Here is a 1,153,433-nt window from a genome sequence, read left to right as displayed (position 1 = left end):
CGCTACTGGCGAGCACTGGCGACCTCCCCCAATCAGTTTAATAATTTTTCATGATGTCGAAATGGTACAGAACACCATGTCTCTTTTTCAGATAGGTTTCCTTCCCCCAATGCCCATAAAGATAAATGGTGTGTTGAAGGTTTTTAAAACTCTTAACCCTTACAGCATTGCCGATCAGTCATTTCACTTAAATGTAATTGTTCTGCCAGAGCTGGCAGCGCTTCCCAGTTAAGGGGAACACATTAAAAGTAAACCTGATGTCGATAGCTGATCAACCTTCAACTTTCTAGAATCAGAAAATTGTTACAACACAGGAGGCCATTTTGAAAAATGTTTCCCTAAAAACATTGGGCGGGATTGTCTATCGGCTGACACCAAAATCGGGAAACGCGATTGGGCGGAGAATTGGTTTCGATGCCGAAACTGGCGGGCGCCGGTCTCACACCAAATCGCAATTCTCCGGTGTCTTGACAACAGTGTCAACAGTTTCTACTCTGCACATTCAGTAAACACCGTTGGCATATTATTAGCGGGCCTGACACGGTATTCTCCGGGGCCTCCGCGATTCTCCGCCTCCACTGGGGGGAATTCCTGACAGCGAGGTTCACTTGTGCTTTTAAAAATCATGGAACAGACACCGTGGCTTCTGAGGGAGAGCGAGGGGGTACGGAAAATGTCCAACATCACCATAGTTATTATTATTATTAGTTTGCTGACGGTTTGCCACAGGCAAGAGGGCTTCTGTCAGGGCCGGGGGGAATAGCGGGGCTGACCAGGAGGTGGGCCATGGGTCAGAGTGAATGGGCATATAACACCATTGCTGCTGCCTGCAAGGCAGCCATGCAGCTGCGCAATCCATTGACTGCCCACTGTGAACTTAGGGCCACAGGTTGTATAGGTGTCCCCCCTAGATGCCCTCTGGCCCAGCCGATCCACCAACGGGATGGGCACGCTCCAGCGCAACCAGTGCCCTCTTGTTGGCTGGGATGAGTGTGAGTGGGGATTGTAACGTGTATGGGCAGCTGCAGCTTGTTAGCCTCCCAAGTGTCAATACCGGATCCAGCAAATCCCACACCATTTCCCATTGGAATCAATTGTGTTCCATGTAGCTCCTCAACGGTCGCTGAATCGTCCATGTGGGGCGCCAATTTTGCTGCCGCGGAAGCCCATGAATCCAGCCCCCGCATCAACACTGATAGCTGAAATCTCCGATTTTGAGGCTATGTTTGGAAGAAGTGTCTAATTTTATGATGAAAAGTCGGTGCCGCCCCCACACCGATGCTCCGCCCAGTGGGGGGCTGGCAGCCGTGCCTAGTTTGGAATATATGTTTCTATTTGCTGATCATTTACTTGATAGTTCACATGTCTTTGGAGAAGAACTTGCCCTGACTTCTGATCTACTGACATAACTTTGTAGGAAGATGGCAAACATTTGTGGACAAATGGCATTAACAAATTGCTGTTTTTAGCAGTTTGCACCATTTCTCTGGGGGGTTCTAATAAGGCAAGTGCTGAGGGGGAATCTATCGGAATTCACGGGCCTCCAAGGCTACAACTGTGATAGAAACTTTTGTGCAACCAAACAATCTTTCCCAAAAATTCCTTGAGATAATTAAATGTCTGCAACTGAATAAGAATAATAAGCTTTGTTGCTGCGTGTGAAGCATGCAGAACTTAGCATCGGAAAGGTGCCATTCCTATTGCTCAGGGTGTGACATTCTCACTACTGCCTAGCTTTAGCAACTTGTGGAAGCAGGCAAAAATTAAACTTTAATGTATTTTAACTATGTACAAAGTACTGTGTAAAGCAGCATCTCGCTCCCAGTATAATCCTTGCCAGGAGGACTAGTCTGTCTCGGCCCTGCTTTGGGCCGGCTTTTATATCAGTACATAATGGGCCTCAAGCAGGTGGCCTCTGCCCCTATCTGGAGACCTCGTATTCCTGTAGTCCCACAGGCAGATTAATGATAGTTTCTCCGTAATCCTCATGGGGGGTGATGACACCCCCTGCTCCCCCCACAAAATCCAAAAGTCCCCTTCAGCCGCCAATAGTGGGCGATTTGTGCGCCGCTCTGCCCGTGGCTGCGCTTCTGCCTGAGGCGGTTCTGGGTTGGGTGGAATGTAGCGGTTCGCTGATCGCCATTTCCTGGCTGACCGCCGAAGAGTGGCTGTTGGGGCCTTGGTTCGTGACACGCAGCTGTCCGCTGAGGTAGTTTCCTATGCCTCCAAGTCGGCTTCAAAGTCATCCTCCTCCGGCAGGATCGAGCGATTCGACCCGGGCGGCTGGGAGGCTGAGGCGCAGTTCCTGATGCTGCGGAGATGCCAATGCTGTGTTGCTTTTTGAGACGTACAGGTTCTCGCTTCATCAGATGATCCAAATGCTTGCGCTGGACCTTCCCCCGAATATTCACCTTCCAAGACACCAGACCCATTCATTGCAGTACAACGCCTTGGAGCCGCACGGTCCATCCCCAAAATTGCAGGCATAGACAGCATCCCCAGTGTGAAACGTTTGCCCTGGCGCCCTCAAGTCATGGTGTCGTTTCTGAGTTTCCTGCTATCTCTCTACTTTGCCTTTGGGACTCAGAAACGTGAGACTCAGACAGGTTCCGAGCCTACGGCCCATCAGAAGCTCTGCAGGGGCGATTCCCTTTGTCACATGGGGCATCATGCGATAATTAAAAAGGGAACCACGCCAACCGCGTATCTATAGACCCCGAGGATTGCTTCTTCAAGAGTCTTTTGAAGATCTGGACCGCCCGTTCTGTTAAACTATTAGAGGAGGGATGATATGGAGCAGTCCGAACATGCCAAATAATGTTCTCTTTACAAAACCGGTGAATTCCTCACTGGTGGATGGTGTCCCATTATCCATCATCAGAACCTCAGGGATCCCGTGGGTGCTAAGATTTCCCCAGAGTTTCTCTACTGTGGCCCTGGATGTTGAGGAGACCATCTTGCACACCTCCAGCCAGTTTGAGTGGGTATCCATGACCGCAAGGAACATGGAACCCAGGAACGGTCTTGCAAAATCTGCGTGGAGGTGCAACCGTGGATGTCCCAGCCATTCCCACGGATGCAGCGAGCCATCAGCGGGAGGTTGTTATGTTCCTGACAGACAGGGCAGCTGAGCACAACCCTCTCGATGCCCCTATCATTGCCGGGCCACCAGACATAACTGCAGGTCAACATTTTAATTTTGGAGGCACCCGGATGGCCACTGTGAAGGTCCTGTAGCTGGGCTTCCTGACCCTGTGAGAATGGGGTTGACCACCAAAGCTCCCCAAAATTTGGCGCCATCTTCTATACTCAGCTCGGCAACTTTCTGGATAAAAGGCCGGAGGGTTATCGGAAGGGCCTGCTCCTTCCCGCCACTCAACAGCATGAGGTGTAGCCTCTCAATCCCACGTCTGCTGTGTTGACACACCTACCTGAGCAGCCGTCATCAGCAAGGTGTCCATGAAATTGAGGGAGGCAATCACCTCATCTGCCACTGGTGGGGACAGGGCGCTCACGGCCAATGACAGACGATTGAGAGGGTAGCAGCGTGAGCGTGATGCGACTGGAGAGAGGGATAATCACAGGTTAAAGAGAACTGTCTCAGGCCAGGACAGTTGGTAGGGTTTTGCAAGCCCAGGTCAGATGGTGGGGGGATTAAATGTAGTAAGACATGAACCCAAGATCCCGGTTGACCTCTTACTGTATCCCTGCAATATTACACTCCTCCTCCCTCAGAACTCACCCAGAACCTGCCAGCGGAATGGGGGGTGGGTAGGGTAAAATTAATTTTGTTCATGATATGGGGGGCAATGCTGTCTAGGGCAACATATATTGCACATTGTCCTTCTGAAGAGTGACTTCTCGACAGCTAAAATCCATGTGGTGTAGGCACACCCACAGTGCTGTTAGGGACTCTGTTCCAGGATTCTGACCCATGACCCATTTTGACTGATGTGTCTCTAGTATTGGGATGAGTGAAAGGAACTGAGAAGGGTAGATGTGGTTGTTTTCTGCAGTTTAGTGGTTGTTCTGTGTATTGTATCTAGATTTTACCTATTTTGGTTCCCCCACAAATTAGAGCCTCTACTGGCTTCATTATGCAATTGTTTAAACTTTACATATCGTTGTTTAAACTCTATGGTTTTACTTATTTTAGCCTCACTGTAATTAATTATGCTGTCACTTTTAATTATGATTTCTTGATAATATGTATGAAAGATAATGATCAAGGGGAAACCAGTTTTTAAATTTGAGCAAATGACTGTTCAGCAGCATTCATTCTGAAATCATGAAATGTGATGTTCCAACAAGGACAGCTCTTTATATTGTTAGAATTGCATGTATAGACACGCTGACATTGTCAGGACAATGAGGAATTATAATATTTAGCTCTGGGTCATATCACTCTCACATTTCTCATATACTGAAAAATGGACTGGTGGGGGTGTGATTGGTGTAATTGAATAACGAGACAGAGAGACTGCTAGAATGTAAACATCAATAAGAAGTGGTTTTGATATGTTAATGAACCAAGAAGAACTTCAACAAGAATTTTCATAATGCAATAAATAATTAGTTTTGAAGTGGGTTGTTTTAGTTACAAAGGTGTATATATAGAAGTTGTAAAATTGCAAGTAAGTGAGGAAAAGATGGGGTAAGTTTACTTTTTAAAATATAGCAGATATAAAGTATAGATTGAAGTTTGATCAGTTCTGGGAAAAGGGAACTTCTGAGAGGTTAGGTGAAACAATTGAAGATAGAGACGAACGCATATAATAAAGCACTGAAGCCAATATGAAGGGGTGGCTGCTTAGAGCTCCCAGAAGACAGCGTGATAGCTGGTCAGATCTCCCAGAAGACAGTGTAGACAGGGCCGGACCTGGAGAACCAAGAGCAATGTGAGGTAAAGTTATTGGAATTCTATAGATTTTTAAAATCTATATCAGCTGATGCCATCAGAAAGGGGGAAATTTGGCTTTGAGAGTAGTTTAAACTGATATGTTTTCAAACTGTTTTAAAGTATTGTTAACTGTGTGAAGCCATTATTGTGTTTAAGTATCATTTAAAAAATTTTTTTTATTTTAAAACATGTTGGGCTGGATTCACTGTTATTGGGACTATTTCTTCACGCCGTCCTAAAGACTGTGGACTTCCACACCAGAAAAACTGGCTTGAAAGGGCCACATTTTCTGAGCCCTGCAGAGGGCTATCAGGGACCCGGCGTAAATCTAGCGGATTTTGCTGCAGCTACGGGCCGCCGCAATTCCGGTTAGGAGGCCGCGCATGCACACGGTGGCGGCCTCCATGGCCGACTCAGACCACGGAGCTGGACACAAAAAATAGACCCACAGATCGGCCGCACGACCGACCCTGACCGCCCGCCCAAACATTGCCCGGCCGCGTATAAGGCCCTCCCCCATGCCTTCCGGTCGGCCCACCCCAACCAGGGCAGCCACGGACTGAGTCCGCAGCCGCCACGCTAGTTCCCCGATGCTAGTTCCCCAACAGGCAGGACCACATTAGGTCCACGCCGTCGGGACTTCGGCCGGTCGGGGACAGAGAATGGCGCGGCGGCCCTCCAGTAATGGCCCCAGATAGGTGCTGCGCGGCGTGGAGTACGCCGCATTTTGGGGCCGGCAGAATTGGGGAACTGGCGCTGGTCCCGATTCCGTGCGGGGAAATGGATTCTCCGCCTTGGCGCCGGCTGTGATTTTGGCATCGGGGTGCGGAGAGTCCAGTCTGTTTACTTTAGTCCTAGACAACTGGTCGGAGTTGTCATTTCCTGATATAAGAAAAACTCCTCATAATACACAAATTGCAAAATAATTGTTTTTTGGCAGCTGTTTCAAGTTTCGCTTTGGAATTTGGGAAACTTGAACTTTACTATCAGCCATGACTTCACAGCATTTAAAGTAGTAAGGTGAATTAGAACAAAACCACCAATCCAATCGGCATCTCCAACTAACATGCACTATAAAAGGGTGGCACTGTCAATGACAGTGAAGCCATCTGTGTCCCCCCTGCTCCCACATGCCACCATGACATCTTACAGGGTATCCTGGTATGGTAAGCAAACAGTCCTCCTCACTAACATTCCACATCACCAGCCATCACAAAGGATTGGAGCTTGGCACCACTTTGTCACCCATTTGCAAACTTCACTTCCTGCATTGAAAGCTATTGTGCTAGCAGCTGGGATTTGCCACATATTGTGTTACCCAGACAGCCTTTGTGAAAGCCAAAATGCATACATTATAAATATCAGTGAACTTCATAATCGCTGGCAGCATTTCTAACCTCCTATTTGGCCACTTGCTTCCAAGTATAGCGTCATCTAACCATGATTTAACCTTTGCAAGCAGGTTGCTTACATGCAATTCCCAATTCCCTCTGGCCAGCTCCCAATGTCAGATGTTACCATACCAGGATACCCTGTAAAAATGTGGGCTGGGAGGCTTTTAAAATGGCTCTCTCTCTCTCCCAGAGTTCCTTTCCCATTGGATATTATCTCACCCCAGGGGTTAAATGAAGTTGAACTCTAGTGGGCGCAACAGACTAAACAGTCGAGCAGAAGTTGATAAGACAACATTGTTTTATTCATGTTAATATTGATCTTTTTTTATAGCTGCTGACGCAGATAATCATAAGCACTGAATCATTTGGCTTGTTTTCAGTATGTTTGTGTTATGGTAAAGTCTGAGCTCTAGTTTTGCTGTCAGTATTGTTTCTGGTATTTAAGTCGGTTTGAAAGCCATAATGAGTCTTTAATTTCTTGTATAGATGATAGGTGCCTGAGCCCATTAAAACTTTCCTGAACCAATTAACTGGGTAGAAATTGGTTAAAAAGTAACTGACCGGACATATCTTCCTTAACATTTGCATTGCAAGTATGATTAATATTGGGAGGGGGGGTTTGCCCTTCTCAAGAGCAATTATGAATGGGCAATAAATATCGGCTTTGCCAGCAATGCTCACATTCCAAAAGCAAATAAAACAGTTCAGATTGTAGCATCAAAGCTTTCTCAGGATTGTTTCATCAGTTCATTAAACTAGGTAGATCAACATTTGAAAATCAAATACACACACTTTCACAAAGGCTAGTTAGATTACCCTTACAATGAAAAGCAATACCTCAATTCCTGGGAATTACAAGACAAACAACAGTGTTCATTTATTCTTCAAACAGAATAAATAATTATAGCCTGCGAGCAATACTAGTCCAGGCTTACCTTATTATTAATGTACGTTCTCAGGGTCTTGGCTTTCATGCAGCATAGAGATTGGCTCTTCCAGGTTCAATTTGTACTAAACATGCCCTTTAGCAGGGGCAGAGAGATGAGGCAAACAGGCAACTCAGGAAAAACACGCTTTATATTCTTTGTTTCCTCCTGTATTGACACCCACATATTGGACGGTGAGTTGCTCTTATTTTCACCTGTCTCTGACAATTGTCAGAAGCATCTTTTCAATCTCCAGCTTTTTCATTGTGACCAATGTCTGCCAAAGTATGCAAATAATGAAGTGCAGTACTCTCCTCACTATTATTCTATCCAGCATTCAACAGAGAACAAAACACTTTGACAACAAATGTATTTTAAGATTCCACATTGAATTGCTGCAGAATGCATTGAGTCACTTGTACTTTCAGTTGCATATAGAAGATCTTTAAAAGTTATGAAAAAATATAAAGGTTGTGCATATTAAACAAAAGACAAAGACAGAGAGATGCTGAGATTAATTTCCTGGCCCAACTTCCCCACATAAAGTTGACTGCACACTTCCAAGGTGAGCTGGGCCCTGTATTGATCGGCCTTGCACTAGGGATCTGGGGCATGACGGAACAACCTGCCAGGCTGCTGGTCACAGGGAGGTTGCTGACTGCTGTTAGAAAGGCCTGCTAGGACCTCAGGTGGCGGCCATGAGCTGATCAGTCCCACACAAGGTGGCACCTGCTTGGAGGAGTTGGTTTTGGCCCTTTCCACCCAGTTAATGGGTGATTTTTGTGCAAATAGTGCGAAGTGAGTGGAGAGTGTTGGGTTCTCCCCCCCCAGAGTGGAATGTTGGAGGGTTATCACACCCGGTGAAAGTCGGTAAAAGCCCTGGCTCAAGAGCTGGGGGACACGCGTGCGCAGCACCAACGGAGAAAATGGCAGAGGGGGAAGTGTCATCTTCGTCTGCCATGCTGCCAGTGGAGCAGTTCATGGGCATTATCAAGGGAGAGTTTCAGCAACAGCGAAAAGACTTGCAGGCGGACTGGTCCAGGGTGATTGAGGGGGCAATAGCCCCTCTTCATGTGACTTTGGACAGGGTGAAGAAACGGCTGGTATCGCAAGGTGCGACGTCCAAAAGGTGGAAAGACCATTGTCGGACCATAACGACTGGATCATCTCATTGGAGGCAGAGATGGCAATGCTATGAGAGGCCTGCAAATTGATGAGGGTGAAGGTAGACGACCAGGAGAATCGGTTCAGGTGGCAGAATTTGTGAATTGTAGGTCTGCCAGAGGGTGTGGAGAGAACGGGTGCCATGGGTGATGTTTCAAAGATGTTCGAGAAGCTGGTCGAGGCAGGGGTCGTTTGAAAAGGCTGCAGAGGAGGATCATGCCCATTGGTCATGACGACAGAGGCTGAACCATCGCGGGAAGTGATTGTGCATATGAATAAGTTCCAGGAGAAGGAGAAGATTCTGAGGTGGGCAAAGGCAACTTGAGACTGTGGCTGGGAGGGGAATTGGATCCAGACTTACCAAGACATTGGTACTGACCTGGTCAAATAGTGTGCAGCATTTAATAAGGCCAAGGCGGCGCTCTTTCAGAACAAGGTTTGGTTTGGGGTGTTGTACCCAACCACATTATGGGCGACTTTCAAGGGCAGGGAACATTACTTTACGACACCGGAGGAACATTGGAATTAGGAGCAGAAGTAGGCAACTCAGCCCTTCGAGCCTGCTCCACCATTCAATCAGATCATGGCTGATCTCTTCCTGGTCTCAAATCCACCTCCCTACCTGTTCCCCTTATCCCTTTAACCTTTTTTAAAATCAGGAATATATCTATCTCCTTCTTGAAACTATTTAATGATTTGGATTCCACCGCAATATGGGGCAGCGAGTTCCACAGATTCACCTCCCTCGGCGAGAAGTAGTTCCTCCTCATCTCAGGTCAAAAGTTACTGCCCCTCAACCGATATCTGTGACCTCTCATTCTAGATTGCTCAACAAGGGGGAACATTTGGTCTACGTTTACTTTATCAATCCTTTTTCGTATTTTATATACCTCGATCATATCCCCTCTCCTCCTGAACTCCAGTGAGTATAAACCCAAATGGCTTAATCTCTCTTCATACTTCAACTCTTTCACCCCCAGGATCAATCTTGTGAATCTCCTCTGAAATGCATCCAATACCACCATGTCCTTTCTCCAATAAGGAGATGAAAACTGGATACAATACTCCAGATGTGGTCTCACCAACACCCTGTACAATTGCGACATCACTTCTCTACTTTTATACTCCAGGACTTTTGCAACAAACACTTCAATTCTATTTGCCTTTTTAATTACATGCTGTACCTGCATACCAAAGTTCTTTAATCTATGAACAAAGACACCAGGGGCGGAATTCTCCGACCCCCGGGGGGGTCAGAGAATCGCCCGGGGCCGGCGTCAATCCCGCCCCCGACGTGTCCCGAATTCTCCGTCCCCCGAAATTCAGGTAGGTGGTTTAAACCACGCCGGCAGGAGAGGCCTGTCAGCGGCAGGACTTCGGCCCATCACGGGCCGGAGAATCGCCGCAAGGGGCCCGCCGACCGGCGCCGGGGGCCTTAGAGTCGGGGTCGGGGGTCGAGACTGGTCCAGGGTGACTGAAGCGAGTCGTGCCAGAAGATCGGAGTCGTCATTGGGCGGTGCGTAGTCACCCACGCCGGGGTCCTCGGAGCCGATCCAAGATGGCGGCGCCCATCGGTCGCACATGGCAGGGGATGGACAAAATGGCAGCGCCCGTCCCCCGCACGTGGTGTCGGAAGCACAAGAAGGTAGCGCCCGGAGGCCGCACGTGGCGTTGGGGGATGGGGACAGAGAAGTTCGCTGGCCGCATGGGGCCCCTTGGAGAGGGGGGGGGTGGTGTCCCGCGGTCGCTGTCCGGGACCGCAGCGACTGCCTTGGCCTGGCAAACGGACAAAAAGTGGCCTTTCTTCCCACAGCCCTTGCACGATGCCGATCGGGCTGGGCAACGCTGTCGGGGGTGTTTCACCTGGCCGCAAAAATAACAACGGGGCCCAGCGGGTTTTTCAGGGCGTCTTGCAGCGCAGGCCTAGGGTGATTCCGAGTCCGTGGGGGAGAGGGAGGCTGAATTCCACGCTGCCCAGGGGGCCGCTGCGCGGTCGGGGGCGTATGAGCGGGCGTTTCTGTTCGCGAGGGCCTGTGCCTCCGTGAGGCTCAAGGTTTCCCTTTCTAACAGTCTCTGGCGGATTTGTGGGGACTGCATGCCCGCAACAAAGGCGTCTCGGATGAGGAGTTCAGTGTGCTCGGTAGCAGACACTTGTGGACAGCCGCAGTTCCTCCCCAGTACAAGGAGTGCACAATAAAAATCGTCTAACGACTCACCAGGGATCTGCTGCATTGTCGCCAGCAAGTGCCGAGCGTAAACTTAATTTACCGGCCGGATGAAGTGTCCTTTAAGCAGTTCCATGGCAGCAACGTAGTCGGTTGTGTCCTCGATGAGCGTGTAGATGGCAGTGCCGACGCACGAGTGGAGGATGTGTAGCTTCTGCTCCCTCGTCGGTACGTTTTCCGCTGTGCTGAGGTAGGTATTAAAACAAGCCAGCCAGTGCTTGAACGTGGCTGCTGCATTAGCTGCGTGGGAGCTGAGTCGTAGGCACTCCGGCTGGATGCGGAGCTTCATCCTTTAAAAACTTGTAGATTAAATTGGAGCGCGATCAATAACTACAGAAACGAAAGAGTCATCTGAATTGAAGGTTTTAATCTACAAGATGTTTCCCCAGCACCTCGAGTACAGAGAGAAGGATAGCCGCTGGGAAACACAGGTTCTTATACCCCACCTCATTGGGCGGAGCTACCTTACGTCTTGACCAATGAAAAGGCAAACACTTGGGCCAATGGGCAGCGAGCCTTCCCCACCAATGGTAGCTCACATTCCCAGGTACCGTAGTAACTCTAGTCATACTACCACAACTCCATTTGCCAAATTTTGGCCGAAGCTCCTAGCCTATCTATATCCATCTGTAAAATCTTATCTCCTCTTCACTGCCTGCTTTCCCACCTATTTAAGTATCATCCTCATATTTTGCTATGTTACAGGTGGACAACTTTGTCAAGGTGCATGGGCTGCGGGACGGCTAGAGTTGCGGATTTTTCAGTTTTATGGGCCGGGATTCTCCCGGAATTGGCAGGGCACCATGTACCGGTACCAAGAGCGGCGTGAACTACTCCGGCGGGGCTGCCGGGAAGTTACGGAATCCGCCGCGTTCCGGTGCACGTTAGCGCATGCGCAGGACTGCCGGCGTGTTTTCTGCGCACGCACAGGGGATTTATTTTGCGCGCTGAGTGAAAGAGTGCCCTCATAGCACAGGCCCACCCGCAGATTTGTGGGCCCCGATCGCGGGCCAGGCCACCGTGGGCCCCCCCCCCCCCCCCCGGGCCGGATCCCCCGCGCATCTCTCCCCCCCCCCCAGGACTCCGCTAGCCGTCCTCCAAGCCAGGTCCCGTCAGGATGGACCATGTCCATTTCACGCCGGTGGGACTGGCCGAAAACGGGTGGCCGCTCGGCCCATCGGGGCCCGGAGAATTGCCAGGGGGGGCGCTGCCAACAGCCCCCGACTGGTGCGGCGCGATCCCCGTTCCCACTCGAAAAGCGGCGCTGGACAATTCAGCAGCAGGCATCGGGGCGGGATTCACACAGGCCCCCAGCGATTCTCTGACCCGGCAGAGGGTCGGAGAATCCCGCCCATGGTTTTTTTTATGCATGTGCAAGCATTATAATTGTTATGTTGTCTTTTTTTGTTGCACATGTTGGTTTTGTATTGGGTTCAGTCGATGGGGGGTGGTTCCGCGTTTTGGGACAGATTTGGGTCCCTTTTTCTGCGAACTTTCCTGTTTCTTCTTTTATGGAGTGATATGTAGATGCAATATTTGCAATATTTGTAAGTGTTCGGTTGTCTTTTGCACATGTTGGTTTTACTTTGGTTTGGATCGATGAGGGGCTGGTACATAATTCTGGGTTGCATTCTCCTGCTGGAGTGAAGGGGGAGTGATCTCTGGGAGGGGAGCCTGGAGAGAGAGATTTGGAAAGAGTAAGATGGTGGAAGCAGAGTGGGGGAGGGGCAGTTTGGGTGGGGTCCTCTGTGTTGATCTCCAGGTGGGAGTCGCCTAGCTAGCAGGGAATGCTAGTAAATGGAAGCAATGTGGGGGGAGGGGCTGCAGTGGGTAACCAGAGAGGGATGGGGGGAGTGGTTAGGGGGGGAAGGGAGGTGGGGTGGAGGGGATGGGGAAAGGCAGGGGAGGGGAAAGAGAGGATGCTGGTAACGCAGATGACTTTCTGGTTGGGTTTAGGAGAGAATGGAGGGGTGGCCATTTTGTTTGGGCCCAGGCTAGAGACAGGCCTGATGGTTGGGAGGGATTTCTGCTAGGTTGAGATGTGGACCTTAGCGGGGGTGGAGGGGGGGTGTCAAAGACCTCAGGTCGAGGGGACTCTCCCGGATTGACCTACTGGAGTCTCCAGAAGTTTATTTATTTTTTATTATTAATAATAATAATAATAATAATAATAAGCTTTGACAAAGAGTCATTGGACTCGAAACGTTAGCTCTTTTCTCTCCCACTTCAGATGCTGTCGGACCTGCTGAGATTTTCCTGCATTTTCTCTCTCGTTTTAGATTCCAACATCCGCAGTAATTTGCTTTTATCCAGTGAAGGAACAGCAATATATTTCCAAGTTTGGGTGGTGAGTGACTTGGAGGGTGGTGGGGTTCCCAGGTATCTGCTACACCTGTCCTTCTAGTAGTGGTCGTGGGTTTGAAAGGTGTTGTTTGAGAAACCTCAAAGTTACTGCAGTGCACCTTTTAGATGGTGTACACGGAGGCCACTGTTCATCTGTGGTGGAGGGTTTGAATGCTTGTGGAAGGGGGAGCAATTAAGCGGGCTGCTTTGTCCTGGATGGTATCAAGCTTTTTGTACGTTGTTGGAGCTGCACTCATCCAGGAAAGTGGAGAGTATCCCATTACTCTCCTGACTTGTGCCTTGTGTGGGGTCAGGAGGTGAGTTACTCGCCATAGGATTCCTAACCTTTGACCTGCCCTGGTATCCACAGTATTAATGTGGCTAGTCCAGTTCAGTTTCTGATCAATGGTAACCCCCCAGGATGTTAATTGTAGAGGGATTCAGCGATGTTAATGCCATTGAATGTCAAGGGGCAGTGGTTGTAAGAGATGGTCATTGCCTGGCACTTGTGTGGTGCGAATGTAACTTCCACTTGTCAGCCCAAGCCTAGATATTGTCCATGTCTTGCTGCATTTGAACATGGACTGCTTCATTATCTGAGGAGTCGCGAATGGTGCTGAACATTGTACAGTCATCCACAAAAATCCCACTTCTGATCTTATTATTGACGGCAGGTCATTGATGAAACGGTTTCCTCCCACAAGTCCTGAAAGATGTGCTGTTAGGTCATTTGGACATTCTGAATTCTCCCTCAGTGTACCTGAACAAGCAGCAGAATGTGGCGACTAGGGGATTTTCACAGTAACTTCATTGCAGTGTTAATGTAAGCCTACTTGTGACAATAATCAAGATTATAATAGATGGTTGGGCCTGGGATACTAACCTGAGGAACTCCTGCAGTGATGCCCTGGAGTTAAGATGATTGACCTCCAACCATCACAACCATCTTCCTTTTGGGCAGGTATGACTCCAACCAATGGAGGGTTTTTCCCGATTCCCATTGACTCCAGTTTAGTTTAGCGCTCCTTGATGCCATACTTGGTCAAATGCTGCCTTGATGCCAGTGGCAGTCACTCTCACCTCACTTCTGGCATTCAGCTCTTTTGTCCATGTTTGAACCAAGGCTGTAATGAGGCTAGGAGCTGAGTGACCCTGGCGGAACCCAAACTGAGCGTCCGTGAGCAGGTTATTGCTGAGTGAATACCGCTTGATAGCACTGTTGATGACCCTTTCCATCACTTTGCTGATAGAGAGTAGACTGATAGGGTGGTAATTGGCTGGGTTGGATTTGTCCTATTTCTTGTGCACAGGACACACTTGGGCAACTTTCCACATTGTCGGGTAGATGCCAGTGTTGTAGCTGTACTGGAACTGACTGGCTAGGGGAGCGGCAAGTTCTGGAGCACAAGTCTTCAGTACTATTGCCGGTATATTGTCAAGGTCCATAGCCTTTTCAGTATCCAGTGTCTTCAGACATTTCTTGATATCACTTAGAATGAATCGTATTGGCTGAAGACTGACATCTGTGATGCTGGGGTCCTCCAGAGGAGACCGAGATGGATCATCCAATCGGCACTTCTGGCTGAAGATTGTTGCGAATGCCTCAACCTTGTCTTTTGCACGTATGTGCTGGGCTCCTCCATCATTGGGGATGGGGATATTTGTGGAGCCTCCTCCTCCAGTGAATTGTTTCATTGTGGAATTGCTTACTTATGCTGCTTGGCACACAAGTAGTCAGGTGTTGTAGCTTCGCCAGATCGATACCTCATTTTTCGGTATGCCTGATGTTGCCCCCGGCATGCTCTCCTGCACTGTTCATTAAACCAGGGTTGATCCCCTGGCTTGGTGGTAATGGTAGAGTGGGGAAGATGCCAGGCCATGAGGTTGCAGACTGTGGTTGAATAAAATTCTGCTGCTGATGGCCCACAGCGCCTCACGGATGCCCAGTCTTAAGTTGCTAGATCTGTTCGAAGTCTATCCTTAGCTCGGTGGTAGTGCCACACAACACGATGGAGGGTATGCTCAATGTGAAGACAGGACTTTGTCTCCACAAGGACTGAGTGGTGGTCACTTCTATCGATACTGTCATGGACAGATGCATCTGCAGCAGGCAGATTGGTGAGGATGAGGTCAAGTATGTTTTCCCTCTTGTTGGTTCCCTCACCATCTGCTGCAGTCCCAGTCTAGCAGCTATGTCCTTTAGGACCCGGCCAGCTCGGTCTGTGGTGGTACTACTGGGCCACTCTTGGTGGTGAACATTAAAGAACCCATATAGAGTACACTCTGCGCCCTTGCCACCCTCAGTGCTTCCTCCAAGTGGTGTTCAACATGGAGGAGTACTGATTCATCAGCTGATAGTGGCCGGTACGTGGTAATCAGCAGGAGGTTTCCTTGCCCATGTTTAACCTGAAGCCATGAGACTTCATGGGGTCCAACGTCAATGTTGAGGACTCCCAGGGCAACTCCCTCCCAGCTGTATACCAGTGTGCTACCACCTCTGCTGGGTCTGTCCTGCCGGTGAGACAGACGTACCCAAGAATGGTGATTGTGGTGTCCAAGACATTGTCTGCAAGGTATTGTTCCGTGAATGTGACTATATCAGGCTGTTGCTTAATTAGTCTGTGTGACAGCTCTCCCAACTTTGGCACAACCTCCAGATGTTAGTAAGGAGGACTTTGCAGGGTCGGCAGGGCTGGGTTTGCCGTAGTCATTTCCGGTGCCTGATTCGATGCCAGGTGGTCCAGTTTCATTCCTTTCTCGTGGCGGTTGAATACAACTGAGTGGATTGCTAGGCCATTTCAGAGGGCATTTAAGAGTCAGCAGTACCGTTGGGTGTCTCGGAGTAGCTGGGGGATTTCTGTGAATTTTAAAAACTGCAGAAGATCAAGTTCGCTCTCAGGGGGTCGGAAGAGGAGTTCTATGTAAGACGGAGGCTCTTTCTGTCCATATTTGTGGATCTAATTGTAGCCAGTGAGTGGCAATGGGGTGGGGAGGAGGCAGTGGTGGGGTGGTTTAGGGGATAAAAAGGGGAAAATTGACAACCTATTTGAAATATGTTTACATTTCATTGTTGTTTGTCTATGTTATTGATTGTGTTTCTAATAAAATATATTTTTAGAAAAGAAAGACCCACTAGCTGCAGAAGATTACATAAGAATGTAAATATTATGGCCGGGATTCTCCGGTATCTGGCGGGGCGGGCCGTATCAGCGACAAAGAGTGGCGTGAACCACTCCAGCATCGGGCCACCCAGAATCCGCACCTTCAGGGGCTAGGCCGGTGCTGGAGTGATTGGCACCGCGCCAACTGGCGCCGAAGGGCCTCCGCCGGCCGGCGCAAGTTGGCACATGCGCAGGAGCGCCAGTGTGTTCCCAAAACCGCTGACGTGATTCCTGCACATGCGCAGGGGGTTCCTTCTCTCCGCCGGCCATGGTGGAGCTTTACACAGGTACGGCGCGGAGGGAAAGAGTGCCCCCATGGCACAGGCCCGCCCGCAGATCGGTGGGAGGTCATACAGCCCCTCAAACATGTTTCACCATTCAATACGACCAGAGCTGAAATCATACATCCTCACCACCTTCCTGATCTATCTCCATGGACCTTGTAAGAAGTCTTACACCAGGTTAAAGTCCAACAGGTTTATTTGGAATCACTAGCTTTCGGAGCGTAGCTCGTTCATCAGGTGAGTTGCTTCCATGGACCTTGATTCGTTGAGTGCCCAAAAATCTATCGATCTCAGGCTTGAATATACCCATCGACTGAGCATCCACTCTGAGGGGCAGTTTCAGAGTGAATCACTATGAATTTAAGAAAAGGTCATTTAATATTTCTGCAGTGTTAAAAGTCAGCTTTGTCACGCAGCATTTTGAGCCATGTACAGCTTTCCAAATGCGGCAAGATCTGGGCAATATCCAGGCGTGGGCTGACAAGTGGCAAGCAACATTGGTGCCACACAAGTGCCAGACAAAGACCATCTCCAACTGGAGAGAATCTAAGCAAGGTAATATAACACCACAATTCTTTCATAGAGTGACTAGACACGTCCAATTAATTTTGTCCCTAATATCTTTTTGTTTTTCTTTTAAACTTCTTTCTTGTAAATCTTAGATTGTGAGATTGTTCATTGTGTGCCTGCTACTTTAACCCCCTAACTGGGTGTGGGTATGGCATGTGAGGAGGTGGAGACTGTTCTGACAGGCTGATCTGAGCTGATAACCAAGCGCATGCCTTTTTATAACTCGATTCTGTAAAACCTGGTTACAGTTTTGATGCCCTAAAGAATTAAGATAACCTCATAGCACTGAGCTGAATCACTGGTGATTCACTGTCAAAGAAACTCCTGAACCACGTTAAACTCATAAAATTTAGCCCTTAAGGACTAGTTTTTTAAAGAAAGCATTTCTTCAGGTTTGCCACCATAAATTCATATTTCCAGTCTAACACAAAGCAAATTATTGAACCCTTCTGTTGTATAAATATATAAAGAAAGCAGGAAATTGCAGAGAAGTCCGTCTCAGTTTAAAATGCTAATAATTCAAGCCCCACTTTTGATTTAGATTTATGTTAGATTTATGTACATCTCAGTACTACAGCTGAGATGTTGTTGGGGCCTTTAGCCTTTCTATATCCAGTGCATTCAACTATTTCTTGATATCACATTCACCTGAGGAAGGAGCAGTGCTCCGAAAGCTAGTGTTTGAAACAAACCTGTTGGACTTTAACCTGATGTTGTAAGACTTCTTACTGTGCTCACCCCAGTCCAACGCCGGCCCCTCCACATCATTGATATCACATGGCAAGGTAATTAGACAGAATCAATGAGAGAGACAAATGGTTATAAACCTTGAGGAGCATTACTCCATGGAATCCCTAGAATAAAGTCCCTGCAGTGCAGAAGGAGGCCATTCAGCTCATCAAGTCTTCAACAACCCTCCAAAAGATACTCTGTCTAGGCCCAATCCTGCACCCTATCCCCGTAACCCCATGCATTGATCATGCCAAATCCACGTATCCTGCACATCTTTGGACACGCAGGGGCAATTTAGCATGGCCATTTCACCTAACCTGCACATCTTTGGACTGTGGAAGGAAACCGAAGCACCCGGAGGAAGCACATGCAGGCACAGGGAGAATTTTCAAACTCCATACATACACCCAAGGCTGAAATTGAATCTGGGTCCCTGGTGCTGTGAGGCAACAGTACAAAACGCTCCACAGCAAGCATGGGGCAAGGTGAGGATGCAGCGCTGCATGAACTACCACGGGTGGTAAATGGTTTCAGCCGATGCTGTTGGTATCATTCTGCAACACTGTAGCAACCGAAGTTGGCCATTCCCTCAATACAAAACAGAGGAACGCAAAGCTTGCAGGTTAAAATGGACAAAGTTTGCAGCACAAGCAGGCTACACCAAGCCGATGTGTATTCTGTCTGCTAAGAGAGCCGACAGCACCGAAACGAACATTCCGCATACTAATGAGGCAATCTCCGGGATAGTTACCATAGTAATGGAATGATCCCAGGGACAATGGACACAAATAGGGAAGTGATTGCAACAGTGTATGGGAAACCAGACACCCCGGCACCAGCGGGGTTCGAAGACAAAGCACCTGAAGGCCCGCCCAGTAGCCGAGAGATAGCCTCAGTATTGGGGGGATTCAAACAAATCAATTGGGAAGAGACCCAATCGATTCCCAGCAGGTAGAGGGTCCGCCCAAAAGGGCGCGAAGCCCTGGGACCTATAAAAGACAGGTCCCAAACTTAGTTTGTTCTTCTTGACCAGCCCTCCTCTCTGGACCAGCCCTCTCGACCAGCCTTTTTACCGAAGAAGACCTTGACCGAGAGAGAGGAGAGGTTTGGGACAGCAGCCGCCAGCAAGTAAGTGTCTCACAACGATCGCTACCAGAGATAGACACTCCTGACCCCTTTTTAACCCGTACCAACCTGAAGTCTGCGGACCAGTGCAGAGCAAGAGGCCTTGTCCCCTGATCCGGCAGTTCCCTTTAAGATAAGTATTGGTTTATTTAGTGGTAGGAGTAGTTTAATCATCTTAGCGTGTGCATGGGTAGTATTATAATTGTATTATAATAAACTCATTTGTTTGAACTTACTAATTGGTGTATGGTTTATTGCTTTGAACTTGACCTTGAAACTTGTGGCGGTATCTTAACGATACCTGGCGACTCCAGAGCTTAGTAACGAAACAGAGCCAAATCAAGTGTTAAGCACACTCACCCAGAACGAGCAACAACACTTTGTAGCTATCCAGCCAACTGAGCTAATTGAGCCCCACTAATAGCCCACGGAGTGAACCGAATTAGCTGAAGGCTGGTTTCCGTGATGGTGTCGACCTTAGGAGGAGGCCAAGATGGATTACCCACTCGGCACTTCTGGGTGAAGATGGTTGCAAACATTTCAACTTTGTCTTTTGCGCTTTAACCCCCTAACTAGGTGTGGGTATGGCATGTCTTAGGCTCCATTTTCATTGAGGTTGAGGGTATTTGTGGAGCCTCCTCCTCCAGTTAGTTGTTTACTTGACCACTACCATTCAAAACAAGAAGTGACAGGACTGCAGAACTTTGAGATAATCAACAGGGATTATGCAGTGGGCACTCCTACCAATTGTGTCTTGAGCAGGTGCATCTGTGACAGACAGATTAGTGAGGATGAGATTTTTCACGAGGTATTGTCCCTTATGTTGATTCTCTCACCATCTGTCCAGTCTGACATCACAGTTCTTCAGGACTTAACCAGACAGGGCAGTCGTGGTTCTACTGGGCCTCTCTTGATGATAGACATTTAGAGAACCTACACACAGCACATTTTGTATTCTTGCTGCCCTCGGTGTCTCTTCCATGTGTTGTTCAACATGGAGAAGTGCGATTCGTCAACTGAGAGGGGGCGGCAGGTGGTAATCAGCAGGTTCCCTTTCCATGTTTGACTAGACACCATGAGGTTTCAATTGGACGGTGTAAATGCTGAGGACTCCCAGGGCCATTCCCTCCTGACTGAATGCCATTGTGCTGCCACCTCTGACAGGGTATTTCATCGGATAGGACAGGAAAAATCCAGGAATGGTGATGGAGGAATCTGGGATGTTGGCTGAAAGGGACATTTGGTTAGTATGAATATGCTGGGCTGTCTCTCAGACAACTCTCCCTCCCAATTTCCGCACAGGTCCCCAATGTTAGTTAGTAGGATTTTGCAGGGTCAAAAAAGAAAACTGGGCTGATCGACGTTCCCCCCCCCCCCTCCCTCCCCACCCCCCCCACTCTTTTCTGTCCAAAACTTAGACACTGAAAGTCTATCCACAGTCAGCACAGCTGCACTTGGCTTTTTTTTTCCAGATGTGAACGTTTTCTATAGATCACATGACAATCTTCATTTCACCTTGAATTAAATATTCGAATCATATAAGCTTCACATTCGAAACACCTCCCCCCTCAAGAGATGGAAAATGATTACTAAAGTAATGACTTTGCAACAACACTATGGTTTGGGCAGGTCCCACCACAGCAGATGTAGTGAGCCAGCCAAAAGACTTTGACAGGGTTGGAATATCCTGCCCGCAGGAGCGTCTGGAAAATCCCACCTTATCAAAACATAACATTGTAAAAGCCTCATTAACTAACATGCAATGTAAACTATACTCTTCTTTATTGCCACATTGCACTATTAATTAGTCCATCATAGCAGTATTATTAAGCGTCACACTTTACACCTCTTGCAAATGAACATTTATTTTACTATTGATGTCTTCGCTCTCCATCATTTGTCGTAACAAATCTTCTTTCTGATTTAATAGAAGAACACAGAGCAGTACAGAACAGAACAGGCCCTTCAGCCCTCGATGTTGTGCCGAGCTTTGTACGAAACCAAGATCAAGCTATCCCACTCTGGTGTGCTCCATGTGCCTATCCAATAACCGCTTGAAAGTTCCTAACGTGTCCGACTCCACTATCACAGCAGGCAATCCATTCCACACTCTAACCACTCTCTGAGTAAAGAAGCTACCTCGGACATCCCTCCTATATCTCCCACCCCGAACCTTATAGTTATGCCCCCTTGTAACAGCTACATCCACCCGAGGAAATAGTCTCTGAACATCCACTCTATCTATCCCCCTCATCATCTTATAAACCTCTATTAAGTCGCCTCTCATCCTCCTTCGCTCCAATGAGAAAAGCCCTAGCTCCCTCAACCTTTCCTCATAAGACCTACCCTCCAATCCAGGCAGCATCCTGGTAAATCTCCTTTGCACCCTTTCCAATGCTTCCACATCCTTCCTATAATGAGGTGACCAGAACTGTACATAATACTCCAATTGTGGTTTCACCAAGGTCCTGTACATTTGCAGCATAACCCCATGGTTCTTAAACTCAAGCCCCCTGTTAATAAACGCGAACACACTATAGGCCTTCTTCACGGCTCAATCCACTTGAGTGGCAACCTTCAGAGGTCTGTGGACATGGACCCCAAGATCTCTCTGTCCCTCCACATTCCTCAGAACCCTGCCGTTGACCCTGTACTCTGCATTCAAATGTGTCCTACCAAAATGAATCATCTCACACTTATCAGGGTTAAACTCCATCTGCCATTTTTCGGCCCAGCTCTGCATCCTATCAATGTCTCGTTGCAGCCGACAACAGCCCTCCACCTCATCCACTACTCCAAAAATCTTGATGTCATCAGCAAATTTACTGAAAGACCCTTCAGCCCCCTCCTCCAAGTCATTTATAAAAATCACAAGTAGCAGAGGACCCAGCACTGATCCCTGTGGTACACTGCTGGTAACTGTTCTCCAGTCTGAAAATTTTCCATCCACCACCACCCTCTGTCTTCTATGTGATAGCCAGTTACTTATCCAATTAGCCAAATTTCCCTCTATCCCATACCTCCTTATTTTCTTCATGAGCCGACCATGGGGAACTATTTCAAACGCCTTACTGAAATCCATGTATACGACATAATTGCTCTACCTTCATCTACACACTTAGTTACCTCCTCAAAGAATTCAATCAAATTTGTGAGGCAAGACTTACCCTTCACCAATCCGTGTTGACTATCCCGGATTAAGCTGCACCTTTCCAAATGGTCATTAATCCTATCCCTCAGGACCCTTTCCATTACTTACCGACCACCGAAGTAAGACTAACCAGCCTATCATTACTAGGGACATTCCTATTCCCTTTCTTGAACAGAGGAACAACATTCGCCACTCTCCAGTCCTCTGGCACTATCCCGGTGGACAGTGAAGACCCAAAGATCAAAGCCAAAGGCTCTGCAATCTCATCCCTTACCTCCCAAAGAATCCTAGGATATATCCCATCTGGCCCAGCGGACTTGTCGATCCTCAGGTTTTTCAAAATTGCTAATACATCTTGCCTCAGAACATCTACCTCCTCCAGCCTACCCGCCTGTATCACACTCTCATCCTCAAAAACATAGCCCCTCTCCTTGGTGAACACTGAAGAAAAGTATTCATTCAACGCCTTTCCTATCTCTTCTGACTCCATGCACAAGTTCCCACTACTGTCCTTGACCGCCCTAACCTCACCCTGGTCATTCTTTTATTTCTCACATAAGAGTAAAAAGCCTTGATCCGACCCGCCAAGGACTTCTCATGCCCCCTCCTAGCTCTCCTAAGCACTTTTTTTAGCTCATTCTTTGCTACTTTGTAACCCTAAAGCGACCCAACTGAACCTTGTTTTTTCATACTTACATACGCTTCCTTTTTCCTGTTGACAAGACATTCAACCTCTTTTGTGAACCATGGTTCCCTCACACGGCCATTTCCTCCCTGCTTGACAGGGACATACCTATCAAAGACACGCAGTATTTGTTCCTTGAACAAGGTCCTCTTTTCATTTGTGTCTTTCCCTGACAGTTTCTGTTCCCATCTTGCCTAATCGCATCATAATTACCCCTCCCCCAATTATGAACCTTGCCCTGCCGTATGGCCCTATTCCTCTCCATTGCAACAGTGAAAGACACCGAATTGTGGTCATTATCTCCAAAGTGCTCTCCCACAAACAAATCTAACACTTGGCCCCGGTTCACTATCCAGTACCAAATCCAATGTGGCCCCACCTCTTATCGGCTTATCCACATATTGTGTCAGGAAACCCTCCTGCACACACTGTACAAAAAGTGCCCCATCTGAACTGTTCGACCTATAGAGGTTCCAATCCATATTTGGAAAGTTAAAGTCACCCATGACAACTACTCTGAGACCTCCACACCTATCCATAATCTGCTTTATAATTTCTTCCTCCACATCTCTATTACTATTTGGGGGCCTTTAGAAAACTCCTAACAATGTGACCGCTCCTTTCCTATTTCTAACTTCAGCCCATATTACCTCAGTAGGCAGATCCCCCTCAAACTGCCTTTCTGCAGCCGTTAAACTATCCTTGATTAACAATGTTACTCCTCCACCTCTTTTACCATCTTTCCTACTCTTACTGAAACATCTATATCCCGGAACGTACAATAATCATTCCTGTCCCTGTTCTAACCATGTCTCCATAATGGCCACAACATCGTAGTCCCAGGTACCAATCCACGCTCTAAGTTCACCTACCTTATTCCGGATTTGGAGAATGTTTTACAGGTTCTCCATGCCCCAAGGTAGAAAATTCGAGATAGGGTCACGTCGGGATGCAAATGTAGACTCTGTCTGGGGTTCACCAATCCCTGTTTGCCCTGTCATCACTGCCAGCAAGAAGGGAGAATTTGACACTCAGCCAAAACTTCATTCACTGCAGCGGCACTGAGGAACCCTGCCGACGTTAATGGGCGGAGAATTACGGCCTCTGTTTCTCTCTCCTGGGATTGCTGCCAGACCTGCTGAGTTTTTCCAACATTTTCCATTTTCATTTCAGAAAATTTGATTTGACCTGGTTAACTTTGGTAGCACCAGCTGTGTACTGCAAACTCAGAATAAATTTGTTATCATACTGCTTCTCAGTCTCTGGGTTCAATAATTCCTTTTTCTTCTTCTTTAAAACCAGGCATTAAACTGTCGTCGGTGTGTTGACTTTTTAACAAATTCTTCAAACTACCCAGTTTTAACTCTATGTAGTTCATGGCTGTACGTTTTTTTAACTTTTTAACTAATGTTGAAATAACATTATATTACATTAGCAATTACACTTCTTTATAAGGAAAGATTTTTTTCCTGTGTACATTATGTAAAAAGAACGTAAGCCTGCTTTTAAAGTTTATCGTTTCCCTACACAATGAGAATCACTCCCACGGAATTCCTGTTTTGGAGCTGAGAGGATAGTTCATCAATAGTTTCTAGTTTTAACCAAGGTCCAGGAGAGGAGGCTGTAGACAGAGTCAAACACAGGGGGCAAGTGGTTCCTGGGGTGTTTTGTGAGGAGTTGGGGGATTGGAGGGGTTATGGAGGGAGGTTTGAGGGGAATTTGGAGGAAGGTTAGATTGGGAGGTTAGACGTTTGGGGGTTGAGGAGAGGTTGGAGGGGAACTGGAGGGGTGGGAGGCGAGGTTGGAGGGGGCTTGAGGAAGTTTAGAACAGGGGTTGGAGGGGGCTTGGGCAGGTTGGAGGGGCACAGATGAAGGTTAGAAAGGGTTTAAGGTGGTTGGGGCCTGTTAAAGTGGGGTTGGGAGGATGTTAGCGGCAGAGTTGGATTGTTTTGTTGTTGTAATGATTTGTATGTAGCCACTTTCCTAACATCACTGTGGCAAAGTGACTAACACTGCTGCCTCACAGAGCCAGGGACCTGGGTTCAATTCCAACCTTGGGTGACTTTCTGTGTGAAGTTTTCACTTTCTCCACATGCCTACGTGAGCTTCCTCTGGGTGCTCTGGTTTTCTCTCACAGTCCAAAGATGTGCAGGCTAGGTGGATTGGCCATGATGAATGTGCAGAGTTACAGGGATAGGCCAGGGGGAGTGGACCTAGGTAGAGTACTCTTACAGGGTCGGTGCAGATGTGATGGGCCAAATGGCCATCTTCAGCACTGAAGGAATTCTATGGATTAATTATCTTTAGAGACTCAAAATTAGGCAAGCAATTTCACTCTTGCTACAGTCACTCTGCTTAATGCATGGCGGTGTAATTAAAAAAATAAAACTTCCATTTATACAGTACCTTTCACAATGTCTCAAATCGCTTTCCAGCCAATTACGTACATTTGAGTTTTAGTCACTGGTCTAACGTAGGCAATGTTATTGAATGGAGCAGGCTCCAGCTCCTAATATAATGTCTGTATGTCATTCTAGGATGGATGAGATGAGCTGGGCTAGATGGCCTTTTTTATCCATAATTATCTTGCAGAGGGTTCTGATTGTTTTGTTGCTGATGAACATTTTCTGTGAGCAGACTTTATGCGATGTGATTGCCAGGACAGGAGTGTGTAATCATAGAATCCCTACAGTGCAGAAGGAGGCCATTTAGCCCATCACGTCTGCACAGACCCTTTTGAATGAGCTACCAATTTACACTCCCCCGTCCATCCCGCCCGATCCCAGTAACCCCGTAGCATAACCTGCACATCAAATGGCAAATTATCATGGCCAATCCACCTAACCCGCACATCTTTGGACTGTGGGAGGAAAGCGGAGCACCTGGAGGAAACCCACACAGGCACGGGAAGAACATGCAAACTCCACACAGACACTGAACCAAGGCAGTAATTGAATCCAGGTCCCTGGCGCTGTGTGGCAGCATCGCTAACCACTGCACCACCATGCCAACCGTAATGGGCTTATAGTGAATCAGAAACCTGTTGCACATTGCACATGATTCTCAAGAGTCTTTTCCACTGACTTCAGTCGTGTCCTTTTGTCTACTTACCTATTGTCCCAAGGTATCTCGGTGCTTTTATGAGTTTTTAAGGTAATGAAATATTATGATAAAGTTGTATTGGTTAGCAGATATTGAAAACATATTGTGCTGAAAAGGAAGAACCAACAGTCTTCAGACTTGCTGATCAACAAAAAAGGTACAATTGTGAACCAATCAGTCTTTGTCCTCTGGCCTCCTAAATGTTCTGTCACACAGAGACACTCAAGGGCTCCAATGCTTCTCACTGATAATGAAGACCCATATTTTTCAATCATTCTACTTTGTTGCTCAGGGGTCATTGATGTCACACAGTCACTCAGGAGTCACCCTGTAAGATTACTGATAAAATAGAATTCAATTGCACCCCATGTATGAAATCACCACATTGAATAATAGCAAGCACCCAGTCAGGAAAATGTCTTCTCCTATTTCTACAGAGTGGAAAATATCTTGTAAAGTTTTTTTCTGGATTTCAAGTAATGAATATTTCCCCCAAATATTAAATTACTGTCACTATGTCCATATGGTGCAATGTGCAGAATTTGTTAATGGGGGCTGAGGCAATTATTGAAATTAGTATTATTGTCTGCACAATTTTGTCCTGTCAAATTAACAATATTGCACAATGCTGTTAAAGTATGATTTAGAAGGAGGGTTAAAGTGGCAGCACTTTAGGGGGGCATGGAGGAATAAGGAGCACAGAAATAGGAGAAGCACTGGGGCCATAATTTCTCTCCCCGGCCCTGGTTTTGACACAGATGCATTATATCAATCCATAATCTTACACTTGCCCATTCCATCACATCATCGCGACACTTACTCTTGATCTGTTATCAAGAATTCCAGAAAGTGACAGCTCAACAACTTTTCTAGTGGTACACAAATAAAGTGTCCACAGGATATCATTATTCACATCAAAGTCAGCTTATTTTTTTCCTTGTGCTAACTCAAGGACTCTTCCATGAGTTATTCTTGTTGCCCAACTCAATTTCAGCAAACATCTGTAGCACCATAACTCAAATGCTTCCAATAAAAGTGATTCAAAGCCCAATTTGACATTCAACATAATTTCGGAAAAGTTTAGGCGAAGCCTTTACTGTTTCTTATCTTCCTCCACATCCTCGGATGTTAAATATCAAGTTACAGCGCTTTTCTACCTTAAGTTTGAGTAACTTCTTTGGTACATGATAGCAGTGGTTAGCACTGCTGCCTCGCACTGACAAGGAACCAGGTTCAATTCCAGCCTCGGGCGACTGTCTGTGTGGGGTTTGCACATTCTCCCCGTGTCTGCGTGGATTTCCTCCGAGTGCTCAGGTTTCTTCCCACAGTCTAAAGATGTGCAGGTTAGGTGGATTGACCATGATCAATGCGCAGGGTTACGGGGATAGAGCGGGGCAGTGGGACAAGGTAGTGAGCTCTTTCAGAGGGTCGGTGCAAACTCAATGATCCAAATGGCCTCTTTCTGCACTGTAGGGATTCTATGAATCTACTATTTCCCTTTACAGAGTAACCTCCAGTAATCACTCTAGACCGGCTTGTGCAATCATCAGTATTGCTCAATAAGGCCTGAGACTGAGAAGGACCAGCTGTAAACTATAGCACTTCAGCCTCAAGACATCCTGGACTCATAGTTGTTATTTGTTGAGAGGGTGACAGGAATGCTGACACGTTTGGGAGTACAGCCTCCAGCTCTGATATCCTGTAGGATGTGAACTGTATGAAGGATGTTAAGTGCATGGCTGATGGTAAATACCGAGCTGTTCAAATCCCAGAAGGGAAACTTGAAACACCTTCCCTCACATTTGAGTTTGCAATTTGTAAAGTGTGAGGAGAGGTTATGAAATCCAGAAAGTCTCTGACTACTTGTGAAGACTTTATAGTGAAGAAAATGTTTATTAACAAACAGGAAAAGCAAAAAAATGAAATAGAATTACATTTAAAATAAGGAAATTGCTTCACATAGGATCAAACACTTTAAACAATTCCAAACAATCTCATTTTAACTATCTTCAGGGTTAACCTTCCCCAAACTGTTTAGCAAGACATAAAAGGGTTTAAGATCGACACAAATCCAGCAACATTTACAACACAGTACCTTTACTTCCGTTGAGGTTGCTTCTGAGGTTTAACCAGCAGTTGGCTTTTCAGATCTGGCTTCATTCACTCGGCTTGCTGGGAGCTAACCAATTATTCTTGGTGTTGACTGAGATCTAAACACAGCTCCCTTCATAGGTTTCAGTATCCCTTAAATGTATTCTTTCCCTTTGATCTCTCCATTGTCTCACTCAATTGTTTTTAGAAGTAATCTTTCGCAGAATTGATTAACTTCATCCTTTTACTTTAGCTTTTAGAATTTAAAGGAGAGGCAATGGCATTGTGGTATCGTTACCGGATTAATAATCCAGAGTCCAAGAGTGATCGTCTGGGACTCGGTTTCGAATCCCACCATAGCAGCTGATTAAATTTAAGTTCAATAAAAATCTGGAATTAAAAGCTTACTGATGATCATGAAACCATTATCGTAACATCCCATTTGGTTCACTGGCTCTGGCTCTGGCTTACATGTAACTCCAGACCCATAGCAATGTGGTTGACTCTTAAGTGCCCTCTGAAATGGCCTAGCAAGCCTCTAAGTTCAAAGGAAATTAAGGATAGGCTATAAATGCTGGCCCAGCCGGTGACGCCCACATCTACCCGAGCGAATTTTTAAAAATGAGCGAAACAACATTGATCCTAAACAGGCAACAATTCTAAACAATGCCATTTTGACATTCCTAAGTTGATATAATGCCATCTTGCATTCCCCCCCCCCCCCCGTCCCCCCCATCCGTCCGTCCCCCCACCCCCGTCCCCCCCTAGCTAGCCAGGCAGCTGTCTTCTTCCAGTGGAAGAGGAAAAAGAGGAGGAGGAAGACTTGGGGAAGAGTTCCTGATGCTTCAAATGGAGTGCACAGTCGGTGAGGCATCATTAAAATTTGAGATGCGCCAGTCTGAGGTTGTAGTTTAATATGTGGTTATTAAGTGAAGCCAAGAGTCACAATGATTTGGGCATGTGCTCGAATGCAGTTGATAGAAAGTTTGCCAAAGGAGACAGGATCATCAGGGGTATGATGTCCTGGGAGCAGTAGAAGAGCAAGATGGAGATTATGAGTAAATCCTTGATTGGTTTTCTAAAGAGGTTCAAAAGGAAACAGTGAAGAGACCCTGGATAAGTTTGTCTGCAGTGCACATGTGTGTGCCTTACAACCAAGTAAAAAGTCCAATGAGTTAAGGGTGCTGGTAGATAAGGGAAGTGATGGCTGACAGGAGAGCAAAGCTGTCCTGAACAATTAGTTACAGGAGGAACATGATAGAGAGCAGTATGCAAAGGAAAAAATGCCACTAGACCAAAAACTGGAACAAAATATTGATGTAAAGACAGAAAATACTAGATTAAGAAAATGTGGGGTGGCGGGTGTAGATATGGTAAAAACCACCCACCCTCTGTGGCCAGAGAATAAATCACAACCTTGCACTTTTTCCCCAATTAGGTTAGGACCGAAGGAAAGAGAACATTGATTCTCACAAGGTTCCGGTTGGCATAGATCCCAACTGCCAGCCCGAGTGTATAATCAAAGAGATCTCACTCCTCCACCATCGTTACCATGGTCCTTCCCCCAATCCGATGAAGGAGTATGTTCACCCAGTTGGGAGTATACCTTACATTCGAGTCAAGTCATTGTTAACACAGGCATTGTCCACAAACATCAAAGATTCAAAAAAATCAGTTTGAATAGGGAGCTATCATGTTTGGAAACAATTGGCATTAATTTAAAATGCTTTCTGTACTGAGAGAATATTTTTTTGCTAAATACAACAGAGTTTAAACTGTACTTGTACAGCTGTGAAAAGACCAGTTTGTTCCCAAAGCATAGAGATAAGCCTGAAGTCTCGAAGGAGCTTGGCAGCAATCCAATTTGAAATTTTCGAAAGATTTACACCAGGGATAAAGAAGAACTGCTTAAATTCAAACTGAAGACTCATTTTACTGACTGTTTCTTTCAAATTTGGTTAAGAAGCAAAGATCAGAAGTTGAAAATTGTTTCAAAGAAGACAAAGGAAGTACACAAGAGATACTGTGTGAGAAACATCTTACAAAACGGCAAAAGGCTTAGAAACAATTGGAGTTTAATCTAAAATTTGGGCAAATTTGAGGTAAAGATAACAAAAGTATTAAATAAAGCAAGTTTAAAATTGAGTTTTTTTTGTGATTGGGAATTTTTTTTTAGGAATTATGTAAAATTATGCAATTGCGTGCCATGTTTTTCCACTCACCCTCCCCCACCCCCACAAAACAACTAGCGGAGTTAACTCTTCCTGCTGATAGCGGTGTCTCTTTTTAAATTAATCACACAACCTTTGGATTATTAAATGTATGTTGGGCATTACTGGATTTCCAGTTTCTAAATTTACAAATACAATTGGACATATTAATCCATTTGGCTCTTGGCCAGAGCTGCGATGGATCGTTTGCGTTCTGTTTGAACAGATCCAGCTCCAAGGGAACACAGGAGCTTTCAGAATTAAAGCACAACATATAGGCTTTGCAATTCGGTCACCTGGCCTTGACCATTCAAGCCATTTGTTCCCATTTGTTATCTTGCAAAAACAAAGGGCTGAATTTTCCAGCCGGAATCTTCAGGTCCTGGCAATGGTGACCGCCACCCATGCCTCCCCCCACCCAAGACAGGTTCATGGTGGCAGAGGGTGCAAGCCAGGCAAAATGCCGTAGACATTGGCGAGACCGGTAGATCCCACTGGCAGCTTATGGTGGGATGTCTCTGCTGCCAGAAAACACACCGCTGGGAGGGGTTGCTGAAAAATCCCACCAAAGTGTTTGAGTTTGGGAGAGGTTGGCGGAATTTGACACTCTGTGCACAGGAGTGCTGACTGGCCTCCAGTGTGCAGTTGTCCAGTGTTCTCTTCAGATTCTCCGGCACACTGTGCACAGAAAATCTGGGGGCATAGTTTCCGCAATCACGCTGGCAGGGCGGAGCCTGAAAGGGCTGGCAATGCCAGCTCCACAGAAAACTGGGCGACCAATCGGCTGAAACTCTGCCCCCCCCCCCCACTCCCCCATGAACAAGGGGGAACCCCCCCTCAACAAGCACAAAGGTAACCCTCCCACAAGTCTCTCCTCACACATAACGGGAATCCCCCAATGGGGTTCCCATCAAGCGGGACTGCTCTGACACTGCCCCCTGGTAGGTTGGTTGGCACGGTCATGCCAAGGTGCCGGGGAGAGTGCCAGAACACTCCCTGGGCATGTTCCTCTCCCTCCGGGACCTATATTTACCATTGTACCCCCATTGGTTCCTCTCAACTGCTTCATGTTTTTAAATACCTGTTGTCTTGCCGTCGTGATGTCACGTTGGCGAGGAGGGGATTCTTTATCTGCGGGGAATATATGGCGGGGAAGCCATTTAACTATATGTTAATTTATTTAATTGAATTTAAATGAGAGCAGGAACCTTGTTACGTTACCAGCGATAGCCGTGGAAAATCTGAGAACGAGACCTCGCCGCCAAGATTCTCGTTCCCGCGGCCTCGCTGGATCTCCCAACGGCTCCGCCATTTTCACTCACAGCAAACGCCGGCTGAAAATCCCCTCCATACAAATCACCCCTAAACTGATTGAAAACAGTCATGTCTCTGAAGAAAATCCATCATTTAAAATCACCAAGCCTGTGCAGAATTGTTGCAACTTCAAGTATTCTAAATTAAATTTACCTGATGTTTATGGGGATGAACAAATTCTGACCTTCATAAAGGCGGATGGAGAGACAGTCAAGGTGGTTTTTCAGCATCAGAAAAGAAAAGTTTGTGTTTTGAGGCAATAAATTTTGAGGTGATGTTGGCGCAGTGTTATTATCACAGGACGAGTAATTCAGAAACCAAGGGTAATGCGCTGGGACTTGTGTTCGAATTCCACTATTGCAGATGGTGAAATTTGAATTCATTAAAAATATCTGGGGCGGAATTCTCCGACCCCCCCCCCCCCCCCCCCTGCAGGGTCGGGGAATCGCCCGGGGCCTTCGTAAATCCCGCCCCCGCCGTGGCCAGAATTCACCGCCACCCGGGAATCAACGGGGTCGGCGGCGATTCTCCGGCCCGCAATGGGCCGAAGTCCTGCCGCTGTCAGGCCTCTCCCGCCAACGTGGTTTAAACCACCTCTGGTGCCAGTGGAAGCAGGCAGCGATAGCAGGCCCCGGGGTCCTGGGGGGACGCGGGGCGATCGGAACCCGGGGGGTGCCCCCACGGTGGCCTGGCCCGCGATCGGAGCCCAACGATCGGTGGCCGGGCCTGTGCCATGGGGGCACTCTTTTTCTTCCGTCGCCGCCACGGCCTCCACCATGGCGGAGGCGGAAGAGACCCCCTCCACCACACATGCGTTCCGCCACTGACGTTCCGGCGCATACGTGGACTCACGTCGACCGGCGATGGCCTTTCGGCCAGCCCCGACGGCGGTCGGCGGGGCGCCAAAGGCCGTTGGCGCCAGTCGGCGGAGCGGGAGCCACTCCGCCGTGGGCCTAGCCCCTAAAGGTGCAGAGAATTCCGCACCTTTGGGGAGGCCAAACGCCGGAGTGATTCTCACCACTCCGGTACGCCAGGACCCCCCGCCCCGCCAGGTAGGGGAGAATTCCGGCCATGGTAGTAAAAGTCTAATGTTGTCTGTGAATCCAATGTCAACTGTTGTAAAAACCCATCTAGTTCACAAATGTCCTTTCGGGATGGAAATCTGCTGTTCTTACCTGGTCTGGCCTACATGTGACTCCAGGTCCACAGCAATGTGGTTCACTCATATATGCCCTCTGAAATGGCCTAGCAAGCCGCTCAGTTCAAGGGCAATTGGGGATGGGCAATAAATGCTGGCCTTGCCAGCAACGCCCACATTCCTGAACTATTTTTCTTTTAAACTATCAGCCCAACAGCACTGCAATTTGAACTTGGGAAATGCCAAACAAGAAAATGTCAAGTGGGTTAATTTTGAGACCGCCATGGAGACTTTGTCCAAATGCAGCACCAACCTGTACACCAGCACTATAACGATGAGAGGGATCCATGGGCGGCTTGGCTCCGTCTCCAGGAGCACCTTCTCCTCAGGGTGTCAGAGAGGGGTCCTCGAACACCAGCAGGGAGGAGGAGCATCCACCAGACATCCAGGGCAGTCGACCCAGGACTGTCTTGTGGTGACCCAGCCATTCCAAGTCCTATCTGCCTGTGACTGCAGCAACCCCAGCCCCTCACGATGAGGCGGGTGCGGCTGTCCCAAGCAGGAGACCCAAAGCAGGTCAGGGTCCTCCAGGCCTCAGCCCTACAGAGGATGTCTGCCAAGATTATCACAGGCAATAGGGCATAGCAGTCAGCTGGCTATCTCCACCTCTGCTGCAGATGTCAGGGTGGCACCTAGATGTAATGTAGAGTAAGAAAAATTAAGATTTACTAAGAGCACAACTGTGGAACCTGTGTTCAACATCTGTACATAAATGTAAATATATCTCATCACTGCCAATTTGTCATCTTCGGTATGTCTCTTCTATTTGAAGCAATGCTCCGAGGTCCTACAAGTGTAACAGATGCCCCTCCTCCTCACATATGACCTATCATATGCTTCAAGTCTAGGTTATATTGCATCATCTGATTACAGTGCTTGGCCTTTCCCCTGCAGTAGCGATATGATCAAAGCCTCCACCTCTAAGAACATGGTGATTAGACACTGCATTTCTGAGACCTGGGGCAGAGGTTCATATCATGTGGCTCCATGGGTTTGGGTGGTGCAGTCTGGCTTAGTCTCTTGATGCTTCAGCACTGAAGAGTTCTCAATGTTGACCATAGAATGATGCCGCATTAGAGTCAATCTCAGTAGGTGCATCATTCAATGAACTTAATACCCGTCAGACATGAGTCTGGATTACATATCCACCAATATTCGGAGGTTTTCTGCATTCCTTGCACCCTGCAGCATTATGACATGTCTGCATGTATATCTAAGCATCACCCCATAGTAGTTCCACTTTCAAACCTGCAAGGTGCAGAGCTCAGGGCCGAGATAACAATTGCTCAGTCTTTGGATTCCTGCTGGGGGGCAATGACTATGCGAGATTAGAGGTGTGTGCCACAACCCCAAATAATGGACTGTGATATAGGAAGATGCCGTTCTGTATCTGAAGGTTGGGTTAGCCTCTCTTGACATTAACCCTGTGCCAGCTCACCATTGGGCAGTCAAGATGGATTTGTGATTGTTAGAATGCCATCAGTGTGTCTGGTTTCTGTCTGGATGACTGAAACTACTACAGTGAAAATGTGGAAGCATCATATGGGATTGGAGCACAGCTCCACTGCATCTGATGTGTGCTCATTATTATCAATGAGTTCACTAATCAATGCCTAAATGGAGCGCCTGCAGTTTTGGGCGCACAGATGGCAGGGCGAGGCTGCATGGGAATTGGGAGAGTGAAATCAGAGCCAGCGAGTGCTTGACAGTGATCCGTCAATGCTGCTGAGGTTTGCCCTGTGTTAGAACACTCAGGGCAAGTGTGCGGTCAATTCCAGCCCCGCTTGAACCGGAATCGTCACATGGTTGAAATTAATTTTTATTTTAAAATACCCAAGGTCTTTGGTTGCCCAATAACTACAGTCACCAGGTTTATAAATTTAAACACAATTAATTTTTAATACTAACAGTAACCATAATTAAGTAAATCAAAAAGCACAACTGGTTAATTACTAATTCCTATCTAATCTCTAATCCCCCCCCCCCCCCGACCCTTGTAATTCACCCCACCTTCTATACACAGACACACAGACAAACAAATACAGAGGGAAAAGAGGGGTGTAAACTAATGTTGAAAGTAAAAGGATAAGAGCCTATGTTTCAGGTGAACGTTGTCCCGTTAATTTCTTCTTCAGTCTAGGCTTTCTGATAGATGTTATTTTTTTGTTTCAGCTTGCAACGGCTTTCACTGTAGACTCACAGAAATAGTTGGCAGCCAGCGTTAGAGAGAGAGAGAGAGAGAGAGAGACAGCTTCTTATTTCAGAGTCTAGAGGCTTCTGCCTTCAGACCCTGAAATAGCAAAGTGAGGGAGAGCTGCTTCCACCTTAACGGTCCAAAAATCGCCACCTGACAGGAACAAATCGCTGTCAGTTGCCGGGCAGAATACAGCCCTGACCAGTCCATTGACCACTAGCCAACCAATCAAAACACACCTCTCTAATCTTTTGGGTACCATAAAGTCTGTGTTCTTCTACCCAAAATGCAAAACTTTATAATACAGCCCCTCCTGGTTGTGAGCATGTAATCTGCAGTCGAGTATCAAGCCTCCAATCCCAAGACCAACGTGCATGAGCGATTGACCATATCCTGCACACCATGCTGGTTACAACTTACACAGGACTGAGACGCACTCCCTCTCTCTGGACTGGAACTAGGGCAGGCGTGCTTATATATTGTCTCACAGATCCCCAGGACTAACAATGCTTTTCAGCTCCAACTATCTTCTGCTCATGCCCAGATTGACTATTCTTTTAGACCCCGACTAATTTCACCTCTTCCCTTCTCAGTCATGTGTCTCTGTGCACCCTTCCCCAGTCTTCTGCTCTCAATTATACCCGGTCATGAATCAAGCCACGCTAATTAGCCGCCGGTGATCTGGAGTGGGGGGGGGGGGGAGGGGGGGGGGTGATTCTGTCGAGCTGCCTTTTTAATAAGTAATCATGATATTCAAATAAATGCAAATAGGGTTACCGACATGGATGGCGTGGTGCTCGACCAGCAATGAAAATAGGGAGTGCACAATTGTGATTTTTTTTACATCAACAGGAAACCTTTTGGTGACACTCCACCTGCCCCACATGTCATGGCACTCATTGCTGGCAGTAACATAACATTCTACCTAATGATTCTGCCTGTGTAGGTGCATGTGTTCGTCTGGCATGAAGAGTAAATAAATCAGCAGTGGTTGCTTAGCAACTGGGGTCGTGTAAGGTCGAAAATCTTTTAAGTTTTAGTTTAGCTAATTTTTTTTAAATTTCCAATTATGGGGCAATTTAGTGTGGCCAATTCATCTATCCTGCACATCTTTTGGGTTGTGGGGGTGAGATCCATGCAGACACGGGGAGAATGTGCAAATTCCACACGGACAGTGACCCGGGGCCGGGATCGAACCCGTGTCCTCGACGCTGTGAGGCAGCAATGCTAACCACTGCAACACAGTGTCACCCTTAGTTTAGTTAATTTGATTGCAGTTGGAGATAGGTAGTGAGAGAGAAGGCAGCCCTCATAACTCTGTTAAAAACAGTTAGTTTTAGAAGGCTAAAGAAGGAACTCTCTCGAAATACTCAGGGAGTCCGGTAATAATAGCTTCATTGAGAATTTGGAGGCAGTTTCGCCAACACTTCAGGTTGGGGGCCGGGCCAAGGGAAATGCCAATTCAGGGGAACCACAGATTTGAGCCAGGGAAGTGAGATGGAAATTTTCGGAAATGGGAGGAGAATAGGATTAAGACACTAAAAGATTTGTTTCTTGGGGGGTTGGTTTGCAGGATTGAAGGAGCTGGAAGCGAAGTATGGACTGGAGCAGAGGGAAATTATGAGATACATGCAGGTTTGGGATTTTGCCAGAAAGGAGATACAGAGCTTCCAGGTGGAGCCAAACTCCATATTTGCTGGAGGAGGTGCTGACGACAGGGGGTCTGGAGAAGGGGGTAGTGTCGGTGGTTTATGGAACTATTTTGGAAGAGGAGAAGGCACCGTTGGAAGGGATCAAAGCAAAGTGGGAGGAAGAGTTGGGAGAGGGTGTGGAGGAGGGATTCTGGTGTGAGGTGCTCCGGAGAGTGAATGCCTCCACCTCGTGCGAGAGGTTGGGGCTGATGCAGCTGAAGGTGGTATACAGAGCACACCTCACAAGGAGACTGTGTGTGTTAATGGTGACTATGGATGATTCCTGATTCCTTTTTGTCATTTGTTTATGTTAACATGCAGGCTAATGTTTGGGGTTTGGTGGGAGGATGGGATCGTTGTTATTGATATGGGGGTTGACATCATATTTGTTACTGATTATTGTTTATTGTTGGTGGGTGCAAATTTGGGAGAAAATATGAAAAAGGAGGAAAATAAAAATATTTTTTAAAAATAGAAGGAACCTCTCTCTCAGCCTTGCTAGAAGGAAAGCCATACTATGGAATAATTGTTAAGAGAAAATATGCTGGAAATCTAAAGTCCAGCCAGTGAAGGTAACGAGAGAAATGAAGAGAAAATTCCAACAGAAGAAACTGGGAACCAGAACAGATTACTGTTCAGTAAAGTCGCAGAAAAGGCATTGAATCATGAGAAGCCAGTAGTGTTAAGATTTGTGAGAAATTGCTAATGTTTGGGAGACATTGGGCGCGATTTGACGTAAACTTTTCCAAGTGTCATTTTGGGCTTGTTTGGCGGAGTGTTTCTCGGCGGCCAGGTTGGCGAGATCACGGTCTGTATTCAACAGCATTTAGGGCCACAAATGGCAAAAATCCACGTTATTCTGAACATTACGATATACCTCCTCAGCTTCTCGCCGCTAACAAAAGGAAGCTGCTTTTAAATGCCCAGTCAAAACACAAGCATGGCAGTGCACAGGCCTCTCGACACTATGGATGAGAGGCAGGCCACCCTGTTTCCCCAATGGAGTCGGAGGACAGCAGAAGGGTAAGCAATGCCGCCTGGGAAGCAGTGGGAGCAGCTGTCACTTCAGGCAGCATGGCCAGCATGACAAGGAGAACCGCCGTCCAACGTTAGAAGAAGAGCAACAACTTCCACCAAGCTGCACGGGTAAGGTACCACCTATCTCCTGGCATCAGTTCTGCCTGCCATGCCTCAAATTTCCAAATGCACTCGCACAAATCACCACGCACCCTCCCCACATCCGATATTCGTGCATTTCCTCAGAACCCCCGGCACCCACCAGTACAACCCCAACATGTTCAAGTACGGTGCCAACACATGCCACCTGCTATGGACCCCCCTGACCCATCAAGCGTGTGGCTCACAATGCCCTCTCTGGGCCCCAGCAGGAAAAGATAGCCTATAATAAGCTGAAAAGGTCAAGATATCTGAGTCCTCATTCCTATGAGGAACGGATCCTGGAAATCACGGGGTTGACCAAGGTGAGAACCTGGGATGGAACGTTTAAGTTGGATAGGCTTGAGTTGTTTTCATTGGAGCAGAGAAGACTGAGGGATGGCCTGATCGAGGTGTACAAGATTATAAGAGACATGGAAAGGGTAGATAGGGAGCAGCTGTTCCCCTTAGTTGAAGGGTCAGTCACGAGGGGACACAAGTTGAAGGTGAGGGGCAGGGATTTAGGGGGAAATGTGAGGAAAAACCTATTACCTATAGGGTAGTGATGGTCTGGAATGCACTGCCTGGGAGGGTGGTGGAGATGGGTTGCCTCACATCCTTTAAAAAGAACCTGGATGAGCACTTGGCACATCATAACATTCAAGGTTATGGGGCAAATGCTGGTAAGTGGGATTATGTAAGTAAATCAGATGTTTTCATGTGTCGGTGCAGACTCGATGGGCTGAAAGGTCTGTTCTGCACTGTGTTTTCTGTATTTCTATGAGGGAGCAGTCACTGACATGGAGGTCGGCCTGCGCCACAGAGGTGAGGATCCACTGCTCTTTCACCCAGGTGGCCTGTCTCAAGTCAGTTGTTCATGACAGACAAAATGACCCTTCCCTCTCACTGACCACATGTCCATTGTCCTGCAGGATCTCTATCATGTGAGCCCGGATCATCGTCTCCCCCCCGCCACTCAAGAGACCAACTTGGAGGAGTGCTCCGAGGAGACCTCATTGGGGCATTATAGCTATCACCCCCATCTTCCACCAGCACAGAGACACATACCTCAGTAGGCGACATTAGTGAACAGGCTTCTGTGGCACAATCTGGTGAACACCACACATTTTTTGATGCACATGAGATGGAGGGAGGAACATCCGAGAGGAGCCAGCAATCTGAGGTCTGCTGAATCTTAGGACACAGCTGAGTCCCAATCAGATGCCGAGCCTCTGGACAAGGTTCTCCCAGAGTTGATGCAGATGATACAGCCATAACTTTGCCGTTGTCCAAAGGCTTTAGGCGCAGGAGATGGTGCCGACAGTGTGTGACGCCGAGGCCAACACTGCTAGGGTGGCGACCGCAGTGGAGAACAATGCCCGTGTCTTGTGGTGGTGCCCTAAGCAATGGTCAGTCTGTAACAACAATGGCTGAGGGCCTCAAAATCATGCCACAGTCGATGAGGGACATGTCCCAGCAGGTGGACATTGCCGAGGCCCTGCAGAGGATGTCTGTCAAGGGCATCACAGGCCACAGGGCGCGGTAAGGTGTAGGCTGCCTTCACCTCTGCTGTGCATCCTGGGGACAAACCTAGACATAGCACTGGGCCAGGAAAGAACAAGAAGAGTGAGGAGCAGTGAGTGGGCACTGGTGGGTCACTATCTCTAGCTGGGGTAATGAAAATGGAAAATGTTCATTATTAAAACATGTAACACCTGATACATGTGAAGCCTCTGTCACATTAGTCTTCACAGTGGGACTGGTGGCACCCCCACCCCTTGAAGCCCTCCACTTCCCCCAACCCCCCACCCCTCGGGCACAGTGGTCCAAGATCAAAAGTGTCTGATGCAGACCCTATTCAGAGGATGGGTATGAATGGGAAAGACACAAGTCAGACTTTTGCAGAGACTGAGGAGCACCAGAGTTCACCTCAGAGCGAGTTATCATCACTCTCCTGCCTTGTGTAGTGACCCGCTAACAATGCCAGCACAGGCCCATTACCCTGCAGCGACGTTATACAGACCCTTAGAGGGTCAGAAGTCATCGCGCCAACTTCACGTTTTTCAGAAGGAGTACTAAACGTATCTTCCCAATGGGAAGTTGTGTAATTTCCGGAAGGCAGCTGCAACTGACTTCAATCTCGCTAAAAAGATTGATGTGAATGCAAATGAGGATTAATGATATTCTCGCCATCATTGAGAAAGATTTGGAACTCGCCAACACGAGTGGGCCAGGTAAATTGCAAAATGGTTCGAGCTTTTTTGGCCTCTCCTGCTATTTAACTGATGTGCCCCGCTCCGTGCCAGGTGCAACGTGGTGATTAAATTGCACCCATTGTTCTAATATCACAATTGTGTTGTAATTCACCGATTGACCACTAGGAGTCTCTCTAGTATATAAGTGAATATTGGGCAGCACAGTAGTACAAGTGGATAGCACTGTGGCTTCACAGCGCCAGAGTCCCAGGTTCGATTCCCCGTTGGGTCACTGTCTGTGCGAAGTCTGCATGTTCTCCCCGTGTCTGCATGGGTTTCCTCCGGGTGCTCCGGTTTCCTCCCACAGTCCAAAGACATGCAGGTAGGTGGATTGGCCATGATAAATTGCCCTTAGTGACCAAAAACATTGGGAGGGGTATTGGATTATGGGTATAGGGTGGAAGTGAGGGCTTAAGTGGTCGGTGTAGACTCGATGGGCCGAATGGCCTCCTCCTGCACTGTATGTTCTATGAATGTTAGAGTCAGGTGACCTCAGACTGACTGGAGAGTTGGGAAGAGAGAGGCTGCTTGTGCAGGTTCATACTGTTATTCATCTGTTGCTTTCTATATATTTGACCCACAGTTAATGTTAATAAATAGTTTATAGCTTTAGCTACAAGCTTTCTTGTACTATAAAGCAGGCCATACAACATGAACATTACACCCATTAGTTGAATAATTGTGGGAGTCAGTGGCTGGATCTCTGATGTTGTGTAAAAGCCTTAAGACAAAGAAAATCTAAAGGAAGAGGTGTAAAACCTGAAAGCAAAACCTTGACGGAAGCAACGGTGGGAAAGCATACTTTATAAGAAGATTTAGTTTGTGATACTCCGGCCTCATTATATTCTTGCTCAAGTAAAATAGGCCGGTGAATAGGGGGAGAGGCAGAAAATCGGCCCGCTCCCGTAGGCGAAATCGGCTCTCGCCTTGTCGTGGCAAGAAACCATTTATCGCCACTTAAACCCCATTTCCATACAAGTAATGAGCGCCATCCCATATCCTGTGGCCTCCCGTCATTCAATGGCCTCCCCAGCAAGTGGTGACATTGGCGCTGATTAATACTCCTTTTGAAAAATGTGAACTTGGCAGAAGGGCCAGGGGAGGTCAGTAGCTATCTTTGCTCACAGGCAAAGATCCCAGGGTGCAGCAGGGGGTGGGGGTCCCTAGGCTGGGGATGAGGGACTCTCAGTTGGGGTGGGGGGACCCTTTGCAGTGGTAGGCCGCCAGGAGATGGGGGAAGGCACTGGGGGGACAACCTGGGGGGGGGGGGGGGGGCCTGGCTGTGCTGCTGAAGGCTTTTGCTAACAGGGAATTGCCAATTGTGGTTAAGTGAGCATTTCACACATCTCAAGTGGATTCGTGTGGGTGGACGGACCATGTAGCATGTAGGAGTCATTGCCTAGCATCCCAAACCGACCGTGATGCCTGGGCCCTGTGCCTGAACACTGCGGCAGGCAACACCTCACACGCAGCAGCCAAACACTCAGGGGATGGGACACAGCTCCAAAGACATGACCACGGCCGGAGGGTGCGTGAGTGCCATGGTGAGGGGACCAGAGCCCGTTCCAGGTGACATTACCAGCAGGTATCTGGGGTATAGGGTCTGGGGTCTGCTGCAGCCGGGTGTGTGGGCAGCCTTCAAGGTCACCGCAGCCCTGAATTTTTATGCCTCAGGATCATTCCAGGGCTCGAATGGTACCTGTGTGGCATCTCACAGGCCACAGCCCACAGCTGCATCCGACAGGTCATGGATGCCCTGCGTGCCCTGGAGGACAGCTACATCATCTTTGACATGGACCAAGCCCAATAAGATGCCCGGTCAGCAGATTTCTCTGCCGTTGCTGGGATGCCCCAGGTCCAGGGGGTAATAGATGCCACGCTTGTTGCCCTGCACTCACCAGGCCATGTGGGGGTGCCCTATGTTGGCCGAAAGGAGTACCACTTCCTCAACATACAGCTCATGTGCGACCACCAGATGACGATAATACACGTGTGTGCAGGTTTCCCACGGAGTGTGCACGTCAGCTACATCTTCGGGTAGCCGGTCATCCCAGGCCTCTGCGAGGACTACCCCAGATGGGCAGCTGGCTCTTGGGGGAATAATGGTTATCTGCTGAGGACCTGGCTAAGGAGAGCAGTACGGAGGCCGGTAACCGAAGCGGAGACCTGGTACAATGTGATTAAGCGGTGCATCGGACTCCTCAAGATGCGGTTCCGATGCCTCAACCACTGCGGGGGTGCACAGCAGTACACAGCCCAGAGAGTTACCCACTTTGTGGTGGTCTGCTGTGTCCTCCACAACCTAGCACAGCAGCAGGACGACATGCTGGAGGTTGGTGGTGAGGAACATGTCACCGAGGAGGAGGAGGTGGAGGACGAGGATGGTATTAAACACTGAGAAAAAAAACTATCAGCCTGTCACAAGGTCCACAGAGATTTGAAGATTTTGCAGACTGCCAAAATTAACAACATAAATTCATTGAAGCCACCAATGAGTCTCAAATTTCATGGGAATGTGCAACAGCAACTGGTGTGTGTTTAAACAACAATTTATCTGTTTCTTCCTGCAGTAAATTTAGATTAATCAGATTTGCGTAAGTCAGCGATGCTCCTAGCAGCGGCAGAGCCCAAAGCAATTACGTTTAATACGTTTAAAATTGCAAACGATGATGATAGTAAAAATTTTAATGAAGTAATTTGAAGATTCGATGCACATTACACCCCCAGAAAGAATGAAATTCATGAATGCTGTGTGTTTAGATCACCTTTGCAGAAGATAGAAGAGTCCATAGATCATTTCATCACTTTAACATTTCATGTTAAAAGCTAAAACCTGTAATTTTTCTGTGGTGAGAGCTTCTCTGATTGGCGACAAGATTGTGTTTAGTGTGAATGAAAATAAGCTAAAGGAGCAGTTGCTGAGGGAATCGGAGCCCTTGGAACAAACAGTTAAGATTTGTCAGGCTCACAAACTGGCAGCACAGCATTCTAAAATATTTCTCAGTCATGGTGGCATCTTCTTGGACGAAACGTCATTGTTTGTTGGAGTAATAATAGAGAAGTAGAATTTTTTGGAAAAAAATCTCCAGCACTTAAATAATTGCAAACTGATGCTCCATTAAAAATAAATTCAGTTGATGAGGACAAATGGCTGCGACCACTTTAAGAGAATGGTACAGTGGTCCAATTGAAGTTAGACACTGGCGCCAAAGTCGACTGTTTTTAAAAATCTAAAAATTCAGCCAATTAGAGGAAATCACAAAATGTCTGTGAGAGATTGTAATGGTTCAGGCATTAAATGTTGAAGTGCTTGTGGCCCGAGTTTGATGGTGAAGAACACATGGTGGAATTCTCCCAAAGGGAGACAAGCAGCCGACGCCGGAGTGAAACCCGTGGTGTTTCGCGGCCACAGTTTATTCCGTCCCATTTTGTATTGTATCCGAGGGCTTGGATTCATTATTAGGTGATCATCCTGTGAAGAATTAGGTCAAATGCAGTTGGTGTATAGCATCCACAAAAGATTGGATCAACACTCCAACTATTTTGAGAACCTGGGGCGAAATTCTCTGCAGACCGTCGTAACGCCGATTTCCGGCGAGCAAAATTGGTGTAGATGACTCCGGCGTGGGGGCCTTCTTTTAGGCGGCTATTCTCCGTTCCCGGAGGGGCCAGCAGCGGACTGACGCGATACGCGTCAGTTTCACCCGCTGCCGAAGTGGTGAGACCCGGCGTTTTGGGGGGGGGGGGGTGGGGGGAGGAGGAGGAGAGAGACTGACCCGGCGTTTGGGGGGGGGGGAGGAGGAGAGAGACAGACCGGCATTTTGGGGGGGGAGAGGAGGAGAGAGACAGACCGGCATTTGGGGGGGGGGGGGAGGAGGAGAGAGACAGACCGGCATTTTGGGGGGGGGGGAGGAGAGAGACAGACGGCATTTGGGGGGGGGGAGAGAGAGACAGACCGGCATTTTGGGGGGGGGGAGGAGAGAGACAGACCGGCATTTGGGGGGGGGGAGGGGGGAGAGGAGGAGACAGACCGGCATTTTGGGGGGGGGGGGGGGGGGGTGGGGGGGGGGGGAGGTGGGAGAGACAGACCGCATTTGGGGGGGGAGGAGGAGAGAGACAGCCGGCATTTTGGGGGGGGGGAGGAGGAGAGAGACAGACCCGGCGTTGTTGGGGGGTTTGCGGCTTTGAGTTGAGAGGAGGGGGGAGGGGGTTTGCGGCGTTGAGTTGAGGGGGGGGGGGGTTTGCGGCGTTGAGTTGAGAGGGGGGGGTTGCGGTGTTGAGCGAGAGATATGGGGGCGGCGTTGGAGGGGGGTACGGGTGGTGGGGAGGGGGGTAGGGGTGGTGGGGTGGGGGATAGGGGTGGTGGGGGGGGTAGGGGTGTTGGAGGGAGGTAGGGGTGGTGAGGGGGGGTGGTTGGGGTAGGGGGCAGCGGCGTACAGAGGGGGGGGCGGCGGTGCGTTGGCCCCGGGCATCCGTCGCCCCCCCCTCTCTGCACGCCGCTGCCCCCAAACCCCCCCCATCTTGCCGCAACCCCCCCCCGATCGCCGCAACCCCCCCCCCACGATGCCGCAACCCCCCCCCGATGCCGCAACCCCCCCCAATGCCGCAACCCCCCCCAATGCCGCAACCCCCCCCCCCCCCTACTGCCGCAACCCCCCCCCCCGACACTGAACGGCGTCAAGATTTGTGGAAACAAAAATATAATGAAATCCCGCCGGCGCCAGCTGTTTTCAGAGGCTGCCAGCGGGATTTGCACAGCGCCGGTTTTTGGCCGGTCAGAGAATTAAAAACCCTGCGGGAGCGGGATTAACGCCGCTGCCGGCCGATTCTCCGACCCTGCGTGGGGTCGGAGAATTTCGCCCCTGATCAGCAAATTCAGCAATGTGTTCATTGAATTTAGTGCATTACCATTTGCCAACAAGATACAATTTAAAGAAGATGCATTATCTAAAGCACCGATACAAACTATTAGCAGTGATATTATTGAAGATGTTGATCTGCATGTCAATCTCATTTCTACCTTACTACCTGTATCAGATACAAAACCACAAGTTATCAAGAAGATAGAAGAACCTACCAATGGGGTACATTCCATGGTATGTGTGTAACAAAAACATGGTGATGCTCGTATAGGCATGGATCCCAAAGATCTTAACAAGAAAAAGTGTACAAATTGTAAAACATTCATTGCAGAAAGCAATTGACAGCCTGATCCATATCTCCCATAATCACGTTACAAAGCGTTACCATTGTCACATGGTGTATTGCCAGCAGCGCACTTGCTGTGTGGCCCTGTCCCATGTTCTGGCTGTGAGATGGGCATCGTCAGAGGGGTGGAACTCGGAGGCACTGGTGGCCACCATTGCTGCTCCACGGGACGGGTCCAGGTTGCCACCCAACACCCCCTCTTCCCGCTCAGTGCCCATATGGACACTGGGGTTCACCTTGGGACGGAGGAGCAGCTGGTTCGAGCCCCGGCTGCCTCTGCACCATTAGGCTCTGCCAGCCCTGGTGGTTCCCCATGGTCCGCACCAGCATGTTGACACCCTCGGCGCTGCTCTTCAGTGACCGGGCCGTGCTCTGCAGCGCCTCAGCAATGCCCACCTGCAACTGGGATAAGCTCCACAGCACCTCAGCCATTCCCATCTGAGAGTGGGACCTATCCCGCAGAACCCTATCAAGGTTAGCCTGGCATTGGGTGACATGCCCCAGTGAGGCGGACATTCTGTCGACTAGGGGGAATTGAAGGGGGAAGGGGATGGAGGGCGGGTTGGGGTCACATGGAGAGTTGGTGGGAGGTTGCTACCGTGCGGGCGGACACGTCTCAGGGGTAGAGGGTTGGGGGTGGCGTTGGTGTCAATTCACTTGTATTGTCCTGCGTAAGTCATTGACCTTCTTCCTGTACTGGAGACCAGTCCTCCTGGTCACACTCCCGGTGCTCACTGCTGCCATCACCTCATCCCAGGCAGCAGTGGCTGTCCTATGGCTGACCCTCCTGGACCATAAGGGGTCCAGGAAACCCCTCCTGGCCTCCACAGTGTCTAGCAGCCACCCCAGGTCAGCATTCATGAATCTTGGGGCTGGTCTTCTTGGCATTATTGTGAGCTGGCTGGGTTGGCTGAGCATAAATACTGCTCGACATTGTTAGCGTAGGGGCTGGCGAGCACGTTCCCGGCCAATCAGCTGCCGAGCCGTCATTTGCAATGAGAAGCCCATGAGGCCTTATTAGGTGGACCAATTAACATTGAATAGTGTTTCCGGCCTCGCTGGGCTGAGCACCAGGAAGCACACGGCAACTCCTGCACACCGTAACACTTAGAAATATTTCCGGAGAATCACGCCCTTAAAGTATGCATTTTGAAAGTGGAATTTGAAATTACTCATCTGGAAGCCAGCGTGACACAAGGTATTAGAATCAACGGGGGTGGATTTTGAGGAGAAATCCATTGGCATTCACTTTGGCTCAGAGAGGAGTGTGTCTTACCACAATCATCTTGTGTGTTTATAAGGGACTTTGTGTGTTAATGAGACCAATGTAGCTGAAGATGTACTTTGTAATCAGTGTTAATCCTAAAACCTGTGTCTAATTGTTAAGTGTTGTATTATAATCCAATTTTTTCATGTTCAATTAATTTATTTTTCTTGTCGTTGAAACCAATGAGTGGTCCTGTGACTCTGTTCCTCCAGGGTCAAGGTTTCATTCTGAGATCTTCCCATCCAGTTATAAAATCAACTGGGATCGTAATAGTGTGTGAGTGTCTGTGTCCCTGTTTGTGTTGGTGCGTGTGGGTGCATATGTGCGTATGTGCGCATGCCGGTGTATATGTGTATGTTGTGTCAGTGCATGTGGGTGGGTGTTGGTGTCTGTGTCTCGTGTATGCCAGTGCATGTGGGTGTGTGTGTCTGCGCTTCTGTGTCTGAGTGTGTGCCTGCATCTGTGTGTAAGTGCGTTTTGAGAGTGTGTCTGCGCGTCTGTGTCTGTGTGTAGGTAAGTGTGTCAGTGTGTGTGTATCTGTGTGTTTCTGTCAGTACGTGTATGTGTGTCAGTGTCTGTGTGTGCGTTTGTGTGCACATATGTATGTTCTGATACCACTGCAAAATACAAAAAATGTTTGTTGCTTAGGTACTTTTCCTGTGCACATTAATAAATAATTTTGAGAATCTTTTGTTTCCCTGTCCCTTCAGCAGACTGCAATTGATTAATGTGCTTTACAGCAAGTCACATTGCGTGCTGACAATATTTTAATCGCCAGTCATTTTATTGGATAGCATTGTTCCGCTGAGTGCTTATGCTGCATCAAGCTTTGTCTTCAGAACAGACTCTCCTACTGCATGCTCCTGTCATTTAAATTTCTCACATCAACCATCCTTACGGTTTCTTTAAATGATGCTGTCATAAACAATGAGTTTTGTGGAGATTTATGATGTAGTGTGACCCTATGAATCTGAGGTAATTCCTCTTTGACCCTTGACCCCTGAAGAAAAAGCGGTATGAAAAGCCCAGCTGGCAGCGGGATTCTCCGTCCCGCCAGCCGGCCAGTGGCGTTTCCCTTTGCGGACAGTCCCACGCCGACGTTAAATCCCCATCTGTGGGTGCGCCACTGGCATAACCCAGAATTCCGCCAGCCGAGAATCCAGCCCCTGTTGTTTTTATATAGTATTTTCGACAACCTCAAGACATCCCAAAGTGTTTTCCAGCCGATTGGATCCTTTTGAAGTGTGGCCCCTGTGGTACTGTAGGAAACATAGCAGTCAATTTGTGCACAGCAAATCCCCACAAACAGTACCGTGATATTGCTCAGACAATCAGATTTTTTAATTGATGCTGATTAACTGATAAATATTGGCCAGAGCAGCAGGGGTAACTACCCTGCTCTCTGCGAACGAGTGCCAAGGGAGTTTTTACATCTACCAGAGCAGCAGGGGTAACTACCCTGCTCTCTGCGAACGAGTGCCAAGGGAGTTTTTACATCTACCAGAGCAGCAGGGGTAACTACCCTGCTCTCTGCGAACGAGTGCCAAGGGAGTTTTTACATCTACCAGAGTGTGCAGACTGGGGCCTAGTTAAATATCTCATCTGAAAAGCATTTCTGACTGTGCAGGACGAGAGCGTTGGCTTAGTTGGCACTCAAGTCGCAGGAATGGGACTGGAACACATAGCTCAAGAGACAGGACCCTGAGCCAACCATGTCAGAAACAGGTTTGAGGAGACAATAGAAACTAACATCACCGCTAATCACAACTAATGCATGTAACGTTTAGAACTCAAATGTTTGCTCTCCAAGGGTTCACGCAGCTGAAGGCCTGTTGTGATTTCACACTTCATGCAATTTGGCAATCTATCCCAGCTGTTGTAAACTCACAGTAAAAGGAAGTACTCCCTGGAAATGAACCAAATTATGTTTTCTTATGAGTCCTCCACTATCTATCTCCAGAGAATTTGAGAGGAGCAACTATGTTGACATAGCACCTTTACCATTCTCAGGATATCCCAAAGAATTTCACAGCCCCCGATTTACATCTGAGCTGTAATCACTTTTCTTTCTTTAACAAATGCAGCAAGGTCAAACAAACAGTAATGAGATCATCTGTTTTGGGGATATTGTTTGAGGAATAAATCTTGGCCATATCAATGGGAGAACTCCTCTGTTCTGCTTTGAATACTATGAGTTCTTTTGCATCCAATTGAACAGAATGTATTATTTTTTAAAGCACTCAATTAAATTCAAATTCAACTCCCTCCAATTAAGGTCCTGGTTTTCCATGCCTATCCCGATAGCTAAAAGACTTTGAGTATAATTCCAGTGGCCCATCTATGAACTTTCTCTCGACATGGAATGCGATCAAAAGTAGGTGCAATCCTAAATGTGGCTGTAGCAAGGCCGTAAGTAAGTAAGTATGGGATTTCTATTTTTATATTTAACTGTAGCAACACCTTGTAACAACATACTGGGAATCACATCATATGAATCGACCCAGCATACAAGACAATCCTATTTTCCAAGCCCAAAAATCATATTTTGGATATACTTTGACCCCCTTTCAGTCACACACATTACTCATCAGCCTCGCTATTTCTCTCCACAAATGCATATTTTACTTACCAGTACCTTATAGCTGGGTATAAGTGGTCAAGCAGGCGATGTTGTGGGCAGCGCAGGAGCACAGTGGTTAGCAATATTGATTCACAGCTCCAGGGTCCTGGGTTCGATTCCCGGCTTGGGTCACTGTCTGCAGAGTCTGCACGCTCTCCCCGTGTCTGATTGGGTTTCCTCCGGGTGCTCCGGTTTCCTCCCACAAGTCCTGAAAGATGTGCTGTTAGGTAATTGGACATTCTGAATTCTCCCTCCGTGTACGCGAACAGGCGCCAGAATGTGGCGACTAGGGTATTTTCACAGTAACTTCATTGCAGTGTTAATGTAAGCCTACTTGCGACAATAAGAAAGATTATTATATTATTCCCATTATGTGGGCTTCGCTGGCTAGACCTGCATTCATTGCCCAATGTGAGTTGCACTTGAGAAGGTGTTGGTGAGCTGCCTTCTTGAACCACTGCAACTCACACGGTGTAGGTACACCCACTGTGCTGTTGGGGAAGCAGTTCCAAAATTTTAACCCAGTAACAGTGAAGTATTACGATCCCAGACCATACAGTGGCTAGAATACTGAACCGAAACTCCAACATTTTAGTTTATTTTATGACTGTGCGGAAAGAATAATTCACTCCAGGAGATACTGCAAGCAAAAATAAAGCTTTGGTATTTTAAAAACTTTTTATAACAAAACTTTATTACGAATACAATGTTAAACTTTTAATTTCGTACCTGAAAAGAAAAGTTTACAATTGCCTAGTAACCCAATTGCACAATTTCCCATTAAACAAGAAGAAAAGAAACATACAGCTCTAATCCAGCTTAAAATGAGCAGATAGAGTAATACTTGCTTTATAAAACAGATTTGGCTCTGGTTGGAACCCCTTCAGACTCATTGGCATTGGCTGGGACTCTACGTTTGAGAGACTAAGTGCTGATGCCGGGTCTGAATCAGTGGTGTTCTACCACCCCGAAGGCGGTGCCTGTCCCAGGGCAATTCTGGATCCATTAATGGGCTAGCACCAGCGGCACGTAGGACTATTGCAATTCTAATGCATGACAACATGTGATTTGCCAGGGTTGGGATTGGCACTCGAGGGGTTGGGAAGTTGCAGCCGCATGCAAGCATTCCACTTGCCACACACACTCATTCCAGCCAAGAAGATGGTACCCCTAAGAGCATCACCCCATTTTGCTGATGCGGAGCTTGAGACCCTGCTGTGGAGGAGAGGCAGGACACCCTGTTCCCCAGGGTGGGAAGGAGGCTGCCACCTGCCACCATGCACTGCGCCTGGGCCAGGTGGCAGAGTCCATGAGCACCATGGGCCTCACCACCAGGACCAGCCAGCAGTGTCATAAAAAGCAGCACGACCTCCTCAAGGCGACCAGGGTGAATAACCAGCACCATGCTCCTGGCGCCAACCCCCATCCCATAAGACCATAAGACATAGGAGCAGAATTAGGTAATTCGGCCCATCGAGTCTGCTCTACCATTCAATCATGGCTGATATTTTTCTCATCCCCATTCTCCTGCCTTCTCCCCATAACCCCTTATTAATCAAGAACCTATCAATCTCTGTCTAAAAGACACTCACTGATTTGGCCTCCACAGCCTTCTGTGGCAAATAGTTCCACAGATTCACCACCTTGTGGCTCAAGAAATTCATCTTCATCTCTGTTTTAAAGGATCGTCCCATTAGTCTGAGATTGTGTCCTCTGTTTCTAGTTTTTCCTACAAGTGGAAACATCCTCTCCCCGTCCACTCGATCCAGGCTTCGCAGTATCTTGTAAGTTTCAATAAGATCCCCCCTCATCCTTGTTATCTCCAATGAGTACAGACCCAGAGTCCTCAACCATTCCTCATATAACAAGCTGTTCATTCCAGGGATTAATCTTGTGAACTTCCTCTGGACCGTTTCCAAGGCCAGCACATCCTTCCTTAGATACGGGGCCCAAAACTGCTCATAATATTCCAAATGGGGTCCGACCAGAGCCTTACACAGCCTCAGAAGTACATCCCTGATCTTGTATCCCTCTCAAAATTGCATTTGCCTTCCTAACTGCCAACTGAACCTGCCATTAACCTTAAGAGAATCGTGTACAAGGAATCCCAAGTCATTTTGTGATTCTGATTTCCTAAGCATTTCCCCATTTAGAAAATAGCCTATGCCTCTATTCCTCCTTCCAAAGTGCACAACGTCACACTTCTCCACATTATATTCCATCTACCACTTTGTTCCCCATTCTCCTAGCCTGTCCAAATCCTTCTGCAGCTCCCCTGCTTCCTCAATACTACCTGTCCCTCTACAGATCTTTGGATCATCTGCAAACTTAGCAACAGTGCCTTCAGTTCCTTCTTCAAGATCATTAATGTATATTGTGAAAAGTTGTGGTCCCAGCACAGATCCCTGAGGCACACCACTAGTCACCGGCTCCCATCCTGATAAAGACCTCTTTATCCCCACACTCTGCCTTCTGCCAGTCAGCCAATCTTCTATCTATGCCAGGATCTTACCCTTAACACCATGGGATCTTAACTTATTAAACATTCTCCTAGGCGGCACCTTGTCAAAGGCCTTTGGAAATTCTAAATAAATCACGTCCACTGATTCTTCTTTATCTAACTTCCTTGTTACCTCCTCAAAAAACTCTAACAGATTTGTCAGACACGACCTCACCTTGACAAAGCCGTGTTGCCTCAGTCCTATTTTATCATGTACTTCCAAGTACTCTGCGAGCTCATCTTTAATAATGGATTCTAAAATCCTTCCAATGACCAAAGTCAGGCTAACCGGGCTATAATTTCCCGTCTTCTGCCACCCTCCCTTCTTAAACAGGGGTGTTACATTAGCCACTTTCCAGTCCTCTGGGACCCTCCCTGCCTCCAGTGATTCATGAAAGATCATCACCAATGCCTCCACAATCTCCTCAGCTTTCTCCTTCAGAACCCTGAGGTGTAGTCCACCCGGTCCAGGTGATTTATTCATCTTCAGACCTTTCAGTTTCCCCAGAACCTCCTCCTTAGTAATGGTCACTGCACTCACCTCTGCCCCCTGGTTCTCCTGGAGTTCTGGCATCCCACTGGTGTCTTCCACCTTGAAGACTGATGGAAACTATTCAGTTCCTCTGCCATTTCTTTGTTTCCTATTATTGCTTCTCCAGCCACATTTTCCAGTCGTCCAATGTCTATTTTACCTCTCTCTTATCTTATATTACAAGCTAGCTTGCACTCATATTTCATCTTCTCCCCCTTATTGCTTTTTTATTTGTCCTCTGCTCACTTTTAAAGGTTTCCCACACACCCATACTCCACCCGTACTCCACCCAGAAGGCCACAGGACCCCACCCGCGGTTCACCCCTCACCCTGAACCACATGCCAACATCCCTGCCGCCCACCATGGGCGTGTGCCCTGCACACACAGGCCACTAGCTGCTTATCTCCTGTGCTGCCTGTGTCCAACTGCCTCACACTGAGTATTTTTGTCTGCCCCCTTCTCCCCAGAAGAAGGCGGCGCACAACCGCAGAGAGAGCAGACTGGAGGGGCCCCACCGGACCTGGCGATGGGCCCGGAGAGTGGGCAGTCACCGAGGTGGAGGTCGGCATCAGGGAACCAAGTGAGCCCCCGCTGAGTTGCGATGTACCTTTGGCACACTTTGCATCACTCCCACCCCTCCACCACCTCCACATCACCCCTCTACTACCCCAACCCAGCACCCCATGACCACCATAACACCCCACCACACCCCCTATCTGCAATCCAACCATGCATCATGAATTGTGTCTTGCAGGATCATTTGGTAACAAGGCGGGCCCTTCTGGTGCCCCCCGCCCCACCTGGCCACACCCTTAGGACACATCGAGCAATGAGGTGGACTGGACAGTGACGCGAGCCCCCAAACTCCAGTCCGCAACACCCAAGAGCTCCAGTCCAAGGACGACACCAACTTCCAGTCACAGCTGTCTCCAACATCTTCCACCATCCCAGAGACACTCACCATGATTGGACAGTATAGTGAAGAGGCTCCTGGGGCACTATCTGGTGCGCGGCACACATGCAGCGGTACATCAGGTGGAGGGAGGAACCACCGAGGGGGCGGACGGTCAGAGGGCGGCCTGACCTCAGGGACTAGCTACCATCAAGATGGGCCTCGGGCTTCTGGGAAAGGCGGTCCCATCGATGACGGAGATGCAGACACAGAGCCAGGGACTACATGAGGGAGTGTCAGCAACTACCCAGTGCCTGCAGGTACGTTGGAGGAGTCCAACCATCTGCAGGGACAGGAGGTGGTGTGGACCATGTGTGTTACTCAGGCTAACACTGAACAAGTGGCGTCCACGGTGGAGGTCTTGGGGGCCTTGGTCATGGCCATGGGTCAAGATGTTCATGGCCTGGAACACTCTGCACAGGCAGTGGATGAGGCACATGACAGGGCCACCTGGACATTGCTGCAGCTCTCTAGAGTTTGGCCCAATCACAACGGTTCATGGCTATGAGCGTCGGCGGCATTGCCCGGGCGCTGGCTGACCTGAGCCAGTCACATCAGGGACGTGGCACAGTCTCAGAGTGAGGTGGCCCCGTTCCTGTACTCCATGGGCGTGAGCATTGAGACCCTGGTCGAGACAGAAGTGGGCGACTAGGATTGCCAGCACCAGGTGGCAGGGGTGCCCCAAGAGCTCGCATCGGCCGCACCCCCCATCCCAAGGAGTAGCCTGAGGGGCATCGGGAACCCCGAGAGAGGAGGAGATGATGTGGCCTGTGCCAGTGACCCCCGCAAGGGAGGTGTCGGAACACCACAGCACCTCAGACTATCCCCCCCCACTTGTCCATGGCACATCTGATGGGCAGTGAGCACATCTGATGGGCAGTGGGCATAACAGGGTGGCACCATGCCACCTGGGACATCCGAGAGACTGCCGGGTCTTTGTGTCGGTCTGTGGCCTCCGGATAGGTGTCATCAGCCAGGACCACACCGGATAACCCCTGTTGCCCAAGAGCGCTATGGCTGGTGTTGCTCTGCGCAACCACGGGCCATGGTGGGCGGTCAATGGGGTGCGTAGCAAGATGGCTGCCTTTCAGGCTGCAGCACTGATGATCCATGCCTAGACAAACCGGTCCCAGGGGAACACCCCAATCCCACAGCCCATCGCTGGTCACCCCCCATTACTCCCCCCTATCCTGGCAAACAATACCACCCCCCCCCCCCACACTCAGCCAGCCCAGCAGGAGTAGCAGCCCATGGTTGCGCCTCTGGGAAGATGTCCTCTCTCTGTCTCTCGCTCTCTCAGTAGCCGCGGCTCCTGTTTCCCGATTTTAAATACCACAAGTGAATCTTGCCGTCGGTAATTCCTTCTGGTGGAGGCGGAGCACTGTGGGAGGCCCGGAGAATATCGGGGCCGGCCCGTTATTGATATTCCAATGGTGTTTACTGTATGATTTGCGTGGCTACGCCAGCGTGTGACGTGGAACACATTCATGCCACTGTCAAGGCACCGGAGCATGGCATTCCGTTAGGCACCCAGCGCTGACCTCGATTTCCGGCTCATTCACGATAACCTGCCCAATCACAGTTTGTGATTTCGGCATCGCTGGATGGAGTATCCCGCCCTTTATCTCTGCAAGCTGCAAAAGCACATTAACTCCCCTGGGAGATCCCAGGCAATGCGTAATGCATTAGCCCAGACAGTTAAACACATTCCTGGGTCAATTTCACTTGCTGGCTAAAACCACCCAGTCTCTAGAAACAGAATTACTTTTAAACAAACATGAACATTGCAATACAATATATTCTAACCCCCCCCCCCCCCCCCCCGCTTTTAACCCTTTAATTGCCCAATATTTTTAGAATCCAATTTTCCTAAAATCTTCCAATCGTCACAGAAGGAATGGTGATATATTTCCAACTCACCATGGTATGGATGGGGGGCCTTTCAGGGTGGTGGTGTTTCCATGTGTTTGCTGGCCTTGTCCTCCTAATAATAATCAATTATAATAATCTCTATTAGTGCCATAAGTAGGCTTACATTAACACTGCAATGAAGTTACTGTGAAAAGCCCCTAGTCGCCGCACTCCTGCGCCTGTTCGGGTACACAGAGGGAGAATTCAGGATGTCCAATTCACTTAACAAGCACGTCTTTCGGGACTTGTGGAGGGAAACCGGAGCACCCGGAGGAAACCCACGCAGACACTGGGAGAACATGCAGACTCCGGACAGACAGTGACCCAAGCCGGGAATCGAATCCGGGACCCTGGCGCTGTGAAGCAACAGTGCCAAATACTGTGCTACCATGCCGCCCATAGATGGTAGTGGTTGTCGGTTTGGAAGTTGCTGTTTGAGGAGCCTTGGTGAGCTCCGGCAATTGGGTTACTGGTATAGGGTGGATACGTTGACTTGAGTAGGGTGATCATTGCTCGGCACAACATCGAGGGCCGAAGGGCCTGTTCTGTGCTGTACTGTTCTATGTTCTATGTTCTATATGAGGCGCCCAGAATCATAACCGGGTGAAGCGCCATTTTTGATAAATAGAGAAAAAGAGGGCTAAAGGCAGGATGCCGCCGGGGAAGCGCTGAGGTACATGCCGCATGCTAATTGGTTACAACCGGGACTATTAATTAATATACTATGCGGCCCTTTAAAATTGTGAATTTCTGAATGTGGCCCTTGCACGGAAAAGTTTGCCCACCCCTGTCGTAGATGGTGCACATTGCTACCAACCGCTGTGTGTTGGTGGTCGAGGGAGTGAATGTCTGTGTTTGCAACGGTGCAGAAGAGTTTAAGGCATTGGCCACTCTTTGCATGGCAAGCCCCCCAGACCCACGGCAGCATTTCACTTTTATACTCAGCGAATGAGTCGACACTCATTTTTGAGGCATTTGTGAGGCTACATCTTATAGGAAATAACTTATCGGATAGAACAATTTATACGACTTTTTGAAACCACAGACCTCTCAGCTTGACATCAATAGTGGGAAAACTGGCTGAGGCCATAATACGGGATAAGATAAATATACACTTGGAGAAAAGTACGTTAATACTAGACAGTCAACATGGCTTTTTCAAGGTCAGGTCATGTCTGATAAATTTAATGGAGTTCTTTGACAAGGTGACACAGGCAGCAGATGAGGGTAGTGCTGTGGATGTTGTAAATTTAGACTTTTGGAAAGCATTTGATACTGTGCCACATGGCAGGTTGGTTAGCAAATTAGAAATGTTTTCCATTGATGGGTCCTTGGCAGCATGGATTAGCAGTTGGCTAAGAGATAGGAAACAGACGGTAAGTATAGATGGGCATTTCTCAGACTGGAGATGAGTTGAAAGTAGTGTTCCCTAGGGCTCAATTTTGCGACCCTTGCTTTTTTTGATTTGTATAAATGATTTAGAGATGGGTGTTCAGAGCAAAATCTCTAAATTTGCAGATGATACTAAACTAGGGAGAATAGTGAACTGTGAGGATAACACCGAGCGACCTCAGAGGGCATTGGCAAGTTGGCTAAATGGGCAGACACCTGACAGATGAATTTCAATGCAGCAAAATGTGAGATAATACATTTTGGCAGAAGAAACATGGGGAGACAATACAGGCTCAATGGTACAACTTCAAGGGGAGTCCAGGAACAGAGAGACCTCGGAGTTCAAGTACATAATTCTCTGAAGGTGGCCATGCAAGTTGAAACAGTTGTTAAGAAGGCTTATGGGATCTTTGGGTTTATAAATAGAGGCATAGAGTATAAAAGCAAGGAAGTGATGCTGCCCCTCTACAAATCATTGTTTAGACCACATTTGGAATATTGTGTTCAGTTCTGGGCACCTTATTTAAGGAAGGATGTTAAATCCCTGGAGAGAGTGTGAAGGAGATTTACTGGAATGATAGCAGGAATAAGGAACTTCAGATAAAAGGAAAGATTCGAGAAAGTGGGCTGGTTTTCCTCAGAGCAGAGAAGATTCAGAGGAGACCTTATTAAGGTGTTCAAAATTATTTAAAATTTTGACAGGGTAAAGAAGGATAATCTGGGCGAAATTCGCCGTCTCTCAGAGTTACCGATAAGGAGGAGATTCCAGCAGCGGGCACCGATCCGATTCCGATGCCCACCCCCCCCTTGCTGCCGTGGGGATTGAGGTTCATGTCCCACGCCAGTAGGAGGATGCAAATGGGTGTTAATGGGTCTTTGCGGACCGAGCACCATGTTCTCCGGGCCTGGGTGATTCTCCAGTTCTCTGGGCCGGGAATCATGTGGGTGAGAATCACTACTGGTTCTGACAAATATGGCCCTGATGCATTGGATCTCCCAAGGAGGGAGCTGCCCCCAAAGTCCATCTGAGGGCCACAGAAAGGAATCCCCCAGGTATCTCTTTAAGGGAATTGCCCCCAAAGTCCATCTGAGGGCCACCTGCCCCCCGCCTCAATGCACATCCTGCTCACCACATCCCACCAGACCCATCCCACCACACCCCACCAGAGACCCCTAAATATAGAGACCCCACAGAGACTCCCTAAGTAAGGAATTTCCCTAGAGACCCCCTAAATAAAGAGACCCCCTAAGTAAGGAACCGTCCAAAGACCCACTAAATAAAGAGACCCCCCCTCAGAGACTCCCTAAATAAGGAACCCCTTCAGAGAACCCACTAAATAAAAAGAAACCCCCCCAAAGAAACCTCCTAAATAAAGAGACCACCAGAGGATCGCCCACAGAGACCTCCTAAATAAGGAGGCCCCCCTCACCCCACCAGAATCGTGACCCCTGTCAGGAAGCCAGCAACCCCCCCCCCCCCCCCCCCCCCGCCAGAAGAGAGACTGCTGTCAGGAAGCTCTCCCCACCCCCCTGCCAGATGAGAGACCCCTGCCTGCTGTCCCATATTATGGTAGAATCGGATTTGTTAAATGGTTTCAAGAAGGTGGTAGATACATTTCTGATTATAAAACAAGTTTAAAGGGATATGGGGAACAGGTGTGGAAGTGGATTTGAGACCAGGAAGAGATCAGCCATGATCTGATTGAATGGCGGAGCAGGCTCCAAGGGCTAAAGTGCCTATTTCTGCTCCTATTTCCTATGTTCCTATGTCTGAAAGCGAGCGAGGGGTCTGATAGGCAGTGAAAAAAAATAATGCTTTAAAACTCACCTGGGAAATGTACCTGCCGGTTAAGTCAGAGGAAGCAGTACCTGCCAATTCCTGGAAAGAGAAAACCAGTCAGCTGTGTTTAAACCCCCAAAGATATTTGATCTGCAAGCCATTCATTCATTTCTCTTTGATATTGATTTTACTAGGCTGCGACTGATAGCTTCCACACACACCCAGCTGTCTGCATTGTTCCATTCATCTTGCTTCATTGTTGAGTAACAGCAATGTTTATAAACATCAAACTTTTATTGACAGCTCCTGGACCACTTCAGAAATATGTGTAGTCAATTTCTAGCTGACACTTCAAAATCACTCAACTATGAAGCGAGATGATTGGAAAGCAGTCATTTGTTTTCATTGCCTCTGTCTGGACTGCTCTCAAGCTGAAAGGGGTCTCTTTCCTTGGGGGTTCCTGACAGGGGTATCTCTTCTGGGGGCTTCCTGACAGGGATCTCCCTTGTGAGTGGCTTTCTGACAGGGTTCTCTTTCCTGGGAGTGGCTGTGGGAGGGGTTCTCTTTATTTAGGGGGTTTCTGTGGGAGATGGAGGGAGGGTCACTCCCGTATTGGAGGGGAGAGAGAGAGACCCAGAACATTCCAGGGGTGGAGGACTTAATTGCACTGCGGGGGAGGGGGGGAATGGGTGCTGAATTGCGATGTGGAACCATACGCGAACCACGCTGTCGGGAACTCAGCTGGTCAACCGCGGAGGATCGCCGCGGGGCCTCTTTCAACAGCCCCCCGACTTTGACCACGCCGACTGCGGCTGCCGCAGTACCTCGCTATTGGTCTGCCCACTCAAAATGGTGGCTCGATCCACTTGGAAACCCCTCGCAACCCTCGCCATGCATAAATTTGCATGCAAAGGATTGGTACTGAGAGTGCAAATTAGGTGCAATTCAGCTCTGGCGGGAGAACATAGGCCAGGATTCTCCGAGGCTCCGTGCCAAAATGGCGCTCGGCGCGGGGGAGGAGAAAGGAGCCTCAGACCCGCGATCGGGTGTGACGTGATTCTCCGGCGACCGGAGAATCGGCGCCAGTCGCGCACGCGCAGTTGATGTGGTCAAAGTCGGGGGCCGTTGAAAGAGGCCCCGCAGCGATCCTCCGCGGTCAACCAACTGAGCTTCCGCCAGCGTGGTTCACGTATGGTTCCACCCGGTGGGAGCTCGGCATCACGGCTGCGGTGGCCTTTCTGGTTGGGGGCAGGGAATCACTCTCGGTGGGGGGGCCTCCACGACGGTCAGGCCCGCGATCGGGGGCCACCGATTGGCGGGCAGGCGTGATCTGGGAGGGGGCCTACCTTCTTCCACGCCAGCCCACTGTGTGGCTCCACCATATTCTGTGGCACCGCCTCGGAAGTGGGCGCCGAGGCCAGAGGTGCACGGCCACGGACGGCAGCTGGAGTAGCGCAGAGCACTCCAGTGCCATGCTGGCTCACAGTGGGCTACAGAATCACTGGGCCAAGAGGCCCGTTGACGCCGGCATGAAACACTCCGGTGTTTACATTGGCATCAACACTTAGCCGCGTGTTTGGAGAATCCCGGCCATAATCTCTTAAACCGAGAATTTTGCCATGTTTCTACAAGTTAATAAATCAGTGACTAGGCGCCACAATTTCAAGATGGTCAACAAGAGAGCTAGGAGTGAGATAAGGAGAAATCTCTTTACTCAGAGAGTTGTTGGGATTTGGAATGCACTTCCTGGGAGAGTGGTGGAGGTTGATTCCATTGGAGGTTTCAAAAGAGAGCTGGATATCTATTTAGAAATGATGAATTTAGAGGGCCACACAGAGGCTGGGAAATGGGATTAGCTGAGGTAGCTCTTTCAGGAGCCGATGCAGACACGATGGGCCGAATTGTCTCCTTCTGTGCTGTACAATTCTCTGACCTCAATGGTATTTATTTTGCCTACGGTGTCTCAGCAATGGACAAGGACCTTTGGTGTTTCATGAGCTACAGCTCTCAGGTACCCCTTCTACCTTGTTACTTTAAGTGGGTAGCCTTGCATGGAATGCACATGACTGTAATTGGTCATAAATGCATTGTATTGCATTCATCCAGTTCTGCCATACTTGGACCTATTGTCCCAACGCACCTAGGTCAGACTGCAGACCAGTTAATTCATCTAAAGTCCTAAGTCCCAAACACACTATTATCTTATCATCAAATTTTTTTTAATGTTCCCGATTGGTCAAAATGATTAATCAAAATGGTGATGAGAAACAGACTCATTCTTGTGGGATTTTGCTAATCATTGGACCCTAAGCAGAAATGTTGACCCCAATAAGTACTGTTTGCTCACATAAATGCCATTCATTCAATAACCACCAAAATCTGTCCAACAAACTCACAGGCTGTCACCTTACTTTACAGTTTCTATGCGGCACTTAACATAAATTTTTTGAACACACTAGGACATAAACATGTAAAAGGCTGTCATCATCCACCAACTTTACAAGCCTTTCAAAACAAAATCAACACAATTGGTGATTCAGACACTCCGGGCGAGATTCTCCGCAAATGTGGAGAATCGTAAAGGCTGCCATGGGACAGGCCAATCCTTCCCCCCGGGCGGGGCTAGGAGCGCGGCCCTGTGCGTCACAGCGGTGCGGCCTTGACAATGGTCGTCAAGGCCGCACGCCAAGCGTCACGCCGGCTGACCCGGCCGATGACGTCAGCCACGCATGCGCAGGTTGGACAACGCCAACCCGCGCATGCGCAGTTGCCGTCTTTTCCCTCAGCCGCCCCGCAAGACGTGGCGGCTTGATCTTGCGGGGCGGCGGAGGGAAACGAGTGCGTCCGTTACGGATGGACGTTTCATGATGGCATCGAGCAGGTGTGTTTGCTGCCGTGTTGAAACGGGCGTGAAGGCCCGGCCGCTCGGCCCATCGGCCTCGGAGAATCGCCGCTCGCCGTAAAAAATGGCGAGTGGCGATTCGTGGCATGGGTCGGGTGTGAGGGGGGGAGAATAGCAGGAGGGCATGAAAAATGTCGGGAGGCCCTCCCGCTATTCTCCCACCCGGCGTGGGGGGCGGAGAATCGCGCCCGAAAGCTACTTTAGGAATAGTCTGTAGTCTTTCCAAATGAGCAGAGTGCGAAGAAGGAAACAAACAAAATAATTAATTAAGAAGTGAAAAACTTCAGAACAGATGAAAATAATAATAATCTTTATTAGTGTCACAAGTAGACTTACATTAACATTGCAATGAAGTTACTGTGAAAAGCCCCTAGTCGCCACATTCCGGCGCCTGTTCGGGTACACAGAGGGACGATTCAGAATGTCTAATTCACCTAACAAGCAAGTCTTTCGGGACTTGTGGGAGGAAACTGGAGCACCCGGAGGAAACCCATTCAGACACGGGGCGAACGTGCAGACTCCGCACAAACAGTGACATAAGCCGAGAATCAAACCCGTGTCCCTGGGCTGTGAAACAACAGTGCTCACCACTGTGCTATCGTGCCGCCCATAAATGTCATTCCCTGACCGGGAATCGGAACTAGGCCATGGGCGAGAGCGCCGAATCCTAACCACTAGACCTCCAGGGAAACATGCTGTACTGTGGATAAAATAGTAATATTGCAACAATATAAACCTAAATACAAGTCTGTAATAATCGGATACCTAATCAAAAGTTAAAACAAGTATATGGTAATGTCAAGCTATCATAGTGACAAGAGGATATACATCCAGAATCTAACCCAAGGAAAACCCACAAAGGCTCAATACTGAAACAGCATCTTGCAGTCCCATGAGAATAACAGAAGCCGCAATATAATTGGAAAACCAATTGCTGCAAGCTCCTCTCCCAGTCACAAACCATCCTCACTTGGACAATGGTCATGTATCATTGCCATCGAATCTCTATCCTAGAATTCCCTACCTAAAACCAACCTGTAAGCATGATCATCACAAGGGTTGCCACAGGTCATAGAGAAGATGGTAGATCACCTCTTCCAGGCAATTAGAAATGGGCAATATATGTAGTCTCGCTGGTATCACCCACATCCTTCGGACAAATTGAGAGAATTAGGATAGGAGATCAAGGAATTTAGCAATGGGGGAGACCTAGTCATAATTTTCAGGACAGCGAGAGGAAAGACATTTTGAATACAAACAGCTGAATATCATTTTCATGGGAACGAATGAAAAGGTTTTAAAATGGCAGACAGTTATGGGAAATTGGAAAGGAAAGGAGTAAATGAAGCTGGATAAATTCTGGCCATCTTTTCGTTCCCTGTTTTCCTCCTTGGAGCCACACCGAGTGACTCCTCACGTCATTGACTGCTTCTTGGGCTATCAGAATGGATAACTGTCCAGGGAGCAGTGTAAAGCAGACAAATAAGATCAATAGTTCCATTTTTCTTTTTAAGAGGAAAATGTTAGAGTTGATTAAAGGGGAAGTTTAAGGGAGCAGCGCTGAATTTTTTTAAAAATTCAACTTGTGTTTAAACGTTTAGTTAGCCAACAGCGCTGTGATACAAGATACTCCTGTGGTTTCATTCGCTTCAATTGCTGTAATCCTTTTATTTGTTGGTCTCTTATTGTCAGAGTACAGTAGAGAAATGGTCGACATAGCAACACTGGGTGAGCTGAAGTTGTGTTTGGTCCAAGGACTCTAGGAGTGCTCTGAACTAGCCAGCAGAATAACAATTAAGAACGGTTTCAAAGACTGAATGTACATTACAAGCTAATCACTACTGTAAACATTGCAGTTATGTGATATATTGAATGGCTTTAATGCTGAGAACAATCCTCCTTGTGTTTCAACTGGTGACTGGTGACTTATTTCAACACATAAACCAGGACATTCTTTTTCACTATCCTTGCTCCATGAACTTCCACCGTTCTAACCAATGCATTATCCAAGCAGAGCTTCTGTTAACATTTTTATTAATTTTCCTTTTTTATAACAGAAGGCAATTTAATTTCAGACACTGTGGTTTAAATTTGGCTGAATTTCAAACGTGTCCTTGATTTGTCATTTTGCAACATTGGAGAGCTGTAGATACAAAACTCCAAACCAGCCTGTTCCAGTTTCTAATAAGAAAAGCAAAATCTGGTGATTTTGGCGAGGCAGTAAAGATTCCTAATGCCTTTATTTATGTTTGTTCCGATGTTCTCTGAAGCGTAATAACTTAAATATTTTCTCAAAATGCTATAAAATGAATCTCAGTCACAACTAATTAATGGTGAGCAGGGCTAAATAGAAACAGGATCACCTTCTGGCATCTACCCTTTGGCAGATAAGGCAAAGGGGAATCCAAAGAGCTTCTACGAATACATAAAGTGAACAAGAGTAACTAGGGAGAGATTAGGGCCTCTTAAGGATCTATAGGGTCATCTATGTGCAGATCCACAAGAGATGGGTGAGATCCTAAATGAATATTTCACATCGGTATTTAATGTTGAAAAAAGGCATGGATTTTAGGGAACTTGGACAAATAAATACTGATGCCTTGAGGAGTGTAAATATTACAGAGAAGGAGGTGTGGGAAGTCTTAAAGCGCATCAAGGCAGATAAATCCCCGGGATCTGATGAAATGTATCCCAGGACATTGTGGGAGGCTAGGGACCGACGAACCTGGGTAAGTTGTTAGAAGGTATTCTGAGGGACAAGCATTTAGAGAGACAAGGACTGATTAGGAACAGTCAGCCTAGCTTTGTAAGTGGAAAATCTTGTCTCACGAATTTGTTTGAGTTTTTTGAAGGGGTAACCCAGAAGGTTGATGAGGGCAGTGCGGTCGACGTTGTCTACATGGACTTTAGCAGGGCCTTTGACAAGTTACTGCATGGTAGGTTGTTGCATAAGGTTAAATTTCACGGGATCCATGGTCAGGTAGCAATTGGATACAAAATTGGCTTGATGACAGAAGGCAAAGGGTGGTTGTGAAGGGTTGTTTTTCAAATTGGAGGCCTGTGACCAGCGGTGTGCTTCAGAGATCAGTGCTAGGTCCACTTTTATTTGTTATTTATTTTAATGATTTGAATGAGAATTTAGGAGGCATGATTGGTACGTTTTCAGATGACACCAAGTTTGGTGGCATGGTGGACAGTGAAGAAGGTGATCTAGGATTGCAATGGGATCTTGATCAATTGGGCCAGAGGGCTGATGAATGGCAAAAAGAGTTGTAGATAAATGTGAGGTGATGCATTTTGGTAGATCGAATCAGGGCAGGACCTACTCAGTTAATGGTAAGGAGTTGGGGAGAATTATAGAACAAATAGGTCTCGGGGTACAGGTCCATAGCTCCTTGAAAGTGGAGTCACAGGAGGACAGGGTGGTGAAGAAGGCATTCAGCCTGCTTGGTTTTATTGGTCAGAATATTGAATACAGGAGTTGGGACGTTGTGCTGAAGTTGTACAAGACATAGTAAGGTCACACTTGGAATACTGTGTACAGTTCTGGTCGCCCTATTATAGAAAGGATATTATTAAACTAGAAAGAGTGCAGAAAAGACTTAGTAGGATGCTACCGGGACTTGATGGTTTGAGTTATATGGAGAGGCTGGATAGACTGGGACTTTTTCCCTGGCGTGTAGGAGGCCTAGGGATGATCTCATGGAGATCTATAAAATAATGAGGGGCATAGATAAGGTAGATAGTCAACATCTTTTCCCAAAGATAGAGGAGTCTAAAATTAGAGGGCATAAGTTTAAGGTAAGAGGGGTGGAATACAAAAAGGTCCAGAGGGGCAATTTTTTCACACAGAGGGTGATGAGTGTCTGGAACAGGGGCCGGGATTCTCCCCTACCCGGCGGGGCGGGGGATTCCGGCGTGATGGAGTGGCGTGAACCACTCCGGCGTCGGGCCGCCCCAAAGGTGCGGAGGTCACCTTTAGGGGCCAAGCCCTAACATTGAGGGGCTAGGCCTGCGCCGGAGTGGTTCGCGCTCTGCCGACTGGCGTGAACGGCCTTTGGCGCCACGCCAGCCGGGGCCGAAGGGTCTTTGCCGGCCGGCGGAAGTCCACGCATACGACGGAGCGTCAGCGGCTGCTGACGTCATCCCCACACATGCGCAGGGGAGGGGGGTCACTTCCGCCTCCGCGATGGTGAAGACTATGGCGAAGGCGGAAGGAAAAGAGTGCCCCCACGGCACAGGCCCGCCCGCCGATCGCGGGGCAGGCCACCGTGGGGGCACCCCCTGGGGCCAGATCACCCCAGGACCCAAGAGCCCGCCCGCACCGCCTGGTCCCGCCGGTAAGGTAGGTGGTTTGATCCACGCCGGCCGGAGAGGCATGACAGCGGCGGGACTTCGGCCCATCGTGGGCCGGAGAATTGCCGGGGGGGAGGGGGGGGGGGGCTCGCCAACCGGCGCGGCGCGATTCCCTCCCCCGGCGAATCTCCGATGCCGGAGACTTCAGGACACGGCGGGGGCGGGATTAACGCCGACCCTCAGCAATTCTCCATTCTGGCAGGGGGTCGGAGAATCCTGCCCAAGATGCCAGAGGCAGTAGTCGAGGCGGGTACAATTTTGTCTTTCAAAAAGCATTTAGACAGTTATATGGGAAAGCTAGGTATGGAGGAATATGGGCCAAATGCGGACTAATGGGATGGGTTTAGTGGTAAATACTGGCGGCATGGACATGTTGGGCCGAAGGGCCTGTTTTCATGCTGTAAACTTTTATGACTCTATCCGGCAATGTGGAAAATTGCCCAGGTGTGTCCTGTCCACAAAACGTTGGACAAATCCAACCCAGCCAATTACTGCCTCATCAGTCTACTCTTAATCATCAGGAAAGTGATGGAAGAAGCCATCAACATTGCTATAAAATAGCATTTAATCAGCAATAACATGCTGACGGACACTCAGTTTGGGTTCTGCCAGGGCCACTCAGCTCCTGACTGATTTGGTTAAACATGGACAAAAGAGCTGAAGCCAAGAGTTGACTGACTGCCCTTGACATAGACATAGACATAGACATAGAACATTACAGCACAGAACAGGCCCTTCGGCCCTCGATGTTGTGCCGAGCAATGATCACCCTACTTAAACCCACGTAACCCGTATACCCGTAACCCAACAATCCCCCCATTAACCTTACACTACAGGCAATTTAGCATGGCCAATCCACCTAACCCGCACATCTTTGGACTGTGGGAGGAAACCGGAGCACCCAGAGGAAACCCACGCACACACGGGGAGGACGTGCAGACTCCACACAGACAGTGACCCAGCCGGGAATCGAACCTGGGACCCTGGAGCTGTGAAGCATTGATGCTAACCACCATGCTACCGTGAGGCTACCATCAAGGTAGCATTTGACAGAGTGTGGCATCAAGGAGCCCGAGCAAAATTGGAGTCAATGGGAATCGGGGGGGGGGGAGGGGGACTCTCCACTGGTTGGAGTCATATCTAGCACAAAGGGAAGATAATTGTGGTCGTTGGAGGTCAATCATCTCAGTTCCAGGACATAATTGCAGGAGTTCTTCAGATTAGTGTCCTCGACCCAAACATCTTCATTCAGCTGTTTAATCAATGATATTCCCTCCATCATAAGGTCAGAAGTGGAAATGTTCACTTGTGGTTGCACAATATTTATGACCATTTGCGACTCCTCAGATACTGATGCAGTTTATGCCCAAATGCAGCAAGGCCGGGGCAACGATCAGGCTTGGCTGACAAATGTCAAGTAACATTGATGCCACACAATCAGGTAATCAGCAGCTCCAACAAGGGAGAATCTAACCATCTTCCCTTGGCATTCAATGGCTTTACAATTGCTAAACCCCCACTATCAACATCCTGAGGCTTAGCATTGACCAGTAACTGAACTGGACAAGCCATATAAATATTATGGGCCGGATTCTTTGGTCCCCAGTCGCTTGTTTCTCAGCGGAGCGCCATTTGCTGGCGGTGAGATTCTCCACTCCCGTTGCTTGCCAACGGGATTTCACATTGAGGCTACCCCACACCACCAGGAAACCCGCTGCCGGCAGGAACAGAGAATCCCAAAAGCCGGAGAATTCTGGCCTCTGACTGCAAGCACAAGTCAGAGGCTGGGAATTCTGTGGCGAGCAATTCATCTCCTCAAATATTTACTATCATTTACAAGGCACGGCCAGAAATGTGATGGAATACTCTCCGCTTGCCTGGATGGGTGCACCTCCAACAACACTCAAGAAGCTTGACATCATACAGGACAAAGCAACTCACTTGAGTGGCACCACATCAACCACCTTAAACATTTACTCTTGCATCACCGTCACATAGTGGCGGCACTGTATGCCATCTGTAAAATACACCGCAGCAACTCACCAAGAGTCCTTCAACAGCACTTTGGCACCTACCACCTAGAAGGACAAACGCAGCAGACGCATAGGAACACCACCACCTGCAAGTTCCCCTCCAAGTCACACATCATCCAACAGCATATTGCCATTCCTTCACTGTTGCTAGGTCAAAATCCGGGAACTCCCTTCCTAACATCAGTGTGGATCTACTTGCACCTCTACATTGACTACAGTGGTTCAAGAAAGGTTCACCACCATTTATCAAGAGCAATTAGGGATTGCCAATAAATATTGGCCTAGCCAGTGATGCCAACATCTTGTGAATGAATATAAAGAAAATGTCAACTGGGTGAGTGGAGTACATCAGGATCTCTGATAGTGCTTCTAAAGGCAGGCTTATTTATAAATTGGAAGGGCTTCCACTCTCTTAACATTCAACTGCTCAGTGACTGTGTTTCCGGCAAGCCTGGGCTTGGTATCCTGGCAGCTGCCGTGATTCCTCCATCCTGAGGCAATTGCAGATGCTGCTGCTTATCACGTCACTGGAGAGGCTGCTAGGGAACAAGAACTAACCACTGAAGAGATTGCTGCTTACGCCTAGACACAATGAGATATACAACCACTGTATCACAGCACAAGGACCACCATGGATCAGACCATGAACGATGCCTCCAGAACCCCCTCAAAAAATCCATTTAGATCACCTACCATCATCCTCATAGTCACATGATATAACAATATTGAAATTGTTCACTAATCATGTCAATCAATCACTATCTATTAATCCACAGCAAATCCAGACACAAGGCAAGAAAATCTCTCAGTGGTGAAAAGCTTAGCGAACCACAGATCCAAAGTCACCAGTGCCTCTCAAGTTTTGCTTACGATGTGACATGTCTCAAGTTATTGTTTCAAAATTGTATTGGGCCATTTCTGAGACTAAGTATTGAATCCGACGCAGGATTCGTGGACTTTCATGACAGCAAAACTGGCGCAGAAACGGGATCAGTTCAGCAACTGTGGAGGAGCCAGCACTGGCGCCACGTGGAACACAATCGATTCCAATGAAATTGGTGCGGGATTCGCCGGGAGCTTGACAAGCTGCAACTGCATATACACATTCCAACCCCACGCACACTCTGAACACAGAACACAGAACAGTACAGCACAGAACAGGCCCTTCGGCCCTCGATGTTGTGCCGAGCAATGATCACCCTACTCAAACCGACCTATCCACCCTATACCCGTAACCCAACAACCCCCCCCTTAACCTTACTTTTTTTTAGGACACTACGGGCAATTTAGCATGGCCAGTCCACCTAACCCGCATATCTTTGGACTGTGGGAGGAAACCGGAGCACCCGGAGGAAACCCACGCACACACGGGGAGGACGTGCAGACTCCACACAGACAGTGACCCAGCCGGGAATCGAACCTGGGACCCTGGAGCTGTGAAGCATTTATGCTAACCACCATGCTACCGTGCTGCCCACTACTACCGTGCTGCCCAATGCTACCGTGCTGCCCACTCATCCCAGCCAAAAAGATACACTGGTTGTGCTGGAGCACAACCCTGATGGATTGGCTGGAACCAGAGGGCACGTCGAGGGGGTGGCCTGGGGGGGCACCAATACGACCCATGGCCCTAAGTTCATGGTGGGCTGTTAGCAGAGTGTGCAGTTGCATGGCTGCCTTGCTGGCTGTGGCAATGGTGTTCCATGCCCGTCCACCCCAATCCCACAGCCCACCTCCTGGCCATCACCTGCTACTCCCCCCGGCCTGACAAAGCCCCCCAGCCAGTGGCACAACTGTCAGCAAACTATGGCGATGTTGGACACTTTCCCTACACCCTTTCTCTCCCTCAGCAGCCATTACGCCGGTATCACGAGTTTTAAAAGCACAAGTGAACCGCACCATCAGGAACTCAGCCCATGGGAGGCATAGAATCGCGGAGGCTCGGAGAATACCAGATGGGGCCTGCTAATGACATGCAAACAGTGTTTACTGTACATGCATTCTGGACTGCAATGATCCTGTGTCAAGGTGACGGAGAATTGCGATTTGGGGTCAAATCACGCCCACTGCAATTTTAGCGTCGGAACCTATTCGCGGTTCGCGATTTTGGCATCAGCCAATGGAGAGTCCCGCCAGCAGTATCTCAAAATATTATTCTTTGAAATAAACCTATATAATTTGCCTCTGAATGAATCCAAGCAACCTGCGTAGATAACCCGCTTGTCATGTCCTACATTGTCCAGTCCTTTTAGAATCCCCAAATCAGGGATCACATGACCTCTTTACCATTTATTTTCTTGTGAGAAAACCTCAAAAAGAAATTCAGGGAGGATATTAACTTCATGCAAGTATTCTGCACAGGATCATCTCATTTAAAAACAAGGACAATCAACCTTGTTTAACCTCCAAATCTGTGGATCTGCACTCATGCAATATTAATTTGTTTGGGAGTTTAATCTTTCAGGCAATAGGAGATAACCTAATCATGTAAGTCAGGATATGTTTATCAAACAAAAGTAATATTTCATAAGCTAGACTCAATATTGTTCTTGTTTCCCAATTTAGCTTAGACCAGGAGGCGACGTAGTCTTCACTCTCTCTCTCCCTCCCTCAGTCTCTCCTCGGCTCCAAGCCACAACCCATGTACATGAATCAATGATGTCCCTGAACTATGATTGGTTTAGGTGGTGCATGATCAGTCCCTGATTGGTTTAGGTGGTGCGCGATCACTCCCTGATTGGTTTAGGTGGTGCGTGATCAGTCCCTGATTGGTTTAGGTGGTGCGTGATCAGTCACTGATTGGTTTAGGTGGTGCATGATCAGTCCCTGATTGGTTTCTTCAGAGCGATGGCCATTTATTGATATCATGTCCTGCTGTCTCCTTACTGGTCCTCTAACATGTCAGATTGTGGAACCACACCCTCATTATATCTTTTCCGTTATTTAGGTTTTATGGCATTCTGCTAAGATAGAGGGGTGTCTGAACGTATTTCCTTTGTCCGCCGATTTACGATATCAGAGCATGTGATGTCAAGCTCTCATAATTTAACATGTGGACATTTTGCACCAAATTAGATATCCTGCTAAATTCTCATTAGAGCAAGGGCCTATAATTGTGTTTTGGTTATGGGAATGAATTCGCTAGTTTGGGCCGTAACTCCAGGGCTACCCGGCACGGATTACCCCAAAGCTGTGCTGGGAAATCCCTCTCAGAACGTTACATGAGAATTGAGCACATGTGCTAACTTTCTCTGGGCAATTGCCCTGCACTTGGTACCATCCGAAAATGCAATTAAATTGCTAACTTCAGATGCCTCCGCCAAGATTACACCAATAATTACTCTGAAAACTTCAGAAGAATTAAAACCTCTCTAACTTCTGGATAACTATTGTAAACTCCTAGGCCATTCCCTCTACGTGACCCCCCCCCCCCCCCCCCCCACCCATACTCCTGACAACCTAGACAACTCCCTCCGCATCCCTGACTACGCAAGGATCCCTCTAACCCATGAAACTGAACCCCTCCACCTCCACCCACCCGCAGGCCTCATCCCCCCTCACCCCCATGATCTCTGACCCCACCCCTCCTCTGAGCATCCCTACCCCCACCTGTAACCCCTCCATTGATTACAAGTAAGCAGAATATAACATTAGGTTAATTGATTAACATACACGTAACTAAATTAAAACTAAATGTTGAACATGAACCTCCATTCATAAGATACAAGTGAACAGGAAATAACCACTCAGAATGTTCCTCAACACAGCTAGACAATGATGCAACAATCAGGAGACAGAGGACCCAAGCAGCCAAAGGATTGCCAGCAACCAGTCTGCTGACTATACCGGTTTACAAGTAGCTGTCAAGATACTGCCAGTCAAAATCCTGCAATGCCCTACTTACAGGATTGAGATGACACCCTTCTGTGTGGTTGACATCTAAAATGTTCCTTGTTGTGATCCCCAGGTGACAACTTCTAGTCTGGATTTACTAAATCTAAATATCAAATCAGGACGTGATCATTTTGGTTTTCTAATTTTCATCGCGGTAGCATAGTGGTTAGCACAATTGCTTCATAGCTCCAGGGTCCCAGGTTCGATTTCCGGCTTGGGTCACTGTCTGTGCGGAGTCTGCATATCCTCCCCGTGTGTGCGTGGGTTTCCTCCGGGTGCTCCGGTTTCCTCCCACAGTCCAAAGATGTGCAGGTTAGGTGGATTGGCCATGATAAATTGCCCTTAGTGTCCAAAATTGCCCTTAGTGTTGGGTGGGGTTACTGGGTTATGCGAATGGGGTGGAGGTGTGGGCATGGGAAGGGTGCTCTTTCAAAGAGCCGGTACAGACTCGATGGGCTAAATGGCCTCCTTCTGCACTGTAAATGCTATGACTATGATCACAGTGGCTGGTGTGTCACTTTGGTTTGAAGATTATCCCGTGATGGTTTCTTGCACAGATTCACATTCTGATACTTATTTATGGTTAGGCTGTTGCTTTCACAGACTATTTTGCACTGAACTCTTACTTTTATTACATATTTTCACAGTAACTTCATTGCAGTGTCAATGTAAGCCTCCTTGTGACAATAAAGATTATTAATATTAATATATTTATTCCTTTATTGTTCAGCCTTAAAAATGCCATAAAAAGTACTTTCCCTTCTTCCTCTGGATTAACAACACCCAATTTGCAAGGATTAAGCAGAATGGGTAACAGGATAATCACACCATCCATAATGGAACTGAGACAACTCAATTAAGGGGCTGGTTTAGCACAGTGGGCTAAACAGCTGGCTTGTAATGCAGAACTGATGTGACCATCAATTCACAAGACACGTGGTTGGAAGTGAACAGTGGTTTTAATAGTCTTACAACTGAGCCTGCCTGCGTCGAGATGAACTGGCAGCAGGCTCACAACTGCAGATCTTTATACTTCCAGTTAGTGGGAGGAGCCATGGGAAGAACCATGGGCGGAGCCAAGGGTGGAGCCCAGTGCAAACTCCTCATCTCCCCCTATGGGCAGAGCCGCGCAACTGCTCGTATACCGAGCTTACAGAGACACAACACATACAATATGAATTGTATACAGTGTGAATTACTAGGATTGTGATTCACCACATTCACCCCCTGTAAAAAAATCAAGTCCAGCGGGGGTGATTGGTTTACAAATTGAGTCGGTCCGGCGGTCGAGTCGTCCTCTTAGATCTACGAAGCACCGGGGTTGCAGCCTCTTCTGGTGGCTGGGTGGTGGCGGTCGGCGAGGGTACCATGGCGGACTCCGGGGGTGATTCGGTCCGAGCTTCGTACCCGACTGGTTCGACTGGTGGCGGAGAGCACCGGAACCCATAGGCGCGGGGGCGCAGAGCACTGGCAGTGAACCTGTAAGCGTGGGGGCGCCGGGCGTGGGGGGTTGGGTGTGGTGTAGTGTGAGGGGTGACTCGGCGGTAGTGGTGTCAGAGTTGGATCCTGCAGGCGCCAGGTCCCAGAGGGAAACAGTGTCCTGACGGCCGTCAGGGTATTTGATGAACGCGTATTGGGGGTTCGAGCGGAGTAGGAGCACTGTCTCCACGAGTGGATCAGTTTTGTGGGTCCGGACGTGCTTCCGGAGGAGAACCGGGCCCGGTGTCCTCAACCATGCTGGGAGCGAAATCCCCGTGGTAGTGCCCCTGGAAAAAACAAATAGCCGCTCGTGAGGGATCTGATTGGTGGCAGTACATAGGAGGGACCTAATAGCGTGGAGCGCATCGGGGAGGACCTCCTGCCAATGGGAGGTCGGGAGCTTCCTGGACCGGAGGGTCAGTAGGACGGTCTTCCAGACCGTCGCGTTCTCCCTCTCCACCTGCCCGTTCCCCCTGGGGTTGTAGCTGGTAGTCCTGCTCAAGGCAATGCCCTTTTCGAGCAGGTACTGACGCAGCTCATCGCTCATAAAGGACAAACTCCTGTCACTGTGCACATAGCTGGGGAAACCAAACAGGGTGAAGATGCTGTGCAGGGCCCTAATGACTGTGTGGGAGGTCATATCGGGGCACAGGATAGCAAAGGGGAAGCAGGAGAACTCGTCTATGACGGTTAGGAAGTACACATTCCGATTGGTCGACGGGAGTGGCCCTTTGAAATCGATGCTCAGGCATTCAAAGGGCCGGGAGGCCTTTACCAGGTGGGCCCTGTCTGGACTATTGAAGTGCGGTTTGCACTCCACACAGATCGAGCAATCCCTGGTGATGGCTTTTACCTCCTCGGTGGAGAAAGGCAGATTTCGGGCTTTGACGTAGTGGGCGAGCCGGGTGACCCCCGGGTGGCAGAGGTCATTGTGGATAGCTTACAGGAGGTCGTCTTGCGTGCTGGCACACGTGCCGCGGGACAGGGCATCTGGGGGCTCGTTGAGCTTCCCCGGTTGGTACATGATATCGTACTTGTAGGTGGAGAGTTCGATCCTCCACCGTAGGATCTTATCGTTTTTAATTTTGCCCCTTTGTGAGTTGTCAAACATAAAGGCAACCAATCTTTGGTCGGTGATGAGGGTGAACCTCCTACCTGCAAGGTAGTGCCTCCAGTGACGTATAGCTTCCACGCTGGCTTGTGCTTCCTTTTCGACCGAGGAGTGTCGAAGTTCCGAAGCGGAGAGGGTTCGGGAGAAAAATGCGACTGGTCTCCCTGCCTGATTGAGTGTGGCTGAGAGAGCGACCTCTGAGGCATCGCCCTCTACCTGGAAAGGGACGGATTCATCCACCACCCGCATGGCCGCTTTGGCGATGTCCTCCTTGATGCAGGTGAAGGCCTGATGAGCCTCATCTGATAGAGGAAAGAGTGTGGCCTTAAATAGTGGGCGGGCTTTGTCCGCATGCTGAGGGACCCACTGGGCATAATATGAGAAAAACCCCAGGCACCTTTTGAGTGCCTTGGGACAATGAGGGAGAGGGTGTTGTAAGAGGGGGCGCATACAGTCCGGGTCGGGGCCCAGGACTCCGTTTTCCACGACATAGCCGAGGACGGCTAGCCTGGTCATGCGGAAAACGCATTTCTCCGTGTTATACGTGAGGTTTTGTTTCTGGGCAGTCTGGAGAAATAGATGGAGGTTAGCGTTGTGGTCCTGCTGATCATGGCCACAGATGGTGACGTTGTCCAAGTACGGAAATGTGACCCGCAGCCGTACTGGTCCACCATTCGGTCCATTGCTCGTTGGAACACTGAGACCCCATTCGTGACGCCAAAGGGAACCCGGAGGAAGTGGATGAGGTGGCCGTCGGCCTCGAACGCCGTGTAGTGGCGGTCCTCCGGGCGGATTGGGAGCTGGTGATATGCAGACTTCTGATCCACAGTGGAGAAGACTTTATAATGGGCGATCTGATTCACCATGTCTGCAATCCTGGGGAGGGGGTACGCACGAGGAGCGTGAACCGATTAATGGTTTGGCTATAGTCCACTACCATTCGGAATTTTTCCCTGGTCTTGACAACCACCACCTGAGCTCTCCAGGGGCTATTACTGGCCTCTATGATCCCCTCATGTAGAAGCCTATGGACCTCGGTTCTGATAAACACCCTGTCCTGCAGGCTGTATCGCCTGCTGCGAGTGGCTACGGGTTTGCAGTCCGGCATGAGATTGGCAAAGAGTGAGTGGGGACAAGGGCCCGCCGAAGCTGAGTGTGAGGCTTTTGAGGTTGCACTGGAAGTCGAGTCCCAGTAAGAGTGGGGCACAGAGTTCGGGGAGTACGTATAGCTGGAAGTTCGAGTAGCTAGTGCCCTGGATCATTCGGGTCGCGGCGGTGCGCCCTTGGAGGTGAACGGAGTGTGAGCCCGAAGCGAGGGAGATAGTTTACCGTGCAGGGAAAATAGGGAGTGAACAGCGTCTTACCAGATATGGGTGTACGAAGCTCTCGGTGCTCCCGGAGTCAAAGAGGCATGGTGTCCTGGACCGGTTGATTTTAATGGTCATCATCGAGTTGCGGAGGTGTTTCGGATGTGACTGGTCCAACGTGACCGCGCTGAGTTGCGGGTAGTCAGCGGCTCGATCAGCTGTGCTGGAGTGGCCCCGTGATGACTGGCCTCTGAGTTCGTAGTCTTCGAGGTGAGTTTCAGAGTTTGAAGAGGATGGATCCCAAGATGGCCACCCCCGTGGATTGCACGTGGCGGGAGGCGAGGAAGATGGTGCCCAAGATGGCAACCCCCATGAGTCGAACGTGGCCGGCCGCGTGGAGGGGGTTTACCAAGATGGCGGCCCCCATGAGTCGCATGTGTCGGGTGGGGGCGGAGTCGGAGTACAGGCCACAGCATTTTGGGGCCTGCGGGCCTGTGAGTTTTGGAAACGAGTGCTCTGGGCTGCGGCAGAGTTTGGAGAGGGGGATTTCTTCGCCAGGCAGACCCTGGCATAGTGTCCTTTGCGACCGCAGCTGCTGCAGGTTGCGTTGCGGGCCGGGCAGTGCTGCCGTGGGTGCTGGGGCTGTCCGCAAAAATGGTTCACTGGGGCTGCGTGGGGGGTGGGTGGCCGCGTGGCGCAGGCCTGGGGCAGTCGCTGGTCGGGGGCCCAGGATGGGGTTGCTTGGTCCGCAGGGAACGAGGTGAGGCTGCGGAACGAGACCTCCATGGTAGTAGCCAATTCTACAGTGTCCTCTAAGTTCTGGGCCCCTTTTTCAAGTAACCGCTGGCGCACATAGTTTGACCTGAGCCCTGCCACGTACACATCTCTGACAGCGAGCTCCATATGCTGTTCGACTGATACAGCTTGGTAATTACAGTCCCGAGCTAAAACTTTTAAATCCCGCAGGAATTCATCCAACGACTCCGTGGGCGCTGGTGGCGGGTCGTAAAAATGTGGCGCATGCAGATCTTGTTGATGGGCCTCACGTACATTCGATCTGGCATGGCTAGGGCCTCTGTATACGAGGTAATACTGTTAAGTTGAGTAGAGATACGGTGGCTCACCCTTGCGTGCAGTAGACTGAGCTCCTGCTCCTCTGTAGTTTCTGATGTGCTTGATTCAGCCAGGTAGGCCTTGAAACATCTGAGCCAGTGTTGAAAGATTTCTTTCGCCTCTGCAGCCTGCGGGTCGAGTTCTAGTCGATCAGGTTTGAGGGCTGATTCCATAGTCGTTTTCTTCAAGTTTCCTAAGACTATTAAATTGATGTGACCATCAATTCACAAGACACGTGGTTGGAAGTGAACAGTGGTTTTAATAGTCTTACAACTGAGCCTGCCTGCGACGAGATGAACTGGCAGCAGGCTCACAACTGCAGATCTTTATACTTCCAGTTAGTGGGAGGAGCCATGGGCGAAACCATGGGCGGAGCCAAGAGTGGAGCCCAGTACAAACTCCTCATCTCCCCCTCTGGGCAGAGCCGCGCAACTGCTCGTATACCGAGCTTACAGAGACACAACACATACAATATAACACAGTGTGAATTACTAGGATTGTGATTCACCACAAGAACAAGGCCAGCAACATGGGTTCAATTCCCGTACCGGCCTCGCCGAACAGGCGCCGGAATGTGGTGACGAGGGGGGTTTCCCAGTCAATTTCATTGAAGCCTACTTGTGACAAGAAGCGATTATTATTACTAATAGTGTGAACCTCCACCCTGAGAAAGATCAGAAAATGGGACACAGAAAATGTATGAAGGATTAATGAAACAGGAATGATAGGAAACACTTAAGTCGTTTGTTGGGAAGTGATATTGGAGTGGGAATATTATGAATACAGTGCCCAGGGGCCTCCGTTGGGACCATTACTTTTTCTAATTTGCATGAACAATTTGATTCAGCAACTCAATACACATTGATCAAACCGTGCTTAGTACTAAACTTGGGGGCTGGCAGGGAGCAGGAGGAATCGAACCTAATGAAGCATCCAGTGTTGTCAAAGTGAGTTACATGAAATTTGTAGTGAGTGGAACTGAGGCAGATGGAGTTCAATTAGATCAATATAAGATATTACACACTGACATATGGTGAACATGTATATTCTATGAATCATGCCAAAATAACAGGGAGAATTTAAACGCTCCTGGGTTGATACAAGCCTCAGCAATTAGCACGTTTGGTTGCTGCTTGAGTAATCAATAAAGCCTGGAGGAATGTTCAGCTATTTGTACAATGCACACCTGATGTTAAAACTGTACAATGTGATAGTCAGAGCCCACCTTGTCTCTGTCACATTTTGACTGTGAAGGCAGAATGAGACATTCAGGCTGGGAAGCAGCACAGGAAAGATTCATGTGACTGATTGTGGGACCACATTACATGCATTATGCATCGTGGGACTGCGTCATGGCAAACCAGAGAAGAAGTCTCGTCAGATTTGAAAGGGGGGACTCAGATGGGACCTCAGAGAGGTACGTTAGACAAACAGAAAATCGCAAACATTACTTCAATTTCAACCAAGACTCTAAAATGAGAGCACGCTAGGCCAAATAAGCTGAAGGCAATTTTAAATTTGATGCCAGAAAGATTTCCGCACAAAGAATGAACAATTATTTTCCCTGATTTGAAGGTACTTCTCCCCTCTTCTGGACTCCCTATCCTTTTCATCATCCCTCAACCTGATTACTCCTAGGATATTTTTCAAGACTGCTGCAAAGCTATTTAGCAAAGATTGTACAACAGCAACTTGGAAGGGGAGGGTTGGACACTCACCGAGCAATGTAAAAACAAAAGAAAGAATACATGCTTTCCATGACGTTGGACATTCCAACACGTTGGATGGTCCATGAACAAAGAACAAAGAAAATTACAGCACAGGAATAGGCCCTTCGGCCCTCCCAGCCTGCGCCAATCCAGATCCTTTATCTAGACCTGTCTCCTATTTTCCAAGGTCTACTTCCCTCTGTTCCCGCCCGTTCATATAGCTGTCTAGATGCCTCTTAAATGATGCTATCGTGCCCGCCTCTACCACCTCTGCTGGGAAAGCGTTCCAGGCACCCACCACCCTCTGCGTAAAAAGCTTTCCACGCACATCTCCCTTAAACTTTCCCCCTCTCACCTTGAAATCGTGACCCCTTGTAACTGACACCCCCACTCTTGGGAAAAGCTTGTTGCTATCCACCCTGTCCATACCTCTCATAATTTTGTAGACCTCAATCAGGTCCCCCCTCAACCTCCGTCTTTCCAACGAAAATAATCCTAATCTACTCAACCTTTCTTCATAGCTAGCACCCTCCATACCAGGCAACATCCTGGTGAACCTCCTCTGCACCCTCTCCAAAGCATCCACATCCTTCTGGTAATGTGGCGACCAGAACTGCACGCAGTATTCCAAATGTGGCCGGACCAAAGTCCTATACAACTGTAACATGACCTGCCAACTCTTGTACTCAATACCCCGTCCGATGAAGGCAAGCATGTTGTATGCCTTCTTGACCACTCTATCAACCTGTGTTGCCACCTTCAGGGTACAATGGACCTGAACTCCCAGATCTCTCTGCACATCAATTTTCCCCAAGACCCTTCCATTGACCATATAGTCCGCTCTTGAATTTGATCTTCCAAAATGCATCACCTCGCATTTGCCTGGATTGAACTCCATCTGCCATTTCTCTGCCCAAATCTCCAATCTATCTATATTTTGTTGTATTCTCTGACAGTCCTCCTTGCTATCTGCAACTCCACCAATCTTAGTATCATCTGCAAACTTGCTAATCAGACCACCTATACCTTCCTCCAGGTCATTTATGTAGATCACAAACAGCAGTGGTCCGAGCACGGATCCCTGTGGAACACCACTAGTCACCCTTCTCCATTTTGAGACACTCCCTTCCAGCACTACTCTCTGTCTCCTGTTGCCCAACCAGTTCTTTAACCATCTAGCTAGTACACCCTGAACCCCATACGACTTCACTTTTTCCATCAACCTGCCATGGGAAACCTTATCAAACGCCTTACTAAAGTCCATGTATATGACATCTACAGCCCTTCCCTCATCAATTAACTTTGTCACTTCCTCAAAGAAGTAAGGTGCGTTTGAAGTGCAATCACTGTGTGAAACAATGTAACACATGAACTAAAGGAAACGCAGCTAATTTACACACAGCAAGGTCCTACACACAGCAGTGTGATAACGAACATTGATTTTTCACGATTTTGGTTGAAACATTGGGCAGGATTGACTGGCTGTTCACGCCATCGAGATATTCTGGTCCCTCGCTGGCACACAGGTTTCCCGGCGGCGAGGGGTGCAGTCAGCAGGAAATCCCATTGACAACGGCTGGGTCGGTAAATCCCACTGGCAGGCTGCCTCCGCCAGCCAAAAACATGCGGCGGGTTGGTCGGTAAATCCCGCCCATAAATAACGGGCAGAACACAGGGGAGCATTCCTCTGCGCTTTCTAGAAATAGTGCATTTCCCGGGGATTTCCCAATGGCGTGGGGCTGCCCACAATGGGAAACCCCATTGGCCGGCTGACGGGACGGATCATCCCGCTGCTGGCGGGCTTGCACCGCACCACAAAACTGGTGCGGCAGGACTGAGTATCCCGCCCATTATCTTCCACTCGACACCTGCTCAGATCACCCCAGACGAGGTTAGGAAACTGTTATTTGGTAAATACATGAGCCTATACCAGTGATGGGCGAATGCAGCCCGGGAGTCATATGCAGCCCATCTGGGTTCTGAGTATGGCCCATGAGATAGTTTGTTGACCGTTGCCCACACGCAGGGTTGTAACATTCCATTAATTTCCGTGCATGTGGTTTTTCCTACAGGTATGACTGAAGTGATACTTATGTAAAGCAAGGGCAAGTGAAGTGAGGTGCGTGCTGATTGCTCACAAAATTGACATGTGCTCTCCTCAGCATCCAAATTGTAAATATTACTTTAGTTTTTGCCATAAGTGTAAGTGATTAAGCATTTTCTATAATTATGAAATATTCAGCATGTATTAAATGTATTTAATCTTATTCATGAGGTCATGGTTCATGATTCCAATCTTGCAGCCCATGGGATGAAGAACGGCCTCTCCTGTGGCCCACTCGCTAGCCTAGGTTGCCCATCAGTGGTGCCTCTGTGATTAGCATCCAATCCATTTGCTATCAGTATACCTGCAGATTTCGAGGTGGCAACAACGGAAGTTCAAATCCAGATGCAAACACTTAATTTGAGGATGAAGTGAATGCAAACGCCTTTCTGCTGATGCATATTTCATCAGGTTAAACAAGGCAGCTGAGCAAATAAAATCAGAGAGAAAAGGAAAGGGATCAAAGTCAGAATTTAGAGGAATCCACTGGAGCGAGCAGGATGGCAGACAGATGTGGAGAATCGTGCAGGAGGCTGTGTGTCCGATTTCCAGAGGCAGTAAAACTTTCATCCCTGACCCACCAGGATTTAAGCATGGCTAAGGGATTACACGAGATGTGCACAGGTCTCCCATCCTTGCAGAAAGTTACCCAACAAATTCTGTCAAGTTTGGCAGCACTCTACCGACGGGTCCCTTGGTCACAGGCACCCATTTCCTGATTAAGGGACCCGGCATCGGGAAAGGGGGGCTCTCTGTGGTGAACCACTTTGTACACCTGTATTAGGGGATGTAAGGTAAAACCTGTACTACACGTTCGCCGGTAGCCTCTGCCGGCTGGCTCCGCCCACTAGGAGCTGTATAAATATGCGTGTCCTCCATTGATCTGCCATTTCGCCAGCCTCAGGAGGAGGCCACCCATCTGACTGCAATAAAGCCACAGTTGTACCCAATCTGAGTCTTTGTGCAATTGGTCGTGCATCACTCTCTAAGAGCCACACCCCAGCCCTTGCTTCTGAATCCCCTTCCCCTCCGCTCACCAGTGACCCCCATCCCCACAACGCCCATCTCACCACACATACCTCTCTCCAGGGACCCAGTGTCAATTCCTGCTAAAAGCCCATTGTGTTACATGTAGTTAGTGGCCATTGCTCCTGATGGGGCTGTGGTCATGGGGGGATACTGGTCTCTGACTGGCTGGTAGCTCTCAAGGGTGTGCTTTCTGCCCTACTGGATTAATCCAGCCGAAGGTCCCAAGACTGTCCGGGTAGGTGCCTGCTTACCTTGTAATTGTGCAGTCCTCTCGCTGTCCCCAACACTATATTCCGCCCCAAGACACAGAGATGATGGAGGTCATGGTTCAGAGTTTCTTTGACATTCTCTGCTTCTCTTTGAATTCTACTTGTGAGCTTACAATTTCTTACTGCTATGAAACATTGCTTGCAAGTCAAAGAGCAATCAATTTTTCCCTGTTTGCATGTTTCTATACACAAATAAAATGCAAAACAAACCTTGATGAAATTTATACTATTAAGATACAATCAATACTATCTAGTTACACTTAGCGTGGGAATATTTTACTGTTTAATAAACATTATAAACAACAAAATAAATCTTGTGACTCTCATAGTTAGAACAAATTGATTGGGAGATACACCTACTAAAACAAAATCAAATCCCTACAAATTCTTTACCCAGAATAGATAGAATGTTGACAGTGAACGTAAAAGGGAATTCAAAAGTCTTCTGTAGGCATATCAATAGTAAAAGGATGTTAAAAGGGGGAATGGGGCAATAGCAACTAAAAACAGGGTTTACTCTAACAGGAACAGGGCATGACTGAGGTACTAAATATCCAGGGGCTGCCAGAGGACTTGGGAATTGCAAACGTTACACCCTTGTTCAAAAAAGGATGTAACCACAGCCCGGCAATCATAGGTCAGCCAGTTTAACCTTAGTGATGGGAAAACTTTACAAAATGGTAATCTGGGACAAAACTATGTCATCTGGTCAAATGTGGATAAATTAAGAAAAGCCAGCATGGGTTTGTTAAGGGAAAATGGTGTTTTTCTAATTTGACTGAGAATCCTGTTAACTCATTTGATAGAGTTTTTCGATGAAGTAACAGAGAGGGTAGGCTGGTTTGATGCCGTCTAAATGAACTATCAAGAGGCATTTGATAAATGCCACTTAACGGACTTGTCAGCAAAGTTGAAGTCTGTGGGACAAAAAGGAAAGTGGCAATAATTGACTGAGCAACAGGAAACAGAGAGTATTGCTGAATGCCAATCTCTGGGACTGAAGGCAGACATTTTGTGCAGTTCCAAGGGATTGGTATGAGGACCACTGCTTTATTTAATCTATAATAATGAGCTAGACTGGGTGTTATTTATATTCATTCACGTGATGTGGGTGTTGCTGGCTAGGTCAGCATTTATTACATCCCTAATTCTCCTTGAGAAGGTGGTGGTGAGCTGCCTTCTTGAACCGCAGCAGACCGTGTGGTGTAGGTACACCCACAGTGCTGTTAAGGAGGGAGTGACAGGATTTTGATCGAACAACAGTGAAGGAACTGCGATATGTTTCCAAGTCAGGACGGTGAGTGACTTGGAGGGGAACCTTCAGGTGGCGTCGTTTCCAGGTATCTGTTGTTCTTGTCTTTCTAGATGGTAGTGGTCAAGGGTTTGGAAGGTGCTACCCAAGGAGCCTTGCTGAGTTCCTGCAGTGTACGTTGGGAATGGTACACACTAATGCCCCTGTGCAGCGGTGGTGAAGAAAGTGAATGTTTGTGGAAGGGATAGAAATTAAATGGGCTGCTTTGTCCTGGATGGTGTCGAGATTTTTCACTGTTGTTGTAGCTGCACTAATCCAGGCAACTGGGGAGTATTCCATCACACTCCTGACTTGTGCCTTGTAGATGGTGGACAGGCTCTGGGGAGTCAGGAGAGAGTTACACGTCTCAGAATTCCCAGCCTTTGACACTTGTAGCCATAGCATTTATATAGCTAGTCATGTGCAGTTTCAAAATTTGAAGATCACACAATATGTGGAAGTGCTGTGAACTATAAGAAGGGCATGGGATGGCACGGTGGCATAGTAGTTAGCACTGCTGCCTCACAGCGCCAGGGAACCGGGTTCAATTTTAACCTCGGCGACTGTGTGGGGTTTGCACGTTCTCCCCATGTCTGCCAGGGTTTCCTCCGGGTGCTCCAGTTTCCTCCCACCGTCCAAAGACGTGCAGGTTAGGTGGATTGGATATATGCTAAGTTGCCCCTACAAGGGGTTGCAAGATTGAGATTGGGCCTAGGTAAGGTGCTCTTTCCGATGGTCGGTGCAGACTCGTTGGCCAAAAGGCCTCCTTCTGCATTATAGGGTGTCTATGATTCTATGACACTGATGGACCTCAGGAGGACACAGACAGACTGGTGGAATGGATGAACAAAGGAAATGTAATGAAGAGCAGTGTGAAGTGACCCATTTTTCTAGGAAGAATGAGAAGAGGCACCATAAAATAAAGGCAAGTTTGTTTGGTTTGCACAACCCCCCATTTCCAATTTCACTCCCAGCATTTGCAGAAGTGTTAGCAATTGTATTCACCTGACATTCCAGGAAAATCCACGGAGCTAGTGTGGAAGGTTCGGTCCTTATGCACAGAACACAAAAATAGAAACACCTAGCTCCCAGTGGCCAAAAAAGCACTTTCAACCTGACCTGGAATGTTAACCATTAAGAAAATTGTAAGTGGAAGGTGATCATGGAAGTCCCAGCTTCTACCTCTGCAACTGCAAGCTCAGTTAGGGTCCACTGATCACTCTGATCTCAAGCAAACCACAGAAAAGTTGCTGATTGGACCAAGTGCTTTCTGTTTTGTTTGTCTGTCTCTGAATAGCTCTTTTAATTTTAAGAAATACAGGGAATCGCGTTAATAGGAAGGTAGCACCTTTACTGTCCTTTATCTTCTGGCGAAGGCATTGTGAAACATCGGGCCATAATTTGCCACAGTAGGTCACCTAATGCCACCTGCCAGGGGTTATATTTGCCATTGAATTTTCAGGTTTTAATTTTTTGCGTAACAGCTTACTGAAAGAGTAAGCTAATAATGTTGCAGAGGGGGAAACAGGGCATCTGTGACCAAAGTGAAATTGACAAACAGCTGTGTACCTTCTTAAACAATCCGATTGTTGGATTATTAAATGAATAGTACAAGGGCTTGAGCAGGAAGTGTAAATTTGAGTATAGCAGATGAATTCAGCGTTGAATGAAGTACAGAAAGAAAAGTAAACAGAAGGAAGGACAGATTGGATTAAGACAGAGAAAAATGGCATTGAACAGAAAAGAAATAAAAATTATATTTTTGATATCTCCAACAATTCGAAGCTGAAGGAAGTAGACTCCATGCTTGTAATAATAATTTTTCAGTGGCAGAGGGGTTGATGGTAGTAATTGGCACTTCAATGCGTATCATTGAGATTTAGATTTAGATTTATAGTCACATTTACGAAGGTACAGTGAAAAGTATTGTACTGCATACAATCCAGGCAGATCGTTCCATGTATGAAAAAACATAGGACACACGATAAATACACAATGTAAATACATAGGCATTGACATCAGGTGAAGCATATGGAGTATAGTGCTAACAACAGTAGAAAAGATGTATAGAGTGATCAGTTAGTCCATAAGAGGTCATTCAGGAGTCTGGTAACAGCGGGGAAGAAGCTGTTTTGAATCTCATGTCCAAGGGTACTGGGTTTGAATGGATAACGCTTAACTTTCTGTGGCAATTTTAGTCCAAGCGAATACAGCAACTTCATGCTATCCAATGCATTTCAATGGTGACCCAGAAGAAAGCCTTCTTTGGGAAGTTAACGGTGAACAGCACAACCCGGATTGCAACTATCGGTTATTTACGAGGGCCTGGCCCATGAAATTGCTGCAGAGTTTACACATCAATAATGGGGAGCACCATTAGTCCCAGTGTTTATTTGACAGCAAATTATAGCTTGTTGTCTTCCTGAAAGCTGTTTCCAATCAGTTCCTTCCCTTGATAAATGTTAGTCACCCCAGGGCCTCCCAAAAAGGACCACAAGCGATAGTTGGACTTCCTTCAGCTAGCAAGGAAGCTTGTGTGCAGGGATGCAACCCCTCACTAAGTATAATAGATATAAATGAGCAGAAACTAACATGCATTCAGCATTTTAATTTGCATATGAGGACGCATATTCCTTTAAGTATTACAGTGATATCATAGATCATTTGGGGTCACGTTTTAAAATATGTTTCCCACAAATACGTACAAAGGGAAAGCAACATTGAAACAGAATTTTAAAAACCGAATCAGAAAAAATGATGAAGTATGTAAAAAGCAAAAAAGATGAGGAGAGAAACAATGATGTTTACTGTACTCTGGATTGTTTTTTAAAAATATCTTTATTCAAACTAGCACATACTTAAACATGAACACATAATCATTCAAAAACGTAACACAATCCTCACAGTTTGACATTTTCTCCCCTTAACATCCCTCCCCCCTTTCCACCCCCCTCCCCAACCGCTGGCGACAAACAAGTATTCAAAACAGGACAAGAATAATCTCCATCTCATCGAAAATCCCCCTCCGGGAATGTAAAGATGAACCGAGGGCGGGATTCTCCACCAGCGGGATTTGCGTTCCGCCAGAGCCCACCCACGCCTGCGGGTTTCCCTGGCGGCGTGGGGTGGCCTCAATGGGAAATTCCATTGGAACGTGGTGGGAACGGAAAATCTCGCTCCTGGTGTGGGCGCGCCACCGAGGAAGATGCAGTCAGTGGACCGGAAAATCCCGCCCTTAATCTTTTTCAATTTAAGGAATTCTGCTACGTCCCCCAACCACGCCGACACCCTTGGTGGTTCCACCGACCTCCACTCCAGTAGAATTCACCACCGGGCAATCAGAGTGGTGAAGACCACTACGTCATCCCCCCTTCCCCTCCAACAACCTACTCTTCATTGTTAATAGGAACATGATGTGGAGATGCTGGCGTTGGACTGGGATGGGCACAGTAAGAAGTCTTACACCAGGTTAAAGTCCAACAGGGTTTGTTTGGAGTCACTAGCTTGCGCAGCACAGCTCCTTCATTAGGTGAGTCAGGAACATGTACTGTAACTTGTTATAAATCTGATATCTCCAAAACAGCTTGGCATATTAACTTCAGGTGAGGGGGCACTAGTCTCCTCTGCCAGTACTGCCCCTTTAGATACAAACTGAATACTAAAGTGGATACTTACATTCATCCAGCTCTGAACACCCTGCATGGCAGAGATCATTGAGAAACATTACCAGCTTTTACACAACTCGCTCTAAATTGGCTGACTGTGCTGTGTAGTTGTCACAGGCTACAGACGGCAAATCGGTAGATCAAAGGGCGAAAGGATTCCGTTCTGCAGCCAAAGAACGAGGCCAGCGTTAAAAGGAAAGAAATATATGTTTCAAAACAGTACCAGATGGCCTTTACAGATATATGGATAAAGCAATCAACATTGATTGTTTAAAAGTATTTTGCTTTGAGCGAGAAGTATCAAAATAGTTTTGCCACATTAACTGGCATCGAATAATGTAAACAATGTTATTTAGAAATGTGAAGTCATGGAATGATATGGATTTTTTTTTTTAAAAGCTCAAAACAGAGCATTTGGCCAAGCTGCTCCATGCTGGCCATCAGTATGCCCGCCAATCTCTCTTCATTTAACCCCATCAGCAAAACCTTTTGGTTCGTTTCCTCTCCCCTTTATGTTCTTATCAAGCCTCCATTCAAATGTATCGATGCAATTTCACGTCCAGTAGCGCGGGTTCCACATTGTAACCAGTCTCCGGGTGAGGAAATTCCTCCTGAACTCCTCACTGGAACATGCAAACGCGATCTTTCCAGGTTGGAGCAAGGTCCCAGTGGACACCCTCCGCCCGGCTGCTGTGACACTCAGACTTGATGGAGAGACGGTGACGTCTGTGAACTCCCCTTGTGTCACCTGCAGGAGGCAGCTCCAGATTTTAAAAAGAGAGCGCGTTGTGTGTGTGTGTTTGTGTGAGAGAGAGAGAGAGAGAGTCAGAGCTTCAGCGAGCCGAGCAACAGCGATGTAGCAGAGAGAGGGAGGGAGAGAAGGAGAGAGGGAGGGAAAGAGAGAGGGAAAGAGAGGGAGGGAAAGAGAGGGAGGGAGAGAGGGAGGGAAAGAGAGAGAGGGAGAGAAAAGGAGAGAGGGGGGAAGGAGAGAGAGGGAGAGAAGGAGAGAGGGAGGGAAAGAGAGGGAGGGAGAGAGGGAGGGAAAGAGAGAGAGGGAGAGAAAAGGAGAGAGGGGGGGAAGGAGAGAGGGAGGGAGAAAAGGAGGGAGAGGGAGGGAGAAAAGGAGGGAGAGGGAGGGAGAAAAGGAGGGAGAGGGAGGGAGAAAAGGAGGGAGAGGGAGGGAGAAAAGGAGGGAGAGAGAGGGAGAAGAGGGAGAGGGAAGGAGAGAGGGAGGGAGAGGAGGGAGGGAGGGAGTGGAGAGAAGGAGAGAGGGAGGGAGTGGAGAGAGAGAAGAGGGAGGGAGGGATAGGAGAGGAGAGAGGGAGAGGAGAGAGGGAGGGAGAGGAGAGGGAGGGAGAGAGGGAGAGGAGAGAAGGAGGGAGGGAGAGGAGGAAGAAGGGAGTGCAGCTTTCCCCTTGTCAGTGTGTACAGCTCCCAGTCCCTGCAGTTCCCTTACCAGTGAGCAGCAGCCAGGAACTTTTCCTGCTCTGTGCCGATGAAGGTGCTCTTGTTAAACTCCGGCTGAGAGTCAATGATGACCGAGTGGCTGAACCAATCGAGCTGGGAGGAAGTGAACGCCACCTTGACGAACGGCTCGGCCGTCGCTCTCGGCATCAAGTCCAGCCATGTGGTCACCTCGGCCAGCATGTTCACCGTGGGGGTGGTGGGCAACCTCATCGCTATCGTGGTGCTCTGCGTCTCCAAGAAAGAGCAGAAGGAGACCACTTTCTACACCCTGGTGTGCGGGCTGGCAGTGACTGACCTGCTGGGCACCTGCTGCACCAGCCCGGTGGTGATCGCCACCTACCTGACCCAGCGGTGGCCAGGGGGGCAACCTCTCTGCCACTTCTTCTCCTTCTCCATGCTCTTCTTCGGCTCAGCGGGCATGACCATCCTGTGCACCATGTCCATCGAGCGCTACCTGGCCATCAACCACGCCTTCTTCTACAGCCAGCACATCGACAAGGCGCTGGCCAGACTGGCCCTCATGGGCGCCTACCTAGTCAACCTGGTCTTCTGCATCCTGCCCTTCTTCGGATGGGGCAGCAACGTGCACCACTTCCCGGGGACCTGGTGCTTCCTGGATTGGAGAGCCAACAGCACGGTGTCGGCCTCCTACACCTATATCTACGGGGGGGTCAGCGCTTTCCTCATCCTGGTCACCGTCCTGTGCAACCTGGCCGTCTGTGTCACCCTGGTTAGCATGAGGAAGAAGGCCATGGGGAGGGGGAAGGCTGCTGCTTCCACCGGGAGCTTCAGGGGCCGCCGCTTCCCCAACCTGGCAGCCTCCGCCGCCGAGATGCAGATGTTCTGGCTCCTGGTCCTTATGACCATCGTCTTTTTGATCTGCTCAATCCCACTGGTGGTAAGTGAAAGAGAGAGGTGGACACACCATTCAAAAAAAACTTTTAAGAATTTCTGTCTGGTCACCAGTAATTAATCAGTAATGTCTAATAATAATCATCTTTATTGTTGTCACAAGTAGGCTTACATTAAGACTGTAATGAGGGCAGCACGGTGGTGCAGTGGTTAGCACAGCAGCCTCAGGGTGCCAAGGTCCCAGGTTCGATCCCAGCCCTGGGTCAGTGTCTGTGTGGAGTTTGCACATTCTCACCGTGCTTGCATGGTTTTCACCCCCTCAACCCAAAGATGTGCAGGGTGGGTGGATTGGCTCTCTAAATTGCCCCTTAATTGGAAAAAATGAATTGAGCACTCTAACATTAAAAAAAAACATTAACACTGCATGAAGTTACTGTGAAAAGCCCCTAGTCGCCACATTCCGGCACCTGTTAGGGTCTCTGAGGGAGAATTCAGAATGTCCAATTCACATCTTTCAGGACTTGTGCTCGGAATCCGAGCACCCGGTGGGAACCCACCCAGACACAGGGAAAACGTGCAGACTCCGCACAGTGACCCAAACTGGGAATCGAACCCGGGACCTGGCGCTGAAAACAACAGTGCTAACCACTGTGCTACCGTGCGGCCCACATTGAAGTGAGCCCATGATTTCATTCACCAATCGATAATGCAACCCAGCCCAGCCTCCTCGGCAGACACAGGCCCTTGACATTACCTCAGCCTGAAAGACGGCACATGTGATTGAAGTTTCCACTTTTGAAAAAAAATCTATTTCATGGGATGTGCGCATCGCCGGCAAGGTTAAAATCTGTTGCCCATCCCTAATTGCCCTTGAGCTGAGTGGCTTCATTGCAGAGGACAGTTGATAATCAACCACATTGCTGTAGGTGGAGAGTCACACAGTACATTTTCTTCCCTGAAGGACATTAATGAACCAGGTGACTTTTTAACAGCAACCGATGATAGTTTTGTAGACATCATTACGGAGATCATCTTTATATTCCAGGTTTTATTAATTGAATTCAAATTCCACCACCAGCTGCTCTAATGGGGTTTGAACTCATGTCCCCAGAGCATTGGTCTGCACTTCTGGATTACTGTCCCAGTAACATTACCACCACACCACCAACTCCTCAATTTTTATTTTGAGTATTATTAATGTTATGATTTGGGCAGCATGGTGGCGCAGTGGTTAGCCCTGCTGTCTCACAGCGCTGAGGTCCCAGGTTCGATCCCGGCTCTGGGTCACTGTGTAGAGTTTCCACATTCTCCCTGTGTTTGTGTGGGTTTCACTCCCACAACCCAAAGATGTGCAGGGCAGATGGATTGACCACACTAAATTGCCCCTTAATTGGAAAAAATGAATTGGGTACTCTAAATTTATTTTTTAAAAGTTAAAAAAAATTATGATTTAAAATTCTCCATTTTATATTTTAACCATGTGAGCACTGACTCAGTTAACTTGTAAACATATTCCCAATTTTGAATGTTAACAAGTGAGAGATCCATCTATACCACAGGACATAGCTGAATTTCTAATATTCCAACCAAAAAAAGGTCAACACAATTTTGATTTTATTACTGAAATGTTGCTACAATATGAATGGAATTATGTGCAGAAAGAAACATCACCTGTCATAACACATCTACAAACTGAATTTCTGGCAAAAATCTATTGAATTTAAAGTAAATGTCGCAACCATTTCAGGATGAATATTTTGGGAAAGAATCATTTTTTGCAGTCTTACGTTTATAGTTCATATAAATATTTGGTGACGTATACATGTACCGCTGAAAATATGGAATCTTGTCAGTTGTCTTTAGACTGTTTACAGTGACACGTTCTGATTGGAATTATATAGAAGTCACAGTCAGTTCCAGTTGTCGTTGAGTGATTGAGTGGGAAGCACGGTAGCAGAGTGGTTAACACTATGGCTTCACAGCACCAGGGTCCCATGTTCAATTCCCAGCTTGGGTCACTATCTGTGCGGAGTCTGCACATTCTCCCTGTGTCTGTGTGGGTTTCCTCCGAGTGCTCCAGTTTCCTCCCACAGGTCCCAAAAGACGTGCTGTTAGGTAATTTGGATATTCTGAATTCTCCCTCTGTGTACCCGAACAGGTGCCGGAATGTGACGACTAGGGGCTTTTCACAGTAACTTAATTGAGGTGTTAATGTAAGCCTACTTGTGACAATAAAGATTATTAAATTAAATTGTCTAAAAGTGCACAGCCGATTCGGACTGAGCTTATGGAGATGTGCCTCATCCCTGACACCATCCATTTAGGGCAGCACGGTAGCACAAGTGAGGAACACTGTGGCTTCACAGCGCCAGGGTCCCAAGTTCGATTCCCCGCTGGGTCACTGACTGTGCGGAGTCTGCACATTCTCCTCGTGTCTGCGTGGGTTTCCTCCAGGTCCTCCGGTTTCCTCCCACAGTCCAAAGACGTGCAGGTCAGGTGGATTAGCCATGCTAAATTGCCCTTAGTGACCAAAAAGGTTAGATGGGGTTATTGGACGAAAATGGGTCGGTGCAGACTCAATGGGCCGAATGACCTCCTTCTGCACTCTATGTTCTATGTTTATCCTTGTATTTCATCTCCACATCCTCTCCCTAGACCAAGACATTGTTCCTAATGTGTGATGCCCAGACACAATCCTCCAGCCGAGGCCAAACTGATGATCTATAATGGTATAATTTCCTTGCTTCTACATCCTGTCTGCAAAATCAAGGATTTGTATTTTTATTTAAACAGCCCTATCAACCATTCCGGCCACATTTGATGATCTCTGGTCATAAGCTGTCAGGTCTCTCTGTTCCTGTACCCTTTTTACAATTGCATCATTTAGCTTATATGTCGCTCCTCATTCTCCCTTGCAAAATGTAATTCACAGTTCCCTGAGTTGAATTTCATCTGTCCATTTCACCAGTCTCTCTACATCCCCCAGAAGTATAATCATATCTTCCTCACTGTTTACTATATTTCCAAGGTGTACATGATCTGCAAACTTATGCCCTATATTCACAAGTCCAAGTCATTAATATATATCAAAAAGAACAGCGGTCCTCATATTGACCCCTGGGGCCACCCCTGTACACTTCCTATCAGGCTGAAAAACAATTGCTCACTGACTGCCTTTTTGTCTTAAGCATTTTTATCTCCATTACTGCTTTGTGGGCTTCAATTTCAGTAACAAGTCTATTTTGATGTATTCTATCAAAGGCCATTTGAGAATCTATGCACACAACGTAAACTGCATCCTCATCAATGTTCTCTAACTAATTGGACTGCATCCTTTAATGAAGTAACAAACACAGTTTGTCTTTAACAAATCCTGGCTGGCTGTCATTGATTAGCCCATATTACTTTTTTCAAGTGACAGTTAACTTTGTGCCAAATTGTTGCTTCTAAATGTTTCTCTACCATTGACATTGGGTGACTACCCTGTGGTTACTGATTGATCTCTCTCCCTTTTCGACCAGAAGTCTAACATTTATAATCCTTCACCCCTCTAGCACTACCAACATCCTGGGTATTATCATTTACCAGAAACTGAACTGGACTAACCATATAAATACTGTGATCACAAGAGCAGGTCAGAGCCTAGGAATCCTGTGGTGAGTAATTCACCTCCTGACTCCCCAAAGCCAGTCCATCATCTACAAGGCACAAGCCAAGAGTGTAATGGAATACTCTCCATTTGCCTGGATGAGTGCAGCTCCAACAACACTCAAGAAACTTGACACCATCCAGAACAAAGCAGCTCCCGCATGACAGGCACTCCATCCAGAAATCCATCCAGCCCCTCCACCACCGATACATAGTGGCAGTCATGTGCACCATCTACAAGATGTACTGTAGGAACTCATCAAATGTTCCTTAGCCAGCACCTTTCAAACCCGTGTCTGCTGCCATCTGCAAGGACAAGGCAGCAGACATTCAGGAACATCATCATTGGAAATTCCCCTCCAAGCTATTCACCATTCTAATTTGGAAATATATTGCCGTTCCTTCACTGTTGCTGGATCAATATCCTGGACTTCCCTCCCTAACAGCTCTGTGGGTGTACCTACACCTCACAGACTGTAGCAGTTCCAGAAGGTAGCTCAGCACAACCTAAGGCAGTTAGGAATGGGCAATAAATGCTGGCCTAGCCAGCGAAGCCCACATCTCATGAATAAAAAAAACACTCCCACATCTAAGGAGAATTGGAAGATTGTGGTGAGATCTGCTATTTCTCATCTACTTCCCCAAACAATCTAGGATGCAAACCTGATGAGTATTGCCAATCTTTTAAGTACCTCCTCTCTATTTTATAATAATCTTTATTGTCATAAGTAGGCTTACACCAACACTGCAACAAAGTTACTGTGAAAATCCCCTCGTCGCCACATTCCGGCGCCTGTTTGGGTACACAGAGGGAGAATTCAAAATGTCCAAATTACTTAACAGCACGTCTTTTGGGACTTGTGGGAGGAAACCAGAGTACCCGGTGGAAACCCACACAGACAATGGGAGAAGGTGCAGACTCCGCACAAACAGTGACCCAAGCCGGGAATCGAACCTGGGACCCTGGCGCTGTGAAGCAACAGTCTTAACCACTCTGCTATTTTTACCTATCCAACATGTCTGCTACCTTCATTGTGACATTGGCAGCATCCTCTTTTATTTTGAAGACCAATGTAAAATATTGATTCAGTATCCCAGCCATGCATTTTGCCTCCACGGGAAGGTCTCATTTTGGTCCCTAACCAGTCTTACCCTTCATTTGACTAAACTTTTATTTTTGTATGTTTGCAAAAGACTATTGTGTACTTTTTTATGCTACTCACTAGTCAGAGTATATGCAGCACAAAGGAAGCCATTCGGTCCATTGTTCATATGCAAGCTCTTTGAGTGTACTATCCATTTACTGCCAGACCCTTGCTGTCTCCATAGACCAGCAACATTTCCACACTATTTCTCTTTAGAAATTATTGAATCTGCTTCCTTCACCGTTTAAAGCAGTGCATTCTAAATCATAACAACTCACTACGTCAAATCTGTTTTCTTCATTACTGGTTATTTTACATATGACTTTTTTTTTGCCCTCTCTTTACTGGTCTCCTGCCAGTAGAAAATGGTCTATTTTCATACAATGGGCTGGAATCTCCAGTCCCCCAGGCGTGTGTTTCTCGGCGGTGCTCCATTCGCTGGCGGTGGGATTCCCTCTTCCCACTGCTTGTCAATAGGGTTTCCCATTGAAGCCACTCCACATTGCCGGGAAACCCACAGTCTGGGTGGAGGGGGCGCTGTCAAGGGAAAAGGAGACTCCCGACAACTGGGTCATTCCGGCCAATATCTTTGCCCATTTTCCATTCTTCTTGGACTCTCGAAATTCAGCTTGGTTTTCTCCTGCATGATAACCCTTGTTTTATATATATATATATATATATATATATAAAGGGTGAAGATAGAGGAGAAAGGTCACAATCTCAAGCTGACAAACTTTTTTTTTCCTTTTTAAAATCATTTTAGAGTACCCAATTCATTTCTTTTCCAATTAAGGGGCAATTTAGCGTGGCCAATCCACCTACCCTGCACATCTTTTGGGTTGTGGGGGCAAAACCCACGCAAGCACGGGGAGAATGAGCAAACTCCACACAGACAGTGACCCAGAGCCGGGATCGAACCTGTGACCTTGGCGCCGTGAGGCTGCAGTGCTAACCCACTGCGCCACCGTGCTGCCCACCTCCATGATAAACCTGACATTGATCATGAGTTCCTTTCTTTATTTCATTGTTTCTGTCTTTTGGTCATTCAGGGTGCCCCAGCTTTGGACACCATTCGTTTCCTCCTCAGGTATCCAATCTGTACCCGGAACTATCACCACTTACCCTTCGACCCGCCCAACTTTGATTCCGACCCACCTGAACCAAATCCCTTTTGAAATGAGCTCTGTTTTAGTTGAGGAGTTTTATGTTTGATTGCCTTTTGCTCTTTTCCGGAACTACTCAAATCGTATTGCAATTATGGAGTAGTGGTACTGCAAAATTAATAAGCAATCATTTTCATTGAACACAAGTGTAAAATGCCAAAAGCTCTTTCTCAAACAAAAGCAAGGAGACTGCACAGGAAATGAAACATAAAATGCTGTAAATACACAGCAATCTGTCAGTATTTGCAAATAAATGTTAATTGGCTGCAAACAAGAGTAAACTTTGCAAAACTTCTTGTCACGAAAAGGACCTTCCACATAACCAGTACGTACTGGGGAATGATATGTGTGCTGTCACAATTATCTGATATATTTTACTAGCTGCTTGCAAAATTTACCATAACAAGGCCTACATTTGAAACATCAACTTGTTTTTTTCTCTTTATAGATGAAGGTGAAACTATTGTATGTTTTGGGAATTTCCTCTGTTCACATAAAGTTCTATCCCTATTATCAGTGAGAAACTTAACATTCCAGTTTCATGCTGGAACAGTGAATTACATCTAAATTAAACAATTAAGTCCTTTGATAAAATCACAAAAAAATACATTATTTTTTTATTTTTCATGGGTAAAGGCATCAATGGCTAGACCCACATTTATTGCTTTTGAAAAGATGGTGGTCAGCTGCCTTCTTGACCCGCTGCAGTCCATCTGGTGCAGGTACAACAATAGGACTGTTGGGGCGGCCTCCAGTGTGAGTGAAGGAACTGTGCTATATTTCCCAAGTCAGGATGGTGAGTGACTTGGAGGAGAGCTTGAAGATCGTGGTGATTTTTCCATGCATCTGCTGCCCTTGTAGATGGTAAAGAGTTTGAAAGTTGCTGTCAAAGGAAACTTGGCGAGCTGCCACAGTGCATCCTGTAGATGGTCCACACTGCTGCTACTGTGTGTCAGTGGTGAAGGGAGTGAATGTTTAAGGTGGTGGATGGAGTGCTGACCAAGTGGGCTGCTTTGTCCTGGATGGTGGCAAGCTTCTTGAATATGGTTGGAGCTGCAACGATCCAGGCAAGTGGAGAGCATTCCATCACACTCCTGACTTGTGCCGTATAGATGTCGGACAGATTTTGAGGATCAGGAAATGAGATACTCGCTGCAGCCACAGTATTTATATGGCTGGTCCATTCGTGTTTCTCATCAATGATATCCCCTCCAGGATGTTAATAGTGGGGGATTCAGAGATTGGAAATACCCAGCACATTAAGCAGCATCTGTGGAGAAGCCAATCAGTCAACATTTCAGGTCTGAACTGTGGTAGTCACCATTGTTGTATATATCACATATGAGATGTAATACGGTAAGGCTCCTGTACTACAGGTACGGGGGTAGGTCCCTGCCTACTGGCTCCACCCAGTAGGCGGAGTATAAATGTGTGTGCTCACCGAGCTGCAGCCATTTCGGCAGCAGCTGCGGGAGGCGACACATCTCTGCTTAATAAAGCCCCGATTATACTCTACTCTCTCTTTGTAATTGATAGTGCATCAGAGACTTCTAATCAGGATGGACGTATTCTAAAGATGAACAGCAATTAAAAGAACCAAACCTGGTTAATTTGAAAGGAAACCACTGTTACTGATATGTGCAACACTCAAATAGAATGTGAGATTGAATATATTAAATTCATGTATTCTTCTTTAAAATCAGATACGCATTTTTGTGAATCAGCTGCATGGCCCTGCACAGATCCAGGCAGGTGAAAAACTGGACTACAGTGGTGATCTCCTAGCCATCCGTTTTGCCTCATTCAATCCAATCCTGGATCCCTGGGTGTATATCCTCTGCAGGAAAAAGCTTCTTACCTTGGGGTGCGAGCGGCTGAAGCGAACCGTGGGTGCTGCAAGGGATAACCAGGCACGTAGGGTCGGTTGGGCAAGTAATCCGCAGACGCCGCTCTCGTATGCCAACAGTATTGCCACAAGCTATGCCTCGCTAAAAGGAAAATCCGAGAGCAAAGTGTCGCACGGGGAAGCCAGCCACAGAGTTGGTGCCATGACACACTCGTTCACAGACTTCACCAATCAGCAAATGTGGGAGGCTGTAGCTCACCCTTTCAGTATCCCTCATAGGAATCAAACTGGTCTCACTAAGACTCATCCCAGGACACCTCCACAGACTAAAGCCATCTTATGCACAATACTGCAAGAAACTACGATGCCAGATGTTAGTGGACAAAACAACAGTGCCCTGATCCAGGACAGGAGAACGTTTGACATTTTGAATTGCACTTTAAGCACACCTTCATCATGCAGATCAGAAAAAAGTATTTAAAAGAAATTTTGCTTTTTAAGAAAATGTTGGACATTTATGTATACATTTTGAAAACATCAAGTGCCAATTTCATCCATGGCACAGAAACTATTGCTGCAATTTTAAAGGGAGTGTTGGACACTGAAGCCAGGTTTTCTTGAGCAATGTTAAGACATCTTAATTAAATTTAAGGATCTATTCTACAATCCACCCGAGCCATTCATGTGGTTAGTTGTGTATAACAAAGACTGACAAGGATTGACTTTAACTTGTATCACTTGATATTAACAGGGTGATAATGGTGTCAAAACAGGGGTTAGTAGCCTTAATTCCACATTAACCCTGAGAAAGAAGCTGCCGATTTGTAAGAGGCCTATCGATTGAGCACTTCTAGTGCTCTCCTGTTTTATGAGTGTTAACTGGGGGTCCTATGTTTGTATTATAGTTTGAAAGTTCCAGGCTTCAATCATTCCCCATCGGTAAAAATGGAGAAGAGATCCAGGTAGAGATAATATTATTTTTGGTGGACCAGGCGGGGCAGGAGTTCTCCCCTGGATTTCAAATGAATATTAAGGGCCACAGTCACCCTGTGACTCCCAGTCTATGGCTGTGCCTCCCCACCCTCAGGCCAAGATCCAGCTTTGGCAGCTTATGCTTGACTTCCATGCAGCTCACCAGCCCAGTCCACATGAGGCTCAAGAGTCAGTAGCATTTCATTTTTTTGCGGACCAGCACCCACAATTCAAAACCGGCCCCATATTGTTTCTGTTTGGATGGCCTGGATTTCAGGGGTGGGACTCGCCATGCAGAAAGCCTGAAAAGCAAACCCTGTCAGGTTCCCTTTTACAAAAGCACCCAGTGCCTGATTGAGGGACCCAACATCAGGTAGAGGGGTCCCGCTGAGAGCCATGCCCCTTCCACAGGACGTTGCCCCCGTAATTCACCTCCCACTGTGTGGTAGTCACCACTTTGTGTGGGCTCTCCGAGCTGCAGCCATTTCGGCAGCAGCTGCAGAAGGCTCCACATCTCTGTGTAATAAAGCCTAGATTACTCTACTCTCGTCTCGTCGTAATTGATAGTGCATCACACTGTCATTCACCTGTGACATGGGTCCCTTGGCGAACCTGGGCCTCGGGTGGGTGCATTACCGGCACCAATCACCGCCTTCCCAGTGGCGCTGCTGAGCAATAAAGGTCTCTGATTGGCCAGTAGTTCTCGGCGGGAGGGACCTTTACCCCGCAGCATCTTTAATCCCAAGGAAGGCCATCGCTATTTATTTAAGTGCCTGTATGGCATATGAAAAGAGGCAATGAAGGCTCTCCAGCCAGTAGGTGAGAGCCCTGTCGCATTCATTAAATTCCATCCTTGGCAACATTGAAAACAAATTATTATTTTTTTAACTTTTCCAATTGAGGGGCAATTTAGAGTGGCCAATCCACCTACCATGCACATCTTTGGGTTGTGGGGGTGAGACCTACGCAGACACGGGGAGAATGTGCAAACTCTGCATGGACAGTGACCAGGGGCTGGGATCGAACCCGTGTCCTCGGCGGCATGAGGCAGCAGAGCTAACCACTGCACCACCGTGCTCCCCTGCATTGAAAACAAAATTAACAAATATTAATATGTGGGCAACACGGTTGCACAGTGGTTAGCACAGCTGCTTCACAGCTCCAGGGTCCCAGGTTCGTTTCCCGGCTTGGGTCACTGTCTGTGCGGAGTCTGCACGTTCTCCCCGTGTCTGCGTGGGTTTCCTCCGGGTGCTCCCACAGTCCAAAGATGTGCAGATTAGGTGGATTGACGATGCTAAATTGCCCTTAGTGTCCAAAAAAATGGTTAGGTGGGGTTATGGGGATAGGGTGGAGGTGTGGGCTTGGGTAGGGTGCTCTTTCCAAGGGCTGGTGCAGACTCGAATGGCCTCCTTCTGCACTGTCAATTCTATGAAATATCCAGCCACAAATTAAATCATAAATACAACTGATAAAGCAAAATTGCAGAGCGCAGTTTGGGACCTTGTTATATGGGCAGTACCGATATTTAAATACACCTTGACTGACAGAAATCCAGGCCTTAAGTATCAGAAGTTAGCCCTCTAACTGATCAGCCCTTCACAGTACTAGCAGCAGAGTGGAATATAAAGGCCTCAGCAGAGACTGGCATCACAGTGGTATGTAAATGATATCAATGCCTTATCCGAGACTGGCATGATATCAATTTGTATATTCCATTTGGGATTTATGGCAGAATAGCCTCAGACCAGGATGTAAATAAACATCTTATTATCGAGATGACACATACGCTTTGCAATCAAGGAAGTATCTTTGAAATAAGAACAGAAAGTGCTGAAAACACATCCCAGGTCAGCTCGCACCTCTTGGAAGAACATGAGCATTAATATTTAAAGTTTTAAATAAGGTTCTGTACCCAGTACCCCGTTCTCTCCACACGCGTGATTTAACTGCTCTGTGTTATTAGCATGTTCTATTATTGTTTAAGGTTCCTAGCATTTCCAGATTTCTATGTATCTTGATCACTTCTGAAATGTTGTCCCTGTTGTTTTGTCAATATTGCCCCGTTCACACCACAGACAAGCACCAGACCGGTGCGAAGGTTTAGGAATTATGGAAATGCAGAAAATATTTAGCAGCTCCTGGCCAACAGCCATCAGAATCAAAACGATTTATTTTTGCAGAAGTTACTTGCGATATCTTTCTTCCTTTCCTTTCCAGACCTCCCCTTGATTCTCTTGCTGTGCCAAGAGTCACCGCAGGCTGACGAACTGTTTGTGTAGCTGCTGGAGCAGGTCGCCAGCAGCTCTAGCTTGAGGGATGTCACTCCAAATCAAACATGTCTGACCAGGAGACTCCCCCACTCTTGCCTCCTGCCATGCTGGAAGGAGTTGCAGCTTGATAATCAACCAGTTTGGCCCCACTATGAAACACTTTCCACGGTCATCAAGTCCTGGATGGGACTCAAACCCAAAGTTTCTGGCTCAGAGTCAGAGACACTACCCACAGCACCACGAGACCCAACTTCCAGACGAGGCAGCCTATAATTGAGAAGAATGACCCACTACCAAAGTTCTGTCAATGTTGCTCTATAAATAGCCAATGAGACTGGCAGCAGTGTGTACATTTAACTGAATTTATTTTTAAGACTCTTCAGATTTTCTCCCCAGCACTCCAGGCAGTGTTGACTGCTTGTGCAGGTCCACAGTCAACAGTTGCTGTCTAGTTCTCCACGCAAGTGCAAGCTGAACATTGAGTCACAGAGGTAGGTTGGCAATCTATTTTACCACACGAATCATCGATTCTGCCCTCAGACAGCCACACATGGAATGCAGGTTCGTCAGGGGTTACCAGGGAGCCATCGTGAATCAGGTCACTTGTAAGTTGTTCTCTGTCTTACTCAATGATATTGTGCACAGTAGGAAGTCTTACAACACCAGGTTAAAGTCCAACAGATTTGTTCAAACTTACTGTGCTAACCCCAGTCCAACGCCAGCATCTCCACATCAATGATATTGTGGCCATTCATAACATCCCTACTAAGCTCAGCTAATTCACTGCCTGGGAAAATTGAATCAGTGTATAACATCTCGTCACTGAGCTGTCAGGAAATTAACCGCCATTTCTGCGGCAAGACCTAAAATCCATCTTTCTCTGATAACTGGACAGAGATCAGGAAGTTGGCTTGTGAGAATTTGCTGGTGGAGCCTGCCGTGCCCGACACAGCACATCCAAGTTCTAACACTGTGTGTGGGCGCGCAAAATGTGAGCATATCTACTGCAACTCTTGATTTATGATAGTGACTTAAGTGTATTGTTTACCTGTAATTTATGAACAAACGTCAGCCGTTTCCCTCATGATCAATCATTCAATTCTACACATGGTGGTTGGTGTGTCAAACATATCTGCTTACAACTGCATTGCATGCTGGGAGACACTGAATATATGTTTCCCTGAATTGGTTTCTTTGTCAAGACTTTTCTCTCAAGTGAATCGATAATGTAAAATATTTTTATGTTCAATAAAAAGGTTTACAAATAAAGAAATCAATTGATGCTGATTGGTATTTCACCAAGCAAAACTTTTGTTTTCTTCCCCTCAAATGCACTATTAAGTATAATAAATTTGTTGAGAATGATAGATACAGGACTAGCCCATTCAGCCTGTTCCACCATTCAGTTAGATCATGGCTGGTCTGGTTCTATCTTCCCATTTTGGTTTCATAATCCTTAACATCCAAGTTTAACAAAAAATTACCAATCTCAGTTTTGACATTTTCAATTGACCTGGCCACAACAGAATTTGGGGAAAATGTTCTGGACTTTCCCTCCACATTGAGTAAAAATAGGCTTCCTGGCATCACAGTGAATAGCCTCGATTTAATTCTAAGGTTACTCCCCCTTGGCCTGGGCTTCCTCCCGGCAGGATATAGTTATTTCTCTATCCTCCCACCAACTCTTAATCATTTTTAAAACTTCAATTCGCTGATCCGTTGATCTTTCATTTTCCAGAAAATTCAAGGCCGGGATTTTCCAGGATTAAGCAGGAACCAAGTAGAGTTGGAATATGAACGATTTCGATTTGGGTATCCATCATCTCTATTTGCCAGCAGTCTTGGTGTCACATTTGATCCTGAGATGAGATTTTGACCTCATATTCGTGCCATATCTGAGAACACCTATTTCCAATTGCAGGGTGGCACAGTGGTTAGCACTGCTGCCTCTCAGCGGCAGGGACCCAGGTTCGATTCCAGCCTTGGTTGACAGTGTGGAGTTTGCACTTTCTCCCTGTGTTTGTGTGAGTTTCCTCCAGGAGCCACGGTTTCCTCCCACAATCCAAAGATATGCAGGTTAGGGAATTGGCCATGCTACATTTTCTCTTGGTGTCAAAACATGTGCAGGTTAGGTGGGTTAGCCATGATCAATACTCAGGGTTAAGGGGAGTGTTCTTTCGGAGGGTCAGTGCAGACTCAATAGGCCGAATGGCCTCTTTCTGCTCTGTAAGAATTGTATGGATTCTATAACATAGCTTCATCCCACTGCCTCATCCCATCAGCTGTTGAAACCTTCACCCATGCCTTCATTACCTCTGAACTCGACTACTCAAATGCACATTCCAACCTCTGTCAGCTGGAATCCATCCAAAACTCTGCTCCCTGTGTCTTTACTCTCAGCTAGTCCCACTCACCTATCTTGGCTCCTGATGAAGCAACATCTTGATTTTGGAAATCTCAACCTTGTTTTCAAATCCCTCCATGGCCTTACCTCTCCGCATCTCTGAAGTCTCATTCAGTCCCACAGTTCTACAAGATAGCTGCATTCCTCTCATTCTGGTCTATTTTGTATTCCCATCATAATTTCTGCACCATTGGTGTCCGTGTGCTCAGTTCCTTAGGAACCAAGCTTCGGAATTCCCACCCTCATCTCTTTACCTTTTCTCCTTGAAGGCACTAGTTAAAGTCGTTCCCTTTGACCAAGTTTTTGGTCATCTGACCAAATATCTCCTCATCTGTCTCAGCGTCAGGCTTTGTAATGTTCCTGTGAAGTGATTTGGGACGTTTCATAGAACATAGAGTACAGAAGAAGGCCATTCGGCCCATCGAGTCTGCACCCACTTAAGCCCTCACTTCCACCCTATCCCTGTAACCCAATAATCCCTCCTAACCTTTTTGGTCACTAAGGGCAATTTATCATGGCCAATCCACCTAACCTGCACGTCTTTGGACTGTGGGAGGAAACCGGAGCACCCGGAGGAAACCCACGCACACACAGGGAGAACGTGCAGACTCCGCACAGACAGTGACCCAGCGGGGAATCGAACCTGGGACCCTGGCGCTGTGAAGCCACAGCGCTATCCACTTGTGCTACCGTGCTGCCCAATTTAATTCAGTTAAAGGTGCTATGTGAATGGATGTTGTTGTGAGGGCAGAGATGATCAAGGGGAGCTTCAATAGCAGTGTTCAAAATTATCAGGGTATGCCGCATCAAGTAGGAGAAATTGTTTCCACCGCCAGAAAAAACAATTGTTTTTAAACGTCCGTTTATTGGAATTTCCAATTTTTTTTTACCAAAAAAATCATATCAAACAAAAGCAGAAAGCTAGCTATAGATATCAATGTACAACAGTTATTGCACAAAACAACAGTCATAACATATATGGGAACAAATAAAACCGGATGAATCAGGGATAAATTCCCCAACACATTCCTTCGATGGATAAATGACCTGTCAGCACCCAATCAGGATACAGGCAACATTATATACCTGCACCTCACCCACAGCTACAAAGGAAACAATACCCTGAGAACCCCAGTGCCAAGGGGAATCGACAACTCTTAAAGGGCAATTTAAACTCTTCGCCAAATCCAGACCAGGACAGGCAGCCATCGGACACCTTCGAGATGGCAAAATGACAAAAACACAGGCAAAAAGAGGGACAAATACAACCAAACCTCCATAGAAGGAGGAAAAAGAGAGCAAGAACAAGAGTCAAGAGCAAGAATCCAACCTTCCATAATCCCGGGTGGGATTCTCTATCCTGAGGCTAAGTGTTGACGCTGTCGTAAACGCCATCGCATTTTACAACAGTATCAACAGGCCCCCAGGATCAGCAATCCTGAGCCCTACAGGGGGCCAGCACGGCACTGCAGCGACTCACGCAGCTCCAGCTGTTCATACCGGCGTCAAAAGGGCGGCGCGGGTATGCACATGCGCGCTGCTGCCAGCACGTGTTCGCGCATGCGCGCTAGCTTCCTTCTCTGCGCCGGCCCCGACACAACATGGTGTAGAGCTGCAGGGGTCCGGCGCAGAGTAACAGAGGCCCCCACCAGGACAAGCCGGCCAGCCGATCGGTCGTTCCTGATCGTGGGCCAGGCCACGTTGGAGGCCCCCCCCTGGGGTCGGATCACCCCCTCCCCGCCCCCAGGCCGTCCCCCCCCCCCCCCACAGGATGGACGCCAAGGACCCTCCCGCCGGGTAAGACCACATGTGAACAGCGCCGGCGGGATTCAGGCTATCTCGGCGGCCACTCAGCCCATCCCACACGGAGAATCTCCGGTAACTGGAGAATCGGCGTACCGGCATCGAGGCGGTGTCGCATGAATCGTGCCCGGCCCGGCAATTCTCCGACCCGGCCCCGGGGTCAGAGAATCCCGCCCCCCCATCTCCCATCCCCAAATTAAGGGGCAAAATAGATCACCAGACCAGCAGCACCAGTAGTCCTCTCGCGAGGAAAACAGGATATTGTGGGGCGAAGAACCAAAAGGAATATAAACTGGTCCTAATCGTAAAACAGGGGGGAAGCCCACCTCCAGGGTAGGAGGGCTGTCAGAGCAACCCTCAAGCTCAGTAGCCCCTGGGGAGGGAGGGATGACCTGCCCCTACCCCCGGAACCACAGGACTCCCACCACAAACTGGGCCACTCAAAAGAAGAAAGGATTAGACCAAAGGCCAACATAGGTCTGTATCTGATTGCCCATAACACCAACACTCACCATTCAACACCACCGCAGCCTGTCCTCACCGACACCAATAACAGTCAAAGAGGGAGACCCACATCAGGAGAAACGACCGGCTCCCCTCTAAAGGGGAGTCCAACAACCCTAGTCCTCAACAGGATGAAATGCAGTCTGTCTGGGCCTGAAGAAGAGAAAGGCGCAGCCAAAAGTTAAAAAAAAACTGACTTTGGGGGAACCTTCCTCAAATGTAACGAGGACAGAACTAATCTACCACCCATACCCTCTAGTCATCTCCTCGCTCCAGCTCTGCGCATCCTCTCCCCAAGGATATATTAGTTTAAAGAAACTGTCCGCAATTCCCAAAATCAATATAATAAAACATTATTAAATCAGGATCACTAGGATAACCAACGGTGCAGGACATTACACCCAACATATTTACTTCCCTGCAAACAGATTAATTGGCAACAGTGCAAACATCAACATTATTAACAGGGAGTAAAGTCCAGGATAGCAACTGATCGAATTTAAGCTGCCTGGCCTCCAGATCAAGATTGCCGAAACGTGGCAGCCAGTTCTCAAATCTGGCTGGGATGTTTTGCGCCAACCCTCACTGGAGACACCAGGCACAACTGGGATCCTCATCCGTTCCCCTTCATCCTCAGCCAAACCCCTCAGAACGGACGACAGGCCCTGCAACTGGGACGCAACCGTGCAGAGGTGGGCTTCCACCAGAGACAGTGCGCTCTCTGCAACACAAACCTCCTCATGCGCTGCCACCATCTCCACAAAGACACCTCGCAATTCTTAAAATTAGGCTTTCACATCCTGCACGCAGGGCCAAGACTGTCTGACTGATCACCTTCGTTACTAGCAGCCGTCATTCTTTGGTGTCCACCATAGTGTCAGGGCGGGAAACCTCTCAAAGGCAGCTGCGCCACCAAAGACTCCCCCCTCCCACCACCCCACCCCTGTCCCCCGCCTCCATTATTTCGCTGTTTCAGGGTCCTCTCCTTGGGCCTTTACTTCACCATGGGTAGTTGTTTGGTGTTTATTGTAGGCAGTGCCCTCCTTCTCCCTTCCCCCTCCCTCCCTGTCGCTTGGCCTCCCCTCCCTTCTTCTCGCCTCTTCCCATCCTGTTGTCGGCCTGCTTTTGAGGGCTCTCTTTCGTGTGGCCTTGTGTTGGGCCCCCTGGTCTCTGTTGCGGCTAGTTTCTGGCCTCCCCCTTGTTATTTCCTCTGGTTTCCTCCCCTCCCGTTTCTGTCTGCTCCCTGTGGTCCTGATGGCTCCCCTGCCTCCCTCCTCCCCCACTCCATTAGTTGGCTTCAAACAGATCTTGGAACAAGTTGGTGAATGGCCCTCACGCCTTGTGGAAGCCATCCTCTCACTCTCGGATGGTGAATTTAATCTTCTCCAGATGGAGAAATTCCAGCCGCCACAAATCAACAAGAATTAAAGCATATTGTCTCAAGCTAAAACTGCTGAAACATTAACCAACAAATCTTGGTACATACTAAAGGCCTTATAAGCCGAAATAAGACATAAAAGAGATGGGCACAAGGATTAAAAACATAGATTGAAAGATGAGCAGAGCCAAAGTTGTCAAAAATGCAGCCGCTCCCGAGCTCACATCACGTGATCCCGATATGAGAAAACAACTTTTAAGGTTATGTGTAAAATGACTAGAGGGAGAATGAGGAAACTTTTGGTTTACACAATAAGCTGTTATGATCTGCACAGCAGTATCTGAAAGTGTAGAGAAAGCAGATTCTATTGTCTCATTCTGAAGAGATTTAGATTAAAACCTGAAGAGGAGAAAAGTTGCAGGGCTGTGGGAAAACTGAAAAGGAGCATGACAAATTTGGCAGCTCTTTCAAAATAAAGCACAGTTACAAAGACCCTGTGGTGAATGTATAATGCATAATTCACACTGTATCACTGTGTCCCTGTGGGCTCCGTCTGTGAGCCGTTGCGCGGCTCTGCCCACAGGGGGAGATGAGGAGGTTGTACAGGGCTCCACCCTTGGCTCTGCCCATGGCTCCCCCCATGGCCCCTCCCACTACCGGAAGTATAAAGTGCTGCGGTCTTGTGAGTCTGCCCTCAGTTCTTCTGGTCGCAGGCAGGCTCAGTTGTAAGTCGATTAAAGCCACAGTTTACTTCCTCTCGTGTCTTGAGTGAATTGATGGTCGCATCAGACCCAAATAGCCTCTTGTTGTACTGTCTGATTAAGCCCCTGAAGTGGTGATTCAATGGCCAATTAAGGGCCTTTTCCCATCCAGCCTCAACTTTTAGGCTAGCAGGCAGATCCGGGGGGTTGGGGGGGGGGGGGGAGGAAGATCCGGGTTGCGGGGGGAATAGAAAAAAATTAAAACCTACATATCGGGTGGGAAAAGGGGGCAGTGAAGGGGATTGGTGAGTGGGAGGTGGCGTCTCCACCAGAAGCCTCCTTCACATGCTGGGTGCCCTCCTATGAAGGCTCGGAGATTTCCAGACCTTCCTTGTGAAGGGCGGAAGTCCAGCTGCTGCCAATCAACGCTCATTAGAAGGTTCAAAATGGCCACAGGCCTGTGGGAGTTGGCAGGGATAAGGCCAAGTCCCCGCCATCTGAAAAATTCAGGCCTATGAATCTGTAGTTTCCACAGACTGTTCTTCTGATAGGAATTTTGGATGTAGCTCAAGACTGTTTGGCATTATGAGCGAGATCATATGCTAAATTTGGAAAAACTCAAAAGAAATTATTGCTGCTTTTATTCTTTCATGGGATGTATTGTGTCACTGGCAGACCAGCATTGTTGCCCATCCCCAATTGTCCTTGAGAATGCGAGGGTGGGATGTTCATCTCAAGTCCCAATGTCTTTGCCGATTATATTCAGGCACAGCAGTGTTTGTGCAGCATCCCAAGCACATGAATTTGATATGAAATAGTAATTGCTCCACATGGGAAGTGGGCAGAAAGATTGATATATTTATAATGAGACTTCCAGGAAGAACAGCTAGTTAATGCTACTGTTGTTGTGTTGCCGTCTGTTTCTCATCTCTCCTCAAACACTATTGTTGGCAACAATGCCTTTTATGTCTCTGATGACACATGAACAAATACTTGTCCCTTCAAATCCCTTTATGATGATTATTATTATGGCATTGTATGGAAAACCAAGCAGATGTCAGTCATCTCTTTTCAACAGGAAATTCCCCAACTCCAGCTGTGAAGTACTTACCCATTTGTGACCAACACTTACCTCACTAAACTATTTAAATTATTTGGGTAGAAAAAGAGAAAAATGGACTTCCGGTGACAGGGAGCAGATGCGCTCAAGGTGGCTCTCCTCCAAAGGACTAGAAAATAGACACTTTTAACCAAAATTAGCCCACAGAAATCGGACAAAAACATCCCCTCACCCTCTACAGCACACAGACAAGGAGAAATGTTGGGAAGCAGTAGCTCCAGAGGCCACAAAGGAACCAAAATCTGCGGCAAAGGACAAGAGACACGAGCGAGAGGATCAGCGGACGCATGAGGCGGTGAGTCCCCTGAGAGAGGGAGACCAGCAACCCGTAAGACGAGCTGTCCTGCCCCGCTGGAGGATGGATGAAAAACGTTCCTCATGAAAGAGCTGAAGGATCTGAAGGATGAGATCAAGATCAAAATCGAGGCAGCGGTTAAGGTGCTAGAAGCATTGGCCACCATGCCAACATGGTGGAAAGCAGACTGGAGGCCCAGGGGAACACAATAAAAGCCTCGATGACCAGAGCAACCGGATCATCACCCTGGAGGCAGAAATAAAGAGGTTGGTGGTGACCCGGGGAATCTGAAGAGAAAGGTGGAGGACTAGGAGAACCGGTCGAAGCACCAAAACCTCAGCTAGTGGGCTTGCCGGAGGGAACCGAGAGTAGGTACCCGACAGACTCCATGGCCCAGATGCTGGGAAATCTGGTGGGGAGATATTGCTTGCCCAACCCACTGGAGATCGGCATGGCCCATAGTTCGTTCCAGCCAAAATCCAAGGCTGGGGCATAACGGAGTGTGGTGATCCGCTGTGTGCACCTGTATTAGGGGATGTAAGGTAGGACCTGCACTGCAGGTTCGCCGGAGGCCCCTGCCGGCTAGCTCCGCCCACAAGGAGCTGTATAAATATGCATGACCTCCTCCTGATCAGCCATTTCACCAGCTGCAGCTGGAGGCCACACATCTCACTGTAATGCAGCCACAGTTGTACCAATCTAAGTCTTTCGTGCAATTGATAGTGCATCAATTTATTACAGTCAGATTTTTCCACATTATGTACATCAGAATCAAACCAGATCGCCTGCAGCTAGATCCGCACTCGCCAGACTCCAGAAAGGTCTTTAATCACTGGCTGGCTTGCTTTGAGGCCTACATCAACGCTGTGACCCCCGTGGCGATGGAAGCTCAGAAGATCCAAGTTCTATATTCCAGGTTGAGCTCCAGCGTGTTCCCGTTGATACAGGACGCCCTGAGTTACGCAGAAGCGATGGCACTCCTTAAAGAGAACTACGTTCAGAAGACAAACACACTCTTCGCAAGGCACGTACTCCCCACTCGCGTACAACTACCTGGTGAGTCGATTGAAGACTTCTGGCGGGCTCTTATCCCACTCGTACGGGACTGTGACTGTCAGGCCATCACGGCCACTGAACATTCCAATCTCCTCATGCGTGACGCATACATGACGGGGATTGCGTCAGACCCCATCCGACAACAACTGCTGGAAGGGGCCACGCTCGACCTAGCGGAGACGAAAGCTTTAGCGCTCTCCATGATGGTCGCATCTCACAACGTAAAATTCTACCCCGCTCGCGCGCGGCCCACCCCTCCTACCCCTCCTGGACCTCGCATATGACCCCCCCCCCCCCCCCCCCCCCCCCGCCCCGGCTGGGGCCTCTCCTACTCAATATGCTTGCAATATGCTATGCCCGCAAACCGCGCACCCTGAGGGTCCCTGCTGCTACTTCTGCAGCCAGCAGAAGCACCCCCGCCAGCGCTGCCCAGCCCGTGCCACCACTTGTAAATCCAATTACAAGATTTTGTATCGCCCCGGCAAGCTCAACAAGCCCCCAGCTGCCCTCTCCCAAGGTACATGTGCCAGCGCACAAGTAAACCAACTCCGTGCCCTGCACGACAGCCTTTGTCACCCTGGGATCACTCGATTGTACCACCTCGTCAAAGCCCGCAATCTGCCACCGTCATCAAGGCCCTCAACTCCATCTTCACTCTGTTCGGCTTCCCCAACTACATCCACAGCGACAGGGGATCCTCATTCATGAGCGATGAGCTGCGTCAGTTCCTGCTCAGCAGGGGTATCGCCTCCAGCAGGACGACCAGCTACAACCCCCGGGGAAACGGGCAGGTAGAAAGGGAGAACGGGACGGTATGGAGGGCCATCCAGCTGGCCCTATGGTCCAGAAACCTCCCAGCCGCTCGCTGGCAGCAGGTCCCCTACTGTGCACAGCCACAAATAACACACCCCACGAACGTGCCTTTACCTTCCCTAGGAAGTCCACATCCAGGGTGTCGCTCCCGACTTGGCTCGCAGCTCCAGGACCGGTTCTTCTACGTAGGCATGTCTGACTCCACAAGGCGGACCCTTTGGTGGACAGGGTACACCTGCTCCATGCCAGCCCCCGGTATGCCTATGTGGAGTTCACCGACGGCCGCCAATATACTGTCTCCCTCAGGGACCTGGCTCCCTCAGGTTCCACTCCCACACACTTCCCCACCCACATGCCACCCTCCCCTCCCCCGGCGCTCCCAGCATTAGCCCCACCAGGTCAATCCCTGCTTCCCCTGCCCACGCTAGAGGACGAGGAAGATTTCGGCACACTCCCGGAGTCATCAAACTACTGGCCAGCACCAACACCGCCAGCACCGATGTCGTCGACGCCGACACCGCCAGCACCGACATCATCACCACCACTACGTCGCTCCCAGCGAACCGTCAAACCAACGGACAGACTTTTTTTAAAATTTAGAGTACCCAATTCATTTTGTTCCAATTAAGGGGCAATTTAGCGTGGCCAATCCACCTATCCTGCACATCTTTGGGTTGTGGGGGCGAAACCCACGCAAACACGAGGGGAATGTGCAAACTCCACACGAACAGTGACAAAGAGCCGGGATCGAACCTGGGACCTTAGCACCATGAGGCCACCGGACAGACTTAACATCTGACGGGCACCAGACTACAAGATGGACATATATTTTTTTCTCCCTCCTCTCTGTAAATTATTTGTAAATCTGTATATAGTTCCACGTCACCCCCGCCGGACTCATTTTTAACAGGGGGTGAATGTGGTGATCCACTGTGTGCACCTGTATTAGGGGATGTATGGTAGGACCTGCACTACAGGTTCACTGGTAGCCCCTGCCGGCTGGCTCCGCCCAGTAGGAGCTGTATAAATATGCATGACCTCATCCTAATTGCCATTTTGCCAGCTGCAGCAGGACGCCACGCATCTGACTGTAATAAAGCCACAGTTGTACCAATCTGAGTCTTTCATGCAATTGATCGTGCATCACGGAGGGTGATCATCGCCAAATTACACTGGTAACAAGATCAGGAGAGAATCCTGCGCTGGACCAGACAAATAAAGGTTTGCAACTGGGAGGGCCATAAGATCAGGATATACCAGGACATTGGGGCAGGCCTGGCAAAGCAGCAGGCAGAATTTAATAATGTGAAGTCAGCCCTGTACAGGAACAAAGTAAAGTTTGGGATGTTGCACCCAGCCAGACTTTGGGTCATGTACCAGGGCAGGGAGTAGTATTTCGCGACCCCTGTCGTCGAGGATGATTTCATCCAAAAGAACGAGCCGGGCAAACAGCAGCGGAGGCAAAGATGAGGCAGACACCGGAGATATGGAAAATGTTAAAAGGCAATTTGCGGGACTGTATCGCCTCGCTCTGAACCTGGGAACCAGTGCACAGAAAGGAGGACACAAGGGCAGCAGAGTGCAGGAGAGGGGGAGGAGGAGACAGAGGGGAAATCAAAGCAGTAGGCATAATGGGGGTCAGGCCGACCCCAGGAGAGGGGCCACCACACTGGCGGAAAAGCTAGCACCAGGAGGTGCATGTGAGGGCGAGAAGGGTTCTGCAACATACCTCCCACCGGGGAGAGAACACCTGGTGACGGGGGGGAGGGGATAGGTAGGGGGATAAACAGGGGGGGAGAGTAGGAAGGAACAACAGTAGAGAAGAAGGGTAGCAGAAGGAGAGAGAAGCAGAACCACAGGGGGAACAAAGGGACAAGGGGGTTGGGCTCAAGACAGGCTACAACAGGCCACATGAGGTAACAGAGAATGAAATGGCACCGCAAACAGACGCTTTGGAGAGTCACCAAACAAAGGGAAATTAATTTTAAAACCCCGGCGCGCAGGGGCTTATCCGCATGGTGTAAACACAGTTGGTGACCATTTTGGATGGCCCCTGGACGAAGGGAAACTCCAGAGTGCAGGGGAATATCCACAAGGTATGTTTGATCCCATCATGACAAATACCCCCATCAGGATAATCACCTGAAATGTCCGGGGACTTAACGGCCCAGTGAAACGATCTAGAGTCTTTGCCCACCTGAAAAGTATGAAAGCCGACAGAGTCTTCCTCCTGGACACCCACCTGAGGGAGGAGGACCGACTGCAGGTAAGAAAGGGCTGGGTGGGTCAGACGTCCCATTCATGCTACGGGACGGAAGCTCGGAGGGTAGCCATACTTCTTAGTTAGAGGACAGCATTTACCGTGATGAGGACGGTTACGGATCCAGTCAGCGGTGTCCTGATCAGGGCATCAGTTGTCCTGGTGAACATCTACATGTCCAACAGGGATGACACGGAATTTATAAAGAAGACTATGACGCAAATCCGCGACAGAGACACCTACAGACTAATAGTTGTGGAGGGGGCTTTAACTGTGTAGAGTACCCGCTGACGAACAGAACAAGCCCCAAAGTGTGGAATACAGCAAACGTGGCAAGAGAACTAAGTGTGTTTATGGAGCAGATGGGGACGGTGGATCCATGGGGGTTCACACACCCAGGAGAGAAGGAATTATCATTCTGCTCACAAGCACACAGGGTCTACACTGGTATCGACTTCTTTATAGTGGGGAAATCGGTGCTTTCAGGGAAAGTGAGAGCAGAATATTCCGCGATTGTAATCTCCGACTATGCTGCACACTACATGTATGTGAGGTTGGAGACGAGCCCCCCAGGAGGTTGATCTTGGCCCTCCTGCCTGACGAGGCCTTCTGTGGGGAAATATCACAGGCCATAGACGAGTACACAACTAACAACCGGAACAGGGCGGTCTCATCCTTCACGTTTGGGAGGTGCTGAAGGCTTTGATCAGAGGAGAGATTACTGCTTGCAAAGCATGTAGGAACAGGAAAGAGAGGGCGGCTAGGCAACAACTGGTCAACTCCATCCTTAAGGTCGACAGAGGCCCTGACCATAGAGCTTCGGGCAGAGAGGAAAAAGCTACAAATGGACTATAACCTGCTGTCCATGAGGAAAACAGTGCACCAACTCCACCAGACATGGGGGACCTTTTATGGAAACGGAGAAAAAGTCTGCCGCTTGCTGGCTCACCAGCTGCGAAACAGGCAGCCATGAGGGAAATAGCACAGGTTAGGAACAACAGCGGCAGACTAGTAGCCCAGCCAAAAATGGTCAATGAAGCATTTGAGGCCTTCTACCGGGGCTGCACACCTCTGAACACCTCGACGGGGACTCAGGGATGAAACAGTTCCTCAATGAACTGGCCTATACTTCCTCAGGAAATTAAAGAAATTCAGCATGCCCACATTGACTCTTACCAATGTTTACAGATGCACCATAGAAAGCATCCTATCTGGCTGCATCACAGCCTGGTATGGAAACTGCTCGGCCCAAGACCGTAAGAAACTACAGAAAGTCGTGGACACCATCCAGTCCATCACACGAACCCGCTTCCCATCCACTGACTTTGTATACACCTCCCGCTGCCTTGGGAAAGCGGGCAGTATAATCAAAGACCTCACCCAACCAGGTTATTCTCTCTTCCTACCTTTTCCATTGGGAGAGAGACACAAAAGTTTGAGAACACGCACTAACAGATTCATAAACAGCTTCTTCCCCGCTGTTACCAGACTCCTGAATGACCCTCTTATGTACTGGACTGATCATTCTATACATCTTCTCGACTGAGTAGTACTACACTCCGTATGCTTCATCCGCTGCCTGTGTCTGTGTATTTACATTGCATATTTATCGTATGTCCTCTGTTTTTCATGTATAGAACGATCTGTCTGGACTGTACGCAGAACGATACTTTTCATAGTATCTCAGTAGACCTGACAGTCAATCGAAATCCAATCCAATCGAATGCCAGTTGTGGGGGAAGAGAGGAGGAGGGGGCTGGGAGTACTGGTAGAACTGGGAGAGATCATGGAGCATCAGCTCCATGCAGGCGGGGAACGCGCCGGGACTGAATGGGTTCCCAGCACTATAATAAATTCACTGCAGCACTTTGCCCACACTTGTGGGTGATGTTTGCAGACTCACTAGCAAGTGGCACCTTGCCTGCAATACTAGCACAAGCCACTATATCGCTGATACTCAAGAAAGACAAAGACCCAACTGAAAGTGGATCCTACATACCCATCTCACTGCTCAATGTAGACGCGAAAATACTCACAAAAGTCCTGCCAGATGTGGCTGCAGAAGACCAGACGGGTTTTGTCAAGGACAGTCAGCTAACAGCGAACATCAGGCACCTGCTGAAAGTGATAATGACACCATCGAGGGAGTGAACACCAGAGGTGATTATCTCCCTGGAAACAGAAAAGGCCTTCGACAGAGTCAAGTGGAAAAAACTCATTGAGGTACTAGAGCAGTTTAGGCTCGGAACATGGTTCACCTCCTGGGTGAGACTCCTGTACTCCTGGTTAATGTGCAAACCAACAACACCAGCTCTAAATACTTCCAGCTGCACAGGGGCACAAGGCAGGGATGCTCGCTGTCCCCGCTTCTATTCGCCCTAGTAATTGGGTCGCTGGTGATTGCCCTCAGAACGGCGTGAAATTGGAAAGGGATCCAGAGAGGGGACAGAGAGCATGAAGTTTCACTCTAAGCGGTGACCTGCTCTTCTACATCCTAGATCCACAAGGTAGCATGGAAGGGATCATGAAGGTCCTGAAAGAATTCAGGGCCTTCTCAGGCTACAAACTCAACCTGAGCAAGAGTGCAATCTTCCCGGTGAGCCCGAAAGGGAGAGGGGCAGAGCAGGAGGGACTGTCATTCAAGCAAGCCCAAAGCAAACCTGGTGATTCAAATTACCAAGGAGTGGACACAGACCTACAAACGGAACCTGACAAGTCTGACGGAGAAAGTAAGAAAGGACCTACAAAGGGGACACACTCCCACTCTCCCTAGCAGGGAGCGTGCAAACGATGAAGATGAAGATGCTTCCCAAGTTCCTTTTCCTGTTCAGATCCATACCGATCTACATCCCCAAGGACTTCTTCAACACAGTTGACAAATTGATCACGGCATTTATCTGGGAGGGCGGGGGAGAATCCAAGGTTCCCTAAAAGACTCCTACAGAGAAAAAGAAATATGGGGGGGGGGGGGGGGGAGGGCTGCTGGCCTTCCCATACCAACAATGTGGTTTGGGAAGCCACAGCAGAGACACTGAGGGGATGGGTGAAGGAACAAGAAACAGAATGGGTGAGGAATGTGGTGGCAGGCCTGTAAGTAATATTGTAGACTGTTGGTGCAACCTCCAACCAGCAGGTGGCAGCTACAGATCCACCGTGTGGCCTCGAGACAGTGGTCATGTGACAAGGCACTCAGATATAAGTCCAGGCAGAGCTGGTGATCCTCAGATGTTTATATGACATACATGAGGATGAACTGCGGCTTTTGGTGAATCAACGCAGTAAAAGACTCTGAAGCTCGAGATGGAAGGATTGAAAGCATCCCACCAGCTTCAGGCATCAGGTAACATAGATGAAAACTGGCAACTCTTCAAGCAGCAGTTCAAACGCGATGTAGCGGCCCGGGGCCTGCAGGCACAGCCTGACGAAAGGCGGATAGCTTTGCTGCTAATGGTAGCAGGGCCACAAGCAAGCAAACTGCATAATACTTTTGTTTTTGATAATGAGGAGGATAGGAAGAGATACGATGAAGTCATGGGGTAATCGGCATTGCTCCCACAAAAAGAATGGCACATTTGAGAGACACATGCTCTGTACGTGTACCCAGAAACCTGGTGCATCGTTCGACAGTTTTGTCACTGATCCGCAACCATATTGTCTTTGGTAAATCAAATGATAAGCTGTGTGAAAGGTTGCTGCAGGAAGACGATTTGATACTGGAACAAGTAATAAAGATTTGCCAGGTGAGTGAGGTAGCTGCACAGCAAATCAGCACACTCTGCTCAAAACATTTTGGTGCCAACTCAGAAGAAGACTCCAGCGAAACAGTGTTTTGCGCGTACTATAATGAACCATATATGGTCAGTAAATGTGACTGATGAGATACATACGGACAAACAGTTCTTCATCGATCTCATTGCAACCAAGGACCGGGCAGTCCTAAGATGTGTGGGTTAGGTGGATTGGTCATGCTAAATTGCTCTGTAGTGCCCAAAACATTAGGTGAGGTTGCTGGGTTACTGGGTTACGGGGAGGGGCTGGATCTACAGTTGGAGGGTTCTACAAAAGCTGGTTTCTATATTGGACAGATTTTACATTGGGTAGATTCTATATTCGGCATGTTCCATGTTGTGCAGCTTCTATGCTGCAAAATAAGGTGTGGAATTAGGCAGGGTGCTCTTTCAGGGGCCGGTGTAGACTAGATGGGCCAAATGGCGTCCTTCTGCACTGCAAATTCTATGAAATCTATGAGATTGACAACTCCAAGAGTGAAACAGCGGAGGAGCTGATGACTGTCTCGCAATGCAGCTCATCGAATCTGGAGAGAATCACTGAACAGGGCCAACTCCACCTCCACATGTGCAAGACTAAATTTAATGCAACTGAAAGTGGTGCACAGAGCACACCTAACTAGAACCTGAATGAGTAGGTTCTTCTTGGAGGTGGAGGACAAATGTGAACGGTGCCAGGGAGGCTCAACCAACCACACCCACATGATCTGGACTTGCTCCAGACTTGTTGGGTTCTGGACAGCCTTCTTTGAAGCAATGTCCAAGGTTGTGGGGGTGAGGGTGGAGCCAAACCCGAAAGTGGCAGTCCTCGGGGTATCAGACCAGCCAGAACTATTCACGGGGAGGAGGGCCCACACCCTTGCCTTTGCTTTCCTTATCGGCCACCGAAGACGCCTGCTCGCCCGGAGATCAGCAGCACCACCCAAAACTGCAGACTGATTGGCCGACCTGTCGGAATTTCCCCCACCTGTAGAAAATCAAACTCACCATCCAGGGGTTGGAAGAAGGCCTCCACAAGACATGGAAGCCATTCACCAACCTGTTTGAAGACAATAACAAATAGAGCGAGGGGAGGGGGAGGGGGCACTGCAGAAGGGCTACTAAAACACCAAGGAATAAGGAGAGGGAAGAAAGATGGGGGCGGCTGGGGGGTGGGGGTGAAAGGGAAGGGGAGGGGGGGTGAAAGAGAAGGGGAGGGGGGGGGGGGGGGAATAGCCAGTGCAGATGACAGGGGCCGAGAACAAGGCCGCAGAGAAATCACCCGAAGGCAGCGTCAAAAGGTCCCAGGTCAGAACGGTGACAGGTACAGACCAAATTAACCCTGTGAGGGGAGGGGCTGGATCTACAGTTGGAGGGTTCTACAAAAGCTGGTTTCTATATTGGACAGATTTTACATTGGGTAGATTCTATATTCGGCATGTTCCATGTTGTGCAGCTTCTATGCTGCAAAATAAGATATCGGAGTGGCCTCTTGAGCCTGCTCTGGTGATCGTGGACCTCATGCCACTTTCCACCTGATCCCATATCCTATGATTCCATTAGTGTCAGAGAGCGCGATCTACAGGCCATGTCCCACCCAAATGGGGGCGCAACACAGCCAATAGATGCCGGGTGAGGCCTCCACCATGCTTCCCGACGGTCATTGCACCTCGTGAGATCCAACCAGATCTCGCGACACATCGCGATCTGGGTCTTGCATGGCGGAACCGTGCTGATGCCAGATCTAACTGCCTCCCAACATCTATCGGCCTGCCCAGGGAAACTCCAGCCAGGCGCTGATTAGTGCTGGGTCGACACAAATGTGGACCGGGCAGAACAGCACCTGGGAGGTCTCCCAGGCTATTGGAGGACACTGGGTGATCAAGGACAGGCTACGGTGGCCCTCTGGCTCACCCCTGGGATTCAAGCACCTTGGCACTACCAGGTTGGCACATTAGCACTGCCACCCAGGGATTGCCCAGGTGCCAGCGTGACACTGCAAAGGGTCAGTCCCTGAAGGGGCAGTGCCCAGGAGGGATCAGGAGGGTGTGAAGGTTGGGAGGTAAAGGGTGGGCATGATGGGGCTTCCAGTAGGTTGAGGGGGGTGAAGGGTGGGGGTCCTGGAAGGGGGGTGGCCCGAAAGGGTGTTTGGGGGGCCTGAAAAGGGGGAGCCCTTGGCGACCCCATAGTAGGCATCCTCGCTTAGTGGGGTGCGGGGTAATGCCCATATGTGTGGGGAGGTGACATTGCCCATGGGTGCGGGGGTGGGGGGGGGGGGGGGGGGGGGGGGGAGGGGGGAGGGGTGCGGGGGTGGGGGGGGGGGGGGGAGGGGGGAGGGGTGCGGGGGGGGGGGGGGGGTGAGGGACCCTCAAGTGCACTTAGAGATCAGGGCACCCTTTCAAAATGGTGGCCGCCGGGATTTTCTGAGCCCGCGCTCGGAGAATCGGCGGTGATGCGGAAAATTCCCGCCCGCTGCTCCGACATCGAAACGCGATTCTCCGCCGACTGGAGTATCGGCGCCAATCGCACCCGGGCCGCTGAAAGAGGCCCACACGACAATTCGCCGTGATCGACCGGCCGGGTTCCCGCCGAGCTCCGCCGGCGTGGTTCCAACCTGGCACCACCTGGTGGGAGCTCGGACCCGCAGCCACGGTGGCCGTCCTGGTGACAGGGGGGGGGGGGGGGGGGGGATCAGACCCGGGGGGGGGTCTCCACGGTGTCGATGCCCTCGATCGGGGGATAGCGATTGGCGGCCGCTCGCGATCTGGAGGGGGCCTACCTCCTTCAACACCGGCCCTCTGTAGGGCTCTGCCATATTGTGCGGTGCCGACTGGCCCCCTGACGGCCACTGAATCGCTGGGCCCGGCGGCCCATTGATGCCGGCGTGCACCACTCCAGTGTTTACGCCAGCGTCAACACTTGGCCGGGATTTCGGAGAATCCCGGTCCCGTCGATTTGTGAGGAGCCGGTCTAGTCAGTGAGTTCAGCTCCTCAATCATGGAAAGAATTCTAGGTGTGGACGTAAAGGGCGGAATTCTCCCATCGGGAGACAAACGGCCGACGGCGGAGTAAAACCCGGAGTGTTTCACTCCGGCATCGGAGGCCGCTCCTCGCCCCCTATTCTCCCCCACCCTGGGGGGCTAGGAGCGGCGGCGCGTGAATTCCGCGCGTCGGGCCTTGACGCTTGCGTCAAAGCGGCGCGCCGGGAATGTCGCTGCCGGCGGCGCCGATGTAACGTCAGCCGCGCATGCGGAGGTTGGCCGGCGCCAACTCGCGCATGCACGGTTGCTGCCTTCCCCTCCGCTGCCCCGCAAGATATGGCGGTTTGATCTTGCGGGGCAGCGGAGGGGAAAGAGTGCGTCTTTTAGAGACGCCGGCATGATGATCGGTGGGCACCGATCGCGGGCCAGACATCTGCTGAGCACCCCCGTGGTGCTCGATCCTCCCTCCGCCCCCCACAGGCCCCACACTCACCGGTCACATGCTGTTCACGCCAGCAGCGACCAGGTGTGAACCAGGTTAGAACCGGCGACCGGCGATTCTCCGAGCGGCCTGTCGCAAAACGCAACATGCCATTTTGGGGGGGTTGGGAGAATCACGGGGGGGTGCCAGGGCGGCGTGGCGTGATTCGCCCGGCCCTCCCGAGATTCTCCCCCCCGGCGTGGGGTGCGGAGAATCGCGCCCAAAGAGACTGGGTGTATTTGGATAGCAATGGGGAACTCGCCATCTAACCTGGGGACAAATGTGCAGTCAAACCTACCTGAAATGACACTTAGAAACTTATCCATTAGGTCGCCCCCAAAATATCTTTCAATTTCCACCTTGAATGAAATCAAATGAGAATAAGCACATCTTTGGAGTAACGAATCCCAAAAATTCACAACCCTCTTGAGTGAAGAAATTTCACCTCATTTTGGCCTGAAATGGCGTCCCCCAACACTGAGCCCAGCGAAATCACCTCTCTGGGCGCAATCTAACAGAAACGTTTCTAAGCGTGGCAGCGAGCAGGAATTGCTGGGTGTTTACCGACAGCTGACCTGGCGAGGCCGTCACCAGTATCTAAAGTTAATTAGGGCACCTAAAGCTGCCTGCCCCATGGGCTTCAGACCGGAATTGACTGTCCCACCAGTTGATTCGCCGGGATCGCGCTCGGCAGCTCCCCACTAATGAGGGGGAGCAGCTCTTAAACTGATCCCGCAGAGCAAACCCCAGACAGCGCGCAGCCATGCCACCGCGCAGACCAGCCCCACGTCTCGGTGATGCCCCGGGGGGGGAGGGGGGGGGTAGGAGGGTCAACCACAGGGCAACCGGGGCCACCTGGGAGGCAATAGCAGCGGACTTCAGCGCGGTGAGCGAAAACAAGAAAAGCACCACCCAGAGCTGCAAGAAGCTAAACGACCTCCACCGGGCCACACAGATGAGTTGGCATCGGCCCCCTGGCACCGGTCCCACCTGCCACCCCCAGAAGCCCCCCAACCCCCCCCCCCCCCTCCCGATGGCCCTGTGGTTGGCATTGAGCTGAATGCTCCTGCTGGTGTTGGGAGCCTGATGTCAGGACCATATGTAGGCCCTGAACACTTGCTTGTCATCAAGGAACCCACTGGCACAAATTTAGGTGAGGTGGGCTCCTAATTGGCCACCTTCACCATCCAATTGAAGACGGTGGGAGGGTTCCCAAGGTGGCTGGCCCATTGAGAGGGCCTGCCACACTAGCTAGCTGATAGCCCCATCAGGACAAGTGAGCCCCAGTGAGGTAGAGATACGAACACAAGAACCGCTCAAAGCCTGATGAACATTTAAAATTAAAAAAGGCCAACAATTGATAGAGCTGTCAGTATGGAGGGGAAACTTCTCAATAGGATTGGTACTTGCTGCTCCTCTGGCGATTTTATACTTGCAGCTCATTCATTGGGCCAGTCAAAGGAGACACCGATGGTTTCTTGGCCTGCCACAAAGAGGCCATCCCCAAGTTGCTGCCAACCTTCAGAGTCAGCAGGGGGTCCAGTCCGGTGAATGCTGGCGAGTTCTGCAAATGGCTTCCGTATAAAGCCTTTACTGGTCGCTGTTTTCATGGAGCGGATTGTCAATTCCCATAGCAGCCCTCCCCTCTCGCCCACATGACAGTGTCGGGGAGCCATCCTGACATGGAACTCTCCAGATCTCCCACTTCCCCTGCCTCTGAATTTGCTTCCGCCTCGATGGCAAAGTTTAACCCTTTGTAACCTCCTCACAGCTTACTCTTTGTATTGTCAGAAAAACTGGATTAATTACACTCAGTCCCTTTATCTAATTCATTAAATATAGATTGTTAATTCCTGGGGCCCCAGCATTTCCGGTTGCCGATCATTTTAGTTTTTATCTTGCTCTTACACTGACTGTGGTAGTCACCACTGATGTATATACAGTAGAGAGGATGTTGCTATAGGTGCTTTACGGTAAGGCCCCTGTACTACAGGTACGGGGGTAGATCCCTGCCTGCTGGCTCCGCCCAGTAGGCGGAGTATAAATATGTGTGCTCCCCATACAGCAGCCATTTCGTTAGCTGCTGCAGGAGGCCACGCATTTCAGTGCAATAAAGCCTCGATTACATCCTACTCTCGTCTTTGCCTAATTGATAGTGCATCAATTTATTACACTGAGTTTTCAGAGATGGACCTCCGCATCAAGCCAGATCACCTGCAGCTGCATCCTCAAGCAGACATCGCCAAAAAGGACTTTGAACATTGGCTAGCCTGTTTCGAAGCGTACATTGGGTCTGTGGCAGATACAATTCCAGAAGCACAGAAGCTCCAAATCCTTTACACGCGGCTGAGCTCCAACATCTTTCCACTTGTCCAGGACGCGCTGACCTACGCAGAGGCCATGGCGCTACTGAAGGAAAACTACGCTCAGCGGTCTAACAAAATCTACGCCAGACACCTCCTCTCCACCCGGCGCCAACTTCCCGGTGAGTCAGTGAAAGATTTCTGGCACGCCCTTCTCGCCCTAGTTAGAGACTGTGACTGCCAGGCCATTTCAGCCACGGAACACTCGAATTTGCTGATGAGAGACACATTTGTTAAGGGCATAGGGTCTGACTACATCCGCCAGTGCCTCCTAGAAGGGGTTACGCTCGACCTCGCGGCGACCAAAAAGCTAGCGCTCTCACGTACGGTCGCACTGCGCAACATTCAGGCCTATGCCCCCGACCGTGTAGCCCACCCGTCCTGTGCATCGTGGACTCCGCAGATGACCGCCCCATCGTGGACCCCATCAGCGACCGCCCTTAGCCAGCCCCACACCTGTGCCGCGCAGCAGCCAGCCAACCCCAGGGGGCCCAAATGCTACTTCTGTGGGCAGTCAAAACACCCCCAGCAGCGCTGCCCGGCGCGGAGCACGCTCTGCAAGGCCTGTAGCAAGAAGGGACATTTCACTGCAGTGTGCCAGGCCCACTCAATCGCTGCTATTGCCCCAGCACCCCTCACGTGCAACCAGTGGGTGCTGCCATCTTCCCCTCCTCAGACCACGTGTGGCCAGTGGACACCACCATCTTGCTCGACTCGCAACACGTGCGGCCCGAGGGCGCCGCCATCTTGATCCTCCCAAGACCAACTGCGCCGCCATCTTGCCTTCCTCACGACACGTGCGGCTCGTGGGCGCCGCCATCTTGCCCGACTCGGGACCCCTGCCCGTCGGGCACCTCATCAGGCCGCTCATCATCTGCAATCACCGACGACCAGCCTCAACTTGCCTCGGTCATGATTGACCAGTCTCGACCACACAACCTCGCGACTGCTTCAACTAAAGTGAAGGTCAACAGACATGAGATCTCCTGCCTGCTGGACTCCGGGAGCGCTGAAAGCTTTATTCACCCCGATATGGTAAGGCGCTGCTCTCTCGCGGTACACCGCGCTAACCAGAGAATCTCCCTGGCCTCCGGATTCCACTCCGTGGCGATCCTGGGGTACTGCATCGCCATTCTCACTGTCCAGGGCGTGGAGTTCAGCGGCTTCCGCCTCTACGTTCTCCCCAACCACTGTGCTGCCTTGCTACTCGGCCTGGACTTTCAGTGCAACCTCCAGAGCCTAAACCTGAAATTCAGCGGGCCCCTACCGCCCCTTACTGTGTGCGGCCTCGCGGGCATCAAGGTCGACCCACCTTCCCTTTTTGCAAACCTAACTCCGGATTGCAAACCCGTCGCCACCAGCAGCAAACGGTACAGCACCCAGGATTAGACCTTCATCAGGTCTGAAGTCCAGCGGCTGCTTCGAGAAGGCATCATCGAAGCCAGCAACAGCCCCTGGAGAGCCCAAGTGGTAGTGGTCAAAGCTGGGGAGAAAAATAGAATGGTCGTTGACTACAGTCAGACCATCAATCGGTACACGCAGCTCGACGCGTACCTCCACCCACGCATATCTGATATTGTCATACAGATTGCACAGTACCGGGTCTTCTCAACAGTGGATCTGAAATCTGTCTACCACCAGCTCCCCATCCGTAAGGCGGACTGCCCATACATTGTGCTTGAAGCAGGCAGCCGCCTTTACCACTTTCTTAGGGTCCCCTTCGGCGTGACAAAGGGGTCTCGTCTTCCAACGGGAAATGGACCGAATGATTGACCGGTACAGACTGCGGGCCACCTTCCCGTACCTGGGCAATGCACCACCTGCGACCACAATCAGCAGGACCATGACGCCAACCTTGCCAAATTTCTCCACACCACCACTCTCCTCAACCTCGCATATAACAAAGAGAAGTGCGTGTTGAGCACGAACCGCTTAGCCATCCTCGGCTATGTGATCCAGAATGGAATTCTGGGGCCCGACCCCGATCGCATGCGCCTCCTCATAGAACTCCCCCTCCCCCACTGCCCCAACACCCTCAAACGGTGCCTGGGGTTCTTTTCCTATTATGCCCAGTGGGTACCGAACTATGCGGACAAGGCCCGCCCACTCATTCAGACCACAGTCTTTCCCTTGACGGCCAAGGCGCACCAGGCCTTCAACTGCATCAAGGCCGACATCGCCAAGGCTGTGATGCACGCGGTCGACGAGATGTTGCCATTCGAAGTGGAGAGCGATGCATCAGACGTCGCTCTGGCCGCCACCCTCAACCAGGCAGGCAGGCCCGTGGCATTCTTTTCCCACACCCTCCATGCCTCCGACATTCGGCACTCCTCCGTCGAAAAGGAGGCACAAGCCATCGTAGAAGCTGTGCATCATTGGAGGCATTACCTGGCCAGCAGGAGATTCACTCTCCTCACTGACCAACGGCTGGTTGCCTTCATGTTTAATAACACACAGCGGGGCAAGATCAAAAATGATAAAATCTTGAGGTGGAAAATCGAGCTCTCCACCTACAACTACGAGATTTTGTATCGCCCCGGTAAGCTCAACGGGTCCACCGATTTCCTATCCCAAGGTACATGTGCCAGCGCACAAGTGGACCAACTCTGCACCCTGCACGACAGCCTCTGTCACCAGGGGTCACCCATTTTTACCATTTCATCAAGGCCCGCAACCTGCCCTACTCCATCGAGAACGTCAGGGCAATCACCAGAGACTGCCAGGTCTGCGCGGAGTGTAAACCGCACATCTATCGGCCAGACCATGCGCACCTGGTGAAGGCCTCCCGCCCCTTTGAACGCCTCAGCATGGACTTCAAAGGGCCCCTACCCTCCACCGACCGCAACACGTACTTTCTCAGTGTGGTCGATGAATACTCCCGATTCCCCTTTACCTTCCCATGCCCCGACTTTGACGTCATCAAAGCCTTCAACACCACCTTCGCTCTGTTCGGTTTCCCCGCCTACCTCCACAGCAATCGGGGATCCTCATTTATGAGCAATGAGCTGCGCCAGTACCTGCTCAACAGGGTCATTGCCTCAAGCAGGACGACCAGCTACAACCGCAGGGGTAATGGGCAGGTAGAGAGGGAGAACGGGACAGTCTGGAGGGCCGTCCAGCTGGCCCTATGGTCCAGAAATCTCCCGGCCTCCCGCTGACAGGAGGTCCTCCCCGATGCACTGCACTCCATTCGGTCGCTCCTATGCACTTCGACTAACGACACACCCCATGAATGTCTCTTTGCCTTCCCCAGGAAGTCCACCTCCGGGGTATCACTCCCAATGTGGCTGGCAGCCCCAGGACCCGTTCTCCTCTGTAGACACATTTGACTCCACAAGGCAGACCCGTTGGTTGAGAGGGTACAGCTACTTCACGCCAATCCACGATACGCTTACGTAGCGTACCCCGACAGCCGCCAAGACACAGTCTCCCTCAGGGACCTGGTACCAGCTGGGTCCCCACACACACCCCCTCCGACGTTGCGCCATCCTCCCTTCCCCCGGTGCACCGGGACACTCCGCCCTCCCCTTGCACACACCTGGGGACGAAGAGGATTTCGACACGCTCCCGGAGTCTCCGCAGACCAAGCCGCCGCCGGAGTCGCCACCAGCACTACGGCGCTCTCTACAACAGATTAAGGCACCGGACCGCCAGAATTTATAATTTTATCTGTACTTTTAAAACACAATTTTCTGTATATAGTTCTCCACCACCCCCGCCGGACTCATTTTTAACAGGGGGTGAATGCGGTAATCACCACTGATGTATATGTTGTATATAGAGGATGTTGTTATAGGTGCTTTATGGGAAGGCCCCTGTACTACAGGTACGGGGGTAGATCCCTGCCTGCTAGCTCCACCCAGTAGGTGGAGTATAAATATGTGTGCTCCCCGTACAGCAGCCATTTCGTCAGCTGCTGCAGGAGGCCACACATCTCAGTGTAATAAAGCCTCGATTACATCCTACTATCGTCTTTGCATAATTGATAGTGCATCACTGACCTTGCTCTCCTCAGCCTCCTGCACTTTACAAACTTTCAGACTCAAGGCTGACTTCAACAATCTCAGAACGTAATCTTTGCCTCAATTTTCTTTCTTTTCCTTCACAGGTTTTGGTTTTACTCTTGTTTTGGGATGACAACTGTTCATCATTCTGCCATTCACACCTCTTCTGGGCACACCATTTTGCATCTTCACTTGTCCCATTACCATCCCCCTTGACTTTACACCACAAACACTTTTGACATTTAATCTCTACTAGCTTCCACACTCTGTCACAGAATGTTCTTTTTCCCCTCTTTCATTTGCTCAAAATCTAATACATTTCTAACCTTTTCTCAGTTTTGATGAAAGGCTATTGACCTGAAACATTGGGCGTAGCTTATCAGGGATGGATTCTATACTGGGCTGATTCTGTGTCAGGTAGCCTCTGTATTAAGGCTGGTTCTGTTTTGAGCGGGTTCCATTTTGGTGGGTAAATAATTCTGGCAGTTTCCCAAAACAAGCGTCGAAATTGAAACTTGCTCCCGGCAATTTTGAGCTAACAGTGATCGTAACTGTACTGCGCCAACGTCAAAACCAGAATTGATAAAGACAAAAGCAAAACAATGAGACACAGAAGTCAGATGAGGAGATAAAAGGACTGGGGGGGGGTTAATTTTCAACTGGAGTGATTACCTTCTTGTCGATCCCAGCCAGACTTTCATTGCATTTATATTAATGGATCAGGTGATTTCGACAAAGGGCGGTCAAGTCAGTCCACCAAGTTGCCCTCCTGGAAGCAATGACCCCCCCCCCCAAGCTATTGTTTGTGAAATGGAATAAATAGCAACAGGTTAAAAGAACATTTTATACGACAGGCAAATATCAAAAATATGGTCACAATGAACAGGAAATGACAGTGGGACAACAGAAAAAAACTCAACAAAGGAAGACAAACAGGGAAGCTGATGGTCATCAAAATGGCAAAACCCTCAAATGCAGCTTGTCACAATCGTTTGGATAAAAGACAGTGACAGCAAGGAAAAATGTTAATAAGTAAAAACGCAACAATGAGAGGCTGTTCACCACAGCTGGTGTTGAATGATTGCAGGAAATGATTGAACAGGGGGGTAAGGTACAACATGCCCAGATATGTGTAATGTAAGTCTCCGCCCTCTTTCTCTCTGGAACCAGTTTGTGTAAAATTAATTAAAGTCCACAACAGAACAAAACCTCCAAGTTTGACTCCAGTTTTATTTAGAATGTCAGAGCAATTCAATTTGCAGTGCCACCCCGTGGTCACTCGGCTGCACGCAAAGAGAAATTCCACAGCATGGACAGGTATTTAATTTGGCAAGAAGACTGTGAGGCGACTTGAGGGAAAACGTCTGCGTGCAGCGAGCAGCGAGCATTTGGAATGCACAGTTTGATAAGAGAGCAAAGAAAGGAGGAATATAGGGAAAGAGCAAAGGAGCAGCCCGGTAGCACAGTGGTTAGTACTGTTGCTTCACAGCACCAAGGTCCCAGGTTCAATTCTCACTTGGGTCACTGTCTGTGCGGAGTCTGCATGTTCTCCCGATGTCTGTGTGAGTTTCCTCCGGGTGTTCCGGTTTCTTCCCACAAGTCCCAAAAGACGTACTTGTTAAGTGAATTAGACATTCTGATTTCTCCTTCCATGTACCCGAACAGGTGCAGGAGTGTGGCGACTTGGGGATTCTCACAATAACTTCATTGCAGTGTTAATGTAAACCTACTTGTGACAATAATAAAGTTTGATTGACCAACTGGAATGTTCTGCTGCATGTAAAATGGATCGAAAAACCTCAGGCTGGATTCTCCAGCCCCGCCGTGCCACATTTCTATTTCATACCGCCAGCGGGATGCTTCGTTCAAGGCAGCCAGTCAATGGGGTTTCCCAATGTGGGACAGCCCCACGCCGTCGGGAAACCCCTGGGAGGTGGCAAAACGGAGCATCTTGCCGGCCCCTCCTTCTGTGCTGCACAATTCTACAGTTCTATGTTTTTGTGAGAAACCTGTGCTTTGCATGCACAACCTACATTACTAGGTAAATATGTATCAAATTGGAAGTGACAAGCAGGATCCCACAATGATCTGTTACTGGGGCCTTAACTGTTCTCTATATTTGAGGTGAGGTGGTGGCTGGTTGTATTACCTCTGCAGTAGTAATTCAGAGACCCAGGGTAATGTTCTTCGTACCTGAGTTCGAATCCCACCATTCAATACAAATCTGGAACTTAAACCATATTGGTGACCGTTGCCATTAAAAACCCATCTGGTTCCCTAATGCCCTTTAGGGAAGAAAATCTGCCGTCCTCGTCTATTCTGGTCTACATGTGTCTCCGGATTGGCAGTAATGTGGTTAACTCTTAAATGGCCTAGAAACCACTCAGTTGTATCAAACCACTACGAAGTCAGTTAAAAGAAATGAAATTGGACTGACCACCCGGCATCAATTTAAGCACCAGAAATGACAATGGCAAAGTGTTAGCCCTGCAATTTCCTCCTTACAAACATTTGAGGACTTCTGCCAAAGTTGTCCCATGGACTAGTCAAACAGCCTGACAATAGACATTGTCCCAGACACCATCATCACCATTTGAGCAGAGGTGGCGGCACATGGTTTACAGTCGGGAGGGAGTTGCCCTGGGAATGCTCAACATTGACTCTGGACCCCATAAAGCCTCATGGCATCAGGTTAAACATGGACAAGGAAACCTCCTGCTGATTGCCGTGGTCATGGTAGAGTAGGGGATATGCCGGGCCATGAGGTTTCACATTGTGGTTGAGTACAATTCTACTGCTGCTGATGACTCATAGCACCTCATAAATGCCCATTCTTGAGTTGTCAGATCTGTTCATTTAGCACAGTGATGGTGCCACACAACATGATGGAAGATTTCTTCAATGTGAACCATCAGTGCTGATTACTGTTCCCCCTTCAACTGGCGAACCAGTACTCCTCCAGGTTCAACATCAGTTGGAGGAAGCACTGAGGGTGGGAAGGGCGCAGAATATACTCTTGGTAAGGGATTTCAATGTCCATCACGAAGAGTGGCTTGGTAGCACCACCACAGACTGGGTCTGAAAAGGGTGTAGCTGCTAGACTGGGACTGCGACACGTGGTGAGGAAACCAGCAAGAGGGAAAAACTTGACCACATCCTCACCAATCCGCCTGCCACAAATGCATCTGTCCATGACAATATCAGTAGGAGTGACCAGAGCACAGTCCTTTGGAGACAAAGTCCTGTCTTCACAGTGAAGAAATCTTCCATCATGTTGTGTGGCACCACCACTGTGAATTGTACTCGACCACAATGTGAAACCTCATGGCCTGGCATATCCCCTACTCTACCATTACCACCGAGCCAGGGAATCAACCATGGTTCAATGAAGAGTGCAGGAGGGCATGCCAGGAGCAACGTTAGACACACCAGGCATTCGCAATAATTTAGATGAATTAACAGCACAAATTGGCATACACGGGTACAATATGATTGCAAATAAAGAGACGTGGCTGCAGTACGACGAGAGCTGGGAACTGAATACCCAATGGTATTCGATATTTAGCAAGGACAGGCAAAAAGGGAAAGGAAGTGGAGTGGTGTTGTTAGTTAAGGATGAAAAAAAGAAAAAGATTAGTGAAGAAAAATGTTACAATCCAAAAAAGGAGAATTTATAACAGAAAACAAGGGAGCAGCAGAGCAATTGAATAACTACTTCAGTTCTGCTTTCACGGAAGAAGTCACAAATAACTTGCCAGAAATGCTAAAGAATTGAGGGTTTAGTGAGAAGGTGGAATTGAAGGAAATTAATATTGCAAGAAAAATAGTGCAGAAGAAATTAATCAGACTGAAAGCTGATAGATCTCCAGGGCCTGATAATCTACATCCCAGGGTACTAAGGCCATGGAAATAGTGGATGCATTGGTTGTGATCTTTCAAAATTCTGTAGCTTCTGGAACAGCCCAGGCAGATTGGAGGGTGGTAAATGTAACCCCGCTATTCAGCGCCGGCCCTAGGATTGCTGGCGCCCCGGGCAAGCTGAACTTCGGCGCCCTTGGGGAGGGGGGGGCGGGGCCGAGAGGGGGGGGGCGGACCCGAGGGGAGGGGCGGGACCGAGGGGGGGGGCGGACCGAGAGGGGGCGGGGCGGGGGGGGGGGGCGGGGGGGGGGCGGACCGAGCGGGGGCGGGGGGGGCGGACCGAGCGGGGGCGGGGGGAGGCGGACCCGAGGGGGGCGCGGGGGGGGGAGAGGACCGAGCGGGGGGCCGCCCTGGGGGAGGGCGGCCACCGCGCATGCGCTGGTTGGCACCGGCCCAACTGCGCATGCGCGGGACCCGAGTCTGGCGCCCCCTAGCACATGGCACCCCGGGCGACTGCCCGAGTTGCCGGTGCCTTGAGCCGGCCCTGCCGCTATTTAAAAAAGGGCCAGAGAAAACAGGGAATTACAGATTGGTTAGTCTTCCAGTAATAAGTAAAGTGCGAATATCTATTCTAAAGGGTGTGATAACAGGGCACTTAGAAAATATCAACGGGATTAGACAAAGTCAAAATGGATTTATGAAAGGGAAATTATGCTTGACAAATCTTTGGAGATTTTTGAGGATGCACCTAGTAGAATAGCTACGGGTGAACCGGTGGATGTGGTGTATTTGGATTTTCAGAAAGTCTTTGAAAAACTCTCACTAAGAGGTTAGTGTGCAATATCAAAGCACATGGGAATGGGGGTAATATCTTGGCATAGATTGAGAATTAGTCAGCAGACAGGAAACAGAGAGCAGGAATAAATGGGTCTTTTTCAAAGTGGCAGTCAGTGACTAGTGGGGTCCCACAGGGGTCAATAATTTGGATGAGGGAACCAAAAGTAATGTTTCCAAGTTCGTTGACAACACAAAACCTGGTGGGAAGGTGTGTGACGAGAAGGATGGTCAGAGGCTTCAAGGTAACTTGGACAAGTTGAATGAGTGGGTAAATACATGGCAGATGCAGTTTAACGTGGATAAATGTGAAGTTATCCACTTTGGCTGGAGAAACAGAATGGCAGAGTATTACCTAAATGATGATAGATTGGTAAATGTTGAGATACAAAGGGACCTGGATGTCCTAGTCCTCCAGTGACTGAAAGCAAGCACAAAGGTACAGCAAGCAGTTAGGAAACCAAAAGGTGTGTCAGCTTTTATTGCAAGAGAACTTGAGTGCAGGAGCAAGCGTGCCTTACTACAGCTGTGATGTGTTTGGTGAGATCACATCTGGAGAAATGTGAGCAGTTTTGGTATCCGTTTCTGAGAAAGAATACATTTGCCAAAGATGGAGTGCAGCGAATGTTCAATGACCTTCCTTCCATCATAAGGTCAGAAGTGGGGATGTTCACTAATAATTGCACAATGTACAACTGTTCGTGGCTCTTCAGATACTGAAGCAGCCCATATCCCAATGCAGCAGTATCTGGACAATATCCGGGGTATCTCGAACAAGTGAGAACATAACCATTGACCCTTAACATGAAATGGCACTACCATTGCTGAATCCCCCACCATCGACATCCTGGGTGTTATCATTGACCAGAAACTGAACTGAGCCAGCCATTTAAATACTGTGGCTACAAGAGCGGGTCAAATGCTTGGAACCCTGTGACAAGTAACTCACCTCCTGACTCTCCAAATCCTGTCCACCACCCTCAAGGCACAAGTCAGGAGTGTAATGGGATACTCTCCACTTTCCTGGATGAGTGCAGCTCCAACAACACTCAAGAAACTCAACACCATCCAGGACAATGCAGCCCTCTTTATTTTCACCCCTACCAAAAACATTCAATCCCTCACACACCGACAAACAGTGGCAGCCATCTGTACCTTCTACAAGATTCACTGCAGGAAGTCACCAAGGTTCCGTAGGGAGCAACTTCCAAATCCAGGGCGGAACGGTGGCACAATGGTTAGCACTGCTGCCTCACAGCACCAAGGACTCGGGTTTGATCCTGGCCCTGGATCACTGTCCGTATGGAGTTTGCACATTCTCCCCGTGTCTGCGTGTGGCTCACCCGCACAACCCAAAGATGTGCACGGTAGGTGAATTGGCTATGCTAAATTGCCCCTCAATTGGAAAAAAAAAAGAATTGGCACGTTAAATTTTTTAAAACTTTAAGTCCATGACCACTGTCATCTACAAGGACAAGGGTAACAGAAACATAATAACAATAATCTTTATTAGTGTCACAAGTAGACTTACATTAACACTGCAATGAAGTTACTGTGAAAAGTCCCTAGTCGCCACATTTCGGCGCCTGTTTGGGTACATTGAGGGAGAATTCAGAATGTCCAATTCACCTAACAAGCAAGTCTTTTGGGACTTGTGGGAAGGAACCGGTGCACCCGGAGGAAACTCTTGCAGACACGAGGAGAACGTGCAGACTCCGCACAGACAGTGACCCAAGACAGGAATCGAACCCAGGTCTCTGATGCTGTGAAGCAACAGTGCTAACCACTGCACTACTGTGCCACCCCGATGGGAACACCACAATCTGGATGTTCCCCAGCAAATCACCCACCATCCTGACCTGGAAATTTATCACCGTTCCTTCACTGTCACTGGGTCAAAACCCATGACACACCCTCCCCAACAGCACTGTGGGTGTACCTACACCACAAGAACTGCAGCGGTTCAAGAAGCCAGCTCACCATCACCTTCTCAAGGGCAATTAGGGATGGACAATAAATGCTACCCCAGCCAGAAACGCCCAAATCCCATAAATTAATACATTTTATTTTATTCATGTCTTCGATAACGCAATGTAAAACCATATATTCAAATATGACAATGACACAGAGTAAGTTTTGACATTAGGTGATACACTTTGAGCCAACAATATAATAGATCTGACAATTTCTTAAATGGTAATCAGCTAGGATCAATGGAGATCCAAAGAGATTTAGGGATCATTACACATAGGTTATTAAAATGTGGTAGCTGTTGATAAAACAATTAGCAAAAAGGCTAATGGAATGTTCGACTTCACAAGAGGATATTTTGCACCAGCTGTAGAAGCCTTGGTTAGACCACACCTGGAATTCTGTGTATAGCTTGTGACACACTGCCCATTAGAAAGGATGTATTGGTATTGAAATGAATGCAGTGTAGATTCACCTGAAACCCAAGGGTTAGATTATAAAGACAGATTACATAAACTAAGCTCGTATTCCTGGGACTTTAGATGGTTTTTTTTTAGGATTTTGAATGAAATTGGTGAAGTGGATAAAGAGAATTGTTTTTAAGGCACACGAGCAAGGAGCAGGAGCAGGCATTCCAATCCTCGAGCCTGCTCCGCTATTTAATAAGATCATGCCTGATCTTTCTGCTGGTGAGGGAGTCTAGGACAAGGGGACACAACCTTAAAATCAGTGCCAGATCACTCAGGGGACAAGTGAAGATCAACTTTTCTTCCACAGGTAGATACCAGCTCAATGAATAATTTTAAATTGGAAACCGATAGGTTTTTGCCAACCCATGGGTACGAACAAATATGGATCAAGGCAGGTGGATCAAGTTAAGATATGGAGCAGCCAAGGTCTAATTGAATGGCAAAGCAGACTTGGGGGACTGAATGGCCTTCTTCTGCTCCCATGTGCGGGTCATGGTTGAATCATACGTGGCAATGTAGAAAATTAGAAACAGTTTACCAACAGCTTTGAAATTAAATGACAAGTCAGCAAATTCTCTTCCACTTGTAGTGTTCAGTGCCCAACAGCAGGGGGAGCTGAGAGGCAGGGACTGAATCTTGAGTTTGGCACAGGAACGGATAAAGTTGAATTTTTGGAAATAACTGTGGGAGATAAAACTGAGCCAATAAACGAGGAAATTTCTTCTGGTTATGGAATATTTGGCTCTGGTACAGGCAGCTGATGACCTCAAATGACAGCAGCAGTAACTCCAACAGAAGATGTTACTTTATGCAGCATTGAAAATGTAAATTTCTGTTCTCCAATGCAGTTCACAGTCATATAAAAAAGAGAGAAATAATTCTAAATAATACTGACATCAAGAAAAGCCTGAGGGGCCCGGCCAACCACACCCACGTGTTTTGGGCTTGCCCCAAGCTTGTTGGGTTCTGGGCAGCCTTCTCCGAGGCAATGTCCAGGGTTGTGGGGGTGAGGGTGAAGCCAAGCCCAATAGTGGCAATCTTCGGGGTATCGGAGCAGCCAGAGCTACACATGGGGAAAGGGGTCAATGCTCTCGCTTTCGCTTCCCTAATCGCACGCCGAAGAATCCTGCTCGGCTGGCGACTGACAGCACCACCCACAGCTGCAGACTGGCTCGCTGACCTCTCGGAATTTCTCCACCTGGAGAAGATTAAGTACGCCACCCGAGGGTCAGAGGAAGGCTTCCTGGATACTTGGGGGCAGTTTGTTGGGCTGTTCCAAAACCTGTTCGAGGCCAGTAACGAGGAGTAACTTAATAAGAATTTTTTTAAAAACACCAAGATCGATGAGGTACCAAATAACTGCGCAACCCCAGGAAGGGGGGGGGGGTTCTTTTTTCTTTTCTCTCCACTCTGTCCGGAAAATGAAAGAAAAGCACAGTCGGAGCCAGGAGGCGGGGGTGGGGGGGGGGGGGGGGGCAACGGAGAAGGGGAAGGAACCATAGACTGATCCACGGGCAACAAAATGCATATCGGGTCAGTTAAACGAAGGACAAACTGAACCTCTCTGTATAATAAGGGAAATTAGCGCGGGCGAGAAAAATGTGATGTGTATATATACAACTGTTTATAAATATGGGAAATGCCAATTTATAAAAATAAAGGAAAAAAGCAATCACTTTTAGCCAGGGGAAACCTAGTGACCAGTGCTTTTCACAAAGTAAGGCTGTCTTAATATTTTTTGCCATACTTTGCATCAATCTTTTTCCCTCCCAGGTCTTCCGAAAGCTTTCACCCCATCACGCTCTCTCTATTAACTCCCTATTTGATGTATTCCACAAGAGTGGCCAACCTATGGGGGGGGGGGGGGGGGAGGGGGTGCATCATTTCTGGCATGGGAGATGTGGCCATCTCATGCCATCACAGATAGAGGTTGCGAGGGGGTAGATTTGGAACTGAGATGAGGAGACACTACTTCTCGCAGAGGGTAGTGAATTTGCGGTTTAAAAAATGGGTTGAAGGGATATGGGGGTACAGGTGGGGACATGGATTTGAGATCAGCCATGATCTGATTGAATGGCAGAGCAGACACGAGGGGCTGAATTGCCTACTTCTCTTAAGTTCTATGCCCGCATACAAGGTTCCTAGAATAGTAACCGGGATATACTCCTGTGGTCCTGTGGCCAATTATATTTCCCATTCCCCAACCAACTGAGATTTTTAAAAGACTTAGCGCAGACTGGGGTTGAGCCAGGGACACTACCTTGTGGCATAACAAAAAGAGCATTTTAGAGGGTTTCCCCCCAAAATTTTCTTAATTGGAAGAGATTTTTTTTCCTCCTCTATTTTCTTGTATCCTCAATTGAAAGTGGCGCTTCCCTCTGATGGTGACTTCTGTAGGAACCAACAGTGCCTCCTACTGTTGTTTTATCCCATGAGAACCAGTTCTTGGTAATCTTTTTGTAGCATAGAGATCACAATCTCTATGGGCAGCACAGTGGCACAGTGGTTAGCACTGCTGCTTCACAGCGCTAGCGTCCCAGGTTCAATTCTGACCTTGGGTGTCTGTCTGTGCGGAGTCTGCACTTTCTCCCCGTGTCTGCGTGGGTTTCCTCCGGGTGCTCCGGTTTCCTCCCACAGTCCAAAGGTGCGCAGGTTAGGTGAATTGACCATTCTAAATTGCCCATACATTAGGTGGGATTATGGAGCGAGGAGTGGGGGATTGAGCCTAGGTAGGGTGCTGTATGGGAGCAAGGGCCGGTGCAGACTCAATGGGCCAAATGGCCTCCTTCTGCACTGTAGGGATTCTATGACATGTCGATGGCAATCAATAACAAAAAGCTGAGGGAAAATCTTGGTCATGTGGGAGCCATGACACACAACAGATCACGAGAACAAACATCCTACGTTAACATATTTCACATTTTTCAATTAAAAAGCGATGCAAAATGATTTGCTCCTTAAAGTAGGTTACCCAGCCTGAGTGCCAGAGGGATTGGCAGTTCAAAGGCTTGACCAGCGTGGCCCAGAGAGGGATTGGAAGCTGAAAAGTTCTCCCAGACTGTGCCCCAAGAGCATTCCTGTTTTCAGGGCTGTGGCTTTTGCTTCAAAGCATCTGGAAACCTGAAGCCAATGAGTTATGCAGCCACTGCAGGTCACCAAGCAACTCTCCAGAGACTGTTGTGAAACATGAACACATTCTTTCCTCCCCTGCTGTAGTGCAAAAGAATTTGGGGACATATTCACCACATGCTGCCTGACACGGGATACCTCCCAGGAGAATGGTACATACGGTAACACAAAACAAAGTATCATTTGGGTGTAGGGTGGGGAGGGGGGTGGGTGGAACGTTATTAAAAGGAAAGCACATGTCTTGAAGTGACAATGGTCAGAGGGCAGGTTGTTGGAAAAGAGCACCAGTGCGGGGGAACCTGCTGCTCTTGATTTTGTGGGTTTAAAGGCTGGTTCTGCATTTCTGGGAGCTGGTTTCAATTCTGATCCAGGCTGGATGGAAACCTGGGGTGGGATTGTCTGACCCCCCCCCCCCCCCCCCCCCCCCCCGGCCGGGTGGGAGAATCGGCAGGGGTCGGCGTGAATCCCGCCCCCACCGGCTGCCGAATTCTCCGGCACCGGGGATTTGGCGGGGGCGGAAATCGCGCCGGTCGGCGGAGTCCCTTCGGCCCCAGCTGTCGCGGCGCCAAAGGCCTTCCGCGCTATCCTAGCCCCTGAAGGTGCGGAGGATTCCGCACCTTTGGGGCGGCCCGACGCCGGAGTGGTTCCCGCCACTCCACTGCGCCATTTCTGCCCACCCCGCCGATTCCCGGAGAATCCCGCCCCTGATGTCTGTTGGAGGCACAAGTCTGACAGGAAATCAACATAAGGCAATTAGTAGGCTGAGGAAATCACATGGGTAGAACATGCTCTTGTGAAAAACTCAGCATCCAGAGCACAAAATTGCAAAACTAATTTGCAAACCTTAATAAATAATAATAATAATAAAGGTGAGGGGAGTCCAACGAAAATAAGACGTTTCTGTATAAGAACAACTATTTACATGGGGCCCGGTTATACCTCATCGGGTCCTCTCTCTGGTGTCAGCTGGTTCCTGACTGACTGGCCTTTCATAAAACAAGGTTATCAGCCCCGTAGTTAGCAAATAGTAGGAGCTCATAGTCCTGGAGCCCACATGGGGAACAGAATCAACCCTGCCCCATGTGTCCCGTGTAGATTACTACACATACCAAGAAGCCACCATTTTGAGGGTTTTGAATTGCAGTTTTGGGACGATATAAAAACCTAACCCTGCAGTTATTGCTTACTATGTGGTATGATTTTAATTTCCAGTGTCAATTGTCAGTACTGGAAAAACCTACACAATAATCAAAGGAGCTGTGAATGATTGAAGAGAGAGAAGGCGAGATCAAACCCAGCTCTCATGCGGAGGGCTATGAGTGAATTACATATCCAACTCCAAAAATAGAGGAGAACAAGCACAAACCCTTCAATCTTGGGTTTCTTTTCAAATAGCAACCCAAAAAGTATGGAATGATGCAGCACAGAGGTAGATGGACTGTTCAGTCCATTTTCCATGTTCTTTCAAAGGCTGTCCAATTCTCCCGGCAGCCTGGTCTTTTCCCATAACCCTGGACGTCTCCGTTTCTAATCAAGCAGAATGGAGAGATATGGGGTTAAGGGGTAAGTGGAGCTTGGGAAGAATCAGTCATGATTTTCTTAAATGGTGGAGCAAGCTGGGGGGGAGGGGCAGGAGATCCAAATGCCTGATACTCGCTCAAAATCCTTACAGTCCTTTTTAACATCAAATTCATTTTGAAAATCACAGTTGAATCCAACATATGCGCTTTGATTTTTTTAATATATATTCGTTCTTGGGAGGTAAGCATTGCCGGTTTGGCCACTGTTTATCCAACAAAGAACAAAGAAAATTACAGCACAGGAACAGGCCCTTTGGCCCTCTAAGCCCGTGCCGACCATGCTGCCCATCTGAACTAAACACCCCCTATCCTTCTGGGGTCCATATCCCTCTGTTCCTATCTTATTCATTTGTCAATTTGTACATTTGTTATTAAACAAAAACTAGCTGAATTGTTGTAAGCAGATACGATAGTGACTTTTAAGGGGCCTTAAAAGTCACTATCGTATCTGCTTCCAACAATTCAGCTAGTTTTTTTTAGTAATAAACAATTTTAATGAGGTATTTTTGGCATTACAAACAGTAACAGTATGGAAACAATGTACAAAGAACAATAAACATAGTGCAATCACCAACTCCCATTCCGCCAAGACCCACCTAATTGACCCCCTATTCTACACTACAGACTGCTTCTTTCTCCTCCTGGATTCCCAGGTCTTCCGACATCCCGAAAATCGTCATCACTGGACTCATTGCCACCCTCGTATTCAATACTCTGGACATGACGTCCGCAAATCTCTGCCAATATCCTCTTAGTTTTGGACACGCCCAGAACATGTGAACATTGTTCGCTGGTCCTCCCGCACATTTTACACACCTGTCCTCTACCACAAAGAATCTACTCATCCGGGCCACTGTCATGTGGGCCTGGTGGACCACCTTGAATTGGATCAACCTGAGCCTGGCGCATGTTGCAGTCCCGTTGACTCTGCTCAACGCGTTCGCCCATAGGCCATCCTCCATCTCACCACAAAGCTCCTCCTCCCACTTATGCTTCAGCTACTCGGTCTGCGTCTCCTCCGCCCCTTTGAGTTTTTTGTAGATGTGCGAGACGTTCCTCTCTCCCACCCATCCCTTAGACACTACCCTGTCCTGAATCCCCCATCGTGGCAGGAGTGGGAAGGATGATACCTGCCTACACAGAAAATCCCGCACCTGTAAATATCTAAATTCGTTCCCCCTTGCCAACCCAGACTTCTCCTCCAGCACCCTCAAGCTAGGGAAGCTCCTCTCTAAAACAGGTCCCACCTTCAGCTAGTTGCTCATGAAACAGTGCTGGTTCGCTACCTTCTTCAATTGCAGCAGTCCATGTAGTGTAGCAGCAACCACAGTGCTATCAGGAGGGGAATTCCAGGATGGATTTTGACCCAGTTACATAGGAACATCAATAAATCTAAGTCAGGTCATGATGTTCCCATGTGTCTGCTGTGCTTGTCCTTCTAGCACAGATGGTAGAGGTTGCGGATTTGGGAGGTGCTGTCAAAGGAGGTTGATGAGGTTGCTGCAGTCCATCTTGTAGATGGTACACATGGCAGCCACTGTGTATTGGTGGTAGAGGAGGATGAATGTTTAAGGTGGTGGAAGGGGTGCCAATCAAGTGGGCTGCTTTGTTCTGGATAGTGTTGAGTTTCTTGAGGCTTGTTAGAGCTGCACTCATCCACGCAATTGAAGAGTATTCCATTGCACTCCTGACTAATGGACAGGCTTTGGGGAGTCAGGACGTGAAGTACTCGCTGCAGAATTTCCAGTCTTTGATCTGTTCTTGAAGCCACAGTGTTTATATGGCTAGTCCTGTTCAGCTTCTGGTCAATGGTAACCTCCAGGATGTTGATGGTGGGGGATTCAGTGATAGTAATGCCATTGAATGTCAAGGGATGATGATTAAATTCTCTCCTTTTGGAACTGGTCAGTGCCTGGCACTTATGTGGCATGAATGTTGCGTGCCATTTATCAGCCCAAATCTGAATGCAGTTCAAGTTTTGACGCATGCTTCAATAATTCAGGAGTCGCGAATGGTGTTAAACATTGTGCAATCATCAGGATTGACTTCCAACAACCACAACTATCTCCCGTTGTCCTCGATATGTCTCCAACAATTGACACAACATTTGTTTCCAATCAGAACAAAGAACAAAGAAAAGTACAGCACAGGAATAGGCCCTTCGGCCCTCCAAGCCCGTGCCAACCATGCCGCCCGTCTAACTAAAATCTTCTACACTTCCTGGGTCTGTATCCCTCTATTCCCATCCTATTCATGTATTTGTCAAGATGCTACTTAAATGTCACCATCGTCCCTGCTTCCACCACCCCCTCCGGCAGCGAGTTCCAGGCACCCACTACCCTCTGTGTAAAAAACCTGCCTCGTACATCTCCTCTAAACCTTGCCCCTCGCACCTTAAATCTATGCTCTCTAGTAATTGACCCCTCTACCCTGGGGAAAAGCCTCTGACTATACAGATCTTCGCAAGCCTTGTAAAAATTTATGGACTGCCAGAATGTCAGGCTCACAACTTCCCTGATTGAGTCCAAAGGAGTGGAAACACTATAGGGCGAGATTCTCCGCACTCCCGACGGTGCGGAGAATAGCGTGGCTCGTAAAATTTTACGGCCACGCTGTTCCGACGCCCTCCCGCTATTCTCCCCCCCCCCCACGCCCAACTCCCGACACGAATCGCTGCCGCCGTTTTTTTACGGCCGGCAGCGATTCACAGCTGATGGATGGGCCGAGTTCCCAGCCCTTTACGGCTGTTTTTACGAACGGCAAACACACCTGGTCTGGCCGTTCGTTAAAAACGGCCGTAAAACTCTCGCTTTTTATAACCATGGCACCGATTGGCACGGCAGTACCACGGCCGTGCCAAGGGTGCCATGGGCCCGCGATCGGTGGGCACCGATCGCGGGCAGCGGGCCCGATGCCCGCGCACTATTTGTCCTTCCGCCGCCCCGTAGTATCCATTCGCGGGGCGGCTGAGGGGCATCCCGGCCCGCGCATGCGTGGGTTTTGCGCAAATACGCGATGACGTCATCCGCGTATGCGCGGGTTGGAGTCTTCCAATCCGCGCATGCGCGGCTGACGTCATATGACGCGTCAGCCGGCGCTAACTCTGGCAAGCGGGCTTAACGAAATTCGTTAAGCCCGTGATGCCGGAGTTTACGGCGTCGGGCTGCTAGCCCCGACCGGGGACCAGAATCGGTTCCCGGTCGGGAAGGGGGGGGGCTGGCGTCAAACCCGCCCGGATTTGACGCCAGCCTTACGATTTCTCCCCATATGGGAGAATCTCGCCCTATGTTAGGCATCCACTTGGTTGCAGAAGTTACAAGAAAGACATATTTAGACATCAGTCTGCCTTTGAGCTCCACTCCAGATTTTATGGTCTGGATTAATTCACTTAACATTCAACTCTGCCAAGGTGTCCTCGCGCCATTGGATCGGCCTCAGGACATTACCTGAAGGCCCTCCCCGATGCTCCGCCCCCGATGGGCCAAGTCCATGACCGTGCTGGGCACGTATGCTCTCAGTTTTCATGAACCTAGTGTGGCGGCTGCGGACTGTGTCCAGCGGGCGGGAGCTTTGCTGCTGTCCAGGGAGGGGGAAGAGAGAGGGCTTTGGCAAGGTCTGGGGGGACTGGTGGGGGAGAAGTGGATGATCCTGTACCCTGGCCAGAGAAGGAGGCTGCCAGCCGTTGCCATTCGCCGTGCCTGGGCGCAGGTGGCAAAGGTGGTCAGTGTTATGCTCTTGACGTAGCATAAGCTGCTTCCTTGATGTGCACTCTGACAAAGGAAGGTTCAGACTTGGAGATAGCTTTAACACATTTATTAAACTGTTAACGATTCTCCCACTTGGATTCGACTCTCCTGTTAATCCTGCTATAGCTACTCAGACTGACGAACCAGTCTGCTACAATCCAGGTGGTGGGTGTGATGTGTTTCAAATCAGCCCTGTGTCTGTACTCACTGAGTGTCTCCACTGGAAAGAAGACGATCATATGTGCTGTGTCCTTTTTATATGGGTGGGTGTAATGCCCTCCTGTGGTAGTGTCACCTCTGTGTGTATCTTGAATGCCCATTGGTCGTGTCTTATCTTACTGACCTATTGGTTGAATGTCTATGTGTAATGTCTCTGTTACTCCCTCTAGTGTCTATCTAGTCTACGTGTATTTACATTAACCCCTTGTGCATTTACAGTGATGCATATCACCACAGCCAGCACCGTGGGCAATACCATCCTGACCGGCCAGCAGTGCGCTGCCTCTGCAGAGTGGCCAGGGTGAGTAGGCAGCACTGTGCCCCTGGCACTAACCCCCGTCCCACACACCCGTAAACCTATCCTCCCCCCCCAACCCTGACGGCAGCCAAACACCCACCCTGCACCACATGCCGGTAATACCGGCCGCTATGGCAGGGTGCCTTGGTCACTGAGGCCACCACATACCCACCCTCCTGGGCTGCACGCGTCAGACTGTCTCACACTGTCATTTTCTGTTTGGCCCCTCCGTGAGAAAGCCGTGCACAACCTGCGGGAGCAGAAGAAGTCTTGAGGGGGACCGGGGGGCCTGCGTCCCCTCACCATGGCAGTGCAGAGCGCCTTAGAGGTGGTCAGCAGCCCGGAAGACAGAGAAGTGGCCGGGGTGGAATTCGGCCCTGGGCGAGGAAGTGATACCCTGCTGAGCTGCGGTTCCCCGTAACACATGTGTCAACCACCCGGCTACACCACCCACACCACCCTCACCCCCACACCACCCTCAACCCACCCCCACACCACCCTCACCCCCACAACCACCCTCACACCACCCCCACACCACCTCACCCCCACACCACCATCACCCACCTCACCCCCCACCACCCCACCCCCACACCACCCTCACCCCCACCCACACACACCACTCACCCCCACACCACCCCCACACCCCCCACCACCCTCACCCCACATCACCCTCACCCCCACCCCACCCCCACAACACCCTCACCCCCACACCACCCTCCCCCCACCCCCACACCACCCTCACCCCCCCCCCCACACCACCCCACCCCCTCACCCCCACCACCACCCTCACCCCCACCACCACCCTCACCCCCACGCCACCCTCACATCACCCTCACCCCCACCCCCACACACCCTCACCCCCCCCTCACCCCCAAATCACCTCACCCCCACCCTCACCCCCACCACCCTCACCCCCACCCTCACCCCCACATCACCCTCACCCCCACCACCCTCACCCCCACATCACCCTCCCCCCACCCCCACACCACCCTCACCCCCACACCACCCTCACCCCACATCACCCCACCCCCACCCTCACCCACACCACCCTCACACCCACACCACCCTCCCCCCATCACCCTCACCCCACCTCACCCCTGCACCACCCTCACCCCCACCCTCACCCCCACACCACCCTCACACCACCCTCACCCCACCCTCACCCCCACACCACCCACACCACCCTCATCCCCACCACCCTCACCCCTACTTCACCCTCACCCCCCTACCACCCTCACACCACCCTCACCCCACACCACCCTCACCCCCACCACCCACCCCCCCACCCTCACCCCCACACCACCCTCACCCCCGCACCACCCTCACCCCCACACCACCCTCACCCCCACCCACCCTCACACACCTCACCCCCACACACCCTCACCCCACACCCACCCACATCCACCCCTCACCCCCACAACCACCCTCACACCCCACCACCCACACCAACCTCACCCCCACACCACCCTCACCCCCACTCACCATCACCCCCCCCCTCACCCCCACCCCACCCTCACATCACCCTCACCACCCCCCCCCACACCACCCTCACCCCCACCCTCACCCCCAAATCACCCTCACCCCCACCCTCACCCCCACAACCACCCTCACCCCCACCCTCCACCCCCACAGCACCCTCACCCCCACACCACCCTCACCCCACATCACCCTCACCCCCACCCCACACCACCCTCACCCCCACATCACCCTCACCCCCACCTTCACCCACACATCACCCTCACCCCCACACCACCCTCACCCCTACATCACCCTCACCCCCACCCTCACTCCCACACCACCCTCACCCCCACACCACCCTCACCCCACATCACCTTCACCCCACCCTCACCCTGCACCACCCTCACCCCCACCCTCACCCCTGCACCACCCTCACCCCCACCCTCACCCCCACACCACCCTCACCCCACCCTCACCCCCACACCACCCTCACACCACCCTCACCCCACCCTCACCCCCACACCCCACACCACCCTCATCCCACACCACCCTCACCCCTACTTCACCCTCACCCCCATACACCTCACCCCCTCACCCCCACACCACCCTCACCCCCACACCACCCACATCCCACCCTCACCCCCACACCACCCTCACCCCCACCACCCGCACCCCCACACCACCCTCACCCCCACACCCCCTCACACCACCCTCACCCCCACACCCCTCAACCCCCACACCACCCACATCCCACCCTCACACCCCCACCACCCTCACCCCCACACCACCCACACCACCCTCACCCCCACCACCCTCACCCCCATCACCTCACCCCCACCTCACCCCCACGCACCCTCAATCACCCTCACCCCCACCCACCCCACACCACCCTCACCCCACACCACCCCTCACACCACCCTCACCCCACACCACCCTCACCCCCACACCACCCTCACCCCCACCCTCACCCCACACCACCCTCACCCCCACACCACCCACAACACCCTACCCCCCCACACCACCCTCACCCCCCACCTCACCCTCACCCCCACCCTCACCCCCACACCACCCTCACCCTCACCCCACCCTCACCTCCACACCTCCCTCACCCTCACCCCACCCTCACCCCCACACCACCCTCACCCCCACACCACCCTCACCCCACATCACCCTCACCCCACCCTCACCCCCACCCCACCTCACCCCCACATCACTATCTGGGGTGCACCACACAGCTGATCCGGTACAGCAGGTTGAGGTAGGAACACCCAAGGTGGCAGACGGTGGGAAGGTAGGCTGGATAACTATCGGCCGTCCGGATGGATTTCGGGCTTCGGTAGCGGGTAGTCCCATCGATTGTGGAGATGCTGTCGCAGAGCCACGGACTACATGAGGAGTTGGAGGGCGAGTGTCCAGGTACAGGAGCAGGAGGTGATGCCGACCATGTGTGCCACCCAGGCCAACACCGTCCGTGGTTGAGACATTGGAGATGATGGTTTTGGCTATGGATCAGAAGGCCTGGGCATTCTGTGCACGTGTTGGCCGAGGCCTAGGACAGGGCTGCTGCCTCACAGGCAAGCCATGTATGAGAGCCACCTGGAAATGGCAACAGCACTCCTGAACGTGCCGCAGTCACAGCAGACCATGGCTGGGAACATCAGTGGCATTGCCCTGGTGCTGGCCAACATGGCACAGACACAGAGGGAGGTGGACCAGTCCCAGAGGGAGATGGCTTAGTCACTGGCTGATGTCCTACAAACCCAGAAGATGATGGCACAGTGAATGGGTGATGTGGTGCACTGTCCGCAGACGGAGATGGTCCGCTCCCTGTGCTCCTTGGCAGCAAGCATGCAGACCCTGGTTGAGACCAAAGCAGGCCTCCAGGACTGGCAGAGGGCAGGTGGAGGGGGAGCCTGAGGGGATAGCTCCGCTTGCACCTCCATCCCATGTAGTAGCCTGGGGCATTCAGGCACCACGAGGGAGGAGGAGATGATGGGGCCCGTGCAGGTGACTCCCGCAGGTCAGGTTCCAGAACACCACAGCACCTCGGCCTCCCCCCCCCCCCCCCCCCCCTCCCCCCCCCCTCCTGTCTTTGGTGCATCTGGTGGGCATCAGGCAGAACAGGGCAGCACCACGCCACCTGGGACACCCGAGCAGCAGGCGGATCCATCCAGGCCTGGGAGCCCGAGGAGACGGTCGCCAACAGGGACGCAGGTTGTAGGGTGGGAAAGGCCACCTCCACTCCTGCTGTACTATCTGAGGATCCACCAAGACGTAGCGTTAGGGTCTGTAAGACCAGTAAGTTAGACACTAGTTGAGTTGGCATGGGATGCAGGGCACAGTTAGTTATAGGGGCTAGGGCACAGACTGTGTATATACATTGTCACATATTAACATCTGTTCACACTGTTACAACCTGCCTTGGTGCTCTGTCAGATGGGTGTGAGGGGCAGGCTGGTCAGAGAGGGGGCGGGGAGGAATGGGTGGATGTTCGGGGTGTGAGGGGAATGGGCAGACGATGTGAGTGACCTGAGCTCCCCCCTCCTCCGCTCGATCGTCCTTGTAGTGATCTCTGTATGTGCATATACATAAGGGGTCAACGTGTAATCAGTAGCACCAGAAGATCACTAGAGGGCCGGACCAACAGGGGTATAAAAGCAACCGCATTATGAGTCTCTCTCTCTTTTGGATGTACTGTGGCCAGGACAGGAGTATCAGATTAGCTCAGATGGTTAGTGTAGTCCAGCATAGTTACTGTAGTTAGATCTTGTTAACCTTATCACTAGTGTCAATGTTAAGGTAAAAAAAAACTCACGCAATTATTGTTAGTTACTCAATAAACCTTTTATTACTAATGGACAAGTTCAAGTCTTCTTCATCGAGATTCAGAAAACCTCATCAGCAAACCAGGTTTGAGTAGCACATATTACACTCCGTAGTATATCAAAACACACAAAGAAATGTAATAACAGATGATACAGGAGCGTAATAAAAGAGTCCTCACCACCGTCACCCCAGGGCTCCAATGGGACTGTGTGATGGAATGATCAGCTCGCATGCAGGGATCACCCAGGTAGACGGTGGAAAGTGCTACCGTGGGCAGGAGTCAAACGATGTGGACCACCAGAGCTCATCGCAGAGTGGGTTGTCATCAGCCTCCATCCCATGGACCAGACCCATGGTGTTACTGACAACCAGGGTCCCCACCCCATAGTGTGGCAGGTGTGTATCACAGAGGAGTTTGCAAGCGAGAGGGTGGTCGTGGGGGGAGGTGTGTGCCCCCCCCCCCCCCCCCCCCCCCCCAGCTGGTGAACCTGGAGGTGATCAGAGAGTCCCGTGCATGTTGGCCCTGACGCACACTTCGTGCAGCCTCCCGTGCCTGCCTGGGCTCCATGTCCTGCCCATCCTCCCCCTCCTCCACATCCTTCTTGCTGGAGGGGCCTGCCATTCCACCTTCGCCTCAAGCACATCGCCCTTCTGCTGCGTGATGTTGTGGAGCGTCATACTAGGGGGGGGGGCCTCCAGAGTGGTTCAGGCATCTGAACCGCATCTTTAGGAGGCCGACGCACTGCTTGATCCCACTCCTGGTCGATAATGGCCGTCATTGTAGCGGGTCCGTTTCTGTCTGTGGACTCCGGGTAGGTGTCATCAGCCACAACTGCAGTGGATAACCCTTGTCACCCAGGAGCCAATGCCCCAGCCGGAGGGCATTTCGAACATGTCAGGAATTGTCGAGGGTGCCAGAATGAAGGCATTGTGCGCTCTGCCCGGCTATCAGGCGCAGACATGAATGATGTGCATCTGATGGTCACATATCAGCTGCATGTAGAGCGGCCTGTTCTTTTTTGTTATAAATTTAGAGTACCTAATTTATTTTTTCCAATTAAGGGGCAATTTAGTGTGGCCAATCCACCTGCCCTGCACATCTTTGGGTTGTGGGGGCGATACCCACGCAGACACGGGGAGAATGTGCAAACTCCACACGGACAGTGACCCAGGGCCGGGATAGAACCTGGGACCTCAGCGCCGTGAGGCAGCTGTGCTAACCACTAGGCTACCGTGCTGCCCTAACAACATTGTTGTGGGTCTGGAGTCACATGTAGGCCAGACCAGGTAAGGATGGCAGATTTCCTTCCCTAAAGGACACCAGTGAACCGATGAATTTTATAACAATCGATGATGTCATGGTCACCATCTAGTGAGGTTAGTTTATTAATTCCAGATTAATTGAATTTAAATTCCACCAGCTGCCATTGTGGGATTTGTTCCCCCAATATTAACCTGATGCTACCGTTACACCAGCACATCCCTCAATTATTAATACTGGGCAAGTGATTGTTCAGGTAGTTGAGAAATATTCTTGCCCATTCAAGTATTAGTGACTAAGTTATGTGTTATTTCTAGCACACCCTAACGTACCCATACTTCCCAAAAACACAGAGAGCAAAGTTTTCCTAAATATGCATGCACTGTAATTTGTAGAAATTCAGTCTACAATATTGTCCACACACAGTCAGTAATTTCAGGGAAAGTCTGGAATAATTAGTTATTTCAGTTGTTCCCACTAGAGGGTATCAAAGTATTAAAAGTCCCAGTGCTCTGGAAACTGTTCCACACACAGTACACGCAGGTCTGCCTGATACACCACAAATCACACTAATTTTTAAAAGGCTACTTTAAAAACAATAAAAGAATATTTATTGTTTCAGTGCCATGAAGATTCACACGTGCAGCTAACTAAAATAGAACAATCAAATCGCCAATAAATGGCTCCTTAGAAAGAATACGAAGTGCAGGATCATGCTGGTCAGACACCTCGGGTGCGATTTAGCCGGTAAAAGATTTAGGTCCAGTTTTAGGCGTGTTTAGCAGGCTGTTTCTCGGCAGTTGCAGCGCCAGGAAACATCCAGCTGTTCAGCGGCACTTTGCCGGGGTATTTTTGGCTCAGGGAGTTTCTCTCCGCCAAGGCTGTGTGATGTACCATCAATTCGACTCAAGACACAATTAGGATCCGAACTGTGGCTTTAATCAGCTAGTTGTTAGCCCGGTGGTCGACTACAGAGAATGGCCGACCGCCGGGAACTCTGGGTACTTATACCCTGCCTCGGAGGCGGGGCCTACTTGCCTCTCGACCAATTGGAGAGCAGTCACATGACTAGTCCCAACCAATTGGACGAGAGGCACATGACCAGCCAGAGCCACTGGGAAGCCAGTGCTCTGCACCAATGGCAGTGCTCATATCCATACCACCACATTCACCCCTTGTGGGGAAAGAAGGCAGAGGGGGGGTGTAAGTTAGAGAGAGAGAGAGAGATGGGGGGGGGGGTCCGAGGACTGGTGGTATGAGCAGCGAAAATTGATAAGGGTGGGCTGCCCTCTGGCTCGTGGCAAAACAATACTACCACTACTAACAAAAGAATAACACAAAATGTCCCAAAAAAGTCCCATGGCCGCATCAGATGTAGACGGTCAGCCTGTCGGGTGCCCGTGGTGTTCTAGAGGACCGTCGCAGTGGAGCCGGTGACGTCAGGCCGATGGTTGCCTTGCCTCCGGGAGCGTCGGTCGTAGATGTGTCTCCGTACCCCGGGCCGGTGGTGGAGACTCCACGTACGCATATTGCGGGTTGGCGTGGAGTAACTGAACTCGCACAACCAACGGGTCGGACTTGTGCACCCGCACATGCTTCCGGAGCAAGATGGGCCCGGGGGTGGCCAGCCAGGTCGGGAGAGGGAATCCTGAGGACGACTTCCTAGGGAAAACAAGAAGACGTTCATGAGGTGTTTGATTAGTGGTAGTACAGAGGAGAGACCGGATTGAATGCAGGGCGTCGGGAATGACTTCTTGCTAACGGGGAATAGGGAGATCTCTGGACCGTAGGGCCAGCAGGATGGTCTTCCAAATGGTGCCATTACCCCGGGGGTTATAACTGGTCGTCCTGCTAAAGGCTATGCCCCTGCTGAGCAGGAACTGACGCAGTTCGTCACTCATAAAGGAGGACCCCTGGTCGCTGTGGATGTACGCGGGGTAACCGAACAGGGAGAAGATGGATAGGATGGCCTTTATGACGGTTGTTATGGTCATGTCGGGACAGGGAATGGCGAAAGGAAAACGAGAGTATTCGTCGATAACACTCAAGAAATATGTGTTACGGTTGTTGGAGGGGAGGGAACCCTTGAAGTCTATACTGAGACGCTCAAAGGGGCGGGATGCCTTGATCAGATGCGCTCGTTCGGGGCGGTAGAAGTGCGGTTTGCACTCGGCGCAGACGTGGCAGTCCCGGGTGACTGTCCTGACTTCCTCGACGGAGTAGGGCAGGTTGCGGGTCTTAATAAAATGGTAGAAACGGGTGACCCCTGGATGGCAGAGGTCCATGAGGAGGGAGCGGAGGCGGTCAATCTGCGGGCTGGCGCAGGTACTGCGGGATAGGGCATCAGAAAGGCTCGTTGAGCTTCCCAGGACGATACAAGATATCGTAGTTGTACGTGGACAACTCGATCCGCCACCGCAAGATCTTGTCGTTTTTGATCTTGCCCCTCTGTGCATTGTCAAACATGAAAGCTATTGACCGTTGGTCTGTGAGGAGGGTAAACCTCCTGCCGGCCAGATAGTGCCTCCAATATCGCACAGCCTCGAGTATGGCCTGTGCCTCCTTTTCCACCGAGGAATGGCGGATTTCGGAAGCGTGGAGGGTTTGTGAAAAGAAGGCCACGGGTCTGCCTGCTTGGTTCAGGGTGGCCGCCAGAGCTACGTCAGACGCGTTGCTCTCGACCTGGAATGGGAGGGACTCGTCGATAGCATGCATTGTGGTCTTTGCGATATCCGCTTTGATGCAGCTAAAGGCCTGGCGGGCCTCCATCGACAGGGGAAAGGAGGTGTACTGGATGAGGGGGCGGGCTTTGTCTGCGTAGTTGGGGGCCCACTGGGCATAATATGAGAAGAAGCCCAGGCAGCGTTTGAGGGATTTGAGGGAGTTGGGGAGGGGAAGTTCCATCAGGGGGTGCATGCGTTCGGGATCGGGGCCTATCACTCCATTACGCAGTACGTAGCCAAGAATGGCTAGACGGTCGGTGCTAAACACGCACTTATCCTTATTGTAAGTTAAATTAAGGAGTTTTGCGGTTCGGAGGCATTTTTGGAGGTTGATGTCGTGGTCCTGCTGGTCGTGGCCGCAGATGGTGAAGTTATCGAGATACGGGAAGGTGGCCCGTAAACCGTGCTTGTCGACCATTCGATCTATCTCCCGTTGGAAGACAGAGACGCCATTTGTGACACCGAATGGAACCCTGAGGAAGTGGTAGAGGCGCCCATCTGCCTCAAACGCGGTGTACTTGCGGTCACTCGTGCGGATGGGTAGCTGGTGGTAGGCGGACTTAAGGTCCACCGTGGAGAAGACTTTGTACTTCGCGATCCTGTTAACCAGGTCGGAAATACAGGGGAGAGGATATGCGTCCAGCTGCGTAAACCTGTTGATGGTCTGACTGTAATCGATGACCATCCGGTTTTTCTCCCCAGTCCGAACTACCAGCACTTGGGCTCGCCAGGGACTGTTGCTGGCCTCGATAGCTCCTTCCTTAAGGAGCCTCTGGACCTCGGACCCGATGAAGGTCCGGTCCTGGGCACTGTATCGTCTGCTCCGAGTGGCGACAGGTTTACAATCTGGGGTGAGATTTGCAAACAAGGATGGGGGGTCCACTTTGAGGGACGCAAGGCTGCAAACAGTAAGAGGAGGAATAGGGCCGCCGAATTTAAAGGTCAAGCTCTGCAGGTTGCACTAGAAATCCAGGCCCAAAAGTGCCAGAGCGCATAGACGGGGGGGGGGGGGGGGGGGGGGGGGGGGGGGGGGGGGTGGGGAAGGGGGGGTTTGAAGTTTTTGAAAACCCTCCCCTGGACCGTGAGGACCGCTATGCAGCACCCGGTGATTTGGGCGGAGTGCGAACCTGAAGCCAATTAAATTTTATGTTTAACTGGATGGATGGGGAGCGCGCAGCGTCTTACCGTGTCAGGGTGGATGAAGCTTTCCGTGCTCCCGGAGTCCAGCAGGCACCTCGTTTTGTGTCCGTTGAGCTGAACCGTTGTCGTAGTCTTGGCGAGCGTGCGTGGTCGCGACTGGTCGAGTATGATGGAAGCAAGTCGTGGTGAGAGTTCCAGATCATCCTCAGTGGCAGAGTAATCGCTTGCAGGGCCTTCCGTGTTGGCCCAAGATGGCGGCACCCAGGACCCGCACGTGGAGTTGGGGTCCCAAGATGGCAGTGCCCATGGCCCGCGCATGGTGTCCGGGGCCCAAGATGGCGGCGCCCGTGAGAGCCTCGTGGCAGCTGGGGGCAGTGTCAGCGGCGTCTGCGGGCCGGTCGGGGCAGCTGGGAGCGCAGGTCGGGAGGACCTTGGGGCCGTTGCGGGAGCTGGGAGGTGGGCCGGAGAGGTTGGTGTGCGGCGTGGGGCCCTGGGGGGGGCGATCCGCGGTCGCTGCGCGGAACAGCAGCGACCGACTTGGTCTGGCAGACCAACGCGTAGTGGCCCTTTTTCCCGCAGCTCTTGCACAGAGCGGAGCGGGCCGGTCAGCGCGGGCGGGGGTGCTTGGAGAGACCACACAAATAGCAGCGGGGCCCCAATAGCTTGTCGGAGCGACACGCGGCGCAGGCTTGGGGGGGTTCTGGGTCCACGGAGGACGGGGGTGGCGCGTGCAATGAAGTCCAGGGGGTTGCTGCGCGGCCGGGGGCATATGCGCGGGCGTTCAGGTCAGCAACCTCCAGGGAGGTTGCAAAAGTCCGTGCCTCAGCTAGGCTGAGGGCGTTCTTCTCCAGCAATCGTTGGCGGATAGAAGGGGATTGCATGCCAGCAACATAAGCGTCTCTAATTAAAAGTTCCAAGTGCTCAGTCGCCGAAACTTGGAGACATGCGCACGTTCTCCCTAGAGCTGCGAGGGCCTGGTAAAACTCGTCAAGGGACTCACCAGGGAACTGCTGTCTAGCCGTCAGGAGATGCCGTGCGTATACTTCGTTGACCGGCCGGAGAAAGTGTCCTTTGAGAATCTCCATGGCCGCATCATAATCGCCTTCGTCCTCGATCATTGCGTAGACCGATGTGCCCACGCATGAGTGGAGGATGTGGAGTTTCTGCTCCTTGGTGGGCTTGCCGGCTGCAGTCATCAGGTAACTATTAAAACACTCCTGCCAGTGTTTAAAGATTGCAGACACATTTGAAGCATGCGGGCTGGTGCGGAGGCAGTCAGGCTTGATGTGAAGCTCCATTCCATAATTCTAACTGATTAAATTGATGTACCATCAATTCGACTGAAGTCACAATTAGGATCCGAACTGTGACTTTAATCAGCTCGTTGTTAGCCCGGTGGTCGACTACAGAGAATGGCCGACCGCCGGGAACTCTGGGTACTTATACCCCGCCTCAGAGGCGGGGCCTACTTGCCTCTCGACCAATTGGATAGCAGTCACATGACTCGTTCCAACCAATCGGACGAGAGGCACATGACCAGCCAGAGCCAATGGGAAGCCAGTGCTCTGCACCAATGGCAGTGCTCATATCCATACCACCACACTGCTTACATGGGGTGAGCCCAGCACCAAAAGGCTCCTTGCAGATCAGGGCACCATTTTGACTGGCTACCCCAATCTTCCCTCCACCCCCCTTTCCGTTTCCAACCCCAGGGAGATCCCTGGGAGCATCCCCTCACCACCCCCTCAACCTGGAAAGGCCTCCTGGGCCTGACACCTGGGCACCCTAGCACTCTCAGCCAGTGGGAGTGCCATCATGTCCTGTCCCTGACTACCTGAGTTCTTACAGCCTGGGAGATCCCCCACTCTAGGTGGCAAGTCGTCCACTTTTGTGGAAACCAGTAATAAGCAGCGCCCCAGCGAGGTCCCCCAGGCGCGGCCGTTCGGTCAAGAGCACCAGGAGAATCCCGTGAACGCACATTTAAATGAGCCAAATGGGTCTTTTAAATATGCTGATCTGGGTCCCGCCTAGTCAGGGCGAGGTCCAGATCGTGACGTCTCGTGAGACTCCGGTCAATCTGGCGAGGCATTGGGGCGGCATGGTGGCACAGTGGTTAGCACGGAGCCGAGGGTCAGGTTCGATCCCAGCCCTGGGTAACTGTCCGTGTGGAGTATGCACATTCTCCCCGTATCTGAGTGGGTCTCACAATGTGCAAAGATGTGCAGGGTAGCTGGATTGACCACGCTAAATTGCAAGAGAAAAAAAAGAGAGTTGGGTACTTTAAATTTAAAAAAAAATCTGGCGAGGCTTTTTGAGCGTCGCAAATCTCATGAGAGGCATCCTGAAAGATTCAACGGCTTCATCCCGACACCATGGGGTGCAACAAAGTCATTAAATCGCGCCCCTTATCTCCTTACTCTTACAAGGGAGGAAGCTGTCTGACAACAACAGCAAAATGCAGATACAAATTACAGCATTAAACAATTGCTTCTTGTAATAATTTTGTATTGGTGAAGCAGGATGCAAAACTATACTGGACCTGCAGACTATACAGGCTTAAAAAAGATACCTTCAGCTCCTGGCAATATATCCGAGGAATGTGTAATGGACAGCAGGTGGCAGTGTTTAATGGAGTCCAGTATAATGCTGTATTGTAGAGCCAATGAAAAAGTCTGTTTACCCCAATGACTAAGCCATGGGCCGGGAGTCTCCAATTCCGCGGCAGAGTGTCCACGCCGTCGTAAACGCTGTCGTGTTTTATGACGGCGTGAACAGGCCACTCCCACTACTAATTCTAGCCCCTCTAGGGGGCCGGCATGGCGCTGGAGCAGTTCGTGCTGCTCCAACTGCAGATCCCGGCGTGAACTGTGCGCCATGGGATCCGCACATGCGCAGTAGTGCCGATGCCAGCGAGGACATGCGCAGTGGCACCGGCGCCAATGCGCGCCTGCGCAGTGGCCTCCTTCAACGCACCGGCCCCGATGCAACATGGCGCATGGCTACAGGGGCCGGCGCGTAGGAAAGGAGGCCCCCAGCCACAGAGTCCAGCCCGCTGATCGGTGGGCCCCGATCGCGGGCCAGGCCACATCGGAGGACCCTCAGGGTCGCACCCCCTCCCCCCCCCAAACGCCGCCACCTGATCCTTGCACGCCGGGGTCCCGTTGGCGCAGAGCAGGTTAGAACGGCATCAGCGAGACTCGGCTCTTTTCTTACGGCCGCTCGGCCCATCCGGGTCGGAGAATCGGTGGGCTGGCCGCATAGAGCGGCCCGCAACTGGCGCCGCGCCAACCACGCCGGTGCCAATGGCACCGATTCTCCACGGCGTGGCACGATTCGCGCAGCCCGCCAGCAATTCTCCGACCCAGCGCAGGGTCGGAGAATCCCGCCCACTATGTGTGCACCCCCTGTTTGTACAGTACCTGAGAGCTCTGAGATGCAGAGGGATCTGGGTGTCCTCGTGCATGGATCACAAAAGCCTCTTGTGTAGGTACAGCAAGTAATAGAAAAGCTAATAGAATGTTGTCATTTATTGCGAGGGACATTGATTACTTAAATGGGAATGTTATGCTTCAATTGCACAGGACAATAATGAGACTATATTTGAAGTACAGGCCTGTGTACAGTATTAGTCACCTTTTTCTGGAAAGATGTAAATACGTTGGAAGCAGTTCAGCAAAGGTTTACCTGAAGAATCCCTGGAATAGGTGGGTTGTTTTATGAGGAAAAGTTAGACAGGCTCGGCTTGTATCCGCTGGAATTTAGAAGAGTAAGAGGTGACTTGATTGAAAGATATCCTGAGGTGGTTTGACAGGGTGGGCGCGGAGAGGAAATTTCCTCTTGTAGGAGAATCTAGAACAAGGGGCTCACTGTTTAAAAACAAGGGGTTGTCCATTTAAAACAGAGATGAGGTAAACTTTTTCCACTCAGAGTGTAGTGAGTCTTTGGAAATCTCTTTTTGAGAAGATGGTGGAAGCAGAATCTTGGCATATTTTTCGGCAGAGGTGGCTAGATTCTTGGTTAGCAAAGGGGTGAAAGGTCAGCGGAGTAGGCGAAGTGCAGATTTGAAGTTACTGCCAGATCAGCCAACATCTTGTTAAATGGCGGAGCAGTCTTGAGGGGCTGAAGACCTGCCCATCTCTCTTCCTTTCATTTACTCCTTAAAGCCTACCTCTTCCAGCATTCTGATCACCTCTCCTGATTCCTCTTTATGTGGGGCAGTGTAGAATCTTGTCACACCCTGTGGCACAGTAGCTAGCACTGTTGCCTCACAACTCCAGTGACCCAGGTTCAATTCCACCCTTGGGTGACTGTCTGTGTGGAGTTTAGCTCAGTTGGCTGGACAGTTAGTTGGTGATGCAGGTTGGAGGCCAGCAACGCGAGTTCAAATTCCTGTAGTAGCTGAGGCTATTCATGAAGGCCCCACCTTCTCAACTTTACCCTTGCCTGAGATGTGGTGATCTTCAGGTTAAATCACCACCAGTCAGCTCTCCCTGTCAAAGGGGAAACCACCTATGATCATCTGGGACTATGCTGACCTTACTTTACTTACTGATCATTCTATACAAATGCAGTTGTGTTGTGCATCAGTAAGCGAAATCTGCTGTTACACAGGGCTTGTAACATTGCGTAATTTACCTTTAAGTATCAGAGACCCGTCATCTTCCTTTGATTATTACCATTTACCTATGTAGAGGCATTGTAAACGTTACTACATATTGACTTCTCACTGTGACAGTCCTCCCCCCACTCCGACGAGGGAGAACTAAATATCAAAAAAAGAATTAAATTGCTATTACCAATTCCAATGTACATCAGACTGTGTTTAATTCCAAAGCTTTAACATATTGCACTATACCAGTCACGCCTGCCCTATGACAGGACATTCCCACCCAGATGAATTGACCTTTGAATGGTCCGCCAAATTCTCCATCCTGCCCGGGATGAATACATGTGCTGTTGAGGTTTTCTAACAAACAGAAAATCTTTCTTCCTCTCTAAGTGTTAACGGTTAGCAGAACATGAAATGTCACCGCATTAATATAAACTCTGAGACAAAACAACAAAAACAATAGGCAGTTACTGTATAGTGAAGACCATTCAGTCCATCTCTGTATGACGTCTCTTTCCTGGAGCAACCAAAAGTAATCACTGTCCAAGGTCTCTCTCTCTCTCTCCCTCTCTCCCTTCTACCCTTGCACCACCCTCTCCTTTCTGTATTCATTCCTCCCTTAAAGATACAGCAGTCTCTGTGTCAACTGTCTCAACATTCCACGACAATTCTCTGTGGAAATTAACTATTCCTGACCACTCCTTTCTTTCTGAATGGACCACTCTTCCGTTCACAGTCTTCCTAATTGGATTTGCAAAGCAGCTTGTGATTTTTAAATTTCATTTCAAAATTGTTGCCCTCATTTTTCCCCCCCATGTTCCCTTCCCTCGCCACCCCCTCACCCCACCCCCCCCCCCCCCCCCCCCCCCCCCCCCCCCCACCGCATGCATTTGGAGAGTTCCTCTGTTGACACGGGTAATACAGACAATGAGGACTATTTTTACCTTCACTCGTTACAGGTAAACTCACGGAGGTGGATTAGCTGCCCGTCCCATTAACCTGCCCGATTTAGATTTCTATAGAAATAGAATTCAGGCAATTTCAATAACAGGAAGGAAATTCACACTGTCAGTTCCCCATTCAAGCAATGACAGTGAAAACTGCCTCCTGTGTGTTACATTAAGGATATCAGTATTTAAGGATATTAGTGTATACCCTCCAAGATATTTATCAAACGCTTTTTAATATTCCAACTTCCTGCACTGTGGCCACACTATAGAGTGTCAACTCTGGCTCATTTGGTTGAGCCTAGTGGGCGGCGCCGTGGCACAGTGGTTAGCACTGCATCCTCACAGCACCAGGGACATGGGTTCAATTCCAGCCTTGGGTGACTGTGTGGAGTTTGTACATTCTCCCCCTGTGTGGGTTTCCTGTGGGTGCTCCGATTTCCTCCCACAGTCTGAAGGTGTACGGGTTAGGTGTTGGGGTTACGGAGTTACGGCTGGAGTGCTCTTTCGAAGGGTCGGTGCAGACTCGGTGGGCCGAATGGCCTCCTTCTGCATTGTAGGAATTCTATGATTCTTTGAGTCACATGGTTTCGGTTTCAAGTCTACTCTGAAGCTTGAGCACAAAAATCAAAGCTGACACTCCAGTGCAGTATTGAGGGAGTGCTGCATTGTCGGAGGTCCTGTATTTGGGATGAATCATTGGACCGAGGCCCCATCTGCCTTGTAAAAGATTCCATGACACTGTTTTGAAAGAGCAAGGGAGTTATTTACCTCGGTGTACTGGCCAATATTAATCCTCCAATCAACATTACACAACCAGATGATTTGGGCATTATCACACTGCTCTTGGTTGAAGCTGCTGTCCACATTTCCTGCATTACAATAGGAACAAGATTTCAAAAGCACTTCATTGGTTGTGAAGTTCTTTGAGATGTTTGGCAGTTATAAAACGTTCTATACAAATGCAAATCCTCTTTTTTTGTTTTTCCACTTCTCTAGATCTCTATTAACTCACTTGCTGTTTAAGCAAGTTCTCTCTCAGGAAAGAGACGTGCAAAGCAAAAAATAATAATATATGTGATAATCAGATTTGCTTGTTGATTTTGCTGGCTCCAGTATTCCTAAATATTTAGAATTCAGTAAATCCATCCAAGTCAATTATTCCAACTCACAAAATGAGGATTTGGATCACCGCGTCCACAATCATTCTCGACCTCCAGTAGGTAGATTCTCCTGGCCATTACTTTTCTTCCACAGTTTGGTGATGGGGTAAAAGAACACTAGAAAAATCAGGCTTGCAAAAATGCACAGGTGGTTGGACTATGTTTGGAAGCCCGCACTGAACTACCTCAAATAGTATAGGTCAACAAACATTACTCTACACCAGAAGATGTCTGTCTGTCCAGGAAGATAGAAACATCGAAAATAGAAGCAGGAGGAGGCCATTCGGCCCTTTGAGCCTGCTCCACCATTCATTATGATCATGGCTGACCATCCAACTCAATGACCTGATCCCACCTCCCCCCCCCATATCCTTTGATCCTCTTCACCCCGTGCTAATTCTAACTTCTTCTTGAAAACGTACAGGGCCGGGTTCTCCGTTTGGGAGACTAAGTGCTGACGCCGTGAATTAGTTGGTAGTGTTCTACGACCCCATAAACGGCACCAATCCTGGTGCAATTCAAGATCGGTTAATGAGCCAGCGCCATGTATAATTCCAATGCAAAACGGCGTCCGATTCACCACGGTCGGGATTGGTACTTGAGAGGCTGACAAGCTGCAGCCACATATAAGAACTCCCCACACACACTCATTCCAGCCAAGAAGATAGCACCATGAAGAGCAGCACCCTGCTTCACCGATGCGGAGCTCAAGATCCTGCTGGATCCCGTGGAGGAGAGGCAAGTCGTCCTGTTTCCTGGAGTGGGAAGAAGGCTGCCACTCGCCACCGTACACCGAGCCTGGGCACGGGTGGCAGAGGCCGTGAGCGCCTTGGGTCCCACCGCCAGACCGGCCAGCAGTGCCGTAAAAAGCTGCACAACCTCTTCAGGGCGGCCAGGGGACGTAAGCAGCACCGTGCCCCTGGTACCAACCCCCGTCCCACACACCCTTACCCCCCCCCCCCCAGGTGACCGATCCTCATCCGCCAGCAATCTGCTCTCACCCACTCTGCACCACATGCCAACATCCATACCGCCCGCCATGGCCAGGTGCCCTGCACACACAAGTCACCAGCTGCCCACCCCCTGTGCTACCTGCATCTGACTGCCTCACACTGTGCATTTTCTGACCCCCTCCCTCCTCCCCCAGGAGAAGCGTGAGAGCAAATGGGAGGGAGCCCGCCGGACCTGTGGCCCATTATCGCTGCGGAGCAGCGGGCATTGGACCGAGTCGGTGGGTCCGGAGAGCGGGCATTTACTGAGGCAGAGGTCGGTATCGGGGAACCAAGTGAGCCCCCCCTGCTGAGTAGCGGTATCCCTATGGCACACCTGGCACCACCCCCACAGCAACTCACCCAGCACCCCCACACCACACCTCCACCACTCCCACCCCAGCACCCGACCATCTCAACACCACCCCTCCACCATCCAAACCCCAGCACCCCACCAACTCCACACCACCCCACCACCATCCCCACCCCATCACCACCCACGATCCAACCATGCGTCCTGACTTGTGTCTTTCAGGATCACCTGGCAATGAGGCCGGCCCTTCTGGTTCTCCCCTCTCACAGCAAGAACCCCAGGACACGTCGAGCAACGAGGTAGACCGGACAGCGACCTGAGCCCCCAAACACCAGCCCGCGACACTCAAGACACCAACTTTCCATCACAGCCATCTCCAACACCCTTCACCATCCCAGAAACATCTCTGTTTGACATTATAGTGAAGAGGCTCCTGGGGCACTATCTAGTGCGCATCACACGTAAGCAGTGATACATTAGATGGTGGTACGAGCCCCCAATGAGTGGGCGGTCAGAGGGCGGCACAACGCCAGGGACTAGCTGCTGTCCACATGGGTCTCGGGCTACTGGAAAGGGCAGTCCCATCGAAGCTGGAGATGCCAACACAGAGCCAGGGACCACATGAGAGGGTGTCAGCAACAACCCGGTGCTTGCAGGTGCAGTTGGAGGAGTTCAACTGCCTGCTGGGACAGGAGGTAGTACCGACCATGCATGCCACCCAGGCCAACACTGAACTGGTGGCATTGCAGTGGAGGCCTTGGGGGTGAAGCTATCGGCCATGGGTCAAGATGTCCAAGGCCTGAAACGCTCTGTGCGGGCAGTGGTCGGGGCACCTGACAGGGCGGCCCTGTCATAGGCAGCTATGTACCAGGGCCACCTGGACATGCAGCAGGGCTCCAGAGCTTGTCCCAGTCACAACGAGTGATGGCTATGAACTTCAAAGGCATTGCCCGGGCGCTGGCTGACCTGAGCCAGTCACAGGGGGATGTGGCACTGTCTTTGTGCTCCATGGCCATGAGCAATGAGATCCTGGTTGAGACGAGAGTGGGCATTCAGAACTGGCAGCGGCAGGTGGCGGGGGAGCCCCTGGAACTCATTCCGGCCGCACCCATATGGCCGATGTCACTCTGCGCAAGCATGGGCCACGTGCTTACATACATGATGTCGCGTGTATGATATTATGCATACCTATACATAGCAATACTATACCACTTTCTTCTGTTCAAATTCTGCAATGGCTCTGCTGCTTGCCTTTAGTATTAGCCCCCTGCCCTCCCAACATCTCCTCCCCGCCTGTTACAGAAGAAGCTCTGCACTCATACAGAATGGATCGGAATCATGTCATGGAAGTGTCCCTTTAAGAAATGTTTTTGTCTTATCACATGGCTTCAGTGATGTCATTGTGTGGGTGGAGCTGGGCTGTAGCTATGGGAGTTGGTTTTACTTTCGCTTTGAGTTTGAACAGATTTGTTCTGCACGGGTTCAAAAGAAACGTCTCTGTATCTTCATTTTAAAAGCTGTTTCCAGACTGCTTGATAACTTAAAATAAATAATTGCTTTCTGGAAGGAATTCTGCTGTTTTGGAAAGGAAACAAGAGAATCTACACCAGGTCTTGAGTGCTGTGTGCTGGGCCACACCTTTGAAAGGGGGGTACTGGTTTATAAGACCTTGTAATTAAACTGGAACAGTTAAAGGGGAAATTTATTCTGGGTGATACATAGATTACTGTAGCTGTGTGGGATATTTATGTTTGTAGTTGATAAAAATGCTTACTGTGTGTGTTTATAAAAATGTAGAATAAATGTTGTTTTTGATTAAAAGTGCTTAAGGCGTCTGTTGACTAACACCTGAAAGGCAGGCCCTGTACTCCTCATAACCAAAATCGATAAGCAGTTGTAGGTCAGGTGAACTCCATGATATACTTTGGAGTTTTCTAAACCCTGGCCCATAACAATCAGCCCTCAGATGAGAAAAGGCAGTAACCTCACCAAAGGGCTTATGTGAGGAAGGTTTCTGTTCTGTACCATAGATTATAATTTCTAATGTGCCTAAGAAGTCCATTGAGACTGAACAAAAGGATTCTGTCACCTTAAAGCTGAATACACTTGCAAAGCAAAATGAATGGAAGAGCCCTCATGTGTTCCGCAGTTTAGCGATGCTCATCAATAACGTAATGCAAAATGTTTGAACACCTGCGCACATAGCTCTTTTGAACTGTCAAGAGTTTACTTTTTTAAAGGTCTAAAGATTGATATCAGGGAAAATCTCAGTATGTTATTCTCGATCATAGTCATTTGTGATCCATAGTTATTTATGTAAACTGTAATCCAGATCACGCCATGAATCAATTCTTTGTTAATGTGTTTCCCCCTTCTGTTGCCTGTGAAACAGTCACTAGGATCAAGGATCATAAACATTTGATTTTCAATGGTGAGTAATCGGCAGCCAATCTTCAGAATTGGAAACACAACATACTTAACCTGAAAGAGGCTTTACGAGTTTACACTTTATCAAGAATTTCTTTGCTTAAAAACAATCACACGTCTGAAAAAAAGGGCTCTCCACTTTCTAACGATAGCAGGTTATAGGATGGGCACTTACTCTCATCTATTCTCCCTCAGGCAAATGGAAACATGGGCGGTGCAATCTCCGCATGGACATTTAGTACAAATGCAACTTTCTCCAGCTGGAGTAACAGAACTGGGGAGAATGTGCAAAACCAGACACAGAAGATATCAGTTTGAGGTAAGACAAAAAGTTGTACTGTTCCAATTTAACAATCTCGGATTGTGCCCCTTATGTGCAGTTAGGAATTACTACGCGTGAGAATGGCAGGCAGGGATGGACCTGTTAACCCATCGAGTCTGTCCATAGTCCTCCAGCAATTCAGGATCATGACCTCAAATGTCCCCACTCACCAATAGCACACACAGGCAAAAAAACATATGATGTAACATCTGTGTAATGTAAATAAATGCCAGCTGAGGGAGCATTGAATCTCTGCATAGATGGAGAAAGGAGATTTAATGCAGTTTGATAAGCGGAGGTGGGTAAGGTGGAGTGCAATGATATAGTTGGAATCTAGTAAATGCTCAGGAAAGTGTCGATAAGATTGTCTCTTTGATCTGAGTCCATTCCAGTGGAAACTCTAATGCATCACCCAACCAGTGGTTATTCTTTCTATTTTCTTTGAAAAGAATGCCTGAAAACTGTGGAAATTAGTGCATGCGTTTTGCCAGAAGAAGAAATGTTTGGAAAGGCAAAAGCCCAGAAATGGTAAAATGCTGGGGTAATTTCAACAAAGAGGTGCGAGAAATAGGACAGAGCCCAAAGTTGTTAGGTTTCTACCCGATGAACAGAAAAATGGCAACACCTGAGCTGGCACAAGGGAAGGTTAATATTCCACATAGAATTTACAGTGCAGAAAGAGAGCATTCGGCCCATCAGGTCTGCACCGGCCCTTGGGAAGAGCCCATGCCTCCACCCTATCCCCGCAACCCAGTCACCCCACCTAATCTTTTGGACAGAATGAAGCAATTTAGCATGGCTAATCCACCAAACCTGCACATCTTTGAACTGTAGGAGGAAACCGGAGGACCCGGAGAAAACCCACACATACACGGGGAGAAAGTGCAAACTCGGGCGGCATGGTGGCACAGTAGTTAGCACTGCTGCCTACACCTCTGAGGATCCGGGTTCAAATCCTGGCCCTGGGTCACTGTCTATGTGGAGTTTGCACATTCTCCCCGTGCCTGCGTGGGTTTCACCCCCACAACCCAAAGATGTGCAGGGTAGGTAGATTGGCCACACTAAATTTCCCCTTAATTGGAAAAAAATAATTGGGTAATCTAAATTTATAAACAGAAAAGAAACTGCAAACTCCACACACACAGTCACCCGAGGCTGGAATTGAACCGGGTCCCTGGAGCTGTGAGGCAGCAGTGCTGACCAATGTGCCACCTTACCGCCCATACCTGGTGCTTCACCCACCACCAGTAGTTTGCGGACACATCTGGTTAGGGACATGCCTAAGCTGTCCTAAGAATCCTCTTGGATGCCCCCTACCCACCCCCTTCCCACCCTGCTCCGATTGGCTCAGAAGTACTCATAACTCCAGCAATCAAGCATAGATTTAATTCCCGTCCCAGTAAAGAACTAAACTCAGAACCTGATGGGACTTGACAGCATGGATGCTGAAAGGATGTGTTTTTCTGAGTGAGAGAATATAACTAGGGGACACAGTTTAAAAATAAGGGGTCTCCCATTTAATATGCAGATAAGGGAAAATAAATTCTGTCAGAGTGTCTTGAATCTTTGGGACTCTCTTCTCCAGAGAGCGGTGGAGGCAGGGTCATTGAATATTTTCCAGGCAGAAGTAGATAGATTATTGATTCATAAGGGAGTCAAAGGTTATTGGGCGTAGCCGAAACCTGGAGTCGAGCCACAATCAGATCAGCTATGATCTGATTGAATAGCAGAGCAGGCTTGAGCAGCCAAATGGCCTACCCACTGCTCTTAATTTGCATGTTCATACGTAGAGGCATTAATGATTCCAGAGGGACAGACTAGTGCTATTCACTGGCCCCAGATACATTGGAAATAAATTGTAGAATCTTACAGAGGGGCTCACATTGGTCTACTGGCCGATCGAGTCATTTTCTACCCACCTCAGATCAGCCATTCACAGAGTCAAAGAATTGGTACGGCGCAGAAGGAGGCCATTTGGCCCATCGTGTCACCACTGGCTCTCCAAACGAGCATTATGGCTTTGTGCCATTCCCTCTGCCTTTTCCCCATGCCCCTGCATATTGTGTCTATTCAAGCCCCCTTGGATGCCTCCGTTGAACCGGCCTGTAGTGCATTCCAGAACCAGACCACTCGTTGTGTGAAAATGTTTTCTTCTCCCATCAGCTGCCTTTGCCCTTGCTGTTGCAATGACGCCGATTATTTATCAATGTGACCCTTTAGCCCTGGGATTTGGGGCGGGGTCACCACCAGGTGAAAGGGACAGCCATTAATTCTGTGCTATTCTAACAATACAACAGCACCATGGAATTCCCCTTGCATGGTTCACAAGGAGCCATGGGAGGGGATTTTAAAATGCAGAGTGATGTTTTCTGGACACATGAAGTCAAATGTGTTTGCTGGTTCCATTAACCAACAAAATGGCCATAATGGGTAAAAAGAGTTGAAAGATTTAGAAGTAATTCAGACTGATGCAAGAGCAAACAGAATCAGATTAACGCAGGGAGGTATAAATCACTGACATTCAATGGTCAAGGAAAGGGAAAATACTTTATGCTGTCTTTAACTGTTCAGGAATGACATATTATTTGTGAAACAATGCAGAAACGACAGGGTGTTTATGGAATGGTGCAAGATCGATTCCAAAATACTTGGGCCTGAATTTTACTGACCCCTGATGCTGGCCTTGGAGGTCAAGAGGCAGACAGGCAGGTTGGCGGGCAGCCGATATATATAGTTCTGCACCCTGTTAGGGGCGGCTTCTCAGGGCCGCTACATAATGCTGGTGGCAGGCAGGACAATCCTGTGCTGCACAAAGAGACCACCCGGTTTCATGAAGGCAACCTCCCTGCGCCAACCAGGCGACAATGACAACCATTAAAGTTGGATGCTGGAGGCTCTAAAAAAAGGGGTTCGCCAGGAGGAAAGTTAGTCCCTTTGATTGAAGGGGCCTGCCTGCTTGGCTGTCCTCAAGATTTTATTTGTAGTTAGGCCAGCAAGGTGGCCCAGTGGTTAGCATTGCTGCCGCATGGCGCCGAGGTCCCAGGTTCGATCCCGTCTCTGGGTCACTGTCCGTGTGGAGTTTGCACATTCTCCCTGTGTTTGCGTGGGTTTCGCCCCCACAACCCAAAGATGTGCAGGGTAGGTGGATTGGCCATGCTAAATTGCCTCTTAATTGGTAAAAATGAATTGGGTACACTAAATTTATATTTTAAAATAATGTTACTTGTAGTTGCTTCGTGATCTCCTTAATATGCCCCCACTTGCCAGTGGTCCTACAGAAGCCTTGGGACCCCCGCTTGGCACCAATATTGGGGGTCCTGAAGCTTGTGGTAAAATTCAGCCTGAAATAGCTGTCTGAATTTTTTTAAGAGTCTAGTCTCCATCGAAGAGATGAAGGAAGTAAAGGACATATGGTAGTGATGTACCATCAAATACCACGAGATGAGAATGGTGGAACAATCGAGGCTTTATTGAACAAGATGTTGTGCCTCCTGTAGCTGGAACCAGAATAGCTGCAGTGCAGGAGAGCACACAAGTTTATATGCCGCCTGCTGGGTGGAGCCAGCAGGCAGGGATTTACCGTCGTACCTCTAATATACAGGCAGTGCCGTAAAACATGTAATATACCACTAGTGGTGTTCACCACATTCACCCCCTGTTAAAAAAAAGAGTCCGGCGGGGGTGGTGGAAACATTACAAATTATGTCTGTCGGGGGCCTTGACCCTCCTCCGCGATCGCCTCAGTCCTGGTGGTGATGTGGGCGCCGACCTGGTCATGTAGTCTGAGTGAGAAAATCATCTGGGACAATTACATTTACAGTTAGTTTGTCTAAAGCTGTAAAAATGAATGAAAATTTATTGCCGTTTCGAACATGTGGCCCTTCATCCAAATGCTTGGTATGGAAGTTATTCGGAGAACCAAAAGAATTTGTAAAATCCCAGTATCCAATGGATTAAAATCCTGTATATTTAAGAAAATAACCTTCAACAAACTATAACCCATTATAAACACCTCTCATGAATTTTGCAGCTTTGATCTGGAGATGCTAAATGTGCTTAATATTGATAAAGATACTGGCCACACTGTCACACTGCTCCAGTCTATTCACATTCAAACACAGCCTCTGAAACCAGAATATGTGCACTCTGTTTTCATTTTGGAAACATGGAACCATCCAGATTATGAACATACAAACATACAAAATTGAAGCAGACGTAGGCAGTTCGGCCCCTCGAGCTTGCTCTGTTGTTCAGTAACATCACGGCTGATCTTTTGTGTTCCGAACTCCACTTTACCATCTACCCCCGATAACATTTGACTCCTTTGCCCAACAAGAATCTATCTAACTCAGCCTTAAAAATATTCAACAACCTGGCCTCCGCCGCATTTTGAAGCAAAGAGTTCCACAGTCGTACAACCCCCCTGAGAGAGAAAAATCCTCCTCACCTCTGTCCTAAAAGGGCGAACCCGAATTTTAAAACCGAGCCCCCTGGTTCTGAACTCAGCCACAAAAGGAAGGAAACATGCATTCCACATCTATCTGGTCAATGCCGTTCAAGATCTCACATACTTCAGTCAAGTCAACCCTCGCTCTTTCTAGAGGCCCGTGGATTCAAGCCCAGTATGTTTAGCCTTTACTCATAAGCCAACCACTCATTCCAGGTATCTGGTAAGCCTCCGTTGAAGCATTTCCAGCAAATATATATCCTTCTTTAAATAAAAGAGACCATAACTGCACACAGTATTGAGATGTGGTCTCATCAAAGCCCTGTACAACTGAAGCATAACATCCTTACTTTTATATTCAACTCCTCTCACAATAATGTAGAGCATTCCATTGGCCTTCTTGATGACTTGCTGTACCTGTAGGTTGACATTTTTTGCCTCATGCACTGGAACACCGAGGCCAGTATTCAACATACCTCTGATGGGCGTGTGCCCAGCCTGGAAGTGCATGTAATTATGCAAAGTGACGTCAGGCCCACATCCCGCCATCATCACTCACTTGCACGATATTTCAGTTGGTGGGCGTCCGCAAAATCAGAAGCGCGCTCGCTGACAATCAAACAACAATTTAGTCCATTAGGGGGACAAGTGAATGCAATTTGGTGTGTCCGATCTGCTTTTATGGCAGGCTAGCGGGCGAATTGGAGAGGCAGCCTTTATGTTTTAGCTTCAACATCGATCCAGGGTGGGATGAACTGTCAGGGCCCAAATTAAACTTTAAAAGGTCTCTGGAGACTGAGGTGTGTGTCTGAATGTGCTGCCTACACAATCCTTGCATAGTTTTTCCGTTGCAATTTATCTTTCACGAGTCAACAGCAGCTCCCAGAGACAGCACCGCACCAGCTGTCCCACTGAGGGAGCACATTAGAAGTACCAGCCCGTGCGTTATGGACCCGGGTTCGACCCCGGCACTACGTCAATGTCCGTGTGGAGCTTGCACATTCTCCCTGTCTCTGCATAGGTCTAACCCCCACAACCCAAAGATGTGCAGGGTAGGTGGATTGGCCACGTTAAATTGTCTTTTAATTGGAAACATTTTTTTAAAAGAAGCATCCGCTCGCACACTGCCTTTTCTTGGTGCCTGCGCTTGTCCTGCCCTCCCTGACAGTTCTCAGCCTTTCATAGAGTCCGTTTCACACTGGATGGTCAGTAATTCCTGGCTGACATATTTCACAACCAACGACAAAAAATTCAGACCCTAGATCCCTCCGCACCCCAGAATTCTGCAGCCGTTCTCCGTTTCAGTAAAACTCTGTTTTTTATCTTCTATTAAACTGAGCAACTTCAAATTTTCCCACTTTACACTCCGTCTGCCAGATTTTTACCCACTCACTCAACCCATCTATATCTGTCTGCAACCTCCTTATGTCTTCTTCGCAACATAGTTTCCTCCTTACCTTTGTGTCATCTACAAATTTTGCTACCGTGCCTTCAGTCCCCTCATTTAAGTTATTTATGAAATTGTAAAAGGATGAGGCCTCAGCACTGACCCCTGCTGGTCTCCACTCATCACATCCTGCCAATCAGACAAATCTTGTCTGTTTTCTGTCAACCAGCCAATCTTTTATCCGTGCTGATATGTTACCCCCACACCGTGAACTTTTATTTCCCGCAATAATCTTTGATGTGGGAACCTGATCAAATGCATTCTAAAAATCCAAATACAGCACATCCACAGGCTCCACTGTATACACTGCACATGTTAATCCTTCAAAGAACTCCAATTAATTAGTTGAACATGATTTCTCTTTCACAAAACCATGCTGACTTTTCCCAATTGCCTTGAGTTTCTTTAAGTGCTCTGTTACAACCTTCTTAATGATCGATTCCAGCACTTTCCCCATGACTGATGTCAAGCTATTTGGCCAATATTTTTCTGTTTTCTGCCTCCTTCCCTTCAGACAGTATGACTGTGTGAAGTTTGCACAGTCTCCGTGGGTTTCCGCAGGATGCTCCGGTTTCCTCTCATAGTCCAAAGATGTGCAGGTTAGGTGGATTGGCCCCGCTAACTTGTCGCTAGGTGGGATTACGGTGATAGGGTGGGGTAATTGACCTAGGTGGGGTGCTCTTTCAAAAGGTTGGTGCAGACCCGATGGGCCGAATGTCCTCCTTCTGCACTGCAGGGATTCTATGAATAGAGAGGTTATATTTGTTACTTTTTAGTCTCATGGAACCTTGCCAAAATCTAGGGAATTTTGGAAAATTAACACCAACTCATCTATTACTTGATTAGCCACCTCTTTTACGACTCCAGAAGGAATCTATCAGAACCAGGAAACTTGTGTTACAATGTCGATTAATGTTATAACTGGGCGGGAAGATCACAGAAGGGAACCATGGCTCAATAACGTTTACTTATTTTTTAATAAAACATGGAGGCTGAAATTCCAGCTGAAATGACAGCCGCGACCAGCTTTAAAAATGAGGGTGCGCTGCTCATGCGTGCCCGCTCATCAGTGCGCATGCCCAGAGCCCAGAGAGAAACACCGCCTCCTCCTGTCACCCAGCAGAAGATTTTTTTTTTAATTCAGTTCAGTCTTCCTGCATCTGTCTTGAATATGCTCAATCGCTGAGCCTGCAGAACTCGCTTTGATAGTGAATTTTAGAGATTAAAAAGATTCACAATACTTTGAGTTATGTAATTCCTCCTCATCTATGTCTAAAATCGTTGCATTGTAATTTGCAGACTATGTCCCCAGGCTGTAAACCACCCATCTGAGGAAAACTTACATTCTGCATCTGCAGGCATTGTAAAACCCGGGGGCGCAACCCCAGATGGGTCGCGGGCAGGTGTCGGGAGGGTCGGGAGGAACACGCAAAACTACGCGCAACAGCTGCAGCAGCCGGCTTTTAATAACGCCGGCTGCGAGCAGCCTTCAAAATGGCCAGGAACAGATAAAAAAAATTCAGCCGCACTGCGCATGCGTGCCTGATCATCGGTGCGCATGCGCAGTGGGACCGCATTTTTTCATACATGGTCGCAGCCTTTTTTTTTTCACATTCAGGTGGCCAAAAAGACCAAAGGGACAAAGGGACCATTGGGGCCAAAGTGACCCAAAACCATTTCTTCCATTTTTGTCAGCAATAAACAAGTTAAGAGAAAATGATGAGTCCAGCAGGTCGGCCGGCGTGGGTCCCAAAGGTCGGCCGGCGTGGGTCATAAAGTTCAGCTGGGTTGGGTCCCGAAGGTTGGCCGGTTGGTAAAAATGGGTCCCCGGAAAAAACATTTGAAAAACACTGCTCGAAAGAGTCCTGAGAGAATAATGCCTATTTTAATGAGAAAATGTCTCATTCTTCGCTATTCTGTCCTATAGAATATAAACCCAGGCTCACCTCTTGCATTAAAGGTGAGAGAAAATGGTGGGTTGCGAATGTCGGCCAGCGTGGGTTGCGAAGGTTGATCAGCGTGGTTTGCGAAGGTCGGCCAGCGTCGTTTGCAAAGATTGGCCGGCGTGGGTCACGAAGATCAGTCGGCGTGGGTCCCGAAGGATTGCCGGTTGTTAAAAATGGGTACCTGACAAAAAGGTTTGAAAAATATAGCCTTAAACTCCAATGGTCTCAGTAACACTTTAAACCTTTAAACACACAGGGTGGCTGTGGTCAAGTACACTCTCCACTCTGAACTTCAAGTGAATGTCTATGTTTTTTTTCTCAGAATGCACCAGATGATTGTCACATGAGAGTTTCCAAACACCATTCCAAAAAGAAACACGCTTTAACATCTTTTTTCAAAACAATGCTTTCCATTAGCAGTTTGCATTATAAATCCATTCCAGGTTTTCCAACTGTACTGTCAAACAATGGTTTCCGCTCCACTTTTAACAAGAATGCCAGTGCCAGGTTTTTCACCTCTCCTTTCAGGTTCCCTTTGACTTACTCGAGTCGGAGGCGGTTCAGAGGCTGATTGCTGGGGGGGGAGTTTGTGTCACGAGGAAAGGTTTCATGAGGTTGGGGCCCCGCACAAACTGTTTTTACACAAACTCAGAGATCCAGCCACTGACTTCCACAGTTCTTTGAATTCACATTCCACAGGCTGTAGTAAAATCTCACATATCTGAAAATCACTTCAGATATCTTTCTAGTGTCTCAGCTTTTTTGTCTGCCTTTATTTTTAACCTCAGATGTCTTGGAAATTTCTCTTCATTTCTCTACTTTCATAAACCAACTGCTCTTCAGATCTCTGTACTTGTTTTCTTAACCAATACTCCAAGGCATGTTTTTGCTTCCAACAAAGCTGAGAGAGATGTTCCATCGCGAGCTTTCTAAATCAACTGCTTCTAGCAGAGCTGTGAGAGATGCCTTCTCTCTAACTACCTATCTCCACTGGAATCAAATTAGCTAAACTAAAACTCAAAAGCCACTTTATCTTACATGGTCCCAGTCGGTAAGCAACACCCAGATACCTCTGGTGGCCTATTTATTCTTCACGCTCTAGCCCTGTCTAAGCACAATTGAAGCACAGTTTGAACACCCACACGTACAAGCACCTTTGTCCAGCATGGATCTAACTATAGGTTTTACACTTCCAGGCACAGAAACATTAAATTAAATCCACTTAAACCTATACCTTATTCCAAATGTTTACAAATACAAATCTAATTTCATTAAAACTACCTTTGTTTTCCAAAATTTATCAGCCCGCAGTTCCATCAGTTTGCTCAGTAGAGCTTCCCTAGTGATTTTAAGTTCAACAATTTCCCCTTCTCCATCCGCTTCTTGATTTAGGGGCTGTTTAGCACACTGGGCTAAATCGCTGGCTTTGAAAGCAGACCAAGGCAGGCCAGCAGCACGGTTCGATTCCCGTAACAGCCTCCCCGAACAGGCGCCGGAATGTGGCGACTAGGGGCTTTTCACAGTAACTTCATTGAAGCCTACTCGTGACAATAAGCGATTTTCATTTCATTTACAGTTATTACTGCAAAGGTTTTGTTTCCTCGATAGTGAAAACTATAGTGAAAATATTTGTTCACAGAATCAAAGAATTGTTACAGCACAGAAGGAGGCCATTTTGTCCATTGTGTCAGCACCAGCTCTCCAAATGAGCATTAAATGTGTCATTCCCCTGCCTTTCCCCTGTACCTCTGCACATTGTTTCGATTTAAATGATCATCTAATGTCCTCTTGAATGCCTCGATTGAACCTACATCCACCACACTTCCAGACAGCGCATTCCAAACCCAAACCACTTGCTATATGATAAGATTTTTCTCACATCATATTTCCATCATTTCATCCACCATTTCCTTATTATCAACTATTAACTCCCCATCATCACTCTCTGGAGGACCAACACACACATTACATTTTTCCTTTTTAAATACCTGGAGAAACTATCCGCCTTTACATTTCTAGTTATCTTCCTCTCATACTCTAATTTCTATCTCAATATTAACATTTTAGTCATTCCCTGCTGTTCTTTACATTCTGACCAATCATCTGACCTGCTACTCCGCTTTGCTTCTTTCTTAAGTTTGATGTTTTCCTTAATTTCTTTGGTTAGCCACAAATGGTGCACCCTCCCCTTTAACTTTTTTTAATTGCAGGAATGTACTTAATCTGAGATTTCTGAAATCTCCCCTCAAATGTCTGCCACTGCTTCGCTATTGATCAATCGTCTAAGTGAGGATCCCAGTTTACTGCAGCCAGCTCAGCTTTCACACCCGCATAGTTGCCCCTATTTAAGTTTAAAATGCAACTTTTCTCCCTTTCCAACTGGTTGTAAAATTCAATCAAAGTGTTCGCTGCTACCTAGGTGTGCCTTCACTCAAGGTCAGGAATTAATCCTGTCACATAAAAATCTAGAAAATAGCAGCAGGAGTGGGCCATTCGGTCCGTTGAGCCTGCTCCGCCATTCAATATGATGGTGGCAGATCATTCAACTCAGTAACCTGTTCCCACTTTCCCCTTATATCTTTTAACCCCTTTAGCCCCAAGAGCTATATCTAACTCCTTCTCAAAAGCATACAGGCTTTGGCCTCAACTGATTCCTATGGTCACAAATTACACAGGCTTACCACTCACTGGCTGAAGACATTTGGCTTCATCTCAGCTCTAAAAGGTTTACCCCTTATCCTTAGACTATGACCCCTGGTTCTGGATACCCCCACAATCGGGAACATCCTTCCTGCATCTGCCCTGTCTAGTCCTGTTAAATGTTATAGGTTTCTATGAGCTCCCATCTCATTCTTCTGAACTCCAGTGACTATAATCCTAACCGACTCAATTTCTCCTCGTTTGTCAGTCCCACCTTCCCAGGAATCAATCTAGTAAACCTTCTCTGCACTTCCTCTACAGCAAGGACATCCTTCCTCAGATAAGGAAACCAAAACTGCACATAATATTCCAGTTGTGGTCTCACCAAACTCCTGTATAATTGCTCCTAACGCTATGAAGGCCAACATACCATTTGTCTTCTTTACTGCCTGCTGCACCTGCATGCTTGCCTTCAGCGACTGGTGCACAAGGACACCCAGGTTTCATTCCACATTCCCCCCTTGTTTATAGCTATTCAGATAATAACCTGCCTTCCTGTTTTTGCTACTAAAGTGGATAACCTCACATTTATCCACATTATACTGCATCTGCCAAGCACTCACTCAGCCTGTCCAAATCACATTGAAGCATCTCTGATCCTCCTCACAGCTCACCCTCCCACCCAGCTTTGTGTCATCTGCAAATTTGGAGATATTACATTTAGTTCCCTCATCTAAATCATGAATATAAATAGTGAATACCTGGGGTTCTAGCACCGACCCCTGAGGTACCCCACTAGTCACTGCCTGACATTTGGAAAAAGACCCATTTATTCCTACTCTTTGTTTCCTGTCTGCCAACCAGTTTTCTATCCATCTCAGTACACTGTCCCTCAGCCCATGCACTTTGATTTTGCACGCTAATCTCTTACGTGGGACTTTATCGATAGCCTTCTGAAAGTCCAAATAAACCCCCATCCGCTGGCTGCCCCCCATCAACTCTGCAGGTTATCTCCTCAAATAATTCCAATAGATTTGTTGAGTATGATTTGTCTTTCATAAATCCATAAATCCATCCGATTCTACCACTGTTTTCCAAAAGTTCTGCTCTAAAATCTTTTATAACGGTCTCTAGAATTTTACTCACTACCAACATCAGGCTGACTGGTCTATAATTCCCTGTTTTCCCTTTACCTCCCATTTCAAATAGTGAGGTTAATTAGCTCCAATTTATAGGAACTGTCCCAGCGCCTACCGAATCTTGCAAGATGACCATCAATGCATCCACTATTTCCAGGGACATTTCCTTAAGTACTCTGGGATGTAGATTATCAGGCACTGGGGATTTATCAGCCTTCAATCCCATTATTTTACCCAACACCAATTATCTACTAATATTGATCTCCTTCAGTTCCTCCCTCTCACTAAATCCTGTGTTCCACAACATTTCTGGTATAATATTTGTGTCCTACTTTGTGAAGACAGACTCAAAGAGTGTATTTAGTTGGTCAGCCATTTCTTTGTTCCCCATTATAATTTCCCCTGTTTCTGATTGTAAGGGACCTACATTTGTCTTCACCAATCTTTTTCTCTTCGTGTCCTAATATAAACTTTTACAGTCAGTTCTTAAGTTCCTTGCAAGCTTCCTCTAGTCCTATGTGGATAGGTGGATTGGCCATGCTAAATTGCCCGTAGTGTCCTAAAAAGTAAGGTTAAGGAGGGGTTGTTGGGTTACGGGTATAGGGTGGATACGTGGGTCTGAGTAGGGTGATCATTGCTCGGCACAACATTGAGGGCCGAAGGGCCTGTTCTGTGCTGTACTGTTCTATGTTCCTCTCGTTTCCCCTTCTTAATCAATTCCTTGGTCTCTTTTGCTGAATTCTCAACAGCTCCCAATCCTCAGGTCTGTTGGGTTTCCTGGCCAATTTGTATGCCTTTTTCTTACAGCTAATACTGTCTCAAATTTCCCGTGTAAGCCATGGTTTGGCCACCTTTCCCATTTAACTTTTGTGCCAGCCAGGAACTGGTCTATGGATGTTTGCCATTGCTTATCCACCATCATCCCTTGAAATAACATTTCCCAATCCATCATAGCCAACTTACACCTCATACCATCATAGTTTCCTTTATTAAGATTCAGGAACCTAGGGCGCAATTCTCTCCCCCCCCCCCCCCCCCCCCCCAACTCCGGGTGGGAGAATCGCGGGGGCACCGGGCGAGTCCTGCCACGCCACCCCGGCACCCGCACGCGATTCCCCCCCCCCCCCCCGCCAAAAATGGCGCATCGAGATTTACAGCAGGCCGCTCGGAGAATCGTCGCTCACCGTTTGCAATTTACCAGAAAGTTTTCTAAGTGTGGTAGCGAGCGGGAACTACCACGAGATCCCCGACAGTTGACCCGGCGAGGCTGTTACCAGTATCAAACATTAATTGGTCCACTTAACGAGGCCCAGCGAGCTTCACACCGCAACTGACTGTCCTGCCGGTTGACACGCCGGGACCCTACCCACCACCCGCCCTGCTGATGAGGGGAGCTGCACTTCAATCGATTCCCACAGAGATAATTCCACACAGCATGCAGCCATCTCACCAAGGAGACTACCTCCATGATTCAGGGACGCAGACCTGTCCCGACTGCTAGACGTGATGGTGTCACAACGGGATACCCTGTTCCTCCGAGGAGCTCGGCGGGCCAGCCAAAGAGCAGCCAGGGCTGCCTGGGAGGAAGTGGTAGCAGCCATCAGGGCAGGAAGCGTGACCCGGAGGACCACCAACCAATGCCACAAAAAGCTAAATGATCTCCACCGGGCCGCATGGGTGAGTTGATTTTGGCCCTCGGCATCGGTCCCACCTGTCACCCCCCCTAACAACCATGCGCCTGGCACTGCCCCTGTCCAGCACCATGCCCACATCCAACCCCACCCATGCCCAATAGTTGTGCTCGCCCTTCCCCCCCTTCCCCCCATACAATCTGCCCTCTTCTCCCCCGCCCTGCTGCATGATGCATGCGGCCCACGATGCCCTCATGTACCGCCGCAGGAAAAGCTGGTCCATAACAGACGGGAGAGAGCCCAGTTGGGCAACAGGCTGCTGGACATCAGATTCCTCAACCCCTTCGAGGAACGGGCCCTGGACATTGTGGGGGTAACCGGGGAATGATCAGTCACTGTCGTCGAGAATGACCTGCGCCAATCCAGTGGCCCCCGCCCACAGGATCAGTCAAATGTGAGTTGTACATTCCAGCATATTGCTCCTGCCCCCCACTGACCACATGTCCATTCTCCCACAGGACCTCCATCCGATGGCACGGTCCCACCCTATCCAGGGTGCTGGCCCATCCAGGGTGGGCCCACCTCCATGCCTCATCGGAGGAAAGCTCTGAGGATGCCACCATAATAGTCGAGACACAGCTATCATCCCCACCCTCCACCAGTGCAGAGACATACACCTTGCTGGGCGAAAGTAGTGGACAGGCTTCTGGGGTACATTCTACACAGTTGCTGATGCACATCAGGTGAAGGCAGGAACATCCAGGCAAGACAGCAGTCAGAGTTCTGCTGAATACCAGGACCCAGTTGGGTCCCAATCAGATGCTGAGCCTCTGGACCAGGCCTACCTGGAGCTGATGGAGTCGATAGGGTGCGGCCAGGAAATTCAGCAGGTTATCGTCACCCTCCTGCTGTCGACATGGACCCACTGACAGTGCTGACACAGGCCCATCACCCTGGAATAATGTAAGTCAGAGCTTGGGATGGTGGGACAGGGCGATTGTGGGGAAGAAAAGGTGAGGTGGGCCAGGTGGGTGATGGGGAAACGGATGTTGTGGGATGATTGACACTTAGCCATGTCCTATGTGAAGTGCGCTAAGGTGATGCCCTCCCTGGTACTCCGGGCATGACGGACCCTCACCGCTATTGTATGTCCTCCATCCTCTGCCTGGCCTGTGGGCCCTCCCCAAGCTTGTCCTCCAGCCCCTCCTGGTTTGGCTCCTCGTCCTCCTCCTATGATGAGGCTGCATTTTCCTCCTCCTCCACTTTCAGCATGCCGCCCTGCTGCTGTGCCAGGTTGTCGCGGGCACAGCAGACCATCACAAAACGATGGATCCTCTGGGGGGCGAACTGCAGTTCACCGCTTAATGACAGCCCAGGTGGCTTCATGGGCTTCATTATACCAGGACTCTGCTTCGGTCACAGGTCTCCATCCTGCGGTCATTAGCCAGGTCCTAAGCGGGTACCCCTCATCTGCCAAGATGCCGGTGTTCTCCGAGTGCCCGAGGATGTAGCTATCATGCACGCTCCCAGGGAAATGTGCGCACAAGTGCATGATCATGAGGTGGTGGTTCCACACAAGTTGGACGTTCAGGGAGTGGAACTCTTTCCTGTTGATGTAGGGCACTCCCTGATGCCCTGGTGCATGCAAGGCGACATGTGCGGCATTTATTACCCACTGCACCTGGGGCATGCCAGTGATGGAGGAGAATCCTGCTGCTGTAGCCATCTGGGATGGCCACTTCCAGAATACAAAATGGATGATCGCAATGACTGCAGGGAAACATGGACAATGTTAAGAAAGCAAGCAGGCACAGAGCCTGCATGCATATTGGAGAAGGCAGCTCCCAGGCGAGACTGAAACTGTAGGTTAATTAACATATTGATGGCCCATCTCCGGGAACAAAGAATAACACTCAAGCCACCGATCTAGCTCCAGACACCCCGGCGCCAGTTCCCCAAACCGAAAGCGTAAACAAAGTGTGGTGATCGTAGATCTGAGTAGATGCAATACAACTGAGCAAGCACTAGAGGGAGCACGGGAGAGCTATATATACACAGGGACAGGAAATTGACTCCGGAAGAGGAGCACCAAGAATCCAGAGAGACCGCGTCAAATGAAATCGTGAAGAATTTGACTCCAAAAGAGGAGCACCAAGAAAGCAAAGTCTGAAATTATCCACACGGGACACTCATTGAGCATAACAAGAAAACCAAAGCCAAAAGAAGCACAGCAGAAACGAGAACAACAGCAAGATCAAAAGCAACATGAAGCGCGACAAGAACAACAAAAATCGCAAGAAGCACTGCAGAAACAAGAACAACAACAGCACCAACAAAAACTACAAGCACAATGACAAAAACTACAAGAAGAACAACAAAACCAACAAGAAGCATAACAAAGACAGAAACGACAAAAACAGCAACAAGAACGGCAACGAAAACAACAAAGACAGGAACGACAGAAACAACAGCAATGAAACAACGACTTGTACAAAATGGTACAACTCTGCACATGAAGGACAATGCCACAGCACACTGCAAAGCAATGACAAGACTACAAACATGCCATGGGATGACAACGAATCGCACAAACTCACATCTGCTCCAGAACAAGCAAGCATAACAGCTTTCAAGGCAGATGAAATAATAAATCGATACCACCAGCACAGAAAAAAGTCCATGTCAGTCAACATCAGTGGTTCGACCTTGCAAACACCTCGGGATGACGCATTGGTTACTTAAAATAACAAGAACACCAACAACATTCACCACGTCAACAACAACAAAAGAAAAAACTCAGTGAACAAATTCATCAAGTATGGACTCATAAATGTTTTTATTAAGAGTGGACTCATAAATATAAATTGGCTTTGTAAAATATGCAATAGCACCATCACTTGTATAGATACACATATCATAAGTAACTGTTTTGTACAATTTTCTTTAACGATGTACAGAAAATATGTAAAGAAAAAAGGGGGGATGTGGTGATCGTAGATCTGAGTAGATGCAATACAACTGAGCAAGCACTAGAGGGAGCATGGGAGAGCTATATATACACAGGGACAGGAAGTGATGACACACTTCACGGAAGGCAGAACTGGTAGCAGGACACAGACACACAGGCAGGCAGCATTTGAGGTAGCCGTAAGCTAAGTTCTGAAGAGAGAACAAATTCACAATAAAGCATCTTCTCCACATTTGAGACTACGAGCTTTATTAAGACACGAGGAACAACACATGGTACCAGGATTGGCTTCAGATGCTTACTACAGGACAACTCAGCTGCAGATACAGAAAGAACAAAATGGCATGGAAATCTCCCACTGGACATTGGACTTGGGAAGACATCGCTTATTCGAGGATGTGGCATGGAACCCCGCCTCAGCTGGACACGACCGGCAAAGTAAAAAATGTCTGGAAAATGTTTAAACAATTGTTTGATTTATATATCATAGCTAATGATGTAGCAGCAGCCTCAGATAAAATTAAAATAGCAATGCTCATCGCAGGACATGAAGCGAGGAAAGTATATAATGGATTTAAATACTCAAACGATGAAGACAGCAACAACTTACAAACAATACTAAACACATTTGAAGAGTACTGTAAGGAATTTGAACAGCACAGTATGCTCAGAGGCCAAACTGCACAGAGACTGCGTGATGCAAAACTCAGACAATCACTATCAAAACAAGAAATCGCGAGTGAAAAGTACAGATCAAAAAGAAGAAATACCTTGAATTTTTCACAAAGCCAAAACGCTGAAATCCAGTCCAGATCGAAAGGAAAAGGTAACTTACAACCATCAGAAAGAAGAAACGCTGAAATCCGCGATAAAATGGCGTCCGACCACATTTTACAGTCTATGGGGCACAAAGAACTACAAACTGCGTCTGCGCATGCACAGGAAACGGAAGCCGCGCATGCGCAGTTACAATCACCCATTTTGCGTTCTGCACATGCGCAAACCGCGCATGCGCAGTTTCAAAACGTTTTGGCCGCGCATGCGCAGTGGACACAGAACCGCACAGTAAAGGAAGGCCGATTTGCACATGCGCAATTGATTCCTACGCATGACGTCACGAGCGTCATGATGTCTGAACATCCGGACCACGCCTACTTAAAAGGGAAATGCCCGAAAATTGAAAACAAAATACTTAAAGCGGTAAAACTAAATTTTCTTGCCTCAGAACACAGAAAAACGCCTGAACTTAAAACAGCAGTTGAAAACAAATCGCACAACACCCTGGAAAAAGCAGTCTGCACCACCCAAAGTGAAGAGAACAAAAAGAAATCATAAACAAAAAAAGATGATTTGTTTTTCGAAGATTACTACTCAGACATGGCTGAGTTATTCGGATATGCTGATCACAGCATCAGCGACACGGTCGCAAAGCTCAACATGAATCTACTCGTGGTAGATGAATCCAACACCATGGTGCCATGGCAGATCGTCGATACATTGGATGACAGCAATACCCAAGACGAAGACGACGCCACACAGAGAGCACAGAAAGACTCCACAGAGAGAGCAATGACAGGCTCCACAGTGAGAGTGATGAAAGACTCCAAAAGGGAAGCAAGCAAACACTCCCTGGCAAACGCCATGCATGAACAAGACCATGAAGGTCAACCCGCCGTATCTGAGCAACCGCAAGCAGACTATGAAAGTCTACCAAGCTCACATAAACAAGAAAAAGACAATGTACATCTACCCACTGCATGCGAAAACAGCGACAAGGTGATCACACTCGACATACAGAAGGTACAGGATCACAGCGAGACTGACAGTTCTCAGCTTGCCTGTACAGAAGCACAGAGTAGGGCCATCCAAGAGTCCAGTGAGACAACGCCAAAAGAAACCATGCAGATTTTGACTCCAGAAGAGGAGCACCAAGAGTCCAGTGAGACCACGCCAAAAGAAACCATGCAGATTTTGACTCCAGAAGAGGAGCACCAAGAGTCCAGTGAGACCACATCAACAGAAACCATGCAGATTTTGACTCCAGAAGAGGAGCACCAAGAGTCCAGTGAGACCACATCAACAGAAACCATGAAGATTTTGACTCCAGAAGAGGAGTGCCAAGAATCCAGAGAGACCACATCAATTGAAATCATGAAGATTTTGACTCCGGAAGAGGAGCACCAAGAATCCAGAGAGACCGTGTCAAATGAAATCGTGAAGAATTTGACTCCAGAAGAGGAGCACCAAGAAAGCAAAGTCTGAAATTATCCACACGGGACACTCATTGAGCATAACAAGAAAACCAAAGCCAAAAGAAGCACAGCAGAAACGAGAACAACAGCAAGATCAAAAGCAACATGAAGCGCGACAAGAACAACAAAAATCGCAAGAAGCACTGCAGAAACAAGAACAACAACAGCACCAACAAAAACTACAAGCACAATGACAAAAACTACAAGAAGAACAACAAAACCAACAAGAAGCATAACAAAGACAGAAACGACAAAAACAGCAACAAGAACGGCAACGAAAACAACAAAGGCAGGAACGACAGAAACAACAGCAATGAAACAGCGACTTGTACAAAATGGTACAACTCTGCACATGAAGGACAGTGCCACAGCACACTGCAAAGCAATGACAAGACTACAAACATGCCATGGGATGACAACGAATCGCACAAACTCACATCTGCTCCAGAACAAGCAAGCATAACAGCTTTCAAGGCAGATGAAATAATAAATCGATACCACCAGCACAGAAAAAAGTCCATGTCAGTCAACATCAGTGGTTCGACCTTGCAAACACCTCGGGATGACGCATTGGTTACTTAAAATAACAAGAACACCAACAACATTCACCACGTCAACAACAACAAAAGAAAAAACTCAGTGAACAAATTCATCAAATATGGACTCATAAATGTTTTTATTAAGAGTGGACTCATAAATATAAATTGGCTTTGTAAAATATGCAATAGCACCATCTCTTGTATAGATACACATATCATAAGTAACTGTTTTGTACAATTTTCTTTAACGATGTACAGAAAATATGTAAAGAAAAAAGGGGGGATGTGGTGTATGTAGATCTGAGTAGATGCAATACAACTGAGCAAGCACTAGAGGGAGCATGGGAGAGCTATATATATACACAGGGACAGGAAGTGACGACACACTTCACGGAAGGCAGAACTGGTAGCAGGACACAGACACACAGGCAGGCAGCATTTGAGGTAGCCGTAAGCTAAGCTCTGAAGAGAGAACAAATTCACAATAAAGCATCTTCTCCACATTTGAGACTACGAGCTTTATTAAGACACGAGGAACAACACACAAAGCAAGGCCAACGGCCACCTTGGACACGCCCAGCCATCAGGGCACCCACCCCTGTATTGGTCAAGATCAACATCAGTGATCAAGATACGGCCCAATTAATTGGGGCCAAGTTCAAGGCCCGCCCAAAAGCGCTGAAGCCCCTTTGGGTATAAGAAGAAACCTCCAAGATAGAATCACTCTCTTGGACTCGGCTCTCAAAGCGGAGAGACCCGTCCACCAGCTGCACCAGAAGCAAGTAAGTCCAAGGTCAATGCTGGATATCAGACGGACAACCTTAGCTGTTCTCCTGTCACCTCTTCGTACCCAACAACCTCAGATCCGAACAACGGCCATTGTTCCTCTGACTGAGTGGGCACCCGAAGTTAAGTATAGGCGTTAGCGTTAGATATAGTTTAATTTGTGGTATCTGTGCATAAGTAGATATTATTGTGTGTGTAAATAAATAGTATTGACTTTGAACTAATCAACTGGTGCATTGGTTCTTTGATCAGTATTCGGGTTTGAACCTTGTGGTGGTAGCGAAAGATACCTGGCGACTCTTGAGCAAACATAATTTGGATTAAGGAAGGCGACCATATTAACTGCCATATTTATAACCAGATAAATAGAGAAACACTGCCTGGGCTTGGTCCAGGTCAAATAATATATAGTCAGCTTCCCGGGCAAACAGGGCATCCAAGACTTCACAGACGCACTTGTGAGCTGCTGGGTGGGATATTCCGCACAAATCCCTGCTTGAGCCATGGAATGAACCTGAGGTAGAAAGGTTCAGGGCTTCAATGACCTTGACGGCCACCGGGAGCAGGTATCCTCCTCCTCCACGTGGTGCAAAGTCTGCAAAGGCGTGGCACAGGTGCCGCACCGTACCCTTTTTGAAACGGAGCCTCCTCCGACCCACACTGTCCGTCATCTGTTTGAATGACCAGAGACACCTGTGCACCTTGAGTCATTGCTGGCCTGTCTGTCTGGGTCCCTCCCTCACCTGATGGGTGACCGAGTCCTCAGGGTGTGGGACGGGGCCCTGCACATGGGCCGCTGCCTTGAGCCTCTGCCCTTCCTGCTGCCACCGCCTGCTCCGGCGTGTGGCCACCAGGCGAGGTTCAAGGGATCATCCATCCCATGTAATATCTGTAAGGAATTGACGAGGGTGAGGGACAGTCAAGCAGCGATGGCCTCCAGCCCGGTACCCTCCAGTCCCTCATGGTTCGCCCTTCCCATCCCCTACCGTCCCTCAAGGTGCCGTCCAACACACCCTGCACACGCACCGCCGACTGAAGCAAGAGCCCACGGGCACCCGAGCCTGTTCCCACCCCCTGGTAACGTTACCTTTTCCGGGTACTGGTTCCCTCCTTGGTGCACACACCCACCCTCTGGTTGCGGGCATGTCCCCAGTGCTGACGCCCAGCTCTTGGTGTTTAGGTGTTGCCTTCTGCCCCTGTGGTGTTGAAGCCTCTGGTGTTCAGGCAGAGGGTCGCCTCACAGTCTGGTTTGGATGCGAAGCAGTAACTGAAAATTAGCGGTTAGCACTGTTGCTTCACAGCACCAGGATCCCTAATTCGATTCCCGGCTTGGGTCACTGTCTGTGTGGAGTTTGCACGTTCTCCCTGTGTCTTCGTGGGTTTCCTCCGGGTGCTCCGGTTTCCTCCCACAAGTCCCAAAAGACATGCTGTTAGGTAACTTGGACATTCTGAATTCTCCCTCTGTGACCCGAACAGGCGCCGGAATGTGCCGACTCGGGGCTTTTCACAGTAACTTCATTGCAGTGTTAATATAAGCCTACTTGTGACAATAAAAATATTATTATTAACTCTCACCTCTCTCACGATCCTCTGACCACGACGCATTCAAGCGAGTGAATGATGACGCCGGTAGATCTCGTCCTTCATCATTCTTTTGGGCCCTGGGGAGATTCATACCCACTATGCACCCCCACCCTTTAAATCCCCCTCCACCCTACTTTCATGGGCACAGTCCCCTTCAGGCCCTGACCCTGGGCAGTGCCACCCTGGAACCCTGATGCTGTTCCTACCAGCTTTGCAGTGCCACCCAGGCATCTGAGCAGTGATGTAGACCAGACCAGGCAAGAATGGCAGATTTCCTTCCCTGAAGGACATCAGTGAACCCGGATGGGGTTGTACAACAATCAATGATACTTGCCATGGCCGCCACTCCTGAGATTTCAATTCCAGTATTATTGATTGAGTTTAAAATCCAACAGCTGCTGTGGTGGGATTTGAACCCATGTCCCCAGAATATTAGCCTGAGCCTCTGGATTATAAGCCCAGTGACAGTACCACTACATTCGGACAAATGGCCTGTTTATGAGTCATTTATCCTATCTATGTAATTCCCGTTAGCAAATAACTGCATCAGCAGTTTGCTCAATTTTCGATGTATGTGGTGATTAGGCCTACATTAGACTTGATGATGAATGCACTCTGTAACCAACTTTATCATGTCAACAGATTCGACAATCTTCACATGGCTTCCTCAAAATAAGCAATAGAGGTTATACTGGGAGTGACATGGTAGAAATATCTTCCCTCCTGAGCCTTCACTTAACTATTAGTCCATATACCTGAAGAAGAGATAAGTGTTGCTGACTACTCAATAAATATCTGAATTGCTGCTCACCTCATGTGGTGAGGTGGCATGCATTTAACCTAGAAATCTACAACAGGTGACACAACTTACTTCAACTGTTAACATAAGCGGTTAAAGGGTATAAGAATCATGGGTGTAAGATCAGTGTTCATGGATCTACTATTTTGAAATAGTCGGCCAATTCTGAGTCAAGGATTTGGTTTCTTCGCCTGAATTCTTATGCTTGTGTTACCTCTTTTGCATCATCTCACAAGACTATCGGGTGAACTTGTGACTTCTAATCCCAAAGTAAACCGAATCTTTACAGACTTTCCAACATTCAGTACCTGATTTTCAAAGCACTAAAAGCTATTCCTTAAATCCTTTTGCCCAAATTCTATTACATCCCACGTTTTACATGATTAATCCAGTGGGTGCTAAACTGTGCCCTTTAAAGTATTTTACTCTGAATCCCAATCTCAGGGGGCAATCAACCGTCCTGATTGCAAGGCTTTTAAATCAAGTACCGTGAATGCATAAAACCAAGAGTGACTTGTCTGTTCCTCAGTGAACAAGGTGCCCTGAACCTTCTTTCTAATACTGCATTAGAGATGAAGAACTAAGCTATTGACAACCATGAAGTCACATCCTTCCACTTGATAGAGTAGAATGGCAATACATAACTTCACCAATAGCGCTGTTTGTTTTAAAATGGATCATTGTTCACGATTCCTCTGCTTCGCATTAACACCTGCCAACTGCTTATTTGATCTGGTTTTACAACAGCGACAAAGTTAAATAATATTTCAGACACAAAATATCTCATGTTAACGAGTGACTGTATTTGCATTGGCAGCATGAACAGAGACTTCTATAAATTCCTTCCAGATTTAAAAAACAATAATATTTGGGTTGAAGTGAGTTTACAGCCTGTGGTGCAATCTGTGTCTGTGTGTCTGTGTGTGTGGAGAGGGGTGCGGGTGGAGAGGACGGGGGAGCACACGGTGGGGTGGAGGAGGTTGCATCAAGCCAAACATTCCAGACGAGAATTTCAGATGGTTTGAGATGACCTAACCGAGATTGTGGCGGAATTTGTAATGCACTCCCAATAAAATAAGATTGTTATTTAATTTAACTTTCCATGGTAGGATTAGTTTTGAGCAGTTAAAGTGCTGTAAAATCCTCTGCAGCTTTTAAGACCATCTTTTCCCAACATTGCCTGTCACGGTTTTTCTCCACATGCATCTATCATGAGTGAATGGGGGAGAGTTACAATGAGGTTCAATGATTTGACATCTTCGATGTGGCAGTGGAACTGAGGCTTTTGGAGTGCTGTTCCCTGAACTCTCGGTCATCGGTTCCCTGAACTCTCGGTCATCTCTCCCTAGGACATCGGTTCCAGTCCTGCCCAGGTGCAGACCGTCCGGTTTGTACTGGTCCCACCTCCCCCAGAACCGATCCCAATGCCCCAGGAATTTGAATCCCTCCCTCTTGCACCATCTCTCGAGCCACGCATTCATCCTATCTATCCTGACATTCCTACTCTGACTGGCTCGTGGCACTGGTAGCAATCCTGAGATTACTACCTTTGAGGTCCTACTTTTTAGTTTAACTCCTAACTCCCTGAATTCCGCTTGTAGGACCTCATCCCGTTTTTTACCTATATCGTTGGTGCCTATGTGCACCACGACAGCTGGCTGTTCACCCTCCCTCCCCCCAGAATGTCCTGCAGCCGCTCCGAGACATCCTTGACCCTTGCACCAGGGAGGCAACATACCATCCTGGAGTCTCGATTACGTCCACAGAACCGCCTGTCTATTCCCCTTACGATCGAGTCCCCTATCACTATAGCCCTGCCATTTTTCTTCCTGCCCTGCTGTGCAGCAGAGCCAGCCACGGTGCCATGAACCTGGCTGCTGCTGCCTTCCCCTGGTGAGCCATCTTCCTCAACAGTATCCAAAGCGGTATATCTGTTTTGCAGGGAGATGACCGCAGGGGACACCTGCACTGCCTTCCTACTCTTGCTCTTTCTTTTGGTCACCCATTTTCTATCTCCCTCAGTAACCTTCACCTGCAGTGTGACCATCTCGCTAAACGTGCTATCCACGACCTCCTCAGCATCGCGGATGCTCCAAAGTGAGTCCATCCGCAGCTCCAGAGCCGTCAAGCGGTCTAACAAGAGCTGCAACTGAACACACTTCTTGCACGTGAAGGAGCCAGGGACAGTGGACGTGTCCCTGAGCTCCCACATCGCACACGAGGAGCATGACACGGGTCTGGGATCTCCTGCCATGTCTTAAACCCTTGGTAAACTTAAACAACTAGAATTTCAAAATAAAAATAAATAAATTAGACAATGAAAAGAAAAAGAGAGACTACTTACCAGTCACTACCAGGGTTAAAAAGCACCTCCTCACACTCTGCACCGAATTACCTCACTGCACCAAATTACCAAGTTTCAATCCCCCACTCTGGATGAGTCTCACTCCAGATGAGTCTCCTGGAAAAGTGCTCGCTTACTGTGTGCGCTGTCTGTCTGTCTTTTATACAGATCTCAGCTAACCGATGACTCAAAAAATACCTTAACTTCAAAGAGAAGAATACAATGTGCCCCTAAACAGGCCTCAGGTGATTGACAGATAACTGCCTCTCAGCAATTAGGGTGGGGGCAGCTTCAACCATACAAGGCTGCATTTTCTGACCCCACCAGGGGTGTGAACAGAGGCAGACAAGGAAATATTGACGCTGGCTATGCCATTTTTCCAACACTGTTCCAGTTTCACCCGGGTGGGGAGAGGGCAAAATCGTGCTCCTGCCATATTGGATTTGGTACTGGGTAATGAACCAGGACAGGTGTTAGATTTGGAGGTAGGTGAGCTTTTTGGTGATAGTGACTACAATTCGATTACGTTTACTTTAGCGATGGAAAGGGATAGGTATAAACCGCAGGGCAAGAGTTATTGCTGGGGGAAAGGCAATTATGATGCGATGAGGCAAGACTTAGGATGCATCGCCTGGAAAGGAAAACTGCAGGATGGACACAATGGAAATGTGGAGCATGTTCAAGGAACAGCTGCTGCGTATCCTTGACAAGTATGTACCTGTTAGGCAGGGAGGAAGTGGTTGAGTGAGGGAACCATGGGTTACTAAAGCAGTTGAATCACTTGTCAAGAGGAAGAAGGAGGCTTATGTGAAGATGAGACGTGATGGTTCAGTTGGGTCGCTTGAGAGTTACAAGTTAGTTAGGAAGGCTCTAAAGAGAGAGCTAAGAAGAGCCAAGCGAGGACATGAGAAGTCTTTGGTAGGTAGGATTAAGGATAACCCTAAAGCTTTCTATAAGTATATCAGGAATAAAAGAATGGCTAAGGTAAGAGTAGGGCCAGTCAAGGACAGTAGTGGGAAGTTGTGCGTAGAGTCCGAGGAGATACGAGTGGTGCTAAATGAGTATTTTTCATCAGTATTCACACAGGAAAAAGACAAAGTTGTCGAGGAGAATACTGAGATACAGGCTACTAGACTAGAAGGGCTTGAGGTTCATAAGGAGGAGGTGTTAGCGATTCTGGAAAGTGTGAAAATAGATAAGTCCCCTGGGCTGGATGGGATTTATCCTAGGATTCTCTGGGAAGCTAGGGAGGAGATTGCTGAGCCTTTGGCTTTGATCTTTAAGTCATCTTTGTCTACAGGAGTGGTTAGCACAACCGCCTCACGGCGCTGAGGTCCCAGGTTCGATCCTGGCTCTGGGTCACTGTCCATGTGGAGTTTGCACATTCTCCCCGTGTCTGCGTGGGTTTCGCCCCCAAAACCCAAAAATGTGCAGAGTAGGTGGATTGGCCACGCTAAATTGCCTCTTAATTGGAAAAAATAATTGGGTAATCTAAATTTATATTTTTTTTAAAAATCTTTGTCTACAGGAATAGTGCCAGAGGACTGGAGGATAGCAAATGTTGTCCCCTTGTACAAGAAGGGGAGTAGAGATAACCCCGGTAACTATAGACCAGTGAGCCTTACTTCTGTTGTGGGAAAAGTCTTGGAAAGGTTTATAAGAGATAGGATGTATAATCATCTGGAAAGGAATAATTTGATTAGAGATAGTCAACATGGTTTTGTGAAGGGTAGGTCGTGCCTCACAAACCTCATTGAGTTCATCGAGAAGGTGACCAAACAGGTGGATGAGGGTAAAGCAGTTGATGTGGTGTATATGGATTTCAGTGAAGCGTTTGATAAGGTTCCCCACGGGAGGCTATTGCAGAAAATACAGAGGCATGGGATTCAGGGTGATTTAGCAGTTTGGATCAGAGATTGGCTAGCTGATAGAAGACAAAGAGTGGTGGTTGATGGGAAATGCTCTGACTGGTGTCCAGTTACTAGTGGTGTGCCACAAGGATCTGTTTCGGGGCCGTTGCTGTTTGTCATTTTTATAAATGACCTGGAGGAGGGCGTAGAAGGATGGGTGAGTAAATTTGCAGATGACACTAAAGTCGGTGGAGTTGTGGACAGTGCAGAAGGATGTTACAAGTTACAGAGGGACATAGATAAGCTGCAGAGCTGGGCTGACAGGTGTCAAATAGAGTTTAATGCAGAAAAGTGTGAGGTGATTCATTTTGGAAGGAATAACAGAAAGGCAGAGTACTGGGCTAATGGTAAGATTCTTGCTAGTGTGGACGAGCAGAGAGATCTCGGTGTCCATGTCCATAGATCCCTGAAAGTTGCCACCCAGGTTGAGAGGGTTGTTAAGAAGGCGTACGGTGTGTTAGCTTTTATTGGTAGAGAAATTGAGTTTCGGAGCCATGAGGTCATGTTGCAGTTGTACAATACTCTGGTGCGGCCGCATTTGGAGTATTGTGTGCAGTTCTGGTCGCCACATTATAGGAAGGATGTGGAAGCATTGGAAAGGGTACAGAGGAGATTTACAAGAATGTTGCCTGGTATGGAGGGAAGATCATATGAGGAAAGGCTGAAGGACTTGAGGCTGTTTTCATTAGAGAGAAGAAGGTTAAGAGGGGACTTAATTGAGGCATACAAGATGATCAGAGGATTAGATAGGGTGGACATCGAGAGCCTTTTTCCTTGGATGGTGATGTCCAGCACGAGGGGACATAGCTTTAAGTTGAGGGGAGATAGATATAGGACAGATGTCAGAGGTAGGTTCTTTACTCAGAGAGTAGTAAGGGAGTAGAATGCCCTGCCTGCAACAGCAGTGGACTCGCCAACACTAAGGACATTCAAATGGTCATTGGATAGGCGTATGGACGATAAGGGAATAGTGTAGAGAGACCTTAGAAGGGTTTCACAGGATGGTGCAACATCGTGGGCTGAAGGGCCTGTACTGCGCTGTAATGTTCTATGTTCTATGTTCTAATCCCAGGTCAAGACCAGTTGATGTAGCTGACAAGCTCATTGATGGAGTGAGTTGAGAATTTCACGGGGATGCTCAAGCTGCACATGCTGTCTGGGCCTGACTAGTTGAAGCGAGCCAGTGGACAACCAGTCATGGCCACCCTGAGGAATTATCTCTGACCCATAAAATTGTGAACAGCACTTCCGGAAAGAACTCAGTCATCGGGGTCCAAGTCATATGGACCCTATGTACCACATTAAAGTGTATAACGCTCATCCTTGCATAGGAGGAGGTTGCGTTGATTTGATACATTATTTCACTCCAGATTCCTCACCCCATTTTGTTTCCCAACTCTTCCTCCCATCTCTGCTTGATCCCTTCCACTAGGGCCGTCCCTTTCTCTCCCAACCACCCATAGATATCCCCAATCCTCCCTTCTCCTCACTCGTCCAGGATCAGCAACTTCTCTAGCACTGTATACTCCTACAATTGAGGAAACAATTCCTCCCACAGTTCCTCCAAACAGTTCCTCCCACGTAAAGTCCCTCACCTGCCACCACCTGAACTTACTTCCCCTCAGTAACTCAAGTCTCTTTCTCACACTTCCTCCAGCCCTGAAAACGTACCGTCTACAAACAGGCCTCTGAACCACTCTATCCCTTCCCCTCGCCATTTCCCATACTTCCCATCCATACCCCTCAGTGCAAATCTATGGTTCCCACAAAATGGGGTCAATACAGGCATATGCCCTAATTTGAAGTGCCTCCTCAACTGATTCCAAGTCTTAACTGAAGACTCCACCACTGGGCTGCTCATATACTTCCTCGGGGAAAACGGCAATGGGGCCGTGCCAAGGCCCTCAAATTCATCCCCCTACAAGAGTCCTGCCCCAGCCTGACTCAGCCCAACCCCCCTTCCCGTCACTATGGTCTCACCTTCTCAACATTCGCTGCCCAATAATGCAGCCGATTTGAGAGCACAAGCCCTTCCTCCCGCCTCCTTCTCTGGATCAAAGCCCTGCTAACCCTTGATGTCTCACCTGCCCACACAAACTCTGAGATCAGTTCATTCACCCTCCAGAAAAAAGCCTTGGGAAGGAAAAATAGGAAGGATTGAAAAATAAACAAGAACCTTGGCAACCCATTCACCTTTACCACCTGTACCCTCCCCGCCAATATCAAATGCAGGGGGCTGGATTTTCCAAGACATCGCGTCGAAATCGCGAAACGCGATCGGCCGGAGAATCTGCTCCGACGCTGAAATCGGGCTTGACGCTGGTTTTATGCCAATTTTGAATTCTCCGGGCCTCCCAACTCAACAAAATCGCGGCGCCCGCTGCGCGGCCTGGAGACTCGCTTCAAGTGCCCCGACGACCGATTCTCCGGGGCGTCAGTGATTCTGCTGCCCAGATGGGCCAAAGTCTCAAATGCGTTGTTCTAAACACCTATAAAAATTTGTGAAGCCGCCTCTGCGGGTGGGGGCTGCCAGGGTCGGAGTGTGGAGGGGAGGGGTGGAGACAGTCCGAGCAGTCAGGGAGCCCCCGCCATGACAGGGCATCGCCCACGCAATGAGCGCCATTACGGAAGCCCATCTTGTTGGCCATCCACCCTGGCTCCTGATTGAACGTAGGGCTAACAGCTGTATGGGTGGGTGCCACCCCTCCTCCACGGCCACCCCACTCACCCGCCGGCACCCACCGGGGGACCACCCAGGGCCACAGACGACAAACCCCCAGTGAGGGCTGTGCCATAAAATGGTGGCCGTGGCAGCAGGGACAGGCGCCAGGAGCGGGGGCACTGACGGGGTGGGCGTGGGAGACATACGTGACTGGGGCACGTGATGCCAACCTGGGCCACCATGTAGCCCATGGCACCTGGTTTTGCACGTGTCCATGTGCCATGGTAACATTTTCTCCCCTCACTCCCTGCAGATCATAATGTTTGGGAACCAACCAGCGATGTTGGTCGATGTGGGGGGGGGGGGCGACGGGGTCGTTCCATTAGCCGAATTATGACTTGTCCGGCATAGAACATAGAACAGTACAGCACAGAACAGGCCCTTCGGCCCTCGATGTTTTGCCGACCCATGATCACCCTACTCAAACCTACGTATCCACCCTATACCCGTAACCCAACAAATCCCCCCCCCCCCCCCCCCTTAACCTTACTTTTTAGGACACTATGGGCAATTTAGCATGGCCAATCCACCTAACCCGCACATCTTTGGACTGTGGGAGGAAACCGGAGCACCCGGAGGAAACCCACGCACACAGGGGGAGGACGTGCAGACTCCGCACAGACAGTGACCCAGCCGGGAATCGAACCTGGGACCCTGGAGCTGTGAAGCATTTATGCTAACCACCATGCTACCATGCCGCCCTATGCTACCATGCTGCCCTAACGTGCATCTCCCAGACTTTTGCCGCATAGGTGCTTCCGTGCCGTCACTGACGCTCTATATGTCCGTGCGGACCGGTACATACAGTTTCCTGTGGACCGTGCCCACCAGGATGGCCGGGCAGTGGGGTTCGCTGCCATCGGCAGGATGCCCCGGGACCAGGGGCTAATGGGGTGCATGTCGCCCTATGGCCACCTGCGGATAACAGGCTGCTGTTCACCAATCGAAAGGAGTACCACTCCATGAATGTTCAGGTGGTCTGTGACCACCAGATGTGGATCCTGCACGTCTGCGCCCGATATCCAGGCAGTATGCATGACTCGTTCATGTTGGCCCAATCTGTGGTTGCTGGGCTGATGACTCGTATACAGAGGCCACAGAGCGACATGGAGACCCACTACAATGATGCCCATTTGCGACCAGGGGTTTGGTGGAGAGGTGCTTCGAGGTCCGGAGGATGCGCTTCAGGTGCCTGGATGGCTCTGGAGGGGCCCTCCGATATGAGGCAAGGAGGGTCTGCAGCAGCCTCCACAATATAGCCCAGCAGAGGGGCGAAGTGCTGCAGGAGGACGAGGAGCAAGGGGGAAGGGCAGGCCTCTCTAGACGAGGAGGATGAGGGGGAAGGGGGCAATGAGCAGGGCATTGGGGGCTGGCCAGGTACAGGACGCCGCATAACGATACCGGGAGGGCCAGCAAGCACGGGGCGCTTTAGTGGACACGCGTTTCACCAACTAAGGGGGGGCCGGGGATGGGAGGGGGGATTGCTCGGCAGGGGCACGGACACCACAATACCATACCCCCTCACCACCAGACATCCTCACCTCCCATACTACCGACCACCCTCACCTCCCACACCACTGAACCACCCACATGCCCACCCCTCTCTGCTATATATACCTGCGGCACAACGAGCTGGGGGCACTGGGATGGCAGTGACAGTGGGTATGGTCCATGGGATGGAGGATGATGACAGCTCGCTCTGCGATGAGCTCCGTGCTTCATATCATTAGACAATGTCAATTACCACAAAGACGTGAATAGTGGAACAATCGAGGCTTTATTAAGCAAGATGTTGTGCCTCCTGTAGTTGGAACCAGAATGGCTGCAGCACAGAAGAGCACACACATTTATACGCCGCCTACTGGGCGGAGCCAGCAGGCAGGGATCTACCCTTGTACCTCTAATATACGGGCAGTGCCGTAATACATATAATATACTACTAGTGGTGACTACCACAACCGCCAACCGGGATGACCATTGCATGCGGGCTGGCCAGTCCATCTCATGGCCTAGTCAAATAGCTGGGGACAGGCCTCACTCATGCATCACTCCTCACCCACAGTGGCCATCACTGACCGCCCCACCCCCATACCCATCAGACACCCATCAGAACCATCTGTCAGAGCACAGAAGCGGCATTCAACGGTGTGAACATGTCTTTAATGTGAAGACGTATACAGGGCGAAATTCTCCATCCCCACGCAGGGTCGGAGAATCGCCCGGGGCCACCGAGAATCCCGCTCCCGCCATGCCCAGAATTCTCCCACCCGCCAGAAGTCGGCGTGCCGCCAATCCCACCGCCCGCCTCGGCAAATGGCTGGGGCCGGCGGGATGCAACGGTTTTATGTGCTGACGTTATTCTCCGGCCCGGATGAGCCGAAGTCCCGCCGATGAGGCCACGGGTCACGTTGGCGTTAATCAAAGTAGGTATTTAACGGCGTCAACCAGTGCTGATGGTTGACGCCGTTCAGCGTGGAGGTGGGTGACAGGCCGGGGGGAGAGATAGAACTGACAAACTGCGAGTGCCGGTGGGTTGGGGGTGGGGGTGGGGACTCTTTATGTGATGTCTCGCCGGGTGGCGTTGATGAAGTCGCCCAACGTCAACCGACGCGTCCCTTCCGCAGCGGGTGAAACCGACGTGAATTGCGTAACGCTGGCCCATTCGGGCCCGGAGAATACGCGATGTTTTGCAGGGCCATTTGCCGTCATGATGACTCATCAGCGCCGTTTTTGCCCGCCGGTCCCGGGCATTGCGACGGAAATCGGAGAATTTCGCCCACAGTCTGTGCCCTAGCCCCTATAACTAAACTGTGCCCTCCACCCATGCCAACTTAGCTGGTGTCTAGTTTTCTGGCCTTATGAGCCCTAACGCTAAGCCTAGGTGGTTCCTAGAGAGAACAACAGGAGTGGGGGAGGGGAGGCATGGGGGGGGGGGGGGGGGGGGGCTGGTCACATATGTGTGGGGGGTAGGGGGGGTTGGTGCCAGGGGGCACAGTGCTGGGTACTCAACCTGTCTGCCCTGAGGAGTTTGTGCAGCTTCTTTCTGCACCAGTCTGCAGTCCGGGCCACCACCCCGACGGTGTTCACTGCCTCGCCCACCTCCACCCAGGCGAATGATGGCGCCTGCGATTCTGCGGCCCGGCCCAGGATACAACATTAGCCTCCTCTCCTCCACGGCGTCCAGGAGGGTGTCTAGTTCCCTGTCTCTAAATCGCGGCGCTGCTCTCCGCGCCGCCATCTTGCCTGTGTGTGGGGGGAGAATATTTAACTCCAGCCGTGGCGTTGTGTCAATGACGGAAGTGGCCAATCAGCGGCCGGTCCGTCGCGCATTGCACGATGCGCCCGCGCAAGCCCATTGTGGCCCGTTGAATAGCTCCACCTGGGGGCCTGATGACGCCGTTGGGAAACTCCACGGTTTTCACAATGGCTTCAACACTTAACCTCGTTTTGGGAGAATCCAGCCGAGGGTGTCCCATCTATTTATTCCCTGCTAACCCCCACTACCAGACCTGTCAAATTCCACTTGTGCGTAGCAGTCCAGTCATGCATCACCTGAACCCCTAGACACCAAAATCTAACACTAGCCACCTTAAATGGCAGGGTTCCCAAGTTCGCACTTCGCCCCCGTGTGTTTACCAGAAGATCCCACTTTGCCAACATTCAGTTTATACCCAGAAAAAGCCCCCTTCTCCCTCTCCAAAACTCAACCAACATACCAACTGCATCACCAACCCACTCCCCCATTCCAAAACCCCTTTATACCCCCTCCCTTACACAGCCAGTTACCGAAGGCCAGAATCGAACTCGGGTCCCTGGCACTCTGAGGCAGCAGTGCTAACTACTGTGCCACCTGACCGTGCTGCCCCTGTCATCTATTCAGGGGTTGAGGGTTTCTTCCATAGGTCACCATGTGATTGAACAGGCCAATTCCCAACCCACAGATCTGCAGCAGGATATCCCAGGAGCTATTGAGATCCAGAGTGTAGAGTTTGCTTCCTTTTTCTTTCCTTCTTTGCCACCACCTCAACATGAAGCATGATTCAGCTTGATGGCCAAGGATGGAAATAGTTCATTTCGAATGATTATTTATAAGATCTTCCCAGTCTTTAATGGCAATGCAAGGGGAGTTTCATAGAGTCTTTGAAGTGTTTTCTTTGTCCTCCCCTGGAACACTGGCCATTGAGGAGTTGAGAAAACAGGGCTTGCATGCATAAATGTTAAGGTAAGGGCAGCAGCAACTCATGTCCCTACTTGTTTTGCATGCCATCCCCAATCGTGCGCCTGAATCAGCAGAGGGTCGGGAACCCATGATTGCTACATTTAATTTTTAATTTTTTTTTAAAATAATTTTTATTGTCATAAGTAGGCTTACATTAACACTGCAATGAACACTACAGTGAAAAGCCCCGAGTCGCCACATTCCGGTGCCTGTTCGGGTACACAGAGGGAGAATTCAGAATGTCCAAATTACCTAATAGCACGTCTTTCGGATGGAAACCGGAGCACCCGGAGGAAACCCACGCAGACACAGGGAGAATGTGCAGACTCCCCACAAACAGTGACCCAAGCCTGGAATCGAACCTCGGACCTGGGAGCTGTGAAGCAACAGTGCTAACCACTTTGCTACCGTGCCGCCCACAAGTGCAGATAGATAATAGCTTTTATGTAGAAAGAATTGCTTCAGAATGGAACAAAAAGGCTGCACAATTTGACTTCACTGCATTAAATTGCAGGGATGTAAGAGTGTAAGAACATAGGGGCAGCAAATTGACACATTGATTCCTACTGCCTCACAATGCCAGGGACCAGGATTCAATTACAGCTTTGGGTGACTGTCTCAGGGGTATCCTCTGGGCACTCCGGTTTCCTCCCACAATCCAAAGATGTGCAGTTTAGGTGGATCGGCCACGCTAAATTACCCCTTATGTCCAAAGATGTGCAGGTTAGGTGGGGTTACAGGGATAGGGTGGGGCAGTGGGTGCTCTTTCCGATGGCCGGTGCAGACTCGATGGCTGAAAGGCTCCTTCTGCACTGTAGGGATTCTATGGTTCTAAGGTATCAAAGACATGTAAGAAGAGAAGCCAATATAGCCAACCCGCCATTGCCCAGTCATTATAAATATGAAGTTTATAAGGTTGGGACTCTGTCAAAGAACGGGCAGGATTCTCCGTTGACCGACGCCAAAATCGGGAACGGCGATCGGGTGGATAATAGGTCCTGCGCCAAAATCACGGCAGGCGCTGGTTTGACACCGGGTCGCGATGCTCCGCCCCCTCCAAATCAGCATCATCGCAATGCATGACACGTGCAGTCGCAACCACATTTGCTTATCATTATCGGGCCCACCCGCGATGCTACACCTCGATGGGTCGAGTTCCCAATGGCGCAGGCCACGTGTGGTCTCAACAATTGTGAGCCTGGCATGGCACCTGCGGAGGGAGGGGGCATATGGACAGTGTCCAGCACGCCATTCTTTGCTGGCAGCTGTGCCGCTGGTCGGGGGGCTTCTGCCAGGGCGGGGGGAGTTGGGGGGGTTGGTCAGGAGGTGTGCTGTGGGGCCGGGGTGGTCGGGTATGTACAGCCGGTGCCACCTTCCCAGGTGAGATTGGTGGGAGTGTGGGGGGTGTAAGCATATGCGCAGCTGCAGCTTGTCAGCCCTGAGCGTGTCCGGCACGGACCTGTCGATTCTCCAACAGCTTTCCGCATGTTCCGCGGTGTTTCACACGGTGCTGGTGCTAGCCCTCACCGGTAGCGGAATCTCGGAATTCGCGGAATCTCGGCTAGCCCTCACCGGTAGCGGAATCAGTGCGGGTGTGGCGCCGATTTTTGCGACGTGGAACTCCACGGATCCTCTGTTGGCTTCAGCACTTATACACAAGAACGGAGAATCCAGCCCAACATTTTCGTCTTTATGGTAAACGTAATTTTACAGACACCTACAGCAAATCATTTTTCTTCTCTGTCCCATTGAGGTGAGAAGTTCTGTTATTGACAATGGAATATTTTCTACTACTGCTCAGTGTCAGCTAGGCTCTGTTGCTAATGACTGTGAATGAGAAACTTGCAGATTTAACTGACACTCTACCATCTGAGAAAATTGGCAAGGTTGACCCTTTAGTGCAGTAGTGAGGGAAGGTCACACTTCTGAAGGCGAAGTCCCATTCAGATGAGATCAAAAACCCTGATGCTGCCTGTTCAGATGAATATAAATATATTGTGATTCCCTTTGAAGAAAAATGGATTCACTGATCGTTCATTGAATTGTGGTATCCTGCTGTCTGTGATAGCATTTGGCACGTGTCCAAGTAAAAATCTCTACACAGGGGAAAGCTCCCTCTGCATTGCCTCACAATAGCCTGATTTTATTTTTAAATGGAATGCAAAAATGCCAGCAGAGGCTTGAATTCAGAGAGCCTGCCACCAAACCCGGCCTTTGCCATTTTCACCAGGTGGGGGGAGAAATGGGGTAGATTCTAAATAACAGATCCTTGACTCCGGGATGCAGCTGTCCATAGAAGTCATTGGTTGCTATACAAGTTCTTTATTACATCTCAGGATGTTCCAATCACTTTTAAGACAATAACTATTTATTCATAGGCAGACATAGGCAGGGCAGCACTTGTCAATTTGCACACCAACAGCTGTCTCCATTCATCTGTGATCATGGTGAGGTAGGTGCTTGAAACTTGAGTATGCAGATTAGTCCTCGTAAGAACAGGCCTGAATTTGATTCACTGGGAAAGCAAGTGTGCCGTTTTGGAGAGTTTAGTTACCCCTTTGGATATGATCTCATGACACCTTTGGGAGATGTCAGGTACCCTTTTGTGGAGGTAAGGTACCCTATTGGAGAGGTCAGATGCCCTTTGGGAATGTTAAAAGTAGACATAAATGTGCATTAAAAAGTGCATAAACTCATCGGAGCGATCAAAGCTGTCAAAATACTGTCAAAGCTGTCAAGGAACTATCAAACCATCAAAGTGCTGTCAGAAATCATTGGAACTGTCGAAGCTATTGATGGATTTAACTCCGTTGTGCTTTAAATTTTAAAAAGTGAGGCATTTTAAAAAGTGCTGGCTATTTCACTCTGTTGGCATAAGCCTGTGGATTATCATTATAGGTTTTGTGTTACGTGACCAAGTTTACAACTTAACATTATTATAGTGCGGGGCCTGATAAGTGAGCAGTTTGATTGACAACTCCAAGTGGTTATAGAAAATAAATGTTTGTTTTCATAAGCAATTCGTTGAAATAATTCTAATGTTTTTTAAACCAATTAGTGTGATTTTTTAATAACAAAGTCAGCAATAGACAACTTTATGTCAGAATAGCTTGTGAAGGTTTGCCCCATGGTGGATACCAGATGGGTTGGTGTGGAGGGGTAAAGACAAGGGACAGTGGCTGTGGGACATGGGTTGGCACTGTTGCCACAGTGCTATAAAGGATCAGGGATGTGCAGGTGACATAGGGAGTATGAAGGATGGTAAGGGTGAATAGAGGGGCATGAGGTGGCAGGAGATTATGAGGGGACATGGGGTTGGTACAGAGGCATGAGAGTGGCATATAGGTCCATGGTGGTGAGTGGGGCATGAGATATCAGGAATTGGCATGGATAGAGCATAGGAGGTGTGTGGGGATGTGAGGGGTGAGTGTGGAGGAATTTATTTTCAATTTTATCCGCAGCAGAAGGTCATTGACCAGCTTGACTCTGCACCTGGCAGTCTCCACATTCGTTCTAGGGCTGGTGGGTCTACTTTCTAATCCAGCCTACTGACGTGGACCCAAAATCTCAACTTCTGACCTTTCTCCCGGGGTGTGTTGTGGAGCCCGGAAACATCACGGGCTGGATTCTCCGCCCCACATTTGTGTTTCGCCTGCCAGCAGGATGTTCCATTACGCCGGCCGGTCAATGGGGTTTCCCATTGTGGGGCAGCCCCACACCATCAGGAAACCACCAGGCTGCCAGCAAAATGGAGCATCCCACCGACGGAGAATCCAGCCCCACAACACTGCACCCCTGACCTGGGAGCAAAAATACAGTCCAATGTGTCTCAATCCTGCCTTCATAGACATAATTATTGTATTGCTATTGCCTATGCAAACACTCTTGGTCTCATTGGGGGTGATAAATTATTCTGAATTATCAGATTTACAGCCACTGAATCACAGAATTGTTACAGTGCAGAATAAGGCCGTTCAGCCCATAATTTCTGCACCTGAAAATTAAGATTTATTTATCTTACAGCTGGCAGATAAAGAAGACTTTTACGCCATCGCCATGGATTGGATTCCATCTAGGCCTCCTGATTGTTCAAGTCAAGGACTCTCCAGAGGTTTATTTCGGCTGACGTGATGAATTGGATCTGAATTTTTCAATTTCAGCTCACTTGAAAGAAATAATGAGAACAAACAAACCTTCTGCATAATATCACAAAATTTATTTAAAATATCTTAAAATACTTCATTGGAAAAGCTTTTTGTTTTACAGAGGTTTTGTGTTGACATTCTGTATGGTTGAGATTAAATTACAATAAAAAATGCTGTCAGAGACATGGCCCCATATTTCACTTCAAATAAATAGGATCTTATATCTGTCAAGGATGAGGTTGACAAAAAATAAATAAATAACTTAACTATAATAAATACTTTGCCTCATAAGTTTCTTTAATGCATAGAGATGCATAGCATCCAACATGACTGGCTTGCGCTCAAAACATCTGTTAGAACCACGCGTTCATGTGAGCGAATTAGTTGGTGGAATTTTGCCTCGATGTTTTTTTCATAAACTGTTCACTTCAATGGAATTTTTTAAATCAAAAAATCCTCTTCTGTTGCTTATGAGCTGATAGCTATTTGAAAGTCTTCGCAATTTAGAGATGATCTCGGTGCTTCAGTGTTGGATTCTATATTTAACCTGTTTCATCTGCACACATCTTGTCCCCATGACCAAAGATCAAAATCAGGCACGGGGAAATGTATTGAGGCAAAAATGGGCTAAAAGACTTTTGCCCAACAGAGCCTTGAACTGCACTAATGTGCAAACACAAGTCTTATATCAGTGTTTAGCATCATGTGACCACCTCCATCAATGATGCAGGGATGGCTGTTGAATAGATTTTGTAATTGTCTGATGATCGAGTTTATTGTTGTGGTTGGGTAAGGTTCTCACTCAATCATGTACACAATTCGAAGTCCCAATTTGTCCATCAGGGAAAGGTGTCAAGAAGAGGTAAGGTGTTTCTCATAGAAAAGCGCGTGTGTGATAGAGAGAGTTACATTTGAAACTGAGACACCCAATCTCCTTTTGTACACCGTCTCACACAGTTACTGTTACGGGTAGAGGCATTGAAATGTTGTCTGGCCACAATGGGCAGGATGGGGGATGGGGGGTGTGGAGAGGGAGAGAAGTCAAATGAATAAACTAATAGAAATATGGTCATATTTTTCCCAAACAGATCAATAAATAAGAATTCCCTTTAGTAAATGTCATGTCACTGAACAGTGATACAAATCATACTCATGGGTTAAACAGATGTGGTGTTAAAATCATAAGGAGTGAAATTCAGCGGTGCAAGATATACATTAGCAAACTGGCCCATGTTATACACTTCTTGCCTGATATCCCTTTCTAGTGACATAACAAAAAGGACATTCGGTTAGGGGTGTATAACAGACAGTCTTTCCACAACCTCCATTTTGTGCAACTGATGTTAAATGCCACGCCCAACAGGTGATGCAAATTAGAAGAAATTTGATTTCCTTCACTGCCAACTGAACTAGAATCCAACACTCATTTTGAGATCAAGAGTTTTCCCCATCAATGTCACAGCCTGTGTAAACTGAAAGCATTGATCAAACTTCCTTAATGCGTGGTCAGATTACAGAGTTCCATGCCAGTCTTTGGACCTTTGTATTTTTCCTTTAATCCATTCAGGCTGCAATGTGTTTTAATTTGTAAATGAATAACAATTCCCCTGTCTCTGTTACAGCTGCATTGATTTCTTTAAAAAAGCAGAAATGCTCAAGGCCAAGAATTACTGAAGGGACTTTGTTGTTGAAGCATTTCAGAGGAGCTTTTGCTTTGCAACATTTATTTTCTCAACTGATATCGTTAAGATAATACTGAGCCACGGAGAACTATAAAGTTTCCCCGCAGACCGAACATGACATTTGTATCTAATTCTGGGATAACCCTCCCAGAAAGGTTTTTTTTTCTGAAGAGGAGGACAGTTATATTATGCTTTCATCAAATAAACAAATACCATTATAGTACTGGGGGAAAGTAAGATTGTCTGCCTTTGTTTTGATCTTTCTCATTTTATATTTGTAGTTTTACGAGCATACATTTAGAGGGATCCATTCAATTTAAGGAGGGAAGAAAATCACTTGTATAGCTCAAAGAATTTTATATTCTCTGACGGGAGCATCATGTAATCTTCATCGGATTGATGATTACAGAATCTTGCACATATGCCTGCACAGTATTCTACTTCATTACATGTGACACACAGATGTTTCCATTGGACATTAGACATGATATAAATACAAGTATGTATTTTCCCATTCTCAGGCTGCATAAAAGCTTCACCTAAAAACAGTTTCCATTTTTCTTAGATATAGAGGTCTCTAAAACAATGACGGGCATAGATAAGGTAGATAGTCAACATCTTTTCCCAAAGGTAGAGGAGTCTAGAACTAGAGGCTATAGGTTTACGGTGGGAGAGGAGAAACAAAAGGGACCAGAGGGGCAATTTCTTCACACAGAGGGTGGAAAGCATCTGGAACGGGCTGCTAGAGGCATTGGTAGAGGCGGGTAGACAGTTACATGGGCAGGGTTGGTATAGAGGGATAATGGCCATATGTGGTCAAGTGGAACTAGCTTAGTGATAGAAACTGGGCTGCATGGACCAGCTGGGCCGAAGGGCCTGTTTCCATGCTGTAAACATCTATGACTCTATGAGGTAACCTGAAACTATGGTGATATTTACATAGCAGAGAAAGCAATTTGAAAATTGATGATGTACGCTAGCAAGGTATTTATAGGGACCATTTATTTCATTCAACATATCATGGTTCTATACTGTCGAAGGTAATCATCCCACCATTGATAGTCATGTCCTGATAGGCTCCTGCCAACTACTTGTCCGTACTTCAGCTCAACCTTTGATATTTCTTTTCCACATCAGCCATGCTGTAAAGGATGAATGTTTAAAGAATGGGATATTGGAGCAGTTAGGTGATAACCACTGGAAACTAGGCTCAGACTAATTCACCGTGAGCATCACATGATTGAATAAAGGAGGATATTGTACTGTATTCCAAGCCTAGAGGTGAAAAAGCTAAATGTAATAAGGTAAAGTCGCCATAGTCCCAGATAACCATAGGCTGCTTTCCCCTAATAGCCACTTGGTGATCTGCCTTGTGCATGTTGAAGGCTGGATTTCCTGGCCCTTCCCAACTGCAGGATCTACTGGTCCCGCGATGGGTTCCCTGGTGGCGGGACAGGCGAGCCACACAAAACACTGTAGACATCGATGGGACAGTAATAATCCCGCCACTGGAAAACACACTGCGGGGTTGGCCAGTAACTCCCGCCCTTCTGCTATCAATTAAACATGTAGCACCATTGTCAGCTGCAGAGGCTCTAAGCTTCAGCTGACAAACCAGCTCTTACTAAACGCATTTAAGATTTTGTTGCAAACAGAAAAAAAGAGGAAACCTTCCCAGTGTCTCATCCCCTCATAAGAAATACTGGGCAGGATTCTCCGCCCCGTCACGCCACGTTTGTGCCCCGACCCACCGGCGGGATTCTCCGTTACGCCGGCCGGTCAGTGGGGTTTCCCATTGTGGGGCAGCCCCACGTCGTCGGGAAACCCCCGGGCTGCCGGCAAAATGGAGAATCCCGCCAGCGGAGAATCCAGCCCAAATTGTGTAATCATCTCAATTTGGATTCTTGAAATGGACTATTCAAAAGATTGACTATTGCAATTTTCAGTACTAGATGTGACGTATGCTTATTTTTGGATCTGGATTGCACATGGCTATTCCAAAGATTTATTTCCAGTGAGTGAAAATGAATCCAATAAGGAGAAAGTTACACATGTTAACAGAATAAATTAAGAATCAAAGGTATTTTCCTATTGACCAGCAATAGTGATTTCTGCTGTGGAGAAAAAGGCACTGAAGACTGGTAAGTGGATAAATATTTTTTTTTTAAATTTAGATTACCCAATTATTTTTTCCAATTAAGGGGCAATTTAGCATGGTCAATCCACCTACTCTGCACATTTTTGGGTTGTGGGGGCGAAACCCACACAGACACGGGGAGAATGTGCAAACTCCACACAGACAGTGACCCAGAGCCGGGATCGAATCTGGGACCTCAGCGCCATGAGGCGGTTGTGCTAACCACTAGGCCACCGTGCCGCCCTATAAGTGGATAAATATAAGAGAGTACTATCTGACTCTCACATGATTTCAGCAGGTATGAAACTCTTGGATTGAAGCCATCCTGGCAATATTTCCCTCAATGAGCAGCAAGCCTATCCAAAAGAAGGTAAAAGGACAAATTAATTTTAAAAAACGAATGCTTTTCCTGTTTGTTCCCAATGTTAATATTAGCATATTAAGTACAGGTTTGATGCTCTTTAGAACTCCTAATGGGCTGCTGACAATTGTTTGTCCCTATTTCAGCTCAACTATAGGGAAAAAGATTTTCCCACATCAACCATTCTGCAAAAATAAGACCAGTTAAAGAATGAGATGTTAGAGCAGTTGATTGATCTGTGTAATATCCACTGGGAACAATACTCAGACTGACTAATTTCATCGTAAGGAGGAGATTGTACTGTATTCCGGTCCTATGGGTGAAAAAACTAAATGTAATAGCCACCTTGTAGTCTGCCGGTGCATACGCAAGAAAAGCTACCAATGAAAAATAGGTTGCTATTGTTAAACTGGGACTTTGCTCTTTTTGAAAAGCAACTTCCTTGGATGTGAGCCAATCAAACCTGCAGCCTTTGAGTTAAGAAATTTTGATCCTAAAGTAAAGCTTTAGTAAACTAAAGTACTATCTCTCTAAAGTGGTTATCTAAAAAAAACATCTGTATTAACACAATAAGAAAAATAATCTCCCTAAACCCATTTCTTAAAATGATATATTCTCAAGAAGCTTTACTGTAAGATTGGTCATCCATTGGGCGGCATGGTAGTGCAGTGGTTAGCACTGCTGCCTCATGGCGCTGAGGACCCGCATTTGATCCCGGCCCCTGATCACTGTCCGTGTGGTGTTTGCACATTCTCCCCGTATCTGCGTGGGTCTCACCCCCACAACCCAAACGTGTGCAGGGTAGGTGGACTGGCCACGCAAAATTGCCCTTTAATTGGAAAAATTAAAAATTTAAAATATATAAGAATGGCAATCCACAACCCCAGACTATAGTATGATAGCGACTTGAATTTAATCGTACTGTCATGGTTTGTAACAGTGAGGTTAGAACAATCACATTAACTGTTGGTTTCAAGGGTCACATTGTAACTTGCTGGTATTTTGCAATGTAACTTTAAATAGAATTGGAGCGCGATTGTGTGACTACAGCATAGGTCAAGGCAAGATGTGTAATCCAAGGTCAAAAGAACAGAGAACAAGAAGATAGGGAGTAATAGGGTAGACTGAACCAATAAATAAGTGAGCATAATTGTGAAACTCCTTGGGCTTAGTTTAAGCTCAATGCCAATTGATTGTGAATATGTTTACAGTTCTTTCAACTTCCCATCCTGCTCAAATATGCTGAATGTTCAGCACGTCCTAAAAATAAGACAAAGGAAGGCTCTGAGGACAAAATGCCCCTAGATATTGTGGTATGGGGACATCAGCTAAACTGTGGATGTTCAAAATAGGCCACTGGTGGTTACTTTGGAGAAGACCAGAAAAAAGGTGGTGTGGTGAGAACCGTGATGAGGTCTACCGAACAATTAAGGGTGAGCAGTGTATGGTATAGCGGAATTGTGTCTTGGCTTGTTATAATATCACAGCTTTCTGGTTGACAATAACATACTGGCTCTGTTCCTGCATGGATACCAACCACACATATGGTGAATGAACAAGAATTATACTAGGTTAGAAGCTCTACTGCCAACTAAATGTACCTTAGCCATTAATAAAATTGCTTTAAACCCCCTAGGTATACAAATCTTTTCACTTTTCATACAAGCTAACATTCTCCAATCTTACTTGAAAACAAATTTGACAAACTGTCAGAAGGAATCTGGAAAAATTATCATTGTTTGAAAAATTACAAGTACGTCGTTAGCTGCAATGTTTGATGAGAGAAGGCAGGCAGATGGCTGATTTAAGTATTTCAGTAATCCACTACACAGTACCAGAAAACTAGTCATTGTAACAATAGTTTATAACAATACTTTCTTAAGTATTTTACCAGATGTTTTAATTTGATGCGCTCTGCTTTCCTCCCGTCCAAATAAAAATCTTTGAAGTTTCCATCTACTCACACAACAATGTAACTCGGAGAGAAATGATCCTGATCTCAAGTAATGCTTGTTTTAAATGATCTGATATTGCCATGTAGGATGATTGCCATTGCTATCTTTAACAAGATACATCACCACTGCAATGAATGGCAGCTATACAGTTAATATAATGTCAGATAAATATTAGAATAAATCAATGAATGAACTGCATTAAGATGCATCTCTCCAGATAACGCATGACATGCAATGTTACAGAGTTCAGTGCCATATGCAGTTTTCCTAATGATCCCTGTATAAAAGTGAGCCTGAACTGACCATTCTCTATTCCTTGGATCTTGGATCTAGAAAAATCCTAGTTTTGCATCTGCACAGTGAGGTCTTTGGATACTTTTGGAGAATTAGCCAGGATTCCTACTTCTTAAATAAGTGGGAGAGGAGCAAAGAAACTAAATAACCAGGGAGCTTTGGTAAATTTTGCATGGTGTATAAACACATGTGCATACATGCATAAACTTCCACTCTTAAAAGGAATATTACTGGGTACAGATGAGTACACAAGGAATAGATCCAAACTACAAGGTAAAGGTTGAGGATGGGGAGGAGGGAACCACTGTTCTGGAACATTCTCTGTTCCTCTGGGATAATGCCATACATTCCTTACTGTGAACTTCTCATTTTTTTGCTTTACGATCTCACGTGTTTTGCCTCAGTAAGAATTTTGAGAGCCCTGCAGAATCTTCCTTTTGAGAGTTCATCACAGTTTCACAGAGGTAATCACGCTGTCTCCATTTTCAAAACTCAATGCATCCCATTATAATAAATTCTGAGTATTTATTTAGCCAAAGTCATTAGTCTTTGCAAATAAAATTGAATGCCACATCCTCGATTCCATTTTTCAGGATTACTTGTTGAAGAAGCAAATATTTTTGACTATAAGATTTTTGTTATAAAAATATGCCTTCCTTGAGGATAATTCCGCATAATTTCTTTTACAGAATGCTTTACAACCTCCATGTATCTTTAGTGTAACTTTGCATATTCCTTTTGGAAAGCTGTACATTGATATGTGTATTTTTGAAAAGTTCCATGTCGTCTTCCAACAAAAATGCTCAGCAGAAAGTTGGGTTTTTTTTGTTCATAATAAGTCCACACAATATAAAACTTATTATGTTCCACTGAACAGAACAAAGTCAGGTCCGTTCCTCTCTTTCCAACATGGTGAACTCTTGGCAGTATTTTAACCTGAGGGATGTCATGTACTCCTGAACTGTTAAAAGCCTGAAGTCACTGTTTATCTTTCGACCAAAAAACAGGTTCAATAGCAGATTCCTTTTGGTTGATTTGCAATTTTCAACAAAGGAGCAGCACAGACCAGAACTAAGGGCCCAATTATCTGAGAGGCCCGACGCCGTCGTGAAAGCTGGAGAGGCTCACGATGGCGACGGAAGCCTGTCCCGGCCCCCTATTCTCCCCTCTCCGGGGGGATAGGCGGGCCGTGTCGGGAGACTCGGGGCATCAAGGCCCAGCGCGCCAAACGTCTGGTTCATGATCCAACTGATTCAAATCAGTTACCCCTCTGACTTACGCAAATTGAAGTACAGCCCCCCCCCCCCCCCCCCCCCACCCCTCCTAGTGCTCAAATGTTAAGCGCCAGCTTGTTATCTCCAAATGAGAGTGTTGTGCAGCCTTGGTACCTTGCCTGGGTCATTATTCCTCAAAGTAAATGAATAGTTCCTCGTGACCTAATCCATCATCCCACACATATGCATTCAGCTGCAGAGAGCTTTGGGACTCTCTGCCACTGGTTTTGCACATCCAGAAAGGTTACATCTTCATATCTGCTTGGTCTGCAGCATGGTTGGCTGATCACCTTAATATTACGATTAGTAACGATCAATTTTTTTTTTAGTAGTTTAGACAATGTTAGGTCGTAGTTTGACCGGGAGCGTGGACAGTTTCCACTGCAGTATTTGAAAAGTACGACCTCATCTGATTTATACCCAAGCCCCAGGTCTCCAACGTTGACTGTCAAACTGTTGATATGGCATCCTTGATTATCCGTTCTCGCATTCCTGCCTCTCTTCCTATTTCTGCGTGAACCATTTGATGGTTTTCCGCCTTGATGTGAACTTCCTGGGGATCGCTCATAGCGGCTTCGCAGATCCTCCGCAAGCTCTTCAGGACGGACTGAAGTTAAATTCTCATCTGTAGAAGGTAGAATATTAAATTAGTACAGAACTTTGGCTTCTCTTCATTTGAAGTTGCAGCATGGGTAGTCCTTACATAGCTAAGTTTGTTCAGATGATTCAGCTGCTTTGTAACAATGATTAACACAGAATTGTACAAAAGTTAAATACTGCAGGTGCTGGAAATAAAAAATAAAAATAGAAAACGCGAGAAATACTCAGGAGGGCTGGTGCATTTGTGGAGAGAGAAACAGGGCGAATGCGCCAAATTTTCAGCAGATTTGGAAGGTCTCCAGAGCAATTTAAAAATGGTCAGCAGGACCAGATTCTGAGGCTCTCGGCCCCCTTCCCAGCATCCTCAATTTTCACTGGCATGGGATAAGGGTGCGAGTAGCAAGTCTACACTCTGCACTCCTGACCCGACCAGCTCCCAGCAGTCATAGATATTTCCTAGCCTCCTGCTATGTTGATGGAATCGGGCCAGCTTCTCCATGACTCATTGTTCACCGATCTCAGACTCGTTGAGAACCATAATCTGGATTCAGGAACCTTTTGAAAGGTAACTTCAAAAAATCTGACCCCTTCCATACTAACCCATGGCCACCACCTACCCCATGGCTCCTTATAACCCCCATGCCAACCCATTGCTTTTCTATGCCTATTCACCCAGTATACGCTATGTACAGAACCAAAGAATCGTATCATAAGAATGGACTGAATTCTCAACCTTCCATCACAAGCAGCTAGAATTTCGATTAGCGGAGAATAACGGGTAATGCAAAAATTGCTCAGCATCAAGTACAATGCCATGCTCATGCCCCCAATTGGTGAAGTTCATGCCCCGCGTCTTCGGGCCCATGGAAAACTGTGATTTGCACGGATTTAAACCACCTCCTCAGGCGCTGCTCAAGAGGGTGGGCTTGAGTCTGCAGCCCAACCTGGGAAAGAGGGTATCCCTCCTCTCCTCATTGGCATTGAGCATTGGGTCCACTCCTGACTATATTGTAGGATATCATGCCTGAACAACTTGAAGGCAGACATAAGATTGCGAACAGTCAGCAATGTTTTAAAATCGCCTGTGGTCTAAAGGCTGTCCATATTAGGGTTAGGGTTAGATGAACTGGCCCTTTCTCTCCATGCTGCTGCTCCAGCTCATCTCATGGCAGATTCCCTCATTCCCACTTTTACTGCTCCTCCAGAGATGAAGCTACGATTGAAGGAGCAGCAAAGGCAGGAGATAGGGAACACATCACCGGCAGAGCTGGATCAATTATCCTAGACGATCAATTGGAACTTTTAACATTCTCCGGGACTGGGTTGAGCCTGGGAGAAAAAACAAACAAAAGAAGAGGTGGCTGGAAACCCAGAAATAAGACCAGGAGGAGTCATGGAGGAGCAGACAGTACCGAGAACAAGGGCAGCAACCAGTGGCGAGGAGGTCTGTCACATTTCAATACCAATTAATGGTGCTGGTGGGTGGGGAATCGCATTTAGGTGATGATGATAAAGCAGGCAATAGTAGTCCATGGGCAGTGATCCTTTCCTTTTTTTAGTGAAGCATGATGTACATGCTTCACTAAAATGGTGGCATGGTGGCACAGTGGTTGGCATTGCTCCCTCACAGCGCCAAGGACCCAGGTTCAATTCCAACCTTGGGTGGTTGTGCGGAGTTTGCGCATTTTCCCCATGTCTATGTGGATTTCCTCTGGATGCTCCAGTTTCCTTCCACAGTCCAAAGATGTACAAGTTAGGTGGATTGGCCATGTTAAATTGCCTCCTAGTGTCCAAAGGTTAGGTGGGGTTATGAGTAAAGGGCGGGAAGTGGGTCTAGGTAGGATGCACTTTCAAAGGATTGGTGTGGCCTTCTTCTGCACTGTAGTAATACTGATCTATGATACATAATCTGGCACGGTCATGTTCTGTGTTTAGTGCGGACTTATTACTATTATTAACTGCCTGACAATCTGAAATGCTGAGGTCACTTTTCTGATTTTATAAGATTCTATTGGTCCACAATCCTGATGGTAACAGAAGGTAAACAAAGGGAAAACTAGGGGGCATAGCCTCAAAATAAGGGGAAGTAGATTTAGGACTGAGCTTAGGAGGAACTTCTTCACCCAAAGGGTTGTGAATCTATGGAATTCCCTGCCCAGTGAAGCAGTTGAAGCTCCTTCATTAAATGTTTTCAAGATAAAGATAGATAGTTTTTTTGAAGAGTAGGAATAAAGGGGTGTTCGGACTGGAAAGTGGAGCTGAGTCCACAAAAGATCAGTCATGATCTCAGTGAATGGCGGAGCAGGCTCGAAGGGCCAGATGGCCTACTCCTGCTCCTAGTCCTTATGTTCGTATGTTCTAAAACATGAATTTAAAAATTACATGGAAGTTGAGGAACAAGAAGAGATGTAATGATGGATGCTGAAAAAATGATTGACAGATAAAAACTCAACGAGGCCAAGTTTCTTTTTATCTAAACAATTGTGCAATTATTGTGAACAACTTGAATTTTCATGAGGAGTAAAAGGTTTAGTAATAGTCTCAATGGATAAGTATTTGATACTTTTGGTATTAATGAAAACTTTCATTTCAAACAAAACTGCAGTTACCCACTTCACATTATTTTCTCTGCACTGGTTTTGAACAACTGTTGCACAAGCTATGTGTTGTCAAATAAAGGTGTTATTTTGCAAAATAAGTTTTTTAATCTAGCATCATGGTTAACATACGATTTGATCCGGGTAATCCTTGGCTTGAGGTTGGATGAGCTGCTATTTGGAAACAGCCTTTTCATTTGGTATTTGTGCTTTCTTGTCCACAGAATCCCACAGAGCAGAAGAGGCCCTTCGGCCCATCGAGTCTACACTGACACGTGAAAAACAGCTGGCCTACTTACTTAATCCCATTTACCAGCACTTGGTCCATAGCCTTGAGTGTTATGATGTGCAAAGTCCTCATCCAGGCATTTTTAAAGGATATGAAGCAACCCCCCTCTAACCACCCTCCCAGGCAGTGCATTCCACACCATCACCACCCCCTGGGTAAAATGTTTTTCGTCTCACCCCCCCCCCCCCCCCCCTCAAACCTCCTGTCCCTCACTTTAAACTTGTGTTCCTCGTGTCTCTATAAGAGCTATTCAACCCTTCTATCTTTTCCCCATTATAGTATAAAGGGTTAACAGGAGGATATGATTGGGGTGATGATGTACAACTGACATCAGTCAGAGTTCGATTCTTGAGAGAGGTTGAAATAACACATCTATGAGCAATATGCCTCCTCTGTAAAATGTTTCGCTGTACTATTAATGACAAGTGTTAAGCAGATACCAGAGTCTATCTAGAATAAAATACCATGCCCAGAGTCCATGATAAATGGACCATCACAGCCCTTTGCCTTGAAAATGCTTTCCCTTCAGAGAAAATTAAATAAATTAAAGTTGTTTTTTTAAACAAAACCTACTTCCGTTAGTTCAAATATTCATTCATTATTGTTTTATGATATATTCTATACTTACAATAGGCAGCACCCCAGACAGATTGTGTTGGCAGCTCCCTGTTCTCATCGGTCTTACGCTCCAGGGGTTCTTGATTCTCCAAAAGTCCTTGGCTCTCCATTGAAATCCTCTTGAAGGAACCTTTCTTCTCCTGTGCTAGTGTCTCTCTGGATTGCGGGTTATTTACTGGAAACCAGGTCTCCTCTTGGGATGAAGCAATTGTACTGACAATCAGGGCCAGAAAAATGGCCAGGGTCCAGTAAGTAGCCTTCAAGACAAGAGACATAACAAATAACATTTCAAAGACAAAATCAGATAGAAACATTTCTCCTTTGCTCTCATATGACAGGACTTTGACACAAAGTGAGGTTTATTTCTAAAGGCCAAATTCAAGAAGGTTTGGAAATGCATCAAAGAAACTCAGCCGACCTCCCCTTCAAAGCAAACCATCAGCAACAAACAGAATCCTTTGGAATTTTACAGTAGGTTTGGGCTGTATTATCGTACTGACATATTCACTGCATTAAGCACTTTCATCAGAGGCGATTCACAATCTGTCTGAAAGTGCCAGGTAACCAATTTCTTACTGCACAGTAGTTAGGCACAAGGCTGGTTCATGCGCGAAAGTGCCCAAGGCTGATAGTTTAAAGTCTACAGCAGCTACTCAAAATTCAATAGATTGTGAATCACTCATCTCCAGGGGAGGTGAAAGGTGGACAGTGCAAGAGATTTGAAACATTCAGGATTCCACAGCACATTATTACAAATTATTAGCCCCAAAGAGTTGGGATTTTTTTTAAAAACCTTTTCTAGATAAATTTCCTACCTTCCATCCTCTCAGGGGCTTTAAGGATAAATCAGCCAGACGTCCTGAATCTATCAGATTGACACCTCCGCACACTTGCTTGCACCCGTCTACAATGGATAAAATTTAAGTTGAAAAAAACGCTGCTCAAGACACCATCATCTATAAGAAAGTTCCAAGATGAGTGAGATCCGTAGAACCATTAAACCGTGCCTTACGTTCATACAGTGGATAACCGATGAGCACGGTTTATTGCTTTATGAACACTAATCTCCAGTACAGATAGATGAGGTGTCAGATTATATGATGACAAGTAACTAAAACAAGGTTTTACATCACTTATAAACAAAGCAAAGGTTATTAAACTGGAGCAGACAGATGATCATTTAAATGGGTTCAGGCAAAGGTCCGTGTAACAGCAGCAGTGCCCCTAATCCATAGATCACACTAGTTATCAAATCACTGAGCAATGCCGCCAGTCCCTTCCTTAAATGTAACACTGAAAAACTCACAAAGAATGGGCCCTGGGCCTAAAATAATCCAGTCTAGCCAGGTAACGATTGCTAAATCAAACACCGCTACATATAAAAAGGGGGGAGCGACTGCTTTTGATCACTTCTCTAACATTTTATTTCAACTGGTGTTGGATCTTTGCAGTGCGGAAAGAAACAATATGCTTGGATTAGGATTACCTGGGGATTAGGAGGCTCCATAAAACTGAAGAAAAACAGGCTATTTTGCAGATGGCTGACTCAAAGCCCATTAAACCATTCATTCAGCGATAAAACCTCAACAGTAACAAATATTGAAGAAGAACAGGTTGGACAAGCGAGGCGGAATGAAATTGTGAGAAATCACTGGGCAAGCGTTCATGCGTCAATCAGGCGCTTGCTTGTATCTAAGGTCAGGATGAAGAGTTCTTCGGAATAGAAGGTAACATTAAGTAACTTAAACCACTGAGATCTTAGACTTTGGGTTTGCCGCACTGGAATTTCAGCCTGCATTTACGTTACAATGGCAACGGCAGTGAATACTATCCAGTGAACCCTGTTAAAATTAAAATTGCATAACCTGCAATGTTCACAGTCTAGGGGTGTCACATATGGAGAACTGACATTTAGTGGGTGGGGCAGTTAATAGCTAATGACAGCGCACTAATCATGAACATTCAGGAGTCGGGGGTGGGAGGGGTTTGATGAAGAGAGAGACCAAAGAAATGCAAGATTGCATAATTAAAAAATACACTAATGTTTTGCAAACTGCAATTCATTCCAACAATTACTGCTGCTCCATTTAATGCCCTGCCCTTGAACAGACAGCTTGGTGTCCTCTTTCAGATTGTTTTTTTTCTCATTGTTCTTTTTCTCTCACTGATCTGTCTGCGTTACTGCCTCTAAAAGTGACATATCTCCACCCCGTCAACCCTTCTGCGCCCCCCCCCCCCCCAACTCCCATAACCACTGGGGATGTGTTTCCCCATTCCCATCACTTTGCTTGAGTCTGTCAATTATTTTGTTATGACTCCAGTTCTTGACCTGTAATCCAATTTGTTACTTACGCTCTCTAAGCATGCACTAGCTTAAATAAAGAATAATTAGTTATATTTAACTACAGCTTTATGAGCACCATTAACTTTGCACTGACTCAAGGTAACTCAGACCTTAAATTAAAGCAAGTTTATCTTTTTTTACAGAAAATCAAGTTTGAACACTGAACACTATTATTCAATAATTTTTCATTCCACTTCACCACTGACTGTTTACTGATTCTGGAAAATCTCAAGAATGATCAAAGGGGGGGGAAAAAAATAACTATAAATAAGGAAAGACTCGATTCTTTTCTTGGACTTCATGCCAAAATAAAACAACAGCAATTTGGCATTTATTCAGCACCTTTAACTTGTAAATGGTCCCCTACTTCACAGGGCAATAATCAAAAATGTCACACTTGGTCAGAGGTAAAATTAACATATGCCGGGACGTGGGACCTTGAGTGAAAGGTACCATTTCAGGTAAAACACATAGGCCCGAGGATCCTGGATTCTTTTAGCATCTCTGCTACTTTAGCTGAGCTCAGCCCTGTTCAGGTGGGCCACAAGAAAATCAGTAAGGTTTGCCACTCCTGGCTGCTTACATTTTCGCCCGACGACCAAAGATCAGGCATTCTCGCTGCTCTTCACTGATCCTCACCTTCAGATAGAGAAGGTGGGGGACGGGGGGAGCGGGAAAGAACAAACTAGAATTTATGTTGTGCCTTTCATCATCTTGCCCCCCCCAAGCACATTACATCCATTTGGGAACCATATGTTCCCATCAAGGTCGACCTTTACACCAATAATCATCATAGAATCCCTACAGTGCAGAAGGTAGCCATCCGGCCCATTGAGTCTACACCGACCTTCTGGAAGAGCACCCTACCTACGTCCACTCCCCCATAACCCAACCTAATCTTTTGGACACTAAGGAACAATTTAGCATGGCCAATCCACCCAATTTGCTCATCTTTGGACTGTAGGAGTAAACCGGAGCACCCATATTAAATCCACGCAGACAGGGGGGGGGGATGAAAACTCCACACAGTCACTCAAGGTCAGAATTTAACCCAGGTCCCTAGCAGTGCTAGCCACTGTGCCACCTTGCCACCCCAAAGGATATTTTTGAGGGGATTATGTGCATGTTTGATTTGCAGCCACACCAGCATTTTGTACACGGATTGGCTAGGTGAGTACACTGATTGGGCTGCAGCCCCTGGCTTGTGACAGATATGGGTGTAGTCCGGTCTTCCATAGTCGCACTGTTTGCGCTGTTTAGTTCCAAGTCCCAGCAGATTGTTTGGTTGCAGCTGTCCCTCCTCAGAGGGTGCTGTGATTTGAGTTGTCCGCAATGGTGATGTTAGCAGAGCATCAGTTCAAGCAGGTCCCGGCAGACAAGCTGATCAAAACTAGTGCTTCCCTGGACAGTGTTTCCTACCTGCCACTTTTTGCAGTGAGTGTGTAAAGAGTCCGCAGGAAGTAGACGGGAGCTGGGCAACCGGGAGGTTTGATCCTGCAAACCTACAATCAGCTTTTACATGGGACATGCAATGATATATTTGAAACATTCTGACATTTTAAACCAAAAATCATGGATGGGATTTTCTGGCCGTTCCCACCAGATATAAAAAGGGGAGTGGCTGATTTTGATCACTCCTATAATATTTCATTTCAGCTAGTGTTGGATCTACACAGTAAAGGAGCTCACAGAAATGGTAACTTTTATTCCTGACAAGGAGATTTTTGCTACTGGGAATACAAAACCATAAAATTGTCCTTAGCATGCTTTTCCCAGGTATTAAAATTTTTTTTTTTTTCCATTGCTAATAAGCTGAAGACCGTTCCACAATTGGTATTCAGACAATGCCACAGATTGTCATTGCGTAGATGGAGAGCTAAGCACTAATGAATCAAGGTAGCCCCAAGGTAATCAAGAATCACCTCTCCAAATGAGCATCATGGATGGCTGTATTTTGACAATATTTGTGATGAGCAAATTCTGTCTACATAGAATGAGGTATCAGCCACACAGACTGCCTATTACACCATTTTCCCATTTGAGCTCGACAACATGGACTCCGAAAAGCTTCAGCAGCAATGTAAATGGCGCATTCTTCCTCGCAAAATTCTTAGACATACACCACAAGATTCACTCATCCTGCATAAAGTTTAACCTGCAGTAAGTGCAGGAAAATTGAGTCAGTGCGGGCAGAATTCTAACAGAATGTGTGAATGCCGTCACCAAGATTTGAACAAAAAAAGTCCTAACGCAGAAGAAGATGGCTGGTCTGAAGGGAAATTCTAAAATAAGGGAATCAAACTGTTCCCTATGTCAAGTAGCTGCACCACGAGTGTCCGCCGCAAAGTGTTTCACCTTAATTGTCACTTTTATTATTATCATATTGCTAGTTGTCGTTCACTAGGAAAGTTGATGATTGGTACTGGTCCTCCTGAATGAGGTGTCTGCTTGACTTATCAGTGGCCTTTAGCTTTCTTTTAAAATAGCCAAGATTAAAAAGAAAGGTTGCAACCACATAGCGTTGTGTCACATTTCTCAGGATTGGAACACTTCACAGCCACTTTACTATTTTTCAGTGCAGTTACTGCCATTGTTTAGGCAAATCCTTCCTTTTGTTTTGTTTTTAATTGTTTTTCTAAAAATTCCAATTAAGGGGCAATTTAACGCGGCCAATCCACCTATCCTGCACATCTTTGGGTTGTGGGGGTTGTGGTGAATGTGATTCACACTATATATAGTTGCCAATATCACTCCATGTATATATGTTCGTTATCTACCCATTGTAAGTGCAGTTGCACTATCCGACCACCAGGGGGAGTCGCTCTGGGAGTACGCGAGAGTTTGTACTGGGCTCCTCCCTTGGCTCCGCCCAGGACTCCTCCCCCTGGGACCGATGTATAAAGATCAGTGCCTTAGAGCCAGCCTGCCATTTCACCTGAAGTTCAACGACGAATAGGCTGGCTCTATTGTAAGTGTATTAAAGCCTCTGTTCAGATCCAACTACACGTGTTCGCTGAATTGATGGTTCCATCAGGGGTGAGATACGGGGAGGATATGAAAACTTCACACGGACAGTGACCTGGGGCTGGGATCAAACCCCGGTCCACGGCACCATGAGGCAGCAGTGCTAACCACTGTGCCACGGTGCCGCCCTTGTGTAGGCAAATCCTGTAGTCATTTTGCACTTAGTAAGGACCCACAAACAGCAAGGAGATGACTGCTCAGCTGAATGTGTTTCTAGTGATCGTGAATGAAGGAGGCATGCTGGTTAGGAAACCAGGAGAATACTTTTCTTTGAATCCTGACATGTGACCTTTGATGCACAACTAGAGCAGGACCTTGGATTAATGTCGCACTTAAAGGCCAGATTGCAAGATCCACCTACAACGTGACAAGACAGCAAAATTATAGTCTCACTCATTTAGTCGCATTAATGGATGAGATGTGAATGTGTGGTAGAGATCTGTACAAGAGCACTCCCTACACACTGACATAGAATGAGGTATCAGCCACACAGACTGCCTATTACACCATTTTGCCATTTGAGGTCGACAACATGGACTCTGAAAAGCTTCTGCAGCAATGTAAATGGAGCAATGTAAATGAGGGAACCCGCTCATGGATTCCAGGTGCAATGTTTACTGGGAATATCACTTATACTACATCACAGATAAATAAATTAGTATCTCTAATTTATTAAAGTAAAATCAAAATTATAGGTAGATGCAAATTTTAATCGCTGTGGGAACTTTATCGGGGTTGTGGCATTACAGTGAAACTTCACTTAATAATGCCATATGTTCTGAATTGTGTCTGCAGCTCCTTGAAATGCAAAACAGACATCAGGTATGGTTTAATTTATGGAAACTGGCTGGATCCAATTGGTATCATAGACTGGGGTGGCCCAATTATTCCACATGCAATAAATTCACAGTTCTTAACAACAAGGCTTTTTGTTACCAGGTACTCAAACTCCATGTGGTGAAGTAGTATGTAAGGAAAGTTCTGAAAAGAAAGTGAACTTAATGATGTGAGACATAGTTCACTTCTGTTCCAGACCCTGTGCAAGTGCTCAGTAAATTGCTGTTCTGTGTGCATTTTGAAAACGTTTAATTTTGTTTCCAAGTAAAAAACATATATTTGCAATGTGATATTACAATGCCAGCTCTGTGAACTATAATATTTATTTAGATAAAATTCTGGCCACTTATATTTCATGAAAATTGCATCATGGTACACAATGCTTCGACTAAAGTGAATTAATACTTTATTCCAGCAGGTGGGGCAAGATCTTCAGATAACAAGCCAGCATATATCTGAGTTACACAAATGTAATATTATAATCTGTTCCAGATTAAATGTCAAACTTAAAACACGGTCAGTTTCATAATATTTTTCACAATTTGCGAGGGAAATCTAACTCTGTAACAATATCTAATTTCTACCCTTCACCTTAGTCCCCAACGATGACAAAGGTCGGAATTTTCCAGGCGTTGGCATTCACTTTTTTCCACTACGGCTCACCCCCACCAATGGGTTTCCCGGCAGAGTGAGGTGGTTTCAACGGGAAATCGCACTGACAAGCGGCGGGAACAGAGAATCCCGCCGCCAGTGAATGGCGCACCGCTGGGAAACACAAGGTTGGGGGACCGGAGAATCCCACCCAAAGTTAGAGGAAGGAACAGCCACCAGACTCGCTGATAAACATCAATCACAATTTAAGGAGCTCAGCTTTTGTTCCAAAAACATCTTTGCAAAAGCTCTGAAACTGCACTTGTTTGAAACTTGACTCTTGGTGAATCACGCACTAAAATATGAAGCATCAAAAACAGGGCTGTAGTTAAAGAACCCAGAGCTACAGAGTAAAGTCCGCTAGCAATCTTAAATTCCATTCCATAACTGAATCAGGCCTATGAACTTTCCCACGTTTAGCAGGAGTCTCAGTTAAATTAGGTCCTCCTGATTGAGGAGTGCATTCTCCTGCTTGCACTATTCTGGTAATGCCTGACTTTGCTGGTCTTGTTTGCTTTCTCTGGCGTCTGGCGGGAAGCCCTGACTTAATAAAGGTCTCTCAATACCACCCTTTGGTGATCTTCCACATTCTGTCCCTTTTTTGTATCCTTTTATGGAATGTGGTCATCGCTGGTTAGCCCAGCATTCGTTGCCCATCCCTAATTGCCTTTGAGAAGGTGGTGGTGAGCTGCCTTCTTGAACTGCTGCCGCCCAACTGGTGCCGGTGCTCCCACAGTGGGGTTATGGAGTTGCAGAGTTTTGACCCAATGACACTGAAGTAATGGTGATATAGTTCCAAGTCAGGATGGTGTGCGAGTTGGAGGGAAACTTGCAGGTAGTGGTGTTCAGTTGTGTCTGCTGCCCCCGCCCTTGCAGGTGGGAGAGGCCACGAGTTGGGAAGGTGCTATTGAAGGAGCCTCGGTAACGTGCTGCAGTGCATCTTATAGATGGTGCCCACTGCTGTCACTGTACATCAGTGGTGGTGGGAGTGATTGTTTAAGGGGGTGAATGGGATGCCAATCAAGTGGACTGCTTTGTCCTAGATAGCGTTGAGCTTCTTGAGTGTTGTTGGAGCTGCACTCATCCAGGCATGTGAATGGTATTTCAGTATACCCCTGACTTCTGTCCTGTGGATGGTGGACAGGCTTTTGGGAGTCAGGAGGTGAGTTACCCATCTCACAATTCCTAGTCTCTGATGTGCTCTGGAGCCATAGTTCAGTTGACTATTTCTGGTAATCCACAGGATGTTAATAGTGCCATTGCATGTCAAGAGGAGGTGGTTACATTTCTCTTGTTGGAGATGGTCTTTGCCATGCAATTGGGTAGCACAAGTATTATCAGCCCAAGCCTGAATGTTGCAGATCGACTGAGATAACTTTTGTATCTGAGGCGACACAAATGGTACTGAACATTCATCAGAGAACATCCCCAATTCAACTTTATGATGGAAGGGAGGTCATTGATGAAGCAGCTGAAGATGGTTGGGCCTAGGACATGACCCTGAGGAACTCCTGCAGTGATGTCTTGGAACTGAGATGATTGGCATCCAACCACCACAACCATTGATTTAAATTGTGTCACATGCAGTCAAATACTGCCTTGAAATGAAAAAAAAAGAAAATCGCTTATTGTCACAAGAAAGCCTCAAATGAAGTTACTGTGAAAAGCCCCTAGTCGCCACATTCCGGCACCTGTTCGGGGATGTTGGTACGGTAATTGAACCGTGCTGCTGGCAAGCCTTGGTCTCCTTTAAAAGCCAGCGAGATGTCAAGGACAGTCATTCTCGTCTTGAGTTCAACTCTTTTATTCATGTTTGGACCAAGACTGTCACGAGGTGAGGAGCTGAGGGGTCCTGGTGAACCTAAACTGAGAATCAGTTATTGCTGTGTAACTGCCGAATGATGTCACTTTCGACATCATCCATTACTTTGCTGATGATCTAGAGGAGGCTGATGAGATAGTAATTGGCCAAATTAGATTTGTCCTCTTTTTTTGTAGATAGGACACACCTGTGCAGTTTTCCACCTCAGCAGGCAGGCAGCTGGTGGCAGCTGAAAACCACAAACAGGCAGTTGTGGAGACAGAAAATCAGGGGCAAAAATAGAGAGGAAAATTAGAAAAACAGGTAAAGAGCAATAAAATAAGACAAATGTATTAACTCCTATTTACAATGGTTCAATTGGCACAGCAATGTAAATAAGAGTTTTGTTTTATTACCTTTTCACATTGAGCCAAATCTTGTTGGAAAAATAATGGTGCATTATCAATGTGTAAATTAGCCAGCGGATTTAGGAGAACAGGAGACGTGCTAGGTTCAAAATCCTCAGAGCTTGCTGATCAGCCACTCTGTCTATAGACCATGGAATCTCTACAGTGTAGAAAGAGGCCTTTTGGCCCATCAAGCCTATGCTGACCCTCTGAAAGAGTACCCTACAGAGGCCCGCATCTATCCCTCTAACCCCACCTAATCTTTACATCTTTGTACACTGGGGGGGCAATTTATCATGGCCAATCCAACAAACCTGAACATCTTTGGACTGTGGGAGGAAACCGGAACACCCGGAGGAAACCCAGACAGACACGGGGAGAAAGTGCAAACTCCACACAGGCAGTCACCCGAGGCTGGAATTGAACCTGGGTCCTTGGTGCTGTGAGGCAGCAGTGCTAACCAATTGTGCCACCGTAACGTCCTATCGCTGTTAAGAATTTGCTGGATTTGCACAATAGAAAGTTAGGACTCATCAATAATAACGGGCCCAATTTTACACCCACACTGCATCTGAAAAGCAGCTCGCCACGGCACAGCGTGGCAGATAGAAACAGGGAGACCCTGCTCCTGAGATCTACCCAGCTCACAACGCCTCATGAGATCTAACGCAATCTCGCGAGATGTTGTGATGTAAATCCATCCCATTGTGGACAGGATCACGTTTTTGCAAATCTGCATATTAAAGCAAAACAACTAGTCTCAGTTTAACGTGCAGATTCCTGAGGTCCTGAAGCATGAGAGCTATCGCCTTCGCCTCAGAGATTTTGGGTGAGTGCCGTTCAGTTCTGGTCTCCACAAACAGGGACCAGGCAGAACGGCACTCGTGAGGATCTCCCAGACGATCAGAGGCCCCCAGCTGCATGCCCTTTGGGCAGGCTGGTACCCGGGCACTGCTGCTGCTACTGGGCATCCTTGCACTGCCAACCTGACACTGCCAAGGTGCCCAGATGGCACTGCCAGCATTCCCCACTGAAGCTCCCTATCTAACATGAGTGATGTTTTATAACGTTGTGTTTCTCTGCACTGCGAGTGCCGGGAAACACACGGCTAAACGCGCTCACTATGGAAATTTGTTCCCATTTAGTTAAATTACGGCAACATAAGTACCCTTTTAGCTACTAAATACATGATGATTGATTAGGCATAGCAATAACAGTCACCCCAGTCCAGAATGAGAACAGTTGAAACTTTTAAGTCCCATTCCTGTGTATCTTATCCAATCTTTCTTTCCCTCCCTAATTCTTTTTCTATATGCAATTCGATTATATTTCACCCTCTTTTCAATCATTCCTGTTTCAGTTTCAAACCTAGAATGTGAGATATTCCGGCTGTACTCACCGACAGGTTCTTCCGGCCCTGCCAGTGGTGCACCCCCGCCATGGGCTTCCTCGCGGCGTGGGGTGGAATTAATCCCACCCTGAGATTTAGTTGTTTGAGGAGTAAATCTGGTGGCTCATAGGTGATGCCCTTGCCTCCAAGCCAGGAGCTCCTGGTTCAAGTCCCACTCCAGCACTTGTTGGTCACGGAAGCAGTATTCATGACGAGGTTCAACAGGTTGACAACCAGCCTGCTAATCATTACAACTCTCCCTGCACTAATCCTCAAAGGGTAAAATAGTATGTGTGAAGATACAAAACAAACATTGTCTTGAGCATCCTTGAAACAGTGCAAGGAACCTGGAGCTGGAGGGTGAGGTGAAAATGAGCGAATGCGATTCCTTTGCCCAGGTGATTTCCGAGGTGACTGAAGGAATACCAGCAGCCCTCGGAATTACAACACCATTGGTTCCTGGAAACCCGTCTGAGCCAGACCATTGTAAGCCAGAATCGATTTTCCCATAAGAACTATGTTATAAGTCAGGGATTGGTTCCTCAACCAAGGCCCGATGCCCTATTTTCACCAAAATAACCCAGAGGTTTGCACTCAGTCAATTGAAAAAAAAAAATGTCTCCAGCACCTGGGTGGGGGAGGGGAGGGTGTCGGATATCTACCAGGAACTACAGGAGGTGGAGGAAACCCTGGTGGAGGAGCTCAAGGGCAACTGGGAGCAGGAGCTAGGTGAGGAGTTGGAAGCGGATCTGTGGGCAGAGGTCCTGGGCAGAGTTAATTCCTCCTCAACAGGTGCCAGACTCAGTCTAATTCAATTTAAGGTGGGCCACCGGGCACACATGATGGCAGCGAGACTGAGCAAGTTTTTTGGGGTAGAAGACAGTTCTATGAGGTGCAAGGGCAAAACATGTCCACATGTTTTGGGCATGCCTGGAGCTTAGAGTTCTGGCAAGGGTTCGTGAGGGTAATGTCCAAGGTGCTTAACACACGGGTGGTGCCGAGTCCAGAGATAGCAATCTTTGGAGTGTCAGAAGACCTGGGAGTTCAGGGGGCGAAAGAGGCCGACGTCTTGGCCTTTGCCTCCCTAGTAGCCCGGAGACGGATTTTATTAATGTGGAGGGACTCAAAGCCCCCGAGTGCAGAGACTTGGATTACCGACATGGCTGGGTTTCTCAGCCTCGAAAAAATAAAGTTTGCCTTAAGAGGGTCTATGCTAGGGTTCTCTCAGAGGTGGCAGCCATTCGTCGACTTTCTCGGGGAAAATTAAAATGTCAGCAGCAGCAGCAATCCGGGGGGGGGGGGGTGGTGAGTGCTTCATTGGGATGGTGTGGGAAGACTGAGTCGTGTGGGGTAATGTCTATTTAACTGTTATTGTATATTCTCTTTTTGCACTATGTTAATGTTCACTCTAGTTTGTTTTGGTATCATTGTTACTACTGTTTTATTATGAAAAATTCTGCAAAACCTTAATTAAAAATACTTTTTAAAAAAAGAAAAAACATAGCAATAAATTATTATAAAATGTAATGGTTAAGAAAAACTTTGGAAACATAAAGATTCAACAAGTAAAAATGTATCAGAACAGCAACTGCAGTCAGTAACTGAGCACCTTGAATCAGGGAGACGGGCAGAACAGAACTTCAATGCGCACATTTGGGTGTTTGAACTTGTTTGCTGGCGGTATCGTAAAGTCAAAATCCACTTTGTAAATTCGAAACAGGGTGGCAATTTATAAATATTGTAAGTGTCATTTGTCGTAACGTGAACATTGTAAGATTGCGAGCCACCTGTAGTTACTTAGGTTGCGGTAATATTCACTGATAATAACTTACATTTTTGGTGCAATGTGCTGCCTTTCACAACTGCATCTAGGATTTGGCTCATTGTTGACAGTTTAGCTGAAGGACACGTGAACCCAGCATTGTCTAACAGCAGTGCATCAGCAGGATGACCTCCACGTATTACTGTGCCCGTTTAAAATGCACAAGCAGCAAAGGGGCAGTGAAGGACCAATGCGTCAATGTACTAAGGCATGTGCTGGCATTTGGTGCAACCTCCAAAATCCAGACATTTTTCTTAACCACAAAATGGTCAGCGTTGGAAATCAAGAGCACTGCCTTGCCTATCAGTTACATGACTTGCACTCATCCCAAATGAGGCCTCTCAAAATCAAAGCAATATAATAAAGTGTTACAAAAAACACAGCAAAGTTGCAATCAGTTAAATCATTCAAGAAGAAAAAACTGCCCAATTTCAATAGGAATAGTAGCCCCAGTAGCTTTGAAAAACATATTTCCAATATAAGAAGGAGAAAATAGAGATACAGAGGGAGAGAGCGAGAGAGAGAAAATGAATTGTAATACCTTTTCTCGTTTTTAAAACTGAGCTCTTATAGGATTTGAGCATTACCACAAAGGTGCTTGGGAAATCCTGAGGTTGTGAAAGGTACTACGTCTTTGCTTTCATTGAATGATAGAATCATAGAATTTACAGTGCAGAAGGAGGCCATTCGATCCATTGAGTCTGCACCGGCCCTTGGAAAGAGTACCCTGCCCAAGCCCACGCCTCAACTGTATCCCTGTAACCCAGTAACCCAACCTTTTTGGACACTAAGGGAAATTTAGCAGGCCAATCCACCTAACCTGCACATCTTTGGATTGTGGGAAGAAACCGGAGCACCCGGAGGAAACCCCGCAGACACGGGGAGAATGTGCAGACTCCGCACAGACAGTGACCCAAGCCGGTGATTCGAAGCTGGGACCCTGGAGCTGTGAAGCAACTGTGCTACCCACTGTGCTACCGTGCTGCCCTTGTACATCATCCATGGAAAAATTATCAATTAGAAACTTGGTAGTACAAAAGAAGGGAGACGAATATAGTCTGGGAATAATGAAACATCAGACTGGATTTTGATCTTGAGGTGGGGTCCCACCAATAGGCCCAAAATGGTGGAGGGGGTGGGGCAGGTGATCCCACTTCAGTGGTCTGTGGGACACAGGGCTGCATTTCATCAGTGGCACGCAGCTAATTGGCCTCTGTCAGGGCTGCCGGCGCAGCCCCAGATGTTACAGGTCTATTGAAGGGCCAGCAGCACAGTTAGCATCACTGGGAGCAGTGGCTGTTGCTGGGACTGTATCTGGCCAAGATCATCAGACTCCCAACAAGATAACTCATGCCTGGGGTCACTGGGGCCAGCCAGTCAGTCAGGGGGGTCACATCAAGCCGAAGGGAAGGTTAGTGAGGGCATGGTGTTTGTTGCCATGGGACTGGTTTAGGCAACATTCTCTGTGAGAAAAAGTATGCCCGAATAGGAGGGCCATTAGAGTTTACCTGATGATGATCTCACCATGTGGCAGACTGCAATCTTCCCCACTCCCACCACTGATAAAATGCCAGTGGCAGCAAGAAGTGGCCCTTAATTGGCCACTTCAGTGACTCAATTGGTATCTGAGAAGTAGGGTTACCAACCCTCCCGGAATGATCAGAAGCCTCCTGGGATCAGCATCAATCTCCTGGTGGCCAAAGAAAGTCTTCCGGGAGATTTGAAAACAATATTTTACATTGATGCCAGTGTTAAGCCACTTGACTCCACAAATATCATCATCCTTGCACCCCCACCCCACCCAAACCAGGAAAGAGAGTCCACACGGGCTCTGGCTGGGATATGCAGCCTCTCCATCCCAGACACTGGAGAACTGGGCAACAAACTGACCACAACTCCCAGAGGACACTACAATCAGTGGGTTGCTGTGACCTAACTTGTCAAATTAAATACCAGATGTTAAATACCAGGGTGAGAGTAACAGTTGGATATGGCTCTGACAAAGGGTAAGTAGGTCCAATGAGATTGAGATTCTCTTGTTGCTGACATTTCCAGTATTTCTCTCCTTCCCAATTATCGTGCATCAACAGCAGTAAGTAAGGCTGTTGACTCACAATAAAAGCCAGACTCAAATCAGCCAGACTCGAAATGTTAGCTCCCTTCTCTCTCTGCAGATCCGGTCAGACCTGCTGAAATTGTCCAGTATTTTCTGTTTTTGATTCAGATTCCAGCATCCGCAGTGATTTGCTTTTATATTTAAGTCTCACAAAAACACCAGACTGCAAGGCTTGCTAGAGTTTGAGGAAGGGGTGTGGTCACCAGAAATAGTACTGAACTATAAGCACTCTTCCTGTCAGTGAATCAAAAGTGACATTCACAGCAGTCACTTACATGTTCTTCTGCTCAAAGGGGTAAGCATCACAGAGACAAATACAAATAAAAGTCAACAATTCATCGAGAGCTCCAGCATACACATGACAATAGTGGGCTGTGAATAGATGCTAATCTCAGCCACATCATCCTTGCACCCCATCACTGCCGATAAACCACCATTTAGAAAGCAGTCACTTCCCCAAGGGATAAAATAAAGGGAAAAAAATCACCTTCACCATACTTTTGAAACTCAATGCAGCAAGTTAAGGTCTGCATTATGTTATTCTCAACATCTAGTCAGTGTCGACTTAAGGAACTCAATAAAATAATGAGCGTCTTACTCTGAAATGTTCAGTGAGGGTGAGAGGGGGGTAGTATACATTGCAAATACACTTACCAAATGAAATTAAGTTACAGGGCAATTTTACAAGTCCTGCACCTAATTGATTTGATTTATTTATTGTCACATGCACCGAAGTACAGTGAAAAGTATTTTTCTGCAGCCAAGGAAACGTGCATGTACATACACAGCAGACAAAAAAAAGTAGATAGTTATAGTGAATATGAAAAAGTACACAGTACATCGACAAATAAATAATTAGTTACAGTATGGAACAAGGGAAAAATAACATAGCAAATGGTTAGCATAAATGCTTCACAGCTCCAGGGTCCCAGGTTCGGTTCCCGGCTGGGTCACTGTCTGTGCGGAGTCTGCACGTCCTCCCCGTGTTTGCATGGGTTTCCTCCGGGTGCTCCGGTTTCCTCCCACAGTCCAAAGATGTGCGGGTTAGGTGGATTGGCCATGCTAAATTGCCCGTAGTGTAAGGTTAATGGGGGGATTGTTGGGTTACGGGTATACGGGTTACGTGGGTTTAAAGCAGGGTGATCATTGCTCGGCACAACATCGAGGGCCGAAGGGCCTGTTCTGTGCTGTACTGTTCTATGTTCTATGTTCTAAATTGCCCGTAGTGTCCTAAAGAGTAAGGTTAAGGGGGGGTTGTTGGGTTACAGGTATAGGGTGGATACGTGGGTTTGAGTAGGGTGATCATTGCTCGGCACAACATTGAGGGCCGAAGGGCCTGTTCTGTGCTGTACTGTTCTATGTTCTAAATACGACATAAGCAAGAGCAGCAGAGAGCGTCGTGAATAGTGTCTTTATAGAGAACAGATCAGTCCGAGGGAGTCATTGAGGAGTCATCAGTACTTCTTCCCCAATGCCAATTGAGGTCCTTAAGTGATCAATTAATGTCACCTCCTGCTATCACTTCCATTGAACCAACGGCAGCTGTTGCAGTTGCCATGTAGGGACCCTGCAAAGCAAAATCCTGAAAAGCCAGATGGAGGGATCCGGCATCAGGAAGGGAAAGAGTCACTCCTTGTTTTTTATATCCAACTCTCATAGTCAGCAACCAACCCCAGAACCCTAATTCCTCCACACTCATCTGTAGCCTGAGCCCCTTGTCGATCCTGGGCTACTGGTGAGTGCACTGCAGGCCACCTGGATTAAATTCTGCCCAGTGTGTCTGCTGTGGCTCGGTTGGTCACACCCTAGCCTCTGTATCATGAGGTTCCAGATTGAAGTCCCACTTCAGGGCTTGAGCACAGAAATCAAGACTGACATTCCAGTGCCGTACTACACTGTCAGAAGTTCCATCTTTCGAATGAGACATTAAACTGAGGCCCCATGTACCTGCAGAGAGGGATGTAAAAGAATCCATGGCAGTACTTCAAAGTAGTGTAAGGGAGTTATCTCTAGATTCCCAGCCAAGATTTGTCCCTAAATCAACATCACAACACATTCTCTGGCTATTCCTTTGCTTTTTGTGGTGGATGCAGTGTGTAAATTGGCTGCCACAAATACAGAGAGGCGACTACACTTCAAAATTAATTATTTGGCTGTAAAGTGTTTGGTGACATCTGGTGATCATAAAAGGTGCTACATCAATGCAAGTCTTTCTTTCCTCTTCCTTTTTATCATTGTGCAGAATGGGAGATCCAGCCAGCAGCAAAATCTAGTACAGTTACCACACAGGGGCTGGTTTAGCTCACCGGGCTAAATCGCTGGCTTTTAAAGCAGACCAAGCAGGCCAGCAGCATGGTTCGATTCCCGTACCAGCCTCCCCGGACAGGCGCTGGAATGTGGCGACTAGGAGCTTTTCACAGTAACTTCATTGAAGCCTACTTGTGACAATAAGCGATTTTCATTTTTTCATCTTTACTTTATTTGCCAGATAAAGCTTTCTCACAGCACATTGGCAGTTTCAGCGCTATAATGTCAGGTGCTGGCAATTGGTAAAGGCCCACTGAGCGTCACATATGCACTGCCCACTTTCCTGGTGTAGGAGGCAGGGAGGAAGGGAGGGTCACTGTGCATGGAATGGGAAGCCTCAGGGCACACTGGGTACTACTCAGGTGGTACTGACACTACAAGGGTATCAGTCACGCAATGGAAGTTATTATTAGTGGCCACCTCATTTGCATTCAAATCAGGTGCCTAATCAACCTAGTACATACCTTATGCTCCCAGTCCTCTTTGCTCTTGCTGACCGCATTGAGACACTGAGCACTTTGAGTGCATTGTCGGACTCAAGTCTCCATAACTGATTTTCAAGGAATGAGCAGATCATGCACTTCAGCTGGCTTAACGCTCAGAATCTTACAACTGTCACATGAACGTGGTCATTCACTTTCCAAATGCACTTTGTAGAGGAGAAAATAGGTTTCCACTTTATTACCTTCAGTACCGTGTGAAGGTTCTTGCAGATTGTTTCGGCTCACTGATTCAAGTTGACTTTAGCTTTCTGGTGGATTTCAAGGAAACTGCTGGCTTTCCATCACCAACTTTCTATCAGCATTTTGGTTTGGCACCCCATTTATTAGTGCTGATATATGTGACGTAAATTAGGCAATGAGTGTTACTTTGTACAGTTTCCCTTCGGATTACAGTCTGCTGTGACTGTATTTGATTTGGGTCGTCATCATGCTTCTGTATCATACCCTCCCCCTCTTACTCGTGTCTCTTTTTATGAAGTCTGCACTTCACCAGTTGGGATCCTGTAGTATCTTCTTTAATTCCGACACTATGTTGGAATAGTTTTTTTGTGGAATTCCTTCTTTGACTCTCCTACGTGGATGCATCGCAGCCACCACATGGGATTACGTAAACACAGTCATGTACATATTTGGGAAAGAGTCTATCTTTGGGTGTGCTACATGTGCCAAAACTCTACTTAATAAAAAATAATTGCACTCCGCCAATGTAATTCCTTTTTATAAAGTAGATTCGCAGACAGTTTTTATCTATCGGCTAGTGGGTATGTTTAGTATCTTGTTAAACATGTGTAAGTATTCACAGAATTTGTTGGAAAATTAATGTAACTTTAAAATACTAGCTCTCATAAGAAAGAAAATTGTATGATAAAAAAGACCTAATTTACAATGGTGTCAAAGTTAACTAAATAAAAGTTTCCAAGAGGAATATATCTCAGGCATATGCTTATTCCTCATTCATTCTAGGGGACATAGCTCTTACAGCTTTGGTTATTGCCTCACCACACAAGCCTGAAAATTACTGTTTGCAATAGTGAGGAATAAACCTCTCCTTGGCAAGCACATCCGAATTTTTAACCCAGTAGTGCATGAACAATAAACACATTCTTCTGACATTCCTCTATTCATTACTTGAATGTCAGCCGTGGGCTCATGTGTCTGTTAAAATAGTGGATGATGGACGGCCAAATGAATTGTTGTGCATTTGTACGTTAGCTGCAAGTAGTAACTTTGAGGCTATAATTCGCAAACGATCTGTGCTCCATATCAGGGCAGCTCTTCAATAACAATTGGTCAAGACTTTGAGACCCTTTGTAACTCGAGAGATCGAATTATAAATTGGCATGGACAATTGAAGTGTCATCTTCCTTCATAAAAATAGAGCAACTTTCAGCGTCTGTTAGGCTATGAGGACCAGCTAACAGCACTGAACTTGTTCCACTTGACAAGGGGGTATGATGCAAACATTTAAACATTTGAAACGGTTGCAACAAAGTTTTGCTTCTGAATTCATTGGGCAGGTTCGTTGGCCCCTCCGCCAGCGGGATTGTCTGGTCCCACAGGTTCCATATTGGCGGAGGGTGCAAGCAAAGGTAAAACCTGGTTGACAGCAGCGGGACTGGATGATCCCACCGCCGGCCAATGACAGGTTGCCTCCGCCGCCGCAATACGTGACATTAGAATAGTTCGTTTTGATTATCTCAAACTCGGGTTGTAATGCGTAAATGTACATGGTCACTTTTATCCAATTTTGTGATCTGTGACCTGTTGCCCATCAGGCTTTTTAACTGTTGAAAATTTGGCCTGAAGGCGAAAAATATAATAGTAATTGATCCAGCAACAGCTTATCACTTGTGTTTTATGATTGTACGGAGGCACATGGAAAAAAATAGTTGAACAAATAAGACAATTCAAATCATGTGAAATGCTCTTGAAAAGATCTGTGGGACGCGACTCAGCAACCTCACTTCACAGCGCCCGCGCAGATCCGGATGCAACAAATGACTCGCGCTCAAATCAGGCCGGGCACCAGGCCCTGGGCCGATCACGGGACATTCCACCCAGCGCGATCTGGATCTCACACTCGCTGGGCAAGATCCAGATCTGAATATTTAAATTAGCATAGTTGCTTATTTAAATGGCCAGATACCGGATTTACCCGGCACCCGACCGCACCTTGGCCGTTCAGTGCTGCTTCACACAAATGCGAACCAGTCGTAATGGCTCCTGAGGATGTCTCCCAGGCCATTGGAGACCTCCAGGTGGTTGGGACAGAGCATAGTGGCACTTTGGCACTTTCTCTGGGCACCTTGGCACCTTCAGCTGGACAACCTAGCAGTGCCACCTGGACACCCTGGCATTACCAAGATGTTAAAATAGCAAATGATGGACCTCCAAATGAATTTATTGCGCATTTGTACGTTAAAAATGGTCAAAAATGTGGGGGGTCTGAAGGGTGGGGGGTGAAAATCAGGGCTGCCAGACAAAATGGCACTTCGATCTGTAAGGTGCCCCCACGGTGGCCAGACCCACAATCGGGGCCCCCCGCTCAGACTCCGGGCCAGTGCCCTGGGGGCACTATTTCTCTTCCGCAGCCACCACGGCCTCCGCCATGGCGGAAGCGGAAGGGAAACCCACATCGCGCATGCGCCGACCGGCGACAGCCTTTCGGCCAGCCCCGCTGCCGGGGGCGCCGGTTTTTTGCGCCAGTCTTCTGGTACCAACTGCTCCGGCGCGGGGCTGGCCCCCAAAGGTGGGGAGAATTCCCCACCTTTGGAGAGGCCCGACCCCTGAGTGGTTGGCGCCAATCCCCTACGCCGGGACCCTCCGTCATGCCGGGTAGGGGAGAATCCAGCCCGAGGTCTGTGCTGCACGCCAGCGGAAGCATGTAAATTACTCTGCATGCTGTCTTACAGGGGTCGGTTCTGATTGTGGTACCGGCTGGTCACTTTGCCCCCACTCCCTCCCAACTTTGTTGCAAACCCCCAGAGAATGCTCGTACATTTCTTCTGGGACGAAAGACTGAACTGGGCTGCTGCTGAGGTTCTGAATCTCCTGCTTCGGGGGCGGGGGGGGGGGGGGGGGGCAGTCTAGCACTGGTTTGCCTTCACATACAGGTGGCTACCTTCAATCTTCAGACCCTGCAGCGATACCTCTACATTGAGCCTCCTCCATGATGTCTCTCGCTGCCTCAGGAAGGCAGACAGCATTATCAGAGACCCTTCCCACCCAGGCATTGCCTTCTTCCAGACCCTTCCATCAGGCAGAAGGTACAGAAGTCTGAAGACTCGCACATCCAGACATAGCTACATCTTCTTCCCCATAGCTACAAGACTCCTCAACGACTCTCCCTCGGACTGATCTGTTCCCTTTAAGAACACTATTCATGATGCCCTATGCTGCTCTTGCTCATGTATTTGCTTTGTTTGGCCCCTTGTTCCACACTGTAACCAATCACTGTTTTGTCGATGTACCATTTGTCAATGTTCCCTGTTGATTATTCTTGTGTCTACTATGTACGTAATATGTACATTCCTCGGCCGCAGAAAAATACTTTTCACTGTACTGCGGTACATGTGACAATAAATCAAAACAAATCAAATCAATCAAATCAAATCAAATCAATGATGTTCCCTGGTGACGGATTTTTCCGCCAGGTGCATGACTTAAACAATGACGTGCAGCTTCTGTTTATGAACCTGGGAGGTCTTTGTTACTCCTTGCAGGTGCTGCCTGTCTTTTTCCAGGACCTTCAGAAAGTCTGGAACATGGTCTCCTCGTGCCGCAGCTCTTGCCCACCAGGAGTAGTGGCGGTCATTAGGGAGCCTCTACTCAAGAATCCACACCTCCCCCGTTACCATTTGAGTGGCTAGTGGAGAGGAGGGCTGTGGCTGCCAGGGTGACCTGGGTCAGGGACGTTCTGGTTGGTGGAGGAGTGGGCTGGATGACACCCGCCAATTGGCACACCAAGTAGTGGTGGGTGTCCAGCTCCTGACCAATGCCATCCGTGATCTCAAAACCTGATCCCAATGGCACTCGGGACCTCGTTGATGTGCAGGTGTGCTGTGGACTCCAGTCTGAGCAGAACCTGCTCAGACAGAATTCCACATTGACCCCAAGCCCAGAAACATCCTATGGGAGCTGGAGCCCCACAACCCTAACCACTCGTGGAAATGCCCTCCATGCCCTTTCGCCCTGTATGTGCTGCCGCTACACACACCCTCCTCCTCCTTGTCCAGCGATGGAGTTCCCCACTCGAGATCCCTCTATGGAGGTGTCCTCCCCTTCACTCTTGGGGAGCTGGGGTGCAGGGTGTTGCCACAGACGTGTTATGCATCCATCGCCTGCCCTGGTTCATGGACTCACAGAATGTCTGCTTCTTTTACGGCAGTGTGGAGTCCGTCTGCGTTAAATTAGGCTGCACCTCCTTTTTAGTTTCTCATCAAACCTTTTATTACAGTTTTGTTAGCACTTCAGTCCCACACTCCTGATCTATGAGCACCCAGTGTGGTGAAGGAAGGAGGGAAGTAGGTGAAACTCCTGGGCCTGGCGAAACTTGCCATTAACAGGTCCCCCCAATCAAGGGGGTCATCCAACCGGACTCTGCCCCTCTTACACAGCTCCATTTGCGGCCGGCTGTCTCTGGGGAGGGAGCATGCAGTCCGAATGCCACCATCAAGGCCTTCCAAGCCCAGTGGGCACCACAGGGTCTGGGGTGCTTTATTGATCCTTAATCACCTTTAATTTGATGTTTCTAAGTTTCTATTGATCTTTCTTTTTGTGCCCCTTTAAGGAGATAAGATTGTTTTGTCCCTCTTGCATTCAAGAGACTGGATGTCCTACTCCTGTTCCGATGTTCCTAAAGTAACTCTTCGGGTAGCACATAACACGTGACCGTCAACTCTCGGAAACCCACTGCCATTCAATGCTTGAGTCTGCCTTAGGAGCAAATCCCGCCCATGAGAGCTGCCAGCCAATCAGATTGACCGACAGCCCTCCAACACGTCCAGGCACAATGCTGCAGGGGCCTTCAGACTGAGGCCATTTAAGGGCCTTCATAGGTGAAATGGTCAGTTTCCCACCCAAGCGTGAAAGTGTACCTGGGTCAGGCAGCCAGGATCCCAGAGGGAATTCCGTTCATGTCATTTTACACTCCCCACCGCGCAGCCACCCCCCACCACGCCCCGACCTCAGAACCTGCCTGGAGAGTGGAGCATAAAATTCTGCTCCGATAAAACCCTATAAAATCAATCCTTCCTTTCAAGTCCAAGACAACAATTTGGCCTCGAAATTTGCTGATGCCATTCTTATTTTCCAGTTTTAAAACAAGTATCCCTGCATCCAAAATGACAGGCAGTGTGCTCAGGCATGTTCTGTGCAAGAAAGGCATTGCGCATCATGTTGGTAAAGGCTGAATTATAGGCCACAGGTCCCATGTACAAAAGGAGGTGCACCTCCAGTTTCAGGATCTGAAATTAAACTGTCCAGAGCACAGCTCGGCTGTCTGTATTGCAGCTTAGCTGGAAATCCATCCTTAAGATCTTTCAATTTTTTGTTTGCACATAGAGGGAGCCATAAGGCGCAGGCATACTCCGATGGGGCAGCACGGTACCACAGTGGTTATCACTGTCACTTCCCAGCATCAGGGACCCAGGTTCGATTCCCGCTTGGGCCACTGTCTGTGAGGAGTCTGCACGTTCTCCCCGTGTCTGTGTGGGTTTCCTCCGGGTGCTCCGGTTTCCTCCCACAAGTCCCGAAAGACATCCTTGCTAGGTGAATTGGACGTTCTGAATTCTCCCTCAGTGTACCCGAACAGTGTAAATGTAAGCCTACTTGTGACCTGAATAAAGATTATTATAATTAAATATCCTAAATACATTTACGGTCCTCGATCACCCACTTGCCAATCATTTTTCCTGCCATCCAATGGCCCCTCTCTCCACCCTCTTTCTCGAAACATACCTGACAGCCTCTTCCAGAGATTCACTGTCCCAATATTCAGTTTCTCTCGTGAGCTGCCTGGGAATATGGAGCAAGTATCTGCTGCTCGCCAGTCTCATTGAAATGATTCCCCGCATGCCAGACCCAATTTCAATCAGACCTCAGGCCACCATTCCACCTCAGCAATCCTGCCCTATAGCATTAACACATTGGTAGCCTGGTGCTGTCCAACCTCACCACTTTTATATACAAATGTTATACATTTGACACACGGATGCTCCTTACACCAAAACTTACCGACCAGGAATAATCATGTCAGTGCTGGGGCTTTGCAACAGGACTGGACATTTGGAAAATTGAACCTAGCATGTAATTTATCCCTACTTCTTGTACAGCTATCGATCACAAACAACAGTCCATAACACGACAAAAGATACAATGCAGAACAATAAATACACCCCAAAATATGTGAGGAAACAAAATCTAAATTCGCCCATTTCCATCAATATTCTACTTGATTTGCACTAGATTTGGCCTAGGAGTTTACATTTCTCCCGCATTGCTTTCCGAACTTTCATATCATTAAATTCTGCATTCTGACTGGTGGGATTGAGGGCTGGATTGGTGTTTGTAAGGCTGAAGAAACAAAGATTATGTCCACTGTGCTTCAGGAGTTCAATGGGCCAAATGAGAATTAGCAGGTTTTGATGTGAGTCACTGCAGATCCTTTCTACATTTTATTTTTAAATCGAGGAGGAAAATGGAGCATCGTCCACTTTAACAGCGAGTAGTCTCTCTTCTGATTGTATTTTAGTTGCTAGTAATTATCCTTCTTGTGCATGTGGTGAGTTAGTATATTAAGAAAGCAGTTTGATATTTCTGAGCATATTTGATGTTACAAATGTATGGAATGCAATAGTTACTTTGGACTGCGTGTTGCGACATTTTCTTAGAACCATTTAGGGTTCTTCAACTTTTAAGGATCAAATCATTTTAATTCACTCCTATTTTACAAGTTTTCTGATCCAAGCATAACATTTACCAATTAAATCCTTATGCAAGAACAACATGTTCCTCAATTAACTTTTTTCCATTCCTAAATTTCTCTAATCCATGGCTGTGTGTCTTGGGCAGCCATGCATTTCAGACTCACCAGCCTCTTTAATGAAAAATATTCACTTGTTCAATGTTTTCTACCGGTTTTGTTTAAACAGAATTCATGCACGAATGATTGAATGTGCTGCAGTAGAAAAATTTACAAATTGACTTTTTTATTTGAAGTGTATGGAAATCCTGATTCAAGTATACCATTCTTGTCATTTGTTAGGATTTAACTGCCTGACTGTTTAGAACCTGAAAGCATACCTGGCATGGCTATTTCTGTCCCTAACTTTGAGAACAGTCGGTTTTATTCCAAAACTCCAAACAGCGCCACTGTTGCTTCTCCCAGAACCTGGGAGATGGTAAACACTGACCAAATAAATGGATCTAGGCCATGAGGTGTACTCAACAGGGTTTGATTCTTCATCACTCACAAATATTGCTGCACTGAATCCTTCTTTGCGATTTGACAGCACGCTGGAGGACATTGTCCTTTCCCAGTCATTATATAGAAATAACTGATACGGTTTTAATTGGGGTGAGCACAGTTGCTTCACAGCTCCAGGGTCCCGGGTTCGATTCCCGGCTTGGGTCACTGTCTGTGCAAAGTCTGCACGTTCTCCCCGTGTCTGCGTGGGTTTCCTCCGGTGCTCCAGTTTCCTCCCACAGTCCAAAGATGTGCAGGTTAGGTGGATTGACTATGTTAAATTGCCCTGAGTGTCCAAAAGAAATTGGGTGGGGTTACTGGGTTACGGGAATAGGGTGGAGGTGTGGGCTAAGTAGGATGTAGACTCGATGGGCTAAATGGCCACCTTCTGCACTGTAAATTCTATGATTCTATGATAATGTGCAAATTAGACAGCAACTTCAGTCACCCGCACATGTACATTTAAATGCAGAAATCAGGAAGTTGCTGTCCAAGATGCTCAGCTCCTAATACAATAGCACAATTGTGCTGTCTCATTGAAAGGCTCAGCATGGAATATATGGTGCAAAATTGGTGAGTGAGAAATCGGAAATTACATTATTAGATTACGTGTCAATTTTAGGGAATGATTAAATAGAGCAGGTGAATTGGCTAGACAACATTTCAAATTTGACCTACTTATGCAGTAATGCACTACTCACCAGTAAAGTGTGGAGTTGAGCATTAGAGTGCAAGTAAAATTTTAACAATGACATAACACTTAATTTCTGCAAAACCTCACCAACACTGAAAATTAACTTTATAAACAGTATGGAGTTTCATTCCTTCAGATTTTAACTGTTGGTGATTGCTATGGGCCAGGGTTTAGAGAACTCCAAAGTGTATCATGGAGCTCACCTGACCTACAACTTTTAATAGATTGTGGTATGGGGAGCACACGGCCCACTCTACAGGTGTGGTACAGCAGAAATGGAAAAGTATTTTTTAAAGCAAAACAATGTTTATTCTATGAACTTAAGTTAACCTTTTTAAAACATACAGTGAACATCTTAGCAACCATTAATTCAAATACAACCCCCAAAGAATACAACACTAAGTAATCCTTTAAGCTTTCTTTTTAACATCCATAAGACTTAAAACACCTTTTACCAGAAGCCCATCAGGTTAAAGTCACTATTGTTATTAGTTTTAAATCACCAGGATCGATTTACAGTCTTTAGGTTACAGAGAGAGACTCTGATACACCGTCTGGCTGTGACTACAGCTATCCAGCTCTGAAAATGAAACTAAAACACACCCTGCAGCAAACAGCCGAAAACGAAAGTAAAAAAGCTGACAGATAGCCCAGTTCCACCCACTCTTTGACATCACTGCAGTAATAAACACACATTTCTTAAAGGTACTTTCACTACAGATACTTATATACACACCCATTTATAAACACCCATTTCTTAAAGATACTCTCGCATGACATAATCTAAAAAACAAAACTTAAATTATTTTGTTTTTCTCTCTTATTTCGATCTTTCTTTCCCTCTCTTTAAATCACTTTTTGTATATGATTTGACATTGAATTTTCTGTTGTAAGTTTACTTCCTAGTTCAGATTCTGTACAAAGGATTGTTCACTCTGTTTGGTTAGGAAAATAAGTGTTGACTGTGCTGTTCACATAGGTTCCAGATGTAATGTAAAGGACCCACTGTTATTTGGATGTTTAGCGGATAGGGACTTCCAGTGCAAAATCTCACTAAATGCCCATGGGCAAGGAAATGCGTAACAAACAGCTGGTACCATTTGTTCATTGTTGACTGGAAAATCTGGCCCACAGTAAACCATTTTTCCTTTGCACGTGCCACTAATTTTATCTTGCAATTTTGGCTTTAAAAGCTCCTCCACAATGGAGGGCACGGTGGCACAGTGGTTAGCACTACTGTCTCATAGCGCCAGGGACCCGGGTTCAATACCAGCCTTGGGTGACTGTGTGGAGTTTGCACGTTCTCCCTTGTCTGTGCAGGTTTCCTGGGTGCTCTGGTTTCCTCCCACAGTCCAAAGATGTGCAGGTTAGGTGGATCGGCCATGCTAAAAAATTACCCCTCAGTGTCCAGGGATGTGCAGGTTCGGTGGGGTTACGGGAACAGTACAGGGGAGTGGGCATGGTAATCTGCTCTTTCAGAGGGTCGGTGCAGACTCGATGGGCCGAATGACCGCCTTCAGCACTGTAAAGATTCTATGAACATTCAGGTGACTGATTTGTGGATTTAGCCCTCTCACCTCTTTTGAACGGGGATGTAACATTTACAATCCTTCAGTTCTCTGGCCTCACTCCATGCCTAAATAGAATTGGAAAGTTGTGGTCAGAGCCTTTGCTGGCTTCAATCTTATCTCCCTCAGTAACCTAGGATGCATCCCATCCAAACCCGGTGACTTCTACTTGGGAGCACTGCCAACCTTTTAAGTACCTCCTCTTCATCTATTTTTACCCTATCCAATTTCTCTACGCTTCCTCTTCTATTATTCATTCAATTTTTTTCAGGCATTTGAAAATGAATGTTTCATGCATGGTATACAGCAATCATTACATGACAGAATGCTCCATGCATACAATGTAAGCAGCCATTTAATGGACAATGATGTTTACTCCTGATAACATTACTCGAAACGCCAATGTAGCATGCAGAATTCTTGGCTTTATAAACAGTGGCAGCAAGTGCAAAAGTAGCTACACTACAGCTTTACAAACCCCATCTCATCTAGCAATCTTGGACAATTTAGGAAGCATGTCGAGACCTTAGATAGAGTGCACAGATTTACCAGCATAGTACCCGAGACCGAAGACTTCAGTTACATGGGGAGGCAAGAGAAGCTGTGTTATCCTTCGAGCAGAACAAGTTAAGGGATGCTTGAAAAGAGGGGTTCAGAATCATGTGGGTTTTATATAAGGGAAATAAGGAGAAACTATTTTGAAAAATAATTAAGTAGAGAATGCTGATTTAGAAGTAATTGACAACAAAACCAAAAGCACGAGGAGGAAAATCTTTAATGCAGCAAGTTATGGCAGTATCTCAAATGCACTCAACTTCCTTAACCAATAAAAATGGCACTGAATGGCTGTAAGTACTTTACAAAATAACAACCTCGTATGTTTAGTTGAATTTATAAACCACATAGCAACAGCCCAGTGACAGATCCTCCCAAAACAAATTTCAATTCTAAACTTCCTTCCTTTATAACTATAACCTGGTCAACATTTTTCCCTTAACCAACACCAGCCAAAAAAAGATAATCTGGCCATTTGCTATATGTGGCATTTGCATAAATTAGTTGGCTTATTTGCCTATACAGCAGCAATTCAAAAGTGAAATGAAAGTCGTCATATCTGCGAGGACTGTAGGCTGCTCTCCCCTTTTGATAGACTGGTTGCGATTTAACCTGAGGATCACCATACCTTAGCTGAGGGGCAAGGTAGAGAAGGCAGGGCCTTCATAAATAACCTCAGCCGGTAAGGGACCTGAACCCCCGCTTATAATAATAATCTTCATTAGTGTCTCAAATAGGCTTACATTTCGATCACAGCTCTGGGTCACTGTCCGTGTGGACTTTGCACATTCTCCCTGTGCTTGCATGGGTTTCACCCCCACAACGCAAAGATGTGCAGGCTAGGCAGATTGGCCAGGTTAAATTGCCCCTTAATTGGAAAAGATGAATTGGGTACTCTAAATATATAAAAAATAATTTAGCGTACATTAACACTGCAATGAAGTTACTGTGAAAATCCCCTAATCGCCACACTACGGCGCCTGTTCAGGTACACAGAGGGAGAATTCAGAATGTCCAATTCATCTAACAAGCATGTCTTTCGGGACTTGTGGGAGGAAACCGGAGCACCCAGAGGAAACCGACGCAGACATGGGGAGAACGTGTAGACTCCGCACAGACAGTTACCCCACATCACAAACCAGCCATCCAGCCAACTGAGCTAATAGTGAAAACCTTTAGTGTGCTGAGGATTTAATAAGAGCGATATAGTTCCATCTGTGCTGGTGGTCATCCCTTGACTCATAATTTCCATTCCAGAAATTCATAATCTGATATTTGTTCATTTTATGTTCTACTTGTCACTCGTTAGCCTATTTAATTGATCCAAATCGCTTTGAATACATATTTTAAAATATGCTCAAAATGCATAACTTCTTTTTTTAAATTGAAGTGACTAAGTTACAAATGCCTTTTGGAAAATAAGTATCAAATGTCTTTTGCATGGAGAGGTTGTTACCTAACAGTCTTTGGACGAGGGTTTGGGAATCGCTTACAGTAAGATCCTACAGGCTGCTGTGCGAATCCAAGCTGACAATCTACCGCAATACTGAAGGAGTGGTGCACTGTTGGAGGTGCCCTTTTTTGAACATAATATTTTATCCGTCAATCAGCATGACTAAAACAGATACGTCCAAATCTTCGTTGCTAGATTGTCACGCCGCTGCGACACTTTTGTTGAATTCCGGAGATCCGCACTTCTGGTTGGGACTTCCAATCCTGGCTTCTCCGGAAATGCGGGGAGCGTACCTGACATTTTTGTAGCTCTGAATTGTCAGGGGAGGACAAGCCGCGCTCCCTTTTTACAGCACTAGCTGCCATATTCTGGTGTATGTTTCTTAATGTACTTAACAGCCGGGACATTTAGATAGCTTTTCAGTGTGTTAGTGCATCAGTGTATAGGTGATTGGCTGAGGTAAGTAGCTGGGGTGACTGAGGTAAGCAGGTAAGGGGTTAGGGTGTCAGTTGAGTAGGGTGACTGGTTCGATCGTAAGACATAGGAGCAGTAGGCTTTTTGGCCCATGGAGTCTGTTCCACCATTCAATGAGATCATGACTGAAATTATATTGTAATCTCATCTTCACTTTCCGTCTTATCCCCATAACCCTTGATTTCCTTCCTGATTAACTCAATCCGTCTAAGTAGAGAGGTGGGTGGGTAGGGAGGTAGGGTCAGGTCAAATTGGGAGGGAGTCAGTTGGTGAGATTAAGTCAATCGGGTTGAGGATAATCTGGTGGTGAGGTTTGGTTGGGTGCGGGGAGGGGGGGGGGGGGGGGGGAGAGAGTAGAGATTCACAGAGGTCAGCGTGAGTGATTGGAGGACCAGTTGCATAGTTGTCCAGGAATGAGATTCAAATTTTTCTATCTCGCATTTCCTGGGTAACTATCCAGGTAAGATAAATTGGAACCATTCAAGGGAGGGTCCCAGGAAACAGGGGAGTTGCCAGTCGAATGTTCAAACATCCCAGGCAATTCTCACAGAGAATTGGCTCGAGGCTTCTGAAGGGTCCTGTAATGGGGGTACATCCAATCCCCCACAATCCAGAGACCAGATGTTCTGGGACATGACTATTTATGGGATCTTACAATGTGAAAATTGGTTGTTGTGTTTCCTAAGTTACAACTGTGACCACATTTTAAAAAGTACATAACTGATTGTGGCGTAGTTTAGCATATCCTGAGGTTGTGAAAGACTGTCTAAATTCAAGCTCTTTACTTTTTGATGCATGAAGGACAATTTTATTTTATATCTGGACTACATCTAACATGGTATAAACACAAGATGAAATAGGCAGAGGGAGTTCATTCCATGTCCAAGAATGAACTCCTAACTCACTGGTACAGACCTGTCAAGCCTTACACATTTGTTTAAATTGTAACTATTGGTTTTGTTTTGCTTTGCACATAAATAAAAAATTACAAGAGGTTTAGTTCCTTTCATTGTTGAAATGATTGGACTATAATACAATCAAGTCTGTCACTTAGGGCACTGTCTCCAGCAGGAATAAACAAGGAACAGCAACACTATCTCAAGGCTGCCTTCAGGGTCCTGCTGTACACTATGTAAGTGAAACTCAGATCATTATTTTAATAGGCTTTCTGTGGCCCAATGTTCCTTCTCAAAACGTTATTTAAACATATGTTTTGCTCATGAAATGAAGGATGTCAGTTCTCAGGAATGAAACAACTTTCTAATTTGGACGATCAAGTACCACTGAGTTGTGAATAATCCAGGTGTAGAATAATGTTCCCTTCGTTGTGCATCAATAATATAGCTTAACCTCAACTACAGGTAAGCATCTCAAGTGTGATTTTCTTGTGCCTAGCCCTACACCCTAATCTTTAAGATTTATAGGAGCAGAAATCATAGTTTACTGCTGAATTTGTCATTAAAATAAAACAGATTATCCAGTCGTCAGCATATGGCTGTCTATGGGAGCTTGCTGTGTACATGTGCTACAGAGGTTCAAGTAGACAGTTCACCACCATCTTCTTAAGGGCAATTAGGAATGGGCAATACATGCTGGTCCGGCCTGGGACGTCCACATCCCATGAATGAATTAAAGAAAACAGGCTGTCTCATTTCCTACATTACAACATTGGCTACACTTAAAAAGTACTTAATGGGCTAAAAAGCACTTTGAGGCATGTAGTGGTCGCGGTGAACCTGATATTACATGCATGTCTCTTTTTTTCTTGAAGGTTGCAGTAGTTTTGTGGTGTGAACTTGAACCCATTAAAGCTGCCCTAAAGTTATTTCAATTATGACTCTTACAATGAAAGGAGATCTTCAGCTAATTAGTCTGGATTAAATTCAATTTCAGTCAATTGAAATGAAAGTTTAGCATTGCACACAAAGTTAACCACCAGAGAAATGCTTGTCATAATTTTTCTTTTGCAAAAATTTCAATTGCAATTGCAAATTGGCAATTGCAAAATCCAATAATTAAATGTCACAATGACCTGTAATTGACACTCAGATTCTTATCTGCACCACCGCCTCCCGCTGGCACAGGGCCCCGGGAGGAGCCTGAGGAGACCCCGTCTGTCGATGATCCCGGTGGCGGGATCAAGGAAGCTCCTGAGTTGGTTGGTGGGCCCATGTCGCCCGCCGCACTCAGTGTGGTGGAGGATTCGGGTCCAGAGGGCAACTGTCTGAAGGCTGTCAGCCACCCAGTGTCGGGGGCGGAGGGTGCACATGAGGCTTTCTGCAATGGGTGCAGGGCTCACTCGTGTCTGGCACTGTGTCGCCCCCCCCTCAGCCCCTCTGCGGGACTCCTGGAATTTGGCACATCATAATTGAAGGTTCTTTTGTCTTTCTTCCTCCATAGATAGGTCAGGCAGTGACCTATTGGGCCCCCCTCCACCAACACCCCAGCTCACTCCCTCCCCACCACCCTCCTTTCCCCTCTCTCCCCACCACCCCCCTTCCTTTCCCTTCTGTTGGTACAGGGAAGATGGTAAAAGAGGGGGGGGTGTGGCATTGTTAATCAAGGAAAGTATTACGGCGGTAGAAAGGACGCTTGAGGACTCGTCTACTGAGGTAGTATGGGCCGAGGTTAGGAACAGTAGAGGAGAGGTCACCCTGTTGGGAGTTGTCTATAGACCTCCGAATAGTTCGAGATGTAGAGGAAAGGATTGCAAAGATGATTCTCGACAGGAGCGAGAGTAACAGGGTAGTTGTTATGGGGGACTTTAACTTTCCAAATATTGACTGGAAATACTATAGTTCGAGTACTATAGATGGGTCAGTTTTTGTGCAGTGTGTGCAGGAGGGTTTTCTGACACAGTATGTAGACAGGCCAACAAGGGGCGAGGCCACATTGGATTTGGCACTTGGTAATGAACCCGGCCAGGTGTTAGATTTAGATGTAGGTGAGCACTTTGGTGATAGTGATCACAACTCGGTTATGTTTACTTTAGCAATGGGCATGGATAGGTATATACCGCAAGGCAAGAATTATAGCTGGGGGAAAGGCAATTATGATGCTATTCGGCAAGATTTAGGATGTATAGGATGGGGAAGGAAACTGCAGGGGATGGGTACAATCGAAATGTGGAGCTTTTTCAAGGAACAGCTATTGCGTGTCCTTGATAAGTATGTACCTGTCAGGCAGGGAGGAAGTTGTCGAGCAAGGGAACCGTGGTTTACTAAGGAAGTTGAAGCACTTGTCAAGAGGAAGAAGAAGGCTTATGTTAGGATGAGACATGAAGGCTCAGTTAGGGCACTTGAGAGTTACAAGTTAGCCAGGAAGGACCTAAAGGGAGAGTTAAGAAGAGCAAGGAGAGGACACGAAAAGTCGTTGGCGGATAGGATCAAGGAAAACCCTAAGGCTTTCTATAGGTATATCAGGAACAAAAGAATGACTAGAGTACGATTAGGGCCAATCAAGGATAGTAGTGGAAAGTTGTGAGTGGAATCAGAGGAGATAGAGGAAGCGTTAAATGGATATTTTTCGTCAGTGTTTACACTGGAGAAAGACAATGTTGTCGAGGAGAACACTCAGGTTCAGTCGACCAGGCTAGATGGAATTGAGGTTCAAAAGGAGGAGGTGTTCGCAATTTTGGAAAATGTCAAAATAGATAAGTCCCCTGGGCCAGATGGGATTTATCCTAGGATTCTCTGGGAAGCCAGGGAGGAGATTGCAGAGCCTTTGTCCTTGATCTTTATGTCGTCTTTGTCGACAGGAATAGTGCCGGAAGACTGGAGGATAGCAAATGTTGTCCCCTTGTTCAAAAAGGGGAGTAGAGACAACCCTGGTAATTATAGACCTGTGAGCCTTACTTCGGTTGTGGGTAAAATGTTGGAAAAGGTTATAAGAGATAGGGTTTATAATCATCTTGAAAAGAACAAGTTGATTAGCGATAGTCAACACGGTTTTGTGAAGGGTAGGTCATGCCTCACAAACCTTATTGAGTTTTTTGAGAAGGTGACCAAACAGGTGGATTAGGGTAAAGCTGTTGATGTGGTGTATATGGATTTCAGTAAGGCGTTTGATAAGGTTCCCCACGGTAGGCTATTGCAGAAAATAAGGAAGTATGGAATTGAAGGTGATTTAGCGGTTTGGATCAGTAATTGGCTAGCTGAAAGAAGACAGAGGGTGGTGGTTGATGGCAAATGTTCATCCTGGAGTTCAGTTACTAGTGGTGTACAGCAAGGATCTTTTTTGGGGCCACTGCTGTTTGTCATTTTTATAAATGACGTGGAAGAGGGTGTAGAAGGATGGGTTAGTAAATTTGCAGATGACACGAAGGTCGGTGGAGTTGTGGATAGTGCTGAAGGATGTTATAGGATACAGAGGGACATAGATAAGCTGCAGAGCTGGGCTGAGAGGTGGCAGATGGAGTTTAATGCGGAAAAGTGTGAGGTGGTTCACTTTGGAAGGAGTAACAGGAATGCAGAGTACTGGGCTAATGGCAAGATTCTTGGTAGTGTAGATGAACAGAGAGATCTCGGCATCCAGGTACATAAATCCCTGAAAGTTGCCACCCAGGTTAATAGGGCTGTTAAGAAGGCATATGGTGTGCTAGCCTTTATAAGCAGGGGGATTGAGTTTCGGAACCACAAGGTCATGCTGCAGCTGTACATAACTCTGGTGCGGCCGCACCTGGAGTACTGCGTGCAGTTCTGGTCACCACATTATAGGAAGGATGTGGAAGCTTTGGAAAGGGTTCAGAGGAGATTTACTAGGATGTTGCCTGGTATGGAGGGAAGGTCTTACGAGGAAAGGCTCAGGGAATTGAGGTTGTTTTCGTTAGAGAGGAGAAGACTGAGAGGTGACTTAATAGAGACATACAAGATAGTCAGAGGGTTAGATAGGGTGGACAGTGAGAGTCTTTTTCCTCGGATGGTGATTACCAACACGAGGGGACATAGCTTTAAATTGAGGGGTGATAGATATAGGACAGATATCAGAAGCAGTTTCTTTACTCAGAGAGTAGTAGGGGCGTGGAACGCCCTGCCTGCAACAGTAGTAGACTCGCCAACTTTAAGGGCATTTAAGTGGTCACTGGATAGACATATGGATGAAAATGGAATAGTGTAGGTCAGATCGGCTTCAGATGGTTTCACAGGTCGGCGCAACATCGAGGGCCGAAGGGCCCGTACTGCGCTGTAGTGTTCTATGTTCTATGTTCTAGGGGAGAGGGTATCTGGTCTCTCCAACGCAAAGTTTAGTGCATGTACCATTTGTTTTTTGTAGGAATGTGTTGTGAACTGTTTTAATAATCAGAGTATCCACCACCCCTCCCCATATATTGGTACTGAGGGGAGGGTACCCTGTTTCTCCAACACAAAATTAGTGTTTGTACCGTTTGGCCTTGTATATTTTTTTACTGTTTTAATAAAAAGATATGTCACTTACTCATGTGCTGTGTGAAAATTGGCTGCTGCAATTATCTACAAATCGCCAGTCATTACTCTTCAAATGCAATTGATTGGGGCTGTGAAGCATTTTGGGAAGGTCTTAAGATGGGAAATGTGGTATTAAATAAAGCTCTTTCTATCCAACCAACTGTACATTAAAGTGAATGGAAACATAGGCAAAGCAGCTCAGAAAATGCTCTTTCTGAAGAATGGTGCTGTGTAACAGGTTTAATGGATTTTAAATCTTGAAATAAATACTTTTGTGGCTCTCATGTGTTCTATATCAATTTACGTAATTGTGTAAAACTGATTTGTTTATCTGGGTTTTCAATCATCCACCATGTTCACATACAGAACTGTTAACAATGTAGATTTACAAGGTTTTTAAAAAAAATCTACTGTGTACACCCAAACAAACATTCTAAGTACATTCTATTATGAGAATAGAAACGGGTACTTGGGATCTGCACAATACAAAGCTAATCTGTACCTAAAAAGCACAGGAAATGCCAAGAATCTTAAACAATAGTGGGTAGCAGGGAATGTATTTAAGAACAGAGTTGAGCATACATCTACATGACACACTTATTTCACAAGTAAGAAAGTATGTTGGGTGACAGGAAAGCTTGTTTGACCAGGCATGGGAAATTCAACTCTTCGACTATTCTGCAAAAATGTGTTACTTTCCACCTTCAATGAGAAAGAAAGCCAGTTTTCAAGTCAATATCATTATGCTTATCTCTCCATCGTCAATTTTTAATTGATCATTTTCTGATTTCTGACCCTTTTGTAACATATTCCCATTTCATGTTTTTAATAAGCCCACATTGTATCAAATGACTCAATCACCATTTAACAAGAAACCTATGAATCATTTACCCCGTCTGGGTCTGACTTGGGTCCACTGTCTTTTTCCAGTCTGTTCTATTATTTTGTTTTGTGGAATCCTTTTGAGGTTCAGCAGAAGACTGTTCTAGATATAGCCTTTGGCACATTGCTTAATTGTTTTGTTTATCTTTGTATCTGAAACCCACCAGGACCTCTTTGGCTGTGACTAATGCATGCCACATTCTACCACATCGGTTACTAAAAATGCCTCTCACTGGTTGAAATCCTTCTCTGTTGTCGGAGCTCTCCATGACATCCTGAATAGTGTAATATTCCAAAAAGATTGACCAAGTTACTCATTCCCACAAAATACGGTTCATAATGGGCATATTTTAACAATTCCCACCCATTTGTTAACTACAGTATTACTTGGCATAAATAAAAGTGGACTCAAAATAAGGTTAAGTGGAACAAACCAGGACACAGCTATTAGTTGATGGCCTGTTGTAATGTGTAATAGCGTATGACATGAATGAATTGCTATTATGAGACACTGGTTCTTTTGTTAGATCATTTTGATTGCAATCTCTTGACCATTTCTTCACACAGAATGGCTTGAAGGGTCCAGTGTCATCTGCAATTTCTGCCAGTCAAAAAAAAGACCCCTGCTATTGGAATTGCATTATGCCCCGATACTCCTTTTGATAATGTTAAAGCAGATAATTTAGTGGTAGCAGTCAAACTCTGTAGCTATGGAGCTCAGAAGAATTGGAAGTCCAAAGTTTAAATTGTCAGTCTCTTCTGACATATGTCCCTGTATTTCTTAAAGAAAAGAGTAAACGGTATAATACAGTCTCTGACCCAGTTCTTAACTATTCAACTCAATAACTTCTCACCTAAGTACTGAGCATGTGAACTACCAGACATGCCATGTTTGCCCGATATGATTAAACTCAAGTGAGGTCCTTGCAAAGCATCTCAAATACTCACTCAGAATTTGCTGATGTGGGGGGCATCGTGCACCACGTCCCATTAGTTGGACTGGTTTCCTTACTATTTAGCTTGATATTTTTGGGGGGGTGGGTGTGCAAGCGTTTGTGTCATGGCAAGGGCTTCTGGGACCTCGGTGAATGATGAAGCCAATAAATCTATCTCCTTAACTAAAATTTTAGGATTGCAAAGGCAACAGAGGAACAACAGTGAAAGGGAAGAAACCAATTGGAGCCAAATGATATAGAAAAATAAATAATGGGAAGGAAAAGCAAGATGGGATTGAGGAAGAGGGGAAAAGAAAGTGATGATAAGAAAAATCTTCCATTTACGAATCTTTTAACAGTAACTTAGTGCTTGTCCATAGATTCTAGTGATTCCTTTTTAGTCTGGCGAGATTGCGTGGCATTGCAGAAACACTAATCTCATGTAAGGTGCCAGATCTAACTTTTGGCAGTGAATTTAACTGGTAATTCATGTGCATACACAGGCGGCGACTAGGGACTTTTCACAGTAACTTCATTTGAAGCCTACTTGTGACAATAAGTGATTTTCATTTCATTTCAAATTGAGGGCAAGCTGTTGTTTTTTGCCAGGCTGTAATGGCAGAAAGCACAAATCGCCTCGTAACTTGTGGCAATCTATAATTCACAGCCATTCACTTACTCACCCGCAAATTGCCAAACAATTTATGCATTAATAATGACATGATCATTAAAGTTGCTGTACCTCTGCCAACAGATTCTTCTCAATACATCTAAAAACTGCAGAACACACGTGTCATGGTGACCTGTGATACAGGCTCTTTATTTTTGACAACATTTTTCATTTTCCCTCTTACCCTTCTCCACATTCTCTAGAAACATGAAAACAATAATTCCACAATTAAAATTTTAATTTATGAGGAGAGACCACCCATCAGGTTGAACTTAATTGCAGTTCAAACATGATGAATGAACAACAACCTGAATCAGGTCATCAAAATATAGCGAGACACAAATGATGTAAGTTGTGAGGACGCTATTTACAGTAATACTGGCATGTGAGTTTCCTTTTAATGGTTCTTCCTTCTGAAACAGTGCTTTCTCGTAAGTACCATATAAGGAGTGGCAAAATAAACAAAATGCCCTCCTATTATTGCCATGTACAGCAGAACAAAGATCATGAGATATCCGCCTTGTTCTCCTTCATCCGTTAAAAGAAAGAAAATGCTATGCCATCCCATCAGAATGTATGCATGTTAAAATTAATGGTCAGATTTATTTAATATAAAATACAAAGAGAAATTGATGGAAGTGCTCATCATGTCTGATAGTGTCTGTGGAGAGATGCTTCTGTGCTGAAAAGTCATATTTGACACAAAAAGTTGACTCTGTTTTCCTCTTCACAAATGTTGACAAACCTGTTGAGTGTTTCCGGCACTCTGTTTTTCTTTCAGGTTTCTGGCAGCTGTGGTATTTTGCTTTTTGTCATGTTTAGTTATAAGTTTGTGAGGCAGCAAAACCCAATGAGGTACTGAGTGGAACACTTTCACTCCCTCCTGCCAGCAGCCAATGTCAATGGACTTTTGAACAGCTCGCCATGTTTTAAGGCACTGCCCCCACCATGACGGATCCACCAATAAAATACAAAAGGATAGAATGAATTCACAGAGGTCCAAAAACCTATTTCAGAGTATATTTTTGAAAGTATGGTAAGTGAGTAAAATAGCATTACTGTAAATCCTCACAACAAGGTAATGTCTGCCAGATGTGTTTTCAGTGAGGATGGAAGGTTAAATTGGGCAGGTACCAATAAAACCACCACCAGGCTCACCCCCAAAATATGGTTGGCCTGGGCAGTCAGGCAAGAATGGGCACACTGTTTTTTAAAAAACTTTTGAAAAGGGCAGGAAGGAGTGTGGAGCACTATCTTCAGGGGGTGCCCTTTGTACAATAGGGGCAGCCTCCGGAACATAGTCCTCGCCTTACTTCCCACTCCACTTGTATGTAAACCCCAGCACACCACACCCCCTCCAGAGACTATCCATCTGCACCTGCCCCACCCTTTCCCCACCCCCACCACACAGTAATCCAGATATAGCCTCTGCTCTGGGGATCCTTGGGCCTTCTTCTTGGGTCTACTTGCAGTTCTAGCAGTGCCCACTAATGTTCTCTTGGCACTGCCAGGACTGCTGGAGCTATTGGCCAATCAGATTGACCAGCAGCTCATTAGGGCAGGACCTCTTCCCCAGTGAGGGGCAGAAGGTCCACATTGCACCAACTTAGCCCACACACAGCATGCTATTGCTGTGGGGGCGACCTGTCATGGAGGTAACCAACTCAGTTTGGGGGGGGGGGGGGGGGGGGGTGGATATGCTGCTCAATGTATGTGGGTGATGCAAATTTCTAATGTTCAAATGGAATTCTGATCTGCATCATATCTGCACATATGAACACCCTGCATTGTTACTTGTAAAGTGTAAATTATTTTACAGCATGGCTGTTATTTTGAAGTCAGCCCTCACATGGAACAAAGAAGGAAATAAGTTACATCTATGCACCGCCTTTCACTGAGGTCCACCCTAGTCAATTAAGTACTTTTGGAAACATGAGGGAAACATGGCACTGGACCTGTGTATAGCAACGTCCCACAAATGGCAATGAGATAAATGACCATTAACCATTTTATTGATGTTGGTTACACAAAAAGTGTCCGACTTTATTCTTCAGAAACAGTGCCATAGGATCTCTATGACCATCTGAGAGGACAAATGGATCTTGGCTTTAATTCTCATCCAAAAATAACACGTCCAAAACTGCAGGCTTCTCTCAGTAACTGCACCAAAATGTCAGCTATGATTATGTGCTCAGATCCTTCTAAACCAGGAGACTGCTGTCACTGACCTGAGACCGAGGCCTTATCTGAGGGTAATCTTAGGCATTAAGAGCTTATTAGTGCCTATGCATTATCTTATACTGTGCTTTCAAAGTCTTCAATAATTCAGCATTAGAGAAATGAAATGCCTCTATTCTGTCAATCTGCAAGCATTAACATTGCAAATGGTCTGTTTCTATATCTGACTAAAGTTAACATATAAAATGCCCAAAAATAAAACAGAAATACTGTGGAATAAAAGCAGAATGTGCTGGGAACACTTAGAAATTCTCACAAAGTCTGTGTAGAGTTGCTAACATTTCAGATTGGTGACATTTCATTTGGACGTGAAAATGAAAAGGTTATAGTTTTCAAATTAGCACAGAGGCAGGAAAAGGGGGTGGGGAGGAAAGACTGAGAGAGGAAGGTCTGTGACTTTTGTCTGAAAGTACAGGTGCACTGGTTATGACATGAAGTTATTAAAATCAATTTTAAGTTCCAGAATTCTATAAAGTGCCTAATCAAAAGGTGAGGTGCTATTCCTCAAACCCTGATGGGCTTCACTGGCACAGTGTGGGAGGCTGAGATGAGAGTGGGAGTGGGACAGAGAGTTAAAAAAAAATAGACAGGCAACTAGAAAATATTGGAAAACTACTGCGGATGCTGGAAATCTATAATAAAAACAGAAAATGTTGGGAAACCTCCAGCAGGTCTGGCAGCATCTGTGGAGAGAGAAACAGAGGCTGGGATTCTCCGTTGTGAGTCCGCCCCGCTAACGCTGAGGACGGAGAATTTGTCGCTCAGCCAAACTTTCCATTTCCATTGCCGAGAACTGACGGAGAATCCTGCCCAGAGCTAACGTCCACATGACTCTTCTTCAGAGCTTGAAACATTAAGGGCGGGATTCTCTATCCCCCAGCTGTGTGTTTCTGGAAATGATCATTCTCAAAATGGACGGCGATGGACTAAAATGATGAAATACTCCACAGGTCTTAATAGCTTTTGTCCTGCTAAAACAACACAGAATTCCAACAGAAAATGCTGGACAAACTTAGCAGGTCTATGAGCATCAGTGGAGAGAGAAACAGAGTTAACACTTCTTCAGAGCTCATACGGACTCAAAATGTTAACTCCTCTCTCCACAGATGCTGCCTGACCTGCTGTGCTTTTCCAGCATTTTCTGTTATTTTTATTTCAGATTTCCAGCATCCTCAAGTTTTTTGCTTTTCTAGAATAACAGTCTAGAGGACAGTGGATCATTGGAATAATGTGGTTGTGCCATTATATATCTGCAGTTTTGGTTGAGTCAGGGACCAAGTCGCAAAAAATATTCTTTCGAGAATAATTAGGTCCAAGATTTGGGGTATTACACATGGGCCGCAGAATTACTCAGGTTGATGGACTTGTGGTGATATTGTCATGTGAGTGTCCCTTTAAGAAATGTTTTTTTTTTTCTTATCACAATGCTTCAGCGTGGGTGGAGCTGAGCTGTGGCTGTGAGTTTTATTTTCGCTTTGAGTTTGGACTGGGTTTGAACCGCACAGGTTGAAAGAAGTGTTTCTCTATCTTCATTTCAAAAGCTGTTTCCTCACTTAACTTGGTAACTTAAAATAGACCATTGCTTTCTGGAAGGAATTCAAACTTGAATTCCATTAAAAAGCGGAACAGAGGGGCAGCACAGTGGCCTAGTGGTTAGCATAACCGCCTCACGGCGCTGAGGTCCCAGGTTCGATCCCGGCTCTGGGTCACTGTCCGTGTGGAGTTTGCACATTCTCCCCGTGTCTGCGTGGGTTTCGCCCCCACAACCCAAAAATGTGCAGAGTAGGTGGATTGGCCACGCTAAATTGCCCCTTAATAGAAAAAATAATTGGGTAATCTAAATTTATAAAAAAAAAGCGGAACAGAGTATCACGAACAAGTCTTATACCAGTAAGAATGCCGTATGCTAACCCCACCTTTGAAGAGGGGCTTCTGGTTTTACTTGAATTTTGTCAGTGAATTGGAACAGTTAAGGGGGAATTCAGTAAGGGTTATTCATAGATTACTGTAGCTGTGTGTGGTCTTTATGTTTGCAGTTGATAAAAATTCTTACTGTATGTGTTTATACAAATGTTAACTAAATTCGTAGAATAAAGCTTGCTTTTTTTGATTAAAAGCACCTAGGAACACTGTAGAATAACATCTGAAAAGGTAGGCCCTTGTGCTCATTGTAACCAGAATCAATAAACAGTTATAGGTCAGGTGAACTCCATGATATACTTTGGAATTATCTAAACCCTGACCCATAACAATATGTATATGCATAGTAATGTATATAGTTAGATATACGACCTCCGACCAACCGGTGGGGACAGAGATCCACCATATGACTCCAGAGATCAGGCAGTTGGTAGTAAGTCATACTAGAGTGAAGTCGCATTAGAAGTAGCTCCAGGAGAATTCACATATTCGTTACCATTTGTATTATAGTTTGTTAGTTATCTTTCCACATGTTCATTTTGTTAATAAACTATCTTACTAGTCAAAGAACTAGATGTTCTGTGTGCATCTTTACCATGTCAACAACACAGAACATAACAAGACTAAACGGCCTTTCGCATTTTACTTATGTCTTCACACTTAGCTAAGGGGCTGAAAAGATAACTTGGACGGGATTCTCCGACCGCGCCCGCCCAGCGACTGGAGAATCCTGCCCGACGTCAATGGACTTCTCCATTGTTTGCGCCCCAGGCAATTTGCAGCGGGCAGGGCGGAAGAATCCAGCCCAACCTCTTTCTAGAGCTATGTCAAATCTGGTCAGCCTCTAGTCACTAGGAGATGTACATGAGCACAACCATTCCTTCAAATTTCCTTGTTCACTTCAGCCCTCATAATATAAACACGGATATGAAATAATCTACTTGGTGCAACATAAGACCCCTAAGTTCATCATTTAGCAGTTCTGAAATGAAACTTTGACTTGTCCAGATATTAATGTACTGCTGCATTAAAAAATGTACCGCTTAGATTGAATAATTGATTTACTGATTTAACCAAAATAGCATAAAGCAAAAGATCAATCAACGTGCAACAGAATGCTGATTATATTTCTACAACATGCTGTAACCTAGAGGTGAAATTAGGCATTAATTTGGTGATCATTTATGTACTAGGTATTAACAGAATTACGAAAAAATCAGGATTTTGTAATCCAAAATTTGTTGCGATATATAGTGAACAGGAAGTTATTTACACCATTGTTCTGATCCAAGCATAGAATTCCAAAATGTGGATCAGATATCCTTTAACTGAGAGCCAATTGTTCTTAATTAGTGAGTAATGTTGGTAACGATGATGTTTTGTCATTAATTTTACTAGAACTGTGTATATATTAAGAGTTTGCATGCTCATGTTTTCTGTATAAAGGTTAGTATATTGGCGAACCTATTTGTATGATATAGTTTTTTAAATATTTGCACTGCATAAGGGGCCGCAGCAAAATAAGGCACACTGCCAATCATCAAGCAGTCAAATGGTTAGAACTGGCCACAATTTAACCATTTCTCATCATAAATAAAGTGTATTTTCCATTTTATTTTCTCTCTTTTCCACCAGTGACTTTGCTGAGTATCATTTGAGATAAAAGAGGACACTTTCCTTCCACATTATAATGAACATGAGGCCAAGAACTTAAATAGGTTTTTCCAATTAAGGGAAACTGATGCACATTTAGAAACAAGTGCCTTATAAAATAGAACACCCCCTGGTTTGAAATTTCACCATGACTGGAAGGTTACCTTACAGCACAACAGCAGTACCAGGGATCTTTGCACTGGGCAGTCATGCAGGTTCTGCCAGTACTTCCTCATGGTAGCACAACATGACTGTCAACCCTCAACTACTCTTCTGGTGCACTCTGTATCCAAAATGTGATATCTCAATGTGCCACCTCCCTTTCTCTTCATCTCTCCTGAAAGTAGGGTTGCCATATTGTTTGACAGACCTAGAACTCACTGTTGGCAAGGTTGAATAAAGCAGAAACAATCGATGATTTCAAATGAAAATTGGATGAACATTTGAAGGAAATAAACTTGGACTGGGGGGGCGGGGGGCAAGCAGGGAAATGAGGTGGACTGGGTTACTCTGTGGGGAGTCAGCATGGACATAATGGGCCAGACGCCCCCCCCCCTTTTGTGCTGTAATTGACTCTATAGGTTGACAGCCCACTTACCCCTTGCCCAAAGTAGTCATTTTCGAGTAACCATGGTAAATATTACCTGGTGATGTGACATCACCTTTTCCAGATGAGGTTATCTAATCGTTTTCGCTTCCTTTTTCATTCTGTTGCTTGAGCACACTGAAGCCAATTGCAGTGTCTTGCCACTATTCTCTATTAAAATCATAAAACTGTTGGCTTGTAGGACTCATGAAGCATTTATCCACTTCGGCATCAGGGAGCCACAATGCTTTAGTTACTATTTGTGTTGGAAGGAGTATAATAGTAAACCTACTGATCCAATTGCCATAGATTCCTCTTGGTGAAACCACCAGATGTCAAATAAGACCATAAATTCACACCGATCCTCTGAGCCTACACCTGACCTCACTATATTGTAGAAAGCTAGTAGATAAGTGCCCTAAAACCATCTCTCTTAACTATGTTTCTTATAACAATAAAAGGTTACAACTAACTGTGTGTGACAAACTGGTCCATAGGAATCTTTTAGATTTAAAAGCTCCCCTGATAATTTCAGTGAAACCCACCTGATGTGCTACTAAGTCACACCAAATACAGTCTGAAACCTCTGATTTATGCCTCAACTTCCCACCATGGCCTCCTGTAACAGGCTGACTTCCCAAAATCGACCAGCTCTGAGGTCCTTCCACCATATTCTCTCCAACACTGTCCATCTAATTTTCAAGATAGTATTTTTCCACAATTGTTTTCGATGTAATTTTACAGCTAAGTTTGTGTATTCTTCTATTCAGAAAGAGCATTGATGCATAAACCTTTCCAACACTACTGCTGGAGTTTTCAATTGAAGTTCCAATTCCAATCTTCCGAACAAGGATTGGATTCAGAAATCAGTAACAACTTGTTGCTCTTGAGAATTGAACACTATGACAGCCTGTAGTATTCAGGAAAGGGAAGAAGCAAGGTAAAAAACTAAAAATGCAATTATATTTATTTATTTGCAAATTACAGATTGATAATATTAATTATTTATCGTTATATCTCAAAACACATCACAAAAAGCCGGTAACTCAACCAGGGCCATTATCTTTTCAATGTTTCTGAGGTATGTTGCTGAAGCGTGACATTGCATTGGGGAATCTCATCTCCAAGCATGCCACAGATCCACAGGTCAACCACAGCTTAAAGTATGAGGCCTTTGATTCACTCTTTGTGTATTTGTGTTCTGTTGATACATTAGTCAATGGAGAATTTAAACCAGTACGATAATGTGCATCTGCATATCAGTTGTGAAAATATTTACAGAGGTTGCCATTTATTCATAAACACTTTTGATTTCCCATGGCAGTATGCCAGTACTTTCTAATATAAAGCAGTTTCCAGATACACTGAAATCCACTCAGGTTTGAGGAGGGAGTAATTTTGTCTCTCCCCCCCCCCCCCCCCCCCCCCCCCCCCCCCCCCCCATGTCTAAATGTCAACTGTTTGATTCAATGCCAGACTAAGGGGAATAACAAACATTTTCTTCTTTATGAGATTTTCCAGCATTTTCCCTTTCATTTTCTTCCTTATGCTATGTCCCATCAGGAGCCTTTAAATTTTGAACCAAAGTTTTGCAATTAGTTAACAGAGAATGCAGTAAACTTTAGCACCACATTTAAACGCAAAACAATAGCTTCTGTATAAGTACAAGTCATTGAGCCGACTAGCAACTGTTGAATACGTCAAGTAACAATCCCCTTGTACCATCCATTGATGCCGGTTAATGTAAACTTAAAAAAAAAACTTAAAGTTGCTGTACTCCATATTGGAGCAATTGATATTGCAACAATGTTACAGCTATGGGTCCTGTATAAAACTATGCTGAAGTATAAACAGGACTAAATACAGAGGACAGAACATTTACCACTGAACTGTAATGCCCACAGTTAAACAATTTTTATAGTGCGGTCAAACAGATTTGACAGGGAGGGGTGCGGCTGGAGGTTGAAAATCCGAACATACTTCATACCTCATGGAATCATTTCTTTGGTGGGGATGGATAAGTCAGGATTCACACATACAGCATCACTAATCTTCAGCCTAGGCTTTTCCAAAACAGTTCAGCAATTAATTGAACAAATAATTAATAAGAAGAATGACGTTTGAATTCCATGGCACTTGCACCATTACTGGTTTTATCTCAACGCCAACAGTTTATTCCTGGATCAACATTTCAGGCTTTTCTAACAGGAAGGGCCATTACAGAACCTCAATTTAGTCAATGTTTGTGGCAAATGGAAGCATTTTGACAATCTAACCACCAATTAGAAGTGTAGCCAAGAGACTCAGCAAGCTGCAGTAATCCTGAAAAATGCCTGGCTTTATGGCTTAGATCCACAAAGGAGGCTTACAGGGGAGGCCAGCAAGGGAGGGAAAGTTTAAACTTCAAAGACATTCCAAAGGGAAGTGGGTCCAGAGGTGTTTAGAATAAGTAATAGCGGACTTCTGAGGAGGACGAGGGAGTTATTGCTTATGCTGGATTTTAGTGTTCGCTGCCGAACGCAAACCAAACATTCTTAAAGGAAGTTATCAATTCAACCAAGGACTTAATTATCTACCTTTTTAAAAAAAAAACATGCATGAATTTGTTAATAAAGATTGAGTAATATTTGAAAGATGTCCACTTAGAGATCTTCATTCTTTGGCTCCATGATAGACATGCAAGTAAGCAACAGTTATATCGAAAGAAAATGTGAGATTTGACAAAAATAATTTCCTACTCTCTGCTGAACATAGTGGGTGCGATCTAACCAAAAGAAATAGAGTGCTTTTCTGGGTGAGATGAGTGGGGTCAAGCACTGGGAACGATCTTGCTATCTAACGGCACTCTGCCTTGCTTTAGTGTCCCAGCAGGGAATTCCCCGCCGGGGCCGCACTTAGCCTCATTTCCTCCACTGAGCGGCTGCAGCTCCTCAGTGCACGAAGGGATCGGGACGCCATTTTTAAACGTCGTCCCGATCTCAAGACCCCTGACACAATTTCCTGACCTCCACCCCCTCCCTCCCCATAATATTCCAACTCAATTGTTGGAGGGTCCTTTGGCCCCCTGCACCCCACAACATGCAGACAGGGCAACCCCGGGCCTGATCCCTGCTGAGGGCAGAATGCCAGCTCAGCACCTTGGCACTGCCAGCCTGGCAGTCTGGAAATGCCCTTGCAAGCCTGGCAGTGACACATGGGCACCCTGGTAGTGCCAGGCTGGCACCTGAGTGGCACTGCCAGATTGGCCAATGGAAAGGATCCAGATCTCAATGTCTTGTGAGATCTAGTTAGACCTTGCAAGGCACAAACACCTTTGGGAAGGCCGGGGGGGGGGGGGGGGGTTTCTCCTGCATCCAACGGCCGCATTGCGCCCTATTTGGGTGTACCGTGTTGGGATCTACCGTGGCTGGTAGATCGCACCCACCATAATTAAGAAATTACTGTTGTCAACGTCAGTGGACAAACATTTAATGCATTCATGTACTGTTCTTCTGACTGTAACTTTAGTGGGACATGATCTCATTTAAAATAAATGAGAAAATGCCTGCTTTAACCAGAGTACCCATGCTGCCCATCGAGCTTGATCCACTATTCAATCTGAATGGTTCTGTCAAAGGCAGTTTGAGAAGTTGATGCACTGCATCTTGGTATAGGGTACACACTGCTGTGCACCTGTGGCAGAGGGAGTGAATGTAAAGGTGGGGGATGGTTGTCCATCAAGTGGCCTGCTTTGTCCTGGATGGTGTCCAGCTTCTTGAGTGTTTCTGAAGCTATATCTTATCCAGGCAAATTGAGAGTACTCCATCACATGCCTGACTTCTGCCTTGTAGTGTACAGGCTCTCTCTGAGTGTCAACATTTCAGAGTTTCATGCCTTTTTAAAAATATTATACTTTTGTAGTCTTTCTATCAAAGTGAATAAACTCACACTTCCCCAAATTGTATTCCTTGTGCCTCTTTGCTGCCCATTCACTTAACCCTGTCTATCTTTCTGTGCAGCCTCTTTTTGTCCTCCTCATAAATTACATTCCCACCTTGCTTGTAACATCATTCTCAGTCTCTTTGTCCAAGTCATGATGTACATTGTAAATAAATAAGGTCCCAGCATTGATCCTTGCGGTACTCTGCTTGTTATATCGTGTCAACTTAAAAGTGCCTTATTTATCCATTTCGTCTGCTTTTTGTCCATTAACGAATCCTCTATCCATGCTAATATATTACTGCCAACTTCATCCTGCAGCACCTTATCAAATGCATTTTGAAATCCAAGAGGAGGTGATGACACAGTGGTATCGTCACTGGATTCATCATCCAGAGACCCAGGGTGAAGCTTTGGGGACCTGGGTTTGAATCCCACCAGGGCAGATGGTGGAATTTAAATTCAATACAAATCTTGAATTAAAAGTCTAATGATGACCATGAAATCATTGTCGATTATTGTAAAACCCATCTTGTTCACTCATGCCCTTTAGGGAAGGAGACTTGTCATCCTTACCTGGCCTGGCCTACATGTGATTCCAGACCCACTGCAATGTGGTTGACTCTTCAATGCCATCAGGGATGGGCAATAAATGTTACCCCTGCCAGCAACACCCACATCCCATGAATTAAAAAAAAACTACATTGACTGGTTCCCCTTAATCTATCCGACTAGTTACATCCTCAAAGCAGTCTAATAAATTTGTCAAACAGGATTTTCCTTTCATAAAACTATGTTGATGTTGTCTGGTAATGCTGTGATTATAAGCATATCCTTAAGACATTCTTAATGATAGATTCCAACATTTTCCCAAAGTTCATATTAGGCTAACTGACCTGTGGTTCACTGTTTTCTCTCTCCCTCCTTTCTTGAATAACCAATTTGTACTTGTAACTTCTATTCTGCTAGGTCTGCTCTAGAATCAAGATTACTTTGGAAAATTATAACCAGAGCATCCATTATTTCTGCCGCAATTTATTTGAGAACCCTTGGCTATAGATCATGAGTGTCTCAGGATTTATTGATTTTCAGTCCCTTAAGTTTCTCCAATACTTTTTCTTCTCTGCTGATACCATCTACCGTAAGTTCCTAACTCATAAATTAGCCCCTTGGTCATAGAAATGACAAGAGCATGAATTGCAATATGATCACTAATCATAGAATTGAATTTACATTTACATTTACATTTACATTTGGCCCATCAAGTCTGCACCGGCCTTTGGAAAGAGCACCCTACTTCAGCCCATACCTCCACGCTATCCCCGTAACCCAGTAACCCCACCTAACCTATTGGACACTAAGGGCCAATTTAGCATGGCCAATCCACCAAACCTGCACATCTTTGGACTGTGGGAGGAACCCCACGCAGACACGGGGAGAAAGTGCAAACTCCACACAGACAGTCACCCGAGGCCGGAATTAAAACCCGGGACCCTGGAGCTCTGAGGCAGCACTGCTAACAGCTGTGTCACCATGCCGCCCACTTTTGATGTATAATTTGCGTCAACATTTGTTCAACATTTCTGCAATTTCCTCATTCCCCATAATTATTTCTTCTGTCTCTACTTCCAAGCGACCAACACACTATAACAAATCTCCTTTTTTTATACTTCTAAAACCCTTATATTCTGTTTTTATATCCCTGGCTAGTTTGCTCTCATGTTCTATTTTTCCCTTTGTATCAGCATTTTGTTCACCCTTTGTTGATTACTAAAATCTCAGGCGTATTCCTAATCTTTGCAACATTATAAGCCCTTTCATTTTATCTAATACTATCTTTAACTTCTTTTGTAGGCCATGGATGGATCTTTCCCACAGAGTTTTTGTTTCTCAATGGAATATATGTTTGTTGTACACTTGGAAATGTTTCTTTACACTATCCCCATTGCTAATTTCCCACTCTATATTTTAGTCTATCTATCTAATTTAACCTTAGCCAGCTTTCTCCCACTGAAATTGTGCTTCTTGAAGTTTAACATTTTTGTTTGGCACTGGAGTACGGTGCTTTGAAACTTAACTTTGAATTCAATTGCATCATGATCACTTTTTCCCAGAGGATCTTGTATCTGCGATCACTAATTAAAACTTACTTATTGCACAATACTCAACCTAAAATAGCTTTATTTGGTGTTGTTTTCAGTAAGCATTGCTCGAAGAAAGTGTTCTACAAAGGCATCTCATGTATTATCTTTGCCAGTTTCATTTGTCCAGTCTCTATGAAGATTAACACACCTCACAATTCTTACACCATCTTTGCTACAAGCTTCAATCATGCCTCGCCTAATGCTCTGTCTAATTACCTAACTACTGTGTGTGGGGGGAGGGGGGGGGCACTATAAACTAGTACAACCAGTGTACCAGTGGTGTTTTCTGGCTTTTCTTATTTTTATGATTCTACTTTGTGATCTTCTGAGCCAAGATCCTTTCTCATTACCGTCAATATGCCATCCTTCACTATTAGGCTACTCCTCATTTTCCGTTCTGTTTAAAATATTACTTTTAACCGCGGATCTAGATGTGCATGAATGCAATTTATAAAAATTATTAATTCACACATGCAGATGTCGCTAGTAAGGCCAGTATATTTTGGTCTGAACCTAAAATCCCTGAGAAAATGGGCTGCCTTTTTGAACACAACTGAGAGGATTGCTGGGCCATTGCAGGGGGCATTAAAAAGCAAAAGTCTGGAATCACATGTAAACCAGGCTACATTAAGCAAGCAAATTTCCTTCCCCAAAAGGGTTTTACGGTAATCTGGTAGTTGCATGGTTGTTGACACTGACATCTGATTGCAGATTTTATCTAATTAATTTAATTTTGAGTCTTTAGCCACAGTGGTGGCATTTGACCTCATATCCCCTGATAATGAGAACAGGTCTCTGGATCGCTAGTCCAATAACATAACCCTATGTGACCAAGTGTAATAATCTAGTATCAGTAATGTGACTACCAGATTGTTGTGAAAACCAAAAGAACTCACAAACATCTTTTAGGGAAGGAAATCTGCAATCCTTACTCGGCCTGGTCAATATGTGATTCCAGGCCCGTAGGAATGTGGTTGACTCTTAACTGCCCCCTGAAATTGTGGAAGGAACTAAATAAATACAAGGCTCTCCTTTTTCCCCCCCAAAGAACGTTGGTGCGCCCATTGGAAAGGTTATCCTATCTTTCGAAAAATGAAGATGAGATGGTGGTCTCAGAAATCGTGGGTGCACCGAGACTGACAGCTGTTTGGTTAAGCACGCCTCAATAGGAAAAGCAATTGGTTGCCAAACAGCTGTTCAAACGCAAGGTAAATAACCCTCAGGGGCCAAATGAAATGCATCCGAGGATCCCAAAGGAAATAAGGAAGGAAATTGCAGGAACTTGGCACAAATCTTCCTGAAAGCATTGAGTACTGGCAAGGTGCCTAGGGATGAAGGAAAGACAGATGTTACTCCTATTTATTTAAAAAAAACAGTATCAAAGGTGACCCAGGAAACTGCAGACCAATGAATTTTACACCTCGTGTGAGTTAAGTTATGGAGACCCTTACTCAGGATAAGATCATGGAACATCCATATGTAAATAGAACCCCAAAAAATAATCAATATGGATTCATGAAGGGAATGTAACTCACTGGATTTCTATGAGGGATTGACATAGGAGTTTGATTGGGTAAGGCATTGAATGTAGTGTACTTATATTTCAATGAGGCCTTTGATCCTGATCCTCTGGAAAAGCTGCTACTGAGGGTAAAGAAAGTAGGAGCCAGTAGGACTATTTTCGATTGAATACGTAATTGGTTGACAAAGTGGTCCAAGGATTATCATCAGCCGTAGAAAATGTTACCAGTGGGAGCCTGGAAGATCTGTGTTGGGGCATCTTTTACATAATATCTTCATAAATGTCTGGAGTTCATAAATGACTAAATTACCAAATGATACAAAGCTACTGAAGAGTGGTGGACTCCAAAAGTTGAGGAAAATGCGTTTCAGGAGCATTTAAATGGACCTGGGAAATGGGCAGCAGCTGACAGATGAAACTTGAGCTAGTGAAAGGCTAAGTATTTATAATATAATAATCTTTATTGTCACAAGTAGACGTACATTAACACTTCAATGAAGTTACCGTGAAAAGCCCCGAGTCGCCACATTCCGGCGTCTGTTTAGGTACACTGAGGGATAATTCAGAATGTCCAAATTACTTAACAGCACGTGTTTCGGGACTTGTGGGGGGAAACCGGAGGACCCGGAGGAAACCCACGCAGACACGGGGAGAACGTGCAGACTCCGCACAGAAATGACCCAAGCCAGGAATCGAATCTGGGACCCTGGTTGCTGCGAAGCAACAGTGCTAACCACTGTGCTGCGTGTCACCAAATTGAGAGGAAAGAAAAGTCACGAAGGGGTTATTACCTAAATGGAAAGACAATAAAGCACAGGGAAAATGAAAGATACCTGGACGTCCTGATTGACAATGAAATGAAACTATCACAGCAACAGTGGACGGCAACAAGGGAAACAAATTTGATGCAATTGCACATGGCTTTCTGCACATTAATGAATGGTACCTGACTTCTCACGAGCAGCACTAAGTCAGAAACGTACCCTGATTAGGTTAAAGCAGTGAAAGGAGAGCTCCAAGTTGCATCAAATGCATGCTGTGCCTGACTCTGGGAGTTTGAGAAAGAGAGAAAATGTTCCATTCCTCAGCAGTGACATTTCCCAGCTTCACCTAAGTATACATAACTATTTAAAACATCTAATATACGTCGCTCTTTATAAAAAGACCAGCAACAGACATTGGATTAAGTTTCTTCTCGACTCCAATGAAATCATAAACTTCGGCATAATGAACATTTCGGATTTCACAACAAATCAGGAACAGACAAAGTTCCCCCTCATAACTTATAAATTGCCGTTCAACTCAGTGTCAACATTTATACAAGAGTAAGGGTAAATTAGTGAAGATTATTTGGATTCATTCCAATTTTGGTATAGATACCTCTTCTCTCCATTTTATCTAAAATGTAAATCTGACCTGAAAAGAACACGGGTAATAGTCAGCAAAGCTCAGGGTGGAAATCTTACAGAATAACCCACGGGACAGATAACCTCATTATATAAACACAAGAGAACAACTTCTAATGTAGAAAAATGTCAATCAGATGACCTTTTCATGTCAGATGACTGAGCACCACTCTGGGACCCAAGCATTTAATCAGGACTGAAACTCAAATGCTGTACTGAGGAAGTGCCATTATTTGAATAAAGTATTAAACAGAGGCTTCTTCTGCCTGCTCTCAGCAGTTTATATGGGCATTAGAGATTCCATATTTGAAGAGGAGCAGGAAACTCCTCAGTACCTCAGCCAATATTAATCTCCTGAACAACAGTCACCAGAAATGGAATACATTCATCTCATTAGTGTTTGTGAGAACTTGTATGCTAAATGGCTGGCCTGTTTACCTACATAGGAAAAGTCACTTCAAAGTAATTCATTGTGTGGGGAATGCTTTTGTGTGGGGAGTTGTTTCTGCGATGCGTCATCATTTAAATGCATGCATCCCTTTCTTTTTCATTTATAGTTAGGTGAGGACTTCTTTACTCTAAGAATCTTGCATTCCTGCTCTTTCTAATGTCAGGCCTGTCAGAGTAACAATTTAATGTACTGCTCTGCTTACAGCTTGGCGTGTGAAAACAAAAGTACTTTGAACATTTGGAAGTTACTTGTTACAATTTAAAACTATTGCTCCTTTACAGTACAGTAATAATCTTCATTCTACATCCTGTGCTCAAAACTATATCAAATCAATATCAGGTGGTTTTGGTCAGGTTTAACAGGGGTACTATCAAAGTATCAATCCCTGGACTCTGTCCCAACAACATAACTTAATCACAGCTGAAGACTGCCTCTTTATACAGTTAGTTTGATATTTCCATTTCCCACACAAGAAATGTTGTGACTTGTCAAAGCAAGACTATTAATTTCATGTCTATTGCTGCCAAGTTATGAGCAGTTTCACTATTAGTTCACGCTGACTAAAAAACTCAGGCTCCAAGTGCCAAAAGGTTCATTTTAGACCATTATAGTAGAGACAGCCGCTGTGAGTTTCAGATGGATTCATACCCAGTTCCTGAAGGTATCCAAACCAGTGTTCTATAAATTTATCCTTGAAAACTCTTTCTGTAGTATCTGTATTCAGACAGAATCTGTATATTCTGTATGAAGGACATTATTTTCAAAGTTTATAAGCGGAGCTACAGGTGCTTACCTCTGCTCCGATCATCTCTTGGAAGACTTTCTCCCACACCACACTAATGAACCATGAGGCATCAGCTGGCTAATTCTACAGTTGGAGGGAGAGACGACACTATAAACGCCGGGATAAGAACAGGGACCTACAGTTGTAGCATTGCAATCAAATAAAAATGTTTGAGAACATGTTCCAGGCCTAAACATTTATATTCAACATTGGACAGAGAATAGTGGATGCCTAAGAGTGCCTCATATCACACCAGGACTTCAGATCGCATGATGGATAACAAATTATCAAGAGATTTATCAATGTTGTCTGAACCTAGAGAGCTCATTCCAGTTTGAGCACAGCCTCAGCTATTTTTATTCACTATCAAAGGGATGGTCTGCCTTTTTGAGATTTGCGAACCTTCACTTTCAAGTTTAATTATCAAGAAGCGGTTGCTTCAACAATAAAATAATACACAACTGGCTTTTGAAAAGTTCTCCTTGCTCAAGTGCCTCATTTAGCATACAGACAAAATTACTTTTCGATGGGGCGGCATGGTGGTACAGTGGTTAACACTGTTGTCTCACAATACCGGGGCCCCGGGGTCAATTCCGGCCTTGGGTGACTGTATGGATACGTTCTCCCCGTTTCTGCGTGGGTTTTCTCCAGGTGCTCTGGCTTCCTCCCACAGTCCAAAGATGGGCAAGTTAGGTGGATTAGCCATGCTAAATTGCCCCTTAGTGTCCAAAGATGTGCAGGTTAGATGGGGTTGCAGGAATAGGGTGGGGGAGTGGGCCTAGGAAGGGTGCTCTTTCAGAATGTTGTTGCAGACTCGATGGGCCGAATGCCCTCCTTCTGCATGGAAGGAATTCAATGGTTCTATGCTAGGTGAAAGAGAATATAAACTCTTCCTTTATAAATGTGTTTACATGATGAGTGTGTAGAAGACCTTCCCCAGCAGTTGCCAAGGAAGGGTGCAGCCATGATTGGTTTTGGTCTTACAGCAATGAGCAACCCAGGATTTTACCTTGACTTTTATGAATGTAATCATGCCTTTATTTATGAATCTGAATTAATCAAACCAGGCATTCAACTTCATTCTTTTTACATTTACAATGTTTTTATAAAATCATGGCTGAATTAGATGTGCATTCTAAACTCTTAAAACTAAACTCTTAAAACAAACGAAAATATTTTATTCATACATTCCCTTTCCATTATATTCCTAGCTTTGTTCACAAATATGTTAAGTCAAGCTCAGAAGCTCTTAAAATCAAAATGAAATGAATGACTGAATAGGTATATGTTCTGAATCAGAAAGAAAACAGGCTTTATAAATCAGCAGACCTAATATATAAATGTAAAAATTAACTGGTGAAATAAATTGCCACTTTGAAAAGCAAATATATACTTAGTTGAAAGATTCAGAGAAGCAATGGAAAATTCACAACACTAAATGGATAATGGTTTGGTATTAATACAAGAAAGAAATTAAAGGATCAAATTCAGTCCAGTCCATGGAACTGTACAAGACATGCATCAAATGTGTGGGTGAAAAGATTAGTTGGCCTTTTCTACAATACAACTTCAACTGCATAATGTTATTGTGCATTTAAAAAAGGACATTATATCACGAAATGCACAATGTATTATTCTGCTGCTGTGTGATACCCAACCTGTCCATTTAAAACAAGTCCCATTGGTGTAGATCAGAAGATGCTGAGGTTAATTAAAGGGCATTTTATGTTATTTTATGAAATCAGCGGGAAACAGTTGGTGGTCTCTCTCTTCAACGTGTGACGGAAAATTTGTATGTCTGAGAAAGTGCGATGCCTCAAATCTGACAGAATGACATATGTTTTTAATCCAGCAGGGTTTACAGACTTTATTACTAGGAAAAAGGTAGAAACTCAAAATATAAATCAACTTAAAATGCTCCTGTATACTTTGTGCCTGTTAGCACTGGAACAGAAGAGGCCGGGGCGCAAACTGGTTGACCATATTCTCAATTGTGAACTCCTGCAGAGTGCCAGTATTAAGGCCAGCACAATTTTTCTACTAATCGGTTGTGCAGGAGGTACAGTGTTCCTTATGTTAACTTACTATATATTTGATAGAAAAATAACAGTTCTGACTTATCTAAGAATTCTGAAGATTAGTGTCTTCTTGCAATTCTGTGGTGACCGATGAGAGGCTAAGCAACTCGCCTTCAGGTTCCCTATCTCTCTTTGCTCTGTCACCAGCCACTAAGAGGAGCTGAAAAGTGAGCAGGGCTTCTCTTCCTGTGGAGAAGTATTTAACCGGTTTCCTTATTTGATAAGCCTGAGTTTTAGTTGCTGTTTTTCGTTATTTTCGAAGGTGAATTATGAACATCTCCCCTTTATCTTCTTTCTTGTAATGTGAAGACTCATAGCTGAGAACCCAATGCAGACACCAAGGGTCTCAGAGGAAGAGGATAATTTTCACTTTTCATCATCATTTTAACATTCTAGGTAAGAGTACCAGGTGAGCAGTGGTTAAGTAGGGACTCAACTTCTTACCAATTTTGTTGGTATGTAAATAGTGCACATTGGCTCGCTGGTGTGTCCGAGGTTTTTAGACAAAGTCCAGAAAAGTCTCCCTTCGTGTTTTCATTTCCTCATACTAGGTGTCATGAAAATGAATCTGTGTTTCAACGTCAATATACTTCTTATAGCCTGAGTCCAACACTGCACACATTATGGAAACATAACTCTTATTAAGATTGGCTCAGCAATATCTCTTGACTTTTGTATTCTATTCTTGATATAAAACCTAGATTTAAAAAAATTATATAATGGATGTGACGTCAGCAATTATTGTCCATCCCTAATTCCCCTTGAGAAGATGGTGGTCGAGCCACGTTCTTAAACTTCTGCAGGCCATTTGATGCAGGTACATCTACAGTGCTACTGGGAAGCATGTTCCAGGGTTTTGGTCCTACAACATTGATGGGACAGCAGTATAGTTGGCAGGTCAGGATAGTGTGTGGCATGGCGGGGAGCTTGAAAGTGCTGGTGTTTTTTCTTTATAACATTATCCATCTGCAGAGCTGCCTATATATTATCTGAATCCGTACCCCCCAAATCCTCTGCTCTTTTTCAGCAACAATTTTACTCCAGAATATAAAATACCTCACTTCACTCTGAACGATACTGAAATGCACCTTCCACTTTTTAGCCATATTATTCAATATTCCTTTGCAACTTCTCTTAATTTTCGAAAGAATTAACTGCACTTCCTGCTTTGGTATCATCTCCAAATTTCAACACCACCTTTTCCAAGCCCATATCTGAACCTTTGATATACAAAGGTAACTTAGAACTGAACCCTTCAGGACACCTCTATTCACATCCCGCCACTCACGAAAATCCCGTTAACTCCTACCCATTAACTCCTACCCGGTTTTTAACCTGGTTCACTATCTTCTTCTAGCTCCATAACCATTTCACCTCTAATATTTTTCCATCTGGTACCTTGTCAAAGGGCTTTTGGCCCAAGACCATGTATGCTACATTCCCTTCATTGACAATGCCTGTAAAATCCTCAAAGAAATCTGGAGGTTTGTCAAACATCGTCCAATTTGAAATCTGTGCTAGTTACTTCGAACAATTTTCTCTTCAAATCAAACAAAATCTATGGCAATGTTACCTTTTCCATTTAACTATCTGCTGTTCTCCACTATGTTCCTCACAGATATGTATTAGCCTGGGCAAGTAAATGGGTGTGTTTTCCCCCTCCCCATGATTCTGTCCTATTTCAACTGTTGTTCCACTGCAAAATCTTTCAACACCGAGGAAGAACCCGTACCCAAAATGTCTTATCTGTTCTCTCCGGATGCTGTCTGAGCTGATGAATGTTTCCTGTGTTTTCTATTTTTGTTTCAGATTTCTAGCATCAGCACTATTGTATTTTTTATTCATGCTGTAGATACTTCATTCATCCCAACATTTCCACAGACCAACCATTAAACAACACAACCACCAGAATCACAGGAACCACTGTATCCTGCATCTCAGTGCATCTATCTCTATGTCCTCTGGTTACATTTCCAACCAGATTTATCTAACTCCAATATTAAAGCAGTTAATCGATGTGCTTCAACTATTGTTTATTGTTTGCTCACGATGTCCACAGATTGGTTAAAAACTTTTTTATCATCTTTAGTCTCACAATTTAGGTTTGTTCTGTGGAAGGGAAATTAACATAAATGAAATACTGCTGAAATATTCTGGTTTCAGCTTTATTATGAAAACACATTGTCCTCCGAAAGATAACAAAATGTGTAGTGGAATTGTTTTTAGCCATTGACAAGAACATACGTACAACGTATTTCATCGGACGTACTTTCCAAGGTCTATTTAATGTAAACATGCCTGTTTATTTCAGATTATAAAAACATGCTATCTCCAATCGAATCTCAGAGTGCGGTGCCCTGGCTTTGCAGCTAGAACATTCTCTCTCCGCAAATATATTTGTGTAAATAAATTTCCTTAAATCGAACCTCGAGGAATTTGTCTTCATTATGATTTCCACGACATGTTCAGTATCCTTTAATATCCTTAAACCAGTATCCTTTAGCTCCAGGTTTATAATCCAAGGCAATAACCTACTTGCACATGCATTGTCTCTGCTTTTTTTAATATTTAAAGAAATGGAGTGCCTGCGGTGAAAACAATTTTGTTTTCACGGATAACTCGTAACTTTAATTCAGAATTTGAAAAATTTTTCAAACTCACAAATGTGCTTTGAAGATCCGTCCCGCCGCACGCACTTTCTGCTGCGGCACGCCCCCAGGTTACTCTGTTCCACCAGCCGGTCAATGGGATTTCCCATTGTGCGCATCCCACGCCGTCGGGAAATCCGCGGGTATGAGTGCACTGCCGGCGAAACGGAGCATCCCGCTGACGGAGAATCCAGCCCAAGATGCCTCAAATAATGCACAATGGTTGCCAATCTCCTCTGTTGCCACCATAACTTTGCTAAATAACAAATATGTACATATTAATGGGGTTTCCACCCCACCTCCAGCAGTTATGTCAGCAGCAGAGTGGGAGCATCTTCAAGGAAATCCCTAATCAATATTCCGAGTATAGTGTTGGGGGGGGTATGTGGAACAGTGGTTAGCACTGCTGGCTCACAGCGCCAGGGACTGGAGTTCAATTCCGACCTTTGGTGACGGTGTGGAGTTTGCATGTTCTCCTCGTGTCTGCTTGGGCTTCCTCTGGGTCCTGTGGTTTCCTCCCACAGTCCAATTCTCTGCAGGCTAGGTGGATTTGCCATGCTAAATTGCCCCTTAGTTCCAAGGGATGTGCAGGTTAAGTTGCGGGGTTACGGGATAGGGAGGGGTTGCTGGAGGAGCGGACCTAGGTAAAGTCCTCTTTCGGAAGATCGATGCAGATTTGATGCGCCAAATAGTCTCATTCTGCACCATTGGGATTTGAATATATTCTATTCACTATCCATAGTATCTTATAACCTTTCATTTATTGAGGATATTCTGACCAAGTATTTAACCTAGTGTTGGTGCAACAGACAGACACAAGTAGCAGCCCCAAATGAAGTCATTCTCCTGTAAATTAGTCAGCTGGAAAGAAGGAAAATTGAAAGTGCATTTATATAATATCTTCACATCATTTTGCAGCCAATGGATCATTTATGAAATGCATTAATTGATGTTATGTCAGCAAGCACAGCAGTCAATTTTTACATAGCCATGACCCACAATGGGCAAGAAAACAAATCATCAGTCAATCTGTTTTGGTGGTGTTGCTTGAAGGAAAAAGTTGACTCGCACATGTGAATACTCTCCTGTTCTTCGAATAGTTCCTCAGGATCTGTTAGAATCCTGGTTTTGTGTCTTATCACAAAAAACAACACCAGCAACAATGCAAGATTCACTTAGTACTACACTGAAGTGTGATCCCAGATCGTGTGTTCAAGTAGTTGCATGCTGATCCATCGAAGAAGTTTTTATTCTCTGCACCAGTAAGAGTAAAGAACTCAGCCTGCCAGATAAATTGTTGTTATACTCAATGTTAGCCAGCAGTGGCAATCAATTTTCTTGCCATGGGGAGATAGAGGGCTCAGCTAATCTGTGCAGGTCAGCAATACCTTTTTATATTGCTGGCCTAGATTGAAGCCAGCCAGAAATGAAAGTCACCATGCAGACCTTTTAACAACTGCGGGAGCACAAGATTGCATGTAGCGAATTGTTTATCTGATCCGTTACTATGTTAAATGCACTTGTATAAATACCAGTTGGTGATTGTTGATAATGACGCTGTACAACATAAATGGAACAGATTTCAGACTACAAGGAGGCAAGGCAGATAGAAGATTCTGTGCAATACAAAGCTTACACCCTGAAATACCTAATGCTTTTTCCATTCTCCCCCCCCCCCCCCCCCACCCTCCTCCTCCGCTGGCCCCCATGCTTCTCCCAGTCTCTGTCTCTTCAGTTGGCCGGGCAATAACAGTTAAGCAAAATTGTTGTGGAGGCAATTGTAAATTATTTGAAAAGATATGGGGCTGGATTCTCCGTCGGCGGGATCCTCCGTTTCACCAGCAGCGCTCTCAGCCCACAGATTCCCCGACGGCGTGAGGGTATCCACAATGCGGAAACCCCATTGGCCAGGGCTGCTGGCAGGGGTGCGCCACACCAGAATACGGGTCCGGCGGGACGGAGAATCCACCATGTTGTTTGCAACTATTAGTGGTGAAACTTTCCCTATTTGTTGATGTGTTCTTTACAATGTGACATTACACCAAGGCTCTGTCCGCTCTCTCAGCTGGCATAACACATCTAATGGCACTATTTTGAAGAAGAGAAGGGTGGGTGGTGGTTGAATTATCTCTGGTATCCTGGTCAAAATGTATTCCTCAAACCAACATCATTAAAACATATTGCCCCAGGATTAGCAGTAATACTGCTGACCATGATTGAAGTTGTCTATGAAGACCGAGGTGAGCTGCAGCATGGATATTAGTCTTCCCAACACCAGTTTGTATCTAGCACCAAATCAAGGGCATCTCCAGGCAACAGAATAAGCAGCCAAATCACCTTGAAGTAGTCTCATGGACAGAAAATCAGGAACTAAAATGCTCTGAATGTTACACTTCTAGTCATAATGTGTGAGAACAAACTAAATGACTGGAACATATACATTGGGGCTGGTTAGCTCACTGGGCTAAATCGCTGGCTTTTAAAGCAGACCAAGCAGGCCAGCAGCACGGTTCGATTCCTGTACCAGCCTCCCCAGACAGGCGCCGGAATGTGGCAACTAGGGGCTTTTCACAGTAAATTCATTGAAGCCTATTCGTGACAATAAGCGATTTTCATAGTGGGGCTGGTTTAGCTCACCAGGCTAAATCGCTGGCTTTTAAAGCAGGCCAGCAGCATGGTTCGATTCCCGTACCAGCCTCCCCAGACAGGTGCCAGAATGTGGCAACTAGGGGCTTTTCACAGTAACTTCATTGAAGCCTACTCGTGACAATAAGCGATTTTCATTTTCATTTTCATTTTCATTGGATAAAGATAGAAGCTGAAATATCTTCAAGGAAATTTATAAAATATAAAACTGTGAAGTTTATCAAAGCAGGAAAATTTGACATTCCACAAATATAAATCATATCTCAGGCATAGTGAAACTGTTTGGGATGAAATTAGAATAACTTACTCTTTACAGTGCAGAAAGGAGGCCATTTGGCCCATCGAGTCTGCACTGCTCTCTGAAAGGGCATTCTACCTAATGTAACACCCCCCACTCCCATCCCCAGGAGATGCACAGAATTCCTGACAGCAATTTCTGGATTCTCATGTCCAACTGTTCATGTACAAACTCCCAAAGTTGTTCTGTAGAGGGGTCATTGAGACTTGACACATTAACTCTGTTTTCTCTCTCCACAGATGCTGCCAGACCTGCTGAGTTTATCCAGCATTTTCTGTTTTTATTTCAGATTTCTACCGTCTACAATATTGCTTTCCCCAAATTGTTGTTAGTTTCACAGGAGTCATGATTGCTGCCTCTCCATCATTGCTACTACCACAAAATCTGGGTCATTAATTGTCTGGTCACTATCACACTGCTGATTGTGAGAGACATTGCTGTGTGCACATTATGTATTCAACCTTACCAATTAGAATCATAGAATCACAACAGTGCAGAACACTGACCCTTTAAAGAGCACATCTATGTTAAATTTCATCTGCCACTTTACCACTTACTCCACCAACCCATCTATATCATTTTGGAGATTATAACGATCCTCTACACTGTCCACCACTTGGAAAATCTTTGTGTTGTCTGCAAATTTCCCAATTGTGCTCCCCACGTGCAAGTCCAAATCATTAATATATAAAACAAACTGTAAGTGTCCCAACACCGAGCCCTGTGGAACACCACTTGTAATAACATTCCAATTGCAAGGGCAGTCATCAACCATTATCCTTTGTTTCCTGTTACTAAGGCAACTTATTATCCTTGTATCCCATGGGTTTTCACTTTCTTGACCAATCTGTCATGTGGTACTTGTCAAACACCTTGCTAAAATTCATGTACACAACATCCGCTGCACTACCTTCGTCGACCCTTCTTGTCACTTCCTCAAAGAATTCAATCAAATTAGTGATGCAAGACCTTCCTTTAACAAATCCATGCTGACTATCCCTGACTAGTCTATGGCTTTCTATGTGACAGTTAATCCTATCTCTCAGGATTTATTCTACTAATTTGCCCACCACCAAGACTAACTGGCCTTTAATTGTTTGCCATTTCCTTTGATCACTTTTTAAACAGTGGAACCACTTTAGCATGTCTTCAGTCCTCCAGTACCTCCCCTGTATCTAGTGAGTGTTGGAAAATCATCCTTCCTCAGAAAATTTGCTATCTCCTCCCTGACCTCCTTCATTGGCCCCAGAAACAATCAATCTGGCCCTGGCCACTTATCAACATTCAAGGATTGCAACCCATCGAGTACTTTCTCTCTCTTTATGATTATCCCATCCAATATCTTAGTGTTCCTCCAGCACTACTATATCTGCAACATCCATTTCCTTTGTAAACACGGAGACAAAATATTCATTCAAAGTTCTTCCCACAGCCTCTACATCTACACACAAGTTCTCTTCTTCATCTCTGATAGGTCCCACTTTTTCCTTAACTAACTTTTTACCATTAATATATTAGTAAAACATCTTTGGGGGTTTCTTTAACTTAACTTGCTAATCATTTTCATGCCCCCTCTTTGATTTCCCGGTTGACTTCATCCCCGCACTTCCTCCACTCATCTAGGCTATCTGCAGTGCTTAGTTCTTTGTTTGATCTTCCCCTGTATTCTTCTAAACAACCAGAGGAGTCTAGATTTCGCAGGACCCTCTTATTTTTGGAGGGGACATGTCTGCTTTGTGCATTTAAATTCTTGCTTTTTCCACTGGTTTTCCACTGATTTATCCACTAGCAGTGCTGGCCATTCCACCTAAACCAAGTTCCTTCTAATTTCTGCTAAATTTGCTTGCCCCCAGTTCAAAATTTTTACCAAAAAGAAAATGCTGGAAACTCTCAGCAGGTCTGGCAGCATCTGTAGGGAGAGAAAAGAGCTAACCTTTCAAATCCAGATGACCCTTTGCCAAAGCTCAAAAGTCAACATTTTTACTCCTGCTTTATCTCTGTCCTTTTCCATCGTAATACTGAATCTAACTGAATTGTGATCGCTATCCCTGATATGGTCACCAACTTTCACTTCACCCACTTACCCTTTTCGTTCCCCAAGACTAGATCTAGAATTGCAGCTCCTCTTGTTGACTTTGTCTTGTCACTAATTGCTTGAAAAATATTTCTTGGTCACATTGCATAAATCTTTCTCCTTCAGTTCCCCTCACATTATTTGAATCCAACTTGATATTGGGATAGTTAATTTCTTCGACTATTATTGCCCTCTTGTTCTTACAGGCAGAAATTTGCCGACATATTTAATCTTATATCTCCCTTTCACTATGTGGGTGTCTGTTGTATACTCCCAGTAGCGTCACTGATCCTTTCTTATTTCTAAGCTCAACCCATAAAGCCTCATTTGTTGACCCATTTAGTATATCATCCCTTCTCACAACTGGAATTGATTCTTTAACCATTAGTGCTACTTCCCTCCTTTTTTATCTCCCACTCTGTCCTGCCTGAAAACTCAGTATCCAGGAATATTGAGCTGCCAATTTTGCTGCTCCTATAGCCAGGTTTCTGTTATAGAAACAACATTATGGGCAGCATGGTGGCATAGTGGTTAGCACTGCTGCCTTACAGTGCCAGGCACCCAGGTTTGATTCCACCTTGGGTGACTGTCTGTGCAGAGTTTACGCATTCTTCCTGTGTCTGCATGTGTTTCCTCTGGGTGCTCCAGTTTCCTCCACAGTCCAACGATGTGCAGATTAGATGGACGGGCAATGCAAAATTGCCCCTAGGTGGGGTTATGAGGATAACTCTCTTTCAGAGGGTTGGTGCAGACTCAAAGGGCTGAATGGCCTGCTTCTGCACTGTCGGGATTCTATGATCCTGCTACCATGTGTCTACTTGTGCCCTTAACTCATATATCTTGGTTGTGATACCCCTTGCATTGACGTATAAACAGTTCAACCCCACCATTTTCCCTTGCTGGAACCTTTTTAACCCTTGATTCCCCTGTAATTCCAAGCCTATCACTACATCTTCTACAAAGCTAGCTAACGCTCTACCTCCATTTTCCTGATCTGAATTTAGCCTATCTGATCCTACTCCTGGGATTCCATCCCCCTACCACTCTAGTTTAAATACTCTGATTAATCCATGATAATAATCTTTTATTATTGTCACAAGTAGGCTTACATTAACACAGCAATGAAGTTACTGTGACAATCCCCTAGTCGCCACACCTCGGTGCCTGTTCGGGTACACTGAGGGAGAATTTAAAATGTCCAAATTACCTCACAAGCATGTCTTTTGGGGCTTGTGCGAGGAAACCGGAGCACCCGGAGGGAAACCCACGCAGACACGGGGAGAACGTGCAGACTCCACACAGTGACCAAAGCCGGGAATCAAACCTGGGACCCTGGCGCTGTGAAGCAACAGTGCTAACCATTGTGCTACCGTGCCACCCTTAATTAAGTTAATTTGAATCGTTTTTCTTTCTGTTGCTCTAGCTGTAATAACTTGAATGTTCTCCCCCCCCCACAAAAAAGGTGCTGTTGGGGCGTCACCGCCTGGAATAGAAGTGGTGCTGTCAAACTGGAGAGATGCTACTACAAATTGCCCACCGTGACTCAGCATTCTCGCGATTAGTTGTGATCTGCTTCAACTTGACCGGACTGCGGAGGTGTAGATTTGTCTCTGTTAAACTCTCGAGGCTGGCAGCGGACGTGTGAATGGTGCAGACTCTCGGTGAATGGCGCAGTGGTCCTTTGCTCTGGGGACTCTTCATTCAAGGTCACTGCTTCCTTTTCGGCGCATCTCGTCAATGTTCTGAACCGAGTGGACATGACTCGTACGCCGGAGGTGGGAATTGCTATTCTAGACAGGAGGAGGAAGACCCCAGCCCAGCCTGATCTACCCGCGCAAAAATCCACATGCACGTTTCCAGTACATTGGCGGGGTCTCCATGACCAATTCTCCCCCAACATGGTTCAGGGCCGCTGGATGTCAGTTGTAGCCTCTGTATCACTCAGCCTGGGCTCAAATGAACAATCTCAGCACCAGGCAGAGACTGAACCTGGGACCTGGGCAATCTGTTCTCGGCCCCGCTCAGTCATTGAGGAGTGCAGATGAAATTATTTTTTTGTTTGTTGTGAAATTCTTGGATTTAAGAGTTGGGTTTGGATTAATATTACGATTTGTCTAATTATGATTTACTGGGGGGATAAACAAACGTTAATAAAGGGCTAACCGGTCTCCGTGCTGGTGGTTATCGCCCTGCCTCAGCAGGGTTGTGTATTGCAAAGAGGCTTTGACAAAAAGTCAACCAGACTCGAAACATTAGCTCCTTTCTCTCTCCACAGATGCTGCCAGACCTGCTGGTGTTGTCCAGCGTGTTCTGTGTGTGTTGTATTGCAGATAATTGTCGCTACATTTAAACACCCTCAGTTAATTTAAAGCATTTGCACTTATGGCACCAAATCAGAAGACCCCCAAAGTGTAATAATGGCCTTCGTTCCCCTTTTTTCAAATTCCCTTTATTATTTTGCCAATGCTTTCACTCCGGTCTAATATTACTCCGCCACCCTGTTCTTTATTTCATTAAACTATTGAACTCACAGCTTAAGAACTTTAAGAAAGGAATTATACATTCGAAGATGTCCTGCAAAGGATATTTTCCTGAGCTTTTTAATTCCTTCTGTGATCGTCAACTTGTCCGTATTCTCTCTTTATACTTCATTGACCAGTGGAACTGACACTATTTATCTTATCAGAGTGCTTCACAATCTTGTCAGGAACTCAGACAGATCCTCCTACCCCCTCTCCCCGCCTTCAACCTTTCTAAATACTAATGAAAATGCGCCCAATGTATCGGTATGCCCCTCATCCCTGATACCATCCCTGATAACATCCTAGGTAATCTATAGTGAAATAAAATGTGAAAAGTACTGTGATTAGAATAGCTTTCGTTCTGAATAGATGCTACCTGAATACTGCACAGAGAGGCAGAGCTATTCAAGGGCCTCGATATGACACTATTACAAAATGAAGACAAGTCTTGTGTCTCCAACTGACTCACATGTTAAGAATGACAGTTTCTCAAGGGTAGCACATAATAGTCTATATCTTCCAAACTGAATATATATATATATATGTGCAGCTCCGTTGTTGGTTGCGATTAAGGACACGCTAACACAGCTCAGGAACAGAGTTATGAATCAAGTTTTCTGTTCCTTCACAATTGAGTCACTGTAAAGTTCATGCCAGCCATTTATCCCAGCATCCTAAAACGGACCGGCCTGGCTGTGATAGGATGTTCACATGTTTGATATTTTCTGGTACTGGTCAGAAGTAATAAGAATACAATTATTGTTGTCAGCTGTGAAGATCTAAAATGGGCTCCTCGCAAGTAATCTCTCGATTCCAAAATAGAACACAGGCAAGAAGCGATTTATTTTAAAACGGGGTGTGTGTGGAGGGTGGGGTGGAGGGGGGGGGGGGGGGGGTGGGGGGAGATGGTGTGCTCAGTGGGGACAGTGAGGTCAGGCAGATTAGTGTATCCAAAGATGGGGGAAATTGAGAGAATCAGATCAAGACTTTTCTCAAAATTGCAAGACGGGTGTTCTGCAGGAGAACATTTCTAGCCGTACAATACAATATGTTGAACTCCGAAACACTGTGACAGGAGAGGGGACAGGTTGCAAATTGTCATCTTTGACAATCTGTGAGTCGAGGAAATTTTTATACCGGTTTGTTATCAAAGCACTGCCCCACAATCTTAGAAACATGCAATTTGAAGCAATGTGTTAATGCTTTTAACTTGTGGAACAGACTGAGGCACTCAGCAGTGGCGTGTTATGAGGAAATTAAAAGCAATGGGTTGAGTGTTGCGTCAGAAGGAAATTGTGAAAGATATGTACACTTTATACAACAATTAGAACAATGAACAGCCTTTTCCATGTTGCTACCCGTGTTTGTTTGATGAGCATTCATATTCAACATCTGTTTTCATGTTTCATCTCAAATTAAATGTTTAATCCATTATTGATGCAATGGAATGTGAGTTACATTTTTTGTTACCACATAATCTGTACACCCAACACTTGTTGTACGAACAACATTGCAGCCATGCCTTCGTCATACCACATGGCAGATTGCAAAGTTCTCAATTCATGGGACCGAATGTTTGATTAATTGTTCTGCCCGAAAATACAATGATCATTTTTTCATTTGAATCGTTTGTTGAACACAATCACATTCTTGACAATATAATTTTACTTCCTGTATAGGTTTGTCTGAGCCCTTCTTTCGTTCATGGGACGTGGGTGTCTGGCTGTGCCAGCATTTATTGCCCATCCCTAATTGCCCTTTCAAGGGGCAGTTAAGAGTCCATCACATTGCTATGGGTCTGGAGTCACGTGTAGGCCAGACCAGGTAAGGATGGCAGATTTCCTTCCCTAAAGGACATTAGTGACACAGCTGGATTTTTAAAAAACTACAATCGACAATGGTTTCATGGTAATATTAGATTTTTATTCCAGATTATTATTGAATTCAAATTTCACCATCTGCCATGGCGGGATTTTAACCTGGGTCTCCAGACCATACTGGTTCACTAGCCCAGCGACAATGCCTCCCCACCACTTATATTTTGTCTTTTATTGTTTTAATTTTAACATTTATTTCAGTGTTATGCAGCACAAAAAACTGACAAAGCTTATGTTTAGGCAAGAAACACCGGCCTGCTCTCCAACTAATACATCAGACATCAGCACATTGCTTCAGAACACCTCAAACCAAAGGCTCTCATTCTCATCTTTCGATTTCCTCAGCTTGCCTAGAAATGTGTCCACTATATATGTTATTTCCGATCTACAAACTGAGTTATCCCTGTGTATTTGTGTTCCTGTATCTAACTCCACACAATTGACGTTGTCCTTCAGATTCACAGCAGTGTGTAAAGTATACCTGGAACGCTGGCCTTCAGAATCAATGCAGCACTCTGTCCACCACACCATTTAACATGCACTCTCTCACGCATGAGAGACCTTTCTCATGCACCACCCGCCCCTGGAGTTAATGGTGTTCCACACGTATGTTACGGGGGAGGAGGGGGGTGCACCCAACCCAAACACACAATTAGCGGGGAAGCAGCTTCAGTACAAAGTCAAAAAGGACCCCGATTTTTAAAAAAAGTCATGCTAGGGTCATTAGTACAGTTTTATTACTTAAGAGAACACATATGGAAGAGAGCGGATGAACAGATTTGCACCAACGAGTGTCTCTGGCCAACCTGCGCCACATTACCAGCTCACCCAGCTCTCTGACAGATGGCCCAGAAAGTGGGTACCTTCTCCCACCCCCCTAAAAGAGTAGCACTGACCCTTTAGCGGGCCGCCCCCAAGTCGAAAGCGAAACAGTGCATTAAAAGGTGAATTGCAGATGATGAAACACACACACACACACACACAGATGCACATTAGTCATTATTGAAGCTGCGATCAAACTAATGGCACCCATCCATGGAGAATCGAGCGCAAGTTGTTACCAGCATGATGTGGGGAATGGCATTCCGTGGGGTCCTGTCTGAGCCCAGTCCAGACCTTCACTTTGAGTGAGAGACAGTTTGTCGCCCACTACTGACCGCAAAGTGCCAGCAACCCCCCCGGAGCACCCATTAGATCGGCGCTGATATCCCTAAATACTGTAGTCACTTTTGGAAAGAGCCAGTCTCACTTCACATCCATTCCAAAGAGACTGTCCATGAAGCAGATCGCTGCGTGTTAATGCATAAATATGTGGGCCAAAGGCGCGGGCACGCAATAAAGACAGATGTTTCGAGATCAGAATATTGCACAGTGGCCGGATGGTTAAACTTACCGCCCGCTGCCTGCCTCCCAAACCGAGCAGCTTGCGCTGTGGGCCGGCTGCACGCACTCCTCCCGCGCGCTGCCACAACTCCTCGCCTCTTGCAGCTCATGCTGATGTTGTTTCGGGTTGAAATCGCCAGCGAGTCGGACATTTCCTGACTGGTTTCAGCGGCGAGGGGGTGAAATCTCCCGGGGGCCGTTCTCAGGAGACAGATTCCATGCTCATTTGGGATTTGGTGTTCCTGGCGAAGCGGCAGCCCCCACTCTCTGCAACATGCTGGCCAGCTGGAGGCTCCTTCGCCCCAAAGTCTCCACTTCCTGGAGTAGCCTCTCCGTCCTGCTCGAACCACCAGAGCGCTCTCCCTTCAATGAGGAACACCAAGATACACATCAGTCCCCAACGCGCGATCTCGGCAATAACACCCACCACATGGAAGCTCGAAAACACCCAGAACTAACTCGCAACAAGGGTGACACTGAAAGCTAATCGACGCCCCCCCCCCCCCCCCCCCCCCCCTCCCTCCACCCCACCCACCACCTTGCCGATCGCCTGGATTTCTCCTGCAAAAGGTGGGCAGCAATTATTCCAAGGGGATGAGTGGCTTATTCTCTCCCCCCCCCCCCCCCCACCTTCTCTCTCCCACAGCCCCCCCCCCCCCCCCCCAGTTTAACCCTTTTCGAACGAAGTGTGTGAGTGTGAGGGAGACTGGGAGAGATTGAATGTGCAAGTGGAGAGAAAGATTGTCTCTGTCTGCAGCAGACACAAACACAACCCCTGGTAATCGGCACCTCCAGCCGTCGACAGCTTGGGTTTCAGTTAGTTTGCGCTTACTTCGCCCGGGCTAATTTAATTTGAAGGAGCAAATGTGATATTGATACGTTTCCGGGATAATTTGTACCAAGCACCAAATTCAACCCCCCCCCCCCCCCCCCCCAAAAAAACCATCCAACTACTTTGAAATAGAGATGTAATAATCAGTGCTCGGTTAAGGTGGGTCAGGCATTGTTTAGAGAATGATTGAAATGGTAGGTGTAACAAGTTGGCGCTGCTCTCTGTGGCTGAGGATGCAAAGGCTAAACAAGATGCAAGCTGTACCGAGGTGGGACTTGAAGCATTGCAACAGTATATCCCACGTGCATTACAATTCATTTAACTCCACTCCAACCGAACTCAATTCTTATTCCAATCCCCTGGCTCCAATTCTAGCATCAGACACTTCCTCAGCTGATCCAGCCAGAATCCCGGTGGTAAATGTATGTTCTGAAACACAGAACCACAATCCGAATAGAAGAATCGATGGTGTTTGATTCATTCACTGAATGGGGGAGGGGGTAATGAGAGAGCGAGGGTAAAATGAAACAAAAAAGGTCAACGTGGGACATGGTCAAGAGGGGTCAGCCCTGCTCACTTACCGACTCAAGCATTCAGCGTATCCCGCCGGAGATAATCAGCACTCCCGCACATCGTGGCAAGGAATGAGAGGGTGGATTTTTATGGTGGGGGGCTAGAAGGTCAGTCAGGGACTTGGTGACTCTGGTTCTCTCCATCCCAGAGTTGCTGATGGTGAACCCTCCCCCCCCCCCCCCCCCCTCTCCCCTCTCTTCCCCCTGCTCGGTGTCAGGTTCCACTCAATGGATCACATGATGGAAGCCAGCTTTCTGGCAGTTTCCACACCTGCCCAGAACCTGGGGTCACCCTGAATCCACCCCCCCCCCCCCCCCCCCCCCCCGAACTCACCGAAACCTAACAAATCTTTCCCTGCCAGAGAGTGAAACCAGTCAACATCCCCTAGAGCATCTGGAACTCCTTCACCCCAGAGCCTAAAATGAAACCTCTTCAAGCTCCCCACCCCAAGCTTCTTCCGGGTATGTACCCCTGCACTCACACACAACGCAGGCAGCTATCCAGAAAGATCCGTATTCCCATTGCCCCAGAGGCCGGCTAATCTTTCCGAGACGAAACCTTTCCTCGACGCAAAACCAAAAATAGCTATACGTACACAAAATGCTCAGACTATCACCCAACAACCCGCACAGGAATGGCAACAGGAAGTCAGAACGAGGAGTGGGCATCCAGAAGATGAAGAGGTTTTTTATTTGGACAGTGCTCCAATCAGAGGGCGAATTGTTTTGCTCCAAAACTACTAGCTGATTCAGAAGGATCTGGTCTGTTTTGATGATGGATGGGGCAGTGTATGCCTGGATTCTGCGCTGCAGGGTTTGGTGGACCTGTGTACACTGGTAAAAACCAGGGTTTGGATGAAAGAATGATGGTTTTAGATGAGCCGATGAGCAGACCAAACGATTGTTTGGTCTTCCGTTTATCGAGAGAATTAGTCATCTGTCCAGAATTGGGACAATCTTTGCACACTATCCAAAATCCAAAACCCCCTTACACAGTATCGAAGTCACCGATAACCCGAATAGTATCGATATCAATCCTTCACTCGTTTCTTGGGTGGAAATGCAGTTCAATTCATATTTCCCAAAGCTCAGAAACCAAGGGCGTATGGATTGGCAGCTCTGCCCCAAGGTTTGATACCTGGACTGACCCCCGTCCACCCACACACAATTCCACTCAGTACAGGCCGATCCGAGACTGCTTCCCATACTGAACTCAAATAATCATAAACCACATCACTTCATTGTCCATAATCAACATCGGCTAATCTAAAACCATCATTCTTTCATCCAAACCCTGGTTTTTACCGGTGTACACAGGTCCACCAAACCCTGCAGCGCAGAATCCAGGCATACACTGCCCCATCCATCATCAAAACAGAACAGACCCTTCTGAATCAGCTAGCAGTTCACCTGAAACCTGGTTAGTTCGCCTGTCTGGTCCCAGGTATTCCTTTATATGGAACAGAGTCCATTCAGATTGTTTTTAAAATAAATTTAGTGTACCCAATCATTTTTCCAATTAAGGGGCAATTTAGAGTGGCAGAATTAACAGTCCATTCAGAATTGTCTATAATTATCATTCAGACACTGAACGTTGTAGCTTGTTTTCCAGCCGTTCAAAATAATTTAATTATTTTGGCGCAGATTTAAAACAAATCAAAGTTATTATCCTTATTCGATCGGTGAATGAGCTTTAGAATGCAGGCGTCCTGTCAGCTATGATCAGAATATTCGTCCATTCAGATATCAGCTTCCTTGTGGGATAATGTCACCCATTCATTTGGAACAGATCTCTCCAACCATTTGAAACGTGCTGACTCACTTATTAAGAAGCTACTGTTTCCTTCGGTGGCCCGGATCTCCTGTAGCTGTGTGTGGATATGGTTCCATATGCCAAAACGACCCCACCTAAAAGAGGGCAGGTCGGTGCAGTCTGGCTTTGCAAACAGTTAAAGAGGGCCAAGCCCCACTCTAACACAGTGAGCAAGCACACTGTCCATGCTGCCTTTTTGGGAATGCGGCAGGGGCGCTGTCTTTGGTTTAAGGGGCTTAAACAAGTCCCGATTTGAAGAAGGGGTTTCCAACAACCCATCAGACACTTGCATTAAAATCAGAACGACTTATCATTTCGCTCATTTGGCGGTGTGGGATCTTACTGTGCGCATTTGAGTTACCAGGTATCTGTGCAAACCAAAATCCATCACATTTCAGAAACACCCATGTGGTTAAACGCTGTGATGTTCCGAAACGTTAATTTCTTATTCTGTCAATTACTGAAAGGCACAAATTTCTCTGCAAAATGTCTATATCTTGTTTTTCTATAAAAGAAGTTCATGAAGAATGACAATTACCAGCTATAGGGGAGTTGGTTTTTAATCATTTTAATTCATTCACTTCAGCTTAACGTTTCGCTTGTGTGGGTAACATTGAAAACTGGTCTGTCCAGTTAATGGCAACATTACATTAAAAAATTGCAGAGAATATACACGGTCAGTAAATTGGGATAAACTCCCTTTGAGGAGCTCGGGTGAAGGGTGTTTCCATTTATTTGGACTTTCAGTCAGATTTCGTCGGAAATCCTACAGAAACTAAAATATGGCGAAATGCTGGATAAAAACAGGACGAGGAAAATGGGTCGAAAGATTGACAGAATTAAAAGTCTTCCAGGGATTTAATGGCGATTTCTGCTCCTTCTCTCGTGCTCTTATGAAATCTCAGCGCCTGGAGTTTAAAAACTGATTTTATACTTCCAGATTGCAGCTGGACAAAGTTACAATCTTAACTCCGTGACCCTAAAGTTAATCGGAGCAAAAGCAAAAATATACAGGTCCCGTTTAGCCCCAGTGAATTGAACGCGACTTCCGATTAATTCCACATTTTGCTGACATTCAACCAAAATAACTGGTCTGCCTCGAAAATTATACAAGGATATTTTTCTTCTCCCAAACTGCAGGCTGTTCCCTCTCTGGGGAGGGCTGAGCTTCCAGACATTGACCAACAATCTCCGGTTTATCAACCCAAATCCCCCCATTCACACGGGCCCCTTCCTACACATTGTAGCACATTGGCGGGCTACTTTCTCAAGAGCATTAAAACCAGTCTGAACATATTCTCAGCTTTGCTGAATGAACAGTGAATCTGGATCTGGTCAGAACCGAGCACCTGCATTCAGAATAAATGCGCCTCTCAGACCTGGAGACACCTGTAATTTCCAAAACTCAACAAGGTCCTCCAGACCTCGGAAAGAAAGCTGCCGACTATTGGAATATGTATTATTGGGCCCTTCTCCTGGGTAGGTACGTGTACCTATCCCGACTCGTCCAATCATTGCAGAGAGAGTCTGCACTCACTGACAGCAGCAACCATGCGGAAAGTGAATGCGTGGGGGCAGTGTGCAGAGCCTGGTGGGGGCAGTGGGAGAGTCTGATGGGGGCAGTGGGAGAGTCTGATGGGGGCAGTGGGGGGAGCCTGGTGGGGACAGTGGGAGAGTCTGATGGGGGCAGTGGGGAGAGCCTGGTGGGGACAGTGGGGAGAGCCTGGTGGGGACAGTGGGGAGTGCCTGGTGGGGACAGTGGGGAGAGCCTGGTGGGGACAGTGTGCAGAGCCTGGTGGGGACAGTGTGCAGAGCCTGGTGGGGACAGTGGGGAGAGCCTGGTGGGGACAGTGGGGAGAGCCTGGTGGGGACAGTGTGCAGAGCCTGGTGGGGACAGTGTGCAGAGCCTGGTGGGGACAGTGGGGAGAGCCGGGTGGGGACAGTGGGGAGAGCCTGGTGGGGACAGTGGGGGGAGCCTGGTGGGGACAGTGTGCAGAGCCTGTTGGGGACAGTGGGCAGAGCCTGGTGGGGGCAGTGGGGAGAGCCTGGTGGGGACAGTGTGCAGAGCCTGGTGGGGACAGTGGGGAGAGCCTGGTGGGGACAGTGGGGGGAGCCTGGTGGGGACAGTGGGGAGAGCCTGGTGGGGACAGTGTGCAGAGCCTGGTGGGGACAGTGGGGAGAGCCTGGTGGGGACAGTGGGGAGAGCCTGGTGGGGACAGTGGGGAGAGCCTGGTGGGGACAGTGGGGAGAGCCTGGTGGGGGCAGTGGGGAGAGCCTGGTGGGGGCAGTGGGGAGAGCCTGGTGGGGACAGTGGGGAGAGCCGGGTGGGGACAGTGGGGAGAGCCTGGTGGGGACAGTGGGGGGAGCCTGGTGGGGACAGTGGGGAGAGCCTGGTGGGGACAGTGGGGAGAGCCTGGTGGGGACAGTGGGGAGAGCCTGGTGGGGACAGTGGGGAGAGCCTGGTGGGGACAGTGGGGAGAGCCTGGTGGGGGCAGTGGGGAGAGCCTGGTGGGGGCAGTGGGGAGAGCCTGGTGGGGACCGTGGGGAGAGCCTGGTGGGGACAGTGGGGAGAGCCTGGTGGGGACAGTGGGGAGAGCCTGTTGGGGGCAGTGGGGAGAGCCTGGTGGGGACAGTGGGGATAGCCTGGTGGGGACAGTGGGGGGAGCCTGGTGGGGACAGTGGGGGGAGCCTGGTGGGGACAATGGGGAGAGCCTGTTGGGGGCAATGGGGAGAGCCTGGTGGGGACAGTGGGGATAGCCTGTTGGGGACAGTGTGCAGAGCCTGGTGGGGACAGTGGGGAGAGCCTGGTGGGGACAGTGGGGAGATTCTGGTGGGGACAGTGGGGAGAGCCTGGTGGGGGCAGTGGGGAGAGCCTGGTGGGGGCAGTGGGGGTGAGCCTAGTGGGGACAGTGGGGATAGCCTGGTGGGGGCAGTGGGGATAGCCTGGTGGGGACAGTGGGGGGAGCCTGGTGGGGGCAGTGGGGAGAGCCTGGTGGGGACAGTGGGGAGAGCCTGGTGGGGACAGTGGGGAGAACCTGGTGGGGGCAGTTGGAGAGCCTGGTGGGGGAAGTGGGGAGAGCCTGGTGGGGGCAGTGTGGAGAGCCTGGTGGGGGCAGTGGGGAGAGCCTGGTGGGGGCAGTGGGGAGAGCCTGGTGGGGACAGTGGGGAGAACCTGTTGGGGACAGTGGGGGGAGCCTGGTGGGGACAGTGGGGGGAGCCTGGTGGGGACAGTGGGGAGAGCCTGTTGGGGGCAGTGGGGAGAGCCTGGTGGGGACAGTGGGGATAGCCTGGTGGGGGCAGTGGGGATAGCCTGGTGGGGACAGTGGGTGGGGGGGGGGGGAGCCTGGTGGGGGCAGTGGGGAGAGCCTGGTGGGGACAGTGGGGAGAGCCTGGTGGGGACAGTGGGGAGAACCTGGTGGGGACAGTGGGGAGAGCCTGGTGGGGGCAGTGTGGCGAGCCTGGTGGGGGCAGTGGGGAGAGCCTGGTGGGGGCAGTGGGGAGAGCCTGGTGGGGGCAGTGGGGAGAGCCTGGTGGGGGCAGTGGGGAGAGCCTGTTGGGGACAGTGGGGAGAGCCTGGTGGGGACAGTGGGGAGAGCCTGGTGGGGGCAGTGGGGAGAGCCTGGTGGGGGCAGTGGGGAGAGCCTGGTGGGGACAGTGGGGAGAGCCTGGTGGGGGCAGTGGGGAGAACCTGGTGGGGACAGTGGGGAAGAGTCTGATGGGAACAGTGGGGAGAGCCTGGTGGGGACAGTGGGGAGAGCCTGGTGGGGGCAGTGGGGAGAGCCTGGCGGTGATAAGACGGGCACCATTGTGGACCACATACCTTACAATTAGTATAATTGTATACGGCCTATGACAGAATATCTTATGTACAAGTTCAATTACCAACCAGACGGAACAACGTGCACATGTCAACCAGCAACTGCAATTAAAGTCGTGTTGTTTTTCACATTTTCAGTCCTTTCCCTGATGGTGCCCCCATTTCCCTGCTGGCTGCCACCTGGGACTTTCGAGGACTTGCTGCGATTGACCAGGTCACAGAATGAAGCCACTAACTCACTCCAATTGACCCCTAAACCCCCTCTCCCAAAGAAGATTGCTTTTAGGGTGTCCGGACAGCAGTTCTGATTGATATAATGCCAAGGACTCACCGGCAATTCGGTTCTAATAACGTTTGTATTTTGGAGGGATTGGTAGTGTGTAACGTCAGCGAAACCCATCATCATCATATTTAAGATTATTTTAGGCAAGAAAGACATGTACACTCACATCTCGGAATTTTACTTGCTCAATCCGGTGTCCACACGTTTAACCACAGGGAGTTGAGAGGTGCAAACGGATAGCAGTTAAAGAGCAAACTTCAAGCTGCGTTGCAGAGCCCTATTAAATCGCTCACTGCTTGTCCAGCGAGGACCACCAGCTCCTGGAGACAGCTCTACACTCAAGTGGTATTTATTGTCGAGCGTAACTGGCTTAATATTAATCATTAATAAAGCTCTGAAGCTTTACACCACAGATCTTGCCAGGATAATGGGTTGCCAAATCTTTCTAAACATACATACAGTGCAGAAGGAGGCCATTCAGCCCATCAAGCCGCTTAATCCCCCGCTTCCACCCTATCCCAATAACCCCATCTAACCTTTTTAATGGACACAAAGGGCAATTTAGCATAGACAATCCACCTAACCTGCACATCTTTGGACTGTGGGAGGAAACCGCAGCACCCGAAGGAAACCCACACAGACACGGGGAGAACGTGCAGACTCCGCACAGACAGTGACTCAGCGGGGAATCAAACCTGAGACCCTGGCGCTGTGAAACAACTGTGCTATCCACTTGTGCTACCGTGCTGCTTTCGAGCAAGCCTATCAATTTAGGCACCAACCCCTACGGATATAGTCATCTGTTCTCATTTCCAGCCTATGGTTAATGTCTTCTTTTAATCCTCAGTACAGCAGTTACAGGACACCTGCATCCATTGACATGGAGGAAGTAAATCTGGACAACTTCCATTATGATATCCTACATATCCAAAATCAATGCCAAATATAAGATTTACCAACTGCTAACTCACAGTGGATGGTAGGATGTGTGTAAGGACAGATGGCCAGAGAGTGCATGTCCATATATCTCTGAAGGCAGCATGATTGGTAGAAAAGATGGTTAAGAAGGCATATGAGGTACTTATATTCACTAGCCAAGGCACAGAATATAAGAGCGGGGAGTTTACGATGGAGCTGTATAAAAAGCTTGCTTGGCAACAGCTAGAGTACTGTGTGCAGTTCTGGTCGGCACACTAGAGAAAGGATGTTGTCATGTGAGAGTACCTTTAAGAAATGGATGTTTGAGCACTGTACCTTTAAGAAAATAGTGATGTCAGAGAGCGGGTGGCTGAGCTCAGTACAGCCATTTTGAGGTTAGTTCTGGGTTTTTAGTTTCAGTTTGAAGAAAGCTTGGGTGTGGCTGTGAGCTGCATTGCTGGTGATCTCTGCCATGAAGGGCTATCTCTTAATCCTTTGGTGAAATAGGAATTGTAAAAAGGTCTCAGTATTGAATATAAATCCAATGTGCTTCTGTTTGAAAGATTTGTTAAGTCTTTTGGATGTGTAAAGGAACAGTTTGCAGGATTGGGTAGTGTTGTATTATTTTCGGGGTTATCTTTGAAGTAAGGGGTGTTAAGAGATTCAATGTTTATTTAAAAGTTTAATTTGAGTTCATGGAATAAACATTGTTTTGTTTTAAAAACCACATGTCCATAATGGTAATACTACACCTGGGGAACAAGCCGTGTGCTTCAAAAGCAACAATCCATTAAAGGTGGGGGTTGGTTGAACTCCATAATACATTTTGGGGTTCTGAAAACACCTCTTCCATAACAATGTGATTGCTCTAGAAAGGGTGCAGAGAAGATTCACCAGGATGTTGTCTGGGTTGGAGAGTGTTAGCTACGAAGAGAGGATGGATAGGCTGGGGTTCTTCTCCTTAGAGCAGAGAAACCTGAGGGGGGATATAATCGAGATGTACAAAATTGTGAGGGACATAGATAGGGGAGATAGGACATGATGGATGAAAGGGCCTCTTTTTGCTGTAAAATTCTATGCCGTCATGTGAGAGCTCTGTTATTGTAATCCAATCTCAGGATTCATTTATTTCTTACCACTGGAGGCTATGGTCTTTTCCTGAAAACACATTTAATTACATACCAAATTTTTACAAAGGTTAAACAAGACCAAGGCATAATTGCAGCTACTAAGATGCTTCTCAGCCATTTCTCTCAGTGAAAGACATCACTGTGACATAGTTCTTTACGTACATACTGAGTTAACCCTTTACTCTACAGATCTTCCCCAATGAAATGGATGCATGTCCCATTGTCACTGGCAGTGCCCCCTTAGCCACCATGACCTCAAACATCTCCACCAACAGCGGCGCCAACTTATCAAGAAACTTTTTATAAAACTCCACCGGGAAGTCATCCGGCCCAACCTCTTACCTGCCTGCATATTTCCAATCGTCACCTGCATATCTTCCACCCCTGCCTTCTCCTACTTCAGATTACCTCAACCACCTCAGAAACTCCTTCATCTCTGACATCCTCTGGAGGCTCTGACTTATACATATTCTTATAGAGATCCTCAAATACCTTGTTCACCTGCTCTGGTGCCACCACCAGCACCCCTGACCCATCCTGGACCCGAACAATCTCTCTCTCAGCTGCCTGCCAGCGGAGCTGGCCTGCCAACAAGTGGCTGGCCTTCTCCCCAAATTTGTACATGGTCCCCCTCGCCTGGCTCAACTGCCAAACCGCCTTTCCCATGGACAGAAGGTCAATCCTCGCCTGAAACTCCTTCTCCTCATCAGAAGATCCGGAGTCGGATCCTCCATGCATCTTCCACCCACCTCCAAAATTTCCTCTCCTAACCTCTCCTCTCTTGCCTCTCTATCCATCTGAGCCCATTGATGATGTTGCTTCAAGGTTGACTTTTCCTGCGTGGCTCTGGGTTGTTCTAGTTATTTTGTCATCTCTGCAGTTGGCCTTGAAGTCCTTCACCCACTGAGCTGAACTGTTGTTGGGCTACGGTTCAGGCTTTCCCACCATTTTGTATCATTGCTCTATGGGTGTAACCACGGTTTCCACCATCTGCTGTTGTCATTAATCTCAGATTTCTTCGCTTTTTACTCTAGAAGAGATATTGCTGCAGGCAATGGTCTTTTCCCCACCATAAATTTATTTACATACCAACTATTTACAAAGGTTAAACAAAACCAAGACACAGCTGGAGCTACTCTCTAAGAGACTCATCTTCTCTCATTGAGTGACATCACTGTGAATAGTTTGTTATGCACATGCTCAGGAGTGTGATGAATGTAGGGAATTGGTAGAGGGCTGGACTTTTTAGGTTGCGCCCGCCAATAGATCGCCACAGACAGGATGGGGCCATATAAAGGTGCGTTGACCTTGGGTGGAAATTATCGCTCGCCGGGCAGGGAAGGCCGAAAAATACCACCCATATTATATTTTATATTTTTTGCAGTAATATTGTTAAAAGCCCTGGGTTCAAATACCTACAGGCAGTATGGCTGCTTAAGCTGTGATCAAGGAGTTGTAAAGTTGAGGTAATAATTGATTTTAACCATTTACTTGTTTACAGAGAGATGGCTAATGGAACATTGTTTTGATTTTGGAGGATCTCTGGGGTGTAGATATTTTATGAGGGATTGTGTTTAGTCCCAGCTAAGCAGGTCATGGGACATCTTAGTAGGAGGAGACCGAATAATGTCTTATGATGTAATTAACGGATAGAGCCAGGTCTGTTTGTAGTTTTGCAGTCTGCTGTCAGATTTTAAGTTGAACAGAAGTGTCTGATAAGGCAGTAACATCAGCTGGCTCCTGAAAGCTTCCTCTGAGGTTTCCTTCATAGAGAAATGCAAGTAAACCTGATTGCTAACTTTATTTATATGTGGTCTTTGACACTCTATTGGATTGCTTACTTGGTGTTGTGGTTTTTCTCTTTTCCATGGAATAATCGGAGGAGCACAGAATGATCACCTATTGACTAAAGTTTTGGAAGAGCAGAGCTTCAGAAGTAGATCGCTGGACTGACGCCCCCAAAGTAAAGAATCAGGTGACATTTATACAGAGTGTAGTTAAGCAGGTGAGAATATTGTTTACATTTGATCGTGACAATTTTAAACAAGTTCGGTATGTACACCCAGGCAGGCTAATTGCCCTCATAGATTGTTGTTAATAAATCCTAATTGTTTGTCTTCCCACAACACTTGAAATATATAGTGACAGGACTATATAGTGGCAAGTGTAGGTAGTAAGTTAAAGTTTTTGCCCCTTTTATTTAAGAATTGTTTTAACTGTTAAATGTAAAGCTATTACTTGGTTGCAAATGTGATTGATTCTGTGATTAAATTCAAGTTTATTTTAACATAAAAGATACCTATTGGTAAGTGTTATCACACCTGTGGTGAAGCATCCTTTCCTCACCATTTTACAAATTGCAAATTGTTGGTCTCGCCCAGGATCCTAACATTAGAGTTAACCCTGTCACTGCAAGTACCTTTGACAAAGATGCACGTCTGCCACAGGGACTAACTCCTTCTCCAGGGTACTCATTAGTTAATGTAGGCCGGTTTCCTGCATTTCTCCAACCACTTACCTTTACCTGCAACATAATGCACCTCATGACACTTTGGCTGAAATGAATCTTTTAAATATATGACTAAGAGTTCTGAACTATGAAGAACTATTTGGATATGTATTTAGAAATCATAGAATCATGTTGCATTGGGCCATTCGACCCAGTGTGTCTGCTATTTCCCAGCGCTATTCAAATAGTCCCACTATTGTGCTCTTTTCCCTGAACCATGCAGATCTTTTTGCTTTAGATTTCAAATTTCACCTCCTTTCTGGTTTAGCACAGGGCTAAATCGCTAGCTTTGAAAGCAGACCAAGGCAGGCCAGCAGCATGGTTCAATTCCCGCACCAGCCTCCCTGAACAGGTGCCGGAATGTGGCGACTAGGGGATTTTCACAGTAACTTCATTTGAAGCCTATTTGTGACAATAAGCAATTTTCATTTCATTTTGGCCTTCAATATCCCTAGCTAGTTAATCCCATTTGATTTTCATGGACCATGGAAGTTTGGAAATGGCTATTGTGAGCACTGGTGTTATATTGGTGAGTAAATCTTTAATCAGAACACCAAGAATTATTAGCATAAGCATCTTGAAACATTTACAAACTAATGGGAACCTGGATGAACATACTGGAGGAATGGTCCACTCACTGACGCCTGTGATATCAGCACAAGCTGGGGGTAAATTGGCTGAACCAACATAAAGCATACGAGAACTTTAAATGCGAGTATGCTCAAAATGATTTATGTTCTTAGTTGTCAAAGCACTGTGAGATACATTTTCAAAGATTATCATTTAAAAAATGTTTCACTTCACTAAGGAGCTGACAATAGTTCAGTATGGATTCCAAAATTCATTTTCAGGTTTTAAATCAGGTTACTCACAGGTGAGGAACTTGACATTCTTATTAAAATGCTTATCTCCTGTAATTTTCAGCTGCATTAGTAAAACTGCCCAAGGTAACTGCTTTTAAATGCATTATTAAATGGACAATTTGAAAAGATCTATTACACTCAATTATCTGGCTGGTTCATGGAAACATTTATGTTTCTGAATATGCCAAATGATTTAGTGTATTGAAAACTTGAACAGTACTTAACCAGTACAATTGTGGACAGATTTTGGGTGCAATTTCCTGATTGAGCTAAAATGAAAAACTCCTCATTTAAGCTCTTGAAGTAGTTGTGAGACTCCATCGTACACACCGAAGTTACCACAGAGCTAAAGAGATTGGGATTCCTGCAAAATCTTACTGCAAACAATTAATTATTTCCTCAGTAGGCTAAACATTGCGTTCCCCTGCCCTTCTTTTCATAAAGAGTTGATCTATCCTCATGAAGGATAAGAAGAGACCATTTGGTTCACCAAGCCTGCGCATCCTTATGGCCGATAATGTCCTCGGAGAGGCAATCAGCGGAGGGTTGCCGCTCCGTACTGACATACCTACGCTAAAATTGTAAAGTGCCTGTCTTGCCCGACCTTCTTGAATCAGGCTGGTTGAGACTCCGGCAACAAAGTGTGTCCCCATGCCAGTGGCAAAGTGTAAAAGGAGCTGAGCGAAGGAGGACACATCGCCTTTTTACAGCTCTGGCTACCGTAAAGCAGGTGAACTTAAATGTCCTATTGAAAGGGAGAGGTAAGTTTCTACAGTAATGGGCAGCACAGTGGTGCAGTGGTTAGCACTGGTGCCTTGGGGCGACGAGGACCCAGGGTTGATCCCGGTCCTGGGGGTCACTGTCCATGTGGTGTTTACATATTCTCTCCGTGTCTGTGTGCGTCTCACTCCCACAATCCAAAGATGTGATGGGTAAGTGGATTGACGATGCTAGAATTGCTCCTTAACTTACCAAAACGTTTCTATGGCAAATAAATGGGACATGGAGGTGAAGCTTGGCTATCAATGGGGGAGGGGAGGGGGAAGCTGGACATCAGGTGGTGGAAGCTAGTTATCGGTGCGAGTGGGGGTTGGCCATCGGGGAGAGATTTAATTGGCTTTGTCAGATGGTTCCCAGAATCCCAATTGTTCAGGGGAAGTTAATGCTCCCGGTCTATTGTTGGATAAACCCTCACCAGAGAACTTCCCAGAGGGATTTCCCAGCGACATCAATGGGGTACCCCTCCAAGTCCAACACATGGGAGTCAGGAAGGTATGGGCCAAATGTCACTGTCTTCCAGTCATATAATCCCCATTGATACACAAATAGAGACGAAAACCTGAGGCAAATATGTGGAAAACTGTGGGAAACTCCGACCCAACTATCAAGTAAATCTAGCAAGCTCCAGGAGATTGCAGCAACTCATGAATCTCACTGGTCGCACCACATCCCATAACTTACTTTCTCAAATTTGAAATGCATCCAGCTCCCTCTGCAAGAAATGTATACTTACCACAACATTTGGTAATTGATAGCCCATCAGTCAGATTACCAACTTCCAATCATGTACATTACCTCAACTTCCTACTTATAATTGAAGGCCTAAAATGAAACCACAGATCATAACTGATTCCTAATAAATTTCACTCCATAACATTGTAATAACTCTACTATTCATAAGCATGGAAGGTTTTACACAAAATAATCTGAAGATATGTGTAACATACGTACCTTATTATTTCGAAGTAAATATGCAACCATCTGTTGAAACCTTGCATTATTGTTTGATACAAAAATTGTTTTAATGTTTGATACATCGCTCGAGCCATTAGAAACATTATCCTTTGGGCAGCACAGTGGCACAGTGGTAGCACTGCAGCCTCATGGCGCTGAGGTCCCAGGTTCGATCCCAGCTCTGGGTCACTGTCCGTGTGGAGTTTGCACATTCTCCCCGTGTCTGCACGGATTTCGCCCCCACAACCCAAAGATGTGCAGGATAGGTGGATTGGTCACACTAAATTGCCCTTAATTGGAAAAATCAATTTGGTACTCTAAATTTAAAAAAAAAGAAACATTATCCTTCTAAAAACTAAAATGCTATATTAAAATACAAAATGGCATCTGTAATCAAAGTTATAAAGTAGTATCTTTTTCAATCCCATTAATCAGGCGGCATGGTATCACAGTGGTTAGCACTGTTGCTTCACAGCACCAGGGACCCAGGTTCGATTCCCGGTTTGGGTCACTGTCTGTGTGGAGTCTGCAAGTTCTCACCGTGTCTGCGTGGGTTTCCTCCGGGTTCTCCGGTTTCGTCCCAAAAGTCCCAAAAGATTTGCTTGTTAGGGGAATTAGGCATTCTGAATTCTCCCTCAGTGTACCCGAACATGTAGCCACCTGGGTTGGCCACTTCCCGATTCTAAAATGGAGGTCCGCTAAGAATGCAGGGAAAAATGGACAACCACAGGGAAGCAAGCAGAATGCAAAGCTTCCTGTATATTAGAACTTGCAGAAACCCAGACAGAACTGAAACTAGCAACCATCTACATATTGATGAGCGCAACCCGGGAGCAATTGGCAACATTAAGAATAATCACGACCAAACCAGACTCCTCGGTGCCAGCGGGAGCCAGGACAAAGGAACATAGACATAGAACATAGAACGATACAGCGCAGTACAGTGCGGAAGGATGTACTTTGGCCCTCGATGTTGCACCGACATGGGAAGTCCAAAAACTAAAGGCCATCTAACCTACACTATGCCATTATCATCCATATGCTTATCCAATAAGCTTTTAAATGCCCACATGTTGGCGAGTTTACTACTGTTGCAGGTAGGGCATTCCACGGCCTCACAACTCTTTGCGTAAAAAACCCACCTCTGACCTCTGTCCTATATCTATTACCCCTCAATTTAAGGCTATGTCCCCTCGTGCTAGCCACCTCCATCCGCGGGAGAAGGCTCTCACTGTCCACCCTATCTAACCCTCTGATCATTTTGTATGCCTCTATTAAGTCACCTCTTAACCATCTTCTCTCTAACGAAAACAACCTCAAGTCCATCAGCCTTTCCTCATAAGATTTTCCCTCCATACCAGGCAACATCCTGGTAAATCTCCTCTGCACCCGCTCCAAAGCTTCAACGTCCTTCCCATAATGAGGCGACCAGAACTGTACGCAATACTCCAAATGCGGCCGTACTAGAGTTTTGTACAACTGCAACATGACCTCATGGCTCCGGAACTCAATCCCTCTACCAATAAAGGCCAACACACCAAAGACCTTCTTCACAACCCTATCAACATGAGTGGCAACTGTCAGGGATCTATGTACATGGACACCGAGATCCCTCTGCTCATCCACACTACCAAGAATTTTACCATTAGCCAAATATTCCGCATTCCTGTTATTCTTTCCAAAGTGAATCACCTCACACTTCTCCACATTAAACTCCATTTGCCACCTCTCAGCCCAGCTCTGCAGCTTATCTATGTCCCTCTGTAACCTGCAACATCCTTCCGCACTGATTACAACTCCACCAACTTTAGTGCCGTCTGCAAATTTACTCATCCATCCTTCTGCACCCTCCTCTAGGTCATTTATAAAAACGACAAACAGCAACGGCCCCAGAACAGATCCTTGTGGTACGCCACTCGTAACTGAACTCCATTCTGAACATTTCCCATCAACCACCACTCTCTGTCTTCTTTCAACTAGCCAATTTCTGACCCACATCTCTAAATCACCCTCAATCCCCAGCCTCCGTATTTTCTGCAATAGCCGACCGTGGGGAACCTTATCAAACACATTACTGAAATCCATATACACCACATCAACTGCTCTACCCTCGTCTACCTGTTCAGTCACCTTCTCAAAGAACTCGATAAGGTTTGTGAGGCATGACCTACCCTTCACAAAACCATGCTGACTATCCCTAATCATATTATTCCTATCTAGATGATTATAAATCGTATCTTTTATAATCCTCTCCAAGACTTTACCCACAACAGATGTTAGGCTCACCGGCCTATAGTTACCGGGGTTATCTCTACTCCCCTTCTTGAACAAAGGGACCACATTTGCTATCCTCCAGTCCTCTGGCACTATTCCTGTAGCCAATGATGACATAAAAATCAAAGCCAAAGGCTCAGCAGTCTCTTCCCTGGCTTCCCAGAGAATCCTAGGATAAATCCCATCAGGCCCCGGGGACTTATCTATTTTCACCTTGTCCAGAATTGCCAACACTTCTTCCCTACGCACCTCAATGCCATCTATTCTAATAGCCTGGGTCTCAGCATTCTCCTCCACAACATTATCTTTTTCCTGAGTGAATACTGACGAAAAGTATTCATTTAGTATCTCGCCTATCTCCTCAGATAAGGAAGGCCAACAGACATGTAGGAATCACCCAGCAATCAGGGAACAGCTCCAGTATTGGGGAAATCAAATCAATTGATTGGAACATGGTCCAATCAATTGGAAGCAGGTACGGGGTCCACCCAAAAGGGCGCGAAGCCCCTGGGGGATATAAAATGGAGCCCCCAAGTTCAGCTCGCTCTTTTGCCACTTGGCTCTCAGCGAGGATAGGCCAACCTATCAGCTTCTTAGCAGGGTCTCTCAGCAGCTCGAAATCACCTGTGACCGTGACTCTCAACTCGGAGAGACCGGCCTGGCAGCTGCACCAACAAGTAAGTGTCCAGTCAATGCACGCTACGAGATAGGTGCTCCTAATCATTAGCCCATACCAGCTGGAAGCCTGCAGACTCAGGATCGAACAAGAGGCCATTGTTCCTTGACCTGGTGGGCCCCTTTTCCAAAGCTAAGTATTGGCCTTTTAGTGTTAGAGATAGTCTAGTGAGTAGTATTTTATGCATGAGTAGGAATTGACTGTGAATATAATAAACGTGTTTTGATTTGAACCTTACTAACTGGTGTATTGATTTATTGATCAGCACTTGAACTTGAACCTCGTGGTGGTATCATAAAGATACCTGGCGACTCTAGAGCAAGGTGATTAAACAGAGCCAATTGAGTAAAGTACAATGAGCAACAAACAGTAACTTCATTGCAGTGTTAATGTAAGCCTACCAGTGACAATAAAGATTATTCTCTAATCATCAGTTCTTTATACAAGGGGAACAAATGAAACAAAAATAATTCAGAACGGTATAGTTCATCAATTTTAGCTTCTATTTAGCATTTTAGAATTATGTTGTATAATTTTGCGCATCACATCTTTCTTTTCAAATATAGCTTTTGAAATTTACAAAATTACAAAAGTAGGGAGGTCATGCCTCAGTTGTATAGGGTATTGGTGAGAACACAATGTTCCTTATTTAAGGAACAATATAAAACTGCATTGAAGCAGTTCAGAGAATGTGTGCTAGACTAATACCAGGAATAGACAGGTTGACTCCTAAAGAAAGGTTGGAGAGGTTAGGCTTGTATCCAATAGTGTTTTGAAGAGGACTCAGCAGGTCTGGCTGTGTCTGTGGAGAGAGACACAGAGTTAAGAGTTAACATTTTGTGTCTGTATGACTCTTCTTCAGAGGTCCTCTTCAAATAAGGAACATTGTGTTCTCACCAATACCCTATACAACTGAGGCATGACCTCCCTACTTTTGCAATAATTTCCTAATTCCTTGCTGTGCCAGCATTTTTGGTGGTAGTATCACACTGATCATGGCGGCTGTGCTGCAGAAGGTGAGGATAAAGTGAATCATCTTGTGATCCTGGGACGGGAAAGGATGAGAGCAGAAATCTGGGGAATGGACCAGATGCAGTTGAGGGCTGAATGGTGGGGGTGGGGAATCCTTGGTTGAGGAAATAGGAGGACATATTGGAAGCACTGGTGCTTCAGACTTAAAAATAAAAACATTGCCCCACTAATCTAGCTGAGGTTTTAGAAAAATATACGAGCACACTTGTGCTTTGCAAGAACTGTTTCTGGTAAAGGTGTGTTGGTAGATTAAGAACTGACTGCACTGCTGAAAATTGTTGCCACCTGGGTTGGCCACTTCCCGACTTTAAAATGGAGATTCGCTAAGAATGCAGGGAAAAATGGACAGGTACAGGGAAGCAAGCAGAATGCAAAGCTTCCTGTATATTAGAACTTGCAGAAACCAGACAGCACTGAAACTGACGACCATCTGCATATTGATGAGCGATCCCTGGGAACAATTAGCAACAGTTAAGATAATCGAGGCAAAGCCAGACTCCTCGGCACCAGCAGGAGCCAAAACAAAATAAGACAACGGACACCTAGGAACCGCCCAGCGATCAGGAACAGCTCCAGTATTGGGGAAATCAAACCAATTGATTGGGCACATGGTCCAATCAATTGGAAGCAGGTAAGGGGTCTGCCCAAAAGGGCGCAAAGCCCCTGAGGGCTATAAAATAGAGCCCCCAAGTTCAGTTTGCACACTTGGTCTTCTTGGCAGGGTCTCTTAGCAGCTCGAAACCATCCGTGACCGTGATTCTCAACTTGGAGAGACCTGCCTAGCAGCTGCACCAACAAGTAAGTGTCCAGTCAACGCATGCTCCGCGATAGGCGCTCCTAACCTTAGTCCATACCAGCTGGAAACTCGCAGACTCAGGATCGAAAGAGAGGCCATTGTTCCCTGACCTAGTGGGTCCCTTTTCCAAAGCTAAGTATTGGCCTTTTAGTTTTAGAAATAGTCTAGTGAGGACTTCCGGTGGCGGCGATGACGTAGGAAGCCACACATTTGGGAGCTCCCGTTTCAAACTGACTTTTCGGCTCTTTTTAGAGCCCAAAACTGAATTTTTTCGACGTCTCCCGGTGGGAGAAGGTGTGCTGATCGACTTTCTCCACATTTCATGACTCGAACTCGGAGTGGAAAGGGGGAAAAAACGGCAGCAGCTCCCCAGAAAAAACGGGGGAAGGAATCCAAGATGGCGGCCGGCGGAGCACCAGAGGAATGGAGGCTCTGAGCGCAGGAGCAGCAAGCTGCTCTCCTGCGCTGTTTTGCAGATTTCAAGGCTGAGGTACTGAGCTCTCTGCAGGAGACGAACAAAAGGCTCTCGGAGATTCAGACGACCCAGGGTGCTGCCATCAAGGCTTTGCAAATGCAGGCCACTGAACGAGAGGAGGAGGCCGTGGTCCTCGTGAGTAAGGTGGAGGGGCACGAGGCACGAGGCACGCCACAAGAAGTGGCAGGACCGCTTCGAGGAGCTTGATCACCACATGAGGCGGAAAAGATCTGCGGATCTTGGTCCTTGCGGAGGGGCTGGAGGGGTCGGATCTGACAACCTACGCGGCTACAATGCTGAACTCGCTAGTGGGGGCCGGATCTTTCCATCTGCCCCTGGAGCTGGAGGGAGCCCACAGGGTACTGGCCAGGAGGCCTAAGGAAAATGAACCCCCGCGTGCGGTGCTGTGATCCACCGGTTCAGTGATCGGGAGTGTGTGCTGCGCTGGGCCAAGAAGGTGAAGAGCAGCAACTGGGAGAATGGGGTATCTACCAGGGGTATCTACGGATCTACCAGGATTGGAGTGCGGAGGTGGCTAAGCGGTGGTCAGGGTTTAATCGGACGAAAGAGGTGCTCTACAAGAAGAAGATAAAGTTCGGAATGTTACAGCCTGCGTGCCTGTGGGTAACTTATTTGGACCGGCATTATTATTTTGATTCCCCGGAGGAGGCGTGGGCCTTCGTGCGGACGGAGGAACTGGACTCGAACTAGGGGTTGGGGGTTGCGGGGTCGGTTGTAATGCTTTATTGCTGGTTTCTGCTGTTGCTGTGTTCTCTTTTTCTGTACTTTTGTAATTTTGATATTGTTATTTATGGGGGTGTTGTTCTGTTTTTTGTTGTGGGCATTGTTTGAGTTTTGTATCTTGCGGGGACGGTTGGGGGGGGTTTGTTGTATTCTATATCGGGTTGGGGTATGGAGTGGGGCTGGTATTTGGGAGCTGCGTCAGAAGGGTGTGGTAGGGCAGTGCGAAAGCACGGGCTTTCCTCTGGTTTCCCGCGTTGCGGGGCTGGAGGGGTGGAGATGATGACCGGGGGGGGGGGGGGGAGGGGGGGGGGCCTTAACTGGTTCTGCCCCGCGCTGGAGTGGTGCCTGGAGGAGGGATAGGATGGGGGATGATCCCATTTTGGGAGGGGTCGGGTTTTTGGCGGGAGTTTCCGGGGTCAGCAGAAGTTAGCTGACCCACGAAGTACAATGGAGGACGGTTCGTGGCTAGGAGGGTTCCTCGCCTGGGGGGGGAGGGAGGGGGGAAAGGGGAATACCGGGTTGCTGCTGGCAGGGTCAGGAAGGAGCTGGTGTGGGCCGGGGGGACAGAGGTGAGGTGTTGTCGCTGTGGGGACTGGGTCGGGCGGGGGGTGCTGGCCTGGGGCGGGCAGTCGACGGGCTATGGCTAGTTGACAGGGGAGGGGGTGGGACGCCCTCTGATCCGGTTGGTCACCTGGAATGCGAGAGGATTGAATGGGCCGGTGAAGCGGTTGAGGGTACTTACTCATCTGAGGGGGCTAAAGGCAGATGTGGCAATGCTTCAGGAGAATTTTAAATTTTAGCTTCTATTTAGCATTTTAGAATTATGTTGTATAATTTTGCGCATCACATCTTTCTTTTCAAATATAGCTTTTGAAATTTACAAAATTACAAAAGTAGGGAGGTCATGCCTCAGTTGTATAGGGTATTGGTGAGAACACAATGTTCCTTATTTAAGGAACAATATAAAACTGCATTGAAGCAGTTCAGAGAATGTGTGCTAGACTAATACCAGGAATAGACAGGTTGACTCCTAAAGAAAGGTTGGAGAGGTTAGGCTTGTATCCAATAGTGTTTTGAAGAGGACTCAGCAGGTCTGGCTGTGTCTGTGGAGAGAGACACAGAGTTAAGAGTTAACATTTTGTGTCTGTATGACTCTTCTTCAGAGGTCCTCTTCAAATAAGGAACATTGTGTTCTCACCAATACCCTATACAACTGAGGCATGACCTCCCTACTTTTGCAATAATTTCCTAATTCCTTGCTGTGCCAGCATTTTTGGTGGTAGTATCACACTGATCATGGCGGCTGTGCTGCAGAAGGTGAGGATAAAGTGAATCATCTTGTGATCCTGGGACGGGAAAGGATGAGAGCAGAAATCTGGGGAATGGACCAGATGCAGTTGAGGGCTGAATGGTGGGGGTGGGGAATCCTTGGTTGAGGAAATAGGAGGACATATTGGAAGCACTGGTGCTTCAGACTTAAAAATCAAAACATTGCCCCACTAATCTAGCTGAGGTTTTAGAAAAATATACGAGCACACTTGTGCTTTGCAAGAACTGTTTCTGGTAAAGGTGTGTTGGTAGATTAAGAACTGACTGCACTGCTGAAAATTGTTGCCACCTGGGTTGGCCACTTCCCGACTTTAAAATGGAGATTCGCTAAGAATGCAGGGAAAAATGGACAGGTACAGGGAAGCAAGCAGAATGCAAAGCTTCCTGTCTATTAGAACTTGCAGAAACCAGACAGCACTGAAACTGACGACCATCTGCATATTGATGAGCGATCCCTGGGAACAAGTAGCAACAGTTAAGATAATCGAGGCAAAGCCAGACTCCTCGGCGCCAGCAGGAGCCAAAACAAAAGAAGCCACGGACACCTAGGAACCGCCCAGCGATCAGGAACAGCTCCAGTATTGGGGAAATCAAACCAATTGATTGGGAACATGGTCCAATCAATTGGAAGCAGGTAAGGGGTCTGCCCAAAACCCCTGAGGGCTATAAAATAGAGCCCCCAAGTTCAGTTTGCACACTTGGTCTTCTTGGCAGGGTCTCTTAGCAGCTCGAAACCATCCGTGACCGTGATTCTCAACTTGGAGAGACCTGCCTAGCAGCTACACCAACAAGTAAGTGTCCAGTCAACGCATGCTCCGAGATAGGCGCTCCTAACCTTAGTCCATACCAGCTGGAAACTTGCAGACTCAGGATTGAAAGAGAGGCCATTGTTCCCTGACCTAGTGGGTCCCTTTTCCAAAGCTACGTATTGGCCTTTTAGTGTTAGAAATAGTCTAGTGAGGACTTCTGGTGGCGGCGATGACGTAGGAAGCCGCACATTTGGGAGCTCCCGTTTCAAACTGACTTTTCGGCTCTTTTTAGAGCCCAAACCTGAATTTTTTCGACGTCTCCCGGTGGGAGAAGGTGTGCTGATCGACTTTCTCCACATTTCATGACTCGAACTCGGAGTGGAAAGGGGGAAAAAACGGCAGCAGCTCCCCAGAAAAAACGGGGGAAGGAATCCAAGATGGCGGCCGGCGGAGCACCAGAGGAATGGAGGCTGTGGGCGCAGGAGCAGCAAGCTGCTCTCCTGCGCTGTTTTGCAGATTTCAAGGCTGAGGTACTGAGCTCTCTGCAGGAGACGAACAAAAGGCCATCAAGGCTTTGCAAATGCAGGCCACTGAACGAGAGGAGGAGGCCGTGGTCCTCGTGAGTAAGGTGGAGGGGCACGGGGCACGAGGCACGCCACAAGAAGTGGCAGGACCGCTTCGAGGAGCTTGATCACCGCATGAGGCGGAAAAAATCTGCGGATCTTGGTCCTTACGGAGGGGCTGGAGGGGTCGGATCTGACAACCTACGCGGCTACAATGCTGAACTCGCTAGTGGGGGCCGGATCTTTCCATCTGCCCCTGGAGCTGGAGGGAGCCCACAGGTTACTGGCCAGGAGGCCTAAGGAAAATGAACCCCCGCGTGCGGTGCTGTGATCCACCGGTTCAGTGATCGGGAGTGTGTGCTGCGCTGGGCCAAGAAGGTGAAGAGCAGCAACTGGGAGAATGGGGTAGTGCGGATCTACCAGGATTGGAGTGCGGAGGTGGCTAAGCGGTGGTCAGGGTTTAATCGGACGAAAGAGGTGCTCTACAAGAAGAAGATAAAGTTCGGAATGTTACAGCCTGCGTGCTTGTGGGTAACTTATTTGGACCGGCATTATTATTTTGATTCCCCGGAGGAGGCGTGGGCCTTCGTGCGGATGGAGAAACTGGACTCGAACTAGGGGTTGGGGGTTGCGGGGTCGGTTGTAATACTTTATTGCTGGTTTCTGCTGTTGCTATGTTCTCTTTTTCTGTACTTTTGTAATTTTGATATTGTTATTTATGGGGGTGTTGTTCTGTTTTTTGTTGTGAGGCATTGTTTGAGTTTTGTATCTTGCGGGGACGGTTGGGGGGGGTTTGTTGTATTCTATATCGGGTTGGGGTATGGAGTGGGGCTGGTATTTGGGAGCTGCGTCAGAAGGGTGTGGTGGGGCAGTGCGAAAGCACGGGCTTTCCTCTGGTTTCCCGCGTTGCGGGGCTGGAGGGGTGGGAGATGATGACGGGGGGGAGGCCTTAACTGGTTCTGCCCCGCGCTGGAGTGGTGCCTGGAGGAGGGATAGGATGGGGGATGATCCCACTTTGGTAGGGGCTGGGCTTTTGGCGGGAGTTTCTGGGGTCAGCAGAAGTTAGCTGACCCACGGAAGTACAATGGAGGACGGTTCGTGGCTAGGAGGGTTCCTAGCCCGGGGGGGGACGGAGGGGGGAAAGGGGAATACCGGGTTGCTGCTGGCAGGGTCAGGAAGGAGCTGGTGGGGGCCGGGGGGACAGAGGTGAGGTGTTGTCGCTGTGGGGACTGGGTCGGGCGGGTGGTGCTGGCCTGGGGCGGGTAGTCGACGGGCTATGGCTAGTCGACAGGGGAGGGGGCGGGATGTCCTCTGATCCGGTTGGTCACCTGGAATGCGAGAGGATTGAATGGGCCGGTGAAGCGGTTGAGGGTACTTACTCATCTGAGGGTGCTAAAGGCAGATGTGGCAATGCTTCAGGAGACCCACCTGAAGGTGGCGGACCAGGTCCGTCTGAGGAAGGGGTGGTTGAGGCAGGTTTTCCACTCGGGTTGGATGTGAAGAACCGGGGACTGGCGATTCTGGTGGGGAAAAATGTGTCGTTTGAGGCATCTGAGGAGGTGGCGGATAAGGGGGTAGGTATGTTATGGTTAGGGGCAGGCTACAAGGAGAGAAGGTGGTACTTGCTAGTGTGTATGCCCCAAATTGGGACGATGCGGGCTTTATGAGGCGTATGCTGGGACGTGTCCCGGATCTAGAGGCGGGAGGCCTGATCATGGGGGGGGGGGGGGGAACTTCAATATGGTGTTGGATCCTTCACTGGATCGGTCCAGCTCTAGGATGGGTAGGAGGCCGGCGGCGGCCAAGGTACTGAGAGGGTTTATGGACCAGATGGGAGGGGTGGATCCATGGAGGTTTGTGAGGCCGAGGGCACGGGAGTACTCTTTCTTCTCCCACGTACATAGGGTCTATTCTTGGATAGACTTCTTCGTGGTGAGTAGGGGACTGATTCCGAGGGTGGAGGAGGCCGAATATTCGCCCATTGCAATCTCCGACCACGCTCCGCATTGGATAGAGTTGGTGATGGGGGAGGTGCGGGACCAGCGCCGGTTGTGGCGGTTGGATGTGGGGTTGTTGGCGGACGAGGAGGTGTGTAGGAGGGTCCGGGCAAGTATTGAGGGGTACCTCGAGGTGAATGATACGGGGGAGGTCCAGGTGGGGATGGTCTGGGAAGCCCTGAAGGCAGTGATTCGTGGGGAGCTGATATCCATCCGGGCACACAGGGAGAGGAGCGAGAGGAGTGAGAGGGATAGACTGCTGGGAAAGATGCTGGAGGTGGACAGGAGGTATGCAGAGGCACCAGAGAAGGGACTATTGGGGAAGAGGCGCAGCCTACAGGCTAAATTTGATTTGCTGACCACTAGAAAGGCGGAGGCACAGTGGAGGAAGGCACAAGGGTCAGTGTACGAACATGGTGAAAAGGCGAGTAGGATGCTGGCTCATCAACTCCGCAAGAGGGATGCGGCTAAGGAAATTGCTGGAGTGAGAGTGGGAATGTGGTGCGGAAGGGGGTAGAGGTGTCTGAGGTCTTCAAGGACTTTTACGGGGAACTGTACCGGTCGGAGCCAATGGGGGAGAGGAGGGGAATGGAGAGGTTCCTTGATGGGCCTTCTTTCCCGAAGGTGCAGGAGGAGCAGGTGGAGGGGTTGGGAGCGCCGATTGAGCTGGAGGAGCTAGTTAAGGGGATCGGGCAGATGCAGTCAGGGAAGGCGCCGGGGCTGGATGGGTTCCCGGTGGAATTTTATAAAAAGTTTGTGGACCTAGTAGGCCCCTTGCTGGTGCGGACACTTAATGAAGCGTGGAAGGGGGGACTTTGCCCCCGACGTTGTCGCGGGCGCTGATTTCGTTAATCTTAAAGAGGGACAAGGACCCCCAGCAGTATGGTTCATACAGGCCCATATCTCTCCTCAATGTGGATGCCAAGGTGCTGGCAAAAATCCTGGCCACCAGGATAGATGACTGTGTGCCAGGGGTTGTACACGAGGACCAGACAGGGTTTGTGAAGGGAAGGCAGCTGAACACGAATGTGCGGAGATTGTTGAATGTCATCATGATGCCGGCGATTGAGGGGGAGGCAGAGATAGTGGTGGTGCTGGGTGCAGAGAAGCGCTTCGATAGAGTGGAGTGGAGGTACTTATGGGAGGTGTTGGGGAGGTTTGGATTTGGTGAAGGGTTTATTAGATGGGTAAGGCTGCTATATGAGGCCCCGATGGCGTGTATGGCCACGAATGGGAGGAGGTCAGAGTACTTCCGGCTTTACCGAGGGACCAGGCAGGGTTGCCCCTGTCCCCCTTGTTGTTTGCATTGGCAATCGAGCCGTTGGCGATGGTGTTGAGGGATTCAGGGAGGTGGAGAGGTTTGGTGCGAGGTGGGGAGGAACATAGGGTGTTGTTGTATGCCGATGACCTGTTACTGTATGTGGCGGACCCGGTGGGAGGGATGCCGGGGGTGATGGAGCTGCTAGCTGAGTTTGGGACCTTTTCAGGCTATAAACTAAATTTAGGCAAGAGTGAGGTTTTTGTGGTGCACCCTGGAGACCAGGAGGAAGGAATTGGAAGGCTCCCGCTTAGGCGGGCAGGGGCGAGTTTTAGGTACCGGGGGGTGCAGGTGGCCAGGGACTGGGGGACTCTTCACAAGCATAATTTCACCAGGCTTGTAGATCAGATGGAGGAGGAGTTCAAGAGGTGGGACATGCTGCCGTTGTCGTTGGCGGGGAGGGTGCAGTCCGTCAAAATGACAGTGCTTCCGAGGTTCTTGTTCCTCTTTCAGTACCTGCCCATCTTCATCCCCAGGGTCTTCTTTAGGAGAGTGACTAGCAGTATCTTGAGCTTTGCGTGGGCACATGGGACTCCGAGAGTGAAGAGGGTTTTCCTGGAGCGAGGGAGGGATAGAGGCGGGCTGGCGCTGCCCTACCTTTTGGGGTACTATTGGGCGGCCAATGTGTCAATGGTGCGTAAATGGGTGATGGAGGGGGGAGGGGCAGCGTGGAAAAGAATGGAGATGGCGTCATGTAGAGGTACGAGCCTGGGGGCCCTGGTAACGGCGCCATTGCCGCTCTCTCCTAAGAGGTATACCACGAGCCCGGTGGTGGCGGCGACCCTAAGAATCTGGGGACAGTGGAGACGGCATAGGGGGGAAACAGGGGGCTCGATGGAGGCTCCATTGGGTGGAAATCATCGGTTCATCCCGGGGAACAATGATTTAGGGGGTGGCAAAGGGTGGGCATCAGTAAATTGAGGGACCTGTTTATTGGCGGGAGGTTTGCAGGCCTGGGGGAACTGGAAGATAAATTTGGGCTCCCGCAGGGGAACATGTTCAGATACCTGCAGGTAAAGGCGTTTGCTAGGTGACAGGTAGAGGAGTTCCCTCTGCTGCCCTCGCGGGAGGAGATGGACAGAGTGCTTTTGGGGGTGTGGGTCGGAGAGGGGAAGGTGTCTGACATTTATAAGGTAATGCAGGAGGTGGAGGAGTCATCAGTGGAGGAGCTGACGGCTAAATGGGAGGGGGAACTTGGGGAGCAGATTGAGGACAGGACTTGGGTGGATGCCTTGGAGAGAGTCAACTCTTCCTCCTCATGTGTGAGGCTTAGTCTCATCCAATTTGAGGTGCTGCACCGGGTCCACATGTCTGGGACTAGGATGAGTAGGTTCTTTGGGTGTGAGGACAGGTGCACCAGATGTTCGGGGAGTCCAGCGAATCATGCCCATATGTTCTGGGCATGCCCGGCACTGGAAGAATTCTGGAAGGGGGTGGCGGGGCCGGTGTCGAGGGTGGTTGGATCCAGGGTCAAACAAGGGTGGGGACTCGCGATTTTCGGAGTTGCGGTGGAGCTGGGAGTGCAGGAGGCAAAAGAGGCCGGTGTCCTGGCCTTTGCGTCGCTAGTAGCCCGATGAAGGATTCTGCTGCAGTGGAAGGATGCGAGGCCCCCAAGTGTGGAGACCTGGATCAATGACATGGCGGGATTTATAAAATTGGAAAGGGTCAAATTTGCCCTGAGAGGATCAATACAAGGGTTCTATAAATGGTGGCAGCCTTTTCTGGACTTCCTGGCTCAAAGATAGGTACCTTGGTCAATAGCAGCAGCAACCCGGGGTGGGGCGGGGGGGGGGGGGGGGGGGGGCGGGGGGGTGTTCCTTATTATAGTTTCTATTTTTTTTTTCTATGGTTATGTCACTTAACATTGTGTTAATTTAAGTTGTTGTTAATATGTTGTGTTGTTCATTGAGGAGGGGCGAATGTTTATGATTGCTATCATTATTGTTATTGTTGGTATTTTATTATGGTTCGATGTTGTTGTAGAAATTCAAAATTTTTCAATAAAAATTATTTAAAAAAAAAGAAATAGTCTAGTGAGTAGTATTTTATTCATGAGTAGCAATTGACTGTGTACATAATAAACGTGTTTTGATTTGAACCGTACTAACTGGTGTATTGAGTCATTGATCAGCACTTGAACCTGAACCTCGTGGTGGTATCATAAAGATACCTGGCGACTCTAGAGCAAGGTGATTAAACAGAGCCAATTGAGTAAAGTACAATGAGCAACAAAATAAAAAATGGTTTACAATGCTTGTGGCTCAACTTGCACAGGAATCAGTTTTAAAGCCATTCTTATTTATAATCCTGCCATTATTATTACTTCCATTATTGGATTATTTTTCTCTGTTTTCTTCTGTCAGGAGGTTGCATAGCTGCTGGTGGGCAGGGGGACACTATGAATCATGATTCTTTAGGCAATACAGCGTGCGGGGCAGGGTCATGGAGCAGCTGGTCTTTTCCTGTTCATGGTTTCACGTGTAGGCAATTTACTATTCCTCCGAATGAGAGTGATCATGTTCAAAAACAGCAGGGATCAACTCAGTAAGATCAGTTACAAGATGCTTTGACAACTTTCTCTTGTCAGTAACCTATATCAGAATCTTCTCCGAGAGGGTTTTCTGTGCCAGGAATCCACAAATATCTGAAAAGTATTGTTCTGGCAAGACACGTCAGGAATTCAAATCGCATTTAGTATTTTATGTAAGCAAGGGATTTTCAAAATCTTTTTTCTTTGAAACCTCACACGGACAGGAGGGTAGTTACCAACCCCTAACAAACTTGTGCAGTATCTCGCACACATTTAATCTTCCTTTCCCCGAGATTGATTCCGGTTCCAATAGTGGTGAACATTGAGACATTTGCTTCCCTATTGAGGGCTGCAAAGGCACCACAGCTGCTAAGGAATTGATTTAAATCTAGATGCCACAGTTTGCCTGAATGGGCTCCAGTCGAGCCCACACTGATGGACCCGTCAGCACAAAAACCTGGCTGACTGCCCTGCAGGCTGGCTGCCCTAGCGGCCACCTCCCATGAATTGGTAAAAAAAAGTTACACCAGTATTTATGTTGTGTTACAATAATGAGGGTTAGAGGATTGTTCTGTTTTTAGATTGTCTTTAAGGTTAAATAAAGGGGGTCATGTGACCATTCTGAGGTCTGCCTGACAGTAATTCTGGGCGGTTTGATTGTTAGAATTTGGCCTGGGCCCAGGTTGTTATCATTTATTCTTTCGTGGGGTGTGGACATCACTGGCTGGGCCACCATTTGTTGCCCATCCCTAACTGTTCTTGAACTGAGTGGCTTGCTCGATCATTTCAGAGAGCAGCTAAGGGTCAACCATGTTACAGTCAATCTGGAGTCCCAGGTAGGCCACACCAGGTAAGGGTAGTGATTTTCCTTCCCTCAAGGACATTAGTGAATCCAACGGGTTTTTGTGTCAATCGGCAATGGTTTCATCGTCACCATTACTGAGACAATTCCAGATTTTACTAATGGAATTTAAGTTCCACCAGCTGCCATTGTGGGATTTGAACCCATGTCTCCAGAACTTTAGCTTGGGCTTCTCGTTAAGTGACATCACTACTGGGCCACCATTTACCATTTTACTTCTGTTTACTAAAAATAAGGGACAAAGTGTTTACGATTGGTGACAATGGGAGGAGCCTGTGTGTTAACAGCAGATAGACTGAGGGTTGGATTCTCCGATCTCCGACCGCTGGAGCCGCCTCCCCCAAAGTAAAGAATTCTCTGTCGGGACGGAGAATCCCCGACGCCACCAAAATTGGGGGCGGCACTGCTTGGCTGAGGCCTGCCCCCTGATGCTCCGCCCCTGACCGGCCAAGTTCCCGAACTCAGCGTGGCTGCTGTGGACTCAGTCCAGTGCCGCCACAGTTGGGGGAGGGCTGATCCGCAGGCAGGGGTGGACATATTGGGGACTGGGGGCATTGTGGTGGAGCGGTCCGGGGTGCACGAGCCAGCCAAAGGGGGGGATTATTTTGAGGGCCTGATCCACGAGAGGCATCCGCCATGAAGCACGGTCAGGCCGCCGCCATGCGCATGCGCGGCCACGGACCGGCAATTCTCCGGGCCGTATCGGCAGCTAGAGCCAGGTGCACTACGCTGCCTTCCTGCTAACTCCCAGCAAAATGGATAACCGGTGGCTGTTTCACAACAATTTTTCCATTGTGAAATGCCACCGTTTTCACACTGGCGTGGGGACTTAGTCTCCAGAACGGAAAATCCAGCCCTGAGTCTCCAAAGTCCCAGAAAAGTGTCAAAAATGTTGGGTTGTAAACAGTTGGGGAGATGATGGTATAGTGGTAATGTCACTGGATTGATAATCCAGAGGTCCAGGCTAATATTTTGGGAACATGGTCTTAAATACCATTACGGAACAATACCACAAATACCATTGTGGCAAATACCAGTAAGAGCAGCAGATACCTGGGAACAGCACCACCTGGTGGTTCCCTTCCAAGTCATTCACCATCCTGACTTGGAAATAGGTTGCCATTCCTTCACTGTCACTGGGTCCAAATCCTGTCATTCCTTCCCTAATCACACTGTGGGTGCACCTACACCTCAGGGACTGCAGTGGTTCAAAAAGGCAGCTCACCACCAGCTTCTGAAGGGCAATTAGGGATGGATAATAAATGCTAGCGAGGCCCACAACCCATAAATGAATGGGTGCACTGCCCGCAGGGAAAAAGAGTCCCAATGGCCAGAGAATTCTGACCAAGGAGGTCAGCTTAGTACAAGGGTCTGGCACATATAGCGTTACCATGGGACTGAGTACACTACTGCCCACACAGTGATTTAAGAGAACACATAACCTGTACATAGGGGTCAGTTTAATGTTGGACAGAGCTGTGTGGACAAGCAAGTATGAAGAAATTACCTAGTTTGGATACTATGGGCAGGATTCTCCCATCGGGAGACTAAGTCCTGATGCCGGAGTGAAACCGGAGTGTTTCACTCTGGCATCGGAGGCCGCTCCCAGCCCCCTATTCTCCCAACCCCGGGGGGGGGGGGGCTAGGAGCGGCACCACGTAAATGACATCACCCGCGCATGCGCAGGTTGTCCTCCCAATGTGTGCCCCGCAAGAAATGTCAGATTGATCTTGCGGGGCAGCGAAGGAAAGGAAGTCCTCCTTCAGAGAGGCCGGCCCGCTGATCGGTGGGCACCGATTGCGGGCCAGACCCGTTTTGACCCCCTCCCCCCTGTTCTGGATCCCCACTCCCCAGCATTCCTGCGCTGTTCCCACCGGCAGTCACCAGGTGTGGACGGCGCTGGTGGGAACCCATCGTATTGTGCAGGCCGCTCGGCCCATTCGAGCCGGAGAATTGCCGCTCGCCCGTTACAAACGGTGAGCGGCGATTCTCTGAGCGGCCAGCCATAAATCATGCCACGCCGGTTTGGGGGGGCTGAGAGAATCACGTGCGGGTGCCGTGGTGGCGTAGCGGGACTCACCTGGCGCCCCAGCGATTCTCCCACCTGGCGTGTGAGAGGGGGGAGAATTGCACCCTATATATATATATATATATACATGGTTCTTGTAGTTAATTAATATGTGCTATCAACCTATTTAAGACTACAAAGATCTCACTAAGGTGAACAGGACGGTGTATGGCATCCTACAACATAGTTGCAGCGAAAAGAAAAACTCAATATCTTGCAAAATTGCAGAGAGAAACTAAGCTACTGCAAGGCTAAATGAAAACATGAAGTATTCTGGCCTGAAGAAAAGCTTGAGAAAAGCAGATGCACTGAGGAAAATCACCTCTCCAAGGAAAGGCTTGGAAGCTGAAGGCAAAAATGTTAAATTCCTCACTGCAGCACGAGACTCCACGGAATCAGTTGGAAGTCCAGCTTCAATTTTCAGAGTGAGGTACCAGCAGGTCTAGCATGGGAGAGGTTAACTTTTAAATTTCAGAATAAAGCAAGTCCTGATCAAATTTAAATAATTCAGTGGTCACAAATTGCCGTTTGATAGCTCCATCAGAAAATCCAGATTCCCAAGTTAGCACAAGTTAGCTCACTCCGAAAATAAAATAATAAAAATTTTAAGGAATTGCAATTAAAGAATTAGTTTTAAAGACCAGAAGAGGCAAGGATTTGACACTTTGCAAGCCGAAAGCATAGCGCTGAAATGGAGAAGTCTGCAGCTAGTCTACCTGAGTAGCCATTGTTTCAGATTTTTTCAAAGCTGAGTACAAGCACCATTAGAGTGAGAGCCTGCCAAAACTGGCAAACTGGCAAGCACAGGTAAACCTATGGAGCAATCATGCCATCTTGAATTTTAGCAGCTTCTTAAAGCTGAACCGACACTTCAAAAATGTTTTAACCATGGATCAGAAATCCACGTTTCCAGATTTGTTTGGACATATCCAAGGCCCAGAACAATCACTTAATTAGGGAATATTCCTTAGATACATGATTACTTCAGGTCTGGATAGAAGGACAGAAGTTCATCTAGTCAACACACTGCTTTACTCGGTATGGTCAGTTGTGGACATAGAACATACAGTGCAGAAGGAGGCCATTCGGCCCATCGGGTCTGCACCGACCCACTTAAACCCTCACTCCCACCTTATCCCTGTAACCCAATAACCCCTCCTAATCTTTTTGGTCACTTAGGGCAATTTACCATGGTCAATCCACCTAACCTGCACATCTTTGGACTGTGGGAGGAAACCAGAACACCCGGAGGAAACCCACACAGACACGGGGAGAACGTGCAGACTCCGCACAGACAGTGACCCAGAAGGGAATCGGACAAAGGACCCTGGCACTGTGAAGCCACAGTGCTATCCACTTGTGCTACCGTGCTGCCCACTGTGCTACATGCTGCCCACTGTGCTACCCACTGTGCTACCGTGCTGCCCACTGTGCTACTGTGCTGCCCACGGACACATTATTGCGAGACAGTGAATCAACAAAGTATCTGCTAAATTTGAAGAGCTGCTACAATCACTTGGTGTTTATCTTGACCTAATCAGTAACAAAATCTTCAAAAGGACTAAATTTAATCATGTGTCCAGCAACCAGGAGAACCTGCCCACTCATTCATTAATGATCTGTACAGAACGGCTGAAGATTGTCAATACAGAGACTTAAAATACGAACTTGTCGTGGATGGAATACTGTCGTCCTAGGAGTAGTGGACGATGCACTCTCAGACATGTTGCAAGTGAAGGAGAATCTAACCTTCGAGAAAGCAATCCAGATTGTTAGCATTCTGAACTCGTATGCAGCACAGGTCCATTTTAAGAGGAGAAAGTTAACTGTGGTACAAAGGAAACTCCACAGTCCACAGCGGAGAAAAAGGGTCACTCCAGGCCAAGGGAAGCGATACCCTAACTGACCAGTAGAGCGACCATGTCAGTATTGTGGAGCAAAGCACCCCCTCTTCACAGGCGAGATCAATGTCCTGTAATTTCAGCCCAATGCTTTCAATGCAACAGAACCGGACACAACTGTTCAATGCCCAAACATTTGAACTTATGGAAGACCCAAAGATAATTCATGAGGTTGAGACTGCACACTAAGAGGCAATTGCTGGCAAAGCCCCTCCCAAAGTGAGCGACACCCCACTGTGGGCTTGCCAATCCCCCTCCCTCTTCAGGGACCTCCTTCAGGCTCTTGCTCCTTTCAGGCGCCATTCAGTCCCCATTTCAGGCATGCTCCTTGGCACCAACCCTTGGCAGTGCCAACGTGAAACATCCATTGGCACACTGCCAGTGACAAACTGGCACTACCAGATTGACACTGTCAGGGTTCTACGAGCCAATGCCAGGTTGGCACTTCCAGGGTGCTGGGGGTAGTCAGAAGGAGCACCTGGATTTCCTAGGAGGGACTTCAGAACAGAGTGATGGAACCATCAATTCAGCGAACACGTGTAGTTGGATCTGAACAGAGGCTTTAATACACTTACAACAGAGCCAGCCTATTTGTCGTTGAACTCCAGATGACTGCAGGCTGGCTCTAAGGCACTGATCTTTATACATCGGTCCCAGGCGGAGGAGTCCTGGGCGGAGCCAAGGGAGGAGCCCAGTACAAACTCTCGCGCACTCCCAGAGCGACTCCCCCTGGTGGTCAGATAGTGCAACTGCACTTACAATGATGGATAGTGAACATATATACACGGAGTTATATTGGCAACTATATACAGCATTGATCTTACAACGGGTAGATAACGAACATATATACATGGAGTGTTATTGGCAACTATATAGTGTGAATCACATTCACCACACAGAGGAAACCCCAGCAGAGAAAAAGCAGTCAGGCAGAATACCTGCTTTTTCGAGGACAAACTTCAAAACAAAGAAAAGACATCTATGAAGCAAATTGTGGTTAGAAACAATATCTGAGTCCTATGCATCGCTTTTAACTGGATGAGGCTTAACCTCACACATCAAAACATATCCTCCTTTTCTATCCTTTTTACCAATGTGAAACTTGACTGTCTGCACAAAAGCTCAACTTCATATTTCCCCACATTAAGCTCCATCTGCTACCTTGATACCCACTCACCTGTCCGTTTCTTGTGCAGTTTCTGTGCCTTCCTCACAGCTTACATTCTCACCTAGCTTTGTAGCATTAGCGAACTTAGATACATTAATCTTGTTCTCTTTGGTGAAGTCATTAATGCAGATTGTAATATCAGAACAGATCCTTGTGGCATTCCACGAGTTAAAGCCTGCCATCTTGATATACCCCATTTAACATTACAGTCTGTTCCCTATCATTAACCAATCCTCCATCTATGTTAATATATTATTCCAAACTCCAATAACCCTTGTCTTGCATATTAACCTTTCGTATGGCACCTTTTGGAAATTCTAATATATTACATGACAGACACTAGCTTCCCGTTATCTATCCTACCAGTTATACCCTCAAATAGCTCTAATACATTTGTTAAATATCATTTCCATTCTGCCAAATGATATTGACTTTTTCTGATTATACTATGATTTTCTGATTACATTGTTAAGACTTTCTTAATAATAGATTCCAGTATGTTCCCAATGACTGATGTCAAGCTAACTGGGTTCTTGAATTGATGGTGTAGGGTGAAAGACACCTGTGCAGAGCAGTGGCACTGGCACAGATCAGACATGTGCAGAGCACTGGCACAGATCAGACATGTGCAGAGCAGTGGCACTGGCACAGATCAGACACCTGCAGAGCACTGGCACAGGTGAGACATGTGCAAAGCATTGGCATAAATCAGATATGTGCAGAGCACTGGCACAGATCAGACATGTGTAGATCATTGGCACTGGCACAGATCAGACATGTGCAAAGCATTGGCATAAATCAGACATGTGCAGAGCACTGGCAGAGATCAGACATGTGTAGATCATTGGCACTGGCAGAGATCAGACATGTGCAAAGCATTGGCATAAATCAGACATGTGCAGAGCACTGGCACAGATCAGACATGTGTAGATCATTGGCACTGGCACAGATCAGACATGTGCAGAGCACTGGCACAGATCAGATATGTGTTTAGCACTGGCATTGACACAGATCAGACATGTCTAGAGCACTGACACAGATCAGACATGTCTAGAGCACTGGCACAGATCAGACGTGTAGATCATTGGCACTGGCACAGATGAGACATGTGCAAAGCATTGGCATAAATCAGACATGTGCAGAGCACTGGCACAGATGAGACATGTGTTTAGCACTGGCACTGACACAGATCAGACATGTCGAGAGCACTGACACAGATCAGACATGTCGAGAGCACTGACACAGATCAGACATGTCTAGAGCACTGGCACAGATCAGACATGTGCAGAGCACTGACACAGATCAGGCATGTGTAGAGCACTGGCACAGATCAGACATGTGTAGAGCACTGGCACAGATCAGACATGTCTAGAGCACTGGCACAGATGAGACATGTGCAAAGCATTGGCATAAATCAGACATGTGCAGAGCACTGGCACAGATGAGACATGTGTTTAGCACTGGCACTGACACAGATCAGACATGTCGAGAGCACTGACACAGATCAGACATGTGCAGAGCACTGACACAGATCAGACATGTCTAGAGCACTGGCACAGATCAGACATGTGCAGAGCACTGACACAGATCAGGCATGTGTAGAGCACTGGCACAGATCAGACATGTGTAGAGCACTGGCACAGATCAGACATGTCTAGAGCACTGGCACAGATCAGACATGTGCAGAGCACTGACACAGATCAGGCATGTGTAGAGCACTGGCACAGATCAGACATGTGTAGAGCACTGGCACAGATCAGACATGTCTAGAGCACTGGCACAGATCAGACATGTCGAGAGCACTGGCACAGATCAGACATGTCGAGAGCACTGACACAGATCAGACATGTCTAGAGCACTGACACAGATCAGACATGTCGAGAGCACTGACACAGATCAGACATGTCTAGAGCACTGACACAGATCAGACATGTGTAGATCATTGGCACTGGCACAGATCAGACATGTGCAGAGCACTGGCACAGATCAGATATGTGTTTAGCACTGGCACTGACACAGATCAGACATGTCTAGAGCACTGGCACAGATCAGACGTGTAGATCATTGGCACTGGCACAGATGAGACATGTGCAAAGCATTGGCATAAATCAGACATGTGTAGAGCACTGGCACAGATCAGACATGTGTAGAGCACTGGTACACATCAATTGCGCCAATTGCTTGTTTCTGTCCTGTAAATTGAATGCAAGGACAGTAGATTTTTTTTAACAATCTTATTGTATTTCTCTTTCTGTGTAGAAATGTCAGAATATCAGATTTTAATGCGGAATATGCAATAGTTAAATAAATATTTTTATTGTAACTGAAAAGTTCACTGTGTTGCACAGAATATAACATTATATCCGAGTCTTACATTGTCGCACAACGGGCCCCAAATTCATCTGTAGAACAGATGACCACAATTCAAACGCACGCAGTGCTGTTAAAATGTGAACAGTAGAGGGCAAGAACATTACACCTCAGATATTAATCGCAGAATTCATACAATGAATCGGCAACTCCGAGTTGCTGTTAAATTTAGGACATAAATCAACATTGGAATCTGGCCATCACTACCTATTGATTGATCTTCATCAGAAGCAATTGGCACAGCAAACTCAATTTTTTCACCTTTTAAGCTCAAAATGTTCGTTACATATCGGATATGGACCACTCTGTACACTGAAGGGAAATCAACCTAGCCAATAGTGAGCTTGGGGACCAGGGTCAAGGGAGAGATACGCTGTAAGAGCAGTCTATTTCTCATGAGTCTACAGTGAAATTACCACAGGCAATTATACACTTCTTCCAAAGGATTTAAAAGGACAATTATGTGCTGCTTATTACTGTGGAGAAGCTGAAAGGTCAGTTCCCATCACAGTGAGCGTTTGTTTATCTCTCCAAGTCATTCAATGCTCAGGGTAAAATCCCTCAAGTACAATTGGTAAGAATGTATTGCCGGAATTCTTGACAAGTGACATCTCTGTGTTCCAGTCAGCATATATAAACTGCTCATTCAAAACAACCGCACAATAATTGTAATTACTGCATTAAGTAATGAATTCAAACACAGAAATAGTAGACTTCAACAATAGATCTAGTAATGTGAAGCGGCACCACAGAACCACAGTGGAAGAACAAGGGAATCAAGGACTATAATGCATTTGAAAGTTTATCCTAATTTACAAAACACTCAGGAGGAAAGCAAAACTCTTGGGACGAAACGTTCAATTCTCAGCATCAAGTGTTGAAAACAGGATTTTTTTTAGCTGTAAGCAGGTAGCTTCTCACTAGAATCAAGGGCATGATTTGGAGTTTTTGGTTTGGGAACAGTTGTCAAATGCAAGGCCCTTCAGTTTTGGAAGGAGATGCAGCCTGCCATTTCAGGTACAAGTGGGCACCTCTATCTCACCGCCTTCTCTGCAACGTTCGAAATTTTAAAATGGCCACTGGGGACCACTGGGAACCCACACAGACACAGGGAGAATGTGCAAACTCCACACAGACACTGACCCAGGGCCAGGATTCGAACCCAGATCCTCAGTAGTCCCAGTGCTAACCACTGCACCACCGTGCTGCCCCAGCTGGTCATTAACCTAACTGAATTGCTGTCCTGCGTTCAGAATGGTGCTTTTGGGAAAATGGCCCCCAAGTGGAAATTGTGCCCAAATCTGAGCCATATAGCCTCAAGCTGCAACTAAGTCATACGTTCTAACTTTGTACTACAATCATGTAATACTTAACAGTCTGAAAATGCAATGGAATATTACTCAGCAGCTTCTACTTACACTTGAATCTGTCTCAATAGCCTCATGCAGTTAGTATTAAACATTATTTTCAACAGAAATATGTTTCTTGGGTTCACTGTCATTGATCACTCCCATAAACAGGAACAGGAAGTGTCTTTATGTGTCCAAGATAATAATAATAATAATAATCGCTTATTGTCACAAGTAGGCTTCAATGAAGTTACTGTGAAAAGCCCCTGGTCGCCACCTTCCGGCGCCTGTTCGGGAGGCCGGTACGGGAATTGAACCCGTACTGCTGGCCTTGTTCCTCATTGCAAGCCAGCTGTTTGGCCCACTGTGCTAAACCAGCCCCTGATGGATACAGGTAAATATAATAAGTCCCATAGATTGAATGGAGAATCCATGTTACTGTACTAGAATTGCGTAGACTTTTACAGCACAGAAACAGATAATTAGGACCGCAGGTCCATGCTTGCGTTTATATTCCATGTTAAATTCCATCGCTTTACTTCATCTAACCTCATCTGCATATTTTCTGTGCCGTTCTCCCTCATGTACTTACCTTCTTTTTCCTCTAATGCATCTATGCTAATCGCCTCATCCACTCCATGTGGTGGCGAGTTCCACATTCTCACTGCAATCTGATTTAGAAATGTATAATTTGTCACTACACGATCTTCACATCTTCAGTAGACAGGATCACATACATTTCATCAGGTTCAAGTTATAAGCTACTAGACACATTTATAAAATCATACAGATAAATGATCAGTCCTCAAAGTAGATGTATACATAGTAAGTATAACATGTTCTCCATCAAATTTTGAAAATGATGGGAAATTGTTTCCAGTATTAGACTTCAAAGTTAAACTGTTCATGAAGTGTGGCACATTTCTACCCATCATCACAAAGTTCTCTTGCTTCATATTCCATAAGTAATAGGAACAGGGGCGGCACGGTGGCGCAGTGGTTAGCATTGCTGCCTCACGTCGTCGAGGACCCAGGTTTGATCTCAGTCCTGGGTCACCGTCCGTGTGGTGTTTGCACATTCATCCCATGACTGCATGGGTCTGACCCCCACATTCCAAAGATGTGCCGGGTAGGTGGATTGGCCATGCTAAATTACCCTTAATTGAAAAAAAAATGAAATAGAAACAAGAGGTTGGCCATTCAGCCCTTCGAGCCTGCTCCACCATTCAATAGGACATGCCTCACTCCACTTTCCTGTGGGCAGCACGGTAGCACAGTTGCTTCACAGCTTCAGGGTCCCATGTTTGATTTTCGGCTTGGGTCACTGTCTATGCGGAGTCTGCATGTTCTCCCCGTGTCTGCGTGGGTTTCCTCCGGGTGCTCCGCTTTCCTCCCACAGTCCAAAGATGTGCAGGTTAGGTGGATTGGCCATGACAAATTACCCTTAGTGTCCAAAAAGGTGTGCTGGGGCATCAGCTCTTGAACTAATCTCTGCCGGTCACTTCAAATCGCAACTATTCTGATGCTCTCCAGCCAGATTCTCACCATCCAAAAAATTGAGCTAATTCAAAAGGCCAGTATCCTAACTCACACAAAGTCTTATTCACCTGTTAAATTACTTCCTTCCAAGTCTGGAAACACCTCAGTTTTAAAGCTCTCTTTGTCCTCACCTCTCCCAATCTCTGTAGCCATTCCTGGTTCTACAGTCCCCACTGAACTATGCATTCCTTTAATTCTGGGCTTACGCATCCTAATACTGACAGCTATGATTTCAGTTACCATAGAATTTACAGTGCAGAAGGAGGCCATTCGGCCCATCGAGTCTGCACCAGCCCTTGGAAAGAGTACCCTACTTAAGCCCACGACTCCACCTTATACCTGTAACACCACCCACCCTTTTTGTATACTAAGGGCAATTTATCATGGCCAAACCACCTAACCTGCATATCTTGGACTGTGGGAGGAAACCCACGCACACATGGGGAGAACGTGCAGACTTTGCACAGACAGTGACCCAAGCGGGGAATCGAACTTGGGACCCTGGAGCTGTGAAGCAACTGTGCTATCCACTGTGCTACCATGCTGCCTATATCTACAAACTAAACTTTGAATCCCCTCCTTAAACCTCTGTGCCTCTCTCCTCCTATAAATCATTCCTCAAATGTTACCTCTTTAATCTCCTTTGACTCACGCCAATTTTCTATCTGGTACTCTCCTAGGATGTTGCGGTATTTTACTACCTGAGAGATGCTATGTTGGAAGTAATTGTTACTGTTGTTTCATGCAAGGAAAATCTGCATAAATCAGGAGGAAATTGAATTCACAATTGCAATGAAATAAATCAAGCAGTTTAAAAAGACACTTGAAAGTTGATTCAATAATTTTATTGCTTCAGTGATATTTTGTACATAATCAGTTACAATTAATCTGGTCTGACCAGTCAGTATAATACTGCTGTTTGTAAGGAAATATAATTGATATCGTACCAGGACTCATACGAGTCTTGACTTTAAAATAAAATTTGACAAATGAAGAAACATTAAAACTTATGCCGCTGAAATGCGGGATTTTACTTATTTGTAACTAAGTTTAAGATCAGTAAACCCAAGATGAATCAAATGCTATATTCTCATTGTTTGATATGAAATACCAGGGACAGTTTTCACTCACATCCACATTACCAACCTCAGGACATTATTGTGGCACATTGCTGAGATCCTGGGAAAAGTGAGCCTTAGTAACCCAAGTCCACTTCCTTATTATTATTGCCATGTCATAGAGATAAGTATTTGAAAATCTGTCTCTGGAGAAGCTCAGAGAAGAGGGGATCTGCCAAAACTGAATTTGAAGTATGAGGTTCCTGATTTGTTTGTGTCTCAAGTTGCGATTGCCAGGAATGTCAGCTCTGGAAAATCCAAAACCTTAAAGTATTGTATGCCATCAGACAAGACACATCTCAAACAGTTCAATTACTTTATGCCCCTTCACAACCTTGAAATTGTTTTGTTAAGTGGGACATCCTGTTGTAGTTATGGATTGTTGATATTCAACCATGTCATAGTGTGATTTGGTTTGCATGTCACTGTGTAAACATGACCTAATTTCACATTGCAAATACCATTTAAAAATAACTCAGTTTCATTGCTTAAAAATAATGATCAAAACATCATCACGAGACAAGGTTAAAAAATAAAATGTGTGTATGTTTTAAACAAGAAGTTTTAATTGTTTCTATGTAACTTAATTTTCAAAAATGTAATCATGAGGTGGGGGTATCTCTAACAAGGCCAGCAATTATTGTCCATCCCTAATTGCCATTAAGAAAGTAGTGATTCTAAGATTTTGACCCAGCAACAGTGAAGGAACAATGACATAGTTCCAAGACAGGATGTTGTGCGAAATGCCGTGAAACGTTGAGGTGGTGTTGCTTCTACTTAGAATAACAGTGGCAGTCTTCCACCCAGCTGCTTAAAACATATTTTAACATTATTATAGTACGATTAAGCTATTCTCCAACTTTAAAGTTCCGGAATTACATTAGCTTCTGACTCTTCTGAAGATTAATTCATTAATAATCTTTATTGTCGCAAGTAGGCTTATATTGCAATGAAGTTGGCAGCATGGTAGCATCGTGGTTAGCGCTTCACAGAGTCAGGGTCCCAGGTTCGATTCCCGGCTTGGGTCACTCTCTGTGTGGAGTCTGCACGTTCTCTCCATTGTCTGCTTGGGTTTCCTCGTGCTCCGGTGTCCTCCCACAAGTCCCGCAAAGCACGCTATTAGTTCATTTGGACATTCTGAACTCTCCCTCAGTGTACCCGAACTTGCGCTGGGATGTGGCAACCAAGGGCTTTTCACGGTAACTTCATTGCAGTGTTAATACTTGTGACAATAAAGATTATTATTATTACTGTGAAAAGCCCCTAGTCGCCACATGCTGGCGCCTGTTCGGGGTACACAGAGGGAGAATTCAGAACATCCAAATTACTTAACAACATGTCTTTCAGGAATTGTGGGAGGAAACCGGAGCACCCGGTGGAAACCCACGCAGACACGGGGAGAACGTGCCGACTCCGCACGAACAGTGACCCAAGCCGCAAATCAAACCTGTGCTGTGAAACAACAATGCTAACCACTGTGCTACCGTGCCGCCCATTAGCTCGAACTTCACTTGGAACAATTAAAATTTTAAAATTATTAGACAGATAATTATTAGAATTATCTATCGTTCCTTGATTCAGGTTGTTTTCTCCCCACTAAGGCCCTCATGGCTCTCTGCTAAATGAGCAGATGAGAAGATTGGCAGTTTCTGGACACCATTTGTGATTTTTCAAACTATTCAGTATATTAATCACCATGAAGCAACTCGGACTCCCCCTTTATATGCTTTCTCTCCATTAGCCTTTCCTTCACTTATTGACTTCCTAGCTGAGATTGGTAACTAAACTTGGAGAATTGTGTGGAATGAAGACAGAATGAAGGAGAGAGAGAGAGAGCATCAAAATAACTACAATTCACCTTTCAATGTTTCTGCTCACCACACTTTAGGGAGGATGTGAGGGTCCTTGAGGGTGCAGAGGGGTTTTGCAGGAATGGTTCCAGGGACAAAGGATTTTAGCTAAGAACAGTAGACCATACTGTCCCTCAATATGATTGTGGCTGCTCTTCTACCTAAATGCAACTTTCCTTCCAGGTCCTCATATCCCTTAATTCCTTGGAAGACAAAAAACTTTTGTTTCAGACTTAAATATATTCAAAGATGGAGCATCCATAACCCTCTGGCATAGAGAATTTACCTCTGAGAGAATGAACTTTTCCTCATCTCAATCCAAAATGATTGGCCCCTTAACATGAAGAGTGCCTTAATATTCCAGATTCCCGTCAGGGGAAAGTATCTTTCAGTATCTATCCTAACAAGTCCTTTCAGAATCTTGTATATTTCAATGAGATCATTCTTCTAAACCTGAGAGAATATAGGCCAAATTTACTAAGCCTCTCATCACTGGGTCTCTCACCAGGAAATAGCCGAATGATCCTTCACAGTACAGCCTCCAATACAAGTATAGACTTCCTTAATTATGGAGATCAAAACAGCACACAATACTCCAAGAATGGACTCATAATATCCCTGTATAATTGTAGCAAGACATCTTGATGTTTGCACTTCAAACCCCTTGCAACAAAAGCCAACAATACCATTTACCTTCCTAATTGCTTGCTGTACATTTGTTCAATTCTTCTTTTTCATGAGGGAGGAGCAGTGCTCCGAAAGCTAGTCTTTGAAACAAACATGTTGGACTTTAACCTGGTGTTGTAAGACTTCTTTTTCATGGGACATGGGTGTCACTTGCCCTTGATCAGAGTGGCTTGCTGGGCTATTTCAAAGGGCAGTTAAAAGGCAATCACATTCCCATAGGCCTGGGGTCACTTGTGGGCCAGACCGGAATAGGTTGACAAATTTCCTTCCCTCAAGGATATTAGTGAAGCAGATGGGTTTTTACAATAAGCAATGATAGTTGGCATGGTCACCATTACTGAAACAACTTTACATTCCCAGATTTGCCATGGTGGGATTTAAACCCATGAGCGTTACCCTGAACCTCTAGATTACTGATCCAGTGATATTACCATGGCACCACTGTCTTACCTGTATGCTAACTTTGTGTTCTTTCTATGAGTGCTCCCAAGTCCTTCACAACATCAACATTTACAACTTAAAACACCTTTAAAAAAAAAGAAATCCACTTTTCTATTCTTGTGACCAAAGCAAATCTCACATTCTCCCTCATTACAATCCAGCTGCCACCTTGTTGCCCACTGTCTTGATCTTTTCAACTTCCCTGTGTCCTCACAGCTTAGGAACGTAGGACTTAGAAGCAGGAAGAGGCAATTTGGCCCTTTGAGCCCGCTCTGCTATTTGATAAGATCATGGCTGATTTGGTTGTGGTCCCAAGTTGGATGTTCGGGTACACTGAGGAAGAATTCAGAATGACCAATTCGCCTGACAGCACGTCTTTCGGGACTTGTGGGAGGAAACTGGAGCACCCAGAGGAAACACACACAGACACGGGGAGAACTTGGGAACAGCTATTTGGTGCCATGATTATAATTCACTTTTGGTTACATTTCAGACCAGCTCTAGTTGGATGTAATTCTTGCATATTTCATCCAGACTTCCCACTTCTCGTCATGTCATAGAACCTTTCTCCCACATCTCCAATATTTTTATAACTAATAGACAAAAGTGTTTGAAGAAAAGGAAAACTTTAATGCCCCTATGTTTTTTCCCCCCACTGTGTTGCTTGAGGTCATATGTTCAAGGGATTAATCTTTACTTCTGAAGACTCTAGAATAATCCTGGAGGGTTGGCAACCTTCAGAATCATTCACAGTTGCCTTCTCTTGGTTCACTACCACACAATGGACTATCATATGTTTATGTTAAGAACTTGCCGAGCTAATATGATGAGTGGAAGTATATTTGAATATCACTGAGGGCTAGTATTTCAATTTATGACCCTCTGCTCCTGCTGGACATGGTGTTTAGTATTCAGCATTTCTTGGATACTGATGGACACCACCCTGAAAGGTTTTCAATCCTTAATAACCAAGTACATACTTGTTTGCAATATTTGTACCAGTAGATACAGTTACAACCTTGTTATTTGGATTGTCCTGATTGAACTAAATAATCACTTTATCAGATTATTCCTGATAATCAAAATTCTGCACTATGAAAACACATTAGTAATTCATTGGTACCAATGGCATTATTCCTACTAAATTAATTAATTAGTTAAGGAAGATGATATTTAGTGCGGTGACGCCCCTTTAAAAACTGACCTGGCTATCGATGAAGAACTTGAACATTCTCTGATTCAGCTGCATCCATGCAAAATTTGCGATTTAGCTCCAACACAGTTATTGAAATATGTAGTAAAACATATTTAATAACCGGCAGTTTGGATCGGTTTACACTGGAACTGGGTACAGATAAAGCAATCTCTCGGAGTCCAGAAGACCATTGCTTTCAATCCCTTCCCAAAATATACAAGGACAGTTGCAATGTGTGCAATTGGCTGGTTTACTGAAGCCCTGGTGACAAGGCCCATTTGCCATATTTTGCCATCTTGGTACGTTTGATCATACATTCTGACATGAACATGGGGTGGAATTGAACAAGCAGTTTTTGATGAAGCATCACAACCACATCAGGATCAGCAACACTAGTACTGGACCTTTTGGTTGAACCTTGCAGTAAGGGGGCAACCAATTAAGAAGGCACTTCTGGGAACAATGTTTAATTAAATGCAGGGGGAAGGAGGTGCGCTCAGAAGCTCAGACAGGGATCATCATTCAAAGAGACACAGACATCACACACAGTGGTAGAACTGTGCGTTGTGGATAGCAAATTTGCGGATGCAAAAGGAGGAAGGGGTGCCAGAAGGGGAAGGTAGCCCCACGATTCACGGATGTGCCACTTAATAATAATAATAATAATAATAATAATTGCTCATTGTCACAAGGAGGCTTCAATTAAGTTACTGTGAAAAGCCCCTAGTCGCCATATTCCAATGGTTCGGGGAAACTGGTACGGGAATTGAACCTGCGCTGCTGGCATTGTTCTGCATTACAAGCCAGCTGTTTAGCCCACTGTGCTAAACCAGCCACTGACTTGAGGTCAGGGTGGAAGCTGTGAGGGCACAGGCACAGTCACCCTTTCCAAAGGAAGGCAGAAGGAGGTCAGCCAGCTCCAGAGTACATGGCAACACATTTAAAGACAGAGATTTAAAGGGAAAACCAGCCATTTATCTCTCTAATTCAATGCAATGGCACCAAGTTCCTCTTGCTGCAAACTATCCAAAATATTTGTTTCAAGGAGTTGTCCTGCCAGCACTATGGCTGTCATTGAATGTTGCTATCAACATTTATATAGTGCTGCAATTATGACAGTTGAGTTCTCCGAGCGACCCGTGTGCCATCGGGAGGGAGCAACTACGTATGCAAAATGGTTCTTTATTGGCTTCTTAATTGGCCTTAATTGGTTACGTGTTTCACTCACAAGGATTCCTGACCTTACTGGCAATCCACCCCTCGGAAACCCAGAGGGAGGCGGAAAGGTGCTGCTTTACTGGCCTGACGTCTTTATCTCCCATTTTCCAGGAACCACCCCATCACCTGCCTCCAAACCTGCTTCCAACACTCTGGGAAAATTCAGAAAATGGTGCCTTTTCTTTTGAAACTAAAGCTTACACTTTTGTTTTGAACAAATTGAATACTGAAGGGATAGAACATATAATACTGCTCCCCAATTCTGGACTGTATGCAGAATATTTTAAAGCATTTCATTCTCAGTGAAATATAGAAGTTACATAGCTCCTTGTTTGCTGCCAGAATTAGAGCTAATATCCTAGTTTTCTATTTCTTCAATCACCAAGAAACATTTCTAATCTGTTTGAAGAAGCCATACTATTAAAACTTCACTTGTGTGGATTAGGATATGCCTCTGTGATAAGTACTGGAAAAATTTGAACAATGCACTTAAAACCAACTGCTGAGTTAACAGGCAATCTAACCGAATTGCAACTAAGCCGCAGTCAAGCTAGTTTAGCCGGGTGTTCACTGCGCCGAGAAAGACCATGCGATCGACCAAGCAATCCGAGGCCTCAATGGGGAACGCTCCGCCAGGGCCCGTTTCCTTCACTGAGGAGCTCGGCTCACCAGAGCTTCTCAGTACAGGAAGAGATCGAGACGCCATCTTTTAAATGGTGCCCAATCTTGCGACCCTCCCCCGATGCAACAATTCGATGCTCCAAAGCCTCAACTCACCTATAAGGGAGTCCACGGGGCCCCACATCCCACCTTACATGGGCAGGACACCCCCCAGGCCCGATCTCCAGTGCGGGCACAATTCCAGTCTGGCACCCTGGTAGAGCTCCTGCTAGTCTGGTGGCACTGCGAGGGCGCCAGGCCAGCAGGGCCAAAGTGCCCAGGTGGTACCATCAGTGCCAGGGTGGCACCGTGCCCTGAGCCAACCACCCTGGGCCTCCAATCCCCTGGGAAAGCCCCTCCCCCCACGTGCTGTTCCGCCTAGTCCCCATTTGTGGGGACCAGTACTGAACGTGCTCGCCTAAGGTCTTTGAGGCAAAGGGATTAGATCCCAATACCTTGGTTACATCAGGCAAGCTGCATATAAAAGTGAGATTAGCTACTCACTCCAATATGCAGACTGACCAAATACTGATCCCGCCCACAATGGGCGAAATGCAGATTGCAAAGTCTTGCGAGACCTGTTAGAGCGCAGGAGGCATGGCGAGCTGGGTAGTTCGCAGAAGAGGTCTCTCCTGGCATCAACTGGCTGCATCGCGTCCCCGTTCGCCTGTACGTGGGTGCACGCAGCTGGTAGATCACTCCCAATATGTTCAAACTCACTGCATCATTTAGTTGATTTTACTCGAATTTTTTTAAGTTTAAGTTACGCCTAACCATAAAGCACATTCATTAAACTTCTATAAATAGTACTGAAAGAGCTTCAGAACACCTCCAATAAAAAACGATACTGCATCATTAACTTTTATATTACCAAACTTATCTGTGTTCATTAGGAAAATCTCAACAGTTCAAAGCCACAATGAGCAACTTGATGTGTAAGTGAGGAATTATTGGCAAGGTCGATCATGCCTCAAAGATGCTTATCACTCATTTGATAATATAGCAAAGGAAGTGGAACCAACAATGGTGATGAAGCATGGAATTAGGTAACAGGGGAAGGAAAATTCAACCAAAGGGTGGAATTCAATGTTCTCCCCTGAGGCAGATTAGGTTAGGTTGCGAAAAGGGTGGGAAGGGGAGGCATTTAATCGGGCAGGAAGGTGAGGTCCCTGCCACTTTCCGGCTTCTATCCCAATTATGTCTGAGTCAGAAAAGCTTGTGAGTGGCCTTCCTGTCCTGCCAACTAAGGCCCTTAAGTGGGCAACTAATGTCCACGTAAGGGCTTCAGCCCACCGCTGTGGGTGTTCTCAACTCCTGTGACCACTCTCCCCCATTCCACCATGACTCAGTTGTGCTCTGTTTCTCTTGGCAATCTTAGGCCTCAGGTGGGTCCATTACTGACAGCAGCCACTGAGACTGGCCAGGAGCTCTCAGGGGACAGGATTTCTACCGAAGTCCTTGATCCCAGGGAGGGCTTGCCTCTGTTCAGTTAAGTTACGGCACATAACTTGGCAGTCCTTCCTGCAAGTGAGACTCCTGTTGCCACCAATAACAACTGTCCAAAAACTGGGTTTATCTATGTGGCAGTGCACTGTAACATCAAAATGCGCACTACAGGATTGCTGACAATGGCTCAACCTTCAAGTTTCCGATGTCAGTCATGTTGCTGGCTATGCCTGGCACTTCCCCATGGTGGGCGAGGAGATAAACTTGTCAGCCCTGGGCAATTCATTCACGTTTTCAAATAACTGGATCAAAGTCAAATTGGTAGATGGCTGCAAGAGAATGGATTAAAGTTAATAAAAATCCTGGGAATACGAAAATTTACACCTCTGAAATAATTTGGGGCCCGAGTGTAATAAAACAGTAATTTGTAATATGAATGAATGTTAAATTACAATCTTCATATCAATAGGCCACCTCAATGGCTTCAGTACTTAAATACAATTGATAGAGATTGAATATAACCATCATTTGATGCAGTCAAAAGGGTTGACAGGTCACAAACCCATATCTCACTAACGAAACAAACAATTTAAAATTCTGTCTACATGGAGAAGCGCAGACCAAAGCAGTTTAAATCACTAATGTCACATGAACTGGCTGGTTGATGTCAGAAATGGATAAAACTTTCTCTTGGTGAAAAAGCTATATTATAACCCATTAGGATTAAAGAGGCTAGGGAATTATCAGCTTTCCGCGAGATGTTATCCTGTTATAAATGCTTACTCATGATGGTTTATTTTCCATTTCTGTGGTGTTCCTATAGAACTACAGTGGATGACGGATGCAGTAAGACCATTTACAGACAAGGGAGAGGAATAATAAGTCAACAGTGTTGCTACTCAATGTAGTTAGTAGGCAAAGTAATTTATGAGGAGAAATTCCTTCCCTCAAGACTGGTGAAATTATTATTGTGGAGTATGTGGGAGTTAACATTTGTGAAGTCCCTGTGTGGCCAGGGACATGAGATTTATCAGCACTAGAGCTTAGTATTTTTCTGTAAGATATGCTAACAACAAATCATTGGTTGAAATGTGAGCACCTTTGGAGCTGTATCAGGCTGATGCATTGTTTGCCTCACGGAGCACTTTTCCGTAATCGTAACCGGCTCTTTGGCTGGTTCAGTGATAATATTTAAATTATGTCAACAGTTGCAAGTATTTATGCAGCAGCTGTGAAACCATTTCCACCTTTATTCATTGGGAAAGTGAAGCTGCAATGTGAGATAGCGCTTCCTTGCACAGTACCACAGCAGTCAAAAATAGGGGTAATTTCCATTCGCAGTAACACCATACAGCAGATAGTCCGAACATTCCTAGGTTCAAGGAACTCCCTATGGGATAATGGCAAGACCATAAGACATAGGAGCAGAAATAGACCATTCGGCCCAGTGTGCCTGCTTCGTCATTCAATCATGGCCTAATTCTGCTCCTATGTCTTATGGGTCCACTTTGACAGGAAGAATAGAAAAGCGTGCCAATGGTATGTTAATTGTAATATTAATGTTAAGCACAAACAGGTTCAAGACATTGATTGATTAAGTACGTTGAGCGCATATAAAGACAGACTTGCTCGACTAAGGGCTCCCACCCACTCTTATTTTTGATTTTGTTTTACTGATTTTTATCTTTTGTTTTATCAAGAGAGTATAAAGGCAGACTTTGCCTCTTTAAAGGGCAGTTAATTTGTTAACTTGATTTTTATTCAAGAATATAAAGACAGACTTCTCTTTTATTCTTTCATGGGATGTGGGTATCCTGGCAATGCCAACATTTGTGACCCATCTCTAATTGCCCTTGAATTGAGTCGTTTGTTGGGCCATTTCAGAGGACAGTTCAGAGTCAGCCACGTTGCTGTGGGTCTGGAGTCACGTCGGCCAGACAAGGCAAGGATGGCAGATTTCCTTCCTCAGAGTACATTAGTGACTGAGATGGGTTTTTACAACAACCAATGATAACTTCATGGTCACCAATACGATTTATTGACGAAATTTAAATTCTTGCAGGTGCCATGGTGGTATTTTAATTCATGTCCCCAGAGCATTAGCCTTGGCTTCTGGAATACAAGTTAAGTGACGTTACCACTGTGCATCCAACTCGCCATCATCTGGGACACAGAGTTGGTTAGGGAGGAGGGAGACATTTGCAATGTTGCATTCTGCAATAAATCTAGTATTAAGTAAAATATTGGTTTCTAGTTTTCCATGTCACTAATTGAATTGAATGAATGAACAAAGCAGAATATTATTTAAATAGAGAAAGACCGCACCATGCCGCAGTACAGAGCATTCTGGGTGTCCGTGTATATGGATCACAAAAGGTTAGCATGCAGGTACAGCCAGTAAATGGAATGTTGGAAAAACATGGAATGTTGACCTTTATTGCAAGTGTAATTTAATATAAAGAGGTCTTGCTACAACTGTGCAAGGCACTGGTGGGACCTCAACTGCAGTACCGTGCCCAGTTTGGTTTCTTTACTTAAGGAGGGCTATACTTTCACTGGAAGTAGTTCAGAGGAGGTTCACTAGCCTGACGCCTGTGATGAGGAGGTTATCTTATGAGGTTAGCTATAGCAGAATGGGCCTATTCTCATTGGAGTTTAGAAGAATGAGAAGTGATCTATTGAAACACATAGGATTCGGGGGGCTCCTGGCAGGGTAGATAGATGCTGAGAGGACGTTTCCTCTCATGGGGGTATCTAGAACGAGGGAGAAGGGCTTTCCCATTTAAATTGAAGATGAGGGAGAAATATTTTCTCTCAGAGGGCAGTTAAGTCTTTGGAATTCTTTTCCACAAAGAGCAGTGGAGGCTGGGTCATTGTATATATTAAAGGCTGAGTTAGACAAATTCTCATTGGCACGGGAGTCAAGGGGGTTATTGAGGACAATCAAGGGCAATTAGGGTTGGGCAATAAATGGTGTAGCCAGTGACGCCCACATCCCATGAGTGAATAAAGAGGCAGGAAAGAGGAGATAAGGCCACAATCAGATTAGTCATGATCTTATTGATTAATGGAGCAGGCATGATGGGCCAGATGGCCGACCGCTACTCCCATTTCTTATACTCATATGCTTATTAGTCTGATATTGTATTAACTGACGCTAATGCAAAGAGAATACAAAACCACAAAGCTGAAGTGGCTTAGCCTCACACTCAGGCTAGTTTAATGAATAATGAGTTTCTGAGGCACCGGGCGCGATTCTCCGCTGCCCAGGTCGGGTGGGAGAATTGCGGGAGGTTCACTCTCGCACCACCCGCGATTCTCCCAACCCCCCAAAATGGCGTGTCGCATTTTGCAACACGCCGCTCGGAGAATCGCGGGCCGCCGTGACGATTCTCCGAACCCGATGGGCCGAGTGGCCTGCCATTCGCGACCGTTTCATGACGGCGGCAACCACACCTGGTCGCTGCTGTCGTGAAAACGGCGTGATATGCCCGTTTGGGGCTTGTGGTGCGCCTAGAGGGGAATCAGCACCACAACTGTGCTCGGGAGGGGACAGGCCTGCGATCGGTACCCACCGATCGTCGGGCCGGCATCTCAACGGGACGCACTCTTTCCCCTCCGTCGCTCCGCAAGATCAAGCCGCCACGTCTTGCAGGGCAGCGGAGTGACCGGTAGTGACGAATGCATGGCTGACGTCATTAGGCGCGTCGGCCACGTCATTTTCGGTGCGCCGGGCCTTGATGCCAGCGTCAAGGCCCCGCAGCCCAGTTTCCCGGCACGGCCCTCCTAGCCCCCCGGGGAGGGGAGAATAGAGGGCCGGGAGAGGCCTCCGACGACGTCGTGAACCTCTCCAGGTTTCACAACGCTGTTGGGCCTTTGGGAGAATTCCGCCCACCGTGTTTGAAGGTGAAGCCAAGTTTTCGGAGGACACTGTCTGAATAGTTTGGGGCTCTTTCTCCAGGAATGTTTGGGATGCCACTGATTACTTGTGGCTTGGTGCCAACAAAACCACATTCATACTTGAAAAAATGATGGAACTGAAGCCAAATTTAAAGGACCATATTTTATAAATGGTGCTTTCAGAAAATCTCTATATAACAATTCCCATCCTGCCCCCAACATCCAATAATGTCAGCACTAGTGCTCAAACCGTAACAGTTTGAGTTCTCTTTCATGAATAATTTTTCGACAGTACAAACCGGTAGTGACAAGGTTTGACTGTAGGCAGGCGATGTTGAAGAACAATTTCAAGGCCACATTAGTCTCAAAATGCAAGAAACTGATAGTCATGGCAGTTTTGAAAGATAAATATCATACAAACACAGAATTACCATTTTCAGTTGACCCCATTCTTTTCAGCTTTCATCTTGATAATATTGGACATGTAATCAACAACGTGTTAATATACTTTATCCGCACTACCACTCATTTCTTACCTCTACATTTGGGCTCTCGGAAGATAATATTCTGAAATAATGCAGAAAACGGATCACAGAAACAGAAAGCTATCTGGTTCCAGTTTTAAAGCCAGAACTATCCCGCATCCAAAACACAGTGAGACAGAAAGTAACACTTTGTGAGCTATTTCACGAACCTTTCATCAATTATCAGCCATTTTGTTTTCAAAAAGCTTCTGCAAACTAATGAAGTTTGCTGACCACAGCTAATTGGGTAACACCGGATCCAATGAGTGCCCAGGGTATGAGAAAGAATAGTTCAACTAGAACAGTTGCAGCAAATAGAATAACTCTTCTGGAAATGAGACCGAAATCCTAGTGACAAACAAAACTGGAAACCATTTCCCCCAATATTGAGAATATATTTAACAAATTGGCGTCAAACTGTTCTGCTAGGTTAGCTCTGAACTAGAGCCTGTGGAACATTTACTGCCCTGGTATTTCCTTCCACATCGACCCTGCATTATTTACTAGGGCAGAGAGTGAGGTTACCCCTTTTATAATGATTATCTGAAGTAAGTTTGCTTTCCAGGGTTGTTACAGTTAGAAATGTATTCATACTTGAGTGGGCATCTTGAGGTTGCCATCTTAAATGGTTATATATGGATCAGTTGAAAATCCTTAATAATGTCATAAATTCAACAGGCAACCATGTATGTATGTACTGGTGGAAGGGTAGGATAGAAGAAACATAATATAGCCCAATGTTTGCTAAGCAATTTCCAAATGCCTTAAAAATAACCTCTGACGGCAATGAGTAGCAATGGAAGATACTAAAGGTACCATTTGGAGATGCTGAGCAAGATGTAACACTAATTAATTCAGCCATCTTTTCAATAGTAATCTTACTTTCCGTTTGATCAAATAAGAAACAGTTCTATTGCCTATTTAATGTAATTGGGCGTTGGTGAATTCTGGAACAACTTTACTACATTATAGTTGAGAGTGAGATCAGATAGAATGGCCATTGAACTGCTTGATTTGTTTTGCAGAATTCGAATTTCAGGGCTGACAAATTCCAAAGTCTAACTGACACACACAACGAGCTTTGCAATTTAATATATACGTCATTAATAGTATCCTGTTCTGTGTTTTGTCTCATATAAAAAAAGCACCACCTATCTTTTTTATCGAAGGCAGGAGCACATTTGAGACATATCTGGATGCAACTGGGGGCAAATGAGACAAAAGAGGGAGATTAAACAATAAAACATGCTTTAAATGGCTGGAGGGAAAGTGCTTTTCCAACCAGGTGACTGCAATCCAAGTTACTTTTCACTCAAATCCCCAGTGAGTGAGTTTCAATTACATATCAAACCTGGCACAGCAAATAGACAAGCTGGCAACATGAACAATGTGTTTAACAGGATAGTTCCAAAACATGTCATATTAGTACCAGAACAAACAATGATTGCTCTTTTGCTTTGCTCAGAGCTATCTACTCCATACCAATAAGATTCACTCAATGAACAAGAAAGAAAACACATTTAAACAAAACATAGTTACTAAGTCTTTCAGAATTGAAAATCCATCATATTCTGCCAATAAAGAGCCGAAGGTGACACCTGGTCAAAGCTTGTTGAATGGTGGTGAGATAACGCCACCTCGTGTAGTTTACTTGCTAGTCCTGCAAGAAATGTGGATTCAGCGAGTAGAGAGATGTCCTTCCAAACTCTTGAAAGCTGGGTTTGTACCATGGCATGGCATGAACCAGCAACACTGCAATTCAAATCGATAATACTGTGGCACAATACAAACACATGAAAACAGTTGTCTGTATGACCTGTCCTTTGTTCTGATGTGATCTACTTGTAACAATAAAAAAATGCTTTCCAAGCAGGTATCCAAACTGGGATGTGTGTGTACTTGCCGAAGGTTTAATTGTGTTTCAAGTTTAAGAGTTCCAGTTACTAAAGCCATTCGATGGTGCGTTTTCTTCTGATCATTGTACACACGAGTGATAGCAGCACTCGGCAGCACAGACGGAGCAAAATATTACCAGTAATACACGATTTTCTGCTCTTAAAATAAAAAGAGGTTGTCCGTACTTAACCTCTTTCACAGCTTCTGTTCTGTATAGACATTTTTTTTGTTCAAGATAAAGTTCTAAAAAAAATCCTCTACCCCAAAAAGGAATAGCAGCAATAATGGACAAGTCTGGGACGGAATAGCCAGTCTCGTGAATTTTTGGGGTTGGGAGAGGAAATAATAAACTAGAATAAACACAATGTAAAAGTGTTTGTTCACGCAGCTCAAGAAAGCCTTTACATTCAAGCTATAAAAGAGAAATACCTCAACAATCCTGTTGCACTTCTCTCTCCAGAGGTAATTATGGCACGTCTGTCAGTGTCTTTCTTTTCTCATTGCACACTAAAGTGGAGCAATGAATTGTAACTGCACAGAAATCCACCCCCCCCCCACCCCCAGGATAGTATTGATGCAAGATGACAGGTGAGTGTTTTATTCAGATGTGCAGACCTCCTGGTAGTTTGGTACAGCTGTATCCTTGTCCTCATTGAGGTACTGAGAGTCCACAGGCCACACTCTTTTTGTTTGCCTTTGCGGTTTGCTTCATTTCCCCAATTTAATTTTGCGACCAGAGTAAAGTTGCCTCAAATCCCAGCTGTCAAATCTGTAATCACTTGCCCTTTCACCAATTTCCGAAGGAACTCTTTCTCCTTTCCAATATTATGAGTCCAAGACTGGAACAAAATTAAAAGAAAACATCAATAGTTAATACTTTGGGTGAAATAACAAATATTATGAACATGCGTCTTCCAGCTTAAGGTCAAATCCTGATAAACATGTACAGAAAAACAACTTTCTGGTAAATGTTCTGTTTCAATTGAATTACATTGGGATCCAAGATTTGAATGAACTCCAAATACATTATAATAAAAAACAAATCTTTGACTGGAAGCCCAATTCACCCCTGACCAATAATGATTTAATGAAAAGAAAATTAAGTTTTTTAAAACCGTAGATGAATAGACTTCTAAAACGAGCTGCTTCCAGGTAAGTATTTTAACTTAAAAGCATTCAAAATTTGAAGAATTGTGGACCATCAAGTGTAAAGATTACACCTTTGGTTTTCTAGAAATTCTTTCTGAAAATTTTAAATATTTTGAATTATCTACCATTGCTCATCCCTATTCTTCCATTGTCATTCCATTTCCACAGAGACTTTTTAAATCCTCCATTTGTATGACATGCATGAAAGCTCCCAGCAGCAACAACAACTTGCATTTATAGAGCACCTTTAATGTAGTGAAAGGTAACGTCACGTGGAGCTTCACAGGCGTGATTATCGAACAAAATTTGACACAGAGCTATCTAAAGAAGCTATTATGGCAGTTGGGCAAAGGAGGTCTGAAGGAGCATCTGAAAGGAGGAGAGAAAGAAATAGAAAGGCGGAGAGGGTTTACGGGGAGAAATTCCTGAGCGGAGGGCCTGAGCCGTTGAAAATATGGCCACCAGTCCTGGGGCAATTAAAATCAATGTTGCGGCAGAGGTCAGAATCGGAGGAGATTGGTGGGTTGTACGGCTGGAAAAAGTTACAGAAATAGGAGGGCGAGGAATCTGAAAACGAGGATGAGAACTTTAAAATTGCGGTGTTGCTGGATAAGGAGCCAATTTTGGCAGCAAGCACAGGTGTGATGGATGAAATGGATCTGATGTGAGCTAGGATGCAGGCAGTTTTGGATGATCTCAAGTTTATGAGAGATTGGAGAACAGCCAGCAGTGAAATAGAGGTCAAGTCTACAGCTAACAAAAGGAGAATGAGGGTTTCAGCAGAGGAGCTAAGGTAGGAGTGATTTTATAGATGGAATAGGTATTTGTAGCATGTTGCTTGAGGTACCTAACCAAGCCTGTTTGGTTGCTATAGAATTCAGATTGGTAATAACCAGAGTGTATTGACCTCAATCTGTGGGTTGGGCACACTTTTGGAGTTTAACATTAAAAATGTATCAGCACAGAGCACTGCAGAATTTCCCACTGCCAGTTCGGCAATGATTACTATATTCATGAGGACACTGATCTGCTGGGCTATTGGAAGCAAAATGGGATTAATTCTAGGGGACAATCCACTCCTCAACTCCAGGTATCACTGATAAACCAAGCTGGCTGGACAATCATCAAAAATATTCTGTAATACTGTGTACATGCTCATCTCAGGAAGTGGATTATTGGATCTGAAATAGATGACTGATGACCCAGTCTTTGTTCATGTAATTTTGAAAGCAATTAAACCTCAAGGAATCCCACTTTTCTATCCACCCCCCCTCAGAATAAAATACAACTATCAACCAAATTGTTGGAGGGCGAAGGAACAAGATTGGATGCAAGAGAACAGAACACATATTAGCACAGCACCTTGGAGTTGCAAGTTCTTGCCCAGATGCAGCCAGACATTTTGGCACCTTGATTTCCATCCGTTACCTTATGGGATAAGGTTACATGCGGACAATGCACCTGAGGTTGGACCCCTGGGGGGAGGTTTTGGTGTAATGTAGAATTGGCAACTTCATTGGGTGCTACAACCCCCACCAAGTGACCTCATTGTCTGAGGGCCAGAAAAACTTCTGGAAGGGTGCAAAGAAAGGGCTAAGGGGAACACGCAGTGACCCTCCCCAGCAAAGACTCGCCACGGAGACTATGGACCAGACTCGGTGACAAATCAGAGACGTGTCAGAACCACCTTCGCATACGAGGGCCCTGAGATGACGGCAACTCCCGAGGATTGGAGCCACAGCTCGATCAAGTTTATTGGCATGGGTAGTATTAGAATCTTGGACAGATAGTATTGGGGACAATTTGGAAGAGTAACTGCTTTATTGTACATGTAAATAAATTTGGGTTGAATCGTGAACCTGTGTTTGTCCTTTGTTCACCTCGCATAAAAGGGCAACTGGGTAAAATGTTTAAATAATAAACAGGTCGAAGTGTCTGATAATTTAGACAACATAATCTTACTACTCCTGCTTCCTCTACAGAATAGATCTTGTTTTGTGATACTTCAAATCAGGCATTTAAAGAAAGTTGGATTAAATTACTAAGGCAGGAAAGATTAGGGGTGGGATGCTCCATTGGCCCACAGCGACATCGCGAAACACGATTGGGCGGAGAATCGGTTCCGACGCCAAAATCACTATTTTTCGTCACCTCGACAGTGGCGCCAATGCTTTCTGGAACGCACGTACAGTAAACATCGTTTGCGTGTCATTAGCGGGTCCGGTATACTCTGGGGCCTCTGCGATTCTCTTCCTCCGATGGGCCGAGTTCCCGACAGCGCGGTTCATGTGTGCTTTTAAAAATCATGAAACTGGCGTGGTGGTTGCTGAGCGAGAGAGAGGGGGTACAGAAAATGTCCAACAGCGCCATAGTTTTCTGACAGTTGTGCCGCTCGCTGGGGGGCTTCTGCCAGGGCTGGGGAGAGTAGTGGGAGCTGGCCAGAAAGTGGGCTGTGGGGTTGGCGTGGACGGATACAGAAAACCATTACCGGAGCTGGTAAGGCAACCATGCATGCCACTGACAGCCGACTGTGAACTTAGGGCCATGGGTAGTATAGGTGTCCCCCCCCAGACCATCCACCTGGGTGCCCTCTGGTCCCAGCCTAGCCATCAATTATATGGACATGCTCCAGCACAAATCAGTGCCATTTTGTTGGCTGGGATGAGTGTGTGTGGGGATTGTAACATGCATGTGCGGCTGCAGCTTGTCAGCCTCCCGAGTGTCAATCGTGGACCCGGCGAATCCCGCACCGTTTTTCATTGGAATCAATTGTGTCCCACACGGCGTCGGTCACAAATCGGTCCAAGTGCAGCGCCAACACTTTTGCTGTCGTGGAAGTCCACGGATTCTGCGCTGGCGTCAACACTTAGTCTCAGAAACTGAGAATCTGTCCTAGGAGTATGGCCAGGGATTGGAACATGATGTAAAATGGTCATACCAAGCTTTGAACTAATACAATACTACAAACTGGACAGGTTGATTAGCCTATTTTCATTCCTTACCTAATCAAACAGATCAGCGATTAATTTAAGAAGAATTTATTTTAAAAAATTATTTTTCACATTTTCTCCCAAATTTACACCCACCAACAATAAACAATAAGAATTAACGAATATAATGTCAATCCCCATATCAACAACAACAATCCCATCCTCCCATCAACCCCCAAACAATGCTCTCATGTTAACATAACCAAATAACAAAAAGGAATCAGGAATCACCCATTGTCACCATTAACACATACAGTCCCCCTCCTCTCAATTAATGTTCGATGTTTTCCAATTCTTGAAATTGCATAATGGATAATGCCCATGAATTGTAGAACCCCTCCATCCCTCCCCTCAGTTCAAACTTAACCTTCTCAAGAGTCAAGAATTCCAACAGGTCCCCCCGCCACGCCAGGGCACAGGGTGGAGAGGTTGCTCTCCATCCCAACAGGATCCACCTTTGGGCGATCAACGTGGCGAAGGCCACAACATCTGCCTCCGCTACCGTTTCTGACCCCGGCTGGTCCGACACCTCAAATATGGCCTCCCGAGGGCCCGGGTCCAGTTTTACGAGCACCACTTTAGAGATTACCCTGAAAACCTCCTTCCAGTAATCCTCCAGTTTTGAACAGGACCAAAACATGTGAACGTGACTTGCGCCCCCGCCCCCCTCAACGTTCACACACATCTTCTACCCCCTCAAAGAGCTGGCTCATCCTCACCCTTGTGAGGTGTGCTCTATATACCACCTTCAGCTTTATCAGCCCCAACCTCTCGCATGAGGTGGAGGCGATCACTCTCCAGAGCACCTCACATCAGAACCCTTCCTCCATACCTTTTCCCAACTCTTCCTCTCACTTTGCTTTGATCCCTCCCAGTGGTGCCTACTCCTCGTCCAAAATAGCCCCGTAAACCCCCGACACCACCCCCTTCTCCAGTCCTCCTGCTGTCAGCACCACCTCCAGCAATGTGGAGGCCGTCTCCAGCGGGAAACTTTTTATCTCCTTCCTGACAAAATCTCATAATTCGCTCCCAGCTCCTTCAATCCTGCAAACTGACCAATTTAAGAAGAATTAAGTACAAATTAGATTTTGTGCATGCGGAAACTTAATTGCTCCACCCCATTGGCAGGCCGTGCCTTCAGGTACCTCAACCATAAACTCTGGAATTCCTTCCCTGCACCTCCCCTCTCTATTTTTTCTTCTTACCTTTAGGAGAGGTGTCAAGGCCTTGGGAAGGGTATAGAAATGGTTTATCAGGATGATACCAGAGGATTAAAGGTCCAGCTAGGTAGAGAGATTGGAGAAGCTGGGATTGTTTATCTTAGAGCTTAAGGAGTGACTTAGCAGTGGTATTCAATATTATGAAGGGTTTTGATAGACATGGTGGAAAAAACTATTTTTTCTGGTGAGTGGCCAGTAACCAACAGTTATATATTGAATAGAATTAACAGAAGGCCTAGAGGGGAAATTAAGAGAAATTCCTTCAGAATGATGTAAAAATCTGGAATGCAAGACCTGAAAATATGATGGAATCAAATTCCATAGTAGGTTTCACAGGGCAATTTGGACTTCGACTTGATAAGGACTAATGTGCAGGGTTATGGGGAGAAAGCTGCCTTGTGGGACTAATTGGACAGCTTTCAAGTAGGTTTGATGAGCTGAATGGTTTTCTTCTTTCGTTAGGATTCTACACCTCCCCTTTTCCACATTGTTTCTTAAAACCTACCTTTCTGACCAAGCTTTTGATCCTCTTTCCTAGCATTTCTTTGAGATTTTGTGTTACATTTTTGTTTGATAATTGTTTCCATGAAGCGTCTCAAAATATTTTATGGAATTAAAGACCTGCATAAATACAAGTTATATCGGCAAATGGGATGTCACCAAACATCCACATGCTTTCCAAAAGTGGTTAAGTACTGATAATTTTGCTTCTTTTTTTAATTCTGTTGCTTGGGTAGATGGAAACCAATCATAGCATCTCAACACAATCCAATAGGGTCACAAAGTTAAATCATCAATCACCTGGCAAGTACAACTCCTGAGGCATTTTCTTACTCAGGTACTGGGAGCCCCACACAGTTTTGTGTAGATGTAAAATCTCTGGACAATTCGGAAGCGACTGTAGGAAAAAGTTACGATTTAATTAAGAATGTTCTCAAAGGTGGGGGAGTCCAGAACTAGGGGTCATTGTTTGAAGATAAGGGGTAAAACTTTTAGGACTGAGGTGAGGAGAAATTTCTTCACCCAGCGAGTAGTGAATGTGTGGAATTCGCTACCACAGAAAGTAGTTGAGGCCAAAACGTTGAGTAATTTCAAGAAGGTATTAGATACAGCTCTGAGGGCTAAAGGGATCAAGGGATATGGGGGAATGAGGGTATTGAACTTGATGATCAGCCATGATCATAGTGAATGGCGGAGCAGGCCCGAATGGCCTCCTCCTGCTTCTATTTTCTATGCTTCCATGTCTTTATATATTTACACCTACTCCCTGAAGGGTCTCCCACCTCGGCCCAGGTGTGGGCTGTGGTATTTATGTCCCAGCAGTCTCTGGTTCAAGAGGGTAGCTCCGCCCCCCTCATCTGAGTAGATCGCACTCAGGTAAGGCCACAGGTACTCTGAAGTTGCAGATCCCTGGGCCTCTTGTAGGGTATAACAGTAGGGAAGGAGCATTGATAAACCTGCTAATCCAGTATCCTAAGTTTCCCATTGGTGAAACCCCCAGATCAGAAATGCATATGGGACTGAAATCAATGCTTTATAAACCTATACCTGATAGCAAGCTAGTACAAGTGCCCTAAGCCAGGCACCTCTTTGGACTTTGTTTACTATAAAAATAAATGATCCTGACTGTAGGTGACAAATTAATCAACAGGAATCTTCCAAATGTAAAACTCTCCTTGGTAATCACATCAAACCTACGTGATAAGACTGTCAGAACCTCAACTTCAAAATCAGAGCTGTACAATTCAGTCTGAAAACTCAGGGGTGGGATTCTCCGTCGGCCCGATGCTGGAATCACGAAACGCATTTGGCTGAGAATCGGTTTTGACGACAAAATTGTGGCGGGCGCCGGGTTCAAGCCAAATCGCAATTTTTCTGTGCCTCAACAGTGGGGTCAATATGTTTCACTCTGCACGTACTGTAAATACCATTGGCCTAAAATTAGCGGGCCTGACCCAGTATTCTCCGGGTCCTCCACTATCTTTTTCCTCCACTGGGGGGAATTCCCGAAGGCAAGGTTCACGGTTACTTTCAAAAATTGTGAACCAGGTGCTGTGGGGAGAGAGGGGGTAGGGACAGTGTCCAATATCGCCCAAGTGTGCTGATAGTTGAGCTGCTGGCCGGGGGGGGAGGGGGGGGGGGGGGGCTTCTGCCAGAGGTGCGAGAGCAGGGGGGGGGGGGTGGCCAGGAAGTGGCCCGTAGGGCCGGGGTGGACAGGCACGGAAAACCATTGCCGTAACCTGCCAGGCTGCATCCGGCTATGCATACTGCTGACTGCCCACTGTTAACTTAGTGCCACAAGTCATATGGGTGCCCCCCAGGACAACCACCTCGGTACCCTCTTGCTCCAGCCAACACATCACCGGAATGGGCATGCTCCAGGGCAACCAGTGCCATCTTGTTGGCTGGGATGAGTGTATGGGGGGAATGGGGTGCTCATTTAAAAAATAAAAATTTTAAGTACCCAATTCATTTTTTCCAATTAAGGGGTAATTTAGTGTGGCCATTCCACCTACCCTGCACTTTGGGTTGTGGGTCCCATACCAGCCTCCCCGAACAGGCGCCGGAATGTGGTGACTCGGGGCTTTTCACAGTAACTTCAATTAAACCTACTTGTGACAATAAGCGATTATTATTATCAAACCCATGCATACATGGGGAAAATGTGCAAACTCCACATGGTCAGTGACCCAGGGCCGGGATCGAACTTGGGACCTTGGTGCCATGAGGCAGCATTGCTAACCACTGCATCACCTTGCTGCCACGAGTGGTGTGCTCTTATGCGGCTGCAGCTTGTCAGCCTCTCGCGTCCCAATCCTGATGAATCTGACACAGATTTTCATTGGAATTGATCGTGTTCCACGTGGTGCCAGTGCTAGCACCTCAATGGTTAGTGAATTGGTCCAGGTCTGCCAGTTTTGCTGTCGTAGAATTCCACAAAACCTGCTCCGGCATCAATACACAGTCTCAGGAATGGAGAATCCGGCCGTAGGTCTTTTCCTCAATTCCAATCATGACTTCCTGAAATAATGTCTTCACAAACTCACTATTCAATTTATCCTGAGATCCTGCTATATATTTTCTACATTGCTATCCTTGTAACTTTCAAGATAACACTTTGTCACGTTTGCTTTAGTTGGAAATTTGCTGCTAAATGCTGGTGTGTTTGTATTCAGAAAGGGCATTGACACATAAATCTTCCCAAACAAAACTGCTGGGTTTTTCAATTGATGTACTATTTTCATGACTCCTCCAAGCAGCAATTAGATTTTGAAACCTTTGACAACCTTTGGGCATCTGTCCTAATATCTTCTTATGTGGCCCAGTGTAAAGTTTGGTTTGATAGCACTGTTGTGAAGTGCCTTGGGATGTTTTACTTTGTTCGCAACTTATTGCTGTTGTTGTTACCACTCAAATAAACTAAATTATTTCATTCTCACATTGAAGCATTTTCCTCACAGCTCTCCCTCCCAATCCAGCTCTGTGTCGTCTGCAAATTTGGAGATATTATATTTAGTTCCCTCATCTAAATCGTTAATATATATATTGTAAATAGCTGGGGTTCCAGCACCAATCCCTGGAGTACCTCATTAATCACAGCCTGCCATGTGGAAAAAGACCCATTTATTCCTCTTGTTTGTTTCACGTTTGCCAACCAGTGTTATATCAATCTCAATACACTGCCCCCAATCCCAGGCACTTTGGGCGCAATTCTCCGCCCCCCACGACGGGTGGGAGAATAGCGGGAGGGCCTTCCCGACATTTTTGCCGCCCTCCCGCTATTCTCCGACCCCCCCGCCGAAGTCCCGACCCGAATCGCTGCCGCTGTTTTTTACGGCCGGCAGCGATTCTCAGCTGTTAGATGGGCCGAAGTCCCAGCCCTTTCCGCCGTTTTCACGAACGGCAAACACACCTGGTCTTGCCGTTCGTAAAAACGGCGTCACAAACTCGCTTTTTATAACCATGGCACCGATTGGCACGGCAGTACCACGGCCGTACCAAGGGTGCCATGGGCCCGCGATCGGTGGGCACCGATCGCGGGCAGCGGGCCCAATGCCCGCGCACTACTTGTCCTTCCGCCGCCCCGCAGTATCCATTCGCGGGGCGGCTGAGGGGCAACCCGGCCCGCGCATGCGCGGGTTTCGCGCAAAAACGCGAGTTTCGCGCAAAAACGCGATGACGTCACCCGCGCATGCGCGGGTTGGAGTCTTCCAAACTGCGCATGCGCGGCTGACGTCATATGACGCGTCAGCCGGCGCTAACTCCGGTAAGCGGGCTTAACGATTTTCGTTAAGCCCGTCTTGCCGGAGCCTACGGCGTCGGGCTGCTAGCCCCGACCGGGGACCAGAATCGGTCCCCCGTCGGGAAGGGGCGCGCTGCCGTAAAACCCGCCCGGGTTTTACGGCAGCTTTACGATTTCTCCCGTTTTGGGAGAATCTCGCCCTTTAACTTTACACACAAATCTCTTATGTGGGACTTTGTCGAAAGCCAAGTCCAAATAAACTACATCCACTTGCTCCCCCTTCTTAAGTCTACAGAATTCCAGTAGATTTGGCAAGCATGATTGCCTGTTTGTAAATCCATGCCAATTCTGTCCAATCCTGCTATGAAGGCCGCAAAAAAAAAAAAAGTCAGTTCTGGATGGGATTAATGGAGTCGTTCCCAGCATTACAACCCGCTATCTAACTGTACTTTGGTTTATTCCCAAGCCCCAGTGTGAAGCATTCTGCCGAGGCTGTATCTCATCCTGATTCCGGCGGGATACAGCTGGTTAATCGCGTTCTAAATCTTTTGTAATGGACTCTACCATTTTCCGCATTATCCATGTTAGACTGATTGGACTATAATTATGTTTTCTCTCCACATCCCTTTTTAAGTAGTGCGGTTAATTAGCTAACCTCTAATCTGTATGAACTGTTCTAGAGTCTAGAGAATCTTGGAAGGTGATCATCAATGCATCCACTATTTCTCGGGCTACTTCCTTAAGTACTCTGAGATATGGATTATTAGGCCCTTGTATTTATCGGTCTTCAATTCCATTAATTTCCCCAATACCATTTCCTTCTGTTCCTCTCTCTCACTAAAGCCTGTGCTCCCCAACATTTCTGGTATATTATTTGTGAAGACAGAACCAAAGATTGTATTTGGTTGGTCAGCCACTCCTTTGTTACCCATTATAATCCCTGTTTCTGCCTGTAAAGTGCCTACATTTGTTTTTGCCAATATTTTTCTCTGCACATATCTATAGAAGCTTTTAGTCAGTTTTTGTGTTCCCTGCAAGTTTGCTCTCCGACTCTATGGCTGGTGTGGATCAGATTGGTGCTAACATCATGGGGTTCAATCTCCATTCAGCAGGGGTGCATTCAGGATCTGCCTCCTTTCCCTACCCATGATGGCGGTCATGGCGCTGAGAGTTGAACCTGCCTTTGAACAGAGAACTGAAGAAGACTATCATAGGCAGCATAGGCAGATACAGTAATGTGATATTGGTGCAGTGGGCAGAAGGAGTTACCAAAGCTACAATCCTTGACTTATCAGGAGTAGGTTGTTGAGACTGTGGATGTGGAAACAACTGAGGAAGGCAAAGAGGGCAAGATTGGAGGTTATCCCAAGGCTCATAGCTGATATTGTTTGTTTTTCTTATTCTTCATCTCTTCATATACAACCTCACACATATTGATATTTTTCCCATCACAAAGAATGTTTAATGTATCCACCTGCATAGCACATACATCTCTGCAGCTGCATCAGCCTACCCTCTGCTGAAACCTACATCCATGCTTTTTTCAACCAACCGGGACTTGATTCTTCAATGATCTTCTGGTTGACGTCCTAGACAGAATTTTACAGATCTCCACTGGTTGGTTTGCAGGTGGGTGGGCTTGTAAAATTCACTGGGTGGCCGAGCCACCACTCTCCTATTCTTTCTGACCTGCTTTGAATTTTATGAGGGAGCGGCCCTAGCTCCAATTGAGACCCTTATGTAGGCCGGGCTGCCTCAATTTTGAGGCTGGTGGGAGGAGGGGCAGGGGGGGAAGCACAGCAGGTCACTCCGCTCAGGCCTCAGGACTGAATGGGGAAGCTCCCTCATGGGCCCCTTTTCCATAACGCCCCCACCTCTCCTCTTGGACTCTCCAACTCCCCTATCACTCAGCCCCTCCCCTCTCCCACCCATAGGGCTCACTTACCTGGTCCTGGACTTAGAACCTGTTTGTAGTCTCAGCCCGAACCACTGTGTTGTTCTCGTGCTGGGACTACAGAGCAGCCAGCCAATCACACTGGCATGTAGCTCTCTGAGGTGGGACTTCTGTCCAAGTGTAAAGTACCATCTCCAGCCAATTAACACTCGAGTGTTAAACAGTTGCGGTGCTGCTGTAATTGACATGGATACATTCCCTGCCAACATTTTTGGTGCGAGGTGGGAATCCTGCCCCCCCATTTTCCACTCTCCATAAACGTGAGCTCATTCTGAATTTCACTCATTCATCATTCCTGTGCTCACTGACTTAAGAGTGTTTTCTGGTCAACCAACCCAACCATGTAGCTTCCTCCAGTCCTAACAGTTCCAAGAACTCTGCATTCCTCTAACTTGCGAAGTGAATATCAATGCATAACACTGTTGACTAAGAGCAAAGACGTGTCACACTTTGTTTGGAGTTCTAATGTATTACACCAGAGATTAGAAACATTTGTGCTCCATGGTCTTAATTCCACATGCATTGAGGTTCCAATCTCAAATGTGCAGCTGCCAAATACTTATTGGGAGGATGATAAAGCACTGAGTAAAAGCCAAGCATTTCTTGACTTAATGTGGAGAAGATTAGATAAATTATTACATGCCATTCTATAACGTTAAATAACCTGAATGGACGCCCTGTTCCTGAACAAACTATATCCAGTATAAAAGCCAAAGTTGACTGAAGTGCCCTGTCACTGTGTTCACAATTACTTTTTATGTTACTCTATCAATAGATGCCTTCATCAACTGGAATTTTTCTAAAATGGAACTTATGACTTGCAGTATAGAAATTCTTGATGACAACATACGACCTTTTATTTGTCCAACATATTGGTGTCCATGGAACATCATAGTTATGATTTTCACTGTTTCTGCAATGCCGCCCCATCATCTCCTTGAAGACAGAACTTGTACTAAAGGATGTTTAAATAATAGAAAACTAATCTGCTGGATTTAATCAGTGGAATGCAGAAATACCACTGTTGACTAGCATTCAGCAATTCACTAGACACAGTAATTACACGGTAACACAGGTCACTAATCTATGCCCCACGTCTGGGCCAGTGTTGGAACACGATAGGTTGCTGCAGATACAATATGAAACTTCTGAACAGGTGGAATTTGTGCCTTAAATGGGAAAGTATACTCATTAGTGTTGACCTTGAACACTAACATATTTTTCAAAGCCCTTCTGACCTTATTCTAGGTAAATTGATTTTTAGAAGATTGTAAGTAACTTATAAAAAAAACTTGCCATTCAGATTAGAATAATGTCCTTTCAGTCTCTCAGGTATGGATTAAAACCCAGTTCAGAGTACATTACAACACTGTCGCTTTGCCCGAGGGCCAATCTTTAGTTACTGACCCTACATATGCCAATGGGATCAGCAACTGGTCCACGTGGCGAAAACTCCCAGCATAATTGCTGGTGTAGGAATTTTTAGGGTGATACTTCTCGGTATCAAATACTCAGTGATACATAATGGTTCCTGTACTATTATGAGAGGTGATGCTGGAAGGTATTCTTAGTCAGCGTCAGCAGCTAATTAGGATTGTATTGTGGAAAGTTATAGTCTGATAAATATCGTGGGATGTACTTGAACATTTTTGGGGATCAGACAGCATTTGCACAAAATGCTAGTTGCCTAGGAGATTCACTAGTGTAGATTAGAAATGGTAAGAGCAGTTGAAGAAGCAGGCTTGATGGCATATTTTTCATCCATACTATTTTTCGGGCTTCTGACAGGCAACTGCATTTGATATTGTTCAAAATATTTTAAAACGTTACTCAGTGGTGGGATGTCAATTAATGAGCCAATTGACACCCATTATCCCCAACCCACCGCAGACTTGTTGGTGGCTCAGGGATTAAATGGAGATGGCAGGGGTCTCCTGTACCCTCTGAAGGGCTGCCTAGCAAAACCTGTCATGTTTGCTAACGGTTGCAGCACGGTGGCAGTGGGTTAGCCCTGCAGCCTCACGGCGCTGAGGTCCCAGGTTTGATCCCGGCTCTGGGTCACTGTCCGTGTGGAGTTTGCACATTCTCCCCGTGTTTGCGTGGGTTTCGCCCCCACAGCACAAAGATGTGCAGGCTAGGTGGATTGGCCATGCTAAATTGTCCCTTAATTGGAAAAAATGAATTGGGTAATCTAAATTTAAAAAAAAAAAGATGTTTGCTAACGGCCTCTTGAGGTTTGCTGGGGAGGACACAGCAAAGGGTCCGGCAATGGGCAGAGTGTCCACTGAAAGCTACCTCCTCGCGTGGATGTATTGTCGCCAGCAGCCACTGCTCATACTGCCTCTGACTGACTGGCAGCTTGCAACAAGTGGGATTCTGGTGCTGGGACCTCAGTTGCAGGGAAGGCCAAAGTGTGACCAATTAAATGCCTGAAGGGAGGGCACTTGATGCAGTTGAGCTCCCCCAGAGACCTGACAGGAGTTCCCTGCCAGTTCTCCAACCAGTGGGTGAGATCCCGGTCATTCTCACAAAATCTTGGCCAGTATTGCAACGCAGCTCACCCAGCAAACTTAACAATTCCCACATTTTTTCAGACTTGTGACATTAAAGATCTGAAAAGACCACCTTGCCCTCTGTTAATCTACTCAGTTCTAAATGAGTGACTGGATCCTACAGCTTGACCGGAATGAGAAGAACTGTTCTGAATATATGCAACAGTTTGAAATGTTAGAGAATTTGAAATTATATCGAGGTCACGCTGGATTCATAAAATGTTCACCTAACAATGTTTGAGCTTCTGAAGAAAGACCTACAGATTGTAGTTCTTTTTGAAAAGGTGCTCGTCAGAGAATTAGGTGTGTAACTGCATGAAGTTCAAATTTATTCAAATGGCTATGGGTTCCTCTGCATGTGACTGTATGGAATTACTGTTTACTGAGCACAGTATTGTTTTTGCTTAATTATGCAGTTTGTACAGTTGGGTGAGGTTTTGCTCTGCAACTGCATAGAGTTCCGTTTTTATTCTGGTAACGCAAGAGTAAAAAGTACATTATTAAATGTAATATTTCCGCTGCCATCTGTCATATTGTCTGATGTAATATGTCCCAGTGTGAGCTGATGGGTTGATGGAATTAACACAGATAAACGAGGATAGTTCACTCAGACCATTAAATGAAGTACTCTGACATGTAAGAAAAAAACCCAAAAAATCAAGTATTAGGTGCTAAAATTACTCTTCAGTGTTACATGGCACCTGGAATTGTATCAAATTTTTAGTTACTTAAATATATTTTACTTCAGTGAATCGATTTAAACTTCTCAATGCTATTTTCTTTCCTTCCTATTACTTCTCAGACCCAGTATGGCTTAGTTTATGCTTGCCATCTGCACCTCATCAATTCAATTACAACACTGAAATAATTCTCTGATGCCTGCTTTTTAATAACAAATATTAGCTTTAATTGCGCACACATGTTTTCTGGCTTTGAATTTTTAAAAAAAAGTTATCAGTGCAGTCCACGACAACACTTTATGTTGTTCATGAGACATGATTAATATTTAACAACTGTAACAATGTTGTAGTAAGTTTATTGAGAAATAATTTGTTGAGGATTACTAGGAAATTTTACACTCCAAAGCAATTATTAGAGATTAATTTCTGCATGAGAAGGAATATCACTCAAGCTTGTAAACAAGCGTATTCACTGGCAACATGACCCTGTGTCGGGTCTTTACTGAAGACAGGGATACAGATGAGGGGAAAGACTCAGAGGTTCTGAAATGCAGCCGGCGTTTGACTTCTTGAAGGCAGGCACGTTCATTTGTTCGTATGGAAATTAAATCACAGGATCAAACATTTTATACTGCAGTCTCAGTATCAGGTTGCTGCAGTTGCTTTTTTAGCTTTATGAGCTGCCAGTCATCCACTGGGGCAGCAATGTTGGCATAGAGTACATCAGAGTTTCATCTTTGGACTCTACCAAAGGGAACTTTTGCCCCCAAATCTTTGCCCCATGAAGAACTTATTAGTCTTGAATAAAGATCGTCACCACCGTAATCTAAATCTTTCAGAATTCCAAACTAATTGGTGCAACTAAATTATTCTTCCTCATAAGCTAATAAGTAAGTAAATTCTTCAGTACAAAAGTGAGTCACAGGTTGGAAAAGCTGAGGTAGATGTTGAATTAGATGCTCTCAGCCAGGATGGCTGTCTAGGACATATAATTTGCCTTCCTGAGCTATGATTGAGAGAAAATAATTGTGCCAATCATCATCCCTTATTTAGCACCTCTTCTGAGAACTGTGGCAATCAGAGGAGGTCTGGATATGATTTTGCTACTTACTGTCTAATTCACACAAGACAAATGTTTCCTTGGGCAAGGCACTGGAAATAGACCAACATATATTGAACAACCCTGAAGGGAGATGGAGAGGAAACTGAAGAACGATTCTTCTTAAATAAAAAAGAAGTAGCCACAAGTAAATCACTATGATAACAAGTGGCAAGTTAAGAGATTGAGGAGTTAATTTACAAGCAACATCTATCACACCTTACTGCTGATCACAACACATTTTGCTTGCAGAATTACAATGGATTTCCAACTAGGCAATCATACAAATATTTTTGAGCATTTGTGTAAGTTTGTCACTCAGCCAGGAAAGGAAGACATGTGCCACAACACCACTTTGCCAATATCAATAACAAAAAAAGGAGAATGTGTTTTTTTATTTGCACACCATTATAACTTACAAACCGAGAACTGCCTCTTGGTATATAGCATCATGTAGGCACTAATTCTGTTATTTGGAGCAGCAATTTCAGGGCTCTGTGAGTTTACACAAATTTCCACTTGTTGAACATGTGATGAAACAGCTATAGGGGCACTAAACAGCACATAGACTGTGTGGCACTGTTGTTTTGGAAGTACTTTAGGCTTTTTTGGTGATTGAGGGGTGGTGTAGGGGAAGATGGTGGTTTTCTAACCTTGACCATGTGAAATAGGCATTTGATTGAAACAGAATCTTGTGTGCCAGAAATAAAGCAAACTGCAGCCATGTTAATTGGTTTGTGCAATCATAAAGTTCTCGTTAATGATGATGCTGTCAGTGTTCTTGCCACTTTATATAGAGGAAGATGTTCAACAAGAGCAGGAAACAACTTTATCCAATTTTTCACCTTTTTATGCATCTTAATTATTTGCAAGTTATTTTTTCATTGAATGCTTTTGCATCACTTCATTTGTGCCATTTTGCATGTCATTCAACCTTCCATCCCTCTCCATGTTTGGAGCAGCTGTTTATCTCCCCCTCTTTTTTCTTGTTTTTTCCATCTTTACTAAAATGTAAATTTCTCTCTTAGTTTTAAGTTCTAATGAGGTATACCCAAAACAGTCATCTATATTTTCAAATGGTGATGGAATTGCATTTTCTACCTTTATTTCAGATTTCTAGTTAAAAAAAATTTTTTCCCCCAGAATAATTGATGCTGCATATTCCAGAACTTTGCCCTAAGGTGGTTCAATGACCATGATGGTAAATGCATGGAAACGGAAGCATGAAAATGCCAGTGAGGAGTTAGCTAGCTAGGCCAGACTGTATCAGAGATGTTTTGCGCCCACCCATTATGCCCTCTACGTTTTGCCTCTTCAAAGGCTATTAATACGTTGAAAAAAACTGTTTGAACTTTTCCAAAAGCTCCAAGAGTTTTTGTTCTTGTATTCATCCACACGTCTTTAAGTTACCAACATCAACTAACTCCTTCCGTAAATCAAAAACTTCACAACAATGAATAATTATGATGTAGACAATAGAAATTGTACACAAGACTTTCTTTCCAGTCAATGGTAACGAAACTGGAAAATTTAGGCCATCACTTCTGAAGGTCTAAACTAAATCCATTAATAGTTCCTCAAACCATTTTACCTTTAATTTCATAGTCAGGCCTTCAACTTTCAGTTATTGCCACTGCTTTCCTCCAACAATGCAATCAATGACGGACAAGTATGGAGTGCAATATTCAAGCATTTATTTCTTCTATTGCCTAGTGTGCAAAATTAGTTTGCCTGAATCGGCACATTACTATCTTTGTGTTTGCTTTTGTTGCAAATAGTGACTTCTAGCCCACCATTCTTTTTAACTCTGGGAGAAGAAATAATTATGTTGGTTTCCTGCAGGGTTCCATCAATGTCCTGCAAGCTGTTGATTTTCCTCGGCTTTTCATTGGGGATGAGCATCTGCAGCATTGAGGATTATGGTGGCCGACAAATATTGCCTGCTTTAAGTTATATTCTGTCATACTTTGTCATTTTGTTTCTGAGAGACAGGGGGTGCGATTCTCCGCTCCCACGCCAGTTTGGAGAATAGCGGGTCGTGCCGATTTTTCCCGCGATGTCGGTCCGACACGCTCCCACTATTCTCCCCAGCAGCCAAATGTCCGTGGTCGGGATACTCGCGGAAATCCACGGAGATTCGCTCGACGGAGGCAAAATGCCGACTCTGCAGCACCCCCGCTATTCTCCGGCCCGGGTGGGCCGAAGTCCTGACGTCGTGACGCCATGTCATGACATCGCCGTCCACACCTGGGGCGAAATTCTCCAACCCCACGCAGGGTCGGAGAATCGGCCGGCTGCGGCGTTAATCCCGCTCCCGCCGGTTTTTTATTCTCCCAGCGGCCAAAAACCGGCGTTGTGCAAATCCCGCCGGCAGCCTCTGAAAACAGCTGGCGCCGGCGGGATGTCATTGATTTTTTACTTTGAACAAATCTCCGGCCCGGATGGGCCGAAGTCCCGCCGACGTGGCCAAGGGTCACGTCGGCGAAAAACAGAGTAGCTTTAAAACGGCGTCAACCATTGATGATGGTTGACACCGTTCAGTGACCTAGGGCGAGTGGGGGGTGGGGGTGGGTGCGGCGTTTGGGGGGGTGCGGCGTTAGGGGGGGGTGCGGCGTTAGGAGGGGGTGCGGCGTTAGGGGGGGGTGCGGCGTTCTCCCCTCTCAACTCCGCAACCCCCCCCCCCCCACAAACGCCAGGTCTCTCGCTTCTCCTCCCCCCCCCCAAAACGCCGGGTCTCTCTCTTCTCCCCCCCCCCCACAAACGCCGGGTCTCGCTTCCTCCTCCTCCCCCCCCCCCAAACGCCGGGTCTCGTTTCCTCCTCCTCTCCCCCCCCCCCAAACGCGGGGTCTCTCTTCCTCCTCCTCCCCCCCACCCCCAAACGCCGGGTCTTGCTTCCTCCTCCTCCTCTCCCCCCCCCCCAAACGCGGGGTCTCTCTTCCTCCTCCTCCCCCCCCCCCCCAAACGCCGGGTCTCTCTTCCTCTTCCTCCTCCCCCCCCACGCCGGGTCTCTCTCTCCCCACCACACAAACGCCGGGACTCGCCACTTCGGCAGCGGGTGAAACTGACGCGTATCGCGTCAGTCCGCTGCTGGCCCTTTCGGGAACGGAGATTACCGGCTTAAAAGAAGGCCCTGACGCCGGAGTCATCCGCACCGCTTTTTCCCGCCGGAAATGGGAGTCACGTCGGTCTGCGGAGAATTTCGCCCCTGGTTTTAAAAGTCGGCAGCCAGTCGTGCTGGCTGACGAGGAGTGAGGAGGTGAGCGGACCATCCCGGAGTCTCCGCAAACTGGGGGAAGGCATCCCCGAGAATGCTGCGGCCAGTGGGGGACAGGACGGGATGGGGGGGGGGGGGAAGAGAAGTGGGAGGGGGAGAGGGGACAAGTGGGAGGGGGGGAGGGAGAGAAAGGGGGGGAAGAGAGAGAGAGGGACAAGTGGGAGGGGGAGGGACAAGTGGGAGGGGGGAGTGGGGTAGAGAGAGAGGTACAAGTGGGAGGGGGAGGGAGGGGGGGAAGAGAGAGAGGGACAAATGGGAGGGGGAGGGAGAGGGACAAGTGGGAGGGAGGGGGAAGAGAGAGGTACAAGTGAGAGGGGGAGGGAGAGGGGGAAGAGAAAGAGGGACAAGTGGGAGGGGGAGGGACAAGTGGGAGGGGGGAGGGAGGGGGAAGAGAGAGAGGGACAAGTGGGAGGGGGGAGGGAGGGGGAGAGAGAGAGGTACAAGTGGGAGGGGGAGGGAGAGGGGGAAGAGAGAGAGGGACAAGTGGGAGGGGGGGAGGGAGGGAGGGGGAAAGAGAGAGAGGGAGAAGTGGGAGGGGGGAGAGAGAGAAAGGGGGGAAGAGAGAGAGAGGGACAAGTGGGGGGGGGGAGATAGAGAGAGAGGGACAAGTGGGAGGGGGAGGGAGAGGGGGAAGAGAGAGAGGGACAAGTGGGAGGGGTGAGGGAGGGGGAGAGAGAGAGGTACAAATGGGAGGGGGAGGGAGAGGGGGAAGAGAGAGAGGGACAAGTGGGAGGGGGAGGGAGGGAGAGGGGGAACGAGAGAGGGACAAGTGGGAGGGGGGAGAGAGAGAGGGACAAGTGGGAGGGGGGAGGGAGGGGGGGAAGAGAGAGAGGGACAAGTGGGGGGGAGGGAAGGGGAGAGAGAGAGGGACAAATGGGAGGGGGATGGAGAGGGGGGAGAGAGAGAGGGACAAGTGGGGGGCAGAGAGAGAGGGGACAAGTGGGAGGGGGGAGGGAGAGAGGGACAAGTGGGAGGGGGGAGGGAGAGAGGTACAAGTGGGAGGGGGAGGGAGAGGGGGGAAGAGAAAGAGGGACAAGTGGGAGGGGGAGGGACAAGTGGGAGGGGGGAGGGAGGGGGAAGAGAGAGAGGGACAAGTGGGAGGGGGGAGGGAGGGGGAGAGAGAGAGGTACAAGTGGGAGGGGAGGGAGAGGGGGAAGAGGGAGGACAAGTGGGAGGAGAGAGAGAGGGACAAGGGAGGGGAGAGAGGGGGGAGAGAGAGGAGGGACAAGTGGGGGGAGAGGAGAGGGGAAAGTGGGAGGGGGGAGGGAGAGAGAGGGACAAGTGGGGGGGGGAGGGAGAGAGGTACAAGTGGGAGGGGGGGGGAGGGGGGGAGGGGGGAAGAGAAAGAGGGACAAGTGGGAGGGGGAGGGACAAGTGGGAGGGGGGAGGGAGGGGGGAGAAGGAGAGAGAGGGACAAGTGGGAGGGGGGAGGGAGGGGGAGAGAGAGAGGGACAAGTGGGAGGGGGAGGGAGAGGGGGAAGAGAGAGAGGGACAAGTGGGAGGGGGGAGGAGGGAGGGGGAAAGAGAGAGAGGGACAAGTGGGAGGGGGGAGGGGGGGGGGAAGAGAGAGAGGGACAAGTGGGGGGGGGGAAAGAATAGAGAGAGAGGGACAAGTGGGAGGGAGGAGAGGGAGGAGAGGGGGGAACGAGAGAGGGGGAAAAGTGGGAGGGGGTGGGAGGGGGGAGGGAGAGAGGGACAAGTGGGAGGGGAGGGAGGGGAGAGAGGTACAAGTGGGAGGGGGAGGGAGAGGGGGGAAGAGAGAGAGGGACAAGTGGGAGGGGGGAGGGAGGGAGAGGGGGGGAAGAGAGAGAGGGACAAGTGGGAGGGGGGAGGGAGGGGGGGGAAGAGAGAGAGGGACAAGTGGGGGGGGAGGGAAGGGGAGAGAGAGAGGGACAAATGGGAGGGGGATGGAGAGGGGGGAGAGAGAGAGGGACAAGTGGGGGGCAGAGAGAGAGGGACAAGTGGGAGGGGGGAGGGAGAGAGGGACAAGTGGGAGGGGGGAGGGAGAGAGGTACAAGTGGGAGGGGGAGGGAGAGGGGGAAGAGAGAGAGGGACAAGTGGGAGGGGGAGGGAGGGAGAGGGGGGAAGAGAGAGAGGGACAAGTGGGAGGGGGGAGGGAGAGGGGGAAGAGAGAGAGGGACAAGTGGGAGGGAGGGGGAGAGAGAGAGGTACAAGTGGGAGAGGGAGAGAGGTAAGAGAGAGAGGGACACGTGGGAGGGGGAGGGAGGGAGAAGGGGGAAAGAGAGAGGGACAAGGGAGGGGGGAGGAGAGAGAGGGACAAGTGGGAGGGGGGGAGGGGGAAGAGAGAGAGGGACAAGTGGGGGGAGGGAAGGGGAGAGAGAGAGGGACAAGTGGGAGGGGGGAGGGAGAGGGGGGAGAGAGAGAGGGACAAGTGGGAGCGGGGAGGAAGAGGGGGTGGGGTGGAAGAGAGAGAGGGACAAGTGGGAGGGGGAGGGAGAGAGGGACAAGTGGGAGGGGGGAGGGGGGAAGAGAGAGAGGGACAAGTGGGGGGGAGGGAAGGGGAGAGAGAGAGGGACAAGTGGGAGGGGGTGAAGGGAGGGGGGGAAGAGAGAGGGACAAGTGGGAGGGGGGAGGAAGAGGGGGTGGGGGGGAAGAGAGAGGGGGGAGAGAGAGAGGGACAAGTGGGAGGGGGGAGGGAGAGGGGGGAGAGAGACGGACAATTGGGAGGGGGAAGGGAGAGCGAGTAGTGGGAGGGGGGGAGGGGGAGTGAGTGGAGTGGATGGGCTCGTCCACCCCCGGATGCAACATGTCAGCCGCCCTGCCATAGCAGGACGGTCACGAGGACACGGCCGCTGTGGCTTATGGCCACAGGACACTGACGCACCGGTAAGGAGGACGTGTTGTTAACTGCCCGTTGGATGCAGAAAGTGACCAGGGGTTAGGCTGGCCATGTGTCAGCAGCGCGACCAGGCCACCGGGACACACAGGTAGCCCGTGGCAGGTGGCTGCCGAGGTGTCGAATAACCTCCGTCTAACATGTCGTTTCTCTGCCCCCCACCACCCTTCTGTAGGTGAGCAAAATGTATTCAAACATAACAGCTATGTTCAGCGCAGTGGTTGGGGCCGCTGCACTGCAGTTGGAGATGGAGCAGCGTCCACAGCCACATCCCACAGTGGATGCAGGGCCAGCTGCGGGAGCGGAGGGACGGGCTGAGGAGTTGCCCGTCGTCGAGCAGCATGGGGGTGTGGAGGATGAGGAGGAGGAGGAGGCATTGATGGTGGAGCCAAGGCGCCAGAGGTGACGACCGAGGCCTAGGGTTTACCGTCCCCGGATCTCATTCCAGACAATGCCGGACATCACCTGCAGGAGGAGACTCCGGTTGAGCAGAGAGACGGTGACACATATCTGTCAACTCGTGTCGCACGTGGAACGGGAGGAGGACACACGATCCCGGTTGCCGTGAAGGTGACGGTTGCACTGAACTTTTATGCAACCGGCTCCTTCCAGTCTCCGAGCGGGGACCTCTCCGGGATCTCCCAGGCATCGGTGCACAGGTGCATCCGTGATGTGACCGACACCCTCTATGCCATCGCCGACCGCTACATCACCTTTCCCGAGGACCGAGCAAGTCAAAATTCACGAGCTCGTGGATTTGCCAGCGTGGCCGGGACACCGATGGTGCAGGGGGCAATCGATTGTGTTCACGTCCCCATGCGCCCGCCTGCAGGGGACAGGGAGGTGTTCACAAACAGGAGGGGGACATACTCCATGAATATCCGGGTGGTATGCGACCCCCACATGAGGATCATGCACGTGTGCGCAAGGTTCCCAGGGAGTGTGCATGATGCGTACATTCTTGCGCAGTCGTACATCCTTGCTCTGTTTGAGGGACGGCCCCCCCAGCTGAGGGGCTAGTTGCTGGGCGACAGGGGTTATCCGCTGAGGTCGTGGCTGATGACGCCTATACAGAGGCCTCAGACCAACGTGGAGACCCTTTACAACGAGGCCCATGCAGCAACCAGGGGTGTGGTGGAGCGCTGCTTCGGATTGCTGAAAATGCGATTCAGGTGCCTGGACCGCTCCGGAGCGGCCCTGCAATACCAGCCTGAGAGGGTGGCTCACATTGTCGTGGTCTGCTGCGTGCTGCACAACATAGCGATGCAGAGCCCTGGTGGAGGAGGCGGAGGGAGAAGCCAGTGGCAGTGGTGCCAACACGGAGGAGAGGGAGGAGGAGTGGCAGGCGCAGCACGCAGACAGGACCCGGGTGCTGGTGATGTCCAGGATGCTGCACGACGGCACTGGCGAGGACAGCGGGCACGCGAAGCATTGGTGGCAGCCAGATTCACGCGCCACGTCCCCGCTGAACACCAACACAACCACCTGCATCGCCAGTCGCACAGACGGTCAACACACAACTCCCCCCACCCCCCCCCCCCCCCCCCGCACCCCCGCTCTGCGTACACTGCTCCAGTTCTACGTCACCCTTACCACTGGGGCCAGACGGTATGGCACGACATTGATGGCCATGTCAGTGGGTGTGATCAGTGCCATGTTGAATGATGACAGCCCGCTTTGCGATGAGCTGTGAGCTCCGAATCGTTAGACTAAGTCTGATTCATGGCAATAGCTGAACCATGTATCTCGGTGGTCGCTGAGTTTGCCAGGGACACTCCATCACATGCCAGCATGGGGAAGCTGTGGGAGGGGGTGGGGGAAGGGACTACACACCCGGCACCGAAGTTTCACCGCTCGTCAACCCCAGCGACATCGGTCACCATCACGATCCCTGTGGCAACGGAAAAAAATCACACGGTCTTACAAGTTAGGTGCAACAGTGAGATTAATGGTTAACATTATGTACAGATGTCCTAGCCCGTACAACTAATCTGTGCCCTTCACCCGTGCCAACTTACTACAGTAGTCCCCCGTTATACCGCGCTCCGCAATACCGCGGTTCGCGATATACCGCGGGGGGGGCTTATGGACCCCAACTGTCAGTTGTGTCAATTTCAGCGGCCGGCTCACTTTGATCCGGAGAGAGAAGCTGCTCTCTCACTGAAACAATCAGCCGGCCGCTGAAATTGACACTGCCGGCTGCTCTCTCCCTCCAATCCAACTTTTAAGTTTTAATGTTTCTGATTGGAGGGAGAGAGCAGCGGGCAGTGTCAATTTCAGCGGCCGGCTGATTGTTTCAGTGAGAGAGCAGCTTCCCTCTCCGGATCAAAGCGAGCCGGCCGCTGAAATTGACACTGCCGGCTGATTGGAGGGAGAGAGCAGAGAACACAGGAGGAGGTCATGCGGGCCTCTGCAAGACCAGCATGGTCTCACATCGCCCCTCCCCTCTGTAGCTGGGGTTCAGGCTATGGCTGCTGGGGTACAGGCTGTGGCTGCTGGGCTTCAGGCTGTGGCTGCTGGGGTACTGTGGCTGCTGGGGTACTGTGGCTGCTGGGGTACAGGCTGTGGCTGCTGGGGTACAGGCTGTGGCTGCTGGGGTTCAGGCTGTGGCTGCTGGGGTTCAGGCTGTGGCTGCTGGGGTACAGGCCGTGGCTGCTGGGGTACTGATTGGAGGGAGAGAGCAGCCGACAGTGTCAATTTCAGCGGCCGGCTGATTGTTTCAGTGAGAGAGCAGCTTCCCTCTCCGGCCGCTGAAATTGACACTGTTTTAATTAGATCCACGATGGGGGTTTTAAATTTATTTAAAAAGCTATGCTAGCGCTTCCCATTGTGAGTCTACGGGAGTCTGACCTCTCCCCCCGCCCCCCGTAGACTCACAAGGGGAAGCGCTAGCATAGATTTTAAAATAAATTTAAAACCCCCATTGTGGATATCCGCGGCTCGGATACAACGCGGGTGGCTGTCTTGGACCCCAACACCCGCGTTATAAAGGGGGACTACTGTATGTGTCCCTCTTTGTTGCCTTACGGGCCCTACCACTACATCTAGGTGGATCCCAGATGGTACAGCAGGAGTGGAGGCGGACTGCTGAGAATCACCCCCTGCGACATGTCTCCCCGTCGGCACTCGTTCCCTGGGGCGACCCGGCCTTGCTGGGCCAGGCTGCTCCGTGGGTGTTTCGGATGACGTGGTGCCACCCTGCTTTGCCCGATGCCCACCCGATGCACCAGGGATGGGACGGGGGGAGGCCGAGCGTTCCAGGACGTCCCGTGATGGAGTTAATGGGACGGGCCCCGAAATCTCCTCCTCCCTCGGGGAGCCCGTTCGCCCTGGGCCTCACTGTGAGACGGAGGTGCGAGCGGGGAGGTGCCCCGTCGCTCCACCGACACCTGGCGCTGCCAGTCCTGGAGGCCTGCAACGGTCTCCACCAGGGTCCGAAGTTTCGCAGAGATGGAGTCCAGGGAGTTAGACATTCCCGCCAGGGAGTGTGCGACCTCAACCTGTGAGTGTGCGACGCCATCCAGCACGTGTGTCAGGCGGTTGATGCTCTCCGTGACTGACTGTGCGACTGGGCCATGACCTGCTGAGACTCGGCCAAGGCCCGTAGCACGCCGGCAATGATATCTGTCGCATTGCTGCCTGTGAGAGGGCAACCCTGTCCAGGGCCATGGATGACGCGTGCACGTGAAGCCCAACGCCTTGCATAACCTGACCCATGGCCGAAACCGTTTCACCCATTGCCTCCACCGCGGATGCCACCCGTGTGGTGTCGGCCTGGGTGGCTGCCATGAGCGGCACCACTCCCTGTTCATGGACACGGTTCGACTCCTCTAACTGCGTCTGCAGCTGCTGGAAGACAGCCCTCATCCCGCAATTGTGTCCCTGGGTTTAAAAATGCATCGGCTGTGCGGGTGGGTCGAGTAAATCCAGGAACCCGGGAAACGTCTGGGAGCCAGCTGGATGCTGGGCCTGGCCTGCCCTCCGACAGTCCGGGCCCTCGGCTGCTCCAACCTCCACCTGCTGTACCTGCTCAGCTGTGTGGTGCACACCAGACCGTGACCCAGGAGCCTCATCCCTTAATTGCCCAACCGAGGTGAGTGTCTCTGGGATGGTGGATGGTGTGGGAGAAAGCAGTGCCGCAAGCTCTAGGTCCTCGTCCGTCATAATCTCTGCGGTGTTATCGTTCCCGTCATAGCACAGGGCTAAATCGCTGGCTTTGAAAGCAGACCAAGGCAGGCCAGCAGCACATTTTGATTCCCGTAACAGCCTCCCCGCGCCGGAATGTGGCGACTAGGGGCTTTTCACAGTAACTTCATTTGAAGCCTACTTGTGACAATAAGCAATTTTCATTCATCTGGCCGCAGGGCGCACGCGGCCCATGTCATCTTCTCCCTCAATGGAGTCTCCTGAGTGTGGCGCCGTGTGTGCGTCCTGCTGGACAGTCCCGGGTTGGGAGGATGGCCCGCCTGGCTGACATCCTGCCATCCTCTGGCGTGGGGCCCTGGGTGCGGTGGTGGTGGCGGATGTCCAGCTGGGTGTGGCAGCAGCCCTCGGGAACAGAATAAGACGGGATTATTTAGACGCTCGGCCTGGCGTTGGATGGTCCAGTGGGCTGAGTGGGAGGGGAGAGAGGATGGGGGGGTCCAGTGGGCTGAGTGTGAAGGGAGAGAGGATGGGGGGGGTCCAGTTGGCTGTGTGAGGGGAGAGAGGATGGGGGGGGGTCCAGTGGGCTGAGTGTGAGGGGAGAGAGGATGGGGGGGTCCAGTGGGCTGAGTGTGAGGGGAGAGAGGATGGGGGGGTCCAGTGGGCTGAGTGTGAGGGGAGAGAGGATGGGGGGGGGGGTCCAGTGGGCTGAGTGTGAGGGGAGAGAGGATGGGGGGGGTCCAGTGGGCTTAGTGTGAGGGGAGAGAGGATGGGGGGGGGGGGTCCAGTGGGCTGAGTGTGAGGGGAGAGAGGATGGGGGGGGGGGGGGTCCAGTGGGCTTAGTGTGAGGGGAGAGAGGAAGGGCTGGGGAGGGGGGGTTGTCATGCAGGGTTGTCTCACTTGGTTCTGCACCGCCAACCTTGCATTGCGCGACCTCTCGGGTGCCAGATCCCCCAGCAAGGTCCAGAGCCCTTTGCTCAAAGGCGGTCAGGGGGTGCATTATGGGAGAACCCCCTCCAGTCTTGTTGCGCTCCCGGTTGTTGTGCGCAGTCTTGTCCTGTTGGGGGGCGGGGGGGGGGGGGGGGGGGGCATAGATAGATCATTACAATTCGGCAGGTATCATCAGGGCGTTCAGATATTGGCACAGGTTGGGGGGCAAATTGCAGCTAAACCATAGCATCTCTCCAGGGGGTCGCAGTGCTCATGTGGGTCTGTGACAACTTTGTTAACCACCCTCCACTCACTCTCGCCCCCCTCCCTCTCCCTCCCAGGGGGGAGGTGGGTGATGAGGGACTTGGGGCGGGGGGTTGTTGTGACCTGGGGGCACCCTCTTGGCACCTACCCTGGCAGCCCTGGTGAGGTTGTGGAGTTTCTTCTGGCGTCATCGCCCACGTGTTTCCGTGACCCCGCTCCTAGCCCATTTCCGGGGCCTGAATCGCTTGGGAACGGGGCCATGGGGAGCCGTTATGAAACTCGGCCGAGTTCACGATGACGTTGCCGATTTTTTCCGGGTGCGGAGAATTCCGCCCAGGGTAGTGGAGATGATGATCAATCTTGAAATTGGTTGTATTCTCTTACTGAATTTTTGCAAAGGTTTGCAAAATGTATTTGTCGGTCTGCCCGCCACCCCCCCCCCCCCCCCCCCCCCCCCCCCCCAAAACATCAAAATGGTGAGCAATTAGCTATTTTCACACCTGACACGATTTGAGGGGTCCATCCAACTCCTGTTTGCTAGTTCACACCTGATTTATATAATTTACTTACTTTTCTGGCCCACATGCGGCGGAATGACCACATTTTAGTCATAGATTGTAAACAGCAAAATGTCTAAAACTAGCAAGCAGAAATTCACACAAAAGCTTTTCGGAACCCAAAGTAGACCTAAATTAGCATATAAACTGTCATTTCTAGATCTGTGCTCGCATAAGGAACTCATACAGCATCCAGGTACAGCAAGCGATGAGGAAGGCAAATGACAGATTTCCGTTTATTGCAAGGTGAGTGAAGTATAAGAATAAAGAAGTCTTGCCACAACTGTACAGGGCTTTTGTGAGACACACCTGGAGTAGTGTGTGCAGTTTTGGTTTCCATATTTAAGGCAGGACACAAATTCATTGGATTGGACCCCGGGGTGAGAGGCTTGCCCTATGATGAGAGGCTAAGTAAGTTGGGTCTATACTCTCTGACATTTAAAAGATTTAGAGGTGATCTCATTGAATCATACATGATTCTGAAAGGGCTTGAAAAAATAGACATTGAGAGATTGTTCCCCTGGCTGAGGCGCAGTCTCAGAATAAGTCTCAGGTATGAGTGGGCAAGGGGGAATACTGCGAAGCTTTGGAATTCTCTACACCAGTGTTTTTCAAACTTTTTTTCTGGGGACCCATTTTTACCAAACGGCCAACCTTCGCAACCCACACCGGCCGACGTTCGCGACCCATGCCGGCCAACCTTCGTGACCCACACCGGCTGGCCGACCTTCGCGCCCCATGACGGCCGACAATTGCGACTCACCATTTTCTCTGACCTTTAATGCAAGAGGCAAGCCTGCTTAGTCCTCAGGATCTCACTCCAATCAGGTTCATAGGTGGAGAGGGCTATGCGCATATAGGGTGCAGGATTCAGCCGGTTCTTTGTGCCAAGTTCATCGATTTGAGGACGGAAAATCCAACCTCGCACATATAAGTCGTTGTGAAGGGTAAAAGCAACAATATGCTCATTTTACTCAGCTCCGGATATTCCTCGGAGACGCTACTCCAGAATGTTGACAGCCACATTGCCTTGTGCCGTGTTTTTAATGTGTTGTCACAACTGAGGTTCAGATGTTCCGTTTCTTCATTTGGAGTCAGCTGCAAGTTAACAACTGATTGTGGGGTCTCAAACTCTTAAACTTCTCCTCTGGAAAGTAGCAACCAAAATTGTTGATCAGCGTAGCCAGGTGCAATTGAATAAGGCTTGCCAGTCCATTTACAGTTTCCTTACTAATGCTGTTTTCTTCAATGTGTCGTAGCAGTGTGGGGAACATGTAATAATTTTAGCTTTGCACTTGCAATTGCCAAACTTTCAATTACATTTGGAAAGCTTCAATTTCTTCACAGTTTCGAAAGCAATCATCCTTCCCTTGCAATTTGAGGTTCAGCAGAATTGAAAAGATGTCTATAAGGTAAGACATAGTTAATATCCAAGTTTCATCAGCAAATGAATCAGCCAGAGAGGACAATTCCTCAAGGAAGAAAGTGTGGATTTCAGTTCGTAAACAGCCAATGTACTTCTGTGTGGAACAATAAATGTTTGTGCTCAGCCCCCATATCGGATCACAGTCTCAAAAAGTCTGGTATTGAGTGCGCTGTGTTCAATGAAATTCACAACTTTCACAATTCCTTTCAACACTTCAAGATTGGATGGAATTCTTTTCGATGCCAGTGCCTCACGGTGAATAAGACAATGATTTCAAACAATGTCCTGACCAGCTGCCTCCTTAATCTTTATTATACCTCCGCTGTTTTTCCCAGTCAAGTTGGCTGCTCCATCAGTTGTGATTCCTCTGCAACAAATCCAGTCAAGCCCACATTTTCCAACCACAAAATTATTCAATGCTTCAAAAATCTCTGCGCCAGTCATGTGGGTTGGTAAAGCCAGATAGCACAGCAAATCCTCAACAAAATAGTTTGCAAAACATATCGAACATAAAATAGCAAAATTGCACAATCTGAAACGTCTGTACTTTCATTCTGTTGTACTGAGAACTCCTGCACTGATTTTAAATGAGAAATAAACTGGGCTTCTAAATTCTCAGCAATATCAGCAAATTCGGCAAGCCACTGTGTTATCACTAAGTGGGATGCATTTCACTTTTTCCACAAACCTCTCATCTATTTCTGCTGAGGACTTCAGCTGATGATTTAAGTTCTCGTTGCATCCTTTGAAAAAAATCAAGAGGTTTGTCCTCAAACTCGCCATGCTTAGTCTACCATTGCCTTTGAAGTTTTGAGGGTTTTAACTTTCATTTGCCGGTATATAACACACATGGGCCTTGCATCCTGATTTACATTGGCATAAGTAATAAATTCATCCCTTAAAAAAAATCATCTTTATACTAATTGGTGCTTGATTTCAGCTTCTTCTTAATAGGCTGTTCACCAGAGATCCTGGAGCTCACACCAGCACTGCTTTGTCCTATTGTGGACTCTCCTGAACAGCTCATTCAACCACTGCTTTGTCCTCTTGTGGATTCTCCTGAGCCACTCTCTCCAGCAGGTTTAGTTGTGAGATCCTGGCCTGTTTGTATCTCTGGCCCTCTCTTTCTTATTACAAAATGATCCATTTTAAATGTTACTGTCCTGTAGCAGATTTGCTGCTGACAAAATGGAGGAATCGTAATCACGCCCACAGCACATGACATCGGTGTTCAAGGTGCGTGACCTGCTTCAGGCAGGAAGACTGAATTGAATTTAAAGAAAATTCTTCGCCTGGGTTAGCGCGTTGATGTCGTGGCGGTGTTTCTCTCTGGGCTCCGGGCATATGCATTGATGAGCGGGCACGCACGCACAGTGTGCCCGCATTTATGAAGCTGGTCTCGGCCGTCATTTTTAAAGCCGCTCGCAGCGTCATTTTTAAAAGCCGACTGCTGCGGCTGTTGTGTCTGAATTCCCGCGATTGGAAATGCCGTGATGGATGGCTCCGCGACCCTCCCGACACCCTCCTGTGACCCGTGGGTTGCGACCGCCACTTGGAAAATGCCTGCTCTATGCTAGAGGGTTGTGGATACCCCATCGTTTAAGATATTGGAGGCCAAGATAGACAAATGTTTGGGAATGGATACTCCATTCAATACTTCTCCAATCGGGATTCCCATCAGACAGAGAATGGAGCGTTCAGGGAAGAACAGGTTTGGCATCGGCCGATGCGTCACTGGTGGCCTTAGGGCACAATCCGCCCGGTGCAGCAGAAGGATGCAAAGCAGGCATTTAAATAATTGATAATGCCATTTACTGGCTCAAAGCCCAAGTCTCCACACCCCCATCCCATTAAGTTCTGACCCACATAGCAGGCTTTGGTGCAAGTTTGTCCAAGCACGGCCCTGATGCAGTGGAGCCCAAGGTGGGTCAAGGATGTCAGAGCATAACTGAGGTGCCCCCAAAGTCCATCGTAAGGCCCCGTTCCCCCATAATGCAAATCTTGCACTCCATCGTGGGTGTGTGCATTATCTTCCCCTTCATGCTTGAATGCATTTAAACGATCCTGTTTTGATACTATCCAAAATGTTTATAAACACTCTTAGGAGTTGTCAATCATAGCAAGAGCAATTATAAACAATGTGGTTAGCATCAATGGAGGGTATTTAAGATGCAGTCAAGTTGAAGGAGAAGAAAAATAAAGAAACTTCCTAATCAGCTATGTCTGGACCAATAAAACTGTCAACCATTGGTTCGTGAAACATATTGATCTGTGAATTTGAATGGAAGATTTACATTTCAAAGGAAGCCTCTGACAGCTGCTGCTTTAAACACTTTTGGCTGAGGCAGCAGATGTTAGGGAAATGGAAATGCAGGGGTTTTACACTCTACCGCCTGGGCTGCTTTTCAGCTTCCAGGCAGGTGTGACTGATGGCGGCCTCTGATGAGGGGAATGGAGGGGTCATGCTACCCTCATGCATGCATGCTCTTGGGGGGAGGGGTTTATCCGTTATTCGTGTGGTAGGTGGGTGGGGGAGATGCCCTTACTTGTCAGCGATGGACGGTGGCAGGATTTGCATGGGGGGAGCCACCAGACCTTGGTATCGGGCTGCCTGCAGAAAATGGCAGCCCGATATTGGGATTCCGATGGAATTGGCGAGTTCTCTGCCAAGCATGAATTAGCATGCTAAAGGGGCGGGATATGCATAGCAGGCCCCACCCTCAGGGCCAGCGGAACCAGTAGCAATTCTCCCCTGGTGAGAGCACTTAGGCTCCAAAGTGGAGAATCCCAGCCTTGCTGTCTCTGGGAATCAAAAGATCTGAGGAGCAGGAAGAAAAGTGGAGTTGAAGTTGAAGATTAGCCACGATTGTATTGAAGGGCAGAGCTGACTCAATGGGCCATATTGTCTACCTTTCTCCTGTTCCTTATGTTCTTACTAACTGTGATGAAGAGCCATGTATTATGATTTCAAAGTTAAAAACATTGATTTGGTTGTGACTAAAGTTTGAGAATATTCTGTCAAGGTTAGGAAAACGAAACAGCTGGGAGGTGCAATTTCTTCCCAAAAAGTCAATTAAACCGACAAGACATGCCTTGAAGGGTAGTGAGGATTTGCATCTCAATTCAATTCAATGGCTTTTGGTATGTTGCTATGTAAGTGTGCACGATTTTTATTTCTTATTAAGTTTCCTCCCTTGTGCGTATTTCTCGAGCCACAGATGTCACAGACATGAGAGATTTCATTCATTGTACTAGTCATATGATACCATTGCAAAAGCCAAAACTTAGATTACCCGTGTCTATGGTTCAGTAAGCTCTAATTTCTGATTTTTTTCAAAAATTAGAACATAATAAATAGATAACTAAAGCAAAACTGATGGCTTTTTGAAATAGTTAGAAGGTGGAATCTAAACTTTTTGAAATTGTGTCTGGGCCTCCAATCTGAAATAAGTCTTAAAGACAATATTACTCTGCAGAAAGAGAGCAACAAGGGAGAGAAGATAAAGAAGAAAGAGTAACAACTTGTAAGTTTATATTGTGCCTTTTATGACCTATTGAAATGTGGTCATCGTTATAATATAGGAAACATTGTTTCCTTTGATGTTGGTCAAGGCATGGGAGAGAATAGTGCAAACAGGACCTTTCACATACATCTGAGAGGGCAAACAGATACTCGGTTTGACATCTCAATATTAGACAATTCACTTCTTCAGTACTGCAATGAACTGCAGATTATATGCTCACATCGCTGGAGTGAGGCTTAAACCCACAAGTTTCGGTGTCAAAGATGAGAGTGCTACCACTGAGTCGAGGCTCATGCCTGAATTTAAGCAGGAAGAAAATAGGCCCAAAAACATTTTCTGCTCAGCAATCACAACACTTATTTTGAACTACATATTCATTGTTCTTTTGAGACAAAAGAATGAAACGGGATCTTGATCAATTGGGCCAGTGGGCCGATGAATGGCAGACTGAGTTTAATTTGGGCAGCACAGTAGCATAGTGGTTAGCACAAATGCTTCACAGCTCCAGGGTCCCAGGTTCGAATCCCGGCTTGGGTCACTGTCTGTGTGGAGTCTGCACGTTCTCCCCGTGTGTGCGTGGGTTTCCTCCGGGTGCTCCGGTTTTCTCCCACAGTCCAGATGTGCAGGTTAGGTGAATTGGCCAGGCTAAATTGCCCTCAGGGTCCAAATTGCCCTTAGTGTTAGGTGGGGTTACTAGGTTATGGGGATAGGGTGGAGGTATGGGCTTGGGTAGGGTGCTCTTTCGAAGAGCCAGTGCAGACTCGATGGGCCGAATGGCCTCCTTCTGCACTGTAAATTCTATGAAAAAATTTAGATAAATGTGAGGTGATGGTTTTGGTAGATCGAATCGGGGCAGGACCTACTCAGTTAATGGTAGGGTGTACGGGAGAGTTATAAAACAAAGAGATCTCAAGAGTACAAGTTCATAGCTCCTTGAAAGTGGAGTCACAGGTGGACAGTGTGGTGAAGAAAGCATCCGGCATGCTTGGTTTCATTGGTCAGAACATTGAATACAGGAGTTGAGATGTCTTGTTGAAGTTGTATAATAACTGAGTGGACAGCACGGCAGCACAGTGGTTAGCACAGTTGCTTCACAACTCCAGGGTCCCAGATTCGATTCCCGGCTGGGTCACTGTCTGTGCAGAGTCTGCACGTTCTCCCTCTGTCTGCGTAGGTTTCCTCCGGGTGCTCCGGTTTCATCCCACAGTCCAAAGATGTGCGGGTTAGGTAGATTGGCCATGCTAAATTGCCCTTAGTGTTCAAAAAGTTTAAGTGGGGGTTACTGGGTTACGGGGATAGGATGGATACGTGGGCATGAGTGGGTTGCTCTTTGTAAGGGCCGGTGCAGACTCGATGGGCTGAATAGCCTCCTTCTGCACTGTAAATTCTATGATTCTTTGATTAGTAATGCCACACTTGGAATAGTGTGTAGAGTTCCAGTCACCCTGTTATAGGAAGGATATTATTAAACTAGCATGAGTGTAGAAAAGATTTACTAGGATGCTACGGGAATTCGATGGTTTGAGTTATAATGAGGCTGGGTAGAACAGGACTTTTGTCCCCCGGAGTGTAGGAGGCTTAGGGGTTAACTTATAGAGGTCTATAAAATAATGACGGGTATAGATAAGATAGATAGTCAACACCTTTTCCCAAACGTAGGGGAGTAAAACTATAGGACATAAGTTTAAGGTGAGAGGGGAGAGATACAAAGTGTCTAGAGAGGCAATTCTTTCACACAGAGGGTGGTGAGTGTCTGGAACGAGCTGCCAGAGGCAGTAGGAGAGGCAGATACAATTTTGTCTTTTAAAAAGCATTTAGACATATATAGCTAAGATGGATACAGAGAGATATGGGCCAAATGTGGGCAATTGGGACTAGCTTAGTGATTAAAAACTGGGTGGCATGGACAAGTTGGGCCAAAGGGTCTGTTTCCATGCTGTAAACCTCTATGACTAAATATTCTCATGATTTATATAAGGCGGGATTCTCCGATCCCCAGCCGCGTGTTTCTCAGCGACGTGCCATTCGCAGGCAGCAGGATTCCCTTCTCTCCCTGCTTGACAATGGGATTTCCCATTGAAACCATCCCATGCCACTGGAAAGCTTGCAGGTGGTGACATACTGCTGGCAGGAAAGAGAATCCTAACGGCCTACAAATGATGCCATCATTTTAATTATTTTACTGTCCCTCTGTCTTTACTTCACTGTAGATGCATGGTGCCATTTCATGCGAAAGGGAGTGGAAACATATATTCAAATCACTGTCAATGCAATCCAGCTGGGTGTTGCTACATGTATAAAACGAGAAAGGTGATTGGGTGTGGGGGGCGTGTTGTCGGTGCATTGGTGCATGCAGTTCTAATTCATCATCAATGCACAGAATAGAACTATAGAATTCCTACGGTGCTGGGGGCCATTCGGCCCATTGAGTCTGCACTGACCCTCTGAAAGAGCACCATAACTAGGCCCACTCCCCTGCCCCATCTCCATAACCCCACCTAACCTGTACATCTTTGGACTATGGGAGGAAATTGGAGTACCCGCAAGAAACCCATGCAGACAATGGGAGAACAGTTACAAAGGCCAGAATTGATCCAGAGTCCCTGGTGCTGTGAGGCAGCAGTGCTAGTCGGTAAAGGTAAACTCACCGTAGTCCCTGATGCTTTCCCCTTGAGGGGGAATGCTGATTAGTGGGATTTAACCTGAGGATCACCACGCCTCAGGTGTGGGACAAGGTTGAGAAGGTGAGGACTTCGTGAATAACCTCAGCTAGTATGGGAATTGAACCCATGCTGCTGGCCTAGTCCTGCATCACGAACCAGCTGTCTAGCCGACTGAACTAAAGCCCCGCATCCAATTATATCCCCAGTGCCACCATGCCATCCGTCCAATATGAGGATACTTAAATTTGGATGTATGTAAAATCATATATGGGGAATCACATACTTGATGTCTGTGTCCTAACATTTGCTTCCAATTATGGGCCTGGACGTTTGTGGGTTCAGGAAAATGTGACTTGCACATGCATTTGCCTCTTCTGAATTGCACATCCAGCCCTTGTGTGACTTTACCTGGGATGTTTTATTCTCATGCTGGGTTTGGGTTTGCAGTCTAATTTTGTGAACTGCGATGGAGTGCGTGTGCAAAGTATGGGTTGGTTAGAAAGTCTGCCTCAGTTTTAGAGCACAGCAGCCCAGCTCTCAACGTAATTTAAAGGACCCCCTAAATATTATCTCTCCCCCCCCCCCCCCATCCGCTTGCCACCTCTGGTCAATGCAATCTCCATGTCCCTTCAGACCCTCACCCCACCTCCATGCCCTCTATGACCCTTCCATGTTCCCCGTGTATCCTCCTTCATAGTCATTCACTCAGTCTCCATTGTGAACAGTCCTTCTGAACCATGCAATAGAAATAGGAATTATTTTAAATTCAGGCATTAAAAAACTAAACCTGTGACAATGTAATAATTCTCTCTTTCAAAAGATTTGTCATTGATACTGCAAAAACAACTGTCGTCCATGGGAAGAAAGTTAATCCTTAAAGTGGGCATTAAGTTGGATAAACAAACAACCATGTACAATGAAATCACATAAAAGGCAGAGGAAGTTATTACAATCTCATAAAACTGTCAAGTCAGTCTCCTGAGCAGATCTAAATACTCCAGCAATTTCAGGACTCAACCAAATATTCATAATGGCCACAGCTATCAAAACATTATTGGAACTGCAAGAGCCTGAAAAAAAACAAATGGTGTCCTCTCTATTTCAAAATAACAAGCAAGCCTGTAGATTTTTTTACCTTTTAAAAGCAGGAATTTGTTTTCCCACACTTAGCCATCTACACATTTAAATCCCAGTACCAAAAATGACAAGGAAAGTTTACCAACACACTCTTGAATGCATTGTGGCATTTCTCAATGGTGGTAAGTACTGTAATACATGTCAACACTTACACAAGGGTAGTCAATATAATGCTAAACTTAACTTTGTTGGACAGAGCTCCATGATTAATCACTGCATTAAAAACACCATCTGCATTACAATACAACACTTAATAGTGACATTTGAAGATGTAAAAACACTTTACACATATCTTTCATATTGTTCCCAACTCGTCAACAGGTTTCCCACAGTGGTCATAAAGTCTCCAAGATGGTGCATTTTGTTTAGAGGGCTTACAAAACTGTATCAGCACACGGAAATAGTGTGTGGGAAGAAATAAAAGTTTGGGTTCCTCCTATTCAGGTCCCCCACTCCCCCTTACAACACCCCCCTGCAGGACCCCCACTCATCATCCCAAACCTCGGAGATGCCCCTACTTAGCTGCCATGCACCCCACACCTTTCAAACCCTCCACCCTACTGAGCTGAACTCAGAGATTGAACCGCCATTTTGAAAGGGTGCCTCAATTTCCAAGTGAGCTTGTGGGTCTCCCACATCCCCACCTATAGATAATGTCACCATCACACATGTGCACTACCCCACATTCCCCCAAGTGAGGACACCCCGCTAAGAGGTCCATGGGGTTCCCCCACTTCATGTCCCCCCCCACGCCCCCTTACAGGCCCCCACCAGGATCCTCACCCGTTACCCCCTCAACCTCCCAGATGTCCCTACTTACATGCTTTGCACCTCCCACCCTTCAAAGCCCCCTTTTGTGAGTGCCACGAAGAATCCAGCACGAGTTGAAGGACAGAAAGAAATAACATTTATTTACAATAACGTATATATATATATATATATATATATATACACACAACAGTAGCAGCAACTCCTTTGCTGCTCACTCTTCTCTACCCGGTTCCAAACTGGCCAGCCTTATTTATGCAGGGAATCTGCTAATGGTTTCTCCGTTTCCCCCCCCCCCTCCTCATTGGGGAAGCTCATCCTCCCAAAGGTTTGTGGGATTGCCATTAGTCCCCAGCCAGTGGTAAGCAGGCAGGTTTATAACACCCCCTTCACCCTTCTTTCATGGCCCCTCTCGGGCCTTGACACTTGGCAGTGCGACCCTGGCAACTGTGGACCCTTGTACTACCACCCTGGCAGTGCTCCTGCCCGGTGGCATGCCACCCAGGCACCTTGGCAGTACCAAAGTGCCTGCATTCCGGGGGAGAGCCAGGGAGCCACCCTGCGCTATTCCCGGCCACCCAGGGGTCTCCGCTGGCCCTGAAGCCCCTCAGGTGCCGTTCTACCAGCTCCAAGTTTGTTTGGACCAGTACTCAACGGCACCCGGCTGCAGCTCCTTCGGGAGGCTGGTAGATACCAGGCAAGCATGCCAAAGTAGGTTTAAAATCTATTTAGACACGCCCCGTTTGATCATGTCTCTTTTGGGCGCGAGTTTGAAGCCTCACAGAACTTGGGTAGATCCGGTGAGGCGTGAAGGCTGGCGGGAAGCCCACTAATAATAATAATCGTTATTGTTATAAGTAGGCTTACATTAACATTGCAATAAGTTACTGTGAAAAGCCCCTTGTCGCCACATTCCAGCACATGTTCGGGTACACAGAGGGAGAATTCAAAATGTCCAATTCACCTAACAAGCACATCTTTCGGGACTTGTGGGAGGAAACCGGAGCACCCAGAAGAAAACCAGACACAGGGAGAATGTGCAGACTCCGCACAGACAGTGACCCAAGCCGGGAGTCAAACCTGGGACCCTGGTGCTGTGAAGCAACAGTACTAACCACTGTGCTACGAAAGGCCTCTCCGGTGATCTACCGGCTGCGTTGCACTCTTGCTGAATCACAACGCAGCTGGTAGGTCGCACCCATAGTTAGAGATTATGATGTAGTAAAGAGAAGTGATAATGGTCACATCGCAGGTTATATATAATCATGTGTTCATGGTTCAGGCGTGAAACTGCTTTACTTACACTATAACGTTCCAATTTTTTGCTTCATTATTAGATAAGCAAGCCGTGCATCAAAATCTTTGATCAGATTGGTCAACTGGGCAGCACGTTAGCACAGTGGTTCACACAGTTGCTTCACAGCTCCAGGGTCCCATGTTCGATTTCCGGCTTGGGTCACTGTCTGTGCGGAGTCTGCACGTTCTCCGCGTGTCTGCGTGGGTTTCATCCGGATGCTCCGGTTTCCTCCCACAGTCCAAAGATGTGCAGATTAGGTGGATTGACTATGCTAAATTACCCTTGGTGTCCAAAAGTATAGGTTAGGTGGGGTTACTGGGTTAGCAGTGTGGGCACAAATGGTGTGCTCTTTCCAAGGGCCACTGCAGACTCGAAGTGCCGAATGGCCTCTTTCTGCATTATAATTCTATGATTCTATTATTGCAAAAAGTTGTCTTAATATAAACAGAAATCTCCAATACTCTGATCAATCTATTTTTTGCGTCCACTGTGAATTTTCATTACCAGGCCAATTTGTCTGGAAATTGGTCAAGTGATTCTTTATTAATGAAAATAATGTTGCTGTTGAGATCTACAGTTGCATTTTGTATTTAATGGGATTTTTTCATATGTAGCCTTTCCACCTGAATTTCTGAATGTGATATTATCATTAATAAAGCTGCCTTCAAAACATGCAGGGGTTAAATGGAGATCTCCAAAATGATACTGAAGTTCTTGCAATTTCTAGTGGTGCTTGATCAAACAGAGGGATCATTTTTAACTCCGTGCTTGAGGGAGAATATTGAATAGACTGACACCAAACCTGACACAAGATGACAGAAGCAACTGAATTTTCTTTGCCAGTAACAAGCACTTTGTCTTTCAAAATTAAAAAGATTATATTTCTTCAGAAGTAGTTTTTCCAAAGTGTAATTGACCCCTTACAACTTTTTTAAATGCATATTTATAGAATGTACTTGTAGTGTTTGCCAAGCCTTTGTACTTTATATCTCCAATCTTTCTTTATGAGAATATTATTGTGTCTTTTAATTTTCTTTCTGACTGGTTAAGATTCCATTGTGCCTGTTTTTCTGACTTCTAATTTGTTACTTTTGGCTTTCCAATTAATCATCTCACCATCTTGGGGTTCATGTCCACAGGTCTCTGAAGGTTGCCACTCAAGTGGATAGAACCGTGAAGAAGGCTACAGTGTGTTAGCGTTTATAAACAGGGGGCTTGAGTTTAAGAGCCGTGGGGTTATGCTGCAACTGTACAGGACCCTGGTGAGACCACATTTGGAGTATTGTGCGCGGTTCTGGTCACCTCATTATAGGAAGGATGTGGAAGCATTGGCAAGGGTGCAAAGGAGATTTACCAGGATGCTGCCTGGATTGGAGGGTAGGTCTTATGAGGAAAGGTTGAGGGAGCTGGGGCTTTTCTCATTGGAGCAAAGTAGGATGAGAGGCAACTTAATAGAGGTTTATAAGATGATGAGGGGGATAGATAGAGTGGACGTTCAGAGACTATTTCCTCGGGTGGATGTAGCTGTTACAAGGGGGCATAACTATAAGGTTTGGGGTGGGAGATATAGGAGGAATATCCGAGGTAGGTTCTTTACTCAGAGAGTGGTTAGAGTGTGGAATGGACTGCCTGCTGTGATAGGGGAGTCGGACACTTTAGGAACTTTCAAGCGGTTATTGGATAGTCACATGGAGCACACCAGAATGACAGGGAGTGGGATAGCCTGATCTTGGTTTCGGAAAAAGCTCGGCACAACATTGTGGGCCGAAGGGCCTGTTCTGTGCTTTACTGTTCTAATCATGACTTCCGGTGGCGACATGTGGGGAAGAGGTCGTGCACTAGGTAGCTCCTTTCAGAACACTGGTTTTATGGCCCTTTCGGGCTGGTTCCTGGGTGTTTTGGTGGATAAACACTTCCCACCTGAAGGTAGAAGGAGCCCATTTGTGAAAAATGTCCAAAAGTTATGGAGGTAAGAAGCCTATAGATTAAAATTTATCAGCGGGCTTGGAGGCTTCACGTGGCTCCTCAACAGAGAAGATGGCAGCAACAGCTCCGGAGGTTTCACCCGCTCCAATCACAGCAGACATGTTGCCCGGAGTACTGGCAACTGAGTTTGAGAAGCATTTTGAGAGACAATGGAGTGATGTCTGAAACCGTTTGATAGTCAATCGAGGAAGCGTTTGGTCCCGTCTGAGAAAAGTTGGATAAAACTGGAGACAGTGACGGAGCATGGCAAGATGTTGAAGGATGTGGAGGCGGCACTGTTGAGGCACAACGAGCAACTTGCCTCGCTGGAGGCAGAGATCTTATTGGTAGCAGAGAAAAATAAGAGCCTGAGGGCAAAGGTGGATGACCTAAGAATCGATTGAGGAGACAGAACCTCAGAGTCTTGGGGTTGCTGGAGGGTGTAGAGGGGCTGAATCCTACTGTGTATTTCTCACAGATGTCTGTGAAGATGATGGGGGAGGGTGGACTCACATCCACTCCAGAGTTGGACAGGGCCATCGAACATTCTGACAGAAGCCTCAGGCGAATGAACCACCATGGACAATCATTGTAATATTTCATGGCTTCCAGGAGAAGGAACGGGTCCTGAAGTGGGCCCAAGTGCTCCGTGATTCGGGGTGGGAATGGAACCTCGTTAGAATATATCAAGATGTCGGACTGGAGCTTGCGAAAAGGTTATTTATTATGAATTTATTAATTAGCCTTCAATAAGGCAAAGGCCTCATTGTACAAGAATGGAGTGTGGTTTGGAGTGGTGTATCCATCCAGGCTGCATTTTACCTACAAGACAATGAGCCATTATTTCAATACTTTGGAGAAGGCTGATGCTTTTGTTAAAGATCATGAACTTGGATCAAGTTTATTGGGCTCTGTGGGGGCCTTTATGTTTGTTGATGGAAAGGGGTATTTTGTGTACATTTGTTATTATTTCTTTGATCTTAGGATGGAATGGGGGTGTTTTTTTTACAGATGTTGTATGGTTGTGGATAAGGCGTTAACTGTTCTGTGGGGTAGTGTTGGAAATTCATGGCTTCTGGTGGGAATTTTGTCTTTCTTGGGGTTTTGGATCTGGTTTTACTTTTTGCAACTGGGTTGGGTAGTGGTGTTTCTTTTTCTTTTTTCTACCCTGGGTAGGGGCTACCTCACTAGCAATATATTTAAACTAGTGAACATGAGCGAGGTGGGGAGAGGGGCTGCAGCCTGTTGGACCAATTGCTTTAAGTTTAATGAGCATGGCATTTTTCTCTCTCCTTTGAGTGAGGAAGGCGGAATACTTGGCCATTGTCATTTTGGACCATGCTCCGCATCTGCTGGACTTGGTTTTGGAGCCCGCTCACCTCCCACCGCAGAGGTTTGTTGTAGGGTTACTGGCTGAGGAGGAGTTTTGTAGGCGTATGTCTCAGGCTATTGAGGAATATGTTGGGTTCAATAAGAACGAGTCTGCCTTGCCCTCCACTCTCTGGGAAGCCTTAAAGGTGGTTATTAGAGGAGAGATAATATTATCTAAGGCGAGTGGGAAGAACCTGCAGACACAATTTGATCTGCTGTCCACGGGCAAGGCGCTGATCCAACTGCTCAAGGTGTTCAAGGCTTTTTTTTAAACTAATATGGGAGAAGGCCAGTTGTCAATTAGTCCATCAGCTGAGGCGGCAGGTGGCATCCTGGGATATTATTCAGGTTAAGGATTCGGGAGGCAGCTTGGTTTCCACACCAGATAAAGTCAATGCTGTGTTTGAGGTTCTCTATAAGCGTCTCTATAGTTCTGAGCTCCTGGTGGGCGTGTTGGACATGTCGACATTTTTAGATAGATCGGCTTTTCCAGTGGTGGGGGGTGAGAGACGGGAAGAGTTGAAGGCCCAACTAGGCCCTGAAGAGATTTTGATTGGCGTTGGGCGGATGCAGGCAGGTATAGTTCCCAGGCCTGATGGAATTTTGGTTTGCGGATCAATTGATCCCTTTGTCAGTGGACATATTTAATGATTACTTGTCCTGGGGATCTTTGCCCACTACACTTACGCAGGTTTCTTTTTCTTGTCTTTTGAAGAAGGGTAAGGACCCCACGGAGTGTGGGTCATACTGGAATACGGGTCATACCGACCTATCTCACTACTGAATGTTGACGCCAAGATACTGGCTAAGGTGCTAGGGCTGGAGCCCCAACTCCCTGGGGTGATTGCGGAGGATCAGACAGGCTTTGTTAGGAGTTGGCAATTGTCAGCCAATATTCGGTGGCCGTTAAATATTGTTCTCTCCCCTTCTGCTGGGCCCGAGCTGGAGGTGATTGTGTCTTTGGATGCCGAGAAAGTACTTGATAGGGTGGAGTGGAGGTACCTTTTTGAAGTCCTGGAGAAGTTTGTTCTGGGCCCAAAGTTTATTTCATGGGTACGGTCATTGTGTAGGATCCCCACAGCTAGTGTTCGTACTAACGCCTTGAAATTGGGTTACTTCTTATTGAATAAGAGGGACAAGATAGGGGTGTCTGATGTCCCCTCCCTATTTGCTTTAGCAACTGAACCCTGAGACATTTCTTTGAGAGCTTTGAGTAAGTGGAAGGGGATAAGGGGGGGGGGGGAGAGATGGAGCACAGGGTATCCTTATCTTCTGTCGATCTGATACTTTAAGTTATGGATCCAATCCCCACTATGGGTGAAATAATAAAGCTACTGAGGAGCGTTGGCTCCTTTTCGGGATACAAGTTGAATCTGGAAAAGAACGAGTATTTTCTGGTTATTCGCTGGGGAGGGGAGGCAACTTGGGGGCGCTGCCTTTTTGCCTTACCAGATCTAGCTTCCGGTATTTGGGTGGCTCACGATTGGGCCCAGCTCCATAAATTGAACTATGCGAGTCTGGTGAGTAAAGTTAAGTCCGATTTGCAAAGGTGGGGCAACCTTACCCTGTCCTTTGGGCAGCACGGTGGTGCAGTGCTTAGCACTGCTACCTAGGGTACCGAGGACCCGGGTTCGATCCCGGCTTCGGGTCACAGCCTGCATGGAGTTTGCACATTCTCCCCGTGTCTGCGTGGGTTTCACCCCACAACCCAAAGATGTGCAGATTAGGTGGATTGGTCACTCTAAATTGCCCCTTAATTGGAAAAAAATAATTGGTTATTCTAAAAAAAAATAAAAACCGTACCCTGTCCTTGGCGTGCAGAGCCGGGTCTAGTAAAGTGAATATTCTCCTAAGGTTTTGTTTCTTTTTCAACGTCTTCCTGTTTTTCTCCCTAAATCTTTTTTTGTTAAGATTAGTAGGGGCTAGTTTAGCGCCCTCGGCTAAATCGCTGGCTTTTAAAGCAGACCAAGCAGGCCAGCAGCACGGTTCGATTCCCGTACCAGCCTCCCCGGACAGGCGCCAGAAAGTGGCGACTAGGGGTTTTTCACAGTAACTTCATTGAAGCCTACTCGTGACAATAAGCGATTTTCATTTCATTTTTTCAAAATTGGCGGAAAGGATTGAGAGAATCCACAGGACAGTTCTTCAAAGGGATAGACAGTTGGGGAGCCCAGCATTGCCGAATGTTCTTTTTTATTATTGGGCGGCCAATGTTGAGAAGGTGCTGGGGTGGTGCATTGATCGAGGTTCTGTATGGGGACGGATGGAGGCAAGGTCATGTATGGGATCTAGTTTAGAGCACTGTGACGGTGTCACTTCCGTTTTATGAACCTGGTGGTTGTGTCCACTCTTAGGATATGGAGACAATTCAGGAGGTACTTTAAGCTTAGATTCATATCGAGGTTGCCCCCTATTTGTGCTAATCACAAATAAGGGGCTTCAGAGTTTTGGGGATTTGTTTGTAGAGGGATGGTTTGCCAGCTTGGAGGAACTGACGGTGAAACTTGGACATTCCAGCTCGAACTCGTTCAGGTACCTCCAGATCCAGAATTTTGTGCGAAGGGCCTTCCCGACTTTTCCATAGCGCCTCTGCCGTCTCTCATGGATAGGATCCTTTCTCTAGCGCAGTCATAGGAGGGTAGCACATTCCTGATCTGTGGGCAGATGGTTCCTTTCGAAGCAATAGGTCCCGGTGGATGAGATGAAGTGGGAGGAGGAGTTGGGACATATAGTGGATTGTGGAAGGCCCTTCGTAGTGTGAACTCTACATCTTCATGTATGTGGCTCGGCCTGATCCAGCTGAAGCTAGTGGACCGGGCTCACTTGACCAAGGCTTCTTTCCGGGGGTAGAGGACATGTGCGAGCAGTGCCAACCAACCACAAACACAAGTCACAAACTGGTGATTGGGTCTCCTTCTTTAGCACCATGTCAGCGATTCTGAATATTGATTTGGAGCCTTGTCCTTTGGTGGCCATTTTCAGGGTGTCAGTCTCATCTGGGCTGCAAACAGGGGTGGAGACAAGCGTCCTCACCTTTGCTTCCTTGATTGCCTGAAGGCAAGTTCTGCTGGGGTAGAGGTCTTCTGCTCCGCCCAGGGCCTTGGCATGGTTGTGTGACCTAATGGAATTCTTATACCTGGAGAAAGTCAAGTGATGGGTTCTACCTGAGATGGCAGCCATTCATTGCCTACTTTAAGGATTTAGTCACTTCAGTTGCTAAAGAAGGGGGTGAATTTAGGTGGTATGGGGCGGGGGTGTGGGAGGGTGTTGTGTTTTATTTTCCCTTTCTTTTGTGGGTGAGGTGCATACGGTTGGTTGTGTTTTTGTTACGTTCTTCTCTGTTACATCGGCTGTTTGTGATGTTGGCTTTGTTAGAAAATTGATCGTAAATGGAAAATCATAATAAATATACTTTAAAAAAGAACATCTCACTAATCACATTCCATAGAAATCAACGAATTACATTTTTCTTCCAGAATCACCAATCACGTTCAGCAACAAATGAAAAACAACTGAGCACCCAATCACATTCTATAAATTTGTCCAATCACATTTTATTAATTTGTCCAATTACATTCTGCAACTAACAAAATACAGCCACCAAGCTTTCTGCTATTAAATCTTTATCTCTGCATACTTTTCAAGGAACAGACAAAGCTGCCTTATTACCTCCTTGTCTGGAAAAGAATTGGTTCAGCCTTGTATATGAGGTAAAGTGAAACTGTAACTAACACAACATGGCCCTGGTGTTGTGCCACTGGAGGCTGAACGCTAGCCACAGTGAGGCAAAGAGAAAAGTTCAATAAATAAGCAGCTATTAGGCAATGCCACAGGGCATGCAATAGCTAAAAATAAATTGATTAGTAGCAATAGCTGATAAACCTCGTCTTAGTTTAATATTCTGGCCTGAATAGCATTGCATGAGGGACAATGTTGAAAAAAAGATTTGCATTTATAGCAGTTTTCACAACGTCATCATGTCCCAAAACTCTTTACAGCCTTTTAAGTACTTTTGAAGTACTAATGGAAAAGCAACAATTGATTTGCGCACAACAATCTCCCACAACAGCAATGTGATAATTAATACACAACCAGTTTCAGTGATTCAGGATAAATTGAGGGAGTAACTTCCTTGTACTTCTTCAAAAGAGTGCTGTGGGACTTTTTACCATCCACCTGACAAGGAAGCAGGGGCCGGAATTCTCCCTCCGTTCAGGCCGGCGGGATTCTCCGGTCCCGCTGCAGTGATTGGGGCTTTGGCTGAGCCCAATTCTCCGTTCCTGCTGGCAGCGGAGGTGGGGTGAACTTGGATCGGAGAATCCTGGCCAGGGTCTCAGATTAACTTTCATCTGAAAGACAACTTCTCCAATAATGCTGTACTCCCTCTGTCCCGCACTGCAATGTCAGCAGGACTTGTAATGGAACTTGAACCCTTGACTTCCTGCTTCAGAGGTAAGAATACTATCAACTCAGCCACAGTTGATGCCACAATAGATCCTGGTCAAAGTTAACAAAATGGAGAAAAGACTCAGAGTTAATGGGCGGGGCATTTTCCACAGCCCCCGGCAGCAGGAGGCAGCCTGCCATTAGCCGGTGGCAGGATCTTCTGGTCCCGCCGCTGCCTATGGAGAATACCATTAAAACCACCTCCCACTGCCAGGAAACTTGTGGTAAGGGTTTGCTGTCGGCAGGACCAGTTGATCCGACTGGTGAGAAAGGCCGAAAAGTCCACCCAACATTTTCACAATATGATTCTGAAGAAATTCAAAGGGAATATTTATTTTACAACTGAGAAAATGAATAACAGTTCTTGGAATTTGTGAGTCATTCACTCCTCAAACCAGTGCAAATTACTTTAAAGTTTTCTGTGACGTGGTTGCAAGTGATTAACTGTAGTATAGGGTGAACCACACCTCACAGGGTACAGTTACAGCCTTGCAGTTTCTGACCTTCAGGGAGTCTAAGAGTGATGGTCACAGTCACTGTAATATACTCTCTGAACGAAGTACATCAAAGAGTTTCAAAGCTGGAGATGAAACTAAAAAGAATGACGATTTAGCATTCTCTAAGCACCTGTTTGTTCTATTGAGTTATAAAGGTTCCTCATACAAATCTGTTTTGTTTTTTTATGTTACTGTCTTTGATTTAAGATTACAAGTAATGTAAGCTGTTCAAAGAAAGACTACTATGAACCTCTGAAACCCTTTCAAGTGGTTGTAAGTCCTTCTGTTCAGGTCTTATATATTTAACTCTTCAACTATTGTAGCTTTTAAATAAGTGCTTAGTCTCCAACATATTACAGAACTGATAATCAGAATTTTAAAAATCAAAATACTATATTGTGGGTTTAGAGAAAAGCAGGCATTTCCTCATTCAAATTAATTTATGATTAGCTATGCATTTGGCTACTTTTAAAAAGTGTATTAAAATATGTGTTGCTGAACTTTCTCTGCTTTGACACAATAGGGATGCGTTAAGGAGTATATGAGTCAATTTGCTGAACAGTATAACTACCCAGCATGAATATTTGTAGAATATGTCAGTTACGTTTTTAAAAATATGCACAAATTAAAGGATTGCATTCATTAAGGTCAATATTGATAAGGGAAGATTCTAACCAAATGTAAGCCATTCCCAATAGCAAGTTCATATAAAATGGCCAAAGCTAAGTCACGACCCAGCTCTTGCATACACTGTCTAGAGGTTGACCCAACAGTGATATTGGCAGAGATCTTTAAAGGGACAATTACTTGGCTTCTCAACAACCAAGAAATGGTTCATGCCACAGAAATAAGCTAAAGAAATGTGAGAAACTAACATTTGTAAATAAAAAGCAAGAAATATAAAGGTGTAGATCAACAACTCTCCCTCAGACTGATCTGTTCCCTGGAAGAACATTATTCACGACGCCCTATACTGCTCTTGCTCGTGTGTTTGCTTCGTTTGGCCCCTTGTTCCGCACTGTAACCAATCACTATTTGTAAATGTACTATTTGTCAATGTACTCTGTCTTCTTGTCTACTATGTACTCACTGTGTACATTCCCTACGCACTGTGTACATTCCCTTGGCCACAGGAAGATACTTTTCATTGTATTTCGGTACATGTGACAATAAGTCAATCAATCAATCAATTTGGTTAAGTGAATGTATTCTAATACATCAAGTGTGTCACTTTGGCTGTAATCTCTGCTTGGAGACGGCATATTCCAGATCTCAAAGCATATCATCCTTTAGTGCATTGTTAGAGATACCTTTCTCCAGATAAGATATTAAACTGAGGACACAAAGAGGGCAAAATTCTCCACCTTGCGACACCCCAAACTCGAACTGCGATCAGTCGGAGCATCTGGTCAAAATCGAGGTATGTGCTTGGCGTCGGGCACCATGCTCCGGTCCCTCACTGGTGGCGATAACGAGGTTTGCACCCCGTGCTGGAGGCAGTGTGCAAAACCGGTATTTGCATTCATTTAAATGTGATTAGTGGGTTGGACAGAGTATGCTTCGCCCTTCCGCGATGCTCCGCTCCTCACAAATGGAAGGCTCATGGGCGTGAATTACTACAAGCTGCTCACACTGCTAAGTGCCCTCTGCGTCCTTTAAAGGCTCAGAAGTCCTCTGGTCTTCTAGGCTCCCGCTCTGAACACTATCATACCCCAGACGGATCATCAAGTGCCAAGCTCAGTCAGGAGCCCACCAGGTGTTTGCACTCCTCAGAAGCGCTGCCCCATTGCAGAGGAAGCAGGAGATTAGCAGAGCTCACCTCAACCAGAGGACACTTGCACCGCAGCCTTTGGAACCCTCCCAGTGACCCTCGACTCTCCAGCTCACCAGCTGCCTCCTCTTGGTGAGACTGACAGTGCTGACTGCCTCTGCCACCTCCTTTCAGGCAGTGTTCAGGAGGGCAGGCTCGAGTCTAGCCCACGCTGGGGAAGAGAGTGTCCCTCCACTCCCCACTGTCATGGAGTTCAGAGTCCACCTCGGACTCCCGTCCTCAGGGGGTCAGGTCTTCTCTGAGCCATCTTGGTGGATGCATTGAGTGCGTGGTAAATGGAGCGCTTAAAAACAGCTCCAGCTGTCAGGCTCTTTGGCACTAACTCCGGCCCCAGTGGTTAGAATGCTGGCTGGGCCAAATTCGGGGCAGCAGAGTGCTGACCTATTAGCATGTCCTGAATTGTTCTCTGACTAGCACCCCCAATGGGAACGTGAACCGCATGCAATTTAGCCCGAGCGTCAACACTTAGAGCGTGATCTATCGGTCAATCTATCCGCTACATTGCGCCTAAATGGGAGTGTGGCGTGGCAGGTACATGCCGGAAAAGACATCCCTTGGACTTCCCGACAGCCAGTACACCTCGCGTAATCTACCCAGGTCCCACGAGCGTCGCAACCAGGATCCTGCCCACAATGGGTGGGCCCAAACCTCAAATGCCTAAAAACCCCAGGGAAACCCCAGCCATGTGCTATTCAATACGAACGGCTTCCATGGGTCTCCAAGGCCAGCGGAGGCCCCTGGATGGTCAAGGACAGTACAGGATGGACCCCTAGCCCTCCCTTGGAATGTGGGTACCGTGGCACTGCCAGGCTGAAAACTTGGCACTGCCACCCTGCTGCTGCCAAGGTACCAGTATGGCACTGCCAAGGTACCCGGATGGCAGCCAAGCTGGAAGCAGCACTGCCAAGGTGCCAGTGCCAGGATGCCCAGTGGCACGGCCGAAGGTCAGAGCCTGGGGGGGGGGGGGGGGGGGGGGGGCATGCCCATGAAAGCAAGATAGTGGGGTTATGAATGTTGGGGGCAGGGTGTCTGAAAGGTTGGAAGGGGTGAAAGGTGGGGGTCCTGGAAGAGGGAGATACACAAAAGGGGATGTGGAAAGGCCTGAAAAGCGGTCTCCTCAGCGACCCCATAGCAGGGTGTCATCACATGGGGGGGGGGGGGGGGTTGGTTGGGTCATGCCCATGTGTGTGTTGTCCGGTGAGAAAATCAAACACGTGGGATTAGATAGCGAAGGGGAACTCGCCGATAGAGCCGGGGCGAAACTCCCAGCAAATGACACTTTGGCAGAATTTACCGGCTGTTCATGTGGTGGGAAATTCCGGCCCCACACCTGCACAGGGGCTTCCCAGCGACGAGGGGTGCTGTCCACGGGAAATCCTGTTGACAATGGTGGGACCGAGATCCCGCTGGCAGCTCGCCTCTTCCGCCCAAAAACATACAGCAGGGTGTTAGGTAAACCCAGCCCTTAGAATTTTTTCCTTAGATCACGTCCTTTGTCTCCTAAACGGAGACTTTCGCCCATACTTGTCCTGGTTTTCCAGGTGTATGTTAAACACCTGTGCAAAGAAAAGTCAAGGTTTCGTATCAGCATCCTAGAAATGTCAACTAACACACCAAAAACAGATTCACTGGTTCATTTTGTTGCTATTTGAGGGATTTTAGTCTGTGACAAATGGCTGCCCCATTTCCTCACATGACAAGTGACAGCCCTTCAGATAATCAATTATTGATGAATCACTCAAAATTGTTTGAGCTGTGATAAAATATTTTGCAAATGAAAATCCAACCCCACCCCTTCCCCCAATCATCTGTTGCCACATTCTTGGCTTCTTCATTACAGCTCCTCCATCTACTTTAGCAATCAATCTGCTTTTGGAGCAAAATCTGGTACTTCAAATCATTTGACACAAAATCTCCATAACCAACATATTGAGAGGAACTATCTCAAGCTGGTAATTCTTAAGTTTATTAATTCTTCATATTTATTATGGCGCTGGAACCCCTAAAGTTGTGCACATCAATGAGGTGAGAGAAGATCAGGATGTGGCACAGAAAAGCATCAAGTTCAATTGGGTGAAGCAAATGATAGACGTATATGAGTCAGAGCTCCCCAGTGTTTTTTTCATAGTGTACCTGCATGCTATGTGCAGTGTCTAGATCAAGCCTTTCCAGGTTGCGTTCATTTTTGGTCACAGCTCCCCCTTGTGCTGCATGGCAATGCACCTTTACTTTGTAAGCAACGGTAGCATCAACACATTCCAGGTTAGACTTCCTCCTCTCCTCCCCTCTCACACACACATGCACACACCACACACCTGTGTCTATGTACGAACAAAAAGTACTGCAACTCATAAGAAGTTTTTGACAATTGAAATATTAAGTTATCTATTCCCCAGAATCTATTCTGTTAATAAAAAAACAATTGACCTGAAAGCAAACCAACAAAATGCAACAAAAACTGGTGTGCTGGCTAACTGAACAAATAGAATATTAACAAAGTCCTGTGAAGCAGTCTATTTTTGCTATTTACTATTTGCAATGCAATTTACTTTGTTCTCCATATTTTTTTCTCTGGGCTCCCACGAAATGCAATTGTCAGCTAAAGAGAACAAGTTATCGCCTCAGCCAACTATGTAATGTTTACGTTTGTAAAAATACCCTCCTAAAAACATGGACACCCCAATTGGTGCTGAATATGAATGCCAGGTCTCACTGAGAGGAGCAGAAAGACAAAATTATTAATGTGGGAGGGGAGCAAAAGACATTCTCTTGTGGGGAAAGATGAGTGGATTAGAAAGAAATTCCGCAATAGCGTAATATTTTTTCTATTAAAAATGGAATCCTGATCTATTTTTCTAATGACAACAAAGTGCAAATTAGCCCCTTTACAAATTAAACCTACAGAGTGATGTGATATTTTAGCTGTTATTGACCTTTACAATGGGGCCCATGTCCATGTATGATCCCATGGGATTGAACAGTTATCATACCACATCAATATTAATGATGGGGAAATCATATCCCTCCCACCAGTGGGAACATCTTGCCAACTCACAAGAAAACAATTAGAAATGCATTAATAATTCATTTCAGCTGCCAGGTGGCTTTTATGCCATCAAATTAAAAAAAACAACAAGAACACGTGTTGAAGAGAACGGTTTGCTGTGACTTGGGGGGTATCGGGTTACATCATTCGTTGAAAAGTCAGGTAACTTCAGCTCCTACTGCACAGCAATCTGCTGTGCATGTGTGAGCATTAAATTAATGGTTTACTATAAACAGACAATTCCTAGTCAGTCTGGAATAATTCCAATTTTGTGGATTAGTAAAATCCTCATCAGCTGATGGGATTTCATTGTTTTATATCAAGATACACTGGATAATCCCAGAATTTGGGCAATGCATTCAACCTTTCAGGGTGAATGGTCTCATTCTGGGTTAACCCTTTCACAATAACAGCATTATTTTTGCTTCACAAGTTAATGGCTGTATGTAAAACAAAACTGTTTAATACATAGATAGTAACAAATAAAATTCAGGTAGTATGTATAGTAAACATTCCAACAATATACACAAATAAAATGCATATTTTACTTAATTTTCCAGCAAAACACAGAGAACATAATTTTCGTCAGTCAGGTGTGATCTTTCTATTTACTCACTACAGAAATGGTTAAAATCCGAGCCACAGAACTTGCTCTGCAACTGTATCGAGGACAGGGTAACTTAGTTGGTAACAGCCGGGGAGGTTCCACAGACTCAATATATATTTATAGTGTCCTGGCCAATTAGGTTGAATAGTTACAAATTTTAGTCCAACATGAAATTTAAAAGGAATGAAGAAATTAAATGGTTGGAGAAGGGTATGATAATTTAACATGGATAAGTACAAGGTGCTAGAAGCCGAGATAAGAAACATAGGTTACAGCTGCGTTCAAGGGGAAAATAAAGGACTGGATCCCCTGTCCAGCAATGCCTGAATGGGAAATGCGATCGGGCGGAGAATCGTGCGTCAGCGAAAATTGAGGCCGTGCTGGGGCGCTCGATGGGATGCCATTCTCTGGGACCTTGACAGCAGCTTGAATACGTTCCATGCCGCACGCTGGCTTGGGATGCAAATTGTACAGTAAACACCATTGGCATATCATTAATTGGCCCAACCCGGCAATTTCTGGGTTGCCCGCTATGCTCTGACTCCGCCAGGAGGAATTACTGATGGCAAGATTCACTTATGGTATTTTAAATCGGGAAAAAGGTGCTGTGGCTGCTGAGGGAGAGAGAGACGAGGTACGAAAAGTGACCAACATTGCTATAGTGTGCTAAGAGTTGTGCAGTTTGGGGGGGGGGGGGCTTCTGCTAGAGCCAGGGGGAGTAGCAGGGGGAGGGGGGGCAGGGCAGCAGTTGGGCTGTGGGGTTGGGGTGGATGGGCACGGATCATGATTTCCGCAACCTATAAGGCAGCCAAGCGGCTGTGCACGCCGCTGACTGCCCGCTGTGTACATAGCGCCATGTGTCGTATGGGTGCCTCCCCAGGTCACCCCCCTGGCCCCAGACAACCCATCGAAAGCATGGGTGTCCTCCAGCGCAACTGGTGCCATCTTCTTGGTTGGGATGGGGGTGTGTAGGGAGTGGAGTGCTTGTGTGCAGCTCCTTCTTGTCAGCCTCTTGAGTGCTGATCCCGACCCAGGCGAATCACATGCCAGCGTTCGTTGAAAATGCACTCGTTCCACGTGTGCCAGCACTAGCACATTAGGATGTCCTGAATGTTCCAGGACCGGCACCGCTTTTAGGGCCATAGAACCCACGCGATTCAGTCCTGGCGGCAGCACTTAGTCTCGGAAACAGAGAATCCGGCCCAGAATATTTTGGTATAATAGCTATTTAGTTGCTGATTATCGAATGTTAAAATGCATACAAAACATAGATGTAATCAGCTTATTCAATGTAAACTATAATTTGAGGAGGGAGAATATAAAATTAACAAGCTACAACTGAAAACCAACATATTATGCCATCTCTTTGCTGAAGGTATGGAATAGAATCTTATCAAAACTGTTCATGTTGTTTTGATTTAATTTAGTTAAAAAGGTGGGTGAATAAATAATTATTCAAGATTATAAGTGTCATGATATGCAAACATGCAGCTAATGAACACATAGTATAGGACACGGCCAATGAGCAGTCAGGACACTCAGGGGTGGCATCTCACTATAAAAGGGATGAGGCACTCACACTCCGCCTCTGTCCACAGACCAACATCTACAGAGTGAGACAGGGTGTATCCTCAACATTACACCCCAGAACGTGGCTTATAGCAAGGCTGGCTCAGTTAGACTGAGTTACTACATTTAGATTAGCAGAGAGTCAAACTCATTGAGAACTGTGCTAATAGTTCAGTAAAACACATAGAACTCACTTCAAAGTCTGGAGCATCTTTTACTCAAGTGGCAGCTTATGTTATTCCAAATTACATAACACAACAATAAGGATATGTACAGACATCTATGAACATATACTCTACATTTCTCAGTTATTCGAACACTGAAATTTATTTATTTTTTATAAATGTTTTTTATTGGGTTTTTGAACGAAGTATATTTACCGTTATGTACACAGAATAAATAATATATATTAAAGAATACCACAAAGAGAACAAACAAAATAAAACAACTGTTAGGGTATTATGCACCGGCTCAACAGCAGCAACTCTGTACAATTGGCAGTATTATTTTTGACACATAAGTAGTGTAGCCACCTGGGGTGGCCAAGTCCCGATTTCAAAATGGATACTCGCAAAGAGTACAGGGAAAATGGACAGCACTAGGAAAACAAGCAGGTGCAAGGTTTCCTGTGGATTGGAACTTGCAGAACCCAGACAGAACTGAAACTACAAGTCATTAGCATAGTAATGAGCTATCTCCGGGGACAAAAATAAACATTGAAACAATCGGTACTAGGACAGACTCCCCCGCGCCAGTGGAGGCTAAAACAAAGGCAGGGCAACGGTTACCTAGAGCCCGCCCAGCGATCGGGGAACGACCCCGTTATTGGAGAGAATCGATACAAACGATTGGGAACATGGTCCAATTAATTGGGACCAAGTCCAGGGTTCACCCAGAAGGGCGCGAAACCCCTTGGGGTATAAAGCAGAGTCCCCAAGGTCAGTTCGCTCTCTTACTCTTATTTTCTCCATCTTCACCTTGGCCTTTGGCTCTCAGCGACGAGGGGCCGCCAAGCACCAGCCAAGTAAGTCTAAGATCAACGCACGCTACGAGATAGGCACTCCTAGCTACTATTCTATACCAGTTCGAAGCCAACAGTATCAGAACCGGACAATGGCCATTGTTCCTCTGACTGAGTGGGCCACTCGAAGCTAAGTATAGGGTTTTAGTAGAAGTTGTAGTTTAGTGAGTAGAGTTTGTGCATGAGTAATAATTGACAGTGTGTGTAAATAAATGTGCATTGATTTCAAACTTACTAGCTGGTGTATCGAGTCATTGATCAGTATTCGGTTTTGAACCTTGTGGTGGTATCAGAAAGATACCTGGCGACTCTTGAGCAAAGGTAATTAAAACAGAGCAAATTAAGGGAAAGCATAACGAGCAACAGTAGGCATCTTGGATATCAGTAGACTATGCCGGCTACAATGCTAGAAACAACTGGTCTGTAGACAAGGGAAGAATTTTAGGGTTTTATTAGAGATTATACATTTTGCTAGGAAAAAAGTACAGGAGTCCATGACTAAAGCAAATTTTGCATTGTTTATCAGAAGGAATGAAGTTTAATGTGCAAAATGATTTTGTCTCATTCCATTGTGCTCTTGAAATGCATGTTTCCTGATAAAGTTGTCACGTTAGATGTCTGCTAATGGGACTTTCCAGTAATGGCATAAGAGTTAAGTAACTTAATGCAATTTGCAATATTAATTCCTGGCTCTGGATTTTATTGACTCTAAGATTTTATTGGACATTTATCTGAGGACTCTGGGATTTACTGTTACTGTACCAACAGTTTTACTAGTACTGATAATTCAAACTGTCTACTCACTGATACTGAAATTTATTCAGATGTTGATGGAATTTGAAAGAGTGAAAATACACCAAAACAAACTAAAAACAATTTTCCATGAGTAAGTTTCCTCCAAGGGAGATGTAGCAATACTCTGCAATTAGCACTGTGGGTACATATAACACAGACTGCAGAGGTTCAAGACAGCTCAAACCCACCTTCTCAAGAATAATTAAGGGTGGGCGATAAATGTTGAATGTGCCAGCGACACCTACGTCCCAATGATGAATGAAAAAACCTTGTTCAAGAAAATTGTAAATGAGGGAAAGCTTTTATTCAACTCAATTTCTTCTCAGATGATTAACAAATTGTTAACATGCACAAAATTCTAATTAGTAAAAAAAGCATCACGAGCAGGGAAAGGTTCCAAGATGTCTAGCCCAATTGTCAGAAAACAAGTATAGGAAGTCAAGGAAATAGAGCAACTTCATCTACATTCTCCTTGTTTCCCAATATTCTTCTCAATCAAACACAAAAAAAGATTGACCACATTTACTCCTTGTGCCACTCTGCTGTATACAAATTTAGTTACCAAGTTTGCTTATGAAGCATCAGTAACAGCACTTCAAAAGCAATTCATTGGCTGCGATATACTTTGCAAAGGATATAAGAAGCTTTGTAAATGTACATTATTTTTCTCTTAAGCACACAAAATAATGTAGTAAGTCTCGTAAAAAACAACGGGTGGAAAATTCATCAACTACAACTAAGATCTGACAATATGGACTGAATGTTGTCAGGGTTGGTTTCACTGGCACATACTGAAAAGTAAGTGAAGTATTTCCTCACCTTCAAATGTAACTTATAGATGCTGTATTATCATGTGGAACTGTTTTTAATGCGGTGATCCATCATTGGGATTTTCCCTTTTGTAAGCGGACCAGCCTTGTGTTTTATTTACATGCATTACACAGAGCTTTTCTTTTTATAAATATTTCTTTATTCTCCTCCTTTTTCACATTTTCTCCCAAATTTACACCCACCAACAATAAACAATAATCAGTAACAAATATGTCAATCCCCATATCAATAACAACGATCCTATCCTCCCACCAAACCCAAAACTTTCGCCCACATGTTCACATAAACAACTGCCAAAAAGGAATCAGGAATCCCCCATAGCCCCCATCGCCCCCCTCTCCCACTAGCCCTCCCACCTACACCCCACGACTAATGTTCAAAGTTATCCAGTTCTTGGGGGTGCATAATGAATAATGCTTATGAATTGTAGAACCCCTCCATCCTTCCCCTCAGTTCAAACTTAACTTTCTCAAGAATTCCAACAGATCCCACCACCATGCCAGGGCACAGGGTCCCATCAGGATCCGTCTTCGGGCGATCAACGAGGCGAAGGCGACAACATTACATCCGCACCCGTTTCCAATCCTGGCCGGTCTGACAGTCCGAATATGGCCTCCCGGGGGCCCGGGTCCGGTTTCACGTGCACCACTTTCGAAATTACCCTAAAAACCTCCTTCTAGTAATCCTCTAGCTTTGGACAGGACCAAAACATATGAACGTGATTAGCAGGTCCCCCCCCTCCCGCAACGCTCACACACATCATCTACTCCTTCAAAGAATCGCCTCATCCTTGCACTCGTGAGGTGTGCTCTGTATCCCACCTTCAGCTGTATCAGCCCCAACCTCACGCATGAGGTGGAGGCATTCACTCTCCGGAGCACCTCACACCAGAAACCCTCCTCCATATCCTCTGCCAACTCTTTCCCCCACTTTGCTTTGATCCCTTCCAGTGGTGCCTTCACCTCTTCCTAAATAGCTCCGTAGACCGCTGACACTACCCCCTTCTCCAGTCTCCCTGTCATCAGCACCTCCTCCAGCAATGTGGAGGCCGGCTCCTCCGGGAAGTTCTCCATCTCCTTTCTGGCAAAATCTCGAACCATGTATCTAAACATTTCCCCCTGCTCCAGCCCATACTTTGCTTCCAGCTCCTTCAATCCTGCAAACCGAGCCCTAGGAAACAAATCTTTTAGTGTCTTAATCCCCTTCTCCTCCCATTTCCGAAAATTTCCATCCCACCTCCCTGGCTCAAATCTGTGGTTCCCCCGAATTGGCATTTCCCATGACCCTGCCCCCGACCCGAAGTGTTGGCGAAACTGCCTCCAAATTTTCAATGAAGCTATTATTACCGGACTCCCTGAGTACTTCCCGGGGCTATTGGGAGCGGCACTGTTGCTAGCGCTATCAATTCTGACCCCCTGCACAAACTCTTCTCCATTCTGGCCCACTGGGAATCAACCCCTCTTACCCAGCTCAGCACCTTCTCCACATTCACTGCCCAATAGTAATACATCAGGTTCGGAAGACCCAAACCCCCTGCCTGTCTTCCCCTTTGTAGTAGCACCTTTCTAATTCTGGCCACCTTCCCTCCCCATATGAACGATGGTAAGAAGTCTTATAACACCAGGTTAAAGTCCAACATGTTTGTTTCAAACACTGGCTTTCGGAGCATTGCTCCTTCCTCAGGTGAATGAAGAGGTAGACATAAGTGGAGACATACCTCCTCCACTCCTTTCATCTTCTCGCCCAGCTCCCTCACCTCGGCCGATGTCTTTGCGACTGCTACTCTCATCGGAGCGATTGCCTCCTCCACCAATGACTTCAATGTGACCGGCATCTCCTTCCTCAAAGCCTCCATGTACCTCACAAACTGCTTTTCCAGCTCCACCGCCTTCCCCTCGGTCATTTTCTCCACTGTAAGTAGTGCGGCCCCACCATGCGGTCCAGCCTCTGCCATCTTGTCAGCACTTTTGCCCGTCTTCTCATTCAACGGCGAGCCCACGTTTCCTCCCTTCCTCGACGCTGCTTCTCGCATCTTTTAGCGGCTTATTATTTTTCCTTTTCCTCACTCTTCTTCAATCTCAAATTTCTTAAAAAACTTCTTTCTCTTCTTTTTTTTTGTATACCTCCAGAATTTCCCTGGGACCGGGCTCAGTCTTCTTACCACATTCAAGGCGGGAGCCATCCGATGTGGGACATCTCACCTACATCGCGTCCTGGCTTCGGGCCTACAGCCTTGGCCTCCATGGCTCCGCCCCCGCTGCTTCCTTCAGGTTTTCAGGAGAGAGAAAAAAATAAAAAAAGTTTCTCTCTTTCTCTCCGTGCTCTTCGAGCCCTTCGGCTCTCAGGATGCTCCTTGGGGAAACAAGTCACGATCCCCGCTCCTCCTCCACGTGCAGGCGCCCCGCCGAACCCAACGGGACCAGTCTCTTCCCTCCTGCCCTTTTAACCCTCCGGCTCCATGAAACGGAACTTTGATGCTGTCACAGAGTGAGGGAGGCAGGGCCGACCCTGGGGAGGTTTATTTTTTTCCCCAAAAAAAACTTTGCGGAGAACACCCGAAAAAGAGTGCAATATCGCGGACCAGTGGGAGCTTCTTCTAAACGTGGCCCTCCGCACGCAGACGCCACCGGAAGCCTACACAGAGCTTTTCTAATGGAAAAATGACCATATTGCAGGGAAAAAAAATTTAAAAATATCCTGCCAGCCTGTGTTGTCATATTTTTTACGATGATTTAAATGGCTCTGGCTGATAAAAAACGGCTGGTTTGGACATTTAAAAAAATGTAACCCTCTACTCCCCTACATTAACTGACAGCAATCTGCTCCAAATTGAAATGAGTAGCTGCTCTATCCTTCTCAGAAAGTAGGCAATTGTGAGGACAGCTGTGGCAATTATCAATGCTTCTCTGAGTTTCAAATGTTAATGGGTTTCAGCACCTTTGATGTTCCATTCATCTGAGAATGAATGACAATTTCAAGACATTGGAATAACATAAGTGGTTTCCTTTCTGTTGACATCAGCCAACAGGATTACAGGTATTACAAGATTTTTTTCACAAGGCAAAATTATGATACGAAGGCTTATTATAGATGTTGAGGGATTCATTTCTTCCTCCCAAGGAATGTAAAGTATTTTTCAGTGATATTGTACAAAAGCCAAAGACTATCTTGATGCATAATGGGGGATGGCAATGGAGGCTACACGGGGAGCACAGGGTTGGCATGGGTGATCTGAAGGGGCATGGAGGATGCATGGGTGCAAAGAAATGGCATAGGCAGGGATGGGGGCCGAGGTTTGCTTCCCCCTTCCCCTCCCCCCACATCTACAGTTCATCCTCTGATGTTAGTTTCCCTGCTGTTTGACCTTTCACATATTTTGTCTTCTCTGGGGACTGCCATTAGCACTCCTTCCCCTTGGTTTCTGTGGCCATTAGCACCAAGTTTCCCTGGGTTTCTGTGGCTATGACTCATCTTTCATTCCTACTCGACAGTATAAATATTTCCCACTCTCTCGGTCTGCTAGCTTTGACAAAGAGTCATCGGACTCGAAATGTTAGCTCTTTTCTCTTCCTACAGATGCTGCCAGACTTGCTGAGATTTTCCAGCATTTTCCCTTTCGTTTCAGATTCCAGCATCCGCAGTAATTTGCTTTTATATAAGGATGTATTTGGACAGATAACCAAACGCTTGGTCAAAGAAGTCAATCTCAAAGAGCATTTTCAAAAGGAGAGTGGAGGAGAGGTTCAGCCAGGGAATTGTTAGCTTAGTGCCGAGGAAGCTGAAGATATGGCTCTTTTGTGCAGTAATCAAAAAGGAGGATAGTAACACTGAATATCCTGGCACTTTGGTCTTGTTTCTTCTAGTCGAGGGATTTTTAAAAGAAAAAACACCGATATTTGTGGTCCTCCTAGAAGTTTATACAGGCATAGATTGTCATTAAAATAATCCAAAGAACAACAAAGGTTCTGAGACATCTTACCTCTTTGATGGCTGACATCTTAACATTCTCATAGTAATGAAGAGGTGCATTTGGAGCATTCATATCATAGCCAAAACCAGCCACGGCCACTTCATCACAGTTGTGCAATGCCATTGTTATTGCCACTGTACCTAGTGTTGGGATATTCTGTGAAGAAAAATAAAGTATGCAAAATGAAATACATAAAGCAAGGGAACAAAACCTTGGGAGACTATTAATTGGTAAATGGAGAGCCTTTGTTAATCTTGAGAAAAGCTGTTCGGAGATACTTGAACCAAAGGAACTGGATAGGAGAGGGGAGAGGATATGGCTTCAAATATTTTTATTCTTCTCAAAGATAATGGGCACGATCCTCCAGCCACTCTGCGCCGGAAAACCATCTTGCCGCGGTGCGGCATGGCTGGTGAAAGCCAGGAGAGCCCACTCCCGGGATGTACCCGGCTTGCAACGCCTCGCCAGATTCAACACAATCTCGCGAGACGTTGCAAGGTGAATCGCACCCACAACGGGCAGGATCTCTTTTTAGAAAATCTGCATATTAGAGCAAGGCAGTGAGCCTTATTTTCATGTGCAGATTCCTGAGGTATCTGAGGTTTTGGGATTCAATCCCTTCGCTTCCGAGACCTTGGTCGAGCGCCGTTTAGTACTGGTCTCCACAAACGAGGATCAGATGGAACTGCACTCGTGGGGGTCTCCAAGGGGATCAGAGGCCCCCAGCTGCATACCCTTTGGACAGGGTGGTGCCTTGGAACTGTTGGTGCCACTTGGGTACCCTGGCAGTGCCACCTGGGTGCAAGCCTGGAAATGCCCAGGTGGCACTGCCAAGCTGGCATTTTTGTGCATGCGCGATCAGGCCGAGGTTGCTCAGCGTGGGTGTTGGGAGGTCCTAGGGGATCCTCCCATACTGCATTTAGACTTGGGGGGAGGGGGGGTTGGCCATGGATTTTTTTTGTGGGCCTTGGAGATCCACTCCCATAGTAAGAAATGGGACTTTGTGTGGCCTCAGCCACGCGTTCCCCAATCTGTGCTGGGAAACACACGGTTAAACGCGCTCACTCGACCGTTGTTTCCTTTTGGGAAGATTGTGCCAATACCTCTAGTACTGTTGAAGAGATGATTTAGCTGTGCACCCATGAATGTCCAAAGTCTTCTCAGAAAGGTTGACCTGACATTGTGATGTAGATTTGTAAGTGACAATTGGTGCCAACAACTCTCCATCAACTGAAAAACAAAGCTCAGAGACTGCACTGAATATCAGTCGCAGCTCACTGTTAGCATGTGCACCTCTTGAGTGAGAAAGTTGTGTAATCAAGTCCTACTCCAGAGGGATAAGTAAATAATCTAGGATGACAAGTTTGAGCTGCACTGTGGGTATCTGCTTTACTCTGGAAGTGTTATCCTCCAGATGTAACGATAAACCACGGCCCTGTCCATCCTATGCCCGGATGTCATCCTTAAATAACAGAGCTACACCACCTCCCTTACCATCCACGCTGTCCTTCCGAATAGTTTTATACCCGTGGATATTTAATTCCCAGTCGTGACCATCCTTTAACCATGTTTCAGTAATGGCCACTAAATCATTGTCATTCACGATGATTTGCGCCATCAACTCATTTACCTTATTCCGAATACTACAAGCATTCAGGTAAAGTACACTTATGTTGGCTTTTATAGCTCTGTTTTGAATCTTAACACCTCGATCAGTAACCTCTCCTAAGTTATATTTCCTCTTAACTTTTCTCCTAATTTTCCTTGTCGTTGAACCCATATCTTCATGTAACAACCTGCCGCATCGCTTACCATTTATGTTTTTCTTCCAGTTTTATTCCTTTTTGTATTACTGGGCCTATTCACTTAGCTCTCCTCAGTCACTGTACCTTGTACTGTCGCCCTTTTTGATTTTTGACTATGGCTCCTCTGCCTTACACTTTCACCCTTCCTGCCTTTTGTTTCTGTCCCTGTTTTACTACCTTCCGACTTCCTGCATTGGTTCCCATCCCCCTGCCACATTAGTTTAAACCCTCCCCAACAGCTCTAGCAAACCCTCCCCCCAGGACATTGCTTCAGCCCTGCCCAAATGCAGACCGTCCGGTTTGTACTGGTCCCACCTCCCCCAGAACCGGTTCCAAAGCCCCAGGAATTTGAATCCCTCCCTCTTGCATCATCTCTCGAGCCACGCATTCATCCTATCTATCCTGACATTCCTACTCTGACTAGCTCGTGGCACAGATAGCAATCCTGAGATTACTACCTTTGAGGTCCAACTTTTTAGTTTAATTCCTAACTCCCTGAATTCAGCATTTTGGACCTCATCCCGTTTTTTACCTATATCGTTGGTGCCTATATGCACCACGACAATTGGCTAGTCACCCTTCCCCCGCCCCAGAATGTCCTGCAGCCGCTCCGAGACATCCTTGACCCTTGCACCAGGGAGGCAACATACCATCCTGGAGTCTCGATTGCGTCCGCAGAACCGCCTGTCTATTCCCCTAATGATCGAGTCCCCTATCACTATAGCCCTGCTATTCTTCTTCCTGCCCTGCTGCGCAGCAGAGCCAGCCATGGTGCCATGAATCTGGCTGATGCTGCCTTCCCCCGGTGAGCCATCTCCCTCAACAGTATCCAAAGCGGTATATCTGTTTTGCAGGGAGATGACCGCAGGGGACACCTGCACTGCCTACCTACTCTTGCTCTATCTTTTGGTCACAATTTCTATCTCCCTCAGTAACTTTCACCTGCGGTGTGACCAACTCGCTATACGTGCTATCCACAACGTCCTCAGCATCGCGGATGCTCCAAAGTGAGTCCATCCGCAGCTCCAGAACCATCAAGCGGTCGAACAGGAGTTGCAGTTGGACATGCTTCTTGCATGTCCAGGAGCCAGGGACAGTGAACGTGTCCCTGAGCTCCCACATCGCATACGAGGAGCATGACACGGGTCTGGGATCTCCTGCCATGTCATAAACCTTAGGTTAACTTATACAACTACAATTCAAAAAAGCAAAAGAAAAAAATAAATAAATGAATTAGACAATGAAAAGAAAAACTACTTACCAGTCACTTACCAGGGTTAAAAAGCACCTCCTCCCCACCCAACCTCGAATTCCCACCAAGCTTCAAATTCCCAAACTCATTCTTAGCTGTGTCTAACTCTGGCTGTGTCTTCTCTGGCTCACTGGGAGAAATTAGGAGAAATATTTTCTCCAAAGGTTGTGCTACTTATGAACTCTCTCCGTCAGAAGGCAGTGGAGGTGGGGGTCATTTAATATTTTATGGTCAATGTAGATAGATTCTTGTTGGACAAGGGACGCAAAGGTTAATGGGGGTAGATCGGAATGTGGAATTCAAAACAAAAAAACGATCAGCCATGATCTGATCGAATGGTGGAGCAGGCTCGAGGGGCTGAATGGCCCACATCCTCTTTTTTGTATGTTTATGTTTCTTTTTTAATCCATTCCACTGCGCATGTCCATCGGCATTCAAACTGAGCATGTCTCTGGAAATCCTGAGTATCCAATCAGAGCATTCTGACCGATGGCCGATCAGGCAGCTGAAAGCCGAATTAATCAGGGCAGTGAAAAACTGTCCACTGCCCAAATGTTTTGGGAATTAAAAATTTGCTGCCTGTTGGGTGCACAGAATTGTTGGATTTATTCTTTTGTTTCTCAAACTACATATCTAATTAAGTCAATTAAAGTCAAGTTTTGTGAGATTTAGTGCTGGCAAATATAATTAACATTTAGATGGGGCCTTTAACAACGTCAAGTTGTTTCAAAGGTTCTTCACAACTAACAAGTGCATTTTCACTGTTGACAATGTACAGAAGCATTGTAATTTGCAAGTGACGAAGTCCCACATACTGCAATTAAATCTGTTTTAATGATCTTGGTTGAGGGATAAATATTGGCCAAGATATCAGGAGAACTCCTGTGCTCTTATTTGAATAATCAAATATTACATTTCATAACTTCCGGGAGGATAGAATTTTCATAGAATTTACAGTGCAGAAGGAGGCCATTCAGCCCATCGAGTCTGCACCAGCTCCTGGAAAGAGCACCCTACCCAAGGTTAACACCTCCACCCTATCCCCATAACCCAGTAACCCCACCCAACACTAAGGGGAATTTTGGACACTAAGGGCAATTTATCATGGCCAATCCACCTAACCTGCACATCTTTGGACTGTGGGAGGAAACCGGAGCACCCGAAGGAAACCCACGCACCCACGGGGAGGATGTGCAGACTCCGCACAGACAGTGACCCAAGCGATCACAATATGGTGGAATTTAAAATACAGATGGAGGGTGAGAAGGTAAAATCAAACACTAGCGTTTTGCGCTTAAAACATAGGAGATTACAATGAGATGAGAGAAGAGCTAGCTAAGGTAGACTGGGAGCAAAGACTTTATGGTGAAACAGTTGAGGAACAGTGGAGAACCTTCCAAGTGATTTTTCACAGTGCTCAGCACAGGTTTATACCAACAAAAAGGAAGGACGGTAGAAAGAGGGAACATCGACCGTGGATATCTAAGGAAATAAGGGAGAGTATCAAATTGAAGGAAAAAGCATACAAAGTGGCAAAGATTAGTGGGAGGCTAGAGGACTGGGAAATCTTTAGGGGGCAACAGAAAGCTACTAAAAAAGCTATAAAGAAGAGTAAGATAGATTATGAGAGTAAACTTGCTCAGAATATCAAAACAGATAGTAAAAGTTTCTACAAATATATAAAACAAAAAAGAGTGGCTAAGGTAAATATTGGTCCTTTCGAGGATGAGAAGGGAAATTTAATAATGGGAGATGAGGAAATGGCTGAGGAACTGAACAGGTTTTTTGGGTCGGTCTTCACAGTGGAAGACACAAATAACATGCCAGTGACTGATAGAAATGAGGCTATGACAGGTGAGGACCTTGAGATGATTGTTATCACTAAGGAGGTAGTGATGGGCAAGCTAATGGGGCTAAAGGTAGACAAGTCTCCTGGCCCTGATGGAATGCATCCCAGAGTGCTAAAAGAGATGGCTAGGGAAACTGCAAATGCACTGGTGATAATTTACCAAAATTCACTAGACTCTGGGGTGGTCCCAGCGGATTGGAAATTAGCAAACGTGACACCACTGTTTAAAAAAGGAGGCAGGCAGAAAGCGGGTAATTATAGGCCAGTGAGCTTAACTTCGGTAGTAGGGAAGATGCTGGAATCTATCATCAAAGAAGAAATAGCGAGGCAGCTGGATGGAAATTGTCCCATTGGACAGACGCAGCATGGGTTCATAAAAGGCAGGTCGTGCCTAACTAATTTAGTGGAATTTTTTGAGGACATTACCAGAGCGGGAGATAACGGGGAGCCAATGGATGTGGTATATCTGGATTTCCAGAAAGCCTTCGACAAGGTGCCACACAAAAGGTTGCTGCATAAGATAAAGATGCATGGCATTAAGGGTAGAGTAGTAGCATGGATAGAGGATTGGTTAATTAATAGAAAGCAAAGAGTGGGGATTAATGGGTGTTTCTCTGGTTGGCAATGAGCAGCTAGTGGTGTCCCTCAGGGATCAGTGCTGGGTCCACAATTGTTCACAATTTACATAGATGATTTGGAGTTGGCGACCAAGGGCAATGTGTCCAAGTTTGCAGACGACACTAAGATGAGTGGTAAAGCAAAAAGTGCAGAGAATACCAGAAGTCTACAGAGGGATTTGGATAGGTTAAGTGAATGGGCTAGGGTGTGATAGATGGAATACAATGTTGACAAATGTGAAGTTATCCATTTTGGTAGGAATAACAGCAAAATGGATTATTATTTAAATTATAAAATATTAAAGCATGCCGCTGTGCAGAGAGACTTGGGTGTGCTCGTGCATGAGTCACAAAAAGTTGGTTTACAGGTGCAACAGGTGATTAAGAAGGCAAATGGAATGTTGTCCTTCATTGCTGGAGGGATGGAGTTTAAGACTAGGGAGGTTATGCTACAATTGTATAAGGTGTTAGTGAGGTCACACCTGGAGTATTGTGTTCAGTTTTGGTCTCTTTACCTGAGAAGGGACGTACTGGCACTGGAGGGTGTGCAGAGGAGATTCACTAGGTTAATCCCAGAGCTGAAGGGGTTGGATTACGAGGAGAGGTTGAGTAGACTGGGACTGAACTCGTTGGAATTTAGAAGGATGAGGGGGGATCTTATAGAAACATATAAAATTATGAAGAGAATAGATAGGATAGATGCGGGCAGGTTGTTTCCACTGGCGGGTGAAAGCAGAACTAGGGGGCATAGCCTCAAAATAAAGCAAAGTAGATTTAGGACTGAGTTTAAGAGGAACTTCTTCACCCAAAGGGTTGTGAATCTATGGAATTCCTTGCCCAGTGAAGCAGTTGAGGCTCCTTCAGTAAATGGTTTTAAGATAAAGATAGATAGTTTTTTGAAGAATACAGGGATTAAGGATTATGGTGTTCGGGCCAGAAAGTGGAGTTGAGTCCACAAAAGATCAGCCATGATCTCATTGAATGGCAGAACAGGCTCAAGGGGCCATATGGCCTACTCCTGCTCCTAGTTCTTATGTTCATTTCTGTCCTAAATGAGCAGCCGCGAATTTTAAAACTGCCGCCTGGTTTTGGACTCACCCACAAGAGGAAACATGCTTTTCATGTCCACTTGTCAAAACCATCCAGGATCTTAGATACTTCAATCAAGTCACCTTTTATTCTTCTAAACTGCTGTGGAAACAAGTCCTGTCTGTCTGACTTTTCCTCATAAGACAACCCACTCATTCCAGATATCAAAAAGTAAAACCTCTCTGAACCACTTCCAACGCATTTGCATCTTTAAGTAAGGATATCAAAACTGCACACAATATTTGAGACATGGTCTCATCGATGCCCTGTATAACTGATGCATAACATCCTCACTTTTATGTTCAATTCCTCGCCTGATGATGGACAGTATTCTGTTAGTTTTCTGAATTACAGGGCAGCACGGTGGCCTAGTGGTTAGCACAACCGCCTCACGGCGCTGAGGTCCCAGGTTCGATCCCGGCTCTGGGTCACTGTCCGTGTGGAGTTTGCACATTCTCCCCGTGTCTGCGTGGGTTTCGCCCCCACAACCCAAAAATGTGCAGAGTAGGTGGATTGGCCACGCTAAATTGCCCCTTAATTGGAAAAAATAATTGGGTAATCTAAGTTTTCTGAATTACTTGTTGTACCCGCACATTAATATTTTGTGCCTCATACGCCAGCACACATATCCCTCTGCACCTTGAAGTCCTGCAGCTATTCTCCATTTAAGTAATACACTACTTTTTATTCATCCTGCCAAAGTGAACAACTTCACAAACTCCCACATAATACTCCATCTGCCAGTTTTTCTGCCTACTCACTCTGCAACTTTCTTATGTCCTCTTCGCAACATACCTTCCTACCTATCTTATTGTCACCTGCAAATTTAGCTACCATGCCTTCAATTCCTGCATCTAAGTAATTGATATAAATTGATATAAATTGATATAAATTGCAAAAGGTTGAGGCCCCAGTGCAGACCCCTGCAAGACTCCACTTGTCATATCCTGCCAATCAGAAAACAATCCATTTATGCATACTCTCAGTTTTCTGTTGGCCAGCAATATGTTACCCCACAACATGAGTTTTTATTTTCCGTAATAATGTGGTAACTTACCAAATGCTTTCTAGATATTCAAGTACAGCATATCTACAAGCGCCCTTTATTCACAGCATACTCCTTCAAAGAATTCCAACAAATCGGTTCAGCATGATTTTTCTTTCACAAAAACATGCTGACTTTTAAACAAAATGGGCTGGATTCTCCGAAACCCGCCGGGTTGGCGAATCACCGGGGGGACAGCGTGAATCCCACCCCATTGCCCTGACAACGGATGCTGAATTCTCTGGTGCCGGGGTTTAGGCGGGGGTGGGAATCCGCGGTGCCGGACGGTGGTCTCTGGCAGCAGTCCCCCTGGCGATTCTCCACCCCGCGATGGGCCGACGGCCGCCCATTTTCTGTCGGACCTGCCGGACTAAATCAAACCAGGTCCGTACCGGCAGGACCTGGCTCTATGGGCGGCCGGCAGAGTCCTCCGGGGGGGCGGGGGGGGGGGGGGGGGGGGGGGGGGGGGGGAGAGGAGATAGCCTGGCCCGCGATCAGGGCAAACCGATCCGCGGGCGGGCCTGTGCCATTGGGGGCACACGCAGCCTCTGTGCCGGCTGCTGTCAACCTCCGCCATGGCCGGCGCGGAGAAAACCCCACCCCTGCGTTGGGATGACGCCAGCACATGCTGCCGCGCTCTCGCGCATGCACCAACTCGTGCCGGCCAGCAGAGGCCCTTCGGCACCAGTTGGCGCAGCGCCAAGCCCTTCCTCGGCGCCAACCGTGCCGTCTGGCGTGGCGCCAACTTCGCCGGCGCCGGCCTAGTCCCTGAAGATGCACAGGATTCCGTACCTTCCGGGCAGCCCGACGCCGGTACGGCCCACCGGGTAGGGGAGAATATGTTTCTTTCAAATGTTTCCACAATCATCATTACAAACCAGAACAAGTAAAAATAGAAAAAGGAGGGGTGGCATGTGGCACAGTGGTTAGCACTGGGACTGTGGCGCTGAGGACCTGGGTTTGAATCCCGGCCCTGGGTCACTGTCTGTGTGAGTTTGCACATTCTCCCTGTGTCTGCGTGGGTTTCACCTCCACAACCCAAAGATGTGCTGGTTAGGTGAATTGGCTATGCTAAATTGCCCCTTAATTGGAAAAACATAATTGGGTACCCTAAATTAATTAAAAAAAAAGAAAAAATATATAGAAAAAGGCAAAACATCACAATCAAATATAAAAGTACAGAAAAATGGGAAAAACAGACAGCACCTAATTAATTTAAATACTAAAACTAACCTATACCCCCTAACAACTGACGGTGACTAATTCCTTAAAAAAGGAATGATGTGGAGATGGCGGCGTTGGACTGGGGTGAGTACAATAGGAAGTCTTACACCAGATTCACCTGAGGAAGTGCTCCGAAAGTTAGTGATTTTTTTTTTTTCAAATTTTTTTTTTTCAAATTTAGATTACCCAATTATTTTTTCCAATTAAGGGGCAATTTTAGTGTGGCCAATCCACCTACTCTGCACATTTTTGGGTTGTGGGGGTGAAACCCACGCAGACACGGGGAGAATGTGCAAACTCCACACGGACAGTGACCCAGAGCCGGGATCGAACCTGGGACCTCAGCGCCGTGAGGCGGTTGTGCTAACCACTAGGCCACCGTGCTGCCCCGAAAGTTAGTGATTTGAAACAAACTTGTTGAACTTTAACCTGGTGTTGTAAGATTTCTTACTTAAAAAAGGAAATAAATGGTTGCCATCTTAGAAAGAAACTCTCCACTGACCACCTGATGATGACTTTATGCAAATGCACGAATGACATTGCATCACCAGCCAAGCAGAGGCGTTGGGTGGAGAAGGGTACCTCCAACCAAGCAATATTCGCTTCTCGGCTATCAATGAAGCAAAGACGTGAATTCCGCCTCTACCACAGACTGAATCACCGGCGAATCCGACATCCCAAATATGGCTGCCAGCGGACACTGATCTAAATACATGTGAAGTATCTCTGACATGGTATTGAAGAACAAAGCCCAGAAACATATAATTTTGGGGCAGGACCAAAACATATGCTTATGGTTCGCCAGCACACGAGAACAGTGACCATACCTATCCTCAACACTCAGGAAGAACCCGCTCATCCTTGCCCTACTCAAGTGCGCCCTATGTAATACCTTAACTTGAATCAGGCTCAGCCAAGCACATGAAGATGTGGAGTTGACCCTGTGAAAGGCCTCACTCCACACCTCACCAGTACGAATGGGTCCCAATTCACCTAACCATTTTGTCCTCACAGCACTCAACGGAGCAGAATCCATGAAAGGGTATGACCATATAGGTCCGCAATAGCCCCTCTGTCAGGTTGAGTAGAGACTGAATCTTCTTCACCAGGGAAGAAGGTGGCACCAAAGGAAAGGAAGAAAAAGCTTTATGCAAAAAATCGCAAACTTCATAATAGCTAAAAAGACTGGAATTAGGCAGCTGGAATTTATCAGCTAATTCCCTGAGACTGACAACCCTGCCCTCCATGAACAGGTTTTCAAACCGCTCCAGACCTCACAAGATTTAAAGTTGAGTCCAAACCAACAGGTAGGAAAAGGAGATTATTGCAAATGGGTGTTAGCAAAGATAGGGAAAAGAGCTTGAAGTGCTGTCTAAACTGTTTCCAAACTTACTAGAGGACCTCAATGATAGAGAGAGAGCAGTACTGTTGCCAGAGTGAACAGGAGTGGTGAAAGTGGGCAGCTGTGCTTAGTGCCCCTATTCAAAGAAAAATAATCAGAGGTCAAGGCGTTCATACAAACACTAGCAGTCGGGGCCTCATCCAATAGACAAATCCAAGAAAGAAATTTATTGCCAAATCCAAATTTCTCAAGAATCTCAAATACATACACCCATTCTACTCTATCAAATGCCTTTTCAGAATCAAGAGGTACTATCACTTCAGGTTCGAGCACTGTGGAATGGGAAAAGACAACATTTAACAGCTGATGTATATTGGCTGACAATTGTCGCTCTTCACGAAGCCCGCTTGATCCTCCAAGATTATATTTGGGAGACAAGGCTCCAAGCGAAGCACCAGCACCTTAGCGAGTCGCTTGAGGTCTGCATAAGAAGTTATGAAACTATACTCTGTCATGTCTTTGTTCCTCTGAGGAAACAGGGAAATAGAGGCTTGAGTGAGGGTTGGGGACAATAACCTACGGGATAGGGAATCATTGAACATATCCAAAATTAAAGGCACAAGCTGCTCTGAGAACTTCTTGTAGAATTCAATCGGAAAGTCATCCAGACCAGGGACGTTGCCAGATTGTTTTAACGGTTTACATTTTAAAATTTTGTCAAGGTGTAGTGGGAATTCCAACTCACTGCCCCCATCCATCTCAACTGTTAGGATCCAGAAAGAAAATACATAATAGAGCAACACAAGGTAGACAATGTAAATACATAGACACTGGCATCGGATGAAGCATACAGAGTGTGGTATTAATCAGATCAGTCCATAAGAGGGTCATTTATAAGTCTGGTATAAACGGGAAGAAACTGATTTTGAATCTATTTGTGCGTGTTTTCAGACTTTTGTATCTCCTGCCTAATGGAAGAAGTTTGAAGAGAGTAAGCCGGGTGGGAGGGGTCTTTGATTATGCTGGCGCTTTCCTAAGGCAGCGGGAGGTGTAGCTAGAGTTAATGTTAGCACTGTTGCTTCACAGCGCCAGGGTCCTAGGTTTGATTCCTGCTTGGGTCACTGTCTGTGTGGAGTCTGCATGTTCAACCTGTGTCTGCGCGGGTTTCCTCCGCGTGCTCCGGTTTCCTCCCACAAGTCCCAAAAGACGTGCTGTTAGGTGAACTGGACATTCTGAATTCTCCCTCCGTGTACCCAAACAGGCGTCGGAGTGTGGTGACTAGGGGAATTTTGCAGTAACTTCATTGCAGTGTTAATGTAAGCCTACTTGTGACAATACTAAAGATTATTATTATAATGGAGGAGAGGGGGAAGACAAGAGAATCAAACCAATCTGACTGGAAAGCAGTAAGTTAGTTACCTGATCATAACATATGTTTGGTATTCTTCTATTCAATATGGAATACTCAGTGTCAGACAGAACCACTGAACCTCTTTGTAGCTGCATGAATGATAAAGCAGAGCTTGACATGGTATCTTTTCATAATCTCACTCTATTGATGTCTTATCATTTTGTTTCACACAGTAATGCATACTGATGTGGCTGACAACTGATAACATGTACCTTGAGCTCCTGTCATCCAATTCTCCAGGATTCGAAGGATTACTTGGACTGCCAAGCCTCAAGATGTAATCAAAGGTAGAGTTACCATAGAAACAAGATTAGAACTGAGTGGTTTTGCTAATTTATTTATCTTTTTAAACTGAAAATGTAAATCATTCCCAGTCAAAACACGATTGGCAGCTAACCTTCAACAGTAACAAGAGATGTGTACTCAAGGGCTGTGACGAGCATCATCGACTTGATTGGATTAGAACGTGCCAACGAGCAGAATGGCCTTTAGTCTTTGGAGTTGTTCATCTCTTGCAGTTTGGAAAGCAGTGAATCACCAAATCAACTTTCATATCAATGTTGATCCTAGGACCAGGCAGCTAGAGCCATCATTACTCAAAATGAACAACGGTTTGTCCATTTTACGTCACAGCATATGTTATCAACCTGCTAGAGCAGATTAGGGATCTACGAGGTACCATGTTACAATAACTTTTGTGCCAAGCAATAAACTGTAAATAGACATTTGTAAAATATGGCTGTGGCCATACTGAGGATTGTAACATATGTATGCCGGCTAAAGGCGGGTCACGGCCACAGAGGGAGGGAAGACAATTGCCTATAAATATAGGTGTTAGTTTCTGTTTCTCTTTATTTTCCTTTTTGGCACAGTTTTGTAATGTGGAACTTATGAATTGTTAAATATAAGAAGTGAAAATCCAATAAAACATTAAAAAAATAACTTATTTGATGTTCTAAGAATGCTACTTGGAGATTGTATCATAGTTGGTGACTTATGTTCTATGTTCAGCATTTGTTTCATTATAAACTGAAGATGTGTTTCGTTTAACTTTTTATTTAAATTTCATTCCTCCCTGTTTCAAGTCCTTCCTGGGCACACCACAACCCCCCCTGAGAGCAATAACAATTCATCTGATAAAATGCTTTCTGCAATGCTACCATACTTGACCTAAAAGGACAGGTGAGGTATCATAATTACCTACACTTTTTTTTCAGATCTCTTGCCTATATTCCTCCAATGTCTAAGATTAGAAATTGATGTTGGTTATTTTACAAATCCTCACTACCCACATAGACTCAAAAATGATCACAGCAGGAGTACAAGGAGCCAAACTGCAGAATCATGTTATGAGATATGCTATGTGAGAGCACTAATGTAATTGTTCTCCAGTGCTGTTCGCATCAAAGAACAAACGTCACTCGTATTTCTTAAGACCTGAAGGATAACTACAGCATTATGGCCCCTAATTTTGGTTCCCCCCCACCCCAAAGTGGAAACATCTTCACCACCTCTATCCTAAACTCTAAAGGGGGTGCAGAAACAGAGCAACCTGAGTGTATATGTACTTAAATCATTTAAAGTGGCAAGGCAGGTTGAGAGTGCTGTTAATAAAATGTACAGCATCCCATGTTTTATTAATAGGAGCATAGAATACAAGATCCAGCAGGTTATGTTGAACTTACATAGGACGCTAGTTTGGCCTCAGCTGGGGCATTGTATCCAGCCCTGGGAGACATACTTAAGGAATAATGTGAAGACATTGGAGAGTGCAGAAAGGATTCACGAAAATAGTTTCAGGGATGAAGAGCTTCAATTATGAAGGCAGATTGGAGAAGTTTTGACTGTAAGAGAAGGTTGAGGGGATATTTGATAGACATATTCAAGATCATGAAGGGTCTGAACAGAATTGATGGAGATAAACTGTCCTCACTTGAGAAAGGATAAAGAAAGATTTCAATTAATTAACAAAATAAGCAAAAGCAAGACAAGGATATTTTTTAAATGCATCGATTGTTAAAGTCTGGAATGCACTGTCTTGAGATTGTGGTGGAGGCAGACGCCTGTGTTGTAACAATTCTGTCATTGCGGTTCTGTGAAATTCAGAAAGAACTCCCTCTGTATTCAACTATTGCTGTATTTCAAGGATTTCCCTTCTTTGGATCAATCCTATCTGTGTCTTTTCTCAGATATAAAATAGATATTATATAATAATCTTTATTGTCACAAGTAGGCTTACACTAACATTGCAATGAAGTTACTGTGAAATGCCCTAGTCGCATATTCCGGCACCTGTTCAGGTACACATGGGGAGAATTTAGATTGCCCAAATTTTCTAATAGCACAACTTGTGGGAGGAAACCAGAGCATCCGGAGGAAGCCCACGCAGACACGGAGAGAACGAGCAGACTCCACACAGACAGTGACCTAAGTCGTGAATTGAACCTGGTACCCTAGCGCTGTGAAGCCATAGTGCTATGATACCGTGCTGCCCACCTATGCTACTGTGCTGCCCACATAGTCATAAATAAAAAGGATTCAACCACTCAAAACACCTTGCAAAGTAAACAAACATTTTAACATTTTAATGAAAAGTGTCTGTCTGAGTTCAGTGGACGCTGACTCTGAGCGAGAAAATCATGACTAAGAGCCGCACTCGAGACTTCAGCACAGAAAGACACTTCAAACTAGTACTGAGGCATTATTGCACCAACAGATGAGATTTTAAAGATGATTTTGAGTGCCCTCCCAGACGGGTGTGAAAAATGTCACAGTGAACAAGAGTGGGGTAATTCTCCTGATTTCCGAGCCAATATTTCTCTCTCAAAGAGTAACAATAAGGTGCATTATCTGGTTATTTTTCTCATGCCTGCCAAGTCAAAAAAACAGCAATGTTTTCTGACTAAGTACTTCAATGGCCGATAAATGCTTTGGGACATAAGAACATAAGAACTAGGAGCAGGAGTAGGCCATCTGGCCCTTCGCGCCTGCACCGCCATTCAATGAGATCATGGCTGATCTTTTGTGGACTCAGTTCCACTTTCCCACTTGGACACCATAACCATTTATTCCTTTTTTCTTCAAAAAACTACCTTTATCTTGAAAACATTTAATGAAGGAGCCTCAACTGCTTCACTGGGCAGGGAATTCCATAGATTCACAACCCTTTGGGTGAATAAGTTCCTCTAAACTCAGACCTAAATCTACTTCCCCTTATTTTGAGGCTATGCCCCCTAGTTCTGCTTTCACCCGCCAGTGGAAACAACCTGCCCGCATCTATCCTATCTATTCCCTTCATAATTTTATATGTTTTTATAAGATCCCCCCGCATCCTTCTAAATTCCAACGAGTACAGTCCCAGTCTACTCAACCTCTCCTCGTAATCCAACCCCCTCAACTCTGGGATGAACCTAGTGAATGTCCTCTGCACACCCTCCAGTGCCAGTACGTCCTTTCTCAGTTAAGGAAACCAAAACTGAACACAATACTCCAGGTGTGGCCTCAGTAACACCTTAAACAGCTGCAGCATAACCTCCCTAGTCTTAAACTCTATCCCTCTAGCAATGAAGGACAAAACTCCATTCACCTTCTTAATCACCTGATTTGCCTTCTTAATCGCCTGATTCGCCTTCTTAATCACAAGTTCATCCTGAAGTTGTGAAAGAAAGGATGTAAATGCAAGTTCTTTCTTTCTGTGCATGTGTCAGACACTTATCACCAATGAATCAAAATTTACCATATGGAACCAATAGCCATCACAAACCATCCCCTTCAGAACAGTAAGATGAGTCAGATCCAAACATAGAATGAAGTAAGTAAAAACCAATCACAACAGGCATATGGTCAGGCAGTGTTAAAAGACACCAATTCTGCCTAGAGACGACATAAAAATCTATGTTCACTGATGTGGAAATACCAGGGCAAAATTAAATTAGCAAAAACTATATCACAGGGATCTACGATATATCTTGTGGTGAAGCTGTACCATTCATAACAATAGCAAATGTCAAAGTCACTTCAGAAATCAATAAAGATGATTTATCTCTCTGTGCATCTGAGAAGCAGTTTTTAATCAAGACCCAGGGATATTCTAAATCTCAGTACGAGTTCATTTCAGCACCAGAAGGACATCTAACTTTGAAAATATTTGTAAATACATCTCTGCATTAAACAGAATAGTTATCTGAATATTGATAGGCTCCTCAGGAACATACAAGGAGGGGAGAATAAAAAACTATTGGATTACACAGGATAAATGAAAGAAAATTTGGAGACCTCTTACGTTCTGACCTGATGAACTTGTGCTGACATTACTTTATCTACACATTATCTATTAATCCCCTCAAATCTGACTGCACTGGGTAGAGGACTGCAATGGCACAAAGACCACCGTAAGCCTTATTATTCAGTCAGATCACTCTCTTTCTTGCTTGCTTGCTCTCGGAGCATCGATCATTCCCTGAACTCCATGGACTAGCATAACCTTTCCAACAACAAGATGAAGTATTCTCTTGTTTTGATCCAAATACCACATTGAGAAAGTATCTACAGGAAACATGCCAGTCTGGGTGAGAACATTAAACATCCAATGGAGAACAGAAAGTACCAGGTATTGTAGAGATCTTTCTTGTATCCATCCCCTACGGAGTGTTGTAAATGGCTTTTTTTTTCAGATTAGAAGGAGCCAAACAGGCAACATGCTCAGGGTTTAATACCAGGATCACTGGTGTTTTTGATATATATTTATGACTTGGACGTGGGGGTACAGAACACAATTTTAAAATTTGCTGATGATACGAAACTTGGAAATGCAGTAAGCATTGAGGAAGATAACAATACATTTCAACAGGACATAGCTAGGCTGGAAGAATAAGCAGGCACATCCGAGTACAAAATTTGACTTAAATAAGTGAGGTGATACAAGCTAAACGGAACCAGTAATCAGAGGACACAGATTTAAAGTGATTAACCAAAGAACCAGTGTACAGTACAAATTATATCAAAAGGCTCCTTACTTCGAAAACAAATGTCAGCCAATAAGAAAAAAAAGATAGTTGTACTTGCTCTTTCAAAACTTGAAATTTCCGCATCGTTGTTCAATTTACCTTCTACAAAATACAACCATATGATGGCAGCACAATTGCGTGAGGGAATACAAGCCTTTCATTGCTTAACCCTCTCTAATCTCAGCGGTGTCATCAAAAGGCACCAGTGAAAAAAGCCGAGTTTCTTCCCCAACATGAGAATACCTGTATCCGTGTGGCTGCTAATGTTACTATTGTGAGGGTTTGAACAGAGGTTCTCCTGCATGTTTTTATCGGAGGAATGGTGCCTCATGCAGACAGACCTAAAATAACTAAGAAAAAGAGAGGGGATGCTTCAATTAAGTAACATTCAATAATCTTTTTCTCATTAAACCTTTTGTTGTTGCAAGTAGGCTTACATTAACAATGCAATAAAGTGACTGTGAAAAGCCCCTAGTTGCCACATTCTGGCGCCTGCTCGGGTACACAGAGGGCGAATTCAGAATGTCCAAATTACCAACAGCACATATTTTGGGACTTGTGGGAGGAAACCGGAGCACTCAGAAGAAACCTATACAGACACAGGGAGAACGTGCAGACTCCACACAAACAGTGGCCCAAGCTGGGAATCGAACCCGGGTCCCTGGCGCTATGAAGCAACAGTGCTATCCAGTGTGCTACCATGTTGCACATAGGCTATTATCTAAGGCTATTTATTACCTGAACATATTTGTAACATTACATGCCTTTTGATACATGTTGGAGATAATTGACTTCTTATTGGCTCCTTTGAAGAACTGGTCAATTCTTAATTTTCAGAATTAAGCACAAGGTTTACGTCTGAATGAGGATCGTTTAACTAAATATTTAGTTGCCTTTTCTTTATTTGAGAATAGAATTCTGAAATGATTCTGTTCATAAAGAAGTGAAAAACAGAGAGCAATGTTAGCAATGTGGAGAGCTTAAAAATTGCACTGTGATTCAAGGGAATTTAAAATTAGATTGAAAAGCCTATTAATCAGCCTATCATCAGCAACAGTTTGAAAATATATTGTCCAAAAAAGGAACTAACATTTTTTAAATGTTATTTTTATTAAAAATGACATCTGTGGAACAATACTGTTAAAATGTGAATTTCGTATTATGCTACCAAGGTCTTGGGTCAGCAAATAATCAAATTAACCTTCCTTCAGGAATTCTACCATCATATTCTTCAGGGCATTGGTATTTGGACACTCAGTAAATCAAAAGGCCAATGTTCTTTTCCCCATTAAAATCTTAGTACTTCCATTGCTTCCATATGTTTAATTAAACACAGGAGAGGTTAAGATTAACCCTCTGAACTTCATGCAATTTTAGATTCTTACTTCTCTTCCATCGTTCATTAAAGACTTACAGGATGCAGTTTAATTCTTGCACTGTTGGTGTAAGAATGATTAATGGAGTCTCGCATTCCTAGAATCTTTACAGAAATACAATATTGTGAACTTGAATCTTCTGTCCAGCTAAACTCTTCTACCACAAAATTAGAGAAGGGAAGAAACTCCAAGCAGGATAACCGGACATATTTGATGGTCCGCCATCATGATCACCTGCTGTCCTGAGATAAAATTCATAGTATCGGCTAGATGAATTGCATTTGATGAATCTTATGAGATATGGTCATCTAGCAACATAATTTTCACCAATATTCTGTCTTAATTTTTACTTGTTACATTCCTCACTGCTTTTCTCAGATGGGTAGATAATTACAGTCATCAATGTCTCCAGAACCAATATCTGTGTCACTGAAAGTTATCTTAACAATACTGTCAGTTTTTCTACTGCCTTCAATCCTAAAACAAAAACAAATTGCTATGATGCGGTACTCCATCATGCAGGCTAAGCTCGGGAAAATTAAATTATCGGATCTTGAACTCAAATGTAAGAGTACGCAGGAATCAAAATCTGTCAACCTTTAATTTATTTAATTGTAGCAATTGGAATACAGATATCGACTTCAACTGAACACCGTTAGCTCTTTGATTAATATGTTGACCCTCAATTTCATATTTTGCTAAGTTTGTTGAAAAGTTTCGCCATTACAACCTACCTTAACTCAAAAATAAACAAAGGAAAATCAAACCAATTTGATCCAATCGAAAGAAAAACTCAAATCATTCCAGTTGAACTTAAATTTGAACAAATTTAAATTTAAAGTTGCACAAATCAATCTAAAAACCAAATCAATCCAGTCTAATTCATTCCAAATTGAGAATCAAAATAAAGTTAAAATTATGCAATCCAACAACAAACCAAGATAAATTTACCCCAAATTAAACCAAAATAAAGGCCTGGTTGCACAAGTTAAACAGGGTGCTCTTGTATTGGCCATCTTTACCATCAGAAAATAATCTAAATGTTCCCCAATTTTACGCATGATATCAACAAAGTAAACAAACTAATTAGCTTAGTTTTGGTACTTTTCAACATCAAAGTGCAGACATAAAATGTGCACTGAAACAAAAAAGACAGAAATAAATTACTGTGCTAGCTATTTTTTTATTTGGAATGAAGCAAAAGGGATGCAGGAGTCAGAGGAGTGTGTGAGTTGAAAAATCATTTTGGTTGTTTTAAAAAACTATTAAGGGCACGGCTAACGGTAAATGCCAAACTGTTCAAATCCCAGGACAGAAACTTGAAACTGCCGTCACATTTGTGTTTTTCAATTTACATAGTATGAGGGGGGTATGAAATCCAGAAATGACATCTATGACTACTTGTGGTGATTTTATAGTAAAGTAAACAATTATTACGAAATAGGAACAAAACAAACAGTCCCACAGTTCCTAACAATCTTTATTCAACCATCTTCAGACCTAGGCTTCCTCAAATGTTCAGCAACATCTTATAGATTTTAAGATCTATAAAAGTCCAGTAGTTTTTAACCACACAGTGCCTTGAATTCCCTCTGAGGTTAACAACAGTTGGCTTTTTAGATCTGGCGTTGCTTACACCGCTTCCTGGGAATTCGACCAATTTTCCCTGCTGTATGCAGAGATCTAAAATAGCTCCCTTCGTAGATTTCAGTATTTCATTAAATATGTGCAGCACGGTAGCATAGTGGTTAGCACAATTGCTTCACAGCTCCAGGGTCCCAGGTTTGATTCCCGGCTTGGGTCACTGTCTGTGCGGAGTCTGCACGTTCTCCCCGTGTGTGCGTGGGTTTCCTCCGGGTGCTCCGGTTTCCTCCCACAGTCCAAAGATGTGCAGGTTAGGTGGATTGGCCATGCTAAATTGCCCTTAGTGTCCAAAATGTCCCTTAGTGTTGGGTGGGGTTACTGGGTTATGGGGAGAGGGTGGAGATGTGGGTTTGGGTAAGGTGCTCTTTCAAAGTGCCAGTGGTGACTCGATGGGCCAAATGGCCTCTTTCTGCACTGTAAATTCTATGATGATATATCTATTTTCTTTCCCTTTGAATCACAACAACTCATTCAAAACTATCCAGTTCTGTAAAAATCCATACTAAATTATCTTAGGTAAACATCTGTGTGAAGTATTGCTTGGCTTCTTACCATATCAAACACAGTTTGATCCAGAGTCACTCTGTCTCTTGCTTTAATTACCACTCATATACCCCAACAGTTTACAAATATGACCAGGATATCACCAACAGAAAAACTATTACAATTACTTGGGTTTTCTGACAGGTTTCCTGATGAAACAACGTGAAAATATAATTGGAGGTACTGTAGAAAAGACACTTAAAGCATGAAAACATTTTAACATTCAGTATTAATAAAATAAGTGTATGCAGCTAACAGTAACATCTATGACAACTTTAAATTTTTCTTGGACAATACACTTGCAATTCCACATAATTCAGTACCCCGAGGTGAAATAATATTATAGGGCACCTTTAAAATCACAAAGTTTTACAGCATAGGAGACAATTCAGTCTGTTGTTTCTGTACTGGTTTATTCATGAATGCTGACCCAGCTTTATCTCTCCTCCGCCTCTCTTGATCCCTCCTCTGGATCTAAATTGTCTGATTGCTTGTCCAATGTCCAGGATCAGATCAGCAGAAATTTCCAGCAATTAAATATTAGGAAGACAGAAACCATGGCCCCCATTCCCCACTGCAGACTCAGTTTTCTTGCCACCAAATTCATCCCTCGCCTATGTGCAACTTCGGTGTTTTATATAAATCACCTTGAGATGAGGTTCTTACTGCACATCGGCGCCATTACCAAGATTGCTTAACTCCACCTCCGAAACATCGCTTAACTTGTCTCAGCTTACCAGCAGCTCGAATCAACCTTTGTTAACTCCAACTTTGATGATTTCAACAGAGTCTTGGCTTCCCATTTTCTACCCTCATCTAACTTGAGGTAATTCATAATTCTCCTCCCCCACCCCCACACCGATCTCTTAATTCACACAAAGTTGTGTTCACCCATCTCCCCTGTTTATCCAGATTGGTTACCTGTCAAGCAAAACCTACATTTAAAATCTCATCCATGTTTTCCAATCCTTGCTCCTTCCACCTCTGTAATCTCCTTCAGCCCGACAAACCACCCCACACCCCCCCAGTTTTCTGTGCTCTACTAATTCTGGATTCTTGAGCATTCCCAAATTTAATTGCACCATCATTGGCGGAATTGTGCCTTCAGTTGCCCTAGGTCCTAAACATTGGAATTATCTTCCTAAAACTCGACTCCATCTCTCTTTCCTCATTAAATATTGTCATAATATACACACAGGTATCTGATGGTGCACAGACAGGCAGTGATTGACACACAGGATGACCAATGAACACAGAGAACACAGCAGCCAATCACCAGACAGGAGACGAGTTTTCCCGCTCTCTTGGGATCCAGCCTCTGAGACAGTCAGAGCCCGTGAGCAACAACTAGAACATACACCATGTGGCAGTAAGATAGTCTGGTCAGGTTAGCCTCAGGTCTCCAGTCAAGTCAGCATAGTGTCAACCCACAGTTTAAGTATGTATGATAGTTAAGAGTTCAATAAAATCGAGTTGCATTTCTTCAAGTGTTGGAAGCCTGTCTCTCTCACTGCTGCAGTAAACCTCGCAAACCCAACACATCATGGTACCAGTGAGTCATGCTTGAGTTTGACGGACCTACCTTGAGATAGTCTGCCTTTGACCAGCGATCAGCCATCCGGTAACATGGACAGCGTCCGCCCTCCCCCGCAGCTCCGCATCGCCGGCAACCTCAGTGCTAATTAGAAGATTTTCAAGCAGATTTTCCAGCTGTATCTTGAAGCCACCGACCTCGAAGCCGCATCGGATACCATGAAGATCGCTCTCTTCCTCTCTACAGCCCGGGACCACGCTATCCACATCTTTAACTCCCTCACCTTTGCTGAAGGCGAGGACAAGACAAAGTTTAAAACAGTCCTGCTGAAGTTCGACAGCCACTGTGCCATCGAAGTCAACAAGAGCTTTGAACGCTATGTGTTTCAGCAGAGGCTTCAGGGTAAGGATGAACCTTTTCGGTCCTTCTTAACCCATCTCCGCTTCCTCGCGCAGTCCTGCAACTACGGCTACACTTCCGACTCCATGATCCGCGACCAGATCATTTTCGGGGTCCACTCCGATCCCCTTCGCCAGTAGCTCCTTAAAGTTAAGCAGCTTACCCTTACCATCGCCATCGAAACCTGCGTCTTCCACGAGCACGCTAACAACCGATACTCCCATATCAAGGCGGCAGAGACGGCGCGCCAAGGCCCCCACGATGCGGAGAGGGTGCAGGCCATAAAACAACTCCAGGGCCTGAGTCTGGATGAGGGCGGCCATTTTGCACGCTTTCCCCGGGCTCCTGCGCATGCGCGCCACGACCAAGGGGACGGCGAGGCCGATGGCCGAACTGCGCAGGTGCGCACATCGTTCGACCGCACCGCGCATGCACGGTGGCGCACGGAGCATCCTGACGTCGGCACCAACACGTGCAATTGTGGCTCCGCCCATTTAAAGCGGCAATGTCCCACAAAATTTCGACGTTGTCTCCAGTGTGGCAAGCTTGGCCACTACGCAGCCCTGTGCAGATCTGCTCAACTGCCCTACAGACAGCGATTGCAGCCGCAGCGCAGGAATGTCCGGTCAGTATAGCAACCCGTTGCAGACTCCGACATGGTTCCAGATCCCGACACAGAGATCCTCAACTCCCCATTCCGGGTGGGCATCATCACCAAGTATACGATGCTTTCCGCCAAAAAGGTGAAACAACTCCCAGTGATGAGCATTGATTCGGACGACGAGTGGTGTGCCACCCTTACGGTCAACAAGGCTCGCATACGCTTCAGGGTGGACACCGGCGCTTCAGCGAACCTCATTTCCAAGTCTGACCTTGACACCATCCGCGTCAAGCTGAGCATTCTTCCACCGGCCTGCCAGTTCCTCGACTACAATGGCAATGCCATTGCTGCCAGTGGCTCATGCCAGCTTGCGGTATCCCATCGTTCTTCAAAAACAACCCTGCGTTTTGAAATTGTTGGAACCAACAGAGCTTCCCTGCTCGGTGCTCAGGCCTGCAAACTCCTGAATCTTGTGCAGCGGGTTCACACCATGTCGTCCGCAGAGGCAACGGCCTCGCCAGATGTCAACTTCCAAGGCCAATTAGATGACATCATAGCACAATACCACAGCGTCTTCGAAGGTATGAGCACACTCCCTTACCGATACAAGATACTGCTGAAACCGAATGCCACACCTGTGGTTCACGCACCGCATTGGGTGCCGGCCACCCTTAAGGACCGCCTCAAGCAGCAACTGCAAGACGTCCAGGACCAGAGCGTCATTTCTAAGGTCACGGAACCCACGGACTGGGTTAGCTCCATGGTTTGTGTCAAAAAACCGTCAGGGGAACTTCGCATTTGTATCGACCCCAAAGATTTGAACTGTAACATCATGAGGGAACACTACCCAATACCTAAACGAGAAGAGCTCACCAGCGAAATGGCTCAAGCCAAGTTTTTCACGAAGCTGGATGCCTCCAAGGGGTTTTGGCAAATACAGCTGGACGTGTCCAGTCAAAAGCTGTGCACATTTAACACCCTGTTCGGTCGCTACAGTTACAACCGGATGCCTTTTGGCATCATCTCCGCCTCGGAGGTGCTCCACCACATAATGGAGCAAATGATGGAGGGCATCGAGGGGGTGCGAGTGTACGTCGATGATATCATTATCTGGTGCATGACTCCTCAGGAGCACATCGATCGCCTCAAGCGAGTGTTCCACAGGATCCACGAGCATGGCCTCCGACTCAATAGAGCCAAATGCTCGTTCGGTCAACCAGAATTCGTCGCCCACCACAAGACTGAATTTATAAACTGAATTCATGGACGGAATGTTGCATTCCCTTGTGATCCGTGTACACATCTGTACATAGTGTTTCTTCCTAATTTGTTATTTGCCCTCTATCTGCACTAGACACCTTCCCATGTGCATACATTAACATACTTTGTATATAGTCAGGCTCCAGTACACACACACTCACTATTTACTGACCTACACACATTTTTTTTTAAAGTAAAAAAAAAGAGGGGAGATGTCATAATATACACACAGGTATATGATGGTGCACAGGCAGGCAGTGATTGACACACAGGATGACCAGTGAACACACAGAACACAGCAGCCAATCACCAGACAGGACACGACCACTATAAAGCCAGAGGGCACGAGTTTTCCCGCTCTCTTGGGATCCAGCCTCTGAGACAGTCAGAGCCCGTAAGCAGTGTATCCGCCTGGGGTGGCCACCTCCCCATTCCAAAATGGATACCCACAAAGAGTGCAGGGAAAAAGGACAGCACTAGAGAAAACAAGCAGATGCAAGGTTTCCTGTGTATTAGTACTTGCAGAACCCAGACAGAACTGAAACTACTAGCCATTAGCATAGTGATGAGCTATCTCCGGGGACAAAAAGAAACATTGAAACAATCGGTGCTAGGACAGACTTCCCGGCGCCAGTGGAAGCTAAAACAAAGGCAGGCCAACGGTTACATAGGGCCCGCCCAATGATCAGGGAACACCCCGTTATTGGAGAAAATCAATAAGAACGATTGGTACATGGTCCAATTAATTGGGACCAAGTCCGGGGTCTGCCCAGAAGGGCGCGAAACCCTGGGGGGCTATAAAACAGAGTCCCCAAGGTCAGTTCACTCTCTTGGAAGCTCTTGGAAGAACTCTTCACCTTGGCGTTTGGCTCTCAGCGACGAGAGGCCCGCCAAGCACCAGCCAAGTAAGTCTAAGGTCAATGCACGCTACGAGATAGGCGCTCCTAGCTACTATTCTGTACCAGTTCGAAGCCAGCAGTATCAGAACCGGACAACGGCCATTGTTCCTCTGACTGAGTGGGCCACTCGAAGCTAAGTATAGGCTTTTAGTAGTAGTTGTAGTTTAGCGAGTAGAGTTTATGCATGAGTAATAATTGACTGTGTATGTAAATGAACGTGTATTGATTTCAAACTTACTAACTGGTGTATCGAGTCATTGATCAGTATTCGGCTTTGAACCCTGTGGTGGTATCAGAAAGATACCTGGCAACTCTTGAGCAAAGGTAATTAAAACAGAGCAAATTAAGGGAAAGCATAACGAGCAACAGCAGCAACTAGATCATACACCATGTGGTAGTAAGATAGTCTGGTCCAGTTAGCCTCAGGTCTCCAGTCAAGTCAGCATAGTGTCAACCCACAGTTAAAGTATGTATAATAGTTAAGAGTTCAATAAAATCGAGTTGCATTTCTTCAAGTGTTGGAAGCCTGTCTCTCTCACTGCTGCAGTAAACGTAGTCCTCGCAGACCCAGCTTACCCAACACATCAAATATGTTCTCTACTTTTTTCACCAAACATTTAGTCATCAGGTCTACCATCTCCTTACGTGTCTCTTCCCCTGTAAAGAGCCACTTTATTACATTAAAAGTGCTATATAAATGTGAATGCTATTATTATTTTGCTAGAGCCTTTAAAGTAATCTCACTATCTCCACATTGCCTTTTCCTCTACTACAAATATTTATCAAATGTTTCCCTTAAAATATGCAGCCCAACTATACCTCGTGGCAAATCAATCCACAGTCAAACTTGCTGTGTAAATAATTGTCTTTTAAACTTTTCACATTCCATTAATAATGATTTTAAATTTATAATCCCAGTCATTGACTTCTCAAAAAGAAGAACAGATTTTCTCTGTTCATCTTCTTGAAGCCCTTCAGGCTGTTTTGAGAAGTCTTATTCAAATAACCAATTAGCTACACTTCAACATAATTAATTGGCTTTGAAATAATTTTAAATCTCCCGATATCGTAAGTTCTTTCCTTATATCTATACTAGTCTGTGGTGTTATACACAAAGGGCCGTGTTTAATGGCAGTAGCCCTGGTGGCAGACTGGGAGGTTGGGGTAACCCTGCCATGACTGTTTCCAAGACCCCTGATGAGATTCTGTGCTCTTCAGGCAATTAACGGTCTTATTTCAGGGTTTCCAACCCTATAAGGGCAGAGGTCCCACACCCCCAAAGAGCTCCTAGCCAGAACGGTGGATGGCAGCTCTTCAGACTTCGCAGCACAAATAGGAATGATAGCCACTTATTTTTTGAAATTAATTTGTGGGATCTGGGCATCACAGGTTAGGCCAACATTTATTGTCCATCCCTGGTTGTCCTTCAGAAGGTGGTGGTGAGCGGCCTTCTTGAAGCGCTGCAGTCCCCGACGTGTAGGTCCACCCACAGCAATGTTAGTGGGTTCCAGGATTCTTGGCCGGGATTCTCCAAAGTGCCGGCTAAGTGTTGACACCGGCGTAAACACCAGAGTGCTTCACGCCGGAGTCAACAGGCTTTTTGGTCCAGAGGTTCAGTGGCCCACATGGGGCCAGCACTGCAGTGGAGTGCTCCTCGCAGCTCCGGTGGTGATTCCGCGGCCTGCACTGCCGGCCGCCAGAGAACCGCGTCCCAGCGGTGTGGTGGGAATTTTCGGCACCAACGGTGATTTACCGACCCGGCCCTTATGTTCTTGTGTCATCCCGCTTGTGGAAAATTCAGCATTGTGAGAATCTGGACATTTTCCTCTTGGGCACAAAAACTAACAACAATAGCCTTATAATGTTCCAAGAAAATATTGCAATGTTGTCCCCTTTTAAGCAAAATTTCAGTTACCTGAATAGTAGATATCGTGGGCAGGATTCTCCCTTCTGGGGACTAAGTCCCCACACCCGCCGGATATCGGGTGGGAATCACTCCGGACTTTTTCCGAGAAAGTCCGGGGTGATCCTCTGTTCTCAAGGGTATCAGCAGGGCCCCGGCGTGCCTTGGGCCGCTCTGGCGGGGCCCTGCAGTTACACCCGTGCGGCTGCGCAACATTGCAGCACTCGACAGGGGTCCAGCGCGGTGGAGCATAGCCCCCACCCTCCATCAGAATGAGCGCGCCCGCTGATCGGTAGCCACCGATCACGGACTGGCCACCATGGAGCTCCCCCCCCCCCCACCGGAGTCAGATCCCCCCGCCAGGACGGCCCCGCAGCCAGAACGGCGAGGTCCCGCCGGGTGGGACCGCACGTAAATCACAGCGACGGGACTCTGCCCGTCGAGCGCAGAGAAATGCCGCAGGTGGCGCTTTAAATGGCCCCCGACCGTCACCGCGTCGATCGCGTACGCGCGTCTGGTGCCGATTCTCCGGTTGCTGGAGAATCACTGCCGGCGTGGGAACCTATTTTTTGTAATTCTCTGTCCCCGCGCCGTGCGCAATTTCGGCGCGGATCGTCGGAGTGCACAATATGTTATATGTTTGACTACTTCAGATTTTATGCATATTGTTATTGTCTGGTCCTGCATAGATCTATCTAAATGCTGACAATTGTACCATCCCTTCCCACCAGAAATAACTAGTGTTTGCATTTTTCCTGTTTGTTGTGTTAACTTTTTATGTCACTGTGCTTTACAGTTTCCTTTGATGTTTTCTGTGCCCCCTGCACTGTCTCTTTAAGGAGCTGTCAGGTGGTACGCGAGAGTAATGCATCATCCCTCACAGTACCCACTTTGTGGGAAAATCATCCAATCTATCATTTAAAGGCTCTTCTCTCACCATAGCCCAAGCAAGATGAAGAGTACCGTTACATGTAGAATAGGCAGGATAAATCTAAACCCTGCCACTTACCGGCGCAGTGCTGTGTATTCATCCTCTGTGCCCCTAAACTGCGATTAGATCTTGTTCAATTACAAAATATTTTTATCACAATTCCACAAAGCTGCATTGGAAAATCCAATCTGTTTCACAGATAGCCAAGTTCTTTTTACTCACCCCACGACCCATCATCCCATTGTTGACTGGTAGGCCAATAAATGTGAAAGCTGCTTCACGGATGAAATAAGGATTCAGAATTCGGATCTCTTTGGGTTCCTTTGGGACAACTGTGGCAACAGACTTCCAGAAACCATCCGAAGGACTCTGGAAATAAAGGAAACAAAATGGCTATTATCCATGAATTGCTCATGCTCCATTTCTGTACTTTGCATCCTATTTCCATTTAATATCAATTGCCTAGATGGTGAAGAAAATCTGAATTAAATTATTTGATTGGGTTCTGTCCATTAATTTGATTATTGCACATGACAATTTGCCGTCTTGATGACGTAGAAACAGGCGCCTTTTTCTCTCATTCCTTTATATCTTAATTTTGCAAATTCCTTTTGCCTTTCTTTGTTCTATGTTATGTTCTCTGATTGAGAATGAGAACGTATATCAGCCATTTGAACTAGTTGGTCACAATTCTATGGATTCATTTACAGAATTTTTTCCCCGACACTATGGAAGTAACAGACTATGGCTGCCTTCCAGTCAGTGTTAACCAGGGAAGCCACTATACGGGGAAATCACATAGTTAGAAAAACTTGAGTGCATCTAATAATTCCAATTCTGGCAAGTAAGAACACCAACACTGGATCCATTCACATACTGACCTCTCTGTATTGGACATAACTAATGTAAGGGTTTCTCCTGCACCCAAATATAAAAAATATACCTCCCCAGTCCCCCTCCTCCCCCCACACAAACAGGTGCCTACTTATTTGTTAAAAATAATATTGCCAACAGTACAGAGTTGCTGTTGTCGAGCTGGTGCATAATACCCTACCAGTTTTTTTTAATGTTTTCTTTTCTTCTATATATATATAAATATATATAGTATTCTGTGTACATAACTGTAAATATACTTTGTTCAAAAACCCAATAAAAAACATTTATTAAAAAAAAATTCCAATTCTGGTTTCAGTGGTGGATTGCCACTCTGTAGTAACTTACCTGAGCTTAAATTGTAAAGTGCCTGCTTCGGCAAACCTTCCTGTCTCAGGCCAGGTGAGATTCAGGCAGCACAGCATGTCCACAGCTCCAGCGGCAAAGTGCAAAAGGAGCAGAGCACATTAGGACATGTGCCTTTTTGCAGCACTAGCTGCCGTAAAGAAGGAGAGTTTAATGGGACCATTGAAAGGGAGATGGTATGTTTCCTAGGGAAGTGAATGTGATGTGAGGATGAGGGCTTCTGAGTGGAGTGGAGGGTCAGACGTTATGTTTTAAAATATGTATTTTATTTCAAACTTCTTCAAACGGTTAAGAAACATAAACTGTCTGGGGAACATACACAACACACAGTTATACAGTTTGTACAAATTCTTTCCCATTGGCACGGCACCTCCTGCAACGAACAACTCTTCAAACATAGCCACGAACATCCCCCACATTGCCTCAAAGCCCTCAGCTCAATCCCACAATTTGTATTTGATCAGATCCGGATGAAGAAAGTTGTGTAAGTCTCTCAGCTAGGCCTTCATCCCCGGTAGCGTTGCCAACCGCAGATTCGGACATTACTTTGTTGGATAGTTCCCAGCAATTGTGTGGGGGAAGTTAGCCCTTCTGGACAATTGCTGGGCAAACCCTTACCTGCGACCATCCAAGAGGGTTTTCCAGCGCATCTTTGGGGTACTCCCCAAATCCGACACTGAAGATCCAGGCAGTTGTAACCCAATATGTCCTCTGGACCATCTCTTTTTCAGTGTATAAATCTCATGTTCTTGCACCACTCCATTAAACAAAGATGCCTCATTAGGTCAGCTGTCTTTTCTTACAGAACATGTATATCTTTGCTGTGGTGACCAGAATTGTACGCGGGTATGGCCATAGCTAGTTTTCCTTATTTATGCTACATCCAATGCTGATGGCTTCAGTATGACAAAGAAAACACTAATACTCCCTGGTCTCCATGAGTGTTGCATCATGTTGCTTAAAGAAATCAAGTTTATATGTCAACCTTTTATTTCCATTCCTTTGTATAATTAACTTGTGTCTGTCACATTAAATGCCATCGGTCTACATTTACACGTATTATATTTATACTGGCAGGTTGGTTAGCTAAATTGGATGGACAGCTGGTTTGTGATGCAGAGCAATGCCAACAGCATGGGTTCAATTCCTGTACTGGCTGAGGTTATTCATGCCTTCTCAACCTTGTCCCTTACCTGAGGTGTGGTGAAACTCAGGTTAAATCACCACCAGTCAGCTCTCTTTCAAAGGGAAGAGCAGCCTATGGTCCCCTGGGACTATGCCGACTTTCATTTCATACCTATCCAAATCACTATTTGTTTGGTTTCAGCTGCAAACTTTAAACAGCACTGCTCACGGCTCCAGCTCCAAATCTTTTGATTTTTCTAACAATATTAGCTCCAGAAGTGATTCACTAGTGACCTGCAGAACTCTTTTCACGACCTTTCTCTGTTTAAGCCAACTTTTAATCCACTTGAGATTCTGCCTCATATTCCATCCACATCTTTACTGCCTTGTTGACTAATATTTTGTGCAGCTTCATTGAAATATATTGAATATATCACGTCTGCAGAATTCCCACTGTCAGTATGTCAATTGCTTGAAAAAACTCCTGTTTAGAGAAACCTTCCTCCCATGGAGCAACTCTTGTGTATTGTTTCAATGCAGCACATAATGGCCAGACAGAACTAGCTACATGTTGGACTGAGTAGCACATAACTTAGATTTTGACAATTTGCAGCAAGGTGTTAATTCAAGCCTTGCTTTCCAAGTGGAGATCTTCATTGCAATTGAACGAAAGGGTAAAAATAAATGGCCAGCTTTATTCCATTAAAGCACTTGTCTCAATGACTGATTGTGAAATGGCAGAAACTATGGAGAAGCCTGTTATCCAGCTCTCCCAGTCAAAGGATGACTTACAGTTTAAATTGGAGATATGGGGAAAATAAACTATAATTGTAAAAAGCAAATGAGTAATAAAGTTGTCTGTTGCATGAATATAAAAATTCCACTTGATTTATTATATCTGAAACAGAAAAATACGAGAAACTCCAGTAAATAGTGGGTACTTTGTCAATATCGCGGTGTGCAAAAGTTTAGAGTCATCAATATACAACTCAAATCTTGTTGCAAAATAAATATTTCTGCCCTGCTCCCAGTTAACTGTTCCACAGTTGAATAGGTGCTGTGAGGAGCACATGGGGAAGGGTCATAAATTTTTCAATAAGAAAATAAGGAATTAATTTAAAGTCCTGAACTTTTGAATATTATTGGCAATAATTAGCTGTCAGGATTTTTAGGAAGAAATGTACTTTCAGCTCTTTAAGTTAATCAATTACAGTTTGGCATGGATTCAACTACCACAGCAGGATGCTTTCACTTTCTCCCTGCCCTTACCCCCACACAACAAATTATTGGAGCCTCCCTGTTTAAAATAAACTGATGGCTTGTATTTGCTGCAAAATATTTGGTGTGCCAAGGGGAAAGGACAGGAGAGAGGGATTAATTGGATAGTTTTCAAAGAGCCATCACAGACACATTGGGTTGAACGGCCTGCTTCTATGCTGTTTCAATCTACAGTTCCATGTCACAAAGAAAACACATTCTTCTTCATTTAAAATTTCTCTAAACTAAAATTCTCCAGAGCCTTGGGGATGTAATTTTACTGGTACAGTGGCAACAAGTTGGAGGCGGGGCCCCCATTAAAATGGTGGTGACAAGATAGCAGCAGAACTTGAACATTGGAGCGGCATGGTGGCACGGTGGTTAGTGTTGCTGCCTCACAGCGCCAGGGACCCGGGTTCGATTACAGCCTTGGGTGACTATCTGTATGGAGTTTGCATGTCTCTCCGTGTCTGCATGGGTTTCCTCCGGGTGCTCAGGATTCCTTCCACAGTCCAAAGATATGCAGGTTATGTGGATTGGACATGATCAAAATGCACGATTACAGGGCAGGGAGTGGTCCTTGGTAGAGTGCTGTTTTGGTGGGTCGGTACAGTTTGATGGGCCAGACTGCACTGTAGGGATTCTATGGATCTTCAAGCGAACAGTTGTGGATACTTACCTTGGTTGAATCAGTAGTTCAAGAAGTACAGTTCCTGGTAAGCCTCAGGAATTCTGTGCACAGGCCAATCAGGAAATGGCCGTACAGGCACAGGTTATCTGTCTTAAGTTAGTAACCAGTCCCGCGCATGTGTGCAGAAGAAAAGGAAGCAGTGAAATAATGGGCCAGGTGACCTGAACCAGACCAGCATTCAAGAGAAGGTATTCCAGGGAAAAGGTTCCAGAAGAAAGTCCCTGGCAGTGCCAAAGACAAGGATCAGAGATAGATCCCACGGAGTCAGGATAAATGAAAAAGGATCCAATTTAAAGAAAGAGCTGCGGAGAACAGACTTGAAGGAAAGCGGGTGCTGAAGATCCAAGGAGACAGCCAAACGGTGACTCCTTGCAGCCAGCCTTCTGGAGTAGTGGTGTTCTGCTTAGCATGACTGAAGATCTGAAATTGTGCGTGACGGGTCAAACTCGAGTGTGGTTGGCGATCCAGGGGAAAGGATCTCAGAAGGTGAGATGAAACCTTGTGAGGTGGGTATTGTTGAAGCCATCCGAGTGGGAGCACCTTTAGGAGAGAATTCCTGGCAAGTTCTTCAAATGTGGAGATTAGAAAACCTTATGAGAAAGACAAATTTTAAGTGAGACCAGTTAGCTCACATTGTGACGAGCTTGTGTTGTTGAGAAAGCAACAGTATTTGCTTTGGTCACATCTATCATTTACGTTGGCGTGTCAAACCACAGTTTGTTAGTTGGTACATATGTACCACATACTTACCTTGAATATTAGAACATAAGGTAGATATTGTAAATTGTTATTTCTTTCCAGGTTTGCATGTGTCTGTAAAGACATAGCTGGGGTAAAGGGCTAGTGTGATTTGAATCCTTTTTGTGTGTTGGTACTGAGATCTTTACAACTTTTTTGTCTTGTGTGATATAGTTCATTCTTTTGGTTAATTCATTTCTTTTCTCTCATGTTAAAAGTTCATCAGCTGACTCCTGTGAATTTGTTCAGTAACTTTCCTCCATGGTTTAAAGCCAGGTTCCCCTTTGGAATCTGACTTGTCTAGTAGTAACATCTGCTGGGATGGTAACAACAGGCAAAGAGAACAATTTTGATGTGGATTTAAAATTTCCCCTCAGATTTATGGGTTCCACAGAGCATTGGAGGCCCATTTGCTCGAAGGAGGTGAGAACTTGGCAGCTAGTGAGTGTTGGCTAGAAGTGACAGCTGCACGGTCAACCAGACAGGCTGAGGATCAGCTAAGAAAATATTTGAATATTTGGAGGTATTGCAGAATGTGAAACCATACCGGGGGAACTTTTTGGAAGGGTGTCTTCCAGATCCACTGCTGTGAGTGCAAGCAGCATTGGGGCAGGGAGGGACGGAGGGAGGGGCGGTGGTAGTTGAGAGGCATTGAGCCTCAAAGCCTTCAAATTTAGCACATCTGCACGGAGTTTGACTCCTTCAGTGAGAAAGAGAATGGGAAAGAGAGACAGTTTAACTATGGAGTGCAGCTGCAATGGCCAAAGGATCACTGGCACCATGAGGGTATGATGGGACATGGACCAGGAAGGTGCATAGGGGGCTAACGGTCACAGAAAGCATGACCCAGATGAAGGGGTTGACCAATAGAATCTTGCTTCATGGTGATATTGAATGGCAGTGTCTGAGAAGACTGTGTTGTCCTGGCAGGAGGCAGCAAAGCATTGTGAAATGCTGGAAGAAGCATTGAGGCTCCTGGGATGTGATGGCCACTCAGTGCCTGTGATGGTGCTGACCCTGGGGTTCAGCTTTTACTTCTCTGTTAATTCCAGGGATCATCTGGAGACATATGTGGGATTGTCCAGTCAGCAGTCCATTGCTGCATTAATCAAGTGATGGATACCATGCATTAGATAACAAGGCAATATATCAGATCTCGCACTGATGAGACCAATGAGGCCAGAAAGGATGATAGAATTGGAGCCAATCAATGGATTCTCTCAGGCATATAGTTAAATGCATGCAAGTGGTCATTCAAGGCTCCTGCAGAGCAACCAGATGCTTTCATTAACAGGAAAGCATTTAACTCACTGAATGTGAAAATAGCATGCAGGTTCTGGTGTATCTTACATCCTGAGACAGTCCCATGTGCTTCAACTCTTCAGGCTCCCCAAACACCTTTGTGGATGTCTACTTGGTGACAACGGATATGGACTGAAAACATTGCTGCTGAACACCTGTGCAGATCCCCACCAACAATCCAGAGGACATTAACAACCACTGCCATACCACTACAGTACAACCACTAAATAGGTCATTGGTCTGTTGAAAATGGGGTTCAGATGCCAGGATGGATCAGAGGGAGCCTCCAATGTGTCCCATCAATGATCTCACATTTTACAGTGGTATGCTGAACTCTGCACAATCTGATGCTCCAGGGGAGAGCTGCATTGGAGATGGACAGCCACACTGAGCATGAAGCTAGGTAGAAGGGGCTTTGAGTCCAGGTGGCCAAAGGAAATGCACATGAGTCCCTTTGTCAACGGTGTCATTATCCTGGATCACACATCCAAGATCTTGGCATGACCTGGTTTGGGACCAGGTCATGCCAAACAAAGTCTGAGATTCAAGATACCTACCAAGGCAGCACGGTAGCATTGTGGATAGCACAATCGCTTCACAGCTCCAGGGTCCCAGGTTCAATTCCGGCTTGGGTCACTGTCTGTGCGGAGTCTGCACATCCTCCCCGTGTGTGCGTGGGTTTCCTCCGGGTGCTCCGGTTTCCTCCCACAGTCCAAAGATGTGCAGGTTAGGTGGATTGGCCATGATAAATTGCCCTTAGTGTCCCTTACTGTTGGGTGGGGTTACTGGGTTATGGGATAGGGTGGAGGTGTTAACCTTGGGTAGGGTGCTCTTTCCAGGAGCCGGTGCAGACTCGATGGGCCGAATGGCCTCCTTCTGCACTGTAAATTCTATGATCTAAGAGAAAAACTGCAAGATTCCCTGAGTTTTGAAGAAACAAAAATAAACTTTATGATACAAGGTCAGAAAGATAAAGCAATTTACAACATCTATTTTATAGAGTATTCCGATGTTCAGGGTTGAAATTAGATACATTCAAATCAACAGGTAAACTGTGATCTAGCACACCATGCTGCAAATTAAATGACATGTGACCAAGACAGATCCCATAGATTTCTCAATAACCCTTCCAGATACATAAAATACTAATGTCAACCAATCTCATTGAAACACAGTCTCTCTCATGTGGGATTCCAGTCTCCACCTTTGAAGATGTCACCTTGGAAGTCTCTCAAAAGGTTTTTCGAAATCAGATGACCTCAACGACAGCCGACTTTGCAGTTTTCAATTTGATCTCCCAAAACTCTCCATTCCCTGGATTCCCAAGTGTTCACGCCAGCACCAACTCACAAGCAAAACCTCAGCTCTTTGGCCACCCAGAGTAGAATATGGCTGCTCCAAACACTTTGCCCCAATAGCCCACAGCACAGAGTCATATACCGTCTACTGTCTTCTTAGATCTTCAGGGTTTCTCCTGAGTCCCCCTTAAAATCTGCCAACTACAGCCCTTTTTCTGTTTATAACCTCTTGCGTTACTCTCCTCTCTTTCTTCTTAATTGGGGCCTCTCTGTGTACCCTCCCCCTGCCTGGAACCCCTCTTTAGGGACCTCTTCCTGTCCCCTGTCTGCGACTCTCCTCGATTATGGTGCCCCGCGCCTAGTCACCAAATCAGAGTTTGGCACCATTTTCTTTTTACACAAGCACACTGCAGGGCTCATCCTCGGCCCAAAGAACTAGGTAATTCCGGATTGCGCATGCGCAGAAACTCCTGTGGTCTGATAGGGCTTGGAGTTTCCTACCTCCCGCTCAATGAGAGGCAAGTCAGATTACATAACAATAGGCATTATCTTGTATGCCAGGGAAACATGTGACTCATTCATAAGGAAACGTTTCTTCTGAGATACCCTTAAACATCCTTGGAAGTGATTCTCTCTTCTCCCGGAGGTAGGCTTGATGTCCTTAGGTCACCGTCTGTGCGGAGTTTGTACGCTCTCCCCGTGTCTGCGTGGGTTTCCTTCAGGTGCTCCGGTTTCCTCCCACAAGTCCTGAAAGACGTGCTGTTAGACATTCTGAATTCTCCATCAGTGTACCCGAAAAAGTGCCGGAGTGTGGCAACTGGGGGATTTTCACAGTAACTTCATTGCAGTGCTAAAGTAAGCCTAGTTGTGACACTAATAAAGATTATTATTAATTATTATTATAATATTATTATTAAAAGCGGCCTGCTCCAACCCATCCTCGGCAGCCGTTGGCACAGTGGTTAGCACTGCAGCCTCACATCACCAGGGGTTCAATTCTGGCCTTGGGTGACTGTGTGGCGTTTGCATGTTGTCTCCACGTCTGCTTGGATTTCCTCCAGGAGTTCCGGTTTCCTCCCAAGGGCCACGGTTAGGTGGATTCTCCATGCTAAAATTGCCGTTTAATGTCCAGGGATGTGCAGGTTACGTTATTGAGATAAGGCAGGGTGGATGGAGGAGTGGAGGCAGGGTGGATGGAGTGGACCTTGGAAGAGTGATCTTTCGGAGGGTTGCTGCAGACTCGGTGGGCCGAATGACCTCCTTCTGCACTGTAGTGATTCTATGATTCCGTTGCTTCCGCTTCCACTGATGACATGACAGCTATGAATGGCATATCACCTCCCATTCCTCTCCTTTCCCCAACATTGCAAGCCTGCTTCTCCCTCAGCCATGTGTCACTTGTCTCTAACCCAGCTGTGTTTACCAGTCTATGAAAGTTTTCCAGCGGGATTCCCCGACCCCCCCGCGGGGTAGGAGATTCCCCAGGGGACGGCGCGAATCACTCCCCACTGCTGGCTGCCGTATTCTCCAGTGCCGGCTTTCGGGCGAAGACAGGGTTCACGCCACGCCGGTCGGGGGCCATTGGCAACCCCCCCCCCCCCCCCCGCAATTCTCCGGCCGAGCGGCCGTCCATTTTTGGCCAGTCCTGCTGCCGTGGGTTAGACATGGTCCCACACGGCGGGACCTGGCAGGTAAGTCGGCTAGGGCAGTCCTCGGAGGGGCACGGGGGGATCCGACCCCGGGGGGGGGGGGGGCACGGTGGCCTGGCCCGTGATCGAGGCACATCGATCTGCGGATCGGTATTGGGAGGGGCACTCCTTCCTTTCGTGCCAGCCCCTGTACCGCCATGGCCGGCGCGGAGAAGAAATCCCCGTGCGCATGCGCCAGAATACACCGGTCAGTCTGCTCATGTGCGGAACCACGCTGGTGGTTCCGCGCATCCACAACATCACGCCAGCCCTTCGCCACATGCGCAAACTTGCACAGTCCCTTTGGCGCCGGTTGGAGGGGCGCCAACCCCTCTGGCGTCCACCTAGCCCCCAGAAGTGCGGAGAATTCCGCACTTTTCGGGGGCTGTCGACGCCGGAGTGGTTGCCGCCGGTTCTCCTGCCATCGTGGGGACTCAGTCCCTGGAAAGGAGATTCCCGCCCTACTTAAACATTGCACAAATTGAAGGCCTGCTGCAAGCAGGCATTCAGTCATGTCAATGCAGTGCTCACCTCTGACCAATGTATCGTAACTTTGTGTCTCAATATAGATGCTTTTCTCTGGTCATGCCCAATGCATGAGTCAGCCACCTCATGTCATAGCTCATGGATGACATTTAAGACATGCAGTGCTGGGGGCTTACAATTAAGAATGCTACACATCTTTCCAGTGTTTACCAGATAATTGAAACACTTCTGGCACTATGTGCATGTTTGTACCACCATCCCATGGCTGCTCAGCTCCTTACACACCTCCAGCAGTGCCTTCATGCTGAAGGCTGCTGGCCTTCTCCTCCCATCCACTGTGAAGAGTAAAGCTCTGTTTCCTCCCTTCCTAAAGGAGCACCTCCCAAGAAGCAGGCACTTTTTTCCAGGGTGGAGGGGTCAGTCACCAGGGGGCATAGGTTTAAGGTCCCTGGGGCAAAGTTTCGAGGAGATGTGTGAGGCAGATTTTTTACAGAGTGGTGAGTGCCTGGAATGCACTGCCAGGAAAGATTGTGGAAGTAGCTACATTGAAAAGGCATCTCGACAAATACATGGATAGGATGGGTATAGAGGAATACGGCAGTAGAAAGTGTTGAGGGTTTTGGCCAAGGTTGTATCATGACCGGTGCAGGTTTGGAGGCCCGAAGGACCTGTTCCTGTGCTGTATTGTTCTTTGAGGTATCAATGAACTGTGGAGCCATCCTTCCTTACCTTCACGCATTCCTCCACAGCCTCCCATGTTTTGCATCCCTTCCAATGCCTTCTGTATGCATAAAAAGTATGAAGGCTGCACGCTGGCCTTTAAAAACGGTACTTTCCATCCAATCTGCTAATTTAACCTTCACCTGCCATCTGTTGTGGCTAGTTCCTGCACCTGCCACATTAACTGGCTGCAGATGGGTAGATTGCTGATGAAGTCGCACCAGAGCCCTATATGGCCGTGTGACCCAAATTTGACCCTGGCATTGGGATTTCCTCTCATTCGACAAAATTCAACCCTTGGTATTTTCTTAATTTAAGATTTGAAATAGTGAGATGTTATAGTGAACTGTACAACATAAGTCATCTAAATGTAATCACTGGACTCAGAAGGTCAGATATGGAGAAGAGTTGTAGTGTTGGTGACCTCATCCTCTAAATTTTGAGGGTGATACTTTACAGTGATATCACGCAAGGCAGGGTTGGACGTTGCTAACAGATCAAGAATACAAGCAGTAATCAGCAGTGACTACAAATGAAAGCATTACTTCTTTCCCCAAGCAATTTCCTCCCCTTTTTCTGATCTACACATTCCATGCTCCAAATGAAACTGACTTGCCAGTTTTAGGGCTGTTGTGTTCGGTGTTCGTTGTCTAGCAAGGAATCTACAGAACTGCTGGTGACTTGTCCAAACCAGGATTTTTATTAATGCACATGTGGTAAGTTAATGATCACATACAGAGCAAGTTATCATCGAGATTCTTTAGACTCCCCTGGAACTACCCCGATGCACGACTGTTCTCATGTATGCCTTACAACCCTCTGAGGATCACCAGATCGGCCCTGACTTGTATCTGATGCCACCTACTGGTGGGAGGTCACACTGCTGCATACATGGCCATCTGCTGGTGGGCGGTCACAGAGCTACATACATGGAATGTTATCTACAGGCATATTACAAGGGCCATTTCAAACCAAGTTCAGCTTGAGATGAACAGGATTGGACATGTGATGATTCACCAATTGATTTTCCTATATTCTGTAAGGATTGAAGTCAAGAAAATTAGCAATGTTGAGACTTTCGTAGATATTCTGTATCAAGAGGAAACAAAGCATCTTAAAACCTCCACTGGATGACTGATTTCTTTCTAATTTCCTCACTATGATTCCAAGCTTTCTTTTTCTTAGAAATCTTTGAGGTAGATACATTAAAAAAAAACACTCCAACATGTAACATACTTGATGAGTGATGGGAATGAGGCATATAAAATAAAAACAACTAGCTCCTGTTCTCACACCATGCCAGAAAAACTGCTGGCCAACAAAACTGCTCAGGCATGCTACCTGTGTTGCTGTAAGACTAATACATTCATTTTGAACACAAGAGGCGGGATTGTCCCGAATCGGCGCGATGGCCCGATGCCGGTGTAAAAAATGGCGCGAACCACTCAGGCGTCAGGCCGACTGGAAGTAGCTGAATTCTCCGCACTTCCGGGGGCTAGGCCGGTGCTGGAGGGGTTGGAGCCGCGCCAACCGGCGGTGAAGGGGCTGCGCGAGTTAGCGCATGCACAGAACCGCCAGCGTGGTTCAGCGCATGTGCAGAGCAGCCGGCGTATTCTGGCGCATGCGCAGGGGGTGTCTTCTCCGTGCCGGCCATGGCGGAGCCCTACAGGAGCCGGTGCAGAAGGAAGAAGTGCCTCCACGGCAGAGGCCCGTGTTAATGTAAGCCTACTTGTGACAATAAAGATTATTATTATTATTGTTATGTGCTAACACTACTTTTCAAAGGTGCAAATAAAATGCCAGACGCTGTGGGCGGGATTCTCCCATCCCAGGGCCGGGCCGGGAATCCCCGCAACCGGGCCATGCAGCCCCGCCGCCGGCACGCGATTCTCCGTGGAGTGGAGAATCGGCGCCATTGGCGCGGCACCGGTCATGGGCCACTGTACGTGGTCGGTTTACTGAATCTCCGGCCCGGATGGGCTGAGCGCCCGCTGTGAAAAGGCAGAGTCCCGCCGGCGCCGTCCACACCGTTGGGGGCAGCCTCCGCGCATGCGCAGGTTGGCACCGGCGCCACTGCGCATCCCGCAGCGCGCAGTTCGCGCCCGGATGGGAGGTTGGAGCAGCGTGAACCACTCCAGCGCCGTAGAATTGGTACTCCCAGCGGCCCGTTCACGCCGTCGTGAAAGGCGACGGTGTTTCCGACGGCGTGGACACTCTGCTGCCGAATGGGAGAATCCCGCCCTTTTGACAGCAAAATCCACAGGCTGTATGCCCACAAGTAACTCATCTCTTTCATTATAAAATACTACAATTTTGATATACTGCACTTAGTTATTAATCTTTGTGTAGGGATAAATCCGAGCTATTAAATGTATTCATAATTGTGTAATACATGGATGCAAAAAATTATTACTCAATGCAAAGGTACAGAGGATATAGAATTACAGAAATTTACAGAATCTTACATATTTAGTATTCTGAAGATTGTAATCTAGCCAACAAAGTCAATATTTTGTGTAATTGAAAAGATCAAAACCTGATTATCTTAATAGTCGCTGAAAGATTCAGGAGATGCCCTCTCTAGAAATGTAAAGTGATTCAGCACCAGGATCCAAAATTTCTATTACAGTCTTTGATTGGATGCCTCCTGAATCAATCGAAATGATTAAGATAATCTGGTCTTGATCTTTTCAATCATAATTATTGATTTGGTTACAATCTATGACGCTGACTGCTTTTGAAGCCTTTGGAGAATTAAATCAAGATTATCCTCATTAAGAACATGTTCTGCACAAACAACAGCATTATTAATGTTTTCCTCAGCAATACATCCGGAATGGCAGAGATAATTTTCATCTCAGCTTTCTATTGTAAATGGGTAAATCATTCAATACAATGCATATCACAATAATAGCTTTTTTAGCTGGTTTTATTCTGGTCCCTTTTGTTTTACTGCGATACATATGCAAGTTGTATTCTTTTATGCACTTCAATATATATCTATTTTTCAACTAAAATAGTCTGGTTAGATCCCACTATCTGGGAACATAGCCTACGGCAGCACAGTAGCACAAGTGGATAGCACTGTGGCTTCACAGCGCCAGTGTCCCAGGTTCGATTCCTTGCTGGGTCACTGTTTGTGCAGAGTCTGCATGTTCTCTCCGTGCCTGCGTGGGTTTCCTCTGTGCGCACCGGTTTCCTCCCACAGTCCAAAGACGTGCAGGTTTGGTGGATTGGCCATGATAAATTGCCGTTAGTGACCAAAAAGGTTCGGAGGGGTTATTGGGTTCCGGGTTAGGGTGGAAGTGAGGGCTTAAGTGTGTTGGTGCAGAGTTGATGGGCCGAATGGCCTCCTTCTGCACTGTATGTTCTATGTTCCTACGCTGAACACTAGCTACCCCCGCCCCCCCATCCCGAGCCTTCAAGGATTAACAAGTGCACACACAAATTTAGTTCTCCTATTGCCTGAAGAGAACTGGGTGCATCATGTCGCCCCCACCACAGCAAATACAGAAATCAGACACATCAGAGCACACTACCTAAAAAGACCGGTCAGATTTTCGACCAGAAGATGAATGGAGTAAAATTGAGCAGCTGTGCATGCTGGCCTGTCAATTCTTTGCTAATTGCTTTACCCTGATGATCCAGTGAACTTGTCGCAGACCTAGGGAACTCTTCCCCACAAGTTGTATGTGAAATTATTCTGCATACTTTGTGTACAAAATGTTTCAATGACAAGAAACACATGTCACTGCATGTACACAGAAGCTAACAGATATGTACAACTAAATTTATCCTGAAGGTACTCTGCTTCAGACTACACATAATATAAATATATATTACAATGATGAAGAGCTGAGTTTATCATGCAATGATCACTCCTCAGTGAGACAGATGATATTTTCTCAGTTCAATTGCAAAAGTGCCAAAGCAGGTCATGGATGGCCCATTTCTGGAATTATGCCTGAAATGTATTTGACATTCAGCCAACATCTTTGAGTTAAGATGGTCATATTTTAAGACTTGCAAACAATGGGACTAAAAGCTAAATGAGCATAACATTTACTTTCCAAGAGATGTCCCTCCTTGATTTAGTGCCAGATTTTGTTTCAACAGAAACCTTCATTTCCCTCTGAAGTCTGCACACATTATGGGTTTGCCTAACGTCATCTGAGCTAAACCGGCCCCATTAGCTCTATTGGCTTGACAGCTGGTTTGTGATGCAAGGTATGACGAGCAGCGCGGGTTCAATTCCCGCATCAGCTGAGGTTATTCATGAAGGCCCTGCCTTCTCAACCTTGCCCCTCACCTGAGGTGTGGTGATCCTCAGGTTAAATCAACTCCAGTCAGCTCTCCCTTTCAAAGGGGGAAGCAGTCGATGGTCACCTGGGACTTTACCTTACCTTTTGTGCCTAACATCAACTAACTGGTTAGTGACTCAATGCTGATTGGCTTCGTCGCAGAAGGAGCTGTTCTGGTATCAGTGGGAGCAAATCAGCTGCCAATTGTACCAAAAGTTCAAATCCTGGTCGCCCTGTTTCAGTGACAAACCAAGGTAAAAGCCCATATGGGCAAAATACCAAATCTGAAAAAGAATAAAAAGGAAGGCACGAGGCACATAGCATGAAAGCACGGAAGATTGTCGGAGGAAGGAAAGTCAGAGGTTAGGAAAGAATAAGTAAGGAGGCGACTGTGCAGAGTCCCAATTTCAATATTGGGGAACACAGAACACGGAACATAGAACATACAGTGCAGAAGGAGGCCATTCGGCCCATCGAGTCTGCACCGACCAACTTCAGCGCTCACTTCCACCGTATCCCCACTTGGTGAATAATTGGGAAGATTACCATAAAAGTCATTAACGCCTGCAATTTCTCGGAGATTCTCCTGACCTTCCTCTGTACCGTTGCCAGCATCTCAGAGAAATGGAGGAAACCAGCTCTGCTGGTCCTAGGGCAGCCAATTAGGAGGCTACTGAGCTGGCCTTTCTGCACACACTTGCAGGCTTAGGGAAGTCATTGGGAATGAGGGGGGAAAGTTCTCTACTGTTGGAGTCATATTTAGCGCAAAGGAAGATGGTTATCGTTGTTGGAGGTAACTCAACTCAGATCCTAGGGCATCACAGTCAGAGTTCCTCAGGCTCAACTATCTTTAGTTGCATCATAAATGATCTCTCCATCATAAGGTCAGAAATAGGATTTTTTTTCCCTCAACATTGTACAATGTTCAGCACCAGTAGCAATTCCTCAGATACTGAAGCAGTCCATACCCACATGCAGCAAGACCTGGACAATATTCAGGCTTGGGTTGATAAATGGCAAGTATCTTTCACACCACACAAGTGCCAGGCAATGACAATATCAAAGAAGAGAGAATCCAATTATATCCCCTTGATATTCAAGTGTTTTAACATTGCTGAATCCCCCACTATCAACATCCTGGGGGTTACCTTTGACCAGAAACTGAACTGGACTAGCCATATAAACACTCTGGTTGCAAGAGCAGATGGACAGTAACTCACCTCCTGACTCTCCAAAGCCCGTCCTTCATTTACAAGATAAATCTCCACTTAACTGGATGAGTGCACCTCCAAAACACCCAGTACAACATATTGTTTCTTCAAGTATTTGAACAGGAAAAGAGTAACTAAAGGAAAACAAAGAAATGGCAGAGGCATTGAAAAGGTATTTTGTGTGTCTTCATGGTAGAGGACCTAGAAAACTTCCTAAAGATTCTTGAAAATCAAGAAGTAATGGGGAGGGATTCAATCACGATCACCAGGGAAAGAGTGCTTGAAAAACTATTAGGTCTAAAGTCTGACAAGTCCCTTGGACCAGGTGGCCTGCATCGTAGGGTCTTAAATAGAGGGGCGGCACAGAGAACAGATGCATTGGTTGCAATCTTATAAAATGCCTTAGATTCTGTAAAGGTCCCAGCGGATTGGAAAATATCTAATGTTTATACAAGAAAGGAGGGATGCACAAAGCAGGAAATTGTGGGCCAGTCGGCGTATGATCTGTCATAAGGAACATGTTAGAATCCATTATATAGCAGGATACTTAGATAATCAAGAATTAATCAGGCAGAGCCAACTGTGAAAGGGAAATCGTGTTAGTTTTTTGACAAAGTAACATTTGAGTTGGATAAAGGGGAACTGGTAGATGGGGTTTTCTTCGATTTCCAAAAGGTATCACATCAAACATTACTACAGAAGATAAGAGCGCGTAGTGGATGGGCTAACTTATTATCATTGGTAAAGGTTTGGTCGGCTAACAGAAAGCAGAGAGTAGGGATAAAAGGGTCTTCTTGTAGTGGCAACCTGCAATTTATAGAGTGCTACAACAATTAGTGCTGGGTCCTCAACCATTTACAATCTGTATCAATGACTTGGATAAAGGGAGCGAATGTATGATAGCTAAATTTGATGACAGCAAGATAGTTAGAAAGGTAAATTGTCAAGAAGAAGTAGAGAGCCCGCAAAGGGAGATGGGTAGGTTAAGTGAGTGGACAAAAATTTGGCAGATGAAATATAATGTGAGTAAATATGAACTTGTTCACTTTGGCAAGAAGAATAGAAAAGCAGTATACTATTTAAATGGAGATAGGCTGCAAACTCGGTACAGAGATATCTAGGACATGAATGACAAAAAGTTAGTATGGGGTATAGCAAGTGATTAGGAAGACAAATGGAATGTTGGCGCTTATTGCAAGAGGAATGGAATATAAAAGTAGTGAAGTTTTACTACAACTGTGCAGGACTTTGGTGGGACCACATCTGGAACATTGTAAGCAGTTTTGGTCTACTGGAAGCAGTTCAGAGAAGGTTCACTGGACTCATTCTTATGTTATGATGGGGTTGTTTTATGAAGAAAGGTTGAACAGGTTAGCCCTACACCCAATGGAGTTTAGGAAAATGAGAGGTGATCTTATTGAAACAAACAAGGTCTTGAGAGGACTTGAAAGGGTGGATACCTGGTGGATGTTTCCTCTTCTGGGGCAGAATAATACTTGGGTACATATTTTAAAAATAAGAGGTCTCCCTTTTAAGACGGAGATGAGGAGAAAAATTTCTCCCAAAGGATCATTGGTGCTTGAAATTCCCTTCACCAGAATGTAGTGGAGACTGGGTCATTGAATATATTCAAGGCTGAATTAGACAGATTTTTGTTAGGCATGAAAGTCAAGGGTTATGTGGCAGACAGGAAAGTGGAGCTGAGGCCACAACCAGATCAGCCATGATCTTATTGAATGATGGAGCAGGCTCAATGTACCAAAAGGCCTACTGTTGATTCTACGTTCAAGAGGTTTACCATGACTCAGGACAAAGCAGCCCACTTGATTGGCATCCACTACCTCCACCCCCACTCACAGTGGCAGCCATTCTAACAGCACTGTAGAAGTATCCATAACAGATGGACTCCATCAGTTCACCACCAACTTTTAAAGGCATTAATTAAACATAGGCAACAAACACTGCCCTTGCCAGCAATACTGAATTCTGTTATATGAAAGTGTGCAAAATGCAGTAATTTCACTCAATATCTTTTGGGTAATTTGACTGCTGTATATTAAGGTACAAAGATGTTCAAATGAACATTTACTATCTTATGAGAAGGCCTGTATGTCAATACCAGTTTAATATTGTGACTGCAGAGAGAAATGTTAGACTAGAAATGGCAAGGTGGTCCCAGGTGAAAACCGGTTTCTGAGCCTCCAGCTATCACTCTTGAGGTACCAGTTTAATATTGCACATGTAAGCTGTAATTCCAACACAATTTGTGAAAAATTGCCCTTATCTGAAAGCCTTTCTAAAAGCCTCCTTCCTATCAGTACTGTGACAAACTGTCAGCCAGAATCTGAGTGGAGAGAGCAATTTAACTTGGTGATTGGCCAAAGACCTGTCATTGAGAATTATATTGATTCCAAGCCAGGAAAGTTAAAAACAGGAGTTAGATAAGAGAGAGTATTGAAGCCTTTTACAGTCAATTTAAAATCATTTCTGAACTTCCATACTGTGACATGACCTTCCTTGAAGTGACAAGATAGCACCACTGTGCTTCAAACACCAAGCCACAGTAGTGTAGTTTTGAAGATCAGGTTTACGATCAAGTTTTGATATAGTTATTTCCCTCTGGGGATATATTTTCTTTACATTCAGGATACCAAGAGGAAAAGATCTACGGCTATGATCTGAAGAACAACTACTACAGCTAAATAAACATAATGAGAAGCTTGAAAGAAAAAGTTAAGACTTTCAGTTATAAGATACTAACCAGCATACTCGGAGCAGAAATGGGCACAAGTGGACCAAGATTTTCCAATGCTAACAGCGATTGGATTAATGGCGAGTGGGGGAACCATGTGGCAGGAGCTGAAAAATTGGTTTCCCGCTGACAGGAAATGACGCTTACCCAATTATCTGTGCCATCAGTGGAATATCATGGTCCGGAACGTGTACTCACCTACAGGAGGTTCTGGGGCAGCTTGTGGAAATTGGAAGATCGAGGCTTCTGGCCATGGAACGCCTTGTGCAGCAGCGGATGGCGGAGAATTGGATGGGGAGGAGAGGAATGAAGAGGTGGGGTGGGGGTGGAGACCTAGAGGGGAAAGGGGGAGGTTGAGGAGGATAGGGGAAAGAGAAATATGCTGCAGGGGCCATGGAATGAGTGAGGTAGATTGGCGAGGGAAGGTGGGAAATGCAGTAATGAAATACAGGCAAGGGATGGAGGAATGACAGTTATGCAGGTGTGAACAGGCATCATATGACAGAGGGAAAAGGGATTCGGGGGGGGGGGGGGTTTGTGCATCACCTGATGCCCCGGGGGGATGGTGAGCTAAAATGGGAGCCAGTAGGGTTGAAGGGTGAGGCTCCTGCGATGATGGATAAAGGGACAGAGGATTGTGGGAGAGGACTCAAAAGTAAAACCAGATTCAGGGAACGGGCAGGATGAGGGGGCACATGTCTACTGTCACAGGGATGGGCTTTCAGGAAGATAGGGGATGTGGGCATTCACTTACATGGGACAGAGGGTGACAGGGGAGGGTTGTTTGGTGAGTTTGGGGAGTAATAAGGTCACACCTGTTGCAGGCGGAGTGGGGAACACATGAGGGCAGGTTGTGAGGTGCTGCACGCAACCTGAAAAGTCACATGCACCGTGGCATCTAGCAATAATCTAGAGCCTTGAGGTGGAGATCTCGAGATTGCATGGGAGCTGAGTCAGTTGAAGTGGCAGGTGAGCTCAACCAGACAACTGATGGGGAACCCCAGCAAGTAGTACTGACAATGCCAAGGCATTTCAACAGACGTGCGCATGAAGGGCAAAGGCTCAGTGTGCGCGAAAGGCAGCTTGAACAAGGTTCGCAAAGAGCCCTGGTAAAGATCCTTGCCCTTTTGTACATGCATCATTTTGGGGTATATAGACTTAGCCAGGAGTGTCCCCCTGAAAATGGTGGATCTAAATCCTGGAACTCCCTCCCAAACAGCATTGTGGGTGGACCTATACCATGGACTGCGGTGGTTCAAGGCAGCAGCTCATCACCACCTTCTGAAGGACAATTAGGGATAGACAACAAAAATGCTGGCCTAGCATTCAAACTAAATCAACAGACCAGGAGATAAAAGACTAAGAAAAGGACAAAGGACATCTTCGAGATAATTTGTTGTGTAAAGGCTGTCCCTCATGAACTCTGGTTATCCTACAATAAACTTGATAGCCCATATTTCTGTCAGTGGTGAAAACAAATGGCATTTGTCTTTCACCAAGGTTATAGCTCCCACAGAGTTTATTTGGGCTTTCAGTGACAGCTTACAGTCACTAAGTGTCTTAAGAACAGGGACACAGAAAGCAACCGTGCACCTTTTCAGCCAAATTGTGCGTCTCAGTGAGTCTGAACCAGGAAATGTAAATTAGAATATTTGATTCCATCTAAGATTATCCAAATATAGAAAGCATATAACATTGAATTGAGAAAGACAAGAGATAGGGAGTGAACCATAAAGGGGGTACCCCCCCCCCCACTCCATTTTCAGAGTCAGAAAAGATGGCGGGGGGGGGGGGGGGGGGGGGGGGGGGGGGGAGAAGAGGGGTAGTTTGAAAATGGCTTTCAAGCTGGAAGGATTTCCCTGTTCGAATATCCACGCCCCTGCCAGTGACTTGATGGGATTCCTGCCGTTCAATGACGGGAACCTCATTTGAATTAATTTAAATATAATTAGCACACCTCCTTGCCAGAAAATCCCCCCCATGTACGGAAGTCCCCACCCCCAAAGCGAACAAAATCCACCAGGGGCGCCCAGGAACTACAGCCCCCAGGTTGGGGGGGGGGGGGGGGGGGGGAAAGAGAGAGAGAGAGAGAGAGAGAGAGAGAGAGAGAGAGAGAGAGAGAGAGAGAAAAAGAGGGTCACGCTGGGCTGGGGTGGGGTTTCCATGTCCATGTGGCAACCCATTATTAAAATTTGATAACATCATTCTAAAGGGTGCCCAGTCTATCAGGAGCAGAGGTTGCTGGTGGGGCGGGCTCATTCAGAGCCGCTCCACCAGGCTGACATAGTGGGATTCGCTTCCAGGATTTTGGTTTGATTAGGTGCCAAAAAATGTGGCGGGAAAAGTCAGGAGGGGAGTCGGCAGGCTTTTCCTGCCTGAGCTAACACTTCGTCAAACAAAATGAGAAAAGTCTGCCCAATGCTTATAAAATTTCCTGCAATAATGATGAAGGAATGAATCTTCACAGTGAGAAGTTAATTTCAATGCGACAGTGGTTGCTTGGCAGTAACTGAGATGTATCATAGTGTTGCAAATTCACTTAATGGGCAACCCCTAACTTTCTGTGTTATGCTTAATGGGCAAGTACAGCAACATCACACCGTACATATATTTCAATGTTGAGTCTCTTGTCGAAGTACTGGTGCAGGAAGGCTCGTGCAGGAGCCAGGTATATTGGACAGCAACTTCTGCATTTCTATGTTTATTACACATATATAGACATCAGAAGTTGCTGTTTGATGTAAAGAATAATAGGTGAACGCCAATGACCTCATCATTATTATTACCACAACAGGCACCATTGTTATAAGTAACCTTAGCATTTTCAACAAATGAGTTAAAGCTCAAAAATAATTGAAGTACTGAATGGCTGCAAAGTAGTCTTCAGTAATAAGTGACTGATAATGTTCTTGCATGGAGTAAGAAATTCAAATTTAACTATTAGATGACAAAAATCTTTTACAATTGTGAGGTTTGAGTTATTATGTTTTAGGACTGTGTGTTTTAGTTTATAAGAGTGTGGATATGTATCTTTAAATTTGCATGATAGTAAATCAGGTTTAATCATAAATTGTTAAAGATCAGGGCGGCATGCGGAGCAGAGGTTAGCACTGGGACTACGGCACCAAGGACCCGGGTTTGAATCCCGGCCTTGGATCACTGTCCGTGTGGAGTTTGCACATTCTCCCCATGTCTGCATGGGTTTCACCCCCACAACCCAAAGATGCGCTGGTTAGGTGGATTGGCCATGCTAAATTGCCCCTTAATTGGAAAAATCTCAAAATTTATACTCTAAATTTATTTTTTAAATTTTGAAAGATCAAAGAAAGACTCAGACTTATTGAGAAGGAGGCGTCAGATATTTACACTTGGGGACAATTACAGCTGTTTCTAAGTCCACAATGAGAAGACCCTAAGTCTCCTAATACCCAGAAAGATTTATCGCTATCAAGTTGTAAACAGTTGTGCTGGAAGTTGTCCGTTAGGTTTTAAGGTGAAAGACTATTGGAATCAGAGATACCCAATTGGCATTTCTACTTGGATACAAAGCTAATGTGTTTTCCTATTGCCATGGAGAATCGTCAGAGGGAGCCAGTTTGAGAAACGGTTATAAGTTTCCCTATAAACCCAGAAATATTAGAGGTAATTATAACTCCGCTAGACCAATCTTTTGTTTATTTACTTGCCTTATTATCATCTAATTTACAACGTCATCCCATGGACGGCACGGTAGAACAGTGGTTAGCACTGTTGCTTCACAGCACCAGGGTCCCAGGTTCAATTCCCGGCTTGGGTCACTGTCTGTGCGGAGTCTGCATGTTCTCCCAGTGTCTGCATGGGTTTCCTCCAGGTGCTTTGGTTTCCTCCCACAAAGACGATCTTGTTAGATGAACTGGACATTCGGAATTCTCCCTCAGTGAACCTGAACAGGAGCCATGGTGCGGCGACAAGGGGATTTTAACAGTAACTTCATTGCAGTGTTAATGTAAGCCTACTTGTGACACTAATAAAGATTATTAGATAATTATTTTATTAATCCTTCCTTTCATCTTATCACAGACTTTCTCCTTTTGCTATTTCCTCCCCTGCCACTTGCTTCAAGTATATTACATCTGCATTGTTTTCCAAGTTCTACACATTGGTCACCAATATGAAATGTTGGGTGAAATTTAATTGAGCCTGCTGGAACAAGCATGATGGTAGGGATGGTAGAATTGAGGGAGGCTACCCATGAGATTTATGACATTGGGAAAGCTGTGCCCGAAAAATTTGAAGTTGGATATACCACCCACCAACGGCAGAATGTCAATTAGGTACATTAATGAGCAAATTAACACAAAGTATACCTGAGCCTACCGCAAATTAGTGAGGGCTCTGGAGATTAAATGGAAGACGCATAACTCTCCTGCACCTCCCAAAGGTTGCTCAGCAAATATTGCTAATTTCTCTAAAAATCAGGGGTTACCCATTTAAAACAGAGAAGAGGAGAAATAGTTTCTGTGTGTTGAGTGTCTTTGAAATTTTTCCTCAAAAGGCAAAGTTAGATATACTCTTGATGAGCAAGGGGGTGAAAGGTTATTGGGAGTGAAAGGTTATTGGGGGTAGGCAGGAATGTGGAGTTGAGGTTACAATCAAATCTGCCAAGATCACAGAAACATAGAAAACAGGGCAGGAGTAAGCACTTTGAGCCTGCCCAGCCATTTATTATGCTAATGCCTGGTCATCCAACTCAGTAACTTGTTTCCGCTTTCCCCCCATATCCTTTGATCTTACTGAATGGCGGAGCAGGCTCGAGGGGCCAAGAGAATCTACTCTGCTCCTAATTTGTTTGTTCGTAAAATGGGTATGAAGTGTTACTCCCATCTCTAATACTGTCAGCGGGATTCTTCGTCTCACCAGTCCCGTTTCCGGCATGGCACACCCCTGCCGGCAGAGGGATTCTCCATTCCTGTAGCCAAAAATGGGGTTTCCCATTGTGGGCCAACCCACGCTTTCGGGAAACACGCGGGCGTGGGTGTGCTGCCGACAGGGCGGACTATCCTGCCGACGGAGAATCCCGCAGTGCATCTTCCAGCCCTCTAGCCATTCCTTTGTCATGTCTCAATTTTTGACTAATCCTTGTTTTCAAATCCCTCCATGACCTTGCCCTTCCTTCTCTCTAATCTCCTTCAAACCCATAAAACTGAGGTATCGGAGTTCCTCTTATTCTGGCCTCTAATACATTCCCAATTATAATTGCCCCACCTCTGGTGGCCACTCCTTGCCTAGGTTCCCCCTAGAATTCCCTCCCTACACCTCTCTCATATGTCTCCTTAAAACTTGCTTACATTTCTTAGATCCTTCCTTCTTGAGAAAGATTTTGATCAGCTAACCTAATATGCGACTTGGTGTCATTGTTCGCGATGTAATGATCACAGCCAATGGACTGTATGGAAAAGCACTCCATTGGTTGCTGCATTTGAATTAGCGAGTGGCAAGGGGCGACAGGGATTTAAAGGGCAGCTTAAAGAAGTGTGGAACCTTATCCTCAAGGCAGGGGTCCTATCATTCAGTCCACACAATTAACCATCAATATTAAATATTGTCTGTGTACCACATTTTCTATTCAAAGCTTCAAAGAGCTCCTGGTAATTGTTGTCTTGTCCTTTGAAATCCATTCTCTTCCTTCATGGAAAGGGCCTCCTCTCCACTCATCACCTCTCCCATGCAACCTGTCTGACATTTGAATTTCCCGACATGCACAAGAGCATATCCCAAGTGGTGTAAAAGCCAACCCATTGTATAGCACCACCATGGCATTCTTGGCTTCAAAATCATAAAATCATAGAAAGGTTACACCACAGGAGGTCATTCAACCCATCTTGCTCGTGTCAGCCCGAGGACACCCAGTTGCCCTTTCTAATCCCAACTTCCTGCCCTGTAGTTTACAGCACTTAAGGTGCAGATCCAGGTCTTTTTTAAAAGCATTTAGGGTCTCTGCCTCCACCATCAACTTGGACAGTAAATTCCAGACTTTCACTACCCGCTGTGTTCAAAATTCTTCCTCATGTTACCTTATGCCACTTATCTTGAATCTATGTCCCTTGGTTCTAGAATTCTCCAAGGGAAATAATTTTATCCTGTCCACCCTATCTCTTCCACTCATAATTTTGTACACTTCAATGAAGTCACGCCTCAGCCTTCTTTGTTCTAAGGAAAAGAACTCCAACCTATCCCGTCTCTCCTCGTAGCTACACTTTTCTAGCCCTGACAACATTCTTGTAAGTCTCCTCTGCATTCTCTCCAGAGCAATAACATCCTTCCTGTAATGTGGCGACCAGAACTGCATACAATATTCCAGTTGTGGCCTCACCAGTGTTTTATACAATTCCAACATGATAAAATGTTTTACTTAATTGGTTGGACTATGCTTTTCTAAGCAACTGAATGTTCCACTACTAAATTCATCCAAAGCCAGAGAATAGAGATTTGGCTGAGGCTCACCTTTTGACACAAGCTGAGCAGCAATCAATTGATACAAAAAGAGCAATGTTGAAACTTAATCAGGATATTAAAAAATGAAATTTTAATTCATGACACATCACTTATCAACATTTACAATTGGTTATTAGTTACATAACCGGGATTTACCCTTCAAGCCACCACTTGCCAGGCAATTATAGTCCGAAAGAACTAATAAAAAAATTGAGAAATGAAGGATCGGCATTTGACATTTTTATGAACATCTTAAAATGTCTACGTACAATTTTGAGGCAGGCTGATCCATTACCATGTGCAAGTGATTAGCCAAAGAATTCTTCAACACTAATCATTTTGTACAATAATTGTCCAATACTGGTTAGAAGCTTAAAAAAACCTTTTAAAGTATCTTTTTAAAAATAGATTTGTTTTCTTCTTATTAAAATTTCTTCATATATTTAAAGTACTAAGTCATAAAAATAATGATCCCTCAGAGTGTCCACACCTGTAAAAACTGTAAAACAGCTGCTGCAACTAGAAGCTCAATAAATCACTATCAAAAGGAAAACTTGAGAGTCCTTATATGCTTCCCCATAACCATCAACCATCCCAGCTTGTTCTAACAATAACAATACTAATTCTAATACCTACACATGGAACAGGAGAAACACAAATTGTAGGAGCAAAATGTAAGAGAAGCATCCTTACTCACACTGGACTTCAAAATTGTAACCACTTGCTACATCTTACACCCACCAGACACAACAAAAACCTCAAATTGTTGAGGAACTGTAATGGGCGGCACAGTGGTTCGCACTGCTTCCTCAGTGCTCCAGGGCCCCAGGTTCAATTCCGGCCTCGGGTGACTGTCTATGTAGAGTTTGCACTTTCTCCTCGTGTCTGCACTTTCTCCTCATGTCTGCGTGGGTTTCCTCTCATAGTCCAAAGATGTGCAGTTTAGGTGGATTAGCCATGCTAAATTGCCCCTTAGTGTCCAAAAGGGTAGGTGGGGTTACTGGGATAGAGTGAAAGCCTGGACATAAGTCGGGTGCTCTTTCCAAGGGCTGATGCAGACTCGATGGACCGAATGGCCTCCTTCTGCACTGTAAATTCTATGATAATTCTATGAGAGTCATGCCAAATGACACACTTAGCAGTGAATTAGTTAATAATAGTTGGATGGAGGGGGAAAGAAGCCAGAAGCATTTATTGTATTTTGGTTTCCTGTTAATCTGTGAGTGATGTCCTCACAATCACAGAATAATGAGTGAAAAAGAGAGTAATGGTGTTTTCTTGAGAACTTAGCTGAGTCCCAGGCAATGCAATGACATTTCAAAGTATTAATGAGGTGTTTATGGACATGCTTCTGACTGAAATAGATTGACTTTACTTAATTTGTAGGTCTGTCGTTCCATCAGACCATTTTACTCAGAGATGATTAAAATTTCAGAGACATTTGTGCTGGATAGTTTCCTTCTGGTGGTTTCCATTCAAACATACTTAAACAAAGGACTGGAGTAGCATATTTTGGGGCCAGAATGCTGCTGTCATAACCTCACGTGCTGTGGAAAGGAGAAATACTTTTGGCTCCAGACATGCACATGAACCATCCACACAACTAAACTTCATCTCCATGATGACAGTTTCAATATTTTTCATCAGTGCCATTTTCAGTTGAGCCTGAAATGTTTCACTGCTATAAATCCTCCCTCCCTCTTCCTCCCCCTCCTTTGCTGCATGTCTAACTCCGTAATTGAGATTGAGAACAGCAATCTCTCACCTATATTGATGAAATCTGATAATGTGCTAAGTCAAGAAAACTGGAACGCCAGGCTTCAAAATTCAAGAGAATTATAACTGGTCAACAATTTTTGTGGTGGTTTTCTGTGGAGCTTTAAAAGGGTAACATGTTACCATATAGGAATTTTGACTATTTTTAAATATATAAACAAAAATAGATGTGATCTGCAGCATGGCACCATCAACCACAGCTGAGACTATTAAATGTTTTCCAATCAGAAATAAGTATAAAACTGAGAAAGTGGGCAAAATTTTCCAAAGCAACGAATAGAACATTTGCTACATTGCAGTCATGCAAAAACATGCTGGAGCTGTTTGATGCAATATCCCACTTTAACAATAGCAGTAAAACAACAGTATCCATGTTCATGGTGTATTCTCTGTCAAAAGTCTCATACTCAACTCAGGAAATATTGAAACACACAACTTATTATTTTCTTGTTACATATTCATCCATTCATACTCAAGCCAATATCCAAAAGTTGACAAAAACTCAGCAATGAAATTCAATCCAGATTATCTGTCACTAAACGTTCCCCAACAATGTCACCACGTCTGCGAATCGTCAGCAGTTAATTTTTTTCCCTGTGTCTGGGATTAATTTTGCTGACAAGTTATTAGGAATGTCTCCTCAGAAAAGCCAAGGGATTACACAATTTGAATAGTTTGATCATTAACATAACTAGTTTCCTGCGTCATAAAGTTTATATAAAGTTGGCAAGGCTGAGAGAGCTAGGTGACAGAGTTAGAACACTACCTTGCCTCCTTTGGGATCTAGATTTAAATTGAGGCCAGATTAATGGGATGAAAGTTTCCTCTTTTCGCAAACTGGGAAGTTGAACTGCACATACTCATATACAAGACTAAAAGTTTAGCTCACTTTTGCGGATGAAAGTCAGGATCTCATCTTTGTCAAACTGGTGAATAGTATTGCAGCTCACTCTGGACATTGTAGCTGCCAGCCCACCGGCTTAGTTCCCTGTGTATTCTGGACTTGCCAGCACTGTTCACCTCCTCAAATCCCATGAAACCCTCTTACAATCCCATCATTTTCTCTTCTTTCTGAGGTTCTTGGTCTCTTGCTTGCTTCTCTTAAACTTCTGTTTTCCCATTTCTTCACTGTATGCACATGGAATTATTAGCTCATAATAACATCCCATTTTCTGGTTTCTATCAAGCCTCAATGGCTGAATGAGTCTCTTGAATATGATCATTTGACATATGCATGATAACAAAACCATAAAGTTTATATTTCTGGATATTCTACAATATTAAACTATGTATAAGAAACTGCTAAATGGAACTTTGCAGAATTAACTCCCAGCTAAGCAATGAATGCCGTGTCACCTAAAAGCAGGACTGACAAATATTGGACAATAGTTCTATTGTATTTACAGCACAGAAAGACGCTATTCAGCGCAACAAGTCCATGTCATGTTATTTTAATTCTTTCATGGGATGTGAACATTGCTGGCAAGGCCAGCATTTGTTGCTCATTGCTAATTACCTTTGGGAAGATGGTGGTGAGCTGCCCTTTTGATCCACTTCAATCAATCAGGTGTACATACATTGACAGTATTGTTCCAAGTTTTTGACCCAGCAAAGCGAAGGAACGGTGATAGTTCCAAATCAGTATGTCACATAGAGATAGAACATACAGTGCAGAAGGAGGCCATTCGGCCCATTGAGTCTACACTGACCCCTTAAGCCCTCACTTCTACCCTATCCTCATAACCCACTAACCCCTTTGAACCCTTTTTGGACACTAAGGGCAATTTAGCATGGCCAATCCACCTAACCTTGCACGTCTTTGGACTGTGGGAGGAAACCGGAGCACCCGGAGGGAACCCACGCAGACACGGGGAGAACATGCAGACTCCGCACAGACAGTGACCCAGCGGGGAATTTAACTTGGGACCCTGGCGCTGTGAAGCCACAGTGCTAGCCACGTGTGCTACCATGCTGCCCGTTGTGTGACTTGGAGGGAAACCTGCAGGTGGCGGTACTCCCTTGCATCTGCTGCCCTTGTCTTTTCCTAGAGATGGCGGGTTTGTAAGCTGCTGTGGAATCAGCCAACCCTGCTCCCTCCTTCTTCATGTAACCCCAGCATGATATCCTTTCATTACTTTCTTATGTGTATATCTAGCTTACATAGCTATGCTTATTGCCTCAACTTTTCTAATAACTAGAGGCTACTGATAAAGAAAGAATATTGGATATTCGGAAAGAACTTCACCAAACAAATGCTAAGAATGTGAAACTCGCTACCACAGGGAGTGGTTGAATCGAATGGTATAGATGCATTTGAGGGGAAATTAGGCAAGTGCATGAGAGAGCAGGGAAGAGGTTATTACAATAGCATATTTCAATGAGAAAGAATTGGTAGAGTGGAGTGGAGCGCGATAGCTTTGTGGATAGCACAATTGCTTCACACCTCCAGGGTCCCAGGTTCGATTCCGGCTTGGGTCACTGTCTATGCGGAGTCTGCACATCCTCCCCGTGTCTGCGTGGGTTTCCTCCGGGTGCTCCGGTTTCCTCCCACAGTCCAAAGATGTGCAAGTTAGGTGGATTGGCCATGATAAATTGCCCTTAGTGTCCAAAATTGCCCTTAGTTTTGGGTGGGGTTACTGGGTTATGCGGATAGGGTGGAGGTGTTGACCTTGGGTAGGGTGCTCTTTCCAAGAGCCGGTGCAGACTCGATGGGCCGAATGGCCTCCTTCTGCACTGTAAATTCTGTGATAATCTGTGATAAATATTGGCATGGGTTTGTTGGGTTCCATGTTTCTATGCCATATGCCCTACATAATTCTTTTTTTTTAAATAAACAATTTTATTGAGGTAGTTTTTGGCTTTATAAATAGTTACAGACATCATCAGAAAGAAAGCAAAAAAGGCAAAAATCTGCAAACATCCACGTACTTTCAATACTTCCATCGTAACATATTGCACAAGCCCGCTCCCCTCCCACCGGTACTACCCGCCATATTTTCCATCCTACTCTACTCTACCCCCCCCCCCCCTCCCCCCCACCCCCCTGCTGACGCTCACTCTCCCGCAAAGAAGTCAATAAATGGTTGCCACCTCCAGGTGAACCCCTGCACAGATCCCCTCAAGGCGAACTTAATTTTTTCCATCCCCAGGAAACGCGACATGTCCGCAAGCCACCACTCAGTCTTTGGGGGCTTTGAGTCCCTCCACGCCAATAATATTCGTCGCCGGGCTATCAGGGAAGCAAAGGCCAACACACCGGCCTCTTTCTCCCCCTGGACGCCCGGGTCTTCCGAAACCCCAAAAATTGCCACCCCTGGACTCATCACCTCCCTTGTTTTTAGCACCTGGGACATGACCCCCGCAAATCCCTCCCAGTACCCCCTCAGCTTAGGGCATGCCCAAAACATGTGAACATGGTTCGCTGGTCCTCCCGCGCACCTAGCGCATTTGTCCTCTATCCCGAAAAATTTGCTCATCCGAGCCACCGTCATATGGGCCCGGTGAATGACCTTAAATTGGATCAGCCCGAGCCTAGCACATGTCGCGGTCGAATTTACCCTACTCAGGGCCTCTGCCCACAGCCCATCCTCCATTTCCCCGCCTAGCTCTTCCTCCCATTTAAGTTTCAGTTCCTCTGTCTGGGACCCTTCCTCCCTCATGAGCACCTTATATATACCCGAGACTCTGCCCTCCCCTTCTTCCCTCCTAGAGACTATTCTGTCGAGGATCCCCATTGGCGGGAGGCGTGGGAAAGATGGGACCTGTCTACGAACAAAGACCCGCAACTGTAGGTATCATAAAATCATTTCCCCTTACCAACCCAAATTCCTCCTCCAAGCTCCTCAAACTCGTGAAGCTCCCTTCCAGGAACATATCACCCACCCTTCCCGCCCCTGCTCGCCGCCATACTCGGAACCCCCCATCCATACTGCCGGGGGCAAACCGATGGTTGTCGCAGATTGGCGCCCAGACAGACGCCCCCATCTCCCCCACATGCCTCCTCCACTGGTCCCATATCCGCAGGGTCGCCACCACTACCGGGCTGGTGGTGTACTTGGCCGGCGGCAGCGGTAGAGGAGCCGTGACCAGGGCTTCCAAGCTGGAGCCCCTGCACGAAGCCGCCTCCACCCGCTCCCAAATAGACCCCGTACCCACCATCCACTTCCTTATCAAAGCGATGCTGGCCGCCCAGTAATAATTGACCAGACTCGGCAAAGCCAGCCCTCCCTCGCTGCGGTTCCTCTCCAACATCGCCTTCTTCACCCGCGGGGATTTTCCCGCCCAGACAAAGCTCATGATCAGCCCGTTAACTCTTTTGAAGAAGGACTGTGGGATAAAGATCGGGAGGCACTGAAAAATAAACAAAAATCGAGGGAGGATTGTCATCTTTACAGTCTGCACCCTCCCTGCCAGCGACAGCGGGAGTGCATCCCATCTCCGAAACTCTCCCTTCATTTGCTCCACCACCCTGGCCAAATTTGACTTATGCAGCCTGCCCCAGTCTCGTGCCACCTGGATTCCCAAATACCGGAAATTTTCCTCAACCAGCCTAAACGGTAGCCCTCTCAATCTGTTCTCCTGGTCCCTTGCCTGGACCACAAACATTTCACTCTTGACCGTATTTAATTTGTATCCTGAGAACTGGCCGAACTTCCTCAGCATTCCCAGTATAGTTCCCATCCCGGCCACTGGGTCCGACACGTACAGGAGCAGGTCGTCTGCATAAAGAGAAACCCTGTGTTCAACCACGCCCCTCACTATCCCCTTCCAACCCTCTGCGGCTCTCAGCGCAATCGCCAGCGGCTCTATGGCCAGCGCAAACAGCAGCGGGGAGAGCGGGCAGCCCTGTCTGGTCCCTCGGTACAACCTAAAGTACACCGACACTTCTCTGTTGGTCCTGACGCTGGCCCTCGGGGCCTGATATAATAATTTGATCCAATCCACCAATCCCTTCCCGAACCCAAACCGTCCGAGCACCTCCCATAGATAGTCCCACTCCACCCGGTCAAAGGCCTTCTCGGCGTCCATTGCCACCACTACCTCCACCTCTCTACCCGCCGGGGGCATCATTATCACATTGAGCAATCTCCTCAGATTGGCCGCCAGCTGCCTACCTTTCACGAACCCCGTTTGATCCTCCCCAATCACCTCCGGTACACAGTCCTCCATTCTACCCGCCAGTACCTTTGCCAGGAGCTTGGCGTCTACATTAATCAGGGAGATTGGCCTGTAGGACCCGCACGCCTCCGGGTCTTTACCCCGCTTCAATATCAGAGATATGGTGGCTTGTGACATTGTTGGCGGCAGGGTCCCTCTGTCCCTTGCCTCATTGAAAACCCTCGCCAAGACCGGGCCCACCAGCTCAGAGAACTTCCTATAAAACTCTACTGGGTATCCATCCGGCCCCGGGGACTTCCCCGACTGCATAGCCTTAAGGCCCCCCAATACCTCCTCTACTCTAATCGGGGCCCCCAGCTCTTCCACTCGCCCCCCACCAACTGTTGGGAATGTTAACCCGTCCAGAAACCTTTTTGGTTTCCCCTCCGGTTCTTCCGGCGGCTCCGAAGGATACAGCTTACGATAGAAGTCCCGGAATACCCTATTCAATTCTGCCGGGTCCTCCACTTTGCGCCCCCCCTCGTCCCTCACTCTACCTATTTCCCTGGCCGCCTCCCTCCTCCTGAGTTGCTGCGCTAACAGTCTGCTAGCCTTTTCCCCATGCTCGTACACCACTCCCCTCGCCTTCCTAAGCTGTTCCACGGCCCTGCTCGTGGATAGTGCCCCCAGTTCCGCATGTAGTCTCTGCCTCTCCCTGAGTAAAACCTCCCCCGGGGACTCCGCGTGCTCTTCATCTATCCGACCCATTTCCCTGACCAATCTATCCATCTCTGCCCGGTCTGCCGTGGCTCTGTGGGCCCCAATTGAAATCAGCTCCCCCCGCACTACTGCCTTTAGCGCCTCCCACAAGGTCGCCGCTGAGACCTCCCCCGTGTCATTCACCTGCAGGTAATTTTTTATACATTTCCGAAGCCTCTCGCAGATCCCGTCCTCCGACAGCAGTCCCACATCTAGCCTCCATTGCGGGCGTTGATAGCTCGCTCCCCCGAACTGCAGGTCCACCCAATGCGGGGCATGGTCTGAAATGGTAATTGCTGAGTATTCCGTGTTCTTTACCTCCCCCATACAGTCCCTGCTTAGTACAAAGAAATCTATTCTAGAATATACTTTATGGACGTGCGAGTAAAACGAGTAGCTCCTTCCTGTTGGCTGTCTATCTCTCCAGGGGTCCACTGCCCCCATTTGCTCCATAAACCCTTTCAGCTCCCTTGCCATTGCTGAGAGTCTACCCGTTCTGGGACACGACCGATCCAAAGTCGGGTCAAGGACCATGTTAAAGTCCCCTCCCATTATTAGCCTGCGAGAATCCAAGTCCGGGATCTTCCCCAGCACTCTTTTAATGAAGTCCAAGCCATCCCAGTTCGGGGCATATATATTCACCAGCACCACTCTTCTCCCCTCCAGTCTGCCCCGTACCATCAGGTATCTGCCCCCCCTGTCTGCGGCTATGCCCTCCGCCTCAAATTGCACCCGCTTGTTGATCATGATTGCCACCCCTCTGGACTTTGAGTCCAAGTCCGAGTGGAAGACCTGGCTAATCCAGCCCTTCCTTAGCCTGGTCTGGTCCGACACTTTCAGATGTGTCTCCTGCAACATAATTACGTCTGCCCTCAGGGCCCGCAAGTGCGCGAACACCCGCGCCCTCTTAACCGGCCCATTCAGTCCCTTGACGTTCCAGGTGATCAGCCTGGTCGGGGGGCACATCCCACCCGCCCTACATAATTCTATGTAAACCTTTCCTTGTGGTAGCAAGTTTCAGATTAAAAATAGTCTGAATTGCTTTTTGCATAGCTGCAAAATGATGATCAAATGATGTGTGGAACACAATAGCTCATGAGATGATGGGGGCACACAGATATCAATGCAAACAAATTAGCCTAGGAGACGTCATCATCAGCAGTTCCTCATTAAGGATGTTTCTTCCTTGTGGACTGCTGGTTGCAAGTGAGATGTCGGTGTTGGTTCTGTGTTCACAGATAGATTACAAGCCCCTATCATTTTTAAATGTTTCATCCCATTTTTAATGTTACAAAGCCAATGCGCAAAGTGGACAGGAACACCCTTAATCCATCTCACTGCTTGCTCCAAAAAACAATTTATATTCAAATTGAACCCAATTCATAGTCTCCACAAGGGAGACATACAAGATCCAAGTTGACAAGAAAAGGCATTGCACCCCATCTTGGGCTTGCTCTGACGCTTGATCTTAGCCAAAAGGCCGAGAAGTGGTTACAAGTCCCTATCTTAGCCTTGCAGACTCTTCCTCAGCGAGAACGTCAGTTGTCAGCCAGTAGAGATGGTGATTGTTGACTCAAGCTAATGTAAGGCAAAGCTGAGAAAATATTTTAGAAAGCTATGTTCAGCAAATGTCTAAAATAGAGAGATTACGAAGAACCTTCCATCAAAATAATAAATGGGTTCAATAGAGCCCATGAAAATTCACCAAACAAATGCTAAGAATGTGAAACTCGGTACCACAGGGAGTGGTTGAATCGAATGGTATAGAGGCATTTGGGGGGAAATTAGGCAAGTGCATGAGAGAGCAGGGAAGAGAATTGTCTGAACTATACCGGTGGAAATCCTCTAGCTTGGGCAACTTCGGCTCAGAGCTGCTGAGTTGGAGTGCGGGCTGCACACGTTGTAGGGCATCAGGAGTAACTTAGACACTATTTTCCAGGAGGTTGAGTAAAAGTTTACAGTAAGCCAATAATCAGGAACAGGAGGGTGTGACTGCAAGTCAGGCAGGTATGGGGATCTGGCATTGTGATGGAGAAGGCTCAGCTCGTGACTTGGACAACAGGTTAAGAGGTATTTTCTACCTGAGGGGATCAGCTGCAGGGTGGATGAACAAACTGACCTTGGCACGAACGTTCGGGATACCATTCAAATGGGGGAAGTGAATAGCACTGTGACAGTGATAGATTACAGTTTAGTCAGGGGTACAGATATTGTTCTCTGCAGCCATGACCAGGAGTTTCAAGGATTTTATTGTGTTCCTGGTGCCAGGGTGAAAGACATCTCTTCATGGCTGGAGACAAACTTGGGGTGAGAGGGAGAGAATCCAGTTGTCAAGGATCGTTGAAGAACTAATGACAAAAGCAGAACTAAGAATGGTGGTCTGCTGTGTACGTTTGAGGGGTCAGGATCCAAATTAAAATGCAGAACCTCAAAAAGTAATAAGCTCTGGATGGTTACCCGAGACACAGGCCAGCTTTTACTGAGACAAAGGCCAACATGGCGTATGGTCAAGCAGATTAGAGAATTAAATGCATGGCTGAAGGAATGATGTGGCAAGAAGCGGTTTTGATTCACGGGATACCAGCAATAGAACTCAGGAAAGAGGGAGCTATGCCGTTGGGATGGGCGCCATTCAAACCAGGCTGAGATCAATGTCCAGACAAATTGTATAACCTGTACTATGGACAGGGCTTTAAATTAAAAGTGTGGGGGGACAGCGCAGGGTGGCACAATGGGACAGTGGGTAGCACTGCTGCCTCACAGCGCCACATACTCGGGTTCAATTCCAGTCTTGAGTCACTGTGTGGGATTTGTACATTCTCCCCGTGTGTACGTGGGTTTCCTCCAGGTGCTTCAGTTTCCTCCCACAGTCCAAAGATGTGCGGTTCGGTGGATTGGCCATGATAAATTGACCCTTAAGTGTTCAGGAATGTTGTGTTTGGTAAACGGGGATAGGACGGGGGATTGGACATGGGTATTGTGGTCTTTCTAAGGTTCAGTGCAGACTCAATGGGCTGAATGGCCTTCTTCTGCAGTGTAGGAATTTTAAGTAATTCTGAGGTGAAAAGGAATTTAGAAGCCGAGAGAGAAAAGTTGAGGTGTGGGCAGTGTTTTGGATAAAGACAAGGGTGGGACATGAAGGGGTGGCGAGTTTAATGGTGTATTGCATCAGCAAATAAAGCCCACGTAAATATTAATTTTTTTAAAAGCTAATTATTCGTAGTAAGATAGGTGGATCAGTCGCAGAAACAGACATAAATGGTTTAGATCTAATCTTTAAGGCGGCCAAGGTTGGGAAATAAATATTCCATGGTACAACAATTTTCAGAAAGACAGATAGAATAGAAGAGGAGGAGGATTAGCGCTGATAGTAAAGGATGACATAAGGGCAGTGATGAGAAAGAATCTTGGCTCAGAAGATCAGAAGGTAGAATCTGTATGGCTGGAGATTAGGAGCGACAAGGGTCAGAAAATGCTCGTGGGAGTAGTTTATATTCTCCTAAAATAATCTGCTCCCGGGTCAGTGTGGGCTGACGTCAGGAAGAGGCAGTCTGCACCGCTGGGCTCTGGGCCTGCACACTGCTGATGGGGCACGTATGCGCAGAACGGCCAGCATTCTGAAAGCTGATCGCAGCTGGCATATTTAAAAGCCGGTTGCACATTGGACACTCGTTCCCGGGATCAGGAACGGCATGACCCTCCCGACATCGGCCCGTGACCCACCCACGGGTCGCGATCCTGGGTTAGAAAATAACTGCCTTAGAGAGGAGATAACATATTGGGAAATGGCAGAGAGATTGAACAAATATTTTGTGTTTGACTTCACAATAGAAGACACAAATTTCATATCAGAAATAGAAGGTAACCAAGGGGCTAAAAAGAATGAGAAAATTAAGTTAGAGATAATATATTGGAAAAACTTAGGAACTAAAATCCAATAAATCCTCAGGAGCTGATGGCCTACATCCTAGGGTTCCAAGAGAGATAACTGCAGAGATAGTACATGTGCTAGTTATGAATTTCCAAAATTCCACAGATTCTAGAATTATAGGTTAGCAACTCTTAAGTTATTCACAAAATAAGGGAGAAAGATAACTGGGAACTACAGTTCAGTTAACTTTGATGAGAAAATTCTGAAATCTCTTCAGCAAGTCTTAAGAATCCACTTAGAAAATCATAGAATGGTTTAACCAAAGAGAAATTAGTGACAAATCTATTAAGAGTTCTCTGAGGAAATAATAGGGTAGATAACAGGAAGCAGTACATGTAGCATTCTTGGATTTCCAAAAGGCATCAGGTGGCCCACACAAAAAGTTTAATACGCATGATAAAGCTCCTGGAGTTGAGGGTTATTTCTTGGCATGGATAGAGGCTCGGTTAGCAGACAAGAAGCAGAGGGTAAGGATAGATGGGGGCTGGATTCTCCAGTTGGAGAATCTCCGTTTGGAGTCGGTATTGATGCCAGCGAAGCATGTGTGGACTTTCACGACAAAAGAATTGTTACAAATCCCTCACCGATTCCGGTACTGGTGAGGGCCTAGCACCGGTGCTGAGTGAAACTCCTGTGGACCGCGTCACAAATGGGCAGAGAATGGCCTGGTCCCGGGTCGGGCAAGCGAACAGCTGACTACCTGCACCAGTCGCACTGTACAACATGGCGCCGGCCGTGCATGAAACTAACCCGCCAACCGCGACCCCATAGCCTACTCCCTGGCACCCCCCTACCAGTCCCCCCAGCTCTAGCAGAAGCCCTCTCAGTCAACAGCGCGGATGCGTGTGGTGGCGCTAGACACTGACCGTAGCTGGCAGGCCGGGTTCCCGCACGCTCGGGGCCACACGTGGCCTGCGCCAAACTCAGCCCATTGGGGTCTGGCTGGTGACCCGCCAACGCCATTGAAATGGCGTGCAATGCGACGCCGGTTTGGAAGGGGCAGAGCATGGTGGATCGGTGTCAAACCTTGCCGGTCCCAATTCCGGCATTGGAATCCATTCTCCACCCAATCGCCAATCACGATTTCAGTGTCAGGCTACAAAGAATCTAGCCCGGGGCCTTTTCAAGTTGGCAGGCTGTGACTAATGGAGTGCCGTAAGTATCAGTATTATTTACAATCTATATTAAGGACCCAGAAAGAGAGACTGAGAATAATGAATCCACATTTTCTGATGATACAAAGCTAGATGGGAATGTAAGCTGTGTGGAAGGCACATGGAGACTACAAAGAGATATCGACAGGTTAAAGAGTAGGCAACAATGCGGTATAAGGAGTATAATGCAGGGAAGTGTAAGGTTATTCATTTTGATGGTAATATAAAGAGCTGATTTTTTTTTACATTGTGAAACTTTAAAATGTCGCTGTTTAGAGGGACATAGGTTTTTATTGCAAGTGTACAAGAATAAGTCTTGCCATAATTGTATAGGGCTTTGGTGAGACCATACCTGGAATACTGTGTGTAATTTAGGGTCTGTGATTTTCCACCCCCAAGGTGGTTTTTTTGGTGGCGGATGTGAAGAGCCATTGGTCAATCGAATTGGCTGGCGGCTTTATTGTCCCAGATGTGCCACTTGAAGTAGTGGCCACTGCTGGGGCTGCACGTAGTCCCACCAGTCGTTGCGGGAGCCCATAGGACCAGGTATATTTGGGCTCTCATGAGAGGGAGGGGTGGGGAAGCCACAGTTGCGAAGTTGGGAGAGGGAGGTCGAGACCCTGATGTCAAGGGAAGTAGTGAGGGAGGAATTGTGTGTGTGTATGTGTGGGGGGGGGGGGGGGGGGGGGGGAATTCCCACTCTTGAAAGGGGGCCAGAGGTAGGGATGTCCCAACCCATGTCTCCTGAGAATGGGAAGGGGGTGAAGGTAAAGGTAGTAGGGTGGCCTTCAGCAGCCACCGCCCCGACCAATGCTGGATCCCACATTCAGGCAAAGAATGCCTGATAGCAAGGGATCCCGACTCCTGCATGGTCACTGGCAAACATAACAGAGTTTGCTGCCGTTCTTCTGAGGGTGCAAGAGACCTGTCCAGCCTCCATTTAATCTCAAAGTCACCACTAAATTACATTGGATTCAGGATAATGGGTGTCAACTGCCTCATGAATGAGCCCAATCAGGGCAGCACGGTGGTCTAGTGGTTAGCACAACCACCTCACGGCGCTGAGGTCCCAGGTTCGATCCCGGCTCTGGGTCACTGTCCGTGTGGAGTTTGCACATTCTCCCCATCTCTGCGTGGGTTTCGCCCCCACAACCCAAAAATGTGCAGAGTAGGTGGATTGGCCACGCTAAATTGCCCCTTAATAGAAAAAATAATTGGGTAATCTAAATTCATTTTTTAAAAAATGAAAAAAAAATGAATGAGCCCAATTAACATCCCGCCAGCATCAGCCAGGATTCTGAATTAATGAAGGGAGGTTTTGTCGCTACAGGGAGACTGACACAGGGCCGCTCCCACGATTAATTGCGCCTAGCCTTGCCATGGCTCCTCTCACAATGGGCTGTATAAAATTCAGCCCATGATGCCAGTCAGTGCTAGATCAGCATCAACTGCATGAGTTGGGCTGTAATATTATTCAGGAGATATGCAAAGTGAGAATTGATATGCACTCAAGTCCTGCCACTGATTGATTAACGCAGCATCTTAAAAAGGTAAAAACTTCAGGTATCAATGTAGGATCAGGATGCATCTGTGTTCCCTGTTGGTCATGTGCTTAAGGAACTTAGTTTGGAAATTGATACAATTTGGAACCTATAGAATCTGACGACGAATGCAACTGAGACTCATTGCTGCTTTTATGATCGCTTCAAAGTAATGCAGCACCACCTTGTTATACTAGCATACTAGCCAACTGAGTATTACCAGCTCTATTTGTCTCCAGAGGGAATGCATTCTGATGCATAAAAGTACACACCTACTTCACAAGACTTTTTAATAGATCTCTCCAGGTTAGGTTATAAAAAGATTCTCAGTTAGGGCTTGGGAAGGAGAAGCTTTTTTACACTTAACTAATTAAGTTAACACGAATGGTGCAATCAGAAATGTCACCGGGGGGGGGGGGGGGGGGGGGGGCAATCTCACCACCCGGATGACAAGTAATTATTTTTTAAAAAAATGTCTTTAAATTTAGAGTACCCAATTTATTTTTTCCAATTATGGGGCAATTTAGAGTGGCCAATCCACCTACCCGGCACATCTTTTGGGTTGTGGGGGCAAAACCCACAGACACGGGGAGAATGTGCAAACTCAACACAGACAGTGACCCAGAGCCGGGGTTACAAGTAACTATAAAAGCACTGAGAAAACCATTGCGCCAGCACCAACTGACAGCCAGAATCTAATAATGCTGTCCCATGTCGGCTGTCATTGTGGCACATGGCTTTGACTCAAATCACAAGGGTAATGAGGCCTTTTTTATTTCTTACAACGATATTGCTTATTTCCTGTCTCCATCGCCTGTGACGAATATGGAATGCAGAAGCCTGCTGTTGACCAGTAACAGCTTGCACAGAATAGCAAGCAAAGTCCCAAATGTCAATGTTAACTTCTGACAAGTCAGCACATACCGTCTCCCGAGAGCCATTCAATAAGTACAATGTGTTGGCCAAGGGGCCTCTATGGCCAAGAGGCTAATGTCCTTCACACCTCATAAAGCTTTCATATAGCAAGCTTTGAATCCATAGCAAGTAGATTTGCTCGCTGCCTCACAAATACAAAATACCAATTGTTTTCAGGAAAAACAGAATATTGAATAAAAAAACATGAGAAGATATCCTAAATACTAGCAAGTGAAGGTGAAATTGGAGTCTAGCCACGATGGGACAGTGGGTAGCACTGCTGCCTCACAGCGCCATGTACTCAGGTTCCATTCCAGTGTTGAGTCACTGTGTGGGATTTGTATATTCCCCCCATGTCTGTGTGGGTTTCCTCCGGGTGCTTCAGTATCCTCCCACAGTCCAAAAATGTGCAGGTTAGGTGGATTGGCCGTGCTAAATTGCCCTTAGTGACCAATAAGATTGGGTTGGGTTGGGTGGGGTTACAGGGATAGGGTGAGGGTGTGGGCTTAGGTCGGGTGCTCTTTCCAAGAACCGCTGCAGACTCGATGGGCTGAATAGCCTCCTTCTGCACTGTGAATTCTATCTATGATAAATGAACAAGAGGAGAACTGACTCACAAAAGCTGAATAGCACATTAGTGCCAAATTTAACGATTTGTCATGTGCAATTCGGTTAAAATTAGTAGGGAATAAATAACATTGCATCATACTAGGAGTTTTTGCTTACTCTTTATGATTGAAGTGCTGAGATCCTGTTCTCAAAATGCAATCACTGACAAGGATGTTAAACTGTGGCAATGCAGCCTTCTACAAACTACGGTAGTGAATGTTTGGTGGCAAAGACCCCCACAAGTCAACAGAAGTACTGGTGCACAGAGCAGTTGTCCTCACCTCTGTGTTGTTTTTCTGAACAATAAAGCAGTTCTTTCACTTCAGTAATGTTATGAGCCAGGGTTTAGAAAACTCCAAAGTATATCATGGAGTTCACCTGTCCCACAACTGTTTATAAATTTTGGTTAGGAGGAGCACAAGGGCCTGCCTTTTAATCAAAAACAAAGTTTATTCTGCGAATTCAGTTAACAATTCTATGAACACACACAGTCAGCATTTTTCTCAACTACAAACATAAATACCCCACTCAGCCAGGTATACCACTTAATAACTTCCCTTCCAACTGTTTAAATTTGATAACAACATCCAATAAACCAGACAAACCATTTTGAATCCTTTCCAGAAAACAGTTATCTCTTTTAAATTGTCAAGTGATCTGGACACCTTTTAACACGCAGAGAGAGAAAAACAAGAGAAACCTTCTTTGTCTGAATCCAGCTTCCAACTGTGTAAACCGAAAGTAAAACTCAGAGCCATAGCCAGCTCCCAGCTCAAAATGAAAGTAAAACCCAGAGCCACAGCCCAGCTCCACCCACACAATGATATCACTAAAGACATGTGATAATACAAAACCGTTCTTAAACGGACACTCCAATGACAGTAAGCAGATCTAGATCTAAATGCTTCTGCCTGGTTCTCTCAGAAAGCATCATGTAGGAACCAATCACTGACCGTTGTCAGGCAGAACACTGTCCCTGACCAATTCACCAGTTGCCAGTTAATAAATCAATCCAACATCCTCCAAAACTTTTTCCTGAGATCCACTCAGTGCCAAGGAGTCTGGCTTTGCTTCTCCCAACACACGACTAAGAACACAGTATCTTGACAAGCAGGCGGTTTCAAATTTGAGTCTTCTACTTAATGGTCAGTCCCGATTATGGGTCCATTAACCAAAATAATAAAATAACACAAACGAAATGGGAATAAAGGAAACGGGCAGGAAGGACTCTTACATGCTTCCTCCCTTTGGAATAAATGTCATTGCAAAGACATTTCATCATAAGTTATGTGACACAAACCACAAAGCACACATCCATTCTCCTTCCTTTCCCACTGTGTAAGTTCCCCCAATTTTTACATCTGCCACTTATCAACATGTAAACTCATAACAATAATTTTGTCCTTTCCAGAAAAATGCACAATATTTATATTGAAAGGTTCAACAATAAACTCCAACAGAACAAACTTGCGTTCCGAGTTTTAGATTTTTCCACAAACACAAGCGGATTATGGTCAGCATAGACTCATATCATGTTGGACATGAACGTTAAAATGCGGGCCGGCTCGTGGCAATACCAAGGCTTGGATACAATACAATGGTGGAGTACTTTCTTTGGTACAGACTTAGGGATGGATTCTCCACCACATCCAGGAGATAAGTGCTTTCACTTCCTCTTTTATTCAGCAGAAAGCACTTAACTTCTTTTAATGTGGTGAGGACATATTTATCATAGCTACATGTTTATAAACATTGCAGTCAGCTTCAGAGCAGGGTACCTGAGATGCATTCTATTGAGAAGAGAATTGAAAATAAACAATCCAAACACCTGGCTATGTGGAAGCTATTACCCTGACAATTACAGCCTACAAAAATCTATTTCTCTTCGAAAATGAATAGAGGTCTCGCAGATCAAAGTGTCTGAGGGGGTTAAAAGCATTGTGATGTGTTTTGGCTCTCTATGAAGTAACAGCTGCTGTTACTTCACTTCACTTTCCGGCCCGAACACCATAACCCTTAATCCCTTTATTCTTCAAAAAACTATCTATCTTTACCTTAAAAACATTTAATGAAGGAGCCTCAACTGCTTCACTAGGCAAGGAATTCCATAGATTCACAACCCTTTGGGTGAAGACGTTCCTCTTAAACTCAGTCCTAAATCTACTTCCCCTTATTTTGAGGCTATGTCCCCTAGTTCTGCTTTTACCCGCCAGTGGAAACAACCTGCCCCCATCTATCCTATCTATTCCATTCATAATTTTAAATGTTTCTATAAGATCCCCCCCTCATCCTTCTAAATTCCAACGAGTACAGTCCCAGTCTACTCAATCTCTCCTCATAATCCAACCCCTTCAGCTCCGTTTGTAATTTTGGTTATAAGGAGCACAAGGGCCTACGTTTCAGGTGTTACGCAACAGCGGCATTAAGCACTTGTAATCAAAAACAAAGTTTATTCCATGAATTCAGTTAACATTTTATAAACACCCACAATAAGCATTTTTATCAACTACAAATGTAAATACCCATACGGCTACAGTACTCTATATTTAACCCTTAATAACTTCCCTTTATTGTTTCACTCAAGTAACACCATCCATAAATCAGACAATCCCTTTTACCACAAAACAGTAGGTTTGAATTCCTTCCAGAACACAGTTATTATTTTGAAGTTATCAAATGATATGGAGACACTTTTTTAACATGCAGAGAGAGAGACTCCCAAGATCCTTGCAGTCTGAATACAGCTTCCAACTGTCTAAACCGAAAGTAAAACTCAGAGCCACAAACAGCTTCCAGTTCAAAATAAAAGTAAAAACCAGAGCCATCGCACAGCTCCACCCACACAATGACATCACTGCAGCCATTTGAGAAGACAAACATTTATTAAAGGGATATTCCCATGATACCAAGGAACCTCATAATCTCCGGTTTCATTTTGGTATCGGAGAATCCAGTAATGCCCTTACCTTGGTTGCTGTGGGTACCACTCGTCCCTGTTCCACGTATCTTAGGTGAGTCACTTTTGCCTTGGCAAACTTGCTTTTGGTCAAACTGATGACTAAATTGGCCAGCTGTTGTGGTGTAAATAACTCCTCCAAGTGTCCTACATGCTCCTTCCATGTATCACAGTAAACTACCACATCATCCAAACAGATCCCACAGTTAGGCACTCTAGCCACTACTTGACTTATGAGTCGTTAAAATGTAGCGTTTTAAAATCTGAACAGCATCACTACACTGATACACTTTGGGTCACAAAGACAGATATCTCTTTAACACCGGGCGTTAAAGGAACCTGCCAATACCTCTTTAGCAAATCGATTTTCACAAGGCATGAGGCATTGCCTAACCTATCAATACAGTCCTCCAACCTGTGAAATGAATACAAATCAGAACCAGATTGCCACATCCGGTTCAGATTACTAACTTGACGGGTAAACTCCAGCTACTCTTACATGACTTAATTAAATGGTTCTCTTATTGGATTTACGCTTCAATCTGAGCTAGTTTCTGCGGGTTCAATTGATATGAATGCTGTTTTTTCAGGTTGAGTTGCCTACATCTACATCATGTTCAGTTAATGTTATGCACCCCAGTGAGTCCCTACAAATCTTCTTATGCTATTGCAGTAGACTTATGAGATAATTTGTTGCTCTTTTTCGAAGTATGCAAACTCAGTATCCAACTGTTCTACTATCACCGTATTTTGTTAGTCGTACTGCAGGAGGATCACTCTGTGAACTGTCGACCTTTTCCCTTACCACACCTTTAATATTTCTGTCCTCTTCCACTACTTCTATCACTTGACACACTGGTTCCTTCCTATTTTCATCCCATGATGATATTTTTCAACATATTCATATGGCATAATTGGTCCTTCTTCCTATGGTCTGAAGTATCTATTAGGTAAGTCACCTTACTCACTCTCCTAACTACCTTATAATGGCTGCTGAATTTTGCTTTCAGAGGTTTACCCTGCAAAAGCAACAATACACCAGTACCTTATTTCCAACTTGGAATGTTCTGGACCTCGCATGTTTGTTTGCCCACAATTTCATCCTTTCTCCCGAAACCTTCAAATGCTCTTGGGATACCTGACAAGCTTCTGTCAGCCTTTCCAGAAACCTGGATACATAATCCAACATTGAGGATACATCTTTTTGTTTTGGAAGCTGTTCTTTCATCAACTTTGATGGACCTTGTACTTCATGGCCATAGATCAATTCAAATGGGCTAAAGCCAATAGATTCGTTCGGAGAATACCTGGCGGCAAATAGTAAAAAATACAACCCCTTGTACCAGTCTCTTGGATATTCATGGTACTAGGACCTAAATATGGCTTTGATAGTCTGCTGATATCTCACCAAAGTTTTCTGAATGTATGGGAGATAGGTGATCAACATTAGTTGCTCGATACCTAACCAGCGAATTATGGCCTGGAAAAGTTTTAGAGATAAGCCCTCGTCAGATTGTACTTCTAGGTGCAGGCCATAAGTGTGTGAAGAACTGCGTCAACCTTTCCACTACTACTTCAGCTGTAATTGTTCTTTGAGGTACAGCTTTGGAAATCGGATGGTCATATCCATGACCGCAAGTATGTACCAATGCCCGGCCTTCATTTTAGGCAATGTTCCTACACAATCTACCAATATCTGACTAAATGGTCCTTCAAACAGTGGGTGTCAAAGGTGCTGGTCTAATCACATCTTGTGGTTTACCTATTACCGACAGGTATGACAGGTTCTACAGAATTGTAACTGCATCCTTATGCAGTTCTGGCCAGGAAAAATGCCTGTTGACTGATTCCTGGATTTTCTGAATTCCCAAACGTCCTCCTATTGGTATCTCATGTGCTACCCGCAGCATTTGCCTACGATATTTGGACAGTACCACTATCTGGTGAACAACCGTCCATTTCTCATCGGCAGATCTATGAAAACGTCTCCACTTCTCATCGGTATCCCGTTCTAAACGTATTAGCTTCTAGAACCCCCTCAGCCTTAACTTCTGTGAGAGCTGACTGTGTTAATCTATGTAATTCTGAGTCCAACTCCTGAGCTTCAATTAATGAAGTCCTACCAAACACTTACTCAAAATTACCCTCATCCTCAAGCACAATTTTGGTTATTCTACCATCTGATGGCGGTGTAACTTTAATTTCTGATAGTGGACCTCATTTAGCCTTTGCCCTGGTCACCACACATGACAGAAAAATATCTGGAAACTTCCTGTAACTGTTCTGTCTTCTCATCTTCCCTTGGACTCTATTATTATGGTTGAAGCTACAACCTTCATTCCTGACAAATTATTTCCCAAAAGTGAGACTACTTCATCTTCTGGTAATGTGTGAAACTCTCCAACAACTACTGGACCTAATAATAAATCACACTGTAAAATTTGCAATTAATACCAATATTTTTCAAACTTTTTGTCCCCAGGACCCACTTTTACCAACCGGCCAACCTTCAGGACCCATGCCGGCCGACCTTCGGGACCCACACAGGCCGATTCGCAGCACACCATTTTTGCTTACCTTTAATGCGACAGGTGAGCCTGCGTGGTCCTCACAATGTCACTCCAATCAGGTCCACAGGAGGCAAGGGCAATGTGCATATGAGGTGCAGAGTTCAGCTGGTTCCTTCGAACATGTAGGTCGTTGTGAAGGGAAATAGCAACAAAATGCTTGTTTAACTCAGCACTGGATACTCCATGGAGGTACTACTCCTGACAGCCACATGGACTTCTGACGTGTTTTTAATGAGCTGTTACAGCTGAGGTGCAGAAGTTCAGTCTCTTCTTTTGCAGTCAGCTGTCAGTTACTAATTGACTCTTGGATCTCAAACTCAAAAGTATTTTTCACACACCTCTTCTTTTTCAAAATCTGAAACTTCTCCTCAGGAAAGTAGCAACTAAAGTTGTTGATCAGCGCAGCCAGAAGCGACTGAATAAGGCTTGTCAGCCTATTTACAGTTGCTTTACTAACATTGCTTCCTTCAATATGTTATAGCAGTGTGTGGAACGTGCAGTAATTTTAGCTTTGCACTCTCATTTGCCAAATTTTCAATGACTTTTGGAAAGCATTTATTTCTTTACAGTGTCGAAAGCAATCATCATCCTTCCCTTGCAATTTGATATTCAGTTTGTTTAGAATTGAAGAGATGTCTGCAAGGTAAGACATTGTTAGCATCCAAGTTCCATCACCAAACAAATTAGCCAGAGGGGACGATTTCTCAAGAAGGGAAGAGTGGATTCCATACCTCAGTTTGTAAACTCTGATAAGCACGTGATCCCTTGACTGCCTACGTATCTCTGTGTGGAACAATAAATGTGTGTGCTCGGCCCCCATATCAAAAAGCCTGGTATTGAGTGCGCTGTGTTCAATGAAATTCACAACTTTCACAATTTCTTTCAACGCCACTTTAAGATCGGATGGAATTCCTTTTGATGCCAATACCTCACGGTGAATAAAATAATGATTTCAAACAATGTCCTTACCAGTTGCCTCCTTAATCCTAAAAATAATAATAATAATAATAATAATCGCTTATTGTCACAAGTAGGCTTCAATGAAGTTACTGTGAAAAGCCTCTAGTCGCCACATTCCACGCCTGTTCGGGGAGGCTGGAACGGGAATTGAACCTGCGCTGCTGGTCTTATTCTGCATTACAAGCCAGCTGTCTAAGCCCACTGTGCTAAACCAGCCCCAAGAACTCCACTGTTCTTCCCAGTTAGTTTGGCTGCCCCATCGTTTGTGATTACTTTGCAATGAACCCAGTCAGGCCCACACTTTCCAACCATATAACTATTCATTGCTTCAAGAATCTCTGCACCAGTTGTATTGATTGGTAATGACAGGCAGCGTAGCAAATCCTCAACAAATTCATTGTGCCAAACGTACCTAACATAAACTAGCAAGGTTTCACAATCTGAAGCGCCTATAATTTCATCCAGATGTATTGAGAACTCCTGTGCTGACTTTAAATGAGGAATAAGCTGGACTTATAAATTCTCAGCAATATCACAAGTTTAAGTGAGCGACTGTGTTATCACTAAGTGGGATGCATCTCAGTTTTTCAGCTAACCTCTATCTAGGGCTGTATGAACCTTGTCTTATGCTGCAGGGAGAATTAATCTCTCTGCTACAGTGTGGGCCATTTCCTCTTTAGCTACACACTAAGCATGTAAGAGGTTAATTGTGCTTTGTCATTCAATGTTACATTTCTCCTAACGGCATCAGTTGATATTTAAGTTCTCACTGCATCCATTGGAAAAAATCAAGAGGTTTGTCGTCAAACTCACCATGTGTTTGAAGTTTTGAGGGTTTTAAACTCCCATTTGCCCGTACTTCCCTGCATATAACACATTTGTGCTTTGCATCCAGATTTGCATCAGCACAATTAACAAAGCCATACCTCAAGAAATCATCTTTATTTTGCTTTGTTCCGGATTTCAGTTTTTTCTTAGTAGGCTGCTCACCAGAAGCCCTGGAACTCTGTATACAGCTCACACCAGCAATGCTTTGCCCTGCCGTGGACTCTCCTAAGCAACTCTCTTCAACAGATTTAGTTGTGAGATCCTGGCTTATTAGAATCTCTGGCCCTCTCTTCCTTCAACAAAACAATCCATCTTCAGAACTCGACAGTCCTGTTGCTTTGAATGCTTATAGCTACAAAATGTAGTAATCTCTCCTCCGTGATTTGCACGAAAAGCACGGATGTACAGGATGCGTGACATCAGAGTACATGACCTGCTCTCTGCTGCAGCATCTGGCCGGAAAAGACAGCATTGTTCAATTTAAAAGCCGGTAGCGGCCAGCAATCACAATTGAAAAGCTGGTCGTGATTTTTAGATGCTTCTCCAGTAAACTGGAACACTGTGACTGATCATTCCGTGACCCTCCTGACACCTACCCGTGACCCACCTGCGGGTCACGATCCGCAGTTTGAAAAGTCCTGCTTTATACAATGGAACTGTATATAATCTCCACTTACCCCATTCACTTACACTTTAGCTTTCATTGAACACTCCAGAGGGATAATCAAAGCCCTCTCCAGTAAGAGAGTTTGCGTAGCACCTGAGTCCCTTAAAATACTTATGGGTTTGCTTATAAAATTTGACGAAAACGGGGTGTCCTTCCACTTTGACAAAAACCCTGCATATCTCCCATCAGCCCAAGCCTGGCCATTTTCCAGGTGTTACGGCATTTGGGTGTGGACTGCTTCAGTTTCTCAGGTGTCGTGAATGGTGCTGAATATTGTGCAGTCGTCAGTGAACATCCCCGCTTCTGACCTTATGATGGAAGGATGAACATAGATGAAGTGGCTGAAGATGGTTAGGCTGAGGCCATAACCCTCCGCTCCCCAATAGTTAAACAAATTGTCTATCTCTGCCTTGAACACATTCAATAATCCAGTTTCTGCAGCTCACTGCGACAAATAGTTGCAAAGATCCACAACCCTCTGGGAAGAAATTTCTCTCAGTTGTCTGAAATGGAAGATGCCTTATTCTGAAATGATGCTCGCTCGTTCTAGATTCTCTTTGGAGGAAAACATCCTCTAAATATTTATCTTGTCAAGCCCCCTCTAAATCTTATGGGCAGGATTCTCTTTTCGCAGGACTAAGTCCCCACACCGGCGGCAAAATCGGCACGAACCACTCCGGCGTCAACAGCCACCGAAAGTGCATTATTCTCCGCGTGTCCGGGGGCGCCGAAAGGACTGCGCGAGTTCGTGCATGTGCCAAAGGGGCGGCATGATCTCGCACATGTGTGGAACTGCCGGCATGGTTCCGTGCATGCGCAGACCGGCGTATTCTGGCGTATGAGCAGGGGGTTGTCTTATCCGTGCCGGCCATGGCGGAGCCCTATGGACCCCATAGCACAGGCCTGCCAGCAGATCGGTCAGCCCCGATCATAGCCCAGGCTACTGTGCCCCCCCACCTGGGTCGGATCCCCTCCGCGCCTCCCCGAGGACTGCCCCAGCCGACTTACCTACCAGGTCCCGCCGTGTGGGACCATGTCTAACCCATGCCAGCGGGACTGGCCAAAAATGGACGGCCTATCGGGGCCCGGAGAATTGCCGGGGGGTAGGGGCGCTGCCAAAGGCCCCCAACCGGCGTGGCGTGAACACCGCCCCCGCCCGAAACCCAGCGCCGGAGAATACGGCAGCCGGCGTCCGGGTGGGATTCGCGCCGCCCCCCGGGGATTCTCCGACCTGGAGGGGGGTCCGAGAATCCCGCTGTATATATTTTAATAAGATCACCTCCCATCTTTTGAAACTCATAGGATTACATATGATATAGAGCACAATAACAAATAATTTAGCCCAATAAGTGTTTGTGCTCCATTTGAGCCTCCTCCCATCTTTCCTTATCCAAATCTATTACTGTAACTATCTATTTACTTCTCCTTTAAATGCATGTCTAGCTTCACCTTAAATGCATCTATACCACTCACTTCAACCACTCCGTGTGGTAGCGATTTCCACATTCCCACCAGTCATTGGATAAAGAAAGGTAACGGGTAGAAGCCCAACCTACTCAACCTTTCCTCAAAGGACAAATCTTCATCCCAACAATCAACCTAGTAAACCTTCTCTGAACTGCCTCCAGAGAAATTATATTTGCTCTTAAATGAGGAGATTAAGGGTTGGATTCTTCTCCCCAACTCGCTGCAAGATCTCCATGGGTGGGAGGCGGATCACGTAAAGGTCTATTGACTTTGGGCACGAATTTCCGGTTGCCAGGTGGGCGCGGCCAAAGAATCCCGCCATACAACTGTACACAGTGCTCTAGATGTGGTTTCATAATTGCTGTCTAGTTGTAGCTGAGTTTTAGACAAGCTGGAGTTTATATAGGATGGAGGATAGCAAGCAGCACACTAAAGTCAAGTCTAAAGCCAACAAAGGCATGTGCATTCATCTCTCCGCAACCTTCTGTTTTTCAAGGAGACCAGTCCCAACTCCTCCAATCTATATATAACTGAAGTTCCTCAACCCTGGAGCCATTCTCATGAATCGTCTCTGCACCCTCCATAATCCTTCCCAAAGTGTGATGCCCAGATCGAGGTAATGCACCAATTGAGCCAAACCAGTGTTTTATTGAGGTTTAACATAACTTCTTTACTTTTGTATTCAACATCTCCATTGTAAAGCCTAGGATACTATCTGTTTTATTAATCACACTCTCAAAGTACCCCAACACCTTCAATGATTTACGCACATATACAGCCATGTCACTCTATTCCTGCGCCCCCTTTAGAATTGTATCCTTTATTTTATATTGTCTCTCTGTGTTCTTCCTAGCAACATGAATCACTTTTCACTTCTATTTTAAATTTATTGACACTTGTCCATCCCTTTGATCAAGTGAGAACTGTTGTCATCTTGTTGTAAAACATATTTTGGTGCAAAAATGCATTTTTTCTTTTGTCAGAGAGTGCTGCATCTGTCACATAATCAGTCTGTTTTGTTTTCACATTGTGTACTAGATTACCGCAAATAAATTTTACTGGGTAACCCAATCCCCTGTGTTCAATGCCTCTGGGTATCCAGTTCAAAATAAGTCTTCATGGTAACCGGAGAGATGGAGAGCAAAGCACTTACTTAGAACTGAAGAATGGGGTCAGTTAAATAACTGTATTTTAACAAGGAGTGGAGAGCGAGCTTTTCAAAGATAGGGAATGAGTGCTTCCTCTCAAACTAATCATATACCTGTATGAGTATCTCTAAACATAAGTAGAAGCTTTTTAATGCAGGGTGCCTTCAGTCTGAAGGTCTTTGATAAAGTATCCTGTGATCATTGCACATTATATGCACAATACCAGGGGAAGGGATGCTGTAACTAAATTCCCAAAGTACTGTTAGACCTTTATCACAACTTCAACAAGCTTCAGAATTTTCTGTTTCCTCACCCTCCACAGTGAGATTACATTTGGTTTGAGTTGCAGAGATAATGGTTGCACTCTCAGCAAATATCTGGTCCTCTAACCAATCCATACCCGAGACACAATACTAAATTAACAACTTGTTAGATTAATTCTCTTCAGTCATTGCATCTTTTGAAAACATATTTAATTAAAAATTTGACATTCAGGTGCAGCTTATGGCTTACGTTGCACCTAGTTTTGCATTGCAGTTTGCATTTGCAGTTGGCTGTTCAGCAGTTTGTGAAATGCAAGTTGTGCACAAATGACTGTTATTTAAAATACATGAACTTAATTTTATCAATTTGCAGGCAAAGTAAGCTTCCGAACCCTTATATGCGTGGAAATAAGACTGTTCATTTTAAGATGATGGATAATTTTGTACATGAAGTTGGTACTGGGTTTCCGATTGGGAAATTGGGACCGATTTTGGGTTCTTACCCTGTCCCTTGACCCACCTGAGAAGAAACAGTCACTGACTGGGATTTTCCCTTAATTGACATGTGGAAAAGATTAACAAAGTTGGAGACCAATCAGAATCCTTCCAGCTTGACCAGGAGCAGCAGGTTGCAGTACAGAGTAAGGAAGGTAGAGGGTACTTGAACATGGAGATACCCCCCTCTCTCCAAATTGTTAAAATTCAAGTGAAAAATAGTTAAGCAATCAGGCTATCACTGTGTGGGATGAGGGAAATCTGTCTGCAGGGCAGCTTTTGGCTGGTCTTACATCCAGGAAGATATGGAGGGCCTCGGAGGCCATCTCTAGGAAACAACACTGGCCCCTGCTATTGTAGGATATTCTGGTCAGTTTACTTTAATTGGACTTAACTAAGTCCTCACGCTGCTTAATTGGCTACCCTCCTTGTGTGGGTGGGTAACCCTGCAACTTCCAATCACTAAGTGGACTGTGGTGATTCAGGAAAGTGGCTCACCACCCCTTTCTCAAGGGTAATTAGGGATAAGCAACACATGCTGGCTTTATCAGTCATGCCCACATCCCATTCAAGAATAAAACACCTATCTCCTTGAAAATGGCCTGGAGGCAGGAAGGAATTGGCATGCTTGTCAGGTGGACTAATTTTCAGCCTCTGATCCTGGCCCCGGTGTTTTCAACCCAGTTTCACCAATGCTCTTAGAAATATTGTATACAATTATAGAGTTGTGGCAGTCTTCTGTGCACTAACAAAGTTCTCTCAACCAACAATCAGCTCAAATATAGTAAAAGGTATAGAGTATGTCTTAATTTAAGTCTTAAGTCTTTATTTCCCATTTTGAGGGTGTAGGGGGGGGAAAGGCAGCTTGCATTTCACTATGCTGCATGCATGTGCATTGGTGAGGTTGTCTGATGATCTTTTCTGTCTGTGAGCAAGTGATGGAGTAGCACAGACCCTCTGACTGAGCAAGTGATGGAGTAGCACAGACCCTCTGACTGAGCAAGTGATGGAGTAGCACAGACCCTCTGACTGAGCAAGTGATGGAGTAGCACAGACCCTCTGACTGGTGTATGATAACTTGTCCCAACTGGCAATCCTTTGCTGGATAACAGCATTGCACTGCACCAAACTGTGAACACTTATCTACAGTACCCCAAGTTCCTGAAAACTGAGGTGAGTGACTGCATCGTTCTTTAAAACTTAAGATTAACAAATACTATGGTGGGCCAGGTAGAGTGCATGTGCCACTAAAGTTGATGCTATCATTGCTTACTCATGTCAAGCATTTGTACACCTGTCAAACTATTTCATCACCATGCATGTATACCTAATACACGCAGCAGTGCACATAATCAAGGTGCAAAATATAATAAAAGATAACAGTGTGGCAATGTTTTTAAGCGTTTCAGTTTGTAAACATGGAAGCAAACAATGACTCGTTATATTTTAGGAAATGCACCAGTGTGAAAAACTTGGGCATGTGTCATGGTGAAAGAAAATGCAAGTGCTACATTGACCAATATAAATGGTTCGATGGAGCAGGCGGTCTGCACAGTGCTAATATTGCAATGATAGCTGGGGTGAGTCAAAGGCAATGAGAATTCAGGACTGTGGCTATCTGACAAGGCACTAGCACAGTGACCTCTATGTGGCAAGTTGTCTGCCAAGGTTCTGCTGACCTGCAGCAAGATAAAGTAGTGGTCCTGTTGAACTGGGAAGTACATGTGCTAAGTGTTGCAGATAGGCCTGATACTTGCTGATATTTCATTTTGTACCGCTTTCAGCAAAAACTGAAATGCTTTATTATCAAATACATCACAAAGAGTGAACATATTTTTTTCTACAATGTCTTTGTTCATTAAAGTTTCAGAATAAGATTAAAATGTCTTCTCATAATCACTGCTTATGTTGGTTTGCTTGCCGCTGCTGGCGCAGGGCACATACCTCGTTGTCGCCATCAAAGTGGGACTGGAGCATGGCACCCAAATCGACACCGGTCTCAATTATGGCCGGACTTGCGATTCGCCGCCCGATTGCGGTTCACATTTACGGCGTCGCGAGGTGGAGAATTTTTACCCCTAGTTTCTTAAAGTTTATTTTTTTGTTGGATTGTAATTTTTGATTATAGCATCCACCTGTAAATATGAACCAATTCATTGTCAATTTCTGCAATGATTGCTGCCTTGTGTGCAACAGGATATCATTTCGGTATATATTCTGTTTACACAACAGAAATAGCAAATATGGCTGAATGGCCTACTCCTATTTTTTTTATGACTTGAGGAAAACAAATGGTTTGGTTCAATTTAATTTGCATGTGGAATATTACACATATTGGGGAAGATTTTTCCCTTGCACCATGTATAACAAAATCACATACCAATCTAGAAAGAATGGATTGAATATTTTGTTACAGACATCATGAGTGGGATTCTCCAATCCCGCGGCAGACTGTCCTGCTGTCGTAAACGCCGTTGCATTTTACGACGGCGTGAACGGGCCGCTCCCAGTACTAATTCTGGCCCCTACAGGGGACCAGCACGGCGCTGGAGTGGTTTGCGCCACTCCAGCTGCCGATCCCGGTGCAAATTGTACTCCGCGGGATCCGTGCATGCGCATTTGCGCCGGCGTCAACGAGCATGTGCAGTAGCCTCCTTCAATGCACCGGCCCCGATGCAACATGGCACAGGACTACAGGGGCCGGCGCATAGGAAAGTAGGCCCCGGCCCCCAACCACAGAGGCCGGACTTCCGATTGGTGGACCCCGATCGCGGGCCAGGCCACACCGGAGGGCCCCCCCTCCGGGGTCGGACCTCCCCACAGGCCGCCACCCGACCTTTCCACACTGAGGTCCCGCCGGCCCAGAGCAGGTTAGAACGGCGGTGGTGGGACTCGGCTCTTTTCCTACGGCCGATCGGCCCATCCGGGCCGGAGAATCGGTGGGCCGGCTGTGTAGAGTGCCCCGCGACCGGTGCTGCGCCAACCACGCCGGTGCCAAATCTCCGCTCTGCGGATAATCTTGTGCCAGCGTCGGGGCAGCGTGGCCCGTTTGCGGGGATTCTCCGGCTCGGCCCAGGGCTGGGAAAATACCGCCCCATGTACAGAAACTCTTCCCCATATAGTTAGTCTGACTTAGTATTTCCTTCTAGCTCAAATACCTTTTACCTCTTTCCAAAGCTGACTGCCTGTTATCTTGAAAATTCCACTTAGTGGCAATGAAGTGTTATGTTTCAATTCCAGTTTCCACATCTTTCATGAGTAAGCCAAAGAGCTCAAGTAAATATTGACTTGAAACAAAGGAAAAAAACAAAATGCATTGTTAAGTTAGATAATTTTGAATCTCAACTGCCTGAGAATGAATAAGATAAAACCTGTACAATAATTATTAAAAATAGGAATGTGCATGAATGCTGTATGTAGTGGGAAACAAGGATTTTTTAAAAAGTGAAGTAATTTAGACATTAGTAATGCATCATTTGTGACCGACTTTCTTGTCTCTGCAACTATTGCCGCCAGCACGGTCACTGACTCATAATGGTTTCTGGGCTGGAGTGAGGTGGATGACTCAGTAAGTTTTACTTTTGCAAGAACTTCTCAGCACGAAGCAGTAAAATGATCAGATGTTTTTGTCTTTTTAAACTAAACTAGTAAAATCAGTTTAAAATATTTATATATTCCAAAATAAACAATATTCTTATTGCACAGAAATAATCCCTTGTAGTGAAATGAGCTTTAACCAGGAAAACAAAATATCTCAATTGCGGGTCTCTTCTGCAGCATTTTCTGCAATTGGATGCCGATTAAAAAATGCACTGCCCCATTTAGTGGGATCCTTTATATCCATTGTAACAAATACTAATTTAGAAAGAAGAATTTTTGAGCAAGGGATCATCTAAAATTACAAAATGCTTTAAAATTACTTCCATTCATGTTGAGAACATTGGTGCCTTATAGGCCAGGACTACTCGGTTATTGCCTTTCGTTTACAGTTAATGCTGTGCTAATGCAGAGTTGGAAGCCACAACCGAAAAGGGCTACTTTTCTGCCCTTGCATTACCAGCAGGGAATGTCACCTGCTGGAGTGCAAATGTCGCCATATGCTTTACATAATTACATAATGATTGGTTGGATAACTATGCACACTGTAAGCTTTTCAACATACACCCACAATGGTTTGGGCTCTCCATTGCAGAGCAACTATTGGAAAATTACCTTTAAAGTAATATTGTACTTTAATAATTGCTCCCTGGAGGTCAGTTAGGAAACACACTGTGAGGCATAAAAGACAGGAATTTCCTAGTATCTACAATGTCAGTGAAACCAATTTGTTAAACTTATAAGGTTCCGTTTTTAATAAAGGGCTTTTACAACGAGCAAGAGAGAACAGAGAAAATATTTACTTATCCTACAGCCATTTAGACTGCAAAGGGAGATAGAAAGAGAAAAAGCGAGAAAGAAAACGTTCAGGAAGCATAGATGAGACACAACTGCGCCACTACTGCTTGGGAAACCTCTGTGGCTAATCTGATTTGTTCACCATGTTGTCGTCCAAATCGAAAAATTCAGGCACACAATAATAATATCTAATTAAAAAGGGGAATAAGGCGTGCACGTTTCAAGTAATTCCTTTGATTTCTAAAACCAGAAAGAACTTGCACAGAGATTGGGGTTGGGGCCACTGTTGCTTAGTGTTTTCATAGATTTATTAAGTTGGGGACAGAAACTGAGTCATATGTGCAAACAACAAATTGATGGGTAGATCAAATAATAAGGAACAAACTAAATACAATGGGATCTAGATAGTTGAAGGGAACTGGCTATTTCTGATAGGTAAAAGGGTGTTTATGGATTTAGCCATTTTAATGTATATACTAAAGCCCAGTTTAAAATCCATTTAAAAATAGATTTCATCATTACAAAAACACAGCTTGCAGAATTTACAGAGGCAAAGCACAGAATCTGAAACATTCAAAAGCTAGCTAAAGCTTATGCAACATTTTACTGATATCATAAACTGACCATTGTTCTAATAGCAAAAGCTATGCAGCCATACCACAAACTGATCAAGGTTGCCATGACTACATGAACACACCATTGTTCAGAATACAGTGTAGCCACCGAAGCTGGCCACTTCCCGACATAAAATGGAACATTGAGTTGCATGCAGGGAAAATTGGACAATGTCAGAAAGGCAAGCAGGTTGCAGAACCTCTCTGTGGATTCTGTCTGTGAAGAAACCAGACAGCATAGAAACTAGCAAGTTTGCATACTAATGGAGCGATTCCCGGGCACAATGGACACAACAATTAGCTACAATAGAAACATTCTACAGCAGGTCAGACTTCTCGGCGCTAACGGAGTCTGAAACAAAAGGACACAAACAAGTTAGAAAGAACCGCCTCGCGATCGAGGAACAGCCTCAGTATTGGGGGATTCGTATCAATCGATTGGGATGAGACCCAATCGATTGCCAGTGAGTTAGGGGTCCGCCCAAAAGGGCGCGAAGCCCCTGGGATCTATAAAAGTAAGGTCCCAAGACAAATTCGATCTCTTAGCCGGCCCTCCCAGCAGAACACCTTTGCAGCAGCTCTCCAGGAACTTGAACGTGAGAAGGAGAGGCCTGGCCAATTGCTACACCGACAAGTAAGTGTCATGCAACGCCCGCTATGAGAATAGACACTCCTGACCCCTTTAGTCCACACCAACTGGAAGCCTGCGGATCCAGGACAAAGCAAGAGGCCATTGTTCCCTGATCCGGCAGTTCCCTTATTCCAGATAAGTATTGGCCTAGTAGTGGTAGGAACAGTTTAGTCTTAGTATTATATGCATGAGTAGTAAATAACTGTGTAATAATAAACGTGTCTTGTTTGAACTAACTAACTGGTGTATTGAGTAATTGATCTGAACTTGAACTTGAACCTCGTGGCGGTATCATAAAGATACTTGGCGACTCTAGAGCTAAGGAATAAAACAGAGGCAATTGAGTGTTAAGTACACTCACCCAGAACGAGTTACAACAGATAACAGCACAGTCAACAATAAAGCAGTGAAAACTAGAATTGATTAAATTATATCACATTCCAACACACACAAATATCTAAAAATGCAACATATCCGAATATATGTTGCACATTGATGACTGACAACTTAACCATCCAACCAAATGCATTTGAAACCCATCCAAGCCAATCAGCACATTGCAGGGGTAGGGACAGATGGAGTCAGACTGATAACATCCTCCTTAAAGATAGAGGTTCGGGAAGCCATTTTCCACCCAGGATCACTCTATACCTTTCATCTAACTACTCGCTATCCTTATTTCATATTTTCATATTTCCACTCTAACTCTTGAAGTTCACGCAAACTGTTTTACTTTAAGCAAAGAACTGTTACTGTATTTTGAAAGTTCAAATCTGTTGTAAACAGTTAAGCCAGATTTGAACCACGAACCACGTACAGGACCACCGACCGACAAATCAAACCTCAGAATGGGGAAAATGACAGTCATGGCTTGGGAACTGGGAATGTTTATGGAGCAGATGGGGACAGTGGACCCATGGCGGTTCATGCATCTAGGTGAGAAGGAATTCTCTTTGTTCTATATACTTGCTCTGAATCTGTGCTCTGAATACCTCCAGCTACGCAGAGACACAAGGCAGGGATGCCCACTGTCCTCGATCTTGTTCGGCCTACGAGAGGCTGGAAGGGAATCCGAAGAGGAGTCAGAGAGCACAGAGTCTCACTGTGCGGGTGACCTGCTTCTCTTCGTTCCGGACCCGCAAAACAGCATGAAAGAAATCACAAAGCTCCTGGGAGAGTTTGGAGCCTTCTCGGGCTACAAAGTCAACCTGGGCTAGAGCCGTATTCCGGGTGAGGCTGAGAGGGGGGAGGGGGCAGAGCTGGATGGTCTACCATTTAAAATAGCCCAAAGCAAATTCCTCTATCTGGAGATCCAAATAGCCCAAGATTTGACATGGATCCATAAGTGGAACTTGATGAGTCTGGCAGAGGAAGTGAAAAAGGATCTACTGAGATGGGAGGGACTCCCGCTTTCCCTGGTGGGGAGGTTGCCGATGATCAAGAGGAATGTACTGCCCAGGTTCCTATTCCTGTTCAGATCCATATCGATCTACATCACCAAGGCCTTTTTCCATGCAATAGACAAAATAATTATGCCGTTTGTGTGGGGAGGGAAAAATCCAAGAATCCTCAAAATAGTACTGCAAAGGAGAAGAAGCATGGGAGGCCTGGCCCTCCTGAACTTGCAATACTACCACTGGGCAGATACGGCTAAGAGAATGAGGGAATGATTGAAGGAACCAAGTATGGAATGGGTGAGTCCTTCTGTACAGGACGACCCTCCGGGCCATCGCCACGACAGCATTCCCAGCCCCGCCAGCAAAGCACTCAACAAGATCAGTGGTGGCAGCAATCCTGAGAACCTGGAAGCAGATGAGTCAGTAGTTCAGGCTAACCAAGATGTCCACCATGGCCCCCATCTGCGGCAACCACAGGTTTCCACCAGCCATGCTCGACGCCACCTTTAAGAGGTGGAGACAGGACATGGGACACTGACGGTTCGGGACTTTTACATGGGGGACGGACTAGCGACCTCAGTGGAACTGATGGAGAGACTGAAATTACCGACGGACAGGAACTACGACATCTGCAAGTCAAAACTTCCTCTGCAGAGACGACAATGTACCCAAGGACCCCGAGAGATACAATGTTGAAATAAAAAAATGAAAATTGCTTATTGTCATAAGTAGGCTTCAAATGATGTTACTGTGAAAAGCCCCTAGTCGCCACATTCCGACGCCTGTTCAGGGAGGCTGGTACTGGAATTGAACCCGTGCTGCTTGGCCTGCTTTAAAGCCAGCTATTTAGCCCTGTGCTAAACCAGCCGCATATTGGAGGAGTTACTTGAAGCAGACAGGGTGGGGAAGGGGAACTGCAGGGACATATACGGCCAACTTTTAGAAAGGATACGCTCCCCACTGGACAAAACAAGGGAGGAAGAACGAGGGACAGAAATAGGGTGGAGACTCTGGAGCGAAGCACTGAACAGGGCCAACTCCACCTCCTCCTGCGCAAAGCTAAGCCTCATGCAGCTAAAAGTGGTGCACAGAGCACACCTGTCAAGAACCCGAATGAGTGGATAAATGTGAACAGTGCCAGGGAGGCCCGGTCAACCACCCCCACATGTTCTGGGCCTGCCCCAGACTTGTCGGGCTTTGGACAGCCTTCTTCGAGGCAATGTCTAAGGTTGTGGGGTGAGGGTCCAGCCATGCCCAGGAGTGGCAGTCTTCGTGGTATCGGACCAGCCAGAACTACATATGGGGAAGAGGGCCGACCCCTTTGCCTTTGCGTCTCTAATAACCCGCTGGAGAATCCTGCTTGGCTGGCGATCAGCAGCACCACCCACAGCTTCAGACTGGCTGGCAAACCGAGCGGGATTACTCCATCTGGAGAGGATCAAATTCGCCACCCGAGGGTGAGAAGATGGTTGCAACAAAGAGCGTGGGCCAATCACCAACTTTTTCCAAGACCCGTTCCAAGCCAAAAACCGATAGATCGGGGAACGCACGGGAGCCACAGGGAGCAGACAGAAACGGGGGTGGGGGGAGGGGAGGAAATAGGGTGGGGAGAGACCAGAGAAAACAACAAGGGAGAGGCCAGAAAGCAGCTGACAAAGGCACCAGAGGGCCCAACACAACGCCACACAAAAGAGAATCCTCAAAAGCAGGCCGACAACAGGATGGGAAGAGGTGAGAAGGGAGGGGAGGCCACGCAACAGGGAGGGGGAAGGTAGGAGGGCACTGCCTACGATAAACACCAAACAACCACCCAAGGTGAAGTAAAGGGCCAAGGAAAAGACCCTGAAAGAACGAAAGAGGGGGGTCAGTACCGAAAAGGAACTTGTAAATTGTAACCGTCTCGTCCAACTTTAACAAATGTACCATGTAAAAATGTAAAATATTAATAAAAATATTTCAAAAATATGTTCGAATAATTCTTAAAGGAATAGACAAATAGAACAGATTTCAGGGGAACTTGCAGACGGTGGGGTTTCTAAGCGTCTGCTACCCTTTTCCATCTTGGTGGTAGAGGTTGCAGATTTAGAAGATGCTGTCAAATGAACCTTAGTGAGTTGCTGCTCTGCATCATTTGTTGCAGTCAGTGTACATCGGTAGTGGAGGAAGTGAATATTTAATTTGGTAAATGGGATACCGATCAAGTCGGTTGCTCTGTCCCAGATGGTGTTGAGCTTCTTGAGTGTTGTTGGAGCCACAATTATCCAGGAAAATAGAGAGTATGCCATCACTCCTCACTTGTGCCTTATAGATGGTGGACAGACTTTGGGGAATAAGGAAGTTAGCCTCAGACCTGCTTTTGCAGCCACAGCATTTATATGGCTGTTGCAGTTCAGCTTCATGTCAATGCTAACCTCTGTGATGTTGATAGTGAGGAATTCCACAATAATAATGCCATTGATGTTATGGGCAGATGGTTAGATTCTTTCTTGTTAGAGATGATCATTGCCTGGCACTTGTGTTGTGCACATGTTACTTGCAACTTAGCCCAGGTGTTCTAGTCTTGTCGCATATGAACATGGACTTCTTTAGTATCTGAGGAAATTTGGCACAAACCAGGGGACAAAACTCAGGCTCAGAATGTAGACATCCAATTTAAAGTGAACTCATTTACACAGAGGTGGTGTTCAGGAAATTAATAGATTCCTGTACATTCGTAGGTCCCTATGGACTGTAAGATCTTTCAAAGTTATGTACAAAGTTCGTGTGACTGCAGTGATTCAATACCATTGTATATTTTACAATCGGTTGACAAATTATGTCACAAGTGAGTAACGAAGTCAAGAAATTCAGATTATGTCCAACGATGAAAATACAGTTCACTTTCAAAACAGTGCAGTGCATTGACTGGAAATAACAATGATGTAAGTGTAAATTTTATAGACTGGTTCTGTGACCCAGTAGGTTACACTTGCTGTCAGACACAGAGGTTGGAATATATTCACTAAATCTAACCCACTACAGCTATTGAGGAGAACACATTTTAGCACCTGCAATTTCTCAAGGTGGACTCTGTCCGCATTCCATTTTCCACTGGAAGAGCCAAATTGCAGAATCACTGTGTATTTTTACAAAAGTTTCAAATGTTACTAAGTGTTCGAATAAATAGATATGGAGAATAAATGAGCATGGATGTAGTCACTTTCAGGTTTAAGCTGTCTATCCCTGTAGATGAAAACATGCCCTGACAAGGAAGACTATTCATTATGATACATGAACAGAAATTCCTGCAGAATGCAAAAATAAGTAGATAGAAAAGTGAAAAATATCCATGCTCAAAGGATTATGAGAAGGGAAACAAATAGTCTGGACTTTTGAGTGACAGATACGATATGAAAATTAAATACTCTTGGCTTTTGGATTGATGTAACCTAACCCAGTGCTGCCGACTTTCCCACAGAGTGTCCGGTGTCAGACGATACTTGGTGAATTCAGGTCCTGGCTCTGTGAATTAGCAGCACCATAGTGATATGGTTCAGGGTGAAGAAACAGGAGCAGACAAGGCTCAGGTTCAGGATGGCTACCCATGAATACTTTTGAAGCTGTGTCCATTAATTGTGAGCCACTTATTTTTTATACTGACAGGAAGAGCTTGCAATTTTTATCAGTAGCCACAATCTCTGGTTGTTGTCACATGAACACTTCTTTGCACAGCCTATTTTGTTAACATGTCTGGAGTGCACAATTTTTGCTACTTCTCACTCTGTTCACTAACACATCAACATTTACTGGAACCTCAAATCACAGCAAGCTGCACTGAATCTCTTTTGAACAAATCAGACGCAGGAAAAATAGATAATATCCAAAAATAGATGATGAATATTACAGATGGGGAGGGGGAGTGAAGCGGAGCCGTACAGCAATTTCATTGGCACATGGTGAGACAGCCAAGTACACTTGGTGGAATCTCGAATTTGGAAATTAAACTTTGGAACATTAACAAGCCGATTCTTCGAGTTTTAATTTAAAAATCACTGTCATTCCACAAAACATTTCCGAACTTGTGGGCAGAAGGAAATATATGGGGTGGGGTTCTCCCAGCTGAAGGCAGAGTGTTGACAGCATCATAAAAATTGAAGAGTTTAAAGACGACATCATCGGACTGCTAAGTGTAGCGATCCTCTGCCCTACAGGAGGCCACGCCGCTCCAGCTGCCGATGTCAAATGGGCGCTGCGGGTCTGCGTGTGCATTCTGCGACCGGCGCAAATGCACGGTAGCCTCCATCTCCTCGCCAGCCCCGACGCAACATGGTGTAGAGATACAGGGGCCGGGGCAGAGCAAAAGAGGCCCCCACCACGAGAAACCAGCCTGCCGATCGGTAGGCCACGGTGGAGGCCCCCCCCCCAAAGCCAGGCCGCTCCCAACAGGATGGACGCCGAGGTCCCGCCGGGTAAGACCAGATATGAACGACGCTGGTGGGACTCGGGCTTTTTTGGGCGGCCACTCGGCCTATCACGGGTGGAGAATCACCGGGGGGCCCGCATAGAGCGGCACCCGACCGGTGCTGCGCCGAACGCACAGGCGCCAATGGAGCAGATTCTCCGGTGATCGGAGAATCGGCAGACCTGCGTCGCCCGAATCGCGCCCGGCTCGGCGATTCTCCGACCCGGCTTGGGCTTAGAGAATCCCGCCCCCGGTTCTGTATCTTTTACACCATTTTCAACAATGTAAAGTAACATTTTTAATGTCAGGCTGTAGGAACATGTTTTTTGCAGTTGTATAATCATCTGGTTAGTTTGGACAGTTTTACTCAACAAACTAGTATTAAGTGATCACTACAGAGTCATTCTGATACCAAGTCCCATCTTCACACTGTTGCATGACATTACCACTACGCTGGGATAGATTAAGAAATGATACAGCAAGACCTGAGCTTTCAGGCTTGAGCTGGTAAGTGGCAAATAACTTCTGCATCACAGTTGACCATCTCCACCAAGAGAGAATCTAACCATCTTTCTTAGACATCCAACAGCATTGCCATCACTGGATTTCTCACCATCAACATCCTACAAGTTACCATAGACTAGAAACCTAACTGGGCAAGCCAGAGGAGTACTGTGGCTACAAGATCAGGTGAGAAACTGAGAAGTTGACAGTGGGCAACTCACCTCTCAACTTCCAGAAGCCCGTTCAACATCTACAATGCACAAGTCTTTGTGGGCAGCACAGTAGCACAGTAGCTTCACAGCTCCAGGTTCAATTCCCGGCTTGAGTCACTGTCTGTGCGGAGTCTGCACGTTCTCCCCGTGCTTGCGTGGGTTTTCTCCAGTTTCCTCACACAGTTCAAAGATGTGCAGGTGAGGTGTATTGACCATGCTAAATTATCCTTAGTGCCAAAAAGGTTAGGTGGGGTTACTGGCATAGTGTGGGCTTGGGTAGGATGCTCTTTCCAAGGGCCGGAGCAGACTCGATGGGCCAAATGGCCTCCTTCTGCACTGTAAATTCTGTGCATCCAGCCAAATAAGGTGTAATTTTGATCTCTCTCTTCATGAAAAAGAATCATATGCTAATTTTAAAATGATAACTGCTTTCAGGAGAGAATGTCTTTGTGAAAGAGGGTATTTGTCTTATGGATGTTGCTCGGAAAGATTAAGGGTTACTTATAGAGTACTGTATTCTTTGGGGGGAGTATTTCAGTTGATAGTTGCTAAGGTGTTTGCTGCGTGTTTATAAAATGTTAACTGGATTCGTAGAATAAACATTGTTTTGCTTTAAAAGTACTTTAGATCTCTGTTGCATCACACCTGTCGAGTGGGCCCTTGTGCTCCCCATAACCAAAATCTATTAGAAGTTGTGGGTCAGGGTAACTCCACTTTGGAGTTCTCTAAACCCTGGCCCGTAATACACGAGTCAGTATGGACCAATAGCTACAACAGAATTGCATCCCACTACAATTTGTAAACTCATGGCCCAGCATAAACCAACCCAGGGGCTGGTTTAGCACAGTGGGCTAAACAGCTGGCTTGTAATGCAGAACAAGGCAGCAGCGTGGGTTCAATTTCCGTACAGGCCTCCCCGAATAGGTGCCTGAATGTGGCGACTAGGGGCTTTTCACAGTAACTTCATTGAAGCCTACTTGTGACAATAAGTGATTATTATATCCTAACTCCTCCATCACCATCAAGTTGGATAACCAGCTCTGATTCAATTAGCAGTTCAGAAAAGCGTGCTCATAGGGGCATCAGATATACTTGAAAATGAGCTGCCAACCTGGTGAATGCAACACCACAGGACTATATGCATACTGCAGAGTAGAAGCAGCACGAAGAGGCAGCTAAGAGGGTCCACAACCATCACATCAGATCACAGCTTTGCTACACTGCCTGGCACAGTCATGAATGGTGAATGAAAGTTTGCAACTAATGGGAGCTGGAATCTCTAGGAACATCCGTCTTCAAAGTTGGAAAGTCCAGCATGTGAGGGAAAAAGAAAAAGTCAAGTATTTGCAACCATTCTCAACCAGAAATACTGAATGAATAAACTTTCTCAAATTCCTTCTGAGGTCGCCACTATAACAGAAGCCAGTCTTCAGCCAATTTAATTCACTCCACATAACATTAAGAAACAGCTACATTCACTGGGCACAATAAAGGCTACAAGCCCCAAAACAGATGTAGTGCTGAAGATCTGTGTTCCAGAACTGGTTATGTCTTCAGCGAACCTTTAGTACAGCTACAATTCTGGCATGTATCAGACAATATGGAAAATTGCACAAGTATGTCCTGCCAACAGAAAAGCAGGAGCAATTCAATCTAGCCAACCTATTCGCAATCATCAGCAAAGTGATGGAAGGGGAGATGCTATAAAGTGGCACTTATTCAAGAATGTGTTGAACAATGCTCAGTTTTCGTTTTGCGAATAATGAGCTCAAGAACCTCAAGACAGTGTCTTAAGCCCAATCTTCTCTAGCAGTTTCATCAATAACATTTTTTCCAAAAGTGGGGATAAGGTAAAGTCGCCATAGTACTAAATGACCATAGGCTGCCTTCCCCTTTGAGGGGGAGAGCTGACTGGTAGTGATTTAATCTGAGGATCATCACACCTCAGGCGAGGGGCAATCATGCACAAACTCCTCGGGGGATATACGCTGATGATTACACAATGCATAGTTCCACATGTTATTCTTCAGATAATGAAACAGATCATGCCAAAGTGCAGCAGGGCCTGATTAAGGCAAGTAAAATTTTTATTAATTATTGGAAAGCTTCAGGCATGAGCATCTTGAACAAGAATGAGTCTAACCACAGACACATGATATTCAGTGCCTTTACCATCACCAAAGCCCCACCCATCAATATTTTGTAGGTCAACATTGAGCAGAGTTTCAACAGGAATAGCCTCACAAATGCCATGGTTACTAGAACAGGTCAAAGGCAGGGTATACTGTAGCAAGAAACCCCCCTCTGACTTTCGAAGCCTCTCCGCAACATCCAAAGTACAAATCGGAAGTGTAATGGAATATTCTCCACTTGCTTGGTTGGGGTACAGCTGCAACAACATTCAAGGCATTTCACACCATCCAGAATAACTCATTCTACTCGATTGCACCCTAACCACTAGCTTAAATTTCCACTCAATTCCCTCAATGGCTGAAATGTGCATGATCTACAGCAGTATTTTTCAAACTTTTTTTCCGGGGTCCCATCTTTACCAACCGGCCAACTTTCGAGACCCAACCCGGCCGATCTTCGCGACCACGCTGGCCGACCTTCGTGGCCCACGCCGACCGACCTTTGCGACCCACGCTGGCCGACCTTCGCGACCCACCATTTTCTCTCACCTTATTTGCTGCTGGCGAAATGGAGGAATCGCAATCGCTCCCAAAGCATGTGATGTCAATGTTCAGGGACGTGACCTGCTCTCTGCCTCCCTTCAGGCAGGAAGATTACATAGAATATTTTTCAAAATCTTCTGGGTCTCCGATTGAGCAAATTCGCGGGCAACAGTTGCAGCAGTCAGCTTTTTTTTTTACAAGTCAGGGGGCGGGGGTTTAATTTGATAAAGTTTAACCGGAAAAAAATGCAGAAACTGAAAATGTTTTCGTCCTTTAGAAACTGGAGGTTCACCACATTTCACCTAAACATTACAATTAAAAATGTAAAATAATAAGACACTTAAAAATCAATTAATTGAAAAAGCTTCCAAATACCACCTGCAAGCACAATTGTTTTGGAATATTTAAAAATCAAGATTAAAAAAGTTGACATCTCTTGGTTGAAGTTACAGCTGCGGTGAAACCATTGCTGGATTACTCACCATTATTGGAGTAAGAGACTTCCACTTCATCAGCATCAAAGTTCAAAAAGCACATAATTCTCCCCGAACTGTTTGCAGCCGGCTTTTAACAATGCCGGCTGCGAACGGCCTTCAAAAAGGCTGCGACCAGATTTGTAAAAATGCGGCCGCAACGCGCATGCGTTCCCGCTCATCGGTGTGCATGCGCAAAATTCTACGCATGCACACCGATGAGATGGCATGCATGCGCAGCGCGGCTGCATTTTTTTTACATGTTCGTGGCCATTTTGAAGGCCGCTTGCAGCTGGCATTATTAAAAGCCGGCTGTTGCACGCCGATTTGCACGATCGGGAATGCCGCAACAGACGACTCCGCAACCCTCCCGACACCCGCACGCGACACACCTGTGAGTCACGCCCCCGACTTTGACAATGTCTGATCTACAGTATGCACTACAGCAAGTGCCAAGGCGTCATCAGCACCACAACTACCCCCCACCACCCAGAAAGACAAGCACAGCTGGTGCATGGGACCACGTTAGGTACCATCCTGTCTTGTAAATATATTGCCAGATTTTGCTGGAGCATGGCATTGTGCAGTTTGCGCTGTTAATTAGATTTCTTCATATAGGTTAAGGTTTCAAACATCTTTTGCTCACAAATTTGCTTGAAGATCAAGTTGATAACAGTACACGTGTGAAATAGGGCATCCGGGGCCTTTGTCAACAATGTCATCTCCTTAATCAGGGATTAAGAAATAAACAAAGGAAAGATTGATAATGAGGGAAAATTACACTGGATAAATCCATTATAAAATCAGGTACAGAAAGCGAGGGAAAGAAAGATTGGGTTGAGAAGCAAAAACGACACAGAAGTAAAAAAAAACACAATTAAAATTTGACATTTTTGAAATCTAAAATCTGCAACCTTCCAGAGAGGACTTACCTTTTAAAAGTCCATGTTCGTTGTCTGAAGTTAAAAAGACAAAGCCAAGCAACCTTGCAAAGTTGTATGGGTAAAATTACAACCATTTATTTTTGGGCCATAGAAATGGTGCCAGAAAATGCCATTACCAATACATTATAATATTATGAAGATCCCATCTATTTTTGGCAGGATCTCTACTATTTTCATGCATTTTTCAGTTCTGTTATGTCCTGTTTGTGCCTGTATTTGGGTTGCTATCAGATGACAATCAGCCTAATGTATCTAATTCTCCAATGCTGTGATCTGCTTTAACTTACAAGTGTGATCAAATTTTTACAAGGCCAGTTACATACAAACGGAATGTTTTGCAAAGAATGTTTTCAAAAAACAGGATAAAGTTGACCAGTTTCAGGTCAACAAGACTTTTGTATTATAAATCAGAATCTGGGTTTTTCTGAGCAGTGTATGGCAGAGCTGGGATTCCTACCCACTTGATGCACTCAGCACTGACCACCACTGAGATTTTCAAGGTAATATTTTCTGTGGATCCCAGCAGGATTGCCATCTGCAGTTAGAAACTCACCATTAAAGGAATGCGTGGCAGAAACAGCTTCTGTTGCAAGATTTCAAAGACTTAGGACAAATGGTGTTCCCAGATGAAGCTCGATCCAATATTTTATGCATCACGGAAGAAGAGAGGCATGCGAGCATTTTCTCCAAAGTGCCCATTGTGCCAATTAAAATTAATGATTTCACTTTCTCATCTCTAACAGTGCTGGATGAGTATTTTACACAGGCAGTGCTTGTATCCAGACTGGAGAAGTTGTGGTGTCCCCCAAAGGGTTGGCTTTGAGCATACAAGATATCATTTCAAAGTTTGAGAGGGCATGGACTCAGAAATACAGTAAACAGCAACAGACTCCAGGAAGATAGACTGGTTGGGCGATGTCCTGTATCTGTACTATTCTATATAACTCTATTCTATGGTGAAGTGGACAGGTGCATGGCAGTGGAAATTTAATACAGAGAAGTGTGAAGTGATTCATTTTGGTAGGAAGAATTAGGAAAGACAATGTAAACTAACTTGGTACAATCTTAAAAGGAGGGGTAGAAACAAAGTGACTGGTAAGTTTACATGTCTTTGAAAGTGGCAGGACAAGTTGAGAAAGCTGTTTAAAAGTGATACGGGACCGATGGTTTCATAGAGGCAGAAGGCAAAATGTTATGCTAAACAATTACAAATCACTGGCCAGGCTGGGTGCACTATTGTGGAAAATTCTGGGCACGAGACATCAGGATTCTGGATACAGAAGAGATTTACGAGAATGGTGCCAGTTCTGTTGAGAAGGAGAGATTACTTTTCTTTGAAAATCCAAGCAAAGCGATGCTTTCTCGAACTGATGTATGTGCACTTCTGCCTGTAGACGCGAGTGAGGGGGTACCGGTGGATGGCACAGAATCCTCTGATGTAAACAGACCCGACAATTACCCTGTTATCCTTCTGTTGGTTATCTTTTTCTCAGAAAGGAAGATTTCCATTCGGAAATCCATGAACGGCACCAGATGTGGCAGTGGGGGAAAAGTGGCCTCGGAAAAATTGTCACAATAGTTCACGAAAAGCTAGGTTGCAAAATGAGAAAAAAGACTTATATTTACAGAATGCCTTTCACGACCAGCGGGCTTCTCAAAAAATGCTTTACATCCAATGTAGTACTCTAAGTGTATTCACTGTTGTAATGTAGAAAATGTGGTAACCTACTTTCATACAGCAAACTCCCACAAACAACAATTTGATGAGCAGATAATCTGTATATGTGACGTTGATTGAGGGAAATTAGGAAGGCCGGGTGTGTTGGAGGCGTTGGTATTGTGGGAAGTTGGCCACTGGCAATATAACCCAAGGATATAAAACAAGGCAATATAAAACAAGGAACAGTCTTAAAACCGAATTGTGAATTTTCTTGAACTTTTTAAAACTCACTTCCCCTTCATGTTTAGCACTTAGCAATTCTGTGTACCTCTATACATTGGTGTGAATTTCCCTCACCTCTCCTAGTGTACTCTGGAATCAGGAAATCAGGCGCATACTGAAATGACATTTGTCTATCATCCTAATTTAGGAGTGGCATGGTGGCACAGTGGTTAGCATTGCTGTCTCATGGTGCCAAGGACCCAGGTTCGATCCCAGACCCAGGTAACCATCCCCGTGTTTGCGTGGATCGCATCCCTACAACCCGAAGATGTGCAAGGTAGGTGGATTGGCCACACTAAAATGCCCTTAATTGGAAAAAAATGTATTATCCTAATTCAAACACTATTATGAATGTGGAAAAGTACATGGTGCGTAAAATTGAATTCAGCTGCTTGCATCCCATAATTTTTCAGCATTAAAATGAATGGACAGAAAATTGTCAGAGATGCACCCGAATTCTTTATATACACCCTGGTGAGGAAATTGCATATCAGCTGCGGGTTTACTAAAATGCAAACCTACAATTACATGAGTGTATCATCGAAGAGGGAGAGCTAATGATGGGTGGAGGGGGGAAATGGGGTGGCGGTGGCGTAGTGATATTGTCACTCGACTAGTGATCCAGAGATCCAGGGTAGTGCTCTGGGGCCCCAGGTTCAAATCCCACAACAGCAGATGGTGAAATTGAATTCAATAAAAATCTGAAACTAAAAGCCTGATGATAACCATGAAACTATTGCCGATTATCGTAAAAACCCATCTGGATCACTAATGTCCTTCAGGGAAGGAAATCTGCTGTCCTTATCCAGTCTGGCCTACATGTGACTCCAGACCCACACAGTGTTGCGGTTGACTCTTAACTGACCTCCACTGAAATGGCTTAGTAAGCCACTCAGTTCAAGGGTAATTAGGGATGGGCAACAAATGGTCTTCTCCAAGACCCTCCTGTAAATCGCCGAGACAACCCCCTTCTTCAACCCTCTCGCTGACAACACCCAACTTCTCCAAACTTGCAAATCGCTCCCATGAAACAGATCATTCATTTCCTTAATCCCCCTCTCTTCCCATCCACAGGGCCGTGCATTTACCCTGCCCAGCTCAAGCCCACGATTCCACCAAATCGGCATCCCCTTGACCCAACTCCCAACCGAAAATGCTCCCTACACTGGCTCGAGATTTTCAACTGGACTCACCGTATACTTCTGCGGGGCCATCAGGAGCGGCGCCGCTGCCTGCGCTCGCAACCCCGATCCCCTGAAAGGGCCCGCCTACTTCCTCACCAACAAAGCACCCTCCCTCCCTGCACCATCGCCGAACCTCTCTTCATTTTCCACCAAATAATATATCAAATTTGGGAGACCTAACCCCTCCTAATCCTAGCCACCTTCCCCACCCAAACAAATGAGGAGATCAGCCTGTCCACACTTCAAAAAAAAACATCTTGGGCAAAAAGACCGGTAGGCATTGAAACAAGAACAGGAATCCGGGCAAGGTTAAGGGGGTTCTGGGATGTGATATCCGAGATTTGAGGTAAGGGGTGGCCCCGAGTCCAAAGGTGGCTATATTTGGCAAGTCGGAAGATCCGGGAATCCAGGTGGGGAGAGAGGCAGATGTATTGGCCTTTGCCTCCCTCAAAGCCCTTGTTTTGGTGGGACTCGGAACTATGGCGAGTGACCTGGCAGAATTCCTGCGTTTGGAGAAGGTCAAGTTTGCCATGCGGGGGTGCGGAGAAGGGGTTCACCTGGAGATGGAGACCGTTCATTGATTTCTTTCAGGTGAATTGAGGGCCAGCGGGGCGGGGGAGGTAAGGGAGGAAAATTAGGAAGGCGGGGTGTGTTGGAGGTGTTGGTATTGTGGGAAGTTGGCAGCCTGTGTTTTATGTTCCTGTTGATGTTTGGTCTTCTGAGATTTTCTTGTACAAATATTTAAGAGAAAAGGTTTAAGGTGCTTAAAGGCGCCAAAAATATTGAGCAAGGTTCTGTGATCAGCGACCATTTACTAATGGCCTCAAAGAAAGCTGTCACAAAAATCTAGAGAAATCTCAGTGGTATGGAATTCACTTATCCAGAAATCAGGAAAACCTGATGTTAAATCTAAGAGGTCGCCAGGCATCCAGCAACATTGACACCAAGTATTACACGAGCAGCCAATCATATGGAGCTATTCTCATGGAGGGCAAATCAGGAAGTAAAAATCATTGAGTTACTTCACTTTTCATATTTGAACTTTACAATTAGTAAAATAAATGATTGGGACATACATATGGGTTTATGGTAGAAGCTAAAATATCATAAACAAATATTTTCTGAAAAGTTATTTTAAAATATGCAATTATGAAGCTGATGATATTAATAACCCAGTCTTTCCTCATTCAACAACTATTTTTAAAATTAAATTTAGAGTACCCAATTATTTTTTTCCGATTAAGGAGTAATTTAGTGTGGCCAGTCCATGTAACCTGCATATCTTTGGGTTGTGGGGTGAGACCCATGTAGACACAGGGAGAATGTACAAACTCCACACAGACAGTGACCCGGGCCAGGATCAAACCCGGGTCCTCAGCCACATAAGCAGCAGAGCTAACCACTGCGCCACCGTGCCACCCCATTCAACAACTTATTCAAGGTTTTTGTTTTCAGCAAGACTAAGAGTTGAAGCCCTCATTGGCTCTATGATTTCTAATTAATTGCATTCTGGGATGACTTCAAAAGCACATTCTCTGGAAATGGTTGAATAACTGACAGCAATTTCTGCAGCTCTGCTTTTAACTGTACTTGTGTGCAATCCAGAAGTTGCTGTCAGTTTCAGAGGGGTAATGTTGGCCAACGCTGACAGTTTCACTACTTTCATTGTGAAAATAAGTTGTACCAATAATTTAAAAAGAAGAAAATTTAATTCAAGAAGGTTTCTCCTGACCAGGAATCACGAGTTTACAGGTAGCCGTCAGCCTGTAAACTTTACCAAAGAAGAACAATTTACCTCAGCTTGCTGCTATTCATAGCAATCGAATTTTGTGGATTCAGGAGTACAATAATTTTGGTGCTATAAAACAGCACATCTTCTGTCTTACCATGTGTCATCGATTGTCATCCTTGCATAATAAGGAACTCACTTCCCACATAAATCTAGCCATGTACTGCCATACTAATTCACTGAGAAACACGCCAGCAATGGGCTGGTTTATTGGCACTGATTATAATTCTTGGGTCTGTTTATTCTGTTGTGCTATTTATTTTTGCCATTTTTTACCCTGTCTGATACTTGACTGTGACTCTGCTATTCTGTTTATATTTTGTTTAGTTTACACTGCTATTAATCCCATCCGTCCTGACCTTCTCAGCAAGGCCTCACTGTAAACAAGCTGTTCTGGTTGAAACTGATCTCTCATGTGCAATTTTCAATTATATTCCCTCAAACACCAAGATCCCACTCCCGTTTGTATGCCTTGGGCTGGATTCTCCGATGGCGAGTTAGTGTGTCCGTGTTGTCGTGAACGCCGTCGCATTTCACGATGGCGCGAACGGGCCGCTGGCAGCAACGACTCGGCCTCGAAAAGGGGCCAGCAGCAGGGCCGGGAGAAATGTGGTGGGTGTGGCGACGCACCGCGTCATTTAATGTGCGCGATCCGTGCAGAGGCCCTGAGAGAGAGAGAGAGTGATGGCTGAGCCCCACCATGCTGCTCCCAGGTTCCGGGACAATGACCTGGAGGCATTGCTGGATGCAGTTGAAGAGCGCAGGGCGATCCTATGCCCAAGACGTGGCCACCGGTACCTGGCCAGCACAGTCAAATGCAGCTGGTGTGAAGTGGGCATCGCCGTTAGTGCTGTGGGGCACACCCCCCTCTCTGGAGATCAGTGCCACAAGAAGCTCCATGACCACACGAGGGCTGCTAGGGTAAGTACCACGAGAGATCCCCCGGGCCACACCCAACCCCTTCCTCCCTCCCCTGCGTGTCACGCGCACCCCCCCGCCCAAGGGGAGGGGGGGGGGGGGGGGGGGGGGGGGGGGGGGGGGCGCACCACATTGCACCCGACCCCCTTGCGAGCTGCCATGGCGTGGTGCCCAGTGCCCCCCCCCCAGTCATAATGTTGCCAACATCTGCGCATCTTGCTGCTGACCGCCTAACTCTGATGCTCCCCCACCCCCCCGCAGGACAAGACAGCCCACAACCATCGTGAGCGTACAAGAACCGGAGGGGGATCAGCTGTGCTGCACACCCTCACCGTCCATGAGCAGAGGGTTCTGGACCTCACTGGGGGAGCCGCCATGCCAGATCGTAGGCGCAGTACCAAGTGAGACTCCCCTGCCTGGCTCCACTCCCCAAGCCCCTCACCTTCCCCACCCCCTCACACTGCCCCCTCCACCCCCTAACCCCCCACCTCACTCTCCACCCCCTCACACTGCCCCCTATACCTCGTCATACCCGACTCCTCATGTCTAACGATACATGCTTTATTGTGTATTCCAGGGCCAGCAGCCGAACGTCCCGGAACGTCTCGGAGAAGCCCCCGCCGTCCAGGTCCAAGTTAATCCGCCCACAGGGACACACGTCTGGGAGGGGAAGGAAGACGGACAGGAGGGCCCTCTTCCGAGGCCGGGGCACAAGAAGTAGATGCACAGAGGACCGACAGAAACAACAGTGACGAACACAAGTCAGACAGTCAGGACACTGACGGCCATGAGACGGACGAAGAGAGGACAGAGAGCCAGGACAGTGACGCACAGAGGATGGGGACTCGGGACAGTGACGGACAGAGGACGGGGACTCTGGACAGTGACGCACAGAGAACGGCCAGACAGATGATGGACAGACCGGACACGGCACCTCACATGAGCCGGGGACAACGTCCATCGGTCCAAGGCTTGACCCAGGAGACCCCAGACCTGGGGTCCGATAAGGACATAGACCTTGCATCACTGCTGTCACCCACACCCTCCACCATCGCAGATACACATCTTGGTTGGGCACATTAGTGATGAGGCTTCTGGGACACTGACTGGTGCGCACCACACAGCCGAACGGAACGGGGCACAGGGCTGCACGGTAGCATAGCGGTTAGCACAATGGCTTCACAGCTCCAGGGTCCCAGGTTCGATTCCCGGCTTGGGTCACTGTCTGTGCGAAGTCTGCACATTCTCCCAGTGTGTGCGTGGGTTTCCTCCGGGTGCTCCTGTTTCCTCCCACAGTCCAAAGATGTGCAGGTTAGATGGATTGGCCATTCTAAATTGCCCTGAGTGTCCAAAATTGTCCTTCGTGTTGGGTGGGGTTACTGGGTTATGGGGATAGGGTGGAAGTGTGGGCTTGGGTAGGGTGCTCTTTCCAAGAGCCGGTGCAGACTCAATAGGCCAAATGGCCTCCTTCTGCACTGTAAATTCTGTAAACCGGTACAGCAGGTTCTGCAAGACGTGAGGCTTAATGTGCACACGTCATCCGTGGCCCAGGACAGGGCTGCCCTCTCACAAGCAGCCATATCCCAGAGCCAGCTGGACATTGCTGCACTCCGGGGTCTGGCCGAGTCTCAGCAGGCCATGACCGAGTCTCAGCAGGCCATGGCCCAGTCCCAGCAGGCCATCACAGAGCACGGTGGCCTTGCACACATTCTGGATGCCGTCACACAAGCCCAGCGGGAGGTGGCACAGTCTCTGACAGGGATGGCGCACTCCCTAAGCTCCAACGCTGCGAACGTTCAGACCCTGGTCGATGCCACAGCGGGCCTCCAGGACTGGCAGCGCCAGGTGTGGTGGTGCCACGGCGCTTGTCTCCGCTTGCACCACCGTCCCATAGTGAGGCCCAGGGACCACCGGGCTCCCCGTGGGAGGAAGAGGTTCTATAGCCCGTCCCGGTGACTCCAGCAAGGGAGGTCCTGGAACACTTGGATTCCCCCCGTTCCGTCCATGGTGCCTCTGGTGGGCAGCGGGCAGAACAGGGTGGCACCATGCCATCCAGCATGCCCGCCGAGCAGCCTGGCCCATCCAAGCTGGGCCTCCCCAGGAAACGCGTGCCGATGGGGAGCCACGTGGCAAGTCAGAAGTCTCAGCAGTCCGCCTCCACTTCTGCTGTACCGTCTGAGGAAACACCAAGGCGTAGTGGTAGGGCCCGTAAGGCAAAGAAGTTAGACATGTAGTAAGTTGGAATGGGTGCAGGGCACAGCTTAGTTATAGGGGAGAGGGCACTTGTATGTGAATGTCACGATTAAAGTCACTGTTACACCAAACCTAGATGCCTCTGTGCTATGTCCGGTGCCTGAGGGGTCGTGAAGGGGACCGTGAAGGGCAGCACGGTAGCATGGTGGTTAGCATAAATGCTTCACAGCTCCAGGGTCCCAGGTTCAGTTCCCGGCTGGGTCACTGTCTGTGCGGAGTCTGCACGTCCTCCCCGTGTGTGCGTGGGTTTCCTCCGGGTACTTCGGTTTCCTCCCACAGTCCAAAGATGTGCGGGTTATGTGGATTGGCCATGCTAAATTGCCCTTAGTGTCCTAAAAAATAAGGTTAATGGGGGGAGGGGTTACTGGTATAGGGTGGATACGTTGGCTTGAGTAGGGTGATCATTGCTCGGCACAACATCGAGGGCCTCCACCTAGTTCATGAAACGTGCGGCGATCAACACCTCGCGTGCTCGCTCACCAAACATGTGGCGTCGTGCAGCCTGCCGGCCATATGCAGCCCCCGTGTCATGTCTGTGCCCCCCCTCCCCATGTGCAGATGCGTCACCCTCATCGGGCTCCCACTGTGCCTCCTCCACCAGGACATCGCCCCTCTGCTCGGCTATGTTGTGCAGCACGCAGCAGACAACAACTATGCGGCCGACCCTCTTTGAATGGTACGGGAGGGCCCCTCCAGAGGGGTCCAGGCACCTGAAGCGCATCTTTAACAGGCCAAAGCACGGGCCAAAACTGCATGGGCCTCATTGTAGTGGTTCTCCATGTTGGTCTGTGGCCTCCGTATAGGCGTCATCAGCCATGACCACAACGGGTAACCCGTCACCCAGCAACCAGCCCCTCAGCCGGATGGGGGCTCGAACATGACGGGGATGTAAGATTGCGCCAGTATAAAGGCATCATGCACACTGCCAGGGTACTGGGCGCACACGTGCATGATCTGCATGCGGTGGTCGCAGATCACCTGAATGTTCATGGAGTAGGCCCCCATTCTGTTCATGAACACGTCCCTGTTCTCCGATGGTGGACACATGGCAACGTGCACCCTATCAATCACCCCCTGGACCATCGGTATCCTGCCATTGAGGCAAATCCCGCTGCCCAGGCATCCTGGTGTGCTCAGCACTCTGGAAACTGGATGTACTGGTCGGCGATGGCATACAGGGCGTCGGTTACTGCTCGGATGCACTGGTGCACTGATGCCTGTGAGATACCAGACAGGTCCCCGCTCGGCACCTGGAACGACCCCGTCGCGTAGAAGTTGAGGGCGACCGTCACCTTGACGGTCACCGGGACAGCATGTCCTTCCCCTGTAACACGTGGTGCCAGGTGTGCCATGAGGTGGCATATATACATGCGATGGTCTCCCTACTCATTCGAAGTCTCCTCCTGCATGCTCTGTCCCGCAGGTCCTCGAACAACATGTGGTGACAGTGCACTCGAGGCCTCTCCTCCTCCCCCTGCACCCCATCAGGATCAGAATCCTCGTCCTGTGCATCCCGACGATGTGGTAGTCATCGTCCCCCTCCGCCTCCTCCTGCACCTGTTGGGTGGGTGGGGGGATACAGCATGTTTAACGATGCTTTGACACCTCGACAGCCAGGTGTCATGGGATACATGTGTTCCCCTGTTGCCTGGTCTCGCTACAGACAGTCATGCACCCTGACCCCTGCCCACATTCTCCGTCCACCGCACAGTTTACCCTGTCCCTCCTCATTGCGCCATCGTGGACTGGCCATGCCCTCACAGGGGCTGGGTGCTGCGGCCCCGGGGGGGGGGGGGGGGGGGGGGGGGGGGGGGCGTGTCTACGTCACTGTCCTGACAGGCCGGCTGGCATGTCGCTCCCTCGGAGACCCCCCCCCCCCCTCCCCGGAACATGAAGGCCCCCTGCCCCTCCCCACCCCCCCTCTAGACATGACTGCACCCTTCCTCCCCTCCCCCCCGAGCATGGCGGCATCCATCCCCACCCCCTTTTCCTCCTCTGCTCCCGAGCATGGCGGCATCCTTCCCCAAAACCCCTCCACCCTCCAGTACCGGCCGTGGATGCCACAATATGCTGCCTTAGAGAAAGCCGGCCGCTCACCTCCTCACTCCGCATCGTCACCCAGCACGACTGGCTGACAAATGTATTTAGCAGGGTTGAACAGTGACGGCGTGACCTGTGATTACGCCGTTGGGACTTCGGCCCATTCGGGCCGCTGAATAGCGGGGGGGCCTGGAGAGTCGCCATACTTAGCACCTCAGGCGATTCTCCGGCAGTCGCGGCGCCGACCTCAATTATGCCGTTCTCGCTGGTTGGGAGAATGACGGGACGGCGTCAGACCGGTGTCGCGCGAACAGCGTTTCTCCAAAACGGCAGGGCATGGGCGAATCCAACACCTTGTTTCCTTCCTCAGCATACTGTTCACTTCCTATTCAAATATTTTCCACACTGTTTTACCTGTGCACGCAAAATGGAGCTACCCCTAAGATCCTCTGGTCTGTGTATTTTACTCATCCTCTCCATTTTGTTTGGCTATTTATGGGACACTCTCACCCTCTCCTACCAGCTCTCACCTTTCCTCACCTTGACCCCCAACCCTTAATTACTCCCTTAATTAAATCTGTCCTTTGTCCTGCCTTAATAACCCACAGCCTCTTTCTGTTACAGTCTGAGCATTTGATACAGGCACTGAAGTACATGTTTTTCTTTGCTCTCACAACTATCCAACTAACTCTATTCCTTTGGACCTTCTGACAACATGACCTTGGAGATAATTTTCTCCAAAGACCTTTGCATTTGCTTTTTTGCTCCCTGATCCTCAACACTCTCTGTAAGTTTCCATCCACTCAGACAATTCATGCGCAAAGCCCACAGTTTACATTTGTTCCCTCACAACTAAGTCCTGTTTCATTCACGACCTTGTTATGCACACATGCCAATTTTCGAGGCCAGACTGGAATTCAGCGTGCAAATACAGGGTGGGATTTACCGCACAACCCGCTGTGTTTCGCAGCGGCAGGAGGCGGCCATTCACCAGCGGCGGCATAGTCAACGCAACTTCCTGTTGAATCCAGCCCTTGCTGCTGAGAAATCCCCACGGTGGGGTGCATCATCAACGGAACCTTAAGATTCGGCCAACGTGAATAGCTGGAAAATTCTGGCCACAGATTCCTCCCTCCCTCATTGAGGCTGCCTTTCCAATATCTAATTTCAACACCTTACCTGCCCAAGTATCAATGGCTGTCAGGAGTCTTTCAGGATTACATCTGCTGAATGGGGGCCTGTGAAGCACTCTTTATGATGCAATGAGTGCTATATGAGCATATGCTGTTAAATAATTGGTTAAGAGACATTCAAATTAGTTGTCTCGTTTATGTTAAGTATCCAATAATTGACACTGATATGTAAGGAGGCTTCAGGTGGCCTTTGTGTCAGGTGATGTGAAGACAGAGTTTTGTGCAGAGTCTGTTAAAGTGAAATAAAGGTGTTTGTGAAAAGGAAAAGAACCTTTGACTCTTTATACAACAGCAGCTAAACGTCTAACATATGCAGCTGCATTATAGCAACTTCTAAACAGCGCCAGGGTCCCAGGTTAGATTCCCGGCTTGGGACACTGTCTGAGCGGAGTCTGCAGGTTCTCCTCGTGTCTGCGTGTGTTTCCTCCGGATACTCCGGTTCCTCCCATAAGTCCCGAAAGACGTGCTGTTAGGTAATTTGGACAGTCTGAGTTCTCTCTGTGTACCCGAACAGGCGCCGGAATGTGGCGACTAGGGGCTTTTCACAGTAACTTTATTGCAATGTTAATGTAAACCTACTTGTGACAATAATTTTTAAAAAATTATTATTATTATTAAGGCCCCTAGCATATTACTTCATATATGTGCATTCCCATTAGGTGAATGTCCACCGTTGGTGGGATCAGAAGCTATCTTAATAGTTCAATAGACAAATTATTGACCTACACAGGCCTGGCAGATCCTAGCTTTAACCTTTCATCTATGTTGATAGTTACTTTTGGGCAGTTTGGAAGAAGAGGCACTATAATTGGCCTCAACAGCTTCGAGCTACAAATAGGAAAACTAAGATCAGCTGCAGTTTATACCTTGCCAGTCTCCTAAAATTTCTCGTTTCCCTGGTGACGTATTTTTCCGGCAGCTACACGGCATGACGTGCAGCTCCTGTCCATAGACCTGAGGGGTCTTCGTAACTGTTTACAAGCCTGTCTTTTACCAGGACCTGATCAGAGTCTGGAACATGGCTGCCTCATGCACAGCTCTCCCCCATCAGGTGTAATGGCTGTCCTCAGGGAGGCGCTGCTGAGGAAACTGCGTCTCCACCAGTAACATCTCAGATTACTGTAGCTGTTGAGGTGGTCAGGATTGGGGACGTGCTGGGTGGCGGTGGAGTGGGCTGGATGACACCTCAAGAGTTGGCACATTGGTGGATGTCCAGCTCCTGGCCAATGCCATTCACGACCTTAAAGCGGCCGTGCTCAGCCCTGATGGCACCCGTGGTCTCAAGGGGTCACATCAAGGAGACCATCTAAAAATGTAAAATGTGACATACACTGGGAAATGCACCACGTCAGTGAAGACCTGTCTGGGGATACCTAGTGATTTAAATTCCACAGAGGAAAATTTGGCACCCATAATATGACTGCAGTGCCTGAAGGATGCTCCAGTCACGCAGCGTCAATTTGGGATGAGTCCTTACAATAGACCAGATTAAAAGAGAAACTGGGATCCACCAAAACATCAACTCTCCGAGATTTGAGATGTCACAAAGCAAGCTAAGGAACATAAAAGCGGGAAGACTTTGCATTTATATAGTACATTAACACATCCTTAGGCCATCTCAAGGTGCATTCAACAAATGAATTACTTTTGAAGTGCTATGTGTGTCAGTCAGTAAATGATTGAACGACTGTTGAATCATATTTTTTGTCTTACATGTACCTGAGCAGGTGGGCAGAGTTTAGGGTTAACAGTGCATCTGAAAGACAACAATGCAACATCCCCTACTTTGACATTTTCGGCTATATTATGTGCTCAAATCCTGGAGGGAGACTTCAATTTACCTTGTAAGTGAGACATTTCTTTAAAAATAAATTCCAATTACAGTGCTCTGTCACTGGAGCGGTGTATAATGCTCAATTCAGTTGTAAGCAGCAGAAATGATACACTGGAATGGCAAATCTAAAGCATCATCATTGACATGTATTCACTTATCATGATCACACTTCTAACTCTGTAAATAACTTGTTCCCAGATCAATTCTAGCTCTTTAGACCTAGATCCTACCATCTTCAATGTAGTATTCACTGTGAATTCAAGTCTCATCTACATAATTGGACACTTCAGTGCAGTACTGAGTGAGAATTTATTGAGAGAGACTGCTTTTTTGGATAAGCGTTAAACCAAGACCCCAACTGCCTATTTAGACGGCGCAAATGACAATACTGCACTATTTGAATTAGAGCATGGATTTTTTAATGTCTTGGTCAACATTCATCCCTCAGCCAACACACTAAAACAGATTAAGTGGTCATTTATCTTATATTATTTATGGGACCTTGCTGCGTGAAAGTTGGCTGCTGCGATTATTCATAAAACAAGTCACTACATGTCCAAAGTTATTCGCTGGTTGTGAATTGCTTTGTGCAAAAGATGCTCCATAAATCCAAGCTCGTTTTTTTTAAACAACACTAAAATTTTCCGTCAAACTTTATGGGCATTCTTTTTCAAGACATTGATGTACAGTTTTAAGGTTAGCCTTTTAAAATTTCTAAAGATCTGGTCTCTTTTCAGTTAAATTTAGAATGTAAATCTTGGTGCATATTGCCTGTACTATTGTGCGATGAAGGGGTCACATCTCCCACACTGCTGTACAGTGAAAGTTCCTTACATCTATATGTTCTGCATGTTTGACTATTTCACTTCTGTCTTTGCCCTTGTACAGCCACGTTTGCACCATACTTGCTTTACATAAATTAATTTCCTTCTCCCCACTCTCCTCAAATAAAAATAATAGTCCAAATAAAAAGAATTACAACTGGCCAATGGAAACACTACCCTGTTATTTAACTATGAATGCCCTTTTCTAAACAAAAATATCTTGAAGCCAGACTGCGAGTCACTTTTTTGAGCTTTGAAAACATTTGCCATTTTCCTCTTCCAGTTTTAAAGTAAAATAATTAGATTTTTAAAAAAAACTATTTTGGCAGATTTACTTTTGGTAGACCCTCCCCAGAAAGCAATCCCTCGGGCTCCTAGGCTGCTGTGTTATGCTTTACAGATTTTTTTTTAAAAACAGTGTGAAATGGCCCACACTTAAAATTATGAAACCTTTTTTAAAAAAACTTCCCTTCTCTGGTTTCTTCACATCGTTCAGCATGTTTCCACTTGGGAAGGCGGGTGACCGACCACTAAGCTTATGCCACACAGTTCCATCACAAAATGATGTGAGTCATGCTAGAACAGGGGTGGGCAAACTACGGCCCGCGGGCCGCATGCGGCCCGCCAAAGGTATTTCTGCGGCCCACCAAGTCATTACAAAAAAAAAAAAAAAAAATTTTTTTTAAAAACAATTTTTTTTTTTTTTTTTTTTAATTTTTTTTTAAAGGTTAATGGGTGGGGGGCTGTTGGGTTACTTACTGGTATAGGGTGGATACGTTGACTTGAGTAGGGTGATCATTGCTTGGCACAACGTCGAGGGCCGAAGGGCCTGTTCTGTGCTGTACTGTTCTATGTTCTATATGAGGCGCCCACAATCATAACCGGGTGAAGTAATTATTTTACTTAATATACTATGCGGCCCTTTGTGAATTGTGAATTTCTGAATGCGGCCCTTGCACGGAAAAGTTTGCCCACCCCTGTGCTAGAACAACCTTTGGTGACTCTCCAATGTTGTATTATGCTCACCATTGCTCTCCAATGTATTATGTTTCATGAAAATAAAAACATCATGAGGAACGGCTAGAATCAGTGATTACAATTTGAAGTTAGACAGCATCTATAATGTTTGAAAATATTGCAATATGGTTCACAATTAGAGATGTGGGTGGGGAGGAGATAAAAGACAGCAAGCAGGAGTTCAAAGAAATGTTGTGGCATGTGACAGAAGGTATAATTAAAGAGATTAGTTTTGAAGAAGCTTTTGAAGGTGGAGAGAAATGTAACAAAGTAGGCAGGTTTATGAAGATAATTTTAGAATGCAAGAACATGATGATTGAACATTCTGTCACTGATTATGGAACACACAGTAGAGGAGGCAGGTGAATGCTAACAGCAGGTTAGTACTCGAGCAACTTGAAGAGATAAGATGGGGTGAGGCTTATCAAGCCATTCTAAACAATGGTAAGGAATTTAAAGTCAATGCAGTGGGAAATATGGAGCAGAATTTCTGGTGTGCACAGAGGCAAGCGGGATTGAAAATTGGTCCGAGTGGTGTGCTGGTTAGCTGGAATATTTCCACCTCTGGCCATTTTAAATGTGGATGGTTGGCGGGCATTGATGGTGGTTAGCCAACTGAAGTACTAAAGCACCTATTAAAGGTCTACTGGAGGACCGGAGGGTCAGTGCTCCAGTTAACATTTCTAAACCATCTCTCCCAAAACAATGTCCGTGACTGTTAGATGGTCACGATTACAGCTGCAGGCTGCCCTATGGAAGGATCCCCTTCCAAAACAGTGGTTTGGCAGCCGTGACCAGTATTAATTTAATCTTCATTAAAAGGTCTTTAGAGAGTGTCTCCATCTTGAGGTGCCCTCCCCCTCTCTGACCTACATCAGCAGCTCCCCCGCTGATGGCGGGGCTGCCAATTTCTCAGGGCTGGAGGGTCTCCTATTGGTTTTCTAGTTGTCATGCACCCTGGCCAATGACTGGCCAGCCAAACAAAAATCACATCACGCACCAATGTGTCATGGGTTCAGGACGCAGAAGTGATCCAGATGCCAGGGTCCTGGCCAAAACCTGATCATGGAATTCGTGGTGGTCTGGATGGACAGGACTGAAAGATAATCAGGAACTGCTTGGGATAAAATGTTAACATCTCAACTTGGGAGTTGAAGGTTGTGTTGCTGAAGCTCAAGACACCATTGAGGTCAGTTGAGGACAAAAGTGGGGATAACAATTATAATGAATAGGCATACTGAAATTCTGGAATAACTTTAGTCAACATTTACATGCAAGATTCATTTTATTCTGAAACAGTTGAAAAGTTGCATTTGCAAGTCACTTTAGGAAAGAGAACCAAAAAAAGTATGTGATTTGATCAGTACCAGAAAGAAACTAAATTGAGAAATGGGAAAACACTGTCAAGGACAACCATTCAGAATAACTAGGGCAATACGGACCTCTGACACACTGTACTCATGGAATTAAATAGAAATGTTACACAAATCTGTAAAGATCCAAACAAAGATTTTGAAAAATATTTAAATGCATTAAATGCAGGACTTACCTATACGCTCAAACAATAATCCTGTTGGTCAGTATATGAATGCAGCACACTATTTTAAAATTATAATTTTATACCTACAAATATTTTGATATTTCCTCTGGGTGCTCTGGTTTCCTCCCACAGCCCAAAGACATGCAGGTTAGGTGGATTGGCTATGATAAATTGCCCTTAGTGACCCCAAAAAAAAGGTTAGGAAGGGTTATTGGGTTATGGGGATAGGGTGGAAGTGAGGGCTTAAGTGGGCAGTTGCAGACTCGATGGGCCGATTGGCCTCCTTCTGCACTGTATGTTCTATTTGCGCCTCCTCTGGACCCATCTTTCCTTTCATTATTTGTTTCATTATCATCTCCTGTTGCACCAAGATTCATTTTGTTATTTCACCTCTCCTACCTTCCACCCTGTCAGAGACCATCCCTTTTGTTCTTTCCTAAACACCCACCCTCCCCCTCCCTCCATATTTCCTCTGCGTCTGGACTTGCTGAAAAACTGATACATCTCTGACCTCTTCAGTTCTGATGAAAGGTCATTTATTTGACATATTTCCCACTTTCTCTGTCTGTTAGCTTTGACAAAAGAGTCATTGGACTCGAAACGTTAGCTCTTTTCTCTCCCTACGATGCTGCCAGACTTGCGGAGGTTTACAGCATTTTCTCTTTCGATTTGACATGTCAACTCTGTTTCTGTCTTTGGACCTCCTGTGTTTCCAGCACTTTCTATTTTTATTTTCGATTTCCAGCATCCGCAGTATTTTAGTTTCATATTTATACTTTTCCCTCCCTTCTTTACCTTCCCTGTTTCCGTACCATGCATTATATAAAAGGGTAATCAGGGGAAATGTGCTCCCAGGGCTGTTCAAAATACACAATGAAAGGTGGGAATGTGTTGAATTGACTTATATCCAGATTCTCCATTACTATAAGGAAATGTCAACTCCCCACACACACCCTCCCACCCACTGCATGACATAGACTGGGAAGTATCCAAGTGGGAGAAATGAAGTTTCCACTCCATAGGACATCTTGCCTATTCACAACTACACTGCACTACCTTTAAAGTTTATTATTAATGTAAACACTCCCTCCCATATGGTAGCAATCTTTGCTTTCAGGATTTTTGTTCTTAGTGAAGTGTCACGTTCTCTACAGTTCAGAGAAAAATAATCTGCTTTCTCCCTGATGGAATTGAACAGATGCATATTCCTTGTCACTCAGTAAGCATAAACGTCCAACAAACAGTACATTACAAAACAACAACTTCAAAGCTTCGACAGACTGGTAAATCAGTCCAGTTCAAAGGCTTTTTTAGACAAATAAATTTTTCATGTTCACTGAATGAACACTGGGGTGGGTTTCAATGACTGAAAACAGCAAAGGTTTGTGGATTTCTATCAGTCATTGTCTCTACTGTTTAAAATACTACCAGTGGAAACATGTTTACTTTTCTATTTTAGTAAAGAGATCATAGAATTTTGGTTCAATAAATGTTTGGATTCTTTAAAGCAATCAACAGCCTTTTTCTTGGAAACAAGCAGGCCAGTGTTAACTGCTTGCAGTTTATGAGGTATCAACTGCATATCAGTAAACATGACAAGGGACCATACTCAAGGAATATTGTTAGTTATCTTTACACTTAACTTATCCTTTCTGCATCATCTCATTTCAAAGTATAAACATGTTGTCGGGCCAGGAGCAAGCAACAGAAGAAATCCTTAACCATTAGTTTCCTGAATGTCCCTAGTATCTGAAGACATACCAATGGTAACAGTAATGGCATCCACTACAGCAGGCAAATAAATGCACTGGAGGCGTGAAATCAGTGCTGCCTTTGCAATCCTCCAAATCTGGTGGAAAGGAAATCCGTCTAATAGCAGTCTCCATTCAACATAATTGAGCCAACACATAGAATCCCTAGTGCAGAAGGACACCATTCGGCCATTCAGTTTGCACCAACTCTCTGAAAGAACACCTTATCTAGGCCTATTCGCTCATCCTACTCCCAGAAACCCACCTAACCTGCACATCTTTTGCACATTAAGGAGCAATTTTAACATGGCCAAATCCACCTAAGCTGCGCATCTTTGGGCAATGGGAGGAAACCGGAGGAAATTGGTGCAGGCATGAGGAGAAAGTGCAAACTCCACACAGTCACCCAAGGCCAGAATTGAACCTGGGTCCCTGGTGCTGAGAGGCAGCAGTGATAACCACTATGCCACCATGCCACTCATAACAATCCCAGCACTGAGGCACTAATCACTCAAAACTAATTCTATTGGAGGAACATGTTATTTATAAGCCTGACATCAGATTCCAGAAGCAAATGTTCTGACTCAGAACGCAAGTTATGACAGGAGACACCCAGGGGGACATCAGAAACACTTTCGCGCTGTCCTCAAAGCATCCCTGAAGAGTTCAACAATCACCATCACCTTCCCAACAAATCAAGCATCATGTGCTCTTCATATGGCAGAGTCTGCAGGTCACGCATTGGGTTTATCAGTCATCTCAAAACCCATCGAACTCGAGTGAAAACAGGTCATCTGCTATCCTGAGGCACTGCCTAAGAAGATGGAATGGCGTCCACATATAGGAAAGATGAATTTCTTGCATGCAACCCAATTAGGATACTTTTCTGAATTGCCTTTGCTTCAAATGTTTCAGCTAAAAACAGCATAGTAAATACTATATAATCATTGGGTCTTCCCTCACGAAAAGTGATCTGCCTCCTCTCAAGAAAAAGGCTAGTTACTTAATCATTAACAAATTTTCAACTCTAAAATATGAGTCTGTCCATCACTACTAACACAAACGTTAACCTTCTCAGATACTGGCTCCTTTGTCACCAACACAGCTTGTCTTGCTCTCATATCCCAAAGCCTTCACTGTGGTGGGGCATAACCTGCTCATCTTACAACATCTGTTATGTATATGGAAGTCAATAATGACATGCGCTAACCTTTGAGCTCATTGTGTACTATTTGCTACAATCCTTATAAAAATCATATTTCACATGTTACCCTTCAATAGTGACTTTCAAGCAAAATACTGAAATCCCCACAATTACAAAACGACGAATGCACGACATACAAAAGTGTGAAAATGCATCATTTACTCGTTTAACCTGCCTTACTCTTCATTTTCAAAGATTCACTCAGACCATTTGCATCTCCCTCCTGCCTTGTTGCAAAATCACTCCCCATTTGAACTATCCATGTGTCAATTTAATTTTCAGAAAGTTGCTGAACATATCTGTTCCAAACAACTTGTATTCATGAGCTTAAAAGAGGTGGGAGTAGAAATTAATTAGGTTTTGATTCCCATTTCTGTTCTTTAGCTAACATGAGGAAACATTACTGGAAAACAGGTATTAAATATAATAATTAGAGAAAAATATACTTGTCAACTAGACCTGTAAGGTAAATGCAAATGGCAAACTTCCTAAAATAAGCTTGAAAATAGTGTTTGGAATAACATAGCTTGCATGAATACAATCAAGATAGATTAAAAGCACATATAATATGAACCATCAGATGAATATTTCTTTCGGCAGACAAATAACAATATTTGCACTTCAGAGAGATAAAACTTCGGAAAATGTTCCCAGGTGCTAAAAGTAAACAAGAAAAAACTTCTAGAAAGCCAATTTATTGTTATTCAAATTGACCTATTGTGACATTCCTGTAGTTAGAACTGAATTGGGCGATGCAGGCTTCTGAATTTTGGTAATTAATAAATGTCAGTGCTCACATATTTTTCTACATTTTCTGTATCCTGGTTAAAGGTAGAATGGCCCAGAAATAAAACAGAACTTTATAATAATAATCTTTACTATTGTCACAAGTAGGCTTGCAATTAATGCTGATGTTGGTATAGATTGTACTCCCATAAACATATCAAGAAACTTTACCAGGTAATTGGCTGGAATTTGTACAGTGTTTTTATCCTTCTGTGATCTACAATGGCCTGACCCTCACATAACATCTCTTCATAAATGCAAGTGTCGAAAGAATGATATCTAAAACCCCGACCACAACCTTTTAGCTACCTAAGTGCCATGACTTTCTATTTCAAGAAGGTAATTTTTGTAAACAGAACTAGTTCTCTGTGTTATGTATTCAGTGACAATATCACTACACCACTGCCTCCCCCTTTAGTCATAGCCATAGAGTTTTACAGCAGAGAAAGAGGCCCTTCGGCCCATAGTGTCTGTGCCAGCCATCAAACAACTATCTATTCTCATTGCATTTTCTAGCACTTGGTCCATAGCCTTGTATGCTAAGGCATTTCAACTGATTATATATATGCTTCTCAAATGTTGTGACGGTTTGCATCTCTACCACCCTACCACCCCACCAGATTTCCACCACTCTCTGCGTGAAAATCTTTTTCCTCAAATCCCCTCTCAATCTTCTTCCGCTTACCTTAAATCTATACCCCTTGGTTATTAACTACTAAGGGGAAAAGTTCTTATTATCTATACTATCTATGTTCTTCATAATTTTGTACACCTCAATTAGATCCCCCTTCAACCTTTTCTGCTCGTAGGAAAATAACTGCAGCCTAGCCAGCCTTTCTTCATAGCTGAAACCTTCCAGCCCAGGCAATATCCTGGGGAATCTCCTCTGCATTCTTTCTAGCGCCATCACATCCTTCGTATAGTGTGGCAACCAGGACTGTACACAGTACACAAGCTATGACCAAACCAGCATTTTATAGAGATCTATCACCCTTGCTCTCATATCCTATAATAATAATATAATATCGCTTATTGTCACAAGTAGGCTTCAAATGAAGTTACTGTGAAAAGCCCCTTATCGCCACATTCTGGCGCCTGTTTGGGGAGGCCGGTACAGTATTTGAACCCACACTACTGGCCTTGTTCTGTATTACAAGCCAGCCATTTAGCCCACTGGGCTAAACCAGCCCCTATACCTCAGATAATAAAGGCAAGTATCTCATATGCCTACTTAACCATCTTATCTACCTATCCTGCTATCTTCAGGGATCTTATACATGCACCCCAGGGTCCCTCTGGTCCTCAGTACTTTTTAGCATCCTACCATTCACTGTATATTCCCTTCCACTATTAGTCCTCCCAAAATGCATAACCTCACACTTTTCAGGGTTAGATTCCATTTGCCATTGTTCTGCCCATCTATATCAAAGATAGAAGAATCATAGAATCGCTACAGTGGAGGAGGCCATTCGGTTCATCAAGTCTGCACTGACCCTCCGAAAGAGCATCCTACCTAGGCCTATGCTCCCAAGCTAACCCATAACCCTATCTAACCTTTTTGACACTAAGGGGTAATTTAGCATGGCCAATCCACCTAACCCGGTGGAAATCCACGCAGACATGGGAGGTATGTGCAAACTCCACAGTCACCCAAAAACAGAATCGAACTCGGGTCCTTGGCGCTGTGAGGCAGCAGTGTTAACTACCATGCTGCCTCGTTGTCCTGTAATCTAAAGATTCCCTCTTCGCTATTTACCACACCACCAATTTGTGAGCGATTGTGAACCAGGTGGCTAACTTAATTACATTTTTCAGAACTATTTTGAAGTAGGAATCCAAATTAAAGCAATCTGAATTTTCTTAGTTAATTTTCAGGTTGTGGGCATTGCTGTCAAGCACAGCATTGATCGCTTACCTTAACTGAGTGGCTTCATTTCAAGTGCAGTTAAACAACAACATTGCCACGTGTCTGAAGTCACAGACAAGCCAGAATAGATAAGGATGGCAGATTCATTTCCCTAATGGGAAAACCAGGTGGGTTTTCAAAATAACCTGGTTGTACAGCATGAACAAAACTGATATAGAGAACGGTTAAAAAAAGGGGCTAAATACAGCGTTGGAAATGAAGGCTACAGAGAGACAGAAGCTATTTTAAAACAAATAAGCAAAACTATATACTCTATGTTGTACTTTAGATGTACGCAAGGCTAGAGCTGACGGTATCATGGTTAATGTGCGTTTCTCAGAGAATTGGGCTAGGAGGCTGCACCAGGCATGAAGCATTTACAGCACCCTAATGTTGGCAGCAACTGCTCGAGGGGCTGAGAGCCAGCAGACAAATTGTGCATTAGGTACATTTTGCGCGATTCTCCAGAAAAAGTTCTAAGCCTGGTAGCGAGCGGGAATATCAGCGAGCTTCTCGGTGCTCCCAGTGAGGCTCTCGTTGCCACTTAACGAGGCCTCACTGGCTTCTTGACCCAAATGCTGGCTTGCCTGCTGATTCACCGGGTCTACGCTCACCAGCCCCTCGCTAATAAGGCCGAGCAGCACTTAAGCTGCACTTGCTTGGTCAACCCCAGCCAGCTTGCAACAATGACGCCGAGGATACCAGCCCCAAGATTCAGGAATGCTGTCCTGGGGAGGCTCCTGGAAGTGGTGGAGGCCACCGGGTGAGGGTTTCCTCCTCCTCCACGTGGTACCAAATCCACAAGGCCATGGCACAGGTGATGCACCGTCGCCTTGTTGAGATAAAGCCACCTGTGGCACGCGCTGTCCGTTATTTGTTCAAACGACCAGCGCCGCCTCTATACCCAAGGCGGGACTCCCGTTCTGGGTTCCTCCCTAGCCTAGTGGGTGGCCGGGTCCTCAGGATGTGGGGTGAGGTCCGGGACCTGGCCACTGCCTCGAGCATCTGCAGGCGCTGCTGTCTTCTCCAGTGCCTGGCCTCTTCGTGCAGCACCAGGACCACTAGGGCAACCTCCGCATCCAACATCCCTAACAAAACATTCAATATCTGTCAAGAATTGGGAGAGGGTGTTAGACTGACAAACAGCAGTGCCTCCCACCCCAGGACCCTCCATTCCCCCATTGATCCACCCCCATCTCCCTGCCTGGAGCACTCTGCTCATGCACATCTGGCTGCAGCAGGGCCCCCCTCACTGGACACCAGATCTGGTAACCCAGTCACCCGCTCACAGCGCCAACCCGACCGGAAGCTGGTCCCTTCTGGCTAAGCACATGCCCCCCCGGAGCTGTGTCCCACCCCCTAGGTGTTTGGATGTTGGCTGCTGCGTGTGTGTTGTTGCCTCCCGCAGTGTTCAGGCACAGTGTCCAGGCATCACGGTCTGATTGGGATGCTAGGCAACAACTCCCACATGCTACATGGCCTGTCCACCCACGGGAATCCACTTTGGTTGTGTGAAGTGTTCCCTTAACCACAATTGCTAATTCCCTATCAGCAAAAGCCTTCCGCGCCATGACCAGAGGCCTCAGCAGTTGGTAGGGATTATGGGTGGTCGTTGGGGTAGATGAGCAGGGACAAGCGTTGCACCTGGAATGGGTAAATGGTCCAGGGGTTGGCAAGGTGGTGCCTTGAGCGTTTGCCCCCCCCCCCCCCCAACTCTACCATGGCGGCCCATCCTGTGGAGGGTTCCCCACCCTCAGCCGAGGGTCTCCCACCCCCCGCTGAGCACAGGGGCAGCAAGCCCAGTGTCGTTGGGCTCTTTGCCTGTGAGCAAAGATGGCAACTCAGCTCCCCATAAACACCCTTCCACCGGGTTCACGTTTTTGAAAAGGAGTACTAACTGGCGCCAGCATGATCACTTTCTGGCGAGGCCTATGAATGCAAGGATATGGGGTGGCTCTCATTAATTGCACGGAAATCAGGCTTAAGTGGTGATAATTGGTATCTCACCAGGCTACGGGAGATTCCAATTTCGGCTGGAAGATTGCGCCCCTTAAGTCCAATTTATTGCAGAGAAGGGAGGCTCTGCACAGAGGGAGACGGGTGCGAATCTCACACACCAAGGCTCTTCGGGAGTACTTCTCCTACCCCTATGGCAGTTGTGAGCAATGCCTGAGGAACCTGCGATTCATTACAGAAGTGACCACTGAACCGTTCATGGTCTTTGATGCCCTTAATTTCTACATAGAGCCTTCCAGGCAGGAACATCGGCAACATATCCAGTTCAGCATTCACTGCTGCATCCAAGAAGTGATGGAAGCACTGCACACTAGGAGAGGAGGCTTTGCTGTCTTCTCTCTCATTGGATGAGTGGGGATATGGCTTTGCAAATCTAGCACAATTTTGAATGTTGCAGGGAGCCATGATTTCATACCATGCACAAACCATCATGTTCTGTGTTGGGAGCACAAACGGCATCACTCTGAAAGAGACAACAGATTTGCGGAGCTTGGAGCCACTGTAGCTCTCCAGGGCAGGCAGTACCTTATCTATTTTAGTAATCTACCGGGAGGCAAATTGCAGGAAATTGTGAACCGGCATGCTTCTTTGAGCGCTAAGGTCTGCAGCCATGTTGGCAGCAGTCTGCGCCTGTATAGAAGCGGGCATGAATCTTGCATCCTTACTCTTAGCTCCCACTGCAAATTTAAGACATTGGATGATTTTCGTTTGTGCTGCAATGGAAGTTGAGACTTAGGCCACCAAATGCTGCAGTGTGGGCAGGTTTACTAGTGCTGCCGTGGAGTTAGCTACCACCTCATGGTATCTTCAACCCCACTATCTGCTGAATTCAGCCAAGTTTTCTCACAGCATTGGGTAATAAACTGCAAAAGAGAAGATAACATGGCTTTAAATAAACCTCTGGGCCAGATGGCTTACATCTTAAGGTATTAAAAGAAATGGATGTGAACTGGCTGGATGCATTCATGGTAACATTTTTAAAAGTACTCTAGATTTAGCAGTTGTGTGTTTTCTATCAATATCAATTGTAGGCAAGTTACCAAACTGCATTATCAGAGTGACTGAGTACTTGGACAAGAATCAAATCAAAAAGATACAGTATGAACATGTAATAATAATCTTCATTGTCACAAATAGGCTTACATTAACATTGCAATGAAGTTACTGTGAAAAGCCCCTAGTCGCCACATTCCAGCACCTGTTCGGATACATGGGCGGAAAATTCTGAATGTCCAAATTACCTAACAGCACATCTTTCAGGACTTGTGGGAGGAAACCGGAGTACCCGAAGGAAAACCATGCCGACACGGGGAAAACATGCAGACTCCGCACAGACAGTGACCCAAGCCGGAAATCGAACTGGGACCCTGGCACAGTGTAGCAACAGTGCTAACCACTGTGCTATTGTAAAGTGTGGATCATATCTGGCTAGTCCCATGATTTTTTGAAGGTGGCTAGCGAGGATACAGGAGTGGATCTTCTTGGCGATGGAGAATAGGGAAATTTGTCAGTAGTTCCCACAGTCCGCTTTGTCTCCTTTCTTGAAGTTGGTGTTGATAACGGTATCCCTGAGGTGGGCAGAGATTTTTTTCTGTCCCAGATTTTCAGGAGCAGCTGATGGAGATGAGGAGTGATCTCTTCTCCCCCAAGTTTGAAAATCTCTGCTGGGATCCCATCCACTCCTACAGCTTTTCCATTCTTTATGTGTTTAATGGTAGCTTTGACTTGATGCACTGTTGGTGGGGGGTCAAAGATCATTTTTGATGGGGGATTTGGGGCATGTCCTCAAACATGTCCTTATAGAACAGTACAGCGCAGTACAGGCCCTTTGGGCCCACAATGTTGTGCAGACTTGAATGGATTGAATGGTGTCCTTCTGCACTGTTGTGATTCTATGATTATATTTTATGGTAAAATAATTCTCTGGAGAAATTCTGAGGAGAAATCCACAGATGCTAACTTGGATTCAGAGCAGAGTGTGTGTATTTAACCACAGTAAATGTGTACTTGAGTAAATGTGTACTTGTGTAAATGTGCCCTTACTTGAGAAAGGACGTACTGGCGCTGGAGGGTGTGCAGAGGAGATTCACTAGGTTAATCCCAGAGCTGAAGGGGTTGGATTATGAGGAGAGGTTGAGTAGACTGGGACTGTACTCGTTGGAATTTAGAAGGATGAGGGGGGATCTTATAGAAACATTTAAAATTATGAAGGGAATAGATAGGATAGATGCGGGCAGGTTGTTTCCACTGGCGGGTGACAGCAGAACTAGGGGGCATAGCCTCAAAATAAGGGGAAGTAGATTTAGGACTGAGTTTAGGAGGAACTTCTTCACCCAAAGGGTTGTGAATCTATGGAATTCCTTGCCCAGTGAAGCAGTTGAGACTCCTTCATTACATGTTTTTAAGGTAAAGATAGATAGTTTTTTGAAGAATAAAGGGATTAAGGGTTATGGTGTTCGGGCCGGAAAGTGGAGCTGAGTCCACAAAAGATCAGCCATGATCTAATTGAATGGTGGAGCAGGCTCGAGGGGCCAGATGGCCTACTCCTGCTCCTAGTTCTTATGTTCTTATGTATGCTTAAAGGGACTTTGTGTTAACGGTACCACTGTAATTTAACATGTACCATTGTAATCTGTGTTAATTTTAAAATCTGTTTGCATTTGTTAAACTAAGTGGGGAGTAAAGGAGAATTGTACAATAATCCAATATTTCATGTATAATCATTTTTCCCCATGTTGTTAACTAGTTAGTGGTCCTGTGACTCTGTTCCGTCACATTTTATAAAAACAAGTAAAAGTTACATCTTTTGAGCCAGGGTTACATTCTGGTCTAGTTATAACATCAACTGAGATCTTAACAATATCGAGCCATAGGAAAGCTACATTGGGTTTAGAAGGGATTATACAAGGGTTTAGAGGAAAGTGATCAGGATAAATAGAATAAAATTGGCCTGCATTCCCTTGTATGGGGAAAAGTTAAGCGATGGTGTTTAAGGTGTTAAGAAAACCCGATTTTTAATATGACTGGATAAAGAAATAATGGCAAGTGTTTAGGATTTAGAATGGATCACGGTGTGAGGTCAATTCAATCAAAGCCTTCAAAGGCTATTTTAGGAGAGGGAATTTGCAGGGCTATGGGGAAAAAGGAGCGAATGAGGCTGGGTGAGATGCTTTTGTGAAGAGCCAGCATAGATACAATGGGCTGATTAGCCTTTATCTGTCCTGTAACCATTCTATGTTATAGAAGTTACAGTTAAAACCCAATGGGGTAATTCATAACACAGAGGCACAATCTTAGATTAGGAACTAATCTATTTCAGAGTGAAATCATTAGACGTTTAAAAAAATGATGGGTAATAGCTATCTGGAACGCACATATTCAAAAGAATCGATGCTGCAACTTTTCAGGAATAAGATTGATATATTGATGACAGATAAGAATTCAAAGGGATTTTGAATAAAGACATAAAATGAAGTTGAGGCGCATGTCAGCCATGACTGAAATGAATAGTTGGACTAGCTCAAGGGATTGAATAACCTATTTCTGCCCCGATTTTCTGTATTCGCTGCACATGGTGCAGACTCCTCGACATTTAGGACAAAACACATATTGGTTGTTTTGTGAAATACTTCTGCTCAGTCAAAAGAGACCCCAAGCTTCGATTCCTTGGCATTTTAAGTCATCACCTTGCTCTCACTGTTATATTTCTGTCTAAGCCTGCTGCCCTGTTCCACTGAAGCTCAATGTCAGCTCAAGGGACAGCATCTCATCTTCTGATTAGGAACTTTACACTTCTGGACTTAACATTTGAATTCAACAATTTCAGACAATGAATTTTGCCCCCCATTTTATTTATTTTTTGTCATGTGCCAGTCTTAATCTTATTTTTAATGTTTTTGCTTTCAGACAGAGTTAATTATTCTGCCATTTACACTCACTTTGAACCAAAGCTTTGTTTCTTTACTACAACCATTACCATTCCCTTTGGTTACACAACATATTTGTCATTTAATTTCTCCTGCCCTCTTCCCTATCCCAGGCCTTATACACCCTTTTGTTAATTCTCCTCTTTCCCCTTCCAACAGCAAAAAACCATCGCAAATTCACTTTCCATCAGTTCTGGAGAAATCATATTCAACTCAAAATGTTAATCTGTTTCTCTCCCTATAGATGCTGCCAGACCTACTGAGTATTTCCAGCATTTTCTGCTTTTATTAGAGTTCAGGACAGCATTGGTTAACTGAGCCAAATCGCACGTAGTCACGTGCCACATCATTATCTGTTACTACAGTACGTGGTTATTATTGCCAACATAAAATGGCAGCAGAATCTCTCATTTCAATATAGCAGCTTGCTTTCATTGTTCACATGCATCTCAAAACAGCTGGAGCTACCTCCAACACTAGCACATGTATTGTATTGTTCACTATCAACACACAACTCAGGATGATTCACAGATCACTGTTACTTAAGAAGAATTTTGCTTTTGTACGCCCTACGATGGAAAGTAAAAGCTAAACAACAAGGTACTATATTTAACAAGTTGTATTCATTATCTTGTACCAGCTACCAACAATGGACTACACTCTGCAATATTTCGTTGGAAATCCTGTTTACCACTTCATCTGTTATAGAAAATACTTATTTAGTAACATGCCCTTTTACATCAAGATCTGATGTGAAATATTGCTTTCGACACCCCTAATTACAAAGGGCCCATACAAAACATCCTCATTATAACATTCTCTGATCCAACACATGGGCTTTACACCCGAACACACACTCATATTGTACACCAAGATAAAAGCAAATGACTGTGGGGTTGTTGGAATCTAAAACAAAAACAGAAAATGCTTCAAAATCTCATTGTACACATTCTTTAATATTGCCTCCCATGGGAACATGGGAATTTGGAGCAGAAGGAAGCAATTCAGCCCTTCGAGCCTGCGCTGCCATTCAAACAGATCTCTTCCTGGTCTCAAATCCGCCTCCCATCTGTACCCCATATCCCTTTGACCCGTTTTTAAAAAATCAGAAATATATCGATCTCCTTCTTGAAACCATTTAACAACTCTGATTCTACTGCAATATGTGGCAGCGAGTCCCACAAATTCACCACCCTCTGCGAGAAGTAGTTCCTCCTCATCTCAGTTTTAAATCTGCCACGTCTCAACCTATATCTGTGACCTCTCGTTCTAGATTGCCCTACAAGGGAAACATTTGGTCTATGCTTACTTTATCAATCCCTTTTACTAATTTATTTTACTATTTATCAGATTCCCTCTCATTCTTCTACTCTTCAGTGAGTATAAGCCCAAACTGTTTAATCTCTTCTCATATGATGGAGGAATGGGTACATGGTGATGGTGGCGCAGCAGGACAATTCAGTGTGACCATGTGACCTGGTGGCATTGGATGGTCAAGGGAATGCTCATCTTGCTAACATTCTCTGTCTCTTCTCCCCTGCACCCGCAGACATAGAGTTCAGACTGTAGCCAGCTATGCTCATAATTTACGTGGCCGCTGATGTTGTCGCTGATGCATGGTGGCGAGAACGCCAGGGCCAGCCCTGCACAGGAGGAGCCTGCCCCAGAAGAGCAGGGGCCAACTGCTGCGCTTCAAGTACTGGCAGTCCACCAGGTCAAGGTGAAGCTACATCAGGCCACATGTATACAGTTGGTGCCTGTCCTTGAGGAGCTGCCGAACTGCGTGTCTCATCCAGCTCGTCAGGGAGACTGTGCGCCACCTGTGCCACCCCTCCACATTTTAACATCCACCACCACCCCACTTCACAATCCAACCAGTCCCAACGTTAAAACACACCCTATCCCAACGTCAACACCCAACCCGTCCCAACGTCAACACATGCCCCCAATGTCAACACACAGCTCCAAAGTCAACGCATAATCCGTCCCAACGTCAACATCCAACCCATCCCAATGTCAACACCCACCCTGTCCCAACGCCAACACTCAACCCGACCCTACATCAACACACCCCCCCCCAACGTCAACACCCAACCCATCCCAACGTCAACACACGCCCCCAATGTCAACACACAGCTCCAAAGTCAACGCTTAACCCGTCCCAACGTCAACACCCAACCCATCCCAATGTCAACACCCAACCCATCCCAACGTCAACACCCAACCCATCCCAATGTCAACACCCAGCCCATACCAATGTCAACACCCAACCTGTCCCAACGACAACACTCAACCCGACCCTACATCAACACACCCCCCCCAACATCAACACCCAACCCAGTTCCAACACCAACACACACCTCATCCCAACGTCAACATCCAACCCGTCCCAAAGTCAACAACCAACACATGCCCCCAACATCAACACACACAGCTCCAAAGTCAATACCCAGCCCGAACCAACGTCAACACCCAACCCGTCCCAATGACAACACCCAGCCCATCCCAAAGCACACCCCTCCAATGTCAACATCCAACCCATCCCAACATCAACACACGCCCCCCACACAACGTCATACATACCCCTCCAACACCAACACCCACCCCGTCCCAACGTCAACACCCACCCCGTCCCTAAGTCAACAGCCAACCTGTCCCAACTTCAACACACCATGCCCCAAAGTCATCACACCATGCCCGTCTCAACGTCAACACCCACCCGACCCAACGTCAACACCCACCCCGACCCAATATCAACACCCACCACGTCCCAACGTCGACACCCATCCCTTCCCAACGTCGACACCCACCCCGTCCCAACGTCGACACCCAACCCGTCCCAACATCAACACCCAACCCGTCCCAACGTCGACACCCAACCCGTCCCAACGTCAACACCCAACCAGTCCCAACATCAACACTCAACCCGTCCCAACATCAACACTCAACCCGTCCCAACATCAACACCCACCCTGTTCCAACGTCAACACCCAACCCATCCCAACGTCAACACCCAACCCGCCCCAACATCAACACCCAACCCGCACCAACGTCAACACCCAACCCATCCCAACGACAACACTCAACCCGTTCCAACGACAACACTCAACCCGTCCCAATGACAACACTCAACCCGTCCCAACATCAACACTCAACCCGTCCTAACGACAACACCCAACCCGTCCCAACGTCAACACCCAACCCGCACCAACGTCAACACCCAACCTGTCCCCACGACAACACTCAACCCGTCCCCACGACAACACTCAACCCGTCCCAACGACAACACTCAACCCGTCTGTTGGAACCAACAATTCTACGGACACGTGCTTGTAGGATTAGAATAGCGGTTTTAATATACTCACAACAGAGCCAGCCTATTAGCCACTGAACTTTCGGTGAACTGGCCGGCTGACCATGTGGCACTGATCTTTATACAGCAGCTTCTGGAGTAGGAGTCCTGGGCAGAGCCAAGGGAGAAGCCCCGTACAACTCGAGCATTCCCAGAGCTACTCCCCCTGGAGGACAGGTAGTGCAACTGCACTTACAATACAGACACATGTATATACAGATTATAATCCGGTGTGAATCACATTCACCACAACGTCCCAACGACAACACTCAACCCCTCCCAATGACAACACTCAACCCGTCCCAACGTCAACACACAACCCGTCCCAACGTCAACACTCAACCCGTCCCAACGACAACACTCAACCCGTCCCAACGACAACACTCAACCCGTCCCAACGTCAACACTCAACCCGTCCCAACGTCAACACTCAACCCGTCCCAACGACAACACTCAACCCGTCCCAACGACAACACTCAACCCGTCCCAACGACAACACTCAACCCGTCCCAATGACAACACTCAACCCGTCCCAACGACAGCACTCAACCCGTCCCAACGACAACACTCAACCCCTCCCAACGACAACACTCAACCCGTCCCAACGTCAACACTCAACCCGTCCCAACGTCAACACTCAACCCGTCCCAACGACAACACTCAACCCGTCCCAACGACAACACTCAACCCGTCCCAACGTCAACACTCAACCCGTCCCAACGTCAACACTCAACCCGTCCCAACGACAACACTCAACCCGTCCCAACGACAACACTCAACCCGTCCCAATGACAACACTCAACCCGTCCCAACGACAGCACTCAACCCGTCCCAACGACAACACTCAACCCGTCTCAACGACAACACTCAACCCGTCCGAACGACAGCACTCAACCCGCACCAACGTCAACACTCAACCCGCACCAACGTCAACACCCCATCCGTCCCAACGACAACACTCAACCCGTCCCCACAACAACACTCAATCCGTCTGTTGGAACCAACAATTCTACGGACACGTGCTTGTAGGATTAAAATAGCGGTTTTAATATACTCACAACAGATCCAGCCTATTAGTCATTGAACTTTCGGTGAACTGGCCGGCTGACCATTTGGCACTGATCTTTATACAGCAGCTTCCGGGGGAGGGGTCCTGGGCAGAGCCAAGGGAGAAGCCCCGTACAACTCGAGCATTCCCAGAGCTACTCCCCCTGGAGGACAGGTAGTGCAACTGCACTTACAATACAGACACATGTACATACAGATTATAATCCGGTGTGAATCACATTCACCACACCATCCCAACGACAACATTCAACCCCTCCCAACGACAACATTCAACCCGTCCCAACGACAACACTCAACCCATCCCAACAACACTCAACCCGTCCCAACGACAACACTCAACCCGTCCCAACGACAACACTCAACCCGTCCCAACAACACTCAACCCGTCCCAACAACACTCAACCCGTCCCAACGACAACACTCAACCCGTCCCAACGACAACATTCAACCCGTCCCAACGACAACACTCAACCTGTCCCAACGACAACACTTAACCCGTCCCAACGACAACACTCAACCCGTCCCAACGACAACACTCAACCCGTCCCAACGTCAACACCCAACCCGCACCAATGTCAACACCCAACCCGTCCCACCGACAACTCAACCCGTCCCAACGACAACACTAAACCGCCCCAACGACAGCACTCAACCCGTCCCAACGACAACACTCAACCCGTCCCAACGACAACACTCAACCCGTCCCAACGACAACACTCAACCCGTCCCACCGACAACTCAACCCGTCCCAACGACAACACTCAACCCGTCCCAACGACAGCACTCAACCCGTCCCAACGACAACACCCAACCCGTCCCAACGCCAACACCCAACCCGCACCAACGTCAACACCCAACCTGTCCCCACGACAACACTCAACCCGTCCCCACGACAACACTCAACCCGTCCCAACGACAACACTCAACCCGTCTGTTGGAACCAACAATTCTACGGACACGTGCTTGTAGGATTAGAATAGCGGTTTTAATATACTCACAACAGAGCCAGCCTATTAGCCACTGAACTTTCGGTGAACTGGCCGGCTGACCATGTGGCACTGATCTTTATACAGCAGCTTCTGGAGTAGGAGTCCTGGGCAGAGCCAAGGGAGAAGCCCCGTACAACTCGAGCATTCCCAGAGCTACTCCCCCTGGAGGACAGGTAGTGCAACTGCACTTACAATACAGACACATGTATATACAGATTATAATCCGGTGTGAATCACATTCACCACAACGTCCCAACGACAACACTCAACCCCTCCCAACGACAACACTCAACCCGTCCCAACGTCAACACTCAACCCGTCCCAACGTCAACACTCAACCCGTCCCAACGACAACACTCAACCCGTCCCAACGACAACACTCAACCCGTCCCAACGTCAACACTCAACCCGTCCCAACGTCAACACTCAACCCGTCCCAACGACAACACTCAACCCGTCCCAACGACAACACTCAACTCGTCCCAATGACAACACTCAACCCGTCCCAACGACAGCACTCAACCCGTCCCAACGACAACACTCAACCCGTCTCAACGACAGCACTCAACCCGCACCAACGTCAACACTCAACCCGCACCAACGTCAACACCCCATCCGTCCCAACGACAACACTCAACCCGTCCCCACAACAACACTCAATCCGTCTGTTGGAACCAACAATTCTACGGACACGTGCTTGTAGGATTAAAATAGCGGTTTTAATATACTCACAACAGATCCAGCCTATTAGTCATTGAACTTTCGGTGAACTGGCCGGCTGACCATTTGGCACTGATCTTTATACAGCAGCTTCCGGGGGAGGGGTCCTGGGCAGAGCCAAGGGAGAAGCCCCGTACAACTCGAGCATTCCCAGAGCTACTCCCCCTGGAGGACAGGTAGTGCAACTGCACTTACAATACAGACACATGTACATACAGATTATAATCCGGTGTGAATCACATTCACCACACCATCCCAACGACAACATTCAACCCCTCCCAACGACAACATTCAACCCGTCCCAACGACAACACTCAACCCATCCCAACAACACTCAACCCGTCCCAACGACAACACTCAACCCGTCCCAACGACAACACTCAACCCGTCCCAACAACACTCAACCCGTCCCAACAACACTCAACCCGTCCCAACGACAACACTCAACCCGTCCCAACGACAACATTCAACCCGTCCCAACGACAACACTCAACCTGTCCCAACGACAACACTTAACCCGTCCCAACGACAACACTCAACCCGTCCCAACGACAACACTCAACCCGTCCCAACGTCAACACCCAACCCGCACCAACGTCAACACCCAACCCGTCCCACCGACAACTCAACCCGTCCCAACGACAACACTAAACCGCCCCAACGACAGCACTCAACCCGTCCCAACGACAACACTCAACCCGTCCCACCGACAACTCAACCCGTCCCAACGACAACACTCAACCCGTCCCAACGACAGCACTCAACCCGTCCCAACGACAACACTCAACCCGTCCCAACGTCAACACCCAACCCGCACCAACGTCAACACCCAACCCGTCCCACCGACAACTCAACCCGTCCCAACGACAACACTAAACCGCCCCAACGACAGCACTCAACCCGTCCCAACGACAACACTCAACCCGTCCCAACGACAACACTCAACCCGTCCCAACGACAACACTCAACCCGTCCCAACGACAACACTCAACCCGTCCCACCGACAACTCAACCCGTCCCAACGACAACACTCAACCCGTCCCAACGACAGCACCCAACCCGTCCCACCGACAACTCAACCCGTCCCAACGACAACACTAAACCGCCCCAACGACAGCACTCAACCCGTCCCAACGACAACACTCAACCCGTCCCAACGACACTCAACCCGTCCCAACGACAACACTCAACCCGTCCCAACGACAACACTCAACCCGTCCCAACGACAACACTCAACCCGTCCCAACGTCAACACCCAACCCGCACCAACGTCAACACCCAACCCGCACCAACGTCAACACTCAACCCGTCCCAACGACAACTCAACCCGTCCCAACGACAACACTAAACCGCCCCAACGACAGCACTCAACCCGTCCCAATGTCAACACCCAACCCGTCCCACCGACAACTCAACCCGTCCCAACGACAACACTAAACCGCCCCAACGACAGCACTCAACCCGTCCCAACAACAACACTCAACCCGTCCCAACGACAACACTCAACCCGTCCCAACGTCAACACCCAACCCGCACCAACGTCAACACCCAACCCGTCCCACCGACAACTCAACCCGTCCCAACGACAACACTCAACCCGTCCCAACAACACTCAACCCGTCCCAACGACAACACTCAACCCGTCCCAACGACAACACTCAACCCGTCCCAACGACAACACTCAACCCGTCGCAACAACACTCAACCCGTCCCAACAACACTCAACCCGTCCCAACAACACTCAACCCGTCCCAACGACAACACTCAACCCGTCCCAACGACAACACTCAACCCGTCCCAACGACAACACTCAACCCGTCCCAACGTCAACACCCAACCCGCACCAACGTCAACACCCAACCCGTCCCACCGACAACTCAACTCGTCCCAACGACAACACTAAACCGCCCCAACGACAGCACTCAACCCGTCCCAACGACAACACTCAACCCGTCCCAACGACAGCACTCAACCCGTCCCAACGTCAACACCCAACCCGTCCCAACGACAACACTCAACCCGTCCCAACGACAACACTCAACCCGTCCCAACGACAGCACTCAACCCGTCCCAACGACAACACTCAACCCGTCCCAACGACAACACTCAACCCGTCCCAACGTCAACACCCAACCCGCACCAACATCAACACCCAACCCGTCCCACCGACAACTCAACCCGTCCCAACGACAACACTAAACCGCCCCAACGACAGCACTCAACCCGTCCCAACGACAGCACTCAACCCGTCCCAACGACAACACTCAACCCGTCCCAACGACAGCACTCAACCCGTCCCAACGACAACACTCAACCCGTCCCAACGTCAACACCCAACCCGTCCCAACGACAACACCCAACCCGCACCAACGTCAACACCCAACCCGTCCCACCGACAACTCAACCCGTCCCAACGACAACACTCAACCCGCCCCAACGTCAACACCCAACCCGCACCAACGTCGACACCCAACCCGTCCCAACGACAACACTCAACCCGTCCCAACAACAACACTCAACCCGTCCCAACGACAACACTCAACCCGTCCCAACGACAACACTCAACCCGTCCCAACGACAACACTCAACCCGTCCCAACATCAACACACGCCGCCCCAACGTCACACACACCCCTCCAACGTCAACACCCAATCCGTCCCAACGTCACCACAAGCCCCCCCAACCTATACCCCCAATCTTCAACACTTGGCCCCCCAAACTTCAATTGCCGAGATGATAATGTCTTCCCCGGAATCATACTCCGGGGTGTTCTGAGGGAATGGACGGGGGCAATGAACCTGGATGGCTTAGCCTCATCTTTTTTTTTATAAATTTAGATTATTGAATTATTTTTTTTTTCCAATTAAGGGGCAATAGTGTGGCCAATCCACCTACTCTGCACATTTTCGGGTTGTGGGGGCGAAACCCACGCAGACACGGGGAGAATGTGCAAACTCCACACGGACAGTGACCCAGAGCCGGGATCGAACCTGGGACCTCAGCGCCGTGAGGCAGCTGTGCTAACCACTAGGCCACCGTGCTGCCCGGCTTAGCCTCATCTAATAGGGATCCTACAAGACAAAAGATGACAGGTGAGATCTTTGGAAGGACTGGTCTGTGGGAGAGAGGTGAATCACTTGTTATTGGGGAAATGCTGAGGAAACCCAAAGCACAAAGGGACTTGGAAGTCTTTCTTCAAGATTCTCTTACGGTTAACATGCAGGTTCAGTTGGCAGTTAGGAAAGTAAGTGCAATGTTAACATTCATGTTGAGAGTGCTAGAATACAAGACCAAGGATGTACTTCTACGGCTGTATAAGGCTCTGGTCAGACCTCATTTGGAGTATTGTGAGCAGTTTTGGGCCCCGTATCTAAGGAAAGATCTGCTGGCCTTGGAAAGGGTCCAGGAGGTTCACAAGAATGATCCCTGGAATGAAGAGCTTGTCATATGAGGAACAGTTGAGGACTCTGGATCTATACTCGGGAGTTTAGAAGGATGATGACGCATCTTATTGAAACTTACAAGATACTGCGAGGCCTGGATAGAGTGGACATGGAGAGGATGTTTCAACCTGTAGGAAAACCTAGAACCAGGAGACACCGTCTCAGACTAAAGGGACGATCTTTAAAACAAAGATGAGGAGGAATTTCTTCAGCCAGAGGGTGGTGACTGTGGAAGACTTTGCCGCAAAAGGCTATGGAGGCCAAATCACTGAGTGTCTTTAAGACAAAGATAGATAGATTCTTGATTAATAAGGGTATCAGGGGTGTGGGGAGAAGGCAGGAGATATGGGATGAGAAACATATCAGCCATAATTGAATGCTGGAGCAGACACGATGGAACAAGTGGCCTAATTCTGCTCCTGCCTTAGGGTCTTATAAGGTCATCTGTTTTGCATTGGACTCTCACTTGTTCGGTGCTTGTTGAACTCCATTGCATCCACTGCCCTCTCCTTCATCCCCCTCGCGAGTTCCAGGGCCTTTATCTTACAGAGAAAATGGACTCTAATATCTGGCGTTCCCGGCGATTATGTCCCCTTTGTCCTTGGGGACACAGAAAGCACGTAGTGAGATGTTGGAACACAGGTTTTATGGGAGTTTTGTAGCTGGAGGCATGTGTGTGCAAGGCTCATGGCTAAAGAGGACAATACATGCGTTGGGGGTCAAGGAGGGTGGGTTGTAAGGAAGACGCTGACAGGAGAGGTGTTATTGACCTCTAGGGGGTAGATGAGAGGAGTGAGGGATGGGAGTGATGACAGGGGCACCGAGGTGGTTACTCACCCAAGCTGATGGAAGGAGGTAATTTGTCTTCTTACAGCATTGCATGCCAGTCCTCTGGGTGAGGCTGCCAGCATTCACAGTCTCTGCCACCTTATCCCAGGCCTCATTCAGGCACGCAAGCTTGAGTCTCCTCCCTGTCCTGGCTTGAAAGTTACTCCAACTTGTCAGGTATTGCAAATCACAAGTGATCTAATCATGACTAGATAGGGAGATTATGGGTCGAGAACCAATGTGACATGAGGAAAAACAATATTATGCAGCGACTGGATATGATCCGGAATGCACCGACTGAGGAGTAGTGGAGGCAGATTAAAACATGCCTGAAGGGGCAAATAAAGTCAGCGCTATGGGAAAACAACTGGGGAATGCGACTGATTAAATTGATCTTGTAGAGTACCAAGTCAGGTGCTGCAGGCCAAATGGCCTCCTTGTGTGCTGTAGCCATTCTGTAATTTTACATAATAAACCATGCTGAAGTGCATTGTCTTGTAGGCTAATACTTAATGCAAAATGTCAGCAAGATAACTCAGAGGAATTGCTTCCTCTCTTCAAATGGGGTCACAAGGTCTTTAGGATCCATCTGAACTTTAGTCTTTGATCTGAAGATAGAACATCAGTTTCGGTAAAACGTTTTCTGTTCTGGAGTAGGGTTTGATCCTACAATCTCTCGGATTTGAAAACAAAAATGCTACCAACCAAGTGAGGTTCACAGTAAGGCATAAGGCCCAGGAACGACCTAGTTTTAATGGCAGATCTGTGCTAAGTTACAATCAGTACAGAAGATGCAGTACCCATACGGGAGGGAATGGTGTAAGAAATTAGCTGTGTCTTTGCTTCTGATTGTTATTCCACTGCCTTTACAGAACATTAATCATGCGGATGTCAGTCAGCATAATCAAATAGCTGTCAGCATCACCGTTCAGGCTCAAACATAAATTATTCTAAACGGCCAAGTGGAACTATCCCACAGCACGAGGAAAATGTATGGAACGGGTGACAAAACAAAATTACATAGCCAAGATGATCAGATGATTATTTTTCAAAGACAAGGATGTGATTACACTAGGAAGGTTGCAGAGGAGATTTATCAGGATGTTGCCTGGGCTAGAGCGTTTCATCTATGATGGAAGGCTGGTTAGGCTGGGGCTGTTTTCCTTTGAGCAGAAAAGGTTGAGGGAGGACCTGATTAAAGTGTGCAAAATTGAGGTACATGGACAGGGCAATAGGAAGAACTTTTCCCTTTAGAGAAATCAATAACCAAGGGGCATAGATTTAGAGGAAATTTAGAGGGTGTTTGAAGTAAGAGTTTTTCACCCAGAAAGTGTTGGAAATCTGGAACTCAGTCTGAAAGGGAGGGGGGGGGGGGGGGGGGGGGGGGGGGGGGGGGGGGGGGAGGAGAGGTGAGGATTTGAGAAGCACTTAGATATGTTGAAACACAATGACATACAAGGCTACAGACCAAGTGGTGGAATATCTTCGACTTCAGTAAGTGTAGCACGACAGACTACCGTCTGCATCAATAGCTCCGAAGTGGACATAGTCGATAGCTTTAAGTTCCTGGGGGTCACCATCACCAACAGTCTGTCCTCGTCCACTCACGTTGATGCAACAGTCAAGAAAGCCCAATAACGTCTCTCCTTCCGATGGAAGCTAATGAAATGCAGCATGTCTGCATCGGCTCTTCCAAACTTCTACAGATGTGCAATAGAGAGCATCCTATCCGGCTGCATCACAGCTTGGGATGGCAACTGCTTGGTCCAAGATCGCAGAGTGTGGTGAACTCAGCCCAACGCATCACAGAAGCTTGCCACCCCACATTGATTCTGTATACACCTCCCACTGCCTCAGGGAGGCAGACAGCATTGTCAGAGATCCCCCCCTCCCAGGCATTGCCTTCTTCCAGACCCTCCCATCAGGCAGAAGGTACTGAAGTCTGAAGACCCGCACATCCAGACATAGGAACAGCTTCATCCCCACAGCTACAGGACTCCTCAATTTTTCCACCTCAGACTGATCTGTTCCCTGTAAGAACACTATTCACGACGCCCTATGCTGCTCTTGCTCATGTATTTGCTTTGTTTGGTCCCTTGTTCTGCATTGTAACCAATCACTGTTTGTCGATGTACCATTTGTTAATGTTCTCTGTTGATTATTCTTTTTGTCTACTATGTACGTACTGTGTATGTTCCCTTGGCCGCAGAAAAATACGTTTCACTGTACTTTGGTGCATGTGACAATAAATCAAATCAAATCAAAAATGGGATTAGAATAGATAGACACTTGATGTTCAGCACAGGCACAATGGGCGAAGGATCACTTTTGGTGCTGTAAATCTCTATGGCAAAACTATACACCTTCCCCCAGCCTCAGTGATTTTAATCATATTTATTCAATAAGAAGCAGAATCACACAGAGCAAGGTTTGTTCTCCTTAGTTGCTTATCTCAGCTGGCAGCAGAGATATTATAAATTGTGAATTGTATTCCCATCAGTGCTAGGGTTGACATTAGCCAAATCCGCACAGACATAGATTTGCACCAAGGATCTTCTACTTATGACTCATCAGCACTTTATACAGCACATTCACCCACAGAGACATCGGGCCGCCGGGAGAGACACACAGAGGTCAAATCTCCGGCCCATTCTCGAGTATTTTAGACTTCTTGACATTAACGCAGACCTACAAGTAGGGTGTCTGGAACATCAGGTGGGAAATTGTGCAAGGGGCAAGAAATTTAGCTACCGAGTAAAATTAAGGGGCGGAATTCTCCGCAACGGCCGACGCCGTCGTGAAACCCGGAGTGTTTCACAACGGCGTCGGAGGCCGCTCCTCGGCCCCTATTCTACCCCCCCCTCCCCCGGGGGGGGGGGGGGGGGGGGGGCTAGGAGCGGCGTTTCGTCAAATTCGGCCGCCGGGCCTTGACGCTGGCGTCAAGGCGGTGCGCCGATAATGACGCGGCCGGCGGCGTCTTGCTGACGTCAGCCGCGCATGCGCAGGTTGGCCGGCTCCAACCAGCGCATACGCGGTTGCCGTCTTCCCCTCCGCTGCCCCGCAAGACGTGGCGGCTTGATCTTGCGGGGCGGCGGAGGGGAAAGAGTGCGTCTCTTGGAGACGCCGGCCCGACGATCAGTGGGCACCGATCGCGGGCCAGTCCCCTCCAGAGCACAGCCATGGTGCTCGATCCCCTCTCTGCCCCCCACAGGCCCCAAACTCACCTTTCGCGCTATGTTCACGCCGGCAGCGACCAGGTGTGGTTGCCGCCGGCGTGAACAGGTCGGGAAAGGCAGGCCGCTCGGCCCATGCGGGCCGGAGAATCGCGGGTCGGCGTGAAAAATGGCGACCCGCAATTCTCCGAGCGATTTTGGGGGGGTGGGAGAATCGCGGGGATGCCGGAGCGGCCCTCGCACGATTCTCCCACCCGGGTGTGCCCAAGGTGAGTGTTTGAGTGTTTCAGAAGAGGTGGGAGAGATTGAAACACTCAACAATGATGGCATGCTGTGACATAGCAGGAGAAGAGATATTTGTTGCAAGGTCATAGATCTGAAACAATACATCAATTTTTCTCTCCATAGATGCTGCCAAATCTTCTGTGCACTTCCTGAATGTTCTGTTTCTAATTCAGGGTGGTACAATGGTTAGCACTGCTGCTTCACAGCTCCAGGAACCTGGGTTTAATTCCGGCCTGGGGTGACTGTCTGCATGGAGTATGCCCTTTCTCCCGTGTCTGTGTGGGTTTCCTCCGGTTTCCCTCCAAAGATGTGCAGATTAGGTGGATTGGCCATGCTAAATTGCCCCTTTTGTGTCCAAAAGATTAGGTTGGGTTACTGGGTTACAGGAATAAGGTGGAGGCATGGGCTGAAGTAGGGTGCTCTTTCCAAGGGATGGTACAGACTCGATGGGCCGAATGGCCACGTTCTGCATCGTAACTTCTATGAAAGAGATGATTTGTCAGTGAATGTTGCAAAACCCAGATTGTGGTTGTGAGTGGCGAGGGTGGAGTAGTTATTTTCACGTGCTAGTTGTGGATGAACTTAGATGAGCTTTTAAAATAAAAAATCATAATGACAATCAGAGGTCAAACCTTTGAACTTGGGAAGGTGGCTGGTTATTCTTTGTGCTAATTAAATTTAACAGAATGGGATACGATCTACCGGCCGTGATGCGTCCAAACAGGGGCGCAGCGGCATGTAGGTGCCGGGAGAGGCCTCCTACGGGTATCCTTGTGGCCGTTATGACTTGCGAAATCTAACCAGATTTTGCGAAGCGTTGTGATCTGGCTCCCGCCCACAATGGGCAGGATGATAACCCACTTAACCATGCTCACGCTGGATCTAATGGCTGCCTGGCACCTATCAGCCTCACCAGGGAGACCCCAGCCGGGCACCGATTAGTAATGGTCCATATTTGCGTGGAACAGGCAGAACAGCACCTGATGGTCTCCCAAGCCATTGGAGGCTCCGGGGTGGCCAGGGACAGGGCAGTGTGCCCCCCCCCCCCACGGCCCTCCTCCTGGCAGCCCAGACAGGCTGGCGGGAGCATTGCCAAGGATCGGAGCTTGAAGGGGGAAATGAAAGGAGGATGGGGACGGTATGAAGGATGGGGGTGGGTGGGGTGAGGGCGGTTATGAAGGGGCATCTGGAAGGTGGGGGGAGGTGAAGCGTGAGGATCTTGGAAGGGGGGGGGGCAAAAGGAGGTGTGAGAAGGCCTGAAAAGGAGTGCCCTCTGCAACCCCATAGCGGGGTGTCCTCACTAGGTGGAGTGCTGTAATGGGGGTTGCCATTGCCCGTGGGTGGGTGATGTTAGGACCCTCAAGCTCACTTAGAGATCAGGGCACCCTTTTAAAATAGTGGTCTGATCTCTGATGAGCTGGTCTGGCCAATGAATTCACATCCCCAATGATGAAAAAAATTCTAAGTGTGAGTTAGCCCGGAGGCAATCTCCCCAGGGCCCAAAAAAGTGAATAAATGTGGTTAGATAGCGGTGGGAAACTTGCCAACAGAGCCAGGGAAAAATTCCCAGCCAAACCCGCCTGAATCACACTTCAAAACTTTTCCATTAGATCGCGTCTATTGTCTGTCACTGGTCTTGGAGTAGTTTGTAAACAGAATGTGCTATCATACAATATCCACATTGTGAAAAGATACTGACTGTAATGAATGTAGACCGTCATGAACTGAGTACTAAACAGTGCATGTTAGAGCATATACACCCAATGGTTACAGTAGCTTCCTCCTGTGCTACTTATGACAGCAATAGATTAATAATTCACAGCAAAACTCACTCGCCAACAGAACCGGGGAGAAACTCCCAGCCAAACCCGTCAGAAATCACAGAAACTTTTCCATTCGATAGCGTTTTTAAACAGAATGCTTGATGCTTTCTTGAGTGGGAACTATTTTTCACTATTAACCCTGGTTCATACCCCTCAGTATCTTGAACATCTCTAGCAAGTCTCCTCTCAGCCTTCTTTTCTCCATGGGAACCAGTCCCAACCTCCCCAATCTATCCTCGGAGGTACAGTTCTTCATCCCTGGAACCATTCTTGTGAACCTCCTCTTTACTCTCTCCAATGCCTTCACTGGCACCTAGAACTGGGTGCAAAACTCCAGATGTGGTCAAACTAGGATCTTATACAAGTTCAACATGACCTCCTTGAAAAGCTCTATCAATGGGCTGAATGGTTTCTGTGAACCTCTGTGGTTCTGTTCTGTTTTATAGTTCTTGGCTTGCATCAATGTTGGAACATGTCACAGTTCAACGGGGAATATGCTCTCTGACCTTCGGGTTCGAACAGGGTGGAAGACTTATTGTGCATCTAACTTGCACTATACCTAATCTAGAGTAGCAGACAGTATAATTTTAAAAAACTCTTATTTCTAACAAAAGCCTCGATGAAGGAAAAAATAGTACAATATCTTTTTCGCTACAGTCTCTTTTTAAGTTTCCGAATATATAAATATAAAAGCACATTGTACCTTGTTTGAGTTTTCCCTCAGGATTTCCTCTTTATCATTAAAGGAAGGAGTCTTTCCGAGGTCAGAGACACTGCTGCATTCACTGAAATACCAAATAACTCACTCTGGCAGGAACACAGAGTTTATTTCACAAGTTTAAAAGACCAGTAACTGGCAGGGAGAGTTTATTTTACAACAGTACAAACAAAATAGACTCTGGATTCCTATTATACCTATTTTGTCAGACTACGAGCAATGCTGTCTCAAGTGGGATTTAAAATTGTGACACAATGACATAAATATTCAGAAAGCAGTCAATTTTTATTTTGTTTTCAGGTGTGCTAAAAAAGGAACATGAATGAATGAGACCTGAGAGATAGGCAAAAGAAACTTCAAACAACACCTTATCACATCTCTCAGAAATGCCTCAAAACGCTTCGATCAATCGCTTTGAAGTGCACTCATTTTTAATGTAGTGACTTCCCTGAGACACCTAATCATTATTTTTGTCTTCTGTCATTTGCTTTTTAAAAATATTCATCAAACTTGCATGACTCTTCTATGTTCTATGTAACTCCTCGATGCAATTCTCCATAATCCTTCATTCTGTGAAGTAGATACACTAGAGTGATGCCTCTCCTAAGAAATCTATTTGGAACACATCCACTCTTTACCATCAATGTCAGAGTAATTAGCCCATTTTCAAACAGATTGTGAGCTGCCTTTTTTCCCTCTCACAGTTTACACCAAGTTTTTGCTCAAAGGCAACACACTCGGCAAAGTTGGAAAAAAGCAGTACAAAATTACTTTAAAAAGCTTATGGACAGAAAATAATGTTTAGAAGTCACAAGTCTGCAACTCCTGTGTTTATATTTGGCATCTCTTCAAATGCTTCCATGTTGCACCGTACATTTAGAAGACATAAAAACACAAATGCGGATATAATTCTGCATGCTTTTGTACCTGGGGCAAATCTCAGAGTAAAGAATTAATTTTTGGGCCACCCTCAGTAGACTAAGTAAAGTTCACGAAAGGGCAATTTTCAAATAGTCTGTGGACATAATAGGCTTATTGGTCTGACTTGTCTTTTCTCAAACCATATGTTCATGGATTACATCCGTAACTAAAACATACAAATCTCATTAGTAGCTCGTCAGGAGTTTTAGACTGGTTCACAGAATTTAAAGAAAAAGATTACCAGAGATCAAAGTCATTCAATATAACATGCTCCCACGTTTAAATAATTATTAAAAAGAATCCAACTCTTCAATTTGGTGAAGGGACATTTTGGTTTGCAACTATATAGCCTTCCACCATTTGAGATGTCAATCATCAAAGAGTTGTTCAGCTAATGTTGACTAGAAATAGTAGTGATTACTATCTTATCAGGTCTAGATGCTGATCAAGAAGCACCCAAAACAAGAAAATTGAGTAACAGCTGGATGCAGAGTACACATTCAGTATTACATTTTCCTGGCTCACATGCTCCTTTTATTGGTATCCTTTCCAGACCTGTATGCTAATAATCAGCAGTTTATTCAACTGAGCTGCTTACTGACAGTCGCTTTATAGATGTCAGTGGAGGAGCTCTCAATGAGGATAGAGATTTGAAAAAAGTGGGCCTCTGGAGTGATTGTAAAAGCAAAACATCAGATATCCCACATTGTGTTTTCATATTTTTGACTTCTGCATTTATGAATTTTTATTTGTGCCCATCAAGCTAAAGGATAATAGGACAGGAGAGCCAAATGCTTATATTTTAGACTTCCAAGGTCAGCACCAGAAATTTCAAAATCAGAATTATCATAGGTGGATGCAAATATGCAACTCCTTTTCTTCAAAAAAATATTTCCCTTTTAGAGAACAGTGCAACAGAAATCCCTTTCTGAGCATGATTGCTAATTTAACACCTGCGTAGCTTTGTCCTGTTTGTCCATAGCCACTGAAAGCTGGGTTGAACTGCCTAGGCTCACACGTATCCTCTAATCCGACATAAAAGAGATACTGATACTTGTTAACTTAATGAAGATGGTGGGAATTCTACAAACATTAATTTGCTCATTAAGCCTACATGACATTCAAGTACAATGGCTGCCTTTTGAAGTAACAATGTTGCACAAATCCTCAATTTATTCACTTTTAAAATCTTCCTCATTTGAATTTTGTAAACGAGAAAGATTTTCAACAAAACTGATCAAGACAGGGAACATAAAATAGACAGGATTCTATGAAGACCAAGAATCAGATCAAAAGAATCAGATTATTATAATTGTCGTCTAATTTCAAACACAGCTCACATTAGTTTCCACTGAAGGGGATGAGATGATAATCCGTCTGAAGTTCAAGAAGGTGGCTCACCACCTACACAAGGGCAATTAGAGATGGGCAACAGACGCTGGCCTTGCCAGCAGCAGCCACATCCCATGAAAAAATATATTAAAAAAAATATGAATCAACCTGGCATTTACAGAAGGTCAACAAAAGGGACACACAATCTTCCTAGTCTCCTCACTGAATTTTGAAATGTCAGCAGGAAGAAATGGCTTAATGCTCATTTTCCTAAAGGAAATTAAATCCTGTGACCCAGGCTAATCTAGCTCAGCACTTAATCTACTAAAGCAAAAAAGTCGAACCTGCCAGTAGAAGCTATGATACTGGCACAGGGCTTCTAAAGTATAGCTACACAGGTGTCTCTGGGAACAACACTTGGTTGGGTAGATAGATAAATACACAATGGGTATAGATTCATATTGGGCATCAGCATGCCATTGGCAAAAGCGAATCAGGAGCATGCTTGATGCGAATGGAGATGAAAATCAGGCAGGAGATGAAAATCAGGCAAAGGTGGAAAATAGGCTGCCAATTCATTCCCACACATTTTCTGCCACTATCCAAGGTGAAGTTATACACCGTAATATAAACATTTCCATTTTTTTCTTGACATACTGCGCAATTTAAAATCGGGATGGATAAAGAGAATTATGATTGCCGAGCGTACTGTTCTGAGAGGCTTCCTATGTCTCGCACAGTTTGGGTAAGTTGAACTAAGGACACACTGTGCAAATTGGCCAGCACAGTATTATACACAGACTTGACTGTAAGGGTTAGGATACACAAAGTGACTGCTATCAAACAGTTTAGAAAGCAAATCTTTTAAGCTATTTATGACTTCCAATATCAGAAGAAAGGTTTCCCAAAAGCAATTTCATTAGCTTTCTCACTGAAATTCTAGATGTTCTGAGTATTTAACCTCTCACAGATGAAAAAGTTCAAACATATGACGATGGGAAGGGAGAGAATGCTCTAGATGTGAGTTTGTTTATAAAAATTATGTGCAAGTAACAAAAAAATGTGGATCCAGAAGAGTAATTAACAAAAAACTATAAAAAGATGTGTTTTACAGTAATCGAATTACACAGGATTATTACCATATAAGTAGAATTCAGGCTAACTGGTAGTGTGGGGAGAGGAAACTGGAACTTGGTGCAGGAGCCAAGGTTGGACAGGTCACGGCCGCGCTCCTTGGTCCCATGGGGGGGGGGGGGGGGGGGGGGGGGACGCGAAGGCGTTGGCTGGGCTAATGATGGAAATGGGAGGGGTGGACCCTTGGAGGTTTCTGCACCCAAGGCAACGGGAGTATTCTTTTTTCTCAGCAGTCCATAAGGTATACTCGCGGATTGAATTTTTCGTGGTGGGGAAGGCTTTGCCGGCCGGGGTTAAGGGGTCGGAATACCCGGAAATTGCAGTGTCAGATCATGCTCGGCATTGGGTGGATATGGTACTGGAGAAGGGAGTAGCACAGAGGCCGGGGTGGAAATTAGATTTGGGACTTTTGGGGAACCAAGTGTTCTGTGACAAAATTGAAACGGTAATTGAGGAATATGTGGATTTCAACTGTACAGGTGAGGTATCGAAGGCAGTTGTCTGGGAGGCTCTCAAGGTGGTGGTGAGGGGTGCGGTAATTTTGTTTAAGGCCAGGGTGGACAAAGAGGAGAGGTTGGAGCGGCAGAGGGTAATAGATGAGATGTTGGAGTTAGATAGGCGTTATGCAGAAGATGGGGACCCAGCGAAGCTGGAAAAGAGAAAGGAACTACAGACGAGCTTTGACCGCCTATCTAGCAGGAAGGCGGTGCGCCAACTGAGACGAGCAAGGGGTGCAGTTTACGAACATGAAGATAAGGCAGGGCGTATGTTAGCAGGTCAGCTCCGGAGGGAAGCAGTGGCAAGGAAAATTGTTCAGGTGAGGGATAGGGCGGGGAAGTTGGTGGTGGCTCCGGATCTGATTAACAAGGTTTTTGAGGAATTTTATGAGAGGTTGTACAGGTCAGAGCCACCTGGGTGAGACCATGAGATGCAGGAATTTTCAGATGGATTGGAGTACCAGAGGTTTGGGGAGTGACAGTGGAGCAGGAGATAAAGGATGCGATTGGGTGGATGCAGTCGGGGAAGGTGGCAGGACCGGATGGGTTTCCGGTGGAATATTATAAAAAATTCAAGGATAAGCTGGTACCCCTGATAGTGGGGATGTTTAAAGAGGCGATAGGGAAGGGGTGTTGCCACAAACTTTGGGGCAGGCATCGATTTCCTTGCTGCTAAAAAAAGATATGGATCCGACGGAGTGTGGGTCATGTAGGCCCATATCACTTCTGAATGTGGACGCAAAGGTATTGGCGAAGGTACTGGCGGGTAGGCTGGAGGAGTGCCTCCCGAAGGTGATAGGTGCAGATCAGATAGGGTTCGTGAGAGGTTGGCAGCTCTTTTCAAACGTTAGAAAGGTATTGAACGTCGTTCTGGCGCCGGCAGAGGGTAAGGAAACAGAGGTGGTTGTGGCATTGGAAGCAGAGAAGGCGTTTGACCGGGTAGAATGGGGGTACTTGATGGCAGTTCTGGAGTGGTTTGGGATTGAACCAAGATTTGCGAACTGGGTAAAGCTACTATACAAGGAGCTGAGGGCGAGTGTCCGCACAAACAACATCAACTCGAGATACTTTTCTCTCAACCGCGGGACTAGGCAGGGATGTCCTATGTCCCCCCCTGCTGTTTGCATTCGCGATTGAGCCGTTGGCCATCGCATTAAGAAGTATAGAAAAGAATAGTGCGGGGGGATAGAACATAGGGTGTCCTTATATGCCGATGACTGGCTGTTATACATGTCGGACCAGAGTGTGTCGATAGGGGGAATATTGGAGCTGTTTCGAGTCTTTGGGTCTTTTTCGGGGTACAAACTAAATCTACATAAGAGTGACTATTTTGTGGTGTCTCGGCCGGGGGTGGGGGCAGGGCTGCCATTCCGCAGGGCAGGGACTCACTTTAGGTACCTGGGGGTGCAGGTTGCACAGCAGTGGGGTGGGGGTGGGGGCTCCGCAGGTACAATATTTCTAGTTTGGCGGGAGAGTGAAAGCTGATCTGACAAGGTGGGATGGTCTCCCTCTGTCACTGGCGGGTTGGGTACAGGCGGTTAAAATTAACGTGTTGCCGCGATTTCTGTTTATTTTTCAATGCCTGCCGATTTTCCTGCCAAAGGCTTTTTTCAGAGACTGAGGGAAGGATTACTTTGTTCATATGGGGAGGGAAGGTGGCCAGAGTTAGAAAGGTGCTGCTACAGAAGGGAAGGCAGGCAGGGGGTTTGGGTTGTCCGAACCTGATGCATTACTGCTGGGCGGCGAATGTGGAGAAGGTGCGGAGCTGGATCAGAGGGGTTGATTCCCATTGGGTCAGGATGGAGGAGTTTGTGCAGGGGGTCGGGATTGAAAGCACTAGCAACAGCGCCGCTCCCGATAACCCAAAGGGAAATACTCAGGGAGTCCGGTAATTATAGCTTCATTGAAAAACTGGAGGCAGTTTCGCCAACACCTCAGGTTAGGGGCAGGGTCAAGGGAAATACCGATTCGGGGGAACCACAGATTTCAGCCAGCGGGGTGGGATGGAAATTTTTGGAAATGGGAGGAGAAGGGATTAAGACACAAAAAGATTTGTTTCTTAGGGGTCGGTTTTCAGGTCTGAAGAAGCTGGAAGCGAAGTATGGGCTGGAGCAGGGGGAAACGTTTAGATACATACAGGTTTGAGATTTTGCCGGAAAGGAGATACAGAGCTTCCCGGTGGAGCCAGCCTCCACATTGCTGGAGGTGGTGCTGATGACAGGGAGACTGGAGAAGGGGGTAGTGTCAGCGGTTTACGGAGCTATTTTGGAAGAGGACAAGGCACCACTGGAAAGGATCAAAGCAAAGTGGGAGGAAGAGTTGGGAGAGGATATGGAGGAGGGGTTCTAGTGTGAGGTGCTCCGGAGAGTGAATGCCTCCACGTCGTGCGCGAGGTTGGGGCTGATACAGCTGAAGGTGGTAGGTGGTATACAGAGCACACCTCACGAGGGCGAGGATGAGCCGATTCTTTGAAGCAGTAGAAGATGTGTGTGAGCATTGTGGGGGGTTGGGGGCAAGAGGCCCCGCTAATCATGTTCATATGTTTTGGTCCTGTCCAAAGCTAGAGGATTACTGGAAGGAGGTTTTTGGAGTAATTTCTAAAGTGGTGCACGTGAAACTGGACCCGGGTCCCTGGGAGGCCATATTCGGGGTGTTGGACCAGCCAGGGTTGGAAACGGGTGTAGAGGCAAATGTTGTAGCCTTCGCCTCGTTGATCGCCCGAAGGCGGATCCTCCCCACCCTGTGCGCTGGCGTGGAGGGGGGACCTGTTGGAATTCTTGACTCTTGAGAAGGTTAAGTTTGAACTGAGGCGAAGGATGGAGGGGTTCTACAATTTAAGGGCGTTATTCATCATGCACTTTCAAGAACTGGAAAACATTGAACATTAGTTTGGGGGGGGGGTGGGTGGGAGGGTTGGGGGAGGGGGGGGCGGTGTGTGTTAATGGTAACTATGGGTGATTTCTGATTCCTTTTTGTCATTTGTTTATGTGAACATGCGGGCTAATGTTTGGGTTTGGTGGGAGGATGGGATCGTTGTTATTGATATGGGGATTAACATATTTGTTACTGATTATTGTTTATTGTTGGTGGGTGTAAATTTGGGAGAAAATGTGAAAAAGGAAGAGAATAAAAAGTATTTTTTTTACAAAGTAGAATTCAGGCTAGCAAATACAATTAGAATTTTTCATTACAAATTCAGTGACCAAAAAAGAGGAAGTTCTTAACATTCTTTTTAAAAATAAATTTAGAGTACCCAATTATTTTTCCAATTAAGGGGCAATTTAGCGTGGCCAATCCACCTACCCTGCACATCTTTGGGTTGTGGGGGTGAAACCCACGCAGACACGGGGAGAATGTGTCTCCACACGGACAGTGACCCAGGGCCAGGATTCGAACCCAGGTCCTCAGCGCCGTAGGTAGCAATGCTAACCACTGTGCCACCGTGCTGCCCGTTCTTAACGTTCTTAATAGCTCCTCAAATGGATTGGAAATTCAACTGGGATTGAGGGTAGAAAGTTTTTTTTTAAAACACGTTGGGAGAATTTTTATAGCTAAATTTATACCATTGGCTTCTGGCAAGCATATTTTGCCATTTGGTGTGTTTGGTGAGCTTAGTCAATATCATTGCACAAACCCAGAATAGTTAATCTCTAGGAATCCACCGTCCAGCAATCACAGTCTCCCAGAATTTGACTTGAGTAATTGCAGTTTGATCAACTGAGTGAATAGCATTAAAACAACATCCGGCGATGTCTATTCCTAGTGAAGTCATGTTTACAGACAATAGAGACTGCAACAAAGATCAGCTAGAAATTTCAGAGAGATTTGTCTTAAAGTCTAGCAGTACTCACCTCTAATTGACAATAAACATGTTTTGATGCAGACTACAAGTCAAACTGCATATAATTTGTGAAAGGTAATTAGAAACACAATTTCTAAATTTGTACATGACACCAAATTGGGTAATAGTCCAAACTGAGAAGGACTGAAACCAATTACAGGAGATCATTAATAAACTTGAATAATGTGAAAATAATTGGCAAATGAAATTCCAAACAGATAAATGTGAGTGGGTACGTTTTAGCAGCATGAATAGGGAGGCCACTTATTACTTAGAAGGTGCAGGTCTAGGTGGATTAGAAAAACAGGCTTTTTGCAGTACAAATACATCAATCATTAACGTTGCATCACAGTTCAGCAAGGCCATGAGAAAAACAAACAAATATTAGGCTTCATTTCTGGAGGGTTAAAATTGAAAAGTGGGGAGCAGCACAGTGGTTAGCACTGCAGCCTCACGGCGCCGAGGTCCCAGGTTCGATCCCGGCTCTGGGTCACTGCCATTTGGAGTTTGCACATTCTCCCCGTGTTTGCGTGGGTTTTGTCCGCACAAAACAAAGATGTCTAGGTAGGTGGATTGGACACACTAAATTGACCCTTAATTGGAAAAATGAATTGGGTGCTCTAAATTTATAAAATAAAATTGAAAAGTGAGAAATTTATGCTAAAACTGTTTTGCACCTTGGTTGGACTGTACCTAAGAGTATATGTGAAATTCTAGTCACCATATTATAAAAAGGTTATAAAAGAACTGGAGAAATACGGAGACGATTAATAGGAATTAAAACAGAAATGTATTGGTATACATATCATGATTAATAGGGAGATCAGGATTTATGGGGAGAAGGCAGGATAATTTGGATGAGAAACATATCAGCCATGATTGAATCAGCCATTTGACCCGATGGGCCAAATGGCCTAATTCCGCTCCTGTGTCTTATGGTCTGAATAGTTAACTGGCTGGATCGCTTTTCTATTTTAACTAGGTTGAGTTATTGATCCCCATTTAGACTTACCCCTGGTAGCTGGATTATCCAGACGTTGAGAAATCCAGTTAACAGATTGGAGAGCTGCCTTTTCAACATTGCTCATGCCCCAGCAAGAGCAGGAGGGCTTTCTTTTGATCCTCCAAGCTAACCTCCTTTGCCCTGTCCTGCTTGTCCCCATAGCCATTTCCCTGCCCATGGACTCAGCCTTTCCAAAACCCCGCCCACCTATGTCTTTCGGATCCCAATTGCCCTTCTCTGCACTCTCTGATCTTCCATTCCCATTTCAAATTTATCCCCACACACCGATTCTTCCACTGTCTTCCCCCATCATTGACACTTCCAAACTCCCACCGACCCTTCTGACTTCACCCCCCATCCCACAACACCCCAAGCCTTCTGATTTCCCCCCAAATGTTCTCATCTATCCCTCATGCCACTTAGTCTCTCATTCTGGTTGGTTGCCTGCAACCGTGAAATTCAGACAAACAATGTTTGACTCAGGCCCTGCTGCTAAATCCTTTCCAAAATCAAAACTGCTCCCCATCGCCCACTCCCTCCCTGGCAAATATCAGGGCATTATATCTGGTCCTATAGAAGGAGGTCATTCTATCAGGCTGGGTCAAGCTATCAGTGTTAAACAGATTGGGCAAAGTTAAGGCATTTGTCAGTATTAAAACTCAAGTTCCACCGGTCACGGAGCTCACAGAAAACATTCCAAATTCTGTAATAATTAAACACCCACACACAGTGACCTGCTTGCAATGGAAATTTCATCAGCTCACATCTATAAAATAATTGGCAGAAATCCTGTCACCCATGCGTTAAAAAAAAAAAATCAGTCTAGTGATGTGGGTGCCGCAGGGCTAGAATTTATTGCTCATCCTTGTTGTTAAGGTGGTGATTGGCCTTTTTCTTGAACCGTTGCAATCTTTATGTTGAGCAGGTGGAAAAACAGTGAAAAGGAGGAAATAGGAATACTTGTCCGAACTGGTCTTCTACATCTTTAAATGGAAACCAGTAAAAAGTGGGAAATAAGAATACCGATCCGAAATTAAGATTGTATGTGACTAGTCGGTGATAAGTTTTCCAATGCATCTGATACATCCTCCAGCAAAAGGTTAAGGGTGTGTGGAAGGTGTTGCCCATAAATTTTTACTGCTTCCTGCAGAGTAATCTCTAGATAGTATAGTGCTGCCATAGTAAGGCAGAGGTGAAGTGGGTTGAGGACATGCTGGAGTCTTGTAAGTGGCCTGTTTTGTCCTGGGTGGTGTCATGGCATGTTGTTGCAGATGCATTGATGGAGACAAATCTATTCCATCGTACTCAAGGATTTGCAGCTCGTAGGCAGTGGTGAGCCACTCACTCGGTAACCATGGTATTTGTTTGGCATGTCCTGTTGAGTTTTTCCTTAATGTTGACTCTAATCATATTGATAATGGAGGATTGGTATTGTAATGACAGTGAATATCAAAAGAAGATGGTTAAGCACACATGCATTGGAGGTGGTCATTCCAGGCACTTGTGTGGTATGAATGTCACTCATTTGCCCAGTCTGGATGTTTTCCATGTCTTGTTGCATGCAGGTACTTCCAGGTTTTGATGATAGCTTGTGATCAATGTTCCATCCAAGCTACGTGACCATGCCGCAATCCAAACATTTCCATGCAGGTGATGCATAAATTAGTTTCTTTAAGTTGCATAGCCATGCAAAATAAAAATAAATGGGGCTGGACACTTAAATAAATTGATCACACACGCCACCACAAAAAGCAGGGGGTACATTGTACATTGTTTATGCCAAATCACAAAACTGAGTACATGGGGGAGGGATGTGGCAAGAGTTTTCCAAGGTTTAAGTATGCCATTGGTCTCAGGGGAAGAGCAAAATAAAAAAAATCAACTTGTATTCATCAATGTAAAATACGGGAAACATGTTTCAAATGCAGCAAGACCTTGACAATATCCAGATTTGGTCTGACAAGTGGCAAGTATCATTTGCACCACCATTTCCAACAAGAGAGAATCTAACTATCGTCCTTCAACAGCACTGCCATAATGAATCCCCCAGTATCAACATCCTGGGGGTTACCATCGACCAGAAACTGAACTGATCTATTAAACACTGTGGCTACAAGCACAGGTCAGAGGTTAAGAATCTTGCAGCGAGTAACTCAACTCCTGACTCCCCAAAGCCTGTTCACCATCTACAAAGCACAAGCCAGGAGTGTGGTGGAATATTCTCTACTTGCCCGGATAAGTGCAACTCCCACAACAAAGCAGCTCAAAATCATTCAGAACAAAGCAGCCGGTTGATCGCCATCCCATCCACAAACATTCACTCCCTTCACCACTAAAACACAATGGCAGCAGTGTGTATCATCTACAAGATGCATAGCAGAAATTCATTATGGCTCCTCAGGCAGCATTTCCACACCCCACAACCATGACCATCTAGATTAGGACAAGGGTAGCAGACACATGGGAGCATCACCAACTGGAAGTTCCCCTCCATCAGGCCACCATCCTGACTTGGAAATACATTGTCATTCCTTCATGTTTGTTCAGTCAAAATCTTGGACCTCCCTCTCCAAAAGCACGGGACCACCAGAGTGGTTCAAGAAGGCCATCTTCTCAAGGGCAATTGGGGTTGGGCAATAAATGCTGGTCTAACCAATGATGCCTATACCAAATGATGAATATACCAAAAACCATGTTAGGCAGAATTTTTCTGAGTGCAAAAAGTGGCAATAATAAAGAACAAAGAAAAGTACAGCACAGAAACAGGCCCTTCAGCCTTCCAAGCCTGTGCTGATCATGATGCTCTAAGTAAAAGTAAACCTTCTGCCCTTACTCGGTCCGTATCCCTCTATTTCCTCCCTAGTCATCTACCCATCCAGATGCCTCTTAAATGTTGCTAATGCGCCTACTTGCACCACATCCTCTGGCAGCACATTCCAGGCACTCACCACTGTGTGATAAACCTGCCCTGCACACCTCCCTTAAATTTTCCCACTCTCACTTTGAACCCGTGCCCCCTTGTAATTGACACTTCCATCCTTGGAAAAAGCCTTTGGCTATCCACCCTGTCTATGCCACTCATAATTTTGTAGACCTCTATCAGGTCTCCCGTCAGTCTCTGTCTTTCAAGTGAAAACAATCCTAGTTTATTCAACCTCTCCTTATAAGCCAACGCCCTCGAGACCAGGCAACATCCTGGTGAACCTTCTTTGCACTCTCTCCAAAGCTTCCACGTCCTTCTGATATTGTGGTGACCAAACTGCATGCAATGCTCCAAATGCGGGCTAACCAAGGTTTTATACAGCTGCAACATGATTTCCCAACTCCTGTACTCAATGCCTGGCTGATGAAGGCAAGCATGTCATCTGCCTTCTTAATCACCGTGGCCACTTGTGTTTCCACTTTTAGGAAACTGTGGACCTGCACGCCCAGAACCCTTTGTATGTTAATGTTCCTAAGGGTTCTGCCATTTACAGTATAATTCATACCTAGATTTGATCCTCCAAAATGCATCACCTTGCATTTGTCCGGACTAAACTCCATCTGCCATTTCTGTGCCAAGCTTCCAATCTATCTATATCCTGCTGTATCCTCGGCACAATCAGCAACTCCGCCAATCTTTGTGTCATCCGCAAACTTACCAATCAGATCATCCACATTTTCTTCCAGATCATTTATATATATTACAAACAATGAAGGTCCCAACACTGATCCCTGCTGGACACCACTGGCTACTGATCTCCATTCTGAAAAACACCTTTCCACTGCTCGTCTTTGTCTTCGATAACCAAGCCAGTTCTGTATCCATCTAGTCAGCCCATCCTGAATCCCATGTGATTTAAATTTTTGTACCAGTCTGCCATGTGGGTCCTTGTCAAATGCCTTACTAAAATCCATATAAACTACATCCACAGTCCTTTCCTCATCAATTGTCTTTGTCACCTCTTCAAAAAACTCAATCAAGTTTGTGAGACATGACCTTCCCCATACAAAACCATGCTGCCTGTCACAATTAGTCCAATGTAGCACAATGGATTTCTGCTGTTATTTTGCACCCCTGAATGTCAAGATTAAATTGCTTTCTCATTGCAACAGCAGAGGGTATATAAGGCCATAGAATCTAACCCATTTTTTATATTGAAAGTGACACTATAAAAGACTGCTAAAAAGACAATATGTTTAGCCATGGTATTAGATCTCACTGTTGATCGTAGAAACTACAGTAATGAAGACTGTAGTTAAAAATGACTATTAAATAAAACTGCCACAGTTGTATGATAATGTTGAGATTTTTCACACTGTTGATATATAAATACTACTGTTGCTAGTTACCGATGTGAGGCAAACAGTTCTCTTCATAATTGCAAAAAAGGATAAGTGAGTACTGTTGAGAAATCGCAACACATTTCATTACATAAATAGCATATCTACTGGGTACTGGTATGTCACACTGATGCTTCTCATTGATCTATAATTTCGCCTCATGTTTTGTATCCCCTCCATAAAACATCAGATAACCCAAGTGGCATGTTATCTGAAAGGAGGAATGTGCAGGGTTACAGGGAGAAAGTGCAGACACTGTGGGCCAAATTGCCTCTTTTTGCACTGTAACAATTCTGTGCTTCTTTGACGTGTTCAAGTATTAACTACACTTTAAGCTAATTTTAGAGAAGCTTATTTAGTGTACTCTATTGCCAACATAACCAGAATCTGAAACAATTTCAATTTTCTCCTAATACTATCAGTAATGAACTGCACAGTCAATAATGGCACAGTTAAGTTTTAGACACACAGTTTGCATTGGGAAAATCAGAACAATTTGTTCAAAACTATTGGACACTATTATCACTCACAGGTTATTATTGTCTGTTGTGTTTTCTGTTGCGCATTAATGCTTATTGATGCCATTACTGATTAAACTTGGCCTCTGTTGTCACCCCCAATGAAGACCACTGTTTTGGTTTTTTTCTGACACTCGTTGAAGTCTAGTTTCCTACTCTCGTCATTCAAGTAGGCCGCTTATTCACATTAAGCCAACAGGGAATAATAAAAAAAATCTATTTCCTAATGTACATGTTATTCAATGAATCACATTCAATATTTCAGTCCAAAGAAAGACTTGAACTTGAAGATTTACTCCACTGGACATTTAATAAACCAGTATCACTAAACAAAAAGATCTGCTGTGTCTTTATTGTTCCAGACAAAATGCCACCACAATGTAGGAAGGACAATTCTTACCACTTTTTCTTTGTAAACAATGTATTTCAACCATTTGAAATCTTGAGGTTTGAATCCAGCAAACACAAATAGTGAGTCCTTCTCATACCGCGCTGGTTTCTGTATGGCACCTTCTGGATATGTGATTCGAAGGGTTGTCTTTGCGCCAACATCTTTTTCAAAACCTTTCACGGGGGCTTCATTCAATCTGCAGAAATTAACAAGAATTCAGTAATTTAAGGGAAGGCAGTGATGTAGTGGTAATGTCACTGCATTATACTTCGAGGCCCAGGTTAATGCTCTCGGGACATGGATTCAAATCCCACTGTGGCTGACCACAACTAGGAAATCAGGAATTGGAAGTTACTTTCGGTAATGGTAACCATGAAACCACGGTTGATTGTCGTAAAAATTCATTTGGTTCACATGAGTCCAAGAGGAAAGAAGTTTGACCATCTTTACTTAGTCTGGCCTACGTGACTCCAGACGCACAGAAATTTAGTTGACTCTGAAATGGCCTAGCAAACCACTCAGTTGTATGAAACCACTACAAAGTCCAAAAGGAATGAAACCAGGCAAACATTGGCACTGGAAATGACAAGGGCACAGGCAGTCCTATTGAGCCTGCAAAGTCCTTCCTACTAACATCTGGGGGCTTGTTCCAAAATTAGGAGAGTGCCCCACAGCTTCATCGAATGATACCTTACAGATAATGTCCCAAACACCCATCACCCATTTCTAGGTAAATTCTGTGCCACTGACAGGGCAGACCAATCAGACATAGCAGCACTTGGGAGGGAGTCGCTGTGGGAGATTTCAAACATTGATTATGGACACCCCAAAGTCTCATGGTATCAAGTCAAACAAGAGCATGGAAACCTCCTGCTGTTTACCACCTTCTGGCCCACCCTCCACCCCTTTCAGTCGAATCAGCACTCCTCCATATTGAATACCAACTGGAAGAAGCACGGAGGGTGGCAAGGGCACAGAATGTCTTCAAGGGTGGGTCAAGACCACCAGTACAGATCAAGCTGGCCGAGTCCTGAAGGACATAGCTTCTAGACTGGGTTTGTGATACGTGGTGAGGAAACTAGCATCACCACACAGTCCTTGTGGAGATAAAATCCTGTCTTCACATTTATTGAAACCTTCCATCATGTTATGCGCCTCAACCACTGTGCTAAATAGAATAGGTTTCGAACAAATCTAGCAACTCAAAATTAGTCATCCATGCGGTGCTGTGGGCCATCAGCAGCAGCAGAAATATATTCAACTACAATCTGTAATCTGATAGCTTGGCACCGCCCACTCTACCATCAAGCCAGGGAAATCAATCCTGGTTTCATTGGAGTGTGCAGGAGGGCATGAAACGAACAGCATCAGGCATAGGTAAAATTGAGACATCAACCTGTTGAAGCTACAACACAGGACTACTTACATGCCAAACATCGAAAGCGGCATGCAACAGAGCTAAGCAATCTCACAACCAACGCATCAGATCTAAACTCTGTATTCCTGCCACATCCAGTTGTGAATGGTGGTGGACTATTAAACAACTACCTGGAGGAGGAAATTCCACAAATATCCCCACCAATGATGGGGAGCCTCGCACATCAATGAAATAATCTTCAGCCAGATGTGCTAAGCAGATGATCCAAATTAGCCTTGTCCTGAGATCCCCAATATCACAGGTGTCAGTCTTCAGCCAATTCGATTCACTCCATGTGACATCAATAAACAGCTGGTGATGCTAGTTATTGCAAAGGCCATGAGCGCTGACAACATTCCAGCAATAGTACGAATGACTTGTGCTCCAAAACTAACCAGGCTCCTAGCCAAGCTGTTCCAGCACAGCTGCAACACTGACATCTACCCGGCATGTGAAAAATTGCTCAGATATATCTTGTCCACAAAAATTAGATGAATCCAACTGAACTAATTACTGTCCTATTATCAATAAAGTGTTGGAAAGGGTCATGACAGTGCTATCAAGTTGCACTCACTCACACTAACCTGCTCCCAGACAATCAGTTTGTGTTTTATCAGGGGCCACTTAGCTCCTGACCTCATTATAGCCTTGGTACAACATGGACAAAAGAACTGAAAACAAGAGGTAAGATATGAGTGGGCCTCGACACCAAAGCAACATTTGACCAAGTGTGGCATCAAGGAGCCCTAGCAAAATTGAAGTCAATGGAAATCAGGGGGAAAACTCTCCACTGGTCAGAGTCATATCTAGCACATGTCTACGTTGTTTAACATCAATCATCTCAGTCCCTGGACAACTGCAAGAGTTTGTCATGGTAGTGTGCTAGACCCAACCATCTTTAGTAGCTTCATCAATTACCTTCCTTCCATGTTCGCGGGTGATTACCCAATGTTCAGGTTCATTCAGGACTCCTCAGATACTCAAGCAGTCCATGTCCACACACAGTAAGGCCAGGACAAATGTGCAGGCTTTGGAGGATAAGTGGCATGTAACATCTGTGCCGTACAAGCATCAAGCAATAACCATTTCTAACAAAATAATCTAAACGCCCCTTCAAGACATTCAATGTCATTATTATTGTTGAGTCTTTCACTATCAACATCTTGACGGTTACCATTGGCCAGAAACTGAACTGGACCAGCCATATTTATGGTGGCACGGTGGCACAGTGGTTAGCACGGCTGCCTCACAGTACCAGGGACCCGGGTTCAATTCCGGCCTTGGTGGCTATGTGGAGTTTGCACTTTCTCACCGTGTTTGCGCCGGTTTCCTTCATGTGCTCCGCTTTCTTCACACCGTCCAAAGATGTGCAGGTTAGGTGGATTGGCTATGCTAAATTGCCGCCTAGTGTCCAAAAAAGGTATGTAGGATAGGGTTAAGTGGTTATCGAGATAGTAAGGGTGAGTGAGCCTGGTTGGAGTACTCTTTCAGAGAGCCGGTGAAGATTTGATGTGCCAAATGGCCTCCTTCTGCACCGTAAGGACTCTATGTTTCATATAAATACTGTGGCTACAAGAGCAGGTCCAGATGCTGAGAGTTCTGTGGCAGGTAACTCACCTCCTGACGCTCCAAAGCCATTTACAAGGCACAAGTCCAGAGTGTGATGGAATACTTTCCACTTGCCTGTTTGGGTGCAGCTCCTTCAACACCATCCAGGACAAAGCAGGGAAGGCGAATTACAACAATATTAGGTGGGAACTGAAGAACCTAGATTGGGGGTGGATGTTTGAGGGTAAATCAACATCTGACATGTGGGAGGTTTTCAAATGTCAGTTGAAAGGAATTCAGGACCAGCATGTTCCTGTGAGGAAGAAGGATAAATATGGCAAATTTCAGGAACCTTGGATAACGAGAGATATTGTAGGCCTCGTCAAAAAGAAAAAGGAGGCATTTGCAGGGCTAGAAGGCTGGGAACAGACAAAGCCTGTGTGGAATATAAGGAAAGTAGGAAGGAATTTCAACAAGGAGTGAGGAGGGCTAAAAGGGGCCACGAAACGCAATTGCCAAGTAGGGTTAAGAACAATCCCAAGGCTTTTTACACGTACATAAAAAGCAAGAGGGTAGCGAGGGAAAGGGTTGGCCCACTGAAGGACAGGGGAGGGAATCTATGTGTGGAGCCAGAGGAAATGGGCGAGGTACCAAATGAATACTTTGCATCAGTATTCACCAAAGAGAAGGAATTGGTGGATGTTGAGTCTGGAGAAGGATGTGTAGATAGCCTGGGCCACATTGAGATCCAAAAACACGAGGTGTTGGGTGTCTTGAAAAATATTAAGGTGGATAAGTCCCCAGGGACTGATGGGATCTACCGCAGAATACTGAAGGAGGCAAGAGAGGAAATTGATGAGGCCTTGACAGAAATCTTTGGATCCTCACTGTCTTCAGGTGATGTCCCGGAGGACTGGAGAATAGCCAATGTTGTTCCTTTGTTTAAGAAGGGTAGCAAGGATAATCCAGGGAACTACAGGCCGGTGAGCCTTACGTCAGTGGTATGGAAATTACTGGAGACAATTCTTCGAGACAGGATCTACTCCCATTTGGAAGCAAGTGGTCGTATGAGCGAGTGGCAGCACGATTTTGTGAAGGGGAGGTCGTGTCTCACCAACTTGATAGAGTTTTTTGACGAGGTCACAAAGATGACTGATGCAAGTAGGGCAGTGGATATTGTCTATATGGACTTCAGTAAGGCCTTTGACAAGGTCCCTCATGGCAGACAGGTAGAAAAGGTGAAGTCACACGGGATCGGGGTGAGCTGGCAAGGTGGATACAGAACTGGCTAGGTCATAGAAGGCAGAGAGTAGCAATGGAAGGGTGCTTTTCTGATTGGAGGCCTGTGACTAGTGGTGTTCCGCAGGGATCAGTGTTGGGACCTTTGCTGTTCGTAGTATGTATAAATGATTTGGAGGAAAACGTAACTGGTCTGATTAGTAAGTTTGCAGACGACACAAAGGTTGGTGGACTTGCGGACAGCGATGAGGACTGTCAGAGGATACAGCAGGATTTAGATCGTTTGGAGACTTGGGCGGAGAGATGGCAGATGGAGTTTAATCTGGACAAATATGAGGTAATGCATTTTGGAAGGTCGAATACAGGTAGGGTATATACAGTGAATGGTAGAACCCTCAAGAGTATTGACAGTCAGAAGGATCTTGGTGTACAGGTCCACGGGTCACTGAAAGGGGCAACACAGGTGGAGAAGGTAGTCAAGAAGGCATACGGCATGCTTGCCTTCATTGGCCAGGGCATTGAGTATAAAAATTGGCAAGTCATGTTGCAGCTGTATAGAATCTTAGTTAGGCCACACTTGGAATATAGTGTTCAATTCTGGTTGCCACACTACCAGAAGGATGTGGAGGCTTTAGATAGGTGCAGAAGAGATTTACCAGGATGTTGCCTGGTATGGAGGGCATTAGCTATGAGGAGAGGTTGAATAAACTTGGTTTGTTCTCACTGGAACGAAGGAGGTTGAGGGGCGACCTGATAAGAGGCCTCCAAAATGATGAGGGGCATAGACAGAGTGGATAGTCAGAGACTTTTTCCCAGGGTAGAGGGGTGAATTACTAGGGGGCATAGGTTTAAGGTGCGAGGGGCAAGATTTAGAGATGTACGAGGTAAGTTTTTTTACACAGAGGGTAATGGGTGCCTGGAATTGCTGCTGGAGGAAGTGATGGAAGCAGGGACGATAGTGACGTTTAAGGGCATCTTGACAAATACATGAATAGGATGGGAATAGAGGGATACGTACCCCGGAAGTGTAGAAGATTTTAGTTTAGACGGGCAGCATGGTCGGCGCAGGCTTGGAGGGCCGAAGGGCCTGTTCCTGTGCTGTACTTTTCTTTGTTCAGCCCGCTTGTTTGCCCCCACCACCTTCAACATACACTCCCTCCACCACCGTCGCACAGAGGCAGCATTGCCTATCATCTACAGAACACATGGTATAGACTCACCAAGGCTCCTTCAACAGCACCTTCCAAACCCCATACCACCTTGGAGGACAAGGGCAGCAGTTGCATGGGAACACCATCACCGGCACATTCCACTCCAAGTCATACACTATCCAGACTTGGAACTGGATTGTTGTTCCTTCATTGTCACTGGGTCAAAATCCTGGAATTCAGTTCTTAATGGCACTGTGGGTGTATCTATACTACATGGGCTGCAGCAGCTCAGGCTCACCACCACATTCTGAAGAACAATAAATGCTAGTCCTTGTCAACTACACTATCATTCCAAGAATAAGATAAGAATTTTTCTTTAAAGGTTTCCTTTAATTGTTTGCTCAATGTATGCTCCCAAAGCTTTGCAGGAGCAGAATTGATACAAGTCGGATAATCACTCCACTCTTGTTCCCAATTAAAGCTCTCTTCCATGTAGCCATTAATATGACAGTCAGTGGATATGATGATGTTCCAATTTTTAATCCTACATGCCGGTTATTTCCCTCGTCTCCATCTCAATATACTAATTGAACCTCTCTCTATTCTGGTTAGTAATCGAGGAATCTGGAAATGTAAACTTCACTTTATTTTTGAATACATTTGCATTCGGATCCGAAATACAGACTATCTGCAGCTATACTGGATCCTTGTTCTCCAACACATTGAATTAACATCTTTGCCCTTGTCCTGAAATTTATTCATGACAACATCCTACTTTTATCTTCAGTTTATTTCAACTTTACTCCTGCCTCAGCTTTTGGTCTTCCCTCATGCTTTTCCCCTTTTATGCATTCCACCTGACTGTGCCTTACCATTTTTGTTAGCGTCATCAACTGTAATTCAACTATATTGGAACTTCATTACCCCCACCCCCCATCTCTCAACTAATCTTTGCTTTCATAAAAACCTTACAATGACCTCTAAAACCTTTGTCACATTTCATTCCTCTTTCTCCATTAATGATTTTCATAGTTGGAAACTTTTAATATGCTCAGAGTGGCATAGGAAATAAATCAAAACAATTTTATTGCTGCAAAGGACATTGGTGACCTCCTCTCAGAAATTCTAATTATCAGTAAAACATAATGAACTGTGACATGCTTAAATTCAAAAAAACGTAACTCAAAGGCGATTCAGTAGACGCTTATGAAACTATACAGATCATAAAATTAATTTGCATAGTGTCGTATTTTGGTCTTATGGGTGCTGTTTTTTGTCCAAATTGTTATCCCTACCATGCTCATACACTTTTGATACAGGTTAGGTTGGATGCCATTTTGTGGATCCAATTAGTAAAACTCAAGGGTTCTCTACCTTAAAAGGCACCAGTTACTCAGCAACACTCACATGCTTATGCTTTTTAGTTATTCTTCACACCATAGTCCTCTCTAAGCACAATAGAAAAAACAGTTGGAACTTAAGCAACCCCCACACGTGCAAACAACTTTGTCCAGCATAAATATAACTACAGGTTTTACCCTTCCAGGCAGCAAAACATTAAATTCAACATACTTAAATCAATACCTTATTTCTAATACTTACCAACACAAATCTAATGCCCTTAAACCTACTTTTTGTTTTTTCTGACATTTGGGCTCCTCCCAGGCTGGAGCATGTTGTATTCCGAACAACTCCCACTTTCTGTCCACTGCAGATAAGAGGGGTCACTGCCACATTGTAAGCAAACAGGGGGAAGTACACTGATTTCTCTCTTTCCGGAGAGATTCAGGCGAGTTATCACAAGGCTTTGCCAGGTTAGCAAGCATCCCAATGCTGCAGGATGCAGTTGAGCGATGCACATTGAATTTATACCCTTCACCCACAAATAAGGATGTATTGCAACTACTAAGGGTTCCACTCCTTTAAATGTCTAGCTGGAAGCAATACTCATAATTGGAACATTATACAGGTCAATGCCCACTATCCAACAGCAGTCACGGTCCATTCACTGTGCACCAGTCTGCTGTCTCACTTGCATTTGAACCAACATTAAAACCAATGGTTGGCTACTGTGCAACAAGGTCTATCCACTGATCCCAGTGCACTTGTGAACAGCATGAAATAACTCATGAAATGCCACCACACCAAGCAGACATTGGGGTGCTTAGGCAACGCTTCTGCAGCCTAGATCTCAATGCAGGAATCCTCTAGTACTCCCCAGAGCTGTTCTCCTGAAATCTGCACAACATTGTTATCATGAGAGCACAGCTGTTGTCATCAGTTATACGACAAGCAGCTGAAATGAGGAGGAAGTTGAGGAGAAAGTGGAGGAAGAAGCAACAACTAGCACAGGCTTTCTGACTTGTCTCATCCAACTGCAGTTCCAGTGAATTCAACCTCAATTCCCCATTTACCAACATTTTGGCAACTTAGCTTCTCTCTATTACTGACCATCATTTCATCCTCTTGGCCATAATGCTGAATTATCACTGTTATGTCAATAAAACATGAAACAAAATCCAAAACTGTATCTGCAAAAACATTTTTTTATTGTTGCTATTTTTAAAATGGCCTTTCTACTGAATGAATAATATACCTTCTGAAGTCACATGGCCACAGGATTGGCTCTTTGTTCTGGAAGCTACACGAGTTACAAAAACAAAAGAATCATAGAATTTACAGTGCAGGAGGCCGTTCGGCCCGTTGAGATGCACCAGCCCTTGGAAAGAGCACCCCACTTAAGCCCACGCCTCAACACTATCCCTGTAACCCAGTAACCCCACTTAACCTTTTTTAGACACTAAAGGCAATTTAGTATGGCCAATCCACCTAGCCTGCACACCTTTGGACTGTGGGAGAAAACCGGAACACCCGGAGGGAACCCACGCAGACACGGAGAGAATGTGCAGACTCCGCACAGACAGTTACCCAAGCCGGGAATCGAAACCTGGCTCTGTGAAGCAACGGTACTAACCACTGTGCTACCGTGCCGCCTAATACTATTATTAGCCAGGTGTTCAGCGGGTATCCCTTATTCCCCAAGAGCCAGCCGCACATCCTAGGGTGCTCCTCGAAGAGGCCGGGGATGACCATCTGCCCCAGGAGATAGCTGTCGTGGACAGTCCCCGGGAAGCGTGCACACATACGTGTGTTATCTTAATCTGGTGGTCGCACACGAGCTGCATGTTGAGGGAGTGGAACCCCCCCCCCCCCCACCCCACCCTCTCATGGTGGCCCAAGCCAGCTGGCTCTTTCCGGAAGGGTCTCCCTGGGGAGGCTGATAAGATTCTGGGAGCCAGTTAGATCCGGCGTCAGCACAGTTAATAGTGGGTTCTTAAACCTGCTGAGGTTACGCATGGTGCCCATGACACCTTGCAAGATCTGGTTGGATCTCGCAAGATCTGGTTGGATCTCGCGAGGCGGAATGGCTGTCAAGAAGCACAGTGGAGGCCTCTCCAGGCGTCTACCGGCTGCGTCCCGCTCCGATTACGGCAGGACACGGCCGGTACATCACCCCCTTTATATATTGTTACTGACCATGGGGGAGAGTGCGCAGTCAATGCTAGTTCCACTATTCCACACTGCCACATTGATTCGAAACTTGGGGAGAAAAAGGAAATGAGGAGATGTATTATTTAATACATACACATTCACATACACGCAGATCTGCTCAACATTTGCAAACACAAGAATAAACAAATCACAAAGATAAACATTAATTGCAGAATTTCTGCGTCACCGATTTGAAATAAACAAATTAACTATAATCTATGTGACAGCTTTCAATTAAAATTCCAGCCATCCTCTAAAGCTAGATAATATCCAAGAGATTTTAAAACCACTCATAAGTTGTACATGTTCCAATCTCGTATATTTTGTCACATATGGTATCCTCTACATTGGACTAAAACATACAATGGATTATTGCTTTTCAAGTGTGAGCTTGTGTTTCTGTCAACTGTCATTTTAACTCTCTGTCCCACATCTCTGTCGCTCTGTCCTTGGCCTCCTACACTATGCTAATGATCTTAAACAGAAGCTCGAGGAACAGCACATCATCTTTTGATGAGGCACTTCACAGCTTTCTGAATTCAACAATTTCAAATCATAACTTCTGCCTTCGTCTTTTACAGACGGCAGCTGTTGGTGATGAATCTATTGTCATTTACACCTTCTTGAACCCCATTTTTGGTTTCTTTACTTATCCTAGTCCCATCATCTTTCACCTGTACCATCATCTCTTTTGTAACTTATCTCACCTGCGTTCCACAGCATCACAGACTTTTCTCACCTCTGTATCCATGAAGGCTCGGCCTCCTCAACCTTGTCCCTCGCCTGAGGTGTGGTGATCCTTAGGTAACCACCACCAGTCAGCTCTCTCTCAAAAGGGGAGAGCAGCCCATAGTCCTCGGGGACTTAGGAGACTTTCATTTCTTTTAGTTCACTTGCTGAAAACCTGTTATATCTCAAAAACATTTTCCGGCTTTGACAATAGGCCCATTTGAAATGTCATTGTTTCTCGCTCTCTAGACACTCCCCGAGCTACTGAGCATTTCCAGAAGTTTCTGTTTTTACTGATAGATGCTATGTTCAAGCTAGACAAATTTTACATTAGCTTAAATGCACATGATCTTTCCTGACTTCTTTGAAAAGCAGAACAGCCCCCAATACAGTTTACATTTGTGACATGCAAAATATGTCAAAGCTGCTTTCTTTCAAGTATTAGCACTGAATATATCGAAGGCTGAATTATACATATTTTTGATTGACAAGGGAGTCATGGGTTATGGAGGGCAAGCAGGAAACTGGAATGAAGTCCACATTCAGGTCAGCCATGATCTGACTGAATGGCAGAACAGGCTCATGGGGTTGAATGCTCGTTTTTCTTATGTTCTTGTGTGAGACAAATGAGGAACTGAGGAAACCAGACAAGAGGGAGGGGTGAATTCTCCACTGCCCGACGTCGGTATTGGAATTCCCGATTGTGCAGAGAATGGCAGGTCACCTGAAAAATAGACTCGGCACAGAGTGCCAGACCTTTACAATGCTCTGCTGCCTCAATGAACTACCCGCCCTGCGTCAGTGGCACCTTGCAAATCCGCTATTTACATGGAATCTCCACCCCCCATTATGCTGAACCCTCTCAGGCCTAACTTGGTATTTACAAGTGGCCTGAGGAGCCATGGCCGTTGAGGAGGGGGAGAGGGGGAGGATGCAAGGAGGTAGGCAAACTTTTGAAACCTTCGGGCTTGCTGGGGGGGTGTAGCAGGGAAGGACTTGGTGGCCGTTACATGAACTCAGGGTGACCCCCTCGGGTCGGGCTGCCTTGCTGGAGACCCCCATAAATTCATTCAAACCCACCCCCGAGCTGCAACTTACAGGTTCCTAGAAGTTGTGACTGCTGACAGTATCCTTCAAATGCTCTGTGGGCTTCTGGTCATGCGGCAATCTCTCAGCACCCCATCACAGCTCCCTCCTCCACCCCAAACTCGCCCCCTCCCCGCCCCATCAAACTTTCCAGCATCTGCTCCCATGGCGCGCGTACAGACAAACAACACCAACTCCCGATACTTCCAGCTGCACAGGGGAACCAGACAAGGATGCCCACTGTCCCCACTGCTGTTCGCCCTAGCAATTGAGCTACTAGCAATTGCGCTCAGAGCGGCAAAAAACTGGAGGGGGATCCGAAGGGGCGGCAGAGAGCACAGAGTTTCACTCTATGCAGATGATCTGCTCCTCTACATCTCGGACCCACAAAGCAGCATGGATGGAATCATTGCGCTCCTGAAGGAGTTTGGCGCCTTCTCGGGCTACAAACTCAACATGAGCAAAAGCGAGATCTTCCCAGTACACCCACAAGGAGAGGGGGCAGTACTAACGGGACTGCCGTTTAAAAAAAGCCCGACTCAAATTCCGCTACCTGGGGATCCAAATAGCCCAAAACTGGAAAGGGATCCACAAATGGAACCTCACCAGTCTGACGGAGGAAGTAAAAAAAGGAGCTGTGAAGATGGAGCACACTTCCACTCTCCCTTGCGGGGAGAGTACAGATGATCAAAATAAACGTGCTGCCCAGGTACCTCTTCCTATCCCTATCTACATCCCCAAGGTCTTTGTCAAAGCAGTAGACAAACACAAACTAATCACGGCGTTCGTATCGGGGGGGGGGGGGGCGAATAAGGGGATGGATCAGGGAGCCAGATGCCGAGTGGGTGCATGCGGAGGAGGCCTCCTGTAAGGGGACCTCCCTCCGGGCCCTCGCCACGCCGACACTCCCATCCCCACCCAAAAAACACTCCAGCAGCCCGGTGATGATAGCCACCCTCCAGTCCTGGAACCAGCTACGGCAGCAATCTGGCCTGACCAAAATGTCAGACAAAGCTCCCATCTGTAACAACCATAGGTTCACACCAGCACTGACTGACGCCACCTTCAAAAGGTGGAGACAGGACGAGGGGACACTGACAGTCAGGGACCTATACACCAACGGCAGGGTAGCGACACTGGAAGAACTGACGGAGAAATTCCAGCTGGTCAGGGGGAACGAGCTAAGGTACCTGCAGCTCAGAAATGTTCTACGAAAGGAGACAAGGACGTACCCACAACCGCCGGGACAGACATTACTGGAAGTGTTAATGGACGCAAGCATATTAGAGAGAGGAAACTGTAGCGACATGTACAACCGACTGGTAGAAGGGGCCGACACCGTACTGGATGCAACAAGAAGGAAATGGGAGGAGGACCTAGGGATCGAGATAGGGTGGGGACTCTGGAGCGAAGCACTGCATAGGGTCAACCCCACCTCCACGTGCGCAAGGCTAAGCCTGACGTAACTTAAAGTGGTACATAGAGCCCACTTAACAAGAACCCGTACGAGTAGGTTCTTCCCGGAGGTGGAGGATAGATGTGAACGGTGCCAAGGAGGCCCAGCCAACCACGCCCACATGTTCTGGTCTTGCCCCAGAGTTGTGGAGCCCCAGAGTTGTGGCGTACTGGACTGCCTTCTTCGAGGAAATGTCCAAAGTGGTGGGGGTGAGGGTGGAGCCATGTCCGAAAATGACGGTCTTCGGGGTTTCCAGTCAGATCTATTTTTGGGGAGGAGGGCTGATGCCCTTGCCTTTGTCTGCCTGATCGCATGACGTAGAATCCTGGTCGGCTGGCAGTCAGCAGCACCACCTAAAGCTGCAGACTGGCTGTCCGACCTCTCGGAATCTCTCCAAATGGAGAAAATTAAATTCGCCATCCGAGGGTCAGACGACGGCTTCCACAGAACGTGGGAGCCATTCACCCAATTGTTCCAGGACTTGTTTGTGGCCAACAAACAAGCAGAAGAATAGCTATGTAGCCAGGAACCAGGGGAAAGCAGCCAAAGCATGAGAGGGGGAGAAATTAAATGAAATGAAAATCGCTTATTGTCACGAGTAGGCTACAATGAAGTTACTGTGAAAAGCCCCTAGACACCACATTCCGGCGCCTGTTCGGGGAGGCTGGTACGGGAATTGAACTATGCTGCTGGCCTGCCTTGGTCTGCTTTAAAAGCCAGCGATTTAGCCCAGTGTGCTAAACCAGCCCCTGTGATAGAACTGCAGACGGGGGGGGGGGGGGGGGAGAGAGAGAGAGAGAGAACATCTCAGTTTAAGAGGAAGGAAAGGGAACCACGGGGGGGGGCGGGGAGGAAAGGTGAACCGTTGGGGGCGGGGGGTAGGGAAGAGACAGGGAAGAATAGAGGAGAGCCAGGAAGGTTGGTGGGGGGGGCAGGGAGACATGAACCAACCTAACATCCCCAGAGGAAAAGGAGAATACAGGCGGAGGACGGGAGGGCCGGCTGAAGCGGCAGCGTGCACAAGAAGACAATGGTGGCGAAATCCGACTGGGAGATCGAGGGGCAACACAGACACCAGACCCACTTGAGGATTGTCCTCCGAAAGTGCCTCGCCGGCACAAACGGATGCCTACTTACATATATATATATATAGATATATCATATCCTGTGTACATAACGGCAAAATGTACTCTCTTCAAAAAACCAATAAAAAACATTTCTAAAAAAAAACTTTACAGCATCCGCAATAATTTGCTTTTATCTGATTAGCCGCAATGACAGTAGCAATGGTACCAGTTTGTAGCCACGAGCACATTTCTTCACCCAAAATATAACGGCCTTGATACAAGATTAAATATATTGAAATATGATGAGCATACTTTGAAACATTTTGGAAATAATGAAAATATCATTCCAAGGAAAGTGGACTTGGAAATATATCGCCGTTCCTTCACTGTTTGTGGGTCAAAATCCTGGAGCTTCCTCCCTAATAGCACTGTGGGTGTACCTACACCTCGGGGACTGCAGTAGTTCAAGAAGGCAGCTCACCACCACATTCTAAAGGGCAAAAAGGTAATATCGGTAATAATAGCCTATGACGCCCGCACCCCAGAAAAATAATTTTTGAAAACATTACTGAAGTAACACATTATTAAAAGTCCAGTCTCAATTTTGGGATTCTTACCTCAAAATAGTGAAGAACTTATTTCTTTTGTTAAAAAATGACCATGCCCCATGCTAACACCTACAGATAAAATTTAGGGAATATTGTGCTTTAATTGTATTTCTGGTGTATCTTAAGTAGAGTTATGTATGGTGCCCTGTCTGGTTTTTTCCCCACCTCTGGCAGTACACCCACAGATCTGCACCGTTGCCTATGTGAAGAAAGGGGCAGGAGAACTAAAACAAATATAAAAATGTGAACAAAATCAATTTGGAATTTAGTATGAAACTGTAAACATGTCTATATAGAGAGGCAAAACTTTCCCTGTGCAATTCTATGGATTTGATCGATGGAAGATATTTAGATTTGAATCATGCAGGTCAAAGAATCCTCCAGCTTTGGTGTCTTTTCATTGTAAACTAAGCACAAACATATTACTCACATATGTGAACAATGAAAGCAGCGATTAAAAGATTTAAATATTATTCAAGCAGCAACCTGTCTTGAGGTGCAATATAGAGTAATCAGAGCTCCACCGTGCTATGTGCACATTGTACAAATATGCATGTAGGATTTTAAAATAGAAGCCATCCCAATTACATTTTTAACCATTATTCTAATGTTGTGAGTAGTTTCCGCAAAGTTTAATCACACCTGAATCCTAGATTCTCTGCCTCCTAACCCACACCTACGACAGAAAGATGTTGCCCTCTGAAATTCAAGGCCGGATTGTTATCCAAACTACAGAGCATAGAATATAGCCTTGAATACATTTCAAAAACTGCAACTGTGAATAGATCTCTTCCAGCATTGTACTCAGGCAATCTTTTGGGAGCTACCAATCTGCTCAACCACACCCTCACCTCCACCTTTGATGTCCTTGCCTCCATTGAAATCTTTATTCTCTCTGTTTCTGGTCTTTCCCCCTGGTTTGGCCCTCATTTATGATCACATAAACTTTAGGGATGCAGACTTGAATGCATAGAGAGGATAAATGGTTTAACCACTGCCATATCTGGATGAAGCACATAAATACTATCTGGTGCCGTTCTCCTCTGCAAAAACTGCCCACTGAAACATAAAGATAACTCCAGGCTTTTTTACTCCAATAAAAACTGTCTTCTTATATCTCTCTCTTCTGCCTCCTCTGCCTTTACCTACAACAATAAGTACAATGAGCACATTCTGTATCACTGAGATGGAGACCACCCATTCAGCCGCCTTTGCTGATTCCTCTATTCTAGCCCAGCAGATTAGGTTTCCCCAAAGATCCCTTACTGCTTTAGCCCTGAACTTGTACCTTTCTTTATTTTCTGTGCTGCGTCACTTCCTGCCCTCTCTGAGCTCAGCTTATCCATGAGATTTGTCCCTTGCTCTCTTGAGCCTATTCTCACTAAACTGCTGGTTATTATATTATTGCTAGCCAGCTGAAGGAAGCAGAGCCAGCCTTTAATTGGAATAGTGAAACATATCACCACCTCTCTCCACAAAAATAAACCGTGACCCCCCTCTGTCCTTGCAAACTAATGCCCAATCCAACCTCCTTTTCTGCTCCAAATTTCATGAACATGCTGCTGTCTTCCAAATCCATGGTTAACTTTTCCAGAAACCCATGTTTGAATCCCTGTAATCCGGTGTCTATTCACCACAGAATAAAATTGGCTCTTAAAGTCATAAATTACATCCTGTGTGACTGCGACCAGGATAACCTGGCTCTCTTTGTCCTCAAAATGTATGAAGCCTTTTCCTGATCACGCCATCCGCCTCCGGTGTCCCTTTATCATCCAACTGGGTGGGGCTGCATGAGCCTGGTTTCATTTGTATCGATGTTAACATTGCCAGAATACAGCCTGCAATGGCTTCTCTTCACACTTCATTATCTCTTCTAAACTCTCGCCTAGGTCCCTGTTTATTTCTCATCTATATGCTGTTCCTTGATGGCATAATCTAAAACACTGGGCAGAATTCTCCCAAGCCCCCACAGTTGGGTTCAATGGCAGGCGTGGAGGAAGAATATGAAGATAGAACAGCACAGCACAGAACAGGCCCTTCAGCCCTCGATGTTGTGCCGAGCATTGTACGAAACCAAGATCAAACTATCCCACTCCGTCATTCTGGTGTGCTCCATGTGCCCATCCAATAACCGCTTGAAAGTTCCTAAAGTGTCCGACTCCACTATCACAGCAGGCAGTCCATTCCACACCCTAACCACTCTCTCAGTAAAGAACCTACCTCGGATATCCCTCCTATACCTCCCACCCTGAATCTTATAGTTATGCCCCCTTGTGACAGCTACATCCACCCGAGGAAATAGTCTCTGAACGTCCACTCGATCTGTCCCCCTCATCATCTTATAAACCTCTATTAAGTCGCCTCTCATCCTCCTCCGCTCCAAAGAGAAAAGCCCCAGCTCCCTCAACCTTTCCTCATAAGACCTATCCTGCAAACGAGGCAGCATCCTGGTAAATCTCCTTTGCACCCTTTCCAATGCTTCCACATCCTTCCTATAACGAGGTGACCAGAACTGCACACAATACCCCAAATGTGGTCTCACCAGGGTCCTGTACAGTTGCAGCATAACCTGACGGCTCTTAAACTCAAGCCCCCTGTTTATAAACGCTAACACACTTAAGCCTTCTTCACAGCTCTATCCACTTGAGTGGCAACCTTCAGAGATCTGTGGACATGAACCCCATGATCTCTCTGTTCCTCCGCATTCCTCAGAACCCTGCCGTTGGCCCTGTAATCCGCATTCAAATTTTTTCTACCAAAATGAATCACCTCGCACTTATCAGGGTTAAACTCCATCTGCCATTTTTCGGCCCAGCTCTGCATCCTATCAATGTCTCTTTGCAGCCTACAACAGCCCTCCACCTCATCCACTACTCCACCAATCTTGGTGTCATCAGCAATGTCATCAGCAAATTTACTGACCCACCCTTCAGCCCCCTCCTCCGAGTCATTGATAAAAATCACAAATAGCAGAGGACCCAGCACTGATCCATGTGGTACACCGCTGGTAACTGGTCTCCAGTCTGAAAATTTTACATCCACCACCACCTTCTATGTGATAGCCAGTTACTTATCCAATTGGCCAAATTACCCTCCATCCCACACCTCCTTACTTTCTTCATGAGCCGACCATGGGGAACCTTATCAAACGCCTTACTAAAATCCATGTATACAACATCAACTGCCCTACCTTCATCTACACACTTAGTTACCTCCTCAAAGAATTCAATCAAATTTGTGAGGCAAGACTTACCCTTCATGAATCCGTGTTGGCTATCCTGGATTAAGCTGCATCTTTCCAAATGGCCATAAATCCTATCCTTCAGGACCTTTTCCATTAACTTACTGACCACCGAAGTAAGACTAACTGGCCTATAATTACCAGGGTTATTCCTATTCCCTTTCTTGAAGAGAGGAACAACATTCACCACTCTCCAGTCCTCTGGCACTATTCCCGTGGACAGTGAGGACCCAAAGATCAAAGCCAAAGGCTCTGCAATCTCACCCCTTGCCTCCCAAAGAATCTTTGGATATATCCCATCTGGCCCAGGGCACGCTCAGGTTTTTCAAAATTGCTGATACATCCTTCCTCAGAACAACTACCTTCTCCAACCTACCCGCCTGCATCACACTCTCATCCTCAAAAAACATGGCCCCTCTCCTTGATGAACACTGAAGAAAAGTATTCATTCAACGCCTCTCCTATTTCTTCTGACTCCATGCACAAGTTCCCACTACTGTCCTTGACCGGTCCTACCCTCACCCTGGTCATTCTTTTATTTCTCACATAAGAGTAAAAGCCTTGGGGTTTTCCTTGATCCGACCCGCCAAGGACTTCTCATGCCCCCTCGTAGCTCTCCTGAGCCCTTTTTTTAAGCTCATGCCTTGCTACCTTGTAACCCTCAAGCGACCCAACTGAACCTTGTTTTCTCTTCCTTTTTTCTCTTGACAAGACATTCAACCTCTTTTGTGAACCATGGTTGCCTCACACGGCCATTTCCTCCATGCCTGACAGGGACATACCTATCGAGGACACGCAGTATTTATTCCTTGTACAAGCTCCACTTTTCATTTGTGCCTTCCCCTGACAGTTTCTGTTCCCATCTTATGCTCCCTAATTCTTGCCTAATCACATCATAATTACCCTTCCCCCAATTACAAACCTTGTCCTGCCGTATGGCCCTATCCCTCTCCATTGCAATAGTGAAAGACACCAAATTGTGGTCACTATCTCCAAAGTGCTCTCCCACAAACAAATCTAACACTTGCCCAGTTCATTACCCAGTACCAAATCCAATGTGGTCCCCCTCGTCGGCCTATCCACATATTGTGTCAGGAAACCCTCCTGCACACACTGTACAAAAACTGGCCCATCCGAACTGTTCGACCTATATAGGTTCCAATCAATATTTGGAAAGTTAAAGTCACCCATGACAACTACCCCGAGACCTCCACACCTATCCATAATCTGTTTTGCAATTTCTTCCTCCACATCTCTATTACTATTTGGGGGCCTATAGAAAACTCCTAACAATGTGACCGCTCCTTTCCTATTTCTTACTTCGGCCCATATTACCTCAGTAGGCAGGGGGGATGCCCAGAAATCATTTCAAGCCGGCATGAATTTACAGCGTGATTTTCAACTGGCATCTGTCATGGTGAGTTGGAAAACCCGCCAGAGGCCAGCGTGAACCTCATTTGCACCCTTTAATGCAAGTCAAGGTCTGACCCCTCATGCCAGATTCGCTGTGATGATGGGGGAAAAACATGCCGCTGTGAAATGCGGTCTGAACAACGTGACGTGCAGATGTCAGAACTCATATTGACAATAAATATGGCTGCCTCTGGAGTTACGAATTGAGGCTGCCCACAACCCTGTAACCTAGAACACCACAACAATGGGTTAGGGGTTCATAACTGGGAATATACTGAAAGGGATAGATGAAATGAGAGATCTTGGGATGCAAGATGATCTCTAAAGGTAGCAGTACAGGTAGATAAGTTTGGAAAGAAGGCACATAGATGATTTGGAGTTGGGGACCAAGTGCAATGTGTCCAAGTTTGCAGACGACACTAAGATGAGTGGTAAAGCAAAAAGAGCAGAGGATACTGGAAGTCTGCAGAGGGATTTGGATAGGTTAAGTGAATGGGCTAGGGTCTGGCAGATGGAATACAATGTTGACAAATGTGAGGTTATGCATTTTGGTCGGAATAACAACAAAAGGGATTATTATTTAAATGATAAAATATTAAAACATGCTGATGTGCAGAGGGACCTGGGTGTGCTAGTGCATGAGTCGCAAAAAGTTGGTTTACAGGTGGGCAACTGGAGTTTTGCCCTTCATTGCTAGAGGGATGGAGTTTAAGCCTAGGGAAGTTATGCTGCAATTGTATAAGGTGTTAGTGAGGCCACACCTGGAGTATTGTGTTCAGTTTTGGTCTCCTTACCTGAGAAAGGACGTACTGGTGCTGGAGGGTGTGCAGGGGAGATTAGGCTAATCCCAGATCTGAGGGGGTTGCATTATGAAGAGAGGTTGCGACTGTACTCCTTGGAATTCAGAAGGATGCGGGGGTATCTGATAGAAACATGTAAAATTATGAAGGGAACAGATAGGATAGATGCGGGCAGGTTGTTTCCACTGCCGGGTGAAAGCAGAATTAGAAGGCATAGCCACAAAATAAGGGGAAGTAGATTTAGGACTGATTTTAGGAGGAACTTCTTCACCCAAAGGGTTGTGAATCTATCGAATTCCCTGCCCAGTGAAGCAGTTGAGGCTCCTTCATTAAATGTTTTCAAGAAAAAGATATAGGGGGCGATTCTCGCAAATAGAGCACATGAGTTCGTGCCGTCGCATTTCACGACGGCGCAAAATGGGCACAGGGACGACTGATTCTGGCCCCCACGGTGGGCCCCGATCGCGGGCCAGACCCCCTCAGAGCCCCCCCCTAAGGGATGGAGCCCCCTTCCCCACAGGCCGCCCCGCCCCCCCGACCGTTTTTGCAGAGTTCCCTCCGGCAGTGACCAGGGGTGAACGGCGCCGGCGGGACACTGTCGTATTCGCGCGGCCGCTCGGCTCATCCAGGCTGGAGAATCGGCCACCCCGCCGATTCCAGCGCTGGACCAACATAAATGGCACCTATTCTCTGCACCTCGGAGAATCGCGCGCTGGCGTCGGGGCGCAGTTGAGGCGACTCTGCAGCCCGGCGCAGGGCTCGGAGAATTGCCCCCATAGTTTGTGGAGAATAAAGAAATAAAGGGTTATAGTTTTTGGGCCGGAAAGTGGAGCTGAGTCCACAAAAGATCAGCCATGATCTCATTATATGGCGGGGCAGGCTTGAAGGGCCAGATGGCCTTATCCTGCTCCTAGTTCTTATGGAAGGCTCTCCTTCATTGACAGAGGTATAGAATACAAAAGTAGGGATAGAATGGTGGAATTGTATTAAGACACTGGTGAGGCCACAACTGGAGTATTGTGCGCAGTCTGGCCTCCACATTACAGGAAGGACATGATTGCTCTGGGAGATGCGGAAAATATTTACTATAATATTGCAAGGGCTGGAGAATTGTAGCTACGAGTAGAGGTTGGAGAGATTGGGGTTGCTTTAATTGGAACAGAGAAGGCTGAAGGATGACATGATTGAGGTATACAAAATTGTGAGAGGTAGAGATAGAATAGACAGAATGAACCTGTTGCCCTTGGCAGAGAGTTGAAAGTGCAGAGGTCAGGGATTCATGCTAAGTGGCAGAGGGATTAGAGGGTACAAGAGGAAAAACGTATTAATGCAGAGGGTGGTGGGTGTCTGGACTTCATTACTTGAGTTGGTGATGAAGGCAGAGACCCTGAACTCTTGGAAAAGCACCTGGATCTGCACCTTAAATACTGTGAGCTGCAGGGCTATGGGCCATTTGATAAAATGAGAAACGGCACCTGAATATCGTTGGGTCAACATGAAATGAAAATGAAAATCGCTTATTGTCACGAGTAGGCTTCAAATGAAGTTACTGTGAAAAGCCCCTAGTCGCCACATTCCGGCACCTGTCCAGGGAGGCTGTTATGGGAATTGAACCGTGCTGCTGGCCTGCTTCGTCTGCTTTCAAAGCCAGCGATTTAGCCCTGTGCTAAACAGCCAAGATGGGCAAGATGCCCCCTTCTGTGCTGTATCTTTTCTATGGTTCTATTCATCTTTGTTTTCAGGATGTCCATCTTTCAGCCTTGGAGTGCACCGATCTACCTTCATTCTCAGGAGGTCCTACTTCTTTCAATAGTACGTCAGTGATGGTGGATGTTTTTTCAATATGGCAGACTAGGTATCATATAGGTTCTGCCCCGCCACTAAATACGGTGTGAAACACCCGGGTGCGTAATAAATGAGGTCAGTGCCAGAACATTTGGCATGTTTTCCCACTGGCTGCCGCAGCAGGAAACAGTCCATGTTCCCACCCTGACATGGCACAGTCTCGAAATGGGAGAATTCCGTGCCCAATGTACATTGAAAATACCAAACTCTACCACACCAACATCTCTTTCAATCCTTCCATGGTCTCTAAACTGTCAGAATGATTGTTCAATATTAAATGCTGGATAAGCGGAAAGTTTCTCCAACTAAACATTGAGAAGACTGCAGTCACCTAACCTGCACTCCTTTGGACTGAGAGAAAACCCAGGCACTCAGAGGAAACCCAAGCAGACACGGGGAGAAAGCGCAAACTCCACACAGACAGTCACCCAAGGTGGGAATCGAAGCAGGTTCCCTGGCACTATGAGGTGCTGTGAGGCAGCAGTGCTAACCATTGCGCCACTGTGTTCCCCTGAAAGAAGAGGAAACTGACCAGACTGTTCCCTGAGGAATCGGAGGTCTGCTTCTGCATTCCTTCACTAAAAGTACTCACCGTCTATTCAGCCAAACCATTGGAGGACGGTGTGGTAAGGTGCAGTCCATACATGGTGGACCCCGTTCATTTTCTTGAAAGCACCGAATTCCGTGCTCGTGAAAGCCGTGCCTTTGTTCAACACTAACACCTTGGTGGGAAGGCCATGGGTGCCAAAAGTTTGCCAGAGCTTCTCAATTGTAGCCAGCAACGTGGTGGTGGACATGCGGTGGATCTCCATCCACTTCGAATAGGCGTCTACGATGAGCAAGTACATGGCTCCTTGGAAAGGCCATAAGAAAACCTACCTGGAGTACCACTCTCAAGAGCTGCTGGGAGCGGTGGAGGGGGGGCTTCTGATACTCCTGGCTTGACGTTCATTGTTTTGCCAATGGTTTGATGTCCGTGCCTATCCCGGGTCACCATACAGAACTCCGGCCCAATATCTTCATCTTCGAGGCCCCTGGGAGTCCGCTGTGGAGGTCTTGCAGGATTGCCCCCGGCCCCTCAGGCACAACCGCCCGGGAGCCCCACAGCCGAATACCATCCATGACACTGAGCTCTGCCACCTTTGTGGTGAATGCACGCAGATCATCTTGGAGGGCGTGATGTTGAGCCCTTTATTATACAATGTGGCGTACACTGGCCAACAGTGAAGGTCTGTCTGTGTGCACGCGTTCACCTGGGTTTCCATGTCCAGCAAGGAGGCTTGTGGTTTGTCTAAACCATAAAGGTATGCCTGTATACATATTAGCCATGATGTGGAGATGCTGGCGTTGGACTGGGGTGAGCACAGTAAGAAGTCTTACAACACCAGGCTAAAGTCCAACATGTTTGTTTCAAACACTAGCTTTCGGAGCGCCTGAGGAAGGAGCAGTGCTCTGAAAGCTAGTGTTTGAAACAAACATGTTGGACTTTAAACTGGTGTTGTAATACTTCTTACTGTATACATATTGGTTGAACCGCTTCACTGCAAAAACCACCACCAGATCTTCTTTTTCAATTTGCGCATAGTCCTGTTCTGCTGCCATCAAGGTCAGAGAAGCAAACGCAATAGGTTGTTCCATGCCGTATGCCATCCGATGTGCCAAGACAGTCCCGATGCATAAGGCGAAGCGTAGCAGGTCAGGAGCAAAGGCTTGGATGGGTCGAAAGGAATCAACAGACGTGAGGACGGGAGTCTCCACTTCAAGTCATCAAACACCATCTGCTGCGGCAGGTCTCAAAACCAGCAGGAGGCGCTTCAGCCAATCCCGCCCGAGCAAGCTGGAGTGCAAACCTCACACTACCATCAATGGGAGGTTGGTGTTGCACCCCGTACTCCACAGGGACCGCCGAGTGCCTGCAATTTCCAATGGCTCCCCGTATATATCGCCAACCTTGCATCCGTGTCTCGCAATACCAGACTGCGTATATGGTCATACGTACGACAGCTGACCACTGAGGCATTGACCCCGCATCGAGCTCCATCTGGATGGGCCACACATTGAACCGGACTATGACCTGAATAGGCGAAACTCGTGGCACCGAGATACAGTAGAGGTGCCGGTTGCCATCCGTCTGGTCCTCCACGAAATGGGCCTGTCCCTGGGACTGGTTATCGGATATGTAGCGGCGGTTGGGCAGGCTTTACCACCAGTGCCTCCCTCGTCATTTTCTCCTGGTCCAGATGCCTCCGTCCAGCCTCTGGTAGGGGGAGCGTCGGCGCCTCTCGTTGTGAAACGCTGACGCTGGTCCTGGCCTCTAGGAGTGAGTCCCCAGTGGCAGGAGTCCCTGAATTGTAGCTGGGTTAGGGGTGGGTGCTCTGCGCCCGAGGCTTAGGATTGCCATGTCCCGAAGCGAGCGACCACATGGAAGCGATGACTGTTAGAAAACTCAATATTTAATTTACCTACTAAATACAATTTCTACTCCTTGAGGATCTCACACACCTGGCACACACTTAGGCCGGGATTTTATGTCCCAGTGAACCCTTGCTTAAGGGTGTAGCTCCGTCCCCTCATCTGGAAAAATCATGTTCAGATGAGGCCACTGGGACTCTGAAGTTACAGACCCCTTGGGCTATGGTCGGGTTATTACAGCTATGAAATATCACTTTATCTGCAGTACAAAGTGAACAACTGGGGTGCAAAATAGGTGCTAAAGGAAGTTTTCATTATTTCACAACAGTCCCAGTGCTTTTAGCTTTATTTTCCTGTGATGGCCCAATATTAAAACTACATGGGACATTTTACACTCACGGCAATAGGCCACAGGCATAGTGGAATCCAATGACAGAAAGAAAGGGTTTTATACGGTAATAATATTCTGACTTAAGTGCGGCATGGTCGCGCAGTGGTTAGCCACTGCTGCCTCATGGCGCCGAGGGCCTGGGTTTAATCACGGCCTCGGGTAACTGTCCGTGTGGAGTTTGCACATTCTCCCCGTATCTGCGTGGGTCTCACCTCCACAACCCAAAGGTGTGCAGGGTAGGTGGACTGGCGATGCTAAATTGCCCCTTAATTGGAAAAAAATTAAAATTGGGTACTCTAAATTTATTTTTAAAAATACATTCTGACTGATATCGATTGAACGACTTTGAAAAATTAAATTGCTGATGTAAATAATGCACCTGAGTCTATTTTAACCTTCCTGCTCCTGGTGGATTTTGAACAACAGCCAAATTATAGGCATTGATGGAAGGCCCCCGCACTGTTGTATTGTACTCATTCTTCTAGAGTGACTTGAGGAGCATTTCACTTCAATAAAGTTTCCTGACAGACAAAAGCAGCAGCAGAAACTCAAACGCAGGAAACAAGGGCAAAAAGGAAAAATACCTCATGTTAGTAACATGTGGATTAAAAAAAAGTGCAGCCATTCTGACGTTAACATTTTCAGTTAGGTTACCGCATGGTCAAGCTCTGGCAATCGATCAAAATGAAGTAGTTAAAAAGAGTTTGAATATGCAGCAAGCAAATGGAAAGAGTGTGTATTTGTGTATATCTGTATGTTAGCTGGCAGGTGACCTCCAATACCAAACAAGGGTGACTGCAAAGAAGTAGTAACAGATGTAAAAGATGGAGCTTCACACATGAGTAAATGAGAAAGTTCAAAGGAAAAACTTTCTTGCTTATCCACAAGAACAATAAAACTATATTGTGTCTAGTTCTCATTTCTGAACTGCTGGTGCGGATTTAAAAAAGGATAACAAGTAAACAAGGCATATCATTATTTTTGAGTCATTTCCATTTGGAGCCAAAACGGTATGTGAAAAAAAGCTCACCTTATTACAACATCATAATCATCAATTCTTGATCCAAGGGATTATTGGCCACTATTCCTCCATTGCCCATTATAATGCAGCGCTTGCAGCTTAAACTGAAAGATACAAAGGTTTATAGACTGTGAAAGTTTCTAAAGAAAGGCTGCATTTCAATTTCAAACTTAAATTTGCACAACAACGTTCACCACACTATTGTCAATAGAGGAATATTACAAAACTCCACTGACTCACTGCCAGTGGTTATGCAGGTCCCCACATTGGGGCCATGACTTCAAATAAACTAAATCTGTTTCACCTTTTCGTGTAGTTGTTTTAATCTTAATAAGAGATGAACTCTATATAGTTAGACAGGAGTAACCCTTACCCTCAGTGTTAGATAGCAAACGTGGTCTTTCGCCTTTTAAAACTTTACCCACTGAATAACAAAACTGCATAATTTGTAAGAGTTGCATTGTATTTAACGAGAAAAAGCTGTAAATTTGAAACCAAATTAAATGTACAATGGAAATGCAAATAGGGTTACAGCTGGTGCATAATATTTCTATAAATGGAAACAGTCCCAAATATACAGCAAGTCGCCATATTTGGTGCAATTTCACATATTAATCTAGAAGGAAGCGCAAACATTTTGAAAAGGTTGGACAGTGATCATTCTAATGTAGAAGAAGAGTTCTCTGGCAGAAGGTTTCATCTACTTCGCAAAGGAGAAACAGGACACCCAAATATGACTCAATTTTCCCTTAAAGCACAGAACCATGACCTGGTAATTAGAATACCATTAGTTTGACAGATAGGGTAGGAAAATAAAGTTTATTATACAGGAACCAAATCAAAAGCACCAAGGGAGACTAAAGGAAATAAACATGAACCAACACGGAATTATAAGACGCAGGTTGTTCCCAGCAGGTTATTAACATTTTTGAGGTTGTATCATAGTTGGCTGGATAAAGGCAAGTAGATGGATGTTATGCATCTTGACTACAGAAGCAGCTGATATGGTATTTTACATGAAGCTAATGGTTTAAAGTGAAATCTCACGGGACCATGACGGAAATTTAGAATTGGAATATTAACTTGCTAGATAATATGAAACAGAAAAGGAGTTATCAGTGGCAATAATTCTATTTGAGCAGCTGTGACCAAAGTCCCCTAGGGATATAACTTGGAATTCCTGCCATTCACAATATTTATTAAAGCTCTCAATGAGGGATCTATGAATATAAGATATAGAGAAGAAATGATTTACGTAGAATTAACTTTTAACTCTCAATACTAGTTTTATTTTAAGAATGCCAACTTTTGAAGACTGATTGCCATATATAATCAATTGTCCAACGATTCACAAGACACATATTAAATCTCTTCAATAATTTTAGGTGAATGAAAGCACAAGTGACAAACTGAGAACATAGAAGAGGACAAACATGTGTTAGGTTATCAGCTAATATCCCTCTTGAAGGTGGAGTTACAATTTTGGCATGAACTTGACCTGACATGGAGAGATTAATAACATTAATCAAAATCATGTGGACTTTATTAAAAGACAGTATGCAATTGATGATGTCCAACATATGATGTAATTTTTTTTAATATAAGAACAGGTGGTCACAATGGCCTAACAATTTTCAAGATGCAAAAATGCATTTGAGAAAGTGGACTGACAATATTTATTATGCCGTGGAGAAATCTGGTTGTGGACCAGACTGTTTTGGGTGCATTCAGACGCCTACACTTTACAGATGGTGATGTGTCTGCCCTCTACTGCCTACTTTTATTCTACTAAAATAAATATTTATTTCAAAATCATCACAATCTTCAGGAAGATGGCTCCAAACATTGCATCATCAAACTCATCATCATCTAGCAATGCTCAATGGGTATACTTGGTTACAGATAAAATAGTGCCCTTTGATAGTTATTGAATATTACATGTTTAGCTTACTGCTAAAGGAGTGCACCACAATCGGCTTGATTTTCTCACATAATGTTAATGGATCTCTCGTGACGTTGTTCAATGTATCAAGTTTGAAGGAGGGCCACATGAAGAACAGAAAGGAAGTTTCAAGTGACACTCAAATTGTGGGTGTCGCAGTGTTTTGTGATCAGAGATGACTGACTGAAGACATAGCACCTTAGTGATAATATTAAAATCTGAGTAACGTTTCAAATTGATCAATGTGTAAATTGTAAGGTAAAGTTATGAAAATAGGTTTCCAATAAGGTTATAAAAAAAGAATATAAATTACTATACTGCTTCTCGTATATAGAAATACATTCCAACCAGCTTCATAGCGAGGCTAGGCAACAAGCATTCAAAGAAGCAGGAAAGAGAAAGGAAAGAGATGGATGGAGAGGTAAAAGCACAGTTTTGGAAACTTTTGAAAGCACAGAGGCGAACGAAGGTCAAGTTGCCATGAAAAGAGGGCGGGGGAAACAGGGTGAAGCAGCATTTACTGTTGATAGAAGAAAATTGTACCAACGGCAGTCTTGGAGGAATGCATGGAAATAATGTTAGAGGGTGGCTGCAGAGTAGTGAGGAGAGACTGCAGAGAAATTTAAGAGGATAGAATGACTATCTCAAAATCAATTCTTTCAACCAGAGTTATGAGAGCTTTGCACGGATAGGGGTGCATGATGTAGTGCAGGTGAAAATATAGCGATTATATTCTGAATGAGTCATAGCTTGTGGAACACATTCAGCAATTTACCCTGTGAACACCCATACAAATTGATCCATTTCCTGAAACACAATACTGGATAAAAGAAGGAACTACCCTTTAATTTATCTAGCTACAACCGGTAGGATTTGTGATTTCCAGAACCATCTAAAGTTATTCCAGTATCCCTGATTACAATCTCAAACTCGTAGCAAATTTTCCTTCCCATTCAGGCCATGCATAAGGAAACAACCACTGTCACATTCGAGAAGCTTGGAAGGAGATAGGAGAAACCAATTATCATCTTCAGAACCCGAGTCAACATCTAAAGGCAAAATACACCCGAAAGGTCAAGCCTGGTTGACAACTATTCATTCCACATGGTCAGCTCTGAACATGAATGATCTTGGCATACTTAATAATAATAATCTTTTTTGTCACAAGTAGGCTAACATTAACACTGCAATGAAGTTACTGTGAAAAGCCCCTCGTCAAAAAATCCCGACGCCTGTTCGGATACACAGGGGGAGAATTCAGAATGTCCAAATTCATCTAACAGCATGTCTTTCGGGACTTGTGTGGGAGGAAACTGGAGCACCTGGAGGAAAACCAAGCAGACACATGTACAACATGCAGACTCCGCATAGACAGAGACCGAAGCCAGGAATTGAACCTGGGACACTGCCGCTTGAAGTAACAGTGCTAACAACTGTGCTATCGTGCATTTGAAAAAATAGTCACCTGCAGAGATGAAACTAGCAGCATGCCTTACTTAAGCTGTTACTGCACCATCTAGGTTGCTTAAAATTAAGAATAATTTCATAACACTATCGACTAGAACCATCTCCTCTCCCCAAGAATTAACGTTCCCTTTAACTTCAAAGTTGCACTATCCTTTCCTATATCCCTGTACATTGCATTGTACCTACCTGTCCAGGTATGAAGTCAAGGTGTAATGTTTAGTTAGGTCCCCAGAATCTTCTGTATAACTGCTTCTGCAAAAAACAAAAACAACATAAAAAGTATTTAGCAAACAAGTACTCTTATTTATGTGTACTGTTTTATCACTCTCTAAATAATTTGATTTATTTCTTCTTCGCACTATATTCCATTCCCGTATTTTAAGACAAAAATAATCACAGAACTGGTGAATCATATTTCATGCTTCTTTTCCCTCAAGGCAAGTGAAATGTTCTGACTTTATTTCATTAATGACAACATAATGCTGCACCTTTTCTGTTTCCCATTGTGTAATACAAGCCAATACGCTCACCAAATCTCAAATAATGACAGCCGCATTATTTGTTGCTGTTGCCGTTGATTCTGCATGGGCTGCTTTCAAAACCTATCAAAACCGATTACACAAGATACCTCCAGGCTCAAATAAATTGATAAGACAGTTATTTCACAACTTCAATTATATAGCAGACATACTGATTTTTGAGGTTAACAGAGAACATTTGTAGGGGAGAGTGCAGGAAGGCAGGTGCCTGCTTCAAGGATTCCTCATTCTTGGGATGAAGCGCTTATCTTATAAGAAAGGTTGAGCAGGTTGGATCTATGCTACTGGATGTGATCTTATTGAACACACAAGATCCTGAGATCCTTGACAGGGTGGATATAAGTCTCTAGGGCAATTAAGGCATGGGCAATAAATCCTGGCTTAGCCAGCAATGCTCACAATCCTGTGAGAGAGCATATTTTTAAAGTAGACCCGTATATAAGTCAACCATTTTTCTTAGCTCCAAAATCATGGGCTGGATTCTCCGCCGTAGGGATGCTCTGTTTTGCTGGCAGCCTGGGGGTTTCCCAACAGCATGTGTCTGTCCCACAATGGGAAACCCATTGACTGGAGCATCCCACCGGCATGATGAACCTGAAATGTGATGCGGCAAAGAGTCAGCCCATGTTTTTGCACATACGCAGTGTGTAGAATTTCAGCCACAATATGTTTATACTTGTGTGAGCAGTCAGCCTCAATTCTTCGTGCCACAAATGTATGTTTTACATTCCGTACCATATAAAAAAAGGCCGAAGGGATCAACCAGGCGACCATGGCTGGTTACAGAGGTGGACAGTTTAAGCCACATCCACTCTTTGCGGTTGGGTGCCAATCACATTTCAAAATGGCAACCACTCACACCAGAGTTCACTTTTATACTTGGGGTAAATGTCAATGTCCGTTTTTGGACAGATTTTCAAGGCTTCAAAGGTAGAGTTAAAACCGACATCTGCAGTATTATAATACAAGTTCAATGATTTCTAATTGATTGCTGCCTGCAGAGGCTTTTGCCAGTGCACCCTAAGAATTGCATAGAATCACCAACAGCAACTTCTGGATTCCCACTGCTGGAGTGCGAACTCTAGAATTTTGATAAGTTTCAGAGGTGTAATGGCAGCAAACGCTGATAATTTTCACTATCATTACTACTGCAAAAAGTGCAGTGAATTAAATGGTTAATGTAGGTGACCCTGAACAAGGGCAAAAAATTACTTTTTATGCTTTACTAGAACCTGTACTAGTGGCATCAAATTCAAACATGTGGTCTTGTGAAGTTGACTTTTTAGAACTTTAGCTTTTGAGCTGCAATTCGCTGTGGCAAAACTAATGCATCAACATCATAAATGTGGGCTTTTGCAATATATTAGCTGCTGGATAGTGAGCTGAAATACCTGTTCTTCTGAAAATGTCTCGCATAAACGCACAAAATTCCTTGGAATGTCAGACGTTAACATCAAAAAGAAATTCCTCACTTTATGAACTGAAATCAAGTTACAATATAACAAGTACTCTGTCAAAGCATATATCTTAGTTTTGTAGAATAAGGAGTGCTTCATTATATTATGCTTAAATACTATTTGGACATGCTCAAGGTGGATTTAGACATTTTACACTCAATAGGAAAAGAATGTGAAAATTGGTAGTTGCCCATCTGTAAAACCAAAATATCCATGAACTTTAAAGTCAAAAACAATACCATAACTGGTTTTAACTTTGAATTTCCTTCCTACTTGCATTCTATGCAAGGAATTTCAGTATGGATCCACTTTCACTCTACACCGCAGCGTTGATTGAACTTATGTAAACCAACAAAATTAAGATTTCTATAAGAATCTAAGAACCCTGCCATTTCTAATCAGGATCAGATGTGATGCATCCAAAGATACTGAAGAAAGTGAGGATGGAAATTGCAAAGGCACTGGCCACATTTTTGAGTCTTCCTTACTCAAGGGGGTGCCAGAGGACTGGGAGAATTGCAAATGTTACACCCTTGTTCAAAAAAGTGTGTAAAGATAAGCCCAGCAACTACAGGTCAGTCAGGTTTAACTTTGGTAGGTAAGTTTCTGGGAACAGATGTGCAGGTTAGGTAGATTGGCCATGCTAAATTGCCCTTAGTATCCAAAATTGCCCTTAGGTTGGGTGGGGTTACTGGGTTATGGGATAGGGTGGAGGTGTGGGCTTTGGTAGGGTGCTCTTTCCAAGAGCCGGTGCAGACTCGATGGGCTGAATGGCCTCCTTCTGTACTGTAACGTCTATGACAAACAAAACAGTAATTTGGACAAGTTACGTGGACAAATGAAGGTTAATAAAGGAAAGCCAGCAAGGAGTTAAGGAAAAATTGTGTTCAACTTGCTCGATTCATTAAAATAGTACCAGGGAGGGTTGATAGGAGCAATGTGTTGATGTAGTGCGCATGGAATTTCCAAATACATCTGATAGTGGCTATAGAACAGACTTGTGAGCAAAGTTATATCTCATGGAATGAAAGGAACAGTGGCAACAAAGATGTAAAATTGGCCGAATGAAGGGGAGCAGTGCACGAAAGAGGAAGCGAGTGACAACCATAGCCATGCAAATTTATGCATGGCGAGAATTGTGGGGGTCATTTTTAGCTGACAGCCTGATAACTAGGTCATGCAGCTGCCCCCCCCCCCCCCCTCCCACCGCAACGCAATTCAGCCCCCACACCCCCACCCCCACCCAGATTTTCTGGGTCAACCCTATAGTAGGGCACCACGGTAGCACTGCCCCACTGTGGCTTCACAGCGCCAGGGTCCCCAGATTCGATTCCCCGCTGGGTCACTGTCTGCAGGTTCTCCCAGTGTCTGAGTGGGTTTCCTCTGGGTCCTCCAGTTTCCTCCCACAGTCCAAAGATGTGCAGGTAAGGTGGATTGGCCATGCTAAATTGCCCTTAGTGTCCAAAAAAAAGGTTAGATGGGGTTATTGGGTTACAGAGATAGGGTGGAAGTGAAGGCTTAAGTGGGTCGGTGCAGACTCGATGGGCCGAATGGCCTCCTTCAGCACTGTATGTTCTATGTTCTAAACCGACCCCCCCACGACCCCTCAATTAGAGAGATTGCCTTTAATGTTGTCCAGCTGTCAATCATAACTAGATGTTTATAAACTGTTGTTATTTTCCACAGCTGCATACTTCAAAGACTATAGCTATGACTGACAGCGTCTGGACCACATCAAAGACAGTTAAGTGCTTTCTGCAGAGAAAAAGAGGAAGTGAGAGTGTTCAAAGAACTTGGTACTTCAAAGCCACTCAAGATGATGCAGGTGAATGAAACAATGCAGCAGTTGGGTATGCGGAAGCTGTCAATCACATCCTGGTGAAAGCAATTTCACAGAGATACATAGAATTTACAGTGCGGAAGGAGGCCATTCGGCCCAGCGAGTCTGCACCGGCTCCTGGAAAGAGCACCCTACCCAAGGTCAACACCTCCACCCTATCCCCATAACCCAGTAGTCCCACCCAACACGAAGGACAATTTTGGACACTAAGGGCAATTTAGCATGGCCAATCCACCTAACCTGCACATCTTTGGACTGTGGGAGGAAACTGGCGTACCCGGAGGAAACCCACACACAGGGAGGATGTGCAGACTCCGCACAGACAGTGACCCAAGCCGGAATCGAACCTGGGACCCTGGAGCTGTGAAGCGATTGTGCTATCCACAATGCTACCGATCAAAGATCTGAGGGGGTTTAAACCCAGCTGACTGGTTTTCTCTTTCCAGGAATTGACAGGTGATGCTTCCTCTGCCTGGGTCAGCAGGTGAGTTTTAAAGCAGGATTTGTTTCACTGCTCTCTAGCTTCCAGGCAGGGGTTTCTCTTATGGAAGGCTTCCAGGCAGGAGTCACTCTTATGGGACGCTTCCAGGCAGGGGTCTCCAGTCAAGATATCTCTAATTGCGGGCTCTCTGGTGGGGGTCTCTCAACTGGGAGCTCTGTTATGGGGGGAGGTGGGGGGAATCTGGTGGGGGTGTGTTGGCCCTCCGATGGACTTTGTGGGCTTAAGAGTTACATGCTTGGCCCACCGTGAGGTCCTCAGCGTGAGGGCCATGTTTGTCAAGACCTGTATCAATTCTCACCTATGTGGTTCCCAGCCCAGAGGACCAGAGAATCATGCTGGCCCAGAGAATATAATTCCTGGTCCGTTACTCGGAGGCAGTTGGGTCTTAATGACCCATTTGCATCCTCTCGCTAGTGGGGGTGTGAACCTCAATTCTGTCGCCAGCAGTAGACCGGGGCATCGGAATGGGGTTGATTCCCATTTTTTGCCCAATGCTGGATTCTCTGCCCGATGGTGAATCGCTTTTCAGGTATCACGAAACGGAGAAGGGCGGTGCGGTGACACAGTGGGTAATACTGAAACCAAAGGTCGATATAGAACTGGATCGGCTGGAGTGGTTGGGAATCATCCGGCCGGTGAGTTTGCGCATTGGGCTGTGTCGGTTCTACCAGTAGGACGGTTCCGCCCGCCATTGTTGAGATTATAAGATGATAATCAATCGCGCATCCCGCTTGGATCATTATCCGGTACCCAAGATGGAGGATCTATATGCGAGTTTTAGCAGAGGGCGTATCTTCACCAAGCTGGACATGAGCCATGCTTATCTTCAATTAGTTCTGGACACAGCACTAATATGTAACCATCAACATGCACAGGGGTTTTTTGGAATACAACAGGCTGCCATTCAGAGTTTCTTCAGCATGTAACATATTCCAGCGATGATGGAGAATATTCTGCAAGAATTGCCACAGGTTGCGTTTTACCTGGATGACTCCGACCGGGAACACAAGAAAAACCTAGAGGACATGGTATGTCGATTCGGGGTCCGCCTGCGGCGTGAAACGTGCGTATTCCACGCAAAAGAGGTAGTCTACTTAGGTTACAAGGTGGACAGAAACGGGTTACACCTAGTGGCCAATAAGGTGCGGGCAATCCGGCAGGCACCCGTGCCTAAGGATCAAACAGAACTGCACTCTTTCTTGGGCCTTATTAATTTCTAACGGCATGTTCATCCCAAACATGGCAACAGTGTTGGCCGCACTGCACCAGTTGCTAGTAAAGGGCCACCATTAGTTTTGGGACCCACCACAGCAGGCAGCATTCAACAACATAAAGTGACAACTATCATCGGCGCATCTGCTGATGCACTTCGACCTGTCAAAACCTTTATTGCTAACATGCAACACCTCGCTCTATGGCATCAGGGCTGTCCTGGCACACCGGATGGACGACGGTTCAGAGCAGCCCATAGCGTATGCTTCACACACTTTGCAGCAGCGAAGCGAAATTACACTCAAATATGGGCGGCACGGTAGTACAGTGGGTAGCACTGTTGCTTCACAGCTCCAGGTTCCCAGGTTCCATTCCCGGCGTGGGTCATTGTCTGTGTGGAGTCTGCATGTTCTCCCAGTATCTGCGTGAGTTTGCTCCGGGTGCTCCGGTTTCCTCCCACAAGTCCAGAAAGATGTGTTTTTTAGGTGAATTGGACATCCTGAATTCGCCCTCTGTGTACCCGAACAGGCGCCGGAATGTGGCGGCCAGGGGCTTTCCACAGTAACTTCATTGCAGTGTTAATGTATGCCAATTGTGACAATAAAGATTATTATTATTACTATTAAATAGAGAAAGAAGGTTTGGCGCTGGTTTTTGGAGTAAAACGGTTCCATCAGTGTGTCTGGGCATATGTTTACAGCTTATACGCACCATAAGCCCCGATTAGGGTTGTTCAAAGAAAGAGGGAAATCTCCCGGTGGCATCCGCCTGCAATCAGTGTTGGGCTCTGCTCTTGGCGGCATGAGTACGTCTTGGAACATGGCCCAAGGACATAGATTCCATACGCGGTTGCCCTCTGCCGCCTCCCTCTGCACACCAGGACGCCAACACCGACCGCGTCGGACGAGGTGATCGCTGCCCAACACTTTGTCTCTTTGCCTGCGACAGTGGCCGAAGTAAAGGCATGAACACAGACAGGCCCAGATCAGCAAAGGTCCGCCACATAGTGCTATACAGGGCACAGCATCGCTTCCCCTCCGAGGATCAATGTGCTTTTACCACAAAGAGGCCAAACTCAGCATGGTGGATGGCATTCTACAGTGAGGTTCCAGGGTGGTAATTCCCAAGTGCGGACGAGGACGATCTTGAAAGACCTCGACAGACACCCGGGAGTCTCTAAAATGAAAATGTTGGCCCAAAGCTGTGTGGTGATCCAGAATAGATGCAGATATCGAGAAGTTATCAACGCAATGTACACGGTGCCAGGAGCACAAAAGCTCCCTCCTACAGTTCCACTCCATCCATGGGAACAGCCGGGCCAGCCATGGTCCCCTTCATGTGGATTTTGCGGGGCCTTTTCAAGGGGATGTATTTAACTATCGTAGATGCATATTCAAAGTGGATGACAATATTGCGAGTCACCACCGAGCAGCTCCGACAAACCTTTAGTGTCCAGAGACTTCCTGAGGTATTGGTATCGGACAATGGCATCGCTTTTACAGGTTCAGAGCTCACCGATTTCCTAACCCAAAACAGGATCCATCATGTGTGCACCGCACCTCATCACCTGTCATCCAATCCAATGGGCTGGCCGAATGAGCAGTAGACATTTAAACACGGGATGGGGAAACAGACCTCGGGTTCCCCAGAAACCTGCCTCGCCCGTTTCCTTTTTTACTGTCGGACCACACCACTCGCCACCATTGGGATGGCGCCCACAGAACCTTTGATGGGACATCGGCTGCGCCTGCGGTTGAGCCTTGATTTGACATTGGAGAAAGGATCCGCAACCAACAGGAACAAGTCAAAACAGGACAAAGCAGACCCGTAAGGAATATTTAGCAGGCAACACTGTTTACATCCGGAATTTTGCAGCCATAGACCCCAGGTATGTTAATAAAGTGGTCTGGTCCAGTCTCATATTCCATATGGGTGCAGAGCAAATACTCTAACCAACACATGGACCATCTTCACAGTTGGGCTGTCCTGGTGCCCGAAGACCGGCCGAAGCCCCCCAAGGCCGGTAGTGCCCCTTCCTCCAGAACAACCACCGGTGATACCCAGCGAGGCGCTTGAGCCCATCAATTCAGAGATGCAGGAGGTCGACTCATCCGACCTAGATACATTACTCGCAGGAGTCGAAGCAGGGAACCGCTGGGAAAAGCACAGCGGAACCACCCAGACGTTCGGCCCGAAAACGACCTTACAGTCAGCCTATGGAATTTGTTACCACAGGAAGCAGTTGAAGCCAAAACATTGTATGTTTTCAAGAAGGAGTTAAATATAGCACTTGGGGTTAAAGTAATCAAAGGATATGGGAGGAGAGTGGGAACAGGTTGGATGAGCATCTATGATCATATTTATTTAAATTCATTTACGGGAGGTGCGTGTCGCTGGTTAGGCCAGCATTTATTGCCCATCCCTACATGCCTTTCAGAAGGTGGTGGTGAGCTGCCTTCTTGAACCGCTACAGTCCTTGAGGTGTAGGTACACCCACAGTGCTGTTAGGCATGCTGTTATTGTTGAATGGCCGAACAGCCTCGAAGGGCCGAATAGCATCCTCCTGCTCCAATGTTCTAAGTTTCTATGTAATGTTTGTACATGTCCTTTCTGTTTGCAAGGAACAGGACCCTGTGTATTAATATTTGTAGCTTTCAGGACACATTTAGAGTACCCAATTCTTTTTTTCCCGATTAAGGGGCAATTTAGCATGGCCAATTCACCTATGCTGCACATCTTTGGGTTCTGGGGATGAGACTCACGTAGATACAGGGAGAATGTGTAAATTCCACACAGACAGTGACCTGGGGCCGGGATGAACCCGGATCCTCAGTGCCATGAGGCAGTAGTGCTAACCACTGCGCCACCATGCTGCCCTTGTTGGCGTAACTTTTAGCTCAGTCGGGGTTATTTAGCAAATGTTGACCAACTGCAGAATCACATCTGATATTGGACACTGTGTTTTGAGTTTTGGAAGCTGACTGGGTATGGTCTGTACAGTGCATTCTGCGAACAATGAAAGGGACTTGTTGTTTGATATGACCTGCCAGTCATTGGGACTTATGACCTACACTCTTTTGCCTTGCATTACCAACCTTTGTCACTTAATATCTCCTGTCGTGCACCTATCATGGACCTTTCCTCATGTTCTTTAAACAACCTCCCCACTTTCACTTGCTTAAAATCTATTACAATTATAACTTTTCTCTAGTTCTGATCAAAGGTCAGTGACCTGAAACAGTACCTTTTATCTCCACACAGATGCTGCATAACCTACTGAGTATCTTCAGTAATTTTGGTTTTTATTTTTTTTATAAACATGCATTCTGTGGGTCAATAATTAATGTGTTCACGAAATCTTCAAAATCATGATCAGCAGAGGAAAAAACACTCATCGAGAAGATGTGGCCAGGACTTAACCCTTTTTTCCAGAAGGCAGACTCTAATAAAATTATAATAACATGATGGATAACATAGTGTTTTTCAGATGTGAGAAGTATTGAGTTACTAAAAGGATCCTTTGGGTTATTGCAGCACATAATTGCCTTCACATCCTAGTTTCCTGCATGTGCCTTGGTAAATGCATATGCCGGACAATTGCTTTGCTTTCCAGTGATAACAGAAGCTAAGGAATCACAACAAGGGATGCTACTGTATACCTTCCAAGATCCAGCTTCATTGTAGCATTAGCAGAACTCTTGATGGGTTTAAACTAAGTGGCTGATCAAGCATGCAGTATAAATAGAACATAACAGGATGATCCTAAAACAAAAACAATTCATTTTATTAGATGTTGGCAGGGAGATATCATATCTACAGTCACAAACGTACAATATAGTCTGAATCCTTATTGGTAAAGGCAATGAATTATCTTATTTCAGTTAATCCCAGCCTAGAACAGACTATTAATTTCAGTTAGCGACAAATAGTAATATGAAAATTCTGTATTTACCTTTTACTTGGCGCAAGGATTAGTCTCCATTCTCACAACAGTTTATGACTCCAGATATTTCCGTGTACCCGACCAAACTCCAATTTATATTTGAAAACAGGACCAGACCCCAACAATCTTTCAATTTGTAAAACTGAGAGGAAAGGATACTTCGCCCCGGGAGTGATTGCACTGACACATGTGAATCTTTTGTCAAAACAAACATTGCTAACACAGTAGTAACCACATTAACATCGCAGAAAGTAGCTTTTCAATTAACAGATAAACTATTCTTAAAATAAACAAAACACTAACTACTAATTTATACCATCTCTATATCCAATTAAGAAAAGCCCATTAGAGGTCAAAGCCACTGGTAAATAAAGTTAGCAAACAGAGCTATTTTCTGTAATCGTGTAGAGCTTTCTTGGAAGACTTTTTGGAGAGAGAGACCCTTTCAGGAACAGCCTGCAGATCCTTGTGTGAAATGAAATGAAAATGAAAATGAAATGAAATGAAAATCACTTATTGTCACAAGCAGGCTTCAAATGAAGTTACTGTGAAAAGCCCCTAGTCGCCACATTCCGGCGCCTGTTCAGGGAGGCTGGTACGGGAATTGAACTGTGCTGCTGGCCTGCCTTGGTCTGCTTTCAAAGCCAGCTATTTAGCCCAGTGTGCTAAACCAGCTCCATTGTCAGACTAAAAGATCCTGTGACTAAAACTGCTTTCTCCTCCCATCAATTACATAATCTTTATCCCACTCATCCCATGATCTGCTTACCTAAGTCTAAATACAATGTCTTAAATTATGTACTTTCCAGGGAATCTCCAGAAATCATAACAGAGTTCCATTAGGCATCCCTTTGTAAACAAGTAAATGGTTAAAATTAGTAATTATCTCACTTTCATTACATCTTAATTGCAGCTCTAGCTTACAGAACCTGGATACTTAACAGAGGTTCTTTAATAATCTTATTGCAACAGATGTATATATATATATTATATATAGATAGGTACACACGTTAACCTAGGCTTTTAATAAAATTCCTGTATTCATCGCGCTCTCTCCCTCTCTTCGCGCTCCCTCTCTTCTTCCATCTCGCGCTCCCCTCTCTCCCATCCGCGCACCCACTGTCTCTCCCATCCTCTATTCTCTCTCTTCCATCTCGCCCTCTTTGTCTTCCATCTCTCCCTCTTCCATCTCACTCTCTCTCTCGCTCTCTCTCTCTCTCTCATCTCTCTCGCTCTCGCACTCTCTCTCTCTCTCTCTCTCTCTCTCTCTCTCTCTCCTCTCTCTCCATCTCTCTCTCTCTCTCCCTCTCTCTCTCTTCCATCTCTCTCTCTCCCTCCCTCTTCCATCCCCCCTCTCTCTCTCTTCCATCCCCCCTCGCTCTCTCTTCCATCCCCTCGCTCTCTCTTCCATCCCCTCGCTCTCTCTTCCATCCCCTCGCTCTCTCTTCCATCCCCTCGCTCTCTCTCTTCCATCTCGCTCTCTCTTCCATCTCGCTCTCTCTTCCATCTCGCTCTCCTCCCTTCCATCTCGCTCTCTCTTCCATCTTGCGCTCTCTCTCCTCTCCTTTTCCATCTCGTGCTCTCTCTCTCTCTTCCATCTCACTCTCTCTCTCGCTCTCTCTTCCATCTCTCTCTCTCTCTCTCGCTCTATCTATCTCTCTCTCTCTCTCCCTCTCTCTCTCTCGCTCTCTCTCTCTCCATCTCTCTCCTCTCTCTTCCATCTCTCTCTCTCTCCCTCCCCTTCCATCTTGTTCTCTCTCTCTCTCGCTCTCTCTCTTCTTCCATCTCGCTCGCTCTCTCTTCTATCTCGCTCTCTCTCTCTCCATCTCGCTCTCTCTCTCTCTCTTCCATCTCGCTCTCTCTCTCTTCCATCTCGCTCTCTCTTCCATCTCGCTCTCTCTCTCTTCATCTTCCGATCTGCTCTCTCTCTCTCTCCCTCGCTCTCTCTCTCTTCCATCCCCCCTCGCTCTCTCTTCCATCCCCTCGCTCTCTCTTCCATCCTGCGCTCTCTCCCGCTTTTCCATCTCGTGCTCTCTCTCTCTTCCATCTCGCGCTCTCTCTTTTCCCTTTTATGCTCTCTCCCGCTCTTCCATCTCGTGCTCTCTCCCTCACTTTCCATCTCGTGCTCGCTCTGTCATCACACACTCTCTCTCTCTCCTTCATCTTGTGCTCTCTCGCCCTCTCAGCCCTCTCTCTCTTTCTTATCCCTCATGCTCTCTTTCTCTTCCACCCCTCATGCTCACTCTCTCTCACACCCTATGCTCACACACAGTCTCCTGCCACTCACATGCTCAGATGCCAGTAGGCCCGCTTCGGCCTCCTAGGAACTTGGTCCCGATGGTTGGACCAGTCCAGATGGCCAGACCCCGGAGCAGACGGCCAGACCCCACACCCCAGCACATTCAGGCTGCATGACACCTTTGCTCCGAGATCCACGGCGCAGCATCTCCGATCCCCCTCGGCATTGCTTTCTGGCCCGACATATCCCACTCCTTTGATCCTTGGTCCTCTGCTCCAAGGGCCCCAGTCTTTGGCTTTCCGGGCTCTGCTCCCAAGGCCCCAAAGTCATTGCAGTTGATGTCCATTGCTCCTCCAAACACAGGTCGTTTCTCTCCCATATTTGCTGTAGCAAACATGGGAAAGAAGCGGCATCTGATTGGAGGAGCAACTCCATGCAGATTCTTCCATTCAAACACACACCTGTTTGACTGGCATTTTGGAAATCAGCTCTGGGTTTGCATAGAGGGGCTTACAAGGGCCGCATTTGGCCCTCGGCCACACATCGGAAAAGCCTGCATATATCTGCTATTCTGCATATTAATTAGACTGTTGTATGCTGCTGAAAGGACGATTATTTTTCTATTATTTGAAGATTAGCCAAAATGAATGCTTCTGTCATTTTCAGAAAGCCAATTCTAGTCAGTTTTACTGTGGACAACTTCACCAGCTATTGTATGTATGAAGTCCTATTTGGTTTAAATAAATTACGGTTCGCTTATGAAATTAGTCCCTTGGTGGAAAGGAATGGATAAGTTGTACCCCAAAATCGTAAGTTACATTATTGTACAAGCCGCAAACTAAATCCAACAAAATGTATACTGATGCAGAAAGCAGTGTTTTGTTTTATGACTAAATGCAAGATAACTGAATTAGCGGATGGAAAGATATGGCAAAATATTTGGTCCAGACCTCATATTCACAAGATTGCAAGATTGGCATGACAGCAAGATGCTGCAGGCAACATCATTCAGCAAATTATCTCAGTACAACCCCTTTGCAACTGATAGGTTCCTTTGATAGTTCTAGTAAGTGTGGTTTTTGTTCCTTGCATTGTATTTTGTCCTCGATTTGTGACATTTTTTGCATCGGTGATGTAATTCAACGGAAACCTTACACAAAAACTGATGTGCAATATAATTGGAAATAACATTTATTCCTAATGTTCTTAAAAACAAGACGCAAACTTTGGGCGCGATTCTCCCAAAACGGGAGAATCGTAAGGCTGGCGTCAAACCCGGGCGTTTGACGCCAGCGCGCCCCTTCCCGACCGGGAACCGATTCTGGTCCCCGGTCGGGGCTAGCAGCCCGACGCCGTAAGCTCCGGCATCACGGGCTTAACGAATTTCGTTAAGCCCGCTTGCCGGAGTTAGCGCCGGCTGACGCGTCATATGACGTCAGCCGCGCATGCGCGGATTGGAAGACTCCAACCCGCGCATGCGCGGATGACGTCATCGCGTATTTGCGCGAAACCCGCGCATCGCGGCCGGGATGCCCCTCAGCCGCCCGCGAATGGATACTGCGGGCCGGCGGAAGGAGAAATAGTGCGCGGCATCGGGCCCATGGCACCCTTGGCACGGCCGTGGTACTGCTGTGCCAATCGGTGCCATGGTTATAAAAAGCGAGTTGTTCCCGCCGTTTTTACGAACGTCCAGACCAGGTGTGTTTGCCGTATCGTAGAAAACAGCGTAAGAGGCTGGGACTTCGGCCCATCCTATCAGCTGTGAATCGCTGCCGCCGTAAAAAAACGGCGGCAGCGATTCGTGTCGGGAGTTGGGCGGGGGAGGGGGGGGGGGGGGGGAGAATAGGGGGAGGGCGGGAAAAATGGCGGGAAGGCCCTCCCGCTATTCTCCGCCCCGTCGTGGGGGGGGGGCGGAGAATCGCGCCCTTTGGAATTTCAGAATTGTACCATTCCCCTGAACAAATCATCATCTCCATTTTGTCTCCTTTACCCCTCTAAAGCTGCTAAAACCGCTTGTTGGAAACATGGTGTTGTGGGCAGCAGCTGCCCTCCAACTCTCCATCCATATGGTTGTTTAAGTAAAAGCTGTAACAGTGAACACTGAACATTGCAGGAGACATTACAGGTTGTTTCGTCAATCATCACTATTCACGCTTAACAAAGGTACTAGATAGTGATCAAGAACAAGGATCCTTGTTATTTTTCCACTCACTATCAAAGGCCAAGTGTAGATGCCAAAAACGGGCATTCAGCTATTTCAGATAATCTAGAAAGCTAGCTGGTGAAAGGATAACACTGGAGCCATCTTTACACAGTCTTATATAAGAAAACATTACACCATATACCGCCTAATTCAATCATGGACATCATGGCCTACTTCTTTGCTGTAACCACTGTATGGACTTTATGATTCTCATGCACTCCACCTGCATGTATTAAACACAACTGATATATAATCAAAACTGAGATTCTTTTGGTCGTCATGACTCAATTTACCTCAGCCTTTCATCTAAGACTCCTTCACATCCCAGGAGCCAATCTAGTGAACTTTCACTGTAACACCATCCAATACAAGTTGATCCCTCCTTTGACTAAAACTGCAAAAAATACTTCAGATGTGGTCTCACTAAGTGCTGTACAGTTGTACAAGGCATCCTTGTTCCCCCGGACGGCCAGCTGCCCTTGCAATAACGGCCAACATGCCATTTGCCTTCAGAATTGCTTGCTGCATCTGCATGCTAATTTTCTGTGTTCGTTTATGAGTAAACCCAAGTTTCTCTGAACATTACATATGGAAGCATCACCACTTTATTAAGAAAGTCTGCTTTAACTATTCTTAGCAGAAAGTACATCACACTTCCTCACATTGTACACAGTTTCGCTCTGTTTTGTTTACTCAATCTATCTTTATCTCTTGCAGTCTCGTGGTGTTCTCCTCACAGTTTATATTCCCATCTAGCTTTGTATCATCAGCAAACTTGGATATTTATTCTTGGTTTCTTTGTCATTAATATAGATTGTAAATAGCCAAGGCCGCAGCACTGTGGCTTGTGACACTCGACTAATTACAACCTGCCAACTTTAAAATCCCTCATTTATGCCTTCTCTCTGCTTCCTATCAATTGAAACAATCCTCCCCATACATGCTAATACATTATCCTCAACTCTATGTTCCGTTATCTTAAATATTAAATTGTGTGAACTTTATTGACTGTCCTCAGGAAATCCAAATATACTACATCTACTGATACCTCTTTATTTACTGTAAGAGTCCTTTGTTCCCATTTTACTTGATTTGATTATTTTTGGTCGGTGGACCTATATTCGGAATGTGCAGTGGACTCGAGCTAAAGCTGCCTGCTCATCAGGACATTGTGTTCCTAGGTTTTGTATTTTGGAAAGGAAAAACGGACTCGGCGGCGCAAAGTGAATCTCATGAACCAATTTTGAGGAAGTCAGTTCGATTGGCTAACTGGCAGCCTGTAGATTGGCCAGGGACAGTCAGTAATTGGTTCCTGCATGATGCTTTCTGAGACAAATGGGCAGACGTGTTTTGACCTTGGAAGTGAAAGGAACATACACTCTCTCTCATTGCTGAAGTAAAGAACTGCTTTGTTGTTCTAAAGCAGCAGTTGGCACTAAAGCAGCAGTCTGTCATCACCCTCTATCTCCTACAACTGAGCCAATTTTGAATCCACCTTATCAAATTACCCTGCATCCCATGTACATTTGCCTTCTTTACAAGTCTCCCATGTGGGACCTCGTCAATGGCTTTGCTGAAATCCATATGAACTACATCAACTGTACTACCTTCATTCATCTACACACCTGGTCACCTCCTCAAAAATGCAATCAAATTTGTTAGGCATGACCTCCCTCTGACAAAGGCGTGCTGATTATCCCTGATCAAACCTTGCCTCTCCAAGTGGAGATATATTCTCTCCTTCTGGAGTTTTCTCCAAGAGTCTCCCGACCATTTACAGGGAACCCACTGGTCTGAAGTTCCCTTGCTTATCTCCACAACTCTGGTAAAAGCTATGTAATTACCAACCCTCCAGAACATTGCATCCGTAAACACCTTGATGCAATGGTGTGTAGCTGGCTGGGTTATCCCTACCAGGTCACCAGATACTACCTGAAAACAGCCTATTGCAAACTTTTCAATGCCACTATGAGCTTCAGGCAACAGGCATCGGGTGGCCTCCAAGGCAATTTGACAACGCCTCTCCAGCTAGAATCTCCAAAAAGAATGTAACAGTTGCTCTTGAGAGCCTCAGTTGTCTTTGACACCAAGTCTCATTCATTTGCCGGTCGGTGAATCGCTTGGTGCAGCATAATGTCTTCTGCGCCTCTGAGGCTTCTCCTGACCATCAAGACCTGGTGCGACTCTGTTACCATCCTGAGGACCCACAGCTTCCTGGGCCTCCCTCTGATCCATTAGTCTCATCCATCTCCCTGCTTCTATTCCTCCTATCATCCTCACTGGAGCTGTGTCTACTACTGAGAGCATCATCCCATCTGTGACCGAGAGTTGACACCACTCACACCTGGTTTACGGACAGAATATTAAATGAGGTTTCAAAAGTCCCCTTTCAATGAGAGGAGAGTCCTTCTGAAGAGACAATATGAGAAATTCTGCAATGTCCAGTGAAATGAGCAGTCCATGCAGCCAAAGGTTTCTGAACTTCAAGGCTGAGGCACTGCTCTCAGCTGCAGTTAAAAAACTTGACACAATAAGCTTGTCCTTGAAAAAACGGCTTTCCCATTGTTAATTACCTCAATAGGCACTTAATATGATATTTGAATAAAACGGGCGGTTTCCTGATATAGTATTATGTGAAACCAACGTTATGACATCAAGAATGATGCCAAATGTCATCATGTCATCAGTGGGAAACACTCCCCCCCGTACACAGAGCATCAAACGCAGCCTAAGAAGTCTGCGAATCAACTATGTGCAAAGATCATTAAAATCCTATACAAATGAAGAAAATGATTGGGTAATTCCAATAATGCAACTGTCTCAGGAGGTCTCCAGACTCCCATTTTAATGAACACTTATTGGAAAGTCCTCTTCATAGCTTTAAAATTGAATGGTTCCAGAGTTTTTGCTTCCACTATCGAACATAGAATCTTCTTCCAGTTCTTAATTTTTCATTTCATCATATTTTCTGCAAGGTGTACATCTTTGCATTAAATGTGAATTTGTCTTTTACATTAATCTATTTTTAAATTCCACTGATTTACCTTAATGAGGTTCTTTCTCACATGTCTCTTTCCACCCGGAACAGTCAAGTTATTTTTGCACTTTTTCCTCATAATTCTGTCCTCTACATCAGGGTAGTTTGTTTTAATCATGCTCTCCTCCAATACTGAGGCACCATGGCTGTAAATGCATGATTTACACTGCACACTGCAGAAACTCACCTAACTTACTTCAACAACATATTCCTCTGTAATCTCCTGCAATGAGAAGGACAAAAACAACAAAGTCTTGGGAACACCAGCACCTTCAAGTCACACATTGTGCTACCCTGCATGGCTAATGAGTCATTCCTGGAATTTATGTTTTAACCTATCATAGGATTAGCTTCACTACAAGAACTGCAGTGATTCAAGAAGGCAGTCTACCATCCCTTTTGCAGCGTCACTTAGAATGAACAATAAATGCAGCCATTAAAGTGGTGGTTTCAGCTAAAGAACAATTACTTTCAAATAAATTCCAACAACAATAGTGGGTGATTTCACAGATGTTAACAGATGCAATGTGTGGTTGTCAGATACTCCAATTAGATCAATGCAAGCTGACATTGACATCACCATGCTTCAAACCAGACCAGGAGGTGTTGCTGTCCAAAACTGTTGCATGTATTGTGCATGTACCCTTAAAGTAAACTGGACTTGACTGACATAAATCCCAGAAAGTATTATCGTGAAGCAAATTAAAAATCTTTAAATCGTATCCGACTAATTTATTAGAGTTTTTCGCGGAAGTCTTAACCAGAGTAGATAGACGGGAACCCGAATTTGTGATGTATTTGGATTTCCAAAAGGTGTTCAACAAGGTACCTCACAAAAGGTGAAGTTATAAGGTAAGAGCCCATGGTGTTGGAGATAGTATATTGGCATGGCTAGAGAACTGGTTAATGGGCAGGAAACAGCGAGTGGGGATAAAAGGTTCTTTTTCAGGTTGCCGACCTGTAACCAGTGGGTTTCCACAGGGATCAATGCTGGGACCGCAACAATTTACAAAATATATTAATGACTTAAACGAAGGGAGCAAATGTACTGTCGCCAAATTTGCCGACCACACAAAAATAGATGGAAAGGCAAGTTGCGAGAGGGACAGTTTTCGAAGTGATGATGGGTTAAGTGGGCAAAATGTTGGCAAATGGAAACATAGGAACAGGAGTAGGCCATTCAGCCCCTCAAGCCTGTCCCGCCATTTAATGAGATCATGGCTGATCTATGACCTAACTCCACATTACTTCCTTTTGGCCCATATCCCTTAATATCTTTGCTTAACAAATATCTATCTACCTCATATTTAAAATTAACAACTGTCCTCGCTTCAACTGCTCGTTGTGGAGACAGTTCCAAAGCTTTACCACCCTTTGAGTGAAGAAATGATTTTTAATATTCTTTTTGAATGGTCTAGTCCTAATTTTTAAAACTGTGGGTAATGAACCCGGCTAGGTGTTAGATTTAGACGTAGGTGAGCACTTTGGTGATAGTGATCACAACTCGGTTATGTTTACTTTAGCAATGGGCAGGGATAGGTATATACCGCAAGGCAAGAATTATAGCTGGGGGAAAGGCAATTATGATGCTATTCGGCAAGATTTAGGATGTATAGGATGGGGAAGGAAAACTGCAGAGGATGGGTACAATTGAAATGTGGAGCTTTTTCAAGGAACAGCAACTGCGTGTCCTTGATAAGTATGTACCTGTCAGGCAGGGAGGAAGTTGTCGAGCAAGGGAACCATGGTTTACTAAGGAAGTTGAAGCACTTGTCAAGAGGAAGAAGAAGGCTTATGTTAGGATGAGACATGAAGGCTCAGTTAGGGCACTTGAGAGTTACAAGTTAGCCAGGAAGGACCTAAAGGGAGAGTTAAGAAGAGCGAGGAGAGGACACGAAAAGTCATTGGCGGATAGGATCAAGGAAAACCCTAAGGCTTTCTATAGGTATATCAGGAACAAAAGAATGACTAGAATAAAATTAGGGCCAATCAAGGATAATAGTGGAAAGTTGTGTGTGGAATCAGAGGAGATGGGGAAGCGTTAAATGGATAATTTTCATCAGTGTTTACACTGGAGAAAGACAATGTTGTCGAGGAGAATACTCAGGTTCAGTCGACCAGGCTAGATGGAATTGAGGTTCAAAAGGAGGAGGTGTTATCAATTTTGGAAAATGTCAAAATAGACAAGTCCCCTGGGCCAGATGGGATTTATCCTAGGATTCTCTGGGAAGCCAGGGAGGAGATTGCAGAGCCTTTGTCCTTGATCTTTATGTCGTCTTTGTCGACAGGAATAGTGCCGGAAGACTGGAGGATAGCAAATGTTGTCCCCTTGTTCAAGAAGGGGAGTAGAGACAACCCTGGTAATTATAGACCTGTGAGCCTTACTTCGGTTGTGGGCAAAATGTTGGAAAAGGTTATAAGAGATAGGGTTTATAATCATCTTGAAAAGAACAAGTTGATTAGCTATAGTCAACACGGTTTTGTGAAGGGTAGGTCATGCCTCACAAACCTTATTGAGTTTTTTGAGAAGGTAACCAAACAGGTGAATGAGGGTAAAGCGGTTGATGTGGTGTATATGGATTTCAGTAAGGCGTTTGATAAGGTTCCCCAAGGTAGGCTATTGCAGAAAATAAGGAAGTATGGGATTGAAGGTGATTTAGCGGTTTGGATCAGTAATTGGCTAGCTGAAAGAAGACAGAGGGTGGTGGTTGATGGCAAATGTTCATCCTGGAGTTCAGTTACTAGTGGTGTACCGCAAGGATCTGTTTTGGGGCCACTGCTGTTTGTCATTTTTATAAATGACCTGGAAGAGGGTGTAGAAGGATGGGTTAGTAAATTTGCAGATGACACAAAGGTCGGTGGAGTTGTGGATAGTGCTGAAGGATGTTATAGGATACAGAGGGACATAGATAAGCTGCAGAGCTGGGCTGAGAGGTGGCAGATGGAGTTTAATGCGGAAAAGTGTGAGGTGGTTCACTTTGGAAGGAGTAACAGGAATGCAGAGTACTGGGCTAATGGCAAGATTCTTGGTAGTGTAGATGAACAGAGAGATCTCGGCATCCAGGTACATAAATCCCTGAAAGTTGCCACCCAGGTTAATAGGGCTGTTCAGAAGGCATATGGTGTGCTAGCCTTTATCAGTAGGGGGATTGAGTTTCGGAGCCACAAGGTCATGCTGCAGCTGTACATAACTCTGGTGCGGCCGCTCCTGGAGTACTGCGTGCAGTTCTGGTCACCACATTATAGGAAAGATGTGGAAGCTTTGGAAAGGGTTCAGAGGAGATTTACTAGGATGTTGCCTGGTATGGAGGGAAGGTCTTACGAGGAAAGGCTCAGGGACTTGAGGTTGTTTTCGTTAGAGAGGAGAAGGCTGAGAGGTGACTTAATAGAGACATAAAAGATAGTCAGAGGGTTAGATAGGGTGGACAGTGAGAGTCTTTTTCCTCGGATGGTGATGACCAACACGAGGGGACATAGCTTTAAATTGAGGGGTGGTAGATATAGGACAGGTGTCAGAGGCAGTTTCTTTACTCAGAGAGTAGTAGGGGTGTGGAACGCCCTGCCTGCAACAGTAGTAGACTCGCCAACTTTAAGGGCATTTAAGTGGTCACTGGATAGACATATGGATGAAAATGGAATAGTGTAGGTCAGATAGGCTTCAGATGGTTTCACAGGTCGGTGCAACATCGAGGGCCGAAGGGCCCGTACTGCGCTGTAGTGTTCTATGTTCTATGTGTCCCCTAGTTTTAGAATCTCCAACCAGTGGAAATAGTTTATCCTTTTCTACCCTGTCTTTCCCCGTTAATATCTTAAATGCCTCGATCAGATCACCCCTTAGCCTTCTAAATTCTGGCAAATATAGGTCTAATTTGAGTAATCCCGCCTTGTAACGTAACCCCTGTAGTCCAGTATCATTTTTGTAAACCTACGTTGCACTCCCTCCAAGGCCAAAATATCTTTCCTGTGGTGTGGTGCCCAGAACTGCTCACAGTACTCCAAGTGGGGTCTCACCAAGGATTTGTACAGCTGTAGCATAACCCCTGTGTCTTTGTATTCCAGTCATCTAGATATAAAGGCTAGCATACCATTTGCCTTCTTGATTATTTTCTGCACTGCATTTTAAGGATCTATGGACATCCACTGCAGCTAACCACTTTCCATTTAGAAAGTACTTTGTTTTATCTTTTTTGGTCCAAAATGGATAACCTCACACTTGCTTTCACTGAATTCCATCTGCCACAATTTTGCCCATTCAGAGTATAATCTGGGAAAATATGAAGCTGTTCATTTTGAAAGGGAGAACAAAAATAACAGGGTGTTATTTGAATGGAGAAAAACTGCAACATACAAGGAGTTGGGGGCCATTTGGCACTACGAGTCTGAAAGAGGACCCTGTCTTGATGTACTCCCCACCCTATCCCCAGAACCGTATCTAACCTTCACGTCTCTGGAATCTGAGGCGCAATTTCTGCATGGCCAATCCACCTAACCTGCACATCTTTGGACTGTGGGAGGAAACCGGAGCACCCAGAGAAAACCCACGGAGATGTGGGGAGAATATGCAAATTCCACACAGACAGTCACCCATGGCTGGAATTGAGACAGCAGTGCTAACCACTGTTTCACTGTGCCACCCAATTTTGCTGTTTTCTATCTATTCTTTCAGTCAGATACAGTTGGTAATCATTTCAGGGTCAACAAGATTGGGGATCGGAATTTCACCTTGGAGCCTGAGCACATAATCTTGCCTGGCATTCAAATAAATGACTGAAAGAGTGCTATTCGCCAATCCACAATAGTGGGACAATGTTAACTGAACTACCTATCAGTTTCCAGCTTCCTGGCCATAACTGTCTTCTTATAACCATTCGACTTCCAATCCATCTGCACCCCCTATTGCCAACACGATAGTCTGAGCATTCTCTGTTTCTTCCCTGAAGACAACCCAATCCCGATCCACCACCACTCTCCTCTGCCTGGCTGAACATTTTCTCACATTGAACTAATTATGCTTTGACTCCACTCACTTCCTCTAAATAAAAGTTCCTGATCCCTTTTTTAAAAAAACTTTAGAGTACCCAATTCATTTTTTCCAATTAAGGGGCAATTTAGCGTGGCCAATCACCTACCCTGCACATCTTTGGTTGCGGGGACAAAACCCATGCAAACACAGGGAGAATGTGCAGACTCCACACGAACTGTGACCCAGAGCCAGGATCGAACCTGGGACCTCAGCGCCGTGAGACAGCAGTGCTAACTACTGTGCCACCGTGCTGCTAAGAACCTATATAAGCTGACCTTTAGTCCCCTTTTAAGGAATGATCTTCTTTCAGAGGCGGTTCAGAGAAGGTTCACTAGGATGACCCCCAGTATAGAGGGATTGTCTTATGAGGATGGGTTAAATAGGTTGGGACTCTACTCATTGAATTCTAGAAGAATGAGACGTGGTCTCATTTAAACATATGGGGTTACTCAGGGGCACGGCAGTATAAATGCTGAGAGGATGCTTCCATTCATGGGAGTGTCTAGGACCAGAACACATAGTCTCAGAATGAAGGGGTACCAATTTCAGACTGAGATGAGGAGGAATTTCCTCTCGGAGTTGAGTACCGTCGGAACTCCTTGCCACAGACAGTTGTGAGGACAGAGTCTTTGTGTATATTTAAGGCTAAGATAGGTAGATTCTTCGTCAGCAAGGGAATCAATGGTTATGGGAAAAGGGCAGGAAAGTGGATGTAAGGAATGTTGGATAAGCCATGATCCTATTGAATGGCGGAGCAAGCTGGAGGGGCAGAACGGCCTCCTCCTGTTCCTATTTCATATGGCCAGTCATCTTGGAGTTAACTACAGATGCAAAATGCGGCAACAGAGAAAACTTACAGGAATAATGATAGCACGTTTCACACAGTATCAGTCCTGAGAATTTGGCTGTTGTGAGTATCTGAATTATTTAGCAGAGAAGGTAGATCCTGGCAATAAATTAAGCACGTACTTCTGCACCACCTGTACTGATTACTGATGCACAATTTATCACACAATAGTTCGGCTGTCATAAAACTACAATCCAATCCAAATTATTGAGCAGGCAACTTTAAATTGTACAAGGATGGCATTTTTTGTTTAAAAAAATGTTTAAAATTCTTGTGGTGTTCTGGAATCCAGATGTTTATTCATAAGATGATCATCAAGTAACTAACAAGTATGCAACTATTAGAAAGAAAGTTCCAAAATGTTTCAATAATGGCATGCATTATCCCTTTTTCTGACATTCTGAATTTGCCAAATTCAGGTTATAATTCTTCAATTTGAGATCCATCACGCAGAAAACTTTGATTGGAAATCAAGAACCCTCATTCTAAGAGACCAACCCCTCCAAAAATATACTGCTGTAAAAACTCTCAAACATATTTGTGTAAATCATCACAAACCCAGATTTCAAGGCAGTCTGCAATGAAGAGAACATTCCACTTTTCATGCACAATTTGCTGTTTTCTATCTATTCTGTCAGTCAAGTGAGTTGGTACTCACTTCTGGATCGACACGGTTTGGGGTTTGACCATCATTTGGAGACTGAGCACATAATCTTGACTGGTATTCTACTCAATGACTGAAAGAGTGCTTTTCGTCAATCCACAATTGTAGTCCAATGCTAACTGAACTACCTATGCCCTTTGCCATTTAAACAGTTTACAGCTTCCTGGCTATCACTGTCTTCTTATAACCATAGGACCTCCAATCCTTCTGCATCCCCCATTGCCAACAGGATAGTCTGAGAGTTCTCTGTTTCTTCAGTGTTTCAATGTTTCCAAATTCCAAGGCAGTCCTCTCTACCTCGACTCTCCATAAATGTCAGCTCATCCAAAGCTCTGGAGCCCATATTCATATCTGCTCAAATTCCTCCTCACCCCGTCCCAAATTTGTTGGGTTCTGGACAGCCTTCTCCGAGGCAATGTCCAAGGTTTTGCGGGTGAGGGTGAAGCCATGCGCAATCGTGGCATTCTTCGGGGTATCGGAGCAGCCAGAACTACACATGGGAAGAGAGCCAACGCCCTTGCTTTCGCTTCCCTAATCGCACGCCTCAGAATCCTGCTCGGCTGGCGATCAGCAGCACCATTCACAGCTGCAGACTGGCTTGCTGAACTTTCGGAATTTCTCCACATGGATAAGATTAAGTATGCCATCCGAGGGTCAGAGGAAGGCTTCCTAGATACATGGGGGCAGTTTGTCAGTCTGTTCCAAAACCTGTTCGAGGCCAGCAACAAGGAGTAAGATAGGAAAACGGGTGAGAGAGAGGAAGAAAAAAAGAAAAACGGGAAAACAAAGATAGAGGGGAAACCAAAGGAATGTGCAACCCGGGGGAGGGGGGGGGGGGGGGACACGAGGAGCAAGAGAAAAGGCTGGAAAGTCACAAAAAGGGGAAGAGGTGGAAAAGCAAAGCAAACACAGCCAAAGTCGACAGGGGAGGAAGAAAAGGGAGGGGTGGGTGTAAAAAGGGAGAGGACATAGGGTTGGGGGCGGGGCAGATGGAAGGGACCACAGGCCAAGCCAGAGAGTAGCGAAATGTACATAAAGTCAATTAAGGGAAGGGCAGGATAAACTTTTCTATACAAAATAAATTAACGTGGATTAGAAATGTATATAACTATTTATAAATGTGGAAAATGCGAATAAAAAGATTTTTAAAAAATAAATAAATAAATTCCTCCTCACCCATCAATATTTTGATTTGCTGATGTACATCAGCGTCCGTCCCTAATGCCTCCTGTTTAAAATGTGCATCATGTTCAAAGCTCCCCATGGCGTTATACCTTCCTTTCTCTGTAATAGATTTAAATCCTCTGACACTGGCCTCCTGTGTATCATTCTATTCCTTTGAACGCTTTCAGTCATCTAGGCCCCAAGCTCTTGAATTTCGTCCTTCATCTCTGCTGTGTTACAAGAAATATAGCTCATCTTTCTTTCATGCATAACACTCACGAGAGTATGAGTATAAAAGTATATAACACACTGAATTATGTGGATAAAGCCAGATTGTAACTCATTACAGTATATGCTGCTCAGCAAGTGGAAACTCATATGCGCTCTGTTCGCCTCAGTGCCAAAAGAAGCATCGGAAGAAAAGCCAAAATGGAAATCTAAAGTTCACCATTGAACTCGCCACTGGTGAAAAGTAATCGCTGGCAGAAAATCTAATTGATCCCTGGGAACATAATTTGTTACTGGGCTCTCCATTTTGTGTCTGGCTGCAGATGGACCTCTTAGTCTCTACTTTTACGATCGGTGGCTTGCATCAATGGGGTCGTTGTTATTACGTTTTCATCTTACATGGCATGCCATGCAAGATAAATTCAAATTAGCTCAACTGGCTGGATGTTGTGAGTGCAAAGGTAACGCCAACAGCATGGGTTCAATCACCGTGCTGACTGAAGTTGTTCTTTGGGCCTGTCTCCTCGCCTTTTTCCACAGTGCTATCATGGCATGAACCGTGATAAGCAAACTTCGGACAACAAGGATGCTGCTTAGAGGGAGAGAAATCCAAATTAATATAACTTTAGTTAGCTGTCTGACAGGAAAATCTGTGCAAGAATGCCTTTGTTCTGTTGATTCCAACAGAGGATGGCGAGAGAAGAGGAAGCAACAGAGTAAGATTTTAGATCAAATTCCTCCCCAATATTTACACAAATTGCTTATGTCACAGAATTCAAATCCAGTGTTCCAAACCTTTTGCTGCAACAGTACCTTGCCCTTTGATTCCAAATGGAGGAACAAAGTCCTTGAGTTTCGTCCATCTTTTATAGGTGTTATCGAGAAACATTGGTGCTGGTTTTGAGAATCTGAAACACAAAATAGAAGAAAAACTCAATTGCAACAATAATTAAATACTTTCTGGCGTATTCTTTGCGTTACTGCAGCACCACTCATCTCCGAACAGGATTGTAATACTGCAGTTTTTTTATGCACTCCAATCTCGGTGCTGAAAGTTAACTCCGCAACAAAAAGATAAAAAAATAAAAGAAACAACAAAATGCATAATTAGTAATAATGGCTGAATCAAAAGAGTTCAAAATAGTCTGCTGTATTTGTCAACTAAACATTGAAACACTTCATAAGTAATTAACCAGTTGTGAAAAAGTTAGGGATGTCTTGATAACATAATGTGGAAGTTGATAACATAAGGTACTATATAAATGCAACTGCTTTCTTTATAAACTATTTATGTTTTGATTTCTGATGTAATTTGATCCAATTAACTCCATTTTAATTTTGTGACACATCTGGAGTAGCTAGCAGATCAAGAACATTGCCTTGAACTGGCTAAGCTATATTTATCAGACCTCTGGAGGCTGACTGGTTGGAACGGCATTGGAAGAGTTGAGCAGGAACGGAAACCTCAGCTGGTCAGTAAGGCAGCCCAGAGAAACCAGAAGCCAATGGATTGCCCACCTTCTCAGTCCACTTGCCTTCCTCAGTAGAAAATGCAGCAGAGACTGCTATGCTACAGTGTGGATCCTCAGCCACAACAAATTGACTGCAGCAGCAGAAACAATCGTCTTATGAGACAGAAGGCTGCCTATGTATTGGTGTATTTACAGGAGAATGTTAAGGGCAAGGTCAACTACAATGAGGCAACATCATAAGACCATAAGACATAGGAGCAGAATTAGGCCATTGAGTCTGTTCCGCCATGTCTGATGTTTTCTCATCCCCATTCTCCTGCCTTCTCCCCATAACCCCTGATCCCCTTATCAATCAAGAACCTATCTATCTCTGTCTTAAAGACACTCAATGTCTTTAAGACCTCCACAGCCTTCTGCGGCAAAGAGTTCCACAGATTCACCACCCTCTGGCTGAAGAAATTCCTCCTCATCTCTGTTTTAAAGCATCGGCCCTTTAGTCTGAGATGGTGTCCTCTGGTTCTAGCTTTTCCTACAAGTGGAAACATCCTCTCCATGTCCACTCTTATCAGAACTCTTGAGATTCACAGTGGGAACAAACAGCTGCGTTTTGGCACTAACATTCTTTGGCATATTTTCTTTACTACTGTCATATGTCTTCAGATCATCTACAAGGATGTTTATTTATATACCAGACTGATGGAAAGCTGTTCGTTCTTGTTCATCTGAGATTCTAGATTAAGGTACACCAAATTCTCAACAGAGCACTAGCAAATGGACAGACTCTTTCACTGCTGAGTTTGGTTTGACCATCAACACCAGGAACACAAATGCCATGGTTCAGGATGTTGTCATACAGCAGTCTATCAGCAATGTGACGCTGGAGGTTGTTGATAATTTCACATATCTAGGTTCCACAATCACCAGCAATCTGTCATTTGATGCTATCACTCGGCTTCAACCTGCCACGCCAACATTAGGCACTTCGAAACCATTTTCACGTTGGCCAAGGCCTTGTGTGCAGTAAATCAGCACAAGTGGAGCATTGCAAAGAACCCAGACTGCAGCTGTGGTGCATCCCAATCAATGACTCACATCATTGAAGGCTACCACATGCCAAAATTCAGTGGAGGCTGAGAACTCCATTTAGTCACTGCGGAAGCTATTGCTTGGCTTGGTGATTACTGCACACGATCAAAAAAAAGTTAAAACTGAAATGCACACACACATTGCAAAAACTGCAGCTGCTTTATGTGCATACTGAGTAAATGAGTGCAGGTCATGAGACACCTACCTGGCTGAGAACACCAAACTGCAATTTTACCAAGCCGGCATCCTAAGTGCACTTCTCTACAGTGGTGAGACCCTGGGAAACATATGCTAAACAGGAGAAAAGGCTAAACAATTTCCATTTTCACTGTCTAAGACGTAGCCTCGGCATCTCTTGCATTACCGATCCTGAAACTAACTCAGAGGTGCTGGAACACTCAATTCCATCAGCTTACACCCATTGCTAAGCCAACAATGTCTGACCTGGTCTGGCCATATTCACTGGATGAATGATGCCCATATACCCAAAGATCTTCTGTATGGTGGATGGGCCAGTGGATCACAACGTCCTGGACGTCCATACCTTTGCGGCAAGGAAGCCTGCATAGTGTATGAACATGACAGATATTGACACTGACAGCTGGGAGACAGTTTGCAAAAGCACTGGAAGAGGCGAGCAGATGAGAAAAGCTCAATGAGCCGTGAACAAAGCCCAGGGAAAACCGAGGACAGCGGATCCTGCCCACTGTCAACCTGTGCCATGCCAGAGAATGGTTCCTGAGCCACACCAGGCAATGCTTAACAAAAAAGCTGACCATCGCAGTACAAACCATTGTATGAAGAAATGGAAGGCTGGCATGAAAATAACAATGCAAAGTAATTTCACTTTGTAGTTTACCAAGAAGCGACAGTCCAAATTTGATTAATTCCAGAACCAGGTTGCAACCCATTCCATACAAAGTTTTAGGGTAGGTATCACCTTGATCATTAATTTAAAGAGAAAGTATTTAATATAAATGCTGTTCAAAAGTAGTCCCATTACAAAGCAGATAAATATAGTTTGAAAATATGATGAGATATATAATTTTACACTTTTTCAGTTGGTTATGTAGACATTTGTTTTTTTGTTTTATTGTGGGCTCTAAAATTGTTGTGTTGCATTTCCACAATACATTACCAGAAGGTTAATTTAGATGCAAAGGCTGTCTCCCAGTCAGTGTTGTCCTTGAGGAACTATCTGTTACTTGAGCATGGTTACCTTTGTTTATAAGCAGCAATCAGACACCTAGATTAGACACTGGCACCTGAGAATAATCGAGGACCTGAAGTTAAAATTGCAGGTGTTAAACGCAGTACGCCACCCTCTGCCAATGTGGTGCTTAAAGTGAATGGCCAGAATTTTACTAGCCCTCCGGAGACAGGCTAGAAGACAGGAGGGCTGGTAAAAAGGCAAAGTCAACTGGAGGGAATGGCATATTACAGAAGTAGGAAAGGCAGCAGCATGGCTACCCACCAACTAAGGTGGGCAACCAATTAATTAAATCAATCGACCAATTAACAACCACATTCAACCCTGCAATAATTTTATTGATAACTTCACCAAGGCCAATCTTCCAGCACCAAACCTTTTTATTAAAGTAACACAAATGGCTGCTCCTGCAGCTTACAGCACTCTAGTCTGAGCCCAGGAACCTATGGAATACTGGTCCTGGTTGGGGTAGTGGGTTTTAAGCACACTGTATATTTCCCATTGGGCGAGCTGCGGCCCGCTTAATAGGGGAATTCATGTTCCACGAAGCCCAGAGGGAGATATGTTGATGATCTCCCATTGACCTTTGTTGCCCCCATAACATCCCTCCCCCCCTCAGGTCGGTTTCTCCCTCAGTACTCCTGCTGCAAGGAAATCTCTTCTGCCGCTTAGCGGGATCAGTCGAGGGTGGAGCTGGATCTGGAGGGGTGAACCGAATTGGAGACCGTGGCTTCCGGAGGGAGCGTCAAAGAGCAACTGACGAGGTTTCCTCCTCGGGTCTGCTTCAGTTGGAACATCAGCTTCTGCTGCTTCCATCTCAGAATCCGTGCCCTTGTTATCAGGGAGATGGCCGCAGGGTTTGCTTCGGGGTCTAGCCAAGTACCAGTGACGGCCACTTCCACGGTCGGTGACGAGACTTGCTCGGGGATGGAACACCTGCTTCTGACATGGTCTAGTTGGTTCCTCACGACCTTATCCTGGACCTTCACTTTGTACAACACTGGTATTGTTTTCTCCATTATGATTCCAGGTACCCAGCTGGAACCATTTTCAAAGTTCCTCGCATAAACCAGATCACCCGTCTTGATTTTGGTTCTCGCAGTCGTAATTTTGTCCCTGACTCTCTGATTGGGACACCACCCTCCCCGCTAGGTTTGAGAATATTAGGCTTAGTTTCGTACAAAGCTGCCGTGCCATTAACTGTTCTTGTGCAAGGAGTGGTCCTATAAATCAAATAAAAACTGTGCCACTTTGTTCGATAAATATGCCGCCAGTAGTTTCTTCATGCCGATTTTAAAGGTATATACCGCCTGTTCGGCCAGGCCACTTGACGACGGGCGATGGGATGGATTTCTGATGTGTCTGATGACATTTGATTGCATGAAGCTTTGGATCTTCCCGCTGGTGAAAGTAGTACCATTGTCGGAAACCAGGACTTCTGCTCATCCATGTGTGCAAAACAACCAGTCACAGTTTCTCGATTGTTGCGTGGGTGGTTGTTGAGCCCATGCGCTGTATCTCCAATCATTTGGAGTGGGCATCTACCAGGATAAAAAACATGGAACCCATAAAAGGCCCGGTAAAGTCCACATGCACTCGCACCCATGGCCGGCCTGGGCACTCCCACAGATGGAGGGAGTCTAAAAGAGGGAGCTTTCAGCTCTCCAGGCACAAAGTAAGCTTGCGCTTTTCAAGGAGACACATCGGAGTGAGGCACATCTAGAGTGGGAATTGCAACTTGGTAATTTGGTGTAGTGAGGTAATTTGGTGCTGAGTGAGAGAAGGTGCTTTTTCGGAGGTGCTTTTTAACCCTGGTAAGTGACTGGTAAGTAGTTTTTCTTTTCATTGTCTAATTTATTTATTTTTATTTTGAAATTGTAGTTGTATAAGTTTACCTAAGGTTTAAGACATGGCAGGAGATCCCAGACCCGTCTCATGCTCCTCGTGTGCGATGTGGAAGCTCAGGGACACGTCCACTGTCCCTGGCTCCTTCACGTGCAAGAAGTGTGTTCAGTTACAGTTCCTGTTCGACCGCTTGACGGCTCTGGAGCTGCGGATGGAATCACTTTGGAGCATCCGCGATGCTGAGGAGGTCGTGGATAGCACGTTTAGCGAGTTGGTCACACCGCAGATGAAGCTTACTGAGGGAGATAGAAAATGGGTGACCAAAAGACAGAGCAAGAGTAGGTAGGCAGTGCAGGTGTCCCCTGCGGTCATCTCCCTGCAAAAACAGATATACCGCTTTGGATACTGTTGGGGGAGATGGCTCACCAGGGGAAGGCAGCAGCAAGGTTCATGGCACCGTGGCTGGCTCTGCTGCACAGCAGGGCAGGAAGAAAAATGGCAGGGCTATAGTGATAGGGGACTCGATCGTAAGGGGAATAGACAGGCGGTTCTGTGGACGCTATCGAGACTCCAGGATGGTATGTTGCCTCCCTGGTGCAAGGGTCAAGGATGTCTCGGAGCGGCTGCAGGACATTCTGGGGGGGGTGAACAGCCAGCTGTCGTGGTGCACATAGGCACCAACGATATAGGTAAAAAACGGGATGAGGTCCTACAAGCGGAATTCAGAATTCAGGGAGTTAGGAGTTAAACTAAAAAGTAGGACCTCAAAGGTAGTAATCTCAGGATTGCTAACAGTGCCACGAGCTAGTCAGAGTAGGAATGTCAGGATAGATAGGATGAATGCATGGCTTGAGAGATGGTGCAAGAGGGAGGGATTCAAATTCCTGGGGCATTGGGACCGGTCCTGGGGGAGGTGGGACCAGTACAAACCGGACGGTCTGCACCTGGGCAGGACTGGAACCGATGTCCTGGGAAGGGGGGGGTTCTAGAGCTGTTGGGGAGGGTTTAAATTAATGTGGCAGGGGGATGGGAACCAATGCAGGAAGTTGGAAGGTAGTAAAACAGGGACAGAAGCAAAAGGAAGTAAGGGGAAAAGTGCAAGGCAGAGAAGACATAGTCAAAAATCAAAAAGGGCAACAGTACAAGGTACAGTGACTGAGTGGAGCTCAGTGAATAGGCCCAGTAATACTAAAAGGAATAAAACTGGAGATGTTAAGATTCAAAACAGAGGTAAAAAAACCAACATAAGTGTACTTTACCTGAATGCTCGTAGTATTCGGAATAAAGTAAATGAGTTGATGGCACGAATCATCGTGAATGACTATGATTTAGTGGCCATTACTGAAACATGGTTAAAGGATGGTCACGACTGGGAGTTAAATATCCGAGGGTATCAAACTATTCGGAAGGATAGAGTGGATGGTAAGGGAGGTGGTGTTGCTCTGTTATTTAAGGATGACATCCGGGCAATAGTAAGGGATGACATCGGTGCTATGGAGGATAAGGTTGAATCCATTTGGGTGGAAATCAGGAATAGTAAGGCGAAAAAGTCACTGATAGGAGTAGTCTTATCGGCCACCAAATAGTAACGTTATGGTGGGGCAGGCAATAAACAAAGAAACAACTGATGCATGTAGAAATGGTACAGCAGTTATCATGGGGGATTTTAATCTACATGTCGATTGGTTTAACCAGTTCGGTCAAGGCAACCTTGAGAAGGAGTTTAGAGAATGTATCTGCGATAGTTTCCTAGAACAGTATGTATTGGAACCTACGAGGGAACAAGCGGTCCTAGATCTTGTCCTGTGTAATGAGACAGGATTGATTCATGATCTCATAGTTAGGGATCCTCTCGGAAGGAGCAATCACAATATGGTGGAATTTAAAATACAGATGGAGGGTCAGAAAGTAAAATCAAATACTAGTGTTTTGTGTTTAAACAAAGGAGATTACAATGGGATGAGAGAAGAACTAGCTAAGGTAGACTGGGAGCAAAGACTTTATGGTGGAACAGTTGAGGAACAGTGGAGAACCTTCCAAGCAATTTTTCACAGTGCTCAGCAAAGGTTTATACCAACAGAAAGGAAGGACGGTAGAAAGAGGGAAAATCGACCGTGGATATCTAAGGAAATAAGGGAGAGTATCAAATTGAAGGAAAAAGCATATAAAGTGGCAAAGATTGGTGGGAGACTAGAGGACTGGGAAATCTTTAGGGGGAAACAGAAAGCTACTAAAAAAGCTATAAAGAAGAGTAAGATAGAGTATGAGAGTAAACTTGCTCAGAATATAAAAACAGATAGTAAAAGTTTCTACATATAAAACAAAAAAGAGTGGCTAAGGTAAATATTGGTCCTTTAGAGGATGAGAAGGGAGTTTTAATAATGGGAGATGAGGAAATAGCTGAGGAACTGAACAGGTTTTTTGGGTCGGTCTTCACGGTGGAAGACACAAATAAAATGCCAGCGACTGATAGAAATGAGGCTATGGCAGGTGAGGACCTTGAGAGGATTGTTATCACTAAGGAGGTAGTGATGGGCAAGCTAATGGGGCTAGAGATAGACAAGTCTCCTGGTCCTGATGGAATGCATCCCAGAGTGCTAAAAGAAATGGCTAGGGAAATTGCAGATGCATTAATGATGATTTACCAAAATTCACTAGACTCTGGGGTGGTCCCGGTGGATTGGAAATTAGCAAACGTGACACCACTGTTTAAAAAAAGGAGGTAGGCAGAGAGCAGGAAATTATAGGCCAGTGAGCTTAACTTCGGTAGTAGGGAAGATGCTGGAATCTATCATCAAGGAAGAAATAGAGAGGCATCTGGATAGAAATTGTCCCATTGGGCAGACGCAGCATGGGTTCAGAAAGGGCAGGTCATGCCTAACTAATTTAGTGGAATTTTTTGAGGACATTACCAATGCAGTAGATAACGGGGAGCCAATGGATGTGGTATATCTGGATTTCCAAAAAGCCTTTGACAAGGTGCCACACAAAAGGTTGCTGCATAAGATAAAGATGCATGGCATTAAGGGTAAAGTAGTAGCATGGAGAGAGGATTGGTTAATTAATAGAAAGCAAAGAGTGGAGATTAATGGGTGTTTCCCTGGTTGGCAATCAGTAGCTAGTGGTGTCCCTCAGGGATCCGTGTTGGGCCCACAATTGTTCACAATTTACATAGATGAATTGGAGTTGGGGACCAAGGGCAATGTGTCCAAGCGTGGAAGTGGATTACATTTATTGTCTTGTTTTAACCTTGCTGTCTGTACGTAATATTAAGGTTCTGAAATATATCTGTGATCATCAAGTAAAAAGATGTTAAAGGGTTGAGGGAATGGAATGAGAACAGAACTCTGTATTTGTTAGTGCAGAGACAGCAAAGATGAGTGTGTAAAACCTTGTCAACTGAGACAATGGGCATTGGAATGTGAAAGAGCTGACTCAGGAGCATGAGAGGGAAGGAGATAAGGAAGTTGGACCTGATGGACAGATAGGATAAGAAAACCGTTAGCAGCAGCAGTATTAGTGAACCGTGCTAATGATTATGTCATAGTAACCACCCTACCTCAGGATAATAATTTCATATAAGTACATGTCTGGATCCTTGCCAAATCATTGGTGTATCTAGGAATTTAAGGGGACCACCTCTAAGCTGTGATTGTATAAAGGGACAGTCCGTACTCTGGGACTTTGGCACTTCTCGAAGGTGGTTCCCTGACTGCTTAGAGATTTGTCCCGGCCGTGAATAAACGAATATTCGTTACCAACGTGTTCGAGTGTTTTACTTCTGGACTGACAGACGGCCATGTGAAAGCGCAATTCACACAAGTTTGCAGATGACACTAAGATGAGTGGTAAAGCGAAAAGTGCAGAGAATACTGGAAGTCTGCATAGGGATTTGGATAGGTTAAGTGAATGGGCAAGGGTCTGGCAGATGGAATACAATGTTGACAAATGTGAGGTTATCCATTTTGGTAGGAATAACAGCAAATGGGATTATTATTTAAACGATAAAATATTAAAGCATGCCGCTGTGCAGAGAGACCTGGGTGTGCTAGTGCATGAGTCACAGAAAGTTGGTTTACAGGTGCAACAGGTGATTAAGAAGGCAAATGGAATTTTGTCCTTTATTGCTAGAGGGATGGAGTTTAAGACTAGGGAGGTTATGTTGCAATTGTATAAGGTGTTAGTGAGGCCACACCTGGAGTATTGTGTTCAGTTTTGGTCTCCTTACTTGAGAAAGGACATACTGGCACTGGAGGCTGTGCAGAGGAGATTCACTAGGTTAATCCCAGAGCTGAAGGGGTTGGATTATGAGGAGCGGTTGAGTAGACTGGGACTGTACTCGTTGGGATTTAGAAGGATGAGGGGGGGATCTTATAGAAACATTTAAAATTATGAAGGGAATAGATAGGATAGATGCGGGCAGGTTGTTTCCACTGGCGGGTGAAAGCAGAACTAGGGGACATAGCCTCAAAATAAGGGGAAGTAGATTTAGGACTGAGTTTAGGAGGAACCTCTTCACCCAAAAGGTTGTGAATCTATGGAATTCCTTGCCCAGTGAAGCAGTTGAGGCTCCATCATGAAATGTTTTTAAGGTAAAGATAGATAGTTTTTTGAAGAATAAAGGGATTAAGGGTTATGGTGTTCGGGCCGGAAAGTGGAGCTGAGTCCACAAAAGATCAGCCATGATCTCTTTGAATGGCGGAGCAGGCTCGAGGGGCCAGATGGCCTACTCCTGCTCCTAGTTCTTATGTTCTTATTAAACCGCACTGCTTCACCAAGTACGTGATGTTTGACGGGATCAGAAGTCATAGCTCCTCGAGAGCATTTTCATTTTAGATACCCTCGGGTAACCATTACATAGTTCCATTAGTATTGGGTGCCACCCGCCACAAGGGACACCCACTGGGATTCCCAAAGAACGATACCGTCCTCAACACGGAGTTCATCATTCACGGTCAGATAAAGTTTAATTTCTTCTGGGAGTTTTCTTGAGACTCCGCTGTTCAAGATTATGTGCTTCGATTTTGACAGTGTTGGATCCTTTTGCGCCAAGGCCTGGATTTGCCTTGCAGACACTGGTAATGTCTCTAAAGAATTTAGGGACATCACAACCTCTTCTAATGCTGGCAAGGGAGCTGGGCTTATAGGCAGCTCAAGGCATCAGCGTTAGCTATTCGGGCAGTACTCCAGCTAACATGGTCCAGTGCTATATCCGGGTGGAGGCAATGGCGAGGTGAAGAGGATGTGCGGTTGCCTTATCCTCTTTAAAAAGTTCTAATAAGGGCTTTTGATCAGTTACTATTATGAATCACCAACCATAGATATACTGGTGAAACTTTTCTTTCCACCAAACACGACCACCAAACTCTGCTTCTCAATTCTAGAATATCGCCACTAGGCATCTGAGGGGGTTCTGGATGCATAGGCAATGTGCTTTTCTGTTCTGTCTTTCCATGTATTTTAATGTTTGCCCTACGCATCTTCTTTTCACGTGCAGAATGATCTGTCTGAGCTGCACGCAGAACAATACTTTTCACTGTACCTCGGTATACATGACAATAAACAAATCCAATCCAATCCAGCAGTGTGAAAGTACCACACCAATCCCATAAGAGGAAGCAGAAAGTACCACACCAATCCCATAAGAGGAAGCATCATGTCAAGATGATTTCCTTTTTGGGGTTGAAATGGGCCAGTAAGTTGGACAACAGCAGCTGTTGTTTCATTTTCTTGAAGGTCTCTACCTGTGGCATCTCCCAAATTATCTTTGGTGTCTCCGCAGTAGTGTATGTTGAGGGGTCAGCAAGGAGGCCACATTTGTAAAAACATTTCATAATAATTTGCTGATCCCAGGAAGGATTTCAACTCAGTGATGTTTCTTGGAATTGGTGCTTCCCTGTAGGCCCTCACCTTGTCCTCTACTTAATGTAGACTCTTATTTACCCCGACCTCAAATAAGTCGCTTTGCTCTCTTGGAAAATACATTTTTCCCTTTTCAGATGTATCCCAGCTTTCAAAAATCACCACGAGACCTCTTCTAGGTTCGACAGGTGCTCTTTTTCTGAAGTGCCCATGAGCAGAACATCATCCAAGGGCACCGCCACTTTAGGTAACCCATGATCCATTGGAATATGCTGCACGCTGATGAAACCCTGAAGGGCAAGTGTATATATTCATATTCGGCCCGCGTGTATGCTGATTGTCACGTACTTGTGGGAAGGCTCGCCTCGTTAGAGAGCTGAAGGTAGTTGTAGATCATATCTAGCTTAGTGAACATCTGGCCACCTGCTAGGAAGGTATGGGGTACCTATTCAACTTGGAAACCCAACTGACCGTGAGTTTATAATTTCCACAGAGACAGACCGATTTTTCCAGTTTAAGCATGGGGACGACAGACGCGGGCCACACTGCGAATTGTACAAATCTTATTATACCTAGATTTTCTAGGTGCCCAAGATTGGTCTCTACTATTTACAATAGGAAGTATGGAACTGGTCTTGCTCTTAAAATATTTAGGCATAGCATCAGGGTCGACATAAATTTTGGCTTTTGCTTTTGGAACCAACTAGGTATAAAGCTATTTTAGATCTAGTATTTTGCAATGAGGCAGGGTTAATTAGTAAAATCATAATTGAAAAGAACATGTCAATTAAAAACAAGAATCTTAACAAAGCTACCTGCCTAGTTATGAGGGAAGAACTGGCTATGGCCGACAGACCGAAAGGTATGGCTGTAAATAAACAGTGGGAACAAATTTAAAGAAATAATTCAAAATTCTCAACAGAAATACATTCTACTGAAAAACAAAAACTCAGCAACGAAGATCCATCTATGATTTGCTAAGGAATTAAGGATAGTTTTAGACTGAAAGTGGCTTATATTGTTGCAAACACGAGGAGTAACTCTGCAAATTAGAAAGTAGAGGACCCCAAAGTTTGATAAAAATGGGAAACTATCCACAAATATAAAAACAGGGTTTTGATAGCATATAACAAGAGAGCAGTTAAAGTAAATGTTCGCACCTTAAAAACAGAGACAGAAGAAATTATCATGGGGCATGAGTAAATGGCAAAGATATTGAACAATTAATTTGTGTCTTTTAGTGTGAAGATCAACACAAGTTTTCTACCAGAAATAGAGAGTAATCACGGGATTAGTACAAATAAGGAAATTAAGATGAATAATATCAATGGAGAAGTAGTACCAGAGAAGCTTAAGGGACTACCATCTGACAAATCCCTAGGAGGTGATGGTCTACATCATAGGATTCTAAAAGAGTTAACTGAAGAAATAGTGGATGCTTTGACTATGATTTTCCAAAATTTCTAAAACAATTTCAAATTCTAAAACAATCCCAGCAGATTGACAACTGATAAATGTAACAGCATTATTCATGGGGGAAGAGGGAAACAACAGGACACTTAGCCTGGCACCAGTCATCAGGAAAGGGCTGGAATCTATTAAGCAAGTCTTTAACAATCAACATAAAAAAAGCAATGTATGGTTAGCATGAGTTAACATGGTCTTACGAAAGGGATATCCTGCTTGATACGTTTATTAGAGCTTTTAGAAGCTGCAACTAGCAAGGTAGATAAAGCAGATCCATTACATGCAGTATCCGTGGGATTTCCAAAAGGCATTTGATAAGGTGCCACACAAAAGGTTAATAGGCAAGATAAAGGCTCATGGAATTGAGGATGATGTGCTCACATGGATGTTGGCACAGTGAACAGGCAGAAACAGAGTTTAGCGATAAATTGGGTATTTTCGAGTTGGTAGGTTATGACTAGTGGACTGACCCAAGGATTGATGCTAGGCCACAGCTATTTATAACCTATATCAATGATCTAGCTGAGAATATAGAGAATCATGTCTCTCAATGTTCTGACGTAGGTGGGAAAGCAAGCTGTAAGGAAAGTGGTGGATGGAGCATAAAATGGAAACTGTGAAGTTATTAATTTTGGGAGGAAGAATAAAAAAGAAAAAAATATATTTTAAGGTGGGAAACTTGCAAATATTAACGTTCAAAGACACTTGGATGCACTTGTACAAGGAACACAGAGGAGAGCATGCTGGTTTCAGCATGTAATTAGGAAAGCAAATAGCGTATTGGTCTTTACTGCAAGAGAACTGGAGCACAGAATAAAGAAGTCTCACTATAACTATAGGAGGCTTTGGTGAAACCATACTGAGAATAGTGTGAGAAATTTGGCTTCATAGGTGGATATGCATTGGAGGCTAAACAGTGAAGGTTCACTCGATTGGTCCCTGGGTTGAGATAATAATAATAATAATAATAACCTTTTATTGTCACAAGTATGAAGTTACTGCGAAAAGCCCCTAGTCGTCACATTCCGGCACTTGTTCGGGTAAGCTTATACTGTATGCGAATCGAACCTGCGCTGCTGGTCTTGTTCTGCATCACAAACCAGCTGTCTAGCCCACTGAGCTAAACCAGTCTGTTGTGATACGATGAGAAACTAAGTTAGCTGGTTCTTTTCTCTTGAGTTTGCAAGAATGAGAGGTCATCTCATTAAAATATTCAAGATTATGAAGACACTTGAGAGGGTAGATGAGGGGCTGTTTCCCCTGGTTGGAGAAAAAAGGTCCCTGTTTCAGGATAAGGGGCGATCATTTAGGACTGAGATGAGAAGTAATTTCTTCACTCAAGGGATTGTGAATCTTTAGAATTCTAACACAGAGGGTTGTGGATGCTCCACTGTTGAATACATTTAAGGCTGACCAACAGATATTTGGTCTGTTGGGAATCAAAGGACATTGGAAATGGGCAGAAAAGTGGACTGGAAGCCCAAGATCAGCCATGATCATACTGAATAGTGAGGAGGCTCAACGGGCTGTATGGTCACCTCCCACTCCTATTTCTTCTCATGCTCTTTTTTAAAATATAAATTTAGAGTACCCAATTCATTTTTTCCATTTAAGGGGCAATTTAGCGTGGCCAATCCACCTACCCTGCACATCTTTGGGTTGTGGGGGCAAAACCCACGCAAACACAGGGAGAACGTGTAAACTCCACACAGACCTTTTTAGGCTCTCAACAACATGCACATACTTGAGTGAGTGCCATGTTATACCAGTAATGCAAGGCCATGTGACCTGTGCAATTGTACGGGACTCGAGATAGTCAGGAGTCGTAAGCATATCCGGTAAAAAAAACACCCAAGCCCATAGGGAAAGCTGGCATATAACGTAGCTGGTTATCGACACAGAATGTTCTTTTAAAAGCTAATAAAACTAAAAGCACCCATATTCCAGACCTTTACAGCAACTTTTACTTCTGCAGAAATTTGCGCCCTAATGAGCCAATGAAGAAAACACTAGCTAGTCCTAAATCATGTAACATCAGAGTTCCAAATTAAATTCCCACTGCATGTTGGGTTATCTGGCATCTTTGGAGGGTTGTGGGGCAGTAGGGGATTATAGAGATAGCAAACGGCAAGGCCATGGAGGCATTTGAAAAGAAGGACGAAAAATTTTAAATTATGGCTTAACTGGGAGCCAATTAGGCCAGTGAACGCTAGGGTGATAGGTAATCAGGAGTTTGAGAGAGTTAGTGCATGGGTAGCAGTTTTAAATAACCTCAAGTTTATGGAGGGTTGAACATGGAATGCCAGCAAGGATTGCTTTAACATAGATGAGAGTATCAGCACCAGATAAGCTGAGGTGTGGCAGAGTACAAATAGGTGGTCTTAGTGATGGTACAAAAATGTCATTGGTACCATTTGACGCAGAGAACATAGAACATACAGTGCAGAAGGAGCCATTTGGCCCATCGAGTCTGCACCGACCCACTTAAGCCCTCACTTCCACCCTATCTCCGTAACCCAACAACCCTTCCTAACCTTTTTTTTGGTCACTAAGGGAAATTTATCATGGCCAATCCACCTAACCTGCACGTCTTTGTACTGTGGGAGGAAACGTGGAGGAAACCCATGCAGACACGGGGAGAACGTGCAGACTCCACACAGACAGTGACCCAGCGGCGAATTGAACCTTGAACCATGGCACTGTGAAGTCACAGTGCTATCCACTTGTGCTACCGTGCTGCCAAATGATGAACTTCCAAAGTTGCGAACAGCCTAGTTTAACCTCAATCAGGAGAGGAATAGAATCTGTGACACGGGAACAGAAAATGCTTTGAGGGCAAACAAAAATGGGCTCGGTCTCCCCAATAATTAATTGGAGAAAAAGTTTCATGCCTGGATGCTGTATGAGCAATCCAACAATTTAGAAACAATGGAAGTGCAGAAAGAGGTGATGCTGGGCCATCTTTCCTCTAAATTTTCTGTCAACTGGATGGGCTTGAAACTCCCTAGAACATATTTCATACGTATGATGACATCAAGGAGCGTCAACAAAGTTGAAGTTAATGGGAATCAGGAACAAAATTCTTTACTGGTTGGACTCATATCTAGTGTTACAATTATGAGGTTTATAAGATCATTATAATTTGGAACTGTATCTTTAAATTAGGGCAAATCTCTAGTTCTTAGCATCAAAAAAGTGTTCAAAAGATGTCTGCTGTTTGCATCACTTCACTGACCCCCCCCCCCCCCCCCCCCCACTAACTGTCAATTATATCTTGTGTCCTATGCCAAAACAATTAAATTTCTTCTGGAACAATTGGTTTATGCAAAAGCTATTTTTACAGCATCTTGGTATTATTACATTCATTGTGCGTTGGATATAGTGGCAAAAAAGAAATTCCACTGTATTGCCCTTTTATTACTACTTTCCCATTTATCACTTTAATTTGTAGCCCTATTTTGTCATTGATCCTAATTCCTAATTCTGGTGTAATTTCTCTCAAACATGCATTTCTCACTGCTTGAAAGATTCATTACTATCCCATTTCTTCAGTCACTTTTACTTTTGTTCAATCTCTTTATCAATTATTGCATCATTTAGCTGCTGTGCTACATCCTTAGATGGTTTAAGAATCAATGGAGACAGAGGCTGCCCCTTCTAATGTGAACTTGTAAATTTGTGCAGAAATACCTTCCAGTGCTGTAGCCTTGTTCATCTCTATTGTGTTGATGATTTCAGTAACCTCGGCAATCATGTGGCTTGAATCCAATGTTATGCTGTTGTAGCTGTAGGCTTTGTTAAACATTCCACCAATAATGATGGATGGTCATCTAGTCGACAGCTTTATCAGCATCTCCGTTCAACTTCAGTTTTGCAAATGACAAAAATGACACCATCTCCAGGGGAGTAGCACTGGTATACTTAAGACTGTACATTTCCTACAATACACTTTTAATCATTCTTAATTTTGTTCACCAACAGTCTTTAATTTGCTGCAACTTAGTTCAAACTGAAAGAGCATTTTTGTGGTTTGTTTTCTTTGCAGCAGAATTGGAATCAGAGAATTCTGTGACCTTTATTTCTCAGAGTGTCAATGTTTGGCAAACTCAGTTGCACAGGCAGCAGTTGGGTTGTTTTATTTCACCACAAAAATACTCCCATGGGAACTTTTCAATCACCTGTTTGAAAATATCACAACTGGGTCCGTCCTCCTTCAGGCCATATTGTGACTTCAAAGCAAATTACAGCACTAATGACATGGTTTCAATTACTTTGCAGTTTTTGAAAATGTAAATATCGGCATTTGAGGGGAACAAATAAATTAGTTCATTTGCTATGAGTAAGGATAGTATTTATTATCAAGGAGCCAATCAAAAAAGGACTTAATCCATTGTATTAAGTAATCTTTTAGCAACTTATTTTCAAATCTTCAGTGGAATTGCAAATTCCACGCCCAGTTCATCACTCCAGCATTCCTTCCACTCTTGCAACACATAACTTCTAACTTGTTGTGAGCAATGCCAGGAAAAAAAAACATATGTTGCCATATCTAGTCATACTTCAAAATATTGGAATTGCAGCACTTGAACAAAGAGGTCTAAATTGATTCTAAATGTTCCCCTGAACTTCCTAAAATGGGACAGAAAATTAAACATTGGTTTCGTGTTTAATTGGTAATTCACTTCTTGCTTGCCATCCACACAGGCCAAACCTTCATTTGTTTGGTGACTGTTTTGTCTTAAATAAGTAACCCTGATTTTATAAAAATGACTCATTCAACAGCTCAAGGTGACACTGAAGGTTAATATAGAGTAAAAACTTCTGAAGTTCCAAATTCTGAATCTCAAAAGGTTGAATGTTTGGTAATAAATTGTGCCTGGAATAACTACGAGATAGCGTGACAGAGCTGAATAAAGCAGCTGTCTAAGCACTTTGTTAATACAGCTTAAAAGGCAAAGGTTCCACTTCAGTAAACAGGCCTATGCCACATAGAGTAAATACTTCTGACAGTACTAACATCAAAACAATTCAAATATTCCAGACAAAAAGACAAAGATCCAAGTGTCAGAGTTTGATCTTTACACAACACCTACTTTTTGGGGTAACGGCTTCAGACCAGATTTCTTAAGTACATGTTTCTATGAACCAAAGCCAGCAAGTTAACTCTTCTACATTGCACTTACTGCAGGGACCAAATCTAATGGGGAAAAGACACTCCACCTTGTAGCAGCTAGAAGAAGTCTTAGCCATGGCTCACTTGATAGCAATCTCACCACTGAGTTAGAAGTTTCAAGTTCAGAAGGACTTAAACACAAAAATCTATGCCAGTACGAGAGGAGAGAGTGCTGCATCGTCAAGGGTGCTGTCTCTTGGATGGGGCATTTAGCTGGGGCCCCACCTGCCTCCTCATTTGGATGCAAAAGATCCCACAGCATTAATTCAAAGGGCAAAGAAAGGAATTATCCCCAGGATCCTTGCAAATATTTATCCCTCAATTCCAGTTACGCTGGGTGCCACTGACATAGAACACTACAGCGCAGTACAGGCCCTTCGGCCCTCGATGTTGCACCGACTTGTGAAACCACTCTAAAGCTCACCTACACTATTCCCTTATCATCCATATGTTTATCCAATGATCATTTAAATGCCCTTAATGTTGGCGGGTCCACTACTGTTGCAGGCAGGGCATTCCACGCCCTTACTACTCTGAGTAAAGAACCTACCTCTGACATCTGTCCTATATCTATCTCCCCTCAATTTAAAGCTATGTCCCCTCGTGCTACCCATCACCATCCGAGGAAAAAGGCTCTCACTGTCCACCCTATCTAATCCTCTGATCATCTTGTATGCCTCAATTAAGTCACCTCTTAACCTTCTTCTCTCTAACGAAAACAGCCTCAAGTCCCTCAGCCTTTCCTCATAAGATCTTCCCTCCATACCAGGCAACATCCTGGTAAATCTCCTCTGCACCCTTTCCAATGCTTCCACATCCTTCCTATAATGCGGCGACCAGTACTGCACGCAATACTCCAAATGCGGCCGCACCAGAGTTTTATACAGCTGCAACATGACCTCATGGCTCCGAAACTCAATCCCTCTACCAATAAAAGCTAACACCATGCGCCTTCTTAACAACCCTATCAACCTGGGTGACAACTTTCAGGGATCTATGTACATGGACGCCGAGACCTCTCTGCTCATCCACACTACCAAGAATCTCACCATTAGCCCAGTACTCTGTCTTCCTGTTACTCCTTCCAAAATGAATCACCTCACACTTTTCTGCATTAAACTCCATTTGCCACCACTCACTCAGCTCTGCAGCTTTTCTATGTCCCTCTGTAACCTGCAACATCCTTCCGCACTGTCCACAACTCCACCGACTTTAGTGTCATCTGCAAATTTACTCACCCATCCTTCTACGCCTTCCTCCAGGTAATTTATAAAAATGCCAAACAGCAGTGGACCCAAAACAGTTACCACTAGTAACTGAACTCCAGGCTAAACAGTTCCCATCAACCAACACCCTCTGTCTTCTTACAGCGAGCCAATTTCTGATCCAAACTGCTAAATCACCCCGAATCCCATGCCTCCGTATTTTCTGCAATAGCCCACCGTGGGGAACCTTATCAAACGCTTTACTGAAATCCATATACACCATGTGTCGGAATTATGCATAATGTTCAATCTCTTTAATAGCTCCTCAGAAAATGAAGCAGTTTGTGTCCAGGCGCAGTTTCTCTCTCTGCACAGATGCTGCCAGACGTGGTGGCCACAATTAAATGGAAAGGTTTATCAGTGTCACGTGGCAGGTTTTGCTGGGAGTTTCCCCAATGGCTCTGCCAGCGAGGTACACACCGCTATCTAACAACACTTAGTCACCTTTTTAGACCCTGGGGAGTTTCTCACCAGTTTAGCCCACACTTGGAATTTTTTCATCACTGGAGAGCTGAACACAGAGATTGTGCTATCATTTTAAAAGGGTGCCCCAATCTCTAAGTGAGCTTGTGAGCCCCCCACAGCTGCTATGCACATGGGCATTATCTCCCCCCCCTCAAGTGGGGACACCCTGCGATACGGCCCCTGGGATCCCCTTTCTTTAGGCCCCCCACACCCTTTACAGGACCCTGCGCCATGTATCCACGGCGTCAGGCCATTGCCCGAGGCCCGCCTCATGATGCTCTGTCCCTGACCGGCCGAGTTCCCAACAGCGTGGGACACGTGTGGTCTCACCCATCGTGAACTTAGAGTGGTGGCTGCGGACTCGGTTGGCGCCGCCACAGTCAGGGGAGGGCCAATCCGCGGGAAGGGGGGGGGGGAAGGGGAGCTTCATTTGGGGCGGGGGGGTACTGTGGGCAGGCAGTCCAGGGGGCAGCCGAAGGGGGGTACTATTTTTGCGGTCTACGTCCATGGGCTGGAGAGAGGTGCGCTGCCGCCCTGCTAGCCCCCAGCAAATCGGTGGCTATTTTGTGGCAGTTTTCCTGGCATAAAACACCACCGTCTTCACGCAGGCGTGGGGACAGTCTCCCAAGTCGTGAATCCAGCCCCATGTTTGGAAGTTGGTTTGGGGGGGGGGGGGGGGGGAGATAGTCATTCTCATGAACTGTACATACCATTTCTATCTACGATCAAAGGGAACTGGAGGGAGGAACAACTATTCAGAAGGAATACCGAAGTGCTTATAACCGTAACGAGCAGTTTTACATTATATCAGATTCTTCTTCCAAATGTTTTGCAAGAATGTATTACTTACAGCATTTCTGTGATTACTTCACATGACCAAACCTATGCAATCTATGTTAAAAGTTATTAATGAGCAAGATACTAAGTATTAATGAGCACATGTATGCAATTATATTACTGTTAGTAACATCTGTTGCTTGGCTGCTGTTGAATCAGTTTAGTTATACAATTATGTTGATTTTAGAAACCCAAATTCAAAGGATTCACTTCCATTCTTCACCATTGAGGTAGTGCTTAGCTTCTTATTACAATGCCAGATGAGAGCCACAATTTTTTTACGATCTGTTTAGGGATCTGTAACTTCTGTTGTAAAGTAAATAACATTTTAAACCTCGGTACTTACCAAGAGAATAAAGCCTAGAGTCACCAAAGTAAACAGTCAATACTTTCTACCTTATACTGTAACATAGGGTAAATATGAAGTAATAGGCAAACTGTGGTTGAACACCCAATAAACCTCACATTAAGTGACAGACACAACTAAGGAAGATCCCACAAACTTTCTCAGCAACCTATCTAAATGTCAGTCATCACTGTGAGTCACAAAAATCCTGTCAACTCAGTCTTCCTTGTGAGGGACTTCAGCTATTCTCCTTCAAGGATTGTAGCCTCTGATGTGTTTCAACAGGTGCTTCAACTCAGCCTGGAGGTCCGCCTGCTCCTTCCCCCTAACATGAGCTGTAAGGCTGAATTGGCCAGGTTGCACTCTAGCATTTAAGACCTGTACAATCCCAGCTATCTAGCTGTACTGAGCAGACAACCACTGCTCACCACAGGCTTCTCTTTTCCCCAACTACCAGCTTCACAGAGCAAACAGCCTCACTTCAACTTTCCCAATCTAATATCTGTTCCAGGGGTTCTCTTAGCCCCAATTCCTCAACAGCATAAAGATACCAGGGCTCCAGGGCTTCTCGAAACGCCAACTCCTCAGCAGCATGAGCTTCTCTGAACCTCAGCTACACAACGCTAGCGATCTTCTGCCACGTCTTCAGCACCCAACTAATCTTGTCATGTGTTGTCTTGAAATTCGCACCAAAATCCCAGCCTCCTGAGTATCTTTTCGCCCACTCAGGCTGATTCATCTCCCCTCAGGTCACAGTTCAGAAAGTAGTTTACTGCTCTTATTAAGCACATACTGCACTGATGCCAGGGCACCATCCAGTTGCTTAACGAGAACAAATTTGTTTGCTGGCTACTAGACAACCTCTTTCAATTCCTTCATTATAGCCAGCTGACAGAGAATGTGGAAACCACCAGCAACAGCCTGTTCCCCTGCTACCCATGCACTTGCACTGGACTTCGATAATACTCAGCACAAACCCAAAAATACAGATTCCCTCACATTCTCTTTTCACTTATATAGGCTCTGATCTGCCTGACTTAAAATTACTAACATATATTTTCAGCACAATCAGAGACTAATTGAAATACAGGTTTTCTAATCCACTGACTACATTTTTGTTACTTCTTTAATCTGATCACATTCAAGGAATCAAAACACTAGAATTAATACCAAAGTAAACTAATTAATAAATAGAATTAAGCTGTGTTGTACATGGTTAAGCCATGTCACTCATTCTCAATTTAGTTCCTCATGAACTGTAACACTCAATTAACATGTTAAAATCTGTATGGATGTTTTATATAATTTCGACATTCCTTTTCAAAATCTATCACTTATCCTGAACTCCCCCAGGCAATAAAGTGCGTATTTAGCTATGTTCACAGCAGCTCCAAACATCTTCTACAGATGTATGTTGTTTGGTATTACTGGTTGTTGAAATAACATTTGTGCCCCGATGGTGCTGACTCTTTGCCAATGGTCGCGAATGCTGCATCTTTTGTAAGAGCTTTCAGTAATGCAAAGAAGTTCCACTTCCACTGATCTCCACTTCAACATAATAAATTAAACGAGGAGCTGGAAAATCCCTCAAATTACCTGTGAATAAGTTGTACTGGGTATAGTTAAACATTTTAGCAGGCTTTTTTCCCTTGACCCAGACACAGTACACAGAGATTGCCCATTAAAGCTGATTCGCACTCATTTTTAGGGAGAGTGATTGATTGTTCTTCTTTTAAGTGACCAGAAGGTATCCTCATCTTCAGAAACCAATTAGCCTCCTCAGATTCAAAGACTGTCACAAAATGCACCTGGAGTGAATTATGCATTCACTGTGTCAAAGATAATAATGTTAGGCAAAGATAATGTGTCCCCCACCCCAATAATAATGTTCCATTAGTATCTGCTCATGGAATCCCATTCTCTGAGCGGGCAAATTAACTGCATGGCAGATCAAGAAGATGATAGCTTTGATTGCTGTTTTGTGTGTTAGTTATCGCTGCTGTGGATTTTTTTTTGTTGCAAAAATATACTTTATTCAGAAAATATTTGAAACAGTCATTACAAAACATTTCAAATTGTCATAACAAGGAAGTGCAATGAGGAACTACGAGGAGAGATTAGATTAGCTGACAGGAGAGGTTGGATAAACTAGATATGAGGAGAGGTTGGGTAAACTCAGATTGATTTCACTGGACGACAGTGGTTGAGGAGTGACCTGATTGAGGTTTATAAAATTCTGATAGGCATGAACAGAGTAGATCGTCAGATGCTTTTCCCCCCAGAATGGAAAACTAAATTACTAAGGGACATAAAAGTGTAAGGTGGAAAGTTTAGAGGAGATGTGCAAAGCAAATCTTTTACACAGAGGGTGGTGAGTGCCTGCAACGCATTGCCAGGGGAGGTGGTGAAAGCAGATACGATAGTGCCGTTTAAGAGGCATCTTGATGAATACATGAATAGGATGGGAATAGAGGGATACCGATTCCGGAAGTGCAGAAGATTTTAATTTAGACAGGCATCATGATCAGCACAGCCTTGGAGGGACGAAGGACCTGTTCTTGTGCTGTACTGTTCTTTGATATTCACATATTCTCCAGAGATCAAGAGGCACTCCGAAATGCTTCAATTCAGTAATGAGAACATTACAAACATTTCAATATTTTCGTTATAGATGACAATTCTATTCAAACTATATACATTGGTCATGTTGCACTCTGTGGTGATTCAAAAAAATTGCATATGGTTGGGATTAAGTACAGAGTCCAACGGGTTTTACACAGTTACCAGTCCCGCAGTGAACATTAGCTGAAAGGCCTTATATAGCGGCCGTTCCTCATTACACCTTGGCGGCGGCTGTCCCAAGCTAGTGTGCGCCCCTCAGCAGATAGTTCCAGACATTGGAATGTGTGAGTCTGCAACACTCGGTCAAAGACAATTCTTTGCACTGTTTCACGGAGACCAAAGACCATCTTTCCTCGAGTTGATGACCCTCCTGCAGCAGTTGATATTTATCTTATTTAAGTGACCAGAAGGTATCCTCATCTTCAGAAACCAATTAGCCTCCTCAGATTGGTGTGTCTCCTTGAGAACAGCTAGTAGAGCACAGGATCCTGTGTTACGGTGCTGCTCGGGATAAACCTAGACAAATATCACTGCACCTCTCTCCAGCCCATCTTTGCAAAGGCACACTCCACAAACTTGCACCAACTGATCCACAAGTCTATTAAGTTTATTACGTTAATAATTATCTCACCAAAACACAATGGTCTGTATCTAACATGTATTTTCAGCAAATAACTCCTAGCAGTTTGTGATGCATGTTGACTGTGAACACGGTAGCACAGTGGCTAGCACTATTGCTTCACGGCACCAGGGTCCCAGGTTCAATTCCCACTTAGGTCACTGTCTGTACTGAGTTTACACGTTCTCCCTGTGTCTGCGTGGGTTTCCTCCCACAAGTCCCAAAATACTTCCTTTTTAGGTGAATTGGACATTCTGAATTCTCCCTCAGTCTACTCGAACAGGCGGCGGAGTGTGGCAACTAGGGGAATTTCACAGTAACTTCATTGCTGTGTTAATGTAAGCCTACTTGTGACACTAATAAAGATTATTATAAACAATTAGCCATGAATTTTATTCCATTCTTGATTTTCTCTTTAGCGATGTTCAAATTAGAAACTGACTTTACTGAAACGTTCCCAGGTTTTGATGGGTTTTTTGCTCCGGATTATCCCCCAAGCCTTAATAGTGAATGTAGAGTCAAAAAAAAAGCGCCTAGGTTTATAATGCAGCAATGAATGTAGAATATGACAATTCTGTAATTGGAGCTAGAGCCATTCCTGCTGAATTTGGCCCATTTATGTTGTTATACAGATACAGCAACACCGGAACAACCGCACATGCACCAAGTCCCAAAGTAACTGTAAAGCATCTACACATATACAGAATTGATATTACTGAAGATGTTCTCCAAATGTGAGGAAAGGTTCTAGCAGTCAGCAATGGCAAAATCAAGCTGTCAAGCTTACACAAAGTCAGAATTTTAATAATAAGCTGACTGATAAATTCACTCACTCGTGTTACCAACGCCATTTTCCCAGCAAAGTGTGGAAGCAAAACCACCTTCCCGAAACCAGGGACAGTCACAAATTCAATCAGTTTAATCTTTGATGTCAAACCAGAAAAGCAGGATGGATAATTTCATCTATACTGTCAGTGCCTTGACCATGGAATTTATCCACATTGGAAGATTAAAAGATTTTAAATTTGTAATTTAAAAATGAAATCAGCCCCCACTCTTAATTACAAGCAGTGTTCTGCCATGTTGCATAAAAATATCAGTCTATCACATTAAATTATTCCCATACCAACAAGGTACCATATTTTCTCTTCATCAAATCTGGTTAGTTCAGTAGAATGGCATTAGTGTGGTCAAATATGTATTCTCTTGTCATGCTGTTTACAAAGACTTGCTTTATAAAGCTTCTTTTTTTTTTGCAACCTCAGGGCGTACAATTAAATTTAGTCACTGTTGTAATATGGGGAAAGGCGGCAGCCAATTTTGCACACAACAAAATAAACGACCAAATAATCTGTTTGTTGTTGATCCAGAGATAAATGTTGGCTTGGAGGTGAGAAGAAATTTCCTGCTCTTGTTCAAATAGTGCTCTGGAATCTTTTACGTCCACTTCAGGGGGAAGACAAGACTTGTTTTCATGTTATCTTATCCAAAAGGCAGCTTGAATTATTTGCACAAGTCTCTGGAGTGGGGTTGAATTCACAAAATACTGCCTTAGAGGCAAGTGTTTACCACTCAGCCAACGTTGAACACAGCTGAAACAACATAATTACAGTTGCAGGGTATTTACCATCGTTTTTTTCCCATAACATATGTTGCCAAATAAATTCTCTTTTTAAACTGATGACATACCAAATACTGGTATGAAATTACCACACTGGCATTGAGAATGGTCTAAATGACGACAGAATATTTTAAAATGTATTTTCCAATTAATGGTCAATTTAGCGTGGTCAATCCACTTACCCTGCACATCTTTGGGTTGTGGGGGTGAGACCCACGCAGATACGGGATGAATGTACAAATTCCATAGAGAAAGTGACTTGGGGCCGGGATCGAATCCGGGTCCTCAGCGCCGTGAGGCAGCAGTACTAACCACTGCACAATTGTGCCGTCCTATGACCATAAAATATATCATCTTTTATGCATTGAGAAATACACCTACAATGCTAGCTTAAATTAGCCTGAAAACCCATCAATAAATTTCATACGCAATATGGGAGCATGGAAAATGACCAACTTGATTAACAGCAATTCAAGATAGTCAATTTGATGGTGAAATGCTTGTTAGACATTGAGCATACTGATATCATCAGGTTGAAATGGAAATACTATCCCAGGCAACACCTATTATGGTATCAGCTTTGTCAATTTAAAAAAAAAATTCTACGGATGGCATGTTTGAATTTTCAGGAATTTTATCAGTAGCGGATGGTGGTCTTTTTAATAGGTGAGGCACAGCTATATACATGTAACAGAATCAGCATGTTACCATGGCAATGGGCTATTTGTGCACATGCATGTGCAGTTGTCAATGTCAAGGATCAGCACGGTAGCACAGTTGCTTCACAGCTCCAGGGTCCCAGGTTTGATTCCTGGCTTGGGTCACTGTCCAAATTATTTTTTCCACTCCACTTTTAACAGTGAATCCAGGTTTACTACTGTGCAAACTGCTCACAGTTGCTTTAACTCTTGATTCCCAGGCTCTAGAAAAATGTCAACTCCAGTAAAATGGCATCAAACTTTTGATTTACCTCTGAAGCCTACTTTTCCACTTTAAATCTGGTTACTGCAATTGTCTCTTTAACTCTGAACACTTTGTTTATTCTTCCTTCAATTTTTCTGAACAAAACCTTGGTCTCTGTTCTCTTATCTTCGGTCGTTTTAAGACATCCTTTCTGTATGAATTCCCCGGTTATCTGGACAGGAACTGGTTCTTTGGGAAGCTTACCACTTGCAGCTCCTATCTTGTCCAGTCTTCCTTCTGGCAGAGTTGAGAGCTGTTAACTCCCTGGTGTCTTTCCTCAATTGCAAACAAATTCAGCTAAAACTAACAAAGGAAATCACATGCCCCAGAAAATGGTCCCCTGATGCTAAGCAATGACTTATCCTTCTCTAGGCTTTTATGTACTCTTCACGCGGCAACCCTCACTAAGCACAATAGAATCACAGTTGAAACTTAACCATCCTCCACACAAACAAACACCTTTGACCAGCATGAATCTAACTCTGGGTTTTACCTTTGCAGGCTCAGAAACATTAAATTAAACCCATTAAATTAAAACTATACCTTATTTCTAATGTTTACCCATACAAATATAAATCCTTTAAAACTACCTTTGTTTTCCTAACGCCGTGATGCTAGCTATTGCCAAATGTCCGGCTCCCAATTAAGATGAATACACACAAAATTCTGGATAAACAAGGTCTCACTTGTTTCACTTAATGATTTACCTTTGAATTTCATATTTTTACACTTTGCAAATTATTATAACCACAGACTACTGGCAGTGCAGGAAAATAACCATCACATCTACAATACTAAAATAAATAAACAATAAATTAATAAAACTGTATAAATGCAAAAGTAGTCATAATGCTGCAATATTAATGCAATACATCTATATAAACAAAAAATTGAAACAAAGTCATAAATGATCAATTCTACGCCTTTTGGCAGACTATGTAAAACCTGCACTGTCATATAATTTAACCAATTTATTTAACCTACTGAGAGAAGTCAATAACAAAAAGTAAAAGTTCCAAGAATAAAGTCAAATTTCTCCCTTACACTTTTGAGGATACCATGCAAATCTCCAAGATATCAATTTAATACTAGTTTGATTCATTCAACCATTGCCAAATAAATACACCTGCGTCCCCAACATAGTTGGAATCAGTTTTCTGTCAAGGATCTTATCATCTATTTTCCACATCTGCATTGATCCCAATTACCTCCCAGCAAGTATTGCGAAAGACATGCTGTTAGGTCATTTGGACATTCTGAATTCTCCCTCTGTGTACCCGAACAGGCGCCGGAGTGTGGCAACTCGGAGGTTTTTACAGTAACTTCATTGCAGTTTTAGCCTATTAAGCCTACTTGTGACAATAAAGATTATTATTATTATTATTATTATTAAAGTCTGGAGAAAGATGGAGTAATTTCACATACTTAATTAGGAATCCATGTTGACTAATCTAACTTGGATTTTTTGTCATCCAGCTTGTCGACCCTCAAACCGCCTGTAAAACCCCTTCTGAGACTCACGGGGATGACCCAATTGAGCTCCCTGTGAGGCTGGTGAAATACAAGCTCCCCTGCTGAGGGGCGGAGGCCTAACAGCTGGGACTCGCTGAACCGGGCAGTTAAAAGCTGGCCAAGATTGGAACCGGCACTTCAGATGGTCCCAGCTGATTGTCCCACATTGCTGCCTTGTTTTTCTTTGACATAATAAACCTTTTGAGTTTAAGCCTTCTCGGAATATTATACCGCCCTGTTAACATCACATGAATTCTCAATTCTCCCTCTCAAACAAAATCAAGTTTATTCACTTTAAAAGAATTTCTGTCTCTTTTAAAGTTCAGTAAGAAGTCTTACAACACCAGGTTAAAGTCCAACAGGTTTGTTTCAAACACGAGCTTTCGGAGCGCAGCTCCTTCTTCAGGTTCTTCTTTTAAAGTTGCCTTATTATAAACCACTTGGGACCAGGTCTTCCTTTTAGAAAAAAAATCACGATTCCCACTACCTTGAAACTTTGGGTGAAATTTAATGCCCTTCCCGAAATGAGTTCGGAGACACTGGATATTTAATAGGGCAGGAGGGTGTCAGGTTGCGGCCTCACCATCTTTCTGCCTCTACTGTGATTGACTTGAGGGTGGGAAGGCTTGTGGATGGCCTTCCTGCTGCAACGCAACTGAGACCCAGAAGGGCCTCATCCCACCATCCACTGTATACAACCAGCGGCAGGTGGGCTTGTTGACATGAAGGATGCCCAAAAAAGCAAATTTTGTCACAGTAACTCAGGAGGGGTATGCCCCTCAGATATGCCGCTCAGGAACTCCACTTTGCCCGATCGAGGGACCGAGCATTGGGAGATGGCTGGCCTGCTGAAAGCCAACATCCCTGCTCTTTTTTCGGACCCTCCTGCTGCAGGATCCCAACCCCTGGGGTCCTTGATGCCTGGAATGATTGGCCACCTAAATGTCTGACTGGCACTTATAATGGTGGGTCTTCCCCACAGGAGGTGACATAAAGCTCCTGTCGCCAGGATTAAATTCCACCCTATATTTCTGTTCTTCAGTATTTTGTCCACTGCACTGCCTTGCTTTATTGCACATTTAGGATTAAAACCATGTTTACTGATAGGATAATTCTGCTAGGTTGATACACAACTACTAAAGAACACACAACCATTCTTGACCTGACTTGTTCAGGTCAAGAATGATAATAAAATGCTAATGGCCTGAATTTATGCTTTGAGGTGAAGCAACAACAATTGCTGCCTTCCTTGAAGAATGGCCACCATGCATCTAGCAATAAGCAATCAAACAGGACAAGCAGTCAATATGCTGGACAGCGCTGTCCAGGTACTATTTGGAGATCCAACTGAAATATTCTCACAGACAGCAAGCCTGGAGATAAAAGGCATTGATTAGCCTTCAATTTACAAACAGCAAAAAATGATTAATGTATACTAGAGTTTTAAGATTGAAGCAGAAAGATCAGAAACAACCTGTTTTTAAAAAGATAACAATTTATCATAATGAAGAGATTTGACATTCCAAAAATATAAAATCTGCTTTTCAGTGACAAAGATTTTTCAACAATAATTATGAACTTAGCATGCTGTTAAAAAAGCCAAGTGAAACATTCGACATGCGCAGCCTTTTCAGGGGAGGGGGCTTATTTATAGTGTGATCGATAGCATAAAATGCAAATTCTCAACAGTGATTTCTAATTGATTGCAGTCTGGGGTACGTCAACTGCACACCCTTTGGAGAAGCATAGAATCAATGACAGGAACTTCCAGATTTCTGCATTTAACTGTGCATCTGAAAACTCCCAAAAGTTGTCATCAGCTGCCATCATTACTACTACTGCATAAACTGGGCCAGTGTAAATTGCAGTATCATTTACCTGTTCTGAAAGTAAGGACAAGACAGTGTATGATGTGAATCCTGTAGAAAGTTAGTCACAGGACCAATCGCAGGTCTAATTTTTTACACTGAATTTTCAAGCAGGGCTTGTTCACATTTTCCAGTAGCCAATCATTAGTAAAGGGGATAAAAGAAAATTACTGTGGGTGCTGGAATCTGAAACACAATCAAAGAATACTGGACTATATCAGCAGGTCTGACAGCATCTGTGATGAGAAAAGGGAGCTAACGTTTTGAGTCTGGATGTCTCTTTGTCAAAGGGAACTCTGACATCTAACTCATGGCTTTCAATGGAGACCATCCAAATGCTTATAAAGTTGACAGAGCTGTTGAAAAATATATAATAATATAATAGCTTGGCTCCTGGGAATGGGAGTTGGTGGGGAGCAGCTTTGGAGGATGTAAATACTTGAAATTCGTGGACTTTTTGTCCAATACTGTTCTTCGGTAGAACAAACATTTTGAGTGCAGTTTATACAAGTTAAAGTATTGTAAGTGAGCATAAGGTTGTACAGCAGAGGGAAATTACATCTATTTTCGCTGACTCAAGTGCAGAAAAATCAGCATAACCTTGTGGAGTAAATTGAAATAAAATGGAGCATCAAAACATGTCAGTATCTGTATGGCACCTTGGGAAATTTTTATTTCCACAGTTTATTGGGGCCTCTAGTGATAAAAACACAGTACTGCAACATTGTAATTAGTACAAGACAAAGTCTTGCAAAAAGATGATTTATGCAAGGTTGCTATCCATCACCCCTTAATGTGTCCGTTGATCCAATGCACTTTGGAAAGCTGTAGAATGCCCAGCTGAGGTACAGCACGAAGTAGCAAAGAGAAGTCTCCACAATGAAGCATACCAAGTGTTTTCCAAGTGTCAAATAGAGTATGGAGACACAGATTAGTTCTGATAGAATTACTGTCTAGTTAGCGTTCCAAGTGCCAGATAGCATTAAGCACGGCTCCAACTGTCAACTACCCATGACAAAGTTTCACAAGTGCCATATTCTTTCATTCCAACTGATACCAAACCAATGTGTTGTCTGGTACATATATTGGCAGTGGCAATAACAACACTTGTATTTATAGCACTTTTAATGTAATAAAATGTCCCAAGTACTTTACAGGAGTATCAAAAGGCAAAATTTATCACCGAATCACAACAGGCGATATAAGGGCAGATAATCAAAATCTTGGACAGAAAGGCATGTTTTGAGGTGTATTATAAAGGAGAGAAAGATATAGTTTGGAAAGGATTTAGGAAGGGAATTCCAGCATTTAGGGCCCTGGCAGCTGAAGGTATGGCTACCAATGTTGGAGCAAGTAAAATCAGAGATGCTCAGAGAGGCCAGAATTAGAGGAGCACAGATATCTAAGGACTGGAGGAGATTACAGAAATAGGGAGGGGCAAGGACTTGGAGGAATTTGAAAGCAAGAATCAGAATTTCAACATTGAGGCTTTGCTTAACTGGGTGCCAATGTCAGACAGCAAGCACAAGATGGTGGGTGAAAAGGATTTGGTGCAGGTATGGACATGAGCAGCAGAGTTTTAGATGACTTCAATTCTATGGAGGAAGGAATGTGGGAGGCCAGCCAGTAGTATCGTTGAATAGTCAAGCAATGAAATGAAATAGGGGGCAGGATTCTCCGGTTGCTAGCATGTTTTTCACCCACTTGTCATTCACTGGCTGCGGGATTCTATCTTTAATCATCTCTATTGTCACAAGGCTTACAATAACACTGCAGTGAAGTTACTGTGAAAAGCCCCTAGACGCCACATTCCGGTGTCTACTCGGGTACACAGAGGGAGAATTCAGAATGTCCAATTCACCTACCAGCACGTCTTTCGGGACTTGTGGGAGGAAACCGGAGCACCCGGAGGAAACCAATGCAGACCTCTTCTCGTCGATTTTCAATGGGATATGCCTTTGTAACCACCACACACCGCCGAGAATCCCGCACGCGTGGGTACGCTGCCGATGGGGAAACCGAATCGCAATGACCAGGGGTTCTGGCCAGGGATTCAGAAGCAAGTGCGCAGAGGTCGGGGCAGTTACAGAAGTAGAAATAGGAAGTTTTAATGATGACTATGTGGTCGGAAGCTTATCCCTTGGCTAAATAATGACACAAAGGTTCAGAATAGTCTGGTTTAGCCTTGGTCAGCTGCCAGGGAAGGAGAGGGAGTGAATGCTAGGAACAGAGCTTGTAGCAGGGGAAATTTATGCTCATCCAGAGGTCACACAAGAAGTTTAATAATTTAGAGTGAGTGGAGATGTTGAGAGAGGAGATGCTGAGGTAGAGCTTGGTGGCGTCAGAAAACAGTGTAAACTGATGCTGCATTTTCAAATTATATTGCTGAAGGGCAGCAAGTATGAGCAATAGGAGTTGGCAAAGGACAGATCCTTGGCAGACACAAGAGATAATGGTACAGGAGTGGGAAAAGGAGCCATTGTATGTGACTTTCTGGCCACAATTTGATACAGAAGAATGAAATCAGGCGAGTACAGTCCCACATGCAATGGCTCCTCTTCCCACTCCTGGACAACGGTGAGTAGGTGTTGAAGGACATTCATATGGTCAGTATAATGAAGAGAGATTTAACTGAGGTATAGAAAATTATGAGGGACCTAGGTAGAACAGGTAGGAAGAGCCTACTTTCCTTGGCAAAGATATCAATAACCAGGCGGCACAGATTTAAAGTAATTGCAGAAGGATAAAAGGGGAATTCAGGAGATTTATTTTCACCTAGAGGATGGTGGGGAGCCTGGAACTCACTGCTCCTGCAGAGACAGAAACCATCACTTTTGTAAAAAAAAAGTACTGGATTTGTATCTGAAGAGTTGTAACTCACGTGGTTACTGACCGAGAGCTGGAAAGTGAAATTAAACGCAATAGCTCTTTTTCAACTAGCACAAATATGATCGTCAAATGACTTCCTTCTACACTGTAAAAATTTCTCTGCTTGTGTTTCAGTATGCCAAAGGCCATTGAAAGATCAAGAAAGACAAGGACCTTTATCAGTCATATAAGATGTAATTTGTAACTTGGATAAATGCTGTTTTGGGTCTATGATGGAAAGAGGATATCTGATTGGTGGGATTCAAACAAGGCGCTCTAAGAAAGTTGGGCATTGATGTAGGCCCAGTAATAACACTCAAGGACTTTGGAGAGAAAACAGAGATCTAAATGTAGTGGTAGCTTGCAAGAGGTTGGGGCAAACGTTATATTTTGAGAGAGGTGAATGAGTGACATAATCTGAAGAGAGAGAATAACAATATTAGCTAACATGGGGACCAGGGACAGAAGCTTGAGGGGTCAGCAGGTCAGTAGTTTAGTAGGAAAATGGTCATGGGGTAAGACGAGTGGATAAGATGAGTTAAAAGGGGTAGAAAGTGTATCTTATAGATGAGTTTGGAGAGGGCAAAAAGGGAAAATGAAACAGAAACTAGAGAATGAATTGAGTTCAGGATAGCAGGAGCTTTAGAGGATGATTTGCCCAGTGGGCTTGGGAGGGTGGTGGGAAGGGAGAGAGATGGTGAGAAAGGGGTGGCTGCAGACACAGCTGATCTCAGTGACAGAAAGTCCTTCTAGTTGAGGGTGGAGGAGACAAGGTGAGAAGTTTAAAAAGATGCTTGTTGTAGAAAAAAGAGCTGGAGGCTATCTTAGCATTCCAGGATCATCCTGGAACAGTGAACAGTTTTGGAAGATGAGAGCAGAGCCTTGTCAAACGTTATGTGGTCTGTCAAAATCTGGCAGTTAATGGCTAAACTGTACAGAAATATGGTGAACAGAGAATAAAGGTGTCAGTGTGATTTTGAAAATAGTTGTAAGAGTTTTTCTTCCAAGGAATGATAAAGAGGGAAGTTGTGTTCGATGAGAAACACTTTCCTGTGATCGATACAATAAGAGCAGCCAGACCACTTAAGATGGGGCAACAGGGGCAGCAGGGTAGCATGGTGGTTAGCATAAATGCTTCACAGCTCCAGGGTCCCAGGTTCGATTCCCGGCTGGGTCACTGTCTGTGTGGAGTCTGCACGCCCTCCCCCTGTGTGCGTGGGTTTCCTCCGGGTGCTCCGGTTTCCTCCCACAGTCCAAAGATGTGCGGGTTAGGTGGATTGGCCATGCTAAATTGCCCGTAGTGTCCTAATTAAAGTAAGGTTGGGGGGGATTGTTGGGTTACGGGTATAGGGTGGATACGTGGGTTTGAGCAGGGTGATCATGGCTCGGCACAACATTGAGGGCCGAAGGGCCTGTTCTGTGCTGTACTGTTCTATGTTCTATGGCAAGGTCAAGAGGTGATCACGAATATGGACTGGGTAATTTACATGGAGGGAGAGATGAAGGGAGGACAAGAGGACAGTGAACACAGAGAAGACTGAACCTAACCCGGACAGTAAAGGGCAATTTAGCATCACCAATTCACCTAACCAGCACATCTTTGGCATGTAGGAGGAAGCTGGAGCACCCGGAGGAAACCTACGCAGACAGGGGGAGAAAGTGCAAACTCCATACAGTCACCCAAGGTCTTAATTCGACCGGGGTCCCTGGTGCTGTAAGGCAGCAGTGCTAGTCACTGCGCCACCAGGGTGCCCAAGGAACAAGGTCAGATATCCAAAGGAGGAGAAAATGTCAGAGGAGTAATGAAATAGAGCAAGTGAACGGATATTCTGGAGAAAGATGTGTAGAGGACTAGTGAAAGGTCAGTGGTGGAAAAGGGGAGCTTGGCAGGGGTGGGATTGTAAGATTAGCCGTCAGCTGTAGGTGGGAAGGTTGGCAAGAGAGTAGAAGGGGCAGTTTTGAATACTGCTTATAATGAGGCAGGTTGATTGCCTCAATAGGCCCTTCAGGAGAGGCAAAATTAATGGATGCCTGATGACAGCAGAGAGGGGTTTAAGAAGACTAAAATAAAGAAAAAGATGAGTGAAAATGGAAGAAGTGGGTTTGGATCCAGGTGACACATAATTAGACACAGAGGAAAATCAAGTTACACAGGCCTGGCTACGCAGCAGTTATCAGAATAATAATATTTGCACCCTTCAAAAGCTTTTTGAAGGTTTAAATGATCATGTCACATGAATGATGGAGTAAATGCTTTTGTGCCAGCAGCACAAGCAATTAAGAGTTGGGTGGCTGACTTTCAGTTTAATTTTTTACTATGATTTTAATTTAATCTTTTATGAAGCAAGTATATTTGGTCCCAGTGGGTTCAAACTGATAATTCGAGGTAAATGTTTCAGAATTTGGTTTTGTGCTAGAAAGATAGACATGTTAACACTTGGCATAATTTTCAGTGATGCTAAAAATGCTAGTGCATAAAATCAAATGCATAGGTGATGGTAAAAATCTACTTTCAAGTGAAAAGATATGACGGCATCTTAAATCCAACCTGTGCAATAATAAAACACACCAAGATCCATTGCAGCAAAGCTCGTTTTGTAGGACTGAGAATGTGCAAAGGAATTTTAAAAATCAACATTTTTCTTTTTATGACTCCAAACCTATTTCGCAAAGTTACGGTGTACTGTACATCACTTATCACTCCATCCATATTTTCCTCAGATTTTAAATGCATGCAATGTGTGTCCAAAATTGAAGTAATCGATATTCGGATCTAATATCTATGCCTTCCCTCTTCTAAGCCATTCCCATTCCATCCTTATTGCGCAATATTTCAGATATTTTCCCAGCCTTATTCATGAAGCCCACTGATAGCTTCTTCCATAACTTTGCTCTAAACATGATCCTCTTTGGTTCTTTGCTTGCTGATACAATTCAGGAAGATAAGTTAGAACATAGAACAGTACAGTACAGCACAGAACAGGCCCTTCGGCCCTCGATGTTGTGCCGAACAATGATCACCCTACTCAAACCCACGTATCCACCCTATACCCGTAACCCAACAACCCCCCCCTTAACCTTACTTTTTAGGACACTACGGGCAATTTAGCATGGCCAACCACCTAACCCGCACATCTTTGGACTGTGGGAGGAAACCGGAGCACCCGGAGGAAACCCACGCACAAACGGGGAGGACGTGCAGACTCCGCACAGACAGTGACCCAGCCGGGAATCGAACCTGGGACCCTGGAGCTGTGAAGCATTTATGCTAACCACCATGCTACCGTGCTGCCCAAGTTGATAGTATGTGTGTCTTTCAAAGTAATTGTCATCGCATCCCTCATTAAATAAAACCAAAACCCCTGCACTCTCTCCAATTACCAGCCCATTTCAAATTACCTGCCCACCTCTGCCATGACTTTGTAGAAAACTCTTCAATTTTGTTGTCATCCTGTCCAAGCTATCCAAAGTTATTAGAATAGATGGCATTGAGGTGCGTAGGGAAGAAGTGTTGGCAATTCTGGACAAAGTGAAAATAGATAAGTCCCCGGGGCCGGATGGGATTTATCCTAGGATTCTCTGGGAAGCCAGGGAAGAGATTGCTGAGCCTTTGGCTTTGATTTTTAGGTCATCATTGGCTACAGGAATAGTGCCAGAGGACTGGAGGATAGCAAATGTGGTTCCTTTGTTCAAGAAGGGGAGTAGAGATAACCCCGGTAACTATAGGCCGGTGAGCCTAACGTCTGTGGTGGGTAAAGTCTTGGAGAGGATTATAAAAGATACGATTTATAATCATCTAGATAGGAATAATATGATTAGGGACAGTCAGCATGGTTTTGTGAAGGGTAGGTCATGCCTCACAAACCTTATCGAGTTCTTTGAGAAGGTGACTGAACAGGTAGACGAGGGTAGAGCAGTTGATGTGGTGTATATGGATTTCAGTAAAGTGTTTGATAAGGTTCCCCACGGTCGGCTATTGCAGAAAATACGGAGGCTGGGGATTGAGGGTGATTTAGAGATGTGGATCAGAAATTGGCTAGTTGAAAGAAGACAGAGAGTGGTAGTTGATGGGAAATGTTCAGAATGGAGTTCAGTTACGAGTGGCGTACCACAAGGATCTGTTCTGGGGCCGTTGCTGTTTGTCATTTTTATAAATGACCTAGAGGATGGCGCAGAAGGATGGGTGAGTAAATTTGCAGACGACACTAAAGTCGGTGGAGTTGTAGACAGTGCGGATGGATGTTGCAGGTTACAGAGGGACATAGATAAGCTGCAGAGCTGGGCTGAGAGGTGGCAAATGGAGTTTAATGTGGAGAAGTGTGAGGTGATTCACTTTGGAAAGAATAACAGGAATGCGGAATATTTGGCTAACGGTAAAATTCTTGGTAGTGTGGATGAGCAGAGGGATCTCGGTGTCCATGTACATAGATCCCTGAAAGTTGCCACCCAGGTTGATAGGGTTGTGAAGAAGGCCTATGGTGTGTTGGCCTTTATTGGTAGAGGGATTGAGTTCCGGAGCCATGAGGTCATGTTGCAGTTGTACAAAACTCTAGTACGGCCGCATTTGGAGTATTGCGTACAGTTCTGGTCGCCTCATTATAGGAAGGACGTGGAAGCTTTGGAACGGGTGCAGAGGAGATTTACCAGGATGTTGCCTGGTATGGAGGGAAAATCTTATGAGGAAAGGCTGATGGACTTGAGGTTGTTTTCGTTAGAGAGAAGAAGGTTAAGAGGTGACTTAATAGAGGCATACAAAATGATCAGAGGGTTAGATAGGGTGGACAGCGAGAGCCTTCTCCCGCGGATGGAGGTGGCTAGCACGAGGGGACATAGCCTTAAATTGAGGGGTAATAGATATAGGACAGAGGTCAGAGGTGGGTTTTTTACGCAAAGAGTGGTGAGGCCGTGGAATGCCCTACCTGCAACAGTAGTGAACTCGCCAACATTGAGGGCATTTAAAAATTTATTGGATAAGCATATGGATGATAAGGGCATAGTGTAGGTTAGATGGCCTTTAGATTTTTTCCATGTCGGTGCAACATCGAGGGCCGAAGGGCCTGTACTGCGCTGTATCGTTCTATGTTCTATGTTCTCTAGGCAAAGTCAGAAAGAACACCTCATCCTGTGTGACTATGACCACATCTGGCTGTTCCCCCTCAAGCTTTACTTCTCTGTGGTCTTTGGCAATACTGATCCTCCTCCTCAGTTTACTTTTTTGGTATTTCCCTCTCCCAGTGTATTCCTGGTGATGAAGTTACTCTAGCATTTCTACTTATTGCCCACATGCCAACCAGATGATAAAAACATTCCGGGTGCACTTTTTTCCAACAACACCTGGAATCGATGTACCACAATGGTTGGCAAATGTTCATCTGTAGACAATTTCACGAACAAGTCAACCAAAGTTAATGGCTAAGACAATTAACTAGGATTATAATCCAATCCAGTAAGGAAGTTATGGTGAACCTTTATAAACCCCACCAATTCAGCCTCAATTGGAGTTCAATTCCATCAGTATAGCGAAGGAAAGTGTAATCAACCATGCTTTCACATGGCACTTGCTTAGCAATAAATTGCTTCCTGGTGCTCAGTTTCAGTTCCACTAGTGTCACTCAGCTCCTGTGCTCATTACAGCCTTGGTTCAAATATGGGCAAAATACCTGAATTCCAGAGGTGAGACGAGATTGACTGATGAGTGTGGCATCATGGAGCCCTACCAAACAACTTAGATAAAACATTCCTTGATCGGAGTCATACTTAGCACAAAGGAAGGTGTTTGTGGTTGCTGGAAGTTAATCATCTCAGTCCCAAAACATTGCTATAGGAGCTCCTTAAAGTAGTGACCTGGGCCCAACTGTCTTCAGCTGCTTTATCAGTGACATTCCATTCATCTTAAGGTCAGAAATGGGAATATTAATTCATGTGCAACATTCGTGACTCCTCGATACTGAAGAAGTCCGTGTCCATGTGCAACAAGATCTGGACAACATTTGGGCGTGGGTTAATGAGTGGCAACTAACATACACACCACACGAGTTCCTGAAAATGGCCATCGCCAACAAAAAGTTCCAACCATAGCCCCTAAAAAAGTATGATGTTATTCCTGGATGATCCACTGATCAGACAAATGCATTGCATTAGACCGAAAAGATTGAAATTAAGGTGATATTAATTGACAGATATTCAAAATGATAACTGAAAAACAAACAGAAATAATCAGTGTGCTGCAATGTTGAACCTTATCTGAGGATAGACGGATTCAGATTTCAGCTAACTGCAGGAACAAATGATTTGAAATTATTGAGAATAATTAGCAAGAATGGCTTAGCACAAATGTACTATAACACTAAGTGCTGTGAATCTCAGCAAAAGAAAGGATGACAGCATACATGATAGTTTGAAATTGAAGGGCAATCATGTAGTTATACCACACCATGTGAAAGAATAGTCAAGTACACAAGTGATTTAAGCTACATCATAATCTATTTTATTTTTTGAAATGAATTTAGAGGACACAATTCCTTTTTTTCCTCAAATAAAGGGCAATTTAGCGTGGCCAATCTACCTACGGTGCACATCTTTGGGTTTGTGGGGGTGAGACCCACGTAGACACGGGGAGAATGTGCAAACTCCACATGGACAGTGACCCGGGGCCGGGATCGAATACAGGTCCTTGGTGCTGTTGACAGCAGTGCTAACCACTGTGCCACCGTGCTGCCTTACATCATAACCTAAAGTTATCACTGGAGATCTAAAAGAGCAATTTAATGGCTTATGATAAACAAGGGACAAGGATTTGTAGTCATACGTATCAATTATTTCTATATAATCAAGTATTACATATGTGAGCATTTCAAGCTAAACAGTAAATAATGTAAAAGAGATTCGGTGTAAATAAGGTGCAAACAGTTTCTTCCTTTTGCTTTGAACAATCGTTCTGACATTTAATTTGATTCTTTGAAATAAAGGCTGATAAAAAGGGAAAGAAGTCATATCGACAATGAAAGTTCATCTTGCACATCACAGTATTCAAAATGAGGGTAATATCAGAAAATAACTAACATTTAACCCGAGGAGATTCCAACTGGTCTCAAAAAAATGGTTTAACCAAATCAAAAATTCACCAAGGTGTCTACCATTAAATGACAGGGAAGGAAATTAATTGGCAAAGAGAAAAATGCTGTTACAAACACAAACATATCTCTAATGAAAGTATAGGAATTTGTCCTACATCTCCACCACATTTTTATTTTATTAGTACAACATATAAATCTGGACAGATCACAGATTCAAAGGTGATTTGATTGACAAACCAACACACTCCTCTCCACAGCAGGATGACTTCCAAAACAAAAACAGAAAATACTGGACAATCTTACCAGGTCTGACAGCATGTACTGAGAGAAAAGGGAGCTAATGTTTCGAGACTGGATGACTTTTTCTCAAAGATTTGACAAAGAGTCATCCAGACTTGAAATGTTAGCTCCCTTCCCTTTCCACAGATGCTTTCAGACCTGCTGAGATTGTCCAGTATTTTCTGCTTTTGTTTCCAATTCCAGCATTTGCTGAAACTGAATTTTACCATAGAAAGGTCAAACAGGTATTGATTTATGGCAACAGTACTTAAGAGCCTGGAGAGGTTAGAGAAAATGACTCGTTGAAATTCTGATAATAAGAGAAGAGAAATTAATAATTACAACTGCAATTGCTTGTCTAGCCCTAAATGGCAGATTAAAAGATATTTAGAAAGGACCAGAGATGCATGCAAAATACACAGTGGCATAGTGTTATTAGGCAGAAAAACAAAGCATCAAAGATAAAAAGAATAATTAATAATCAGCTGAACCAACAAGCAATTATCGGCCAATACAGCAAGTTGAACCTTTGATGGAAAATGCTTCCATTAACAACTCGAATTTATATAACATCTTTAAGATGGTAAAATAATTTAATGCTCTTCATAGGTACAGAATCAGACAAAAGTATACCAAGCCAAAAAGGGAAACACTGGGGAAGGCGCATAGGTTTTAAATGGAACACTCCATTTTATGTGGAACACTGAATGGCAAACCTGCTAGATTAATGACAAAGACTGGTAAAACAGTACAATAATTTGAGTCATCATTTAACATGAATCTCTGAACCTTATAAATGAAATAGGTTTATTATTGAGGCTTGTGAGGTGTTCTTATTTAGAAGTTCACTTGCTTTCGAGGAGAGACGTATTAATATTGTAACTTTATGGGTTTTAATCAAGTACAGAAAAGTTCCCTGTTTCTTCAGACTTGTAACTGTTTAATTTATAGTGCAAGTGGCGAGTTGAAAATAGTTGATCAGATAAAGGGCATGTTTAAGTTTATTTTCAATTTAGTATCAACTGAGCATAACAGCAAATGCAACTATCACTCGTGCAAAGCATGCATGTTTCGACTAAATTGGAGACACCACTTGGAAGAATATGTAAACCACAACCAAAACAACTTTGGAATACATATATTATATAAATATGTATATTCTAAATAATATGAATACAAGCATTTAAAACTTCCAAAGCTTCTAAAGTTGCTTGAGACATGTTTACTCTAGAAGGTCTTTGCTATTATTTTCTCGTTTTTCGGCTCGGTATCAACATTTGATTGTGTCACCATCAAGCACCATAGCACGTTTTACTTTGTTGAAGGGTCTATATGAATTCAGGTTGTTCCTGTTGTTAATGGGAGCCTTTTCCATCAGTTTCAATTTGCTGACCTAGTCCATAGTTGCTCCTAATTGATTATTAGTCACTGTTTTTCATCTTTTGTGTTCTGTTGCTATTTTCCGGGCTATTTACACTGTAATTCTGTGCCTATAATAGCTAGTGTCATGGGAGTGTCCCTTTAAGAACTGTTTTTGTCTTATCACATGGCTTCAGTGATGTCATTGTGCGGGTGGAGCTGGGCTGTGGCTCTGTGAGTTTTTACTTTCACTTTGAGTTTTGGACTGGTTTGAACTGCACAGGTTGAAAGAAGCGTCTCTCTATCTTCATTTAAAAGCTGTTTCCAGACTGCTTGATAACTTAAAAGAGATAATTGCATTCTGGAAGGAATTCAAGCCTGCTGTTTGAAAAGGGAAACAGAGTATCAATAACATGTGAGAATGCCGTGTGCTGGGCCACGCCTTTGAAAAGCGGTTTCTGGTTTTAGTTGGATTTTGTTATTGAATTAAGGGGGAATTCATTAAGGGTTATACATAGATTACAATAGCTGTGTGGGGTCTTTGTGTGTTTGTAATTGATAAAAAGCTCCTGCTGTGTGTGTTTATACAAATGTTAACTAAATTCTTGGAATAAAGCTTTTTTTTTTAATGAAAAGCGCCTAAGAGGTCTGTTGAATAACACCTGTAAGGTAGGCTCTTGTGCTCATTGTAGCCAAAATCAATAAAAAGTTATAGGTCAGGTGGACTGCATAATACATTTTGGAGTTGTTAAACACTGGCCCATAACACTAGCTCATGAGTGGACTGCCGATCAGTAAATTAGCAAACCACTTTCTCATCCAGGAAATGGTTTGCGGTAAAATAAAAACTCAGAAGAGAAGAAAAAGCTTTATGTCAAAGCCACACCCAGCAGTTGATGCAAGGGTACGTGCACATGGATGCTCCAAAGCTGTTATGTGAATCTACTGGGCAGACACAATAATAATAACTACAAGGCCAGATTTGAAACACTAATGTGGGATGTTTCCCGACTTTTGATTAAATTGCCTGAAAAGACAAGAAATAGCAGTGTGAACAGTTTTGGTCCCCTTATCATTGCATTAGAGGCAGTCCAGGGAAGGTTCACTAGGTTGATCCTGGGAATGGGGGATTTTCTTTTGAGGTGAAGTTCAGTAGGTTGGGCCTATACTGACTGGCGTTTAGAAGAATGAGAGGCAGCCTTATTGAAACATACAGGATCTCCAAAGCCTTGACAAAAGTAGATTATTATAAGAGGTTGTTTTCCCTTGTGGGAGAGTTGAGGTCCAGAGGACATGAATTCAGAATTAGGGGCCACCCATTTAAGACAGAGATGAGAAGGAATTTATTTTCTCAGAGGGTAGCAAATCTGTGGAAATCTTTACTGCAGAGAGCTTAGAGGTTGGGTCGTTAAGTGTGTTCAAGGCTAAGTAGGCAAATTTTTAGTCAGTAAAGGAAAGTAGAGTTGAAAATTATCATATCAAATCAGTCATGATCTAATCAAATGTCAGAGCAGACTTGATGGGCTGAATGGCCTACTTCTACTCCTACATCTGATGGTAGCAGCGAACAGGACAAATCTTCATAAAACAAATATTTCAGCTTCTTACAAATAACTTGTACATATATATTGTTCTATTTATCAGTGTAGAATATATAATCCACACCCACCATCAAACCACCCCCTCCAAATATAATGAATGTGATGCAGTAGGAATTTAAAAATCACTAAATTATTCTGTTCAGACAAGATGCAAACATGTAAGTGCGACAATGAGAAGATCAGAGTAAAACTTCAATTTAATATCAGTTAGTGGAATATATAATTCTCAAGATCTATAAAGTAAATAACAGGCTTTGAGAAAGCAAACATGCCCTGACCCAATTTATGATTTGTCAAGATGAAAAATAGTGAACATTTTCTGGTGCAGTAACTTGCATACTCGAACTTTCCCACAACAAATGAGACGAGTCAAGATAAAGACCTTCAGTAGCTTTAACCACCAACATTCACATGAAAACACAGCTCTGGATATTTTTCAAGTGACAGGTCCCCATGTCATTACTCATGGGTAGTCTTAAGACAGGAGTGCAGTTTCTGGTGATTAGCACAGTTGTACTGTAACCTAAACACAGCACAAGTCTGTCCATCACTGTAATACAGAATATATTCTGTATTAAATCAACATCTGACATGTGGGAGGCTTTCAAATGTCAGTTGAAAGGAATTCAGGACCGGCATGTTCCTGTCCGGAGAAGGATAAATACGACAAATTTCGGGAACATGGATAACAAGAGATACTGTAGGCCTCGTCAAAAAGAAAAAGGAGGCATTTGTCAGGGCTAGAAGGCTGGGAACAGACGAAGCTTGTGTGGAATATAAGGAAAGTAGGAAGGAACTTAAGCAAGGAGTCAGGAGGGCTGGAAGACGTCACGAAAAGTCATTGGCAAATAGGGTTAAGGACAATCCCAAGGCTTTTAATACGTACATAAAAAGCAAGAGGGTAACCAGGGAAAGGGTTGGCCCACTGAAGGATAGGCAAGGGAATCTATGGGTGGAGCCAGAGGAAATGGGTGAGGTACTAAATGAATACTTTGCATCAGTATTCACCAAAGAGAAGCAAATGGTAGATGTTGAGTCTGGAGAAGGGTGTGTAGATAGCCTGGGTCACATTGAGATCCAAAAAGACGTGGTGTTGGGTGTTTTGAAAAATATTAAGGTAGATAAGTCCTCAGGGCCGGATGGGATCTACCGCAGAATACTGAAGGAGGCTAGAGAGGAAATTGCTGAGGCCTTGACAGAAATCTTTGGATCCTCACTGTCTTCAGGTGATGTCCCGGAGGACTGGAGAATAGCCAATGCTGTTCCTTTATTTAAGAAGGGCAGCAAGGATAATCCAGGTAACTACAGGCCGGTGAGCCTTACGTCAGTGGTAGGGAAATTACTGGAGAGAATTCTTCGAGACAGGATCTACTCCCATTTGGAAGCAAATGGACATATTAGTGAGAGGCAACATGGTTTTGTGAAGGGGAAGTCCTGTCTCACTAACTTGATAGAGTTTTTCAAAGAGGTCACAAAGATGATTGATGCAGGTAGGGCAGTGGATGTTGTCGATATGAACTTCAGTAAGGCCTTTGACAAGGTCCCTCATGGTAGACTGGTACAAAAGGTGAAGTCACACGGGATCAGGGGTGAGCTGGCAAGGTGGATACAGAACTGGCTAGGTCATAGAAGGCAGAGAGTAGCAATCGAAGGGTGCTTTTCTAATTGGAGGGCTGTGACTAGTGGTGTTCCACAGGGAGCAGTGCTGGGACCTTTGCTGTTCGTAGTATATATAAATGATTTGGAGGAAAATGTAACTGGTCTGATTAGTAAGTTTGCAGACGACATAAAGGTAGGTGGAATTGTGGATAGCGATGAGGACTGTCAGGGAATACAGCAGGATTTGGATCGTTTGGAGACTTGGGCGGAGAGATGGCAGATGGAGTTTAATCCGGACAAATGTGAGGTAATGCATTTTGGAATGTCTAATGCAGGTAGGGAATATACAGTTAATGGTAGAACCCTCAAGAGTACTGAAAGTCAGAGAGATCTAGGTGTACAGGTCCACAGGTCACTGAAACGGGCAACACAGAAGGTAGTCAAGAAGGCATACGGCATGCTTGCCTCCATTGGTCGGGGCAAGAAGGCATGCTTGCCTCCATTGGCCGGGGCAAGAATTGACAAGTCATGTTGCAGATGTATAGAACCTTAGTTAGGCCACACTTGAAGTATAGTGTTCAATTCTTGTCGCCACACTACCAGAAGGATGTGGAGGCTTTAGAGAGGGTGCAAAAGAGATATACAAGGATGTTGCCTGGTATGGAGGGCATTAGCTATGAGGAGAGGTTGTATAAACTCAGTTTGTTCTCACTGGAACGACGGAGGTTGAGGGGCGACCTGATAGAGGTCTACAAAGTTATGAGGGGCATAGACAGAGTGGATAGTCAGAGGCTTTTCTCCAGGGTAGAGGGGTCAACTACTAGGGGGCATAGGTTTAAGGTGCGAGGGGCAAGGTTTAGAGGAGATGTAGAGGCAAGTTGTTTTTACACAGAGGGTAGTGGGTGCCTGGAACTCGCTGCCGGAGGAGGTGGTGGAAGCAGGGGCAAGTGACGTTTAAGGGGCATCTTGACAAATACATGAATAGGATGGGAATAGAGGGATACGGACCCAGGAAGTGTAGAAGATTTTAGTTTAGACGGGCAGCATGGTCGGCACGGGCTTGGAGGGCCGAAGGGCCAGTTCCTGTGCTGTACTTTTCTTTTTTCTTTGTTCTTTCAGGGAACATGTGTGTCACTGGCTAGGCCAGCATTTATTGCCTATCCCTAACTACCGCCGAGAAGGCGGTGGTGAGCTGCCTTCTTGAACTGCTGCAGTCCATGTGATAGGTACTCCACAGTGCTGTTATGAGTGCATTCCTGTGTTTTGACCAAGTGATAGTGAAGTAAGGGTGATATATTTCCAAGTCAGGATGGTGTGCGGCTTGGAGGGGATCTTGATGGTGTTCCTGTGCATCTGCTGCCCTTCTCCTTCAAGGTGGTAACAGTTGCAGGTTTGGATGGTGCTGTTGAAGGAGTCTTGGTGAGTTGCTGCACTGCATCTTGTAGATGGTACACACTGCTGTCACTGTGCATCAGTGGTGGAGGGAGTGAATGTTGAAGGTGGTGGATGGGTTACAATCAAGCAGGCAGCCTTGTCCTGGGTGGTATCAATCATCTTGAGTGCAGTTGAAACTGCACTCATCCAGCAAAGTGGAGGGTATGGCACTACACTTCTGACCTCAGTCTTGTATCTCGTGGACAGGATTTGGGGAGTTAAGAAGTGAGTTACTCTTCGTAGAATTTCTAGCCTCTGACCTGCTCAAGTACCCACAATATTTATATGGCTGATTCAGTTCAGTTTCTGGCCAATGGCAGTGGGGGATTCAGCAATAGCAATTCCACTGAATGTCATGGGGAGATGGTGAATTCTCTCTTATTTGAGGTGGTCATTGTCTGACACTGGTGAGGTACAAATGTTACGTGCCACTTATCAGCAAAAGGCCTTAATGTTGTCCAGCTCTTCGGCTGCACCCTCTTCCCCCATGGCTGTCTTCCTCTCCAACAAGTATACAATTTTGGATACTGTGGGGAGGGGTGGGTGGGGGGGAAGAGATAGTGAGAGAGAGAGAGAGAGAGAGAGAGAGAGAGATGACCTATCGTAGGAAAACAACAGCAGCAGCCAGAGCAGTGGCACCCTTACTGACACCCATCACTATTAGTTCAAATAAATTACTTCACTGGAATCCCAAGTAAAGCAGGTTTAATCCCGAATTCCGAATTTCCTATCCACCCCATTTACCCTCATATCTTATCAGTAACGAAAGAGAAGACAATCACAAACAGAAGACTAATAAGCTCCTTATGTTTTAAGAAGTAGAAATAGATCTCATTCCTGGAAGCTTTCATATTGCTTACTAGAACAAGAACTTACGTTTATATTGTGATTTTAATGTACAAATAGTCATGCAGAGTATATAGTGCTTTTCGTGACTCCCGGAAGTCTCAAAGCACTTTTCAGCCACTAAAATACCTTTGGAGTGTAGCTACCGATCGGAAACGTAGCAGCCAAAATAGTCACAGCAATATCCTACAAACGGCAATGTGAAAATTATCAAATGATCAGTTTTTGAGATGTTAACTGAAGAAAAATATTAGCCAGAATACCTTGGATAACTCTTCAAAATAATAGCATGGATTCTTTTACATCACATGAGCTGGCAAGTGGAGTTCAATTTAACATCTCATCCTAAAGACAGCACCTCCAATAGTGCTGCACACCCTCAGTACTACATTCAAGTGTCGGCCTTGATTTTTGTGCTCAAGCCCTGCAGTGGTATTTGAACCCAAAACCTTGTGATTCAGATCGGAGAGCTACCAACTGAGCCAGCTGACACTATATGGTAATAAAACATTCCAAGACACTTCACAGGAGCATCAGAAAACAAACTCTGACACCAAGCCTCATCAGGGGATTATGAGGTCAGATGATCAAAGGTTTTTTTAAAAGTGGAGTGTCTTGAAGGAGGAAAGCAAGAAGAAAGTTGAAGAGGTTTAGAGACAGATTTCCACAGCTTAGCACCTAGACAACTGAAGGTACAGCCATCAATTGTGGAGCAGTTAAAATCAAGGATGTTCAAGAAGCCAGAATTAAATAAGCGCAGATATCTCAAGAGTTGCAGGGCTGGATGAGATGAAAAATGAAATGAAAATCGCTTATTGTCACGAGTAGGCTTCAATGAAGTTACTGTGAAAAGCCCCTAGTCGCCACATTCCGGCGCCTGTCCGGGGAGGCTGGTACGGGAATCGAACTGTGCTGCTGGCCTGCTTGGTCTGCTTTAAAAGCCAGCGATTTAGCTGAGTGAGCTAAACCAGCCCCTACCAGATACCAGATACCCAGCCAGATACCAGAGATAGGAAGGGACAAGGCCATGGAGGGATTTGAAAACATGGATTAGTATTTTGAAATCAAGATGTTGTTTGACGGGGAGCCATTACAAGTCAGCAAACACAGGAGAGAAAGAAGAATAGGACTTGGAAATTAGTAATACTCAAAATAATAGTGGAAACTTTAATCACACGCAGCTGCTTTCAAGCTCAGGTGATGCCAGGAGTCTATGTTTGTCCAGGAGGCCAGGATGGTTTGAGCTGTCACAGGATCGGAGCGCCTCCCCACTCGCTGCACAGTCCCTGCTTGGCACAGACAGCAGAGTTTTGGATGACCCCAAGTTTATGAAGGGTAAAATGTGGGAGACCAGCCAGGAGTGCACTGAAATAGTCAAGTCTAGAGATAACAAAGGGATTAGTGGGGCTTTCAGCAGCACGAGTTGAGACAGGAGTGAAGTCAAGCAATTTTAGGGAGGTGGAAAGCTCAGGGCTAGGATAGAGAAAACTTTAGTTTTGCTCAGTGAGCTAGTGAAAGAAAAGGATGCAGCAGAGTAGCTTATAAGATGATCCCAATCCTAGTGACAAGAATATCCTTCAGCTCCTTGTGCTTACTGTTGGAGGGGAGGTGGAACTGACAGGGGTTTAAGACAACCACTTTTAGTAGAGAAAAGAAGTTGGGTCATCTTTACATTCCAGGTTGATCCTGGAACAGTGAGCAGTTTTAGTAGACAGCAGTGTTTTATGTGGTCCAGTCAGATCTGGCAATGGATAGCTAAACCAGTATCTGGATGTCTTTTCAAGTGATCTCTCCTGGAATTAATGGAGTAGAGATGAGGGCCATATGCAGTAATGATTTTATTGCGGACTTGAGAAGGGTTTTTCAAACTGTGGGTCTTGGCGCTATTGGTCGCAACGTTCCCAATCCCGGGAGAAGGGCCCAATGGCCGCAACCAGCTTTTAAATTCAGAATGCCGGCCGCAACTGGCCTTTAAATATGAACAATGGAGGCTTCCCGGCAGATGGGGCGGCAGAGAGCAGATCACGTGCCCGGAATGTATGCTGATGTCACGCACCCTATACTCCATGCTTTGGGCGCCAAATTACGGAGGAGAGATTCCTCCATTTTATAGCTGCCAGCAAGCAAGCAACAGGATAGTAAATCACTGAAGATGGATTGTTTTGTAATAAGGAAGAGAGAGCCAGAGACACAAACAGGCCAGGATCTCACAACTGAATCTGCTGGAGATATTTGCTCAGGAGAGTCCACGTCAGGACAAAGCGGTGCTGGTGTGAGCTGTTTACAGAGTTCCAGGTTCTCTGGTGAGCAACCCATTAAAAAGGAACTGAAAGCGGAAACAAAGCAGTATAAAGATTATTTGTTCAGGTATGGCTTTGTTAATTGTGCCAAAGAAATCAGGATGCAAAGCCCATATGTGTTATATGCAGGGAAGTACTAGCAAATGAGAATTGGATGTTAACTATGTCTTACTTTGCAGACATCTTTTCAAATATAACTGAACTCAACGTCAAATTTCAAGGGAAGGATGATGATTGCTTTTGGCACTGTGAAGAAATAGATGCTTTCCAAAAGTCATAGAAAGTTTGGCAAGTGTGAGTACAAAGCCAAAACTACTATATGTTCACCATTCTGCTACAACACATTGAAGAAAACAATGTAAGGGAACTGACAATAGACTGGCAAGCCTTATTCAGTCGATCTGGCTATGCTGATCAACAGTTTTTGTCGCCACTTTCCAGGGGAGAAGTTTTTGAGACCCCAGAAACAATTATTAACTTACAACTAACTTCAAATGAAGAGACTGAACTTTTGCGCTTCACCTGTAACAGCACATTAAAATTAGGGCGCTAGTCCATGAGGCTGTCAGCATTCTGGAGTAGCATCTCTGAGGAATATCCAGTGCTGAGTAAAACAAGCATTTTGTTGCTATTGCTGTTCACAATGACCTAGTGTGCATGTTCTCCCCGTGTTTGTCTGAGTTTACTCCGGATGGTCCGGTTTCCTCCCGCAGTTCAGGGATGTGCAGGTTAGGTGGATTGGTCATGTTAACGTGCCGCTTAGTGACCAGGAACGTGCAGGTTAGGTTATGGGGATATGGCTGGGTGGAAAGGGGTGTCGACCTGGGTAGAGTACATTTTTGGAGGGTTGGTACAAACTTGATGATACCAAATGCTGTGAATATCATTTGAAATTATATATATAAAAAAATGTAAATGAAAGGGAGTGCAATCTTAAACTGGACTATCTCCATTTGCGCAAATTGTATTAAACCGACTTTTACCCAGTCATTACTGTTGACAGCTGTTGAAGCATGTCTGGGACAGATTTATTTTCCCCTGCCCACTCCCCACTGTCCCAGACTCCAGCCATGTTCCAGGAGCTGCTCTTCGATTCGATGCAGTCTCCCCCTTTATGCGGGGGGTGGTGGGGGAAGAGCAATATCAACTTTTACTTGTCCTCTTTCTAATATATAGAGAAAATAAACCTCCAGCAGAGTGGTATGGGGATTCCAGTATGGTTTGCAAAAAGTTGCAAATGGTATCCTGCAGTGTGGGGATTCTATGATTCTATCTGATTTTAAGTTCCAAATATCATAATGTTTAAATATGATTTTGAGTTGGTGATTTCTTGATTAGTAAACAATGGCTGTAATCATGGGCTGCTAAAAACTTGGGTGATGTAAAGTTACTCTTTTGCATGACATGGGTTTTAATGCTTTAACTACAATATGCTTACATACAAAAGTGTTAAGTGGCAGAACTAGAGCCAAGGAAACTACAAAGACTACAAAATACAACACATGGACTAATACATTTACAAAAAAACATTCAAAATCCTTTAAAAATCGGCTGTGTTGGTCATTGGTATCTTTTTATAGTTTTTATAATGTTTATTGTCACAAGTAGGTTTACATTAACACTGCAATGAAGTTACTTTGAAAAGCCCCTAGTCGCCACATTCCGGCGCCTGTTCGGTTACACAAAGGGGGAGTTCAGAATGTCCAAATTACCGACAGCACATCTTTCGGGACTTGTGGGAGGAAACCGTAGCACCCGGAGGAACCCACGCAGACACGGGGAGAACGTGCAGACTGCGCACAGACAGTGACCAAGCTGGGAATCAAACCTGGGACCCTGGCGTTGTGAAGCAACAGTGCTAACCACTGTGCTACCGTGCCGCCCAAACTTAATCGAGTCCTTGCTGCAAAACTAGCTCTTTTTATCCCACAATTTACAGAATTCAGGGGGAACCACTTGTTTTCCTTCGCAGTAACATAATGGATGCTGCACTCAGCCTGGTACAACCATGTTTGTTTATGGACAAATGGAGCTGCTCATCTTAAAGACAAAACCTTTAAAAATAAAAACTTTTTGCAAACCATACTGGAATCCCCATACCACTCTGCTGGAGGTTTATTTTCTATATATATTAGAAAGAGGACAAGTAAAAGTTGATATTGCTCTCCCCCCACCACCCCCTGCATAAAGGGGGAGACTGCATCAAATCGAAGAGCAGCTCCTGGAACATGGCTGGAGTCTGGGGCGGTGGGGAGTGGGCAGGGGAAAATAAATCTGTCCCAGACATGCTTCAACAGCTGTCAACAGTAATGACTGGGTAAAATTCAGTTAAGTACAATTTGCGCAAATGGAGATAGTCCAGTTTAAGATTTCACTCCCATTCATTCAGTTTTTTTCTAATATATCATTTCAAATGATATTCACAGCATTTGGTATTTTTTGGCCAAGTTACAAATGAAAAATAAAACATGTCCAACATGAAGTCAGAGCTTCACCAACCACTGTTCTTATATCCGACTCATGCAGCTCACTGCATCGGATTGGAAGAACCAAAAAGTTACACAACCAATCACTCTTTCCATGTTGCATGTCTAAGGTGGTATTTTGTCATTGTTTTAATTGGTGCCAGCGCCTTTCATTACTTGTTCTGCCTGCTTCTGTCCCATACAGCACTGAGCTATAGACTGGAACAACCTTTCAATCTCAGGTGCACAGTGGACAAACTTGTGGTTCCAGAATTTGAAGGCTGGGTTTTTAATCAGCTCAATGAAGGTGGTGAGGAGCCCCCACGGATGAGGCCTGTTTACAATTAGCCTCTCCAAAAGCATCCTGGTGATCTGTTCCTGGATAGCTTCTGTGTTGGCTTCAGCAAACAGGTGCAGCATAGTACAGCTGAAATAGTGGGTGCGGCTGTTAGGGTAACGCAGCTGATTGGCCATGGCGTTCAGGAACAAATGCCGACCTTCTGCGTCAAGGTCCACAGCCAGGTTCTGGAAGATGTCCATTTGAGCAGAGTGCGTGTTGGTACTCATGGATGGCATGTTATGAATGTGAGCAATCGCCTTCGTTACCACATACAGCGCCAGGCCGTTTATTAGCTGAATGTTGTACCAATTACCTGGTTCATTTGACACCCTTTCCTGCTCACCTGCAGATTACTATGTAGCTCTGAGAGAAAGATCACCGGTGAATGGGTCTTCAAATAGGAATCCAAGTCCTTCTTAAACTGAGGTGGCATCACTCCTGTGAAGTTGGTCAATATCCGAGGAGCAATGTTGATTTGGGTCCGAAATATACAGCAGCAAGTCATCAGCATACACCGAGACCCTATGCTCCTCCTCTGTACTATCCCCTACCATTCCCTTGACAATCTCAGCACCATTGCTAGTGGCTCTACAGCCAAAGCAAAAAGCAATGGGGAAAGTGGACATCCTTGTTTTTTCCGCCGGTGCAGCCTGAGATATGGTACAGTAAACAAATCTGTCCAAACCCAAACCGCCCCCAGCACCTCCCACAAATAGCCCCATTCCACCTGATCGGAGGCCTTCTCCGCATCCATGTGGACCACCACCGGGTGACAACCACCTCCACACTTCGTCCTGCCAGGGGCATCATTATAACATTCAGTAACTTCCTGATGTTGGCCAACAGATGCCTTCCCTTAATGAACCCTGACTAATCCTCCCCCATCATCCCCGGCACACAGCACGGTAGCACAGTGGTTAGCATTGTTGCTTCACAGCGCCAGGGTCCCAGGTTTGATTCCCAGATTCAGTCACTGTCTGTGCAGAGTCTGTACGTTCTCCCCGTGTCTGCGTGGGTTTCCTCCGGGTGCTCCAGTTTCCTCCCACAAGTCCCGAAAGACTTGCTGTTAGGTAATTTGGACATTCTGAATTCTCCCTCTGTGTACCCAAACAGGTGCTGGATGTGGCGACTAGGGGCTTTTCACAGTAACTTCATTGCAGTGTTAATGTAAGCCTACTTGTGACAATAAAGATTATTACATGTGCGAGGTTGGATTTTCTGTCTTCACAAAGATGAAGACAGCACAAAGGAACCGGCTGAACTCAGTACCTGGTATGCACATTGCCCTCTCCTCCTGTGAACCTGATTGGAGTGATTTCAATGGTGGAGGGAGTGAATGTTTGTGGAAGGAATGCCAATCAATTGGACTGCTTTGTCCAGGATGGTGTTGAGCTTCTTGAGCACTGTTGGAGCTGCATTCATCCAGGCAAGTAGGGAGTCTTCCATCACATCCCTGACTTGTGTCTTGTAGGTGGTGGACAGGTTTTGGGGTGCCAGGAGGCGAGTTACTCGCCATAGGATTCTTAGCCTCTGACCTGCTTGTGTAGCCACATTATTTATATGGCCAGTCCAGTTTAGTTTCTGGTCAATGGTAACCCCCCCGGGATGCTGACAGTGGGGTTTCAGTGATGGTAATGCCTCTGAATGTCATGGGGTGATGGTTTGATTCACTCTTATTAGAGCTGGTCATTGCCTGGCACTTGTGTGGTGGAAATGTTATTTGCCACTTGTCAGCCCTAAATTCAGTCTTCCAGCATTTGCATCTGGACTGCAAATTTACTTTTACTTCCTCTAACTTAATGCACTGTATTTCCTGCTCACAAAGGAGCTTCCTGTGTGTTGAGGAGACCAAATGCAGTTTGGATGATTGCTTTGCTGAATACTCCTACAGCCTTCCTGTAATGTTGAGTTAATCAACTTTACATCGAATAACTGCCCCCATTTTCTCAGACAAGAGATTTTGCCAATAGCACCTGCGGTTACCCTTTAACCTTTTTTTGGTCCCAACACTTGTGTAATATCCTGTACGGGGTGGGAATGCTCCTCCTCCCAGTGCTCCTTGCAGAGTATGAGCTCCCCCACAAGGGGTGGGATATCTCAATTACCCAGTGTATACAAGGTCGGCCAGTAAGGTACCGACCAGAGAAGTACCCGGTAGGAGTCTACCAGAGAGTGGAAATATAGTTTGTAAATAAAATTCTTGTTTTACTCGGTTTGGACTCCTGCGTCCTTATTCAAATTTGTTCTTTTATTATCACCCACTTTCACCTTGTAGAATCATCCCCTTTGTCATTTACTCACTTTTGCCCTCCTCACAAGTACACATCTTCCTTTGTATTATTTCCTAGCTCCCATTACTCCTGGTTTTATCGCTGATAACTTTAAAATCCCTCATTTCTTACAGTTCCGCTATAGATCATCAACCTAAAACACTGACTCGGGTTTTCTCTCCAGTTACAGCTTCTTCGTGTAACCTTTATTTACAGGTTCTGGAAAGCACTTTTCGATCTGTCCTTTTGTCCCCCTTTTTCAACAGCATAAAACACATCTCCACATCCACCTCTCTTCAGCTCTGAAGTCATATTGGGCTGAAACGATAAAGCTCTCTCTCCCCAAATGTTGCCAGACCTGCGTCATTTTCCAATATTTTCTAGTTTTATTTCAGATCTCCAACATCCACAGTAGTTTGCTTTTATTTGTTCGCATTTTAAAAACTTTTTTTAAAATAAAGTTAGAGTGCCCAATTCATTTTTTCCAATTAAGGGGCAATTTAGCATGGCCAATTCACCTACCCTGCATATCTTTGGGTTGTGGGGGCGAAACCCACGCAATCACGGGGAGAATGTGCAAACTCCACATGGACAGTGACCCAGAGCCGGGATTGAACCTGGGACGTCAGCGCCATGAGACAGCAGTGCTAACCACTGCGCCACTGTGCTGCCCATTTATTTATTTGTTCACTTTCAGCCATACTTTGACTGTCATCTTCATCAGTGACCTAGCAATGACACCAATTGTTCCACTGCCTATTTGCTGATACCGTGCTTCACAAAATGGTTACCACTTTACTGATAAGAAGGCAATAACTGAATGACCACAGATAGATAAAGAGAGAACTGGAATGTGGTCACACAACACATCTGTTATCAAGTGCTGAAAATAGCAAGTCAATGAATCTGTCTGGAAAGAACAATATGATATGATGTACCCTTCCCTATTCGAAGCTTCATGAGTGGATCATACCGCATGATTACTGTAGATACTAAGTGACGACCAGGACACAAAAAATGTTATTCTAATTGCTAACATAGATCCAATGCATCTTAAGAGGCGTTGGATCCCTTTTCCTAACACATATCTAGAAACTGGACTGGATCTTTCAACTTTTGAAGTGCAAAATATGTCCAAATTAGTTAGCCTTCCAAAGGTCTTATATACCTAGTTGTCATATACATGCTTCTTTATTATTATACCACTAATTTATTCTTATATTTGACGTAAAAATTTGAAGGACTGTAGCACGTTAGCATTGTGGATAGCTCAATTGCTTCACAGCTCCAGGGTCCCAGGTTCGATTCCGGCTTGGGTCACTGTCTGTGCGGGGTCTGCACATCCTCCCCTTGTGTGCGTGGGTTTCCTCCGGGTGCTCCGGTTTCCTCCCACAGTCCAAAGATGTGCAGGTTAGGTGGATTAGCCATGATAAATTGCCCTTAGTGTCCAAAATTGCCCTTAGTGTTGGGTGGGGTTACTGGGTTATGGGGATAGGGTGGAGGTGTTGACCTTGGGTAGGGTGCTCTTTCCAAGAGCCAGTGCAGACTCGATGGGCCAAATGGCCTCCTTCTGCACTGTAAATTCTATGATAACAGTTGCGATATATTTCTTTCTTTGTGCACCAAGCTAATGATAAAGTTTATGCCAGCATCTGGTTTTAACTGTGCTACAGAGGTTGCAATACTGCAGCATCTTTAACCCAACTATCTTCAGCTGTTCAATCTATCATCCATCGTGAAGTCAAGAGTGCAGCTGTTTGCTGATCACTCCAGTGCTCTGCTCCATTCATAACTCCTCTGGCATTGAAACAGGATTTGGCCAATATCCAGCATTCAGCTGCTAAGCAGGAGGTAATACTCACATTTTGAGTCCTTATCAGTCATGTAGCCTTGAAACTTTAACCCTGTTCCTCCATCCACAGATACTGCCAGACCTGCTGAGTTATTCCACCATTTTCTGTTATTACATGCAATAACATCTCCAAGAAGAGTTCAACCACCTCCTGTTACATGCAAAATCACAATTGAAAGCAGTAAACGAGGCACATAGAATCCTGGGCTTTATAAAGAGTACACAAGCAAGGAAGTTATGATGAACCTGCATAAAACAGTGGTTTGGCCCCAATTGAAGTATTGTGTCCAATTTTGGGAGCCACACTTTAAAAAGGATGCGAAGGCTTTAGATTCAGTGCAGAATAGATTTACACCAATGGTTCCAGGAACAAGGAACTTGAGTAACGAGAAGAAGCGCGGTTTGTTCTCCTTCGAGAAGAGCAGACTGAGAGCAGATCTGACAGAGGTATTCAAAATCATGAGGAGTCTAGATAGAGTAGGTAGAGGGAAACTGTTCCCAATGGCAGTGAGGTTTAGAACCAAACAATCATTGATTTAAAGGCAGAATTGAGTGGTTCCTCCATGCGGGATGAGTCCCCAGTTTCATTGAATGGCGAGGCTGGAAATCCTGCTATCCAAAAAATCTTGCCAAAGGTGATTAACAAAGAACTAATAACGACGTGAGGAAAAACAAATAGTTTGGATCTGGACTATACTGCCTAAATCTGAAACAAAAAGATTTGCAGGGTTCCGGGAAAGAGCAGAGGAGTGGGAGTTGCTCTTGCAGAGAATTGGCATGGACACGGGCCAAATGGCCTCCTTCTGTGCTATAACCATTCTACAATTCTAATTAATTCTGAAATCAGAAGTGGCATTGATAGAGGGTAACAGCTTCATGAGAAGGGATCACTGGAAATAATAATTATCCAAATTACTTACTTGCGCTGGTCAACTGTTATGTTCACTAAATATTAGATATGTGTTTTGATTGCACCTGAAGCAATCACTTCTAACTTATTAGTTACAACGGTACAAATAAAAACAAAATTCAATTTATGTATAAAAATGGAATGGCAAACAGCCCTAAAGCTGTTTTACGTCAATGTTCATTCAGTGATAGCACTTTCATCCTTGAGTTAGAAACCCCTCACCAAAGACTTCAGTACATAATCTAGGCTTTCACTTCAGTGCAAATTGCAGAGGTGCTGTCTTTCAGTAGATACTTTAAACCAAGAAGCCATCTATCCTCTCAGCCAAAGGAGTTATACTGGCCAACATTAATCCTTCAAACAGCACCAATACACACCAGTCATTCATTTCTTCACTATTCTGAGGCAATACTGTGTGCAAATCGTTTGCTACCCTTGCCGACAATACAAAAAGGTTGTGACGTGCACGGTATAAATACAGGTGCATTCTTCTCTTACAGCCTTCAGAGGTGGAGAATAATTGACTTGTCTGTATAGTTATGCTTATATTGAGAGGGAGTGATTTCACTGGTGCTTTCTGGCCTCTTGCTGTGCAAGAGACCTATTGCTATAATCTAAAGCCCCCAATTGTGATGCATTATGAGAGAAGAAAGGTGTTCAGAAAAAAAAACTGTCCAATGGGTAAAATAATGAAAGCAAAGACTCTTCATTAAAATAATGAAAGCAAAGATTCTCCAGACATCATGCGTCTCCATAATTCAGTTTATATGATGGGAGTGAATAATCTGAAATTGTTATCTAAATTCTAAAATACTGTTATGCAGTTGCATGCTATGCCACAATGATTTATTTGTATATATTTTTGTTCTGGGCAATGAGAATATTTTTCATTCCCACAGAACCTTTTACAGCAATTCAACTCAGTTTTAACTCTGTCGGATATAGCTAGATGACTGAAAAAACTTCATTAAACAATACTGAATGGAATTCTTTTTGTTCAAATCACCATATTTCATCTTCAAAAATCAAACTAGCCACAATCACTACAGTTGCTGAGTCCATTAGTTAGACAAAAAATGCTTTGCTACTGTGAGATTAAGAGTCAATTTGACCCAGACCTGACCGACTATACCATTGGGACCAAGAATTCAAGACACAAAGTTAAACTTCATTATTAGGGAGTCTTATATCTTCATGTTTCCCCCATTGGAATATAGTTCCTTAGGGAATATCGTGACAGGGGTAGAAATCATTTTAAAAAGGGTAATTAATCTGGGGGCAGGTTCTGAAAAATGATCTCCCTTGCACTCTGCAGATGAAATTGAATGGTCAGGGCTTCAATAAAGATTTTGTTACAGAAACTGTGTTTTATCTTTGAAAAGTACAGTGTGAAGAAGTTACCAACAGGTACATATATTATTTAAAATCTACCCACTTTCACCACTGCAACTGCCCTCCCCCAAAAAAAATTCTTTGTGATCTTGCGCTCTGTATTTATTCCTTGGAGACAAGAGATTGCATTCATGAAAGGTTTCTGGACCTTGCCAGTATTACTTTGCCCAGTCTACCCTCTTCCTTTGCTCTCTCATTCAGGGTGAAGCATCTTGTTGATCTACTTACCAGTTTACATATTACAAGGAAAGTACAAGTGATGGGAAGAAACAAGCTCTGTGGAGCCATGTGCTAACTGTTTAACAGTTAAAATAGTTTAAATGCAATGGAACTAAAATCCTGACCATTCAGTTTGGTTTGCAGAGCACATGGAATATTTTCTTTTGACAAGTCTGTATTGAATCTGAAGTAAAATTATTTTTACAACATTGGGACTGCTTAAACCTGCTGTGACATACTTGTATGATTAATAATGTGGACTGATTGCATCTTTGTCAGGAAGCCAGAAAAGATCTATGGGTTTGTGTTTGTCCCAGACAGAAGGATATTCAAATCATTATATATGACAGTTTTGGATACAATTTTATTTTTAGAAAGCACTTCACAATTTAGTTATCAGTACATTATTGCAGAATGTTTTATCAGTTCTAGTTCATTCCTGTAATTGCTTTTCATTTCATGTTGGAAGTAGAATCTACTGTAGACATGAATATTTATGTAATTTACCCACCCAAAACAAAGTTCTAAATAACTTTTGATTTTTGATATACGCTATTATATGGCAGCATAAAGGAAATAGAAAATGATCACGTTAAAGAAAGTAACCATCAATAAAAATATTATACATTTTATATATCTCAAAATTCACTCTTCACTAACTTAATGTTACCAATACCCAATATCTGCCAGAGTACTTTAAACAGAAATTTGATCTCAAGAGATTGAATAACAGATGTAAATTAAATGTGATCTAGGACAAAGGGTATCACTGATACTTTCATCTTCAAGCTGCAACACCACGAACTGACACGCTCCAATATAATAGTAAGAAAATCAATTGAAGAAAGAAAACTAACCATCTAGATTATATAGTAATAGATACACAAAGTTAAAGTATTTAATCCACTCTCTGGGTTCAGATTACATTCCAAATCTATTCAAGCTTCACTCTTGGCCAGATAGCTGCCTTGTAACTCAGAGTTATCCTCTATGCAAAGTTATAGTCGTACATTTGAACCTGGACAATATTTCAGATGGAAAGATAATTCAGTTTTCTGAACAATATACGAAATCCAAAAGCAAGTAACTTAGCTCATTATATGCACAATTCCCAAAACTTAAAATAAAGGTAGTGCATATTGTTGTCCTCTGCTTTTACATCAACTTGCATTACTCAACACATAGGGGGCGGGATTCTCTCAGCCCGGTGCTGGGCCGAACAATCCCCATGACCGGCACGAATCGCACCACACCGCCAGCACACGATTTTCCGAAGAGCAGAGAATCAGCGCCATTGGCGTTGGCGTGGTGCCGGTCAGGGGCAGCTCCACGCGGCCGGGATGCGCCGAGCGGCCGTCGTAAAAACGCCGAGTCCCGCTGGCGTCAACCATCCCTGCTCTCAGCCGGCGGGAACTCGGCGTGGAAGAGTTGGGGGCACCTTGCGTGTGTGTGGGGGGGGGGGGGGGGGGGGGGGGGGGGCTCCGATGTGGCCTGGCCCGCAATTGGGGCCGCGGGCCGACCTCTCTGGCTGGGGGCATCATTTCTTCCGCGCCGACCCCTGTAGTCCAGCGCCATGTTGCGTTGGGGCCGGCGCGCTGAAGGAAGCCACTGCGGATGCGCACGTTGGCGCCAGTGCCACTGCGCATGCGCAGATCCCGCGGCGCCCAGTTCACAGCGTGAATGGTTACATCACAGAAGGAGTACATTTGGCCTGTTGTGTCAGTGCTAGCTCTCTGAAGGAGCTATTCATCAAGTCCACTCCCTTCCTGTTCCCTTTGGTCTTGCAAACTTTTCATTTTCAGATAATTAAATTCCCTTTTGAAAGACTTAGCCTACCTCTACCACACTCTCTGGCAGTGCATTCCAAATCCCAACCACTTATGAGTTTTTCCTCATGTTGCCATAGTTTCTTTTGTCAATGTTCTTAAATCTGTCAACTTTTAAAAATTTTTAACGTCTGTGCAGGCCTGTACTGGCTACTGAGAGCTTGGGCATGGGAGCTCTGCATTACACGCCAGACCTGTGCCTTATAGATGGTGGTCAGTCTTTAGGGGAGGGTGTTAGGAGTTGAGTTACCTGCCGCAGGATTTCGAGCCTGTTTTTTTAAATAAACATTTTATTGAGGAATTTTTGGTATAGAAACAACAACAAAATAGACAATATACATGAAACCATAAACATAGTGCAAAAACCGTTTACCTTTCGTACAGGTCCCATCCTTATTACCCTCCTACTCTAACCTAAACTACTCCCCCCCCCCCAAACTCCCGGTCTGTTGACAATTAATTTCCCGCAAGGAAGTCGACGAACAGTTGCCACCTCCGGGTGAACCCCAACAGTGAACCTCTCATGGCAAACTTAATTTTCTCCATGCAGAGAAAACTAGCCATGTCCGATAGCCAGGTCTCCAACTTTGAGGGCTTTGGGTCCCTCCATGCCAACAGTATCCGTCTCCGGGCTACCAGGGAAGCAAAGGCCAGAACGTCTGCCTCTTTCTCTTCCTGGATTCCCGGATCTTCTGACACCCCAAAAATCACCATCTCTGGATCCAGCGCCACCCTTGTTTTTAAAACCTTGGACATGACGTCCGCAAACCCCTGCCAAAATCCCTGAAGCTTTGGACATGTCCAAAACATATGGACATAGCTTGCTGGTCCTCCCGCGCATTTTGTGCACCTGTCTTCCACCCCAAAGAATCTGCTCATCCAGGCCACTGTCATGTGAGCCCGGTGCACAACCATAAATTATATCAGGCTGAGACTGGCACATGTTGCGGATGCGTTGACTCTACTCAACGCGTCTGCCCAGAAGCCATTCTCTATCTTACCTCCCAGCTCCTCCTCCCACTTACGCTTCAGCTCCTCGGTCTGCGTCTCCTCCGACCCCATAAGCTCCTTATAAATGTCCTAGATGCTCCCCTCCCCTACTCACCTTCTGGAAATTACCCTATCCTGAATCCCCCTCAGCAGTAGGAGCGGGAAGGTTGACACCTGTTTACGAAGGAAGTCCCACACCTACAGATATCTAAATTTGTTTCCCCTCGCCAGCCCAAACTTTACCTCCAGCGGCCCCACACTTGGAAAGCTCCCCTCTATGAACACACCCCCATCCTCTCAATCCCCGCTCTCCGCCATACGAAGAACCCCCCATCCATACTCCCCGGGGCAAACCGGTGATTATCACAAATTGGGGCCCAGACCGATGCTCCCACTGCTCCCACATGCCGCCTCCACTGGCCCCAAACTCTCAGGGCCCCCACCACCACGGGGCTGGTGGAGTACCGTGCCGGCGGGAGCGGCAGAGATGCAGTTACCAACACCCCCAGACTGCTGCCCTTACAAGAAGCCACCTCCATACGCACCCATGCCGACCCTTCCCCACCATCCACTTCCTGATCATGGCTATGTTAGCCGCCCAATAATAATTGCTAAAATTTGGCAGCACCAGCCCGCCCTCTCCCCGGCTCCGCTCAAGCATTACATTCCTTACTCGCGGGGTCTTGCCCGCCCAGACGAAGCCCGTGATCACCCTGTTGACCCACTTAAAAAAGGACCGCGGAATAAAAATGGGGAGACATTGAAATACAAATAGGGACCTCGGCAGGACTGCTATTTTCACCGTTTGTACTGTAGCCACCTGGGGTGGCCACGTCCCGATTACAAAATGGACACTTGGCAAAGAATGCAGGGAAAATGAACAATGCTGAGAAAGCAAGCAGGTGCAAGGTTTGTCTGTTGATTGGACTGTAGCTCCCAGACAAGACCGATACTGCAAAGCCATTACCATATTAATGAGCCATCTCCAGGGACAAAAGAGTAACATTTAGGTTAACGATACTAAAGCAGACAACCCAGCGCCAGAGGGGACTAGAACAAAGCAGGCCAACGGACACCTAGGGCCTGCCCAACAATCAGGGCAGCCACCCCTTTATTGGAGGAAATCGATACCGATGATCAGGATACGGTCCAATTAATTGGGACCAAGTTCAAGGACCGCCCAAAAGCACGCAAAGCCCCCTTTGGTATAAGAAGAAGCTCCCAAGAGAAAATCGCTCTTCTTGACCTTGGCTCTCAGCGACGAGAGGCCTGCCTAGCAGCTGCACCAGAACAAGTAAGTCCAAAGTCAACGCACGCTACGAGATAGATGCTCCTAGCTACTATTCCGTACCAGCTGGACCCCAGCAGCCTCAGAACCGGACAACGGCCATTGTTCCTCTGACTGAGTGGGCACCCAAAGCCAAGTATAGGCTTTAGTAGTAGTGATAGTTTAGTTGGTAGAGTTTGTGCATGAGTATAATTGACAGTGTGTGTAAATAAATGAGCATTGATTTCGAACTTACTAACTGGTGTATCAAGTCTTTGATCAGTATTCGGTTTTGAACCTTGTGGCGGTATCGAAAGATACCTGGCGACTTTTGAGCAAACGTAATTAGTATTAAGGAAGGCAATCATATTAACCGCCATAAACAGAGCCAATTAAAGAGAGAACACAACGAGCAACAGTACCCTCCGGGTCATAGACAATGGGAGCGCGTCCCATCTTCAGAAATCATCCTTCATTTGGTCCAATAGCCGGGCCAGATTCAATTTATGCAGCCGGTCCCATTCCTGCGCCACTTGGATGCCCAAGTACCTAAAACTACCCCCTACTGACCTAAACGGCAGCTCACCCAACCGTCCCCTCGCCTGAACCACAAACATCTCACTCTTATTCATATTTAGCTTATCCCCCGAAAACCGGCCAAATTCCCCTAAAAGCTTCATGAGTTCCTCCATCCCCTCTACTGGGTCCAAACATACAGAAGCAGACCATCCGCATAGAGCGAAACCCTATTCTCCACCCCCCCCCCCTCCCCCGGACCAGTCCCCTCCAGCCCCTTGAAGCTCTCAGAGCAATTGCCAACGGCTCTATAGCCAGCGCAATCAGCAGTGGGGAGAGGGGGCATCTCTGTCTCGTCCCCCGGTGCAGTCTAAAATAGTCCGAAGTTGTCCTGTTCGTCCGCACACGCCACAGGAGCCTGATACAGCAACCTGACCCAGTCAATAAAGCCCCGCCCGAATCCAAACCGTTCCTGTACCTCCCACAAATAATCCCATTCTACCTGATCAAAAGCCTTTTCTGCATCCATAGCGATCACTACCTCCACCTCCCTACCTTCCGGGGGTATCATGATCACGTTTAACAACCTTCTTACATTGGCCACCAGCTGCCTAGCCTTAACAAACCCCGTCTGATCCTCCCCAATAACATCCGGAACACAGTCCTCAATCCTGGAGGACAAGATTTTGGCCAGCAACTTGGCATCCACATTCAGCAGGGAGATCGGCTTGTAGGACCCACACAGCTCCGGGTTCGTGTCCGCTTAAGAATCAGCAAAATCATTGCCTGTGACAACATCAGGGACAGCACCCCTCTTTCCGTTGCCTCACTGAACATCCTCAACAACACTGGCCCCAGCATCCCCAAGAACTTTTTATAAAACTCCACTGGGTACCAGTCCGGCACTGGGGCCTTCAAGTCCTCCACTATCTCTTCCAGCCCAATTGGGGCCCCCAGCCCTTCCACCCGCTCTCTGTCCACCACTGGGAAATTCAGCCCCTCCAAGAAATGCCTCATCCCCTCCGGCCCCGTAGGGGGTTCCTGTAGCCACCTGGGTTGGCCACTTCCTCACACAAAATGGAAGAACGCAAAGGTTACAGGGAAAAATGGACATTGGCAAAGAAACAAGCAGTTTTCTAGCTGCTACAGAAACCAGACAGAATTGTAACTAACGAGCTGCGCATATTAAGTGAGCGATTCACGGTGATTCCCAGGCACAATGGACACAACAGTTAACTGCAATCTCTACATTCTTTGGAAGGTCAGACATCAGAAGGAACCGCCCGGTGATCGAGGAACAGCCCTGTTATTGGGGAAATTCAAATCAATCGATTGGGAAGAGACCCAATCGATTGCAGGTTAAGAGAGGGTCCGCCCAGAAGGACGCGAAGCCCCTGGGACCTATAAAAGTCAGGTCCCAGGACTGATCCTTTCTTCTTGACCAGCCAGCCCTCCCAGCAGAACACCTTTGCAGCAGAAGACCTTGAGAAGGAGAGGCCTGGTGAGCAGCCGCCATCAAGTAAGTGTCATACAACGCACGCTACGAGAGTAGACACTCCTAACCCCTTTAATCCACACCAACTAGAAACCTGCGGATCCAGGACAAAGCAAGAGGCCATTATTCCCTGATCCGGCAGTTCCCTTATTCCAGATAAGTATTGGCCTGTTAGTGGTAGGAATAGCCTAGTCTTTTAGTTTTATATGCATAAGTAGTAGATAACTGTATTATAATAAATGTGTCTTGTTTGAACTTACTAACTGGTGTATTGAGTTATTGGTCTGAACTTGAACTTGAATCTTGTGGCAGTATCATAACGATACCTGGCGACTCTAGAGCTAAGGAATAAAACAGAGCCAAATTGTGTGTAAAGCACACTCACCCAGAACGAGCAACATTCCGACCTGTACAACCTACTGTAAAAATCTCTAAACGCCTTATTTACCCCTACCGAATCACCAACCAGGTTCCCCTCACTGTCCTTTACTTTTCTAATCTCCCTAGCTGCCTCCCTCTTCCTAACCTGCTGTGCAAGCATTCTGCTGGCCTTCTCCCCATATTCTTACATCGCCCCCCCCGCCTTTCTCAGCTGCTCCACCGCTCTCCCTGTGGACAGCAAGCTAAACTCTGCCTACAGCCTCTGCCGTTCCCTCAGGAGCCCTGCCTCTGGGGTCTTCGCATACCTCCTATCGATCTGTAATATCTCCTTTACCAGTCTGTCCGTCTCTGCCCTGTCAACCTTCTACCTATGAGCCCGGATCGAGATCAGCTCCTCCCTTACCACCGCCGCCGAAGTTTCCCCGTGTCATTGACCTGCAGGTAGCTCCGAATACATTTCCTCAGCCGCTCGCACACCCCTTCATCCCCCAAAAGTCCCACATCCTACCTCCAGTACGGGCGCTGATTACTGTCTTTACTAACCTGCAGGTCAACCCAGTGCGGTGCATGGTCTGAGATTGTAATTGCCGAATATCCCGTTTCCAATACCCCAGCCAGAAAGACCCTGCTCAAAATAAAGAAATCAATCCGGGAGTACACCTTATGCACGTGTGACTAGAAGGAGAACTCGTTCGCCCCCGGCTGCCCGCACCTCCATGGAGCCACCCCCCCCCCCCCCAAATCAGCTCCATGAGCCGTCTTAGTTCCGTTGCTATTGCTAGCACCCTGCCCGTTTTCGAGCTTGACCGGTCTAAGCCCGGGTCAATAACTGTAGTGAAGTCCCCTCCCATGACCAACCTGTGCGAGTCCAGGTCTGGTGTCTTTCCCAGCATCCTCTTTATAAACTCCACATCATCCCAATTTGGCGCATATACATTCACTAATACCACCTGCACCCCCTCCAGATTCCCACTGACCACAATAAACCGACCTCCCACGTCTGGGACTATTCTACCCGCCTCAAACACCACCCGCTTATTGATCAGGATCGCGACCCCTCTAGTCTTTGAATCTAGTCCCGAATGAAACACCTGACTGACCCAGCCTTTCCTCAGTCTAACCTGGTCCGCTACCTTAAGGTGCGTCTCCTGCAACATTACCACGTCCGCCTTCAGTCCCCTAAGATGCGTGAACACACGTGCCTTTTTGACTGGCCCATTTAACCCTCGAACATTCCAGGTGATCAGCTTAGTTGGGGGCTCATTGCCGCCCCCCCCCCCCCCCCCCCCCCCCCCCCCAAATCAATCATCCCCTTTTTTTAGGCCCACCACCAGCCCGTGATCCGAGCCTCCGCTGAGCCATCCCCAGGCAGCCCCCACCCCCGTTCTCCTCTCTGTCCCTCAGCCCAAGTCCCTCCCTCGCCAGCAGAACATTCACCCCCCTCCCCCCCCCCAGCAACAACAACCTGTAACCCAATCCCTTTCCTAAATCAATCATATGCACGCCCCTCACTGTGCTTCCGAGAGCTAGCTCACCCAGCTAGCTTGGTGACCCCCATCCCTGGCGCCAGATAGTAAGATTTATAGCCTTTGACCTGCCCTTATAGCCACAGCATTAATATGGCTGGTCCAGTTCAGTTTCTGATCAATGGTAACCCTCAGGATGTTGATTGCGGAGGATTCAGTGATGGTAATGACATTGAATATCATGGGGCAGTGGTTAGATCCTCTCTTGTAGGAGATGTGTGGGGTGCGAATGTAACTTGCCATGTGTCAGCCTAAACCTGGATATTGTCCAGGTCTTGCTGCATTTAGACATGGACTACTTCATTATCTGAGGAGTTGTTAATGGTGAACATTGTGCAGTCGTCCACAAATATCCCCACTTCTGACCTTATGATGGAGGCAGGTCATTGATGAAGCAGCTGAAGACTGTTGAGCCTAGGACACTTCCCCGAGGAACTCCTGCAGTGATGTCCTGGAGTTGAGATGATTGATCTCCAACCACCACAACTATATTCCTTTGTGTCATGTATGATTCCACCAGCAGAGTTTTCCCCCTGATTCCCATCGACTCCATTTAGCTAGGGTTCCTTGGTGCCATACTCAGTGAAATGCTGCCTTGATGTCAAGGGCAGTCACTCTCACCTCACCTCTGGCATTCAGCTCTTTTGTCCATGTTTGAACCAAGGCTGCAATGAGGCCAGGAACTGAGTGACCCTAGAGAAACCAAAACTCAGCGTCCATGAGCAGATTATTGCTGAGTAAGTGCGACTTGATAGCTCTGTTGATGACTCCTTCCATCACTTTGCTGATGATGGAGAGTAGACTGATGGGGTGATAATTAGCTGGGTTGGATTTGTCCTGTTTCTTGTGTACAGGACTCACCTGGGCAATTTTAGACATTGTCGGATAGATGCCAGTGTTAAAGCGGTACTGGAGCAGCTTGGCTAGGCGTGCAGCATGTTCTGGGGCATAAGCCTTCAGTACTATTGCCTGAATATTGTCAGGACCCATAGCCTTTGCAGTATCTAATGCCTTCAGCCGTTTCTTGATATCACATGGAGTATTGACTGAAGACTGCCATCTGTGATGCTGAGGACCTCCGGAGAAGACAGAGATGGATCATCCACTCAACACTTCTGGCTCTTTTGGAGAGTAGGTGCAGACTCGATGGGTTGAATGATTCTATGATGTCTGGACCTGCCCTGTCAATCACCTATCAGGAAATAATTGGCCCTATTCACAGGGGCAAGTTCTGGTGGATCCAAAGTCCCTGCCATTGGGTTCAATATCTGTAAGGCATTGGGAGAGGGTGTTACACTGACAAACAGCAGTGGCTCCCACCCCAGGACCCTCTATTCCCCCCGCAGTGTCCAGGCATTGCGGTCTGAGTGGGATGCTAGGCAATGACTCCCACATGCTACATGGCCTGCCACCCACGGGAATCCACATGGGTTGTGTGGAGTGCTCATTTAAACACAATTGCCAATTCCCTATTAGCAATAGCATTCAGCTGCATGTCCAGAGGCCTGGGCAGTCGGTGGAGGTTATGGGTGGTTGGTGGGCAGACGGCCAGGGACAAGGGTTGTCCCAGAAATGGCTACGCACAACCTAGGGGTGTGCTGGGCCAGCGCCTCTTCCCTACCCTTCCATGGCGGCCCACCCCTGCAGAGAGTTCCCCACCCCCCCCCACTGAGCATTCGGGTGCAAGCCCACCACCCCCGGGCACTTTGATTGTGAGCAAAGATAGCTACTCAGCTCCCCGCAGAAGCCCTCCTGCCAGGTTCACATACTAAACATCGCCAGCATGACCACATGCTGGCGAGGCCGATGAATGACGAGAGGCCGTTGGATATGGGGTGGCTCCTGTTAATTGTATGGAAATAGGGCTTAAATGGTGTTAATTGGATTCTTGTAACGCTACAGCGGGAACCCGATTTCGCCTACAGGAGGGGGCCGGTTACATTGCAAAGTATTTGGCGCGATTCTCATTTTCGGCCTCTCCCGCTATTTACCGGCCTCGTTTCGCAAGATGTGAGAGCGCAACAAGGCCGGAAAATCGCGCCTTATATGATTCAATCCTATGATTGTACAAAATACCAAAACACACTACATAATATAGCAGTATATCCAAGACAGGGATTAATCAGACCAAAGTAGTATGCTAACCATGTGTTTATGCTAAATTATAAAACAGTTTGCAAAACAACTCCTTTATTTGGCAATGGATGGCTTGTGCAATAGTGGTTCAAAACCAGAACAGGGAACACACAGGGAAATTGGCTAACAGGAGTTTTGATTGAAATTAAAGTATCCATTAAAACAAAAACGTCCATGTGTTAATCCATAAAAGTCCATATGTCAATTATTTTCTCAACATCTACCATTACATCTCAGTTTCCTCAACCTGCATGTCTTTTTCTACTTCATGTTTTCCCTTTGTTTTCCTTCTATTACCATCAGGATTGTGGATCAATACATTTGCATAATATCAGCAAAGTCATCTCAGCATTTCACATTTTCATACAGTTAGCACTTTTAATACAGGATGAAGTCTGTTAGTATCTTATAGGTTCTGTTGATGGTTAAGATGTTTTACTAGTTTCAGAAGAACAGGCGTTGGGTATTGATTACCTAATTATACTCAGATGTATACATGAAGGAAAGTCAAGAATGAAGGCAGCACGGTGGCGCAGTGGCTAGCATGGCTGCCTCACGGCACCGAGGTCCCAGGTTCGATCCTGGCTCTGGGTCACTGTCCGCGTGGAGTTTGCACATTCTCCCCGTGTTTGCGTGGGTTTCACTCCCACAACCCAAAGATGTGCAGGGTAGGTGGATTGGCCGCACTAAATTGCCCTTTAATTGGAAACAATGAATTGGGTACTCTAAAAAAAATTTTAAATGAAGGAAAATCAGCCACTTTTCTGAAACTTTGGAGACTCACTGTCTACATTGTTAGTACACAACTGTTGTTGTAGTCTCCACGTGTCAACTTTCACCTTCTTCCCTGCAATACAATCCTGCAATCAGGCAGACTTCAGAACAAGTCACAAGACCCTCTTTGTTATGCCTTAATTTTAAAGAAACAGTCCAAAAACATAAGCATTACAAACTTCATAATTGCCCTCAGTTACTGGTGCAGCTAAAGCATATAAAGATAAAATTTCATAGGCCAGTATCCTTGAGAGGACACACAAGGTCTTGCTCATGATTAAAGCTGACAAGGTGGTACCAAGCCAGAATGTGCCATGGAGTGAGAAGCAACTCAGAAATTACAGAAACAATTGGACCCCAATGGCACCCACCAATCAGGACAAGGGGTGCCTTGTCATGGGAGAAACCTATCACCTAGAAGTCACACCATCCTGACCTAGATACACATTCCTCTTCCAGCTCATCGCCAGTCATTATCGTCACACCAATGTCATGCCCCAAGGATAGCATGTGTTTAAAAAGGCCCATCATTACCTTCTCAGAACAAGAAGGGAAGGGGAATAAATACAGCCTTGCCAGCATCATCCACATCTCCACAACAAATGTTTAAAAAAAGGTAACTGGGCAAACTAATTGCAGATGCAATTTAATGTAGACAATTATAAAGAAGGAAGGAAAGCCAGATGACACAAGCAAGCTATGAAAGATGTTGTAAAAACTACGAATGAAGCTAAAAGAATTCCACAAGTCTTAATGGACTAAATGTTAAACAGGCCTAGCCAATCCAGAATAGCAAACAAATAGCAAACAATATTCAACTACATAGTCAAAGCAGCAAATTCCAATTCAGAGGAAGTTATAATCAAATTTCAAGTGCTTTGGTCAGACCGTACCAACTCTGGTTGCAGCAAAAGTACAGGAGGCAGTCGGGGGCGGCACATTAGCACAGTGGTTAGCACTGTTGCTTCACAGCATCAGGGACCCGGTTTTGATTCTGGGCTTGGGCCACTGTCTGTGCAGAGTCTGCACGTTCTCCCTGTATTTGCTTGGGTTTCCGCCAGGTGCTCCTTTTTCCTCCTACAAGTCCCGAAAGACGCGCTTGTTAGGTGAATTGGACATTCTGAATTCTCCCTCAGTGTACCTGAACAGGCACCGGAGTGTGGCAATAAGGGGATTTTCATAGCAACTTCATTACAGTGTCAATGTAAGCCTACTTGTGACACTAATAAAGATTATTAATATTCCAGATAAGAGCAATGATTTACCATCTCAAAAGTCCGAAGTTAAGAGCAAAGACTGGAGCAATGTGGCCATTTGTGCCCAGAAAGCAGGTATTTAAGAAGTGATAGCCCACAGTGGGATACAGGATTATGGGAACAAAATAAATAAACTCTTGAATATCACCAACAAAATGTGCAATTGTACAAGAGGAATACAGGTTCAAACTACTAAAAGATAACGGGTTGACATTAGAAAATTGGCAAAATAACTTTTTGATTAGCAACAGAAATGTACCAAAACAGGTAAAAGGAGACCAAAGGATAAACAAAACATGCTGAAGGCTGGAATATTCATGGGTGAGTAGTACAATTAAAAATCGAAACTTCAGTGAGTATTTAGGACTTATTAAGCATCTAATATAAAATATAAGAAATGAAGAGAGATTTGAAAGGTTAAGTGAGAGCATGAGAGAAAATCCGCAACAAAAATGAATATCAATAAAATGACATTATTAAATTTGCAGTAATAAGATAGTCAAGATAAGTGTAGGACTACTAAGAAATGAAAGAGGTAAGCTTGTGCGAATTTGAAGAAATGGCAAGTAAAAACACTGTGAAACAATTAATCTTATTTCAGTAATACACACAAAATACTGTGGATGCTGGAAATCTGAAATAAAAAACAGAAACCCCAACAGGTCTGGCAGCATCTGTGGAGAGAGAAATTGAGTTAATATTTCGAGTCCATAGGACGTTTCTTCAGATCTCAATCACATTTCAGTTGTTGCTGAAGTACTGGGGTCTGATATTCCCTCATCTCGCACTGCACATGTGTAAATTCCTGGAAAGATAAAGTAGAAACAGCAGGAAATCCTACAACACTCAGTTGCATCTTGTTTGTACATGGTGCACATTTTCTGGTGTATCCCTACCTGAAATAGACACGGTCATTCAGTCAAAGTTCCCTCTAATTAAAATTCATAAGGTAATGCTTTAGTGGAGCTACAATCAAGAATTCACTGGTGGCCCTCAGGCTTCAGGTGATGTCAATACTCATTGGTAATTTTGATGTCTTATTGCACTTCTTTTTTTAGAAAAAATTTTATTGAGGCATTTATAATTTTAACAATCTAAACAACAGAGTGGTCCAACACACGCAAAAAAACCATAAATAACGTACCCAACTTCCACCCGGCCCCCCAACTTCTAGCTATATTAGATTCCATGCCCTTATTCTCCACTTCCATGCCCCCCCCCCCCCCTCCACTGATGGTCAGTTTTCCTTAAAGAAGTCGATGAACGGTTGCCACCTCCGAGCGAACCCCGGTATTGAACCCCTTAAGGCGAACTTAATCTTCTCTTGCCTGAGAAACCCTGCCGTGTCACTGACTCACACCCTGACTTTGGAGGCTCCAAATCCCTCCATCCCAGCAAAATTTGTCTCTGGGCCACCAGAGAGGCAAAGGCCAAAACATCAGCCTTTCTCCCCCCGCCCCAGGCTCCCGGATCATCCGACACTCCAAATACTGCCACCCCTGGACTCGGAGTCATCCTCCTTTCCAGGAGCTTTCACATGACCTCTGCGAATCCCTCCCAAAGTCCCCTCAGCTTCGGACAAGCCCAAAGCATATGTACATGATTCGCCAGACTTCTCCCACACTGCCCACATCTGTCCTCCCACCTCCTCAAAAAACCTACTCATCTGAGCCACAGTCATGTGAGCCCTGTGGACCACTTTGAACTGGATCAGGCTCAGCCTGGCACACGACATGGATGCATTGGCTCTCCTCGGGTCTTTCTCCCATAGCCAGACTTCCAACTCCCCTCCCACCCTCATCCTTGCACTTCCTCTTCACCGCCCCGACTGGGACCCCTTCCCACTACATCAATTCCTTATATATTTCCGAGACCCTCCCCTCCCCAACCCCTGTTTCAGACATCACCTTATCTTGTAGTCTCATAGAATCATAGAATTTACAGTGCAGTCTCCTTAAGAGGGAGGCGATGAAAGCTTGGAACCTGCCTCCGGAAAAAGTCCCTTACCTGCAGGTACTGAAATCTGTTCCCACCCGGCAACTCAAACTCCTCCTCTGCCTCCTCCAGGCTCGGGCAACCCTCCTCAATGAAGAGATCCTAAATCTCTCAATCCCCGCCCGCTGCCACCTCCTAAAGCCCCCAGCCAGCCCCCCCGGGGCGAACTGGTGATGGTCACAGATCTTTGACCACACTGAGGGGCTCCAGTCTCATATGCTGCCTCCATTGCTTCCATACACTCAGGGCTGCCACGACCACTGGGCTTGTCGAGTACCGAGCTGGCCAGAATGGCAGAGGTGCCGTTAACAGAGCCTTCAGACTCTTGCCCTGCAAGATGCCTCCTCCACTCACTCCCAAACGGACCCCTCCCCAACTTCCCATTGTACTTCTTGATAGGTTTTACTCCTATTGCTTGCACGGTGACGTATACCCATCATGTCATATGACATTGCTCACAGTAAGTTAGAGGTATTATGGGTGAATGTGGATAAGGGAGCATTGGAACAGAAATCCTGGATTTTGGAGCATCAGTAAGGGCTCTGGGTAGACAGATTCTGGGGAAGGCTATCATTGATGCCTACACCGAATAAAAGAACTTGGAGCAGTGTACACTCCAGACTCTGGCAACATTGGGCAGGGGATAGAATATAGTCAACAAGGGGGACGAGGCGGCATGGTAGCACAGTAGTCAGTACTGATGCTTCACCGCGCCAAGGACCTGGGTTTGATTCCCGGTTTGGGTCACTGTGCGGAGTCTGCACATTCTCTCCGTATCTGCGTGGATTTCCTCCATGTGTTCCATTTCCTCCCACAACGTCCTGAAAGATGTGCTGTTAGGTAATTTGGACATTCTGAATTCTCCATCCGTGTACACGAACAGGCGCCAGAGTGTGACGACTGGGGGATTTCACAGTACTTCATTGCAGTGTTAATGTAAGCCTACTTGTGACACTAATAAAGATTATGTTACGTTAGCTGAAATCCAAACCGCCTCTTGATCTTCTCAAGAGCTCTCACATCCTGCCTAAAATGCAGTGACCAAAACTGGACGTAATGCTCTGGTTAAGCCGCAGCTAGTGTTTTTAATGTAGGTTCAGCTTAACTACCCTACTTTTGTGCTCAATAACTCTAATTATGAAGCCTAAAACATAATTTGCTAATTACCCTCTCAATATGTCCTGACAAATGATCTAGGCACACGAACCCTCGGGTCTCTCTGGCACCGCACATTCTTTAGGTATGCAATTATGTATTTTTGCCTCTCCCCATCCTTCTGCCAAAATGGATCACCTCCCACTTCTCTGTCATTTGTTTGCCCATTCTGCTAGCCTATCCATATCCTGTTGCAGTCAATTACCATGGAATCCTTAACAGTGCAGAAGGCGGCCATTCGGCCCAACGTGTCCGTACCGTTCTGCCAAAAAAGCACCCTAGCCTCACTCCCCCACCCTTTCCCTGTAATCCCGTAACCTCACCTAACCTTTAGGCAAGAAGGGGCAATTTAGCATGGCCAACCTACCGAGTCTGTGGAAGGAAACCCACGCAGACATGGGGAGAATGCGCAAACTCCACACAGGCAGTCACTTAAGGTCATATTTGAACCCGAGTCACTGATGCTGAGGCAACAGTGCTTACCACTGTGCCACTGTTCTGCCCTAAAATTAAGGTGTGACTGAGATATCATTCTCAATGTCTGCCACATTTCCAAGCTGGGCACCATCCTTAAATTTTGAAATTTCACTATGTATTCCAACATTCAATTCATTTATATATAAAATATATGTATTAAAACATGCAGTGGCCCCCAACCCAACACTGCTGTTCCAGTTTGAACAACAACCATTTACTCGCTGTTGTCTGTCCTCAAACCAATTTCTTTATCCAAGATGACATTTACAGTATTCCATGACCCACAATTTTGTTAACCAGTTTTTTAATGTGGTATTTTGTCGAATGCATTATTAAATTCCATAAAGGCAAGATCCACTGCAATCCCGTCATCAATCTTCTCTGTTATTTCATCAAAGTAAATTCAGATAGATTAGTCAAATATTATTTGACTGGTTCTCCTTAATTAATTCAAATCTCTCCAAGTATGACGATAAACTGTTACTAGGAATATCCTTATGTCCTTTTTTAATATATTTGTTCATGGGATGGGAGCGATACTGGTTAAACTAGCATTTGCTACTCGTCCCTAATTGTTCTCGAGAAGGTGGTGGCGAGTTGCCTTCTTGAACCATGTGGTGTTAGGAAGGGAACGCCAAGATTTTGACCAAAAAAGCTTGGGAGGCCCCCTCAGAGTCAACTACATTGCTGTGGGCCAGATCGGTAAGGAGGGCAGCTTTTCTTCCCTAAAGGACATTTTTGAACCAAATCTTTTTTTACGACAATCGACAACAGTTTCATGGCCATCATTAGACTTTTATTTCCAGATTTTTTTTAATTTAAATCTGCGGTGTTGGAATGTGAACTCAGGTCCCCACAGCATTACCCTGGGTCTCTGATTTACTAGTACAGTGACAATGCCACTACAACACTGCATCTCCAAGGAAGGATGAACAAGGGTGTCACATTTGCCACTCTCCAATTCAGTCAGCATTCTGGTACATCCAACCTATCAATTTTCACCCCATCCATTATTACCTTCTCTATCTCCACATCCTCTCCTTTCGTGTACACCAATACAAAGTTGTTATAACCTGCCTGCTTACCATTGGCTGGGGACTAATGACAATCCCACAATGCTATGGGAGTATGAGCTTCCCCAATGAGGGAGGCAGAGAAATCATTAGCAGACTCCCTGCATAAATAGAGCTGGCCAGTTTGGAACCAGCAGAGAGAGAGGAGTGAGCAGCAAGGGAAGTTGCTGTTGCTATATATATGTGTTACTGTAAATAAATGTTATTTCTTTGTATCCTGAAGACTCATTTTGGATTATTCGTGGCCCTCACAAAACTGGCGACGAGGGTTAAAGTGAATAGCTGTCTACACTGCTGAAGCCACCTCCCTGGATTTTTGATGGATATAGGTTGGAAGTTGTTTTCTATTACACAATGCCTCTGTTTGGATGTTTTTGATGCTGCGCTGGAAAGCTGGAACCAGTATGCACAACGGATGCGTTACTATTTCCGGGCAAACAACATCACCGAAAACGAGAGCCAGGTGGTCATATTGCTCACCACCTGCGGTCCGCATATGTTTGGGGTAATTAGGAGCCTTATGTACTCAGCTGCACTGGACCAAAACGTTTGATGAACTTGTGAACTTAGTGGGGCAACATTTTAACCCAACCCCATCCGCGATAGTCCAACGTTACCAGGTTAATACCGCTGAGAGGACCCCAGGAGAATCCCTTGCCGACTTTCTATCCAGGCTACGCAGGATTGCGGAGTACTGTGACTATGGTGAGACCTTGTCAGAAATGTTACTCGACCGTTTGGTTTGCGGTATTAACAATGCGGCCACCCAGAGAAAGTTGTTAGCCGAGCCAACATTGACTTTTCAACAGGCCATTCAAATAGTATTGTCCTGAGAGGGCGCAGAACGAGGAGTGCAGGAGCTACAGGGAATGGAGGTGCATGCCTTGGGGCGCAACCCCTTCCGTCCGAAAGCGTCCCCCTGCAGCACCTTGGGAGAGGCGACATCCGGATCGACGCCAGTGGCCATCAGACATTCCTCCCCGAAGGGAGCCTTCTCCAGAACCAATTGATGAGGAGCCATGTCCGTGTCAGACTTGTAGGTGCCGACTCCGTCGCGGACGCCGGTCCTGGGGGCGCCAGAGGCGCCGTCGTTCCGACCGAAATTGGGGCCAGCCCAGGGGCCGTACCTTTCATTTGGATGAACCTGCAGCGACTACTCCCGAGGACGTGGAGACGGAGGACGACTGCCTGCGGCTGCATTGTGTGGCAGCTCCCCATGTGGCCACCATTAAAGTGACAGTACGGGTCAATGGTCACCCCCTTGAAATGGAGTTGGACACTGGCGCAGCGGTCTCCGTGATGGCCCAGAGGACATTCGACCGCATCAAGCAGGGTAAACAAACCCTTACATTAACTGACACACAGGCCAGGTTGGCCATCTACAAGGGGGAACCATTGGACATTGCAGGAACTACGATGACCCCTGTTGTTTATGGACGCCAGGAGGGGCGTTTCCCACTTATCATGGTGCGCGGCCATGGGCCCAGCCTGTTGGGTCGGGACTGGTTGCGCCATTTGCGGTTGCAGTGGCAGCTCATCCTCCAAACAGTTTCTGGAGGGTTGACAGGTGCTAGGACAATACCCAGATGTATTCCAGCCCGGTTTGAGTAAAATAAAAGGGGCTGTAGCCCGTATCCAAGTCGAACCAGGAGTCACGCCGCGCTATTTTCGGGCGCGCCCGGTGCCTTTCGCCTTGCTCAAGAAGGTAGAAGGGGAGCTCACTCGTTTGGAGACTTTGGGTATCATCAGGCCCGTCCGTTTCGCTGACTGGGCAGCACCAATTGTACCTGTAATGAAGCCAGATGCCACAGTTCGCTTGTGCGGCGACTATAAACTTAGTGAATACGCCTTCCCAACTCGACCGATACCCAACGCCTCGCATAGAGGATCTCTACGCGAAGCTTGCAGGCGGACTCTCGTTCACAAAATTAGCTATGAATCACGCCTACCTCCAGTTGGAGCTGGACCCTGCCTCCCTGCCATATGTAACGATTAATACACACCGGGGCCTGTATGAATACACGTTTTCCCTTTGGAGTATCCTCTGCCTGCGCTATTTTTCAATGCATTATGGAGGGCATTTTGAGAGGTTTACCACGTGTTGCTGTCTACTTAGATGACGTTTGGATCACAGGGATGTCAGAGCAGGAACATTTGGAAAATTTGGAGGCTGTCCTTAGACGCTTTTCGAAGGCTGGAGTCCGTTAACGTCGCACAAAGTGCGTCTTTCAGGTGAAGGAAGTAGTCTACATGGGTTATCGGGTGGACCACGAAGGTTTGCACCCCGTCGCAGAGAAGGTTTGCGCGATTCAAATGGCCGCCGCCCCGACTGACACTTTGCATCTTCGTTCGTTTCTCGGCCTCGTAAACTATTACGGAAAGTTCCTCCCCAATCTGGCAACCACGCTGGACCCGTTGCACCTTCTGCCAAAGAAGAATCACACCTGGGTTTGGGGTGAGCCGCAAGAAACCGCTTTCCGGCACGTAAAACAACAATTGTCGTCGTTTGGGTTACTAACCCACTATGATCCTGGAAAGCCTTTGCTGGTCACATGTGATGCATCCCCGTATGGTATTGGGGCGGTCCTGTCCCACAAGATGGAGAACGGGGCCGATAGCTTTCGCCGCCCGCACATTGACTGCAGCAGAAAAAAGGTACGCGCAGATAGAGGAGGGCCTGGCAGTGGTCTTTGCGGTGAAACGTTTCCACCAGTATGTGTATGGCCGCCACTTCACTATCGTGACTGATCATAAGCCTCTGCTGGGACTTTTCAGAGAGGATAAGCCAATACCGGACATTGCTTACGCACAGATCCAGCGCTGGGCTTTGTTGCTCGCTGCATACTGTAGCAGCCTCCCCGAACAGGCGCCGGATTGTGGCGACTAGGTGATTTTCACAGTAACTTCAGTTTTAGGGGCTGTTTAGCACAGGGCTAAATCGCTGGCTTTGAAAGCAGACCAAGGCAGGCCAGCAGTACGGTTCAATTCCCGTACGAGCCTCCCCGAACAGGCGCCGGAATGTGGCGACTAGGGGTTTTTCACATTAACTTCATTTGAAGCCCACTTGTGACAATAAGCGGTTTTCATTTTTCATTTCATTTTCATACGAGTATTCTCTGGAGCACAAACCAGAACCCAAATAGGGAACGCCGACGCACTGAGCCGATTGCCTTTATCGACCGGCCCCATATCGACCCCCACGACCGGTGAGGTGGTTGCAACCCTAAATTTTATGGACACCTTGCCTGTCACGGCATCACAGATCCGTGAGTGGACCCAGACAGAGCCAGTCCTGTCAAAGGTTCGGCACAAAGAACTGTATGGTGGGCAACATAGACAGCTCCCAGGCGATTTGCGGGCATTTTCCTCCAAGCTGTCCGAATTCAGCGTGGAAGACGGCATCCTATTGTGAGGGACGCGTGTGATTTAGCACAGGGCTGATTTAGCACAGGGCTAAAGAGCTGGCTTTTAAAGCAGACCAAGGCATGCTAGCAGCACGGTTCAATTCCCGTACCAGTCTCCTCGAACAGGCGGCGGAATGTGGCAACTAGGGGCTTTTCACAGTAACTTCATTTGAAGCCTACTTGTGACAATAAGCGAGTTTCATTTTCATTTCATTTTTTCATTGTCCCAGAAAAAGGACAGGAGCTGATACTGAGAGACTTGCACAATGGGTATCCAGGTGTGACCAAAATGAAAATGTTGGCCCGGAGTTATGTCTGGTGGCCAGGCCTCGACACAGACATTGAGAAGGTGGCCCAAAACTGCTCCATTTGCCAGGAGCATCAGAAGCTTCCGCTGGCCGCGCCCCTACATCACTGGGAATGGCCAGGGCGGCCTTGGGTGCGCTTGCATGCGGATATCGCCGACCCTTTTCAAGGATCCATGTTCCTTCTATTAATCGACGCCCAGTCCAAATGGCTAGAGGTGCATAAGATGGTAGGCACAACGCCCTGTGCAACAATCGAGAAGATGCGTTTGTCTTTCAGTATGCATGGCCTCCCCGAGGTGCTGGTCACGGACAACGGCACTCCTTTCACAAGTGAGGAGTTTGCGAAGTTCATGAAGATGAACGGCATACGCCATATCCACACTGCCCCTTACCACGCGGCTTCAAATGGGTTGGCGGAGCGCACAGTGCAGACATTCAAACGAGGCCTAAAGAAGCAGTCTTCCGGGTCGATGGACATGAGACGGGCACTTTTTTTGTTTTCATATAGGACCACCCCCCATGCAGTGACTGGGGTAGCTCCCACAGAACTCCTAATGGGCCGGAGACTTCGCACCTGCCTTAGCATGGTTTTCCCGGACATTGTTGCAAAAGTGCGCCGCACACAAGGACGGCAGGGATATGGTTTTTCTCGCCATCTGCCGATTCGGTAGTTTACGCCCGGTGACCCAGTGTTCGTTTGGAATTTTGCTGGTGGTGCCCAGTGGATCCCTGGCGTAATCTTTCGCCAAACAGGCCCTATCTCTTGCCAGGTGCAAGCCCAGGGTCGTCTCCAGCGCAAACATGTAGACCATGTTAGGTCCAGAAGACTATTCCTTCCAAAGATTCCCCGCCCCAGGAGCTCATTTCTATAGCCACAGAGACCAGACACAATGGAAAGTATTCCTCACAATCTTCCTCTGGTGCCTCACTCAAAGCCTGCGCAGGTCGTGACAGAACCGCATGGAGATAAAGACGCCGAGATGACGGAGGAGGCAGACTCTGACTCCGAGATGGAGACACAAGACACCTCAGAGGGGGAATCATCGGGCCCACTGGCCGTGGATGTACAACCGTTACGCCGTTCATCACGGAAGCGCCGGTCTCCATCTCGTTACACGCCGCCCGATCTAATGCCTTGTGCAAATGGTGTCCGGCCTGCGACAAAACGAGTCCGACGCCCTCCTTCGCCAGGGTCTTCGGTGGATTCCTTGGACTTTTGGGGGGGGGGGGGGGGTGTTATAACCTGCCTGCTTACCTTTGGCTGGGGACTAATGACAATCCCACAATCCTATGGGAGTATGAGCTTCCCCAATGAGGGGGGCAGAGAAATCATTAGCAGACTCCCTGCATAAATAGAGCTGGCCAGTTTGGAACCAGCAGAGAGAGAGGAGTGAGCAGCAAGGGAAGTTGCTGCTGCTGCTGTTGTGTATATATATGTTATTGTAAATAAATGTTATTTCTTTGTATCCTGAAGACTCGTGCTCTTTGTGGCCATCACAAAAAAAGTATTAATTAATATTTGAGGAAAATGAAGACTTAGAGAGCATTTATTGAATTAATACATGAAAATTAATATCAAGCTTGGGCCTCCCTGACTTTTCAGATATTTTTACTAGGCCTGGTCAACAGATCATCGGATTCTCAATTATAGGACAGATGCTTCTAGGCTGAAAGATACATAATTCACTTAATTTTTTAATGCAATTTTTTTTTAAGATGCAGAAAAGGATCATGAGGGCAACTGGTTAGAAATTGCTGCTATCTTGCATTTTTTTAAAAAAATACAATGTTCATATATTTATAATGATTTTACAGAATTCAAATATTCGTAGATCAGTTTTTCCCTGCTTGATTCTGCAAACTTTCTCCCTACATCGCCTCCTCACAAGAATATGGTGCCAAAGATACCATGTACCCTCCAGTAGCTCGCCAACTGCCAATTAAACATCTTTGACAGCATAAACCATACATTGTCTTCACCCGATGCTTAAACACAATATTCCAAGACAGATCATACAATAGTAGTCAAAACATGGAAAGCTTGGTTTATTTTCACTCCTTAATCTACAGGTGCTGAGAGCAAATGCAGCACTATTCTGCCTGCCAGGAAAGATCAGTTAATTCAGCACTGACCAAGGATTGAAACTGGACATTTTCTGAAAGGCTGCTCCATGCACATGCTGCAGTGCATTTATGACACTGTATAGCAGTTTTCAACATGTCTACATCTCTTTAAATCTTCTCAAGATAAAACCAAGGTTATTAAACTGCAGAATGATAGCAATATGTTCCAATATTAGCACTACCAACCACTTCCAACTAAAGTTTTCCTCATTCTACATTGTAATGAATATTTGAAAAATGTAAATTGTTCAATGTTTCAACATTGTGTTGCAATTTTCAAGGATAAAAAAACCTATTCCCTATCTTTCTCCCATCCTTTTGATTGAACATTAGTTACAAGAAACAACTTGAATCATCCTAAACATATCACATATTAAAGTTACTGCAGCAAGTGCTATTCCACTGTAAAAGTTGTCCTGCCCATCAATCCACCTCTCTCCCTTTTTCCACCAGCCATAAATACTGTTGATTTGAGGCGTGTATTGTCCTTTCAATCTACATAAAAATCTACATATGCCTTGGGCATCCAATCACTCAATGCAAAATAAATCTCACAATGATCTGCCAAACTAACTTTCTTTAGAGTCTGAATCCTCATTGTCCAACATGCTGGTGAAGAAATTGGAGAATACATCAGGTAAAAGAGCAGGCAGCAATTTTTTCTAATATTGAATAGGCAGCAGGTCAGATCTGCTATTCTTTCCATTGCCTAAGGACAGACACTAGAGAAGCCTGTACAACTAGGCATGTTAGTACCTATTCTCCAGTGTTTGTACCCATACTTCAGAGGCTATGTACCGATTAGTTTTTTGATGTATAATTGATTGCGAATCAATCAGATGGCATCTCTCACTTGAAGTTTTCTTTAAACACTTGCACGTAACACGATACAAACTACGAACAAGAACATGAGAGGTTAGTATAAACATAAAAGGCTTGGATATCACTACTGTATAGTATATATTTAAGGAAAGGTCATGGAAATGTTAGTAAACACAGATGGAAAATGTTTTTTTCAACTTTACATATATTTAATTAAAACTGTACAATTTTTTTTAAAACTTGCATAAAAATGTTATGAGTTCCTTGTCAGGCAAAAAATATCTGATGTCTGCGAGGTGCTTAGTGTGGAAATGGTTAGGCCATTCTGACATGAAAAGAACTACCTGCCAAAATATGTTCAAACACAAGGGGCGGGATTCTCCAACCCCCCCCCCCCCCCAAAAAACAAGGGGCGGGATTCTCCGACCCCCCCCCCCCCCCCCCCACCGGCTCGGAGAATCGCCGGGGGCCGGCGTCAATCCCACCCCCGCCGTGTCCCGAATTCTCCAGCTCCGGAGCTTCGGCAGGGGCGGGAATCGCTCCACTCCGGCCGGCATCCCCCCCCTCCGGTGATTCTCCGGCCCGCGATGGGCTGAAGTCAAGCCTCTCCCGCCGGTGTGGATCAAACCACCTACCTTACAGGCGGGAGCAGGCGGCTCCGGTGTCCTGTGGGGGGGGGGGGGGGGGTTTGCCCCCACGGTGGCCTGGCCCACGATCGGGGCCCACCGATCGGCAGGCGGGCCTGTGCCGTGGGGGCACTCTTTTCCTTCCGCCTTTGCCATGGTCTTCACCATGGCAGAGGCGGAAGTGACCCCCGCTCTGCGCGGGGATGACGTCAGCAGCCGCTGATGCTCCGGCGCATGCGCGGACTTCCGCCGGCTGGCGAAGTCCCTTCGGCCCCGGCTGGCGTGGCGCTAAAGGCCATGACGCCAGCCGCCGGAGCGCCAACCACTCCGGTGCGGGTCTAGCCCCTCAATGTTAGGGCTTGGCCCCTAAAGGTGACGTCCACACCTTTGGGGCGGCCTGACGCCAGAATGGTTCACACCACTCCATCATGCCGGGACCCCCCGCCCCGCCGGGTAGGGGAGAATCCCGGCCCTGGATTGCAACAGGGAAGATAAGACTCATATTTATGGAATACTGTAATGTATCCGTAAGAAATGTTTCAAAGCACTGCACTGAAGTGCAATGATAATTATTATGGGAGTACATCATTTTGTCCACAGTAATATCTAATGCCCAGTTAAATTTCTTTGGGTCACATTGGTAGAGGAAGGAATGGTGACTGCCACCATATTCCAAAAGGTGCTGCAAGATCCTCAATGCTCAACCAATATCTCAACCCCTAGCATGGAACATAAATCCACAAGTTTCTGATTCAGAAGCCACAGTGCGATCAACCGCTGATAGCTGAAGACGCTAAAAACCAGGCTGAGGAAAGGCTGCTTCGCACAGAATGCCATGATGGCATTTCATTGTCAGGACAGGACTAGATCAACTGCAAAAAATGTCCAAACCAACAGTACCATTGGGATTCATGTTGCAGAAGAAAGGAATGTCATCCAGACTCGAAACCTTAGCTCCTTTTCTCTCCACAGATGCTGTCAGACCTGCTGTTATTGTCCAATATTTTCTGTTTTTGTTTCAGATTCCAGCATCCACAGTAATTTGCTTTTATCTTCCAAGATACAGAGATTGAAAATATCATATGGCTTGCAATTTCAAACCTCTTTTTCTATCATAGCATATGCATATCGATGCTGAAAATAAACTGAAAAATAGAGGCTGTTTCTAGCTTGATTCCTTTATTTATTCAATCAGAACGTTTACTTCAATACCTTAACTTATTACATTTATCTTTCTCTTTTCTCTAGGTTATCTTCAATTTCCTCCTTTTAATTGCAAACATTTTGGGAAGTAAAGATAACTATAGCTGCCCTATAACAACCCAAATGCACAATGGTCTTAGAATCAAGCTATAAGGGAAAGATTTATGAACATGTTTACGAATACAGATATATTTGCTTAAGAACCCAACTGCAAACATACCTGCACACCAGAATTAAGTGGGTTAGAAGTAAACAATCGTTGATCATGAGCTTTTTCCTTTATTTGCAAGTTGAATTTTTCATTAATAATATACCATTAATGGGGGCAGCACGGTGGCACAGTGGTTAGCATTGCTGCCTACGGCGCCGAGGACCCGGGTTCAAATCCCGGCCCTGGGTCACTGTCCGTGTGGAGTTTGCACATTCTCCCCGTGTCTGCGTGGGTTTCACCCCCAGAACCCAAAGATGTGCAGGGTAGGTAGATTGGCCACGCTAAATTGCCCCTTAATTGGAAAAAAATAATTGGGTACTCTAAATTTATTTTTTTTAAATAATATACCATTAACAATATACATTTTGAAGAATGGTATAACCCAGTAGGAACAATGTGTCACGTTAACAACATACTTAGTAAATTCTCATAACTAATCATTTCCGTTAACCACCCACACCCACCCCAAAGAACTCATCCCTTCAGTTTAATACCAATTATTGTGCTATTCTGTTTGGTGCTATTTCACTGAATAAAATTATGAGTTTTGTCCAATATTATGCACAAGGCAGGTATTCGAGCATAAACAATTAAAAATTGGCAATGCAATGAAAGTTGTACAGTAGCAATTCTGAACATTCAAACTTTATTATTTAATCAGTGATCCATAAATGATTGGAATACTAATTATGCCTCATTTATTAAGCATTTTGAGAGCTGGGATAGTTTAATTCCTATTTATATGTTGTTAAATAGACAAGACTGACAAAGGTTATATGCTGAAATATTCATCACAGCCCAAAATTAATTCAAGAGAATGCATGAGAATTTAGATCAGCTTCCTCACAGGAGGAAAAGCTTGAAAAATGCAGTGTGCCTGGAATCACATACTAGGACAAATCTCATACTTCCGAAGAATCAAAAAATGTGAAGGATTGAACCATGCCTTAGTGTGGGAACTAAGATATATAGACAACCTCTGTTGTTTTAAACCAAGCACAAACATACACAAGAACTAGAGATGATCAACTCGGAGGCAGATCACGATCTTTGTGATTAAATATATTTCATTTTTGATTTGAGATCGACAACACAGCATTGATTATCTACTGTTCCAGCATTCTGCATAATAACTGCATCTAGTTTTACACAGCTTTGGGAATCTTAATGTTTTGGGAATTCAAATTCCTCGAGCATTGCTGTAGATTTTATAAAAGGAGTCTTTTAAAAATGGAGATAGAATTTTGGGACCGTACGCTCCTCGTCCCTTTCATAAACATTTGTGATATTTGCTAAAACAAATCTAAGATTTGATAAACCTGGAAGATAGAAAATAACTCAATTTAGAGTGGCATAAAAGGCATTACAGTAATCAATAAAAGAAAATGCAATTATCAATACTCAATTTATGCACGATGAACATTCTTGGAACAAAAATGTTTAAAACGGTAAAGAGCTAACTTCTCAATGTGTGGGTTTGTAGTGCAGCTCTCAGTTGCACGTTAATTTATTTTGCCTATTCTCATTCCCCTATGCCAAGTGAACGGGTTAAATAAGGTCAAGTCAGTTGAAATTCTATGAACATTAACATTGATATTTTGGTGCATCAGAGATCAAAGCCTGGATTCTTTAATGAGACCTGCAAAACAGATGGGCATAAACAGAGCAGAACGTTGTAAAAATGACTGGAGATTCAGAACTCTGGAATCGAGAAATTGGGCGCACGGTGCAAGAAATGGGTCTAAGTGCAGCCTCAGTGGTGCATTCCTCAACGAGGCTCGAAAAAGAAGCAGAGTCTCGTTTAATAGCAGGGTTGTTCTCAGGGCTGCAAGTGCCAAGAAAAATTCCGCTAAACACACCCAAAACTGGACTCATTTGTTTATTTTCCATTAAATCGCAGCCATAATTATTTCATCTAAAGAGTTGACAGTAATCTGCAGTTTCAATGCCATTCCATTTTGCGCGCATTGGTACTTGGTAGCTCATGACCTGTTTTGCTAATTATTCGGATATTCTTATCTCTCATACTATTGTTGCCATCAATTGAATTCCCGGCTGTAATTTCCATATCAGCATATTTATGGGCAGCACAGTAGCACAGTGGTTAGCACTGCTGCATCACAGCGCCACGGACCCGGGTTCGATTTCCGGCTTGGGCTACTGTCTATGCAGAGTCTGCACGTTCTCGCCGTGTCTGCATGGGTTTCCTCCATGTGCTCTGGTTTCCTCCCAGAAGCCCCGAAAGACATGTTTGTTTGGTGAATTGGGCATTTTGAATTCTCCCTCAGTGTGCCCGAACAGGCAACTCGGGGATTTTCACAGTAACTTCATTGCAGTGTTAATGTAAGCCTACTTGTGACACTAATAAAGATTATCATTATTTATTATTATTGAGATGGTAAATAGGGGATGCTCTGTATGTGTGCATACTTGGATCTATAGGCAGAGGTGAACATCAATTACTTTGACAGAAAAACAGAACATGGAATAATCCTTTTTCTAATGGTTCAAAAGCAAGCATCATCAGGTTGTTCAGCCACAGGGACTATCACAAACAATTCCAATTATGATCATACGTGTACATGTCCAACAGAGGTCACTAGATAGCAATCATGCCAATTATTCCTATCCCAAACCTGTTTCACAGCTAACACAGCGCTTTCCAAGCACTGAACTTTAAACCAAAACCAAATTTAAAACTGCAGGTGCTGCAAATCTGAAATTAAAACAAATTGTTGAAAATACTCACCATGTTAGGTTATATCTATACAGTGAGATCGGTATGGTTAATATTTCAGGGCAATGACTTGCCTCTCTCACAAATAGAACCTGACTTGCTGAGCGTTTGCAACACATTCTATATTTACTTTGGGGATTGAAGATTCTTGGTCTGTATGGTTTTGGTATCAAACCACATGATGTATTAACCATTCTGAGTCAGCTGTGACTCAGTTGGTAGATTCTCATCTCTGATTCAAAATTCAGGATTATTCCAGGGCACTCAAGACGAGATCAGATGCTCATTTTGATGCACGGTATTAGTGTTAAGTATTGTGATGAAACACCCTATGTGGAGAATGCTGTATGGACAAATTAAACATTTTAAAAATCTTGATAAATGCTTACTAACATATCAATCCATAGGTAAACCCAAAGAAGAAGCAGTCAATTTTTATATGGTGTTTTTTAAACTTTATATACATTTAATTAAATATACAAATTGTAAAAGAAAACTTGCATATAATCCATATTCCTTGCCAGCAAAAACATCTGAAGTTTGCTAGGTTCTTAAAGTTTGCTAAATTAGGCCATTCTGACATGAAAAGAACTACCTGCAAAATTATGTTCAATTGCAGGGATTGCAACACGGAGAAAAGAGTACACAATGCCAATCTTCAAGATCGGCATTCTAGGTTTCATATTTGTAATGGTTGAAAATGGAAAATGTCCCTCAGCTTGGGAAACCAATAAGATAAAACAAAAGGCTGTTAAAAGTACTTCAGCTGCTGACACACTGGCTCTTGTATGGGCATTGGATGTAGGATTCTATTTGTCAAATATTTTTAACTGAGATTCTATTCAAGGGGCTGCACGGTGGCTAGCACTGCTGCCTCAGTGCCAGAGACCCGGTTTGATTCCGGCCTTGGGTGACTGCCTGTGTGGATTTGCACATTCTCCGTGTCTCCGTGCGTTGCCTCCAGGTGCTCCGATTTCTTCCCACGGTCCAAAGATGTGCAGGTTAGGTGGATTGGTCATGAAAAACTTCTCCTCAGTGTCCAAAAATGTGTAGGTCAAGTGGGTTTCCGGGGATACGGCGGAGGAGTGGGCCTTGGTGAGGTGCTCTTTCGGAGGATCGGTGCAAATTCGATGGGCCGAATGGTCTCCTTCTGCACTGTAGGCATTCTATCAATAGGCAGGTGAAGGGCATTAACTGAAGTTTCACTCAAGCAAATATAAAAAGACACTTATTGAAACTGTGCTATGGTTGAGGCATGCCAAATAAAATGTGGCACTGAGTCACATAAGGATAGTCAGGTTTTAAGAAGCAGCTTAAAGAAGGAAAGAGATGTAGTGAGGTTTATGGAGGGAATTCCAAAGGTCAGAGCCTATGCAGATAAAAGCAAGGCTGCCAATGACTGAAGATACTCAAGAGGGCAGAATTGAGAAGTGAGGAGATCTTAGAAATTTTCAGAATGTATGAAGGGTGAGGCATGACCAGGGAAACAAGGTAGGCCAGGGGTGACAGGTAAAGGAGACTCGGGTACAAGCAGATGATTTTTCACAAGTTCAATTTTATAGAGGGTGAAAAATGAGAGAATGGCCGTTCAAGCATTAGAATACTCCAGACTGGAGGTAACAAAGGGTGTCAGCAAGGGTGAGCCGAGGCAGGGTGCAGCTGAACGATGTTGCAAAGTGGAAGTGGGTAACCTTGTTAGTAGCTTGGATATTTGATCAGAGGTTCACCTTGTTGTGAAATATGGCTTCAAATGGACCAATGGTGTTCAGCCTCAAACAGTTCCCAGAGAGAGTGACAGAGTCAATGACTAGGGAATGGAGTTGGTGGTGGGGACCACACAGTATTCCCAATTTTATCGGCAGTAAATTTCTACTCGTTGAGTACAAATTCATGTTTGAATCTCTTCAAGCAGAGAAGGATTCTGACAAGAGTAAATAAGAAGAAAGCTTCCAGTGGCAGAATGGCCGGTAAACACAGCACAAAGACTTCAGAAAGTTGTCAAAAGGATCAAATGTAAATGGAATGAATTTGCTCTTTATAAGTGAATTATCATGATCTGGACTGCACTGTGAGGGTAGTAGAAACAGATTCAATAACTTAAAAAAGGGAACTGGATAAATACTTGGAAGGGAAAAAAACCTGTGAGGCCAGGCATGGAGTGGGACTAATTGGATAGCTTACAGAAAGAGTGTAATGGGCTAAATGGCCTCTTTCTGTGCCATATCATTCCAGGATTCAAAGAGACTCGCACCCTGCCAAAACATCGAAAATCACAAATAAATCTTCTGTGGCTGAGGATTACTCTATATACACAATCACCCTTCTTGACCTCTGACACGAGCAGTAGCTCTATTCCTTATGTAATGATTCACCCCAAAGGGATTAGCCTGCATTTGATTCAACTGTTATGTAACCAATTGAAGCCAGAGCATTTCCAGCAATGATTTCTCTTCCAGATCCGATACCGTTACCACAGGAGTATCCCAAGAATCTATCCGGACCCCACCCAACATGCTGCCCCTTACCAACACTATCTGGTATCTGGAGGCACTGGGTCAGGCTCCGCATGTGTGCTGTGAAATGTGTGTTGATTCGATGTTCTTCAATCACTTGTCCAACACTCAGTTTTGAATCAGTTGCAGTTTCCTCTAGTTAAATATTCAGGCTGAGTCAGCCTGAACCGAAACTTCTGTGCGTACCACTGAGTACCAATTTTTTGAGAAGCTACCTTTTACCTGAAATCATTTTGCACTTAATCATTTTCCACTACTAGCAATATAATTAAACTTCAACTTGAGAAATAATTAACTCTGCAACTAGATATCTACACTTCTTTCCATCTGTATGTTGAAATTGAGCAGGAAAGTTATGGGGCTGGATTTTCCGTTTTTGGGACCATGTCCCCACGCCGTTGTAAAAACTGTGGCCTTTCACGCCAAAAAAACTGGTGTGAAAAAGCCTCATATTCATTGCACTGCAGGGGGCTAGCAGAGACCCTTCGTGAATCTAGCAGCTTTAGCTGCGGTAACAGGCCCCTGCACTTCTGGGTCAGAGGCAGCCTCCAGCAGCTGCACTGTGCTCCATGGCGGACTGGACCTCCAAAATAATGCCCCCATGCCCTCCGATCGCCCATCCCTGACCATAGCAGCTGCGGACTGAGTCCTCAGCCGCCACCCGAGTATCCCGAAAGGCAGGGCCTTGAGTGGTCCATGCCATCGGGACTGCGGCTGGTCGGGGGCGGAGAATAAAGGGGCGGGCCTCAAGTAATGGCCATAAGTAGGTGAGATGCGGCGCGGCGTACTCGCTTTTCGGGGCTCGGAAAATCGGGGAGCCGGCGCCGGTTTCAATCCCATGTGTAGAAATGGATTCCATGTCCCGGCGCAGAAGCAATTTCGACGTCGGGGTGGGGAGAATCCAGTCCATGGAGTTTTACATAAAGGCGAAGGCTAATTTAAAGGGATGTTATTCAGTTAAGCCCTCATGATGAAAAGATAACTGCATCGTGGAGGTCGCTATTTTTTACATTGCTTATCAAGGGTGATAGCAACAATGAACGACTGCCGAAAGGGCAACCCACCTTACAAAACCCAGTTTAGATTTTACTTGACAATGGCAAACAAAAACATTTCCAAGTAGTAAAGAGATTTGCTAGAAGATATAAATCTCAAGAGATAGGATCAAAACACCCCTGACAAATAATAAAGCATTCAGCCTGATGCATCAGAGAATGCATTTTTACACTTCGCAAGGTTAACTTTTGTAGTAGACAAATTGGTGTAATTTAGCTCAATAGCTTTATGTGGTCATGCCAAGTACTAAATTCACCATCGTAATTCTATTAAAATAAAAAGTATGTTACTGGTCTTAAGACAATCAGCGCAGGTGTCAATGAAAAACAAATCAAATCCAATGAATATGAATTATACGGTGTTCAATACTCAGAGGATTCATATCTGCCATCAACTGGCACAAAGAAAAACATGAGCCATTATATATTTTTCTGCCAATTTAAAAAAAGTGAAATCCGAGCTCCATGGTAGTGACTGCTGTAACTGCTCAATAACTCTGAACACGGGAATTAATAAGCAGCACATGTGTACTGTATTATTTTTATTGTGCAAATCTGCCCACGGTCTATGTACAACTTAAACCAGATGGTCCTTTCAACCTAGTGATCCAATCACGTTTGATACCTGTGAAAAGAAACATTCAAAAAACATACAGCTTACATGTTTTATTAAAGGCATCAAAGCATTTGAGAAATCCATAACACGTCTTTTCATTAGCGGAGGTATCACAGCTGCAGATACCCAAAACTGAAGACTCTACATTTGTGCTAACAAGAACTGGGCAACAGGCATGTTACATAGTAGGTATTAGGCCAAAGAAAGAAACTTTACCATTGAAAATGCTACACAAATACAATTTAACATGTGTTACAATTCAATCGGTAACACAACTTTAGAAAGAGGAGATTTGTTCTGTTTCTCTAGCAACAAAATCGTAAATATCAGCACCGCAAAACACAACACAACACCTGGCAATAGGTGTGAGCCCTTCCTCATAGTGATTATCTTTTCAAGTGAACTATAACAGCAAGACGTTTGTGTAATGTTTAACTCTGTTAAATTATTGATTATAAAATAACATGGCAGCTAAAGCAGTTATGTTTACAATTACAAGGATTCTACGTGCATGCATGAACTAAAACTTAAATCAGGCTTTCTACAATCTGTCAATTGTGTTATGAAGATGTAATATGCAGAATATTAATTTGGAATATAATTTGCTGGATATAGATGATCAAACTTTTTGAAAAGAACACTTTGTGCTTAACAAAGGACACTGGTCCACAGCATTTACTAAATTGCAGCTGTAAAGGCCACAAGCCACTTTATGGAGACAGAATATATGGAACTCATAGAGGCAATGGCTAAGATGTGCCTCAGATTGAAAACAGAAGGTGGTCACATGTCCCACACTTGGATGCAAAAAATACTGGATTTGAACAAACAGGCTATCACAGGGACAACAACCTTACCAACCCCCCCCCCCCCCCCCTCCATTCTCAACCCTTTTGCAACAATGCTGAACCCTGTTTGTGGTTTGAAAACCCACTTGAGGAACTCATTGCTGCAAACTGAGAGTTGTTTAAGGAGGATTCTAACTCAATGCTACTGTCTCGAAGAGAAAAAAGAAACAACCAACCATAGCTACAGAGTGAGAAACCAAAATACCCACCAACCACCATGAAAAGTGACTCTAGTTGCAAACAAGCATTCAGACAATCTTAATATTTCTGACTTTACCTTTTCTACTTGTACAAGTTTTAGCATCAGATACTCATTTTATTTATTTTTGTGCATGCTTGAGAAACTTGTGCAATACTTGTTTTTACATTGGTGGGAGGTTGGACAGATTTGTACATTTTAATCTTTTTGTCTAATTTCTGTATTTTTACCCAACTTGAGTAATAAAACTAACTCCTTACTTGTTAATTCAAGGAATCTGGCTAACTTAATTCATACACAGTGCTTTAAACAGTTAAGTACATAATATATTGCAAATATGACTAGAACAATTCACCCCTCATAACTTAGTCAGAACAGTTATAAGAGTTATAGTTTTCTCACATAATAGGTTAAATTATGCTTACAAATATCAACTGAAGCCATTATGTAACTACCATGTGACTCACTTCAATGTCTAGAATTTTGCTCCAATCCAATTGAGTGGTCATATTGACTATATTGCAATCATGTAATGATTTCCTGTAAATGAATGCCTCAGCTGTTCAGGTGGTTAATGATTACAAGGCTCTGAAATTCCAATCTATTGTTTATCTTAATTAGAAGCCGATAATAATCTACTAAATTTCTAGTCCTACAGTAGCATTTATGGGGGGGGGGGTATTTTACTTGCTTGTGATGTAATTCTTGCAGATTTGTCAAAAGTGATGGTATGCATATTATCACACCTGTGCCAGGAATTGGTCAGCAACTCTGCAAGTGAAATGACATTAAAGAATGCTTCCTCAGCTTTGCACATTATGTTGTATTTTAACAGCATTTTGGACAAGACATTTCCTCTGGGCTTGTGAATCCTGTCATGAGGCTGAAATGTGGGTCCGAAGTCTGCGCCGTGGAAACAGTCACTTCATAATTCTCCCGAGGGCAGCCAATTTATGGCCAGAGGGCAGGCACACCATCAAATTAAGGATAGGATGTTGGCTGTCAAAGCTGGCAGTCAATCACAGGTATTCCAGCTTGAAAGTAGCAGCAGGTTGCGATGGAAGCTAAGTAAGGGTGCTTCAGGATGAAAGTTCCCTCTCCAACTATATTAAATTAAAATTAAAAACTGGCTTTTGCAAACAGAACAACATTGTGGCAAAAAACAAACACCCTCCACAGAGCTTTCTCAAGAGGTTCGTTTTCATTGAATCCCGACAGTGCAGGAGGAGGTCATTTGGCCCATCGAGTCTGCACCGACCCTCTGAAAGGGTCACACCCCTGCCCCATCTCCGTAACCCCACCAAACCTGCACATATTTGGACTGTGGGAGGAAACTGGAGCACCCGGAGAAAACCCAGGCAAACATGAGGAGAACATGCAAACTTTGCAGTCACCCAAGGCTGGAATTGAACTCGGGTCCCTGCCACTGTGAGGCAGCAGTGCTAGCAACTGTGCTACCACCGTACAGCTACTTGGGTATCCAAGCAGGCAGAGGGGACTGTTAGGCCTGCCTGGCATGTTGATCTTCTTGTCTGCCTTCAGAAGGTCACCTCCAGACGCCTTAACTGGGGCTCGCCACCTGTGGGAACCTGGAAACTGACTGGAAAATCCTGGTCAGCCTCCTCTAATAGGCCAGAAGTGGCCCTAAATAAGCGAGCTGGTTACTCGCAACACACAAGCAGGTAGTCCTGCTGTCTCCATGCCACTGCCACATCTACATCCCCAATTCCATCTCCACAAAATTCAACCAGAGGTGGGAATGGAGCTGTCGAACTGGCACACCGACCAGTGGGAATATTTTTAGCTCCCATCGTCTCTGTTCCCAACCCCACTAGGGCCTCAAAATCTTGCAATATTGTCTTTTGTTTCCTCGAATACTAACACTGCACATGTGCAGATAAAATTCAGTATGGTTATCTCTCTTCCTTAATTACACATAGTCAACTTACTTACTAAGCCAAGTAGAGTATCCTGGAGCCAGCACAGCATGAATACATACTCAGTCATATGCTGATTTTGGATAATGATCCAGCAAAAAAACTAATTGTGTAATAATGGCTTGCAAATTATTCTCTCCCACAGCACCAAAGGTATTCCAATTAAATCCCTAATTTGATTGCTTATTTGCTTTTCCTGTTACACAATGCTTCATTAAAAGGTTTAAAACTCAGACCGTTATTATTAAAATCTCTCAAGTACAAGTGACAGAAATAAGATATTCTAGCCTGTGAGAGTTGACCAGAAATAAAATTTCTCCACTTGAAGCTATAATTCACTTAGACCTGTGGGACTGGTGAGTTATTACATTGGCGTCACTCAGTCGTTTTTTACCCCCTGATAAGGCAATGTTCCCAAATGTGGTTTGAAAAGTTTACAGCTGATTAAACTCTTACCAGTATTGAGACAGATACAAGAGGGACATAGAAATGCTTCACTTCTCCTATAAACTAGAGGTTCACTGGATAAACAAGGCACATCCGCAAATGAATATGCTATCATACTTTAGGTGCAAGAATTGGTTTGTTTTAATCACCTTTAAAGCATGAATTTTTTATGACGATTTCAAGTCCAAGACACATTACTGTCACAGCACTATATGAAACACTTGGTTATAAGACTCCTATCATGAAATGTTGCAACATATTGCTAAACTCAAAATTAGCTGTACAGAATGAAAATATGATTTTGGTCACTTGACTTTTATACAATTAAGTATAATAAATTTCCATAATATGTTCAATCACAGCAAAAGAGAATGAAACAGAAAGCACATGCACATGGAGCCTAAAGCGACCGCGCGCATGAGAGAGCACGAGACGCCAAAGGGGCGAGAGGGTTGGACTGGGGCCGCACGGTTGCACAGTGGTTAGCACTGTTACTTCACAGCGCCAGGGATCTGGGTTCAATTCTAGCCTTGGGTGACGGTGTGTGGAGTTTGCACATTTGCCCCTTGTCTGAGTGGGTCCTCCAGGTGTTCCAGGTGTTTAATCCCACAGTCCAAACATGTACTGGTCAGGTGGATTGGCCATAGGAAAAGTTGCCCTTTCGTGTCCAATGGTTAGGCGGGGTTACAGGGATAGGGCAGGGGAATGGGTCTAGGTAGGGGACTCTTTCAGAAGGTCGGTGCAAACTCGATGGGCCTAATGGCTTCTTTCAGTACTGCAGGGATTCCATAACCGCTGCATTCCCCGAGATGGAGGTACACCATTGTGCTGTTGGAGAGGAAATTCCAGGATCTTGACCCAGTGACAGTGAAAGATCGGCAATATGTTTACAAGCCCGCTGTCAACTGCTCCAGCAACCCCAGACACACCCAAACCTCCGTCACAGCTTCCGAAGTCAGATCGGCCTTCTTGAAAGTGAACCCTCGGGATGGCGACAGGTCATGACGGGGTTCCTGGTCGTGCACTCAGCTCCTGCACGTTCCAGCTGGCAGATGTGTTCACGGACATCTTCAACCTCTCCTGACTCCACTCCGAGGTTCCCACCTGCTTCAAGAAGACTATCATCATACTAGTGTCAAAGAAGTAGACAACGTGCCTCAACGACTATTGTCCAGTGGCTTTGACGTCGATCGTAATGAAGTGCTTCGAAACGTTTGTCATAAGGCACGTCAACTCCATACTCCCAGGATGCCTAGATCCACTACAATTCGCATACTGCCTTAACCGTCCACAGGAGACGCCATTTCCCTGGCTCTACACTCATCCCTGGAGCATCTCGACAACAAGGACTCCTACATCAGACTCCTATTTGCTGACTACAGCTCCACCTTCAACGCCATAATCGCAGCCAAGATCATATCAAAGCTCCAAAACCTAGGTCTTAGCTCCTCACTCTGCAACTGGATCCTCGACTTTCTGAGCCACAGATCACAATCAGTAAAGATAAACAACAACACCTCCTCCACAATAGTCCTCAGCACTGGGGCCCGCAGGTCTGTGTACTCAGGCCCCTACTATACTCCGTATACACACACGACTGATGGGCAAAATTCGGCTCCAACTCCATCTGCAAGTTTGCTGACGACACCCATTGTGGGTCGTATCTCGAACAACGATGAGTCAGAATACAGGAGGGAGCTAGAGAACCTAATGGAGTGGTGTAACGACAACAATCACCAACATCAACAAAACTAAAGAGCTGATCATTGATTTCAGGAAGCAAAGTATCGTACACAATCCTGTCTTCATCAACGAGGCTGAGGTGGAGATGGTTGACAGCTTCAAATTCCTTGGTGTGCACATCACCAACAGTCTGTCCTAGTCCACCCCATCTACGCTACAACCAAGAAAGCACAAAAGCGCCTATACTTTCTCAGGAAACTGCGGAAATTCGGTATGTCCGCATTGACTCTTACAAACTTTTACAGATGCACCATAGAGAGCATCCTATCTGGCTGCATCACAGCCTGGTATGGCAACTGCTCGGCGCAAGAAATTTCAGAGAGTCCTGAACACCAACCAGTCCATCACACGAACTCACCTCCCATCCGTTGACTCTGTTTACACCTCCCGCTGCCTTAGGAAAGCAGGCAGCATGATCAAAGACCGCTCCCACACAGTTTATTCACTCATCCAACTACTTCCATCGGGCAGGAAATACAATAGTCTGAGAGCACACACTAACAGATTCAAAAACAGCTTCTTCCCCGCTGTTATCAGTCTCCTAAACTACCTCTTATGGACTGATCTGATCTCTTCACACATCTTTCTTCCTGAGTAATACTACACTCCTGTATGCTTCACCCGATGCCTGTGTCTATGTATTTACATTCTGTGTTTTATGTTTGCCCCCTGTGTTTTCTGTCCATGTACGGAATTATCTGTCTGAACTGTACGCAGAGCAATACTTTTCCCTGTACCTCTGTAAACATGACAATAAATGATCCAATCCAATACAATCGGAGTCAGGATGGTGAGCGACTTGGAGGGGAACCTCCAGGTGGTGGTATTCCCCGGTATCTGCTGCTCTTGTCCTTCTAGATGGTAGTGGTTGTGGGTTGGAAGGTGCTGCCTAATGACCCTCGAGTTCCTGCAGTACATCTTGTCGACTGTTGCCACTATTCGTCGGTGGTGGAAGGATTGAATGTTTGTGGAAGGGCTAGCAATCAAGCGGGTTGCTTTGTTCTGGAAGGTGTTGAGCTTCTTGAGTATTGTTTGGGACGGCACTCATCCAGGCAAGTGAAGAGTATTCCATTACACTCCTGATTGTGGCTAGCCAAGGTAGCTGCGGGTGGCACGGTAGCACAATGGTTAGCACTGTTGCTTTCAGTGCCAGGCTCCCAGGTTCGATTCCCGGCTTGGGTCACTGTCTGTGAGAAGTCTGCACGTTCACCCCGTGGCTGCATGGGTTTCCTCCGGGTGCTCCAATTTGCTCCCACCATGTCCATATCCCAAAAGACATGCTGTTAAGTAATTTTGACATTCTGAAATCTCCATCCGTGTAACCAAACAGGTGCTGGAGTGTGGCGACTCAGGGATTTTCACAGTAACTTCATTGCAATGTTAATGTAAGCCAACTTGTGACAGTAATAAACATTATAATTATTATTAGCTGGTGGACAGGTTTTGGGGGCTCAGGAGGTGAGTTGCATGCTGCAGGATTCTTAGCCTTTGACCTGTTCTGGTAGTCACAGAATTTATATGGCAAGTCCAGTTCAGTTTCTGGTCAATGGCAATGTTGACTTTGGAGGATTCTGCAATAGAAATGCCATTGAATGTGAAGGGACGATGGTTAGATCCTCTCTTGTTGGGAGATGGTCATTGTATGTCATTTGTGTGGTGCAAATGTTGCTTGCCATGTGTCAGTCCAAGCCAAGATCTTGTCCAGGGCTTGCTGCATTTGGACATAGACGCTTCAGTATCTGAGATGCCGCGAATGGTGAACATTATGCAGTCATCTGCAAAAATCCCCATTTCTGCCTTATGATGGAAGAAAGGTAAGTGATGAAGCAGCTAAAGATGGTTGGACCTAGAACACTACCCTGATGAACTCCTGCATTATGTCCTGGAGCTGAGATGATTAACCTCAGACCACCGCAACCATCTTCCTTTATGCCAGATATAATGCCAACCAACAGTACGTTTTCCCCTGATTCTCATTGACTGCAGTTTTGCTAAGACTCCCTGATGCCATACTCAGTAAAATGCTGCTTGGATATCAAGAACAGTTACTCTCATCTCACCTCTGGCATTCAGCTGTTTTGTCCATGTTTCACCAAATCTGTCAGGAGCTGAATGGCCCTGGCAGAAGACAAACTGAGCTTCAGAGAGCAAGGTTATTGCTGAGTAAATGCCACTTGATAGCAATGTTGATGACCCCATCCATCATTTTGCCGATGATCGATATGGCAATAGTTGGCCAGGTTGGATTTGTCCTGTTTCTTGTGTACATGACATACCTGGCCAATTTTCCACATTGCTGGGTGAATGCCAGTACTGGAACAGCTTGCTTAGGGGTGCAACAAGTTCTGGAGCACAAGCCTTCAGTCCTATTACTGGAATATTGTCAGGACCCATAGCCTTTGCAGCATCCAGTGCCTTGAGCCGTTTCTAGATATCACATGGGGTGAATCGAATTGGCTGAAGACTAACATCTGTGATGCTGAGGACCCCTGGAGCAGGCCAAGATGGATTATCCACTTGACAGTTGAAGGTTGTTAAGAATACTGCAGCCTTTTCGTTTCCGGATGTAATGGGTTCTTCCATCATTGAGGATGGGGATATTTGTGGAGCCTCCTCCTCCATTGAGTTGTTTAACTGTCTATCACCATCACAGCTGGTTGTGGCAGGACTGCAGAGCTTGAATCTGACCCATTGGTTGTGGGATCGCTTAGGTTTGTCTGTTCCTTGCTTCTTATGTTGTTTGGCATGCAAATAGTCCTGTGTTGAAGCTTCAGTTGACATCTAATTGTTAGATATGCCTGGTGTTGCTCCTGGCATGTCCTCCTGCACTCTTCATTGAACCATGATTGATCCCTGGCTTGCTAATAATGAGAGAGTGGGGATATGCCAGGCCATGAGGATACAGATTGTGGTTGAATACAATTCTGCTGCTACTAATGGCCCGCTGCTCTGCATGGGTGCCCAGTCTTGAATTGCTGGATCTGTTTGAAGTTTCCCCCATTTAGCACAGTGGCAGTGTTATGGGCCAGTGTTTAGAGAACTCCAAAGCGTATCATAGAATTCACCTGACCAACAACCTTTAATAGATTAAAGGTATGGGGAGCACACGGCCCACTCTACAGGTGTGGTACAGCAGAAATGGAAAAGTATTTTTTAAAGCAAAACAATGTTTATTCTATGAACTCAAGTTAACCTTTTTAAAACATAGTGAACATCTTAGCAACCATTAATTCAAATACAACCCCCAAAGACAACAACACTAAATAATCCTTTAAGCTTTCCTTTTAACATCCATACGACTTAAAAACAAAACCTTTAACAGAAGCACATCAGGTTAAAGTCACTACTGAAAACATTTACAATTCGGAATTCACCAAATGATCAAGAGGTAGTCTTCTGATGGCAGAGAAAACAGCAGTACACCTGCTTGGTCTGGCTTCAGCTCCAACACTGAAAACAAATCCAAAACACACCTTGCAGCAAACAGCCTAAAACGAAAGTAAAAAGCTGACATACAGCACAGCTCCACCCACTCTCTGACACCACAGCAGTAATATGAGCAGCCAAACATTTCTTGAAGCGACATTCTCATGACACCTCCCCCCAAGTAAAAAAATAAACCATCAACTTCAAGATGGTTTAATATTTCACCTTTTCCCTATCCTTTAAGAAACGCACACAGTAAATATACTTTATCATTTCAAAAAAAGACACTCGCAAACAGATATAATATAGTCCATTTTTTTTCGTTCTTCTTCCTCGAACTGAAATCTGTCTCGACTGACAGTCTCTTCGAACAAGAAGGTCTCTGAACGATCCATCCATTTCTCTACGCCTCGGCATTTCTCTCAAAAGTCAGATACTTTAGTTCAATCTGATCAGAGTCCCTTGCAATTCACCACAGGAGCATTGGTTATCACAGCTTTCGGGCAGTCAAATGCCTGTTGAAACTCCGCTGCCCTTTGAAATGTTTGACGTTTCTTCAGCAAGTCCATCAGTGAAGCAATCACTCTACAAAACTTTTGCACACATGTTCGATCAAATCCACTCATGCCAAGAAATTGCATTATTTCCCTTTGTCTAGAGGGTATTGGAAACTCCTCAATAACTGTTGGTTTCACATCCTGTGTGACCATTCGACCCTGACCAAGGAAAGTGACTTGGGCTTTTCCAAATTCACTTATGGCTAGGTTTATCACAAAGCCCGCCTCCTGAAGTCGAACAAATAACTACATCAGATGTTTCAAATGTTCTGTCCCTGTCTGGCTGAAAATTACCAGATCGTCGATGTATACCGCACAAGTGGGTAATCCTGAAACAGCTTTGTTAGTTAACCGTTGAAATACGGCTGGGGCGTTTTTCATACCAAATGGCATAACTTTTAATTGGTATATACCATCTGGAGTCATAAAACCTGAAATCTCCTTCGCCCTTTCGGATAAAGGTACCTGCCAGTAACCTTTAAGTAAATCCAGTTTGGAAATAAAAGCTGATTGTCCCACTTTCTGAATGCAATCCTCCAAACGTGGGATAGGATAAGAGTCCGTTCTTGTAACTGCATTAACCTTTCTCTAGACAACACACAACCGTTGGGTACCGTTTGGTTTCGGTACCATCACTATGGTTGAGCTCCATTGGCTGCAACCCACTTCAATTATGCCATTTTAAGCATACTCTCAATCACTTTGTTAACCTGTACAAATTTTAAAGGGTTCAGTCTGCATGGACGTTGTTTGATCGAAACAGCCTTTCCCACATCGACATCACGTATAGCCATTTTAGTACTTCCCAATTTATCTCCACAAACTTACCCATGTGATATCAATAACTCTTTCAGGTCGGTTCGGTTTTCATCTGGAAGATAACTCAACAATCTATCCCAATTTTTAAGAACATCCTCATTTTAAAATTTAATTTGAGGTATGTCAAATTAACAGTCATTTGGATTTGGTTCATCACTTTGAGTTAGAATCATTAAAACCTCCTTCCCTTTCAAAGTACCTTTTAAGCATATTCACATGACACACTCGGTGAGTCTTCCTTCTGTCTGGTGTTTTTATCACATAATTCACCTCACTTAATTTCCTTTCAACCTGATAAGGTCCACCAAACCTTGCTTATAAAAGGTTCACCTACCACTGGTAACAATACTAACATTTTATCCCCACAGACAAAATGACAAACTTTGGATTTCTTGTCCGCTACCCGTTTCATCACATTTTGTGCAACTTTTAAATGTTGTCTAGCCAATTCACCTGCTCTATTTAATCGTTCCCTAAAATTTGACACGTAATCCAATAATGTAATTTCCGATTTCTCACTCACCACCTTTCCTTAATCAATTTAAGTGGTCCTCTTACCTCATGACCGAAAATTAGTTCAAAAAGACTGAATTTGGTTAACTCATTAGGTGCATCCCGAATTGCAAACAGTACGAATGGAATTCCTTTATCACAATCCTCTGGATAATCGTGACAATAAGCCCTCAACATTGTCTTTAATGTCTGATGCCACCTTTGTAATGCTCTCTGCGATTCTGGATGGTACGCAATTGATTTAAATTGTTTTATTCCTAAACTATACAGTGGGCGCGATTCTCCGCTCTCACGTCGGTTCAGAGAATAGCGGGCCGCGCATATTTTCACGGCGACGCCGGTCCAACGCCCTCCCGCTATTCTCTGAACCCCGCACAAACTACACGTCGGCATTCCCGGCAAAGGCCTCGAAAGACCCCCCGACACGACCAGAATCCCGACTTATTGGCCCCCCCGCTATTCTCCGGCCCGGAGTCCCAACGTCCTCACGCCATGTTTTCACGCCGGCCAACACACCTGCTTTTGAAGTTCGTCAACCAGTCGTGCTGGCTGACGAGAGCTTTGAGGAGGTGAGCGCACCGCTCAGCGCACTGCTGGAGTCTGGCCACAACGGGGAAGGCATCCCCGAGAACGGGAGGGGGTCCAGAGTGGGGGGGAGTGGGGGAGACGGAGGGGGGAGTGGGGGAGACGGAGGGGGGAGTGGGGGAGACGGAGGGAGGAGTGGGGGAGACTGAGGGGGGAGTGGGGGAGACGGAGGGGGGAGTGGGGGAGACGGAGGGGGGATGTGGGGGAGACGGAGGGGGAGTGGGGGAGACTGAGGGGGGAGTGGGAGAGACGGAGGGGGGAGTGGGGGGAGACGGAGGGGGAGTGGGGGAGACGGAGGGGGAGTGGGGGAGACGGAGGGGGGAGTGGGGGAGACGGAGGGGGGAGTGGGGGAGACGGAGGGGGAGTGGGGTAGACGGAGGGGGGGAGGAGTGGGAGTGGGGGGGGTAGGGAGAGAGTGAGCGAGTGACTCGTCCAACCCCGGTAACAAAATGTCTGCCACCATGCCATGGCGTGCCGGTCACGAGGACACGGCCGCTGGTTGCCCTGTGGCTTACGGCCACAGGCCACTGACGCACTGGTGAAGAGGACATAGTTAACTGCCCGTTGGATGCAGAAAGTGACATGGGGTTAGGCTGCCCGCGTGTCAGCAGCGCGACCAGGCCACCGGGACACACAGGTATCCCGTAGCAGGTGGCTGCCGAGGTCTAAACTAACCTCCGTCTAACATGTCCCGTTTCTCTGCCCCCCACCACCCTTCTGTAGGTTAGCACAATGTCTGCGAACAGAACGGCTATGTTCTGCGCAGTGGTTGGGGCCGCTGCACTGCATTCGGAGATGGAGCAGCATCCACAGCCACAACCCGCAGTGGATGCAGGGCCAGCTGCAGCAGCAGAGGGAAGGGCCAAGGAGTTGCCAGTCGTCGAGCAGCATGGGGGGGGGGGAGGAGGAGGGGGAGGAGGAGAGAGTGAGGGTGCAGCCACGGCACCAGAGGCGACGACCAAGGCCGAGGGTGTACCGTGTCCGGATCTCTTTCCTAACAATGACGGACATCACCTGCAGGAGGAGACTCCGGCTGAGTAGGCGGACGGTGATACATATCTGTGACCTCGTGGCGCACCTCGCCCCACGTGGAACGGGGGGAGGACACGCGATCCCGGTTGCCATCAAGGTGACGGTCGCTCTTAACTTCTATGCGACCGGCTCCTTCCAGTCTCCGAGCGGGGACCTCTCCGGGATCTCCCAGTCATCGGTCAACAGGTGCATCCGGGATGTGACTGACGCCCTCTATGCCATCGCGGACCGCTACATCACCTTTCCCGAGGACCGAGCAACTCAAGACTCACGAGCTCGTGGATTTGCCAGCGTGGCCGGGACACCGATGGTGCAGGGGGCAATCGATTGTGTTCACGTCCCCATGCGCCCGCCTGCAGGGGACAGGGAGGTGTTCACAAACAGGAGGGGGACATACTCCATGAATATCCAGGTGGTATGCGACCCCCACATGACGTTCATGAACGTCTGTGCAACGTTCCCAGGGAGTGTGCATGACTCCTACATACTGGCGTAGTCGTACATCCCTGCGATGTTTGAGGGACGTCCCCCCTGGCTGAGGGGCTGGTTGCTAGGCGACAGGGGTTATCCGCTGAGGTCTTGGCTGATGACGCCTATACGGAGGCCTCAGACCAATGCGGAAACCCGATACAATGAGGCCCATGCAGCAACCAGGGGTGTGGTGGAGCGCTGCCTTGGCCTCCTGAAGATGAGATTCAGGTGCCTGGACCGCTCCGGAGGGGCCCTGCAGTACCAGCCCGATAGGGTCGCTCGCATTGTTGTGGTCTGCTGTGCGCTGCGCAACATCGCGATGCAGAGGGGAGATGACCTGCTGCAGGAGGCGGAGGGAGAAGCCAGTGGCAGTGCTGCCAGCACAGAGGAGGAGGAGGAGGAGGAGAGGGAGGAGTAGGAGGAGGAGGCTGGCGGAGTGGTGGGCGCAGCACGCAGACATGACCCAGGTGCTAGTAATGTCCAGGAGGCGGCACGACAGACCCGGCAAGGACGGCGGGCACGCGACGCCTTGGTGGCAGCACGGTTCACGTGTCGCATGCGACGTCCCCGCTGAACACCAAACCACCACCTGCATCGCTAGTCGTGCAGAGGGTCAACACACAACTGCCACCACCACAACCCCCCCCCCCCCCCCCACCCCCTCTCAGTGTACACTGCTCCACTTCGACATCACCTTTACCACTGGGTCCAGATGGTATGGCACAACATTGATGGCTGTGTCAGCGGGTGTGATCAGTGCCATGTGGAATGATGACAGCCCGCTCTGCGATGAGCTGTGAGCTCAGAATCGTTAGAGAGAGTCTGACCCATGGCAATAGCTGAAACATCCACCTTGGTGGCCGCTGAGTTCGTCACGGACACTCCATCACGTGCCCGCGTGGGCTAGCTGTGGGAGGGGGTGGGGGGAGGGGCAGGGACTGCACACCCGGCACCGAAGTTTCACCGCTCGTCAACCCCAGCGACACTCGGTCACCATCACGATTCCTGTGGCTGTGGAACAATCCACGGTATTACAAGTAAGGTGGAACAGTGCGTTTAATGTTAACAATAATTTACAGGTGCCCTAGCCCCTACAACTAAACTGTGCCCTTCACCCGTGCCAACTTACTCAGTGTCTCTCTTTGTTGCCTTACGGGCCCTACCACTACGTCTAAGTGATTCCCCAGATGATACAGCAGGAGTAGAGGAGGAGTGCTGCGAATCGCCCCCTTCGACTCGTTTCTCCTTCGGCAAGCGTTTCCTGGGGCGACCCGGCCTTGATGGGCCAGGCTGCTCTGCGGGCGTCTCGGGTGACGTTGTGCCACCCTGCTCTGCCTGCTGCCCACCCGATGCACCAGGGATGGGACGGGGGGAGGCCGAGAATTCCGGGACGTCCCGTGATGGAGTTAATGGGACGGGCCCCGAAACCTCCTCCTCCCTCGGGGAGCCCGGTGGCCCCCGGGCCTCACTTTGGGACAGAGGTGCGAGCGGGGAGGTGCCCCGTCGTGCCACCGACACCTGGCGCTGCCAGTCCTGGAGGCCTGCAACGGTATCCACCAGGATGCGAAGGTTTGCAGAGACGGAGTCCAGGGAGTTAGACATTCCCGCCAGGGACTGTGCGATCTCAACCTGTGAGTGCACAACGCCATCCAGCACGTGTCAGGCGGTTGATGCTCTCCGCGACTGACTGCTGGGACTGTGCCATCTACTGCTGTGACTGTGCCATGGTGTGCTGCGATTGGGCCTGACCTGCTGAGACTCAGCCAAGGCCCACAGCGCGCCGGCAATGTCGTGTTGGCTCTGGCGCATTGCTGCCTGTGAGAGGGCAACCCTGTCCATGTGACGCGTGCACATTAAGCCCAACGCCTTGCATAACCTGACCCATTGCCTCCACTGCGGATGCCACCCGTGCAGTGTCGGCCTGGGTTGCTGCCATGAGCGGCACCATCCCTGCTCGTGGACGCAGTTCGACTCCTCTAACAGCGTCTGCAGAGTCTGGAAGACAGCCCTCATCCCGTCATTGTGTCCCTGGGTTTCTTGATGCATCGGCTGTGCGGGTGGGTTGAGAAACTCCAGGAACTCGGAAAACGTCTGGGAGCCAGCTGGATGCTGGGCCTGGCCTGCCCTCCGCCAGTCCGGGCCCTCGGCTGCTCCGACCTCCACCTGCTGTACCTGCTCAGCTGTGACGTGCTACCCAGACTGTGACCCAGGAGCCTCATCACTAAATAGGCCAACCGGGGTGAGTGTCTCTGGGATGGTGGATGGTGTGGGAGATAGCTGTGCCGCAAGCTCGAGGTCGTCTTGGGTGGACGCCTCCTCTATGTCATCGGCCTGCTGAGAGGCCGCAGGGCGTTCGCGGGCCATTTCTCTCTCTTGCTCTCTCGCCGCCCTCTGGCGTCCTGCTCCACAGATTCGGTTGGGGAGGATGGGACTCCCCGCTGATCGGGCACCCTCTGTCGTGCGGCCCTGGGTGAGGTGGGGGCAGATGCCTGTGTCCGCCTGGAGGCAGACGGCACTGGTCGTTCGGCATCACGTCCTAGGGAAGAGAATGAAACGGGTCATTTAGAGACGCTCGGCCGGGCGCTGGACGGTTCCAGTGGGCAGGGTGTGACGGGACAGAGGATGGGGAAGGTGTTCCAGTGGGCAGGGTGTGAAGGGACAGAGGATGGGGGAGGTGTTCCAGTGGGCAGGGTGTGAAGGGACAGAGGATGGGGAGGTGTCCAAGTGGGCAGGGTGTGTGAATGGACAGAGGATGGGGGAGGTGTTCCAGTGGGCAGGGTGTGAAGGGACAGAGGATGGGGGAGGTGTCCAAGTGGGCAGAGTGTGAAGGAACAGAGGATGGGGAGGGGGGTGATTGTCATGCAGGGTTGTCTCACTTGTTGCAGCTCCGCCAACCTCGCATTGCGCGATCTCCCGGGTGGCAGATCCCCCAACAAGGTCCAGTGCCCTCTGCTCAAATGTGGTGAGGGGGTGCAGGATGGGCGAACCCCCTCCAGTCTTGTTCCGCTCACGAGTGTTGTGAGCGGTCTTGTCCTGTTGGGGGAGGGGGCATAGGTAGATCATTACAATACGGCAGGTATCAGCAGTCCGTTCAGATACTGGCACGGTTTGGGGGTCAAGTTGTAATAAGACCATTGCATCTCTCCACGGGGGCCAGAGCGCTGGGTCTGTGACTACTTTGTGAACCACCCTCAACTCACTGTGCCCCAATCCCCCTCCACCCCCCATGCCGGGGGGGGGCACCCTCTTGGCACTTACACTAGCAGCCCTGGTGAGGTCGTGCATCTTCTTCCGACATTGCTCTGCAGAGCGAGGGGTCTGCCCCACAGCACTGACGGCAGCAGCCACCTTAAGCCAGGCCTGGCGCACCCCACTGGCAGGGTGGCGATGCCCTCTACGCGGGCAGATGATGCCCCTCCTCTTCTCGATTGATTCGAGCAGCATCTCCACGTCAGCCTCCACGAATGGCGGGGCTGCTCTCCTTTGCTCCGACATCCTGGCCTACAGTTTCTGTGCTCGCCCGCGCCTTTTTACGGCGTCGTGCGGCATCACGTGTTCGTGTCGTCATCGCGTTCCGGCGTCATCGCGCACGTGATTGACACGGCCCCATTCCTAGCCCATTTCCCGGACGTGAATGCGTAGGGAACGGGGCCGTGTCGGGCCGTCGCAAAAGTCGGCCGTTTTCACGGCCGACTTCGCGATTTTCCGTGGGTGCGGAGAATCGCGCCCACAACTTCTTGAATAACCTCGAGGTAAAATTTGATCCTTGATCCGCTTGTATTTCTGTGGGTAGTCCATATCTAGTAAAGAATTTAAGTAACTCCTCCACAATCATTTTAGCTGTAATATTACATACTGGAATGGCCTCTGATTGGCCTCTAATGAGACACACTCATTATCATCAAAAGATATTGATTCCCATTTTTCATTTTAGAAAGTGGTCCTACGCAATCAATTAGGACCCTTGTAAAAGGTTCCTCAAGTGTTGGAATAGGTATTAAGGGCGCTGGTTTTATCACTGCTTAAGGTTTCCCTATCACTTGACATGCGTGACATGATTGACAAAATTTAACTACATCTTTATGTAGTCCAGGCCAATAAAAATGTTTCTGGATTTTAGCTTGAGTTTTCCTTATTCCCAAATGACCTCCCACTGGTACCTCATGTGCAACTCGCAACACCTCCTTTCTATACCCCACCGGCAATACTTCTTGATGAACTTCTGCCCACTTTTCATCCGCCTACATATGCAAAGGTCTCCATTTTCTCATCAAGACATTACCTTTACGGTAATAACACTCTGGTATCCAGTCAGATTCCTCTTCCGTGTATGCTTTCTGATACATCTGTTTTATTTTTAAATCTGTCTGTTGTAACTCCACCAATGTTCCTGAACTAAAAATATCCGCTTCATCCTCCACCTGTTCTTTTCCAACCATCTGATCAAAAATTGTTTCTGATAATTTCACTTCACCTTTATCTGCACTCTCTGATTTCTCCTCTTGCCTTAACCTGTGACTTTGCGACCTTGTTACTACACAATCCAGAAGAATTCCAGGATATTCGTCCTTGAACACTTCAGTTGTCTGATTTTCCATTGGCTTATCAACCATGGTAGGCACCACTCCCACCTGCGATCCAGCTATATCATTACCCAAGATAAACTGTATTCCTGGACAAGATAGTTTCTCTATTACTCCTACTACCACTTCACCACTCTTTACTGGACTTTCCAACCTTACCTTATATAATTGAACACTAGTCCTCTCACCCTGAACTCCACATATTACCATCTTTTCTGGCAACATTCTTCCCAAACTACATAACTCCTGATCTTTTGCCATTAAAGATTGACCAGCACCTGTATCTCGTAAAATTGTGACTTCTTTACCTGCTCCTCCTGATACACATGAGTAAACTTTACCCACACAAGTAAATTCTTTAAAGAGATCTGGCGCCTTCTTATCAATCACCTCTTGATCAGGCTGTACAATCGTTTGCCAGAGGATGGCAAACGATTATCCTGTTTTACCACATCAGCCTTCCCAGTGCTTTTCTTCAACCACCAACACTGTGACTTTACATGGTCTAGTTTATTACAGTGAAAACATTTGAAACTTTTCATGTCTCTTCCACCCTCCTGGATTTTAACCTGAGGTACACTCTCCTTATTATCTCCCATCAGATTACCTTTACCTTTACCACTTGAGTATTTCTCATGTCCCCAGTTTCTATCCCTCACAGGCTGAAACTGATGTCGGAAACCAAGCTTTGATTTATAAACTAATTTATAACCATCTGCCATTTCTGCTGCTAACCTCACAGTTTTAACCCTCTGCTCTTCTACATGAGTTCTCACTACATCAGGAATTGAATTTTTAAACTCCTCCAAATGTATAATTTCTCTGAGAGCTTCATACGCTTGGACTATTTTCAAAGCCCTTATCCATCTATCAAGATTACTCTGTTTGATCCTTTCAAACTACATGTATGTTTGACCAAATTCTTTCCTTAAATTTCTAAACCTTTGTCTGTAGGCTTCAGGCACTTGTTCATATGCACCCAAGATGGATTTCTTCACCTCCTCATACGACCCAGATACCTCCTCCGGTAGTGATGCAAACACTTCACTCGCCCTACCTACCAGCTTTGTGTGAATCAGTAATACCCACATGTCTGTGGCCATTTCATTTGTTTGGCCACTTTCTCAAATGAAATCAAAAAGGTTTCCACCTTTTCTCATCAAACCTTGGCAATGCTTGGACATATTTAAATAGATCCCCACCAAGCCTTCGACTATGACGCTCTTTCTCACTATCCTCATCACTATCCTCCAACTGTACGTTTCCCTTTACGTCTGCCAATTTTAACTGACTGTCATGTTTCATAGCCATTTTCTGAAGTTCAAACTCTCTCTCTCTTTTTCCCTTTCCTCTCTATCTCTTTCCTTTTCCTCTCTATCTCTTTGTTTCTTTCTTCTCTCTCCTTTTCTTTTTCCCTGATCTGTATCTCCCTTTCTCTTTCTTTTTCTCTCATTGCATATTCAAGCTCCTTTAATTCTTTTTCATGTTCATGTTCAAATTGCTTAATCTGCAACTGGATCTTTACCATTTCTAATGAGTCAGACTGTATCTCAGGCAACTTTAAATGCTTAGCCACCACCATAATTACCTCATCTTTTCGCATTTCGTCAGGTAATGTTAACTGCAATGTTTTTGCCAAATCTAACAGTCTGCTTTTAGTCTCTGTCCTTAAGGTACTGCATGTGACCGTCTCCACTCCCAAAAACCTCTGAGTCTCTGAAAGAGCCATTGTCCACAACACACTCCCCACTTCAACTAAAATACCACACCTGAAAAGCAATCACAATATGCTCACCCCTCACTGTCTTTAAGTTCACTAAGCCAATCCAATGGATAGACTTTTATCCCCGAGTCCCAAATTTATTATGGGCCAGGGTTTAGAGAACTCCAAAGTGTATCATGGAGCTCACCTGACCTACAACTTTTAATAGATTGTGGTATGGGGAGCACACGGGCCACTCTACAGGTGTGGTACAGCAGAAATGGAAAAGTATTTTTTAAAGCAAAACAATTAACTCAAGTTAACCTTTTTAAAACAGTCCAAAAATGTGCAGGTTAAATGGATTGGCTATGCTAAATTGCCCTTAGTGTCCAAAATTGCTCTTAGCGTCTAAAATTGCCCTTAGTGTCTAAAATTGCCCTTAGTGTTGGGTGGGGTTACTGGGTTATGGGGATAGGGTGGGGTTATGAGCTTGGGGAGGGTGCTCTTTCCAAGAGCCGGTGCAGACTCGATAGACTGAATGACCTCCTTCTGCACTGTAAATTCTATGCAAATACAGTGAACATCTTAGCAACCATTAATTCAAATACAACCCCCAAAGACAACAACACTAAATAATCCTTTAAGCTTTCCTTTTAACATCCATACGACTTAAAAACAAAACCTTTAACAGAAGCACATCAGGTTAAAGTCACTACTGAAAACATTTACAATTCTGAATTCACCAAATGATCAAGAGATAGTCTTTTGATGGCAGAGAGAACAGCAGTACATCTGCTTGGTCTGCCTTCAGCTCCAACACTGAAAATGAAACTAAAACACACCCTGCAGCAAATAGCCAAAAATGAAAGTAAAAAGCTGACAGACAGCCCAGCTCCACCCACTCTCTGACATCCCTGCAGTAATATGAGCAGCCAAACATTTCTTAAAGCGACATTCTCATGACAGGTAGTGCCACATAACAGGATCAATGTGAAGACAGATGCATCTGCGGCAGGCAGGTTGGTGAGGATGAGGTCAAGTATGTTTTCCCCTCTTGTTGGTTCCCTCACCACTTGCCATTAGCCTTAGGACCCGGTCAGCTCAGTCTGTCTTGGTACTATCGACCAATCTCGATGATGGATACTGAAGCCTTCTCCATGCAGAGTACATTCTGCACCCTTGCCACCTTCTGTGCTTCCTCCAAGAGGTGTTCAACGTGGAGGAGCAGTGATTCATCAGCTGAAAGGAGACGATATGAGGTAACAGCATAAGGTTTCCTTGCCCATGTGACTTCATGGGTCCGGAGTCGATGTTGAGGACTTCTGGGACAACTCCCTCCAGATTGTATACCAGTCGCTGCTCCTGTTGGGTCTGTCCTACTGGTGAGACAGGACATACCCAGGAACAGTGATGGTGATATCTCTAAGGTACAATTCTACAAGTATGAGAACATCAATCTGTTGCTTGACTAATTTGGAATCAGCTGTCAACTTCAAAAAGGAATTTTTCACCCATCACTTCTCTTAAAAATTTGAAACCTCTCTTATTTGCCTTTACTTCCTTGCATTTACACACATGGGCTTTTGCACCTTATTTACACTGGCACAATTGACAAAACCATACCTTGATAAATCATCTTCATTCTGTTTTGTTTCCGAGTTAAGTTTCTTCCTTGTAGGCTGTTCACCAGAGGTCCTGGAACTCTGTACAGAGTGAACACCAGCACCGCTCTGTCCTGTTCTGGACTCTCTTCAGCAGCTCTCTCCATCAGATTCAGATGGGAGATGTTGGCCAGGAGGCACACTGCCTATTTGTTTCTCTGAGCATCTCCTTCTTGTAACAAAACAACTCATCTTCACAGTCTATTTGCATGGCTTGCTAGCAGCTAGAAAATGGAAGAAGTTCTCCTCCATGATTTGATACCAAAAGAACATACACACAGGGTGCTTGACGTTAAGTGTACACGCAGGGCGCTTGACCTGCTCACTGCTGTCAGTTATGCCAGAAGACCACACACAGCCTCACTTCTTTCTTATTTGAAAGACAGCGACAGCGGCCATTCTCAATACAAATGGCGGTAGAGGTCATTGAGTGCTTCTCAGGTGATTGGGACCACCATGGGAACGTCACAATCGATCGCTCCGTAACCCGCCCAATACCCGCCTGCACTCTGAAAAATACTGTCCTGGAGTAATATGTTGTGGATCCAACAAGAGATCAGTCTATTTTGGATCTGGAAATGTGTAATGAGGCAGGTTTAAAGAACAGTCTCAAAGCAAAAGATCCACTGGGAAACAATAATCGAATTTAGCAATCAGTTTGAGTGAGAAACTTGGGTAAGAACCAACTGTACTCAACTTAAATGAGGGTAATTACAAAAGAATGAGGCAGAGTTGGCTGGAGGAGACTGGGAAAGGAGTTTAGCAAAAAAGCAATTGCAAATGTTTATGAATATAGTTCATGACTCACAACAAAGATATATCCCAGTGAGGAAGGTGGATTCTGGGAAGGGGTCAAAAATCAACCATGGAAGTGAAGGATAGTATTAAATTGAAAAGAACAAACACACAATGTGGCAAAGTAAATGGTAAATGGTAATTGGGAAAGTTTCAAAAACCAACAAAAGCTAACCAAAATATAATAAAGAGGGAGAAGATAATATAGGAGGGCTGACTAAAAAGTAATATTCAAACAGATAGTAAGAGCATCTTTAAATACATAAAAATAAAGAGAGATGCCAAAGTGAACATAGGCCCCTGAGAGAATGAGACTGGGGAAATAATCTTAGCAACCCCGGAAATGGCAGATGAGTTAAATACATCTTTGCACCAGTCAGCATGGTAGAAGGCATTGATATCATACCAAAATACTAAATAATCAAGGGGACAGAAGGCGGGGAGGAAATAAATACAATATCCATCCCTAGATAAGGGTTCTGGGGAAACTAATCAGTCTGAAGGCTGATCAGTCTGGATCTGATGGATTGCAATCTAGGATATTAAAGGAAGTGGCTACAGGGACAGTTGGTGCACTGGTAGTAATCATCTAAGAATCCATAAATTCTGGGAAAACCCCCAGAGGATTGGAAAACTGACAACGTAACCCTTAATCAAAAAGGGAGGGAGACAAAAAAACAGTTAACTTTTGGCCAGTTAGCTTAACATCTGTCATTGCGAAAATGTGACCGTCCATTATAAAGAATGTAACAGCATAGCATTTAGAAATACATAACATAATCAAACAGAGTTAGCATGGCTACGTGAAGAGGAAATCGTGCCTGACAAATTTATTAGAATTCATTGGAGGTGGTAATTAGTAGCTCAGATAAAGGGGAACCAGTAGATGTAATATACTTAGATTTCCAAAAAGCATTCGATAAGGCTGCACAAAGATCTACTTAATAAGATAAGAGCCCATGGTGTTGGAGTAGTATATTAGTATGGATAAAAGATTGGCTAACCAATAGAAGATATAGTTGGGATAAGAGAAGGATTTCCAGGATGGCAATCTGGAACAAGTGGAGTGCCACAGGAATCAGTGTTGGGGCCACAATTATTTACAATATATATGAATGACTTGGATAAGGGAGGTCAATGTACTGTTTCCAAGTTTGTGGATAACACTAAAATGGATGGCAAGGCAAATGGTGAGGGTGACACAAACAATCTACAGAGGAATACAGACAGGTGAAGTGAGTAAGGGAACATCTGGCAGGTGGAATATAGGGTACGATTCAGCGACCTTATTGCATCCAGCGTGGATCCAGGCACAACTGGTGAATCGTGTGCGAGCCCCAAAATCGGGCTCCACATCAGGCATGAAACCTCATGCGAGTCACTAGGCTTGATCCAGATCAACATGTTTAAATGAGTCTCATGGCTCATTTAAATACCTCACGCTGGAAACTCACCAGCCAAGCCTGAGAGATCTCGCCAGGGTACCGTTTAGTACTGGTTAACATAAAAGTGAACCAGTCATAATGGAGACCTTGGGTGGTTGGGTAACAGGGCAGGGTGGCACCCTGGCACTGCCAGGCTAGCACCCGAGGACATCCAGGTGGCACTGGCAAAGTGTCAAGTGCCAGGTTGGCACTGCCAGGGGTCAGGCTCGGTGTTTGGTGGTGGGTCAAAAGAACAGGAATGCTGAAAGGGGGGGGGGGGAAAAGAGAAAGATCAGGGCAGCCTTACAAAATGGCGTTTGTGCATAAATCATAAAAAGCTAGTATGTAAGTTCAGCAGGTAATGGGGAAGGCAAATGGAAATTAGCCTTTATGTTACAGGGAATGGAGTATAAAAGTAGGGAAGCCTTGCTAAAACCAAACACAGCTCTAGTTAGACCACACCTGGAATACTATTCGTAGTTTTAATCCCCTTATCCAAGGCATTGGAGGCAGTCCAGTGAAGGTTCACTGGGTTGATCTCAGGTATGGAGGGATTTTCTTCTGAGGCAAGGTGGAATAGGGTTGCACTCATTCAAGTTTAGAAGAATGAGAGGCGACCTTACTGATTTTATAGGATTCTACGGGTTTAGACATGGTCAATGCTCAGAGATTCTTCACCCTTGTGGGAGCATCTAGGACTAGTGGGCATAATCTCAGAGTAGGAGGGTCACCCATTTAAGACAGAAATGAGGAGGGATTTCTTCTCTCAGAGGGTAGTGAACCTGTGGAATTCTTTACCATAGCGGGCTGTAGAGGCTGGGCCATTTACAATGTTGAAATAGGCAGATTGTTAGTCAGTATGAGAATCAAATAAAAGTACAGCACAGTAACAGGCCCTTCGGCCCTCCAAGACTGCGCCGACCATGCTGTCCGTCTAAACAAAAATCTTCTACACTTCCGGGTCCGCATCCTTCTATTCCCATCCTATTCATGTATTTGTCAAGATGCCCCTTAAACGTCACTATTGCCCCTGCTTCCACCACCTCCTCTGGCAGCAAGTTCCAGGCACCAACTACCCTCTGTGTAAAAAAACTTACCTCGTACATCTCCTCTAAACCTTGCCCCTCGCACTTTAAACCTATGACCCCTAGTAATTGACCCCTCTACCCTGGGAAAAAGTCTCTGACTATCCACTCTGTCTCTGCCCCTCATAATTTTGTAGACCTTTATCAGGTCGCCCCCCAACCTCTTTTGTTCCAGTGAGAACAAACCAAGTTTATTCAACCTCTCCTCATAGCTAAATCGAGGGTTATGGGGATAAGTCAGGAAAGTGGCGGTGAGAATTATCACAACAAATCAGTCATGATCTCATTGAATGGCGGAACAGATGCAATGGGACAAATGGTCTACTTTTGCTCACATATCTAATATGAAGGGGGCTCAGTCTGATAGGTGGTGTAGAAGCATTCAGATCTGATGACACATCCAGTCATTGGACAGAAGTTCAAACTTCAATGGAAACAAGATAGCCATCAGACAGCAATTATTTCTCTTCAACCTACCTTGGCTCAGGTTTGACCTCAATGCAAGGCCATAATACAATGTGTCAATTTACAATTTGCTCACCTCTCTATTCTCCAGATACTTGGGTCATGAACCACGGTATTCATCATGGAGTTTAAAAAGTATATTGAAATTTTAAAAACTAGAGGAAACGGGATTGAAATATTAAATAATGCTCGGCATTCTTAAACCAGTGGAATCTTAATGAAATCACAAGTAGCTACCTCATGTAGAATTTAGAATTCTTACTGTGGCATTTTGAGAGAATCGCAGTGTGTCACACACAATACGATGCTAATGCACAAGGGTTCATTCGGGCCCATTTTTAATTAGTCACTGAAGAGAAAGCTCAGTTCAAATAATAAGAATATTTCCACTTTCAATAGGGTCAGCTAACCTGCCCTCTTCCAGTTTGGCTAGCCCCACTGCCAAAATCCTATCCTTCCAAATGTATTCCAGGACCACCTTGCACCCTCTTACCGACTAGCATCCAAAATCTTGGCCCCTAACTCTTCCACCACGTCAGGCACAACATCCGGCAAATGTCAGAAAAACATTTAAGTGACCATAGAGTATATCATTGTGCAAGGTCAGCTGATTTGTTGTTGGCTAATGCGTAAAGTACCTCGGGAGTAGTAGAACTACTAGCACAATTATAGTTTGCATTATGTCCTGATGTGTTACACAACTTTATTTGTGTTTGCAGTGGCATAGTGCATCTCCTCCTCTTCCTCTCCCTTTTGTCTATCTCTGAAGATACTGTGTCCTGCTTTAGAAAAATTAGAAAAAAAATTAAAGAATTTGTTTTCTTTGATGTAGAAAAGCCTTTTGGAGACAGGGCTATGACCTTTTCCTTGAATAATTTCCATGCCTTCATTATGTGCAAATAAAACCAAATACCCTCAAGGTTATTTTACTGAAGCAGATCCCCTGTCCCACCCCAAGTCATCTATCTGAGTGCATGCAGACACGCAAAAGCTGCACATCGCACTTTGAAGTCCAGTATCCACAGGGCAGGGTTGGAACCACATTAAAAACAAACATTTAAATCACTAAAAAAAACCTACAACAATAACATTCCACATACTTCTGAAATGCAGCTGAAACCCCCTTAATGGAAATACCTCCATGGCAAGTATCCATTCGCTTCATCTGATCATTCCCATTAAGAAAGCATTATTAAATGTACATGTACAGATCTTTATTGGTAATAATACTTAGGAAATGACCAAGAATTAGTACTGTAAGTCTATACATGAAAAATGTCTGCATTCAGCAACAAAATGTGTTAAACGGACCCACCGTGCTCTTTAGGACAGCTGCTCTGAAAGAGTGGCAAATCAACTCACTTACTAAGAATCAGTGCTTTTCATGTACAGTTGAGGTGTAGCTATTCTGAACATTGAACAGTCGAACTGGGCGACAAAGTTCTTTAGGATTGTTTCAACTGTACAGTGTTCAGAATAACTAAACCTAATCTGTACATGAAAAAAACACTAACCAGAGATAGTCAGATTTCCAGGTTTTGGGTAACTCTTGCCAAATTAAACTCGGAACAATTTTTAAGCAACATCTACCTTCAACTTAGTGGCATCAGCCACAGCATGGATTATGGATATCAACAAAACTTAACTGTTCAACATGAGTTAGAGATCTACATAATGAATTAGGAACTATTCCTCGCCAATTAATTGTCTCTGTTAATAGGAATAGCTATTCAGTGTCAGTGAACAATTTTACTTCTGGGTATAAAGGGCACAAATTCAATGCACACAGAAGTCAAGTCATCAGCTCTCTGATCTGGTTATGATTCTAAATATAAGGTTAGTTTTAATCCAGTCCCAAAAGTCAACACAAGTTAAAGAGCAAAATCAGGCTTCAATGCAAACAGAACCAAAAGTCATCCAGCCGGTTTACATCAACAATCGCACAAACTTAGATAATACACTGCAACTTCAATATAACTACAATGTACGTTATCGCCACAGAAAATGCTGTTACCAACCTTATGGTAGAACAAACATATTTTCTGATCTAGGATACAGTTCAAAACAAAAAGAAAATGAAATCTGTTATCGTAACTTACTTGATTTTTCCTCCAGGAGTTTGACAATATATACACACACACACACACACACACACACACACAGTCCCTAATTCTGTCTTAACCCACATAGCCATAAATGACTGAAGACCTCAGCACAAGATTAAGCAAAAAAAGTCTCCGCTAGTTATGACCTGCTTGTCGGGAGTTTAGTGGCCAAAATGTTGTAAGAACAATATCCTGAATGCATTAGAAATTTAATAACTTTATAATTTGGTTCTGCATTCTCTGTATCGGCTGATGTTTACTTATAAAGATCTTCCATGCTTTCTATCAGAAGAAACAGTAGATAGCGTTCCAGATGATAGCCAAATCAAAACAAATAATTAAGGGAAGGTTGATAACCTTGGCTGTAAAATTAATTTAGGAACACGCTTAATAACTGAAGGATGGCAGAACAATACTGAACTTAACTGTGCAAGAAGATTCAGATGACATTCCAACTTTGGGGAATAGCCATATAAATTTACAAGGCAGGTGCAACCAGTTAAATGGGGTGCTTCTGTGTGAAGCAGAGCGAGTCAAAACTTCAATAGCTGTCAGACCTGCAGAGTGAGTGTTTCCAGCATGATTTTAATTTTTGATTTCTATGGGAACCTTTCGGGGTCTTCCCAAAGACCGCAACAAAACTTACATAAGCTATCAGGAATTTGGCTTGAGAACCTACAGGGTGCTCAAGGGGGGTAAAGAGTAGAATTCCTCGGGTAACCTGGAAACTTCGACAGACATACTCCCCGGCATTGAGAGGATTGGAAGAAGATCACTCACCCTCGCCCCTCTTGTGGGCAAAATTCAACAAAGAAATTTAAAAACCGGGTGGACTCCTGGACAGATCCTGGTGCCACCCCATTTTGTAATCGCAGGGATACTCCAGATTTCTACCTTGGCCCCATGTGGAATTTTGGGAGTCTTCTGTCAAAATTACTCCTTTCAAGTCTGTGTTCTGTCTCAATACAAATTAATTAAAGACAATGCTCTGCAGCATTTTAAAGAGATGGTAACTTTTGCTTAGGTTATTCAACTTAATGGGTCTTTTACATTCGTTCACAGAATGTGGACATCGCTGGCGAGATCAGCATTTATTGTCCATCCCTAATTGACCGAGAAGGTGGTGGTGAACCGCCTACTTGAACGGCTGCAGTCCATGTGGTGTAGGTACACCCACAATGCTGTTAGGAAGGGAGTTCCAGGACTTTTATCCAATAACCTAGATTCACTAGGTTAATTCCAGAGTTGAGGGGGTTGGATTATGAGTAGAGGTTAATTAGACTGGGACGGTACTCGTTGGAATTTAGAAGGATGCGGGGGGGATCTTATAGAAACATATGAAATTATGAGGGAAATCGATAGGATAGATGCGGGCAGGTTGTTTCCACTGGCGGGTGAAAGCAGAACTTGGGGGCATAGCCTCAAAATAAGGAGAAGTAGATTTAGGACTGAGCTTAGGAGGAACTTCTTCACCCAAAGGGTTGTGAATCTATGGAATTCCTTGTCCAGTGAAGCAGTTGAGGCTCCTTCATTAAATGTTTTTAAGACAGAGATAGATAGTTTTTTGAAGAATAAAAGAATAAAGAGTTGTGATGTTCAGGTGGGAAAGTGGAGTCCACAAAACTCCACAGAAGATCAGCCATGATCTCAATGAATGGTGGAGCAGGCTCGAAGGGCCAGATGGACTACTCCTGCTTCTAGTTCTTATGTATTCTAGCCCTCTCGACATGAATTAAAACATTGCATTTACTTTCCTAACTGCCGACTGAACCTGCATGCTAACCTGAAGAGAATCGTGAACTTGGACTAAGTCTCTTTATGCTTCTGATTTTCTAAGACATTTCCCATTTAGAAATTAGTTTATGCCTCCATTCATCCTACCTCGCACCGTTCCACATTGTTTCCATCTGCCACTTCTTCGCCCAATCTCCTAGCATGTCTAAGTCCTTCTGCAGTTCCCCTGCTTTCTCAATACTACCTGTCCTTCTGCATTTCTTTGTACATGCATAGTTTGGTTTTTTTATGTCCTCAGATCAGGAAACTAGTTCTCCATCTGTGCAGAAGTAAAACGAGGCAGAAAGTGAAACAGTGTGGAAAGAAGGTCAGGTGACCTGGATAAGCATAATATGAGAGGAGTAGAGGGAGAAGGTCCCAAAATAAATGGGAGGTCTCAAACCAGGGAGTGGGTCGGAACCAGATCCCACAAAGTCAGTATAGTTAAGGGACAAGTTCAGGAATCTGAAACAGATCATGTTAAGTAAAGAAACATAAAGAGCAGAGAAAAGATGCTGAATTAAAAAGAGAGAGCTGTCAGAAGCAGACTTGAAGTAAAGTGGACTTTAGAGAAGCCAGAGGGTGCGAGGAGCCAGCTGATGGTTGTTGACTCCTTACCACAGACCTTTGGAGCAGTGATGTTCTGCTTGGCATGGCCAAATAAAAGTGTGTATGAAACGTGCAGCTCGAGTGCATATAGAGATCCAGGGAAAAGGAGAGATTAAAACATTGGAGGTGGATCCTTGTTGATGACGTCAGAGTGAAAGTGTTGTTTGGGAAAGAATCCCAAGGTAAGTTCTTTGAACGTGGAGATTGGAAGCTTGGGTGAGAAAGATAGAGTTTCAGTGAGACAGGTTGGTGTCATCTGCCACTTGGTTTTGGAGTGTGGTGTGTCTGACCACAATTTGTTTACTCGTTTAAAAGAACCACCTGCTTACCATGAATACCTCAGATAATCTCCAAATGCAGCAAGATCTGGACAATATCCAGGCTTAGGCTGACAAGTAAGTTACATTTGAACCACATGTAATGTAAATCGCTTATTGTCACAAGTAGGCTTCAAATGAAGTTACTGTGAAAAGCCCCTAGTCGCCACATTCCGGCGCCTGTTCGGGGAGGCTGGTACGGGAATGCTGCCAGGCAATGGCATTACCATCGTTGAATCCCCCACAATCAACATCCTGGGGGTTACCATTGATCAGAAACTGAACTGGACCAGCATATTAATACTGTGGCTACCAGTGCAGGTTAATGGCTAGGAATCCCACAGTGACTAACACACCTCCGGACCCCCCCCCCCCCCCCCCCCCCCCAACTCCACCCCACCCCACAGCCTGTCCATGATCTACAAGGCGCAAGTCAGGAGTGTAATGGAATACTCACCACTTGCCTGGATGAGTGCAGCTCCAACAACGCTCAAGAAGCTTGAAACCATCCAACACAAAGCAACCCGCTTGATTGCTACCCCATCCACAAACATTCAAACCCTCCACCACCGACGAACAGTGGCAGCCGTGTGCACCATCTACAATATGCACTTCAGGAACTCGCCAAGGTTCCTTAGGTAGCACCTTCTAAACCCATGACCACGATCATCACTATTAGGCTGGAGAATGGGGATAAGAATTATATCAGCCTTGATTGAAGAGCGGAGCAGACTCGATGAGCCGAATGGCCTAATTCTGCTCCTATGTCTTATGTGTGTAGGGCAGGTTCCCAGCCTGGAAATGGGAAAGTTCACTAACTGTGCATGTGTGGCCATTCTCAGGCTGGCACATGCGCAGAAAACCCCCAAAACGGAAAAACAATAAAACCATGAACTGAACATCTGAGGCCATTCTAAGGAAAATGCATGTGTTGAGACCATAAAGGCCGCTGGGAACAGTAGTTCCCGAATTCCAATTTAAAGGTAAGATTTTCCTCCTTTCTTTCATTGGAGTTTGTCACAGTGACCAGCATGAGATTTCCTTGCACATGTTTAACTTGATGTCATGAGACAGCATGGGGTGCAGGGTTCAATGTTGAAGCCTCCCATGGCCTCCGTACTGACCACTGTATACCACTGTGCTGTCACCTCTAATAGGTCTCTCCTGGCAATGGGGCAGGATATATGCAGGGAGGCATTCAACATGATATTTTCTGTCAATTTGGACTGTTCTAAGGTTAACAGCCTTATTGAAGAAAACTGATTTTTTTTTTTGCATAATGACAGTACGCATCTTTACCAGTCAACCAGAAAATTGAATCAATAGAAATTGCCCTTGGAACAAAACAGCACCACTGCAATTGTATGATGTTGGAGGAAAATATAGACACTGACAGAAAAAGATGAATTCAAATATCACTGACAAAATAAAACTTATTAGTTCAGAGTCGGCAGAAGAGGGACTACTGTTTACTCAATTAATTTTTGGATGTGTGTGTTAACTCGAGCCATGAAATGAGAGAAATATTAGAAACCAGGCCAGCTTTAACCCTTCAAATAACTGCCATAGAGGAAACTGGGCATGACTCCAGTTACATCAATAGTAGAGGTCAGGTGGGGTTACTGGGTTACGGGGATAGGGTGAAGGGCGCTCTTTCCAAGGGCCGGTGCAGACTCGATCGGTCGAATGGCCTCCTTCTGCACTGTAAATTCTATGATACTATCATAATGATGGTTACAAGTTTCCTTAATTATGAATAATAATGAATAGAAAGCCCAACGAAAACACGTGGAAAACAATCAAATATTATGAGAAGCGGCAACTGCTTTCATCAAATTCCCTGTGCAAACTAGCGTCTTCAATCTTTTGAGAGATGAATTGTAGGTAGTATTTCAAAGAACCATCTGTTAAAATGTTCTACCTTCTATCAAGGAAAACTCCAGGCTACTGATCTAACATGACAATAAACTTTACCTTCAACCCCTCATCTGTTTCATTCCACAAGCTGTATTTTCAGGCTCTGATCACATACTGTGTTTACATTATAATGTTCAATTTCGTTCTCATCCAAATATTTATCTTGCCCCTTTTAAAAGAGTGAAGGAGCATAGATTTATCTATTTTTCTTTAAACCCAAATAACTGATTACAAAAGCATGTGAGTTAGTATTCATGGTGGTGTGGCACTAGATCATTAAATGCTTGGGCATTTTCGCCACTAAGAATATAAGATCATAAGAAACAGGAACAGGAGCAGGAATAACCTGCTCAGCCACTCAGTACGATCATGCTGGTCTTCGGCTTTAACTCACTTTCTCACCTGCTACCCATATCGAACCCTTCATCATGTGAGACATACAAAAACAAAACAAAGATCTGTGTTAGGAAAACAAAGTTATTTTTAAGGGATTGAGATCAACAATAAGGTAGAATTTTAAGTGTGTTTAATTTAATGTTTCTGTGCCTGGAAAGATAAAACCTATTGTTAGATTCATGCTGTACAAAGGTGTTTGTATGTGTGGGGATTGGTTAAGTTCTAACTCTGTTTCTATTGTGCTTAGAAAGGGCCACGGAGTGAAGTACAAATGAAAGGCATAAGCATGTGGGTTTTGCTTTGCAACTGGAGCCTTGTAAGGTAAAGAAGTTTTTAAGTTTTAGCCAGTTAATTTGACTACAGTTGAAGATAGGTAGCGAGAGAAGGCAACTCTCAGTTCTGTGGGAAGCAGTTTGTTTAGAGGGAACATCTCTCTCAGCTTTGCTAGAAGAAAATCTATATCATGGAGAGAAAACAAGTGCAGAGATCTGAAGAACAGCTAGTTATGAAAACGAGAGAAATGAAAGAAGTTTCCAAGATGTCCGAGGTTAAATGTACTAGAACAGAGAACGGTTCAGTAAAGACAGGCAGTGGTGAGAAAAGGGATGGGATGCCAGAAAGATATCAAAAATTATTTTCAGGTTTATTAAATTTTACTACAGCCTGTGCAATGAGAGTTGAAATAACTATGGAAATCAGTGGCATCTCGACAGGTGTATAAAAGCAGTTAAGACATAAATCCTTATGGGATTGGTGTAAAATCCTGGACTGGATTCGCTGTTAAAAATGGTGTTGTAGCTTTGTTTAAAAGTATCATTTTGAAAACATGGTCTGGATTTCAGAATGCAAACCTCCGAGGAAAATCATTATTATAAGAGAAGATTTTAAAGTGTGTTTTGGGGTGTGGATTTTCATGTGACAATCTTCTGAGAAGACATCCACAAACATTCTCTTGGGATTTGGAGTGGAGAGCGTAATTGTCCACAAACATCTTGTGTGCTTAAAAGGTAATTTTTTTTAAAAGATTTTCTGATCACCAACATTTAGCACGATTTAAAATGAATAGGTCAAGGCTGCCATTAAAATTATGCCGATCAAAAAATCAATGCCTAGGGAGATGCTCAGACATCTGCTCCAGCAGTTGTTGATTTTGCACAAACTACTTATTTCTATTTCTAATGGATGGCAGTCAAATTGGCATAGTACTGTCAGAAGCCTGTCAGCATCTCTTTCCCTCTATTATATATAACATGTTGCCACTCCAACTGCATTTGATTAATAGGCAAGAGTTAAGCAAACTGTACTTCTCTCAGTCATTTGCTTCATGAAACCCAGATCACCATTTGTGTCAATAAGAAACATCCCAGAACCGTAAAATAAAGACCTCCAAAGTGCATATAAGCCACCCTTGATGAACATTCTGGGATGCTGATATCATACAGACCTCAACCTCTAGTGATGCAGATAAAGTAATTTAGTCTCCCTTCCCAAAAAAGTCATGAAGCATTAGATATTACAAATGGGCAAGGGGACAGCACGGTGGCACAGTGGTTAGCACTGCAGCCTCACGGCACTGAGGTCCCAAGTTCGATCCTGGCTCTGGGTCACTGTCCGTGTGGAGTTTGCATATTCTCCCCATGTTTGCATGTGTTTCGCCCCCACAACCCAAAAGATGTGCAGGGTAAGTGGATCAGCCACGCTAAATTGCCCCTTAATTGGAAAAATGAATTGGGTACGCTAAATATATTCTTAAAAATTGGGCAAGGTGGCAGTTAATTCTAATTAGGTATACCCCAGTATCACAGTGGTTAGCACTGTTGCTTTACAGCGCCAGGTACCGGTTCGATTCCCGGCTTGGGTCACTGTCTGCAGAATCTGCCCAAGTCTGCAAGGGTTTCCTCCGAGTACTCTGGTTTCCTCCCACAAGTCCCGAAAGACGTGCTGTAAGGTGATTTGGACAGTCTAAATTCTCCCTCAGTGTACCCTAACAGGAGCTGGAGTGGGGCAACTTGGACATTTTCACAGTAACTTACTGTGTTAATGTAAGCCTACTTGTGACACTAATAAATTATATTGAAATAGTAATTATTATTTAAGTCCTGTATGTCACCAGACTGGTTGGCACTGTAATTGTCCTGGCTCAAATGACACCTTGCTGAAGAGAATAGCATTTCCAGACTTGCTGAAATTCAGAGGTACAATTTAACAGGTGGCAGCATGTAAGTGGCAGGAAGAGATAATAGCACAGCAGCAAAGAATGGACACTGCACACAGATACATCAGACTGGCAGAAATGAATCGACATCAGTGCAAGTGTCCTTTGGAAGCAAGCGGTGAGTGGAGGAGCAAACAAGAACATGAAATATTTTAGAATCTTTAATGTTATAAAACGTCCCAAGGACTTCACAGCAGCATAAGCAGATAAATGGAATCTGAGCTAATGAAAGGGATATTAGACGAGGTCAACAAAAGTAAGATCAGGGAGATAGGTTTTAAAGGACCCAGATCCTTTAGATGCAAGAGGCAGGCAACATTGTGCTGCGTCTTAAGCAAGATAAAAAAGTTACTCTGTGACAGAGAAGGAACGTATGGCCTTTTGTAGACCTCGAGCCTCAGTGAATTTAACAGACTGCCTCAGTCCACCATATGGCTCTAGCTTTTAAATGTGTAACAGACATCTGCCTTGATATGTTTATTAATTCAACTCTCCCATTACCTTTTTTCATCATCAGTGTTACAGAGGTGAGGCAGACAAATACCATGTTAGCCAAATTTTCTTTTAAACTGTATCTTGGATTTTATACGACAGCTGTGACACGTAAAAGAAAACATACTACAGGGCTTGAATACAGCTGATGTGAGCCAACAAAAGGAAGGCTGTCTCTCCCAAGTCAATGCAAAGCTCTGACAAGAACCTTGTTTCCATAAAGTACTGATCTAATCAGCAAAGTCTGCTTGATAGCACCATCTGTTCTAGGTAATGAATAAAGCAAGAGACCATTTCCAGATTCTAATAACATTTTAAACCGCAGAGGGTCTCTTTCGTGAAGCCCTAAAGTCTCACTTGTCCCCCTAATCGATCCCTCAGACTATGTAACATAATATACAAACTATATTTTACTATTCCATTATTATAATGGCCAATTCAAAGAACCACTGATTCTTCCAGCTATAACATCTCTGCATATCAGAAAGTAAGCAGAAACAAGGTGATTTAAAATGAAATTTCTGGTGGATTACCGATAGCTATTCAAACATAACGCCACATTTTGAAGAGAACTTTCAACTTAATTTTCATTACCTTCTTACTGCATGTGAAGACGAATGATAGAAGAAATACTGCTGGTAGGAAATGTCAGTCATAGCCACAATGGATGTGACAGAAAGGCAAGACACTGGTAACAGTGTTGGTGCACAAACTAAATACACATTGAAAGGTGCTGCTAAACATGAGAGTCACAAAGCCAAAATTAAGATAACTATAATTTATATATTCACCTTCACCTTTGAGGACATTACCAGAGCGGTAGATAACGGGGAGCCAACGGATGTGGTATATCTGGATTTCCAGAAAGCTTTTGACAAGGTGCCACACAAAAGGTTGCTGCATAAGATAAAGATGCATGGCATTAAGGGTAAAGTAGTAGCATGGATAGAGGATTGGTTAATTAATAGAAAACAAAGAGTGGGGATTAAAGCAAATTACTGCGGATGCTGGAATCTGAAACGAAAGGGAAAATGCTGGAAAATCTCAGCAAGTCTGGCAGCATCTGTAGGGAGAGAAAAGAGCTAATGTTTCGAGTCCGATGACTCTTTGTCAAAGCTAACAGACAGAGAGAGTGGGAAATATTTATACTGTGGAGTGAGAATGAAAGATGAGGCATAGCCACAGAAACCCAGGGAAACTGGGTGCTAATGGCCACAGATATCAAGGGGAAGAAAGAGTGTTAATGGCAGTCCCCAGAGAGGACAAAAGATGTGAAAGGTCAAACAGCAGGGAAACTAACATCAGAGGATGAACTGTAGGTGTGGGGGGAGGGGAAGGGGGAAGCAAAGAGGAGAAAGGTGCAGGAAAAGTGGATAAGATTGGGGGGGGGGGGAATTAAATGTATATTAAGAAAGCAGGGGATTAATGGGGGTTTCTCTGGTTGGCAATCAGTAGCCAGTGGTGTCCCTCAGGGATCAGGGGTCAGTGTTGGGCCCATAATTGTTCACAATTTACATGGATGATTTGGAGTTGGGGACCAAGGGCAATGTGTCCAAGTTTGCAGATGACACCAAGATGAGTGGTAAAGCAAAAATTACAGAGGATACTGGAAGTCTGCAGAGGGATTTGGATAGTTTAAGTGAATGGGCTAGGGTCTGGCTGATGGAATACAATGTTGACAAATGTGAGGTTATCCATTTTGGTAGGAATAACAGCAAACGGGATTATTATTTAAATGATTAAATATTAAAACATGCTGCTGTGCAGAGGGACCTGGGTGTGCTAGTGCATGAGTCGCAAAAAGTTGGTTTTGCAGGTGCAACAGGTGATTAAGAAGGCAAATGGAGTTTTGTCCTGCATTGCTAGAGGGATGGAGTTTAAGCCTAGGGAAGTTATGCTGCAATTGTATAAGGTGTTAGTGAGGCCACACCTGGAGTATTGTGTTCAGTTTTGGTCTCCTTACCTGAGAAAGGACGTACTGGCGCTGGAGGGTGTGCAGAGGAGATTCACTAGGTTAATCCCAGAGTTGAAGGGGTTGGATTACGAGGAGAGGTTGAGTAAACTGTGACTGTACTCATTGGAATTTAGAAGGATATGGGGGGATCTTATAGAAACATATAAAATTATACAGGGAATAGATAGGATAGATGCGGGCAGGTTGTTTCCACTGGTGGGTGAAAGCAGAACTAGGGGACATAGCCTCAAAATAAGGGGAAGTAAATTTAGGACCGAGTTTAGGAGGAACTTCCTCACCCAAAGGGTTGTGAATCTATGGAATTCCTTGCCCAGTGAAGCAGTTGAGGCTCCTTCATGAAATGTTTTTAAGATAAAAATAGATAGTTTTTTGAAGAATAAAGGGATTAAGGGTTATGGTGTTCAGGCCGGAAAGTGGAGCTGAGTCCACAAACGATCAGCCATGATCTCATTGAATGGTGGAGAAGGCTCGAGGGGCCAGGTGGCCTACTTCTGCTCCTAGTTATGTCCTTCACCAAACAATGGCTACTTAAAATGAATTGAAGGGCAAGATGATAAGCAGGAAATGCCAGAATTCAATTTTTAGAGTTTTAATCTATATTGTTCCATTGTCCGGGTTCTACTGAGGGATCTCAAGAACAATAGGAGGTCTTTCAGCCCTTTGAGTTTATTCTACCATTCAATCCAATCTTGACTGATCAGTATCTGAACTTCCACCTATTTGCTTAGGTTCTGTACGCGATATCCTTGTCTAACAAACTTTCTATCAAGGAAATCAATGGAAATATTCGCCAGGAAAAATATTATTTAAATGGTGATAGATTGGCAAATATTAATGTACAAAAGGACCTGGGTGAGCTTGTCCATCAGTCACCAAAAGCAAGCATGCAGATGCAGCGAGCACTTAGGATAGCAAACAGTAACATCATCGCAAGAGGTTTTGAACACAGGAGCAAGGATGTCTTACTGCAACTGTATAGGGCCTAGGTGAGAGCACGAGCTGGATTCTCCATCCCGCCGCGGCAGATTTCTGGTTCAGCATGCTGGCGGGATGCGCCATTTCACCAGCTATGGTCAATGGGGTTTCCCATTGTGGGGCAGCCCATGCTGTCTGGAAACCCCTGGGCTGCCGGCAAAACGGAGCATCCCAACGGCGGAGAATCCAGCCCCACATCTGTAAGATTGTGTGCAGTTTTGGTCTCCTTAACTAAAGAAGGGTATACATACAGGAAGGGAAGCAAAGGTTCATCAGACTGATTCCTTAAAAGGCAGGATTCTCATATGAGGAGAGATTGAGTCAACTGGGCCTGTATTCACTGGAATTTAGAAGAATGAGGGGGTATCTAATTGAAACATACACAATTCTGACAGGGCTGGACAGACTGAATGCAGGGATGATGTTTCCCCTGGCTGCGGCGGTCTAGAAAAAGGGGTACAGTCTCAGGATACAGGGTAGCTCATTTAGGACAGAAACGAAGGGACATTACTTCACTCAAAGGGAGTGAACCCAGGAAATTCTCTATCACAAGAGACTGCGAAATCACTGAATACATTTCAGAATTAAATAGATAGCATTCTAGAGAGCGGGAGTATGGTGTTGAGATAGATGATGAACCATGGTCATATTGAATGGTGAAGCAAGCTCGAGGGGCCAAAAGGCCGACTCCTGCTTCAATTTTCTACATTTCCATTGTAAATTCCTTGTCCAGGTTTGAACAAAGGCCCAATTCAACGGAAACATTTCTGTGCCATTTTGGGCGCGTTTGGCGGGGTGTTTTTCGCCAGCTGCATTGGTGTTATCGTGGCCTGTATACAACGGCACTTAGTACAAAAAATGAATCCCCGCGAGATTCTCACCATTACTGGTTGCCTGAATAGCCAGATTCATGCCTCAGCATCTTGCCGCTAAGAAGGGGGAGCTGCTTTTAAACTCTCCCTCACCATTAACTCCCAGTCACCACACACGCATGGCAGCATGCAGACCTGTTCCTCACTTTGGTAATGGGGAACTAGACAGGCTTATTGATGCTGTGAAGGAGAGGTGGAACATCCTGTTCCCTGAGGGGGTTAGCGGACCAGCAGCTGGGTCAGCAATGCCGCCTGGGACAGTAGCGGGTGTCAGTTCGGGCAGCATGACCAGGAGGACTGCCTTCCAATGCGGAAGATCAACTACCTCCACCAAGCTGCAAAAGTCACCACCTCTCTCCTCACATCAGTTCCTCCTGACACCACTCAAATTCCCAAACCAACCCCTCCCCATCAAAAACAATGGCTGACATCTTGCAGCCTCCCTACATTCGATCTTTGTGCTCGTTCCTCAGAATCCTTTGGTACCCAGCACAACCCCTTCAAGTCCAGGTGCGGTGTCCCACACATGCCACCTGCTCTAGATTCCCCAACCCATCAAGCACGCGGCTCACAATGCCATCTCTTTGCCACTGCAGGAGAAGGTAGTCCATAATGAGCAGGAATGGGTCAAGACATGTGGCAAAGTTCCAGAGACCAGAGTCTTCACCCCCGATGAGGAGCGGGCCCTGGAGATTGTGGGGTTGACACCGAGGAGAGAGCAGTCACCAACAGCAAGGTTGGCCTGCACCCCCCCCCCCCCCAAGAGGCAACCACTGAGGAGAGTTCCAAGGACACCACCATAGAGACGCCACAGCTATTACCCCCACCTTCAACCAGTGCAGAGAGACTCAATTCAGTGGGTGACATTAGTGGATAGGCTTCTGGGGTACAATCTGGTGAGCACCACACAGTTGCTAATGCATGTCAGGTGGAGGCAGCAGTCAGAGGTCTGCTGGGTACCAGAACTCACCTGGGTCCCAGTCAGATGCCGGACCTCTGGGCAAGGTTCTCCAGAGTTGATGCAGATGATAGGCCAGAGCCTGGCATAGGAGTGGATGTCAGGTACATTCCAGCGACTGCCGAGCCGAATGGAGGAGAGACAAAGGCTTCGGCTGCAGGAGATGGTGCCGACAATGCGCAGGTGTGAAAAGTCTGGAGCATGACATCCTCGTCTTGAGTGGTGGTGCCCAAGGTATGGCTCAGTATGTGAATGCCATGGCCTCTGTATCATGTCCCAGTCACTGGAGGACGTGTCCCAGACACAGGTGATAATTATCGAGCCACTGCAGAGCATGGCACAGGGCCTGGGACACCATAGTGCTGACAATGGGAAGCCTCCAGAACTGGCAGTGCCAGATAACTCAGTGGCCTCTGAAGTTCACTACAGCTGCCCCGCCTTCCCATGGAGTCCCCCAGGATCCTACAGGCACCGTCAAGGAGGAGGAAACGCTGAAGATTAACCCGAAGCATGCCAACAAGCTCCTGATTCCAAACAAACCTGTTGGACTTTAACCTGGTGTTGTAAGACTTCTTATTGTGCCTACCCCAGTCCAACATCAGCATTTCCACACCAAGGAGATGATGGTGGTCTCCAATTCTTCCAATGCCTCCCCCTCCTGACACCGGTGCATCTCATGGGCAGAGCAGGGTGGCACTGTGATGCCTGTGGCACCAGTAAGTGGCTCCAGGCCCTCCAGAGGACATCCGCCCAGGGAATCCAAGGCCACAGGGTGTGGAAAGTAGCAGGCTGCCTCCACCTCTGTAAACCACAAAAGATCTAGAAGATTGAGGAGCACTGAGTGGGCACTGTAGCTAGGGAGAATGGAAATGTCAAACATTAATTATTAAAACATGTTACACCTGATACATATGAAACTCCCGTCATGTTAATCTTCACAGCGGGCCTGCCTGCACCCCGCACCTCCTGTTGTCCTCTGCTTCGCCGCGCCCCCAACCCCTGTCTCCTGGATACAGTGGTGCAAAATGAAACGCTCCCATTGCAGACCCCGTTCAGAGGATGGGTGTGAGTGTGCTGTCAGCAGAAAGACAGGAGTCCGACTTTTTCAAAAGCTGAGGAGCACCAGAACGTTCCTCACAGTGAGTTATCACTACTCTTCTGCCTTGTATATTGACCCACTGACAGTGCCAACACAGGCCCATCACCCTGTAGCAATGTTACACAGACCCTTGGAGGGTGGAACATGATAGTTGGGGAGGAAGCAATGTGATGAGGGGGTTGGAGGGAGGAGGGGGAGGAAAGGGGAGGAATTGAGCAGATTGATGGACTATCAATTACGATGAGACGAGAGTAGAATGTAATCGAAGCTTTATTACACAGAGATGTGTGGCCTCCTACAGCGCTGATGAAATGGCTGCTGTTTGGAGAGCACACACATTTATACTACGCCTACTGGGCGGAGCCAGCAGGCAGGGATCTACCCCCGTACCAGTAGTACAGGGGCCTTACCGTAATACCCATATATACAATATAATACAACAGTGGTGACTACCACACAGATGGACATTGCTTCATCCTATGACAGCACCTCTCTGGTGCTCCGGGCATGCTGGACCCTTACCTCATGTCCTCCGTCCTCTGGTGTGCATTGTCCTCACAATGCAGCCGCATGCCGCTCCCCCTACAGCATGTCATCTCGCTGCTATGCAGGTTGTTGCCAGCAGTTAATCATCATCATTGTCATCGACTGGAACAAAGATTTCATGTTCTTCCAGTAGCGAGGCGAAGCTATTGCTGATCTGAGTTTGCATGTACAGATATGGGATGACCACAACAAAGACTTTCATGGACACAGCAGACGACCACAAAGCGGGAGAGCCTCTTTCTGACCTTCCCAATAGCACCTGTCTCCTGGTTGCTAGAAGGGTATGGGTGGCACGGTAGCACAATGATTAGCACTGTTGCTTCACAGCGCCAGGGACCCGGGTTCGATTCCCAGCTTGGTTATCCCTGTGTCTGCATGGGTTTCCTCTGAGTGCGCTGGTTTCCTCCCACAAGTCCCGAAAGACATGCTTGTTAGGTGAATTGGACATTCTGAATTCTTCCTCAGTGTACCCAAACAGGCACCGGAATGTGGCGACTGGGGGATTTTCAGAGTAACCTGATTGCAGTGTTAATGTAAGCTTACTTGTGACACTAATACAGATTATTATTAGGTGCTGTCAGCAAGAGATTTGGAGAGGGGGTTGTCTCGGAGATTTACGGGAGGATTTTGGTGGAGGATAAGGTGGCCATGAGTGGATCAAGGCATAGTGGGAGGAGGAGTGGGGCGGCAGCGTGATGTGAGGCGCTGTGGAGGGTGAATGCCTCGATTTCATGCGTGAGGCTGGGGCTGATACTGTTGAAGGTGGTGTACAGGGCGCACCTGATGAAGTCAAGGATGAGCCGGTAGTTTGAGGGGGTAGAGGACACTTGTGAACGGTTCAGATAATCATCTGCATATGTTCCGGCTGGAGTTGCAGATGGGAGCGGGGGCAGATGGCCTCTCTCCCCCACCCCCAATCGTCCCTGGGCCAGGCCCCGACCTGAAACGCTTCAGCAGCCACTCTACCCCCGATTTAGCAGCTCCAATGCCCTGGAGCTGCATGCCGCAAAATGGAAATGGCTACCCTCCTCTCGCTTCCCCATAGCGGTCATTGTGACAGCTTCACGTTTTTAAAAAGGATTACTAAGGATTACTGCCAGTGTGGATTTCTCGTTGGCAAGTCGGGTAATTCCCAGGAGGCCGCTGCATTCAACTTGAATCTCGCTCATGAGATTCAAATAAATGTAAACGAAGGTTAATGAAACGCTCGTCATTTTAGAGCAAGATCCGGAACTCGCAATTGGGAGCGGGCCGGGTGAATTGCAAACTGGTTGTAGCTTGTATGGGTTCAATTCAGGCTCCTTCTTCCACATGCACTTCAGTAAAATAGTACCAGAACTGACAAGATGAGTGGGAGGATTGAAGTACACCTCTGACTGGATGTGCAGCAGTCAATCATTACCAACCCCAGCTCAGAAACAGTTAGGGGCACGTCATGCTGGGGTAACAGGTTATTTGAGTTTTTAAAAAATCATCTCTTTACAGGTCAAAGGAAACCAAAGCAGTTCCTCCACAAATGATTGTCACTGACAGTGGGATTCAAAGTTCTTCACCAGCCATCTCAGATGACAAGGTAACAACCAGCCAGATTGAATGTAATGATGACCACAAGGAATAGGTTTGAGAGAATAGCATTTAACAGCTTTGCAATTAAGATGTACTAACACATCAAGACCATCAAGCATCATAATAGCCATAGACAGCTGTGTCATCTGTAGACTTAGTTTTCCCGATACCGCAACTTCGAATCAAGTTGAGTATTCTACCTCCGCTAAAACCTTGAAACGTACTGTGACCAGTCATTGCACAAATATACCAACACTATCATTCAAATTGTGACTCAACTCCTTTTTGTAACAAATATTTTTTTCTATCTTGCTGTTCTGAGATACAAACAAAATGCCATATCACGTTCTGAAGACATCTCAAAATGTTCTTCACACTGCAGCCAACATTACGTGGACAAATTCAGCAGCAAATCTGTACACGGAGTTTCTCAAAGAACAAACTAATGAATAACCAGATAGGCTGCTCTTGGTGCTACAAGTTGAAAGAAAAATACAATTAAATGTGTATATATAGCTGCGAAAATAAAGTGATCCTATATTCACCATCGACCAGTGTTATGGTCACTCCACCACACAGCTTTCTCGAAAAGCAGGGCGGGGAAAACAGTGGGAAAGCACTTCCAGTGGCAATGATTTCTTACTTTGGGAAGATTGCCGTCATCTGTGCGGAGGCAAATCCTTTTCTACAGCCACCCTCGGTGATATTTCCATTTTTATAGTTTAATTCTGTTGTGCTGGAGAAAGAGAGAGATAAAACAATAAATAAGATGAGTAACACAATGCCACAAGACACAAACATAAAGAATTATGGATGTTTACAGCAGGAGGAATTTCAGGCCATCGTTCTTGGACTGTGAAAGGGGAATCCACTTTGCGCATTTCCTTGCATTATTCCCCCCCACCCCCAAAATATTTACCTTCTTAAAAAAAACTGGATGGGTTTTGCTTCTCACACTACTTCTGGTGAAATATTTCATGTCCTGACAAACATTGTTACAACAACAAAAAACTTTTCTATCATCTTCTTTCATACTTTTAGTCTTCAATGCATGCCTCTCCTTACAGACTGCTCAATAAATGAAAATATATTTTCTATTTGTCTTGTCAAAGCCCCTTAATTTTGTACAGCTCTCTTTTATGCCCCAATGAAAAAGACCTCAGCTTCTCTCGAATTCTCCTTATAATTTGCCTCCCATTCCTATTATCATTTTAAAATTGCTCCTGCATCCTCACCATGGTATTAACTAAACAGATTGTCCAAAATTCGACACACCAACAACAATTTGTTTTATGTAGCACCTGTAACATAGTAAAATATCCCAAGACACTTCAAAGAAATGGGATAGACAAAATTAATACTGTGGCCAGGGAGAAGATTTTAGGGTAGGTAAGATAGATTTTAAGCAGCATCTTAAAGAGGAGTGATTTAGAGGTGGAGCTGTTTGGGGTGGGGTGGGGGGGCACTCCAGAAATGTTGTCTCGACAGCAGAAAGCACAGCCTTCAATAGTGGTGAAAAAAAAATTGAGATTGCACAATGCAGGTTACAAAGATGGAGACGCCAAGCCATGAAGACATACAAAGATTAGAATTTTAAATTTGTGCATTGATGAACTGGAATCAATGTAAGTCAGTGAAACCTAGGGATGATGAATGAATGGAATTTATTGAGTCTTGTTCCTTGACTTGTATTAAAGTTAACTTTCCAAGTCATTGTCCAAGTATTTCCTGTTCACCAAAAGCAGGACAAATCCAATCCAATCAATTACTGCCCTATCAATCAATAATAATAATTTATATAATAATCTTTATTGCCAAAAGTAGGCTTACGTTAACACTGCAATGAAGTTACTGTGGGAAAAACCCCTAGTCACCACATTCCAGCACCTACTCTCACCCAGTGGATCAGTTGATTGACAAAAGATGCTATTGTCAGTACATTCAAGCAACATCTACTCATCAATAACCTGGACAATTCCACCTGGACCACTCAGCTCCAGACCTCAATAGCCTTTCCCCAAACATGGACAAAATAACAGAATTCCAGAGGGGAGGAGAGAGTAACTGCCTTTAACATCAGGGCAGCATTTGACCAAGTGTGATATCAAGGAGCCAATAAAATCAAAGTCAATGAGAATCAGAGAAAGCTTGGAGTCATAGTGAGCACGAAGGTAGATAGATGGCTGTAGTTATCAGAGCCCAATTTGCTCAGCCCAAGAACAGGAGTTCCCCAGTGCAGTGTCTCAGGTCCAATGATCCAAAGCGGCGCAGTCAATGACATTTCCAACATCATGGCATTCAGGCTTGGGATGATAAGTGACTAGTAACATTCGCACCATGCAAGTGCCAGGCAATAGCCATTTCCAACAAGGTGATTGTCAGACCATCTCCCCATGACATTGTTGAAACTCACAACATTAATATTCTGAGTCACCACTGGCCAGCCACATGAATACTGTGGCAACCTGTTGACTCCCAAAGCCTTTCTCCCTCAATAAGAAGCAAGAATTGTGATGGAATACTCCACTCTTCCGGGGTAAATGCAGCTACACTACCGGTCCAGGAGTTCAACACAACCTAGGGCAAAGCAGCCTTCTTGATTGGCACCCTATCTATAATCCTCCTCCACCATCAGCACACCAAGATTGCAGAGTGTTATCATCTACAAGGTGGTGGAGATGCACTATCTCACTAAGCCAATCACAGAGGGACGTGGTACAGTCCCAGAGGGAGGTTGCCCTGTCCCTGTGCTCCATGGCCACGAGCATCGAGACCCTGGTTGAGGCGAGAGTGGGCCTCTAGGACTGGCAGCGCCAGGTGGCGGGAGAGCCCTCCTGTCACACCCCCGTACCAAGGAGTAGCCCGGGGTCCATCGGACACCCCGAGTGAGGAGGTGTTCAGGCACGTGCGGTAACCCACATAGGGAAGGTGCCGGAACACCACAGCACCTCAGACACCACCTCCCCATTCTGGCCCTGGTGCATCCGATGGGCCGCGGGCATAATAGGGTGGCACCAAGCCACCTGTGACACCCGAGACTGCCGGGCCCGTCTAGGAAGGTCACGCCAGATGATTGACGCCAAAGGGGATCCTAGATCACAGGGTGGGAATCACAGCAGGCCGCCTTCACCCGGATGTAGTTCCTGGAGAAACACCTAGACAGAGCCTTAGGGCCCGTCAGGCCAGAAGGTTAGACACCAGTTAAGTTGACACTGGTGCAGCACCTAGGATAGCTATAGGGACTAGGGCACAAACCTGTGGAAATATTTTCATGTATTCACAATAAACAAAAATGTTCCAATCTCCCTTTGTGCTCTTTCAGAAGGCTGTGAGGGATGGGCTGGGCTGGGATGGCTGCAGGGGGCACTGTAGGATCTACTGTGGGCGCCCCTATTGGGTAGGCCAAATTATGCCCTGGCGCCTGATTGTGGGGCTGGAAGTTCTGCGTAACCATGGGCCCTGGTGTGGGCAGTCAGTGGGGTGCGCAGCAAGATGGCTGCCTTGCAGGTCGCCGCAATGGCGGTCTGTGGCTGGCCACCCCTCGGTCCATCTTCTGGTCAACCGCCGCTACTGCCCCCGGCCTTGACAGACACCACCCCCAGCGGCAGGACCAGCAGCCCACATTCCCACATCGGGGAACAAATGCCCATGTCCTACCTCCTCTCTCTCCCTCAGCAGCCACCGCGCCAGTTTCCCGATTTTAAATGCCACAAGTGAACTTCACCGTTGGTCATTCCTCCTGGTGGGGGTGGAGCATCGCAGAGGGTCTGGAGATTACCGTGGCGGGCCCGTTACGGATGTGCTGATGCCGTTTATTATACGATTTGCATGCCTACATCAGTCTGCAGTGTAGAATGCATTCACGCCGATGTCGAGGCACCGATCATGGCATTCCGTTGGGCTGGCCTCGATTTTCGGCTGATGCATGATTCTCCACCGATCGTGCTTCATGATTCCGGCATAACTGGACAGAGAATCTCGCCCATTGGTTATCAGGCCATTTTCCATTGGGTGGACATGCCTAAGTGAATGAAGATCTAACAAACAAGGGAGCTCGATCTTTGAGGGGAGTGCCGCATTCGTGATTTTTGGCCTCCTGGAAAACACCCAAAACATACCGCAGACTGCAAAGATGGAAATTGTTCAGCTATTTTTAATGATAGCTGTAAGTCATCCATGATTCACAGCCATGTAATAAGATGCTGAGAATACATGTCTTAGAAACAATCAACTTGATCCAAAGGGTCAGCTTGATTTTATTCCATACGTTTTGTGAGTTGGCCAAAGTTGATAGCTGAATATGAATGTGCAATGTTCTGTATCAAGGGGCAGGCTGTCTGTCGTTGTGGACCAGAGGTAGCAGAAATTATTAACCGCTTCCCCATTAGGGTGCTATTTAGTGTAAACAGCAATGGTGATGCAAGACCTTTTCCCATGACCACGGTTTTCCTGACACTTATAGTCAGGGAAAATGTTATAGGCATAGGAGAGAGAGTCCAAGAATGGACAGTCCATTAGTCTTTGTAGCTGAGTTCCCAGGCGGGTCATTAGTGCAGCATAAAGAAATTCTCTGACGATGTTCAATGTGTTTTTGCCTTCACTTTCAGACTTGTTTGATTGTACAGCTTTCCATCTGACGCAGTATAGAAATAGATTCCTCCATACCTGCAGGGAAGACAAAGTCAGAAGCCTGGAAAAGATGCCAGAGTGAGGGCTAGGACACAGCTCTGTCTCATTCCACTGTATGAAGGAATTAAAGGGGCACTTGATCCTACCATCACCAAAGTTGCCCTCCCTGAAGTTGGCAGATAGTGAAGTACTCATTGTCAGAAACAAACAATGTCCCACTGGGTTGGACATTACGATGAGCTAAACTCCTGTGAGACCGATAGCTCTCAATCTGCAGCTTCCTGTCACGAATGAGTTAGATGAATAACCCTCATCACCTGAGCTTTAGAAGGTCATAGATTGCTTAGCAAACATAAAGGCATCTTGCAAGGATGGAATCCCAATCAAACTGCTCAAGCACAGACAGTCCGTTCTACTGCCACACCCTTATGTCCTTTGCCATCCCCTTATGACCTTCTCCTTTTCTGGAAAAAGTAGGTTCCATTCCACAGGCAGTGCAGGATTCAAAAATCATCACACAATTGAAAAATAAAGGCAACAGAGGAGGCTGCAACAACTCTAGGGGCATCTCACTCCTTTGCATCATGGGGAAGGCCTTTGTTAGTCATACTAAGACTCCATCTACTGCTAATTTAGCGTATCCTACAAGATTGGCGGGGGGGGGGGGGGCGAAATGACTGTCCATGAAAGCTCTTCAGTCTCATCCACTCCTTCCACGACAACATGCACTGCACAGTAGACAGTTCCACATTTAGACCTTGCACCACCATTATCTTTCCGACTCATTCATTGATGTCACAGCAAGTCTACTATGCACAATAGCTTGCTACCTAACAGACCAGTAAAAAGATTTTGTTACAAACCAAGTACAGTTTGTATACCAGAGCCAAATATTTTGCGCTAGAATCAAGTCATTTATTTCAATTTAATCTTAATTTCCTGATGTTTATAACCCATGCATGTTTTACTCACACAATTTACAATGTTATCATAACAGTTTATTGAATAAGCACCTGCAACTCATTGCCAACAGAACTATTACTGCATATTTATACCACTGAAGCTTGTATCCCTTTTCTGTGGGAAGAAAATGATGACGACTTTTCAGATATTGAGCTGGAGGAAATTACTAACTAATCTAGATTTGATGTCCTTCAGGCTGCCAGAAAGCAACAAACTCAGTCAAATAGAGGCAGGGGAGAGATTTGCAGTTAATGTCTTCAAGGAGTAGCATGTATATAACAGGAATCAAGAATTCAGCTCGTGTTCAGATTCAGGAAGTGGCAGAAAGGCCATTTTCTTTTAAATTGCATAATTAAGGACCCCACGCACCCCAGACATACTCTCTTCCACCTTCTTCCATCAGGAAAAAGATACCAAAGTTTGAGGTCATGCACCAACTGACTCAAGAACAGCTTCTTCCCTACTGCCATCAGACTTTTGAATGGACCTATCTCGTATTAAGTTGATCTTTTCTCTACACCTTGCTATAACTGTAACATTATATTCTGCAGTCTCTCCTTCCTTCCATTGCATTGTTTGTACAGCATGCAAGAAACAATACTTTTCATTGTATACCAATACATGTGACAATAATAAATCAAATCAAAAAAGAAACGACTGAACAAAGAACAAAGAAAAGTACAACACAGGAACAGGCCCTTCGGCCCTCCAAGCCTGTGCCGACCATGCTGCCCGTCTAAACTAATATCTTCCGACATTTCCGGGGTCCGTATCTCTCTATACCCACCCTATTCATGTAATTGTCAAGATGCCCCTTAAACGTCACTATCGTCCCTGCTTCCAACACCTCCTCCGGCAGCGAGTTCCAGGCACCCACTACCCTCTGTGTAAAAAACTTGCCTCGTACATCTCATCTAAACATTGCCCCTCGCACCTTAAAACTATGCTCCCTAATAAATGACCTCTCTACCCCGGGAAAAAGTCTCTGACTATCCACCCTGCCTATGACCCTCATAATTTTGTAGACCTCTATCAGGTCGCCCCTCAACCTCTGTCGTTCCAGTGAGAACAAACCAAGTTTATTCAACTTCTCCTCGTAGCTAATGCCTTCCATACAAAGCAACATCCTGGTAAATCTCTTCTGCGCCCTCTCTGAAGTCTTCACAGCCTTCTGGTACTGTGGCGACCAGAACTGAACAAAATACTCCAAATGTGGCCTAGCTAAGGTTCTATACAACTGCAACATGACTTGCCAATTTTTATACTCAATGCCCCGGCCAATGAAGGCAAGCATGCCGCATGCCTTCTACTACCTTCTCCACCTGTGTTGCCCCTTTCAGTGACCTGTGGACCTGTAGACCTACATCTCTTTGACTGTCAATACTCTTGAGGGTTCTACCATTCACTGTGTATTTCCTTCCTGCATAAGACCTTCCAAAATGCATTACCACACATTTGTCGGTATTAAACTCCATCTGCCATCTCTCTGCCCAAATCTCCAAACAATCTAATTTGTTATTGTGTTATTTTGAAGGTGTCCATTTTAGAATCAGCAGTTGGACATTGGGAATAATATAATAAAGCCACTATGTAACCTATTCCTGTGCTTAGATTTAGTGGCTATATTGGAATGCAAACCGGTGGAATCATGGCAGCAATGTGTTATGGAATGAATCAAGGAAAATCAGTGGAGAAGAGTGATGTGGTCAGCAACGTTGAAATTGGCAGAGAAGAAACCAGAAGATTGAGTTACATTCAGTCAGGTAGGATGCTTGGCAAATTTAGACGTGGTAGTCGCAATCTGAATTAAATTTATGCTTGCTGAACGGGAAGTTCAATAGGGCTGAGTCAGCACGACTTCGTCAAGGCGAGGTCATGCCTGACAAATCTGGTTGAATTCTTTGAGGAGGCAACAATGAAATTAGACAAAGGAGAGTCAGTGGACGTGATCAATTTGGATTTCCAGAAGGCTTTTGACGAGTTTTTAAATAAGATAAGAGCCTTGGTGTTAGGGGCAAGGTCCTGGCATGGACAGAGGATTGGCTGACTGGCAAAAGGCAGAGAGTGGAGTTAAAGGAGTTATTCTCAGGATGACAGCCGTGACTAGTAATGTTCCACGTGGGTTAGTGCTGGGACCACAACTATTCATGATATATACTAATGATCTAGAAGAAGGAACTGAGGGCATTGTTCCTTAGTTTGCAGATGATAAAAGGATATGTAGTGGGACAGGTAGTGTTGATGAAGCAAGGGGGCTGCATAAGGACTTGGACAGGCGAGCAGAGTTAGCAAAGGAGTGGCAGATGGAATACAATGTGGAAAAATGTGAGGTTGCACTTTGGTAGAAAGAATAAAGGCATAGACTATTTACTAAATGGGGAAAGGATTGGAAATCAGAAGCACAAAGAGACTTAGGAGTCCAGTTCATGATTTTCTTAAGGTTAACATGCAGGTTCAGTTTGCAGTTGGGAAGGCAAATGCAATGTCAGCATTCATTTTGACAGGGCTCGAATACATGAGCACGGAAGTACTGCTAAGGCTGTTGAAGGTTCTGGTCAGAACCCATTTGGAATATTGTGAGCAGTTTTGGGCCCCGATTCTAAGGAAGGGTGTGCTGGCCTTGGAGGGGATCCAGGAGGTTCACAAGAATGATTCCCAGAAAGAAAGGTTTGTCAAATGAGAGGGGTCGAGGACTCTGGATCTGTACTAAATGGAGTTTAGAAGGATAAAGGGGGATCTCATTGAAACTTACAGAATACGGAGAGGGCTAGATAGAGTGGACGTGGAGAAGATGTTTCCACTAGGAGAGATTAGAACCCGAGGGCACAGCCTCAGGCTTCAGGGATGATCCTTTAAAACCAAGATGAGGAGCAATTTCTTCAGCCGGGAGGTCGGTGAATCTATGAAACAATTAGCCACAGAAGGCAATGGAGGACAAGTCACTAGGGAAATTTAAGACAGACATAGATAGGTTCTTGTTTAACAAGGGAATCAGTGGCAACGGGAGAGGGCATGAGAATAGGGATGATAAACTATCAGCCAAGATCGAATGGCAGAGCAGATTCAACGGACCCCTAGTGTGTCGGCCCAGTGATTGCGGTAGTATGACTAGGGGTATTATGGTACCTGGGAGTGTGAGCTGCCATTGGTGCAGAGGGCTCGCTGCCCATTGGCCCAAGTATCGTGTTCTCTGTATTCTTATTGGTCGAGAGAAAAGTAGCTCGGCCTACAAGGCGAGGTATAAGAACCCGTGTTCCCCGGCAGCTAGGCCATTTCTGTCCGTCTGCTGCCAGGCTCACTTCTTGCTGATCAAAGCCTTTCGTTTCGGACTTCACCTACGTTTCGTGTCCATTGACTGTGCATCAATTTAATCAGCAAGATTTTTAAAGGATGGAGCTCTGCATCAAGCTGGAGTGTTTTCGACTCAGCCCTCATGCAGCGAATGCAACAGCCACATTTAAGCACTGGCTGGCTTGCTTCAACAGTTACCTTAGCACGGCGGAAAAAGTCCCAACGAAGGAGCAGAAACTGCACATCCTCCACTCATGCGTCAGCACCGCGATATACACGCTCATAGAGGACACGACAGACTACGACGCGGCTATGGACCTGCTCAAAGGACATTTCATACGGCCGGTAAACCAAGTCTACACTCGGCACTTACTAGCCACAGGGCAGCAGATACCTGGTGAGTCACTGGACGATTTTTACCGTGCCCTCCTCATGCTGGGGACGAACTGCGGCTGCCCACAGGTGTCTGCTGCTGAGCATACTGATCTCCTAATTCGAGACGCCTTCGTTGCGGGCATGCAGTCCTCGCAGATCCGCCAAAGACTATTGGAAAGAGAAACTTTAAGCCTCACGGAGTCACGGGCCCTCGCCTCCTCCCTAGATATCGCAAATCGAAACGCACGCTCGTACCCCCCCACGGACTCGGACCCCCCCCCCCAGGCCTGCGCCGGAAAAACTCGCGGGGCCCCGTTGCTATTTTTGCGGCCAGGCGAAGCACCCCCGTCAGCGTTGCCCAGCCCGTTCCACAACCTGCAAGGGCTGCGGGAAGAAGGGCCATTTTGTGGCCGTTTGCCAGGCAAAGCCGGTCGATACGGTCCCAAGCAGCGACCGCGGGACTCCCCCCTCGCTCTCTTCAGGGGCCCCGTGCGGCCCGCGGACCTCGCTGCCCCCATCCCCCAATGCCACGTGCGATCTCCGGGCGCCGCCATTTTACGCCCCCGATGCCATGTGCGGCCCCCGGGCGCTGGCATTTTGGAACTCTGACTCCACGTGCAGGGAAAGGGCGCCGCCATTTTGTCCACCCCCACCATGTGCGACCGACGTGCGCCGCCATCTTGGGTCGGCTCCGAGGACCCCGCGGGTGCCTACTCCCTGCCTCGTGAAGACTCCGGCTATCTACCAGGACTCGCTTCAGTCACGCTGGATCAGTCTCGACCCCATACTCTCTCCACAGCGACCACGAAGACTTTACTCAACGGCCACGAGACGAACTGCCTGCTGGACTCCGGGGGCAAAGAGAGTTTCGTCCAATCCGCCACGGTAAGACTCTGCGCTCTCCCTGTCTACCCGGTTAAGCAAAGAATTGCCCTGGCCTCCGGCTCTCACTCAGTACAGATCACGGGGTGCTGCATAGCGGACCTCACGGTCCAGGGGAGGGAGTTTTAAAACTACGGGCGATACGTCCTCCCTCACCTCTGCGCGGCAGCACTCCTGGGGTTAGACTTCCAGTGTAACCTCCAGAGCCTAACATTTAAATTCGGCGGCCCTATGCTCCCCCCCCTCACTGTCTGCAGCCTCGCGACCCTCAAGGTCGATCCCCCGTCCTTGTTTGCAAATCTCACCCCAGATTGCAAACCTGTCGCCACCAGGAGTCGGCGGTACAGTGCCCAGGACCAGACCTTCATCTGGTCCGAGGTCCAATGGCTTCTGAAGGAAGGGGGTCATCGAGGCTAGCAACAGCCCCTGGCGAGCACAAGTTCTGGTGGTAAAGACCGGGGAGAAGAATAAGATGGTCATAGACTACAGGCAGACCATCAACAGGTTTACGCAGCTGGACGCGTACCCTCTCCCCCATATATCCGACCTGGTCAACAGGATCGGGCAGTACAAGGTCTTCTCCACGGTGGACCTCAAGTCCGCCTATCACCAGCTCCCAATCCGCGCGAGTGATCGCAAGTACACTGTGTTTGAAGCGGACGGGCGGCTCTACCACTTTTTCAGGGTTCCCTTCGGTGTCACTAACGGGGTCTCGGTTTTCCAAAGGGAGATGGACCAAATGGTCATCCAATACGGTTTACGGGCAACCTACCCGTATCTTGATAATGTCACCACGATCAGCAGGACCTCGACACCAATCTCCGTAAATTCCTCCGAACCGCAAAACTCCTGAACCTGACCTACAACAAGGACAAATGCGTGTTTAGCACCGACCGTCTAGCCATCCTCGGCTACGTAGTGCGTAATGGAGGGATAGGCCCCGACCCGGAACGCATGCGCCCCCTGATGGAGCTCCCCCACTCCCCCAAAGCCCTCAAGCGCTGTCTTGTTTTTTTTCATATTACGCCCAGTGGGTCCCCAATTACGCCGACAAGGCCTGTCCCCTCATCCAATCAGCCACGTCCCCCTGTCGATGGAAGCCCGCCAGGCCTTCAGCTCGCATCAAAGCAGATATTGCAAAGGCCACGATGCGAGCTATCTACGAGTCCCTCCCCTTCTAGGTCGAGAGAGACGCATCTGATGTAGCTCTGGCAGCCACCCTCAACCAAGCGGGCAGACCCGTGGCCTTCTTCACCCGGGTACCCTCCATGCTTCCGAAATCCGCCACTCCTCGGTCGAGAAGGAAGCACAGGCCATAGTGGAAGCTGTGCGACACTGGAAGCACTGTCTGGCCGGCAGGAGGTTCACCCTCCTCACAGACCAACGGTCAGTGGCCTTCATGTTCGACAACGCACAGAGGGGCAAGATAAAGAACGACAAGATCTTGCGGTGGATGATCGAATTGTCCACCTGCAACTACGACATCTTGTATCGTCCTGGGAAGCTAAACGAGCCTCCAGATGCCCTGTCCCGCAGCACCTGTGCCAACGCACAATGGACCGCCTTTGAACCCTCCACACGGACCTCTGCCACCCGGGGGCCACCCGCTTCTTTCACTTTATCAAGACCCGCAACCTGCCCTACTCCATCGAGGAAGTCAGGGCAGTCACTAGGGACTGCCACATCTGCGCGGAGTGCAAGCCGCAATCCTACCGCCCCGAAAAAGCGCATCTGATAAAGGCGTCCCGTCTTTTTGAACGCCTCAGCATGGACTTCAAAGGTCCCCTCCCCTCTACCAACTGCAACACGTACTTCCTCAATGTGATTGACGAGTACTCCCGCTTCCCGTTCGCCATCCCCTGCCCCGACATGACCATACCCACCATCATTAAAGCCCTACACACCATTTTCTCCCTGTTCGGATTCCCTGCTTACATTCACAGCGATAGGGGGTCCTCCTATACGAGTGACGAACTGCGTCAATTCCTGCTCAGCAGGGCATTGCCTCAAGCATGATGACTAGTTACAATCCCCGGGGTAACGGACAGGTCAGGAGGGAGAACAGTACGGTCTGGAAGACCGTCCTGCTGGCCCTACGGTCCAGAGATCTCCCAGTCTCCCGCTGGCAAGAGGTCATCCCAGACATCCTCCACTCAATCCGGTCACTTCTTTGCACATCCACTAATCAAATGCCCCACGAACGCCTTCTTGTTTTTCCAAGAATTTTTTCTTAGGTACCCTGCTCCCGGGCCCATCCTGCTCCGGAACACATGCGGGTGGAAAGGTCGGACCCGTTGGTCGAGAAGGTCCAGCTGCTCCACACGAACCCGCAATATGCGTATGTAGAGTATCCCGACGGCCAACAGGACACGGTCTCCCTATGGGACCTGGCACCCGCCAGATCCCAGCCATTGGCCCCCGGCGCCAGCCCCCTCAACTTCCCCCCGCAAACGCAACTGCTTCCGGCAGGCGCACCCCTCCCTGGCCCGCCGACACCCTTACCCGCGCTGCCTAGAGGATCGGACGACCCTCCCCCGGCCCGGCCCTCTCCAGCTCCAACTAGGGGTACGGACGCAGCCACAAGGACCGGATCATCGCTCCCAGAGTCACGGACGCCCGCACCTCCAACGTCTCCAGCGAAGCTCCGCAGGTCGCAGAGGATGTCCAAGGCCCCCGATCGGCTGATCGAGTCTATGCGAACTGTTGATGGACCCTTTTTCTTGTTCTTGCTTGTTCTCTCGTTTTCTTCTCTCAAACCTGTATATAGTTACTGTGTTCTGACACGAGCCTGTACATAGTTTTCGGGCCAGTGGGCAGCCACTGTGGAGAGGTATGATCCGACATCACTAGTCATACAACCAGTCTCTTACCCACTCGCACGGGAGCCCCCCCCTTCTCCATGTCCGCATCCCCCCGTACACACCCGCCCCCCCGCCCGGTTCCTTTCTCAACAAGGGGTGAATGTGGTAGTATGACTAGGGGTATTACGGTACCTGGGAGTGTGAGCAGCCATTGGTGCAGAGGGCTCGCTGCCCATTGGCCCAAGTATCGTGTTCTCTGTATTCCTATTGGTCGAGAGGAAGGTAGCTCCGCCTATGAGGCGGATATAAGAACCTGTGTTCCCTGGCAGCCAGGCCATATCTGTACTTCTGCTGCCAGGCTCACTTCTTGCTGATCAAAGCCTTTTGTTTCGGACTTCACCTACGTTTCGTTTCCATTGATTGTGCATCAGTGATCAACGGGGCAGTTCATGCAGGTCATTCAGGACGGCTTCGCCAAGCAGAAACGGGTCTGCCTGGACCCGATTAAAGAGTCGATTGATCGGCTGGAGCACAGGTTGGACGCCCAGGATCGGACGATCCAGAAGGTTGAGAAGGCGCTGGCTGAGCAGGAGCATCACAGTAGTGGAGCTGGAGGTGGGGATGCTGCGGGACCAGCAGAAAAAGCTTCTGGAGAAGGTGGACGACCTAGAGAATAGGGCCCGCCGGCAGAACTTAAGAACTGTCGGGCTTCCGGAGGGGTCTGAGGGAGCCGATGCTGGGGCATACGTAGCAGGTATGTTTAAAAAGCTGCTTGGGGAGGGGATATTCTCCTGACCCTTGCAGGTGGACGGGGCGTACAGAGTGCTTGCGAGGAAGCCGAGAATGGGGGACCCTCCGAGGGCAATGGTGGTGAGATTCTACAGGTTCCTGGACAAGGAATGTATTCTTCAGTGTGCCAAGCAAACATGGAGCTTTAAATGGGACAACAGTATCCTGCTGGTGTACCAGGACCTGAGTGTGGAGGTGGCTCGGAAAAGGGCAGGCTTCAACCAAGTTAAGGCAATCTTCTTCAAGAAACAGGTGAAGTTTGGACTGCTGTATCCGGCTCGTCTCTGGGTCACATTTGAGGACCAGCATCATTATTTTGTGTCGCCCGAAGGTGAGCTGGATTTTGCGAAAAGAAAAGGACTGGTGGGGGCTGAGAACTCTCGAACTATGATGCAACTTGTTAGCTTATATTGGGTCCTTTTTTCTCTCTTCTGTTTTTGAGTTCTGTTTAAGAAGGGGGGGGAAAGTTTTCTCGTTTTCAGGTTTTCTTATTGGTAGATGTTGCCAATATCTTTTTCTTTGATGTGCACTTTTTATGGGATGGAGACGTGCTTGTTTGGGTTTTGGTGTTTGTGTTTTCTTTTTCAGCTGTGTGATCGTGTGGGGATTGTTAGATGAGGGAATTTGTTTGTATGAGCGGGGAGGAGGGGAGTGAAGGAACAATAGGTGGGAGACTTCTGGGCGCCAGGGGCGGGGGCCACCAAGCTAGCTGGGTGAGCTAACTCACGGAAATGCAGTGGGGTGTGTGCATATGTTCAGTTTATTGTATGGGTTAGGTTTCAGAGTGGTGTCGCTCGCGGCGGGGGGAACTTCGGTTGAAGGACAGAGAGGTCGGTGGCGTGGGCTGCAGGGGGGGGCGGGCCGAAAGAGGCACGGTGCATAGGCTGGAGGCGGGCCCAAGAAAGGGGATGGCTGATTGGCGGAGGGGGAGGGGCACTTTTCCCCCCCAACTAGGCTGATTACCTGGAATGTTCGAGGGTTAAATGGGCTGGTTAAGAGGGCGCGTGTGTTCGCGCACCTGAGGAGACTGAAGGCGGACGTGGTAATTTTGCAGGAGACGCACCTTAGAGTAGTGGACCAGGTTAGATTGAGGAAAGGCTAGGTCAGTCAGGTCATCCACTCGCGCTGGATGCAAAGACTAGAGGGGTTGCGATCTTGATTAATAAGCGTGTGATATTTGAGGTGGGTAGAATAGTTTCGTATGTGGGAGGTCGATATATTATGGTTAGTGGTAAGCTGGATCGGATGAAGGTAGTGCTGGTTAATATATATGCACCAAATTGGGATGACATGGAATTTATAAAAAGGATGTTGGGGAAGATACCGTACCTGGACTCGCACAAGCTGATCATGGGAGGGGACTTTAATACAGTTATTGATCCAGGCCTTGATCAGTCATGCTCAAAAATGGGCAGGGTGCCAGCAATGGCAAAGGAACTGAAAGGGTTCATGGAGGGGGTGGATCTATGGAGATTTAGGCAGCCGAGGATGAAGGAGCTCGACTCCCATGTGCATACGGTATACTCTCGGATCGATTTCTTTGTTTTGGGTAGGGCCTTGCTGCCAGGGGTGGTCGACACAGGGTACTCGGCGATCACAATCTCGGACCATGCTCCACACTGGATTGACCTGCAGGTTAGTAATGATAGCAAACAGCGCCCGCAATGGAGGTTAGATGTAGGGCTATTGGCGGACGAAGCGGTGTGCGAGAGGCTGAGGAAATGCATACAAAATTACCTGCAAGTAAATGATACGGGTGAGGTCTCAGCAGCGGTGGTCTGGGAAGCGCTGAAGGCAGTGGCGAGAGGAGAACTGATCTCGATCCGGGCTCACAGGGACAGGACGGACAGGGCAGAGACGGACCGACTGGTGAAAGACATTCTACAAGTCAACAGGAGGTACGCGAAGAGTCCAGAGATAGGGCTTTTAAGGGAACGGCGGATGCTACAGGCGGAGTTCGGCTTGTTAACCACAGGGAGGGCAGTGGAACAGCTCAGAAAGGCGAGAAGGGCGATCAACGGGCATGGCGAGAAGGCCAGCAGCTGCACAGCAGCTCAGGAGGGAGGCAGCTAGAGAAATAGGGAAAGTTATTTACGGGGATGGGAACTTAGTTGGGGTCTCGGCAGGGGTGAGCAAGGCGTTCAGGGATATCTACAGTAGGCTGTACAGGTCGGAACCCCCTACGGGGCCGGAGGGGATGAGATGCTTCCTGGAGGGGCTGACTTTCCCGAAGGTGGATGGGGAGCTGGTAGGGGGCGCCGATCGGGTTGGAAGAGATAGTGGAGGGTCTGAAGGCCATGAAGTCGGGTAAGGCCCCGGGACCGGACAGGTACCCAGTTGAGTTCTATAAAAGGTTCTCTGGGATATTGGGACCGATGCTGATGAAGGTGTTTAATTATTTATGGGAGGTTCTGGGGCGGTCGGATTTGGGAGGGGCTTTATTGACTGGGTCAGGTTGCTGCACCAGGCTCCTGTGGCAAGTGTATGGATGCACAGGATGACTTCGGACTATTTTAGACTGCACCGGGGAACGAGAAAGGGATGCCCCCTCTCCCTACTGCTGTTTGCGCTGGCTATGGAGCCGCTGGCAATTGCTCTGAGAGCCTCAAGGGGCTTGTTCGAGGGGGGTGGAGCACAGAGTCTCGCTTTATGCGGATGACCTGCTCCTGTATGTTTCAGATCCAATTGAGGGGATATAAGAAATCATGGGGATTTTGGGGGAATTTGCCGGTTCTCGGGGTATAAGCTTAATATGGGGAAGAGCGAGAGGTTTGCGGTCCAGGCGAGGGGTCAGGAGAGACGACTAGGGGAACTGCCATTTAGATTGGTAGGGGACAGTTTCAGGTACCTAGGTATTCAAGTAGCGCAGGATTGGGACTGGCTACATAAATTGAACTTGGCCTGGTTGGTGGATCAGATGAAAGACGATTTCCGGAGATGGGATGCGCTCCCATTGTCTCTAGCTGGGAGAGTCCAACGGTGAAAATGACGGTCCTCCCAAGATTCCTGTTTGAATTTCAATGTCTCCCCATCTTTATTCCGCGGTCCCTTTGTAAGCGGGTCAGCAAATTTATTGCGGGCTTCATGTGGGGCGGGAAAGTGAGGAGTGTAATGCTTGAGCGGAGTCGGGGGGAGAGCGGGCTGCGCTGCCGAACTGTGAATGGGCGGCTAACATAGCCATAATTAGGATGTGGGTGGTGAGGGATGGGTCGGCATGGGTGCGTATGGAGGCAGCTTCATGCAAGGGCACAAGTTTGAGGATGCTGGTAACTGCGCCTCTGTCGTTCCCGGTGGCGCGGTACTCCACCAGCCCCGTGGTGGTGGCAACCCCGAGAGTCTGGGGGCAATGGAGGAGATATGTGGGAGCATCATCGGTCTGGTACCCAATCTGCGATAATCACCGGTTTTCCTCGGGGAGTATGGATGGAGGGTTCCGAATATGACGGGGAGAGAGGATGGGGAGTTCTTTATAGAGGGGAGCTTTCAAGTATGAGGGCGCTGGAGGAGAAGTTTGCATTGGTGAGGGGAAACAAATTTAGATATCTGCAGGTGCTGAACTTTCTGCGTAGACAGGTATAAACCTTCCCACTCCTGCCGCTAAGGGGGATTCAAGACTGGGTAGTTTCCAGAGGATGGGTAGGAGAGGGGAGCTTCTCTGACATTTACAGGGAACTTATGGGATCAGAGGAGAAGGAGACCGAGGAGCTGAAGCGCAAGTGGGAGGGGCAGCTGGGAGGTGAGATAAAGGAGGGCCTTGGGCGGACATGTTGAGTATTCAACACGACCGCAACATGTGCCAGGCTCAGCCTGATTCAATTCAAGGTCATTCGCCGGGCTCACATGACAGTGGCCCGGATGAGCAGATTCTTTGGGGTGGAAGATCGGTGTGCAAAATGTGCGAGAGGTCCAGTGAACCATGTCCACATGTTCTGGGCATGTCCAAAGCTTACGGGATTTTGGCAGTGGTTTGTTGATGTCATGTCCAAGGTATTAAAAACAAGGATGGCATTGAGTCCAGAGGTGGAAATTATCAGGGTGTCGCAAGATCTGGGAATCCAGGAGGAGAAAGAGGCAGACGTTCTGGCCTTCGCTTCCCTGGTAGCCTGGAGACGGTTACTATTAGCTTGGAGGGACTCAAGGCCCCTGAAGTCGGAGACCTGGCTATCGGACATGGCTAGCTTTCTTTGCTTGGAGAAAATCAAGTTCACCCTGAGAGGGTCACTGTTGGGGTTCGCCCGGGGGTGGCAACCATTTATCGACTTCTTTGCGGAAAATTATTCATCAGCGGGGGGGCGGGCTCCCCTTGCCAACCTCCAACGCCCTCACTCGGAAAGCTCCCCTCTATGAACATATTCCCCCATCCTCTCAATCCCCGCTCTCTGCCATAACCGGAACCCACCTCCCCCTCCCCTGTCCATACTCCCCGGGGCAAACCGGTGATTATCACAGATTGGGGCCCAAACCGATGCTCCCACTGCTCCCACATGCCACCTCCACTGACCCCAAACTCTCAAGGCCGCCACCACCACTGGACTGGTGGAGTACCGTGCCGGTGGGAACAACAGAGGCGCAGTTACCAACGCCCCCAAACTGGTGCATTTACATGAAGCCGCCTCCATGGCACCCATGCCGACCCCTCCCCCAAAACCCACTTCCTGATCATGACAATAATAGCTGCCCAGTAACAGTTGCTAAAATTTGGCACGCCAGCACGCCCTATCCCTGACTCCGCTCAAGCATTACCTTCCTTACTCGCAGGGCCTTGCCCGCCCAGACAAAGCCCATGATCACTCTGTTGACCCGCTTAAAAAAGGACCGCGGAATAAAAATGGAGAGACACTGAAATACAAATAGGAATTTTGGGAGAACAGTGGGACTCACACAGCTCTGGGTTATTGTCCTGCTTAAGAATCAGCAAAATCATTGCCTGTGACATAGTCGGGGGCAGCACCCCTCTTTCCCTTGCCTCATTGAACATCCTAACAACACCAGCCCCAGTATCCCAGAGAACTTTTTATAGAACTCCACTGGACACCCTTCCGGCCCCGGGGCTTTACCCGACTGCATGGCCTTCAGACCCTCCACTGTCTCTTCCAACCCGATCGGAGCCCCCCAGGTCCTTCTACCCACTCCCCGTTCACCTTGGGAAATTCAGCCCCTCCAAGAAGTGCCTCACCCCTCCAGCCCGGCAGGGGGTTCCGACCTATACAGCCTGCTATAGAAATCCCTAAACGCCTTATTCACCCCCTACTGAATAACCAACCAGGTTCTCATCTCCGTCCTTTACTTTCTCCATCTCTCTAGCTGCTTCCCTCTTCCTAAGCATTCTGCTGGCCTTCTATCCATGTTCGTAGATCGCTCCCCTCGCCTTTCTCAGCTGCTCCACCGCCCTCCCTGTGGTCAGCAAGCTAAACTCTGCCTGTCACCTCCGCCGTTCCCTTAATAGCCCTGCCTTTGGGGTCTCCGCATACCTCCTATCAATCTGTAGTATCTCCTTTACCAGTCGGTCCGTCTCTGCCCTGTCCACCTTCTCTCAATGGGCCCGGATCAAAATCAGCTCCCCCCTGACCACCGTCTTCAGTGCTTCCCACACCACCGCTGCTGAAATTTCCCCCGTGTCATTGACCTGCAGGTAGCTCTGAATACATTTCCTCAGCCGCTCCAACGCCCCTTAATCCGCCAAAAGTCCCACATCCAGCCTCCAGTGCGGGCGCTGATTACTGTCTTTATTAACCTGCAGGCCAACCCAGTGCTGAGCATGGTCTGAGATTGTAATCGGCAAGTACCCCGTGTCCACCACCACAGCCAGCAAGGCCCTGCTCAAAATAAAGAAATCAATTCGGGAGTACACTTTATGCACGTGTGAGTAGAAGGAGAACTCCTTCACCCTCGGCTGCCCATGGATCCACCCCCATCTGCTCCATGGCACCCTGCCCGTTTTTGAGCTTGCCCGGCCCAAGCCAGTGTTCATAACGGTGTTGAAGTCCCCTCCCATGACCAACCTGTGCAAGTCCAGGTCCGGTATCTTCCCCAGCATCCTCTTTATAAACTCCATATCATCCCAATTTCGCGCATATACATTTACTAATACCTACTGCTCCCCCTCTAGCTTCCCACTGACCATAAATGTACTGAACTTCCACGTCCGAGACTATTCTACCCGCCTCAAACATCACCCGCTTATTGATCAGGATCGTGACCCCTCTAGTCTTTGACTCTAATCCCGAGTGAAAGACCTCACTAAACCAGCCTTTCCTCCGTCTAGCCTGGTCAATTACTCTAAGGTGTGCCTCCTGTAACATTACCACGTCCGCCTTCAATCCCCTAAAATGCGCGAACACACGTGCCCTTTTGACCTGCCCATTTAACCCCCGAACATTCCAGGTGATCAGCCTAGTTTGGGGGCTCATTGCCTGACCCCCCACCCACCGCCAATCAGCCATCCCCTTTTTTAGGCCCGCCTCCATCCCCTGCTCCGCGCCTACACCGGTCCATCCCCAGGCAGCTCCCTGCCCCCAACCTCCTCAGCTCAAGTACCTCCCTCGTCAGCAGAACATTTGTTACCCCCCCCCCCGCCCAGTAACAACACCCTGTAACCCAACTCCTTTACTAAACCCAAAAATATGCCGCCCCCCCCCCCCACTGTGCTTCCACTAGCTTGCCCAGCTAGCTTGGTGGCCCCCATCCCCCGCGCCAGATATTCTCCCACCTATTGTTCCTTTCCCACCCTCCCCCTGCTCATACAAACTTATTGTTCCCTCCCCTCCCTCCCAATACAAACAAATTCCAACATCAATCCCCACACAATTGCCCAACAGAAAAAACACCAAGATCAAAAACAAGCACACACCTTCATCCCACAACAGTGCAAATGAAAACCTTAACTCACTCAGCTGTACCGCTGGTTCCAAATCAATGCAACGGCATCACAAACATCTTCCATAAAACGCAAAACGAGAAACTTTTTACAAACACAGAGAAACAAAAAGAACAACAAAAACACGAACGTTGCAGCCAAGTTCAAAAGTTCTCAGTCCTTCACCAGCCCTTTCTTTTTCGCAAAGTGCAACGCGTCCTCAGGCGATTCGAAGTAGAAGTGCTGATCCTCATGCATTACCCAGAGACGGGCTGGGCATAACAGTCCAAACTTCACCTTTTTCTTAAAAAGGATCGACCTATTCTGGTTGAAGCCTGCTCTCCTCCTGGCCACCTCTACACTCAGGTCCTGGTAAACCCGCAGGATGCAATTGTCCCACTTACAGCTCAGTGTCTGCTTGGCCCACCATAGAATGCGCTCCTTGTCTGAGAACCTGTGGAATCTCACCACCATTGCCCTCAGGGGGGTCTCCCATTCGCGGCTTCCTCACAAGTGCTCTGTGAGCCCTATCCACCTCCAAGGATCGGGAAAATGCCCCATCCCCCAGCAGCTTCACAAACATGTCTGCAATGTATGCCCCAGCGCCGTCCCTTCGGGAGCCTGACGATTCTTAGGTTCTGCCGGCGGGACCCATTTTCAAGATCCTCCACCTTCTCCAGGAGCTTCTTCCGCTAGTCCCTCAGCATCCCCATCTCCAGCTCCACCGCAGTCTAATGTTCCTGCTGCTCAGCCAGCATCTTCTCCACCTTCTGAATCGCCCAATCTTGGGCATCCAATCTATGCTCCAACCACTCAATCGACTCTTTAAATCGGGTCCAAGCAGTCCCGTTTCTGCGTAGCAAAGCCTTCCTGAATGACTTGCATTAGCTGCTCCATAGACTGCTGGGTCGACAAGCCCGAGGTCCGAACTTCCGCACTACTGTCTTCTGTTGCAGCTACAGCCCAAGCCTTCTTTGTCCTTTCATTTCTGCTCTTACAAACACTTCTAGTCCTTTTCTCCATGCACCAAAGTGGGAATTCAGTACACAATTGCCTCTGTCTTCAGTTTTACATGATGTGGAGATGCCGGCGTTGGACTGGGGTGAGCACAGTAAGAAGTCTTACAACACCAGGTTAAAGTCCAACAGGTTTACAGTTTTACAGTTCAAGTCCGGTAGAAAATCAGGGGAGAAGGTCCAAAAGTCTGACCTGAGCGGGAGCCACCAAATGTGCGACTTACTCCTTCATAGCCGCCACCGGAAGGCTCATGGTCCAGGTTCTTGATTAGTAAGGGGATCAGGGGTTACGGGGAGAAGGCATGAGTAGGGATAATAAAGATATCAGCCATGATCGAATGGCAGAGCAGACTCGATGGGCCAAGTGCCCAATTATGCTCCTATATCTTATGGTCCTATGGTCTAAGTGGCAAGGAGTTTCTGACAATGAAGGCCATGTGATTTAGTCTCAAGGGTGTACGATGAACATACAAACCTGCTGACCCAGAAGTGATAATGTTTCCCATCATCTAAAGTCGCAAAGGAAATGTAGAGGTGCTTCGTACAGTAGACAGGGGGTCAGAATGCTGCTTTTCAGCCAATGCTGACATTTCAGGCAAGTATTGAGAGCACACTGCATTGAAAGATGTCACATCTTTCACATGAGAAGACATCAGCCCTGTCAGATGCATGTGACAATTTCACATCCAACCAACACTCTTCCTTCAATCACCATTATAAACAAAAAAAAACTGGTCATTCATCCAATTTGCCATTTGTGGGGCCTTGCCATATGTAAGCTGGTTATTAATTTTGCCTTCATAATTGTAATTTGTTAGCTGCTTTAAAGGAACTCACCTCCAAAGGACATGAAGAGACTATATAAATGCAATTTATTTCTTTCCAATAAATTTTTAATTTTTCTGTGTTATTCTGGTCATTACCCCAGTCCGTGATGTTATATTTGTAACATTTTCCGGTTTCTACTTCAAATAATTAGAATCATTATTGGTGTCAGAAGTAAGCTTACATTAACACTGCAATTATGTTACTGTGAAAACCCCCTAGTCGCCACACTCCGAAGCCTGTTTGGGTACACAGAGGGAGAATTCAGAATATCCAATTCATCTAACAAGCACATCTTTCAGGCCTTGTGGGAAGAAACCGGAGCACCTAGAGGAAACCCACGCAGACACGGGGAGAACGTGCAGACTCCGCACAGACAGTGACCCAAGCGGGAGTCAAACCCAGGACCCTGATGCTGTGAAGCTGCAGTGCTAACCTCTGTGCTACCATGCCGCCCATCTGTTTCGATGTGGGCAGAGTTTACATGTTAAAATAAAAATCTAATTTCCCTCCCCACATTCTAACAACAATCTCAAGTTTATGCACCTTGTTATAAATTTGCCAGCCAGTGGAAACAATCTTTCAGTTTACCGTTGCAACCATTTCATAAAGTTGATCTGGTTCAAGCCTTTACTATAGCTTCTCTTCCAACAGTGGTTACAATTCAAAGGTATTTCAGTACCGTGAAATGTTTTTTCAAAATGAACATATGAGACAGAAAATTAACTGGTTGTTTCCTTATCCTCAGGTTCTGATTGCATCCTGAACAGTAGAGATTCTCAACAGTTTAATTTCAGAGGGTGTTCCAATGGTGTTGAAGAATAGTTTTGTTCCTTGCAAAGATACTGAACCAATCATTAAAAAGTCCATTTAGGTTATACATGCCAAATGTGTTAATTCTCAATAATTACCCTGAATATTAATCAAAGTAGTGTATCGGAGTCTATCTCCTATACTGATGAGAAATCTTACACTTGTTGCCTCCTATCTTTTACAGCCAGTGTTCTGGCATTAAGTGGGACCCCACAATCAGTCCCTTGAATTTTTCTGCACTTACCGAATGTAGCCCAATGTGGGGTGGCAAGGAATAAAAAGTCTGTCTTTGTGGGCATCAGCATAGGCACTGTCATCTCCTCTGTTGTCCACCACTGGATTCTCCAGTTCCCTAAGATTTACCCACAAATTACATTTTCAGAACTTTCTAACAGGAACGATAATCTCAGCACTCGTACTATAAATACCGATTCTGAAGCACTCTTAATAGTGCAATCATTAGTTTGGAACATGCCATAATCTAAGCAAACATTTTACACTACCCTCTTTACAGAAAGATGCAGATCTATTCATTACAAAAATATTAAAAGTGGAATTGCCACAATATTTCTCCACATTTGCTATGTCATGTGATTTGTCAGTCGAGTTGCAATTTGAGTCCCGAATATTCTTGTTTCTCAGCAAATCTGGATGTGAACAAATCACTTGCACAACAAATCACACACGGCTTACTTAATTGGGAATATACATGCAGCATTGTGTAATATGTTGTGGAAAACAACTACTATTGGCAATATATTTAGCAATCTAAATATTGAAAAATGACCCAAAATGATTCATAAAAACCTAATCAAGAATTTGATAGCTGAGACGAAGGAGAAAATGTAGTAGGAGTGTTGCTCAACAAGCAATGTTGTAAAAGGATCAGAGGGATCTGGTCAGAATAATTTAGGGAGAGACTTCAAGAGTACGGGAAGTATAGGCTGAAGGCACAGCTGTCAACAGCGGAGGAGAGTGAACAAGAGGCCAGAGTCAGAGAAAACTAAGTTCACAGGGCCCATCTGAACCCTCAAATAAGAATACAAAATAGCATAGTACTATTCAAAGAGAAACAGAACCATTTACCAGGTGTGCAGGCCAATCATCCCCCAACCAACATCACTAAAAAAAACAGACTTTTCTCTCATGACTGACTATTTGTAGAAACCCGAGTGCAATTTGGTTGTTTGGTTTTCGCACAGTACAACAGTAACCACCCATCAAAAGTACTTCATTGTCTTTAGGACATACTGAGATCGTGTAAGGCACTACGCAAGTTTGTTCTTTATTCCTTTGGAATTCACATGATACCTCTAACAGACCTGAATTTACAACGTACCCCAATCAACACTAATGCTGCATGAAGGAAGCCCTGCACAATATTCAAGAGCCTGCAAAAGCAGATTGGTCGCATCCAAAGTGCCACTGAGCATATTGGAAGGCATTTTCAGAATTACAATATGGAACCAACTAACAGAATGCACGTGAGCACTACACCACATGCCGGAAGGACACTGGCTGCATGGCAGCAGTGGTTAGCACTGTTGCTTCACAGCTCCAGAGGCCCAGGTTCGATTCCCGGTTGGGTCACTGTCTGTGTGGAGTCTGCACGTTTTCCTCGTGTTTGCATGGGTTTCCTCCGGGTGCTTCGATTTCCTCCCACAAGTCCCGAAAGAAGTGTTAGGTGAATTGGACATTCTGAATTCTCCTTCTGTGTACTGGAACAGGTGCCGGAATGTGGCGACGAGGGGATTTTCACAGTAACTTTGTTGCAGTGTTAATGTAAACCTACTTGTGAAAATAATAAAGATTATTATTTTTTAAATGTGCCTTGGAGCTGACACAACCAATGGCGAATCGTCTCTAATGCCTTCCAGTCATAATGCAATGCTAATCTACAGGGATAGTGTAAGTGTTGATGGCAATAATATCCACTTTACCACCCACAGAATAGGGGCATGGGCTGCTCTATCTTGGACCTTGTAGACTGGTGCCAACTTACTGGATTTCCTTTCAATACAGTGTAATTGTTCACATCAGAGCCCTCTCAGCCTCGACAAAAGCGACCGCTGCATTGATTCTTTCTAAAGGCTGCAAACGTAATCTCACAAGATGTTGCAAAGGGAATCCTGCCCACAATGGGTGGGATCACTTTTTAGAAAATCGGAATTTTAGAGCAAGGCAGTAAGCCTTTCTCTCATGTGCAAATTCCCTAGGTACCTGAGGCTTTGGGATTCAATCCCTTTGGCGTGGGGACCTTGGGCGAGCGCTGTTTCGTACTGGTCCCCACAAACGGGGACCAGACGACAGGCAATCAAGGGGGTCTCCAAGAGGAACAGAGGCCCCCAGCTGCATGCCCTTTGAACCTTGGCACTGCTGGTGCCACCTGAGTATCCTTGTTGTGCAACCTGGATGTCAGCCTGGCAGCACCAAACGGTCCAGGTAGCCCTGCCAGCTGGCAGGGGCACTGCCAAGGTGCCAAACTAGCATTTTACACTCGCGTGCACAATCTGGTTGGGGATGCCCAGTGTGGGTGTTGTACAAGCGGACCCTCCCATGTTGCATTCGGGTTGGGAGGTTGGGGGAAGGGCTACAATGGGAGTTCTGACAAGTGGAGCTCCCCACTGTAAAAAACGGGGCGGTGTGCGGCCTTGGCCACGCATTCCACGTTCAGGCCCCTGATTCAAAATGAATCGCGTTGAATAGCCATGTGTTTCCCGGCATGCTTTGGGACTTTGTGCCCCTTTGGGAAGATGTCCCCTTTACTGTCACTTCCCTTTAATTGTCCACAGCCCTATAAACTTCACCTATGTAATTTCCTACTGCAATCACGAGCGTATTGCTGGCAGCTATTCCAATCTGCAACTGTTGCTGCAATTAACTATGCATATGTACTGATTCACAAAATTTAACCATTGTTTCCAATTTACAATGGACAAGATTTGCATGAATGTTTAATCCATTGAATTTCATAAGTCACATCCTTATCTTCAAAATAAATTTAGGATTTGATGACCTGTAACTTTGTTAAATCCTGTGATGAAGCTCACCCAGTCAATTTTCTTCATGGGTTTAATCACAGGAAGATTGCCATGGCTAAAGCTTCACCAAATACTGGTATCAAGTACCTGTTCTGGAAAAATACCGTAACCTCCAAGCAATTACACATCTTTGAACATATTTACACACACAATGTGCAATATCTTCAGCATTTTCTTTTTAATTATTTTGTTAAAGATCTGATTCAAGATGTATAAATCTGCTCCAATAATATGGCAAAAGAATAAAATATTATGAAGTCTTCAGCATGATCATTGTTGTGTGTAACTATAATCAGCATGGCACCTTGGGCATTAGAATAAAACCCATATCTAGTTGTTGTGTATTTGCTCACAGGCTGTTCGGAATTATTGACTGAAAGTAAGTCTTCAGAAGCAAAATAAGTTTTTAGAAGACATCAAAATCTGGAACAGGCAGCTGCAGGATGTCAGGTTGTACAAATTTGACATTTCAACAGCTGTGACTGTGCTCTGGGAGGAACATTTCCAGATTACTAAGAAATAAAACTGACAAAATAAGCAGAACCAAGGTAATAAAAGAAAAATGTATTAATCATACATTTCATGTAAACATCTGTTCTGAATTTGTTATTCCTGAATCTGCCCTAAATTAGTAGATGTCACTGTTGCATTGAATATGCATCTATAATTGCAATAAAAAGCAAGAAAATACCAGAAATGGTTTTGAATAGTTCACTGGGTGAATACACATTCTACATGGAACAGGTTATGGGTTCGAGGGAGGATTTAGGCTCAATCTCTGTGTTTTGTACTGAGTTACAGTTCTCAGCTGCAGCAGGGTGCAGCAGCCTTGAGAACCATGAGCCAGGAGAAGAAAAAGAAAATCAGTGAGACTTTCAATTCCTCATTACTAGCCATTGGTGGTTGGTACATATCTGAACACCAAAGAATACCTGAAATGGTTGAATCATCATTTCCCAGCAGTAACATCCCTCACTTGGATGAGCACAGAATTGTCCCTTCTCCATCTCCCCATAGAAAAACGTGGTAGTGTGCTCAGGTAGGCTTAATGTTGTGCAGGTGGAAACAGGTGGTCTTGGTGATGGCAAATGCTCAATAGGACTTCTCGATGCAATGCTCATCATGTAGGTTAGCTCTTATAAATGCCTATGCAATATTAGGCAAATTTTCTAAGTTTCATCCCTGTTAGCTTCTGGCTGCTATTGAGTAAAGATTCAAGAGTTCTGCTCCTTTTCACAAACACCTTTATTTTCCTTGAACACAGCTCTGTACAAAACTCTATCACCATATCACAATGCTCCCAAAGACCACCTGCAGCCTCTTTATATATCAGTGTCAATTATTGGATACCTAACATCAATGAGACATCTAATTGGAATGACTATTAACCCATTCCTTAACAGTCTTCCCTTCCTTGGGGGAAAAAAAATTGGTGAAAACAAAATTACAAGAAACTCAAAAACACATGCAATTTCCTCCCCTTTTGTTTTCATTTGTGGAAGGAGAAAAAACAAAACAGTCACAGAAACAGGCGCCCTTCATTAACAATATCCAAAAGTTACTGTGAACTAGCCCCATTTTTCATAAAACGATCAGACAATTGATAGCTACTGTCAGCCCATTTAATTTTTGCTATCTCCCCGCTGTCCAACATCTGCTTCAAACTTGCGATGTCTATCCTTAACCTTTTCTCATTCACACTTTTTGTAGAGTGCACATTTTCCCACAGGGATTTATTGTCAATATGACAATCAATGGGTATGTTACCCAAATCCCCTAATCCCAAAATGTCTGTCAATATCTGAAATATATTTAAAAACATATCTTTGCAAGACTTAACTTCTCAGCGGCCACAGTGCTTTCGACCACTCTCCTTATTTTCTTTGTTTCCCACACAAGAGCAAACATTTACCATTATTCCCCAAAAGGAAAATTATAAAACTTCCTGAGCTTGAAACCCCATCACATAAATTTGCATAGGACGCATCACTATAAACTATGAGTTTCAAGTGCCTAAGATCACCTAAAACAAGAAACCTCAAAACACACTTGTGCATTTTTAGTTTGACCAACACTTCATTTTGCTCTCATTAGGTCTTCCACTTTAGGGTCATTCATTTTTGTACTCAACTCTAAAGATCAAAACTAATGTCAGGTCTCGTCTGTCTACCTAACCAATTCAGTTGCCTAATTAAACTACGCAGCTGCACTTTTTCCATCTTTGAAACCAATGCAGCATTTTTTTGAAACCCAACCACGACTAATTGCTATTGGGCTGATGCTCTCCAAATAAGATTGCCGAGGTAAAGTTGCCCCTAACTTAGTGTGTCCAATTTCTAATTCAATATAGTTAAATGCACCGGAAGCCTGACTTCCAACCCTGAATTCTTTCCTCAACACAGATTACAATAGCTTCAAAATCACTAGTCGCACCCCACAACAAAAATCATCGACATGCATCATAAAACTGCCAGAACGATTTCCTTTATAGTGCCAGTAAAACATTGCCGGATACGCTTTCAACTGGCAATAGCCTAACTTTAACAAAACTGACCTTACCGAAAAATACCAGACTCCAGAAGTGTCATTTAATCCATGTACACATTTGTTCAACTTCCAGAGTACCTCTTCGGTGTTGGCTGCCTGTTTAGGACAACACAGAAAAATGTCTCTCTGAAGCTGATGCCCCTGCAAAAAGGCAGCTTTTATATCTATAGATTTGTATTCCCATGTCTTTGTGGCTAAGAGCCAAGAAGATCTTTAAAATAACCTTCCCTGCCGTAGCTGAAATCTACCCTTAAATCCTGATCTTCTAAGTTTTCTTCAAATCCCCTTGCCACGAGCCTGGTCTTTGCCTTATAAGTTCCATTCGGACTAATCTTTTCCGTGCAAATCTATCTGTGGCATAGTGCTCTTTGTCCCCGATCCGGGACTTCCGTGTATACCCAAAATTCACTCCAACTATGAGGTTCTTGCTGTTTGGCATCTCTGATAACTTTTTCATCTAATTTATTGGAAGCCACCAAAATCTCATGTGCATATGGGCTTCTAATCCTCGTAGTATTCGTAGTCTTATCGATGTTCCGCAACCTTGACAAACTACATCCCCTATTCCTCCTGGTGTCTCGTTCTGTACTGCATGATCTTTCCCTTCTGCTGTGGGGTGTTCTTTCAATAGTTCTCGACCTTTTCCTGCGAACCTGTTCACTATCCGATGTACTATCTGAACAGGCACTGCATTTTTGTGCCCTCCATTATTGAAATTCGTGTTCCCAATCCATTGTCTTGACACCCTCCCTTGAATGCTGTACATTCAACCAGTGTTTATACTTTCCACTGCATTCCCTGCTCTACTAATAACAGTTGCATCCTTCCATTGACTAGACCCTTCAGGCAAGCATGCCACTTTTGTACCAACTTTTGGCAATTGCCCTTTCGGAAAAATGGCCTGTTCTAATTCATCATAAGTATTGTGTTCCTCTACAGAAACCCTATCTATATCAGTTAGCTGATCCTCATAGTTCTGTAACACGTGCGTACCAGATGACCCTGGTTCCTCATCATGTTTGTCTGCTCTGTCTAAATTTGAAAATTTGTAATCTATACCCATTATCCTTGATGAATGTACCCTAATAGTCTGATTGCCATGTTGCAAAACAATTGTTCTGCCGTCTATGCGCATGAAAATCCCTGGGCCTTTCCATTCATTACAATTGTCTCTCTTATAGTAAACTATGTTTCCTTGCTGAAAAACGGTATTTGATGGCCGTACACAGAACAAACTAGAACATAGAACATACAGTGCAGAATGAGGCCATTCGGCCCATCGAGTCTGCACGGACCCACTTAAGCCCTCACTTTACACCCTATCGCTGTAATCCAATAACCCCTCCTAACCTTTTTCTCGGTCACAAAGGGCAATTTATCATGGCCAATCCACTTAACCTACACGTCTTTGGACTGTGGGAGGAAACCCACGCAGACACAGGGAGAACGTGCAGACTCCGCACAGTCAGTGACCCAGCAGGGCATCGAACCTGGGACCCTAGCGCTGTGAAGCCACAGTGCTATCCACTTGTGCTACATTATGCCTTAAAGCTCTGCGAATTCTTTCGGAGACTTCTGCTTCCAAAAAAGCTTTTCCACTGCTATGTAATGCATTTAAATGCTCAGCAAAGGCAGAGCTAATTGTAGTCCCTTCCCAAGCTGGAGGCTGGTCTTCCAAAATGGATGAAATTTTAGGATTTCTACCAAACACTAATTGATAGGGACAATAGTCCTCAAGCAGCTGCAATGAATTCTTTGCATGTACCTTTTCAGGAGCCTGTCATCTATTGCAGCATGGTTTCTTTCACACACACCATTACTAAATGGGCTTTCCGCAGCCGCATTCATAACTGTTATATTCACATTTTTACACATATCTCTAAACTCATCATTAGCAAATTCTCCCCCATTGTCTGTAAGGAATTTTGCCCTGGGCCCATTCCTGTCCCTATCCATTTTTCAACGATTTGATCCAGAATTATTCTCCTTTCTTTACTTCATACAATAGTTGATTGACTCACTCTGGTTGACTAAATCTGGTTGCTAAATCTACAAAATGCAAAATAAATATATTGTTGGCTTTATCGCATATCTTAAGGTCCATCGCCACAACGTCGTTAAAATCCCTGCTAAAAGGTAGGGTTACTATCGGTCGTGATGGTGTCCTTCTGTACTTCCCACAAACCTCACAGTGATCACTAACCTGTTCTATCAGCTTAGTAGAGTCTTCATCCCTTACCCCTGCATTCTTTAATAATTTTTTCAGCCTCCAAGAAGACAGATTCACAAATTGACAATGCAGTATTAATCCAACAATCTTTTTATCAGAGTCCCACTTCTAGCTGCCAATAAAATGAAATGAAATTTGAAAATCACTTATTGTCACAAGTAGGCTTCAAATGAAGTTATTGTGAAAAGCCCCTAGTCGCCACATTCCGCGCCTGTTCGGGAGGCTGGTATGGGATTTGAACCGTGCTGCTGGCCTGCCTTAAAAGCCAGCTATTTAGCCCTGTGTTAAACCAGCCCCAATAGCTACACATCCTTAACAACTACACCCAAAATATTATTTGCCAGTAATGGAATACAACAGTGTCCCGATTGTGTAAATTGTAAGTTCACCGTCTTTCCTGTTCCATATCCGGTTTCATGTGTGCTTTCTTCATCGATGGTCTGCTCAGAAGCAGAGGTATCTCACTTGATGCAACATCTGTGCGAATGAAATACTTAACTCCGGCAACATTGCAAGGGATCACAACTCTTTTCAGCGACTTCAAAGTATTATCATCCCCAAATCTGAAACTTGTGGAACTTTCAAATTCCTTAACCTTGTTACGGTTTTCAGCATTCAAAGAGTCCAGGTAACTTTTAACCAGACAATTCCACACACAGTAGATGTGCAGCCACTGTCCAATACAGCACAATTGAAGGATTCTGTAACCAACACTCTCACGACCAGAGTAAAACTGTTCGTTAATAGGACAATGCCTTCTTTCTGGTCACTATCTTTTTCCTCTTCCAACTCTTCCGTGTCATGTGTAGCTTCAAACGCTCTATCATAACGAGTTGGACATTGAAAGCATAAAGGTATTGTGAGTCACACCGAAAACATTGATTTATCATACTCCAGGCATTTCTGGGGTTCATTGTCCTATTACCATTCTCCATGTACCTCTACCTCATATAGGTTTTAAATGGGGTTCTGTCCTCAATTTCCAGGTCCTATCTCCTTCCATACTCTCGTAACCTGTTTGTAGCCGTATGATCTCGCCACCCTGTCAGTCATGTATCTTCCATAGTCTGCTGTATTGCTGACTGACCCATTTTTGTCATAAGAGCCATAGGAATTGGATTGGATTGGATTTGTTTATTGTCACGTGTACCGAGGTACAGTGAAAAGTATTTTTCTGCAAGCAGCTCAACAGATCATTAAGTACATGGGAAGAAAAGGGAAGAAAAGAAAATACATAATAGGGCAACACAAGATACACAATGTAACTTCATAAGCACTGGCATCGGATGAAGCATACAGGGTGTAGTGTTAATGAGGACAGTCAATAAGAGGGTCATTTAGGAGTCTGGTGAAGGTGGGGAAGAAGCTGTTTTTGAGTCTGTTTGTGCTTGTTCTCAGACTTCTGTATCTCCTGCCCGATGGAAGAAGTTGGAAGAGTGAGTAAGCCGGGTGGCAGGGATCTTTGATTATGCTGCCCGCTTTCCCCAGGCTGCGGGAGGTGTAGATGGAGTCAATGGATGGGAGGTAGGTTCGTGTGATGGACTGCGCGGTATTCACAACTCTCTGTAGTTTCTTGCGGTCCTGAGCCGAGCAGTTGCCATACCAGGCTATGATGCAGCCCGACAGGATGCTTTCAATGGTGCATCTGTAAAAGTTGATACGGGTTAATGTGGACATGCCGAATTTCCTTAGTTTCCTGAGGACGTATAGGCGCTTTTGTGCTTTCTTGGTGATAGCGTCGACGTGAGTAGACCAGGACAGATTTTTGGAGATATACACCCCTAGGAATTTGAAACTGCTAACCATCTCCACCTCGGTCCCGTTGATGCCTACAGGGGTGTGTCCAGCACTTTGCTTCCTGAAGTCAATCACCAGCTCTTTAGTTTTGCTGGCATTGAGGGAGAGATTGTTGTCGTTACACCATTCCACTAGGTTCTCTATTCCCCTCCTGTATTCTGACTCATCGTTATTCGAGATCCGGCCCACTATGGTCGTATCGTCAGCAAACTTGTAGATGGAGTTGGAACCAAGTTTTGCCATGCAGTCGTGTGTGTACAGGGAGTAGAGTAGCAGCCTAGAATAAAGATATGACTATCAGCCATTAATTTCTCAAAGGGGATCGTACAACCAATGGAGAAGTCAAGTTGTTATGTGGACTAAGGTAACTGCCTTGGGAAAGAGGAAACAAGGTATGGCATTGGCGCCTTCTCTACCTTACGAGAGTAAAATCCGAAAAGTGTTTTCTGAACTGGAATTGGAAGAGTTAGACTCAGAAGAAAGACTGGAGAATCTATTGCGTGGCCTCGGTATTGAGGACTATTGTGGAGGAGGTGTTGGTGTTCATTCTTACTGATTGTGGTCTGTTGGTCAGAAAATCGAGGATCCAGTTGCAGAGTGGAGAGCCAAGTCCTAGGTTTTGGAGCTTTGATATGAGCTTGGCTGAGATTGTGCTTCCCCAGAAACTTCTTTCAGGCTTCTGTCATCTGACTGAATAAGGTATCATTATCTGCAAACTTAACTCCTGTCAAAACTAAGAGTCTGTCCATATTGGTCACTCTAGCACAGTCCAGTAACTTAAATGCCAACAAGGACTGTGGAAATTCCAGGTGGTGTTTGTGCAGCCTTCTGTAAAGTCTGCTAAATTCCATTATATCAGGGGTGGGCAAACTACGGCCCGCGGGCCGCCAAAGGTCTTTATGCGGCCCACCAAGTCATTTTTTTTTTTTTTAAATTTTGTTTTTTAATTTTTAATTTTTTTTAAGGTTAATGGGGGGGGGGGCTGTTGGGTTACTTACTGGTATAGGGTGGATACGTTGACTTGAGTAGGGTGATCATTGCTCGGCACAACGTCGAGGGCCGAAGGGCCTGTTCTGTGCTGTACTGTTCTATGTTCTATATGAGGCGCCCAGAATCATAACCGGGTGAAGTAATTATTTTACTTAATATACTATGCGGCCCTTTAAAATTGTGAATTTCTGAATGTAGCCCTTGCACGGAAAAGTTTGCCCACCCCTGCATTATATAGTCCTCATTGGAGATACCTCTATTTTCCGGAATCTATCAAATTCTGACCAGGCTTCATATGCACTTAACAAGTCATCCTTTTGATAAATCTTATCCATAAAACGCAATAGAATCTACGGTCTTTCTTCTGAGTCTAACTCTTCCAATTCCAGTTCAGAAAACACTTTTCGGATTTGACTCTCATAAGGTAGAGAAGGCGCCAATGCCATACCTTGTTTCCTCTTTCCCAAGGCAGTTACCTTGGTCCACATAACAACTTGGCTTCTCCATTGGTTGTACGATCCCCTTTGAGAAAATAATGGCTGATAGTCATATCTTTATTCTAGGTTCAGCCATATATATACACATTTTTTTTCCTTCTCACTCACTCCTTGTTTGATTTAGAATTTTTTTTTTCTTCCTTCTGGAAAAGTTGTATCTTTCAACCCTTTATGTTTGCACAGGAATCTTCCTTTGCTACCATTGTCAGCTTCAGGCTGCTGCTGAGTAAAGATCCAAGAGTTCTGCACCTTTTCACAAACATCTTTATTTTCCTGGAACACAGCTCTGTACAAAACCCATCACCACATCACATGCTCCCAAAGACCACCTGCAGCGTCTTTACATATCAGTGTCAATTATTGGACACTTGACATCAATGAGACATCTAATTGGATTGACTCTTAACCCATTCCTTAACAATCCCCACTAGTCTGAATTTCTTCAGAGCAAACTTTTCAAAACTGTGGCGAACAATAGGACAGCTAAGAAAATAATACGCAGCTTTAAATTCCTAATTGTATTGTTAAAGTAATGTTGCTTCGAGGGTTGTCAATTAATTTGTGATCAATGGATCAATTTTGAGATGAATTTGAATGCGCTTTAATCGTGGTACTTACCACAGGTGTACATAGATAGGAATAAGTTTCTGTCTACCAACACCCACAGTTTTAGCTTGATGAACTGCAGCTGCTTCTTCTGCACTGGCATTGTTGAACAAACAATCTTTCGGTTATGGTTCCCAAATCATCTTCATGACAATGAACAAAAAGGTGAAACAGTAGTGACTGGCATTTAGACAATGCCCTGAACACAAAATGTTGTAAGTGGTTTCACAGGGGCATAATCTGGCAAAATTCGACTCACGCCCAAAAACATACCTGAAAAGATAGCCAAAAGTCTGGTCAGAGTATCTAAGAAGGAGAGAAAAGTTTTTCTTTATTCCATCATGGGACGTGGGTATCACTGGAAAGGCCCCCATTTGTTGCCTATTCCCAATTGCCCTTGAACCAAGTGGCATGCTAGGCAACTGCAGAGGTCAATTAGGTGTCAACCATTATGAGGCGGCACGGTAGCACAGTAGTTAGCACTGTTGCTTCAAAGTGCCAGGGACCCAGGTTCGTTTCCCGACTTGGGCCACTGTCTGTGTGGAGTCTGCACGTTCTCCCCGTGTTTGCGTGGGTTTCCTCCGGGTGCTCTGGTTTCCTCCTACAAGTCCCAAAAGACATGCTTGTTAGGTGAAATGGGCATTCTGAATTCTCCCTCAGAGTGCCCGAACAGGCGCCGGAGTGTGGCAACTAGGGGATTTTTACAGTAACTTCATTGCAATGTTAATGTAAGCCTACTTGTGATACTAATAAAGATTATTATTATTATGCTGTGGGTCTAGAGTCATATGTGGGCCACAATAGTAAGGATGGCAGATTTTCTTCCCTAAAGGACAATTGTGAACCATATGGGTTTTTCCAACAATAACAGTTGTCATGGTTGCCAATACTGAGATTAGCTTTACACTCCAGATTGATCAACAGAATTTAAATTCTACCAGCTGATATGGTGAGATTTGAACCCATGTCCCTACAGCATTGCCTGGGCCTCTGGAATACTAGTCCAGTGATATAGCTAGTCGGAAGAGGTTTTAATTACACCGATCAACGTTGTTCCCCACCATCCCCAACTTCGAACCTGCTTATTCACCCCAACCACCGCTATGGACCCAAACTGTCTGCTTCTGATCACACAAATCCTGTCCACGTACCTTAGCCACTTACTACTTCATGGCCTGTCAATTTCACGGGACCCTTTAACTTGCCTGCTTTACGGCAGATAGTGCAGGAAAAAAATTGTACACGGCCTTCATGTATCCACTGGTGCTGCACTGCGCTGGGGCCGACGAGGGGTAGCATAGTGGTTAGCACTGTTGCTTCACAGCACCAATTCCCGGCTTGGGTCACTGTCTGTGCGGAGTCTGCACATTCTCCCCATGATTGCGTGGGTTTCCTCCGTGTGCTCCGGTTTCCTCCCACATGTCCCAAAAGTCATGCTGTTAGGTAATTTGGGCATTCTAAATTCTCCCTTCATGTACCCGAACAGGCGCCGGAATGTGGCGACTAGGGGCTTTTCACAGTAACTTCACGCAGTGTTAATGGAAGCCTATTTGTGACACTAATAAAGATTATTATTATCACTCCACCAACATCTCTCCATAAAGGTTGTGAATTCCTGAACTTTGGGCGGCATGGTGGTAAGTGGTTAGCACTGCTGCCTCACAGCACCAGGGACCCAGGTTCAATTCCTGCCTTGAGCGACTGGGTAAGTGTTTGCATATTCTCCCCATGTCTGCGTGGGTTTCCACCGGATGCTCCAGTTTCCTCCCACGGTTCAAAGATATGCATGTTAGGTGGATTCTATGGTTCTAAGAATGTTCAGAGAAACTGCTTGTTGTAAAGTATTGGAATGTAGATCCATGCAAGACATTGTTTGCAGGACTTGAATTTCTTTGTCCTCACAGATTTAAATCAACTCGTTTTCTAAAAAATATTCTTGTAGATTTGTAATGTATCTAATATCAAGCAGCAGGATCTCTATTTTCGCAGTTCGTGAGCTTCAGTGTGTCGAGCTATGGTGGTGCCACAATTTAGCAGGGTCTGGTTTTTAGTTATCACTATTAAACTGCAGTTGTTTTTAGTCAATTCATCCTTTAATTAGCGTAGCAATGATGTATGAATTTAATGAGGTTCTGCTTTGATATTTAAAAATGAGCAACTGGAGGATAACCCCTGAAAACTGGCATAGGGATCAATCACAATGCAAAATTAACACGCACGTACTTGATTCCAATGCGGGCAACACACCAACTTTTGCTGTCTGCTCATTTCATGCGAAACGCATTGTTAACTGGCTGGATATATTAGCAGGAGGCCAATATTATGATTGGCTAGCACCATTAAAATTAGCCTATGGCTCTTAAAGGGAAGGTATACTGTGGCTGAATGAGGTACAGAGAGTCATAGCTGAAGAATATCTAGCCTGGAAAAAGGTAGGAAGGGCACAGCAGGATAGATAGCAAAAGATGAATAGAACTTATATCCAGTGGCGGACTGGGTCTAAAAATATTGGTTGCCAGGAGACAAAGGGGGCCCACCCACAACTACAATGCTATCATTTAATTTTCATAACGAATAAATAACATTTTCAAAAAATACTTATGGAAAAAAGGGTACAATTAAAATGTTTGTGGAAAAAATGTGTATTTCTTAGTAATTACAGTGTACATGTACTGTACATATTACTGGCAGTAGATACCAAATGTAAATACAGAATGTTATAATTGAATTTTTTATTTATTTATTTTTAATTTTAAGTAATTGGTTGATTTTTTTAAATAGTTTACTGCATAATTTACACATTAACAGATAGTTCAAAAGCACAATAGAGCATTGCATGCAGTCCACTATATTAAGAGCAATCGTTTGTGTTCGCTAGATGATTGTGCGAATCTGCCAATAATTGCTTCTGCATCCAATTCATCTAACAATTCCTTTTCAATGGATAGCAACATGTATGATTCCAAATTCTCCTCAGACAGCGAATTTCTTAACCTTGTCTTTATGATCTTTAGCTTTGAAAATGTCCTCTCACATTGGACTTGAGTAACTGATAGTGTGCAGATGACTTTATAAAGTTCATAAAGGTTATCGTATGCCTTGTCATGAAGTCTGTTGGATGCCAGAATTTTTAGTACACACGATGGGCAAGTGCTGCAAATTTTACAATTGTTGCAACTGGAATCCATATTCTCACCATCATTAAGCAATAGCTTTAATACATCAAAGTTTGAAGCAAAAGAAAACAATTCCAATATTACTTGATCTTTGCTGATTTGTGGAAACAGCTTAATAATACCTTCCAATGCTTCATCTTCAAGGCCCTTCTCTGCAATAGTTTTAAACTTTGCTGGGTCCAAGCAGGACAAATCTTTATACAACTGTCTGTGTTGTACAAAGCGTGATTCTAGTGACTGGACAATGCAATCCATTATTAGGTTAAACACATTTACTCGAAAATCAGTTAGAGAATCTGAGGAATTTCTTTCATCATCAAGCTCATCTGCCATTCTTTTCTTCTTCCTCTGCCTCTTAACTGGCAATGCTGTTTCCAACGCATCCATTTCCAATGTTTGATTTTCATCCATATTCATCTGTGAAATCCTGTCATTACATTTATTTACAAATTCCAAAGTCTTGCTGTGAACGTTATCAAATGTTCTTGTCTGTTCCTTCAACTTTGTTGTAGCCGAACTCCATGCAGTAAACATATCTAAACAACTTGTCTGTAGATAACTTGATAACGGGGTTGTAGTTTCAAATATATACAAGTAAGTAAATGCTGTCAATATGGTTTCAAACTTTAGAAGACTTTGAAGTAAAACATTTGCTTCATGTTTTGTTTTTGCATCAAACTTTTCTGAATCTTGTATCATTGATAAGCATGTCAATAGATTTACGAAAGTACTGGCAGTGGCATCATCAAAACATCCAAATATAGTTGTTGCTGCATTCAATTTTCCTGACCATCTGGTCTCACCAATTAGCTTTAATCGTTTCATTTTTTCTAGTCCTAGATGTTTTCCAACAATTTCTATCCATACAGCCATTCTCTTGTATGATGCTTTCACAAAAGTTGCTATATTCTGGAGCAAATTGAAAAAAGAAACTGCAGGCACACAACATTTTGTTGTTTCAGTTATCACCAAATTCAAGACATGGGCATAGCACCATATATGAACATGTTGATCAGCCACATCAGCAATTTTACTTTGTAAACCATTATACTGGCCATGGTAGCTTGCAGCGCCATCTGTGCTATCAGATAAACATTTTTGAGGGTCAATTTTAAGATGATGTAATGTTTCAATCAATAGATCAAAAAGTCCCTGTCCTGTACCATCATTACTTGGCACAACTGAAAGTAGTCGCTCACAGATAATACCTTTAAGCACATACCGAATAATAATGCTAAACTGATCGATGGATGAATTATCTTGTGTTGAATCAACCTGAATAGAATAATATTTTGCTTGAGAAACTTCATGACTAATTCTTTCTTGTATCATATTCTTCATAATTTTGATTAACATGTTTATAGTTGTTTTACTCAGGTATGTAACAAGTCCACCACGCCCTTTACTTTGAGCCTTTCCTTGTTGCTCTAATCGTTTGATTCTTTGTTTAGACTTGTTTTGCACTGCAGAAACGTGAGCTGCCATAATGGGGTCATATTTTTCCATCAACTGCACTGTAGCTAGAAAAATTCCCATGATTCAGAACCTCATTATCTAGAGTGTAGGCCGATTCATTTCTGTGACCTCGAAAAGGAAGTGCTTGCTTGCCTAACATCTTTTTTTTTTATAAATGTTTTTATTCAGTTTTCGTATTTTATATTGAACAAATTACAAATTGTTAGGAGAGAGAAACAAAAAAAAAACAAACAAAAACAAACACGCAAAAATTAACATACATATTTACAGGTAAGCATCTTCGTAGTAGTAACTGCGCCCCCCCCCCCCCCCCCTCAACATGTTTATTTAGCTTGGTTTTGGGCCTTAGCTAGCCATCGAACCCCCGTAACGAACCTGTAGCCCCCCCCCCCCTCCCGCTACCTTCCCCCGACTATTCTTCCTCTTGTACATTGGCCACAAATAGGTCCCGGAACAGTTGCATGAATGGCTCCCACGTTCTGTGGAAGCCGTCGTCCGACCCTCGGATGGCAAATTTGATTTTCTCCATTTGGAGAGATTCCGAGAGGTCGGACAGCCAGTCCGCAGCTCTGGGCGGTGCTGCTGACCGCCAGCCAAACAGGATTCTACGGCGGGCGATCAGGGAGGCAAAGGCAAGGGCATCCGCCCTCCTCCCCAGGAATAGATCTGGCTGTTCTGAAACCCCGAAGACCGCCACTATCGGGCATGGCTCCACCCTCACTCCCACCACTTTGGACATTACCTCGAAGAAGGCTGTCCAGTACTCCACGAGTCTGGGGCAAGACCAGAACATGTGGGCGTGGTTGGCCGGGCCTCTTTGGCACCGTTCACATCTGTCTTCCACCTCCGGGAAGAACCTACTCATACGGGTTCTTGTTAAGTGGGCTCTATGTACCACTTTTAGTTGCGTCAGGCTGAGCCTTGCGCACGTGGAGGTGGAGTTGACCCTATGCAGTGCTTCGCTCCAGAGTCCCCACCCGATCTCCATCCCCAGGTCGTCCTCCCATTTCCTCCTTGTTGCGTCCAGTACGGTGTCGTCCCTATCTACCAGTCGGTCATACATGTCACTACAGTTCCCTTTCTCTAGGATACTTGCGTCCAGTAGGTCTTCCAGTAGTGTCTGTCGTGGCGGTTGTGGGTACGTCCTTGTCTCCTTTCGTAGGAAGTTTTTGAGCTGCAGGTACCGTAGCTCGTTCCCCCCAGCTAGCTGAAATTTCTCTGTCAGTTCATCCAGTGTTGCGATCCTGTCGTCCGTGTATAGGTCCCTGACTGTCAGTGTCCCCCCGTCCTGCCTCCACCTTTTGAAGGTGGCGTCGGTCAGTGCTGGTTTGAACCTATGGTTGTTGCAGATGGGAGCCCTGTTCGACATTTTGGTCAGGCCAAGTTGCTGCCGCAGTTGGTTCCAGGATTGGAGGGTGGCTGTCACCACTGGGCTGCTGGAGTGTTTTTTGGGTGGGGATGGGAGTGCTGCCGTGGCGAGGGCCCGGAGGGAGGTTCCCATGCAGGAGGCCTCCTCCGCACGCACCCACTCAGCTTCTGGCTCCTGGATCCATCCCCTTACTCGCTCGGCTGTTGCTGCCCAGTGGTAGAATTGTAGATTCGGGAGGGCTAACCCTCCCCTGGTTTTTGTTTTTTGTAAGACCTTCTTTGGGATCCTAGCATTTTTACCCCCCCATACGAACGCCATGATGAGTTTGTCCAGCGCTTTGAAAAAGGCCTTGGGGATGTAGATCGGAATGGATCTAAACAGGAAGAGGAACCTGGGCAGTACGTTCATTTTGATCGTCTGAACTCTCCCCGCGAGGGAGAGCGGGAGTGTGTTCCATCTTTGCAGGTCCTTTTTAACTTCCTCCGTCAGGCTGGTGAGGTTCCATTTGTGGATCCCTTTCCAGTCATGGGCTATTTGGATCCCCAGGTAGCGGAATTTATGTCGGGCTTGTTTGAACGGCAGCCCCTTTAGTGCTGCCCCCCCCCCCCCCCCCCCCCCCCCCCTTGCGGGTGTAATGGGAAGATCTCACTTTTGCTCATGTTGAGTTTGTAGCCCGAGAAGGCTCCAAACTCTTTCAGGAGCGCGATGATTCCGTCCATGCTGCTTTGTGGGTCCGAGATATAGAGGAGCAGATCATCCGCATAGAGTGAGACTCTGTGCTCTCTACCTCCCCTTCGGATCCCCCTCCAATTTTTTGCTGCCCTGAGCGCGATTGCTAGCGGTTCAATTGCTAGTGCGAACAGCAGCTTGCCTAACATCTTTATGATGTCTATAATCCTCATGATGTGGAGATGCCGGCGTTGGACTGGGGTGAGCACAGTAAGAAGTCTTACAACACCAGGTTAAAGTCCAACAGGTTTGTTTCAAACACGAGCTTTCGGAGCACGGCTCCTTCACCTGAAGAAGGAGCCGTGCTCCGAAAGCTCGTGTTTGAAACAAACCTGTTGGACTTTAACCTGGTGTTGTAAGACTTCTTACTATAATCCTCATGACAATACTTCTCTGCTTCAATACTTCTTTCCTTTTAATTAGTGATGCTGCAAAAAATTTATCTAAGGTGCCATCATTAACCACACTGATATATTGCTGAGCATTTCTGACATGTGTTGTTGTCGATTCATGTAAAGTCAAGCTCTGGCTAATACGCCTGTAGTCACTAAAGCCACGTACAAAGGGTGATGGATGACAAGTGTTGGGAAACTCAAAGGCTAAGCAGTATGAACAATATAAGCATCTATTTTCTTTGTTATATGTTAGCCATTTTCTTGGGACTGAGTCATTCATAATTTTCCTCTCATACAAACGAGCATCAAATGGCAGATCATCAAGTGGCTGATGTGGATGTTCAGCAAAAAACTGTTTTAGCTTTGCTCGTGATGGATATTGGAAGATTCCAGTAATTGATCTTTCATTTTCTTGCGTAGGTTCATTTACAGGATGTGCTTCAGAAACCAAGTCATTAATGCTTGAAGGAATATCTGATTCCCTGTCACTAGTTGAAGCTATGTGTTCAGATGTTGCAACTACAGGCAGTACAGATACCGGAACAAGGAAGCCAGAAGAAATATTGGGCCTGGGTTGATTAGTAATGGATGCACTTGCATTTGTCTCTACATTCAAAGTAGCTCTTCTCTGTTCTTGTAACTCGCACATCATTGCATCATCACCATGAGCATTGTTTCTTGCTTCTTGATTATTTGTTGCAGAACTGGATATTGATGTGGATTGTGCTTGTGGTATTATAAACTCCGTAATAGGCCTGCATCGCTTGGTTGATTCCTTCCTTTCTGCTTCTTTTTGTTCTTTGCGTTTTAGTGACCCAGATTTATGCTTTTTCATTTCCATGCTGGTAGGGGTAATATTCCTGAAATAAAAACTTAATTAAAAATAGCCCACATTGGGAAAAATGAATATTGATGATTGCAAGAATAACTTGAAGGAACTCCAGATAAACCCCTACTTGATAAAAAATATAAAATAACTTACTTACACTTCAATAGGTTATGTTCATTAGTCAATACTACTGTGGCCTATGCAGCTTCAGAGGAGGAGGAGACAATCCACTGTCCAGTGTTCACACCAGCAAGCAACTGAGACAACTGTTGAAACTTAGAAGTTTGGTCCGACTATAGTAAGACATTAAGAATGGTCCCACAACCAAAGTTAACATGTCCAGTTTGATACCAGTGTAGTGTTACAAGTCTCAACCCTTTGAGTTTACCGATCATGGCTTATCACTTCAATATCTTTGACCTCATGATTCACGGTCAAAGGTACTGCTTCTCCTTTTCGGTGACCTCACGACCCTATGTACTGCTTGATATCCTTTCAAGTTGCCGACCATCTCAAATCACGAACTGTAACTTTATCTTTAAATTCACACACTCTTGCTGAAAACGTGGATTTCCAACTATGTCCGACCCAGGTGAACCAGCACCCCCCCCCCACTCCTTTTCACATCCGTTTAACACTGCTTCGTTCCTTCATACACTGAGTGATTATTTGTTTGTTTCTTTATTGCATTTTTATTTGGTATTGCTCTTTTTAAAAACAATTATATTTTATTAAGATAGAATACAAATCTCAGGAAAGAAGTTGGAGATTTATTTATCTAATTAATTATAATTTTTAAGGGCCCTTCAGAGATTCACGGGCCCCTTCTTGGCTCTCCGGGCCCCGGACCGATGTACCGGCTGAACCAAGACTACTGCTTGATATCCTTTGAAGTTGCCGACCATCTCAAAAATCACGAATTGTAACTTTATCTTTAAATTCACACACTCTTGCTGAAAACATGGAATTTCCTTAATTATGCCCGACCCGGGCCCCCCTATTCCACATCCTTCCACTACCTCCCCTGCTTCGTTCCTTTTCATGCACTGCTTATTTGTGTCCTGTTCTCTTTTTTTTCTTATTCCTTTTTATTACTAAAACAGTTGTTTGTGTTTGTTTCTTTATTGCATTTTTATTTGATATAGGGGGCCCACTTCATCAGGGGCCCACTTGCCATCGGGCAAGCTGACACCCTGGCCAGTCCGCCACTGCCTATATCCACATGCTCACACTAAGCCCTGCAGGCACGTGGACAAAAGGCAGTGAAAGCAAATGGTCTTGGAGTTCAGCACCAGAAATTACACTGAAAATCTGGGTGCTGTGCTGTGGTCAGGTCAGTGAATGCACGTTAAAATGGCACATCAACTGCACCAATCAAAAACTGCTAAAGCCACACATCTTCATTTCACATCGACCAACAATTTCTTTTCAATCACAATTTATACTCTTGTGCTTCACTTCACCCTCATACACTCAAGACTGCTGTATCCTCACATTCACAGTTTGCACACAGTGCCAGGTGTTCAACCTCAATAGCCCCATCAACTAACCACACTATACGACACACCTTCTTCGCCTGAAAGACAAGATGGCATGCAACCAGGGCTAGGAGGAGTTAACCAAATGGGATGAGGCACTTCTTCATATCTTAATCCTCAAGGAGGAAACAGTGTTGGCAATTATGGGGTGATTATTGCTGAAGCCATACCCAGCGTAGGGGCTGAAATAATCGAAGATGATAGTATCTTCATACCTAATTCTCTTTCCCTCTCCCTTATTATTATTATTTAAACGATAAAATATTAAAGCATGCCATTGTGCAGAGAGACCTGGGTGTGCTAGTGTATGAGTCACAGAAAGTTGGTTTACAGGTGCAACAGGTGATTAAGATAGCTTCATTACTAGAGGAATGGAGTTTAAGACTAGGGAGGTTATGTTGCAATTGTATAAGGTGTTAGTGAGGCCACACCTGGAGTATTGTGTTCAGTTTTGGTCTCCTTACTTGAGAAAGGACATACTGGCACTGGAGGGTGTGCAGAGGAGATTCACTAGGTTAATCCCAGAGCTGAAGGGGTCGGAGTATGAGGAGAAGTTGAGTAGACTGGGACTGTACTTGTTGGAATTTAGAAGGATGAGGGGGGATCTTATAGAAACATTTAAAATTATGAAGGGAATAGATAGGATAGATGCGGGCAGGTTGTTTCCACTGGCGGGTGAAAGCAGAACTAGGGGACATAGCCTCAAAATAAGGGGAAGTAGATTTAGGACTGAGTTTAGGAGGAACTTCTTCACCCAGAAGGTTGTGAATCTATGGAATTCCTTGCCCTGTGAAGCAGTTGAGGCTCCTTCATGAAATGTTTTTAAGGTAAAGATAGATAGTTTTTTGAAGAATAAAGGGATTAAGGGTTATGGTGTTCGGGCCGGAAAGTGGAGCTGAGTCCACAAAAGATCAGCCATGATCTCATTGAATGGCGGGGCAGGCTCGAGGGGCCAGATGGCCTACTCCTGCTCCTAGTTCTTATTATGTTCATATCCCTTAATAATATATTATTATTACCCTTTGGTTTAAAAGCTGCAGGTGGTGCAAGATTACAGCTCTTACTCTCCCCTGCCACCGCCCTTCTCCTTTTCCTTTCAGATACCCAAGTGGTGCAACCTGATCAGGCAGTGGGGGGAGCAGCAAGAAGATGGCGAGAAGGAAGATATGGCACTGTCACTCAATTTCAAACATGTAGCCACCAGCCCTGCTGCCGACAATGCACATATATCATAAAAATCTGAATGTGGTGAGACACCAAGCATAAGTATAATGCAGGCAGGCAGCAAGTAAAGATAGTGCAGGTGCCAGCTTACTGGAGGGTGAGATCGCAAACAGACTCCATAGTTAGTTTAGAGAAGCAGGAGCTGATCTCCAGACAGCAAAGGAGATTATGGGGAAATCTGATTATGACAGGGGGTTTAGATAAAATAAGAAAAGCTGTTTCCAACAGCTGGTGGGGAAAGAACTATGGGACACAAATTTAAGGTTTAGGACAAATGACGTTTGGGGGAGGGTGGAGCAGTGGAATGTGAAGATGAACCTTTTTATGCAGTGAGTGGTAATGACCTGGAGCTCATTGACTGTTAGCATGGTGCAATCACACACTATAAAACCATAAGACATAGGAGCAGAATTAGGCCATTCAGCCATCGAGTCTGCTCCACCATTCAATTATGGCAATATGTTTCTCATCCTCATTCTCCTGCCTTCTCTCCTTAACCCTTGATCCCCTTATTAATCATGAACCTATCCATCTCTGTCTTAAAGACAATCAATAACTTGGACTCAACAGTCGTCTGCGTCAATGAGTTCCACAGATTCACCACCCTCTGGTTGAAGAAATTCCTCCTCATCTCCGTTTTAAAGGATCATCCCTTCAGTCTGAAACTGTGCCCTCGGTTTCTACTAGTGGAAACATCCTCCCCACGTTCACTTTATCTAGTCCTCTCAGTATTCTGTAAGTTTCAATGAGATCCTCCCCTCATCCTTCTAAACTCCATCGAGTTCAGACCCAGGGTCCTCAACCGCTTCTTCATTCTCGTGAACCTCCTCCGGACCCCCACCAGGGCCAGCACATCCTTCCTTTGATACAGGGCCCAAAACTGTTCACAATACTCCAAATGGGGTCTGACCAAAGCCTTAAACAGCTTCAACAGTACACCCCTGCTGTTGTGTTCTAGCCCTCTCGACAAGAGTGTTAACATTGCATTTGCCTTCCTAACTGCCAATTGAACCTGTATGTTAACCTGAAGAGAACCCTAAACTAGGAATCCTAATTCCCTTTGTGTTTCTGATTTCTGAAGCCTTTTTCCATTTAGAAAATAGTCTATGCCTCCATTATTCCTACCTCACACTTTTCCACATTGTATTCCATTTGTACTTCTTTGCCCACTCTCCTAGCATGTCTAAGTCCTTCAGCAGCCCCCCTGCAACCTCAATATTATCTGTCTTTCAACATATGTTTTTATCACCTGCAAACATAGCAACAATGCCCTCAGTTCCTTCTCCCAGATCATTAATGTACATCGCTGACCCAACACTGACCCCTGCGGAATACCACTAATCACCAGCTGCCATTCTGAAAAAGACCCTTTTATCCCCATTCTCTGCCTTCTGCCAGTCAGCCAATCCTCTATCCATGCCAGTGCCTTGCCCCTAACACCACGGGCTCTTATAGCTTTTAGCAGCCTCCTATACGGTAAATTATTAAAAGCCTTCTGGAAATCCAAATAGATCACATCCACTGGTTCTCCTTTGTCTAACGTCCTCATTACCTCCTCAAAGAATTCTAACAGATTTGTCAGGCATAACCTCCCCTTGACGAATCAGAGCTGACTCAGTCATATTTTACCATGCACTTTTAAGTACTCCACAATCTCATTCTTAATAATACTCTGAAATCTTACTGACAATCGAAGTCAGGCTAACCGGCCTATAATTTCCTGTGTTCTGCCTCCCTACCTTCTTAAATAGGGATGTACATTAGCCATTTTCTAATCCTCTGGGACCCTTCCTGCCTCCAGGGATTCCTGAAAGATCACCATCAATGCCTCCACAATCTCCTCAGCTATATCCTTCAGAATCTTAAAGAAGTTGACTAGGTATGCAAGGAAAATACATTTATGGTGCTATTGGGAGAGAACAAATTGCTATACAGAAAGACAACACTAGGTTCCTGCTATGCGGTTATGGCTCTATAGCCTTCGTCATCCATGAGCCACCCTTTGGTGTGATGTGGTGGCTGACATGTAAGTTGAACAGCAGACTATTAGGAGAAAAAGATCATTGACAGTAAATTTATAATTGTTTTGTGGGTGTTACGGATAAGGTATAGCTTTAAGTTTAAGCTTAATTAATATTTCTTCAGTTTTAGTTTCATTTTAAAAATTTGTTTAGATGCCTGCACTCAAGAGATTTTATGATCGTAGTGCAAATAAAGGGTATAACAAACTGGCCTGTTGCCTTGTAAAAAAGGCCACAGGGGAAATGGCTTGGATCTACTAGTTTGTGCTGAAGCCTTGAATACAGCAAAATGTTGTTCTGCACATGCCACACTTTCACCATCAAACACCAAGCACTTGTCGAATCAGAGAAACAGCCAGAACAATGACCATCAACTAATTTGTAAATAGTTCAAGATCCTGCAAACTAGTGCTTGTGGCATTGGTGGGGGAAGGTCTTTCCTGATATAGAGCATATGATCAGATACGTGAAGTCAAGAAAGATTGTTGGCTGAAGCGATGAGGTCTAAAATAGCACCGGTATCAAATTGGTGTTGCACACTGACTGAACATCATGGATCTTCACGAAAAGGGAAGAATTCCAATCTGAAACTAGGGTCCCAAATCGAAACAAAGGAAGCTATGAAGATATGAGGCATGAGATGGCCTAGATTGGGGGACTTCATTAAAAGGCATGACGGTGGTTTGGCAATGGCTAATATTAAGGAAAGAATATATGCATCGCAACAGTTGTACATTCCTTTCTCTGGCACAAAAACACAACAAGCTGCCCAACCATAGCTTACAAAATAAATTATGGATAGTATTAGACCCAAAGAGGAGTCCGATAAGGTTGCTAAAAAAAAAAGTAGAAAGCCTAAGGATTGGGACAAATTCAGTATTCAGCAAAGGAGAACAAAGAGATTGATTAAGAGGAGAAAAATAGGAGTATAAGAGTAAACTTGCAAATTTGGACAAAAGTAAATATTTTGTGGTGTCCTGACCGGGAGTGGGGGCAGGGGTGAGGGGGCTGCCATTCCGTAGGTGGCGAACACTTGGAGGTGCAGGTGGCAAGCGATTGGGGAGGGGCTCCATAGGTATAATATTATGAGGTTGGTGGGGAGGGTGAAAGCGGATTTGGCAAGGTGGGATGGCTTTCCTCTGTTGCTGGCACGTCGGGTACAGGCAATTAAGATGAATGTGTTGCCGCAGTATTTGTTAATTTTTCAGTGCCTGCCCATCTTTTTGCCAAAGTAGTTTTTTAAAGAAGTAGAAAAGATGATTATCTCGTTTACCGGGGCGGGGGGAAGGTGGCTAGGATTAGGAAGGTACTGTTGCGGAGAGGACGGCAGTCAGGAGGGTTGGGTCTCCCGAATTTACTGTATTATTACTGGACGGCAAATGTTGAGAAGGTGAGGAGCTGGGTGGGGGAGGGGCGGGGGGGGGGGGGGGAGAGACTCCCAGTGGGTTAGAATGGAGGAGAATCTGTGCAGAGATTCGGGGCTAAGGGCGTTGGCAACAGCTCCCGATGGCCCCGGGGAAATATTCGGGGAGTCTGATGGTGTTTCTGGGGGGCTGGTTTGTGAGGCTGGAGGGGCAGGGGGAGAAATATGGGTTCTGGCAGGAGATCTTTAGATATATGCAAGTCCGAGATTTCGCTAGGAAGGAGGTACAGAGCTTTCCGGTGGTGCCGTCCATAGACTGTTAGACGAGGTACTGATGACAGGATCAATGGAGAAGGGGGTGGTGTCGACGATTTATGGGGTGATTCTGGGGGAACATAAGGCATCGCTGGAGGGGATTAAGGCAAAGTGGGAGGAAGAATTGGGGGAGCATGGAGGAGGGGTTGTGGTGTGAGGTGCTCCGGAGGGTGAATGCCTCAACTTCGTCTGCGAGGTTGGGGCTGATACTGTTCAAGGTGGTGTATAGGGTGCACCTCACAAGGACGAGAATGAGCCGACTCTTTGAGGGGGCGGGGGGGGGGGGGGGGGCGCAAATCACATTCATATGTCATATGTTTTGGTCCTGTCCAAAGCTGGAACGGTGTACGAGGGAGGTCTTCAAGGTAATAGCGAAGGTGGTGCACATGAGACTCAAACCATATTCGGGGTGTCGGATCAGCCGGGGTTGGAAACGGGTGTGGAGACAGATGTCCTAGCCTTCGCCTCGCTGATTGCCCGAAGGCGGGTCCTGTTGGGGTGGAAGTCAGCTTCTCCGCCCTGTGCCTCGGCGTGGCGAGGGGTCCTGCTGAAGTTGTTAACGCTCAAGAAAATGAAATTCGAGTGGAGGGGAAGGATGGAAGGGTTCTACAATTCATGGGTGGATGGTGGATTCTTGATTCTTTTTCTTTTGTGTTTTGTATTAAAAATGTTGCTCCTAGTGGGTTAAAGGGATTGTTGGCCAGGGAATTGCCATTGTATTTGTTATTGTTGATTATATATTGGTGGGTGTAAATTTGATGAAAATGTGAAAAAGGAGGAGAATAAAAATATTTTTTTTTAAAAGAGTAAACTTGCAAGTAACATAAAAGCGGCATACAAAAGCTTCGAAAGGATCTAAAAAGAAAAAGATTAGTGAAGGCAAATGTAGATCCCTTGCAGTCCGAAACAGAATTACAAGAATTGGCAGAGAAATTGAACAGCTACTTTAGTTCTGTCTTCAAGGACGAAGAAACAAATAACTTCCCAGAAATGCTAAGGAATCAAAGGTCTACTGAGAAGGAGGAATTCTACATATAAAGTACTGGGGAAATACGTGGGAATGAAAGCCAATAAAAACCTACAGCCTAATCTATACATTAGGGTACTAAAGGAAATGGCCATGGAAATAGTGGATGCATTGCTTGTCATCTTCCAAAATTATGTAGTCCCAGCAGATTGGAGGGTGGCGAGTGTAACACCGCAATTTAACATACCTAAAATAAATTGTTCAATTTAAATAAATTAAAGAGAACTTCACTTACATTCTGGAATCTAACTTCAGCAGAAATCCAAGTCTATCGTATTCTGGAAAAAGAATAGAAAAAACACATAATTCAATAAATACATTTCCCTGACGGTTAGATATGTGAACAACATGATATTATTATTACTTTGTTCTGAATCCTATTTTCAGTTGTTCACAAGATTTTCAAACATGTCTATAAACTTCAAAGAATTACTTTCCAGCATACCTTCAGGGTTGGAAAACAATTAGCTTTGAATGTGCTTCAATCCACAAACCTTGATCTCATTGATATATCAATGCAATCTAAGGCAGTTTCTGGAGCCAAACACCAGTCAATATTTAGGTTTCATACATAAAGTTTGTAACACCTTTGTTAGTGAAAATTAACTCATCAAATTAAATTTAAATAAACCCATCTCATTTGCACAGAAAGTGACAGTATGGAATTCCCCAAGTATAGTACAACGAGATACAGCATGTGCTGAGAGGAGTAAACATTGGGGCTTGGTATCAATATAAAACCAGTGTCTCCAATATCGTGTGAAGGATAAATAAACCAATATTTATATTTAAAAACAGAAGATATGACCGGGGGTGAGGTCATACGTGAATGAAAGAGAATTCAAGAAAACAAAGTGAATGTCATACTCAAAATGCAAACTCTCAGCTTTTCTAAAGCAGAAATTCAGTAATTGTGGTTCATAAGCCCAGCTCTCTGTGCTGCACATTCTCCCCGTGTCGAAATGGGTTTCCTCCGGGTGCTCCGGTTTCCTCCCACAGTCCAAAGACGTGCAGGTTAGGTGGATTGGCCAAGTTAAATTGCCCTTAGTGTCCAAAAAGGATAGGTGGGGTTACTGGGATAGGGTGGAGGTATGGGCTTAAGTGGGGTGCTCTTTCCAAGGGCAGGTGCAGACTCGATGGCCGAATGGCTTCTTTCTGCACTGTAAATCCAATGAAATGTCTCCACCAAATAAGTAAATGAGCATGATGCTGTCATCAAGATAGGTTGCCATGTAATCCCCTTGATACAAACATAGGGGTCGAAATTCAATGACCTTGTTGCATCTAGCACGAATCCGGGCGCAATGGATAAGTCGGGCATGAGCCCAAAATCGGGCTCCGCGCCGGTCCGACAGCAAGTCACCCAACCCGCTCTGCCTAGCGCGATCCAGATCTGAATATTTAAATGAGCCATACGGATTCACCCTGGGAGTCAATGGCCATGCCTGGGAGATCTTGCTAGTTGTAATGGCGCGCCGGGGGGGGGGGGGGGGGGGGGGGGGGGGGGGGATGCCCAGGCTACAGTAGACTGCCGGGTGGTTGGGGACAGGACAAGGTGGTATCCTGGCACCTGGGCACCTTAACAGTCCCATCCAGGCACCTTGGCAGTGCCACCCAACCATCACCACTGTGCCTGGGTAGCAATGCCAGGGTGCCAGGTAGGAGGTGCGATGAGGGGTGTTCCAGGGGCCTCCCCAAGGTTGTGGGGGTGGTCACAAAACAGGGTGGAGGTGGGTTGGGGGGGGGGGGGGGGGTAGGAAGAGCTAGAGGCACCCGGTCAAAATGGTGCCCTGATCTGCGAGCTTCAGCTCACCAGCAAGAAATCCCTCTAAGTGTGGCCTCAGCCGATAGAATTCCCGAGGCCAAAAAAAGGCAAGTGCCATTGAATAGGGGGGTGTTTCTGAGCAGTAGACGTGCCGTTCAGCTGTCTTTAATATGAGTCCGCTGAATCGTGCCCATTATCTTTATCAGCACACCATCGATCATTCACAGCACCAAAATCCAAATCAAGTACATGCTCAGTGAACAGAGTCTTCCTTATAAAAGTTTGAAATTAATGGATTTACACGATTCTCACCATTCTTTAATAATTATAGGTCAACAGCATAAAACTGCTCATAATTTATCAATTATTGGTACTACACAAGCAGTCTCAGTGCAGAAGAATGGCTCACAATGGAGTGATGTTAGGTTATTAGATCCTTCCTGTGGCTATCACATGCACAATGGCTGAATGGCCTCCTGTTCTGTAACCGTTCTATCATTGTTTTGTACAGAAGAGCAGGCTTGATGGGCTGTAAATCTCCTCCTGCTCCTGTTCATCTTATTTTATGAACAAATGTTTCAATATGTGTGGAGTTTGCACATTCTCCCCGTGTCTATGTGGGTCTCGCGCCCACAACACAGATATGCAAGGTAGGTGGTTTTGCCACGCTAAATTGCTCCTCAAATGTATTTCAAGAAACAAATATTTGAGATCATTAGCATGCCAGAGTAACAGTTAGTTAATATCAGCAGCAGCACCTCCATTGATATACTGCATTGGCACTTATTTCATTCATTGTAATTCACTGTAAATGATAACATAGAACAGGCCCTTCGGCCCTCAATGTTATGCCGAGCATTGTCCGAAACCAAGATCAAGCTATCCCACTCCCCGTCATTCTGGTGTGCTCCATGTGCCTATCCAATAACCGCTTGAAAGTTCCTAAAGTGTCCGACTCCACTATCACAGCAGGCAGTCCATTCCACACCCTAACCACTCTCGGAATAAAGAACCTACCTCGGACATCCCCCTATATCTCCCACCCTGAATCTTATAGGCATGCCCCCTTGTAACAGCTACGTCCACCCGAGGAAATAGTCTCTGAAAGTCCACTCTATCTATCCCCCTCAACATCTTATAAACCTCTATCAAGTCGCCTCTTATCCTCCTTCACTCCAATGAGAAAAGCCCTAGCTCCCTCAACCTTTCCTCATAAGACCTATCCTGCAAACCAGGCAGCATCCTGGTAAATCTCCTTTGCACCTTTGCCAATGCTTCCACATCCTTCCTATAATGAGGTGACCAGAACTGCACACAATACTCCAAATGTGGTCTCACCAGGGTCATATATAGTTGCAGCATAACCCCGCGGCTCTTAAACTCAAGCCTCCTGTTAATAAACGCTAACACACTATAAGCCTTCTTCACGGCTCTATCCACTTGAGTGGCAACCTTCAGAGATCTGTGGACATGAACCCCAAGATCTCTCTGTTCCTCCACATTCCTCACCGTTGACACTGTAATCCGCACTCAAATTTTTCTACCAAAATGAATCACCTCACACTTATCAGGGTTAAACTCCATCTGCCATTTTTTGGCCCAGCTCTGCATCCTATCAATGTCTTTTTGCAGCCGACAACAGCCCTCCACCTCATCCTCTACTCCACCAATCTTGGTGTCATCAGCAAATTTACTGACCCACCCTCCAGCCCCCTCCTCCAAGTCTTTGATAAAACTCACAAATAGCAGAGGACCCAGCACTGATCCCTGTGGTACACCGCTGGTAACTGGTCTCCAGTCTGAAAATTTTCCATCCACCACCACCCTCTGTCTTCTATGTGATAGCCAGATATAACTACTGGAATCCCTCCATGAGCTGATGTGCAGACTTGGGGTATCCATTATTTTGAGTCCAACTATTTTACTGCTTTTTCAAGAATATTTCAGGAACTTGCTGTATCACATCAGCCAATTTTATTTTAATCCCATAAAATTTATGAGAGACAGCCTCGATTTAGCGCTGAGCAGATAGCTAATCTGAGAAGCACTTTGCTTGGCTAATTTTTGACGCTTACCTTAAAAGGGAATGAGAACTTTTTTTAGATTGACCACTTATCTTTCTGAATTAATTTAAAATTACTTCTTTCTTGCTGAAAAGTGGCATGCTGTCAAAGCTTTCCATCCTACACTTATCAGAACAGATGCAAGAATGTCAGATTTCAAAGGGATCAACAATTTATGCTGATTAGCACCCTTTTCTCATGTAGTATAAATTGTGGCCCCCTTTGAAATCTGGCATTCTTGCATCTCTCCTGATTAGTGCAAGACAAGAAGTTTGGCAGTATATCTCTTTTTCAGCAATACTCAGTTCTGTTCTGCCAAGTGACTATAATTACGTCTCTGTTATCAGTTTATTCCATTACTGGTTTGTGTTTTCTTGTATACATTTGTGACACTCCATAATGTTTCCAATATTATCTGTTGGCTGCTGTTGAATTTTTTCTTCAAAATAAATTAATACTGGGTTTTTCCCCCAAGGGATGGTTTGTAATATAGTTAATATAAAATGTTGTTACTGGCATTATCACAGATTACAATTAGTCTGTACAATGAGCAAAACACAAAGAGTAATATTTGGATATCTGATTGAAATTAGTAGAAAAACTATGCTTTATGGATCGCTTTCGTCAAACTACCCTACACTGGTCATGAGACCACACACAAACAAAAAAGCAACTCACAGTTAACCCCACACTTTTAACTCCAGCAATTCTAGTGCGAAGTGAATTAGGGCAAAAGTGTTTATACTGAGAGCTGTCACCACCTGTATCTAGGCTCTCATTCCTATTGCGAACAGAGCATATCTTGGTATATTCCTGTCAATCTCTTTGAAAGTGGTCATTCACATCACTGACGGCGATGACAGTACTCACTCCACACCTGATCGTATTTTATATATACAATTATTGTCTAATTAGAGTATGGGGACAGAAGAAATGCTTACCCTGTGCAGACTGCAATACATCAGAAAGAAACAGAAGACATCTACAATCCACACATGCTGATATGTGCACAGTGCTTAGAAACAGTTTATAAACTTTTCAAAATTGCTTATATTTCTGGGATAAATTTTAGGATTGATAGCTGTCGAGAATTTCAGAATTGAAAATGCAAAATTGAATATATTTGAAAAATTACAGTTTTATCCTATTACACCCAATGTATATATGAGGAACATCATAGCTGTATTTATTATGAAACATTATATACATTCATTTCTGGGACCAAAAGGTTTTCAAAGTTTTGAGATGTGGATCAAAAAATCTTCTCCTCAAATCCTGTAGTGCATATGCCATCATCACTGGCATCAAGAGTAATTAAATTCCATGAACAAGTTAAGGAGGGGACACCAAAAGCAGCTTCCAAATGAGCATTTGAAAAAACGCAGTCTGGCATTGTGCACGGATTCATAGAATGCTCTCAGTACAGGTCATTCAGCCCATCATGTTTGTACCAGCTCTCTGCAAGAGCAATGTTAACTAGCCCCATTCACCGGCCCTTTCTTCATAGCCCTTCAAATCATTCCTCTTCAGGTTTATTTTTATTCAATCGTGGGACTGAGCGTCGCTGGTTGAGCCAGAATTTATTGCCCACCCCAATTGCCCTCGAGTTGAGTGGCTTGGTGGGCAGAGGGCAGAAAACAGTCAATCACATTGCTGTGGGTCTGGAGTCGCATGTAGGCCAGATGTAGGACATCAGCGAACCACATGGGTTTTTACGACAAACGACAATGGTTGGTGGTCATCATTGAACTTTTAATTCCAGATATTTTTATTGAATTCAAATTTCAGAATTTGTCGTGGTGGGATTCAAACCCAGGTCCCCAAAGAATTACCCTGGGTCTCTGGATTACTGGCCCAGTGACAATACCACTGTACTATTACCTTTCCTTATTAAGTTCTCTTTTGACAGCCATCCTTTCACACAATTAACTCCACATCTTAACCACTCACCGCATAAAAAAGATCTTCCTCATGAATAATTTGGTTCTTTTGCTAATCGCTTTAAATTCGTCCCCTCGGTTTCTCTATCCTTCTGTCAATGGGAATGGTTTCTCTCTATCTACTTTGTCTGGACTCCTCATATGATTTCGAACACCTCTATCAAATCTCCCAAACTTATTCTCGAAGGAGAACTACCCAGTCACCCAATCCATCCACATAACTGAAGTGTCTCACCCGAGGAACCATTTTCATAAATCTTTTCTGCACCCTCACGGATGCCTACACATTCCTCTTAAAAGTGCAGTGTTCAATACTTCAGTCAAGGTGAAACAGGTTCACCATAACATTACAAAAGCCGAAGTTAAGTTATAAAATTAAAGATCCTGTATGCCTTTTTAACCACTGTTTCATCGTATACCCTCAGAACTCTCTGCTCCTGCACCCACTATAGAGTTAGATCTCTTAGTTTAGTTGCTCTCCTTGTTCTTCCTTCTAAAATATACCACTTCACACTTCTCTATGTTTAATTGCATCCGCCACATGTCTGCCCATTCCACCAGCCTACATCCTCTTGAAGCACATCATATGCTCCTCAAAGTTAACTACATTCACACAGCATCCTTAGATTTATCCCCATCTTGTCCTGATGACTTATCAACTACTGGTTCCCCTATTTTAGTATCTCAGCCATCCCCTCTGCTTCCACATGCAAGCCTCCCTCTTGATCCCAAATCAGCCCCGCCACTCCTCTTAGTACCTGCCTCATCATTTATATTTTTATCGAAGACTTCTGAACTTCCTCTTACCTTATCTAGAAGCCTCTTCTCATAATAATAATAATAACCTTTGTTGTCACAAATAAGCTTACATTAACACTGCAATGAAGTTACTGTGAAAAGTTTCTCGTCGTCACATTCCGGCGCCTGTTTGGGTGCACGGAGGGAGAATTCAGAATGCCAGGTCACCTAACAGCACGTCTCTCGGGAATTGTGGGAGGAACCTGGAGGAAACCCAAGCAGACACAGGGAGAACAGACTCTGCAAAGACAGTGATCCAAGCTGGGAATCGAACCTGGAACCTGGTGCTGTGAAAGAACAGTGCTATCTACTGTTATGTGTATAATTGTATCCAACAAAAGGTGGAATGCAAGCTTCAAATATCAACAAGTGACATGTTCATTCTCAAGAAAACATGAAGAATGTTTCAGGTTTTTTACATGCTTCCTCTCTCATTGTTGACTTTAATATCCATATCACAAATATCTTGACATGAAAAATATAATCTTTAGCATGCTACACAGATTTTTCCATGAAAGAGCATGCAAGATTTTTCTTAAAGTCTTTAAAAATGTTACAAAATATTTGATGGAAAAAATAATCTTAATAGATCTCCAAACCGGGACAATTATCCTCTATGATAACCGAACCGTACCACTTTTGGAGAGTCAAGGATCAGCTTCTGTTATTAAATTTGTGTTTTAAACTGGAACAAGGCTTTCATGGAATATGATCAGCTAAGGATAATAGACAATCAAACGAAGATTTTTACTTAAATTACTGTTGTTACAACATTGAGGCTATTACATCTCAAATCTTATTGAAGCCGATAATTTTGCCTCCCAACCAAGGCAACTAAAACCTTAATGATCGAGGTAACTGGGATAAACTAATGGATACAACACAACGCCCGCAAATGGTATTGATTAGGTACAACATGTTTTTGATCAACCCTGAAGGTTACAGGCCTTTACTAAAACTTTCTGTAGATCCTGATCCCCCAAAAGTAAGTAACCATCTAACAGGACGAATTTTCAACTCTCAAGTGGTTAATTAAGCTATACGTAACAAACTTTTATTGCCTGAACATATGGCAGATACGTGATCTACAGTATTAGATTACAAAAGCAAAGTAAGCCACACACAGCTACATAGTGCTAGTTATGTGTTCCAATATCATGACCGACAGATTTTGTACTTTTCAGTGGGCATTCTATTTGTATAAAGTGTACTCTTGATTGCAAGTTCATTCTAATAACAGACAATGCTTATAGCCCACATAAAGCACTACCAAGAAATTGTATGAAATTAGAGTGTTTTGGCTTATGGCAGGTGTAAAATGTTACCAAATGGAGACGGGAGGAAAATAACTGTCATTTTGTCTTACTGTCTGGACCTGTGTTGGAGCATCAACATGCTGGGGCATGGATTTTGTAGCTTCAATTCTCTCCATGATCTCAAGATATGCCATCAAGGGGGGGTGTCAAACAACGGCCAAGTATTTGTCAACATAAAATTCAGGTACTAGGAGATTCATGGTGTGGGAACAAAAAATTAACTCTCACAGAAAAAATGCAAATACATTAGCTGTGGCTGGGTGTGGGGGAATGGTGCGTGAAAGATCTGCTTTCAGGACTCTATGAAAGGTTTTTATTTTGTGTTCTCTGGCAGTAATTGAAGGTCAACAGAACACTAGATTTTAAGGCTTACCATAGCAGCTGACAAAGGTGAAGAGTAAGGTTTTCTCTGTAATCATAACAAGCTGATTGCAAAGTTCTTTAGATGACATATGATAACTAATGCAAAGTTTTAGTTGAATGAGGTAGGTGTAGGAAATGTCGGGGAGAAAACAAGGGGCTGTAACTTCCGAGCTCCAAGGTGTCATATTGTTGGAGCGCTGGGGAACCCCCTTACAAGTTCACTGGTAAAATGTATACGGCAATTACCCAGAAGTGCAAACATCCTGTGGGCAATTTTCCTGCAACCATCCAAAAAATGCAATAAATTATCCATCCCAACCCAAACCAAAGCTCCCAACCAGGAGCTTTAAATTTAAATTATCCATCCCAAACCCCATGCCTCCTACTGAGAACCCCGAACCCAAGGCCCGACTCTCCCAACCCTTAGGCCTGACTTGACCCACCTCCCCAGCATCCCCTCCATCCCCAAAACCAGCTAAGAGACCCAACCCTTCTGCCTTGAAAACTTCTGTCCTTCACAACTCAGAGGTCTGACCCCACCCCTTCAAATTCTTTCCCTTTACAAGCCCAGGGCTCAATCTCCCACATCCCCAAATCTCCCGCTGCAACTTCGACCCATCAACGCACAAATGCTCCCACTCAACCCTCAAATCCTATCCACGTATCTTCTCCCTGGCCTATCACAGACCTTTAAACTTGCCTGGACCTTTAACTTTTCTGGTTTTTAGCAGCAAATGTTGTACAAAAAGGGTGTGTGGTCTACTTGCATTCAACAGAACTGCTCTTCGACGCTCGGCTCCAGGGACGCACCACGCTGATCTGAACTTGCCAGGCCTAAGTCAGATGGTCAGGTGAGACAGGATCGAGAATAAATTTGGGTAAGAAAGTAGGAGCAGAGTGATAATATGACTGACACTGCCACTCTGAACAAATTCAGGCCCAAGGTTTCAAATGAGACAAGGGCGGCACAGTGGTCAGCACTGCTGCCTCACAGCACCAGGGACCCAAGTTCGATTCTGGCTTTGGGTGACTGTGAGAGTTTACACGTTCTCCCCATGCCTGCATGGGTTTCCTCCGGGTGCTCCGGGTTCCTCCCACAATCCAAAGATGTGCCTGGTTAAGTGGATTGGCCATGCTAAATGCCCCTTAGTATCCAACGGTTAGATGGTTACAGAGTTGCAGGGATAGGGCAGGGGAGTGGGCCTGAGTAGGATACTCTTTCGAGGGTCATTGCACAATGGGCCGAATGGCCTCCCTCTGCACTGTAGGATTCTAGGACGCTACATTGTAGAGTTGAAGAGTATGAAGTAGGAAACAGGTAATAAAAATAGCAATATGCATCTATAATGTGGCTTTCACAATAACTGGATATCATGAACCACTTTACAGCCAATGAAGTAATTGATGCAAAATAGATGGGTATGGGCACAGATACTCAGAGGGACTTGTTTAAATTGGAGACCAGGAATAGGCAGGCACTGGAAATCAGAGAAAATAATAAATATATTTATTCACACACATGCGCACACATGTGATCACTAGAAATATTAGAAATAAGACAAGAGCCTGGGGCTGGTCTCGAAAGGAGGCCCCAAGGACGCGAATTAGGGCCCGAGGATTTCTGTGGGGAGGAACGCCGAATGTGCCTGGACTGCTGCTCAACGGTTTGCTGGGCCAATGGGGCCAAGCGGAACATTTGAGACTCTTTCCTTTGTTCATGGACATTTATGTGCTTTTTCTCTTTTTTCTATGTTTTTTCCCTTTTTTTTTTTCTTTTCGGTTTGGGCTTTTTGTGCAGCTCGCGGAAGACACTGGAGCCGGCTTGCCCCAGTGGGTGGGGAGGAGGGCGGGGAAACAAGGGGAATGGGACAGGAAGGCGCCGGAGTGTTGAGTCATCGGGCTAGCAGATTGGCTAGTCAAGGAAGTCAGATGGGGGGGAAAGCTACAGCCAGTAGATGGCAGGGGTGGGGGTATCGGGGGATGGGTTAGGGGAGGGGGGGGTTGTTCTGCTGACGGGAGAGGGACTTGAAATAGGCACTGGAAAGGAGGTCGAGGGTGGAGGCAGCTATAGGGCGGGCCAGGAAGGGCGCGACGCACGGGTCAGGGGCTGGCCCGAGAAAGGCTATGGCTGACCGGCGGGGTGGGGGGGGTGGGATGTGCCCCCCAACCAGGCTGATCACCTGGAACGTCAAGGGACTGAATGGGCCGGTTAAGAGGGCGCGGGTGTTCGCGCACTTGCGGGCCCTGAGGGCGGACGTAATTATGTTGCAGGAGACACATCTGAAAGTGTCAGACCAGACCAGGCTAAGGAAGGGCTGGATTAGCCAGGTCTTCCACTCGGACTTGGACTCGAAGTCCAGAGGGGTGGCAATCATGATCAACAAGCGTGTGCAATTTGAGGCAGAGGGCATATCCGCAGACAGGGGGGGCAGATACCTGATGGTACGGGGCAGGCTGGAGGGGAGAAGAGTGGTGCTGGTGAATATATATGCCCCGAACTGGGATGACGTGGACTTCATTAAAAGAGTGCTGGGGAAGATCCCGGACTTGGATTCTCGCAGGCTAATAATGGGAGGGGACTTTAACATGGTCCTTGACCCGACTTTGGATCGGTCGTGTCCCAGAACGGGTAGACTCTCAGCAATGGCAAGGGAGCTGAAAGGGTTTATGGAGCAAATGGGGGCAGTGGACCCCTGGAGGGAGGGACAGCCAACAGGAAGGGGCTACTCGTTCTACTCGCACGTCCACAAAGTATATTCCAGGATAGATTTCTTTGTGCTAAGCAGGGACTGTAGGGGGAAGGTAAAGAACACGGAATACTCAGCAATTACTATTTCAGACCATGCCCCGCATTGGGTGGACCTGCAGTTCGGGGGAGCGAGTTATCAACGCCCGCAATGGAGGCTAGATGTGGGACTGCTGTCGGAGGAGGGGATCTGCGAGAGGCTTCGGAAATGTATAAAAAATTACCTGCAGGTGAATGACACTGGGGAGGTCTCAGCGGCGACCGTGTGGGAGGCGCTAAAGGCAGTAGTGCGGGGGGAGCTGATTTCAATTGGGGCCCATAGAGCCAAGGCAGACCGGGCAGAGATGGATAGATTGGTCAGGGAAATGGGCCGGATAGATGAAGAGCACGCGGAGTCCCCGGGGGAGGTTTTACTCAGGGAAAGGCAGAGGCTACAGGCGGAACTGGGGGCACTATCCACGAGCAGGGCCGTGGAACAGCTTAGGAAGGCGAGGGGAGTGGTGTACGAGTATGGGGAAAAGGCTAGCAGACTGTTAGCGCAGCAACTTAGGAGGAGGGAGGCGGCCAGGGAAATAGGTAGAGTGAGGGACGAGGGGGGGCACAAAGTGGAGGATCCGGCAGAATTGAATAGGGTATTCCGGGACTTCTATCGTAAGCTGTATACTTCGGAGCCGCCAGAAGAACCAGAGGGGATGAAAAGGTTTCTGGATGGGTTAACATTCCCAACAGTTGGGGGGGGGGGCGAGTGGAAGAGCTGGGGGCCCCGATTAGAGTAGAGGAGGTATTGGGGGGCCTAAAGGCCATGCAGTCGGGGAAGTCCCCGGGGCCGGATGGATACCCAGTAGAGTTTTATAGGAAGTTCTCTGAGCTGGTGGGCCCGGTCTTGGCGAGGGTTTTCAATGAGGCAAGGGACAGAGGGACCCTGCCGCCGACAATGTCACAAGCCACCATATCTCTGATATTAAAGCGGGGTAAAGACCCGGAGGTGTGCGGGTCCTATAGGCCAATCTCCCTGATTAATGTAGATGCCAAGCTCCTGGCAAAGGTACTGGCGGGTAGAATGGAGGACTGTGTACCGGAGGTGATTGGGGAGGATCAAACGGGGTTCGTGAAAGGTAGGCAGCTGGCGGCCAATCTGAGGAGATTGCTTAATGTGATAATGATGCCCCCGGCGGGTAGAGAGGTGGAGGTAGTGGTGGCTATGGACGCCGAGAAGGCCTTTGACCGGGTGGAGTGGGAATATCTATGGGAGGTGCTCGGACGGTTTGGGTTCGGGGAGGGATTGGTGGATTGGATCAAATTATTATATCAGGCCCCGAGGGCCAGCGTCAGGACCAACAGAGAAGTGTCGGAGTACTTTAGGTTGTACCGAGGGACCAGGCAGGGCTGCCCGCTCTCCCCGCTGCTGTTTGCGCTGGCCATAGAGCCGCTGGCGATTGCGCTGAGAGCCGCAGAGGGTTGGAAGGGGATGGTGAGGGGCGGGGTTGAACATAGGGTTTCTCTTTATGCAGACGACCTGCTCCTGTACGTGTCGGACCCAGTGGCCGGGATGGGAACTATACTGGGAATGCTGAGGGAGTTCGGCCAGTTCTCAGGATACAAATTAAATACGGTCAAGAGTGAAATGTTTGTGGTACAGGCAAGGGGCCAGGAGAACAGATTGAGAGGGCTACCGTTTAGGTTAGTTGAGGAAAATTTCCGGTATTTGGGAATCCAGGTGGCACGAGACTGGGGCAGGCTGCATAAGTTAAATTTGGCCAGGGTGGTGGAGCAAATGAAGGGAGAGTTTCGGAGATGGGATGCACTCCCGCTGTCGCTGGCAGGGAGGGTGCAGACTGTAAAGATGACAATCCTCCCTCGATTTTTGTTTATTTTTCAGTGCCTCCCGATCTTTATCCCACAGTCCTTCTTCAAAAGAGTTAACGGGCTGATCATGAGCTTTGTCTGGGCGGGAAAGTCTCCGCGGGTGAAGAAGGCAATATTGGAGAGGAACCGCAGCGAGGGGGGGCTGGCGTTGCCGAGTCTGGTCAATTATTACTGGGCGGCCAACATCGCTATGATAAGGAAGTGGATGGTGGGTACGGGGTCTATTTGGGAGCGAGTGGAGGCGGCTTCGTGCAGGGGCTCCAGTTTGGAAGCCCTGGTCACGGCTCCTCTACCGCTGCCGCCGGCCAAGTACACCACCAGCCCGGTAGTGGTGGCGACCCTGCGGATATGGGGCCAGTGGAGGAGGCATGTGGGGGAGATGGGGGCGTCTGTCTGGGCGCCAATCTGCGACAACCATCGGTTTGCCCCCGGCAGTATGGATGGGGGGTTCCGAGTATGGCGGCGAGCAGGGGCGGGAAGGGTGGGTGATATGTTCCTCGAAGGGAGCTTCGTGAGTTTGAGGAGCTTGGAGGAGAAATTTGGGTTGGTAGGGGGAAATTATTTTAGATACCTACAGCTGCGGGACTTTGTTCGTAGACAGGTCCCATCTTTCCCGCGCCTCCCGCCAATGGGGATCCTAGACAGAATAGTCTCTGGGAGGGACGAAGGGGAGGGTAGAGTCTCGGGTATTTATAAGGTGCTCATGAGGGAGGAAGGGTCCCAGACAGAGGAACTGAAACTTAAATGGGAGGAGGAGCTAGGCGGGGAAATGGAGGATGGGCTGTGGGCAGAGGCCCTGAGTAGGGTAAACTCGACCGCGACATGTGCAAGGCTCGGGCTGATCCAATTTAAGGTCGTTCACCGGGCCCATATGACGGTGGCTCGGATGAGCAAATTTTTCGGGATAGAGGACAAATGCGCTAGGTGCGCGGGAGGACCAGCGAACCATGTGCACATGTTTTGGGCATGCCCTGAGCTGAGGGGGTACTGGGAGGGATTTGCGGGGGTCATGTCCCAGGTGCTAAAAACAAGGGTGGTGATGAGTCCAGGGGTGGCAATTTTTGGGGTTTCGGAAGACCCGGGCGTCCAGGGGGAGAAAGCGGCCGATGTGCTGGCCTTTGCTTCCCTGATAGCCCGGCGACGAATATTATTGGCGTGGAGGGACTCAAAGCCCCCGAAGACTGAGTGGTGGCTTGCGGACATGTCAAGTTTCCTGGGGATGGAAAAAATTAAGTTCGTCTTGAGGGGATCTGTGCAGGGGTTCACCCGGAGGTGGCAACCATTTATTGACTTCTTTGCGGGAGAGTGAGCGTCAGCAGGGGGGTGGGGGGAGGGGGGGGGGGGTAGAGTAGAGTAGGAGGGAAAATATGGCGGGTAGTACGGGTGGGAGGGGAGCGGGCTTGTGCAATATGTTACGATGGAAGTATTGAAAGTACGTGGATGTTTGCACATTTTTGCCTTTTTTGCTTCCTTTCTGATGATGTCTGTAACTGTTTATAAAGCCAAAAACTACCTCAATAAAATTGTTTATTAAAAAAAAAAGAAATAAGACAAGAGCTGAAAGTCTTGTGACCTTAGGAAATTTCAAGTGGGAATATTGTGAACTTGATTAACCCAGAGGATGGCAATCAATGTAAATTTCAGGGATATAAAGGCCTCAAGACAGCAAGCCAGTCAAAAGTTCATTAACTTCAGCGGGACCAGACGATTCCGGCTAAAGTGTTTAGAGAAGGTGGCCGGACAGAAAAAGAAGTGGTAAAAGGGTCACAGGAGGAAAATGGTGGTAAATGAAAACTACATAATGAACTACTGTGGTTAGACATCACTATTGTGAAAGAATCCTAACAGAATGAAGAAACTTTGTGAAGAATGAGTGAACAAGAAAGTTATTAAATGGAATATTTTTAATCAGGTCTATCAACCGGGAAGTCAAGTGGTTAGAGTGAGAGTTGATGAAAGCATAACTCCTAGATGACCCAGTGCCCAAATGAAGTGCTGTGCAGTACTGCTAACCTTGACCTGGTATTTATTAATTCATAGAAATTGTGCAGGATTGGATTGGATTGGATTGGATTTGTTTATTGTCACGTGTACCGAGGTACAGTGAAAAGTATTTTTCTGCAAGCAGCTCAACAGATCATTCAGTACATGGGAAGAAAAGGGAATTGAACAGAATTCAAGAAAATACATGAGAATACATAATAGGGCAACACAATATATACAATGTACTACATAAGCATTGGCATCGGATGAAGCAGACATGGGTGTAGTGTTAATGAGGACAGTCCATAAGAGGGTCATTTAGGAGTCTGGTGACAGTGGGGAAGAAGCTGTTTTTGAGTCTGTTCGTCCGTGTTCTCAGACTTCTGAATCTCCTGCCCGATGGAAGAAGTTGGAAAAGTGAGTAAGCCGGGTGGGAGGGATCCTTGATTATGCTGCCTGCTTTCCCCCGGCAGCGGGAGGTGTAGATGGAATCAATGGATGGGAGGCAGGTTCGTGTGATGGACTGGGCGGTATTCACGACTCTCTGAAGTTCCTTGCGGTCCTGGGCCGAGCAGTTGCCATACCAGGCTGTGATGCAGCCCGAGAGGATGCTCTCTATAATGCATCTGTAAAAGTTGGTAAGGGTTAATGTGGACATGCCAAATTTCCTTAGTTTCCTGAGGAAGTAAAGGTGCTGTTGTGCTTTCTTGGTGATAGCATCGACATGAGTGGACCAGGATAGATTTTTGGTGATGTGCACCCCTAGGAATTTGAAACTGCTCACCATCTCTACCTCGGCTCCGTTGATGCTGACAGGGGTGTGTACAGTACTATGCTTCCTGAAGTCGATGACCAGCTCTTTAGTTTTGCTGGCATTAAGGGAGAGATTGTTGTCGTTGCACCACTCCACTAGGTTCTCTATCTCCCTCCTGTATTCGGACTCGTCGTTATTCGAGATCCGGCCCACTATGGTCGTATTGTCAGCAAACATGTAGATGGAGTTGGAACCAAGTTACAGGAACCACAAAATGAACTTTATCATGAAATGGGAGTCAGAAATATCCTAAACCAGGAGCAGTTTCAAAGGTTTAATGATGGAATAGCTAAAGTAAATGAATTTGAGTAAGTTACTCAGCGAACTTCAGTCTAGGTCAAGCAGAACAGCTTTGAAGGAATAATGTGGAGTATACAACAGAAATGCATGCCCAAAAGTCAATATATTGGAATATGATGCTAAATATCACCCCACTTGCTATTTGGTTCCTGTAACTGAGAACTTACTTCCCAAAACATCCTTCTGTTCTCCCACCTGAATATTAACAATAAATGGACTTCCGGTTGCGGCTATGACCAGCTAAGTCGCACATTTGGCAGCTCCTGCGACAAAGGTGTTTAAGGGCCGATTGGAGGGCCCCGACGGTACTGTAAAGACGAATCCCGGTGGGGGAAGGCTCCCTGAGGAGAGTGAGACCAACTTTATGGTCGGTACTCGGAGTGGGGCGACAAAAAAAGCGGCAGCAGCTCCCCGAAAAAAGCGGGGGAAGAGGACCAAAATGGCGGCCGGTGGCGCACTAGAAGATTGGAGAAAATGGGCGGAGGAGCAGCAGGCCGCTCTCCTCCGGTGTTTTACGGAGCTGAAAGTGGAACTCTTAGAGTCTATGAACGCGACGACCACAAGGCTGATGGGGGCCCAGGCGACCCAAGAGGCGTCGATAAGAGAGCTGCAGCAGGAGATGACTGCAAGGGAGGAGGAGGCCACGGTCCTCGTGGGAAAGGTGGAGGTGCACGAGGCACTCCACCTGAAATGGCAGAGCCGCTTTGAGGAGCTGGACACTCGAATGAGGCGGAAGAACTTGAGGATCCTGGGCCTAGCAGAAGGCCTGGAGGGGCCTGATCTCCCGAAATATGTAGCGGAGATGCTGAGCTCCCTGATGGGAGAGGGGGCCGGTCCATCGCCCCTGGAGCTGGAAGAAGCATATCGGGTCATGGCTAGGCGGCCTAGGGCGAACGAGCCCCCGAGGGCGGTGCTGGTGCGATTCCAGCGTTTCTGTGATCGGGAGAAAGTGCTGAGGTGGGCCAAGAGGGAGAAAAGCAGCAAATGGGAGAATTCGACGGTGCGGATATATCAGGACTGGAGTGCGGAGGTGGCACAGCGGCGGGGCCCGGTTTAACCGGACGAAGGCGGTGCTGCACGCAAAGAGGATCAAGTTCGGAATGCTGCAGCCAGCGCGCTTGTGGGTCACCTACAAGGACCAGCACCATTACTTTGAGACCCCAGAGGAGGCATGGACTTTTGTTCGGGAGGAAAAGCTGGACATGAACTAGAACTTGGGAACGCCGGCGGTCGAAGCCGCCCGAGTACCCTTGACTGATCAAGTGGCCCATGTCTTTCTTAGGCCAGGTCGGAACTTGGTTAAAGTTGATGGATCGCTTGGTTTCTTTGAAACTTGTGTTATGGGGGGTTTCTTTGTTCCTTTTTGTGTGTCTCTTCCCGTTGCCAACTTCCCTTAATTATTGTTGTTGTAGGGGGGGCTTTTTTACTGTTTTTTGATCTGTTTTTTAAGGGTTATGGTTACTGTTCTGTTCGATGGAGGGTGATGGTTAAACACGTTATTATTGGGTAGTTATTTAGTTATGCAGGCATAGTTATGTATTTATGTATTTATTTGAGATTTGTTATTTATATTGTTATATTGTTAAGTTGGGGAGGCGGGACGGGGGGGTGCAAGTTGGTTATGCGTGTTTTCTTTTTCTCTTTTTTCTTCCTCTCGTTTTAAGGGGGCTTTTTTATGGGCTTGGATGGGGACGGGGGTGGAATTGAAGATGGCGGGGTAGGGTGTGGCCGGGCGAAAGCGCGGGCTTTCCCCTGTTTCCCGCGCGCGGGACGGAGGAAGGGGGAGGAGAGAAGAGTGGGGTGTGGCCAGCAATGGCGGCTTTTCCCGCGCTAAAGCGGGGTCAGAGAGGGATGGCAAGGGGGGGGGGAGGCCCCTCCCCCCCCCACATCGGGAGGAGTCGGAGTGTGGCAGGGGCAGCCGGGTCAGCGAAAACCAGCTGACTCTCGGGAGTACGATGGTGGATACACCGCGGCGAGGAGGGGTCCTAGCCGGGGGGGGGGGGGGGGGGGGGGGGGGGGGTACCGGGTTGCTGCTGGAAAGGCCGAGGACGGGAAGGGAAGAACGGGAGGAGAGGGGGGGGGGGCCATCGCCATGGGGAACGGGTCAGAAGGGGAGGGTCGACCCGGGGCGAACAGGGGACAGGACATGGCTAATAGACAGGGGAAAGGGACGGGTCGCTCTGCGACCCGGTTGATTACTTGGAACGTGAGGGGGCTGATGGGCCGGTCAAGAGATCAAGGGTTTTTTCACACCTAAAGGGACTGCAGGCGGATGTGGCAATGTTGCAGGAGACTCACTTGAGAGTAGTAGACCAGGTACGCCTGAGAAGGGGGTGGGTGGGACAGGTGTTCCACTCAGGCTTGGACGCAAAGAACCGGGGGGGTGGCGATTTTGGTGGGAAAGAGGGTGTCGTTCGTGGCGGCGCAGGTGGTAGCAGATAAGGAGGGTAGGTACGTGATGGTGAAGGGTAGGCTGCAGGGAGAGAATGTGGTGCTGGTGAATGTGTATGCCCCGAATTGGGATGACGCGGGTTTTATGAGGCGACTGTTGGGCCTCATTCCGGGTCTGGAGGCAGGGGGCCTGATCATGGGGGGGGACTTCAATACAGTGCTCGACCCTGGGCTGGACAGATCGAGTTCCAGGACGAATAGGAGGCCGGCAGCGGCAGAGGTGCTAAGGGGGTTCATGGAGCAGATGGGGGGGGTAGACCCTTGGAGATTTGGCAGGCCAAGGGCGAGGGAGTATTCTTTTTTCTCCCACGTCCACAGGCTGTACTCCAGAATAGACTTTTTTGTTCTGAGCAGGGGGCGGATTTCGAGAGTGCAGGACACGGAGTACTCGGCCATTGCGATTTCGGACCATGCACCACACTGGGTAGAGGTAGAACTGGGGGAAGCACGGGACCAGCGCCCGCTGTGGCGCCTGGATGTGGGGCTGCTGGCGGACGATGAGGTGTGCGGAAGGGTCCGGAAGGGCATTGAGAGATATCTGGGCACGAACGACACGGGCGAGGTGAAGGTGGGGGTAGTCTGGGAGGCCCTGAAAGCAGTGATCAGAGGAGAGCTGATCTCCATAAGGGCACACAGAGAAAGGAAGGAGAGGCAGGAGAGGGAGAGACTGGTGGGGGAACTTATAGAAGTGGACAGGAGATATGCGGAGACACCAGAGGAGGGGCTGTTGAGGGAGCGGCGCAGTTTACAGGCCCAGTTTGACCTACTGACCACTAGGAAGGCGGAGACGCAATGGAGAAGGGCACAGGGCGCGGTCTATGAGTACGGGGAAAAGGCGAGCAGGATGCTAGCACACCAGCTGCGCAAGCGAGATGCAGCCAGAGAGATTGGGGGAGTGAGAGAGAAGGGAGGGAACGTAGTGCAGAAGGGGCAAGAGGTGAACGGGGTCTTCAGGGATTTCTACAGGGAATTGTACCGGTCTGAGCCGCCCAGGAGGAGGGGGGGAATGGAGAACTTCCTCGATAGATTGAGGTTCCCAAAGGTCCAGGAGGAACGGGGGGAGGGGCTGGGGGCGCCGATAGAGCTGCAGGAGCTAGTTAAAGGGATAGGCCAGATGCAGGCGGGGAAGGCGCCGGGGCCGGATGGGTTCCCGGTGGAATTTTATAAGAAGTATGTGGACTTGGTGGGTCCAGTGCTGGTGCGAGCCTTCAATGAGGCGCGAGAGGGGGGGGTTCTGCCCCCGACAATGTCACAGGCCCTGATCTCCTTGATCCTGAAGCGGGACAAAGACCCTGTACAGTGCGGGTCCTACAGGCCTATCTCCCTCTTGAATGTAGATGCCAAACTGTTGGCAAAGGTCCTGGCAACCAGAATAGAGGATTGTGTGCCAGGGGTAATCCATGAGGACCAGACGGGGTTCGTAAAGGGACGACAACTTAACACAAATGTCCGGAGACTGTTGAATGTGATTATGATGCCAGCAGTGGAGGGGGAGGCTGAGATAGTGGTAGCACTGGATGCGGAGAAGGCATTCGATAGGGTGGAGTGGGAATACCTGTGGGAGACGCTGGAACGGTTTGGGTTTGGGGAGGGATTTATCAAGTGGGTGAAGCTGCTGTATTCGGCCCCGATGGCGAGTGTGGTTACAAACGGGAGGAGGTCAGAGTATTTTGGGCTCCATCGAGGTACCAGGCAGGGATGCCCCCTATCCCCCTTACTATTTGCATTAGCGATCAAACCGTTGGCGATGGCACTGAGGGGTTCAGGGGGGTGGAGAGGACTGACAAGGGGAGGGGAGGAACATCGGGTAACACTCTATGCGGATGATTTGTTGTTATATGTGGCGGACCCGGAAGGGGGAATGCCGGAGGTAATGGAAATACTAGCGGAGTTTGGGGACTTTTCGGGATATAAATTAAATGTGGGTAAAAGTGAGGTCTTTGTGATACACCCGGGAGATCAGGGGGAGGGAATTGGGCGGCTCCCCTTTAAGAGAGCAGTAAAGAGCTTCAGGTACTTGGGGGTGCAGGTGGCAAGGAACTGGGGGACCCTCCACAAGCTGAACTTTTCAAGGCTGGTGGAGCAGATGGAGGAGGAGTTCAAGAGGTGGGACATGGTACCGCTGTCGCTAGCAGGGAGGGTGCAGTCAGTCAAAATGACGGTCCTCCCGAGGTTCTTGTTTCTGTTCCAGTGCTTGCCCATCTTTCTCCCCAGGGCCTTCTTCAAGAAGGTAACTAGCAGCATTATGGGCTATGTGTGGGCACATGGCACCCCTAGAGTGAGAAGGATTTTCTTGGAACGGGGTAGGGACAGTGGAGGATTAGCGCTACCCAATCTTTCCGGATACTACTGGGCGGCGAACGCATCGATGGTGCGCAAGTGGGTGATGGAGGGGGAGGGGGCAGCTTGGAAACGTATGGAGAGGGCGTCCTGCGGCAATACAAGCCTGGGGGCGCTGGTAACGGCACCATGGCCGCTCCCCCCCACAAGGTATACCACGAGTCCGGTAGTGGCGGCCACCCTTAAAATCTGGGGGCAGTGGAGGCGACACAGGGGGGAAGTGGGGGGTCTGATGGCGGCGCCACTGAGAGGGAACCACAGATTTGTCCCGGGGAACACTGGCGGGGGATTCCAGAGCTGGCACAGGGCGGGCATCAGGCAACTGAGGGACATGTTCATAGAGAGGAGGTTTGCGAGCCTGGGAGAGCTGGAGGAGAAATTTGAGCTCCCCCCGGGGAACACGTTTAGATACCTGCAGGTGAAGGCATTTGCCAGACGACAGGTGGAAGGATTTCCCTTGCTTCCCGATAGAGGGGTGAGTGATAGGGTGCTGTCAGGGGTCTGGGTCGGAGAAGGGAAGGTCTCGGACATCTACAAAATAATGCAGGAGGTGGAGGAGGTATCGATAGAGGAGCTGAAAGACAAGTGGGAAGCGGAGCTGGGAGAGCAGATAGAAGATGGGACATGGGCGGATGCCTTAGAGAGGGTCAATTCGTCGTCGTCGTGCGCAAGGTTGGGCCTCATCCAATTTAAGGTGCTGCACAGAGCCCATATGACGGGGACTAGGATGAGTCGGTTCTTCGGGGGTGAGGACAGGTGTGTTAGGTGTTCGGGAGGCCCTGCGAACCATGTACATATGTTCTGGATGTGCCCGGCACTGGAAGAGTTCTGGGAGGGGGTGGCGGGGACGGTATCGAGAGTGGTGGGAACCAGGGTCAAACCAGGGTGGGGGCTGGCGATTTTTGGGGTTGGGGTGGAGCCAGGAGTACAGGAGGCAGGGGAGGCCGGAATATTGGCCTTTGCGTCCTTGGTAGCTCGGAGAAGGATCTTGATTCAGTGGAGGGACACAAGGCCACCAAGTGTTAACACCTGGTTAAACGACATGGCAAGCTTCATCCAATTGGAAAGAATCAAATTCGCCCTGAGAGGGTCGGTACAGGGGTTCTTCCGGCGGGTGGCAGCCCTTCCTTGACTTTCTGGATCAGGGATAGGAACTGGAGGCCGAAACAGCAGCAACCCGGGGAGAAAGGGGGGGGGGGGGAAGGGAGGGGGGGGGGGATAGCAACGAAGGGAGCACGTCAGCGGGGGGTCGCGGGCAATGACTGCCCGAGGCCATCGGCAGAAAGGGAAAAACGGTTTGGTTGCTAGACTGGTAGCGCGGGGGGGGGGGGGGGGGGGGGGGGGGGGGGAGGGTGGGGGGGTGCGCGCGGGGGAGGGCGTGGGGAGGATTTTCCAGGGGGGATTTGTTGTGTTATAATTTACAATGTAGTAGGGGTAAATGTTTGTATCGAAAAATTTCAATAAAAATTATTTTAAAAAAAAACAATAAATTAATTCCTCTTGTTATCCTGTTAGGGACCGTTCACGTTTGAGAAAGAAATCTAAACACCCAGCAATTTTAACCAACAGAATTATGTCACGACATTTCAAGTTTCTGAACAAAAACAAAACTTTGTGTCTCAAAAAGAATGAAACTAAGTAAGTACTATTAAGAATACAGTTTACAACTAATATATTATGAACTCAGTTTTACTTCCCTCCAATAATTCCTTTATATGACTCAACAATCGTAAAGGTGTGTTTACTACCCAAGAGCAATCCAAAAGGTATGCTACAGCCCTCTGGAATTCACTTCAATGCTCCTTAGAGTTTCAGCTACGTCAGAGGCAAGATTCTACAGGGTTCCAGCATTAGCTGTTTGGCTATGCCACCCTCCACCGTTTTCTTTACAGACCTCATGACCATGGATTCCTCAGCTCTTTGTTCGAAATGCAGGCAGAAACCAAACTATATCTCGTTTTCCAGACTAGCTCCGTTGACTGGTTTCTGACACATGGCAGGACCACTGTAGATTTCCTGCAGTAGCTGCATATTAAGAGTAAATATTCCAGCTGATTCTTGTCTCACAAAATCCAAACTGAGCTTGAGTTCCACTTACAGGGAGAGGCAGTGATGTGTGGTATTGCACTAGACCAGTACTCCAGATATCCAGGGTAACTCTCTGAAAACTAGGGTTTGAATCTCACCGTGGCATTTGAGTTCAATAAAAAATCTGGAATTAAAAGTCTAATGAAGACCATAAAACCATTGTCATAAAAACTCATTCTGGTTCAATAATGTCCTTTAGGGAAGGAAATGTGCTGCAAAAAAATATGGTTGCTTCTTAAATGTCCTCTGAAATAACCTAGCATGCCATTCAGTTCAAGGGAAATAAGGGATGGGAAATAAATGCTGGCCCAGCCAGCAATGCCCATATCTCATGTATGATTAGGAAATGTTTAATTTGATGAACAATGAAGTTAGTATTTTGTCTGCTGGAATGCTGGTCCAATTATCATCTCCTGTATGCAAGAAAGGCAGTCTACACCACTGCAAAGCTGCAATTGCCTCCATCCATTCACCAAAATGAACTGCTTGTTTCCATCATCAAACACTCAGATAAATTAAACAAAGAACCTTTCACCCCAATTGCCTGTCTCTATAACAATATGGCATTTTTTGGCTTGGTCTTAAGCAGAAATATTAACTAATTATTTTACCTTCAACATAATTATTTAATTCTGTAACCCATATGAATAATTTAAATTTCCAATGGCGTTTTATAACCCATTCTCAAAACTCTCTTGGTCTGCAAAGAAACCCCATGTTTTCAAAGCTGCTTCCATGGCATTAAATGAAATACTGAAATCTGCCTAGATCTACTAATACTGTTTGTGTCTAGTTTTACTTCTCAATCTATCAATTTGGTGTTAACCATCAGCTGGAGGAGTCAGGAGTATATGGTGGTGTCCTGCGTACATGTCAATGATCAAAGATCATTGCTTGCAAAACTGCTATCCTAGCTAATTGGTGCAACATTAAAATTTGACTATGTGCATGGAAGCTAACAATTGAAATTGATACATGTAGAGGTATCTGGACGGTCTTGAAATCATCCCCATTATGATATTATTCTCATGTGGCCAGTCTTATAATCTATAATACAACAGTTGTGACAAAGGTTTGCCCAAGTATAACCCAACAATTGACTTGATATTATTTGAAACAGTCTTGATGGAATTTGCAGGTCAGCCTCCACGGTAGAGTTAGCACTTCTCAGATTTTGTATCTTTAAAGTGTAACCAAAATAATCAGTCAATATTAATATTATACGTGCTGAATGTATACTTGATGTCACAAGTTGATCAAAACGGAATCTCTCTTTTTGACTCGAAGATTAAAGCTATGGCTAATGATTAATTATCAAAATAAACTTCCTTACCATTGTGAATAATTTGAGAAGTCAGCATAATGGAAGGGAAATATAAGTCACCCATCCCTCAAGTGCCTAGTCTTGTAAGGTGCCAAATCATCAGGTGATACTAGGATATGCTTGGATTGGATTTGTTGGATTGGATTTGTTTATTGTCACGTATTGTTTATTGTCCAGCTTAAACTACTTAAAAGAAACTGCCAGACAAGCACTTAGCTAATCCCATAGCACATCTTTCCAAACTGTTGATAATAATCTTTATTAGTGTCACAAGTAGGCTTACATTAACACTGCAATGAAGTTACTGTGAAAATCCTCTAGTCGCCACACTCCGGCGCCTGTTCGGGTACACGGAGGGAGAATTCAGAATGTCCAGATCACCTACAAGTACGTCTTTCTTGTGGGAGGAAACCGGAGCACCCAGAGGCAACCCACGCACACAGGGTGAATGTGCAGACTCCGCACAGACAGTGACCCAGTTCTGAAGGGTTGACAATGATTAACAAATCCAAATGAATTCTGTAGTCATTCATTTGCCGAAGTCTGATTCGATTCAAGAAAGAAAGGAAATTAGAACCATTACTTTACAGCCAAGGACTTTTTTTTAAGTCACCACTGTCATGGAGGAAATGTGAACATAGCAAGGTCCCACAGACAGTAATCTGAAAATGGCCAGCTAATCTGTTTGGTGGTGCTGGCTGCAGAATAAAAAAGAAAGCCAGGAGAGATTGCTCTTCTTCAAAATAGTGGCATTGGGTGAGATTTTACAGCCCCACCCACCACCTGAATCATCTGGTCCTGCAGAAATTCAATGTACTTTTGGCTGGGCCACCACATCTCCTGCAGTGGGTCCAGAAAAATCCTGGCAAGGGAAGTTTTAATATCCTCTTAGAGTGCACACTGGGCTTTAGTTAAATGTCTCTTTCAAAACATAATAATTCCAGCATTACAACACCCTTTCAGCGCTGCATTGGAATGTCAGCCTGAGTTTGATACTCTCTGGAACATGACTTGAAACAATAGCCTTCTTACTCAAACAAGAACGCACCAATTAAGCCATAGCTGTTTATTTTATTGGGAGATGTTTCTAAAATAGCTCTCACTTTCTTAGGACTAGAATAGAAGCCTTACCAACGACAATAAGCTAAGATTTCTATGGAACAAGTTCTGTTGAAAGTTCACTAATCTGAAACGGTAACTCTGTTTCTCTCTCCACTGCCGGACCTGCTGAGTGTTTCCCGTTTTTCTCTTTTTATTTCAGATTACATGTATGATTTTCTGTCTGGACCAAGAGCCCATTGGACCAGTATTTAATCAGCTTCTTGACAGCATTAGCTCACAGACTTTCAGATTGGAAAACTTATTTTAACAACATGAAGGTTGCTGTCTCCCTGAAATTCAACTTCTTGGTGTCCACAGGGAAAACATCATCCTTAAAGAACACCACCGTGACAAGGAATGTAGGACTCCCACTGACCCAGGAGTTTAAAAAATCCCACACTATCGTCTCAAAACCCATAGTCCCTACTGGAACACACTCCACATGCTGACAACAGTCCCACTTCTTGATGGTGCATCCCATGGCTGACTGCAAACATCACCAAATTAAACCTGGTAAGTGACCTGAGTGGTGAAGTGTTAAGACATCCTGGGTGAGTGCATGGTCAAATCCAGCCCCAAAGTCCAACATATGTGAATTAACCAACAATTTGTATATTTTCCTGATGTCTTTGACCTTTGACTGCTCCAATGACTTACAGGCATAAAATTTGTAAGTAAAACTTTAAAGACTGTTTATTTATAACAAGAGGAGATAAACAGGCAATGGAAAAAAAAGAACAGTCTGCTAATCTAATTACTCCTCTAACATCCCCTAAGATCACTAGGTTGCATGGTGTGCCGAAAACAACCTCTCTCGAAATGTTAGAAAGACCAAGGAACTGATCATCGCCATCAGGAAGCATAGCACGACACACACAACCCCCCCCCCCCTCCCCCACGCGCCCCCACCTACATCAATAGCTCCGAAGTGGAGATGGTCGATAGCTTTAAGTTCCTGGGTTCACCATTACCAACAGTCTGTCCTGGTCCACTCACGTTGATGCAACAGTCAAGAAAGCTCAACAACGTCTCTACTTCCGACGGAAGCTGAAGAAATTCGGCATGTCTGCATCAACTCTCTCAAACTTCTACAGATGTGCCATAGGGAGCATCCTATCCGGCTGCATCACAGCTCGGTATGGCAACTGCTCGGTCCAAGATCCCAAGAAACTGCAGAGTGCGGTGAACTCACCTCAGTTCATCATACAAGCTTGCCACCCTCCCATTGATTCTGTCTACACCTACTGCTGCCTCAATAAGGCAGACAGCATTGTCAGAGACCCTCCCACCCAGGCTTTGCCCTTTTCCAGACCCTTCCATCAGGGAGAAGATAGAGGTCTGAAGACCTGCACATCCAGACATATGAACAACTTCTTCCCCACAGCTACTGGACTCCTCAACAACTCTCCCTCGGACTGATCTGTTCCCTGTAAGAACACTATTCACGACTCCCTATGCTGCTCTTGCTCATGTATTTACTTTGGCCCTTGTTCCGCACTGTAACCAATCACTATTTGTCGATGTACTATTTGTCAATGTACTTTGTCAATTATTCTTTTTGCCTTGTATGTACGTACTGTGTACGTTCCCTTGGCCGTTGAAAAATACTTTGGACGGCACATCGGTACATGTGACAATCAATCAATCAATCTCAGGGCCTTCACAGAGCTACCCTCAGCAACAAAGTTTTCTCAGGATTGGTGGACAGCAGGCACCATTCCTGGGGTGGCAACGTTTACCTCCACGTCGGAATTTTTGTAACCACCGCCTGCATTTTCACTTTCAAAATCAGAGTATGGTATGTCACTGACTCTATGAACGGTTTGGTTTTGGCTAGCCCCAATGGTTGCACAACCACGGCAAGATTCTCCTACCTTCTCCTTAAATGTTCGAAAGGAATTGATGGCCAACTACTTCACCCTCCTGGCTATTCTACTTTTACTACCTGCTGCTGTAACCCTTCAAAAAGGATGGGGGTCAACTAAACGTTCGCTTAGTTTCACTTCACAATTTGTACTGTCCTTGTCCTGACTAACTGATGGCATGCAGTCAGGTATCCTTTCCTTCAGAGCAAGCCTGCTCTGGGAACTTCTTTCACCTGAGGTTATGGCAATAGGTTTACTGCAAGAGTCAGTAAAAAATTACTTTCAGGCAAGTCAAATTCACCTACGCCCTCCGGATTGCTAGCTCTTTATTAGCTTCGGAAGAATTGCTTGCCAATTTTCCACATTAAATTGGTGACAAGTCTACTCGGGAACAACTGCTTATCGCCACATCACAGTCAGACCCGAAATTAAAGTCAAGACAGCTGTCTGACTTTTCTGCCCTATCCTCACTCTTGCAACAACTATTTATCACCACTTTGTAATCAGGACCTGTGTCGAAGTCAAAACTTCCATCTGACTCCTCCTTCTGTGTTATTCTTTCTTCCAACTTCTTCCATGGGGCAGCAGATACACGAGTGTGAGAAGACGCACTAACAGATTCTTCCCCAGACTGAACTGAAGGACTGAACTGATCTCTTCACACATTTTCTCTGCTGAGTAGTGCTACATTCTGTACGCTACCCGATGTGCCTTGTATTTACATTGTGTATTTATGCATGTCCTATGATTTTTCATGTATGGAACGATCTGTCTGAACTATACGTAGAACAATGCTTTTCACTGTATCTCCGTACACGTGACAATAAATCAAATCCAATTCAAATTCTTACAAACATTCTTGTAACAACTGTTTTCCAGTACCTCATAATAAGAACCAAAGAAGATGTCAAGATCCATGTCTAACTCCTCATCCTTATGGTCATCTTCAGTCTTCAAAGATCTGGTTTACCGGCACTGTCATTTGAAACCTGATCAAAAATTTTTTCTTCTAAGTCCTATACTGCCCAAAGAGTTATCCTAGCTCCCGCGTGCCCTACTGTCGGTAGGCATATTTGTTAGCACTGCTGCCTCACAGCGCCAGAGACCCGGATTCGATCTTAGGTAACTGTCTGTGTGGAGTTTGCATTTTCTCCTCGTGTCTGCGTGGGTTTCCTCCAGGTGCTCGGGTTTCCTCCCACAGTCCAAAAATGTACAAGTTAGGTGGATTGGATAAGCTAAATTGCCCCTAGGTGGGATTACGGGGATAGGGTGGGGGATTGGGCCTAGGTGCGATGTTCTTTCAGAGTGTCAGTGTAGACTCGATGGGCCGAATGCCCTCCTTCTGCACTGTACTGTACTGTAGAGATTCTATGATTTCAGGTGCTAACTGCAGTACTTCTTTCGGACTCTCTATATCCATGGGTGAAGCTACAACCTTCACTGCCACTAAAGCGTTTGTCAAAACTAAGTCTATTTCTTCCACTGGGAATTCTTTAACCACTCCAACAACTACTGGACCTGACACTAAATTGCACTCCAACAGCACTTTATACAATGGAACTGGGGTGTGACTTCCACCTATCCCACTCACAAGTATTTCAGCTTTCACAGAACATACAGTGCAGAGGAGGTCATTCGGCCCATCGAGTATGCACCGACGCACCTAAGCCCTCACTTACACCCTATCCCCGTAACCCAATAAACCCTCCGAACCTTTTTGGTCACTAAGGGCAATTTGCAATGGCCAATCCATCTAACCTGCACGTCTTTGGACTGTGGGAGGAAACCGGAGCACCCGGAGGAAACCCACGCAGACATGGGGAGAACATGCAGACTCCGCACAGACAGTGACCCAGGGACCCTGGCGCTGTGAAGCCACAGTGCTATTCACTGAGCTCTCTGGAGGAAAAAACGACTCCTTCTCCAGCACAAGAGTTTGAGTAGTCCCTGTGTCTCTTCAAATTGTTATGGGTTTGACTACTTCTGTCAAGGAAAATGGTGTTACCTTCCCCTTAGACACAAAACCAGCATATCGCTCATTTACCTCACTCCTCACACCTGCCCCACAGCACCTAAGGTCTCCTGAGTTCAGTTTACACTACCATCAGCACCGTAGCATTCTGCATGTTCGGTCCCTTTCAGAATCCTCCCCCAAAAGTCCCATGGGCCTTTCTTGCAACTTCCAACATGCTGAACGAACACGTTCCACCTTATTACAATGGTGGCACCTAGACTTTGAAGTCTCACTTCCACCCCCAATATCTTCCTTTCTGGTCGGAGGTGGAGATCTCGTGGCCTTCTCAGCTATCTGCCTTCTTCTCACTCTCCCACTTACTATCCTTTTCAAAATTATAGGGGTTATGGAACAAAGGTCTACATTTATTGATTAGCTCATTATCATCAGCCATAATTGTGGCTTATCTAGCAGTTTCCAACCTCTGATCTTCGCCGTAGGTTCGTATCATCGAAGGGAAGGAATTCTTAAACTCCTCCATGAGAATAACCTCTCTCAGTGCCTCATAGGTAGTCTCAACTCTCAATACTCGTACACATCTATTCATAGAATCATAGAATTTACAGTGCAGAAGGAGGCCATTCGGCCCATCGAGTCTGCACAGGCCCTTGGAAAGAGCACCCCACCCATGCCCACACCTCCATCCTATTCCCGTTACCCCTACCAAACCTTTCTGGGCACTGAGGGCAATTTGTCATGGCCAATCCATCTAACCTGCACGTCTTTGTACTGTGGAAGGAAACCGGAGCACCCGGAGGAAACCCACGCAGACTCCGCACAGACTGTGACCCAAGCTGGGAATCAGACCTGGGACGCTGGAGCTAGGAAGCAACTGTGCTAACCACTGTGTTGCCGTGCCGCCCTATTAAAATGGTTCTGCTTATCCGTTTCAAACTCTGCACAAGTCTGTCCCGGCTGTCTCCTTAAAATCCAAAGGTTTTGCCTATTGCTTTGGGAACCAGTGCATATCTAGAATATCATGTCATATTCCCTAGACTCCTGCTCTGACAAGGCGGCATAAACGTCCTGGGATAGCTCCATCAACTTACTCTGCAAGGGTAATGTCCACTTGTCTTTTGGCCACTCCATTTGGATTGCTCGTTTCTCAAAAGCCCAAAAGAATGTTTCTACTTGGGGAGGATTTAAACTAGTATGGCAGGGTGGTGGGAACAGAGCGTTAGCTTAGAAGATGTAATAACTGAAGTGGAAATAGAGAACAAAAATAAGAGATCAACATCACCCTGTTTGCTCAAACGCAGTGGATTGAAGTGCACTTGTTTCAATGCCAGAAATATAGCAGGTACGGCAGATGAACTTAGAGCACTTATTAGTACTTGGAACTATGATGTTGTGGCCATCACAGAAACGTAATTAAAGGAAGGCAAGGACTGGCAGCTGAACGGTGGAGGATGTAGATGTTTCAGGAGAGATAGTGGGGGTGGAAAAGGGGTATAAGAGTAGTATTACTTGTTAAGGAGAATATTATAACCGTACTGCGGTAGGACACCTTGGAGGGCTCATACAATGAGGCAATCTGGGAAGAACTCAGGAACAAGAAGGGGGCAATCACAATGTTGGGGACTATTACATGCCCCCCGACTGCCTGTGAGAGATAGAGGAGTAAGAGAGATTTTGGATAGATGCAAAAGTAACAGGATTATTGTGGTTGGGATTTTAACTTTCCTGATATTGATAGGGACTCACTTAGTGCTAGGGGCTTGCATGGGGCAAAATCTGTACGGTATATCCAGGAAGGCTTCTTGATGTAATATGAAGATAGTCCAACTAGGGAAGGGGCAGAACTGGACCTGGTATTGGGGAATGAGCCTGGACAGGTGGTTGAGGTTTCAGTAGGGGAACATTTTGGGATAGTGACCACAATTCCGTAAGTTTTAGGGTACTTTTGGATAGGGATGAGGGTAACCCTCGTGTTAAGGTGCTAAACTGGGAATACATTAATGGCATTCAAAAGGCATCTCGACAAATACATGGATAAGATGCATATACAATACAGCACACGAACAGGCCCTTCAGCCCTCCAAACCCGTACCGGTCATGTTAACACCCTTGGCCAAAACCCTCAGCACTTCCTCGTGCCTTATCTCTCTATACCCATCCAATCCATGTATTTGTCGAGATGCCTTTTGAACGCCATTAATGTATCTGCTTCCTCAACCTCCTCTGGCAACGCGTTCCAGGTTCTCATCACCCTCTGTGTAAAAACCTGCCTCGCACATCTCCTCTAAATTTGCCCCACGGACCTTAAACCTATGCCCCTTGGTGACTGACGCCTCCACCCTGGGAAAGAGTGCCTTCCCATCCACTCTATCCATGCCCCTCATAATCTTGTTGACCACTATCATGTCACCCCTCAACCTCTGCTGTTCTCATGAAAACAGTCCGAGTCTATTCAGCCTCTCTGCTAACTAACGCCCTCCAGACCAGGCAACATCCTAGTAAACGTCCGCTGCACTCTCCCAAAGCCTCCACATCCTTCTGCTAGTGTGCCGGCCAGAATTGTGTGCAATATTCTAAGTGCAGACTTACTAAGATTCTATGCAACTCTAGCATGACTTGCCTTTTTTATACTCATTGCCCCGTCTAATGAAGGCAAGCATTCTATATGCTTTCTTGACTACCTTGTCCACTTGTGTTGCCACTATCAAAGGACTTGCACGCCCAGATCTCCCTGACTTTCTATATTCCTAAGCATTTTGCCATTTACGGTATATTTCCCCTCTATGTTAGACCTACCAAAATGCATTACCTCACAGTTGTCTGGATTAAACTCCATTTGCCACTTCTCTGCCCCCAAGTCTTAACAGTATCCTCTGACAACCCTCAACAGTATCTGCCACCCCACCAACCTTGGTGTCATCCACAAACTTTTCTCTGTCTTTCCCATTCTCTTTCTCCTCTTTTATCTCATTCTCTCTTTCTTACCTCTTCATTTCCAACTGCATTTTTAAAATTCCTTTTCATTCACTAACTGCAACCAAGTTCTCTCCAACTCTGTTTCCCCACCAGAAGAATGCCCTGATATTACACTATCACTTCCCTGTGCTCCTGCGTCAAATTTAAATGTTTAGCAATCACATCAACTGCCTCCGCCTCCGCAGCTTTATCTGGCACCATTTGTAATTCAACCACCAACTCGATAAGTTTGTTTGTGAAGCCCCAATAAGTAAACCAGACTTAAATCTTCCACATGGAGAAAATGCTTCACAACTTCCATAGCCATCCCATTACATTACTACAAACCTGGTGTCTGTGTATAATTTACAGTGTGCCCCAAATTTGCTGTCTAACGACTCTAGATCCTGAATGGCCCCCAATTTAGGTTTCGACACCCAGGGCGACTGCGCAGAGTCCCAACATCAATGATTTAACAAATAATTAATTTTTTTTCCCTGAGATCTTTGACCCTTGACTGCTCCAATGACTTACAGGACAAGCGATAAACAGGTAATGGCAAAAAAAGTCTGCGAATATAAATTACTACACTAACACCAACCCATCCTCCACCCACATACACATGAGACCAACACACAGTGGGGAAGGGGAAGGATCAAAATAATGGGGGTTAAGCAGGATGAGAGAGGAGAGTCTTCACTGATACATTAGCAGCCTCTGTAGGCGGTACTGTTCTCAAAATGCGAGGTGTTGAAAACCATCAGTTGGTTTGGATCTTTTAATGTTTGTTTCTAACTAGAACATGGAGAATTCACTCGGGGGAGTCACTTTCAATTGAATGACCTCCACTAGATTGACTCTCAGCCTCACTGAGTATTAAAATTTGTCACCCGAGGATTTTAAATAGGTTTTCAATCAGAGAAAAGTCTTCAAACACAGTCCATTAGTTGATAAAAATTAGATTCAACTCCCCAATCTTTTAATCAGAAGTGAAACTTTCACGGGCCGGCCGTAAAGTGTCTTAATTGCCAGACTTAGCTGACAGAGATTCTAGACCCATTGCTTGCTGCCTTTTAGGCCTCACAGAATTGGCTGCAGACTGATGTGTTAGGTAAGCTGGGTCTACGAGGACTGCGTTTACTGCAGTGATGAGAGAGACAGGCTTCCAACACGTGAAGAAATGCAACTCGATTTTATTGACCACTTAACTATAATACATGCTTTAACTGTGGGTTGACACTATGCTGACTTGACTGAAGACCTGAGGCTAACCTGACCAGACTATCTTACTACCACATGGTGTTTGTTCCAGTTGCTGCTCACGAGCTCTGACTGTCTCAGAGGCTGGATCCCGAGAGAATGGAAAAACTCTTGCCCTCTGGCTTTATAGTGGTCGTGCCCTGTCTGGTGATTGGCTGCTGTGTTCTGTGTGTTCACTGGTCATCCTGTGTGTCAATCACTGCCTGTCTGCACATCATCATACACCTGCATGTATATTATGACATCTCCCTCCTTTTTTTTGTGTTTAGAAAATGTGTTCAGGTCAATAGTGAGTGTGTGTACTGACTATATACAGAATATGCTAACTTATTTACATGGGAAGGTGTCTAATGCAGATGGAGGGCAGATAACACATGATATGTACAGATGTATAAACCAATGAGATAACAAGGTAAATGCAACCTTCAGTCTATAAATTCAGTCTCTGTGGCGGGCGACGAATTCTGGTTGGCCGTCTCAAGGGTGGGTCAGGGGCCGCCTGCACTTGAACGGGCGGAACTGCCGCCAATGTAGAGGGCGGTAGAATAACTGGCAGATCGGTGGCCTCGTAGAAGGGTGTGTCCTGAGGAACCAGTGTGCGAGGCGGGACATCACGGTTAGGTGGCGGTCGCGGAAGTCGACGCTGTGCCCGCCTATTACGCCGAAGAAAGGAGCCATCAGGCATGCGAACAAGGAACGATCTCGGGGCCACTTGCTTGACCACCATAGCTGTGGCAGACCAGCCACCGTCAGGTAGCTGAACACGAACTCGGTCAGCAGGGACCAGGTCGGGGAGATCTGTGGCGTGGGCGTCATACGCCGATTTGCATTGGGCCCGAGACTGTTGCATCGTCTGTAGGACCGGGAAGTTGGCACGGTCCAGAATGTGGATAGCCGACACCGTCGTTCGCAATGTGCGGTTCATTAGGAGCTGAGCTGGGGACAGCCCAGTGGACAAAGGAGTCGCCCTGTAGGCTAACAGCGCCAATTTGAAATCAGAACCCGAGTCAGCAGCTTTGCACAACAGTCTTTTAATGATGTGGACCCCTTTTTCAGCCTTCCCATTCGACTGGGGGTAGTGGGGGCTGGATGTGACGTGCCGAAATTTGTACAGCCGGTCAAAATCCGTCCACTCCTGGCTGAAGAAGCAGGGGCTGTTGTCACTCATCACCGAGAGTGGGATGCCATGCTGGGCAAAAGTCTTCTTGAATGCCTTGATTACCGTTGCTGACGTGAGGTCATTCAGTTTGACCACCTTGGGGTAGTTGGAAAAGTAGTCCACTAGGAGGACATAGTCTCGATGGCGATGGTAAGATGAGCTGCTTAACTTTTAGGAGCTGCTGGCGAAAGGGATGGGAGTGGACCCCGAAAACGATCTGATCCCAGATCATGGAATCAGAAGTGGAGCCATAGTTGCATGACTGCGTGAGGATGCGGAGATGGGTTAAAAAGGACTGAAAAGGTTCATCCTTACCCTGAAGCCTCTGCTGGAACACATAGCGCTCAAAGCTCTCATTGACCTCAATGTAACAGTGGCTGTCAAACTTCAGCAGGACTGTTTTAAACTTCGTCTTGTCCTCATCTGCAGCAACGGGAGGGAGTTGAAGATGTGGATAGCGTGGTCCCCGGCTGTAGAAAGGAAGAGAGCGATCTTCCTGGCATCCGATGCGGCATCGAGATCGGTGGCTTCAAGATATAGCTGGAACTTCTGCTTGAAAATCTTCCAGTTTGCACCGAGGTTGCCGGCGGTGCGGAGCTGCGGAGGATGGCAGACGCTGTCCATGTTACCGGATCGTTGATCAAAGGCAGATTATCTCAAGGTAGGTCCGTCAAACTTGAGCATAACTCACTGGTACCATGATGTGTTGGGTAAGCTGCGTCTACAGGACTGCATTTACTGCTGTGGTGAGAGAGACAGGCTTCCAACACTTGAAGAAATGCAACTCGATTTTATTGACCACTTAACTATAATACATGCTTTAGTTGTAGGTTGACACTATGCTAACTTGACTGGAGACCTGAGGCTAACCTGACCAGGCTATCTTACTACCACATGGTGTTTGTTCCAATTGCTGCTCACGAGCTCTGACTGTCTCAGAGGCTGGATCCCAAGAGAGCGGGAAAACTAGTGCCCTCTGGCTTTATAGTGGTTGTGTCCTGTCTGGTGATTGGCTGCTGTGTTCTGTGTGTTCACTGGTCATCCTGTGTGTCAATCACTGCCTGTCTGCACTCCATCATATACATGGATGTATATTATGACACAGACTGCTTGCAATCTTTTAATTTCGAGCTTACCTTCACAGGCCTGACTGGATAAGGAGAGCATAGGCAGCACGGTGGTGCAGTGGTTAGCATTGCTGCCTTACGGTGCCGAGGTCCCAGGTTTGATCCCGGCTCTGGGTCACTGCCCGTGTCGAGTTTGCAGATTCGCCCCGTGTTTGCATGGGTTTCGCCCCCACAACCCAAAGATGTGCAGGGTAGATGATTGGCCACGCTAAAGTTGCTCATTAATTGGAATAAATGAATTGGGTACTCTAAATTTAAAGAAAAAAGGATAAGGAGAGCGTTTTAAACCTGCTTCCGGCTGCTCTAGAGGTCTATGCAGAACTGAGAGCCAAAATGGAATTTGTCTTCTGTTGCTTCTGAAGGGCCCCAACGATCAGAATTCAAAATGGAATAAATCTCAGAATTTCAAAAAAGTTGATTGGCTGCTAGCCAAGTCCAATATATCTGAATGCAAGAACTTTATTGTAACTAATAGTGAATCGATAGATATTACAGGAAGGCCGGTTATTGCTCTTTAACTCAGGCAAATTTTATTGGTATACTGTAGGCACAGAGTACCTCCTTTTCTGACAGTTGAACAACCTACTGAAGTAAGTTTATTTCTCATGTTTCTGTGGCAAAGTTCTAACTCAAATTACACTTTTTAATCTAATCAATGATTGAGTAAAACTGTTTAAGAAGCTAGGCTGATAAAAACTAATTCAAAATTAATCGAGAATGGAACAGGTAGCTCCACTTGGATGGAGTAACAAAAATAAATATATTGCTGAATTATACATGGAATATTAAAGTCAGTTAAAATATTCCCAAAATAGACCATGTTTACGCCATTCAGTCTGTTCTAGAACAGTCCTCATGTAACCCTGGAGAAAAGTCAAATGTTCAGAACTTGTTATCTCAAAACACCTAATGGTCTAATAACACCTTGTGGGCTGCACGGTTGCACAGTGGTTAGCATTGTTGCTTCACAGCACCAGGGTCCCATGTTCGATTCTGGGCTTGGGTCACTGTCTATGTGGAGTCTGCATGTTCTCCCCGTCTCTGTGTGGGTTTCCTCCATGTGCTCCTGTTTCCTCCCACAAGTCCCAAAAGACGGGCTGTTAGGTGATTTGGACATTCTGAATTCTCATTCAGTATACCTGAACAGGCGCCGGAATGTGGTGACTAGGGGATTTTCACAGTAACGTCATTGCAGTGTTAATGTAAGCCTACTTGTGACAATAAAGATTATTAAATTGATGAATTCTCTTTAAAAAAAAACTTTTTAGTCATCAAAGAATTAAACCATTGCTTATGTTGACATGTGCTAATAAAACACTGAATAAACAGATTTTCTTCCAGTTCACATTAAGAATATCTACCTGGATGAAGCTAAGAGTGAAAAGAAATGTTTTGTTGAAATACTACATGAAGTTTTAATTCTGCTTTCACCATCAACAATTAATCACTACATCTGCATTAGATCATCATTAGCAGCAGTGAATCCATACAAATTGTGGCTAAACCTACTGATAGCTCCAGTTTGCAACAAAATTCACTTCCATGAATAATAGGTGCAGGCAACAATTTTTTAAGTTTCTCCCTTTGTTTTATTAGAACAAAGTTTCACATTGTTCACACATGTGCTTAATGTTTACAATTTACACTAAAATCACTTGGTGGGCCATAACATTCCACTGGAATTGTTGCCCCAGATGATGGTGTGAGAGAATGTTATGCGATGAATAAAACAGAAGGTAATAAAAATATTAACTTGCATGTTTAAATATGTGCTGCTACTAAACTTTGCCATCTACACCAAATAGGACTTCCGATGTTGGCTATGCAGCGAGTGGTTGCACATTTGGTGACTCCTACTTGAGGCAAACTTGTTTGGTCCTTGTTACCCGTTCACAGGGGTGTTTGCTGGCACAAAGCACAGGAACAGACAGAGCTAAGGATTCTCCTTCAATTGGGCATGTCTTAGCCCTATCAAACAAGTAAAGGGGCAACAGTCAGATCAAGAGTTTTCACGAAGTGAGACGAAAGGAAAGATGGTGGATAGTTTGCTAATGTTGTTGTGCTCAATGGTCCATGGAATAGACGGTCAAGTTCCAGCAGCAAAGGCAGGAGTCCTCAGTGGATCGAGCTACGGTGACAGACCCGATTCAAGCAGCCATCGAGAGTGGAGCGATGGTTGGAGGCACATAGCGCGTCACTCCAAAAAATGGAAGAGTCAGTGGCAGACCATGAGGACCGGCTGGCCTCATTGGAGACAGAGATTATGTTGGTGGCTGAGAGCCAAAGGAAGCTGAGGGAGAAAGTGGACAAGTTGGAGATCGGTCGAGGAGGCAGAATCTCCAGATTGTGGTGCTTCCTGAAGGCATTAAGGGAACGCAGGCTATGAATAATGTAGCAAGCATACTTGAGAAGCTGAGATGGAGGGGGTATTCGACAGACCCCCCCCCCCCCCCCCCAACCCGGGTTTACTGAGCACACAGATCGGTGAGCTGAAGGCGCGAGAGCAGCCATGGGCGATGGTGATACGATTGCACAGATACCTGAACAAGAAGATGCTGCAGTGAGCGAAGAAGAGGAGCAAGTGCACCCAGGGAAAGGAATGTGATTCGGATCTTGGTGCGGAGCTGTTCAAGGAATGAGTGAAGTTTGGGCTGTTGTGCCAGCAAAGTTGCGGACGGAGTTGGTGTGATACAGTTGCTTAAGGGGTGTTGGTAGAGGACATCCTGGGGAGACCCTAGGGGGGCGCGGGGCGTGGACCTGGGGGAGCTAGTTAAAGCGGAGATATGACTGACCGGAGGGGAGGGGGGAATTGGACCCCTGCCCCAACCCAACTCATTTTATGGAATGTTCGGTCGGGGATTAAATGGGGCAGTTAAGAGGTCACGCATGATCACGCATTTTGAGGATTTGAAGGCAAAATTCATGTTTCTGCAAGAGACTCATTGGAAGGTGCGAGATCAGACGAGGCTGAGGAGGGGACGGGTGGGACAGGTGTTTCATTCGGAGCTGAATACGAAAATGAGATGGATGGCAGTGCTGGTTAATAAAAGTGTCTTTGCAGTAGGAATCATAGTGGCAGACCCTGGGGGTAGATTTGTGATGGTGAGCGTGAGGTTGGTGCTAGTAAACATTTATTCCCAAATTGGGATGACGTGGAGTTATTGAGGTGAATCCTGTCAAATATCACAGGCCTAGACATGCACCGGCTGATCATGGGAGAGGGATTTTAATACAGTGCTGAATCCCAGGTTGGACCGATCGTGCTCCAGGTCTATGACAGAGAGTGTCGGCAATGGCGAAGGAGTTGTTGGAATTTATAGAGTGAATGGGGGCGGTGGACCTGCGGCGGTTTGAGTGACCGAGGGCGAAGGAAGTTTTGTTCTTTTTGCATGTCCACAGGGGGTACACCGGGATTTATTTTTTTTGTCCAGGATAAGGCACTGTTGGCGGGCTGGTTGGGACAGAGTATTCGGCGATCGTAGTGTATGACCACACATCACACTGAGTGGAATTGCGAGTGGAGGGGACAAGTTCCCAGAGGCCACAGTGGAGGTTGGATGTAGGGTTATTGGCCAATAAGGAGGTCGTGAGAAGATAGGGGTGGCTATCTAGAACTACATGGAGTATAAGAAGATGGGGAAGTCTCTGCGGCTACACTATGGGAGGCGTTGAAGTCAGTGGTTAATGGGGAGTTTATTTCGATTCGGGCACATACTTTTCACAGTAACTTCATTGCAGTGTTAATGTAAGCCTACTTGTGACAATAAAGATTATAATTATTGTTATAGGGCGAGGGCGAAGTGAGCAGATAGGCTGAGGCTGGTGGAGGCCATTCTGTTGGTGAACCAGACATACTCAACGGCACCTGAGGAGGCGCTGCTGAAGGAGTTGGGAGATGCGATGCAAACTGGGGTATGGAGAGAGGCTGAGGATAAACTCGTCCTCGTCATGTGCAAGACTGAATCTCATACAGTTTAAGGTAGTGCATAGTGCTCAATTTTAGAGTCCAAGAGCCCTTCTTTTCTAGGGGTGGAAGATAGGTGTGGGCAGCGTGCAAGGGGACCGGTGAACTATGTCCATATGTGGCAATGTGCAGGGAGTTCACCCCCCCCCCCCCCATCCATATGTTTTGGACATAGCCAAGGTTGATGGGTTCTGGAAATAGTTTGCCAACGTAATGTTGTATATTTTGAGAGTGGCGGTGGCGCCGAGCTAGTGAGTGGTGATATTTTGCATGTGAGAGGATCCGGGAGTGCAGGTGAGGAGACAGGCTGAGGTGGTAGCCTTTGCCTCTCTGATAACCCGTAGGCAGATCTTGCTGTGCTGGCAGGACTTGGTGCCACCGAGAGTGGGGCATGAGTGAGTGACTTGGCAGATTTCCTCCACCTAGAAAATATCAAGTTCGCCAAAGGAGGGGTGGAGGAATTCTCCATAAGAGGGGTGGAGAAGGTGTTCTCCACAAGGTGGAGGCTGTTCATTGACTTCTTTAAACCCCAGGGGTTGGGGGGGGGGGGGGGGGGGGGGGGGGGGGTGGGGGGGGGGGGGCTTTGTGTTTTATTTGGGTTTGAGAGGGGGCTGTGTGTTAAAAAAAATAGATGGTGGAGGGGGTGGTACGGGGGACTGTTGTGGTTTACTGTTGCTGCTGTTTGCTCATTTCTTTCCTGTATATATTTGAAAATACCTTCAATAAAATATATTTTTTGAAAAAGTACACAATACAACACTTGGGTCAGAGATGAGAAATGATCCCACAGCAAATATTGGAGGCAGGAAGCAATCAAGTTGCCAAGTTGGCTGATCTGTAAAACAAGGACCAGTGGAATCCAGATATGCACTGTATCAAGGGATCAATAATATTTGAGGTAATGGAAGGAAAAGCGTAATATATTAAAAGGAAGGTCATTGAAGGAAGGAAATAGAAAGGCTGGGCGATCCAGTAAGAACACACTACAGCTCTCCACGAATCTTCAAAAGAACTAGTCAGTAATAGACCAGAGATCTTTTGAACTTATCTCTGTAAACTAGTTTTCTTGACCCTGCAAAATAAATGCAGTTTGCATCCATATTGGTCTATAGTTCTACTTGACCTGAATATTGCACTTGGTCACAACTCCCTTTATATAACAGCACGGGTAAGCACTACAATTTGAAAAAATTGTTGGCTTGTTAGTTACCAATTAAAAATTATATTTCAATTTCTGAAAAATCAGAAGAAAATCAACTCTCAAGTAGGACAGACAAAGGAAGGTCCTCAAAGTATAAGAACAGAGACCATTCTCCACATGTAGTAATAAATGCATTCTGCAAAGAAAGTTTAGATGCATTTCTTGTTTTTCATTGAATAACAGATTAAATCAGTTTTCCATTTTATTAGCATTTCAAAATGTTAAACCAGATTTTTCAGAGAAGCATTCATTTATTTTCTCTTCCAATTTTCTTTATTTTCTTCTCCAGCTCTCATGCTGAGTTAAGTTCAAACCACCTCTGCTACCTTGTCCAAGTGACTATTTTTATGACTGAGCTTGGCCAGCAAGTGTTGACAGGCATTTGACCAAGGGGCCATCAAAGCTAAGCCTGACTGCAGTACAAATGCACTTTCTAGCAAGGGTCATGGCGTAGAAAACGTAAGTGAGAACTACTGCTATTTTTCTCTCTCTCCACAGGCAAGAGAAGCTTACTGACTGCATTGCAGCCGAGAACAGCTAAAGCATAGAAATCATAGAATGGTCAGAGAAGGGAGCCTTTCGGCTTGTGCTAGTGCCAGCTTTCAGTTAGCCCAACATTTTGTTTCTATTCAGGTGCTTATCCAATATCGTTTTGAAAGCCGCGATTGAGCCTACCTACATCACCCTCTCAGACAGCATGGGCTATATTCTACGCCCTGCGTGCCACATTTCTGCCCCAACCTGCCGGCGGGATTCTCCGTTATGCCGGCCAGTAAATGGGGTTTCCTACTGTGGGGCAGCCCCACGCTGTCGGGAAACCCCCGGGCTCCGGCAAAAGGGAGAATCCCACCCCATATTCCTGAACCTACCCACTTTCTGCATATAAAAAAATGTTCACGTCATTGTTGATTCTTTTACCTTCAACTTCACATAGTGTCCTCTGATCCATGACCATTCCCCAAATAGGAATAATTTTTCTCTATCCACGGTGTCTAGCCCTCATTATTATGATCAAATTTCCTCTCAGCCTTCTCTTGTCCAAGGAGACCAACACCAGCTTCTCCAATCTAGAGAAACCAGTCAGCCTCAAAATAATTCTCGTTAATCTCTTCAACACTGATCAGGAATGGAACTTATGTGCACTTCGCATTTTGAGACAGCTGCATCATTAAATGGGACCATGGATGATCCTCTATCTCAATGCCATACTCCCACGCTCTCCCCATGCCCTTTGACACTTCCTTCTTGAATATATTCAGTGACCTAGCCTCCACAGACTTCTGTGGTAGAGAATTCCACCCTCTGAGTGAAGACATTTCTCCTCATTTCTGTCTATCCTGTATCCTGTGACCCTTTGTTCTAGACACCCCGAGCCAGTGGAAACATCATCCTGGATGCAGCCCTGCCAAAATTTTATACGCTTCTATGCAATCTCTTTTAATTCTTCCATACTCCAGTGAATAGATGCCTATACAACCCAATCTCTTCTCGTACGACAATCCTGCCACCTCAGGAATCAGTCTGGATGCACATCCTCTATGACGAGGGTATCCTTTCTTAAGAGGTCAAAACTGCACACAATACTCCAGGTGTGGTCTCACCAGTACAATTGCACTAAGACACCCTTCCTTCTTCCTGTACTCAAGTCCTCTTGCAATGAAAGCCAACATTCCATTTGCTTTCTGAACTGCTTACTGCACGTGCATGAGAGAAAGAGAGAGAGAGAGAGGGCGAGCAAGAGAGAGAGAGAGAGAGAGGGAGGCTTGTAATGATCGAGACAGACACACTCACCCTTTACTGGCCATCTTTATTAATTACTCTGAAATTTACTTTATGCTTAGCAAGTGGTTTATTTTCTTCGTACCTCAGTCTTAAAACAAAAATCATGTTTAATGCTGTGCCAAACTTTACCTTTCCAAAATTTGTCCCTTGAGTGAGCAAAAATTGAAACACGGCCCCTCATGTCAAAATATTGAACAAACCTGATCTAGAACATCAGAACATAAAAATTATTTTCATTTCAACTTCACTGCTTCAACCCAGAGAAAATAGGTAATCCTCTCATAGAAGTTGTCTTAAACCTGGAAACAGCAGGACTAAATTATATATAGTGTGGATTCCATTAATTGTTTACACTATATGTACTACTGATTTTTTGAAATGCTGAAGATGGGATAGATATGGATTGTTCATGAATTTAGTCAGAAATTGTATGGAGTCACATCAACAGAACACAGCAGTAATTTATCAACCTTCTACAACATACAGAAGAACACTTGAATGTAAACATATTAATCATTTACCTTTAAAAGTAGACAAGAGTGCACAAATAAAAAGCATACTACAACCATACAATATTGACCGAGGAATGAATCAGACATAATGCAAATTGAAAGTTTATGCGTCATTTTGTCAGGACAGTTGATGGGCAAGTTTCATTTAATACAGTTGAATGATTAATAGGTCCTGTACACTGTTTTCCTCATTGCCATCATTATTTACCCAACCCCTACTCTTATCCTTTGCTGCCAGGAATTTCATAACTGCAGTTGACTGAGGACCTATAGTGGCAGAAAATCACCACTGCAGCATCGTTACAGACTTTTATAATGCACCAGTGGCAGTCAGTTAGTTCATTTAGCTTAATGGATAGAGTGTGGCGCAGATTGGCATCAATGGCACAGGTTCAATCACTTTATTGTAGTGCATCCATGTGTTTAAGAGCTTAATGGATAGCAGATTTATACACATAGTCACCCTTGACCATGCAGGGGGAGGAGAAATGGGTGACCACAAAACAGGCAGGTAGTGCAAAAGTTCTCTGGGTGCATCTCAATACCTAACCAGAATTACGTTCTGAATACTGATCAAAGTGATGGTTCAACTAGAAACGCAACCGGAGCAAGTCCATGGCACCACGGGTGATGCAACTGTACAGGGAGGGTGAAGAAGACGAGAAGAGGAATAGTTTTGATAAGGGAATGGACAGATGTTTCTGTGGCCACAGACGTGAATGTAGGATGATATGTTGTCTCCCTAGTACCAAGGATAAGACTGTCACTGAGCAGATGCAGAGCACCCTGTGGGAAGAAGGTGAACATACAGCAGTCATGATATATTAGTATCGATAACATAGGCAGAGAGAGAGAGAAGAGAGAGAGCGAGCGAGAGAGAGAGGGAGAGAGAGAAAGAGATGTTTTGGGAGCTCGGCAGGAAATTAGCAAACAAAGCCTCAAAAGTTATCATCTATGGATTACTCCTAGTTGCATGTGCAAACAAGTATAGAAATAGGAGGATAAAGCAGAGGAATGGGTGGTTGGTATGTTGGTGCAGGAGGAAGGGCTTTAGATTTCTGAGACATGGAGATCAGTTCTGGGGACATGGGATCACTACAGGTTGAACGGATTCACTTAGACAGAGCAGGGTCCAGTTTCCTTGCAGGCTGATCTACGAACGAAAGGGGGAGGATTTAAAATAACATTACAGGGGTGTGGGAACTGGGAAATATGAGAGAGAAATCATACGGTGCACAGAATATTGGGAAAGACAGATAGCACTAGTGTAGGAAATAATAAGGCATTAAGTGGATTCAGAGTAAAGGGAGAAGGAATAAAGTCTAAATTAGGATTACTGTGCATGTGCTAAATGTGCTAAATAAGATCGGTGAGTTATAGGTACAGGTTGCCATGTGGAAATATGATACTGTGGCTATAACAGAGATCTCAAAGAAGGCCAGGTATTGAATATTCCATGATACAGGATGCCCAGGAAGCACATACAACAGCATTGATTAAGGAGAACACTGCAGTACTAGAGAGAGATGACCCAGAGGGATCAGGTACAGAATCTAGTTGGCTGGAGCTAATGAACAGAAAGGGTGTAATTACACTGCTGTGTGTAGTCCATTGACCACCAATTAATGGAAAGATGCTACAGAAACAAATTTGCTAGAAAATTACAAAAATGTGCAAGAATGATAAAGTAGTTATCATTGAATCATAGAATTTACAGTGCAGAAGGAGGCCATTCAGCCCTTCGAGTCCGCACTGGATCGGAAAGGGCTCCCAACTTAACCCACATCCCCAGCCTATCCCCATAACCCTGCAACCCGTTTTAACCTAAGGGTAATTTGGCATGGCCAATCCACCTAACCTGGACATCTTTGGACTGTGGGAGGAAACCGGAGCACCCGGAAGAAACCCACGCAGAAACGGGGAGAACGTGCAGACTCCGAACAGACAGTGACCCAAGCGGGAATCGAACCTGGGAGCCTGGCGCTGTGAAGCAATAGTGCTATCCACTATGCTACCGTGCTGCCACTGACAATTTCTAGGTATTTATTTTTATATGCCCATAATCAAAATTATGTCAATTTTTCTTATCATCAAAGTGCTTTAGTCAATTTTAATAAATCCGCAGCAAGCTTTAGTTTTATGAAAAATGAAAACAGCTACTTTATTTCTCAAGTACTTGCCCCAGAGGTTAATGAAAATGCAACGTCACATGCAACTCATCCACACTATGACACATAGACAAAAAAATAGGTGTAGCTGAAGATAAAGCTGTAATTTAAAAAATGGAATTCAACTCAGTCTCTATTTTGGTGCAGGCTGGATGTTTCTCAGTCACATTTTAACTTTGGGTTAAGTGATGGCCTTGAAAATGCTGAGATTTCTCCAGCAACTATGATGGTTCCAATAGTTGATCTATCCAGAGGTCAATTTTTCAGGTGAGCTTAAAGATTGAACATGTTGGAGTAGAGAAGCCCTCATTCTCTTTCAAGGTACTGCAAATTGGCGCTTTAACTACTTATTTGGCCATAGTGGTCAGATGGCTTTATTTGCCTGACTCTCTGATGGAATTCTGTCTGCAAGTACTTTAACTTTTTCTGCTATATGTGAACATACAAATTAGAAACAGTAGTAGGGCCATTTAGCCCCTCCACCTGCTCTGTCATAAGATCATTGCTATTCTGATTGTAATCTTTACTCCACACTCTCGCATACCCCCAATAACTCTCAGCAGGGAGAAACAATGGCCACCTAACCCTATGCTCTTGTAACAAATGTCAAGTCATGGTCCAAATAGATATTGTGGTAATTCAGAAAGCAGTCTGTTATCCTTCTCCCACTTGTAGCTTTAGGCGACTGAAACCTTTTGTTTTTGACAAGGCAAATCTGCATTTTTACAATGATGGTGTCGAGGAACTTTGGGCGCGATTCTCCGCACTCACGACGGGGCGGAGAATAGCGGGCGGCGCAAATTTTTACGGCGACACTGGTCCGACGCCCTCCCGCTATTCCCCCCCCCCCCCCCCCCCCCCCCCCCCCCCCCCCCCCCGACACGAATCGCTGCTTGCCGTTTTTTTACGGCGAGCAGCGATTCTCCCCTGGCCGATGGGCTGATTTCCCAGGCCTTTACGGCCGTTTTTACGATTTTTAATACACCTGCTATACCAGTTCGTGAAAACGGCCGCAAAGTGCCGTTCTGCACAACCATGCCACCGATTGGCACGGCCGCACCACGGCCATGCCAAGGGTGGCATGGGCCCGTGATCAGTGGGCACCGATCGCGGGCAGCGGGTCCGATTCCCTTGCACTCTTTCTCCCTCCGCCGCCCCGCAGGATAAGTCCGCGGGGCGGCGGAGGGGCATTACGGAGCGCGGGTCTGACGCATATTCGCGGATGACGTCATCCGCGCATGCGCGGGTTGGAGTCGTCCAATCCGCGCATGCGCAGCTGACGTCATCATATGCGTCAGCCGTCGCTAACTTTGGCGCGCGGGCTTAGCGAAATTCGTTAAGCCCGCGATGCCGGAGTTCACGGGGCCGCGATGCTAGCCCCGACCGGGGAGCAGAATCGGGTCCCGGGAGGGGGCGTGGAGGCTGCCGTGAAACACGGCCGGTTTCGTGGCAGCCTTCACGACTCTCCGCCTTTGTGGAGAATCGCTCCCCTTGTGTTTTCACCCAGGCGATAAACTGAGTCATAATCAAATCAAATGTCAATTTCGGCCTCTCAAGAGATAAGACAATTCAATACACAAAACTGTCTGGTAGTTCTCGGAACCATCTTTAATTATAGTCTTTTTAAAAATGTAGCTTTTAAAATATAGCTTTGAAGTTTTATAATACCATTCTGGAGATACTGGCATGACAGGTGTTATGAAATACATCTTTTTCTGTGTCCCCATATGCAAAGTTAACAGACTGTGGAGAATGTTTAACATTTAAGGTACAGGATGTTCCACGGCTCATTACCTTTGTTTCTGCCTAGTAACAAGGTTGGGACTGTCTTGATAGGTCATCAGATCAGTTCAAGGGGCAGTGAATAGTCAAGTCGGTTTTAATCTCGGAAGGAGAGATTGAAATCCTGCAAGGTTAGACATTGTGGAAGCCATCCAAGATGGAGCAACATTTGGAGAGAATTCCCAGTTTGAAGATCTTGTGAGAGAAGCAGAGTTTCAGTGTGATTGGTTGACTCAGCGTGATTATCATCTGCTGACACATATTGTGAAATCCATGAAATCTTTCTTGGTCACATTTGGCATTTATGGTGTACAGTGATGTGTTCAACCATAGTTGGCTTGTTAATTCACACATACCTCTTACTTGCCTTGAATGTTAGAGTATAAGCCAGTTATTGTAAATTATTTATCTTCCTGACTTTGTATAGTATAGTTTTTTGTGTGTGTTGAAAGCCCATAGAATTTTGTGGCTTTATCCTATTAACAGGTGTCTTAAAATCTCAAACTTTGTCTACTGTAAACAAAACGTCATAGATCCCTTCTCACCAACAACATGGCATCCGAGAAAGGATCATAACACAGGGGATTTTAATTACCCTAATATAGACAGGGATAGTAGTGGTGTAAGAGCAGACAGGGGAAAAGTTCTTAAACAGTCATAGAGTCATAGAGGTTTACAGCATGAAAAGAGGCCCTTCGGCCCAACTTGTCCATGCGGCCCAGTTTTTAACCACCAAGCTAGTCCCAATTGCCCACATTTGGCCTGTATCACTCAATTCCCATCTTGCACATATAACTATCTGAATGCTTCTCAAAAGACAAAATTGTATCCATCTCTATTACTGCCTCTAGCAGCTCGTCCCAGATATCACCACTTTTGGTTTGGGAAAAATTGCCCCTCTGGATCCTTTTCTATCTCTCCCCCTTCACCTTAAAACTATACCCTCTAGTTTTAGACTCCACTACCTTTGGAAAAAGATGTTGACTATCTACCTGATCTATGCCCCTCATTATTTCAAGCACCTCTCATGCCATATCTCCTACGCTCCAGGGAAAAGAAGTCCCAGTCTATCCAGCCTCTCCTTATAACTCAAACCAAGTCCCGGTAGCATCCTGGCAAATCCTTTCTGCACTCTTTCTAGTTTAATAATGTCCTTTCTCTAATTGGATGACCAGAACTGTACACAGTATTGCACGTGTGGCCTTACTATATCTTGTACAACTTCAGCAAGATCTCCCAACTCCTGTATTCAATGTTCTGACCAATGAAATCTAGGTAAGACAGATGAACTTAAAGCCTTGATTCATGCGTGGAACTTGGATGTGGTTGCAGTAATGCAGACTTGGTTAAATGTTCAGGAAAATTACCTACCACAGTATGTTGCCAGTCCAATGAGAAAGTATCACTGCTAGACCTGGGTCAAGTGAATTCATAAGACATAGGCCCTTGGGCCCATTGAGTTTGCTCCGCCATTCAATCATGGCTAATATGTTTCTCATCCCCATTCTCCTTCCTTCTCCCCGTAACCCCTGATCCCTTTATTAACCAAGACCCTATCTATTTCTGTCTTAAAGACACTAAATAATTTGACCTCCACAGCCTTCTGCGACAAAGAGTTCCACAGATTCACCATTCTCCAGCTAAAGAAACTCCTCCTCATCTTGATTTTAAAAGGATTGTCCCTTCAGCCTGAGGCTGTGCTCTCAGGTTCTAGTTTTTCCTACTAATGGAACATCCTCTCCACGTCCACCATACCTAGGCCTCTCAGTATCCTGTAAGTTTCAATATGACCCCCCTCATCCTTCTAAACTCCAATGAGTACAAACCCAGAGTCCTCAACCGCTCCTCATATGACAAGCTCTTCTTTCCAGGGATCATTCTTGTGAACCTCCTGCAGACCCCTCCAAGGCCAGCACATTATTCCTCAGCGATCGGCCCCAAAAATGCTCACAATATTCCAGATGGGGTCTGACCAGAGCCTTATATTGCCTCAGAAGTACATCCCTTGTATTCTAGCCCTTCAACCTGAACGCGAACATTGCATTTGCCTTCCGAACTGCCGACTGAACCTGCACGTTAACTTTAAGAGAATCTTGAACTAGGACTCCTAATTCCCTTTGTGCTTCTGATTTCCTAAGTATCTCCCCATTTAGAAAATAGTCTATGTCTCCATTCTTCCCACCAAAGTGCATAACCTCACACTTTTCCACATTGTATTCCATCTGCCACTTCTTTGCCCAACTCCTAGCCTGTCCAAGTCCTTCTGCAGCCCCCCTGCTTCCTCAGTACTACCTGTCCCTCTGCGTATCTTTGTGTCATCTGCAAACGTAGCAACAGCGTCCTCAGTTCCTGCTTCCAGATTGTTAATGTATATTGTGAGAAGTTGTAGTCCCAACACCGACCTCTGAGGCACATCACATCAAATGTCAGTAGGTGAACATTTCAAAAACAGTCAGCATTGTATCACAAGGTTCAAGGTTGTCTATGAATAAATACAATAAACAATCCAGAGTAAGAGTAATTAATTGGGAAAAGTCAACTTCGATGGGTAGGAATGGGTCTGCTTCAAATAAATTGGAATCAAAGTTTGGTGGGCAAAACGGTAACTGAACAATGGATTGGCTTTAAAGAGGAAATAGTATATTCCCATGAAAGGGAATGGTAGAGATCAAGAAGAAAAAAACACAAGACAGATGTCAGGTAAATAATACAAGGCTGAATACGGAACATTCAGAAGAGAAAAGTGAAAAAGCAAATAAGAAACGCAAATAGAGAGTATGAAAAGAGTCTCACAGCTGATATAAAAGGGAATCGAAAAGTATTCTCTCAGCATACAAATAGTTAAAGGATGGTGGAAGGAGTGGGGCTAATGAGGGACCGAAAGGAAATTTACGCATGCAGACAGGGGACATAGCTGAGGTATTAAATTAATATTTTGCATCTGTCTTTACTAAGGAATGAGATGCTACCCAGGCAGTAATTCAAATACGAAGGGTGTAAAATGAGTACGGTTGAGATATTGGCATAGGCTGCCTGTACTTAAAGTTGATAAGACATCAGGACCAGATGAGATGCATGCAAAGATATTGAGGGGAGTGAGAGTGAAAATTGCAAAGGCACCGGCCTTAATTTTCCAGCCTTCCTTAGTCTCAGGGATGGTCCCAGAGAACTGGAAATTTGCAAATTTTGGAAACTTGTTCAAAAAGGGTGTAAAAAATATGCCTCGTAACTACAGCTCTAATTTTGGTAGTGGGGAAACTTCTAGAATGATAATTCAGGACAGACTTAACCCTTGGACAAATATGGGTTAATTAAGGAATGCCAGATTTATTATGGATAAATCATGTTTAACTAACTTGCTGGAGTTTTTGATGAGGTAGACACAAGAAATAGGAACAGAAGTAGACCATATGGCCTGTCGAGCTTGTTTCATCATTCAATACAATCATGGCTGATCTTGGGCTTCAATTCCACATCCATGAGACACCAAAAATCTTTCTAGCCAAGCTTTAAATGGATTTGATGATGGAGCACCCATAATTCTCTGGGGCAAAGAATTCTAAAGATTCACAATCCATTGAGTTGAGTAATTTCCTTCATCTTAGTCCCAAATGATTGGCCCCTTATCTTGAGAATACACCTCCATGTTTTAGATTCCCTTACCAACAGAAACAATCTCTCAGTATCTACCCTATCAAGCTCCTTCAGAATCTTGTATGGTTAAATGATATCAACTCTCATTTTTCTAAACTTCAGAGAATATAGATCTCATTTGCTCAGCCAAGGGTTGATGAAGGTAATGCTGTTGAAGTGGTGTACATGGACTTCAAAAGGCATTTGATAAAAGTGCCACACAACAAACTTATAAGCAAAGCTATTGCTCATAGAATTTAAGGGAGCAGAACAAATATCGGTATGAAAATAGCCGAGTGCCAAGAAACATATTGGGCGGGATTCTCTGTCCCCCGGGTTCCCATTGTGGAACCCCCCTCACGCCGTCGGGAAATTTACGGGGGTGAGTGCGCTGCCGGCGAAACTGAGGATCACACCGATGGAGAATCCAGCCCATTGTTTAAGGATACTTTTTATACTGCAGGAAAGTTTGTTGTCGAGTTCACCAGGAGTTAGCATTAGGACACTTCCTGGTCCTGATGTACATTGACGGCCTAGATCTTGGTGTACGGGGCTTAATTAAAAGGTTTGCGGATGATATGTACCTTGGGAGCATTATGAACAGTGAGAAAGGTAGTGCAGAACTTCAAACGGGCACAAACTGGTTGTTGGAATGGGTGGACAAGTGACAGATGAAATTTAATGCAGAAAATGTGAGTAATTCACATTTTATACAACATAACATAAATAATGTAACATAATCTAAAGGGAATCCAGGGACAGAGGGACGTGTCTGTATATATGCATACCTCATTGAAGGCGACAGAACAGCTTGAGAGTGCAGTTAATAAAACAAACAGCATCCTAGGCTTTATTAATAGGAACAGAGAGTGCAAGAGTAAAGAGGTTATGTTAAACTTGCAAAGATGCTGGTCTGGCTTCAAGTGGAATATTGTGTCTGGCTTTGGACACCACACTTTAGAAAAGATGTGAAGGCAGAGGGCAGCAGAGCAGAGCTACTGATCAGCTGTTCTGGGGAAATTTGCATACGTGCAGTGCGGTCAGCCTAAGTTGAAGGTGAACCTGCGAGGGAGACCCAAGGAGTTTGAGTGAAGGCAAGCATCCAGCAGAGGGCAGCAGAGCAGAGCTACTGATCAGCTGTTCTGGGGAAATTTGCATACGTGCCGTGCGGTCAGCCTAAGCTGAAGGTGGTTTGTGGAGGGGCTGTTGGCAAGTGACAGTTAAACCCGAAACACTGTGAGTGTTTCCCACCCTACCTCCTCCTCTAACCAACCCCCCACCCCACGGTGGTTGGGAAGCGGGAGCAGGGGCCTGTCGTGAGTGAGTGCTTTTAAATTTGCTTACCTTTCAGCGGGAGCAGGGTTTGAGGGAATATCAGGTAAGCTCTTCCTTTCTTTTTCTTTTTCTTGTTTTTTTTTTAATCTAGAGGTGATGTCAGGGAAGGCAGTACAATGCTCCTCCTGCAGAATATTTGAGGTGAGGGACGCCGTCAGTGTCCCTGCTGATTTCATCTGTGGGAAGTGCACCCGACTCCAGCTCCTCAAAAACCGTGTTAGGGACCTGGAGCTTGAGCTGGATGAACTTCGGATCATTCGGGAGGCAGAGGGGGTCATAGATAGGAGCATCAGGGAAGTAGTTACACCAAAGACTGGAGATAGATGGGTAACTGTAAGAGGGACTGGGAAGAAGCAGTCAGTGCAGGGACCCCCTGCGGTCGTTCCCCTGAGTAACAAGTATACCGTTTTGAATACTTGTGGGGGGGACGACTTACCAGGGGTAAGCCATGGGGTACGGGCCTCTGGCACGGAGTCTGTCCCTGTTGCTCAGAAGGGAAGGGGGGAAAGGAGTAGAACATTAGTAATTGGGGACTCAATAGTCAGGGGCACAGATAGGAGATTTTGTGGAAGCGAGAGAGACTCACGTTTGGTATGTTGCCTCCCAGGTGCAAGGGTACGTGATGTCTCGGATCGTGTTTTCCGGGTCCTTAAGGGGGAGGGGGAGCAGCCCCAAGTCGTAGTCCACATTGGCACTAACGACATAGGTAGGAAAGGGGACAAGGATGTCAGGCAGGCCTTTAGGGAGCTAGGATGGAAGCTCAGAGCGAGAACAAACAGAGTTGTTATCTCTGGGTTGTTGCCCGTGCCACGTGATAGTGAGATGAGGAATAGGGAGAGAGAGCAATTAAACACGTGGCTACAGGGATGGTGCAGGCGGGAGGGATTCAGATTTCTGGATAACTGGGGCTCTTTCTGGGGAAGGTGGGACCTCTATAGACAGGATGGTCTACATCTGAACCTGAGGGGCACCAATATCCTGGGGGGGAGATTTGTTAGTGCTCTTTGTGGGGGTTTAAACTAATTCAGCAGGGGCATGGGAACCTGGATTGTAGTTTTGGGGTACGGGAGATTGAGAGTATAGAGGTCAGGAGCACAGATTTGACTTCGCAGGAGGGTGCCAGTGTTCAGGTAGGTGGTTTGAAGTGTGTCTACTTCAATGCCAGGAGTATACGAAATAAGGTAGGGGAACTGGCAGCATGGGTTGGTACCTGGGACTTCGATGTTGTGGCCATTTCAGAGACATGGATAGAGCAGGGACAGGAATGGTTGTTGCAGGTTCCGGGGTTTAGGTGTTTTAGTAAGCTCAGAGAAGGGGGAAAAAGAGGGGGAGGTGTGGCGCTGCTAGTCAAGGACAGTATTACGGTGGCGGAAAGGATGCTAGATGGGGACTCTTCTTCTGAGGTAGTATGGGCTGAGGTTAGAAACAGGAAAGGAGAGGTCACCCTGTTGGGAGTTTTCTATAGGCCACCTAATAGTTCTAGGGATGTAGAGGAAAGGATGGCGAAGATGATTCTGGAAAAGAGCGAAAGTAACAGGGTAGTTGTTATGGGAGACTTTAACTTTCCAAATATTGACTGGAAAAGATATAGTTCGAGTACATTAGATGGGTCATTCTTTGTACAATGTGTGCAGGAGGGTTTCCTGACACAATATGTTGACAGGCCAACAAGAGGCGAGGCCACATTGGATTTGGTTTTGGGTAATGAACCAGGCCAGGTGTTAGATCTGGAGGTAGGTGAGCACTTTGGAAACAGTGACCACAATTCGGTGACCTTTACGTTAGTGATGGAAAGGGATACGTATACACTGCAGGGCAAGAGTTATAGCTGGGGGAAGGGCAATTATGATGCCATTAGACATGACTTAGGATGTGTTGGTTGGAGAAGTAGGCTGCAAGGGTTGGGCACACTGGATATGTGGAGCTTGTTCAAGGAACAGCTATTGCATGTTCTTGATAAGTATGTACCAGTCAGGCAGGGAGGAAGGGGTCGAGTGAGGGAACCGTGGTTTACCAAAGAAGTGGAATCTCTTGTTAAGAGGAAGAAGGAGGCCTATGTGAAGATGAGGCGTGAAGTTTCAGTTGGGGCGCTTGATAGTTACAAGGAAGCAAGGAAGGATCTAAAGAGAGAGCTGAGACGAGCAAGGAGGGGACATGAGAAGTCTTTGGCAGGTAGGATCAAGGAAAACCCAAAATCTTTCTATAGGTATGTCAGGAATAAAAGAATGACTAGGGTAAGAGTAGGGCCAGTAAAGGACAGTGGTGGGAAGTTGTGTGTGGAGGAGATAAGCGAGATACTAAATGAATACTTTTCGTCAGTATTCACTCAAGAAAAAGATAATATTGTGGAGGAGAATGCTGAGACCCAGGCTATTAGAATAGATGACATTGAGGTGCGTAGGGAAGAGGTGTTGGCAATTCTGGACAAGGTGAAAATAGATAAGTCCCCGGGGCCGGATGGGATTTATCCTAGGATTCTCTGGGAATCTCTGGGAAGCCAGGGAAGAGATTGCTGAGCCTTTGGCTTTGATTTTTAGGTCATCATTGGCTACAGGAATAGTGCCAGAGGACTGGAGGATAGCAAATGTGGTCCCTTTGTTCAAGAAGGGGAGTAGAGATAACCCCGGTAACTATAGGCCGGTGAGCCTAACGTCTGTGGTGGGTAAAGTCTTGGAGAGGATTATAAAAGATACGATTTATAATCATCTAGATAGGAATAATATGATTAGGGACAGTCAGCATGGTTTTGTGAAGGGTAGGTCATGCCTCACAAACCTTATCGAGTTCTTTGAGAAGGTGACTGAACAGGTAGACGAGGGTAGAGCAGTTGATGTGGTGTATATGGATTTCAGTAAAGCGTTTGATAAGGTTCCCCACAGTCGGCTATTGCAGAAAATACGGAGGCTGGGGATTGAGGGTGATTTAGAGATGTGGATCAGAAATTGGCTAGTTGAAAGAAGACAGAGAGTGGTGGTTGATGGGAAATGTTCAGAATGGAGTTCAGTTATGAGTGGCGTACCACAAGGATCTGTTCTGGGGCCGTTGCTGTTTGTCATTTTTATAAATGACCTAGAGGAGGGCGCAGAAGGATGGGTGAGTAAATTTGCAGACGACACTAAAGTCGGTGGAGTTGTAGACAGTGCGGAAGGATGTTGCAGGTTACAGAGGGACATAGATAAGCTGCAGAGCTGGGCTGAGAGGTGGCAAATGGAGTTTAATGTGGAGAAGTGTGAGGTGATTCACTTTGGAAAGAATAACAGGAATGCGGAATATTTGGCTAATGGTAAAATTCTTGGTAGTGTGGATGAGCAGAGGGATCTCGGTGTCCATGTACATAGATCCCTGAAAGTTGCCACCCAGGTTGATAGGGTTGTGAAGAAGGCCTATGGTGTGTTGGCCTTTATTGGTAGAGGGATTGAGTTCCGGAGCCATGAGGTCATGTTGCAGTTGTACAAAACTCTAGTACGGCCGCATTTGGAGTATTGCGTACAGTTCTGGTCGCCTCATTATGGGAAGGACGTGGAAGCTTTGGAACGGGTGCAGAGGAGATTTACCAGGATGTTGCCTGGTATGGAGGAAAAATCTTATGAGGAAAGGCTGATGGACTTGAGGTTGTTTTCGTTAGAGAGAAGGTTAAGAGGTGACTTAATAGAGGCATACAAAATGATCAGAGGGTTAGATAGGGTGGACAGCGAGAGCCTTCTCCCGCGGATGGAGGTGGCTAGCACGAGGGGACATAGCCTTAAATTGAGGGGTAATAGATATAGGACAGAGGTCAGAGGTGGGTTTTTTACGCAAAGAGTGGTGAGGCCGTGGAATGCCCTACCTGCAACAGTAGCGAACTCACCAACATTGAGGGCATTTAAAAATTTATTGGATAAGCATATGGATGATAAGGGCATAGTGTAGGTTAGATGGCCTTTAGATTTTTTCCATGTCGGTGCAACATCGAGGGCCGAAGGGCCTGTACTGCGCTGTATCGTTCTATGTTCTATGTTCTATTATACAGGATGCAGATAAAGATGTGAAAGCATTAGAGAGGGTGTAGAAAAGACTCACAAAACTTGATCCTGGGGTGAGGAACCTCAGGCAGCACGGTAGCATGGTGGTTAGCATAAATGCTTCACAGCTCCAGGGTCCCAGGTTCGGTTCCCGGCTGGGTCACTGTCTGTGCGGAGTCTGCACGTCCTCCCCGTATGTGCGTGGGTTTCCTCCGGGTGCTCCGGTTTCCTCCCACAGTCCAAAGATGTGCGGGTTAGGTGGATTGGCCATGCTAAATTGCCCGTAGTGTCCTTAAAATTAAGGTTAAGGACGGGGTGGGGGGGTTGTTGGGTTACGGGTATAGGGTGGATACGTGGGTTTGAGTAGGGTGATCATTGCTCGGCACAACATCGAGGGCCGAAGGGCCTGTTCTGTGCTGTACTGTTCTATGTTATGTAAATAGATTAGAGAGTTGATCCATTTCCTTGAGAGAGAAGGTGGAGAGCAAATTTAATACATGTACTAAAAAAATCAGATAAAAGCAAATTACTGCGGATTCTGGAATCTGAAACAGAAGCAGAAAATACTGGACAATTTCAGCAGATCTAACAGCATTTATGGCGAGAGAAGGGAGCGAACAATTGAATGACTGTCAAAATATCTGGACAGAGTAGGTAGGGAAAAACTGTTCCCATTAGTGGAAGGATTAAATACAAGAGGGCAGAGCTTGAAGATAATTAGCAAAAGAAGCAATGGGCACGAGAAAAGCTGTTTTTCACAGGGAGTGGTTGGGGTCTGGGGTTCACTGCCTGAGGGAGGTTCAACTGAGGTATTCAAGAGGGAATTGGATTATTATCTGAAAAGGAAGAATGTGCAGTGCTACGAGTAGACAGCCAGGAAGTGGCACCAGATAAACTGTTTCTTCGGAGAGCCAGCAGAGACATGACTGGTCAAATGCCTCCTTCTGTGCTGCAACCATTCTGCGCAGGAAAGTCCCCCAGATTTGGAAAATTGCATTACCCAAGGAGGGCTCGGATGGCTGTCAAATCTGCTCTATAATTAGGTGATACTATAACAACTCAGAAACAGTAGCTCCCTCTGCCACTTTCATCCTACATGGGATAAATATTTGGGGCTGAATTGATCGCCATGAAGGCAGGAAACAGCAGTTCAGTTTGTTTTCAGGTCAGGAACTCACCTCCAGTGTGAGACTGATTAAAATTAACATTTTCAAAGGGGTGAGCCCCTAATTGATAAGGTGATAGATTCCCTCTCCAATCGGAGCCAGTGGGAATGCGAACAAAGTGAGACTAATTTAGACCCCGCACGACTGTCAGACCTAAGATTACTAGCCAATCTGCTGATTATGCCAAAGTTTCCGCAGCATTAGACGAAAGTGAGATGTCGCCGAGGAGTCAGAGGGCAGGTACCCACATCAGACCTGCCCCTCATTTCATCAATGGCAACCTGGATCTAATGTAAATACAATTGCACTATCTGTAATGATCATTTTGAAATGTTAGTAATGTTTCTTTGACTGTATTGAAGAATCTCAAGAATCAACATGACGTTCGTAGAAAATAAAGTATATTTTTCCAAAGCAAAAGGTTGGAGGTCATGAAGCAGAGAAGAAGGTCCTTTTCTGAGAGAGTGGAAGGAGGAAGCCGGTGCATCCTGTGGAGCATCAGTGGCCAGCAAAATGCAGCGCTGTGTTGTTGTTTGTGAGATGCCATTCATGTCCATAGCTAACCTGTGGAAGGAGCCAGATGCAAAGAAGCCACAGTAACAATGACAGCCAGCAGCAGGACATAGCAACAAGTTCTATGGGGTGTTTGGTGATGAACTTACAGCTGAGGCTGTGGCACAGTTGTATTGTCACTGACTAGTAATCCGGAGACCCAAACAAAATCTGGGACCCGGGTTCAAATCCCGCAATGGCAAATGGTTTAATTGGAATTCAATAAAAATCTGGATTTATAAAGTCTAACGATGACCATGTAACGATTGTTGTAAAAACCCATCTGTTTCACTAATGTCCTTACCTGGTCTGGCCTGCATGTAACCCCAGATCCACAGCAATGTGGCTGACTCATAAAATTCTCTCTGAAACAGAGGGTAGTTAAGGACAGGACTCTCACATTCTGTAAAATAAATTTTAAAAGTCTGATCTCGGTCAACAGCTTTGGCAATAAATCCTGTGTTGAGGGTATGCACTCCATAGCCTCCTGCCCATCTTTCATCTCTTGCGCCCTGCTGATGTTCAGTATTCCATCCTTTTGCTTCTCATTGTTAAAATTTGACAGTTGCGTGTGTTACGTGTGTCTTTGGTCAGCTGCAGTCTTCCATTTGGACAAATTGTGGTTATCAGCCTTTACCTCAGCATTGCAGAGGAGGAAGTGCAGGGAACATGAGCCGATTCAATGCCAGACCACTGGCAACTTTCCTCATTAACTGTACACTTTCCAAATACAGAGTCCCCTTTGCCCGTCTTATAGGCAGGCTCCCCATTCTGTACCTACCTAATTTCAGCTGGTCAACAGAAAGCTTCTAAAAATCAATGAACCTCCAAAATTGCAGCCATCTCTATGAAATGAAAATCGCTTATTGTCACGAGTAGGCTTCAATGAAGTTACTGTGAAAAGCCCCTAGTCGCCACATTCCGGCGCCTGTCCGGGGAGGCTGGTACGGGAACGAGCTCTTAATGAGTTTCTCTTTAATTAGGAGACAATGTTCACCCTGCCCTTGTGAACATTGGTGGTTCTTGACACTGACAGGCTGATTTGTATCAACATTCATAGAATCATAGAAGCCCTGCAGTGCAGAAGGCCATCAGGCCCGTCGAATCTGTATTGGCCAACTGAAAGAGCATGTTACCTAGGCCCCATTACCCCATCTAGGGGCAATTTATCTGGCCAATCCACCTAACCTGCACATCTTTGGTCTATGGGAGGAAACCAGAGCACCCAGAGGAAACCCACCCAGACACACAGAGAATGTACAAACTCCACACAGTTAGCAGAGGTCAGAATCGAACCCTGGTCTCTGGCACTATGAGACAGCAGTGCTAACCACTGTGCCACCATACCACCCTTATATTGTATAGTCCCCCAGCCTGATCCTGATTCTTAGGGAGGGACTTGGAAACTTAGCTCTTGTTTTCAACTCATTGCTGACTCTTGCCAAGAGATTATAAAACCTGGCACCTGGTGTATCACAAGGTGCAAATCATAAACATTCAGCTCAATGACATGGTACGAGAACCCCAATGCAGGACATTGTCATCTTTGGTATTTTGTTTCGATTGTATTCTAAATTATTAACATTTTTCAACAATTGCCAAAATATTGATGAAATAGTGTTGCCAATTCAGAGTGAAGCTATTCTGGGAGATTTTTTTCCCCTACAAAAATGATGATGTAATCACCCAATCTATTTTCATCCCATTTTAGAATCACAATATCCTCATCATAACATGCCCTTCCACCTATTTTCATATTATTGGCAAATGTGGAAACCTTATATTCTGTTCCTTCCTCCAGGTCATTAATGTAAACAGTGAACAAATGCGGGCCAAGAACTGATCTCTGCGATACTCCACTAGTTACATCTTTCCACTCTGAAAAGGACCCATTTATTCCAACTCTGTTGTTTTCTATGTGACAGCCAGTTTTCATTCCATGCTAATGCACTTCCTCCAATTCCATGGGCTTTTACTTTATGCACCAGCCTCTTATGCGACAGCTTGTCAAATGCCTTTTGGAAATATAAGTACACTATATCTACAGGTTCCCCTCTTATCTACTCTCCCTGTTACATCCTCAAAGAATTTGAACTGACATTTTCAAATCCATGAACAATAAAGCCATCAATTTTTATTTCACTATGTGTGAGAGATGATTAAAGCTTACAAGCTTTAAGTTCTCTCCTTTCATATGGACAAGTGCTTTTCTGTTGCTAATAAATTAATTATACTTTTGATTGAGGAAATAAAAATCAACTTCCTGCATTCCCCGTATTGCAATCATGTGTATCTGTTTTCCAACGGCATTCCTTCTGGATGCTTTGCTTTAATTTATCTTTAGTTAGAGTGTGACAATTAGGTCAGTAATTTGTAACTTTAGTTCATTGTAATATTGTTGTGGACGGACTCTACAAGTTGATTTCTCAGGGTCTGTGCAACAGTTGCATGTTTGTGCAAATTATTTCAGGTAAGATTGAAATAACTAAAACCATTCCAGGTCACTCATACCACATGCAGTATACTCAAATCAATACACAGGACCATTGTCAAACATACAGTATATTTGCAGCTTTAATCGTTTGAAATGCATCAGTGCTGGCTAGGCTAGCGTCTTTGTTCTTCTCTCTCTGAATCTCGAGTCACTCAAGGACTCAACTCAAAGCTCTCTCATTCGATTCACTTGATGTGCCAGCCGCCACGGGGAAAAATCAGAGCAGCAAAAGCAATTCCCACAAGTACAGTACGCGTGCACGTCTGCGGCGTAAACGTCATCACACTGGCTGCCTTGTGCAGGAGTGTTGTTGTTCAGTTAAACAGGTTTCAGATTCCCCGGCAGCCCTAGTCCATCAGTTGAAAAATCTCCCAGACTGCTTTTAATAACTGCTGGGAGATTGAGAGCAATTCCAGAAGACTTCTGGCCATTCGGGAGGGTTGGCAACCCTACGCTGAAGCAAGCAGTAAATTCAAATAAACTGGATCTTTGCCTTTTATTTTGGATCCTGGGAACTTGGCGTTTATCCAAGAGCTCTGTAAGAAATCTCCACTTTGGAGCTGTAACTGAAAGCTGAGAGTAAAGCAAGATGCCAGCTGTTGATGAAGTACGTTGCTCTTTTGAAGTTACTCCAAGTTTGCAAAAGTTTCTAAAATGGGCAGTTTTGATGCCAAGTGATTTAAATGAACATGTAATACATGACTGCAAAAAATTAATCATTTCGAGATTTCACATGATTTTAAGTGGCAAAAGAAAAATCACTTTTTGAGCCTGTATATTTGTCAAATCACTCTCACCGAATAAATGTAAAAAAAATTGTCTATGAGAGCACAACAAAGGATGTGCAAATTTGGATAATTCCCAAAGTCCTCATTAGAAATGAAAAATTATGATTGGGTCAATTGGTCACTTAAAACAAGGTTAACTTCAAAAGGTCTCACATTGTAACTTTAAAGCAACGCATCATGAAATTAACAGTGAAGCACACACAAAACCGTGTTATTCTTGGAACAGTTATGTCTTTTGTTTAGAATCTACTCAAGTTCAACTAATTACTAAGTAGTGTGCATAGTTAAGCTCAAGAGAACATTAGTTAAGCGTATGGAGCTTTTATTTATTCCTGGGGCAAAAGTTAAGTATCAAGCACTAGAATTAAAGAAAGCAGAAACCAGAAAGGAACAATGAGCATATTTGGAACTCAGAGATGGAGATACACCAGGTATATTCAGAAAGACCATCCATAGAGAAATAAAGAAACTGGAGGCAGTAAAACCAGAACAAGAAGGGAAAATAAGCAACCATTTCCCCCCCCCCCCCCCCCCCCCAAGAGGAGTGGGAAGTTCTGGTGGGAAATGGGATGGGTGTCAAATTAGGAAACGCTATAATTTAAACAGGGCTTAGCGTGGAAAGGGAGATACTCAAGGGAAATATATTTATGTAGAAAATATTACTCCCGTCTTAGAAGGCTATATTCTTCCTGGTCTTATGATTCAGTATCATACTTGGTGGTATATTTAGCCATGAGGCTCAATGTATTTATGAAAATGAAAACATAATTTTCTACGCACAAGTGGTTTAAAACAAGCTATTTGTAAGCATGCAATACCTTTATGTGCTGTAATTTTGGGGATAAATTTTCAGGGGTTGCTTTGGTGGTGCAGAACATCATTCCCTCTGAAGAGTCTGATGAGATCAAGGATAACTTGTTTCCACTCTGATTCAATGCACTCTGAAACAAATGAGTCGATGTGCAATCTGCAGACTCCATCACACGTGGGGCAAGGTAGTGTTTGAAGAATCGTGTAGATGAGTTGCTTGCGGGGTCCGTGTGCTCATTTCACTGTCTAGCCTTGGCTTTTTCCCATCCCTTGACATGCTCGGTGCCTTCCTGAATGCGCGTTTTCTATTTTGGCCCACTGCAGAGCAGGGATTCCCTTGATTATGTTGGATCTCTTCATTTACGCTTTGAGAGCATCACAAAAACATTTCCTCTGTCCACCTGGGAGTCTCTTGCCATGTCAAGTTCAGAGTAGGGCAGCTGTTTCGGGATCCAGATGTCATGAATGTGAACATCATGACTCACCCAATGAAGCTGATTTTGGGTAATTAGCACCTTAATTCTAAAATGTTGGCTTGGGAGAGACCATCTATTTTGCCAATGAATTTGAAGGATTTTGCAGAGACAATGTTGATGCTGGAATGCCTTGAGGTGCCTGCTACAGATTGTCCAAGTCTCTGAAGCATGTAGAAGCGTGGGTATCACTACCGCACAGTAAACCACAGTCTCAGTCCCCAGATGAGCGCTTAGTCTTTAAATACTCTTTTCCTCTGCCGGCCAAGTGCTGAACTGTCACACTGGTGAATTTTGTTATCTATGTCTACCTTTGTTGAGAAGAGACTCAGATATGTACGGTGATCCAAGGAAGGAAGTAGGAGTCAGGAAACCAGACCCAAAGTTGGATGACCAAGAGCCATAACCTGCCATATTCCTCAGATACATGTCCATTGTGAAAATAAGGTTTAATCACTGGTGAATGCTCATTTCACTGATAAATTAAATGCAATAGCATGCAACAGACAGAGTCACGCAATCCCATAACCAATGGTTCATATTAAAGTTTTGCAGTCCTGTCACATCCAGTGATGAATGCCGGTGGACAATCAAACAACTAACTGGAGGAGGAGATTCCATAAATAACCCAACCTCAATGATAGGCGACTTCAGTGTAAAAGAGAAGGTTCAAGCATCAGCCATCTCCAGCCACAAGACCAAGTGGGTGATCCATTTCGATCTCCTCATGAGGTCCACAAATCACAGATGCCAGTTTTCAGCCAATTCGATTCACTTCACACAATTTGAAAAAAAAGCTGAAGGCCATGACTGACTTCACTACTGAAGACTTGCGCTCCAGAAGAAACCACACCCCTGGCCAAGCTCTATCAGTACAGCCACAACGCTGGCATCTGTCAATATGGAAAATTGCCAAGGGATGTCCTCACCACAAAAAGGAAAAGTTCATTCAGCCAATTGCCATCCCATCAGTCTACTTTCTTTCACCAGAAAAATGATGGAAGGTGTCGTCAACAGTGCTATCAAGCAGCACATATACAGAAACCTAATCACCGATGTTCAGCTTGAGTTCCACTAGGGCCACTTACCTCCTGACCACATCACATCCTTTGTCCATAGACAAATGAGCTGAACTCAGAAGTGTTGAGGTGAGACAAGAGAGAATGTCCCCTTGACGTTGAACTGTATTCCCATCACTAAATCCTTTAGCATCAAGGCTGCCATTAATCAGAAACTTAACTACAATCGTGTTATGAACACTGTGGCTACAAAAATAGATCGTAGGCTGGGAATTCTGCAGTATGCACCTCACCGCCTGACTATCCAAAGGAGGTGTTAGCATTGTTATTGGACTAGTAGCCCGCAAGTCCTAGCTAATGCCCTGGGCACACAGGTTCACATCCCACCATGGCAGCTGATGGAATTTAAATTAAATTAATAAAAAACAAACTGGAATTTTGTTTTCTTTTAAAAAGAGGGTCTTTAGTCTGTGGAATTCTCTTCCCTCAGAGAGCAGTGAATGCAGGGTCAATGAATATTTTTAAGGATGAGTTAGATTGAGTCTCGTGTATCAGAGGTAGACAGGAAAGTAGAGTTGAGGTCACAATCAGATCAGCCTTAATCTTATCAAATGGTGGAGCATGCTTGAAGGGCTGAATGGCCTACTCCTACATTCACATCTATATTTGTATATTCACCATCTATCTACAAGTCAGGAAAATTTAATGGAATACTCTCCACTTGCCTGGATGAGTGCTGCTCCAACGATACATATGAAGCTCAACACAATCCTGGAAAAAGCAGACGGCTTGATCAGCACCCCATCCATCACCTTAACATTCACTCCCTCCACCAATGATGCACACTGGCACCTGTGTGTACCATAAACAAAATGCATGGTGCAACTTTCCGTTCCTTCACTGTTGCTGTCTAAAGAAGTAATTATTAGTCCTCTTGAATGCCTTAGAATACATAAATTCAGGTTTTTGGCTCAGAGTAAACCACTGATTGTGGAAACTGGTTTTCCATGAGTACAACTCAAATTACGTTGCAAAAGGTATTGTATTGTATTGTATTGCATGGCACAAAACATTGAAAAACCATCATTCCAAACAAGACACTGCATTTTGTGAACTTGACTCATTGGTATATTTTTCTCCTCTGAGTAAGAGATCGAGAAATTAAAGTCTACTCTTATGATTTAATGGCATAATCTAGGTTGACACTATAGTGCGGGCCTGAAGTGCAGCATTGTTAGTTGCGACATTACACAGATACGCCTCTCCAATTCAAGTGGATGCAGAAGATCAGATGGCACTTTTGACAAAAAGAAGCAGAGTCTTCCCACTGCTTTGGCCAAACTTTATCCCTCAATCTACACCATCAAAGCAAATTTATTGGCTATTTAACTCACTTCCTGTTCTCCCCACGTAATAGTAGCCACACTTCAGAACCAAATTAATTGTCCGCGAATGCATTTTGGAATGTAGCCTGGATCCAGAAAGAACTGTGTTTAAATAATATTTTTCTTTCACTTTATTGCAGCTATTCCTTAATTCTGATTGAATAATTTGGTATTATATACATAAACCTCTTCCATCCCAATTCCCCATATTGTCTCAGATGCATTGTTGCTCGTTATAAATTGAAGTTCAAGCTATAACAAAGGAAAGAAGCAGAATTAAGGCTACTACTCTTGCAGAATTGAGACTTGCTGTATTTTATGGAGATATAAAAGTGAGGCCACTCCCTGATTAAGTGGATGCAAGAAATGGCATGAAAATGGGCAGAAGAATTCTCCAGTTTCCTGACCAACAATTACTTTTCAACAAACATCAGCAAAGAATAAATTATTTAGTACTTAATTTATTTGCCACTTGTTGGACTTTGATGAAGGTGAAGTCATCGCAGGATGAAAGGGCAAGCGCTCCAAAAGCTTGTGATTTCAAATAAACCTGTTGGACTTAAACCTGGTGTTGTGAGACTTCTTTTTTTTTTAAAAGTATTTTTATTCAGGTTTTGCAGAATTTTTCATAAAAGAACAGTAATAACAATAATAACAAAACTAACTAGAATGAATACTAACATAGTGTAAAAAGAAAATATAGAATAACAATTAAATAGACATTACCCCACGCGACCCAGTCTTCCAACACCATCCCAATGAAGCACTCACCCCCTACACCCCCCCCGTGCCTAGCTCGATCTTTTTTTTTAATATTTTTTTGAAATAATTTTTATTCAAGTTTTCAACAACAAATGTTATCACAACAGAGAAAAACAGTAACCCCTCCCCTCCAATACAAAAACAAGAAATTAACAAGAAAAAGAAATAAGCATAAAATCATGAGAACAAACCCCCATAACGAACCCGTAGCCCCCCCCCCCCCCGATTCCCGTCCATTTTTCCCTGATTCTTGGCCACCCGGCTATTCTTCCTCTTGTTCGTTGGCCACAAACAGGTCTCGGAATAGTTGCATGAATGGCTCCCACGTTCTGTGGAAGCCGACGTCTGACCCTCGGATGGCGAATTTGGTTTTCTCCATTTGGAGAGATTCCGAGAGGTCAGACAGCCAGTCTGCAGCTCTGGGCGGTGCTGCTGACCGCCAGCCAAACAGGATTCTACGGCGGGCGATCAGGGAGGCAAAGGCAAGTGCGTCTGCCCTCCTCCCCAGGAATAGATCTGGCTAGTCTGAAACCCCGAAGACCACTACTATCGGGCATGGCTCCACCCTCACCCCCACCACTTTGGACAAAGCCTCGAAGAAGGCTGTCCAGTACTCCACAAGTCTGGGGCAAGACCAGAACATGTGGGCGTGGTTGGCCGGGCCTCTTTGGCACCGTTCACATCTGTCCTCCACCTCCGGGAAGAACCTACTCATGCGGTTTCTTGTTAAGTGGGCTCTATGTACCACTTTTAGTTGCGTCAGGCTGAGCCTTGCGCACGTGGCGGTGGAGTTAACCCTATGCAGTGCTTCGCTCCAGAGTCTCCACCCTATCTCAATCCCCAGGTCATCCTCCCATTTCTTTCTTGTTGCGTCCAGTACGGTATCGGCCCTTTCTACCAGTCGGTCATACGTGTCGCTACAGTTCCCTTTATCTAGGATACTTGCGTCCAGTAGGTCTTCCAGTAGTGTCTGTCATGGCGGTTGTGGGTACGTCCTTGTCTCCTTTCGTAAGAAGTTTTTGAGCTGCAGATACCGTAGCTCGTTCCCCCTGGCTAGCCGAAATTTCTCTGTCAGTTCGTCCAGTGTTGCGATCCTGCCGTCCGTGTATAGGTCCCTGACTGTCAGTGTCCCTCCGTCCTGCCTCCACCTTTTGAAGGTGGCGTCAGTCAGTGCTGGTGTGAACCCATGGTTGTTGCAGATGGAAGCCTTGTCCGGCATTTTGGTCAGGCCAAATTGCTGCCGCAGTTGGTTCCAGGATTGGAGGGTGGCTGTCACCACTGGGCTGCTGGAGTGTTTTTTGGGTGGGGATGGGAGTGCTGCCGTAGCGAGGGCCCGGAGGGAAGTCCCCATGCAGGAGGCCTCCTCCGCGTGCACCGACTCGGCCTCTGGCTCCTGGATCCATCCCCTTACTCGCTCGGCTGTTGCCGCCCAGTGGTAGAATTGTAGGTTTGGGAGGGCTAGCTGGATTTTGTTTTTTGTAGGACCTTCTTTGGGATCCTAGCATTTGTGTTGTGAGACTTCTTACTATTCAAAAAGGCAGACAAGTTTGCCCACATTAATCATTACAATTTTAGATACTCTAAGAATGCAAACTATAGTTAGCGAACTGGCAGCACGTTCATCGTGGCCTTCCAATATCCTACACATATTTCAAAATGGCCATTCAACATACTGCATCTATTCATAGAATCATAGAATTTACAATGCAGAAGGAAGCCATTCAGCCGATCGAGTCTGCATCGGCACTTGGAAATAGCACCCTATTTAAGCCCACACCGCCACCCTATCCCCGTAACCCCACCTAACCGAAAGACAATTTAGCATGGCCAACCCATCTAACCTGCACATCTTTGGACCATGGGAGGAAACCGGAGCACCCGGAGGAAACCCACGCAGATACGGGGAGAATGTGTAGACTCTGCACAGACAGTGGCCCAAGCCGCAAATCTAACCTGGGACCCTGGAGCCGTGAAGCAACTGTGCTAACCACTGTGCTACCGTGCTGCCCTGGTATACATTCTCACTACCTGGAATCCCATTTCCTAAGAGAGTTAACACAATGCTCTCGTTTCAGGTTTGTATCCAGGCCTGATCCAACTATAACAAACATTAAGTTTTTGGTGATACTCCAAGGTCCATTGCAATTTTTTTCACCAGATGGTATCCTGCTCTAAAAAAGGTTCTCCTTAAGTGTACTTCACCATGTATTCTTGGCCAGCCCATCTCCTTTTTCTGTTTGGTGGTATCCATTCTTCTGCCATTCTGACAGTAAACTATACATCTGGGAGGCAAAATACATGCCCTGGCAGTCTCAATCATCTCTCCATTCCAATGTCAGGCAGGCATTTCTGACCAGTTGTCTGTAGCAGATCTTTGGTAGTGATGTTCTTCCCGTGTAATGCGCAGGACCTTACGTAGGCAAAACTGATGAAAGACTTCAACTTACATTATATCATTGCTGTTCTTTTCCATGTCATGCTGCATAGATTGCAGTTGGTACTGCTATGGATATATAGAGTCACAAGTTGATGGCTGTGTTGATGGTTTTGGATGTGCAAATCATGTGGAGCCGCTGCTGTGCTGATTCTTACATAGACATCAATCTCTATATTGCCCTCCCTGAAGATGTGGTTTCCTAGGTAGGGGAAAGTGGTTGACATCCTTCATGTTCCACTGCCCGACGGTGATGGGAGGGCCTTGCTACCTTTCAATTGTCACTGTTTTGGTCATCTCGCAGCTGGTGCATGGTTCAACACTGGCACTGCTACTTTCAAGGTTAATGGTCATGAGAGCGTGTGCGATTCTCTGGCCTAAAGTGATGTCCTGTGTTCCAACCAGAGGATGCCAAAGCTTGCACCCACCATCGCCTGTCTCATGCTGAGATCAATCGCCAAGAGGAAAAAGAATGGGGATAGCATGCAGCCTTGCCGTACTAGTGATGAAGTCGCTGGAATTGCCGGATAAGATATTGAAGATATACCGCTCCAAAATGCCACACTGTCTTGTGATGTACCAGAGTGACGGTCGATGGATGTGATCAAAAGCCTTCTTCAAATCATTGAAGTTGAGAACATGTGGCTTCTGATAGTCTAGGCACTGCTTTTCCTGAGTGCAATGATCTGCCACACCTGCCTGTTTGTCGCAAGGAGTACCATCTACTTCTGTTTTCAATCAGTTCAGGAGCACCGTGAAGACCTTGCCAGGTTGTGGAAGCAATGTTAGGCCCTCCAGTTGTCATAGTCACTGAGGTTTCCTTTCTGCAGCAGCTTGACAATTACTCCTAGTTTCCAGCCATTCAGGACATCCCACTGCAATCCAAGGTTTGCTGAAAGGTTGATGAGCTCTGTTGTGACATGTTTCAATAACTCTGATATGGAGGCTCTTGGTGTCTCTTTGGACTTTTGATTTGGGAATTTCTCCTAGGTTGGTATTCAGTTGTTGAGGTGGGGTCAACCATCAAACTGGAAAGTGGACGTGGATTCTTCTTGTTGAGGTCTCCCAAAAGTGTTCCACGCACCTTACATGCTGCCCCTTATCCGTCAACAGCATCCTACCATCTTTACCCTTGAATGGAAGAGTGGTTCTTGCATCAGTCCGTTCTGGTATAATCCTGTTCAGTGTCTTGGAGTTATTCTGATATGCTGATTCTTGTGCCTCCCTGCCTTTTAACTCTATCCATCGTCATTTGTCTCTACTGCAGCTCCTCTTCAAGGCTTTGTCCAATCTTCTATACCTCTCATCATCTTCACGTCCCTCCTGCTGTTTGTCAGCTTTTGTTAATAAATCAATTTCCATGCTGGGCCAATGATACATCGTTAGTTTCTCTCCTCCATTTGATGGTAACTGCTGCACTCTCTTGCATTCCTCTTTTGAAGATTTCCCAACGTTCCTCAATGTTGCTCAACTTCATTAGTACTATTACGGCCCATGGTCTAGTGCATGGTCAATTCCAGCACCACTTGACCCGGAATCGCAACACAATTGAAATTAACAAATAATTCTTAGAACAGAACACCCAAAGTCTTTGGCCCTCGGCTGCCCAATAACTAGAGTCACCAGGTTTGTAAATTTAAACACAATTAATTTTATTAATAGCAATAACTATGATTAAATATGCAGCAAATACAACAGGTTAACTATTATCTAATTCCTAAAAAAAATTAGAAAGGATAAGAGATTGTTTATTTCGGATGGCTATCTTCTAGCATAGCATTCTTCATGAGTTTGAAGTTTCGGTTTTCAGTCTGTAATGATGTTCACCGTGGATTCATTCAGGTCCCTGCAGTTTCAGAATTAAAGCAGCTTTACAGCTTTTGTGGAGAAAACAAGAGCAAGAGAGCGAGCAAGTTCCTTTCCTCTGACTGTTCACATCATTATCAGAATCAGAGTTTGTTGGTTCAATGCACTCTGTTTTTAACAGATATGGGTGCAGAATCACTGCATGGTTCTTCATCCACCTTCCTCAAAAAGGAGTTGATCACTAATTATTTCACCTCCTTTGCTATTTGTTTCCTTGACCTTGAAGAGGCACGATGTGCCTTTAAAAGGGGGGTTAATCAGCTGTTTGTTTGATGTCATTTCACAGTCATTGCTGTCCTCATCATAAATAGTTGATGCCATGCTATTATGTATATTTTTATTCAAGACAGGCATGCTCTGGGAAACATTTGCACCTGAAGTGGATGGCAATAGGTCTACTGCAAGAGGCTATAACAAGTTACTTTTAGGAATATCCAATTCACTTTCTTCTTTCTTAGCTTTGGAAGAATTGTTGTCAGCTGCTCAAGATCAGTTAGTGACAGGTCTATTTGGTAGCAGTTGTTTGACATTCCTTTTGAACTCTTGTCTGAATATTCATCGCTCTTGTTACTATTAGATTTGGACTCCTCTTTCTTAGGATCATCTTCAGTCTTGGAATTCTCGGAATCTGGTTTTGTACTAGATATTATCTTTGGCAAACTTCTGTGAGGAATCATTCTCAGAGATAATTTCATCAGCATCAGCAGAATCAGATACACTATCATTGTCATTCGATATGTGATTAATGTCTTTCAACATTTCTTTCTTTGAGTCATTTAGCGCCCAATAAGTTTTCCAAATTCCTGCATGACCTGCCATTGATAGCTCATGCGCCATCTCCAGTACCTCCCTTGGAATCTGTGTAATCATTGGTGAAGCTACAACCTTCACTCCTGCCAAATCATTCCCAAAAGTAAGTCTACTCAGTCCACTGGTAACTTCTTAACCACTCCGACAACTACTGGACCCGACACTAAATCGCACTCCAATTGAACTTTATACAATAGAACTAGAATATAATCTCCGCTTATCCCATTCACTAAAATCTGGCTTTCATTGAACTCTCTGGAGGGAAAACCAAGGCACTACACAGTAAGAGCGTTTCCGTAGCACCGGTGTTACTGAAAATAGTTACAGGTTTGACTACATCAGCTGATGAAAATGGAGTGATCTTGCCCTTGGAAAAAACCCTGTACATCTCTCATTACCTCATTCATCACACCTGATCCCACAGCAGTGTTTACCTTAGGTCTCCGTAGTCCAGTTAGGGAGACAGTCTACCCTGTAGTATTCACCACTTTTGTTCCCTTTTTAAGAATCCTCCTTATGAACTCCAACAAGTGCAACAAGGCCCTCTAGTTCCTGGCAGCACCATTTCAATTTTGAGTGCCTTAAGCTGGAACTCATTTTCTTTTGCTTGTTCCTCTCCTTCTAATTCCACCTTCATTTCAATTTCCATTTGAAAAGCTCTATCTTATTCTTTTTGCTGCATTTTTAATTGTTTCATTTGTGACTGGATTTTAGCTAATTCTACCAATTGATGCCATGACTCGGGCTGTGTTACTGGCTGGTTTAGCACACTGGGCTAGATCGCTGGCTTTTAAAGCAGACCAAGGCAGGCCAGCAGCACAATTCCCATACCAGCCTCCCCGAACAGGCACCGGAATGTGGCGACTAGGGGCTTTTCACAGTAATTTAATTGAAGCCTACTCGTGACAATAAGCGATTTATTTCATTTCATTTCTTTGAAATTTAAATGCTGAGCAATTGCTTCAGTTATCTCTACCATCCTAGCTTTAAATGCCACCTCTATTTTTAATTCAGTTGCCAATTTGATTTGCGTCTTTTTGAAGCCCTTTTAAGTAAAAGGTAAGTGGTCCACCTGAAAAAAAATCTTACCAGCTTCCAGAGCCATCCTGCTGTACCACTACAAACCTGGTGTCTCTTTCAAATTTATACTGTAACCCAGACGTTGCCATTTACCGCTCCAAAGATCGCGGACCCATGCCCCCAAACTACGTTACGACTCCCTGGGCATGTGTGCAGTCAATCCCAGCCCACTTGCCCCGGAGTCGCAACACAATTGAAATTAACAAACAATTCTTAGAACAAAACACCAAAAGTCTTTGGCCCTTAGCCACCCAATAACTACAGTCAATAGGTTTTTAAATTTAAACACAAATGATTTTATAATACCAATAACTCGAATTAAATATGCAGAAAATAATGGTAACTATTATCTCATTCCTAACCCTCCCTCCTTAACTTGCCCCCACCCTCAACATATACAGATACAAGACAGACAAACAAACACAGAGGGGAAACGACGAGTATAAAAATAATAAATTAAAAGGATAAGAGTCTTTGTTTCAGATGGGTATTTTCTAGCACACCTTTCTTCAATTTAGGCTTTCAGTTTGAAGTTTCAGCTTTCAGTCTGAAATGGTTTTCACTGTAGATTCATTCAGGTCTCTGCAGTTTCAGAAATACAGCAGTTTTGCAGTTTTTCTGGAGAAAACAAGGGCGAGAGAGAAAGCTCCTTTCCTCAGTGTGAAAGACCCCAGTGTCCTTTCTTTGGTTCTCTGAAAATCATCCCACTGGGGCAGGATTCAATCACTATCTGTTAACGGGCAGAATACGGCATTTTGGCCAATTCATTGGCCACCAGCCAACTAATCGAACCGAGTCCAACTGGTCCTCCATGGGTGCCAAAAAGTCTGAGTTCTGTTGTTCAACGGTAGCACAGTGTACTATGTTGTAACTTTTGAGATCCTCACGTCTTCTGCTCGACTTATAGATATATATGTCCATTAAATATCCATGGATCAAAAATGATAATGGCAAAAATAAAGAAAAGAGAAAAAAAGGGAATCAAAAGGAATTTTCCTTACAATATTTTAAACCTGTTGTAGAGGATCAGCTGGAAACTGTGACATGGCCTTGTCCTTCATTGTAAATTCTTCCTACCTTTTCTCAGTTTCAGGTGGATCTTACCTAATGTAAGGTGATGGTCTGGTCCTACATTAACACCTCAAAACATTCAGACATCTTGTAGGGATGTCTTCCATTTGTGGCAGGTACATGAAGAATAAAGGGATTAAGGGTTATGGTGTTCGGGCCGGAAAGTGGAGCTGAGTCCACAAAAGATCAGCCATGATCTAATTGAATGGCGGAGCAGGCTCGAGGGGCCAGATGGCCTACTCCTGCTCCTAGTTCTTATGTTCTTATATACAGTCAATCTCACTCAAGGGACTACCCTTTGGAGCATTCATGTATTTTTGTGGATGTCCTTGTGTTTGAAGAAGGCATTCCAAATGCTGAGCCCTTTGCTGTTGCAAAAGTGCCAACAGATGCTTACCATTTCTTTTGAGCATGCTTACTGACCAATGGGGTCTGAACATACTGTTCAGTCCTCAATAGCAAGCATGCTTCGGAAAGGCAGCAGACGGAAAGAAAAAGGAAGATGTAATTCAGACCATTGGTTAATGGGATATTTTCAAGATGAGAGACTTGGAGGAATGTAAAGAAAGATGCTACAATCTGAACCAAGTAATTTTATTCCAAGCTTTATGTATACACTATTATTTATTCTTATATTTACCTATTTACTTCATATATCACTTATTCATTGAATTTGGACTAGGATAAGCTACTTGATTTTATTGACCAAAATTTGAAGAAATCCAGCATGATCTCAGTCCCAAGGGTGCCAGGCTTTGGACATTTAACTGTTCTTTCCTAGTTTTTTCAAGGTATCATGATTGGCTAGACCCACAAGTAAGTTAAATTTGTCAGCCCTGTTTAGGATTCACCGCTAGTTTTATTTTGAGCAATATATAAATGTCGAGCCAAGAAAGTCTTTTACTGTAAGACAATGTCTCCCTCCAGTGGTATTGCGCAGGCACCACAACAGCATACAAATTAAATATTAAAAATCCATTAAAATAAAACGCTTGTCTACTCCTTGCATTCAAAGTTGCTTTGTACTAATTATTTAAACCACTGCCAACAGAATCCACAGAATGAAAATTGTTATGGAGCAGAAGAAAACCATTTGGCCAATTGTTTCTGCATCAACTCTCCAAACAGGCAACAAGACTTAGTGCCACACCTGCCTTTTCCCCATGCCCGCACATTGTTTCTACTCAAATTATCATCTAATGCCCTCTTGAATGCCTCCATTGAAACTGACTCCACCACATTTCACAGCATTCCAGGCCTGAATCATTCACTATGTGAAAATGTTTTTTCTCACATCATGTTTGCTTCTATTTCAAATTACATTAAATCTGTACTCTCTCATTCTTAATCCTTTTATGAGAGGGAACAGTTGCTCCCAATCTACTGTAGGAGCGGTGCACAAGCTCCCTAATTGTAACTACACAGGAGTACAGAGTATAAACAAGAGATGATGGGAGCTTGTCAGAAAGGTACGATAATAATGAGGGATCCTCTTCGCCCCAAGTGCTATATCTATCGGCTTCTTGAAAACATATAATGATTTGGCGTTAACTACATCCTGTGGTAACGAATTCCACAGGCTCATCACTCTCATCTCTGTCCGAAATGGTTTACCCTATTTCTATGGATAATTAAATCAGAAAAGAGTCAACAAGAAGAGTGTTGGTCCTATAGAAATTGCATCTGGTGAATTGATAATGGAAAGCAGGTCTATGGTAGATGAATTCAACAGGTATTTTGTTTCGATCATCACAAGTAACATTCCAGGAATAGCTGCAAATCAGGAAAGGGAGAGAGAAAATTACAATCACCAGAAGTGGCAATTGTTGTGACCTGCGGGCTGAAAATCCCCGGGTCTGATGGACTTCACCCGAAGGCTTGAAAAAAAGTGATCAACGAGATTAATTTTAATTATCCAAAATTCCTGAGAGTAGGGAAAGGTTCTATTAGGTTGGAAATAGCAAATATAACTCCTTTATTCAAAAAGGGAGGGAATACAGGAAACTACAGGAGTTAGTCTAACATCCACCTTAAGGAAAATGTTAGAAGCCATTATTAAGTCGGGCGGCACGATGGCACAGTGGTTAGCACTGAAAGAGTCACATGCGCTGTGGATAAAGGGAAACTGGTGGATGTACTGTACTTAAGGTGTCCAAAAGGCATTTGAAAAGGTGCCACATCAAAGATTATTGTGCTAAAGAAAAGCTCTTGGTGTAGGGGTAACGTGCTGGCAAGGATTGAAGAGTGGCTGGTGAACAGGAAACAAAAGAGTTAGCATAAATGGGTCTTTTTCTGGTTGGCAGGATGTGATGAGTGATGTGCCACAGGGATCAGTGCTGTGGCCCCACTGTTTTACAATTTATATAAGTGACTTGGATGAAGGGATGGAAAGCATGGTTGCTAAATGTGCTGATGACACAAAGGTAGGTACGAAAGTAAATGGTGAACAGGACATAGGAGGCTATAAAGGGGCACTTTTAGGTTATGCGAGTGGCCAGAAATCTGACAAATGGAGTATACTGTGGCCAAATGTGAAACTGTCAATTTTGACAGGAAGAATAATAAAGCATATTATTTAAATAGTAAGAGATTGCAGAGGGATCTGGGTATCCTAGAGCATGAATCACAAAAGGCTGGCATACAGGTACAAAAACTAATTGGGAAAGGTAATGGAATGTGCAGCCTGATGGGTATCCATGAAGAGAGAAGTAAGATATCTAATGGCTTAAGAGGTCAACTCTGCATCAGCATGAACTGCTGTGATTGGCAGCAAAGGAAAGGACAAGGGAATGAGCACAGGAGCTGATTGGTGAGTGGATGTTGTTATGCCCTTGAACAGACAGTGAATGAAACAGAAGGGGAAATGCTGGAAAATCTCAGCAAGTCTGGCAGCATCTGTTGGGAGAGAAAAGAGCTAACGTTTCGAGTCTGATGACTCTTTGTCAAAGCCATTTCAGATTCCAGCATCCGCAGTAATTTGCTTCTATCCAGTGAATGAAACAGACCCACGTCGTGCTCCTGAGAGAAATATGACCCTGCGAGAGGCACGACTCCCATGCAGATGTGACTATAGGACAGTGATCGATAGTGCTTGTCCTGTGAGTACGTGATTGAGAGCATGGTTAGTGCCAGCAAGATCTGTATACAAAGGGGAGACAAAGGAACCTCTGGAGCGACAACTGGCAAGAATCCACAATGGGGGAAACTGACCACTTTTCTTCGTAATGGGTGGTATATAGGCCCAAACTCTGAGTTTTGATGCCTTTTGTAGCTAAGAATTTTGATACTTTGTGTAATAGAGCTTTTGATACCACTTATAGTGGAGTTTTGGTACTTTTGTGGTAACTTGGTATGGTGCAATGAAGGAGATTTTTGTATGATGATTTGGGAGTTTGGGCTTTGTCTCGAACGTTATTGACGCAAGTCTGAGATGCAACGTTTGGCGTTCCTGGGCGAGTCCCGTATTCAACAAAGGTTGACTGTGTAGTTTGCACGTTCACCCAGTGTCTACGTGGGTTTCATCTGGGTGCTCTGATTTCCACAAATAGTCCAAAGATGTGCAGGTTGGGTGGATTGGCATGATCAACACGTGGGGTTACATGGATAGGGTGAGGGAGTGGACCTAGGTAGAGTGCTCTTTCACAGGGTCAGTGCAGGCTCGATAGGCCGAATGGCCTCCGTCTGCACTGTAAGGATTCTATGGATTCTTAGTGTGATACGTGGACAGTGTTGTACCATAAAGCATTACGGGTGTTGAGTTTGGTACTCTGGGAGGGCTTAAGCAGGGATCTGGGACCCACAGAATAAAGAATCGAAGTAAACTAGTCAATGGGTGATTAGGGGTAAGCTATCGTCAACCTTGAGGGGTGCTCAGTATCTGCTGTGTGGAGCAGCATGCGTGCGGGCGCCATGGTGGCTAGCACTGTTGCTTCACAGCGCCACGGTCTCAGGTTAGATTCCCAGCTTGGGTCACTGTCTGTGCAGAGTCTGCATGTTCGCCCTGTGCCTGCGCGGGTTCCCCCGGGTGCTCCAGTTTCCACCCACAAGTCCAAAAAGACGTGCTGTTAGATAATTTGGCCATTCTGAATTCTCCCTCAGTGTACCCGAATAGGCGCTGGAGTGTGGTGACTAGAGGATTTTCACAGTAAATTCATTGCAGTGTTAATGTAAGTCTACTTGTGACTATAATAAAGATTATATTATATATTATTACCACTGCTGCCTCACAGCGCCAGGGACCCAGGTTAAATTCTGGCCTTGGGTGATTGTCTACGCGGAGTTTGAACGTTTTCTGCATGTCTGCGTGGGTTTCCTTGGGTGCTCCAGTTTCCTCCCACAGTCCAAAAATGTGCAGATTAGATGTATTGCCGATGCTAAAGTTGCCCCTTTGTGTCCAAGATGTGGAGATGCCGACGTTGGACTGCGGTGAGCACAGTAAGAAGTCTTACAACACCAGGTTAACGTCCAACAGGTTTGTTTCAAACACGAGCTTTCGGAGCACTGCTCCTTCCTCAGGTGAATGTCCAAAGCTGTGCAGTTACAGTGATAGGGCGGGGGAGTGGGCCTAGTAGGGTGTTCTTTCAGAGGTTCGGTGCAGACTTGCTGGTCCAAATGGCCTTCTTCTGCACTGAGCAGAATCACCTGGTCCCCTCTGTGTTGTTGACTAGGTCTAGAAGTAGGGAAAGGCTATTCAAACCACCTTGTGGAAAGGAGTCAGTGACAAAAGGTTCCTGAAAGGAATCGGGATGAGGAGGAGGAGGAGGAGGAATCGGGATGAGGAGGAGGAGGAGGAGGAGGAATCGGGATGAGGAGGAGGAGGAGGAGGAGGAATCGGGATGAGGAGGAGGAATCGGGATGAGGAGGAGGAATCGGGAGGAGGAGGAATCGGGAGGAGGAGGAATCGGGAGGAGGAGGAATCGGGAGGAGGAGGAAGAGGAAGAGGAAGAGGAAGAGGAAGAGGAAGAGGAAGAAGAGGAGGAGGAGGAGAAGGAGAAGGAGAAGGAGAAGAAGAAGAAGAGAGATTGCGAGACCGATGTAATAGAGGTCTGCAGCACATAAAAGGTCTTTCAGCCCATCACCTCTGTGCCGGTCAGAAACAGAACTATTCTAACCCCATTTTCCCGTACTCGGCCCATAGACTTTTATGTCTTGGCATCACAAGTACAAATCTAAATACTTCTTAAATGGTATGAGGGTCTCTACCTCCACCACCCTTTCAGGCAGCGGGTTCCAGACCCCCACCACCCACTTGGTGAAAAGGTTTTTCCCCGTATCACCTCTAAACCTCCTGCCCCTTACCTTAAATCTATGCCCCCCTGGCCATTGATCCCTCCACCAAGGGGAAAGATCTCTGATGTGATGTAAGAGATTGTTGAGACTAAGCAAGTTGTATTGGAATAGTCAGGGATTATTCCCAGGAAAAGAAAGATGTGGATCTGAATGAGTTTTACAAGAAGTCAGTGTGCGAATTGGTACTCCAGGTGTACCTTAATGAACAGACGTGATCAGAGGGAAACAGGGAAGTTAAACTCTCTACTCTCGTTCCAAAGGGGTACATGTGCACTATTGGGGACTGAGAGATAGATAGAATACAAGAGCAGGGATGTACTACTGAGGCTGTATAAGGCTCTGGTCAGACCCCATTTGAAATACTGTGAGAAGTTTTGGGCCCCATATCTAAGGAAGGTTGTGCTGGCCTTGGAGGGGATCCAGAGAAGGTTCACAAGAATGATCTCAGGAATGAAGGTTTTGGCATATGAGGAGTGGTTGATGACTCTGGGTCTGTATTCAATGGAGTTCAGAAGATGAGGGGGTATCTCACTGAAACTTACAGAATACTGAGAGGCCTAGATAGACTGGACATGTAGAAGGTTTTTCCACTTGTAGGAGAGATTAGAATCTGAAGCCACAGCCTCAGACTTAAGGGATGATCCTTCAAAACTGAGATGAGGAGGAATTTCTTTAACTGGAGGGTGGTGAATCTGTGGAACACATTTCCGCAAAAGGTGTGGAGGCCACGTCACGAAGTGTCTTTAAAACAGAGATAGATAGGCTTTTGATTTACAAACGGATTAATAAAGGATCAGGGATTACAGTGAGAAGGCACGAGAATAGGGATGAGAAACATATCAGCCACGATCGAATGGCAGAGCAGACTCAATGGGCCGAATGGCTGAAATATGCTCCTATATCTTATGCTCTTATGAAGACGGTGGTGGAAATGGATATATAGATCGGGGAACATGTCGGACGAGTTTGGAAAAGCTAAATTATCAATTTGGAAAAGATTTTGAATTACTGCATTCTGAATGCATTTTTTTAAATATAAATTTAGTGTACCCAATTATTTTTTTTCCAATTAAGGGGCAATTTTAGTGTGGCCAATCCACCTTGCAACCATGCCTCCTTGCAACCATGTCTCCGTAATCGTCAAAACATACCTTTTGTCTCTATTTGCGCCGTTAACTCATTAATTTTGTTCCAAATGTTTCGTTCATTTACATACAAAGCTTTTAAATTTGCTCTCTCATCAAATTCCCCTATTCCTTTACAATTCCTTATTGCAAAAAAAAATTCGCCCGTGCTGTCCCTCATCTTTATTTACTTGTAACCATCTGCTACATCACTAACCTGCACTCCTACCTCCTCCTTGAATTTTAGTTTTCTAATTTTCTTTGTACCTGCACTGTAAGTGTTGCTTTGGCTAAGTGAGAGTGCATTTTGGAGTTGGGTGGAAACTGGGAGTTCGCGGAGTGAGTTATAAGGGGGTAAGTAACTTGCTTTCAAGTGTAGCTAAATTAGAACAAAGAAAATTACAGCACAGGAACAGACCCTTTGGCACTCCAAGCCTACACAGACCACGCTGCCCATCTAAACTAAAAACCCCTACCCTTCCGGGAACGATATCCCTCTTTTCCCATCCTATTCATGTATTTGTCAAGACGCCCCTTAAAAGTCACCATCGTATCTGCTTTCACTACCTCCCCCGGCAGAGAGTTCCAGGCTCCCACCACCCTGTGTAAAACGTTTCCTCACACATCTCCTTTAAACCTTGCCCCTCACACCCAAAACCGAGGCCCCCTAGTAATTGAGTCTTCAACCCTGGGAAAAAGCTTCTCACTAGCTATTCTATACATGCCCCTCATAATATTATAGACTTCTATCAGGTTGCCCAAAAACCTCCATCGTTCCAGTGAGAACAAACCAAGTTTCGCCAACCTCTCCTCATAGCTAATGCCTTCCTACCAGGCAACATCTTTTCTGTATCCTCTCCAAAGCCTCCACATCCTTCTGGAAGTGTGGCGACCAGAATTGAACATTATATTCCAAGTGCGGCCTAACTTAGGTTCTGTAACAGCTGCAACATGACATGCCAATTTTAAACTCAATACCCTGGCCAATGAAGGCAAGCATGCCATATGCCTTCTTGATTACCTTCTCCACCTGCATTGCCACTTTCAGTGACCCAGATCCCTCTCCCTATCAATAATCATAAGTGATGTGCTATTTACTGTATATTTCCCATCTGTATTAGACCTTTCAAAATGCATTACCTCATATTTGTTCAGATTAAACACCATCTGCCATCTCTCCGCCAATATCTCCAACCAATCTATATCCTGTTGTATCCTCTGACGGGCCTCCCGCTATCCGCAATTCCACCAACCCTTATGTCGTCCGCAAACTTTTTTTTAATAAATATTTTTATTCTCCTTTTTCACAATTTTTCTCCCGAATTTGCACCCAACAACAATCAATAACCAACAACAAATATGTCAAACCCCATAACAGTAACAACGATCCCATCCTCCCACCATGCCCAGACATCAGCCCGCACGTTAACATAAACAAATGACAAAGAAAAAAAAAAGGAATCCATAGCCATCTTCAACATACACAGCCCCCCTCCCCCCGCACTCCACCCACCCCCCAACTAATATTCGATGTTATCCAGTTCTTGAAAGTGCATAATAAATAGTGCCCATGACTTGTAGAACCCCTCTGAGCTTCCCCTCAGTTCGAACTTAACCTTCTCAAGGGTCAAGTATTCCAACAGGTCCCCTCGCCACGCCAGGGCACAGGGTGGAGAGGACACTCTCCATCCCAGCAGGATCTGCCTTCGGGCGATCAACGAGGCGAAGGCTATGATATCTGCCTCCGCACCCGTTTCCAACCCTGGCTGATCCAACACCCTGCATACGGCCTCCCGGGGACCCGGGTCCAGCTTCACATGCACCACCTTGGAAATTACCCTAGACACCTCCTTCCAGTACTCCCCAAGCTTTGGACAGGACCAAAACATATGAACGTTATTAGCGCCCCCCCCCCCCCGCCCCCGGCAACGTTCACACACATCTTCTACCCCTTCAAAGAATCGGCTCATCCTTGCCCTCGTGAGGTGTGCCCTGTACACCACCTTCAGCTGTATCAGCCCCAACCTCGCACACGAGGTGGAGGCATTCACTCTCCGGAGCACCTCACAGCAGACCCCCTGCTCTATAACCTCTCCCAATTCTTCCTCCCACTTCGCTTTGATCTCCTCCAGTGGTGCCTTATCCTTTTCCAACATAGCTCCGTATACCGCTGACACTGTCCCCGTCTCCAGACCACTTGCCGCCAGCACCTCCTCCAACAACGTGGAGGCCGGTTCCTCCGGGAAGCTCTGTATCTCCTTCCTGGCAAAGTCCCGAACCTGCATATACCTAAACACTTCTCCCTGCTCCAGCCCATACTTCGCATCCAGCTCCCCCAATCCTGCAAATCGACCCCGAGGAAACAAATCTTTTAGAGTCTTAATCCCCTTCTCTTCCCATTTCCGAAAGCTACCGTCCCACCTCCCTGGCTCAAATCTGTGGTTCTCCCGGATCGGCATCTCCTTCGACCCTGCCCCCAACCTGAAGTGTTGGCGAATCTGCCTCCAGATTTTCAATGAAGCTATTACTACTGGACTCAGAGTATTTCCCCGGAGCTATCAGGAGCGGGGACATTGCTAGTGCCTTCAGCCCCGACCCCCTGCACGAACTCTCCTCCATTCTGACCCACTGGGAATCAACCCCTCTGACCCAGCTCCGCACCTTCTCCACATTCGCCGCCCAGTAGTAGTACATCAGGTTCGGGAGACCAAAACCCCCTGCCTGCCTTCCCCTCTGTAGCAGCACCTTCCTCACTCTGGCCACCTTCCCTCCCCATATAAACGTGGTAATCCTCCCCTCAATCTCCCTGAAAAAAGACTCTGGCAGGAAAATCGGTAGGCATTGAAAAATAAACAGAAATCGCAGCAACACATTCATTTTAACCGCCTGCACCCGACCCGCCAGTGACAGAGGGAGACCATCCCACCTCGCCAGGTCAGCTTTCACTCTCCCCGCCAAACTAGTGATGTTGTATCTGCGAAGCCTTCCCCACTCCCGGGCAACCTGCACCCCCAAATACCTAAAGTGAGTCGCTGCCCTACGGAATGGCAGCCCCACCACCCCTGCCCCCACCCCCGGTTGAGACACCACAAAATACTCACTCTTGTCCAAGTTCAGCTTGTACCCAGAGAAAGACCCAAATACCTGCAGCAACTCCAATATTCCTCCTATCGACGCACTCGGCTCCGACACATACAGCAGCAAGTCGTCAGCATACAAGGACATCCTATGTTCTATCCCCCCCCCTCACTATTCCTTTCCATGCTCCCGAACTTCTTAATGCAATGGCCAACAGCTCAATCGCAAGCACAAACAGCAGGGGGGACATAGGACATCCCTGCCTCGTCCCACGTGGAGAGAGAAGTATCTCGAATTGATATTGTTCGTGCGGACACTCGCCTTCGGCTCCTTATATAATAACTTTACCCAGTTCACAAATCTTGGTCCAATCCCAAACCGTTCCAGCACTGCCATCAGGTACCCCCATTCCACCCATCAAACGCCTTCTCGGCGTCCAGTGCCACCACCACCTCGGTTTCCTTCCCTTCCGCCAGTGTCATAATGACGTTCAAGACCCTAATGTTCGAAAACAGCTGCCTCCCTTTCACGAACCCTGTCTGATCCTCACCTATCGTCTTCGGGAGGCACCCATCCAGTCTACCCACCAATACCTTTGCGTCCACATTAAGAAGTGAAATGGGCCTATACGACCCACACTCCTCGGATCCTTATCCTTTTTAAGCAAGTGAAATCGATGCCTGCCCCAAGGTTTGCGGCAGCACTCCCTTCCCTATCGCCTCTTCAAACATCCCTACCATCAGGGGTGCCAACGTATCTTTACATTTTTTCTAATATTCCACCGGAAACCCATCCGGCCCTGCCACCTTCCCCGACTGCACCCTCCCAATCGCGTCTTTTATCTCCTGCTCCAGTATTGCTCCTTCTAATGTAGCCTTGATCCCTCCCATAGCCTCGGGTACTCCAACCCATCTAGAAATTCCAGCATCTCATTGTCTCCCCCGGGTGGCTCCGACCTGTACAACCTCTTGTAGAATTCCTCAAAAACCTGTTAATCAGCTCCGGAGCCACCACCAACTTCCCAGCCCTATCCCTTACCTGAAGAATTTCCCTTGCTGCTGCCTCCCTCCGGAGCTGACCTGCTAACAGAACTAACATAGCCTTGTCTCCATGTTCATAAACTGCACCCCTCGCTCCCTCAGTTGGCGCACCGCCTTTCTGGTGGATAGTCGGTCGAAGCTCGCCTGAAGTTCCTTCCTCTTTCCCAGCATCGCTGGGTCCCAATCCTCCGCATAACTCCTATCTGCCTCCAACATCTCATCTATTAGCCTCTGCTGCTCCAACCTCTCCTCCTTGTCCACCCTGGCCTTAAACAAAATTACCTTACCCCTCACTACCGCCTTCAGAGCCTCCCAGACGACTGCCATTGACACATCGCCCGTACAGTTGAATCTTACTTATTCCTTAATTACCTTTTCAATTTTTTCACAGAATACTTGGGTCCCCAAAAGCCCCACATCCAGTTTCCACCCCGGCCTCTGCACTACCCCCTTCTCCAGCACCATATCCACCCAATGTGGCGCGTGATCTGACACAGCAATTGCAGAGTATTCCGACCGCTTGACTCCAGCCAGTAAAGCCTTTCCCACCACAAAAAAGTCAATCCGCGAGTATACCCAATGGACTGCTGAGAAAAACGAGTACTCCCGTTCCCCTGGGTGCAGGAACCTCCAGGGGTCCACCCCTCCCATTTCCACCATTAGCCCAGCCAGCGCCTTTGCCCCCCCCCCCCCCCCCCCCCGATGGGGCCAGCGAGTGCGACCGTGATCTGTCCAACCTGGGCTCTTGCACCAGGTTCCAGTCCCCCCCCCCCCCCCCCCCCCCCCCCCCCCCCCCCCCCCCCCCCCCCCCCACAATCAGCTCGTGTGTGTCCAAGTCACCTTCCTCGCAAATCCCGTATCGTCCCAATTGGGACCATATACACTTACCAGCGCCACTAATCCCCCGTCCAGCGCCCCGGCCACAATCACATATCTACCCCCCTGATCTGCCACTACCGTCTCCATCTGCAAGCGTACCCTTTTGCTGACCAACACTGCTACCCCTCGAGCCCTTCCATCAAATCCAGAGTGAAACACTTGGCTAACCCAACCCTTTTTAAGTCTCACCTGGTCCTTCACCCTCAAGTGAGTCTCCTGCAGCATTGCCACATCGGTTTTCAGACTTTTAAGATGCACAAGCACCCTTGACCGGACCTCCTAGTCCTCTCACGTTCCACGTAACTATCCTTACTGGGGATCTCTCACCACCCCCCACCTTTCTTATCAACCATCAACATACTGCCGGGCCCTGCGCCATAAGCCTGGCCCACCCCTGCCCATTGTTAACATTCCCCCCCCCCCCACCTCCCGAAAACACCCCCTACCTTTCCCCCAGAAACAACATCCCCCAGCATCCAACCCTTCCCCCCCCCCCCCCCCCCCCCTCTCTCACCCGCCTCTTAGGCCCATTGACGCCTGCTATCCAGGCTCCAATGTCCGCAGCCCTCCTCTCCTCTCACCTCCGTTCACTAGCTGACTGACTTTAGCTAGCTAGTGTGGATGGCTCCCCCCCCCCCCCCCCGCCAAGACCTATCATCCCCTTCCACCCAGTCCCAGAGAAAAAAAAACCAAACCCAACAATCCAACCCAGACAATTCACTACATAACATTTAACCGTCGCAACACAGAGCGCCCATCAACCCACCATTAACTTAAACTCTATAACAATACAAAGAGAAGTAGATTACAATACAAATCCGTAAAAAGAAAGTTATAACATTTATACATTTTCTGGCTGATCAAACACAGTCCACAGTTTCTCTTCCAGCTCCGCTCTTCATGTCTGTCCCAAGCATTCTGCCTTCACGAGCGCCTCAGCCGCATCCGTTGTCTCAAAATAAAAGTCTTTGCCGTTATACGTTACCCTCAACCTCGCTGGGTACACCATACCAAACTGTACCCCCTTCTTGTACAATGTCGCCTTCACTCGCCCAAACACCGCTCGTCTTTTTGCCAACTCCACTGTCAAATCCTGGTAGATCCGGACCGTAGTACCATCCCATAGTATCTCCCGCTTCTGCTTCGCCCAGTTTAACACCTTCTCCTTCATACAAAACTTATGGAAGCAGATAATTACTTCCCTTGGCGGCTCGTTCACTTTGGGCTTCGGCCTTAATGACCGATGGGCTCGGTCTAGCTCGTACTGGGAGGGGCTCTCACCCTCTCCCATCAGCTCCGCCAACTTCTTAGCGAAGTATTGTGTTGGCCTTGGGCCCTCTGTCCCTTCGGGAAAGCCCACAATTCTCAAATTATGCCGCCTTGAGCGGTTTTCCAAGTCTTCCAGCTTTGCTCGGAGACCTCTATTAATCTCCTCGGCTCTCGGCAACTCATCTCCCATCAAGGTGACCTGGTCGCTGTGTCGTGACATGGCTTCCTCCACTTCCTTCAACTTCTCGCCCTGCTCTCTCACCTCGGCCAATGCCTTTGCCACCACCACCTTCAACGGGGCAATTATGGGGGCGATTGCCTCCTCCACCAGTAACTTCAATGCGGCCGCTGTCTCCTTTTTCCCGGCCTCCACGTGCCTCGCAAACTGTCTTTCCAGCTGCCCCGCCATCACCACGGCCATCTTCTCGACAGTAAATAGTGCGGCCCCGCTTTGCAGTTTGGCTTCCGCCATCCTATCACCACATTTATTCGTCTTCTCCTTCAGCGGCGACCCAGCGTTTCCTCCTTTCTTCGACGCTGCTTTTTGCATCCTTTAGCGGCTTATTGTTTTTCACTTTCTTTCTCGTCTCCTCTCTGTCCCTCCACCCTTCTGTCCTTCAATCTGAATTATTCTTTCTTTTAAAGACAAAGAGGAGGGGAAAAAAAATTTCACCAAACTTCTTTAAATCTTCCAGTTCTCTTCCTTTCCCCTCTGTACTCATCCAGAACTCCCCTGGGGCCAGGTTCCAGCCTTCTTTCTTCCTCCTAGGTGGGAGCCATTCGTTGTGGAACACCGCACTTACATGGTGTCCTGGACTCGGGCCTGCCTCCTCAGCCTCCTCGTAGCTCAGCCCCCGCTGCTCTGGCCCTGACCCCGCGCTGGGCCCAGGACCACAGCACCCGCCGCCCCATTACCCGCGCGGGGTTCTTCACTGGTTTTTAAACCGGCCCCGCTGGCTGCTCGCGACGGCCCCAAAGGCCGACGGTAGTCGGGAGTGCGTTGAAACTCGGGGATTTTTCCGAAATCGCCGCGACCTGCAGCCACCGGCGGGAGCTCTTCGCGCTGCGGCCGCCCTGCGCGCCCACACCACTGGAAGTTCGTTGTCCGCAAACTTACCAATTACATTTACCAGTTACATTTACCTCCAAATCATTTACATATATTACAAACAGCAACGGTCCCAGCACTGATTCCTGAGGAATGCCACTAGTCACAGCCCTCGATTCAGAAAAGTACCCTCCCACTGCTACCCTCTGCCTTCTATGACCGAGCCAGTTCTGTATCATCTTGCCAGCTCACCTCTGATCCAGGGCGACTTCACCCTTTGTACCAGTCTGCCATGAGGGACTTTGTCAAACGTTTTACTGAAGTCCATGTAAACAACATCCACTGCCCTACCCTCATCAATCAACTTTGTCACTTCCTCAAATAACTCGATTAAGTTAGTGAGACACTTGGGGGTTGGTGGGAGGATGGGATCGTTGTTATTGTTATGGGGATTGACATATCTGTTGCTGATTATTGTTTATTGTTGGTGGGTGTAAATACGGGAGAAAATGTGAAAAAGGAGAATAAAATATTTATTTAAAGAAAGTTAGTGAGACACAACCTCCCCTTCACAAAACTATGTTGCCTCTCACTAATACATCCACTTATTTCCAAGTGGGAGTACATCCCATCTCAAAGAATCTGTTCCAATAATTTCCCTACTACTGATGCAAGGCTCACCAGTCTGTAATTACCTGGATTACCTATGCTACCTTTTAAAAACAAAGCAACAACATTGGCTATTCTCCAATCCTCTGGGACCTCCTCTCTAGCCAGTGAGAATACAAAGATTTCTCTCAGGCCCTGGAGCTTGTCTATCTTAATGTTTTTCAAGACCCCCAATTCCTCCTCCTTTTTGATCTCAATATGACCCAAACTATCTACACACCCTTCCCCAGACTCGTCATCCACCAAGTCTTTCTCTTTGGTGAATACGGACGCAAAGTACTCATTTCCTCACCCATTTCCTCTGGCTCCATGCATAGATTCCCGTCCCTGTCCTCAGCACCATAGGCAGCAGTGCTAACCACTGGGCACCTTGCCACCCTCTCTGCGCTCTGAACTTAAGTCTCACCTCTCCCTTGTAGCCACCGAAGTTGGCCATTCCCTCAATACAAAATGGAGGAACGCAAAGCTTGCAGGGTAAAATGGACAAAGTTTGCAGCACAAGCAGGCTGCAACAAGCCACTGTGTATTCTGTCTGCTAAGAGAGCAGACAGCACCGAAACGAACATTCCGCATACTAATTAGGCAATCTCCGGGACAGTTGGCATAGTAATGGAACAATCCCAGGGACAAAGGACACAAATAGGGAAGTGATTGCAACATTGTATGGGAAGCCAGACACCCTGGCACCAGCGGGGTTCGAAGACAAAGCACCTGAAGGCCCGCACAGTAGCCGAGGGACAGCCTCAGTATTGGGGGGATTCAAACAAATCGATTGGGAAGAGACCCAATCGATCCCCAGCAGAAAGAGGGTCCGCCCAAAAGGGCGCGAAGCCCTGGGACCTATAAAAGACAGGTCCCAAACTTAGTTTGTTCTTCTTGACCAGCCCTCTCGACCAGCCTCTACCGAAGAAGACCTTGACCGAGAGAGAGGAGAGGTTCGGACAGCAGCCGCCAGCAAGTAAGTGTCTCACAACGATCGCTACCAGAGATAGACACTCCTGACCCCTTTTAACCCGTACCAACCTGAAGTCTGCGGACCCAGTGCAGAGAAAGAGGCCTTGTCCCCTGATCCGGCAGTTCCTTATTCAGTTAAGTATTGGTCTATTTAGTGGTAGGAATAGTTTAGTCATCTTAGCGTGTGCATGAGTAGTTTATAATTGTATTATAATAAACTCATTTGTTTGAACTTACTAATTGGTGTATGGTTTTATTGCTTTGAACTTGAAACTTGTGGCGGTATCTTAACAATACCTGGCGACTCCAGAGCGAAGTAACGAAACAGAGCCAAATTGAGTGTTAAGCACACTCACCCAGAACGAGCAACACCCTGCACACTCTTTAATGAAGTTTCACTTCTTTCTCCACACTCTCATGAAGTATGGAACATTTGGTTGTTGAAAAGATAAATAAATATTGTATTAACAGTATTGTTTTTAGGCATGAAATAGGAAGCTACGGTACATTATGTATGAATAATAGTGATTGGATTAAGGTCCAAATTCAGAGACGAGGCAAAGCTAAGAGAGAGCTCAGGTTTTGGATGGAGACGGGGCAAGAGGCCCCATCAATATCATCTTTTGCGGAAAGCCCAAAATCGTACCAAGCTAGGTACCAGTACAAGATTTTTCCCGGAAACCTGAAATGGATTAAACAACAATTAACTAAAACATATCAGATAGATGTAGGTGTCATCCAGCGAGCTACGGACGCCAGGAAAAAGATTATAACCATAAAATAAATTAGTTGGTGGGATAATATTTGGAATTGAGGCAGAAACGTACCCATGGAAAGAATTACTTTGCATGTTGTGATTGTGAGAAATTTGATATACATTAGTCAGAAAGAGAAAATGAATACTAAACTGAACTGGTAATTCGTAACACAGCTTGACTTGAATTCTGACTCAGAACATAGGCAGGTATAATTATGATCCAATTTGCTCTTGGTCAATGGATCACAGGGGGAGACTGTCGCCTGATGGGTATCCAAGAAGACACCAGCAAAGCCCGATGGTTATGAAGGCTAAACCTGCATCAGTATAAACTGCTGTGATCTGCAGCAAAGAACAGGATCGGCAGCCAAGGATTGAGCAGTTGGAGCTAATTGGACAGTGGCTGCTGCTATGTCCTGAACAGACAGCGATTGAACACAGACTCCTGTGCCGTGCTCCTGGGAGCAACACTCCCCCTGAGAAATGCACACTTCCCAAGCATACGTGACTAAAGGACAGTGATTGCTTAGTGCTTGTCCTCCGAGTAAGTGACTGAGAGCATGGTCGGTGCCGGCAGGATCTGTATAAGAAGAAGAGACGAGGGAACTTCTAGAGCAAAAATCTGCAGCAAAAATGATCGCAAGAAGCAGCAGCTTGGGTCTGGGATTCAGAGAAATCTATAAAATTCTAACAGGACCAGACAATGTAGATGCAGGAAGGATGTTCCCAATGGTGGGTGTGTCCAGACCCAGGGGTCACAGTCTGAGGATATGGGGTAGACCATTTCGGACAGAGTTGAGGAGAAATGTGTTCACCCAGAGAGTGGTCAGCCTGTGGAATTCATTACCACAAGAAGTAGTTGAGGCCAAAACATTGTACGTTTTCAAGAAGCAGATAGAATTTAGGAGATCAAAGGATATGGGGAAAAGCAGGTTTAGGCTCTTGAGTTGAATGATTAGCCACGATCATAATGAATGGCGGAGCAGGCGTGAAGGGATGAATGGCCTCCTCCTGCTGCTATTTTCTGTTTCTATGATTATTTTGCCTCTCAATGGGTGGTATTTAGTTACAAGCTGTAAGTTTGATACGTTTTGTAAAATAGTTTTCATACAATGTAATAGAGCTTTTGATCCCTTTTATAGTGAAGTTTTGATGCTTACTTGTTAACTTGGTATGGTACAATAAAGGAGTTTGTACGATATTTTGCGTGTTTGAACATTTTGCCCAGTTGACCTAAGTTTCGAGATACAACAAATGTGATCATTCATTGTGAGGTGAATCGATTACAACAGTAGGGAGGGCATTCTTCAGTTGTACAGGGCATTGGTGAGACCACATCCAAAGTATTATGTACAATACGACAGTATTGGTCTCCTCATCTAAGATATAGTGTGTTAGCAGTTCAGAGAAGGTTTACTAGACTAATACCATTGTCTTATGAGGAAAGGTTGGGGTAGTTAGGTTCGCCTTGCTCGAAACCTATAAGGTCCTGAGGGATATTGACAGAAGGAAAAATTGGGCTAGAAAGGGATGGAGGTGAAGAGTAGGGTGGTCTGCAGCGTCAGAGCAATGACTTTGACCATTTTCTAAGAGTTTTTCTTTCAGTCGTGAAAGTCTAAGTTTCTAAACATGAATATCTTGCAGCAAGAAAAAGTTCCCATAATATTTCCAGCCCCCACCCTGCAAAAATGAAGGGAGTACCAGACTCCCAATACAATATTTAATTTACAAACTGCCTTGAATCATTTAATACCCATTCTGTTCTTGAGGTGGTATTAACTTAACTGCATCAGGTTAATCAAAATTCACCTCCACTGCAAATTGTTCACTGTAGATCTTCCAGGTTTTTGGCTTGTGTGGGCAGTCAAGTGATCTTTGTGCTTGGTGTCAAAAAATCTTGCAACTTCCTCAATTGAATTTCTGTACAGCGACTCCTTGCCATAGGATGGGAATGACATGGCAATGCAAGTTACTATATGCTTTATTAACTACTCTCTCCATCTGCCCTTCCAGTTTCAATGATCTATGCACATGACCACCCAGGTCTCTCTGCTCTTATACCCCCTTTAAGAATGCTACCTGTTACTTTACATTGCCTCTCCACGTTCTTCCTATCAAAATATATCACTTTGCACTTCTCTGCATTGAACATTATCTGCCACCAATTTGCGTACTCCTCCAACTCGTCAATGTCTTTTTGAAGTTCAATACGGGCTTCATCACAGTTTACAATACTTCTAAGATTTGTATCATCTGCAAACGTTGAAGTTGTCCCCTGCACACTGAGATCTAGATCATTAATATTTACCAGGAAAAGCAACAGTCCCTGGAAACACCACTACAACCCTTCCTCCAGCCCCAAAAATATCCATTGACTGTTGTTCTGCTCCTTCCCAAATTTGTATCCATATTGCTATTGTCCCTTTTATTAATTGAGCTATAAATCCTCTCACAGGGGGCTTCCGGTGGCGGCGATGTTCGAGTGAGCCGCACATTCGGCGGGCTCTCACTCCAGCGGGGCTTAGCAGCTGATTCCCCGCGATAGCGGGACCACGGGGGCGGCAAAAAGGCTGCCGTGGAAGGAAGAGGAGAGCGGGCTGCAGCGGATGGAATCGTGGGAGGCCAGCAGGTAGAGGAAGAAAGAGAGGGAGAGAGACGGAGGCAAGGTGGAAACCGACCTGAAGGGTAAGATGGCGGACCCACGGACCTTCCTTCCTCCAGGACAAGGAAAAAAAGTTTGGAGTTGCTGAGGAGGGACAGCTTGGACCCACTTCAGATGCCCAGGAGGTAAAATTTAAGGAGCTGGGCGAAGGAAGGCGGCAGCGAAGGTGCTGAGGAGCGGGCTGCGGCACATGGAACAGAAGGCAGAAGGGGATTCCAGAAGGCAGAAGAAGAAGGAGAAAAAGGGACAGAGACAAGGACCTGAAGAAAATTACCTGGGACCTAAGATGGCGGACACACGGACCCCAGACTCAGCAATCCAGCAGGCGCTGGATAACATGCTCCAGGTAATGAAGTCCAGTTTTGAAGCGCTGAAGCGGGACAGCTTGGAACCAATCCAGAAAGCGGTGGATCAGCTGAACCAGAGGCTGGACGCCCAGGATGTTAAAGTTAAGGAGCTGGGAGAGGCGGTGGAGGAGCAGGCGGATGCGCAAACGGTTGCAGCGCTAGAAGTTGACGGCCTGAAAGCGCGGCAGAGAAGACTGCTGGGCAGAGTGGAGGAGCTGGAGAATAGAGTCCACAGGAACAATTTGAGGGTGGTCGGCCTCCCGGAGGGGGCTGAGGGAGCTGATGCTGCAGCGTTTGTAGCAGAGCTACTGAAGCAGCTGATGGGGGCCGAAGCCTTTCCGCGACCGCTGGAGCTGGAGGGGGCACACAGAGTGCAGGCAAGGCAGGGGCGGCCGGGCGGACCCCCCACCCGATGGTGATTAGGTTCCACAGGTTCGTGGACAAGGAGCGGGTGCTGCAGTGGGCAAAGAGCGCCAGGAGCAGCACGTGGAATAACAGTGTGCTCCGCATCTATCAGGACCTAAGCCAGGAGGTGGCTCGGCGGCGAGCAGCCTTTAAGAATGTCAAGGAGGTGCTGTTCAAGAAGCACGTGAAGTTTGGTCTGCTGTTCCCAGCTCGGCTATGGGTCACGCACCAGGGTCAACACCACTACTTCTCCGAGCCCGAAGAAGCGATGGATTTTGTGAGGGACCTGGGGCTGGTCCCGAAGGGAGGCCCCAAGGACGCGAGTTAGGGCCCGAGGATTTCTGTGGGAAGGAACGCCGAATGTGCCTGGACTGCTGCTCAATGGTTTGCTGGGCCAAAGGGGCCAAGCGGAACATTTGAGACTCTTTCCTTTGTTCATGGACATTTATGTGCTTTTTCTCTTTTTTCTGTGTTTTTTTTTTCCTGTTTGGGCTGGTTTGTGCTTTTTGTGCAGCTCGCGGAAGACACTGGAGCCGGCTTGCCCCAGTGGGTGGGGAGGAGGACGGGGAAACAATGGGAATGAGATAGGAAGGCGCCGGAGTGTTGAGTCACCGGGCTAGCAGATTGGCTAGTCAAGGGAGTCAGATGGGGGGGGAAGTTACAGCCAGTAGATGGCAGGGGTGGGGGTATCGGGGGATGGGGTTAGGGGAGGGGGGGGGGTTGTTCTGCTGACGGGGGAGGGACTTGAAATAGGCACTGGAAAGGAGGTCGAGGGTGGAGGCAGCCAAAGGGCGGGCCAGGAATGGCGCGACGCACGGGCTGGGGCCGGCCCAAGAAAGGCTATGGCTGACCGGGGGGGGGGGGTTAAGAGGGCGCGGGTGTTCGCGCACTTGCGGGCCCTGAGGGCGGATTATGTTGCAGGAGACATATCTGAAAGTGTCGGACCAGACCAGGCTAAGGAAGGGCTGGATTAGCCAGGTCTTCCACTCGGACTTGGACTCGAAGTCCAGAGGGGTGGCAATCATGATCAACAAACGCGTGCAATTTGAGGCAGAGGGCATATCCGCAGACAATGGGGGCAGATACCTGATGGTACGGGGCAGACTGGAGGGAAGAAGAGTGGTGCTGGTGAATATATATGCCCTGAACTGGAATGACGTGGACTTCATTAAAAGAGTGCTGGGGAAGATCCCGGACTTGGATTCTCGCAGGCTAATAATGGGAGGGGACTTTAACATGGTCCTTGACCCGACTTTGGATCGGTCGTGTCCCAGAACGGGTAGACTCTCAGCAATGGCAAGGGAGCTGAAAGGGTTTATGGAGCAAATGGGGGCAGTGGACCCCTGGAGGGGCTACTCGTTTTACTCGCACGTCCATAAAGTATATTCCAGGATAGATTTCTTTGTACTAAGCAGGGACTGTATGGGGGAGGTAAAGAACACGGAATACTCAGCAATTACCATTTCAGACCATGCCCCGCATTGGGTGGACCTGCAGTTCGGGGGAGCGAGCTATCAACGCCGGCAATGGAGGCTAGATGTGGGACTGCTGTCGGAGGAGGGGATCTGCGAGAGGCTTCGGAAATGTATAAAAAATTACCTGCAGGTGAATGACACGGGGGAGGTCTCAGCGTCGACCTTGTGGGAGGCGCTAAAGGCAGTAGTGCGGGGGGGAGCTGATTTCAATTGGGGCCCACAGAGCCAAGGCAGACCGGGCAGAGATGGATAGATTGGTCAGGGAAATGGGTCGGATAGATGAAGAGCACGCGGAGTCCCCGGGGGAGGTTTTACTCAGGGAGAGGCAGAGACTACAGGCGGAACTGGGGGAACTATCCACGAGCAGGGCCGTGGAACAGCTTAGGAAGGCGAGGGGAGTGGTATACGAGCATGGGGAAAAGGCTAGCAGACTGTTAGCGCAGCAACTCAGGAGGAGGGAGGCGGCCAGGGAAATAGGTAGAGTGAGGGACGAGGGGGGGCGCAAAGTGGAGGACCCGGCAGAATTGAATAGGGTATTCCGGGACTTCTATCGTAAGCTGTATACTTCGGAGCCGCCGGAAGAACCGGAGGGGATGAAAAGGTTTCTGGACGGGTTAATATTCCCAACAGTTGGTGGGGGGGGCGAGTGGAAGAGCTGGGGGCCCCGATTAGAGTAGAGGAGGTATTGGGGGGCCTTAAGGCTATGCAGTCGGGGAAGTCCCCGGGGCCGGATGGATACCCAGTAGAGTTTTATAGGAAGTTCTCTGAGCTGGTGGGCCCGGTCTTGGTGAGGGTTTTCAATGAGGCAAGGGACAGAGGGACCCTGCTGCCGACAATGTCACAAGCCACCATATCTCTGATATTGAAGCGGGGTAAAGACCCGAAGGCGTGCGGGTCCTATAGGCCAATCTCCCTGATTAATGTAGACGCCAAGCTCCTGGCAAAGGTACTGGCGGGTAGAATGGAGGACTGTGTACCGGAGGCGATTGGGGAGGATCAAACGGGGTTCGTGAAAGGTAGGCAGCTGGCGGCCAATCTGAGGAGATTGCTCAATGTGATAATGATGCCCCCGGCGGGTAGAGAGGTGGAGGTAGTGGTGGCAATGGACGCCGAGAAGGCCTTTGACCGGGTGGAGTGGGACTATCTATGGGAGGTGCTCGGACGGTTTGGGTTCGGGGAGGGATTGGTGGATTGGATCAAATTATTATATCAGGCCCCGAGGGCCAGCGTCAGGACCAACAGAGAAGTGTCGGAGTACTTTAGGTTGTACCGAGGGACCAGACAGGGCTGCCCGCTCTCCCCGCTGCTGTTTGCGCTGCCCATAGAGCCGCTGGCGATTGCGCTGAGAGCCGCAGAGGGTTGGAAGGGGATGGTGAGGGGCGGGGTTGAACACAGGGTTTCTCTTTATGCAGACAACCTGCTCCTGTATGTGTCGGACCCAGTGGCCGAGATGGGAACTATACTGGGAATGCTGAGGAAGTTCGGCCAGTTCTCAGGATACCAGTTAAATACGGTCAAGAGTGAAATGTTTGTGGTCCAGGCAAGGGGCCAGGAGAACAGATTGAGAGGGCTACCGTTTAGGCTGGTTGAGGAAAATTTCGGGTATTTGGGAATCCAGGTGGCACGAGACTGGGGCAGGCTGCATAAGTTAAATTTGGCCAGGGTGGTGGAACAAATGAAGGGAGAGTTTCGGAGATGGGATGCACTCCCGTTGTCGCTGGCAGGGAGGGTGCAGACTGTAAAGATGACAATCCTCCCTCGATTTTTGTTTTTTTTTTCAGTGCCTCCCGATCTTTATCCCACAGTCCTTCTTCAAAAGAGTTAACGGGCTGATCATGAGCTTTGTCTGGGCAGGAAAATCCCCGCGGGTGAAGAAGGCGATGTTGGAGAGGAACCGCAGCGAGGGAGGGCTGGCTTTGCCGAGTCTGGTCAATTATTACTGGGCGGCCAACATCGCTATGATAAGGAAGTGGATGGTGGGTACGGGGTCTATTTGGGAGCGGGTGGAGGCGGCTTCGTGCAGGGGCTCCAGCTTGGAAGCGGATATGGGGCCAGTGGAGGAGGCATGTGGGGGAGATGGGGGCGTCTGTCTGGGCGCCAATCTGCGACAACCATCGGTTTGCCTCCGGCAGTATGGATGGGGGGTTCCGAGTATGGCGGCGAGCAGGGCGGGAAGGGTAGGTGATATGTTCCTGGAAGGGAGCTTTGCGAGTTTGAGGAGCTTGGAGGAGAAATTTGGGTCGGTAAGGGGAAATGATTTTAGATACCTACAGTTGCGGGACTTTGTTCGTAGACAGGTCCCATCTTTCCCGCGCCTCCCGCCAATGGGGATCCTCGACAGAATAGCCTCTAGGAGGGAAGAAGGGGAGGGCAGAGTCTCGGGTATATATAAGGTGCTCATGAGGGAGGAAGGGTCCCAGACAGAGGAACTGAAACTTAAATGGGAGGAGGAGCTAGGCGGGGAAATGGAGGATGGGCTGTGGGCAGAGGCCCTGAGTAGGGTAAATTCGACTGCGACATGTGCTAGGCTCGGGCTGATCCAATTTAAGGTTGTTCACCGGGCCCATATGACGGTGGCTCGGATGAGCAAATTTTTCGGGATAGAGGACAAATGCGCTAGGTGCGCGGGAGGACCAGCGAACCATGTTCACATGTTTTGGGCATGTCCTAAGCTGAGGGGGTACTGGGAGGGATTTGCGGGGGTCATGTCCGCTAAAAACAAGGGTGGTGATGAGTCCAGGGATGGCAATTTTTGGGGTTTCGGAAGACCCGGGTATCCAGGGGGAGAAAGAGGCCGATGTGTTGGCCTTTGCTTCCCTGATAGCCCGGCGACGAATATTATTGGCGTGGAGGGACTCAAAGCCCCCGAAGACTGAGTGGTGGCTTGCGGACATGTCGAGTTTCCTGGGGATGGAAAAAATTAAGTTCGCCTTGAGGGGATCTGTGCAGGGGTTCACCCGGAGGTGGCAACCATTTATTGACTTCTTTGCGGGAGAGTGAGCGTCAGCAGGTGGGTGGGTGGGGTGGGGGGGGGGGGTAGAGTAGAGTAGGAGGGAAAATATGGCGGGTAGTACCGGTGGGAGGGGAGCGGGCTTGTGCAATATGTTACGATGGAAGTATTGAAAGTACGTGGATGTTTGCACATTTTTGCCTTTTTTGCTTTCTTTCTGATGATGTCTGTAACTGTTTATAAAGCCAAAAACTACCTCAATAAAATTGTTTATTAAAAAAAAAAATCCTCTCACAGGTTTGTGTTGCACTGTATCAAATGCCTTTTGGAAATCCACATCGGCAGCATTACTGTCACCGACCCTTTCTGTTACCTCTTCAAAACACTCCAGCAGGTTAGTTAAACATGATTTCCTATTTAGAAATCCATGCTAGTTCTTCCTAATCAACCCATATTTTTCCACATGACTACTAATTCTATCTGAAAAAAAAGTTCACCACTGATGTTAAACTGACTGGTCTGTAATTGCTGGGGTTATCCTTGCAACCTATTTTGAACAAGGGCATAACATTGTTACAGCAATGTGGTAACTCTTAATAGGAGATAGGAGCAGAATTAGACCATTTGGCCCATCGAATCTGCTCCGCCATTCATCATGGCTGATGTCATCCTAGCCTTAACTCTACCATCCTGCCCATTCTCCAAAACCCTTCAATCCATTACTAAATCTGGTTAACTCCGTCTTAAATTTGATTACTGTCCCAGCATCCACCGCACTCTGGGGTCGCAAATTCTAGATTCACAACCATTTGGGAGAAGTAGATTCTCCTCAACTCTGTTTTAAATTTTTTACTTCTTATCCGACCTCTTGTTCTAGAATGCCCCACAAAAGATAGCATCCGCTCCACGTCTACTTTATCCATACCTTTTATCATCTTGTAAAACTTAATTTGATCTTCCCTCATTCTTCTAAACTCTAGAGTATGAGCGTAAATTGTTCAATCTTTCTTAATATGGCAAACCCCTCCGTGACTCAATAGCGAGGACCCCCAGATCCCTCTGCAATGGAACATCCCAAAGTTTCTCCTGATTTAGATAGTAAGTTGCCTTTCCATTTCTCCGACCAAATTGCATGACCTGCACTTATCCACGTCAAACTCCATCTGCCACATTGTAAGGTTCTCACATAGAACATCATAGAATTTACAGTGCAGAAGGAGGCCATTCGGCCCATCGAGTCTGCACCGGCTCTTGGAAAGAGCACCCTACCCAAGGTCAACACCTCCACCCGATCCCCACAACCCAGTAACCCCACCCAACACTAAGGGCAATTGTGGACACTAAGGGCAATTTATCATGGCCAATCCAACAGAGAACAGAAAAGCACAGAACAGGCCCTTTGGCCCACGATGTTGTGCCGAGCTTTGTCCAAAACCAAGATCAAGCTATCCCACTTCCTGCCATTCTGGTGTGCTCCATGTGCCTATCCAATAACCGCTTGAAAGTTCCTAAAGTGTCTGACTCCACTATCACAGCAGGCAGTCCATTCCACATTCTAACCACTCTCTGAGTAAAGAACCTACCTTGGACATCCCTCCTATATCTCCCACCCCGAACCTTATAGTTATGCCCCCTTGTAACAGCTACATCCACCCGAGGAAATAGTCTCTAAACGTCCACTCTATCTACCCCCCTCATCATCTTATAAACCTCTATTAAGTCGCCTCTCATCCTACTTTGCTCCAATGAGGAAAGCCCTAGCTCCCTCAACCTTTCCTCAGAAGACCTACCCTCCAATCCAGGCAGCGTCCGGGTAAATCTCCTTTGCACCCTTGCCAATGCTTCCACATCCTTCCTATAACGAGGTGACCAGAACCGCACACAATACTCCAAATATGGTCTCACCAGGGTCCTGTACATTTGCAGCATAACTCCATGGCTCTTAAACTCAAGCCCCCTGTTTATAAACGCTAACACATTATAGGCCTTCTTCACGGTTCCATCCACTTGAGTGGCAACCTTCAGAGATCTGTGGACATGAACCCCAAGATCTCTCTGTTCATCCACATTCCTCAGAACTCTGCCGTTGACCCTGCAATCCGCATTCAAATTTGTCCTACCAAAATGAATCACCTCGCACTTATCAGGGTTAAACTCCATCTGCCATTTTTCGGCCCAGCTCTGCATCCTATCAATGTCTCTTTGCAGCCTACAACAGCCCTCCACCTCATCCACGACTCCACCAATCTTGGTGTCATCAGCAAATTTACTGACCCACCCTTCAGCCCCCTCCTCCGAGTCATTGATAAAAATCACAAATAGCAGAGGATCTAGCACTGATCCCTGTGGTACACCGCTGGTAACTGGTCTCCAGTCTGAAAATTTTCCATCCACCACCACCCTCTGTCTTCTATGTGATAGCCAGTTACTTATCCAATTGGCCAAATTTCCCTCCATCCCACACCTCCTTACCTTCTTCATGAGCCGACCATGGGAAACCTTATCAAACGCCGTACTGAAATCCATGAATACAACATCAACTGCTCTACCTTCATCTACACACTTAGTTACCTCCTCAAGGAATTCAATCAAATTTGTGAGGCAAAACTTACCCTTCACAAATCCATGTTGACTATCCTGGATTAAGCTGCATCTTTCCAAATGGTCATTAATCTTATCCCTCAGGATCCTTTCCATTAACTTACCGACCACCTAAGTTAGACTAACCGGCCTATAACTACTAGGCTCATTCCGATTCCCTTTCTTGAACAGACGAACAACATTCGCCACTCTCCAGTCCTCTGGCACTATCCCCGTGGACAGTGAGGACCCAAAGATCAAAGCCAAAGGCTCTGCAATCTCATCCCTTGCCTCCCAAAGAATCCTACGATATATCCCATCTGGCCCAGGGGACTTGTCGATCCTCAGGTTTTTAAAAATTGCTAATACATCTTCCCTCAGAACATCTACCTCCTCCAGCCAACCCGCTTGTATCACACTCTCATCCTCAAAAACATAGCCCCTCTCCTCGATGAACACTGAAGAAAAGTATTCATTCAACGCCTCTCCTATCTCTTCTGACTCCATGCACAAGTTCCCACTACTGTCCTTGACCGGCCCTAACCTCACCCTGGTCATTCTTTTATTTCTCACATAAGAGTAAAAAGCCTTGGGGTTTTCCTTAATCCGACCCGCCAAGGACTTCTCATGCCCCCTCCTAGCTCTCTTAAGCCCTTTTTTTTAAGCTCATTGCTTGCTATCTTGTAACCCTCAAACAACCCAACTGAACCTTGTTTTCTCATCCTTACATACACTTCCTTTTTCCTCTTGACAGACATTCAACCTCTTTTGTGAAGCGTGGTTCCCTCACACAGCTATTTCCTCACTGCCTGACAGGGACATACCGATCAAGGACACGTAGTATTTATTCCTTGCACAAGCTCCACTTTTCATTTGTGCCTTTCCCTGACAGTTTCTGTTCCCATCTTATGCTCCCTAATGCTTGCCTAATCGCATCATAATTACGCCTCCCCCAATTATAAACCTTGCCCTGCCATATGGCCCTATCCCTCTCCATTGCAATAGTGAAAGACACCGAATTGTGGTCACTATCTCCAAACTGCTCTCCCACAAACAAATCTAACACTTGGCCCAGTTCATTACCCAGTACCAAATCCAATGTGGCCCCACCTCTCGTCGGCCTATCCACATATTGTCAAGAAACCCTCCTGCACACACAGTACAAAAACTGCCCCATCCGAACTGTTCGACCTATAGAGGTTACAATCAATATTTGGAAAGTTAAAGTCACCCATGACAACTACCCCGAGACCTCCACACCTATCAATAATCTGCTTTGCAATTTCTTCCTCCACATCTCTATTACTATTTGGGGGCCTATAGAAAACTCCTAACAATGTGACCGCTCCTTTCCTATTTCTTACTTCAGCCCATATTACCTCAGTAGGCAGATCCCCTTCGAACTGCCTTTCTGCAGCCGTTAAACTATCCTTGATTAACAATGCTACTCCTCCACCTCTTTTACCACCTTCACTACTCTTACTGAAACATCTATACCCCGGAACATCCAACAACCATTCCTGTCCCTGTTCTAACCATGTCTCCGTAACGGCCACAACATCGTAGTCCCAAGTACCAATCCACGCTCCAGGTTCACCTACCTTATTCCGGATGCTCCTTGCATTGAAGTAGACACACTTTAACATTGCCTGCCGGTGCACTCCTGCGTCCTTGAGACCCTCCTCAGTTCCTCACTACTCTCAACACTGGCTTCAGGAATACAGCTCGTTTTCCCATTCCAATGACAAATTAGTTTAAACCCCCCCGAAGAGCGTAGCAAATTTCCCTCCCAGGATATTGGTGCCCCTCCAGTTCAGGTGCAAACCATCCTGTTTGTACAGGTCCCACCTTCCCCAGAATGTGCTCCAATTATCCACATAACTGAAACCCTCCCTCCAAAACCATTCCTGCAGCCATGTGTTTATCTGCACTCTCTTCCTGTTCCTCAACTCGCTAGCACGTGGCACCGGCAACAAACCAGAGATGACAAAATGGTTTGTCCTGGCTCTCAGCTTCCACCCTAGCTCCCTAAATTCCTGTTTTAAATCCCCGTCCCTACTCTTACCTATGTCGTTGGTACCAATGTGTACCACGACTTGTAACTGTTCCCCCTTCCCCTTAAGGAGTCTGAAAACACGGTCCAAGACATCACGGACCCTGGCACCCGGGAGGCAACATACTATCCGTGAGTCTCTTTCATTGCCACAGAACCGTCTATCTGTCCCGCTGACTATTGAGTCCCCAATAACTATTGCTCTCCTGTTCTCCCCCTTCCCTCCTGAGCCACAGGGACGGACTCAGTGCTGGAGATCCGGTCACAATGGCTTACCCCTGGTAAGTCGTCCCTCCCACCAGTATCCAAAGCGGTATACTTGTTACTAAGGGGAACGACCACAGGGGATCCCTGTACTGACTGCTTCCTCCCAGCCCCTCTCACCGTCACCCATCTATCTTCATTATTTGGAGTAACTACATCCCTGAAGCTACTATCTATAACCACCTCTGCCTCCCGAATGATCTGAAATTCAGCCAGCTCCAGCTCCAGTCCCCTAATGCGGTTTCTGAGGAGCTGGAGATGGGTGCACTTCCCACGGCGTCCCTCACCTCAAACATTCTGCAGGCAGAACATTGCACTGGCTTTACTGCCATCCCCCGTAGATAACTTGCGTTAAAAACAAGAAAAAGAAAGAAAGAGCTTATCTGATATTCACTCACCCCCTAAGGTTAGAGGAGGTGGAAGGGTGGGGGACACTACAAGTGTAGTGTCTCAGGTTTAGCAACCGCCCAACTTAAATACAGGTAAAAATAAAACACTTAACCAGCAACCACTGCAACTCCTGGCTGTCTCTCCTCTCGCGCTGTTTTCAATGCCCCGGCTGTCTCTCCTCTCGCGCTGTTTTCACTCTCCCGACTGTCTCCCTCTCCCGGCTGTCTCTCCTCTCACGCTGTTTTCATTGTCCCGGCTGTCTCTCCTCTCGCGCTGTTTTCAATGTTCCGGCTGTCTCTCCCTCTCACGCTGTTTTCACTCTCCCGGCTGTCTCTCCTCTCGCGCTGTTTTCACTCTCCCGACTGTCTCCCTCTCACGCTGTTTTCACTCTCCCGGCTGTCTCTCCTCTCACGCTGTTTTCATTGTCCCGGCTGTCTCTCCTCTCGCGCTGTTTTCAATGTTCCGGCTGGCTCTCCCTCTCACGCTGTTTTCACTCTCCCGGCTGTCTCTCCTCTCACGCTGTTTTCATTGTCCCGGCTGTCTCTCCTCCCGCACTGTTTTCAATGTTATTTCTTCATTGCAACTTATTGTCCCACCTATTTTAATGTCGTCTGCAAATTTGGCTAAAGAACCTTCTATCCCTGTATCCAAGTCGTTTATATAGATTGTAAATAGCCCAAGGACCGAACCATGTGGCACCCCACCAGTTACATCTTGCCATCCAGAAAAAGACCCATTTGACCTGACTCTGTCTTCTGTCCGTCAGCCAGTCTTCTATCCAAGCTAATAAATTACCCCTAATCCCATGTGATCTACCTGTTGAATTAACCTTCTGTGCGGTACCTTATCAAACACCTTCTAGACATCCAAATATACATCTACAGGATCCCCATTATCCACTTTCGTTGTTACATCTTTGAAGAATTCTTGCAAATTAGTTAAACATGATGTACCCTTCATAAAACCATGATGTGGAAATGCCAGCGTTGGACTAGGGTGAGCACAGTAAGAAGTCTTGCAACACCAGATTAAAGTACAACACCAGATTGAATTCACCTGAGGAAGGAGCTGTGCTCCGAAAGCTAGTGATTTGAAACAAACCTGTTGGACTTTAACCTGGTATTATAAGACTTCTTACTGTGCTCATAAAACCATGCTCACTCTGACGGATAGACACTGACATTAAGTTTCTACAAAGATGCAAAAAAGCAGACAAGATCCCGAAAGGGCTACAGATCACAAACCCACTCAAGTCGACCTACAACACAGACTATGCTGAAAGACTCTACCGCCGCACCTCTGTCACACTCCTCAAACACCTCGTACACCAGCTCTACAGCAGTCGACGCAACCTGGAAACCAAGATAGAGGCCATATTCTCAAATTGCGCTCAGGACACAGCAGACCAGCTGCGCAACACCGCCAAACAGATGAGACAACGATACTATGCCACCTATATGCACACCAAGAACAGGAAGCTTGAGAAACTCGGCATCACCACCAGCAGCAACCAAGCCTCCCCCAGTACCACAGTCGAAAACAATACAGGGAAAACTATTGTCAACTTGTCAGACTACACCCTTCAACCAGATGAAATCAAAGTCCTCAGCAGAGGGCTTAATTTCTGCACCACCACCAAAATGGACCCCATCAGTCTCGCGGCAGATACGGAGGAATTCATCAGGCGAATGAGGCTCCGGGAATTCTTCTACAGACCCCAAGAGGCCGACAGCAAACCCAAGGAGACGACCAATGAACCGGAACAGCAGACCGCAAGATCTGCGGTGCAGCAAACGAAAAGGAAAGAGTCGAATTGGACCCCTCCGGAAGGCCGCTGCCCTAGACTCGACATGTATGCTGAAGCCGTCAGAAGTCGTGTCAATGCCAGATTCATCAGTCGCATTCACAAGGCAGCCCCGAACGTCACCCAAGTACAACGCAACGCCATCCGCGCTCTCAAAACCAACCGCAACATCGTCATCAAACCAGCAGACAAAGGAGGGGCCACCGTCATACTGAATAGAACGGACTACTGCAAAGACGTATACCGACAACTCAACAACCAGGAACACCACAGACAGTTACCCGCAGATCCAACCAAGGAACACATCCGCCAACTCAACAGACTGATCAGGACCTTGGATCCAGACCTTCAGAGCACCCTACGTGCTCTCATCCCACGTAATCCCCGCATTGGAGATCTCTACTGCCTCCCGAAAATACACAAGGCCAACACACCAGGCCGTCCTATCGTTTCAGGCAATGGGACCCCGTGTGAGAACCTCTCTGGCCACATCGAGGGCATCTTGAAACCCATCGTACAAGGTACACCCAGCTTCTGTCGCGACATGACAGACTTCCTACAGAAACTCAGCACCCATGGACCAGTTGAACCAGGAACATTCCTCGTCACAATAGATGTCTCGGCACTCTACACCAGCATCCCCCATGACGACGGCATTGCTGCAACAGCCTCAGTCCTCAACACTGACAACTGCCAATCTCCAGGCGCAATTCTGCAACTCATCCGCTTCATTCTAGATCACAACGTCTTCACCTTCGACAACAAATTCTTCATCCAGATGCATGGAACAGCCATGGGGACCAAATTTGCACCTCAATATGCCAACATCTTCATGCACAAGTTTGAACAAGACTTCCTCACCACACAGGACCTGAAACCGATGTTATGCACCAGATACATCGATGACATTTTTTTCCTTTGGACCCACAGCGAAGAATCACTGAAACGACTACACGATGAGATCAATAAATTCCATCCCACCATCAGACTCACCATGGACTATTCTCCAAATTCTGTTGCATTCTTGGACACATTCATCTCCATGAAGGACGGTCACCTTAGCACTTCGCTTTACCGCAAGCCCACAGACAACCTCACGATGCTCCACTTCTCCAGCTTTCACCCGAAACACATTAAAGAAGCCATCCCCTTTGGACAAGCCCTCCGTATACACAGGATCTGCTCAGACGTGGAGGAGCGTAACAGACACCTACAGATGCTGAAAGATGCTCTCGTATGAACGGGATATGGCGCTCGACTCATCGATCGACAGTTCCAACGCGCCACAGCAAAAAACCGCACTGACCTCCTCAGAAGACAAACACGGGACACCACTGACAGAGTACCCTTCGTCGTCCACTACTTTCCTGGGGCGGAGAAACTACGACATCTTCTTCGCAGCCTTCAACACATCATCAATGAAGATGAACATCTTGCCACGGTCATCCCCACACCCCCACTACTGGCCTTCAAACAACCGCGCAACCTCAAACAAACCATTGTTTGCAGCAAATTACCCAGCCTTCAGAACAGCGACCATGACACCACACAACCCTGCCAGGGCAATCTCTGCAAGACATGCCAGATCCTCGACTTGGATACCACCATTACACGTGGTAACACCACCCACCAGGTACACGGCACATACTCGTGCAACTCGACCAATCTAGTCTACCTCTTACGCTGCAGGAAAGGATGTCCCGAAGCGTGATACATTGGCGAGACCATGCAGACGCTGCGACAACGAATGAACGGGCATCGTGTGACAATCACCAGGCAGGAATGTTCCCTTCCAGTCAGGGAACACTTCAGCAGTCAAGGGCATTCAGCCTCTGATCTCCGGGTAAGCGTTCTCCAAGGCGGTCTTCAGGACACGCGACAACGCAGAATTGCCGAGCAAAAACTTATAGCTAAGTTCCGCACGCATGAGTGCGGCCTCAACAGGGATCTTGGATTCATGTCGCATTACATCCACCCCCCACCATCTGGCCTGGACTTGCAAAATCCTACCAACTGTTCTGGCTTGAGACAATTCACACCTCTTTAACCTGTGATTATCCCTCTCCCTGGATCTGGAATGATTTGATTACCTGCAAATGCTCGCATTCCAAGCATTGTCCAGCATCTCTGACTTTGTCTATATAAATGTTTCTGGAACATACCTCTCCATTCACCCGAGGAAGGAGCTGCGCTCCGAAAGCTCGTGTTTGAAACAAACCTGTTGGACTTTAACCTGGTGTTGCAAGACTTCTTACTGAGATCTAACAAGGCATCACAATCTGAATCACGCCCTTCATAGGTGGGATCCAGATTTGCATATTCAAGTGGGTAGTTAGTCTCACTTGAATATGACTATGCTGAAGTTACCCAAGGAACTGAACAAAATAACCTCGCCTCGGAGACCATGACCAGGCGCTGTTTAACACCTTTTTCCACAAATGTGGTCCAGGCATACCAGCAGTTGGGTGCATTTCCCAGATGATCAGGGGCCCCCGAGTTGTCGGGCTCTGGATAGGGTGGTGCCCTTGCACTCCTGATGCCACCCAGGCACTGTGGCACTGCCACCCTGACATGCGAGTTCCACCCTGGCAATGCCAGGGTGGCACCAGGCTTACAGTTCCTTGCCTGTGCCAGGGATGGGGCTCAGGGGTGCCCTGCCATTAAAAGGTGGGGTGCACGGAGGTTCAAGAACCCCCTATTTGTTAGATTGGGGGTTGGGGGAAAAGGAGGCCGCGGGTGGGGAGGGGGGTGTCAAAGATCGGGGCGCCAATTCTTCCTGCACTAACAAGCTGAGCTTGTGAAGTGCATGAAATGAATCTCAAGTACGGCCACGGAGTACGTTCCATCCGAGGCCTAAAAAAGTAGAGTCTTGTTTAATACAGTAATGGGGTCGTTCCTGGCACTGCAAACGCTAAAAAAAAAAAACCCGACTAAATGCATCCAAAACAGGACGCTATCTTTTTCGTTAAATTGCATCTAGAGTTTCCTCTTCTGGCACCATAGCCAGGGTAGCATCTACTTCCTTGATAAAGACAAATGCAAGAAAAGGTCTTTGAGCGGGTGGAGTGCAGGTACCTGTGGATGTCCTGGGAAGGTTTGGGTTCGGGCAGGAATTTGTGGATTGGGTCCGGTTGCTATATTAGGCACCAGTGGTGAATGCAAGGACCAACCGGGTCCAATCAGAGTATTTTAGTCTGTGCATGGGGACATGGCAGGGGTGGCCTCTCTCCCCACTACTGTTTTCCTTGGCCATAGAGCCTTTGGCAATGACGCCGAGGGCATCAAACATTTGGTGGGGGATAGTGAGAGGGAGGTGGAGCACAGGGTCTCGCTCTCTCTACGCGGATGATTTGCTCCTTTGCATAACAGACCCATTGGGCAGAATCGCAGGAATTATAGGAATACTGGAGGAATTTGGCCGGTTCTCAGGTTACAAATTGAATATGGGCAACAGCGAGGTCTTAGCGATCCAGGCAATGATGCAGGAGAGGAGACTGAGGGAGATGCCGTTCAAAGTGGTGGGAAGGATTTGTAGGTACCTGGGGATTCAAGTGCCGAGGGACTGGGGTCAGCTTCATAAACTAAATTTGGGCAGGGTGATTGAGCAAATGAAAGAGGACTTCCGTAGGTGGGACGTGCTCCCACTGTCATGGGCGGGGAGGGTGAAGATGACAGTCCCCCCGAGATTGCAGTTTGTGTTTCAGTGTCTCCCAATCTTCAACCCCAAGGCATTTTTTAGGAAGATGAACATGCCGATCACGGGTTAGTGAAGGCGGCATCTTGCAAGGGCATGAGTCTGAAGGCTCTGAAGGCACCTCTGCCGATCTCACCGGCTCGTTACTCCACAAGTCCAGTGGTAGTGGCAGCCCTGAGAGTGTGGGAGCAGTGGAGGCAGCCGTGAGATTGGAGGGGCATCAGTGTGGTGTTGGACTGCTCTGTTGTTTAGAATGTTAAAATGTTAAAATTATAAATGCCTCAATAAAATATTTTCTCAAAAGAAAAGACAAATGCAAGGTATTCATTCAATACCTCCTCAGCCATATCCCTAGCCTCCAAATATAAATCCCCTTTTGGGCCTTAAATCAACCCTACTCCTCCATTTACTACTCTTTTACTATGTATATGGATATCTAACATACATTAGAGGTAGATCTGTCCACGATCTACATCCTTCCAAATGTCTAGCACATTTTCTATGTAGGTCATCTGAATAAATGTTTCCATGTGTAAATTACTTAAAATTTGTAAACCATTCCCTTGTGTACGAGTGTCCAAAACAATTATTCAATAAATGATATAGTTAGGAAGATGTAACAATTTGAAAAAAAACTTCTAAACGCTGGAAACCGGATATTAAAGCAGTAAATACACACAAAGTGCATCGTATCAGGCACAGAGTTCTGAAGCTTACTGAAATATTAACTGACGGTTTCAGTTGCTGATGGGGTTTGGAGAACTTGGATGTTTTGTTTTTACATCATAAATTAAAGTCTCAACATACAGACCGTAGACCAAAAAGTGGTGATGAACATTGATTTTCAAGATTTTGCAAATAGCAGCCATACATTCTAGAATGGTGATGTGTTAAAAATAAATTTGATTATGGTTCCAGTTCTAAAGCATTCATGTAGCTGGCCAAACAAAATAGTCAGGAAAAAAAAGGAAATGACTCAGGACCCGAAGAGAATTCCCACCTCGTCCATTAATTTTGTCATAGGATCTTTTCTGCCAAATGAACAAATAGACACGGCCTGATTTTAATATTCCATCCAAAAGACAACCCCAATGCTGGAATTTGTCAGAACCACATTGGTGTGTTCAAGTCTTGGTGTGACGGCTGGAAAACATGCCATTCTGAATCAGAGGTGAGAGTGATACCAACTAAGTCGAGCTAACAACATGAGGTCTCAAGAAAGAAAAAAGCAACTAAAAAAGTGGCATTTAATTTTTTTTGCATTATGACTTGTCACCAGAGATTTTTTTTGTGTTCCAATCCCCAAGTGATTACAAAATTAGTAGTCATTTTACCACTGGAATAGACTGAAACTAGACCTATTGAAAACAATCTTTTCAATGCCATCCATCAATATATGTGAGGCCTAATAAGGCAGCCAATTTCAGCAATGTATTTTTTGTGTTTTTGCAGCATTGACCTTTGCTCTTGGCCAGAGATCCATCAGTCATCCAATCAGAATTACCCAGACTTCATAAGACAAAAACAATATCACAGAAAATGAGAAAAAAAAAACTTGCTAACCAGCAGAATTGTGTCCAACGTCATGGCTTGGCATATCCCACTATCCACCATTTCATGACCTTGAAATCAGTACTTCCTGATCAATGTTATAAGTCCTGGATTGTTACTAACATTTCTCCTCATTTGAAATCTTAGTGAACACTTAATCTGATGATGAGCTATTTCAAGCACTTTCCTCATTTGCAATCTGTGGCGTGAAACTTGGCACATTTTCCCACTGAATGGTGATATATGCTGGGGAAATATGCAAACATTACTCATTGGAGATTTTGACATCGAATTGTTCTTTCGTGTGTCAAGCAAGACCATTTCATTATTGGTTGAAACAAATTTTTTTAAATTGAGACACAAAAAATGTACGATCATTGATCAGTGCAGAGATTTGATTCATGACAGATTGTGCGTTACAAGCCATTTGTTCAGATATTCAGGAGGCAATAAAGTGTGCTTGTCAACTGATTATGATGTATGGGAAGAGAGAATGGGCAAAGCAGAGATACTGCTGGCTGTGAAAAACAGCCCTGAAATTTGACTTCAGTAGAAAGAATGCAATTTCATTTCTTGACAGAATACAAGAGGTTATTTTGATGATAGTCAGAGTCGTATATCATGACAGCTCGCGCTCCTGCACGGTCAGTTCGAGCCCCACTTGACCCAGGTTTGTCACACAGTGAAATTAAATTCAACATTTTGGGTCTTTGGTTTGATTATGATTAAGTACAGCGACAAGGTTTGTAAATTTTAACACCAATAACCTTTTATTATTTAACAGTAATTAGTATTAAATAGGCAACAATTCAACTGGTTAACTACTATCTAATTCCCACCACCCTCCCAATTTCTAACTTGCCCCACTCTACAAACATGCACAGACAACACAGAGAGTAAGGGTGGTAGAGGGGGAAGAAAATGATTATTAAAAAGATAAGGATTTTTGACTTTAGATGGATACATAAGACCATAAGACATACGAGCAGAATTAGGCCATTCGGCCCATTTAGTCTGCTCCACAAATCAATCACGGTTGATATGTTTCTTATCCCCATTCTCCCGCCTACTCCCCATAACACCTGATCCCCCTATTAATCAACAACCTATCTATCTCAGTCTTAAGGACACTCAGTGGTTTGGCCTCGACAACCTTCTGAGGAAAAGAGTTCCACAGATTCACCAGTCTCTGACTGAAGAAATTCCTCTTCTTCTCAGTTTTAAAGGATTGTCCTTTCAGTCCGAGACTGTGCCCTCGGGTTCTAGGTTTTTCTATTAGTGGAAACATCCTCTCCACATCCACTCTATCTAGGCCTCACAGTATCTCCCAAGTCCACTGTATCTAGGCCTCGCAGTATCTTCCAATTAGTTCCTTTCTCCAGTTTAGGCCTTCAGATGGATGCTATCTTCTCCTTCAGCTTGTAATGGTTTTTACTGGAGACTCTCAGAGACAGCAGGCAGCCATCAGCCGAGAGCAAGAAAAAGAGGGAGAAAACACAACTTAGTTGAGGGCCTCATGTCTTCTGCTGGGTTCTCTCCAAAAAACCCCACCTGGCAGGAATCAATCGCTGCCTGTTGCCAGGCCAACCGACTGAATGCCAGCCAAGCAATCAAACCGAATCCCTCCAATCCAGAAAGTCTAGGATCTCCTTTCCCAAATACAAAACGTGAAGACATAGTGTTCCAGTTGTCAAGCAATTTGAAATTTTGGAATCTATACTTTGTCTCCTTGATTTAAAGTTATATCACAATTGACGATCCTCGGACCAAAATAAAAGATAAATGGGAACATAGATTCTTGCCTTTTGATTTCCCTAAGGGAAAATGCTGGAAAATCTTCCAGATGAGATTTTCCAGCATTTTCTCTTTCGTTTCAGATTCCAGCATCCGCAGTAATTTTCTTTTATTTATTTGGCAAGAATCTAACGTGGTTTTACAGCACAAAAGAGGTCCTTTGGCCCATCATGTCTGTGCCAACCATCAAAGACTTATCTAGTCTCACCCAATTTTGCAGCACTTGGTCCATAGCCTTGTATGTTATGGCTTTTCCAAGTGCTCATCTAAATGCTTCTTATATGTTGTCAGGGTTCCCACTCAACCACTCTTTCAGGCAGAGTCCCAGATTCTCACCACCCTCTTTGTGAAAAGGTTTTCCCTCAAATTTCCTCTGAAGTCACTTGCTCCTTACCTTAAAACTATGCCCCTGGTTATTGACCCCTCTACTAAGGGGAAAAGTGTATTTCTATTTACAATATTTATATCCCTCATAACTTAAAACAACGCTATGACGTCTCCCTCCTCCCCCCTCCAAAATCTGCTTGAAGGACAACAATCCCGGCCTATCCAGTCTCTTTGATAGCCGAAATGCTCCAGCCCAGGCAACATTCTGGTGAATCGCCTCTGCATCCCTTCTAATGTAATCACTTCCTCCCAATAGTGTGGTGACCAGAACTTCACACAGTACTCTAGCTGAGACCAAACCAACATTTTACACAGTTCCATCACAACCTCCATGCTCTTATATTCTACGCTTCAGCTAATAAAGGCAAGTATCTCACATGTCTTCTTAACCACCTCATCTACCTGTCCTGCTGTCTTCTGAGATCTTTGGACATGCACCCTAAGGTCCCTCTGGTCCCCTGTACCTTTGTGATTTGATTTATTATTGTCACATGTATTAGAATACAGTGAAAAGTATTGTTTCTTGCATGCTGTACAAATAATGCAGACCGTACATAGGGAAGGAAGGAGAGACTGCAGAATATGTTACAGTTACAGCAAGGTGTAGAGAAAAGATCAACTTAATACGAGATAGGTTCATTCAAAAATATGATGGCAGTAGGGAAGAAGCTGTTCTTGAGTCGGTTGGTACGTGACCTCAAACTTTGGTATCTTTTTCCTGACGGAAGGAGGTGGAGGAAAGTATGTCCGGGGTGCATGGGGTCCTTAATTATGCTGACTGCCTTTCTGAGGCAGCGGGAATTATAGAGTCAATGGATGGGAAGCTGGTTTGCGTGATGGACTGGGATACATTCACGACCTTTTGAAGTTTCCTGCGGTCTTGGGTAGAGCAGGCTCATACCAAGCTGTGATACGACCAGAAAGAATGCTTTCTATGGTGCATCTGTAGAGATTGGTGAGGGTCGTAGCTGACATGCCAAATTTCCTCAGTCTTCTGAGAAAGTAGAGTCATTGGTGGGCTTTCTTAACAATAGTGTCGGCATGGGGGGAACCAAGACACGCTGCTGGTGATTTGTATACCTAAAAATTTGAAGCTCTCGACCCTTTCTACTTCGTTCCCATTGACGTAGACAGGGGCATGTTCTCCACTATGCTTCCTGAAATCGATGACAATCTCCTTTGTTTTATTGACATTGAGGGAGAGAGTTCACCAGATTCTCTATCCCATTCCTGTATTCGTCATGGTTTGAAATCCGACCCACTACGGTGGTGTCATCAACAAATTTGAAAATCGAGTTGATGGGGAATTTGGCCACACAGTCATAGGTGTATAATATAGTAGGGGGCTGAGGACACAGCCTTGTGGGGCACCGGTGTTGAGGATGATCGTGGAGGAGTTGTTGTTGCCTATCTTTACTGATTGTGGTCTGTGGGTTAGAAAGTTCAGGATCCAGTCACAGAGGGAAGAGCCGAGGCCAAGGCCACGGTGTTTGGAGATGAGTTTCATAGGAATGATGGTGTTGAAGGCTGAGCTATAGTCGATAAATAGGAGTCTGACATAGGTGTCTTTGTTATCTAGGTGTTCCAAGGTAGTGCAGGGCCATGGAGATAGCGTCTGCTGTGGACCTGTTGCAGCAGTAGGCAAACTGTAGTGGATCAAGGCAATCTGGGAGGCTGGAGTTGATTCGTGCCATGACTAACCTTTCGAAGCACTTCAAGATGATGGATGTCAGAGCCACTGGACGACAGTCATTAAGGCACGCTGCTTGACTTTTTTTTGGTACAGGGATGATGGTCGTCTTCTTGAAGCAGATAAGGACCTCAGATTGTTGTAAAGAGAGGTTGAAGATGTCTGCAAATACCCCCGCCAGCTGATCCGCGCAAGACGCGAGTGCTCATCTGGGTACCCCATCTGGGCCAGTGACTTTCCGTGGGTTGACCTTCAAAATGGCTGCTCTTGATTTCTGCAGTGCTGATCTCAGATACAAGTTCATCCACGGCTTCTGGGGTGGAGGGCTCGCTCTCGCTGACCTCTTGCTCAAAGCGGGCATAGAATGGGTTGAGCTCATCAGGGAGGGGTGCTTTGGAGGCGACGATTTTACATGCCTTCATCTTGTAGCCTGTTATGTCTTGCAGACCTTGCCATAGACGGCAGGGATCCATGTGGCTAGCCTGGAACCTTCTAGCATCCTACTGTTCATTGTATATTCCTTTGCCTTGTTAGTCCTCCCAAAATGCATTTAGATTAGATTTATTGTACAGTGATACATATTGTTCTGCATACAATCCAGGCAGATCGTTCCATACGTGAAAAACATAGGACATACAATAAATAAACATTGTGAATACATCTCACACTTTTTAGGATTAAATTCCATTTGCCACTGTTCTGCCCACCTGACCTGCCCATTTATATCATTCAGTGATTTAGTGCTTTCCTCCTCGCGATTTACACTCCACCTATTTTCATGTCATCTGTAAACTTACTGATCATACTCCCCACATTCAGCTGTAGTCATTATTGTACACTAGAAATAGCAAGGGACCCACTACCGGTCGTTGTGGCACACCACTGGTCACAGGCTTCCAGTCACAAAAACAACTTTCAACCATTACCACTTGCCTCCAAGCCAATTTTGGATCCAATTTGCCCTGGATCTCACAGGTTCTTACCTTCTTGATCAGTCTTTCATGCGGGACCTTGTCAACATCATGTTATAAATAACCAGCAGGTGACTGAGCCACATAGGAAATAGCTACTAGACTGGGTCTGTGACTAGTGGTGAGGGAACTAATAAGAGGGAAAAATCCATTTAACCAACAACAATCTACCTGTCGCAGAGGCATCTGTCCACGACAGTATTGGATTGGATTTGTTTATTGTCATGTGTACCGAGGTACTGTGAAAAGTATTTTTCTGCATGCAGCTCAAACAGATCACTTAGCACATGAAAAGAAAATATGTAATGGGGGCAACACAAGGTACGCAATTTAAATACATAGACGCAGGCATCAGGTGAAGCACACAGGAGTGCAGTGTTAATCAGATCAGTCCATTAGAGGGTCGTTTAGGAGTTTGGTAATAGCTGGGAAGAAGATGTTTTTGAATCAGTTTGTGAGTGTTCTCAGACTTTTATATCTCCTGCCCGATGGAGGACGTTGGAAGAGTGACTAAGCCGGGTGGGAGGGGTCTTTGATTATGCTGCCCTCTTTCCCAAGAAAGTGAGAGGTGTAGATAGAGTCAATGGATGGGAGGCAGGTACATGTGATGGACTGGGCAGTGTTCACGACTCTCTGAAGTTTCTTGCGGTCTTGGGCCGAGCAGTTGTCATACCAGGCTGTGATGCAGTCAGATAGGATGTTTTCTATGATGCACCTGCAAAAGTTGGTGAGAGTGACCATCACACAAAGTCCTGTCTTCATATTACGGGTAACCTCCATTGTGTTGTGTGGCAATACTACCGTGCTAACTGGGATAGCAACTCAAAGCTGGGCATCAATGAGGGACTGTGGGCCATCAACAGAACTGTATACAACCACAACCTGTAACCACATGGTCCTGCATATCCCCCACTCTACTATTACCATCAAACCAGCTGATTAAAGAAGAATGCAGGAGGATACCCCAGAAAGGCACTAGGTATACCTAATAAGGCATCAACCTGGTGAAGCTAGAACACAGGACTACCTGCATGGGGAAAAGGTAGTTATGTCACTGGGCTCGTAATCTACAGTGCTGGACAAACTCTCTGGGAACACTGGTTCAAATCGCATCTTCAAATGGCAGCTGGTGGAATTTAAATTCAATTTAAAAATTGAGAATTAAAAAGCTGATCTCAGTAATGGTGATGATGAAACCATTGTCAATTGTCATAAAAACCCATCTGGCTCATCAATGTCCTTTAGTGAAGGAAATCTGTTGTCTTTACCTGGTCTAGTTGTGACTCCAGACCCACAGCAACGTGGTTGACTCTTAACTGCCCTCTGAATGACCTAGCAAGCCAGTCAGTTCAAGGGCAAACGGATGGACAAGAAATGCTGGTCATGGAATTATATCGCCGTCCCTTCACTGATCAAAATCCTGGATCTCCCTTCCTAAGAGCACTGTGGGTGCACCTAAACCACATGAACTGCAAAGTTCCAAGAACGCCACCTTCTCAAGGGCAATTAGGGATGGGCAATATATACTGGTCTTGCCAGCGACGGCCCACATCCCATTAAATAATTTTTTTAAAGTTAATTCATGCAATATGTTATGAATCTATCACACCCAAAATTAACCAGTGACAACTATCATATTATTAAAATTTACAATCAACAGTCACAGCTCATTAACACTTTGTTTTCCTTAAAATAAATTATGTCTCGGTCTAAAATCAACCAAATGGTGTTCAACCTAATAATGATGTTCTGAGCGTAATAAAGGGAGAATTTACAAACTAACAGCTGCTAAAATTTTTATAAAATCTTTAATAAAGTAAAAAAAGGTGATCTCATTGCTCAATAAATAGTGCCCTGAGCCAGAAACACTTACTGGCCGCAAACTGGGTCATGAGCGCCTACCAATCCGTCCAACATTTCCCCACTGTTCTCTAAAGGCGGAAAAAGATTAAGATACAAAACAAACAAACTAACATCCCTATGTGCTTCACAGAAGCAATATAAAAGAAAATATATTGCAAAGTCACACAGTGGGGGGTCACTGGATTAGTAGTTGGAGGCCCAGGCTAATGTGCTGGAGACATGGATTCAAATACCACCACAGCAGTTGGTGGAATTCAAACTCAATTCATAAAAATCTGGAATTGAAAGCTGGTCTCACTATTGTTGACCATGGAACTGTCATTGATTCTCGTAACCTGGTTCTGCAATGCCTTTCAGGGAAGGAAAGTGGTCTTCCTCTTCAGTCTGGTCTACAGGTGACTCCAGACCCACAGCAATGTGATTGACTCTTAGCTACCCTCTGAAATGGCCCAACAAGCCACTCAAAGGCAATTTAAGGAGGGCAGCAAATGCTGACCTTGTCAACGATGCCCATAACGCCTAAAGAATTTTTTTTATTTTTAAAAAGGTGATATTAGAGCCAAACGCTCAGTTGAAGAAATAGGTTTTAAAAAGCTTCAAGGAGAAAACAAAGCTAGAAAGACAGAGAAGTTTAGAAAGAGAACTCCAGTGCTTAGGTCCTAGAAAGATGAAGGCACCACCACCCATATTTTGTTTAAATTTATCCTTTCATAGTATGCCGGTATTGCGGCAAGACCAACGCTTGTTAACCACGCTTCATTGTTTTTGTGAAGGTGGTGGTGAACTGCTGCAATTCATCTGGTGTACATACACTCACAGTGCTGTTAGGAAAGGAGTTCCACAATTTTGATCCAGCAACAGTGGAGGCACAGCGATATATTTCTAAATTAGGATAGGTAGGAGAACTTGCAGATGTGGGTGTTTCCATGTATCTGCTACCCTTGTCCTTCCAGGTGGTAGAGCTCATATGTTTGGAAGGGTCTGTCAAAGGAGGCTCAACAAGTTGCTGAAGTGCATCCTGTAGATGGTACACACTGCTGCTACTTTGCATTGGTGATGAAGGGAGTGAATGTTTGCGTGTGTGATAGGGTTCCAATGAAAGGGGCTGTTTTGTCGTGGTTGTGTTGCATTTGAGTGCGGAGCTGCACACATCCAGACAAGTAGACTTTTCAGTAACAGTCCTTACTTCTGCCTTATAGATTGTAGATAGGTTTTTAAGGAGTCAGTAGGTGCGCTACTCTCACAGAATTCACAACCTCTGACCCACTGATGTAGCTACAGTATTTATATGGCCGGTCCAGTTCAGTTCTGATCAATAGTAACCTACAAAACGCTAATAATGGGGGTTGCAGCGTTGGTACTGCCATTGGACATTATGGGGAGATGGTCTAATTCTCCTTTGTGTGGGGGCCCTTCCTGTTGATGCCCTTGTTTTCCATTTCTTTATTTTTGCTGTTATCATTTGGATCTACAGATGCTTAATGGATATATATCTTTAAATCAAGCAGGGCAAGTGAAGAACTCAAAAGTTACAACACTGCTAGTTTTCGGACAGCAAACTCAAGACCTTTCGGCACCAGAGAAATCAGTGGGACTCGGTTTCATTGGTTGGCTGGCGGCCAATGAATAGGCCAAAAGGCTGTATTCTGCCTGGTAACAGGCAGTGATTGGATCTTACCCAAGTAGGATTTTTTTTGGAGTACCAATGAAGCACAGTTGAGTCCTGGATGCTCAGAGGAAAGGACCTGCTGTCATATATCGCTGTAATTCTCCAGAAAAGCTGCGTAACAGTACAGAGACTTGAATGAATCTACAGTGAAAATAATTACAGATTGAAAGCAGAAATATCGAACTAACAGTTTAAATTGAAGGAAGGTATGTTAGAATTCAACCATCTGAAACAAAGGCTCTTATCCTTTTTACTTTTATCATTATTTTATACCGTTCTTTTCCCCTCTAATTGTTTGTCTTGTATTTGTGTGCAGAGGGTGGGTTGAGTTTAACTGGGGGCTGGGGGGGTGGAGAGGGGGGGGCGAGGAATTAGATCACAGTTTGTTTGTCTTGTATTTGTGTGCAGAGGGTGGGTTGAGTTTAACTGGGGGGCTGGGGGGGGGGGGGGGGGGGGGGGGGGGCGAGGAATTAGATCACAGTTAACCTGTTGTATTTCCTGCATATCTAATTATAGTTATTGTTATTAATGAAATTAAAAGTGTTTAAATTTAGAAACCTGTTGATTGTAGTTCTTGGGTAGCAAGGGCCAAAGACTTTGGGTGTTTTTCTAAGACTTATTTAATGATTTCAATTATGTTGTGACTCCGGGTCAAGGGGCAGCAAGGTAGCACAGTCGTTAGCACAGTTGCTACACAGCTACAGGGTCCCACGTTCGATTCCCGGCTTGGGTCACTGTCTGTGCTGAGTCTCAACGTTCTCCCGATATCTGCATGTGTTTCCTCCAGGTGCTCCAGTTCCCTCCCACAGTCTGAAGATGTGCAGGTTAGGTGGATTGGCTATGCTAAATTGACTTTAGTGTCCAAAAAAGGTTAGGTGGGGTTACTGGGTTACAGGGATTGGTTGGAAGTGTGGGCTTAAGTGGGGAGCTCTTTCCAAGGGCCGGTGCAGACTCGATGGGCCGAATGGCCTCCTACTGCACTGTACATTCAATGATTCTATAAGTAATGCTGAAATTGACTGTACACTAGCCCAGGGGCTCGTAACATTTGTTAGAGATGGTCATTGCTTGGCAATTGTGACTGTAATCCCCAGGATGTTGAAAGTGGGGGATAGCGGTGATGGTAATGCCATTGAAATTCATGAGGAGAAAGTTGGATTCTCTCTTGTTGGAGATTGTCATTGCATGGCACTTGTGTGGCATCCATGTCACTTGCCACTTATCAACCCAAGCCCGAATGTTGTCCAGGTTTTGCTGTACATGGACATGGACTGCTTCTGAGGCATCGCATATGGTACTAACATAATAAGCAAACATTCCTACTTCTGACTTTATGATGGAGGGAAGGTCATTGATGAAGCAGCTGAAGATGTTTGGGCCTAGGTCAATATTTTGAGGAACTCCTGGAGCAATGCCCTGGGATTGAGATCACTGACCTCCCACAACCATCTTACTTTGTGCGAGGTATGACTCCAATCAGTGGCGAGTTTCCCTATTTATTCCCATTGACTTTTGTTTCGGGCTCCTTGATGCCAGTCAAATGTTGCCTTGATGTCAAGAGCAGTCACTCTCAACTCGCATTTTGAATTCAGCTCAGTGGTGGAGTAATTAAAAACACTGAAGCTCAAGAGGCCAGAATTAGATGAGCGAAGATATCTCAAAAGGTTATATAGATGGAGGAGATTACAAAAAAGAGAGGGGCAAGGCCACAACACAATTTGAAACCAAGGATGAAAATGTAAAAATGAAGGCAAAACTGGGAGCCATTGTAGGTCAGCAAACATAGATTAGATAGATCAACAGAACTTGATGCGAGTATGGACACAGGAAGCAAATTCGGATGACCTCAAGTTTACAGAAGGGAGTACATGGAAGGCCGGACAAGAGTGTGATGGTGTGAGGTGCTTCAGAGAGTGAACGCCTCCACCTCATGTGCGAGGTTGGGGCTGATACAGCTGAAGATGTTATGTAGAGCACACCTCACAAGGACGAGGATGAGGGGGGGAAATCAGGTTCATATGTTTTGGTCCTGTCCAAAGCTGGAGGATTACTGGAAGGACGTTTTTAGGGTAATCTCTAAAAGTGGTGCACGTGAAACTGGACTCGGGCCGTCAGGAAACAATATTCGGGCTGTCGGGCCAGCCGGGGTTGGAAACAGGTGCAGAGGCAGATGTTATAGCCTTCGCCTTGTTGATCGCCCGACGGCAGATCCTGTTGGGATGGGGAGCAACCTCTCCACCCAGTGCCCTGGCGTGCCGTGGGGACCTGTTGGAATTCTTGACACTCGAGTGTCATAATATCCATTCATGTATATAATGAGATGCAGACAGGCAGTGAATGACACATAGGATGACTAATGAACACACAACACAGAACAACCAATCACCAGACAAGACACCACCACTATAAAGCTCACAGTGCATTAAGACTCCCGCTCTTTTCGGGGCCCAGACACTGAGACAGTCAGAGTGCACAAGTCAGTGGACATTATTGCCATGTTGTAGCTAGTAAGTCTGGTCGAGCCAGTAAGAGGTCGTCAGTAGGATTAGTAGAGTGTCAACCCACAGCTGAACATGTACAGCCGTTCTTAGTTTAAATAAAACTGTGCTGGATCATCTCCCGTGTTAGAAGTTTGTTTCTAGCCTCCCTGCATCCAGTTGCAGTCAATGTCAAACCAATTCGCCTAACACATCATTGAGAAGGTTAAGTATGAACTTAGGGGAAGGATGGAGGGATTCTATAATTCATGGGCGTTATTCATTATACACTTTCAAGGGGAAGGATGGAGGGGTCCTATAATTCATGGGTGTTATTCATTATACACTTTCAAGAATTGGATAACATCGAACATTAGTGGTGGGGGGGACAGTATGTGTTAATGGTGACTATGGGTGATTCCTGATTCCTTTTGTTATTTGTGTATGTTAACATGCGGGCAGTTGTTAGGGGGTTGGTGGGAGGATGGGATTGTTGTTGATACGGGGTTGTTGGTGGGTGCAAATTTGGGAGAAAATGTGAAAAAGAACATAGAACATACAGTGCAGAAGGAGGCTATTCAGCCCATTGAGTCTGCACCAACCACTTCAGCCCTCACTTCCACCCTATAGCCCTCACTTACACCCTATCCCCGTAACCCAATAACCCCTCCTAACCTTTTTGGACACTAAGGGCAATTTAGCATGGCCAATCCACCTAACCTGCACATCTTTGGACTGTGGGAGGAAACTGGAGCACCCGGAGGAAACCCACGCAGACACGGGAAGAACGTGCAGACTCCACACAGATAGTGACCCAAGCCGGAGTATAAGGAGTATAAATTTTTTTATTTTTTTTTATATAAAGTGAATTTGGGGGAAAGGTGTTTTTCCAGGGGTGGATACAGAATGAGATAGGTTTGGGGCTTGGAAAGGGGGTCCGGGTAGAGAGAGATACAAGAAAGTTTAGTCCATATCTGTGACACAGGTCCATAAACTTTATACCATTAAGTACATTTGAACTGGGAAGACCGTGAGACACATTTTTGACAGCTTAGAAAAGTAGTTTAGTTCAGACTGTAACTTTGACTGTGTATGTGTGCTCATTGGAAGCTGCGCAGAAATAACGGCAGACACAGTTAATCTCACTGTTAGTTTCACACCAATAATATACCACCAAGAACTGAAAAACTAAATTTAATTAACCAAAGGTAACTGAGGATATGGAGACTTACACAGACTGGATCCATACTACAGAATCTGTAATCATAAATTAGGTATAGCCTTTGAGACGAGGGACGACATTTTTAGCCGCCAATGGGGTGGGCACAGAGTTGGACAGACACCTAATTATGTGTCGCCAACTCTCATGTCAGTTCGTTGGTTCCATCCCACCCCGGGGCCATTTTCCCGGAGGAACTGTGGGAGAGGCAAGAGTTACCCACCCATTAGTGGTGGGTAACCATTTGTCACAATTAAAAGATCCATTAAAGCCTATTGTCAGAGGTCAACTGGCATTTTCCAGTTGGCCACCAGGTTCATGCCTGAGGTGGGGAACAGTGCAGCTCCTGGCAGTCGTCAAAAGGGTCAGCACTCGACTCCCGGTGGCGGCTATGAAGGAGTAGGTCACACATTTGGTGGCTCCCGCTCGGGTCGGAACTTTGGACCTTTTTCCCCGATTTTTTGTCGGATCTGAAGTGAAAAATTGATGTCGGATGCAACTGTGACGAGGAATCCTACATCAGTGCATGGAGAGGCGGGTCAGGAGTGCTCGCAAAGGAATACATTGGCAAATGAAGAAGGCTTGGGCTGAGGCTGCAGTGGGAGAAAGCATGCGGATGACCGGAATTCTGGCTCGACAACCCATCGGTCGATGGAGCAGCTGATGCAGTTTACACAGGAGGGCTTCGCCAAGCAGAAACAGGAATGCTTGGACCCGATTAAGGAGTCGATTGCGCGGCTGGAACTCAGACTGGATGCTCAAAATCGGGCAATCCAGAAAGTGGAGAAGGCACTGATTGAGCAGAAGGAACACCAAACAGCACTGGAGTTGGAGGTGGGGATGCTGGGACCAGCAGAAAAGCCTCCAGGAGAAGGTGGAAGACGTAGAAAACAGGTCCCGCCTACAAGTTTGCTGATGACACGAGTGGATCCGTTCTTGAACAATGATGAATCAGAGTTCAGGAGGGAGATAGAGAACCTAGTGGCGTGGTGTAACGACAACAATCTCTCCCTGGAGGGCAGCACGGTGGCGCAGTGGTTTGCACTCCTGCCTCGCGGTACTGAGGTCCCAGGTTCGATCCCGGCTCTGGGTCACTGTCCGTGTGGAGATTGCACATTCTCCCGTGTTTGCGTGGGTTTCGCCCCCACAACCCAAAGATGTGCAGGGTAGGTGGATTGGCCACGCTAAATTGCTTAATTGGAAAAAATGAATTGGGCACTCTAAAATTTTTAAACAATAATCAATCTCTCCCTCAATACAATGTTGACAAATGTGAGGTTATCCATTTTGGTAGGAATAACAGCAAACGGGATTATTATTTAAACAATAAAATATTGAAGCATGCTGCTGTGCGGAGAGACCTGGGTGTGCTAGTGCATGAGTCACAGAAAGTTGGTTTACAGGTGCAACAGGTGATTAAGGAGGCAAATGGAATTTTGTCCTTCATTGCTAGAGGGATGGAGTTTAAGACTAGGGAGGTTATGCTGCAATTGTATAAGGTGTTAGTGAGGCCACACCTGGAGTATTGTGTTCAGTTTTGGTCTCCTTACCTGAGAAAGGATGTACTGGCGCTGGAGGGTGTGCAGAGGAGATTCACTAGGTTAATCCCAGAGCTGAAGGGGTTGGATTACGAGGAGAGGTTGAGTAGACTGGGACTGTACTCGTTGGAATTTAGAAGGATGAGGGGGGATCTTATAGAAACATTTAAAATTATGAAGGGAATAGATAGGATAGATGGGGGGAGGTTGTTTCCACTGGCGGGTGAAAGCAGAACTAGGGGGCATAGCCTCAAAATAAGGGGAAGTAGATTTAGGACTGAGTTTAGGCGGAACGTCTTCACCCAAAGGGTTGTGAATCTATGGAATTCCTTGCCCAGTGAAGCAGTTGAGGCTCCTTCATTAAATGTTTTTAAGATAAAGATATCGTTTTTTGAAGAATAAAGGGATTAAGGGTTATGGTGTTCGTGCCGGAAAGTGGAGCTGAGTCCACAAAAGATCAGCCATGATCTCATTGAATGGCGGAGCAGGCTCGAGGGGCCAGATGGCCTACTCCTGCTCCTAGTTCTTATGTTATGTTCAATGTCAGCAAAACTAAGGAACTGGTCATTGACTTCAGGAAGCAATCGTACGCGCCCCGTCTGCATCAACGGTGCCATGGTGAAGATGGTTGACAGCTTCAAATTCCTCAGTGTGCACATCACCAACAATCTGTCGTGGTCCACCCATGTCGCGCTACAACCAAGAAAGCACAGCAGCGCTTATACTTCCTCAGAAAACTAAGGATATTTGGCATGTCCACATTACTCTCACCAATTTTTACAGATGCATTACAGAAAGCATCCTATCTGGCTGCATCACAGCCTGGTACAGCAACTGCTTGGCCCAAGAACATAACAAACTAAAGAGTCGTAATCACAGCCCAGTCCATCACGCGAACCCACCTCCCACTGACTCTGTCTACGCCTCCCACTGACTCTGTCTGCACCTCCTGCTGGCTTAGGAAAGCGGGCAGCATAATCAAAGACCCCTCACAGCTGGGTTATTCTCTCTTCCAATTTTTTCCATCGGGCAGAAGATTCAAAAGTCTGAGAACACACACTAACAGGTTCAAAAACAGCTTCGTCCTCACTGAATGACTTATGGACTGAACTGATCTCTTCACACCTTCTCTATTGAGTAGTACTACACTCCTTATGCTCACCCGATGCCTGTGCCTATGTATTTACATTTTGTATTTATGTATGTCCAATGTTTTTTCATGTATAGAACAATCTGTCTGGACTGTATGCAGGACAGTACTTTTCACTGTACCTCGGTACACATGACAATAAATCAAATCAAATCCAATCATTGAAGGTGGCAGGGCAGGTTGAGAAATGGTTGCAAAGACATAAATGAATAGTGGCAGCAGGTACAAATGCAAGGAAGCCATGATGAACCTTTATAAAACACTGGTCTGATCTCAACCAGAATATTGACTTTGATTCTCCATTCCTTCACACAGCTGAGATTCTCCAGTCTTGCTGCAGTGAATGGAGATTTGACTGAGCATCAGATCCTCCTTCCTCGCTGGCAGTGGTAGCAAAGCGGACTCGCAACGGAGAATCCCGCCCAATGTGTCCAATTCAGGGCACCACACTTTAGGAAGGATGGACGGCATTAGTCAGGGTGCAAGAAAGATTTTCAAGAACAGTTCCAGGGATTAAAGACTTCAGTTATGCTGAGATACCGGAGAAGCTTTGAACTGTTCCGAAGAAGTCATATTATTTCTCTTGCTATGGATGCTGCCAGACTGGCTGAGTTTCCCCAGCACTTTCTGGGTTTTTTTCAGATTTCCAGCAGCGCAGTATTTTGCTTTTGTACAAGTTTGTGAAGAGCTTTGATAGAGGTGTTCCAAATCATGAGGAGTCTTGACAGAGTAAATAGGGAGAAACTGTTCCTATTAGCAGAAAGGTCAAGAACCAGAGAACACAAATTTAAAGTGATTGGCAAAAGAACCAAAAGCAACATGATGAAAAACTTTTAACACAGCAGAGGGTATGATCTAGAATGCACTATCTGAAAGACTAGTGTAGGCACATTCAATCATGAGCTTTTAAATGGAAATTGGATAAACTTCTAAAAGGGAAAGTATTTGTGAAATCACATGGAAAGGCCCAGGGAGTGCGACCAGCTTAATTGTTCCTGCAGGTGCCTACACAGATTCAACGATTGAATGGCTACTTCTGTGCCGTAATCATCCTATGAATTTATGGTTTTATGTTGCTGGTGTAGAACAGAAAATAAAGGAAGAACTAAGGTATGATTCTAGAGAACATAAAGCTTTTATAATGGAAATAGCACTATGATTAGAAATATTTGGATATTCATATCCTTTATCCAGAGGTTGAAAAATATGGCTGCATCAGATTTGCTCAGTAAATTTTTAAGGTATATATATATATATGGATCTAGATTGATTAGCTTATGCACGGTTGAAGGACCAAATGTTTTCTCACTTTCTTCCTTTCTGCATCCATTTTAGCTCCTATAACCTGCAGCAATGCTTGCGGTTATTAAAAGGAAATAACCAAACTAAGCAAGATCACTTCCTCCTTAGCCATAAAAATGTTTTAATATGTACAGTTGAATTAAATAGCTTCCATGTTTCCAATAAGACGTGGATCAAAATTTTGAAAAACAAAAGGCTAGAATTCCCTTCCATTCAACTTGAATAGATGGGAGAAAGTATCCCAGAAACATGACAATCCATCAATTGTGAGAAATCTCGAATCTGGATTTTACAGAGTTTCAGTACATTGTACCTTGATCCTGGAGATCAGAAAATTATTGCAAAGCATTTCTAAAGTAATACATTTGTGACTCACGTGCTTCCTGTCCCCATCCATGCATGTGTAACTTGCCAGCAGAATAGTAAAGAAATCCCAAGACCAACATCAGACAAAGAGCCAGCAACAAATTGCGGACAGATCCCAGCAAACTCATCTTCACATTATTCCCAGAATTCTACAGCATCTAGTTTAAAAAGAAAGGAAAATTAATTGGCTCTGGACAATGGAGGGAATAATAATAATAATCTTTATTAGTGTCACAAGCAGGCTTACATTAACACTGCAATAAAGTACTGTGAAAATCTCCTAGTCGCCACACTCCGGCACCTATTCGGGTACACGGAGGACGAATTCAGAATGTCCAATGCACCTAACAAGCACGTCTTTCGGGCCTTGTGGGAGGAAACCAGAGCATCCGGAGGAAGCGGGGAGAACGTGCAGCTTCCGCAGACAGCGACCCAAGCCGGGAATCGAACCCGGGTCCCTGGTGATGTGAAGCAACAATGCTAACCACTGTGCTACCGTGCCACTGCGCCTCTACTTAAAATGCACAATAAACTACTTAAATGGCACTCAAAGCTCTATTGCTAGTTTCTGTCTAAAGAAGGAAGCTTCCATGCGTTTATAGGACCTAGGGAGTAACTGAAGTATGTCAGTAGTAGTTTTCAAACAGAAAATCGAGTATTATTTCCATAGATTCCCGAGATGATTTCATAGCAAAAACTACAGAAATTGATAAAAGCAAATGACTGTGGATGTTGGAATCTGAAACAAAAACAGAAAATGCTGGACAATTTCAGCAGGTCTGACAGCATCTGTGGAGAGAGAACAGAGCTAACGTTGAGTCTGGATAATGATTAGTTCAGATGATTAATTCAGGGTAGGTAGCAGGTATATGAAAAATCTGGGCATGGGACAGTTAAATTTTGAATAATCAACCAAATATACTCATCCCCTATCACATGTATTGGCTTACATATACAGATTTTGAACAACTGGGATAAATCTCCAGCAAGCAAAAATGTTTGGCTCCTAGGGAAGCACGGTGGCCTAGTGGTTAGCACAACCGCCTCACGGCGCTGAGGTCCCAGGTTCGATCCCGGCTCTGGGTCACTGTCCGTGTGGAGTTTGCACATTCTCCCCGTGTCTGCGTGGGTTTCGCCCCCACAACCCAAAAATGTGCAAAGTAGGTGGATTGGCCATGCTAAATTGCCCCTTAATTGGAAAAAATAATTGGGTAAACTAAATTTATAAAAAAAAAAGTTTGGCTCCTGATCCAAGCTGATCTTCTGGTTTTAGGTCATACAAACATCTTTCGAGGGACTTTGTAGCCTTCACCTGGAAATTCACCAGGAGTATGCATCATTGTGGAAATGCACAAATCTGCTATAGCAGTCCTCAAGGTCTGCCACATTTAAGAATTTTTTAACAACTATTCTTGGTGATTTTTTCCCCATTCTGAAATGGTCATGGTCTGTGTAATTAATGAATTTTAAAAGCCGTCATATCAATTCGAAAGGAATAAAAGTTAGCGCTGCTGTAGTAGATGGACGCACAGACTCCATGAGAGGCCAGGCTGACAGGGTACAACTCATTTTATTCCACACTAGTCACAATATCCACTCGCTCCAGGTCTCCTTCCATGAACTGCCTCCAGGTCGGGGTTTATATTCTGTGGTGAGCTCCTCCAATTAGGAGGGAGCTCGGCTTTCTAGACACCCGAGTAGCTCATTCTCAGGTGTGTAGGAGGGGAAGTGGATGTTATACAGCTTTGTCCCTGCAGGGGGTTGTTACAGCTGCCAACAGCTGCTCTGGATGAATTGACAGATACCTTGGATGACGCACTACACATTACTGAGAAAATATTACAAGGGGCCCACGCATTAATGAATATATACATTCTGTCAACATTGCTCATCACTTCCAGCAGAACATCAAACTGGCATAAAAATATGTGGGAATGCAAACGCACCCCTGTCACACTTCCCATTCACTCAAGGAGGACAATCCCAGCCATTGAATCTGAAGACATTTTCCCACTGACATGGAATTAGTTAAGCTGGACCACAGCCAGCACTTTGTAAAATATCCAAAAATGAGAGCATTTCAGCACCATTCGTTTCTTGAACGTACACCTCTACATTATAGGTTGGAAAGAACAGAACCAGACCCATTTTATTCATGCTTTTATTGCCATTTCCTTATTTACATTAGTGGATATGGAAAATAATGGAAAAGCATAGTAATAAAATGATAGATAAGGAAAACAAAGAAAAATGCCAAACTGGCAACAAATAACAGAAAATGGAAAACACATGAAAAGAGTTAGCAAGCTAAAATATAAGTAGCAATATAAATATAATAGCAAAAAGTGACTGGCAGTCTATTTATATTGCAATGATTGCTTTAGTTCAAATTTGGGTGGCACGGTGGCACAGTGGTTAGCACTGCTGCCTCGCAACACCAGGGACCTGGATTCAATTCCAGCATTGGGTCACTGTCTGCATGGAGTTTGCACTTTCTCCCCATCCTCTCTCCCACTTCCACTTTCTTTGGTTGCTCCATGCTCCCCCCGTACCAACCCCCCCCTCTCCAGTTGCTGTTCATGAGCAGGTCTTTGGAGAGGCTGGTAAATTTTTTCCATGTATGGCAGAATCCTTCATCTGATCCCCTAACTATTTTTATTTTTATTTTAGGAACTCCGCCATGTCGGAGAGGAACATAGAACATAGAACATTACAGCGCAGTACGGGCCCTTCAGTCCTCGACGCTGCGCCGACCCGTGAAACCATCTGAAGCCTATCTGACCTACACTATTCCATTTTCATCCATATGTCTATCCAGTGACCACTTAAATGCCCTTAAATTTGGCGAGTCTACTACTGTTGCAGGCAGGGCGTTCCACACCCCTACTACTCTCGGAGTAAAGAAACTGCCTCTGACATCTGTCCTATATCTACTACCCCTCAATTTAAAGCTATGTCCCCTCGTGTTGGTCATCACCATCCGAGGAAAAAGACTCTCACTGTCCACCCTATCTAACCCTCTGACTATCTTATATGTCTCTATTAAGTCACCTCTCAGCCTTCTCCTCTCTAACGAAAACAACCTCAATTCCCTGAGCCTTTCCTCGTAAGACCTTCCCTCCATACCAGGCAACATCCTAGTAAATCTCCTCTGAACCCTTTCCAAAGCTTCCACATCCTTCCTATAATGTGGTGACCAGAACTGCACGCAGTACTCCAGGTGCGGCCGCTCCAGAGTTATGTACAGCTGCAGCATGACCTTGTGGTTCCGAAACTCAATCCCCCTGCTTATAAAGGCTAGCACACCATATGCCTTCTTAACAGCCCTATTAACCTGGGTGGCAACTTTCAGGGATTTATGTACCTGGATGCCGAGATCTCTCTGTTCATCTACACTACCAAGAATCTTGCCATTAGCCCAGTACTCTGCATTCCTGTTACTCCTTCCAAAGTGAACCACCTCACACTTTTCCGCATTAAACTCCATCTGCCACCTCTCAGCCCAGCTCTGCAGCTTATCTATGTCCCTCTGTATCCTATAACATCCTTCAGCACTATCCACAACTCCACCGACCTTCGTGTCATCTGCAAATTTACTAACCCATCCTTCTACACCCTCTTCCACGTCATTTATAAAAATGACAAACAGCAGTGGCCCCAAAACAGATCCTTGCAGTACACCACTAGTAACTGAACTCCAGGATGAACATTTGCCATCAACCACCACCCTCTGTCTTCTTTCAGCTAGCCAATTACTGATCCAAACCACTAAATCACCTTCAATTCCATACTTCCTTATTTTCTGCAATAGCCTACCGTGGGGAACCTTATCAAACGCCTTACTGAAATCCATATACACCACATCAACAGCTTTACCCTGATCCACCTGTTTGGTCACCTTCTCAAAAAACTCAATAAGGTTTGTGAGGCATGACCTACCCTTCACAAAACCGTGTTGACTATCGCTAATCAACTTATTCTTTTCAAGATGATTATAAACCCTATCTCTTATAACCTTTTCCAACATTTTACCCACAACCGAAGTAAGGCTCACAGGTCTATAATTACCAGGGTTGTCTCTACTCCCCTTTTTGAACAAGGGGACAACATTTGCTATCCTCCAGTCTTCCGGCACTATTCCTGTCGACAAAGACTACATAAAGATCAAGGACAAAGGCTCTGCAATCTCCTCCCTGGCTTCCCAGAGAATCCTAGGATAAATCCCATCTGGCCCAGGGGACTTATCTATTATGACATTTTCCAAAATTGCTAACACCTCCTCCTTTTGAACCTCAATTCGATCTAGCCTGGTCGACTGAACCTGAGTGTTCTCCTCGACAACATTGTCTTTCTCCAGTGTAAACACTGACGAAAAATATCCATTTAACGCTTCCCCTATCTCCTCTGATTCCACACACAACTTTCCACTACTATCCTTGATTGGCCCTAATCTTACTCTAGTCATTCTTTTGTTCCTGATATAACTATAGAAAGCCTTAGGGTTTTCCTTGACCCTATCCGCCAACGACTTTTTGTGTCCTCTCCTCGCTCTTCTTAACTCCCCCTTTAGGTCCTTCCTGGCTAACTTGTAACTCTCAAGTGCCCTAACTGAGCCTTCATGTCTCATCCTAACATAAGCCTTCTTCTTCCTCTTGACAAGTGCTTCAACTTCCTTAGTAAACCACGGTTCCCTTGCTCGACAACTTCCTCCCTGCCTGACAGGTACATACTTATCAAGGACACGCAATAGCTGTTCCTTGAAAAAGCTCCACATTTCAATTGTACCCATCCCCTGCAGTTTCCTTCCCCATCCTATACATCCTAAGTCTTGCCGAATAGCATCATAATTGCCTTTCCCCCAGCTATAATTCTTGCCTTGCGGTATATACCTGTCCCTGCCCATTGCTAAAGTAAACATAACCGAGTTGTGATCACTATCACCAAAGTGCTCACCTACATCTAAATCTAACACCTGGCCGGGTTCATTACCCAGTACCAAATCCAATGTGGCCTCGCCCCTTGTTGGCCTGTCTACATACTGTGTCAGAAAACCCTCCTGCACACACTGCACAAAAACTGACCCATCTATAGTACTCGAACTATAGTATTTCCAGTCAATATTTGGAAAGTTAAAGTCACCCATAACAACTACCCTGTTACTCTCGCTCCTGTCGAGAATCATCTTTGCAATCCTTTCCTCTACATCTCTGGAACTATTCGGAGGTCTATAGACAACTTCCAACAGGGTGACCTCTCTTCTACTGTTCCTAACCTCGGCCCATACTACCTCAGTAGACGAGTCCTCAAGCGTCCTTTCTACCGCCGTAATACTTTCCTTGATTAACAATGCCACACCCCCCCCTCTTTTACCATCTTCTCTGTTCTTACAGAAACATCTAAATCCTGGAACCTGCAACAACCATTCCTGTCCCTGCTCTACCCATGTCTCCGAAATCGCCACAACATCGAGATCCCAGGTACCAACCCATGCTGCAAGCTCACCCACCTTATTCCGGATGCTCCTGGCGTTGAAGTAGACACACTTCAAACCAGCGTCCTGCTTGCCGGTGCCCTCTTTCGAACTTTTAACCCTATCCCTGACCTCACTACTCGCAACATCCTGTACACTGGGACTACAATTTAGGTTCCCATCCCCCTGCTGAATTAGTTTAAACCCCCCCGAAGAGCACTAGCAAATCTCCCCAACAGGATATTGGTACCCCTCTGGTTCAGGTGAAGACCATCCTGTTTGTAGAGGTCCCACCTACCCCAGAATGAGCCCCAATTATCCAGGAAACCAAAACCCTCCCTCCTGCACCATCCCTGTAGCCACGTGTTCAACTCCTCTCTCTCCTTATTTCTCACTTCACTAGCACGTGGCACGGGTAACAACCCAGAGATAACAACTCTGTTTGTTCTAGCTCTCAGCTTCCACCCTAGCTCCCTGAATTTCTGTCTCAAATCCCCATCTCTCTTCCTACCTATGTCGTTGGTACCTATGTGGACCACGACTTGGGGCTGCTCCCCTCCCCCTTAAGGATCCCATAAACACGGTCAGAGACATCACGAACCCTGGCACCTGGGAGGCAACACACCAACCGTGAGTCTCTTTCGTTCCCACAGAACCTCCTGTCTGTTCCTCTAACTATGGAGTCCCCAATGAAAAGTGCTCTGTTCCTCTTCTCCCTTCCCTTCTGAGCAACAGGGACAGACTCTGTGCCAGAGACCTGTGCCCTATTGCTTACCCCTGGTAAGTCGTCCCCCGCAACAGTATCCAATACAATATACTTGTTATAGAGGGGAACGACCACAGGGGATCCCTGCACTGCCTGCCAGTTCCCTCTCCCTCCCTTGACGGTAACCCTTCTTCTTTTACCTGAGGTGTGACTACCTCCCTATAACTCCTCTCAATAACCACCTCCGCCACCCGAATGATCCGAAGTTCATCCAGCTCCATCTCCAGGTCCCTAACTCGGCTCTCGAGGAGCTGGAGTTGGGTGCACTTCCCGCAGATGTAGTCAGAAGGGACACTAGAGGTGACCCTTTCCTCCCTCATTCTGCAGGAGGAACATTCAACTGCTCTAGCCTCCATTCCAACTGAACTAACTTCCCAACTATTGAAAAATAAAAATAAAAAACTTGTTAGTTGAGCAATCCAACGGACAGAACTTTTTTTTTGGTTAGAGGAGGAGGATGGGTGGGAGATACTACGTAAGTAGTGTTTCGGATAAAGCTGTCACTCGTGAACAGCCCCTTCACAAACCACCTTCAACTTACGCTGACTGCACTGCACGTATGCAAATCTCCACGGAACAGCCAATCAGAAGCTCTGCTCTGCTGCCCCCTGCTGAATGCTTGACTTCCGGCGAACTCCTCGGGTCACTGATGCAGGTGCACCTTCAACTTACACTGACCGCATTGCACGGATGCAAATCTCCCCGGAACAGCCAATCAGAAGCTCTGCTCTGCTGCCCCCTGCTGGATGCTTGACTTCCGGCGAACTCCTCGGGTCACTAATGCAGGTGCACCTTCAACTTACGCTGACCGCACTGCACGGATGCAAATCTCCCCGGAACAGCCAATCAGAAGCTCTGCTCTGCTGCCCCCTGCTGGAGTTCCGGAGGCTCTGAGTGGTGCAGTCGACCTCCATCCGAGCAGAAGACTCCGCCAGGTAATCAGGGATCGAAGGCTAGAGCACTGGCCCCTCTCCTCGTAAAGAGTTCTGGATGTTCCGATACCCCAAAGATCACCACTAAGGGGCAACGGTTCATCTTTACCCCAACCACCTTGGACATGGTCTCAAAGAAGGCTGTCCAGAAACTACTGTGTCCTGGAGCAGGACACCGCTCGGACATTTCCTCCATCTCCGGGAAGAACCCGCTCATGCATGTCCTGGTTAGGTGCACGCTGTGGACCATCATTAGTTGTGTTAGGCTCAGTCCTGCGCATGATGAGGTGGAATTGACCCTGTGCAGAACTTTGATCCAGAGTCCTCCCCCTATCACATGTCTAGCTCCTCCCAATTTTGTTGCATCTTGTCCAGTGGAGCCCTCACCTCTTCTAACAGTTGTCCGTATACGTCACCACATTTACACTCCCCTAACAGGTCCGGTGCAAGAAATTTGTCCAGTAGGGTGTGTCCGGGTATCTGGAGGAACATCGTGCCACCTTGCGGCGGAAATATCGCTGCTACAAGTATTGAAACTCATTCCCTTTCGGGAGTTGTGCTTCTCGGTAAGTTCCCCCAGGGTCACTACTCTACCGTCCACTTACATGTCCCTCACCATCAGTACCCCTTCATCCTCTCCCCACATCTTGAAAGTGCCGTCTATTTTGGCCAGTATAAATTTATATTTCCTGCAGATGGAGGCCACGACAGACAAACCACAGAGTTTGAAATGGTGCCTGAACTGGTTCCAGGTCTTTAATGTGGCTACTACCACCAGGTTCGAGTTAGGAGGTTCGGCAGAGCCAGGCCTCCCATGTCTCGCTCTCTTTGTAGGACAGATTTCCTTATAGGAATTAGGAGCAGAAGTTGGCAATTCAGCCCTCGGAGCCTGCTCCGCCATTCAATCAGTCACGGCTGATCAATTCCTGGTCTAAAATCCACCTCCCCCACCCGTTGCCCATATCCCTTTAACCTGTTTTTTTATATATTAGAAATATATTTATCTCCTTTTTGAAACCATTTAATGATTCGGACTCCACCGCACCATGGGACAGCGAGTTCCACAAATTCACCATCCTCTGAAAGAAGTAGTTCCTCCTCATCTCAGTTCTAAATCTACCTCCTCTCAACCTATATCCGTGAACTCTCGTTCTAGATTATCCCACAAAAATGAACATTTGAGGGCGGGACGGTGGCACAGTGGTTAGCATTGCTGCATACGGCGCTGAGGACCCGGGTTCGAATCCCGGCCCTGGGTCACTGTCTGTGAGGAGTTTGCACATTCTCTCCGTGTCTGCGTGGGTTTCACCCCCACAACCCAAAGATGTGCAAGTTAAGTGGATTGGCCACGTTAAATTGCCCCTTAATTGGAAAAAATGAATTGGATATTACATAGAATTACATAGGATTTACAGTGCAGAAGGAGGCCATTCAGCCCATCGAGTCTGCACCAGCTCCTGGAAAGAGCACCCTACCCAAGGTTAACACCGCCACCCTATCCCCATAACCCAGTAACCCCACCCAACACTAAGGGCAATTTTGGACACTAAGGGCAATTTAGCATGGCCAACATCTTTGGACTGTGGGAGGAAACCGGAGCACCCGGAGGAAATCCACGCACACACGGGGAGGATGTGCAGACTCCGCACAGACAGTGACCCAAGCCGGGAATCGAACCTGGGACCCTGGAGCTGTGAAGCGATTGCGCTATCCACAATGCTACCGTGCTGACCGTGCTGTTAAATGAACATTTGGTCGACATTTACTTTATTAATCCCATTTAGTATTTTATACGCCTCCATTAGATCCTCTCTCATCCTTCTAAACTCCAGCGAGTATAAACTCAAACCGTTTAATCTCGCCTCATAAATCAACATTTCATTCCAGAATCAATTTGGTGAACCTCCTCTGAACTGTTTCCAATGCCACCAAATCCTTCATCAAATAAAGAGACCAAAACGGGACACAATACTCTCAAGTGGTCGAACCAACACCCTAAATAATTGCAACAACACTTCTCTACTTTTATATTCCAGCCCTTTTGCAATGAACTCTAACATACCGTTTTTAATTATATGCGGTACCTGCATTCCAACTTTCTGCGAATCATGAACAAAGACATGCAGATCCCTCTGCCCAGGCGCATCTTGAATCTGCTTTCTATGTAGATAATAATTTGTCTTTCTATTTTTTTCGGCCATAGTGGATAATCTCAGACTTATCTACATTAAACTCCATCTGCCAAACTTTGGCCCAATCTCCTAGCCTTTCAATATCTTTATCTCCTCTTCATTACCTGCTTTCCCACCTATTTTGGTATCATCCACAAATTTTGCTATGTTACACTCTGTTCCTGCTTGCAGATTATTTATATAAATTGTTAACAGTTGAGGTCCAAGGACTGACCCCTGCGGCACCCCGCTGATTACAGTTCGCCAGCCAGAGAAGGACCCATTGATCCTGACGCTCTGCTTTCTGTCAATCAACCATTCCTCAATCCAATCTAGTACCCTACTCCCAATTCCCTGTGGTAGATCGCACCTTCAAGATCGGTCTTTTACACGGCACCTTCTCAAACCCCTTCTGGAAGTCTACATATAACACATCTACAGGTTCCCCATTATCCACTTTGCTGGTTACGTCCTCAAAGAAAAACAAGTTTGTCAAGCATGACTTACCCTTTATAAAACCATGCTGACAATGATGGATTGAGCTTTATCTTTCCAAATATTCAATCATCTCCTCCTTAATGATTGATTCCAGCATCTTCCCCACCATAGAGGTCAAGCTAACCGGTCTGTAGTTTCCCACTTTTTGAATAGGGATGTCACATTAGCATAATTCCAATCCACTGGGTCCTTTCCAGAATCCAGGAAATTCTGAAATATCACAACCAATGCATCCACTATCTCTGCCACCTCCCTTAACCCTCGGGTGCAGGCCGGAGACTTATCTGCCCTTAATCCCTGTTTATTCAATTCAGTCTCCTTAGTGATGGTTATTGCACCAAGTTCCTCTACATTAAATGTCGCTTTTGGAAATTTTTTATTTTCTTCAACAGTGAAGGCAGAGGCAAAATATTGGTTCAGCACCTCCGCCATCTTGGTGTTCCCCATTACTACCTCACCAGTATTGTCCTCTAAAAGGGCCAACATTTACTTTAGCTATTCTCTTCCTCTTTATATATTTAGAAACTTTTGGTATCAGTGTTTATGTTTTCTGCTAGTTTCCTTTCATAGTTCACCTTAGCTATTTTGATTTTATATTTTTTTTAATACTTTTTATTCACCTTTTTCACATTTTCTCCCAAATTTACACACAACAATAAACAATAATCAGTGACGAATGTAATGTCAATCCTCATATCAATAACAACGATCCCATCCTCCCACCAACCCCCCAAGCATTAGCCTGCATGTTAACATAAACAAATGACAAAAAGGAATCAGGAATCACCCATAATCACCATTAACACATACAGTCCCTCTCCCCCAACTCTCCTAGCCCCACCCCCCCCTAATGTTCAATGTAATCCAATTCTCGAAAATGCATAATGAATAACGCCCATGAATTGTAGAACCCTTCCATCCTTCCCTTCAGCCTGAATTTGAAATTCTACCATCCTTAACCTTATCCTACGATTCTTTCCTGTCCAAAGGCCATTAGTTTGTCAACCCTAGTGAAGAAGGATTTTGGGGATGATCTGAATAAGAGGAACAATGGAAGCATATTCATTTTTATCATCTACACAACATTGTCTGGGAAGGTTCCACTTATGGTGCCGCGTCCAGTTGCAAGCTATCTTTATCTCCAGGTGCCCGAATTTGGTCTGGGCCAGTTTAAACAATAGTGCCTCCAGCTCTGTTCCTCCCACACGGGGATATGCGATCTTGCTCAGGTTGAGTTGTAACCTGAGAAGGCCCCAAACTCCCTCAGGGGTTCCGTTATCCTCCCCATGCTGCCCAGGGGGTGCGAGACATTGAGCAACAGGTCATCCGCATAGAGTGAAACTCTGTGTGCCCTGCCTCCGCTCTGAATGCCCATCCACACCGTCGCTGATATAAGAGCGACGGCCGGTGGCTCAATTTGCCAATGGGGACAACAGGCACCCCTGCATTCTGCCTTTGTGTAGCTGGAAATATTTTGAGCTGGTGTTCATCTCTATGAGACACCATAAGAGCGCTGTACGGAAGTTTCACCCATGAGGTAAACCCTGATCCAAACCCAAACCATTGAAGTACCTCCATTCTACTTGATCAAAGGCTTGTTCACCGTCCAGGGGGACTATCACTTCTGATGCCCTTTCCCCGGGTGGGGTCATAATTACGTTTAGCAGCTGCCTGATATTCGCCATTAGCTGTCTGACCTTGACAAACCCAGTCTGGTCTTCCGCAATCACTTCTGACAAGCGACTCTCCAGTCACCGCATCAGAACTTTAGCATCCACGTTCAGGAGTGAGATGGGTCTATATAACCTGCATGCTGTTGGGTCTTTGTCTTTTTTGGGGATCAAGGAAATAGAGGCCTATAACGCAGGGCCCCCCTTGACAGCGAGTCACTGATCATCTGCCGCAGTTGTGGGGTCAGTCCTACATCTCTTGTAGGAGTCCACTGTGGAGCCATCTGGTACCGGTGCTTTCCCTGACTGCATGGAATTAATGTATTCCATGATATCTTCCAGCCATAGCAGTGCTTCCAGTACCCATCTCCTGTCCTCCCCCATAAGTGGTATGTGCAGCCCATCGAGGAACGGTTTCATCTTCCTCTCCAGAGGCTTGAAGCTGTGCAGTCCCCGGTAAAAGTTTGTTCATCAATTTGTCGGGGAAAATTAGAATGTCAGGAGAAACAGAATTCCAATAGTGAGAGGGGTGGGGGGGGGGGGGGGGGGGGGGGGGGGGGGGGGGGGGGGGGGGGCCAGTCTGTTGTTTTATTTGGGGGGGGGGGGGGGGGAGTGAAGGTTGGGATGGGGGTGGAAACGCTTATTCTAGCATGTTTGTCACTGTTCTTGTTATTATTAAAAACTTGCAAATACCCTAATAAAAATATATTTTTTTTAAATAAGGGGTCCAGGGGTTAGGAGGAGAAGGCAGGAGAATGGGGATGAGAAAATATCAGCCATGATTGAATGGCACAGCAGACGCGATGGGCCGAGTGGCCTAATTCTGCTCCTATGTCTTATGGTCTTTATTACCATGAAGTAGCCAAGGTAAATTAGGGGAATGCTAAATAAACAAATTTATTGGGAGGAAATGGGAGGAGTAGGCCATGTGATTCCTCAAACCTGTTCCACCATTCAAACTGACTGATCTGGTTGGGGCGTCAGCTCGGTTTTCCTCCCTACTTTCCATAAAATGACTCCCTTGTAGATCAAAAATCTGTTTAACTTGGGAGAAAGAATTTTTCTCTTTTTAATTCTTTTGAGGATTATTGTTATTCTATAAAAAGAATCTGAGTGCTGCGGTTCCCTCCCACAGTCCAAAGATGTGTAGGTGGATTGGACTGTGAAGATAGATACAAAATATTTATTTCCATTATTAATTCCCCAGTCACATCCTGTAGTCTAAGTAAACAATGTTTATTTTAGCTACTCTATTACTTTTTATAAACTTGTAGAAGTTCTTACCGTCTATTTTTATATTTCTTGCTGGTTTACTCTTATTCTAATTTCTCCCTTTTCATTTTGTTTTAAATGATCCTTAGCTAGTTTCAAAACTTTTCCCAATCTTCTGCCTTACCAGTCAGCATTGTATATCTTAGGCTGGATTCTCCGTCCCGCCGCGCCATATTTCTGCCTCACCCCGCCGGCGGGATGCTCCATTACGCCGGCTGGTCAATGGAGTTTCCCATTGTGAGGCAGCCCCATGCCGTCTGGAAACCCCCGTGCTGCCGGCAAAACTGAGCATCCCGCCGGCAGAGAATCTAGACCCTTATCTTTCAGTTTAATAACTTACTTAGATAGCCATGGGTGATGCAGTATTCTTGTACAGTCTTTCTCAATGGAACATATTTTTGTTTTAAAATATGACCTTAAATGTCTGCTGTTGCTCATCTACTGCTATACCTTTAACCTATTTCCCAGTCTATTGTAATCAATCCTATCATGCCTTTGTAATGGTCTTTATTTAAGTTCAAGACACTAGTTTCAGACCCAAGTTTCTCACTCTCAAAACTGAATGTGACATTCTGCCTTGTTATGACACTTTTGTCCAAATGATCCTTTATTACGAGAACAATTAATCCGGCTTCATTACACGCACCATTAGCCAAGCTGTCCCAGTACAACTGCAACATTGGCATCTAACCAGTAATGTGCCAGATATGCCTTGTCCACAATTAGCATGCCAAATCCAACCAGGCCAACTTTTGCCCCATCAGTGTATTCTTGATCATTAACAAAGTGATGGAAGGGGTCATTGGCAGTGCTCTCAAACGACACTTATCCAGCGATAACCTGCTCAGTAATTCTTAGTTTGGGTTCTGCAATGGTCACCCAGCTCCCGACCTCATTACAGCCTTGAATCAAACATGCACAAAAGAGCTGAACTCCAGAGGTGGGTTGAGAGTGACTTTCCTTGACATCAAGGCATCATTTGACCGAGTGTGGCATCAATGAGCCCAAGCAAAACTGATGTCAACGGGAATATTCTCCGGTGGTTGGAGTCATAACTGGCACAAAGGAAAATGGTTGTGTTTGTTGGAGGCCAATCATCTCAGTCTCTGTACATCGCTGCAGACCAACCATCTGCAGCTGCTTCATCAATGACCTTTCCTCCATCATTAAGTCAGATGTGGGGATGTTTGCTGAAGATTGCACAATAGTGAATACCATTCACAATTCCTCAAATACTGAAGCAGTCTGTATCAAAACGTTACAAGAGCTGGTCAACTTCAAGGCTTGAGTTGACAAGTGACAGGTAGCATCACACCACACAAGTTCTCGGCAATGGCCATCTCCAATAAGAGATAATCCAACCATCCTGCCTTGACATTACCATTGCTGAATCCTCCATTATCAACATATGAGGCCATCATTTAGCAGAAACTGAAGTGGGCCAGCCATTTAACTACCATGGCTACAAGACCAGCTTAGAGGTTGGGAATTCTGTAGCAAGCAACCTCCGGACTCCTGCACTCTTTGATTCCCCAAAGTCCGTTCTGCATCTAAGAGGCACAAGTCAGGAGTGTAATGGAATACTCTCCACTTGCCTGGATAAGTGCAGCATCAACAACACCCAAAGAGCTCAACAATGTAGCCCAGTGATTGGCACCCCATCCATCTTACAAGCATTCATTAAACATTCACTCTCTCCACCACTGATGCACAGTGTGCACCATATACGAGATGCGCTGCAGAAACTCACCAAATACCTTCCAAACCGGTGATCTCATCAACAGATGAGTGGCATGTTTCCCTCCAATCCACACAACAGCCTGACCTGGAACCATAATGCCATCCTTCACTGTCGCTGGGTCAAAATCCTGGAACTTCCATCCTAACAGCACTGTGGGAGTACCTAAATCAGAAAGACGGCAGTGGTTCAAGAAGATGATGCACCATCACACCTTCTCAAGGGTTGGCAGTAAATGATGATCTACCTCGTGATGCCCACATCCGAAGAGCAAATTTTTGTTTTTAAATACATAAAAGGTCCAAGACTGTCAGTTCCCTGGTAGGATCCAGAATGTACTGTCCTAAGAAACTGTTCCAAACACACTATGAACCTATCCTCAAGACTTCCTTTGCCAATTTGATCTGACTAATCAATGTAAGCTTAAAACTGCTCATGATTATTGTAGTTCCCTTCTTACAAGCACCCATTATTTTGTGATCTCCACTATTTTACAGTGGGCTACTATTAGGGGACCAATAAACTACTTCCACCAGTGACTTCTTTCCCTTGCTATTTCTTATCTCCACCCAAAGGAATTTTGCAGCAGGAGCTTCTGAGCGAAGCTCATTTCTCACTATTGCACTGATCTCATATTGTATTAACAGAGCTACCCACCTCCTTGTCCTTTCCTTTTATCCTTCCAAAATGTCAAATACCTTTAACTATCCAGTTCCTAGCCCTAGTCATTTTTTCAACCAGGTCTCTGGAATGGCTATCATATTATACTCATTTATTTCAATTTGTGTTATCAATTCATTCATCTCTTACAAATGTTGTGTGCATTCAGATAGAGAGTCTTTAATTTTGTCTATTTTATCATTTTTCCTTACTCTGACCAGATTGACTGGTGCACTCTCTCTGTCCGTTTGTGTCACACTCTGGTTTTCATTAGCCATGTTGCTATACTGTACTACTGTCTTCTTTTTTTGTTAACTTTCTAAATATCCCAACGCATGAACTCTCTCTCTCTCTTCCCCACCCATCCACCAACACCCCCTCCCTCTGACTATTTAGTTTAAAGCCCTCTCTACAACCCCAGTTATACAATTCACCAGGACCCTTGTCCTATCACAGTTCAAGCGAAGGCCATCACAAAAATACAGTTCCCTCTTTCACCAGAATTTGAATATGAAACAAAACCCATTTCTTCCACACTAATCTCTGAGCTGTGCATTCAACTCTGTGATCTTATTTACCCTATGCCAATTTGATCTCAGCTCAGGTAATAATCCAGAAATTTATCTTTGTGGTTCTAGTTTTTAATTTAGCCTGTCAATGCAAGTTCTGTCTAATTTTACCTATGTCGTTGGCACCCACATAGACAGTGTAACAGGAGTCAAATATTTGGTTTCACTAAAACGATTACACCGAGTTAAGTAACTTAAATAATCAAGTTGCACGAATGAAAATATTGAAATGCACACACATTGAATTTTCTAACCGGAGGTGTAAAAAGGAGTGGCATTCAAAGCTGTAGGTGATACTCAATTGAAGTAAATAATTCTAAGCAGACAATATAAGCAAGGGCACATTGGTAAGATAGTGAAATACGCAAATAAGTGACAGATTTCAAAGTCAGCAAATGTGAGGTTATTGCATCAAACGTTTAGCAAATTGTTTCACACAAACCTCCTCCTGCTGTATTTCACCTGACTCTACCAACATATCCTTTCTTTCCAATGTGTTGCTCTAGCTTCCCTTTAAATGTATTTATTAAGTTGCCTCACCTACTCCTTTTGGAAGCAAGTTCCACATATTAGCGAGTTCCACATATTAGCGACTCCTCAGATAATGAAGCAATCCATGTCCTAATGCAGCAAGACCTGGACAATATCCAGGCTTTGGCTGACAAGTGGCAAGTTACGTTCGCGCCACACAAGTGCCAGGCAATTACCATCTCCTACAAGAGAGGATCTAACCACTGCCCTTTGACATTCAATGGCATTACCATCGCTGAATCCCCCACAATCAACATCCTGAGAGTTACCAGTGATCAGAAACTGAACTGGTCTAGCCACATTAATACTGTGGCTACCAGGGCAGGTCAAAGTTTAGGAATCCTGTGACAGGTAACTCACCTACTGACCCTTCAAAGAGTGTGATGGAATTCTCTCCACTTGCCTGGACGGGTGCAGCTCCAAAACACTCAAGAAGCTCGACACCATCCAGGACAAAGCAGCCGCTTAATTGTACCCCCTTCCACAAACATTCAAACACTATCACCAACGCACAGTGGCAGCCATGTGTACCATCTACAAGATGCACTGCAGTAACTCACCAAGGTTCCTCAGACAGCACCTTCCAAACCCGCAACCTACCATCTGGAAGGACCATGAGCAGTAGATACCTGGGAACTCCACCTCCTGGAGGTTCCCCTCGAAGTCACTCACCGCCCTGACTTGTAAATATATCGCCGTTCCTTCACTGTTGCTGGGGCAACATTTTGGAACTCCCTCTCGAACAACAGAGTCGGTGTACCTACACTTCAAGGACTGCAGCATTCAAGAAGGCAACTCACCACCAGCTTATGAAGGGCAACTACAGATGGGCAATAAATGGTGGCATAGCCAGCAATGCCCACATTCCACAAAATGTTTTTAATTACCATTCTTTAGGCAATGAGGTTTCTTGGAATACCCTATTGGATTTATCAATGACTATGGCATATTTATGGTCATATATATGGCTTTGATACGGCAGCACGGTGGCCTCGTGGTTAGCACAGCTGCCTCACGGCGTGAGGTCCCAGATTCGATCCCGGCTCTGGGTCACTGTTCATTTGCACATTCTCCCCATGCCTGCGTGGGTTTCGCCCCCACAATCCAAAGATGTGCAGAGTAGGTGGATTGGCCAAGCTAAATTGCCCCTTAATTGGAAAAAATAATTGGGTAATCTAAATTTATAATAAAAAATATATATGGCTTTGACAAAGAGTCACCAAACTCGAAACGTTAGCTCCATTTTCTCTCCACAGATGCTCAGACCTGCTATGATTGTCCAACATTTTCTGTTTTTGTTTCAGATACCAGTCATTGATGCCAGGCGGTGACACAGCTCAGAGGACGGGACGGGACGGGACGGGACGGGACGGGACACCCCCCCCCCCCCCCCCCCCCCCGCGAGATTCGACAAGGTGGCTGCACGCCATGCAGCCCCGAGGTTCCGGGAGCACGACATTGAGGCGCTCGTGGGCGCAGCAGAGCAGAGGAGGGAGGCCCTGTACCCCGGACACAGTCGCAGGGTTGCCCCACGCCTTAGCCGGCGCCTGTGGAGGGAGGTGGCAGAGGCCGTCAGCACTGTGGCTGTAACACCAAGGGCAGGCGTACAACGCCACAAGAAGGTGAATGACCTCGTCAGGGCAGCCAGGGTGAGTAACCCCCCCCCCCCCCCCCCCCCCCCCACCACCGATGTGCTGCACACACCCCCGGTGCAACCAACCCTAACCCTAATGTGCTGCCTACCTATGCACAACCGCTGGCCTGTATGTATATCCCTGCCTAACACTGTTGCCCTTTATCCCTGCCACCCATCCACCCACCCCTCCCACAGGAGAAGCGCGCACACAATAACAGGGAGCGTGAGAGGACCGGAGGGGGCACAGTTGATGAGAGACCACTCACCGTTCATGAGGAGAGGGCCCTGGAACTGGCAAGCGGACCAAAGGACCGGGAGGTTGCCGATGCAGAGGGCGCACCACCAAGTGAGACCCCCCACGGCCCATCCCCATTACCCCAATATCCTCCCTCCCCCATATCCCCCTCCCCATTCCCCCCCGATCACCGCCTTTGTGTCTAACCATGTATGCTGTATTGTGTACTGCAGGACCAAACGTCAAGGCACCCATCCCCGCGGATGCCGACCGCCCGCAGGATGCTCCAGGGCAACCAAGAGACTGGGACAGGCCCAGCCCCTCCGGCATGCAACGCCCACACAACGCCCCAGGGCAGCCACAAGACTGGGACAGGCCCGGAGCAGCACGGAGACGACGCCCCTGTCTCGTGCGAGTGCGGCGACACAGGCGTGTGACACCCAGCGACGAGGGGGGCAGCCACAGGCCCTTGTCGCAGCCGAGCCGGGACAGCCCTGCCCGGGACTCCGAAAGACAAGACAGTGACACACAGCGGACGGGTGGACACGAACCACCACCCCAGGGGAACATGGATTCTGGGTCGGACGATGCTCACGACACAACGCCACTGCTATCTCCAACACCCTCCACCATCACAGAGACACTCACCTCGGTTGGGCACTTTAGTGCTGAGGCTTCTGGTACACTCACTGGTGCGCACAACACAGCTGTACCAGGATTGCAGGTGGAGATAGGGCCAGCAGAGGGGCCGGGAGGTCGGAGGGCATCCTGGCCCAAGCAAACATCTGCCGCCCAGACGCGTCCCGGGTTCCTGGAGTTACCACACCCATCCATAGACCCGATGCAGTCACCGAACCAGGGACGATCGAAGGGGGTGACGGCAGGCTTGTGGCGGCTCTAGACGCAGGTGGAGGAGTGCACCCGCGTCCAGGAGCTGGGAGTGGTGCTGGTCATGCGTGCCACCCAGGCCGAAACCACACGGGTGGCTTCCGCTGTGGAGGCAATGGGTGCGACGGTGTCAGACATGGGGAGCAGTATGCAAAGCCTGGGGCTTTCCGTGCAGGCGGTGTCTGTGGCCCACAACATGGCTGCCCTCTCACAGGAAGCCATGAGCCAGAGCCAGAGCCAGCGGCAGATGGCAGAGGCGCCCAATGCCGTGGCCCTGTCTCAGCAGGCCATGGCCCAGTCTCTGCAGGCCATCGCTGAGGAAATCGGCGCCATTGCCCATGTGCTGTCCGGCTTCGCCCAGACACAGACAGAGATGGCCAACTCCCTGAGCTCATGGCTGCAAACTTGCAGACCCTTGTAGATACCAGGGCGGGCCTCCAGAATGGCCAGTCCGTTCGCACACCTGACCCATGTAGAGGCCCGGGGGCCATCGGGCACCCCAAGGAGGAGGTGGTGCTGGAGCCCGTCCCGGGTCCCCATATAGGGGAGGTCCCGGAAAACCGCGGCACCTCGGACTCCCCCCCCCCCCCGGTCCCAGGTGCATCTAGTGGGCAACGGGCAGGACAGGCTGGCAGTTCGCCATCCCAGTTGCCCGAGCCACAGCCTGGCCCATCTAGGCCGGGCTACCCCAGGTAACGGCCGCCAAAGGAATCCCGAGTCACAGGGCAGGAATCTCAGGAGTCCACCTCCAGTTCAGCTGAACCGTTTGGGGAACCACGTAGACGTAGTCAAAGGGCCCGTGAGGCTAAACAATTAGACACTGAGTAAATTGGCAGGGGTGCAGGGCACAGACGATATATAGGGGCCAGGGCACGTGTATGGACTGTTTGTGATTAAAATCACTTTCACATATACTAATCTGCCTTTGTGCTCTGTCCGAAGCGTGCGGCGGTGTGGTATGAGGTGAGTGCCAGTTTGTGTGTGAGGGGTGGTATTACGTCGGCCCCAGGTGAGTATGCCACCCCTCCCCCCAGGTCGCCCTCGCCATCCCCCTGGGCAGAGGACGGGACCGTGCATTGCAGTGTCACGGCTGCATGCAGGGATGGTCCGGGTGGAGGGTTGTATCGTAGCCATGGGTCAGACATTGTCCAACGATGTACAGCCAGGAGTTCATCGCAGGGCGTGTTGTCATTATCCTCTATGGCCTGCAATAGACATGTGCAGAGTTCCGGTTGCGGCTATGCGGAGCTAAGCTGCACATTCGGCAGCTCCCGCTAGAAACGGACTTTGGGGCTCTTTTCAGGGCCCCCAACGGAGCTTTTTTGATGATTCCCGACGTGGGAAGGGGTCTGCAGTAGAGCCCCAGGGTTCTATGGTCAGGACCAGGAGTGGGGTGAGCAGAAAAGCGGTGGCAACGCCCCTGGAAAAGCGGGGGAAGGAAAACAAAATGGCGGCCGGCGGAGCCCTCGAGGAGTGGAGGCAGTGGGCGCAGGAGCAGCAGGAGACTCTTCGGCGCTGCTTCCAGGAGCTTAAGGTGGAGTTGCTTGAGTCGCTGAAGGCTACCACCGGTAAGCTGCTGGAGACTCAGACAGCCCAGGCGGCCGCAATCCAGGAGCTGCAGCAGCAAGCCTCCGAAAGGGAGGATGAGGCCGCTGCCCTCGCGGGGAAGGTGGAGATGCACGAGGCGCTCCATAAAAAGTGGCAGGAACGGTTCGAGGAGCTGGTCAACCGGTCGAGGCGGAAAAATTTCACAAATCCTGAGCCTCACAGAGGGGCTGCAGGGTCGGAACTGGCGGCCTATGTGGTCGTTTTGCTGAACTCGCTGATGGGAGCTGGGTCCTTCCAGGGGCCCCTGGAGCTGGAGGGTGCCCACAGAATACTGGCCAGGAGGCCCAAGCCGGATGAGCCGCCGCGGGCGGTGCTGGTGCAGTTCCACCGGTTCGTTGACCGGGAGTGCATGCTTCGGTGGGCCAAGAAGGAGCGGAGCAGCAGGTGGGAGAACACGGTGGTGCGGATCTTCCAGGACTGGAGTGCGGAGGTGGCTAAGCGGAGGGCCGGGAACAACCGGACGAAGGCGGTGCTCCACAGACAGTGTGAAGTTTGGCATGTTGCAGCCGGCGCGTCTGTGGGTCACCTCCAAGGACCGTCACCATTATTTTGAGTCCCCGGAGGAGGCGTGGGCCTTTGTACAGGCCGAGAAATTGGACTCAAACTGAAGGTCAGGGATGGGGGTTTGTATGTAAATGCAACTGTGTCTAATTTTTTCTTTGGAGGGGGGTTCTCTGTTTCATGCAGGATGTGTGTTGGCTTTAGGGTGGGTGGGGCGATGTCTTTATGTCTTTTTGTATGGGTCTGGTGAACGGGTTCGGGCAGGGAGGTAAACTGGGAGTGCGGGGAGCTGCTGGTGGGGACCGGCAATGGGAGTTGCCCTAGAGGAGGCGGGGTTGGGCAGGGCGAAAGCGCGGGCTTTCCTCTGGTTTCCCACGCTGCGGGGTGATGGGGGCGGGGTCGGGGCTGAGAAGCGCGGGCCTTTGCTGGTTGTTATTTTCCCGCGCAAGGGGGGGGGGGGGGGGCCTGCTGATGGGCACGGAGGAGGTGGAGTAGCCCCACGTGGGGAGGGGTCAGAGGTGTGGCGGGAGTCACCGGGGTCAGCAGAAGTTAGCTGGCTCACGGGAGTGCTATGGAGGGGGGGGCGCGGCTAGGAGGGGTCCTAGCCGGGTGGGGGGGGGGGGGGGGGGGGGGGGGGGGGTTGCCGCCGTGTAGAACAGGCCGAGCGGGGGGGCGCTGGCCAGTGGCGGGCAGGGGATGGGTTATGGCTAGTCGGCAGGGGAGGGGGGCAGGGAGCCCTCTGATCCGGCTGATAACCTGGAATGTGAGGGGGCTGAACGGGCCGGTCAAGCGGGCCCGGGTGTTTTCACATCTGAAGGCGGATGTGGCCATGCTCCAAGAGACGCACCTGAAGGTGGCGGACCAGGTTCGACTGAGGAAGGGATGAGTGGGCCAAGTATTTCATTCAGGGCTGGATGAGAAGAATCGGGGGGTGGCGATCCTGGTGGGAAAGAGGGTGTCGTTTGAGGCGTTAAATGTGGTGGCTGACAGTGGCGGGAGGTATGTGATGGTGAGTGGTAAGGTGCAGGGGGAGCGGGTGGTGCTGGTGAATGTATACGCCCCAAACTGGGATGATGCGGGGTTTATGCGGCGCATGTTGGGCCGCATTGCGGATCTGGAGGTGGAGGGCCTGATCATGGGGGGGGGGGGGGAAGAGAGAGAGGGAGAGAGAGAGAGAGAGAGGAGGAGAAAGAGGAGAGAAGAGAGAGGAGAGAGAAGAGAGAGAGAGAGAGAGAGAGAGAGAGAGAGAGAGAGACTTCAACTCGGTGCTGGATCCCCCATTGGATCAATCCAGGTCCCGGACGGGTAGGAGGCCGGCGGCGGCTGAGGTGTTGAGGGGGTTTATGGGTCAGATGGGAGGGGTGGATCCCTGGAGGTTTGCGAGGCCAAGGGCCAGGGAGTATTCGTTTTTCTCCCACGTGCATAAGGCCTGTTCCAGTGATTGATTTTTTTGTCCTGAGCAGGGGGCTGGTTTCGAGGGTGGAGGATGCTGAATACTCTGCCATAGCCATTTCGGATCATGCCCCGCACTGGGTGGACCTCGGGCTGGGGGAGGAGAGGGACCAGCGTCCGCTCTGGCGCTTGGAGGTGGGACTGCTGGCAGACGAGGAGGTGGCCGGGAGGGTTCGGGGGTGTATCAAGAGGTACCTTGAGGCCAACGATAACGGGGAGGTCCGAGTGGGGAAGGTCTGGGAGGCATTGAAGGCGGTGATTAGAGGGGAGTTGATTTCCATCCGAACTCATAGGGAGAGGGGAGAGCAGAGGGAGAGTGAGAGATTGGTAGGGGAGATGGTGAGGGTGGATAGGAGATATGCGGAGGCTCCAGAGGAAGGATTGCTGGGGGAGCGGCGTAGCCTTCAGGCCAGGTTCGATCTACTGACCACCAGAAAGGCGGAAGCTCAGTGGAGGAAAGTACAGGGAGCGGTGTATGAATACGGGGAGGTCAGTTGGATGCTGGCACACCAGCTCCGAAAGTGAGACGCGGCCAGGGAGATTGGGGAGTGAAGGATAGAGATGGGAAGGTGGTGCGTTAGACGTTAATAGGGTCTTTAGGGACTTTTATGGTGAATTGTACCGGTCTGAATCCCCGGTGGGGGGGGGGGGGGGGGGGGGAAATAGGGCGCTTCTTGGACAAGCTGCGATTTCCGAAGGTGGAGGAGGGGCAGGTGGAGGGACTGGGGGCACCGATTGAGCTGGAGGAGCTGGTTAAAGGGATAGGGAGCATGCAGTCGGGGAAGACGCTGGGGCCGGATGGGTTTCCGGCCGACATTTATAAAATGTATGCGGACCTGTTGGGCCCCCTGTTGGTTCGGACCTTTAACAAGGCAAGGGAGGGGGGGGGGGCTTTGCCCCCAACTATGTCACGGGCGCTGATTTCCTTGATCCTTAAGCGGGACAAGGACCCTCTGCAGTGTGGGTCATATAGGCCAATCTCGCTGCTAAATGTAGACGGCAAGCTGTTGGCAAAGATCTTAGCTACAAGAATAGAGGATTGTGTGCCGGGGGTCATTCACGAGGACCAGACGGGGTTTGTAAAGGGAAGGCAGTCGAATACCAACATACGAAGGCTTCTCAATGTCATTATGATGCCGGCTGTGGAAGGGGAGGCGGAGATAGTGGTGGCATTAGACGCGGAGAAGGCCTTTGATAGGGTTGAGTGGGGGTATCTGTGGGAGGTGTTGGAAAGGTTTGGGTTTGGGGAGGGGTTTGTCCGTTGGGCGAGGTTGCTTTATGAGGCCCCAATGGCGAGTGTAGCCACGAATAGGAGGTCGGAGTACTTTTGGTTGCACCGGGGGACGAGACAGGGCTGTCCCCTGTCCCCCTTGCTCTTTGCGTTGGCAATTAAGCCCCTGGCCATGGCGTTGAGGGAGTCGGGGAACTGGAGGGGCCTGGTGCGGGGTGGGGAGGAGCATAGAGTGTCGCTTTATGCGGACGACCTGTTGCTGTATGTGGCGGACCCGGTGGGGGGAATGCCGGAGGTGATGAGGATTCTCAGCGAATTTGGGGGCTTTTCTGGGTATAAGCTCAACCTGGGTAAGAGCGAGCTGTTCGTGGTGCACCCGGGGGATCAGGAGGAGGGGATTGGTAGGCTCCCACTGAAGCAGGCAGGGAGGAGCTTTAGGTACCTGGGAGTCTAGGTGGCTAGGAGCTGGGGGGCCTGCATAAGCTCAACCTCACAAGGTTGGTGGAGCAAATGGAGGAGGAGTTCAAAAGGTGGGATATGTTACCTTCCCATCCTGATCCCGAAGGCCTTTTTTAGGAGAGTTAACAGGAGTATTACGGGATTTATATGGGCGCATGGGACTCCGAGGGTGAGAAGGGTGTTCCTGGAGCGGGGCAGGGATAGGGGGGGCTGGCGCTGCCCAACATCTGTGGGTACTATTGGGCTGCCAACGCAGCGATGGTGCGTAAGTGGGTAATGGACGGGGAAGGGGCAGCATGGAAGAGGATGGAGATAGCGTCCTGTGTGGACACGAGCCTGGAGGCGCTGGTAACGGCGCCGTTGCCGCTCCCTCCAACGAGGTATACCACGAGCCCGGTGGTGGCGGCTACCCTCAAAATTTGGGGGCAATGGAGACGGCATAGGGGGGAGGTGGGGGGCTCGATGGAGTCCCCGATACAGGGGAACCATCGGTTCGTTCCAGGGAGCATCGATGGCGGGTTTCTGGGCTGGCACAGGGTAGGTATTAGGAGGTTGAGGGACCTGTTTGTGGATGGGAGGTTCGCGAGCCTGGGGGAGTTAGAGGGGAAGTTTGGGCTCCCCCCCCGGGGCACATGTTTAGGTGCATGCAGGTTAGGGCGTTTGCCAGGCGGCAGGTGGAGGGGTTCCCTCTGCTGCCCCCACGTGGGGTACGGGACAGGGTGCTCTCGGGGGTGTGAGTTGGAGGAGGGAGGATTTTGGATGTATACAGCGTAATGCAGGAGGTAGACGAGGCCTCGGTGGAGGAGCTGAAGGGTAAATGGGAAGAGGAGCTGGGTGAGGAGATTGAGATGGGGACATGGGCGGATGCCCTCGAAAGGGTGAATTCCTCCTCTTCCTGTGCGAGGCTTAGCCTCATACAGTTCAAGGTGCTGCATAAGGCCCACGGCCCACATGACTGGGACGAGGATGAGTAGGTTTTTCGGGGGCGAAGACAGGTGTGCTAGGTGCTCGAGGAGCCCAGCGAACCACGGCCATATGTTTTGGGCATGCCCAGCGCTGGGGGAGTTTTGGAAGGGGGTAGCAAGGACGGTGTCGAGGGTGGTGGGATCCAGGGTCAAGCCAGGCTGGGGACTCGCAATATTTGGGGTTGCAGTGGAGCCGGGAGTGCAGGAGGCAAAAGAGGCCGGTGTTCTGGCCTTTGCGTCCCTCGTAGCCCGGCGGAGGATCTTGCTTCAATGAAAGGATGCGAGGCCCCCAAGCGTGGAGGCCTGGATCAATGATATGGCGGGGTTCATCAAATTGGAGGAGGTGAAATTTGCCCTGAGGGGATCAGTACAGGGGTTTGGTTCAGTGGGAGGGAGAATTGTGTACATGGGTTTGTTGGATGTGACGGGTGTTATCTCTTTCCTTTTTGTTGCTTGCTTTTTTTTTGTGTTTTAGTAGTTGCTTTTGTAGTTGGGTGGTTGTTGTTCTTGGGTTTTTACCCATGGTTGTTTTGTTAATATTGTTTTGTTGTTTATATTTTGTGGAAACCTTAATAAAAAATATTTTTTTTTTAAAATAGACATGTGCAATGGAAGGGTGGTGTGCATGCGGGTGGGGTGGGGATAGTTGGTGGTGGGTGGGTGGCGGGGATGGTCGGCTGGTGCCGTGGCGTGTGGTCTGTGCCCATACTCGCCGATTCTCACGTCCCCCTAGTTAGTGAATCGGGCAGCTATCAGCCTGTCCCGTGCACGCTGGCCCAGCCGGTAACGGTGGGCAGCCTCCCGCCCCTGTCCAGCCCGTCTGTCCTGACTATTGCCCCCCATCCTCCTCATCTGGGGTGGACTGCGCCTTATCCTGCTGCTCCTCCACTCCCCCCTCCTCTGCCTGCGGCACATCGCCCCTCTGCTGGGCTATGTTGTGCAGGACGCAGCAGACCACAACGATGCGGCCGACCCTATCTGGCGGGTACTGGAGGGCCCCTCCAGAGCGGTCCAAGCACCTGAAACGCATTTTCAGCAGGCCAAAGCACCTCTCTATCACACCCCGGTTGCTGCATGGGCATCATTGTAGCTGTTCTCCGCGTCAGTCTGTGGCCTCCGTATAGGCGTCATCAGCCACGACCGCAATGGGTAACCCCTGTTGCCCAGCAACCAGCCACTCAGCCGGGGTTGGCGTCCCTCGAACATGCCGGGGATGTAAGACTGCGCCAATACGTACGAGTCATGTACACTTCCCGGGTACCAAGCGCAGACGTGCAGGATCATCATGCGGTGGTCGCAGACCACCTGAATGTCCATGGAATAGGTCCCCCTCCTATTGGTGAACAAGGCCCTGTTATCTGCAGGTGGCCGCAAGGCGACATGCATCCCATCGGTCGCGCCCTGGACCATGGGAAACCCAGCCACGGCGGCGAAGCCCGCTGCCCGGGCATCCTGGCTGGCCCAGTCCATAGGGAACTAGATGTAGCGGCCTGCAATGGCATATAGGGCGTCTGTCACTACACGGATGCACTGCGCCTCATCCTGCTGCTCCTCCACTCCCCCCTCCTCTGCCTGCGGCACATCGCCCCTCTGCTGGGCTATGTTGTGCAGGACACAGCAGACTACACCGATGCCTGCGAGATGCCCGACAGGTCCCCACTCAGCGCCTGGAATGACCCCGTGGCATAAACGTTCAGGGCCACCGTAACCTTGACGGACACAGGGAGAAGGTGTCCTCCCCCAGTGCCACGCGGTGCCAGGTGTGCCATCAGGTGGCAGATGTGTGCCACGGTTCCCCGGCTCATCCGGAGTCTCCTCCTGCATGCCCGGTCCTGGAGGTCCTGGTACGACAAGCGGGGCCGGTACACACGGGGCCTCCTCGGGCGTCTCCGCCGCCGTGGTGCAACCACCTCCTCCTCCTCGTCCTGTCAGGCGGGCGGCCCTCCAGCCTGGGCAGCTGCTACCTGCCCCTCTGTGGCATGCTCCTCTACGGTAGCCCGTGCGCCTCCGTGGCACGCTCCTCCTCCTCCAGGGCAACATTTAGAAGTGTGGCTGCCACCACGGCGGCCAACATCGCTGGCTGATCAGCAAACAGCCTGGCCAGGTGGACGACCTCCCTCGTCCTCTTCCCCCCCTCCCCGGTACTCGTCCTCTCCCCCCCCTCCCCGGCATTCGTCCTCTCCCCCCCCCCCCCCCACCCCCCTCACACCCCCTCTCACCCCCAAACCCCCTCTCCCACACAGACTGCAGCCACGCCGTCACTTCACCTGCGGCCACCCCACGCCGTGACCTATCTCCACACTGTCCGGCGTCAACCATTAGCACTGGTTGGCTCTGTTATATAAGGTGGTTTAATTTATGCCGGCGTGACTTCGGCCCATCCGGCTGGGAGAATTCGGGCAGCCCCGGGGTCCATAGCGTGGCGCCGGTTCCTGCCATTCTCCGAGGTGGACGGCGTGATTCATGCCTCGCCAACGTTGGGGGGTCGGAGAATTCGGAGGACGGCGGGGGCAGGATTCACGCCATTCCCCGGCGATTCTCCAACCAGGGGGGGTGGGGGGGGGGGGGGTGTCAGAGAATCCCACCCCTGTCCTTCCCCTGGCTCTCTGAAAATCATCCCACTCAGGCAGGACCCAATCACTGTCTGTTACCGGTCATAACATGGCCTTTTGGCCAATTCATTGGCCATCAGTAATCCAATCAAACGGAGTCCCACCGATATCTCAGGTGCTGAAAAGTGTTCTCTTTTATAACTTTTGAGTTCCTTTCTTCCCCTGCTCAATTTAAATCTAAGCATCCATGGATTAAAATGATAACAGCAAAATAAAGAAAAGAGAAACAAGGGAATCAAAAGGAAGGGCCTTAAACAAGTCAAAACAATTTTTCTGCTTTTCAATTCTGTCCCTCTCAAAAAGAATCTTTTGCTTGGCTTGCTTTCTTGGTTGCTACCTTTAGTGGTTTGTGTACTGTACACCTAGAGCCCTTTTCTCCTCTACCCCATTCAGACTATCATTCAAGCAGCTTGTGAACTCCCTATTCCAATCACCTCACAGTTACCTATGTTGAAATTTGTTTACAAATTGCATTCCCATTCTGCAAGCTTAATGTCTTTCAGTACTTTATCACATTCTTTCTTCATAATAACTTCCAATTTGGAGACCTCTGCAAATTTTGAAATTGTTTTTCCAAGATCAAATCATTAATGTAAATTGTCAGAACAGCACAGATCACTCTAGAACAGTAACTGTTGTATAACATAATATCATCACAGAACAGTTTTATTTTTGATTCAAAAGGTTGTGTATCTTTTTAATGTTCTACCCTAGAGAGCTGCAGATGCTCAGAAATTGAATATATTCAAGATGGATATAATAGATTTTTTTTAGATACTAAGCATATTAAGGGTAATGGGGAGAATGTGGGAAGGCAGACTGAAGGTAGAAGATCAACTTTCTCATGCAGAGTAAGCACAAAGGACCTAACGGCCTACTCCTGTTCCTATTTCTGATGTTACTGAAATAGAATCATATGCTCATAAAATAGAACATAGAACAGTACAGAACAGGCCCTTCGGCGCACGATGTTGTGCCGAGCTTTGTCCGAAACCAAGATCAAGCTATCCCATTCCCTGTCATTCGGGTGTGCTCCATGTGCCTATCCAATAACCGCTTGAAAGTTCCTAAAGTGTCCGACTCCACTATCACAGCAGCCGGAATGTGGCGACTAGGGGCTTTTCACAGTACCTTCATTGAAGCCTACTCGTGACAATAAGCGATTTTCATTTCATTTCACACTATAACCACTCTGAGTAAAGAACCTACCTCGGACATCCCTCCTATATCTCCCACCCCGAACCTTATAGTTATGCCCCCTTGTAACAGAAGAAATAGTTTCTGAGCGTCCACTCTATCTATCCCCCTCATCATCTTATAAACCTCTATTAAGTCGCCTCTCATCCTCCTTCACTCCAATGAGAAAAGCGCCAGCTCCCTCAACCTTTCCTCATAAGACCTACCCTCCAATCCAGGCAGCATCCTGCTAAATTTCCTTTGCACTCTTGCCAATGCTTCCACATCCTTCCTATAACGAGGTGACCAGAACCGCACACAATACTCCAAATGTGGTCTCACCAGGGTCCTGTACAGTTGCAGCACAACCTGACGGCTCTTAAACTCAAGCCCCCTGTTTATAAACGCTAACACACTATAGGCCTTCTTCACGGTTCTATCCACTTGGGTGGCAACCTTCAGAGATCTGTGGACATGAACCCCAAGATCTCTCTGTTCATCCACATTCCTCAGAACTCTGCCGTCGACCCTACAATCCGCATTCAAATTTGTCCTACCAAAATGAATCACCTCGCACTTATCAGGGTTAAACTCCCTCTGCCATTTTTCAGCCCAGCTCTGCATCCTATCAATGTCTCTTTGCAGCCTACAACAGCCCTCCACCTCATCCATGACTCCACCAATCTTGGTGTCATCAGCAAATTTACTGACCCACCCTTCAGCCCCCTCCTCCAAGTCATTGATAAAAATCACAAATAGCAGAGGATCTAGCACTGATCCCTGTGGTACACCGCTGGTAACTGGTCTCCAGTCTGAAAATTTTCCATCCACCACCGCCCTCTGTCTTCTATGTGATAGCCAGTTACTTATCCAATTGGCCAAATTTCCATCTATCCCACACCTCCTCACTTTCTTCATGAGCCGACCATGGGGAACCTTATCAAGCGCCTTACTGAAATCCATGTATACGACATCAACTGCTCTACCTTCAACTACACACTTAGTTACCTCCTCAAATGGCCACCTTCTGTGTTGTAACCATTCAGTCCATCGTGTCAGTGCTAGCTCTCTGCAAGAGCAATTCACCTAGTGTCATCCCCCACCTTTTCCCCATAGCTCTGTTAAATCTGTATGGCCTGGTTCTCAATCCTTCCAACAATGGCAACACGGTTTCTTTTCATCTGCTCCGTCCAGTCCCCTCATGCGTTTGAATATCTCTATCAAACCTCTGCTAAACAATCTCTTCTCCCTGGGGAACAGTCTTAGTTTCCCAACGTATCTACATAACTGAAGAACCTCATCCCTGGAACGTTTTTCTTTTACCTCATCTACCTCCTCTCTGATGCCTTTACATCCTTCTAAAATATGGTACATACATAGATAGAATATAGGAGCAGGAGGAGGTCTTTTGGCCCTTCAAGCCTGCTCCATCATTCATCACGATCATGGCTGATCATCCAACTCAATAGCCTAATCCTGTTTTCTCCCCACAGCCTTTGATCCCATTCTCTCCAAGTGCTATATCCCGCTGCCTCGTGAATATATTCAAAGTTTTAGCATCAACTACTTCCATCCGCCACCACCCTCTGTCTTCTATGTGACAGCCAGATACTTATCCAATTGGCCAAATTTCCATCTATCCCTTCTGGTATCTGATTTGTGTCCTCTTTTATGAAGACTGAACCAAAGTAGGTGTTCCAATTTCTCAGCCATTTCTTTGCCCTTCATTATGCATTCCCCTATTTCTGTCTGTAGAGAGCCTACATTTCTCTTTACCAATCTCTTTCTCTTCACATATTTATAGAAACGCTTAGTGTCAGTCTTTATGTTCCCTGCGTACTGTACTTTCCCCTTCTTAATTAATCCCTTTGTCTTTCCTTGATGAATTCTAAACTGCTCCCAATCCTCAAACCTATTATTTTTCTTGGCCAATCTGTATGCTTCTTCCTTGGATCGGATACTATTTCTAGTTTCCTTTGTAAGCCATGGATTGGCCCTCTTACCCCCTTTGTTTTTGTGCCAGACAGGAATGAACAGTTGCTGCAGTTCCCCCAAGCGTTCCTTGAATATTTGCCATTGTCTATTCACTGTCATCCCTTTAAGTAACTCTCGGGCAGCACGGTGGCACAGTGGGTTAGCCCTGCTGCCTCACGGCGCCGAGGTCCCAGGTTCGATCCCGGCTCTGGGTCACTGACCGTGTGGAGTTTGCACAAGATGTGCAGGCTAGGTGGATTGGCCACGCTAAATTACTCCTTAATTGGAAAAAATGAATTGGGTACTCTAAATTTATTTTTTTTTAAAGTAACTCTCCCCAATCTATCAAGGCCAACTCATGCCGCCATCCTCATAATTTCCTTTATTAAGATTCAGCACCCTAGTCTCCGAATCAACTATTTCACTCTCCACTGTGATAAAAAAAATTCCAACATGTTATGGTCGCTCATCCCTAATGGATCTCGTACAGTCAGATTGGTAACGATTCCCTGTTCATTACACAGTACCCAGTCTAAGGTGGCCTGCTCTCTAGTTGGTTCCACCACATATTGATCAAAAAACCATCCCGTATACACTCCAGGAATTCCTCCTCTACGGCATTGTGGCTAATTTGATTTGCCCAATCTATATGAAGATTAAAGTCACCCATGATCACCGATATTCCCTTCTGACATGCATCTCTAATTTCACGTTTAATGCCATTCCCAACCTCACCATTTCAGTTTGGAGGTCTATATATGACACCCACTAATGTTTTTTGCCCCTTGGTATTTCTCAACTCCACTGGTGTACAGGACTATGCAAGACTAAAGTTGAAGCTGAACCAGTGCTTTATACAGCTTTGCCATAATTTCCTAAGGCCTGGACTAATGATCCAGAGAAACAAAATCAAATCCCACTACAACAGCTGAGGAATATAAATTCAGTAAATTTGGAATAATAATCTACTATCAGTAACTGGAACAAGGAAACTATGTATCATAAAATCTACAGTGCAGAATCTACAGTGCAGATTTATCTACAGTGCAGGAGGCCAGTCGGCCCATCGAGTAAGCTCTGGCCCTTGGAAAGAGCACCCTACCCAGCCCACACCTCCACCTTCCCTGCAACCCAATAACCACACCCAACCTTTTTGAACACAAAAGGCAATTTAGTTTGGCCAATCCACTTAACATGCATATCTTTGAACTGTGGGAGGAAACCAAAACACCCGGAGGAAACCCACGCAAACACGGGGAGAATGTGCAGACTCCGCACAGATGGTGACCCAAGCTGGTTTTCTAGATAACAAGAATAACTGCATTTCAAAAGATACATTGGCTATAAAAATGCTTTAGGACAAGCTGAGGTCATGACTGGTGGGTATACACATTCAAATCCGCCTCACATCTGGGGACTGGGCCTCACGGTAGCATGGTGGTTAGCATTAATGCTTCACAGCTCCAGGGTCCCAGGTTCGATTCCCGGCTGGGTCACTGTCTGTGTGGAGTCTGCACGTCCTCCCCGTGTGTGCGTGGGTTTCCTCCGGGTGCTCCGGTTTCCTCCCACAGTCCAAAGATGTGCGGGTTAGGTGGATTGGCCATGCTAAATTGCCCGTAGTGTAGGGTTAGTTGGGTTACGGGTATACGGGTTACGTGGGTTTAAGTGGGGTGATCATTGCTCGGCACAACATCGAGGGCCGAAGGGCCTGTTCTGTGCTGTTCTATGTTCTATGTTCTATATTTGGATGATTCTGACATAGTTACACTCACAGAAACATATCTTCCAGCCAACAATACAGACCCCTTCATCATCGTCCCTGGGGATGTCCTGTTCCACCAGCAGAGAAGACACGCCCACGGTGGGAGTAGTGTTATCTACTGTCATGAGAGTGTGGCCCAGGGAGCCCACACCATTGTCTCTGCAACTCGGTCTTGCAGCATCAGGTCAAACATGGGAAGGAACTTCCTGCTTATTACCGAGTACCCACCCTCTCTGACGAAGCAGTAAGCCGCCATATTAAACACTACTTGGGAGATGGCTGTAGGCAACAAGGACACAAAACGATTTCTTCATCGGGGATTTCAAGTTCCATCTCTAAGAACAGCTCTGATGCTCCACTTCTGGTCCAGTCCTAAAGGACATCGCTGCAATGCTATGATGCAACAGGAGGCGAAAGAACCAGCAAGAGGGCAAAACCTAGTTGGCTTCACCACATAAGCATCTACCACATATGCATATATCCTTGACAGTATTGGTTAGTGTGATAACCACATGATCCTTGTGGTGATAAGTCCCATCTTCACATGGAGGGCAACCTCTGGTGTGATACTGCCAGCATGCTAGGTTCAAGATTGTCCTAGCAGCTCAAAACTAGGCATCCACCAAGCACTGTAGGCCATCAGCACAGAATCCCACCGCAATCAGTTAACTACATGGCCAGACATATCTCCCACTCCATTATTTTCATCAAGCCATGGGGCCAATGCTGGTTCAATGAGGAGTGTAGAACAGCATGCCCAAGAGCAGCACCAGAAGTACTCCAGTTATGTAATCTTATAACTATGAACTGGTAGCACAGAAGAAAGACACATTGCCAAAGTTTTTCATCTTGCATTCATCAGAACAATGCAACAATGCCATTTTTCAAACAAACAATCAGAACAATGTATGCTGGAGGAGAGATAGGTGTAGACTGGTTCACAAGTCAACTCTGACTCATTGATGTTTTGCCATGGAGAAAGCAACATGGAACTACATGCTTCCCAGGCACCTGGGCAATTCAAAACAAGGCACAACACTTGAACATATTCCTTTTCTTTACAGAGAACAGATCCCTGCATATGAATGTATGTCACATCCAGCAAGCGTGAAGCCACATTACAAGCTTGATTAATTATAACTATAACTTTTATTTTGTTTAGGACATCAGACTAAGATAGTGATGGATATCTGGAAAATTAGAACAGGATGACAGAGCAGGAGCAAGAGGGCGGAAACATCTGTTTGTGTTTGTTTCTGGACACAGCTGTCAACACACTCAGGATTGTTTAGCAAGTACTGACCCAATTGCAGAATCATGTCCAACAGTTGATGTTTCGGCTTTGCAAGCGCAAGTTGGTGGAATACAGTCTGTATTCTGCCTATTACAAACAACCAAAGGAATATGCTATTTGATTCAATCAGCCAATGATTCAGATATATACCTAGCATGACAGCAGCACAGAAATGCTAATAGTTACATCAGCAACCAATTTAAGATAATCATTTGAGCTCGTAAAGTGGCTCCTTTACACTTGGCGGAAGCGACATGCATTCATACCTACTGACCTGTTTGCTGCAACCAAAAGGGATATGTTCAAACTTTGTAGCTATTTTTCACTTACCAAGGAATTTGGGGAGCCCATAGTTCCCATTGCTTTCTCCATGGCAACACCTTGACCAATCACTCCTGCAGTAGAAATTGTTGCGATAATTGAAATTTCACATTCTTGTATTTGTTCTGATGAGTACAGGACAAAATGCTGGGTCACAGCAATCTCATAAATAATGCAACAAGTCAAAAAACTCTGCAATCCTACCACATCCAACTGAGAATAATGGTGAACAACAAAACAACTGACCAGAGAGGTTAGAGGAGCACTGACATCCTCCAAAACGGGGGGGGGGGGGGGGGCAGTGCAGAATGACATGGGATGGCTGAGAGTACAGAGTAGAAAATGGGGGAGGGGGTTCAGCTTAATTACAACACAAAACATGGATGTTACAATCAGTTCTGTGATGTTGATATTGCTGGGGGTTTTTTAAACAAAGCTGTTTTTATTGACTTAATATAGTTATCCCAACCTCATTTTTGTGTGTTATTACTCCATTTTAAATTTCAAATGAATTGCATAATCGGGTTACAACAAAAATACATTGCTTTCAGCCAGGGGGAAATTTCAAGGAGCCATCCCCTACCTCGGCGACAAGTATATGTATTCCTGTTGTTTAATGGAGAATGTCACACATTCAAATCAAATCTGGATCTAGATCGGGAAACATTGTTTATATCCGACTGGGACTAAATGCCCTGGGGAAGATTGCCAGATCATGAAATCAGAAGTGAATGGAAGAACGCTTTAGCAGATATCCGAACAGTATACATACCTCATTATCACAATATTAACTTGGTCAGCATCCAAATTATATCACAACCTTCTAAACCTTAAACGGGTCTGCAATTAACTTCACCGCGATGAATAGACCGATTGTTGGCTTATATCAACCACATCTACCACCTTTTTTTAAATGAAGCAAAATCGAAAAGCAAGCAAATGTATTAATACCGCACACATTAATGCCACATCGATTTACAAAATTATACTCAAGCCGTTAAGTTAGCTTGTGTTACAACTGGTCCTATTTTCTTTCAAAGCGCTGGGTCGAGTTGCAATTGGCACTTGTGCCTACCACACTCCGGAATTTAATCAAATGTCTTGTGTACCCAGCCCCATTGCTCAAGCCTGACAGCCGAGCGCCAGCATCGCTCAAACCGACAACTCTTGCAGAAAAGATGCACTCGACGGTACCACCAGTAACGCGGTAACGCAGTGGCCGCGGCTGTTCATTACTTTCTAACACTTGACAGGTCAATCGGCCACTCATCATCACACTTGAGGGCTGGAGCTCATTCACATAGCAACCGCTTACTGATGGGCATTCGGTGGGTTGGGGGATGGGGATGGAGGGGCTCGCCATTTACGAGCGCACCAAAACTCAAAAAGTTTCCTACCTTTTGCTTCGCATTTCTGCCTGACCCTCCAACGTTAAATGTGTGCGTTGAAAACGGGGCCATCTGCTCCTTGCCACCTCCCGCCCCCGCATTACATTTGTCCGTTACGCTCCCGTGCCAGGCAGGCATCCGCCATCACGCATGCGCCTAGGGGAGGGGTTCCAGCGCCGCAAGAGCGCGCTGTCCGACTGGGAGGCGTCACTCTCTCGTCCCCGCCCCCCGCGCGGCGTGTCCTCAAAATCTCCTCTGCTCTCCCATCAAAAGGATTCCGAGTTTCACTGGGAATTCGAACTCTGCTCTTGTCTTAATCAATTCTCTGCCTCCGGTCGTTTGTTGGCCGGGGAATTGCCGTCGTTTCCCCCATCCCACCCCATAGTGGAGAGGGGGAGTCTGGCGGCGCCTGCGCACTCCCGTGCTGAATCTCGTGCGGCCCGCGTCGCTCACGCTCGGCCAGAGGGCGCCGGCGCCATCTTGGTAAAGGATAATCCACCCACCACAGATTGCTGCATTGATGACTTGAGGTTGATGATTGTCAACTAGCGACTTACTCTACCGTTCGTGTAAAAGGTATGAAACTGATTCAACGTCGAAGTTATCTATTTTATAATAAGTGAACCTCGCTAGGCAAAACCAGCATGTCACCCATCCCCAGCTGCACTCTTGAAGGTGATGCAGTGAGCCGCCGTCTTGAACAGCTGCTGTTCATCCAGCGTAGACGCAACCACGTGGTGAGCACCGAGGGAGTTCCAGGATTTTGCTCCAGCAACAGTTAAACTAATAATGTGGTTTTATGTTGGGTTATAGTCAATGTTAATTGATGTTTCTCGGCTGGTTTAGCACAGTGGGCTAAATAGCTGGCTTGTAATGCAGAGCAATGTCAGCAGCGAGGGTTCAATTCCCAAACAAGCGCTGGAATGTGGCGACTGGGGGCTTTTCACAGTAACTTCATTGAAGCCTACTTGTCACAATAAGCAATTATTATTATTAATGATGTGGAGATGCCGGCGTTGGACTGGGGTGAGCACAGTAAGAAGTCTTACAACACCAGGTTAAAGTCCAACAGGTTTGTTTCAAACACGAGCTTTCGGAGCACAGCTCCTTAGGTGAATGGCGAGGTATGTTCCAGAAACATTTATATATACTTTGTCTATAAGGTGTTGTAAGACTTATTCTTATTAATAATTGAGATGGCAATTTGGTGTTTCTATGCGTTTATTGCCCTCTTCTTTCTAGGCGGGAGAACTTGTAGGTTTGGCAGGTGTAATCCAAGGAGGGTTGGCTAGTTGCTTCAGGGCATCTTGTTGAGGATACACCGAATCAGAAAATGCTTACAGCATAGAAGAAGGTGGCTCATTGTGTGTGTGCTGCCTTCTCTGGACCTGCACAGTAAGAAGTCTTACAACACCAGGTTAAAGTCCAACAGGTTTGTTTCAAACACGAGCTTTCGGAGCACGGCTCCTTCTTCAGGTGAATGGAAAGGCTTGTTCCAGAAATGTTTATATAGACACAGTCAGAGATGCCCCGGAATGCGAGCACCTGCAGGCAATCAAATCATCAAAGATGCAGAGAGAGAGGTAACTCCAGGTTAAAGAGGTGTGAATTGTCCCAAGCCAGTTCAGTCGGTAGGACCTAACAGAGGTCAAGGTACTTGTTGGACTATCGAAAGTCATAGAGGTCTACAGCACAGAATAGGCCTTTCGCTCCGTTGCGTCTGCTCCGGTCAAAAATAACCACCTAAGTATTCTAATCCCATCTCCGGATGAGGAAAGCGGAAGGCCTATCGAAAACATTGGCGTGGAATGTGGTATTGTCAGAACAGATTTGACTGAGGTGGAGAAACTGGAAGAATGGAACAGAATCTGTCCAGGAAGCGGGGTGGGAGGTCATGTAATCAAGAAACCTGCAGAGTCCGAGGCTTTTGGTAATTATGAGCTGAGAGCCTAACACCAGAAATGGAGATTGAGAAGTCAATAAAGGAAAGGGAATATCGAAGGCGGCAATTAGTACCTGGTATGGTTTGATGAGCAATTTGCAGATTTATCACATCTTTTCACTTGCTTTATTAATCACTGCTACAGTGTAACTGGGAATGTTACAGGCAGAACCTACCTTAGTTAGGCCACACTTGGAATATAGTGCTCAGTTCTTGTCGGCACACTACCAGAAGGGTGTAGGGGCTTTGGAGAGGTACAGAAGAGGTTTACCAGGATGTTGCCTGGTATGGAGGGCAATTAGCTATGAGGAGAGGTTGGATAAACTCGATTTGATTTCTACAAACTACAAGTTTGCTGACGATACGACCATAGTGGGCCGGATCTCGAATAACGACGAGTCAGAATACAGGAGGGAGATAGAGAACCTGGTGGAGTGGTTTAACAACAACAATCTCTCCCTCAATGCCAGCAAAACTAAAGAGCTGGTCATTGACTTCAGGAAGCAAAGTACTGTACTCACCCCTGTCGGCACCAATGGGGCCGAGGTGGAGATGGTTAGCAGTTTCAAATTCCTAGGGGTGCACATCACCAAAAATCTGTCCTGGTCCACTCATGTCGACGCTATCGCCAAGAAAACAACAGCGCCTATATTTCCTCAGGAAATTAAGGAAATTCGGCATGTCCACATTAACCCTCACCAGCTTTTACAGATGCACCATAGAAAGCATCCTATTGGGCTGCATCACAGCCTGGTATGGCAACTGCTCGGCCCAGGACCGCAAGGAACTTCAGAGAGTCGTGAATACCGCCCAGTCCACCACACAAACCTGCCTCCCATCCATGGACTCCATTTACACCTCCCGCTGCCTGGGGAAAGCGGGCAGCATAATCAAGGATCCCTCCCACCCGGCTTACTCACTTTTCCAACTTCTTCCATCGGGCAGGAGATACAGATGTCTGAGAACACGCACGAACAGACTTAAAAACAGCCTCTTCCCCACTGTCACCAGACTCTTAAATGACCCCCTTATTGACTGACCTCATTAACACTACACCCTGTATGCTTCATCCGATGCCAATGCTTATGTAGTTACATTGTATATCTTGTGTTGCCCTATTATGTATTTTCTTGAATTTTGTTTAATTCCCTTTTTCTTCCCATGTACTGAATGATCTGTTGAGCCTCGGTACACGTGACAATAAACAAATCCAATCCAATCTCACTGCAACAGTGGAGGTTGAGTGGCGACCTGATAGAAGTCTACAAAATTATGAGGGGCATGGACAGAGTTTATAGTCAGAAGCTTTTTCCCAGGCTAGAGGGGTCAATTACTAGGGGACATGGGTTTAAGGTGCAAGAAGCAAAGTTTAGAGGAGATGCGCGAGGGACGGTTTTTACACAGAGGGTAGTGGGTGTCTGGAACTTGCTGCTGGGGGAGGTGGTGGAAACAGTGTGATAGTGCCATTTAAAGGGCATCTTGACAAATACATGAATAGGATGAGAATAAAAACGGGAAAAGGATGCAAAGCTGAGGATTGTGAGACCGAAGACTCTGCAGAAGATGATAGCGGAAAGCAGGCAAGTGAAACATAAGGTTCTGAGGGGCTTGATCAGAGTTGTATGAAGAGAATGTTTCTGCTTCTGAGGACTGTTTCAAAATAAGGGGTGACTGGGATGAGGAGGAACTTCTATTCTCGGGGTCTTTAATCCTAAGAATCCTCTCCTCTAGAGACCAGTGAAAACTTTTGATCGACAATAGAATTTCATAGCAACATGCATTCATAGCTAATGGAGTAGATGTATTCCGCATTTCATTTCTCAGCTATTTTACGAAGACGTTCCTTCATAATGCACTCTGTTGTTCCTATCTGTACTTGAGCAGAAAAGACTGACTTTGAAAGTTGGTCACAAAAGAGTTGTGTATCAAGAATTGTGTGCAGTTCTGGTCACCTCGCTATCGGAAGGATGTGGCAGCATTGGAAAGGGTGCAAAGGAGATTTACCAGGATGCTGACTGGTTTGGAGGATAGGTCTTATGAGGGATGTCCGATGTAGGTTCTTTATTCAGAGAGTGGTTAGAGTGTGGAATGGACTGCCTTCTGTGATAGTGGAGTCAGACACTTTAGGAACTTTCAAGCGGTTATTGGATAGGCACAAGGAGCACACCAGAATGACGGGGAGTGGGATAGCTTGGTCTTGGTTTCGGACAAGGCTTGGCACAACATCGAGGGCCAAAGGGCCTGTTCTATGCTGTACTGTTCTGTGTTTACCCAATACCATTCCTCTGCCTTATCCCCATAATCTTGCACATTTTTTCCTTTTCAGCTAATAGTTCATTTCCCTCTGGAACACCTCAACCAAATCTCCCGCCACCACACTCACTCTCTGACATAGCATTCTAGATCCGAACCGCTTGCTGCATGAAAAGGTTTTCCCACATGTCGCCGCTGCTTCTTTTGCCAATTGCCATGAACCTGTGCCCTCTGGTTCTCCATTCTTCCACCAGTGGGAACCGTTTTCCCCACCTGCTCTATCCAGATCCTGATTTTGAATGCTTCTATTAAATCTTCCCTCAAATTTCTCTTATCCAATGGGTGACACGGTGGCCAGCACTGCTGCCTCACAGCTTCAGGGACCCGGTTCAATTCTGTCTTCGGGTGACTGTGTGGAGTTTACACTTTCTCCACATGTCTGCGGGGTTTTACTCTATGGACTGAATAACCTCATTCTGCACTGAAAATTCTATCAAAAGTGTCACAACTTTTCCTATCTACCCAAATAACTAAGTTCCCCTACCCTGGAACCATTCTTGTGAATCTTTTCTGAACTCTCTAGTGCCTTCACATCCTTAAGTGCGCTGTCCAGAACTTCTGGTGGTGGCCATGACATAAGCGCCAAACAGGGCGGCTCCATCTCTGGAAAGAAGATATTGGCAATTTAAACCCCAATAACAGGTACTTTTTGATGTAAATGGGGGCACAAAAGTTATAGAATAGTACGCTCCCTGTAACGGTTATGCCAGTAACTTATCAGACCTGGCAGAAAGCACTTAAAACCTCGGCCTAAAAAGTGGAGGGATGTCGAGGCAGAGCAAACTCTGGAAAAAATGGCAGCAGAGAGAGAAGGAATGATGCCCGAGGGAAAAACTCAGACTGAACTGTTAATGACGCACTCCAACACCACAGAAAATAAATGAAATGAAAAATGAAATGCAAGGGGATTGGTCAAGAGCCATTGAGGATGCAGTAGCGCCTTTGCAGGTAACGATGGGCCGCATGAAAGAGTGACTCGAGATGCAAGCAGCGAAGCTGCAAGAAATGCGAGGCAGTATCTCTGATCAAAGTGACAGGATAGTATCCCTGGAGGTGGGAGCCTTGGGAGAACCTATGTAAAGCACGCAAGGTTAAGGTTGAGGGGCATGAAAAGGTGGCAGAATCGTGGGGTTACCGGAAGGCGGAGAGGGGGCGGGCGCCACGAAGTAAGTAACCAAGATTTCTTTTTTATTATTATATAAATTTAGAGTACCCAATTCATTTTTTCCAATTAATGTGCAATTTAGCGTGGCCAATCCATCTAGCCTGCACAACTTTGGGTTGTGGGAGTGAAACTCATGCAAACACAGGCAGAATGTGCAAACTCCACATGGACAGTGACCCAGAGGCGGGTTTGAACCTGGGACCTCGGCACCATGAGGCAGCAGGGCTAGCCCACTGACCATGCTGCCCTGTAAGTAGCCAAGATGGTGGCAGGGCTAGTGGAGCAGAGAGTGCTGGAAAGGGCCCCAGAAACGGTTAAGGCACCCAGGTCCTTGAGGCAAAGGCCAAGAATGGGGGAACCGCCGCGGGCAATTACGCACACAAATTTCTTGAAAAGGAAAAAAATCTTTCAGTGGGCCAAAGAGAAACGTGATTGCAAATGGGAAGAGAACTAGATTTGTATTTAACAGGACATAGGGACAGAGTTAGTGAAGAGACGTGTGGGCTTCAAAAGGTAAAGGTGGTCCTAATACAGAAGAAAATTCGATTTGGGTTTTTATAACCTGCAAAACTGGGTCACTTTTGAAGGTCAAGAATACTATCTTGAAATGCCAGAAGAAGCAAACAAATCCATAAGTTGGGGTGATCTAAGGGTTGATGTATAAAGAGGGAGTTTGCATCTGGAAAAGTTAGAGGGCATAGTTGTTTGTTATCAGAGGTTTGGGTAGTTCTTTGGATCCTGTTTGTCGCTGATAAAATATGTTTTCTTTTTCAAGTTACAGGTTTCTATGCAGGTAATTGTGTCCCCCCCCCCCCCCCCCCGCCCTTTTTTTCCCTCTTTCCCCCTCCTGCCATTTGATATTTCCTGGATTTTTGTTTCTTCCTGGAGGGGCGGATTGTTACTTCGGTCTCTTTTCCCCCTCACTGTGGAAGGGGTGGGGGGAACGGGGGGAGAAAAAGAGGTTTCCGAGTGGAAGTGGAAGCTGTCACACTGGAAGGCAACGCTAGTGAACGGAGATGTGATGGGGAGGAGGCTGAGAGTGGCTGGGGGGAGGGGGAAACAACGTGGTCAGGGTGGAGATCAGGCATGGTCATGGACAAACAGGAAGGTCATCTTGGATGAGCTCAATATAGGGTGATACTAGGAGAGACTGGGCCGATTGAGGATGATGCCAGATGATAGAGAATGGAGGCGCAGACCCCAATAAAATTTGTTTGTGGTGTAAATGGGCCGATTTGCACACCTGAAGGGTTCGAAGGCGGAGGTGATCTTCCTATAGGAGATGCACTTCTGAGTTAAGGATCATATTAGGTTGTGGAAGGGATCGGTAGGACAAGTATTCCTTGTGGTGTTATGGGCCAGGGCTTAGAAACTCTAAAATGTATTATGAAGCTCACCTGACCTATAACTTTTTTTAATGTTGAATTTGGCTGCGATGAGCACAAGAGCCTTCACTTCAGGTGTGATTCATCAGACTTCCTAGGTGCTTTTATCCAAACAAAGTTTATTATAACAATGTGTAGTTAACATATATAAAAGTTATCAAGAAGTTGTTCTCAATTATGAACATGAAAAAACACAACAGCTGCAGTAATCTATGTGCATAACTCTTAATGAATCTCCCTTAGCAGCTGTTTCAATTCAATACAAAATCCAATAAACCCAAACCCCTTTCAAAGATGTGGCCCAGCACACTGTCATCTCACATGAATGGGACTGGTACTTTCCCTGAGATTCTGGTCCAGCCTCCAACCAGCAGATTTAAAACTCCTTCTGGAAAGCAACTGTATTTTTAAAGTTACCAAGGCAGTTTACCACACCCAATGTGCTTTCAGTTCACTGGAACAGCTTTTAAAATAAAAACAGAGAAACCTCCCGCGGTCCAAACCAACAAACTGGAAAATGAAACCAAAACGCTAAACCCTCTCTCCCCTGACAGCCACAGCCGAGCTCCACAAATGACATCACTGAAGCCGTGTTACAAGCCATGTGGTCAAACAAACCTTTCTTAAAGGGACACTCCCATGACATCTTCCACCAAAAAAAAATAAACCATCATCTTCAAAGATGGTTTCATTATTCAAACCTTTTCACTTGCACATTACTAACACTTGACAATCCTACATACATTTTATAAAATCAAACGGGCAAACATTTACAGTAATACAGTCCATTTCAGTTCTTTGTCTTCCATCATCGAACTTTCTTCTCTTTATCACATTCATCTCATAGAATCATAATCTACTGTGCAAAAGGAGTCCATTCAGCCCATCTAGTCTGCACTGGCTCTTGGAAAGAGCACCCTTCTTAAGCCCACGCCTCTACCCTATCCCTGTAACCCCACATCACCTTTCTGGACACCTTAAGGGCAATTTATCATGCCAATCTACCTAATCTGCACATCTTTGGATTGTGGGAGGAACCCCATGCAGACACTGGGAGAGCGCACAAACAGTGTCCCCAGCTTGGAATGGAACCTGGGGACCCTGGAGCTGTAATACAACTGTGCTAACCACTGCTACCATGCTGCCCACATGCTGCTCTCCTCTTGTCTTAACCTGTGACCTTGTTACTATACAATCAGATGTTCGGGCGGGAAAGTGGAGCTGAGTCCACAGAAGATCAGCCATGATCTCATTGAATGGTGGTGCAGGCTTGAAGGGCCAGATGGCCTACTCCTGCTCCTAGTTCTTGCGTTCGTTCTCTCCTTGTCCTTTTCCCTCATTTCTAATTCAAGCTACTTTAATTCTTTTTCATGTTCAACCTGTTTCATTTGTAATTGAATTCTTGCCATTTCCAATGATTTTGACAGTATCTCAGGCAATTTTAAATGCTCAACTACCGCCGCAACTACTTCTCCTTTCCATACTCTGTCAGGCAATGTTAACTGTAATTTTTTTGACAATTCTAAAAGCCTTGTTTTAGTCACCGTTTGTAAGGTACTTCGCGTGACCTTTTCCACCCCCCAAAAACGTCTGAGCCTCTGAAAGAGCCATTGTGAACAACACACTCGCTATTTAAACTGGAATACAACACCTGAAAAGCAAACGTAAATATGCTCACCCCTCACTGTCTTTGAGTTCACAAAATATAGACTTTTATCTGTTAAGCCCCCAATTTGTTAGGGGCCAGGGCTTAGAAATTCCAAAGTGTATTATGAAGCTCACCTGACCTATAACTTTTTTATGATGAATTCGGCTAGGATGAATACAAGTACCTTCACTTCAGATGTAATTCATCAGACTTCCGAGGTGCTTTTATCAAAACAAAGCTTATTATAACAACGTGTAGTTAACATATATAAAACAGCAAGAAATTGTTCTCAATTACAAACATGAAAAAACACACAACAGCTACAATAATCTATGTATATAACTTGTAATGAAACTCATTACTTGCTGTTCCAATTCAGTACAAATTCCAATAAACCCAACCCCCTTTCAAGGATGTGGCCCAGCACACTGTAATCTCACTTGAATGGGACTGGTCCTTTCCCTGAGATTCTGGTCCAGCCTCCAACCAGCAGATTCAAAACTCCTTCCGGAAAGCAACTCTCTATCTTTTAAAGTTACCAAGGCAGTTTACCACACCCAGTGTGCTTTCAGTTCACTGGAACAGCTTTAAAATACAAACAGAAAACTTCCTGCAGTCCAAACCAACAAATCGAAAATGAAACCAGAACACTAAACCCCCTCTCACCTGACAGCCACAGCCCAGCTCCACCCATAAATGACATTACTGAAGCCGTGCTACAAACATGGTCAAACGAAACCTTTCTTAAAGGGACATTCACATGACAGTGGGGTTTAACACAAAGGCGTGGGGTGTGGCTATTTCTATGAGTAAGAGAATGCGGTTTGTGGGAGCTAGAGAGGCAAGGGACTAGGTAGGGAGATTGGAGGGGGTACCAGTGGTGCTAATCAAAATATATGCATCAAATTGGAATGATGTAGGATTTATTAGGAGTCTGCTGGGATGATCCCGAACCTAGATACTTAACTATTGATTATGGGCAGAAATTTCAATTGTTTGATGGAGCCGAAGGTAGACAGGTCGTGTCCCAAATCAATGGAAAGACTGAAGATAGCAAAGGAGCTGGGATGGTTGAAGGAACAAATGTGAAAGTTTGACCCGTGGCGGTTTAGGAATCCAGGAAAGGATATTCCTTCTTCTCCCACGTACATAAGGCATACTCGAAGATTGATTTATTTGTGGTGAGCCGGGCGGTGTTCATAGAATTTACAGTGCAGAAGGCGGCCATTCAGCCCATCGAGTCTGCACTGGCTCTTGGAAAGAGCACCCTACTTAAGCCCACACCTCTACCTTATCCCAGTAACCCCAGCTAAAACATTTTTTTTGAACACTAAGGGCAATTTATCATGGCCAATCCACCTAATCTGCACATCTTTGGACTGTGGGAGGAAACTGGAGCACCCGGAGGAAACCCACACAGATTCGGGGAGAACGTGCAGGCTCTGCACAGACAGTGACCCAAGCCGGGAATCGATCCTGGGACCCTGGAGCTGTGAAGCAACTGTACTAACCACTGTGCTACCATGTTGTTAGGGGTGGTGGAGGCAGAATATGCAGGGATGGTAATATCCAACCATGCGCCACATTGGATAGAGGTGAGACTCAATGAGGGGTGGGTGCAGAGTCCAAGTTGAAGGTTTGACTCCAATCTTTTGGCAGATAATGGTTTTTGTGAGAAGGTGAGGTCAGTAATTAAGGAGTATGTGGAGATTAACCAGAAGGGGAGGTGTCAGCAGCCACTTTTTGGGAGGCTTTGAAGCCAGTGGTCCGAGGGGAGGTTATTTAATTTAAAGTACATAGAGACAAGAGGCAGAGGGAAGAGTATGGACGGTTGTTGGAGAAGGTCGTTGAGGTGGCGAAGAGTTATGCAGGGGCCCCTACAAAAGAGCTGCTAGCGGTGAGAAAAAGGTTGTAGGGGCAGTTTGATAGGCTGACACAGGGAAGGAAGTAGGGCAGTTAAGAAGAGCAAGAGGGATGCAATACAAGTACGGGGAGATGGCAAGCAGTATGCTGGCCCACCAGCTAAGAAAGCAGGCTGCGTCCAGAGAAATTTTGAAAGTAAGAACCAAAGAGAGAGCGGTAGTATTGGAACCGGGAAAAATAATTATGCGTTTCAGAGATACTATGCAAAGTTTATGTAGGTCAGCATCAGATGGAACCGGAGGGGACATAGGAAGGTTCTTACATGGTTTTGACTTCCTGAGGCTGGAGGATGAAAAGAGGCAGACATTGGAAGAACCATTGAGCCTGAGAGAAGTGATTGCGATTATTAGGGGAATTAAATTAGGGAAAGCACCAGGGCCCGAAGACTTTCCGACAGAGATTGACGAGGCGTTTGCAACAAAATTGGCTCTGCACTTGGGGATATTTAACGAAGCTGTGGAGAAGGGAGAGTAACCAGAGAAATTAACGCAGGTGCTAATTACAGTGGGAAAGATCCGTTAGAGTGTGGGTCATATAGGCCCATTTCATTGTTAAATACTGGCGAGAAGGTGCTGTCCAAGGTGTTGACGGGAAGGATGGAGGGATGTGTACCAGAGCTGGTTGCAGAAGACCAAATGGGTTTTGTAAGAGGCAGACAGAGGCTTTTGAATGTGATAATGACTCTATCGAGGGGGCAGGTGCTGGAGGCTGTTGTTACCATGAATGCAGGGAAAGCCTTTGACCGGGTGGAGTGGAGGTACTAAACTGAAACTTCGGACATGTTTGGATTTGGACCAAAATTTGTGGCATGGGTACGCTTGCTATATACAGCCCCAGTAGCAAATGTTGCCATGAACGGAATCAATTCACAAAATGTTGAGCTGTATAGAGGTACAACCACTGTCGCCATTGCTATTTACATTGTTGATTGAACCCTTGGCGATGGCCTTTAGGGGATCTATGGAGTGACGGGAGTACAGAACATTGGGTATTGCTACACGGATGACTACACCCCGCGGATGAACTGTTGTTGTTTGTGTCAGATCCGCTTGAGAGCATGGGCAGGATCATGGGATTACTGGAGAGATTCGTGGCCTTCTCAGGCTATAGGTTAAATGTAGGGAAGAGCACAATATTTCCAGTGAACGAGATGAGGTTGAAGGCCAACTTAAAGATGCTGCCATTTATAGTGGCTAGGGAAGGGTATAGATACCCAAAGACACGGGTGACAAGGGAATGACACGAGAGATTAAGGGAGACTTCAAGAGATGGGATACGTTGCATTTGACGTTGGCAGGGAGAGTGCAGGTAATAAAAAATGAACGTTTTAGCAAGATTCTTATTTGTCTTCCAGGCCCTCCCGATCTTTCTTTTCAGAAATTAGAGGCGGTAATCTCGGAGTTTGTATGGGCAGGAAAGGTACCGAGGATAAAGAAGACCCTGTTACAGAGACGGAGAAAGGGGGTTGGCACTCCCGAATGTGTTACACTATTACTAGGCAGTTTAATGTGGAGAGGGGAGGCAGTGGTGGGGAGAGGAGGATGCAGAGTGTTAGGATTGAAGAATAGTCCTTTAGGGGATCCAGCCTGAGATCCTTGGTGACGGCCCCTCTGCCGTTTGTCCCGTGGAAGTACTTGGAGAGCCCGATGGTGCAATCGATGATTAAGATATGGAACCAACTAAGGAGGCATTTTAAGTTGGGGGGGATATCTATGTTGACACCACTGTGTGGGAACCACGGTTTAAGCCTGGGGAGCCAGATGGGATGAATAGAAGATGGGAGGAGGTGGGACTGGAGAAGGTGAGGGACCTATACCGAAAGGACAATTTTCAAGTCTAGATCAGCTACGGGAAAGGGTCGAACTGCCAAGAGGGAGTGAGTTTAGGTACGGGACTTTGTAAAACAAAGAGTGGAGGATGTTTCCCATGCAGTCTGGGTATACTCTGCTGGAGCAATTGACACTCCCAGACGAGCCTGGAAAGGGCAAGATTGGGGACATAGAACATGCAGTGCAGAAGGAGGCCACCGAGCCCATCGAGTCTGCACCGACCCACTTTAAGCCCTCACTTCCACCCTATCCCCATGACCCAATAACCCCATCTAACCTTTTTGGACACGAGGGCAATAAGTGTGGCCAATCCACCTAACCTGCACGTCTTTAGACTGTGGGAGGAAACCAGAGCACCCGGAGAAAACCCACAGACACTGGGAGAACATGCAGGCTCCGCACAGACAGTGACCCAGCAGGGAATCGAACCTGGAACTCTGGCGCTGTGAAGCCACAGTGCTAACCACTATGCTACCGTGCTGCCCATATATTGGTTGCTCGGGGGGCGTAAGTGGTGCAGATTAAACATAAGTAGGAGGAAGAGCTGGGGGAGGAAATAGATTGGTATCTGTGGTGCGAAGCTATGCGTAGGGGGAATGTCACTTCTTCTTGTGCATGGATGAACCTGATCCAGTTTAAGACTGTACGCAGGGTACATATGGCTTGTGCATGACTGAGCGGGTTCTTTTGTGGGGTGATTGACTTGTGTGAAAAATGTGGCCGGGGGCCGGCAAACCATGTGCACATGTTCTGGGGGTGTGAGCAGCTGGCGAGGTTCTGGGAAGCAGTGTTTGGGACATTGTCTAAAGATTATAGGGGCAGAGGTCAGGTCAGACCCAGTGGTGGCGATTTTTGGCATCTCGGAGCTGATGGAAGGGAAAAAGGCTGATATTGCTTTTACTTAATTGCCCGGCGGAGGATTCTGTTAAAATGGAAGGCCCACACACTACCAGAAGTGGCAGTCTGGTTGGGAATGACTTTCTATTTTTGTAAAAGATCAAATTTGAGTAAAGGGAGTCTGAGGAAGGATTCAAGACACGGTGGGGATTGTTCATGACATCTGTTCGGCGCAGGAGGGGGGGGGGGGGGGTTAAAACAAGCCAAAATTGTGCAAACTGTATATTATTGATTGTTTTGTTGGATCTATTAATGTTCTTTATCCATGTTTTGAATAAAATGCATTTCAAACAAAAAAGGTGTGCTCTTAAGTCCATGTTAGCTTTCCTTAACAATTTTGCATTTGCCCAAATAACATCCTCCCAAAAGTGGTGGTCAGTTTATACTATCAAGTTCTTGGTAGAAGGGGAAGATTTAAGAATTGAGTAAAATAGAGATTTTAAAAATTGGTACGGGTGCATGTATTAGAAGGGATTTTGATATGCAAATTAGATTAGCAACAGGAAAACAAGTGTGTACATAAGTGACTGGGCGGGTGAACAATGATGCATAGAAATAGGTGTTAGAACTGTAGAAGAGATGAGTTTGAAGTGGAGAGAGAGAAGAATACATATTACACCCATATGCTAAAAGCCTGGTCCAAGAGGCTACTGAGAAAAAAATAATATATCCACAGCAGCGTTAACTGGGACAATAAGAGAGACTGAGAAGCAGCTCGGAAACGAGAAGCACACCACTCCAATCTAAAAGCTGCTGGGTTTTAGATATCTCCGGGAACACCGACACTGAATGTAAGACTGTCCCAGACCAAAAGATAACTCGGCAGTGGTAACCATTGGCTGGTTTTTCGAGTTATATTGAGTGGAATGTTTTGAGGTCAAGGGATATGTGTGCGTGTTCCTCACTGGTTTGCATAACATTCCTCATATTCATACAAACGCTACAGCACAGAAGGAGCAATTCAGCCGATCTTGCCCATGCCAGCCCGAGGACATCCAGGGGCCCTTTCTAATCCCACCTTCCTGCACCTGGTCCATAGCCCTATAGGTTAGAGCGCTTAAGGTGAAAATCCAGGTATCTTTTTAAAAGATTTAAAAGGCGTCTCTGCCTCCACCACCAACTTGGGCAGCGAATTCCACATTCATTATCCTCTGCTTTAAAAGGTTTTTCCTCATGTCCCCTCTACACCTTATGATCCTTATCTTTAATCTATGTCCCCAAATTGAAAATATACACCACTAAGAACCAGTGTTCCAAGTTGCCCTTCTAGGTTTTGGGATACCCTCAGTTAACTTGCCACGGTTCTTAACAATAGTATAAAATGGGAATGACCAATGCGAGTGGTCACCATTTGAAGTGTGAAAAAAAACATAACACCGGTAATTCATATTAATGTAGCAAGGTTTATTGGATGAATTCATTGTAGAATGGTGCCTTTAGCACAATCAAAACATTTTAAAACTCTCAATTTCATTGTCTATGACATCCAATGCAAAGAGTTAATCAAATTAATTGAGTCATTTTGGCTGGCATCATCTTAAGGATTCCACTCTCAATCAGACGTGGCACTTTCAGTTTCAGAATCACCCCTCCATGACAAATCACTTTCATCTCCCATCAATTGAATTGGGTATTCTGAACAACCTGAACATTTGGCATCCCAAGATTTGATGATAAAACAACAAAACGTCAAGCAGGTCAACACATATTTCCAATCTTTGTGAAGGATTTTTATACCTGTCCAATTTGACGCAAACATAATTCTTGAATGGTTCGTTGTGATTTGCATCCAAAAGGTTCAACCTCTTAGACCTCCAAGTATAATTGTAATGTGGATGTTATTTATTTGCAGGCATTTCTTGATCTCATCAGTTATATGGGATCTGAACATGTCCCCCATTCGTTACAGAGGGCATCATGATACCTATTCCACACATTATTGACTATAACTTCACTCTATCCTCATCCATCCAACCATTGCCATGGACATGCACAAAGTCCCTTCCAGGAAACTTGATACAAGGTTTTATGTTTGAAATTTACCGTGTAATTTGTTCCATCAGCCATGCATGGTAGTACCACCATGAGTCTTGTCATATGTCCTATTGTTTTTGCTAGAACTGTTTCTGAAACTTTCCACTCTGTTTGGCTGCAGGGCATATTGAACCTCCAACGGCGTTTCATCTATGTTGCTGATGTGACTTAATGGGTACTTGTGTTTTTTTCCCACAGTCTGATGATAAATCACGGAAACTGGTCATTTAGGCATCGGGGTCTTTTGTTAATCTTTGAGCGATCTTGGTTTCTGTCAAAACACTCACCTGTTTTGTTCCATAATACATTTACACCACTAGCTGTTGGTCTGAAATGTTTGCCAGACTCGGGGCTTGATTTCACCTACTAAAGTATCTCTATACGCATAGCATTTCAATGTAACCATTCTGATGATTTTCAGACCAGTGTCTGGTCCCTGCTCTCATTTGGTCTTGAACAGGTGATTAAGAAGGTGAATGATGGAGTTTAAGACTAGGGAGGTATGCTGCAACTGTATAAGATGTTAGTGAGGCCACACCTGGAGTATTGTGTTCAGTTTTGGTCTCCTTACCTGAGAAAGGATGTACTGGCGCTGGAGGGTGTGCAGAGGAGATTCACAAGTTTAATCCCAGAGTTGAGGGGGGTTGGATTACGAGGAGAGGTTGAGTAGACTGGGACTGTACTCTTTGGAATTTAGAAGGATGCAGGGGGATCTTATAGAAACATATAAAATTATGAAGGGAATGGATAGGATAGATGCGGGGAGGTTGTTCCCACTGGCGGGTGAAAGCAGAACTAGGGGGCATAGCCTCAAAATACGGGGAAGTAGATTTAGGACTGAGTTTAGGACACAATTCTCCACCCAAAGGGTTGTGAATCTATGGAATTCCCTGCCCAGTGAAGCAGTTGAGGCTCCTTCATTAAATGTTTTCAAGATAAAGATAGTTTTTTTTTTTGAAGAATAAAGAGTTATGGTGTTCAGGCAGGAAAGTGGAGCTGAGTCCACAAAAGATCAGCCATGATCTCATTGAATGGCAGAGCAGGCTCGAAGGGCCAGATGGCTACTCCTGCTCCTAATTCTTATGTTATCTTTTTCAGAGCGGATTCCTACTTCCATTCTCAAACCAGATTTTTACTAACACCAAATCCCTCACTGCAGCACAATTATTTAATGAGTTAGAACATACACTACTGAAGGAGACCATTCAGCCCATCACGTCCACCCTATCCCCGAAACCCAATAACCCCTCCTGACCTTTTTCTGGTCACTAAGGGCAATTTATCATGGCCAATCCACCGAACCTGCACATCTTTGGAATGTGGGAGAAAACTGGAGCACCCAGAGGAAACCTACGCAGACACAGGGAGAACGTGCAGACTCCGCACAGACGGTGACCCAGCAGGGAATCGAACCTGGGACCCTGGCGCTGTGAAGCCACAGTGCTAATCGCATGTGCTGCTGTGAGTTAGCAAATGTCACAACTTTAGCTTCATGGTTCATTTGTTTTGCTGGAGGATACATTTCTGTTTTCCATTGGCATGCTCAGTCAGCTCCGTGTAGGCATGTCTTAAACTCCCACACATTGTCTTTGCAACGCAGCCAGTATTGCCCGCTTTATCCCATGCACTGACTTACAGGATAAGTTAAGTAAAACATGGGTTTCTGGGGTGAAACATGGGCTAAATGCAAGTATAGCATTTGGTAGCTGAAAGGTGGGGACGTTCCACTTTTATATGCAAAATCACATCGCCCCTGGAAGAATTGGGCAATCTTCCACCTCATGATCTACAGAATGAATGTTCTCTCGCATGATCAGTTCTAGAAGCTTTCCCATCACGCAGGTTAATGGGCCTACACAGGCCTACTGTTGTTGGGTTCATCTTTAAACCCTTTTTGAAATAAGAGTGTAACATTTGCAATTCTCTGGCACCATCTCCAAGTCAAAGGAAGATTGGAAAGTTTTTTTCCACTCATTTCTCTTAGTATCTTTTGGATACATCTCATCCAGTCCTGCTACCTTATGCATTAAGTTAGACAGGCTATCCAATACATTTCCCTTATCAATTTGTCTAAATTATCTCCTCTTTCACCATGACCTATGCAGCATCTTTCTTCTTGGTAACAGATGCAAAATATTAATTTTAATACCTCAGCCATGCCTCCTGCCTTCATATGTAAATCCCCTTCATTGTACTCAGTTGGCCCCATTTCTCCTCTTGCTACAATTTTAGTACTAACATACTTAAAAACTTCTGGATTCCCGATGAGGTTAGCTGCCAAAAACTTGTCATGCACTCTCTTTGCTTCTCCCTTTTGTTTCTTCAATTCTTCCCTGAGCTTGACCCATGACACTAAACATATCTGCAATTGTTTTTGATTGGTTTGGCTCTTGTGGAATAGTTTGTGCAGAAATGAGTAATAGAAAGCTTGTCTACGGAGTCAGTTTATGTGCTGGGAGTTACAGATTCCTTACGAAAAATGTATTAAAGTTGCAGCTTAAACCAAACATTGATTGCATGTCTGCTCCAAGAAGCAGTTCCAGTCGGGTAAAGCCCTGGGGCCGGACGGGTACCCAGTGGAGTTTTATAAAAATTCTCTGGGATATTGGGGCCAGTGTTGATGAGGATGTTCAATGAGGCAAGGGAAAGAGGGGTGCCGCCCCCAACGATGTCACAGGCCACGATTTTGCTGATTGAAGCGGGACAAGAACCCGGAGCTGTGTGGATCCTACAGGCCGATATCCTTGTTGAATATGGATGCCAAATTGCTGGCCAAAATGTTGTCCTCCAGGATTGAGGATTGTGTTCCGGACATTGTTGGGGAGGACCAGACTGGGTTTGTTAAGGGTAGGCAGTTGGTGGCCAATGTAAGAAGGTTGTTAAATGTGATCATGAAGGTAGGGAGGTGGAGGTAGTGATCGCAATGGTTGCAGAAAAGGCTTTTGATTGGGAAGAATGGGATTATCTGTGGGAGGTACTGGAATTTGGGTGGGGCTTTATTGACTGGGTCAGGTTGCTGTATCAGGCTCCTGTAGAAAGCAAACGGATGATTAGGACAACATCGGACTATTTTAGACTGCACCGGGGGATGAGACAGGGATACCCCCTCTCCCCACTGTTGTTCGCGCTGGCTATGGAGCCATTGGCAATTGCTCTGAGCCTGAAGGGGCTGGTCTCAGAGCACAGAGCCTCGCTCTATGCAGACGACTTGCTTCTGTATGTATCGGACCCAATAGAGGGGATGGAAGAAATCATGAGGATTCTAGGGGAATTTGGCCGGTTTTCAGGGTATAAACTAAATATGGGGGAAAGTGAGATGTTTGCGGTCCAGGCGAGGGGACGGGAGAGGCGATTGGGGGAGCTGCCGTTTAGATTAGTAGGGGGAAGCTTTAGGTACCTAGGCATTCAAGTGGCGCGGGAATGGGACCGGCTGCATAAACTAAATCTGGCCCGGCTAGTAGACCAAATGAAGGACTATTTTCGGAGGTGGGACGCGCTACTGTTGTCACTGGCTGGGAGGGTGCAGACAGTGAAGATGACTGTCCTCCCGAGATTCCTGTTTGTAATTCAGTGTCTCCCCATCTTTATTCCACGGTCCTTTTTTAAACGGGTCAACAAAGTGATCACTGGCTTCATTTGGATGGGCAAGACCCCGCGAGTAAGGAAGGTAATGCTTGAGCGGAGTCTGGGAGAAGGTGAACTGGTGCTGCCAAATTTTAGTAATTATTACTGAGCGGCGAATATAGCCATGATCAGGTGGTGGGGGAGGGGTCGGCATGGGAGCGTATGGAGGCAGTTTCATGCAAGGGCACCAGTCTGGGGGCGTTGGTAACTGCGCCTCTGCCGTTCCCGCTGGCACGGTACTCCACCAGCCCCGTGGTGGTGGCGGCCTGAAAGTCTGGGGGCAATGGAGGAGACATGTGGGAGCAGAGGGAACATCGGTCTGGTCCCCAATCTGTAATAATCACCTGTTTGCCCCGGGAAGTATGGATGGGGGGTTCCGGATGTGGCGGAGAGCAGGGATTGACAGGATGGGGGACATGTTTATAGAGGGGAGATTTCCGAGTATGAGGGCACTGGAGGAGAAGTTTGTGTTTGGTGAGGAGAAACTAATTCTGGTATCTGCAGGTGCGGGACTTCCTACGTAAACAGGTGTCAACCTCCCCACTCCTACCGCTAAGGGGGATTCAGGACAGGGTAGTTTGCAGAGGGTGGGTAGGAGAAGGGAGCATCTCTGACATTTACAAGGAACTTATGGGGTCAGAGGAGATTCAGACCAAGGAGCTGAAGCGCAAGTGGGAGGAGGAGCTGGGAGGAGAGACGAGTATGATCTATGGGCGGACGTGTTGAGTAGAGTCAACGCGTCTGCAACGTGTACCAGGTTCAGCCTGATACAATTCAAGGTCGTTCATTGGGCTCACATGACAATGGCCCAGATGAGCAGATTCTTTGGGGTTGAAGACAGGTGTGCAAAATGTGCAGGAAGACCAGTGAACCATGTTCACATGTTCTGGACATGTCCGAAGCTTCGGGGATTTTGGCATGTCCATGGCGTTAAAAACAAGGGTGGCACTGAGTCCATAGGTGGTGACTTTCGGGGTGTCAGAAGACCTGGGAATTCAGGTGGAGAAAGAGGCAGACGTCCTAGCCTTTGTTTCCCTGGTAGCCCGGAGACGGATACTATTAGCTTGGAGGGACTCAAAGCCCCCGAAGTCGGAGACCTGGCTATCGAACATGGCTAGCTTTCTCTGTTTGGAGAAAATCAAGTTCGCCTCGAGAGGGTCACTTGGGGTTCGCCCGGAGGTGGCAACCGTTGGTCGACTTCTTCGCGGAAAATTAATCATCAGCAGAAGGGGGGGGGTTAATAACAGTGGGACCAGTAAGGCTGGAAGGAAGGGAGACGGCTTTTGCACTATGTTAATAGTCTCATGTACATTATTGTTACAATACCAAAATTATCTCAATGTTTTTTTTTTGAAAAGCAGTTCCACAGCTTTCCTCAGGACCCTAGTTCTACTCAAACTATCTCATTTACATTAAAGCGAATTCCACAGGATCCAGACCTATCAATCACAATTTCAGATAGGTTTTCAAATCATGAGGGCTGGATTTTTAACTGCTGATGGGGACAAGAAAGGGCCGAGGTGCGATATGAAAATCACATTCAAGCAGCGTGTCACTGAATCCTGCTTTTCAAAGGGAGGGGTGTATTAAAAAACTTGCATGCCTCCCCAATTAAGTATTTGTTGAGTTCACTCATGCATTCATTAACAGGCTCAGAGGAGCAGTTTCAAATTTTCAATTGGCAGGCATCGGGAACACGTAATGTCTGGGAAACATCAGGATGCAGCTGTCGAGAATACAGTGGAGAAGCATGAGGACTAATGGATACACGACTCGCATCATTCAGAAGGAAAATAATGCTCAGGTGCACAATTGATGCTGAGAGAGGCTTGTATTTATCAACAATGAGAGGTAGGAGTCCTGAGAATAGAGCCAAATTACTTGGGTAGGAGAGATTGACAGAGAAAGCCTTGGTGAACAAATGCACTCCGGCTCAGGGAGTTGAAATGGGAGTGGGTTACACTGATATTAGACAGTAGGGAGGAGGAGCTTCAGAGGTATCCTGGTCCAGAGGAAGCCAGAAGAACACAAAGAGGGGAAGAAGGCAATACCCAAGACATCGGGTGTAATGCCCAAGAATCATCTACCTGCAAATGACCAGAGTCCACCTATCTACACAATTGGTCTCAGAAATTTATTCTCTGGACCATAATGATCTGATTCTCCATGTACCCCAGGGCAGCCATCAGTTCACCATGGTCCTGAATTTTTATGCATCCATGGGTGGCTTCTCGTAGTTTTTTAAAAAATTATTTTATCCCAAACATGTATGAAACGTTATAACACAAATGATTCGAGCCTTCTCAACACACAGCTATATAGGGCGTGATTCTCCCATGCCGCGCCGTATGGGAAAATCACCGTGCGCGCCATTTTTTCCCATGGCACCGGTCCGACACTGTTCCGCAATTCTCCCAGTCGGCGAGAACGGCGTCGCGAGGTCGGCGCCCCGCCTGCCAGAGAATCGCCCGAGGTACCAAGTACGGCGATTCTCCGGGCTCCCGCTATTCAGCAGCCCAGATGAGCCAAAGTCCCGATGGCGTGAGCCCAAGTCACGCCGTCGACGTTCACACCTGGTAAATAAATTTGTCAGCCAGTCGTGCTGGCTGACGATGTGGAGGAAGGTGGTGAGTGGCCGGCCTCGCCATCGGCAGCAGGAGGTGGGGCAGCACGGTGGCGCGGTGAGTAGCCCTGCTGCCTCGTGGCGCGGCGAGTAGCCCTGCTGCCTCGTGGCGCGGCGAGTAGCCCTGCTGCCTCGTGGCGCGGCGAGTAGCCCTGCTGCCTCGTGGCGCGGCGAGTAGCCCTGCTGCCTCGCGGCGCGGCGAGTAGCCCTGCTGCCTCGCGGCGCGGCGAGTAGCCCTGCTGCCTCGCGGCGCGGCGGGTAGCCCTGCTGCCTCGCGGCGCGGCGGGTAGCCCTGCTGCCTCGCGGCGCGGCGGGTAGCCCTGCTGCCTCGCGGCGCGGCGGGTAGCCCTGCTGCCTCGCGGCGCGGCGGGTAGCCCTGCTGCCTCGCGGCGCGGCGGGTAGCCCTGCTGCCTCGCGGCGCGGCGAGTAGCCCTGCTGCCTCGCGGCGCGGCGAGTAGCCCTGCTGCCTCGCGGCGCGGCGAGTAGCCCTGCTGCCTCGCGGCGCGGCGAGTAGCCCTGCTGCCTCGCGGCGCGGCGAGTAGCCCTGCTGCCTCGCGGCGCGGCGAGTAGCCCTGCTGCCTCGCGGCGCGGCGAGTAGCCCTGCTGCCTCGCGGCGCGGCGAGTAGCCCTGCTGCCTCGCGGCGCGGCGAGTAGCCCTGCTGCCTCGCGGCGCGGCGAGTAGCCCTGCTGCCTCGCGGCGCGGCGAGTAGCCCTGCTGCCTCGCGGCGCGGCGAGTAGCCCTGCTGCCTCGCGGCGCGGCGAGTAGCCCTGCTGCCTCGCGGCGCGGCGAGTAGCCCTGCTGCCTCGCGGCGCGGCGAGTAGCCCTGCTGCCTCGCGGCGCGGCGAGTAGCCCTGCTGCCTCGCGGCGCGGCGAGTAGCCCTGCTGCCTCGCGGCGCGGCGAGTAGCCCTGCTGCCTCGCGGCGCGGCGAGTAGCCCTGCTGCCTCGCGGCGCGGCGAGTAGCCCTGCTGCCTCGCGGCGCGGCGAGTAGCCCTGCTGCCTCGTGGCGCCGAGGTCCCAGGTTCGATCCCGGCTCTGGGTCACTGTCCGTATGGAGTTTGCACATTCTCCCACGTGTTTGCGTGGGTTTCACCCCCACAACCCAAAGATATGCAGGGTAGGTGGACTGGCCACGCTAAATTGCCCCTTGATTGGAAAAAATGAATTGGGTACTCTAAATTTTTTATTTTTTTTAAACAAAAAACATGGTCACAAACATCCCCCCCACCTTGCCTCTAAACCCTCCGCTGAACCCCATAACTCGGATTTGATCTTTTCCAACTGAAGAAAGTCATACAAGTCACCCAGCTAGGCCGCCATCCCCGGTGGCGTTGCTCATCACCCCTTCCAATAAGATTCATCACCAGGCAATCAGAGAGGCGAAGGCCACAACATCGGACTTCCTTCCCTCCATCAGCTCCTGCTTCTCTGATATCCCAAATATTTCCCACTTGGGTGACTTGTATGACTTTCTTCAGTTAGAAAAGATAAAATCCGAGTTATCGTGGCGGCCGTGACCTCCGTGTTTTGGTTCAATTCTACATAATCTTTAATCACTTGTCCCGCACTTTCTCAGAAAACCCTATATCTGCTAACAACCCGAATCGAGCCTCTGCTCCCGTCCCGATCTAAGCCAAATCTCCAACCAGCCAATGGGATGCACGGTCCGAGATTACTCTTCCTGCGTACTCTGCCCCCTCCAGCCTGACAAAAATCTCCCGGCTCACCACAAAAAAGTCAGTTCTTGAATATACACTGTATACATGCGAGAAAAGAACCCCTGGGTACTTGAAACGCCATGGGTCCACCATACTTTGTATCCTGCCCATGTCCTGGCGCTTGATCTATCTACCCTCGGCTTTAGAACACAATTAAAATCTCTTCCCATAATCAACTGGTGCGTGGCCAAGTCATAACCCCCTCATAAAACCTACATCATTTCAATTCTGTGCATGCACATTCACCAACACCACTGCCATCCCTTCTAATACCCCACTCGCATGTTTACCAACCGTGTCCCTCATTTCCTTTGTGCTCACACCCCATTTTTGTACTCATCAAAATTCCCACTGCCCCGCGACTTTGAATCCAACCCTGAATGGCAAACTTGACTCACTCCACCCCTTCCTTAGCCTAACCTAGTCCTTCACGTGGAGATGCGTCCCTGCAGAAGACCACCTTCGCTTCCAAGCTCCTAAGGTGCATATAGAATATAGAGAAATACAGCACAGAACAGGCCCTTCGGCCCACGATGTTGTGCCGAACATAGGTTAATCATAGAATTTTGGACACTAAGGACAATTTATCATGGCCAATCCACCCAACCTGCACATCTTTGGACTGTGGGAGGAAACCGGAGTACCCGGAGGAAACCCACGCACACACTGGGAGGATGTGCAGACTCCACACAGACAGTGACCCAAGTCTAAATCGAACTTGGGACCCTGGAGCTGTGAAGCAATTGTGCTATCCACAAGGCTACCGTGCTGACCTTAAGAAGAAATTAATCTACACTCCATTATTCTACCCTAATCCATGTACCTATCCAATAGCCGCTTGAAGGTCCCAAACGTTTCCGACTCAGATACTTCCACAGGCAGTGCATTCCATGCCCCCACTACTCTCTGGGTAAAGAACCTACCTCTGACATCCCCCCCTATATCTTCCACCATTTACCTTAAATTTATGTCCCCTTGTAATGGTTTGTTCCACCCGGGGAAAAAGTCTCTGACTGTATGCTCTTTCTATTCCCCTGATCATCTTATAAACCTCTATCAAGTCACCCCTCATCCTTCTCCGTTCTAATGAGAAAAGGCCCAGCACCCTCAACCTTTCCTCGTATGACCTACTCTCCATTCCAGGCAACATCCTGGTAAATCTCCTTTGCACCTTTTCCAAAGCTTCCACATCCTTCCTAAAATGAGGTGACCAGGACAGTACACAGTACTCCAAATGTGGCCTGACCAAGGTTTTGTACAGCTGCATCATCACCTCACGGCTCTTAAATTCAATCCCTCTGCTAATGAACGCTAGCACACCATAGGCCTTCTTCACAGGTCTATCCACTTGAGTGGCAACTTTCAAAGATCTATGAACATAGACCCCAAGATCTCTCTGCTCCTCTACATTGCCAAGAACCCTACCGTTAACCCTGTATTCCGCATTCATATTTGTCCTTCCAAAATGGACAACCTCACACTTGTCAGGGTTAAACTCCATCTGCCACTTCTCAGCCCAGCTCTGCATCCTATCTATGTCTCTTTGAAGCCGACAACAGCCCTCCTCACTATCCACAACTCCACCAACCTTCGTATCATCTGCAAATTTACTGACCCACCTGGTGCATAAAGACCAGAAATCTTTTGACCGGCCCATTGAGCCCTCGCAACTACGTTATCCGCCTTACCGGGGCTTGCGCCTCCATTCCCCTCTATCGTTCGCCATCCTTTTTGGTTGAACTCCCGTTATTTTCACCTGAAACCTGGCCCATCCTCTCTCTCTCCTCCTTTCTTCCCCCCCCCCCCCCCCCCCCCGTCTCGGTCTTCTCCCCCACCTCACTTCCATATAGGCACTTGTACTTTCTTGGTCGTAGTGTCGACACGGGTGAACCAGGACAAATTGTTAGCGATGTGCACACCTAGGAATTTGAAGCTGTCAACCATCTCCTCCTCAGCATCATTGATGCAGACAGGGGCATATATGACACTGCGCTTCCTGAAGTCGATGACCAGCTCCTTCGTTTTGCTGACACTCGGGGAGAGATTGGTGTCATTGCACCATGTCACTAAGTTCCCTATCTCCCTCCTGTTACTCCTGAACTCCGACTCATCGTTGTTTGCAATCTGACCCACTACTGTCGTGTCATCAGCAAACCTGTGGATGGAGTTGGAGCCAAATTTTGCCACACAGTCATGTGTGTGTAGGGAGTATAGTAGGGGGCTAAGTACGCAGTCTTCCAGGGCCCCAGTATTGAGGACTATCGTGGAGGAGGTATCGTTGTTTATCCTTATTAATTGTGGTCTATGCATCAGGAAGTAGAGTATCCAGCTGCAGAGGGAGGAGCCAAGTCCTAGGTTTTTTGGATTTTGGTATGAGCTTGGCTGTGATTATGGTGTTGAAGGTGGAGCTATAATCAATGAATAGGTGTCTGCCATAGGAGTCCTTGTTGTCGAGATGCTCCAGGGATGAGTATAGGGCCAGGGAGATAGCGTCTGCTGCGGACTGGTTGGTATGGGAATTGCAGTGAATCAAGGCATTCTGGGAGTATGGAGTTGATTTGTCTCATCACCAATCTCTGAAAACATATCATAATGATAGATGTCAAGGCCACCAGACGGTAGTCATTGAAGCACATATGCTTAGTTCTCTTTTGGTCTTCTTGAAGCAGGTGGGATCTCGGAATGGAGTAGGGATAGGTTGAAGATGCCCGTGAACACACCCACTTGTTGGTTCCCATAGGATCTGAGTGCACAGCCAGGGACTCAGTCGGGACCCGTTGCTTTCCGAGGGTTCACTTTCAAGAAGGCCGATCTGACTTTGGAGGTTGTGACGGTAGGCATAGGTGTGTCCGAGGCTGTTGGGGCAGTTGACAATAGTTTTATGACTTCAAAATGAGCATAGAATGCATTGAGTTCATCGGGGAGGGGTGCACTGTGTCGGAGATTCTACTTGGCATTGCTTTGTAGCCCATTATGTTGTTTAAACCTTGCCACAACTGACGAGAGTCTGTGCCATTAGTCTGTGACTCTAGCTTAGTCTGGTATTGTCTCTTGGGAGTCCCTGATGGCTTTGCAGAGGTCGTACATAGATTTCTTGTATATGTCAGGGTCACCTGTCTTTAACACCTCGGACCTGGCCTTCAGTAGGTAGTGAATCTCTTGGTTAAACCATGGTATCCGGTTGGGGAACACACATACTACCTTCTTCAGGTCCTCTTGAAGAATAACAGCAGCATTCTCACACTACCTTACTTCCAAATTTTGTTTTATCTGCAAATTTGAGAGATTATACCCTGTATGCCAAGTCTGAGTTATTAAGATATATTTGAAGGCAAGCCATGGTCCAAGTACAGATTGTTAGGAAACACCACTGTATGCTATTTTTCTGTCCACTACTCTTTCCTATCACTCATCCAACCTGGTCTCCATGTTGCTGCTTTTCTTTTTATTCCATGGGCTTCAACTTTATTTCCAAGTCTATTATGTGGCACATTATCTCACACCCTTTGCAATTCCATGTAAACCACAACACATTAACCATATTACCCTTGTCAAAGGGCGGCACAGTATTATAATAATAGTTCTGCATTACAAGCCAGCTGTTTAGCCTACTGTGCTAAACCAGCCCCTAACTGGTACAGTAGTCAGCACTGCTGCCTCATGGCGCCGAGGACCCGGGTCACTGCCCGTGTGGCATTTGCCCACTCTCCCCGGGTCTCACTCGCACAACCCAAAGATGTGCAGCGTAGGTGGATTGGCCATGCTAAACTGCTCTGCCACTTAATTGGGAAAAAAAGAATTGGGTATTCTGATGATTTTTTTTTTTAATTTACCCTCCTCAAAAAACTCAATTGATGAGGAGGCATTCGATGAATGTTTGGAATAGGGGTCATGTATGTTTCCACAATGCAAATGAATATCATTACCAGAAAAAAATCCACACATCTGGGAGAGAAAGATCAGTGATATGAACATTTTATTATAAAAACAGAGTATTTCATAAGAAATAGAAGCAAGATCATACAGTCCTTGAGCCTGAATTTTATATGATCTTTTGCCTTGACTGTACTTTCCTGCTTGTTGACCATAATCCTTGATTTCCCAAGAGACTAATCTGTCCATCTCAGCCTTAAATATACTCCATGATGGAGCATTGACAACCCTCTTGGGTAGAGCATTCCAAAGATTCAGCGTTTGAATCAAGACATTTCTCCTCATCTCAGTCTTAAATGATCAGCCCCTTGACTAGAAGCATGCCATTGTTGGTGTTTATGCTCCACACGACCTTCATCGACCTCATGTCATCTAATCCTGTCCTTCAAGGACTTTCACTGCTTATCCAGCTTCCCTTTAAATGCAGCTGTGCCATTTGTGTCAACTATTCCATGTGATAGCAAGTTCCACTTTCTGGGTAAAGAAGCTTCTCCCGAATTCCTAATTGAATTTATTAATGATGATGAGGAATTGCTCTCAATTAACATAAACCACTTTACTTAAACTTTTTCAAAAATAATCTTTATTGTCACAAGTAGGTTTCCATTCCAATGAGGTTACAGTGAAAGGCCCCTAGTTGCCGCATTCCGGTGCCTTTTCAGGTACACCGTATTCAGAATGTCCAAATTACCTAACAGCACGTCTTTCGGGACCAGTGGGAGGAAACCACACAGACACGGGGAGAACGTGCAGACTCCACAGAGACAATGATCCAAGCCGTGAATCGACCTGGGACCATGGCGCTGTGAAGCCACAGTGCTAACCACTGTGCTATCGTGCTGCCCACTATATCACTCCTGTGCACTTTCCTGTTTCATTTCCGATGAAAACCCCCAGAAACTTATAGGTACATCTTGAGCTCAAATTAATATTATTAATATATATTTAGGAGAAACATTAAACATGAGCAAGAACAAAATTAGATGGAATAAAGTGGAGTATTGTAAAAAAAATTTAGGGCGCGATTCTCCGCAAATGCGGCGAATCGTAAAGGCTGCCGTGAAACTGGTCGTGTTTCACGGCACCTCCGCGCCACCTCCCGGGACCCGATTCTCCCCCCCCCCCCCCCAGGGCGGGGCTAGCAGCAGGGCCCCGTGAAGCACGGCATCGCGGCCTTAGCGACTGTCGCTAAGTCCGCGCGCCAAGCGTCACGCGGCTGACGCGCACGATGACGTCAGCCGCGCATGCGCCGGTTGGACGGCTCCAACCCGCGCATGCGCGGGGCCGTCATCTCCCTCGGCCGCCCCGCGGACTGATCCTGCGGGGCGGCGGAGGGAGAAAGTGCGTCCGTTACGGACGCACTGCCCGCGATCGGTGGGCACTGATCGCGGGCCCATGCCCCCTTGGCATGGCTGTGGTACAGCCGTGCCAATTGGGGCCCTGGATGCCCAGAACGGGCATGTTGCAGCCATTTTTACAACGGCAGCAAGCAGGTGTGTTTGCTGCCGTAAAAACGGCCGTAAAGGCCTGGGCACTCGGCCCATCGGCCTGGGGAAAATCGCTGTTCGCCGTAAAAAACCGGCGAGCAGCGATTCGTGGGGGGGGGGGGGGGGGGGAATAGCGGGAGGACGTGAAAAATGTCGGGGACGCCCTCCTGCTATTCTCCCACCCGTCGTGGGCAGCGGAGAATCGCGCCCTTAATTCTTTCATGGGATGTGGGCATCGTTGACTAGGCCATCTCCACTGATTGCCCTGTAGGTCTGGAATTACAGGTAAGCCAGAGTGGATAGGACTGGCAGATTTCCTTCTGTCAAGAGCATTTGTGAAACTGAAAAGTTTTTACAACAATTGACAATGGTTCCATGTTCACCGCCATTTTAGAACAATAAAGGTCCAAAGTCCTACTTCATATTCTTGACCAGTTAAATGTAATGACACAATTTATAAATTATCTTATGAACCTGTGGTTGAAATAACAGTAGAAGAACACTAAATACAGGTTATAAAACTGACGATCTATATCCTGGGGTATGTATCCAGAACTGCTGCAAAGTTGGTGGGTATACTGGTTATGATTTGCCAAACTTTTATTTGGGTCTGTAAAGGCCACAGCGATTGGAACCCAGCAAAATGTAACACCATTATTCAAGAAAGCAGTGAACTATTGACCAATTTGGCTAACATCAGTCATCAAGAAAATGCTGGAATTTATTATTAAGGGTGTCTGAAAAATGCACTTATTGAAGCATTGTATGAGCAGAGAGTGTCCATTAGACCATAAGACATAGAAGCAGAATTAGGCCATTCAGCCCATCGAGACTACTCTGCCATTCAATCATGGCTGATATGTTTCTCATCCCCATTCTCCTGCCTTCTCCCCACAACCCTGATCCCCTTATTAATAAAGAACCTATCTATCTCTGTCTTAAGACATTCAACATGGTTGTATAAGAGGATATGTTTGATAAATGTATTAAGGACTGTGCACAATTTTGGTGTTCATATCCAAGGAAGGGTATATTTGCCTTGCAGGCCACACAGCGAAGGTTCAATAGATTCACTCAACTTGGCAATATCATCTGAAAGCACAGCATGAGGTTTCACATGTACGCTGTGCCTCACCGCTACCTTTCTCAATTCCTCCACTGTTGCTAAATTATCATATGGCTTATCTGAAATCCAATACTAAATAAGCATATATTTCCTCCAATTAATTATTGGGAAGATTGAAGCCATTGTTTTTGGTCCCCTATCATTCACTATCACCCCTGTTCTTGCTGACCTAGATTGGTTCCTGGTCAAGCAACATCTTGGGTGGAATTCTCTCATTTTTGCACAGAATGCTGACTGAGGCGAGAAAACCAGCGTGCAGCCCGCTGATGCACAGCTGGCTTTGCTCACCAGAGAATCCAGCACTAGATGCAAAACAAATATGGAGGTGTGGCCCATGCCATCACGCTGGCAGGGTGGAGCTGGAAAAAGCCGACAAGACTGGGAATCCCAAGTTCGAGGCAGCATCTTGAGAGGCACCCCAATCGCTTATGTAAAGAAAAAACGACCCTACCCAGCTGCACGCTGACCCAACCCGAACCCCCCCCCATCCAAGACACCAGGAACCCCCCCCCCCCAGTAGAGCTCCCCAGAGGGTCCCTCCTGCACTGCCCTGGAAAGGGGGGGGGGGGGCTGCGGTGCAGTTCAGTGCTAGGAAGCAGATCTGTGGGAAGTGCGCTAATTATACTCAATGTATTGAAGATATTCCAAACCCTCCTAGGCAGAAACCTCATTACATCACTGGTGGAGGCAGGGAATATTGGAAAATGAGATCCCACTGGTGAGATTCTCGTTTTCCTGCTCTCATGGAATCTTGCGTGCAAAATGCCCCACCCCGGTTGTAAAATTCTCATCCTCATTTGCAAATCCCTCCCTAGCCCTCTGTAAGCCCCATAATGTTCAGAGATATTTGCACTCCTCTAATTCTGGCCTCTTGTGTGTCCCTAATTTTCCACCATTGCTGACAATGCCTTAAGCTGCTTAGATCCTAAACTCTGGAAAACCCTCTGGGAACTGCCCTGCCTTTCTACCTTGCTTTTCTCCTTTAAGACAACTGTTTAAACCCTACCTCTTTGACAAAGGTTTTGGTTATCTCACCTAATATCTCTTTCTGGCTTAGTATCACGCTTGACTTCATATCATTACTTTTGACTAGACACTTACTTGCTTCCTCAGAATGCATGCCAATGTTTTGTTAAATATAAATGTCATGTTCTCCAGTTTGCCATTCCCAGAACTATTTTATTGCCATTTTAAAAAATATATAATTTGACAATCTGTTCATCCTTCTCCAATGTTTGGCTAACAATCCAGTTTCCATGGATTTAAGTTGGAGCCTGACTAATTTGATGAGCTGGCACCTAAAGTACCTTGATCTAATGAGCTCCATCCCATGAATGATTTTTTTTTAAGGATTCATGTGTTCTCCAGTTTGTAGTTCCCAGAATCGTTTTAATTCAACTAATTTGACAATATGTCCCTCATTCTCCAATCCTTGGCTACCAATCACGTTTCCATGGATTTACATTGGATAATGTAGCCTGACTAAATGAGCCACCCTCTGAAGGAGCTTCATGTGCAGTCCATCTGGGCTGAATACTTTGTTCTCTTTCAACCTGCCCTTCAATTATTCATTTGTAATTTATGGGCGTGATTCCCCAGAAACATTTCTACGTGTGATAGTGAGCGAGAATTGCCGTGAGCTTCCCAACGCTCGGCCCAGTGAGGCCGGCAACACAACTCGACGTTAATTTGTCCAGTTAGCTAGGTCTCACGGGCTTCTCGCTGCAAATGAAGGCTCGGTAGCTGATTGGCTGAGGCACTGCGGAGCTGGTCCCAGTCGTAGGTGGACATGGCTAAGGCGCTGCAGAGCATAGCCCAGTCACCTGAGGAGCATCACCAAGGGTGTTGTGCAGACCATTGGGAACGGCAGGGCTGGCAGAGCCAGATGATGCAGGGCAGCTGGGGATCCAACCAGCTGCCCCTCCGTCCCAAGATAAACCCCAAGGCCCTATAGGCACCAACCGGGAGGAGGGTTCGCTGGGTGTCAAGCCGGACCCGTCCCATGGAGTGGTAACGGTGGCCATCAGCTCCCCCGAGTTCCACCACTCTGAGGCTGCGTCTCGAGGCCAGCACACGGGACAGGGCAGCAAAGCTGTGCATGTGCTGCCGATAAGTGAGCCGGGGTCCTCTGGCACGAGAGCCCCCAGAGGATGCCCGCCAGCTGCATCAAAGACCACGGGACAAGGTAGGCAGCTGGCTGCCTCCTCCTCAGATGTGCATCCTGGGTAAGTGGTAGTGGTAGAGCTAAGAGGGCCAAGCACGTTGAGGAGCACTGAGGGGGGGGGGGGGGTTTGTACAACACATTAAACAACTTTTCACACAACAATTATGCCTATGTCACTTCATTCTGCAATGCGGGCTGACCTCTGGGCCCTTTGATCATCTCTCCAGGCAACCACCCCCCCCCCCCCGCGTGGTGCTCACCCACCCTCCCACTGTGAACATGCCCCCGGAGCAGTGTCCCATCCCTGGGTGTTTGGATGTTGCATGTACAGTGTTCAGGCACAGGATCCATGCATTGGGATGCTAGGGATGACTCCCACATGATCATGGCCCGCCCACAGGAATCCACTTGGCATCTGTGAAGTGCTCACTTAACCACGATTGCCAATTCCCTGACAGCAATAGCCTTCAGGCATGCAACCAGGGCCTTGGGGTTTACCTTTGGACAGAGGGGCAGCTGGTTGGATCCCTAGCAGTTGATGTGGGTTACGGGTGGTTGTTGGAGCTTACGGGTAGGGACAAGGGTTGCCCCCGGAATGGGTACACATGATCCAGACATTGGCATGGTGGTGTCACATGTGGTTGCCTCCCGGTTGCCCCCCAGCGCCTCCCCCTACCCTCCCATGGCGGTCCTCCCCTGCGGGGGTCCCCCACCGAGCACTGGGCAAGCGCAATACCCCCTGGGCTCTTTGCCTGTGAGCAAAAGTCGCTACTCACCCCCTCAGCTCTCCACGGAAGCCATTCTGCCAGGTTACATTTTTCAAAAGGAGCACTAATCGGCGCCAGCGCAACCACTTGCTGGGGAGGCCCATGGGGTGGCTCTTGTTAATTGTATGGAATTGGGGCTTAAGTGCTGATAATTAATTTCTCGGTGCGCGACGGAGAGATCCCGATTTCGTCATTGGGAGCAGGTCAGTTGCATCGCAAACTCTTGGGCACCTGGTGCGGATCTCATTTTAGGCTCTCCTGCTATTCACCAGCTTCATTATGCTTGAGCGAAAATGTAACGAGGCCAGAGAACTGTGCCTTATATTTTTAATTAATTCCTTGTTTTACATGGTAAATAGAAGCAGGAGGAGGTCATTCGGCCCTTCGAGGGTGCTCTGCCATTCATTATGATCATGGCTGATCATCAAGTTCAATATTCTGACCTGCCTTCCCTCCAAATCCCTTTAGCCCCAAGAGCCAATCTAATTCCTTCTTGAAATTACACAACATTTTGGCCTCAACCACTTTCTGTCTCCTCACCTCAGTCTTATAAAGGTTTCCCCCTTATCGTCAAACTATGACCCCTAGTTCTGGACTCCCCCACCATCAGAAACATTATTTCTGAATCTATCCTGTCTAAACCTGTTAGAATTTTGTATGTTTTTTGAGATCCCCTCTAACTCTTCTAAACTTCACTGAATATAAGACCATAAGACATAGGAGCAGAATTAGGCCATTCGGCCCATCGAGTCTGCTCCGCCATTCAATCATGGCTGATATTTTTCTCATCCCCATTCTCCTGCCTTCTCCCCATAACCCCTGATCCCCTTATTAATCAAGAACCTATCTATCTCTGTCTTAAAGACATTCAGTGATTTGTCCTCCACAGCCTTCTGTGGCAAAGAGTTCCACAGATTCGCCACCCTCTGGCTATAGAAATTCCTCCTCATCTCTGTTTTAAAGGATCATCCCTTCAGTCTGAGATTGAGTCCCCTGCTTCTAGTTTTTTCTACAATGGAAACATCCCCTCCACGTCCAATCTATCCAGGCCTCGCAGTATCCTGTAAGTTTCAATAACATCCCCTCTCATCCTTCTAAACTCCAACAAGTACAGACCCAGAGTCCTCAACCGTTCCTCATACGACACGCTCTTCATTCCAGAGATCATTCTTGTGAACCTCCTCTGGACCCTTTCCAAGGCCAGCACATACTTTCTTAGATATGGGGCTCAAAACTGCTCACAATACTCCAAATGGGGTCTGACCAGAGCCTTATGTAGTCTCAGAAGTACATCCCTGGTCTTGTATTCTAGCTTTCGAGACATGAGTGCTAACATTGAATTTGCCTTCCTAACTGCCAACTGAACCTGCACGTTAACCTTAAGAGAATCATGAACAAGGACTCCCAAGTACCTTTGTGCTTCTGATTTCTTAAGTGTCTTCCCATTTAGAAAATAGTCTACGTCTCCATTTCTCTTTCCAAAATGCATAACCTCACACTTTTCCACATTGTATTCCATCTGCCACTTCTTTGTCCACACTCCTAGCCTGTGGAAGTCCTTCTGCAGCCCGCCTGCTTCCTCAATACAATATAATCCTAACCGATTTAGTCTCTCCTCATATGACAGTCCCGCAATCCCAGGAATCAGCCTGGTAAACCTTCATTGCACTCCCTCCATAGGAAGAACATCCTTCCTTAGATAAGAACACCAGAACTGCACACAATACTCCAGGTGTGGCCTCACCAATGCCCGATACAATTGCAGTAAAACATCTCTATTCCTATACTCAAATCCTCTCACTATAAAAGCCAACATAATTGCCTTCTTTACTTCTGGCTGTACCTAGTCACAGTCATAGAATTTACAGTCCAAAAGGAGGCCTTTCGGCCCATCGAGTCTACACCAGCCTCTGAAAAGGGACCCTACCTAAGCCCACACCTCAACCCTATCCCCGTAACCCAGCAACACCACCTAACTTTTGGACACTAAGGGCAATTTAGCATGGCCAATCCACCAAACCCGCACATCTTTGGACTGTGGGAGTAAACCGGAGCACCCGGAGGAAACCCACGCAGACACGGGGAGAACATGCAGACGCCACACAGACAGTGACCTAAGCCGAGAATCAAACCCAGCTCCCTGGCACTGTGAAGCAACCGTGCTAACCGCTGTGCTTCTGTGCCACTACCTGCGCGCTTACCTTCAGTGACTGACGCACAAGGACACCAAGATCTCCCTGAGTATCCACCTCTCTCAATTTACACCCATTCAAATCTTCATCTGCCTTCGTATTTTTACTATCGAAGTGAATAACTTCATATTCATTCACATTATCTGCATCTGCCCACTCACTCAGCCTGTCCAAATCCCACTGAAGCATCTCTGCATCCTCCTCACAGCTCCCCCTCCCACCCAACTTTGTATCATCTGAAAATTTGGAGATAATGCAATTAGTTGGCTGGTTCAGCTCAAAAAGGGCTGGTTAGCTCAGTGGGCTAGACAGCTGGTTTGTAATACAAACAAAGTCAGCAGTGCGAGTTCAATTCCTGTACCAGCTTACCTGAACAGGCAATGATGGGCTTTTCACAGTAACTTCATACTTGTGACAATAAAATATTATTATTATCATTTCCCTCGTCCAAATCATTCATATATAATGTGAACAGTTGGAGTCCTAACACAGATCCTGCAAGTCACTCCCTGCCAGTCAGAAGAAGACCCATTTATTCCAACGTCTTGCATCCTGTCTACTAACCAGCTTTCTACCCTCTCAAGACACTACCTGCAATCCCATGCACTTTAACTTTACATATTAATCTGCTCTGTAAGACCTTGTCAAAAGTCTAAATAAACCATACATTGGTTCTCCTTGGTCAATTCTACTAGTTACATCTTCAAAGATTTCCAGTAGATTTGTCAAGCATGATTTTCCTTTCATAAAGGAAAGTTTCCTGCAGTTTGCCTATCACCGCAACCGGTCCACAGCAGATGCTATCTCTCTGGCTCTGCAATCAACACTCGAACACCTCAACAACAAGGACACCTATGAAAGACTGCTGTTCATTGACTACAGCTCCACCTTCAACATCATTATCCCGACAAGACTAATAACCAAACACCGCAATCTTGTATTTGACCCCTCCCTGCGCAGCTGGATATTCGACTTCCTCACCAACAGACCGCAATCTGTCAGGATAAGCAACAGCACCTCATCCATAGTCTTCAACATCGGAGCCCCGCAAGGATGTGTGCTCAGTCCTCTACTGTACTCCCTAAACACACATGACTGTGTGGCAAGATTTAACTCCAACTCAATCTATGAGTTTGCAGGTGATACGACTGTGGTGGGCCATATCTCAAACAACAACAAATCAGACTACAGGAGGGAGATAAATCACTTGGTTGCATGATGTACCAGAAACAACCTTTCTCTAAAATATTGGAAAGACCAAGGAACTGATCATCGACTTCAGTAAGCGTAGCACTACACACACTCCCGCCTGCATCAATGGCTCCGAAGTGGAGATGGTCTATAGCTTTAAGTTCCTGGGGGTCACCATCACCAACAGTCTGTCCTGGTCCACTTGCGTAGATGCAACAGTCAAGAAAGCCCAACAATGTCTCTACTTCCTACGGAAGCTAAAGAGATTCGGCATGTCTGCATCGACTCTCTCAAACTTCTACAGATGTGTGATAGAGAGCATCCTATCCAGCTGCATCACAGCCTGGTATGGCAACTGCTCGGTCCAAGATGGCAAGAAACCGCAGTGTGGTGAACTCAGCCCAACACATCCCTCAAGCTTGCCACCCCCATACTGATTCTGTGTACACCTCCCGCTGCTTCAGGAAGACAGACAGCATTATCAGAGACCCCTCCCACCCAGGCATTGCCTTCTTCCAGACCCATCAGGCAGAAGGTACAGAAGTCTGAAGACCTGCACATCCAGAACAGCTTTTTCCCCACAGCTACAAGATTCCTCAACAACTCCCCCTCGGACTGATCTGTTCCCTATCAGAACACTACTCACAACGCCCTATGCTGCTCTTGCTCATGTATTTGCTTTGTTTGGCCCCTTGTAACCAATCACTGTTTTTTGATGTACCATTTGTCAATGTTCTCTGATTATTCTTTTGTCTGCTATCTACGTACTGTACACGTTCCCTCGGCCGCAGAAAAATACTTTTCACTGTACTTCGGTACATGTGACAATAAATCAAATCAAATCTAAAAAAAAATCCTTGCTGACTTTGTCAACTACACCGCTGCTTTCCAAATGCTGTGCTATGAAATCCTTGATAATGGATTCCAGCAACTTCCCTGCTATCAATGTTAGGCTCACTGTTCTACAGTTCCTTGTTTTCTCTCTACCTCCCAGTTTGAATAGCGGGGTTATATTCGCTACCCTCCAATCTGTAGGAACCATTCCAGAGTCCAAAGAATTTTGGAAAATGATCACCGATTGATCTACTATTTCTAGGGCCACTTCCTTAAGTACTCTGGGATGAAGATTATCAGGCCTGGAGATTTGTCTACCTTCAATCCCACTAATTTAATTTACTAATTAGCCATTTCTTTACTAATACTAATTTCCTTCAGCTCCTCACGAAAACTTGTGTTTCTCAGAACTTTCGGTACGTTATTCATGTCTTCCTTCGTGAAGACAGAAGCAAAGTACAAATTTAGTTCCTCAGCCATTTCTTTGTTCCATGTTATGAATTTCCCCCGTTTCTGATTGTAGGGGCCTCATGTTAGTTTTTATCAATCTTTTTCTCTTTACAGATCTATAGAAATTTTACAGTCAGCTTTTATGTTCCCCACAAGGGCAGCCTGGTAGCACAGTAGGCAGCGCCAGTGACCCGGGTTCGATTCCCGGCTTGGGCCACTGTCTGTGCAGAGTCTGCACGTTCTGCCCGTATCTGCGTGGTTTCCTCCGGGTGCTCCGGTGCGCTCTCACAAGCCTGAAAGACGTGCTTGTTAAGTGAATTGGACATTCTGAATTCTACCTCAGTGTAGCCGAACAGGCACCGGAATGTGGCGACTAGGGGATTTTCACAGTAACTTCATAAGCCTACTTGTGACACTAATAAAGATTATTGTTACTTTAAAATTCTACTGTCCCCTTCTTAATCAATCCCTTGGTCTGCCTTTGCTTAATTTTAAACTGAACCCAATCCTCAAGTCTATTGGTTGGGTTTTCTAGCTAATTTGTATGCCTCTTCTTTGAATCTAATACTATCTCTAATTTCCCTTGTAAGCCATGGTTTGGCCATTCCCTTTCTACTCTTGCACCAAATATGGATAAACAACATTTGGAGTTCACCTCTTCGTTCCTTGAATACCTGCCATTGCCTGTCTGCTGTCCTTTTCAGTAATGTTTCCCAGTCCATCATAGTCAACTCATGCCTCATTCCATCATAGTGACCTTTTATTAAGGTTCAGGACCCTGGTCTCAGAATCTACTACCTCACCATTCAACTTGATAAATAATTGTACCATATTATGGTCTCTCATCCCCTAGGGTGTTCTCACAACTAGATTGCCAACTAATCCTTTCTCATTGCACAATACCTGGTCCAAGGTGGCCAGTTGCCTTGTTGGTTCTTCCAGCAAACCATTCTGTTTAGATTCCAGAAATTCTTTTATTACACCGTGACTAATTTGAGTCACCCAATCTATATGCAGATTAAAGTCACCCATAATCACAGATGTTCTTTATCACATGCATCTCTGATTTTTCTGTCTAATACTATTCCCAACATTACCACTGCTGTTTGGTGGTCTGTATACCACCCCTACGAATGTTTTCGTCCCTTAATTTTTCTTAACTCGACCCAGACAGATTTCACATTATCGGTACTAATATCTTTCCTCAATATTGTATCAATATCTTCTTTAATCAACAATGCAACTCGACCACCTTTTCCTTTTCTGTCTGTTATTCCTAAAAACTTAATAGCCCTCAATGTTTAGTTCCCATAAAGAACAAAGCTGAAACCGTCTGCACTTACGGAGTCCGTATCCTTCCATTCCCATCCTATTCATATATTTGTCTAGATGTCCCTTAAATGCTGCTATAGTACCTGCTCCCACCACCTCCCCAGGCAGAGCGTTCCATATATTTACCATCCTTGATCACCTTGGAGTCATGTCTCTGTAAACCCAACTACATCATAATCCTTTACATGTATCTGCGCAACAAATTAATCGATTTTATTTCTAATGCTCCGTGAGCTCAGGTACAAAACCTTAAGGCTAGTCCTTTTTAATGTTTCTTGCCCCATCCGTACTATTTTATCTGACACAAGCCCTTGATTTCTCTTCCTATCACTTATTCTCCTTTCTGTAGTTTTTTCTTCTTCTTGATTCACCCTACTCTGAATTCGTACATAGGTCCCCACTCCCCTGCAATATTAGTTTAAACCCTCCCCAACCGCTCTAGCAAGTACAGCCCCCCCCCCCCCCCCCCCCCCCCCACACCTCAAGGAAATCAGTCGCAGTCCTGCCCAGGTGTAACCTGTCCAGTTTGTACAGATCCCACTTCCCCCAGAATCGGTCCCAATGCCCCAGGAATCTGAAACCCTCTCCCTTACACCATCTCTTCAGCCATGTATTCATCCAATATACCCTACTATTTCTACTCTGACTAGCACATGGCACTGCTGGTAATCCTGAGATCACTATCTTTTGAGATCTGACCTCTCGAACTTTCTTCCTAACTTTCTATATTCTGCTTTCAGGACCTCATGCCTTTTTTTAAACCTATGTCATTGGAACCAATGTGCACCATGACCACTGTCTGTTCACTCTCCCCTTCCAGAATGTCCTGTAACTGCTCTGAGGAATCCTTTAATTTACAGGCAGCACAGTAGCATAGTGGTTAGCACAGTTGCTTCACAGCTCCAGGGCCCCAGGTTCGATTCCTGACTTGGGTCACTGTCTGTGCGGAGTCTGCACGTTCTCCCTGTGTTTGCATGGGTTTCCTCTGGGTGCTCCGGTTTTCTCCCACAGTCCAGAGATGTGCAGGTTAAGTGGATTGGCTGTGCTAAATTGCCCTTAGTGTCCAAAAAAGGTTAGGTGGGGTTACGGGGATAGGGTGGAGGTGTGGGGATAGGGCGGAGGTATGGGCTTAGGTAGGGTGCTCTTTCCAAGGGCTGGTGCAGACTCAATAGGCCGAATGGCCTCCTTCAGCACTACATTCTATGAAATCCTTGACCATAGCACCAGGGAGGCAATGTACCATCCTTTAGTCTCCTTTGTGGCCATAGAAATGCCAATCTACTCCCTTCCAATGAAATCCCCTGTAACTATTGCATTTCCACACGTTTTACTCTTCGTCTCTGCAGCAGAGCCATCCATGGTACAACAAATTTAGCTTTTGCTGCTTTCCCTTGAGCGGTTATTCCGTTTAACAGTATCCAAAGGGGTATATGTGTTTCGCAGGGGAATGGCCACAGGAGATTCCTACACTGCCTCCCTAACTCGCTTGCTCTGCCTGGTGGTCTTGAATTTGATTTTCATGTTTTGTTTCAGAGTTTCTGTAACGTATCTTTTGTATTAAATTTTGTTGCATACAAAATAACATTATTGGTTCTAAGACACTTGGGCGTATCTGAACTTAGGGAAAGGTGTCATTTAAATTCAAGTTGTTGCTTCTTTCTTATTTTTCTGTTCACCTCGACTTTGATTCCATTTGTATTGTTATACTTAGGAAATGTTTATTTATACCCTCATCATTCGTATTATATACGTGCCTGCGCTGATTTTCTCTTTACTCTTTTACATTTTCTCAGTGGGTAACTTGTATTTCTTGTGGGGTATTCTGAAAACTGTTGCATCTTTCCTCACATTGACATGCCCTCTTTAACTCCTCTGCATACATTCGAATGTTTCTGCTGCACTCCACCCTTTTTAATACCAGAATCCTAGAACAGGAGGAGGTGCCAAGTCTGTCCATCTACTGACTTATGTTGGTATGTGAAAAGGGCAAATAATGTTATTGTGCAGCTCTTGGAAACACGAGGCAAAATTTGTATTTCGATATCAAGAAACCCTTTTTATTTAAAGCTGAGCTAAGTTTAAACTCTGTTATATTGTTCCCGCTACCTGTAGCCTCATTTACCAACTTTGGTTGTTCCATATGATTGGGATCTAATATCAAGTCCTTCTATAGAAGTACTGAATCAGATATCAACACAATATTTATCCAGAAATATTCTCCCATTATAAATCTTATTTATTCCTCATAAACTGACGTCTCCCACAACAAAATATATTTGAGTCTTGACATGCTTCACTTATTAGGGTATAAAGTTCCAAACCTAATCGCACTTTCTGACCAGATTCTTTGTGCTGTGCAGAGACAGCTTCCCTTGTTGATATTACAATGACTCCCAAGGACATAGCTGTACAAAAATTGTGCGTCAAGACACAAGGACACAAAAATGTACTTCATTCATGTTCAAAAATGTTTACATTGAATTTATGAAAAAAGAACTACAGGCTAAGAACATTATATTAGCTTTGGAAATTCTTACTACTGTACATATAATTTCAGTGCATACTAAGCAATGAATAATGACAAAAACTAAGACAGTATAAAGTAATGGATTTGATAAAATAACTTGAAATTTTATACCAGAATCCTAGAACAGGAGGAGGTCCAAAGTGTGTCATCCACTGGACTTATGTTGGTATGTGACAAAGGGCAAATACTGTTATTGTGCAGCTCTTGGGAGCACCTGAGGCAAGATTTGTATTTCAAGAACACCCAGCACTTTTTCTCTTCCCAACAGTAGGAAATACAATATAGTTTTGAGTCAGGATGGTGTGTAGCTTGGTGGGGAACTTGCAGGTCTGCAAATTGTCCTTCCAAGTGGTGGAGGTCGCAGGTTGGAAGGTGCTGCCAGAGCATTTTGCCAACTCGCCGTGCTTAGTCTTCAAATGCCTTTGATGTTTTGAGGGTTTTAAACTTTAATTTGCCAACACTTCCCTGCATGTAACACACATGGGCTTTGCATCCTGATTTGCACTGACACAATTAATAAAGCCATACTTCAAGAAATCATCTTTATGCTGCTTTGTTCCTGATTTCAGCTTCTTCTTAATGGGTTATTCACCAGAGCCCTGGAGCTCACACTAGTACTGATTTCTCCTGCCCTGGACTTTCCTGGGCACCTCACACCAGCACTGCTTTGTCTTGCCCTGGACTCTCCTGTGCAGCTCTCTCCAGCAGATTTAGTTGTGAAATCCTGGTCTGTTTGTGTCTCTGGCTCTCTTCCTTATTACGAAATGATCCATCGTCAGCTCTTCAGTCATATTGTCTTTCTTGTAGGCAACTACAAAGTGGAGGAATCTCCTCCATTATTTCGCACCCAAAGCACGGACATCAAGGACGTGTGACATCAGTGTATGTGCGAGGCACGTGACCTGCTCTCTGCCACCGCTTCTGGCAGGAAGACTCCATCACTTTTTTAAAATAAATTTGGCTCTGTGACAGCCCGCTGACATCAGGAGGAAGTGGTCTGTCCTACTGAGCTCCGGGCCTGCGCACTGCCAGATCTGCCTGAGGGGGCACGCATGCATGGGACAACTGACATTGTTGAAAGCCGGTCATGGCTGCCATTTTTCAAAGCCGGTCGCAGCCATTGGGTGCTTCTCCCGCGATCTGGAACATAGCGATCAATCGCTCTGTGACCCTCGTGACACCTGTCCGTGCCCTCCCTCAGTTTAAAAATCCTGCTCTGAGCCCTCATAATAATAATAATAATATCACTTTTTGTCACAAGAAGGCTTCAATGAAATTACTATGAAAAACCCCTAGTCGCCACATTCCAGCGCCTGTTCGGGGAGGCCAGTATGGGAATTGAACCCGCCCTGCTGGCATTGTTCTGCATTACAAGTCAGCTATTTAGCCCGCTGTGCTAAAACAGTCCCTATACATGGTGGCTTTTGTGTTGAAGGTGATGGTTCTTAAGGCCAGCACTCCAAAACCGAAAGTAGACTCTTTCTGCATTACCATAAAATATTTTCTAATATTTTCTATTTGGCATACCAACCATGTTTTGGGGCAATCAGTGTTAATTTGGGCTGCATTATGGGTAGTTCAGTACTATGCACCAACATCTGCTAGAAACTCAGAACTTAATTGGATCACTCTCTAATGTAACGCAGGTACAATTAAAGAAATAAAACATGGTAAATTTCACCAGTCTGATTTCAAGTTTATGCATGACTTAATTTAAACTCAGACCACGTAGTAAAATACTTCTGCCACTTAAACACCTTAATTAGCATGCATAATAAAACCAACTTGTTCTAACCTAAGCAGTTTTATTCTATTCTACTTAATTGGGTCATTCTCTTTACAACCAACTCCTAACCTTGACTTTCTCAAAAGCTGCAGCTGATCACCAGCTAGTAAGTTGCAACACATGAAAAGAATTAAACAACTCCAACCTAGGTGGAAATTGAAGACAATGAAAACATTTTAAACAATGATTCGCACATCAGCATAATTATACTTTCTACTTATACTTTTTAATATTTGTTCATGGGAAGTGGATGCTGCTGGCTATCACAGAATCCCTACAGTACAGAAGGGGGCCATTTGGCCTATCAAGTCTGCACCAAACTTCCGAAAGAACACCCTACCTAGACCCACTACCCGCCTTATCCCCAGTAACTTGGCCAATCCATCTAACTTGCACACCTTTAGACTGTGGGAGGAAACTGGAGCACGCAGACACGGGAGAAATTTCAAACACCACAGTCATCGAAGGCCGGAATTGGTGCTGTGAGGCAGCACTGCTAGCCACTGTGCAGCTGGCTAGGCTAGCATTTATTGCCCATCCTTAATTGCCCTTGAGAAGATGGTGGTCGCTGCCTTTTTTGAACCATTGCAGTCCATGCAATATAGGTGCACTCACAGTACTGTTAGGGAGGGCGTTTCAGGATTTTGAACCAGCGACCATGAAGGAGCGGCAATATATTTTCAAGTCAGAATGGTGTGTGGCTAGGAAGGGAACTTGCAGGTGGTGGTGTTACCATTTATCTGCTGCCCTTGTCGTTTTAGATGGCAGTGGTTGTGGGTTTGTATGGTGCTGTCTGAGGAGTCTTTATGATTTGCTGCAGTGCATTTTGTAGGTGGTACACACTGCTGCCACTGTGTATCTGTGGCATGATGAGTGAATGTTTGTGAGTGGGGTAGCAATTAAGCAGGCTGCTTTTTCCTGCATGGTGGCAAGTATCCTAGCGTGTTGGACCTGCACTCATCCTAGCAAATGCAGAGTAATCAGCCTTACTTGTGCCTTGGACAGGCTTCGGGGACAAGAGGTGAGTTACTGCCGCAGGATTCCTAGCTTCTGACCTGCTCTTGTGCCATGTTATTTATATGGCAATCGAGTTCAGTTTTTGGTTAATGATAACCTCCAGGATATTGATGGCAGGGGATTCAGCAATGTAATGAAATTGAAAGTCAAGGGACAAAGGTTAGATTCTCTCTTGTTGGAGATGGTCATTGCCTGGCACTTGTGTGACGCGGATGTTACTTGCCACCTGCCTGGATATTGTTCAGGTCTTATTGCATTTGGACATGGACTGCATCAGTATCTGAGGAGTCACAAATGGTGCTACACATGTTTCCACTTCTGACCTTATGATTGAAGGTAATTGAAGTAACTGAAGATGGTTGGGCCTAGGACACTACCCTGAGGAATTCCTGCAGTGATGTCCTCGAACATGAGATGATTGACCTCTAACAACCACAACCATCTTCCAAATATGATTCCAAATAGCAGAGAGGTTTCCCCTGATTCCTACTGAAACCAGCTTTACCAAGGGTTCCTTATGGATATACTTAGCCAAATACCGGTTTGATGTCCAGTTCTCTCACCTCACCTCTGGAGTTTAGCTCTTTTGTCCATGTTTGAACCAAGGCTGTACGGAGATCAAGAACTAAATGTCCCTGCCAGAATTCAAACTGAAGGCCAGTGAACAGGTTATTGCTCAGATTATTTTTGCTTGACAGCGCTGTTGATGACTTTATCAGTTTACTGATGATTTAGAGTAAACTGATGGAGCAATAATTGGTAGGATTGCATTTGTCCTGTTCTTTGTGTACAGGACATACCTGGGCAATTTACCACATTGCCAGGTAGATGCTAGTGTAGCTATCCTTGCTCCAGAACAGCAGATTTTGGAGCACAGCTTCAGGACTATTGGTGGAACATTGGCAGGGCCCATAGCCTTTTCAGTCTCCAGTGCCTTCAGCTGTATCTTACTATCATGTAGAATGAATTGCATGGGCTGATTCCTGTCATCTGTGATGCTGGGGACCTTTGAAGGAGGCCAAGATGGATCATTAAGGATGGAGCTATTTCTGGAGCCCTCTCCTCCACCTCCAGGTGAGTTGTTTAATTCTACACTATTATTTACGAATGAATGTGGCAGGACTGCAGAGTTTATATCTGATCCGCTGGTTGTGGAATCGCTTAGTTCTGTCTATCGCATGCTGCTTGTGTTGTTTGGCACGGAAGTAGTCCTGTGTTGTAGCTTCATCAAATTGACACCTCATTTTCAAGTATGCCGGGTGCTGCTCCTCGCATGCCCTCCTGCACTCTTCATTCAACCAGGGATGATCCCCTGGCTTTGTGGTAATGGTAGAGTGGGGGACATGCCAGGCCATGAACTTCCAGATTGTGGCTGTAAAGAATTCTGCTGCTGCTAATGGCGCACAGCGTCTCATTGATGCCGAATCTTGAGCTGCTAGATCTGTTCGAAATATAGCCCATTTAGCAACTGTGGTAGCCACAACACGGTGGAGGTTATCCTCAATGTGAATACAAATCTTTGTCTCCACAGAGACTTTGAAGTGGTCACTCCTATCAATACTGACATGGACAGATGCCCTGCGATGAGCAGATTGGTGAAGATGAGGTCAAGTATGCTTTTCACTCTTGTTAGTTCCCTCACCACCTGCCACAGACTCAGTCTAGAAGCTATGTCCTTTAGGACTTGATCAGCTCAGTTTTAATGCTATCCTGATGATCTTCAGCACCTGAACTGTTTGAAGAAACTTTGAGAAACAGCACCAGCACCTCATCTGTCAAAGGGGCACTTTACAATCTTCCAAACTTTAACATTTTAAGGTTTTGTTTGTTTCAGGTTTCTTCCTCTTGGAACATTTTCATAGAATTTACAGTGCAGAAGGAGGCCATTCGGCCCATCGAGTCTGCACCGGCTTTTGGAAAGAGCACCCTACTTAAGCCCACACCACCCTATCCCATAACCCAGCAATCGAACCTAATCTAAGGGCAATTTATCATGGCCAATCCACCTAACCTGCACATTTTTGGACTGTGGGAGGAAACCGGAGCACTGGGAGGAAACCCACACAGACACGGGGAGAACATGCAGACTCCGCACAGACAGTGACCCAAGCCGGGATACAAACCTGGGACCCTGGAGCTGTGAAGCAACTGTGTTAAGCATTGTGCTACCTTGCCACCCAAGGCATCTCCAATTTATTATTTAAATTAGCAACCAAACTCCAGATTCTGACCTGCAATTGAACCCACAACCTATTTCAAGAATGCAGACAAATTATACCTGCTTAAATGAAACATATTACATATATTATGTTTTCTTTACAAGTCTTGTAAAACAACACATTGACTGATTTATTTTGGGCATCACCACAGGGAGTATAATATTAAAGACTTTGAGTCAATTTGAACTTCCTGCAATTACCACACATTATCATTGTTTTCAGTCACTAACACAAAATGAATTCTAGCATAACTAAACTTCTAATTCCCATAAGTTATTTGTTGCTTACCCAAAATCAATTAGTCCTCTTTGCTCCACTCTTACCTGAATCATCAGTAGCTCCAGCATATCTGACAAGAAAATGCTTCAGTGTATGAAGTGCATCTCTCCTCTTGCTAAACTAAATTAATTCTGAATCTTAGTAATGAAGTTAATTTTCCTGAACTGATCATAATCCATCTGCAAATGCAGTTATTTTGCCTGCAGCTAAAATACAAACTGCCTGAAAGCAACTTTCATTCTAATTTCAGCCTTTGATGCCACGGCTCCTTAGATTAAATTCCCAGACAGGACTGCTCAAAATTCCAAGGCTGCACACCATTCTAATTATTCCACCCACTGAATACAACACCCAAACCTCCATCTAATCTTACAAGACGAAATGCAAAATGCTGAAGCTACATCTAATTCTTCACTCCTACCGTATAAATTATTTCAATGCACATACAAGATAAAGCCCTTTCACTGACACAGATGCCACATTGAAGGAGTCTCCATCCAGCTTCTCCTTGCCCTTTGACAGATGAACTCCACAAGAAAGTATTTTTTTTTTTTAAATTTACAGTACCCAATTCTTTTTTTTTCAATTAAGGGGCAATTTAGTGTGGCCAATTCACCTAGGCTGCACATCTTTGGGTTGTGGGGGTGAGACCCACGCAGACACTGGGAGAATGTGCAAACTCCACACGCACAGTGACTCAGGGCCGGGATCGAACCCGGGTCCTCAGTGCTGTGAGGCAGCAGTGCTAACCACTGCGCCACCATGCCACACTGACTATAAGAAAATATGAACAAATTTAAAAATACTCTGCAAAAATGGTAAGCCTAAAATGTCTAGAACAAGCATGAGCTGCAGTTTTGACTCTTCCTTGTGAAATATGCCCAACTATGGTGACCAACACCAAGATGGCATTTAACTGGCATAATAACAGTAATGGCAAAGGATTTTGGCTCAGAAGATCAGGAGATTTTTTAATAGAACCACTGCAGTGCAAAAGGAAGCCATCTGGGCCGGAGATCTCCTTAAAACAGGGGTCCCTGGCGGGGAGGGGGGTTCTCCCTATTAAAGGGGTCTGGCTGGGGGGGTGGCCCTATTACAGGGGTCCCTGGAGGGTGGGGGGGGGACCTATTACAGGGGTCGCTGGGGAGGTCTCCCTATTAAAGGAGTCTGGCTGGGGGGGCAGTCTCCCCATTTCAGGAAAACTTGTTGGGGGGGATCTTGTAGAGGAGGGGTGGGCTGTCAGTGCATTGTGGGTGGGAGGGGCATTACCCTTGGTTGGGTTCAGATGGTCCCTACCACTATAACCCTGGCGTGGTGGACCTCACAGTGAGCCAAGGGTGTAGCTCCTCAGGTGGGTTACCCCCCGGCCCACCGTGAGGCCCATCACGCCAGGGTCACGCTGGTAGAGACCACAAGTGATCCCCACCCACGTGATTCCCGGCTGTGGGGCCCGGAGAATCATGGAGAGCCGGAGCATTGGATGCTGTGCCCACTAAATTAATTCATTTACATCCGTCCCCCCCCCCCCCCCCCGTCCCCCGTCCCCCCTTGACGGCACGCGGTTGTGGACCTTGTTCCCGCCGTCATCGGGGGAACGGGACATTGCAATCCGGTCGGCACCCGGCGTCGATCCCGATTATTGGTGTAAACTTTCTGCTTTGGTAACATGCTGGGTTATGAATTAATGGCTGCTTCTTTTCTGCTGAGATGGTGAACTTTGGACTAAGAGTGACTCTAACAGATGTATCCTCCAAAGACAATGGACCAGTGATGACCAGTGCTCCTTGGACTGCAGGAGCTGTTATTCTTTTTTTAAAATTTAGAGTTCCCAATTATTTTTTCCAATTAAGGGGCAATTTAGCATGGCCAATCCACCTACCCTGCACATCTTTGGGTTGTGGGGGTGAAACCCACGCAGACACGGGGAGAATGTGCAAACTCCACACGGACAGTGATCCAGGGTCGGGATTCGAACCCAGGTCCTCAGCGCCGTAGGCAGCAATGCTAACCACTGTGCCACCGTGCTGCCCTTGGAGCTGTTATTCTAAGCTGTCAAAACAACTGCGAGAGGTCCCGGGATCAAATCCAGGACTGGCAACTCATGACCTTATGACTGGCAACTCATAACCTTATGACCTTATGTAATCATGCACACAACATATTGATTGGACGAATGTAACATACTGTGTAAAGAATTGATAACTATATATGGAATGAACTGCGATACTAAGAGAATTGATTGGCTGTATGTAAATGAGAATGCAAACTAATTCTGCTTTTGAAAGAGTATATTAACCCAGTTTAAGCCACAGCTCAGACGAAACGTGCCGGCAAGACTGAGGGGTCGAGGACCTTTCTCCCGGAGTTCTGTAACAAGGTCTACTTGTGAATATTTTCACGCAACACCGATTTTGCCCCGATGCCCAATTCTCCGGCCCTTCGAGAAACGCGATCCGGGCATCCCAGGACAGAGAATCCCGCCCTGTACATGTACTTGGTCTTAAATAAAGTCTTGATGTGGAGATGCCGGCGTTGGACTGGGGTGAGCACAGTAAGAAGCCTTACAACACCAGGTTAAAGTCCAACAGGTTTGTTTCAAATCACTAGCTTTCTGAGCGCTGCTCCTTCTCAGGTGAATGAAGAGGTATGTTCCAGAAACATATATGTAGACAAATTCAAAGATGCCAGACAATGCTTAGAATGCGAGCATTTGCAGGTAATGTAAATCTGGATCTGTAAAGACTTGATTACCTGAAAATGCTCGCATTCTAAGCATTTTCTGGCATCTTTGAATTTGTGTATATATATGTTTCTGGGACATACCTCTTCATTCACCTGATGAAGGAGCTGTGCTCCGAAAGCTAGTGTTTGAAACAAACCTGCTGGACTTTAGTATGGTGTTGTAAGACTTCTTACTCATGGCACTGAGGACGCGGAACAAAAGAGAAAATGCTGGAAAATCTCAGCAGGTCTGGCAGCATCTGTAGGGAGAGAAAAGAGCTAACATTTTGAGTCAAATGACTCTTTGTCAAAGCTAACAGACAGAGAAAGTGGGAAATATTTATACTGTGGAGTGAGAATGAAAGATGAGTCATAGCCACAGAAACCCAGGGAACCGGGTGCTAATGGCCACAGAAAGCAAGGGGAAAGAGTGCTAATGGCAGTCCCCAGAGAGAACAAAAGATGTGAAAGGTCAAACAGCAGGGAAACTAACATCAGAGGGTGAACTGTGATAGATAGTTTTTACATAACAACAAACAACCAGAACATAAGCGTACTAAAATTGCAAGCAAATAAAAAAATGTAATTGACTAAAACACTATGCTTGAATTCCCGAACAACTGACGGGGTCTAGATTCTTGAAAAAGGAAATAAATGGTTGCCATCTCAAGGAGAATCTCTTCACTGAACCCATGATGGTGAACTTAATTTTCTCTAGGTGCAGGAATGACAGTAAATCGCCTGACCAGGCAGAGGCATTGGGCAGAACGTGGGACCTCCAACCAAGCAATATTTGCATCTGGGCTATCAGTAAAACAAAACAGCGACAGCATTCACCTTTATCCCAGAGTGAAACGGCGGTGAATCCAAAACCCCAAATATGGCTACCAACGTACATGGGTTTAAATCCACACGGAGTATCTCGACATGATGTTAAAAAGGAAGCCCAGAAGCTGGCGAGTTTGGGGCAGGACCAAAACAAATGCGTATGGCTAGCTGGGGCAAGCGAACAGTGATCACATCTGTCCTCAAAATTTAGAAAAAAATCTACTCATCCTTCCTTTGGTCAAGTGCGCCCTATGTATCACCTTAAACTGAATTCGGCTCAACTGGGTACATGAGGATGTGGAGCTGACCCAGTAGAAGGCCTCTCTCCAAGCCTCACTAATACATATCGGGCCCAGCTCACTCTCCCATTCTGCCCTCACCCTGTTTGAGGGATGAAGCAAAAGAATATGGCCATATGGGAATGAAATATACCCCTTGCCAGGCTGAGCCAAGGATAAAATTCTCTTCAGAAAGGAAGAAGGGGGAGCCAAAGGAATGGAAGTGAACTTTAAAATAATGAAAAAGGCTAGAATTGGGTAGCTGAAATTCATCAGCCAGCTCTCTAAAACTGACAAGCCTCTCCTCCACAAACAGTTCACCAAAATGCTCAAGTCTCTTCACTTTCCAATATTTAAATGTTGGGTCCAATCCAGAAGGTAAGAAACGGTGATTGTTATAAATAAGGGCCAGTGAAGACAGAGAAAGGAGCTTAAAATGATGTTTCCAAATCCTAAGAGAGGAGACCTTCACTGGGTTTGAGGAAAATCTGACAGGAGAGAAAGGAAATGGTGCAGTAACTATGGCAAGGAGAACAGATGTACTGCAAAAACAAGCTTCCATTTGGCCCCAAATAGAATCAAGGTCCCTGATCCATAACAAAATGTTTTGCATGTTAGCAGCCCAGTAATAAAACAATAAAGTTGGAAGGGCCTCGCCCCCTGTCTGTCTATACCTTTGGAGTAGAATGCTGCGTATTCTGGGATTCTAACCCGCCCAAATAAAAGTGGATATCAATTTGTTAAACTTAATAAAAAAGGATTGGCTGGACAGCTGGTTGTGATGCAGAGCAAGGCCAACAGCGTGGGTTCAATTCCTGTACCGGCTGATGTTAATCATGCCCATCTTCTCAACCTTACCCCGTGCCTGAGGTGTGGTGAACCTCAGGTTAAATCACCACCAGTCAGCTCGCCCCCTCACAGGGGAAAGCAGCCTATGGTGATCTGGGACCATGGCAACTTTGCCTTTTATTTAGCAAGCAGATCTACGAGGCAAATTTATAGCCAAATCCAAATCTCCCGAGAATCTCAAATAAATACTCACATTCCACCCTGTCAATGGCTTTTTTAGTGTCAAGAAATGTTATCACCTTCAGTGCAGCTGCAGGTTGGGAGAATGAATAACGTTTAAAAGGCGATGTATATTGGCTGATAATTGTCGGCCCTTTATAAAGCGTGTTTGATCTTCCAAAATTATGCATGGAGGCAAGGCTCCAACCGGAGCGTCAAAACCTTATCAAGCTGCTTAACATCCATGTTTAAAAGTAATATGGGTCAGTATGAACCACACTCGGCAAGGTCCTTGTCTCTTAAGGAGCGAGGAAATAGTGGCTTGAGTAAGTGTCAGAGGGATAGGGAGTCATTTAAACATATCTAATAACAAAGGTATGAGCTGTTCCGAGACCTTCTTGTAAAATTTGATCGGAAAACCATCCAGGCCAGATGCCTTACCAACCTGCATCAGCCCAATACATTTTAAAATCTCGTCAGGCGTAACGTGGAATCCAACTCACAGCTCTTTTCCACTTCGATAGTTGGGATGAGCAGACTGTCCAAAAAGTCAGACATAATCAATTTGTCTGCAGGGAGCTCTGACTTATACAGGTCACAGTAATAGGATTTTAAAGCTGCATTGACCTGGAAAGTGACGAAAACGAGGTTGCCACCTGAATTGCGTATCTGGGGGATCTCACTGGAGGTTGCTTGGCATTTGAGTTGGTGAGCCAGGAGATGACTGGCCTTCTCCACATAGTAAGAAGTCTTACAACACCAGGTTAAAGTCCAACATGTTTGTTTCAAACACGAGCTTTCGGAGCACTGCTCCTTCCTCAGGTGAAGGAGCAGTGCTCCGAAAGCTCGTGTTTGAAACAAATATGTTGGACTTTAACCTGGTGTTGTAAGACTTCTTACTGTGCTCACCCTAGTCCAACGCCGGTATCTCCACATCATGGCTTCTCCACATACTCATCAAAAGTACCCCTGGAGTGCTGTTACTGACACCCAGCCTTGTTAGTGGACAGTAGCTCGAACTAGGGCTCTAATCTTTTCCTGTTTGCCAATAGCTCCAGGGTAAGAGTAAGTAGTGGTGATCCACCTCTAGAATGGAATCCACCAGTCTCTGCTGCTCCAATTTCCTCTTCCTTAACATGTATACTCTATAATAAATAATTCCCCCCCTCCCACAGTGTGGAGGGGGAGGTTGAGTCAGGCCTATTTAATTTAATGCAGTCATCAATTGAGGTGGACTTTAGTAATGACAAGAGGAGTCTGGCGAGTTCACAGTGAGACGTTTATTCAGCTTTACAGTGACACATATACAGGGCCCAGTTACACATTCCTGGATCTTTACTCCTTTCTGTCAGCTATTACAGAGGCTGACCTGTTATACAAATGCTGGTTAATTCCCGGTCCAATCATAAAATCAGCCACCACTACTGAAGGGAGGAAAACCATATCTAAAATGAAAAAATCAATGCGGGAATATGCACGGTGGACATGTGAGGAAAAAGATAAAATCCCTGTAATTTGGGTGTCAGGAGTGCCGGGAATCTACCTCTCTCTACCCCCCCCCCCACCCCACAAACAATAATATCAAATTTTACAACAACCTGGGCTACGGTGCGGTCAATTCCAGCCCTCCTTGACCCAGAGACACAACACAATTGAATTAATTAAAACATTTTGGCAAAATAATTGAATTGGCCCTTGGCTACTAGATAATCACAGTCACCAGGTTTGTAAATTTAAACACCTAACTTTTTATTGAAAACAAGAACTAGAATGAAATATGCACCAAATATAACTGCTTAGCTATTGTCTAATCCCATACTTTAACTTGCCCCCACTCTCTCTCTCTCTATACATGCACACGACAAACAAACAGAAGGGAAAAGGGAATGAAAATACTGTAATAAGTAAAAGATCAGAGACTTTGTTTCAGATGGTTGATTCTAGTGTACGTTCTTTCAAACCGGGCTTTCAGGTTGAGATTTCTGCTTTCCAGTCTCTAATGGCTTTCACTGTAGATTTATTCAGGTCTCTGCAGTTTCAGAAATACAGCAGCTTTCCTGGAGAAAACACGAGGGAGAGAGAGCAGATCCTTTCCCCTGAGTGTCCAGGGACCCGACTCTGCTTTCCTTGGATCTTTGGAAATCATCGCACTCGGGTAGGACCGAATCACCACCTGTTACCGGAGCAGAATACGGTCTTTTGGTCAATTAATTGGCCATCAGTCAACCAACCAATCAAACTGAGTCCCGCCCCATCTCTCAGGTGCCACAAAGTCTGAGCTTGAAGACTAGCACCATATTCTATGTTGCAATTTTTTTCTCTCTGCTGCTTGACTTAAATGGGCAGCACTGTAGCACAGTGGGTAGCACTGTTGCTTCACAGTGCCAATGTCCCAGGTTCGATTCCCGGCTTGGGTCACTGTCTGTGCGGAGTCTGCACGTTCTCCCTGTGTCTGCGTGTGTTTCCTCCGGGCGCTCCTGTTTCCTCCCACATGTACCGAAAGACGTGCTGGTAGATGAATTGGGCATTCTGAATTGTCCTTCGTGTACCCGAACAGGCGCCGGAATGTGGCGACTAGGGGCTTTTCACAGTAACTTCATTGCAGTGTTAATGGAAGCCTACTTGTGATAATAAAGATTATTATTATTATTATAAAGATACATGCCCATTAAACATCCATGGACAAAAATGATAATGGCTAAAAATAAAGAATAGGAAAATAAGGAAATCCTCAGGAAGGACCCTTACACAAACAATAACTTAACCATAATCTGCATTTAACAAAACTAAACACAAGCTCTAACCTCATTTTTATAAACTACTGTAGGGAGCTGCAGAAAACCCTCTAATACCACTCCTGTTAACTAACACCCTTGTTAACAGTGTAGCCACCTGGGGTGGCCACTTCCCGATTCCAAATTGGATGCCCGCTAAGAATACAGGGAAAATTGGCCAGGCACTGGAAAACAAGCAGGTGCAAGGTTTCCTGTGTATTAAGACTTGCAGAACCCAGACAGGACCGAAACCAAAAGCCATCTACATATTAATGAGCAATCCCCAGGAACAATTAGATACATAGAAGCGATCGGGACCAAGACAGACTCCCCGGCGCCAGCGGGAGCCAAGACAAAGGAAGGCCAACGGACACATAGGAACCCCCAGCGATCAGGGAACAGCTCCAGTATTGGAGAAATCGATTGAAACGATTGGGACATGGTCCAATTAATTGGGACCAGGTCCGGCACCGCCCACAAGGGCGCGAAACCCCTGGGGACTATAAAGTAGCGTCCCCAAGTTCAGTTCGATCTTCATGGCAGGTTCTCTTAGCAGCTCTGAAGAACTCTTGACCGTGACTCTCAACGAGGAGAGACCTGCCTAGCAGCTGCACCAACCAAGTAAGTCTCCAGTCAACGCATGCTACGAGATAGGCGCTCCTAGCTACTAGTCCATACCAGCTTTAAACCTGCAGACTCAGAATCGGACAAAGGCCATTGTTCCTCTGACCTGGTGGGCCATTTGAAAGCTAAGTACAGGCCTTTAGTTGTAGTGATAGTCTAGTAAGTAGAGTTTTATGCATGAGTAGTGATTGACTGTGTGTATAATAAATGTGTTTTGATTTGAAACTTACTAACTGGTGTATTGAGTTATTGATCAGCACTTGGCTTTGAACCTCGTGGTGGTATCAAAAAGATACCTGGCGACTCTAGAGCAAAGGTTATAAAACAGAGCAATTAAGTAAAAGCACACCGAGCAACAACAGGGAGACTCCAAACTGAAAAATGTATTTAATTGACTCCTCATTAGCGATTAAAAGGAAACGGAAACAGCAGAGAGAAAGGGAGAGATTGGTGGGGGAGATGGTGAGGGTGGACAGGAGGTACACGGAGGCCCCGGAGGAGGGATTGCTGAGGGAGCGGCGCAGCCTTCGTGCTGAGTTCAACTTGTTGACCACCAGAAAGGCGGAGGCTCAATGGAGAGAGGCTCAGGGTGCGGTGTACGAGTATGGGGAGAAGGCGAGTAGGATGCTGGCACACCAGCTCCGTAAGCGGGATGCGGCTAGGGAGATTGGTGGAGTTAAGGACCGGGGAGGAAATGTGGTGCTGAGGGGGGTAGACATTAATGGGGTCTTCAGGGACCTTTATGAGAGACTATATCGGTCCGAACCTCCGGCGGAGAAGGGGGGGATGGGGCGCTTTTTGGACCGGCTGAGATTCCCGAGGGTGGAGGAGGGACGGGTGGAGGGTCTGGGGGCGCCAGTTGAGCTTGAGGAGCTGGTTAAAGGGATAGGGAACATGCAGTCGGGGAAGGCGCCGGGGTGGGATGGGTTCCCGGTTGAATTTTACAAGGCGTATGCAGACCTGCTGGGCCCCCTGTTGGTTAGGACCTTCAATGATGCGAGGGAGGGGGGGGGCTTTGCCCCTGACGATGTCTCGGGCGCTGATCTCCTTGATCCTTAAGCGAGACAAGGATCCCCTGCAGTGTGGGTCATACAGGCCAATCTCACTCCTGAATGTGGACGCCAAGTTGTTGGCAAAGATCTTAGCCACGAGGATAGAAGATTGTGTGCGGCAGGTTATCCATGAGGATCAAACGGGGTTTGTGAAGGGGAGGCAGCTGAACACTAATATACGGAGGCTCTTGAACGTTATTATGATGCCGGCGGTGGAAGGGGAGGCGGAGATAGTGGTGGCGCTAGATGCGGAGAAGGCCTTTGATAGGGTCGAGTGGGGGTACTTGTGGGAGATGCTGGAAAGGTTTGGGGAGGGGTTTGTCAGTTGGGTGAGGCTGTTGTATGAGACCCCGATGGCGAGTGTGGCCACGAATAGGAGGAGGTCGGAGTATTTTTGACTACCGAGGGACGAGGCAGGGGTGTCCCCTGTCCCCCCTACTTTTTGCGCTGGCAATTGAACCCCTGGCTATGGCGCTGAGGGAGTCGGGGGACTGGAGGGGGCTGGTCTGGGGTGGGGAGGAGCACCGAGTGTCGCTCTATGCGGATGACCTATTGTTGTATGTGGCAGACCCGGTGGGGGGAATGCCGGTGGTGATGGGGATTCTCCGGGAATTTGGGGATTTCTCAGGGTATAAGCTTAACTTTGGGAAAAGTGAGCTGTTTGTGGTACACCCGGGGGACCAGGACGGGGGGATTGGGAGGCTCCCACTGAAAAGGGCGGAGAGGAGCTTCAGGTACTTGGGGGTTCAGGTGGCCAGGAGCTGGGGGGCCTTGCATAAGCTAAACCTCACAAGGCTGGTGGAGCAAATGGAGGAGGAGTTTAAGAGGTGGGACATGCTGCAGCTGTCTTTGGCAGGTAGGGTGCAGTCAGTGAAGATGACGGTGCCCCCGAGGTTTCTGTTCCTGTTCCAGTGCCTCCCCATCCTTATCCCGAAGGCCTTTTTCAGGCGGATTAACAGGAGCATTACGGGGTTTGTGTGGGCACACGGGACTCCAAGGGTGAGACGGGTGTTCTTGGAGCGGGGCAGGGATTGGGGGGGGGGGGGCTGGCGTTGCCCAACCTCTGTGGGTATTATTGGGCTGCCAACGCAGCGATGGTGCGTAAGTGGGTAATGGACGGTGGGGGCGGCATGGAAGAGGCTGGAGATGGCATCCTCGTACCGAGCCTGGAAGCGCTTGCAACGGCGCCGCTGCCGCTCCCTCCGATGAGGTATAATACCACGAGCCCGGTGGTGCCATTTGGGGGCAAAGGAGGCTGCACGGGGGGAGGTGGGGGCCTCGATGGGGTCCCCGATACGGGGGAACCACCGGTTTGTTCTGGGGAGAATTGATGGCGGGTTCCTGAGTTGGCACAGGGCAGGTGTCAGGAGTCTGGGGGATCTGTTCATAGACTGGAAGTTTGCGAGCCTGGGTGAGCTGGAAGGGAAGTTCAGACTCCCCCCGGGGAACCCCTTTAGGTACATGCAAGTAAGGGCGTTTGTCAGGTGGCGGGGTTCCCCCTGCTGCCGCCGCGTGGGCTCCAGGACAGGGTGCTCTCGGGGGTATGGGTTGGAGAGGGGACGTTCTCGGAAGTGTACCAGGTGATGCAGCAGGTAGAGGCCTCGGTGGAGGAGCTGAAAGATAAATGGGAGGAGGAGTTGGGTGAGGAGATTGAGGAGGGGATGTGGGGGGATGCCCTAGAAAGGGTGAACTCCTCCTCTTCGTGTGCGTGGCTTAGCCTCATACAGTTTAAGGTACTGCATAGGGCTCATATGACCGGGACAAGGATGAGCCGGTTTTTTGGGACCGAGGGCAGGTGTATTAGGTGCTCAGGGAGCATAGCAAACCATGTCCACATGTTCTGGGCATGCCCAGCGCTGGGGGAATTTTGGAAGGGTGTAGCAAGGACGGTATCGAGGGTGGTAGGATCCAGGGTCAATCCAGGCTGGGGACTCGCAATATTTGGGGTTGCAGTGGAGCCGATAGTGCAGGAGGCGAAAGAGGCCGGTGTTCTGGCCTTTGCGTCCCTAGTAGCCCGGTGGAGGATTCTTCTTCAGTGGAAGGATGTGAGGCCCCCAAGCGTGGAGGCCTGGGTCAACGATATGGCGGGGTTTATTAAATTGGAGAGAGTGAAATTTGCCCTAAGGGGGTCAGTGCAGGGGTTTTTCAGGAGATGGCAACCATTCCTAGATCTGGCAGAACGGTAAAAACAAAAGGTCAGCAGCAGCAGCAACCCGGGGGTGGGGCGGTGTCTCTTTGATTTTGTTTTGGGTTGAATATCTGTTTTTTGCCAATGACGGGCGTTAATTTATTGTTTCTCTTTTGTATTTACGGCGGGGGGGGTTCTGTTTTTTGCTTTTTTGGGTTTTTTTTGTTCTTAGAATTTTCTGTTATTGTTTTCGTTTTTGTGAAAATGTGAAAATTTTAATAAAAAGTATTTTTTTTAAAAGTAAACGGAAACAACGATAAGTAAAAGAGAAAGGGAACAATATATTAATTTAAAAATTAAATAGCAGGGATCTTTCAAATCTAACCAAAAGCATAAAGTGCACACATGTCTACAAAATTATGAGGGGCATAGACAGAGTGGATAGTCAGAGGCTTTTCCCCAGGGTAGAGGGGTCAATTACTAGGGGACATAGGTTTAAGGTGCGAGGGCCAAGGTTTAGAGGAGATGTACGAGGCAAGTTTTTTAAACAGAGGGTAGTGGGTACCTGGAACTCGCTGCCGGAGGAGGTGGTGGAAGCAGGGACGATAGTGACATTTAAGGGGCATCTTGACAAATACATGAATAGGATGGGAATAGAGGGATACGGACCCAGAAAGTGTAGAAGATTTAGTTTAGACGGGCAGCATGGTCGGCACGGGCTTGGAGGGCCGAAGGGCCTGTTTCTGTGCTGTACTTTTCTTTGATCTTTGTTCTGTGAACAGTCACAAAATACACAAGAGCTATAAAACAGATTAAATAGCACACAATTTGTGCTTTTGAACAAAGGAGTCAGCAGCAGTAAGTCATAAAAGTGTTTTTTCCGGAGCGTTACTTGAAGGCAAGCTGGATAGACCATCCCAAACTTATTCTTTTTAAATTTAGAGTACCCAATTCATTTTTTCCAATTAAGCGGCAACTTAACATGGTCAATCCACCTACCTTGCACATCTTTGTGTTGTGGGGGTGAAACCCACGCAAACACGGGGAGAATGTGCAAACTGCACACGGACAGTGACCCAGAGCCGGGATTGAACCTGGGACCTCGGCGCCATGAGGCAGCAGTGCTAACCACTGCACCACCGTGCTGCCCCAGACCATCCCAAACTTGACTCCACTCTTTGATAGGATGGGTTTTACTCCATTAAAAGCGGCTCTTTTTTAAAAGTTAGATCCGCGGTGATCCAACCACTGTGATCTGATAATGCTGTCTCCATGCTCTTATTGTGGCTCCATGAGCTTTGATGGTCTTGTGGTTTCAAGAAGCAAACAAATGGAGCCAAGGCCTCTTCTCTTTTACGATCCACCCACAGGTTTTGTCAGGGTTTATCAAGCTTGATCACCAGAATGTTCGTGAGAGCCTCGGCCGTTAGTGGAGTGGTCGAGGTAGAAGAAGTTACCTCTGCCATCTTAACCTCCAGTTGATCCTGGGGAGGCTTAAGAATCAGTTGACAGATTTCAAATCAATTATTTTTTGGCTCAGCCTCCCTTGTGGTATATCGGAGAAGGGAGAGCTCTCACCTGGTAAAAGACCCTTGGCGCCAGGAAAAAGTGGGAAAATGTCAATTTTCCAGCATGAGCCACCTCGTGCATGTCTTTCCCTCATATCGTGCCACCTTAAGTCACCAATAGGACCGATTTTCATTCAGAAATGATAGAGACGTTGATTTTGTGTCCGTCTTCCCGGCAGATTAAACAAATTATATACAAGAAATAGAGGGTAGACAAGGGGCTAATAAGAGTGAGGAACGTAAGGTAAATAAAATCAGCGCAGAAAAATTATTGGAAGAACATAAGGGAAAAAATACTGACAAACCCGTAGGCCTTGGTGGGGTGGCAGCTGCAGAAATATAAGGATTATAATTTTCCAAAATTCCCTAGGCAAATGTTACACCACTATTTGCAAAAAAGGGATAAAGAAAACAGTAAACCACTTATCAGTTAGCTGGACATTAGTCATCAGGAAAATGCTGGGATGTATTATTAAGGACGTTTTACAATGCACATAGAAAATCATAGTATGATGAAACAGAGTCAGCATGATTGTATGAAAGAGAAATCATGTTTGACATGTTTATCAGATTTTTGAAGACGTAACTAGTATAGTAGGCAAAGGGAGTTAATAGATTCAATAATCTTGAATTTCCAAAAGGATTTTGACAAAGTACCACAATTTAATGTGCCACATAAGGGCTCATTGAGTTGGGGATAATATATTAGCATGGACAGAAAACAAGACAGTAGAGATGAATGAGGCATTTTCAAATTGGAAGGCTGTAGGGATGAAGTGCAGCAAGGATCAGTGCTGGTTCTATATTAATACCTTAGATACATTACACTCAGTCTCTTCACCTAAGTTTGCTTATGATATAACATGTGGGAATGCAAGCTATGAGGAGGACACAAAGGGCAGAATTTAATGTCCTCCACCAAGGCAGGGAACATTTAATTTGATGTGAGGGGAATGGGTGGGTGGGCATGGGTGGGCACCCCACTGCCTTCCCATCTCTGCCCCAATTAAATCCATTCTGGGAAGGCTTATGGATGGCCTTCCTGCCCCATCAACCTGCCATTGGACTCAGCAGCAGGGAAGCCAAACATCAAACCCTGTCAGTATTCCTTGTCAGAGGGCAGCACGGTGGCACATTGGGTTAGCCCTGCAGCCTCACTGTGCCGGGGTCCCAGGTTCGATCCCGGCTCTGGGTCACTGTCCGTGTGGAGTTTGCACATTCTCCCTGTGTTTGCGTGGGTTTCGCCCCCACAACCCAAAGATGTGCAGGCTAGGTGGATTGGCCACGCTAAATTGCCCCTTAATTGGAAAAAATGAATTGGGTACTCTAAATTTATTTTTTTAAAGTATCCCTTGTCAGCTTCCAGGGGATGTCCCTCATTCAAAGGCACCCAGCATCAGGTAGGGCCTGCTGAGAGTCATCCACCTGCCTTGTTGCCAACCTCCCCGCCAATTATTTGCCTATGCTTAGGTCCCTCAGCGATCCTAGGCCTTGGGCGAGTGTAGTACCAATAGCAGCCAACCCCTCCCCAGTGGTGTTATTGAGCATTGAAGAGCTTCTGCTTGGCCACTGACTAATGACAGCAGAGTCCTTGATCCCAGAGAAATCCTGCTACTGCCCAGTCAAATGTGTGATTGGCACTTAATTTGGCGTTCTTTCCTGAAAATAAGTGGACTGGTTTTTGCCAGTTCCACAGCCAGTAGTCGAGTACTCTATCACTTCCATTAAATACCACCCACAGAGCCTTCAGAGAGAAAGAGGGAGGTCTTGAGTGAGCAGCAAAATTGCAGATGGGAGTATATCATGGGGAACTAAGAGGTTATTCACCTCTATAATGAAGGGCCAATATAGCGTGGCCAATCCACCTACCTGCACTTCTTTGAGTTGTGGGGGCGAAACCCACGCAAAGACGGGGAGAATATGCAAACTCCACATGGGCAGTGATCCAGGGCCAGGATCGAACTGGGACCTCGGCACCGTGAGACAACAGTGCTAACCACTGCGCCACTGTGCTGCCCAACCCGCTGCAAAGTTTAAAGGGGCCATGCAAAGGCCGCTGAGTCATCAGGACCTGCAGAATGATGAGTGCTGGTAGACACAGCAGGTGTTGCAGCAGTCATCAAGCCTCTTGTTTCCTAAACAGAGTGATGAGTGGGGATTGTCAGTGTCTGTGTGGGGGGTGGGGGGGGGGGGGGGAGACAGTGAAGGGAGGCAGTTCATTGGTGCAATGAAAAGTGTGGGTTTCAGAGAGTCTCAGATCACATACCTACCCATGCATCTCAAGGCTGGAGAGATGAGTCTAGAGCCTGCGGTCTATCAAAGGGTCAGATGTTCAAAGGGATGGGAACATTCTCTAGCCTCTCAGATGTGATCTGAGTTCATAGAATCACAGAATACTACAGTACAGAAGAGGCCCTTCGGCCCATCGAGTCTGCACCAATGAATGAAAGGCTCTGACCTGCCCACCTAATCCCACTTGCCAGTACTTGGCCCATAACCTTGAATGTTATGGCATGCCAAGTACTCATCCAGGTACTTTTAAATAGATGTGAGGCATCCCGCCTCTACCACCCTCCCAGGCAGTGCATTCCAAACAGTTACCACTCTCTAGGTAAAACATTTTTTCCTCAAATCCCCCCGAAACCTCCCACTCCTCACTTTGAACTTGTGTCCCCTCGTAACAACCCTTCAACTAAGGGGAACAGCTGCTCCCTATCCACACTGTCTATGCCCCTCATAATCTTCCACATCTTAATCAGGTCACTCCTCAGTCTTCTCTTCTCCAGAGAAAACAGCCCAAGCTATCCAACCTCTCTTTATTATTCCATCCCAGGCAACATTCTGGTGAATCTTCTCTGCACCCACTCCAGCGCAATTACATCCTATAATGTGATGACCAGAATTTCACATAGTACTCCAGTTGTGGCCTCACAACAGTTCTATACAACTCCATCATGACCTCCCTGCACATAAAATATCGGTTAGTTGAGAATTTAATCCCTTTAACAAGCTGGATAATTGTTGGGAGACGCATAGCTGATCCGTGCTTGCACCTGCCGACCTGAATATTGGTACACACCTGATGTCATCATGTGCTATTTAGCGCGTTTCTGGGTTGGATGCTCACCCACCCGACAGATGTAAAATTCTATAGCTGGAGTATCATGTGCAGTTTTGGGTCTCCATATTTAAGTAAGGATATAATTGCCTGAAAGGCAGTACAGTGAACTCTCTGTGTACCCGAACAGGCGCCGAAACGGGGCTTTTCACAGCAACTTCATTGCAGTGTTAATGTAAGCCTACTTGTGACAATAAAGATTATTATTAGATGAAGGTTCATTGGGTTGGCTCCTGGGATGAGACGGTTGTCCTATGATGAGAGGCCGAGTCAATTGGGCCTGAACTCTCATGAGTTTAGAAGAATGAGAGGTAGCCTGATTCAAACAGTCAGGATTCTAAAGGCGCATGACAGAGTCTCAGATCACATACCTGCCCATGCATCTCAAGGCTGGAGAGATGAGCCTAGAGCATCTCAGGTCGACACAGGTCGTTTCCCAGAGCTGGAGAATTTAGAACATAAGGACTGAGATGAGGAGAAATGTCATCGCTCAAATGATTATGATTCTTTGGAATCATCTACCCAAGAGGGTTGTGGGGACTCCTTTGTGAGTTTATTCAAAACTGAGATTGTTAGATTTTTGATCGCTCAGAGAAGCAAGGGATATAATGAGAGCGGGTGGCAAAGTGGCCCTTGGTAGAAGATCAGCTCGGGATGTATAGAAATGGCAGAGTAGGATTGAAGGGCCGAATAGTCTACCCCTACTCCTATTTCATATGTTCTTGGGTTCTTATGACAGAGCTCATTGCAGGAACATCTGGCTCTGTCCACATGACACAAAACCAAATTGATATCCCAAAAGACCTTGTGTCGCCTCACATGAATAGGTCAGTTTTGTGCTCACACATTGAAATGACTCATCATAGAAAATGAAGTCAAGCCATTTCAAATCTAAATAATCTTTGAAATATAAGTGTCAAGTACGGTCAGTCACCCTGTCTGAAAATTAACTATTATGGCCACAGTTGTACAGCCTTTCTGGGGTGTTGGCAGGCAGGCAGGTTGGGGGGGGGGGGGGGGGGGGGGACAACCATAAAATTGGTGCCATGCCATGGGTGCTTTAATCATTTCCTTCCCATCCGCACCCACTCCCAACAATTGTATCTACAGTCAGGACGTAAGGATGCTTGTCCGCCCAATGTACAATTGAGATACTTAAGTAGTCAATTAATGGCCACTGAAGGACCTCTCCCTACCATCGCTCTGATTTTACCTGCAGCGGGAGGAGACTGGTACCAAGCATGAAGACCGGCAGCTTTGTGATGGTGGTAGGCAAGTGGGGAGGAAGAGAGTTAGTTCCTTTACAGGCTCCCTGTACCCACTGATGCTCTGCAACGCACACACTACCCTGTCTACTCCGATTATCTACAACTCTGATCCTGGCCTGCCAGCCTGGCCACTGTGTGACCCTCTACCACCTCCCTTGCTTAACTTTGCATATAGCTCCATTGACAATCGCCATTCATCACTGGTTGCAATCCCAGAAGTGGCCGCAACTCCTAGTAGGGATGCTGGAACCAGGAATTTCACCCAGTTGACTGGCTGGCAGCTCTCAGAAGTGAGACTTATTCTGTGGATGGGGCAGGAAGTCCTGGTTCAAGCCAATTAAATGGCAGAAAGGTGAATTGGCCACTTGGGCCTACCCACTGATCTGTGGACTCTCATTCCATAGAAAGCCTACAGTTCTGAAGGAGGTCATGCGACCCATTGAGTCTGTACCGACCCTCTCAAAGAGCACCCTATCTAGGCCCACATTCCCATCACCGTGCCGCCCCAGTTACAGTTTTACAGAGTTACAGTGGTAATAATAATAATCTTTATTGTCACAAGTAGGCTTAAATTAACACTGCAATGAAGTTACTGTGAAAAGCCTCTAATCGCCACATTCCGGTGCCCGTTCGGGTACACAGAGGGCGAATTCCGAATGTCCAAATTACCTAACAAGCACGTCTTTTGGGACTTGTGGAAGGAAACCGGAGTACCGGAGGAAACCCACACAGACACAGGGAGAACGTGCAGACTCCTCACAGACAGCGACCCATGCTGGGAATCAAACCTGGGACCCTGGCGCTGTGAAACAACAGTACTAACCACTGTGCTACCATTGTAGACGTTGCCATCTAAAATATTAGCCTTATAACAGGATAAATAATTTAACCTCTTTTCTGAAATGTTGAGTTTAAAACTGATTAACACAAGCAGCCATTTTCTGTTGATATTTTATGTCCTTTCAGTCATCTTATAACAAAGGAACATTGTGAAGACTTTTTGGGAGTATTCACATTGCTAATCACATCATTTTGATGTGGACCAGTCAAGCTTTTCCCCAATACTTTAAAACACAATATTTCAGTGGAGGCAGAGGCTTAGTCAAATTATCCCTGGATTAGTAATCCAGAGACCCAGGGTAATAATGCTCTGGGGACCTGGGTTCGAATCCCACCATGGAAAATTATAAAATTTGAATTCAATAAAAATCTGGAATTAAAGGTCTAATGATGACCATGAAACTATTGTCGATTATCGTCAAACCCAACTGGTTCACTAATGTCCTTTAGGGATGGAAATCTGTCATTCTTACCTGGTCTGGCCGATATGTGACTCCAGATACACAGCAATGTGGTTGACTCTTAAATGTCCTCGGGGATGGTCAACACATGCTGGGCCAGCCAGCGACAGCCACGTCCCATGAATTAATTTTTAAAAATACACAATGAAACATTTGTCCTAACTTATGAATATCTTGTCACGGTATGTACTTTGTATAATTTCTGAACTGCATGTGAAGCAAGACATATTTCTATGTTTTTATTGAGTGGCTATGTCTTGTAATTCCCAGAAGTTTGAAACAATCACACTTTTAGACTCAAATGCTAGAACTTAATCTAGGCCGCATGGTAGCACAGTGGTTAGCACTGCTGCTTCACAGCGCCAGGGACCTGGGTTCGATTCCCGGCTTGGGTCACTGTGCAGAGTCTGCGCATTCTCTCTGTGTCTGCGTGGATTTCCTCCGGGTGCTCCGGCTTCCTCCCACAAGTCCCGAAAGACGTGCTAGTTGGGTGAATTGGACATTCTGAATTCTCCCTCAGTGTACCCGAACAGGCGGCTGAGTGTGGAGACTAGGGGATTTTCACAGTAATTTGATTGCAGTGTTAATGTAAGCCTACTTGTGACAGTAATAAAGATTATTGAATGCAAGTCTCAGATCCCACCATGTGCTGTGGAATGACACAGCTGCTTGGTATTCTGACACCAATGATTGATGTGGCATTCTGAACACGTACATACATACATATGGGCCCAAATCCTCTAATCGGGGTCGTAATCCCTATTTATAACACTGATCAGACAAAACAAAATCTTTACTACAATTTTTCTGGTAAATCTTCCAATAGAGTATCCTGCAGAACTCAGTTCCCTCAGAGCAGGAAACCTTGGAGATCTCAGTGGAAGGAATCTGTGCAGAGGCCACACTCCCTACAGCCCTAGCTGCTATATTCTGGTAAGTGTTCTCTAACACACGGAAAAGCTTTCGGACATTTTAACAGCCTTTCAGTGATTTTGTGAATAAGTGTTTTAGGGTGGGTGAGATAAATGCATAAGTATATAGGGTGGTGTGGTAAGTGGCTAAGAGAGTAGGGTGGCAGCATGGTATGGTGGTGAGGTCCAGTCATGTTGGGGAGGTCGGGGGACACGGAGGGTTGGGTAGTCGGGTGTTGGGGGCTGGATGAGTCGGGGAGGATTCAGTGGTGGGGTTAGTTAGGTTGGATGGGTTGTGTGTGTTGAAGGGGTGGAGTCAGTTGTATAGTTACCCAGCAGTTAGACTGGCATTTTTCTGGCTAACATTTCCTGGGTAACTTCCCACGGTACGTTGGATCCGGCCAAAGTCTCCGACTCTAACTCCGAGGTGGAGACTTTTTTGAGGGGTCCTGGGTACTGGGGAGTTGAAGTTCAAACTTCAAATGCAGTTCCCACAGAGATGGCGCTTTGGAACTTTCTGATTGATCCTATAATAATAATAATCTTTATTGTCACAAGTAGGTTTACATTAACACTGCAAGGAAGTTACTGTGAAAAGCCCCCAGTTGCCACATTCCAGCGCCTGTTCGGGTACAGGGAAGGAGAATTCAGAATGTCCAAATTACACAACAGCACGTCTTTCGGGACTTGTGGGAGGAAACCGGAGCACCTGGAGCAAACCCACAGAGAAACAGGGAGAGTGTGAAGACTCCGCACAGACAGTGAATCCCAAGCCAGGAATCGAACCTGGGACCCTGGCGTTATGGAGCGACAGTGCTAACCATTGTGCTACCATGCCACCAGGTACATCCTGGTTAGATCGGAAGATCTGGCTATAGTTCTTAAATGAAATGAAAATCACTTATTGTCACAAGTAGGCTTCAAATTAAGTTACTGTGAAAAGCCCCTAGTCTCCACATTCTGGCGCCTGTTCGGGGAGGCTGGTACAGGAATTGAACCATGCTGCTGGCCTTCCTTGGTCTGCTTTCAAAGCCAGCAATTTAGCCCTGTGCTAAACAGCCCCTACAAAGTATGACTCTGGTTCGCTGGTCCAGCGATTGCTTGTTCAGCAGAAGTACCACTACGCTACCGGCTCCTTAGTCACAGTGAAATAATGTGACAAAGACAGAATTAACATTGTACCGTAGTTAAAATTCGATCATTACTATTATTGGTATGCATCAAACAGAAATATTTAAAAATAGCTTAATTTTTCCACATAGAAACATGGGGGGGCACGATTCTCTGCTGCCCACGATGGGTCGGAGAATAGTGGGGGGCCTTCCCGACATTTTTCCCGACCTCCCGCTATTCTCCCCACCCCCCCCCCACGGCCGCCCCACGACACGAATCGCTGCTCGCCGTTTTTTACGGCGAACAGCAATTCTCCCCAGGCCGATGGGCCGAGTTCCCAGGCCTTTACGGCCGTTTTCACGAACGCAAACACACCTGCACTCACCGTTCGTAAAAACGGCCGCAAAGTGCCGTCCCGGACAACCATGGCACCGATTGGCACGGCCACACCACGGCCGTGCCAAGGGTGGCATGGGCCTGCGATCGGTGGGCACCGATCGCGGGCAGCGGGTCCGATACCCGCGCACTCTTTGTTCCTCCGCCGCCCCGCAGGATCAGTCCGCGGGGCGGCTGAGGGGCATGACGGCCCGCGCATGCGCGGGTTTGACGCATATGCTTGATGACATCATCCGCGCATGCGCGGGTTGGAGCCGTCCAACCCGCGCATGCGCGGCTGACATCATCATGTGCGTCAGCCGCCGTGACGCTTGGCGCCGATGGGCCAAATAGCTTAATTTTTGGGCTTAGCAACGGTCGCGAAGGCCGCGATGCCATGCTTCGTGGGGCTGCGCTGCTAGCCCCACCCGGGGGGGAGAATCGGGTCCCGGGAGGGGGCCGGAGGCTGCCGTGAAACACAGCCAGTTTCACGGCAGCCTTTACGACTCTCCGCATTTGCGGAGAATCGCGCAGATTTTGTATTAGCTTTTAATGAGCACATTTATAAATTTATTTGTTAAAATAGTTTTAAAATATTTGCTTTGTAATTAACTGACATATAAAAGCCCTTAATTCCCTAGTTATAACAAACCTGTAAAGAAAATGCCGTTGCTTCTGAACTTGGCATGAAATAAATGTTTCAGAAGTCTGACTTAATTTTGGAACTCATACAAAACATCCAGTACTGCACTTGTAAATGCACTTTGAGCACCATTTTTAAAAAGTATATTTTTATTTGCTATATTTTCATCATTTTCATCATACAAAAAAGAAACAGAAACAAAACAACCTCAACAATATAAATCAGACAATAAACCCCCCCAACAGTCAACGGCAACTAACTCCGAAAGTGCAGAATAAACAAACGCCGAGAATTGTCGAACCCCTCTTTCGCCCCCCCCCCCCCCCCAACCTCAGCTTAAACTTCACCTTCTCCAGGATCAATGTGCAACCTCTGAAACCTTTCCAGCTTCGGGCAGGACCAAAACATATTAACGTGGTTTGCAGGGCCTCTCCCACATCGCTCACAGACATCCTCCACCCCCTCAAACAGCCGGCTCATCCTCTATTTTGTGAGGTGCATCCTTTGCATGAATTTCAACTGTATAAGACTAACCTCACACACGAGGTTGAGGCATTTACCCTCCGCAGCACCTCACACCAGAATCCCTCTTCCATCGCACCCCCAGCCCCTCCTCCCACTTCACCTCCATTGACACCCTATCTTCCAGGCTCCTCCCATAGATCGCCGACATAACCCTCTCTCTAGCTCTCCCACTGACAGCACTGCCTTCAACAACGAGGAGGCCGGTGCTATCGGGAAGGTTAGAAACACCTTCCTTGCAAAATTCCGAGCCTGCAGGTACCAAAACCCTTCTCCCTGCCAATCCATACTTCTCTCCCATCTCCACAGACTCGTGAATGGTCCCCCAAGAAACAAGTCCTTATTTTCCTTGATCCCCCTCTTGCCCCATCTCCGAAACCTCGCATTCATCCTCCCCGGCTCAAACCCTGAATCCCCCTAATTGGCATCCCCTCCTGACCCAGCCCCCAGCTTAAAATGTTACCGAAAGCTCTTCCAGATCTTCAAAGTGGCCACCACCACCGGACTAACCGAGTACTTTCTTGGAACCATCAGGAGTGGCGCTGTTGCCAGCACCCTCAGCACCGACCCCCTTCATGAGCCCTGCTCCATCTTAACCCATTGGGCCTCCCGCTCCTTGATCCAGCCCTGCATCTTCTTCACGTTCGCCGCCCAATGGTGGTAAGTTTGGGAGGCCGAGCAGTTCCTGCCTGTCGCCCTCTCTGCAAGATCACCCCCTAATCCTGGCCACCTCCTGCCCACCCCCCCCCCCCCCCCCCCCACCAGATAAGGGAGGAAATCAATTTGACCGCCCCACAAGACCACCCTCCTAATCCTGGCCACCTCCTATCTCCCCCCCCCCCCCCCCCCCACCCCAGATAAATGGGGAGATCAATTTACCTTCCCTTCACAGACCCCATGTGGTCCTCCCCAATCACCTTTGGGAGACATCCCTCCAGCCTTGCCGCCAAAACCTTTACCAATATCTTGGCATCTACATTTCAGTAGAGATATGGGCCTATATGACCCATGCTCCACTGGGTCCTTATCCTTCTTTAGCAGCAGCAAAATCGAAGCATGCCCGTCGTCTATAGCAAGACGCCCCTGCCTCTAACATTCCCACCATCAGCAGCACCAGCTTATCCTTAAATTTCTTATAAAATTCAACTGGGAACCCAATGGGCCCTGCCGACTTCCCTGCCTGCATCCTCACAATAGCCTCCTTCACCTTCTGATCCCCCACTGGCCCCTCCAAGCCTGCTCTATCCTCTTCACCCAATCTCGGACACTCCAACCCGTCCAGGAACTCACTCATCCCTCGCTCCTCCCTCGGTGCCTCCGATTTATATAGCTTCTTATAAATCTCTTATGATGCTTTATTAATTTGTTCCGGGGCCACCACTAGCTCCCCCATTTAACCCACACCTGAACTACCTCCCACGCTGCCGCCTCCAGAGCTGACCAGCCAACATATGCCCTGCCTTCTCCCTGTGCTTCACCCGAAGCTCCTTCCTCTTGGCCAAGAGGTCTGTGTCCGGGTTCATGTATGAAAGATGAGAAAAGGAAACCACAAAATTATAGACCAGTTACCCTAATAGCTGTGGTTGGGAAATTACTCAAATCTATAATTCGGGCTAGAGTGTTTGTGCACCACAAAAATGTTAAGATGGTTAGGTGGTCAACATGAATTTTTAAAGGACATATCATGATTGACATCATAGAATTTATTTTTTTGAAAAAAGTACTGAACGAATTGTCAGGGGAATGTTTATAGATGTTAATTGATGGACAGAAGACATTTGATAAAGTTCCTCAGAGAGACTATTGGCTAAAATTGAGGCTCATGGAATTGACGGAGAATGATGAGCCTGGTTGGGGAATCAGCTGACTGGCAATTGATAGAGTAGGGATAATGGATAGGTACTCTAATCTTAGGACTATGAATAGTGGCATCCCACAAGTATCTGTGTTGGGACCTCAGATAGTCACTTTTTATTTATGTATTTATTAATGATTTAGATGACAGAAGTGAGGCATGTTTTCAAGGTTTTGGATGACATATTGCTAAATGGTGCTATATTTGTAATTTAATGCTTCCATCTGCAAAGAAATATGAATACATTTTGAATGGGAAATACCCTGGAAATGGATTTTAATATAGGCAAATGAGATTTTGGGTGGCGACCATGAGCTAAGCGGCTGCACAAAAGGTAGCTTGCATCTAGAAGCTCGTTTTTGGATTTTTTTTAACGCAAGGAACATGCACCAAGCTTGAAAAGATCGTACAAACCTGACCCTCATCGATAGCTCGGTCAGGTTTGAATGTCGGAGGGCTACCTAATGAGACGCAAAGGGAATAAGAATAAACAGAACAAAACCCCCACATCGGAGTCAATGGACCCGCATGGCAGCGCAAAGTCGAACATGGTTGACCGTAGTCGTCGACACCATCCCAGTCCTCGACAGAGAAGCCGGTGGAGTTCATCGTAGTAGAACTCCATTAACACAGAAAAGCAGTGAAGGAGGACCTGTTGTCGGCAATGGAGACAGCTATCGAAGTAGCAGTGGTCCCCACTGTGGGTCGATGGACAAGGTGGAGCGGCAGCTGGAGTGTCGGGGATCAACGATGAATGGAAAGGACGATCACGGAGCAAGACAAACAAATTGCCTCATTAGAGACCAAAATAACGATGTTGCCAGTGACCCAAAAAATACTGAAGTCTGGTGTTGGCGACCTGGAGAAACGTTCTCGGCACCACAACCTCTAGATCGTCAGGCTGCCGAGGGAACAGAAGGTAAGAGTCCAACTGAGTAATGTCTTGAAAATGTTTGGAAATCTGGTCGAAGATGGGGTCTTCACTAAACCCCCTGAGGTGGACCAGGCCCACAAGTCGCTTCACCAGATGCCACAACCCGTGGAATCACCGCTGGCTGTAATTGTCAGACTCCATAAGTTCCAAGATAAGGAACAATCCTAAGATGGGCGAAGACCACATGGACCTGCGACTGGGAGAGACACTCCATTCGTATCTACCAAGACATTGAGCCAACTTGGCTAAATGCCGAGCGGAATTTAATAAAGCCAAGACGGCCCTATTTAAAAGTAAACTCTGATTTGGCATGTTGTACCTGGCAAAACTGTGGATTACTTACAAGGATAGGGACCATTTCTTTAACACGCCGGAGGACGCAAGCAACTATGTACAGAAGAATGGACTGGGAAAGAACTAAGCGGGGGAAGGGGGTACACGAGGTCACAGGTGTTTTTTATTCAGGTATTTCCACATGTATTTGTTCTGTTATCTCTCTTGTAAATCTTGTTGTTTTTTGCTGAATGGATTTACAGGGTTGGACCCTACATGTATTGGGGTTATTTTCGTTCTCGGCAGGTGTCTAGTAGTCCTCTTTGGGTTTCTAGGTCGTGCCTATTCCAACATGAGTACTAAATGGGGAAAGTGGAGGTGCAGAGCTGTTGGGGATTGTTCGGGTCAGGATTATTGGGCTTCGTTTCCAGGTGGGGCATCATGCTAGTGAGCATGCTAGTAAATGTTGTACTGTATATCTTGAATAGATTTCTTTGTAGTGGGGTAATCAGTGCTTCCAGGTATAGTAGGGAATGAATATTCAGCGATAGTTATATAGAACAGTACAGCACAGAACAGGCCCTTCAGCCCTCGATGTTGTGCCGAGCAATGATCACCCTACTCAAACCCACGTATCCACCCTATACCCGTAACCCAACAAGATAACACTCGGGAGGTCTGGCACTTCCAAACCTTTTGTATGACTATGACAGCGAACATGGAAAGGGTGCAGGGTTGACTTGGGGAGTCGGGGCGGAGTGGTTGCAGATGGAGGAAGCATTGTGTGTAGAGATGTCCCTGCGGGCACTGGCTGCTGCCCCTCTCCCATTCCCCCCAGCCAGGTTCTCAATGAGCCCAGTGGTGGTAGCATCGTTGAAGGCTTGGAACCAATTCAGGCAACATTTCAAGTTGAAGGGCATGTCCGTCTCGGCACCAATTTGTGACAACCGTAGATTCATCCTGGCGGGAATGGACACTACCTATAAAACTTGGAAGAGGGAGGAGGGGGTGATGCTGTTTAGGGTCATGTATGTAGAGGGTACGTTTGCAAATCTGGAGGAGATGATGGAGAAGTTTCAACTCCCGACAGGGAGTGAGTTCAGATTCCTCCAGATAAGGGACTTTCTCTCCTCATTCCCTCAGTTACCTAGGCACACCTTGCTGGATAGAATGTTATCGCAAGATGAGTTGGGAGAGGGGAAGACCTATGACATATACGGGTGACTGCTGAAGGAAGGGCCCCATTGGACGAGACGAGGGATTGGTGGGAGAAGGAATTGGGCCTTGAGTAGAAGAAGGGCTATGGAGTGAGATCCTACACAGAGTTAACTCCATCTCCTCTTGCTCTAGACTGGGCCTGATACAACTGAAGGTGGTGCATGGGGCACACCTGACCAAAGCGCATGAGTGAATTTTCCCCCCCGAGGTGAGAATAGATGAGAATGATGCAAGAGAGGCCAGCCAGTGAACCACTCCCACATGTTCTGGGCCTTGTTCTTCGAGACCATGTCCGAGATTGTGACGGTTAGGATGGAGCCTTGTCCGCTGGTGGTGATCTTTGGTCGGACCGACCGAAGATTTTTGAGGGAAAGGGGGCCAATGTCGCGGCCTTCACCTCCCTTGATAGCCTGTCGACCTGTGGGGAGAGCAATGGGCAGTGGGGGGGCACTCTCTGTGCTGTTAAACCAAAAAGCAACCAACTGTGCTCCAGTTACCCATTCTATTGTATTGTCTTTGTTTAGTTTTGCTTTGTTTGGAATAAAAAAATATTTTTAAAATAATGTAAGCAGATGAGAGATCCTCTTCTTTGGATCTAAAAATGTATGGCTCGGATTAATTTCTCAATGGTGAAATAATAGAAGCAATTGAAGTTTGAAAGGGTTCATCAGCATATGTATATCGATCATTTAAACATTGTGCTAAAACTCAGATAGACAGACAATGAAAGATAGAACACTGAAGTCTTCATTTGGCTATTAGCTTTTATTTGCAGATATACATTACAAACTGTACGTCTCCAACCTCACAGTCCTTTCAGCTGCTTTCAATCAACAATCAATTGATATATAAATATGTAGAGATACAAAAATAATCAAAATGGCTAATTGAATAGGGCGGCATGGTGGCACAGTGGTTAGCACTGCTGCCTCACAGCTCCAGGGACCCATGTTCAATTCCGGCCTCAGGTAACTGTCTCTGTTGAGTTTGTACTTTCTCCCGTGTCTGCATAAGTTTCCTCCGGGTGCTCCGGTTTCCTCCCACAGTCTAAAGAAGTGCAGGTTGGGTGCATTGGCCATGCTAAATTGCCCCTTAATGTCCAAAAGGTTAAGTGAGGTTACGAGGTTACAGGGATAGGGTAGAGGCGTGGGCTTAAGCAGAGTGCTCCTGCCAAGGGCCAGTGCAGACCTAATGGGCCAAATGGCCTCCTTCTGCACTGAAGGGATTCTGTGAATTCTGACAGTTATATCTGGAGAACTAGAATGTAGAAGTCATACTACTGCTATACAAAGTCCTGGTTAGACTATACCTGTAACATTGTGTTCCGTTCTGGGTACCACATATTAGGAAGGATATGCTGGCCATTGAAGGGCTAAAATGATTAAATTATGAAGAAAGATTCATAGAATTTCAAGGAATTTACAGTGCAGAAGGAGGCCATTCGGCCCATCGAGCCTGCACCAGCCCTTGGAAAGAGCTCTCCACTTAAGCCCACACCTCCACCCTATCCCCGTAACCCAGTAACCCCACTTAACCGTTTTTGGACATGAAGGGCAATTTAGCATGGCCAATCCACCTAACCTGCACATCTTTGGACTGTGGGAGGAAACTGGAACACCCGGAGAAAACCCACGCAGATAAGGGGAGAACGTGCAGACTCCACACAGACATTGATCCAAGCCGGGAATCGAACCTGAGATCCTGGAGCTGTGAAGCAACTGTGCTAAACACTGTGCTACCATGCTGCCCTAATGGCCTAATGCATAAACTGGGGCATTATTCCCTGGAATTTAGAAGATTAAACAGTGATATTTAATTGAAGTTCCCAAAATATTATGGGTAATGGAGAGGTAGATAGCAATAAACTATTTCTGTTGGTTGGGAGATTTAGGACTGAAGGCATGGCTTTAAAAAATTAGATCTGCCCTTTCAGGAGTATAGTTAGAAAACACATCTACATGCAAAGAGTGGTAGAAGTTTGGAACTCTGTTCACAAGTAGAAAATAATTCAGGGTCAATTATTCGTTTTAATTCTGGGATTAAGAGATTTTAGATCAGCTACGGTGGAACAGGCTAGAGAGGCTAACTGGCCTACGCCAGTTTGTGTGTTCATAAAGCATTCCTAATCTTCCACATTTCAGAAAATACACAACTTGTTTATGGAATTTATCCTCATAATCGAACACAGTGAGGCACGGTATCATTCATATCTCTATATGCAGTTCTCTTTCCAAAGTGGCATCCTGTGCGGAGTCTGCACGTTCTCCCCGTGTCTGCGTGGGGTTCCTCCCACAAATCCAGAAAGACGTGTTTGTTAGGTGAATTGGACATTCTGAATTCTCCCTCTGTGAATCCGAACAGCCGCCGGAATGTAGTGACCAGAGGCTTTTCACAGTAACTTCATTGCAGTGTTAATGTAAACCTACATGTGACAATAATAAGGATTATTATTTTTATAATAGAGATGCATTGATTTATCAGTTTGCATATAATAGTAGCTGGTAACCAGCAGGTGGTTTCCTTGCCTACATCTGACCTCAGGACTCCATGTGATCGGGAGTCAAAGGTAAGGACTCTCAGGGCCACTTCCTCCTAGCTCAATACCACTGTGCCACCACCTATTGTGGGTCTGACCTGCCAGTCGTCCAGCTCATATTTAGTGGAGATGGCTGAACGATATGATTCCATCAGTATCACTACTGTTGCTTGACTAATCTGGGACAACATTCCCAAATTTAGCATAAGTTCCCAGGCAAGAAGCCTTTTATGGGGTCTTCCATGGCAACATGTTGAATGAGGTCGCACGCAAGATAGCTCCCACTAGAGCCTTTGGTTTTGGGTGTTTTTCACCCTGTTCCCGGGGGTAATTTGTGGACAGACTCGTCCCAATTAAGATCCTTTTGTGAAAGATGTCAAAAGCCGCAAGAAAGAATATTGGGAAGAAAGGTGTGAGTAGTAGGCCATCTGAGGAGCTGAGCAAGGTACGGAGTCGGTGGGATCAAAGATGTTGGAGGCAAGCTCGTTGGGTGGGGCCATACATATTACGGTGGATGGGTTGAAGGAGGTGATGGCTTTCGAATTTGAAAGGCAATTCGGCAAGTGAAAGATATGATGGAGACTCTCAAACTGTCGGTGGAGGAAACACTGACTCTGACAAAGGAGGCCCTGGAAAAGACATCGGAGACAGTGCGGGAGCATGGTGAGGTGCTGAAGGGGATGGAGGAGATTCTGTCGGGACTTAGTGACCATTTGACCTTGATGGAAGCGGAGCTGCGGAGGGTGGGAGAAAGAAACAAGGCCTAAGAACTAAGGTTGAGTTCCAAGAGAATAGGTGGAAGCAGCAGAACCTCAGGATTGTAGGGTTGCCTGAGGGGGTGAAGGGTGTGAGGCCGACTGAATATTTTGAGTCAATGTTTATGAAGTTGATGGGGGAGGTGAGGGGAGGATCGGGCTTACCAATCGCTCCAGTTGAAACCACAATCGAATGAGCCACCTCAAGCAGGGATGGTCTGTTTTCCCAGCTAGGGTTCTGAAGTGAGCCAAAGAGAATTGGAACGTGCAATGGGGAGGCAGCAATATTCATATATACCAGGCTATCACGCTGGAATTGGCATGAGGTACGTGGCCTTCAACGGGGCGAAGTTGGCACTATACAAGAGTAGCGTGAGTTTTGTTGTGGTGTACCCGGCGAGGCTGAGAGCTCCACATAATGCAAAGGACCATTTCTTTGAGACGGCAGAGGAGGCAGAGGCCTTTATTAAAGATCAAAGAGTTGGACTGAATTGAGGGGGTTTGAATGGGACTTTGCTGGTGATTGGGATGCGTTTGAATGGGGCCATTGGTATAATATTGAGTTTTTTACAATTTTTTTTCTCTTCCCCCTTTTCCCGTTTCTTTTCATTGTACAGAACTTTGGTTAATTGAAATTTGTGTGTTTTGTTTGGGAGGAATTTTTCGTTTTGTATGTTTTCTTTTCTTGATGTGTGTTCTCTGGCTTGGAGGGAGCATTTGGCTTGGGGTAGGAAGAGGTGTTGGATAGTTTTACGGTTGAATGGGGGAGTGGAGTAGTTCCATTTCTTAGGTGTGCTGGTTTGGGTTTTGATCTTTCTTTGGTTGTTTACTTTTGGGAGGAGGGTTCTGGCGGGAGGGCTACCTCACTAGCAGGCTGATCGTTGGCTAGTGAATGGGAATGGGGTAGGGGCTGCAGCTTACTGAATAGGCAGGTTTTGATGAGGCGAGGAGGTGTGAATGGGATGGGGATGGAGGAGAGCGGAGTTAGTTCAAGAGGAAGTGGTTGGGGGATTTCTCGGACACGGGAGAGGGAGGGGGAGGGGTAGATTGCTGATGGTGACTGGGGTTTGTTCTTTGTCCCATCTGGTGGGTGAGGCCATCTTGGATCAGCCCTGGTTCCAGGACGATGGGAGATGGAGGGGATAATCTCTTGAGGTGCAAATGCCTGACTTAAGGGGGAGGGGGATGAGAGACTCCCCGATTCGATTGGTTATGTGGAATGTGTGGGGTTTGCGGGGCCCAGTGAAATGGGCAAGAGTTTTCTCACATTTGAAGAGTATGAGGGCCGATGTGGTGCTTTTGCAGGAGATGCACCTGCGCGTGAGGGATCAGATTAGGCTCTGTATGGGTTGGGTTAGCCAGGTTTTCCACTCAGGTTTTGATAGCAGGGTCCAGGGACGGCAATACTAAATAACAAAAGAATCCGTTTTGAGGTGGGGAATGTGGTAGCGGACCAGGGTGGTCGATATGTAAAGGTCACGGGAACGTTGAGTAACAAAGTCCATGATGGAGTGTAATGTGTACAAGTTCGTAAGAATTTTTAAAACAGGTAAAAGTTTTAAATGTTGATGTTTAGATAGACTCGGTCATTCAAGAAACGCAAGGCAAGTATACAGCTACAGCAACCAGGAAGGTAAATAACATGTTGGCCTTCATTGCAAGAATTTAGTGCAGAAAAATTAGGAAGCATTGCGACATTTGTAGAGAGCTTTGGTGAGACTGCAGCTGGAGTTCTATGTACAATTTTGTTTTCCATATTTAAGGAAAGATAGGTAAAGTCGCTGTAGTCCCAGATGCCATAGGCTGCTTTCCCCTTTGGGGGGAGAGCTGACTGGTGATGATTTAACCTGAGGATCACCACACCTCAGACAAGGGAAAAGGTTGAGAAGGCAGGGTCTGCATGAAATACTTCAGCCAGTACTGGAATTGAACCCGCATTGCCGCCCTTGCTCTACATCACAGACCAGCTGTCCAGCCAAGTGAGCTAAACCAGCCCCTGGAAAGAAGGATATAGTTACTTTGAAGGCAGAACAGCGTTCACCAGATTGATTCCTAAAGAGTCTATGATGAGAGGGTGAGTAAATGGGCAGCACAGTAGCACAGTGGTTAGCACTGTTGCTTCACAGCACCAGGGTCACAAGTTCGATTCCCGGCTTGGGTCACGGTCTGTGCGGAGTCTGCACGTTCTCCCTGCGTCTGCGTGGGTTTCCTCTGGGTGCTCCGTTTCCTCCCACAAGTCCCAAAAGGCTTGTTAGGTGAATTGGACATTCTGAATTCTCCCTCTGTGAACCCAAACAGGCGCCGGAATGTGGCGATTCAGGGTTTTTCACAGTAATTTCATTGCAGTATTAATGTAAGCCTACTTGTGACAATAAAGATTATTATAAATTGGCCCAGTACTCCCTGGAGATTAGAAGAATGCAAGGTGAGCTAATTCAAATGTACAAGGTTGTGATGGGTCGAGGTAAGGTAGACACTGATAGGTTATTTCCTCTATCACAGAATCCAAAACACGTGGGCACAGACTGAAATGAAGAGAAATGTTTTCATTCAGAGGGTTGTGAATCTTTTAATTTGTTTACCCCAGAGTGTTATGGATGATCCATTGTTGAGTACATTTAAGTCTGGGCCCCATATTTCTGGGGTGGGATTCTGCCGTAATCAGTGGGGCTGGCAATTCCGGCGGGACGGAGTGGCGTGAACCACTCCGGCGTCAGCCGCCCCAAAGGTGCGGAATCCTCCGCACCTTCAGGGGCTAGGCCCGCCCCGGAGTGGTTTGCGCCCCGCCGGCCGGCAGGAAAGGGGCTTGGCGCCACACCAACCGGTGCCAAAGGGCCTCTGCCGGCCAGTGCGAGTTGGCACATGCACGAGAGCGCCAGCGTGTGCTGGCGTCATCCCCATGCATGAGCAGAGGGCTTTGTTTCCGCACCGGCAATGGCAGACTGCTACAACCACCGGTGCAGAAGAATAGAGTGCCCCCACAGCACAGGTCCGCCCGCGGATCGGTGGGCCCCGATCGCGGGCCAGGCCACCGTGGGGGCACCTCCTGGGGACAGATCCCCCTGCGCCCCCCCCGAAGACCCCGGAGGCTGCCCCGCCGACAGGTCCCGCTGGTAAGGGACCTACTCCAATTTACGCGGGCGGGACTGGCAAAAAATGGGCGGGACTTCGGCCCATCACGGGCTGGAGAATTCGGGCAGCCCTGGAGCCCATTGAGTCCCACCGGTCCCCGCCATTCTCCGAGGTGAGCGACGCGATTCACGCCGGGGCAATATTTGGGGGGGCCAGAGAATTAGGCGGACGGCGGGGGTGGGATTCACGCCGACCCCCGGCGATTCTCCGACCCAGCGGGGGGCGGAGAATCCCGCCCCTGGTTTCTCAAGGAATTGAGGGATAAGGAGAGCAGCAGGACGGTAGAATTGAGGCAGAAGATCAGCAATGAGCATACTGAATGATAGAGAAAGCTTGAGTGGCTGTACAATTTACTCCTGCTTATATTTCTTTATGTTCTTATGGTGGTCCATCCAGTTTTATTCTTACTTCAACTTTTCCGTAGCAGTTTGGGACAAGTGACTGACCTGCTAGTCTATTTCAGAGGGCAATTAAGTGCTAATGACATGCTGGTAACATGTTAGCTAGACCAAGGTCAGCAGATTTATTTCCCTGAAAGGTCAATAGAGAACCAGATGGGTTTTTAAATAATAATCTTGTAGTTCCATGGTCACCATGCCTGATGCTTACTTTTTGTTCTAGATTTATTTGATTAATTGAATTTAAATCCCCCAGCTGCTGTGGTGGGATTTAAGTCAGGTCTCCATGCATCACTCCAGCAGGCCTCTATGCTACTTGTCCAGTCAGATAACGACTATGCTACCCTTCCTCTACACTTTCTAATCAGGCTTTCTACTAATCTACCTCCTAATCAGGTCACTAATATTCCTTCAATACCATGAAAGCTAACAAATGAAATGAAAATGAAAATCGCTTATTGTCACGAGTAGGCTTCAATGAAGTTACTGTGAAAAGCCCCTAGTCGTCACATTCCGGCGCCTGTCCGGGGAGGCTGGTACAGGAATCGAACCGTGCTGCTGGCCTGCTTGGTCTGCTTTAAAAGCCAGTGATTTAACTGAGTGAGCTAAACCAGCCCCTGTGAATCTGTGAGTATGAAGACCTCACTCAGACTTAAATATATTCAACAGTGGAGCATTTATCGTCCACAGGGATGGGCGATTCCAAAGATTCTCAACCCTCCCAGTGAAGGCCTTCAAAACTATGTCAGCTACATTCAAAGGCATTTAATTTATTGCTTTAATTACTTCTTCAAAGTTAGACTTTGTTAGACATAACTTACCCTTTACAAAAACATATTAGCATTCTCTGAACATCTCAAATTTCACTAAGTGTACTGTCCTTAATTGTACATTCCAATAATGTCTCCACAACATGTGAGGCTAATAGTTCTGGAATTTCCTGGTTTGTCATTCTCACCTTTCTTAAATAATAAAGCTGCATATAATTAAGATGTCAAGGTGTCAACAAAGCTGCATATGTAGCCTGGTACTATAGAAAAGTGCAACATTTGAGATGTTTTAGTTATCCAAATCAAATTTATCACCTCCGAGTATTTGTTTTATCTGTTGCTAGGATCAGTAAGTTTGCGGATGATTTATGTTAACATATGGGCAGTTGTTAGGGGGTTGGTGGGAGGATGGGATCGTTGTTGTTCATAGCGTTATAAAATTTACCATGCAGAAAGAGGCCATTCAGCCCATCGAGTCTGCACCTGCCCTTGGAAAGAACACCCTACTTAAGCCCCACGCATCCACCCTATCCCCCTTTATCCCCATAACCCAGTAACCCCATCTAAACTTTTTTTGGACACTACGGACAATTTAGCATGGCCAATCCACCTAACCTGCACATCTTTGGACTGTGGGAGGAAACCGGAGCACCCGGAGGAAACAGACGGACACACGGGAAGAACGTGCAGATTCCACACAGACAGTGACCCAAGCTGAGAATCAAACCTTGGATCCTGGAGCTGTGAAGCAGCTGTGCTAACCACTATGCTAGCCTGCTGCGCACGCGATATGGGGATTGTTGATGTGGGGATTGACATTATATTCATTACTGCTCATTGTTTATTGTTGGTGGGTGCAAATTTGGGAGGAAATGTGAAAAAGAAGAATAAAAATATTTTTTGGGGGGCAGCATGGTAGCACAAGTGGATAGCACTGTGGTTTCACAGCACCAGGGTCCCAGGTTCGATTCCCTGCTGGGTCACTGTCTGTGTGGAGTTTGCACGTTCTCCCCGTGTCTGTGTGGGTTTCCTCCGGGTGCTCCGGTTTCCTCCCACAGTCCAAAGATGTGCAGGTTAGGTGGATTGGCCATGCTAAGTTGCCCTTACTGACCAAAAAGGTCAGGAGGGGTTATTGGATTACGGGGATAGGGTGGATATGAGGGCTTAGGTGGGTCGGTGCAGACACGATGGGCCGAATGGCCTCCTTCTGCATTGTATGCTCTATGTTCTATGTTTAAAAATCAGCTCTCCCCATGTCTGTGTGGGTTTCCTCCGGGTGCTCCGGTTTCCTCCCACGTGTCACAAAAGACGTGCTGTTTGGTGAATTGGACATTCTGAATTTTCCCTCAGTGTACCCAAACAGGTGCTGGAATGTGGCGATTTGGGGATTTTCACAGTAACTCATTGCAGTGTAAGCCTATGTGTGACAAGGCACTGGTTTAACACAGGGCTAAATCGCTGGCTTTGAAAGCAGACCAAGGCAGGCCAGCAGCACGGTTCAATTCCTATATCAGCCTCCCCAGACAGGCACCGGAATGTGGCGACTAGGGGCTTTCCACAGTAACTTCATTTGAAGCCTACTTGTGACAATAAGCAATTTTCATTTCTTTTCAATAAAGATTATTATTATGATTATCAAAATTCAAAAAAAAAGTTTGCGGATGACACAAAGGTGGTTAACAATGAGGTTGATTGGACTTCCGGTTGCGGCTATGACCAGCTAAGTCGCACGTTTGGCGGCTCCTGCTACAAAGGTGTTTTCGGGCCGATTGGAGGGCCCCAACGGCGCTGTAAGGACAAATCCCGGTGGGGAAGGCTCCCTGAGGAGAACCAGACCAACTTTATGGTCGGTACCCGGAGTGGGGTGGTAAAGAAAGCAACAGCAGCTCCCCAAAAAAAGCGGGGGAAGAAGACCAAAATGGCGGCCGGTGGCGCACCCGAGGAATGGAGGAAATGGGCGGAGGAGCAGCAGGCCGCTCTCCTGCGCTTCTTTACGGAGCTGAAAATGGAGCTCTTGGAGTCAATGAATGCGACGGCCACCAGGCTGATGGGAGCCCAGGCGACCCAAGAGGCGTCGATTCGGGAGCTGCAGCAGGAGATGACTGTGAGGGAGGAGGAGGCCACGGTCCTCGTGGGAAAGGTAGAGGTGCACGAGGCACTCCACCTGAAATGGCAGAGCCGTTTTGAGGAGCCGGATACCCGAATGAGGCGGAAGAACCTGAGGATCTTGGGCCTGGCAGAAGGCCTGGAGGGATCAGACCTCCCGGGATACGTAGCAGAAATGCTGAGCTCCCTGATGGGGGCAGGGGCCGTCCCTTCGCCCCTGGAGCTGGAAGAGGCCTACAGGGTCATGGCTAGGAAGCCAAGAGCAAATGAGCCCCCGAGGGCGGTGCTGGTGCGGTTCCAGCGACTCAGCGATCGTGAGAGAGTGCTGGAGTGGGCCAAGAGGGAAAGGAGCAGCAAGTGGGAGAATTCGACGGTGAGGGTCTACCAGGACTGGAGTGCGGAGGTGGCTAAGCGGCGGGCCCGGTACAACCGGACGAAGGCGGTGCTACATGCAAAACGGATCAGGTTCGGAATGCTGCAGCCAGCGCGCTTGTGGGTCACCTACAGGAACCAACACCACTATTTTGAGTCCCCAGAGGAGGCGTGGGCCTTTGTACAGGAAGAGAAACTGGACTCGAATTAGACCCAGGGGATACTTGGCGGCCGTAGCCGCTCGGGTACTTTCAGCTGAACAAGCGGTTTTTTTTTCGGCTGGGTCGGAACTGTGCAACTCTTATTGGAACGGTTTCCTTTTTTTTCTTCTTTCTTTGTTTGGATCTTGAACTCTTGCTTTGGGTTTTTCTTCTGATGTTTTTTCCCCCCTTTGCCAACTTCCCTTAGTTATTGTTATTGTGGTTATTCATGGTTATTTATGGTTATTTATGCTGTTTGGTAGAGGGCGACTGTTAAGTACATTGTTATTTGTTATCTATCTGTTATTTATAATGTTAAGTTGGGGAGGCGGGACGGGGGGGGAGAGCAGATCGGGGATATGGGCTCCTAGGGGGGGTTCTTTACAGGCATGGACGGGGACGGGGGTGGAACTGAAGATGGCGGGGTGGGGTGTGGCAGGGCGAAAGCGCGGGCTTTCCTCTGTTTTCCCGCGCGCGGGGCAGAGGAGGGGGGAGGGGAGGAGTGCGGGGCGTGGCTAGCAATGGCGACCTTTCCCGCGTTGGAGCGGGGCCAGGGAGGAGTGGCAAGGGGGGGGAGGCCCCCCCCCCCCCCCCCCCCCCCCCGAGCCGGGGGGAGTCGGAGTGTGGCAGGAGCAGCCGGGTCAGCGTGAACCAGCTGACTTACGGGAGTACGATGGAGGGTACATCGCAGCTAGGAGGGGTCCTAGCCTGGGGGGTGGGGGGGGGGGGGGGGTTAGGGAGGGACACCGGGTTGCTGCTGGAAAGACCAGAAACGGGAAGTGGAGGACTGGAGAGGTGGGGGGAGGGGGCCATCGCCATGGGGAGCGGGTCAGAAGGGGAGGGTCGACCCGGGGCGAGCAGGGAACAGGACATGGCTAATCGGCAGGGGAAGGGGGCGGGTCGTCCCGCGACCCGGCTGATCACTTGGAACGTGAGGGGGCTGAATGGGCCGGTCAAGAGATCAAGGGTATTCTCACACCTGAAGGGACTGAAGGCTGATGTAGCAATGTTACAGGAGACCCATTTGAAGGTAGTGGACCAGGTTCGCCTGAGAAGGGGGTGGGTGGAACAGGTGTTCCACTCTGGATTGGACGCGAAGAACCGGGGGTGGCGATTCTGGTGGGAAAGAGGGTGTCGTTCGTGGCGGAGGAGGTGGTGGCGGATAAGGAGGGTAGGTATGTGATGGTGAAGGGTAAGCTGCAGGGGGAGAAAGTGGTGATGGTCAACGTATATGCCCCGAACTGGGATGACGCGGGTTTTATGAGGCGCCTATTGGGCCTCATTCCGGGACTGGAGGCAGGGGGCTTGATCATGGGGGGGGGACTTTAACACAGTGCTGGACCCCGGGCTAGACAGATCGAGCTCAAGGACCAATAGGAGGCCGGCAGCGGCAGAAGTGCTGAGGGGGTACATGGAGCAGATGGGAGGAGTAGACCCATGGAGGTTTGGTAGGCCGAGGGCGAGGGAGTATTCCTTTTTCTCCCACGTCCATAGAGTGTACTCCAGAATTGATTTCTTCGTGTTGAGCAGGGGGCTGATCCCGAGGGTACGGGAAGCTGAGTACTCGGCCATTGCGATCTCTGATCATGCACCACATTGGGTGGATGTGGAAATGGGGGAGGCGCGGGACCAGCGCCCGCTGTGGCGGCTGGATGTGGGGCTGTTAGCGGACGACGAGGTGGGTAAAAGGGTCCGGAAGAGCATTGAGAGCTATCTGGACTTGAATGACACGGGTGAGGTGCAGGTGGGGATTGTCTGGGAGGCCCTGAAGGCAGTGATCAGGGGAGAGCTGATCTCCATAAGGGCACACAGAGAAAGAAAGGAGAGGCAGGAGAGGGAGAGGCTGGTGGGGGAGCTATTGGAAGTGGATAGGAGATATGCGGAGGCACCAGAGGAGGGGCTGCTGGGAGAACGGCGCAGCCTGCAGGTCAAGTTCGACCTGCTGACCACCAGGAAGGCAGAGACGCAGTGGAAAAGGGCACAGGGCGCGGTCTATGAGTATGGGGAAAAGGCGAGCAGGATGCTGGCACACCAGCTTCGCAAACGAGATGCGGCTAGGGAGATTGGGGGAGTGAAGGAGAGGGGCGGGAAGGTAGTGCAGAAGGGGCAAGAAGTGAATGGGGTCTTTAGGGATTTTTACAAGGAGTTGTATCGGTCTGAGCCGCCGACGAGGAGAGGGGGAATGGAGGACTTCCTAAACAAATTGAGGTTCCCAAGGGTCCAGGAGGGGCTGGTAGAAGGGCTGGGGGCGCCAATAGGGCTAGAGGAGCTAGTCAAGGGAATAGGTCAGATGCAAGCGGGGAAGGCGCCGGGGCCAGATGGATTCCCGGTGGAATTCTATAAGAAAAATGTGGACTTGGTGGGACCGGTACTGGTACGAGCCTTTAATGAGGCGCGAGAGGGGGGGGTTCTGCCCCCGACAATGTCGCAGGCTCTGATATCCCTGATATTGAAGCGGGATAAAGACCCCGTGCAGTGCGGGTCCTACAGGCCTATCTCGCTTCTGAACGTGGATGCCAAGTTGCTGGCAAAGATCCTGGCAGCTAGAATAGAGGATTGTGTGCCAGGGGTAATCCATGAGGACCAGACGGGGTTCGTGAAGGGGCGGCAGCTCAACACGAACGTGCGGAGATTGCTGAATGTAATTATGATGCCGGCAGTGGAGGGGGAGGCTGAGATAGTGGTAGCGCTGGACGCGGAGAAGGCATTCGATAGGGTGGAGTGGGAGTACCTGTGGGAGACGTTGGAACGGTTTGGGTTTGGGGAAGGGTTTATTAAGTGGGTGAAGTTGCTCTACTCGGCCCCGACGGCGAGTGTAGTGACAAACGGGAGGAGGTCGGAGTATTTCGGGCTCCACCGAGGGACCAGGCAGGGATGTCCCCTATCCCCCCTACTTTTCGCACTGGCGATTGAACCGTTGGCGATGGCACTGAGGGGTTCAGGGGGGTGGAGAGGACTGACTAGGGGAGGGGAGGAACATCGAGTATCGCTGTATGCGGATGATCTACTGCTGTACGTGGCAGACCCAGAAGGGGGAATGCCGGAGATAATGGAACTATTAGCAGAGTTTGGGGACTTTTCGGGGTACAAACTAAATTTGGGCAAAAGCGAGGTTTTTGTGATACACCCGGGGGACCAGGGAGAGGGTATTGGGAGACTCCCCTTCAAGCGAGCAGGAAAGAGCTTTAGGTACTTAGGGGTGCAGGTGGCAAGGAACTGGGGGACCCTCCACAAGTTGAACTTTTCCAGGCTGGTGGAACAGATGGAGGAGGAATTTAAGAGGTGGGACATGGTACCGTTGTCGCTGGCGGGGAGGGTGCAGTCAATCAAAATGACGGTCCTCCCAAGGTTCTTGTTTTTATTTCAGTGCTTGCCCATGTTCCTCCCTAGGGCCTTCTTCAAAAAGGTGACGAGTAGCATCATGAGCTACGTGTGGGCGCATGGCACCCCAAGGGTGAGGAGGGTCTTTTTGGAGCGGAGTAGGGACAGTGGAGGGCTGGCACTACCCAATCTCTCGGGGTACTACTGGGCGGCAAATGTGTCAATGGTGCGCAAGTGGATGATGGAAGGGGAGGGGGCAGCTTGGAAACGAATGGAGAGGGCGTCCTGTGGCAACACAAGCCTGGGGGCCCTAGTAACGGCACCAGGGCCGCTCCCCCCCACGAGGTTCACCACGAGCCCGGTGGTGGCGGCCACCCTCAAGATATGGGGGCAGTGGAGGCGACACAGGGGGGAAATGGGAGGTCTGTTGGAGGCGCCAATAAGAGGGAACCATAGATTTATCCCGGGGAACATCGACGGGGGATTTCAGAGCTGGTACAGGGTGGGCATACGGCAGCTGAAGGACCTGTTTATAGAGGGGAGGTTTGCGAGCCTGGGAGGGCTGGAGGAGAAGTTTGAGCTCCCCCCGGGAAACATGTTCAGATATTTACAAGTGAAGGCATTTGCTAGGCGGCAGGTGGAGGGGTTTCCCCTGCTCCCCAGTAAGGGGGCGAGTGATAGGGTGCTCTCGGGGGTCTGGGTCGGAGGGGGGAAGATATCAGACATCTACAGGATAATGCAGGAGGCGGACGAAGCATCAGGGGAGGAGCTGAAAGCCAAGTGGGAAGGGGAGCTGGGAGAGCAGATAGAAGACGGGACGTGGGCGGATGCACTGGAGAAGGTCAATTCTTCCTCCTCGTGTGCGAGGCTGAGCCTCATTCAATTTAAGGTGCTGCATAGAGCTCACATGACGGGGACAAGGATGAGCAGGTTCTTGGGGGCGAGGACAGGTGTGTCAGATGTCTGGGAAGCCCAGCGAACCATGTGCATATGATCTGGGCATGTCCGGTGCTGGAAGGGTTCTGGAAGGGGGTGGCAAGGACGGTGTCGAAGGTGGTGGGGTCCAGGGTCAAACCAGGATGGGGGCTTGCGATCTTTGGGGTCGGGGTAGAACCGGGGGTACAGGAGGCTAGGGAGGCTGGAATACTGGCCTTTGCGTCCCTAGTGGCTCGACGAAGGATATTAATTCAATGGAAGGACGCGAGGCCTCCAAGCGTTGAAACTTGGATTAACGATATGGCTAGCTATATTCAGCTAGAAAGGATCAAATTTGCCCTGAGAGGGTCGGTACAGGGATTCTCCAGGCGGTGGCAACCTTTCCTTGACTTTTTAGATCAGAGATAGACGTTCGGGGTCGTGGCAGCAGCAACCCGGGGGGGGGGGGGGGAGGGGGGGGGGAGGGGAGGGGGGGGCAGCAAGGGTCGTGGGGGGACATGCACGACTGTAACGCGGGCACGTCTGCTCGCTGCTCATGTCTGAAACTGTAGGCTGCCTTGTTTGTTAAGTTGTTGCCTGGGGGGGGGAGGACTGGTGCGCGCGAGAGGGCGGGCGAGGGAGGGATATTTGCCTAGAGGGATTGTGTTGTAAATAATTTAAAAATTAGTAGGGGTAAATGTTTGTATGGAAAAACTCTTTCAATAAAAATTATTTAAAAAAAAACAAAAAAAACAATGAGGTTGATTGAGTGTCTTGGGTGACAGGAAGATATAGACGGTATGGTCAAATGGGGGGATAAGTGGCAGATGGAACTTAATCCTGAAGAGCACAATGTGATACACTTTGAAAGGAGTAATTTGACAAGGAAGTGTACTATGAAAGGTCTGACGCTGGGAAGTTCCTAAGAACAAAGGGACCTTAGCGTGTTTGTCCATAGATCATAGGATAATACAGTGGTGAAAAAGACATATGGGACACTTGCTTTTATCAATCGGGGCATAGATTACAAAAACAGGGAAGTCATGATGAAGCTTTTAGAACTTTGGTGAGGCTACAGCTGGTCAACACATTATAGGAAGGATGTGATTGCACTGGAGGGGGTGCAGAGAAGATTCACCAGAATGTTGCCTGGGATGGAACATTTAAGTTACAAAGGGAGATTGGATAGGGTTAGGTTGTTTTTTCCAGAGCAGAGAAGACAGAAGGGTGACCTGATTGAGGTGTACAAGGTTATGAGGGGCATGGACATGAAGGATCAGATATGAGGGGACACAAGTTCAAAGTGAGGGGTGGGAGGTTTATGGGGAATTGAGGAAAACCTTTTTTACCCAGAGAATGGTGACGGTCTGTAATGCACTGCCTGGGAGGGTGGGAGAAACAGGATGCCTCACATCCCTTAAAAAGTACTTGGCACGCCATAACATTCAGGGCTATGGGCCAAGTGCTGGAAAGTGGGATTAAGTGGGCAGGTCAGGACCTTTCATGTGTTGGTGCAGACTTGATGGGCCGAAGGGCCTCTTCTGCACTTTAGTATTCTGTGATTTTTACAGTATCTACAGGACTCCTGTAGTAGGGGTGAAACCAGGTTACAAATGGGACATGATACCTTTCTGACCATAACAGGAAAGTGTGTAAGAGACTTTCTGAAGTGAGAGTCAATGGTGCAATTCTCTGTTTGGGACCTTATGGGCTGGATTCTCCAATTTTGAGGCAATGGACGGAGGAAGTGTCTAGTTCTGCGATGCAAAAATCGGCGAGGCCCCAGCACCGACTCTCCTACAGGTGAGGGTCTAGCAGCCACGCCACATAAACACACGGCCTTTACAAAATAAAGGACGGAGAATTTGCAGGTCCATGGCCGCGCGTGGACCCGACCTGCCCTAGTGCTCCCCTGGACACCCACTCGCCACCTCCGGACCACCCCCACCAGTCCCCGCAGCCCTCACCGAAGCCCCCCAGCCAGCGGCACAGCTCTCCCCTCCCCCCCGCCCCCCCTCGCCCCCCGACTGTGGCAGCAGTCCACAGCCGCCACACCAGGTTCACGAAAACTGAGAGCCCCGCGCCATCGTGAACTCGGCCCATCGGGGGCAGAGCCTTGGGGGCGAGCCTTCAGGTAACGTCTTGAGGCCATCCCAACGGTGTACGCATGCGGCATACTCTTCGATGGTGATGTTTTGGAGGTGGCTGAGCATCCACAAACAAGCGCCGCCCCCAGTTTGGTCGTAAAAAGGAATTCTCCCTGAAAGAGTTATCCCCATGACCTACCGCTAGGTCCACCACATCTGGCTCACTTTTGGTGAGACCTGTAGTAATCCCCTTCCACCTGATTCCTAGCCCAGTGGACCGGGGAATCATGGAGGGGCTAAGAACAGAGTGCTGGGTCGGCTAAATGGATGCAAATGGCCCGCCGCCGATCTCACTACATTCATTAGACCATACATCTAAACAGAGGTGAACCATCTACTTTTGAACAGATATTGAAGTCCCAGATGGGCATTTCATGCATGACGTGAGGTATATGCAACATCCCAGAAATCAACTTAAAGTGACCAAAGACATAGTCGTTGTCAGCTATCCCTTGATCCGAGGAGGATGCCTACTCAAGTGTTATAACCTGCCTTCTTGCCATTGACTGGGGACTAATGGAAATCCCACAATCCTTTGGGAGTATGAGCTTCCCCAATGAGGGGGGGGCGGAGAAATCATTAGCAGATTCCCTACATAAATAAAGTTGGCCAGTTTGGAACTGGCTAGAGGAGAGTGAGCAGCAAAGGAGTTGTTGCTGTGGTTGTACATATCTTTTATTGTAAATAAATGTTATTTCTTTCTATCCTTCAACTCGTGCTGGATTCTTCGTGGCCCTCACAAAATCAAGGTTGTGATTTTCTACTATGGGTCTTCAATCTGTGACTGAAGAGGTTGACTCTCGACCTACAGATCTTTGGGCACAACAGGCAAGATACCCCATGAGGTAATGGGATCCAGAATGCAAGATTTGCGTTCTTTTCCTTCTTTGTCTGCTGCTACTCCGCCTCGTCATTCAAGATTTGAGACTCCAGCGTAATGCAACTTGACAGACAAGTTGTCACTGTATTGAATGATTGGTACCAAGTTCCTCCCAGTCATGAATGTTACTGCTGCTGTGCTTCAAGAAGAGCTTGAGAGTGTCCTTGAAATATTTTCTCTGTCCGCCCCTGGAATATCAGCCATTCCAGAGTTTAGAAAATAGAACTTGGTCAGGGAGATGCTTTCCAACCTTCCAGACACAGTGTCCAGTCCACTGAAGTTGGTTTTCCAGGAATTGTGCCTAAATTCCTGTGGCCCTAGCATTCAGGGCATTAGCATTTGTACGATGGTCCTCCCATTGAATCAGGAGGATATGACGGAGACATTTCTGGGGCTCTTATGCATCGCTGATACACAATCCTGGTCTCACTGCAGTGTGGTGATGACACCTTCTCTGTACATTAGGACTGGAAATCTTTTTGTCAAACGCTTGTTGCCGTAGTTTGTAAAACACTGAATGGTGCAGCTGATCTAATGTTGAATCTCCTAGTCAATGGTGTCTTTAAGAGGTAGCTGCCAAGCTATGAGAAGTGCTCAACATATTCTAGAGCCCTTCCTTCAACAAATATGGGAGGTGAAATATTTGGGTGACCAGGTATGGGTTGATATTTATATATAAGTTTTGCTTTTGCAATATCAAAGGACAAGTCGAGCTTCTTGAATTGAAGACAGGGAATTGCTAGTGAAAATCCCAAGCCTGGTTGTGAAGAAGACACAGAGACTAGGTTGCTTCGGTGGAGCTTGTGTATTGCTTGACGCAGAGCGTCCTCCAGCATTCCAACACCCCCTTCCCCCGCTGCTGACGGGCTCTTTATCTGAATATAATTAACTAATTATAACCCAAACTTGTTCATTTTATTACGTTCAATTACTCGGTATCTAACATCTATCAACAGAACCTAGTATATACTAACATAGAATCCCTATGGCGCAGGTGGAGGTCATTTGGCTCATCCAGTCTGCACTGACCCTCCGAAAGAGCACTCTACCTAGGCCCACTCCTCTGTCCTATGCCCATAACCCCACGCTTTTATCATGGCCAATATGCCTAACCTGCTCATCTTTGAATTGTTAGAGGAAACCAGAACGCCTGGAGAAAATCCACACAGACACGCAGAAAACGTGCATATTCCACTCCAGAGAATTACCAAAGGCTGGAATTGAACCCAGGTTCCTTGCGCTGAGAGGCAGCAGTTCTAACCTTTGGACCACAATGCCGCCCTTCACTTCTTTAACTTAAATTGAGATACAAACTAAAACTTCCTGAAAAAATATACTAAACTATAACACATTTTTCTTTGTTGTTTATTATACAATTAACCTTTAACATACCCTATATTCCCCAGCCTTGAAAATAAAATACATTTTAATAAGGTCGCAGCATGATTACATCTGTGTTCTCATAATTCATTATAACACAAGGAGTCCCTCTTCGAGGACATCCAACTATTTCTTTGGACAAGCAGTTCTTTTTGTGAAACAATCTGACAACTGGTGACTTGCACTGACCCATTTTATGTTTGAAATCTCCTTTCTTTCTAACATCTCTTTTATACTCGTAAGATCAATCCTCAACCTCTTTGCGACAGTATCTGGCACTTCCTGTGTAATGCGAAACTCTCTCCAACTGTCAAGCTATTTTTATTTTGCCTCTTTTGCCAATTTATCATCTAACTTGTTAGTAGCCAACAAAGCTTGTTTATCGTAGGGGCTCCTAACTCTTGTGTCATTCATTGCCTGTTCTTTAGTCCTTGCTCTTGATAAACAACATCCCCTACTAGATCTCTGGTCTCTATCTGCACTACTGACTCAACCTAGCCCTTCCCCAACTAGACTTCCTTTCATAATTCTGTGACCTTTTCCTTTGTTCATTATCACCATTAGACCCATTATCCAAACTTATACTATGTTTACTGCCTCGCCACATTTTCATTTACTTCTGCGTATCCATAGATCTGATAGTCTGCCCATTGTCTTTTACATTCAGCCAATTTTTCTATTTCCCGATGGCCTTTCTTGTCCTTCCTACTATAATGGCTTCCCTTCACTCACCCTACTTCCAACGTTCGGTCATTGTTTTTTGTGATAAAATGCCCTACCCTGATCTTCACTCTCAGATAGCCCATTTCTGGCACAATCTCTTGTTCATAATAATCTTGCCAGGCCTGATAGAGGTATACAAGGTTATGAGGGGCATGGATAGAGTGGATGGGCAGGTAATCTTTCCCAGGGTGGAAGAGTCAGTCACTTGAAGGCATAGGTTTAAGGTCTGTCGGGCAAGGTGTAGAGGAGATGTGCGAGGCAGGTTTATTTACACAGAGAGTGGTGAGTGCCTGGAACGCATTGCTAGGGAAAGTTGTAGAAACAGATACATTAACGGCGTTCAAAATGCACCTTAACAAGTACGTGGATAGGATGGTATAGAGGGCTAGTGCTGAGGGTTTTGGTCAAGGGTGGTATCATGACCGGTGTACAGGCTTGGGAGGGCCGAAGGCCCTGTTCCTGTGCTGTATTGTTTTTTGTTCTATATACCTTGCAATCTGCGCATTTGTTTAGCTAAGGGGGAAATAAAGGAATATTGTATCACAATCCAATTTTTTCATGTTTAATAAATTATTTTGTTTCTTGTTGTTAAAACTAATTCACGGCCCTGTGACTCTATTCCTCCACGTTGTATAGAAAAGAGTAAAGAATGCTGTCATTTGAGCTAGGGTTCCATTCTGGAACCTTCCCAGCCAGCTATCAGATCAACTGGGATCGTAACAAAAGATATTCTTGCCGTCGAGAGAGAGTAGTGAAGGATCACTGGAATGGCAGGATTGTTTTATGAGGAGAAATTAGGTTGACTAGGCCTGTATTCACTGGAGTTTAGAATAATGAGAGAGAATCTCATTGAAACGTATAAAATTCTGACCGGGCTGGACTGGACAGATGGATGTAGGGATGATGTTTCCCCTGTCTAGAACAAGGGATCAAAGTCTCAGGATATGGAGTAGGCCATTTAGGACTCAGATGAGGAGAAACCTATTTATCCAGTGGGCGGTGAACCTGTGGAATTCTTTACCACAGAAGCCTGTGAAGGCCAAGTCAAGGAGGAAATAGATTTCTGGACACTAAAGGGGTCAAGGGTATGGAGAGAGAGCGGGAGCATAGCATTGAGATAGATGATCAGGCACGATCATATTGAATGGTAGAGCAGAGGCGAGGGGCCAAACGGCTTACTCCTCCTATTTACTATGTTTTACGTCTTTCAACAATAGTTCAAGTAAATCATAGGTCTTGATGGATTGTGCTCCAAAGATTTTGATGTCCAAGAAACTTCACAATCCTGCAATTGCTTCATGATGAAATAACTCCAACTGTCTTGAGTGGGAAACTTGAAACAGTTCCATTCAAAGTCTGGACCAGCATTAAGCTGTGTGATAGCAACCCCGCCTATATTATTAACATTCTTTCTGATGGTGGCTATTCACCTCAAAGATCAACTGCACTTTTGTATCTGTATTAAATGCTACCTAAATGGAAAACTCTTTAGCCTCAGTCACCTCTGTGGCAAAACTAAACTGGCCACCAAAAACATATATGATCTACAGTTTGTGGAGGACTATAGGGTCATTGCCCACTCTGCACCAGATGTGCAAGTCATTCTTGTTATTATTTTTTAAAAATAAATTTCGAGTACCCAATTAATACTTTCCAATTAAGGGGCAATCCACCTACCTTGCACATCTTTGGGTTGTTGGGGCGAAACCCACGCAAACACGGGGAGAATGTGCAAACGCCACACGGACAGTGACCCAGAGCCGGGATTGAATCTGGGACCTCGGCGCCGTGAGGCAGAAGTGCTAAGCACTGCACCACCGTGCTGCCCCCCATTCTTGTTAATGTTTAATAAGTTGTGTGGGTGCATGTTAAATATCTAGTAGTTAAAGCTAATAACATGAACAGCTGTTGGGTATTGATTGGTGGATTACGTTCTGAAAAAACGGCAATAGATTTGTCAATCCATGTTGACTATCTAATCCCATTGATATTTTCTAAGTGTCCTGTTATCACATCCTTAGACTCCAGCATTTTCCCTCCTACTGATGTTGGTCTGAACTTTTTTTTTCTCCATCCCCCTTATTTCAAATAGTGGGGTTACATTTGTCACCATCCAGTCTGCCGGGATTGTTCCAGAATCCACTGAATTTTGGAAGGTGACAACCAACGCATCTACTATTTCCCTGGCCACCTATTTATTACCTTGTGATTTAGATTATCAGGCCCTGGGTATTTATCAGTTTTCAGTCCCATTATTTTCATCAGAACCATTTTCTTTCTAATAATTTCCTTCAATTCCTCCTTCTCACAAGACCCTTGTTTTCCTCACAATTCTAGAAGACTTTCTTGATATCATTGACTTTTGAAGCTATCCTTATTTGAATTTCCACTTGCTTGCCTGACCAACACTGCGTTTTCTGGTATTTCCTGTATTTTACTCAGTGGTTTCATTTACCTTTTTCTCTGCAGGTCTGTAGAATTTATTATTTTTACTGTGCTTTTGTATCTCACTTCATCCTGTCTTACATGCAACTTAATAGGTTAAGCCTTCACAATATTTATTTTATTATTAAAACAAACACATTCCAGCCATGTTCAAGTTGAAAATGAAACAAAGAAACAAAATGCAAAACATAACCTTCACGTTTTCTTCCAGAGAACAGAAGCTGAAGTAACTGGGACAATCAAACCCATTTATGTTTATGGCTCTATCAACTCAGGAATGTCTACAAAGTTGCAGCCAGCCTAAGGCTGATAATATAATGAATGAGAAGCTCAAAACAAATCCAGAGAGAATGTAAAACAATACGGGGAACAGAAGGTCAGTGAGCATATAGCTTGTTTTTACCCATCAGGATATGTACGTTCAAGCTGATCATCTTGGAACTCCAACAATTCATTTAATCTCAAAGTGGATATGAATCATATTACCAAGAAGATAGGGGTCTGTCAAACCTCTGACCTCCATCATACCACCTGCTACCTCTCCTCAATCCAACAGTAGTCTAGGATATCAAAATAAAATGCACAATATTTAACAATGACTGGCTGCAGCCTGCTAATTATAGTTCAACAATCCCAGTATTATATCTATGTAATTCCATCTTGATCATAACCTGATAGTTCTCTGGCTGTTATAAGGAGTTAATTACACTGTTCTAACTGCTCTAATGGGACACTCATTATTCTATGAGGAAAGAATGATAACCAAGGGACAGTGCAATAATTGGAAGCGTAGAGAATGAGAGCAGAAACGATTTTAGTCCTGTAGTATAAAGCTGCATATAGCACAGTGATTGAAAATAAAAATGAAAGCATGGTGTAAGAAGTTTTAGAAGTGACCAGGAGGGCTAAAGCAAAAAACTATGGACTTAGGGCAGCAGTGAATATTAGAACAAATGTCAAACATTTCTGTAAACACATTTGCAGCAAGTAGGTGAAAAAGAAAACTGGTTGTTGATGAAAGAGCCTGAGGATATCAAGTGACCAGGGATTAACTAACAGCTTTTTCAGCAATAACAGTAAGCACAGCAACAGGAAGAATATGCCTTATGGGTAACAATTAGATGTCCTTAAAAAGAGAGGCAATTGACGTACCTGAACATTTTATGGTGAGCACAGTAAAGAGTCAACGTAGGTTTATAGGCTGGAGTTCTTGTCTAACTAATTTATTGAAGTCCTGTGAGGAGATTAAAGTTCTTGTTGAAAGTAAATTCTGTGGATGAGATGCAGGAATTTTCTCTACATTAGCAAAACAGTCAGAATGCCTGGCAGGATCTGCTCCTGCCTGAATGACTCACCACTGAACCTCATCCATCCTGTTGTTATTCCTGCCCATGCTTCCAAATGCGCATGAGAGAGGGGAAGAACATATGATAAAAGTGATGACTACAAGTGATGGATCCCTGAAACTATTTAAAGAGGCAGGCAGCCTCTAGGGTTAGAATAAAACTCCTGCCATCAACACAAAATCTACTCCCTCAAGACATGCCATAAAACTAACCCATCTAAGCAAGCTTTTAGTTAACCCTATCGCTTTCTTTACAGTTTAGTGAAGCACTTATGCAAATTTTTTACGTCATATGATACAATGTAAATTCAAAAGCTGAAAATCTGAAATAAAAACAGAAAATGCAGGAAAAATTTTGATAAGGTCCCAAATGGAAGACTGATAGTAAAGATAAGAACCCATCCGCGCTGCGGGGCAGGGGTGGGGGGCGGAGCTGGCGGTGGGGGCATGGCCTCTACTGGTTTTCTTTCCCGCGCTGAAGCGGTGCCAAGGAGGTGTGGCAAGAGGGGGATGACCCCATGCCGGGAGGGGATGGGTTTTGGCGGGAGCTGCCAGGGTCAGCAGAAGTCAGCTGACTCATGGAAGTACCATGGAGGGTGCGTCGCGGCTAGGAGGGGTCCTAGCCTGGGGGGGAGGGTGGGGGTGGGGGGGGATACCGGGTTGCTGCTGGAATGGCGAGGAAGGAGCTGGTGTGGGCCGGGGGGGTAGAGGAGAGGCGTTATCGCCATGGGGAACGGGTCGGGCGGGGCGAGCTGGCCTGGGGCGAGCAGTCGATAAGCTATGGCTAGCCGGCGGGGGAGGGGGGCGGGTTGCCCTCTGATCCGGCTGATTACCTGGAATGTGAGGGGGCTGAATGGGCCGGTTAAGAGAACTAGGGTATTTTCTCATCTGATGGGGTTGAAGGCAGACGTGGCTATGCTCCAGGAGACCCACTTGAAGGTGGCAGACCAGGTTCGTCTGAGGAAGGGGTGGGTGGGTCAGGTTTTTCACTCAGGATTGGACGCGAAGAACCGGGGGGGGGTGGCGATTCTGGTGGGGAAGAGGGTGGCGTTCGAGACGGCTGAGGTGGTGTCAGACAAGGAGGGCAGATATATTATGGTGAAGGGTAGGCTGCAGGGAGAGAAGGTGGTGCTGGTTAATGTGTATGCCCCGAATTGGGATGATGCTGGCTTCATGAGGTGCTTGTTGGGCCGCATTCCGGACCTGGAGGCAGGGGGCCTGATCATGGGGGGAGACTTTAACACAGTGCTGGATCCCCCACTGGACCGGTCCAGTTCAAGGACGGGTAGGAGACCGGCGGCGGCCAAAGTACTGAAGGGATTCATGGTCCAGATGGGAGGGGTGGATCCCTGGAGGTTTGGGAGACCGAGAGCGCGGGAGTATTCTTTTTTCTCTCATGTCCATAGGGTTTATTCCCGAATAGATTTTTTCGTCCTGAGCAAGGGATTGATCCCGAGGATGTAGGATGCCGAGTATTCGGCCATAGCGATTTCAGACCATGCTCCGCACTGGGTTGATCTGGAGATGGGGGAGGCGCGGGACCAGCGCCCGCTCTGGCGCCTGGATGTGGGGATGCTGGCTGATGAGGTGTGTAGGAGGGTCCGGAGAAGTATTGAGGGGTATCTTGATACCAATGACACGGGGGAGGTCCGGGTGGGGATGGTCTGGGAGGCTCTGAAAGCAGTGATCTGGGGGGAGCTGATCTCCATCCGGGCCCATAGGGAAAGGAGGGAGAGGAAGGAGAGGGAGAGACTGGTGGGGGAGCTCCTGGATGTGGACAGGAGATACGCGGAGGAACCGGAGGAGGGGTTGCTGGGGTAACGGCGTAGTTTGCAGGCCAAATTTGACTTGTTGACCACCAGAAAGGCGGAGACACAGTGGAGGAGGGCGCAGGGCGCGGTATATGAGTATAGGGAGAAGGCGAGCAGGATGTTGGCGCATCAGCTCCGTAGGCGAGATGCGGCTAGGGAAATTGGTGGAGTGACGGATGGGGGTGGGAATGTAGTGCAGAAGGGGACAGAAGTAAATGGGGTCTTTAGGGACTTCTACGAGGAACTACCGGTCGGAACCTCCGATGGGGAGAGGGGGGATGGAGAGCTTCATGAACAGGCTATGTTTCCCAAGGGTTCAAGAGGAGCTGGTAGAGGGCCTGGGGGCGCCGATAGAGTTGGAGGAGCTAGTCAGGGGGATTGGACAAATGCAGTCAGGTAAGGCCCCGGGGCCGGACGGGTTCCCGGTGGAATTTTGTACAAAATATGCGGGTCTGGTGGGCCCCCTGTTGGTGCGAGCCTTCAATGAGGCATGGGAGGGCGATGTCGCGGGCACTGATCTCTCTGATCCTAAAGCGGGATAAGGACCCCTTGCAGTGTGGATCATACAGGCCTATCTCGCTCCTCAATGTTGACGCTAAGTTGCTGGCGAAGATCCTGGCCACCAGGATAGAGGATTGTGTGCCAGGGGTGATACACGAAGATCAGACAGGATTTGTCAAGGGACGGCAGCTCAACACGAATGTGCGGAGACTGCTAAATGTTATCATGATGCCGGCAGTGGAGGGAGAGGCGGAGATAGTGGTGGCACTGGATGCAGAGAAAGCTTTTTATAGAGTTGAGTGGGGGTACCTGTGGAAGGTGTTGGAGCGGTTCGGATTTGGGGAGGGGTTCATCAAATGGGTGAGGCTGCTCTACGCGGCTCCGATGGCGAGTGTAGTTACAAATGGAAGGAGATCGGAGTACTTTAGGCTCTACCGTGGGACCAGGCAGGGGTGCCCACTGTCCCCCTTGCTCTTTGCACTGGCGATTGAACCTCTGGCTATGGCGTTGAGGGAGTCAGGGAGATGGAGGGGGCTGGTGCAGGGTGGGGAGGAACATCGGGTATCGCTGTATGCGGACGACCTGCTGTTGTATGTGGCGGACCCAGAAGGGGGAATGCCGGGGGTGATGGAGCTATTAGCGGAATTTGGGGGCTTCTCGGGCTATAAGTTAAATTTAGGCAAGAGCGAGGTATTTGTAGTACACCCGGGAGATCAGGAGGAGGGAATTGGGAGGCTCCCGTTTAAGAGGGCAGTGAAGAGTTTCAGATATCTGGGGGTGCAGGTGGCCAGAAGTTGGGGGACTCTCCAGAAGCTTAATTTTACCAGGCTGGTGGAGCAGATGGAGGAGGAATTTAAAAGGTGGGACATGGTGCCGCTATCGTTGGCGGGTAGAGTGCAGTCCGTCAAAATGACGGTTCTCCCGAGGTTCTTGTTCCTCTTCCAGTGTTTGCCCATCTTTATACCTAGGGCCTTTTTTAGAAGGGTGACCAGCAGCATCATGAGCTTTGTTTGGGCGCATGGGACCCCGAGGGTGAAGAGGGTCTTCTTGGAGCGGGGTAGAGATGGTGGGGGGGGCTGGCGTTACCCAATCTCTCGGGGTACTACTGGGCGGCCAATGTGTCGATGGTGCGCAAGTGGGTGATGGAGGGGGAGGGGGCAGCATGGAAACGGATGGAGAGGGCGTCCTGTGGAGATACAAGCCTGGGGGCCCTGGTGACGGCGCCGTGGCTGTTCCCTCCTACGAGGTATACCACAAGTCCGGTAGTGGCGGCTACCCTCAAAATTTGGGGGCAGTGGAGGCGACATAGGGGAAAAGTGGGGGGCTTGATGGAGGCTCCATTAAGGGGGAACCATAGGTTCGTCCCGGGGAACATTGATGGGGGATTTCAGGGTTGGCACAGAGCGGGTATCAGACAGCTGAGGGACCTGTTTATTGATGGGAGGTTTGCGAGCCTGGGGGAGTTGGAGGAGAAATTTGGGCTCCCCCGGGAAACATGTTCAGGTATCTGCAGGTAAAGGCAATTGCTAGACGGCAGGTGGAGGGATTCCCTTTGCTTCCCACGAGGGGGGTGAGTGACAGGGTGCTTTCGGGGGTCTGAGTCGGAAAGGGGAAGATATCTGATATCTACAAGGTTATGCAGGAGGTGGAGGAGGCGTCAGTAGAGGAGCTGAAAACTAAGTGGGAGGGGGAACTGGGGGAACAGATCAAGGAAGGGACATGGGCTGATGCCCTGGAGAGGGTTAATTCTTCCTCCTCGTGTGCGCGGCTTAGCCTCATCCAATTCAAGGTGCTGCACCGGGCCCACATGACTGGGACGAGGATGAGTAGGTTCTTTGGGGGTGAAGACAGGTGTGTCAGGTGCTCGGGGAGTCCAGCGAACCATGCCCATATGTTCTGGGCATGCCCGGCACTGGAGGAGTTCTGGAAGGGGGTGGCGAGGACGGTGTCAAGGGTGGTGGGATCCAGGGTCAAGCCAGGATGGGGACTCGCGATTTTTGGGGTTGGGGTGGAGCCGGGAGTGCAGGAGGCGAAAGAGGCCGGTGTGCTGGCCTTTGCGTCCCTAGTAGCCCGGCGAAGGATTTTGCTACAATGGAAGGATGCGCGGCCCCCAAGCGTGGAGACCTGGATCAATGACATGGCGGGTTTTATTAATCTAGAGAAGGTCAAATTCGCCCTGAGAGGATCGGTACAAGGGTTCTTTAGGTGGTGGCAACCTTTCCTCGACTTTCTGGCTCAACGATAGGGTACTGGGACAGTAGCAGCAGCAACCCGGGGGTGGAGGGGGGGAAGGGGAGGGAAGGGGGGGGGGGACGATGACTATGTTTGTTTATTTAATTTTAATTTATTTTTAAGTTCTCTTGTTGGGGTTGGGGGGGTGGGGGGATATGATACATGCGTTGATACGGTCTGGGGGGTGTTACAGTTGTTATGGGTTATTTTGTTGCATTTCATTTGTTTGTTGTTATATTTTATATTTTCTGTAAAAAATTCCAATAAAAATTATTTTAAAAAAAAGATAAGAACCCATGGGATCCAAGGACATTTGGCAAGCTGGATCTAAAATTGGCTGACTGGCAGAATGTAGAGGGCGATGGACAGGAGCTGTTTTTCTACTGGAAGCCTGTGTCCAGTGGTCCCACAGGGATCAGTATTGGGGCCCTTGCTGTTTTTGGTTTATATAAATGATTTAGATATGAATGTAGGAGGGTTGATCAGTAAATTTACAGATTATATAGAAATTGGTGGGGAGTAAATAGTGAGTAGGCTAGCCTTCGATTACAGGAGGATATAGACGAACTGGTCAGATGCAAATGGAATTCAATCCGGATGTGTGTGAAGTGATGCATTTGGGCAGGACAAACAAGGCAAGGGAATATATGATCAACAGCAAGACCCTGGGAAGCACTGAGTATCAGATCGATCTTGGTGTGCATGTACACCCATCTTTTAAGGTAGCAGAGCAGGTGGATAAAGTGGTTAAGAAGGCATATTGTATACTTGCTTTTATTAGTAGAGGCATAGAGTTTAAGAGCAGGGAGGTTATGCTGGAACTGTATAAAACATTAGTTCGGCCACAGCTAGAATATTGTGTGCAATTCTGGAATCTACATTGTAGGAGGGATGTGATAGCACTGTAAAGGTTACAGAGGTGGTTTACCAAGCCTGGGCTAAAGAGTTTTAGTCATGAAGAGATATTGGATAGACTTGGATTGTTTTCCTTGGAGTAGAGGAGACTAAGGAGGTGCATGACTGAGGTGTATAAAATTATGAGGGGCATAGATAGAGTAGACAAGAACAAAGTTTTCCACTTGGTGGAGGGGCCAATGATCACAAGGCATAGATTTAAGGTAAGGGGTGGCGGTTCGAGGGGATGTGAGGAAAAACCTTTTTACTCAGAGGGTGGTAGGAGTTTGCAATTCGCTACCTGAAAGGGTGGTGGAGGCAGAGACTCTCATAACATTGAAGAAGTATTTAGATGTGCATTTGCGATCCCACGTCACACAAGGCTATGGGCCAAGTGCTGAAAAATGGAATTTGAATGTTTAGGTGGTTGTTTTTGACTGGTGCGGACGTGATGGGCCAAAGGACTTTTGCTGTGCTGTATGATTCTATGATTGGTGTAGCACACTGGGCTAAATTGCTGGCTTTTAAAGCAGACCAAGGCAGGCCAGCAGCACGGTTCAATTCCCGTACCAGCCTCCCCGAACAGGCGCCGGAATGTGGCGACTAGGGGCTTTTCACAGTAACTTCTTTTGAAGTCTACTTGTGACAATAAGCGATTTTCATTTCATTTCATTTCATTCAGTAGGTAAGTCAGCGTATGTGCAGAGAAACAGTTAACGGGTACGATTCAACCAAAACATTTAAGGGTGGGATTCTATAGCAGCGCCCGCCCGGTGACCGGAGAATCCCACCCGAGGTCAATGGACTTCTCCATTGTCTGCATCTCACCCATGGCAATCTTGTGGCTGGAGGGGCAGGAGAATCCACACCTAAGTGTCATTTTGGGCAAGTTGGGAAGGATGTTTCACCCTGGCTTTTTGGGTGAGAGCCACACCACTATTCAACCATACGTAGTTATTTTATTTTGGGCCTTGGGGGGGGGGGGGGAGGGGGGGACGGGCTCCTCAGAGAAAGGGGACTATCACTCTCCACATATATGGGCATTACCCCACATCCCCCCAAGTAATGATGTGGAGATGCCGGCATTGGACGGGTGAGCACTGTAAGAAGTCTTACAACACCAGGTTAAAGTCCAACATGTTTGTTTCAAAGACTAGCTTTCGGAGCACTGCTCCTTCCTCAGGTGAATGAAGAGGTATGTTCCAGAAACATATATATAGACAAATTCAAAGATGCCAGACAATGCTCAGAATGCGGGCATTAGCAGGTGATTAAGTCTTTACAGATCCAGAGATAGGGGTAACCCCAGGTTAAAGAGGTGTGAATTGTCTCAAGCCAGGACAGTTGGTAGGATTTCGCAAGCCCAGGCCAGATGGTGGTGGATGAATGTAATGCGACATGAATCCCAGATCCCGGTTGAGGTTGCACTCATGTGTGCGGAACTTGGCTACAATTTTCTGCTCGGCAATTCTGCGTTGTCGCGCATCCTGAAGGCCGCCTAGGAGAACGCTTACCCGGAGATCAGAGGCTGAATGCCCTTGACTGCTGAAGTGCTCCCCGACTGGAAGGGAACATTCCTGCCTGGTGATTGTCGCGCGATGTCCGTTCATTCGTTGTCGCTGCGTCTGCATGGTCTCGTCCAGTACTTTCCCGGAGTGGAGAAATAACGACATCTTCTTCGCAGCCTTCAACACATCATTGATGAAGATGAACATCTTGCCAAGGTCATCCCCACACCCCCACTACTTGCCTTCAAACAACCGCGCAACCTCAAAGAAACCATTGTTTGCAGCAAACTACCCAGCCTTCAGAACAGTGACCACGACACCACACAACCCTGCCATGGCAATCTCTGCAAGACGTGCCCGATCATCGACATGGGTACCACCTTTACACGTGAGAATACCACCCGCCAAGTGCTGAAAAATGGAATTTGAATGTTTAGGTGGTTGTTTTTGACTGGTGCGGAGTAGGTACGCGGTACATACTCGTGCGACTCGGCCAACTTTGTCTACCTCATACGCTGCAGGAAATGATGCCCCGAAGCGTGGTACATTGGCGAGACCATGCAGACCTGATGGGTTGCATCCCAGGCTATTAAAGCTACAGTAGCTACAGAGATGATGGATGCACTGGTAGTAATCTTCCAAGAACCCTTAAATTCTGGAAAAGGTGCTGGTTTAGCACAGGGTTAAATCGCTGGCTTTGAAAGCAGACCAAGGCAGGCCAGCAGCACGGTTCAATTCCCGTACCAGCCTCCCCGAACAGGCACCGGAATGTGGCGACTAGGGGCTTTTCACAGTAACTTCATTTGAAGCCGACTTGTGACGATAAACGATCTCCATTTCATTTCATTTAATTGCACGAGTAGAGTACTGCTTGTTCGTGTAAATTTATTTTTTCTTTACTTTAATAAATAGTCTTTAATAATTGTTACATGATAACTGGACTGTTTCCCCTCCCTCGTTTTTCACTTCTCTCCTTACACCAAAACAGAACGATACACCTCCACGAATCAGTGATCTAAGTTGGGATCCTGTTGCAGGCAACATCAGGATGCTTTGCGACAACATACTTTCACGATCCTAAAGTAAATCACAGAAATGGAGGGTTGGGCAATTAGTCACTCCAAGCAGCTATTGTTTGAAATGTTTTCAAGACTGAACTCAAGTATCATTCCAACAAGAGTGCACCAAAACCAGCAAGGGCGGGAAAACCCTTTGTCTTCAATTGGACGGCATTACCATTTTGAATTTCAAAAAAATCATACAGCTGAGCCTATATTTAAAAAAACCTAACCATAGATGAAAAATCCAATTTACCAGAACAGTTTGGACTCATCCATGGGCCAAACCTATTGAAATCTGGCATCCTAAACGATTGGAGTACAAAATATCTAAATAAAAAGTCCAGATTAACATTTTTTTATTATGGTTTGGATGAACTTGCAGATTAAGTAATCCAAATACAATGCATTGATAAATCCTCAAGCTGCAGAGTGCATAGAGCTTAAAAATAGGCACAGAAATCCCCCAGTAAAGTGCAAAAGGGTAAAAAGATAATATTCAAATAAACTACACAAGGGTGCCAGAAGTCTCAAAACTGTATATTTTTGGAAATCCTGGCACATTATTGCTTGCAACCGTAGGTGACAGTGCATTGCAAGCAGCTGGCATGAATGCAGAAAACCTATCCAATGAAACAGAAAATAAATGAATTCTGCAAAAGCAAAATGAAATAAAGTTGGAAAATGTTTTCTCAGAATTAAATTGGCAGATTTGAAACTCACAATTCAAGCTTATATATCACTGAAAACACTTGTCATCAATGAACTAAACTGTTCAAGATCTGAACAAACAATTTTTGAAATCTCACAGAGGTACAAGAGATACAGAGCTGAAGAAAATGATTGGATATGTGGAATGAAACTTGGTAAAACATGAAACTCAAGAACGTAGAATAGCAAGAGAAAGTAGAAATTCTCAGAAGCGAGTGTGAACAGTGTCAAAAACTGTTAGCAGAAGCAATTATGCAATAAAATGTTGATAGCACAGGAGAATCATACAGCACAGATCAGTGTAGACAGTCACGTTTGATAAGGAAAAATGAGAACTAATGTGAACATAGGAATGTCACTGACAGGGTTTAGAACATTTGAACGAGGATATGAACCACTTGACTGATGAACTTGTAGAAACAAATTAAACAAAAATGGATCTCCTGATGCTTGAAGTTCAACAAGTTTTAACCAAAGTATCGTGCAAAATGCCAGGGATAGGAGATGATTCAGAACAGTTGCTTGGAAGCAGAATTAACAAGCAAAACTGATGAACTTCTGGATTTTCAGTCCAATCTGGCCAACATGAATGATATGATGCGGTGTATGGAAGAACAAATACAGACTTTGAAAGCAGAAAAGGTGAATTCTTCGAAGCAGATTGAAGATCTAATGAAACAATTGAAAGAGGACCAGGGAAAAAAGATTCTGAAAAGAACTGAATTCCCAGACGAAGTTGTTAAACTTATTTAGGTGTTATATAAGTGTGGAAACCTGGCAGGGCCTAATTTTGAGCCCCATTAAAATTGGATATCCTAAATGAAAGAATTAGACACTTTAAATGAAACGGTAGCTCCAGCGAACGGCCTGATGGGAATTCGCTTGGCCAAGTTCAAATACACAAATGCAGACAGGCTACCTGGGCATGTCTGGACCTGCCCTGTCAATCGCCCATCAATGCAGATCATCGCACCCTAATGCATTTGCCTATTGCCAATAGCCCAGATCAAGCCAGCCTCTCCCCTAGTTCCTGCCGTTACGTTATATGGCACAGGTTATATGCAAGCGACACCACCACAGATGGACACCTGGGGCGGGCTCAGGTGTCCTGTCAAACGATCATCAACCAGACCATTGGGTGCTGAGACCCCCTCCCAAAGCCTTACTGGCAGAAAAACAGAGGAAATGGTAAAAGGGTGCAAAGCGAGATGGGGATAAAATTACGTACCTGGGGCACATCAGCAGCGAAGGCTCATTGCCGAGGCAATCGAGACGTCTGACCAAAGGTGGAAAAAAGCAGTGTGCGGGATCATTTTTTGGAAAATCAGCATATTAGAGTGAGAAAGCTAGTCTCACTCTAATATGCAGTTCCCTGAAGTAACCAAGGCATTGGGATCTATCCCCTTTGCCTTGGAGACATGTGGCATGCGCCATTCAGTAATGGTCTCCACAAACGGCACCAGACGATACTGCACTCAAGGGGTCTCCCAAGGGATTGGAGACCCCCAGTTGCATGCCCTCTAGGCAGGATGGCTCCCTGGCACTGCTGGTGACCCAGACACCCTGGCTCTGCCGGTCTGACACTGCCAGCCTGACATCCTGGCATTGCCAAGATGCCAAGCTGGCATTTTTCTCTCAGCGGCCATGGGGGGGGGGGGGGGGGGGGGGGGGGGTCGACTGCCCAGCTGTGGGGGTTGCAGGAGCTCGAGATTTCATTTTTAAAAAGATGTCCCGCTCTCTCGCTACACTGAGGGGCTGGTTTAGCACAGTGGATTAAACAGCTGGCTTGTATTGCAGAACAATGCCAGCAGCACGGGTTCAATTCCCGTACCTGCCTCCGCGAACAGGCGCCAGAATGTGGCGACTAGGGGCTTTCCACAGTAACTTCATTGAAGTCTACTTATGACACTAAGCAATTATTATTATTATGAGGTGTTCCGCCGAGAGGTAGGGGAAAAAAAAGGGAACAGTTGGAGCAAGAAAATCCTTGTGCATCACAGGTCAAGATGGTAAAGGGCCTGTCTTGGCCGCCCAGTGGTCGACAGAGCAATTGGTTGACTTCTTGAACGAGATGTTCTGCCAACAGAGGGAAGCCCAGGAGGGCGTAGCCAGGGCGGTGGAGCAGCTGATAGCGGGAATTGGCCAGGTGGAACAGAGGCTGGAGTCCCAGGGCCTGGCGATTCGGAAAGTGGTGGAGACGGTGGGGAAGCACGAGAAGCAGCTCGCCTCATTAGAAGCCGACATGGGTGTGATGCGGGAGACCCAAAAGCGGTTGGAGGAGAAGGTGGAAGACCTGGAGAACTGCTCCAGGGGACAGAATTTGCGAATGGTGGGGATGCTTGAAGGCATTGAGGGATATGGTTGATCGGCAGGGGAGGGGGACGGGGTGCCCCCCAACCAGACTGGCGACATGAAACGTGAGAGGGCTGAATGGGCCCGTCAAATTGTCGCATGTGCTTGTGTAGCTGAGGAGTTTGAAGCCGGACATGGCTTTTTTACAAGAGATGCATCTAAAGGTCGGGGATCAGACTAGGTTGAGGAAAGGATGGGTAGAGCAGGTCTTTCATTCGGACTTGGATAGGGGGTAGCGGTGCTGGTAAACAAGCGAGTGGCGTTCAAGGTGGGGAACATTGTGTCAGATTCGGGGGGGGAGCTTCGTAATAGTAAATGGAAAGCTGGAGGGGATGCTGGTGGTTTTGGTAAATGTTTATGCCCCAAACTGCGACGATTTGGAGTTTGAGGCGGGTGCTGGGGAAGATCCTGGGCCTGGACTCGCGTCTGTTGATCATGGTGTATGGGGTGGGGGAGTCACTTAACACGGTCATTGAGCCGGGTTTGGACTGGTCAAACCTGAGGTTGGGGAAGGTGTCGGCAGTGGTGAATGAGCTGAAGAGGTACATGGAGCACATGGGTGCGGTGGGGAGTGGCGGGGTAGACCGTGGAGGTTTTGGAGGCCAAGGGCAAAAGAGTTCTCGTACTTTTCCCATGTGCATCGGGTGTATGTACAGTCCAGGCAGATCGGCTCTGTACATGAAAACATAGAACATACGATAAATACACAATGTAAATACATAAACATAGACATTGGGTAAAGCATGCGGAATATAGTGCAACAGCTGTACAGAAGATGCATAGAAAGATCAATACAGTCCATGAGAGGGTCATTCAGGAGTCTGGTAACAGCAGGGAAGAAGCTGTTTTTAGGTCTATTGGTGCGTGTTCTCAAACTTTTGTATCTTCTGCTCGATGGAAGAGGTTGGAAGAGAGAATAACCCACATGGGCATTGTCTTTGATTATGCTGCCCGTTTCCCAAGGCAGCGGGAGGTGTAGACAGAGTCAACGGATGGGAGGTGTGTTTGCGTGATTGACTGGGCTGTCTTCACGACTCTCTGTAGATTCGTACGGTCTTGGGCTGAACAGTTGTCATACCAAGCTGTGATGCAGCCTTTCTATAATACATCTATAAAAATTGGTAAGATCACTGTGGACATGTCGAATTTCCTTAATTTCCTGAGGACGTGTAAGCGCTGTTGTGCTTTCTTAGTTGTAGCGTCGATGTGGGTAGATCAAGATAGGTTGCTGGTGATGTTTACACCTAGCAATTTGAAGCTGTCAACCATCATTGATACAGACAGGGGATGTATGACACTTCACTTCCTGAAGTTGATGACCAGCTCCTTAGTTTTGCTGACATTGAAGAAAAGAGTGTTGTCATTGCACCACGTCACCAAATTCTCTATCTCCCTCCCGTCTGACTCTGACTCGTCGTAGTTTGAGTTCCCTCCCACTACGGTCGTGTCATCAACAAACTTGCAGATGGAGTTTGAGCCGAATTTTGCCACACAGTTGTGTGTGTATAAGGACCATAGTAGGGGGCTAAGTAAGCAACCTTGCGGAGCTATCGTGGAGGAGGAGGTGGTGTTGTTTATCCTTACTGATTGCGGCCTGTGGGTCAGGAAGTCGAGGATCCAGTTGCAGAGGGAGGAGCCGAGTCCTAGATTATGGAGTTTGGATATGAGCTGTGGTGATGAAGACGAGGCTATAGTCAATGAACAAGAGCCTAACGTAGGTGTCTTTGTTGTCGAGATGCTCCAGGGATGAGTGTTGGGCCAGGGAGATATCATCTGCTGTGGACCAATTGTGGCAGTAGGCGAACTGCAGTGGATCAAGGCAATGTGGAAGGTTGGAGTTGATGTGTCTCATGGCTAACTTCTCGAAGCACTTCATAGTAATAGATGTCAAGGCCACTGGTCGGTAGTCGTTGAGGCACGTTGCCTGGTTCTTCTTTGGCGCCGCCATGATAATGATCTTTTTGAAGCAGGTGGGAACCTCGGAACGAAGTAGGGAGAGGTTAAAGATGTCTGCGAACACATCCACCAGTTGGTCCACGCAGGACCTGAGTGCTCAACCGGAGACTCCATCAGGACCAGTTGCTTTTCATGGGTTCACTTTCATGAAGACTGATCTAACTTTTGAGGCTGTGATGGTAATATGGGTGTGTCCGAGGCTGCTGGGGCAGGTGACATTGGTTTGTTGGCTTCCTGCTCAAAACGAACATAGAATGCATTGAGTTCATTGGGGAGGGGTACTCTGTTGCCAGAGATTCTACTTGGCTTTGCTTTGTAGCCCGTTATATTGTTTAAGCCTTGCCACAACCATTGAGAGTTTGTGTCATTAGTCTGGGACTCTAGCTTAGTCTGGTATTGTCTCTTGGCGCCCCTTATGGCTTTGCGCAGGTCATACCTAGATTTCTTGTATACGTCTGGATCACCCGTATAGAATGCCTCACACCTGGTCGTCAGTAGGGAGTGGATCTCCCGGTTAAAGCATGGCTTCCGGTTGGGGAACCCACGTACTACCTTCTTTGGCACACAGTCCTCGACATACTTACTGATGAAGTCTATGACGGTAGTGGCATACTTGCCTAGGTTGGCCGCTGAGTTCTTGAATATGGTCCAGTCCATTGTCTCCAAGCAGTTTAGGGCTGTTTAGCACAGGGCTAAACGCTGGCTTTGAAAGCAGACCAAGCAGGCCAGCAGCACAGTTCGATTCCCATAACAGCCTCCCCGAACAGGCGCTTTTCACAGTAACTTCATTTGAAGCCTACTCGTGACAATAAGCGATTTTCAATTTCAATTTCAATTTCAGTCGCGTAGGAGCTCTTCTGTTGCCTTGCACCAGCATTGCATGACCTTCTTAACCGAATCTTCCCGCTTAAGTTTCTGCTTGTCTGCAAGGCTACTCGTCAGACGATAAAAAAAGCAGACTGAACTATTCAGCTCATCAAGGCAATATTAGCACATTAAACAAACGAGAGGACAGTGTCACATGACCCCCATATCTCTACCCAGTCTCCAACAAAGAATATGCATCCATCCTTTGGAATGTGGCTGGGTTTCAAAGATTGCTAAATGTCTCAGCTATTATAAATTGAAAGATATTTGTGGGATCTTTTGTCTTTTCAGACTACAAGTCTCCTGGCCAGCCTGGGTTATTAAATGCAGATGGCCTTTGTATCGCTTTCTTTGAAGTTATGCTGTGCAGTACACAGGTGATTGTTAGTAGCTCCTCAGCCATAACAAGATGGAGGTAATAATAATAATAGGTTTCCCTAAAACTGCAACATGACTTCTTTTGTTCAGGGATCACAGACAGGCATGGGGTGTGATTTAACCGCCGCGTTGCACCCAGATCCATGCCGGTTAAATAGCAGGAAAGGCCAAAATTGAGATTCGCGGCAGGCACAAGTTTGTCATCTAACCGGCCCATTCCCATTGGCGAATTCCAGTTCTCGCCTAGATATGGCAAGTGTATCGTTAACCCCAATTTGCATTAATTAATTTCCATCTCGTTAGCGAGATTGAAGTCGAATTAACCGGAGAGACTGATACGTAAAACGACCGCACAGCAAGCATCCTCCATTCTGTTCAGGACCAGCGTGGGGTGATTCAGTGTGTTTGGTTTTCTTGTACAAATGAACTCTTTTAGCTTTGCGTTTGTACCGATATTCTGTAGTGGAAAGATACTTGTGTGTGGATGGCATGGTGCCTATTCCTTGTTGATTAATGGTTAGTGTGATTTAAGGACTGTAAAACAGTTGTATAAAGGTTCTGTTGACCGTTTAATAAACACAATATTCTCAAGTGGATTCTCCTGGCTACATATGCCATGTCTCAGATGATGCTTATTACATCGCATTTCAATCAAACTTTGAAGCCTGAGCAGATTGCCTGACCTCTAGAAGTGTCAAAACCATAGAGGCAGCATCCAACCAACAAACACTCAAGAGCTGGGCTTCAGCATGAGGATATCCTCATGGCCAAAGGGTGTGTGTGTGGATCAGGGGACAGAACCTGAGCACAGTCTCCCTATGTGTATAGGGGCTCCTGATGTGGCCGGGGGTGTGTGCAGAGCGAGGTTGTACAGCACAACCGCCTCGCTGGATGGCGCTCTGAGAGAATGCGGGACGTGCAAGCGTTGGGGATGTTTGGGAGTTTTGAAGGTCCCGGGGTGGAAGCCCTAGCTGATCATCGGCCTCTCTCCTTCTCCATTTCCTTACAGATACCAAAATGGATAATGGTGTCGGTCCTGCAGAGGATGCCTTTGTGGTGCTGGTGGCAGTCCAGACGGCCAGACACCAGAGAAGGCAGCAGCATTGATGCAGGCTGGAGCCGGAATCCCATGTGCAGGGCGCCAGCACACACCCTGAAAACCCAGCCTTCCATCAGGCAGAGGGGGAACCCAGAGGGAGATGCCAGTGACAGACCAAGGAGTACAAGGCATTGTTCGTCCTTCGAGGAGATGACGGACAGCATGTGCCGCAGGAGAGTCCATCTCAACAAAGAGAGAGTGTGGCACCTGTGCCATGACCTCATGGACTTGGTACCCCATGGAGGAGGAGGACACCCGTTCCTGGTGACTGTGAAGGGCACTGTAACAACCTGTACAGGACTCATCCAGCTAGGGATGATAGCTCCCTGTGCTCAATTGGACTGAGTTAACCCAGCACGAGCATAAAAGGCAGGCAGCTGTAGAGCCAGCTAAAAAAGGAATGAGGACCTGGTGAAAGACAAACCGAACCCTGTGAATGGATAATGCTGTTGCTGAAATAAAAGACTTTTAAGAAGCTCATTGGACTCCCCTGGCTTTATCACATTGGTGACGATGATGAATTGGAGCTGTCGGCGTGCTTCTTGTTCGACTGAGCTACCTCCCCAGAATTATTGTTTTAAAAGACTGGACTACAGTACAGAGTTAGTTTCTGTGGTGGGTTTTTTTCCCGGAGCCTGTAACGTTATGGAAGGCGAGCGCCGGGTCGTGTTTTTTTTTGCTCCCGGAGACTCACACCAGAGCGGTCAAGGCATCGGAACCGCATTTTGGGCAGTCTGCTGTGCCCTACTCAACCTGGCACTGGAGCAGAGGAGGAGTACAGGGACATGTAACTATGTGTGAGAAGGAGGAGACAGACCAAGAGTGGATCAAAGACGAGTCCAGGGAGGACCTGCACAAGGAACCAAAGTATGAATGACAGGCGACGGCGAGTGCCTGGCATGCCCGGAGGACCAGGAGGCCCTCATCCTCACCAGACTTTGTTCGTCAGCACACCCGCCCCCCTTCCCATTCCCCTCCTTCTCCCCCCCCCCCATCCCCATTCCACTCCCCCAGGGTGACATGGTAGCACAGTGGTTAGCACTATTGTTTCACAGCTCCAGGGTCCCAGGTACGATTCCCGGCTTGGATCACTGACTGTACAGAGTTAGCATGTTCTCCCCTTATCTGCGGGGTTTCCTCCGGGTGCTCTGGTTTCCTCCCACAGTCCAAAGATGTGCAGGTTAGGTGGATTGGTCATGTCAAATTGCCCTTAGTGACCAAAAAGGTTAGGTGGGGTTACTGGGTTATGTGGATAGGGTGGAGGTGTGGACTTAAGTAGGGTGCTCTTTTCAAGGGCAGGTGCAGACACGATGGGCCGAATTGCCTCCTTCTGCACTGTAAATTCAATGATCTATGATAATTCCCCCCGAACTGGCCAACTTACTTGTGTCACTGGCTTTGCCATGCCACCATGTTCAGAAGGGCAGGAATTCTGTAGAACTGGAGCTCACGGTCACCTCCTTGGTGGCTGGCCCTGAATTGACCTCCAGTGCTTTCTCCTCCCTGACAGTGCCTGTAGGGCTGTGTGTGGGGGTCGGGTGGGGGGTGGGGGGGGGGGTGTGGTGAATGAGATTCACACGGTATTATAATCTGTATATATATGTATCAATATTGTACGTGCAGTTGCACTACCTGACCACCAGGAGGAGTAGCTCTGGGAGTACTCGAGAGTTTGTACTGGACTCCTCCCTTGGCTCCGCCCAGGACTCCTCCCCCCTGGAGCTGCTGTATAAAGATCCGTGCCACAGGGTCAGCCAGCCAGTTCACCGAAAGTTCAATGGCTAACAGGCTGGCTCTGTTGTAAGTATATTAAAACCGCTATTCTAATCCTACAAGCACGTGTCCGTAGAATTGTTGGTTCCAACAGGGGGAACAACTCAGGATGGCCCGGCCCCATCGGATGGAGATCCTATGAGAGAATGGGCATCTGGTCAGTGAGAGGGCAGGATAACTTTTTCTGATGTGAACAACTCACTTGAGATAGGTCATCTGTGTGTAGGGACAGTGGATCCTCACCGCTGCAGCGCAGGCCAACCTCGCCATCAGTGGCTGCTCTCACCTTGGATAACTCTACGATTTCCAGGGCCCGTCCCATATAGGGGGTGAGGACTCGGATCTCTGGAACTCCGCAGCCCCCCCTTCCCGCTTATTATGTGCAATCTTCTCCTGCGGGGCAAAGAAAGGTCTTTGTGAGCCGCACGCTTATTGGATCATGGGCATCTAGAGCAGGTTGCATGTGCAGGCATCTCAACTGGACATGAAGGCATTGTGCTGGTGGGTGCCAGAGGGTGCTGAGGAACAAGCACGAAGGTCAGATATGTTGAGGGTGCATGGTGTCAGCCAGTGATTTGTGGGCGGAGGGGGGAGGTTCTCTCTCCTTCCAACCGTTTAAAATTGTACCATCTGACTTGTATTGCCTCTTCCCATTCTTCCTATCAAAAAGCATCATCTCACACTTTCTTGAGTTGAATTTCATCTACTGAGGAACGATATACTTGTCATAGAGAGATTGCAATAAAGGTTCACCAAACTAATCCCTGGGATAGAGGGTTTGTCCAATGAGGAAAAGCTAAATAGACCGGGCGTTTATTGTCTAAAGTTCAGAAGAATGACCGGTGATCTCATTCAAACATACAAAATTCTTGCAGGGTTCAACAGGGTAGATGCTAGGGATATAGTACCCCCAGCCACACTGGCTACCCACAGCTGGGCGCAGTTACCCTCGACTAGTCGCAGCCGAAGCACTTGAAAAACTCAATGATGGTCGTTCGGATCAATGGGCACGAGACCCCCTGCCTTTTCGACTCCGGGAGCACGGAGAGCTTTGTCCATCCCGACACGGTAAGGCGCTGCTCCCTTAGAGTAATCCACCCCCGCTGGACTTGATTTTTTTAACAGGGGTGAATGTGGTGAATGTACTTCACCTATCGCATGAGCTGTCTGTACTGCCTGTATAATAATGTGACCCATGACCTGGAAGTGAGATACGGGCTACTTCCAGGTACTGTACTGGAACCCCGGTGGACTCCGCCTCTGGCTCCGCCCTCACCGGGGCCATATATAGTCCATTTGTACAACCGACTCTGGCAGGCGAGTTCATGGATATTAAAGCCTAATGTTCACTCGTTCTCACGGTCTCACAGTGAATTGACGGTATAACAATGCCATATCCAAATTTCAAAACTGTATCCTATACCCAAAGCCATTAATATTTATCAAATGCAGCAGTTCTGAACTCTGAAGTACACTGGTAGGTATCTCCTTTCAGCCTGAAAGAACAGCCATTCAGCACAGCACTCTGTTTTCTATCCCATTCTAGAAACATTCTCAAATTCAATCTTGTTTGTATGGAATTGATAATATAATTGTGAAGTATGCTTTTGTAATGAAGGATTGCTGCCCTCCAGTGGTTTGTGGCTATTATTTTGTTTCAAAGTAGTAATAGTCAATATGAAATGAAATGAAATGAAAATCGCTTATTGTCACAAATAGGCTTCAAATGAAGTTACTGTGAAAAGCCCCTAGTTGCCACATTCCGGCGTCTGTTCAGGGAGGCTGGTACGGGAATTGAACCGTGCTGCTGGCCTGCCTTGGTCTGCTTTAAAAGCCAGCTATTTAGCCCTGTGCTAAACCGTGTGAGACAGCTCATTTGGTTATTGAAGAATAACTATTACAATACATTTTAAATCTTTCAACAGTCATATGGGGCAGGAAAGGAAGGAAATTGAATAGAGCAATCAAAGTTGCAAGGGCAATTGCTATCCCAAGAACTTCTCTCATTAAAATATTTTTAGATTTGAATATATGTATTTTGAATTGAGAATATGCACACAAAATCCTTTTAATTTGTTCAGTTCAAACTGGCTAATCTGACTTTTTAAAAATATAAACTTTTAATTAATGGATAAACCATATTCAAGTCAAATGACTGCAGTTATGGATTAGATATGTCAAGCAACAATGCAAAAAGAGAGACATGTTGCCGAAGCTTCTCTCCTTGCATCCATCAGGACAAATGCAAGAATGCCAATTTTCAAATAGTCACGACAATTTATACCACAGGAGAAAATGGGAAGATTTTTGTTCACCATTTTTCTTTCATGACCAATCTCCAGCCTCACAAAGTCTGAAGATCTTCCATTGATACAATGATGCCATTCTGGGAGATACCTAAATTTGACTGGAAACTGATTAACTAGATGCTAATCTAGAAGTGTGCACAATGAGAAAAATTTGTAATATAAATACAAAACTGGCACAGCAAATTCATTTTTGTCAACTCAGGTGCCAACGACTAAGATAAATTATGCTACTTTCTATAAAGAAGTATTTGTTTTGATTGATAAAATTATGTAGGTGGAAGTACTTCATACTGTTAGCTCTTTATTAAACTTCCTACTATAGAGGCCAATGTAGATCCTCCCTCACACTTTACCTCTCCAATGGAAAGCAGTTAGTTTTGTTTTTATGACTAAGATCAGAACTTCATTAGCGTAGGTGATTGTGTGTACACATCCATTTCCTTCCACTCCACAAGGCAAGGGAATACACAATGAATGGGAGGACAGAAAGTACAGAGGACCAGAAGGACCTTGGGTTCATGTCCAAAGATCAATTAAAACAGCAAAACAGATGGGAAAGGGCCCAGAGAGGCGGCAGTGTGCCAGACCTCCTGGACCTCATCCCCGAAGAGGAACGGACCCTGGAGGTCACTGCCCAGATGACTTGTCATACGTTAGTTGTTCATGCTAGCATGCTGATTCTTCCCTCTCCCTGACAACATGTCCATTTTCCCACAGGATCCAATGGTGCTAGCCCATCCAGGGTACCCCACCAGGGTGGTACCCCACCCGGGTGCCTACCCCTCTGCCACTCATGAGGAGAGTTCCGAGGATGCCACCATCGGTCTGTCACGGCTATCATTCCCACCCTCCATGGGTGCCGAGACACACACCTCGGTGGGCGAAAGTAGTGGACAGGCTTCTGGGGCACAATATGGTGAGCACCACACAGTTGCAGGTGAACAAAGAACAAAGAAAAATACAGCACAGGAACAGACCCTTCGGCCCTCCAAGCCAGTGCCGACCAAGCTGCCCGTCTAAACTAAAATCTTCTACACTTCCGGGGTCTATATCCCTCTATTCCCATCCTATTCATGTATTTATCAAGATGCACCTTGAACGTCACTATCGTCCCTGCTTCCACCACCTCCTCCAGCAGCGAGCTCCAGGCACCCACTACCCTCTGTGTGAAAAACTTGCCTCGTACATCTCCTCTAAACCTTGCCCCTCGCACCTTAAACCTATGCCCCCTAGTAATTGAACCCTCTACCCTGGGAAAAAGCCTCTGACTATCCACTCTGTCTATGCCCCTCATAATTTTGTAGACCCCTATCAGGTCGCCCCTCAACCTCCGTCGTTCCAGTGAGAACAAACTGAGTTTATTCAACCGCTCCTCATAGCTAATGCAATAGCTAGGTGCACATTAATTAGAGGCAGGAACGCCCAGGGGAGACAGCAGTTGGAGGTCTGTCGGATCACAGGACCCAGCTGAGTTCCAGTCAGATGCTGAGGGTCTACCAGGTTATCCCAGAGCTGATGCAGTTGATAGGGTGCGGCCACTCCAGCAAGTCCATAGCTGATTAGAGGAGTCCCAAAGACTACGGCTGCAGGAGATTGCGCGAGCAATGTCTGGCACTGAGGCCAACACTGCTAGGGTGACAACCGCAGTGGAGAGGCTGGAGCACAATGTCAGCACCATGAGTGGTGGTGTCAAAGGCGTTGCCCAGTCAGTGACAGCCATGGCAGAGCGCCTCGACAGCATGTCGCTGATGGATGTGTCCCTGGTGCAGGTAGACCTTTTCGAGGCGCTGCAGAGCATGTCCCAATCTCACATGGGCATTGCCGAGGAGCTACAGAGCATGTCCCAGTCACTGGGAGAGGTATCCCAGTGGACCTTGCCAGGACTCTGCGAAACATGTCCCAGTCTCAGGTAGGCATTGTTGAGACGCTCCAGAGCATCTCTCGGTCACTGAGGACTGTGTCCCAGGAGCAGGTGGACATTGACGGGGCACTTCAGAGCATGGCCTGCTCATAGAGAGGCATTGCTGAGGGCATCGACTTCATGTTGCAGACAGTGGGGAACCGTCAGGGCTGGCAGAGCCATATGATGTAGGGGGCATCAGTAGCTCAATCCAGCTGCCCCACCGTCCCAAGGTGAACCCCGTGGCTCTACTGGCACCAATCGGGAGGAGGGAGAGCTGCAGGCCAACCTGGAGCCAACCCACAGTGAAACAACGGCGGTCACCAGTTCTCCCAAGTCCATCCCGCCTGACAACAGCATGTCTCGGGGGCAGCATGCTGAACAGATGACAAGGCAAGGAATATGCCGCCAAGTCGAGCAGGGCCCTCCGGCCCCAGGCCCTTCAGAGAACGTCTGCCAGGGGCATCAAAGGCCATCGGATGCAGTAAGCAGCAGGCTGCCCCCACTTCAGATGTGCATCCTGCAGGAAACACCTAGACACAGTGGTGGAGCAAGGATGGATAATCAGATAGAAGATCAATGAGAGGGCACTGGGCGGGACGGGGGACAGCATCATCATAGCTAGGGGCAGTTAGGTCATGATTGTACAACAGTAAAACACGTTAAACCAGAGACATGTGAACCTTCCGTCACGTTTTCTGCACAGCAGACCAGCCTCTCCCCAGCTCCCCCAGTTGCCCTCCCCCAGCCCCTCTCCCAGCCTGCCATGCAGCCTGCTACTAGACCGCCAACCCCCTCCCCCAAGATGTACCACGTGCAGGTGATGGGTGTGAGTGCACACTGAGCAGACAGACAGGAGTCAGACTATGGCATAGGTTGAGGAGCACCAGAGCTCAGCTCACGGACGGTTATCATCACCTTTCTGCCTTGTATATTGACCCGCTGACAGTGCCAACACTGGCCCATCACCCTGAAGTGATGTAATACAGACCCTGGGAAGGTGGGTCAGGGTGATGGGGTGGGGATTGGTAATGGGTGGGTGGTGGAATGGTCAGAGGAGGGGCTGTGATTGGGTTGGGAAGGGGGGGGGTCAGACGAAGCCACGTCCAATGAGAAGTGGGCGAGAATGAGGGCTTCCCTTCTCCCCTGGGCCAACCGGACACTCGCCGTCGCCACCGCCTGTGCTCCACACTCCAGTTGGTCCCGCAGGTCCTCCCCAGGCTCGTCCTCCAGCCCTCCTGGTCCGGCTCGTTCTCCTCTTGCTTGGTGGATGAATATTCCTCCATCACCAGCATGTCGCCCTGCTGCTGTGCCAGGTTGTGGAGGACATAGCAGACCACCACAAAGCGAGAGACCCTCCAGGGGGTGTACTGCAGTGCACCACCGGAGCGGTCGAGGCATCGGAACTGCATTTTCAGCAGTCCAATGCACCACTCAATTACAGCCTCATCATATCAGGTCTCCACATCGGTCTCTGGCCTACGTACTGGCAACATTAGCCAGATCCTAAGCTGGCACCCCTTATCCCCACAAAAGCCAACCAGTCACCCTGGAGTGTGCCTTGACGATGCTAGGGATCTCTGAGTGCCCCAAGATGGAGCTGTCATGCACACTCCCTGGGAAGCTTCCACACACGTGCATGATCTTACTGTGGTGTTCACACAAGAGTTGGATGTTTAGGGTGTGATATGTTAGTTTGTGGCTGCTGTTGAGTAAAGAGTCAAGAGTTCTGCTCCTTTCCCAGACACCTTTATTTTTTCTTGAACACCCTCCATACAAAACTCTATCACCAAGTGCCACCTGAAACTCCTTTACATATCAGTGTCAATTATTGAATACTTAACATCAATTTGATATGTAATTGGAATGTCTCTTAACCTATTCTTAACATGGAACGCCTTCCTGTTGATGAAGGGCACTCCCAGTCTACCCGGTGCACGCAAGGCGAGATGCAGGCCATCCTGGACCTGGGCATTCTGGCGATGGCGGGAATCCTGGTGCATGGGCATCTTGATGGGCTTGGTCTGGGTAAAATTTTATAGTCAGCCTCCCAGGCAAACAGGGCATCCAGGACTTTACGGATGCCATTGTGGGGCTGTTGGTTGGGATATGCCACACAAATCATCACTCGAACCGTGAAATGATCCTGCGGGTTAAAGGTCAAGGGTTGCGGTGACCTTGACGGCCATTGGGAGCTGATAGCCTCCTCCTCCACGTGGTGACAAGTCTGCAAAGACATGTCACAGGTGACGCATGTCTCCTTGTTGAGGCGGAGCCTCCTGCAACACATGCTGTCCATCATCTGATCGAAGGACCAGCAACGCCTGTACACCCTGGACCGTCGCTGACCTTTTCCTCTAGGTCCCTCTCTGGCATGATGGGCAGCACAGTGGCACAGTGGTTAGCACTGCAGCCTCACAGTGCCAGGGACCCAGGCCTTGGGTGTCTGTGTGGAGTTTGCATTTCCTCTCCGTGACTGCATGGGTTTCCTCCGGATTCTCCGGTTTCCTCCCACAGTCCAGAAATGTGCAGTTAGGTGGATTGGCCATGTTAAAATGCACTTATTGCCCAGGGATGTGCAGGTTAGGTGACCTTTAACCCGCAGGATCATTTCACGGTTCGAGTGATGATTTGTGTGGCATATCCCAACCAACAGCCCCACAATGGCATCCGGGGATAGTGGGAGTGGGCCTAGTTAGGGTGCTCTTTCAGAGGGTTGGTGCAGATTCAATGAGTCAATGGCCTCCTTCTGCACAGTTGGAATTGTATGATCCTCAGAATGCCGGGTGGTGTCCTGCACGTGGATTGCCGCCCCGAGCCTCTCTCGATGCTGCTGTCTTCTCTGGCAACCTACACTGTCAAAGCCACTGTGCGGACAACTTCCATGGTATCTACGATATTGTCCATAATGTAATATCTGGAAGGAATTGGGGAGAATGTGAGACTGGCAATCAGCTGTGGCTTCCACCCAGATACCCTTGGATTCCCCAAGCACCCCCACTGTCACATGCCCTGCCATCCACATGCACCGCCGGCGGCAGTAGTGGCCCTGGGCACCGGACCCCAGACCCTGTACCCCGGACACCCACAGGAAACGTGGCCTGGACCAGGCGCTGATTCCCTCCCCGGTCCACACACATACACACCTTCTGGTCGCAGAGATGCCCCAGTGCTGAATCGCAGCTCTGGGGTGTTTGAATATTAGCTGCTGCCTTTGAGGTGGTGATGCCTCTGGAGTTCAGGACAAGTATGCAGGCCTCACAGCCTGATTGGGATGCTAGGCAGTAACAACCGCTTGCATCATGGCACGTGTATCCATGGGGATTCACTTGGGAGATATAAATGCTCACATTACTAAAACTGCCAATTCTCTATTAGCAATAGCCTTCAATTGTGCGGCTAGCGGCTTCCAGTCTGCGGGGGTTAAAGTGACTTTCATCATATTAATACGGACAGGGCTCTTTCACGGGGGTGTTCAGTGGGAGTTGGAGCTGCCCTCGTTCTGGGTATACACGATCCGGGGAGTGACATGATGGATCCGCGGGCGCTTAGCACCCTCACTCCCCCCCCCCCCCCCCCGACTGGGCTGACTGCCCTATTTCGATGATGGATTCGCGGTTCCTCACAGCAGCCATTTCACTAACTTTGTTTTTAAATAGGTATACCTAAATGGGATTGGTCTTAAATGGTGATTATTGGTTTCTCTCCCATGCAGTGGGATCCGGATCTCGCCAACGGGAGTGGACCGGTTAGATCAGAAACCAAACGGTGCCTGGCATGGTTTCCTGAATTTGTCCTCTCCCACTATCGAACCAGCCCGCTCGTATTCGCGCCCGACGCGATGCAGCCAGTAGATCGTACCCATAATTCTTGTAATGTGTTACTTTTCGAATTTGAAACCAAACCTGTCACAGGAGAAAATCACTGATTTTCCACTGCTAGTGTGAATTATGTCAAAAAGATTTGGAACTGAAACAAAGTTTTGCTAATCACACTCAAATATCGTGTCAACTCGATTGCATCATTATTTCTGATCAGTTGCAAACCAAGACAAGATTAAATTTCACCCGAGTCATTTGTAGCCTTTTCCAAGTCAGAAAGTACAAGAGGTTAAAGCCAAAGAGAATGGGAGCACCATGTGCGTAATTAAGGTTGCAGCTGACTGATACAGTCACTGGATATGAAATCTGATGCTATATGTTTTTAGCAAGTGACCATACAACAGATGCATTTGGCTATGACCTAGCCCAGACTCTGAAGACACTTTCCCATAACCTTTGGCAGGTATCCACAACAATACCAGTAAATATGGTTTGTGGCATCTGGCAGATGCTGCCAAACAATAACCTGCCTTCTTTCATGCAGGATCACAAAAAGCTTGTCGTATGAGGTGTTGTGTTATGCTTCTTCATGTAGCATAAGCTGCTTCCTTGATGTATACTCTGACAAAGGAAGGTTCAAACTTGGAGATAGGTTTAACACATTTATTGAACAGTTAGCAATTCTCCTATTGAGTTCAACTCTCCTGCTGATCTTGCTATTTGTGGTAGTCGGTATTAGGGGTATTACGGTACCCAGGTCGATGCTGTAAGACCATTGGTGTGGGAGGTACCTGAGACAGCAAGATCATTGGTGAAGCCTGCCTGCTGGTTCCGCCCAGTAAGGCGGAGTATAAGAGCCTGTGTCTCCCCAGCTACTGCATTCTGTACCTGTGCTGCTGGGGAAACATCTAGTCCAATAAAGTCTTCAATTGTCGTCCAATCTCGCTTCTGGTTTCATTGATCGAGCATCAATTTATTGGACTAGATTTTAAAGAATGGAGGTCCGAATCAAGCCGGAGTGTCTGCAACTCAGCCCCCACGTGGTAAACTCAGCGGCAACTTTCAAACACTGGCTGGTTTGCTTCAACGGGTACCTCAGGACGGCCACAATTACACCCACGGAGGACCAGAAGATGCAAGTTCTCCACTCGAGGGTGAGCCCAGAGATCTACACCCTCATCGAGGATGCGGACAATTTCGAGGCAACGATGGCCCTGTTGAAAGGACACTATATTCGCCCAGTAAACCAGGTCTACACCAGACATCTGCTAGCGGCGAGGCGACAAATCCCCCGGGGAATCGCTGGATGAATTCTACCGTGCGCTCCTGGTACTAGGTAGGAACTGTGACTGCCCGCAAGTTTCAGCCAGTGACCACACAGAACCTTTAATCCGGGACACATTCGTTGCAGGTATGCTGTCCTCCCAAATCCGTCAGCGGCTGCTACAGAAAGAGACACTAGGCCTTAAGGAGGCACGGGCCCTTGCTAGCTCCCTGGATGTGTCCTCCCGAAACGCCCGCGCGTACGTCACCGACCGCGTGGCAGCTCCTTGAGCAGCGTGGAACACCCCCGCGGCCGACCCCGATGCATCCCCATCCCCCCACAAGCTTGTGTTACGCGGCTACCGGGCAACCCCCGCGGGCAAGCCAAGCACCCCAGCAGCGCTGCCCGGCCCGCTCCTCTATCTGCAAAGGCGGTGGCAAAAAGGGCCATTTTGTGGCGATATGCCAGGCTCGGGCGGCCACTGCCGTCTCCAGGGGCAAAATAGGACCGTCATCACAACTCCCTCCATGAGCCACGTGCGGCCAACGGGCGCTGCCATCTTCCTTTTCCCAAGCCACGTACGGGCCCCGGGCGCCGCCATCTTGTTCCCCAGAGACCACGTGCGACGGATGGGCGGCACCATCTTGCACACCCCCAGCCATGTGCAACCAGTGGGCGCCGCCATCTTGGCTGTAATCTCAGGACCCCGATTCGCATGACCACACATCGCCCGAGGAAAATCTCTAACTTTTACGACGACTCGCCTCGGTGACCCTGGACCAGTCTCGGCCCCGAACGCTCTCGACCGCATTGACGACCGTGCTCATCAATGGGCGTGAAACATCCTGCCTGATCGACTCCGGGAGCACAGAGAGCTTCATACACCCCAACACGGTAAGGCGCTGTTCTCTTACCATCCACCCAGTGAACCAAAGAATCTCCCTGGCCTCTGGGTCTCACTCTGTAGAGATCAAAGGGTTCTGCATAGCGATCCTCACGGTCCAGGGAAGGGAATTTTAAAACTTCCGGCTCTACATCCTCCCTCACCTCTGCGCTGCCACAGTCCTAGGGTTAGACTTCCAATGTAACCTCCAGAGTTTAACTTTTAAATACGGAGGCCCTATACCCCCCTCACTGTCTGCAGCCTCGCGACCCTCAAGGTCGACCTGCCTTCCCTTTTTGTGAACCTCACCCCAGATTGCAAACCCGCCGCCACCAGAAGCAGACGGTACAGTGCCCAGGACCGGACCTTCATTAGGTCGGATGTCCAGCGGTTACTGAAGGAAGGTATTATTGAGGCTACCAACAGCCCCTGCAGAGCTCAAGTAGTGGTTGTAAAGACTGGGGAGAAGCACAGGATGGTCATCGATTATAGTCAGACCATCAACAGGTATACACAGCTCGACGCGTACCCTCTCCCCGCATATCTGATTTGGTCAATCAGATTGCACAATACAAGGTCTTTTCCGCGGTGGACCTCAAATCCGCCTACCACCAGCTCCCCATCCGCCCTAGCGACCGGAAATACACTGCATTCGAAGCAGATGGGCAGCTCTACCACTTCCAAAGGGTTCCCTTCGGTGTCACAAATGGAGTCTCGGTCTTCCAACGGGAGATAGACCGAATGGTTGACCGGTACGGTTTGCGGGCTTCGTTTCCGTACTCGATAACGTCACCATCTGCGGCCACGACCAGCAGGACCATGACACCAACCTCCAAAAATTCCTCCATACCGCAAAAATCCTTAATCTATCCTACAACAAGGACAAATGCGTGTTCAGCACTGACCATCTAGCCATCCTCGGCTACGTAGTGCATGATGGACTTAGAGACCCAGATCCCGAACGCATGCGCCCCCTCATGGAGTTTCCCCTCCCCCACTGCTCCAAGGCCCTGAAACGCTGCCTGGGATTTTTTTCATATTATGCCCAGTGGGTCCCCAACTATGCGGACAAGGCCCGCCCACTAATCCAATCCATGGTTTTTCCCATCGGCAGAGGCCCGCCAGGCCTTCAGCCGCATCAAAGCGGGCATTGCAAAGGCCACGATGCACGCAATCGACAAATCCCTTCCATTCCAAGTCAAGAGCGACGAGTCCGACGTAGCTCTGGCAGCCACCCTCAACCAAGCGGGCAGGCTCATGGCCTTCTTCTCACGCACCTTCCATGCTTCAGAAATCCGCCATTCCTCCGTTGAAAAAGAGGCCCAGGCCACAGCAGAAGCTGTGCGGCACTGGAGGCATTACCTGGCCGGCAGGAGATTCACTCTCTTCACTTACCAACGGTCAGTTGCTTTCATGTTCGATAATGCACAGCGGGGCAAGATAAAGAACAATAAGATCTTACGGTGGAGGATCAAGCTCTCCACCTATGAGATCTTGTATCGTCCCGGAAAGCTAAACGAGAGTCCTGATGCCCTATCCCGCGGCACATGTGCCAACGCACAAGTGGACCGACTCGGCACCCTCCAGGAGGACCTCCACCACCCAGGGGTCACTCGATTCTTCCATTTCATCAAGACCTGCAACACGAGCTAGCACGAGGGGACATAGCCTTAAATTGAGGGGTAATAGATATAGGACAGAGGTCAGAGGTAGGTTTTTTACGCAAAGAGTGGTGAGGCCGTGGAATGCCCTACCTGCAACAGTAGTGCACTCGCCAACATTGAGGGCATTTAAAAGTTTATTGGATAAGCATATGGATGATAATGGCATAGTGTAGGTTAGATGGCCTTTAGTTTTTGACTTCCCATGTCGGTGCAACATCGTGGGCCGAAGGGCCTGTACTGCGCTGTATCGTTCTATGTTCTATGTTCTATGCCCTACTCCATTGAGGAGGTCAGGACCGCCACCAGGAACTGCCAAATCTGCGCAGAGTGCAAGCCGCACTTCTACAGGCCAGAGAAAGCGCACCTGATAAAGGCTTCCCGTCACTTTGAACGCCTCAGTGTGGACTTCAAAGGGCCCCTCCCATCCACCGAGCGCAACACGTATTTCCTGAACGTGGTTGACGAGTACTCCCAGTTCCCATTCGCCATCCCCTGCCCCGACATGACCGCAGCCACTGTCATAAAAGCCCTCCACAGTATCTTTACACTGTTCGGTTTCCCCGCCTATATACACAGCGATAGGGGGACCTCCTTCATGAGCGACGAACTGCGTCAATTCCTGCTCAGCAAGGGCATTGCCTCGAGCAGGACGACCAGTTATAACCCCCGGGGAAACGAGCAGGTAGAGAGAGAGAACGGAACGCTCTGGAAGACCGTCCTACTGGCCCTACGGTCCAGGAACCTCCCAGTCTCCCGCTGGAAGGAAGTCCTTCCTGATGTTCTCCACTCCATCCGATCACTGCTGTGTACCACGACAAACGAAACACCTCATGAACATTTCCTTGTCTTCCCTCGGAAGTCCTCCTCCGGGACCTCGCTCCCAACCTGGCTGGTTGCTCCTGGACCCATCCTGCTCCGCAAACACGTACGGGCGCACAAGTCGGACCCATTGGTCGAGAGGGTCCACCTCCTTCACGCTAACCCTCAGTATGCCTACGTGGCATACACAGATGGCCGACAGGATGCAGTCTCCCTATGGGACCTGGCGCCCGCTGGATCCACACCCCCCACCCCCCCCCCCGGCCAACCCCACCCTCCCTCCCACCTGCGCACCCCACAGACGCCCCCTTCCCAGGTGGATCGGTTCTCCCACTGGTCCCATCAAGGGGTGATGAAGCTACCGAAGAAGCCGAAGCGACGCTTGAGCCGGCGCCTGCATCACCACCGAAACTGTGACGATCGCAGAGCACGACCAGGGCCTCCGATCGACTAATTGATTCATTTTGACCCATGATTTTAAATAAATACTGTAAATAGTTGCGAAATGTAACGAGGGAAAACACTGTACTAATGTATACCAGGTACCACCATAACTTCAACCTCTACCACTGTATAACGCGAGACCACCACCCCCGCCAGACTCTTTTTTGTAACGGGGGTGAATGTGGTAGTCGGTATTAGGGGTATTATGGTACCCAGGTCGATGCTGTAAGACCATTGGTGTGGGAGGTACCTGAGACAGCAAGATCATTGGTGAAGCCTTTCTGCTGGTTCCGCCCAGTAAGGCGGAGTATAAGAGCCTGTGTCTCCCCAGCTGCTGCATTCTGTACCTGCGCTGTTGGGGGAAACATCTAGTCCAATAAAGTCTTCAATTGTTGTCCAATCTCGCTTCTGGAGTCATTGATCGAGCATCACTATAGTAACTCAATCTAACTAACCAGTCTGCTCTAATCCATGCGGTGGGTGTGATGCTTCCTGATCTGCCCCTGTGCCTCCGAGTGTCGCCTATGGAAAGAGAAAGAGCATGTGTGCCCTGTCCTTTTATATGGGTAGCCCCCTAGTGGTAGTGTCACCTCTGGGTGTGTCTTGACTGCCCATTGGTCGTGTCCTATCTTACTGACCTATTGGTTGAATGTCTGTATGTCATCTTGTCTCTGGTGCTACCTCTAGTGTTTATTTAGTTTTAGTGTATTCACATTAACCCCTTGTGTATTTACAGTGATGCATATCACCACATGAGAAATGGCTGAAGACTCTGAGTCTGTACTCGTTGGAGTTTAGAATGATGAGGGGGATCTTATTGAAACTTACAGAGTACTGCGAGGCCTGGATAGAGTGGATGTTGAGGGGATGTTTCCACTTGTAAGAAAAACTAGAACCAGAGGACACAATCTGAGACTAAACGATCCTTGAAAACAGAGATGAGGAGCAATTTCTTCAGCCAGAAGGTGGTGACTCTGTGGAACTCTTTGCCGCAGATGGCTGTGGAGGCGAAATCACCAAGTGTCTTTAAGACAGAGTACTGCTGTGCCGCCCTTAATTGGACATTTTTTTTTAAAGCACAGGCTGCCAGAAAACAGGTAGGTTTGAAGGGCCCAGTGAAACAGACAGGACAAGGAGTAGCTCCCACGGCGGCACGGTAGCACAGTGGTTAGCACAGTTGCTTCATAGCTCCAGGGTCCGAGGTTCGATTCCCGGCTTGGGTTACTATCTGTGCGGAGTCTGCACATTCTCCCAGTGTCTGCGTGGGTTTCCTCCGGGCGCTCTGGTTTCCTCCCACAGTCCAAGGATATGCAGGTTAGGTGGATTGGCCATGATAAATTGTGCTTAGGTTAGGTGGGGTTTCTGGGTTACGGGATAGGATAGAGGTGTGGTCTTAAGTAGGGTGCTCTTTCCAAGAGCTGGTGCAGACTCGATGGGCCTAATGGCCTCCTTCTGCACTGTAAATTCTATGAATCTATGATTCCAAGGAGAAGACAAGCCTCCAGGTAAGTGGATAGAATTTGGCTGGTCAGGATGTCAGGGGATGGTCGGGTCCAATCTGTTCCTCGGGTGGGATTCAGGGCGCTGGTTGAGGAGAGGTCAGTTCTGGGGTTGAGTTGCGTGACGTTGCAGGGGTTCGATCAAGTCAGGAGAGGGCAGGACTTAAGTCCAGCACCAGATTGGAGGGAGGGGGGGCCTTCCATGTGGCTACATGTGGGTTGGTGGGGGGTCCAGATTACAGGGAGTGTTCCGTGCGGGGGTTGATCTGGGTGTTTAAAATAGTCATGCAGAAGTTAGAAATGCTTGGCAGCTGGGGTCAGATCGGTGTTAGGGGCGGTAAAATCCCATGTGGGCAGTGGGGAATGCCATGGGGGCAGGGTGCTTCTTTATGGGGGTGGGGGGGGGGGGGCAGTGAGTGTGTGGGGTGACCTGTGACCCTTCCAAGGTGGGAAAAAGAAAAAAAAAAGGAAAAAAGAAAAAGGAATCAGGAATCGCCTATGGTCACCATTGACATATAGAGTCCACCCCCCTAACCCCTCCCCTAATATTCAATGCCATCCAATCCCCGATAGAGTATCGTGAATGATACCCATGAATTGTAGACACCCACCCACCCCCCCCCCCCCCAGACTCCTCCCCTCCACTTCGTCTTGTAAACTCCTCCCCCCACCTCAGTTCCTTCCCCCAACTTTTCACCCCGGCTAGACTCACCTGAACCTGTTCTACCAGGCTCCGTTGGCCGCAGCCCCTCCCCCCACCTCACTCCCGTTCACTGGCCGGCTTAAACCGGCCAGCCTGGAGACCCCCGCCCGGGTCTCTTTCCCCCTTGCCCGGTCCCAAGAAAACCAAGAAATCCCCTTTAGCACACAACCCCGGCATACACACCCAAGCCCCAAAGAACCATCATTGCAAATGAAAGTCCCATCTCTTCCCTTGTCCAAATATTTACAGCGTTGACTCATTTAGTATATACACCAACACGCAGTGAAAAACTAAAGTTACATGAGGCAACATCAGTACACGACTATTTCTCAATTCTGCCACAGTCCTTCTGCCTTCGCAAACTCCTCCGCTGCTTCCGCCGTCCCAAAATAAAAGTCCTTGGATTTGTAGGTCACGCGCAACTTAGCTGGATATACTATGCCACACTGCACCTTACTGATGTACAGTGCCTTCTTCACCCAGCTGAAGGCAGCCCGCCTCCTCGTCAGCTCCACCATAAAGTCCTGGTATATACATATGCAAGCACCAGCCCACTGCACCACCCCGCTTCAGCTTTGCCCAGCACAGGACCTTTTCCTTCACGCTGTACCAGAGTCACTACTCTTGGCGGCTCACTCGCCTTTGGTATAGGCCTCCACGACCGACGAGCCCGATCCAGTTCATATCGGGAGGGATTGTCCCCCTCCCCCAATAGCTTCGCCAACATTGTGGCAAAATACTCCGTCGGCCTCAGGCCTTCCGCTCCTTCGGGCAGACCCACAATCCTCAGATTCTGTCGTCTGGATCTAACTCTTTAAGAGTAACTATTAATGTAACACTGGCAGAACCATCCAAAGTTAGTGATTTAAATCGCTTCGTCAAATGGTTCCCAGCTCAGAGCAATGGTCCAGGGGAAGTTAGTGCTTCAGGACAATTGCCGTCTAAACCCTTACCGGGGAACTTCCCTGAGGGATTCCCCAGTACATCTTTGGGGTACCATCACCTAAGTCCGATATTGGGGATCCCAGATGTTACGGGCCAATTAGGTGCATCTGTGGAGTATTTCAGAAATACAGTATTACATTTTTATAGCACTTTTTATGACCACCAGGCATCTCAGAGCACTTTATAGCCAATGAAGTGTTCCTGAAATGTCCCTGACCAATGAATGAAATGAAAATCGTTTATTGTCACAAGTAGGCTTCAAATGAAGTTACTGTGAAAAGCCCCTAGTCATCACATTCCGGCGCCTGTTCGGGGAGGCTGGTACGGGAATTGAACCGTGCTGCTGGCCTGCCCTGGTCTGCTTTCAAAGTCAGCGATTTAGCCGTGTGCTAAACCAGCTAAATGTCACTCTTATTTATGTATGGAGGGTAAAGACTGACATTGGGCCAAACAATCTATTTGTGTTTCACTTCTTTATTCTATGAGGAAAACCACTAATAAAATGAAGCAGCAACTTCTTGGTACATTTAAGTGTTTCAAAGGAGATAGCATGTATACAGTCCAAATACTTTCTTGGCACTCTTATTTCTTCACTGATTTAACATGATCCTTGGACTGATGTCAAATAAACGTCATGCTTTCCAAGTCTAAAATATACATGAAGAAATGGGAAGTCAAATGCATTAGTGCTGATTAGTCTACCATCATCAATATGCAAATATAGGAAATTTAGGAATGTTAATTTCATGACAAATACTTTCTACAATTCAGAAATCAATGATAAAAAATTAATTCAATCAATTCAATTGCCACACGAGTCCCAATTTAAATCTCCGGCAAATTGAACCAATGCTCACTTGCAAAAAAGCAGCCATTTCCTCAGTCAAAATTAATTCTAGAGAAGCAGATGTGCAACACAGGCCTGACTTCAAAGGCACCTATTGTCGCTCCTATAAAGCCTAGCATTACTTATTGATCATGTTCTCTCCTACAGTGAAGGTGGTTATCCATTTACACATACTCTTCTGGCACCTTCTTCTTATCCAAGTATCTCACTTTTTGCCATCCTTCATCTTAGGCTCCAACCCTCAAGATTTCTGCATTCCTCACAGCAAACCCACTGTATGTACTGAAATCATCCTTTTTCCAACTTGATTCATCCTCTACCTCATGGTGAGAATGGTGACTGCGGCCATTTTGGACTGCCCCCTAACAAAGGGAAAGCCCGGAGTGCAGGAGCGCGTCCATCAGGTAAGTGTGGTTGATCCCGCAGGAACGGGGGGGACAACAAAAAACCCCCACCAGGTTTATCACCTGGAATGTCGGGGTCTTAACAGCTCAGTGAAAAGATCCAGAGTATTCATCCATTTGAGAAGTTTATTAATAATAATCATAATAATAATAATAATATAATAATTGCTTATTGTCACAAGTAGGCTTTAATGAAGTTACTGTGAAAAGCCCCTGGTCGCCACATTCCGGCACCTGTTCGGGGAGGCTGGTACGGGAATTGAACCCGCGCTGCTGGCGTTGTTCTGCGTTACAAGCATTATTTAGCCCACTGTGCTAAACCAGACCCTCTATGGCTATGGCAGTTTGAAAGCTGCCATAGTCTTCCTACAGGAGACACACCTGAGAGAGAAGCACCAACTGTGGGTAAGGAAGGGCTAGGTGGAACAGACATACCTTTCGTGCTACGGGACGAGAGCCAGGGGAGTAGCTATGCTGATTAGTAAGAGGATGGTGTTTACAGCGGCAAAGACGGTCACGGACCCAGCGGTTAGGTAGTTTGTTTTAAATCACTAGTGATTTTGAAAGTGATTCGAAACAAACCTGTTGGACTTTAACCTGGTGTTGTAAGACTTCTTACTGTGCTCATCCCAGTCCAACCCCGGCATCTCCACATCATGGTCAACGGTGTCCTTGATGGGGCACCGGTAGTCCTGGTGAATGTGTACACTCCCAACTGGGACGACACAGATTTCATAAAAAAGACCTTGACGGAAAATCCCGACATCGGCACACACCCACTGACGGATCGATTGAGCCCCAGATCGGGGAAAAGGACAGGCATGGCTAGGGCACTGGGAACATATGGGGGCAGTCGACCCATGGTGGCTCCTACACCCCGGTGAGAAGAAATTCTTGTTCTTTTTGCCGGTGCAAAAAGTATTCTCACGGATTGACTTCTTTGCAGTGGGGAAATCGGTGCTTCCAGAAATAGTAAGGGCGGAATACTCCGCGATAGTCATCTCCGACCACACTCCACATTACATGGATGTGAGGTTCGATCGGGCCATGTCCAATGCCCCGCGTGGAGGTTGGACACGGGCCTCTTGCCTAATATGGTCTTCTGCCAGAAAACATCACAGGCCATAGGCAAGTACATTACTAACAACTAGAACTGGGAAGCCTCACCTTCCACGATCTGAGAGGAACTGAAGGCTGTGATTAGGGGAGAGACTATAGCCTACAAGGCACATAGAGACTGGCAAGAGAGGGCGGCCAGGCAACAACTGACCGGCTCCATTCTGGAGGTCAACAAAAAGTGCTCCGAGGCCCCGACCATAGAGCACCAGGCAGAGAGGGAAAAGATACAACTGGACTTTAACCTGCTATCCACCAGGAAGACAGTTCACCAACTCCACCAGACACGGGGGACCTTCTATGAACACAGAGAAAAGGCTAGCCGCCTACTGGCTCACCAGCTGAGAAAGCAGGCCGCCATGAGGGAGATAGCGCAGGTTAAAAATAGCAGATTCAGACTGGTAGCCGAACCAAAAGAGGTTTACTGAGCATTTGAGACATTCGACCGGGGAATGTCCACCTCTGAACCCCCCAACTGGGATGCGGGGATGAAAGAGTTAATCGATGGACTGGACATGCCAGTCGTGGGAGACAATAGGCTGGGGAGCTGGAATCACCAATAGGACTGGGAGAGATCATGGACCCTACACTTATCCCTGGAGCATCTTGACAACAAGGACTCCGACGTCAGATTCCTATTTATTGACTACAGCTCCGCCTTCAACACCATAACCCCAGCCAAGCTCATATCAAAGCTCCAAATTCTAGGAACATAGAACATAGAACAGTACAGCACAGAACAGGCCCTTCGGCCCTCAATGTTGTGCCGAGCCATGATCACCCTACTCAAACCCACGTATCCACCCTATACCCATAACCCAACAACACCCCCCTAACCTTACTTTTATTAGGACACTACGGGCAATTTAGCATGGCCAATCCACCTAACCCGCACATCTTTGGAATGTGGGAGGAAACCGGAGCACCCGGAGGAAACCCACGCACACAGGGGGAGGACGTGCAGACTCCACACAGACAGTGACCCAGCCGGGAATCGAACCTGGGACCCTGGAGCTGTGAAGCATTTATGCTAACCACCATGCTACCCTGCTGCCCCCAAAGGACTTGGCACCTCACTCTGCAACTGCATCCTTGACTTTCTGACCCATAGACCACAATCAGTAAGAATAAACAGCAACAGCTCCTCCACGATAATCCTCAATATCAGGGCCCCGCAAGGCTGCGTACTTAGCTCCCTACTATACTCCATATACACACACGACTGCGTGGCAGAATTTGGTTCCAACTCCATCTACAAATTTGCAGCTTCAAATTCCTAGGTGTGCACGTCACCAAAAATCTGTCCTGGTCCATCCACGTCGACACTACCACCAAGAAAGCACAACAGCGCCTTTACTTCCTCAGGAAACTAAGGAAATTCAGCATGTCCACACTGACTCTTATCAACTTTTACAGATGCACTATAGAAAGCATCCTATCTGGCTGCATCACAGCCTGATATGGCAACTGTTCGGCCCAAGACCGCAAGAAACTCCAGAGAGTCGTGAGCACAGCCCAGTCTATCACACTAACCCACCTCTCATCCATTGACTCTATCTCCACCTCCCGCTGCCTTGCAAAAGCAGGCAGCATAATCAAAGACCCCTCCCACCTGGCTTACTCACTCTTCCAACTTCTTCCATTGGGCAGGACATACAAAAGTCTGAGAACACACACAAACAGATTCAAAAACAGCTTCTTCCCCACTGCTACCAGACTCCTAAACGACCCTCTTATGGACTGACCTGATTAATACTACACTCCTGTATGCTTCATCCGATGCCGGTGCCTATGTATTTACATTGTGTACCTTGTGTTGCCCTATTATGTATTTTCTTTTCTTTTCATGTACTATATGATCTGTTTGAGCTGCTGGCAGAAAAATACTTTTCACTGTACCTCAGCACATGTGACAGTAAACAAATCCAAATCCAAATCCAGAGAGCATCTGCTCCATGCATCAGGGAAGGTGCTAGGACCCGACGGGTTCTCGGCGGACTTCTATAGAAAATTCACACCAGCTCTGGCCCCACACCGATGGGACATGTTCGCAGTCTCGCTAGCAAGGGGCACTCTGCCTCCAATGTTAGCACAGGCCACGATATCACTGATACCCTAAAAAGACAACGACACGACGGAATGCAAATCATATAGACCCATTTCGCTGCTCGATGTAGACGCGAAGATACTCGCGAAAGGCCTGGCCAAGAGACTGGAGAACTGCGTACCGGAGACGATCGCAGAGGACCAGACAGGCTTTGTCAAGGTTAGGCAGCTAACTACGAACATCAGACGGCTGCTGAATGTAATAATGATCCCATCTGGGGAGAGAACACCAGAGATAATTGTCTCCCTGCACACAGAAAAGACCTTTGACAGAGTCGAATGGAAGTACCTCGTTGTGGTACTGGAGCAGTTTGGGCTAGGGATGGGGTTCACTTTGTGGGTGAAACTCCTGTACAACGTCCCCAAGGTGAGCCTTCGGACCAACACCACGAGCTCTGAATATTTCCAGTTGCACAGAGGCACAAGGCAGGGATGCCCACTGTTGCCGCTCCTGGCAATCCATTTTGATTGGTCTTCTTCTGCAACTTACTGGGGCTTAGTGTGGTAGTTGGCTGTGCCAAAACAGCACTATTCATTTTGGAGACTTAGTTGTGATTTTACTGAAAGGATACAAAGTCCCATAGTGAGCGCATTTTAGCCACATGTTTCCTGGCACTCGCTGCGCAGGGAAACACATGGCTATAAAACACCACTCGCGTTAGATAAGGGGCCTCAGCAGGGAATGCACAGCTGAGGCCACACACATTTTGAAAACCATTTTGATTGGTCTTATTCTGCAACTTACATTGTTACCTCAAATACCAACCAACACGTGGCTAATTGATTTGAGATGGGTCTTCTTCCCCCATCGGGGAGAAAATAATGGTATAAAGTCCATAAAGGTAACTCCCCCCACCCACCGACAGGCCACAAGCCCGTCCATTGAAACCTATCTCTCCAGCTTCCCACTGTGGGTAAATTCCCGTTCGCAGCAGGTGTAGGCCCTTATTTATCCTCTTCGTCCCTTGAGGGCTTACACCACCTTTCCCTATATTTAGCCACATTTTATGCTTTGCCCCTTGTGAACCCATCTCACTCAGTTCGGCCATCACAGTCTTTGGCATTCCTGGCTTTCTCTTCCCTGGTGTTCATCTAAGGGCCACTTTGCTATTCTCTCCAATGGCATTCTGAATATATATCATTTTCCAATGGCATTATATTAAAAATATATGCAATACATTCAGTGATTTTTTTTAGATGTGCAGAATTGCAACTAATTATTATTTGGTCAACATATTAACTGTTTAATGAAGTAAAACAACTTTGTAAATTCACCAATTAACATACACTAAGGGTGCGATCGAACGGCCACACTGTTTCTGAAAAGCAGAAGCATGGCCAATAGAAGCTCCTGGATCTACCCAGCTCGCAGAACGTCGTGAGATCTAACACGATTTTGCAAGAAGTTGCGATGTAAATTCTGCCCATTCTAGCTGGGATCGATCTCTTTCACCTTAGCCAAGGGCCATTCACTTACTGGTCTCCAGAAACGGGGACCAGATGGAACGGCACTCGTCGGTGATCTCCGAGGGGATCAGAGGCCTACAGGTGCATGACCTATGGGAAGGGTGGTACCCTGGCACTGCTGGTACCACACAGCCACCCTGACACCTTGATGCCAGCTGGCATGAGCACTGTCAGGGTACCAGGTTGGCACTGTCAAGGTGCCACGCTGGCATTTTCTATGTGCTCGAGCCGGGAGTGCCCTGTGGGGAGGACCCTCCCATAGTGCGTTGGGGCTTGGAGGAGGTCACATCAGGAGTCTCGGAGATAGGGACGTTATTTTAGGGATGCCATTTTAAAATGGTGTCCCAACCTCTATCTATACTGGGGAATTCCAGTGAGTGGAGCTCCTCAGTGCACAAATTGGGGCCGTGTGTGGCCTCAGCTGTGCATTCCCTGCTGAGGCCCCTTATCTAACATGAGTGGTGTTTTGTAGCCATGTGTTTCTCTGCGCAGCGAGTGCCAGGAAACATGCGGCTAAAACACGCTCACTATGGGACTTTGTATCCTTTTAGCAAAATCACGATAAAGTCTCCAAAATGAATAGTGCTTTTTTGGCACAGACAACTACCACACTAAGCCCCAGAATCACAGCATGAAGTTACCACTGACCAGAAACTGAACTGGGCCAGCGATTTAGTGCCTACTGTAAGGGTCCTTCTGGTTCATTCCCTGAATATTCCCTTATTTGCCCTTTATTTTAATTTTGCTATTTCATTTTTGATCCATGGATGTTTAAGAAATCCATTTAAGGTAGCCTGCCATTTTCATTCAAGCAGAAGAAAGCAATGGCTTGCACCTTTAATTCAAATGGCAGGTTCCAGAAGACTGTGATGATTTAAATTGTGGACCAGCACTAATGACAGAGATTGGCTGGGACTTGTTTTGATTGATTTGGCTGGTGGTCAATGAATTGGCCTAAAAGGCTGTGCTCTGTCCACCAACAGGTGGTGATTGGATATTATCCCACTGGAATGTATTTCAGAGCCCCATAAGGTTCCATTTTGGTTTCACTTTGGATTATGGCAGCAGAGGTAAAAGATCCAGCTGAATCCTCCAGAAAGCTGTTGCTAAGCCTCTTTTACAAAGATCCAGCTAACTCTCTCTCTTTCCAATAAGCCAGTAGGTGTTGCACTTCTGAAAATCGGGCCTGAAGGCAGACCACGAACTGAGAGCAACGTCTGATGAAACAGGGATTCTGTCTCTCTCGGAAAATTGTGAATACAGGTTACAAAATAAGGACTGTGATTTACAAGCTACTGTTGAGAAAACCTGCAAGGAACCACCATCTGAAGCAAAGACTTTTTTCTCTTTCATTTACGTTTTCCCCCCTTTTCCATCCATCTGTCTTTATCTGCTGTGTGTGTGCGTGGGTGGGTGGGGGGGGTGGGGGGGGCAGGTTACAGTAGGAGTCAGGTACTTATTAATATTTAACCAACTGTATCTGCTGCAAATTTCACCATTAATCTCATTATAAATAAACAGTAACTGCATTTCAGCTTACAATAATGGTGACTAATTATTGGGCAGCCAAGGGCCAAAGACTTCGACATTTCTATGGGAATTATTGGTTATTTCACTTGTGTTGTGACTACGGGGCACATGGGGCTGGAATTGACCGCACACTTGTCCAGGGTGGCCTAGCACCTACATAATAGGTCAGAAGCTGGGTGTTCTGTGGAGAGTAACCCACCTCCTCACTACCCTATCCACCACCTACAAAGCAGAAGGGAAGAGTGTGATGGAATACTCACCACTTTCCTGGATGAGTGCAGCTCAAGAAGCTCAACACCATTCAGGAAAAAGCAGCCCGTTTCATTGGCACTTCATCCACCACCTAAACATTCACTCATTCCAACACCAATGCAGTGGCAGCAGGGTGTACCATCTACAATTTGCATTTCAGCAGCTCACAAAAGCTCCTTCAACAACAACTTCCACACCCACAACCTCTACCACCTGGAAGATCAAGAATAGCAGATGCATGGGAACACCACCACCTGTAAGTTCGCCTCCAAGTCACACACCATCCTGATTTGGAACTATACCACCATTCTTTGCTGTCACTGGGCAAAATCCTGGGGCGGGATTCTCCAACCCCCCCCCCCGCCGGGTCGGAGAATCGCCGGGGGCCGGTGTCAATCCCGCCCCCGCCGTGTCCCGAATTCTCTGGCACCAGAGATTTGGCGGGGGCGGGAATCGCACCGCGCCAGTCGACATGCCCCGCCCCAGCAATTCTCCGGCCTGCGATGGGCCGAAGTCCCGCCGCTGTCATGCTTCTCCCGCCGGCGTGGAACAAACCACCTACCTTACCGGCGGGAGCACGCGGTGCGGGCAGGCTCCGGGGTCCTGGGGGGGGGCCGTGGGGCGATCTGGCCCCGGGGGGTGCCCCCACAGTGGCCTGGCCTGCGATCGGGGCCCACCGATCGGCAGGCGGGCCTGTGCCGTGGGGGCACTCTTTTCCTTCTGCCTTCGCCATTGTCTTCACCATGGCAGAGGCAGAAGTGACACCCTCCCGTGCAAATGCGCGGGGATGACGTCAGCAGCCGCTGATGCTCCGGCGCATGCGCGGACTTCCGCCCGCCAGCGAAGTCCCTTCGGCCCTGGCTGGCATGGCGCCAAAGGCCTTCCACGCCAGCCGGCGGAGCCCCAACCACTCCGGCGCGGGCCTAGCCCCTCAATGTTAGGGCTTGGCCCCTAAAGGTGCAGAGACTTCTGCCCGATGCCGGAATGGTTCACGCCGCTCCATCACGCCGGGACCCCCTGCCTCGCTGGGTAGGGGAGAATCCTGGCCCTGGACTTTCCTTCCTAACAGCACTGCACATGATCCTACAACACATAGGCTGCAGTTCAAGAAGGCAACATACCACCTCCCTCTCAAGGGCAAATAGAGAATGGGCAAAATCTGCTGACATAGCCAATGATGCATAACCCATGAATGAATATAAAAAGGAATCTACAGTGACCCCTGTAAGTAGATTTTTAGTACTTAGATTTTAGCTTGACTATTGTTTTACTATATTTTCTATAATAACTAACTGGGCAATTTTAGCACTAACATATGGCTTAAGAAACCATTTTTGCATCCAGTATTAACAACATGTATTAATCAGTGTGAGGGCACTAAGACCTAAATATTTTTATAATTATATATATATACACATATATATCTTCCTAGCTATTTCTAAAATTTAAAAAGCTGAACAGCAATGAATGTAAGAAATTGACTTTTTTTGCAGTAATGTTATTAAAACCTTGGTTAAGATGCGATCAGACAGTATGACTGCTAGAGTTGTGATTAAGGTGTCATAAAGGTGAAGTAATTATTGATTTTCAGATGAAGTGTTCTGCTAATAGATCTTGAGAAACCATTTACTTGTTTACAGATAGCTAGCTAATGGAATATTGGTTAAGTCTGAAGGATTCCTGGGGTGTAGGTAATTTGTGAGCAGTATTGTGTTTGGTCCTGGCTAAACAAGTCAATAGACAGAAGAATGCCTTATACTTTTGAGCATAGATGATGTTGTTAATGGGAGGAGCCAGATCTGTCCGAAGAGTCAGTCGGTCCTAGAACTCTAATCTGAAAAGATTCTCTTTCCAAAGATTCTGCACAGAAAAAAAACAAGTAAGACTCTGGTTGTCAACTTTATTGGTAGTGTTTAATATATATTAATTTGCTTAATTGCAATAGTTATAGGTTTAGGAAGTAAGTTAATGTTTCTTACTTTACTTACTGTGCGTGTGTGGGTGGGCAGCACCTGTGCGGGTGTGGGGGCCCATGCAGGTGGCACATTCGTTAACTTTGCTGCCTCACAGCTCCAGGGACACCGGTTAAAATCTAGCCTTGGGTGACTGTCCGTGTGGAGTTTGCACTTTCTCCCCAGGTCTGGGTGGGTTTCTTCCTGATGCTCCGGTTTCCTCCCACAGTCCAGTGATATGCGGGTTAGGCGTATTTGCCATGCTAAATTGTCCCTTAGTGTCCAAAAGGTTAGGTGGGGTTACTGGGATAGAGTGGAGACGTGGCTTAAGTAGGTTGCTCTTTCCAAGGGCCGGTGCAGACTCGATGGGCTGAATGGACTCCTTCTGCACTGTAGGGATTCTATGGAATGTTGTTTGCTGCTAATTTGGTTAATTCTGTGATTAAATTGAAGCTTGTTTTAACATAAAAGATACCTATTGGTCAGTGTGATCGCTCCTGTGGTGCAGTAACATTTCCTCAGTTTTATAAATTGAAAATAGTTGGGTTCTTTGGCAGAATCAATGTCTGTCTGTAACCCTTGAACAAAAGGAGCTACCTGGCAGTATTGTGGAAACTTTTTACATTATTATCTCTGAAGAGCCAATAGCAACACATTGTGGGCTACACAGACCTAAATTCAAAGAGTTATACAAAGACCATCGGAATTTCATAACCCAGGCTGGCCAATTGGAGTTTACCCATCTGCTCTGACAAAGATCTCTGCAACATTTTTGTCAAGTCATATTGGTTGGGACATTTAGCCATCTCGGAGACTCAGATGAGGAATACACATCTCTTGTAAAACACACTGAGGAGAAGTCGGAGTCATGTAATATGAACCTCTAGCTTATGTAACCAGTAATACTGACTTGCTATCCTGCAAAATCTCAGTCTGCAGTTTACCATCCAACAAGCAGCCTCGCAGAAAAGGAACTCTCTGCGCGGGTTTGGACACCTGGCCCCCATCTACACTGCTTCTCCTCGACATTCTGCACCATTACCTACAAGACTGATTCATTGCTGTATTATGTGAAGTCAACACCACTGGAAAATTGAAATAACTTGCATCGGTTTTCAACCCCAATGACCTTTGTGAAGGAGTACCTCTTTGGATTTTGATTCGGGATTCTGGACCCCACCTGAAACAATAATTATTGTTGCTGTCAACTTTCCCTTGCAAATCTCTTTTTTTCTGTACATCTTTTACTGTATGAGTGCCCAGGAGGCAAGGTTGTGACGCTCCCCTGTTTTGAGTGTCTGTAAATAAACTAACCTTTCGAGTTAATCTTATCTCGAGTTTGCTGTGGGGTTATTAATAGAAATAGGATCAGACCAAAACTGAGGGATTGTGAAATACCGCTTATAAAAATGGAAACAAATCAAAAACATCTTTCTGTTTCTGGACAGGTGGTGAGAGAAGAAATTACTGCTGTTTAAATTAACCCTCGCCTTGGCGTACAAACCATGTGTTAGTCTCTGCAAGTGAGATCCAACCAGGCATCTGCAAAACTGGATGAAGCTCTAAAGGTCACTGCCCTATGTTTGTTAAGTATATCTTTTGTTTAATAAACAATCTAAAATTTGCTTTCTAATTCATTTACGGGATGTGGTTAGGCCAGCATTTATTGCCCATCCCTAGTTGTCCTTCAGAAGTTGCCGTAAGTTGCCGTCTTGAACCGCTGCTGTCCTTCAGGTACACCCACTATGCTGTTAGGGAAGGAATGCCAGGATTTTGTCCCAGCGACAGCGAAGGAACGGTGATAAATTTCCAAGTCAAGGTGGTGAGTGACTTGGAGGGGAACCTCCAGGTAGTGGGGTTCCCAGGTATCTGCTGCTCTTGTCCTTCTAGATGGTATTGGCTGCTGTCCAAAAAGTCTTGTTTTGCCTTAATTGGTTAAGTCTTGTCCAAACAAAGTAAATGTATTAAGTCACTTGCAATTTGTGGCAATTGAAGTGGCTGAAATCAAATTAATATAAACAGAATAAAGTGCGTTGCGCATTTCAAATTACGTACAATTGGATTAATTATCTAATGGCGGGAACTTCTGTCAGTGGAGGCAGCTCATGGCTGCCGGCAGAATCTTCCAGTTCTGCCGATGGCAGGAAGGGCTGGAAAATCCCGCCCTACAATTTCAACACCTCCTCAAAACGTTTAACCAGATTAGTCAGACATGATCTAACCTTCAGAAGTCTACGTTGACAGACTTTGATCAGCGTGTACTTATCTTAGTCCCAGGTGATTTATCCTTACTAATTGAGTCCAATACTTTAGCCACAATACTCAAGCCTGCAGTTTCCTTGCTTCTCTGTCCCTACTTGCTGAAATAATGAAGCAGTGTTATCATTTTTAAAATTCGAACACACACTTCCAGCTTTAAAATGTATGGCTAAAGCATCAGTCATTTCTCCAGTAGTTTATTTTAATTCCCCATGGTGGAAACCATCAACTCCTGAAACTGTAGCTCTCTCAAGTCTTATTATTTTCTCCATTAGCATGTCTCCAGTTATATGAAAATCCAATAAATTCCAGCCATTGATTTAATTTAGGTTCCTTTCTCCAACTAGTACTTTGATCTCTTCCTCTACTGTGAAAATGTGTGAAATTGTTAATTTAATGAATTATTTATGATCATATCTTTATTATCCATAAGTGTACCACATGCTTTTGTCTTTAATTGGCCACTACCCCGTTACAACCCTTCCCCTTAATGTGTTTTTTTTAAAGTTCTGGTAAGGTTAAGAACCCTGCAAGCATTTTTCATACTCTCTTATGATACATTTTGTATATTTTTACTGTTTTTAGTGCTCTCCCAATCTGCTAGATTTCCATTTTTTCCTGCATTTATGTAATCCCTTTCTGTTCGGAAGCAGGGGGAAATAAAAATGTTAATCGCAAGTTTACGAGCAGTCTAAGTGACATGTAAATAACCGCTTCCCACCTCATATCACGTCAGGCATTTCTAATTGATGGTGTTCTCTTTTTTGAGTTCTAGGCCGGGATTCTCTGCTATCCAGCGGGGCGGGCTACACCGGCGCTGAGGAGTAGCGTGAACCACTCCGGCATCGGGCTGCCTGGAAGGTACGGAATCCTCCGCACCTTCAGGGGCTAGGCCGGCGTCAGTAGGGTTGGCGCCGCGCCAACTGGCGACGACAGTCCTCCGCCGGCCGGCGCGAGTGTGCGCATGCGTGGGAGCGCCAGCATGTTTTGACGTGATCCCAACGCATGCGCAGGGGGGTTCTTCTCCGCGCCAGCCTTGCCGGACCATTACAGCAGCCGGCGCGGAGGGAAAAAGTGCCCCTACAGCACAGGCCCATCTACAGATCGGTGGGCCCCGATCGTGGGCCAGGCCACCGTGTGGGCCCCCCCGGGGACTCCGCAGGCCGCCTGCAGAGCCAGGTCCCGCCGGTAAGGACCTTGTTTGATTTACGCCGGCGGGACTGGACGAAAACGGGTGGCCACTCGGCGCATCGCGGAGCGGAGGACCGCCAAGGGGGCCACTGCCAACGGTCCCCAACCAGCACGGCGCGATTCCCGCCCCCGCTGAAAAACCGGCGCTCAGGGCGGCGGGGCAGGATTCACGCCACCCCCCGGTGATTCTCCGGCCTGGCAGGGAGTCGGAGAATCCCGCCCCTGATGTGTGCAAAAATTATAATCTTTATTAGTGTCACATGTAAGCTTACATTAACACTGCAATGAAGTTACTGTGAAAATCCCCTAGTCGCCACACTCCGGCACCTGTCCAGGTACACTGAGGGAGAATTCAGGAGCATTCAGAACATCCAATTCACCTAACAAGCACGTCTTTCCAGAGGAAACCCTCACAGACATGGGGAGAACATGCAAACTCCGCACAGACAGTGCCCCAAGCCGGGAATCAAATCCGGTTCCCTGGCCCTGTGAAGCAACAGTGCTAACCACTGTGCTACCGTGCTGCCCCATGAGGCGAGGCGCTAAATAAAATCATGAATTAATTTATATTAAGGTGACATTGCCACGGTAACTATTTCAGAACCTCTAGGGCTGGAATAACACATTGCAACAAGGGGACCAGTGAAAAAGTACTCAATGCTTCCATGTGTCAGCAGCAGCAATCTTATATGAATAAATTTACTCTGCACAACCACAGAGAAGCAAACCACTCAATTCCAAAATCTATTTTCCAAACAACAGTTTCGCTGATATCTGGAAAGATGAACCAAATTAAATAAAGTTTTATAAAGATAAGCAGCATGTCAAGTCAAAGATAATTTCTGACTGACATCTGCCACTTCTGCTGCAATATTAAATGACTAATTGCTTACATTTTCACAGTGGAAGTATAAGTTGGAGAAAGGACCTTGTTTACTCCTGCAAGCCCTCCTTGCAACAGATTCACAGGCTGGACTTTTCCAGCCTCCCTCCCCGTGGTGAGATTTCCCCATGACGGAGGCTGCTCGCCGTTGGCTGCCAGCAGAATCTTCCAGGCCTGCCAAAATCAATGGCAATTTGCATGGCTTGTCCGTTCCACCACTGTGGAACCTGCAGCAGGGGGTCAACTTTTGTGAAACCGGAAGATCCTGCTGGTGGGAAGCATCGAAAAATCCCACCTATAGAATCTTGGAATGGTTACAGTACAGTATGCAGCTATTCAGCCAGTCGAGTCCATGCCAGCCACTTGCAAGAGCAATTTATCTTGTCCCACTCTCCCACCCTTTGTAATGTGCCATCTTTACAGTATTCATGAAGGCTCGCCTTCTCAACTTTGCCCCTCACCTGAGATGTGCTGATCCTCAGGTTAAATCAACACCAGTCAGCTCTCCCCCTCAAAGGGGAAAGCAGCCTATGGTCATCTGGGACTATGGTGAGTTTATCTTATTTACCTTCTTACATATACTCAGATACATATACTGTAAACCTAATTTAGACCACACTATATTTTGTCTTACACTGGCCCTACCTTAATACCTTACTATTAGTCTAACACCATCTGTCTCTCCCAATCCTTTGTGCATCTTGTTTCTCCTTTCTAATATTACATCCTGGTTCCCAAACCCCTGCCAACTTTGTTTGGATACACCCCAACAGCACTACCAAATCACCCCAGAAGGACATTGGTCCAAGCCCTAGAGGTCCCAATCTCCATGACCCAAGAATCTGTACTCCACTCTCTTGCATCTCTCCAACGTCACATTCATCCATTCTATTCTCCTCTATTCCTGTACTCAACAACACGTGGCACCAGGAATATTCTGGAAATTACTGCCTCAGGTCATATTTACAAGTCTTCTGATCACAATTTTTTCATATTAAAATTTTATGACAATTTAATAAGTTAGTATGACAAACAGAGCAATCGATTACATTGTAATGTATATCTTAAATGTATCTTTAAAATTTTTTATAAACTCATTCTAAATAGCCAGCTACAGACATCATTCATATTTAAATTTAAGAAGTAAAAATTAAGGGTGGCACGGTGGCAAAGTGATCAGCACTGCTGCCTCACAACGCCAGGGACCCGGGTTCAATTCCAAACTCGGGTGACTGTGTGGAGTTTGCACTTTCTCCACGTGCCTGTGTGGGTTTCCTCTGGTTGCACCGGTTTCCTCCCACAGATGTCCAGGTTGGGTGGATTGGCCGAGGTAAATTGCCCCTTCATGTCCAACGGGTTAGGTGTGGTTACTGGGTTAAGGTGATAGGGCGTGGGATTGGACCTAGGTAGGGTGATCGTTACAAGGGCCGGTACAGACTCAATGGGCCGAATGGCCTCCTTCTGCGCTGTAGGAATTCTATGATTCTATGGAAATATTTAACTAAATAATGGACGGGATTCTCCAGCTTCCCGGCCGAGTGTTTCTCGGTGGCAGGAGGACGTGTGCCTTTCACTGACAGTGGGATTCTCTGCTCCCACTGCTGTCATTGGGAATTCCCATTGAAGCTACCCCTTGCCACCTGGGTGTCTCGCTGGGAAGCCGAGGTCCATGGGTAGTCAGGAACTGGGCAGGGTGGAACCCTGGTATTCTCCCTGGCACCTGGACACCTTGGCACTGCCAGACTGCCACCATGGCACTCCACCCAGGCACCCTGGAAGTGCAACCCTGGCACTGGCAGGGTGCCTGGGTGGCATTGCCAGGCTGGCAGGACACTTCCAGTGTCACATGCTGGCAGCACGCCGGTGCCAGGTTTGCCATTCCAGGGGTTGGGCCCAGGGGGACCTTGCCCAAAGAGGTGGGGTGAGGGGAGTGCTCAAAGATCCCAGAAGAGGTAAGTTGGGTTTAGTGGGGTCCTGAAGCCACAGTGGGGGCACTAAGAGGGGATTGAAAGATCAGGATGATTTAAAAATGACTCTCCGATCTGCAAGTAGTAAAAATAACTACAGTGCGCCCTCAAGGTGGAGTGCCTTCCCGAGGCCAAAAAATTAGACAAAGTGCCATTGAATGAAATGAAATGAAAATCGCTTATTGTCACGAGTAGGCTTCAAATGAAGTTACTGTGAAAAGCCCCTAGTCGCCACATTCCGGCGCCTGTTCGGGGAGGCTGTTACGGGAATCGAACCGTGCTGCTGGCTTGCCTTGGTCTGCTTTCAAAGCCAGCGATTAGCCCTGTGAACTAAACAGCCCCTAGCAGGGGCTGAATAGCAGGGTCTTTCTCCGTACTGCAGGAGCTGAGAAACACCCCGCTAAGCACGCCATTCAGCAAACTTTAACTCAAGTCTGCTGAATTACACCCTATGTGTGGCTGGTGTGATGAATGTAAGAATTTACACTATATTATGTGTAGTTGGTGCAGTAAGCGTGAAATGCCTGTGTTTGTATGTGACTGCAGCAGTGATGTTTTTAAAATTCTTGGTTTAAAAGCAGATACTTTGGCTACATAGTGCATGTTTTGGGCGTATCCGAGGTTGAGGGTGTTTTGGATCGGATTTTGGACGTAGTGTCAAAGATTTTGGGGGTCAAGGTAGCTCCGAGTCCGGAGGTGGTGATATTTGCAGTGTCGGAGGATGTGGGCGTACAGGTAGGGAGAGAGGCCATTATCTTGACCTTTGCCTCCCTGATAGCTCGGAGATGGATTTGCTGTGTTGCCGGGACTTGGGTGAGTGATTTGGCAGAGTTCCTGCATTTGGAAAAAATGATGTTCACCATTTGAGAAGTGGAGGAGGGAATCACCTTGAGGTGGAAGCTGCTTATCGACTTCTTTAAGGAGTTATGAGTTGTCAGCGGTGGGGGGGGGGGGGGGGGGGGGGTGTTACTTTTTGTTTGGGGGAGGGAGAGGGGTTTGTTACCTGTTGTCCCAGTTGGCTTTTGTATTTTTGTGATTATGTATATGATGCAACCATCAATTCATACGAGACAGAGAGTTGAAGTGAACAGTGGCTTTAATCAACTAGAACTGTGCCGGCCTGCGACTGCTGTGCAAGTGGGAGCCACCTACAGGGCAGCTGCTCTTTATACCTCCCCTCAAGGGGGCAGAGCCAGGGGCGGAGCCCACAAGGGCACCAGCATGATACTTTCCGTGTAGTACAGTACAATGGTCCATAGGTGGAGCCGGGGCAACAGCGTGATACAATGTAATACAGTGGTGAATGGTTAGTACAATACGTTCACCAAAGTATATATTTAAAAAGCCTCAATAAAAAAAAAAATTTTTTAAAAAGGAAATGAGTTCACAGTCTAACCTCAACCATTGTCTTCAGCCACCCGGGGGCTGTATGACTTGCTCCTGCTTTTATTTCTCATCATATACCCCTATTTGTGGGCAGCACGGTAGCACACGTGGCTAGCACTGTGGCTTCACAGCGCCAGGGTCCCAGGTTCGATTCTATATAAGACCTCTGCAATCTCCGACAAACTGGAAAAGGCTTTAGAATCATAATCTGTAAGAATGTCATCATGTTCAACATTTTTAAGTCAGGCTACATCACCTTTGTCTGTGCTTATACAGAAACCAATTGCTCTGTTGGATGAGCTACGTCAAGACTGGAAACAAGATCCAGACAAAGGCATTGAGTTGCTCTACTCACAGATTGCACAAAACAAACTGCTTAGATGCTAGATTGTTGAAGAGTAAAATGAAAAGCCCTCAAAAATTGATCTGCAAATCAATACAAGTCTGAGACTAAGCTATTGAAGAATATTGCACGATAATATAGCACTACCTATTGCAGACTTAATGGCTAAGGCATGCTGTCTATTTTGAGAAGATGCAATATGAAATGCTTTTTAAAAATAATTTAATTTTGAAAATTAAGTTCACCATTCCACCACTCCCAGAATTATAAGTGAGGTGGACAGATCATGGAGGGGCAGCACGGTAGCATTGTAGATAGCGCAATCGCTTCACAGCTCCAGGGTCCCAGGTTCGATTCCAGGCTTGGGTCACTGTCTGTGCGGAGTCTGCACATCCTCTCCGTGTGTGCGTGGGTTTTCTCCGGGTGCTCCGGTTTCCTCCCACAGTCCAAAGATGTGCAGGTTAGGTGGATTGGCCGTGATAAATTGCCCTTAGTGTCCAAAATTGCCCTTAGTGTTGGGTGGGGTTACTGGGTTACTGGGTTATGGGGATAGGGTGGAGGTGTTGACCGCGGTTAGGGTGCTCATTCCAAGAGCCGCTGCAGACTCGATGGGCCGAGTGGCCTCCTTCTGCACTGTAAATTCTATGAAACTGCATGGAGCTCCACATAAAGGAATAGTTTGACACGTTTTTAATAACTGGAAGAAACTATGGGAGCTTTAGTGGCGCAGTAGTAAGCACCTCTGCCTCATGATGCCAAGGACCCAGGTTCGATCCCGGCCCCGGGTCACTGTCTGCGTGGTTTGCGCATTCTCCCAGTGTTTGCGTGGGTCTCATCCCCACAACCCTAAGATGTGCAGGGTAGGTGGATTGGCCATGCTAAATTCCCCCTTAATTGGAAAATAAAAAAATAAAAATAAAATAAATTTAAAAATCAAGAAAATGGCTAATTAGTTAAAAACACCTCTTTCTGGGTGGCACTGTGGCGCAGTGGCTAGCACTGCTGCCTCATAGCGCCGAGAACCCGGGTTCCATTCCAGATTAGGGTCATTGTCCGTGTGGAGTTTGGCCATTCTCCCAGTGATTGTGTGGGACTCACCCCCACAGCCAGTGGGGTGTAGGGTAGGTGGGTTGACAATGCTACATTGCCTCTTGATTCAAAAACGCACCAAAAAACCCCACCTCTTTATATCACAGTATCGTGGAGTCACATCGTACAGGAAGCTGTTGCAGAGGCAATGTTGGTAATGGTAGTGGTAATGTTGCTGGACTAGTAATCCAGAGGCTCAGGCTAATACTCGGGGGACGTGGGTGCAATTCCCAATATGGCAGCTGGTGGAATTTGAATTTAGTTTTAAAACTTGGAATATAAAGTTGTCTCAGTAATCGTGACCATGATACTATGATCAGATGTCACAAAAACCCAGCTGGTTCACTGATGTGCTTTGGGGAAGGAAATCTGCCATTCTTATGTTACCCGACCTGGCCTACATGTGACTCCAGACACAAACCATAATGGTTGATTCTTAAATGCCCTCCAAAATGGCCTAGCAAGTCACTGAGTTCAAGGACAACTAGGGTGGGAAACAAATGCTGGCCCAGCCAGCGATCCCCACATCCTATGAGAGAATGAGGAAATTCAGCCCAACATGCCTGTGCTAGCTCTTTAAAAGAGCAATCCAATTGGCCCCACTCCCTTGCTCATTTTCTATAACCCTTCAAAATTTTCAATTTCAAATATATGTTCAATTCCCTTTTGAAAGTTACTGCTCAATCTGCTTCCACCACCTTTTCAGGCAATGTATTCCAGATCATAACAGCTTGCTGCGTCAAAGGAACTTTTACCTCCCATTGATTCCTTTGCCAATTATAAAAACCCTGCTGACAGTGAAAATAGTTTTCTGTATTTTAATTATATAGTCATTGTAGGCAGAACATACAGACAAAAGTAGAAATAACAGAATAAAGTTTATTTCGATACAATTACAATACTCCTGCACTCCCTTAAGGGTCTCCTTCCCCAACATGCAGCCAGGCCGGGATTTTTATACAACTGGGGCTCTCCAGGTAAAGGGAAAACGCCACCCCTTATATTCTGGGGAGGTCACGGGATATCATATAGTCCAGAGCAGCGTCCACATCCATGGGTAAGTCCACCAGGCCTTTCAACCGTTTCGCCTGTGGACGGTGTGCAGGCGCGTCCCTTGCGTCATCAGGAGGTGTATGTCGGACCGGAGAGTGCCGTTTACGTGACAAGCATCTGGGCGGTGATGGCAATGCTGATGTGGCCGCAGGAGCCGGCATGGGCACTTCCAACGGTGGCAGAATGTCCATTGCGGTTTCCGAGTCGGAGCTAGGCGATTCTTCATCCAACAACTCATGTCCTCAAAAATCACCGCTGAATCCTCAGCAACCGGCAGGCTTTGGTGTTAACAGGGATGGCCAGGGCAGCGGTGAAGTCGAGACCGCTGAATGTTTGGCATGCGGCTTCAGAGATGGTCCACATGGCAATTAGACTCACAGCCCTGTGCCCGTATTTGGTAAGAAACCGGACATGTTTTCGCCAACCGAGATCCAAGCGGCCCTCTGCCGAAGTTCCGTACGTGCACTGTGTCTCCTGGTGAGACCTTGCGCAGTGGCCTGTGGCAACCTGTCTGCCTCGGTTCAGTCCTGAGCATGATAGACCTTTCCGCCAAAATCCAGAAGAACAAGACTCAATTGGGTCCGGAGGCGGTGACCCATCAACATCTCGGCTGGCGCAATGCCCGTCATGGCATGTGGGGTTGTACGGAGCAGAATAACAACTTTACTAAGCGGGTCGCCCAGGATCCCAATGTTTGTTTTTTTGTGCCAAGTTTAAAAGTTTGCAATGCCCGTTCGGCCAACTGATTTGAAGCTGGGTGGTATGGGGCATCCTCATGTGGCGGATTCCATTGGCAGATATGAATGCCGCAAATTCTGCATTCGTCTCACACTAGGAAGTTCCGAAGAACAAAGTGGTGTGTTTGTCCATATATCTCTGAAGGCAGAAGGGCAGGTTAATAGGGTGAGGGGCATGGACATGGTGGTTGTGCAGCAGTTGTCCCCCTTAGATGAAGGGTCAGTTACAAGAGGACACAAGTTCAAAGTGAGGGGTGGGAGGTTCAGGGGAGATTTGAGGAAAAACATTTTTACCCAGAGAGTGGTGATGGTCTGGAATGCACTACCTGGGAGGGTGGTAGAGGCGGGTTGCCTCACATCCTTTAAAAAGTACCTGGGTGAGTACTTGGCAGGCCATAACATTCAAGACTATGGGCCAAGTGCTGGCAACTGGGATTAGGTGGGCAAGTCAGGGCCTTTCATGCATCGGTGCAGACTCAATGAGCCGAAGGGCCTCTTCTGCACTGTAGTTTTCTGTGATTCTGTGTAAATGCCATACCATTGTCTGATACAAGCAGCTTGGGTATGCCGCGCATGCTGAAAATATGCCGGAGTTTCTCTATGGTGGTCCAGGCCCTCGTCACCCATACCTTTAAGCTATGAGGATGAGAAACATCGCCCCTTGAATGGGGCCCACAAAGTTTATATGGACGTGAGACCAAGGATGACCTGGCCATTCCCACAGGTAGAGCGGGGCTGCAACTTATGGTGTGCCTGACACTGGATGCAGCATTGGGCCACCTTCTCAATGTCTGCATCAATGCCGAGCCACCAAACATAGCTTAAAGGTAACATTTTCATCTTGGACAGACTAGGGTGACCATTGTGGAGATCTGTCAGGAGAGGGTCACGTCCACGTTCGGGGACCACCACACCGGTACCCCAAAGGAGCATGCTATCCTCTATGCTCAGCTCCTGTATCTTTGTGAAGTTGGCCTTTAGGTCCTGCGGTACAGCCCGGTGCTGAGCGCCATACTACACCATGCGACGGACGCAGAACAGTTGAGGGTCAGCCTGGGCCCACCTGTGGATGCAGGATGTCGTGACAGTTAGCGAGTCCGTAAAATGGAGGGTGGTGGTCCATGTTCCTCTGGTAGACATCCCGTTGTTGGGTGCCAGCCTCCTCAGATCTAGTCGACTGTGATAAAGTGCTTATGATTGCATTCCGGACTGAGCACTGTCAGTCCCTGGAGTTCCTGCACTCCTCGTTCGGCGCTTTCTCTGGAGATACCCATCTCCACCGCACGTTGCAGGTCCAGGTGGGCCTCAGCTAGTAATTTCCGTTGCGTGGCTGCATCGCGAATCCACCAAACAGTCCCCGAGAGTCTCATTCAGTGTCACTCCAAATTCGTAAGCCTTAGCCAGTATTCGGAGGCAGACCAGGAAATCACTGACCGACTCAGCTTGGGCCTGAGCAGCCGTATGGAACAAGAAATGGTGAACGATGAGAGGTGGTTTCGGGTCAAAATGATCCCCAACCAGGGTCACCAGGGTAGCAAACAATCGGGGATCTGGGTCACTGTAGATGGGCCCTACTCAAGCAGTCAGTAATATCCTGCGAAAGGTGTTCGTGCACCGGCAATAATATCACTTGTTTACGGAATTTTGGAAGGGCTTTGCAAAGGTTATGTCCAAGGTCTTGGACACTCGGGTAAAACCGAGCTGGGGGATAGCGATATTTGGGGTATCGGACAATCCGGGAGTGCAGGAGTCGAAAGAGGCCGGAGTTCTGGCATTTGCCTCCTTGATAGCCCGGAGAAAGATCTTGTTAATGTGGAGGGACGTGAAGCCCCCAAGCATGGAGGCTTGGGTCAGTGACATGGCGGGGTTTCTCAGATTGGAGAAGATAAAGTTTGTCTTGCGAGGGTCTCTGCAGGGGTTCTCCGGGCGGTGACAACCGTTCCTTGACTTTCTTGCAGAACGATAGGTGGAGGTCAGCAGCACCAGCAACCGGGGGGATGGGGGGGAGATGGGTGGGTCGTTTTTACGTTGTTTGTCAGGGGCGGATGCCCCATTTTGTTTTGTTTTGTTAAATTTTTAGCTGGATAGAGGGTTAAGTGGTTTTTGTTAATATATTGCTTTGTTCTCTTTGCATTATTTTCTTTTTCGTAGTGTTTTGTAAAATATTATTGAAAAATTTGGAATAAAAACATTTTAAAAAATCACTTGTTCAAAAAAAAGTCCATCCGTTCAACATATTTGATTTGATTTATTACTGTCACATGTATTAGTATACAGTGAAAAGTATTGTTTCTTGCATGCTGTACAAACAATGCATACTGTACACAAGGAAGGAGAGACTTCAGAATATAATGTTACAGTTATAGCAAGGTGTAGAGAAAAGATCAACTTAATACGAGGTGGGTCCATTCAAAAGTCTGATGGCAGTAGGCAAAAGCTGTTCTTGAGTCGGTTGGTACGTGACCTCAAACTTTGGTATCCTTTTCCTGATGGAAGAAGGTGGAAGAGAGTATGTCCGGGGAGCATGGGATCCTTAATTATGCTGGCTGCCTTTCCGAGGCAGCGGGAATTATAGATAGAGTCAATGGATGGGAAGCTAGTTTGTGTGATGGACTGGGATACATTCACGACCTTTTGTAGTTTCCTGCGGTCTTGGGCAGAGCAGGCTCCATACCAAGCTGTGATACAACCAGAAAGAATGCTTTCTATGGTGCATCTGTAGAATTTGGTGAGAGTCGTAGCTGACATGCCAAATTTTCTTAGTCTTCTGAGAAAGTAGAGTCATTGGTGGACTTTCTTAACTATAGTGTCGGCATGGGGGGACCAAGACAGGCTGTTGGTGATCTGTATACCTAAAAACATGAAGCTCTTGACCCTTTCTACTTTGTTCCCATTGATGTAGACAAGGGCATGTTCTCCACTACGCTTCCTGAAGTCGATGACAATCTCCTTTGTTTTGTTGATATTGAGGGAGAGATTATTGTTGTCGCACCAATTCACCAGATTCTCTATCTCATTCCTGTACTCTGTCTCGTCAATGTTTGAAATCTGACCCACTACAGTGGTGTCATCAGCAAATTGAAAATCAAGTTGGAGGGGAATTTGGCCACACAGTCATAGGTGTATAAGGAGTATAGTAGGGGGCTGAGGGCACAGCCATGTGGGGCACCGGTGTTGAGGATCTTGCCCCGAATCGTCTGTACCTGCATCAAAAGGTTCCAACTTTCCTCTGAGTGGCATTTTGGTAGTTATTAGTGGGGCCTGCCGAAGCCTGGACGAGGTAGGCCAGGCACGTAGCAACCAGTGTCGACAACAGCTCCATCCCATCCTCGTCGCCAGTGTTGAATCCATGGTAGGCAGGACACATAGACAGAAGTAGAAATTACAGAACAAGGTTTATTTCAATACAATTACAATACTCCTCCACTCCCCTAAGGGTCTCCTTCCCCGACCTGCAGCTAGGCCGAGGCTTTTATACAACTGGGGCTCTCCTTGTAAAGGGGAAACCTCGTCCCCTTAAAGGGAAGGCCTGCCTGTCTTAAAGGGGAAGTTCATATTCCGGAGGGGTCAGGGGAAATCATATAGTCCTGATCCCAGGATCTCCATTGGGGTTATGAAAGTCAGAAATAGCAAACCAAACTGGAAAATGTTTTAGAAATCACATTTATATGCAGCATTTTTCACTATCTCAGGGCATTCTAAAGTGCTTTAGAGCAAATAAAATGCCTGTATCTTTGAAGTGAAGTCACTGTCGTAACATTGGAAGTATGGCAGCCAATTGTCTACAGCAAACATCCACAAATAGCAGTGTGATAAAGACCAGATAATCTGTTATTCTTTTTTAGGGATGTTAATTGAAGAATAAACCTTGGCCAGGAGCAGAGGATAACTCCCATACTCTTCTTTGAAAAAGTGCAATGGGATTTTTTACATCCTGAGAAAGCAGACTGGATCTCAATTTAATGTTTCACCTGAAAGATGACAGTGAAGCAATCTCTCTGTTCTACCCAGAGTGTCAGCTTAAAACTTTTGTACTCAAGTCTCTGGAGTGCAACTTAAAACTACGACCTTCTGATTCAGGCATGAATGCTCCCAACTAAGCCATCATAAATAACATTATGTGGTTACCATAATAAAAGATAAACAATTAAATAGAGATTAAATATTAATTTCCAAGAAAGGAGAAGATGTACTATTACTTTTGCTCGGCTCTGCTTCCATGAAGCCTTTAGTAAATAGGAGTGAATCGCAGATTTTGTTCTATGGTTTTATAGCGCTGTTTCCAATTGAAGCTCCCTTATACTGAGGATTCAGCACTAAATCTATCCATATCTCCTGGGGGTGTGAGGGGAATCCCACAGTGGGTAGGGGCGGGAGTGGGGGGATATGGCAGGGGGATGGGAATCTATGCAAGGAGTCAGAGCAGGAGGAAGTAAGGACAAAAACAAAGACAGAAAGGGGGAATAAGAAAAGTGACAGGCAAATAAACCAAGAGCCAGATTCAAACAGGGCCACAGTGAAAAATATTGGGAGTGGGACTAGTAATGTTAAAAAGACAAGCTTAAAGGCTTTGTGCTTTAACGTAGGAATGAACGGATCTTTTTCAAATTGGCAGGCAGTGACTAGTGGAGGACCGCAGGGATCGGTGCTAGGACCCCAGCTATTCACAATATGTATTAATGCTTTAGATGAAGGAACAAAATGTCATATCTTCAAATTTGCAGATGACATCAAGTTGGGTGAGAGGGTGAGCTGTGAGGAGGATGCAGAGATCCTTCAATGTGATTTGGACAAGTTGAGTGAGTGGGCGAATGAATGGCAGATACAGTATAATTTGGATAAATGCGACATTATCCACTTTAGTAACAAAAATAAAAAGGCAGACTATTATCTGAATGGCCATAAATTTGGAGAGGGAAACGTGCAATGAGACTTGGGTGTCCTCATACTCAACTCACTGAAGGTAAGCATGCAGGTGCAGCAAGCAGTAAAGAAGGCTAATGATGTGTTGGGCAGGCTGGGTCTATGTGGACTGCGTTTGATGCAGTGTAGAGAGAGACAGGTTTCCAACACTTGATGAGATGCAACATGATTTTATTTAACATCTAACTATATTACATGCTTAACTGTGGGTTGACACTATGCTGACTTGACTGGAGACCTGAGGCTAGCCTGACCAGACTAACTGACTACCACATGGTGTTTGCACTGGCTGCTGCTCACGAGCTCTGACTGTCTCAGAGGCTGGATCCCAAGAGAGCGGGGAAACTGGTGCCCTCTGGCTTTATAGTGGTCGTGTCCTGTCTGGTGATTGGCTGCTGTGTTCTGTGTGCTCACTGGTCATCCTGTGTGTCAATCACTGCCTGTCTGCACTCCATCATATACATGGATGTATATTATGACAGCTAATGGTCTGCTGGCCTTCATAGCGAGAGGATTCGAGTACAGGAACAGGGATGTTTTGCTGCAATTATACAGGGCCAAGGTGAGACCACACCTGGAATATTTTGTACAGTTTTGGTCTCCTTATTGGAGGAAGGATGTTCTAGCTATAGAGGGAGTGCAGCGAAGGTTTACCAGACTGATTCCTGGGATGATAGTACTGACGTACGAAGAGAGATTGAATTGGTTAGGATTGTATTCGCTGGAGTTCAGAAGAATGAGGCGGGAATCTCTTAAAAACCTATAAAATTCTAACAGGACTGGACAGGGTTGATGTAGGAAGGATGTTCCCGATGGCGGATGTGTCCAGAACCAGGGGTCACAGTCTGAGGATACAGGATAAACCATTTAGAACAGAGATGAGGAGAAATTTATTCACCCAGAGAGTGGTGAGCCTTGGAATTCGTTACTACAGGAAGTAGTTGAGTCCAAAATATTGTATGGTTTCAAGAAGCAGTTGGATATAGCACTTAGGGCGAAGGGGATCAAAGGATATGGGGGAAAGCAGGGTTAGGCTTTTGAGTTGGATGATCGGCCATGATTATAATGAATGGCGGAGCGGGCTTGAAGGGCTGAATGGCCTCCTCATGCTCCTATTTTTTTATGTTTCTATGAGGTCAGTGTGGGTCTGTACAATAGCTATTCAGAAGCTAGAAGTGATTTAATTCTTACAACTGTTTCTGAGTATCTATTGATGAAATAGTCGGAACGATCCTGAAATTTATGATTTAAATCGGCACTCAGATGATATCCTGTGCAGGGCAATTGCGATGAAAACATCCCCTGGGAATCTCCGAGATGGTTGAGGGGAGGGGAGGAGGAAGTGGGGGCTGGTTCCCCAGCATACCTTTGAGGTACCCAACCGATATGACGCCCTGGAGGTCAGGAGATATGGCCCAAAGTATTTTCAGCATTCATTCCTGTTAAAATTTAAAAGGCAATAATACACAGCCCGACCTCTCAATTACCATTCTGGATCCCTTTACTGCTTCTGTGTTATCAGACCTCTAGTCTGACAATTTCTTGAGCTGCAATTCCTTCCAGTTAAACAAGTAGGAAAACCAAAGCCATCACCTTCAGATCCCCACAATAAACTAATACAATTGCCAGAAATTTCCAACAGCTTGCCAACCACTCACTCAATCTGAACAGGAGTGTTTGCAGCATCAGCATCCTATATGACCCCATGTTCTCTCCATCACAAACATCACCTTCATTTTCCTGACTAACTGTAGACATCTAGAACCATCTCTCCTCTTTTAAGACCCTGAATTTCCGTCACCTGTTCTTATTATCTATCTTGGGTCACTCATCAAACAAGATGCAAAATCAACCAAAGAAATCTGGGCTAGATTTAAAGGTCAGGTATTGTGAACTCACTACAAAGAGTATGGAGTAGCCACAGCATCTCAATTACAAGGAGAAATTGTCTTCTGAAAGCCATTGTGTGACTGGTGACGATGTATGCCTCTGAAAACTGTACCATCAAGAAGAGTGACGAATCTTGAATAAAAGGATTTGAAACTAAATGAATCAGGCACTTAGGGCATGATCTACCAGCGGCGACCCACTGGAAGTGGAGCACGACGCGGCTAGTAAGTGCCAGGACAGGCAACTACCAGGCTTCTCAACAGCTGTTGCACCTCACGAGATTTAATCAGATCTCGTGAGGCATCACGATCTGGATCCCGCCCACAATGGGTGGGACCCAGCCTCACACAGCTAAGTGGGTTTCAGAACCCACTTAACCATGCTGATGCTGTAACTAACCGTTCCCAGTATCTACCAGCCTCTTCAGGGAGACTCCAGCCAGGCATCGATTAGTACTGTTCCACGCAAACGTGGACCAGGTGGAACAGCACCTGGATGGTCTCCCAGGCCATTGTGTCATGTGAGAGTACCTTTAAGAAATGGGGGCTTATAAAATAGCTGTAGTGGATGCACCTTTAAGAAATGGGTGTTTATTAGTGATGTCAGAGTGTGGGTGGAGTTGGGCTGTCTGCTTTTACTTTCACTTTGGGCTCGCAGCTACAGGGTGTGTTTAGTTTCATTTTAGATTTGGAGAAGGGTCAGGGCCTGAGGGGGGCCATGCCCCGGAAAGAAGGGATGAGGGTAGGAATGAAGGTTGGGAGAGGGGGAGAGGTGAAGTCTGGGGGTCCTGAAAGGGGAGACGGTCCAAAAGGAGGTGTGGTAAGGTCTAAAAAGGGGGACCCTCAGTAACTCTGTATCAGGGTGCCTTTGGGGGTCGGGGTGGGGTAATGCCCATGTGTGTGAGGGGGTGACATTGCCTGTGGGTAGGGGTGTGTGGGAGACCCTCAAGCTCACTTAGAGAATGGGGCATCTTTTCGAAATGGGGGCCCGATCTCTGAGGAGCTGGTCTAGCCAGCGAGTTCAGCTCCCCAGTAATGGAAAAAGTTCTAAGTGTGGGTTAGACCAGGGAGAAACTCCACAGGGTCCAAAAAAGTGACTAAGTGTGGTTAGATAACGGTGGGGAACTCGTCGACAGAGCCGGGGAGAAACTCCTAGGTATGGGACAAACCATTACAAGGGGACATAAATTTAAGGTAAATGGTGGAAGACATAAGGGGGATGTCAGAGGTAGGTTCTTTACCCAGAGAGTAGTGGGGGCATGGAATGCACTGCCTGTGGAAGTAGTTGAGTCGTAAATGTTAGGGACCTTCAAGCGGCTATTGGATAGGTACATGGATTATTGTAGAATAATGGAGTGTAGATTAATTTGTTCTTAAGGGCAGCACGGTAGCATTGTGGATAGCACAATTGCTTCACAGCTCCAGGGTCCCAGGTTCGATTTCGGCTTGGGTCACTGTCTGTGTGGAGCCTGCACATCCTCCCCGTGTGTGTGTGGGTTACCTCCGGGTGATCCGGTTTCCTCCCACAGTCCAAAGATGTGCAGGTTGGGTGGATTGGCCATGATAAATTGCCCTTAGTGTCCAAAATTCTATGATCTATGATTAACCTAGGACAAAAGTTCGGCACAACATCGTGGGCCGTAGGGCCTGTTCTGTGCTGTATTTCTCTATGTTCTATGTTCTAAACCCACCTGAAGTGATATTTAGAAACCTTTCCTTTAGAGTGCACCCCTATTTAGTGCCATGAACTGCCAAGTGGACAAATGAGTGGATGCTCAAGAAAACTGGTGCTAAGGGGAAATTCTATCAAGGAAGCACATTTTGGACACACGATACAAACAGGGAGTGTTTGTAAGAGAGGTAATTCAAGGTAATGGTCCTCGAAAACATTTACTGGGAAGACCCAAAATGAGGTGGACGATAATATCAGAACGTGGATTGGCCTCTCTATGGGAGAGACAATGAAGGCAGCGGAGAATATAAATCAGTGGTGAAAGACTGTTTGTAGTGCATTCAATCCACGGGACAAGGACATGACAACAAGAATTATTATGCCTATGTGCAGAACCTTGGATATTTTGCCATTATAAAATGCTATATAAACACAAGTTAATGTTGTAGAAATATCCCATAAGTGGTGAGTTCACTGAGCTCAGATGGAAGGACTTTGAGATGCTACAATTGGCTGCAGTGCCCCATTCTGGGGTAGTGATGAAGAAAAAAAGAAATGCCTGGACCTTTGCTCAACTGTCAGGCAACATCCCCTGCAAGAAGTACACGTGTGTGAATGTCAGAGACTAACCAGATAACATTCATTGTCAAGGCTGACATTTGCCCTGCTGAAGCACACGTGGAACCATACCTTAGCAAGGAGTAAACAGCTTCGAGAGAAAAATGGAAGGCAAAAAAAATAAGGAAAAGTTATTCTGTCAGCAGATCAATGCCATTCAAAGCTTTGGACATTTTCCAAAGGTAACATTTTAAAAGCTTCTGCTACTAAAAAGCACATCTCAAAACAATTCTGAGATAATCATACCAATAAAATGTTAAGACCAATCTGTTCACACAGCAAAACTCTACATATCACAATGATGACATGTGGAGTGTTGCTCCACCACGAGGTAGTGAAAGGGATTCCAACGTAATATCAAAATTAGGGATGTTCACGAAAGACTACACAATGTTCAGTGCCATTTACAGCCTCAGATACTGAAGCAGTCCGGTGGCACAGTGGTAGTGTCCCTAGATGAGTAACCCAAAGGCCCAGACTAATGCTATGGTTCAAATCCCACCACAGCAGTTGGTGGTATTTAATTTCAATTAATAAATATTGAATTAAAAGCTAGTCTAGTAAGTAAATGACTGTATTAAAAACCCATCTGGTTCACCAATGCCCTTTAGGGAAGGATCTGGCCTACAAGTGACCCCCAGGTGACTCCAGACCCATGGCATGTCCTGTCCCACCAACAGAACAGACCCACCAGAAATGGCAACACACAGTGGTATACAGTAGGGAGGGTGTTGCCCTGGGAGTTCTCAACATCAACCCTGGACGGCATGACTTTTCATGGCAACAGGTCAAATATGGGCAATCCCCTGCTGATTATCACTTACTGACCCCTCAGCTGATGAATCTTCCAAGTTGAACACTACTTGGAGGAAATACTGTGGCATGAGTGCAAAATGTACTCTGGGTGTGGAACTTCAATGTCTTATCACCAAGAGTGGCTCAGTCGTACCAGTAATGCCTGAGCTGACCTAAAAGACAGAGCTGCTATACTGGATCTGGGGCAGTTGACAAGGGAACCAAGAAAATAGAAAATTCTACTTGACATCATCCTCACTTACCCATATACCCATGCCAGTATTGGTAAGAATGATCACCACACAGTGCTTGTGGAGATAAAGTCCTGCCTTCACATTGAGGATACCCTCCACTGTGTTGCGTGGTACCAGCAATGTGCCAAATGGAATAAATTCTGAACAAGATAGCAAGCAAATCAAAACTGAGTATCAATGACATCTATGAGAACCGTGGGCCAACAACAGCAGCAGAACTGTAGACGACCATAATTTGTAACCACGTGGCACAGCACATTCCCCACTCTACCATTACAAGCATACTGGGGGATCAACATTGGCTCAATGAAGGGTGCAGGAGGGCATGCCAGGAGCAACACCAGGGATACCTAAAAATGAGGTAAAATCCTTCTTAAGCTACAACATGGGACCATTTTTTGCATGTCAATCAGCATAACCAGCACGTGGTAGGCAGAGCTAGATTAGCTATTGATAGACAGATGGATCTGGGTGTACAGATACACAGGTCACTGAAAGTGGCAACGCAGATGGATAAGATAGTCAAGAAGGCATTCTTGCCTTCATCGGCCGGGGCATTGAGTTTAAAAATTGGCAAGTCATGTTGCAGCTTTATAGAACCTTAGTTAGGTCGCACTTGGAATATGGTGTTCAATTCTGGTCGTCACACTACCAGAAGGATGTGGAGGCTTTGGAGAAGGGACAGAAAAGATTTACCAGGATGTTACCTGGTATGGAGGGCATTAGTTACGAGGAGAGATTGGAGAAACTTGGTTTGTTCTCACTGGAACGAAGAGATTGACGGGCAACCTGACAGAAGTCTACAAGATTATGAGGGACATGGACAGAGTGGATAGTCAGAAGCTTTTTTCCAGGGTGAAAGAGTCAAATATAGGGGGCATAGGTTGTAAGGTGCGAGGGACAAGGAGATTTACGAGGCAAGTTTTTTTACACATGGGTGGTGGGAGCTTGGAACTTGCTACGGAGTGTGGCGACTCGGGGATTTTCACAGTAACTTCATTGAGGTGTTAATATAAGCCTACTTGTGACAATAATAAAGATTATTATTATTATACAATAGTGACTTTGAACGGGGGTCTTGACAAATACATGAATAGGATGGGAATAGAGGGATATGGTCCCCGGAACAGCAGGGAGTTTTAATTCAGATGGGCAGCATGGTTGGTGCAGGCTTGGAGGGCCAAAGGATCTGTTCCTGTGCTGTGATTTTCTTTGTTCCTTGTTCTTATCCAAAGATCAGATCTAAGCTCTGCAGTTAAGCCGCATCCAGGGCGTGATTTAACAGAAACATTTCAAAGTGTCATTTTAGGTGAGTTTGGCAGGGCGGTTTCTTGCCGGCTTTTTTGGCGATATCCTCACTGGTATTTGCCCACACTTAGGGCGCGATCTAAGTGTGGTGGTGAATGGGAATCGGCAAGAGTTTCCCGACAGCTGACCCGGTAAGGCCGTCACTGGTATCCACCGTAAAGTGCTCTACTTAACGAGGCCCCATGGTTTTCACACCACAAATGACTGTCACGCAGGCTGATTCAGCGATTCTATAAATTCTATGAAATCAATCTCTCAACTGTGCCAAAGAAGGATTTCGGCAGAAAAAAACAGCAAACTCTGGAACAAAAATCATGGTAAAACGTTCATCTTCACTGAATTCTACCCGCCAAGGACAGAGGGAGACTAGCCCACCTCTGCAAGTCAGCCTTGACCTTACTCACCAAGCTCATAAAATTCAACTTACGAAATTGGACCCAATTCCGAACTACCTGCACCCACAAATACCTAAAATAATAACACACTAAATGGAACGGCAACACCCCCAGAGGGAGAGCCAGGTCTCACTCTGCTCTGTCCCTCACCACCCACGGGCCTCCAATGGCTTAGGAAACCCTCCCAGATACTGTTACATTTGTCTGGACCAGTGATAAATGGCACCCATGTGATCTTTCACTTGTGAGCCGGTTAGTTCCCAGGCGGCCATTAGATTGGACTTACATCTCGCTAATGAGATGGAGATTGGTCTTAATTGGTGTCAATTGATGTCTCGCACACATTTGGGCGTGATCCGGCACCTGCTACTGGGAGCGGGCCGATTTTAAACCAATTCCTGCCAGGCGTGGATCCCGATTTAAGGCCTCTCCCACTGTTTAACCAGCACGCCTGGTTCCTCACCTGACGCAACGCGGGTGTTAAATCGCACCCTTAGTCACTTTATATGGGCCTTGGGAAGGATCTCCCAGCCTAGCCCACACTTAGAAATTTTTTGAGCAGCGGGGAGCTGAATTCGATGGCGAGACCGGCTCCTCAGGGATCAGGCCGCCATTTTGAAACGGTGCCCCAATCTCTAAGTGAGCCCGAGTGTCCCCCACAGCCCCCACCCATGGGTGATGTCCCCCTCCGCACACATTCGCATTACGCCACACCGCTCCCAGGCGAGGACATCCCACTATGGGGTTGCTGAGGACCCCCCCTTTTCAGGCCACCCCCACACCTTCTTTCGGGCCTCCTTTCAGGACCCCCACTATTTTTTCTAAATTTAGAGTACCCAATTCATTGGGGGCATGAGGCTGGTTTAGCTCACTGGGCGAAATCGCTGGCTTTTAAAGCAGACCAAGCAGGCCAGCAGCACGGTTCGATTCCCGTATCAGCCTCCCCGGACAGGCGCCGGAATGTGGCGACTAGGGGCTTTTCACAGTGACTTCATTGAAGCCTACTCGTGACAATAAGCGATTTTCATTAGTGAAGAAGAGAATGCTGAAGCATTTGCAACAATCTTTAGCCAGATGTGTGGCCTTGTCCTGAGGATCCCAGCATCACATAAGGCCATAAGACATAGGAGCAGGATTAGAACTTCCAGAAGACATTTGATAAGGTGCCACACAGAAGTTTAGTTTAGATCACATAGAGTATGGGGTAATTTATTATCTTGGATAGAAGACTGGCTGACGGACAGAAGACAGTGAGCCAAGATAAATGAGTCTTTTTCTGGATGGCATGATGTAAACAGTGGGGTACCACAGGGTTCGGTCCTTAGGCTCCAACTATTTACAATCTATATTAATGACTTGGATACAGGGATAGATATCATTACATTTAGTTTTCTATTACTAAATCATCTCTCAGATGAGCTAATTTAATAATAATCTCATTCAATCAATCTGGAAATTAGAATTGAGTGCAAAAATACCTCATGCAGAATTTAGAAACTAATAGATCTTCCTTCTAAAACACCTAAGCATTTCAAGATGGGACGAGATGGTGCAGTAATTTTACTCCTGGGACCCGAGTTTCAATCAGTCCCTGATTATTGGGATGGAAATTTATTTTTGATAGCCTTGGTCCCAAATAATAAATTTGGAATAATTATTGGTGTTTATTAATCCATAATCTGATACTAAATTGCACCTAATTCAGGCAAAAGCTCCTAACATGCTCCAAAAGCTCCTAACTCCTAGCTCCTAACACTAGGCCTCACGGTAGCATGGTGGTTAGCATCAATGCTTCACAGCTCCAGGGTCCCAGGTTCGATTCCCGGCTGGGTCACTGTCTGTGTGGAGTCTGCACGTCCTCCCCGTGTGTGCGTGGGTTTCCTCCGGGTGCTCCGGTTTCCTCCCACAGTCCAAAGATGTGCGGGTTAGGTGGATTGGCCATGCTAAATTGCCCGTAGTGTAAGGTTAATGGGGGGATTGCTGGGTTACGGGTATACGGGTTACGTGGGTTTAAGTAGGGTGATCTTTGCTCGGCACAACATCGAGGGCCGAAGGGCCTGTTCTGTGCTGTACTGTTCTATGTTCTATGTTTCCGCGGAAAATAGAAAATGCCATATTGATGCAACACTGTATAGCTGTCACAATTTGAAGATGCCAATGCTTCTGGAAGATTTATCCTGCTTGTACTCCATGCGAAACCTGATTAGAGAATTCTTAATGGTTATACTGAGCTAAAGTAAGTAAAAATGTTCCTGCACTTATGGCTGATACGCATCCTAGGTGGCCAGGAACTGATTTTTAAAAAATAATGCAAAGTTTTCAGCCTCACAATTAGAAATTAATTACAGCAAATATATTTTTAGATTTCAAAAATTCTGCAACAGTTATCTGGCTAGAGGAAAAGTTAACCAAGTGAATTTGGTGCTTGTTCAAGCAGAATTGCTATATGTGCCAAGGACAGGGAATAGTCTCTCCCCCAACCAAGCAGCTGGGTACAAGTGATCCTTTATGCAGCAAGTAAATAACTAACCTGTCCCAGAATGACACAGAATTTATCCCCCACAACCATTTGACTTTAACCAGTCACTTATTGCAAAAACTAGCCATTTCAGAGTTGTTTGCATTTCTCCTTTGTGCTCATGTCTCTCATCATTTAATTAACCTTTTACACATTGGTGAAAAGTGTTTCTGTCCCGCTTAGCAGTCAATGGTTTCCTCTGTTTAAATAGTCTTTCACAAACCCGCTTAATTTAACCCTTTAAGAGCTGCTGCTCTCCAATTTACTTTAACTTCACCCATAAAAGAGGCTATTGTTACCCAAATTTGTCCTGCACCTTCCCAGAAAAAAGCTTTGGCCGTCATTTCCCGGTCCGCCAGCCGTGTGTTCCTCAGCAGCGCGCCCTCGCCATCAGCGGGATTCATAGTTCCCGCCAGCTGCCAATGGGATTTCCCATTGTGGCCACCCCACGCCGCCGGGAAACCCGCGGGCTTGGGCGTGTTGTCGGCGCAACGGAGAATCCCACCCATTGTCCTTATGCTGCCCCAAGAAAAGATTACTGCTAATATTTGGGTCAATGCCAAAAATAAAACCTCAGTTAATTGGGTTATTTGTAGTAGTGGGGGTTTAAAAGGGTAAACATAAGTTTAAAAGTATTAAAATGACTTGTACATAATCTGCACATGTAGAATTAGCATTTATAGGTCACCAGCCAAAAGGATTCATTATTGTTAATCCCTATTCAGACAGAACAAAATGGCAGCAGGAATGCTAAATGTACCTTTACCATTACACGGAAGATAGTATTTTAGAACAGAATAGGCCTCCACATTTAGAATACTGAAAAAGTACTCTTCTATGTACTGCAGCACACTGTGGTATTAGGAAAATATTGATATAAATAAAAAGGTAAAGTTGCCACAGTCCCAGATGACCATTAGCTGCTTTTGCCTTTGAGGGGGAGTGCTGACTGATGGAGATTAACCTGAGGATCACCACATCTCAGGCGAGGGGCAAGGTTGAGAAGGTGGGCCTTCATGAATAACCTGATATAAATACTAGGGAGTACTTGGCTGGAAAACCATCTTCAGATAATCTAAGCAAAGAAAATTGAAAATACTTAATATATGATTGGACCGGGGCAGCACGGTGGCCTAGTGGTTAGCACAACCGCCTCACGGCGCTGAGGTCCCAGGTTCGATCCCGGCTTTGGGTCACTGTCCGTGTGGAGTTTGCACATTCTCCCCGTGTCTGCGTGGGTTTCGCCCCCACAACCCAAAAATGTGCAGAGTAGGTGGATTGGACACGCTAAATTGCCCCTTAATTGGAAAAAATAATTGGGTATTCTAAATTTATTAAAAAAAAAAAAAAAAAATGATTGGACCAACAAAAACCAGACCAAGAAACCAGAACTGCAAGTATTTGCACTCTCGACTTAGAACTGAAAAGCAGAGAGTTTATGTAACATGTGCATAGAATCTTGGTTAGACCACATTGTGGTGTATTGTGAAGCACTGGAGGAGGTACCCAAATGTTTTACTAGAATTATGCCAGATCTTAAGAGGTTCAACCTGTCAGGAAAGATTGAACGGGCTGGGGTTCGTCTCTTTCCTACAGCGAAGACTGAAGTGTGACTTGTCAATGGTTTAAAGATTATGATGTTTACACTTGTGGGCATCTTGGCGCTATAAATATAAGATAGCCATTAATCAATCCAACAGCTAATTCAGAAGGAACTTCTTTACGCAGTGAGTAGTTTGAATGCAGAACTCACTATCACACCAAGCTGTTAAGGTGAATAGCATAGATGCTTTGAAGGAATTTGAGGAACAAAGGAACATGGTCACTAATCAATCCACAATATGATAGGATTTGATGAAGAAACGTAGGACGAGGCTCACGTAGAGCAAAGACATTAGCATGAATCTTCTGAGCCAAATGACTGGTTTCTGTGCTTTAAATGGAATTTAATAACATGTAATCTCAAGACACTGCATGGGGGAGAAAGTAAAAGCACACTATTACACCACAGGCGAGGATGGGCCCAAGTCCCGACGTCATCACGCACTGTTTACACGGCGTCCAACACACCTGCTTTTCAAGTTCGTCAACCAGTCGTGCTGGCTAACGACAGCTTCGAGGAGGTCAGCGCACCGCTCAGCGCACTGCTGGAGTCTGGCCACAACGGGGAAGGCATCCCTGAGAACGGGAGGGGGGTCCAGAGCGGGGGGGAGTGGGGGAGACGGAGGGGGGAGTGGGGGAGACGGAGGGGGGGAGTGGGGGAGACGGAGGGGGGAGTGGGGGAGACGGAGGGGGAGAGTAGGGGAGATGGAGGGGGGAGTGGGGGAGACGGAGGGGGAGAGTGGGGGAGTGGGGGAGGTGGAGGGGGGGAGTGGGGGAGGTGGAGGGGGGAGTGGGGGAGATGGCATAAGCCTCACGGTAGCATGGTGGTTAGCATCAATGCTTCACAGCTCCAGGGTCCCAGGTTCAATTCCCGGCTGGGTCACTGTCTGTGTGGAGTCTGCACGTCCTCCCCGTGTGTGCGTGGGTTTCCTCCGGGTGCTCCGGTTTCCTCCCACAGTCCAAAGATGTGCGGGTTAGGTGGATTGGCCATGCTAAATTGCCCGTAGTGTAAGGTTAATGGGGGGATTGTTGGGTTACGGGTATACGGGTTACGTGGGTTTAAGTAGGGTGATCATTGCTCGGCACAACATCGAGGGCCGAAGGGCCTGTTCTGTGCTGTACTGTTCTATGTTTTATGTTCTATGGAGGGGGGGAGTGGGGGAGATGGAGGGGGGAGTGGGGGAGATGGAGGGGGGAGTGGGGGAGATGGAGGGGGGAGTGGGGTAGATGGAGGGGGAGATGGAGAGGGGGAGTGGGAGTGAGGGGGGTGTTAGGGAGAGAGTGAGCGAGTGACCCGTCCAACCCTGTAACAAAATGTCTGCCACCATGCCATGGCGGTCACAAGGACACTGTTTGCCCTGTGGCTTACGGCCACAGGCCACTGACGCACCGGTGAGGAGGACATAGTTAACTGCCCGTTGGATGCAGAAAGTGACCAGGGGTTAGGCTGCCCGCGTGTTAACAGCGCGTCCAGGCCACCGGGACACACAGGTATCCCGTGGCAGGCGGCTGCCGAGGTGTCGACTAACCTCCGTCTAACATGTCCCGTTTCTCTGCCCCCACCACCCTTCTGTAGGTTAGCACAATGTCTGCGAACAGAACGGCTATGTTCTGCGCAGTGGTTGGGGCCGCTGCACTGCATTTGGAGATGCAGCAGCATCCACACCCACAACCCACAGTGGATGCAGGGCCAGCTGCAGCAGCAGAGGGAAGGGCCGAGGAGTTGCCAGTCGTCGAGCAGCATGGGGAGGAGGAGGAGGAAGAGGAGAGAGTGAGGGTGCAGCCACGGCGCCAGAGGCGACGACCAAGGCCGAGGGCATACCGTGTCCGGGTCTCTTTCCTAACAATGACGGACATCACCTGCAGGAGGAGACTCCGGCTGAGTAGTCGGCCGATGATACATATCTGTCACCTCATGGCGCACCTCGCCCCACGTGGAACGGGGGGAGGACACGCGATCCCAGTTGGCATCAAGGTGACGGTTGCTCTTAACGTCTATGCGACCGGCTCCTTCCAGTCTCCGAGCGGGGACCTCTCCGGGATCTCCCAGTCATCGGTGCACAGGTGCATCCGGGATGTGACCGACGCCCTCTATGCCATCGCTGACATCTACATCACCTTTCCCGAGGACCAAGCAACTCAAGACTCACGAGCTCGTAGATTTGCCAGAGTGGCCGGGATACCGATGGTGCAGGGGGCAATCGATTGTGTTCACGTCCCCATGCGCACGCCTGCAGGGGACAAGGAGGTGTTCACAAACAGGAGGGGGACATACTCCATGAATATCCAGGTGGTATGCGACCCCCACATGAGGATCATGAACGTCTGTGCAAGGTTCCCAGGGAGTGTGCATGACTCCTACATACTGGCGCAGTCGTACATCCCTGCGATGTTCGAGGGGCGTCCCCCCCGGCTGAGGGGCTGGTTGCTAGGCGACAGGGGTTATCCGCTGAGGTCTTGGCTGATGACGCCTATACGGAGGCCTCAGACCAATGCGGAAACCCGATACAACGAGGCCCATGCAGCAACCAGGGGTGTGGTGGAGCGCTGCTTCCTGAAGATGAGATTCAGGTGCCTGGACCGCTCCGGAGGGGCCCTGCAGTACCAGCCCGACAGGGTCGCTCACATTGTTGTGGTCTGCTGTGCGCTGCACAACATCGCGATGCAGAGGGGAGATAACCTGCTGCAGGAGGCGGAGGGAGAAGCCAGTGGCAGTGGTACCAGCACAGAGGAGGAGAAGGAGGAGGAGAGGGAGGAGGAGAGGGAGGAGGAGCAGGAGAAGGAGGAGGAGAGGGAGGAGGAGGAGGAGGCTGGTAGAGTGGCGGGCGCAGCACGCAGACACGACCCAGGTGCTGGTGATGTCCAGGAGGCGGCACGACGGACCCGGAGAGGACGGCGGGCACGCAACGCCTTGGTGGCAGCACGGTTCACGCATCGCATGTGACGTCCCCGCTGAACACCAAACCACCACCTGCATCGCTAGTCGTGCAGAGGGTCAACACACAACTGCCACCACCACAACCCCCCACCCCACCCACCCCCTCTCAGTGTACACTGCTCCACTTCGACATCACCCTTACCACTGGGTCCAGACGGTATGGCACAACATTGATGGCTGTGTCAGCGGGTGTGATCAGTGCCATGTGGAATGATGACAGCCCGCTCTGCGAAGAGCTGTGAGCTCAGAATCGTTAGAGAGAGTCTGACCCATGACAATAGCTGAACCATCCACCTTGGTGGCCGCTGAGTTTGTCACGGACACTCCATCACGTGCCCGCGTGGGCTAGCTGTGGGAGGGGTGGGGGGAGGGGCAGGGACTGCACACCCGGCACCGAAGTTTCACCGCTCGTCAACCCCAGCGACACTCAGTCACCATCACGATTCCTGTGGCTGTGGAACAATCACACGGTTTTACAAGTAAGGTGGAACAGTGCGTTTAATGTTAACAATAATTTACAGGTGCCCTAGCCCCTACAACTAAACTGTGCCCTTCACTCGTGCCAACTTACTCTGTGTCTCACTTTGTTGCCTTACGGGCCCTAACCACTACGTCTACGTGAGTCCCCAGATGATACAGCAGGAGTGGAGGAGGACTGCTGCGAATCGCCCCCTTCGACTCGTTTCTCCTTGGCCAAGCGTTTCCTGGGGTGACCCGGCCTTGATGGGCCAGGCTGCTCTGCGGGCGTCTCGGGTGACTTTGTGCCACCCTGCTCTGCCTGCTGCCCACCCGATGCACCAGGGATGGGACGGGGGGAGGCCGAGAATTCCGGGACGTCCCGTGATGGACTTAATGGGACAGGCCCCGAAACCTCCTCCTCCCTCGGGGAGCCCGGTGGCCCCCGGGCCTCACTTTGGGACAGAGGTGCGAGCGGGGAGGTGCCCCGTCGCGGCACCGACACCTGGCGCTGCCAGTCCTGGAGGCCTGCTACGGTATCCACCAGGATCCGAACGTTTGCAGACACGGAGTCCAGGGAGTTAGACATTCCCGCCAGGGACTGTGCGATCTCAACCTGTGAGTGCACGGCGCCATCCAGCACTTGTGTGTCAGGCGGTTGATGCTCTCGGCGACTGACTGCTGTGACTGGGCCATGACCTGGTGAGACTGGGCCAAGGCCCGCAGGGCGCCGGCAATGTCGTTTTGGCTCTGGCACATTGCTGCCTGTGAGAGGGCAACCCTGTCCAGGGCCGAGGATGACGCGTGCACATTAACCCCAACGCCTTGCATAACCTGACCCATTGCCTCCACCGCGGATGCCATCCGTGCGATGTCGGACTGGGTCGCTGCCATGAGCGGCACCACTCCCTGCTCGTGGACGCGGTTCGACTCCTCTAACAGCGTCTGCAGAGCCAGGAAGACAGCCCTCACCCCGTCAATGTTTCCCTGGGTTTCTTGAGGCATCGGCTGTGCGGGTGGGTTGAGAAACTCCAGGAACTCAGAAAACGTCTTGGAGCCAGCTGGATGCTGGGCCTGGCCTGGCCTCCGCCAGTCCGGGCCCTCGTCTGCTCCGACCTCCACCTGCTGTACCTGCTCAGCTGTGATGTGCGAACCAGACTGTGACCCAGGAGCCTTATCGCTAAATAGGCCAGCCGGGGTGAGTGTCTCTGGGATGGTGGATGGTGTGGGAGATAGCAGTGCCGCAAGCTCGAGGTCGTCTTGGGTTGACGCCTCCTCTGTGTCATCGTCCAGGTGAGAGGCCGCAGGGCGTTGGCGGGCCATTTCTGTTTCCTGCTATGTCGCCGCCCTCTGGGCGTCCTGCTCCACAGATTCTGTTGGGGAGGATGGGACTCCCCGCTGATCGGGCACCGAATGTTGTGCAGCCCCGGGTGAGGTGGGGCCAGATGCGTGTCTCCGCCTGGAGGCAGACGGCCCTGGTCGTTCGGCATCACGTCCTAGGGAAGAGAATGAAACGGCTTATTTAGATTTGCTCGGCCGGGCGCTGGACGGTCCCAGTGAGCAGGGTGTGAAGGGACAGAGGATGGGGGAGGTGTCCAAGTGGGCAGGGTGTGTGAAGGGACAGAGGATGGGGGAGGTGTCCAAGTGGGCAGGGTGTGTGAAGGGACAGAGGATGGGGGAGGTGTCCAAGTGGGCAGGGTGTGTGAAGGGACAGAGGATGTGGGAGGGGGGGGGTGTTTGTCATGGAGGGTTGTCTCACTTGTTGCAGCTCCGCCAACCTCGCATAGCGCGACGTCCCAGGTGCCAGACCCCCCAACAAGGTCCAGTGCCCTCTGCTCAAACGTGGTGAGGGGGTGCAGGTTGGGCGAACCCCCTCCAGTCTGGTGCCGCTCACGGGTGTTGTGAGCGGTCTTGGCCTGTTGGGGGAGGGGACATCGGTAGATCATTACAATACGGCAGGTATCAGCAGACCGTTCAGATACTGGCACAGTTTGGGGGTCAAGTTGTCATAAGACCATTGCATCACTCCACGGGTGCCAGAGCGCTGGGTCTGTGACAACTTTGTGAACCACCCTCAACTAACTCTGCCCCAATCCCCCTCCACCCCCCGTGTCAGGGGGGGAGGTGGGTGATTAAGTTAAGGGGGGAGGGATGGTTGTGACCAGAGGGCACCCTCTTGGCACTTACCCTGGCAGCCCTGGTGAGGTCGTGCATCTTTTTTCCTGCATTGCTCTGCTGAGCGAGGAGTCTGCCCCACAGCACTAACGGCAGCAGTCACCTCATGCCAGGCCTGGCGCACAGTGCTGGCAGGTTGGCGATGCCCTCTACGCGGGCAGATGATGCCCCTCCTCTGCTCAACGGCATCGAGCAGCGTCTCGACATCGGCCTCAACAAACCGAGTGGCAGCTCTCCTGAGCTCCGACATCATGGCCGACAGATTCTGTGCTCGCCCGCGCCTTTTTACGGCGTCGGGCGGCGTCACGTGGGCGTGGTCGTATCGTCGTCGCGTTCCAGTCGTCATCGCGCACGTGATTGACGCGGCCACTGTTCCTAGCTCATTTCCCGGACGTGAATACGTCGGGAAATGGACCCTTCCTGACCGTCGTCAAACGCGCTCGTTTTATCGGCCAACTTCGCGATTTTTCGCGGGTGCGGAGAATCGCGCCCCTAAAGCATTTCAAGATGGGACGAGATGGTGCAGTAATTTTACTCCTGGGACCTGAGTTTCAATCAGTCCCTGATTATTGGGATGGAAATTTATTTTTGATAGCCTTGGTCCCAAATAATAAATTTGGAATAATTATTGGTGTTTATTAATCCATAATCTGATACTAAATTGCACCTAATTCAGGCAAAAGCTCCTAACATGTTTCCGTGGAAAATAGAAAATGCCATATTGATGCAACACTGTATAGCTGTCACAATTTGAAGATGCCAATGCTTCTGGAAGATTTGCGTGGGTTTCCTCCGGGTGCTCCGGTTTCCTCCCACAGTCCAAAGATGTGCGGGTCAGGTGGATTGGCCATGCTAAATTGCCCGTAGTGTAAGGTTAATGGGGGGATTGTTGGGTTACGTGGGTTTAAGTAGGGTGATCATTGCTCGGCACAACATCGAGGGCTGAAGGGCCTGTTCTGTGCTGTACTGTTCTATGGTCTATCTATTTATCCTGCTTGTACTCCATGCGAAACCTGATTAAAGAATTCTTAATGGTTATACTGAGCTAAAGTAAGTAAAAATGTTCCTGCACCTATGGCTGATACGCATCCTAGGTGGCCAGGAACTGATTTTTAAAAAATAATGCAAAGTTTTCAGCCTCACAATTAGAAATTAATTACAGCAAATATATTTTTAGATTTCAAAAATTCTGCAACAGTTATCTGGCTAGAGGAAAAGTTAACCAAGTGAATTTGGTGCTTGTTCAAGCAGAATTGCTATATGTGCCAAGGACAGGGAATAGTCTCTCCCCCAACCAAGCAGCTGGGTACAAGTGATCCTTTATGCAGCAAGTAAATAACTAACCTGTCCCAGAATGACACAGAATTTATCCCCCACAACCATTTGACTTTAACCAGTCATGTATTGCAAAAACTAGCCATTTCAGAGTTGTTTGCATTTCTCCTTTGTGCTCATATCTCTCATCATTTAATTAACCTTTTACACATTGGTGAAAAGTGTTTCTGTCCCACTTAGCAGTCAATGGTTTCCTCTGTTTAAATAGTCTTTCACAAACCCGCTTAATTTAACCCTTTAAGAGCTGCTGCTCTCCAATTTACTTTAACTTCACCCATAAAAGAGGCTATTGTTACCCAAATTTGTCCTGCACCTTCCCAGAAAAAAACTTTGGCCGTCATTTCCCGGTCCGCCAGCCGTGTGTTCCTCGGCAGCGCGCCCTCGCCAGCAGCGGGATTCATAGTTCCCGCCAGCTGCCAATGGGATTTCCCGTTGTGGCCACCCCACGCAGCCGGGAAACCCGCGGGCATTGGGCGTGTTGTCGGCGCAACGGAGAATCCCACCCATTGTCCTTATGCTGCCCCAAGAAAAGATTACTGCTAATATTTGGGTCAATGCCAAAAATAAAACCTCAGTTAATTGGGTTATTTGTAGTAGTGGTGGTTTAAAAGGGTAAACATAAGTTTAAAAGTATTAAAATGACTTGTACATAATCTGCACATGTAGAATTAGCATTTATAGGTCACCAGCCAAAAGGATTCATTACTGTTAATCCCGATTCAGACAGAACAAAATGGCAGCAGGAATGCTAAATGTACCTTTACCATTACACGGAAGATAGTATTTTAGAACAGAATAGGCCTCTACATTTAGAATACTGAAAAAGTACTCTTCTATGTACTGTAACAGACTGTGGTATTAGGAAAATATTGATATAAATAAAAAGGTAAAGTTGCCACAGTCCCAGATGACCATTAGCTGCTTTTGCCTTTGAGGGGGAGTGCTGACTGATGGAGATTAACCTGAGGATCACCACATCTCAGGCGAGGGGCAAGGTTGAGAAGGTGGGCCTTCATGAATAACCGGATATAAATACTAGGGAGTACTTGGCTGGAAAACCATCTTCAGATAATCTAAGCAACGAAAATTGAAAATACTTAATATATGATTGGACCAACAAAACCAGACCAAGAAACCAGAACTGCAAGTTTGCACTCTCGACTTAGAACTGAAAAGCAGAGAGTTTATGTAACATGTGCATAGAATCTTGGTTAGACCACATTGTGGTGTATTGTGAAGCACTGGAGGAGGTGCCCAAATGTTTTACTAGAATTATGCCAGATCTTAAGAGGTTCAACCTGTCAGGAAAGATTGAACGGGCTGGGGTTCGTCTCTTTCCTACAGCGAAGACTGAAGTGTGACTTGTCAATGGTTTAAAGATTATGATGTTTACACTTGTGGGCATCTTGGCGCTATAAATATAAGATAGCCATTAAACAATCCAACAGCTAATTCAGAAGGAACTTCTTTACGCAGTGAGTAGTTTGAATGCAGAACTCACTATCATACCAAGCTGTTAAGGTGAATAGCATAGATGCTTTGAAGGAATTTGAGGAACAAAGGAACATGGTCACTAATCAATCCACAATATGATAGGATTTGATGAAGAAGCGTAGGACGAGGCTCACGTAGAGCAAAGACATTAGCATGAATCTTCTGAGCCAAATGGCTGGTTTCTGTGCTTTAAATGTAATTTAATAACATGTAATCTCAAGACACTGCATGGGGGAGAAAGTAAAAGCACACTATTACACCACAGGCGAATTGGTATCATGCGCCACTCCTGACCCAACTCCAGCACACACACAAAACATATTTACTATTCAGGTGATTGTCCCAATAGTGCATTTAAGGTGCAGACCTGCCTACATACCAGGCTTCTGGCAAAGCTTTGTACACATAAAGATGGGCAGAAATCCAGCCATTGCTCCGACCGACATTGGTAGTAATGTGCAAGTCAGAAAATGCAAACCAAAAATAGGAGTCAGTGTGTGATGAAAACTGTGTACAGCAAAATCTTGGTAAGTTGAATCCGAAGGAATCCACCTCCAAACTCATGTTAAGTGGATCTTTGCAATGGCTGAGGAGGCCTATTCCCTTATGAATACATCTCTTTGTCACTGAATATGCCTACAAACATGGTTTAGGTCAAAATCAACAGACTTAAATATCAAATGAAAACGCTGTACAGGAGTAAATGTGTGCAAAAGTCTATTCAAGTTGTTCACATCTTACAATGACGTGACCGTGTAAAAGGCTGGGGCTTTGCACTGAAAATTGTCGGGAGTAAGCCTTGGAAAATCTTTAATTTTTTTATGCTTGGTGTGTCATTTCGGATGTGGTGATACCGTCCACCATGTCTTCAATGCAGTCAAAGAGTTGTCACTGTCTTCGTGCTGCAGCGTGAAATCCTAGAAAATGTCTACAGCCTGTGCAGCACTGGCTAGGTAAACGGGTGCGTGTATGAGATCGCCTTGATCAAACTCTTCTGGGATAAGGCCTCCTTGGGTTCCTTTGTTGAGGAAGATACTGCATCTACAATGGCATCATCTGTCATGCATCGTACAGCATCGTCCACCTCTGTATAAATTTCTCTGGTTGTCTCTGCTGAAATTTCCATGCCGGCCTCTCACATCTGAGTGAAAAGTGCCTCGTCATTTAGTTGACATCACCCTGCTCTTCCTCATTCCCGATGTCTGGTGCGTGACGGAAGCAGTTGGCAATTGTGGCTTCTATCACCATCTTCCACTCCCTTTTCATCCTCGAGTACTACGATTGAGTTCCTGCTTCTTATTGATGGCCTCAGTCAGCACTCATTGCTGGTGGGTTTCCACATTCCTAATCACCCCGATCTGATAGCTAGAGTTTGGCCGTTGTTGTTGGGAGGCAAGAAAAGTTTTGTGCTCTTCAGGCCAGCGAAGTCGGGGTGCATGGAACAGTTGTCTGTAATGATTTTTGAAAAATGTATTTTATTCCAAACCTAAGCAATAATACAATCAATGAACAAACAAATAACGTCAAGTTTCAAACAGTTTGTCATTTTCTTCTTTTTCTCCCCTAAACCTGCCCAACATCCCCGTCCCACCAGACCACCACACCCACCCCCCACAATATCCGCTGACAACAAATATATCCTCAAATGGAAATAGAAAGTGCCTCCATCGTGCGTAGAACCCCTCTTCCAAACCTCTGAGAGCAAACTTAATCTTCTCCAATTGTAGAAACTCCACCAAATCTCCCAACCACACTGATATCTTTTAACTTTAACATAGGTTCATTTCATTTCATTTTTCATTTTCAGGTTTAGGTTTAGCCATGCTCGCAGGTTTTGTACATCTTTTCAGGAGGCAATCTCAATGTCAAATTATGACTTGCCCAGCATTCCATGATCTTCTGCTCTTTTGTGGTCTAAACCCCACACAGATTGGTCAGCGCAGTCATATGCCAAGCTCAGTCGGACAGGTTCCGCTGATCTGGAGATATCATGGGCATCATTCTGTGCAATTTGCTATTCTGCCAGTGGGAATGGTTGTTAACTTTGACATAATCGGTATTTTGTGTCATCCGAGTTTGACTCATTGCAGTTTCACTGTAGCGTCTAATTTAAAAAGAGTGACAGTGCTAATCCAGATAACTATTGCTAGTCACCTTCAAATTTATGGTCAGAAACATTTTAGAGTCTTTAATAATGCAATTACCACAAATCTGGATGAAGAGAATATAGTTAGCAACACAAATTTTAAAAGAGTTGATCGTGCATGAAGAATATCATATAATTATTTGAGGAGGAAGCAAACGTGGTAGATAGGGAAAATACTAAAGATGTCGGTGCATGGACTTTAGAAGTGCTCAGAAAAGGCTACCTTAGTAGAGAAGTTTAAAGGATATGAAATGAGGAAGAAGTGTAGCATTTGAATCAAATATCTTTACAAGACAGAAAACAGATTAAACCAGGACTTTCATCTTTAAAGTAGGAGTCGTAAGTAAGACCATTTCCTGACCTAATGATCCTGCCTCCTGCCTGCCCATACCATTTTCATGGCAGTGTTGCAGAGACAGGTTGGACTAGGGATCACCACTCCTGAAACAGGCCCAAGTGGGAATTGAGAGACGGATGCTGAGACAGGCAGGTTAGGAACCTGCCACTGTTACCTCGGACATTGGCCCAGTTCTGTACATAAGTACTAGGCAACCAACTCCTCACCCTCACGCCCTCTCATATCCCCAATACACTCATATCTCCCATGCTCTCTCCATAGATCCCTTGCAAACTCACCCAGTATCCATTATTGACAGAATTTAAGAGTCTGACAATGGTATTGGGAAGTAATAGAATTTACAGTGCAGAAGGAGGCCCATCGAGTCTGCACCGGCTCTTGGAAAGAGCACCCTACTTAAGCCCACTTCTCCACCCTATCCCTGTAAACCTATCCTTTTTGGACACTAAGGGCAATTTAACATGGCCAATCCACCTAACTTGCACATCTTTGGTTAGTGGGAGTGTCATGTGAGAATACCTTTAAGAAATGGGTGTTTATAAATGGGTGTGTATATAAATATCTGTAGTGAGAGTACCTTTAAGAAATGGTGTTTACTACTGCAGTGATGTCAGAGAGTGGGTGGAGCTGGGCTGTCTGTCAAGTTATTATTTTCATTTTTGAGAAGGCTGCAGGGTGTGTTTTAGTTTTGTTTTCAGTGTTGGAGCTGGATAGCTGCAGTCACAGCCAGAAGGTGTATGAATCTCTCTCCGTAATCTAAAGACTGTAAATGGATCCTGGTGATTTAAAACTAATAACAGTAATGACTTAAACCTAATGTGCTTCTGTTAAAAAGTGTTTTAAGTCTTATGGATGGTAAAAGGAAAGCTTTAAGAATTACTTAGTGTTGTAGTCTTTGGGGGTTGCATTTGAATTAATGATTGCTAAGATGTTCACTGTATGTTTTAAAAAAGGTTAACTTGAGTTCATAGAATAAACATTGTTTTGCTTTAATAAATACTTTTCCATTTCTGCTGTACCACACCTGTGGAGTGGGCTGTGTCTTTCCATACCACAATCTAGTAAAAGTTGTGGGTCAGGTGAACTCCATGATACACTTTGGGGTTCTCTAAACCCTGGCCCATAACAAATTGGGGGCTCATCCGGGATAAAAGTCTATCCATTGGATTGGCCTAGTGAACGTAAAGACAGTGAGGGGTGAGCATATTGTGGTTGCTTTTCAGGTGTGGTATTTTAGTTTAAGTGGGGAGTGTGTTCTGGACAATGGCTCTTTCAGAGGCTCAGAGGTTTTTGGGGGTGGTGACGGTCACACGCAGTACCTTATGGACAGAGACTAAAAGCAGACCGTTAGATTTGGCAAAAACATTGCAGTTAACATAACCTGACAAAATGCGAAAAGATGAGGTAATTATGGCGGTGGCTAAGCATTTATAGGTGCCTGAGATACAGTCTGACTCATTGGAAATGGCAAAAATTCAGTTGCAAATTAAACAAATGGAACATGAGAAAGAATTAAAGCAGCTTGAATACGGAAGAGATAGAGAGGAAAAAGAAAGAGAAAGGGAGATACAGATCAGAGAAAAAGATAAAGAGAGAGAGTTTGAACTTCAGAAAATGGCCATGTAACATGACATTCAATTAAAATTGGCAGGCATAAAGGGAAACGTACAGTTGGATGATAGTGATGAGGATAGTGAGAAAGAGTGTCATAGGTGAAGGCTTGGTGGGGATCTAACCACTGTGCCACCATGCTACCCTTTAGGATGCTCATGAAACTATCAAAATAAACAGATTTCACAAAACCTTTTGAAAACCTTAATCCTCTTAGGAGCTCATAACATATATTGCCATTCAATTTCCAATTGAAAAAAACCTTAAGTGCTCATAAAATAAATTGAAACAACTACTAAAAACAGTTATATTAACTGGTCATAAAACTGTCAATCAAAACAAAGCTCACATTCCCTTTAATAGTTGTATGAACAAACTCCCCTCCAAGCTGAAACATTAATGGGGTTTAGAACTCAGCCAAGCTTTTTTCAATGGGATTCCATTCCAGAGATGTGTTAATAAGACCTCCAGAGCTGAATATCTTAAAACCTTTAAAAGTAGTGAAAAAGGTGACCATCTGTAACACTGCTTCAAAAGCGCAACAGATGGCTGGACTGACAATCAAATAAAAGCTTAAATCACAACGGAACATTTAAATTTCAAAATCTTAATCTCAATACTGTTGAATGCAGAACAGTTCACCTACTGGATACAATACTTCAATACATCTGAGCACATTCACAATGCTGGTAAATTTCATGATCACTTACCTTTTCTAAAAAATGTCCAAACATAATCACTGTGTTAAAAACATATTTAACTTAACATACACCAATACATTATGGCATGTGCAGTTGGCAACACCTAGGCTCCTCTGACGTCCTGCAAACCACTCCACCAAATAAGCCAGAATCCTTGAAAATAGCAGATTTTAAATGACCAACCTGTAATGGAGCAAGTAAGGGCAAGAATGCTGCATGGGGTCTTGCTTCCTATGCTCTTAAAATCCCACATGATAGGAATGGGGCAGCAATCATAGCATTGCCACCGCTGAATTCCCCAACATTTTGGGGGTTAACATTGACCAGACACTGAAAAGGAGGAGCCACATAAATATTGTGACTACAAAAGTTCAGAGGAAATTCTGCAGAGTGCAACTCACCTCCTGACTCCCCAAACCCTGTCCGCCATCCACAAAGCACAAGTCAGGAGTATGATAGAATATTCTCCACTTGCCTGAATGAGGGCAGATTCAACAACATGCAAGAAGCTTGAAATCATCTGAAACAAAGCAGCCCACTTGACTGGCACCCCATCCATCATCTTCAACACCTATCTCCTTCCACCACTAACCACCACCTGCATTTTGGGAGGACTAACAAAGTACGGGAATAGACAATGTAGGACGCTAAGAAGTACACAGGACCAGGGGGACCTTAGGGGTATGTCTTGCTGTCTTCAGGGACTTATGGAAATGTAGATAAGGGGGTGAAGAAACCATTTGGGGTAATTGCCTTGATTAGCTAAGGCAGAAAATATACGAGCAGGGAGGTTATGATGGAGCTCTATAAAACACTTGGTAGGCTACAGCTAGAATATTCTGTGCAATTTTGGTTGCCGCACTATAGGAAGGAATTGATTGAACTAGAAAAGGCGCAGTAGAGATTCACCAGGATGTTGCTTGGGCTGGAGTGTTTCAACTATGAAGAGAGGTTGGATAGGCTGGGGTTGTTCTCCGTAGAGCAGAGAAAGCTAAGTGGGTCCTGATAGAGGTGTGCAAAATTATAAAGGACATAGAGAGAATAGATAGGAAGAACCTTTTTGCCCTTAATAGAGGGGTCAATAACCAAGGGCATAGATTTGTGATACACAAGATTTGGAAGGGATCTGAGGAAGAGAATTTTCACTCAGAGGGTGGTGGGAATTTGGAACTCACTTCCTGAAAGGGTGTTAGAAGCAGGAATCCTCACAACATTTAAGAAGCATTTATATGGGCACTTGAAACTCCAGTGTACAAGGCTACGGACCAAGTGCTGGAAAATGGGATTAGAATAGATAGGTGCTTGATGTCTAGCACAGACATGATGGGCCAAAGGGTCTTTTTCTGTGCTGTAAAACTCTGTAACTCTATTCATTCCCTTTACCACCAATGCAGAACAGCAGCAGTGTGTACCAGTTTCAAGATGCACGGAAGCAACTCACCAAGGCTCCTTCGACTGCACCTTGCAAACTCACGACCTCTACCACCTAGAAGGACAAGGACAGCTGATGCATGAAGCAGCACCACCTGTAAATTCCCCACCATGCCATACACCACCCCGACTTGTTCCTTCACTGTCACTGGGTCAAAATTCTGGAACTACACTACATGGACTGCAGTGGTTGAAGAAGGCAGTTCACCACCATCTTCTCAAGAGCAATTAGGGATGGGTAACAAAACCACTGACCCAGCCAGCGATACCCACATCCCGTGAAAGAATTTTTAAAAGTGCTTGCATGGCAGGTTACCAACATTTATAGGTGACAGAAAAGAGGTAGAGTTAATTATCTAGATGAGCAAATAAAGTTGCAACGGGCGGGAATCAGATGAAAAGTGACAAATGCAATTCAATATCAGTAATTAGGAGATTATACGTGAAAAAAAAGCAGCATTTATCATGCCCTGAATGGAAATAGGTTTTGGGCTATGAAAGAGCAGAAGGATTTGGAGTACAGATTTACAAGACATTTAAAGAGATTACCTGGGGGTTGATGGGACAGTGTAAAAGGCTAACAGAACTCCAGGTTTTATCACAGGGTGTGAAAATTATCCAGACTGAGATGTATATTCCACAGACACTTGCAGAAGCAGTAAACAAGAACTGACCTTACTCTTGTGTGCACTGTTTTTTAAAAAATATTTTCATTGGAGATTTTCCATTTCACAATAATTTTTACAACAAAAAACCATATTTCCCACATCAGATGATATACAAAACCAACATAACAAAAGATCCTCATTCACCAAGAGAAGAAAGAAAACCGAAAACAAACAAAACAAAGCAAACCCCAATGCTCCTCAGCAGCAACTGACGGTGACTAATTCCTTAAAGTAGGTAATGAATGGCTGCCATCTCCAGTAGAACCCTTCAACTGACCCCCTAATGATGTACTTGACTTTCTCCAGGTACAAGATTTCCAGTAGGTCACCCAACGATACCCAGGCCCTGGGTGGGGTAGGAAGCCTCTTCCTCAGCAGAACTCGCCTCCGGCTATCAACAAGGCGAAGGAAGGGATATCTGTATTAACTCCCATCTGCAATCCCAGCGAGTGCCTCACCCCAGAAATGGTCACCAGATGGCAAGGCTTCAGATCGACATTCAGAATTGCCGACATGGTGCTGAAGAAGGAGACCCAAAAGCTTACCAGTTTGGGGCAAGACCAGAGCTTGTATGGATGGTTGACCAGCATCTCCCCCACCAAACACCGCACACACCTGTCTTCTACCTCTGGAAAGAAACCACTCATCTTAGTTTTGGTCAGGTGTGCCCTATGCACCACTTTAAACTGGATTAGATCAAGCCGTACCCATGAAAATGTGGAGCTCACCCTACAAAGGGCCTTATTCCACACCTCATCATCCAGTATAGGTCCCAACTCCTTCTCCCATTTCGTCTTCACCTCACCTGCTGAGTCCAAATCCTCAGACAGAATTTGCCCTAAATACCAAACAGCTACCCTGCTCCAACCCCGCCAGTGAGAATATTCTTTCCAACAAAGACGTCCGCGGTGCCATGGGAAATGTTGGGAAGGCCACCCATACAAAATTCCTTATCTGGAGATACCTGACCCCACAAGCTCAAACTTTGCCGACAATTCCTCCAATCTGGCAACCATCCCTCTACAAACAAATCCCCAAATCTCTCAAGTCCCTTCCCTTCCCACACCCTGCATTTGGCGTCCAATGGAGTCAGCTCAAATAAGTGATTCACATAGATAGGGCCATCCTCGATACAGATCCAAGCTTAAAATGTTGCCTGCATTGTCTGCAGAGCCTTAAAGTGGACATGGCCACCAGGTTTGAGGAGTAATTGGCCAGAAAAAATAGAAGTAAGGCCATCACCAGTGCACCCAGACATGGGACCCCTTACATGACGTCGCCTCTATCTGTCCCCATATAGAACCTGGGTCACTGCACTACTCCAGCACCTTCTCAGCATTAGCCACTCAACAATAATAAAGCAAATTTGGCAATGCTAGCACCTTCCCCTCCCCCAAGTGCGTATCCCTATGAAGAACTACCCTGTGGATCTTCGGCATCTTGCCCGCCCATATAAATGATGAGGTCAACCTAATAGCCCTCACAAAAAAAATTTTGGGAGGAAAGCAGGGAGACTTTGAAAGAAAACCAAAAATCTTGGAAGAATATTAATTTTAATAGATTGGATTCTGCCAGCCAGGGACAGGAGCAGGTTGTCCCATTTTTTCAGATCGAGCGTAACCTTGTCCACCAGGCTTGCGAAGTTCAATTTACGAAGCCGGGTCCAATCATAGGTTACCCAGACACCCAGATACCTGAAGCTAGAGCTGGCCAAGCAAAAAGGCAACACCCCCAAGTTGGCTCGCCTCCTTGGGGGGTTAACCAGAAAACATTTGCTCTTTTCCAGATTCAACTTGTAACCCAAAAATGAACCAAAGCTCTTCAGTAGCTCCATTAAATCACCCATAGTGGGACCAGGTCCGTAACATAAAGCCAATGATAGTCAGCATATAGTGACAACCTATGTTCCACCCCTCCCCTCTTTCTTACCTTCCACTTTCCCAAAGCCCTCAGAGCTGAGACTAAAGGCTGAATCGCTAACGCAAATAGGAGGGGGAGCATTGGGCACCCTTTTCTAGTTCCCCTATTCAAATGTAAGTACCCTGAACTCAAGGAAGTGGTTTGAACACTGGCCAAGGGGGTCCTGTACAAGAACCTGGGTCACTGAACTACTCCAGCACCTTCTCAGCATTAGCCACTCAACAATAATAAAGCAAATTTGGCAATGCTAGCACCCAATGCTGAACTTGGGCCTCGATTTTGGCCCTCGACCGAACCTCTCCAGAACTTTGAAAAGGTACCTCCATTCCAACCTGTCAAATGCCTTCTTGGAATCCCAGGATACAATCACCTCCTGCTCGGGCCCCTCTGATGGAGAGAGCGCAACATTCAGCAGACTCCAAATATTGGCTGACAATTGCCGGCTCTTAACAAAGCCTGTCCGATCCTCTGCAATACCCTCAGGGTGGCAGGGCTCCAGCCTTACCACCAACACCTTAGCCAGTATCTTGCCATCCAGATTTAATAGCGAGAGAGGCCAGCATGACCCACACTCATCAGGCCCTTATCCTTCAACAGGATGGAAATAGATGCCTGTGAAAGTGGCAGGCAAGGTTCCCCGGGACAAAGAGTCATTAAACAGATCTACCAGCATAGAGACCAACTGGTCAGCAAACAGCTTGTAGAATTCCACCAGAAACCCAGCAGGCCCAGGAACATTACCAGTTTGCATCCACCCAATACCTCTCAATATCTCCTCAGGATCTACTGAGAAATTCCACCGGAAATTCCAACCATCTAAAAATGTTACAAATATATAAAACAAAAAAGAGTGACTAAGGTCTGTGGTCAGACCTTTCAAGATTTTTTTTAAAGCCTCAAAGGCAGCGTTAACCTTGTCTGGGGATGAAACCAAGCTACCACTCAAGTACCTAACCTGAATAATTTCCCAGGATGCCACCTGCTGCCTCAGCTGATGAGCTAACAGGTGGCTCGTCTTCTCCCAATACTCAGAAAATACCTCTTTTTCACGTCTCAACTGTTTCACTCCCTTTCATGTAGACAACAGATCAAACTGTGTCTGCAGCTTCTTCCTGCTCAACAGGACCTCTGGGATAGGCTCATACATATACCTGCGGTCCACTTCCAAGATATCATCCACCAACCTCTGCCGTTCCACCCTTACCTCCCTCTCCATATGCACTTTATATGATATAATCTCATCTCTAATCTCCGCTTTCAAGATTTCCAAAAGCGTCGAGGGAGACAGACTCATTCCTATTGAATTCTACATACTCATCAATGGCATAATACCTGTGCCCACAGAATCCCATATCCGCCAATTTTCTTACATCTAAACTCCACTGTGGGCGCAGATCGGGGCCTGTCTCCAAAACCAAATCCATTAGATGTGGAGCATGATCCGAGATGACAATGGCAGTATATTCTGCCTTTCTCACCCAAGGGAAAAGAGACCTATCCACCAGAAAAAAGTCAATCCTGGATACATCTTATATACAAAGTGGCAAAGATTAGTGGGAGACTAGGGGACTGGGAAATCTTTAGGGGGCAACAGAAAGCTACTAAAAAAGCTATAAAGAAGAGTAAGATAGATCATGAGGGTAAACGTGCTCAGAATATAAAAACAGATAGTAAAAGTTTCTACAAATATATAAAACAAAAAAGAGTGGCTAAGGTAAATATTGGTCCTTTAGAGGATGAGAAGGGAGTTTTAATAATGGGAGATGAGGAAATGGCTGACGAACTGAACAGGTTTTTTGGGTCGGTCTTCACAGTGGAAGACAAATAACATATTAATGACTGATAGAAATGAGGCTATGACAGGTGAGGACCTTGAGAGGATTGTTATCCTCTTAAGGAGGTAGTGATGGGCAAGCTAATGGGGCTAAAGGTAGACATGTCTCCTGGCCCTGATGGAATGCATCCCAGAGTGCTAAAAGAGACAGCTAGGGAAATTACAAATGCACTAGTGATAATTTACCAAAATTCGCTAGACTCTGGGGTGGTCCCAGCGGATTAGAAATTAGCAAACGTGACACCACTGTTTAAAAATGGAGGTAGGCAGAGAGAGGGTAATTATAGGCCAGTGAGCTTAACTTTGGTAGTAGGGAAGATGCTGGAATCTATCATCAAGGAAGAAATAGCGAGGCATCGGGATAGAAATTGCCCCATTGGGCAGACGCAGCATGGGTTCAGAAAGAGCAGGTCGTGCAAAACTAATTTAGTGGAATTTTCTGAGGACTTTACCAGTACAGTAGATAACGGGGAGCCAATGGTTGTGGTATATCTGGATTTCCAGAAAGCCTTTGACAAGGTGCCACACAAAAGGTTGCTGCATAAGATAAAGATGCATGGCATTAAGGGTAAAGTAGTAGCATGGATAGAGGATTGGTTAATTAATAGAAAGCAAAGAGTGGGGATTAATGGGTGTTTCTCTGGTTGGCAATCAGTAGCTAGTGGTGTCCCTCAGGGATCAGTGTTGGGCCCACAATTGTTCACAATTTACATAGATGATTTGGAGTTGGGGGCCAAGGGCAATGTGTCCAAGTTTGCAGACGACACTAAGATGAGTGGTAAAGCGAAAAGTGCAGAGGATACTGGAAGTCTGCAGAGGGATTTGGATAGGTTATGTGAATGGGCTAGGGTCTGGCAGATGGAATACAATATTGACAAATGTGAGGTTATCCATTTTGGTAGGAATAACAGCAAACGGGATTATTATTTAAACGGTAAAATATTAAAACATGCTGCTGTGCAGAGAGACCTGGGTGTGCTAGTGCATGAGTTGCAGAAATTTGGTTTACAGGTGCAACAGATGATTAAGAAGGCAAATGGAATTTTGTCCTTCATTGCTAGAGGGATGGAGTTTAAGACTAGGGAGGTTATGCTGCAATTGTATAAGGTGTTAGTGAGGCCACACCTGGAGTATTGTGTTCAGTTTTGGTCTCCTTACTTGAGAAAGGACATACTGGCGCTGGAAGGTGTGTACAGGAGATTCACTAGGTTAATCCCAGAGCTGAAGGGGTTGGATTACAAGGAGAAGTTGCGTAGACTGGGACTGTACTCGTTGGAATTTAGAAGGATGAGGGGGGGATCTTATAGAAACATATAAAATTATGAAGGGAATAGATAGGATAGATGCGGGCAGGTTGTTTCCACTGGCGGGTGAAAGCAGAACTAGGGGGCATAGCCTCAAAATCAGGGGAAGTAGATTTAGGACTGAGTTTAGGAGGAACTTCTTCACCCAAAGGGTTGTGAATCTATGGAATTCCTTGCCCAGTGAAGCAGTAGAGGCTCCTTCATTAAATGTTTTAAAGACAAAGATAGATAGTTTTTTGAAGAATAAAGGGATTAAGGGTTATGGTGTTCAGGCCGGAAAGTGGAGCTGAGTCCACAAAAGATCAGCCATGATCTCATTGAATGGCGGAGCAGGCTCGAGGGGCCAGATGGCCTACTCCTGCTCCTAGTTCTAATGTTCTTATGTTCTTATACTGGGGAAAAGAATGAGATTTCTTGACCCCCCCCAAATGCATTAACCTCCACGGATCTGTACCCCCCCCCCCCGAGCTGTTTCATAAACGCTAAAAACGTCTTTGCCAACCCCGAGAGTGCCAACAATTTTCGCCTAGAATGGTCCAACTTCAGATCTAGCAGGAAATTTAAATCATCTCCAAAAAAATGTTGGTGTGTATCCAAATCTGGAATGGAAGCCAACAGCTTCCTAATAAATGCTGTGTCGTCCCAATTCAGGGCATCTATGTTAACTAATAACACCAATGTAGCTGCTAAAGACCCTATAGCCATCATGCACCTACTGTATGGGTCCGCCACAACCTTGTCCGCCGAAAAAAGAACCAGTTTATTGATTAAAATTGCCAACCCCAAGCACTACCTTCAAAGCCCAAGTGAAAGACCTGGCTCACCCAACCCTTCCGCAGTCTGATCTGGTCCCCCACCCGCAGATGAGTCTCCTGCAAAAACACATCAGCCCTCAGATTCTTTAGCTGAGAGAAAACTTTTGACCTTTTTATATAATCCCCTTATGTCGAGGTGACCAACTGAATCAGGAGTCTCCCACCCCCACTGCCCCCCCCCCCCACCCCAACCAGGGATCAGCCATTTCCACCGTAAAGGATTATCAGCGCCTGCCCGATGGATGTAGGCCCAAGGCCTACCCAAGATGGCTGCCAAATCAACCCAAAAATTGAGAGAAAGAATCTCCCATAGTCAGAAAACCCCATAGTCATCATCAGAAAACTAACCCTCCCTTCCCTCTCCCCTGAGCCAAATTCCACCCAAATATCCAAATTGAATACATTCCAAAGAATAATACTCCCTCCTAACCAACGCTAACCCCCACCAATAAAAAATGCTGCGCTCATTGAACTGAAAAAAACAGATCCAACAGGTCGCAGCCCCTCCCCCACCTCGCTTTATTGCTAGGGAGGTAGCTCCTACCCTGGGCATAAAAAAGAGAAAGAAAAATCCCTACCCATCCCAGCTACAAGAATACAATAAAATTTAATAACCCTATCAAGAGCATGATCCTCCAAGAGTTATATATTTCCAAAGAAAAGAGAAATACTGCCGTAACAATATCCAACAGAACCGTTATTCTCCCGTCCCCCATCACAACTTCTGCAAAACAATCCCATCCCAACTCAAAAACAAAGAAATAACGACAAATATACAAAATACCCCACAACCCCTTCCCATAAACAACCATGGTGTGGAGATGCTGCCGTTGGACTGGGGTGGGCACGGTAAGAAGTCTTACAACACCAGGTTAAAGTCCAACAAATCTGTTTAGAATCACTAGCTTTCGGAGCATAATTCCTTTATCAGGTGAAGGAGCTGGGCTCCGAAAGCTGGTGATTCCAAACAAACCTGTTGGACCTTCACCTGGTGTTGTAAGACTTCTTACTATGAACAACCATAACAAGTCAACACAGAGCCCATTTAACTTGATCCCAGTCCATGCTCTGTAACAAAAGCCTCTGCTTCCTCCCAAGTGTCAACGGAGCAACCCCTTGACATGCCAAACCTCACTCCACTCTTGTACAAAACCGCTTTGACTTATTAAAGGCCACCCGCTTCTTCGCAAACTCCCCACCAACATCCTGGTAAATTCTAATGTGGCTGCCTTCCCATCTCGAATCACGGTTCTCGAGGTGGCACATTCGCCCGAGGCTTCTGCCGCGCGTTCAATGGGCCCTGTCCAAATCTGGAGAGGATGCCAGTTCACCCTCCCCCATTATCTTACCAAACATCTGCAAAAAACACAATTGGATTCAGGCCCTCATCACCCTTCAGCAAACCCATATCTCTGGGGATTTGTCTCCTCAACTGATTTTACAGGACATTTACCTTCGCCCTGTAGCCACCGAAGTTGGCCATTCCCTCAATACAAAATGGAGGAGCGCAAAGCTTGCAGGGTAAAATTGACAAAGTTTGCAGCACAAGCAGGTTGCAACAAGCCACTGTGTATTCTGCCTGCTAAGAGAGCAGACAGCACAGAAACGAACATTCCGCATACTAATGAGGCAATCTCTGGGAAAGTTAACATATTAATGGAACGATCAAAGAGACAATGGACACAAATAGGGAAGTGATTGCAACAGTGTATGGGAAACCAGACACCCCGGCACCAGCGGGGTTCGAAGACAAAGCACCTGAAGGCCCGCCCAGTAGCCGAGGGACAGCCTCAGTATTGGGGGGATTCAAACAAATCGATTGGGAAGAGACCAATCGATCCCCAGCAGATAGAGGGTCCGCCCAAAAGGGCGCGAAGCACTGGGACCTATAAAAGACAGGTCCCAAACTTAGTTCATTCTTCTTGACCAGCCCTCCTCTCTTGACCAGCCCTCTCGACCAGCCTTTACCGAAGAAGACCTTGACCGAGAGAGAGGAGAGGTTCGGACAGCAGCCGCCAGCAAGTAAGTGTCTCACAACGATCGCTACCAGAGATAGACACTCCTGACCCCTTTTAACCCGTACCAACCTGAAGTCTGCGGACCCAGTGCAGAGCAAGAGGCCTTGTCCCCTGATCCGGCAGTTCCTTATTCAGATAAGTATTGGTCTATTTAGTGGTAGGAATAGTTTAGTCATCTTAGCGTGTGCATGAGTAGTTTATAATTGTATTATAATAAACTCATTTGTTTGAACTTACTAATTGGTGTATGGTTTTATTGCTTTGAACTTGACCTTGAAACTTGTGGCGGTATCTTAACGATACCTGGCGACTCCAAAGCTAACGAACGAAACAGAGCCAAATCGAGTGTTAAGCACACTCACCCAGAACGAGCAACAGCCCTCAAATTCTTATTTTTCTCTGCCACTGCCTCCAATGAGGCAATTTTGTCGCTATGCCTCGACACTGCCACCTCCACCCCCTTCAACACCTCGCCATGCTCCTTCACAGCTTCCGAAGTTCTCTCCAACCTTTCGCAGACAGGACCCAATCGATTTACGGAGAGTTTCAAACATCATTCTCCTTTGCCTCTCAAAATGCTTTTCAAATTCAGTCGCTTGTACCCCAGTTAGCATGTCTACCGCAATCGGGGCGGCCGGACCCGCCACCTTCCCTGCTGAGGCTCGACGCAAAGCCTCCGAGTCGGTTGAAGAATTTCCACCCACAGACTTCTTAGTTGTCGCCTTTTTTGACATACCTCCACAATAGGATCCCTCTGCTTTCTTGTGAGTAGAATGTGTCCAGCAAAAAACCCTGGGAACCTTGCAAAAAGAGCCAAAAAAACAATTCCCCTGGCGGGAGCTACCACCTCCTCATACTCGCTGCCACCGGAAGTGGTTCTTGTGCGTACTGTTAACAAGAAGAAATCAAATAAATAATCCAAGACAAAAAAAATAATTTTTCCCACAGCTTCTGCAGAGTTGGGGTTGGGCACGCTGCAATAGTCATCTGCTACTCACTCAAACCCCCTGTCCTTTCATTTAATGCTCTTCAAATGAATCCTTCTCTTCCATTAACCTCAAACTACTGCACTGGCTCTTTGAATTTCTATCAAAAGCTCTCATAGTCTTGCATTTCTATTCCTTCTGGTCCTGACTTGAAGTCAATGACTTAAGCTTAGGATTCAGTGAACTTAATTGTTTTTTAGGAATCACTTGAATAAATTGGGGAGTTGTTCAAAACTAATATATAAAATAAAATCTACTCCCACCCATTGAAATTCATTGCATTACTGTACCTTTAACTGGTAACCACATTTTACTGATAGTTTTAATTATACATGGTCAAACTGAAGGGTCTGTGCTCTATTCATACTACCATTACTCTCTATAATTTGACAGATCTATTCTAGGGTATAATTGGAGTGAGAATGGTGAAATGTTCACTTCATTCATTATGTCAATGGCAAAATCCCGCTTATGATTTTCATAATATTGATGCAAATACTCCTTGTTCAATTGAATCATTTGATTTCTTTTGGTATGAAACGTGTTTAGATTTGCTCAATCTATTGGTGTGATTCTCCCAAAAGGGAACAAAGTCCCCTGGTGAGCGCATTTAGCCACGTGTTTCCCGGCACTTGCCAAGAAACACATGGCTATTCAAGCCAATTTGCATTGAATAAGGGGCCTAAACAGGGAGCGTGCAGCTAAGGCCGCACATAGCTGGTTTTTACAGTTGGGAGCGATAGTCGCCGAAACTCCCCATAGTAGCAAGATTTTTAAATGGTGCCCTGGGCTGGGCTTCTCCCCTCCCCAGCGGGGTAGGGGGTCCCGGCGGGATGGAGTGGCCTGAACCACTCCGGCGTCGGGCCGCCCCAAAGGTGCGGATTTCTCCTTTGGCGCCACGCCAGCTGGGGCCGAAGGGACTTCGTCGGCCGGCGGAAGACCGTGCATACGCGGGAGCGTCAGCGGCTGCTGACATCATCCCCACACATGCGCAGGGGGGGGGTCACTTCCGCGTTGGCCATAGCCTCCGCGATGGCCAACGCGGAGGGAAAACAGTGCCCCCACGGCACAGACCCCCACGCAGATCGGTGGGCCCAAATGGCGGGACAGGCCACCGTGGGGGCACCCCCCGGGGCCAGATCGCTCCGCATACCCCCCAGGACCCTGGAGCACGCCCGCGCCGCCAGTCTCGCCGGTAAGGGAGGTGGTATAATTGACGCCGGTGGGACAGGCATTACAGCAGCAGGACTTCGGCCCATCGCGGGCCGGAGAAGCGCTGGGGGGGGGGGGCCACCGACTGGCGCAGCGCGATTCCCGCCCCCGCCGAATCTCCAGTGCCGGAGAATTCGGTGGCCAGCGGGGGCGGGATTCATGCCGCCCCCCGCCGATTCTCCGACCCAGCGGGGGGTCGGAGAATCCCGCCCCTGATCTCCAAGGGTAAACAAACCCCGACCCCCGCCCCCCCCCCCCAGCATGAACGCAATATGATGTTAAACCAACATCTAATCTGCGGGTTGAATAACATGGCGTCTCAACGGAAGGTGCTCGCTGAGCCACAGGTAGACTTAAAAAGGTCGTATAAATCTCTCTGTCGAGAAAGAGTGCAGAGAAGGGTGTGCAGGAATTGCGGGAAATGGAAGTCAATAGTGTGCGACACGCCCCCTCAGGGCGTAAGGCACCCCCTAAGATGGGAACACCCAGAACCCCATCCTGGACGGATCACCACTGAAGTCAGTGCCGATGGTTTGGGAACAAGTCGACCAGGCAGGACCCGGCCTCCAAACCTGAAGAGGAGGACCCTAGATGATGCGGGACATGTTGGGGGGGAGGAAGCCGCAGGAAACAGAAACCACAGGGCAGACCTTCAGTAGCGTAGGCTTCCGTCCAGATCCCGCACTTTCCTTTTGAATCAACCTGAGAACGAGTGCATGCAACTGGATTGCATAGCAGCATCTAAAGCCTTTCCTATTACAGGTCACCGCTCAAGTGAATGGCCATTCCTTGGAAATGGAATTGGACACGCTGTCTTAGTCATTGGCAGACAAACATTTGAGAGAATCAAATAGGAAGTGCAATTACGGGATACTGAGACAATATTGCCACATATACGGGAGAACCGCTGGCAATAGCGGGGACTATAATGACTCCAGCAGTCTATGGTCAAAAATGCATAAGCTTATCATGATCATAGTAAAAGGACATAGCCCCAGTCTGCTAGGCCGCAACTGGCTGCAGCGCCTCCGCCTTGTTGGCAGCAGATTTTCCAGATGGGCTCCGGAGGACTCTACCAGATATTGGGGAAGTACCGAGAGATTTTTTTTTTTTTTTTTTTTCTTTTTTTTTTTTTAAATTTAGTGTATCCAATTAATTTTTTTCCAATTAAGGGGAAATTTAACGTGTTCAATCCACCTACCCTGCACATCTTTGGGTTGTGGGGGTGAAACCCACGCAAACACGGGGAGAATGCGCAAACTCCACACGGACAGTGACCCAGAGCCGGGATCGAACCTGGGACCTCGGCGCCGTGAAGCAACAGGGCTAACCCACTGTGCCACCGTGCTGCCCCGTACCGAGAGATTTTGCAGACCACGGGGGCGATTCTCCCAAATGGAGCCCAAGTGTTCGCGCCGTCGTGAACGCCGTCGTGTTTCACGATGACGCAAAACGGTCACGGGGATGACCGACTCTGGCCCCCATGGGGGGCCAGCACGGCGCTGGAGCGGTACACGCTACTCCAGCCTCCCTTCCCAGCGTCAAATGGGCGCCGCGCCAACCCACGCATGCGCAGTTGCGCCGTGCCAACCTGCGCATGCGTGGGGGACTTCTTCCACATGCCGGGCCCGACTCGGCATGGCGTCGGTGTTCAGGAGCCGGCTGCGCAGGAAAGTAGGCCCGGGGGGGGGAAAAGAGGCCAGCCCACCGATTGGTGGGCCCCGATCGTTAGCCAGACCCCATCGGAGGCCCACTCGGGTGAAGGAGCCCTTTTCCCCGCATCTGGCCGCTCCCCCAGCTCTTTGCGCAGAGTTCCCGCTGGCAGCGACCAGGGGAGAACGGCGCCGGCGGGACTCTGTCGTATCCGCACGGCCGCTCGGCCCATCCGGGCCGGAGAATTGGCGGCCCGCGACCGGCGCCGTGCCAACCAAGCCGGCGCAAATAGCGCCGATTCTCCGCACCTCAGAGAATCGCACGCCAGCGTCGGGGCATCGTGGCACAGTTGCGGCAATTCTCCGGCCCAGCGCGGGGCTCGAAGAATCGCCCCCCCAGTTTGGGAAAAATAAAAGGAGCCACGGAAAAAATGCATGTGGACCCTGACACACAACCAAAATACTTTTGGACTTGCCCGGTTTCCTATGCACTGCTACCAAAGTTGAAGGCGGAACTGGAATGGCTAGAAGACCCAGGGATCATAAGGCTAGTTATATCTGCCGACTGGACTGCAACGGTTGACCCATCCTGAAGCCAGATAAAACTCTTTGCCTTTGTGGCGGCTATAGAGTAACTGTGAACAGGGCCTCCAGATTGGACCAGTACCCAATGCTATGAATTGAGGACTTCTATACAAAGTTGGCTGGAGGTCACTTGTTCACAAAGCTCGACATGAGTCATGCCTACCTCCGATTGGAGTTGGACCCAGCAGTACGTAATGATAAATACTCACAGATTATATGAATATATCAGACTGCCTTTCGGGGTATCCTTGGCTTGCGCCAACTTCCTGCAAGTTATTGGGAATATTTTGCAAGACTTTCCAAGACCGCCAAGAGTGGCGGTCTGAGCGTGAGCACCTGAGCAATCCAGATGAGGTACTCTGTCGCTTCTCAGACACAGGCGTGTGCCTCAAGAGGTAGAAGTACATATTTCGTGCCAAAGCCAAAGAGGTATTCTATCTGGGGTATCAGGTGGGCTGGGAGGTCTACGCCCTGTAGTGGAAAGGGTACGTGCAAAAGAAAGGCACCGTCAGAAGAAACGTTTGCTAACATGAAAAGGCAGCTGACTTCATCCTGTCAAACCTCTCCTGATCACATGTGATGTCTCGCCATACGGCATCAGTGATGTTTTTATCACATTGGATGGCTGAGGATAGGGAGCAGCTGATTGCATTCACCTCACAAACACTTGCGCGGCCGAGCGTAATTTAATGCAAATTGAGAAAGAGGGTTTAGCCATGGTCTTTGCTGTCAAGAGGTTCAGTGTGTGTATGAGCATCATTTCATGGTTTTGATGAACCACAAACTGCTGTTGGGTCTCTTCAAAGAAGATAAAACCATTCCACCCATAGCATCAGCGCGAATCCAGATGTGGGCCCTCCGACTGGCAGCATATGAGTATTTGCTGGAGCAGCGACCAGGCAGGCGGATTGCAAACGCAGATGTGTTAAATAGACTCTCGCTGACACCAAGATCACCATCGCCCCCCCCCCCCCCCCCCCCCCCCCAAAGAGCTTATGACGTTATTACCGTGCTGCACTTAATGGATACATTGTCAGTGACGGCAGAGGCCCACATACGCAAGTGGGCACAATCGGACCCTTGATTGTCAAAGGTTCACCACATTGTTCTATACTGGGCCAGCTTCGAACATTATACAGAGAGTTAAAGGCTTTTACCACCAATATGGCAGAGTTCAATGTGGAAGACGGCATCCTCCTCTGGGGGACTCACGGTCGTGGACCTGCACAAAGGTCGGGTCCTTATGAAGGACCCGTACTGAGGGACCTTCATAACGGACACCCGGCAGAATCCAAAATGAAAATGTCCGTCCGCAGCTATGTCTGGTGGCCAGGCCTGGATGTGGAGATAGAATGACTGACCCAACAATATAGTATATGCCAAGAATGGTAGAAGCTTCCTCTTGCTGCACCTCTTCATCCCTGGAGCGGTCGATTCGGCCTTGGTCACTGCTTCACGCCGATTTTTCGGGCCGTTTTCAAGGATCCATCGGCGGCATTCTCCACGATGGGCCGAAGTCCCGCCGCTGACAGGCCTCTCCCGCCGGCGGGAATTGGAGCACCTCTGGTGCCGGTGGGATTGGCAGCGCGAGTGGGCCCCGGGGGGGGGCGCGGGGCGATCGGACTCTGGGGGGTGCCCCCACGGTGGCCAGGCCCGCGATCGGGGCCCACCGATCGGCGGGCGAGCCAGTGCCGTGGGGGTACTCTTTTTCTTCCGCCGTCGCCACAGCCTCCACCATGGCGGAGACGGAAGAGACCCCCCTACCGCGCATGCGCCGGTGGTGACGTCAGCGGCCGCTGACGCACCGGCGCATGCGCAAACCGGCGAACAGTCCCGACGCGGGCGGCGGGCGTCAAAGGCCATTGGCGCCGGTTTTGGCGCCAGTCAGCGTGGCGCCAACCACTCCAGCGCGGGCTTAGTGGAGAATTCCGCACCTTTGGGGAGGCCCGACGCCGGAGTGGTTGGTGCCACTCCGCTACGCCGGGACCCCCCCGCCGGGTAGGGGAGAAACCCGGCCCATGTTCCTGATCAGAATCGACCTGCATTCAGAATGGCTAGGGGTCCACAGGATGCCTTCACGACATCCAAGGCAACGATTGAGAAACTGAGACTCTCTTAGACACATGAAATTCCAAAAATTTTAGTCACCGACAATGGCACGCCATATGCAAGCAAGGAGGTTGGGGTTTCACTGAAAAGTGATGTGGTGCGTCACATCTGCACGGTCCCATATCACCCAGCTTTGAGCGGGCTAGCTGAAAGAGCGGTGCAAACATTCAAAAGAGGGTTGAAAAAGCAGACCTTGGGCTCGCTCGACACCCACCTCGCCAGATTCCAATTCTGCTACTGGACCAGCCCACATGGCGTGGCAGGCGCAGCACCGACAGAACCTTTGATGGGTCGCAGACTTTGCACCCACCTCAGCCATATTTTTCCAGATACTGGGGGGAAAATACGCCAGTCAAGAGCAACAAGGACATTACCTGGACAAGCGCAAACAGATCAGACAGTTCATACCAGGTGACGCAGTCTATGTTTCAAACTTCGGCAACAGGACCAGGTGGGTTCCAGGTGGGTTCCAGGCACCAACAGCACCAGGTGGGTTCCAGACACCATAAGCCAACAGCACCAGGTGGGTTCCAGGCACTGTAAGCCAACAGGACCAGGTGGGTTCCAGGCACCAACAGGACCAGGTGGGTTCCAGACACCGTAAGCCAACAGCACCAGGTGGGTTCCAGGCACCAACAGCACCAGGTGGGTTCCAGGCACCAACAGCACCAGGTGGGTTCCAGGCACCAACAGCACCAGGTGGGTTCCAGACACCGTAAGCCAACAGCACCAGGTGGGTTCCAGGCACTGTAAGCCAACAGGACCAGGTGGGTTCCAGGCACCAACAGGACCAGGTGGGTTCCAGGCACCAACAGCACCAGGTGGGTTCCAGGCACCAACGGTGCTATGTCTTTTCGTCCGACGTCATTTCGTCCAACGACACTTCGTCCACGTCTTTTGGTCCAACGTCTTTTTGTCCGCCCGTCTTTTGGTCCAACGTCACTTCGTCCAATTATCCAATTACAAATAGTTTAATTTAGTTTTTCAATGTTACTGCTCAAGGATCCTCTCCACCTATTTCGCCTCTTGAGGTTGAGTTCTGCATTTGTGCTGCTTGATCTCCAAACATTATTAAGATAAGCTGCAGGATATTCACCCATGTATGCTCCAGCGTGATGAGAGCCATTGTATCTGATGGAATATTTGATCATTTCAGACCTGTAATGTCAGAACCCACTGCCAACCAGAGGTTTTAATCACTCGACGAAAATCGAGTTTAAACCTGCTTCTTTCAGAACTGCACTCATTGTCTAAATCCAATTAGACTCCCACTTATATCTGTGTCTGTCGGAATTGTAGAATATCAAATCATCTTGTCCTCTCCCCATTATTCTCTCTCGGGTACAGTTCTGGAAATCTAACTTTTAGGGAATTTCGGGAATTTACAATTTACATCAATTTTAAGAAATTTCGGGAATTTTAAGTAATTAGTAAACTTTTAGATTTTTTAACTGCATTTTTAGATTTTTTAACTTTTTAACTGCATTTTTCAACTTACATTTTACTTGCATTTTATCAATTACTTGCATTTTAGCAATTAAATTCACTTGCTGTATTGTACTTGCATTTTATCAATTAAATGGTTTTATACGGAGTTAATTTGTAATTGGATAATTGGACGAAGTGACGTTGGACCAAAAGACGGGCGGACAAAAAGACGTTGGACCAAAAGACGTGGACGAAGTGTCGTTGGACGAAGTGACGTCGGACGAAAAGACGCGACACGGGCACCAACAGCACCAGGTGGGTTCCAGGCACTGTAAGCCAACAGGACCAGGTGGGTTCCAGGCACCAACAGGACCAGGTGGGTTCCAGACACCGTAAGCCAACAGCACCAGGTGGGTTCCAGGCACTGTAAGCCAACAGCACCAGGTGGGTTCCAGGCACCAACAGCACCAGGTGGGTTCCAGGCACTGTAAGCCAACAGCACCAGGTGGGTTCCAGGCACTGTAAGCCAACAGGACCAGGTGGGTTCCAGGCACCAACAGGACCAGGTGGGTTCCAGGCACCAACAGAACCAGGTGGGTTCCAGGCACCAACAGGACCAGGTGGGTTCCAGGCACTGTAAGCCAACAGCACCAGGTGGGTTTCAGGCACTGTAAGCCAACAGCACCAGGTGGGTTCCAGACACTGTAAGCCAACAGCACCAAGTGGGTTCCAGGCACTGTAAGCCAACAGCACCAGGTGGGTCCCAGGCACCAACAGCACCAGGTGGGTTCCAGGCACTGTAAGCCAACAGCACCAGGTGGGTTCCAGACACTGTAAGCCAACAGCACCAGGTGGGTTCCAGGCACTGTAAGCCAACAGCACCAGGTGGGTTCCAGGCACCAACAGCACCAGGTGGGTTCCAGGCACCAACAGCACCAGGTGGGTTCCAGACACTGTAAGCCAACAGCACCAGGTGGGTTCCAGACACTGTAAGCCAACAGGACCAGGTGGGTTCCAGGTGGGTTCCAGGCACCAACAGCACCAGGTGGGTTCCAGACACCGTAAGCCAACAGCACCAGGTGGGTTCCAGGCACTGTAAGCCAACAGCACCAGGTGGGTTCCAGGGACTGTAAGCTAACAGGACCAGGTGGGTTCCAGGCACTGTAAGCCAACAGGACCAGGTGGGTTCCAGGCACTGAAAGCCAACAGGACCAGGTGGGTTCCAGGCACCAACAGCACCAGGTGGGTTCCAGGCACCAACAGCACCAGGTGGGTTCCAGGCACCAACAGAACCAGGTGGGTTCCAGGCACTGTAAGCCAACAGGACCAGGTGGGTTCCAGACACTGTAAGCCAACAGGACCAGGTGGGTTCCAGGCACTGTAAGCCAACAGGACCAGGTGGGTTCCAGACACTGTAAGCCAACAGGACCAGGTGGGTTCCAGACACTGTAAGCCAACAGCACCAGGTGGGTTCCAGGCACCAACAGGACCAGGTGGGTTCCAGGCACTGTAAGCCAACAGGACCAGGTGGGTTCCAGGCACTGTAAGCCAACAGGACCAGGTGGGTTCCAGGCACCAACAGCACCAGGTGGGTTCCAGGCACCAACAGAACCAGGTGGGTTCCAGGCACTGTAAGCCAACAGGACCAGGTGGGTTCCAGACACTGTAAGCCAACAGGACCAGGTGGGTTCCAGGCACTGTAAGCCAACAGGACCAGGTGGGTTCCAGACACTGTAAGCCAACAGCACCAGGTGGGTTCCAGGCACCAACAGCACCAGGTGGGTTCCAGGCACCAACAGGACCAGGTGGGTTCCAGACACTGTAAGCCAACAGCACCAGGTGGGTTCCAGGCACCAACAGCACCAGGTGGGTTCCAGGCACCAACAGGACCAGGTGGGTTCCAGACACTGTAAGCCAACAGCACCAGGTGGGTTCCGGGCACCAACAGCACCAGGTGGGTTCCAGGCACCAACAGGACCAGGTGGGTTCCAGGCACTGTAAGCCAACAGGACCAGGTGGGTTCCAGGCACTGTAAGCCAACAGCATCAGGTGGGTTCCAGGCACCAACAGCACCAGGTGGGTTCCAGACACTGTAAGCCAACAGCACCAGGTGGGTTCCAGACACTGTAAGCCAACAGCACCAGGTGGGTTCCAGGCACCAACAGCACCAGGTGGGTTCCCGGCACTGTAAGCTAACAGGACCAGGTGGGTTCCAGGCACTGTAAGCCAACAGGACCAGGTGGGTTCCAGGCACTGTAAGCCAACAGCACCAGGTGGGTTCCAGGCACCAACAGCACCAGGTGGGTTCCAGACACTGTAAGCCAACAGGACCAGGTGGGTTCCAGGCACTGTAAGCCAACAGCATCAGGTGGGTTCCAGGCACCAACAGCACCAGGTGGGTTCCAGACACTGTAAGCCAACAGCACCAGGTGGGTTCCAGACACTGTAAGCCAACAGCACCAGGTGGGTTCCAGGCACCAACAGCACCAGGTGGGTTCCCGGCACTGTAAGCCAACAGGACCAGGTGGGTTCCAGGCACCAACAGCACCAGGTGGGTTCCAGGCACTGTAAGCCAACAGCACCAGGTGGGTTCCAGGCACCAACAGCACCAGGTGGGTTCCAGGCACTGTAAGCCAACAGCACCAGGTGGGTTCCAGGCACCAACAGCACCAGGTGGGTTCCAGGCATTGTAAGTCAACAGCACCAGGTGGGTTCCAGGCACTATAAGTCAACAGGACCAATATTGTACCAAATTTGAGTACAGGATCGAGAAATGAAGAGGCAGCTGGATCATCTCCACCCAGCAGGCTGGCGATAGGCAAAACTAATCCAGAGGAGCCAGTTTCGACTCAGATAGCCCCGACGCCAGGGTGTTGCTCAAAGGGAGATCCGATGCAGAAGTGAAGGAGGTCAAGGATTCCGACCCTGACATGGAGATCCAGGTGACAGACGTTTCAAACACTGAACAGACCGACACCAGCAGGCACCAGTGGTCATCCAACCACGGATATCAGCAAGGGAACGGCATTTGCTATCTAGACATCCATCCCCTAATCCAGCTCCACATGCGCATGAAGTATAGCCACAGGGGAAAAAGAGCAGGCATCTGCCCACTCCCACCTTCTTCAGAGGAGTCTTTGACATGGGGGGGGGGATGTTATAACCTGCAGGAGACCCACGGGATTAGGCCAATTAGTCTCCCCATGAGCCTTGTTGGGTATGAGCCGAGCAAGGAAGTCCTGACTGGGACCGGTGTACAACGTGTAAATAGTTACTATCATAATAAACAATCAGTCTCTTTAAACCTCTCGTGTGGACTCAATAGTAACAGTCACTACAATCTGAAAGTAATTCACTGCAAACCTGGAGGCAATTCAACAGCGTGGAAAAGGAGTAAATATAGTAAATATTTTTCTTACATAATTTGCTGGAATGACTGCATCGCATTTCACGGTGGAATTTGGTCATTGCAAACGAAACATATAAGGAGAGACTAAGAAACATAGGGGTCAGAAGTTTAGATGGTCACTGTCTTACATGGGCTAAATTATCTAAGGACTTTTACGATAAGTCTAGAGAAAAGTTGCAACCATAAAGAAAAATTTCCCTGGCTTGAGGGAGGCACTCACTATCCATAGAACCATAAAATGTTAGCGCACAGAAAGAGGCCATTCAGGCCATCTGTGTCTGTGTCAAAACCAGGAACCAACACGAACCATCAGTGATCTAAATTCAGGTCAAAGGTTTCTCATCTATCAGACTGACCTGGCACACACTTACAGATTGTCCACTTAGAATCAGTAAGTACCCCAACTTCACTTTAATCCTCCCCATTTAACTGTACAAACTATTCCAAGTCCAGATATGGAGTGCCACAGATCATTCTGCCACCCCTCAACTCCAAAATCACTTGAGAGGGTCAGAACGGTATTAAGATTAGCAGTGGTCAACTTCACATGGGAGAAATAGGACAAGTGTTACAAAGTCAAGAAGCTCATGCCCAAGTTGTGCATGATCTGAAGCATACTAGAACACAAGAATTAGGAACAGAAGCAGGCCGTTTGACCCTTTGATCCTACTCTGCCATTTGGTAAATTCATGGTTGATTCGATTGTGTCCCAACTCCACTTCCCTGCTTGCGCGCCGCCCCTGTGCACCCGCCCCCAACCCCACCATAACCCTCGACTCCCTTGTTCAAAAATTTACCTAACTCTACTTTGAATATATTCAATGACCCAGCCTTCACTGCTCACTGGGGAATAGAATTCCACGACCTAACGGGCCCTCTAAGAGAAATAAATTCTCCTCGTCATAGTCTTAAACAGGAGACCCTGTGTTGTGACACTTTATAATTCTATGGCAGAACTGCTGGGGCATCAATATGCTGATTTGTGGAGGGTGTGGCAACAGGCATTCTGTGCAGCCTCAACATGCTCTGAATAGACTTCATATGGAAGTATGCAAAGCCTAATACCTAGACACTGTACAACTTGCAAACGTAATTTATTTTTATTCATTGTTTACAGTTGATCATAAAAGCTTCACAGTTTAAAAAGAGCTAAGTGCAAAAACTGTACTATGACCTCACAGTAGCAATAACATTTCAGAATCATCTGTTCTTGAGCTTTTTGAGTAGCTGCTCAGAAGTGTTAAATATCAACAGGTGTGCTGCAGTCACATATAAGCCTTTAGACATCACAAACAGATTTGGCAAGGAGTAGCGACCAGCTGTTTTACTAATCCTCTCAGCAACAGCATCTACAAAAGAAGCATCTGCTTTAGAATTAAATAAATGTGCTTATGACAATAATCTTTAAAAAGATTGAAAGGTTTTGCAGACAGTCCAACTATTCAGATACCTGAAGGAATAGGAGCTAGTGAGAGTGCAGCAAGATATAAAGCGCAATGGCGGAGTTGACCACGAACTAGAAGAAGTGGGAGTTGACGGATATGAACACAACACAAGCAGCACTTTTTAAGTCTCAGCTTAACAGAAGTAAAACTTTAGTTATTAGTCTAAATAATAAATAGAGGCATAGCAAAGCATCTCAGTCCCATCAAATGCAATGTGGGAACTCTTGAAACAAATCGAATCCCGACAGTGCAGACAGAGGCCATTCAGCCCATCATGTCTGCACTGACCCTTCAAATGAGCACTCTCTCCATGTCCACCCCACCATATCCCCATAACCTAACCTGTATATCCCTGGACACTAAGGAGCAATTTTCGTATGGCCAATCCACATAACCCGCACATCTTCGGACTGTGGGAAGAAACCGGAGCACTCAGAGAAAACCCACGCAGAAGGAGGAGAACGTGCAAACTCCACACTGACAGTGACCCAGGGTCGGAATTGAACACTGATCCCTGCCACTGTGAGGCAGCTTTGCGAACCACTGTGCCACCATGATGCCCACTCTGAAACATATATCATTCTCACAAAATCAATACGATAATGGCTGGGAAATCTGTTCAGTGATGTTGATTGAGACATAACTATTAGCCAGGATATTGGGGTAACTTGCTTGTTATTCTTCAAAATTGTGCTGTTGGAATGTTTACTTCCACAGGCAGATGGGGGCCACAGTTTAAAGTTTCATCCAAAAGATGGCACCTCCAACAATGCAGCACTTCCTCAGTGCTGAATGTCGGCCTGGAACTTTTGTGCTCAAGTCCGAGAGTGGGAGTTACCAACTGAACCATAGCTGACAGAATGCCCACCTATGTCCTGCCCAGATAACCAGAACTAATCCAATCTGGTCAATTGCCATCCCATCAGTCTACTTTCAAAATATCAGCCATATGGTGAAAAGTGTTGTCAACAGTGCTATCAAACACTATAGACTCAGGAAGGTCACGTGATGTGAACGTGGGAGCGGTTGCGATTTTGTGAACTCCATCGCTGATCGCCATTTAATCCATCATTTCCCCCAGATCCACATTTCATACTTGTTTTTTCTTGGGCTACAAGGCTCGCGCTGTGTCCTCAGAAGTTTCTGATTGGCCCTTTTGTGAGAAAAAGCCGAGATAAAATGCTCAAGTCCTCGTTTGTTTCGGTGTTCGGA

The 1,153,433-nt window shown here is 46.6% G+C and overlaps 3 protein-coding genes and 1 long non-coding RNA gene across 4 annotated transcripts; 2 read left to right on the top strand and 2 right to left on the bottom strand.

Annotated features, from left to right (window-relative positions):
• Positions 1 to 87,689: 87,689 nt before the first annotated feature.
• ptger4c (prostaglandin E receptor 4 (subtype EP4) c) lies at positions 87,690 to 98,314 on the top strand. Its single transcript, XM_038794011.1, has 2 exons — positions 87,690 to 88,660; positions 96,274 to 98,314. Exons 1-2 carry the CDS (start codon positions 87,827 to 87,829, stop codon positions 96,895 to 96,897), a joined length of 1,458 nt encoding a protein of 485 aa, XP_038649939.1. The 5' UTR covers positions 87,690 to 87,826; the 3' UTR covers positions 96,898 to 98,314.
• Positions 98,315 to 115,204: 16,890 nt separating this feature from the next.
• On the top strand, positions 115,205 to 199,572 carry LOC119964469. Its single transcript, XR_005460303.1, has 3 exons — positions 115,205 to 115,332; positions 161,745 to 161,868; positions 199,268 to 199,572. It is a non-coding gene; the product is annotated as an uncharacterized LOC119964469 (long non-coding RNA).
• A 7,581-nt stretch (positions 199,573 to 207,153) lies between these two features.
• LOC119964468 lies at positions 207,154 to 281,068 on the bottom strand. Its single transcript, XM_038794009.1, has 4 exons — positions 280,676 to 281,068; positions 212,012 to 212,100; positions 211,207 to 211,453; positions 207,154 to 207,717 (listed from the first exon to the last, which is right to left on the bottom strand). Exons 1-4 carry the CDS (start codon positions 280,815 to 280,817, stop codon positions 207,263 to 207,265), a joined length of 933 nt encoding a protein of 310 aa, XP_038649937.1. The 5' UTR covers positions 280,818 to 281,068; the 3' UTR covers positions 207,154 to 207,262.
• Positions 281,069 to 333,270: 52,202 nt separating this feature from the next.
• Positions 333,271 to 950,272, bottom strand: LOC119964467 (CMP-N-acetylneuraminate-beta-1,4-galactoside alpha-2,3-sialyltransferase-like). Its single transcript, XM_038794008.1, is given in 13 exon segments — positions 333,271 to 336,650; positions 396,497 to 396,643; positions 424,440 to 424,586; positions 551,413 to 551,599; positions 576,389 to 576,431; positions 576,434 to 576,483; positions 579,975 to 580,009; positions 580,012 to 580,040; positions 605,500 to 605,594; positions 738,966 to 739,058; positions 788,968 to 789,010; positions 914,135 to 914,282; positions 949,913 to 950,272. Coding segments are annotated over 12 exon segments (1,077 nt in total). The 5' UTR covers positions 914,253 to 914,282; positions 949,913 to 950,272; the 3' UTR covers positions 333,271 to 336,560.
• Positions 950,273 to 1,153,433: the final 203,161 nt, after the last annotated feature.

This window comes from Scyliorhinus canicula, chromosome 4 (assembly GCF_902713615.1).
Source record: "Scyliorhinus canicula chromosome 4, sScyCan1.1, whole genome shotgun sequence".
Lineage (NCBI taxonomy): Eukaryota > Metazoa > Chordata > Chondrichthyes > Carcharhiniformes > Scyliorhinidae > Scyliorhinus > Scyliorhinus canicula.
Note: the sequence above shows the minus strand (reverse complement) of the source record. Positions and strands in the feature narration are given on the sequence as shown.

Coding starts and splice junctions, on each gene's coding strand:
- LOC119964468 (XM_038794009.1), bottom strand. CDS start 280,817: ATGTCCGACTCGCTGGCGATTTCAACCCGAAACAACATCAGCATGAGC. Junction 212,101..280,675: donor TGGGAGGCAGGCAGCGGGCG/GTAAGTTTAACC, acceptor TATCCATTGTAG/ACGGGTGCAAGCAAGTGTGC. Junction 207,718..211,206: donor TGTCTGGGGTGCTGCCTATT/GTAAGTATAGAA, acceptor TACCTTCTACAG/ATGAGAATTTAACTTCAGTC.
- ptger4c (XM_038794011.1), top strand. CDS start 87,827: ATGATGACCGAGTGGCTGAACCAATCGAGCTGGGAGGAAGTGAACGCC. Junction 88,661..96,273: donor TCTGCTCAATCCCACTGGTG/GTAAGTGAAAGA, acceptor CTTTAAAATCAG/ATACGCATTTTTGTGAATCA.